Source organism: Hyperolius riggenbachi, chromosome 9 (genome assembly GCF_040937935.1).
Source record: "Hyperolius riggenbachi isolate aHypRig1 chromosome 9, aHypRig1.pri, whole genome shotgun sequence".
NCBI classification, from domain to species: Eukaryota; Metazoa; Chordata; class Amphibia; order Anura; family Hyperoliidae; genus Hyperolius; species Hyperolius riggenbachi.
The window spans coordinates 271,201,386-272,329,378 of record NC_090654.1 but is presented as its reverse complement, the minus strand read 5'-3'; the positions used below and the strand labels follow the sequence as shown (position 1 = coordinate 272,329,378).

Sequence of the window (1,127,993 nt, the reverse complement as noted above, 5' to 3'; positions counted from 1 at the left end):
GTGAGCAAATCACATCAGTTATACAAAGCTACACTTAGGAAAATAGTATTTCCCACCAGGGAGTTATGCCAGGTTTTGGGAAAGAGGGTGCAGGGGTGGGGGTGTGGGGGTAGTATTCACCCAGTCCCATGCACGCCTCCAGGACTTCTCAAGAGCTGCACCAACACTATAGAACTCCCTACCTCCACCCATTAGGGCAGCCCCCTCCTTCAACATCTTTAAGAAAGCCCTCAAAACTCACCTTTTCGCTCTGGCCTACTACCTCTCACAAGTGCTCTAAACCCGCAGCTGAACTCTGGCCCCCTACCTTCCGTGTCCTTACCTCTCCCTCTAGATTGTTAGCCTTCGGGCAGAGTCCTCCTCCTTTTGTGTCCTACTTGATCATGCACCTCCATTACTGTGAACCCATGCTAGGCATCTGAGTGAACCTAACTTGCCTAATCTCCATGCTCCATCCAGCGACTGACGAAGCATTACCGTGTACTCATACTGTGCTGTGTGATCTGGTTTTTCATGTATTCCTGTATTGTCATATTGCTGTATGTCACCCCTAAATATTGTCTGTAACCTAAACTAATGTCCAGCGCTGCGTAATATGTTGGCGCTTTATAAATACTATAAATAAATAAATAATAAATAAATAATAAAGGACGTATTTATTTATTTCCTTTTAAACAATACCAGTTGCCTGGCAGTCCTGCTGATCTCTTTTGGCTGCCGTTTCTGTGCGCTTTTCACAGCGCATTGCCCTGTGCGTTCAGCAAGGTATTGATTTTCCCATGTAATTATATGTTCCTGGTTCACATCTATGCACTGCGCTGAGCAGCATTACAAAAACGTAGTGTCACATGCATTTCTGTGCGTTGAGCTGTAAAGTGCACATCAATGCAAGTGAATGGGTGCGCTTTTTTAGCGTATAGAAGCACATACAAGCACATAGAAACGCATGCGTTTTTTACCCCTAATGAGAAAAAAAAATACATTTACATATGAAAACAAAGCTTTATTGACAACTGCTACTGCTACAATAAGAAAAACGGGCTTAAAAAAAGTGCAGCGCAACGCACTGAAGCGCGCACTAGCGCATGCGCTTTTACACATTTCTCAGCGGAACTAGGGCTCGATTCACAAAGCCGTGATAGATGCTATCATGGCCGTGATAAGCTCATCGCGTGGGTCAGCGTGCGTACAGGTTTGCGCGCATAATAGTAAAGGTTTGCGCGCATTAACTTTCCCGTTCACGCGCTAACATATGGGTTAGCTGGTGAATGGGGAAAGTTAATGCGCGCAAACCTTTACTATTACGCGTGCGAACCTGTATGTGCGCTAACCTGCGCGATGAGCTTATCACGGCTTTGTGAATCGAGCCCTAAAGTGAACAAGGCCTTAAACTTTGGGTGAGTTTTTATTTTATTAATTCATTCATTTTGTATTTGTATAGTGCTGACACCTTGCAGAGTACATAGTCATGTCACTAACTGTCCTCAGAGGAGCTCACAATCTAATCCTACCATAGTCATAGTCTAATGTCCTACCATATTATCATTATGTTTTTATATAGCAGTGACATCTTCTGCAGCACTTACAGAACACATAGTCATGTCACTGACTGTCCTCAGAGGAGCTCACAATCTAATACTACCATAGTCATAGTCTAATGTCCTGCCATATTATTATTACGGTATGTATTTATATAGCAGTGAAATCTTCTGCAGCACTTTACAGAGCACATAGTTGTGACCATGTGCCATGCCTCTGGGAGGCTCTCTGCGGTTTTGGTCCTGCCGCTTTAATAGCAGAAGTGATGTAATTGTGACAGGACGCATCGCTCTAAATGGTGGGTCGTTCATATCTCGAACTTTCATTACATAGTTATATAGTTACATAGTTATTTTGGTTGAAAAAAGACATACGTCCATCGAGTTCAACCAGTACAAAGTACAACACCAGCCTACTCCCTCACATACCCCTGTTGATCCAGAGGAAGGCGAAAAAACCCTTACAAGGCATGGTCCAATTAGCCCCAAAAGGGAAAAATTCCTTCCTGACTCCAGATGGCAATCAGATAAAATCCCTGGATCAACATCATTAGGCATAACCTAGTAATTGTAGCCATGGATGTCTTTCAACGCAAAGAAAGCATCTAAGCCCCCTTTAAATGCAGGTATAGAGTTTGCCATAACGACTTCCTGTGGCAATGCATTCCACATCTTAATCACTCTTACTGTAAAGAACCCTTTCCTAAATAAATGGCTAAAACGTTTTTCCTCCATGCGCAGCTCATGTCCTCTAGTCCTTTGAGAAGGCCTAGGGACAAAAAGCTCATCCGCCAAGCTATTATATTGCCCTCTGATGTATTTATACATGTTAATTAGATCTCCTCTAAGGCGTCTTTTCTCTAGACTAAATAAACCCAGTTTATCTAACCTTTCTTGGTAAGCGAGACCTTCCATCCCACGTATCAATTTTGTAGCGTGTCTCTGCACCTGCTCTAAAACTGCAATATCTTTTTTGTAATGTGGTGCCCAGAACTGAATTCCATATTCCAGATGTGGCCTTACTAGAGAGCTAAACAGGGGCAATATTATGCTAGCATCTCGAGTTTTTATTTCCCTTTTAATGCATCCCAAAATTTTGTTCGCTTTAGCTGCAGCGGCTTGGCATTGAGTACGATTATTTAACTTGTTGTCGATGAGTACTCCTAAGTCCTTCTCCAAGTTTGATGTTCCCAACTGTATCCCATTTATTTTGTATGGTGCTAGACCATTGGTACGACCAAAATGCATGACTTTACATTTGTCAACATTGAATTTCATCTGCCATGTATGTGCCCATATAGCCATCCTATCCAGATCCTGTTGCAATATGACACTATCTTCCTGAGAGTTGATGATTCTGCACAATTTTGTATCATCTGCAAAAATAGCAACATTACTCACTACTGCATCTACTAGGTCATTAATAAATACATTGAAGAGCACTGGACCCAGTACAGACCCTTGTGGGACCCCACTGCTAACAGTCTCCCATTTTGAGTACGATCCATTGACCACAACTCATTGTTTTCTGTCCATTAGCCAGTTCCCTATCCATGCACACAAACTCTTTCCCAGTCCTTGCATCCTCAACTTTTGCACCAGACTTCTGTGGGGAACAGTGTCGAAGGCCTTTGCAAAGTCCAAGTATATCACATCTACAGCATTCCCAATATCCATATTAGCATTCACTACCTCATAAAAAGCTGAGCATGTTAGTCAAACAGGACCTGTCTTTAGTAAACCCATATTGATGCTGAGAAATAAGATTATTTTCTACTATGAAGTCATGTATAGTATCTCTTAGTAACCCCTCAAATAGTTTGCATACAACTGATGTTAAGCTTACAGGTCTATAATTTCCTGGATCAGATTTTTTGCCCTTCTTAAATAATGGGAAAACGTGGGCTGTACGCCAATCCAATGGGACTCTGCTAGTTGCAAGAGAGTCACAAAAGATAAGATAAAGGGGCTTAGCTATAACTGAACTTAATTCTCTTAGGACCCGAGGATGCATGCCATCCGGGCCAGGTGCCTTGTCTATTTTTAATTTATTTAGTCTTGCCTTTACTTCTTCCTGGGACTACCTTTAAAGAGGAACTTCAGTGAAAATAATGTAATAAAAAAAAGGGCTTCATTTTTACAATAATTTTGTATAAATTATTTAGTCAGTGTTCAGTGCCCATTGTAAAATCTTTCCTCTCCCTGACTTACATTCTGACATTTACCGCGGTGACATTTTTACTGCTGGCAAGTGATGTCAGTGGAAGGAGATGCTGCTTGCTATTTTGGCAGTTGTAAACAGCTGTTATTTCCCACAATGCAACAAGGCTCCCACAGTGTGATGTCAGAACCATGGTCCTGACATCACACTGTGGGAGGGGTTTTACCTCAAAATCAGCCATACAGAGCCCCCTGATGATCCATTTGAGAAAAGGAAAAGATTTCTCCTGGGAAAGGGGGTATCAGCTACTGATTGGGATGAAGTTCAATTCTTGGTTACAGTTTCTCTTTAAACTGTTGGTGTTTTTTAAACTCCTCAATGGTTACAACGGCGGTTGGATGCACTTTTTATGTTGACTTAATAACATATAGCTTCTCTTTCCAGGATCTATTAAAAACAGGCCAGCCCTTTAATTTCAATGGGGCGCTTTCAGTTACAACACGTCGGCCTTTGTTCTGCACCATAAAGCGAACAGAGTAAATTGCAGGTGCTTTGTTAATCCCTCTGAGTGGAGATAGTGTAGAGTGTAAGCAAGGCCAGGTCTTGCAGTGACACACACACACACAAACACGCTTGCGCACACACACACACACGCACTATCAGGTGTCACATGGCTGTGGAAGGGGGCAATTAGCTCGGGTGTAGAGTTTCCTCTGCAGGGGTCCTGTGTAACACAGGATACGGAGATCATTGTTTCAGCCGTCTGGTAAACGCAACTTTTATAAATTGGTGTTAGGTTATACCGATGTCAGATATTTTATTAATAAAGAGCACAGGTGAACGGTTTATTAGCAGCTTTTAAAAATAGCCTGAGGGATTTTAAATAATTCACTGAAAATACCGTATGTCTGTAGGCCGAGGGACATCCCAGCTGAAAATGGGGGTTTAATGGTCTCCCCTGTATACAGCTAGCCGTGTGCTCTCCTGAGTATGGAAAACACTGCCAAGACTTCATAAGAGCAGAAAGGGGGGCAGGTGAAGGTTGTGCATATAGGGGGTCCTCTACTTACAAACAGGTTCCGTGACAGGTGATTGTAAGTTGAGTCTTGTGTTAAACATAGTGAAAAGTGGATAAATGACAACTCTGGATGTGAACATGTAGTATAAACTATGTTTATTAGTTGTTTTTAATGTGATTTTAACTACTCTGTGACTGCCTAACGCCAATTGGCGGCTGCAGAGTGGCTCCCCCAGGACCGCCTAACGCTGATGGGCGTCAGGCCCTGGAGGCGGGGAATAGCAGGGAATCCGTGCACGCCTGCACACGCATTCCCTGCCGAGATACAGAGCGGGGATCTGTGATCAGCCTGCCAGCCGCAAACGGAGCTGGTAGGCTGTTAAAAAAAACTCAAACTGCTATTTACATTTGTACAGCGTTGTGATCTAGTGCAGTGCTGTACAGAGGACAGCCCTGTCACTTAGCTGTCCCTCTGATCAGCTCACAATTTAAACCCTCTCATAGGCTGATGCCAACGTCATGTTCGATCCTCCCCATAGAGAAGAGCGGAGCTGTCCGGGGAGGTCGCGCCGATCGCTGGATCCAGGCTGAGTAATGTATTAAGCGGCGATCCGGGGGATCAAAAGTAATCAGGGAATGCCGGCCACCACTGCTGCCTAGTGCTAGCTGAAGCTATTAAAACAATGCAATCTCTAAAAATTATACTGGGGGACTCTCAGCTGCAAACCCTCCTGAGCGGCGTAACGCTCAGGAGGTTAATAAAAATAAAAAAATAAATAACTTTAAGACAAAAAAAAAAATAGCAGCAATCAGATAACACCAACATAAATCTCTGTTGGTGGGAAGAAAAGGCGATGAGATTCATTAGTGTGCTAAGTTGTATGGCCATGCAATACACTGTTATGCTGGGCGTACACGGTTCGTTTCTGCCGCTCGATCGTTTCGCTGCTCGATTCTGCAGTCGATTCTCTTATTTTCCGCTTGTTTTTCTTATCTTTTTCCATTCACTGCTATCACAAATTTAGCGGTGAAACAATCGAATGGGAGATCGGACATGTCGGAGATTATCTATCGAGCCATCTATCTGGCTCAAAAACGAACCGTGTATTCCCAGCATTAAAGCTCAACAGTGATGGATTGTACGAAATTGCCTGGTCACTAGGTGGGTGTAAAGCCTTTGGTCCTGTAGTGGTTAAACAGTTTATTTCTATTTCCACATGGAATGATTTCCGATTCCGTGGTATTCCTATTCTGATTTCCATGGAAAGGGTTTTTGTTTTGTTTGCCATTTTTGTTAATAAAGCTAGGTAGTTTAAAAAAAAACTATATGGACATGTGGACATTTTAGGCCAATCACAAGACTCTGAGTCTTGTGATTGGTCTAAAATGTCTGCGGTATTCTGATTTCCGGGGCAAACTTTTGCATTTTCTGATTGGTCCAATAATTCTGAGGCTTGTGATTGGCCTAAAATTTCTGAGTCTTAGTAATGCGGTATTTCCACAGAATTCCAATTTCAAGAGGGCTGCACATGGAATGGGAGAGGGCATCTGCATATGAAAGAGGGGGCATCTGCACATGAAATGGAAGGGTAAAGCTGCAATGAAAGTTAGAGCTGCACATGGAGTGGGAGGGGGCAGCTGCACATGGAATGGAAGGGTGAAGTTGCAATGGAAGTAAGGGCTGCACATGGAATGGGACTGGGCAGCTGCACATGGAGTGGGAGGGGGCAGCTGCACATGGAATGGAAGGGTGAAGTTGCAATGGAAGTAAGGGCAGCACATGGAATGGGAGGGGGCAGCTGCACATGGAATGGGAGGGCGCAGCTGCACATGGATTGGAAGGGTGAAGCTGCAATGGAAGTAAGGGCAGCACATGGAATGGGAGGGGGCAGCTGCACATGGAATGGGAGGGCGCAGCTGCAATGGAAGTAAGGGCAGCACATGGAATGGGAGGGGGCAGCTGCACATGGAATGGGAGGGCGCAGCTGCACATGGATTGGAAGGGTGAAGCTGCAATGGAAGTTAGAGCTGCACATGGAATGGGAGGGGGCAGCTGCACATGGAATGGAAGGGTGAAGCTGCAATGGAAGTAAGGGCTGCACATGGAATGAGAGGGGGCAGCTGCACATGGAAGAGGGGGCATTTGCACATGAAATGGGACGTTGAAGCTGCAATGGAAGTGAGGGCTGCATATGGAAGACAGGGCTACACATGGAATGGAAGTGGATAGTTGCACATGGATAGGGAGCTGCAAGAAACTTAGCCTAGTATACAGTAAATCTGGCCTTGCCTCTGCTTTATATACAGCGGCGGAAACACAAATCACCGAGTGTATTTCCACCCCAGCTACAGACCCAGAGCAGTGCAAATACAATGTATTTGCACTGCTCTGGGTCTGTAGCTGGGGTGGAAATACACTCGGTGATTTGTGTTTCCGCCGCACACGTTCAGAATTGCCATTCACCCTGGTGTACTTGGCCAGCAGCTCCATCAGCTCTGCCGGCTGACATATCATCAGGCCCGCTTATTGCAGAAAAAGGATTTAAGCCCGGATTATCTGACAGCGTCCTGGACAGCCATCGACTTTCCAGCATTTCAGGGTGATGCATATGGAAAACTGAACCTCCGTCTTCTGGAGAATTTGCCTAATTGATTTCATCCTAATGAGAACTGGCACTGGCCGTGCTGGACACAGAGAGCTTTCAGCAATTCCCTTATGCAGAACTTTTCCCTTCCAAACCGCTGACATGTTCGGCATTAACTCATCGGTCACCCAAAAACGGGAAACGCGCCCGGCGAGGAGACAGGCCAAGCAACACATGAATGTCAATGGTCAAAATCTCATCAAAATCTTTATTTTTTATTTTTGTAGTCCAACCATATTGTGCTGCCCCTCTTCCAGATATAGCAGTCCCCAGATGTTAGGAGTAGGTTCACACTTGTTCTAAAAACGACAACGTATCCATGGCTCCGGTTTTTAGCCCGGATCAAATGTTAAAAATAGCAGCAGTCTTCACTTAAAAAAAACGGATCAGTCTGCGTTCAGGGGAATCCGTTTTGAAAACCTGAAAGAACGGTCCGGATTTGCAAGATTTTCACGGACCCCGGATACACGGAGAGGTAGTGAAAAGCAATGGCAAAACGGATCCCCTCTACACAGGCATCGTTTGACACCGAAACGGATCTGTTTTCTGTGTCGCAGGGGAGGGGGGATGCCATGCTGGAGGGGGTAGCAGGCAGGAAGGGGGGCAGTGGTGGGGAGGGGGGGGGTCACACCCCTCCCTCACCTGGGTCCCCCCTTCCCCACTCCTCCTCCAGCTAGTTTAATTGATAAAATCATTAATGTATTAAAATGTAAGGCAAGAGGGAAACTTACTTCCTTGTGTTCCACCACTTGCCTTCACTTCCTGCAATACCCAATGATGTACAGAGGGCAGCATTGCAGGAAGTGACGGCAAGCGGTAGAACGCAAGGAAATTAGTTTCCCGCTCGCCGCTTGGCTTACATTTTAATACATTAATGATTTTATCAATGAAACTAGCTGGAGGGAGAGCTGGGAAGGGGGGATCCACCGCCACTGCCACCCTTCCTGCCTGCTACCCCCTCCAGCATGGCGCCCCCCCCCCCCCCCCCCCCATGGCCAGGGCTGGAGACGTTTCCACGGACTGGAAACGTAGCTGCAAAAAAGCCATTTTCTCTCAAAAGGAGAGGAAAAAAATGTGTTTACAATTACAAAAAACGGACCATTTCAAACGGATCCGATCTGCAACGGACAAGTGTGGACCTAGCCTAACTCCTTCATCTGGGTCTCTTCCGGTCATGTTACTAGATTTTGACTCTCCTTTAACTAACAATAAGTGATGTGAATTCACCATGCCTCCCAACTTTTTGAGATAAGGAAGGGGGTCACCTACAAGACACACCTTCTGGAAATGGCCTATCCACAACTCTAATCACACCCCGTCACACTCCTGCCACACCTCTAATCATGCCCCTGCCACACCTCTAATCACGCCCCTGTCACACCTCTAATCACGCCCCTGTCACACCTCTCATCAAGCCCGTCACTCCTCTAATAAAACCCATGTCACACCCCTAGTCGCACGCACTAAGAATTCATATGAAAAAGATGCAGCTTTATCATTCAAACCACACTGTTCCTTTCTATTATTGTGAGTTTTCTTTTGTATAAACATTTGAAAATATGAAATATAGCAATCGAAAGGATGGGGATAGAGTTAAGAGTTAGGGTTGGTTCAACCGGACATCTGCAAGCATCTAACCTCATCGTCTAACGATGAGATGAAACGCAGTGTTTATCTCAAGCGTATAGTCGTGGTCTATCAAAATTCCTGAGACGATATGTGTAGTGTCCAGTGGCGGTTGCGTTCAGCGGTTCCGTGACCCCTATAGAGCTCCAAATACGATGATGGGAAAGCGGAGAACTGCCGTAAACCGATGCCACATGCTTATTTGTGCCGCAGCAGAAATAGCGTTTAGCATTAGCTAAACAAGCCACCGCCAGGTGTTCGTCATTTCATTAGAAAAATACAAATATTTTTATGGATCTGTAAATCAGTCCTGCAAGAGGGACACATGAGGCGGGAAAAAGGAAGGAGGGATTTGGATCTTAAAGAGAGACTGTCCCTCTGAAAAAAAGGGACAGTTGGGAGCTATGACATACTGTATCCATAAAGTAAGGCAGTAAAATGGTTTAAAAAGCCTTGTTTAACCAAAAACTGGTAAGAGTTTAGGTACTCTGCTTACCGAGCTGTCAAATGGGATATTAATCTCTGTGATTAGAACTGAGTTTGAGATTTTAGTTTGAACTTTGAAGTGAACCTGAGGTGAAATAAAATACAAAAAGCAGATACTTACCTAGAAGATAGAAGGCCCTGGATAGTCCAAAGGCGTCCCAAGTCCTCCTCGCCCCCACTGTTGCCTCGCACAGACTCTCTGAACAGCATGACAAGAGAATATGTATTTGTGGCCTCGCTCCCCGCCATGTATGCGTGTGACTCATATAAAGACATTACTACCATATTGGGACATCAGGGGGCAGTGGTGATTCAATTGGGAAAAGGAGGGGGAGGATGGTTCCTGGAGGTGGAGGGGTGTGTCGAGAGTTCAGGAGTCTGACAGCTGAGGGGAAAAAAAGGTGTTTCTGTGCCTTGTAGTTCCGGTCAGGATAGCCCGAAACCTCCGACTTAATGGAAGTTGCCTGAAGAAGTGGTTGCCTGTGTGTGAGGGGTCCTGGCCTATCCCCAGCGCTCTGGAACGAAGCCTGGAGTTGTAAAGGAAATCAAGTTGGGGAAGAGGTTTCCCTATGATCCTGTTCGCTGATCTGATAACCCTCTAAAGTTTGCATCTGTTGCTGGCGGAGGAGTCGGTGTACCAGACCAGAATGGATGAACAGAGGACAGACTCAGTCGTGGCAGAGTAGAAGCACCTCAGAAGCTCCTGAACCATGCCAAACCTCTTTAGTTGGCGAAGGAAGAATAGTCTTTGCTGGGCATTCTTTTGGGTAGAGGCGTTGTTGGGCTTCCAGCTCAGGTCGTCAGAGATGATTGAGCCCAGGATGCTGACACCGGATCCTCTGCTGACTTTGTTGCCATTGATGTAAATAGGAGGGGGATCTGGAGAACGTTTCCTGAAGCCAATTATCATTTTGACTGTCTTGGCCATGTTGAGGACCAGCCTGTGTTCCCTACACCAACGGCAGACTCTATCGACCTCCTGACGGTAGGCCTGCACATTGTTCTTGGTTACAAAGCCAACGATCGTGGTGTCGTCAGCAAATGCCTTTTAAGCCACCAGTAGGCATAAAATACAGAATAATTTTGACATTATTTTTTCTCCTACTTTTTGACACTTTTTCAAATGCATAGCGCTGAAAAGTTATTTTAAACAGAAGATGAATAATTATCTCTTAGGAGAAAAAGTGAATTTGATCAGGTCCAATGTATTTTGTGTGACTATGGATGAGTACATTACAGTACATGCATAAAAAGCATTGAAAGACACATATGGGAATGCAATTATCAGTGTAAAGAAGCCTTAATCAAATAGTGATAGGAGAGACATCGACTCATACGATGAATGTATTACAATGAAGTGAGGCCAGCAGGTACACAGATATGCTAGTACATATTATGCCTCTATTATATTATTACTAGCTGATTGCCCGGCGTTGCCCGGGAATGTATTTGGCTGGTGTTGGCTCCGCCCACTTTCTAACCCTAACACACAATGACTCAATGACCTAGTTTGTGAGCTTTGCATTGTTTGGCATTAATAATTTGCATTGAAATGAAACAAATCTGATTGGCTGTGGCTCCACCCTCTTTTCTGATTTTGAACCTCAGTTACCAAATGACCAACTGTACCAGGTTTTAAGCTTGTGTCCTTAACAGTGCAAGAATGGCAGCAATTGAATATTCCCCTTGAAAAGCAATAAATGAGTTTGGATTGGCTTTTGTAGGCTCCACCCTCTTTTATGAATATTAATCCCAGTCATCCAGTGACCAACTGTGCAAAGTTTGAGAACCCTGCCATTAACAGTGTAAGAATGGCTGCAGTTTACATTTTCCCAGTGAACTTTCTATTTGTCTCCACCCACTGATGACCCAGCATTGCCCGTGTATGTATTTGGCTGGTGTTGGCTATGCACACTTTTTGTAATAGTAACAGACACTTACTTAATTACTCAGTGACCAAATTTGTGAGCTTTGCAGTCTTTGGCATCAATAATTTGCATTGAAATGAAACAAATCTGATGGGCTGTTTGTGTCTCCACCCCTTTTCTGCATTTGAACCCCAGTCACCCAATAAATAACTGTACCCAGTTTGGGGCTTGTGCCATTAACAGTACAAGAATGGCAGTAATGAAATACTCCCCTTGAAAATCAATAGATGAATTTTGATTGGCTTTTGTAGGCTCCATCCACTTTTATGAATAATAGCTGATGAATTGGCATTGCCCAGGTATGTATTTGGCTGGTGTTAGCTTTGGCCACTTTTTCTAACCCTAACACACAAATAGTCAATGACCAAGTTTGTGAGCTTTGGGGTCTTTGTCATCAATAATTAGTATATTCCCACAGAAATTAAGCAAATCAGATTGACTGTTTGTGGCTCTGCATCTCTCCAGCATTTGAACCCCAGTAATGACCAACTGTAGCAGGTTTGAGGCATCTGCTATTAATAGAGCAAAAATGGAAGCAATTTAAATATTCCCCTTGAAAATCAACAGGTGAATTTTGATTGGCTATTATAGGCTCCACCCACTTCCCATAATATTAATCTCAGTCACCCAGTGACCATCTGGGCAAAGTTTGAGAACCTTTGCCATTAACCGTGTAAGAATGGCTGCAGTTTATATTTTCCTAGTGAAATTTGTTTTTGGCTCTGCCCAATTTTTGTAACCTTGACACACAGTCACTCAATGACCAAGTTTGTGAGCTCTGGGGTCCTTGGCATCAATAATTTGTAATTTACCAGTGAGATGAAACAAATCTGATTGGCTGTTTGTAGCTCCACCCCTTTTCTGAATTTGAACCCCAGTGACCCAATGACCAACTGTACCAGGTTTGATGCTTGTGCCATTAACAGTGCAAGAATGGCAGCAATTTAAATATTCCCCTTGAAAATCAACAGGTGAATTTTGATTTTCTTTTTAGGCTCCACCCACTTTTTTGAATATTAATCCCAGTGACCAAGTTTTAAGCTTTTGGGTTTCTGCCATCAAAATTGTGTGAATGGAAGCAGTTTATCCAGTAAAGTAATCTGATTGGCTGTTTGTGGCTCCACCCCTTTAGTGCATTTGAACCCCAGCCACTTCATGGCCAAGCTGGTTTGAGTGTAAAAGTGGCAGCAGTTTCAATATTTGCCTTAAAAATCAATAGGTGAATTTTGATTGGCTGTTGTAGGTTCCACCCACTTTCCTGAATATTAATACCATTCATCCATTGACCAACTGTGTCACGTTTGAGAACCCTGCCAATAACAGAATGGCTGAAATAAATCTAACAAATCTGATTAGCTGTTTGTGGCTCCGCCCCTTTAGTGAATTTGGACCCCAGTCACCTATCAGCTAAGAGGCCTCTGCCATTAACAGTGTAAGAATGGTAGCAATGTAAATATTCCCCTTGAAAATCAATAGGTGAAATTTGATTGGCTGTTGTAGGCTCCACCCACATTTCTGAATATTAATCCCAGTCACCCAGTGGCCAACTGTGTCAAGTTTGGGAACCCCGCCATTAACAGTGTAAGAATGACTGCAGTTTATATTTTCCCCTGGAATAAAATGTAGTTATTGGCCCGCCCACTTTTTCTAACCTTAACATACAGTCACTCAATGACCAAGTTTATGAGCTTTGGGATTTTGGTATCAATAATTTGTATATTCCCATTGAAATTAAACAAATCTGATTGGCTGTTTGTGGCTCCGCCCCCTTTCCGAATTTGAACCCCAGTCACCCAGTGACTAACAGTACCAGGTTTGAAGCATCTGCTATTAACAGTGTAAGAATGGCAGCAATGTAAATATTCCCTTTGAAAATCTACAGGTGAATTTTAATTGGCTGTTGTAGGCTCCACCCACTCTCTTGAATATTCATCCCATTCACCCAGTGACCAACTGTGCAAAGTTTGAGAACCCTGCCAGAAACAGTGTAAGAATGGCTGCAGTTTATATTTTCCTAGTAAACTTTATTATTGGCTCCGCCCACTTTTTGTAACCTTGACACACAGTCACTCAATGACCAAGTTTGTGAGCTTTCAGGTTCCTGGCATCAAAAATGTGTGAATGGAAGCAGTTTATCCAGCAAGGAAATCTGATTGGCTGTTTGTGGCCCCGCCCCTTTAATGAATTTGGACCCCAGTCACCCAATGACCAACTGTACCAGGTTTGAAGCCTCTGCCACTAACAGTGTAAGAATGACAGCAGTTTTAATATTCCCCTTGAAAATCAATAGGTGAATTTTGATTGGCTGTTGTAGGCTCCACCCACTTTCTTGAATCTTAATCGCATTCACCCAGTGACCAACTGTGGCAAGTTTGAGAACCCTGCGATTAACAGTCTAAGAATGGCTGCAGTTTACATTTTTCCATTTAAAATGAACGGCTGAAATTTGATTGGCTGTGTTATGCTCCTCCCACTTTTCCTGGATTCGTAACCTCGGTCACCAAGTGACAAACTGTGCCAAGTGTGGGGACTGTGGCTTGATTACTGTGAGAATGGCAGCCTTTTACATTTTTTCCATTGACATGAATGGGTGAAATCTGATTTGCTGTTTGTAGCTCCGCCCAGGTGTGCAGGGGGACGTGAGACCCCCAGAACCTATCATCCCAGGTAGTAAGGGATCTGTATACCAAGTTTCATTCAAATCGGTCAAGCCGTTTTCGCGTGATCGCGGCACATACACACATACATACATACATACATACATACATACATACATCCGATTTTATATATATAGATTGAACTGAATGCCCAACCAGAGAGATCCCAGTCCCATGAGATATATAGCTTTACTTGTACAGGGAAAGAATTGTATTAAAGAGAAATTGTAACCAAGAATCAAACTTCATCCCAATCAGTAGCTGATACCCCCTTCCCCATGAGAAATCTTTTCCTTATCTAAAACAGATCATCAGGGGGCTCTGTATGGCTGATATTGTGGTGAAACCCCTCCCACAGGAAACTGTGAGGACCATGGTTCTGGCAGTTTCCTGTCTGTGAACCTCGTTGCATTGTGGGAAATAACAGCTGTTTACAGCTGGGTCCAACTGCCAAAAAAGCAAGCAGCATTTCCTTCCAGTGGCATCGCCTGCCAGCATTAAAAATGTCACCATTGTGATAAATGTCAGAATGTAAGGGAGAGGAAAGATTTTACAATGGGCAAACACTGTCTAAATCATTTATACATAATTATTGTAAAAATGTAGCACTTTTTTTATTATTACATTATTTTCACAGGAGTTCCTCTTTAAGTAAAAAACATCAGAATACCCAGAGAGCTCAGGGTGACCAAGAACCACAAGGAAAGTATAAGGGGCTAAAAGAGACAGAAACACCCTCGTACTAAAAAGCAACGCTGAATTTAAGACACAATTATCTTCTCAAGAATATTCTGTTATTATTTCATCATAATTGCTTTCCCTGCATAAAAAGCATAATTTTGTTTTTGTTTATTTATTGCTTTCACGATTCTCTAACAAGCCTGTGAAAGCCGATTTTACCTTGAGACCCCTTTTACACTTGCCTTGCAAGTATGCGTTGTGTTACCCTGTTTTACCGCAGGACAAAGCAACAACAATGCAAGGCAATGGGGCCTATCATGTCGCGTTGTGCCACAAGTGCCCGATCGGCTGCCGAGATGCAGCAAACTCAACAGCGTGTTACCGTCGGACTTCTGCGGCAACAGAAGTAATGAAAGTCAATGGGCAAAGCAGAAATGTAAAATATATTAGCAGCAGAGGTGCGCATGCACGGAAACCATGGAAATATGAAGAGGAAACCCGGGAATCCCAGTGACGTATTTGCCCATTATAAACTCACAGGTGGCGCTGTCTTTAGTCCTGGCAGGTGCAGCTTTGTGGAATGTTTGTTTCTGAGAATTCCGATTCTCAAGCTAGTGAAAAATAATGCTCTGGGGGACAGAATTCCACATAGCTAAACAGCCTAGGCTAAACATTACTGGGAAGGCGGGGTTACATACAATAACAATATACCGCATTAAGAAGTGTTTCTGATGCTCAAACCAGGAAAATTACCATAAAAATGGATATCCTGAATACTTTACTGCATTTTGCTATATGTTACTACAGGGCATCTTTAAAGTAAGTATCATACTCCTTCCCCAATGCCTCAACAGCTATCCTTATGTCTTATCGTAAACCCGGGGTTCAGTATTGTTTTACAAATGGGCACACAATAAATCCAAATTGTCCAGTATTTATGTCTATTTCACAAAATGAGGATGGATCGCAAATAATTTCCACTGTGTGCCGGCATGCATCTTGTGAGACGCACCCGAACCCCTCATTCCTTTAGGTTAGGTGCACACATAGCAGAAACGCTAGCGTTGCGGAAAAACGCTGCATTTTTGCCTCTAATACAAGTCTATGGGCCGCATGAAAAAATGCATATAAAAAAACGCATATGTGTTTTGTATGCGTGTATTTTTAAAAACGCTGGTTTTGTTGCATCATAGTCAAAAACGCATCAAAAACGCACATGATGAAAGTCAATGGGAACGCAATGGTATGCGTTTTTCATGTTTTTTTTTTTTTTTTGTTTTGTGATGTGTTTCCGCTTTCTGTTGTCTTCCTAGTGATTTGCATAAATCCGAATATTAAAACGCATTAAAAACGCAACCGTAAAAGCATTAAAATGTACACAAAATGCTTGAAAACCGCACCAAAAATGCACACAACATAAAACGCAGCCTTTCATGTTATGTTATGTGTGCACCTGAAGTATCTTCCAACCCTAGTTCACGTCTTCATCACATCATGGCTGGACTGTTGCAATGCCCTCTATGCAGGCCTTCCAAATAAAGACGTACACCGCCTGCAGCTAGTACAGAATACAAGACAACCCCACCATTGCCAATTAACACCAATCCTTTGCTCACTACATTGGCTACCCATAAAATAGAGAATCCTTTTCAAAATTGGCATGCTAACATTCAAATCCCTACACAACCTAGGCCCAGGATACCTGAAGGATTGGTTGCAACTGCCACACACCTCCCACAACCTCAGATCAAATGGATCCAACAACTTGACTACCCCCAGTGTTCAACTAAAAACCTTTGGAGCCAGCGCTTTCTGTCATGCTGCCTCTCCCCTGTGGAATGCCTTGTCTAACTTAATTAAGACAGCTCCAACCCTGGACATGTTTAAATCTAAACCGAAAAGCCACCTGTTTAGTCTGGCATTTATCATCACATAACTTTTCCCCCTGTTCACATCACTATGTACTGATCTGAGACAAACTTATGCGCTTTGGGTCCTACAGGAGAAAAGCGATTTACAAATGTTTCTTTGTTGTTTTTGTACCCTTGCCATGTACGGCTATATGGATTTGTGTGCTTTCCTGGCTTTTTTTGCTGTCCGATTCGCATGTGGAGAAAATCGGATCCTATTGATTTCAATAGGCTATTTGCATGCTGCGGGGAAACGCAGCAATTTCGCACAAGTGGAAATGGTCCCTGAGTCTAAACGGTCTATCTTTACAGTTTTCAGTTAAAGCCCTTTTAAGGAGTAATTTTTTGTTTGGCCGTCAGGCTGTAACGGCTATCAGGGATGACCAGCCGGAGGGTCCTGGCAGCGAGGAGAGGGGTGTTCTACCAAGGCTGCTGTAAACAGGACATTTCAGTAATGGGGAGGATTTCCTGCAGTATAACGGCATACTGACCCTGACCAGAGGACATGGCGAGGACAAGGAACAATAATGATCAGGGCAGCAATGCCAAATATACCAGAGTATTATCCATCATAATAACCTCACTATAGTGCAGGGGTGTCCAAACTTTTTAGACCAAGGGCCATATCACCCTTCTTTAGTTTGCTAGGGTGCTGAACTAGGGGGGGGGGTTATTTTGGTGTGAATCAGCGGCCCTAGCATGAGTTAACCTGATGAAAAATTGCTTGCGCTGTGTGATAGCGTTCCCAAGTGTGTTACATTGCAATACGTTGTAAAGCTTTATTTACAGTGAACTGTAACATGAAAGTCAATCTACAAGCACACACACATATGCGCACATTCATACCTGCTCTAGTGCTGTCACTCTCCTGCAATGGCTCCTTACTTCTGGGCTTGCACATGCTGCAGTCTATGAGGTTGATTCATCAAGCTGCGCTGCTAAAGCAGAGGAGCGCCAGCTAAGTGTCACTTGACAGGCAGCCTAAGCGGCCAATCAAAACGCTGGGATCACGTCCATTAACCTCCTGAAAGTTACGCCGCTCAGGAGGTCTTGCCAGTTTGTGTCCCCAAGCAGAAGTAATGCGATCAAATGGCTTTAAACCCTTTACCTAGCACTAGGCTAGCTAGTACAATTGTCCGGTACCCCCCCGATCCCTGACGCTCCCTCGTTTATACATTACCCAGCCTGGATCCAGCAATCGGCGCAGCCTCCCTGCACAGCTCCAGTCTTCACTATGGGGAGGATCACACATGATGTCATGCGCAGACCCAATTCTCCCCATAGAGAAGACTGGAGCTGTGCCGGGAGGCTGTGTGATCGCTGGATCCAGGCTAGGTAATATATTAACGGGGGGATCGCAGGGGAGCAGGGGGGTGCTCGACACTTGTACTAGCTAGCCTAGTTCTAGCTAAAGGTTTTAAAGCAATTTTATCGCATTACTTATGCTTGGGGGACTCCTGAGGACAGCAAGCGGTATGCCGAACACTGTGTCGGGCATACCGATAAGGAGGTTAAAGCCACCGGACCTGCCGGGAATCAGTGGAGTGTCCGTTAGTAGGAGCGCGCGTAAGTTACCAGCACACACCAGCTGCACTACCGCAGCATAGCGTGTGCTAAGCTTGCGCTCCTGTCATTAAGCTGTGCTGCTTTAGCAGCACAGCTTGATCAATCAGCCCCTATGATCCTCTACCCCATCAACCCCAGAAACAACATGCAGCCACATGTTGCAGGGGGCGGAGCTATTTAGGGTGGCCGCATGCTATTTCAAACTGTGGGGGGCCACTGGAAAGGGCTCTTTGGCCTGCAAATGGCCCACAGGCCAGACTTTGGACATTGCTGCTATAGTGCAACCGCTAGGCCTGGGGACCACTGGACAGCGTTCGGCGGCATTTTGGAACAACCGTGGATTCCAAAAAGCATGAGGTTCTGAAAATAAGACAGAACGCAGAATAAAGCGCTGATACCTACATCTGGGTATGGCTGTATTTGCTGACTGACTCATTTCTGTGTACATAATACAAGATGTGGCATACAGCTGTGTTTTGCGGTCTACATTGCTATCGTTCATCCATGCAACTTGTCTGAGCAATATTTATTTGTACAGCGTCACAGAAGATATTTCCACAATAATAATAATAATGATATTTAAAGCCCCTTAATCTAGGCAAACCTTTATAATTTTTTCTCTCCCATTAGTCCTGCAGTATATGAACGAGGTTGTACTCTTGCACAGGACAGAAGGAAAACAGAATAGAAATGCACCATGTATGTATTTAGGGAGTTTAGCCTGTTTATTTCTACCCTCATTTGTGTCTAATCTCTAATTGTAATCTGATCTCTCCCCTGCGTCACATGACTGCCTATGGCAGAGAAGCCCATTAGAAAGTACAGACTGCTTCCATGAATCAGGAAGTAGAGACAGTGCAGATTTATTTTAGGATTTGTATCAGCTGTAACAAAGAAATGTTTTTGTTAAAAGGTTATTATGCTGTTGTGCATCTTTTAGAGCAGAGAGGAGGTTCTGAGTCCAGGTCCACTTTAATTTAACAGAAGATGAAGTGGTCATGTGATCCCCACTGCCCCTTGTAGCCCCATGCTTGAAATAGAGAGAGGCGTGACCAAGCTGTGACTCCCAATGAAGACATGGGCGGGGCATTGATGAGCTGGCACTCAATATCCCGACTGTAGGGGTCATTGGCAGGAGTTTGGCCAATGGAAAGAACATAGGGGAATATAAGTTAAACCCCAGTACCTAGAAAATGTCTTTATGGTAAACGGAACACAGATTAGAAGGTTGAGAATTAGAAAAAAATGTATTGGCAATCTGTCTACCGTGTGTGGGCCGCCAGCAAGAGATTCTACTCTGATCAGATTTTATCAGAAAGGGATCTATCTGGTGGTTGTTCTGGTGGCAGATCGAGAGGTGTAGCAGTACATTAACTGCTGAAGGAAGATAGGATGAGGTTAACGCTCTGGATATCTAACTTCATAGTAATTTATACGCATAACAGAATTGATAGATCGCGCAGATATCTTGGCACTAAAACTGCTGTTTAAAAAGACACTGAAGCGGAAAAAAATGATGATATAATGATTTGTATGTGTAGCACAGCTAAGAAATAAAACATTAGGAGCAGAGACATAAGTCTAATAATGTTTCCAGTACAGGAAGAGTTAAGAAACTCAGAGAGCTGTCTTCTGAAGCTTATTATCTCAAGTGTCTGGCACTGTATTGTTTTTTTTTTCTGGAGAGGACAGTTTAAAAGTTCACAAGCCTGCTCTGTAAAATTATTTAGAATGCTGAGTAGTGTGTAAACGGCAAATATTAGAGAATGATGCAATGTTATAAAAAAAAAAACCCTGATATAACTGAAATAAAAATATGAGAATATTTTCTTTGCTACTAATTCTAGTAACTATCCGTACTACACAACCAATTAATTATATAATATTTTTTCTTTCGCTTCAGTGTCTCTTTAAATAAGCTACTAAACTATACATGCAGGTCTGTGGAGTTTCAATAAACTGAGGAGTCAGAATCAGTTGATTTTTGCACAAACTCTACAGCCCTGTTAAGTATTAGACTAAAGGTAGCCATACACTGGTCGATTTGCCATCAGATCCGACCAACAGATAGATCCCTCGAATCTGATCAGAGAGGGATCGTATGGCTGCCTTTACTGCAAACAGATTGTGAATCGATTTAAGCATGAAACCGATCACAATCTGTGAAGCTGCCGCTGCCCCTCCTCATATATTACCTGATCCGGCCGATGCGTGTCTCCCGGTCTCCTCCTCCGTGCTCGGCTCCTCCAGCTTCACTGAACTTCCTGCCGGGGAAGTTTAAACAGTAGAGGGCGCTCTACTGTTTAAACTTCCTGCCGGGACAGGAAGTTCAGTGAAGCTGGATGAGCCGAGCACGGAGAAGTGACCGCGGAGAGAGCGGGGACACGCGCGGGCGGAGCAGGTAATGTATTGCAGCTAGCGTCGGTCGTCGGGCATTCGAACGCCGCTATTGACGCACTCCCGACCCGCCGGCGATCGAGCGAAATCTTCCGCACGGACGGATCGACAGGAACGATTGATTCAGGAGGGAAATCGACCGTTCTGTCAGCGTTTGCGCAACGATTTCACAGCAGATTTGATCACAGTGATCGAATCTGCTGTATATCGTTGGGAAAATCGTTAGGTGTATGGGCCCCTTTAGGAGTTGGATTTGAGGAGTAAGGGCAATTTTGGGTACCGGAGGTTTCATAAACTGAGGAGTTGGAGTCGGGTGATTTTTGTACTGACTCCACATCTATATTGGTGATGGAAATAACAGGTTAACGGTAAGATTTGACATTTGTGATCGTCTTAGCAAGTACTTTAAATATGTTTTTGGAATTTAGATCACATGATCATTGGCTGCTGCTACCTGGCTGGAAGAGACTTGGCTTTGGGAATGGGAGCTCACACAGAGCAGAGCTCAGTCAGTACAATGAGTGGGCGGGGCAGAAACCACTCTGTAGAAATCTCTCAGCTCAGAAGTACAGGAGTTCATTACAAGCTGCTTTCTAAATATATTCAGTCTTTCAAAATCCACACTTCGTTTATGAAAAGGCTGTTACACCTCCTACACAAAGCTTATTTAAAACGAGTCCCTGTGGTTTGGCTTAAAATAGAAAGTAAAATAGTATTTGGTCTGTTTTTATATCTTTTCCCAAATTTTGAAAGTTTACAATATTTTTTTCTATCCATTTTTAACAATTAATGTTTTAACAGTATTTTACAAATAAAGATATGTACCGTGGGAAGCTTTGGCACCATGCACACAAGTGCTAGGACTGTTGCTTGCAGGGATCAGAACGCAGTCTCTCGGGCGGCAGGCTGGCGGTGTGTTCTGTTGCTATGGAGGGGGTAGACTGGCCAACAGCATAGTACGCTATAGAATGGTTGGTGTGAGTTGGGGGAACAATGCCCTTAGCTTGCACTCGGCTGAGACAATCTGCCAGGCACCAGTGTTTCTCAACATCATTATAGCGTGTACCCCTTTATTATTGGTTGTGTTAACCCTCTACTGTGGGTAGAATCATCTCAAGTACCCCCTGACACATATATGTTAGGCTTGGACGTATGTATATACAGTGTGTGCGTGCGCGTGTGTGTGTATGTGCCGCCATCACTCGAAAATGCCTTCACTGGCATTTTAAAGGACACCAGAGGCGCAAATGAACTAATGAAATAAACGATTGTATCCATCTTCGTTCTTCTAAAAATGACTTTTTAAAGATATTCCACAGTTTTATCTACTTTTCAAGTTTTAACTGTTTTATTGTTTTTGCTCAATGACACATTCATTGCAGTATGCCAGAGCTAAAATCTATAAACTATTGACCATTTTTATCTCTTTCCTGTTTTCAGAAGCCATTTTCTGCTAGGAAAATGTTTTATAGTTGGAATTTCTTATCAGTGAGGGTCACACTGTAGTCACTTCCTGTCTGAGTCAGGACTGAGTCAGCTACTTGCATACCTGATATTTAACTCTTTCAGGCAGAGAAAGAAAAAAAGGAACACAGCATAGTTATTTGTGTACCAGGCACTATACATACCCATGTCTATCTCATCATGTCACCTCGGGTATCCTTTAACAAAACTTGCTATACAGATCCCTTACTACCTGGGATGATATGTTGTGGGGAGTCTCACAGCCCCCCTGCACACCAGGACGCAACCACAATTAGCCAGACAGATTTCACTCATTCACATTAATGAGAAAATGTAAAAGGCTGGCATTCTCACTGTAATAAAGCCAAAGTCCCCACACTTAGCACAGTTGGTCACATGGTGAGTGAGGTTAAAAATTCAAGGAAAGTGAGCGGAGTATAAAATAGCTAATCAAATTTCAACCATTCATTTTACATGGGAAAATGTAAACTGCAGCCATTTTTAGACCGTTAAAATGTAAGGAGAGAATTAAAAGCCCACTACCTTGTAGTCATTCAGACCCAGCAGGTAGGTATAAATTAATAGGTATAAGGTTACACTCACAAGTGTTAGTTACCAGCAGGCAACCACATCTAAAGCAGTAGGAGAACTTAGGCCCGTTCCCTCAAGATGTTGCTCTCTGCAGATTTGGAATAATTGGGGATGAACCCCACCCCCTGTGGTGGACTCGATGTAGGTATACAGATGAAACAGAGGCGCTAATCAGGGTAAAACAAAGTTAAAATTAATAAAATGAGGGAAAGTAACACTTACCTCCCCATAGAAGATACAGTATGAGATTAGTCATCAAAAATCTTTTACTATGTGTAACGATCGGTGTAACACAGAGAGGGTCTGATTACCGGTGATCTGCAGTATCACCGAGAATGCAGAATATACCCGATTATTGATGATCTGCAGTATCACCGATAATCAGATATATCTAACCTCTGGACACCTGAGAGATGAGAGTGTTTGGTGCAACAGTAATACTTTGAGGAAAGCACCCGTGGGATGGGTGCTAGACAGTAGGGGTTACTGTTACGGATAAGCTTCCTTCCACAGGCCTGATGCTCCCCAAGGGGCGGAGCCAGGCTGAGGTAGTGGGAAGGACAGAACGTGAGTGACACCAAAGGAGAAGTGTCACTGACAGATCTGTGAACTATCTCCTAACAAGAGAGATAGTTCTCGAGGTCGGACAAGCCAGGTCGTTAACACACGGACAGATACAGTACAGAGACAGTAGGCAAGTTCAGACTCCAGGGACAAGCCGAGAATTGGCAACAGAGAATCAGAAAGGCAAAGGTACAAAATCAGAGATCAGGAGAATGGTCAGGAATGCAGAAAGTCATAACAGATAATCAACAATGCCTAGACTTGAGTGTGAGCTCCAAGATTCTCACACTCCAGGAACTAACTAGATAATACAAATAATACAGATGGTACAGAATTCCTAGACTAAAGTGTGAGTTCCGTGGCCGTCAACACCTTGGAAACTGGTCTAGATAACAATACAGATAATAACAGAATTCCTAGGCTAAGCTGTGAGCTCCGTGATCATCAACACCTACGAAACTGTCTAATAAACACAGATACTGACAAGGTCTGAGTGCTACCACGTAGTGATCGCAACACCAGATGAATGACCAGCACCCAGTATATATACACTAGCGCTCACCAGCGCCTCCCCTAAGTGCTGGACCAATGGAAGTTGCTGAAATTGTCAGCTGACCAGCTTGGTCAGCTGACCCTCTTCTGACTGCCATAAAGGCCCTGCCTCTCTGCGCGCGCGCGCGTCCTCCTAAACCAGTGTGGACTATCAGTCCCAGCCACACCAGTTATGTGTTGTAATGTTTCTGCTGAGTTGGATGCGGAAACCGCGGCACCGCTGTCAGTGCGTGCGGCGTTTTCTCCGCATTCTGCATTACTGAGAGGAGCAGGCCTATGCGAGTAACTTGCCGCATTGGACGCGGAATCCGCCGTCCTGTTGTTAGAGCATGCGGCGGTTTCTCCGTGCTCCGCCTGCGCGCCAGCTGCCATGTTGAACGCGGAGTCAGCCGCCTCACCTTGAGTATTGGCGGCTTTTCCGCGTTTTCTCACACTATGTATTTCAAAACCAGTGACGCGTTTCGTTGGACTATGTCCACTTCCTCAGGCAGTAAAACAGGAGCAGCTGGGGGGCGCCAAAAACAAGCTAAGACTATGTTCTGGAGGCATATATTATGTGCATAACAAAGTTAAACTACATGCATACCAGAATTAAACTACCGTATATTCCGGCGTATAAGACGACTGGGCATATAAGACGACCCCCAACTTTTCCAGTTAAAATATAGAGTTTTGGATATACTCGCCGTATAAGACTACCCCTCTTCCAACGCACAACAAATAAAAATAAAAAAATCATGTACTGGTGCTGTGTATGAACATATACTGGTGCTGTACTGTATGTGTTACCCAGTATACAACAGTATATCGTCAATTGACTTGTTGCATTGGTCAACTCTCCTTAAAGAGACACTGAAGCGAAAAAAAAATTATGATATTATGATTTGTATGTGTAGTACAGCTAAGAAATAAAACATTAAGATCAGATACATCAGTCTAATTGTTTCCAGTACAGGAAGAGTTGAGAAACTCCAGTTGTTATCTCTATGCAAACAAGCCATTAAGCTCTCCGACTAAAGGTAGCCATACACTGGTCGATTTGCCATCAGATTCGACCAACAGATAGATCCCTCTCTGATCGAATCTGATCAGAGAGGGATCGTATGGCTACCTTTACTGCAAACAGATTGTGAACCGATTTCAGCCTGAAACCGTTCACAATCTGTTGTGGTGGTGCTGCCGCCGCTCCCCCCGGCCGCATACATTACCTGCTCCGCCGGCGCGACTCCAGTCTCCGGGTCTCCCCTGCTCTGTCTCCGCTCTGGTCTCCAGGTCCGGCATGCTTTACTTCTTCCTGCGCGGCAGGAAGTTTAAACAGTAGAGCGCCCTCTACTGTTTAAACTTCCTGCCGGGCAGGAGGAACTGAAGCATGCCGGAGACCAGCTCGGACACGGAGCAGCGGTGACATCGGAGGCAGTCGCGTCGGCGGAGCAGGTAATGTATTGCCTCTCTATTGCGTCGGTCGTCGGGCACTCGAACGCCGCTAGCGACGTGTTCCCTACCCGCGGGCGATCGACGGTAATTTTCCGCACGGAGCGATCGAAGGGATCGGACGAAATGGATCGAAATTCGGCGTGTAGCGTGAACGATTGGCAGCAGATTCGATCCCAGTGATCGAATCTGCTGTCGAAACGGCGGCAAATCGGGCCAGTGTATGGCCAGCTTTAGTCTTAGTCGTGGACAGGGCTGTTATCTGACTTTTATTATCTCAACTGTAAGTGGACTGTTTACTTTTTCTCTGCTAGAGGAGAGGTCATTACTTCACAGACTGCTCTGAAAGACTCATTTTGAATGCTGAGTGTTGTGTAATCTGCACATATTATAGAATGATGCAATGTTAGAAAAAACACTATATACCTGAAAATAAAAGTATGAGAATATTTTCTTTGCTGCTAATCTTCTAGTAATTATTCATAGTACACAACCAATTCACTATATCATATTTTTTGTTTTCGCTTCAGTGTCTCTTTAAGTAGACTGGTCAGCTCTCCTTGTCTACCTGTTTATCAGAGCAGTATGGAAGAATAGATTGCGCTCCCTCAGCAGGGAGATCTGAGAGGCGGTAACAGGATAGGGCATATCACCCCACATCAATGATACCTATCGTATAAGACGACCCCCAACTTTTCAGAAGATTTTCAGGGGTTAAAAAGTAGTCTTATACGCAGAAATATACAGTATGTCTCCACAAAGCAGTGTGGTTCATTTGGTCATACATAGTGTCAAAGGCAAGCAGTTGCAGATACAGGTCATTGCAAGATAAAAACAGTTATAGTTATGCATACATCTGCTGGGAGTATGATGAAATAAAGCATAAAACAAGTTGTATATTTGAACAAGTGATCGCACTATAGAACCAATAGTTCCCTTATACACATGTTGACTAATGTTATTCAGCTATTTGTCAGGAGGACGCTTTTCTATTCCTTAATACTTTCAAGTAATTATAAGTCCTTATTCAGGTATGTTTACAATGTGATTACAATTTTTCAATCACTTAAAGTGAACCCGAGGTGAAAATAAACTGCTGAGATAAACAATTGTATTTATGCCCCTACGTCTAAAAATGACTTTTTTTTTTTAGATATCCTATAGTTCTATTTTATATTTACACATTTACAAACTAGATTGAATGTTTTGTTGCCTCTGCTCAGTGTCAGCCTAATAAGTTAGTAAAAGGTCAATAGTTCATGTATTTTATCTCCAACTGCTCTCAGAAGTTAGGTGCTACTGGTACATTATGAATGGGAGGGGGGAGCCAAAGTGTTACTATGGGGACCAGTCATTTCAAGCTACACCCCTGAGTAGAAGGAATATTTAAAGGGTACCTGTGACAGGGAGGGAGAAAAAAATACATACATACCTGGGGCTTCCTCCAGGCTGATCGTTCCCTCGCTGTCCTCCACCACCGCCTGCATTGTCTACAATTGGCCTCCAGTCAGCACAGTCCAGCCATGCGCGTTCCACCGTCATGCTCCCGTCGCTGGGAGCATATAATTTTTTTCTCCCTCGCCGTCTCAGGTTTCCTTGAAAGGACCACTATCGTGAAAAATTAGAATACATGTAAACACATGAAAATAGCAGTTTTCTTTAATTAGTGGATGTTGGTTTCTGTAATAGCTTGCATGCAACTTATTAAGTACTCGTCCCTCCCACTGCGAAGAAGTCATCCCCCATGGGAGGGGCCCTAACACTAACTAATCCTAAATGATGCATATGCATAGCCTGGGTGCGCTACCAAGTAAAAATTTAAAATTGCGCGAAGGTGGATGAGCACATCACCAGGCAGCAGCTGACCAAAGTGGATCAGCGCATCAAATGGGAGCAGCTGACCAAAGTTACTTACATTTGTACATGGCGAGGAAAAGAACAGCGCTACTTTCCTCGTCATGTACAAATGTAAGTAACTTTGGTCAGTTGGTCCCATTTAATAGCATTGCTTATTGATGTTTATGCAGAGCTTCTGTTTAGTTTCAAGGTGCGTTTGTAGTTTCTTGGGGGGGGGGTTCAGCGCACCTCTGATTGGTGGCCATTCGGAGGCGGCCTGGTGATGCGCTGATCCACCTCTGCGCAATTTTGAATTTTTACTTGGTAGCGCGCCCAGGCTATGCATATGCATAATTTAGGATAAATTAGTGTTAGGGCCCCTCCCATGGGGGATGACTTCTTTGCAGTGGGAGGGACGAGTACTTAATAAGTTGCATGCAAGCTGTTACGGAAACCAACATCCTCCAATGGTAGACAGGTGCATTTTATTTAAATGCTGGGTGTGTATTTTATCCCACTAGTGGGGCTTGCACTCTCAAGCAGGTAGTCATAAGGATGCAATCTGTTTTTAAGTAGCGCTGTTCCTTTCCTCGCCATGTTCTTTAATTAGTATCACTCATATCTCAAGTCATGCAGTCAGTCATACAGCCTGTTTATATGGCGAAAAGTTGTACCTTTTTCTGTTTGTTGTCATTGTGTGTATTGCACTAAATATGGACCAGGAATGGAGTCTGAAGAGAGCTTATTAGCAGAAAGCTTACTCTTTTTCTTTTAAGTTAGCCAATAAATGGTATCATCGTGATTCACAACTTCCTACTTGAACATGGATCAAAGAAAACAGAGGAGAAATTTGCCTGAGGAGATCAGAAAGAAAATTACAGAAGGCAAAGTCTATAATATCATCTCCAAGTCGCATGATGTTTTTCAGTGGAAAGAGTTGCAAACATTATTAAGACGTTTATGGTTCTCAGGACTGTAGCCAAGTTCCCTGCATGCGGCCACATGAGGAAAACTGACTCCCTAATGGGCAGAAGGATAGTGAGGATGGCAGACAAAAAGTCAAGGGAAACTTCTGAACAGATAGAAGCTGAACTCCAAGGTCCATCAGTGTCTCATCACACCAGCTCTCAGTTTTGAGTAACATTTGACTCATGGAAGAAGACTCAGTCAGGAGAACTCCACTGATGAAAGAAAATATAAAGAAGCCAGGCTGGTACTTGTTAAAATTGAGGCACCACAATGCTTCTGGGGGAATGTCCTTTGGACAGGTGAGACAGGTAAGTCACATCAGCTGTATGTGAACAGAAAGGAAAATAAAGCTTTCAATGAAAAAAAAAAACTCATATCTACTGTGGAACATGAAGGAGGCTTGGTATGTTTTTATGCTGCTTTGCTGCATTTGGCATGGGGTGCCTATAGTCTGCACAGGGAACAATGCCATTTCTAGCTAGCAAACAAAAGCGTTCTAGAGTGAAATACACAGTCCAGTGTAAGAAGGTTCTCTCTCGGTCTCAGACCATGGATTCTTCTTCAACAAGATAATGACCCCAAAACACACAGATAATACAAAAAATGGCCAAGAACAAAACACGGAACCATTCTGAAGTCTGAGCCTTTATAAGAATTCTATCAAATATTTATGCAAAGAAGTGGAGTCTGGAGAAGGCCCCCTGCAAAACCTGACACAGCTGCATCTAAGAGGAGTCAGCGAGACTACCTGCTGATAGGTGCAGAAGTCTCACTCAGAGCTACAGGAATCGCTTGTTTTCAATAATAAGCATTGTGCCACAAGTCCTGAAATTGTTGTTCACATCATTATCATTTTCCATGTTAAATCAAAACTCTGAAGCAAAATTCTGATTTTATTAATGTGACACGAGGGGATACTTGGGTCAAAATAAGATACTTACCTAAATCCTCTGCATCCTCCCTAGTTTTTCCATGTCCGCCTCGCCCCCACCGCCCCTTGCCGGGACCCTCTGGAAGATTCAGGCCTGGCTGCTCTTCATGTACGAGTGTGGCCATGCTTACGTCAGGTTTCTTTCGGGGGTCCGCAAGCAGCAGCGGTGGCCTGGTGGATGCCAAGGGAGTGCTCTGCAGAATCCAGAGGTTTTCTTTATCTTAGGGAAGTATCCATTTTTTGACACATAGTTCGCATCAGGGCTGTGGAGTCAGTACAAAAATCATCTGACTCCAACTCCGACTCCTCAGTTTATAAAACCACCGTCTCCGACTCCAGGTACCCAAAAAACATCTCTGACTCCACAGCCCTTGCAGGGCTATTGAGTGGGTATAAAAATCCTACAACTCTTAATCAGACTCCTCAGTTTATGAAACCTTCCGACTCCATAGCCCTGCTTTAAAGAGGATCTGTAACAATAAAAAATTCCCCTGGGGGGTACTCACCTCAGGAGGGGGAAGCCTCTGGATCCTATTGAGGCTTTCCCCATCCTCCTGTGTCCCACGGGGGTCTCACTGCAGCCCACTGAACAGCGGGCATGTAAATATTTACCTTCCCGGCCAGGGCCGGAGCTACCATAGGAAAAAATGGGCAATTGCCCCAGAGCCTGTAGGGGCCCCCAAGGTGTCCCTCCCCATCTTAATTGTTGCTCCCCAGGGACTCTGCAGAGTCAGTTAAGTTGGGAGGTGATTGGGGGAGGGTCATCAGCCAGCTCTTGGGCCCAGGAGGTAAATTTGGCTGTAACAAAGGGCCTCTAATGAAGCTTTTTGGTCGGGGGGGGGGGGGTGGCTGTTGGGCGGCCCCCAGGCTAATTTTGCCCTAGGGCCCAATTGTTACTTGAACCGGCCCTGTTCCCGGCTCCAGCGCAGGTGCAGTAGCAGCTATCAACTTGGAAATAGGCGGAAGTAGTCGATCCCAGTCAGGTCCGCTCTACTGAGCAGGCGCAAGTCTCCTGCGTCTGCGCAGTAGAGCGGATCCGACTGAGATCGACTATTTCCGCCTATCTCCGTGCGGAGAGCAACAGCGCACCCGCTGGAACAGGGAAAGGTAAATATTGCACAGCTTGACAAATTGTCAGCTGTGCATTCAGTGGGCTGCAGCGAGACCACCGTGGATGGAGGAGGACGGGGGGAAGCCTTGATAGTATCCAGAGGCTTCCCCCTACCAAGGTGAGTACCCCCCAGGGGAACTTTTTTTTTTGTTACAGAGTCAGTACAGAATAAACAATGATGGATGCCAATTACTTTTTGCCAGTTTCAAGTTACTTCCTTTGTGAGTTCTGTTTTTATTGTGAAGGGGTACCAACAAATCTGTCCATGTGTTTATCTCTGTACACAAGTTTTAGTTGTGAGTAGCTGCTGGGGTTGCAGAAAAGCCCGTCTGCAGCAGCAGGAAATGAAAGACTCACCAGTAAATCGTTTAAGGATTATTCCGGATTTCCTCCAATTTTTGTTCAGGCCGGAGAAGTCCATTCTTCATCCACAATGTATGACTCGACAGATGTGGGAATGACATCACCTAATCTACTGACCTCCAGATGCTGAGGAACCACAAGTCCCAGCATGCACAGCCAACTAGTGTGAACCTTTGTATCTCTGAGATGGTGATAATAGACAGTATGGTAGGGTATCTATACTTTAGTGTGCCTAAAATCTCTTAAAAAGGGGGCCCTGACAAACCACAACTGCAGCACATGCACAGCAGCAGTACATCAGTGAATACTACAAGCCAAAGCCACAGCACATGCACAGCCGCAGTCTATCAGTGATTACCACAAGCCACACCTGCAGCACATGCACAGCAGCAGTCCATGAGTGATTACAGCAGCAGCCTATCAGCGATTACCACAAGCCACACCTGCAGCACATGCACGGCAGCGGTCCATCAGTGATTGCCACAAGCCACAACTGCAGCACATGCACAGCAGCAGTCCATCAGTGATTACCACAAGCCACAGCTGCAGCACATGCACAGCAGCAGCCAGTCCATCAGTGCTTACCACAAGCCACAACTGCAGCACATGCACAGCGGCAGCCCATCAGTGATTACCACAAGCCACAACTGCAGCACATGCACAGCGGCAGTCCATCAGTGATTACCACAAACCACACCTGCAGCACATGCACAGCGGCAGTCCATCAGTGATTACCACAAGCCACAACTGCAGCACATGCACAGCGGCAGTCCATCAGTGATTACCACAAGCCACAACTGCAGCACATGCACAGCAGCAGTCTGTTAAAAAACCAAACCTTTCCTTCCGCCACCGGAACTATCGGTTGGGCTTCAGGGTGGATCTTTTGAATGGTAGCCTCGCACTCTGCGTTATTGAGCCTGCAGGCATCTTCACTAAATTTGACTTGCCCCGGCCAACGCAGGTACTTCTGCCAGAATTGCCCACATGAGGACAACTCTACTTGTTTCACCTCCCTGTCTAGCACCAAAAAAGGTTGACCTCTCAGGTCCTGGTGTAAGACATGGGTTGAGGTGGGAACTAAGGAAGTGGCGGTGCCTAAAGGAATGTTGCACCGTTTCCATTTGTTCACCCAAACATCTCGAAGCTGCCATGCAAAAGATCCTTCTCCAGAAAAATTAATATACCTCCCCTTGTCCAATCTTTCGCTGACACAATATGTCCCCAGCTGTCCTGATTGGACCTCTTCCCCCCTTATGTCCTGAGGCACACTATGTACCTGAGGTCGGGAAGACTGTACTCTCTGCAATCTTTCGATTAAGAGTACCTCATCACTTACCCAACTATCATGAGGATAAGCTGCTGCATATGGACTGTGTAATATCGTCCCCTGTTGTGACCCGTGTGGTGTGAATGGGGTTCCCTGTGTGGGCTTTCCCTCCCCCGGGACCGCTCTCCCCACCCTCTTTGTCACCTGGAAATGTGGCTTGATCTCAATTTTTACTTCTTGTTTCGAGAACCTCCCACCCTTGGCTTTCCAGCCTTTACGTGTGTATAGTTGTTTCAGAGGCACTCTCTGTTGGTAGCTCCAGAGTGTGATGTGGTCCCCTGCGTCTCTCTGGTAAGAGAATTGACGCCTCCTGCTCGTTCCTCTCCAATCTGGACCCATCTCACTCTGCATAACCAAGACAAGGTACCCCTGAATCACACACTCCACCTTTTGCATGTACCCATTGTACTGCAATGTACCTTTTAACAAACCTTTGGATCGGTGCATTGATTCTGGGAGTGTGGCATTCAATAGCAGATTTACACTGCCATTAAATTCCCACTGCCCGCACACTTGACCCTTCAGACCTTTCACCCACATTGTGCCATGAAATTTGCTTTCTCCTGGCACAAGTGCTCCTTTCCTCCGTCCCTGCATGGTCCATCTGTGCCAAGCGGAGGGAGGTGTGAAAGGATCAGTACCTTTGTCACCCAACATTAACATGCTTGGGCCTTGCATTCTCATTAACCCCTTATTATACATGAGAATGTCCTCTCTTCGTTCTCCTAGGACGGAATGGCAACCTAGGATCACCATCAGCATGGTACACTTCATTATAAAAGCACCACCCTGGGAAAGAAAAACATTAGCACTTTGCATTATGCTTTGCTCCGACAGTTTTGTTAGTCTCTTTCCGATTTCAGGAATCTCGTGGTTTAGTCTCTTTCCAATTTCAGGAATCTCGTGTCTTAGTCTCTTTCCGATCTCAGGAATCTCGCTGTTCTCCAAGCTTAGATTGGCATCTGGAACCTTTCGCGTATCCGACTGACATCTCCAGCTTTGCTGCCAGCACGGCATCTGTCTCAAATCCATATTGCCAAACACCTGAAATTGAAATACAAACAAATCAATTCTTATTAATGATTTGGGATTCGCCCTGCGGCTTGTACTCTTTACACTTTAAATTGATCAATATATATCGTAATTGATCTCGTTGCTTTATGGTTCTCCTGAACTCTGTTTACTCTTATTGGTAGATTGGAGTTAAACTTCACCCCCCTACCTCAGTACTATCCTCAGTACTTACCTGTTTAAAATATGCTCCCGCGGACTTCACCTATGGAAGCTCGCTTCACCTTTGGAAGCTCTCACCCCATTGCAGCTCACTCCACACCCCCCCTTATCTGTCCATGCGCGGCCGTCGCATGCACAGATTACGGATGCCACACCTGATGCTGCTTTGCAGGTGAGCCTGCAATGCTCTTACTCATTATCGCATTTACTTATCTAGAACTTCATCGCGATACCAGCTCTGCTAGAAGTTCTGTGTGTTGTACCCTCTGACCAATGTTTGCCGTGCCACCACCTAAACTACCAAAAAAAACTGGCTGCCTCCCTGTAGGAAGGAGCACTTTGCACTTAAACTACACAGGGTGCAGGGCTAAGCATACCAGCGTCACATGCCTGTATGCAGATCCCTGAATGCCCACATGGAAGGTAGTCACATGGCAAACAGCGTACTGATACACTGTCACTCTGTAAACGGCAATTCTATCATCTGTATAATTGCCCCATGAACTGTTGTCAGTCCTTGTTCTTTGTGCTACAATTGATAGGAGCTGGAAAAAACATATTTGACCAATCAGTGGACGAAAAAAAAACGCACACAAAACAGCTGCAGCCCAGCATAGACCTCTCAGTCCAGCTCTGGCCCTATTCACGACAAAACCGGAAAAAACTTTACCGCTCTGCAGAAGCGGCGACGGAAACCCGAATTGGTCAACTCCCTTTTTTCCAACTCCGGCACCCCCTTTGATGCGCTGTCCCCCTTTCCTTCTATTGGGAACTCATGCTGCACCACCCATTAAGGTGCCTCACTTACAGGAATAATCCCATAAGCAACACAGTACAGACCCATTTCCGATCTGTACTGCTCCGTGTGTCCCTGCACCGAGCTGGGAAACACTTCCTATTCTGGCATTCCTGTCCATGGACTCTGGGAAAAACTCTGGGGAAATACGTTGCAACCCGAGACACACAGTAGCATGTCTCTGTATCTCTCCCCCCCTCCCTTCCAGCTGCTCTGCCCGGAGCCGCGAGCACAGCCTGACGTGACGTGGATCCCCCAGCCCCTCCTCCCCCCTGCCATGACGTGTGGGGGCCATGACTCACGGGGGCGGGCTCTCTCTACTGCCGCCATTTTGAGTCCTGGACTGCCAGCCAAGATGGCTGCTCCCATAGCAGCCTCTCGTTCCTATAGACCTAGGAGAGAGAGCAAACACAAATAGAACATACTTTTTTTATGCATCGTTACACACAGCTTCTATCCACAGTGCACAAAAATCAGCCTCAGCATTCCTTCACGTCTCAGCTGTAATCCGAACTGCAATCAAACATACGGATCCCCAGAGACGTAGGAATCTTTCTCACTCTATCACAGACATAATTAAGAACCGCCCGAGCGAGCTATACGACTCCCAACCACTGTAACCGACTGGAAATGCGAGAAACGTGCAGAACATCTCACAAACAGAAAGACACTCGCTTTCCTCCTCTCTCCCTCTATCCCCTCTCTCCCCAACTCATCTGCAGCTCATCTCAGCCATAACTCGGAACTATTACAGCGCTATTACTGAGACGAACAACAGACGAGCTGGCTGAACAACATAACAGATGCAGATATTTACAAGCATGTTAGCAATGTTAACGCGCGGAGGAAAGACACACAAAAACCTCACCCATTATCTCAGCTGTCCCTCTGCGAAATTCCACAGCTACCCAGAGACAAGGGCTGTCCACCCAGCTCCCCGAGAAAAACGTACTTCTAAGTTTCACAACTGTTCTCTCCTGTCTACTCTGCTACCTCTGCCGCGGGGGACCCCCCCCCCCCCCCTTATCTATCATCCTGCCCAGTCTCTGGACAGGGAGAGAAAAACAAAACATCTGCCACACAGAAAATTTGAATCCGAAGAAGAGAAAAAAAAAAACAAAGCACATAAACTCTGAAAACACATTCTGTATTTACATCGGAGCTGCCCCTCTCCTCACCCCTCTCTCCACGCACAGGAGAGATGGGAAGCCTGCAGCCTCCATGCTGCAATTAACACAGAATATACACATTAACACATTACCCTCCTCTCATACAATAAAGATAATGCAACACAACAACGTAAAACATACTTGCCTGAGCAGAAGACTTTGTAAGCCTGCGAATTCGACCAGCTTTTGGCAACTTTCCACGACACTGAGTGGATCTCTGGAACTACTGAGCGTCAGCTCTGTGTACCCACACTGGCTCAGCGGATCATCTCCAGCGGCAGCTGCCAGCCGGCCTCGGAGCTTCCAGACACCTGTGACCCGGTTTAGGCAAGGACTGATGTGCACTGTCAGTCAAAGTTTAACATCCACGAGTGTCGCCGCTGGTTCTCACGAATTGCAGCCCGTGCCCGTGTGTGCTCGGCTCCCACACACTACGCACACCAGCTTATCAGTCTCAGCTTGATAAGCTTTACAGTCCGTGTCCGTCTATTCCGCTTGTTTTGCTGTGGAATATCTTGAAACCATTTTCCGTTGGCCCCGGCCCCGTCTGCCTGTATAGTTAGGCAGGAAAGGATTTCAGGCACCACTGTTATAAACTGTTCTTATCACCTTGCTTCGACACCATCGTCTCACAGACTGTGAGATCACTTGACTCTCCACACAGCAAACAGGATATAGACTTGCTCAGGCTTCTTTCAATGTTTCCGTCATTTATTCAAGTCACAGGAATACAGATAGATACATTCATCATATCCTAGCCATGCCAATCTTCATGTTGCGTTATAAGCTCATGATTAGACTCCCTCTTGAAGTCAATCAGGTACCTTCTTCCTAACTACGTTACACTAAACTACATATGTACAACATACATTATATCAGATTACAGAAAGGACGAACATGCTTAGGTCCCAGTCGGCCTTGCGAGCTAGTGCAGAAGGAAGAAGCAGAAGTGAGTTCTCCATTGCTCGCTCCAGCTTTAATACCGGCTAGGAAAGAGTTAAATATGACATCATCTTCGCCACCCCCTAAATAAGTCTATTGGTGGACTCACTTGTGGTGTCATCATACACACCTACTCGATTAATAATCGATGAGGCACTTGACCCAGATGCGGGAATGTGAATGTTTAGTAAATATGGCCAATGTTTACTGTTCCTGTCCTGTAAGTGGAGGTCAGAGTAAACCGATGGCCTTCTCTTAGGAACATGTTCTCAGTATCTGCATGTATCTTCTGCTACACGCAGACCCTGAGATGCCTCTGTCTATTTTAAAGGCATACACTGCGGACAAGCCTTTTACATAAAACTCAGGCCAAGTAACTGAGGCCTACTTAAATTATAACACAGTCCATCAGTGATTACGACAAGCCACAACTGAAGCACATGCACAGCGGCAGTCCATCAGTAATTACCACAAGCCACAACTGCAGCACATGCACAGCAGCAGTCCATCAGTGATTGCCACAAACCACACCTGCAGCACATGCACAGCGGCAGTCCATCAGTAATTACCACAAGCCACAACTGCAGCACATGCACAGTGGCAGTCCATCAGTGATTACCACAAACCACACCTGCAGCACATGCACAGCGGCAGTCCATCAGTAATTACCACAAGCCACAACTGCAGCACATGCACAGTGGCAGTCCATCAGTGATTACCACAAACCACACCTGCAGCACATGCACAGCGGCAGTCCATCAGTAATTACCACAAGCCACAACTGCAGCACATGCACAGTGGCAGTCCATCAGTGATTACCACAAACCACACCTGCAGCACATGCACAGCAGCAGTCCATCAGTAATTACCACAAGCCACACCTGCAGCACATGCACAGCAGCAGTCCATCAGTGATTACCACAAGCCACAACTGCAGCACATGCACAGAGGCAGTCCATCAGTGATTACCACAAACCACACCTGCAGCACATGCACAGCGGCAGTCCATCAGTAATTACCACAAGCCACAGCTGCAGCACATGCACAGCAGCAGTCCATCAGTGATTACCACAAGCCACAACTGCAGCACATGCACAGAGGCAGTCCATCAGTGATTACCACAAACCACACCTGCAGCACATGCACAGCGGCAGTCCATCAGTAATTACCACAAGCCACAACTGCAGCACATGCACAGAGGCAGTCCATCAGTGATTACCACAAGCCACAACTGCAGCACATGCACAGAGGCAGTCCATCAGTGATTACCACAAACCACACCTGCAGCACATGCACAGCAGCAGTCCATCAGTAATTACCACAAGCCACAACTGCAGCACATGCACAGAGGCAGTCCATTAGTGATTACCACAAACCACACCTGCAGCACATGCACAGCGGCAGTCCATCAGTAATTACCACAAGCCACAACTGCAGCACATGCACAGAGGCAGTCCATCAGTGATTACCACAAACCACACCTGCAGCACATGCACAGCAGCAGTCCATCAGTAATTACCACAAGCCACACCTGCAGCACATGCACAGCAGCAGTCCATCAGTGATTACCACAAGCCACAGCTGCAGCACATGCACAGCAGCAGTCCATCAGTGATTACCACAAGCCACAACTGCAGCACATGCACAGCGGCAGTCCATCAGTGATTACCACAAGCCACAGCTGCAGCACATGCACAGCAGCAGTCCATCAGTGATTACCACAAGCCACAGCTGCAGCACATGCACAGCAGCAGTCCATCAGTGATTACCACAAACCACAACTGCAGCACATACAACTCACAACTCCCCCCCCCCCCCCCCCCTAGTGCCCATGCTTTGTAATCTCACCGGCTGCCACAACTGCCCAGCTGCTCTCGGACTCATTCACTGCTTCCCCTGAGTGCCCCCATCACACACAGCCACCACATGGCCCAGTATAGCTTGTGGCACACCTGGCAGTGCTCGGAAGAAGCAGTGGACAGGACCAAGAGCAGCTGGACAGTTGTGACTTACAATGCATGGGCACAGGAAGGGGGGGGGGATTTGGGGTGGGGCTACATTTACATATGTGGGGAATGCAGCCAGGTATTCATAGCATACATCACAATATTGCACGCCATTGCCGCTGCGCAGCCGACTAACCACGTCAGCTTGATATTTTTCAGCATGCTGGATCAATACATTTAACCAATTTCGGCCCCAAATGGGTCAAACCGTTGATCGGGCATGCTAGTTGCGGCACTGATTTTCATCCGAATAAATTATCGAAATCACATAGTCAATCGGGCTGCAACATTGATAGATGTATGGTCTGCATTACAAAAGAAAATAAAAAAACAATCCATGAGTTTTTTTTTTAAACGCATGCAATTATAAATGTGGAATTGTGGTGAAAATAACGCAATTAATAAAATTGCTTATTTTTTTTTGACAATTTTCATTTATAGATTATTTAGCCAGTGTTTGCCCATTGTAAAATCTTTCCTCTCCCTGATTTACATTCTGAAATGTATCACTGGTGGTGATATCTTTAGTCCTGCCAGATCTCTGCGGAATGTTCGTTACTGAGAGTTCTATGCACAGAGGGTGACATTACTTGCTTGGCAGTTGGAAACAGCTGTTATTTCCCACAATGCAAAAGGCTCACAGACAGCAAACTGTCCGGACCATGGTCATGACATCACACTGTGGGAGGGGTTTTACCACAATATCAGCCACACAGACTCCCCTGATAATCTATACGAGAAAAGGTAAAGATTTCTCATGGGAAAGGGGTTTCAGCTACTGATTGGTATAAAGTTCAATCCCCGGGTAAAAGTTCCTCTAATATTAGTAAATGTCCTGCAGTCACACCTCAGGCCTCCTCCAGTAAGAGGGTCACCTCAGTGACGGGACCGTTGTAACCCACCCCACCTCCGTTACACATCTGGCATTTCCTTGGGACGTCTCCTGCTGCCAGGTGGGTGAATGAGGAGGCACCAGGCTGTTGGCAGTGCGGATCTGGAAACCTGTGATCTGCTGCAACCGGCACTTTTGATTTTTTTTAGACAGCAAAAATGAAATGTTTTTTCAACCATAATTTTAACTGCACTTTCTTTTACTTACAATCTGGTTAATTAAATTAATTTACAAAAGCGTAACGATGAATTAGGACCATAAAACAAAGCGAATACCAGTAATGCAAGTATACTGCATTATTCATCAGATTCCTATTTTAAAGTGAAATTCTGCTCTCGCTAAACGTTTGCAAGAAACACATTATCAGTGCTGCATAAATGTTTCTGCGATTTAATGTACATAAAAATGACCTTTCCTTTCCAATCGGTAGCCGGCTATCAATTTCCCAATTCGGTCATGTGCACAAACTGCACTTATATTCTGTCCGGGAAACTTAAAGTGTAACTGTCAGTCATAAAATAAAAAATCAATTCTTTATTTTTATCTGGTAAACAAGTAATAAGGATGGTAACCAGGCATTCCAAAAGTTAAAATCACTATTACTTTACTTGTTGATAAATGATCATTCCCCAGTTTACCTGACTCTTATTTGGTACACAAAAAGAAAGTTGCAGGGCATGCTGGGTTGTCCTGTTTTGCTTCTCTACTTTCTCCTCAGCAGCCTGATTGGCTGAAGCCTCTTTCCCCTCCCAAACCTCTGAGAGGGCTGAGACAAGAGCAAGAGAAACACTGTGTGTCGTGTGTGTAATTACTGGTCTTAGTAGCTAAGCATTGCTGCAGACAAGAGCTAACTTGTATGTTACAGGCAAAAAGTTTTAAATCAGGATAATACCATGTATTAGCTAACTTAAAGAGAACCCGAGGTGGGGCTCTAAGAATGATATCCGCACACAGAGACTGGGTCTGCCTATACTGCCCAGCCTCTGTTACTATGTAGTGTCCCCCCCAGCGCTCTGCTATGCCCCCATAAATCACAGCCGCGCTGTTGACACGCTGATTGGAGGGAGGGGACGCGGGCGGGGACCGGAGCTATGCAGCAGGCGGGGGAGCGGGGAGAGTGACACTACATAGGTAAACACAGCCCGCTGCGTGTCGACAGTGCGGCTGTGATTTATGGGGGCATAGCAGAGCACAGGGGGGGGCCTGGAGGGACACTACATAGCAACAGAGGCTAGGCTGTATAGGCAGACCCAGCCTCTGTGTGCAGATATCATTCTTAGAACCCCACCTCGGGTTCTCTTTAAAAGAAAAACAGTAGGCTTTCAACTACCGTAGTAAGCATTCTTCAGACTCTATTCCTGTTGACTGACAATGTAAGAACATACAGTGGTTTGCAAAAGTATTCGGCCCCCTTGAAGTTTACCACATTTTGTCATATTACTGCCACAAACATGAATCAATTTTATTGGAATTCCACGTGAAAGACCAATACAAAGTGGTGTACACGTGAGAAAAAAAAATAACTGCAAAGTGGGGTGGAACTTTAACCTATTTTGGTTCCTGGACGTAGTTTCTACGTCCAGGAACCATGCGCGCTACCGCGTGCTCCCGCGGCCGATCGCGCGCGTGCACGCGCACTCCCGACCGCGGATTCGGTAGCTATGGAATCAATGTATCGGGCTATGGTGCCCGATCTTTGATTCCTCTCCCCCGCTGAAAAAGCAACAGCTTCTCTCAGAAGCTGCGCCTTTTCTGGCCGTTCCCTCTCCGATGAGTCACTCTAAGCGTGTGTTACGCTTAGAGTGACGTCATGTAAACAAACTCATGGCCGCCATCTTGTGGCCAAAAAGTAATACTACACCTGTAAGAAAAAAAAAAAAATTAACACACATTTACATTATAAATCTATTGTTTACCTCCCACCCTCCCAAAACTACCCAAATAAAATGTTTACTATATAAAAAAAAAAACCATTACAATTAAAAAAAAAACAAAAACATGTAAATATTTACCTAAGGGTCTAAACTTTTTAAATATCAATGTAAAGATGAAATATTTCTATATTTTTTTTTATTTTAAACGTGTAAATAGTGATAGATGCAAAATGGAAAAAATGCACCTTTATTTCCAAATAAAATATTGTCGCCATACATTGTGATAGGGACATAATTTTAATGGTGTAATAACCGGGACATATGGACAAATACAATACGTGAGTTTTAATTATGGAGGCATGTATTATTTTAAAACTATAATGGCTAAAAACTGAGAAATAATGGATTTTTCCATTTTTTTCTTATTCTTTCTGTTAAAATGCATTTACAGTAAAGTGGCTCTTAGCAAAATGTACCCCCCAAAGAAAGCCTAATTGGTGGCGGAAAAAACAAGATATAGATCAGTGCATTGTGATAAGTAGTGATAAAGTTATAGGCTAATGAATAGGAGGTGAACATTTCTCACGTGAAAACGACGGAACCTGAATGGGTTAAAAACAGGAAAAGTTAGATACTCACCTTAATAGAGGGAAGCCTCTGGGTAATGCAGAGGCTTCCCCTGTCCCCTCCACCTCTCTGTTCCAGCGCTGGGACCTCCCGCCACCCCTCTATTCCAGTGCTGGGACCTCCCTCCACCCCTCTAGGCTGATCTCTCCCTCTTCGACCTCCTGCGCGTATCTGGATCCTCCGCAATTCACCCCGGAAAGTCCTCCAGTTGACATAGGCGCACCCCCTCCTCCATCGCGCTCCTGTGGCCAGGAACATTCTATGTGACGCGCAGTATGCCCCAGACCGGAGTACTCTGTGGCCGAATTGCAGAGGATCCAGGTGGCCCAGGAGGACGGCAAGGGAGGACGGCAGCCTGGAGGGACCCGTCTCAGGTTCCCTTTAAAGACACAGAGTGTTACATCATTAGTGAATGAACTGCTTAAAGGGACACGTAAGCCAGGAATAAAATATCAGTTTTACTTGCCTGGGACTTCTACCAGCCCCCTGCAGCTGTCCCGTACCCTCGCAGTCACTCGCAGAGCCTCAGCTCCCTTGCCACCAGCTAGTTTCGTTTTCTCTGACAGACCCTGACAGGGAGTCGGCGGGCTTTCTGCACCTGCACAGGCCTGGCCACGCGTCTCCTTCTTCATTGTTCCCATCCTTAACAGCGTCCTGCACAGGCACAGGACACTATTGCAGACGGGAACGCGAAGAAAAATAGGCGTGGCCAGGCCTGTCAGCAAAAACAAAACTAGCTGGCGGCGGGGGACAGGAGGATCCGTGAGTGACTGCGAGGGCACGGGATGGCTGCAGGGAGCTGGTAGAAGCCCCAGGTGAGTAAAACTCATTTTTTATTCCTGGCTTGTGTCCCTTTAGGGCCTTGTTCACATTGCGTTCGGCTCGTGTGTCCGTCTGAGTTGTTTTTGAGGCGTCTTTTTTTCTGATTCCCGGCGCTTCAGTGGGCGATTCCCATTTTGTACTTAGGCCTCTTACACACTGCAAGCGATTCAGAAGCAGATTCCGCTTTTTAATCGGTTTTTACTTCCGATTCCGATTTGCAGTTTTCTCCCTGCACACTGCAAATCAGAATCTGAATCGGATGTAATCTGATTAAAAAGCCTTAATCTGAATCGGAATCGCTTGCATTGTGCAAGAGGCCTTAGTGTTTTTTTTCTGAGCAGTTTTGTAATTCATTCCCTGACGCAAGTCAGGAAGTCAACTCTTTGGCCCAAAAAATAATAAGTACAATGTATTTATTCTTAAAAACGCGAACGCAATAGCTACACAAACCGATTTTGTGAGCGTTTTGCGTTTCTCCTATACTTTCCATTGAGGCGGAATCGCCTCAAAAATGGTGCATGCACCGCTTTACTGAACGGACAGCGCACGACCCGCGCTGATATGAACCTTCTCTGAGACATTCATTGCACAAGCGTTTGGTGGGCGATTTTAAAAATCGCCCGCGTGTAAAAAAAAACTTAAAAACGCCTATAGTGCGAGCAAGCCTGCTGATTTTTTGATCATTATATTGCAGTCAGACTGTAGCCTACAACGATAGGCTGAGCCCCGCTCTCTGCAGTCGCAGCATTCTGCTTCAGTCTTTCTCGCAGGCATATCACACAAAGTCAGATGGTAAGTTCCAGTACATATATCACATCACAGCAGCAACAGTCAGCAGCAGTGAGAGCTTTCATGATGCTGTTCCCAGCCCCCAGCTTAGAGACATATATTTCCACTATTTCCTCCTGAGTATAGAACATGGAAAATATTCCTCCTTTCATGACTCGTAGCTGGGATAGCCAAACTCACACATGGGTGTGTCAGTCCGCTAGTGTCGCCACCACGAGAATAAGCGTTCCGCAGCCACTCGCCGGGAGGGATGGTTGCTAAGAGGTGCTAGGGCACAAAAGAAGGAGTCAGTTGGGACAGCTTGGGTGCTAAATATTGACACAGAAAACAGACTCTGCACACCTCCCTGCCAAACCCGTCACACAATGGCTTAGCCTCGAGGACGCTGGTTAAGCCCTTCTGCAGGATAACTGCAATGTAACATAACAGCCAGGGCAGGAGGAGAGCGCACACTGGGCCAATGTCAGGACTGCATTTCACTCCTGCAACTCTCTAGTCACATGTCTGAGTGCCCTAACAGAGATCTGCACATCCCTAACAATATAAGTGCAACATTTCATCAGTACAGTCATCAGAGGAGCTCACAATCGAATCCTACCATAGTCATAGTCTAATGTCCTACCATATTATGCATTTATATTACACTTTATAGAGAATTTATGTGTGCATCAAACCAAGTAACACCTGACAAATCTGCTGGCTTTGCAAATATGGCCTAATTGGCTACTCACGAGACATAGCTCATGCAAATATGCACTTGCTTTCGCATGCCAAAGTTTGCAGGGTTAAAACCAATACCGCAAAGCGGTTGCCCTGCGGGAATTAGTTCATGCTACATTAGCACTATCCAGGAGCGCCATGGGGAGGCTTCCCAATGCCCCCATACAACCGGGGTGCCGCGGGGCCCCAAGCTCTCTCACTGCCTGGAAACCACAGCGGCACCCCGGAGGGGGAGGCTGGGAGGTGCAGGCGACCCCCCCAAGCGTTGCCAGCACCGGGAAGAGCCGCCCGCACCTGCCTCCCAAAATTAAAAAACAGGCACTTACCTTAACGTCCATTGCGTTCTGCTACATGAGCGCGACTTGGGAGCGAACACATGAGAAAGGAGGGGGGGGGGGGGGGAGGGGGTCAGGAGGGCAGGCACAGACAGCTCGCTCCAGGGCTCTCACCTCCTAGAACAAGCCATCCACCACCCGCCTCCAAAGGGGGATAGAAATGAAACACTACACGACATAGTGTAATGTCCTACCATATTATTATTATTTATTAACATGGCACTGACGTCTTCTGAAGCATTTTACAGAGTACATAGCTATGTCACTGACTGTCCCTAGGGGAGCTCACCATCTAATATTGTCATAGTCTAATTTCCTACCATATTATTTTTATGTATTAACCGTATTTTCCGCTGTATAAGACACTTCGTGGGGGAGCGCACAGACAAGCGGGGAGGGGAGCAGACATATGCGGGGTGGAGAGCGGACACGGACACAAGCAAGGAGGGGAGCGAGGGGCAGCGGACCACACACGGGGAGCCAGTATACAGGCTGCATATTCATACATGCTGGTATAGTAACACAGGGAGGTCAGACCACATAGGTAGCTAATGCAGGGAATCCCCAACATGGCGGCGGTTCGTATCGGCGCGTGTTCGTAAGTCTGAGAATTCCTGCATTTTCCGTATAAGACATAGGGACTTTTTCTCCCCATTTTTGGGGGGGAAAAGTGTGTCTTATACGGCGGAAAATACGGTATATAACAATGACATCTTCTGCAGCACTGTACATAGTACATAGTCATGTCACTGACTGTCCTCAGAGGAGCTCACAATCTAATCCTACCATAGTCAGACTCTAATGTCCCTAACAGAGATCCGCACACCCATAACAATATAAGTGAAACATTTCATGTGCCTAAAATAATATTTGTCTGTGCCAAGATTACACAATGGCAAAATCACAGCAAGAAAAAAGAATGAATCCTATGGGACAGTTCAAGGCTGCCATCAGATTCTGTAATAAACTTTGGACCCCATACAAGCCCCTCTTCTGTTCCCTATGCAAGGAAAAATTCTGGGTGTGCCCCTTGTGTCCAGTACTGGAGTAGTACCACTAGTGCCTTAATTACTGTTTGGGGACAGGTAAAGGAGGAAGAGTTTGCATTTATATAGTGCTGACATAATCTGCAGCACTTTACAGAGTACATAGTCATGTCACTGACTGTCCTCAGAGGAGCTCACAATCTAATCCCTATCATAGTCAGAGTCTAATGTCCTACCGTATTATTATTGTGTATTTATATAGCACTGACATCTTCTGCAGCACTTTATAGAGTACATAGCCGTGTTACTGACTGTCCTCAGAGGAGCTCACAATCTAATTCCTGACAGTCATATGTTCTACCATAGCCTGATTTTAGAGATAGGCAAGTTTTAAAGTAAAGGACTTGTCGGCTATGTTTGCAGGGCCGTATTCCCCTTTGTGAACAAGTTTGACCATACTGCACCTGCGTGAATGAGGCAGCAGCTGGGCATGGATCCAAAGCAGCTTGTCCACAAAGGAGAGCGCAGTTCCAAACTGTCAAAGCATCCCAGCCAGCAGTGGTGGTGTCAAGGAGGACATGTAAAGCTTTTTGAATACAGGTAGTCCTTGGTTAATGAACGAGATAGGGACTGCCCACTCGTTCTTAACCTGAATCTGTCCGTAAGTCGGGACTACCTGTTCTGGCCCGTTGAAAAGGAAGAATATGGGCAGCGGAAGGTGAATAGAGGCCTACTCACCTGATCCTCGGCGGTAGATGTCCTCGTGGTGCCTGGAAGGTCCGCAGCCCGTGCTCTCGCTTCCTCAATTATTCCCCGGCGGCTCCTGGCTTCACATGCAGCGCATAATGACGTAATCAGGAAGAGCCGCTTCCTAATTGCGTCATTATGCGCCGCATGTGAAGCCAGGAGCCGCCGGGGAACAATGGAGGAAGCAAGAGGACGGGCTGCGGACCTTCCGGGCACCACGAGGACACCCTCTACCGCCGAGCATCAGGTGAGTAGGCCTCTATTTACCTTCCGCTGCCCATATTCTTCCTTTTCAACGGGGAAGAACAGGTAGTCCCCGGCGGGCGTGACGTCATGCGACGGGGCGGAGCTATGGTCGCGGCATTCGTATCGGCGGGTTGTTCGTAAGTCGGGCGTTCGTAACCCGGGGACTACCTGTATCCAGAGGCTTCCCTCTACACATCTGCTCCACTCTGCCAGACAATGTAAAAGGGAATACGAGAATATTAATACTTGTTCTTCGGTCAAGATTCAGTTGTGTCCGACTCTTTGCGACCCCATGGACCACAGCAGGCCAGGCCCCTCTATCCTCTACTGACTCTTCACGCTTGTCCAGGCTCCTATTTGTTGCTTCCATGATACTATCTAGCCATCTCATTCTCTGCCGCCCCGCCCTACCTTTGCCCTCGACCTTTCCCAGCATCAGGGTCTTCTCCAATGACTCCTGCCTTCTGATTATGCGTCCACAGTATTTCAGCTTCAGCATTGCTCCTTCCAAAGAACAGTCAGGCTAAATTTCTTTAAAGCGAACCAGAGATGAATAATGAAAAAGATTTTATACATACCTGGGGCTTCCTCCAGCCCCATGAGCCTGGATCGTTCCCACGCCGCCGTCCTCCGATGTCTGCAGCTACAAGAACCGGGTCCCCGCTCTCTCGTTAGTCGGAATCAGTCTAGTGTAAAAGAAGTGCGCTGTTTGCGTATCTCTCCAACAGCCACTGGAGAGATACATGAACAGCGCACTTCTCCTGCGTAGACTGGCGATGACGTCAGTGACAGGACCCGGTTCTTGTAGCTGCAGACATCGGAGGACGGCAGCGTGGGAGCAATCCAGGCGCATGGGGCTGAAGGAAGCCCCAGGTATGTATAAAATCTTTTGGATTATTCATCTCTGGTTTCCTTTAAGAATTGATTGACTGGATCTTCTTGCATTTCAAGGGACTCTCAAAAGTCTTTCTCAAGATTGATACTTATCTCAACCTATTGATAGTTACCTCAGCATAATTTTTCTTTAGCCACCAAGCTGAATCCACCGCTTAATCCCAATTAGAACCATACCCTACAAATGTTTGAAAAAAACACATGTATCCAGGCACATCGCCTCTAGTTACGACATTAAATAAGTTGTTAAAGGGAACCAGAGGCCCCAGAAAAAAGATTCTATACAGCAAGCAGCCAGATGAGTCAGCCCCTTCAGCACCTCACTTTCCTTAAAGGGAACCAGAGGCCCCAGAAAAAAGATTCTATACATACCTGGGGCTTCCTCCAGCCCCATACCCACGGATCACTCCCACGCCGCCGTCCTCCGCTTCCTGGATCCGCCGGTACCGGGTCCCGTCACTTCCGGCGGACAAGGGCAATTGTACGCATGAGCAGGGGCTCCCTCCATACCCTTACGCGTGCAGCTGCGCAGTAGGCAGCCGCACGCGTAAGGGTATGCCGGGAGCCCCTGTGATGCGGACAATTGGCCGCGTGCTGCCGCCGACTGGCCGAAACTACGGGACCCGGTACCGCCGGATACAGGAAGCTGAGGGCGGGGGAGCGATCCGTGCGTATGGGGCTGGAGGAAGCCCAGGTATGTATAGAATCTTTTTTCTGGGGCCTCTGGTTCCCTTTAAGGAAAGGGAGGTGCTGAAGGGGCTGACTCATCTGGCTGCGTGCTTGCGCCGGGTATGTTCGCATGTCTGCACTATGCATGTTACAGGACCAGAGTTAGGACACCTACGTTTACCTGGGTACTTCTGCGCAGTGTAGGTGACTAAGCAAGAGAATGCATTCCTTTGTGAACTAAGACCCCGGCTTTTAACTTAGCTGTAGGGATAACAGTGGTGCCTGGATGAGTGAATCTGTGAATGCATTTGTTTGAACATTTGCATGAGAGTGTGTGAAGGGTTACTGATTTTTGCTATAAATGTTAGAGGCCTTAAAGTAAACATGTCATGAGCGTAGCAAGAGGATTCATACTTACCTGGAGCTTCTTCCTACCCCCAGTAGTCTGTCAGCTCCCTCGGTGTCCACCTGGTTCCCTTCATTCCCCCATGTCAGCCCCCACACTTGCTGACTACTGTGCATGCATGACCCCACGCCTCTTCAATTGTGCTTCTGTGGTCAGGAGCGTCCTGCGCGTTTAGATAAGGTTTGTAACTGCGCAGACGTAGCATGTTCTCGGCCATGGAATTGTGAACAAGGAGGCACGTGGCCAGGGCCATGCATGCGGAGTAGTCCCTGGCTGGCCAAAAAGAGGGAACAGACATCGAAGAGCTGACAGACTACAGGGAGCTCGAGGCAAGTGTAAATCCTTTACCCCCTCTTGTCTCAGGTGCACTTTAAAGTGTACTCGAGGTGACATGTGACATGATGAGATAAACATGTGTATGTACAGTACTAAACATATTAATAACCAGGGTGTTTTGCTTGTTTTATTTTGCTGCCTGAAATAGTTAATTTTTAAGGCTGGAAATGACAGCTTCTGTCTTGTCAGAACCTTGTCAGGAATAAAGTAAACATAACTGATAAGCAAATTACCGCCATAAAAGTTTTTTGTGGCAAAATACATTTTCTACATATTTCTGAGAGCAGATGGAGAGAGAAAGGGTCAATATAGTTCATGTATTTTCATTTAGGGACACTTAATAGACTGCAACTGAGCAGAGACAAAACAATCTACTTTCTAAATGTTTAAATATAAAATACAATCCTGGGATGTCTTAAAAGTCATTTTTAGGAGTAGGAGGATAAATACAATTGTTTATCTCATCAGTTTATTTTCACCTCGGGTTCACTTTAAGCCCTTTTCATTCTTGTAACTATCCAACCCTCTAGAGAAATTGTTTGCTGCTATGGAGGACTACCAGGAAAGGGAAGTATACATTTTTTCGTTCCCCTGTTGTGCCCATGACCGCATTCCTCTGGGTTATAACTCGCCATAAAACAAGAGAGGGATGTAATAAAGAAACCATTTTAATCAGGAAGTAGGAGAGTTACAAGAATGCCTCAGATATTGACAGGGTACAATCCTAAAGGTGCATACACACATGCAATTTTGATTGACCAATCACTGACTTATTTTACCACATCCAATCAGTGTTAGAGCCACCAGATTATTATTATAATTTTTATTTATATAGCATCAGCATATTCCGCAGCGCTTTACAAAGCACAATAAGACGACAAGGGGAACATAGGTACAACCAAAAAATGTACAGCAGAGTCTCAAGCAGCACAAATATGGCAACAAAAACAATACATTTTGTGTAGGTACGCTCTCATACTACATGGAAGTGGGGAAATTCAAAGTATGTATGTAGCAGGCTTAAAGTGTACCCGAGAAAACTAATATGGGGGTATTTATACTTACCTGGGGCTTCCTCCAGCCCCATGAAGAGCGTGGGCTCCCTTGCTGTCCTCTATTGTGTAGCAATCCCCTCCCATAATCTGGCCAGTTGCGGCCCGACATGCGCCTCTGCTGCATGCAGGCGCAGAACGCTCCTGGCTGCGGGAACAAGACAGGGGGTGTGCGAGCGTCCAAGCCGTGCATGCACAGAAGAGATCGGCTGGCCAGACTACTGGGGGACATTACTACAAAACAGAGCGACCAGTGAGGACGGCAAGCGAGCCCACGCACCTCATAGAGCTGGAGGATGCCCCAGGTAAGTATAAATACCCCCATAACAGTCATCTCGGGTTGCGAGGCCAGAGTAAATCCAGAGCTATGCTGCAAAGATGCATCACCAAGATCAGGTATCCATTGTAAAACTAGCGTTAGCTCAGAACAAATCTTGGTTTCCTATATCTTTTACTATTAGAATTTGCTATTACTTATAATATACGATTGCAAACATTTTCATATACTTCTAATAATGTGTTCAGTTGTGTACTCTGTGGCACAGCTCAGAAATCAGCCTGCTGTGTGTTGGTGCCAGGGTGCTGCCCACGGCTATGAGAAGCGCAGCATTTCCTCTAATCCTTCTTTGTGTACAAATGTTACTCCGAAACCGATGGGAAATAGATGAAGAATAATGTGTTTCTCTGAGCTCCTAGGTGTTCATCGTTCCAGAGGGTCAGTCCCCAAGAGGCATGCATGAAAAAAAAAGAGGCGCCGGGAGATTTGGGCGCCCAATTTCAGCAAGTACAATATCTGTATATTTACCGATATTCTACATTTTTAAATTGGCATTTTTTTGACTAAACCTAACCCTATTCTCACACAGAACCCTCCCTCTACCTATGACGAATGGTGCCCATACAAGGTACAATTTTTTTCATAGTTTTTTTCAATTAGATAATTTAATTTGATTATTCCATTAGATCTGAAAAATTGCATTGTTGTTTTAAAGGTTACATACATGAATGTTCGATTTGTGAGAAAATCCAGAAAATATTATCGAATATAAAGATTTTACCAACATGTCCGCATTTTTTACGGAAAAACGGGATAATCTTTGGTTTATCTTGATCGAAAAAAAATGTTTTCAACTTTAATTCGATTCAGTCCTTTTGATTGAATAAACGGGAGATTTAAATGTTTTTATTGAACCATGTGTGAGCACCATAACCCTAACTGACCAACCCTGCCATTGCCTAACCCTAAATCTCCCCCTCATGCCTAACCCTTAACCGACTCCCCACCTAACCTTAAAGTGGTTTAAGGTTCCTTACACCATAAAAATTACTAAATGAATGGTAAGAGAACAGCATTCAATGGTTAACACATCATTTCTTTTTCTGTGGCCAGCTTCTGGCTGGTTTATTTTTTGATTACTAATTATAGCTCACAAAGGAATGTAAACATTGGCAGCATGCTGGAACTGAGCTGCCACGCATAGTAAAAGCAGAGACAACTGAGAAATGATCACTAGATAGATTTTAATATATAAATACAGCAGCTATGCAATAAAATGCAATGGCAGCTTTCAGAACAGATAAACTGTACTTTGGGAACTTGTAATTTGGAAACAGACAATATTACTTGTGCACAAAAGAAAATATGGTAACTGTATGGGTAATACAGAGGAGGAAAACACATTTTTATTTGAATGTTATGACGGAGTTTTATCGCACTTTAAAGACCTGCCCCCCCACGCCTAACCTTAAGACGCCTCTGATATATTGCATGTTGAATGCATCATAACCTCATACAGTCATATTTCAATTACAGGATCAGTCACAGTGTCACAAGCAGCCAGAGCTAACAAATATACTTTCTCTGCTATGCCAGGCCAAATTACAGGTTAAGGCCTCTTGCACACTGCACGCGATTCCGATTCCGCTTTTTAATCAGTTTTTACATCCGATTCAGATTCTGATTTGCAGTGTGCAGGGAGCAAACTGCAAATCAGAATCTGAATCGGATGTAAAAACTGATTAAAAAGCGGAATCTGAGGCCTCTTGCACACTGCAAACGATTCAGATTCAGATTCCGCTTTTTAATCAGTTTTTACCTCCGATTCAGATTCAGATTTGCAGTGTGCAAGGGGCAAACTGCAAATCTGAATCTGAATCGGAAGTAAAAACAGATTAAAAAGCGGAATCTGAATCTGAATTGCTTGCAGTGTGCAAGAGGCCTGAATCGGAATCGCGTGCAGTGTGCAAGAGGCCTAAGTAGTCATAAATCTAAGATTGGCTATGACAGAAATCGGTAAGAGCAAACTGTACAAGCTGGGCAATCTCCAAAACCCCATGGGTTTTAACAACTCTAGAACTCTGCCAGGTTCAAATAAGTCCTCATCACACAGCTGGCTTTTACAAGAGGAAGATGAACCACCATTCGCCTTCAAATCTATAATTTCCATATCTTCTTCATATTTCACGGGTTAGGACCTACTAGGTGGCCAATCTTTGCAGAGGTTTTCGGGGCTCAGTCTGACTCCTGTTCTGGGAAATTTCCAAAATGACCGAACATAAGACCGCTTAGTAATAAAGGTTTCCATAAAACATCCCAGTTGGGCACCCGTTTCATAAGTGCGGAAGTGTGGTGTCCCACTGAAAGCAAGTGTGCAGTCCGTTTGTTGATAGAACTCATATGTGCTGAAAAAACGTGTTCTGCGAGATTTCTTCTCTTCTGTAAGAAGGTTGGACTTTCTCCTCCTTCAGAAAGGGCCTCAGCTCTTTTGTCAACCCCACCCTTCAGGATTAGGTCTTTAATAGTTTGTTACTCAGAACTCTGCATCCTTTGTCGAACATCTTTTGTCGAAATACCTTCACGACAGGCCGGCATGACAATGGCCAGATCGCCATTTTGGATTATATCAACGCAAGACTTTTTATCGCTTACTGGACTCCAACAGAGTATTTTGAATTTTTGAGACATTCAACCTCATTTCTCATATTTTACTTTACTATCCAACCAATCGGTTCAGCTTCCAGATATATTTATTTGCAAGCTCCAGTGTATATTTGTGTTTAGTTTTTATAATAAAACTAACAATTTAATCTTTCCAGTTTTGCCCTTGTTACCTGATTATTCAGATCATTGCTAGAAATCTGTCCTCAAGAAGAGGCACACTACTGCATTGTTTTATTATTACAAATTGTTGAATTGGCTTGTTAAAGAGGAACTGTAACGGCAAAACGTCCCCTGGGGGGTACTCACCTCAGGTGGGGGAAGCCTCAGGATCCTAATGAGGCTTCCCACGCCGTCCTCCGTCCCTCGGGGGTCTCGCTGCAGCCCTCCGTACAGCCGTGACGTAATATTTACCTTCCTGGCTCCTGCGCAGGCGCTCTGACGACTGTCGGCTCCGAAGTAGGCGGAAATACCCGATCGCCGTCGGGTCCGCTGTACTGCGCAGGCGCAAGTCTCCGGTGCCTGCGCAGTAGAGCGGACCCGACGGAGATCGGGTATTTCCGTCTATTTCCGAGCCGAAAGCAGCCACAGCGCCCCCGCTGGAGCCAGCAAAGGTAAATATTGAAATTACAGTCGGGCCTGTCGCCGGCTGTTCAGAGGGCTGCAGCGAGACCCCCGTGGGACAGAGGACGGCGTGGGAAGCCTCATTAGGATCCGGAGGCTTCCCCCACCCGAGGTGAGTACCCCCCAGAGGATCTTTTTGAAGTTACAGAGTCTCTTTAAATTGCAATTAACCATTTTTCCTTTTAGGAATATCCCTTCGCCTCGCTACAATACGGTGAATGGTGGTAGCAAAATTACTTTGATCTCCAGTGCAAAATCCATAACTTTATTTTATGGATTGTACATACAATCAAGATTGTATCATGTATGGGCTCACCAACCAATCTTGAACGTTTTCTGTGCTCACAGTGGATTCGCCTCCAGAAGTCTCTAGTGGATGAGACCTGTATGGCAACTGTGGCATAGTACGATGCATGATAGTGTACTGGGATCCCCGAACAAAAACAGAAAACAAAAACATCTCCATTGCCACTGCGCACAGACGCAGTAGCAGCTTCCCACGCGGGCTCCGGTGGAAATAGCCAAGCCCGATCAGGTCCGCTCTACTGAGCAGGCATGAGGCATCTTCAAGTATTTTGTGGTAGTTGTGGATGAGGCTATTTATCTTCTCAGATGGTAAAGCTGCCCATTCTTCCTGGCAAAAAGCCTCCAATGCTTGGGCTGTCTTGCATGAACTACAAACAACTGACGTCTCCCCAGAGTGGCTCAATGATATTGAAGTCAGGAGACTGAGATGGCCACTCCAGAAACTTCACTTTATGGTGCTGTAGCCAAAAACAGGTCGACTTGGCCTTGTGTTTCGAATCATTGTCATGTTGGAAAGTCCATGTACGTCCCATGCTCATCTTCCTGGCTGCTGAGTGCAAATTTTCACCAGTACCTTTTGATAACTTATTGTTTTCATATTACCATAATTTCTGACCTAATTTCCTGTGCCTTTTTAGCTCACACATTACAAAATATCAGGGAACCACCTGTTTCACAGTAGAAATGGTGTCCCTTTCATCATAGGGCTTGTTGAAAGCTCTCCAATTGTAGCGTTTATGGTTGTGCCCAAATGACTTTGTGCCAGAAGGTTTGAGGCCTGTTTCTGTACTGTTTAGCATATTGGGAGCTGGATACTTTGTGGAATTTGCATAGTAATGGCTATCATCTGGCAACTCTACCATGCAGCCCATCTTTCTTCAATTGCCTCCTTATTGTGCATCTTGAAACTACCAACAAATTTTCTTCGGGGAGTCTTGTAATTTCACCTGAAGTTATTTGCTGTTTTTACCTTACAACCCAAACAATTTTTCTGGCAGTTGTGGTTGAAATTTTAGTTGTTCTACCTGACAATGGTTTGGTATAATTTTCCACTTTTTAATTAGAGTTTGAAGACTGCCGAGTGGCATTCTCAATTCCCTGGATATTTTATTACATCCCTTTCCTGCTATATAAAGTTTAACTACCTTTTCCCGCAGATTCTTTGACATGTTTGTTTGTTTTTTTTGCTTTTCCCATGACTCAGAATCCAAAAAACATCACCCTTTTGTGTCAAGTTATGTGCATGCTTTCAGGCCAAATCACCAAGGTATGTAAACTTTTGATCAGGGTCATTAGGGTAGTTTGTGTAAAAGTTAACACAGTTGTTTGACAATAAATGGATTCAGCCAACCACTAATCATGAGTGAAAGAAAAGATTTAGGCCTCAATTCATAAAGCATTACCACATGCGGTAATGCTGAAAGTAGCAGACTTTCCCAAGCACTTAGCAATGTGTCAATTCATAAAAGCAGTTACCGCATGAAAAACTGACATTACCGACCAGGGAGATAAATTAGCGACTTGGCATGTCAGTGAATTGTCAGCAAATGTCAATTCATAAAGCCTTCAACAAGCGGTAAGCCTGACGATAGTTACCGACACCTCTGGTGAGGTCTTAAGTTACCGACACCTCTGGTGAGGTGTTAACAATGCAAAGTGCATGGAGCCGAACTCTGTGTGAGTCATCTGTGGCTGTGCAGGGAGCCATCGGTGTGAGTCATCTGTGCAGGCATAGGAAAGTCTGTGTGAGTCGTCTGTGCGAGTCATCTGTGCTGAGTTACCGTATTTTTCGGCATATAAGACACACTTTTTCTCCCCAAAAATAGTGAGGAAAAAATCTCTGCATCTTAAGTGCCAAACCCCTAGATTCCCCGACTTACGAATGCCCGCCTATACAAACTGACGACCGTCCGTGATGACGGGGACTCCCTGCATTGTCCCCCATGCGTCTTCCGCTCCTCCTGTGTATCCTTTACCTCTACCCTTTGTACAACTATCAGAATCTGCAGCTTGGCTCACCTAATCCACAGCTCCCATGGCGATATCAGACCTCTCTTTTACTGCGCCTCTAGAACCGGTTTCTCTTGAGTGCGTCATCAGCAGAAGCCGGCACTAGAGGGGCAGTAAAGGAGAGGAGAGTTCTGTGATCGCCATGGATTAGATGTGCCAAGCTGCCAATTCTGATAATTATACACGGGGGCAGAGGAGGATACACAGGGGGGGGAGGGAAACACATGGGGGGAATCGCTGGACAAACTGGGGAAAGAAGAGGACATACTGGGGACAGAATGGGACAAAATAATTGGGGAAGAAGCTCCACAAGACGCTCCTGATCCATGGAAGCACCAAATTTAGTATATTTTTTCCTTGGTTTTGCTCTATAAACCTAGGTGGGTCTTCTATTCTGGAGCGTCTTATATGCTGAAAAATGCGGTAGTTCATCTTATAGATGAGGCGAAAAGTAAAGAGAGATAATTCAAGTGAAAAGCTTTGTGAATCATCCGCAGCATGTCATAACGCTAGTGCCCCTCACCCCATTACACATACCTCTCAACTTTTTAAAAATAGGGACAGTTTTCACCGTAAAAATATTAAGCAGCCATTTGCCACCTCCAGTAATGAAGAACACATACCGTATTTTCTGCTGTACAAGACGCACTTTTTCTCCCCCCAAAAATGGGGTGAAAAAGTCCCTGCGGCTTTTACGGCAAAGGCAGGGAATCCCCGACTTCCAAACGCCCACCGATATGAACCGCCGACCTGCCTCTGTGTGCCTGCTCCCCGCGTGCCTCGCTCCCCCCCCCCCCCCCCCCATGCATCTGCAAACACTACCCTTGCATTTGTTTAAGTGTAGAAGTGATGGGGCAACTCGGCTTACCTAGTATATGACCCCTGGGATTGCAGACATCCGAGTCCCCGCGTGCCTAGCTCTCTCTCCCCATGTATCCACAACTACCCCCCCCCCCCCCTGCATCTCCGTTTTGCACCATTTAAGTGTAGAAGTGATCAGGCAGCCTGGCTTACTTTAGTCCATGCGCCCGTGTATTGCAGACATCCCCCGCGCGGCTGGCAATCTCTTTTTTTTTTCAGTGGAGCCAGCACAATCAGGAAACACAAAGTACGTCTTATACTTATACCCTCCCTCCGTCCTGAGGGCTTATTTAGCTCTAAACCAAAGACTCAAACACGTGCGAGGCATGTTGCCCGGGACACTGCAGAGCTGACACTACAGATGTGTCGCTAGTTTGCAGACTAGCGATGTGCTCTGCTGTTATGTGTGTGTGGGGGAGCAGTGTACTCTTCTTTCATTCCAGGGAGATCGTGATACTAGAGTACTCTCCTTTCACAACAGGGTGATGGGGACACTAGTGCACTCTGCTGTCACACAGGGTGAAGGGGACACTAGTGCACTCTGATCCGTCACACCAGAGTGATGGGGACACTAGTGCACTCTGATCTGTCACACCTGGGTGAGGGGGACAATAGTGCAGTCTGCTCTGTCACACCTGGGTGAGGGGGACACTAGTGCACTCTGCTCTGTCACATCAGGGTGAGGGGGACACTAGTGCACTCTGCTCTTTCACACCAGGGTGAGGGGGACACTAGTGCAATCTGCTATGTCACACCTGGGTGAGGGGGACACTAGTGCAGTCTGCTCTGTCACACCAGGGTGAGGGGGACACTAGTGCAGTCTGCTCTGTCACACCTGGGTGATGGGGACACTAGTGCACTCTGCTGTCACACAGGGTGAAGGGGACACTAGTGCACTCTGATCCGTCACAGGGTGAGGGGGACACTAGTGCAGTCTGCTCTGTCACACCTGGGTGAGGGGGACACTAGTGCAGTCTGCTCTGTCACACCAGGGTGAGGGGGACACTAGTGCAGTCTGCTCTGTCACACCTGGGTGAGGGGGACACTAGTGCAGTCTGCTCTGTCACACCTGGGTGAGGGGGACACTAGTGCAGTCTGCTCTGTCACACCAGGGTGAGGGGGACACTAGTGCAGTCTGCTCTGTCACACCTGGGTGAGGGGGACACTAGTGCAGTCTGCTCTGTCACATATGGGTTACGGGGACACTAGTGCAGTCTGCTCTGTCACACCAGGGTGAGGGGGACACTAGTGCACTCTGCTCTGTTACACCAGGGTGAGGGGGACACTAGTGCAGTCTGCTCTTTCACACCAGGGTGATGGGGACACTAGTGCACTCTGCTCTGTCACACCAGGGTGAGGGAGACACTAGTGCAGTCTGCTGTCACACCTGGGTGAGGGGGACACTAGTGCACTCTGCTCTGTCACCCCAGGGTGAGATGGACACTAGTGCAGTCTGCTCTCTCACACCAGGGTGAGGGGGACACTAGTGCACTCTGCTCTGTCACACCTGGGTGAGGGGGACACTAGTGCAGTCTGCTCTGTCACACCAGGGTGATGGGGACACTAGTGCAGTCTGCTGTCACACCAGGGTGATGGGGACACTAGTGCAGTCTGCTCTGTCACACCAGGGTGAGGGGGACACTAGTGCAGTCTGCTCTGTCACACCTGGGTGAGGGGGACACTAGTGCAGTCTGCTCTGTCACACCAGGGTGGGGGGACACTAGTGCAGTCTGCTCTGTCACACCTGGGTGAGGGGGACACTAGTGCAGTCTGCTCTGTCACACCTGGGTGAGAGGGCCACTAGTGCAGTCTGCTCTCTCACCTCACACCAGGGTGAGGGGGACACTAGTGCAGTCTGCTCTGTCACACCTGGGTGAGGGGGACACTAGTGCAGTCTGCTCTGTCACACCAGGGTGAGGGGGACACTAGTGCAGTCTGCTCTGTCACACCAGGGTGAGGGGGACACTAGTGCAGTCTGCTCTGTCACACCAGGGTGAGGGGGACACTAGTGCAGTCTGCTCTGTCACACCAGGGTGAGGGGGACACTAGTGCAGTCTGCTCCAGTGTTCTCCCCAGGCTCTTTTAGCCGGGTGCTCCACCCGGCTAGTTTTAGTGACCACCCGGCTGTCATCGGCTCATCTTCTCCTATGATGTAAGGAAAGTTTCTCACAGAAGCACTGGCCCTGCATTCTCATCTCGTCCCACCCGGCTACTTTTTTATGCCCCCCGGCTACTATTTCATGCCACCCAGCTGGAAAAATAATTTCTGGGGAGAACACTGTGCTCTGTCACAGCAGGGTGAGGGGGACACTAGTGCACTCTGCTCTGTCACACCAGGGTGAGGGAGACACTAGTGCAGTCTGCTCTGTCACACCAGGGTGATGGGGACACTAGTGCACTCTGCTCTGTCACACCAGGGTGAGGGGGACACTAGTGCAGTCTGCTCTGTCACACCAGGGTGAGGGGGACACTAGTGCAGTCTGCTCTGTCACACCAGGATGAGGGGGACACTAGTGCACTCTGCTCTGTCACACCAGGGTGAGGGGGACACTAGTGCACTCTGCTCTGTCACACCAGGGTGAGGGGGACACTAGTGCACTCTGCTCTGTCACACCAGGGTGAGGGGGACACTAGTGCACTCTGCTCTGTCACACCAGGATGAGGGGGACACTAGTGCACTCTGCTCTGTCACACCAGGGTGAGCGGAACACTAGTGCAGTCTGCTCTGTCACACCTGGGTGAGGGGGACACTAGTGCACTCTGCTCTGTCACACCAGGGTGAGGGGGACACTAGTGCAGTCTGCTCTGTCACACCAGGGTGAGGGGGACACTAGTGCAGTCTGCTCTGTCACACCAGGGTGAGGGGGACACTAGTGCAGTCTGCTCTCTCACACCAGGGTGAGGGGGACACTAGTGCAGTCTGCTCTGTCACACCAGGATGAGGGGGACACTAGTGCACTCTGCTCTGTCACACCTGGGTGAGCGGAACACTAGTGCAGTCTGCTCTGTCACACCTGGGTGAGGGGAACACTAGTGCACTCTGCTCTGTCACACCAGGATGGGGGGACACTAGTGCAGTCTGCTCTGTCACACCAGGGTGAGGGGGACACTAGTGCAGTCTGCTGTCACACCAGAGTGAGGGGGACACTAGTGCAGTCTGCTCTGTCACACCACGGTGAGGGGGACACTAGTGCAGTCTGCTGTCACACCAGGATGAGGGGGACACTAGTGCAGTCTGCTCTGTCACACCAGGGTGAGGGCGACACTAGTGCAGTCTGCTCTGTCACACCTGGGTGAGAGGGACACTAGTGCAGTCTGCTCTCTCACCTCACACCAGGGTGAGGGGGACACTAGTGCAGTCTGCTCTCTCGCACCAGGGTGAGGGGGACACTAGTGCAGTCTGCTCTCTCACACCAGGGTGAGAGGGACACAAGTGCAGTCTGCTTTGTCACACCAGGATGAGGGGGACACTAGTGCAGTCTGCTGTCACACCTGGGTGAGCGGAACACTAGTGCAGTCTGCTCTGTCACACCTGGGTGAGGGGGACACTAGTGCACTCTGCTCTGTCACACCAGGATGAGGGGGACACTAGTGCAGTCTGCTGTCACACCAGGGTGATGGGGACACTAGTGCACTCCGCTTCTCTGTCAACCTAGGGGGAGATACGGACAATAGTGCAGTCTGCTCTGTCACATCAGGGAGATGGGGACACTAGTGCACTCTGCTCTGTCACACCAGGGTGAGAGGGACACTAGTGCAGTCTGCTCTGTCACACCTGGGTGAGGGGGACACTAGTGCAGTCTGCTCTGTCACACCTGGGTGAGGGAGACACTAGTGCAGTCTGCTCTGTCACACCTGGGTGAGGGGGACACTAGTGCACTCTGCTCTGTCACACCTGGGTGAGGGAGACACTAGTGCAGTCTGCTCTGTCACACCAGGGTGAGGGGGACACTAGTGCAGTCTGCTCTGTCACACCTGAGTGAGGGGGACACTAGTGCAGTCTGCTCTGTCACACCAGGGTGAGGGGGACACTAGTGCAGTCTGCTCTGTCACACCAGGGTGAGGGGGACACTAGTGCAGTCTGCTCTGTCACACCAGGGTGAGGGGGACACTAGTGCAGTCTGCTCTGTCACACCAGGGTGAGGGGGACACTAGTGCAGTCTGCTCTCTCACACCAGGGTGAGGGGGACACTAGTGCAGTCTGCTTTGTCACACCAGGGTGAGGGGGACACTAGTGCAGTCTGCTGTCACACCTGGGTGAGCGGAACACTAGTGCAGTCTGCTCTGTCACACCTGGGTGAGGGGGACACTAGTGCACTCTGCTCTGTCACACCAGGATGAGGGGGACACTAGTGCAGTCTGCTGTCACACCAGGGTGATGGGGACACTAGTGCACTCCGCTTCTCTGTCAACCTAGGGGGAGATACGGACAATAGTGCAGTCTGCTCTGTCACATCAGGGAGATGGGGACACTAGTGCACTCTGCTCTGTCACACCAGGGTGAGAGGGACACTAGTGCAGTCTGCTCTGTCACACCTGGGTGAGGGGGACACTAGTGCAGTCTGCTCTGTCACACCTGGGTGAGGGAGACACTAGTGCAGTCTGCTCTGTCACACCTGGGTGAGGGGGACACTAGTGCACTCTGCTCTGTCACACCTGGGTGAGGGAGACACTAGTGCAGTCTGCTCTGTCACACCAGGGTGAGGGGGACACTAGTGCAGTCTGCTCTGTCACACCTGAGTGAGGGGGACACTAGTGCAGTCTGCTCTGTCACACCAGGGTGAGGGGGACACTAGTGCAGTCTGCTCTGTCACACCAGGGTGAGGGGGACACTAGTGCAGTCTGCTCTGTCACACCAGGGTGAGGGGGACACTAGTGCAGTCTGCTCTGTCACACCAGGGTGAGGGGGACACTAGTGCAGTCTGCTGTCACACCAGGGTGAGGGGAACACTAGTGCACTCTGCTCTGTCACACCAGGATGAGGGGGACACTAGTGCACTCCGCTCTGTCACACCAGGATGAGGGGGACACTAGTGCACTCTGCTCTGTCACACCAGGGTGAGGGGGACACTAGTGCACTCTGCTCTGTCACACCAGGATGAGGGGGACACTAGTGCACTCTGCTCTGTCACACCAGGGTGAGCGGAACACTAGTGCAGTCTGCTCTGTCACACCTGGGTGAGGGGGACACTAGTGCACTCTGCTCTGTCACACCAGGGTGAGGGGGACACTAGTGCAGTTTGCTCTGTCACACCAGGGTGAGGGGGACACTAGTGCAGTCTGCTCTGTCACACCAGGGTGAGGGGGACACTAGTGCAGTCTGCTCTCTCACACCAGGGTGAGGGGGACACTAGTGCAGTCTGCTCTGTCACACCAGGATGAGGGGGACACTAGTGCACTCTGCTCTGTCAGACCTGGGTGAGCGGAACACTAGTGCAGTCTGCTCTGTCACACCTGGGTGAGGGGGACACTAGTGCACTCTGCTCTGTCACACCAAGATGAGGGGGACACTAGTGCAGTCTGCTCTGTCACACCAGGGTGAGGGGGACACTAGTGCAGTCTGCTGTCACACCAGAGTGAGGGGGACACTAGTGCAGTCTGCTCTGTTAAACCAGGGTGATGGGGACACTAGTGCAGTCTGCTGTCACACCAGGATGAGGGGGACACTAGTGCAGTCTGCTCTGTCACACCAGGGTGAGGGGGACACTAGTGCAGTCTGCTCTGTCACACCTGGGTGAGAGGGACACTAGTGCAGTCTGCTCTCTCACCTCACACCAGGGTGAGGGGGACACTAGTGCAGTCTGCTCTCTCACACCAGGGTGAGGGGGACACTAGTGCAGTCTGCTTTGTCACACCAGGATGAGGGGGACACTAGTGCAGTCTGCTGTCACACCTGGGTGAGGGGGACACTAGTGCAGTCTGCTCTGTCACACCTGGGTGAGGGGGACACTAGTGCACTCTGCTCTGTCACACCAGGATGAGGGGGACACTAGTGCAGTCTGCTGTCACACCAGGGTGATGGGGACACTAGTGCACTCCGCTTCTCTGTCAACCTAGGGGGAGATAAGGACAATAGTGCAGTCTGCTCTGTCACATCAGGGAGATGGGGACATTAGTGTACTCTGCTCTGTCACACCAGGGAGATGGGGACATTAGTGCACTCTGCTCTGTCACACCAGGGTGATGGGGACAGAACTGGACTTTCTCTTGTGTCACAGAAGGTGGTGGTGACATAAGTGCACTTATGTCACAAGAAGAGGGTGGTGACACAACACTCCTCACATAGAGACAAGCGCGCTTCAACACTGCTGTGGTCAAACTTGCCGTGGTTAGTTACCTCTTTCAGCGGTTCATACACCGGAGGGTTAATGTGGGTGGGGCCGAGCTGTGCACGTGGCGCGGGCTAGACTCCTTCCCGCCTCTTTCCCTCTCACACACACTGGCCGGGAACTATATTTCCAAGCGGAGGGTTACGCGCGCTCAGATTCGCCGCCTGGCCGGGGGCGGGCTCGTCGCCGGCTAGGGCTGTGCTAGGAGCGCGCTGATTGGCCGCCGGGACCCTGCAATGATTTCCCGCTTGAAAGCTTGCCGGTCATTGGCCGCGCTGGACCTGCAATGCGTCAAGTGTTGTTGGTGGTGGCAGAGAGAGCTGGAGGAAGGAAGCGCCGAGTCTGTCACACACGGGCTGTGGCGGCTCCCCAACGCTTCCTTCTCAGCTGCTGAGGGGAGCACAGACAGTGCAGCCTGCATGGAGTGCAGGACACCCTGTGCTGACCAGAGGGGAGCAAACAAAGGGCGGGGGAAAGGAAAACAGGAAAGCCATTATAAAAGCAGAGATAAATGATCCGTGTGAACCAGAATATGTGACAGAACAAGAATTACTAGTAGGAAAACTAAAATATACAAATTAGGAAGTAAATCACACAAGCACAATTAAAAAAATGGGAGCAGATGTAACTCATATATGTTTATTGAAATCCCCATCATGCAGTCTGTTCTATATACATTTGTGGTTTTTCGCAGGAAATGTAGTCTTCCCTGGAAGCTGAATCTGTAAATAGATTTAGTTAGAAATTTAAAGAGTACCTGAAGCCAAATTTGTAGAAGTTTGATTGTGATCCCAGTACAGGGAAGGCTCTGGACAATGTAGAGCAGTGTTTCTCAACATTTTATAGGTATGTACCCCTTATAAATCCCTGTACTCACTAAGGCCCGGTTCACATTAGCGGTGGCCGTCCGGAATCGCCGTGCCGGAGCCGGACCGCTTGCAGAACGGACGCACGGCAATAGCAATGAAAGCCTATGCGTCCGTTCACATGCGTCCGTTCTGCCGGACCGGATCCGGACTCCGGCGTCCGTTCCAACATGCGCTATTTTTTGGTCCGTCTCCTCCGGCAGCCGTATCCGGAGCGGAGCTGGACTGCACCATCCGGCCAATACAAAGCAATGAGAGCCGGAGAGCGCACAACACACTGGCTACAAAAACCGGACGTTCTACCCCACTTCCTATGCATTTTGGATGGGGACCACATGGGCCCAGCGTTCAAAGAGTGGGGCAGCAGCGATTTCATGCTGGAGCTCGTTTTGGCAGCAACATGTCTGATGTCTGATAACGAGGAGGCGAACAACAGGAAGGAGAGAATTCCCAGGTTTACGAGTAAAAAATGCCTGGATCCATGGTCCCAACTGCAGTCTCTGTATCCACGGATGGTCTCCACACGTCCACCTGTCTCCAACAATGACCCCAGACCCTTCTGCTGACCTCCCAGACCCCAGGTATTTACAGGATGGTATCTCCTTAAGAAACCGGATCCGGACCGCAACCGTGTTCACACCGCACGGAAACCGGATCCGGATCCGGATAGGAACCGTACGGATCAGGTCCGGCTCCGGGGCGGTCCGGACATCCGGTGCGGTTTTGACAAAACCGCAAGTGTGAACGGGGCCTAAGTACCCCCTAGTATAGTAAACATTATCACAAGTACCCCTTAACAAATATATATTTAATTGTAGCACATGGTAATTGGTTCTCAACAATTTCCAAGCATTTACTGTTGCTTTTTAATTAGATAAAATCCTAATTTGGCGTTGTTTATATAGGATTCATCCTTTTCTAAAACTTGATTCACTAACCGGTGCTAAGTGTTAGAGCCGGAGTGAAAAGCCACTTAGTGCCTGAAATGTAGCTTTGCGCGCATTAATAGCAGCGCAAAGTTACATCGCCCACAGGACCACCCACATCGCTCGCAGCACGGCTGGACAGTAAAAGTGCGCAGTACTCCGCTTTGGGGCTCACCTGATGCGCAGTTTTCGTTTTACAGGGCAGCGTTGCACCCTGCACTATTATTGTCCAGCCGCGCGCGATGTGGGTAGTGCTGTGGGCGCAGATCACCTAACGCTGTGGTTTGCGCCCATAAACTATTAAAGTGAACCTTAAGTGTCAAAATAAATTGAGTTTTACTCACCTGGGGCTTACCTCAGCCCCCTGCAGCTGATCGGTGCCCACGACGAGTCGCACTGATGCTCCGGGTCCCGCTGGCGGCCACTTCCGGTTTCGTCGTCAGGACCCGTCAGGCTGGGGAACGCGGCTGATACTATTCGTTCCCAGCCAAAATAGCACCACTATGCGGCCATGGCCGCATAGGGGTGCTATTTTGGCTGGGAACGCGTAGAAACGGCCGCCTTCCCAGCCTGATGGGTCCTGACGGCGAAACCGGAAGTGGCCGCCAGCGGTACCCAGAGCATCAGAGCGACTCGTCGTGGGCACCGATCAGCTGCAGGGGGCTGAGGTAAGCCCCAGGTGAGTAAAACTCAATTTATTTTTGACACTTAAAGGGACACTTAAGTCAAAAAAAAAAAAGAGTTTTACTCACCTGGGGCTTCCAATAGCCCCCTGCAGCTGTCCGGTGCCCTCGCCGTCTCCCTCCAATCCTCCTGGCCCCGCCGGCAGCCACTTCCTGTTTCGGTGACAGGAGCTGACAGGCTGGGGACGCGAGTGATTCTTCGCGTTCCTGGCCACAATAGCGCCATCTATGCTGCTATAGCATATATCATATACCATATAGCAGCATAGAGGGTGCTAATGTGTCTGGGAACGCGAAGAATCATTCGCGTCCCCAGCCTGTCAGCTCCTGTCACCGAAACAGGAAGTGGCTGCCGGCGGGGCCAGGAGGATCGGAGGGAGACGGCGAGGGCAACGGACAGCTGCAGGGGGCTATTGGAAGCCCTAGGTGAGTAAAACTCATTTTTTTTGTTTGACTTAAGTGTCCCTTTAAGGTTCACTTTAAGGCCTCTTAACCAGCTTAGCGCCGGTTAGTGAATCGAGGCCAAAGTGGGGAAACCACTTGGCCAAATTTGTCCCATGGGCTGTAGTCTTGATATGATATAGAGGCTTTTCCCATACCCCTCGAGCACGCCGTTCCAGTGCTGGGTGCCCCCCCAAACATATAATCGACAAGAGCTTGATGAATATGTGTGGCCACGTTCCAGTCTGTGAAGAAGTGCAGGTGCAAAACAGCTTGCGCAGTAGCACAGGACCAGGCAGGCGCTAGTCTACTTTAGGTTACCCAGCAGGAAGTTCTCCAAGCACAGCTCCAGCATGAACCGTTCTGATTGGCAGAGCAGTGTGGGCGTATTATTACTACAACTCGTCTGAAACCTAGCAGTTTGAGAGGTTGCTGTCCATCCAATCATGTTAGCAGAATTTCCCTATGAGGTTTCCTGCTGGATCCCGTAAAGTAGACTAGCATCAGCCAAGAGCCGCTCATGTATGAGTGGCTGCATGCCACTGTGCAGGCCATCAGTGCGGCCAACTGGAACGCAGCCGGCAAAGAAGTGGTGGGCTTGTGAAGGAGCAGGGAAGCCTCTGGATGGTCCAGAGGCTGTTCTTCTACTGAAATATCTAACTTTTGTTTTTTTAAAAGTCACAGGTATGCTTTAAAGCAACTCTGAAGTGAAAAAAATAAAATAGATACCTATGGAAAGGGAAGGCTCTGGCTCCTATAGAGCCTTCCCATTCCTCTCACAGCTTTGGCTTTGGGAGCGCAAGTGCTCCTGAAGACGGGCTGCTCCGTGCTGCTGAGATGTGAGTACGTGGTCACGCAAATGCAATAAGGAGCCACCCGTCTATGGGAGCAATCGGGCTTCCGAAGCCTCCCGTCTCGGCACAGAGCAGCACTAATAACTGGTGAGACGGGGCTGGAACTAGGAGAACGTGAGAGGAACGGGTGAGTATCTGTTTTTTTTTTTTTTTTTTTAAATGAGGCTTTTTGTTAAAGGGCAACTGAAACAAGAGGGATATGGAGGCTGCCATATTTATTTCCTTTTAAGCAATACCAGTTGCCTGGCTATCCTGCTGATCATCGGCCTCTAATACTTTTAGCCCTAGACCAGGCATGGGCAAACTTGACCCTCCAGCTGTTAAGGAACTACAAGTCCCACAATGCATTGTAAGAGTCTGACAGCCACAATCATGCCTCACAAAGGCAAATGTATGGTGGGACTTGTAGTTCCTTAACAGCTGGAGGGCCAAGTTTGCCCATGCCTGCCCTAGCCTCTGAACAAGCACGCAGCAGATCAAGGTTTCTGACATTATTGTCTGATCTGACAAGATTAGCTGCATGCTCGTTTCTGTTGTTATGCAGACACTACTGCAGCCAAATAGATCAGCATGCCTGCCAGGCAACTGGTATTGTTTAACAGCAAAATAAATGTGGCAGCCTACATATACATCTCACTACAGTTGTCCTTGAAAGGACAACTGAACTGAGGGGGATATGGAGGCTGCCACATTTATTTCCTGTTAAACAATACCAGTTGCCTGGCTATCCTGCTGATCCTCTGCCTCTAATACGGTTAGCCCCTGAACAAGCATGCAGCAGATCAGATGTTTCTCACATTATTGTCAGATCTGACAAGACTAGCTGCATGCTGGTTTCAGGTGTGTGATTCAGACACTACTGCAGCCAAATAGATCATCAGAGCTGCCAGGCAAAAAGTATTGTTTAAAAGGAAATAATATGTATCAGTCTCCATATTCTTCTCACTTCAGTTGTCTTTGAAATGTGTCTCTTGCTATAACTGTGTTTCTTCTGCTCGGATTTATTGTCCCAACCTTCAGTCTTTAATGGGCAGTTTATCGATCAAAAAGGTGATCAGGCATACTGAAAAATCTTCGTAGAACGCAATAGGGGAGGGGCATCAGGGATACCTGGGATGTAATCTAAGCAGGAGCGAGTGGATAAGTAAATAGTTATCGATTAATAATGTCATGCAGTATTAGGGTCTCTGGTTCAAACCTGGGCCTGGCCATTTTCTGCATGGAGTTTGTATGTCATCCCCATGTTTTCATGGCATGGATTTCCTTTACAGACTTGCTTTGTCTAACATCCTAAAAATATAGCAGAGCAGTACGTCTGTTTCTGCAAGGAATGCTGGGGGGGGCAATGGCATATTATACAAGTAACTGGCAATGGATGCTGGGTAACACACATTAATTCAAAGCCTGCCTTCAGTGAAGAGTCACTTCTATATAAATACATATTAATAGTGCACAGAAAGGGGCATTATAGCATTCCTTCACTTTCAGTTAAAACTATCCAAATCAAATATTGTCTATGCATTTTCTAACTGTAAGGGCCCGTTCACACTAGGGGCGTTTTCCACCATTTTTTCAAGCACAGGCGATATTTAAAATCGCCCACAAAACGCTTGTGCAATGATTCCCTACGAGAGAGTTCACATCTGAGCGGTTCGTTTCCAATCCGCTTAGCAAAGCGGTGCCTGTACCATTTTTGAGGCGTTTTTACTATAATGGAAGGTATAGGAAAAAATGCAAAACGCTCACAAAATCGCTTTGTGCAGCGATTGAGTGAGCGTTTTTAAGAATTAATACATTGTATTTATTTTTTTCCGGGTTAAGGAGTTCACTTCCTGACTTGAGTCAGAGAGTGAATTACAAAACCACTGTGAAAAAGCACTTTTTACAAAAACGCAGCGTGCAGTGGAGCGCCTGGAGGGGGGGGGGGGAAGGGAAACAGCGCACAAAAACACGAAAACGCTTGTGTTTACCTTATGCTCCGGTCCACGTGGCGGTGATCTCCAGGTCGGCCTGACGTCATCGCCGGGGACCGGGAAGCTTCACAGGCGAACAGCTCGCCGCGGAGCTGCAGCGAGGGACATGCTGGGAGCTTGGGGCTGGACGAAGCCCCAGGTAAGTAGCACTTCTTGTCCTCATATCCCCCTGATGACTCCTTTAAGGGTGCACACACACATACAATTTTGATTGGCCAATCACTGACCAATTTTACCACCTCCATGTAGTATGAAGGCCAACAGATTTTGAATACTATAAACAGATTGTATGGGTAAGCTCTCATATTACATAGAAGTGGTAAAATTGTCCATCCATTAACCCATTCAAAATGGTATGTGTGTACGCAGCTTAATGTGCCATATTATGCTGAATGGAGTTGCAAAAACGCATACCTTTCACATCGGTCATTTTTCAAGGTTAGAAAAGGCAAATTATTAAAAAGATGCAAATACATGAAAAATGCAAAACACCCTTAAATGCTCACAAAAACGTGTATGGGAGAAAACTCATGGCTTCCTGCACAGACCTGTGCTCCCAGGCTTGATATCAGGCCCTATACTGTTGCCATGGTTTCCAGTTTTTGCTAAAGAGAACCTGTACTGAAAAAAGGGCCCCTGGGGGTACTTACCTTGGGAGGAGGAAGCCTCTGGATCAGATTGAGGCTTTCCCTGTCCTCCTCAGTCCCAAGATGGTCTCTCTGTGCCCCTTGTAAGCCACAGATGACAATTTGTCAGGCTGTGGCTGGCTGTAGCACAGACGCAGTAGCACCTGCAATATTTACCTTCCCCCGGCTCCAGCGCAGGCACAGTAGCGGCTCTCGGCTTGGATCAGGCGGAAATAGCCGATTCCAGTCGGGTCTGCTCTACGGCGCAGGCGACTTGCTCCTGCACAGTAGAGCGGACCAGACTGGAATCGGCTATTTCCACCTGATCCGTGCTGAGAGCCGCTACTGGGCCTGCGCTGGAGCCGGGGGAGGGTAAATATTTACATGGCTGCCGTTCGGAGCGGCCTAAAAGAGACCACCGTGGGACGAGGTAAGTACCCCCCAGGGGCCCTTTTTCTCATTATAGGTTGTCTTTAAAGGATATCCGAGGTAGGGGGAGGAAGATTAGATTTACTTACCTGGGGCTTCTTAAAGTGAACCTAAAGCCAGTTAAAAAAAATGAGATGAACTCACCTGGGGCTTCCCTCAGCCCCCTGCAGCTGATCGGTGCCCTCGCAGCTCCGGTCCGATGCTTCTGGACCCGCCGGCGAGCACTTCCGGTTTGGCCGTCACTGGCCGACAGGCATGGGAACGCGAGTGATTGTTCGCGTTCCCAGCCTGTATATCGCCCCCTATGCTGCTATTGCGACCTCCTGGCGATATACAGGCTGGGAACGCGTTCCCATGCCTGTCGGCCGGTGACGGCCAAACCGGAAGTCGTCGCCGGCGGGTCCAGAGGCATCGGAGCGGAGCTGCGAGGGCACCGATCGGCTGCAGGGGGCTGAGGGAAGCCCCAGGTGAGTTAATCTCATTTTTTTTAACTGGCTTTAGGTTCACTTTAAGCTATGTACACACATTAGACATTGGCTTGAACCCTATTAAAACAAAATATTAACAAGCTTTCGACCAATTTTCGCTAAGCAACTGCGCCTGATGGCAGCAAACGATCGTTACCGGGAGTCGGTCGTGATCCATCCTGTTGGATTTTTTTGACTGACGATCGTTCACTAAAGGGAGTGCGTACAGTTAATTAAACAATGTACAACAATATTGATCGCACAGATGATCGTTTATAATCGTTTGTGTTTGTACAGATATCGATTGTTTTAGTTAATTGCACCTCAGACGTCACTACCGCATTATCTGTCAATTCCTTCTTTCTTGGATAGTTCATATGAGTATACAGGTTGGCCGTTTAAGATTGTTAACCTTCGCCAATCGATCGTTAGTCAACATTCCTTTACCAGGGGTCTCAAACTCGAGGCCCGCGGGCCATTTGCGGCCCTCGGTACAATATTTTGTGACTTGCGCCGGCAAAAGCAAAAGAGACACGGAAGCAAACTATTTTACCTTATAGTTCGCTTCAGTGCTCCCAAGTAATCCGCTGCATCCCCGCCGCTAAACGAGGGCTGCAGAGCCCCCAAATCCCCCAGGCAAACATCCACAAATGCGCTGAGGGGCAGAGCTTCCAGCTGTAGCTCTGCCCCTCCTGATGTCCATCGCCGCACGGATCGCCGCCTCTCCCCGCCCCTCTCTGTGAGTGAGAGGGGCGGGCAGAGGCGGCGATCCGCAGCGATTGACGTCAGGAGGGGCAGAGCTGAAGCTGAAAGCTCTGCCCCTTCCAGGAAATGCCGGCAGATTGCCCCAAGGGCGATTTGGGGGCTCTGCAGGCCTCATTTTGCGGCGGGGACACGGCGGATTACTTGTAATGGGAGCACTGAAGCTATAAGGTAGGACACTTCATGTTCAAAAGAAATAATTAAAACTGTTAATAATGACATTTGAAGACTTTTTTTGTGAAATCCCTTATGCGGCCCAGCCTCATCCTGACTGTGCCTCCTGCGGCCCCCAGGTAAATTGAGTTTGAGACCCCTGCTTTAGACCAAGTTTTGTTCCAAGGTGTGTATGTACCTTTAGGCCAGAAACCCACTCGGAGTGATTTCTAATCGCTAGTGATTTGAAAAAGCTCTTGCTGATGCAATGCTATGGGGGATTTTTATAAAATCACATCTCTCAAGTGGGATCACACCCATAGCATTACATTATCAAAAGTTTTCAAATCGCAAAGCGCTCAGAAAATCGCTCCTAGAGGGTTTCTGGCCTTAGTCTGTGTGGTCCCCTCTTGTAGTTCTGCTGCCCTCCAGGCTGCCAACTGACCATCTCAAAGATCCCCAACCACAGCTGTGATCGCAGGGAACGTCCACGTGCCTCTCTCAATAGCTGGTTGCGTTCTGTGCTTGCACAGTACTGCGCAGGGAAAGCTCTCAGTCACGAGGAAGGATTGGAGCTTCAGATTTTATTGTCTCTCTCCACATGTGGGACTAGGGATGGTCATTGAAGTGCAAATAACATTTTATGCAGCTTGAAAATGGACAAATCAAATGGATCAGCTGCTGTAGCTCACAGGACCATTTCCATACTTTATAAATTTGCATAGTATACCGTAAAATTTGCATATAAAATGACATTATTTGCTCTGATCGTGCCTGTTTGGGGGTTTTCCCCTTCAGTTCCTGCTCTGAGTGACCTTCCTTCTGGGACAGGAAGTAATTTAAATCTTCTCAGTGGTCACACAGGCAGTGAAGCTCTAGGAGGGCTCGGTCACACTAAGGGCGTTTTTGCCCTTTTTTCAAATGCGGACGATTTTCAAAATCGCCCTAAAAACGCTTGTGCAATGATTCTCTATGACAGAGTTCACATCTGAGCGGTTCGTTTCCGATCCGCTCGGAGAAGCGCTGCATGGGCCATTTTTGAGGTGATTCCGTCTCAATAGAAGGTATAGGGAAAACGATCACAAAATCACTTTGTGCAGCAATTGCGTGAGGGTTTTTAAGAATAAATACATAGTTATATAGTTACTTGGGTTAAAAAAAAGACATATGTCCATCGAGTTTAACCAGAGAACAAAGTACAACACCAGCCTGCTCCCTCACATATCCCTGTTGATCCAGAGGAAGGCGAAAAACCCTTAAGGGGCCCATACACCTAACGATTTTCCCGCCGATATACAGCAGATTCGATCACTGATCGATCATCATTCGATTGCAGTTCAACTTTACGGGGGAACATCTGGGGTACCCTGACAGCCAGCTCTGGGGCCCTGGGCAATTGCTCAGTTTGCCTCTATGCAAATGCCTGTTAATCTGCACTCTTGTTTAGGGTCTAATGAGTATTAGAGGCAGAGGATCAACAGGACAGCCAGGCAATCTGCATTGTTTAAAAGGAAATATACAGTATATGGCAGTCTCCATTTCCCTCTCACTTCAGGTGTGCTTTAAGACAAGACACAGAACATTTATATAGCGCTTTTCTCAAAGCGCTTCAAGGCTGCAGCCACTTACACTGAACCTGAGGTGAGAGGTATATGGAGGCTGCCATAATTGTTTCCTTTTAAGCAATACCAGTTGCCTTGCAGCCCTGCTGATCTATTAGCCTGCAGTAGTGTCCGAAGTACACCAGAAACAAGCATGCAGCTAATCTTGTCGGTTCTGACAATATGCTTGTTCAGGGTCTATGTCTGAAAGTATTAGAGGCAGAGGATCAGCAGGACAGCCAGGCAGCTGGTATTGCTTAAAAGGAAATAACTATGGCAGCCTCCATATCACTCTTACCTCAGGTTCACTTTAAGGCAACCAGGGTCATTATGGAGACTTGCCCAAATACTCCTTACTGTTTTATGTATTGGCTTGAGCTGGGATTTCAACCCTGGTCAAGGGCTCAAACCCTTTAACAAAGGCAGCAGCCAAACAATTACATCATGATCTATCTGTCTCCAGCTAGAAAATGGCTTAGGATGCATATACATATGCAGATTTGATTGGAGACTTGCCCAAATACTCCTTACTGTTTTATGTACTGGCTTGAGCTGGGATTTCAACCCTGGTCAAGGGCTCAAACCCTTTAACAAAGGCAGCAGCCAAACAATTACATCATGATCTATCTGTCTCCAGCTAGAAAATGGCTTAGGATGCATATACATATGCAGATTTGATTGGCCAATCACTGACCAATTTTACCACTTCCATGTAACATGAGGGCCAAAAGATTTTAGTATAAATTTAACAGATCACATGCCTGTAAAAGCTTCAGCTAGCACTAGGCTAGCTAGTACAGGTGGGCGGCACCCCCCGATCGCTGCTGATCCCCCACCCCCATCCCTCCGCTAATACATTACCCAGCCTGGATCCAGCGATCGCGCAGCCTTTCCGTACAGTTTTGGTCTCTCTATGGGAAAGATCGGGTTTGCGCATGACGTCATGACGCCGGCAACGTCATGTGCGTTCCTGCTCATAGTGAAGACCGAAGCTGTGCGGGGAGGATGCGCGATCGCTGGATTCAGGCTGGGTAATGTATTGGCGGGGGGTTCGGGGGGGGGGGGGATCAGCAGCGATTGGGGGTTGCGGGGCCACCTGTACTAGCTAACCTAGTGCTAGCTGAAGCTTTTACAGGCATGCGATCTGTTAAATGTATACTGGGGGACTCTAGGCTGCAAAACCTCCTGAGCGGCGTAACGTTCATGAGGTTAATGGGGTTTTGTGGCATGTTAAAAAACAAACAAATTGACACTTACCTGGGGTTTCTATCGGCCCCCTGTAGCTGTCATGTCCCGCGCCGTCCTCCTATGATCACCTGTTCCCTGACACCGGTCCCGGTCTAATTTATCTAACGCAACAGCGGCTGCGCGTTCTCACTCCTGCTCGCGTCTCCGGGAGCTTACAGCACAGGCGCAGTTCGAGAAAGGGGGGCGGGGAATGGAGGATTGTAGGAGGACGGCGTGGGATATGACAGCTACAGGGGGCCTATAGAAGCACAAGGTAAGTGTCAGTTTGTTTGTTTTTCAACATGCCACAGAACCCCTTTAAAGAGAGTCTGAAGCGAGAATAAATCTCGCTTTAGCTCTTATGTATAGCAAGGGCATGTGTGCCCCTGCTAAAACGCCACTATCCCGCGGCTAAACAGGGGGTCCCTTCACCCCCTCCGTGCAGCGCATCCCCTCTTCCGCATAGAGGCAGGGCTAATGGCCGCAGCCCTGCCTCACGCGCATCTGTCAGCGCGTATCTCCGCCTCTCCCCCGCCCCTCTCAGTCTTCCTTCGCTGAGAGGGGCGGGGGAGAGGCGGCGATGCGCCGCTGATAGACGCGCTGTGAGGCAGGGCTGCAGCCATTAGCCCTGCCTCCAGCAGCAGCAAAATCTACGACTAAGTTGGGTTTGGGGGTGAAGGGACCCCCGTTTAGCCGCGGGATAGCGGCGTTTAAGCAGGGGCACACATGCCCCTGCTATATATAAGCACTGAAGCGAGATTTATTCTCGCTTCAGTGTCTCTTTAAGGACCAGAGCCTCTTTTTCATTTTTTTTTACTTCCTGATCACTGTGATTGGCTCACAGTGATCAGGAGGTCAGGAGCCAATGAAAACCGCTCCTGACCGACAGGAAGAAGCTTGGCTGTCACATGATAGCCACATAGCTCCCAATTGTCCCTCTTTTGGAGGAACAGTCCCTCTTTGGGAGCCTTGTCCCTCTGTCCCTCTTTCCTCCTCATTTGTCCCTCTTTCAGGACTTTGTCCCTCTTTCTATGTAAATATACAGTGGTGTGAAAAACTATTTGCCCCCTTCCTGATTTCTTATTCTTTTGCATGTTTGTCACACTTAAATGTTTCTGCTCATCAAAAACCGTTAACTATTAGTCAAAGATAACCTAATTGAACACAAAATGCAGTTTTAAATGATGGTTTTTATTATTTAGTGAGGAAAAAAAAAAACTCTAAATCTACATGGCTCTGTGTGAAAAAGTGATTGCCCCCCCTTGTTAAAAAATAACTTAAAGGTGGTTTATTACACCTGAGTTCAATTTCTGTAGTCACCCCCAGGCCTGATTACTGCCACACCTGTTTCAATCAAGAAATCACTTAAATAGGAGCTATCTGACACAGAGAAGTAGACCAAAAGCACCTCAAAAGCTAGACATCATGCCCAGATCCAAAGAAATTCAGGAACAAATGAGAACAAAAGTACTGTAATTGAGATCTATCAGTCTGGTAAAGGTTATAAAGCCATTTCTAAAGCTTTGGGACTCCAGCGAACCACAGTGAGAGCCATTATCTACAAATGGCAAAAACATGGAACAGTGATGAACCTTCCCAGGAGTGGCCGGCCAACCAAAATTACCCCAAGAGCGCAGAGAAAACTCATCCGAGAGGCCACAAAAGACCCCAGGATAACATCTAAAGAACTGCAGGCCTCACTTGCCTCAATTAAAGAGACTCTGTAACAACAAAAACCTCCCCTGGGGGGTACTCACCTCGGGTGGGGGAAGCCTCCGGATCCTAATGAGGCTTCCCACGCCGTCCTCTGTCCCACGGGGGTCTCGCTGCAGCCCTCCGAACAGCCAGCGACAGAGCCGACTGTAGCTTCAATATTTACCTTTGCTAGCTCCAGCGGGGGCGCTGTGGCGACTTTCGGCACGGAAATAGACGGAAATACCCGATCTCCGTCGGGTCCGCTCTACAGCGCAGGCGCCGGAAACTTGCGCCTGCGCAGTAGAGCAGACCCGACGGCGATCGGGTATTTCCGCCTACTTCGGCGCCGACAGCCATCAGAGCGCCTGCGCAGAAGCCAGGAAGGTAAATATTGCGTCACGGCTGTACGGAGGGCTACAGCGAGACCCCCGAGGGACGCAGGACGGCGTGGGAAGCCTCATTAGGATCCTGAGGCTTCCCCCACCCGAGGTGAGTACCCCCCAGGGGCCGTTTTGTCGTTACAGTTCCTCTTTAAGGTCAGTGTTCACGACTCCACCATAAGAAAGAGACTGGGCAAAAACAGCCTGCATGGAAGATATCCAAGGCGCAAACCACTTTTAAGCAAAAAGAACATTAAGGCTCGTCTCAATTTTGCTAAAAAAAACATCTCAATGATTGCCAAGACTTTTGAGAAAATACCTTGTGGACCAACGAGACAAAAGTTGAACTTTTTGGAAGGTGCGTGTCCCGTTACATCTGGCGTAGAAGTAACACAGCATTTCAGCAGAAGAACATCATACCAACAGTAAAATATGGTGGTGGTAGTGTGATGGTATGGGGTTGTTTTGCTGCTTCAGGACCTGGAAGGCATGCTGTGATAGATGGAACCAATAATTCTACTGTCTGCCAAAAAATCCTGAAGGAGAATGTCCGGCCATCTGTTTGTCAACTCAAGCTGAAGCGATCTTGGGTGCTGCAGCAGGACAACGACCCAAAACACACCAGCAAATCCACCTCTGAATGGCTGAAGAAAAACAAAATGAAGACTTTGGAGTGGCCTAGTCAAAGTCCTGCCCTGAATCCTATTGAGATGTTGTGGCATGACCTTAAAAAGGCGGTTCATGCTAGAAAACCCTCAAATAAAGCTGAATTACAACAATTCTGCAAAGATGAGTGGGCCAAAATTCCTCCAGAGCGCTGTAAAAGACTTGTTGCAAGTTATCGCAAACGCTTGATTGCAGTTATTGCTGCTAAGGGTGGCCTAACCAGTTATTAGGTTCAGGGGGCAATTTCTTTTTCACACAGGGCCATGTAGGTTTTGAGGTTTTTTTCTCACTAAATAATAAAAAACATCATTTAAAACTGCATTTTGTGTTCAATTATGTTATCTTTTACTAATAGTTAACGGTTTTTGATGAGCAGAAACATTTAAGTGTGATAAACATACAAAAGAATAAGAAATCAGGAAGGGGGCAAATAGTTTTTCACACCACTGTATATATCTACTAAAAAATGTGTTTGATTGACTCTAAACCTTATTCCCATCCTTTAAATTGATCTATTACTTTTAATTTAAAACAAAGTGTTAATATGAAAAAAAAATGACCCAGGATAGAAAGGACCAGTGTGGTTTTAATTATAAAACAACATATTTTTCTTATGAAATCTTTATGGTATGCGTGACTAGGAGTGTGACAGGGGCGTGACCAGGGGTATGGCAGGGGTGTGGATTAGGTGTCCCTCTTTCTCATCTCAAAAAGTTGGTAGGTATGCAGTCAAGTTTACTTCCTCCTGGAGCAGTGATCGGCTCGGGTTCACGGTAAGCCGTGGCATAGAATCTACGCTGCATCAGAGTTAGAGAGCCACACATGTGGCGTAGATTCCACTTACTGCAGTCCTGAACCAGTTAAAAGAGTAAAGGCTTGTACACCTGCCTGACTAAGGTTGATTGAGGCTGACGATAACAACTGCCTCAGCAGACAATCAGGCTTGTGTACTGTGACCCACAAGCCATCAACTCCCCCCCCAGCGACAGCCAATAGCATTGTTCATGCCGCTCCCCCATGTGACATCAACGCATGTGCCGCTCCGCTGTTCCTGCTCCTCCCTGCACAGCAACACAGCAAGTCTACAGCTACACAGCTGACACACGTCTCTGCAGGAAGGCAGGAAGTACCTCCCAGGTCACAGTTTAGCTTCCGATTGGAGGAAGCTCACAAGAGGCGGGGACAGAGGTGGGGAGCGCACCTTGAATGACATACAGAAGGTAAATAGATGGCTATCGACAAGGAGACTGTTGCTAGCCAGGTGTTTTTTACAGTGGGGCACAGGAGACCCCGGGGAGGACTAGAGGCGGCAATAGTGAGACCCCGAGGCATGTCATTATGCACAGGACATGCCTCTGTGTTCTCTTAAGATTTCAAATATCCGCCCCGGGTTCTCTTTAAAGCCTGGTACACACCTTCAATTTTTATTTACAACAGAGAGAAAATGTGTGCATCAACCAAGTGAACCTGACAAATCTGGCTTTGCAAATTTGGCCTATTGGCTAATCACGAGACATTGCTCATGCAAATATGCATTTGCTTTCGCATGCCTAAATATGCAGGGTCAAAAACCGCAAAACAATCGCCCTGCGGGAATTAGTTCATGCTACATAGCACTATCCAGGGGCGCCACGAGGAGGATTCCCATTGCCCCCATACAACCGGGGGGCCGCGGGGGTCCCAGGCTCTCTCACCGCCTGGAACCCACACAGCGGCACCCCGGAGGTGGAGGCTGGGGGGTGCAGGCGATCTCCCCAGCGTGGCCAGCGCCGGGAAGAGCCGCCCGCACACACCTCCCAAGATTAAAAACAGGCACTTACCTTAACGTCCATTGCGTTTTGCTATATGCGCATGACCTGGGCGCGACACATAAGGGGAGGACAGGCGCAAATAGCCTGCTGCAGGGCTCTCACCTCCTAAAACAAGCCATTCACCACCTGCCTCCAAAGGAAAGAAAATGCAATGCTAATTACAACAGAGAGAAAATGTGTGCATCAACCAAGTGAACCTGACAAATCTGGCTTTGCAAATTTGGCCTATTGGCTAATCACGAGACATTGCTCATGCAAATATGCATTTGCTTTCGCATGCCTAAATATGCAGGGTCAAAAACCAAAAACCGCAAAACAATCGCCCTGCGGGAATTAGTTCATGCTACATAGCACTATCCAGGGGCGCCACAAGGAGGCTTCCCATTGCCCCCATGCAATCTTGGGAGGTGTGTGCGGGAGTCTCTTCCCGGCGCTGGCCACGCTGGGGAGATCGCCTGCACCCCCCAGCCTCCACCTCCGGGGTGCCGCTGTGTGGGTTCCAGGCGGTGAGAGAGCCTGGGACCCCCGCGGCCCCCCGGTTGTATGGGGGCAATGGGAAGCCTCCTCGTGGCGCCCCTGGATAGTGCTATGTAGCATGAACTAATTCCCGCAGGGCGATTGTTTTGCGGTTTTTGGTTTTTGACCCTGCATATTTAGGCATGCGAAAGCAAATGCATATTTGCATGAGCAATGTCTCGTGATTAGCCAATAGGCCAAATTTGCAAAGCCAGATTTGTCAGGTTCACTTGGTTGATGCACACATTTTCTCTCTGTTGTAATTAACACCTTTAATTTTTGATTGGCCAATCACTTAGCAAATTTACCACCTCCCTGTAGGATGAGAGCTTCCCTACACAATCTGCTCATAGTATTCAATATCTGTTGTCCCTCATACTATATGGAGGTTTTAAAACTGGCAAATCATTGAACAATCACAATTGGATGTGTCTACCAGGCTAAAGTCTCATCCATAGAAATACTACAGTGCTGCCCATAATTATTAATTCCCCTGGCAAATTTGACTCAAAGTTATTTTATTCAACCAGCAAGTAATTTTTTGACAGGGAATGACACAGGGGTCTCCCAACAGATACTAAGACAATGTACAAGAGGCATTATTGCAGGAAAAAAAATCATTTCTCAGCTTATATTTACATAGCAAAAAGTATCCAGACCAGAATTATTCATACCCTTCTCAATAATAGAAAAGCCTTTATTGGCTATTACAGCAATCAAACGCTTTTTATAATTGCAGACCAGCTGTTTGCATGTCTCCACAGGTATGTTTGCCCATTCATCTTTAGCAATGAGCTCCAAATCTTTCAGGTTGGAGGGTCTTCTTGCCATCACCCTGATCTTTAGCTCCCTCCACAGATTCTCAATTGGATTCAAGTCAGGACTCTGGCTGGGCCACTCCAAAACGTTAATGTTGTTGTCCGCGAACTATTTCTTCACCACTTTTGCTGTGTGTTGTTGGGTCTTTGTCATGCTGAAATGTCCACTGGTGCCAAGGCCAAGTTTTTCTGTAGACTGCCTGATGTTGTCGTTGAGAATCCTCATGTATTACTCTTTTTTCATGGTGCCGTTTACTCTGCGATTAGGTTCCCTGGTCCATTGGCTGAAAAACACCCCCAAAGCATTAGGTTCCCACCACCATGTTTGCCAGTGGGGATGGTGTTCTTTGGGATCAAGGCTTCTCCTTTTTTACGCCAAATGAAGGAAACATCATTGTGACCAAACAATTCAATTTGTTTCATCTGACCTTAACACAGAAGACCAGAATTCTTCTTCTTTGTCTAGATGAGCATTTGCTAAAGCCAAGCAAGCTTTTGTGTGCCTTATCAGAAGAAGTGGTGGCCTCCTTGGTCTGCATCCATGGAACCCAGCAGTGTACAGTGTCTGTTGGATTGTCTGTCTTGAGACATTGCCACCAGCAGAGCCCAGATTCACCAGGATGGCCTTGGTGGTGATTCTTGCATTCTTTTTCACCTCTCTCACTATCCTCCTGGCCAGCACAGGTGTCACTTTTGGCTTCCGACCACATCCTCTGAGAGTTTCCACAGTGCAGAACATCTTGTATTTTTAATAATGCTTTGCACTGTAGCCACTGGAACTTGAAAACATTTAGAAATGGCCTTGTAGCCCTTTCCTGACTTGTGAGCAGCCAGAATGCGCAGCCACAGGTCCTCACTGAGCTCCTTTGTCTCAGCCATGACTGTCCACAAACCAACTGCAGAGAGCTGCTGTTTTTCACCTGTTGAGTTGATTAAAACAGCTGTTCCCAATGAATCAAGGTAATTAGGATGCTTTAGAACAGCTTGGACTATTTGGAATGGTATAGAGCTTCGGATTTTCCAACAGGCTGTGACAGTTTGTGAAGGGTATGAATAATTTTGTACTGAACACTTTTTGCTCAAATGTAAATAAAAGCTGAGAAATGTTTTTTTTCCCCACAATAATGCCTCTTGTACATCGTCTTATCTTTTGGGAGACACGTGTCCCTCATTTCCCGTCAAAAAACGACTTGATTGTTGAATAAAAGTAACTTTAGGTAAAAATTTGCCAGGGGATGAATAATTATGGGCAGCACTGTATCTAGCAGTTTCCATCAGTTTGGTGACTGTACCTCCCCCACCCTCCAAATTTGCGGCGCAGAGGACTGACCACCACAAGCAGCTGCTATCTATGCATTCCTCCACATGTTTGGAACTGTTGGATTCCTGGAAACAAGTTTTATTTTGTTCACAGGAGAGGGTTGTAGCCTTCCACTTCCAGCATCTGTATCCCATTGGAATATGTCGGCGATACAGAGAGGAGCAGGACAGGCAAAGCCATTGTGTTCTCCAGCACAGATCGGTGGCAAGTGGGTGCTACATGGCAGGGACAGGGCGCTGACAGGCGGCTGCCACACAATAATACGCTGTGCAGCTTAAACGTCTCGCCTCGTTAACGTGTCAGAGAAAAAAACGATTCCATCAGCTGAAACGTGAGCCCGCTCATAAAGAGGCCCTGTCACTGCTGACCTGATATGGTACCTTACCTTCCCTCTATGTGTCTCTGCACTGCACCACTGACAGGCCACACCCCTTCCCCATTCACAAAAAACCTTCCTGCAGCTTGACCAATCAGATTGGCCACTGGGGATTTACTGCATTGGGAATACTCAATCCCTTCTTCGCTTTCCTCTGTGAAGACTCCAAGCAGCAAACAACCTCAGCAGTTAAACAAGACTCCAGCTTTCAAGATAGACGCCTTGTGCATTAAACTTTATAATGTACTATAACAAAGTAATATTAGAGTATTCTGCTGGATGTTGCAATGAATGTTTCAATGCTGTTTATTCACTTAGTTTATAGTATGCTTTAAAGGATCACTCTGATGAAAACTGTAAAATGTAAATTATATATACATGTAAGCTGTACCTTTTTTGTACCAAAGTAAAATGCATTGTAAGTGGAGTTTTTCCTAGGTAGCTGTCACAGTTTGTACTGTTAAATAAGCACTCCAGCAAAAAAAGGTAATCAGTGAAAATCTGACAGGATTTGGACTAGTCCATCTCCTCGTGGGGGATTCTTAGGCTTTTCTTTTTTTTTCAAAAACATTTTGTGAACGGCAGTTCCCGATGAGGAGATGGACTAGTCCAAACCTGTAGGTTCTGTCAGATTTTAAAGGATACCTTAGTCGCGGTAGTTGTGACGCCTGCACAGGACCCTATTGCGGTCAGGAACACGTGCAAACATACACGTTCACAGGGCTGCGCAGGCGTAGTGGCCCTCCGAGTCAGAGAAAACAAAAGTAACTCACAGCAGGGGACCGAAGCATTGGTGAGTGGCTAAATGGGCACAGAAGAGCTGCAGGGGGCTGGTAGTTGACTTAAAGAGAACCCGAGGTGGTATTTAATTATGTTACTGGGGCACAGAGGCTGGTTGTGCACACTAAAACCAGCCTCCGTTGCCCCATGGCGCTACCCGCCCGCGTCACTTCCCTCCTATCAGCGGGTGGGAAGGGACACGGGCGGGTAGCGCCGATGCGGAGGAGGCGGGGGAGCGGCGCTGACAGACAGCGCTTAGGTAAACATTGTGCTGGCTACACGCTGCGTGTCGCCAGCACTGCGGGGGTATAGCGGCGCGCAGGGGGGACATGAAGGCATACCATGGGGCATGGGATGCTGGGTAGAGCGGAGGGGAGGTTAGTCCCGGTCCTCTTCTTCCCCTTCTACTGCCGCAGCTTACGGTGATCACTATGGTCGGCCGGCGATCGTAGTGATCACATGATCAGGAGCCAATCACTATGGCTCCTGATCAGTGAGGGGGATATCAGCTGTCATATGAAAGCTTAATCTCCCATCTCGGGTGCGCATGATCGCGGCGGGAGTGGTAAAAGCAGGTGGCATAAATCCTACACTGCATCAGGTGTGAGCAGCCATAAGTACGGCATCATAGCTCCCAACTGTTCCTCTTTTGGAGGGACAGTACCTCTTTGGGAGCCCTGTTCCTCTTTGTTCATCATTTGCCCCTCTTTCAGAACTTTGTCCCTCTTTCTATGTAAATATATGTATTTCTCTACTAAAAAATGTGTTTGATTGACTTTAAACTTTATCCCCATACTTTCAATTGCTATATTTCTAATTTTCAAATGTTAATATGAAGGAAAAGGAACCAGGACAGAAAAAAACATTTTTCTTATGAAAACTTTATGGTATTCAGGACTAGGGGTGCATTAGGGGTGCACCGGGGGAAGGGGGGGGGGAATCAGGGGTGTGGTGGGGGCGTGGCTTAAGTGTCCCTCTTTCTCATCTAAAAAAGTTGGGAGGTGTGGCATAGGATTTACGCTCAGCGGTCTCCAGGAGGTTAAAGACTGATTGTTCTAAAGATGCTGTACACATGCAAAAGACCAGTTCCTGCAAAAGACCCGAAAAATGCTTTCATAGTCTATCTGTCCAGCGCCAGTACAGAGCGCTAACAAGCAACCGGCCAATGCAGGAAAGCAGCTGACAGGCGGTGAATTCCCCACCTTCAGCTGTCCGTATAAAAGAAGACTCAGCTCTTATAAGCCAGTCTGTGAGCTGCAGGGGACTTGTGAAGCGAGGGACCAGTTGTGTTAGCAGTTGCCGAGATAACATCATGTATGTTACAATGTACACACAGGAAGCATTTGAGGAAGAACTGTACAGATGTCATCCGAGCAGGGCTGCAATTATAGCCTACAGCTCGCTATGGGGATCATCCCAGTGTCAACAAATCCGGAAATAATTAATGAATGAGCCCCCCTCCTGCCCTGTAACCCTAAACTAACAAACCTCAGGGCTGTCATCTGTCTGCCTAAGTCCCTGGCCCACAGTGGTGAAGGCTGCCCTCTACTGGCAAACACACAGCCTTACACAATCCCTCTGTTCATAGGAAATCGTGTTCTGTATGTGTGACATTCATTATTTGCAGTACCAGGTGTATCTAGATGAATTAGCTTTCAGGATTAATTGCTTTCATCAGATAAGGCGCTCAGGCTCAATGTAAATTTAGGGCTGTTTTCCACTGTGTATTGTGACCAAAATTACGATTGCGTTGTGATCAAGATTTCATATTTACCCGCTGTCATTTATTTATTTATTTTATTGTATTTATAAAGCGCCAACATATTACCCAGCGCTGGACATTAGTTTAGGTTACAGGCAATATTTAGGGGTGACATACAGCAATAAGACAATACAGGAAAACAAGAAAAAACTAGATCACACAGCACAGTATGAATACAAGGTAATGCTTAGTCAGTCACTGGAGGGGAGCATGGAGATTAGGCAAGTTAGGTTCACTCAGATGCCTAGCATGGGTTCACAGTAATGGAGGTGCATGATCAGGTAGGACACAAAAGGAGGAGGACTCTGCCCGAAGGCTTACAATCTAGAGGGAGAGGTAGGGACATGAAAGGTAGGGGTCCAGAGTTCAGCTGCGGGTTTAGAGAACTAGTGAGGGGTGGTAGGCCAGAGCGAAAAGGTGAGTTTTGAGGGCTTTCTTCAAGATGTTGGAGGAGGGAGGCTGCCATTTAAATCATTATTATTATTTTTTTCAAATATAAAATAATACAGAAAAAAAGAGTGTCCCTCTTGCCCCCGATACAGACCCTTTAGACCGGTTTTACACCTGTTTTTTTTTTTTTTTTTGCGCTGCAATGGTCCTGCCACACTTTGCACCGGAAAAATCCTCACTCATATGACTTTGTGGCAAAGTGCACCGACAGAGTCACATGCATAGCACTAACACACACACACACGCACACACGCACACACACACGCACACACGCACACACCACACACACACACACACACACACACACACACACACACACCACACACACACACCACACACACACACCACACACACACACCACACACACACACACACACACACACACACACACACACTCTCTCTCTCAGTGACGTAGTATGTCACTGGGATTCCCATCGATCCGTGCATGCTGATAATTATGCCCTTTTGAGACAGAAGGTATTTGCGATAATTCAGTTTTAAGTAACTGGTTTCCCCTGATGCATCACTCACTAATATGCAAATCATCCCCATAATTCTATTAAAGAAGTTTTGAATCAGGATAACATCATTTATTGGCTAACTTAAAGAGAATCTGTATTGTTAAAATCGCACAAAAGTAAACATACCAGTGCGTTAGGGGACATCTCCTATTACCCTCTGTCACAATTTCGCCGCTCCTCGCCGCATTAAAAGTGGTTAAAAACAGTTTTAAAAAGGAAGTAGGTTGATGTACAGTATGTCCACACATAGAAAATACATCCATACACAAGCAGGCTGTATACACCCTTCCATTTGTGTGTTTCTTTCCCCCTGCATCTCTCATGCACTGAAGTTTCAGGCTGCTCTTTCCTTCCTGCAAACAGCTTTGCCCTTGTCTGAATTTCCTCAGTATGTGAAAGCCCAGCCAGCTCAGAGGACGATTTATCCAGCTTGTAAAAGATAAGAGAGAAGAGAGAAGCTGCCCTAATCTAAATAATACATAGGCAGTGTGCATAGAGGGGCCTGGAAGGAGGAGTTCATAGCAGAACCACAACACTGAAGAACTTGGCAGCCTTCCAGACACAGGCGACAAGTCTGACAGGGGAAAGATACATTGATTTATTACAGAGACTGTGATAGCAGAAAGTGCTGCAGTAAGCCAGAACACATTAGAATAGCTTTTGGAACTTGTAGGATGATAAAAAACAGGATGCAATTTTTGTTACGGAGTCTCTTTAACCACTTCACAACTGAAGGGTTTTACCCCTTGACCACCAGAGCAATTTTCACCTTTCAGCGCTCCTTCCATTCATTCGTCTATAACTTTATCATTACTTATCGCAATGAAATGAACTATATCTTGTTTTTTTCGCCACCAATTAGGCTTTCTTTAGGTGGGACATTATGCCAAGATTTTATTCTAAATGTGTTTTAATGGGAAAATAGGAAAAAATGTGGGAAAAAATGTATTATTTTTCAGCTTTCGGCCTTTATAGTTTTTAAATAATGCATGCTACTGTAATTAAAACCCATTAAATGTATTTGCCTATTTGTCCCGGTTATAAAACCGTTTAATTTATGTCCCTATCACAATGTTTGGCGCCAATATTTTAATTGGAAATAAAGGTGCATTTTTTTCAGTTTTGCGTCCATCCCTAATTACAAGCCCATAGTTTATAAAGTAACAGTGTTATACCCTCTTGACATAAATATTTAAAAAGTTCAGTCCCTAAGGTAACTATTTATGTATTTTTTTTAATTGTACATTTTTTTATTTATTTTTTATTACAAAAAAAAAAAATTGGGGAGTGTGGGAGGTAAGGAGTTAATTTTTTGTGTAACACTAATTATTATTATAAAAAATGCTTTAGGGTGTAATTTACTATTTGGCCACAAGATGGCAACAGTAACTTTTTGTTTAATACAACCTGCAAGCGTCCTTCTGGACCCTTGCAGGAAGTACTAGGAGGCTGAGAGTACTAGGAGGCTAAGCCCATTGCGGGGCTTAGATCAACGAACGGGAATGGATTTTCCCGTTCATTGATCTCCAGGCGAGCAGCGTGTTTACCGGCGGGAGTGCGCGCTAGAGTGAGTGGGAGCGCGGGCAGCGGCGGGAGCGCGGAAAGTACGGATTTCTCCGTCCCTGGGGGTTAAAGGATGGAATAAGGGGTGGAGAAATTCGTACGCGTGGGGGTAAAGTGGTTAATATATATATAGGAGAGGAGTAAGCTTTGGGCTGAATCCTGTATGCTTACAAGACAGCTATATACTGTACATGCATCATCAAAGGGGATACATGGATTTTTTAGGGAACATAAAAAACATGTCAGAGGTTTGGATGGTTTATTTCAGTTTAGCACCATGAGCTGCTTGGTTACTCTGTTGTACTCATCCAAGCCCTATCCCATACAGCCATATCAATCCATGCCATGCACTGATGAGGACCAGAAAGTCAGAAATAGGCTGTCTGCATGCTACAGACTCACTATACACCAGCAGTTTTGGATGTGTGCCTGTGGCTTTCAGGGGCATTAAAAGATGATTTACGTATTTGGGAGTGATGCATCATGGGAAAACCACAGTTGCCCACTTAAAGTAAAACTGAACGGAAAAAAAGTCACATACTCACCTATGGATGAAGGAAGGCTCTGCATTCTATAGAGCATTCCCAGTCCTCTCAAGGTCCCCTCATTCCAGCACTGTCACTCGACCAACTGTTCGAATACGCTTACAGGGACCCTTGGAAGCCTTCAGAAGCTCTTGCATCCCCGCATGTGCAGTACGAAGACGCCCGTCTCCAGTACCACTCGGGGACATGAGTGCTTACGAAACCTTCTGAGAGCTCCTTGTGGTGGCAAATTTGAACCGGGTTCAGCTCTGGAATGCAACCACTATGGGCCTGTACACACTGCTGCGCTTTTAAAATCACATGCGCTTTTTGATCGCAAGGTCTTTTGAAAAATCATGAAAATTGTGAAGACCTGTACACACTGGTGTGATTTTCCTATTTTCATGAAGGCTTTGCGATTTAAAAATCGCATGCGATTTCTAAAATGCAGTGTAAGTGCAGCAGTGTGTACAGGCCCGGAAGGCTTTTTTTTCAGCGTTTTTTAAAAGCGTTTTCCAGCGATTTTCTGTGCGTTTGCTCGTTTTTGTGTGCGTTTTTTTTTTGCAGAGTGCTTCTGTCTTCTGATCCCCCCCCAAAAAAACCAGAAAAAATAAATACAATGTATTTTTTTTTTTTTTAAACGCTTTAGCGTTTTTCCTATACCTTCCATTGAGGCAAATCGCCTCAAAAATGGCCCGAGCACCGCTTTTCTGAGCGGATCGGAAACAAACCGCTCTGATATGAACTTTCTCATAGAGAATCATTGCACAAGCGATTTCAAGGCGATTTTGAAAATCGCCCGCGCTTATGAGCTGTCTAGGTATCCTGTAGTGCTGATTTGCTGAGAGCGTAACACTTTGCTTCATCAAAGGAAGCAGTTATTGTGGCTCTGTACAATTAACAAGCTGACACATTATTGCATTCCAGCGGATCTGGAGGTGTAGTTAGCTGTCAGGGACAACAAATGGATGATTTGCATATTCAGCAGTGATGCATTGTGGGAGACATCATATGCTCACTCCAACCTGAATAATTGCAAATACCTTCTGTTTTAAGAAGGCAAATTCCTTTGTGGTCCTTTTTAGCCCCTTACACACTCCTCTGTGAGTTCTGATTCACCCATGAGCTTGCTGGGTAATCTAACTCAGGAAATGTAGTTGTGAGTCTATTACCTTATTTGGTATTACTCAGAATATACATGAAAGAAACTTGGTTGGGAGTTTATTAACCTGTTTGGTATGTACTTTATTCAAGGTAGTCTCCCAATCACACAGAAATGTGGAACAAATGGCTTCTAGAGTTCAATAAAATAGATAACAGGAAGGTCTTTGATCAGGTAAGATAACAGTGCAGGAAATGACAACTAGGAATTTACCCTGACAAGGCAAGTTTTGTATATCTGTTCACATGACTTTTTGGTCAAAATTACCTAGGAAAGAATTCCTAGGTGACTCAATAACCTAGGACTTCTTCCAGCCCCTAGAAGGGCTGGTGCACACCGAGCGGCTTTTTCAGCGTTTCTGCAGCCGCTTGCGGCTGCGGATACGCTTGGTCAATGTATCTCAATGGGGTGGTTCACACCAGAGCGGGAGGCGTTTTGCAGAAACGAATCCTCCCGGGGTGAGGCATTTTTTGGATTGCGGATGCGTTTCTGCCTCAATGTTAAGTATAGGAAAAACGCAAACCGCTCTGAAAAACGCCTGTTCAGAGCGGTTTGCCAGGCGTTTTTGTTACAGAAGCTGTTCAGTAACAGCTTTACTGTAACAATATATGAAATCTACTACACCAAAACCGCTACACAAAACCGCAAAATGCTAGGTGAAACGCTACAGAAAAAGAAGAAAAAGCGTTTCAAAATCTGCTAGCATTTTGCGGCTCTGCTAGCGGGTTTTGGTGTGCACCAGGCCGAAGAGTGCGTTTCACTTGTCGCAGTCCCACTCTGCTCCAGGTCCTGCTGTCAGCCCTGTAATGGATTACCGACCAGGTCTGCAGCTCCTGCACATGTGCAGGACCCTCTTGCAATCACGCTTCCACTGTCGAAAGCAAGAGAGGCCTGAGCATGTGCAGAAGCTGCTGACCTGAAGGTGGGCAATCCACTATGGGGCTGACAGCAGGACCTGGAGCAGAGTGGAAGTGAGGCGAGGGACACACACTCTTCTAGGGGCTGGCCCCCTTTATGTATTTGTCAAATGGCAGAGGTTTTAAAGGGATCCAAGCAGCTTTTTGTTTCTGCAGTTTGTCATGGTTTCTAATAGCTGTAGAAGCTGCCAAATCCCCCTTCCCCCGGCCCTTTTTTATCCAGGGGATGGTGTGTAGAAAATCAAGTGTGACTCTCTAAAGTGTTTGAAGAACAGTGTCCTATCTCCCCACCCCCTGGTGATGAAATCTTTTGTTTGCACACTGCTACTGCTAATTACTGCATTCCTTATGCTAGGTGAACACCATACAATTTTGTGTTAGATAGATGGTCCGATAGATAATTTCCGTCATGTCCGATATAATTTTCGATCATTTTTCTGGTGGATTTCTCATAGAAGTGAATGGAAATAGATAAGAAAAGCTATGAGAATTGAGCGGGAAATCGACCGGAAAATCAAATCGAAAATCGATTGGACGGAAAATCGACCAAAAGAGCGCTTTGTGTGTACCTAGCATTGTCTACCTGCTCTTTCTGCAGACGGTAGGCCATAGAAGTAAGGCAATAAAAGTCTATAACAAACATTTAAATGTAAAAAGAAGTCGTAGAATGGATTTTTTTTTGTAATGAGCCACATTGTTTACATGCATTTTTAATGTGTGATTGAGATGCCCTGGGTGCTAAAAATGGTGCCCGGTTCACTTTAAGCCTGAAAGGATAGGTACACAGCTGCAGGAAAGCATAATTACACATTTTTTGTTTGAATTTGAAGAGTTCACTCTTAATGCGGTAGCTTTGAGAATTTGCCTTCTCCAGTTTAGAGTGCTGTTGGTCTTTAAAGAGGAACTCCAGGGAAAATAATGTAATAAAAAAAAAGTGTTTCATTTTTACAATAATTATGTATAAATGATTTAGTCAGTGTTTGCCCATTGTAAAATCTTTTCTCTCCCTGATTTACATTCTGACATTTATCACATGGTGACATTTTTACTGCTGGCAGGTGATGACAGTGAAAGGAGATGCTGCTTGTTTTTTTTTGACAGTTGTAAACAGCTGTTATTTCCCACAATGCAACAAGGCTCACAAACAGGAAACTGTCAGGACCATGGTTCTGACATCACTCTGTGGGAGGGGTTTCACCACAATATCAGCCACACAGACCCTCCTGATAATCTGTTTGTGAAAAGGAAAAGATTTCTGATGGGAAAGGGGGTATCAGCTACTGAATGGGATGAAGTTCATATCTTGGTTACGGTTTCTCTTTAAGGAGATGTGATGTGCATGAATAGGGGTGAATGAGGTGAGGTGTCGGGGAGAATTAGCAGTCAGTGAGCTGAGGGAAGGGAGGGCACAGACATGAGACTCTGACTACCAATCAATAGGACTTTCTGTGCCTGAAGTGTGCAGGGCCGGCCGGGCCTTGGGAAGAATAAGGCCATTGTCGCAGACTGCAGGGCACAATGGCCTCCCTGTTCCCAAACTGCTGCGGATTGTGCAATGTCTTCTGAAATGTGCTTTGTCAGAAGCCAGGCTGAGTGCAATGCCGTGTCCAGGCACTTGTCAGATGCTGTAAGCCTTCCAGACCATGACGGCGTGATCCAAGCCCCCATGCCCTCTGAAGGGACTACAAATCCCAGAATGCCCTGCCTCGCTGTGCCCAGTTTTGTGTTAACAGGGTGAGAGTCAGGGCTGGCGCTTCCATAGAGGCAAAGGGGTCAACCACCCCAGGGTCCCAGAGCTTGTGGGGGTCCCCCAAGGTGCCCCTCTTCTCCTGCAGCTATGGTGGTCCACGAGAGCGGGTATGCTGTGTGTTTACTCTGTTTAGGAAGAGGAGGAGGCAGGGCCGGATTTGTGGAAAGGCCACAAAGACCCAGGCTTTGGGCGGCTGCAGCACAAGGGGTCACCTGGGCATGAAAGAGGTGTGGCTAAATTAGAAAGAGGAGGGTGAAGACGCAGAGCAACAAAGGGACTGCTGTACATGAAAGATTCACATGGAAGAGGGGGCTGTACATGGTATGGAGGGGGGCTGCTGTACATGGATGTTACACATGGAAGAGGGGGCTGCTGTACATGAATGTTACACATGGAAGAGGGGGCTGCACATGGAATGGGAGGGGCTGCTGTACATGGATGTTACACATGGAAGAGGGGGCTGCACATGGAATGGGAGGGGCCATGCTGTACATGGATGTTACACATGGAAGAAAGGGCTGCACATGGAATGGGAGGGGTGCTGCTGCACATGGATGTTACACATGGAAGAGGGGACTATGGTCCTGACATCACACTGTGGGAGAGGTTTTACTACAATATCAGCCATACAGATGTCCCTGATGATCTATTCAAGAAAGTTTTATCTTGGAAAAGGGAGTATCAGCTACTGATTGGGATGAATTTCAATCCAAGGTTATAATTCCTCTTTAAGTACATGGTGGGGTTTTGTCCATTGAGGACCAGGGTGTGAGGGGCCTCAACCTCCTATCCTTCCTTTGTCTGATACAGGGATCACCGCTGCAAAGAAGGCGTTTTGTGGCCATATTTGTTATGGGTGGAATGGGGTCAACATAGCTACAGTTTGGATGATTCCTGTCAGACAGATGCCTTGGGGGGAGGAGGACCGCAACAATGATTTTCTGGGGTCCTCAATGGTTTGTCTGGGGTGCCCTAACTGGATGCCAACTCTTTTGAATCAATCAGAAAGAAGACTGCAAGATGGTGCTCCGAAGCAAGAGACAAAGTCAAGTAAGATGCTGTAGGGAAACCATTGCAATCAATGTAACAAGAGGCGCCATACAAACCATCAGATCAAGATGGATTTCAGAACTCTAAATACTTCAATTAACATAGAGAAAATAAAGATAAAAGATAAATAAAATAGATAAAATACAGTATTTGGTGTAATACTCTACCATACTTGTGTCAATAAGTAATGGAAAGTAGTAGAGATGATCGGTCAGCACACCAGCTTCTCAATGACAATGAGCATAGTTTATTTCCAGATCACATGTCAACACATAAGTTAACAATTGTTTCGGGGCCACTCAGGGTCCCCTTCTTCAGAACAGTGCAGACAAACAGTGTCACAAGTAATGCACCAAGCATAAATACACACCAAGTGATAATCAGTAACACCCCCGGTCATAAGGAACACCCCTTTCAATTAGGTATAAACATTCCATTATTATGTCATCTAGGATAAATCAAAACTCAGATCAAGGATATATGCAGTAAATACAACATCAGTTGGTAAAAGCAATCATGTGTACTGTAATACCTCAATCCTACACCGTATACAGCACTAGCGTTGGTTGGTGTTTCACTGTCACTCACCCACACGTTCAAATCCATTGGTGCAGGAGATCCGCGCTGCGACGCCTCATCCCGCCGCAGTAGCGTTGTTGTATTTACTGCATATATCCTTGATCTGAGTTTTGATTTATCCTAGATGACATAAAAATGGAATGTTTATACCTAATTGAAAGGGGTGTCCCTTATGACCGGGGGTGTTACTGATTATCACTTGGTGTGTATTTATGCTTGGTGCATTACTTGTGACACTGTTTGTCTGCACTGTTCTGAAGAAGGGGACCCTGAGTAGCCCCGAAACAATTGTTAACTTATGTGTTGACATGTGATCTGGAAATAAACTATGCTCATTGTCATTGAGAAGCTGGTGTGCTGACCGATCATCTCTACTACTTTGAATACATTGGGGTGTTGCTTAGCACCCAAGGTCATGCACCCGGAGGACTACAAGAACAAGTGTGCCGCTCTGTACTCTTCTACCAATAAGTAATGGGCCTGGTATAAGACACCTGTACTCAGAGACGTTTGTGGGCAGGGCGACCACCCTGATGTCCTGTAGCGGTACTGCAGGCTGTCAGCAAGGCCGGGCCGAGGCATAGGCTGGAGAGGCTCCAGCCTCAGGGCGCAGTGTAGGAGGGGGCGCACAATTCATTCAGCTATCATTCCTAATTGTGTTTGAAGCAGAAAGAAATAAGAAAAGGGGATACATAGCAGTGACTGCAAGCCAGATAACTAGATATTAAGGTGTTGGTGAGGTTCTGGGCCCTGTGGCGCCTCTTAGTCTAATAGCAATCAGTGTGTGACGGCTGGGGTGGGAGGGATGGAGGGGCGCACTTTGGTGTCTCAGCCTTGGGTGCTGGAGGACCTTGTCAGTGTGCGGCGCCCATGGAGGAGTCGACTTTCCGGGCTCTCTTCCCCTGTGTGTTTTACTGGTCTCTGCTTCTTCCTGGATGAGCAACTGGTCACTAGTAAGTAGGCAGATCTACTTGTGACTGTGTGACTGTCTCTAAAGAGTAAGGGTTCGCGAGTCCATGGGGGAGGGGGAGCAATTTAGCCTAGAAACTGCCCTGTTGGACAGGTTAGGGGTACTCATCTGATTTATTTGTCATTGGAGTGATAAGGGAGCTTGCATAGACCCTTGTCCAATCAAGGGGATGTCAACAGAGATTCGGAATGGTGCTTTATAAGGGGAGGGATATACACCCCCTCCTCCTCCGCGTGCCGCTACCCCCTCCTAGGTATTGGGTAGATAATAAACAGGAGTAGGGGGACTTGCACACTCAGAAATAAATAAATCTGAGCTGAACATTTCTTTGGCATGTTAAGAACACAGGTGGACTGTTATCAGCTGAAGCCTGCTTCTTGCAAGACTTAAAAAGAGGCCCTGTTGTGGCATATAATAGAATGCAGCGTATTATTCAGGATTCCCACGTTTAGGGTAATTTTCCTGGTTCCTGCACCAGAAAACCTTCCTATATCTACATATTGCTGTATATTGGTATATGTAGCTCCGCCCTCCCACTGATTTATAGCCAAGACACAGGGGCGTAACAAAAGGGGATGCAGAGGTAGCGACCGCATCGGGGCCCTTGAGCTAGAGGGGCCCCACGGGGCCCTCCCTCAACTACAGTATTAGCTCTCTATTGGTCCTGTGCTGGTAATAATCACTTCTGTAGATGCTTTAAAGAATAATGATTATTAACATACTGTTTCCCATCCCCTTCCTGCAGCTCTGACACTCTGGTTTTCCTTGATTGGTTTTGGTGCGCCGTATCAATTGTTTTGTATAGCATGCTTGGGGGGCCCCAATGCTAAACTTGCACTGGGGCCCACAGCTTCTACGCCACTGCCAAGACAGTTTAACTATGTGGAATTCTCCTCCCAGAGCATTCTGGGAGACAAGGTGTTATTTCTAATGGCTTCGGATCTATCAGTAAAAATGGAGAAGGGTCCTAAAGCTTCCAGTTCTGACTAGATCTAGTCAGAACTGGAAGATCTCATTGATAGAAGAAAATAGTGGGCTTCTGTGAGGAGCGGACGGCGAATTAAGTATGTAATATTAATTTGCAGGTAGATCATTTGTTTATTTTTTCTTATTTTTCCCAGTACAAGTTTAACAGTTAAGGTGAAAAAGAAATAAGCTTTGTGAATCAACCCCAAAGGCGCTCAAGCAGTCATGTCTCTTCACCATGAGAAAGGCCACTCCGTTCCGGGGTTTCTAGGTGTCCTCAGTGTCCAGTTGTGGAATGTGTCGGAATGTGCCCGATGACATCATAGAGAAAACACTATTTGCTGTTGCTGTTTGTTATGATGGCTTCCCTGGCAACGGGGTGTTTTTTGCTCCAAGCTGGGACTTGCTTGTGGTAGAGATAGTGTGTGGCAGAATAATGATTAACTCTGAAAGTGCCGCCTATGCCAAAGTACAATGAGGGATGTTTGCAAGCTACTTGAGACGCATGCTGTGTACAAAGGCCGGACCAGGACTCCTCCTCACTACACCAAACAGTGCCGGTCTCCACTACTGTGTTTGCTCATACTCCGGTATTAAAGATAACCTGTCAGGGAACTGTACTCTGTAAGCTAACGGCACATGGACGGCACAGGCACTGATAGGGAATGCGTTGGCGTACGAGAGGAATCGGCGCGGGAGACTTGGGCACAGGATACAGCCTGTATGGCTGATCCTGCTCCTGGGGGAATGAAATAATTCGGCTTCCAGCAATTGCTAGAGGCCGAATTATAGTGTTTTATAAGTAACTTTAGCTCCTTCTTCTGACGGCGCCAAAGCTACTCACTGCTGCGCCCAAATCTCCTGCGCTGGAATGGCAGTGTTGGAATGCACTGTGCTCTAGCACAGATATATTTCACTGCGGGGGTAGTGAGGTGGTGGTGGTGCAGCTGCACTTCCTACGTAGTAACGTGCTGTGCAGCTGCACCTTCTCCCAAACGCATGCTGTGCAGCTCCACCTCCTCCATATCCCACGCTGTGCTGCTCCACCACCTCCATATCCCACGCTGTGCTGCTCCACCTCCTCCATATCCCACGCTGTACAGCTCCACCTCCTCCATATCCCACGTTGTGCTGCTCCACCTCCTCCATATCCCACGTTGTGCTGCTCCACCCCCTCATTACCCCACACTGTGCAATTCTGCCTCCTCCATATCCCACGCTGTGCAGCTCCACCTCCTCCATATCCCACGCTGTGCTGCTCCACCTCCTCCATATCCCACGTTGTGCTGCTCCACCTCCTCATTACCCCACACTGTGCAATTCTCCCTCCTCCATATCCCACGCTGTACAGCTCCACCTCCTCCATATCCAACGCTGTACTGCTCCACCTCCTCCATATCCCACGTTGTGCAGCTCCACCTCCTCCATATCCCACGTTGTGCAGCTCCACCTCATCCATATCTCACGTAACGTGCTGTGCAGCTGCACCTTCTCCCAAACGCATGCTGTGCAGCTCCACCTCCTCCATATCCCACGCTGTGCTGCTCCACCACCTCCATATCCCACGCTGTGCTGCTCCACCTCCTCCATATCCCACGCTGTACAGCTCCACCTCCTCTATATCCCATGTTGTGCAGCTCCACCTCCTCCATATCCCACGCTGTACAGCTCCACCTCCTCCATATCCCACGCTGCGCAACTCTTTCTCCACTCTACCTCATGCTGTACAGCTCCACCTCCTCTCTACCACATGCTTTGCAACTCCTCCCCTCTATGCTACACTGTGCAGCTCCGCCACCTCCCTACCACATGCTTTGCAACCAACTCCTCCCCTCTACGCCACACTGTGCAGCTCCCCCTCCTCCCTACCCCACGCTGTGCTGCTCCACCTCCTCCCTACCCCACACTGTGCAGCTCCCCGTCCTCCCTACCCCACACTGTGCAGCTCCACCTCCTCCCTACCCCACACTGTGCAGCTCCACCTCCTCCCTACCCCACGCTGTGCAGCTCCACCTCCTCCCTACGCCACACTGTGCAGCTCCCCCTCCTCCCCACCCCACACTGTGCAGCTCCACCTCCTCCCTACGCCACGCTGTGCAGCTCCCCCTCCTCCCCACCCCATGCTGTGCAGCTCCACCTCCTCCCTACGCCACGCTGTGCAGCTCCACCTCCTCCCTACCGCACGCTGTGCAGCTCCACCTCCTCCCTACCCCACGCTGTGCAGCTCCACCTACTCCCTACCCCACACTGTGCAGCTCCACCTCCTCCCTACCCCATGCTGTGCAGCTCCACCTCCTCCCTACCCCACGCTGTGCAGCTCCACCTCCTCCCTACGCCACACTGTGCAGCTCCACCTCCTCCCTACCACATGCTTTGCAACTCCTCCCCTCTACGCCACACTGTGCAGCTCCGCCACCTCCCTACCACATGCTTTGCAACTCCTCCCCTCTACGCCACACTGTGCAGCTCCACCTCCTCCCTACCCCACGCTGTGCAGCTCCACCTCCTCCCTACCCCACGCTGTGCAGCTCCACCTCCTCCCTACCCCACGCTGTGCAGCTCCACCTCCTCCCTACCCCATGCTGTGCAGCTCCACCTCCTCACTACCCCATGCTGTGCAGCTCCACCTCCTCCCTACCCCACGCTGTGCAGCTCCACCTCCTCCATATCCCACGCTGTGCAGCTCCACCTCCTACCTACCCCATGCTGTGCAGCTCCGCCTCCTCCATACCCCACCCTGTGCAGCTCCACCACCTCCCTACCCCACGCTGTGCAGCTCCGCCTCCTCCATACCCCACCCTGTGCAGCTCCACCACCTCCCTACACCACGCTGTGCAGCTCCACCTCCTCCATATCCCACGCTGTGCAGCTCTGCCTCCTCCATATCCCACGCTGTGCAGCTCCACCTCCTCCCTACCCCACACTGTGCAGCTCCACCTCCTCCCTACCCCATGCTGTGCAGCTCCTCCTCCTCCCTACCCCATACTGTGCAGCTTCACCTCCTCCCTACCCCACGCTGTGCATCTCCACCACCTCCATACCCCACGCTGTGCAACTCCACCTCCTCCCTTATCCCACACTGTGCAGCTCCACCTCCTCCATATCCCACGCTGTGCAGCTCCACCTCCTCCCTACCCCACGCTGTGCATCTCCACCACCTCCATACCCCACGCTGTGCAGCTCCACCTCCTCCCTTATCCCACACTATGCAGCTCCACCTCCTCCCTACCCCACATTGTTCAGCACCACTTCTCTCTACAGGAGGTCATTATCAGCCATCTCAGCCAACTTAAGTCAGGTGTGTGTACGGCCTTTACAAGACATAAATATGAATTCGCCGCCGGGAGACTTAGGCACAGTATTCAGCCAGTATATGGCTAATCCTGCTGCTGCACAAGTTCCCGGCAGCGTTAAATACTATAGTAGTTAAATCAGGGCCGGATTTCTGGCCAGGCCACATAGGCCATGGCCTAGGGCACCAGAAATTTAGGGGCGGCTCAGTGAGGGGCAGTAAAGTTGTTCTATGTAGCAATCCCTATCTACAAGGACAGCTTTAACCTTTGAACTCTCTGTCCTGTACTCCGTATTGTCCTTGTATCATCCCTGCAACACCTGTAAGCTCTATCCTGCCTGTACACATCAGCCTAAGTCTCATGGTGACACAATGGGTCCATCTTTAACGAGATAGCAAACATAACATAAAAGTTCAAAACATAACTTGTGATCTATACGCATATTACTAAAATAGTTATTGCCTGTGACATCCAATGATGGAAAGTAAGTAGAATTCTCATTGGGGCACACAGAAATAACAACCATACAGACAATATAGTTGGCCTTGGGTGGTAAAAAGTACAAATCCGGCCCTGAGTTAAATACTACTAGCCGACCCGCGGCGTAGCATACGCCACATAAGAGGGTAGAGGGCAGGAAGGGGGTATTGGGCACAGCGGTGGGGAGGGGGGTTAGACCCTCCCTCAACTGGGTCCCCCATGTGTGCTCTACCTCCAGCTTAAGCTCAGCAGGAACCCCCCCTCACCTGGGTCGCCCATGTGCACTCCCCCTCCAGCTTAAGCTCAGCAGAACCCCCCCCCCCCCCTCACCTGGTTCCCCTATGTGCGCTCCCCCTCCTGCTTAAGCACAGTAGCAGCCGCCACTATTAGTAAGAGGCAGCGGGCGGGGATGACTCACCTCTTCTGTGTTCCATCGTGCGTTCCACTGTCGTCACTTCCTGCAATGCCGCACACTGTATTAGTGTAATTTGCCTTTTTAAAACAGAAGGAAATCTGCAATAATTCAGCTATAAGTGAACATTTGTGGTTACCCACAACGCACTGCTACTAAATATGCAAATTAACCCTTTTCCCCTTGGTAAGCCAAGCAAGCATCCAGAGCCGCTGGTGTATAGCAAGCATATAGCTTTTAATTTTACACAGTCATATCAAACCCACATGTAGACAGCCTGTTTCAGACTTTTGGTCCTCATCAGTACATAGCAGGGATTGATACAGCTGTATGAGATAGGGCTTGGACCAGTACAACAGAGTAACCAAGCAGCAAACCACTCGGCATATATAGGGGGATAAAAGGGACCAAAAAGACCTCATACTAAAAAAAGCAAAGCTTGGTGTAATTTGCCTTCCTAAAACAGAAGGAAATATGCAATAATTCAGCTATAAGTGAACATTTGTGGTTACCCACAATGCACTGCTACTGAATATGCAAATTATCCCTCTTCGCCCTTGGCTTGATATGGCACTACTTCTTCTTCTTGCTTGAAGGTTGAGGCACTTACTCTATTATATATATAGATTCCCCCTCTAGGTTCACGTGGATGGTGGGGAATAATGTAATTCGGCTTCCAGCTATTGCTGGAAGCCGAATTACAGTGTTTTAAAAGCAACTTCAGCCCTGTCTTCTGATGGCGCCGACGTTGCTCACTGAGTGCCGCTATAACTGTAATTCCTATTACAGCCTATGGTGGCACCGGCTGTGCCCAAATCTCTTGCGCTGTAATTACGGTGCTCATTTACAAATGGCAGTTTGGTATCTTAATGACAGCTCCAGGCTGGAGAGGAAATGCTGAACATTTCACTTGTTTTACCGCATGTGTTATCCTTTTTGAATTGACATTTATTAGATATTAACCTCACAAGTTTGATTATTTACTTCACTCGTCAACCATTTTTGGTTTTCCATGCGGTAACAGCCTGTGTGAATTGACATTTGACAAAACATTTGGTAAAATCAGTTGTTTTTTTGCTTTACCTCATGCTTCGTGAATTGAGCCCACAGTCTAGACCAGGCATGGGCAAAGTCGGCCCTCCAGCTGTTGAGGAACTACAAGTCCCACAATGCATTGCAGGAGTCTGACAGCCGCAGTCATGACTCATAAAGGCAAATGCATTGTGGGATTTGTAGTTCCTTAACAGCTGGAGGGCCAAGTTTGCCCATGCCTGGTCTAGACACTGCGAATAAGAATTCAAAATGGCCGCCTCATGCCACACTTACCCTTGTCCTACGGTATAAATTGAAACATGAACAGATGAGAGGCAAATTAAAAAGTGTCACATCCAGCACTCAAAGGACAAAATCCACAACCGTATTCAAGAATATAGAATTTGCCTTTAAGCCAGAGACGCCTCTTGGAACGCCGCTTGTTTTATCCCTCTCTTGAAAACCACAATTGACCACATTGGCGGTGACTACCAGCTGCTGCCATAAAAGAGAGTGCTTTGTCATTAATAATTAACCCGACGCTTTACACTGCAGCATGCTGAATTATTAATGCCGTAGCATTTAGTTTGCCTTTTTTTAAATATATACGGTAACACCTGGACACAGATCTGCAGTGTATTAACAGTAACAATAAAACGAGTCCAAGGTGTAATAAATAAACAGGAACCAAACGAGTGCGGTAACACTATTTCTAGAAAGCTGCGTCCCTGCAAGATGACATCATCGCTTTGTTACTGCCACCTATTCTATAGGTTAAAGGGTCATTCCTTGAACAGCTAACATCTCAGAGTTTGGGGATGCTGGAAAGTCAAACCAGCTATTGCTTTCTTTATTCTCCCAGTGATCCCGGTGGTGAGACCTCTGCACTTCTGGGTAAGCGATGACCAGGGCTACTTGGAAAAATATTAACTGTGGGAGAAGTGATTGATTTGGTGTTTTAGCCCATACAGGAAGCAGAAATGAGACCTGATCATATGACTGCAATCAGCCAGTTGGAGAAATACAAACCAATCCTCAGATTGATCATGTGCTTCTGCTTCTCCAGCAGTAGGAACTTTTTTAGCTGCAGTTATAGTAGAAAATTGGTTAATAAGTTAGAAGGGGGTTTTGCACGCCCTCAAGACTCACCTATTTACTCTGGCCTACCACCCCTCACAAGTGCTCTAAACCTGCAGCTGAACTCTGGTCCTCTACCTTTCGTGTCCTTACCTCTCCCTCTAGATTGTAAGCCTTTGGGCAGGGTCCTCCTCCTTTTGTGTCCTACCTGATCATGCACCTCCATTACTGTGAACCCATGCTATGCATTTGAGTAAACTCAACTTGCTTAATCCCCCATGCTCCCATCCAGTGACTGACTAAGCATTACCTTGTACTCATACTGTGCTGCGTGCAGGGCCGGGCCAAGGCAGAGGCTGGAGAGGCTCCAGCCTCAGGGCGCAGTGTAGGAGGGGGCGCACAATTCATTCAGCTGTCATTCCCAATTGTGTTTAAAGCATAAAGAAATAAGAAAAGGGAATACATGACAGTGACTGCAAGCCAGATATCTAGAGATCAAGGTTTTGTGGAGATTGGGGGCCCTGGGGCACCTATTAGTCTAATACCAATCAGTGTGTGAAGGCTGGGGTGGGAGGGATGGAGGGGCGCACTTTGCTGTCTCAGCCTTGGGTGCTGGAGGACCTTGTCCCGCCTCTGGCTGCGTGATCTGGTCTTTCTTGTATTCCTGTATTATCATATTACTGTTTGTCACCCTTAAATATTGTCTGTAACCTGAACTAATGTCCAGCGCTGCGTAATATGTTGGCGCTTTATAAATACAATAAATAAATAAGTAAATAAATTATGTTGGGGATGGGGGAGCTATGTTAGAGAGAGGATGTCTAGTGTGTAGACGGGCAATAGTATTTCATGTTGCTTATAAAGAGATAAGAATGTTTTTATCTCTGGGCTCCTAGTAAGGGACAATCATCGCATTATCCACATCTACACCCTGCACACCCTTATCAAGCACCATGTACACAGGCCAAGGGAAAAATATTTGCCTGTTTTGTGAACTTTACTACAAAGCCACGTGGCACCCAGGTTTGTTCCCGAGACTCTAAAGAGCGGAATAAGAAGGAAAACATAAGATGTTATTAAGAGGGCATTAACTGGGAATAAGTGCAGTTTGAAAGTGAATGGGAAAAGAAACACCTTTTTTTTCCCTCCAGGGTCGGGGATAAGACTAAGTTGCAGCCCAACTCTTTTCAACATATACATCAATAAATTGGCCTCTGCTCTAGAGGACTCATTACCAGCACCAGGACTCTACATGACACAACAGTGCAGTTCCTACTGTACAGATGACCTCTTATTGCTATTGCCAACAGAGCGTGGTCTACAAGACAGCTTAGAAATCCTGGAGAAATTCAGCAACAACAAGGGCACTCCACAAAAAGAAAACCAAAACCATGGTGTTTCAGAAAAGAAAAACAGAAGTTCAACCCAGAGCCCATGCTTTACACTCAACAATGACTGTGCAATCAGCAGAACTGACAAATATACCTTCCTTGGTCTGGAAATCAACCAGCCTGGAAGCCCTAAAAGCCAAAGGTTGCCGAACGTTGTATGTCATCAGGAAAGAACTGAACCACCTCAAACCAGGGGTGAAGGTCTAGCTAAAAGATTTTGACAGTGTCATCACCCAATACTACTGCAGCATCAGGGTTGGATTTACCATAAGGCACTGTAGGTATGTGCCTACAGGCGCCTGATGATGGGAAGGCTTCTCATTCCCCTCCCCAAGTGCCTCACTTGAGCCTTACTTATGCAAAGTCCAGAGCTGAGTGTAAATGAGAGGTCACTCACCTGGGTCTCAGCATTCCACTGACCAGATCTCCCTTCAGTTAAGGGCACCTCTAGCTACCAAATACTTGGGGGTATCTCTAGCTACTTAATACTGAGAAAGGTCTGGCTACCTAATACTAAGGGACACCTGTAGCTGGCTATGATGGGCAAGAAGTGTAAGACAGAAGTGACAGCTGCTCCAGCCAGCACACTTGTGGTGCAGGTCGGTGGTTTTTAGGTTCATTGAGGGTGAAGTCTAGGGTGCCAGGACATCTGTGCCTATAGGCTCCTGTGAAGTAAATCCAGCCCTGTGCTGCATGCAGTAGTCGAGGGATGTTATTGCTTGCTGCAGTACTGAAGTACAGGTGCAGTCCGTACCAAGAATGGCTCCCCATACAGAGAAGTGGCGCAGTCTATTAGCAGCTTAGTGTGTGGGCAGATCAAAATGATCTGCTGGTTCAGAACCTGTACATTCCGTTGCACGTGTGACACCGTGCTAGCGTGATGACGTGAGATGCCTACGTGATCACGTTAAAGGGACTCTGAGCACCTCTCATGGGCATGCCTTTAAGACAGACGACGTCCAACAAAGTCGTGCTATGATCTCTCTGGTGGAGCGTCTTGCAATGGCCATGCGTGTCAATTCCTCTTCCTGCTTCATTCAGTGATGCATTTCTCTAACAGAGAAGACAGGGGTGACCCAGAAGTTATAACAGAGCCAAGATGGCAGCCGCGATTTTCAAATTGAAATTGAACGAAAACTATTTGGTGTAGAACAGCTATTCAGGCATCAAATGAAGGAGGAGAGCACAAGCTACAGAATGGTATGCATCTTTAGGTACTTTGCAGTACTGGTCGGAGTCTTAAAGGCATGCCCATGAGAGGTGCTCGGAGTCCCTTTAAGGAGATGCTGCTAATCTAGGCGAGGGCATACTACCACATGGGCCCCAGTGCAAAAATTGCCATTTAAAACGCTGCATTGTCCAATTAGTATTTGGGAATGCGGCTCATCTCGAAGTATACTTTCTAATATCTGTTGCAGAGCAGGCCAAAACCCAGCCTGTACTTTGGGACAAAGGTTGCAGTGTGATATAGGTGGGGTACGTCTACACCTCTGCCCTTCATATGAGTCACAAAAGTGGCGAAGCATTGTGCATAGCAGAACGGGTGACACAGGAGAACAATTGTGCAATGTTTTACTTTCATTTCTCTTCACCTTGACACAGAAATAGTTTAATTTTTAACCTTATCTCTAGGCAAGCTAAAGAGACACTGAAGCGGAAAAAAAAATTGATATAATGAATTGGTTGTGTACTATGAATAATTACTAGAAGATTAGCAGCAAATAAAATATTCTCATATCTTTATTTTCAGGTATATAGTGTTTTTTCTAACATTGCATCATTCTATAATATGTGCAGATTACACAACATTCAGCATTCAAAATGAGTCTTTCAGAGCAGTCTGTGAACTAATGACATCTCCTCTGGCAGAGAAAAAGTAAATAGTCCAGGAACAGTTGAGATAATAAAAGTCAGATAACAGCCCTCTCCACCACTTTGAAAGTCGTAGAGCTTAATGGCTTGTTTGCATAGAGATAACAACTGGAGTTTCTTAACTCTTCCTGTACTGGAAACAATATTAGACTTACGTCTCTGCTCCTAATGTTTTATTTCTTAGCTGTACTACACATACAAATCATAATATCATAATTTTTTTTTCGCTTCAGTGTCTCTTAAAGAGACTCCGTAACAAAAATTGCATCCTGTTTTTTATCATCCTACAAGTTCCAAAAGCTATTCTAATGTGTTCTGGCTTACTGCAGCACGTTCTACTATCACTGTCTCTGTAATAAATCAACGTATCTCTCTCTTGTCAGACTTGTCAGCCTGTGTCTGGAAGGCTGCCAAGTTCTTCAGTGTTGTGGTTCTGTGATGCATCTCCCCCTTCCAGGCCCCTCTCTGCACACTGCCTGTGAATTATTTAGATTAGGGCAGCTTCTCTCTTCTCTTTTACAAGCTGGATAAATCCTCATCTGAGCTGGCTGGGCCTTCACATACTGAGGAATTACATACAGGCAGAGCTGTCTGCACTCTGCAGGAAGAAACAGCCTGACACTTCAGTGGAAGATAGCTGCAGGGGGAAAGAAACACACAAATGATCTCTTGAGATTCAAAAGGAAGGGTGTATACAGCCTGCTTGTGTATGAATGTATTTTCTATGTGTGGACATACTGTACATCAACCTACTTCCTGTTTTGGTGGCCATTTTGTTTGTTTATAAACAAACTTTTTAAACCTGTTTTTAACCACTTTTAATGCGGCGAGGAGCGGCGAAATTGTGACAGAGGGTAATAGGAGATGTCCCCTAAAGCACTGGTATGTTTACTTTTGTGCGATTTTAACAATACAGATTCTCTTTAAGTGAAAACTAATGGCAGCAGGGGCAGGGGAGGACTGGCCAGGGGGGAAGCTGCCTCTCATTTAATGATTTAGGGCTGGTGCAGGGCCTGCTGCTTTCAGGTTTTTGTATAAGGGCCTGTTTCCACTTGTGTGGTGGGAATCGCCGCGGAAAAAATTTGCATGCGGATGCGAATTTTGCATGCGGGTTGTATGCGAATTTTCATGCGAACTCGCATACGATTTCACATGGATGACTATGTATGCGAATTTAACCATTGCAGTGCCTGTGTGCTGTGTGTGAATTCCCTATTAAATACATTTTATGCGAATCGCATAGCGGTATGCGGTATGCGGTATGCGACATCTGATGGCTCTGCCGTGCAGATTTTTTCTGCACAGAAAAACGCTCAGAATCCTGAGAAGTAGAAACAGTCCCATCCACTTGTATTGCCCATGCGAATTCGCATGTGGGATGCGCATGCAAATTTGCAATAGTGGAAACGGGCCCTCAGGCAATGTGAAACACTAGGCTGGCTGAAGGAAATAAAAGTGCAATTACTTAGCAATTAGAGGGCGGGTAAGCTGGTAAATGTACACAGCAAGATGCAGAGCAAAGGTCTGCCTGGAGGGTCCGTAGGAAAAAAAACTTTGTCTGCTCTCTCACCATCATAGCTCTGTGTGTGTGTGTGGGGGGGGGGGGGGGGGGGGGAGTGAGGGAGTAGCCTTGGGGAATTAAGGTGGCCATACATCTGGCGACTTGGCAATCAACCAATTGTCTTGATAATTGCTATCGAATTGGATGAAAATCGGTGCCGCCACAAGCATGCTTAATCGATCGATTTGACAGATTTCGGGCGGAATCTGAGATGCTGGGAAATCTCAGGCTGATGCAGCTGATCGGGTGCGCAGCGGTGACTGGGTGCGATAATCGCAAACGACGGACACAACGGAAACCCCTGGCTGTCATCATAGCTCCCAACTGTCTCTCTTTCGGAGGGACAGTCCCTCTTTGGGAGCTCTGTCCCTCTGTCCCTGTTTCCTCCTCATTTGTCCCTCTTTCAGGACTCTTTCTATGTAAATATATATATTTCTCTACAAAAAAATGTGTTTGACATTAAACTTTATTCCCATCCTTTAAATTGATATATTACTTAATTTAAAAAAATGTTAAAATAAAGGAAAATGAACCAGGATAGAAAGGACCAGTATTGTTTGAATTATAAAACAACATATTTTTCTTATGAAATCTTTAATGTATGCGTGACTAGGGGTGTGATGGGGGTGTGATTAGAGGTGTGGCAGGGGTGTGGCTTAAGTGTCCCTCTTCCTCATCTCAAAAAGTTGGGAGGTATGCTGTCGTCTCTCCAAATGTATTATGTGACCCCCGATTCCTGTGCAGTTATACTTTACCTGTCACGCTGTCCTGCAAGTGTCCTTGCTGTATTTCCACATGGGTGCCCCAAATGACTGACGGCCCCCAGTACAAGTCATTCCTTCTTTTCATAGCCAGATGTGCCCCAAGGATCATACAGCTGTGTCTCAAGACAAAACTAGATGTGTCATAGATATGCGACACAGCCAATGCCACACAAGAAGAACACCCAATCATTGCACCACTAACATGTTGCTTGCACGCTCCACAAGCCAGGGGACACAGGTAGTCTTGAGCAGCACACTCTGCACACCAGGTTGCAGGGGATGGGGTTATGAAAACAACAGGGAGCCAGATGGCAAGATCAGGATTACTAGTGCAAGATCCTTACACTTCTCTGCCAGTAACAGAACCAGCTCCACCATCCGTTGTGCTCCACTGACTCGCATATAAGCCGAGGGGGTAACTTTTCAGTTTATTTTTTGTTCTGAAAAATAAGGCTTATACGCGAGTATATAAGGTACTCACTCAAAACGTGAGTATTAACAGTCACACTGAAGCATACTTTTCATTGACTGTTTGCTTCACTGTATGCCATGCTTTCACAATCCGTTGCATTCCTGCTGACACAGGAAACGCAATACATAATTCACTGTGAACGTGGCTTAGAGTTATAACAGTTGAAGAAGGAGCATCGAACCCCATGTGAACTTACTATAGAAATGTCATTGCATCGCATTGGGATATATGAGGGAACGCAACAAATGGATCGGGGCCACAGATGCTATTAACTTAGGCTGAGTTTTCTCCTAGGTGATATTCCCACACCTTGTCAATAAAATGTCTCTTAAAGGATACCCGAGGTGACATGTGACATGATGAGATAGACATGGGTATGTACAGTGCCTAGCACACAAATAACTAGGCTGTGTTCCTTTTTTCTTTCTCTGCCTGAAAGAGTTAAACATCAGGTATGTAAGTGGCAGTTCCTGTCCGGGTCAGACTACAGTGTGACCCTCACTGATAAGAAATTCCAACTATAAAACGCTTTCCTAGCAGAAAATGGCTTCTGAGAGCAGGAAAGAGATAAAAAGTGTCAATAGTTCATAGATTTTAGCTCTGGCATACTTCAATGAATGTGTCATTGATCAAAAACAATAAAACCTTAAAGAGAAGCCGAGGTGTGGCTATGGGAGGCAGATGGGTCACAGAGCCATGTTTTCTGCCTAATGACATGGCTCTGTGTCCCCCAACCACCGCACTCTGCCCCACCGCCACGCTATAGCCCCCTGAAGGTAAACAGAGGAGAGAGGAATTCCCTGTTTAAAACGCACACCAGGGGGCGTTCCTACAATGTTTCCTGAGCTGCCATTGGGCAGCTCTCTCCCCTGGTCACGCCTCTTGCGCTCCCCCGCTTCCCTGCACGCTATGAGACAACACAGCCTTTCAGTGCAGCATTGTGACCCAGGGGGTCACGCAAGTGGAAGTGGGCTATTGCAACCCATGGGAGCAGCGGGAAGCAGCGTTTTTTGCGGCTACCTTTTCCGCTCAGCCCTGCGGATCAGGTAGCCTTTTTTTTATTTTTTGAGCCCACCTCGGGCTTTCTTTAAAAAGTAGATTTAAATATAAAATAAAACTGTGGAATATCTTAAAAAGTCATTTTTAGGAGAAGGAGGATAGATACAAGTGTTTATTTCATTAGTTTATTTTAACCTTGGGTGTCCTTTAAGTCATTAGCAAGCAAGAAAATCCCAAGAATAATTTTAATAGTACTTTTTCACCTACGTTTGGTATTTTTTCAACTGCAGAGTGCTAAAAAGCTATTTTATACATGTGAAAAATGATCTCCTAGTAGAAAACTCAGGAGAAAAAGTGAATTGCCTATGGGTCAGAGCTCTTTAACACTACACACATTGGCCTTAAAGGGAACCAGAGACGAAGCACCCTTGTGTACCTTATATATCAGTAAGAACATTAGAGAAAACACCTACCCTGCTCTCTGTTTCATCCTCACTGCTAAAAGTGTCTGTTATCAGCTGTGATAAGAATCCCGGACTGAGCATTCAGTCTGGCTTTGCAGGGAATAATTATAGCTGAGTCATTATAGCAGAGCCACAAGGGGGCAGGCTTGGGCTTGAAAAGACACCACAGAAGACAGACTCAGCTATAATCTTTCCGTAGCAAAGCTAGACTGAGTGCTCAGTCGGGGATTCTTATCAGAGGTGATAACAGTCAGATTAAACAGAGAACAATGAAACAAAGAGCAGATTAGGTGTTTACTGTGATGTTCCCACTGATTTATAAGGTAAAATACAAATAGGAATTAAAGAGAACCAGAGATGAAGCACCCTGCTTCATCTCTGGTTCTCTTTAATTCCCATTTGGGAAATAAAAAATGTTCAGTGAAATAATTTATTTTTAAAATTCACTAAGATTTTCTGACATGTGGCAGAAAAGTGTTCGATAACCCAGCAGTCTCTTTCCCGGCAGGTGGGAGAGGGCGGCTGTTCTAACCTCGTTGGTGCTGAATGAGGCAAGGTGCACACTTAGCAGAAATGCTAGCGTTGCGGAAAACGCTGCGTTTTTGACACTAATGGAAGTCTATGGGCCGCAGGAAAAAACGCACATTAAAAAACACATATTCGTTTTTCACGCGTGCGTTTTTAAAAATGAAGGTTTTGTTGCATAATCTTCATAAATGCAGCAAAAACGCACATAATGAAAGTCAATGGGAACACAATGGTATGTGTTTTTCCATGCGTTTTTATATGCATTTTTTCCCCAAAAAATGTTTTGCAATGTATTTCCGCTTCCTGTTGTCTTCCTAGTGGTTTGCGTAAATGGAAATATAAAAATGCATACAAAACGCATATGTGTTTTGTATATGCGAACCGCAAACACATTAAAACGCACGCAAAACCAATCTGCAGTTAAAAAAACGCACCAAAAACGCGCACAACATAAAATGAAAACATGACATAAAACGCAGCCTTTCATGTTATGTTATGTGTGCACCTAGCCTGACGAGGATGCGCTGGGGGTCGGGGATTGCTTCAGGGCCACTAAGGCCATGACTGCTGGTGATAATCAGGGTTGAGTGTGGGGGCTGCTGGGTGCCAAAAGGCGTATCCAGAGGGGTGCGGGCATGGCTTGTGCCACAGGCGCCACAGCACCATGGGCGCCAATATGCCTGCCCCTGTACTGCACCAGCCTACCTGCCTCCATGCTTCCCTGTCATTCAGACCTTACTTGCTTAGTATTAGAACAGAGGACAGAGAGTGAATAACAAGAGATACAGTGTTTCCAAAAAAGTAATCACAGTAATATCCTGAGCCAAAACACACAAGCAACCATAACACATGTACACAAGAAATAATGCTGTTTTTAGAGGGGAAGGGGGCTCTGACTAAGGTGTGTGTGTGGGGGGGGGGGGGGAGTGCAATTTCATTGTTTGCCATAGGCACTATATTACCCAGATACGCCCCTGCTGGGTGCTGTTCCCTTGCATCCAGCCAGGACCTTCCTGTACTGCAGCAGAGTAGCCTCCGTCATCCCCCTCTGTGCTGCACAAGTGTTCTCATGGGGAGCAGCGAAGGGCCAGACAAGAGGCAGTATGGAGCCGGACGACCGGCAATGGCAGAGATTACAGCTGTTTGTTTACTCTCTGATGTCCCGCCCAGCAGTGCATCAGCGCCAATTGGGTGAGAAGTTAGACAGGATGGCTTCTCCTATTGGCTGTCTCCTTTGCCTGTAACCTTTTCCCCCATGGCTGAGAGCTAGTTACCGCATGCTCTAATCTTTGTGAATTGACATTTATACTGACATTTACTAAGGTATTTTCTGCACAAGTTGGTAATTTATCTCACTGGTCGGTAATTTTACTTTCTCATGTGGCTTAGTAAATTGATTTGACCAAACATGTTCTAAAACTCATCTGCATTGCTGCGATCGGTAATACATCGTCATAGCCGGCCTTTGACCTGAGCGACTGGAGTGGTCGCTCAGGGCGCCGGCTTCCAAGGGGGCGCCTATAGCTAGTTGCCTATACTGAGGGCACCTACACCTGATTTCCTATACTGGGGGCACCTATAGCTGGCTACCTTTACTGAGGGCACCAACACCTGGCTACCTATACTGGAGGCACCTACACCTGGCTACCTATGGGGGCGCTATGGAGACCTTCAACTGACTTCCTATACTGGGGGCACCTATGCCTGTCAACCTATGTTGAGGGCACCTACACATGAGATCCTATACTGGGGGCACCTATACCTGGCTATCTACCTATACTGAGTCTGAGGGCATTTTTGGGGGAGGGGGCACACTGCAGCTATAATGCGTGGTGCAAATTTTCGGTGCTGTGCTACCATTCTAAATGGGGGGGGGGGGGGAGGGGGCACTAACTGTCCTACTGATTGTTTTTATTAATATTTCTGAAAGGTTCTAGCCTTCATTTTTAAGTGTATTCAGGATAATGGACTCTTTCCATCCATTTGTGGTTATTAAAGGGAAGGTTCAGGGAGGGGATTAAAAAAATAAAAATAAATTTCCACTTACCTGGGGCTTCCTCCAGCCCGTGGCAGGCAGGAGGTGCCCTCGCCGCCGCTCCGCAGGCTCCCGTTGGTCTCCGGTGCCCGACCTGGCCAGGCCGGCTGCCAGGTCGGGCTCTTCTGCGCTCCATTTCCTGGCACTTCTGGGTCCCACGCCGGCGCGCTGACGTCATCGGACGTCCGCCGGGCTGTACTGCGCAGGCGCAGTAGTTCTGCGCATGCGCAGTACAGCCCGGCGGATGTCCGATGACGTCAGCGCGCCGGCGTGGGACGCAGAAGTGCCAGGAAATGGAGCGCAGAAGAGCCCGACCTGGCAGCCGGCCCGGCCAGGTCGGGTCGGGCACCGGAGACCACCGGGAGCCTGCGGAGCGGCGGCGAGGGCACCTCCTGCCTGCCACGGGCTGGAGGAAGCCCCAGGTAAGTGGAAATTTATTTTTATTTTTTTAATCCCCTCCCTGAACCTTCCCTTTAATAGTATTTTTCTGTTAGACATATGTGATGTGTCACAGAGATCTGAGCATTTGGCGGATGTGTCACAACGTCAAAAAGGTTGGGAACTACTGTCCTAGGAGATATCTCAGGAGAAAAAGTGAATTGCATATGGCCCTGTGTGTGTGTGTGCGCACGCGCGAAGAGGATGAAGGGGGGGGGGGGCGCGCAAAAATCAGGTTTCGCTCAGGGCGCTGTGAAACCTAAGGCCGGCCCTGTACATCGTGAATAGAGGCCATTGCATTGCGCATCCTGAAAAATAGGATCACAATGCAATAGAGTTAAACAGAACCTGAGATGGAGCCTTAACCACCCTGGCGTTCTATTAAGATCGCCAGGGCGGCTGCGGGAGGGTTTTTTTTAAATTAAAAAAAAACTATTTCATGCAGCCAACTGAAAGTTGGCTGCATGAAAGCCCACTAGAGGGCGCTCCGGAGGCGTTCTTCCGATCGCCTCCGGCGCCCAGAATAAACAAGGAAGGCCGCAATGAGCGGCCTTCCTTGTTTTGCTTACATCATCGCCATAGCGACGAGCGGAGTGACGTCATGGACGTCAGCCGACGTCCTGACGTCAGGCGCCTCCGATCCAGCCCTTAGCGCTGGCCGGAATTTTTTTTTTCCGGCTACGCTGGGCTCAGGCGGCTGGGGGGACCCTCTTTCGCCGCTGCTCGCGGCGGATTGCCGCAGAGCGGCGGCGATCAGGCAGCACACGCGGCTGGCAAAGTGCCGGCTGCGTGTGCTGCTCTTTATTTGAAGAAAATCGGCCCAGCAGGGCCTGAGCGGCAGCCTCCGGCGGTGATGGACGAGCTGAGCTCGTCCATACCGCCCGGCTGGTTAAAGGGAAGATCCGAGGGAAAAAAAAAAATCTACTTACCTTGGGCTTCCTCCAGTCCCTGGAAACCGACCTGTGCCCTTGCTGCAGCTTCATCGGCTCCCAGTCCCCTCCGGTGCAGAGGCCGACCGCATCTTCCTCCATCTTCTTGCGTTCCACTGTGCGGCTCATTAAGTCTCACTGATGTCAACCGGCCTGTTCTGCACGGGCGCAGAGCTACTACGCCTGCGCAGTACAGTCCAGATGACGTCAGCGTGACTCTCAGAGCCGCTTGTGCAGGCGCAGTTGGCATATTGCACCAGGGGGCGGACCACCAGCATGTAACGGAGCTGCTGCGTCAGCACAGGATGGCTGGCAGAAGCCCTTTTTATTTTTAATGATCTCGGATGTATGCTTTAACTGAGAGGGGTATGGATGTTTCCTTTTAAACAATACCAGTTGCCGGGCAGTCCTGCTGATCTATTTGGCTGCAGTAGTGGCCTAATCACACACCTGAAACAAGCATGCAGCTAATCCAGTCTGACTTTAAAGCACCTGATCTACATGCTTGTTCGGAGGCTGTGGCTAAAAGTATTAGAGACACAGCATCAGCAGGAGAGTCAGGCAACTGGTGTTATATTAAAAGGAAAAATCCATATGCTTCTCAGTTTAGAAAACAAACGTTTGCTTTCTTAAAACAGAAAGTATTTGCGATAATTCAGGTTGGATCTTGGACTCACTCCCACCTGAATTATCGCAAATACTTTGTTTTAAAGGACCACTGTAGGGGGGTCGGGGGAAAATGAGTTGAAGTTACCCAGGGCTTCTAATGGTCCCCCACAGACATCCTGTGCCAGCACAGCCACTCACCGATGCTCCGGCCCCGCCTCCGGTTCACTTCTGGAATTTCAGACTTTAAAGTCAGGAAACCACTGCACCTGCACTGCCGCATCCTCGCTCCCGCTGACATCACCAGGAGTGTACTGCGCAGGCCCAGTATGGTCTGTGCCTGCGCAGTACGCTCCTGGTGACATTAGCAGGAGCGAGGACACGGCAACACAGGCGCAGTGGTTTCCCGACTTTAAAGTCTGAAATTCCAGAAGTGAACCGGAGGCGGGGCCGGAGCATCGCTGAGTGGCTGCGTGGGCTCAGGATGTCTGCGGGGGACCATTAGAAGCCCCGGGTAAGTTCAACTCATTTTTCCCCGACCCCCCTACAGTAGTCCTTTAAGAAAGCAAACTTTTGTTTTCCATGCATTTTAGTAAGAGGGCTTTTTGGACCATTGTAGCCCCTTACACACACCAATGAGTTGTGGTTCACCATGAGCTTGCTGGTAAGTCTGTGCTTCTCAGTTTAGGTTTCGACTGTGCGCGTCGGCTGGAAGACATCAGACACATTTCCAGGGATAGAGCGCCCCCTTTCGGCTCGCTTGATTATTCTGTTCCCTTGAATGGCAATTGTGCAGCTGTCACGTCACGAATGATAGCTGCAGAGCTAGCCGCAATACTGCGTTTCCTCCATTGGCTGGCTGATGCTCAGCGTGGTGCACACTGGGAATTGTAGTATGCGGACTGAGCTGGCTGACGTGTATTGTGGGCGCCGCTGTGCGGTGACAACTAGATAGGCATGGCTTTATTTCCTGCATTTGCCGAGTCTGACGGTACCGGGGCGGCTACCGATACCCGAGGTAACAGCTGGGACGCCACATGTTACAACCCAGAGATCCCTAACTGTGCTTTGCTGAGGGGCGCCCTAACTTATTCCATCTTCTGGAATTATTCCATCTTGTAACAGTGTGCTAGCTTGCCTCTACATCTCTGCCATTCCTGGAGGCCCCCAACACAATGCCAGCCCTGCTGGGCTCCCCCTCCACTCCCAGAGACCCCTCAACACAGTGTCAGCCCTCCTGGGCTCCCCATTCACTCCTAGTGACCTCTAACACAATGGCAGCCCTCCTGGGCTCCCCATCCAATCCTAGAAAGCCCCAACAAAGTGCCTCCCCTGCTGGGCTCTCCCTCCACTCCTAGAGACTCCCTAACACCCCTCCTGGGCTTCCACTCCTAGAGACCCCTAACACAATGCCAGCCCTCCTGGGCTCCCCATCCACTCCTATAGACCTCCAACACAATGCCAGCCCTCCTGGGCTCCCCATCCAATCCTAGAGACCCCCAACAAAGTGCCAGCCCTGCTGGGCTCTCCCTTTACTCCTAGAGACTCCCTAACACAGTGCCAGCCTTCCTGGGCTCCCCCTCCACTCTTAGACACCCGTAACACAGTGCCAGCCCTCCTGGGCTCTCCCTCCACTCTTAGACACCCCCAACACAGAGCCAGCCCTGCTGGGCTCTCCCATCCACTCCCAGAGACTCCCTAACACAATGCCATCCCTGCTGGGCTCCCCCTGCAAGCCTAGAGAACCCTCAACACAGTGCCAGCCTTGCTGGGCTCCCTCGCCACTCCTATAGACCCCCAACACAGTGCCAGCACTGCTGGGCTCCACCTCCTCTCCTAGAGACCCAATACACATACACACACCTCTTTTGGTTGTTTTCAGTGTACTTAAACTACTTACAGTGGTTTAAACAATACTTTAACATGTAATAAAATATTAAATAAACATACAGGAAAATCTTATATATTAGGATAATTTGTATGTCTGACATGTTTATAACCTGAGTGTTGCCAGTAGGAAGCTGAGCAACAGCGATCAAGAATTTAAAATACATATTAGTACATTTGTAACTGATAAGGGGTTATAAAGACAGGGTAGTGTTTAATGAAAAATTACACTACAGTATATGCATATAACTTATTTGCAACCTTCAGTACCAGAGCCTTCAGTTCTACTGCTTCTATGCTATGACTCTCCTTACCATGCTGAATGAGGTCCGCTCCATCCTTGGAGGAATTAAAATCCAGACTGAATTCCTTCCTGTCCAGTCTATTTACAGACATATAACCTCTACCTCAGTGACACCCTTCTGCTAATTATTCAGCTGAGAAATTGTGATTTGAGTCCTATAAGGAAAAAAGTGCTTTACAAATGTCACTGCATGACATTACAACTGAACCACAAATTCTTCTGATAGCAAGGAAGAGATTAGAACGAACATAGTTCATCATTACTCTGTATGGGAGCTGAATAAATGTAAAAACAATCAGCAGATATCAGTGAAACAACTAAAACTTCAAACCAAGATATCAAGGAGCTAGCATGGGTGAAGTGAACCAGCGTGAAAGTCCATAGGGAACAGTTCACACAGCAATGTCTACAACTTGAAGCATTCTAATTGGCCAAATAGTGTGGGTGTATTATTAGTACAACTTATCTGAAACCTGGAAGTTCGAGAGAGAGCTGCCCACCCAATCACATTAGTGGAATTTCCCTATGGACTTTCTCGCTGCTCACCTCAACCATACTAGCGCTGGCATCTAAGCCTCAAAACAAAAATCGGAATACTGGACACCAGGAATGTTCTTTTTAGCATTAGTTCTATACATAGCATTGTTTATCTCATCAGTTTATTTTCATGTCAGGTTTATGCTAAGCTTGTAGGGGATAGATGCTTCCGATCTGCATAATGGATTTTTCAATCTAAAAAGCATGGTTCCAAAGATAAAATACTGGTAGTCATAATCTACTCTAATTTGCATGATTTAAAGATTTCCTTGAAATTGATTAAATTTGAGTTATTTGGGTTTAAACCTGCCCAGAAAAAAATATCTGGGTTCTCTGCATTAGATAGTAAATAATCCCAGTACGGTAGTAAGAGTGACTCTGGCTGTTTCCTGGGAGGAGACATGATGTGTGATCAGGAGGGGGAGGGGGGGGGGGTTGTAGTGGGAGCAATATCCATAGAAGGGTTGGGGTGACATTTGGAGAATTCTGTACTGGGGGGGGGGGGGGGGGGGTAATTCTGCAGTGATATCATGACTATTGATCTCTCCTCCGCAGATCTGAACTGGCTAAGAAATGATAGTTTCTGTTCAGCGGACGCTCTCTCCCTGCACCAGCGCTCCCTGCAGGCTGCATCACCCCCTCACCATGAATCCCCACAAACCAGGTACTGTCTTCCATCACATACAAGCTTCATACAGAGCCTTTGTTTTATAAGGTCTGCAGCCAAATAGATCAGCAGGGCTGCCAGGCAACTAGTATTGTTTAAAAGGAAATAAATATGGCAGCCTCCATATCACTCTCACCTCGGGTTCACTTTAAATTACAGTTAGCCCTGCCCTCATCCGATCATGGCCATGCCGATTTTATAGCCACACCCATTTTGGGTCATCAGCTACACCAGAAGTTGGTCCAGCACCTGCATAGCACCCCCCAAAAAAATCCTGGAGCCGCCTCTGAGTAGGGATAAAGTTATTTCTGATTAAATAAGGACATAGCTAAACTGTCAAAACTGCTCTGGTCCATAAGTGGGAAACATTGTCTGGAGGTGAAGTGGTTAAAGTGAACCTCCGGACTAAAAATCTACTTGGCAGCACTGAAAAGGCTTGGTGTTTCTTTAACAGTTTCACAGCATCAGAACGTTGTTTTTCTTACCAAAGCATCATTTTTACCTGCATTTTTAACTAAGCTCCACCCATGAAAGAAAAAAAAGCCTGGGCTTTTTTTTCCCTGATGCTGTGCAGCGCATGATGGGATTTCCTATGTTGTTGTTCACGTTGCCTAGCAACTGGGAGAGGGGATCAGGACACAGGACAGTTGGAACTGTGTCTCATGCTCCCTGTCACCTCCTTGCAACCAAAAAGATGGCTGCCATCATGAAATCAAACATTTGCCTGTTCTTTTAAAACAGGGTGGGTAAGAGATTATATTACCTATCTGTTTTAATTAAAATAACTAATGTAACTTAATGACATTATGTTTGTTTAGGCTGGAGTTACTCTTTAAGCTTTAGCAGAGCAGCTTCATGAACAAGGACCATTAGCCTTTATTCAATTGACTTTTTCTCCCAGGAGATAATTTTTCATCTCTTTAACCCTCAGACTGCCAGTTAATTTTGTTAAAAGCTTCACGCCAGTGCCAGCTGTGTTTGTATTGTGTTTTATGAAATGTCTCCCCTAAATCTACATGTACCAAAGTCCACATTTCTCAGTAGGGATGTCATTAAGGTGCAAATACATGAGATGAATGATAACTATGCTAATCGTTATGAAAATCCATTGTAAAGTGGACTAATCAGATCTTGCAGTGAAAACATTTGATTGGTCCATTTTAAAGGATACCCGAAGTGACATTTGACATGATGAGATAGACATGGGTATGTACAGTGCCTAGCACACAAATAACTATGCTGTGTTAATTTTTTTTCTTTCTCTGCCTGAAAGAGTTAAATATCAGATATGTAAGTGGCTGACTCAGTCCTGACTCAGACAGGAAGTGACTACAATGTAACCCTCACTGATAAGAAATTCCCCTTTTTACCTGTTTCTTGCTCTCAGAAGCCATTTTCTGCTAGGAAAGTGTTTTATAGTAGGGATTTCTTATCATTGAGGGTCACACTGTAGTCACTTCCTGTCTGAGTCAGGACTGAGTCAGCCACTTATATACCTGATATTTAACTCTTTCAGGCAGAGAAAGAAAAAAAAGAACACAGCACAGTTATTTGTGTGCTTGGCACTGTACAAACACATGTCTATCTCATCATGTCACATGTCACTTCGGGTATCCTTTAAAGCTGCATAGATTTTCAGTAATATTTGACTAATTCTACACCATCTTAGAATTATTTCAAGTAGAAAGACACTGAGGCTAAATTTTGTACTAAACGCCTTTAGACGTCGGCGGCACAGGAATACAGGGACACAAAAACCCCTAGAGATGTCTGCTGCAGGTGGAAGTAGTTTTGTACTAAAATACCTTTACACTTCTGTAGCATATAACAATACATTTCTACAGCGCTTTTCTCCCATAGGACTCAAAGCGCTTACGTATGTATGCATATGAATGCGAAAACACACCTATAGATGTCTGCGGCAGCCTAAGGGTTTAAGTAACTGTTCAGCACTTGGCGAATGAAAAAGAACCAAAAAGTAGGGGACGAAGAACTACCAAAATTACTTTGTGTTTTCTTGCTTGCTGGTGGCTTAAAGAAAACATGTACTTCTTTAAAGGGGAACTGAAGTAAGAGGTATACGGAGGCTGCCATATTTATTTCTTTTTAATAAATACCAGTTGCCTGGCAGCCCTGCTGGTCTATTTCTCTGCAGTAGTATCTGAATAACACCAGAAACAAGTATGCAGCTAGTCTTGTCAGATCTGACTTTAAAGTCTGAAACACCTGATCTGCTGAATGCTTGTTCAGGGGCTATGGCTAAAAGTATTAGAGGCAGAGGATCAGCAGGGCTGCCAGGCAACTGGTATTGCTTGAAAGGTAATAAACATGGCAGCCTCCATATACTTCTCTCTTCAGTTCCCCTTTAATGAAAAAAAGCAGATCTACTTACCTGGGGCTTCCTCCAGCCCCTGGTAGCTTGTGTGTCCCTCGCCGCAGCTCCAGTGGCCCGGCAACACCTCAGTTGCAGCCTCTTCGCTTGCACGAGCGCACTGCCCCGCCACTTGCACTTACATTGCCGAGAGCGTTCTGCACATGCGCAGTACTTCCAGATTGGCTGTTGCGATAGAGGGGACCCCGGGCCACTGGCTGGGAGCAGAGCTGTGGCGAGGGACACATAAGCTGCCAGGGGCTGGAGGAAGCCCCAGTTAAGTAGATCTGCTTTTTTTTTTAGAAAGCCCAGATGTTTCATTTAAAGCGGATCCGAGATGAAAAACTAACTATAACAAGTAACTTGTCTATATATCTTATCTAAAGTTTAGATAGTTTACACAGCATATCTAGCTGCAAACAGCTTTAAAAGTTTATGATTATTTATTCCTGTGATACAGTGAAGGCAGCCATGTTCTGTTTGTCACATTGTCACAGGTTGAGGGCTGGAGATGCTATCAGCTTGCCTGTGTGTAAATTCAGTCCCCTCTCCTTCTCCCCTCTGCCCCTTCAATCAATGGCTAGTAACCTCCTCCTCCCCCTGCCCAGACTGAGCTCCCATAAGCCTTTGCTACAGTGCCAAGGCACAAAAGGAGCTGTGGGCGAGGCTTGTTTAGTTTATAGGGAATTAGAGTATTAAAACAAAACAAAAAAAGTATTTGGCTTGAGGAATGCCCTATAAACTATATGAAAGGAACACAACTATGCAATGAGTAAAAGTTTATCTCGGATCCACTTTAAAGGGCATTTTATTGACAAGGTGTAAAAATATTACCCTGGAGAAAATTCAGGAGAAAAAGGTAATTGATTAGGGGCCAATGGCGCTGTATATACACATGTCAATCTCATCATGTCACCTCGGGTACCCTTTAAGGCTCTTTACCTTGCTCGGGCAGTCTCCTCCTCCTGGGCAGAAAGAGCCTACCATGGCGTGATCTATTGGTTTGGCAGTGACATGGTCTAGTTGTCAAACACTACAGACTAGATGTTTTCTCTGATAGAAAGAGCAACGCCCCCCCTCGTATAGACAGTTTGGAAAAGAGTCCAACACCACTAACCCGTAATAATGACATTCAATAAACAAGGGGTGGGTGGGGCCACTGTAAGAAAGTGCACGCATTGACCTCTGTTGTTTTGTTTCACAGAAGAAGCCCCTCCCCCACACAGCGCTCCTCGGACAGCGAGGAAGACTCAGAAGCTGCAAGGAAACGGAAGAAGAAGAGAAAAAAGAAGAAGAAAAGACACAAAGAGCTGAAGAAGAGGAGGAGGAGCAGTGAGGAGGACGACTCAGATTCTGACCCTGAAACCAAGAAACAGCCGACCGAGGCAGCTACAGGAATCAGGTGATAAACGTTTACCAACTGTGACCATGGTAACAGGTTAGAGGCCCTCTCCACCAAAGATGGTGTTTGAAGCACACCTGAAGTCAGAGGGATATGGCTGATTTATTTATTTTCTTTTAAGTAATGCATATTGACCGGCTGACCCCCTGCCTCTATTGCTTTTAGCTATAGACCCTGAACAAGCATGAAGCAGATCAGTTGTTTCTGACTGAAGTGTGACTAGATTAGCTGCATGCTTGTTTTAGGTTTGTGATTCAGACACTATTGCAGTCAAATAGATCAGCAGGACGCCAGGCAACTGGTATTGCTTATAAAGAAATAAATATGGCAGCCTCCATATCACTCTCCTTTGCTGGGCTCTTCTGTTTTCTGTGTGGGATTGGTGAGCTTCCTGCCCATCCAAGTTCACAGTTGTGCACTCCTTCTGCTCCCATCACCATCTCCTCGGGTAAAATGCAATTTGGCTGCCAGATATTGCCGGTATCTGAATTGCACTTTTTTTTTATTTTTATATATATTTATTATTATTCTTTTTATAATTTGGGCTCCATCTTTTTCTGGTGCTCAAATTACTGACTGGGCGCTGCTGTAGCAGTAGTTCGCATTACAGTCTATAGTGGCACACTTCTTTTGTGTACGAGAGGAATCGATGCGGGAGACTTGGGCGCAGGATACAGCCGCTATATGGCTGATCCTGCTGCTGCACAAGTTCTCGGCAGCGTTAAATACTATTCCCCCTCCAGGCCGCCATGGATGGTGGGGAATGAAATAATTTGGCTTCCAGCAATTGCTGGAGGCCGAATTATAGTGTTTTAAAGGTAACTTCAGCTCCGTCTTCTGATGGCGCCGAAGTTACTCCCTGTGCGCCGCTATAGCCGTAATTCCTATTACGGCCTATGGTGGCGCCGGCTGCGCCCAAGTCTCTTGCGCTGGAATAGCAGTGTTCGCCCTTTTTTACCTGTCTTGATGCTTGTCACCCCTCTAATGGCCCACACTGTTTATGTAACTCCGGGGGAGGGTTCATTTTATATATTTAAATATCCCTTTAGGATGTAAATGCATGCAATTACTGTCTTCTGCAGGGATCGGAACTGTTTGGGGCAACTTTATAGACTGTAGGCTAGCGATGTTTTGTTGCTATGGGGAGGTGCAGCATGGAACAGGTGGGGTGAGTAGGAGTACAGTAAAGTCTGCCTCTGCTCGGATGAGAGGATCTGGCAGTCCGGATCTGTAGTCAAGCTATTGCGGAGGGTTAAGGGGCCGCCATGCACGTGCTAGATTCTCAGCATAGGCGGCTCTGTGCGGGGAGGCTGCGCCGATCACTGGAGCCAGGTCGGGTAATGTATTAAGTGGCTGGATCGGGGGATTGGCGTCGATCGGAGCGTGCCGGCTACTTATACTAGCTAGCCTAGTGCTAGCTTAAGCTTGTGGGAGCATTAAATCTTTTAGAATCTTTGTGGGGGACTTGTAATTCTAGCGAGCGGCATTGGCCGACACAGTGTCTGGCATACCGCTCAGAAGGTTAAGTCACCAGGTAGCAAGAATATGCCCAGAATATTTTTGACAGTACTTTTTTTTTTACCTACTTTTTGGTACTTTTTCAATTGTGGAGTGCAAAAGATATTTTAAACTGAAGATGGAAGAGTATCTCCGTTTAGAAAATGTAGGCGAAAAAGGTGAATTTGATTGAGCCCATTATTTCTTAAAAACAGCAGAAGATTGATGGAATTGTCTATTGTGAGTAGAACTACCATATAACTTCTGTTTGCAGAAATGTTTGTGAGATCAGGTGGGCTATAAAGTGAACCTGAGATGGGGGGAATAAACATACCTGGGGCTTCCTCCAGCCTCCTCCAGGCTTATCGCTCCCACGCCGTCCTCTTCCAACTACTGGATCTTCTGTAATTGGCCACAAAAAGTCCTCCAGTTGGGGTCAGTCACGCATGCGCAGTATGGTCCAGTGCGGAGGACTTTCCACATCCAATTACATAAGATCCAGGAGGCAGAGGAGGATGGCGAGGGCGCACTAAGCCTGGAGGGGGCTGGAGGAAGCCCCAGGTATTTATAATTTTTTCCCTCGCCATCTCGGGTTCCCTTTTTTAAAGCGGGATTGTCGGCCACAAAATCAAATTTCCATTTAAACTCTGCACTGTGTATATTATGCAGCCTGGAACCTCACCCTGCGTTGCAAGCACTCCAATTTATTCAGAAATGTCTATGCTGTAATTATCTTATCTCGGTCAGCCAGGCTTTATTCTCTCCCCATCGCCAAAGACAGTGAGAGAGGGAAGCTTGTCTTCTCTTCTCCCACATTCCTGCTCCTCAGGGATTGGATGAGAGCAGTTCAGTGTGACAGGCTGAGGCTGAAACCTGGTCCTGTGCTTACACGTGTTTACAAAGCAAGGAGAGGTGACACTGCAGATTGGAGGAGAAAAGTAAGGGAGGAAATGACATCAGAATTAGCTTCAGTCTTAGGGAAAAAGAGATGAAGACTGCCTGGAACAAAATGTTCTTCATTTACTATATAAAATTCACTAAAATCAAAACTTGGACAGTACAATACATGTGTTATGTAAGTAGATCAAATATTTATCTACTTATATATGTGTTTTTTTCCTGGCATAGTATGGCTGACCTGCCTCCTGATTTTTTATTTTTTATTTTTTTTGTCTCTTATTTCTGAGTTGATAAGGACAAGACAAGACAAATAACATTTATATTGCTCTTTTCTCCTGGTAGACTCAAAGCGCCAGAGCTGCAGCCACTAGGACGCGCTCTATAGGCAGTGGCAGTGTTAGGGAGATTTGCCAAAGGTCTCCTACTGAATAGGTGCTGGCTTACTGAACAGGCAGAGCAGCGATGCAGAAGGGCGGTGTGAGGAAAGGAAAATATGGAAAGCTCAGCAAAATAAAAGTAATATAAATGCCTCCATACGGAGCGGAAGGCTGTAAATACAAGTTTTGACCTTTAGTAAAGCTGCTTCTGGAAGGCTGATGAGTAACTGTCTCTTCCTGCAGGGGGCTCCCGCAGACGACCGCCTCCAGTGCGCGCTCAATCTGGCTGGACGAAGCTTCTCCCGTGACAGACGAGGCGTTCCGGGTAGATAAGAAAGCCGACGCAGCAAACTGGGAGTACAAATCGCTGTACCGAGGAGACATCGCAAGGTGAGACGGCCAAAGCCAGCTGGGCCACTAGCTCTGCTTACTTAGCATTGTGTGTGTGCTTGTTTCTGCTTACTCACCATTGTGTGTGTGTCTCTCTGCTTACTCACCATTGTGTGGGTGTGTTTCTGCTTACTCACCATTGTGTGTGTGTGTGTGTGTGTGTGTGTGTGTGTCTCTCTCTGCTTACTCACCATTGTGTGGGTGTGTTTCTGCTTACTCACCATTCTGTGTGTGCGTGTGTTTCTGCTTACTCACCATTGTGTAGTTGTTTACTCACCATTGTGTATTTGTTTACTCACCATTGTGTGTTTGTTTACTCTACATGGTGGGTGTGTTTCTGCTTACTCACCAGTGTGTGTGTGTGTGTGTGTGTGTGTGTGTGTGTGTGTGTGTGTGTGTGTGTGTTTGCTTACTCGCCATTGTGTGTGTGTGTTCCTCTGCTTACTCACCATTGTGTGTGTGTGTGATTCTGCTTACTCATCATTGTGTGTGTTTGTGTTCCTCTGCTTACTCACCATTGTGTGTGTGTTTCTGCTTACTCACCATTGTGTGTGTGTGTGTGTGTGTGTGTGTGTGTGTGTGTGTGTGTGTGTGTGTGTGTGTGTGTGTGTGTGTTCCTCTGCTTACTCACCATTGTGTGTGTGTGTGTTTGCTTACTCACCATTGTGTACGTTTGTGTTCCTCTGCTTACTTACCATTGTGTGTGTGTGTGTGTGTGTGTGTTCCTCTGCTTACTTACCATTGTGTGTGTGTGTTCCTCTGCTTACTCACCATTGTGTGTGTGTTTCTGCTTACTCACCATTGTGTGTGTGTTTGCTTACTCACCATTGTGTGCATTTGTTTTCCTCTGCTTACTCACCACTGTGTGTGTGTGTGTGTGTGTGTGTGTGTGTGTGTGTGTGTGTGTGTGTGTGTGTGTGTGTGTGTGTGTGTGTGTGTGTGTGTGTGTGTGTGTGTGTGTGTGTGTGTGTGTGTTTGTTTGTTTGTTTCTCTGCTCACTCACCATTGTGTGTGTGTTTCTGCTTACTCACTTTTGTGTGTGTCTCTCTCTGCTTACTCACCATTGTGTGTGTGTGTGTGTGTGTGTGTGCGTCTCTCTGCTTACTCACCATTGTGTGTGTGTGTGTGTGTGTGTGTGTCTCTCTCTCTGCTTACTCACCATTGTGTGTCTGTGTGTCTCTGCTTACTCACCATTGTGTGTGTGTGTGTGTGTGTGTGTGTGTGTGTGTGTGTGTGTGTGTCTCTCTGCTTACTCACCATTGTGTGTGTGTATGTGTCTCTCTCTCTGCTTACTCACCATTGTGTGTGTGTGTGTGTGTGTGTGTGTGTGTGTGTCTCTGCTTACTCACCATTGTGTGTGTGTGTGTGTGTGTGTGTGTGTGTGTGTGTCTCTCTCTCTGCTTACTCATCATTGTGTGTGTGTGTGTGTGTGTGTGTGTGTGTGTCTCTGCTTACTCACCATTGTGTGTGTGTGTGTGTGTGTGTGTGTGTGTGTGTGTGTGTGTGTGTGTGTGTGTGTGTGTGTGTCTCTCTCTGCTTACTCATCATTGTGTGTGTGTGTGTGTGTGTGTGTGTGTGTGTGTGTGTGTCTCTGCTTACTCACCATTGTGTGTGTGTGTGTGTGTGTGTGTGTGTGTGTGTCTCTCTCTCTGCTTACTCATCATGGTGTGTGTGTGTGTGTGTGTGTCTCTGCTTACTCACCATTGTGTGTGTGTCTCTCTCTCTGCTTACTCATCATTGTGTGTGTGTGTGTGTGTGTGTGTGTGTGTCTCTGCTTACTCACCATTGTGTGTGTGTGTGTGTGTGTGTGTGTGTGTGTCTCTCTCTCTCTGCTTACTCATCATTGTGTGTGTGTGTGTGTGTGTGTGTGTCTCTGCTTACTCACCATTGTGTGTGTGTGTGTGTGTGTGTGTGTGTGTGTGTCTCTGCTTATTCACCATTGTGTGTGTGTGTGTGTGTGTGTGTGTGTGTGTGTGTGTGTGTGTGTGTCTCTCTCTCTGCTTACTCATCATTGTGTGTGTGTGTGTGTGTGTGTGTGTCTCTCTCTCTCTCTGCTTACTCACCATTGTGTGTGTGTGTGTGTGTGTGTGTCTCTCTCTCTGCTTACTCATCATTGTGTGTGTGTGTGTGTGTGTGTGTGTGTGTGTGTGTGTGTGTGTGTGTGTCTCTCTCTCTCTGCTTACTCACCATTGTGTGTGTGTGTGTGTGTGTGTGTGTGTGTGTGTGTGTGTGTGTGTGTGTGTGTGTGTGTGTCTCTCTCTCTGCTTACTCATCATTGTGTGTGTGTGTGTGTGTGTGTGTCTCTGCTTACTCACCATTGTGTGTGTGTGTGTGTGTGTGTGTGTGTGTGTGTGTGTGTGTGTGTCTCTCTCTCTCTGCTTACTCATCATTGTGTGTGTGTGTGTGTGTGTCTGTGTGTGTGTGTGTGTCTCTCTCTCTGCTTACTCACCATTGTGTGTGGGTGTGTGTGTGTGTGTGTGTCTGTGTGGGTGTGTGTGTGTGTGTGTGTGTGTGTGTGTCTCTCTCTCTGCTTACTCACCATTGTGTGTGTGTGTGTGTGTGTGTGTGTGTGTGTGTGTGTGTGTGTGTGTGTGTGTCTCTCTCTCTGCTTACTCATCATTGTGTGTGTGTGTGTGTGTGTGTGTCTCTGCTTACTCACCATTGTGTGTGTGTGTGTGTGTGTGTGTGTGTGTGTGTGTGTGTGTGTCTCTCTCTCTGCTTACTCATCATTGTGTGTGTGTGTGTCTGTGTGTGTGTGTGTGTCTCTCTCTCTGCTTACTCACCATTGTGTGTGTGTCTGTGTGGGTGTGTGTGTAGCGTTACCCTTCATCTGCTTTTTTTTTTCCTCCTGTTTCTCTTTTAAATTGAACCAATACAATCATTTGCACATTGAGTAACTTGCTAACCCTGATTTACCTGTCAGCTGTGGATGTGGGCGGTTTACATTGTATGTGTTTCATGTGAAGGTTGTGGTACAGGATTTCAGGTGGTTGTACATCTCTCCACTTGGTGGCCGATCGACCATCCAATTAGATAATTATGATTGAATCGGATGAAAATCTGTGCCACCAAGAGCATGCCCGATAATCGTGCGACCAATTCCATACCAAAATTAGTCGCGTGTATCGATTGGACATACCGCAAGATGTCAGGCCGTCGTGGTCGATTGGGTGCGTGCAGCAGTAATGGCAAGTGATAACTGGACAAGCGACTAAACCCCCGGCGCAGCTCCCCCTAGTGTATAAATGTGCAATATGTGCAATACTATATTACCTGTCCTGTGTCGCCCACCATGCGGTGCCCATCTGTCTTCGGAATCCCTGCTTCTCCATACATGCCACTGGCTTGGCGTGTGTGATGTCACACGAGCTACGTGCTATACGCTGGCAGCATGTATCGCGCTAATGGAAGAGCGGGGGATTCCGAAGACAGATGGGCACTGCGTGGTGGGCGACAAAGGACAGGTAATATATAAATGCACACACTGCACATTTATACACTAGGGGGGCAGCAGCAGCGGATGCAGTGAACCTGGCCGATTCCCTAGAGATTTCATGCTGAAATTGATTGGGAATCGGCCTACAGTGTATGGGCAGCTGGCAGATCTCTCTCTAATCGGATTCGATCAGAGAGCTTTGTCTTTTTGTCGAATCTGCCCATCATTGCTAGATGTATGGGTACCTTAAAGAGACTCTGTAACAAAAATTTTCAGCCTTATTTCTTCTATCCTATAAGTTCCTATACCTGTTCTAATGTGGTCTGGATTACTGCAGCCTTTCCTACTTGCACTGTCTCTGTAATATATCTAATTTTCTTTTCTTTGTCAAGCTTTGTCGACCCAAGGAGGAAATGGGCTGCCTCTGCTGTGATAGGGAGAAGTTATGCACGCCCTCTCCATGCCCCCTGCAGGCTCTGTGTGTGTGTGCTTTGTTTATCCCTCACAGACAGGTCTCTGCTCTGAATTTCAGCTTGTCTGAGGGGGGAGGGAGCTGCCCATGCTGACAAAACTGTGATAATCCCTGACTGGAGTGCAGAAAATTCACTGTGTAATAAAAACTTGTAGTATACTGTACCATGATATATACAGTATATACACATACATCACTTCCTGGTTAGCGGCCATGTTTTTTGTTTGTAAACACTGCCTAAAACTGGTGATTAAAAGCCAGGATTGTGGCGGGGAGCAGCGTAAACTGCAAAGAGGGATCCAGGAGATCACAGTGACTCGATTGGTATGTTTTTTATTGTACAGATTTTCTTTAAGGGTATTGCTAGCCATACACTAGTAGATAAGGTATACAATGGATATCTAATTTTCAAATTTACACCATTCCATATTCAGATCTGATCTGATATTTTCTTACTTGCACAGTTTTAAGGGTAACCTGAGCTGAGAGACATATGGTGGCTGACTTGGTGATTTCCTTTTAAACAATGCACATTGCCTGGTTGTCCTGCTGATCCTCTGCCTCTAATGCTGGGAATACACAGTAGGTTTTTACCGCTCGATTATGCCGCTGGATCGATTCCCGCTCGTCCCCACGGGTGCTTCTCTTATCTTCTGCTCGTTTTACTTATCTTTTTTCCATTGTTCCACCCACGGTATCGAGCGCGGAGTCGGTCCGCCGGGTGATCGGACATGTCGGAATTTATCAATCGAGCCATCTAATGGCTCGATTCAGCGGTACAAACGGTATTCAGCGGTACCGTGTATTCCCAGCATTAAAGGGAACCTAAACTGAGAGGGATATGGATGTTTCCTTTTAAGCAATACCAGTTGCCTAGCAGTCCTGCTGCACCACTGCAGCCGCTCTTTGGCTGCAGTGGTGGCTGAATCACACAGCTGATACAAGCATGCAGCTAATCCAGTCTGACTTCAGTCAGAGCAGCTGATCTGCATGCTTGTTCAGGGGCTGTGGCTGAAAGTATTAGAGACACAGGATCAGCAGGAGAGTCAGGCAACTGGTATTATTTTAAAGCAAAAATCCATATCCTTCTCAGTTTAGGTTCCCTTTAATACTTTTAGCCATAGCCCCTGAACAAGCATGCAGATCAGATGTTTCTGACTGAAGTCTGACTGCATCAGCTGCATGCTTGTTTCAGGTATTCACTCCCCCTATTGGGTGGGGAATGGGAGGGTGATAGGAGGGAACATCACAGCAAGCCTACCTCTTCCTGTTTGCAAATGTGACTAAAAGCTAATGGAAACCATATTGTAAAAGAAAAAAATCCAGATACTTACCTAAGGAGCGGGAAGGCACCCTCATGTATTTTACCATATATATCAGTGGGAACATTAGAGAAAACACCTACCCTGCTCTCTGTTTCATCCTTCACTGCTCAGCCTGCTTTTTACCAGCCCTGATAAAATCCCCAACCGAGCATTCAGTCTGGCTTTGCTCAGGAATCATTATAGCTGAGTCATTATAACAGAGCCAGAAGGGGGCAGGATTGGGCTTGAAAAGACACCAGAGAAGACAGACTCAGCTATAATGATTCCTGAGCAAAGCCAGACTGAATGCTCAGTCGGGGATTTTATCAGGGCTGATAACAAGCAGGCTGAACAGTGAAAAATGAAACAGAGAGCAGGGTAGGTGGTTTCTCTAATGTTCCCACTGATATATATGGTAAAATACATGAAAGAGCTTAGTCTCTGGTTCACTTTAAGCGCTGGCTCCCCTGTTTAAATCCCCCGTGGCGGGAGACTTTAGAAGCCTTTGGCAGCCGAGTCCTCCTAAAGACAGGTGGCTCCGTACTGAGCATGCGCAAAGACTTCCCGAAGCCTCCCTTCGCGGGCGGAGACAGCAGTATTTGACCAAATTGGTTGATTGCTGCTACGAGGGAGCCAGCGCTGGAACGGGCACCGGGAGAGGAGAGGGAAGGCTCATTAGGACTCAGAGCCTTCCCTCTCCTTAGGTAAGCATCTGGCTTTTTTCTTTAATACAGCTCCCATTCACTTTAAGCTGAAAGTCACATTTTTCAAGGAGTGATTACAGGTACCTGGAAAGGAACGAGGAGAGAAACAGACGCCCCACAGAGCTATGTGCATCCAGCACGGACATACCTCCTTGCTTACCTTAGGTTGCTTTGCCTCTGATCAGGTGTACTTTTTAAAGGGCACCTGAAGTGAGAGGTATCTGGAGGCTGACATATTTATTTCTTTTTAAGCAATGCAGATTGCCTGGCTATCCTGCTTATCCTTAGCCTCTAATACTTTTAGCCATTCACTCAGAACTAGCATGCAGATCAGATGTTTGACTAAAGTCTGTCTGTATTTGCCGCATGCTTGTTTCAGGTGAGTGTGTGATTTAGATACTACTGATGCCAGAAAGATCTGCAGATCTACCAGGCAAACTGTATTGTTTAAAAGGAAATAAATATGGCAGCCTCCATATCTCACTCACTTCAGGTGTACTTTAAAGTGTACCTGAGATGCAACTGACTAAAACATACTTACCCAGGGCTTCCTTCAGCCCCATTGGTTCCCTCGCTGTCCTCCCGGGCCATTCCGATTGTTTGCTAAATGACCGGGTCTCTCTCTCTATCCCCCCCCCCCCCCCCCCGGCCCCCACAGTTGCACTCCTATCACCTGGAGTTTTCTGCGCAGTAGTACTGTGGGACTAGCGGAGACTTTAGTAAGAGACGGGCAGCGGATGATTGGATAGGAGGACGGCGAGGGAGCCAATGGCCTAAAGGGGGCAGAAGGAAGCCCCAGGTATGTATAAATGCTTTAGTTAATTCAATTGCAGGTTTCCTTAAAGGGGGCTCCTTAAAGTAGTAGGGATAGAGGGATCCCAGTAGAGCTAGCATTTTTTTGGTCACAGCTGGAAAGAAGTAAGTGGTTTCTATGATTGGAACAGATAGAGGGGACGGAATTGCTTTGGAGATATTTGCAGGAGCTGGAAGAAGTTAGGGGGTCTATATGGATGTAGGGGGATATGTCAGAGCTGGCATTTTGTTTTGCTGAAGCACAAACAGTGACGGGTTCTGTGTAAATCTGGGGAGAGGCTGGGAGGCGCCTGGGAATGTCTGTTTATCTCTTAATATTCTGCATAGATAACGATCACTTAGCATACGGATTGTTTAATCTAACAACAGAACCTTGTCACTGTATCAAAATTAAAAGCAATAAACGCTCATTAATGTAATAAGGTGTGCAGATGCCAGCGGGCTGCAGTTTAATCATCATAGTCTCTAATTAACACAGAGATCTTGTTAGACAAGAGATTTCATTATCGCCGTCTTGTCCCTCCTCCGTTACGCTTGGTGGGTTTGCAGAGTCATTTAACGGCACGCCAGAGCCGCAATATAGATCAGCACATCTGCTGTAAGACGAATACAGCCAGGAAATTCAGTTTCAGAGACTTGGCACATGGTGCAAGCGTTGGGTAGGAAAGAAATGGAGTGATGGGTGTGTCCTGTGCTATTTTGCTTGTTGCAACAAGACACTTCTATTGACCTGAAGAAGCAGGATTCAACCTGCGAAACGCGTTGTCCATAGTGCTTCAATAAATAGTCAATTTCAGCTTGTGCTCTCTGATTGACATTCATCAACCAGGCCCCTTAAAGGGTACCAGAGATGTCCCGTAATTGAAAAAATAAAAAAGAAGTTATACATACCTGGGGCCTCCTCCAGCCCCATACGTGCTGATCGATTCCACGCCGCCGTCCAGCGCTGCCCGCAACTACGAGAACGGGCTCCCGTCGCTGACGTCATCGGAGCCAGCTACGCAGGAGAAGTGCGCCCTCTATGTATCTCTCCATACACTGCTGCAGAGATACGCAAAGAGCGCACCTCTGCTACGCTTAGACTGGCTCCGACTCCTAACTGTGCTGGAGGAAGTGTGGAGGCAAAGAAGGCAGAAGGACATATCAAGTACACTACTAATGCAAGAAGGATCAGCAGGACTGACAGACAACTGGCATTGTGTAAAAGGAAATAAATAGGGCTCCATCCATAGGTCTCACACCTCGGCAGGGCCAGATTCACCATAAGGCACTGTAGGCCCGTGCCTACAGGCGCCTGATGATGGAGGGGCGGCTCCCTCCCCTAGTGCCTCCCTCCTTCCCTATTCTGTGTCCTGAATGGAAGGTAAATGAGAGTTTAGTCACATGGCTCTCGGCATTCCACTAACAAGATACCTCTTCAGTTGGGGCACCACTAGCTATTTAATACCGAGGGCACCTCTGGCTACCTAATACTAAGGGACACCTGTAGCTACCTATGATGGGCAAAGGAAGTAAGAGAGAAGAGACAGCTGGGCCAGCCAGCACACTTGCGGTGCGCTTTGGTGGGGGTTAAGGTGTCAGGATGTCTGTGCCTATAGGCTCCTGTGATGTAAATCCGGGCCTGGACCTTGGGTTCCCTTTAAACTTTTCCCGTTATTTTCTTTCCCCAGGTACAAGAGGAGAGGCCATTCCTGCCTGGGCATTGACCCTAAGAGTCAGCAGATTGCCTGGGAAGGTGCCCCTGAGAAGAAGTCATCTCACAAGAGACCTGAGCGCTATTACAGCAGGAGTGTGATGAAGGTGCTTCGAGGTGCGGCAGAGCCAGTGTCCTGCAAGAGGGAGACCGCCCATCTATCTTCCACCACCTTCATTCCGGTGCTGGACAATGACCCCGGCACCACTGCCGCCTCATCTGCTCCCACCAGCTGGGTCAATCCGCTCGGTGTCTATGATGATTCCACCTCCATGTGGCTACAGGGCAAAGGTGGTCCGGAGGAGAAGACCCAGCCAGAAATTCCTAGAGACACCGAACTGCTGGCCAAAGTGGAGGATTATAACCGCAGGACTCGAGAGAACCCTGGAGACGTGCAGACCTGGATGGAGTTTGTCGCATTTCAGGTGCCGTGTTTTGTCACCTATCATTTGTAGAGTGCTGGGTGTCACTTATTCTAAATGGGGAAATGAAAGGTGGTGGCAACTTTTATATAGAGCTTTGTATGTTAGTGTGAAAGTTTACTGTATCCTTTAGTAGCCTATGGAGGGAGTGGCAGAGAGGTGTGGCATCAGAGGAGCGGGAAGAGAAGTGGATGAGACAGGCAGCAGAGTTCAGAAGGGATTGGCAGAGAAAGGCAGCATCAGAGGAGCGGGAGGAGAGGTGGATGAGGCGGGCATCAGAGTTCAGTACATGGAAACACTGTGTCATGGAGCAGTTGTGATTTCCCACAATGCAACGAGGTTCACAGAAAGGAAACTGTCATGACATCACACTGTGGGAGGGTTTTCAACAAAATATCAACCTTACAGATGATCTATTTGAGAAAAGGTAAAGATTTCTCATGGGAAAGGGACTATCAGCTTCTGATTGGGATGAAGATCAGTTCTGGTTAAAGCGGATCCGAGATGAAAAACTAACTATAACAAGTAACTTGTCTATATATCTTATCTAAAGTTGAGATAGTTAATACAGCAAATTAGCTACAAACAGCTTCAACAGTTTATGATTATTTATTCCTGTGATACAACGAGAGCAGCCATGTCCTCCTCCCCTCTGCCTCTGAAATCTCTGGCTAGTAACCTCCTCCTCCTGCCAAGGCTGAGCTCCCATAAGCCCTTGCTACTAAGGCTCAGAGTACCAAGGCACTCTGGAGAAGCTCTGGACGAGGCTTGTTTAGTTTATAGGGAGTTAGAGTATTTTAAAAAAATAAAAGTATTTGGCTTGAGGAATGCCCTATAAACTATATGAAAGCAACACAATTATGCAATGCGTAAAAATCTCGGATCCACTTTAAAGCTTCTCTTTAATCAGTATGCTACCCAGCTAACCCTGATAAACATCCATGCATGGCCCAGTCAGGGCCTAGATTAAAGGAGAACTGTAGTGAGAGGTATATGGAGGCTGCCATATTTATTTCCTTTTAAGCAATACCAGTTGCCTGGCTATTCAGCTAATCCTCTGCCTCTAATAGTTTCAGCCATAGGCCCTGAACAAGCATGCAGCAGATCAGGTGTTTCTGACAAATTTAGACAGATATGACAAGATTAGTTGCATGCTTGTTTCTGGTGTGATTCAGACACTTCTTTAGGCAAATAGACCATCAGGGCTGCCAGGCAACTGGTATTGCTTAAAAGGAAATAAATATGGCAGCCTCCATATCCCTCTCACTACAGTTCTCCTTTAAACCCCAATGAGAACTCTATTCCCACTGTGCACACAACAGTGTAATGAGATGTTGAGGCCTATAAACATTGGATGATACACCAGGTGGGATGACTCCACCTCTGTCTCCTCTACTCTAGTGTGATGACCAGTGCTCTTTTCTCTCTGCAGGATAAGCTGGTAGCCCAGCCCAGCATGTACGCCACTGGTGGAGGTGAAGCCGACTCCCACCGCATGTCTCTCAGGATGGTCCTGGAGAAGAAGCTGTCCATCCTGGAGAGAGCCATCGAGAGTAACGCAAGCAGCACGGAGCTGAAGCTGGCACGGTTACAGCTGTGCGCTGAGTTCTGGGAGGCCCCCGCATTGCAGAAAGAGTGGCAGAAACTGGTCTTCCTTCACCCCAACAACCACCAGCTGTGGCGGAAATACCTGATCTTCTCCCAGAGCCAGTTCAGCTCCTTCTCCATCTCCAAAGTCAACGCCGTCTACGGGAAGTGTCTCACTACGCTCGCTGCAGTGCAGGATGGCAGCATGCTATCGCACCCCGCTATGGCAGACACAGAGACTGCCATGTATGGTAAGCACGTTACATGCCAAACAAGGGTCATACTTCATGTACAGGACCTGTTCAAGCTAAAATGCAATCCAACTAGACTGGTTAATGAGATGCAAATAACGCTGGTTTTCATGCAAATTTCATGCAATGCAAATTTAGTGCTAATTATGTGTAGCTTGTAATTCAATCAATCGCCAATGAAATACATTTCCTGCTGTTTTTCACTGGCCTAATTCTAGTCTGCATTCAACTAGCATTCAATTCCCAAACAAGCCATAATTACTTGCATCTTATAGACCGTCTTTTCCTCCAAACTCCCCCCATCTACCTAATATTACATTTAAAGGACAACTGAAGCAAGAGGTATATAGAGGCTACCATATTTTTTTTCCATGTAAGCAATACCAGTTACCTGGCTCCTGCTGATCCTCTGCCTCCAATACTTTTAACCATAGCCCCTGAACAAGCATGCAGCAGATCAGGTGTTTCTGACATTGTCAGATCTGACTAGATTAGCTACATGCTTGTTTCTGGTATTATTCAGACACTACTGCAGTCAAATACACCAGCAGGGCTGCCAGGCAGCAAGCAGTATTGTTTAAAACGGTGCAGGGAATTTCAGCGGCAGCTTTTAATCTTTGACGTTAGTTTAATGTCCAAGAACCTTAAGTTGTGAATTGCAGCAATTAGTAGAGCAGAACTGAAGGGTTTGCTTTATTTTTAAAGTGATCTTGAGCCGAAGCTGGGGCTCAAAATCAGATACTTACCCTGAAGAGGGGGAAACTTAGGATCCTATCGAGGCTTCCCTCATTTGTCTGATACCCCCCTTTGCAGAGCGTGACCCCCTTCACATCAGGGCCCTGCAGCTCCACTTCCTGGATATTGGCTATGCAAGCCCGTACATGCGCAGTAGGGCGGCGCCCGCGGCTCAGGTTCACTGCGCATGGGCGGGCTTTGTCAGCTATTGTGCGCACTTGATCCAGGAAGAGGAGCAGCACGGCCCTGATGAGATTAGCGACAATGCCTTGTCGCTAAACTGAGGAGCCGCTCTCAGCGTTGGGGGACAACGGAGAAGCGAGGGAAGCCTCAGTAGGATCCTGTGGCTTCCCTCTCTTAAAGTGAACCAGAGATGAATTAGAAGCACCCTAATGTATTGTACCATATATATCAGTGGGAACATTAGAGAAAACACCTACCCTGCTCTCTGTTTTATCCTTCACTGCTCAGCCTGCCTGTTATCAGCCCTGATAAATCCCCGACTGAGCATTGTCTGGCTTTGCTCAGGAATCATTATATCTGAGTCTGTCTTCACTGATGTCTTTTCAAGCCCAAGCTTGCCCCCTTCTGGCTCTGCGTTCGTGTTCTGTATAATTGCAGCATCTCAGAGAGCTGAGATGAGATGGGAGGAGCTGCTAATGTAAGGGCATATTGAAGAATGTTTTTTTTATCTATAGTTAGTCATAAGAGGTTTTTAGAAATGGTTATTTCGTTTTGCACACAGCCCACTAAATAATATGCTTTTCTGATGAGCTGTGTTTTGCATGGAGCTTTAGTAAAAAAAAACAAACACAAAAAACGGCACACCAGAGCGGCAAAAATACCAGGTATAGCATTTATTTTATAAAATCTATCGGGGGATATGTTTATTTTGTGGCAACGCGTTCATCTCTGGTTTCCTTTAACCTCTTGAAGACCACAGTGCTAAACCCCCCTAAAGACCAGGCCATTTATACTGAAATGGGCCACTGCAGCTTTAAGGCCAAGCTGCAGGGCCGCCCAACTCACCGCACAAGTGATTCCCCCCCCCCCCCCCCCCTTTTCTCCCCACCAACAGAGTTTTCTGTTGGTGTGGTCTGATCGTCCCCCCAGTTGTTTAATTTTTTTTTTACAAATATTTATTGTCATGTTTTTAAAATAAATAAATGTGTTTTTTTTTCCCAGGCTCCCTCCCCCGACCAGCCTATCACTGCCGATCGCTCTCTTATGCCCCAGGGGGACAGCCGTTTCACACAGTTGTCCCCAGTACAGCACTGCCTCAGATTGCAGTGCTGTACTCAGTAAAAAGACGGCGAAACAATCTCCTGCAGCCGGCCCCAGGACTTGACGCCAATTGGCGTTAGGCAGTCCTGGGGCTGCCGCCGCAGTCACTCCCATTGGCGTGATGCGGTCTTTAGGTAGTTAAGGTAAGTATCTGCTTTTGAACCCGAGCTTCGGTTCAGGATCACTTTATTAACAAAGGTAGAGTTTCTCTGCACATTTGGTGTAAAGTATATTGCAATACAGATCGTGTTAGTAAAAGCAGGTTACCACTTATTTGGGACGTAGTAATGACTTATGCAGTAGGCCTGCTTCCCTTTACAAAGCGAATGTAACTCCATGTGTTTGTGCGACAGAGATTTTCCTGCAGCAGTGTCACTTCCTGCGACAGGCCGGCCACTGCGAGAAATCCGTGTCCTTGTTCCAGGCCCTCATCGACTTCACCTTCTATCAGCCAGACAGTGTGAGAGCCATGCCCACCAAGGAGCAGGTAAGTGTGCATAGGCAAAGACCCACCACGGCCTACCGAGATTTCTCCCACACTACTAGGGATGGGTAATGAGGTGCTAGTCATTCCGAGTTGATGCAAATTTGACAAGCACAGTCTCCATATTACGCATCAAATGTGGTCCAGTAACATGCATTGTATACATCATACTGAATGTCACCTGCAGTGCCAATAATATGTTCAGGCAGTGCCCCCCTAAGGCAGGCAGTGTACTATTTTAGGAAATGTCCCCCTTGAGATGTGCATTGTTTCTGTTAGGCCTTTAGTGCCCCCTTTAGTTATGCGCAGCGTCTCTGCTAGATAGATAGTGTCCCTCTTTAGGCAATATCCGTTTTAGGCATGCAGTGACCCCCTTTTAAAGAGAACTCGAGATGAAAATCAACTGATGAGTTATACAACTGGATCTGTACCCCTTCTCCTAGAAATGACTATTTTAGGCATCTCATGGTTTTATTTTTATGTATAAACATTTACAAAGTAGTAAATCTGTTTTATTGTCTCTGCTCAATTGCAGTGTCTCAAGCATCTCAGAGTGAAATATCATGAACTATTGACCTTTTTATCTTTCCCTTGCAGTCAAAGGCTTAGTTATCTGCTTAAGAAAGCGTTTTATAGCTGTAATTTGTTATCAGTGACGGATGCTTAAAGGCCCATACACACGTCTGATTTTTTTAAACGACGGGTCGTTTGGACATCCCGTCGTTCAGTCGTCCTGGCGTCAAATCAGGCGTGTGTACAGTCCGTCGTTCGGCTGATAAGACTGGTCTTGAGTGATGCCCCCCCCCCACCACCAGTGCAGCGAGACTCCTGCACCAGCCATTGGGCAATACTATAATGAATAATAATGAAATCCCCAGTATCCTTGTGCATCACTCACAATTGTCATAGACACCCTCACTGTGCTACATGCATTATGCTCTAGTGCAGTGATGGCTAACCTTGGCACTCCAGCTGTGACAAAACTACAAATCCCATCATGCCTCTGCCTCCCCAAGTTATGCTTAGAGCTGTCAGAGTATTGCAATGCTTCATGGGACTTGTAGTTCCAGCACAGCTGGAGTGCCAAGGTTACCTATCACTGCAAGTGACACACCTACTGTCCGGTAATTCGGCTGCACTACTTGATGCAGAGGTTATGGAAGGAAGGCGTAGCCCTCTAGGCATGTGCAGCATCCAGTTTGAGTCCTGCTGTCTTTTATAATGGATATCTTATGATTAGGAAGAGTTCACACTTGTCGGAGGGACACTCTGTTTGTAGTCCACGCATATGTCACACCACTATGGGTAGCGTTCCAATGTCCACTGCCTATGGGAAGCAGAAGTATACCATCAGATAAATGACAATGGCTCACAGCCAGGCTAACCCAGCTGCACCTGACATTAGCACAGGAAGTCAGCGTTCCACATCCAGCCAGAAAATAAAAAATGAAAAATAATTTATGTGCAATGCACAAAGCTGTGGAAGTAGATGGGTTCTGCTGTGCAGCACTGGATATTACATCAGATGTCAGCAGGGATGTGACAGAATGCTGATCTGGAGCTCGCAGGACAGCCCAGAAATAATTGCAAAGACTGGCCCGCTTTCCGTTTAATTATAAACATGGCTGATATTCAAATGACAGAGCAGGCCGAGTCTGGCGACAGCTTGAGATGAGGTGATCGCGTGCCAGGGCCCAGCGATGAGCAGATCGCGGAGGCCATTTAATTAGAGATGTTGCAGTTGGAGGAGTGGCAGCGCCAGCAGGAGTCTACCGGGCCCTAGTATGGCCTTTATTAATCCTATAATATTAATAATGAAGCAGCCTTCTGGGTAATCTGAGTCTAGATGGTTCAAACGTTTCTGCTGTAATTTCTGATTTTTTTCAGACGTTAGAAAGTTTTAATCATTTTTTTCCCTGTTGTCTAGGTGGAATTTTTCGAGCCTTTTTGGGACAGCGAAGAACCTCGATTTGGAGAAAAAGGCGCCAAGGGGTGGAGCTCATGGATGCGCCAGCAGGAGAGAGGTGGCTGGGTGGCTGTCAATGACCTAGGTATGGGTACGGTAGGCTGATCATTTCACACTTCAGTGTACAAATCTATACATAGTACCAGGGCAGTCTGCAGACCCCTTACACGTAATATGTCCTGATGGTCTGGTTAATGGTCTGGCGGAAAACACTAGTCACCCTCCGAGTCATAGCATCTCGGAGGGAGAAGTAATTTGGGGTCTGGCTATCATCGGAACCCGGATTTACCCGCGCGGTGGCCGCAGACTTTAGCACTAGTGCTATAGTGACGTCTTACTCAGGCGATACACGCCCTATGCACTGTACTGAACCTCCGGCTTAGGCAGTGAAACGTTACACATTACTTGCACCTAGCCGCAGGATCGATCCTCTGTGCTCCTCTTTAGTGTATTAGTGCTGTACAGCCTATTCCCACGTGACTCCTGTCCCTGCTTGTCATGTGACATTGGGAGTCGCATGGTGATTGGTGGCTGTACAGCGCTTGCACACTGAAGAGGAGGATCTATCCCGCCGCAAGCTGCAGGTAATTTATAACACCCAGCTGCTGCATTACCTCCTCAGTACAGTAGCGGGCCCCCCTTGTCCCTTCCCCCCCCCCCCCCCACAATGGCAGGGGTCGTGTGGGCAATTGTTTTGCTCCTGTTTATAGAACTGAACATCCCCAATACCAGCGATTTAGAACTAAGTACAAAACTCTGCTGCAAATTCTCAAAGCAGTCATGTCAACTCGTGTAAATATGTGTTTCCTCATAAACTCTAATTTTAGTTCAGAAATCGACTGTGAAGCTGTGCACTTCTCCATACACGGTGTTCTCCCCGGAAATTTTTTTCAGCCAGGTGATATGAAAAAGTAGCCGGGTGGGGCGAGATGAGAGAATGCAGGGCAGGTGCTTTGCACAATTCTGCTTACAGCAGAGGAGGAAGTGAGCCGATGACAGCCGGGTGCTCACCAAAACTAGCCCGGTGGAGCACCCAGCTAAAAGAGCCTGGGGAGAACACTGCATACAGGCTTAAAGTGAACCTGTTATGAAAAAATAGATACCTTAGTAGACATAAGCCCCTGGATAGTAAAGAGGCTTCCCAGAACCTCTGGTGCCAGCACCATTCCCTTGCACCATCCCTCTCAACATATCCGATAAGAACTCTCATGGCCGAGCTCCCTTCCGTTGTGTACGAGCAAACTGCGCATGTCTGCACTTGTATCAGCACTTTATGCTAGTGTGCATGGAGGGAATTGAGGTTGTGGACTAGAAGAGGGTCCCAAGCAGTCTCAAGTATTACCTGGAAAACCTCTGGAACACAGTAAGCGCAGTGTGATCACTAGTCTAAAATTTCTGATTCAAACGGATTGATGTTAAGTGATGCAAGGTGGAAAAATTATCAATATTTTCCTAATAGAGTCACTATTTAGGTAAAAGAGGCGCCCTGGTATATAATAAAAGCGTTTAAAAACTGTTTAAAAGTGAAAGGGTAATGAGGTAGCTTACCTCAATGATGACAAAATCTTCATAACAACAAAAGATTTTATTAGTGAAAGCACAGGCAACGCGTTTCGCGGGTCCAAACCCGCTTCCTCAGGCCAATAGCAGTGCCAAACTAAATTATACATTCAGCTTAGGGAGCCTCTGATAGCCTAATAGAGTTTTCATCAGGGATATCGATCATACCCAGCGAGAGGCATACAGTACATCATGTGGTGTATGGATGTGTATTTATAGGCATCATCCGCTCAGTGATTGGTGGTTTGTTTACAGGGGAGGAGGAAGACGAGGAAGCGGAGGAGGACCTCGATATAAAGGATAAAAGCCGCCCCCGGCAAGAGATTTGGCTGGACATGGAGTGCGGCCGGGAGGCCAGACAGTGGCTACCATGGAGACCAGACCCGGATAAAAAGCAAACGGAAGAAGAGTGCGATGACCCCGAGAGACAGGTGAGAAGACAAGCTCTTTCCTGACATTTTAAGTAGTGATATTCAATAAGATGCTTATAATTTCAGCCTACCTGGCGTCCCGGTTTACAGAAGGGGCTCATGGCTAGAGTTATTGGGTTTTACTGTAATCTTCAATGACAGCTGTTTCTGGGCCTGATGGGAAGGACCCTCAGAGAGGGCTTCAGTCATAAAGCTCTACTAAGACAAGCTAATATGGGCCTTAGTATGGAAAATTGTCATACTTGTCCGGCCCCTCCGTCAAATTTAAGATCGCATTGTGGCCCACGAGTCAAAGAGTGTGCCCAGTCGGATGATTTCCAATAGAAAACGTTTGCCTGGTTAAAGAATAAATTACTCCTTACTGATCTGCAAACCATATATATATATATATATATATATATAGATAGATAGATAGATAGATAGATAGATAGATAGATAGATAGATAGATACCATATTTACTGCCATATAAGATGCTTTGGACTATAAGACGCATCTAGGTTTAGAGGGCAAAAACCAGTTAAAAAAGTATATATATTAAACCTGGTGCATCAATATTCCAGGAGCGTCTTGTACATGTTCTCCCCCAAATGGTGTCCTCCTGTGTCCCTTATGTGTCCTCTCGTGTCCCCTTCGGTCCCTCATGTGTCCCCTGTAGTGCCGGGTGTGCCCGCTCCCTCCCCCGTGTCTCTGCGACCCCTCCCCTTGTGTCTCCACTCCCCCGTGTAGTGTAGAAGTGTATCGGGCAGCTGGCTTACATACTCCATGCCCGCGGGGATTGCAGACATCTGTCTCCTCCTCTCAGCTGGATCTAGTGTAAGGCCAGTACTGATCGTGTCATCAATACAAGCCCCTTCACTAAACCTAGCTGCGCAAAGGATACACTTCTACACTTATGGGGGGAGTGGAGACGCAAGGGGGGTGGCAGAGACACGAGGGGACAGCGGAAGCACGTAGGGGAGCAGGCATGCACAGGCAGGAAATCCCCGATGTGTCTGCGATTCGCATCGGTGGACATACGGAAGTCGGAGATTTCCTGCCTTTGCCGTATAAGACACAGAGACTTTATCCTACCCATTTTTGGGGGGGAGAAAAAGTACGTCTTATATGCCGGAAAATACGGTACTTCCGGTTACAATAGTAATTTCCCTTCTGAAAACCTATAAAAGGGAAAGGCAGGGTATGCAGTTTGTATGCAGCCCTCCTACAAAACTCAGAATACCCAGCAAAGAGAGAGACTACATCTAAAGGGGCTTCCTGATGATCTCGCCCTGGGTCAGGAGTAGACACCCCTGTGGCCCCCATACTGGCCTCCCCATGTGTTAGGGAGACATCCTCACTCTGCATAAGGCATACCTGACCCTGAGGTGAGTCCATAACTTCTCAGATACTAATTGCTCTTCCTACTCAATGTGCTCCACATTGGAACCCTGTTTCTTCCATCTAATATATGACAGCTGTCTTACACCTGGATTTATGCCATATCAGTACAGTAATACAGAATTTTTGACTTCCTAGATGTGAGGTTCAGCAGTCACAACCCCTTTGCATTACAGGTCCTCTTTGACGACCTTGGGCCTTCCATGTTCAAGATCTCCAGTCCAGCGCTGAGGTTCCAGCTAATGCTGTCCTTCCTGCAGTTCCTGGGCGTCCCCTGCGGTCCTCGGCTCCCTCCAGCGTGTCTATACCTCTCCCTGTGTGAGACCTCCATCTTTCAGCATATATCAGCCTATGAGAGGCTACTATCAGCGTTCGAGCCGCCTCTGGCTGGAGTCGGAGTGGTCGGCCATGTCGCTACCATGAGCAGATGGAGGCAGCAGATAGGCCAGTGCAAGGAGGGCGAGAGCTTCATACAGAACGTCTTCCTGTCCGCATTGTCTCTCTTCCATGGAGAGCAGAAAACCCAGCTCTCTGTCTATTGGCTGCAGTATGCGATATACAAGGTAATGGCAGTTCTGATGGTGGCTGGGTATTGTCTGTTATTTTTCAGTCTGACGTATGTGTCGTTTAGGGCCCTTTTCCACTTGCAGAAGTGATGCGACTAACACGTCGCATCACTTCCGCTCCTGTTCGCATAACTTCTGTATCTCCCGATGCGGAATTGTATTGGAGGAGATGGCGGGCGGATGCGGCCGTGCAGCATGCTGCAGATTCTCGGATTGCTCCGCTCCGCATAACCAGCACACAAAGGAAACTGTTCCATTGCGGTGCATTGGTTACAGTACAGCCGCGGTGCGATGAGTCTATGTAGCCGCATTGCACCTCGTGAAATGGAAACGGGCCCGGTTGTAAAACAGTATGTGGCCCTTAACTGTTCCTTAATTTCAATTTTTAAATCCTGGTTTGTTTTGTAATAACACAGATGCTGCTTCTTTAACTCAGTAATTAAAGATACCCTGAAATGAAACAACTACCAGCATTTATACTTACCTGGGGCTTCCTCCAGCAGGTTATGGCCTCCCTTGCTGTCCTCCCAGGCCACTTCATTCTCTCACAGCACTGGCCACACACATCCTTGGTCCGTGGCAGGAATCTTTCTGCACCTGCGCAGTTACAGTCTTGGCGAACTGCAGAGCCGCACATGTGCAGTGAAGCATGACTGGGTCAGTCGGGGAAGTGACATGTGCCTTACTGTCGGAGAACAGAGCAACCCGGGAGGATGGCAAAGGGAGCCCACAGCCTAGAGGGGCTGGAGGAAGACCCAGATTTGTATAAATGTTTATCTAATACTCCAGTGCAGGTAAAACTTTCACCACCATATTAGCCTCCTTGGTGGTAACCCCGAGCTGCAGTCGGGGCAGAAAACTGAAACTCAGAGCGGCAACCCTGACCTGTACTCGGGGTAGCCCGCCGGAGGCTCTGTGCAGAGAAATGCATGCGGCAGCGTTTCAACTCACCTCCCAGGGGATCCTGATGTCGGCTGCCATTCTTCTTCCGCTCCTCCAAGGCTATGCTTCCCCCTGGTCAGATCGCCATCTCACTTTAGGATTGCAGCGCCACCTGGAGGACGGAGGGCAAACTGTAGTGCTGGAGCCCAGGGAGGTGAGTGATTGCTGGGGCTGCTGCAGACTCTGCTGGTATGATTTTTTTCATGATTTTAGGGTCTAAAAGCACATGAAAAAATTGTACCGCTTATAGACCCTAAAATCAGAAGGCGTCATACCGCCAGGGGGATTAAAGGAAATTAGAGACAATTAAAAATAAAAGTTCTATACATACCTGGGGCTTCCTCCAGCCCCATGCGCACGGAGCGCTCCCACGCCCCCATCCTCAGCCTTCTCCTGCACCAGTACCGGGTCCCATAACTTCGGCCAGTCTGCGCAAGAGAAGTGCGCTCTTTACGTATCTTTCTGGCGGATCCATTTCATGTTTTTATTTAAAAGCATAAATTGAACCAAAAAGAAAACTTACATCTGGGCCCATATCACAGGGAGCTGACAAGTTGATACAGTAATGTATGCAGGGCACCGTCACTGTTACTTGTATACATTGCATGCTATATCAACTTGTCGGTTCCCTGTGATACGGGCCCGGATGTAAGTTTTCTTTTTGGTTCAATTTATGGTTTAAAAAGAAAAGGAAATAAAAAAAGAAAAGAAAAAGGAAATAAATATTAACAGTCTTAAGAGACTTTTTGTGATGTCTTATTATACACCACTTCATTGGTGTTTGTAGACTGTCCTATCAGCAGGTGGAAACGCAAGTCCTGAAAGATCAGCCACCTGAGTACATGGCGGGATACGACAAGGCAGGGTGAGGGGCCTGCGGCGATGGGTGAACGGTGGGTCCGTGCGGCAATTTGTCATATCCCGCCATGTACTCAGATAGAATGTCTTTAGTTGTATCCAGAGAGCACATCAGAACATGCTGGAATTGTATCCTGCTTGGCTGATCTTTCATCTAATTTCAGGACTTGCGTTTCCACTGCCTTCACCTGTTTTGGGAGCAATCTGGGTGACTTGTCCTATCAGCAGGTGCACCACATTGACTCTCTGTCTTGTCTCAGTTTGTCCAGAGCATTCAGGCACAGAGGAAGAAGCAGCTGAAGTCTCAGGGGAAGAGAAGCAAGCGACTTGCAAAAAGTCTCTTAAAGGACCCTGCGAACCGGAATTGCCTGCCGCTGTGGAAGGAATACGCCCTGCTGGAGTGGCTTCTGGGAAATACAGAGGAGGCCAGGAAGGTGTTTGATGCCGCCATCGCCCTGGCAGGAGGTAGAGGACTGAAGGACCAGGATCTGTGCAGCCTCTGTTTACTGTATGCAGAACTGGAGGCGGGAACAGTAGAATGTTTGCAAGGGAGAGGCGGGTCTCGAGCGGTTCATATCCTGACCAGCCTGGCCGAAAACTCTCCCTATGTGCCCTACAGTGGGCCGACTCAGGCTATTAGCATCTTGAAAGCACGGAAAGCTTATGAGCGGGCTGTACAGGACAGCTTGAACCTCCCGCCATCGGAGGCACTGGTGAACATAACCGGGTGTTACGCCCTTTTCCAGTATCTCACCATGGGCATAGACGCTTCTGTCACAGCGTTCAGACAGGTTACTGACTCGCTAGCATCCCCTGCTGGTACAGGTGGAGAGTCACAGGAGTCATTCAGCCCACGGAAGGCTGTCACTGTGATGCATATAAACTTGCTCAGGCACCATGGTAAGGTTAGTGTGTACCCACGGGCACCGCTCAGGGATGCCATAACGGATGCACTGCGGCTGTATCCCAGCAATGTCGCCCTCTGGAAATCCTACATTCAGGCTGAGAGCGGGTCTCACAACATCAGCAAAGCCAGAAGGTTCATCGACGGCGTCCGGAGGACCTCCCGCGCCCTGGAGCCGTATTTATTCGCCATCCAAGCCGAACAAGAGAGGAAGAAGCTGCTGGACTCTGTGCAGAGGTAGGACGTGATGGAGCAGAGTGTTCTGTACATGCAGATAGGCACCCAGTATAACAAATTAGAACTCTTTACTGAAGAAAAACATGCAGAGATAAAGCATACACAACCATCAGGAAATGCAGTTTACTTAGAACAGAGAGAACACAGAGTGAATACAGAAAAATGACAATCCCATAAAGATTACCATCATGTTTTACACACAGTGACATCTTGTGGTTGTTTTACTATACTGCAGTTTAAAGTAATAATACTGCTGATACTCCCAACAGGGAGACTATTCCAGTCATTCTTGTAGGATGTAGTGAATTAGATTTCTTGCTCACATAGATGGCAGACATTTTGTGCCTGAAGCCGTTCTCAATTTTTATGAATTTTATTCAATGCTACCAAATGGCTGCCAATACAGTGATCTGCAAACTTGGCTTTCCAGCGGTTAAGGAACTACAAGTCCCTCAATGCATTGCAGGAGTCTGACAGCCACAGTCATGATTCATAAAGGTAAATGCATTGTGGGATTTGTAGTTCCTTAACAGCTGGAGGGCCAAGTTTGCAGATCACTGCGAATGCCCGATAGACGGAACCTGAAGCGAGAGGGTTATGGAAGTTGCCTGGCTGTCCTGTTGATCTTTTGACTCTGTGACTGGATGGTAAATCTCTGCTCTTCCTGTTCAGTAAATCCGCACCTATTCAGTAAGGAGATCTTAAAGAGAACCCGAGGTGGGTTTGAAGAATATTATCTGCATACAGAGGCTGGATCTGCCTATACAGCCCAGCCTTTGTTGCTATCCCAAACCCCACTAAGGTCCCCCTGCACTCTGCAATCCCTCATAAATCACAGCCACGCTGCTGACAAACAGCTTGTCAGAGCTGGCTGTGTTTATCTCTATAGTGTCAGTCTGCTGCTCTCCTCGCCTCCTGCAGAACTCCAGTCCCCGCCTGCATCCCTTCCCTCCCTGCTGATTGGAGGGAAGGGACGGGGGCAGGGACTGGAGCTATGCAGACGGGGGGGGGGGGGGGGGGAGCAGCTGAGACTGACACTACAGATGTAAACACAGCCTCACAGCACGGCTGTGATTTATGAGGGATTGCAGAGTGCAGGGGGACCTTAGTGGGGTTTGGGATAGCAACAGAGGCTGGGCTGTATAGGCAGATCCAGCCTCTGTAGGCAGATAACATTCTTTAAACACACTTCTTTAAGCTTGACTCCCGAACACTGCTACTGCCTACTGAGTGCGCCCTAGTGGCTGCAGCCCAAGCACTCTTAATCCGCCAGGAGCAAAGTGCAACATAAATGTTATTTGTCTTGTCTAATAGTTTCCGCCATAGACCCTGAACAAGCATGCAGATCAGGTGTTTGACTGAAGTGTGACTGGATTAGCTGCATGCTTGTTTCAGGTGTGTGATTCAGACACTACTGATGCCAAAGATCAGCAGGGCAGCCACTCAACTGGTATTGTTTAAAAGGAAATAAATATGGCAACTTCCATACCCCTAGTCATAATATGGTTGGACATTATACTATGACTAGATTAGATTGTGAGCTCCTCTGAGGACAGTCGGTGACATGACTATGTACTCTGTAAAGTGTTGCAGAAGATGTTACTGCAATATAAATACATGATAATAATATGGTAGTGGCTTTAGACTATGACTATGGTAGGATTAGATTGTGAGCTGCATCGAGGACAGTTAGTGACATGACTATGTACTCTGTAAAGTGTTGCAGAAGATGTTACTGCAATATAAATACATAATAATAATATGGTAGGACATCAGACGAGACAATGGTAGGATTAGCTTGTGAGCTCCTCTGAGTACAGTTAGTGATATGACTATGAAGCTAATATTCATATCCATCTTACGTTAGGTTTTCGGTAATATTTAGGAATGTTTCTATGATTATCAGGTTTGGCAATCCTGGCCTGGGTAGGCAGAGTGCATTCTGGGAGTATGCTGGCATGTATGACTCAGCACTGTGTGGCATATTTTCCAGGTCAGGCACAGCAGAGATACACTCGGTTATGCCGGAGACTGGCCTGGCCAATCGTATCAAGGCCTTGTTTGAGCACTGTGTCAGCACTGCAGAGGGATCCCACTGTCCATTACTCTGGAGGATGTACCTGCACTTTACGGTGAGTTGTTGTGTGCAGACAGACAGACCTCCTGTAGGTCTAGCCAACGGCCTAACCTGATACTGTACATTGTGTCCTCTCTGTGTACCTCTGGCTGCACACAGCAATACTGCATAATCACAAGCCATTTAAAATAGTCACATCTTAATAATGTGTCATTTGAATTGAATTCAGTAGAATACTCATTAGTCCAACAGGAGAAAAGCTCTATACAAATGTTATGATTATTATTATACAGTAGACTCTCGTTATAGTAAAGTCTGATATAGTAAATCTCTGGATATGGTAAACTCAGTCCTCGGGTCCCTGCAAATGCATCTGTTTAAAATGCATGTTAACATATACAGTACAAGTAAGAAGTACTTTTCTTCCGGAGTTAAATGAGCCATAAATTATTTTTCTCCTATGTTGCTGTAACTTACAGTAAGTAGTAGAAATCTGACATTACCGACAGATTTTGGACTAGCCCATCTTCTCATAGGGGGTTCTTAGAGTTTTCTTTATTTTTAAAAGGACTTAGTGAATGGCAGTTGCTCTGTCCAACTGGCAAAACAAGTGTATGGGGTAGCAGGGGGGCTGGCCAGCATCGTATAAATCTTTTTCAGGGAATGTCTTTATAAAGAATAAAGGCCATTCTGAGAATCCCCCATGAAGAGATGGACTAACACAAACCTGTCGGTAATGTCAGATTTCTACTACCTACTGTAAGTGACAGCAACATAGGAATAAAGTAATTTATGGCTCATTTTACTCTGGAAAAATGTACTTCTTATTTGTATGTGTTTTAAATTTTAAGATTTTCGTGACAGTTCCTCTTTATCTATACAATATATGACCGATTCTGATATAGTAACTACTTTTCCTGGTCCCTTACAGTAGAATCCCTTTATAGAAACTCTTATTATTTTAATGAGACTGGTTAAACTGTTTACCATTATATACTGCATATAACAGAGGTGAGCATAGACTCTGTCTGTGGTTATTAACCACTTGCTGTTCCTGAGGCAGTATATCTACGCCCTGCAGGAGGACTGTTGCCGCTCCTGGGGGCGTAGATATACGCCTCCCACCGCATCACCACTGTGCATGCTCTCCGCTGTACGTTCACGTCGCCGGCGGTTAGTAGGGAGATCAGTGAATGGGAACGCAGTTCCTATTCCTTGATCTAAGTCCCCGTGTCAATGTACACCAGCATCAATGAGATGCCTGCTTCATTTTATCTAAGAAAGTACCCTACTCGGCATTCTAAATGATTTTTACAGGGCAGACTAGTGAACTTTTGAACTGTCCTCTGGAGAGAAAAAGAAAATACAGTGACTGACAGTTGATATAGCAAGCTTCAGAAGACAGAGCTCTCTGCGACTTTGAAAGTGGTGGCTCAATGGCTCTTTTGCATAGATAACTTGAGTTTCTTAAAGGGACACTTAAGTCAAACAAAAAAAATGAGTTTTACTCACCTAGGGCTTCCAATAGCCCCCTGCAGCTGTCCGGTGCCCTCACCGTCTCCCTCCGATCCTCCTGGCACCACCGGCAGCCACTTCCTGTTTCGGTGACAGGAGCTGACAGGCTGGGGACGCGAGTGATTCTTCACGTTCCAGGCCACAATAGCGCCATCTATGCTGCTATATGGTATATGATATATGCTATAGTAGCATAGATGGCGCTATTGTGGCCAGGAACGCGAAGAATCACTCGCATCCCCAGCCTGTCAGCTCCTGTCACCGAAACAGGAAGTGGCTGCCGGCGGGGCCAGGAGGATTGGAGGGAGACGTCGAGGGCACCGGACAGCTGCAGGGGGCTATTGGAAGCCCCAGGTGAGTAAAACTAATTTTTTTTGTTTGATTTAAGTGTCCCTTTAACCTCCTTAGCGGTATGCCCGACACACTTAGCGGTATGCCCGACACTGTGTCGGGCATACCGCTATCTGTCGTCCTGAGTGCCCCCCGCTGAATAAATGTGCTGTAATACCTGCAAAACCTTCTGCTAGCACTAGGCTAGCTAGTAAATGTATCCTGCACCCTCCGATCCCCCCGTTTATACATTACCCCGCCTGGATCCAGCGATCGCGCAGCCTCCCTGCACAGCTCCGGTCTCTCTATGGGGAGGATCGGGTTTGCGCATGACGTCGGCGACGTCATGTGCGATCCTCCCCATAATGAAGACTGGAGCTGTTCGGGGAGGCTGCGCGATCGCTGGATCCAGGTGGGGTAATGTATAAACGGGGGAGCCACGGGTATCGGAAGGTGCGGGACACATTTACTAGCTAGCCTAGTGCTAGCAGAAGGTTTTGCAGGTATTACAGCACATTTATTCAGCAGGGAGGCACAAAGTTGCATCACCTCCTGAGAGGCGTAACGCTCAGGAGGTTAACTCTTCCTATACTGGAAACAATATTAGACTCATGTCTCTGCTCCTAATGTTTTATTTCTTAGCTGTACTACACATACAAATGATTATATCAGCATTTTTTTTGCTTCAGTGTCTCTTTAAGCAGTGCAAAGCTGAGGACACACTAAAGGGGGCCCTACAGAGCTGTAACTTATGGAAGAGATTTGGAGGTCCTGGAGAGTTGGGGAAATCCTTTGAATAGTAGTAAAAAAAAACTGTAGCAATTTATGGGGACCACAGGAAGATTCCCACAACACAGATGGGGGCCTCAGAACTTTGGCCCTTTAAATAGGTGGATTGTGGCTCCGCCTACTATTGGCCACAACTACTTTTTGATCACACAGCTATGGCTTTTTAGAACATGGATTTTTTTATTTGTCTACAAAACTGTGGTTGCGAAAATGAAGGGGAGGAAGAGTTGGCAAAACAATGGTTAAAATGAAATGTAGGTTCTTGTAGGAGACAAAAAAGGCACAGAGAGACCGGGAGCCCGATCTGGTATATTATCTCAGGGACACCAGAATATGTGTATAGTAATAAGAAATATACTCACAAAATTGGGTTGCTATATATACGCAACCACTTTTGATCGCATATGAGGAAGTACCGTCCTCACTCGGCCTTGCTTCTAGCAGTGGGGTTGGTCGCAGCTCCGAAAGGAAAAAATGCCACTGGAAGAACCTTCCAAGTGTGCTATTCCCCTATGCAGGGGTACGATGAATTAGGAGAAGGGTAGGAGGCGCCCGTGGACGTGTAGCTTTTTAACTCTTATATAAATTTAGATAAAGTACTTAGGTTCCTACCTTAAAGTAGTATAACTCACACATATAGTAATAGTTGAAGTTTCTGAAGCTTTATTGGGGCACAAATGACAACGCGTTTCGCGGCCGAGCCGCTTCCTCAGGTCTATAGGTGTGCCTAGAGTCACGTCTGGATCCTGAGCGCCATACAGCGCTGCACGTGGAGCGGTGCTGACTAAATAGCTATTTAGTCAGCACCGCTCCACGTGCAGCGCTGTATGGCGCTCAGGATCCAGACGTGACTCCTCTAGGCACACGTATAGACCTGAGGAAGCGGCTCGGCCGCGAAACGCGTTGTCATTTGTGCCCCAATAAAGCTTCAGAAACTTCAACTATTACTATATGTGTGAGTTATACTACTTTAAGGTAGGAACCTAAGTACTTTATCTAAATTTATATAAGAGTTAAAAAGCTACACGTCCACGGGCGCCTCCTACCCTTCTCCTAAAATGAAATGTATTTATTTTTTTGTAAACCGACGCTCTGTTATTTGCAACTGGATCTCCTTCCACAATGATTGAAAGGTCAGCATACAGGTGCAGTTTTCTCTATGATTGGATCATGGGTTGTCTTGTGACCTACAGCCTAGGCAAAATGTAAGCAGAATGAAAGTGTGATAAAGTAATGCGTAGAATCAGTTTCTTAGTAATGGAGTATGGTGAGATTTATCGTATAAAGCAGGGGTGTCAAACTTAAGTACAAAGTGGGCCAAAATTGAACACTGGGATCATTGTCATGGGCCAACCTCAATGTCTAGAGGCTTCCTCCCTTCCTTATAAAGGTCCCTGATGTTTAATACCTCCTCTCTACCCCATACAGTTCACTGGTGTCTAGTGCTCCTCCTCCCTTTCCTACTCAGTTTCCTGAAGTCCAATGCCTCCTCCCTCCTCTATACAGTTCCCTCATGTGTAGTGACACCTCCCTCCCTCCCCTATACAACTCCCTGGTGTCTAGTGCTCTCCCCTTCCTCTCCTATATGGCTTTCCTGATGATCTAGGGCTTCACCTCCAATATAGCTTCCCTGGTGGTTCAGAGTAGGCGAAACATAATGAAATGTGGGCTAACCCCTTTGGGGCCAAATTTGATGGCTCTGGGGGCCAGATTTGGCACCCGGGCCGCACATTGACATGTATGATATAAAGTGAAGTCCTCTGAGTGACAAACTCTCCGCTGTGTTGCAGGTGTTGATGGGACGTGGTGACAGGAGCCGAGGTCTCTTCTACAAGGCGATACAGAACTGCCCATGGGCAAAGGTGAGTGGCTGACAATCCTACCCATCTCGCATATCAGCATTAACCCCTTCCTTGCCTGGACTTGTACATCCGGTATGACGTGCTCTCTCTCCATCCCGCAGGTTTTGTATATGGATGCCGCAGAGTATTTCCCGGATCAGCTGCAGGAGATTGTGGACTTGATGACCGAGAAGGAGCTGAGAGTTCGGCTTCCACTGGAAGAACTGGACTTATTGCTGGAGGATTAATCTGTATCTTCTTATATGGACCCTGTACACCCCCACACCCAACATGAAACACCCCGGCACAGTCACAGTGTCACATCTTCAGGAAGGAAGGAAGTTCTCAGATTCAACCGTTTGCTGCACAGGACATGTTTTTCTATGTCTGCTGTATTTACTTATATTAAAGAAGAACTCTGCCAGGTCATTTGTAATGAGCAGACCTTTCTGTTTTGGATAGTGTACTGGTTAAAGAAAACCTGAGGTGGGTTTTAAGCAGGGGTCCCCAAACGTTTTGGGTCGAGGGCCGGGTCAACATACTTCAGACTGCTGGGGGCCGGAGTATACATAAAATGATGTAGAAGTTTTTGCGTGCCAGACAGTGAAGCATACCCAGGTGACAACCTGCAGTCCAATTGGACAGCAGTGTCACCTGATGTGGAATTTGATTGTAAACCAGCGAATGACTGCTTTCTTGCTTCCATGTGAATTTCTATATGCGGACCACAAATATTTAAAGATGTAGCTGACCGCATCTATAAGTAATACATTTTGTGTGTGGGGGGCTGGTAAAAAAAAAGCCTCAGGGGACCACATTTGGCCTGCGGGCCTTAGTTTGAGGACCACTGGTTTTAATAATGCTATTAGGACACAGAGGCTGGTTGTGCATACGATCACCAGCCTCTGTTACTATACTTTACCCCTCCCCCCCAAAAAAACGCAGTGCTAGCGACATGAAGCGTGTCGCTAGCAGGCTGTTTACATCCGGGCTGTCATTTACTGCGGCCTGCGCCCCTTCCCTCCAATCAGCTTACAGAGGCGGAGAGGGAAGGGACGCAGGTGGGGATCGGCGCTATAGAGGAGGCAGGGGAGGGGTGGAGAGTGACAGCCTGAATGTAAACGCCCTAAAGGCTGCAGCTCAAGCGCTTAGTGCCCGAGGAAAAAAGCTCAATATAAATGTTATTTGTCTTGTCTTCTGTGGAGGGCGGGGGGCGAGCTGAACAGCCCTTTCAGTTGTACTGGAGGAGGACAAGCGGGGACCCCCCTGCAGCAGAAGCTCCTGGTAGAGAAACAAACGTGGTTTGTTGGGGATCCATGACAATAACAAGGTCTCCAGTACCCACACTAGATTTTCCCCTGACATAATTACAAAGTTTGGGGTTAGGTAAATCTAAGGTGTGCATGGAACTTAAATCTCTCTCTGAAACTAGCTGGTTGACACAACTTTTTCAGTGATAATAGGCTACGTGTGTTACAGTTGTAAGGTTGTTGGTGTTCAAGTGTGTGCACATTAATTAAATATCCAAATATTGTTGTACACTAATTAGTATGAACATAGTTAATTAGCAGGACACAAAATTGAAGGAAAAAAAAAGATTCAGCAGTTCAGACTATCTATACAGGAAACTGAGCTTTACATTTAAAGGACAACTGAAGTGAGAAGAATATGAAGGCTGCCATATTTATTTCCTTTTAAAGAATGCACATTGCCTGGCAGTCCTGCTGATCTATTTGGCTGCAGTAGTGTCTGAATAAAACCAGAAACAAGCCTGCAGCTAATCTTGTCTCAGAAACTCCTGATCTGCTGCATGCTTGTTCAGGGGCTATGGCTAAAATTATTAGAGGCAGAGGATCAGCAGGATAGTCAGGTAACTGGTAATGTTTAAAATAATTTAATATGTCGGGCTCCATATCCCTCTCGCTTCAGTTGTCCTTTAAAGGGAACCTGAAGTGAGAGGAATATGAAGGCTGCCATAGTTAATGATAATCAATACCAGTTGCCTGGCTGTTCTGCTGATCCTCTGCCTTTAATACTTTTAGCAATAGACCCTGAACAAGCATACAGCAGATCAGATGTTTCTGACATTGTCAGATGACAAGATTACCTGCATGCTTGTTTCTGGTGTGATTCAGACAATACTGCAGTCAAATAGATCAGAAGGGCTGTCAGGCAACTGGTATTGTTTAAAAGGAAATTAATATGGCAGTCTCCATATACTTCTTGCTTTAGGTTCCCTTTAAACACCAGCACTGAAGAGTTCTTTTTAAACACAAAAAGTGCTTGAGAGAAACAGCTTATCATTTGTAACCCAACAAAAGACATGAAAAAATTCCATTTATCTCCCTCGGTGACATGCAGTGTTTTCAATGGCAAAAGGGTTATTTTGAGCAATTTCAATGCAGTGTAAAATCAGCATTCAGAGATGAATGACAATCATGGATCTAATTAAGGGGATAATTTTAATTAACACATCCTGGCATTCTTTGAAAGGAACCCAAGATGTGAGGCCTATGGAAGCTACCATATGTATTTCCTATTAAACAATACCAGTTGCCTGGCCGTCCTGCTGATCTTTCTGGTCAGTAGGGTCTAAATCACACACCTGTAACAAGCATGCAGATAATCATGTCAGATTTGCCATTGACAACTGATTTGTATGCATGTTCAGGGACTATGGCTTAAAACAGGTATGTCAAACCGGTCCTACGAGGGCCGAGATCCTCACACATTTTTGACACAGCTCAAATGAATTGATGGATCTGAATCAGGAAAGGTGTGGTCCATCAGGTAGAACACATTCCTTTCTTTCTCAGTCCATCCTAAACACCGGCATGGATCTGGCCCTCCAGGCCTGGAGTTCGACACATGTGGCTTAAAGTGTACCATAGCTGAGGGACCCTAAAGATTTTATACTCACCCAGAGCTTCCTCCAGCTCCATAAACACGTGTGAGTCCCTCGCCGTCCTCCCGCGGCCTGCCGTTCAGCCGCGATCAGCCCCAGTAATAGGCTCAGTCAGGATCAGTCTAGGCTCCTGCGCATGCACGGTTTTCTAATATTGAACCGCACATGCGCAGGACTCTCACGCCGGCCGGCGTGATTACTCATATCAGCAAAGCGGGAAGCAGGCCTGACAACTTCTGACCGAGCCGGGACCGGGAGAGGAGCCAGGATGACGCCAGGGGACCTTGTGGCCTATGGTGGGCTGGAGGAAGCCCCAGGTAAGTCACTATTTCATTTTTAATGAGTGCTCAGGGTCCCTGTAATGGTAGCCAAAGATGAATCAAATGCAAGGTTTTATACTTACCTGCGGCTTCCTCCAGCCCCCTGTAGGCTCCCTCTGTGTTCTTCCATGCTGCTCTGTTCCCCTGCTGTACTGCACATGGCTGCACTCCTCCTTGGTCACGCTCCCATGGCCAGGAGCGTTCTGCACTTGTGTAGTTAGTTAAAGCTTGTCTCACGGGAGCGCAACCAATATGGCCCAGGGCCAGGCATGTTCAGTAGTTCCCTACTGGCTCATTAGGGGACTTAAAGGGGAGCTTCAGCCTAAACAAACATACTGTCATTAAGTTGCATTAGTTATGTTAATTAAAATAGATAGGTAATATAATCTCTTACCCACCCTGTTTTAAAAGAACAGGCACATGTTTGTTATTTAATGGGTGCAGCCATCTTTTTCATGGCGGCAGCCATCTTTTTGGTTGAAAGGAGGTGACAGGGAGCATGAGACACAGTTCCAACTGTCCTGTGTCCTGATCACCCCTCCCAGCTGCGGGTGCTAGGCTTCAAATCTCAAATTCGAAATTAAAAGAAAACAAAATTGCACCAAAACAGCAGAACGAGAACAACAATATCAGAAACCCCATCATGCTTTGCACAGCATCAAGGGAAAAATGCCCGGGCAGTTTTCTTCTGTGCAGCTAAAAGTGAGGCTTGGGTAAGAAAAACAAAGTTCTGATGCTGTGAAACTGTTAAAGAAACACCAAGCCTTTTCAGTGCTGCTGAGTAGATGTTTAGTTTGGAGGTTCACTTTAACTGGGGCTGACAGCAGTGGAACAGACAGGACTGGATGGACACCAAGTTTGCCTGTGGGCTAAAGGGGGCTGCAGGAAGCCACAGGCAAATACAAATCCTTTTGTTTGAATCATCTCAAGTATACTCTAAAAAAAAAATCACTAAATCAGAAATGTGTTTCAAAGCCTAAAAGTATGTACAGTTGCTAGATTGTGATTGGAGGAGACAATTATTGGTAATCAAACTGAGAATGTGACCTCAGTACAGAAGTCCTTTGATGTTTTGTGACATTACTCCAGATTCACTGCATCGCTCTCTCTTAAAGCTAATGGGAATTTAGAAAAAAAACAGATACTTTCCTAAGGAGAGGGAAGGCTCTGGGTCCTATAGAGCCTTCCTGCTCCTCTCCCTGTCTCCGCATTCAAGCGATGTCACCACGTTTAAATCCCCCACCGTGGGACGCCTTGGAAGTCTTCAGGAGCCCCGAAGACGGGTGGCTCTGTACTGTGCGAGAAGCCAACAAGCACCCTCTCTCTGCACAGTACGGAGCCGCCTGTCTTTGGAAGCAGTTGGGCTCCAAAAGACTTTCGAAGCCTCTGATCGTCCGAATACTGCTAATGTGGTGACAGTGCTGGAACGAGGGGACCAGAGGGAAAGCTATATAGGACCCAAAGTCTTCCCTCTCCTTATAGGTAAGTATCTGATTTTTTTTTTTTCAATTCCCATTCGCTTTAATCTCTCTCATAGTACCTGCAGTGGGAAGCTTCTTGCCCTTCTATCCTCCTCTCTACTAATAATACAACATGCTAGGGGCTTTATCAATAAAAGAACAATAAAGTTTGCCACATATTACTCAATCTGCTACCAGACCAGATCAACAATTAGATAGATCCCTCTCTGATCGAATATGATTAGACCGGAATCTGTTGCCTGCCCACGCACTGCAGATAGATTTCAGCATGAAATCTATTGAAAATCATCTGGCTTCCACCCCTCCAAATGTACAGGGTGGGCCATTTATATGGATACACCTTAATAAAATGGGAATGGTTGGTGATATTAACTTCCTGTTTGTGGCACATTAGTATATGCGAGGGGGAAAACTTTTCAAGATGGGTGGTGACCATTGCAGCCATTTTGAATCCAACTTTTGTTTTTTTTAATATGAAGAGGGTCATGTGACACATCAAACTTATTGGGAATTTCACAAGAAAAACAATGGTGTGCTTGGTTTTAACGTAACTTTATTATTTCATGAGTTATTTACAAGTTTCTCTTTGTTTACAGCCATTGACATGTCGCCGAGGTTAGCACGTGAGGAGCAGATAGAAATTGTGTTGATATCTGGTGAACTCAATAACCGGGTCATTGCAGCAGATTTCAATGCAAGACACCCTACGAGACCACCCATCTCCCATGCTACAGTTAGCAAACTGCTTGCCAAGTTTCGTAAAACTGGTTCAGTGTTGGATTTGCCAAAATGTGGACGCATGAAATCTGTCACTAATGAAGAAACATCAGTGGCTGTCCTAGCTTCATTCAGCAAGAGCCCACAGCGTAGCACTCGCCACATGTCACTGGAGAGTGGCATTAGCTGAACATACCTTCGGCGGATATTAGCTACTTACAAATGGCACCCTTACAAACTCCAGCTACTGCAGCATCTCAACGAAGGATGACTCAGATCGGCGCACTGAATTTGCAGAATGGACAAAACAAAAATTGTAACAGGACCCTCAGTTCAGAAGATTTTGTTCAGTGATGAGGCAAACTTTTATGTGAATGGTGAACTTAACAAACAAGTCTCAAACAATGGCTGCGCACAAGAACATCAACAACTGTATTCCACACTCCAAGTGGTATCCGTCACTTCTTCCTATTCAGGGTCACGTCAGAATTCTCCACTTCAGTGAGACACCACCACACCCCAAGCAGTGGCCACTCACCGTTATAAGAGACCCTCGGTTAGATGGGTCTACAGCGCTTATGGGGTCATCTGGCCGCCCCCTGCCGTTGAAATGGATGTCACCTCCTCTCCACTTTCTGTATCAATTGCTGGTTCTTTCACCTCAAAAGACATATACCAGAGCTCCCATAGCGTAAAATTGCATAAAAATATTTATTAATAAAAAGATTGCACACTTACAAACACATCCAGGGTATGTTCGCATAGAGTTTTTATGGGCTCTACCCCAAACGTTGGCCACCGGGTTGGCTGTAGAGCGCTGTTTCTAACGCCTTCCCCTCTGCGTCCACGTTCTCCCCCTGGATGGTGATAAGGCCGCGTGTACTTGACCGGTTTCGTCGCTCTAGGTCAAGTACACGCGGCCTTATCACCATCCAGGGGGAGAACGTGGACGCAGAGGGGAAGGCGTTAGAAACAGCGCTCTACAGCCAACCCGGTGGCCAACGTTTGGGGTAGAGCCCATAAAAACTCTATGCGAACATACCCTGGATGTGTTTGTAAGTGTGCAATCTTTTTATTAATAAATATTTTTATGCAATTTTATGCTATGGGAGCTCTGGTATATGTCTTTTGAGGTGAAAGAACCAGCAATTGATACAGAAAGTGGAGAGGAGGTGACATCCATTTCAACGGCAGGGGGCGGCCAGATGACCCCATAAGCGCTGTAGACCCATCTAATCGAGGGTCTCTTATAACGGTGAGTGGCCACTGCTTGGGGTGTGGTGGTGTCTCACTGAAGTGGAGAATTCTGACGTGACCCTGAATAGGAAGAAGTGACGGATACCACTTGGAGTGTGGAATACAGTTGTTGATGTTCTTGTGCGCAGCCATTGTTTGAGACTTTATTGATTGCTATTGTGTAAAGCAGCGCACCACCGAAAGAAATCACACCCATATAGATATCAGCGCAGTTTTTTGGAGATTTTATTGTGTATAACTTAACAAACAAAACCACCGCTATTGGTCTGACACTAACCCACATTGGATAGATCCTTCCAAGACTGTTAGAACAAAACTATTGATGGTATGGTATATGGGGTACAAAGATAGTGGGGGCATTCTTCATCAATGGAAACCTCAAGGCCACTGGATATGTGAAATTGCTACATGATGATGTGTTTCCCTCTTTATGTACTGAAGCTGGCACGTTCCCTGAGTGTTTCCAGCAAATTGGTGCACCACCACATTATGGGTGTCAGGTCCAAGCATTCCTAGATGAACAGTTTCCTGGAAAGTGGATTGGTCGTCGTGGGCCAGTTGAATGGCCCCCAAGCTCTCCCGATCTGACCCCCTAACAGTGGTTTATAACCCACGTATTTAACTTTGGGAGTAGTAATGCAAAACTGGTGTTGTAGTACCTAAATAGGTTAATTATCCTATATTACATAGGAGCAGTGTTGCCAACGTTGGAAATACATTTTTACTGACAAAGCACAAAAAATTTACTGACAGAACACTTTTTTTTACTGACATCTAATATTGTTGAAATTCAAAGAAAGATATCACACATGCGCCCTTACATGCAATACACCGGCAACCACGTGGGGCGCGAATGAGGAAGAAGAGTGCAGTGGCGGACACCGGACAGGGGAAGTATTAATGTACGGCATCTGGGGGGGGACACACTTTGATACATTTACATTTGGGGGATGCGACCAGGAGTTTCTGTCACATTTGTTCTTGATTATCGCAGCCCTTACTGCTGCACACCTTATCGAGCATGCCAACCTGAGATTTTCCAGCTTGTCCGATTGATACATGTGATCGATGCACGCAACCGATTTTGGCCCAAAATTGGTGTGATCGTCAACTAGGCATGCTCTTGATGGCACTGATTTTTATAATTTCAATAATAATTGTCTTATCTGATGGTTGATCGGCTGCCAAGTCTACAGATGTATGGCCACCTTTAGCTAGTGCAGTGTACATTCCACAGTGATACGTGAACTGATAAGCAGTAAGTGCTGTGATCTTCTAAGAAAGAGAGAGGGTTTTTTACTGACACCACAATTTTTTTCATGGACTTTACTGATAGTCCAGATTTGTTGACTTTTTTACTGACTGTCAGTAAATTTACTGACGGTTGGCAACACTGCATAGGAGCTGGCAAGCCTTTGACACGGGGAGGAAGAAATAAAGGATAAATGGGGTTGCCATGTTGCCTCATTGATTCTACTCCAATACGATACAATTATTGGATCAGAAGGTCGATGGCCATGTAGCTTTCACCCTAAAGGTCTTGTGGCCCCTGTGACCTCTGCTATTGTAGAGGGGCACAGGGGCTTTGGGGGCCCCTCCTCATGCAGAGTAGCGCAGGGAGTGTTATATTTACCTGCTTCCAGCGCCGCAGTGCATCACAGCAACGGCACTCTCTGCTGCGCTTTGCCGAGCTCCCGATCACATGAATTGCTTCGATCATGTGATAGGGAGCCGATGAATGGCAGCAGAGAGAGCGCGCTGTGGTGCAGCACTGGAACAAGTAGCATGTGTAATATTCCCCGCTATAGACCTAGCGGCTCTATGCAATCGGGGCCACCTATAGACATGGCTAACCTATACCTGGCTAACGTATGCTGGGGGCATCTGTACCTGGCTACCAATACTGGGGGCGCCTATAGACCTGGCTAATCTATACTAAGGCACCTATACCTGGCTAACCTATACTGTAAGTAATTGTTTTTTTTTTTTAATATCTCACCTGGCCTGCCTTTCCAGTTTCTGTTGGGGGGTGTTGGCATCTAAAGTTTTCTAGTTACGCCCCTGTGTAGACCATTTGTCTATGACGTAGCTTATACTGTTTCTGCTCTACAAACTACAGGGTGGGCCATTTATATGGATACACCTTAATAAAATGGGAATGGTTGGTGAGATTAACTTCCTGTTTGTGGCACATTAGTATATGTGAGGGGGGAAACTTTTCAAGATGGGTGGTGACCATGGTGACCATTTTGAAGTTGACCATTTTGAATCCAACGTTTGTTTCTTCAATAGGAAGAGGGTCATGTGACATCAAACTTATTGGGAATTTCACAAGAAAAACAATGGTGTGCTTGGATTTAACATAACTTTATTCGTTCATGAGTTATTTACAAGTTTCTGACCACTTATAAAATGTGTGCAATGTGCTGCCCATTGTGTTGGATTGTCAATGCAACCCTCTTCACACACTGATAGCAACACTGCAGGAGAAATGCTAGCACAGGCTATCCAGTACCATTTTATTAAGGTGCATCCAAATAAATGGCCCACCCTGTATAGTTTCCAGCCAATAGAGAGACACTTCTTAACTGCATTCTTGTCCAACCCCATCCTTGAACCTGGATCCATGCTGGCATTTTAGGATGGTGGCCCAAGTCCATTCATTATCAGTGCTGTGCTTTGTTACAGGAGCTGATGGCCTTGTGGGCAGGACCATGGCTCCATCATGGGGACCAATCGCTGCACTAGCTGAGACTCGCAGTGCAGTGTGATTGGCCCAAATGACGAAGCCATGGTCCCGCCCGTAAGACCATCAGCTCCTTTAACAAAGCACAGCAGTGGCCATGATTGGCAGTGGACCCCGCCTGATTGGATGCAGGGCGCTGAAGGCAGCCTCTGAAGATACTTACTTAAACGTGATCAGCCGCCACTCCAGGGACAGAGGGAGAGCCGTATCCTTATAGCCCCAATGCGTCAGGTGGTGAGCGACCACCTCAGTCCCCTGGCAGTACAGTCGCTGCTGCCGCATTCCAATCCCTCTGTTCCAAGAGAGGCAAGCTGCAGGCAGACTACTAACGTACATTCGCGCTATAAGACGTACTGACTGTTTTTCCCCATTTTGGCAGGGCTGTGGAGTCGGTACAAAAATCATCCGACTCCTCAGTCTATGAAACCACTTCCAACTCCAGGTACCCAAAATTGCTCTGACTCCTTAGTCTAATTTTCACAAAGGCTATGGATTTGGTTCAAAAATGAAGATTCCTCAGTTTATTGAAACCACCATCCGACTCCAGGTACCCAAAATTGCTCTGACTCACAGCCCTGCATTTTGGGAGAAAAAAAGTGCATCTTATAGTCCGAAACGGGGTACCCTTTTCTTTTACAGCAGCACATGGCTAAAATTCTGTGCGCCCAAATCGGGCATACAGCGCCGATGCCAAAATCAGCTGCCTCGGGTGGCCCTTCAGGTGTGGTCTGTTCAGGCAGCATTATATCGCATATCATTGGATAATGGCGTCACCCCATCTCTTCTCACCCGCAGCTAAAGCACAGTAAATTCACTCTCTCATTGGACGGCCGCAGTTTAGAGGTGGACCCCGACTCCATCCGTGTCCTGTTCTTTGACTCTGAGCCTCCCTGAATCAACATGAAGACGATCTCTCCGGGATTTGCTGCCATAATCATCATCGCCCTGGCTATCCTCACTGGAATCGCAGTCTTGGTACGCCAATGGGAAATTTGTTTCGTTTACTTGCCTTGCAGGGCTGGGTCCTCGGTTCAAATCCCAGCCAGAGCACTATCTGCATGGAGTTTGTATGTTCTCCCCGTCTGTGTAGGTTTCCTCCCATCCTATATTTTTGTCCTGTACATTACAGATTATTACAATTGTTTGTGAAGGCCTGAAGAAAGTTTTTCCAAAACAAGTCGACATTGTCACCTTTCTAAACAATTGCATACTTCATCATATGTATTCTGTATCTAATAATGGGATGTTGTTTACAAAGATGAATCTATTTGAAGAAAGAACTTTTTGATACATTAAAATTTTTCCAGTAACCCTCCAGGACAGGTAAACTACGAGATTTGGCCCCTCCCAGGAAACAGGAAACATCCACTTGGTCTCTCTATAAGTTTAGACCCACCGCAGGTGCCCGGCAGTATGGATGTTTCCTGTTCCCTGGAACAGGTCTCTCTGTAGTTTGTCCGGGTCCTGGAGAGCCTGGGTGGCTAAGGGCTTTGGGCATGCTGCTGGGCTAATATGGCTGCTGTGGTGGTAACAAGGAGGTCCGGTGGCTTACCTTCCCTAAAACGCTTAATTTTGATGAAAAGCGGCAGCGGGGAGAGGACTGTGGCAAGGATCCTATTCAGCGGTGGCTGCCGGCGCGGATAGTGTACGCTGGGAGAGGCGGAAGTGGTAGGCGGAGGCCGAGCACGAGTTACCTCACCCAAGATGGCGGCAATAGTACTTCCGGCGCCGCCATCTACGTCACTTCCGGGCGCCGGATTAGAGGAGCCACAGCGTCTGAGCGTTCACTCTCTCACTCGTGCAGAGAGCAGTGAGAGATGGACGCAGCTCAGGAGTCCGGCGCAAGGCAGGAGGCCAATAAGGACGCCAAAGCGGACAAGCCTGAGGGAGTCCCACACTTGGACAAAATCATTATGTCAAGCTTGTATTATTACTGTATTAAATCAGGAATCGGCTACCTCATATAAATATTTAATGAATACTATGCGAACAGAAATGGCTGAATCCATTAAAACATTTAGGCCCCGTTCACACTTGCGGTTTTGTCAAAACCGCACCGGATGTCCGGACCGCACCGTATCCGGACCGGACCTGATCCGTACGGTTCCTATCCGGATCCGGTCCGGATCCGGTCCGTTTGCATCCGGTTTCCGTGCGGTGTGAACACGGTTGCGGTCCGGATCCGGTTTCTTAAGGAGATAACAACCTGTAAATACCTGGGGTCTGGGAGGTCAGCAGAAGGGTCTGGGGTCATTGTTGGAGACAGGTGGACGTGTGGAGACCATCCGTGGATACAGAGACTGCAGTTGGGACCATGGATCCAGGCATTTTTCGTATACCTGGGAATTCTCTGTTGTTCGCCTCCTCGTTATCAGACTTATATCAGACATGTTGCTGCCTAGAGCTCCAGCATGAAATCGCTGCTGCCCCACTCTGTGAACTCCATGTGGTCCCCATCCAAAATGCATAGGAAGTGGGGTAGAACGTCCAGTTTTTGTAGCCAGTGTGTTGTGCGCTCTCCGGTTCTCATTACTTTGTATTGGCCGGATGGTGCAGTCCGGCTCCGCCCCGGATACGGCTGCCGGAGGAGCCGGACCAAAAAATAGCGCATGTTGGAACGGACGCCAGAGTCCGGATCCGGTCCGGATCCGGTCCGGCAGAACGGACGCATGTGAACGGACGCATAGGCTTTCATTGCTATTGCCGTGCGTCCGTTCTGCAAGCAGTCCGGCTCCGGCACGGCGATTCCGGACGGCCACCACTAATGTGAACCGGGCCTTAGAGAAGCTATGGCTGCATCTATGGTTCAGGCTCCTGTGGGAAATGTAATTCAGGATAATGTAACTACAGCGGCCAGTAATGATTCTATTGTTACTCCCCCTGGGGAAGCTATAAATACTGAAAGTAATAGTGATGTACCTGTTAGGATATCGGGGGAAACAAACAGTAATAATTCTGGAGAATCTGTTAATGTACCTAGGAAAGCTTCATGTAAAACCGATAGACAGGTTCTGTCAGATTCTGAGCCAGAGGAATTAGATATTGATGGTTTATCAGGTTCAGATGAGGAGGCCGACATTGATGGAGATTTGAATACTGACAAACCTACAATGTTCAAATTTCCATTAAATGAAACAGAGGAATTATTGAAAGCAATTTACGATGCCTTAGATCTTAAAGTGGAGGAACCTCAAAACACTTCTGTGCATGACGAATTATATGCTGGAATGGAGGGTGATCAGCCACTTGTTTTTCCTGTACATACTTCTACGAAAAACATGATTAATAACCAATGGAAAAACCCGGACAGGAAAGTGTTTCTTTCTAGGGGGTTTAAACGCAGATTTCCGTTCGCTGAAGAGGACAGCAAGCATTGGGACAAATGTCCGAAACTTGATGCTGCGTTCTCACAAGTTAATAGAGAAAATGAATTGGCTTTTGAGGACATTGGTAATTTGAAAGAGCCTTCAGATAAAAAGACGGAATTTGCTTTAAAGAAAACTTGGACTGCGATCGGTGCAAATTTTCGACCTGCCGCCGCTACAACTGTAGTTGCTCGTACTTTGAATTTGAGGATGCGGCAGGTTGAAAGGCACATAAAGATCGGTTCAAGTAAGGACGTAATCTTAAATTCATTTATGGTAATGTTCAAGGCTGTTCATTTTATTATTGATGCGGCATCGGAATCGATTAGATTGACAGCCAGGGCAGCAGCCTTAGCCAATGTTGCTAGGAGGAATCTTTGGATAAAAACTTGGGAAGGTAGTGCACTGTCTAAAACCAAGATATGTACAATTCCGTTTTCAGGTGATCTATTATTTGGGCCGGAATTAGACCAAATCCTTGAGCGTACGTCGGATAGAAAGAAACCGTTTCCAAAGAAAAAATCTTTTCAACAGCCGAAAAGGTTTTTTCGTAAAGAAAGACAAGGTAATAAGCCTGTACAACAGAATAGGCGTCGGCAGTGGACCTTTAATAAAGAGCAGAACAAGCCAAACGCTTTGTTCAGAGGCTCAGACACTCAGTCCAGGCAAAAGTGACAACGAGAACCAGGTGGGAGGAAGACTAACGCAATTCCTTCCACATTGGAGACAAATTTCGAAAAGCCCATTTATTTTAGATCTAATCGAAAACGGTTACCACATAGTTTTTCAGGAGAAACCTCCGAAACGCTATGTAACAGCAAATCAGTTAAAAATGATAGAAGGGACAAAGGAGTTGGACTCAATTATAAACGATATGTTGGAAAGAAAAGTGGTAACGATAGTCCCAATAGATCAAGAAAAAAAGGGGTTCTACTCGAAAAAAATTTTAGTACGAAAACCAACGGGGAAATTTCGGTTGATACTGAATCTAAAACCAATAAATCCTTTCATAAAGCATGTGAAATTCAGGATGGAATCAATATACTCGATACAGAATTTGTTAATTCCAGGAGGATATATGATAAGCATCGATCTCAAAGATGCATATTGGCATGTGCCAATAGAACCCAGATCTCAGGCGTTTCTGAGATTTGCGGTGAAGAATGTAAACGGAATGCAACACTATCAATTCCGTTGCCTTCCCTTCGGGATAAAGTCGGCGCCGAGGATGTTCACAAAAGTGGTTGCAGAAATAGTTGCAGATCTGCACAGGAAAGGTGTGATGTTAATTCCATACCTGGACGATTTATTGGTGCAGGCAGATTCAGTACAACAGCTAATTGTTCACAAGGAATTAGTGATTGCGGATCTGGAAAAGGCAGGTTGGATAATAAGCCGAGAGAAATCTCAGATGGAGCCATCTCAAATAATTCAATTTTTGGGGTTCCAGATAAATTCGGTAACACAAAAGATGTATTTACCGGAGCAAAAGATAGAGAAAATTATGCAGGAAATAGTTACATTCCAAAGCACTTTGGTAATTTCCGTAAGAGAGGCCATGAGACTACTGGGTCTGTTGACATCATCAGCACCGGCAGTACAATGGGCCATGTTACATACCAGGATTCTGCAAAGTTGGATTTTGAAGAACTGGGGCAGATCGGTTCAGACACTGGATCGGTTAGTAAGAATAACAGAGGAGGTAAAACTTTCTCTACAGTGGTGGCGAGACAGAAAGGTTCTGACGCAGGGAAAACTGTGGCAATTTCCGATAGAGGTAGTGCTAACAACAGATGCAAGTATGACAGGTTGGGGAGCACATGTCAAAGGTTTCGAGATGCAGGGAGTTTGGGATCAGCATACCAAAACTCAGTCTTCAAATTACAAGGAGATGATGGCAGTAAAATTCTCCATGATAGCAGCGATGCACTTACTAAAAGATCAACACGTTCAGTTGAGGACAGACAATGCTACAGTGGTAGCATATATGAACAGACAAGGGGGAACGAAATCATTCAGGTTGCTCAATCTAGCATTGGAAATTCTGGAGGTAGCGGAAAAAAACCTAAAATCCTTCACAGCAGTTCACTTAAAAGGATCAATGAACAGTCAGGCGGATTTTCTCAGTCGCAATCAGACATCAAACATGGAGTGGTGTCTGAATGCAGAAGTGTTCTCAAGTCTGACACGGATCTGGGGAATGCCAGAGATAGATCTGTTCGCGGACAGGGGGAATGCGAAATGCAAAAAAATTTTTTCTCTCAATGCGTGGGATCATCCACTAGCGGTGGATGCTCTAGCGCAGAAGTGGGTATTCAAACTTGCATACGCATTTCCTCCGGTAAACATATTACCTCCAGTACTAAGGAAGATAAGAGATTCAGTTGTCACGGTAATTCTAATAGCACCGAATTGGGACAAACGATCTTGGTTTCCGCTGTTGTTGAAAATGAAGATCGCAGGTCCAGTTCTGCTGCCAGTAACCGACAATCTGGTATCAGTGCAGGGGGTCAAAGTTCAGCAGATGATGAAATGGAATCTTTCGGCCTGGTTGGTGAAAGGGCTATCCTGAGATCAAAAGGACTATCGAATAGAGTGATTGAAACTCTACTGGATAGCCGGAAATTAAATACTCGTAAGATTTATGGAAAATATTGGAAAACGTATAACCAATGGTTACAACAATCTAAGTTTAAGTCTTCTGAGATTGGTTCGGTTTTGGAATTTTTGCAAAATGGAGTAGATAATGGACTGGCCCTAAGCACCATTAGAGTTCAAGTTTCGGCGTTATCGGTTTTTCTAGATAAACAACTGGCGGCTAATCCATTGGTGATTAGATTTTTGAAATCAATTGAACGGAAGAGGCCGATCCGAGTAAAGGCTTTTCCCAAATGGGATCTTTCGACGGTTCTTAGAGCATTATGTGAGTCTCCGTTTGTTCCAACAGAAGACTTAGATTTGAAATTAATAACCTTAAAAATTGTCTTTTTGATAGCTATAACGTCGGCAAGACGAATTAGTGAACTTGAGGCATTGTCATGTAAACAGCCATTCTGTATGATCTATGATGACAGGGTTGTGCTAAAAACTAGTGAAGATTTTTTACCTAAAGTGGGAGACCGATTTCATAGGTCTCAGGAGATTATTTTACCTTCCTTTTACATGAACCCTTCAAATGATAAAGAAAGGAAATGGAGTACGTTAGATGTTAGAAAGAATCTGATGGTATATCTGAAAAAAGTGAAAGATATCAGAAAATCAGATAGTCTTTTTGTTTATTTTTCAGGAAGATTGATAGGTCAGAGAGCTTCAAAAAAGACGATTGCTAGATGGATTAATCTATGTATAGTGGAAGCTTATAAAAGTATGAATTTACAGTTACCAGGTGAGATAAAAGCTCATTCTACTAGGGCAACAGCTACGACTTGGGCCTTCAGAGCTGGGGTCTCGCCGGCAGAGATATGTAAGGCGGCGACATGGAGGAGTATGGACACATTTATGCGCCACTATAAGCTGGATCAGATGACTGCAAAAGATCAAGAATTTGGGAGAAAGATCTTGCAGGCAGTCAGCCCGCCCTAAGGTTGGTGATAATTATTTCTCGCTCATCATCTCGTAGTTTACCTGTCCTGGAGGGTTACTGGAAAAACCCTAAGCTAGCTAACGGGTAGATTTATTTTAGGTGACCCTCCAGGACAGGTTGCGAACCCACCCGTTTGTACAGTGTATGTATATATATGTATAAATATATTGATATATATATGTATATGTATTTATGTATGGATAATACGGTATATATTATGTGTAGATATGATAAATTCCAATGTATAATTAAGGTAGTCTGGTGTGTAGACCATGTTCAGGGTTTCTTGAATACATACTGCCGGGCACCTGCGGTGGGTCTAAACTTATAGAGAGACCAAGTGGATGTTTCCTGTTTCCTGGGAGGGGCCAAATCTCGTAGTTTACCTGTCCTGGAGGGTTACCTAAAATAAATCTACCCGTTAGCTAGCTTAGGGTTTAAGATCTTGAAACTTTTTTTGTCTCTTCAAAACGATTTTCTGCTATATATCCTTGTTCTTACATGGGAAATACAGTGACCCCAGGATTGCCCTCTGCTCTGTGAATCCATGCTGCATGGAGACCATATTCTGAGCTCTTACATCTCACACTCGGCTCTCTCCTGCAGCGACATGAACTGGAGGATCACCAACTGGCACAGAGAGATGGCTTGTGATATTATTACTACAAAATAAATATTTATCTTTCTTGTTTTGCTTTAGTATTTCAGCTTAGGGTAGAATTTAATGTGTAACTTTTTATTCACAGCAGAAGGGAGGTGCTAAAATGTAGATTTCAGAACCTATATGCAGATACGGTATAAAGAACATGTGATGCACTCCACTCAGCGCCCTGGTCCATGAATAGGGGGTCACCTGACCACCTTGGCAAAATATGTCTAGCAAGGCATGAATGAGTGAGCCCAGGCAACAGTGTTCATGTGTGTAATTTAAAGTATGCACGTGTAATTAACAATCCAGCTATAAAGGAGCTGCAGTCAGCTCACCACCCATGGTTCCTGCTATCTATACCCCAGGAGTAAATTTGTCTCAGGTTGTTCAGCTCAGCATGGACGTCCTATTACTGATGATCTGGGAGAGGGGAGGGGTGAATCCTCAGCCATACAGACATCATCAGTGAGATGCTATATTTTTTTCCAAATTCCATGTAAGGTTTATGCATATAATATTAGGTTTGGAACTTATCCAGTCTAAATCTGCAGAAAGCGCATTTGATTGGCTCAATTCCAAGCTCCATACACGTTAGCATCTCACTTTTGATCCTTGATACTGGTGCAGTGTATACGTCTGATGCACACCTCCTGCACCTGAAGGTGCTACCAGAGGACACAGGAGCACAGCTCTCCAATATAAACATGGATCTCCATTTCCTATGTGTTGAAGTAAACAAAAAAAAAAAGTTAAGTGATTTTAGCAGAAGTGTCACTCTAATGTTGCAATAGTTCCCTGTTAGTAAAAGCAGGAAGCTTTGTATCAGGATTATTCAGAACCTCCTGCTTATAAATGTTGCAATCACTAACAGGTTGTGCTTTGGGTTGCCCAAGATGGCTCTTCTCCCAGCAGTATAGAAATTATTAGGCCTTGTTCACATCCTGTTCCGATTGCGTTCGTTTTTTGCGCGAATTTTTTCTTTGCGATTTCTGGCGCTTGGGTGGGCTGTGGGTTTTGTTAAAAGCACTTTTCTAAGCGCTTTTCCAGAGCGTTTTTTTAATTCACTCCCTGACGCAAGCAAGGAAGTGAACTCTGATCCAGAATCAATGTACCGTATTTTTTGGACTATAAGACGCACCTAGGTTTAGAGAGCAAAAATGAAGGAAAAAAAAAAAACTAAACCTTGTGCGTCTATGGTGTAGATGTGTCTTATGGACGTTTTCCCACAAAACTGTCTAAGCTACACTGCCCAGTTACACTAATCACTGTTGCACCCACCAGCTAAATTCACTGCACTCCCAACTACACTCACAGTTGCACCGGCTACACAAAGGACACTCACAGCTACACTAACTATGCTCACTAAGCTCCACTCCCTAGACTCAGCTACATTACACTCCATAGACTCAGCAGCACTATACTCCATAGACTCAGATACACTACACTCACTAGACACAGATGCACTACACTTATTTCAGAGGCATCTAGCCCATCTAGCAGTGTGCTTCATCCATCCAACACGTGCGCATTCAGAGTCCTGCCGAGTGTTTGAAGTGTTGCTTCTGGGTTAGGTGACGAGTCACGCGCTGTTCTCCCATTCTGTAGTGGGCCCGGTGTGACAAGCATACAGCGCGAAAACATCGTGGAAGTCAGACCGCGACCCTTGACAGTCCAGCTGCAGCAGCAGCTTGCAGCATTGTAAAAACATCGTGGAAGTCCGATCGCAACCCCCGACAGTCCAGCCATTGCAGCAGTAGCACCATGAAAACATCGCGGTAGTCCGACCGCGACCCCCAACAGTCCAGCCATTGCAGCAGCAGCGTGAAAACATTGCGGAAGTCCAGTGTGTACTTGCGTCATCACATGACCAGGTGCCGGGTCATGTGACACTACAAGTACGGAAGCCTCTGAGGACCTGCCGCTATAGCAGCTGAAGTGTATCGGTAATTTGTCAGCTGGGACCGAGCTGCGGGGCTAACGGGGCTGACGCTGGGCAAGTTAAAAGAACTTACTGTGAATGATCACAGCGGCTATTCCTATGCCGCCTAGAGACATTGTGTATTGCGCTGCTGCGGGGGGGGGAGGGGGAATTATAGATCAAAGCGAGCGCACTGTGGATAATAATGCCAGGTGTACCTCGCTGCTGCGCAGGGGGGGGGGGGGGGGGAATTATAGATCAAACAAAGCACTGTAGATAATTACAGTGGCTTCTCCTATGCCACTTAGAAATGTAGATCAAGCTGCTGCTGCTTCCACCCAACTGTGGACCACATAAGGAAACACGCATTCGGACTATAAGACAGTCATTTTTTCTCCCCACTTTTGGGGGAGAAAAAGTGCGTCTTATAGTCCGAAAAATAAGATTCTTAAAAGATACCCGAAATGATGTGACATGATGAGATAGACATGTGTATGTACAGTGCCTAGCGCACAAATAAGTATGCTGTGTTCCTTTCTCTGCCTGAAAGAGTTAAATATCAGGTATGTAAGTGGCTGACTCTTTCTGCTAGGAAAGGGTTTTATAGTTGGAATTTATCAGTGAGGGTCACACTGTAGTCACTTCCTGTCTGAGTCACTGAGCCACTTACATACCTGACATAACCAGCTGAGCGGTCTGGACGAGCTCAGCTCGTCCAACACCGCCAGCGGCTGCCGCTCAGGCCCTGCTGGGCCGATTTTGATGAAATAAAAAGCAGCACACGCAGCCGGCACTTTGCCAGCCGCGTGTGCTGCCTGATCGCCGCCGCTCTGCGGCGATTCGCCGCGAGCAGCGGCGAAAGAGGGCCCCCCTAGCCGCCTGAGCCCTGCGCAGCCGGAACAAAAAGTTCCGGCCAGCGCTAAGGGCTGGATCGGAGGCGGCTGACGTCAGGACGTCGGCTGACGTCGATGACGTCACTCCGCTCGTCGCTATGGCGACGATATAAGCAAAACAAGGAAGGCCGCTCATTGCGGCCTTCCTTGTTTATTCTGGGCGCCGGAGGCGATCGGAAGATCGCCTCCGGAGCGCCCTCTAGTGGGCTTTCATGCAGCCAACTTTCAGTTGGCTGCATGAAATAGTTTTTTTTTTATTTAAAAAAAACCCTCCCGCAGCCACCCTGGCGATTTAATCAGAACGCCAGGGTGGTTAAGAAAAAAAACCAAAAAACACAGCCTAGTTATTTGTGTGCTTGGCGCTGTACATACACGTCTCATTACGTCACTTTGGGTATCCTTTAAAAACAAACAATCGCTGCACAAAGCGATTTTGTGAGCAATTTCCCTATACCCTTCATTAAGGCGCAATCGCCCATAAAAAGGTACAGGCACTGCTTTGCTGAGCAGATCGGAAATGAACCGCTCAGATGTGAACTCTCTCGCAGGGAATCATTGCACAAGCATTTTTAGGGCAATTTTGAAAATCGCCTGCTCTTAAAAAAGGGCAAAAAATGTCTTTAGTACGACCGCACCCTCATTGTTTAAAAGGGACTCCGAGCTCAAGTAAAAAAAGAAAGTTGTACTCACCCGGGGCTTTTTCCAGCTCAGTGCTGGCCGGGAGGTCCCACGACGGCGTCCTGGCTCCTCTCCTAGTCCCCGCTCCGGAATGGCTGGCAGGCCGCAGCCCAGGCGACACTCTGCTGAGTGCCGGGCTGTTCCTTCCGCGTATGACGCGGCTGACGTCACACGCCGGCCGCCTCGCGTCATCACAGCGGCCGGCGTGGCAGTACCGCACATGCGCGCTTTAATCGTGCATGCGCAGTACTTTAACGCTGGCCGCCGTGATGACGCGAGACGGCCGGCGTGTGACGTCAGCCGCGTCATACGCGGAAGGAACAGCCCGACACTCGGCCGAGTGTCGCCCGGGCTGCGGCCGGTCAGCCATTCCGGAGCGGGGACTAGGAGGAGCCAGGACGCCGTCGTGGGACCTCCCGGCCAGCACTGGGCTGGAAAAAGCCCCGGGTGAGTACAACTTTCTTTTTTTACTTGAGCTCGGAGTCCCTTTAAAGTGTACCTGAGACAAAAAAAAAAAAAAAAACACACAAAAATATATGCACTTTGGGCTTCCTCCAGCCCTGTTCAGACTGTTGGCTACCTCACTGTCTTCCCGGGCTGCCTTGATCTTCTACTACCTCTCCTGATAAATCTTGCAGTCGCAGCCAGTCAGCCACATACTGTGAAAGCGCAGGCAAGCTATGCATGTACACCCCCACTGCCCGGAACACTCTGCCGCTGCGCAGTATGCTCCCAACAAAGGGGCACTTGCGGTTGGGCAGCCCACGTGCAGTACATGGTGGCAATTGGGATATTTACCTGGACGACCAGCAGAGGATCGAGGTCGGAGCAGTGCTTTTCAGCGCAGGAAGATTTGGGCGCAGCCGGTGCCACCACAGACTGTAATAGGAATTACATCTATAGCGGCGCTCAGTAATGAACTTCAGCGCAGTCAGAAGACGGAGCTGAAGTTGCTTTTAAAAACACGATTCGGCCTCCAGCAATTGCTGGAAGCCGAATTATATCATCCCCCACCATCCATGGCGGCCTGGAGGGGGAATAGTAATTAACACGGCCGGGACTTGTGCAGCAGCAGGATCAGCCATATAGCGGCTGTATCCTGCGCCCAAGTCTCCCCGCGCCGATTTGAAATGTATGCATCGAGGTGGCCCGGGAAGACGGCGAGAGAACTAACGGCCTAGTATGTATGAATGCTTTTTTTCCCCCTTCATCTCAAGTTTCCTAAAGCTGTAGCTTGTACAGAATACAAAGACATCATCTTTAGGTTTTTATAGTTTTATTTAGCAACCTTCTGTGGTGGTGCCAGCAGTTCTGATGTGACCCGAGACCGGTGATTACAATAACTCCCACTGTCTCACCGTGCCATTTCCTGTGGCCGGACCTCTCCTTCCCCCCACATCAGAGGGAACAAGAGAGGCACATTCCAGGACCCACCTGACCCCACAAAACATACAAGAACACTTAATCTAATGAAAAACAGGAAAAAATATACAGAACTGCAGAGAATCAGAGGTAAAGGCCCTCCGGGGTCCCCTCCTGCTTCTTGTACAGAACATTCTCTTTAGATTTCTTGAAGTCTTCATTAGTAACTTTCATCCTCCTCTCTCGTAGCGCCATCAGGCCGCCCTCTGTACAGATTGCCTGTGGGGGAAAGACATTGTGGGTTGCATTATTATACATTTCTGCCCTGATAGGAATGGACAACAAGAAGTTAACAGTTGCGGCTTGGAATAGGACCAATCAAATGCAGTGGTAATATTTACATCTTGGGATTATTAACATCTCAATGATCATGCCTTCAGCTAGAGATGATCAATCATATGCTAAAATTCTATCTTGCATGCAGCTTGAAAGTGAGCCGCTTAAATGCTCTTTAAATTCTGATTGGCCCAACTGCAAGCAGCGTAACCGTTTGCATGCAAGACATAATTATTAAACAAGACAAAGAAGATTTATATTGCGCCTTTCTCCTGGCAGACTCAAAGCACCAAAGCTGCAGCCACTAGGGCACCTCTATAGGCAGTAGCAGTGTTAGGGAGTCTTGCCCAAGGTCTCCTCACTGAATAGGTGCAGGCTTACGTAACAAGAGCCAAGATTCAAACCTTGGTCTCCAGTCTCAGATGCAGAGCCCTTGACCAGTTTACTATGCAGCCATTGCCTACTAGAATGAATTAGCATCTCAAAGAGACACTGAAGTCTCATAAAAATCATCTTTTTATTTAGAAAATGTGTTTAGCATGATAACCCTGACTAAACCAGTATATGTCACAGATAGGGCAAGCACCATCAACCAAACACCCAAATAGGTAATCTATGAGTGTGCAGAAGAGGGACTAAATCAAATGCAGCACAGAACAAAGAACAGGAGTTCCCTCAAAGAACCGCACCACTCAAACCATCAATATGTGCAATTCAACTTTATTCAAGATAAGGATAAAAACACTTAAAGAGACTCTGTAACAACAAAAACCTCCCCTGGGGGGTACTCACCTCGGGTGGGGGAAGCCTCCGGATCCTAATGAGGCTTCCCACGCCGTCCTCTGTCCCACGGGGGTCTCGCCGCAGCCCTCCGAACAGCCGGCGACTGTGCCGACTGTCATTTCAATATTTACCTTTGCTGGCTCCAGCGGGGGCGCTGTGGCGACTTTCGGCACGGAAATAGACGGAAATACCCGATCTCCGTCGGGTCCGCATTACTGCGCAGGCGCCGGAAACTTGCGCCTGCGCAGTAGAGCAGACCCGACGGCGATCGGGTATTTCCGCCTACTTCGGCGCCGAGAGGCATCAGAGCGCCTGCGCAGGAGCCAGGAAGGTAAATAATGACGTCACCGCTGCCCGGACTGCACGGAGGGCTACAGCGAGACCCCCGAGGGACGCAGGACGGCGTGGGAAGCCTCATTAGGATCCTGAGGCTTCCCCCACCCGAGGTGAGTACCCCCCAGGGGCCGTTTTGGCGTTACAGTTCCTCTTTAAGAACAAGAATGGTGGAAAGCCATGACAAAGACACGTACAGTGGAGGAAATAATTATTTGACCCCTCACTGATTTTGTAAGTTTGTCCAATGACAAAGAACTGAAAAGTCTCAGAACAGTATCATTTCAATGATAGGTTTATTTTAACAGTGGCAGATAGCATATCAAAAGGAAAATCGAAAAAATAACCTTAAATAAAAGATAGCAACTGATTTGCATTTCATTGAGTGAAATAAGTTTTTGAACCCCTACCAACCATTAAGAGTTCTGGCTCCCACAGAGTGGTTAGACACTTCTACTCAATTAGTCACCCTCATTAAGGACACCTGTCTTAACTAGTCACCTGTATAAAAGACACCTGTCCACAGAATCAATCAATCAAGCAGACTCCAAACTCTCCAACATGGGAAAGACCAAAGAGCTGTCCAAGGATGTCAGAGACAAAATTGTAGACCTGCACAAGGCTGGAATGGGCTACAAAACCATTAGCAAGAAGCTGGGAGAGAAGGTGACAACTGTTGGTGCGATTGTTCGAAAATGGAAGGAGCACAAAATGACCATCAATCGACCTCGCTCTGGGGCTCCACGCAAGATCTCACCTCGTGGGGTGTCAATCGTTCTGAGAAAGGTGAAAAAGCATCCTAGAACTACACGGGAGGAGTTAGTGAATGACCTCAAATTAGCAGGGACCACAGTCACCAAGAAAACCATTGGAAACACATTACACCGCAATGGATTAAAATCCTGCAGGGCTCGCAAGGTCCCCCTGCTCAAGAAGGCACATGTGCAGGCCCGTCTGAAGTTTTCCAATGAACACCTGCATGGTTCTGTGAGTGACTGGGAGAAGGTGCTGTGGTCTGATGAGACCAAAATAGAGCTCTTTGGCATTAACTCAACTTGCTGTGTTTAGAGGAAGAAAAATGCTGCCTATGACCCCCAAAACACTGTCCCCACCGTCAAGCATGGGGGTGGAAACATTTTGCTTTGGGGGTGTTTTTCTGCTAAGGGCACAGGACAACTTAATCGCATTAACGGGAAAATGGACGGAGCCATGTATCGTGAAATCCTGAACGACAACCTCCTTCCCTCTGCCAGGAAACTGAAAATGGGTCGTGGATGGGTGTTCCAGCACGACAATGACCCAAAACATACAGCAAAGGCAACAAAGGAGTGGCTCAAGAAGAAGCACATTAAGGTCATGGAGTGGCCTAGTCAGTCTCTGGACCTTAATCCAATAGAAAACCTATGGAGGGAGCTCAAGCTCAGAGTTGCACAGAGACAGCCTCGAAACCTTAGGGATTTAGAGATGATCTGCAAAGAGGAGTGGACCAACATTCCTCCTAAAATGTGTGCAAACTTGGTCATCAATTACAAGAAACGTTTGACCTCTGTGCTTGCAAACAAGGGTTTTTCCACAAAGTATTAAGTCTTTTATTGTTAGAGGGTTCAAAAACTTATTTCACTCAATGAAATGCAAATCAGTTGCTATCTTTTATTTAAGGTTATTTTTTCGATTTTCCTTTTGAGGTGCTATCTGCTACTGTTAAAATAAACTTATCATTGAAATGATACTGTTCCGAGACTTTTCTTTTCTTTGTCATTGGACAAACTTACAAAATCAGTGAGGGGTCAAATAATTATTTCCTCCACTGTATAATCAATATTGTTCCATAATTAATGACATGGATACATAAATAAATAACTGCTGGGAATCAAACACAGTAGATAGTTCCCTGCAGGTAGCTCTGCCAAGCCAGCTACTGTGCTCAGAACTAAGGTGCATTAAACATGGTTCAAATACATATGAAGTTATAAAAAACACACAGTTGATAAAGGAGGAATCCAAAGCGGATAATAAAGTGACAGGTGCTAAGGCAGTGAGAAACCAAAGTGCAAAGTATTGCCAAAGGGGTGAAAATGAAGAGAGCACCGAGAGCTTACCGTGGCAGGCAAATCAGGATTAATGTGTCATGGCTAGCAACCGTGGGGCCATCGCGATTCGCCGCTCAGCGCTATGGCGGCTTCCTCTGGGCATACAACACCCCAAGTGTCAACGGCTAATAAACGCTCCGGCCAGGGAGGACGGGAAGTGGGTGGGCGTGGCCTATTTCGATGTGCGCGGCTGCGCACAATGAGTGAAGAGTATTGCAGCGCTGTCCAGCGCTGCATCACTTCCCCCTCCTAGCACTAAGGAGCTTGGGAAATGTAGTTTGCCGAAAAAGGATAAAAGAAAAGAACAAAGAAGAAGTTGCTGGCTAAAGAAGCCAGAGTTAAAAATATATATATATATATATATATATATATATATATATATATATATATATATATATATATATATATATATATATATATATATATATATATATATATATATATATATATTTTACACATTTGGTCAAATAATTTAGTAAATCCAGCCAAAACTAGATAATGAATGAAAAAAGTCTAGCATGCATAGGTAATGCAATCACCGAGCTAGAATAGTATGGACATATCGCCATCATGTGGTCAGAAATATTAACAGCTGTCAATAACATGAAATAACATTAAAAGGGAACCAGAGAGGAATGCTACGTTGAAATAGAAAAAAGATTGTATACATACCAGGGGCTTCCTCCAGCCCCATAAGCCTGAATCGCTCCCACGCCGCCATCCTCCACTTCCTGGATCCACCGGTACCGGGCCCGTCATTTCCGGCGGACGCGGCCAATTGTCCGCATCACAGGGGCTCCCTCCATACCCGTACGCATGCGGCTGCGCAGTAGGCAGCCGCACGCGTACCTGTATGGAGGGAGCCCCCTGTGATGCGGAGAATTGGCCGCGTCCGCCGGCCGACTTGCCGACTCGCGGCAATGACGGGACCCGGTACCGGCGGTTCCAGCAAGTGGAGGACGGCGGCGTGGGAGCGATCCAGGCGTATGGGGCTGGAGGAAGCCCCAGGTATGTATACAAGCTTTTCTTCGTCCTCTCTGGTTCCCTTTAAATAGAGCTACAAACTGTACAAGAATTTTTTGCACCTACATAAGCCTATATATAAATACAAACAAATGTCCCAAGAGGAGAGAGACCCCTGACGAGATACAAAATTACATGCCCTATATAAGTGAACTGTCTATCTGTAGGCAACAAAAAAGCAATAATTGCATCCAAAATAAAAAATCAATAACTAAATGCTCAAGTTGCCACAAGATCCTCAAGAGGTCCTTCGAAGCTCCATCCAATGGGAGAAGGAGAATGAATTCCGAAGACAGGCTGATGATTTGAAGGAGAGATTTTTGCAGAGGGGTTACCCGAAAGGGACCATTGGAAGGGCTTATCAGAGAGCATTGCATTCAGAAAGGGATGGATTACTGTACAACAAAAGGAAATCAAATGATAGTGTGGTGAGGATGTGTACCCCATACAATTCAAGTTGGAGTGACTTAAGGAATATTCTATCCAGACACTGGTCGATACTACGTACCGACCCTGTCTTGAGAAAATTTACAATGACTAAACCTTCACTGACAGCAAAGAGAGCACCTAACCTAAAAGATCAATTGTGTAGGAGCCATTACCAAGGACCCCAACCATTGGGGCATGGAGTAAAAGGGAGTTATCCTTGTGGTCGATGCAATATCTGCCCTTTAATGAGACCCACGAAAGAGGTCCTCAGTGCTAAAACGAATAAGGTTCATTATATTAATGAATTCATCAACTGCCAAACAGAAGCAGTGGTGTATTTGTTGAAATGTCCCTGCAATCTATACTATGTGGGCCAGACCAAAAATAAACTCAAAACTAGGATACAAAAACATTTTTCCACCATACGGCTGGCAGAGAGAGATTTTGAGGAGGGAAAAGCTCTGACACCCGTGGCTGAACATGGTCTAAAGGCACACGGTGGGAGTACTCAGGGCTGGACTGTGTGTGGCCTCAAACGTGTTGTTTTATCTTCTAGGGGTGGCAACGTAGTACCATCACTCTTGAGACATGAGACAAGGTGGATCTATGACCTAGGCACAAAATCTCCAGCAGGTATGAATGAGGATTTCTCTTTTGTGGGTTTTCTCCATTAGTCACTTGATATGGCACCCATGGAACCTGTGGTGAGGGGTTCCAGGGAGTATTTTTGTGCATATTTTTGTGTGAGTTTGTTGCTGTGTGGTGGGGGGCGCAGTATTTGATATCATACCATCTAGTCTCTTTACAGTGGATTGGGTGAGTAGTCCACTGTGTGCCATGTTTCTCATTGTTATGTCTGTTCTATGTCTCATTTATATGCATATTTCTTTTTGGATATATGGCGTACTACACTGGTGTGCAGGGGATTGTGTGAGTAGTTCTCTGCACACAATTATCATCATGACATGTGGTAGTATGGGTATGTATATGGATATACTTCTAAATGCCATTGGGTCCTCCACCAGTTACACCCTGTAGTTGAGTTTCCTGCTCCTGTTTACATATTGGCCCAAACATGTATTGTTTATTTCTCTCGTGGGTTGTTTAATTAGCTTTTGACTGTCTATGTCTATTGTTGTTTGTAGTTGGCCGGTAGCCTGGGTGTCCAGGTGTCCTGAGAGCCATGTGCAGGATGGAATGGAACAACCTACCTTCTACCTTCTCCCATTGGATGGAGCTTCGAAGGACCTCTTGAGGATCTTGTGGCAACTTGAGCATTTAGTTATTGATTTTTTATTTTGGATGCAATTATTGCTTTTTTGTTGCCTACAGATAGACAGTTCACTTATATAGGGCATGTAATTTTGTATCTCGTCAGGGGTCTCTCTCCTCTTGGGACATTTGTTTGTATTTATATATAGGCTTATGTAGGTGCAAAAAATTCTTGTACAGTTTGTAGCTCTATTTAATGTTATTTCATGTTATTGACAGCTGTTAATATTTCTGACCACATGATGGCGATATATCCATACTATTCTAGCTCGGTGATTGCATTACCTATGCATGCTAGACTTTTTTCATTCATTATCTAGTTTTGGCTGGATTTACTAAATTATTTGACCAAATGTGTAAAAAAAAAATATATATATATATATATATATATATATATATATATATATATATATATATATATATATATATATATATATATATATATATATTTGTACTCTGGCTTCTTTAGCCAGCAACTTCTTCTTTGTTCTTTCCTTTTATCCTTTTTCGGCAAACTACATTTCCCAAGCTCCTTAGTGCTAGGAGGGGGAAGTGATGCAGCGCTGCAATACTCTTCCCTCATTGTGCGCGGCCGCGCACATCGAATTAGGCCACGCCCACCCACTTCCCGTCCTCCCTGGCCGGAGCGTTTATTAGCCGTTGACACTTGGGGTGTTGTATGCCCAGAGGAAGCCGCCATAGCGCTGAGCGGCGAATCGCGATGGCCCCACGGTTGCTAGCCATGACACATTAATCCCGATTTGCCTGCCACGGTAAGCTCTCGGTGCTCTCTTCATTTTCACCCCTTTGGCAATACTTTGCACTTTGGTTTCTCACTGCCTTAGCACCTGTCACTTTATTATCCGCTTTGGATTCCTCCTTTATCAACTGTGTGTTTTTTATAACTTAATATGTATTTGAACCATGTTTAATGCACCTTAGTTCTGAGCACTGTAGCTGGCTTGGCAGAGCTACCTGCAGGGAGCTATCTACTGTGTTTGATTCCCAGCAGTTATTTATTTATGTATCCATGTCATTAATTATGGAACAATATTGATTATACGTGTCTTTGTCATGGCTTTCCACCATTCTTGTTCTTAAAGGGAACCAGAGACGAAGCACCCTTGTGCATTTTACCATATAGATCAGTAAGAACATTAGAGAAAACACTTACCATGCTTTCTGTTTCATCCTCACTGCTAAAAGTGTCTGTTAGCAGCAGTCACAAGAATCCCAGACTGAGCAATTAAATCTGGCTTTGCTGGGAATGATTATTGCTGAGTCATTATAGCACAGCCACAAGGGGGCAGGCTTGGGCTTGAAATAACACCACAGAAGACAGATTTAGCTATAATCTTTCTGTAGCAAAGCTAGACGGAGCAGCCTGACTGTTCATTCGGGGATTCTTATCAGAGGTAATAACAGTCAGATTACACAGAGAACAATGAAACAAAGGGCAGATTAGGTGTTTACTGTCATGTTCCCACTGATTTATAAGGTAAAATACAAGAGGGTGCTTCATCTCTGGTTCTCTTTAAGTGTTTTTATCCTTATCTTGAATAAAGTTGAATTGCACATATTGATGGTTTGAGTGGTGCGGTTCTTTGAGGGAACTCCTGTTCTTTGTTCTGTGCAACCCTGACTAAACCGCCGCATCCCCGCGGCTGAAATCTAACTAAATCCCCCCTAACTCCCCCCTCCCTCTCCCCTGCAAAATCCCCGACTTTCTTGGTCTTGGATTTTGCTGCTGGAGGAGAGCAGAGCTTTCAGCCGCAGCTCTACCTCCTTACGCGTCAATCAGCGCGTATCTCCACCTCGCCCCCGCCCCTCTCAGTGAAGGAAGACAGAGGGGTGGGGGATAGGTGGCGACCCAGCGCCGATAGACGCGTGGAGAGGCAGAGGGAGTATGGAGGGGGGTTAGGGATTTAGTTAGATTACAGCCGCGGGGATGCAGCGTTTTAGTTAGGGCAAGCATGTTCAACACATTTTTGAAATAAAAAGATGATTCTTAAGAGACTTCAGAGTCTCTTTAAAGAGAATCTGTATTGTTAAAATCGCACAAAAGTAAACATACCAGTGCGTTAGGGGACATCTCCTATTACCCTCTGACACAATTTCGCCGCTCCTCGCCGCATTAAAAGTGGTTAAAAACAGTTTTTAAAAGTTTGTTTATAAACAAACAAAATGGCCACCAAAACAGGAAGTAGGTTGATGTACAGTATGTCCACACATAGAAAAATACATCCATACACAAGCAGGCTGTATACACCCTTCCTTTTGTATCTCAAGAGATCATTATACACAGGCAGTGTGCATAGAGGGGCCAGGAGGGGGGAAATGCATCACAGAACCACAACACTGAAGAACTTGGCAGCCTTCCAGACACAGGCTGACAAGTCTGACAAGAGAGAGATAAGTTGATTTATTACAGAGACTGTGATAGTGGAAAGTGCTGCAGTAAGCCAGAACACATTAGAATAGCTTTTGGAACTTGTAGGATGATAAAAAACAGGATGTAATTTTTGTTACGGAGAACCCAAGATGGCATAAAATAAATACTTACCGTACCTAAGAAGTGTGAAGCCTCTGCACCCTCCAGAGAATTCCCATGTCCTACCCCAGAACACAGCCGCTATACGGGACCAAGTGGCTTTGGCAAGGTCACACACGCCCACCTATACGCAGGCAACTATGTGTATGTGGACAGAGCCAGCAGTGGACTCTGACAGGCAAAGTATTTTGCACGGGGCACCAGGGGAAACATTTTACACTAAGCTTAAGGCCTGATAAAAACAGGCGATAGGCTGTGGACGTAACCCCCCCCCTCGTGTTTAACTTAGCCGTGCGCATAATGCGCATGCCACACATGCTTGCATCCAACCTCCCCACCCACGTCCCACGATCACAGGGCCGCCCTCCCTTCGGGACCCGTCCTCTGCCGCTCGTCTTTCTCCCCCTAATGTCTCTGCGTCCCTCCCTGCACATGCGCAGTGCAAAAAGCACTGACACACGGACAAAGCAGGACGCAGAGACACAGGCAAATTATATAAAGAGAGTAGGGCAGTGATGGCTAACTCTGGCACACCAGCTGTGACAAAACTACAAATCCCATCATGCCTCTGCCTCCTTGAGTTATGCTTAGAGCTGTCAGAGTATTGCAATGCCTCATGGGACTTGTAGTTCCACCACAGCTGGAGTGCCAAGGTTAGCCATCACTGCACTAGGGGGACAGCACCATAGGTTCAGTCACTCCACCTGATATCGTACACCCGATCAAGGATGTTGGCCCTACATATTGCAGCATGTCCGAACGATACATGTGCTGCAAGATATCTCAATGCTGCAACCCAATATTATCCAGCACCAGGGAGGAGACCGGCCACCACCCTTATCCACCTGGGAGGTCATTTCAAAGGCACAACAGAAACGACTGGGTCTGCACATGGATTTCAGGCCAATTTATTGCAAGTAGGGACCCATTCACACTAGAAGCAATTTTTCCTTAATTTTTACCGCGATTTTAATGAAACTGAATGGGAGCGATTTTAAAAAACGCTAATCACAAACGCTCAGAAAATCGATTCTAGTGTGAATGGGCCCTGAAACAGTGCAGAGGCTCTGCACTGTTACTTGCAATAAATCGGCCTGAAATCCAGGTGGAGACCCAGTCGTTTCTGTTGTGGCAATTGATACATGTGACCAATTTCAGACCCAAAATTGGTCTCATCGATTGTGCATGCTCTTGGCAGTACAGATTTTCATCCAATCCGATTAGAATAATTAAATCAGATAGTTGATCGGCTGCCAGGTTGTTTGATGCATGGCCACCCTAACCCTTTCTTTTGAAGGGCGAGAGCTTCAAAGAATACACTGTGTAAGGGCTGGTGCACACCAGAGCGGTTCTGAAGAGTTTTTTTTAAAACGTTTGCGGGGGGGGGGGGGGGGGGGGGGGACCGCTTGGCGAATGAAAGTGAATCGGATGGTGCACACCAGAGCGGTTCGTTTTTTCCACAAACGCAAACTCAGGGGCTGCAGCATTTTTGATATTTCTGAGGCGTTTCTGCCTCAATGTTAAATTATAGGAAAGTGGAAAACCACTCTGAAAAATGCAGTTTTCCAGGCGTTTTTGTTACAGAAGCTGTTCAGTAACAGCTCGACTTTAACAATATATGAAATCTGCTACACAAAAACCGTATCAAAAAAAAAAAAAAAATTAAAAAAAAAAAATTCTTGGCATGTTTAGAAAATGTATCTAAACATGCCTAGAATCACTCCTAAATCTGCTTCAAAAACCTCTAGCGTTTTGCAGATCTGCTAGAGGTTTTTGGTGTGCTCTGGGCCGAATGCCTCTAATATTCAGAGCATATTAGTGTCAGTGCAAGCAAACCGCTAATGTCCCGCGCAGACTCACCTTTATATCTGCGCCAGACAGATCATCTTTGGCCATAATTAAGTCATCCAGCGTGACATCATCTGCAAGAGTCATACGACTGGTGTGTATTTGGAAGATTCTCCGCTTTGTCTTCTCATCGGGCAGAGGGAACTCGATTTTACGGTCGATACGACCTGGAGGGAGAAACATGAGAGAGACTTACAACTGAAACAGATGGATCGATATTTTAAAGGGAAGGTTCAGGGACCGTTGAAAAAAAAATAAAAATCCGCATCCACTTACCTGGGGCTTCCTCCAGCCCGTGGCAGGCAGGAGGTGCCCTCGGCGCCGCTCTGCAGGCTCCCGGTGGCCGACCCGACCTGGCCAGGCCGGCGGCCAGGTCGGGCTTCTTCTGCGTTCCAAAATGCGCCTCACGGCGGCGCAATGACGTCATCGGACGTCCTCCGGGCTGTACTGTGCAGGCTCAGAACTACTGAGCCTGCGCAGTACAGCCCGGAGGACGTCTGATGACATCAGCGCGCCACCGTGAGGCGCATTTTGGAACGCAGAAGAAGCCCGACCTGGCCGGCCACCGGGAGCCTGCGGAGCGGCGCCGAGGGCACCTCCTGCCTGCCACGGGCTGGAGGAAGCCCCAGGTAAGTGGATGCGGATTTTTATTTTTTTTCAACGGTCCCTGAACCTTCCCTTTAAGTTGATCTGTTTAAAAGACAACCAAGGTGACCTGAGATAGACATGAGTATGTACAGTGCCAAGCACACAAAGAACTATGCTGGGTTCCTTTCTTTCTTTGCCTGAAAAAGTTAAACATCAGGTATTAAAGTGACGGTTTCTGTCAGGGTCAGACTATAGCATAACCCTCACTGATAAGTAATTAGAGCCATAAAACACTTTCCTTAGTCAGTAAATGGCTTCCTGGAGCAGGAAAGCGTTAAAAAAGGGTCAATAATTCATAGATTTAAGCTCTGACATGCTTCAATGAAAGTATCATTGAGCAAAGATAATGAAACAGTAAAAAACCTAAAAACTAGATTGTAATATAAAATAGAACTGTGGGATATCTCAAAAAAGTCATTTTAGGAGATGGAGGATAGATACAATTGTTTTTCTCATCAGTTTATTTTCACCTCGGATGTCCTTTAAGAATATTCTGATATCTTCATAAGACGCCGTTTTCTTAGTTCTGAGTTTGAAGTGGAATAAGTACCAGGAAGGAGTCCGCTTGTATAGGTTTTCATGCTATGATCAGATATGAAGTGTATTTTTCTTGATATATATTTTGTTTCTATATATTTTTTTTCTTTCCATTTTTGGACCTTAATGTGGAAAGTATGATGCAACTGTAGATGCATTATGTATGTATGTTCTGTTCTCGAGTGCATCAATAAAACGTTTATTTAAAAAACAGAAAAAACAAACAAGTGACTGAATTTAGGCCACCACCTTTCTCTAGAAAAAAAAAAGAAATGTGAATAAAATGGATTTATCTACCTCCTGTTTCCATTATTTTTGCCTTCTTTCTACAAAGGAATAATACTGAGGTCACGTCTCTGTGACAGGTTATGGTTTCAACTGTGAGGTTCAGGATTGGGTTTTGAAATGCAAAGGTTTCCCTTGGTTGAATTCTGGCTGAAAATTCTGTCTGCGTCTCTTGTGCATAAAATGTGCCTTTTTACTCAGCTGGATAAACATGCAGAGCAATATTTCTGGAAAAGTTTGCCTATTTCCAGGTTACAGTCTGTCCAAATTAAAAGTAGGTCAGCCTCACCCTAGAACACCTTTTCTGTTTGAGAAGTTGCAGTGACTTCAGTTCTAACAAGGTGAAGGAGAATCTAATTTAATTAGAACAAAGGAAGTCACTCAGATGGAGTGATTTAGATGAGCAAGCACAGCCACACAAGAAGCAAAACTGTATCCGCTCGCGTTCAAAAAGGGAGGCATGGCAGAGAGTCAATTTACCTGTATACCATTGTGCTCCATGCTACAGTCCATCCTTCTGATACTTCCTCCTTTACAATGAAAGTTCCAACAATGAAGCAGGAAGTGCCATGAGGATGAAGAGCAGCATGGAGCGCAACATGAAAAAGGCAGGCATACAGCTAAATTGACTCTCTGCTGTGGCCCCTTGCTGCTTGAACATGAGAAGATACAGTTTCGCGTCTCATATAATTGTGCTCCCTCATCCTTAATGATGAAACCTCTCAGACTGCTAAAAATGTGTCCAGTAAGCATGGTCAATAAGATGCAAACAATTCTGAGTTGATGCACAATTATGGACATTTACAATGCAAATGTATGCAATTCGAAAATAGACCAATCAAATCCTACCTGAGCTTTATTACAATCTAATGAAACTCATGTAGGATTTGATTGGTCTATTTTCAAACTGTTTAAGTCCATATTTAAGCTACCCAAATTTGCATAATTCAGCATGTCTAGCGTCTACCCTATTTTCTGTGGATAGGCCGACAGGGCGTGTCAGAATAAAGGATCTGTATGCTCGGTAGAGGTTAATTAGAAAGATGAGATGAGCAGGAGAACAGCCAGAAAAACATTTCAGAAGGAGGAGAGCTTTGCCCACTATCACCTCTCCTCCGCAGGGAGACACCGGAAGAGGAAGCTGTAAATACCTGGTCTGATTAATGCTGGGTCCAGGGTTTCTATCCTGTTGGTAGCCATGATGACTTTCACATCCCCTCGCGAATCAAAGCCGTCCAGCTGGTTGAGGAGCTCCAACATTGTTCTCTGAATCTCTCTCTCCCCACCCGAGTTGGAGTCATATCTATGCGAAACAAATTATTAAAAAAAATTGAGATGCAAACAGATTGCATAGCAGTATATATGCCAAAGTCCCCCTCCCCCCAAAAAAGGGAAAAACAGGGGTTTACTAGAAACACGTTCACCGTTTATTCTTTAATCACAAATCTAAGTTGCAGTATACAGAATGGTCACACTTCAGAAAACCAATATCACAAAAGAGACTGCCTGACGTGCGTTTCACGACCAAAAGCCGCTTCCTCAGAGGCACACAATGTACATAAATATCAAAATGTGTAGCAGTATTTTGACTGGCTGGATCCATGGCTGCAGACAGCCACAGAAATACTCTTCATAGATGCATTTAAAAGCATAAAAGAGGATCTTCTCAAAAATATGTATATATTTTAATGTAATAAAAAAAAACAAAAAAAAAAACAAGATATGAAAAAGGCTGGCACTTGTTTATTGATGGAGACACATGCCCAGTGGAGCAAGACTGGGATGGATCGTGGACTCTACTGCGGGAGAACAGAGAGGCCTGGAAGGACGACAAGGGATCCAATGGCCTACAGGGGGCTGGAGGAAGACCCAGGTAAGTATTAATGCTGGTAGTTTTTTAATCTCCGGTTGCCTTTAATTGTGTAGACTTATATTTGAATATTCATAATTAAATGGACAGAAATTGGGCGTACGAGAGGAATCGGCGCAGGAGACTTGGGCGCAGGATACAGCCGGTAAATGGCTGACCCTGCTGCTGCACAAGTTCCCAGCGGCGTTAAATACTATTCCCCCTCCAGGCCGCCATGGATGGTGGGGAATGAAATAATTTGGCTTCCAGCAATTGCTGGAGGCCGAATTACAGTGTTTTAAAAGTAACTTCAGCTCAGTCTTCTGGCGGCGCCGAAGTTACTCCCTGTTCGCCGCTATAGCCATAATTCCTATTACGGTCTATGGTGGCGCCCAAGTCTCCTGCGCTGGATTCGGCGTGTTCGGAAATGGAGGGGGTCCATTCTTAAACGCTTACTTGATTTTAGGCCCATGCAGAGTAATGGGCTTTCATACCTTTTTGTTCCAATGGCGTCAATCTCATCAATAAATACTATGGATGGAGCGTGTTCTTCTGCCACTCGGAACAGCTCCCGCACTAGCTTGGGGCCATCTCCTAAATACTTCTGGATCAGCTCTGAGCCCACCACTCGCAGGAAAGTGGCCGACGTTTGATTGGCTACAGCCTTGGCCAGGAGCGTTTTCCCTGTGAAGAGACATTGGTGAAATCAGCAGCTTATGGATGGACAGAGGGAAGAAGCCCGCTAGCAGGTGTGACTGCAGTACCTGTGCCGGGGGGACCGTACAGGATGACTCCTTTGGGTGGTTTGATGCCCATCTCCTCGTAGTACTCTGGATGGGTGAGTGGAAGCTCCACAGATTCCTGGAAGAAAAATATATTCACGGTCTTGATAAAGCCCACATAGCAGAGCTAAACGTCTTCAACCCTCCTCCGCACCTCCAAGTTAAAAGCATGTGCTAAGTATACATTTTTTTTTATCCTTATGCTGTTGATCGTTTCAATGAAGATTGGATTAAAGGTTGTGAAAGTTTTATACAAATCTCTAAGCGAGTTGCTCCTGGATTCTCTCTCTCTTTGAATACAAAGAAAAAGATATATTCTGTTACTCCAATTCCTTTTAAACATACTAACCTATATGCAATAAACTTTTTCTCTCCTAAGTTTTCTCCTAGGTGAGGTCTTCACACCTTGGCCTCAATTTACTAAGATCATGCTGGAGATAAGGCAAAAGAAAACTTACCTCCACACAGTGAGTTATCTTATCTCTTCATTCCTTAAGTTACCTCCTCTGTAGTTATTTTCACATGCAGTTAATTAGCAGCCTGTCTTTAACTCTGGAGTTATTTTAAGGATTGGAGAGTTAACTTAAAGACAGAAGAGTTAACTTTAGGCTTGCCTGAGGTAAAATGTTTCCTGAATACTACATGCCTTATCACCATGGTAACAACTCTAGAAGAGTTATTAAAGACAGGAGATAAGCTTAGTGAATTGAGGCCTAGTCAATAAAATACCCTTTAATCTCCCGAGCGTTCGAATTACCTCCAGATTTCACGGTCTAAAAGCTGTGCAATGTTTTCTGTCCAGGGCAGCTACATGGACCAGGAAGCCATGAATCACCATTTTTAAAGTGATGTTTCATCACCAACAAAAACAACAGCGTTTTCTGGTGATAAGCATATTGCCACCTTTATAAATAGCCTTCAAAGCGTTCAACTCCATTATAAATTCCACACCTTAATCTCCTGAATCTGGTTGTCCAGCCCACCGATATCAGCGTAAGTCTCCTGAGGGGCCTTCTCCACTTTCATCACTGTCACCAGGGGGTCCGTGTCATCCATGAGAACCCCGATCACCGCGTGTACCTGGGAGATTAACAGGTGACGTGTATGAAGGTCTGCTATCATCATATTACATCATTTACACAAAACACGTAAAGTAAAAAGATACTAAAGTGTATAAACAGTATATCCAGTTTCTTCAATCACTGCTTCCCTCTCTCCCAACATAAAGTAAATAAACGTCACCTAACTTAAAAAGGAACCCGAGGTTTGAGACCTATGGAAGCTGACATTTGCTTTTAAACAATACCAGTTGCCTGGCTGTCCTGCTGATCTTTGTGGTTAGTAGTATCTAAATCACACACCTGAAACAAGCATGCAGCTAATCTTGTTAGATTTGTCATAGACATTTGATCTGCATGCTTGTTCAGAGTCTATGGTTTAAAGGAAACCAGAGATGAACGCTTTGGCACAAAATAAACATATCCCCCAATAGATTTTACAAAATAAATGCTATACCTGGTGTTTTGCTGCTCAGGAGTGCCGTTTTTTGTGTTTTTTTCACTATAACGCCACGCAAAACACAGTTCATCAGAAAAGCATATTATTTAATGGGCTGTGTGCAAAACGAAATCACCATTTCTAAAAACCTCTTATGACTAACAAATATAAATAATAAAAAAAAAAAAAAATTCTCAATATACCCTTCCATTAGCAGCTCCTCCCATTTCATCACAGCTCTCTGTGATGCTGCAGTATACAGAACAGGAAAGCAAGCACATTGCCTAGCTGTCCTGCTGATCCTCTAATACTTTAAAGGCCAATTACAGTTAGAAGAATATGGAGGCTGCCATATTTATTTCCTTTTAAACAATACCAGTTGCCTGATCTATTTGGCAGCAGTAAAGTTTGAACCACACCAGAAACAAGCATGCAGCTAATCTTGACAGATTTTGTACTTGTTCAGGGTCTATGGCTAAAAGTGGATCAGCAGGACAGCCAGGCAACTGGTATGGTTTAAAAGGAAATAAATATGGCAGCCTCCATATCCCCCTCGCTACAGTTCCTCTTTAACACAACCCACACTAAAACAGGAAGTGATGTGAACTTTCTCCAGTTACAAACAACAGTTTACAAAGTCCTATTCACAACTTAACCACTTAAGTAGCAGCGGTCTCTGCCCCCTTAAGGACCAGTGACCGCTGGTACAAGAAACATCGGAACACTAACGAATCACCGCACATACCCACCACCAGGGCTGTGGAGTCGGTACAAAAATCCACCGACTCCGACTCCTCAGTTTAAGATTCCACCAACTCAGACTCCGACTCCTCTAATTTGCATATTACAATCTTGTTGATTGAAAGTATGTAACATGAAATTCGTCTCTTAACTGCCAACGCTTAGGAATTGAAGTGAGAAGGATATGGAGACTGCCATATTAATTCCCTTTAGTCATAGACTAAAACTAGTCCTTGGTAAAAAGGTACAGGCCGGAAAAAAAGAACATCTATCAGGCCCTAGGCACTGTAACTGTGGGTACATGTAAGAGTGATGTGCAGGTACTCTGCAGCGGAATAAGGAGATTCTTCCTCTATTACACATTCTTCATACACAATCTGAACCAGGTTTATGGGTGATAGACAACACCTTTGTGTTCAATGTGCACAACATTCTCAGTGGATTCCCTGCAGCTCTGTGGAGAGTGCATATGTAGAGTATAGTACTACTGTGTAACAAAGTAAACCTGAGACAGATGAAATTAAAGTTTTATACATACCTGGGGCTTCCTCCAGCCCCTTCAGGCTAATCAGTCCCTCGCTGTCCTCCGCCACCTGGATCTTCTCCTATGAGTCCAGGTACTTTAGACAGTCGGGCGTAGTGCGCATGCACACACTCCGCTGGGAGCGTACTACACCTGTGCAGCACTGTTGCGCAGGTGCAGAACCCTCCTGGCTGTGGAAGCGGCATGCAGCCGGACTGCGCTGACTGGCTGAATTACCAGGACTCATAGCAGAGGATCCAGATGGCGGAGGACGACAGGGAGGGACTGATTAGCCTGAAGGGGACTGGAGGAGGCCCCAGGTATGTATACAACTTTATTTTCATCCTTCTCAGGTACCATTTAATTCATAGTCAAAACAAATTTTAACAACATATCAAATTATTTGATTTCATCAGCAAAGGGAGTGCATACATTTACATAAATCAGAATCAACGCAGAATTGTTTCCATCTCATTGACCATCTCTATTAGTGACACGGCTACACATCAGGCTTTATTCTTACAGCGTAGATGTTATTTAGTATATATGTTACGGCCAGAACCCGTAGTGTGGCCACTTCTAGTTCTGGCCGGCCACTTCGGGTTCTGGCCGGCCAATGTGCGAAGTGGCCGCAGCGACGAACGACTCTCCGGCTGCATGTCCCCGGCTGCTACTTATTGTATGGGAGGCGGGGGAGGAGAGAGGCAGTGCGAAAGCCGGCGGCTTCATCTATTACATTGCCGCCGGCTATATTTCATTAAATTATGCAAGTTGCCATCAATTTGGCCGCAGCGAGACGGCGTAACATTCCATTTCTAACATTGGCCGCTGCGCTGCGGCCACTTCGCACATTGGCCGGCCAGAACCCGAAGTGGCCACACTACGGGTTCTGGCCGTAACATATATAAGAGATTCCTGTGTACACCATATATACAGTCACAATCAGATGTGTATATCTGACTTTAAAAATACGGGGACTGCTTTATTGCAGCAGCACAAGTAACTCATTTTGATTGGTTTATTTCATTTTTGTGGACTAAGCACAGCTATTACTGTATGTATAAATTATTTATGATGACTATTATCTGAGAAATAGAACATTATATTCTCTATTTTAAATTACAGTTTAAATTCATTAGGAGACGGAGTCTGTGCATTTTTTCCCGACTCCAGGCACCCAAAACTGCCCCGACTCAGACTCCACAGCCCTGCCCGCCACAAGTCGGGAACCACAGGCCACCCACTCTTCCGTCTCTGACGGCAGAGTTCCTGTGAGCGGGTCAGGAGCCGCTTTAATTGGCTTCAATGTAAGCCAATGGGAGTTGCTTACACTGAAAGACAGGGCCAGGAGCCAATGAAATCGTCTCCTGACCCGCTCACAGTGCTCTGCCGTCATAGAGACAGGCAAAGCCAGTGAGCTGCGACGTGATCGTGAAAAATTCATGTGTACACATACTTACAAGAAGTACATCTCTCCTAGATTAAAATACACTATAAATCACCCTTCTATGTTCCTGTCGTTTACAGTAGACAGTAAAAATCTAACAGATTTGAATTGTCCCTCTCCTCATGGAGGATTCTCAGGGTTTTCTTTATTTCCAAAAGCAGTGGCTGAACGGCAGTTGCTCAGTCCAACTCCCAAAATAGCGTGCAAATGAGTAGGCAGGCTGGCCTAATTAGATTCTGTCTAGGGAATACTTATTTTGAAAAACTGAGAAAATACTGAGAATCCCCCCATGAAGAGATGGGCTAGTCCAAAACTTCTCAGATTAGACATCCTGAAGTTTCCTTATAATCCAGACACCAGTTTAATAATCTCACGTTTTATGACAGTGCCGGGACTCACTTTGTGGTTCAGTAAGACGGAACAGCCCGGTTCCAGCAGATCTTTGTCCACAAAGGACAGGATGCTGACATAGTGCTCGGAGCCCACAGACGTGGAGACAATCGCATGGTTGTCATCGATGATCTCCTCCAGCGTCCCCACAGACATGGGAGTTCCCCGCAGGTCATCCACCTTGGACCTCTCTTCCTGCAATGGCAAAGCGGAGGGGTTATGGTCTTCATAAAATCATACACAGGTCTGCTGGACAACGACAAGCTACAAAGAAACTTACAACCTTACTGGTAACTTCTGACATAAGGGAAATCTTTCACATGACAAAAAACAAAGGGGAGGGAGAAAGAAGAGAGTGAGGTCTCTTTTTTTTTTTTTTAAATCTGAATCAAAAATCAGATCATATACAAAAAAAATAAAATAAATAAAATTTGGAATCGCATGTAGTGTGCAAGAGGCCTCACAGACGATGTCATGCACTAGAAGCAGAACTGTGTGCGTCATTACATTTGTGCTTGGCGTGCAATTTAAAAATTGGAAGCTTGCAGCAGTTTTGTTTTACGTGCAGCGTCCAAATCAAGTTAGGGCCGCTGTATTTGACTGATGCAGTTCCAAGCTGTATAAACTGGCACAAGATCTGCATCAACTTGAAATTATGCCGATCTCATTGGATGCCCTTAAAGAGACTCCGTAACAAAAATTGCATCCTGTTTTTTATCATCCTACAAGTTCAAAAAGCGATTCTAATGTGTTCTGGCTAACTGCAGCACTTTCTACTATCACTGTCTTTGTAATAAATCAATGTATCTTTCCCCTGTCAGACTTGTCGGCCTGTGTCTGGAAGGCTGCCAAGTTCTTCAGTGTTGTGGTTCTGCTATGAACTCCCCCTTCCAGGCCCCTCTATGCACACTGCCTGTGTGTTATTTAGGATTAGAGCAGCTTCTCTCTTCTCTCTTATCTTTTATAAGCTGGATAAATCGTCCTCTGAGCTGGCTGGGCTTTCACATACTGAAGAATTACAGACAAGGGCAAAGCTGTCTATAGGAAGAAACGAGCAGCCTGAAAGTTCAGTGCATGAGAACTGCAGGGGGAAAGAAACACAGAAATGATCTCTTGAGATTCAAAAGGAAGGCTGTATACAGCCTGCTTGTGTATGGATGTATTTTCTATGTGTGGACATACTGTACATCAACCTACTTCCTGTTTTGGTGGCCATTTTGTTTGTTTATAAACAAACTTTTTAAAACTGTTTTTAACCACTTTTAATGCGGCGAGGAGCGGCGAAATTGTGACAGAGGGTAATAGGAGATGTCCCCTAACGCACTGGTATGTTTACTTTTGTGCGATTTTAACAATACAGATTCTCTTTAAGAAAACATGTAACAAAAAAAGCCCTCAGGGGGATACTCAACTCGGGAGGGGAAAACCTCTGGATTCCAACGAGGCTTCTCCCGTCGTCCTCCGTTCCGGAAATCCAGCGCTGCAGCCCCTGAACAGTGGCAAGGTCCAGCACAGGCGCAATAGTGGCTCTTCGTTCAGGCTAAGGTGGACATAGCCGAGCCTAATCATATCCGCTCTACTGTGCAGGACTAGCGCCTGTGCAGCAGAATGGATACAATCGGGCTTGGCTATTTCTGCCTTAGCCCGAAGAGCCGCTACTGCATCTGTGCTGGATCGCGGTAGGTAAATATTGCACCGCTTGTCAAGCCGGGTCGAGGAGATTTTGGGGGAGCCAGCGCCGGATTACCCCAAGCTACAGAGAAGCCTCATTAGGACCCTGGGGCTTCCCCCTCCCGAGGCAAGTATCCCCCAGAGGAGTTTTCTTTGGGTTACAGTCTCTTTAATGTATGTACTGCAAAATAGGAGGTTCCCTTTAATGCATGGTGCGGATACTGGACATAGTGTGGAGGAAGCCTGAAGCCCTCTGCTTAGGCAGTACACCATTGTGGCGGTACTGGGTCTCTGTAACTTCAGAATAACTATATACACTTAAGTCATCAGAGTGCAGCCCCTCACCTCCTGCTTCTCCTCCAGCGGCTTCATCTGCTCCTGGTTCCTGATGAACTCTTCTTCCATCAGGAGGTAATCTTTAATTCTCTCCATCTTCAGCAGCTTCAGCCTGCACTGAGTGTGCGGAGTTACTGCAAGAACAAAAACCCACCATGAATGACAACACAGTGATGCACCGCCAGCAGACACGCCCCTCCGAGGGGAAAGCAGCACTTGCTGAGCATTGAAAGCACTAATGCTCTGTGTGTGGCACAGAAGGCATCGTTTTCAAATGTCGATCACAAAGCATTACACAGGTGTGACAGGCTGCGGCCACCACAAGATATTAGGGGTCCAATCATAGAGCATCTCTTCAGGGAGGGAACCTTAAAGAAAAACCGTGACCAAGAATTGAACTTCATCCTAATCAGTAGCTGATACCCCCTATTACATGAGAAATCTATTCCTTTTCACAAACGGATCATCAGGGGGCTCTGTATGGCTGATATTGTGGTGAAACCCTTCTCACAAGAAACTCTGAGGACCATGGTACTCCTGGCAGTCTGTGAACCTTGTTGCATTGTGGGAAATAGCTGTCTACAGCTATTTCCAACTGCCAAAACAGCAAGCAGCAGCTTCATTACCTGCCAGCAGTAAAAGTGTCACAATGTGATAAATGTCAGAATGTAAATCAGAGATGTAAACATTTTTTTTTTACAGTGGGTAAACATTGACTAAATCATTTATACATAATTATTGTAAAAATGAAGCACTTTTTTTATTACATTATTTTCACTGGAGTTCCTCTTTAAAGTGTGCCTGAGATGAACGTAAAGCAAATATTTATACATACCTGGGACCTGCTCCAGCCCTCCTTCGGCTTGACCGCTCCCCTACTGTCCTCTGCTGTCTCATTCGCCCGAAATCCTCCGGTTAACTTCCGCCAGTCAGCGCAGCCGAGCATGCTCCCCCTGCAGCAAGTATTCTGCTCAGTATTACTGTGCAGGCGCAGAATGCTCCCGGTGATAAGAGCAGGATGGGCTTCACATTCGCAGTAAGCCTTGACTCCCGAAGTTATCGGGAGAATTTGTGGATGAACGAGGAGGACAGCGGGAGAGCAATCATGCCAAAGGGAGCTGGAGGAAGCCCCAGGTATGTATAAAATGTTTGCTTTGCTGCCATTTCAGGTTTACTTTAAAAAGGGAAGGTCTGAGCAACCTAAAACTAAAAAAAAAAAATCCACTTACCTTGGGTTTCCTCCAGCCCCTGGCAGCTGTCCCGTGCCCTCGCCGCAGCTCCCGGCCCCTCCGGTGCAGATGCTGACTTCGCCAGGTCGTACTGACGTCATCCGGGCAGTACAGTCCGGATGATGTCAGCGCGGCTCTAAAAGCCGCTCACGCATACGCAGTGGGGATCTTGCAACGGTGGGACTACCAGCGTGGAGCAGAGCTGTGGCGGAGGAACAGGATGGCTGGCAAGGGCTGGAGGAAACCCCAGGTAAGTGGATTTTTTTTATTTTTAGCTTGCTCGGGTGTATCCTTTAAGTCGAGTACACACATGCGATAACTGACATCTATTGGGAAGCATTCCATCAGGCAACAATTCAGGAGCCGATGCTGTACAGATGCTACGGAGGTGGGCTGAGGATTAACGATTGGCGCATGACTGTGCGAATTTCTGCAGATGGGCAGAGCAAAAATACCATTGCAATCAATCCTACTTGGGTCGTTAATGCTGGGGATACACGGGTCGACCGGCGGCTCGATTAGCCGCCAGATCGACCCCAGCCGTGTCCCCGCGGATCGATTGGCGCTCGCCACTGCTTCCTTATCAGCGCTCGATTCCCTGCCATTGTCCGCAGGCGGGAATCGAGCAGCTTGATCCGGCTAGCTGAATATTATCAGCTGGCCGGATCAGCTGGTCGATACACTGTACAGAAACGTACAGTGTAACCCCAGCATAAGATCTGACATGATGGATCCTTAACTTCCGACTGGAATCGATCAGTGGCCGCTCTACTCACAGAACGAATGTCGGCTGAAACGGTCATTATCGTTCACCATCGGCCAACAGTTATCGCATGTGTGTACATAATAACATGGTCAAGTAGGCTGAGAAACAGTCCAGGTCTATCATCTTCAATCCCTTACAAATTGTAGTGGTTTTAGTCCAAAAATCCAAAATAAACCTTTAGGGCTCAGCCACACTATAGCGTTTGCGATTGATAAGCGCTTTTTAAAAATTGCTCCCATTCACTTTCATTAAAATTGCAGGGAAAAAAATTGCTGCGATTGTGTATGCGTAAAACGTACGCAATTGCGGAAATTTTTATGAAAGTGAATGGGAACGATTTTTAAAAATCGCAAGCGCTTAGAAAAAGCACTTATGCTGAGAATACACGGTTCGTTTTTGAGGCGATTAGAGGGTTCGATAGATAATTTCCGACATATCCGATCTCACTTTCGATCATTTCGCCGCTCGATTTCTGATGGAAGTGAATGGAAAAAGATAAGCAAAACGAGCAGAAGATAAGAGAATTGACTGCAGAATCGAGCGGCAAAAACGATCGAGGGGAGAATAGAGTGCCAGAAACGAAGCGTGTATTCCAAAGCATTATAGTGTGGCTGAGCCCTTACTGTGGTTTTTGTGGGTAAGCCCGTATTAGCACACAACATTTTCTGTGAAAAAATACCCTTATTTAGTAGGGGTGGTCAATGCAATGCTATCAATTCTGAGTTCATGCACATTTTATGCAAATGTCTGCTGCACTTCATTGATCCATTTTCAAAATGCATAAATTTGAATCAAATTGGAATTATCAGCATCTGATAGACCCTCCCTATGATTTAGTAATCCAGCTGTGGCTTCTGCCGAGTTTAATCTTGTATGTGTACTTGGCTTTGCTCACATCTGTGATCTGTTATCTATTCATCAGGTCTGCTGACTAATCATCCTGGCAGAAACAGCAGAGGGATAGCATTTAGTCACAAGGCCTGATGTAAATATAGCAGATCACAGCACAGGCAGAAGCAGTTGATCTTTGGGCAGCCTCACTGCAGAGGACAAGGAAGTGCTTACACCAATAAATGGATGAGATTATAATTGTTTCAATTTAGATCACAGCTCACCAAGGGGCAGTTTACTGGCAGCATCTGGCCCCTTTGTCTTCTTTTTCTTCTTCCCAACTCTGGTGGGCACTGGCGGCTCATACTTCTTCTTCTTATCCTGATATAACACATAGGAACAACAGTGTTACTCCACCTCCAACTGCCCTGTACTGGACTACTGGAAAGAAAGGATACGCGTACACACATCCAATTTTGATTGGCCAATTTTACTACCTTCATGTAACGAGGGCCAACAGACTTTGAAAACTATGGGTGGCCATACATTACTTGATTTTCGGCATCCATATCCGGCCAATTTGATCATAATGCTTGAACCTGGCAGGTATCGATGCTGCAACAAGGCCACCTGATCAATTGTTTCGGTTGAAAGAATCAATTGGTCACGCTAGAAAATGTCAGTCGCAAGGGTTCAATCAGGTGCGCCGTGCTAACGACAACGACATTTTCTGGCCGTTATTCCCCCAAGTGTATGCCCATGGTGGGTGTTGCATGCTGATGTGATGAGGGAGTGTTGGGGGCTGAGGTACAGGAAGAAGGGTGGGGGGGTGGGGGCGGCGCAACAGGCAGAGACGCTATTAGAATTTTCCAATAGATTGTGTAGAAATCTATAGGAAATCTGTCTGTAGTGTGCGGCCAGGCAATAGATTCCTCTCTGATCAGACTGAGAGCTGGTGCACACCAAGAGCGCTTCTGAGCACTTTGAAAAGCGCTTGGCTAATGTATATGAATGGGATGGAGCACACCAGAGCGATGCGATTTTCTCCCAAATGCAAACGCGGATCCTGCAGCATTACTGCTGATTTCTGAGGCAATTCAGCCTCAATGGTAAGTATAGGAAAGTGGAAAAATCACTCTGAAAAGCGCTAGATCCTAACGATTTTCAAGCGTTTTTGTTACAGAAGCTGTTTAGTTACAGCTCTACTGTAACAAAAATGCTACACCAAAAACGCTCCAAAAATCGCTAGGCATGCTTAGAAAAGTGCAGATTGTGTAAGTAAATTCTCAATGGAAGTGGTAAAATTGGGCAACCAAAATGTGTGTATATGCACCCTAAAGGTGCGTACACACGCAGGACAGCAGCCAACGACGGGTCCATCGGCACCTCCCGCTGGGCGGGTTTTCAGCAGACTGTAGTGCGTGTACACGCACTGTCGGCGGACTGATAAGGCTGTTCCTGAACGATCCGCCCAGCGGGAGGTGCCGACGGACCCGTCGTTGGCTGCTGTCCTGCGTGTGTACACACCTTTAGACAGGCAAAGTGAATAACATTGATTTTGTGAGAGGGTTAGGTATATTAAAGGGACACTTAAGTCAAACAAAAAAAATGAGTTTTACTCACCTAGGGCTTCCAATAGCCCCCTGCAGCTGTCCGGTGCCCTCGCCGTCTCCCTCCGATCCTCCTGGCCCCGCCGGCAGCCACTTCCTGTTTCGGTGACAGAAGCTGACAGGCTGGGGACGCGAGTGATTCTTCGCGTTCCCAGACACATTAGCACCCTCTATGCTGCTATATGGTATATGATATATGCTATAGCAGCATAGATGGCGCTATTGTGGCCAGGAACGCGAAGAATCACTCACGTCCCCAGCCTGTCAGCTCCTGTCACCGAAACAGGAAGTGGCTGCCGGCGGGGCCAGGAGGATCGGAGGGAGACGACGAGGGCACCGGACAGCTGCAGGGGGCTATTGGAAGCCCCAGGTGAGTAAAACTCATTTTTTTTGTTTGACTTAAGTGTCCCTTTAAGCAGCAAGTGATCAATTAGCTCTTGAAAGTGATAGGTCAGGAGCAGGAAACATGGGCAAGCATAAGGATCTAATGGACTTTAACATGGGCCAAATTTATAATGGTGAAACAACTGGGTCAAGGCATCTCCAGCTTTTGAGGGTGCTACTGGCATGTAATTAGTACCTACCAAAACTGGTTCATGAAAGGATAACCAGTGAATTGGTGTTAGGGTGATGGGAGTGTGGAGTGAAGGCTAGACTGGTCCAAACCCGCAGCGGACAGTAGTACAAAATTGTTTAAAAAAAAAAAAAAAAAAAAAAAAAAAAAAAAAAAAAAAAAAAAAAAAAAACATCAAAAAATACATAAAAATGAATTTCCTCCCAATTATTAAAAGCGTAACAGCTGACATCCAAAAGTGGGGCTCTTTACCTCGCCTGTCTTGGTTCGGACGCATTGCATCCATAAAAATGAACACATTACCACGTATTTTATATGTGAGTCAGGCGGTACCTGTCTATCTCTCTCATAAATACTTTGCATCTCTACAAACCTCCATTAACAAGTTTATCTGGGACAAACGCCCAGCTAGAATTAAACATTCCATACTCGCTCTTGACAAAACAGAAGGAGGCCTGGGACTTCCAAATATCCACAAATATCACCAGGCTGCGGTTCTCAGCAGATTACTAGAGTGGTGTTACCCTGGCTCCTCTAAAAGATGGATCCAGGCAGAACAGGCTTTTTCTGCTATACCACTAAATAAGATCCCCTGGCTACCTCAATCCTGCCTACCTGATCTTATAAAAGCGAACCCACTGATTTTAGCCACTATAAAAAAAATTTCATCAGTTTACCTCCAAAGGCAGCTTGTCCACCCTCCCAGGCCCCTTAACCCCAATAATTGACAACCCTGAATTCCCGCCAGGCCTTGAGAAATCCTTTTTAAAAGGACTGAATTCCAGAGATATTAGACTCAGAGACGTGTCCAGGAGGGGCATTCCTACCCCTATTAAGAATTTGACAATTTTTGACGAAGGAGTGACATGCCCTCAATGGGCCTACCTGCAACTAAAAAGCTTCATTAACTCCGCCTCAAAAAAAATGTAATCTTTCGAGAAAACTGACGGACTTTGAAATTAAAGCTTCCTCTAACCTCCTCCATCGTCACTCTGTATCATGGATGTACAAAGCTCTTCTATACTTGAAAGCCCCTGAAAGACTCCCCTACCAAGAAAAATGGGACCAAGCTCTAGGGAAAAAAACTTACTGAGGAGCAATGGGACCACATCCTGACGAACTCTCACAAAGGCACAATTAATATTAGCACCCAAGAATTGAACTACAAACTCATTTCCCACTGGTACAACACTCCTGCCAAACTCAAAAGCATGGATCTATCCGATAACGACAAGTGCTGGAGATGTGGGAATGCGGGAGGGGACCTTATATACATCTTCTGGACCTGCCCTAAAATACTAAACTACTGGCATCAGGTTCATATCTGGGCGAAGAAAATCTCCTCCACAGACATTCCTTTCACTCCAGAGACATATCTACTTCACGAAATCCCCTTTTCATTTAAATCCTATAAAATGTGTGTACTCATATGTAGAAATCAAATATTTAGTCTCTGTGTGTGACTACCTGACAGCCTCAGTGCGGGTCCTTATCACCTTCTGAAAGTATACAGCCGTTAGCAGACTTTTCACAGAACTTGATCGCCAGAGCAGTTAAGAGAATCTTTATTGTATCCAACCGGGATACTCGGTATAATCTTGGTTACAAACTTATATTGAAAAACATATGAAGCAAAGCAAACATCAGCAGGTAATAATACGGATATTGAGCAAAGCTGATTAATATGAGCGCGCTACCCCCAGACCTATACGGATCTACCTTATAAATGGAAAAACCTCCAGACCCACAAGTGTTAACTAACCACACGCCCCCGAAGGTGGGATATGGGCGGGTTCCAGATGTCACCCCTATTAAACGCTTGCTATTGGCCTATAGAACTCTGTGATTGAAATCCAGAACTCTGTGATTGACATCCGTCTAGTGCGCAAGCGCGAAGCCGATGCCCTGTACCCTAAATACTCAGAAACTGGTGTTTAGAAACACCAGGCATTGTTTGGCCTTGTTTGGCCCTGGGCATCCCAGGCTCAGACAGCTAGTCTGCACGTCCCATAGATAATGCTGCGTTCTGACCTTTTACTATTCCCTGTAATGTTCTCTTCTATTCCACTCTCTGCCTGGCCTTCTAGAATCTGTATAGCAAGAGAACTGTGCACATAATCTTTGACTGAAACACAGGTTCACTTTGGCTATAATAAGGGCCATACCTTGCAAGACCCTCTAAGAATCTTACATCATACACCTAATTAATGCAGCTAAAGCCACAATCCCTGGATTGTGGAAATCGGAGAGCCCCCCGTCCATTCCCCAATGGTGGGACAGAGTTAATCGTATAGCTGATATGGAGGAGATAATTCTTACAGCCCAAGACAGGGTAGACAACTACATTAAAACATGGGCCTTGTGGTATGACTTTCGTGACTCCTCTGATTACAAGTCTGTGATGCAAAAATCTTAAACTAAATATACTGCTTAGGAAACGGTCACTCTGACCAAATGTGTTAAAGCTTTGTTCCATGCAATTTTCCTCGTGACACCTGATGACAGTCTACTATATAAAGATTTAATACGCCTCGGATTGTATGACTTATCCACGTACAACTACACATATGCTTTGTTATCTTTGTATGTTATGTGATCATTATCTTAACTTAATAAAGCTTAAAAGTGAAAAAAAAATACATAAAAATGCGGGCCATGAGAGAGAGCTGTGAGAACAGAGTCTCAGCTTGTTGTGTATGGGGGACTGTGTAGCTGCAGTGGCCATGTGAGTAGTTAAGATTTTAAACACACATTTAGCTGTTTAAAAACTCTTTACATATGCCTGCCCCCCCCCCCCCCCCATTCCTTTAGATCAGAGTTCCCCAACCCTGTCCTCAAGGCCCACCAACAGTACATGTTTTGCAGAAAACCACACACACAATCACAGGTGGGGTAATTAGTGTCTCAGCAGAGCCGATTAACTACTTCTGTGGATTTCTACAAAACATGCACTGTTGGTGGGCCTTGAGGACAGGGTTGGGGAACACTGCTTTAGATTGTAAGCTTGCAAGGGCAGGGCTCTCACATCCTTTTGTGTCTCGGATTTTGTTGTTAATTTCATAGCTTGCACTCCGTTATACATTATATTCATCATGCTACATCTATCATTGTAACCACCAGTTCTGCATTTTGTACTAATATCCATATTTGATGTATATCATCTGTATCATTACGTACCCCTTGTTTTCCCTATTTTTATAAATCAATAATAATATGCCCGCCCACCACCACAATAGCTGCATACAGCATTTTGGGAGTGATCGCATCAGTAGCTGCAGAGCCAAATTGCAGCAGTGTTCTCCCCAGAAATTTTTCCCAGACGGTTGGCATGAAATAGTAGCCGGGTGGGGTGTGAGGAGAGAATGCAGGACCGGTGCTTCTGTGTGCAACTCTGCTTACAGAATGGGAGCCGATGACAGCCGGGTGCTCACCAAAACTAGCCGGGTGGAGCACCCGGCTAAAAGAGCCTGGGGAGAACACTGCGCAGGCGTTTTGCGATCCATCACAAAGCACCACCAGTGGGTCCCAGGCCTCATACTGGTAAGCAAGCTAAACTGGGATTATCAGTATCTCATTCATATTAATAATCTGTAGTTGTGGATAGAAAATGATGAATTCAGTATACAGCTAGTACCTTGTCATCCTTCTTCCCTCCTCCAGGACCGTGACCCCCACTCTGACTCTGACCCTGTAACAGAAAATAAATGTGTCACATTAGTACTTCCATCACATGATGTGACTTTACCATATCTGTATGAGCATAGGCAGTCCTCATAACTACAAACACAAGCTAATTACACATTCCAATACTAGAAACTGATCAATGTAAGTATATTACATCAACAATTGGCTTGTGTAAACTCCCAATAGTAGAGTAAATCCTGAACACTATATTTGTGACTGACCTAAAAACAGTGAGGGAAACCAGCAGCTGTCAAGTCCATGCAATGGCAACACCACAACCCCCAGCATGCCCTGCCAGATCTGTACAGATACTACAAGCCACAGCATATCCCATCAGTCTCTGTGGAGACACCACAACCCCCAGCATGTCCTGCCAGTCTCTGTGGAGACACCACAACCTCCAGCACATTCTGCCAATCTCTGTGGAGACACTAGAAGCCCCACCATGTGCTGCCAGTCTCTGTGGAAATACTACAACTCCCAGCATGTCCTGCCAGTCTCTGTGAAGACACTACAACCCCCAGCATGTCCTGCCAGTCTCTGGAGACACTACAACCCTCAGCGTGTCCTGCCAGTCTCTGTGGAGCCACCACAACCTCCAGCAAATTCTGCCAATCTCTGTGGAGACACTAGAAGCTCCACCATGTGCTGTCAGTCTCTGTGGAAATACTACAACCCCCAGCATGTCCTTCATGTCTCTGTGGAGACACTACAACCCCCAGCATGTCCTGACAGTCTCTGTGGAGACACTGCAACCCCCAGCATGTCCTGTCAGTCTCTGTGTAGACACTACAACCCCCAGCATGTCCTGCCAGTCTCTGCAGAGTCACTTCCACCCCCAGCATGCCCTGCCAGTCTCTGCGGAGACACTTCCACCCCCAGCATGCCCTGCCAGTCTCTGCGGAGACACTTCCACCCCCAGCATGCCCTGCCAGTCTCTGCGGAGACACTTCCACCCCCAGCATGCCCTGCCAGTCTCTGCGGAGACACTTCCACCCCCAGCATGCCCTGCCAGTCTCTGCGGAGACACTTCCACCCCCAGCATGCCCTGCCAGTCTCTGCGGAGACACTTCCACCCCCAGCATGCCCTGCCAGTCTCTGCGGAGACACTTCCACCCCCAGCATGCCCTGCCAGTCTCTGCGGAGACACTTCCACCCCCAGCATGCCCTGCCAGTCTCTGCGGAGACACTTCCACCCCCAGCATGCCCTGCCAGTCTCTGCGGAGACACTTCCACCCCCAGCATGCCCTGCCAGTCTCTGCGGAGACACTTCCACCCCCAGCATGCCCTGCCAGTCTCTGCGGAGACACTTCCACCCCCAGCATGCCCTGCCAGTCTCTGCGGAGACACTTCCACCCCCAGCATGCCCTGCCAGTCTCTGCGGAGACACTTCCACCCCCAGCATGCCCTGCCAGTCTCTGCGGAGACACTTCCACCCCCAGCATGCCCTGCCAGTCTCTGCGGAGACACTTCCACCCCCAGCATGCCCTGCCAGTCTCTGCGGAGACACTTCCACCCCCAGCATGCCCTGCCAGTCTCTGCGGAGACACTTCCACCCCCAGCATGCCCTGCCAGTCTCTGCGGAGACACTTCCACCCCCAGCATGCCCTGCCAGTCTCTGCGGAGACACTTCCACCCCCAGCATGCCCTGCCAGTCTCTGCGGAGACACGCCCACCCCCAGCATGCCCTGCCAGTCTCTGCGGAGACACGCCCACCCCCAGCATGCCCTGCCAGTCTCTGCGGAGACACGCCCACCCCCAGCATGCCCTGCCAGTCTCTGCGGAGACACGCCCACCCCCAGCATGCCCTGCCAGTCTCTGCGGAGACACTTCCACCCCCAGCATGCCCTGCCAGTCTCTGCGGAGACACTTCCACCCCCAGCATGCCCTGCCAGTCTCTGCGGAGACACTTCCACCCCCAGCATGCCCTGCCAGTCTCTGCGGAGACACTTCCACCCCCAGCATGCCCTGCCAGTCTCTGCGGAGACACTTCCACCCCCAGCATGCCCTGCCAGTCTCTGCGGAGACACTTCCACCCCCAGCATGCCCTGCCAGTCTCTGCGGAGACACTTCCACCCCCAGCATGCCCTGCCAGTCTCTGCGGAGACACTTCCACCCCCAGCATGCCCTGCCAGTCTCTGCGGAGACACTTCCACCCCCAGCATGCCCTGCCAGTCTCTGCGGAGACACGCCCACCCCCAGCATGCCCTGCCAGTCTCTGCGGAGACACGCCCACCCCCAGCATGCCCTGCCAGTCTCTGCGGAGACATGCCCTGCCAGTCTCTGCGGAGACACTTCCACCCCCAGCATGCCCTGCCAGTCTCTGCGGAGACACTTCCACCCCCAGCATGCCCTGCCAGTCTCTGCGGAGACACTTCCACCCCCAGCATGCCCTGCCAGTCTCTGCGGAGACACTTCCACCCCCAGCATGCCCTGCCAGTCTCTGCGGAGACACTTCCACCCCCAGCATGCCCTGCCAGTCTCTGCGGAGACACTTCCACCCCCAGCATGCCCTGCCAGTCTCTGCGGAGACACTTCCACCCCCAGCATGCCCTGCCAGTCTCTGCGGAGACACTTCCACCCCCAGCATGCCCTGCCAGTCTCTGCGGAGACACTTCCACCCCCAGCATGCCCTGCCAGTCTCTGCGGAGACACTTCCACCCCCAGCATGCCCTGCCAGTCTCTGCGGAGACACTTCCACCCCCAGCATGCCCTGCCAGTCTCTGCGGAGACACTTCCACCCCCAGCATGCCCTGCCAGTCTCTGCGGAGACACTTCCACCCCCAGCATGCCCTGCCAGTCTCTGCGGAGACACTTCCACCCCCAGCATGCCCTGCCAGTCTCTGCGGAGACACTTCCACCCCCAGCATGCCCTGCCAGTCTCTGCGGAGACACTTCCACCCCCAGCATGCCCTGCCAGTCTCTGCGGAGACACTTCCACCCCCAGCATGCCCTGCCAGTCTCTGCGGAGACACTTCCACCCCCAGCATGCCCTGCCAGTCTCTGCGGAGACACTTCCACCCCCAGCATGCCCTGCCAGTCTCTGCGGAGACACTTCCACCCCCAGCATGCCCTGCCAGTCTCTGCGGAGACACTTCCACCCCCAGCATGCCCTGCCAGTCTCTGCGGAGACACTTCCACCCCCAGCATGCCCTGCCAGTCTCTGCGGAGACACTTCCACCCCCAGCATGCCCTGCCAGTCTCTGCGGAGACACTTCCACCCCCAGCATGCCCTGCCAGTCTCTGCGGAGACACTTCCACCCCCAGCATGCCCTGCCAGTCTCTGCGGAGACACTTCCACCCCCAGCATGCCCTGCCAGTCTCTGCGGAGACACTTCCACCCCCAGCATGCCCTGCCAGTCTCTGCGGAGACACTTCAATGCTCTGCGGAGACACTTCCACCCCCAGCATGCCCTGCCAGTCTCTGCGGAGACACTTCCACCCCCAGCATGCCCTGCCAGTCTCTGCGGAGACACTTCAACCCCCAGCATGCCCTGCCAGTCTCTGCGGAGACACTTCCACCCCCAGCATGCCCTGCCAGTCTCTGCGGAGACACTTCCACCCCCAGCATGCCCTGCCAGTCTCTGCGGAGACACTTGCACCCCCAGCATGCCCTGCCAGTCTCTGCGGAGACATGCCCTGCCAGTCTCTGTGGAGACACTGCCACCCCCAGCATGCCCTGCCAGTCTCTGCGGAGACACTTCAACCCCCAGCATGCCCTGCCAGTCTCTGCGGAGACACTTCAACCCCCAGCATGCCCTGCCAGTCTCTGCGGAGACACTTCCACCCCCAGCATGCCCTGCCAGTCTCTGCGGAGACACTTCCACCCCCAGCATGCCCTGCCAGTCTCTGCGGAGACACTTCCACCCCCAGCATGCCCTGCCAGTCTCTGCGGAGACACTTCAACCCCCAGCATGCCCTGCCAGTCTCTGCGGAGACACTTCAACCCCCAGCATGCCCTGCCAGTCTCTGCGGAGACACTTCCACCCCCAGCATGCCCTGCCAGTCTCTGCGGAGACACTTCAACCCCCAGCATGCCCTGCCAGTCTCTGCGGAGACACTTCAACCCCCAGCATGCCCTGCCAGTCTCTGCGGAGACACTTCAACCCCCAGCATGCCCTGCCAGTCTCTGCGGAGACACTTCAACCCCCAGCATGCCCTGCCAGTCTCTGCGGAGACACTTCAACCCCCAGCATGCCCTGCCAGTCTCTGCGGAGACACTTCAACCCCCAGCATGCCCTGCCAGTCTCTGCGGAGACACTTCAACCCCCAGCATGCCCTGCCAGTCTCTGCGGAGACACTTCAACCCCCAGCATGCCCTGCCAGTCTCTGCGGAGACACTTCAACCCCCAGCATGCCCTGCCAGTCTCTGCGGAGACACTTCAACCCCCAGCATGCCCTGCCAGTCTCTGCGGAGACACTTCAACCCCCAGCATGCCCTGCCAGTCTCTGCGGAGACACTTCAACCCCCAGCATGCCCTGCCAGTCTCTGTGGAGACACTTCAACCCCCAGCATGCCCTGCCAGTCTCCGTGGAGACACTTCAACCCCCAGCATGCCCTGCCAGTCTCCGTGGAGACACTTCAACCCCCAGCATGCCCTGCCAGTCTCCGTGGAGACACTTCAACCCCCAGCATGCCCTGCCAGTCTCCGTGGAGACACTTCAACCCCCAGCATGCCCTGCCAGTCTCTGTGGAGACACTTCAACCCCCAGCATGCCCTGCCAGTCTCTGTGGAGACACTTCAACCCCCAGCATGCCCTGCCAGTCTCTGTGGAGACACTTCAACCCCCAGCATGCCCTGCCAGTCTCCGTGGAGACACTTCAACCCCCAGCATGCCCTGCCAGTCTCCGTGGAGACACTTCAACCCCCAGCATGCCCTGCCAGTCTCCGTGGAGACACTTCAACCCCCAGCATGTCCTGCCAGTCTCTGTGGAACACCTCAACCCCCAGCATGTCCTGCCAGTCTCTGTGGAGACACTTCAACCCCCAGCATGTCCTGCCAGATCTGTGGAGACACTTCAACCTCCAGCATGTCCTGCCAGTCTCTGTGGAGACACTTCAACCTCCAGCATGTCCTGCCAGATCTGTGGAGACACTTCAACCTCCAGCATGTCCTGCCAGTCTCTGTGGAGACACTTCAACCTCCAGCATGTCCTGCCAGTCTCTGTGAAGACACTACAACCCCCAGCATTTCCTGCCAGTCTCTGTGGAGACACTACAACCCCCAGCATTTCAGGCCAGTCTCTGTGGAGACACCACTACCCCCACCACAACCCCCAGCATGCCCTGTCGGTCTCTGTGGAGTCACTACAAGCCCCAGCATACGGTGGTCTAGCCATATGGGTAGGTCTGTAGTCAGGGTCGGCCAGTATTGCGGGATCTCCGGGGTTCCATGAAGAAAAAGATGCTCACTCACCATGTCCGCCGCTGTCTGCTCTTCCGGAAATACGTCACACGACGGAGCGCTAAGCGGACCAAACCTGTTCTACGGCCGTATGGAGGAAGCGAAGCCGGAAAATGGCCGCCGTCACCTGGGAAACCAGCAGCCTGAGGAGGGAGGGGCAACGTGTAGCAGAGCATCTTCTTCTGAGGCTGAGCACAGGGAGAGCCGAGGATGTCGCAGCAGTCACTGACTCCTCCTGGTATATTCCTAGCATGAAGTCTGACCCTACTACTCCTATTATAATAATTATCATTATTACTAGCTAATACTTTAATATTATCAATCATTCTTATTGTTTTTTGCTATAATGTAAGAAATGACAATACCAATTGTGAAAATGAAAACATTTAGCAACAGAGGCCTAACTAGAAATCACTGCCCCCCCCTGCAAAACTTTGGATGCCCCCCAACCAATGTTATTTAGTTGGCTAGTGCACACTTAAAGAGACACTGAAGCGAAAAAAAAAATGATATTATGATTTGTATGTGTAGTACAGATAAGAAATAAAACATTAAGATCAGATACATCAGTCTAATTGTTTCCAGTACAGGAAGAGTTAAGAAACTCCAGTTGTTATCTCTATGTAAAAAAGCCATTAAGCTCTACGACTTTCAAAGTCGTGGAGTGGGCTGTTTTCTGACTTTTATTATCTCAACTGTTATTGAACTATTTACTTTTTCTCTGCCAGAGGAGAGGTCATTAGTTCACAGACTGCTCTGAAAGAATCATTTTGAATGCTGAGTGTTGTGTAATCTGCACATATTAGAGAACGATTCAATGTTAGAAAAAACACTATATACCTGAAAATAAAAATATGAGAATATTTTTTTGCTGCTAATCTTCTGGTAATTATTCATAGTACACAACCAATTCATTATATCATATATTTTTTTTCACTTCAGTGTCTCTTTAATACAATATAATACAATAACATTTCTATAGCGCTTTTCTCCCATAGGACTCAAAGCGCTTAGACTCTCTCAGGTTCAATAGTTGGTAGTAGGTTGAAGTATTCACACAACAAAAGTTATATTTCTGCAAGTGCCAAACTGAACAGGTGGGTTTTCAGTCTGGATTTAAACCTGTCCAGGGATGGAGCTGTCCTGATCTGCTGAGGTAAGGAGTTCCAAAACGGAGCAGCATGACAGAAGACTCTGGGACCAAAAGTTTCCAAGTGGACTCTGGGTATGACTAGATTATTAGAACCTGTGGATCTGAGAATGCTGGAATTACTACGCAGCTGTAGTGATGCTCATCCGAGCTAGGATATCCGAGTGCACTCAGATAGCAATCAGCTATCCGAAGATATCCGAGCTCGGATAGCGTCATCCGCTCGGATAGCGTCACGTCAGACGTCACCTCGAGTCCTCACAAGCGAATCAGAGGGCTCCCAGCCCTCTGACTGCAACCAAACACAGAGGGGGAGCCTGGCCAAGCCCCCCTCTATAAATAGCAGGCGCCATGTTGCCTCACTCGTCCTGCTTGCGACTTACTGACTGACTGTACTGAGAGATTGCTCCAGTGCTTTTGTCTGTGCAAGTGCATTTATTGTTCAATACACCTAGCGTTTTTACACTCCAACACTTGATATTCACCTGTATTGCTTTGTATTGTAGATAGATTGTATTTTAGGCAGTTTAGTTTGTGTGATTAGGGACTAGGGAGGGAGACTGTCACTGGTGCTGCTGCAGCTGCAGCCAGCAGCTAGGCCCTGTGCCTAGGCAAGGCAGCCTGCCCTGCTCTGTGCTCTAGTCTCTAGTTACCTGTGCTCTCACCTGTCCTACTCCTGTACTACTTCTGTGTTAGATAGATTATTGTACTATTTTGCAGTTAGCAAGGCCCAGCTTTACTGCTATACCTGTCCTGTATCTGCTCTCTGTAATCTAGTCACACCTGTTCTATTGTTTAGCTAGATTCTTCTATTGTTTAGTTAGTACTGTAGTGTACTCTAGTCTGTGTATAGGGACAATCCGTCATCGCGTTACCTAGGGTCTTTGTGTGCGCAGTCAGTGCACGTCTGCGCTGTCCGCACCTCTCGTGCTACACCCGTCCTATTGTTTATATTACTTGTATTGTGTATTCACTGAATTGTACTGTACTGTAGTCTGTGTATAGGGACACCATCAGTCAGCGTCAGCTAGGGTCTTTGTGTGCGCACTGCGCACTCTCTCGTTAGCGCTACACCGATCTCTGATGTAGAGTACACCTGTCCGTCACCTCACACACCCACCACCACCAGTCCCACCCCATTAAAGTACCCCACTTGTCCCACCCGCCTTTACATACTTAACTTTTTTTTTTTCATTTGTATAATAAAAAATATACGATGTCTGGCACTGGCAGCCGCGGTTTGAGCAGGGGCAGCAAGGGCATCGGCAAGAGAGGAGGTCATGGCAGCCGCGCCACCACCACCACCATGCGCAGTTCTGCGTCTGCACCAGTGGCTATTCCGCCATTAGCCACTGGCCGTGGACGCCTTGGCCGCCCAACAGCTGGGAGTCACGCTGCAGAGACACAGCAGCAGCGTGTGGCGCAGATGTTCCTCCCACCGCCAGGTCGTAGCCGTCCTATTGAGGAGAAGGACGCAGACTCTGTGGTGGAACTGATGGTGGATGAGCAGGCCACCATTAGCTCTGGAACTGAGTCCTCCACCCCCGCCACCACTCCTGTTCGCAAGAGCAGCAGCAGCCGCCCAGCACTGCCTGGGGAGGAGGAGTGCAGTTCTCCAGCCCCAGCGGGCAGGGACGGATCTGGGGGGGGGGGGGGGGGGGGGCAGGCGGGTCTCTTGCCCCAGGCACAGTTTGTTGAATTCTTAAAAAGGCGGCAAAATTTTGGATGGGGAATGGCAGTTTAGGCGCCAAAACCTGATCTTTAGGCGTCAAAACCTGACCTTTAGGTGCCAAAATTAGATGGGGAATGGCAGTTTAGGCGCCAAAACCTGACCTTTAGGCGCCAAAACCTGACCTTGCCCCAGGCGCAACTTGGTCTAGATCCGTCCCTGCCAGCGGGCAACACCAGCACCCTGTCACTCAGCACCTTCTTATCCCCAAGCACAGCGGGGATATGGACTGCTGTTGCGGCAGAATTGGCAATGGAGGAGGAAGAAATGCTGATGGGCACTTTGGGGGATGATGCTTTGGACAGTCAGACAGTGGTGACTGTCCCTCAGCCCATGCATGCAGAAGGGGAGTTTGTGGGGTCATCCCAGCAGGACATGTTTGTGGAGGGGGAGGGGGTGGCAGATCCTGGGGATGTCATCAGCTCTGAGGAGGAGGAGGAAGATGTGTCTGTGGGCCTTGCTAGAAGGATCAGCATCGCAGGCATAGGCAGGATCAGAAGTGGGCGTGGTATGCAGGCCACACAGGGTGCTGATCCGGAGGCTGAAAGTTCTGCCAGTGCCACCAGCCACACCAAGAACCCCCCAACCACCACAGGGAGACCAGCGGCAGCAGCACCTTCCAGCCGAAGGGGCAACTTCACCTCCCCAATTTGGAGTTTTTTCACCCTGCCATATCTGGAGTGCAAGTATGCCACCTGCAACCAGTGCCGCCAGCAGCTCAGCAGAGGGAAGGAGCCCTCTGCGTACGGCACCACCTCTCTGGTGAACCATCTGGCAGGGAAACACTTCCATGAGCATGAGGAGTTCATGAAGTTGAAAGAAGCTGGCAGTGGCAGACCCGCCACCACTGCGAAGTCGTCGGCAGCAGCCACCCGCCCTCCTCCACCTCCTCCAGCAGCACCAGCAGGAGTGCGTCAGAAACGCACTGCTCCTCCTCCCTCTGCAACTCCTGCCGCCGACACTGAGGCTTGTTCTGGCAGCCAGTCCTCAGTGGCCTCCTCTGCTCCCTCCAGTGATTCCCGTGCCAGCAAAAGGCGTCGCCAGACCCTGCTCAGCGACATCTTCCAGGGGGTGGTCAGGGTTCTGCCTCCCAGCAGCCGTCGCGTGCGTCAGCTGAACGGCTTGCTGGCACAGGCCATGTGCTCCTAACTCCTGCCTTATTCCCTTGTGCAGGAGTGGAGCGACATGCGTGCGCTCCTGATGTGTGCAGCCCCCGATTGGCCAATCCCCAGCCGACATTTTTTCGCACGCACGGCCATCCCTGCACTTCACCGATCTGTGATGGCCAATGTCGGGAGAGGGCTGGATCACGCGGTGGGTCAATGGGTCCACGTCACCATGGACTCATGGAGCAGCCGGTTTGGGACAGGCCGCTATCTGTCCTTCACCGCGCATTGGGTCAGCTTGGTGGAAGGGGGATAGGAGGAGGGAGCAGCATCGGGCACTGTCAGAGCAGCAGCAGCAACAACAACGCAGTGGGTGGTGCCACCATGCAGGGTCAGCGGAATTGCAGCAGGTTCCTCTGATCCGCTTCCATCCTCCGGCACACCAGCCCAAACCCCCTGCCTCAGCAGCAGCGTGAAGCCCTGCCACTGCCAAGCGCTGCAGGAATTGGTCAGCCTGGGGAAGACCAAACTGACGGCGAACCATGTCCTGGCCAAACTCCGAGAGCAGGAGAGGAATTGGCTGACTCCCAGAGGCCTCAGAGTCGGAGAGGTGGTGTCCGACAATGGGGCAAACCTGGTTGCTGCAATCAGCAGGGGAGACCTGACCCACATCCCCTGCCTGGCGCACGTCCTGAACCTGGTAGTCCAAAAGTTCCTGTGGACCTACCAGGGATGGACCGACTCCTTGAGGCGGCAAGGAAGCTTGTGCGTCATTTCCGGCACTCGCCTGCAGCTGTAGCAAGCCTGCAAGAGGTGCAGAAGGAGCTGCACCTGCCACAGCACTGGCTCATGATCGATGTTCCAACTCGCTGGAACTCCACCCTGGCGATGTTGGAGCGTCTGGTTGAACAGAGGCAGGCTGTCAGCCAGTACGTTGCACGAGCAACAGTTGCCGCCATCACTGCAACTGGGCGTGCCGCCACCCACCTCCCGTCCATCATCTCCACGGAGGACTGGGGGCACATGCAGCAGGTGTCCTCAGTGCTGGCACCCTTCCTGCAGGCCACCAACATGGTAAGCACGGACCATGCAATGGTGTGCGAGTGGGTCCCCATGGTGTGTGTGCTGGACAGGGCCCTGTATGCACTGCTGGAAGAGGGAGCGGCAGCCTTGGACCAGCAGGAGCTGCAGACAGCTTCACAGGCCACCTCTGAGGAGGAGGGCTTGGAGTTGGTGGAGGTCCCTGACCTTGCTGCTGATGAGGGGGAGCAGCAGAGTGCAGCTGGACTGGTGCGGGGGTGGAGAGAGGATGAGGTGGAGGAGGCAGAGGAGGAGGACAGCACTGTCGGCTCTGGGGCTGCCGATGATGTGCCAGCAGACGTGGCCAGACTCTTCCCAATGGCAGCGCACATGCTGAGGTGCCTGCGCAAGGACCCAAGGGTCATCCAGATGAAGCAGAGGGAGGACATCTGGATCTGCATGATGCTGGACCCACGTCTGAAGGGGAAGCTCAGCCAGTTCCTGCCTGCAGGAGGAGACCGTGCGCAACAAATGAGGGATTTGCAGCTGTCCCTTGTTGAGTGCTTGGAGGAAGCCTTCCCTCAGCCATCCACCCCCACTGTCCAGCCAGCACAGAGGCAGCAGCAGATGCCTTCATCCACCAGCAGCAAGCGCACGCGCACCACAGACCTGCTGTCTCTGAGCAACGAGCTCTACATGAGTGTAGAGCTGCCAGGGACTGGAGAGGAGGTGCCTGCAGCAGCATCCTGCCTGCAGCAGCATCCTTCTCCAGTCACAGACAGTCGTCACTGAGAAGCGATCTCGTCTGTCTCACAAGTCTGTGGACAGACTGACGTTTCTCAAAATGAACCAGGCTTGGGTGGAAGGCGAATTCCTTGCCCCTGTTGTCGGCGAGAGGGGGACATGAAGTGGCACACAGCCACACACACATTACACCTGCTGCTGCTGCTGTATTTCTTCCTGCTGTCTGTGTCTCCACTGCCAGGGAACACATTAAAAGGTGCTGCTGCCCATGCGCCACCAGCTATTTACGCTCAAAAATAGCTGCATTTCTGAAAAAAAAAAGTAATTTTGTGTTATTATTTTAGAGGTGTCCGGGTTGAAAACTGTGCTGTCCCAATTGTGTATTGGACACAATGTGGGCTTCACGACCGCTGTCTGGAACCTCATGGTGTATATACGGCCCTGGTACCACCGCTAGGAACCAGGGCCTATTATGTCTTGCTGCCTGCCCTCCTGCCTGCTGCCAGTCTGCCACTGTGCCACACACTCATCCTCCTCACGTTGCCTGCTGCTGTATTTCCTCCTGCTGTCTGTATGTTTCCACTGCCAGGGAACACATTACAAGGTGCTGCTGCCCATGCGCCACCAGCTATGTCTCGCTGCCCGCCTGCCTGCTGCCACTGCCACACACTCATCCTCCTCACGCTGCCTGCTGTTGTATTTACTCCTGCTGTCTGTGTCTCCACTACCAGGGAACACATTACAAGGTGATGCTGCCCATGCGCCACCAGCTATTTACGCTCAAAAATAGCTGCATTATTTTGGAAAAAAAAATACAATTTTTAATTATTTTAGAGGTGTCCGGGTTGAAAACTGTGCTGTCCCAATTGTGTATTGGACACAATGTGGGCTTCACGACCGCTGTCTGGAACCTCATGGTGTTCATTTATGGCCCTGGTACCACCGCTAGGAACCAGGGCCTATTATGTCTGGCTGCCTGCCCTCCTGCTGCCTGCTGCCAGTCTGCCACACACTCATCCTCCTCACGCTGCCTGCTGTTATATTTACTCCTGCTGTCTGTGTCTCCACTGCCAGGGAACACATTACAAGGTGCTGCTGCCCATGCGCCACCAGCTATTTACGCTCAAAAATAGCTGCATTTTTTTGAATTTTTTTTTTTTTAAATTATTTTAGAGGTGTCCGGGTTGAAAACTGTGCTGTCCCAATTGTGTATTGGACACAATGTGGGCTTCACGACCGCTGTCTGGAACCTCATGGTGTTCATTTACGGCCCTGGTACCACCGCCAGGAACCAGGGCCATTATGTCTGGCTGCCTGCCCGCCTGCTGCCAGTCTGCCACACACTCATCCTCCTCACGCTGCCTGCTGTTGTATTTACTCCTGCTGTCTGTGTCTTCACTGCCAGGGAACACATTACAAGGTGCTGCTGCCCATGTGCCACCAGCTATTTACGCTCAAAAATAGCTGCATTTTTTTGTAAAAAACTTTTTAAAATTATTTTAGAGGTTGAAAACTGTGCTGTCCCAATTGTGTATTGGACACAATGTGGGCTTCACGACCGCTGTCTGGAACCTCATGGTGTTTATTTACGGCCCTGGTACCACCGCTAGGACCCAGGGCCTATTATGTCAGTCACATCACACTACCTGACACACACTACTCCTCCTCCTGTAGCTGCATTGAGCCTCTGCTGTCTGTGTGCTGCTACCACTGCCAGGGAGAACAGAAGAATAACTATTTTCTGCTGCCACCCACTCTCCTACCAGCTATTACCACACTACAATAGCTGCAACTACTTCCTCCTCCTGCTGATGTCTGTGTTTTACCACCGCCAGGGTACACAGAAAAAGGCGCTGTGGCTTGCAATGTGCCACTACCTATTATGCCATCAACACAAATATAACTATGGTGTTATTAAAATAAAATATTTCCACAAATGAAGTAAAACAAAATATTACAAAAGAAAGGAAAACCAAGACACATAATATAATGATAGAGAAGAAGAGGAAGAAGAAGAAAGAAGAAGAAGATATAGAAGAAGAAGATATAGAAGAAGAAGATATAGAAGAAGAAGAAGAAGATATAGAAGAAGAAGAAGATATAGAAGAAGAAGAAGAAGATATAGAAGAAGAAGAAGATATAGAAGAAGAAGAAGATATAGAAGAAGAAGAAGAAGATATAGAAGAAGAAGAAGACGATATAGAAGAAGAAGAAGATATAGAAGAAGAAGATATAGAAGAAGAAGATGAAGAAGATATAGAAGAAGAAGAAGATATAGAAGAAGAAGAAGATATAGAAGAAGAAGATGAAGAAGATATAGAAGAAGAAGAAGATATAGAAGAAGAAGAAGATATAGAAGAAGAAGAAGACGATATAGAAGAAGAAGAAGATATAGAAGAAGAAGACGAAGAAGAAGAAGATATAGAAGAAGAAGAAGAAGATAAAGAAGAAGAAGATATAGAAGAAGAAAAAGATAATTGAAGAAGATACAAGAAGTAGAAGATGAAGAAGATTCGAGTAGAAGAAGATATAGAAGAAGAAAAAAAAGAAGAAGATATAGAAGAAGAAGAAGATATAGAAGAAGAAGATGAAGACGACGTAAATGAAGACTTCCAACTTACAACCATTTTGGACACACCTTCTCATGCAAACACTTTTCATGAAGTTAATTTACTATTTTTGATACCTTTTTTTATAACTACTACATCACCACATAATCACTTGATGTTTTTCTTCATAAAAAAGGTGGTTTCATGCATCATTGACCTCCAATACAAGTTTTAAAAGCTATTTAAGGCCAGCTCGAATATTTTACTCAAATACAGACTCGGATAGTGACGTCGGATATCCGAGGTCGAATCGGATATTCGATTAACTCAAATATCGAACTTCGAGTGAATTCGGATAGTTTACTATCCGAATTCGACCAAACGTGAATAGGATAATGAGGTATCCGATCAACACTGCGCAGCTGCAACATTTTTTTCATTTATCCAGGGCCCAGATTATTCAGTGATTTAAATGTCAGCAGGTTGATCGTGAATAGGACCCTCCATTCTATAGGTTGCCAGTGAAGGGAGTGCAGGACTGGCGTTATGTGGCAGTCACGGGGTTGGTTGGTTAATAGTCTGGCAGCAGTATTCTGTATCAGCTGTAGGCGGTACAAGTCCTTTTTTGGAAGGCCAGTGTAGAGAGCATTGCAGTAGTCCAGTCGGGAGGTAATGAAGGCATGAACTAAGGTTGGTAGATCTTCTGGGGGGGATGAGGTGCGATGTTCTTAAGGTGAAAATAGGATGATTTCACCACAGCAGAGATGTGAGTTCTGAAGTTTAAATCCCCATCAATTAGAACTCCCAGGCTACGCACATGAGAGAGCCTAAGCGCTTTGAGTCCTATTGGAGAAAAGTGCTATAGAAATGTTATTGTATTGTACATGATCAGAGCTGTGTAGATCCATGCCTCCTATTCCTATTCCTATTGTGGCTGGATGGTGTAATGGTTAAGGGCTCTGCCTCTGACACAGGAGACCAGGGTTCGAATCTCGGCTCTGCCTGTTCAGTAAGCCAGCACCTATTCAGTAGGAGACCTTAGGCAAGTCTCCCTAACACTGCTACTGCCTAGTGCCTATAGAGCGCGTCCTAGTGGCTGCAGCTCTGGTGCTTTGAGTCCGCCAGGAGAAAAGCGCAATATCAATGTTATTTGTCTTGTCTATTCCCAGTGGTGAAGACTGCAAGTTAAGTTGTTTTGTTGTCATGTGCTGCCCTCCGATCAGAAGGACCTCAGTTTTGTCTGCATTTAGTTTCAGCCAGTTATCCCTCATCCATTGCTGTAGTTCACGTAAGCAGGCGTTTATAGTTAGAGTTGGATCTGTCACACCAGGCTTGAAGGAAAGATATAGTTGAGTATCATCCGCATAGCAGTGGTATGTCAGGCCATGTTTTTGGATTCGTTTTCCAAGCGGTAACATGTAAATCGTGAAAAGCAGGGGAGAAAGGATTGAGCCCTGGGGCACCCCATACTTAAGTGGTACAGAGGTGGACAGGAAGGGCCCCATAGACACTTTTTGGGTTCTGCCACTCAAGAAGGATTGGAACCACTGAAGAACTATGCCATCAATGCCGCAATATTCCTGTAGCCTGTTTATCAAGATGTCATGGTCAACTGCATCAAAGGCTGAAGAGAGGTCTAGCAGAATGAGGATGGAGCACTCTCCTCTGTCTCTTGCCATGAGAAGGTGGTTGCATATTTGGATGAGGGCAGTTTCAGTGCTGTGATGTTTCCTGAAGCCAGACTGGAATGGGTCATAACTGTTGTTTTGTAGGATTTTGGCTTCTAGCTGGAGGTATACAGCTTTTTCAATTAGCTTACCCAGAAAGGGAAGGTTAGAGACAGGCCTGTAGCTGGTCATTGCATCTGGGTCCAGGGAGGGTTTTTTGAGGAGAGGCCTGATGATTGCTTCCTTCAGTAAAGCAGGAAATATCCCTGATTGTAAGGAACAATTCACAGTTTTAAGGAATACCAGTACAAACAGGTCGAATGTGTTTTCCCCATTCAGATAAAACCAGGCAGTGATGCACTGCAGGCATTTTCTCTATCAATTACATTAGCTTCAGTGATAAACGTGTATGTTTTCTTACATACAGACGCATGCAGAAAACCGACAGACAAGTGTGCTCCCAGTCTCAGCTTATTACACTAACTCTGTCCATCTCTAATGGAGCAGAACTGACTCTGCAGCCTTCTCCAGCATCACTACAGTAAACAGCTTTTGAGGCGGGGGTGAAGAGGCTGGGGGTAGGGAATTGTACACAAGGTCCTACTGCACACCGAATAGGGACTGTCTATACATCTTTATCTTCAAAACTTTGCATGATTCCTTATCAGTGGCTGAGCAGACACAGTCATTAGAACAATTGTGCAGAGAGCAGAATTTTTTTCTCTCCGTACCCTAGTTGTCAGTCTCCCAGGAAATGGAAAATAAACTTCTCTCCCCACAAGGCCCCCTGCTGCTTTGGGCCCCCCCTGCGGCTGCATACCTTGCAGGGCCTATAGCTAAGCCCCTGAATAGCAACAATACCAGTAATAAAAACTTCCTTTAGCCAAAAGGATAACTTTTGTCATTCTTTGACTTCCAGCTTGAGGGGTAAGGATGGGATTGGGAAAAATGAGCTCAGCTGAGACAATCTAGCACATCAGGATGGCTGTACAGTGTACTCACACTAGATAGCTTATTGTCATTCAAATCCTTTCACAATCTAGGCCCTGGATACCTGAAGGACTTGTTGCAACTGCATCACACCTCCCACAATATTAGATCAAAAGGATCTAATAACTTGGTCGCCCCCAGAGTCCATCTCAAAAGTCCATTCCCTGCCACACCCGATCAGGACATCTCAATCCCTGGAAGCATTTAAAGGGAACCAGAGACAATCCTAAAGAAAAGATTTTGTACATACCTGGGGCTTCCTCCAGCCCCATACGCACGGATCGCTCCCACGCCGCCGTCCATCGCTGCCCGCAACTACGAGAACCGGCTCCCGTCACTGACGTCATCGGAGCCAGGCTACGCTAGAGAAGTGCGCCCTCTACGTATCTCTCCAACGGCTGCTGCAGAGATACACAAAGAGCGCACTTCTCCTACGCTAGACTGGCCCAGACTGACGGAAGAGTGGGGAGCCGGTTCTCGTAGTTGCGGGCAGCGGTGGATGGCGGCATGGAAGCGATCCGTGCGTATGGGGCTGGAGGAAGCCCCAGGTATGTATAAAATCTTTTCTTTAGATTGTCTCTGGTTCTCTTTAAGTCCAAACTGGGAAGCCACCTGTTTAGTCTGGCAGACTCTGGCATGTATGACTGATTGTTTCCTCTGTAACACAGCCCAGCCTGCAACCTTGAATTGATCTGAGACATACAGTGGGTTGCAAAAGTATTCGGCCCCCTTGAAGTTTTCCACATTTTGTAACATTACTGCCACAAACATGCATCAATTTTATTGGAATTCCATGTGAAAGACCAATACAAAGTGGTGTACATGTGAGAAGTGGATCGAAAATCATACATCATTCTAAACATTTTTTACAAATAAATAACTGCAAAGTGGGGTGTGCGTAATTATTCGGCCCCCTGAGTCAATACTTTGTAGAACCACCTTTTGCTGCAATTACAGCTGCCAGTCTTTTAGGGTATGTGTCTACCAGCTTTGCACATCTAGAGACTGAAATCCTTGCCCATTCTTCTTTTCAAAACAGCTCCAGCTCAGTCAGATTAGATGGACAGCGTTTGTGAACAGCAGTTTTCAGATCTTGCCACAGATTCTCGATTGGATTTAGATCTGGACTTTGACTGGGCCATTCTAACACATAGATATGTTTTGTTTTAAACCATTCCATTGTTGACCTGGCTTTATGTTTAGGATCATTGTCCTGCTGGAAGGTGAACCTCCGCCCCAGTCTCAAGTCTTTTGCAGTCTCCAAGAGGTTTTCTTCCAAGTTTGCCCTGTATTTGGCTCCATCCATCTTCCCATCAACTCTGACCAGCTTCCCTGTCCCTGCTGAAGAGATGCACCCCCCGAGCATGATGCTGCCACTACCATATTTGACAGTGGGGATGGTGTGTTCAGAGTGATGTGCAGTGTTCGTTTTCTGCCATACATAGCATTTTGCATTTTGGCCAAAAAGTTCCATTTTGGTCTCATCTGACCAGAGCACCTTCTTCCACATGGTTGCTGTGTCCCCCACATGGCTTGTGGCAAACTGCAAACGGGACTTCTTATGCTTTCTGTTAACAATGCCTTTCTTCTTGCCACTCTTCCATAAGAGCAAACTTTGTACAGTGCGTGACTAATAGTTGTCCTATGGACAGAGTCTCCCACCTGAGCTGTAGATCTCTGCAGCTCGTCCAGAGTCACCATGGGCCTCTTGACTGCATTTTTGATCAGCGCTCTCCTTGTTCGGCTTGTGAGTTTAGGTGGATGGCCTTGTCTTGGCAGGTTTATAGTTGTGCCATACTCCTTCCATTTCTGAATGATCGCTTGAACAGTGCTCCGTGGGATGTTCAAGGCTTTGGAAATATTTTTGTAGCCTAAGCCTGCTTTAACCTCCTTGCCGGTCTAAAAAATCCGGCAAGGAGGCAGCGCCGCACTTTTTTTAAATTTTTTTTTTTTCTAAATCATGTAGCGAGCCCAGGGCTCGCTACATGATAGCCGCTAAGCAGCGGCATCCCCCCACCCACTCCGATCGCCTTCGGCGATCAGAGTATGCAGGGAATCCCGTTGAGAACGGGATTTCCTGCAGGGCTTCCCCGGTCGCCATGGTGACCGGGCGGGATGACATCACCGACGTCATAGACGTCGTGACGTCAGAGGGAACCCCGATCCGCCCCTTAGCGCTGCCTGGCACTGATTGGCCAGGCTGCGCAGGGGTCTGGGGCGGGGGGGGGGGGCGGCTCGGCGCGGCGGATAGCGGCGAATCGGCGGCGAGCGGCGGCGATCGCGTACTACACGCAGCTAGCAAAGTGCTAGCTGCGTGTAGGGAAAAAAAATTATGCAAATCGGCCCAGCGGGGCCTGAGAAATCCTCCTGCGCAGGTTACCCCGAGCTGAGCTCGGGATAACCGGCAAGGAGGTTAAATTTCTCAATAACTTGATCCTTGACCTGTCTTGTGTGTTCTTTGGACTTCACGGTGTTATTGCTCCCAATATTCTCTTAGACAACCACTGAGGCCGTCACAGAGCACCTGTATTTGTACTGACATTAGATTACACACAGGTGCACTCTATTTAGTCATTAGCACTCATCAGGCAATGTCTATAGGCAACTGACTGCACTCAGATCAAAGGGGGCCGAATAATTATGCACACAACACTTTGCAGTTATTTATTTGTAAAAAATGTTTGGAATCATGTATGATTTTCGTTCCACTTCTCACGTGTACACTACTTTGTATTGGTCTTTCATGTGGAATTCCAATAAAATTGCTTCATGTTTGTGGCAGTAATATGACAGAATGTGGAAAACTTCAAGGGGGCTGGATACTTTTGCAAGCCACTGTATCTATGCACTTTGAGTCCTATGGGAGAAAAGCGCTTTACAAATGTTATTGTATTGTATTGTATACATTTTTGACAGAGATAGCCTGAGGACCTGAACTCTTGTACTGGACACAAGGAAAACATATAGAAATGCACCCTGTATGTATTTAGAGGGTTTAGCCTGTCTAATTCCCCCTCATCTGTGAATAATCACAACTGTAATATGAGCCCTCAGCTGTGTCAGCTAACTGCCATGGCAGAGAGCTCACTAGTAAACACAGGATATTAACAATATGTCTGCTTTCATGAAAGCAGGAAGTAGACACACTGCACAATTATTGCAGGATTTGTGTTAGCTGTAACAAAGCTTTTTTTTTCTTTAAAGGCTATTATGCTGTTTCTTATCTTTTAGAGTAGTTTATCTTAAATGTTGCCAGACTAGAGCATAGAGGAACTGTGGTTTCCCACAGACACATTAATTCTCCCCTGCTCATCGCAGCCCTGACATATATATTAATAATGGAACATTATATTGCAAAGCAGATAAATACTGATATGTGTTATTCTGTGCAGAGCTATCATTTCACTTGTTTAAAAATGATCCATGATTAATCACATGCAATTCTAAAAGCACAATCAGGGGCTTAACTAGAAATCACCAACTTTCCCAGCCCCCAAACCAAGTTACCATTATCAGGTAGCCCCACAACCCCAGATATTGGTATTAGTATCCATAAGATGATTTCAGCATGAAAGCTACCAGAGATTGCCTCTGACCCCTCTCACCCTGCTCACTCCATCTCCCAGCTTCTGCCTTCAGGTGTGAGATACCGGTTAGTCGCAACAAAAACTTCCAGGCACAGGAACAGCTTCCTTCCTCGGGCGGTAGCCATGCTTAGCGTGGAACCACACTAGAGCTACGAGGACTGGAAAGCATTGCAGTACAGAACCGAAAATTAACACTTCTCCCTCTGTTTGCTAAGACTTTAACTTATATACTGTTCTTGACTTGCAATTACCTACACTGTGTGTCCTCGTATTGTTTTTGTCTGTGTCTGTTAAGCCGCTGCCAAGTCAAATTCCTTGTAAGAGCAAACTTATTTAACCAAATAAAATTGATTCTGATTCTCAAATTGGCCTAGCCCCTCCGCTGCTTGCCTGGCCGCCCCTCCAAGTGTAAACGTATCATGATAAGTTATATGGTTCAAATACCTCTGCGGGCGGGACTTAGCACTCTCTACTCCACTCTTAGTTTTGTAGCGAGACGGCCCGCTCTGATCTGCACTACAAGTGAAAGTGCGTTCCACACACTACCAGGAGCATCATTGCTAACAAGGGAAGAGATACCCGGGAGTGCGTACAATCCTGTAGAAAGACTTTGACAATGCTCTTATCAGTGATTGCAACATAGAAGTGGTAACAATGCATCCTCTTTTGTTCACCTTCACATTATTCCCCATTTTCCCCAGGCTGCTTATTTGTACAGTACTGTATATCCAGCGTCGGGGCCATTCTTCTTGTATCAACTCACCATGCACCATCAACTCATCTGCAACCAGCCTGAAAAGAGCAGCTGCCCATGGGTTTCACACTGACATATGATGCATGCACTGCCCACTGTTTACTATATCCAGAGTCAGTGTCACGTAGGGGGCCAAAAAACATGTTTACTGTAACAGACGTTTTATTATATCCGAGTTGCCTATACCAGGTCTTGCTCCCATAGACTTGTAATGGAGATTGGCCCAGGACCTGGAGAGGTAGCTTACTATACCCAAATGTTTACTATGCCCTAGTTTATTACAATGAGATTCTACTGTAGCCACTAAAGGTCACCACCAGGAATCATGGAAAGTGAAGTCAGCTCGTGGTTTTGAGCAAGAATAGTATTTAGCACCTGGAACAGGTCCTATATCCAATCCCAAGGCTACTATTCAGGGCTAGGCAGAGGCGAGAGAGGCTTCAGCCTCAGGGTGCAGTGTAGGAGGGGGCGCACAACTCACTCGCTATCATTCCACTATTGCGCTTTAAGCAAAGAGAAATAAGACAAGGTGACACTTAGCAGTGACTGCAAGCCAAATGACTAGAGATTAAGGTGTTGGGGGCCCTGGGGCATGTGTGACGGCTGGGGTGGGAGGGATTGGTGTCTCAGCCTTGGGTGCTGAAGGACCTTGTCCCGGCTCTGCTACTATGTCTACAGCAGTTGTGTCCATGTGCCACTCAACCAGTCTGATCTTATAAATTGCTGTGTATGTTTTGTGATGGTTTTTGGATGATAATATTTCCAACACTAGGGGGAGCTTTTGTACCACTATACTATGTTGGTTGGTTCTAACTTGATAGATAAATGGAAGCTATCCAGCTAGTAACTATACCTTGTTTCTTGTTTCCTTTGCAGTGCTACTGACAGCGAATCTGATCTCTACAAACAACATGCTCCAGTTTTCTCCTGTTTTAATGTATGTGACTATATACCTTAGCACGATACACCCAGCAGGCACTAGGAGAGCAGAATGTAATTATGTAGTAATTTATTGTGTGCGATAAATATAAAACAAATAAACAATTCCCTTTCGATTGGAGATTTGGGAAGGCTTAGAAGCTCCTTTAAAAATGGATTGTCAGCCATAAAATCAAATTCTATTTACCCACTGCTCTGTGCTTAATATGTAGTCTGCATTGCAAGCATTGCAATATAATCATAAATGTGTCTGCTGTAATGAATCTTATCTCAGTCAGCCTAGCTTTATTCTGGTACATTGCTGGTTAGAGGGAAGCTTGTTATCACCCCTCCCACATTTCTGCTCCTCACTGATTGGCTGAGGGTAGTTCAGTGTGACATGAGGCTAAGATGGTAAATACAGCTCACCCCTCTGCAGAAGCTGCTGAAATATGATCTATGCTGTGTCCACATGTGTTTACAAAGCAAGCTAGATATGACAGTGCAGTTTTTCGTACAGAGCTCAGTGAGGAGGAGGTCTGGAAAAACATACACCATTTTAGGCAAGAGAAAAAAAAGAGTAAGGGAGGAAATTACATCAGGATTGGCTTTAGTCAGAGGTAGTAAAGATGGGAAATGCCTGAAACAGTTTTCTCTTTATTTACTATATTTCTGCCTTGACCCTAATGAAGAGCCGCTAGTGCGCCTGCGCAGGATCGCAAAACGGTAAATATATCCAGCCCCTGCGGACGCTTATCAGGCGAAGTTTCAGGGGAGCCAGATCTAAATTCCCTGAAGCTAAAGAGGACGGGGAAGCCTCATTGGGACCCTGAGGCTTCCCACTCCCGAGGTAAGTATCTCCCAGAGGGTTTTTTTTTGGTTACAGGTTCTCTTTAAAGAGTACCTGTGAGGATAAAAAAATTCTATAAAGTTAGAAACTTACCTCAGTAGAGGGAAGATGTTCTCGTGGCTGCGTTCCCGACCCTGTACGAGCGTGACCGCATGGATTTCCTCCGGCCTCCCCGCTTCCTTCCACATTCCAAAAATAGAGATACTGTAAGTTAATTCGCTTCCCCCTAAGGGTGCTCATCTATTTTTGGCATCAACATCTGACCAATTTGATCATAGTAATCGAATATGACAGATATCGATGCCACAACATGGCCACCCAATTGATTTATGGTCGAAATTGGTCAGAAGGGTTGATCAGGCATGCTGGAAAATCTCAGACACAAGGGCTCGATTGGGTACATGGCGGCAACAGCGCTCATCTGCAGTGTGTGGGCAGGAAGTAGATCCCTCTATGATCAGATTCGATCGGAGAGGGATCTATGTGATGGTCGATCTGGTGGTAAATCGACAGGTATATGGCCACCTTAAAACTGGCCTAAAGGTAGGATTAGATTGTGAGCTCCTCTTAGGAGTCAGTGACATGACTATGTACTCTGTAAAGTGCTGCAGTAGATGGCAGTGCTATATAAATACAGAATTATAATATGGTAGGACATTAGACTATGACTATGGTAGGATTAGATTGTGAGCTCCTCTGAGGACAGTCAGTGACATGCCTATGTAGTATGTACTCTATAAAGTGCTGCAGAAGATGTCAGTGTGCGTCACTTCACGTGTTAACTGCATAGCACGGCCGTGCTATCAGTTAACACTGTTTTATAAATCAGGCCCTATGTATTTATATAGCACTGACATCTTCTACAGAACTTTACACAGTACATAGTCATGTCACTGACTGTCCTCAGAGGAGCTCAAAATCTAATCCCTACTATATTATTATATTGTGTGTGACTGAGAGAGACTTATTGGAAACCCCCCCTTGAAAACCCTGGGGTTGCCCCTAGGTAGGTTAGCATTAGGGATAGGCTGGGGGAAGGTTAGCGTTAGGGATAGGCTGGGGGAAGGTTAGCGTTAGGGATAGGCTGAGGGAAGGTTAGCATTAGGGATAGGCTGGGGGAAGGTTAGCGTTAGGGATAGGCTGGGGGAAGGTTAGCGTTAGGGATAGGCTGGGGGAAGGTTAGCATTAGGGATAGGCTGGGGGAAGGTTAGCGTTAGGGATAGGCTGGGGGAAGGTAAGTGTTAGGGATAGGCTGGGGGAAGGTTAGCGTTAGGGATAGGCTGGGGGAAGGTTAGCGTTAGGGATAGGCTGGGGGAAGGTTAGTGTTAGGGATGGGTAAGGGGAAGGTTAGCGTTAGGCATATGTTTTTAGGAGGTTAGTGTTAGGGAAAGCTCACAGGGATGTTATTAGGAGATTTTGGAGACTTCCCATCACACTGCTGGAAAATCCAAGCATAGCACATGACGTCCTGACTTAGGGACTGCATATATACAGTATAAGCATAAGTAATGGAGTCATGACGTTTTGGCACGGTTTCCTTGTGACATCTTTAAGTTGCATGAAAAGTGTTTTCCAGATAAACATTACATAGTTGTGAGCTCTCTGCATCCACTCTGTGCATTATTATGGTGAATATTATAATGGGTACATAAACATTTGTTGATACAAGGTCATTAGCATTTTGCTGCATGTCTCACCCTGTGAGATTCTCCCTGTAAAGTAAATTGCAGTAATATTTGTGGATTTTACGGCACCCCGGATGTCATGACAACAGCGCAGTTAGGATGCATGTGCAGTGTAAGCAGTGCGCTGCTGCGTTATTACTTGTTGCAGCGTCTCCCCCTCTGGGAACAGAAATTTTCATATGCTCTAAATAATTTAATGACTCTGTCTTTGTCTCCAGTGAGCGTTTCTGACTTTGTGAGCCAATTAGACAGAGAATCCCCTGACTGCTGGAGCCCCCCCCCCCCCCCCCCCCAACACACACTCCAGACTATCAGACCTCACAGCCGCTTCCCTCTCCTCTTCATCATACTGCTCCCATAGAATGCCAGAGCTCAATACTTATCCCCCCTCCTCTGTATAGCACAGCACACAGCCACTTCCCTCTCCTCTTCATCATAGTGCCCCCATAGAATGCTGCATAGCACAGCTCACAGCCATATCCCTCTACAGAATACCAGGGATAACACCCCCCCCCCCCCCCCCCAGAATATCACAGTTTACACACCCATCTCCTCCAAAGAATGCCAGAAATCACCACTGCCACCCCAGAGTATCGCAGCTTACATAGCCATGTCCCCCAAACATGCCAGATAACACGACTGCCCTGCTTTTGTCAGGCTGTTTTGGGGATCCTGTCTGGACGAGCTGCTGACACTTTTCTTAAAGTGAACCTGAGGTGAGAGGGATATGGAGTCTGCCAGGCATATTTATTTACTTTTAAACAATACCAATTGCCTGGCAGTCCTCCTGATCCTGTGTCTCTAATACTTTTAGCCACAGACCCTGAACAAGCAGACTCGGCTGCAGGTTTTACTGGATTACTCATATGCTTGTTGCAGGGTTTTGACTCTATTTATGCCAGAAGATCAACAGGGCTGCCAGGCAACTGGCATTGTTTACAAGGAAATAAATATGGCAGCCTCCATATCTCTCTCACCTCGGGTTCCCTATCAGGGTACAAGGTGTGGCCTGGGCTCGTGGCTCAGTGAGGCTTTACGGTGGTAGGCAGAGGCGTAGCAATAGTGGTTGCAGAGGTTGCGACCGCATCGGGGCCCTTGGGCCAGAGGGGCCCTCCCTCAACTGCAGTATTATCTCTCTATTGGTCCTGTGCTCATAATAATCACTTCTATAGATACTTTGAATAGTGGTAATCATTAACAAACTGCTCCCCATCCCCTTCTTGCACCTCTTGCAAAACTTGCATCGGGGCCCACAGCTCCTTAGCTACGCCACTGATGGTAGGCGGTGGGGCTGCTTCTCTGTATGCGCTCTAGTATGAGAGCGCCCTCTGCTGGATAGTCAGCCATAGTGGGAATCTGCCTAGCTCTGCCCAGCAAACCACACATGACTTCCTCTTCAGTCCAATCTCAAAAAAGGAAGTAGACGCTTATGAGTGATGTTCTGATTTCATGTTAGGTAGCAGTAACATTATCCTCTGATTAATAATGCAATTTAGTAACTCTGACATTTGCTGTGTTTATCCATGTGAGATGTCATTTCAGTGACAGATTCCCTTTAAGTGCGCAATGTTACTTATCGCAATGTATATACCATTGTTTCCGGCGTCTAATGCGATCATTTCTAGATGAGATATCAGAGCGGGGCAGAGATTTACGGCCTCTATATTATTATATTCTCATTCTGCTGCTGTTTCCCGGAGTAATGCTCTCGTCGCTCTTCGTTCTGATCCCCCAGAGGATGTCTTTATTACTGTGACAAATCACACAATAAACTGACAACGCTCGTCGGTCGGCAAACAAGAAACACTGACCCCAATTACATGAACCTGTCATAGCAGGAATATGGCGGCTGTAACGGCTGAGTGTTATTTGTGGCCAGTAGCCAGTTCCTCCGCTGTGTCGCTCGCCCTGGCACATTGCCATCTCGTAAGTCGCTGACCCAGACTAAAGATACATGTTCCTGGCCAGCAAGTCTCAGAATAATGAAGTCTAAGGATGAAGATGACAGCCAAAATGCCAGCTACTAAAAGACAACTGTAATGAGAGGGATATGGAGGCTGCCATATTTATTTCCTTTGAAAGAAAACCTGTCATGAGAAAAAGTTCCCCTGGGGGGTACTCACGTCGGGTGGGGGAAGGCTCTGGATCCTGTCGAGGCTTCCCTCGTCCTCCTGTGTCCCGCGGTGGTGGCGAAAAAGCTCCCAGAACGGCGGGGATGTGAATATTTACCTTCCCTGGCTCCAGCGCAGATGCAGTATCGGTTCTCTACTTGGAGATAGGCGGAAATAGCCAATCACGGGCCGCTCTACTGCGCAGGCGCAAGTCGCCTGCGTAGTAGAGCGGACCTGACGGAGATCGACTATTTCCGCCTATCTTCGTGCTGAGAGCCGCAACAGCGCCCCCTCTGGAGCCAAGGAAGGTAAATAAATGTAGCTTGTCAGCCTGAATTGCCGGGGACTTCGGGGGAGCCAGCGCTGGATTGCCTGCAGCTACATGGGAGGGGTAAGCCTCATTGGGATCCTGAGGCTTCCCCCACAGAGGTGAGTACCCCCCCGGGGGAACCCCAGGGGAACTTTTTTTGGGTACAGAGTCTCTTTAACCACTTGATGACCGCAGTGTTAAACCCCCCTAAAGACCAGGTACTTTTTTTTTCTGTACTGGGCTGTGCAGGCTTTTCAGCCTCCTGCACAGCCCAGCTAAGGAGTATGGCGATCGGACTCACCTCCTATTTTTGTCCCTAAGGGGACGTGCTGCCGGAGGGGTCCGATCGCCGTGGTCACTTTTATTATTTTTTTTCTTCAGCCTCTTAGAGGCTCTCATTGCCGCTGTCTCTCTCCCTCCCCTTCCCTCCTCCCCTCCGTGCACTGGAATTGGAACAGGACGGTGATCCGTCCTGCTCTCCGCCTCTCATAGGCATCAGCCTATGAGAGGACGGCGATCCCCGGCCAATCAGAGGCCGGGGATCCCCGATTTTGTACAGTGCTGCTGGAGACCCCAGCGCTGCACGCATGTAAACAAAGGGGATTTCTTTCCCCTTTCTTTTACAAGCAGCCTGCTAGCGGCTAGCAGGCTGCTTGTAAAAGAAAGGGGAAAGAAATCCCCTTTGTTTACATGCGTGCAGCGCTGGGGTCTCCAGCAGCACTGTACAAAATCGGGGATCCCCGGCCTCTGATTGGCCGGGGATCGCCGTCCTCGGCGGCTATAAGGCTAATCACGGAATATAATATATCGGCGGCTATAAGGCTAATCACGGAACTCCGTTCCGTGAAGTGGCGGGGAACGATCATGCATGCGCGCGCCCGTTCCCTGGGAAACTGCAGCCCCAGGACTTGATGCCAATTGGCGTTAGGCGGTCCTGGGGCTGCCGCCACAGTCACGCCCATTGGCGTAAGGCGGTCGTAAAGTAGTTAAGCAATACCAGTGTCCTGGCAATTCTGCTGATCCTCTGTCTCTAATACTTTTAGCCATATAGACCCTGAACAAGCATGCAGCAGATCAGATGTTTCTGACATTATTGTCAGATCTGACAAGATTAGCTGCATGCTTGTTTCTGGGGTGATTCAGACACCACTGCAGCCAGGGGCGTTGATAGGATCATAAGACATTCAGGGCACTTTTGGGCACGCCAACCAGAAAATGAGTGTGGCCATGCACTGAAATGTGGGTGTGGTCATGGGTTGAGCAAAATTTACATGAACTTAACAGCGGTCTAAGTAGGCCTGCCCACCAAAATGTTGGATGAAGCCCCCCCCTCCATTGATACAAAAAAAATGCAGCATATCACATAAATAGGCAGTGTCACTTAAACATAGCTAGGCTGGGGGGACATCCCAGAATAGATCTGGGGCACATGCCACTGATCTTTGGGGCTAGCAACACCTCTGACTGCAGCCAAACAGACCAGCAGGACTGCCAGGCAACTGATATTGTTTAAAAGGAAATAAATATGGCAGGTTCCATATCCCTCTCATTACAGTTGTCCGTCAAAGATGGTCAAGAAGATGCTAATAATTTCAGCCGCATGCAAATGAAATGCAAATTGTATGCAGCTTGGCATTGAGCCAATCGAAATTGCCAGGAAGTGCATCTGAATGGCTCAACTTCATACAGTTTGCTTTGAATTTGCATGCTAGCCACCCATGTCTGTCTTCATAGGCTCAACCCAAACTCAGAGACTTAAAGAGGAGCTTTAAGCAAGGATTGAACTTCATCCCAATCAGTAGCTGATACCCCCTTTGCTACTATAAATCTTTACCTTTTCTCAAATAGATCATCAGGGAGATCTGTATGGCTGATATTGTGGTGAAACCCCTCCCACAGTGTGATGATGTCAGGACCATGGCAAACAAACAAACTGCTCAACCTCAGCCACTCCATTCCTCCTCAGTCAGGACAGCAGTGCCACTGCCTTCCTTCTGCTGTGCAAATCAAATGAAACACTGCTGCTCTAATGCCTCCCCTCTTCTCACTCACTGTCAGATTCCTCACACAGCACAACTAGCTGTTTTCCCTAATAAGGATCTTTTCACTTCGCTCTCCTCTCAGTTCTCCTCCTACTCTGACTGCTGATAGTGTAAACACTGTACAAACATGCTGCTCCTTTAATCTCTGCGCATGATGCAAATGTTTCACCTTGCTTAATAGAGAACCATCCCTGAACTTGGCAGAACTAAAGATGTCCCCACCAATGATAAATGTCAGAATGTAAATCAGGGTGAACGAAGATTTTAAAATGGGCAAACGCTAACTAAATAATCTACAAATTTATATAGTAAAAAATAAGCAATTTTATTCATTATATCATTTTCTCTACAGTTCCTCTTTAAAGCCACTCTCTGGGATATTAAAAATGGATTAAGAAAAACCAAATCTCTCTAATACCATCTCTTTTGCCCACAAGAAGAGGCAATCTATTCAGAAGATAATCATTTTTGATGTGTGTTGAACTTAATACATTCAGCCGCAGTACGCTCTGCCTCTTGATTTGATTGGCTATCCAGACCGGATTCAGAATAGCTCTTACCCAATCATTGTCTGAGTTAATAGGCATATCAGAACACAATCGTATTTCCTGTGTGCTCTGCATTTTGCAGTGGAAAAGGCACTGCACATCATAACCAAATACGGATTAGGTTGCCCATTAACGGTCTAAATTTTAGCAAATGATCATCCTTCTCAGCTTTCTTCTTTTCCTTGCAACCCGCCCTCCTATTCCTCCTCTTCTTCCTCCTTTCCCTCAGCTCCCACCTGCCTTATCCTCCTCTTCTTCCGCCTTTCCCTCAGCTCCCACCTGCCTTATCCTTCTCTTCTTCCTCCTTATCCTCCTCCTTTTTCCTCCTTTCCCTCACCTCCCGCCCTCCTTATCCTCCTCTTTTTCATACTTTCCTTCACATCCCGCCCTCCTTGTCCTCCTCCTCTTTTTTCTCCTTTCTCTCACCTCTCACTCTCCCTATTCTCCTCCTCCTCCTTCTTTCTCTCACCTCCCGCCCTCCTTTTCCTCATCTTCCTACTTTCTCTCACCTCCCGCCCTCCTTTTCCTCATCTTCCTACTTTCCCTCACCTCACGCCCTCCTTTTCCACATCTTCTTCCTTCTTTCCCTCAGCTCCTGCCCTCCTCATCCGCCTCTTCTTCCTTCTTTCTCTAACCTCCCACCCTCCTTATCTTTCTCTTCTTCCTTCTATCCCTCACCTCCCACCTTCCTTATCCATCTCTTCTTCCTCCTTTCCCTCAGCTCCAGCCCTCCTTATCCTCATTTTCTTCCTTCTTTCCCTCAGCTCCCGCCCACCTTATCATCCTCTTCTTCCTCCTTTCCCTCAGATCCCGCCCCCTTATCCTGCTCTTCTTCCTTCTTTCCCTCCCCTCCCAACCATACTTCTCCTTCTCTTCTTCCTCCTTTCCCTCAGCTCCAGCCCTCCTTATCCTCCTTTTCTTCCTTCTTTCCCTCAGCTCCCGCCCGCCTTATCATCCTCTTCTTCCTCCTTTTCCTCAGATCCTGCCCCCTTATCCTCCTCTTCTTCCTTCTTTCCCTCCCCTCCCAACCATACTTATCCTTCTCTTCTTCCTCCTTTCCCTCAGCTCCAGCCCTCCCTATGCTCCTTTTCTTCCTTCTTTCCCTCCCCTCCCAACCATACTTATCCTTCTCTTCTTCCTTCTTTCCCTCACCTCCCACCCTTCTTATCCTCCTCTTCTTCCTTATTTCCCTCAGCTCCCGCCCTCCTTATACTACTCTTCTTCCTCCTTTTCCTCAGCTTTCGTCCTCCTGATCCTCCTCTTCTTCCTTCTTTCCCTCACCTCCCACCCTCCTTATCCTCCTCTTCTTCCTCCTCTCCCTCAGCTCCCGTCCTCCTCACCTGCCTCTTCTTCCTTCTTTCCCTCAGCTCCCACCATCCTTATCCTCCTCTTCTTCCTCCTTTCCCTCACCTCCCACCCTCCTTATCCTTCTCTTCTTCCTCCTTTCCCTTACCTTCCACCCTCCTTATCCTTGTTTTCTTCCTCCTTTCCCTCACCTCCCACCCTCCTTATCCTCCTCCTTTTCCTCAGTTCCCGTCCTCCTCACCTGCCTCTTCTTCTTCCTTCTTTCCCTCACCTCCCACCCTCCTTATCCTCCTCCTTTTCCTCAGTTCCCGTCCTCCTCACCGGCCTCTTCTTCTTCCACCTTTCCCTCACCTCCCTCATCTTCCTCATGTTATTTTTCCTCCTTTCCTTTGCTTCCTGTCTTTCCCATTGTCCTCTTATTTTTCTATTTTACACTTTTCATTATTATTTTATATTTTCCTAATCCTTTCTCTTCAGGGACGGATCTAGCCCAAGTTGCGCCTGGGGCAAGGTCAGGTTTTGGCGCCTAAAGGTCAGGTTTTTTTTTTGAAAAAACGTTTTATTGCAATTTTTCAAATATTACAAACATGCAGTGTGTACATAATATACATAACATTGTATATTACAAATATCTCCCATCCCTCCCCCCCCCCCTCCCCCACACAGTCTTCCCAACTCCCCCCCTGAGTCCTCCCATCCCTATCTTCCCGTCTACTTATCTAGAGGAAAGAATCCATCACCTCTCCTATTAGTATAAGACATAGTCCATTGGTCAAATATCAATGTCAGAAGCTTCCAGCCATTTCCTCCACACCTTATAGAATTTTTTAACAGAGCCACGGTTCTGGTATACATTTTTATAAATTGGTAAGTCAGAGTTAATAGCAGACCTAAATTCCGTAATAGAGGGTGCTTCTGGCTTTTTCCACGCTAGGGCAATTGCCCTCCTAGCATAGAATAATAGGAGTTTTACCAAGAGCTGTTTGTTTTCCCCGAGGGTGATGTCCCCAAAATGATTAAGTAGCATAGCAGTAGCTGTAAATGGAACCTGTGGACCAGTAATTTCTGCGATTGTATCATGTACCTGTGACCAAAACAGTTTAATCCCCCCACACTCCCAGAAGATATGGAAAAATCCCGCCCCTTCCGTTCCGCACCTCCAGCACGCATCATCAACATCAAGTCCCATCCGAGATAGCCTCCGAGGGGTGTAATAAACCCTATAGAGGTATTTTAGTGCACTCAACTTATGTTTGGCTGCAATCTGAATTTTAAGAAAATCCGCTACTATTCCTTCCCAGTCTTTAAATGACAGGTCTGGGAAATCTATGTTCCATGCTGCAAGAGCTTTGGCAGGAACTTGGGATGGATGTGAAATAAATATATCATATAATTGGGATACTATTCCAGTGAGTCCTGAGTGCATCAGCAGATTTTCCATGTCACTAGAATGTAAATCTAAAGGCCTATGACGGAACTGTGTCTCAAACGCGTGCCGCAGCTGCAGATACCTGAAGAACATAGAGTTGGGGAGAGAGAATTGAGTTTTCAGTAGATTAAATGACAGGAGCCCTTGCTCGCCCGCAATATCCCTTAGTTTAAGGATCCCTTTGGTTGCCCATATAGAGGGGTCAGGGACTGTAGCAAATTCCTTTAGTCTCACATTGTTCCATAAGGGAGTGTGTGGGGACCATTGATCATCGTTTAGGAGAGCATGTTGAGCTAATTCCCAAACTTTGGCCGTGGTCTTCATTGGGGTTGTCAGGGAGGGAATGGCCTTATGTCCTCGATATGGGAGGGCAGACAGTGCCATGTATGATCCAATGTGGGTAGCTTCTAGTACTGTCGCTGGATTGTATGTAGATTGTTGAAACCACCAATAAACTGTATGAATCACTGTTGCCCAATAATACAACTTAAAGTTCGGCAGGGCCAGTCCCCCCCGTGTAACAGGTAGCTGGAGGCTAGACAGAGCAATTCGTGGTGCCGATGAGGCCCAAAGAAAGGAAGTAATTAACTTATTAATAGCAGAGAAGAAGCAGTTTGGTATGAGAACAGGTGTGTTACGGAACACATAAAGAAAACGTGGTAATATGCACATTTTAATCAAGTTGGCTCTACCTATCAGCGACAGAGGCAGTGTGCTCCAGGTACGAAATTTAGTTTTGACCTGATGTTGTAACGGCAGTACATTGAGACCATAGTACGAAGTCACCTGTGAGGTTATTTCGATTCCAAGATAGGTGAGTTGTGTGACTACCTGTAATGGTGAGGCTATGGTTGCATTTTCAGGCAGAGGGTCTAGGGGTAAAAGCAAGGATTTAGTCCAATTAATCTGTAGGCCTGAGAAATGTCCAAAAGTGGAGATAAGTTCAAGTGCTGAAGACAAGGTGTCATAGGGGTCTGCTAAATAAAGTAATAAATCGTCAGCGTAGAGTGACACCTTCTCCTCTATAGTAGATAGACGCAAGCCCACTATGCTACGATTGGACCGAAGGGACGCTGCCAGGGCCTCCACTGCCAGTGCAAAGAGAGCAGGTGAAAGTGGGCACCCCTGGCGCGTACCTCGGTGTAGGTTAAAGAATGAAGAAATTCTACCCCCCGTCCTCACTCGTGCCCGCGGATTGTAATACAGGGCTTGAACGTATTTAATGAAGTTTTCCCCAAATCTGAATTTAGCTAGCACCTCCCACAGGTATGCCCACTCTACGGTGTCGAAGGCTTTTTCGGCGTCTAATGACGCAATCACTCTAGTTCCTGCATTGTCATGTGTAATGGATAAGTTAGTCATAAGCCTTCTCAGGTTGATGTCACAGCCTTTTTCAGGAATGAATCCAGATTGGTCGCTGTGTACAATTTTAGTAATAACAGTGTTCAATCGTATGGCAAGGACTTTTGCTAGTATTTTCCCATCGACATTAAGTAAGGAAATCGGTCTGTATGAGGAACATAGAGTCAGGTCTCGGCCTTTTTTGGGTATTACTGTGATAAGCGCCTCAGTCATGGATGGAGGGACCTGTCCTATTTCTAAAATATTCTTGAATAAGCGGCCTAGCTTAGGAGCCAATGTCTTTTTGTATGTAGCATATAATTCTGAGGGAAGACCGTCAAGACCAGGAGATTTCCGTTTTTTGTGTAGCTATTGCTGCCTCTATTTCAGGTTGAGTAATTGGAGCATCTAAGAACTGCCTGTCCTCATCCGAGAGACATGGGAGCTGTATATCCTGCATATAAGAGAATATTTCTTCAGTAGTTTTCTGAATTTTAGAGCTATATAGGTTAGAGTAGTAATCCCTAAATGCATCATTAATATCTCCCGGATGTGTCAGGCATTCCCCGGATGGAGTAATAATAGTAGCTATCTGTACTGACAGCTTCTCCTGGCTTACTAGGTATGCGAGTAGTTTACCCGTTTTGTCCCCGTGTTCAAAAATCCTCACTTGTTTGGAGAATAGTCCCTGATTTGTGTGATCGACCTGTTTACTAGAGAGCGCTATAAGTGCCATTTGCCATTGTTGATAAGATTCCTCCGACTTGGTCTCAATGTACTGCCGTTCTGCCTGTTCAGCTTTCTTCTCTAAATTTTCCAGAGTTATCTTATTCTGCTTCTTCTCTGCTGTAATGCTAGAGATATATGCACCTCTGGTGACAGCCTTATAGGCATCCCAAACTATAAGGGGTGACACCGGATCATGCGGTATGGTCCAGTATTCTTTCATTTTGTCCATCACCATATATTTTACCCTTGGTTCCTCCAACCAGTGAGGAGCAAGTCTCCAAACATACTCTGTGTGGGAAACACCAAAGTCCATAACAAGATTAATAGGACAGTGGTCCGAGATTCCCCTAGGAAGCAATTGGATATCTTGTATCAATGCTAGTGAAGCATGTGATGCGTATATCAGATCAATCCGTGACAGGGTATGGAAGGAGGTAGAATGGCAGGTGAAGCCAGGTTCAGAGGTGTGCTTCCATCTCCATACGTCCGTCAGGGACTGCGTCTGAGCCCAGTCTGAGAGGGATTGTGATTCTGACAGCCTGGGTTTTAGTCTGTCCAGAGTGGCGGATGCTACCATGTTAAAATCCCCCAAAAATAGTCTGTGTTCGGTCGGATACTTAATAGTGGATTGTGCTATTCGGTATAAAAGGTCGGAGGATGCTGGAGGTGGATTATACAATCCTACCAAGACCAGAGACAGGTTGTGTATTTTTGCATATATGATTACATATCGTCCTAAATGGTCAAGGGTTAAGTCCAGCAATTGAAATGGTAGGTTTTTCCTAATGAGGATGCTTACTCCCCTAGAGTAAGTGGAGTATATGGAATTATAGTAAGCCCCTATCCACGGTTTCTTGAGAGCGAGAACTTTGCCTCCCTGGAGGTGAGTTTCGACCAGAACCACTATGTGAGGGCTGAACTTACGTAAAAAATTAAATACCAGCGCACGCTTGAAAGGCGTACCAAGTCCACGTACATTCCATAGGATGCAACGGACTGTTTCACGTTGGGGCGGCATTGGTGAAGGTTACATGTATCAAAGGAGGCATTTGTGTAGGTATATGAGAGATGACCGACCCATGTGGAGAGAGTGGAGACCGTGTGTTAACCCCCCCAGATTTAACCCCACCCTTCAAGAAAAAACCCCTTCCCATCCCTAACATCCCACCCTGCTTCTACCTAAACTAGAAGAAGCTTGTATCCCAATCCCGAATAACTACCTAAGATAAGTCCCTATACTTACAACTTCGAGCACAGGGTATCCAAGGTATGACAGACAAACAACAACAAAAAAACAGGGGGAACGGAAAGGCCTGAGAGACGTTCGAGCGGTGGGCTGGCTGCTCGGCTGCTCTCATGGCTAGATATGTTGAACACTTAAAGGTAACCCAACGTCGTTACTAAATAAGGTCTGTGACCTCAGCTTCACAGTATACTTGCAGGTTGTCAGTGGGATAATACATAATTGACTATAGGAGGGTTATAGTAGTTGGCTACTCCCACTAAGACAGTGTGTCTTAATCTATATTTCCCCAGTACCATTAATCAATAGTAATGAAAAGTGTAAGTGGTTAAAGATAGAGGTAGGAGAGAGGTATAGGGAGTCCAGTGACGGGGGCCTAGGAGGTTTTCACAGGCCCAGGGCATAGCCGGTATGGATAGGATTATAGATAAAGAGGATCAAATGTAGGAGGAGGGGTAAAGGTGTGAAAGGAGGTGGGGGTAAGCTCAGGTACTACACAATTATCAGCCTATAATTTTAGTCATTAACATAGCACATAAGCTCCTTCCCCTCATCCAATATTATCATACCTTTTTATGAGACCAGAAAAATAAGTGAATGGAGAAGCTGTTATTCACATCAGAGCTCAAAGTTGAGCATAGGACGAGAAGACAGCCCCATCTAGTGGATAGTTTATATATAAGCAGAAAAATCCTCATGAGAAAATTAACCCCAAAACGTTCAGACTTGCAATAATCTCTACATTACAGTATTCAATGATGTATAAAACATTGCCTGTTAGGGAGGAAAAGATTATTTGTATAGCAAACTTTTTACCAGAAGCCGCAGAGGCTAACAAAAAGACTAGCATAATATACAGGTTGCGAGCAGATTCCCCTGCAAGAAGAGGAATGGATGTATGAAACAGCTTTGCCTCTCCTGAGATTACCCCTCTACACGAGGTCTAGTAGCTGACACTTAGATTACACATTATATGAGCTCACAGGCTTTGGAAAAGGCGGAATAATGATTGTATCCCATTTCCGTATTGCATAGGTAGACAACAGTAAGAGGTATAGTAGCCAAAAGTTTTCCGTGAAGGAGGGTAGATCATTTATTGCGAAATATCTGAGTCTCCAGTGCTGCAAGGAAAAGTTCTGTCGTAGCAGTTCATACAAAACGGTATTTAAACGAGGAGAAAAGGGAAAAAAAAAATAAAAAAATTTGTGTGTAGACCGTGACCTGTGTGCCGGTCCCATATTGAAGGCCGTAAATCCGCTCAGTCGATATGGGGGGAGTATCATCAGATATATAGCGTGTCAGCAAAAGTTGTAGGAGTGGGGCAGAATCTAAAGAGAGGCTTTATCGTACCTGTGTGTGATGATTAAAGATGAAGGAAAAATACAAAGCAGGACCTGTGGTATCATTCCGGTGCAGGAGGTAGCGATTCAATCCACTTCATGGCGGCTTCAGGTGTATTAAAGAAGCTGAATGATTCTCCGTCTTGAACTCGTAGGCGAGCTGGGAACATCAAAGAATATTGGATGTTCTTCTCCCGCAGCTTTTCTTTGACATGCATGAAAGATTTCCTAGCCTTTTGTGTTTCTGCTGTGAAATCTGGGAAGAGCATGATTTTCGTATTTTCCACGTGTAGTTCTCCCGCTGCCCTGGCCGCGCCCAAGATGGCGTCGCGGTCTCTGAAATTGAGTACCTTAAAGATTAGAGGCCTAGGGTAAGCGCCCGGGAGGCCTTGCTTCGCCGGCATGCGATGGGCCCTTTCGATTAGGAAGAACCTTGAAAAGGTTGCAGGTGGCAGGAGTCGTTTTAGGAGTCCTTCTACATATGCTGGAACATCTGCCCCTTCCACTCCCTCAGGGAGGCCCAGGATACGAATGTTGGACCGTCTATTCCGATCTTCAGCGTCTACTGACCTCGCTGTCAATGCCTTAAGTTGCCTCTGCATAACAGGTATCTCTATCTTATGTTGTTGGATGGTATCCTCGGTAGTGGAGACCCTGCTTTCCAGCTCTTTGACTCTCCCTTTAGTTTTGGAAAGTTCGTCGGTGAGGAAGCCGAAACGAGCATCTATGGAGTCAATCTTGACTGTCAGGGAGGTTTGGCATTGTTTTATGGCGTCCATGAGGTCAGCGACGCTAGGTTGGGGTGGTTCATCGTCGGCCTGCACGCCATCTTGAGGATTGTGTTTATCTCCTTTACCTTTAGCAGCCGGTTTAGAAAGGGCGGGAGTCGCCGGTAATTGTTCTCCAGCTTGAGAAGCATCTTTTTTGTTATCTTTGTCTTTTCCTTTCCCCATGTCTGTAAGCGGGTATGGAGTATAGCGGTCTTGATGCCTCTGCGACCTAGTAGGGCCTGGAGCCTGCAGCGCCTCTGAGATCGGGCGCTCGGTGCCGTCGGAAGCACCCGGTATGGGATCAGCCCAGTCCTCCAGTGTAGAGCCAAGAGGTTCCCCTAGACACCAGAGATGTTTGTGTCGGGGTCAGGGTCTAAATTGCAGCCTTTTTCAGGAGTTTATGAGCAGCCGAGCAGCAGAGCTCTGAAAAACGTGTCCGCTCAGAGCGCCATCCAAGCCACGCCCCCTAAAGGTCAGGTTTTGGCGCCTAAACTGCCATTCCCCATCCAAATTTTGCCGCCTTTTTCAGAATTCAACAAACTGCGCCTGGGGCAAAAAACCCGCCTTGTGCCCCCCCCCTAGATCCATCCCTGTTTCTCTTTCATCTTATATTTTTGTCATTTTAAAGCTACATTAAGAAGCCTCAGAAAACTCCAAAATATTTGATCCTGAGGCACAAAATGGTTACCAAGGTTACCTTGGGGTTGTTTTCTCTGTAACCCTGTATACCTTTTCATAGATTTGGCAATACAGTAGGAGTTACCTAATTTATATTTGCATAATTGCTACTTTTACTGCCCTGTTTTATTGAAAGTGAAAGCCAGTTTGGGCAAAAGCTTCATTGCAGTTTTGGCTATAGTGGTAAGCCGTTACAACCTCTTTTGAATTTTTATCGCTGACTTGTGTCCCCTTCTGTGGGTATATGCAGAAAGTGTCTGGAGTGGTACACCTTACCCGAGAGTTGGGTGCTGGACCTGGGTGCTAAGCCACATCACCCAAACATCAACAGTAACAAACGAAGTTAGGGTCCACACACCGTCTTCAGAATGCAGATTCTCACTTTATTGTATAAGTCAGCACATGCTTTGACAATTGGTTAGGGGCCACGGAGGGTCCCCTTCTTCAGAAAAGTGCAAACATACATTCTGTGGGCATGATCTTCCTCTTCAGGCATGAGGTGCTAAACATTTTTTTTTTCTGTAGAGTGGAGAAGCGTTAGAATCCTCAGATAGTTTTTATTGCTGTTGTCAGGGACATAACAATAGACCCTGCAAGGGATGCAGCCACAGGGGGGGCCAGATGCCGCAGGGGGCCCTGTGGAGGAGAAGTTTGTTCTCCCTGTCCTGAGAGGCTGACAACTTAAGGTGCGTACACACGGACTACCGCCGGCAACGACGGGTCGTTCCAGCGACAGTCGTACGTGTGTACAGTCTGTCAGGCAGACTGATAAGGCTGTTTCTGAACGAACCGCTAAACAGCCTTATCAGTCCGCCGACAGCGCGTACACACGTGCTACTGTCTAGTGAACGTCCGCCCAGCGGGAGGGTCCGGCGGACCTGTCATTGCCGTCGGTAGTGCGTGTGTACACACCTTTAGGACATGAAGAGAAAAAGCTTTCTGCTCTCTGCACAATTGTTCTAATGACTGCATCTGCTCAGCCACTGATAAGGGATCATACAAAGTTTTACAAACAAAGTTTTGTAGACAATCCCTATTCAGTGTGCAGCAAGCTCTTGTGTACACCGCCCAGCCCCCAACCTCTCTACTCCTCCCCAAGTGCTCTGTACAGTAGTGATGCTGGAGAAGTCTGCAGAGTCAGTTCTGCTCCATCAGATATGGACAGAGTGAGTTTAATATGAAGCTGAGGGAGGGAGCACACTCGTCTGTCGGTTTTCTGTGTGTGTTTTTCTGTATGCGTTTTAAGCACACCAGGGGCTTGATTCACTTTACTGTGATAACTAAAATATCACACCTTATCAAATATATCACACCTTATCAAAGTTAACACGCCTTAAAGGGAACCAGAGACGAAGCACCCTCATGTATTTTCCCATATATATGAGTGAGAACATTAGAGAAAACACCTACCTTGCTCTCTGTTTCATTCTGCACTGCACAGCTTGCTTCTAATCAGCCCTGATAAAATCCCTGACTGAGCATTCAGTCTGACTTTGCTCAGGAATATTTATAGCTCAGTCTGTGTTCTCTCATGTCTTTTCAAGTCCAAGCCTGCCCCCTGATGGCTCTGCTCAGAAATCATTATAGCTGAGTCATTATAGCAAAGCCAGACTGAATGCTCAGTCGGGGATTTTATCAGGTCTGATAAGAAACAAGCTGTGCCGTGCAGAATGAAACAGAGAGCAGGGTAGGTGTTTTCTCTAAGGTTCCCACTGATATATATGGTAAAATACATGAGGGTGCTTTTTCTCTGGTTCACTTTAAGTAGCATAGCGAGCACTAGGAACCCGCAGGGGCTCAGGGCAGGACGAGTGCCATTGCCATTGCCAATTAGCAGTCGTAAGTTCGTAGCGGTCACTATGCTACTCTGCTAAGGCGTGTTAACTTTGATAAGGTGTGATATCTTTGATAAGGTGTGATATTTGAGTTATCACGGTTTAGTGAATCAAGCCCCATGTATGTCTGTATGTGTGAAAACATACACATCTTATCACAGAAACTAATGTAATTGATAGAGAAAATGCGTGGAGTGCTTCACTGCTGTCAGTTTTTATCTACATGGGGAAAACACATTCAAGTGTGCACTAGCCAATAGAATAACATTGGTTCTCAGTGTATCTGTGCAGAAAGCGAGGGGGGGAGGGTCCCCATCCAAAGTTTCGCAGGGGGGCCCCAGTGATTTCTAGTTACGCCTCTGGCTGTTGTATCACTTTATTGATCTCCTGGATATCAAGTTGCTGCCAGAAAGAGAGAGGGCGGGGCTGTACTGACAGCTGTTCGGCCATATTGCTCTGACTGCAGGCACACTTTAACCCATACACGTCAAACTCTGGCCTGTGGGCCAAATCTGGTCCGCAGTGGCATCAAATTTGGCCCGCAGGTTGTTTTCCTACTGTAATAACTTTATTTTACGGATTGTGCATATAATCAAGATTGTATCATGTATGGGCACAGCAACCGATATTAAACGTTTACTATGCTCTCAGAAGATTTGCCTCCAGAAGTTTCTAGCGGATGAGACCTGTATGGCTACTGTGGCATAGTAATATGGGATTAGTGGTTGATTGTCACAAGGGGAACCTGAACTGAAAATTAAAAGTCAAAATAAACATACACACCTCATACTTACCTCCTGTGTAGTCTACTCAATCTCTTTCTCCTCTCCTGCGTCCTGTATGTCTACGGTGATCAATGGAATTCTCCCTCCTCTATTTTGAAAATGGCCATTACCCCATAATAGCTTGCTGGTCAGCACACTGTTAAACTGTAATATCGCCCACTTGAGACATAGGGAAACATGGACATTACCTTGCACATCAGTTGTCGTTTCAGCTATAACTGACAGCAGAGCTAGGGCAATGTCCTCCAGCACCCAAGGGTGAGACACCAAAGTACGCCCCTCCATCCTTCCCACCCCAGCCGTCACACACTGATTGCTAGTAAACTAAGCCCCCCCCCCCCCCCCAACACCTTCCTGGAGCCTCTCTCACCTCTGCCTCAGCCCTGCCCTGACTGACAGCAACTGATATATAACGGACAGCAATTGATATATTTCATTTCTGACATAATGTTGAAGGGATCATTGTTAGAAGAAAATGGTGAGCTTCTGAGAGGAACGAACGATGAGGTAAGTATGTAACATTCATTTGCAGGTACATCATATGTTTATTTTAAATTCAGTTCAGGTTCACTTTAAGTATCCCTTGGGACAGACATCAGGCATAGCACATGTTCAGAACATAGGGGCTAGAACAACTCCAGATCGGTAATTGTCATTTTCTTCTCATCCTCAGTGTCCTGTATGGATTTGGGCGGATTGCCATGCCAGGCGATCAGAGTGACCTGCAAGAGATAAAAGTCGTTGTAATTTCCCATCATCCTCCTCTAACGTTTATTCCGCTATACTTCCCCGCATGGCATTAATGGACGGAGTTTGTTCCTGACTTACCGACACAGAACATCGTTTGCATTAATGTATCGGGGACAGGCGGTGTTTCATCACCGAGGAAATAACCAGGTAAGCCTCTTATATTCACCGCATCCTGCGCTGTGCTCTGGAGAGAGGGGAATGAATATGTATTAGAGGGAAAGGCCATGAAAAGATGACATATATACCAGACCAGTAAGCTCTCTGCAGCACTTTATCCCGACAGCTGTAAGAAGCTAATTTAACGATATTCTACAGCTAGAGAAAACCACAGGCTGTAATGGCTAAAAAGCGGCAAGTATGTGTTACAGACGCGGAATGAAGGCGACGGATCCGAGGTACTGAATTCAGCGCCGAATACACCAATTATAGCGATGAGGCTCTATGATACAGAAATCTATAAAACATGTATCATCGCTGTACAGATCATTTGGTAACTGAATGACATTAAATATCTTTAAAGTCTGGTCTGAAACGGCTACAGATTTTATTTGGGAAACTTCCTGAAAACCATGGCAACGGAATATGGCCCGGTGTGCAAAAGATACCCAGAATCCTCCTCTCTCTCTCTCTCTCTGTCTCTGCTATAAATGTTCCCTCTGCAACTTCTACAGCTTTGCTGGAGTTACTGCAGTTATACTTTCATGCCACAAGGTGGAGGGATGCTCACAACTGTGCAGATTAATCACTTCCATCTCAGTAGCAGCTGAGCCATGCGAGGCAGCTTTCAAGAGGACACGCTGTGAGGTGTATGCAGAGGGTGAGAGGAGACACCTAATCAATGAGATGCAGATTGTCTGCTACGTAATTCAGTATCAACTCAGAACGATTTGTGTCTTACTGTGAGATGCTGAACCCATTCGGCACCGTGCTATGTAGCGCTGCCTATCTCCGTCAACAAGGGTTTGTCAACGTACATTGGAGGGTCCCAGCCAGTGGCATAGCAATAGGGGTTGCAGAGGTAGCCACCGCATTGGGGCCCTTGGGTTAGAGGGGCCCCAAGGGGCCATCCCTCAAGCACAATATTAGCTCTCTATTGGCCCTGTGCTGGTAATAATCACTTCTATAGATGCTTTAAATAGTAGTAATCATTAACAAAGTGTTTTCCATCCCCCTCTTGCACCTCTGACACTGTGGAAATCCTTGGCAGGTTTTGGTGCGCTGTATCAATTGTGATGTATAGAGTGCTTGGGGGGGGGCCCCATGTAAGACTTGCACTTGATATGAGGCACGATTTTTAAGCCTTCAGCCCTGTTGTCAGAGCTGGCACTTCTATTAATTTGGATGAGGGGCCCTGGGGGTTGGATTTGCTGAGGACGGGGAGCCCAGGTTACCTTTTCCCCATCAGGTGTTGAAACTGCCTGCCTGTTGTGATCCACTAAGCTGCAGCTATCTGACAAACTTAGAACATGCACAGATATTTCACATTAAATACATGCGTACCGTGGTGCCTGTATGTCACATTGTCCTCCCCTCAACTTCTATAGCCATTCATCTTTCAATCAAGACTGCCAAAATTCCCAGAGCCCCGTCCAAAAGAGAATGAGCTGCAGGTGCGGAGCGGGAGCCATGTGCTGAATGATGAGAGTGACAAGCGGGACGCCTGTTATCAGCACGACGCGCATTCATCCTGGTTACTGCATGATTTCTAAAGAGCAATTAAATGTGAATTGCGCTGCAGCAATTATCAAGAGGAGCGATCTTCACAAACTTAGATTTCAGTGGTACAGTGCTGATGTGACACAGATTAGGATTCTTGCACTGTGTGATCTGAGGAACAGGCAACACCCAGGAAACGCATTGTCTTCCGTACATAACATTTGGTTAGCTTGACTGTTGCGGGCCTTATCGGGAGATAAGTTGTTTCTGATGTGTAAACTATTTTTAGGTATGTTTTTCTAGAACCATGACACACACTGGGGCTCCCAGAACAATTGGGTGTATGCACTAAACAGCGTTAAGTAGGATTACATGTGTAAAGTCTTAACCCTCCTGGCGGTAAACCCGAGCTGAGCTCGGGCTATGCCGCACAGAAGGATTTCTCAGGCCCTGCTGGGCCGATTTGCATAATTTTTTTTGGTACACGCAGCTAGCACTTTGCTAGCTGCGTGTACTGTCCGATCACTGCCGCTCCGCGCCGATTCGCCGCTACTGGGTTTATTTAGTCTAGAGAAAAGACGCCTTAGAGGGGATCTAATTAACATGTATAAATACATCAGAGGGCAATATAATAGCTTGGCGGATGAGCTTTTTGTCCCTAGGCCTTCTCAAAGGACTAGAGGACATGATCTGCGCATGGAGGAAAAACGTTTTGGCCATTTATTTAGGAAAGGGTTCTTTACAGTAAGAGTGATTAAGATGTGGAATGCATTGCCACAGGAAGTCGTTATGGCAAACTCTATACCTGCATTTAAAGGGGGCTTAGATGCTTTCCTTGCGTTGAAAGACATCCATGGCTACAATTACTAGGTAATGCCTAATGATGTTGATCCAGGGATTTTATCTGATTGCCATCTGGAGTCGGGAAGGAATTTTTTTCCCTTTTGGGGCTAATTAGACCATGCCTTGTAAGGGTTTTTTCGTCTTCCTCTGGATCAACAGGCATATGTGAGGGAGCAGGCTGGTGTTGTACTTGTTCTCTGGTTGAACTCGATGGACGTATGTCTTTTTTCAACCAAAATAACTATGTAACTATAGGTAGGTAGCCAGGTACAGTTGCTCCCAGTATAGGTTAGCCTGGTACAGTTGCCCCCAGTATAGGTTAGCCAGGTACAGTTGCCCCAAGTATAGGTTAGCCAGGTACAGTTGCCCCCAGTATAGGTTAGCCGGGTACAGTTCCCCCCAGTATAGGTTAGCCAGGTACAGTTGCCCCCAGTATAGGTTAGCCAGGTACAGTTGCCCCAAGTATAGGTTAGCCAGGTACAGTTGCCCCCAGTATAGGTTAGCCAGGTACAGTTGTCCTCAGTATAGGTTAGCCAGGTACAGTTGCCCCCAGTATAGGTTGGCCAGGCACTCTCTTCAGTTTCTGTCTCTGCCTTTTGCTGTCCCCAGACTTCTGCCACCTGAAGAAGTCCCCTCACTTGGCATCATGGGCAGCCCAGGCCTGACACTGACACATAATGGATGGGTTTCTGCTCTGTGAAGCCTTGTACTGCAGTATGGGCTGTGCTGCTTTATGCTGCGCTGTATTATCAGATCTCCTGAATGACAACAGCACAGTTCTGTAATGAGCGCTCAGATCCGTCTTGACAGAAGCTGTTGTATTGAATATTGAGCATCACCCACCCATTCTGACTGATCCTATAATTACTTCTGCTTGTGGAGGATGCTGACACTCTGCAGCTCTGTCTCTTCCCGTAACCGGCTGCCGATCCTCCTGCCTACATCCAACTTCTTCTCACTGACTAATTAAAGTGTTATAGAAATGTGAGGGTGACATCGTTAAGTCATTATGTGCAGCCTAAATTACTGCAGGCTAAATGAATCAGCTCCCCGGCACTCCAATGTATTTGATGAGATGGAGGAGTGCTGAGGACCCGCCAGAAAATGCAAAACAGCAGCGCTGTGACATGATACGTAAACAAACGCATGCACACAAACCACATGCATGCACACACGCAACTACAATTCCCCCCAATGTTTGCACCCTTTCTCTGCATACATTTGAAATTGGCGCCGGGAGACTTGGGCACAGGATACAGCCGGTATATGGCTTATCCATCTTCTGCACAAGTCCCGGCCGCGTTAATTACTATTCCCCCTCCAGGTCGCCATAGTGGGGAAATGATATAATTCGGCTTTCAGTTACTGCTGGAGGCCGAATTATTGTGTTTTAACCTCTTGACGACCAGCTAACGCCGATTGGCGTAAACTGGTCGTCTGCGGGTTACCATGGACAGCCGGAGAGCCGCCGATCGCGGCTCGCTGGCAAAATGTAAACAGGCGGGGAAGAAATCCACGCTGTTTACATCATACGCCGCTGCTGCGCAGCAGCGCCGTAAGGCACATCGGCGATCCCCGACCTCTGATTGGCCGGGGATCACCGGCATATGATAGGCTGAAGCCTATCCTTCAATGCGCAGGACGGAAATCCGTCCTGCGCAGCTCACAGGGGGAGGGAGAGGGAGGGAGCGGGAGAGACGGCGGAGAACGCTGCGGAGGGGGGCTTTGAAGAGCCTCCCCCGCTAAGCAACTGCAGCCGGCGGCGATCAGACCCCCAGCAGGACATCCCCCTAGTGGGGAAAAAAGGGGGGTAGTCTGATCGCCCTGGCTCACTCCTGATCGGTGCTGCGGGCTGGAGAGCCCACGCAGCACCGATCAGTGCAGAAAGCCCTGGTCGGCAAGTGGTTAAAAGCAACTTCAGCTCCGTCTTCTGACGGCGCAGACATTACTCACTGAGCGCCGCTATAGATGTAATTCCTATTACAGTCTATGGTGGCGCCAGCTGCGCCCAAATCTGCACTGCTCCGCTTTCCCTTGCCTCCTCTTGGTGCCCTTCACAGCCTTCGGCCATCATGATCTTCACACAAGTGTAGCCACAAGAATAACTAAAGTACAATCCCTGTATGGGAGGGAGGGAAGGTTAGTCTGCATGGGCAGATCGACCAAGAGTCAGAGCTCTCTCTAATCGGATTGCCTCACCGCCCCCAGCACTGTCCCCCTAATGTAAAATTTGCCCCGCCGGTGGCCCATGCAGTATACTTTACCTGTCAGGGTCCTATCAGTGTCCACCTGGCTCCAGGCTCCACCCACATGCACATGCCCACGTGGTTGCCGGCATAACGGGGGCACGTGTGTGATGTCATGTCACACACGCCCACGTATACGCCCGAAACAAGCGGGGCATGTGTATGTGGATAGAGGACAGAGCACAGAGTCAGCAGTGAACACAAACAGGTAAGGTATGCACGCACCGGAGCCCTACATCTTACAGCAAGTCTGATCAATACATGCGACCAATTTTGGACCTACATTGGTTGCATTGTAGATCAGGCACGCACTTGTTGGCACCGATTTTCAACTGATCTGTTTATAAAAATCGAATTGGATGGTCGATCGGCCGCTTAGTTTCCTGAAGTATGGCCACCTTTACACTTCCCGCAGGTCATTACGGCAGTGCATATTCCCCCCCCCCCCCCGTAAATCTTTATACCTCTCAGTGTAAGTAAATAATTGAGACGTGATAGCGCTGGCTGCGATTGTTCTATGCGTATATCCCATCTCTCTGTAGAACAGAACACTTCAGTGCGGGAAATGATGGATAATTACCTCTTCACAGTTCCAACGCCATCTTTACGTCAAAGGCCTGACACCTCATCAGACAGGCAGCAGAGCGGAGGCCTGGTAACCTACCAGGAGGCCTCTAGCAGATGTCAGAAATCTCTGTTGTTGGAAAAGTTAAATGGCTGATAATCACTAGTCTGATCTATAGAGAGTTGTGCGCCATTACGTATGTATAATGTGTGGTGCTGTGATTCCATCGATATCCCCGCGCTGCATGACTTAGGAACACAAGTATTGCACAAAAGCCTGACCCTAATGCTCTCTAATGTCACATCCTGCCTGACCTGAATGCAAACCTAGCTGTGCGCACACTTGATAATTGTCACTCAATGCAAATAATTATTTTCTGTGCGCACAGTCATGGCTCAACACTACAGGAACAAGGTGGCTGCCATGTTGTTTTAGGTGTTTAAATTAATGTCAGTTACCTGGCTGATGTTTAGGCTTCAGTAATGCCTGGATCATATTTGGAACAAGCATGCAACCAGTGGAGTCACCCCTGGAACAAGCATGCAACCAGTGGAGTCACCCCTGGAACAAGCACGCGGCCAGTGGAGTCACCCCTGGAACAAGCATGCGGCCAGTGGAGTCACACCTGGAACAAGCATGCAGCCAGTGGAGTCACACCTGGAACAAGCATGCGGCCAGTGGAGTCACACCTGGAACAAGCATGCAGCCAGCGGTCACACCTGGAACTAGCATGCGGCCAGTGGAGTCACACCTGGAACAAGCATACAGCCAGTGGAGTCACACCCAAGACAAGCATGCAGCCAGTGGAGTCACACCCAAGACAAGCATGCAGCCAGTGGAGTCACCCCTGGAACAAGCATGCAGCCAGTGGAGTCACCCCTGGAACAAGCATGCGGCCAGTGGAGTCACACCTGGAACAAGCATGCAGCCAGTGGAGTCACACCTGGAACAAGCATGCGGCCAGTGGAGTCACACCTGGAACAAGCATGCAGCCAGCGGTCACACCTGGAACTAGCATGCGGCCAGTGGAGTCACACCTGGAACAAGCATACAGCCAGTGGAGTCACACCCAAGACAAGCATGCAGCCAGTGGAGTCACACCCAAGACAAGCATGCAGCCAGTGGAGTCACCCCTGGAACAAGCATGCTGCCAGTGGAGTCACACCTGGAACAAGCATGGATCCAGTGGAGTCACCCCTGGAACAAGCATGCAGCCAGTAAAGTCACCCCTGGAACAAGCATGCAGCCAGTCAAGTCACCCCTGGAACAAGCATGCAGCCAGTGGAGTCACCCCTGGAACAAGCATGCAGCCAGTGAAGTCACACTTGGAATAAGCATGCAGCCAGTAAAGTCACCCCTGGAGAAAGCATGCAGCCAGTGAAGTCACACTTGGAACAAGCATGCATCCAGTAAAGTCACACTTGGAACAAGCATGCAGCCAGTGAAGTCACCCCTGGAACAAGAATAAGCCAGTGGGGACACACCTGGAACAAGCATGCATCCAGTGGAGTCACACCATGAATATCAGCAGGACTACCAGGCAACTGGTATTGTTTAACAGGAAATCAATATGGCAGCTTCCATATCCCTCTCACTTCAGGTTCCCTTTTTTTGTTTACCTGTATGTAAAAGCTGTTGTAGACACAGACCTAAGTAAGGTTTACACTACCCTCTTTCCCTGAAATTAAGACATCCCCTGAAATTAAGCCCTAGCCGGAATTTCGACCATGCTTGAAATATAAGCCTTACCCCGAAAGTAAGTCCTAGTGGCAGTAAGGGGAAAAGGTATGGCAACTTGTGTTATTACTGGAGCTGATGGTCTCACTGGCAGGCACAAGGCTCCATCATTGGGCCAATCACTGCACTCTCTGCTACTCAACCAGTCCAGTGATCATCCCAATAACACAGCCATGACATGCCTACCAGATCATCAGCTCCAGTAGAAACACAAGATGCAGTACTTCCAGGGCTGGTTCTAGACTTTATGCTGCCTGTGGCAAACTTGTGAGGATGCCCCACCCCCTGCCCCACCCCCTCCCCAACCCCTTCACACACACCCAACCCCCATTTGGAATGATCGCACAGCACCTAACAGTTTGCTTCATTTAATGTTCTCACATGACATGCTGCAGCTCAACACAATAGTACACTGGCTAGCTGTGAGTCTGTGACAAACAAACTGCTCACCCTCAGCCACTCCATTCCTCCTCAGTCAGGACAACAGTGCCACCTCCTCCCTTCTGCTGTTCAAGTCAGAGGAAACACTGCTGCTGCCTCCCCTCTCCTCACTCACTGTCAGACTCTTCACTCAGCACAACAATCTGCTTTTCCCTATTGATGACCTCTTCACCTCACTCTCCTCTCGCTTCTCCTCCTACTCTGACTGCATGCTGTTAGTGTAAACACAATACAAATATGCAGGGACGGCGCTACCATTAAGGCAAAGGAGGCAGCTGCCCCAGGGCCCCAGAGCTTGTAGGGGCCCCCAGTGGCTACAAGAGGAAAACATTTTTTTCAAATCGGCCTTATAGTTTTTGAGAAAATCGATTTTACAGTTTCAAAGGAAAAAAAAAACACATTTAAACACCTGCCAAATTTAATGGTTAATAGCAAATCCACCGTAAATGCTAGAAACCCTAAATTTGCAGGATATGTTAAGGAGATCATTAGGAATAAGAGGAAAAAAACAATTTTTCAAAAAGACCTTATAGTTTTCGATAAAATCGATTTTAAAGTTTAGAAGGAAAAACGTATAGTTTTAAATGCGGTAAATGTCACTTTTAGTAGCAAACCTAACGGTAGTGTAATTTTACATGCATCAAGCGAAAGCACAATAAATTTCCTGACGGGGTTTTCAGGGGGTCTATACGCAGCCGCAGTGCTTTGGCCAGGGATCGCTATACAGCCGCAATATGGCTGTATGAAGATCCCTGGCATGTTTTCCTATTTTCCCAATTTTTTTTTATGTTTAGAGTGTGGGAATTTTTTTTTTTTGTTTTAAATTATGTGGGGTCCCCCCTCCTGAAATTTTTTAACCCCTTGTCCTCCATGCAGGCTGGGATAGCCAGAATGTGGAGCTCTGACCGATTGGGACTTCACACCCTGACTATACCAGCTGCAAAAAAGGTCCCCTAATGCAGATTTTTGTTCCGGGGTATATGTTGAGGGGGCCCCCCAGGTTTATTTTGCCCTGGGGCCCCATTGTTGCTTAAACCGGCCCTACAAATATGCTGCCCCTGTAATCTGTGTGCCTGATGCAAAATGTTTCACCTTGCTTCATGAGAGAACCGGCATTGCATACTTCTTCCCCATAGGCTGAAGATCGGGGAGACAGCAGCATGGAGCTGGGGGGAAGAAGGGAATTAGGGGGACATCATAGGACACGGGGGACAGCGCGACATGGAGCTAGGGGTAAGAGGAGGATGCAAGGGGACATCGGAGGACACAGGGGACACCAGGAGGACATAGGGTTACGTGGGACACTGGAGTTTAGGGGATAGAGGAGGACACCAAGAGGACACTATAGGTACAAGGGGGACACAGGGGCACACAAGAGGTGGAGCCAGCAGAGGAAGAGGCGGGCACAGTGAGGAAGGCAGGAGGATACACAGCACAGGAACTTGTGTGTTCATAGAAATATAAGGCATCCACTGAAAATACCGATACGCCCTAGCACAACATTTGGAAAAAATTAATATAAGACAATATAAGAAGTCTTATTTTTGGGGAAACACGGTAGCGTTGGGAAAATAATCGGAAACATCGAATGCCGCATCAATGTTATCACATCTTCCACTGGAACATCAGCTTTACATGTTGCCTGAGAGCAATCCCAAGAAACGGGCAGAAGACGTTGCTAGACGGTGACATCAAACAGTCAGTGTAGCAGCAGAGGAGCCACTCAGTGACGTAGCTATAAATACTTAATAATAAGAATATAATGTTTTATAATTCAAAAAAACACACTGGTCCTTTCTATCTTGGTTCATTTTCCTTCATATTAACATTTGAGAATAAGAAATGTATCAATTTAAAGGATGGGAATAAAGCTTAGGGCTGGTGCACACAGAGCGGGTTTTCTCACGTTTTACTTGTGAAAACGCGTGGTTAATGTATTTCACACCATAGCGGGAGGCGTTTTGCTGAAACGCATACTCCCGGGGTGAGGCATTTTTTGGATTTCAGAGGCGTTTCTGCCGCCAATATAAAGTATAGGAAAAACGCAAACCGCTCTGAAAAACGCTAGATCAGAGCGGTTTCCAGGCGTTTTTGTTACAGAAGCTGTTGCTTTACTGTAACAATATATGAAATCTACTACACCAAAAACGCTACCCAGAACTGCAAAACGCTAGCTGAAACGCTTCCTAAAAATAAGAAATAGCGTTTCAAAAACCGCTAGCGTTTTGCAGATCTGCTAGCGTTTTTTTGGTGTACACCAGGCCTTAGGCCTAGTGCACACCAGAGCGGTTCTGCTGCGGTTTGCGATCCGCTTGCGGTGGCGGATCCGCTAGGGTAATGTATCTCAATGGGCTGGTGCACACCAGAGCGGGAGGCGTTTTGCAGAAACGCATACTCCCGGGCTGCTGCAGATTTTGGATTGCGGATGCGTTTCTGCCTCAATGTTAAGTATAGGAAAAACGCAAACCGCTCTGAAAAACGGCACTTCAGAGCGGTTTGCCAGGCGTTTTTTGTTACAGTAGCTGTTCAGTAACAGCTTTACTGTAACAATACATGAAATCTACTACACCAAAAACGCTTCACAAAACCGCAAAATGCTAGGTGAAATGCTACAGAAAAAGAAGAAAAAGCGTTTCAAAATCTGCTAGCGTTTTGCGGATCTGCTAGCGGTTTTTGGTGTGCACCAGGCCTTAGAGTCAAATACAATTTTTCAGTAGAAAAATACATCTATTTACATAAATCTGTACATAAGTTCTGAAAGAGGGACAAATGAGGGGGAAAGAGGGACAGAGGGATTGAGTTTCCAAAGAGGGACTGTCCCTCCAATAGAGGGACAGTTGGGAGCTATGCCTGTGTGTTTTCATTTACTTGTTATAATGTAAGTTAATTATTTCTATATTTTTCCTGCACCTTTCTGCCTCAGGCTAGGTGCACACTTAGCAGAAACGCTAGCATTGCGGAAAACGCGTTTTTCCACTAATGGAAGTCTATTGGCCGCAAGAAAAAACGCATATGCGTTTTGTATGCGTGCGGTTTAAAAAACCGCTGGTTTTGTTGCATAGTATGCAAAAACGCATCAAAAACGCACATAATGAAAGTCAATGGAAGCGCAATGGTATGCGCTTTTCATGCGTTTTTATAAAAAAGAAATTGTTCTGTGATGTATTCCCGCTTTCTGTTGTCTTCCTAGTTATTTGCATGAAACACAATTGTAAAATTTATGAAAAACGCATACAAAACGCATATATGTTTTGTATATGCAAACCGCAAACGCCTTAAAACGCAGGCAAAACGCTAATGCAAACGCACCAAAAATGGAGTAAAAAACTCAGAAAAACACACGCAAAAAAATATGCGCATGACATAAAACGCAGACTTTCATGTTATGTTATGTGTGTACCTACCCTCCGTTGGTCTCCTTATAGAGACAGACAAACAGAAACGGCTGTAAAGTTAGAAGGTTTCTGGGATATAAATATCAGCGTCACGTTCTGAGTCGACAGCCGGCTCTGTGCTGTCTGCTCCTCCCTCCCTCCCTCCCGACACAAACTTCTCACTCTGACAGGAAGAAGATCTTCCTTCTATCATCTCCAATTATAGATGCTTGTTTTCCCCACATCCTCAGAAGAACATCACAAGATTTCATTACAGAACCAGGAGAGAGTCGTTTCACGTCGTTAGTGACCTGGGAGGCAGAGAGCACCTCCGGGGCGATGTTATAAGGTGACTCCATAAAATAATACGGAGGCCGAACATCAAAGCTGACACAGAGGAGCTGAACTGCAGGAAAATACAAACAGCTGGTTTGTAATGGAAAAAATAATGCCTTCTTGTACCATTTATGCCTGCTGTGTGCAATGGATGTGACATCCTGGAGGCAATCCTTCCATGCAGCCAGCAGAGTGCAGGGAGGGTGGGGTGGATCTGTGAGGTGAGAGTTAAGGCTCATACACACATCAGACTATAGTCTTTGGAAAATGAAAGATCACAGACCAATCTTACCACCCTTCATGTAGTATGAGAGCCATACCTACACAGTCTATTCTATGGAGCTGAACTCCACATCAGAAAAAAATCTTTGCAAGATGCTGCACACACAGATGCTGTACAGACACAAAAGATATGTAGCTGCAAAAGATCTGTTCCTGCCAAAAATCCATTCCTGCAAATTGCAATGATAGTCTATGAGATCTGCAGATCATCATACATACATGATTTAACTGACATTCATCTGCAGATCAAGCAATCATCTGCAGATCTGAAAATCCATCCTGGTGGATCTGATCTGCAGATGAATGTCAGTTAAATCATGTGTGTATGATGATCTGCAGATCTCATAGACTATCATTGCAATTTGCAGGAATGGATTTTTGGCAGGAACAGATCTTTTGCAGATACTGATCTTTTGTGTCTGTACAGCATCTGTGTGTGCAGCATCTTGCAAAGATTTTTTTCTGATGTGGAGTTTGTTATAAACTGTTCTTATCACCTTGCTTCGACACCATCGTCTCACCGACTGTGAGATCACTTGACTCTCCACACAGCAAACAGTAGATAGACTTTCTCAGGCTTCTTAAATGTTTACGTTATTTATTCAGGACTACAGAAATACCGATAGATACATTCATCATATCCTAGCCATGCCAATCTTCATGTTGCGTTACAAGCTCATGATTAGACTCCCTACTGAAGTCACTCAGGCACTTCTTGCTAACCTACGTTCCACTAAACTACCTATGTACAGCATACATTATATCAGATTACAGAAAGGAATAACATGCTTAGAGGTCCAAGTCGGCCTTGCGAGCTAGTGCAGAAGGAAGAAGCAGAAGTGCGTTCTCCATTGCTCGCTCCAGATTTAATACCGACTAGGAAAGAGTTAAATATCACATCATCTTCACCACCCCCTATATCAGTCTATTGGTGGACCTACTCGTGGTGTCATCATACCCGCCTACTCGATTAATAATCGATGAGGCACTTGACCCAGATGCAGGCATGTGGATGTTTAGTAAATATGGCCAATGTTTACTGTTCCTGTCCTGTAAGTGGAGGTCAGAGTAAACCGATGGCCTTCTCTTAGGAACATGTTCTCAGTATCTGCGTGTATCTTCTGCTACACGCAGACCCTGAGATGCCACTGCCTGCATCACCAAACCTCTATCTATTTTAAAGGCATACACTGCGGACAAGCCTTTTACATAAAACTCAGGCCAAGTAACTGAGGCCTACTTAAATTATAACAATCCCCCCTAAAACGGCTTGACCCGCAGATCTCAGCGTCTGAACCTCCCAGTACCTGGTTTCTTTCTTGTATGTTTCACTTTTCGATGTTCGTGCTCACACAACTTCTCTGCTCTAGGCGGTTACCCCTGGAAGAGAGAGAGCAAGACCTCTTGGTCTTCCTGTAACCAGGCTCTCTGGGGAGGCCCTACTTCTAAGTCCCTCAATACCACATGCTCAGCATTTGCGTCACTTGCGTATCACTCACAAACTTGCATGACCACAGAAAAGTGAAACTCGTTTGTTTGTTACTCGATGGAGCAGTGCCAGGTGCCTTCTAAAAGAGCGCCTTTATACAATCAGCCCCATCATAGGTACTACTAAACCTATACCCGTAACCCTGTATATCCCTTAATTTAAACTATTGGTTCAGTAGATTGTTTATGAGGCACCAATCTCTGGACCAGGTTAATTTATTTTACGTAATTTTAACCCGCAACCTCACCTGGATAATGATGCCTAAAGTTGTCATTCCCATCCAGACGACCAGTGGGTGTAGAAAGAACTTTGGAACTGCAGATGCCCCGTCCGAGTGTCCCTGGAACATCACCGGAACCTTTGTCCACCAGGGCAGACTGGAACTCACCTGCTCATTTTTGTGTTCTACCTCGTTAAGATCACCTGTATCATGGTGAAATCTTACCTCTAACTTAGTGTACTGTTTGTTTAACCTTTGTAACAAAATGTAGTCGTCTTGGATCAAACCCTGTTCCCCTTTGTCCCATGTCGGGTTCTCTTTCAGGACGGGAACTACCCGTGAAACTTTGACCTTTAGAGTTCTCTTAACAATTTGAGAAACAACGTCATCAAACCTGGATGACAGGATCCATATGGGATCTCCACTCACACAATATGTTCCCCTTGGAAAATCCCCCTTATCGGAACAATTATGAGAATATACCTTGAATGTATCATTAGACCTTATGTTAAAAAACCAAACCTTTCCTTCAGCCACCGGAACTATCGGTTGGGCTTCAGGGTGGATCTTTTGAATGGTAGCCTCGCACTCTGCGTTATTGAGCCTGCAGGCATCTTCACTAAATTTGACTTGCCCCGGCCAACGCAGGTACTTCTGCAAGAATTGCCCACATGAGGACAACTCTACTTGCTTCACCTCCCCGTCTAGCACCAAAAAAGGTTGACCTCTCAGGTCCTGGTGTAAGACCCGGGTTGAGGTGGGAACTAAGGAAGTGGCGGTGCCTAAAGGAATGTTGCACCGTTTCCATTTGTTCACCCAAACATCTCGAAGCTGCCATGCAAAAGATCCTTCTCCAGAAAAATTAATATACCTCCCCTTGTCCAATCTCTCGCTGACAAAATATGTCCCCAGCTGTCCTGATTGGACCTCTTCCCCCCTTATGTCCTGAGGCACACTATGTACCTGAGGTCGGGAAGACTGTACTCTCTGCAATCTTTCGATTAAGAGTACCTCATCACTTACCCAACTATCATGAGGATAAGCTGCTGCATATGGACTGTGTAATATCGTCCCCTGTTGTGACCCGTGTGGTGTGAATGGGGTTCCCTGTGTGGGCTTTCCCTCCCCCGGGACCGCTCTCCCCACCCTCTTTGTCACCTGGAAATGTGGCTTGATCTCGATTGTTACTTCTTGTTTCGAGAACCACCCACCCTTGGCTTTCCAGCCTTTACGTGTGTATAGTTGTTTCAGAGGCACTCTCTGTTGGTAGCTCCAGAGTGTGATGTGGTCCCCTGCGTCTCTCTGGTAAGAGAATTGACGCCTCCTGCTCGTTCCTCTCCAATCTGGACCCATCTCACTCTGCATAACCAAGACAAGGTACCCCTGAATCACACACTCCACCTCTTGCATGTACCCATTGTACTGCAATGTACCCTTTAACAAACCTTTGGATCGGTGCATCGATTCTGGGAGTGTGGTATTAAATAGCAGATTTACACTGCCATTCAATCCCCACTGCCCGCACACCTGACCCTTCAGACCTTTCACCCACATTGTGCCATGAAATTTGTTTTCTCCTGGCACAAGTGCTCTTTTCCTCCGTCCCTGCATGGTCCATCTGTGCCAAGCGGAGGGAGGTGTGAAAGGATTAGTACCTTTGTCACCCAACATTAACATGCTTGGGCCTTGCATTCTCATTAACCCCTTATTATACATGAGAATGTCCTCTCTTCGTTCTCCTAGGACGGAATGGCAACCTAGGATCACCATCAGCACGGTACTCTTCATTATAAAAGCACCACCTTGGGAAAGAAAAACATTAGCAATTTGCACTATGCTTTGCTCAGACAGTTTTTTTAGACGTTTTCCGATCTCCGAAATCTCGTGTTTTAGTCTCTTTCCAATTTCAGGAATCTCGTGTTTTAGTCTCTTTCCAATCTCAGGAATCTCGTGTTTTAGTCTCTTTCCAATCTCAGGAATCTCGTGTTTTAGTCTCTTTCCAATCTCAGGAATCTCGCTGTTCTCCAAGCTTAGATTGGCATCTGGAACCTTTCGCGTATCCGACTGACATCTCCAGCTTTGCTGCCAGCACGGCATCTGTCTCAAATCCATATTGCCAAACACCTGAAATCGAAATACAAACAAATCAATTCTTATTAATGATTTGGGATTCGCCCTGCGGCTTGTACTCTTTACACTTTAAATTGATCAATATATATCGTAATTGATCTCGTTGCTTTATGGTTCTCATGAACTCTGTTTACTCTTATTGGTAGATTGGAGTTAAACTTCACCCCCCTACCTCAGTACTATCCTTAGTACTTACCTGTTTAAAATATGCTCCCGCGGACTTCACCTTTGGAAGCTCGCTTCACCTTTGGAAGCTCTCACCTCATTGCAGCTCACTCCACATCCCCCCTTATCTGTCCATGCGCGGCCGTCGCATGCACAGATTACGGATGCCCCACCTGATGCTGCTTTGCAGGTGAGCCTGCAATGCTCTTACTCATTATCGCATTTACTTATCTAGAACTTCATCGCGATACCAGCTCTGCTAGAAGTTCTGTGTGTTGTACCCTCTGATCCATGTTTGCCGTGCCACTACCCCCAGACTTCACAAAAAAAAAACCGCTGCCTCCCTGTAGGAAGGAGCACTTTACACTTAAACTACACAGGGTGCAGGGCTAAGCATACCAGCGTCACATGCCTGTATGCAGATCCCTGAATGCCCACATGGAAGGTAGTCACATGGCAAACAGCGTACTGATACACTGTCACTCTGTAAACGGCAATTTTATCATCTGTATAATTGCCCCATGAACTGTTGTCAGTCCTTGTTCTTTGTGCTACAATTGATAGGAGCTGGAAAAAACATATTTGACCAATCAGTGGACGAAAAAAAACGCACACAAAAACAGCTCCAGCCCAGCATAGACCTCTCAGTCCAGCTCTGGCCCTGTTCACGACAAAACCGGAAAAAACGTTACCGCTCTGCAGAAGCGGCGACGGAAACCCGAATTGGTCAACTCCCTTTTTTCCAACTCCGGCACCCCCCTTGATGCGCTGTCCCCCTTTCCTTCTATTGGGAACTCATGCTGCACCACCCATTAAGGTGCCCCACTTACAGGAATAATCTCATAAGCAACACAGTACAGACCCATTTCTGATCTGTACTACTACGTGTGTCCCTGCACCCAGCTGGGAAACACTTCCTATTCTGGCATTCCTTTCCATGGACCCAGGGAAAAGCTCTGGGGAAATACTTTGAGAACCGAGACACACAGTAGACTGTCTCTGTATTTCTACCCCCCTCCCTTTCAGCTGCTCTGCCCGGAGCCGCGAGCACAGCCTGACGTGACGTGGATCCCCCAGCCCCTCCTCCCCCCCTGCCATGACGTGTGGGGGCCATGACTCTCGGAGGCGGGCTCTCTCCACTGCCGCCATTTTGAGTCCTGGACTGCCAGCTAAGATGGCTGCTCCCATAGCAGCCTCTCGTTTCCTATATCTTAGGAGAAAGAACAAAATCAAATAGAACATACATTTTTTATGCATAGTTACACACAGCATCTATCCACAGTGTACAAAAATCAGCCTCAGCATTCCTTCACGTCTCAGCTGTAATCCGAACTGCAATCAGACATACGGATCCCCAGAGACGTAGGAATCTTTCTCACTCTATCACAGACATAACTAAGAACCGCCCGAGCGAGCTATACGACTCCAAACCACTGTAACTGTTTTAACTGTTAACCTCCCGGCTCGAACTTCAACACAATACAGACATTGAAAAAACATGTTAGCAGCAGCACCGAGAACATCTGAAAATGCGAGAAACATGCAGAACATCTCACAAACAGAAAGACACTCGCTTTCCTCCTCTCTCCCTCTATCCCCTCTCTCCACAACTCATCTGCAGCTTATCTCAGCCATAACTCAGAACTATTCCAGCGCTATTACTGAGACGAACAACAGACGAGCTGGCTGAACAACATAACAGATGCAGATATTTACAAGCATGTTAGCAACTCTGACTGGAAACGCGCGGAGGAAAGACAAACAAAAACCTCACCCATTATCTCCGCTGTCCCTCTGCGAACTTCCACAGCTACCCAGAGACCAGGGCTGTCCACCCAGCTCCCCGAGAAAAACTTACTTCTAAGTTTTACAACTGTTCTCTCCTGTCTACTCTGCTACCTCTCCCCCCTGTCCACCACTAACACTGTTGGTTTCCCTCTGCCGCGGGGGACCCCCCCCCCCCCTTTATCTATCATCCTGCCCAGTCTCTGGACAGGGAGAGAAAAACAAAACAAAACCCAGAGAGAGAGAAAACAAAACATCTGCCACACAGGAACATCGAATCCTAAGAAACAATCAAAGCGCATAAACTCTGAAAACACGTTCTGTATTTACATCGGAGCTGCACCTCTCCTCACCCCTCCCTTCACGCACAGGAGAGATGAGAAGCCCGCAGCCTTCACTCTGCATTAACACAGATAACGCCATATAACAACGTAAAACACTTTGTAAGCCTGCGAATTCGACCAGCTTATGGCAACTTTTTCACGACACTGAGTGGATCCCTGGAACTCCTGAGCGTCACCTCTGTGTACCCACACTGGCTCAGCGGATCAATCTCCAGCGGCAGCTGCCAGCCGGCCTCGGAGCCTTCCAGTCACCTGTGATCCGGTTTAGGCTGTGACTGATGTGCACTGTCAGTCAAAGTTTAACATCCACGAGTGTCGCCGCTGGTTTCCCCGAATTGCAGCCCGTGCCCGTGTGTGCTCGGCTCCCACACACTACTCACACCAGCTTATCAGTCTCAGCTTGATAAGCTTTACAGTCCGTGTCCGTCTATTCCGCTTGTTTTGCTGTGGAATATCTTGAAACCATTTTCCTTCGGCCCCGGCCCCGTCTGCCTGTTTTGCTAGGCAGGGAAGGATTTCAGGCACCACTGTTATAAACTGTTCTTATCACCTTGCTTCGACACCATCGTCTCACCGACTGTGAGATCACTTGACTCTCCACACAGCAAACAGTATATAGACTTTCTCAGGCTTCTTAAATGTTTACGTTATTTATTCAGGACTACAGAAATACAGATAGATACATTCATCATATCCTAGCCATGCCAATCTTCATGTTGCGTTACAAGCTCATGATTAGACTCCCTACTGAAGTCACTCAGGCACTTCTTGCTAACCTACGTTCCACTAAACTACCTATGTACAGCATACATTATATCAGATTACAGAAAGGAATAACATGCTTAGAGGTCCAAGTCGGCCTTGCGAGCTAGTGCAGAAGGAAGAAGCAGAAGTGCGTTCTCTATTGCTCGCTCCAGATTTAATACCGACTAGGAAAGAGTTAAATATGACATTATAAGGTATGCTCCTTTCCACAGACGCCGAAAAAGCGTTTGACCGGGTGGGCTGGGACTGGATCAGAGCAGTACTGCAACATTCAAACATGGGGCCTAGAATCCTCTCCTCTATTGGAGCGCTATACACAGTCCCATCAAGCGCTATACACAGTCCCATCCCATTAAGATCAATGGAGATCTCTCTAAACCATTAAATATACAAAATGGCACCAGGCAGGGATGCCCATTATCCCCCCTCATCTTCGCACTAGCATTAGAGCCGTTCCTTTGTCACATTAGGGAAAATAGAAATATAAAGGGCATTGAAGTGGGAGACACTGAACATAAAGTAGCCGCATACGCGGACGATCTGTTATTTTACATCAAAAATCCAGCCACAACACTTCCCAATCTCCTGGAAGAATTTAAAAGATTTGCTCGAGTCTCCTACTTCAAGATCAACTTAGAAAAATGTGAAGCATTTAATGTGAGTCTACCTGAAGGCACTAGGCAACACTTAGAAGCTGCATTTCCATTTAAGTGGAACTCCAAATGCATTAGATATTTAGGCACTAACATTTCAAATTCCATGAGAGAAGTTTTCACCCTGAACTTTCCACCGATGCTGGGAAAGCTGGCAGAAGATCTTAAAAAATGGGAACTGCCCCAACTATCTTGGATTGGGCGCATAGCAGTTATAAAAATGAATGTTATGCCCAGACTGCTATACCTGTTTCAGACTCTTCCTATCCCCATACCAGTCTCTTTCCTCAGAAGGGTACAAATAACCTTCAATAGATATATCTGGAGGCACAAACCCCCCAGACTTAAAAGAGAGATTCTATATTGCACTAAACAAGCAGGAGGTTTGGCAGTACCAAATGTCACACTCTATTACAGGGCAGCGATACTTACAAGGGCAGTAGACTGGAGTAGGCACATAGCCTGCAAACAATGGACCAAATTAGAACAAGACCTATCCCCACTCCCTCTGACAGATCTACTTTGGATAGCGAACCCAGACACATCTGATTGGCCCTGTCCTCCTCTGTGCCTTAACACCTTCAAAAACCTTAACAAAATAAGACATATGACAGAACTCTCTCCGGAGCCCTCCCCTCTGCTACCGTTATTGACAAACCCAGACATACCAACGATATCTAAAAATGACCCCAGACACTTAGAAGACAGGAGGGCATTAACACTCACCTCTTTCATAGTGCAAAACGACTGGCCTACCCTTGACCACCTTAAAGAGAAATTCCCTCGGCTTAATCTAAACTGGTGGAATTTATTCCAAATACGCTACTATTTGAGGCGTTTAAATATACAACCAAACATGATTCGCCCAGTTTCAACTTTTGAGAAACTATGTACAGGGAAAGAACCAATGAGAAAAATTTTATCAACACTGTACTCACTCCTGATTGACCAGTCAGCCCCAAATATGACCTTCATGGATAAATGGGAAGGCGAACTTGGAGTCTCACTCTCCCCACCTCAGAGGAGAAAGATATATATTTTCACCCATAAATCTTCCCTCGCAACACGTATCCAGGAAATTAACTATAAAATTCTGACGCATTGGTATCAGACTCCCTCTAAACTTCAACATATCTTTCCAGATATTAACCCTGAATGCTGGAGATGTGGAAAACATAGGGGCACGCTCCTACACATCCTCTGGGACTGCCCTAAGCTACTATCTTTTTGGAAAGGAGTAGAAAAACTGCTAAGTGGGGTGATGGAGGGAGAGATTCCGTTCACTGCGGGATTCTATTTGCTACAGCACAACAACTGGTCAATCAGGAAGTATAAAAAATCTATGATGAGACATATTCTCAATGCAGCTAAGTGTACTTTAGTTAGACACTGGAAATGCACAGCGACACCTGATATGCAAGAGGTGGTCAGGGAAATAGACCTGGTATATACAATGGAGCAACTGGCACACGTGGCCCAAAATAGAACAGAAGTATTCAGAAAGACATGGAACTGTTGGTCGGCATTTAGAGAGAGTCGGAGGAGTTTGAAGCAGTGGTAGCGAATGAGGGATAGAGGAGGGACAAAAGAGGTGGTAAAACAACTCCTAGTATTTGATATGAACATAACTCAGGAAAGAAAATTTTTTTTTTTTAGCTACATAGGAGGTAATTCAGATAAAGTGAGGCTGTCACATACAGACGCCCCCTGTCATTCTGACAAATCTCTAAAATAAAAAATGGGGTAGCGTCACCCGAGATACATAGTGGTCTTGACGTTGTTTTTGTTGTTGTTTTAGGTTTACATTTTCTTTTTTCTTTATCACTAGAAGAACGGCCAATGGGTACATAACCTATACCATAATGTTAGTGGCAAAAGCCTTAAGGTACAAACAGAGGGATACAAGCACTATTCAAGAGATGTGACCCTTATATTAAAAAGTAGGATCCTCACCCTTATATACTCCAATGGGGGATATCAAGGACCCTGGATGTACTACATATTATGTAAAATTGTTAAAATGATATTATCTATATTTTTGATTGCCATAAGCTGAACAAATTGACTGTGTCTTCAAACTATATCTTGTACTGTTCTGGCTTGTTTTTCTAAATAAAGATTTTTCAAAAAAAAAAAAAAAATATGACATCATCTTCGCCACCCCCTATATCAGTCTATTGGTGGACCCACTCGTGGTGTCATCATACCCGCCTACTCGATTAATAATCGATGAGGCACTTGACCCAGATGCAGGCATGTGGATGTTTAGTAAATATGGCCAATGTTTACTGTTCCTGTCCTGTAAGTGGAGGTCAGAGTAAACCGATGGCCTTCTCTTAGGAACATGTTCTCAGTATCTGCGTGTATCTTCTGCTACACGCAGACCCTGAGATGCCTCTGCCTGCATCACCAAACCTCTATCTATTTTAAAGGCATACACTGCGGACAAGCCTTTTACATAAAACTCAGGCCAAGTAACTGAGGCCTACTTAAATTATAACAGTTCAGCTCCATAGAAAAGACTGTGTAGAGTATGGCTCTCATACTACATGAAGGGTGGTAAGATTGGTCTGTGATCTTTCATTTTCAAAAGACTATGGTCTGATGTGTGTATGTGGCCTAAGAGGCGGTCCTAGCACTAGTTGAGGAGAATCTTTATGCTAGTTTCTTGGGAGATTTCTCAGCCCTGCCCATAGTATTCCTGCTGGTGATGGTCGGTGAGATGCTATTAATTCTGGTTTGCATGCAAATGGTATGCAAATTGTATGCAGCTTGGAAATGGGCCAAAATTGAATCTACTTTTTTATTATTACAATTAAATACTAGGCCTGGATATGAGACATAATCTGTTTTAAGGCTCGTTCAGACTATTTGCGCTGCTGTGCGCATTTCGTCAGCACGTATGGTGCTGCACACTGCACACTGCTGCATGCATTTTTGGGTAATTGCAGCGAATAGGATTAGCAGCGCAGCGCATAGTAGTGCAGATGGCGTTGCGTTCCGATCACACGGCCATCTCCGTTAAATGATCTGAACGAGCCCTAAACAATCATCACATACTTTTAGCACAAACACATTTGTTTTGTGCACACTGGCCATTATCCTCTTATCCTCTATTATATCTACGCCCCTTGAGACTTCATCTTAGCTTCAGGAGTGTAGATATACGTACCTTGCCGCGCACACTCATCGCCACCTGTTAGTACACTGATCGGTGAGTGGGAACATGTGTTCCCACAACCTTTTAAAGTGCCTGTAACAAATGACCACGACATCAGTGAGATGCCATTGGTCATTGACAAAGTGAAAGTAAAAACACACACACAACACTTCCTGTATACTGTTCACAGAACACAGGAATAAAGTGGGGGAGCATCTAGTGGCCAAAATGTAAAGAGACACCTACATACATTAAATTAAATAAAAATAAATAAATCCCCCATTAATTTACCCCACAAAAAAACAGGATACAGTATAGATCATTTTAGTGTGCTAAGTAGTGATAAAGTTATTGGCGAGTGACTTGAATGAGCGCTAAAATGTTAAAATTGCTCTGGCCCATAATAGGAACACCACCTCTAGTGGTCAAGTTGCTAAAGTCAATGGCTCACTCATGTATCACATGTTGTTGTCTTTCCATGTTTGGGTTTTACCCCACAATTTTCAATAGAGTTGGGCCGAACGGTTCGCCTGCGAATGGTTCCATGCGAACTTCAGTGGTTCGCGTTCGCGTCCCGCAGGCGAACTTTTGCGGAAGTTCGGTTCACCCCATAATGCACCATGAGGGTCAACTTTGACCCTCTACATCACAGTTAGCAGGCCCAGTGTAGCCAATTAGGCTACACTAGCCCCTGGAGCCACTCCCCCCCTAATAAAAGGCAGGCAGCGGCGGCCATTACGCTCACTCGTGTGCCTTCATTAGTGAGAGTAGGGCGAGCTGCTGCAGACTGTCTCTCATAGGGAAAGATTAGTTAGGCTTAGCTTGTTCCTGGCTGCATACCTGTTCTGTTCAGTGAGCCCACCATACCTGTTCTGTTCAGTGAGCCCACTGGATACCTGCATACCTGTTCAGTGAACCTGCCACTGCATACCTGTTCTGTGAACCCGCCACTGTATACCTGTTCTGTTCAGTGAACCTGCCACTGCATACCTGTTCTGTGAACCCACCACTGCATACCTGTTCTGTGAACCCACCACTGCATACCTGTTCTGTGAACCCACCACTGCATACCTGTTCTGTGAACCCACCACTGCATACCTGTTCAGTGAACCCACCACTGCATACCTGTTCAGTGAACCCACCACTGCATACCTGTTCAGTGAACCTGCCACTGCATACCTGTACTGTTCAGTGAACCCGCCACTGCATACCTGTTCTGTTCAGTGAACCCGCCACTGTATACCTGTTCTGTTCAGTGAACCCGCCACTGTATACCTGTTCAGTGAACCTGCCACTGCATACCTGTTCTGTGAACCCACCACTGCATACCTGTTCTGTTCAGTGAACCCGCCACTGTATACCTGTTCTGTTCAGTGAACCCGCCACTGTATACCTGTTCAGTGAACCTGCCACTGCATACCTGTTCTGTGAACCCACCACTGCATACCTGTTCTGTTCAGTGAACCCGCCACTGTATTCCTGTTCAGTGAACCCTCCACTGCATACCTGTTCTGTTCAGTGAACCCGCCACTGTATACCTGTTCAGTTAACCCGCCACTGCATACCTGTTGTGTTCAGTGAACCCGCCACTGTATACCTGTTCTGTTCAGTGAACCTGCCACTGTATACCTGTTCTGTTCAGTGAACCCGCCACTGCATACCTGTTCTGTTCAGTGAACCCGCCACTGTATACCTGTTCAGTTAACCCGCCACTGCATACCTGTTCTGTAAACCCACCACTGCATACCTGTTCTGTTCAGTGAACCCGCCACTGCATACCTGTTCTGTTCAGTGAACCCGCCACTGTATACCTGTTCAGTTAACCCGCCACTGCATACCTGTTGTGTTCAGTGAACCCGCCACTGTATATCTGTTCTGTTCAGTGAACCCGCCACTGCATACCTGTTCTGTTCAGTGAACCCGCCACTGTATACCTGTTCAGTTAACCCGCCACTGCATACCTGTTGTGTTTAGTGAACCCGCCACTGTATACCTGTTCTGTTCAGTGAACCTGCCACTGTATACCTGTTCTGTTCAGTGAACCTGCCACTGCATACCTGTACTGTTCAGTGAACCCACCACTGCATACCTGTTCTGTTCAGTGAACCTGCCACTGTATACCTGTTCTGTTCAGTGAACCTGCCACTGCATACCTGTACTGTTCAGTGAACCCGCCACTGCATACCTGTTCTGTGAACCCGCCACTGCATACCTGTTGTGTTCAGTGAACCCGCCACTGTATACCTGTTCAGTGAACCTGCCACTGCATACCTGTTATGTGAACCCGCCACTGTATACCTGTTCTGTTCAGTGAACCCGCCACTGCATACCTGTTCTGTTCAGTGAACCCACCGCATCAGTGCGCATACCTGTGCAGTTAGGTGAACCCACCTACCTACGTGAGTGCACGCAGTGTGATATACCACTCCATGCATACCCGATATGGACAAAACAGGTAGAGGAAGAGGTAGTGCCAGAGCCAGAGGAAGGCCACCCGGCAGGTCTGTGCGAGGTCGTGTAAATGTAATTTCGTGTGGACCTGGCCCACAGTACAGTGCTCGGAAGAAGGCACGTCCTATCACCTCCCAAGATTGTCAGGATGTGGTTGAGTATTTAGCGACACAGAACACCTCATCTTGCTCAGCCACCAGCGCTACTACTAGCACCACTTCCGCTGCATTTGACACTTCGCAAGAATTATTTAGTGGTGAAATCAATGATGCACAGCCATTGTTGTTACAGCCAGATGAATTTTCACCAGCTCATATGTCTGAGTTACGCGACAACACTATGGATGTAACGTGTGAGGAGGAGGAAGGACCTACTGATGGTGCATGTTTGGATTTTTCTGAGGCAAGCGAAGCTGGGCAGGATGATTACGATGATGACGATGATACGGATCCTCTGTATGTTCCCAATAGAGGAGATGAAGAGGGGGACAGTTCAGAGGGGGAGTCAGAGAGTAGTAGGAGGAGAGAAGTTGCTGAAAGAAGCTGGGGCAGCTCTTCGTCAGAAACAGCTGGTGGCAGTGTCCGGCACCATGTATCGCCACCTATGTACAGCCAGCCAACTTGCCCTTCAGCATCAGCTGCTGAGGTCCCCATAGTGCCCACATCCCAGGGTGGCTCAGCGGTGTGGAAATTTTTTAATGTGTGTGCCTCAGATCGGAGCAAAGCCATCTGTTCGCTCTGCCAACAAAAATTGAGCCGTGGAAAGGCCAACACTCACGTAGGGACAAGTGCCTTACGAAGGCACCTGGAGAAAAGGCACAAACAGCAATGGGATGGCCACCTGAGCAAAAGCAGCAGCAGCACACAAAAGAAAAGTCACCCTCCTTCTCCTCTTCCTCCTTCAGGTGCATCATCTGCTTCTGCTGCTTTCTCCCTTGCACCTTCACAGGCACCCTCCTCCACTCCGCCTCTGCCCTTGAGCGGTTCCTGCTCCTCTGCCCACAGCAGCAGTCAGGTGTCCGTGAAGGAAATGTTTGAGCGGAAGAAGCCAATTTCGGCCAGTCACCCCCTTGCCCGGCGTCTGACAGCTGGCGTGGCGGAACTGTTAGCTCGCCAGCTGTTACCATACCGGCTGGTGGACTCTGAGGCCTTCCGTAAATTTGTGGCCATTGGGACACCGCAGTGGAAGATGCCAGGCCGCACTTATTTTTCTAGAAAGGCCATACCCCAACTGCACCGTGAAGTTGAGAGGCAAGTGGTGTCATCTCTTGCGAAGAGCGTTGGGTCAAGGGTACACCTGACCACGGATGTCTGGTCTGCCAAGCACGGGCAGGGCCGCTACATTACGTACACAGCCCATTGGGTCAACCTGGTGAACGATGGCAAGCAGGGCGCAGCGGACCAAATTGTGACACCTCCACGGCTTGCAGGCAGGCCTCCTGCCACCTCCTCTCCTCCTGCTACATGCTCTTTGCTGTCCTTCTCCTCCTTGGCTGAGTGGCAGTTCTCCTCTCCAGCTACACAGCCCCAGCTCCGCAGGGCCTATGCTGCATGCCAGGTACGACGGTGTCACGCCATCTTAGACATGTCTTGCCTCAAAGCGGAGAGTCACACTGGAGCAGCTCTCCTGGCTGCCTGCTCTTAAGAAACAGGTGGATGAGTGGCTGACCCCGCACCACCTGGAGATAGGCAACGTGGTGTGCGACAACGGCAGCAATCTCCTTGCAGCTTTGCATATGGGGAAGCTGACACACATACCCTGCATGGCACATGTCATGAATCTAGTTGTTCAAAGATTTGTGTCAAAGTACCCTGGCTTAGCGGATGTCCTGAAGCAGGCCAGGAAGTTCTGTGGGCATTTGAGGCGGTCTTACACAGCCATGGCACGCTTTGCGGAAATTCAGCGGAAAAACAACTTGCCGGTGAGACGCCTGATTTGCGATAGCTCGACTCGCTGGAATTCGACCCTGCTCATGTTCTCCCGCCTGCAAGAACAGGAGAAAGCCGTCACCCATTACCTCTACAACTACAGTAGAACGAAACAGTCTGGGAAGATGGGGATGTTCTGGCCCGACAACTGGACACTGATGAGAAATGCATGCAGGCTCATGCGGCCGTTTGAGGAGGTGACCAACCTGGTGAGCCGCAGTGAAGGCACCATCAGCGACTTGATTCCCTACGCTTACTTCTTGGAGTGTGCTGTGCGTAGAGTGGCGGAGGAAGCTGTGAATAAGCGTGACCAGGAACAGTTACGGCAGGAACAGGCATGGGACCAATTTTCATCAGACCCAGCTGTTTCCTCAACACCTGCGGCAGCACAGAGGGGGGAGGAGGAGGAAGAAGAGAAGTCGTGTGCAGAAGACGAGTCAGACTCAGAGGATGATGAGCAAGGTGTTTCTTTGGGGGGGGAGGAGGAGGAGGAGGAGGGGACGGCGGCAGGAGAACAACCGCAGCAGGCGTCGCAGGGGGCTTGTGCTGCTCAACCTTCCCGTGGTATTGTTCGCGGCTGGGGGGAGGAGGTTGACTTACGTGACGTCACTGAGGAAGAGCAAGAGGAGATGGATGGTACATCTGGATCCGACTTTGTGCAGATGTCGTCTTTTATGCTGTCCTGCCTGTTGAGGGACCCCCGTATAAAAAACCTCAAGGGGAATGAGCTGTACTGGGTGGCCACACTACTAGACCCTCGGTACAGGCACAAAGTGGCGGACCTGTTACCAACTCACCTGAAGGTGGAAAGGATGCAGCACATGCAGAACAAGCTGTCAACTATGCTTTACAATGCCTTTAAGGGTGATGTGACAGCACAATGCCAGCAAGGTACCACTGCCACTAATCCTCCTCCCGTGTCCACGCAGTCAAAGACAGGACGCTCCAGCGATCTCATGGTGATGTCGGACATGCGGATGTTCTTTAGTCCAACGCCTCGCCGTAGCCCTTCCGGATCCACCCTACACCAACGCCTGGAACGGCAGGTAGCCGACTACCTGACCTTAAGTGTGGATGTAGACACTGCTGTGAACAGCGATGAGGAACCCTTGAACTACTGGGTGCGCAGGCTTGACCTGTGGCCAGAGCTGTCCCAATTTGCCATCCAACTTCTCTCCTGCCCTGCCGCAAGCGTCCTGTCAGAAAGGACCTTCAGCGCAGCTGGAGGCATTGTCACTGAGAAGAGAAGTCGCCTAAGTCACAAAACTGTTAAGTACCTCACCTTTATCAAAATGAATGAGGCATGGATCCCGGAGGGCTGCTGCCCGCCCCAAGACTAAGTCAGTCCCCGCACACACAGCATCTCTGCCTGCACGCCGTGTGACTGGCTGCCTGGCCTGCCCCAAGAAGACTAAGTCGCTCCCAGTCCCTCCACACAGCATGTCTGCCTGCAGGCCGCTTGACTACCTTCTCCGCCACCACCAACAGGGTCCGGGACTCCAGGCGGATTGCTGAATTTTTTAGGCCGCTGCTAGCAGCGGCCGCTGTAATAATTTTTCTGGTGCGTGTACATGACTGCCTAATTTTTCTGGCTGCACTGCGGGCAGCTGCAACAACAAAAGAAAAGGCATGTACATGTGCCCATTCCCCTTCGTGATCATTACCTTGCCGTGGTGAAGGGGCTTGCGTATCACAATGAAGCAATGACCGGCGCCTAGATGAGTGTCTCGGGGGGCACACCCACGATAATAAGGTCGTTGCCTCATTGTGGTCAGACCAAATTTGATCAGCTGGACAGTCACTGTTCTGTCATTCAGCTACATCAGCCAGGCGACCATATGGGCTGTAAAGCCACCAAAACCTGCACTCTCGCCATGGTGCGCACCAGTCCAGCACGGCCGTCACTACACAAACAGCTGTTTGCGGTGCGTTACACGGTGAGTTTGGTGTGTCAGTGTGAAGCAGTACCTTAATTACACTACCTGATTGATGTATACACATGCAACATGTTTTAAAGCACTTTAGGCCTGTCATTTAGCATTCAATGTGATTTCTGCCTTTAAAACGCTGCTTTGCGTCAAATCCAGATTTTTCCCGGGGACTTTTGGCATGTATCCCACACCGCCATGCCCCCCTCCAGGTGTTAGACCCCTTGAAACATCTTTTCCATCACTTTTGTGGCCAGCATAATTTTTTTTTTTTTTTCAAAGTTCGCATCCCCATTGAAGTCTATTGCGGTTCGCGAACTTTTACGCGAACCGAACCTTACGCGGAAGTTTGCGAACCCGGTTCGCGAACCTAAAATCGGAGGTTTGGCCCCACTCTAATTTTCAATTGGACAGTTGGACAGGTGGCTGCTTTTTTTTTTTTTTTTTTTTTTTTTTTTTTACGACATGTTTGCAATTACAATGTATTCCACAGCAGTTGAAAAATCATGAATGAACATGGAAGTTTGCATGCAGGAAACTGGTAACAAGGAACGCAGAATGTCAGAAAAGCAGAAAAACGCATTGTCAAGTGTGCTTCCAGGGCCGACACTACTACCATTGGCAACCTTGGCAGGGCCCTGAGCTGGCTATTGCCCCCCCCTCCTGACCTGGAGAGGCCAGCAGCCATCTTGAAACCCAGGAGAGGGGGAGGATTGGGCAGCAACAAAGGGCCCCTAAACCCACTTTAGGGAAGGTGGGTCCCTTGGTTAATTTTGCCCAGGGGCCCCATTGCTGCTACATCCAGCCCTGTGTGCGCCCTGCCATTTTTCAGCTTGCGTTAGACCCACCCTGCTCCCCCCACCCCCGGGCTTCGTCTGCTCTCCAGTATAAGCCTGAGTGATTGGCTGCCTGCACCTTACCATAGAACCTCTCAACCAGATAGCCAAGGTAGAGATCGCTATCTCTCACTCTCTATCAACTTCAAAGATATTCCTTGCTGAGCCTGGAGTTTTATGTTGTGCTGCTGATGAAGTTCAGCGCAAGGCAAAGCTGCAGAGTGTGATGTGATGCATGTATTTTAGTGTTCTCTGCAAAGACTCTGGGCAGTGAAACAGTTCACTGCAAACTCTCCTGCTCTGTGAAGAGGTCGGTACATTTGACCAGTGCCCCGTGATACCGTGATAGAGGCTGCAAATCCTTCCTACCACCATGACACTTGGCTGGTCTGCATTCCTTTGTTACTGCTGATACAAATCCTGCAATAAGTCTGCACAGTTTCTACTTCCTGATTCCTGGAAGCACTAAATAAAAAATCCTGAACCAAGCAGAATCCTCATGAAGACCGCACTACACACAGATAAATCAATAGTATACAATGAGCTTTATTAAGGTTTATAGCAAGAAGTTTTGAATCAGGATGAAACCATTTATTGGCTAACTTAGAGAGATGGATAAACAGTGAGCTTTCGACTTATAAAAAGCCTTCGTCGGACTGGTTCCTGACCAAAACTGAAAAACACAGCTTATACACACTGACATACAGAGGAGAAACATTCTTTAGCAAACATAAATGTAATTAGATGCCTTAACTGTTACTGAGGAGGCTTTCCCAGGCATCCTATCTAAATTGATAAGATCAATAGAATCCTCAACATGACATAAAGCAGACTCTAGTGACGGGGAGACATCGTAAATTCCGAATTCAAATGGTAACTGGCCTGGTTAAATGCACCATTCATTCTAAGCTTAATGGCCCATACTCACGGGCTGCAAAAGTGGCCTGTCGCCAGCACACATGAGCGTGTGCGCGACAGGCCGGCGACAGCTCGTCGCCAGGTCCCTCCGCATACACACGGCGGAGGGACCTGGCAACTAGTGCGGCGGAAGCTGTCGCTGTTGTTCCTCCCCCCGCCGGAAGTTGATGGTATTTCCTGGGTGTTGCTGTCGCTAGTCCACATACTCACGCGGACTAGCGACAGCTGCGGCGGCAACTGTCATCGGGCGATTGACCGCGCCAATCGCCTGGCGACAGCAGCGACGAGCGACGGTTCGGGGTGCGCGCCCGTGCAACGGCTCACAGGGCCGTATCTATTAAGAGGCACCCGTGGGCCGGTGCCATGGGCGGGTCCTCGGGGGGGGGGGCGGCCACCTATAGTAAATTTAGTAAAAAAAAAATCCTTTTTTTTTTCTTTTTTTAAATTCTTTTACATTTTTTATAATTTTTTTTTTTTGCGGGGGGGGGGGGGGGGGCGAGAGCTTGGGGTGCGGCGAAGAGCACACACACACGGAGGGTCCCCCCGCCCTACAGCAGAGTGGCAGCGGCCAGCAGGGACGTCATCCTGATCTCTGCATGCCGCTAGTGTGGTCTAGTTAGTGACGTCACTAGACCACGCGGCGGCGCCGGCATGCAGAGTTTCCCTCTTGCGGTGGACGAGGGACGAGGTCACAAGGTAATGTATTTCTAGTTAAGTCTGCTGACATGATTATTGCTCTTATTTCTGGACAAATCTGCTGGTATTATTGCTCGTATTTGTGGTCAAATCTGCTGACATGATTGCTCGTATTTGTGGTCAAATCTGCTGTCATTATTGCTCGTATTTGTGGTCAAATCTGCTGTCATTATTGCTCGTATTTGTGGTCAAATCTGCTGTCATTATTGCTCGTATTTGTGGTCAAATCTGCTGACATGATTGCTCGTATTTGTGGTCAAATCTGCTGACATGATTGCTCGTATTTGTGGTCAAATCTGCTGACATTATTGCTCGTATTTCTGATCAAATCTGCTGACATTATTGCTCGTATTTGTGGTCAAATCTGCTGACATTATTGCTCGTATTTCTTATCAAATCTGCTGACATAATTGCTCGTATTTCTGATCAAATCTGCTGACATTATTGCTCGTATTTCTGATCAAATCTGCTGACATTATTGCTCGTATTTGTGGTCAAATCTGCTGACATTATTGCTCGTATTTCTTATCAAATCTGCTGACATAATTGCTCGTATTTCTGATCAAATCTGCTGACATTATTGCTCGTATTTCTGATCAAATCTGCTGACATTATTGCTCGTATGTGTGGTCAAATCTGCTGACATTATTGCTCGTATGTGTGGTCAAATCTGCTGACATTATTGCTCGTATTTCTTATCAAATCTGCTGACATAATTGCTCGTATTTCTGATCAAATCTGCTGACATTATGGCTCGTATTTCTGATCAAATCTGCTGACATTATTGCACGTATTTCTGATCAAATCTGCTGACATTATTGCTCGTATTTCTGATCAAATCTGCTGACATTATTGCACGTATTTCTGATCAAATCTGCTGACATTATTGCACGTATTTCTGATCAAATCTGCTGACATTATTGCACGTATTTCTGATCAAATCTGCTGACATTATGGCTCGTATTTCTGATCAAATCTGCTGTCATTATTGCTCGTATTTCTGATCAAATCTGCTGACATTATTGCACGTATTTCTGATCAAATCTGCTGACATTATTGCACGTATTTCTGATCAAATCTGCTGACATTATGGCTCGTATTTCTGATCAAATCTGCTGACATTATGGCTCGTATTTCTGATCAAATCTGCTGACATTATTGCACGTATTTCTGATCAAATCTGCTGACATTATTGCACGTATTTCTGATCAAATCTGCTGACATTATGGCTCGTATTTGTGGTCAAATCTGCTGTCATTATTGCTCGTATTTCTGATCAAATCTGCTGACATTATGGCTCGTATTTCTGATCAAATCTGCTGACATTATGGCTCGTATTTCTGATCAAATCTGCTGACATTATGGCTCGTATTTCTGATCAAATCTGCTGACATTATTGCACGTATTTCTGATCAAATCTGCTGACATTATGGCTCGTATTTCTGATCAAATCTGCTGACATTATTGCTCGTATTTCTGATCAAATCTGCTGACATTATGGCTCGTATTTCTGATCAAATCTGCTGACATTATGGCTCGTATTTCTGATCAAATCTGCTGACATTATTGCACGTATTTCTGATCAAATCTGCTGACATTATGGCTCGTATTTCTGATCAAATCTGCTGACATTATGGCTCGTATTTCTGATCAAATCTGCTGACATTATTGCACGTATTTCTGATCAAATCTGTGCTGACATTATTGCACGTATTTCTGATCAAATCTGCTGACATTATGGCTCGTATTTCTGATCAAATCTGCTGACATAATTGCACGTATTTCTGATCAAATCTGCTGACATAATTGCTCGTATTTCTGATCAAATCTGTTCACATCACGTGTATTTTCTTGAGAAAACCTGCACAATTATGTGAATTTTCTGGGGAAAGGGTGACCAAAACTTGGGCCCACTGTCTTTGCGTTGCACTTTTAAAGGGAACCCGAGGTGAAAGTAATATTTTAAGCAATACCAGTTGCCTGGCTGTCGTGCTGGTCCTCTGCCTCTAATTCTTTCAACCACAGACCCTGAACAAGCATGCAGCAGGTCGGGGTTTTTTGACAATATTGTCAGAACTGACAAGATTAGCTGCGTGCTTGTTTCTGGCGTAATTCAGTTCACTACTGCAGCCAAATAGATCAGCAGGGCTGCCAGGCAACTAGTATTGTTTAAAGGGTCACTTAAGCCAAATAAAAAAAATGAGTTTTACTCACCTGGAGCTTCTACCAGCCCCATGAAGCTGTCCGGTGCCCATGTAGACTCGCTCTGATGCTCCTGGCCCTGCCGGCAGCCACTTAAGGTTTCGGCGACAGGAGCCGACAGGCCGGGAACGCAAATGATTCTTCGCATTCCTGGACGTAATAGCGTCTTCTATGCTGTTATATGATATATGCTATATGCTATAACAGCATAGAGGGTGCTATTATGGCCAGGATCGCGAAGAATCACTCGCGTTCCCGGCCTGTCGGCTCCTGTCGCCAAAACCGGAAGTGGCTGCCGGCAGGGCCAGGAGCATCGGAGCAAGTCTATGTAGGCACCGGACAGCTTCAGAGGGCTGGTAGAAGCCCCGGGTAAGTAAAACTATTATTTTATTTGGCTTAAGTGTCCCTTTTAAAAGGAAATAAATATGGCAGCCTCCATATCACTCTCACCTCGGGTTCACTTTAAATTACAGTTAGCTCCGCCACCATCTGGTCATGGCTATGCCCATTTTTTTCGCGCGCTGCAGGTTATAGCCACAAAAACTGGTCCAGCCCTGCATAGCACCCCCCCAAAAAACCCAGGAGCCGCCACTGACTGTACTTATACTAGTTATTTATATAGCGCCAACATATTACGCAGCGCTGTACAAAGTATATATTGTCTTGTCACGAACTGTCCTACAGTGGTGCTCACAATCTAATCCCTACCATAGTCATATGTGTATGTAAGTATCGTAGTCTAGGGCCAATTTTTAGGGGAAGCCAATTAACTTATCTGTATTGTATGTTGTTGGGATGTGGGAGGAAACCAGAGTGTCTTAAGGAAACCCACACACAGGGAGAACATACAAACTCCTTGCAGATGTTCACCTGGCTGGGATTTGAACCGGGGACCCAGTGCTGCAAGGCGAGAGCACTAACCACTACGCCACCGTGCTGCCATACTACTGTACTATATTGTACTGCCATCTTCAGCAGTACTTCAGAGTATGTAGTCATGTCACTGACTATCCTCTGAGGAGCTTACAATCTAATCCTACCATAGTCTAATGTCCTACCATATTCTTATGTATTTATATAGCACTGGCATCTTCTGCAGCACTTTGAAGAGAACGTAGTCATGTTACTGACTTTTCTCAGGGGATCTCACAATCTAATACCTACCACTATTTTGTGCGAGAGAACACTGGCTAATGTGTGTGTGTGTGGGGGGCGAGTTTGGGGGGGGACATTTCCTACTTGCTTTTTTAGGGTCACTTTACTCATACCTGGGGAGAAAACATGGCCCCACCGACTTTGGGCTGCACTCTTACTAGGAAATTTTAATTGACCACACCCACTGTGTTATGGACACGCCCACTGCATTCTGTGGCCACGCCCAATTTTCGCCGCGACGCGCTTTGCGCGCCGCCAACGTCCTCCTGAGGGGGGGGGGGGGGGGGCGTCATAGGTTTGGGGTGCCTAGGGGAGCCCAAACCCTAAATACAGCCCTGACGGCTCATACTCACGGGCGACCTGTCGCCGCAACACGCGCGCACGCCACGTGTTGTGGCGACTTTTGTAGCCCGTGAGTATGGGCCATAAGAGAATTGTGGCATTTAAAGCCAGCACCTGAAAGCAAATAAAATGAATAGTGACAGTGAATTCCATCTTACGCAGCATATGGCACAAAAATGAATGAAAAGATAGAAAAATGAAAATTAAAAGAATTGTGGCATTTAAAACCCATCGTACCAGCACAAGAAGTTAGAGTCCTTGTTTAAACCATCTTCTACAGTTTTGAACCAATGTATAAACTTAGTTTCTTGTGTTAGTCTCATGTTTCCCGATTTGAAGCCACCCATTAATACAGTGACGCGAAAATCGCTTAAACTGTGTCCAGGTAAACAAAAGTGTGTTGGTATTGGGAGATCAGTATATTTTGTAATATCCTTTTTCCTGCTGTTAATAGTGAATCTGTGGTGTGTCATGCGATCACGCAGTGGTTGACTTGTTTCTCCCACATAAATTCCTTTGGGGCATTGTGCACACATGATCATGTATACCACATTAGATGAGTCGCAGGAAAAGGTGCCTTGTACTTTGTATTCCTGTTGTATACCTGGTATTAGTATCCTGTCAGTGGAATGGATGTGTTTACAGGTCCCACACTTTTTCCCTCGGCAGGGGAATGTTCCATTCTGTTTTTGCCTATTTAAGGCACTCCTCACTATCATCTACTTAGGATTAACGTTTATAGTTACACAAACTGGGTTAAAAACAATTAAAACCAAGAAGTCCAGGTATCACACAATTATAAATGATTTATAATATACAAGTTAGTAAATGAGCCCAACCCCTTCCTGTACTCAGAAATATATAGCATAGAGTATGGCATGGGGTGGGTAAAGTGACAAGTGCTTATTAACAATCCATAAGTCTCATAAACATATGTGCAAAATTATGAGTAAAGTGCATGAAGTGAAAGAGGTAGAATACAGTAGGGAAAGCATTATAGTGCACCAAGTTAACCCCAGGTGTAGGGGATAAAAACTGGAATGAAATGACAGTGATCCACCGGAAATAAGAGAAAAATCTACCAAAACGTGAAATGAGGAACTCACCACAGCGCAATGCAAGAGGAGGAAGGGCAGTGTGACCTGGAACCTGCCTTTGCGATTCGCCGCTCACGGCGGCTTCTACCGGGCATATTGAACACCAGCGCGTCCCTGTCTTGAATAGGAAGTACTTAATAGGAAGTGGCGGACGTCAAAGTCAGTCAATGTACGTGGCCACGCACATAGAGATGGAAGCCGCGCTTACTTGGAGCGCAGCGTTCCGTCCCATAGGAACGTACAGTCACATAGGGATGCGTTGTCATGGTAACACAAAACAATTGTATAAAGCGCTCAATGCGCTGAGTAACATGCATAAGAGAAACAGAGAGAGGGGGACCGGGGAGAAAATAGCTTGGAAGCAGGTATATTGTTTATAGCCTTTACTTTCAAATGGGCTTATCTGCTTATCTGCCATAGGTAGTCATGTGACACAGGGGGGAGATCAAATTATAACTAGTGATTAGACACAAATGGGGGGGGGGGAATGCACAGGCTAAACTCTTTAAATACATAGAGGGTGCATCTCTGTTTTTTCTTGTATCCCGTGCAGGTGTTCAGGTCCACTTTAAAGGGAACCCGAGGTGAGAAGAATATGGAGGCTGACATTTATTTCCTTTTAAACATTACCATTTGCCTGGCAGCCCTGCTGATGTATTTGGCTGCAGTAGTACCTGAATTACACCAGAAACAAGCATGCAGCTAATCTTGTCAGATCTGAAAATTATGTTAGAAACACCTGATATGCAGCATGCTTGTTCAGGGACTATGGCTAACAGTATTAGAGGCAGAAGATCAGCAAGACAGCCAGGCAACTGGTATTGATTAAAAGGAAATAAATATGGCAGCTTCCATATCCCTCTCATTTCAGTTGTCCTTTAAAGGGAACCCGAGGTGGGAGGGATATGGTGGCTGACATGTTTATTTCCCTTTAGATAATGCACATTGCCGGGCTGTCCTGCTGAGCCTCTGCATCTAAATACTTTTAGCCATGGACCCTGGACAAGCATGCAGGTCAGATGTTTCTGACTGAAGTCTGACAAGATTAGCCACATGTTTGTTTCTGGTGTTATTCAGACACTACTGACCAGAAAGATCAGCAGGACTGCCAGGCAACTAGTATTGATTAAAGCAGTAGGATCAGCCATACTATGCCAGGGAAAAAACACATATATAAGTAGATAAATATAGGCAGGGTAGAGGCACAAAGCGGCTGGGCACATCCAGTAAAAACAGGCCTTTATTATATTTCCATTAAAAGCGTTGCAAGCATTGCAAAAGACCACAGCAAAAGTCAGTCAGAGGAGAGAGTGACAAGCATGGTAAGAAGGTCTACAGCTGTTTCGCACTCAGCACGGAGTGCTTCATCAGGACAACAAGCCCCCCACAACAACCCCCCTTAAATACTCACATGTCGGCTGACCGTGGGAGGAGAACGCCAGCTGCAGTACATCCCCATTGTCCGCATAGCATGCTTCCGGGACGCCATCTGCGTTCCAAATACCGGAAGGTGCGGGCCGGAAATCGTCAGCAGCAGGGTCAGAGCATCAGAGCGCATGCGTGGGCAGCGCCTGAATCTAAATGGTCGCTGCACATTTACTATCAACTGTCGAGAAGCTCCACCCCCCCTTTTTTTATTTTTATTTAGAGGTCCGTAGCCTAGCAACCGCCCGGGCTCCGGCCCCGCCACGTAATCAGGGATTGGAAGAGAATCTCTTCCAATCCCTGATTACGTGGCGGGGCCGGAGCCCGGGCGGTTGCTAGGCTACGGACCTCTAAATAAAAATAAAAAAGGGGGGGTGGAGCTTCTCGACAGTTGATAGTAAATGTGCAGCGACCATTTAGATTCAGGCGCTGCCCACGCATGCGCTCTGATGCTCTGACCCTGCTGCTGACGATTTCCGGCCCGCACCTTCCGGTATTTGGAACGCAGATGGCGTCCCGGAAGCATGCTATGCGGACAATGGGGATGTACTGCAGCTGGCGTTCTCCTCCCACGGTCAGCCGACATGTGAGTATTTAAGGGGGGTTGTTGTGGGGGGCTTGTTGTCCTGATGAAGCACTCCGTGCTGAGTGCGAAACAGCTGTAGACCTTCTTACCATGCTTGTCACTCTCTCCTCTGACTGACTTTTGCTGTGGTCTTTTGCAATGCTTGCAACGCTTTTAATGGAAATATAATAAAGGCCTGTTTTTACTGGATGTGCCCAGCCGCTTTGTGCCTCTACCCTGCCTATACTTGTTGGAACTTGATTGGGCTGGCAGCACTCCGGAGTACTTTGGGGCGCTGAGTCTTGTGCACCTCCCTTTCTACCAATTGATATAAGTAGATAAATACTTGATCTACTTACATAACACATGTATTGTACTGTCCATGTTTTGATTTCAGTGAATGTTATATAGTAAATTACGAGAATTCTGTTCCGGGTGGGGGCCATGTCTTTTGCCCACAGTTAAGGCTAACTCGTGATGTCATTTCTGCCCTTTACTTTTTTTCTTGTCTCCTCCAATCGCTGAGTCACCAAAGCCTTGCTTGTAAACACAAGTGAGTAGGGGATCAGGTTTCAGATAAGCAGCTGGCAGGGAAATAAAGGGAAGAGGAGGAATAGATTATAGATAAAAAGAACCCCCAGCATGCAATTCTTTGGCACGACTACTAAAGGGCCAGTGCTCCTTAAGTATGTGATAACTCCAAATCATAACAGCAGAAAAAGTTTTGAAAGTTTTGAATGCAGGATTAGCATCTTTATCACTTAATACACTCAGACCAGTTGCTGTTGAAATTTGATTTTTATGGTGACGATACCGCTTTAAAAGGAAATAAATATGGCAGCTTCCATAGGCCTCACACCTCGGTTTCCTTTTAAACACTTTCATCAGTTTGCAGGGAAAGTTGTTTGTATTTTCCCAGAATGAGGCGCATAAAGGAATGTAAAATAAGGGTTCAGAAAGTATCTGCATCATATGTGGAGCGACAGATCATACATTCTGGGTACGTAATTATGGAGAGTGCTCTCAACGTGGTGGTTAATGACAGCGTTTCCTCATCTAGCCGGCATTCAGATTACCCAGCGGAATGGTTAAATGATTCATGTTGTCTAATTATTTGCAGAGAAATGTTTACCTGGTAGCATAATGCATCTGATTTTCTCCCTCCGCCACTTGTTCTTGGAATCGATGCGTATTCATCGGTGGTTGAGTGCGGCGCGGACGCGTCTGCCAGTGTCAAGCGAACTGCGATGCAGATGTAACTATGGAGATCTTTTTTGAAGAAGAAGAAGAAGAGGTTCCTATTTTCGAACCAAACCCCTCTCCCCTCTCTTCTTCCTCCTCACTCGTCTCTGTTTTTGGTGAGATGTACAGAGCCGTAAGAATAAAAGTAATTACCTACTAAAGACACACTGGGGTTGATTCGCTTAACTTATCTTAAGAATTAGTCCACCTTCCTTACCAATGCTAGGGTACACACGATGCAATCAGTACCGTTATCGATTGGGAGCAGATCAGACATCTTGGAAACTATCAATTCGACCTGTCGATGTGACGGGACATTGCATGGAGTGTACTACGCATTACTCACAATTTATCTCTCCTTAACTGACTTAAAGTGAGCCCAAGGTGAAAATAAACTGATGAGATAGACAATTGTTTTTATCCCCCTACTCCTAAATATTAGATATCCTATGGTTTTATTTTATTTTTAAACATTTACAAAGTAGATTGAGGCTGCAGTCACAGTGGGACGTTGCAGAACTGCGTTATAAAGTCTTATAACGCAGCTTACCGCACTGCAATGATAATCCTATGGGACATTCACAGTGCGACGTTGGCGTCGCATTGTAACATGTTGCATTATCGTAAGGCACTGCTGCAGTGCATCACCTCTAGACTAAACGCACACGTTACCGGGTACAGGAAAGCATACTTTTCATTGCCTGTAAGCGTTCCTTTACCTACTGTATGCGATAGTAATGCAGCGTTAATGTGCGTTACCGCCTTTTTTTGCATTATGTTGTAATGCTGCATTGTGACTTTAACGTCGTATTACAACGCAATGTCCCGCTGTGAATGGAGCCTCAATGTTTTGTTGTCTCTGCTCAGTGGCAGCTTATTAAGTGTCCCAGAGTTGAAATACATGACTTATTGACCTTTTCCTATCTTCCTCTGCTCAGACCTTGTATTCTGCCAGGAAAACTTTTATGGCTGTAATTTGCTTATCAGTGATGTTTACTATATTTCCCGACAAGGTACCGACAAGACAGAAGCTGTCACTTCCATGCCTAGAAATGAACTCTTTCAGGCAGCAAAATAAAACCAGTAAAACAGCCTGGTTGTTAATATGTTTTGCACTGTACATACACATGATTATCTCATCATGTCACATGTCTCCTCAGGTACACTTTAAAGAGACTCTGTAACCTCAAAAACATCCCCTGGGGGTTACTCACCTCGGGTGGGGGAAGCCTCGGGATCCTAATGAGGGTTCCCACGTCGTCCTCTGTCCCACGGGAGTCTCGCTGCAGCCCTCCGAACAGCCGGCGACAGACCCGACTGTAAATTCAATATTTACCTTTGCTGGCTCCAGCGGGGGCGCTGTGGCTGCTTTCGGCTCCGAACTACACGGAAATACCCGATCTCAGTCGGGTCCGCTCTACTGCGCAGGCGCCGGAAACTTGCGCCTGCGCAGTAGAGCAGACCCGACGGCGATCGGGTATTTCCGCCTACTTCGGAGCCGACAGCCGTCAGAGCGCCTGCGCAGGAGCCGGGAAGGTAAATATTGACGTCATCTTTCACGGAGGGCTGCAGCGAGACCCCTGAGGGACGGAGGACGGCGTGGGAAGCCTCATTAGGATCCGGAGGCTTCCCCCACCCGAGGCGAGTACCCCCCAGGGGACGTTTTGACGTTACAGATCCTCTTTAAAGGATACCCAAAGTGACATGTGACATGATAAGATAGACATGGGTATTCACAGTGCCTAGCACGCAAATAACTATGCTGTGTTCCTTTTTTTTTATGTCTCTGCCTGAAAGAGTTAAATATCAGGTATGTAAATGGCTGACTCAGTCCTGACTCAGACAGGAAGTGACTACAGTGTGACCCTCACTGATAAGAAATTCCAACTATAAAACACTTTCCTATCAGAAAATGGCTTCTGAGAGCAGGAAAGAGATAAAAAGGGGAATTTGTTATCAGTGAGGGTTACACTGTAGTCACTTCCTGTCTGAGTCAGGACTGAGTCAGCCACTTACATGCCTGATATTTAACTATTTTAGGCAGAGAAAGAAAAAAAGGAACACAGCATAGTTACAGTGGCTTGCAAAAGTATTCAGCCCCCTTGAAGTTTTCCACATTTTGTCACATTACTGCCACAAACATGAATCAATTGTATTGGAATTCCATGTGAAAGACCAATACAAAGTGGTGTACACGTGAGAAGTGGAACGAAAATCATACATGATTCAACACATTTTTTACAAATCAATAACTGCAAAGTGGGGTGTGTGTAATTATTCAGCCCCCTGAGTCAATACTTTGTAGAACCTTGCTGCAATTACAGCTGCCAGTCTTTTAGGGTATGTCTCTACCAGCTTTGCACATCTAGGCCCTGATTCACAAAGCGGTGATAACTCAGTTATCACGCCTAAAAGACTTTAGGCGTGATAAGCCGTGCAAAGCTGAGTTATCACCGATTTGTGCTGCTCTTCGCGCGAAGCTCCCGCGCGCAAAGTTTTGCGCGCGCGCACCGCGCTGCGCGCGCAAAGTCCCATAGGGCTCAATGGACGCTGCACGCGAAGCACGGTACACTGCGCGCGCAGCGCGGTGCGCTACGCGCGCAAAACTTTGCGCGCGGGAGATCGCGCGAGTTTCTTCTTATCACGCCTAAACTGAGTTTAGGCGTGATAAAGGGCTTTTCACAGGCGTGCAAACACTTTGCACCGCTTTGTGAATCAAGCCCCTAGAGACTGAAATCTTTGCAAAACAGGTCCAGCTCAACCAGATTAGATGGACAGCGTTTGTGAACAGCAGTTTTCAGATCTTGCTACATATTCTTTATTGGATTTAGATTTGGACTTTGACTGGGCCATTCTAATACATGGATATGTTTTGTTTTAAACCATTCCATTGTTGCCCTGGCTTTCTGTTTAGGGTTGTTGTCTTGCTGGAAGGTGAACCTCCGCCCCAGTCTCAAGTCTTTTGCAGACTCCAAGAGGTTTTCTTCCAAGTTTGCCCTGTATTTGGCTCCATCCATCTTCCCATCAACTCTGACCAGCTTCCTTGTCCCTGCTGAAAAGAAGCACCACCAGAGCATGATGCTGCCACGATCATATTTGACAGTGGGGATGGTGTGTTCAGAGCGATGTGCAGGGTTAGTTTTCTGCCACACATAGGGCTCGATTCACAAAGCGGTGCTAACCCAGTTAGAGACTTTAGGCATGATAACCATTGCACCATGCTGGTGAAAAGCCAGTTTAGGCGTCATAAGTTTAGATCGCGCGCAAAGTCCCGCACGCAAAGCAGCGCCATTAAACTCTATGCGAAGTGCACCAGACTTTGCTAGCGCAAAACTTTTGATCAGCTGTGCACTGCGGTGCTAACCCAGTTGGTGCTAAAACTTATCACGCCTAAACTTATCACGCCTAAAATTATCATGCCTAAACTTATCATGCCTAAACTTATGCCTAAACTTATCACGCCTAAACTGAGTTTAGGCATGATAAGGGGCTTTTCACCAGGGTGCTAACCGTTAGCACCGCTTTGTGAATCAAACCTATAGTGTTTTGCATTTTGGCCAAAAAGTTCCATTTTGGTCTCATATGACCAGAGCACCTTCTTCTTCTACATGGTTGCTGTGTCCCCCACTTGGCTTGTGGCAAACTGCAAATGGGACTTCTTATGCTTTTCTGTTAACAATGCTTTTCTTCTTGCCACTCTTCCATAAGAGACAACTTTGTGCAGTGCATGACTAATAGTTGTCCTATGGACAGATTCCCCCACCTGAGCTGTAGATCTCTGCAGCTCGTCCAGAGTCACCATAGGCCTCTTGACTGAATTTCTGATCAGCGCTCTCCTTGTTCGGCCTGTGAGTTTAGGTGGACGGCCTTGTCTTGGTAGGTTTACAGTTGTGCCATACTCCTTCCATTTCTGAATGATCGCTTGAACAGTGCTCCGTGGGATGTTCAAAGCTTTGGAAATCTTATTGTAGCCTAAGCCTGCTTTAAATTTCTCAATAACTTTATCCCTGACTGTCTGGTGTGTTCTTTGAACTTCATTGTGTTGTTGCTCCCAGTATTCTCTTAGACAACCTCTGAGGCCGTCACAGAGCAGCTGTATTTGTACTGACATTAGATTACACACAGGTGCACTCTATTTAGTCATTAGCACTCATCAGGCAATGTCTATGGGCAACTGACTGCACTCAGACGAAAGGGGGCTGAATAATTACGCACACCCCACTTTGCAGTTATTGATTTGTAAAAAATGTTTGGAATCATGTATGATTTTCATTCCACTTCTCACGTGTACACAACTTTGTATTGGTCTTTCACGTGGAATTCCAATAAAATTGATTTACGTTTGTGGCAGGAATGTGAAAAAATGTGGAAAACGTCAAGGGGGCCAAATACGTTTGCAAGCCACTGTATTTGTGTGCTAGGCATCACATCATGTCACATGTCACTTTGAGTATCCTTTAACTCATGTTTTATCTCTCTGACTCTCTGACTAAATAATTTATAATTGAATATTAAGTGATTACATTATTTTCACTACAGTTTCTCTTTAACCACTAGCTGCATTTGTGGAAGTATATCTACGCCCCGCGGGAAGACTGTTCCCGTCCCAGGGCCGTAGATATTCGTCTGTTGCCATTGCTCGCTCGCACGCACCTTCTCGACGCTGATCATTAGAGAGGAGATCAATGAATGGGAGAGCTCACTTACACTTATTACTTTCTGTTCGCATGCTATTAGTACACGACAGGAAGAAAATGTGAGAGCACGTCTTGCGACCATATAATAAAATTACAACTACATACATTTATTTCAATAAAAAGACCTACACATACTTTAAAATTAACTCCTTACCACCCACACTCTCCCATAAACACCCAAACAAAACTTTTGCATTAAAAAAAATATATATAAATAGCTTCCTTAGGGACTGAACTTTTTTTTTTTAATATTATGAAAAGAGGGTATATTACTGTTATTTTTGAAAATACGGGCTTGTATTAGTGACGGATGCATAACTTAAAAAACACACCTTTGTTTCCAAATAAAATATTGTCGCCATTCATTGTGATAGGGACATAATTTAAATCGTGTAATGTAACGTTTGCGGAATCGTTTTCGTGGTCAGCGCACGAGATGCGCACTGACACAGCGAAAACCTTCCACAAGCGTATAATTGGGTGAACCCAGGCTAGGTGCAATGCACCAGCAGAGGGCAATTCCCACCGGCAGATGGCGCTGTGGAGTGCAGACGCGTACAATCGCTGCACGGCCACAGATGCCAGATGGAGATTGTACAGATCAAGACAATGCGGGGCTGAACAGCCCATAAAGAGAAAGAGCACAGGGACAGGACAAATGTGTGTTCACCAATCTAGTCGCGACCCTGCGACGGTGAACACACATCAGCAGAAACAAAAGTAGGAACGCGATCGCGAGAAAGGCGATCGCCAGAAGTGACACAAGACAGACTAAAACAGAACACAAGAGGAGCAAAGGCACAGCAAATAATACAATGAGAATGATAAAGAAAATAACAAACGCTAACTAAACGCGACCACCGCACTCATTCGCAACAGCGAACGCGTTTATAGCGCGGTCTCCGCGTGTTAAGCACAACAGAAACAAACACGTCTAACTAACCACCGACAGACAAACACGAAACAAAGAACGTGAACGCTTGCTTAACGGTTACCTCACCGAGCCTACAGCAAGCGCCCGTATCAGACAAGACGGACAAACGAGGAACAGGAACTAGGCAGAAAGGATCCACCGCTCTTCCGCCAGAGCAAGTGTGATCCAAGCAGGAACACAGATCAGAAAGATCCACAGCCGCTAACGCTAGCGGCTAGTGCAATCTAAACAAGACAGATCAGATGAGGTAGCCGGAAGCAACCGCAGCTCCAGCTTACACTCCAGAAACTAGATCAGAAGGATCCATAGCCACTAACGCTAGAGGCTATTGCGATCCAGGGAAGACAGATTAGACGAGGTAGCTAGAAGCGACCGCAGCTCCAGCTTACACTCCAGAAACTAGATCAGAAGGATCCACAGCCACTACCGCTAGAGGCTACTGTGATCCAGACAAGACAGATCAGAAGGGGCTACCAGTAACTACCGCAGTGCCGGTTAGCACCTCAGACAAACAGAACGATTTCCTGTCGACCACCGCTGGGACAGGACAATTGCAACAGACAAACAAACAGATATGCAATCCTAACTGCACTAGGGAAACTGCCTAGTGCAGTCCTAAGAATTACTCTAAGATAACTTTAACAAGAAGTAGCATGGCTGACACTCTAGGGGCTTGATTCACAAAGCGGTGCTAACTGTTAGCACGCCTGTGAAAACCCCCTTAGCACGTCTAAACAAGCTTTTCGCGCATAAAACTTTACGCGCGCAAAACTTTATGCGCGTAAAACTTTACGCGCGTACTGCACAGAGCGCAGGGCGCACCGCGCGAAGTGCCCATTAAAGCCTATGGGACTTAGCGCGCGTAAAACTTTGCACGCGTAAAACTTTACGCACGCAAAGTTAGCGCGCGATCTGAGTGAGAAATCTGGTGCTAACCTACTTAGCACCCTGGTTAGCGTGTCTAAAGACTTTAGACGTGCTAAGTAGGTTAGCACCGCTTTGTGAATCAAGCCCCAGGAGTGTTTACTACAAACCCTGAAGGAATGACCAGCAAAGCATTCTGGGAGCAGAAAGCTCTTATAGTGCCAGTCATCAAAGGAGGCAGGCAGGGGATTTGCATAACGAATGTATGCAAATTCCTCAGCAGCAGAACAGACCAGAAACTTGCAATGGAAAAACAGGTCTCTCTTCCAGAGACCTGCAGCCCACAGACTAGAGGAATGGTCAAACAGCTGTCTGCCTGTGCAGCCAGCTGAGCGGATTATCACATGTAATAATAATATGGGCAAATAAAATATGTGAGTTTTAATTATGGTAGAATGTATTATTTTAAAACTATAATAGCCGAAAACCGAGAAAGAATCATTTTTTTCTATTTTTTTTCTTATTCCCGTTAAAATGCATTTCAAATCAAATAATTCTTTGCAACGTGTACCACCCAAAATGTACCAAGCCTAATTGGTGGCGAAAAAACAAGACATAGATCATTTTGGTGTGATAAGTAGTGATTAAGTTATTGGCGAATGAAAGGAAAAGCGCTGAAAGGTGAAAATTGTTCTGGTCCATAACGAGATAAACCCTCAGTGGTGAAGTGGTTAAAAATCCGGAGCCTAGGAACAGTCAGTGCATCTGCTGGCAGCACCGCACATTTCAATTCATTCTCAATGTCAGCATTTCTGACTTCAAGAAACTCATCAGAGAAGCTCAGCAAAATAAAAGACTTCACAAACGAGACTCACCGAAGCACAAAAACCGCCCGAATTTCATCAGAGGACATTTTTGACTTGTGTATTCAGACTGCGAGGCCTCCGATGTGTGAAGTCTATAAGCCTCCTGTGTAGAAGCGAGCGCCATGCGGGGGGAATACAGACAATCTCGCGGGGATTTCATGTTTTATTCCTAGAGAGAAACGGCCCAAATTCTGACTAACGCAGCCGCTTAGCGCTACAGAGGAACGCCAGGGCGCCCTCGCCATTCTCTCCACTCCAAGACGGCTCCGAAACCGCCAAACGCAAAGGGACTAATTCACTAATGTCTGCGATTCACTCTCATCCATTATCACTTCAAATACGCTCCGTCGGGGGAACGTTACAAGACTGAATTACATGGAGATTTTCACAGGCCTGTCTGGGTTGATGGAAATGAACAGAGACACTTCTGGATTTTTAAAATAAAAATAATAACCTTTACTCATGATAAGCATTTGTTTTTGCAGCCATCCATTCTGGGGTGTAACTCCAGTCAGAGCAGTCACAGGGGTGGCTGTGGGGTCAGGGGGCTCCCATTTCTCCCTGATCTGAACTCTGACCTCTTCATTTCTCTGTTCCCCTTGGCTCTGTAGCCGCTAGATACTTGGACTTAAATGGGAACTTTAGCAAAAAGGATGAAAAAAAATAAATCCATACATTGCAAAGTGAGAAGAAAATAGAAGAGAGATCAAGAAATTGTTGATAGTCGCCATGTAATTTGTTCATATTGTTTGATCCACAATCAGCCTGCATGTAATCATCTTCACTGCTGGCGGACATGGATAAAACTGCCATGATCTATAACCACACCCCCTAACAATGTGATAGCCTAAAAGGTTGTTTAAATATATATATATATATATATATATATATATATATATATATATATATATATATATATATATATATATATATATATGTGTATATATATATATATATATATATATATATATATATATATATATACATACGGTATGCACAGAGAGAAATACTGGTCACTTGGCAATTGGTACCACCCGTTATTTCCCACAATGCAACAAGGCTCTCACAGTGTGATGTCAGGACATAGGTATACTGGAGGAAGCTTAATAAATATACTGGAGGCACCACTCTGCTTATACTGGAGGCACCTTACTACCTATACTGGGAGCACCTTACCACACATACTGTGGACACCTTACTACCTGGGCAGAGAGACTACTGGGAATTTTACATTATGCTGTGTGTGGTCCGGGCCACTGGGCTGGCTGCCAGGGAGATAAAAAGGGGGTGGGGGTTACATTTGCCTTAAGCCCCCTCTACACAATGCAATAGTAACCTTCCATTGTACATGCAATTGATAAATCAGATTGAATTTGACGTAATCGAAGGTGCCAAATAAGCAACATTGTATGTTTCCAGTCGATTTTTTCGGCCGCATGAGATCGGATTCTCGAATGCAATCGGATCGGACAGGTTGGATCTCGTAGATCTCGAATGCAACCGCTGCAATCGAACCGTTTGTTGCTGGTTCTTGTTTGCGATCGATCAATCGAACACAATTGCTGACAACCTGCCCATAGCCCTGGACAGCCCTGTGTGATTGGAAACGATCGGAATCGAAAGAGAAATTGCACATGTTGGGATGCTTTTTTATGCCGAGGTAGATCAGATATACGATTCTACTGTCGAACCCGATTATCGATCGCAAGTAAGGTCGATCATGCTATTGCATGGTGTAGAGCAGGCTTTAGAGTAAGGAGCCCCTAGGTCCCCGTGCTGCCTAAATCGACCCTGGCTGGTTCTGTTAGTGTTTTTTTTATTGTCTATGACGTCACTGCAAAGCTATGTTGCATACTTGTACTGGCCTCATAATGTACTGCCTCACTTGTCATGTGGTTGTCTCATCAGGTGAAGCAAAAGCATATATGTAGCCAGTGTTGTGTCTGATTACGCTGCCTGTGGATTTGCGCTGCCCCACATGCGCAGTAGGAGACTGTGCGGCCACAGTTCCTATTGAATGATGCTGCTGGAGGTAAAATAATCAATATCTCCGCTCTCACACCTCTTACACTCCCCAAATTTTCAGGGTAGGGAGGGAACCCCCAGAACGACCTCTTTGCCAAATTGCAGCCCCCGAGACCCGCTGCTTCCCGAGATAGGTTTCTGTAATCTATCTCCAGAACCAGGTGGTCTCGGGGGCTGCAATTTGGTATAGAGGTAGTTCGGGGGGTCCCCTCCCTACCCTGAAAATTTGGGGAGTGTAAGAGGTGTCGAAGTGAAGATATTTACTATTTTACCTCCAGCAGCATAATTAACTTCACACTGCGCATGCGTGCTACTCAGTGTGGAGGGGAGCTTCCGGGCAGCGCAATCAGACATTACACCGGAACTGTTAGTGGCATGTCTCCTTCTAGTTCAGCCACACCCAGGGTGGGTTGATTTGGAGCACTTGAAACTCCCTTCTTTCCTGCCACACCCCTCTGACATCATCTCCAGTGACTAGGAAGTGGCCCATGCAGATCAACACAGCTTCAACCGCTTTCTTATACAAAGTATTGGCTATCTAAACTGGGCAGTGAATGTTCCTCATGCTGGGGCAGGATGACAGGCAACTGGTATTGTTTAAATGGAAATAAATATGGCAGCCACCACATGCCTCTCATTTCAGTTTCCCTTTAACCACTTGATGAATCTGAGGCAGTATATCTACGCCGCATCGCTGCTGTGCATGCTCACTGCAGTCTCCCGCGCGCGCTCCCACGCTCATTCATGTCGCTGCCGGTTAGCAGGGAGATCAATGAATGGGAACGTGCGTTAGAAGCGGGGATATGTGGTCACAGAGGAGGAAAGGAACCTACTCTTGTACTCATGCAAAAAATTTGGGATAGAACACGTTTGATGCAAGAAATTCGGGGGATCACTACTTATACTCCGCTTAAAGGGAACCAGAGAGGAACGGTAATAAAAAATAGAACAAGCTTTTATACATACCTGGGGCTTCTTCCAGCCCCATAAGCCTGGATCGCTCCCACGCCGACATCCTCTGCTTCCTGTATCGGCGGTACCGGGTCCCGTCACTTCCGGCGGATGCGGCCAATTGTCCGCATCACAGGGGCTCCCTCCATACCCGTACGCGTGAGGCTGCGCTGTAAGCAGCCTCACGCGTACGTATACGGAGGGAGCCCCGTGTGATGCGGACAATTGGCCGCATCTGCTGGCCAACTGGCCGACTCGCGGCTATGACGGGACCCGGTACCGGCGGATCCAGTACCGGGATTCAGGCAGCAGAGGACGGCGGCGTGGGAGCGATCCGTGCGTATGGGGCTAAAGGAAGCCCCAGGTATGTATACAAGCCTTCCCCCAACGTCTCTGGTTCCCTTTAAAGAGACTCCGTAACAAAAATTGCATCCTGTTTTTTATCATCCTACAAGTTCCAAAAGCTATTCTAATGTGTTCTGGCTAACTGCAGCACGTTCTACTATCACCATCTCTGTAATAAATCAACTTATCTCTCTCTTGTCAGACTTGTCAGCCTGTGTCTGGAAGCCTGCCAAGTTCTTCAGTGTTGTGGTTCTGTGATGCATCTCCCCCCTCCAGGCCCCTCTCTGCACACTGCCTGTGCATTATTTAGATTAGGGCAGCTTCTCTCTTCTCTATTATCTTTTACAAGCTGGATAAATCCTCCTCTGAGCTGGCTGGGCTTTCACATACTGAGGAATTACATACAGGCAGAGCTGTCTGCACTCTGCAGGAAGAAACAGCCTGACACTTCAGTAGAAGATAGCTGCAGGGGGAAAGAAACACACAAATGATCTCTTGAGATTCAAAAGGAAGGGTGTATACAGCCTGCTTGTGTATGAATGTATTTTCTATGTGTGGACATACTGTACATCAACCTACTTCCTGTTTTGGTGGCCATTTTGTTTGTTTATAAACAAACTTTTTAAAACTGTTTTTAACCACTTTTAATGCGGCGAGGAGCGGCGAAATTGTGACAGAGGGTAATAGGAGATGTCCCCTAACGCACTGGTATGTTTACTTTTGTGCGATTTTAACAATACAGATTCTCTTTAATGCGTTTGCTCGTCTCCCAGAACTGGCAAATTTGTCCTTTTTGAGAACTTGGGCAAATGAGAGGGTTTCTTCTTTGAACCAGGTGTTGATAGACCAAAATTTGATATCTGTGCAACAAATCTGTGCTCTCCTGCAAAAGCCTAACTCCATATTGGTAAATTTTCAATATATGCAATTGCAACATGCAATTAATAAACAACGTACTATGCACTCTTTGCAAATACAACCGTCACCAGTTTTTAATCTTATTAGTCAATATAAAGGGCGGAGTGGTTTTATCCCAATGTGTTATTCTATGGTTCTTGGGTTATTTTTGAAGAAATTCCCTCTCACTTGTTATGATAAATAACAAGTGAGCTAGGAGAATTAGTGGGTGAGGATTGGATGAATATCCTTCAAAATGTCCCTATGGTCTCCACTAACGCTCCCCAAAAACCATCACAGCTTAACATCCTGCATAGAAACTTATTAACTCCTAAAAAACTCTTCTCTAATAATTGTAGAAGTGACCCAATTTGTCCTAGTTGTAACAGGGATCATGGGGACTTGTTACATATGCTATGGCAATGCCCAAAGTTACATAGATACTGGAAGGAAGTTCTGGACATTATAGACTCTGCTTCCAATCAACGGTTAAATAGAAATGTACAACTGTGTATTCTGGGTTCAACTGTTGGGTTAAAGGCACAGGACCATATACAAACTATGATTATTCGTGTACTATTTCAAGCTAGGAAATTAATCCTAATGATATGGAAAGACCCAAACGCACCAACTGTTGACACTTGGATTAAGCAAGTAAACGCATATTTAAAAATGGAAAAGGTGATATATTTACATAGGAATGCTCCGCAGAAATTTGATATGATTTGGGCGGGTTGGTTGGATACCCCGGGTCTCCCTGAGTTTTCCTTAATACAGGATAGATTGTTCTCTGGATCTAACTGAGAACCGAAAATAAGTGTTGGAATCAAAGTCTCTAACCCAGTCCAATAGAAACCTTTTACTTTCACCATCTCTGTAGGAGATATATATATCTTGTACTGGTAGTGATGCTCAGATTAACAATTGTTGTTTGTTCGCACCGAAGTAAAAGTATTTTGAGATTCGATGTTTGATACGTTATAAGTCAAATTGTATTGCTGCATTGCCTGTTAAAAAATGCTGACATTATGATGTTTGGTTTAAACTGTTTAATAAAGGCTGATTAAAAAAAAAAAAAAAAGGGAACGCAGTTTCCATTCATTGATCTAAGTCCCCGTGTCAATGTACGCCAGCATCAATGAGATGCCTGCTTCATTGTATCTTCCAGAGTAACACGCCCACGCATTACTTACTGTTTAGCATACTTCTATAGTATGCTAATAGGAAGTCATGCGCAGGGTAATCTTATGGCCAAATAGTAAAATTACACCTACACACATTTATTTTAATAAAAGGACCCACAATTACATGTAAATCTAACTCCTTCCACCCCCCCCCCCCCCCAAACACACACACACACTCTCTCCCCAAGTACCCCACTTTTTTTTTTCACATTCCCCCCCAAAAAATATGACGATTAAAAAAAATACATAAACCTTACCTTATTACTTTTGTAATATGTATGCCAAGAGGGTATATTACTGTTAATTTTTAAATTATGGGCTTGTAATTAGTGACACAAAACTGAAAAAAAATCCGAAATATTTATTTCCAAATAAAATATTGGGGCTATACATTGTACTAGGGAAATATTTTAAACATTGCAAGAACCGGGACAAATGGGCAAATAAACTGTGACTTTTATCCACAGTAGAACATTTTATTTTAAAACTATAATGGCTGAAAACTGAGAAATAATGATTTTTCCCCTTTTTTCTTATAATTCCCATTAAAATGCATCCTCTATAATAAAACCCCTGTGTCCCTGCATGTGCTGTCCCTGTGTAGCGGGGTCCGTGCTTTTTGCTACTGCGCATGTGCTCAGCACGGACCCGGCCTCACAGAGACAGGAGGACAGGGCCAGGGAGCCTGGGCGGGCGTGTGAGTGGGCGACCGGGGGTGCGGCGAGTGCGCAGTACATGCGGCGGCGAGAAACACAGACCCTAGAGCCCATTTTTCAACAGGCTTGGGTCTGCCAGTTTAGAATAAAATAATTCTTACCATAATGTACCACCCAAAGAAAGCCTAATTGGTGGTGAAAAAACAAGATATAGATCATTTTGTTATGATTAGTAGTGATAAGTTATTGCCAAAAAAGGAGGAACGCTGAAAGGTGAAAATTGCTCTGGTCCTAAAGGGGAAAAACCCTTCAGTGGTGAAGTAGTTAAAGGACAACTGAAGTTAGAGGGATATGGAGGCTGCCAAATTTATTTCATTTTAAACAATACCAGTTACCTGGCTACCCTGCTGATCCTGTACCTCTAATACTTTTAGCCATAGACCAAGCATGCAGCAGATCAGGGGCTTGATTCACAAAGCGGTGCTAACTGTTAGCACGGCTGTGAAAACCCCCTTAGCACGTCTAAACGAGCTTTTCGCGCGCAAAACTTTACGCGCGCAAAACTTTATGCACATAAAACTTTACGCGCGTACTGCACAGAGCGCAGGGCGCTCCACGCGAAGTGCCAATTAAAGCCTATGGGACTTAGCGTGCGCATAGGACTCTGCGCGCGCAAAACTTTGCGCGCGGTACTTAGCGCGGGATCTGATTCAGAAATTTGGTGCTAACCTACTTAGCACCCTGGTTAGCACGTCTAAAGACTTAAGGCGTGCTAAGTAGGTTAGCACCGCTTTGTGAATCAAGCCCTAGGTGTTTCTGACAAGATTAGCAGCATATTGATTTCTGGTGTTCAGACACTACTGCAGCCAAATAGATCAGCAGGACTGCCAGGCAACTGGTATTGCCTAAAAATAAATAAATATGGCAGCCCACCACATCCCTTTCACTTCAGTTGTCATTTTAGAAAAAGTACCAAAAAGAAGGTTATATAATGCAATGTCAATCTTTTTTTTTTAATAACTTTTAAGATCATATTGCACAGCTACTAAAACACACAGCCTCTATATATTTGTCCCCCCCCCCCCCCCCCCAATCCCTTTAGATTGTAAACTCTCAAGGGCAGGGCTCTCTCCCCTTTTGTGTCTTGGTAACCATTATACATTTTATTCATCATGTTACTTTTATCACTGTCATTACCAATTCTGTATTTTGTATCATTCTTTGTATTTTGTCACTAATTATGTATCTTGTATTTTGGTGTACACCATTGTCTGTATTATTATGTACCCCATGTTTGTTTCTTACTTTGTACAGCGCCACGGAATATGTTGGTGCTTTATAAATCAATAATAATAATAATAATAATAATTATAATATTGGCAGGAAAGAAACAACAAGACAGTTGTACATCACAATGCAAATCGACATTTAAATGACTAGCATATGTAATATTATCTGGTCAATTTCTATATTGACTAGTGCATACCATAAATGTCTCAGGTAATACAAGAATGTTAACCTTCCTACCTCACAACATAAACACATTACAGTAATTCAACCAAAAAGTAAAAAAAAAAACTAAAAAAGTGCAGATTCTTTTGTGGCCAGCCCCTCCTCCCCCCCCCCCCCCCTCCTGGAAAGAAGCAATTAACAACTGGGCAGCCATCAAAATACGGTTTAACACCTTTTGGGTATGGGATGCCAATTACTTTGAGTATTTTCTGCTTGCTAGTGGGTTCGAATGTATTTTTTGATAAAGCTAGAAAACATCTCCTGGGAGAAACCTGTGGAGAAATGTTAACTGAATACAGTCCTGTGACTTAGAAAGCATTAGCCGAAAAGAATAAGGGCTCGTTTCCACCATAGCGAATCCGCATGCGGCGCCGACATGCGGATTCGCTTGGTACATTGAAGTGGCCGGGGCTGTTTCCATATGTGCGGCGTGCGGGAGCGATTTGGCGGCGGGTCAAATCTGCACGACGGGACCCACAGAATTCGCCTGCGTCGGGAATCCGAATCGCCGCTAATGTATTTAATAGGAAAAACGCATGCGTTTTTACCCGCGATTCGCATGCGATTTCGCACCTTTTTCAATGTTATTTTGCCCTGGCAGAGTCATGGTTAATTTCGCATGGCTCCCTGCCATGCGAAATCGCACGCGAAATCGCGGGTAAAAACGCATGCGGAAACGCATCCGCATACGTTTTTACAAGCATCGGGATGCCGGCGAAATCGTGTCGCAACAGTGGAAACGGGCCCTAAGACTTTTGATTCATATTTTCTAAAAAAGAAGTGAGCAATGGCATCATCCATAATTCTTTCAGCCTGGTTTCCTTTTTAGCGAACTGATTTCTCTTCGGTGACATGCACCGTGCTATCTTCTACAATAAGCTTTCCAGGAGTGGTTGAGTCATTCCAGCAATAAGACCCGTAATCACCACCACACAGCCACTGTGACAATTGAGGCACTCTTGTCGCTGATGACCGAGATGGTTCTGGAAAGGATGTGTGGGACACGAGGAGGGCTCGTAGATTAGTCTCTCATTAAACCATCCACTCTCACCATCGGGAAGGTTCTTCAGAGCCGTGGACCGCTATGTGGACGAGACGAGGCTCTCTGCTCCGTCTTTCACCTGATTGAAAGACATTATTAACGCTCTGGCCGCGAGCTGATTACCACGTGTCGAGGGATGAATTGTTGTCGCCGGAAAGATCTGTGATGACCCACCGCGTTTTCTGCCAACACAACAACGTCAAAGGGATTCTGACGCATTCCGCTGTAAACAAACCTTATTGAAGAAATGTGATTTCTGTCAACAGTTGAGGAAGGGTGTGATTAGCCTGTTCATGACAGGTCCATTCCTAAAGCCAAACTCCAATTTTGTGGAGAAAGATCTTATCCAGGTCAGCTTAGTGCAGCGGTTCTCAAAGTGGGTGACACTTCCCAGGGGCTCGGCCCTGCTGTGTGTGTTTCGACAGCCCATAGGGGTGCCTCGAAAAAATCGCCAAGGGTGCCTTCACCTGCAAAAGTTTGAGAACCACTGGCTTAGTGTAAAAAAATATATAAACTTCTAACAAACTTTTAACAAAAACACCAGTACTGCAAAAGTATTTATGCAAAACACAAAGTAGACAACACGTTTCATGGGTACAAGCCTGCTTCCTCAGGTCAATACACAGTGCCTTGTGGATATGGGGGCATCCCACAGCACTGCTTGCAGCCTGTCTGTTCTATAAATAGAAGTCTAATGGCCAAAGGAGTGTACATGCATATTCCCGCTCCCCTGGGAAGGAAGTATGTCACTGGGATTCCCGTTGGTCCGCACATGCGTGCCGCCTTTCACCGCGCTCCCGTCGTGCACACTGCTTGCCCATTGACTTGCATTACTGCATAATCCATGATTTAGGCACAGTTCATGCAGACTTTGCAATGGGATTGCGGTGATTTTGATACTTCTGTCGCACTGTGTCAGATCAACTATACAAGTATGCATAGTCTTGCATGTCCATTGCAGCAGGGAAGAGTACCACGGTGCCACCTAGCGCGGCCAGTGTGCAAGGGGCCTATGGCTAAACTTGTTACTTGTAGTAGGTGAACCATCTGTACATAAAATTGTCTGGATATTTCCTTCACCTTTCCTGAGCTGGAGAAATCATTGTAGTGATATGACTGTACTCTGTAAAGTGCTATGGAAGATGTCAGAGCTATATAAATACATACCGTAATAATATGGTAGGACATTAGACTATGACTATGGCAGGATTAGATTGTGAGCTCCTCTGAGGACAGTCAGTGACATGACTATGTACTCTGTAAAGTGCGGCAGAAGATGTCAGTGCTGTATAAATACATAATAATAATAATAAAAATTTTCCGCCCGATTCACTGGAATCGGGCGATTATTACCGGCATGTCCGATCGTCTGCCGATCAATAAAGTGATCAATTTTGCCAACTTATAATTGAAAAATCGATTGCTTTATCAATCGGGAGCAGTTTGGACATGATGCAACTTCCCATCCGATCACCCGTCGATTGGGCAGGAAATTGCATTGTGTGTACCCAGCAATTAGATAAGGCCGAGGGCAGCTAATGCTGCCGGAAGTCTTCTTCCAAATAAAATTAAGTTTTATCAAGGAATATCTGGTAATCCGGGGCGAAGAGACGCGTTTCATTGTCGGGAATTGATAGTGCCGCCTGTCACCACGGAAACAACTTAATTTGATGCCTGATCTCGACTGGAGGAGCTCAAAAGAGATGTAAATGCCTGTCTGTAGCTGTTACCATCTGCAGCAATGCAATGATGATTGTCGCAGAAGACGAGGTTCAGGGACCAGCGCTGCTGGGGCATGCCGAGAGGAATTGCGTTTTCAACCATGGCGTTTTAGTTAGAAACACAGGCATGAACCACAGCAGCGCAAGCGCATCTGCGGTTTTGCAAAGACAGCAAAATAGGATGTGCTGTGCTCAGCAAACTGCAGCACCAAATCGCAACCCAGCTGTGGTTTAACCACATCGCAGCACATAGCCGGATCAGCTGTGCACAGAGACTGTCAGGCTACGTTCAAAGTGGTGCATTGCAGTGCGACGTAATGGCCGCATTGTAATGCAAGTGCAACACCTATGCAGTGGTCACAGTGTGGCCGGTGCGGTTTAATGGCTTGCGATATCACAGCGCACTGCATACTGTTTCTTACCGCAAAGTGCATTAGCAGTGACAGTGAAGCATGCTTTTCATTGACTGTATGCCTCACTGTATGCAACGCAGAACAAAGATAAGGTGCGGCGAAACTTTCCCATTCCGTTGTGCTCCTGCTTTTACAGGGAATGCCACACCCGCTATGAACCCCCTCATCACCATATCCATTCAGCCTCCTTTCACCACGACTCCAGTGGCATCTCTCACTCATGTGACCCACTGGTATGTACTGATGGATTACGTGTTGAGAGACTCTGCTGGAGCCATAGGGACGGGACGCTAAGCAGCTAAGGTGAGGAAGATGTAAGATGTGTTGCTGAGACCTGGAGAGGTGAGGCACTTCTTCACTCTCAGAATGAAGGCGGGGCACTTCTGACAACCTGTACTGGGGGCTACCTGGCTGGCTATAGTGGGTATAGCGCTGGATACTTATACTGGGGGACACCTGGCTGCCTATAGTGGGGGGATAGCTCTGGCTATTTATACCAAGGGGGGGGGGGCATCTCTGTCTACCTGTACTGGGGGGATGCCGCCTGGCTGTCTACAATGGGGGGGGGGGGGGCTAGCTTTGCCTACTTATACTGTGGGGCACCTGCCTGCTTATGGGGCTAGCTCTGGCTACTTGGGGAACACTTGGCCACCTATAGTTGGGGGCTAGCTCTGGCTACCTTTATTGGGAGACACTGATCTGCCTATAGTAGGGGGCTAGCTCTGGCTACTTACTGGGTATACAGGGGGAACACCTCTGGCCATCTATACTAAGGTACACCTATCTGCCTATAGTGGAGGACTAGCCTCTGGCTACTTACACTGGGGGACACTGGATTGCCTATAGTGGGGGGTTAGCTCTGGCTGCTTATGCGAGGGGAGCGGGAGAGGCACCTCCTGCTGCCTACACTAGGTGGGGCTACTTGCAGTGGCGTAGCTAAGGAGCTGTGGGCCCCGATGCAAGTTTTACAATGGGGCCTTCCAAGCATTCTATACATAACAATTGATATGGCGCACCAAAACCGGCCAATGGCAACTACAGTGTCAGAGGTGCAAGAAGGGGATGGGGAACAGTGTGTTAGTGATCACCACTATTCAAAGTATCTACTGTATAAGTAATTATTATGACCACAGGACTAATAGAGAGCTAATACTGTAGTTGAGGGATGGCCCCTCTTGCCCAAGGGCCCCGATGCAGTCGCTACCTCTGCACCCCCTATTGCTACGCCCCTGGCTACTTGATTCTTTAACCAAAAGCATGTGTAGTATACAGAATTGAAGATCTCAGCCCATTGCCTGTTGGGCTGAGACCTTCCAACTTGTCCCTTCTAACAAATAAACTGGATGGCCGGGGGGGGGGGGGGGGGGGGGGGGGGGGGGGGGGGGTTGGGATGGGAGGCCTCGTTAGGAGAGGGTGGAGGAAGGCAGGAAAAGAGATAACATTCATACATTATTTCAGGTATCAAAGCCCCAGAATAAAATAAAAACATCTTCTCAATAGTAACAGCTTGTTGGAGTCAGTCTTGGCCATATAGAGTTACTTCTTCGGAGCAGGAAGCTTGGGCGCATGTGGCTAATGGACAATTTGGTTGCTGCTATTGGCACTAATGCAGATATTGATAAATCAAAAATGATGAATTTCAAAAAATGTAAATAAACGAAAAATGTAATAATCATTTAATAACAGAGGCGCTCACTTCTGCATCTAGACCCATTGAGTTATACTCCTGTTTGCCTCATGAAGCAGGACCACACCTGCGAAACGCGTTGCACTAAGTGGAGTTCAATAAAATATTTTTGTATTGATATATTGTGACTCAATTGAGTTTTATATTTTTGAGGGAGGTAAGTCTATCTGAACATCCCCCTCTTTTAGACGGTTTTTAAACGTTTTTATTCTACTCTGGCGCCTCTGTACACACAGCCTTGCTGAAATCTTGAGTCCACCCTCGGTGGAGGGGTGCTACCCCGTTTCCTATCTACAGAGAGCGACATCTTAAAAACCTGAGTGGGGTCAGGTTCTAATACTCCCCACCTGCACTTGAAGTGGTCGCCTATGGGTAACCCATGTTTGTGAGTATATCTAAATATTTTGCTTTTAACCACAACCAACTTTAACAATACTACACCATATCGGGCTCTCGATTTCTCTTTGTTCTTCCAATCATTTAATAGCGTTCAATAGATAAATAGCAGGCACCGAGGCAGCCCCGCCCAAGATTTTTCATTTATTGAAATTTTTTTTTCATTTTTTGAAATGGACCGGTTTTCAATTTTTCGTTATTTGCGGCGGGGGTAAAGATGGAACACTTAAGGTTAGGCTTCAGTAAGGGGGTGGTTTTGAGGTTAGGTGTCAGAAAGGAGAGATTTTTAAGGTTAGGCGTTCAGGGGGGTGGGGTCAGTTAAGGTTAGGCGTAGGGGTGGTTAGGATAAGCCATCGGCAGGGGGAGTATGTGGTTAGATTTAGGCATCAGAGGGGGAAGGGCTCTATGTGAGAGTGGGGTTATGTTTAGCTGTAGTAAAACATCAGTTACACCAATATTTTAGTATGGTTTTTACCACTGTAAATAGTAGAACCAGTGGCGTAGCTAAGGAGCTATGGGCCCTGGTGCAAGTTTTACATTGAGACATACCCCCCCCCCCCCTCCCCCAAGCACTCTATACATAACAATTGATATGGCGCACCAAAACCTGCCAATGGCAACTACAGTGTCAGAGGTACAAGAAGGGGATGGGAAACTGTGTGTTAATGATTACCACTAGTCAAAGCATCTATAGAAGTGATCATTACCAGTAGAGTTGAGCTGAAATTTTCGTAATTTCGCATTACTAAAATTACGCATGCGAAATTTGCGATTACGATGCGAAATTACAGTAGCGTAATTGCCATTAAAATCGTAATTGAAAATACCGTAAGCGTAATTTTCAACGCTTAATTTCGCGTTTCGTTCATGCCGTAATTTTGCATTAAACGCTACCGTAATTTCGCGTTAAACCGTAACGCTCCGTATAATATAAAAAAGCCGCCGACTTTAAGGGTTAATAGCAAAGCCCCCTTAAATGCTAAGAGCCTCAAATTTAATATATTAAGGAGATCAGAAGGAATAAGAGGAAAATTTTTTTTTTCAAAAAGACCTTATAGTTTTTGAGAAAATCGATGTTAAAGTTTCAAAGGAAAAATGTAAACATTTAAAAACCCGCCGACTTTAACGGTTAATAGCAAAGCCTGCTTAAAGTTTAGGAACACCAAATTCCCAGGGTATATTAAGGGGATCAGTGGGAATAAGAGGAAAATTTTTTTTTTCAAAAAGACCTTATAGTTTTTGAGAAAATCGATTTTTAAGTTTCAAGGGCGAAAATGTCTTTTAAATGCGGAAAATGTCAGGTTTTTTTGCACAGGTAACAATAGTGTATTATTTTCATAGATTCCCCCAAGTGGGAAGAGTTTTACTTACTTCGTTCTGAGTGTGGGAAATATAAAAAAAAAACGACGTGGGGTCCCCCCTCCCAGACCTCTTTAACCCCTTGTCCCCCATGCAGGCTGGGATAGCCAAAATGCGGAGCACCGGCCGCGTGGGGCTCTGCACCCTGACTATACCAGCCCGCATGGTCCATGGATTGGGGGGTCTCGGAAGGGGAGGGGGAGCCAAGCTGTCCCCTCCCCCTCCGAGCCCTTGTCCAATCCAAGGACAAGGGGCTCTTCTCCACCTCCGATGGGCGGTGGAGGTGGAGGCCGCGATTTCCTGGGGGGGGGGTTCATGGTGGAATCTGGGAGTCCCCTTTAAAAAGGGGTCCCCCAGATGCCCACCCCCCCTCCCAGGAGAAATGAGTATAGAGGTACTTGTACCCCTTACCCATTTCCTTTAAGAGTTAAAAGTAAATAAACACACAAACACTTAGAAAAAGTATTTTAATTGAACAAAAAACATAACCACGAAAAAAGTCCTTTAATATTCTTAATTAACCATTAATACTTACCTGTCCCTTTAAATAAATGATCCCTCGAAATAGCCTCGGAAATGTTCTATCAGTTACAATGTAACAAAGTTATTACAATGTAACAACTTTGTTACATTGTAACTACGCCGCACCCGACGTCACTCGCCGCTCAGCCGCCGCATACGCGTCCGTGCAGGACGCTAAGTCCCCGCTGGCCCCCGCTGTCCACCCCGCCCACATCTGTCACACACATGTCACCCACATGTGGGTGACATGTGGGTGACATGTGGGAGAGGTGAAATTTCGCGAAATAGTAATTACGCCATTACGCTCATCTCTAATTACCAGCACAGGACCAATAGAAACCTAATACTGTGATAGAGGGTGGACCTCTTGGGGCCCCGATGCGATCACTACCTCTGCACCCCCATTTGCTACGCCACTGAGTAGAATATTAGTAAACCTTACCGATATTCTACTATCGGCTATTCCCCGGTGCCCAAATTTCCTGGTGCTTCTTTTTTTTTTGCGTATGCTAGTCTTCAAGTGACAGAACAACTTTTTTCTTCACTGTAGTTGGAGCTATAGAAGTGCGTTTTAATTTCATCTCTCCCGCCCCCATTATTGGATGTGTTGCCCCCTATCTGTTCTGTGCCCTCTGCCACTGCCTGCTTTGCCCTCTTACTGGCTATTCGATCTGTTTAATTAAACCACTAGCACCGTTTATTAAAGCTATGTATTTTTATATTGACTTTTGCAGTTCTCGCCTTCTGGTTGTCTATAAATATTCCAGATTGGCCATTAATCTAGGATAACGTACTTGTTTACATCCAGCGTCCTGGCAGGAGAACGATTAACGGTCCCTGGCTGATTAATCCTTATTATAGTCCGCTCACCCCTCTATACGAGACGCCGGGATCTGTGTGTGTGTGTCGTCGCGCAACCAATGGAACATTTTCAGCATTCTGTCCGCTAATAACTTTGATCGATGAGCCTCGCTAAGGGTCCCGGGTGGGCGTTTTTATCAGACCGAATGTCATCCGCCAACGACTGCGTCTCATATTTATTAGAGGCCAGACCTGCGTTACCTTCCGTGTTGTTATCCTGTTAGCTTCGATTTTATATTTCCACTGATATTAGAGGGATAAATCTTGTTTAGAGGCTGCAGATGTGAAAAGTCCATAACCTCTGGCTCAGTTCGAAGAGCGTCATTAGCGGGGCTCGCACGGCCGCGTAAAATGCCTCGGAGTGATGTGTCTGCTGACTGTACTCCATTAAAGACCATTGATTGGCCGTGTAGTGGTAGCCATAGATCCTGGGTCCTCACACTTCTCATACGAAGAGCTGAGTCACAGTTCTATGGAAATGTATTTATTCAGCAAAAATGTTTTTTTTCCCCCTGATTGAGTCTAGGTATGCTGTGACTGTAATTTAATTCTAATCCTGCTACTCTTCTCCTGTACACTTATGTATTTAAGTATTAATATTCATTTATCTGTATGTTTTTGGGAGGAAACCCCACACAGACAACATACAAACTCCTTGAAGATGTTGACCTGGCTGGGATTCAAACCAGGGACCCTTGGCCTGTAAGGCAAGAGCACTAACCACTACACTACCATGGTGCCATGTGCTGCACTGTTCATTGTTCTGATCTCTATTGGATTTAGTTAGGTTTGAGTTATGTTCTGTTGGCAGGCTAGCAGGGCTGACTGCTGGGAAATACTTTCTTCAAAAAAAATAGGCCTAGCTAATAGTGTTATGCCCCAATCTATATAGTTTCTATGAACTGTTGAAATATAGCAAGTATAATAACCTTGGAGAAGCGCACCAGTTGTGAGCGCCCATTAAAATATTGGCAATGAGGAAATTTGGCCACCCGGTCGCCTCACTAGGTAAGACGGGGTGAGGTGGGTCTTAATGGTTAGGCATGGGGGGGGGGGGGATCTTAAGGGTTAGGTGTGTGGAAAGGGGGGGGGGGTCTTAAGGGTTAGGCATGAGGCGGGGTCTTAAAGTGACTCAGAAATGAAGTAATGTAAAGCTCTGATATACTTATCCGGGGCTTCCTCCGCCCCATAAACACGTCTAAGTCTGTCACCCTCCTCCTCCACCCTCCTCCTCCCGTGGGCTGTCGTTCAGCCGCGGTGAACCCCGGTAACAGGCTCAGTGACGTAAGTCCGGGTCTACTGTGCATCGACTGAGCCAGTTACCGGAGTTCAGCAGGGCTGAACGGCAGACCGCGGGAGGACAGTGCGGGACTTAGATGTGTTTATGAGGCGGGTGGAAGCCCGGGTAAGTATCAAAGCTTTACATTACTTCACCTCTGGATCTCTTTAAGGGTTAGGCATCAGGGCGGTTTTAAGGATTAGGCGTAGGGAGGGGTATTAAGGTTAGTGTTAGGCGTTAAGAGGAAGGGTTCTGTGTGAGAATAGGTTAGGATATAGTAAATTATCGGTAAAATTACCAATATCCTATTATCCTATATTATAATCCCCCTGTGTCCCTGCGTACACTCCTGTCCCCGTGTCCTGCATTTGCGCTACGGCGCATGTGCTGCAGGGACAGCCATTAGGACAGGAGCAGGACGGGCCAGGGGGCCAGCCGGACGGGCATGTGCGCTGACATGTGGCGGCGGTGACAGACCTATAGCCTCTTTTTAAACGGCTTAGGTCAACTAGTAGTGGATAATAGAATGTCGGTGAAATTACCAATTTTGTATTGCCGGTACTTTGCGCCAATTTCTGCATGCGGCGGTTTCATAGGTACGCGTCTTTAAGCACAGCAGAGCCGACAAACAGCGTAAGAAGCTGGCCTTCACCACTGTGAGTACTGCAGGCGAATTGTGCTGGCTAGTTGAGTTCCGGATAACTGGTACTCTAATATATTCCTGTATTGGAGATCTGTACTTCTTTGGCCACGCATGTAATAATAGAGGCTGCAGATTTCCCCAGGGGGGCTGTATTGGTGAACGACAGTCCGATCTGCCCTCTGAGGATTTGGAATGGGCTCTGTGCAGTCGGGAGAGACACACAGGAAAGGCTGCATCTGAGCTCATGTGGCTGCCTGGGCGGTTATAATTGTTGCTGCCCACGGATCTCTCCTCTGTGTTGTTCGGGAGTCGGAAGTTCAGACGCTCCTCTCTGCTAAATTCTCATCTCTCTAATGAAAAAACAGGATATTGTTTCAAGATGAGGAGCTGTGAAAGCCTGGGAATAGTAATCATTTAACAATTTCCTCTCCTCTCCTAGCAGTGTGAGTGCAGCATCCCCTATAAATTTATATATACAGCCAGCGGGAAAAACTAGAAATCACTGGGCCCCCTCCCTGCAAAAATTTGAATGGAAATCCCTCCCGAGTCCCCCCCCCCCCCCACACTCTGTCCATCTCCGATGGAGCAGAACTGGCTCTGCAGACTTCTCTAGCATCACTACAGTGTAGAGCATTTGGGGAGGGGTGGAGAGGTTTGGGGCAGGGTGTTGCACACAAGACCCTGCTAAACACTGAATAGGGACTGTTTACAATTCTTTGACTGCAAAACTTTGTATGATTCCTTATTACTGGCTGAGCAGATACAGTCATTAGAACAATTATGCAGAGAGCAGAAAGCTTTTTCTCTCCGTGCCCTTAGTTGTCAGTTTCTCAGAACAGGGAAAAGAAACGTCTCCCTCTACGGGGCCCCCTGTGGCTTCTGGGCCCCCCTGCGGCTGCATCCCTTACAGGGTCTATTGTTACGCCTCTGTATACGCTGACTTATTGGCTACTATTGTATCAGGGGAACAAAACTTCTGCTCTTGTTCAAAGCCAGCTCTTGTGGGGGTCCGGGGCATAACTACAGGGGAGCAGCCCCGTGACTGAAGGGTGGCCCAGAGGTGTGGGGGGCCCCCAACTACTAACCTTCTCTCATTCAGATACTTCAGATCAGGTGCTTTTGTGGCTACATTTGTTATGGGTGTGAAGATCCTGATGGCCACACCTGTTTTATAAGATGGGTCCCCAAGCTGTAATCTGGCAGAAGGAGAAAAAGAAAAAATAGTGTAGTAAGTTCAAGAAGCAATCGGTAGCAGTAAAGTGTATAAGAGTTTATACTCACACACAGGCAGGGGCGTAACTAGAAATCACCGGGCCCCTCTGCAAAAATTTGGATGGCTCCCCCCCCAGGCCCTCTCGTTTTGGGGGGCAGGAGGGGTTGCAGGATGAGATGAGACCATAGACACACATCGGCGGGTAGGACTCACCTCCTGCGGGCAGGAACACATACCTCCATCCACCGCGGAGGTCCGAACTCTAAGTGCCTCACGCTGCTTCCTGTTTAAACAGGAAGTAGCATCACACACTTAGAGAGCGGAACCTCCGGCGCATGATGCACATGAAGGTATGTGTTCCAGCCCACTGCCTGACCACAAAGGCAACCACTGTATAGGCAGGTAGGGATGTTATGACCTGACCCCACTCCTGGTCCAGGTCGAAGCAGAGGTGAGAGCGGCTCCAGCCTCAGGGCGCAGTGTAGGAGGGGGCGCACAACTCATTCAGCTATCATTCCCCTATCATGTTTGAAGCAGAGATAAATAAGAAAAAAGGATACATAGCAGTGACTGCAGACCAGATAACTAAAGATGAAGGTGTTGGGGGCCCCGGGGCACCTCTTAGTCTACCAGTAATAGCAATCAGTGTGTTACGGCTGGGTAGGAGTGATGGAGGAGTGCACTTTGATGTCTCAGCCTTGGGTGCTGGAGGACTTTGTCCCTGCTCTGCCCCACTCAGGTTAAGAAACGGCTCTCAGTAGATAGGAAACAAGGGGTAACACCCCTCCACCAGGGGTGGACTTAACAATATGAAGAGGAGCTTGAACACAGAGCCGTTTGGCTTGGACCCAGACTTGTACTAGTTTTTACTCCTTTGATTGCCTGGTGAAGCGGGATAAAACCTGCGAAACAAGTTGCATTTTGGAGTACTTAAATAAACGGCATCTTTGTTAATCTTTAATCAATACAGTCTGTGTTTTACTTGTTGGGAAGGTAAGCCCACCACTGCCGCCATTTTAAACGTTTTTTAAACAATTTTACTCTATTCCGGCACCTCTGTTCATGCTTCTCTTCATATCCCCAGTTGGCATGGACACACCTGTAGAGTAGTGGTATAAAGAAAAATATTTACCAGCCGACGGAGGAAGATGAATCCAGCGATGTCCCCCTGACAACGAGCGCTCCACGATCATAGCCGGCCTTTGACCTAAGCGACCGGAGCAGTCGCTCAGGGCGCCGGCTTCCAAGGGGGCGCCTATAGCTGGTTACCTATACTGAGGGCACCTACACCTGATTTCCTATACTGGGGGCACCTATAGCTGGCTACCTATACTGAGGGCACCTACACCTGATTTCCTATACTGGAGGCACCTACATCTGGCTACCTATGGGGCAGATGGAGACCTTCAACTGACTTCCTATACTGGGGGCACCTATGCTTGGCAACCTATATTGAGGGCATCTACACATGAGACCCTATACTGGGGCAGCTATACCTGGCTACCTATCTATACTGAGTCTGAGGGCATTTTTTTTTGGGGGGGGGAGGGGTGGGCGCACTGCGGCTATAATGCGTGGTGCAAATTGTCTGTGCTGTGCTATCATTCTAAATGGGGGGGGGGGGGGGGGGCAGTTAACTGTCCCACTGATTGTTTTTATTTAATATTCCAGAAAGGTTCTAGCCTTCATTTTTAAGTATATTTAGGATAATGCACTCTTTCCATCCATTTGTGGTTATTGATAGTATTTTCCTATTATACATATGTGATGTATCACAGAGATATGAGCATTTGGCGTGATGTGTCACGACGTCAAAAAGGTTGTTCCCAGTGGTTCCCCACTGTCCTAGGAGATATCTCCGGAGAAAAGGTGAATTGCATATGGGCCTGTATGTGTGTGTGTGCGTGCATGTGTGTGTGTGTGTGTGTGTGTGTGTGCGTGCGTGCGCGCCCACGTGCAAAGAGGATGAAGGGGGGCACAAAAATCAGGTTTTGCTCAGGGCGCTGTGAAACCTAAGGCCGGCCCTGTCCACGATACATCTTCCGGCCAGTGGATACACGCGATGTCACATAACAGCACATGACAGGCGCAGACAGGAAGCCAAGCGATCACGGTACTTTGCGCTGAGTTGTCAAGGATCCGTCGTGATGGTCATTATCACCGCGCATCGCTAAACATCGTTCGTGTGATCGCGCACCTGTACCCACGCCGTGAGATCGTGGAAACGATGACTCGTTGCTCAAAAATTAACGGTTGGAGAAATCACTGAGAAAAGTGTGTGTTGAGTACGGGCCTTTAGGTTGTTTATGCTGATAGTACTCTCTAGCTAGGAGATGTTATTGGGTGAATTTCCCCAGTGCGCTATTTGCAGTTAGTTTACAATCCATGTGATAACAATGCGGCTGAAGGAGGACAATGGGAGTTTGTTTATTTCTGAACAGATCCAAATTAGCAAAATGTGATGTGACACCACAATGCCCGGAGTCTACACGGGACTGTAGTGACCGCCCAGGGCAGCCGGCTAATCATGCGTGTTCTATGCGTGTTAATCCTCGTGACGTCAGACGATTCTCTGTGCTCTGTGACAAGCTACAGAGCACCTGAGGGCCAATAGTGATTCTGCAAGATCTGGACCATGTTATCTCCCGGGAGTCACGCTACTCCTGACTGAGCAGAATTGTCACGGAAGAGAGAGGACAGATACATGACCTTTGTGTCAGCGGAGTCTCCAACATAAAGGGCAACTCCAGTGAAAAAAGTAAGCAGATAAATCTGACAGAACTGACAGGTTTTAGACTAGTCCATATCCTCAGGGGGATTTTCATGGTTTTATTTGTTTTCTAAAGCATTTCCTGAACGGCAGTTGCAAAGTCCAACTGACAAAATAGTGTGCAAGTGAGTAGGGAGGCTGGCTGGTATCTTACTATTTTGGCAGTTAAAGAGAAACTCCAGTGAAAATAATGTAATAAAAAAGTGCTTAATTTTTACAATAATTACGTATAAATGATTTAGTCAGTGTTTGCTCTTTGTAAAATCTTTCCTCTCCCTGATTTACTTACTGACATTTATCATATGGTGACATTTTTACTGCTGGCAGGTGATGTCACTGTAAGGACATGCTGCTTGCTTTTTTGGAAGTTGTTAACAGCTGTTATTTCCCACAATGCAATGAGGCTCCCACAGTGTGATGTCAGTACCTCAGTGCTGTGAGGCGCTGACATCACACTGTGGGAGGGGTTTCACCATAAAATCAGCCATACAGAGCCACCTCATGATTCGTTTGAGAAAAAGAAAAGATTTCTCATGGGAAAGAGGGTATCAGCTATGAAGTTAACTTCTTGGTTACGGTTTCTCTTTAAACTGCTGATGCTTTTGAAAACAAAGAAAACCCTGAGTATCCCCCATGAGGAGATAGACTAGTCCAAAACCTGTCAGTTCTGGCAGATTGTAACTGCTTACTTTTTACACTGGAGTGGTCCTTTAACCAATTCACCACTGAGGGGTTTTACCCCTTGAGCACCAGAGCAATTTTCACCTTTTAGCGCTCCTTCCATTCATTCGTCTATAACTTTATCATTACTTATCGCAATTAAATGAACTATATCTTGTTTTTTCGCCACCAATTAGGCTTTCTTTAGGTGGGACATTATGCCAAGAATTATTTTATTCTAAATGTGTTTTAATGGGAAAATAGGAAAAAATGTGGGGAAAAAATCATCATTTTTTAGTTTTCGGCCATTATAGTTTTTAAATAATGCATGCTACTGTAATTAAAACCCATGAAATGTATTTGTCCATTTGTCCCGGTTATAAAACCGTTTAAATTATGTCCCTATCACAATGTTTGGCATCAATATTTTATTTGGAAATAAAGGTGTATGTTTTTCAGTTTTGCATCCATCCCTAATTACAAGCCCATAGTTTATAAAGTAACAGTGTTATACCCTCTTGACATGAATATTTAAAAAGTTCAGTCCCTAAAGTAACCATTTATGTATTTTTTTTATTGTAAATTTTTTTTATTTTTTTTTATTACAAAAAAAAAAATGGGGCGTGTGGGAGGTAATGAGTTAATTTTTAGTGTAAAACTAATGTATTTTTGTATGAAAAAATGCTTTAGGGTGTAGTTTTACTATTTGGCCACAAGATGGCCACAGTAACTTTTTGTTTATGCGACCTGCAAGCGTACAGGAAGTACGCTTGCAGGAAGTGTTAGGAGGCTGGGAAACTGTTTTTTTCTCACAATGATCGTTGCTTCTCATAGAAGCAGCTGATCATTGCAGGGGCTTAGATCAACGAACGGGAATGGTTTTCCCGTTCATTGATCTCCGGGCGAGCGGGCGGCGGCGTGCATGAGAGCGGGAGCACGCTCACGAGCGAGCGGGAGCGCGGGCAGCGGCGGGATCACGGGAGGTACGGATATTTCCATCCCTGGGGGTGAAAGGATGGAAAAAGGGACGGAGATATCATTACCACTGGGGGTCAAGTGGTTAAAGGATACCCGAGGTGACATGTGACATGATGAGATAGACATGGGTATGTACAGTGCCTAGCACACAAATAACTATGCTATGTTCCTTTTTTTCTTTCTCTGCCTGAAAGAGTTAAATATCAGGTATGTAAGTGGCTGACTCAGTCCTGACTCAGACAGGAAGTGACTACAGTGTGACCCTCACTGATAAGAAATTACAACTATAAAACACTTTCTTAGCAGAAAATGGCTTCTGAGAGCAGGAAAAGAGATAAAAAGGGTCAATAGTTCATAGATTTTAGCTCTCGTTACTTCAATGAATGTGTCATTGAGCAAAAACAATAAAACAGTTACAACTTAAAAAGCAGATTTAAACAAAAATAAAACTGTGGAATATCTTAAAAAGTCATTTTTAGAATTAGGAAGATAGATACAATCTTTTATTTTATTAGTTTATTTTCGCCTTGGGTGTCCTTTAAGGAGCTTCTATGTAATTATAAATAAATAATAATTATAAATAAATAATAATAAATAAATGGCCCGGCACTGTACAAAGAGAGACACATTTGCGACTGTAGTTGCTTTCATAAAATAGACAATACTACACAGAAAAGGATTAAGATGAAATGGAGCGCTAGGCAAGATAGCAGTTTTTGTCCACCGCTGATGGTCACCTGAGTTTTTTAGTAAGATTTGATGGGGGCTAGCATCCACTGGGCCCCTTCAGTCTCTCCAGGCCCTAGGACACTGCCTAGGCTTGCCTTGTGGATGATCCGGCTCTGGTTCCACAGGGACACGAAAGTAATGAATTGTTTGTAAACGTTGAGGATGTTTACATCTCAGTTTTGCTGTGTTGAGGACTGAAATCTGTTTAATGAGATTCCAGTTGCTTCAAAATGCCACGTAAAAGACAAAAGAAATGGAGGTAAAATGACCTTTGAAGTTCCTGAAATGTTTACAGCCAGTTCTGTACGGAGGGAGCTGCAAATTTCAGACGATCCAAAAGAAAGGGGAGCTTTGCACTAAATTTTTAAAACTTTTCAAACTAACGTCTCCCTAAGGGTGGTTCATTAATTCTATGGGTTTTTTTGGGAGGACGGCAAGCATTCACACTGCCGCCCAAAAACCCATTTACGAACATACCTAAGACCGCTTTCACACCTACAGCCGCCGCTTCCCGACGTCATACTGACGTCAGGAAGTGAAAAAAAAATCACTTTCTATGCCCTTATAAAAGCAATTAGAAAGAGCAGAGAAGGGCGATTTAAAATAAAAAAAAAATCCCTCAGCACTAGAGAAAGCGCTGGGTGATTTATAGTGTGAACAAGGCCTAAGGACTCAAAGCCACTGGCAGCCCTTTCTAAGTGCTAGGCTAGTGATTTAAAAAAGCTCTTGTTAATGCAATTCTATGGGGGAATTTTATAAAATCACATTGCTGTAGTGGGATGGATCACACCCATAGCATTACATTAGCAAGAGCTTTTTGAATCACAAAGTGCTCAGAAAAGCGCTCTTAGTGGGTTCCAGGCGTTAAGCTGATCAGGTCGTCACCGTCTTCTAACGCCGCCTGGATCCTCTGCTATGGGTACCGGTAATTTCCTAAGTCGGGGCATATCGCTGATGTGCGGTCCGGCCGCGCATGAAACCCAACATGCGCCTGTCGCCGGGAGAAACGCTGGTTTACACTGAATTAGATGCTGACAGCTACAATGCAACAAACAGCTGATGAGAAGGAATCTTCCATATTTCCCTATGGGTCAGTTTTCATCTGAGCTACAATGCATAGATGTAAACTGACACATAGGGAAACATGGAGAATTCCTTCTCATCAGTTTTCCGTTGCATTATAGCTGACAGAAGAAACCAGCCCTTCAGGGGTTTGTAAATGGTGTGGGCTTTTGGGGTCGTACATTTGAAATGTCCACGGCCAAATTTCGGCGCAGGGTGAAGTTGAAAGACTTCTTACCCTGCCGCAGGCAAACTCCTGGGTGGCGTTCTTGTTATTCCCCCTCTGAGTTGTCACAACGTAAATCGTTCACCGGCTGTTCCCAGCATCCGAATCAACTCTTTTATTTTTCTAATTTCGGCCCTGGCTATCGCCGGCGCCCAAATTAGACACTAAGCGCTGCTATAGGCATCATGGCGGTGTTTAACCTCCTTGCCGGTTATCCCGAGCTGGGTAAGCCGCCGTGGAGTATTGCTCAGGCCCTGGTGGGCCGATTTGCATAATTTTTTTTGCAAACACGCAGTTAGCACTTTGTTAGCTGCGTGTTTGTTCCGCTCGCTGCCACTCGCTGCCGATCCGCTGTAAAAGAGCCCCCCCCCCCCGCAGACCCCTTGCGCAGCCTGGCCAATCAGCGCCAGGCTGCGCTATGGGGTGGATCGGGACTCCCTCTGACGTCATGACGTCAGTCCGATCATCGCCATGGCGACGGGGGAAGCCCATAATGGAAATCCTGCTCAGAACGGGATTTCCTGTTGGGTATTTGCGCCGGAGGGGATCGGAGGGATGGGCGGGATACCGAAGGGAGGGGGGGAAGCGTGTAGCTAGCGCTAGGCTAGCTACATGCTTAAAAAAAAAAAAAAATAGCAAAAAAAAAAAAACCCTCCCGCGGCCGTGCGCCGCATAGAATCAGAATGGCAGGGAGGTGAAATGATCGGTGCAGCGTTGCGCCTTTTTGAGGGCAGTGTGAAGACTCCTTGTTGCCTGGATTAGGTGGATATTCCTTCCTGCACCTCTCTGGGACTGAAGAAGGCACTTGTGCTAGTGATGAAATGTCCTCTACAATGTAACGGGCGTAGCTAGAGGGAAGCAGTCCTTGCTATCGGTTGGGTGGGCGGGTCTAAAGCTGTAGGGGGCCCCAACTATACTTCAGATCAGGTGTTTTTGTGGCTACACTTGTTATGGTTGTGAAGATCATGATGACCACATTGTGTTATGACCATTGTGGGTTGGGCCTCAAGGCTGTGAAGGGCACAAAGAGGAGGCAAAAGAAGGAGGGTGAACATTGGGGCCCCATAGGGCTGGATTTACCATAAGGCACTGTAGGCACGTGCCCTCAGGCGCCTGATGATGGAAAGGCGGCTCACTCCACTCCTCAAGTGCCTCCTTCCTACCGTACCTATGCAGAGTCCCAAATGGAGTGCAAAGGATGGGTTACTCACCTGGGTCTCGGCATTCCACTGACCAAATCTCCCTTCAGTTGGGGGTACCTCTGGCTAATACTTGGAGGTACCACTAGCTACTTAAAGAGGAACTTCAGCCTAAACAAACATACTGTCATTAAGTTACATTAGTTATGTTAATTAAAATAGATAGGTAATATAATCTCTTACCCACCCTGTTTTAAAAGAATCGTCAAATGTTTGTGATTTCATGGGGGCAGACATCTTTTTGGTTGAAAGAAGGTGACAGGGAGCATGAGACACAGTTTCAACTGTCCTGCATCCTGATCCCCCCTCCCAGTTGCTAGGCAACATGAATAACAACATAGGAAATCCCATCATGCTTTGCACAGCATCAGGGGAAAAAAGCCCGGTCATTTTTCTTTGATGGGACGGTGCTTAGCTAAAAATTCAGCTAAAAATGAGACTTCTATAAGAAAAACAAATGTCTGTTGCTGTGAAACTGTTGCAGAAACACCAAGACTTTTCAGATCTGCTGAGTAGATTTTTAGTCTGGAGGTTCACTTTAATATTGAGGGTACTTCTGGCTACCTAGTACTAAGTAGCTACTAGGGATGATCACAGATATGCAAATTGTTCTGAATTGATGCAAATGTATACAGCTTGAAAATGGACCAATCAATTTAAACCTGGGTTTAAATTGATTGGTCCATTTTCAAACTGCATATAAATTTGCATAATTTCGGAACAATTTGCATGTCATTGATCATCCCTAGTAGCTACCTATGACGGGCAAGAGAGAAGTGGCAGCTGGACCAGCCAGCACACTTGTGATGCAGTTCGGTGGGGTTTGTAGGTTCATGGAGGGTGAAGTCTAAGGTGCCGAGACATCTGTGCCTATAGGCTCCTGTGAGGTAAATCTGGGCCTGGGGGCCCCATCACAGTTTTTCTGGGGGGCCCCACGAATTGTAGTTACGCCACTGTCTACGATTTGACGTTTTTACTGAATACGACCCATTTTGTCTTCGGAGAGCCAAAGGAAAGCAGCAGGATTTCTCTGTATCCAACAAGCAGGTCTGTTTGTCAGGCGTGTTGCACCTGCTGTATCAGATGACTGAGAAGTCTGGTTTGTTTTATTAATGAAATATTGATGCTACAAAAGACAAATAAAATGTTCCTGTGTGGGGATGGGAGCAGTATTAATATTCATTCGGCTGTACGCAGCGGTGGAAATCTCAGATGCCCAGAAGCAGGGCAGCGCACGCCGCGCATGTGCTGTGGCCATAACAACCGGATTACCTCTACTTTCACCCCATACTGGCAGCATTTATCACTGCCTGAAATAAGGACCGACTGTGCCCACACCAGCCAAGAAGATGCTTTGTCAGATAGGTTGTGGGGAAATAGGAAGTTTGGGCACTGCCACAGGTGCCCATACAAATATCGCTTTTAGGAGGAAATTTGGGTGGCTTTTTGTAGCCACAGTTTGCATAGTGGGCAGCCCCAGCGCCCAAATTTCTACCTATGAATAATATTTGTATGGGCGCCCAAATTCCTCCTGCTTACAGGTAATTCAATTGGCAATTAAAACCCAGCAGCTTCCTGTAAAAGAAAGGTATAGTTAGCTGCACTGCCTTCTCCCTCAAAGCCGCCCAGAAGACCCAGAATCAGGTGACTTCCTGCACATGGCCCCGCCTCCCTTCCCTACCCAGAGAAAAACACCAGTAAACCATCTTGCCATTTTTTCTTCAAGGAGGCGGAAGTCAGGTGAAGAGGGGTCTTCGGGGCGGCTTCGAGGGAGAAGGCAGCGCTGGTAACTATAACTTACTTTTACAGGAAGGCTGCTAGATTTTTACTTTAGGCCGGAGATCCGATAGACGTGGGGGTGGGTGGTTAACCCCCTTGCCAGTCCAATTCCTGCGGCAAGGGGGCAGCACAGCACTTTAAGTTTTTTTTTTTTTTTTAAATCATGTAACGAGCCCAGCGGGGCCTGAGAAATCCTCCTACGCAGGTTACCCCGAGCTGAGCTCTGGATAACCGGCAAGGAGGTTAAGGATGGGCAGGGGGTAGCTGATTAAAGGACATCCGAGGTGAAAATAAACTTATTAGAAAAACAATTGTATCTATCCTCCTCTTAAAAATGACTCTTTAGATATCCCAGTTTTATTTTACATTTAAAGAGACACTGAAGCGAGAATAAATCTCGCTTCAGTGCTTATATTCAGTAGGGGCATGTGTGCCCCTGCTAAAACGCCGCAATCACACGGCTAAACGGGGGTCAATTACCTCCCAAATCCCCTCCGTGCAGCGGGGGATCTCTTCCGCATTGAGGCAGGGCTAATGGCCGCAGCCCTGCCTCACACGCGTCTATCAGCGCGTATCTCCGCCTCTCCCCCACTCCTCTCAGTCTTCCTTCGCTGAGAGGGGCGGGGGAGAGGCGTCGATGCGCCGCTGATAGACGGCGCTGAGAGGCAGGGCTGCAGCCGTTAGCCCTGCCTCAACAGCAGCAAAATCTACGACCAAGTTGGTCGTAGATTTTGCAGGGGGGGATTTGGGGGGTAAGGGACCCCCGTTTAGCCACGGGATAGCGGCATTTTAGCAGGGGCACACATGCCCCCGCTGAATATAAGTACTGAAGCGAGATTTATTCTCGCTTCAGTGTCTCTTTAAAACTAGTTTTTACATTTTTACTATGTAATTGTTTCTGCTCAATAACACCTTCATTGAAGTATGCCAGAGCAAAAATCTATGAATTATTGACCCTTTTTATCTCTTTCCTGCTCTCAGAAGCCATTTACTGACAGGAAAGGTTTTTTTTTTACACTTTAATAGTAGGATATCGGTAGATTTACCGATATTCTACTATTGGCTTTTTTGGGCGCCCGGGCCCTTTTTTTGACATATGCCTTGTTTTAAGAATTGGATGAGGTAAATTGCTTAGTTAATACTAAATTATTTATTATCACCATGGTGATAATAGTAAAAACAACTCAGAATCATTATTAAAGTCAGGGGATAAGCTTAGTGAATTGTAATCTTTGTCTGGCAGGGGCAATAGTTCAGTCCATTTCATCAGATTTTTGCGATCAAGTACAAGGTGAAAAACTGATCACTTCTCCACAGTCAGTTTCCATTTGGGGACGCCACTTGATGCCACCGTTCCAGAGAAATCCCCTTAGGAAAAGTCAGTCACATGACACAGAGATCTGTGCTGTGCACAAAGTACAGAGCATCCAGCAGGGTGGGAGTTTCTTCCCCAGCACAGAGCCATCACCTGACCCCACCCACCTCCTCCCTCCTGTGGGTGGGGTCAGCTCCGTGTTCACAGGAGAAGACTGGCGGGGGGCGTGGCTTGGCGACGCATCGAGATGGCTGCCTAACTCTGAGCTCCTGCTACCCGTCCGCCTAAAGCTTCTCTCGTGCTTCTCCCCGCTAACCTTCCATGGAGAAAAGGACCCCACGTCGACAGCAATAAATTTACTTTTTACTTTTCTCCAAATTGATGTGTATTCAGCTTTAAGGGGACAAATTGGTCCATGTATAGGCGGACACGGCAATAGCCTCACATACTTGAGTTTTAAATAACTCCTGTAGTGATTCCTATTGGGCACGATCTTTCTGTCGCCTTCCACGACCCTCTCACAGTGTACCTAGATATACACTGACCAATCTGCCCCACATTGTAGGTGAGCACAACACGCCTCATTGTGCTCACGTGAAGGGCTCTTCACAAAAAATTCTGATATTGTGAACTGTGATACAGAGCACATAAATAAGAACTGATCACACATGTGTCATACTATACTCTTTACACTTTATCTCTTTCTCTCCCTTCTCGGTTTTGACTTCCCCTCCCTTTTTTTTACTGCTGTAACAAACCATAACCGACTGTATTCTAGTACCATAAAATCTGTATTCGAATTGACCAATACCGTGTATGCAATGAATAAGGCAACTACACACACCTCAGTAGGCCTCATACAAATAAATATTTCATCTCTAAATGTGAATGGCCTTAACACACCTGAAAAAAGGTCTACAATCTTTGAGGTTTTTCGCAAAGAGAAATCTCACATAGCTTATGTTCAGGAAACTCACCTTCGTACGAATCATATCCCATCCAGATTTGACTCAAGATTCCCAGTGGCATTTCATGCTACCTCACCCACTTCAAAAACAAAAGGCGTCTCTATCTTTGTTCACAAAGATCTACCCTTCATACTGGAGGAGGTTGAAAAAGATCCTGAGGGACGTTTTATATTTGTTAAAAGTAGAATACACAGACGACAGGTCACACTGGCAAACATATACGCCCCTAATAAACAACAAACATCCTTTCTCTCCAATACCATACACAAGTTACAAGGCTTTACCCAAGGCATTCTTATTATGGGTGGAGATTTTAATGTACCCCTTCATCCTCTAGTAGACGGTTCCAATGGTTCTTCAATGCTTTCCTACAGAGCCCTTAGACACATAAAAACAAATTTACAACGTCTATCTCTACTGGACTCATGGTGCATCTTCCACCCTAAAGATAAGGATTATACCTACTTCTCTCGTCTCCACAATAAATACTCTAGGATTGACTACTTTTTTGTGAGCCAGCGTGACCTTTTGTTAATATCAGATTCTAAAATTGGAAACATATCCATTTCTGACCACGCACCAATATTCCTGACACTGACACTACCTGAACAGACCTCAAAGACATGGTGTTGGAGACTCAACCCTAACTTGTTAGCCGACAAAGCTAGAGTGCAGACCATCTCACACTCACTACAATCATATTTTGAGCTAAACAACTCTCCTAATGTTTCAGGCATAACAATCTGGGAATCTCACAAACCAGTGGTCAGGGGAAAACTCATCAAAATGGGAGCTAAGCTTAAAAAAGAGAGAGAGGAGGGAATAGCAGCTTTATTAGCGGAAATTGCTAAACTAGAGAAAAAACATAAACAGACTGCTGCTGTCCAAACAATGGAGGAACTGTCTTTGGCAAGAACGAAACTACACTCCTTATTATTTACAGATGCCAAACGTAAAATCCTAGCTGGGAAAAAAATCTTTTATGAACTCGGCAACAAAAGCGGAAAATACCTAGCTAGAGCACTCAAAAAACAATCAATCTGCAGACACATTCCTTCCATTGTAGACAGCAAACATAGGAAAATAGTGAAATCTGAGGAGATTGTAGAAGAATTTAGAAATTACTATCACTCCTTATACAACCTAAATACCTCTTCACAGTCCCAGGATCTGACCTCTGCTAGACAGACTAAGATCTAAGAATTTCTCCAAAAACATAGTAAGTCTCTTTCTATGACAAATGATGAGAAAAAGGAGATGGAATCTCCCCTGACCACTGATGAATTCTTAATGGCAGTAAAAGCTTTAAAAACTGGCAAAGCACCAGGACCTGATGGTTTTACATCTCAATACTATAAATTATTCAAACACACCCTGGCCCCGGCATTTGTTTCGGCCTTCAACGCAGTTTCCCCATCTTTCACTCTCTCCACACAATTTTTAGCTGCCCACATAACAGTGATACCTAAGGTAGACACAGACCTACAACTTTGCTCAAATTACAGACCAATTTCTTTATTAAATCTTGATGCTAAAATCCTGGCAAAAATCTTGGCCAATAGAATACTCCCCTATGTTCCTGATCATATTGGAAATGATCAAACTGGTTTTATACCTGGAAGAGAAGCGAAAGATAACGTCATGAGGACAATTGGAGTAATGGCATACACCAAAAAACATAACATCAAAGCGTTTGTCCTCTCCACGGATGCGGAAAAAGCTTTCGACAGGGTGGCATGGGATTATATGCGTGCCACCCTGTCGAACATCGGTTTGGGACCTTTTATGTTACAACTGATTGACATACTTTACTCTAACCCCTCCGCACAGGTGAAGGCAAACGGTTGCTTATCTAAAACCCTTACAATTAAAAATGGAACAAGACAGGGATGCCCCCTCTCCCCACTTATATACATACTTACGCTAGAACCATTTCTAAACGCCATAAGAACAAATCAGGCAATTAAAGGCATTAAAATAGTTTCATCATACAATGTGGTAGCCGCCTTCGCAGACGACCTTCTCTTCTATCTAAGAGACCCCATAACATCACTCCCAAATCTGATCAAAGCCTTCGAGGAATATGGCAGTATCTCTAATCTAAAAATAAACTTCCGCAAATCACAAGCTTTAAATATATCTATTGACTCAAAGGTAATAGAAACTTGTAAAACTTCCTTTACATTCTCTTGGACCTCAGAACACTTACGCTATTTAGGTATTAACTTAACATCCTGTTTTAAGGACTTATTTAAAAAAAACTATGAAACTCTAGGAACTGCGTTGAAGGCCGACTTACTGAATTGGGGTCAAAAGAAAAGTCTTTCCTGGTTTGGTCGCATGGCGTCGGTCAAAATGAACCTGCTCCCCAGATTCTTATATGTTAGCCAATGCCTCCCCATATCCTTGCCACCCTCTTATCTAAAAGACATTCAAAAACATGCAAACAAATTTATCTGGGGGGGCAAACCCCCAAGAATCAAACGAGCAACACTCATCTTGCCAAAAGAAAACGGTGGAGTAGCCCTTCCAGACCTACACACATACCATGTTGCCTCCCAATTATGCAGATCAATTGAATGGTCAAATTCTAAAACACCAAAACAATGGGTGTTAATTGAACAGGAGATCACGGGTATCAAGGCTCAAACGCTGGGCTGGACTGACATTTCACCAGCTGAACAAAAATCCTGGGCTAACCCTCTAATCTCAGCTACTGTTAAAACAATGAGGAGAACGGTGCCATCCCTGGGATTATCATCCTTCCCTGGCAAATTAACTCCGCTGTTAAGCAACCTGGCCTTTTTGCCAGCTTATGATATCCCATTTCTTCAAAACTGGCCAGATAATGAGGTTCCCAGAATAAATGACTTTATTCTCAATGCTTCGGTGAAAACCTACTCAGAGATCTCTTCCCTAAGGGATGATGCTGTTCTCACTCAATGGCAATATTTCCAAACCAGACACTACCTAAACTCTCTAAAACATAAATTCAACTGGGTAAAACCCCTTACCCCATTTGAAAACATGATTCTGACAAAAGATACACCTAGACACTTGGTCTCGTTGCTTTACTATTTATTTATTATTAACCGCTTTTGACCAAAACAAACCCAAATACCAGGAACAATGGGAAACTGACCTGGGAATGACACTACACACTGATCAGTGGCAAAAAATTCTCACACTAAACCACAAAGGCTCTTTATGTGTGAATACACAAGAACTAGGTTATAAAATCATCTCTCGCTGGTACAGAACCCCAATTGTACTACATCAAATATACCCTTCCACCCCAGATCATTGTTGGAGATGTGGCTTACATCAGGGTACACTCTTAGGGCTGGAACCCACAGGAGCGCTTTTGGCAGCGTTTTGGCAGCACTGCGATACGTTAGCAGTTTGCCAAAACGCTGGGCTAATGTTAATGGATGGGGCAACTTCCACAGGAGCGTTTGCGTTTCCCAGAAACGCAAACGCAGGACCTGCAGCATTTTGGGAGCGTTAGCGCTTCAATGTAAAGTATTGAAACGCTAGCAGAAACGCTCAGCAAAACCTAAACTGAGCGGTTTTGCTAGCGTTTTGCGGTTCAGCACACTGTAACAAAATTAAAAATAATTCACAGGACCAATCAGGATAAAAACGCAAAACGCAAAACGCTACGCACCCGTTGGACAAAAAAATACAATGTTGCAAAACACGACCAAAAACGCGCATGAATCCGCTTGCAAACCGCTCAGACAAAACGCTAGCGGTTGCGTTTTGCGTTTGCTGATTTCAGTGGGTTCCAGGCCTTACATATTTTTTGGTCATGTCCCTCCATAAAACCCTATTGGAAACAGGTCCATCAAATTATGGAAAAGGTTTCTTGTGCTCAGATTATTTTTTCCCCAGATAGCTTACTACTTCATAACACAAAAGAATCTACCAAATCATACAAACGATCTTTACAAATTCATATGATTAATGCAGCCAGAGCCTTGATACCCGTCTATTGGAAATCAGCCTCTCCTCCCTCAATCAAAGATTGGATTAAGCAGGTTGATTCCGTTGAAAAAATGGAAAACTTAATTCATATAGCAAATGATCAAAGTGAAAAACACTCTTTCACCTGGATGGTGTGGTTTGACTATCAATGTACAGAGGAATATAAAAATATTATGAGGTCTTGAACCTAGATTGCATATACCTTGTCCCAAAAATGATTTCTCTCTCTTGATTCCCTACTTTCACCTTTCTCTTACCTCTCAATGACACATGTGTATACAGTGGCACTCAGCCCCATCAAACTGTATCACCTATATCTCATCAACGATAATATGCTTACTATTGGCAAAATGTATAAAGACATGTTATTCTGCGAATCTGTAATCTTGTCGTATCTCAATTATATATCTGCAATTATCTGACTTTGACCACTATTGGTCTACTGTTTACTGTATTAACAAATTGCTTTTCGTTCAATAAAGCCTAAATTGTGAAAAAAAAAAAAAAAGGAGAAGACTGGCTGTTGCTGCTTCCCAGCTCCTCCCTGATTACCTCTTGCAGGTGATGAAAATGTAGAGGACGGAGTGTGGTCTGCTGTTTTATTCAGCCAGGCAGTATCTGACATTCACACAGTAAGTCAGCTACAGCCCTCTTTAAGTGCAGACCCCCCCCCCCCCCCCTTCCTTCTCAGATGGTCTTTGCAAAAATCCAACTTTGCATACATTTCATAAGATGACGACTCAATATTGGGTTTCTTATTTTGCATCCACCAGTTTAGTCTTTTGGTTTGCTGGGAGGCAATCTCTAAAATATGTTTTATTCAGCTAGTTGATTATCCTTGCTTTCACATGTTTCTGACAGCCAGCAGATATTTAGGTGTGATTCCACCTCTGACAGAAGAAATCCCTTCCAGGCACGAGAGGATGCTCGGATCGAGAACACAAACTGGAAGACTTGCAGGACTAGTGCCAACGAGTTCAGCCTGGCTTTTCTGCCCCTAGGGTCTTGTGTTGTGTGCAGCCCCTTCTTCCATATGTAACATACATATGTACAGCAGTACCCTTTCCGGTATCATTCCAAGTATAGCCCCCACTTCCATGTGTAAAAGCCAACAACAGCCCCTCCCAGTTTATATGCAGCCCCCTCTGGGCGCAGAGCCATGTGGGAGACCTGTGGTCCACCGAGAGCCCTTCTCCCCGCCCATAGTAGAGTTGTGAGCAGAACATACTAGAGAAGTTACTAATTCGCCCCTTAGCACCGGGATCTCTCTTCAGTCGCATTGCAGCATCCCATCTCTACAGCGGCATCTCTCTCATAACCTGATGCTGTTGTAGTCATAGAGTGCGATGCGGCTTAGGACAGAATCCAATGCCAAGAGGTAAGTACCTCTTCCAGCGCCCTCTGCTGGTGACTGCATATTGGGGGCACATCTGGCTACCTATACTGGGAGGGAACCCTCCTAATACTGGGGGCACATCTGGCTACCTATACTGGGAGAGAACCTTCCTAATACTGGGGGCACATCTGGTTATACTGGAAGGGAACCTTCCTAATATTGGGGGCACATCTGGCTACCTATACTGGGAGGGAACCTTCCTAATTCTGGGGGCACATCTGGCTACCTATACTGGGAGAGAACCTTCCTAATACTGGGGGCACATCTGGTTATACTGGAAGGGAACCTTCCTAATATTGGGGGCACATCTGGCTACCTATACTGGGAGGGAACCTTCCTAATACTGGGGGCACATCTGGCTACGTATACTGGGAGGAAACCTTCCTAATACTGGGGGCACATCTGGCTACCTATACTGGGAGAGAACCTTCCTAATACTGGGGGCACATCTGGTTATACTGGAAGGGAACCTTCCTAATATTGGGGGCACATCTGGCTACCTATACTGGGAGGGAACCTTCCTAATACTGGGGGCACATCTGGCTACGTATACTGGGAGGAAACCTTCCTAATACTGGGGGCACATCTGGCTACCTATACTGGGAGGGAACCTTCCTAATACTGGGGGCACATCTGGCTACCTATACTGGGAGGGAACCTTCCTAATACTGGGGGCACATCTGGCTACCTATACTGGGAGGGAACCTTCCTAATACTGGGGGCACATCTGGCTACCTATACTGGGAGGGAACCTTCCTAATACTGAGATCACATCTGGCTACCTATACTGGGAGGGAACCTTCCTAATACTGGGGGCACATCTGGTTATCTATACTGGGAGGGAACCTGCCCAATACTGGGGCCATATCTGGTTATCTATTCTATACTAGAGAAGGAGGAAGTCCGCACAATGTCTTTAGCAAAAATGTTCCAACTTTATTAAGTCAGGTAAAAACCCATACAGCTAGGTAGCTACCTGGCTGTATGGGTTTTAACCTGATTTGAGAAAGTTGGAACATTTTCTACAGACATAGTGCGTAACTTCCCCCTTCTCTCGTCTTTGTGGATTCAAGTTGCCTGGCTCCAGCATAGTCTTAGCAGCGGAGGTAGAGCAGAATTTGCCTTATCTTTATGGTTACCTGGTTATCTATAGTGGGGTGGGCAGCTACCTGGGGAGGAAAAAAAGTGGCCACCTAATGCTCCTAGTCGGGGGCACATTGTGAGGGCTGCTAGTCAAGTTGGGGGGGACTTTTAACCTAAAACCAGCCCTGATTGTTGGAGTTAATTATAATTCTAAAAAGATTTATGGCGATTTATAGTAAATCTGTATTTCCTCTGGAAGTACTGTCATCTTGAAGTTTGCTTTTCTCTGAAGGCTTCTATCAATGTATGGAACGGTAAACATGTTCTGTTTGTGCTGTCACCACAGCAGGCTTTGTAACATCTCTTGGAGAGGAGGTGATGCTGAAGGGCTTTGCCTTGAACTGTGATTGCTTTATATTCCCTTCTGCTCTGAATGTAATTCTCTACAACCTTCTGCGTGGAACACATACTGGTACATACCATAAAGAGATGCGTCCCTCAAACTCAGGGTCGTCAATAAATTGTTCTTCTATACTGTTCTAGTATTGTCTACTTGGAATTCATTATTTTTCTTTTGAATACAAGTGTTAGATCTACCATTATCTGATGTCCAGTTTTGGTACAGTAAAAAATTCTATTCAATCCTATGCCTTTAACCCATTAGCAGCCAATTTATTTAGAGGCTTGCAAGTGCTCCAGGCCAATTTATTTTAGAAGTTGTTTTTATTTACTTGTTACTGTGAAGAAACGCGGAAAAGCTGCATGGACGCAGGATGAGGCGGCTGTATCCGCGGCTGGCATAGCGGAACGCGGAGAAACCACCGCGTCTGACGCGGCGGTTTGTACGCATAGGCCTGCTTCTCTCAGTAAGGCGGAATGCGGAGGAAACGCCGCCCGCTCAGACAGCGTGGCGGCGGATTCCGCATCCCATACAGCAACAACATTACAACACATGACTGGTGTGGCTGGGACTGCGTGCGCGCGCAGAGAGGCAGGGCCTTTATGGCAGTCAGAGGAGGGTCAGCTGACCAGGCCGGTCAGCTGACAATTGCAGCAACTTTCATTGGTCCAGCACTTAGGGGAGGCGCTGGAGAGCACTGGTGTATATATACTGGATGCTGGTCTTTTCTCTGGCGTTGCGATCACTACGTGGTAGCACTCAGACCTTGTCAGTATCTGTGTTCTAGCATAGTTTCCAAAGGTGTTGACGATCACGGACCTCACACCTTAGCGCTAGGAATATTGAACTGTATTATTTGTTATGACCTTCTGCCTGCCTGACTATCCTCCTGAACTCTGATTCTGTACCTTGCTATTTCTGATACCTGTTGCCAAACTCTGCTCGTTCCTGGACTCTATATTTGCCTCCTGATTCTGTACCCCGTTATTCTGATAACCTGTTGCCAAACTCTGCTCGTTCCTGGACTCTGTATTTGCCTCCTGATTCTGTACCCCGCTATTCTGATACTCCGTTGCCAAACCCTGCCTGTTCTTTGGATTCCGTATCTGTCTCCTGAATCTGTACCTTATCTGTCTGTGTGTTGACGACCTGGCTTGCCCGACCTCGAGAATTGGCCTTACTGTTAGAGGCCGTTCCCAGACCTGTTAGTGACACCCTCTCACTGGTGTCACTCACACTCTGTCCTTCCTACTCTCAGCCGAGCTCCTCCCCCGGGAGAGTCTAGGCCAACGGAAGGAACATACTCCTGTGCAGTACTCTACGTATTGCTGTTGCACTTAACACTCACTTGTTATCTCAGGTGTCCAGAGGTTAGGAGATATATCTGATTATCGGTGATACTGCAGATCATCAATAATTGGGTATATTCTGTATTCTCTGTGATACTGCAATTCACCGGTAATCAGACCCTCTCTGTGTTACACCGATCGTTACAGAACGCCAGACCTAAAATACAAATGGACGCACACTCTGACCGTCTGGGCGCACTTGCCACTTCGGTGGACAACATCAATCAAGTGCTGGGTACTCACAAGACTATGATTGAAGCCTTGTCTGGTTCTTTACAAACCCTCCAGACAGCAGTAGATGAGGTGCGATCCTCTCCTAGTTCTGATATACGTTTACCCGTACCTGAGAAATTTTCTGGTCACAGATCTGACTTCCGAAATTTTAGAAGTAGAGTGCTATCTTATTTTGAGTTGAGACCCCGATCTTCTGGAACAATGACCCAACGGGTCACATTTATTAAGACTTTGGTATCTGGCGATTCTCAGACGTGGGCGTACAGTTTGCCCACCGGAGATTTATCCCTCACCTCAGTGGACGAATTTTTTAAAGCTATGGCAGTAATTTACGACAACCCAGACCTTGCTGCAACTTCTGAGCGGAAGCTCAAGCTTTTGCGTCAAGGCAAGGGTCCGGTCGAGGATTACGCAGCGGAATTTAGGAGGTGGTCAGTTTCAGCCAGGTGGGACACTTATGCCCTCTTAGGTTGCTTTTTATCGGGACTGTCGGATGAGGTCTCAAATCTCATGCTAAGTCTGCCTGAACCTAAGACAGTCGATGAGGCCATTTCATCGGCCATTCGAGTCGACCGCAGGCTGCGCTATCAGAAACAGACCCGGGGTAGTAGTCATGTAAAGATGGTGTCATACGCTGCGCCTCCAGTAACTCCACCTCCTCCTGTCTCGCCTCCACCCGAACCTATGCAAATTGGTCGGTCAAAACTATCCCAAGTGGAGCGAAGACGTAGGATGTCTGAGCAGCTGTGCCTTTACTGCGCAAAGGGGGGTCATAGAGTTCGTAATTGTCCCAATAAGTCGGGAAACGCTACCGCCTAGGAGTTGTAGGGGGTAACACCCTAGGCGCGCGTTTCTTACCCCTAGAAGATAAACGGTTACTTCTTCCTTGTACTGTTACATGGGAAGATAAAACCGAGGTTTCCGAGGCCTTTGTTGATTCAGGCTCTGCAGCAAATTTTATGGATTTTGAATTTGCAAAGAATTTAGGTATTCCGCTCACCCCGGTAAAACCACCCATTCAGGTTACGGCAGTAGATGATTCCCCCTTGCAAAGTAATCATCCGCTGTCTCAGACACCAGAGGTGGAAGTCACTATAGGGGTACTACACAGTGAAAGATTACAGTTTTTTGTGTTACACATGACCACCTCCACAGTCATCCTTGGCATGCCATGGTTGCACCTTCACTCACCACAGATCGATTGGACCACTGGGCAGTTAACCAGCTGGTCACCTCATTGTTTCCAGCAGTGTTTAGGGAAGGTGACATTAGGCCAGACCAGGATTCATTTGGAGGGGGTTCCAGTACAATATTCCGAGTATTCTGATGTGTTCTGTCCAAAGGCTGCTGACAAGTTACCGCCACATCGCCCGTTTGATTGCCCCATCGATCTCCGATCTGGTTGTATGCCCCCAAGGGGTCATCTTTACAATTTGTCTGGGCCAGAGAAAGTGGCCATGCAAGAGTACATTCGTGAGAATTTAGCCAAGGGGTTCATTCGACCTTCCCGGTCGCCCGCTGGCGCAGGGTTCTTTTTTGTTAAAAAGAAAGAAGGAGGCGTGCGGCCATGCATAGATTACCGGGGCCTGAATAAAATCACAGTAAAGAATCGCTACCCCTTGCCCTTGATAGATGACCTGTTTACACAAGTTACTAACGCTAAAATCTTTTCAAAATTAGATTTACGGGGTGCATACAACCTGGTGCGGATTAGAAAGGGCGATGAATGGAAGACGGCCTTTAACACGCCCGACGGGCACTACGAGTACCTGGTGATGCCCTTCGGGCTGTGTAACGCCCCGGCCGTCTTCCAAGAACTAATCAATGAGGTATTCAGAGAGGTGTTGGGCAAATTCGTGTTAGTATACCTTGATGATATACTTATTTTTTCAAACAACCTCTCTGAGCACAGGACACACGTCCGAATTGTATTGGACAAACTAAGGCAGAACATGCTTTACGCTAAATTGGAGAAATGCATCTTCGAGGTAACATCTGTCACCTTTTTAGGGTACATAATTTCCACCTCGGGCCTGTTGATGGACCCTGCCAAGGTCTCTGCTGTGCTGGAGTGGCCTCAACCTGTGGGGTTAAAATCTCTTCAGAGATTCTTGGGCTTTGCCAATTACTATAGAAGGTTCATAAAGGGGTACTCTACTGTCATTGCACCCCTCACTAGTCTCACTAAAAAAGGGGCAGATACTACCCACTGGTCTCCAGAAGCTTTGCAAGCGTTCTCCACGTTAAAAGACTTGTTTTGCTCTGCACCCATCCTAAGACACGTCGACACTTCCTACCCCTTTATTGTTGAGGTAGACGCCTCGGAGGTCGGGGTAGGGGCTGTGCTGTCGCAGCGATCAGGGTTGCAGGGTAGATTACACCCATGCGCCTATTTTTCCCGTAGGTTCTCTCCGGCAGAGAGAAACTACGACATAGGCAACAGGGAGCTCCTGGCCATCAAGTTAGCCTTTGAGGAATGGCGTCATTGGTTGGAAGGAGCAGAACATACGATCACAGTTTTCACTGATCACAAAAATTTGGAATACATCGAGGGAGCTAAAAGATTAAGCCCCCGTCAGGCTCGATGGTCTTTGTTTTTCTCGAGGTTCAGATTTATAATTACGTACACTCTAGGTAGCAAGAACATTAAGGCAGATGCCCTGTCCAGATGTTTTGAGCCAGAGACAGCACATCCCTCTACCCCAGAGACCATTGTTCCGCAGAAACTGATACTAGCAACAACTGAGACATGGAAAGACTGGACGGAGACCTTAGGGCCCTTTCAGCAGGATGCCCCGGAGGGGAAGCCTGAAGGGGTTATGTTTATACCACTGCCATTCCGTCTTCAGATCTTACAAATGTTCCATTCACACAAGAATTCGGGACACCCTGGGGCCTCCAGAACACAGGATCTGGTTGCCAGGTGCGCTTGGTGGCCTTCGCTGGCAACGGATTGCAAGGAGTATGTTAGAGAGTGTGCAGTGTGTGCAAAAAGTAAGCCCTCCCGGCTGGCACCTGTGGGAACGTTGCAGCCCTTACCCACCCCGAGTGAGCCGTGGACCCACCTGTCCATGGATTTTGTGGGTGAGCTTCCCAGGTCTGAGGGCATGTCGGTCATTTGGGTGCTAGTCGACCGCTTTAGTAAAATGGCTCATTTTGTGCCCTTAAAAGGACTCCCCTCGGCCCAGGAGTTGGCCGATTTGTTCATCATCCACGTTTTCCGATTGCATGGCATTCCGGAAAACATTGTGTCAGATCGGGGAGTCCAATTTGTTTTGAGATTTTGGAGGGCATTCTGTCACCAAATGGGCATGGAACTGTCATTTTCGTCGGGCTACCACCCACAGACCAATGGTCAGACTGAGAGGGTCAACCAATCATTAAAACAATTTTTGAGGTGTTACGTTGCAGAAGCGCAAAACGATTGGGTCAAGTTTTTGCCCTTCGCAGAATTTGCGCACAATAATTTGAAAAGTTCTTCCACGAGATTCTGTCCATTTCAGATAGTTACTGGGAAGCTGCCCAAATTTTCCCCATTGCCAATCGCTTCCACTCCGTTTCCAGCTCTGGAGGCCTGGCAAAAGTCATTTAAGGACGTGTGGGGGATCGTGGAAAATAATTTGGAGAAGGCGTTTCAAAGTCAGAAAGGTCAAGCCGACAAAAAACGTTCCTTAGAGTGGAAGTTTCAACCAGGAGACTTAGGGCTTGATTCACAAAGCGGTGCTAACTGTTAGCACGCCTGTGAAAACCCCCTTAGCACGTCTAAACAAGCTTTTCGCGCATAAAACTTTACGCGCACAAATCTTTATGCGCGTAAAAGTTTACGCGCGTACTGCACAGAGCGCAGGGCGCTCCGCGCGAAGTGCCCATTAAAGCCTATGCGACTTAGCGCGCGTAAAACTTTGTGCGCGTAAAACTTTGCGCGCGCAAAGTTAGCGCGCGATCTGATTGAGAAATCTGGTGCTAACCTACTTAGCACTCTGGTTAGCGCGTCTAAAGACTTTAGACGTGCTAAGTAGGTTAGCACTGCTTTGTGAATCAAGCCCCTAGTCTGGGTATCCACACGTCACTTGACCTTAAAACAGCCTTCAGCCAAGTTGGGGCCCAGGTTTGTGGGTCCATTTCCAGTAACTAGAAAAATCAACAATGTTACTTATGCCATTGATCTTCCTGCCAGTATGCGTGGCATAAGATCCTTTCATGTGTCTCTGCTTAAGCCAGCAGTCCATGTGGGTCCCACTCCTCCTCCTCCTGTGATGACCAACCTGAGTACGAGGTAGAGAAGATTTTAGACTCACGCATAGTGCAGAACTCAGTACAATATCTGGTTCATTGGAAAGGGTATGGTATTGAGGAGAGATCATGGGTACCTGAATGTCGCATGCATGCTGACAAGCTGAAAAGGGAATTCCACGCTTTATATCCTGAGAAGCCTGGAAGGAGCTGTCCGGAGTCCACTCCTCGGGGGGGGGGTACTGTGAAGAAACGCGGAAAAGCCGCCGCATGGACGCAGGATGAGGCGGCTGTTTCCGCGGCTGGCATAGCGGAACGCGGATAAACCGCCGTGTCTGACGCGGCGGTTTGTACGCATAGGCCTGCTTCTCTCAGTAAGGCGGAATGCGGAGGAAACGCTGCACGCTCAGACAGCGTGGCGGCGGATTCCGCATCCCATACAGCAACAACATTAAAACACATGACTGGTGTGGCTGGGACTGATAGTCCACACTAGTTTAGGAGGACGCGTGCGCGCGCAGAGAGGTAGGGCCTTTATGGCAGTCAGAGGAGGGTCAGCTGACCAGGCCAATTGCAGCAACTTTCATTGGTCCAGCACTTAGGGGAGGCGCTGGAGAGCACTGGTGTATATATACTGGATGCTGGTCATTTCTCTGGCGTCTGGCGTTGCGATCACTACGTGGTAGCACTCAGACCTTGTCAGTATCTGTGTTCTAGCATAGTTTCCAAAGGTGTTGACGATCACGGACCTCACACCTTAGCGTTAGGAATATTGAACTGTATTATTTGTTATGACCTTCTGCCTGCCTGACTATCCTCCTGAACTCTGATTCTGTACCTTGCTATTTCTGATACCTGTTGTCAAACTCTGCTCGTTCCTGGACTCTGTATTTGCCTCCTGATTCTGTACCCCGTTATTCTGATAACCTGTTGCCAAACTCTGCTCATTCCTGGACTCTGTATTTGCCTCCTGATTCTGTACCCCGCTATTCTGATACTCCGTTGCCAAACCCTGCCTGTTCTTTGGATTCCGTATCTGTCTCCTGAATCTGTACCTTATCTGTCTGTGTGTTGACGACCTGGCTTGCCCGACCTCGAGAATTGGCCTTACTGTTAGAGGCCGTTCCCAGACCTGTTAGTGACACCCTCTCACTGGTGTCACTCACACTCTGTCCTTCCTACTCTCAGCCGAGCTCCTCCCCGGGAGAGTCTAGGCCAACGGAAGGAACATACTCCAGTGCAGTACTCTACGTATTGCTGTTGCACTTAACACTCACTTGTTATCTCAGGTGTCTAGAGGTTAGTAGATATATCTGATTATCGGTGATACTGCAGATCATCAATAATCGTGTATATTCTGTATTCTCGGTGATACTGCAGTTCACCGGTAATCAGACCCTCTCTGTGTTACACTGATCGTTACAGTTACATTTCCTTTTCTTCTAACTAGTACAACTGTAATGTGTATTTAAAGACTTTTGTCACTAGGGGGCAGTGTGAGACAATAACAGAGGACTTCTGCTTTCAGTTTCTATATTTTCTGCTAGCAGAGAGAGATCAAAGCATTCCAAGAGTTTACAGCGCAACAGGTTCTGCCGACTGAGGTCAAAAGCAGAGCACTTATCTCAAATGAGATAACTCTATTGACGCTGCCAATGGGTTAAAAGGATGTTTTACTCCGAAACCTTTAAAATATACCTATAATTCTGCCCACTTCTAGGGAAGTGATCTTTTTAATGTTCATCCTGCATTGTAAGATGGAGGCAAATTAATTCTCAATTTCACAAACTTAACAATTTTCCTGGCTCCACAATATAAATGATTGATTCCAGAAGGTGCTGCTGTCATTGGAAAGAAAAGTTGGATCTCTGTGGGAGCTTCGCTACTCCAGGCACCTTATGTGGCAGAGACAAGACAAGACAAGACAAATAACATTTATATCGCGCTTTTCTCCTGGCAGACTCAAAGCGCCAGAGCTGCAGCCACTAGGACGCGCTCTATAGGCAGTAGCAGTATTAGGCCAGAGCTGCAGCCACTAGGGGGCACTCTATAGGCAGTAGCAGTGTTAGGCCAGAGCTGCAGCCACTAGGACGCGCTCTATATCCAGTAGCAGTATTAGGCCAGAGCTGCAGCCACTAGGGGGCACTCTATAGGCAGTAGCAGTGTTAGGTCAGAGCTGCAGCCACTAGGGGGCACGCTATAGGCAGTAGCAGTGTTAGGCCAGAGCTGCAGCCACTAGGATATGCTCTATCGGCAGTAGCAGTATTAGGCCAGAGCTGCAGCCACTAGGGGGCGCTCTATAGGCAGTAGCAGTGTTAGGCCAGAGCTGAAGCCACTAGGGGTGCACTCTTTAGGCAGTAGCAGTGTTAGGCCAGAGCTGCAGCCACTAGGGGGCGCTCTATAGGCAGTAGCAGTATTAGGCCAGAGCTGCAGCCACTAGGATGCGCTCTATAGGCAGTAGCAGTGTTAGGGAGACTTGCCTAAGGTCTCCTACTGAATAGGTGCTGGCAGGCAGAGATTCTAACCCAGGCCTCCTTTGTCAGAGGCAGAGCCCTTTACCATTACACCATCCAGCCACAGAGGTGTCTCCCCTCCCTTCCTGAGTGTCCCCTCTCTCAGCAGAACTGGAGGACAATGACACTCACCACCCAGCTCCAGTCTGGCAGCCGCAGGCACGTAGAGGTAGAGATGCAAGGCCTAAAGATGAACTTTAACCAAGGATTTAACTTCATCCTAATCAGTACTTGATAATCCCTTTCCCACAAAAAATCTTTACTTTTTCTCGAATAGATCATCAGGGGGTGTCTGTGTGGCTGATATTGTTGTGAAACCCCTCTCACAGCTTGATGTCAGGACCATGGTCCTGACAGTTTGCTGTCTGTGAGCCATGTTGCATTGTGGGAAATAACGTCTTTTTCCAACTGCCAAGCAACCAGTATCTCCCACTCAGGGCTGGGCCAACACAGAGACTGGGGAGGCTCCGGCCTCTGAGCGCAGGTCAGGATGGAATCCAGGGGGAAAAGAAGTGTCTTTTCCTGTCCTGGGAGACTGACAACTAGATTTTGCTGGGCTCTTTGCCCACCACTCTTTGAATTACACAGCTTCTAGGTTTATGTACATTTAGCTCGGCGTTGCCCGGGTATGTATTTGGCTGGTGTCGGCTCCACCCACTTTTTCTAACCCTAACACACAATTACTCAATGACCAAGTTTGTGAGCTTTGTAGTCTTTGGCATCAATAATTTGCATTGAAATTAAACAATCTGATGGGTTGTTTGTGGCTCCACCCCCTTTTCTGAATTTGAACCCCAGTCACCCAATGCCCCACTGTACCAGGTTTGAGGCCTGTGCCATTAACAGTGCAAGAATGGTAGCAATTAAATATTCCCTTTGAAAAGAAATAGGTGAAGCTTAATACACTTTTGTAGGCTCCACCCACTTTTCTGAATATTAATCCCATTCACTGAGTGACCAACTGTGCAAAGTTTAAGAACCCTCCCATTAACAGTGTAAGAATGGCTGCAGTTTACATTTTCCCAGTGAAATTTGTATTTGTCTCCACCCACTGATTGCCCGGCGTTGCCCGGGTATGTATTTGACTTGTGTTGGTTCCGCCCACTTCTTCTAACCCTAACGCACAAACACTCAATGACCAAGTTTGTGAGCTTTGGGGTCTTTAGCATCAATAATTTGTATATTCCCATAGAAATTAAACAAATCAGATTGGCTGTTTGTGGCTGCGCCCCTCTCCAGCATTTGAACCCCAGTCACCCAATGACCAACTGTAGCAGGTTTGAAGCATCTGCTATTATCAGTATAAAAATGACAGCAATTTAAATATTCCTCTTGAAAATCAACAGGTGAATTTTGATTGGCTATTATAGGCTCCACCCACTTCATTGAATATTAATCTCAGTCACCCAGTGACCATCTGGACAAAGTTTGGGAACCCTGCCATTAACACTGTAAGAAGGCCCGCAGTCTACATTTTCCCAGTGAAATTTGTTTTTTGCTCCACCTACTTTTTGTAACCTGGACATACAGTCACTCAATGACCAAGTTTGTGAGCTTTGGGGTCCTTGGCATCAATAATTTGTATTTTCCCAAGAAATGAAACTGTTTGTGGCTCTGTCCCCTTTTCTAAATTTGAACCCCAATGACTAACTGTACCAGGTTTGAGGCTTGTGCCATTAACAGTGCAATGAATGGTAGCATTTTTAATATTCCCCTTGAAAATCAACAGGTGATTTTGATTGGCTTTTTTAGGCTCCACCCACTTTTCTGAATATTAATCCCAGTCACCCAGTAACCAGCTGTGCAAAGTTTGAGAACCCTGCCATTAACAGCGAAGAAGGGCTGCAGTTTACAATTTCCCAGAAAAATCTGTTTTTGACTCCACCCACTTTCTGTAACCTTGACACACAGTCACTACTCAATAACCAATTTTGTGAGCTTTTGGGTTCCTGGAATCAAAATTGTGTGAATGGAAGCAGTTTATCCAAAAAAAGCAAATCTGATTGGCTGTTTGTGAATTTGAACCCCAGTCACTTGATGACCGACTGTAGCAGATTTGAGGCCTCTGCCATTAACAGTGTAAGAATGACAGCAGTTTCAATATTCCCCTTGAAAATTAATAGGTGAATTTTGATTGGCTCTTGTAGGCTCCACCTACTTTTCCGAATATTAATCCTAGTCCCCCAGTGACCAACTGTGTCAAGTTTGAGAACCCTGCCATTAACAGTGTAAGAATAGCTGCAATTTATATTTTCCCATGTAAAAAGTTAGTTGTTTTTGGCTCTGCCCACTATTTCTAACCTTGACATACAGTCACTTAGTGACCAAGTTTATGAGCTGTGGGGTCTTTGGCATCAATAAGTTGCATTTTACCATTGAAATTAAACAAATCTGATTGGCTGTTTTGGCCCACTCCCTTTTCAGAATTTAAACCCCAGTCTCCCAGTGACTGACTGTACCAGATTTGAGGCCTCTGCCATTAAGAGTGTATGAATAGGAGCAATGTAAATATTCCCCTTGAAAATGAAAAGGTTAGCTTTGATTGGCTGCTGTAGGCTCCACCCACTTTCCTGAATATTAGTTCAGTCACCCAGAGGCCAACTGTGTTAAGTTTGAGAACCCTGCCAATAACAGAATGGCTGAAATCAATCTAACAAATCTGATTGGCTGTTTGTGGCTCCACCCACTTTAGTGAATTTGGACCCCAGTCACCCAATAACTGACTGTATCAGGTTTGAGAACTCTGCCATTAACAGTGTAAGAATGGTAGCAATGTAAATGTTCCCCCTTGAAAATCAATAGGTAAATTTTGATTGGCTGTTTTTAGGCTCCACCCACATTTCTGAATATTAATCCCAGTCACCCAGTGGCCAATTGTGTCAAGTTTGGGAACCCTGCCATCTAAAAAATTAATTTGTTGGCGCCGCACACTTTTTCTAACCTTGACATACAGTCACTCAATTATCAAGTTTATCAGCTTTGGGGTCCTTGGTATCAATACTTTGTATATTCCCATTGAAAAATAAACAAATCTGATTGGCTGTTTGTGGCTCCACCCCCTTTCTGAATTTTAACCCTAATCACCCAGTGACCAACTGTACCAGGTTTGAGGCATCTGCTATTAACAGTATAAGAATGGTAGCATCTTAAATACTCCCTTTGAAAACCGAAAGGTGAATTTTTATTGGCTGTTGTAGGCTCCACCTACCTTCCAAATTCTTAATCTCATTCACCCAGTGACCATCTGTGCAAAGTTTGAGAACCCTGCCAGAAACAGTGTAAGAATGGCTACAGTTTATATTTTCCCAGTAAAATTTGTTTTTGGCTCCGCCCACTTTTTGTAACCTGGACACACAGTCACTCAATGACCAAGTTTGTGAGCTTTCAGGTTCCTGGCATCAAAAATGTGTGAATGGAAGCAGTTTATCCACCAAGGAAATCTGATTGGCTGTTTGTGGCCCCGCCCCATTTGTGACCGACTGTAGCAAGTTTGAAGCCTCTGCCATTAACAGTTGTAAGAATGGCAGCAGTTTAAATATTCCCCTTGAAAATCAATAGGTGAATTTTGATTGGCTGTTATAGGCTCCACCCACTTTCTTGAATCTTAATCGCATTCACCCAGTGACCAACTGTGGCAAGTTTGAGAACCCTGCGATTAACAGTCTAAGAATGGTTGCAGTTTACATTTTCCCATTTAAAATGAATGGCTGAAATTTGATTGGCTGTTTTATGCTCCGCCAACTTTTCCTGGATTTGTAACCTCGGTCACCAAGTGACCACCTGTGCCAAGTGCGGGGACTGTGGCTTGATTACTGTGAGAATGGCAGCCTTTTACATTTTTTACATTGACATGAATGGGTGAAATCTGATTTGCTGTTTGTAGCTCCGCCCACGTGTGTAGGGGGGCCGCGAGACCCCCGGAACATATCATCCCAGGTAGTAAGGGATCTGTATACCAAATTTCGTTCAAATCAGTCAAGCCGTTTTCGCGTGATTGCGGCATGTACACACACACACACACACACGCGCGCGCACACACACACACACACACACACACACACACACACACACACACACACACACACACACACACACACACACACACACACACACACACACACACACACACACACACACACACACACACACACACACACACACACACACACACACACACACACACACACACACACACACACACACACACACACTTTTATGTTTATAGATAAGAAAATAAGAGCTGGGATTGGGGGTGTGGCCCCAGAGGGTTGGAGTTTAGGGCGCTAGAATCTCTGTGCCAACAAGCTCTTGAAATGTAAATCCGCCTCTAAAAGAGGTGGAAAATAGCGATCTGAGTCCAAACAGCACCTGGCTTATATACAGCTGCAGAAAAGACTTTGCAGCCAATAAAGGCACACAATGTGCAATTACTTCTCTAGCACCGGTGTAGCTAAAGCTGAAAAACAATCTGTGTACCTGAGATGGTGGATAAAATACATCTTATACTTACTTGGGGCTTCTTCTTGCCCCCTCCTTCACGCACATCTGTCCCTCATCGCCCTCCTCAGCTGCTTCACTGCGCAGGTGCAGAACTCTCCCGGCAACAGGAGCGGGAAGGGCCGCATGTGCAGGCACAGTGAGTACCGCCCTCCGAAGTTACCGGGCCAGATTGTGGAGGAACAAAGCAACGGAGGAGGGTGGGACAGAACAGCATGAAGGGGACTAGAGGAAGCCCCAGGTATGTATAAAACGTCTTTTAGCTGCTGTCTCAGGTTTACCTTAATTGTAAAAATATAGACATACCGGTAGTTTTCATATTGCACTACACTTTATCTAGGGACGCCGTATTTAGGCTGTCTCTTGTGTACCTGCCTAACCTCTCAAGTTACCCAAATTTGCTAAAGTTTATCTTCTGAGGGATGGGATCTCTGCGGGAGTTCCGCTACCCCCAGAACTCATTTGGGAATTTTATCCCACAGCTTTGTATCTTCAGAGTGTTTTCAGATACTGCTCTGAATCTTACTGTTTCATCTCATTTTCTCTCTAGATTATTCCATTTCACATTTTTCATTTGGTCACAGCGTGAGATGGAAAAGTGGAAGCTTATCTTCTTTGTTAGCCAAAACTTTGTGTTCCTCTGTCTCTGCGCTGACCTTGACGGATTTTACTAGTTTGCTAATGCGTACTTTTGGAAAAATAAAACAGTCCACTGTAGGACTGTCCTCAGAAACGGGGGGACCCAGTGCTGTGGGGGCCACAAATAGTAAGGTGTTTTGGTGGCTACACTTGTTTTATGACCCTTGTGAGATGGGCCTGAAGGCCATGAACCAAAAGAAGGCAAGGGAAGGGGTGTGAACATAGTGATGCTCAGAATCCCCCCTCAGATCAGGGTCAGTGCAGTGTCTGGGGACAGGCTCAAGTCAGAGCACTGTGCTGCTGCCTTCACTATGTGCCGCCCTGCCCCTTCTCTTTCCTGGCTACAGCTGACTTTCGGTATAGCAGCAGCATGTGAGAACTTGACAGAGCCAGGTATAAGCACAGCCCTGTGCTCCTGCTGTGTGCTAGTAAAGAAGGAAGTCGGAACCCTGCAGACGGCTTCACTTCCCCCTTCATGACGGATGTCGGCTGTCCTCATTATTATCTGTATTCACTGTCTCCTGTAACACCAAACTGAATATGCTGCAGAGGCCAGTGGATACATATAACAATGCTTACAATCAGCTGACATCTGTGATGATAGGAGAAGAAACACAGAGAAGGTCTGGACGGTAAGCCAGCGGAATACTTCCTGGTCTTGGGCTACTTATGTGATAGCCCTCTTAAATCCATTTACCTCTATGCCTCACTGAAGTGGGTGTCTCGCTTTCTCCCATGTTTTTTACACCCCCCCCCCCCCTCCTCACTGGTATATCCCCCTCCCCCATACCACCTATTTTTCCTCCACCTTGCAGTTGCAACGTGTCTGTGTATTATCTCAGTATGGCCCTGACAAATAGTATATTGCAATCCTGGTCAGGTATCTCTCACCTTTTTCTGTGTTGCCTCCCATTCCCTCTGTCACGTAGAAGACGACGGATCCACTGCTGGATCCAGGTGAGTGTGACAGTTTTGTCTGGAATTGGAGTGGGAAGCGCCTTCCTTGCAGATATAATGCTGTAAAATACTTTTATGACAGCAGCTGTTGATATTTCTGGCTGGCTAATCACCTGGATGGATCTGACCCAGACGCAATCATCTCTCAACCCCAATGAGCTTTAAAAGTCAATTGATTAGATAAATGTTTACCTGCTGCTCTGCTGGAACCTCATTAGAGGCTAACGAGAAATCAGGATTACCAAGCAGCAGCTGCCATGTCTGTTGGGTTTGACAGAAATAGAATGCTGAGTTACATGGAAGGGTTACAGCAGTAAATGTGTCCCCAGGTGGAGCAGAGTGCGAGCTACAGAGGGGACTGGCGTGAGCGGAGAGCCGACACATAGTCAACAAGTAGTGGTGGCTAGATGGGACTGAGGTATAATGAGGTACAGTCGGGGCGGCCCTACCATGAAGCCGACTGAATCATGTGGCAGCAGGCTGTAGGGGGCAGCATCGGCTCTACACTCAGCGGATCTTTTTCAGTTTCATGCTCTGCTGCTTCTGCTTAAAAGATACCAGAGGTGACATGTGACATGATGAGATAGACATGGGTATGTACAGTGCCAAGCACACTAATAACTATGCTGTGTACCTTTTTTTCTTTCTCTGCCTGAAAGAGTTAAATATCAGGTATGTAAGTGGCTGACTCAGTCCTGACTCAGACAGGAAGTGACTACAGTGTGACCCTCACTGATAAGAAATTCCCCTTTTTTTTTACCTCTTTCTTGCTCGCAGAAGCCATGTTCTGCTAGGAAATAGTTTTATAGTTGGAATTTCTTATCAGTGAGGGTCACACTGTAGTTACTTCCTGTCTGAGTCAGCCACTTGCATACCTGATATTTTAACTCTTTCAGGCAGAGAAAGAAAAAAAGGAACACAGCATAGTTACTTGTGTGCTAGGCACTGTACATACACATGTCTATCTCATCATGTCACATGTCACCTCGGGTATCCTTTAAATATGTTAGCCCTGCCTCCTCTCCATGTGCCATTTTGCCTTCTGGTTTCCCTGTTAACCACTTCACCCCAAAGCGGTTTTTACCCTAATGGACAAGAGCGATTTTCACCTTTCAGTGCTCATCCCTTTCATTTGCCAATAGCTTATTCACTACTAATCACAATGAAATTATCCATATCTTGTTTTTTTCACCACCAATTAGGCTTTTGGGGGTTGATGTTTGTTTTCAGTAATTACTTTATTTTCTATGCATTTTAAAGGGAAAAACAATGTAAAAATACACTATTTCTCCAATTTCATCCCCTATAGTTTTAATATAAACACTTCTACTGTACATTAAACCCACACATTTTATCTGCCTATTTGTCCTGGTTATCACAACATTTTAATTATGTCTCTAGTACAAAATATGGTGACAATATATTATTTGGAAATAAAGGTGTATTTTTTCTATGGTGTGTTTTTTTTCTCACTTAACTCACGTGCACGCGCGGGAGTGCATATGTGCACGCGCAGGAGCACCCACGTGCACGCACATAGTGGCAGCAGCACTGCTTGACTTATAAAAACGTCCTGGAGCCATTAAAAGGCTCTAGCAGGACGTTTTTATAAGTCTGGTTGTCATTAAGTGGTTAAAGGGAACCTTAACTGAATGGGGGGTAAAGAGTTTCACTTACCTGGTGCTATTACCAGCCCCCTGCAGCAGTCCTGTGCCCTCGGAGCCGCTCTGGAATCCTCCGGTCCCCCGCTGTCACTTAGTTTCGTTTTTGACGACTCACCAGTTGGCCGGCCGCCATGCGTATTATTGGACGCATTCCCTACTGCAATTAGCGCTATTGCGGACCGCAATGTGTACAAAAATACGCGTTGCCGCATTCCGCACATGTAGATGTGGCAATGCGTATTTTTGTACGCGTTGCGGTCCGCAACAGCGCTAATTGCAGGAGGGAATGCGTCCAATAATACGCATGGCGGCCGGCCGACTGGTGAATCGTCAAAAACGAAACTAAGTGACAGCGGGGGACCAGAGGGTTCCCAGAGCGGCTCCGACTGCACAGGACTGCTGCAGGGGGCTGGTAATAGCCCCAGGTAATTGAAACTATTTACCCCCCCCCCCCCCCCCCCCCCCCCCGTTCAGTTAAGGTTCCCTTTAAGTTGCATTTTATTGCTGTGCATGTATATCAGCAACCCACTCGGGGGGTGGGAAGGGGGCATCCTCACAAGTTTGCTTCAGGCAGCGAACAGTCTAGAACATGCCCTATGACTATGGTAGGATTAAATTGTGAGCTCCTCTGAGGACAGTCAGTGACATGACTATGTACTCTGTAAAGTGCTGCAGAAGATGTCAGTGCTATATAAATACATAATAATAATATGGTAGGACATTAGACTATGACTATGGTAGGATTAGATTGCTCCTCTGAGGACTGTCAGTGACTTGACGATGTACTGTAAAAAGAGCTGCACTATATACAGTAAATACATAATAATAACAATAATGATAATAATTCATATATGAACATGCTGTATTACTCTGTGTGTTTATAAGGAACATTTGGCTGATTCCATTCTCCCAACAAAAGATTGAAAAAAAAATCACAAGGCACAAATTAACCAGATCCTAATGCAATTTCTCTAAAAACATAGCCGAGGCGGTATTTACTTAATATAATGGAAGAGGAAATAGAGAGAGCACCTCTTTGTCCTGAGACGGCTTCTGAGGTAAAATACTAAACGCAATAAATGTAATGGGAGGAAGGAAGGCTAAAGTGTCTGTCAGAATCTCAGCAAAAACTGAACATAATGGAATGAGAAGAAGAGAGCGGCGATAGCAGAAAGCAAATCACTAATAATCCACTCTGACAAAAGAAAACATAAAATAAATAGGCTTCTTATATAGCAGATATTAAATAAGCACAAACATATGAAACAAATAAATAACTGCACAAAATGAGACACAAAAAGAGAAAATAAGGGTAATAAAGCAGCAACACTGACAACAAAGCAACATAAAGCAAAGTGAACCCCATCAACAGCCTGGAAGATGGAAGGAGAGAAACCGAGAAGGGCTTCAGTGATTACTTGTAAGTGGAGTTTCAGTTTTGCTGAGAGTATCCTCTCCAGGCTTTGTGTAGAGGCAGCTTAGGCTGCCCTTCTCAACTCGGACACAAGCAGCTGGAACTACGAAGTCACAGGTCTGCAAATTGCGATTCTTCAGCTCAGCGCGGGACGATGAATGGGATATCTGCAGGAGAAGCAATCACATTCTGCCCAGGAGTGATGTGGAGAGAGCTGCAGCCTCCCTACTGCTCCCGCAAGAGTCGTGAAATAAGAATCACCAGAGCTGGATCATCCACAAGGCAACTTAGGCAACTGCCTGGGGCAAAGTGAGTGTCAAGGGGCCCCCTTTTCTGACCCCTCTCCCACCTCAGGTTACCAAAAGGACTGTAAGGCTGGTTTCATAGTGGGACGTTACAGGCGCACGTTAGAGCAGCCTGTAACGCACCGCACAGCAATGAAAAATCAATGGGCTGTTCACAGTGCCCACGTTGCGTTACATAGTAACGCTGCGCCACCAGACAACGTACTGCATGCAGTACTTTCTAAGTTAGACTGCTTGCACATGCTAGGTAAGGTTGGGGAGGAGGGGAGAGCGGCCAGGCACATGGCTAATTAATATTCACTGCACTCAGTGACGTGCAGTGTTTACTTCCTGAAACGGCCGCTCTGTGCAGCGATTGGCCGGCGGGACCACGTGATGCCACATGCGCACAAGAGTACGCATCACGGCATCACAGACGCCAGAGTGAGCTGCACAACCGGCTCACTCTGACGTCCAAAGCAGGGAGCACCAGGCGTTGCGTTAGGGGCACGTTATGCGACCATAACGTCCCCTAAAACGCAACGTCCTGGTGTGAAACCAGCCTTAGGCCTCTATCACAGTGCGACGTTAAAGTCACACATTAGAAAATGTTCTAACGCAGACTAACGCACAGCAATACAAAGTCTGTGCGACATTCACAGTGCACACGTTGCGTTGTGTGTAACGTGTAGCAATATTTAGAAAGTGCTGCATGCTGTGCGTTTAGCAATACACCTGCTGCATTGTGTGTGTTGCACATGCTCAGTATTTTTTTTTTCAAATGTAACGCATGTGCCGTTTTCGTTCCATCACTGTGCGATTAAAACGGCGCACCAAACGCAGGGCTAAAGAATGTACTATAACGTCACAGTTAGTCTTTCAATGTGTTGCATTAGAGGCACGTTATGCAACTTTAACGATGCATCAAACGCAACGTCCCACTGTGAAAGAGGCCTAAGGGGAAGTAAGGGTTACCAAAAGGACTCTGAGGGTACAGGTGCCTGTGGTGGCATTTGAAGATGTTGGACAGCGGAAGAGGCAAGGATTAGTGCGAGTGTGCAATCACAATTTTTCACCATGATTTTGCAGCGATTTGCCTTGGGATTCCTGTTGGATAGAACAAAAATCAAATCGCAATGGCCCTTAATGCGCTGTATGCAGCACATTTGCAATTGATGCAAATCACAAACACTGCAGTGCGAATGTATCCATAGAGATAAATTAACAGCAGCTCTTTGGTGATCCCTGGTGCACAGCTGCAGGCAGAACAGGTGTAAGCCTGGATGAATAGGTGCACAGCTGCAGGCGGGAGAGGTGTAAGCCTGCCTGTATGGATAGGTGCACAGCTGCAGGCAGTAGAGGTGAAAGCCTGTATGGATAGGTGCACAGCTGTAAGCAGGAGCCTGTATGGATAGGTGAACAGCTGCAGGCAGGATAGGTGAAAGCCTGTATGGATAGGTGCACAGCTGCAGGCGGGAGAGGTGTAAACCTGTATGGATAGGTGCACAGCTGCAGGCAGGAGAGGTGTAAGCCTGTATGGATAGGTGCACAGCTGCAGGCAGGAGAGGTGTAAGCCTGTATGGATAGGTGCACAGCTGCAGGCAGAACAGGTGTAAGCCTGTATGGATAGGTGCACAGCTGCAGGAAGGATAGGTGAAAGCCTGTATGGATAGGTGCACAGCTGTAGGCAGAAGAGGTGTAAGCCTGTATGGATAGGTGCACAGCTGCAGGCGGGAGAGGTGTAAGCCTGTATGGATGGGTGCACAGTTGCAGGCAGGATAGGTGTAAGCCTGTATGGATAGGTGCACAGCTGCAGGCGGGAGAGGTGTAAGCCTGTATGGATAGGTGCACAGCTGCAGGCAGGAGAGGTGTAAGTCTGTAGGGATAGGTGCACAGCTGCAGGCAGGAGAGGTGTAAGCCTGTATGGATAGGTGCACAGCTGCAGGCAGAAGAGGTGTAAGCCTGTATGGATAGGTGCACAGCTGCAGGCAGAAGAGGTGTAAGCCTGTATGGATAGGTGCACAGCTGCAGGCAGGAGAGGTGTAAGCCTGTATGGATAGGTGCACAGCTGCAGGCAGGATAGGTGAAAGCCTATATGGATAGGTGCACAGCTGTAGGCAGGAGAGGTGTAAGCCTGTATGGATAGGTGCACAGCTGCAGGCAGGAGAGGTGTAAGCCTGTAGGGATAGGTGCACAGCTGCAGGCGGGAGAGGTGTAAGCCTGTATGGATAGGTGCACAGCTGCAGGCAGGAGAGGTGTAAGCCTGTATGGATAGGTGCACAGCTGCAGGCAGGAGAGGTGTAAGCCTGTATGGATAGGTTCACAGCTGCAGGGAGGAGAGGTGAAAGCCTGTATGGATAGGTGCACAGCTGCAGGCAGGATAGGTGAAAGCCTGTATGGATAGGTGCACAGCTGCAGGCAGGATAGGTGAAAGCCTATATGGATAGGTGCACAGCTGTAGGCAGGATAGGTGTAAGCCTGTATGGATAGGTGCACAGCTGCAGGCAGGAGAGGTGTAAGCCTGTATGGATAGGTGCACAGCAGCAGGCAGGAGAGGTGGAAGCCTGTATGGATAGGTACACAGCTGCAGGCAGGAGAGGTGTAAGCCTGTATGGATAGGCGCACAGCTGCAGGCAGGATAGGTGTAAGCCTGTATGGATAGGTGCACAGCAGCAGGCTGGAGAGGTGGAAGCCTGTATGGATACGTGCACAGCAGTAGGTAGGAGAGGTGTAAGCCTGTATGGATAGGTGCACAGCTGCAGGCAGGAGAGGTGTAAGCCTGTATGGATAGGTGCACAGCAGCAGGCAGGAGAGGTGAAAGCCTGTATGGATAGGTGCACAGCTGCAGGCAGGAGAAGTGTAAGCCTGTATGGATAGGTGCACAGCAGCAGGCAGGAGAGGTGGAAGCCTGTATGGATAGGTACACAGCTGCAGGCGGGAGAGGTGTAAGCCTGTATGGATAGGCGCACAGCTGCAGGCAGGATAGGTGTAAGCCTGTATGGATAGGTGCACAGCAGCAGGCTGGAGAGGTGGAAGCCTGTATGGATACGTGCACAGCAGTAGGTAGGAGAGGTGTAAGCCTGTATGGATAGGTGCACAGCTGCAGGCAGGAGAGGTGTAAGCCTGTATGGATAGGTGCACAGCAGCAGGCAGGAGAGGTGAAAGCCTGTATGGATAGGTGCACAGCTGCAGGCAGGAGAGGTGTAAGCCTGTATGGATAGGTGCACAGCTGCAGGCAGGAGAGGTGATAGCCTGTATGGATAGGTGCACGGCTGCAGGCAGGAGAAGTGTAAGCCTGTATGGATAGGTGCACAGTTGCAGGCAGTAGAGGTGTAAGCATGAATGGATAGGTGCACAGCTGCAGGCAGGAGAGGTGTAAGCCTGTATGGATAGGTGCACAGCTGCAGGAGGGAGAGGTGTACGCCTGTATGGATAGGTGCACAGCTGCAGGGAGGAGAGGTGTAAGCCTGTATGGATAGGTGCACAGCTGCAGGGAGGAGAGGTGTAAGCCTGTATGGATAGGTGCACAGCTGCAGGAGGGAGAGGTGTAAGCCTGTATGGATAGATGCACAGCTGCAGGCCGGAGAGGTGTAAGCCTGTATGGATAGGTGCACAGCTGCAGGCAGGAGAGGTGAAAGCCTGTATGGATAGATGCACAGCTGCAGGCAGGAGAGGTGTAAGCCTGTATGGATAGGTGCACAGCTGCAGGCAGGAGAGGTGTAAGCCTGTATGGATAGGTTCACAGCTGCAGGCAGGAGAAGTGAAGCCTGTATGGATAGGTACACAGCTGCAGGCAGGCAGGAGAGGTGTAAGCCTGTATGGATAGGTGCACAGCTGCAGGCAGGATAGGTGTAAGCCTGTATGGATAGGTGCACAGCTGCTGGCAGGAGAGGTGTAAGCCTGTATGGATAGGTGCACAGCTGCAGGCAGGAGAGGTGTAAGCCTGTATGGATAGGTGCACAGCTGCAGGAGGGAGAGGTGTACGCCTGTATGGATAGGTGCACAGCTGCAGGGAGGAGAGGTGTAAGCCTGTATGGATAGGTGCACAGCTGCAGGCAGGAGAGGTGTAAGCCTGTATGGATAGGTGCACAGCAGCAGGCAGGAGAGGTGTAAGCCTGTATGGATAGGTGCACAGCTGCAGGGAGCAGAGGTGTAAGCCTTTATGGATAGGTGCACCGCTGCAGGGGGGAGAGGTGTGAGCCTGTATGGATAGGTGCACAGCTGCAGACAGGAGAGGTGTAAGCCTGTATGGATAGGTGCACAGCTGCAGGCAGGAGAGGTGTAAGCCTGTATGGATAGGTGCACAGCTGCAGGCAGGAGAGGTGAAAGCCTGTATGGATAGATGCACAGCTGCAGGCAGGAGAGGTGTAAGCCTGTATGGATAGGTGCACAGCTGCAGGCAGGAGAGGTGTAAGCCTGTATGGATAGGTGCACAGCTGCAGGCAGGAGAGGTGGAAGCCTGTAGGGATGGGTGCACAGCTGCTGGCAGGAGAGGTGTAAGCCTGTATGGATAGGTGCACAGCTGCAGGCAGGAGAGGTGTAAGCCTGTATGGATAGGTGCACAGCTGCAGGCAGGAGAGGTGGAAGCCTGTAGGGATAGGTGCACAGCTGCTGGCAGGAGAGGTGTAAGCCTGTATGGATAGGTGCACAGCTGTAGGCAGGAGAGGTGTAAGCCTGTATGGATAGGTGCACAGCTGCAGGCAGGAGAGGTGTAAGCCTGTATGGATAGGTGCACCGCTGCAGAGGGGAGAGGTGTAAGCCTGTATGGATAGGTGCACCGCTGCAGGGGGGAGAGGTGTAAGCCTGTATGGATAAGTGCACAGCTGCAGGCAGGAGAGGTGTAAGCCTGTATGGATAGGTGCACAGCTGCAGGCAGGAGAGGTGTAAGCCTGTATGGATAGGTGCACAGCTGCAGGCAGGAGAGGTGAAAGCCTGTATGGATAGATGCACAGCTGCAGGCAGGAGAGGTGTAAGCCTGTATGGATAGGTGCACAGCTGCAGGCGGGAGAGGTGTAAGCCTGTATGGATAGGTGCACAGCTGCAGGCAGGAGAGGTGGAAGCCTGTATGGATAGGTGCACAGCTGCAGGCAGGAGAGGTGGAAGCCTGTATGGATAGGTGCACAGCTGCAGGCAGGAGAGGTGGAAGCCTGTATGGATAGGTGCACAGCTGCAGGCAGGAGAGGTGGAAGCCTGTATGGATAGGTGCACAGCTGCTGGCAGGAGAGGTTAAAGCCTGTATGGATAGATGCACAGCTGCAGGCAGGAGAGGTGTAAGCCTGTATGGATAGGTGCACAGCTGCAGGCAGGATAGGTGAAAGCCTGTATGGATAGGTGCACCGCTGCAGGGGGGAGAGGTGTAAGCCTGTAGGGATAGGTGCACAGCTGCAGGCAGGAGAGGTGTAAGCCTGTATGGATAGGTGCACAGCTGCAGGCAGGATAGGTGAAAGCCTGTATGGATAGGTGCACAGCTGCAGGCAGGAGAGGTGTAAGCCTGTATGGATAGGTGCACAGCTGCAGGCAGGATAGGGGAAAGCCTGTATGGATAGGTGCACAGCTGTAGGCAGGATAGGTGAAAGCCTGTATGGATAGGTGCACAGCTGTAGGCAGGAGAGGTGTAAGCCTGTATGGATAGGTGCACAGCTGCAGGCAGGAGAGGTGTAAGCCTGTATGGATAGGTGCACAGCTGCAGGCAGGAGAGGTGTAAGCCTGTATGGATAGGTGCACAGCTGCAGGAAAGCAGAGCAAAATGATTGTTTTTTCAGTTTAAAAAGTTCATCTCCAAAGCTAATACTTATAATTCATTCTATTTGACATGATTGTGCTGAGAATTTGCCCTGCTCGGATTAGGAAGAGCACTTATCAGACATGACTGAGCAGAAGCTGATGTGTTATATAACCGTTTATCTACACTCCTCGCGCTCCCCCATAAGAGACGGTCGGGGTCTCGGAACATCTGCATTGTGACATCTGCTGTTCAGTACATTTTATGTTCATCTTACCTTTGGAAAAAATAAAGCAAAACTCTGAAACTGTATTTTTTATAATGTCATTTTAATGTATAGAAAAATAGCATTAATATGTTCACTCTGCAATGTACAAATCGTCTCCAGTGTGGAAAAGACACAGCATACGGGCCGACAACCTCACAACCGTGACAACCCTCCCACAGACACCACAATCTCAACGGGCAATCCGGTATTACTCACAGCTGCTGCAATCCCTCCCCACCACCTCCACTTTTAAGCCTGGTACACACATACAATTTTGATTAGCCAATTTTACAACCACCATGTACTAAGGGAGCTTACTTACATAATCTGTTCATAGTATTCAAAATCTGTTGACCTTCATACCACTTGGAGGTGGTAACATTGGTCAGCAAAGGGCAATCAAAATTGGATGTGTGTGCCAGGCCCAAGGTCCGAATGTAACCGGGTGAAACACTGTGTAACATAATGTCACATTACACAGGGATGGGTTGTCATGGCAATAAATGAGAGTAGAAAACACGCTTTGTAAACAGGGGCAGTCCTTAAAGTGTACATGTAAAACCATTTTGTGTCCATTAGCTACAAACTTGTGGCAAAGGCAAACGTCATCCTCCTGGCAAAGTTTAGCAGTAAAGTAAAATTACTGTAGCCACTTCACCACTGAGGGATTTTTCCCCCTTAGGGACCAGAGCAATTTTCACATTTCAGCGCTCCTCCCTTTCATTCGCCAATAACTTTACCACTACTTATTACAACAAAATGACCTATATCTTGTTTTTTTTTTCGCCACCAATTAGGCTTTTTTTGGGTGGTACATTTTCCTAAGAATTATTTTATTCTAAATGCATTTTAGCAGGAATAGTAAGAAAGAAATGGAAAAAAATTGATATTTCTCAGTTTTCAGCCAAAATTGTTTTAATAATACATGCTACCGTAATTAAAACCCAAGTATTTTATTTGTCTATTTGTGCCGGTTATTACACCATTTAAGTTATGTCCCTATCACAATGTACAGTGACAATATTTTATTTAAAAATAAAGGTGCATTTTTTCAGTTCTGCCTCCATCACTAATTACAAGCCCTTGTTTGCAAAAAATAACAGTAATATACCCTCATGACATATGGTACATATAAAAAAAAAGTTTGGTCACTAATGTAACTATTTATGTTTTTTTTTTTAAATGTTACTTTTTTTTTTAATAAAAGTGTTTTATTTTGGTAACTATGGGAGGGGAGTTAAAGAGAGCCTGAAGTGGGCTCAAATAATAAAAAAAAAATAGGCTACCTGATCTGGGGGGCTGAGCGAATCAGGTAGCCGCAAAAAACGCCGCTCCAGTGGGTCGCACTGGCCCACTTTCACTTTCGTGACCTATAGGTCACGATGCTGCAATGAAAGATTCATTCTCTCATTCAGCATGCAGGGGAGCGACAGGGGGCGTGGCCAGGGAGAGAGAGCTGCCCAATGGCATCTCTGGAAACCCTGCAGAAACGCCCCCTCTCCCTGTGTTTACCTCCAAGATGGCAACATATAATGTTACCAATCTCAGGGGGCTATCGCGGGGCAGTGGGGGGGGGGGGGGGCAGAGAGTGGCAGTGTGGGGACACAGAGGTATGTTATGAGGCAGAGAACATGCCTCTGTGTCTCATCTGCCCACCTCGGGTTCTCTTTAAGGGGTTAATTAATTTTAGGCGAAGTCCTGATATACTGCCCCCGGGATACAGAAATAATTCACTTGGTGATGAACAGACATGGTCAACAAGATGCTAATTTTACCAGCTTGCATGCCGATTGTATGCACATTGTATGCAGTTTGGAACTGGGCCAATGAAAATTGTGAGGAATTGCATTTGACTTGCCCAGCTCCTACTATTGATGTTATTACCGGTCTTTCACTACAGTAATGCATGGACTTAAAAAGAATGACCAGCATGCCTGAAATGTACAGCAAATGGGCACAAAACAGTTGCTTAGACAGGTCCACTTGTAGGCTGCTGCCGATGGCCTTGACGTGATTGTCATGAGCTAGAGCTCCGCCCTATGGCTTCCCGGGAATGTTTTGTATGACATCATCTCTGTGGCTATCGTAAAGAGAGGAGTTGTATAAAGTGCATTAAATACAGTGTACGTATATAGGCTGATCCTACCTCCCATCTCACAAGACCCCCCTCCATCCGAAATGTGCAGAGATTCTCACAGTTTTACACCACTTTGCATAAAACAGACCCAGAACAATTTTTATTAGAGAAAGAACCGCTGCGGCCAACAAACATGCATCCTCCTGTGGTCCCGCCCCCCAGCCCAGCTCTTCTGTTCAGCTTCATAGCAAGAATAAATGAAAAAGAAAAATTGGGCTAGAGATCCCATAAAGTTATCATGTATGACTCTATAAACACCCAGATGATTCTCTCTATGTGCTGTGTGCATTTCAGAACTGTGCATGAACGTTGACCAGGGGCGTAACTAGAAATCACTGGGCCCCCTGCAAAACTTTGAATCCTCCGCCCCCCCCGCCCCACACCCCAACATACGTGATTCACTATTTCTCCTGAGTTTTCTCCCAGGTGATATTTTTGACAATTAAATTCCCTTTAAAGCTAATGGGAACCCTTATTTAAATAAAAAAAACCTCAGATACTCACCTAAGGAGAGGGAAGGCTCGGTCCTAATTAGCCTTCCCTCTCCTCTCCTGGTGCCCTCGTTGCTGCGCTGGCTCTCCCGTTCACATCCCCCGCCGAAGGGACTTCGGAAGTCTTTGGGAGCCGAGTCCTCCCGAAGACAGGCGGCGCACACGCGAGTGCGTCATAAGGGGCGCATGCGCAGCGTAGAGCGGCCCGTCTTCGGGAGCACTCGGGCTCCCGAAGCATTTCCGAAGCCTCCCTTTTGCCGGGAGACAGTGGTATTTGACCGAAACAGTCGAATACTCGAATACCGCTACGGGGGAGCCACGACAGCAGCGGGCACCGGGAGAGGAGAGTGAGTGCTCTATGGGACCCAGAGCCTCCCTCTCCTTAGGTGAGTATCTGACTTTTTTTTTTTTAATGCGGGTTCCCGTTCACTTTAAACCCCCAGCAAGCAAGAAAATGCTCAAAATTATTTTTCACCTGTATTTTGGTACATTTTCAATTGCAAAGTGCTGAAAAATGATTTTAAATACAAGATGAAAATATTCCTGGGAGAAAACTCAGGAGAAAAAGTGAATTGCACACGGGCCCGGGTGTGAATATATAACCTAGGAGAAAACTAAAGGCTCATACACACATCAGACCATAGTCTTTTGAAAATGAAAGATCACAGATCTGTTTTACCCCCTTCCATGTAGTATAAGAGCCATACTCTACACAGTCTATTCTATGGAGCTGAACTCCCCATCAGAAAAAAAACTTTGCAAGATGCTGCACACACAGATGCTGTACAGACACAAAGATCTGTAGCTGCAAAAGATCTGTTCCAGCCAAAAATCCAACCCTGCAAATTGCAATGATAGTCTATGAGAACTGCAGATCATCGTACACACATGATTTAACTGACATTCATCTGCAGATCAGATCCACCAGGTTGGATTTTCAGATCTGCAGATCTGTCAGTTAAATCATGTGTGTATGATGATCTGCAGATCTCATAGACTATCATTGCAATTTGCAGGGTTGGATTTTTGGCAGGAACAGATCTTTTGCAGCTACTGATCTTTTGTGTCTGTACAGCATCTGTGTGTGCAGCATCTTGAAAAGTTTTTTTTCTGATGGGGAGTTCAGCTCCATAGAATAGACTGTGTAGGTATGGCTCTCATACTACATGGAAGGGGGTAAAACTGGTCTGTGATGTTTCATTTTCCAAAGACCATGGTCTGATGTGTGTATGAGCCTTTAGGTTGACATGATCAGGTCTGAAAAATGGCCTTATCAGGTTCTCAGTTTAAGATTTTTAAAGCATATTTAACCCCCCTGGCGGTATGATTCCTTCTGATTGTAGGGTCTAAAACTGGTACAATTCTTTCATTTGCTTATTTAGACCCTAAAATCATGAAAAAAATTCATAGTTTGCAGCAGCCCCCGCAATCACTCACCTCCCTGGGCCCCACTGCTGCAGTTTACCCTCCGTCCTCCGGGTGGCACTGTAACCCTAAACTGAGATTGCCGACTGTTGTCATGACGACAGACGCCGATCTCACCAATGGGAAGCAGAGCCTTGGAGGAGAGGAAGAAGAATGGCAGCCGACGTCGGGATCCCCTGGGAGGTGAGTTGAAACGCCCGCTGCATGCATTGCTCTGCATAGAGCCCCCGGCGGCTACTCCGAGTGTAAGTCGGGGTTACCGCTCTGAGCCCGACCGTAGCTTGGGGTTACCGCCAAGGAGGTTAAGTACAAGAACACTTTAACGTATTGTCATCCTGCCGTAGTTAATATTTCCAAACAATAAGAAAAGGTGTCTCCACTTAAAAATACTTATACTCTAGATGGCTTCTAGTGGCCTCAGCCACCTGCTTTAATTTTGAATCTCACAGGGACATAAGAGCTGGGAACTCCGAGATGCAGAGATCTCATCACCCGAATTACCAAGAGATAAAAATCGGTTTAACGCTCCAGCTTCCATTAAACACTGGCTAATCAGTTTCTGAGTAGAGTGACCTTTACGTCAGTTGTTTGACCTGTGTGTAGCTGTACAATAATAACACATCCTAAAAATCAGATCAAAAAAATAACAAAAACTGAGAAACTCCACCCGACACGGTCATGTCAGCGTTTGGTGACTCCCCACAAAGACTCCAGCGGCAAGAGGTCATACTGACAAGCACATTTCCACCCCTTCAACCCTATGAAGAATCTATTGGTAGGGATGGTCAATAAGATGCAAATAATTCAGAGTGGATGCAGGATTATGCAAATTCTGGATGCAAATTTATGCAACTTGAAAATAGACCAATCACATTTCACCATGGTGTGATTCAATCGGTCCATTTCAAAGCTGCATACATTTTCATAATCCTACATCAACTCAAAATGATTTGCATCCCATTGACCATCCCTATCCATTAGTTCTCTGTAATCTTAGAAGACTCGGGGCATTGTAAAGTCAGAGAGCGTATAATGATGCAGTACAAAACCAGAGGCCACTTACAGTGACAGGATAAAGATATCCTCAGAAGTGCCAAAGAGGCCCATACAGACATCAGTTTTCCCATTCGTTTCCCTGAAGGTTTGTTTATTTTGATTTGAATCAGATGGGAATTAATTCCTTAAAAACCCTGCACCGGGTGGGAATTTGCAGGGGTGCTGCTTCTGCCTATGAAGCATGAGGTTGTAAGTTCTATTCCCCGCTCCACCCATTGGCTGAACCCATGGCTGGATTCCTGCTCCATGTCCTAGATTGCCATGGGTGAAGCAGTGATATTGACATAATCCTCCTTGTGGGACGAGGCGATATAACCTATTCCTCCTGGCCATATTTTAAAAGAAAAATGTTTGATTTTAAGAAAATCAAATCAAAAGTATTGATCATACAGGACGAAAAATCGATGTCGATTGGGGGCAGGTCAGGATCAGCGGACGATTAATAGGCCATAGCGTTACATTGAATCAAACAGTGCAATGCTGTGGTTCATTTGATTTTCAATAGACTTGCTTCTGGGATCTATTAAAAATTGATGTGCTGTGTGTGGTAGGAATCGATTCGTTCTGAATTAATTCCTTTTCTGAAAGGAATGCACTGGGAGGAGCATTCTGCATAGTTAAACAGCCTAGGCTAAGCATCACTGTGATACCTACGGTATATACAGCAATATATAGATACAGGAAGTGTTTCAGATCTTGAAAATGACAGTAAAAGTGGGTATTCTGAATAATTGACTGCAATCTACTATATGCCACTACAAATAGTACAGTACAGCAGTACTATCTGCTGAAGGAAATTGTTTTTATTTTACTCTAGATAATTCAGGACTCTGCAATGAACAAGTAAAGCAAATCTCATTTTAACAACTGTAAGTTCCATATAAAGGTGAGAGAAATATGGAGACATTTATTTCCTTTTAAACAATACCAGTTGCCTGGCAGCCCTCCTGATCCTGTGTCTCTAATGCTTTTAGCCATAGACTCTGAACAAGCATGCACAGATCAGGTACTCTGACTCAGTTGACTAGGGTTTTACTGGATTAGCCATATGCTTGTTCCAGGGTTTTTACTCAGACACTTCGTGTGCCAGAAGATCAACAGGACTGCCAGGCAACTGGCATTGTTTACAAGGAAGTGAATATGGCAGCCTCCATATCACTTTCAGCTCAAGTTTCCTTTAAGGACCCGTTTCCACTTGCGCGGTTTCCGGGCCAAATCCGCAGAGTTTCCCCACAGGCAAATCGCGCGGGAAACTCTGCCATGGGGAGTAATAGCGCCGCCGGCAGAACAGCTTGCGCTATCGATTTGGCGAGATTTTCCATCCGAAGTTGTGCGGGAGGCTGTGAATCCCATAGCTGCGCATGGCACGGCTGATGGGATTCGTCTGCGTGCCCACTAGTGGTGCTCAGCAGAGCTCGAATATTCGAGTAGCTCGAATATTCGAGCTCTTTTTCAGCTATTCGAGCTCGGTATTCGAGCTCCGAATAGCTGTAGCTATTCGAATGGGCTATTCGAGAACACTCGAATAGCCCATTCACTATTCGAGCTATTCGAGCAAACCGGCGCTATTCGAGCTCGGTACCGAGCTCGAATAGCGTCATAGCCCAGATTGATGTGCTTAGAGCCAATCAGAGGGCTCCCAGGCCCTCTGACGGCAGCCAATCACAGAGGGGGACCCTGGCCAGCCCCTACCCTATAAATAGCGGCCGCCATGTTCGGGTTTTCCATGCTTGCCTGAGACTTGTACAGAGAGAGATCTGCTCCTTTGTGCTTTGGCTTAGCAAGTGCTCTATTGTGTTCATTTACCTAGCGTTTTTGCTCACCTACACCTGCCATATACACCTGTATTGTTGTTATTTAGATAGACATTGTATTTTAGTTAGTAGCTTGTGTGTTACATTAGAGACAGGCAGCTGCTGCAAGCTTACAGGTTTAGGCCTCAGGGGGGCCTTGCCTCTGTGGGCAGCTGTCCTCTGTTTATTTCTCTCATCATCTATACCAGTATTTCTGCTGTCCTTTACTAATAGTATTGTAGTTATACTGTACTAGGAGTAGGACACTCACTGACTGTCACTGTTTATAGGCTACTAGCTAGCTCCTGCGTGTGTGCACTCACTCACCGTCTGTGTGTACACACACTCTATTTCCTTCTGATTACTGATAGATTATTGTTAGTTGTACTTACTTACTACTTACTCTTACTGTACCCGTAGGGACACTCACTGTCACTGTTCATATAGGCTACTAGCTCCTGCGTGTGCGCACTCACTGTCTGAGTGTACACACACAACACACACTCTATTTCCTTCTGATCGCTGATTGATTATTGTAATTAGTTAGTTCTACTTACTGTTACTACTTACTCTTACTGTACTAGGAGTCTAGGACACTCAGTCACTGTGTCCATAGGCTACTAGCTCCTGCGTGCGTGCACTCACTGTCTGAGTGTACACACACCACCCACACTCCATTTCCTTCTGATCGGTGATTGATTATTGTTATTAGTTAGTTCTACTACTTACTGTTACTACTTACTTTACTAGGAGTCTAGGACACTCAGTCACTGTGTCCATAGGCTACTAGCTCCTGCGTGCGTGCACTCACTGTCTGAGTGTACACACACCACCCACACTCCATTTCCTTCTGATCGCTGATTGATTATTGTTATTAGTTAGTTCTACTACTTACTGTTACTACTTACTTACTCTTACTGTACTAGGAGTCTAGGACACCCAGTCACTGTGTCCATAGGCTACTAGCTCCTGCGTGCGTGCACTCACTGTCTGAGTGTACACACACCACCCACACTCCATTTCCTTCTGATCGCTGATTGATTATTGTTATTAGTTAGTTCTACTTACTGTTACTACTTACTTACTCTTACTGTACTAGGAGTCTAGGACACTCAGTCACTGTGTCCATAGGCTACTAGCTCCTGCGTGCGTGCACTCACTGTCTGAGTGTACACACACCACCCACACTCCATTTCCTTCTGATCGCTGATTGATTATTGTTATTAGTTAGTTCTACTACTTACTGTTACTACTTACTGTACTAGGAGTCTAGGACACTCAGTCACTGTGTCCATAGGCTACTAGCTCCTGCGTGCGTGCACTCACTGTCTGAGTGTACACACACCACCCACACTCCATTTCCTTCTGATCGCTGATTGATTATTGTTATTAGTTAGTTCTACTACTTACTGTTACTACTTACTTACTCTTACTGTACTAGGAGTCTAGGACACCCAGTCACTGTGTCCATAGGCTACTAGCTCCTGCGTGCGTGCACTCACTGTCTGAGTGTACACACACCACCCACACTCCATTTCCTTCTGATCGCTGATTGATTATTGTTATTAGTTAGTTCTACTTACTGTTACTACTTACTTACTCTTACTGTACTAGGAGTCTAGGACACTCAGTCACTGTGTCCATAGGCTACTAGCTCCTGCGTGCGTGCACTCACTGTCTGAGTGTACACACACACCACCCACACTCCATTTCCTTCTGATCGCTGATTGATTATTGTTATTAGTTAGTTCTACTACTTACTGTTACTACTTACTGTACTAGGAGTCTAGGACACTCAGTCACTGTGTCCATAGGCTACTAGCTCCTGCGTGCGTGCACTCACTGTCTGAGTGTACACACACTAAATTTACTTGTGATTACTACTACTGATTATTGTAACTGCTAGTTGTACTTCCTGACTGTTAATACTTACTTACTGTACTAGGGGACACTCACTCAGTCACCTCACCAACCAACCCACTCCATTAAAGTACCCCACTTTTCACCCGCCCTTTTACAAAACTTTTGTCTATACGCCCAAAACATTGAAGATGTCTGGAAGTGGCAGCCAGCGCGGTTTGGGCAAGGGGAAGGGCAGCAAGGGAATCAGGAAGAGAGGGAGCAGCATTGTGGCAAGCCGCGGCCGCGGGCGCGCCACCATGCACAGTTCCGCAGCAGCAGCAGCAGCGTCAGTGGCTAACATTCCTCCCATAGCCACTGGCCGTGGACGCCTTGGGCGCCGCCCAGGAGGAGCATCTGCAACTCACGCTGCAGAGACACAGCAGCAGCAGCGTGTAGCACCTGCTCCCATTTTCCTCCAGCCGGGTCGGAAACGTCCCATTGAGGAAAAGGATGCAGACACTGTGGTGCAACTCATGACGGAGGATGAGCAGCCCGCCATCAGCTCTGCATCCGAGGCCTCCACCCTCACCACCACCACCACCACCACCCCTGTTCGCAGCAGCCGCCCAGCAGGGTCTGGGGAGGAGGCCAGTTCACCGTCAGTCGCCGACCTCTCATTCAGCACTCTTTTGACCCCAGGCATGATGAGTCAATTGAATGCTGTTGTTGGCGATTTGGAGGAGGAGATGCTGATGGGCACTTTGGGGGAGGAGGGATTGGACAGCAAGACTGTGGCGACAGTCAAGCGTCCCATCCATGCATCAGCAGAGGAGTTTGGGGGGTCATCATCAGAGCAGGACATGTTTCAGGAGGGGCATGATGATGATGACCCGGTGACAGACAGAGACTGGGTGCCAACACATCCAGAGGATGTCGTCCTCAGCAGCTCTGAGGAGGAGGAGGAGGAGGATGCGGTTGTGGGCCTTGCAAGGAGGCGCATCATTGCAAGCATTGGCAGCGTCCCACAGCCTGCTGGTGTCTCAGGCTCAGCAGCAGCAGCAGCAGCATCAGCCAGTACCACCACCAGCCGCACCCAAGACCCCCCCCCCCCCCCCAACCACCACAGGGAAACAGGCAGCAGCGCTTCCATGCCGTAGGGGGATGTTTTTGTCACCAATCTGGCGGTTTTTCACCATGCCCACAGTGTACAGCAAGTACGCCACTTGCAACCACTGTCAGCGGAAGTTGAGCAGAGGTGCAGACCCCTTGAAGTTCAGCACCAGCTCGCTGATCAACCACCTTTCTGCGAAACACTTCCACCAGCATGAGGAGTTCCAGAGGCTGAAGGCATCTGGTGCTGGCAGTGGCACCAATCCCATCACTGCACAGCCTTCAGCAGCAGCAGCAGCAACAGCAGCCACCCGCCCTCCTGCTCCTCCAGCAGCACCAGCAGGAGTGCGGAAACGCCCTGCTCCTCCCCCCTCTGCAACTCCTGCCGCCGACACTGAGGCCTGTTCTGGCAGCCAGTCCTCATTGGCCTCCTCTGCTCCGTCTGCTGATTCCCGTGCCAGCAAAAAGGCACGCCAGAGCCTTTTGAGCGAGTCCTTCCAGGGGGTGGTTAGGGCTCTGCCTCCCAGCAGCCGTCGCGTGCGGCAGCTGAACGGCTTGCTGGCACGGGCCATGTGCTCCCAACTCCTGCCGTACACGCTCGTGCAGGAGGGGAGCGACATGCGGGCGCTGCTTGCTTGTGCAGCCCCAGACTGGCAGCTCCCCAGCAGACACTTCTTCGCCCGCAAGGCCATTCCTGCACTGCACCGCTTTGTGATGGCCAATGTGGAGCGAGGGCTGGAGCACGCGGTTGGTGAAAGGGTCCACGTCACCATGGACTCCTGGAGCAGCCGCTTCGGGACAGGCCGCTACCTGTCCTTCACTGTCCACTGGGTCAGCTTGGTGGAAGGGGGTGAGGATGGGAGAGCAGCAGCGGGCACAGCAGCAGCAGCAACACAGTGGGTGGTGCCACCCCGCAGGGTCAGGGGAACTGCAGCGGGTTCCTCCGATCCTCTGCCATCCTCCGCCACACCTGGCCAAACCCCCCGCCTCAGCAGCAGTGTGAAGGCCCGCCACTGCCAAGCGCTGCTGCACTTGGTCAGCCTTGGCAAGACCAAGCTGACGGCAGCCCACGTGTTGGCCAAACTCCAGGAGCAGGAGCGGATTTGGCTGACCCCCAGAGGCCTCAGAGTCGGAGAGGTGGTGTCCGACAATGGGGCCAATCTGGTTGCTGCCATAGACAGGGGAAACCTGACCCACATCCCCTGTCTTGCCCACGTGCTGAACCTGGTGGTGCAGAAGTTCCTGCGCACCTACCAGGGGATGGACGAGCTGCTGGAAACGGCAAGGAACGTTGTGCGTCACTTCCGGCGCTCGGCTGCAGCCTGTGCGAGCCTGGAAGACGTGCAAAAGGAGCTGGATCTGCCACGCCATCGGCTGATCATTGACGTTCCGACTCGCTGGAACTCCACCCTGGCGATGTTGGAGCGTCTGGTTGAACAGAAGCACGCTGTCAACCACTACCTTGCCCTGGCCACTGTTTCCGCAGCTCAGAGAAGGGACAAGACCAGCAACATCCCGTCCATCGTCCCCGATGATGACTGGAGGCACATGCAGCAGGTGTGCTTAGTGCTGGCTCCCTTCCTGCAGGCCACAAACATGGTGAGCAGGGACCATGCTATGGTCTGCGAGTGGGTGCCCCTGGTTTCTCTGCTGAACAGGGCACTCGATGCTTTGCTGGCACAGGGAGCGGCAGCCTTGGACCAGCAGGAGCGGCAAGCAGCTGCACAGTCCACCTCTGAGGGGGAGGAGGAGGAGGACTTGGTGGAGGTCCCTGACCTGGCTGCTGATGAGGGGGATCAGCGCAGTGCAGCTGAGTTGGTGCGGGGGTGGAGAGAGGATGAGGCAGCAGAGGAGGAGGATGAGGAGGACAGCACTGACGTCGATGTGCCAGCAGACGTGGCCCGCCTCTTCCCAATGGCAGCGCACATGCTGACGTGCCTGCGCAGGGACCCCAGGGTGATCCAGATGAAGCAGAGGGAGGACATCTGGATCAGCATGATGTTGGACCCACGCCTCAAGGGGAAGTTGAGCCAGTTCCTGCCGCCTGCAGGAGGAGACCCAGCGCAACAAATAAGGAGCTTGCAGCAGGCCCTTGTTGAGCGCTTGGAGGAAGCCTTCCCCCAGCCTTCCACCCCCACTGTCCAGCAGCCAGCACAGAGGCAGCAGCAGGTGCCTGCATCCAGCAGCAGCAAGCGCCCCACAGACCTGCTGTCTCTCAGCCACGAGCTCTACAGGACTGTAGAGGCTCCGGCAGCAGTGACTAGAGAGGAGATGCATGCAGCAGCATCCTCCTCCGGTCACAGCCAGCGCCTGACCCGCATGGTGGCTGACTACATGGGGTCCTACAGCGGGCTTGACAGCGATGCCCCTGTTGATCCCATGGAGTATTGGGTCAAGCGCATGGAGATCTGGAGCGAGCTGGCGCAGTACGCCCTGGAAGTGCTGTCCTGCCCCCCTTCCAGCGTGCTGTCCGAGCGCTGCTTCAGTGCAGCTGGTGGCGTGGTCACCGAGAAACGCTCACGTCTGTCTCACAAGTCTGTGGACAGACTGACGTTTCTCAAGATGAACCAGGCGTGGGTGGAAGGCGAGTTCCTGGCCCCTGTTGTCGGCGAGAGGGGGACATGAACTGGCTGCCGGAACTTAGTACCATCGTTAATGTGCCTTACCACCCTTTACCACCTCCTGGCTCCTGCTCACTAAGCCAGCCTGGTTCACTTTGACTATTACGTCGCCTGCAGCCACACATTTCACACCTACAGTGGGCTGCTGCTGTGTACTGCCCTTCTGCTGTCTGTCTGTGTTTCCCACTGCCAGGGTACACAGAATTACCGTCTGCTGCCACTCTGCCACCAGCTATTACGTCACAACAATAGCTGCTCACACTGCTCCTCCATTCCTCCTGCTGCTGCTGTCTGTCTGTGTTTCCCACTGCCAGGGTACACAGAATTACCTTCTGCTGCCACTCTGCCACCAGCTATTACGTCAAAACAATAGCTATATTGGTTGTAAAACCAAAACCAAAAAAAACCAATAAAAAAAAAAAAAGGTTTAATTTTTCTGAGGTGCCCGGGTTGAAAACTGTGTTGTCCCAGTTGTGTATTGGACACAATGTGGGCTGCACGACCGCTGTCTGGGACCTCCTGTTGTGTTTATTTACAGCCCTGGTATCACCGCTAGGTACCAGGGCTATTATGTCACGCTGCCTACCTGCTGCCACACTCACACTGCTCCTCCATTCCTCCTGCTGCTGCTGTCTGTCTGTGTTTCCCACTGCCAGGGTACACAGAATTACCGTCTGCTGCCACTCTGCCACCAGCTATTACGTCACAACAATAGCTGCTCACACTGCTCCTCCATTCCTCCTGCTGCTGCTGTCTGTCTGTGTTTCCCACTGCCAGGGTACACAGAATTACCTTCTGCTGCCACTCTGCCACCAGCTATTACGTCAAAACAATAGCTATATTGGTTGTAAAACCAAAACCAAAAAAAACCAATAAAAAAAAAAAAGGTTTAATTTTTCTGAGGTGCCCGGGTTGAAAACTGTGTTGTCCCAGTTGTGTATTGGACACAATGTGGGCTGCACGACCGCTGTCTGGGACCTCCTGTTGTGTTTATTTACAGCCCTGGTATCACCGCTAGGTACCAGGGCTATTATGTCACGCTGCCTACCTGCTGCCACACTCACACTGCTCCTCCATTCCTCCTGCTGCTGCTGTCTGTCTGTGTTTCCCACTGCCAGGGTACACAGAATTACCGTCTGCTGCCACTCTGCCACCAGCTATTACGTCACAACAATAGCTGCTCACACTGCTCCTCCATTCCTCCTGCTGCTGCTGTCTGTCTGTGTTTCCCACTGCCAGGGTACACAGAATTACCTTCTGCTGCCACTCTGCCACCAGCTATTACGTCAAAACAATAGCTATATTGGTTGTAAAACCAAAACCAAAAAAAACCAATAAAAAAAAAAAAAGGTTTAATTTTTCTGAGGTGCCCGGGTTGAAAACTGTGTTGTCCCAGTTGTGTATTGGACACAATGTGGGCTGCACGACCGCTGTCTGGGACCTCCTGTTGTGTTTATTTACAGCCCTGGTATCACCGCTAGGTACCAGGGCTATTATGTCACGCTGCCTACCTGCTGCCACACTCACACTGCTCCTCCATTCCTCCTGCTGCTGCTGTCTGTCTGTGTTTCCCACTGCCAGGGTACACAGAATTACCGTCTGCTGCCACTCTGCCACCAGCTATTACGTCACAACAATAGCTGCTCACACTGCTCCTCCATTCCTCCTGCTGCTGCTGTCTGTCTGTGTTTCCCACTGCCAGGGTACACAGAATTACCTTCTGCTGCCACTCTGCCACCAGCTATTACGTCAAAACAATAGCTATATTGGTTGTAAAACCAAAACCAAAAAAAACCAATAAAAAAAAAAAAAGGTTTAATTTTTCTGAGGTGCCCGGGTTGAAAACTGTGTTGTCCCAGTTGTGTATTGGACACAATGTGGGCTGCACGACCGCTGTCTGGGACCTCCTGTTGTGTTTATTTACAGCCCTGGTATCACCGCTAGGTACCAGGGCTATTATGTCACGCTGCCTACCTGCTGCCACACTCACACTGCTCCTCCATTCCTCCTGCTGCTGCTGTCTGTCTGTGTTTCCCACTGCCAGGGTACACAGAATTACCGTCTGCTGCCACTCTGCCACCAGCTATTACGTCACAACAATAGCTGCTCACACTGCTCCTCCATTCCTCCTGCTGCTGCTGTCTGTCTGTGTTTCCCACTGCCAGGGTACACAGAATTACCTTCTGCTGCCACTCTGCCACCAGCTATTACGTCAAAACAATAGCTATATTGGTTGTAAAACCAAAACCAAAAAAAACCAATAAAAAAAAAAAAAGGTTTAATTTTTCTGAGGTGCCCGGGTTGAAAACTGTGTTGTCCCAGTTGTGTATTGGACACAATGTGGGCTGCACGACCGCTGTCTGGGACCTCCTGTTGTGTTTATTTACAGCCCTGGTATCACCGCTAGGTACCAGGGCTATTATGTCACGGCGAGCTGCCTGCCTCATTGACTGCCTGCTGCCACACACTCATCCTCCTCCTCCTGCTGCTGAATTTACCTCCTGCTGTCTTTGTGTTTCCACTGCCAGGGAGCACATACAATGGCGCTTCCAACATGCGTGCGCCCACCAGCTATTTGTTACGCTCAAAAATAGCTGCATTTCTTTAAAAAAAAATTTGAAAAGAGAAATACGTGAAGAAGAAGAAGAAGACGATATTGAAAAAGAAGGAGAAGGAGAAGATGAAGAAGAAGATGAAGAAGAAGATGAAGAAGAAGAAGATGAAGATGAAGAAGAAGAAGATGAAGAAGAAGAAGAAGATGAAGAAGAAGAAGATGAAGAAGAAGATGAAGAAGATGAAGATGAAGAAGAAGAAGAAGATGATGAAGAAGATGAAGAAGAAGAAGAAGAAGATGAAGAAGAAGAAGATGAAGAAGAAGAAGATGAAGAAGAAGATGAAGAAGAAGAAGATGAAGAAGAAGATGAAGAAGATGAAGAAGAAGATGAAGAAGATGAAGATGAAGAAGAAGAAGAAGATGATGAAGAAGATGAAGAAGAAGAAGAAGAAGATGAAGAAGATGAAGAAGAAGAAGAAGAAGATGAAGAAGAAGATGAAGAAGATGAAGAAGATGAAGAAGATGAAGAAGATGAAGAAGAAGATGAAGATGAAGAAGATGAAGATGAAGAAGATGAAGATGAAGAAGATGAAGAAGAAGAAGAAGATGAAGAAGAAGAAGAAGAAGATGAAGAAGAAGATGAAGAAGATGAAGATGAAGAAGAAGAAGAAGATGATGAAGAAGAAGAAGAAGAAGAAGAAGAAGATCTAGAAGAAGATTAAGAAAGATAAAGAAGAAGAAGAACAAGTATATACAGTAACACTACACTACTGAACCAAATTAAGGACACAACTTCTCTTTCCACATTTTTTTTTAAAGGAACATCCCCACATAATCACTTGCTGTTGTTACTTGGAAAAAAAGATGTTTCTTGCATCATTCACCCTCAAAACAAGTGTTGGAAGCTATTTTGGGCCAATTCGAATAGTCAGCTCGAATAGTGAGCTCGAATACCGACTCGAATAGTGAGCTCGAAGTCCGAGGTCGAATCGAATAGTAAAAAATATTCGACTCGAATATTCGACTGACCTCGAATAATTTACTATTCGAATTCGACCAAATTCGAATTTTTAAAAGGGGTATTTGAGCACCACTGGTGCCCACAGACCCGGAAGTGCCGCCGCGCGTCTCGCAGACGAATGCGGCACAAGTGGAAACGGGCCCTAAGAGATACAAGAAATAATGGAATTTGATTTGCCAGCTACTACACAAAGCTGAAATGACCGTGTCAGGTGGAGTTGATCTTTAAACATGGAGGTGTTGCCGGTAGCAACCAGATTGCATCTGTGATTTTTTTTTGGGGGGGGAAGGTATAGATGAAATGGTGGAAACTCTTATATCATTGGTTGCTGCAGGCAGTACCATCAGTGTCCCCATCATGCAGTTTTTACACATTATCACCAAGAAATGCCACCAACCCCAGCAAGAAACCAAAATTTACCAAAATTTTGTAAAAAAAAAATAAAAATTATCCATTAATTTGTCTTTCTAGCCAGAAGGATCACCTGTCCACACTGGTCTCTGCCAATCTGTTATTCATAATCCCTAATGCCCCAACACCCCCTGAGAAGCCATTGTGCCGGGAGCTGTTGCCGATCTGCCTTGGACAACCGTTAGCCGTCTCTGAGAGCTGTTTCTGCATAATGGCCAACGAGACCTTGTTGGCTGCCAAGAAGTCTTTCATGGAGATCATCTCTCCGGACAGCCTCCTCCCGTCCGTCTCACTCTCGTAAACGCCATCCGTCTCAATCGAGATGTGCCGTCTAGTTCGAACGTTGCCCGGCATGACCACGTTTCTTTTAGGCCTAAACATTTTTCTTTGGCATCTGTGGCAACATCGACACTCCAGTCTTTTCAATATCCAGTTGACGCACTGCTTGATGACTATGGAGATGACGTTGAATAAGGAATATATACAACAGACCCCCATCAAGACGAAGATGAAGTTCCCACAGCGGTAAAGTCCTTGGTGTTCATATTTGGCTTTTTGACTACTGACCATATCACCAAATCCGATGGTGCTGAAGGCAACGAAGCAGAAGTAAAGAGAGTCGACGTAGCTCCACCCTTCAATGGGCGAGTACATGGCAGAGGCACAGCAAGAGATGACGATTGATGCCATGCACAGGATGAGCATGACGTAATACACGGATGGTTTCCATCCAGCCAGACTGTCCACCTCGGAGTTGCCGGAACCCCGACGGGTTTCGGCAGGCATGCCCTCCTTCCTTCTTAGCTGTCTCTCGTAAAACGACTTCATGACAAAAGCGATGACTGTGATGAGCCGTTCCAGGAAGAGGTTGAAGAACAAGATGGTGGAGGCGCAACCGATGAGGCCGTAAAAAATAAGGAAAATCTTCCCGGCAATGGTGGCTGGCGTGGTCATGCCAAACCCTGAAAGATAGAAAAATTATAAATAATAAATATACAAGTAAACACACATCATGGTAGGTATATGTAGTAAAACCAGTCAAATTCAGCTTGACTTCTGTACAAAGGTTTGTAGCACGTGGTTCAGGTATTCTAGGGGGTACTTATCATAGTTATTTAAAGAGGGGCTGTCAGCCATACTATCTCAGAAAAAAAACACATATATAAGTAGATAAATACTTGCCCTACTTACATAACATATGTATTGCACTGTCCACGTTTTGATTTTAGCGATTTTTCTGCAGTAAAAAAAATCCTTCATAGCATTTCCCATTTTAAATGTGGCTATTTTGAAGCCAACCCTGATGTCATTTCCTCCCTTACTCTCCTCTGCCTAATTTGCCTGCCCTTCACTATAGAAAGTGCATTGTCTCAGCATGAGAAATATTGGCCATTTAGAGAGGAACAGAGGTGTGGGAGGGGAAAACAGGAGGGAAAGAGGCTTCAGCCAATCAGGCTGCATTAGTTAAGTCTGGGGGAAATAGAGAAGCAAGGACAACCCAGCATGCCCTGCAACTTCCTTTTTGAGTACCAAATTTTGTGTGTACCAAATAAGAGTCAGGTAAACTGGGGAATGATCACTTATCAACAAGAAAAGTAATAGTGATTTTAACTTTTGGATTGGCTGGTTAGCATCCTTATTACCTGTTTACCAGATAAAAATGAAGAATTGATTTTTGATTTTATTCCCGACACTTTAAAGAGGAACTTTAATCAAGTATTGAATTTCCTCTGAATCAGTAGCTGATACTCCCTTTCCAATGAGAAATCTTTAGCTTTTCTCGAATAGATCATCAGGGGGGTCTGTATGGCTGATACTATGGCAAAACCCCTCCCACAGTGTGATTCCTGACAGTTTCCTGTCTGTGAACCTTCTTGCATTGCTGGAAATAACAGCTGTTTTCACCTGCCAAGAAACCAGTATCTCCCTCTGTGCATAGGTATAACTATAAAAAAAACAAAAACATTTTAGCCTATCATAATGTGTGGTTATAAATAATGGCAGTTGGTTAGTTTTTTTCTTGTCTGCCAGTAGTAAAGATGATGACCTGCAGGCTGATTGTGGATCAAACAATATGAACAAAGTAATTTTTTTTTTCTCTTTAAGTTTGCTGTAAATTTTACATGGGAAAAAAACGGTTAGATTTACTTACCTGAGCTTTTTCCAGTGCCCTGTAGTCCTTCAGGTCCGTCAGTGTCCCCCGGTCCCCAGCACTGTGCCTCTGTCACCGCAAGCACTGTCCCGGCTGCACACGTCTCCTCAATCGTTCTCCCATAGCCAGCAGCGTACTGCGTATGCGCAATTTGTAAAACTTGCAACTTGTGCATGTGCAGAATGCTTCCGGCTATGGGAGTGCAATTGAGCAGGTGCAGGGCCAGGGCACAATGACACAATGGTGTGGACCAGGAGTACAGCGAGAAACCTGGTAGATTGCAGGGGACTGGAAGAAGCCCCAGATAAGTACATTGCAACTTCTTTAGCTTACTTAAAGAGAGACTGAAGCGAGTATAAAACTCGCTTCAGCTCTTATATTCAGCAGGGGCATGTGTGCCCCTGCTAAAACGCTGCTATCCCGCGGCTGAACGGGGGTCCCTCACCTCACAAATCCCCTCGTCTATTCACGGGGATCTCTTCCTGTTTGAGGCAGGGCTAATGCACGCAGCCCTGCCTCACACGCGTCTATCAGCGCGTATCTCCGCCTCTCCCCCGCTCCTCTCAGTCTTCCTTCACTGAGAGGGGCGAGGGAGAGGCAGCGATGCCCTGCTGATATTTTGCAAGGGGGGATTTGGGGGGTAAGGGACCCCCGTACAGCAACGGGATAGCGGCGTTTTAGCAGGGGCACACATGCCCCTGCTGAATATAAGCTCTGAAGCGAGATTTATTCCCGCTTCAGAGTCTCTTTAAAGTGGACCAGAACTCCTGCACAGGGCATAAGGAAAACAGAGAGAAATACACCCTGCATGTTTTTAGAGAGAAGAGCCTGTCTAATCTCCCCCCCCCCCCATTGTCAAGTAATTACAAGTGTAATTTAATCTCTCAGATGTCAGCACAGAATCTCAGATGTCAGTAGAATGTCTATCATTTTACATTGTCAAGAAAGCCAGAGCTCCCCCTCTGGATGCCACGTATGGAGGTGCATGCCCCGTGTAGAGTTGAGCCGAAATTTTCGTAATTTCGCATTACTATAATTACGCATGCGAAATTTGCGATTACGATGCGAAATTACGGTAGCGTAATTGCCATTAAAATCGTAATTGAAAATACCGTAAGCGTAATTTTCAACGCGGAATTTCGCGTTTCGTTCATGCCGTAATTTCGCATTAAACGCTACCGTAATTTCGCGTTAAACCGTAACGCTCCGTATAATGTAAAAAAGCCGCCGACTTTAAGGGTTAATAGCAAAGCCCCCTTAAATGCCAAGAGCCTCAAATTTGGAGAATATATTAAGGAGATCAGGAGGAATAAGAGGAAAATTTTTTTTTTCAAAAAGACCTTATAGTTTTTGAGAAAATCGATGTTAAAGTTTCAAAGTAAAAATGTGTATATTTAAAAACCCGCCGACTTTAACGGTTAATAGCAAAGCCTGCTTAAAGTTTAGGAACACCGAATTCCCAGGGTATATTAAGGGGATCAGTGGGAATAAGAGGAAAATTTTTTTTTTCAAAAAGACCTTATAGTTTTTGAGAAAATCGATTTTTAAGTTTCAAGGGCAAAAATGTCTTTTAAATGCGGAAAATGTCAGGTTTTTTTGCACAGGTAACAATAGTGTTTTATTTTCATAGATTCCCCCAAGTGGGAAGAGTTTTACTTACTTCGTTCTGAGTGTGGGAAATATAAAAAAAAAACGACGTGGGGTCCCCCCTCCCAGACCTCTTTAACCCCTTGTCCCCCATGCAGGCTGGGATAGCCAGAATGCGGAGCACCGGCCGCGTGGGGCTCCACACCCTGACTATACCAGCCCGCATGGTCCATGGATTGGGGGGTCTCGGAAGGGGAGGGGCAGCCAAGCTTTCCCCTCCACCTCCGAGCCCTTGTCCAATCCAAGGACAAGGGGCTCTTCTCCACCTCCGATGGGCGGTGGAGGTGGAGGCTGCGATTTCCTGGGGGGGGGGGGTTCATGGTGGAATCTGGGAGTCCCCTTTAAAAAGGGGTCCCCCAGATGCCCACCCCCCCTCCCAGGAGAAATGAGTATAGAGGTACTTGTACCCCTTACCCATTTCCTTTAAGAGTTAAAAGTAAATAAACACACAAACACTTAGAAAAAGTATTTTAATTGAAAAAAAAACATAACCACGAAAAAAGTCCTTTAATATTCTTAATTAACCATTAATACTTACCTGTCCCTTTAAATAAATGATCCCTCGAAATAGCCTCGGAAATGTTCTATCAGTTACAATGTAACAAAGTTATTACAATGTAACAACTTTGTTACATTGTAACTACGCCGCACCCGACGTCACTCGCCGCTCAGCCGCCGCATACGCGTCTGCGCTGCACGGACCCGACAGAGCTCTGAGCTATATAGCTCAGAGCTCTGAGAAGCATCTTTGAATTTGGGCTCCAAGGAGCCCGATTGGTCCTTAGCAGACCAATGGGGTTCCTTCAAATCAGGTTCCTCTTATTCCCACTGATCCCCTTAATATACCCTAGGAATTTGGTGTTCCTAAACTTTAAGCAGGCTTTGCTATTAACCGTTAAAGGCGGCGGGTTTTTAAATGTATACATTTTTACTTTGAAACTTTAACATCGATTTTCTCAAAAACTATAAGGTCTTTTTGAAAAAAAAATTTTTCCTCTTATTCCTTCTGATCTCCTTAATATATTCTCCAAATTTGAGGCTCTTAGCATTTAAGGGGGCTTTGCTATTAACCCTTAAAGTCGGCGTTTTTTTTACATTATACGGAGCGTTACGGTTTAACGCGAAATTACGGTAGCGTTTAATGCGAAATTACGGCATGAACAAATACCCATTGTAATGCGACAATTACGCTTACGCGAAATTTCGCGAAATCCTTCTTCATTACAATTATGTACTTACGGCCATAATCGTAATTACACTAATTACGCGAAATTTTGCGAAATCGTAATTACGTCATTACGCTCATATCTAGCCCCGTGTTTGGTGGTCCTTATCTGCTGACTCAGGCCCAGAGTTGGTAGTTGATACACTGATCAGCAATGACATGCTAATTGTTTCAGCTTGAGGCTGGGTTCACACATGACATAGCGCGAAAGGCTGCGTTTTATGTCATGTTTTATGTTAATGTTGTGTGCGTTTTTGGTGCATTTGCAATCTTTTCATGCGTTTTGCGTGCGTTTTAATGTGTTCGCGGTTGGCATATACAAAACGCATATGCGTTTTTATGCATTTTTATATTTCCATTTATGCAAATCACTTGGAGCAGGAAGCGAAAAATAGTAAAAAACAGTAAAAAAAATATTTTTGGGGAAAAAACGCCTGAAAAACGCATACCATTGATTTCCCATTGACTTTCATTGTGTGCGTTTTGGCAGCGTTCCTGCATAATATGCAACAAAACCAGCGTATTAAAAAACGCAGCATTGAAAATGCACAGAAAACGCATATGCCGTTTTATATGCGTTTTTTCCTGCGGCCCATAGACTTCCGTAGTGGCAAAAACACAGCGTTTTCCACAACGCTAGCGATTCAGCTATGTGTGCACACAGCCACACAAAAAATTGGACTATTCAAAATCAGTTGCAACTACATGTGATTGGTGAAGCCACATGCAAATTGCAACCAAATTTGCATGAACTTGTGGACATTTACAATTTCTGAATAACTGTTGTCCATTTATGTGGTGGTATTTATGTCTTATTAAAGACCTACACCGCCTGCAACTAGTACAGAATGCTGCTGCTAGACTGTTAACAAGCCAACCCCGGCATTGCCACATAACACCAATCCTTTGCTCACTTCACTGGCCACCCATAAAATGGAGAAACCTTTTTAAAATTGGCTTGCTAATATTCAAATCCCTACACGACCGAGGCCTTGGATACCTGAAGGGTTTGTTGCAATTGCATCACACCTACCACAACCACAGATCAAAGGGATTCAAATATTCAATAACGTGACCACCTTCAGAGTTCAACTAAACACTTTCGGAGCCAGAGATTTCTGCCATGCTGCCCTTACCCTTTGGAATGCCTTGCCAAGCCAAAAGACAGCTCCAACCCTGGACACATTTAAATTAAAACTGAAAAGCCACCTGTTTAGTCTGGCATTAATGATCATGTAACTTTTCCCCTGTACACATCACTATGTACTGATCTGAGACAAGCTTATGCGCTTTGGGTCCTACAGAAGAAATGTAAAAAATGTTATTGTCGTTATTGTTTCTTTCAGGAATGCGTGTCTTGGTGCCTGCTGCCAGAGTCTCCCTCGGGCACCTGACAGAGGTAAAGTAAGCAAGAAAAAAATAGTAGTAGGAGAAGTAGTAATAGGGGTAAATATGTAGACCTTATACACAATATATCAATTATAAATTGGAACAGCAGGGGGGGGGGGGGGGGGGTAGCAGGGGGCAATGTAGTTGATGGCCCTTTTCCTCCTTACAGCCTCCCTGTTTATCGGTTGAAAGGTTGCTCAGTCAAATTGGAAGATCTCAGTCTAAAGGGGGCCATACATTAGCCGACCAACCAACCAATCGACCATCTAATTCGATTATTTTAATCGAATTGGATGAAAATTGGTGCTGCCAAGTGCATTTCCGACCGACAAAGCGAGCAATTTCGGGACAGAATTGGCCGCACGGTCGATCGCGCATGCTGGAAAATTTCAGGCCGAAGTTGGTTGGTCGGGTGCGCGGCGGGTACGGCGGCCGAATTGCGAACGAGTGATGAAATGATGAAACCCCTGCCGCTGCCACCACAATGTATAAATGTATGTAGTGTGTGTGCATTTATACATTACCTGTCCGGTGTCATCCTCCACGCGGTTTCCGTCCATCTCGCCGCGTTCCGCATACACGGCGGCGGAGCTATGTCTGACGTCAGTCACTATGCGCCGCTAGCGTGTATGCGGCTTACCAGTGAGATGGACGGATGGACCCAGCGAGCTGCTACAGGACAGGTAATGTATAAATGCACTACACAACATACATTTATATATTTTGGGGGCAGCGGCGGGCGGACGGCGGCGGCTCAGCCGACTCCCTGATGATTTCATGCTGAAATCGGACGGGAATCGGCCTGTAGTGTATGGGCAGATTCGATTAGACACAAATTTATCTCTAATCAGATTCAATTAGAGATAAATTTGTCTCTTGGTTGAATCTGCCCATATTCGTTCTATTGTATGGGCACCTTATCCAACAAGCAGTGGGAGATCACAATTCAATATATTGCTGTAGAGGCATTCTAGCTTTTATCTGCAGGCCACACTATGGTCATCAGAGAGATCAGTGTTCCCCAGACACAGAAGTAAGCAGCTGGGTTCCCCTGATTACAGAATTTAATAGCCACTATGATACAAACATTAAAGTAGCTTCCCTGGATACTGCAATTACCAGTAATTAACTACGTGCCTCAAGAGATTAAAGAATTAAGTAGTCCCATGCTTCCATATAAAAAAAAAATTGAGTAGTCACATTATTCTTATTACTTTGGATTTATATAGCGCCATCATCTTCCATGGCTCTGTACAATAGAGGCCTATTTACACCTGCCTCCAGATAAAAGAACCAAGTAGTCACATGACCCCCAGATGTTGCGCAATGGTTTCTTGGGTTATAAAAGGCTTTTTAGGTTTTCGGCTAGGTTCCCTGTGCCCAGAAACAGCCCTGATGCACAGTACTGCTCAGGTAAAAATTCTTTATTAACCACCCTGGCGTTCTATTAAGATCGCCAGGGCAGCTGCGGGAGGGTTTTTTTTAAATTAAAAAAAAACTATTTCATGCAGCCAACTGAAAGTTGGCTGCATGAAAGCCCACTAGAGGGCGCTCCGGAGGCGTTCTTCCGATCGCCTCCGGCGCCCAGAATAAACAAGGAAGGCCGCAATGAGCGGCCTTCCTTGTTTTGCTTAGATCGTCGCCATAGCGACGAGCGGAGTGACGTCATGGACGTCAGCCGACGTCCTGACGTCAGCCGCCTCCGATCCAGCCCTTAGCGCTGGCCGGAACTTTTTGTTCCGGCTACGCTGGGCTCAGGCGGCTGGGGGGGCAGAGCGCCGGCGATCAGGCAGCACACGCGGCTGGCAAAGTGCCGGCTGCGTGTGCTGCACTTTATTTGATGAAAATCGGCCCAGCAGGGCCTGAGCGGCAGCCTCCGGCGGTGATGGACGAGCTGAGCTCGTCCATACCGCCAGGCTGGTTAAAGAATACTCGAAGTGACATGTGACATAATAAGATAGACATGTGTATGTACAGTGCCTAGCACACAAATAACCATGCTGTGTTATTTTTCTTTCTTTCTCTGCCTGAAAGAGCTAAATATCAGGTATGTAAGTGGCTGACTCAGTCCTGACTCAGACAGGAAGTGACTACAGTGTGACCCTCACTGATAAGAAATTCCCATTTTTATCTCGTTCTTGCTCTCAGAAGCCATTTTCTGCTAGGAAAGTGTTTTAAAGTTGGAATTTCTTATCAGTGAGGGTCACACTGTAGTCACTTCCTGTCTGAGTCAGGACTGAATCAGCCACTTACATACCTGATATTTAACTCTTTCAGGCAGAGAAAGAAAAAAAGGAACACAGCATAGTTATTTGTGTGCAAGGCACTGTACATACACGTCTCTCATCATGTCACATGTCACTTTGGGTATCCTTTAAAGGACACCCAAGGCGAAAATAAACTACTGAAATAAACGATTGTATCTATCGTCCTTCTCCTAAAACTGACTTTTTAAGATATTCCACAGTTTTATTTGATGTTTAAATCTACTTTTTAAGTTTTAACTGTTTTATTGTTTTTGCTCAATGACACATTCATTGAAGTATGCCAGAGCTAAAATCTATGAAGTATTGACCCTTTTTATCTCTTTCCTGCTCTCAGAAGCCATTTTCTGCTAGGAAAGTGTTTTATAGTTGGAATTTCTTATTAGTGAGGGTCACACTGTAGTCACTTCCTGTCTGAGTCAGGACTGAGTCAGCCACTTACATACCTGATATTTAACTCTTTCAGGCAGATAAAAAAAAGGAACACAGCATAGTTATTAGTGTGCTTGGCACTGTGCATACACATGTCTATCTCATCATGTCACAAGTCACCTTGGGTATCCTTTAAGTGCAGGTATGTGTGCAAAATGCAGCTTGTGAAAATGCTTGGAGTCTTAAAAGATGACTTGATAAGGACTTTATTTTTAATTTTTTTAGGGAATATAAGATAATATAGGGAGATAAGTGTCAGATATGCTGTTGAAGCATGATACTAACACTCATTCCACTCCTGATACCTGACTTGTGCTGGTCGAGATGCCGGCGGTGACGGTGAGGCAGAAACTCTGTCACTATTTGACAACCGCAGAGTAGAAATTATTCTGGTAGGCAGGCGAGCGAGCGCCCTGCTCCGATCAAGTGTCCAATCTATTAATTTCCAACCACTAATTACTGCGCTTGTCTAATTACAGCCTTCGGTGACGAGCCCCCAACGGATTCGTGATCTGAAGCGAATGTCGGGACGCTTGTTGTACAAAGGAAAATTAAGGCTACACTATTCTTCAAAGCCAACCAATTAATGGTGACACCGCCAACTATTAAATGTCACTCTGAGACCTTTCAGAAAGACAGTTTTTCAATCACGGAAATTAACGCCTAATGATGGGGGATTCAGCTGCCTGATCAGATTGGCTGTGAAAACGCAAATCAATTTCACCCTGACCTTTCAACCCCCACTGACTGACAATCTGATCTAAAGCGGACCCATACTGAAATATTGGAGAGACAATTGATCCTGGTAATTCTTACAACGCCAGGATTTGCAATAAAAATAAGAGAGACCAGGAGTCCAATGGTGCAGCATCTTAGGTACAGTGAGATGCGAAAATGTGGGCAACCTTGTTAATTGCCATGATTTTCCTGTATAAATCGTTGATTGTTACAATAAAAAATGTCAGTTAAGTATATCATATAGGAGACACACACAGTGATATTTGAGACGTGAAATAATGTTTATTGGCTTTACAGAAAGTGTGCAATAATTGTTTAAACAAAATTAATTAGATCAATATTTAGTAGATCCTCCTTTTGCAGAAATTACAGCCTCTAAACACTTCCTGTAGGTTCCAATGAGAGTCTGGATTCTGGTTGAAGGTATTTTGGACCATTCCTCTTTACAAAACATCTCTAGTTCATTCAGGTTTGATGGCTTCCGAGCATGGACAGCTCTCGTTAACTCACACCACAGATTTTCAATGATATTCAGGTCTGGGGACTGAGATGGCCATTCCAGAATGTTGTACTTGTTCCTCTGCATGAATGCCTTAGTGGATTTTGAGCAGTGTTTAGGGTCGTTGTCTTGTTGAAAGATCCAGCCCCGGCGCAGCTTCAGCTTTGTCACTGATTCCTGGATATCGGTCTCCAGAATCTGCTGATACCGAGTGGAATCCATCCGTCCCTCAACTTTGACAAGATTCCCAGTCCCTGCACTGGCCACACAGCCCAACAGCATGATGGAACCACCACCATATTTTACTGCAGGTAGCAGGTGTTTTTATTGGAATGCTGTGTTCTTTTTCCTCCATGCATAACACCCCTTGTTATGCCAAATAACTCAATTTTAGTTTCATCAGTCCACAGCACCTTATTCCAAAATGGAGCAGGCATGTGCAAATGTGCTTTAGTATACCTCAAGCGGCTCTGTTTGTGCTGTGGGCGGAGGAAAGGCTTCCTCTGCATCACTCTCGCATACAGCATGTCCCTGAGTAAAGTGTGCTGAATGGTTGAACGATGCACAATGACTCCATCTGCAGCAAGATGATGTTGTAGGTCTTTGGTGCTGGTCTGTGGGTTGACTCTGACTCATCTCACACTTCGTCGCTTCTGTTTACCTGAGATTTTACTTGGTCTGCCACTTCGAGCCTCAACTTGAACTGAGCCTGTGGTCTTCCTTTTCCTTAACCCCCTTGGCGGTATGAAAAATACCGCCAGGGGGCAGCGCAGCAGTTTTTTTTTTTATTTTATTTTTTTAAATCATGTAGCGAGCCTAGGGCTCACTACATGATAGCCGCTGCTCAGCGGCATCCCCCCAGCCCCGCCGATCGCCTCCGGCGATAGGCGATCAGGAAATCCCGTTCAAAGAACGGGATTTCCTGGAGGGCTTCCCCCGTCGCCATGGCGACGGGGCGGGATGACGTCACCGACGTCAGCGACGTCGGGACGTCATTGGGAGACCCGATCCACACCTTGTCGCTGCCTGGCACTGATTGGCCAGGCAGCGCAGGGGTCTGGGGGGGGGGGGGGCGCGCGCCGCACCGGATAGCGGCGATCGGGCGCGCGGCGGCGGCGATCGGGGTGCTGGCGCAGCTAGCAAAGTGCTAGCTGCGTCCAGCAAAAAAAAAAATTATGAAAATCGGCCCAGCAGGGCCTGAGCGGCACCCTCCGGCGGCTTACCCCGTGTCACACACGGGGTTACCGCTAAGGAGGTTAATATGTTCCTAACTATGGAAACATACAGCTACAATCTCTGAGACAGCTTTCTGTATCCTTTGCCTAAACCATGATAGTGAACAATCTTTGTCTTCAGGTCATTTGAAAGTTGTTTTGTTGTTGCTACTCTTTAGAGAAAATGAAAAGAGGAGAGAAACTTACAACTGACCCCCTTAAATTCTAGTTCTCATAATTGGATTCACCTATGTATGTAGGTCATGGGTCACTGAGCTTACCAAGCCAATTTGAGTTCCAATAACTAGTTCTAAAGGTTTTGGAATCAATAAAATGACAACAGTGCCCACATTTATGCACCTGCCTAATTTTGTTTAAACAATTATTGCACACTTTCTGTAAATCCAGTAAACTTCATTTCACTTCTCAAATATCACTGTGTGTGTCTCCTGTACGATATATTTAACTGACATTTTTTATCGTAACAACCAACGATTTATACAGGAAAATCATGAGGATTCACAAGTTTGCCCAAACTTTCGCATCCCACTGTATTTGGTCAGTTAAAGAGAAACCGTAACCAAGAACTGAACTTCATCCCAATCAGTAGCTGATACCCCCTTTCCCATGAGAAATCTTTTCCTTTTCACAAATGGATCATCAGGGGACTCTGTATGGCTGATATTGTGGTGAAACCCCTCCTACAGTGTGATGTCAGGATCATGGTTCTGACACCACACTGTGGGAGCCTTGTTGCATTGTGGGAAATAACAGCTGTTTCCAACTGCCAAAAAAGCAAGCAGCATCTCCTTTCACTGACATCACCTGCCAGCAGTAAAAATGTCACCATGTGATAAATGTCAGAATGTAAATCAGGGAGAGGAAAGATTTTACAATGGGCAAACACTGACTAAATCATTTATACATAATTATTGTAAAATTGAAGCACTTATTTTCATTGGAGTTCCTCTATAAGGTTACTGTAAAACTTAGTCCAATTTGGACGGCCCTAATAGCGTATAAATGTAAATATTTTATTAGTATAAAACGTAATAGAAAAGGTAAAATCACCTTAATATTTGAGACTGATGTAAATAAACCTAATCCCAAACCAAACGTGTGCTATGTGTGAGGGGCTTGGCTGATCCCCCACCTCTCCTAAAGTCAGTATAGAAAGGGGTGTAGCTACCCACACATAGACACGGTTTGTACAAATAATCACCCAAATTGTAGCTAACGGATGGTACATACAATAACTATCGTAAATGGTTTGTGTTTCCCACTTGGATTGGCAGAACAACTACATTGGCGTAAATAGCCCCCTGGTTCTGGTTGTATGCTAGTCAATGCAGGACCATCTCAATCCTGGTGTCTTCTGCTAGACTATAAACCAAACGATACAGTGGCTGACTACTGAAGCCATTGGAATTCAGAGGGTGCAAACTACAGTATACACAGTGACACGTAACAAACTTCAGCATGTTTCGCCCCGAAGGGCTTCATCAGGAAGTACAACATACAGAGTACCGTGAACAAATAATATGACATATCCCCCCCACCACATAGCACAACCACCCAACAGCATAACAGCTCAAGGGAGGGCTTAGTTAAGGTTAGAAAGCTTTGATACTCGCAAAGGTGGGTTGTAAGAACTTGTAACCACCTTCAGCACTTCCAGGTGAAACCGGCTTTCACTCGGTTTGTCCAGGCCTGCTGCGCTGGGGAGCTGGTTGGTCGCACTCTTGTGGGGATCTTTGGGGGAAAACTAAAAAAACTACAACCTCCCAATTGAGGTGTGTTACAACTTGAAAAAGCACTGGGTTGGAGGCGCCTTATATAAATCAAGTACTTAACCATTTACCGACAAGCTAGCATATTAAAACGTCATGCTTTCGCCTATTAACGGCAACATGACGTTTTAATACGCCGCACGATCCCGCCGCCGCTCCGCACGTGTGCGCGCCGCTACCGCCGCCGTTTTCGTTGGGATCCCGTGTTTAGTGATTGGGGAAGAGGACCGAGCAGTCCTCTACCCAATCGCAATGCCTGGAGTGAATGGACGTGACTGCGAACAGCGGCCACCTCCATTCACAAAACAGTAAACTGTTACAGTTAAAGAGTAACTGTCAGGCTGCAGAAGCTAATTTAAACCTCTATTCTCCTGTGTTAAACAGTTTAGAAGGAAGCCCAAAAGCCATTAGTGAAGATAAAAATCTCAGTTACCTTTGATGTGTGCTTATCTTAAAGGCTGTTATAGACCCATAAGGACGCAAGCCGCATACTAAACTGCAAAGCATTCTGGGGCCCTCGCCTCGGCTGCTAATGAGACGTTCCAGGAGCTTCTAATCAGTCCAGCGCGTAGCACTGATAAATCTCAGCGGGCAGAGTACACTGCAGGAGTCAGCTATTGTTCCTAGCCACATGGCTCATTAATATTCACTGCACACTGTGTTGTTCAAGTAGGAGCTTATCTGTGATCAGGAAGCAGGCAGGACATGACGACACATTTGACAGAAAAACATGGAGCCTGCCATGAGCTGTCAGGAGCATCAATCTCTGCATATACTATATAAAAATTCTGTGAAATCCAAACGTGGACAGTGAAATGCATATGTAATGTAAGTACAGCCAATCTTTAGCTACTGATATATGTGTTTATTTTCTCTGAGACCTTATACCTAACAGCTCCTCTTTAAATAAAGTGTAAAAAAAAAAAAGTGATCACTTCCTATAACCGGAGTGTTCACTAGCGCCATCTTGTGGCCAAAAAGTATATTACAAACACATACATATACAGGTACATACACATTATTAATAAAATTAATAAAATTACACTTCCAACCCCCCCCCTTCAAAAAAGAGAAACACTTAAAAAAATAAGCTAAAAATAAATCAATACATAGTTGCCTTAGGGACTCAGCTTTTTTAATCTATATTTTATTAGGGAAAATTAAGTTTAATTTATTACATAGGGGCTTGTAATTTGGGCCAGAACAAAAAAAAACAAAAAAATAACACCTATACTTCAAAATAATATATTGTCGCCGTACATTGTGATAGAGACATAATTTAAACTGTTTAATAATCGGGACAACTGGGTAAATAAAATGTGTTGGTTTTACCCAAGGGAGAATGTGTAATTTTAAACTATAATGGCTGAAAACTGAAAAGAAATTATTTTTTTTCCATTATTTTTTGTATTTTTCCCATTAAAACGCATTTAGATTAAAAAAATTCTTAGCAAAATGTACTACCCACAGAAAGCCTAATTGGTGGCCAAAAAAATGAGGTATAGATCATTTTCTTGTGATAAGTAGTAATAAAGTTATTAGGGAACACAAGGGAGGAGCACTGACAGGTGAAAATTGCTCTGGTCCGTTAGGGTAAAAACCCTTGGGGGTGAACTGGTTAAAAACTGTTTAAAAAGTAGAGGCAGTGTTGGGCTTACCTCTCCTGAAGAAAGAAAACCAGTGTTGACCAGAACAACAGTTTTTATTCAAACACGTTTAAAATTGACTATGCGTTTCATGGGGTTTCACCCACTTCTTCAGGTCAATCAACGTTGCTAACAAGTATGAGTGCCTCATACTAAAATACTGACTCTGTCCCTATCCCATCCCCTTCTGCCCAACTGCCTCATGGGTATAAATTCCCTAGCATGAGCCTAGATTCCAATAAACGATCTGATAGCCTAATAATGAGGGAGCCCGAAAATTACCTCTTTGCATCAGAGGAGGTTCTGCTACAATCCTTTTTTTATTTAATTTCTTTTATCTCGGCGACATGCTGTGATGCAGCCCAGAAATAGAAGATTTTGTGAAGATTTTGTTTTGTCACATGAATCCAGGTCATGCTGTAGCCAAAGTAAAAGAAAAAGTAGGTTGCTACTTATGTAGTATCCCAGCAACCAATTTTAAGCAATACAAAAGTTTGCCTTCTTAAAACAGAAGGTATTTGTTATAAATCAGATTGGAGTGAGCATATGATTTCTCCCACGGTGCATCACTGCTGAATATGCAAATTATCCTTTATTGTCCCTGTAAGCTAGCCACACCTCCAGAACTGCTGGAATGCAATGATGTGTTAGCTTGTTAATTGTACAGAGCCATAATAATCCAACATGCTTACAGGCAGGGGTGCCGCCATCATACAAGCAAGCCAAGCCCCCGTTTGGGGCCTCACCTCGCTCTGCTGCTGACGGCGGGCAGCGAGCGTGCGGGCACCGGGTGGAGCGGCGGGAGAGAGAAGTTTCAGCTTACCTTCCTCGATCCTGGCAGCTATCTATCTACTTCCTGTCCCGGCGTCTGTCACTATGGTAACAGCGCCCCCTGTGATGACGTACCGCATGTCATCACAGGGGGAGCTCTCTCGCACTCTCACATGCAAATGTTCAAACAAATGCATTCACAGATTCACTCATCCAGGCACAACTGTTATCCCTACAGCTAAATTAAAAGCCAGGGTTTTAGTTCACAGAAGAATGCATTTTTATGCTTAGTCACCTATACTGCGTAGAAGTACCCAGGTAAACATAGGTGTCCTAACTCTGGCCCTGTAACATGCATAGTGCAGACATGCAAACACATTCATTGCATCAAACCTATCAATGGATTAGGAGCACACATCCTGACGTCCTCTCCTGGGACAGACAGTGCATCTTACCAATCGCACAAGGGAGCTAACGTAATGTGTCCATGTGCACCATGCGCATACACCAGCATAGTGTATGTTTACTCTAATCTATACTGGGGGCATATACCTATCTAACCTGTACTGAGGGCATATACCTATTTAACCTATACTGGGGGACATATACCTATCTGCCAGTAACAATTGGGCCCCTAATGGTGGGGGACGATGGGAGGCAGGATCATTTGTTTAGGGACCCCCATTAAAACTAGACCTGGGCCTGCTTGCATGGTCACTCACTGTCCTGCAGAGGTGCATTATGGGGGAACCTTCTTGCTCACGTGAAGCTGAAAACTTGTAAAAACTTTGTGGTTTAGGTAGGGAAAATGTACTTGGCTTAACGAGAGGACACACAGAGATGTGACAATGACAACGAGAACATCTGCAGCACACTTTCTGACACTGTCTGTCTCGCAGCAAATGACAGCGTGTCTAATGTGCGGAAAATGTGCAGATCATCATTTTATTGCCACATCTTATGTCTGCCCGGGAATAACCTGACTGAGAGGCTGCGGATAGAAAGTTGGAGAAACTTAGTTGGTTTAAAGTGGAACTCAAAGCAAATAGGAGACAAATACGCTTTTCTTATTATTAATATGCCTTTATTATGATTACTATTTAAAAAATTGCTTTGGTTCCCATCGCTCCACCACGGCGGCTTCCCTCTGTGAATCCCTCCACTGGCTTCCTGTCCAGTCCAGAATCAGATTCAAGATACTGTGTCTGACCTACAAATCTGTCCACAAAACCTGCCCAACCTACATTTCCAATCTTACTCAGAGGTACACACCTAGCCGCTCACTCCGCTCTTCCAATGAACTTTGCCTGACCGCCCCCGCATCACCCAATCCCATGCATGCCAGGGATGGATGTAGCCAGTAATAGGTGACCGCAGTATAGCTAGCTAGGGATAGGTGTAGCCAGTAATAGGTGGCTGCAGTATAGGTAGCTTGGGATAGGTGTAGCCAGTTAAAGGTGGCAGCAGTATAGATAGTACTAATTGGCCGCAGTATAGGTAGCCAGGAATAGGTGTAGCCAGTAATATGTGGCCGCAGTAAAAGGTAGCCAGGGATGGGTGTAGCCAGTAATAGGTGGCCGCAGTATAGGTAGCTAGGGATAGGTGTAGCCAGTAATAGGTGGCCGCAGTATAGGTAGCCAGGGATAAGTGTAGCCAGTAATAGGTGGCTGCAGTATAGGTAGCTTGGGATAGGTGTAGCCAGTAATAGGTGGCCGAAGTATAGATAGCCAGGAATAGGTGCAGCCAGTACTAATTGGCCGCAGTATAGGTAGCCAGGAATAGGTGTAGCCAGTAATATGTGGCCGCAGTATAGGTAGCCAGGGATGGGTGTAGCCAGTAATAGGTGGCCTCAGTATAGGTAGCCAGGGATAGGTGTAGCAAGTAATAGGTGGCCGCAGTATAGGTAGCCAGGGATAGGTGTAGCAAGTAATAGGTGGCCGCAGTATAGGTAGCCAGGGATAGGTGTAGTCAGTAACAGGTGGCTGCAGTTTAGGTAGCCAGGGATGGATGTAGCCAGTAATAGGTGGCCGCAGTATAGGTAGCCAGGAATAGGTGTAGCCAGTAATACGTGGCCGCAGTATAGGTAGCCAGGGATGGGTGTAGCCAGTAATAGGTGGCCGCAGTATAGGTAGCCAGGGATAGGTGTAGTCAGTAACAGGTGGCTGCAGTTTAGGTAGCCAGGGATGGATGTAGCCAGTAATAGGTGGCCGCAGTATAGGTAGCCAGGAATAGGTGTAGCCAGTAATACGTGGCCGCAGTATAGGTAGCCAGGGATGGGTGTAGCCAGTAATAGGTGGCCTCAGTATAGGTAGCCAGGGATAGGTGTAGCAAGTAATAGGTGGCCTCAGTATAGGTAGCCAGGGATAGGTGTAGCAAGTAATAGGTGGCCGCAGTATAGGTAGCCAGGGATAGGTGTAGCAAGTAATAGGTGGCCGCAGTATAGGTAGCCAGGGATAGGTGTAGTCAGTAACAGGTGGCTGCAGTTTAGGTAGCCAGGGATGGATGTAGCCAGTAATAGGTGGCCGCAGTATAGGTAGCCAGGAATAGGTGTAGCCAGTAATACGTGGCCGCAGTATAGGTAGCCAGGGATGGGTGTAGCCAGTAATAGGTGGCCGCAGTATAGGTAGCCAGGGATAGTTGTGGGCAGTAATAGGTGGCTGCAGTATAGGTAGGCATGAGTAGGTAATAATAATAATAATAATAATAATCTGAACATTTGTATAGCGCTTTTCTCCTGTCGGACTCAAAGCGCTCAAGAGCTTCAGCCACTGGGACGCGCTCAAGAGGCCACCCTGCAGTGTTAGGGAGTCTTGCCTTGAACTCCTTACTGAATAGATACTTGACCTAGCCAGGATTTGAACCCTGGTCTCCCATGTCAAAGGCAGAGCCCTTACCCAGTACACTATCCGGCCAGTGATAGGTGGCCGCAGTATAGGTAGCCAGGGATGGGTGTAGCCAGTAATAGGTGGCTGCAGTATAGGTAGGCATGAGTAGGTGTAGCCAGTGATAGGTGGCCGCAGTATAGGTAGCCAGGGATGGGTGTAGCCAGTAATAGGTGGCCACAGTATAGGTAGCCAGGGATAGGTGTAGCCAGTAATAGGTGGCTGCAGTATAGGTAGCCAGGGATAGGTGCAGCCAGTATGGTTAGCCAGGAATAGATGTCCGTAATAGATGTAGTATAGATAACTAGGTGGAGGGACGCAGCGGCATAGTTATACACATACTCTCTTTGCTGGAATCTATTAAAGTGAACCTTAAGTCAACCAAAAAAAAATGAGTTTTACTCACCTGGGGCTTCCAATAGCCCCCTGCAGCTGTCCGGTGCCCTCGCCGTCTCCCTCCGATCCTCCTGTCCCCGCCGGCAGCCACTTCCGGTTTCGCTGTCAGGAGCCGACAGGCTGGGAACGCGAGTGATTCTTCGCGTTCCCAGCCACAATATCGCCCTCTATGCTGCTATATGCTTGCAAGCTTGCAGAGAGAGAGCCAGGCCCGTTTATTGGGCCGTGCAGCCCATGCGGCCGCCCTGAGCGCTGAGGGAGGGGGTGGGGGGGCGCTGTAATGGAGGAGGGAGTCAGTCACGTGGGGAGGGCAGTCCGACCTCTCCCTCCTTTCCTCTCTCCGGGCTGCCCTCCGTGCTCTCCCCTCCAACTGCAGAGTTAGCGCAGGGAAGCGCTGTAAATAGTAACTCACCTTCCAGATTCCAATTACGATTGGAATCTGGGAGGTGAGTTACTGAATGTAGTCAGAGGGGGGAGCACGGAGGGCGGCCCAGAGAGAGGAAGGGAGGGAGAGGTCAGGCTGCACTCGCCGCGGCTGACTCCCCCCTCCATTATGGGGGGGGGGGGGGCACTTACCTACACTGGGGGGCAGCTACCTATCTAACCTATACTGGGGGGCATCTACCTAATCTAACCTATACTGGGGGGCACCTACCTAATCTAACCTATACTGGGGGCAGCTACCTATCTAACCTATACTGGGGGCAGCTACCTATCTAACCCATACTGGGGGCAGCTACCTATCTAACCTATACTGGGGGCACCTATCTATCTAACCTATACTGTGGGCACCTACTTATCTAACCTGTATTGGGGGCACCTACCTACCTAGCTAGCCAATACTGGTGGCAACTATACTGGCTACCTATATTGGAGGCACCTACCTAACTAACCTATACTGGGGGCACCTACCTATCTAACCTATGATAAGGGCAACTATTATGGCTACCTATATTAGAGGCACCCACCTAGCTAACCTGTACTGGGGGCACCTGCCTATCTAACTTATACTGGGGGCAACTATACCGGCTACTTATACTGGAGGCACCTACCTGGCTAACCTATACTGGGGGCAACTATACTGGGGCACCTATGCCTGGCTACCTATACTGGGGAGACCTATATCTGGCTACCTATACTGGGGTACCTATGCCTGGCTACCTATACTGGGGGGACCTATAGCTGGCTACCTATACTGAGTGCAACTAGACCTGGCTAACCTATACTGCAGGCACCTACACCTGGCTCGCCCTGGGTGCATTTTAGCCTAGAAACTGCCCTGGAGAGAGCCCTGCCCTTGTAAGCTTACAATCTAAAGGAATGGGGAGGGGGGGGGAGGATAAGAGGTGGATTAGTATACAATAACCATACCTAGAGGCTGTAGGAGGTGGAATCCGCACAATGTCGGTGGAATCAAAATGGTTTATTTAATCAAAAACACATAAGCTAAAACCATCGCCACATGCTGACATGTTTCGGGCGCTATACGCCCTTAATCATAGCCTATGGGCTATGATTAAGGGCGTATAGCGCCCGAAACATGTCAGCATGTGGCGATGGTTTTAGCTTGTTATGTGTTTTTGATTAAATAAAGCATTTTGATTCCACCGACATTGTGCGGATTCCACCTTCTACAGTATTGGATTTGAGGTTCTAGCAGCCTGTTTTCCTGCACTGCCGGTGGCTGGAGGTTTTGAGCGGAGTTCCACCTGTATTGCATACCTAGAGGCAGTGTGTTTTTCGGATATCTAGTAGGAGTGCAACTTGGCCTTAGGACAAAGAGTGAAAGGCCTAAATGCTTGTCAGGAAAAGTGAGTTTTGAGAGAGCGTTTAAAGATATCAAAGGTTGGAGAGTGACTGATGTGTTGTGAAAGAGCATTCCAGAGGAGGGGTGAAGCACGTGAGAAATATTGTATATGTGAATGCGAGGAGGTACTTCTAGAGGAGGACAAAAGCAGGTCATGTGTAGAACTGAGATTGCGATTGTAGGAACTGCGCTGATTGTTTTGTACGTATCACCCATTTAAGTTGTGGACATCCAAATCTACTAGTATTTATTTAAATCAAAAGGTACCAATAAGCTCTTCTACTGAAAAAAAAACCCGCTAAGTACTTTTTTCTTTTCCACAGTTTGCTCTGACACGGGATTCAGGGAATCAACCTACATTTGATATTTTCTCTTCCACCTTTAACAAGAACAGCAGAACTCTACTGTATAGAAACCTACTCACAGATATCCTCATATTAGCTAATGACATACCCTATAAAACACAGTTCTGACATTACATGGAGTATTCTGCGGAGATTGCATGAAGAAGGCGTATAACTTCCATGACATGTCTCCAGCCACATTCTCCGTACGCTTGCGCCGATTCCGCCGTGACATGGACGAGCGTCCTCTACTGTAGTAATTAGAACCTCAATGTGTATCACTTTCTCCCTGTTGAGTTCAGAGCTGCCAGATGAGAAACATAAGAACATAATTAGGGAATTCTCGCTCCAGTCCCTGGTGACTCTGAGCACGGGAACACGCGGTACGCTTGGACGCCTCGCCATTTATACAAGGCCGCAGGGAGATGGCAGTATGTCAAAGACACATGGTTTACACAGCACAATCCACGGAGGATTACTCAAAACTGCCAGTGGGGGGGGGGGGGGGGCGAATGGTATAAATTGTCTCCAGAGTCTGCAAAAGTTTATTATTTCTAAGTGTTCCTTTGAAATAGGGAGGGGAGGAGGGAGAGTGGTAGGGCAGGGGGGGATGTGGAGGGGGACTGAGGAGAGGAGGGGGAAGGACATGGGAATGTGGAGGGGGAAGGAGGAGAGGAGGGGAGGAGGAAGGAAAGGGCAGGGAAACGTAGAAAGGGAAGAAGAAGAGGAGGGGGGAAGGGCATGAGAAAGTGGAGAGGGAGGAGGTGAGGAGGGAGGAGGAGAATGGCATGGGAAAGTGGAGGGAAGGAGGCAAAGAGGGAGAGTGGTGGGGCAGGGGAAATGTGGAGGGTGAAGGAAAATAGAGGAGGCAGAGGAAAGTGAAGGGGGAAAGAGAAGAGGAGGGGAAGGGCAGAGAAACATTGAGGGGGAAGTAGAAGGGTGGGGCAGAGGAATGTGGAGAGGAAAGGAGGGGAGGGGGAAATGAACGCAGGGCCGGATTTAAGCCAAGGCCACATACGCCATGGCCTAGGGCACCACAGGATCAAGGGCGGGTGGGCAGCAGACTATATTGGAGGGAGGGGGTCATCAGGCTATCTATTTCGGATGGGGGAGGGAGGGTCATCTGGCTTCTTATACTAGAGGGAAGGGGTCATCAGGCTACCTATACTGAAGGGAGGGGGTCATCAGGCTATTTAAACCCTAGGGGAGGGGAAGGGTTATCTGGCTACCTATACTGGAGGTGGGTGGGGGAAGGGTCCTCTGGCTGCCTGTACTAGAGGGAAGGGTTAGCGGATTGCTGCCTATACTGGAGGGAGGGGAAAGAGTCATGTGGCTACCTATACTGAAGGGGGGCGGCTTCTGACAGTGGCCTTGAGCGGTAAAGAATACAAATCCGGCCCTGGATGAACATGGAAGGGGTAAGGAGGCAAGGAGGGAGCGGGAGAGGAGCAGGACATTTTGGAACAGGAAGCCGGTGGTGGTGGTGGGGGGGGGGGGGGTGTTTCAGAGGAATGTGGAGGAGGAAGGAGGCAACCCTTTGAGCTTACAGAAACCAAGACACCAGTGCTGGGTCCCTTCCCCCTCATCTGCCCACAATCACCCTGGCATCTTCCAGCAGGGGAGCCGGAGGTTACACTTTGCCCAATTGCCCCTTTACTCCTTTGTTAGATGCTCCCAGGGACTTTAACTCCAAACAGTTGAACATAGTGAAGACCATTTTTATTGGATTACTAAAACCAGTAAAGTACTTTCTGGAGGTGTAGGTAAACAAGTGTATATCAGCATGAACAAGATTGTGTATCCCCAGATATACCGCTCTCTCAGTGCCCTCCTGCCACCTCGAGTCCCTCTCCTCCCTTTCCTACTCCAGAACACAGACTGCGTGTTGATGTGGGCTTCAACCTACGCATTTCATCACAAGTAATGAGACTCCCCATGAGGTTCCCTGGGATGGATGTAACAGTGATATTCCACACTCCCCAAAAATCTGCTACAAATGTATTGATGCTCCCCAAACTGTCTTGAAATATAATCTTTAAAAAATAACATTTCCATGTCATCAGTAGCTGTATGTATATAGGAAGTTCTCAGCATCATCTAAGATCCACGGGCACCCCGTGAGGGAGAGAACTCAACCGTTTGGTGTGACCACTATTAGATTGGTCAAAAATCACCTTGGGCTCTGTATGGTCTTCTTTAGCCCTTAGTGTATCCTTGCAGTAACAGGTTCAAATAGCCTTCTCAGTGGATAGCGGTACCTCCTAAAAGGACGCTCATATACCGTAATTCCGTTAAAATAAACCAAAACTTTATTCCTAAAATGAACTCACATGCAGCTCCTTTCATGACAGGGTTAGAGTTTGCAGGCTCTCCCCCGTTTCCTCCCAGGCAGGCTTGCAAAGTGGCCACGCCCTCGTTCCCCCGTCAATCACTGCTGTATTTCCTGGATCGTCCGTTAGGCTCCATCCAACATGTTTCGTCATGCTTCTCAGGGGTCTGGAGCCTTGATGGTTGTCCAGCCTTTATGGCTCCCTCCCCCCTGAATCCTCACTCCCTCCATGACACGCTGCACGAGTGGCAGCTGCATCATTCCAAGTACGCCCTCCAGGTGGTGGATCTTCAATGATGCCGAGCACTTCCTATACACATACAGTTACTGGATTGGTTTACCTGCAACCAGCATAGAAACTTCTTTATGTTGGACACTGTTTATGTCATATATGTTACTTTTTGCGGACTTGATATCACAGTCTAGTTTGATTATTTATGAGCCAGCTGTGAATTTCCAAAGTCCACTGTGGGTCCAAACTGAACATATTTTCTACACTGAAAACAATACAGCAATCCCAGTTATCTCCTCTTCCTGCGCCATCACTCATCAGTAATCACTGCACAAAGCAGGAGGTCTCATCAGTTACTGTCCACACCTACACTAATCGATGCCTCACAGTATCATGGAAACTTCCCAGCCTGACAGATTGTGTTGGATCATGGTGGTGGGGCCGGGGGATGGTGTGCTCAGAATCCAGGCGTGCAGCTTGAATTACTGTCTGCCATTAATCACGGCAATTTGAAGAGTTGAACTAAAAAGGATTGCTTATTTCTTAACAAAGGTGAAATTCTGCTATAATGGCGCTGAAGCGATTACCGCGTAAGCTCGGGGCCCGGTGACTGGTATTCGGGAACAGAACGTACGGCTGACAACAAAGCCGGTATTCCGGGGCAAGAATAAGCGGGATGTGAAGAATGGGGACATTATAAGAGAGGATAATTTCCTCCTGATCACTCCCAGCGTGAAAGCGAGATTAAGGGAAGATCTGATAATAGAGGCGCAATTGGAGTTTAGATGAGCAATCAGCACTATTTCCCCGGATAGCGCGCTCTACATCTACGAGCGAGCTGACACTTAAAGGGAACCCATCAGTGCTCTGAATACATGAATAACTAAATCGTGCTCTTGGACTTTTCCATACGCCGAGAGGAGGGAGGAGGGGTAGGCCAGCATAGCCGCTGAAAGCCACTTTTTCAGAAGTACGTTCTGCTGCGTATGTAGTCATCATCTCCTAAAAACTTTCCTAAGAAGAAAACCCCAACCATAACAGTTTACAACAGAGGCAGCAGACAAGGGTAAAATCATAAAAAATTATAATAGGGAGGTCAAATGGCAAGATAGATTAAACCCTACTCATGATGCAAAGCAATGGGAGGCTATCTTCTCAGGTATGTCAACCTCATCAAGAAATACACTAACTAAGGAGTGCAATTATAAGATTTTTTATGACTGGTACAGGACTCCTGCACAATTGGCCAAGTGGGGGTTACTCTCATCTGACTCATGCTTCCGAGGATGTACATCCACAGCTGACCAAGTCCAGTGTTGGTGGACATGCCCTCTAGTAGTAGATTTTTGGGAAATGTGTTATTCGCTCATATCTGAAGTGCTTGCTAGGCAAGTCCAACCGGACCCGTGGACTGCTCTGTTCCACAAGCCTCATCCTCAACTTTCCAAACCCCAAAACAGACTTTTGGGACAAATTTGTAATGCTGCAAAAGCTCTGCTTGCTAAGACCTGGAACTGATATACAGAATACAATACATATGCCTTAGAGAAAATTACTTCAACAATTCGAGAGACTACTCCTCAGTTCGACTTGATATGGGACCCTTGGACCACTTGGGGAGATGCGAATATTTCCCAATAATTCTCATTCTCTATTATACAGATCTGCATTTAGGTTATTATATGTGTACTGTATTTGGCATTAATTCTGCTGTCATTTTTTGGCTAATGTTTCCCAGGCGTGATTGTTGTTGTTATACACTTGATGTTGCTTCAGGTACAAAATTTGTTCTCTTTTTCTTTTTTGTTCTCTGTGAAAAATGAAAATAAAATAAAAAAGATAATTGAAAAAAAATTATAATAGGGAGGCAGTGGTGGGCTTACCTCACCCAAGTAGACTCGGCAGTCTGAATTTACTGAAAATTAATTACATGGGAAGAAACCAGCCATGGGGTCTGTCAGTCGGCACAATATCAATTGCTGTCACCATCGCACACACAAACGAGTCCTTTTGAGCAAGATTTTCCCAGCATTCCAGATCGATCGTTTCGATGTGGACGCAAATCAGTCGAAACAAATGATCTAGTTGCCATGTTGGGGTATCAGCCTCTGCCAGATTTGATTACTATGATCAAATCGGCCAGATATCGATGTCGCAAATCGAGTAATGAATGGGTATTACTCGAGTCTTCTCTCTGCATACCAGGAAATCGAAATAAGGACTGTGATAAACTTCCTGTCACTGAGAGCAGGGGACTCTGGCCTTCCCTGTCAGCACAAGTGAGGAATATAGAAGTATCCATGCCAACTTCTAATTCAAATATATGACTTGCTATTGTGCTGATGCTCGGCTGCTTTCTGCTGATGCTGACAGGTTAGCCCAGGGTCAGTGTGCTGTCCTGCATGTTCCTGGCCTGTTGATCAGGGCCTTGGGCAGCAGCAGGCTAAGGGGCGGCTGGACATGGAAGAGGGATTTCCATATATGGAAGAAGAGGCTGCAAATTTAGTACAAAGGTGGCAAATAAGGAGCAACACATGGAAATAGGGAGCTGCTGTCCTAGGGACCTGTATAGAACTGGAGGAGGCTGCTGACTATGAATGGTAGATATGGAAGAGGGGGCTGCACAAGGAATAGGAGGGGGGGCGCTGCACATGGAGAAGAAGCTGCAAGAAAGTTGGCCTAGGGGCGGGAAAAGCATAAATCCAGCCTCGGTGTTGTTGATAAATTTTGCACAGAAATTTGGTTTCTCAAAGTAAGTCTAGAAAACCAGGAGAATAACTGCAATTAAGGCAGAACAAACTTAAAATAATTGCTGCTTAATTAGCACATTAATAGCACTTGCCACATCATCGTTATGCTATTTTTGTCTCCTTTATTACAATATGCTAATCAGCAGTGCCAATTTAGGTGTTAAAATTACCATTCATCCCTTTCTTAATGCAACTAACAGCTGTTGTTAAAGGACTTACGAGGCCAATAATAGAGAAAAAAAATCAAAAAAAGTTAGCTACCTGCGGTAGCTTGTAAGGCACGGAGGACGCCGTCCGCGCCCTCCGTGCCGTTCCGCCGTGTCCCCGCCGCTCAATAGCCCCCCGAACGGTCCCCGACCGCGCGGCCCGGGTCGGGCTCTCCAGACTGTACAAAGATAGCGGCTGGAGCTGCCCGCGGCTGCGCAGTTCGCATAGCCGCGAGTGAGGCTGCGCAGTTCTAAGGCCAACCCCCCGATCCACGCTACAGGAAACAGCCTGTTACGTGGATCGGGGGGTTGGCCTTAGAGCTGCGCAGCCGCACTCGTGGCTATGCGGACTGCGCAGCCGCGGCCAGCTCCGCCCGCCATCTTTGTACAGTCTGGAGAGCCCGACCCGGGCCGCGTGGTCGGGGACCGTTTGGGGGGGCTATTGAGCGGCGGGGACCCGGCGGAACGGCACTGAGGGCGCGGACGGCGTCCTCCGTGCCTTACAAGCTGACGCAGGTAGCTAACTTTTTTTTATTTTTTTTCTCTATTATTGGCCTCGTAAGTCCTTTAAAGAATTCCATAAAACACAGGCCTCCTTTCCACTAACTGTTGATAGGCAGTGAAATGCCTCTCAAACTCTCTCAACTGCTCACTGCTGCCTGGTAACAGGTTGTTGCTGCATGATAACTGCTTACTTCTGCCTGGTAATTGCTTGCTGAGCACACAGCTCAACAGTCCATGGAAAGGAGGCCTTAGTTTGCTAAGCATAGCTCTGCGGTGCCCCCTACTGTAGGTGTCACTCTAGGTATCTGCCTGGTTTGCCTATGCCTAAAAACAGCCCTGGCTTTCAGGGCTCATTCACACTAGAGGCACTTTTTTTAAGCAATGGCGATTTTTTAAAATCGCCCAGAAAGCGCTTACACCATTATTCTCTATGAGACAGTTCACATCTGAGAGATTTGTTTCCGATCCGCTCAGATAAGCGGTGCATGGGCCATTTTTGAGGCGATTTTGCCTCAAAGGAAGGTATAGGAAAAATGCAAACGCTCGCAAAATTGCTTTGTGCAGCGACTGCACTTGCGTTTTTAAGAATAAATACATTGGGCTCGATTCACAAAGCGGTGATAACCCAGTTAAAGACTTTAGGCGTGATAACCATTTTTATCATGCCTAAACTCAGTTTAGGCATGATAAGTTTAGGCATGCTAAGTTTAGGCATGATAAGTTTAGGTGTGATAAGTTTAGGCATGATAAGTTTAGATAAGGTTATTACGCGCGCAAAGTCCCGCACGCAAAGCAGCGCCATTAAACTCTATGTGAAGTGCACCAGACTTTGCTAGCGCAAAACTTTTGATCAGCTGTGCACTGCGGTGCTAACCCAGTTGGTGCTTAAACTTATCACGCCTAAACTTATCACACCTAAACTTATCATGCCTAAACTTATCACACCTAAACTTATCATGCCTAAACTTATCACACCTAAACTTATCACACCTAAACTTATCACACCTAAACTTATCATGCCTAAACAGAGTTTAGGCGTGATAAAGAGCTTTTCACCACGGTGCTAACTGTTAGCACTGCTTTGTGAATCAGGCCCCTTGTATTTATTCTGTTCCTGATCAAAGAGTTCACTTCCTGACTCAGAATCAGTAAGAAGAATCAGAAATACAGATTGCTTCAAAAAACGCCAAACGGGGACGGAACGGACCGCAATTTGAACAAGGCCTGAGTCAGATCTGATTTTCCAAATGTGCCAGAGGACTTAGAATATTCCTCCTTGAACCCACAACAGGCTGTAGGCTGTTCGGTAAATAAAGCCAAGTAATGATCGCACAGCACCCAAACATTTTCACCCTCAGTATAGGTAGGTAGGTAGCCAGGTGTAGGTTAGCCAGGTATAGTTGCCCCCAGTATAGGTAGCCAGTGTAGTTGCCCAAGTATAGGTAACTAGTATAGTTGCCCCCAGTGTAGGTAGCCAATATTGTTGCCCCCTGTATAGGTAGCCAGTATAGTTACTGTATAAAAAAATGTTTTTATTTCAAGCTGTCTCTCACTGTTTCTTGGCTGTTTAAGTGCTTCAGAAAACAGGACTGTATTCCACCCAAGTTGGATGGAATAGCTCAGAGAAGCTCTTTTGCATAGATAACTGAAGTTTTTTTTAACTCTTCCTGTACTGGAAAACAATATGGAACTTTTTTATTTTCTACTAATGCTCTATTTCTTAGCTGCACTACACATACAATTCATTCAATTCATTATATCATACATTTATTTTTGCCTTAGACTTGCCTTAAAGATGTATTGAATATGTTGAAAAGATCATATTCTGATCACCTTATCAAGCCTCTTATAAATACTCCAATTAGAAAATGTTGATGGTAGTTCAGAGGAATTATTGCCAGAAAAGGATGAGCCGTCCGTCATTAATGTGTGTTTGTATAAAAGGTCTCCCTTCGCTCGTCACCGTGGCAGCTAATCATTTGAAGATCGTGTCTGGCTATTTTACACGGTAATTATGCTGTTATAAAATGATTAACGCCTGTTCCCAACTAAATCCAGAATTATTCAAGGTACACCTTCTAACAATTATGAAGACCATAAGTGAATATATGACTTTTTCTCCCCCCGAAATGCGGAGAAAAAGTCACTGTGGCTTATATGCCAAATACAGGGAGTCCCAGACTTTCCGATTGCCCACCGATACGAACCGCTGTCCCGTAGCGATGTTGGGACCTCCCCCCGGTCTTCTCTGCTCCCTATGCATAAAGACAATTAGAGCATGCATGTCAAACACCGGCTCTGGCCCTCAGAGCCATTAAATTTGGCCCCCAAGTGGTTTCCCCACTTCGCATTATGTTTAGCCCACTCTAGACCACCAGGGAAGCTATATTGGAGGTGAAGCCCCAGATCACCAGGGAAGCCATATGGGGGAGGTTGGGAAAAGCACTAAACACTAGGGAACTGTATAGGGGAGAGATAAGGATCACTAGACACCAGGGAAATGTATAGGGGTTGGAGGGGGGCCATTAGACATCATGGAACTTAATAAGGTGGCCAATAGACATGGAGGTTGGCCCACAACTAGGTCCAAGTGTTCAATTTCGGCCCACTTTGTATTTGACACCCCTGATTTAGAGGCAGCATGGCTCACCTTATCCACAGCTAACCCACAGATGTTACCCCTATGTCTGCTTCCATGAAAGCAGGGAGTAGACACTCTGCAGATTTATTGCAGGATTTGTAGGTTGTAGGAAAAAAGGGCACCGGCTGAGGGTGGACGAAAAGGGTGCCGCCATAGACTCTAATGCAATTATTATTAATACGGCAAAAAAATCAGAAAAAAGGGCGCGCAATAAATATTGTTAACAACATTAGAACATTACAGGTAGTCCCTGACTTACAAACGAAATATTTTCAAATTGGACTTGTAGTTTTTGAGAAAATCGATTTTTAAAAAATTCTAAGAAAAAATGGCTTTTACACTTGTGTAAGCAGGTACAGAGGGCAGAGGTGACACATAAGGGGACACTGGAGGCACAGGGGGGCACAGAGGAGGTACAGAGGGCAGAGGTGACACAGAGGGGGACACTGTGACTGGAGGCACAGGGGGGCACAGAGGAGGTACAGGGGACAGAGATTGCACAATGTTCTGACTTAAGAACAGATTCAGGTTAACCTACAGTCCCTATCTGGTTCGTTAACTGGGCAATAGCTGTACAGTTTTTGAAGTATGTTATTGTTTTAGAAGCTTGCAACGTTATAGTTTTTATCATATTATTTTGTTTGTATTTACAGATTTACTTTATCAATGTGTATGACAGATTTAATATTCCATGTCAGAACAGAACAATCCAGTAAACGCAGCTTCTAAAAACATATCACCGTCTCATCTCTGCTCTCCTTCACTGCGAGTCCAGACCTGCCGAGACGCACGATTCATTCTCACGGTAACTCGTTCTCTTCTTCCAGCAGTGCTCTCCACCGCACCGCTGCGCCAACTCTCTCCTTCAGACTCAGGGGACAGATAAAACTATAACTGCCCACCGGGGAGAAACTCTAAAGCCTGAAACATGCCCAACAAAACTTTACTGGCCACGTTGTTGAAAAGACTTGTCATTTTCACACACCGATATTGCAACCAACCAACTCACTTAAAGAGACACTGAAGCGAAAAAAAAATTATGATATTATGATTTGTATGTGTAGTACAGCTAAGAAATAAAACATTAAGATCAGATACATCAGTCTAATTGTTTCCAGTACAAGAAGAGTTAAGAAACTCCAGTTGTTATCTCTATGCAAACAAGCCATTAACTCTCCGACTAAGTTTAGTCGTGGAGAGGGCTGTTATCTGACTTTTATTATCTCAACTGTTTTCTTTTTCTCTGCTAGAGGAGAGGTCATTACTTCACAGACTGCTCTGAAAGACTCATTTTGAATGCTGAATGTTGTGTAATCTGCACATATTATAGAATGATGCAATGTTAGAAAAAACACTATATACCTGAAAATAAAAATATGAGAATATTTTCTTTGCTGCTAATCTTCTAGTAATTATTCATAGTACACAACCAATTCACTATATCATATTTTTTTTTTCGCTTCAGTGTCTCTTTAAATGCTGTGCGGGTAAGTGGAAACGACATTATCTACTTTTCGTTTTAGGACGCTATGTCCTAATTAGTGATCAGGTCAATACAAGTGCCTAGAATGCACCGATCTCTCGCACGAGAGCCTTTCATTGTGCTAGAGATCGTTGCATTCTGGGCACTTGTATCGAGGAAGCAGGCAAGGGCCAGTGAAACGTGTTGTCTTAACGTGCATAATAAAAATATATTTTTTCCATTTTACTTGGTTTATTCTTCTGAGAAGGTAAGACATACACTTCTCATTTATACCTCAGTTAAAGTTAAGGGCAGGGACAACCCATCCCCCCAGTAATTCCTCTTTCTGAGTATTTTATCAAATAAACATCCATATAAACATGTACCAGTGTTGGTGGTGTCTTCAAAATACATATCAACTATATATATTTGAGCCATGAGAGGTAAGTAGAAGGTCACTAGCCTTGATGGCCTCAGGGGTACCTCCTCTAAATTACCACTACTTATCAATAGTTCACTTATCCGGTGAGGGGGGTTCTGGATGCAAGAGCCTGGCTCGCCACGGGGTATGACTGCCTCCAAGGACAGTGGCAGGTGGGGAGTTTAGCTGTGGCGTGGTACCTGACAGATATCCTAAGGAAGGATAGAAGTCTCCCATGGAGCAGAAGGGCAAAAGCTTGATCTTCAGTATATTCTAAATTTTGCTTACCTGAAGTGAATAAAAAAGTTAGATACAGTCGGATGCGAAAGTTTGGGCAACCTTGTTAATTTTCATGATTTTCCTGTATAAATCGTTGGTTGTTACAATAAAAAATGTCAGTGAAATATATCACATAGGAGACACACACAGTGATATTTGAGAAGTGAAATGAAGTTTATTGGATTTACAGAAAGTGCGCAATAATTGTTTCAACAAAATTAGGCAGGTGCATAAATTTGGGCACCACAAAAAAGAAATGAAATCAATATTTAGTAGATCCTCCTTTACCCGAAATTACAGCCTCTAAACGCCTACTGTAGGTTCCAATGAGAGTCTGGATTCTGGTTGAAGGTATTTTGGACCATTCCTCTTTACAAAACATCTCTAGTTCATTGAGGTTTGATGGCTTCTGAGCATGGACAGCTCTCTTTAACTCTCACACCACAGATTTTCAATTATTTTCAGGTCTGGAGACTGTGATGGCCATTCCAGAACGTTGCACTTGTTCCTCTGCATGAATGCCTTAGTAGATTTTGAGGAGTGTTTAGGGTCGTTGTCTTGTTGAAAGATCCAGCTCTGGCTAGCTTCAGCTTTGTCACTGATTCCTTGAGATTGGTCTCCAGAATCTGCTGCTACTGAGTGGAATCCATGCATCTCTCAATTTTGACAAGATTCTCTGTCCCTGCACTGGCCACACAGCCCCACAGCATAATGGATCCACCAGCATATTTTACTGTAAGTAACAGGTGTTTTTCTTGGAATGCTGTGTTTTTCCTCCATGCATAACACCCCTTGTTATGCCCAAATAACTCAATTTTAGTTTCATCAGTCCACAGCACCTTATTCCAAAATGAAGCTGGCTTGTCCTAATGTGCTTTAGCATACCTCAAGCGGCTCGGTTTGTGCTGTGGGTGGAGAAGAGGCTTCCTCTGCATCACTCTCGCATACAGCATCTCCTTGTGTAAAGTGCACCGAATGGTTAAACGATGCACAGTGACCCCATCTGCAGCAAGATGATGTTGTGGGTCTTTGGTGCTGGTCTGTGGGTTGACGCTGACTGTTCTCACCATTCGTCGCTTCTGTTTATTCGAGATTCTTCTTGGTCTGCCACTTCAAGCCTTAACTTGAACTGAGCCTGTGGTATTCCATTTCCTCAGTATGTTCCTAACTGTGGAAACAGACAGCTGAAATCTCCGAGACAGCTTTCTGTATCCTTCCCCTAAACCATGATGGTGAACAATCTTTGTCTTCAGGTCATTTGAGAGTTGTTTTGAGAGCCCCATGTTACTACTCTTTAGAGAAACTTAAAAGAGGAGGGAAACTTGCAATTGACCCCCTTAAATACTCTTTCTCATAATTGGATTCACCTGTGTATGTAGGTAAGGGGTCACTCAGCTTACCAAGTCAATTTGAGTTCCAATAATTAGTTCTAAAGGTTTTATAATCAATAACATTACAACAGTGCCCACATTTATGCACCTGCCTAATTTTATTAAAACAATTATTGCGCACTTTCTGTAAATCCAATAAACTTAATTTCACTTCTCGAATATCACTGTGTGTGTCTCCTATATGCAGGCCCGTTTCTAGGGCCGTGCGGCCCGTGCCGTCGCCCGGGGCGCTGTTGGGAGGTGGGCGCTGAAATGGAGGGGGGAGCCGGAGCCGCTGGGAGGGCAGCCCGACCTCTCCCTCCCTCTCCTGGGCCGCCCTCCGTGCTCCCCCCTCAGATGCAGAGCGCAGCAGCAGCAGCAGCCAGGGAGGAAGTGCTGTAAACAACATACCTCCCTGCGTTCCAAGCGCTGCTCTCTCGCCGCCGGTCTCTTCCTCTCTGCCTATAAGATGATGCACACGCTGGTTCCTGTTAGCCAGAACCAGCGTGTGCATCATCGTATAGGCGGCAGAGAGGAAGAGACCGGCGGCGAGAGAGCAGCGCTTGGAACGCAGGGAGGTATGTTGTTTACAGCACTTCCTCCCTGGCTGCTGCTGCTGCTGCTGCGCTCTGCATCTGAGATCTGAGGGGGGAGCACGGAGGGCGGCCCGGGAGAGGGAGGGCTGCCCTCCCTCCGGCTTCCCCCTCCATTATGGGGGACAGCTACCTATCTAACCTACCCTGGGGGGCACCTACCTAATCTAATCTATGCTGGGGGGCACCTACCTAATCTAACCTACGCTGGGGGGCACCTACCTATCTAACTTATACTGGGGGGCACCTACCTAATCTAACCTACCCTGGGGGGCACCTACCTAATCTAACCTACCCTGGGGGGCACCAACCTAATCTAACCTACGCTGGGGCGCACCTACCTAATCTAACCTACGCTGGGGGGCACCTACCTAATCTAACCTACCCTGGGGGGCACCTACCTAATCTAACCTACCCTGGGGGGCACCTACCTAATCTAACCTACGCTGGGGGGCACCTACCTAATCTAACCTACGCTGGGGGGCACCTACCTATCTAACCTATACTGGGGGGCACCTACCTAATCTAACCTACCCTGGGGGGCACCTACCTAATCTAACCTACCCTGGGGGGCACCAACCTAATCTAACCTATACTGGGGGGCACCAACCTAATCTAACCTACGCTGGGGGGCACCTACCTAATCTAACCTACGCTGGGGGGCACCTACCTAATCTAACCTACGCTGGGGGGCACCTACCTATCTAACCTATACTGGGGGGCACCTACCTAATCTAACTTACCCTGGGGGGCACCTACCTAATCTAACCTACGCTGGGGGGCACCAACCTAATCTAACCTATACTGGGGGGCAGCTACCTAATCTAACCTATACTGGGGGGCACCTACCTATCTAACCTACACTGGGGGGCACCTACCTAATCTAACCTACACTGGGGGGCACCTACCTAATCTAACCTACACTGGGGGGCACCTACCTAATCTAACCTACACTGGGGGGCACCTACTTAATCTAACCTACACTGGGGGGCACCTACTTAATCTAACCTACACTGGGGGGCACCTACTTAATCTAGCCTACACTGGGGGGCACCTACTTAATCTAACCTACGCTGGGGGGCAGCTACCTAATCTAACCTACACTGGGGGGCAGCTACCTAATCTAACCTATGCTGGGGGGGGCAGCTACCTAATCTAACCTATACTGGGGGGCACCTACCTAATCTAACCTACACTGGGGGGCACCTACCTAATCTAACCTACACTGGGGGGCACCTACCTAATCTAACCTACACTGGGGGCACCTACTTAATCTAACCTATACTGGGGGGCAGCTACCTAATCTAACCTATACTGGGGGGCAGCTACCTAATCTAACCTATACTGGGGGGCACCTACCTAATCTAACCTATACTGGGGGCAGCTACCCATCTAACCTATACTGGGGGGCACCTACCTATCTAACCTATGCTGGGGGCAACTATTCTGGCTACCTATATTAGAGGCACCCACCTAGCTAACCTGTACTGGGGCACCTACCTATCTAACTTATACCGGGGGCGCCTGCCTATCTAACCTATACTGGGGGCAACTATACTGGCTACCTATACTGGAGGCACCTACCTGGCTAACCTATAGCGGGGGCAATTATACTGGCTACCTATACTGGGGTACCTATTCTTGGCTACCTATACTGGGGGGACCTATACTAAGTGCAACTAGACCTGGCTAACCTATACTGCGGGCACCCATACCTTGCTTGGTGGGGATATAGGACACTGTGCTTCAAAGAGTTTAGAAAAGTCACAGATGTTATCTTCCCACCTGCCCACTGCCTAGGGATAAATAGTGGCAGCTAGAAGGGGAAGTGGGAACATGGTAGCTTCTATAGCTATTAGAAAGCAGGAGAAACTGCAGGAGAAAAAAGTGGCACTTGGTTCTCGTTAATGGCAGTACAGGCAAATGTCAAGTTCTCTTTAAGAATCCTCCCTTGAACTAGCAGGCTTGTCTGCACGGCGCCCGGCTGAGTCACACCAGACGTCTGACGCATGGCGCACTTTTCTGATACGATCAGCCGGATCCCATCTTGTCAGATTAAATGTTTGCAGAAAAAAAGAAGGTCAATCAATCCCTCCTGCTGCCACATCCGACGCCTGACGTGCAAAATTCATTTAGTCGCACCTGGAGCTGTGACTCGGACCTCCGCGTGCGTTTCTGTGGCGGCTGCATGGGATTGATCAGTGCAGCGGACAGCCGGTGCATCCACTGCTGAGGTGGATAAGCCAGATTTTTGGTTTGCTGTCATTATATTTGGTGCCTGTGTTGTAGCCCGATCCCCCTGAAAGCTACCGCAGCTTCAAGCACAACGGTGATATCTACAGAGCGCGGTTTAGGTTGGGACTAAATAATAATAATAATAATGAGGGTCCTCCAGCCTCCGAGAGAAGCGCTAATTAGTTTTTTGCAGATGGAAAAGGCAATTTTCAATCTGCACTGGAGTAGATGTGGAGAGGCAGGTGGACTAAGGGCTCGTTTCCACTGTTGCGGTGCGGAATCGCCTGGATTCCACCGCGGACGAAATCGCATGCGGATGCGTTTCCGCATGCTGTTTTTCCCCGCGATTTCGCATGCGATTTCGCATGGCTAAGAGGCAGGCGAATTTAACCATGTCACTGCCTGTGTAAATTTCAATACCAATACATGCGAAATTGCACGCGAAATCGCGGGGAAAACCGCATGACAAAGCCGCATGCGATTTCCCTATTAAAAGCATTGCGGGCGATTCGCCCGCATTCCAGCCGCACGCGAAATCTGAAGGCTCTGCCGTGCAGATTTCCCCCGCACACCAAAACGCACCCGCACGATGCACAAGTGGAAACAATCCCATCCACTTGTATTGCCTATGCGAATCTGCATGCGGTGCCTGCACGCGGATTCGCTATAGTGGAAACGAGCCCTTAGGAGGAACAATTTGCAAATGACTCTGGAAACCATGTACAGCCATATGGAGCTCACGTTCAGGGCAATTAGAGAGCAAGCTCTGAGGGTGCTGCCAATCCCTGCATGTTCTGCAAGTCAGCTGCAGCTAAGCATTTATAGCAGAGATCCACTCAAAGCTTTGTATTTCCTTCCTTACAGAGCGGGGAAGGTTCAGAGTCTGTGTTGGTTTTTACTGTTCTCTAAATATATACTTTAAGGCCGGATCCACACTATAAGCGCTTTTCTGAGCGCTTTGTAATTTCTTAGGCCTTGTTCACGTTGCGTTCGGCTCGCGTGTCCGTCCGCGTTGGGCTGTTTTTAAGGTGTCTTTTTTTTTCCGATTCCCGGTGCTTGGGTGGGCGATTCGTTTTTGTGTTTAGCGGTTTTCTAAGCGTTTTTTCCAAGCAGTTTTCCACGCACCACTTTACTGATCGGACAGCGCACAACCCACGCTGATATGAACCTTCTCACAGACATTCATTGCACAAGCGTTTGGTGGGTGATTTTAAAAATCGCCCGCGTGTAAAAAAAAACCCCGAAAATGCCTGCAGTGTGAACGAGACCTTTCTGAGCGCTTTTTAAAAAAAAATTCTCCCATTCACGTTAATTAAAATCGCAGGGAAAATCGCGTAAAAAAATCACTGCGTACACAAAAAATCGCAGCGATTTTTACTCGACTTTTACCCCGATTTTAATTAAAGTGAATGGGAGAAATTTTTAAAAAGAGCTAATCAATCACAAAGCGCTCAGAAAAACGCTTATAGTGTGGCTGAGCCCTAAGTAAAGCCTTGTTCACATTATAAATCTCCAGAGCTATCGCAAGCGCTGAGCAATTTATGGAGCTTTTTTCATAGCGCTTTTCCCTGCGCTTTGAGCGTAGAAATGCTTTTGCTGAGCGATTCAGATTTTCACTTCCTGACGTCAATGAGGAAGTGAACTCTTTGACCCGGAAAAGAATAAATACAATGGGCCTGATTCACAAAGCAGTGATAACTCAGTTATCACGCCTAAAAGACTTTAGGCGTGACAAGCTTTGCACCGCTGAGTTAGCACCGATTTGTGCTCTTTATCGCGCGCAAAGCAATCGCGCAACTCCGCGCGCAGCGCCCATAGGGTTTAATGGGCGCATCGTGCGCACTGCACCGTGCGGCGCACGAATCTTGCGCGAGTTTCTGAGTTTAGACGTGATAAGGGGCTTTTTACAGGCGTGCAAACACTTTGTGAATCAGGCCCAATGTATTCAGTCTTAAAAGCGATCACTTTACAAAGCACTTTTTCAAACGCTTTGCCATTTCCCTATACCTAACATTGAGCCAAAGCGCTCAGAAAATGGTACAGGCAGAGCTTTTGGAATCGGAAATGCTCAGATGTGAGCACTCTCATAGGGAATCATTGCACAAGCGCTTCTAGAGTGATTTCTAAAATCACCAATGCTTAAAAAAATCCACAAGCACTCATAGGGTGAACAAGCCCTTACTGCCTCAAGCCCAACTATTTTATGCTGCAGCCCACTCTCTTCTACTTCTAACATCTATGTGCAGCCCCCTCACATTCTATGTGCAGCCTTCTCTTCTATGTGTGCCAACCATGTACAGCAGCCTCCTACCATTGCATGTACAGCCCCCTCTTCCATGTGTAACATTCATGTACAGCAGCCCTCCTCCCATTCCACATGCAGCTCCCTCTTCCATTTTTTAACACCCATGTACAGCAGCCCTACTCCTATTACATGTGAAGCCCCCTCTTCCATGTGCAATGTCAACATAAAGTAGCCACCTCCCATTGCATGTAAAGCAGTCCCTCCCATTCCACATAAAGCCCCTTTTGTATGTGTAACATCCATGTACAGCAGCCCCCTTCCCATTCCACATGCAGCCCCCTCTTTCATGTGTAACATCTATGTACAGCAGCGCCCCTCCCATTCCATCTACAGCCCCCTCTTCCATGTGTATCATCCATGTACAGCAGCTCCCTCTCATTCCATGTGGAGCCCCCTCTTCCAAATGTTCAACAGCCCACCACCCATTCCACATACAGAGCCCTTTTCCATGTGTAACATTCATGTACAGCAGCTCCTTACATGTGTTGCTCCCAATGTGCAGCCTCCTTTTTCAATATACACTTACGCCTCTTCCATCCAACTAGTTTCTAGGCCCCAGCCTTTGTGGTGGGCACAAGGCAATGCATACTTAGCACAATATTTTCATAGCTTAAACAATGCTATAGGATGTGAGTGTATTCCCAAACCATATGCAGAAACGCACTGGAGAAAGACTGAGATATGAATATCCTCCCCCATACAAATGAACACCCGTACTGTGTTTTTTTTTCTATCTGAATACAACCTATCTATCAACTTACTGCTGATGTATAGTTTCTGCTGCCTGCCTCCATCTGTTTCCAGTGTATAGTGACCACAGCCATTGTACACTATGCTGGGTCATTGTACACTATGCTGTACCACAAGCAATTCCAAGCATGGTATCTGTCGTACTTGGCGAATAAAAGTGATTCTGATTCTGGGTGGAGCTTAGTGCTTAGAGAGGGTGGGAGGGTGTTCAGTTTGCGGGGTGTGGAGTGTGTGGCATTCCTTCACTGTGGCTTGTCCACTTCTTTTATTTCAGAGATTCCCCTTCTAACATTACACATACCTCCCAACTTTTTGAGATGAGAAAGAGGGACACTTAAGCCACACCTCTGATCACGCCCCTGTCACACCCCCAGTCACGCATACCATAAAGATTTCATAAGAAAAATATGCTGTTTTATAATTCAAACCACGCTGGTCCTTTCTATCCCGGTCCATTTTCCTTCATATCAACATTTTAAAATTGGTAATATGTCAATTTAAAGGATGGAAATAAATTTTAGTGACAATCATACATTTTTTAGTAGAGAAATACAGTATATATGTTTACATAGAAAGAGGACAAAGTCCTGTAAGAAGGACAAATGAGGAGGGAAGAGGGACAGGGCTCCCTAAGAGGGACTGTCCCTCCAAAAGAGGTACAGTTGGGAGCTATGATTACATGCCTTCACTGACCAGGGCCACAATTCTGTACCAAAGATATTTTAGATATATTTAATAAAAAACATATAAAATGAATATTATGTAAGTATTAAACAATAAATCAATAATGGAAAGAAAAAGAATAATTAGTATATACCCTTTATACTCACATTCCATTAACTAGACTTCAATAAACCAAAATCTGATTGGTTGCAACGTAACATTCTGCATCTCACAGTCAAATATTTTTTCCCCTTTTTTTTATATACAGTTTAATTTAATGAAAAAATACAGTAATGTTGAAGCACGGTCGCATGGAACAGAACTGCATCTATTCTACAGTCCGCTGGGTAGTTAGATTGAATACTGGGGATTTGCATCTATTTGCATACTATTTGCATTCATTATACGTATCACGGTTAAAAGACAAAGGGAGTTGGTTGCACCTTGATGCAATTAGTGTTCTGGAATCTCATTTCCATTAACGTCAATTCCTAGAAAAGCGGGCAACACCACACGTTCCTGCTGAACTCGGAGCACACTTTGTGTAATCTATAAATGAGGAAGGCATTCTGCTCACGCCCCTGTGGTGAGAGAACGGTGTGAGGACAGCAGGCTGTGTGTAGACATTACGGACAGTAGTGTGAACTCTCTGGCCCTGATGGTGAGAGAGCTGTGTGAGGACTGAAGCCTGTGTGTAGACATGACCAGGGTCGTCCCACCCATGACGCGGGGTGACACAGCTTCCTAAGGTGGTGGCAGTGTGGGGGCGGTGCCAGGCAGAAACAGGAAGTAAAGAGTGCGCTTGGCCTGCTGCCGCCCACTTTACCGACGCCCACTTGGACATCACAGCCACCCAGACATAACAACCCCTAGCCAGCTCGCAGCCAGGGCTGGTTCGCTCATGAGGCGGGGTGAAACAACTTCCTCAGGCAGCAAGTCTGCGGGACGGCACCCGCCTGGCCGTGGGGGGCTGCCGAGCTGGAGAGGGTAGCGGGCAGGAAGGGGGCACAGCAGCGGGGAGAGGGGTCGGACCGGGGATGACTCACCTCTTCCGCGTTCCAGCGTGCGTTCCACTGTCGTCACTTCCTGCAATGCTGTCCACTGTATTGTAAGTGGACGGCATTGCAGGAAGTGACGACAGTGGAACACACGCTGGAGGTGAGTCATTCCCGCCTGCTGCCTCTTATTAATACGCTGCTGCTGCACTTTAAAAGCTAGAGGCAGAGCGCAAATCGGGGGACCCAGGTGAGGGGGCCCCGCCACTGTGCCCAATGCCCCCTTTCTGCCCACTACGCCCTCCAGCTCAGCGCCCCCCACCCACCCACGGCTGGGGGGGGGGGGGGGGGGGGGGAGGCGCGTTTTTTTTACAAGTTTGCCTCAGGTAGCAAAAAGTCTAGAACCATCCCTGCTTGCAGCACTTCTTTTTCCCTCCCCTGGATCCCCTGCAAGTGACTGCCTCCCCATCGCAGCCCCCTCTTATTGCTCCGATGGGCAGCGTCCGGGCTCGCCGGGCTCCTTACTCGCCGGGCCTGATTCTGCCACACCAGCTGATTCCTAGCCTACGTGTCCCTGCTTCTGCAGCGGCTCCAGGGTAATGAAAAATATTGCAACCTGTAATATTTTGTAACTTGAATGGACTGTGCTTAACTGCCCATGCCCCGCCTTCTTTCACATTTCATGGCTGATATTATTTGCTACTGCCGGTGTTTAGTTCCCTTCAGGGGGGGTTTCAGTTGCCCACCAAGGGGAGAGGGGGTTATTACTTCCCTCCAGGGGGGTTATTAGTTGCCCACGGAGGGGGGGAGGGTTATTACTCCCTTCCAGGTGGGTTATTAGTTGCCCACCAGGGGGGTTCTTTATTCCCTCCAGAGAAGTGTTATTAGTTGCCCAGTAAAAGAGGGTTCTGTGTGAGAATAGGGTTAGGTTGGGTTGCATTTTCTGATACAAGTACATTGAAATCAATGGTTAGCTTAGGTTGCACTCGCTGATAGCTATAAGTATAAATTATTGCAACCGTTTGCAAAATATTATAAAGTTGCAAAGATTTTCACCACAACGGCCTCTCCTCTCCACATCCAATGGGAACTACGAGGTCAGCAGGGACCCAGCGAGCGACACCATCCAGCTCTCTGTCGGCCCTCTGCCACGGGATGCCGTCTCTTCCTCACTGTGCAGGACGAGCTAGCTGCAACCGCTGCTGAAGACGCTACAGTCGTGCCGCTGCTGCCACGTGGGGGTCGGGGAACCATCGCTCCACACGCAGGGTGCTACACAGGGAGCCTGGCCACCGCTCCAGTCCTGGCCTACTCGCACCTCTGCCGCACTGCTAGCCACAACACGGGAGCGCCCAGCCACCGCTCCAGCAGTCCTGGCCTCTTTGCACAGCTGCCATACTGCTGGTGAGTGGGGGGGGGGGGGGGGGGTTGATGGGGGCGGCATCGCCAGGATGGTTGGTGAGTCGGGGGGGGGGGGGGCTGGGGTAGGGTGTGCATCCTCACAAGTTTGCGTCAGGCGGCAAAAAGTCTAGAACCGGCCCTGGACATGACTGACAGTAGTGTGAACTCTCTGGCCCTGATGAAGGTTGTATTTGATACAGCAAAATACAGATGTACTGAAACTACCTCAGCACTAGAGCAGCAGCAAGTGCTGAGATAGGCGGCAACCATAGTTGACACGGGAGGTATAGTGGGGGCGTGATTGGAAGTGTAGTGGAGGTGTGGCTGAAAGTGTGGTGGGAGTGTGATCAAAAGTGTGGTGTGCTAGTGAATGGTAATATGGTGGGGGTGGGACTGGAATTGTGGTAGCTGCGTGACTAGAAGTGTGGTGAGGGTGACTTGAAGTGGGGGTGTGGTTGGAAGGGTGGTGAGGGTGTGACTAAAAAATATAGTGGGGGTGTAGCTGGAAGTGTAGTGGGGGTGCGGCTGGAATAAAGGTGGGGGTGTGAGTTAAAGTATAGCGGGGGTGTGGCTGGAATTATGGTGGGGGAGTGAGTGAAAGTATAGCGGGGGCATGACTGTAGGCGTGTCGAGGACTTGTCTTTTGCCCATATTTGTGTTTGTGCTAAAAATGTCTGGCTCAATAAGTAAGGAGATACGAGCGTCTAATGTTCAGGGCTCGCGGTCACTTATACTGTACTGGTAAACAGCAATCGTTGCAGCCACCAGATAGCACAAATTATGGAGGAAAAAATATATGATTATTACAGTTTTTGCTGATTGCAGCGCTGTGATTACCGGCTGTACAGAACATGACGGGCTTCGCACGCCCTTGACGAGACCTTTCTCCAGCTTCTGTCATATCTAGGAGGAAAAAATATTGCAGAGATAAGAAAAATAACTGTTCTGACAAACTTTCGGTTCAAAGACGAATGCCGTACTCTGATCTCTCACAGAATATTTATTGGGCTGCCTCTGGGCGTTCGATATCGGCAGAGTCTTTACACTTTATTAACATTAATTTATGTGCCAACATCCAATCAAGCAGATAGGGCAATTCAAAGAGAAGGGTTATTAAAGAGGCCATGTGCTTAAATTGGTATATGGAAAACTGCTTTCAAATGACTTAATAAATACGAGGGTTGTCCAGAAAGTGACAGTCGTTTGCTTTTTATCTGCCAGGCAAGGTATTATAACTTGCATCTGTCAGGTTAACCTCTTTTCTTCCTGCACCTCTTGTTGCATCACTGCAGAATGCTGGTAACTGTTTATTTAGCAGCATTAACAGGAAGCCACTCCCTTTCTCAATTCCTACAACTCATAGGTGAGGAGTATGAGGTGACTACAACACCTGTCGTCAGGATGTGGTGGCAGCTCAGCTGCACTGCAATAAATTAGGCCTCTTATTTACAAATGGGTGATGGCCACAAGCGCCAACTGCATGCAGCCGAATGGAAGCGTTCAGTAACATCGTGCGTTTAAAAGCTGTATACATTTTCTTAAAATGTGAATACCTTTAGAACTATTACCATCTCATTGACCAACTCTCTCTAGTGAGCTGATCAATATGTGTTAAGGGACGGCGCTTCCAAAGGGGGCAATTGCTCCTGGTCTCCAGAGTCTGTAGTGGCCCCCAGGGAAGAGAGGCACCATGGGGATAAGTCCAGAGCATAGATCATGGTGCTGCCTGCTGTGTCCTGCCTGGATTAGGTAAGACCCCAATATGTGTACACTCTGGATCTGTAAGGGAAAGGAGTGGAGGAATAATGGGGTCCCAAACAATGCTTTTGGGGACATATGATGGACACCTAATGATCTTGTGTGGCTGGGAGTGTGGTGGTATGATGGGTCTTGAGAGTCAGTTTGGGGGCTGAGTGTGTGTGTGTGTGGTGGTGGTGGTTGGGTTGGGGGGGGGGGGGGGGAGGTTTTTGGCACTACTAGCCCCCCCCCCCAGTTACTTTTGCCCTGTAGCTAGAACCAGCCCTATATGTGTTCCTTATGTCAGCACTAAAGTGGTTAAAGGACAACTGAAGCAAGAGGGATATGGAGGTTGCCATATTTATTTCCTTTTAAGCAATACCAGTTACCGGGCTGTGATGCTGATCTTCTGCCTTCAGTGTCACTCGCTGGCCCCAGGAGTCCCCCATGCTTAATTAATTTGATCTATTGGCTGTAAAACCTTTAGCTAGCACTAGGCTAGCTAGTATATGTGGCCTGCATCCCCAGATCGCCCCTGATCCACTTGGTTCCAGCGATCAGCGCAGCCTTCTCGCATAGATCAAATTAATTAAGCTGGGGACACAAACTAGCAAAACCTCCCGAGCGGCGTAACGCTTAGGAGGTTAAATAATACACAGATTTTGACTGATTGAATCATCCAGATATCATCCAGAAAAATATTTATTTGTAATATTTTGCATACTTCTGTGTTCTAAATATTTTATGATGTTTTTACTTTTAAATGCTGAACACAAGAATTAAAAAAATAATATCTATATGCAATGTTTCCTATATATTTTATAAATATAATTTATATTTTTCTTTTCTTTTAGTATTAAATATGGTAAATTAATGAAAAAAGTAAAGGTAGTCACCTTAAACAGAATCTGTACTGTAAAATTCTTACAATAAAAAGCATACCATTCTATTCATTATGTTCTCCTGGCCCCTCTGTGCTGTTTCTGCCACTCCCTGCTGCAATCCTGGCTTGTAATTGCCATTTTTAGGCAGTGTTTACAAACAAAAGACATAGCAAGTGATACGCTGAGAGGAGCTCAGTGTGTGAGTCATACAGAGTGTGCAGGGGGCCTGGAGAGGGTGTGTATAGCTTCTATCCAATCACAAGCAGCACAGCACATTCCAGCCTGACTGCCTCAGCCCGACAGACCCGACAGAGGAGAGAAGATTAGATCATATAACAGAGATAATACAGCCACTGTGCAAGTAGAAAAGGCTGCAGTTAGATAGAGCACATTAGAACAGGTATAGGAACTTATAGGATAGAAGAAATAAGGATGAAAATTTTGTTACAGAGTCTCTTTAAAGAGAAGTATATGATGGATTTATTCAATGATCAATTAGTACTTCTGTGATCTTGTATCTCTTTACTTCCTGTGTAGGCAAACTGAAGCCAGCCAATCAGAGAAGTACAAATCAATTAAGTGCTTTTCCATTCATTCTCTTTGCAGGAAAATTGATCACCTCTAGAAGCAAGTATGTTAAACAGCCTTATTTATTCCCTTTAACGATGCTTTCATGCATTTCTGAGAGCTCTTCGGAGGGATTTATACATTGATTACATGCTTATATTATCCATTTATAAACAAATTGAAGTCTAATTCTTGGAAATTATTTTTATTTCAGTTCTGAATAGTGTAAAAAGAGGTTAACAGCATTGTTTTGTTGCAATCTTGCCCCCATTGGAGAGGTTTTATCCTGGCCCAATGGCATTGAGGTTTAAGAACAAAAACAAACAAGTTGGGGATTTTAAACTTTCCCCACTTTACAACAGTTGCAGATTGCCCAGTATGGGTTTGATTCACAAAGCGGTGCTAACCTACTTAGCACGTCTAAAGTCTTTAGACGCGCTAACCAGGGTGCTAAGTAGGTTAGCACCGGATTTCTCAATCAGATCGCGCGCTAACTTTGCGTGCGCAAAGTTTTACGCGCGCAAAGTTTTACGCGCGCTAAGTCCCATAGGCTTTAATAGGCACTTCGCGCGGAGCGCCCTGCGCTCGGTGCAGTACACGCGTAAAGTTTTATGCGCGAAAAGTTTGTTTAGACGTGCTAAGGGGGTTTTCACAGTCGTGCTAACAGTTAGCACCGCTTTGTGAATCAAGCCCTATATGCAGGGCCGGGCCGAGGCATAGGCTGGAGAGGCTCCAGCCTCAGGGCGCAGTGTAGGAGGGGGCGCAAAATTCATTCAGCTGTCATTCCTAATTGTGTTTGAAGCAGAAAGAAATAAGAAAAGGGGATACATGGAAGTGACTGCAAGCGATATTAAGGTGTTGGGGAGGTTGTGGTCCCTGTGGCGCCTCTTAGTCTAATAGCAATCAGTGTGTGACGGCTGGGGTGGCAGGGATGGAGGGGCGCACTTTGGTGTCTCAGCCTTGGGTGCTGGAGGACCTTGTCCCGGCTCTGCCTATATGCGCTACTAACTGATCAAGCTGATAAATCCTCTCTACATAATGCAAGCCTAATGCTTGTCCTGAATCAGATGCAACAGTCTTTACCAGAATAAAGTCACAATACCTTCTTTAGCCCAGCAAACATCCTGTGTGCACTCCCAAATCAGTGAGTGTAAGGGGCTGAAAGAGATCAAAAAGATGTCTTTCAGTTCCTTAAACCTCCTAGGAGTTCTGGTTCATCATGAACTTGCTGGGCAATCTGTAACTAAGTCTTACCCTATAGAGCCATATTAATCCATGCCAGGGCCAGATTTGTACTCTTTATCGCTCAAGGCCAATGTCACCAGCTGCCCCCCTTCAGTATAGCTAGCGAGATGACCCCTATCCCGTTCCCTCCAGTACAGGTAGCCAGAAGACCCCCTCCCCTCTTACCCTCTAGTATAAGTAGCCTGATGGCTCCCTTAACCCCTCCCTTTCCCAGTCCCCCTCTTTAAGTACAGCTCGACTCCGCACCACTGCAGCCATTAGTGTCACTCACTTCTCTGCTCGTCTTCAGTGCAGAAGTGTCCTCTTACCCTCCATCTCCAATGCTGCCCAAGTCCGTAGCCACACGGCTAGCTATCAGGGATAACAAAGAGATAGTTTGCATATTCAGCAGTGATGCATTGTGGGATACCTCAGAGCTCACTCCAACCTGAATAATTGCAAATACCTTCTGTTTTTAAGAAGGTAAAATTCTGTTTTGCCCACTTTACAAAAGATGTTTTATTTGTTTCTGTTTCACTCTTGGATACATTTTCACTTCCTGTTTGGACAGGAAGCTATGGAATTCTAGCAGATGGAGGCAGGACAGCAGTAAAACCCCAAAGGAGTTTCTAAGCCACTTATCACATGGGCCACACCTAAAATATTATTCTTCCCTGGAATTAGGCTTCACTGCGATTGGCTCACATTGATCACGGGGTCAGGAGCCAATTTTAGACCAGATTTCATGAGCACTCTGATCTAATAGAAATTGTCTTGTTCAGCCTGATTTGGCTAAAGAAGGTATTTTGACTCTATTCTGGTAAAGACTGTTGCATCTGTTTGATTCAGGACAAGCATTAGGCTTGCATTATGTAGAGAGGATTTCTCAGGTTTACAGTTAGTAGCACGTACACTGGCATGGTTTATATTATGTTTTTTTTCTGTATATATTGTAAATAATTCATCAATAATTCAGCACAAAGAAGGCTTGGTAACAGTGAACCACAAACACTGTTTATCCAGACTTGCTTACCTCTCTGCCTGTCCCAGGAGGCAAATATACCTGCTACCCTTTAACGAGTAACTGTCAGGCTGCAAAAGCTAATTTAAACCTCTATTCTCCTGTGTTAAACAGTTTAGAAGGAAGCCAAAAAGGCAATACTGCAGTTAAAAATCTCTCTTACTTTAGATGTTTGCTGACAGCAAGGCTCCGTATTCCCAGGCTCCTAAGGAGGACGCAAGCCGAATAACAGATACTGCAAAGCATTCTGGGGCCCTCCCCTGGCTGCTAGTGAGGCTCAAGTTTCAACAGCATGTAACAGTCTAGCTCACAGCACTAATAAATCTCGGGCAGAGTACACTGCAGGAGTCCGCTATTGTTCCTAGCCACATGGCTAATTAATATTCACTGCACAGTAGTGTTATTCATTACCAGCGTTTGTGAGAGTGGAATCATCAGGAAGCAGGCAGGACATGACGACACATTTGGCTTCATAGGAGACAGACAAACATGGAACCTGCCATGAGCTGTCAGGAGCATCATTCTCTGCAAATACTATATAAAAATTATGTGAAGTACAAACATGGACAGTGAAATGCATATGTAATGTAAGTACAGCCAATCTTTAGCTACTGATATATGTGTTTATTTTCTCTGAGACCTTATACCTAACAGCTCCTCTTTAAGAATCTCTACCTAGCATTATTTTAGAAATGGTATCTGAAGCCCAGATGATATGCCTCTCAATAACTGGACACTGAATTCATCCATACCCTATTCAGGACTACTATGGCCTAGGAACTGTACCTGTTGGGACAACATGAGAATAAGGACCCTAAAGTCATTGTTCAAAGCGGATGATCTTTTGAAAAATAGAATTTCAATTTACAACGATTTCCTGTTTATGCGAGAGGTCAGTCTGCAAGAGTTGCAACAACACACGGAAAAAAACATAATAATAATGTAGACGGCTGAACAAGGACACGGTGTTCCACGTGGCCTCCAACACTGTAAAGTGCGTTGGTGTGTTTGAATTCTGCACAGAGCTGACTGAACAGGTGTTCAGCCAGAAAATCAATGTCGTGTCGCTCTTTACACCGGGCTGATGTAAGAAGGGAGCAGCACGCAATCTGATCCTCTTCCAGCCCATTTCACAGTCAATACCCCATTAGCACTGCAATAGCCGTGATCTTTCAATAATCCCAGCGAGCTTATCGTAACCCCGCCACTTCTTGTGCAAACTGTCTGCTTATAACCCGGCCAGGGCAATCAGACCCTGGAGACAATCAGTAGTGCTTATGTAACTAATAGTGTAGAAGATCTATTATCTGTGGAGCTGGAACGAAGAACAACGTGTTTATCTTCAGTTTGGTAAAATGAATAAAGCTGTGAGAATAAACGTTATTTTATTTAAAGGGGATTTTGGAAACAGACTTACAGAACCTGGAGGGGAACTGCTGCTGTAAACTTGCCTCTCAGAATGGATTTTGAAATACTGTATATACTCGCGTATAAACCTAATTTTTCATCACAAATAGGTCTTAAGAGCTAGTGGGCGCAAACCACAGCGTTAGGTGGTTTGCGCCCACAGGACCACCCACATTGTGCGTAGCTCGCCGTGACAGTAATCGCACCCGCTGCCCTGTAAATGGCGCACCCAGTGCGACAAAAACAGCGCATCGGGTGCTCCTTGAATGTTTCCTTTAAGGATTGTGTACTAGTGACTCTGCTCTTGCCAGCTGGCTCCCTGCTCTGTCCGTGCCCCCATCCCCTGCAACATGGTGTGCAGAGTGCGCTGCTCAAGACTACCTGTGTCCCCTGGCTTGTGGAGCAGAGCGTGCAAGCAACGTGTTAGTGGTGCAATGATCGGGGACACAGCTGTATCATCCTTGGAGCACATCTAGCTATTGGGAGAGCAGGTCCGGATTTAGGCCAAGGCCACGTAGGCCATGGCCTAGGGCACCACAGGATGAAGGGCACCAAAGCAGAAGGCTAAACTGGTGCAACATTTTCAAGCTCGCAAATGCTGCAATGCAGGGAGATCAGGTGGGTGCCTGATCAAGATACTTTGCTGCTAGCCACCTGCGCAGCAGCCACCTCGCTCTCTGTGCATGTTGCATTGGGGCTGGTGGCTATGGACTTGGGCAGCATTGGAGACGTAAAGGAAGAGGAAGCTTCTGCGCTGGAGACAAGTGTAGAAATACGTGGCACAAATGGCTGCTGCAGTGTAAAGGCGAGCTAACTACCTATACTGAAGTGGAAAAGGGGGGGGGGGGGATTAAGGAAGTAATCTGACTACCTATACTGGAGGGAAAGGGGGAGGAGTCGTATGGCTACGTATACTAGAGGAAAGGGGGAGGGGTCATCAGGCTACCTATACTAGAGGGAGGGGGGAGGGGTCATCTTGCTACCTATACTGAAGGGAGGTGGCTGGTGACAGTGGTCTAGGGCGGTAAAGAGTACAAATCCGGCCCTGGGGGAGAGGGGCTGACTTGCACTGAGGGCACATCAGGCTACTGTGGAGGGGGCTATACTGGGTAGGGGGCTTATACGTGAGTTAATACTTTTTCCTGGTTTCTGAGGGAAAAGTGGGTACCTCAGCTTATACGCGGGTCGGCTTATATGCAAGTATATACGGTACTACAAATGGAGAATGCAGTCATAAAATTAAGACGTTTACTCCTTGGAGGGAAAGCAGTGGCAAACTTGGACAGTGTAATAAAAAGCAAAGATGTCACTTTGTCAACAAAGGTTTGTATAGTCATAGCCATAGTTTTTCTAGTAGTAATGTAGGGTCATGAGAGTTGGACAGGTTTTGGGCCAGTCCATCTCTCCATAGAGGATTCTCAGCAAAAAGATTTGTACAAAGATTCTGACCAGCCTCCCTGCTCACCGTACACTTTTTTTTGTCAGTTGGATGGAACAACTGCCATTCACTAAATGCATTTTGAAAATCAAGATATCGCTGTGAACCCCCCATGAGGAGAAGGGCTAGTCCAAAACCTGTCGGTTCTGTCAGATTTCTACTACCTACTGTAAGTGACAGCAAAATAGGAGAAAAGCAATTTATGGCTCATTTTACTCTGGAAGAAATGTACTTCTTAATTGTATAAGTTTACATATATTTTAAATTTTAAGAATTTTGCGACAGAGGTCCTTTAAAGAAATTAACCCTGATTGTTCATTGGAAGGAGCAATGCTGAAGCTGAAATACTTTGGACACATGATGAGAAGGCAGGAGTCATTGAAGAAGACCCTGATGCTCGGAAAGACCGAGGGCAAAAAGAGGAGGGAATGGCAGAAGATAAGATGTCTAAATAGTAGACAGTAGATAGAAGCTTAGACAAGCTTCCAGAGGCAGTAAAGGACAGAGGGGCCTGGCCTGCTGTGGTCCATGGGGTCACAAAGAGTCGGACACGACTGAATAGCGACTGAACAACCACAATTTATTTAGGCTAAGTTTACAGTGAGAGTGATGTTGCTTTCCCTGTAACAGCGAGCATTATGCTTGTTACATCGCTTACAGTGTAGCATACAGTCAATGAAAATTATACTTCCCTGCAATGCAGGTGTTATGCCGTAAACGCAGTACATGCAGTGCGTTGGCTTGCCACACACTGTCAGGCTGCACTGCAACGGCCGCACTGTGAATGTCGCATTGCAGTGCATCGTAACTGCCACATTGTAATGCAGAACATCCTACTGTGAACCTAGCCTAAGTGTTTTCATTACCCTTGGGAACCACTGGGAGTGTTTTATAGCATTCGCTGTTGCAAAATTGTTGGGAGTAGGACAGAGGAACGGGGGAGACTTGTGCCTTTGGACAGAGGAAAAGGTAAGGCTATATCTAATCCCTGGCCTTCAGTGTGGTGTACAGAACCTGGAGCCAGTCAACAGGTTTGTCTCCTGGTCCAAATTTTAGTAAGGTATTCCAAAAACGGTACAGTCCACCACATTGGAGGCCTCCTGGGCATTGAGAGAGACAATGACAGTAGAACCAGTTGGTTCATGGTTGCCAGACAGGGGATCATGGTGCACTTGTTATACAGAGAAGGGGGATTATGGCACACTTATACAGAGATAGGGGATCATGGCACACTTGTTATGGGGAGAAGGTGAGTTATAATGCACTTGCTATGGGGAAAAGGGAGATTATAGTGCACTTGTTATGGAGAAAATGGGTGATTATTGTGCACTTGTTATATAGAGAAGCGGGATTATGGTGCACTTCGTAAGGAGAGAATGGGGGATCATGGTGCACTTATTATACAGAGAAGGGGGTTATGGCACACTTGTTATGGGGAGAAGAGGGATTATAGTGCACTTGTTATGTATATAAAAGGATTATGGTGCACTTGTTATGGGGAGAAGGAGGATTATAGTGCACTTGTTATACAGAGAAGGGGTATCATGTTACACTTGTTATGGGGAAAAGGAAAAGTGTATTGGCTGCACTTGTTAAATGTCCCTGGTGGCCACAATAGGAGATAAAATGTAGGGAAGGGGGACATATCAAATTCACTTGGTTGGGGGGTCCCCTTGATTTATGCTGCTGCTCTACATGCCCACTCTTCAAAAATGTACCCCCCTGCCAGTTCAGCCTTTTGAAAAATAAACTATGTTACCTAAAATCAAGGTTAACTGATCAGAAATGTACATGTCAATACTAGATCACTGACAGATTGGATCCAAGTGACAAATGTCAAGTCTTTCCTAAGTGCCATCCAATGAAAGGGGTCCGTCTCCCACCTTCCCCACCACAGGAAATGAGCGGTTTCACCTTGAACACCCGGGCATATCGCTTTCTTTAAACAGGCATTACTTTCTTGCAGCCGTCGCTGTTATTAGGTGTAAATAGCATACTTGATAGATAAACATATTCTGCTGTCTGCGGCCGACGGGTGTCAGAAAATCATTTACAGAGAAAAACAAAGTTCTCTCACCTTATAGATCTGCAGCTCCATTCCGCTGACTCACGCCCTCCCCACACCCCGGCCTCACACATCTGCAATTTAATGAACTCATGTCTGATTTCTCAAAGCTGTGTCAACTTCATAACCTGCCTGATCGCTGGGCAGAGCCACGCTCACGCAGGATCCTGGAGTGCTAAAATACCCCGCCTGATCGCTGGGCAGAGCCACGCTCACGCAGGATCCTGGAGTACTAAAATACCCCGCCTGATCGCTAGGCAGAGCCACATGCATGCAGGATCCTGGAGTGCTAAAATACCCCGCCTGATCTCCGGGCAGAGCCACATGCATGCAGGATCCTGTATTGTTAAAATACCCCGCCTGATCGCCAGGCAGAGCCACGCTCATGCAGGATCCTGGAGTGCTAAAATACCCCGCCTGATCGCTGGGCAGCTGCCAAACTTTCCAGATGGGAATTTCTGTGTATTTCTGTGAGTCACAGGAATTTCTGTGACCGCAATTCCCGGAGAGATTACGATTTGCCTCTGCAGCCACTGATGTGATCGCTGTGGGATTGCTCCCAAAATGCTTTGCAGTCACATCACTGCAAGTGGAGCCATCCCCATAGGTTTCCACTGTCACAACTTGTTCAACCGTTGTAACCTAGTCATGGCTGTTATTACTGGTCGAGTACTTTATTAGGAACACCTTGACACCTTTGTATGCGTGCAGCTATCTAATCAGCTAATTATGTGGCAGCAGGGCAACAAATCATGCAGATACAGGCTGGGAGCTTCAAGAGGAACCCCAGTGAACATTTACTGTTGGCAGGTGATGTAGCTGCTGCATGGTTTTGGCAGTTGGAAAAAGCTGTAAACAGCTATTTCCCACAAAAGTTCGAACTTTTCTTGTGGGAGGGGTTACTTGTGGGAGGGGTTTCACCACAATATCAGTCATACAGCGCCCCCTGATGGTCTGTTTGTAAAAAGGAATAGATTTCTCATGTAAAAGGGGGTATCAGCTACTGATTGGGATAAAGTTCAATTTTTGGTGTGAGTTTCTCTTTCAGTTAACGCTCACATCAAAAACCAGAATAGGGACAAATTGTGAGGAGAACTTTACTGTATATAACTTAATGAATACAACTACTCATTCTTTAAAATATTCAGTTATAAATTATTTATTCAATGTTGGCCCATTGCAAAACCTTTCCTCACCCTGATTTCCATTCTTAAATTCATCAGAGATGCCGGCATCTTTACCGCTGGCGAGGTTAATCACATTGGAACGTCTACCTCTACCCCCTATAGGAAGCAGTTGGTCTCCAAAGTGCACTGGGAGGAGTAGGCAGCATTACATCACCACCTAGGATAACCATCACTGCAGGGTGGGGTTACAAACCAATATACAGCACTATATGGATGTAAGGTGCATTTATGATGCTGAAACCAGGAAAATTAAAGGACAATTATCCTGAGAGGGATAAGAAGGAGGCTGTCATATTCATTTCCTTTTAAACAATGCAGAGTCCCTGACTGTCCTGTTGATCCTGTAATGATCTGGAGTCGCTTTCCACCGTCAGCGCACAGCAAGTGCGCTGAAGCAGATGGAAATCCCCACAATCACAAAAACAGAGTACCCTGTATATATTTGTAGAGGAAAATTACAACCAGCAGGTGGAGCTGTGGAGTACAGAGGAACAAGTCCTCTGCACATCCACAGATGTCAGATTGAAATTGCACGATAAAGCAACACTGGGAAATTAACAAAGTAGCAACCCAATAAATAGAGAGTAAGAAAAGAGACAGACTGTATGAATGTCCACCAATCTAGTCGCCACCCGGCGACGGTAGACATATCACAACTGAACAGACCAGAGTAAAGGTGCGTACACACATGCGACTATAGTCGTTTGTAACGATCGTTCCCCGATCTTTACCAACGACGATCGTTACAAAAAACGAACCACCGACTATTAAGGCAAACGACGAACGAGCCAAATCGCTACAAAAGAAAGTTCTGTCTCGGCGGATTTTAACCAACGACGATCGTTTGCAAAAGTAGTACATCGTTGGAAACGATCGTTCGTACTAGGCTTGACATGCGCATTTCACTATTTCTCCATGGAACTTCTCATTTTTATGCGCAGGCGCAATAGTTGCTTTCTGTGATGTAACGTTCGTTCTAACGATCAGATCGTTACACACATTTTAAAACTACCTTTACTTAGGTCGTTCTTTCATCAATTAAAAGTTCGTTCGTCGTTCTTAACGAACGATCGTTGTCGCATGTGTGTACGTAGCATAAGAAAGCCAACTGCAAGAGAGGCGATTGCTGTCAGAAACACAAGACTGAGCAAAGACAAAGCATGAATGAGAAATGAAAGACACAGCAAACAACCACAAATCCGAACGCCAAGGAAAATAACAAATAAACTAACTAAACGCGGTCACCGCACGTTATGCGCAACAGTGACAAAAGCGTACCAACCCTACTGACAAATAAACACGGAAAACAAAGACAAACAGATAGCGTGAACGCTTGCTAATCGGTTGCCTAACACCAGACAACAGCAAGCGTTTACTCCAGACAAAACAAACTAACCGATTCACTATCAGCCACCACTGGAGACAGTGCAATCGCAAGTACAGGACAAGACACAACTAGACAGTACAAATTATACACAAATCTGACAGCACTAGTAGGAGTGCACACTCCCTAATAATTACCTACACTAGAATATTCAGCAATAAGATACAAAGAGGCTGAGGCTCTAAAGTCAGTCTTCACCAAACAGAACCTATGACGAGCAAGGAATTCTGGGAGGAAGTGACATTTATACTGAAAACCTTCAAAGGAAGCAGACAAGCAGATTGCAAGATAAGTGAATGCAAATCAGTCAACCTTGCAAACTGACAAAAAGGCCTCTTTTCCCTGGACTGAACTATGCAACCTGCATAGGAAACCAAACTGTCCAGGGAATCAAGGCCAGCAGAGCGGATTCTGACAGATCCTCTGCCTCTAATACTTTCAGCCATAAACCCAGAACAAGCATGCAGATCAGATGTTTCTGACTGAAGTTTGACTGCATTTGCTGCATGCTTGTTCCAGGTGTGTGATACAGACGCTACTAATACAGGAAAGATCAGCAGGATAGCCAGGCAACTGACATTGTTTAACGGGAAATCAATATACTGTAGCAGCCTCCATGTCCCTTTCGGGTCACTTGTCTGTCAAGGTAAAAGTGAGAAGCCTGAATGCTTGAGTACATTCTATTATATGTCGCTACATTTCCTCTTTATGCCAGTGGTTTGTAGTAGAATTCCTGGAATAACATATTCTGCTTGACAAGATGATACATTTGCAGCGTGCTGATTTGCTGACATCACTTCCTTATTTTTTTTTAGCACATGTTCATGACCAGCGAATCAGAGCTTTGTGAATCTGTCACCTGATTATATTGATCACATGACTCTCCATGAGCAGCGCTAGATATCAGCACTGTTGGCTGTGACATGATTGTTGGCATCAAATGGGCTGGTCTCTATAATGGTCTCTATCTCTATAAGGGCTGGAACCCACAGGAGCGCTTTTGGCAGCGTTTTGGCAGCACTGCGATACGCTAGCAGTTTGCCAAAACGCTGGGCTAATGTTAATGGATGGGGCAACTTCCACAGGAGCGTTTGCGTTTCCCAGAAACGCAAACGCAGGACCTGCAGCATTTTGGGAGCGTTTGCGCTTCAATGTAAAGTATTGAAACGCTAGCAGAAACGCTCAGCAAAACCTAAACTGAGCGATTTTGCTAGCGTTTTGCGGTTCAGCACACTGTAACAAAATGAAAAATAATTCACAGGACCAATCAGGATAAAAACGCAAAATGGAAAACGCTAGGCACCCGCTGGGCAAAAAAATACAATGTTGCAAAACACGACCAAAAACGCGCATGAATCCGCTTGCAAACCGCTCAGACAAAACGCTAGCGGTTGCGTTTTGCGTTTGCGGTTTTCAGTGGGTTCCAGGCCTTACGGTTGATCTCCTGGGAACATTGCAAACAAGCAGGGCAGAGCTCCTCCCAGCTGCATTATGCAGTGTGTCCAATCACAGCTGTGCTGATGGGTTAAAGAGGAACTGCAGTGAAAATAACATAAAATAAATGATTTACTAAGGCTAGATTCACAGTGGGACGTTGCGTTTTGATGCCACGTTAAAGTCGCACCGCAAGCTTACAACGCAACGCGCCCAAAAAGTGGCAACGCAGCGTTACCGTCGCATACAGCAGATACAGTAAAAAATACAGGCAATGAAAAGTATGCATCCAAGTCATTACTGAGCATGTGCAAACAGTCCAACGCAGCTAATAACGTGTATAACGCACTGCATGCAGTACTTTTACTTAACGTGCAGCATTAGTCACTAACGTAACGTGTGCACTGTGAATGGGGCATTGATTTTTCATTGCAGTGAGGTATTCTGCGTTAAATGCTGTTTTAACGTGCGACTTTAACGTCCCACTGTGAACTTAGCCTCAATGTTTTACTGTAAAAGCTTTCCTCTCCCTGATTTACATTCTGCAATGTACCACAGGTGGCGACATCTTTAGTCCTGTCAGGCGCAGCTCTGTGGAATGCTGGTTTCTGGGAACTCTGGAGCCAGTAAGAATAATGTCTGGTCTCCCATAATGCTTTGGGATTAGCATTCCGCTAAGATAAACAGCCTAGGCTAAGCATCTCTGTGACATCACTGAAAGGACAGGGTTACATACCAACATACAGCAACATACCAACATACCATCATAAAAGTGGGTATCCTAAATAATGTATTACATCCTGTACATTCTGATTTATGTCACTACAGGCCCTCTTTAAAGAGGCACTGAAGCAAAAAAAAATTATGATATAATGATTGGTATGTATAGTACAGCTAAGAAATAAAACATTAGGAGCAGAGACATAAGTCTAATATTGTTTCCAGTACAGGAAGAGTTAAGAAACTCCAGTTGTTATCTATGCAAAAAAAGCCATTGAGCTCCACAACTTTTAAAGTCGCAGAGAGCTCTGTCTTCTGAAGCTTGTTATCTCAATTGTCAGTCACTGTATTTTCTTTTTCGCTCCAGAGGATTATTAAATAGTTCACTGGCCTGCTCTGTAAAATCATTTAGAATGCTGAGTAGTGTGTAAACTGTAAATATTAGAGAAGGATGCAATGTTATAAAAAAACACTATATAACTGAAAATAAAAATATGAGAATATTTTCTTTGCTACTAATGTTCTAGTAATTATCCGTACTACAGAACCTATTCACTATATCATATTTAGTTTTTTTGGTTTCAGTGTCTCTTTAATGTTTGTTCCAGTAGCCGGGATGAAATGAAGAACAGAGAGTTTGCAGCAGAGTTTTGAAATTGACTCGGGGGTAGGTAGTAAAGATATCTACGCTTTTTATGTCTGACAATTAAACCCACTTATGCTGAAAAAATAATCAGAGTGGCATTACACTTAAAATGTTTCTTACAGCTTTTATTCCCCCCCCCCCCCCCCCCCCCCCCCCCCGTATATACACATTTTATCTGAAGTGTTCCCATCCTCCTCGCCGTTCTTTCTGAATGATGGGAACATTAACACTTCCCCTGCCAGCCTAGGCAGCCAGCTCGCTGCATGGAGAGAGGCGTGGGAGGTGTGATCTAAAGACACGCACCCCGCAGAGTCATACAAGCAAAGTACTCAATACTTATTAGGAAAGAGGCCCGACACCCAAAATTCAAAAGAGATGCCTTTTGAATGACTCCTGTATTAAAAGACACCTGAAGTGAGAGGGATAAGGAGGCTGCCATATTTATTTCCTTTTAAATATGTACATTGCCTGGCTGTCCTGCTGATCCTCTGCCTGTAATACTTTTAGCCATAGACCCCGAACAAGCATGCAGATCCGGTATTTCTGACTGAAGTCTGACTGGATTAGCTGATTCAGACACTTCTGCAGCCAAAGAGATCAACAGGACTGCCAGGAAACTGGTTTTGTTTAAAAGGAAATAAATATCGCAGCCTCCATATACATCTCACGTCAGATGTGCTTTAGGCTGCTTTCACATTGAGACGTTACAGGCGCACGTTCGTGCAGCCTGTAACGCAGCCCACCGCACAGCAATGAAAAGTCAATAGGTTGTTCACAGTGCCCAAGTTGCGTTACATTGTAACGCAGCTCGTTTTAAAAAAGTGCTGCATGCTGTGCGTTATATGCGGCTAATCCGCGTTAGACTGTTTGCACATGCTCAGTGATGTTGGAGGAGGAGGTCTCCCCTCCTCCTCCGCGGCCAGCCACATGGCTAATTAAAACGCAAAATGGAAAACGCTAGGCACCCGCTGGGGAAAAAAATACAATGTTGCAAAACACGACCAAAAACGCGCATGAATCCGCTTGCAAACCGCTCAGACAAAACGCTAGCGGTTGCGTTTTGCGTTTGCGGTTTTCAGTGGGTTTCAGGCCTTACGGTTGATCTCCTGGGAACATTGCAAACAAGCAGGGCAGAGCTCCTCCCAGCTGCATTATGCAGTGTGTCCAATCACAGCTGTGCTGATGGGTTAAAGAGGAACTGCAGTGAAAATAACATAAAATAAATGATTTACTAAGGCTAGATTCACAGTGGGACGTTGCGTTTTGATGCCACGTTAAAGTCGCACCGCAAGCTTACAACGCAACGCGCCCAAAAAGTGGCAACGCAGCGTTACCGTCGCATACAGCAGATACAGTAAAAAATACAGGCAATGAAAAGTATGCATCCAAGTCATTACTGAGCATGTGCAAACAGTCCAACGCAGCTAATAACGTGTATAACGCACTGCATGCAGTACTTTTACTTAACGTGCAGCATTAGTCACTAACGTAACGTGTGCACTGTGAATGGGGCATTGATTTTTCATTGCAGTGAGGTATTCTGCGTTAAATGCTGTTTTAACGTGCGACTTTAACGTCCCACTGTGAACTTAGCCTCAATGTTTTACTGTAAAAGCTTTCCTCTCCCTGATTTACATTCTGCAATGTACCACAGGTGGCGACATCTTTAGTCCTGTCAGGCGCAGCTCTGTGGAATGCTGGTTTCTGGGAACTCTGGAGCCAGTAAGAATAATGTCTGGTCTCCCATAATGCTTTGGGATTAGCATTCCGCTAAGATAAACAGCCTAGGCTAAGCATCTCTGTGACATCACTGAAAGGACAGGGTTACATACCAACATACAGCAACATACCAACATACCATCATAAAAGTGGGTATCCTAAATAATGTATTACATCCTGTACATTCTGATTTATGTCACTACAGGCCCTCTTTAAAGAGGCACTGAAGCAAAAAAAAATTATGATATAATGATTGGTATGTATAGTACAGCTAAGAAATAAAACATTAGGAGCAGAGACATAAGTCTAATATTGTTTCCAGTACAGGAAGAGTTAAGAAACTCCAGTTGTTATCTATGCAAAAAAAGCCATTGAGCTCCACAACTTTTAAAGTCGCAGAGAGCTCTGTCTTCTGAAGCTTGTTATCTCAATTGTCAGTCACTGTATTTTCTTTTTCGCTCCAGAGGATTATTAAATAGTTCACTGGCCTGCTCTGTAAAATCATTTAGAATGCTGAGTAGTGTGTAAACTGTAAATATTAGAGAAGGATGCAATGTTATAAAAAAACACTATATAACTGAAAATAAAAATATGAGAATATTTTCTTTGCTACTAATGTTCTAGTAATTATCCGTACTACAGAACCTATTCACTATATCATATTTAGTTTTTTTGGTTTCAGTGTCTCTTTAATGTTTGTTCCAGTAGCCGGGATGAAATGAAGAACAGAGAGTTTGCAGCAGAGTTTTGAAATTGACTCGGGGGTAGGTAGTAAAGATATCTACGCTTTTTATGTCTGACAATTAAACCCACTTATGCTGAAAAAATAATCAGAGTGGCATTACACTTAAAATGTTTCTTACAGCTTTTATTCCCCCCCCCCCCCCCCCCCCCGTATATACACATTTTATCTGAAGTGTTCCCATCCTCCTCGCCGTTCTTTCTGAATGATGGGAACATTAACACTTCCCCTGCCAGCCTAGGCAGCCAGCTCGCTGCATGGAGAGAGGCGTGGGAGGTGTGATCTAAAGACACGCACCCCGCAGAGTCATACAAGCAAAGTACTCAATACTTATTAGGAAAGAGGCCCGACACCCAAAATTCAAAAGAGATGCCTTTTGAATGACTCCTGTATTAAAAGACACCTGAAGTGAGAGGGATAAGGAGGCTGCCATATTTATTTCCTTTTAAATATGTACATTGCCTGGCTGTCCTGCTGATCCTCTGCCTGTAATACTTTTAGCCATAGACCCCGAACAAGCATGCAGATCCGGTATTTCTGACTGAAGTCTGACTGGATTAGCTGATTCAGACACTTCTGCAGCCAAAGAGATCAACAGGACTGCCAGGAAACTGGTTTTGTTTAAAAGGAAATAAATATCGCAGCCTCCATATACATCTCACGTCAGATGTGCTTTAGGCTGCTTTCACATTGAGACGTTACAGGCGCACGTTCGTGCAGCCTGTAACGCAGCCCACCGCACAGCAATGAAAAGTCAATAGGTTGTTCACAGTGCCCAAGTTGCGTTACATTGTAACGCAGCTCGTTTTAAAAAAGTGCTGCATGCTGTGCGTTATATGCGGCTAATCCGCGTTAGACTGTTTGCACATGCTCAGTGATGTTGGAGGAGGAGGTCTCCCCTCCTCCTCCGCGGCCAGCCACATGGCTAATTAATATTTATTGCACTCAGTGACATGCAGTGTTTACTTCCTGGAGCAGCCGCTCTGTGCGGCGATTGGCCGGCGGGATCCGCATCACATGGTCTCCGCATCACATTGCACAAAAAAGGCGCACCAAGAGCTGCATAACGCAGCTCTAGGTAGCGTCCACCACCACCAGGCGTTGCGTTAGGGGCACGTTATGCGACCTAAAACGTACCCTAAAACGCAACGTCCTGGTGGGAAAGTAGCCTACGAGAAAGTTAAGAATGGCAGCCAATATCATTTTTTATTTCAGGTTACCTATGAGCGATTTCTGGTGGCCAATTAGCAATCATTTACATGTCATTATAGCTAGTATTCTGTGGGGGTTATTTAATTAGATAGTGAACAATTTGCAGAGTAAAGTAACCTTTGTCAACCACTTTACTTTAAATCCCATTGATGGTCGGCTGCTCATTTTCCTAAGAGGTGCCATTACCGGTATATACCACTAAATACACTTCTGCCTATAGTTACATGTCTAATTGTAGGCATGGGTGGTTAGTATTCACATTTCTTTGCTGATGTCTTCAAGGACAACTGAAGTGAGAGGTATATGGAGGCTGCCGTATTTATTTCCTATTAAGCAATACCAATTGCCTGGCAGCCCTGCTGAACCTCTGCCTCTAATACTATTAGCCATAGCCCCTGAACAAGCATGCAGCAGATCAGATGTATCTGACAGTATTGTCAGATCTGACAAGATTAGCTGCATGCTTGTTTCTGGTGTTATTCAGATATTATTGCAGCCAAATAGATCAGCAGGGCTGCCAGGTAACTAGTATAGTTTAAGAGGAAATAAATATGGCAGCCTCAAAATTCTTCTCCCTTCAGCTGTCCTTTAATAAGGAACTGTAGGGAAAATAAAATAAAATTGCTTATATAAATTGCACAATGAATAAATTGCTATAAATATTAATTTATGAATTATTTAGTCAGTGTTTGCCTATTGTAAAATCTTTCCTCACCCCGATTTACATTCTGAAATTTATCACAGGCGGCAACATGTTTAGTCCTGTCAGGTGATCTCTGCAGAATATTTGGTTACTGTAAGTTCCAAAGCCAGTTCAAATATTACCTGTTCTCTCAAAATGCTCTGGGAGGAGAAATCCGCATAGCTAATCAGTTAAAGCTGTGACATCACTGGGAGGGCGGGGCTACATACCAAATATACAGTAATAAGTAGCTATAGGAAGTGTTTCTGAAGCTGAAACCATGAAAATTAGTGTAAATGATGGACTGTGGTAGGGACATTACACTGTGGTAGGGACATTACACTGTGGTAGGGACATTAGACTGTGGAGGGGACATTAGACTGTGGTAGGGACAACAGACTGTGGTAGGGACATTAGACTGTGGTAGGGACATTAGACTGTGGTAGGGACATTAGACTGTGGTAGGCAGGGCCGGTCCTGGACTTTCTGCTGCCTGAGGCAAAGATCGTAAAGGCGCCCCCCCCCCCCCGGTATAAGTTAGATAAGTAGGTGCCCCCAGTACAGGTTAGCTAGGTAGGTGCCTCCAATATAGGTAGCCAGTATAGTTGCCCTCAGCATAGGTTAGATAGGTAGGTACCCCAAGTATAGGTTAGTTAGGTAGGTGCTCCCAGTATAGGTAGCCAGTATAGTTGCCACCTGTATAGGCTAGCTAGGTAGGTAGGTAGGTGCCCCCAATACAGGTTAGATAAGTGCCCCCAGTATAGGTTAGATAGGTAGCTTCCCCCAAGTATAGGTTAGATTAGGTCGCTGCCCTTCAGTATAGGTTAGATTAGGTAGGTGTCCCCAGTACAGGTTAGATTAGGTAGGTGCCCCCAGTATAGATTAGATAGGTAGCTGCCCCCAGCATAGGTTAGAGAGGTAGCTGCCCCCCAGCATAGGTTATATAGGTAGCTGCCCCCCAGTATAGGTTAGATAGGTAGCTGCCCCCCAGTACAGGTTAGATTAGGTAGGTGCCCCCCAGTATAGGATAGATAGGTAGCTGCCCCCAGTACAGGTTAGATTAGGTAGGTGCCCCCCAGTGTAGGATAGACAGGTAGCTGCCCCCAGTATAGGTTAGATAGGTAGCTGCCCCCCAGTATAGGTTAGATAGGTAGCTGCCCCCCAGTACAGGTTAGATTAGGTAGGTGCCCCCCAGTATAGGATAGATAGGTATCTGCCCCCAGTACAGGTTAGATTAGGTAGGTGCCCCCCAGTATAGGATAGATAGGTAGCTGCCCCCAGTATAGGTTAGATAGGTAGCTGCCCCCCAGTGTAGGTTAGATAGGTAGCTGCCCCCCAGTGTAGGTTAGATAGGTAGCTGCCCCCCAGTGTAGGTTAGATAGGTAGCTGCCCCCCAGTATAGGATAGATAGGTAGCTGCCCCCCAGTACAGGTTAGATTAGGTAGGTGCCCCCCAGTATAGGATAAATAGGTAGCTGCCCCCAGTACAGGTTAGATTAGGTAGGTGCCCCCCAGTATAGGATAGACAGGTAGCTGCCCCCAGTATAGGTTAGATAGGTAGCTGCCCCCCAGTATAGGTTAGATAGGTAGCTGCCCCCCAGTATAGGATAGATAGGTAGCTGGCCCCCAGTATAGGTTAGATTAGGTAGGTGCCCCCCAGTATAGGATAGATAGGTAGCTGCCCCTAGTACAGGTTAGATTAGGTAGGTGCCCCCCAGTATAGGATAGATAGGTAGCTGCCCCCAAAACAGGTTAGATTAGGTAGGTGCCCCCCAGTATAGGATAGATAGGTAGCTTGCCCAGGTAGGTGCCCCCTTATAATGGCGGAGGGGGGAGCCGGAGCCGCGGGGAGGGCAGCCCGACCTCTCCCTCCCTCTCCCCGAGCCGCCCTCCATGCTCCCCCCTCGGACTTTAGGCAGCAGAGTTAGCGCGCAGGGAAGCGCTGCTGTACACAGCCTGTTACTCACCTCCCTGGATCCGATCGCCGCTCCCGCCCTGCTGGTCTCCTCTCTGCCTAGCCGGCTGATACACACGCGGCTGCTTCCTGTGTAAACAGGAAGCAGCGCGTGTAATGTATCAGCGGCTACATTGCAGAGAGGAGACCAGCAGGGCGGGAGCGGCGATCGGATCCAGGGAGGTGAGTAACAGGCTGTGTACAGCAGCGCTTCCCTGCGCGCTAACTCTGCTGCCTAAAGTCCGAGGGGGGAGCATGGAGGGCGGCCCGGGGAGAGGGAGGGAGAGGTCGGGCTGCCCTCACCGCGGCTCTGGCTCCCCCGCTCAGTCACAGCCACTTCATCTGGTGCCGCCCCTCCACTTCCTGCCGCCTGAGGAACCCGCCTCACCCCGCCTCATGGGCGGGCCGGCCCTGGTGGTAGGGACATTACACTGTGGTAAGGACAACAGACTGTGGAGGGGACATTAGACTGTGGAGGGGACAACAAACTGTGGAGGGGACATTACACTGTGGTAGGGACAACAGACTGTGGAGGGGACATTAGACTGTTGAGTGGACAACAGACTGTGGAGGGGACATTACACTGTGGTATGGATACAGGTGGGGAAAACAGACTGTGGTGGGGGCAGTAGGTTGTGTGGCAGGGACATTAGACTGTGGCAGGGACATTAGATTACTGGGGACAATAGACTGTGGTAGGGACAGGAGACTGTGGGGGGGGGGGGGGGGACGCTAGGTGGGAACAATAGCCTGTAGTAGGGACAGTAGACTGTGGAGGGGACATTACACTGTGGTATGGATACTGGTGGGGACAATAGACTGTGGTAGGGACAATAGGTTGAGGTAGGGATATTAGACAGTGGTAGGGACATAAGACTGTGGAGGGGGACACAAGGTGGCAGGGACATTAGACTCTGGTGGGGACAATAGAAATTAAATCCCTCGTTGGAAGAATTAGCAACATGAATAGTTCGATATGTCCCTGTAAAGCTTTGTGCCAGCACAACATAAAAACACAATAACAACAATTTTCTGATCTTTCCTCCCTGTAATGGACTGCGTTGATCTACTTCACGCAGTCTCCCTTCCACGGATTTGGTGCAGGTGTTTTTTTCAGCTCTTATCTGGCTACAATCCGAGTTCCGCATGTCTATCATCTGCTCTGCAGACGTCGGTGGTCCCCTCAGGGTGAGCTCCAGGCCGCTGTCAGGTGCACCTGGCCATCCTAATTAATGTGAGAGATGGAACAACAGGTGTTCCGACTTGGCAGGGCCAGCGTGCCCATCTTGCTGCTCAGTGCTGCCTGCCAGTCACGTCACCGAGAATTACTGCTAATAGCTAAAACACACACATGCAATGCTCATATCCTGGCATCTAACTAACGATATCTCCAGCGTGTATCTAGGACGCTTCGTGCCACGTGGGCAGAGCAGCCGTGGTCCGCGAGACTCTGCCGCTGGTGGCCGTGGCGGATTACATGCGGGTCACAGCTCCGCACTGCCGAGGCTGTCATTTTCCCTTCCAATTTACAGTCATCATTTTTACATCCTTTGTAAATGAAACTGTCTGACAGCCGACCATCTCCAGCAGGGTAATCTAGCAAATTAAGAGGGGGGCTCAGGTGGCCGGAAGATTTCATGTCTCAACTGGCAGGAGAAAAACAAACTCCTTTACATCATCTTCAAGACACTGCGAGGATTCTGGCAAACTTCAGATCCTCACCTGGCTTCAGTGCAGTTTCTAGGCTAAAATGCACCCAGGGCGAGGGTGTAAAAATTCCCCCCCCCCCCCCCCCCCCGGGAGCAAGGTATGGGTGCCCGCAGTATAGGTTAGCCAGGTCTAGTTGCACTTAGTATAGGTCCCCCCAGTATAGGTAGCCAAGAATAGGTACCCCAGTATAGGTAGCCAGGCATAGGTGAGCCAGTATATTTGCCCCCGCTATAGGATAGCCAGGTAGGTGCCTCCAGTATAGGTAGCCAGTATAGTTGCCCCCAGTATAGGTTAGATAGGCAGGCGCCCCCGGTATAAGTTAGATAGGTAGGTGCCCCAGTACAGGTTATTTAGGTAGGTGCCTGCAATATAGGTAGCCAGTATAGTGGCCACCTGTATAGGCTAGCTAGGTAGGTGCCCCCAATACAGGTTAAATAAGTGCCCCGAGTATAGGTTAGATAGGTAGCTGCCCCCCAGTGTAGGTTAGATTAGGTAGCTGCCCCAGAGCGTAGGTTAGATTAGGTAGGTGCCCCCCCCCCCAGCGTAGGTTAGATTAGGTAGGTGCCCCCCCCCCAGTATAGATTAGATAGGTAGTTGCCCGCCAGTGTAGGTTAGATAGGTAGCTGCCCCCCAGTGTAGGTTAGATAGGTAGCTGCCCCCCAGTGTAGGTTAGATAGGTAGCTGCCCCCCAGTGAAGGTTAGATAGGTAGCTGCCCCCCAGTGTAGGTTAGATTAGGTAGGTGCCCCCCAGTGTAGGTTAGATTAGGTAGGTGCCCCCCAGTATAGGTTAGATTAGGTAGGTGCCCCCCAGTGTATGTTAGATTAGGTAGGTGCCCCCCAGTGTATGTTAGATTAGGTAGGTGCCCCCCAGCGTAGGTTAGATTAGGTAGGTGCCCCCCAGTATAGGTTAGATAGGTAGCTGCCCCCCAGTATAGGTTAGATTAGGTAGGTGCCCCCCAGCGTAGGTTAGATTAGGTAGCTGCCCCCAGCGTAGGTTAGATTAGGTAGGTGCCCCCAGGATAGGTTAGGTAGCTAGCTGTCCCCTATAGTGGAGGGGGGAGCCGGAGCCGCGGGGAGGGCAGACCGACCTCTCCCTCCCTCTCCCGGGTGCCCTCCTGCTCCCCCCTCAGATGCAGAGCGAGCAGCCGGGAAGCGCTGTTTACAACTCACCTGCCTGGCTCCAAGCGCTGCTCTCTCGCCGCTGGTCTCTCGCCGCTGGTCTGTCTCTTCTCTCTGCATACTGCGGATTAGTGTTGTCCGGATCATGAACGATTCGGATCTTTGATCCGAATCTATTTTATGAGTCGATCATCCGAATCATCAAAATGAACGATTCGGATCGCAAAAGGGGCGGGGCCAGGAGCGACACGCCCCCTCTCAGCGAGCAGCGGGGTCCTGGAAGCAGGGATCGCTCTGTTGGATGGAAGGCAGCCTTGCAGGGAGACAGGTAGATAAGAGAGAGGGGACATGGGTGCCACTGCCAGATATGTGTAGAGCACACATACTGGCTGCAATGTGCTGCTCATTATAGGCTGTCTGTTCCGTAGTTGTGCACAGTGAACACATTGGAAACTTTTGGCTCAGCACAGCTCAGTAACTTTGCAGGCACTGTGATTGCAGGGCAAAATGATCCTCCTGCACTCGGCACTAAACAGCTGCACTTATCTTCTGGGAATGCTTTCTTTCACTGTGCGACCTTTTCTTTCAGGGCTGGAACCCACAGGAGCGCTTTTGGCAGCGTTTTGGCAGCACTGCGATACGCTAGCAGTTTGCCAAAACGCTGGGCTAATGTTAATGGATGGGGCAACTTCCACAGGAGCGTTTGCGTTTCCCAGAAACGCAAACGCAGGACCTGCAGCATTTTGGGAGCGTTAGCGCTTCAATGTAAAGTATTGAAACGCTAGCAGAAACGCTCAGCAAAACCTAAACTGAGCGGTTTTGCTAGCGTTTTGCGGTTCAGCACACTGTAACAAAATGAAAAATAATTCACAGGACCAATCAGGATAAAAACGCAAAACGCAAAACGCTAGGCACCCGCTGGGGAAAAAAATACAATGTTGCAAAACACAACCCAAAACGCGCATGAATCCGCTTGCAAACCGCTCAGACAAAACGCTAGCGGTTGCGTTTTGCGTTTGCGGTTTTCAGTGGGTTCCAGGCCTCAAAGTGTACAGATGAACATATAGGTGAAATATATGTAAAGCATATGATTGCAGCATGTGGGTATTACGTGCAAACATTTCTGCTCTCTGCTCGTCCCTCCTCCCATCTCTGTCCACTCCCTGCCCTCTGTCCATCTTCTCCCCTTCTCTGTGTGTCCACCCCCCTCCCCTTCTCCTGTCCACAGACCTGTCCTGCTGTTCATTTCACCCCCGAATGCTTCCGGTAGTAAAATGATCCGAGATTCGGATCAAAGATCCGGATCTCTTCAATGATCCGATTCGAATCATCCGGATCATTGAAAAGATCCGAACTTCCCATCTCTACTGCGGATACACGCGGCTTCCTGTTTAGCCGGAAGCCGCGTGTATCAGCATGTATGCACTATGCAGAGAGAAGAGACAGACCAGCGGCGAGAGAGCAGCGCTTGGAGCCAGGCAGGTGAGTTGCAAACAGCGCTTCCCGGCTGCTCGCTCTGCATCTGAGGGGGGAGCACGGAGGGCGCCCGGGAGAGGGAGGGAGAGGTCGGGCTGCCCTCCCCGGGGCTCCGGCTCCCCCCTCCATTATAGTGCCCCCCTCCTAACAGCGCCCCGGGCGGCGGCACGCCCTGCACGGGGGTAGAAACGGCCCTGCCTGGCTTTGTCATATAAATCCTAAGAAAAAGCCCTTCAGTGAGTTCCAGGACAGACATGCTAATTGGAGGGTCTGTTCCTAATATTATTATTATAGTGCTGATGCATTTTCTGCAACGCTTTATAATAGGAGATTGTACAACTGCTTCCTTACCTCGTGTTGCTTCCTAAATTGGACCTGAACTCTTGCACAAGACAGAAGGAAAACACAGAGAAATGCACTCTGTATGTATTTAGAGAGTTTAGCCTGTCTAATTCCCCCTCATCTGTGACTAATCACAGGTGTAATTTGATCTCTTCATCTGTGTCAGCTCAGGAATTTCCTTTGCCTCAGCAGAGCTGCGAGTTTGTAAACACAGGATGTTAACCCTATGTCTGCTTCCATGAAAGCAGGAAGTAGACACACTGAAGATTTATGGCAGGATTTGTATCAGCTGTAACAAAGAAATGTTTTTCTTTAAAGAGACACTGAAGCAAAAAAATATATATGATATAGTGAATTGGTTGTGTACTATGAATAATTACTAGAAGATTAGCAGCAAAGAAAATATTCTCATACTTTTATTTTCAGGTATTTAGTGTTTTTTCTAACATTGCATCATTCTGTAATATGTGCAGATTACACAACACTCAGCATTCAAAATGATTCTTTCAGAGCAGTCTGTGAACTAATGACCTCTCCTCTGGCAGAGAAAAAGTAATTAGTTCACTTAGTTGAGATAATAAAAGTCAGAAAACAGCCCTCTCCACGACTTTGAAAGTCACAGAGCTTATGGCTTTTTTGCATAGAGATAACAACTAGAGTTTCTTAACTCTTTCTGTACTGGAAACAATTAGACTGATATATCTGATCTTAATGTTTTATTTCTTAGCTGTACTACACATACAAATCATAATATCATCATTTTTTTTTCGCTTCAGTGTCTCTTTTAAGGTTATTATGCTGTTGCTTATCTTTTAGAGCAGAGAGGAAGTTCTGCGTTCAGGTCCGCTTTAAACAGAAGCGAGAGGTATATGGAGGCTGCCATATTTATTTCCCTTTAAGCAATACCAGTTGCCTGGCAGGACTGCTGATTCTCTGCCTCTAATACTTTTAGTTATAGACCCTGAACAAGCATGCAGCAGATCATATATTTCTGACATTATCATACCTCCCAGCTTTTTTAGATGAGAAGCACTTAAGCCACACCCCTGCCACACCCCTAATCACGCCCCCAGCACACCCCTAGTCACACATACCATAAAGATTTCATCAGAAAATGATGTTGAGTTATATATAATTCAAGCCACACTGGTCCTTTCTATCCTGGTTCACTGTTCTTCATATTAACATTTGAAAATAAATCTATCAATTTAAAGGATGGGAATAAAGTTTATAGTCAATAAAAACACATTATTTCAGTCGATAAATACAAATATTTACACAGATCTGTACATGAGTCCTGAAAGAGGGACAGATGAGGAAGAAAGAGGGATTGGGGTCCCAAAGAGGGACAGTTAGGAGCTATGCATTATTGTCAGATCTGACAAGATTACCAGCATGCAACAGTTTCTGGTGTTATTCAGACAGTACTGCAGCCAAATAGATCAGCAGAGCTGCCAGGCAACTGGTATTGTTTAAAATAAATTAAATATGGCAGCCTCCATATGCCTCTCGCTTCAGTTGTCTTTTAACCTAAGTACCCACTAAAAGATAAATAGTTTGAAATGGCCAATGAAAGATCGTTTCATGATTCATCTTTCAAGATATTCACACGACGTGATGTGAAAAGCGTGATGTGTTTGTAAAAGACTGACAGACGATATTGTTAACTAATCAGATCCTTAAAGGATACCACAACTGAAATGTGACATAATGAGATAGACATGTGTATGTACAGTGCCTAGCACACAGATAACTATGCTGTGTTCCTTTTTTTCTTTCTCTGCCTGAAAGAGTTAAATATCAGGTATGTAAGTGGCTGGTGGCTGACTCAGTCCTGACTCAGACAGGAAGTGACTACAGTGTGACCCTCACTGATAAGAAATTCCCCTTTTTTACCTCTTTCTTGCTCTCAGAAGCCATTTTCTGCTAGGAAAGTGTTTTATAGTTGGAATTTCTTATCAGTGAGGGTCACACTGTAGTCACTTCCTGTCTGAGTCAGGACTGAGTCAGCCACTTACATACCTGATATTTAACTCTTTCAGGCAGAGAAAGAAAAAAAGGAACAAAGCATAGTTATCTGTGTGCTAGGCACTGTACATACCCATGTCTATCTCATTATGTCACATTTCAGTTGTGGTATCCTTTAAATGTTGGTGAGGTGCTGCAGAATTCATGCACACATCATTTAACAATCTTTCCTAGCTTTTTGAGTCAAGAAAGAAAGACACGCCCCCTGCCACACCTCTAACCACGCCCCCACCACACTCCTAGTTCCGAATATCACAAAGAATTCATAAGCGAAAGATGTCGTTTTTATCATTCAAACTACAGTGGTCCTTTCTATCATCATTAGTTTCATTTCATTATAACATTTGAAAGTAAAAATATATCAATTTAAAGGATGGGAATTAATTTAGTTTAGACTCAATTAAAAATCCTGAAACAGGAGCAAATGAGGAAGAGAGAGGAACAATAGGCTTTGGTTCCCAAAGAGGGACAGTCAGGAGCTATTTGCTCTGTACACACTGCGGACTATGAACGATTATCTGCTGATGTGACCCGTCATGACAATTGTTCTAGACGCAAAGAATTATTGTAGATTGCTTATTTAACCCTTCGATTGATTGATCAATTTACTGCATGATATCAGAACGATGAGTAAGTTTATCATTCATTTTGGACAATTTTTGGCTCCAGGTGTATGAGCCTTAAAGGGATACTGTAGGGGTTTGGGGGAAAATGAGCTGAACTTACCCAGGGCTTCTAATGGTCCCCCACAGACATCCTGTGCCTGCGCAGCCGCTCACCGATGCTCCGGCCCCGCCTCCAGTTCACTTCTAGAATTTCTGACTTTAAGGTCAGAAAACCACTGCGCCTGCGTTGCCGTGTCCTCGATCCTGCTGATGTCATCAAGAGCGCACAGCGCAGGCCCAGTATGGTCTGTGTCTGCGCAGTACACTCCTGGTGACATCAGCGGGAGCGAGGACACGGCAACGCAGGCGCAGTGGTTTTCTGACTTTAAAGTCAGAAATTCCAGAAGTGAACTGGAGGCGGGGCCGGAGCATCGGTGAGTGGCTGCGCGGGCACAGGATGCCTGCGGGGGACCATTTGAAGCCCCGGGTAAGTTCAGCTCATTTTCCCCCAACCCCCCTACAGTATCCCTTTAACCACTTCCCAACTGAGGGGTTTTACCCCCTGACCACCAGAGCAATTTTCACCTTTCAGCGCTCCTTCCATTCATTCGTCTATAATTTTATCATTACTTATCGCAATGAAATGAACTATATCTTGTTTTTTTCGCCACCAATTAGGCTTTCTTTAGGTGGGACATTATGCCAAGAATAATTTTATTCTAAATGTGTTTTAATGGGAAAATAGGAAAAAATGTGGGAAAAAATTTATTATTTTTCAGTTTTCGGCCTTTATTGTTTTTAAATAATGCATGCTACTGTAATTAAAACCCATTAAATGTATATGCCTATTTATCCCGGTTATAAAACCGTTTAAATTATGTCCCTATCACAATGTTTGCCGCCAATATTTTAATTGGAAATAAAGGTGCATTTTTTTCAGTTTTGCATCCATCCCTAATTACAAGCCCATAGTTTATAAAGTAACAGTGTTATACCCTCTTGACATAAATATTTAAAAAGTTCAGTCCCTAAGGTAACTATTTATGTATTTTTTTTTAAATTGTAAATTTTTATTTTTTTTTTATTACAAAAAAAAAAAAATTGGGGAGTGTGGGAGGGAAGGAGTTAATTTTTTGGGTAAAACTAGTTTATTTGTGTGTAAAAAATGGTTAGGGTGTAGTATTACTATTTGGCCACAAGATGGCAACAGTAACTTTTTATTTCATGCGACCTGCAAGCGTCCTTCCGGACGCTTGCAGGAAGTAGAAAGAGGCTGGGACTTTGTTATTGCTCACAATGATCGCGCTGCTCAGCCGAGCGGCAGCGGATCATTGCGGGGCTTAGATCAACGAACGGGAATGGATTTTCCCGTTCGTTGATCTCTGGGCGAGCGGGCGGCGGCGTGTTTACTAGCGGCGGGCGGCGTGTTTACAAGCGGGAGCGCGGGCAGCGGCGGGAGTGCGCAAAGTACGGATTTCTCCGTCCCTGGGGTTTAAAGGATGGAAAAAGGGACGGAGAAATCCGTACGGGCGGGGGTAAAGTGGTTAAGCCCTGATGCCCTTAAAACTCATCGATATCCTCGCTTAAAGAGGAACTCCAGTGAAAATAGTGTAATTAAAAAAGTGCTTCATTTTTACAATATTTATGTATAAATGATTTAGTCAGTGTTTGCCCATTGTAAAATCTTTCCTCTCCCTGATTTACATTCTGACATTTATTACATGGTGACATTTTTACTGTGGGCAGGTTATGTAGCTGCTGCTAGCTGTTTTGGCTGTTGTAGACAGCTGTAAACAGCTAATTCCTGTCTGTGAACCTGGTTACATTGTGGCAAACTGTCAAAAGTACTGTGGTCTTCAGAGCTTCTTGTGGGAGGGGTTTCACCACAATATCAGCCATACAGCGCCCCCTGATGGTCTGTTTGTGAAAAGCAATAGATTTCTCATGTAAAAGGGGGTATCAGCTACTGATTGGGATAAAGTTAAATTCTTGGTTGGAGTTTCTCTTTAATGGCCAACATTCTAGCGTTGTAAAAAGATAATGACCAAAAAAACAGTTCTCAAGCATAACCAATGATACCTTCCTAACAGACGTGTTTATTGTTCATGTGAAACTACGTGTGCAGTTCTTGTAAGATCACGAGCGACCGCTGGTGCTTTTACGTATATGCAGCGTCTCTGAGTGAACTTTGAATGAACTTTGAATAAACATCCCCAGTCGCTTTCTCTGCAGTGTGTACAGTGTTGCGAATGACCGTGTCATTGTCGTATGTACAGAATCATTGCATGTCACATCATTTGCCAATGTTGATTGTTGGGATTCATTTTGTCTGATGCGTGAGACTAGAGAGGTAGGGTGGCGTAACATAGGGCATGAAGGATTTAAAATCACTATCAGATAGGATAGCAAGAACCTCATACCTACCGTACTTATATATGGTCACATACCACAGATGAAAAGGTCATTCTATTAAATGCACTTTAGACAACGCATTTCGGAAGGAAACGTTCTACTTCCTCAGGTATTTGTAAGCCAGTAGCTGGCCAAAAGAAGCCGTAGCACTTGTTTTCTAAGTCTGGTACACACCTTCAATTTTGATTGGCCAATTTTACCACCTCCATGTAGTGTGAGGGTCAACAGATTTCAAATACTATGAATAGATTGTGTAGGTAAGCTCTCAAACTACATGGAGGTGGTAAAATGGGTCAATCATTGGCCAATCAAAATTGGATGTGTGTATTAGGCTTAATGTTACCATCAGGGTTATTTTAGCATTTAAAGCTGCTATCAGGGCTATCATAAACCAAGTCTATTTTAGGATACAGGAGAGGGTGAATACGGAAAAAAGTGGATAAACCTTTCTTGATACAGTTATGGTAAGTATCTTTATCTTGAGAGAACTGAAACAAACCACTATCTAAATACATCATTTGGAATATGTTTCAAATGGACAATCCATTCCATTTTTAAAGAGGAACGGTTGCGAAAATCTTAGGGTTTAAAACACATACAAATAAGAAATACGTTTCTTCCTGAGTAAAATGAACCATAAATTACTTCTCTCCTATGTTGCTGTCACTTACAGTAGATAGTCGAAATCTGACATTGCTGACAGATTTTGGGCTAGTCCATCTCTCCATAGGGGATTTTCAGCATCTTTATAAAGACATTCCCTGAAAAAGATTTATACAAAGATGCTGGCCAACCTCCCTGCACACCATACACTTTTCTAGCAGTTGGACAGAGCAACTGCCATTCACTAAGTGCGTATTGAAAATAAGGAAAACCCTGTGAACCCCCCATGAGGAGATGGGCTAGTCCAAAAACCTGTCGGCAATGTCAGATTTCCACTACCTACTGTAAGTAACAGCAACATAGGAGAAAAGTAATTTATGGCTCATTTTACTATGAAAGAAACGTACTTCTTAATTGTATATGCTTACATATATTTAAAATTTTAAGATTTTCGTGACAGAGGTCCTTTAAAGAGGAACTGTAGTGAAAAAAACACAATTAATAAAATTGCTTATTTTTACAATATTAATGTATAGATTATTTAGTCAGTGTTTGCCCATTTTAAAATCTTTCCTCTCCCTGATTTACATTCTGAAACTTATCACTGGTGGTGACATCTTTAGTTCTGCCAGGTGATCTGTACGGAATGGTCGTTACTGAGAGTTCTATGCACAGAGGGAGATACTGCTTGCTTGGCAGTTGGTTAAAGCCGTTATTTCCCACAATGCAATAAGGTTCACAGACAGCAAACTGTCAGGACCATGGTCATGACATCACACTGTGGGAGGGGTTTTACCACAATATTAGCCCCCTAATGATCAAGTTTAGAAAAGGTAAAGATTTCTTATGAGAAAGGGGTTATCAGCTACTGATTGGGATGATTTCAATCTTGGGTTAAAGTTCCTCTTTGACATTCTCTTTAGGTCTCATCCTCAAACTCTGATAAGATGGTCCCGGCCTACCAATGAATAAGATATTCTAATGCTTGGCCTGATGAATAGCCAGAATTCATCTCAAGACTGGAAAAAGTTAGATTATATTTTTGGCCTTTCCTCACTACTACATCTTCTGAACAGTGAACAATCCTGACAACCATGTCTGAGAAGGAACAGCCTTTGTGTTTTCGCTAGATTATGACTCACCCTAACAGAAGAGGCATGTTACCAGGGACAGTTATTAAGCTCCATCAGATGGAACCAGGGTCATAGCTCTTTGGCCATTTAAACTACACCTCATAGCTCTAAAAAAAAAAGATTTGACAACCACTTTAATAGCTGTAATATATCATGCTTGGCCTAAGCACCTTGCTGTCCCTTTGCGTTAGAGGAAATTATTCATGTCAACAGGAGTTGGGAACTTGTTGACTTTTGTTAAGATCTGCTGAGATCCTTCGACTCTATCTCCCTGGAGAGCTTAAGCTGCGTGAAGAGGACTTTCTGACACAGAAGATGAACATTAATGGGCAGTTTTAGGTTCTTGGACCCACTAATCTACTCAGGGCTCCAGGCATCAGCAGAAAGACAAGACAGGAAGGTGTCCGAGTCCTCATGGACCAGGCCGGGAACATTCTGTATGACATGTCTGGAAGTCTACGCCATTCTGTGCAGAATTATTAATCATCAGCGGTTTGTCAAGTATCGCTCATTTAATGTAAATTACCCCGGAGACTGGCTTTGTCGGGATCATTACAGTAAACACGGCAATTGTGGCTCACAATTTCTTCCTGAAATGAAGCTTTGAGGAAGAAATAGAACAACATGGAAATATGATCCGGCTCCATAACATTAAATATACCACCGGGAGAGGAGATGCGGTGGAATAATTTCCACGTTTATGGAAACTACTGATCAAGCCTCCTGTTCTACCATAAGGACTTGTTAATAAAAGCCAGACAAATAAAAAGAGATATACAGAGACCAGACCTTCAAGCCTTAAAGAGGAACACCAGTGAAAATAATGTAATAAAAAAGTGCTTCGTTTTTACAATAATTATGTGTAAATGATTTAGTCACGGTTTGCCCATTGTAAAATCTTTCCTCTACCTGAATTACATTCTGACATTTATCACATGGTGACATTTTCACTGCTGGCAGGTGATGACAATGGAAGGAGATGCTGCATGCTTTTTTGGCAGTTGGAAACAGCTGTAAACAGCTGTTATTTCCCATAATGCAACAAGGCTCACAGAGAGGAAACAGTCAGGACCATGGTCATGACATCACACTGTGGGAAGGGTTTCACCACAATATCAGCCATACAGAGCGTCCCTGATGATCCGTTTGTGAAAAGAAAAAGATTTCTCATGGGAAAGGGGGTAGCCACTACTGATTGGGATGAAGTTCAATTCTTGGTTACGGTTTCTCTTTAAATAATGAAGCATTATAATATAAACAGATGCCATTGAGCAGAACCAGACTAAAGACCGGTTCATACTTGCGATAAAAACATATCTGTTCGGTACGTTTTTTTGGAGCAGACAAAAATGGAGGAACGGATCTTAACGTTAAAAATATTGACCACCTTGATTTGCAGATAAAAACAGATCCACTCAACACGCTCCTGAAAACTGAGTGGAGAGTCTGAACTTGGCACTCTTTTTCCTGGAGAGTGGATACCCACGGAGGCAATGGCCTCAATTCACGGAGCTTTATCAAACGTTTGATAAACGTTTGATAAATTACCTCATGGGTAAAATCTAATTTTGAATTCACTAAGGTGATATATATTTATTGGACGTTTTATCGGTAAAACATTCGATAAATATATAACACCTTAGTGAATTCAAAATTAGATTTTAGCCATGAGGTAATTTATCAAACGTTTATCAAACGTTTGATAAAGTGTTTGATAAGGTGTTTGATAAAGCTCCGTGAATTGAGGCCAATGAAGCCAATATAAAAACATATCTTCCATTCCCACACAGAACTTTGCACTCAAATCGTATCCCAAAGCATATTGCCTTAACTTCCTGCTCCTCCCCTCAGCGCCATCTTTGCAGACTTCCTGTTTACAAGCAGGGCTTGAGCAGAGCTTCAAACATGCCAAGCAAGCGGTATTTTAGCAGTACAAGTGGTACATTAAATGGTACATTAACGGTACATTAACATAATGTGCCGTTTTACAAGTTTAAATGTTACATTTTTAACTGCTTGATGTTCCAGGACGTAGATTCTGTGTCCTAATTAGTGATGCTGTGGGTTCTAGGACATAGAACATACGTCCTGCATTATAATCCACCGGCTATTCGCAAAAATCATTCTATAACGTTAGGGAAATTTTTTAGTAAAAAAAAAACTTAAAATGACATAGTCCCAATAAAATGAAGTGGGTTTTTTTTTTAAATCCCTAGTTAGTTTTTAACCTTTTTTTTAGCCTGGTAACCAATTATTAACCCCTGCAATACCTTTACCTGTTTATAAACTTTTAATGACTGCCACCTGTAGCGATCAGATGCAATTACTAGGGCGAAAGTTTGGAGCCCCAATGCTCTACAGATTTATCAATCTGCCATTGCCTAGCGATGCATCTGTACAGCACTATGGCCCTCAAACTATGGCCCTAGCGAACGCATCCGATCACCACAGATGCGCCACATGCTCAGCTAGCAATAAAATATGGCATATGGAGTATCGTTTTAACCGGGAAGGGCCAAATAATTCATTTTTATATGTTTTATAACTGTGGGACGTGTCATGTGAAAATTAGGAAGGGTGAAAAATTAAAAAATTAGTATTTTCTGCATTTACATCTAATTTTCCCCATAAAATGACTATAAAATAATGTAAAATTGGGAGAAAAATATTACCCAAAGAAACCTTAGATTGCACTGAAAAAAGATTTATATCACTGAGATGGAATCAGTAATTAAAACCTTACTGTATCAAAACGACACAGCTTAAGTGTAAAAAAAATGTCAGGAACCGGGGTAAAACCGTGGAATGTGAGCCCGTTAACATTACTGTTAATTAGTTAGCTCCGCCCGTGTCATGTCATGGCCATGGCCATTTTTTTGCTGTCACACAAACCCTAACCTCCCTCTTAAACCTTTCTCTCACCAAATGCATCTTTACATCCACGCTCAAGCAAGCCCTCATAATACCTACACTCAAAAAACCTTCTCTATTTCTCTCCTCCCCTTCTTTGCCAAACTACTTGTGTGCCATGTCTATTCAGACTTAGTCCACCACTTAGTCCACCGCTTCACCGCTAATTCTTTGTTTGATGACCTCCAATTTGGATTTCGCTCATCCACTCAACCGAAACTGCCCTACTCAAAGTAACTAACGACCTGGCAACAGTTAAATCTAATCTCATCCTCCTAGATCTTTCCTCAGCATTTGACACAGTAGATCATCCTCCCCTTCTCCAAAACCTTTCATCCATGAGTATTAAGGGTCTTGCCCTCTACTGGCTCTCATCTCTCAGATAGGACCTTCAGAGTTGCTCACTCTGGCATCACCTCCTCTCTACATCCATTTACTGTTGGAGTTCCCCAAGGCTCAGTCCTCAGACCTCTCCTTTTCTCTGTCTTCACTTATGGTCTTGGTCAGCTCATCAGTTCCTTTATTTTCCAAATACACCGATACGCTAATGACACCAAATCTACCTTTCACCTTATCTACCTTGAATACTCAAACAGCTTGTGTTCCTGACTATAACAATACTATCTCCTCCTTCACCTCCTCTCGTTTTCTAAAACTCAACATAGACAAGACTGAAATGGTAATATTTCCACCTCACAATTCAACACCCCTGCCTCACATCACAATCTCTGTTGATGGCACTTCAATAATGCCCATCCCCCAGGCTCTCTGTCTAGGTGAATACTGGACTCAAATCTCTTGTTTTTTCCATTCGTTCGCGAAATCTGATTGAATTGCTTGTTTTTATTTGATAACAGATCAGGAGTGTTGGATTTTTCTGATCATTTTTTATGAAAAGTATGGTGTGTGGTATATTGTCAATTACTTGATGTACAGACCCAAGCAATTTTTACTGAGACTTCAATTATTTTTTTCATAACTGGGGAAAAACACATGTGTGTGGTACATTGGTCAGATTTTTTAAATGTTACAATCAGTCAAAAAATGTATTTCAATTCTTGAATTGAAAAGATATTTGAAAAATTGTATGGTGTGTCCTAGGCAAACGTGTGTGTGTGTGGGGGGGGGATTACAGCTGGCCGGACCCCCCCCCCCCCCTTAGACCAGGGCCGGTGCAGTGTCTGGGGACGGGCACAAGTTGAGACACCAGAATAGCTGCAGGTATCCTGCAACTCACAGAACTGCCCCCTTTCTTTCCCTGCTACCGTTGGCTTTGGATGGAGCAGCAGTGTGTGTACAGAGCATGGAGCAGCAGCTTGCGTACAGAGCATGGAGCAGCAGCGTGCACACAGAGCATTGAGAAGCAGTGTGTGTACAAAGCATGGAGCTGCTGCGTGTGTACAGAGCATGCAGCAGAAGTGTGTGTACAGAGCATAGAGCAGCAGTGTGTGTACAGAGCATGGAGCAGCAGTGTGTGTACAGAGCATGGAGCAGCAGCAGCATGTGTACAGAGCATGGAGCAGCAGTGTGTGTACAAAGCATGGAGCAGCAGTGTGTGTAGAGAGCATAGAGCAGCAGCGTGTGTACAGAGCATGGAGCAGCAGCTCTGGGGGACTGAACAGAGTCAAGTATGAGCACAGCCCTGTGCCCTGCTGTGAGAATGCTTCACTTTCCCGTTCATAACCAATGTCGGCTGTCCTCATTATCCGGTTCGGCCTATCTGGACGAGCTTTCTCGTCCAGATAGGCACTGCTGCTTTGCCTGCGTGGTGCGCGCGATCGGGCGCGCGCCCGCGTGCGCACCCGCCGCTAACCCCCCGATCAGTGAATGGGAATATAATTCCCATTCACCGATCTAACTTCCCCGCAGAAATACTGACGCTTTCTATCCAGAGAGCGCGGTATTTCTGCCCCCAGGGAACTTCTCCTCTGAATTTTAGTTCCTGAATACGAGATTGTTCGCATCCAGGACTTTTTTCGCTGTGGCCATCTTGTGGCCAAATAGTAAACTGCACCCACATACATTTTTAATTAAAGAATTATAATATTTTACATTTAAAATAGGCAGTTTCCCTCCCACACCAAAAATTACCCACATACATTTTTTTATAAAAAAAAATAAATAAAAAAAATACAATAAAAAAAAACAAAAACAACATAAATAGTTACCCAAGGGTCTGAACTTTTTAAATATGCACGTCAAGAGAGTATGTTTTTATATTATTTAAAATGATAAGCTTATAAATAGTGATAGACGCAAATTGAAAAAATGCACCTTTATTTCTAAATGAAATATTGGCACCATAAATTGTGATAGGGACATTGTTTAAACAGTGGAATAACCGGGACAGATGGGCAAATAAAATACATGAGTTTTAATTATGGTAGCGTATATTAATTTCAAACTATAATGGCCAAAAACTGAGAAATAATGAATTTTTTTCATTTTTTTTCTTAATCTTCCTGTTAGGGCCTGTACACACTGCTGCGCTTGCGTTGCGTTTTTAAAAACGCATGCGTTTTTAAAAACGCAAGGTCTTTTGAAAAATAATGAAAATCGTGATGACTTGTACACACTGGTGCGATGCGTTTTTAGAAAAACGCAATCGCAGTGCCTGCTGCGCTTTTTTAAGCGCAGCTCATGAAAAACGCATTAAAAACGCATGCGCTTGCGTTTTTGCCTGCGTTTTTCAGAAGTCAGTATCCCAGAAGACTCTGCAATCTCCTGATTCCTGTTGAAATGTAAACTAGAAAAAAAACAAAGGATTCTTTAGCCAATCAGCAATTACAAGAAAAACGCAAACGCACAAAAAACGCAGGCAAAAGCGCATGCGTTTTTAAAACTACAGGCACTTTAAAAACGCATGCGCTTGCGATTTTGCTTGCGTTTTTCAGTGTGTACAGGCCCTAAAAATGGATTTAGAAAAAAAGAAATCTTAGCAAAATGTACTACCCAAAGAAAGCCTAATTAGAGGCGGAAAAAACAAGATATAGATCAATTCATTGTGATAAGTAGCAATAAAGTTATAGGCGAATGAATGGGAGGTGAACGTTGCTCGGATGCATGAGATTTTCGGCACTGCGGCGCTGAACCGGTTATTATCTATATCCAAACTGCTCCTGATCGATCCAGCTGTCGGTCGGGAAAATGCATTATGTGTATCCAACATGAACGTCCTACCATATTATTATACTGTATTGTGTGTGGCTGAGGAAGCCTTTTCAGGAATCCCCCCCTTGAAAAACCTGGGTTTGCCCCTGTGTGTGGCTATTTTAAGGCCGTTTGGCCAGGGATTTCTTTCCCCTTTTGCCTCTCAATGCTGTGTATTATGTGCACACATCTTCCACCCCTGTGTAAAAACTGATTACACGGTGATGTCTTCACTGCATCAGCTGTAATCCACCATTGTCTTGTATTATTGTATTTTTAACTGTTGTGTTGTTTATTTTGTATAGTTATACCCTGTGTTCTGTTGTGCAGCACTGCAGAAGATACTGGCGCTATATAAATCAATCATGAGAATAATAATACTATTGCTAGAGGCGACAGTGGAGGAGGGATGTTTGTCGTGTCTCAGTTCCTTTTCAGTTGGCTTCTCAGGTTTACTATTTCCATAATCATGTGACTCCTTCAGAAGAGGACTCTGTGATTCTGTTACCTGCAGCAATGCTCTCTTCATATGAAGTCTTGCAACATTTGACGCCTGCTCCCCGGTGGGAATGGTCATACAAGTCTGGCACTGCACCAAAGAGCTTGAGCTATACAGAAGGATCTTCCCACTGACCCAATAAAGGTAAAGAGGTGCCCAGGTAAAGATAAAATTAGGTTAAACTCAATTAAAATGTAGAAAAATGTGGTGCTTACCTCAATGACAACAGTCAGATAAGACTATGGCCTCAATTCACTAAACTTATCTCCTGTCTTTAATAACTCTTCTATAGAGTTGTTACCATGGTGATAAGGCATGTAGTATTCAGGAAACATTTTACCTCAGGCAAACCTAAAGTTAACTCTTCTGTCTTTAAATTAACTCTTTAATCCTTAAAATAACTCCAGAGTTAAAGACAGGCTGTTCATTAACTGCGTGTGAAAATAACTACAGAGGAGGTAAATTAACTACAGAGGAGGTAGATTAACTACAGAGGAGGTAAATTAACTACAGAGGAGGTAACATAAGGAATGAAGAGATAAAATAACTCTCTCACTGTGTGGAGGTAAGTTTTCTCTTGCCTTATTATCTCCAGCATGATCTTAGTGAATTGAGGCCAATGAGATTTATTAGCACAGGCAATGCGTTTCATGGGTCTGAGCCCGCTTCCTCAGGCCAATACAAGTGCCACCGTACCAATAGCCAAAAGTATTGAGCACCTGAGGCATTGTGCATTACACCCCCCATAACATTGAGGTTTGTGGGGATTTCCTCTGGGGTCACATGGTGGACGCCTTTGTGACATCCAGTTGTTTTTGACCTAAGAAATTGACCATATCCAGTCCCGTTGGGACACCCCAAGAGGAGTCATTTTCATTGTCCTCAATTCACTAATATCATGCTGGAGATAATAAGGCAAGAGAAAACTTACCTCCACACATCAATCTTGCCTTATTAAGGTGTAGAGATAAGTTTTCACAGGGAGGGAGTCATCTTATCATTTCTGTCCTTAAGTTACCCCCTCTGTAGTTATTTTCACATGCAGTTAATTAACAGCCTGTCTTTAATTTTAGAATTCTGGAGTTATTTTAAGGATTGAAGCGTTAACTTAAAGACAGAAGAGTTAACTTTAGGTTTGCCTGAGGTAAAATGTTTCCTGAATACTACATGCCTTATCACCATGGTGATAACTCTAGAAACGCTATTAAAGACAGGAGATAAGTTTAGTGAATTGTCTCCACCTGCCTCAAGTGGTTGATGGCCTCTATTGCAACCTACCTTTGTGAGTAGCTTCTTTTTGATTTTATACACTCTCCATTAGCTACTAATGTGCTGCATCATTTGGGCTCCTGTTGTCTCTGTGTCTTTTTTCCTCTGGGTGTCAGGACACCTCACTCTTCTACTTCCCACTGACCCATTTGGGTTTCCCCCGACCAAGCACAGTTTCAAGGTTTTTCATAGGCTGGTGGGCTAGGAAAGGCGTTGGGACGTCTAAAATATATTATTTTGGAAGGTGACGGTTTTATTTACTGGCAAATGACCAAAGTGTTATGAGCCTGTTCACTTCTGATGGGGCTTAATAACTGTCCCTAGTAATATGCCTCTTCTGTAAAGGGGTTCATACACTTATACTATTTTCCGCCGATATACAGCAGATTCGATCACTGTGATCGAATCTGCTGTGAAATCGTTGTGCAAACGCTGACAGAACGATAGATTTCCGTCCGAAATCGATCGTTCCCGTCGATCTGTCCGCGCAGAAGATTTCGCTCAATCGCGGCAGGTCGGGAGAGCGTCGATAGTGGCGTTCGAATGTCCGACGACCAACGCTAGCAGTAATACATTACCTGTTCCGCCGGCGCGTGTCCCCGCTCTCTCCGCTGTCTCTTCTCTGCGCTGGGCTCTGGCAGACTTCACTTCTTCCTGTCCCAACAGGAAAGTTAAACAGTAGAGTGCCCTCTACTGTTTAAACCTCCCCGGACAGGAGGTAAAGTGAAGCTGGAGCCCAGAGCGGAGAAGAAGACAGCGGAGACCGGAGGACTCATGCCGGCCGGATCAGGTAATGTATGCGGGGGGTAATGTATGCTCCACAGATTGTGAATCGGTTTCATAGTGAAATCGATTCAAAATCTGTTTGCAGTGTAGGCAGCCAATAGATCCCTCTTTGATCAGATTAGATCACAGAGGGATCTATCTGCTGGTCGATCTGGTGGCAATCGTCCAGTGTATGGCTGCCTTTAGGGTGAGACATAATCTAGTGTAAACACAAAGGCTGCTTCTCAGCCATGGTTGTCAGGATTGTTCCCTGCTCAAAAGATGGAGAACTGAGGAAGGTATAGGAATATTATCTCTCTGACTTTTTCCAGTCCCGAGAAGATAATTAGGGCATTTGAAGGCATGGGCAAGCATTAAAGGGGTTCTCTGGTATCTGTAAAAAAGCTAAAACTGACACTTACCTGGGGCTTCTATCGGCCCCCTGCAGCTGTAATGTCCCGCGCCGTCCTCCTCCAATGCTCTGTTCCCCAGCGCCGGTAACCTGCTAATTATTGGTCTAACTAGACAAATAGAACTGTGTGCTTTCTCCCACGCGCGTCATCAGAAGCTAACTGCGCAGGCGCAGTACAAGAAAACTTCTTACTGTGCCTGCGCAGTAAGCTCCCGATGACGCGCTCGGGAGCGAGCACGCGTGCGGCCGCAGTTCTATTCGTCTAGTTAGACAAATAATTAGCAGGTTACCGGCGGCGGGGAACGGAGCATTGGAGGAGGACGGCGCGGGACATTACAGCTGCAGGGGGCCGATAGAAGCCCCAGGTAAGTGTCAGTTTTAGCTTTTTTACAGATACCGGAGAACCCCTTCAAAGGACACCCGATGTGAAAATAAACTAATGAAATAAGCAATTGTATCTATCCTCTTATCCCACAATTTTATTTTATATTTAAATCTACTTTTTAAGTGTTTACTGTTTTATTGTTTTTGCTCAATGACACATTCATAAACGTATGCCAGAACTAAAATCTACGAACTACTGACCCTTTTTATCTCTTTTCTGCTCTCAAAAGCCATTTTCTGCTAGGATAGTGTTTTATAGTTGTAATTTCTTATCAGTGAGGGTCACACTGTAGTCTGACCCAGTCCTGACTCTTATGCTGGGGATACACGGTACGTTTCTGTACCGTGTATCGACCAGCAGATCCGGCCAGCTGATAATATTCAGCTTGCCCGATCAAGCTGCTTGACCCCCGCCCGCTCGATTCCCACCTGCGGACAATGGCAGGGAATCGAGCATTGATAAGGAAGCGCCGGCGGGGGCGAGCGGTAATCGATCCGCGCGTACGCGCGGAGAAGCGGGGACGCAGCTGGGGTCGATCCGGTGGCTAATCGAGCCGCCGGTCGACCTGTGTATCCCCACCATTACATACCTGATGGTTAACTCTTTCAGGCAGAGAAAGAAAAAAGGAATGCAGCATAGTTATTTGTGTGCTAGGCACTGTCCATACACATGTCTATCTCATCATGTCACATTTTACCTCGGGTATCCTTAAAGGGAACCTGAGGGGAGAGTGATATGGAGGCTGCCATATTTATTTTCTTTTAAACAATACCAGTTGCCTGGCTGTCCCCCTGATCCTGTGTCTCTAATACTTTAAGCCCTAGACATGGAGAAGCACCATGTGTACAGAGCATGGGGCAGCAGCGTGTGTACAGAGCATTGAGAAGCAGAGTGTATACAAAGCATCGAGCAGCAGCATGTGTACAGAGCATCGAGCAGCAGCGTGTGTACAGAGCATGGAGCAGCAGCGTGTGTACAGAGCATGGAGCAGCAGCGTGTGTACAGAGCATCGAGCAGCAGCGTGTGTACAGAGCTTGGAGCAGCAGTGTGTGTACAGAGCATGGAGCAGCAGCGTGTGTACAGAGCATGGAGCAGCAGCGTGTGTACAGAGCATGGAGCAGCAGCGTGTGTACAGAGCATGGAGCAGCAGCGTGTGTACAGAGCATGGAGCAGCAGAGTGTGTACAGAGCATGGAGCAGCAGCGTGTGTACATAGCATGGAGCAGCAGCGTGTGTACAGAGCATGGAGCAGCAGCGTGAGCATGTGTACAGAGCATGAAGCAGCAGCGTGTGTACAGAGCATGGAGCACCAGCATGTGTACAGAGCATGAAGCAGCACCGTGTGTACAGAGCATGGAGCAGCAACGTGTGTACAGAGCATGGAGCAGCGTGTGTACAGAGCATGGAGCAGCAGTGTGTACATAGCATTGAGCAGCAGCGTGTGTACAGAGCATGGAGCAGCAGCGTGTGTACAGTGCATGGAGCAGCAGCGTGTGTACAGAGCATACAGAGCATGGAGCAGCAGCGTGTGTACAGAGCATGGAGCAGCAGCGTGTGTACAGAGCATGGAGCAGCAGCGTGTGTACAGTGCATGGAGCAGCAGCGTGTGTACAGAGCATGGAGCAGCAGCGTGTGTACAGAGCATGGAGCAGCAGAGTGTGTACAGAGCATGGAGCAGCAGCTTGTGTACAGAGCATGGAGCTGCAGCGTGTGTACAGAGCATGGAGCAGCAGCGTGTGTACAGAGCATGGAGCAGCAGAGTGTGTACAGAGCATGGAGCAGCAGCGTGTGTACAGAGCATGGTGCAGCAGCGTGTGTACAGAGCATGGAGCAGCAGCGTGTGTACAGAGCATGGAGCAGCAGCGTGTGTACAGAGCATGGAGCAGCAGCGTGTGTACAGAGCATGGAGCAGCAGAGTGTGTACAGAGCATGGAGCAGCAGCGTGTGTACATAGCATGGAGCAGCAGCGTGTGTACAGAGCATGGAGCAGCAGCGTGAGCATGTGTACAGAGCATGAAGCAGCAGCGTGTGTACAGAGCATGGAGCACCAGCATGTGTACAGAGCATGAAGCAGCACCGTGTGTACAGAGCATGGAGCAGCAACGTGTGTACAGAGCATGGAGCAGCAGCGTGTGTACAGAGCATGGAGCAGCAGCGTGTGTACAGTGCATGGAGCAGCAGCGTGTGTACAGAGCATGGAGCAGCAGAGTGTGTACAGAGCATGGAGCAGCAGCGTGTGTACAGAGCATGGAGCTGCAGCGTGTGTACAGAGCATGGAGCAGCAGCGTGTGTACAGAGCATGGAGCAGCAGAGTGTGTACAGAGCATGGAGCAGCAGCGTGTGTACAGAGCATGGTGCAGCAGCGTGTGTACAGAGCATGGAGCAGCAGCGTGTGTACAGAGCATGGAGCAGCAGCGTGTGTACAGAGCATGGAGCAGCAGCGTGTGTACAGAGCATGGAGCAGCAGAGTGTGTACAGAGCATGGAGCAGCAGCGTGTGTACATAGCATGGAGCAGCAGCGTGTGTACAGAGCATGGAGCAGCAGCGTGAGCATGTGTACAGAGCATGAAGCAGCAGCGTGTGTACAGAGCATGGAGCACCAGCATGTGTACAGAGCATGAAGCAGCACCGTGTGTACAGAGCATGGAGCAGCAACGTGTGTACAGAGCATGGAGCAGCGTGTGTACAGAGCATGGAGCAGCAGTGTGTACATAGCATTGAGCAGCAGCGTGTGTACAGAGCATGGAGCAGCAGCGTGTGTACAGTGCATGGAGCAGCAGCGTGTGTACAGAGCATACAGAGCATGGAGCAGCAGCGTGTGTACAGAGCATGGAGCAGCAGCGTGTGTACAGAGCATGGAGCAGCAGCGTGTGTACAGTGCATGGAGCAGCAGCGTGTGTACAGAGCATGGAGCAGCAGCGTGTGTACAGAGCATGGAGCAGCAGAGTGTGTACAGAGCATGGAGCAGCAGCGTGTGTACAGAGCATGGAGCTGCAGCGTGTGTACAGAGCATGGAGCAGCAGCGTGTGTACAGAGCATGGAGCAGCAGAGTGTGTACAGAGCATGGAGCAGCAGCGTGTGTACAGAGCATGGTGCAGCAGCGTGTGTACAGAGCATGGAGCAGCAGCGTGTGTACAGAGCATGGAGCAGCAGCGTGTGTACAGAGCATGGAGCAGCAGCGTGTGTACAGAGCATGGAGCAGCAGCGTGTGTACAGAGCATGGAGCAGCAGCGTGTGTACAGAGCATGGAGCAGCAGAGTGTGTACAGAGCATGGAGCAGCAGAGTGTGTACAGAGCATGGAGCAGCAGCGTGTGTACAGAGCATGGAGCAGCAGCGTGTGTACAGAGCATGGAGCAGCAGTATGTGTACAGATGTTGGCTGTCCTCATTAATATCTGTATCTAAACTGCTCCTTATTGATCCCGTTGTTGATCGGGGAGCAGATCGGACATTTAGGAAATAATTGTCAGATCCTGTCAGTCGGACGAGAAATTCCACTATGTGTACGCAGCAGGATGTCCTACCATATTATTATACCGTATTGTGCATGGCTGAGGGAGAACTTTCAGGAATCCCCCCCTTGAAAATCCTGGGTTTGCCCCTGCCGCCCCCTCCCGCTGGGCAGGATGTACTGTGCCCTGTCGTTTACACTTTATGTGTCGCCCGACTTCCATTACCCCAAGCACCGTGCGGTAAGCGTGGTGCTTGTGGTAATGCGCCGTTGCCCTAGCATTGGCTCGGATACTTCAGCCGCACCACCAGGGACCAAAATAAGTGTGAAAGTCTCCATAGACTTTCTTTGCTTTTGTGGTCCCTTCTGGCAAAATAGGGTAACGCGAGGCAGGAATTACCTGCAAGTGTAAAAACGGCCTCAAGAGGCACTGTAGTGAAAATAATGTAATGGATAAAATTGCCTGTTTCTTTATTTTTGTTTTTAATAATACTTATTCATGACTGATTTAGTCAGTGTTTCCCCATTGTACAATCTTTCCTCTCCCTGATTTACATACTGGCATTTATCACAGCTGGAGACATCTTCATTCCTGTCAGGTGCATCACTGCAGAATGTTTGTTTACTGAGAATTCTGAAGCCAGTGAAAATAATGCGTGGACTCCCAGAATTCTTTGGGGGGGGGGGGGGGATCTACATAGCTAAACAGCCTAGGCTAAGTATCACTGGGAAGGTGACGTTACATACCAACATACAGCAATATATAGATATAGGAAGTCTGTGGTTATCCTGAATAATTTACTGCATTCTACTATATGTCACTACCGGGCCTCATTAATTATCCCTTTAAAATAGGCACATATTGGGACAATGGGCTGCTGAGCACTGGAAAACCATGATGCTATAGTAGTGGCATTACACACAGTGGCCAATGAGATTTAACAATGTCAGATGACAGAGGAATTTAGGTTGGTTGCCGAGGGTTACTTTACTCTACACATTGCTCACTGTCTAATTAAAAGACTCCCCCAGTAAATTAGCGAAAATGATGTATAAATGGCCGTTGGCTGGCCAGAAATCACTCAGGAAACTTGGAATAAAAAAAAAATAAAAAAATGATAGAGGTTGCCATTCTTAAAGGGGTTCTGTGGGTGTTTGCTGAGGATAAAAACCGCTACTTACCTGGGGATTCTATCAGCCCCCTGTAGCAGTAATGTCCCACGCCGTCCTCCGCCGCTGGCACTGGGCATTATGCGTCTGTCATAGCCGAATAATGCGCGGTGCCGTTCGCATCATCGGAAGCTTACTGCGCAGTACGAAGTTTTCTTGTACTGTGCCTGCGCAGTAAGCTTCTGATGACGGGGGTGGGAGCGAGCACGACCACGCAGCCACAGTTGGACAGCATGCCGCGCTAGACCTGGACCGGCGGTGGGGAACGGCGGATCGGAGGAGGATGGCGTGGGACATTACTGCTACAGGGGGCTGATAGAAGCCCCAGGTAAGTGGCGTTTTTTATCCTAAGCAAACACCCACAGAACCCCTTTAACCTTTTGGGGACCGGTGAAAGTAAATCCAATGCCGCACTTGTGGCTGCCCTAGGCTGATGCGGCGTAGGATTTACGCCACCTGCTGCTTCCGCTCCCGACATGATCGTACGCACCCGAGAGGGGAAAGTAAGCTGTCATATGACAGCTGGCATCTCCCCTCAGTCATCAGAAGCCATTGCGATTGGCTCCTGATCACGTGATCACTACAAGCGCCAGCGGATCGTAGTGATTACTATTAGAGCAGTGGCAGTAGGGGGGGGGGGGGGAAGAAGAGGATCCACTCACCTCCCTGCCGTTCCCTCGGCGATCGTCGCTCCCCTCCACTCTGCCTGGCATCTCTGCTTGCTCTGACGTAAGTGTCAGGTCTCAGCTTGATGACGTCATCAAGCCGCAACCTGGAGCTTAACGGCAGTGTGAGCAAGAGTGCCGGCCAGAGCGGAGGGGGCTAGAGCTGCTCATTGCAGGTGCCAGGAAGGTGAGCAAAGGCTGCTGGCTATGCAGGGGACATCTGGCTATACTGGGGACACTAATGCCTAGCTAACTATACTGGGGATCCGGCTGCCTGACCCCCCCAAACGCCCTCCCCGCAGGTAAAATGCTGTGGTCCTTAAGGGGGGTTAGGCAGCCAGTCCCCAAAGGGTTAACTTCCTTTTAAGTTCCGACTGTCCCGAAAAATTGTAAACTTTAAACTACACATATATAAAAAGTACATTTCTCCAGGAGCAAAATGCACTATAAATTACTTTTTTCCTAAGTTGCTGTTGCTTACAGTAAACATTTAGAATCTGACAGGTTTTGGACTAGTCCATCTCTTCATGGGGGATTCTCAATATTTCCTTTATTCTTTAAAAAAGCACTTCCTGGATCTATACAGGGATGCCAGACCGCCTACCTTCTCATTTGAGCACTATTTTGGCAGGTGAACTGAGCTACTGCCCCTTCAGGAAGTGCTTTTAAAAATTAAAGAAATAATCCTGAGAATCCCCTAAAATGAGATGGACTAGTCCAAACCCTGTCCGTTCTGACAATGTTTAACAATCTATTGTAAGTGACATAGGAAAAAATAATTCTATAAATAGTTTTACTCTTGCAGAAATGTACATTTTATACATATGCATACACATGCATTTTAAATGTTACTATTTTCATGATAGCGGCCCTTTAAATATATACTTGGAAGGCTGTTGTGTTGATCCTCTGTAATCAGTACTCTCTCTGACCCAGAACAAGTCTTCCACCCAGGTGTTTGCCTCCAATTGCATTATACTTGTTTGTTTTTAGGCTTTTCAGTCAGAAACATTAAAAAACAATAGCACAAAAGCCAGCTCACTGGTGTTTTACAAGTCAACCCAGCTACAGGTGAAACTCGAAAAATTAAAGAGTATCATGCAAAAGTCTATTTATTTCAGTTATTCAACTTAAAAGGTGAAACTAATATATGAAATAGGAACCCTCTGCAGGTGTTTTGGAGTAATTCTCTGAATAGAGACTGTCACTTTGAGCTGAGACTATTGAACATGTTTACAATATTCTGATAACAAACACAGAACATTTATATCGCGCTTTTCTCCTGGCGCACTCAAAGCACCAGAGCTTCAGCCACTAGGACGCGCTCTATAGGCAGTAGCAGTGTTAGGGAGACTTGCCTAAGGTCTCCTGCTGAATAGGTGCTGGCTTACTGAACAGGCAGAGCCGAGATTTGAACCCTGGTCTCCTGTGTCAGAGGCAGAGCCCTTAACCAGCACACCATCCAGCTAGCCATGATCTGCTAATGATCTGAGATTTTGATTTTGGGGTTCTTCTCAGAAGCTGTAAGCCATAATCATTACAATTATAACAAATAAAGGCTTGAATGTTCTTGCTTTGCATGTAATGAGTCTATTTCATATATTAGTTTCACCTTTTAAGCTGAATTACCGAAACAAATGAACTTTTTGTACAATATTTATTTTTGGGAGTTTCACCTGTATTAATGCCCAAAACACAGGGACTTACCTATTGTGGAGACCACCGTGGCAACAAAATAGAAGGCTCCAGTGAAATCCCATCTGGGTCTGAGGGTGTCCACCCGGATTCCAGCCACATTGGCCTCCTCATAGTCCCGGAGGAAGTTACGCAGATCACTCTTGCTGAGGTTGTATTTCTGGGTAAAATTGTCGAATTTATGTTGCCACCTCTCCTTCGCCTCCTTCTCTTTGGGCTGTTCAATGGCCGAGAAAACGGCCGCCCCACACAGCATGTAAAGGAGGATGAGAATGGCCAACAACAGGAAGCGACCGTTATCCTCGTTCAGGTGACCAAATATACAGCAGCAACACCCACCTCGACAAGCCATGCTCTGCCCTGGGGCAGCAGTGACCAGGATGCCCACCAACAAAAATGCCTCAACAGCTTACATGTTCCAGTTGGCTCATTGTGAGTGACACACACATCTCCATGCTCATTGCAATTCTAGAAGAGATTTTACATAGATTGAATGAATAACTCAACATTCTATAGAGCTGGAAACCAATGCTGAATTAGTGCCAGCCAGGCTCTGTTCATAATGGATCCATAGCCTGCTAGAAGATTGGCAGAAAGCCAGTCATGGACTACTGTGCCAAGCACAGTGGTAGAAGAACATACCTATGGAGGCAGATAACTTAAGACCATGGTCTATGTGGTGTTGGACACACAAGGGCTTTTAGCCTAGTTCCATGTTCAGTCTTTCACTATCCCCTGGGGTAACAAGGGAATCTAGGCTATCAAATAAAGTTCTAGGAGATCATATGCCATGGCCAACGTTACGCCTGTGCTAGTCACCCTGATGAAGGGTTCCCTGGCTAACCCTTTCATTTCTGGGACCGAATCATAAACTGCTGTTGTTATAGATTTAGAATACTCATTGAGCATAGGAGGGATTCTACCAAACTACAATCCTCTGACTATCCCAAACACAAGTTCTGCACGTTGTACATCCGGGATAATCCACCACCATCCTCACAGAGTGCAGGACTCCGGACTGACCATCTTGTAGGCATGGAAAGCTCTTAACACAGCTGGAGAAGTTTCAATGCTCTTCAGTGATGACTGTAGATAGGCTGACTCATCGCATCAGCTCCTCATTGTGTCTGCTCCACGTCGGACCAGAGACGATCGCTGGGTGGTCACTGACCGACCGATCCTAGAAGCAGATTCTCTCCAGAGTGATCAATCCTCCAAGTGATCTAAAATAATTCTTTAAACTCCAATAACTTCGCTCAGAGCTGGTGTGTTGGGGTGGCCACAGTGTTGGGGAGGCAGGGATGGACAGATTGGGGTGTGCTGGGGAGGGGGTCTCCCATGCAACTTCAGCAGAGGTTTAATGGCTGTCCCAGCCCCCCCTGCTGTATAGAGAGCAGCTACAATCCCGACTCCAGGGCTCTGATCAGTGCTGGGGGCAGCTTCAGTCCGTGCAATGCTCGGGTCCCCCGTCCACCCTCTCTCCCCTCCGTCCGGTTTCTCAGCTCTGATCTCTGGCGAAGCCTCCCGGATTGTGATTGTAGAGCGCAGCGGCGCCCCTGGTGGCCGCACTCGGAACTGCAGGCTTTCTGCTCTCGCTTCGCTTCTCCGGGAAATAATAAGAAGTAGACTCAGCAATTTGCAAGGGCGTGCTTGGACTTGTGGTTCTCCAGCAAGTGGTAAGCCTGGCTCCTGGCTGGAGCACTGATTGGCTGGAGCACAGGGTGACTGCTGTTGCTGCTGCACTGATTATATCACTTTTATATGGATTGCCTCTCATATTAATACGTGTGGCAATGCTGTGCAGCCCTCATTATACAGTTTGTCAGCTCCTGCTGCTGTTACTAATGAAAATGCATTATTACTCATTGCGGGGCGCAGGGGAGAGAGAGAGATGGGATGTGATATAGGTAATGAGGGGTTAGTGTCGGAATCAGGGTGGGCAGTAACCAGAGGTGGAAGAGGAGTGACTGTGGGCTTATTAGCAGGATAGGAGGGGTGGTAAGGCATAGGCGACACAAGCCTGCAGGCTTACTGTTGCCAGAGGTCACCCACAAAGCTGGCAGAGGATTTGGAAAGGGGGTACGTGTTGGTATATGACAGTAGAAGAGGTGGCTAGTTTTAGGGTGAGTTCCCTGTAGGCACAGAGTAATGGGTTTGGTATTGAGGGGTGGGGGCAGAACACTGAGCAGAGGCAATAGGAACTGGTATATTGCATTGAGGGCAGGGATTTGGTGATGGGTTTACTTTTCCCTGGTATGGTTATAGAAGGGAAAGGGGTGGAAAGCACATGGGCATTGTGAGCACAGTATTGACTCTAGGTGGCAGCAAGTAGGCACTGAGTAGCGAACAGACACAGCAAGGATTTGTGGATGGGCTCAGTCTCAGCACAGTATACTTAAAGAGGTGTAAGCGGTTCCTTAGACATGTTGGCACTGGGTGGGCACAGGTGGCAAAGTTTAGGAATAGGTTGTAGCAGCAGAGTCTTAATTACAGGTGGCAGCAAGTTGGCACACGGTACAGTACTAAACAAAGTAGGGTTGATTTTTTTGGTTATGGGCTCACCGAGAGCTGGAAGGGGTTTGGTATCACAGTATGGGCACAGGACATTAGGCAGAGGTGCCAGGCTAGCCATTGGATTTTGCACTGAATTCTGAACTGACAAGTGGAGGAATGGGTGGGTTAGCGAAGCGTTCTCCAATAAGAGGGGTGGAAGGGTGCGCTATGAATCTGTTGGTGAGGGGCACTGGGCAGATATGGCAGTAAGATGTGGGTGGTATATAGAGCATTAAATGGAAGTGGCAGAGATTTTGGCAAGGGGATTCACTGTAAACAGGAAAGCAGTGAAAGGGTTAGTAGTGGGCACAGGTTCTAGTAACAAGAAGTGGGCACTGGGAAGAGATGATACTAAGATGGGGGTACACAGTATTAGTTCGAAAATTCAAGGATTTGGAGATGTGTTCAATGTTTACACAGAGCACTGAATCGGGCACTTAGAGGATGCAGTGGTGTGTGGGCTAAGCAGCGGTCATTTGGGGTTCGGGGTGGGCACAGTGCAGTGGGCTGGAGTGACAGGGCTAAGAAATCCCTTGTGGGCACATAGTATGGACCAGATGTGCCAGGGATTGGTAGAGGAATCTGAGCACCCAATAAAGAACATAGAAGACAGATCAGGCGATGGGTGGCACTGTGACCACAGGGCAGCGAAGAGACACCAGAGGATTTAATGGGGTTTGGGCACACAACATCGACCAGGGGCCATTTGGGCTTCCCTAAAGAGTTGTGGGCAGAGGGCACAAGTGACAGGGCAGTTGGCAGTAGGGCACATAGTATACACTGGAGTTGGCAGGGATTGCGGATAGGATGAGGTAGTCCTGCTTTGGTAATGGTTTGTGTGGGCAAGGAACAGGACCCAGGGCTAGCAGGACGCTGCTGATGGTGGTTACAGGTTTCAGGATAAGCAGGGTGCATGTAATAAGGACAGCATGGGCACTAGTAAGAACAGAGGATGGTGTGAGGCTACTGGGCATTGACTGTGGGCACGGATCAGTGGAGAAAGCAGCAGCAGCAGCGGGTTGTAAATGTGGTTGGCACAGGGCAGTGATCAGAGTTGGCAGAGCTGTCTCCGGGTAGTGCTGGCAGAGGCACAGAGGTGTGTGTGTGTGTGTGTGTGTGGGGGGGGGGGGCAGCAAGGGAAGGAGCAAAGCTTTTAGTAAAGCAGTAAATATCAAATTTCTCTATGTGTTCTGTGCTGTTTGGACTCGTCCCCTGCTGAGAATTAGTTTTATTTATAGCCCTGGAGACTTCAGAAGGGCTGATACGTTTTGATGTTTCCTGTTCTGCAGCCAGACTCACGGAGGAGAGAGACTGGGCTGGGGGGCTGCGAGTCCCAATACTGACCTGAGTACAGGAGGTGTCAAAAGTGCTCAACCTCTGGTGTCATCCATACAATATGCTGCATACAGGAACTGTCCGTCCTGCTGAACACACTGTGTCCTCCATACAATAGCCTTTATACAGGAGCTGTCCAGTTTGCTGAATATACTGTGCCCTCCATACAATAGCATTTATGCAGGAGCTGTCCAGGGTGCTGAACAGGATGTTCAGCACCCTGGACAGCTCCTGCATAAATGCTATTGTATGGAGGGCACAGTATATTCAGCACACTGGACAGCTCCTGTATAAAGGCTATTGTATGGAGGACACAGTGTGTTCAGCAGGACGGACAGTTCCTGTATGCAGCATATTGTACAATAGCCTTTATACAGGAGCTGTCCAGTGTGCTGAATATACTGTGCCCTCCATACAATAGCATTTATGTAGGAGCTGTCCAGTGTGCTGAATATACTGTGCCCTCCATACAATAGCCTTTACAGAGGAGCTGTCCAGGGTGCTGAATTTACGGTGTCCTCCATACAATAGTCTTTATACAGGCGTTGCCCAGGGTGCTCAATATACTGTGTCCCCCATACCTTAGCCTTTATGTAGGAGCTGTCCAGTGTGCTGAATATACTGTGCCCTCCATACAATAGCCTTTATACAGGAGCTGTCCAGGGTGCTGAACGTACTGTATGGCCCATACAATAGAGTGGGCTGCCTTTCCATCATCAAGCGCCTGTAGGCATGTGCCTACAGTGCCTTATGGTAAATCCAGCCCTGTGTGTGCCCCATACAATAGCCTTTATACACGAGCTGTCCGGTTCAGTGTCCCTCCCTACAATGGCTTTTTTAATGTTAAAGATGGCATGCCCCCTCTCCCCCTGAAACTGAACCTTCTCCCACTGTTGACCAAAGACGCCAACCTCCCCTTTCAAAATTAATGTGGATAAAGGGGGGGGGGGGTGATAATGGGCGTCTTATAGAGTGATACCTTAATTAGTCGTATATATATATATATGTATACATATATATATATATATATATATATATATATATATATATATATTACAGGCAAAGTACAAAATCAGGCATTCTATAGAATGCCTGAAGCGATTAGGCAAAATACGAAATGTCTGTTTCGTTACATACTTTGCCTGCTTTTTTTTCACACTTTGACTGTAACAGCTGCATACCTATGCCTGCCAGTAAGGCTAGTGATGATGATGGGTGCATGCATGCTGATATTTACTGTTTGTGGAAAGTGCTGCTGTGAAGGAGCCTTCAGGTGCTGCCAGGGGGGAGCCCATGAGCAGGAAAGAGGAGAGAAAAGCTGGACATCATGTGCAGGGGGGGAGGGGGGAATGGCAGTTGGGTTTCGGCAGTTGAAAGCTAGTGAGGGGGAGGAGCCTGAAAAGCCATGATGCAGCAAAAAAAATAAGTTGAGTCATGATACAATGCTCTACTTGCAGCAAGAAATAAGCATGATTTTTTTTGTGTGAGAAAATAGAGGCAGAGACTAAAGAAGAGACCAGCCATTGGTGAAACTGACAAAGCAAAGCAGAGGCACAGACAAGAGAGCACTACTGAAAACTAAAGTAAGGAAGAGAAGGAGAGAGCTGCAGACATAACAGGAGAGGAGAGAGACAAAGTACGTCACAAAAACCAGACATTTCGCACTTTGCAGAAAATGGTCAGATATTCTATAGAATGCCTGAATTTCGTACTTTGCCTGTACCATATATATATTTTGTATTAATATCCAGCTTCCTGAGCCTCATGTTTTAATCCTTTTTCCCTCTGTTATTCTGTCTTGATTACAGAACATTGTCCAACCTCAGGCCTCTCATTGCTTTCACAGAGCTAAGGCCCCACATTCATACGCTGTAAACCACCAGGGATGCAGAGACACTGCTTACTGCCCCCGAGCACTGCAGTGTCAGCAGGGAAATGCACAGGCCTGTGACCCTGTTTATTTCAGTGGAGCAGGAGTGATCCCTGCAGCTCCTGATGTGAATCTGTGCTAGTCGGTGGTTTCTGCACATTGCAGTGAATTACTGGTGATCCTGGCCACATGAAACCGAGGGACTCAACTCCAGAAATCAGCCCCATTGTGTTCCTGTAATGTGCTTTCTGGCGTGCTGAATGTATTGTGTCTGTGTGATAGCCCTTGTCCAGGAGCTGTCCAGGGTACTGACAGTATCACATTCTGTTCCTAAGAGAGCCATTATATACTGTATATAGGAACAGTCTAGGATGCTGAATGTGCTGTACTGTGTCCCTATGATAGCCCTTGTCCAGGAGCTGTCCGGGGAACTGACAGTATCACATTCTGTTCCTAAGAGAGCTGTTATACTGTACATAGGAACAGTATAGGATACTGAATGCACTGTACTGTGTCCCTATGATAGTACTAGCCCAGGAGCTGTCCACTGACAGTATCACACTGTTCCTAAGAGAGCCATTATATATAGCAGGGGTCCCCAAACTTTTTCGGTCAAGGGCCGAGGTCAATGTACTTCAGACTGCTGGGGGGCCGGAACATACATAAAATGAAGTTGAAAAACATTCCATTGAATTTAGGTATTGATTCCCCCCAATCATGCCCAGAGGAGAACTCCCAGCAGCAGCCATTCAGTCAAGCGGGGCCTGAAGAACGTCTTTGTGCACCAGACAGGGAAGCATTCAGGTGACAACCTGCCGTTAAGTTGGACAGCAGTGTCACCTGATGCAGAATTGGATTGGAAGCCAGCAAATGACAGCTCGCTGGCTTCTACAGTATGTGGATGGGTGGTGCCAGCACTGCTATTCTATATGTGGGCTGCCGATATTCAAAGGTGCAGTGAGCCGCATCTATAAGTTATACATTTTGTGTTTGGGGTGAAAAAACCTCAGGGAGCCGCATTCGGCCAGTGGGCCGTAGTTTGTGGACCACTGATATATAGGAGCAGTCCGGGGTGCTGAATGTGCTCTACCATGTCCCTATGATAGCCATTATACACTAAAATCCCTTTATAGTGAACTTCCAGGCACCTGGCCAAGTAGTTTACTGTATCTTGATTTGTTATACATTGTATATTCATGGTTGGGACCTGGGGCCCTGAATTTACAATAGCCAGAGGTAGTTTACTATAGCAAGTCTACTGTATATAGGAACAGTCCAGAAATGCTGAATGTGCTGTATTGTGTCTCTATGATAGCCATTATATATAGGAGCTGTCTAGTGTGCAGATCTGTTTGGGATGTTGGATGTGACATACTATATCCCTCTGATAACCTTTACACAGACATGGCCTCAATTCACTAAGCTTAAAGAGACACTGAAGCGAAAAAACAAAATATGATATAGTGAATTGGTTGTGTACTATGAATAATTACTAGAAGATTAGCAGCAAAGAATTTATTCTCATACTTTTATTTTCATGTATATAGTGTTTTTTCTAACATTGCATCATTCTATAATATGTGCACATTACACAACACTCAGCATTCAAAATGAGTCTTTCAGAGTAGTCTGTGAAGTAATGACCTCTCCTCTAGCAGAGGAAAAGTATATAGTCCAGGAACAGTTGAGATAATAAAAGTCAGATAACAGCCCTCGACTAACTTAGTCGGAGAGCTTAATGGCTTGTTTGCATAGAGATAACAACTGGAGTTTCTCAACTCTTCCTGTACTGGAAACAATTACACTGATGTATCTGATCTTAATGTTTTATTTCTTAGCTGTGCTACACATACAAATCATAATATCATTTTTTTTCGCTTCAGTGTCTCTTTAACTCCTGTCTTTAAAGTGGATCCGAGATGAACTTTTATTCATTGCATAATTGTGTTCGTTACATATAGTTTATAGGGCATTCCTCAAGCCAAATACTTTTTCGTTTTGTTAATTCCCTATAAACTAAACAAGCCTTGCCCCCAGTTTCTCCAAAACGCCAAGGCACTCAGACCCAGCAGCAAGGGCTTATGGGAGCTCAGTCTGGGCAGGAAGAGGTTACTAGCCAGGGATTTCAGAGGCAGAGGGTAGGCGGGAGTAAATTTTTCACAGGCTGAGGGGTGGAAATTCAGTTGCAGGTTACCTGTGTAATGATGACAAACAGAACATGGCCACTCTCATTGACCTCAATTCACTAAGCTTATTTCCTGTCTTTAATAACGTTTCTAGTGTTATCATCATGGTGATAAGGCATGTAGTATTCAGTAAACATTTTACCTCAGGCAAACCTAAAGTTAACTCTTCTGTCTTTAAGTTAAGGTGAGATCGCTAAAGTTAACGCTTCAATCCTTAAAATAACACCAGAATTCTAAAGTTAAAGACAAGCTGCTAATTAACTGTGTGTGAAAATAACTACAGAGGAGGTAACTTAACTACAGAGGAGGTAACTTAAGGAATGAAGAGATAAGATAACCCTCTCACTGTGTGGAGGTTAGTTTTCTCTTGCCTTATTATCTCCAGCACAATCTTAGTGAATTGAGGCCATTTTTTATCACAGGAATAAATCATCATAAACTGTTGAAGCTGTATGCGGCCTGATTTGCTGAGTAAACTTTAGATAAGATATATAGACAAGTTACTTGTTATAGATAGTTTTTCATCTCGGATCCGCTTTAATAACATTTCTAGAATTATCACCATGATGATAAGGAATGTAGTATTCAGGAAACATTTTACCTCAGGCAAACCTAAAGTTAACTCTTCTGTCTTTAAGTTAAGGTGAGATCTCTAAAGTTAACTCTTCAATCTTTAAAATAACTCCAGAATTCTGAAAATAACTACAGAGGAGGTAACTTAAGGAATGGAGAGATAAGATAACTCTCTCACTGTGTGGAGGTAAGTTTTCTCTTGCCTTATTACCTCCAGCATGATCTTTTTGAATTGAGGTCATTGTCCTCGGTTAGGGGTTTCAAACTCAATCACCTAAGGGGCCAAAATCTAGATGATGCGTGGGCCAAATTATTTATTAAGATTTAGCATTTATTGAACAGTCTCACAGTGGAGTAACTATAGTGAATGTGTGGGAGCGGAGGCTAGATCTCAGCTCATCCCCTTCTGCAGAGCAGCACAGTGGAGCAGTGTAATATTTACCTCCTCCAGTGCTGTGTAGGGTATCCTCTAATCTTCCTGATAGACACATGCTGTATGCTGAATACTCCTGGCTCTGAATGCATGTGACCTAATCGGGAGCTGGAGGTAAGGAAGTACAGAGCGTGCAGCTGCTGGGAAGAACAGAAGAGACACGACGCATCGCTGGAGCAGGTCAATATTCCGCTGTTCCGCTACACTACTCGGTTATGTGGGGAGAGGACTCAGGAAGAAAGGTATGTAGGTGTGTGTGTGTGTGTGTGTGTAGGGGGGGAGGGAGGGAATTATTTATCAGCCACACAAGTGGGATTTGGATCCAAGGAGGGGGCCCCATACTAATTTCGCAGGGGTTTGTTGCTTCACCCATTATGCTAAGAGAAGATATATACTGTATTTTTTGGACTATAAGACTTACTTTTTATCCCCCAAAAGTGGGGTAAAAAGTGACTGCGTCTTATAGTCCAAATGCTGGGAGTTCCTGACTTGTGAACACCGCCAATACAAACCTCCAACCTGCCGCAATGCTGAGGACTCCCTGTATTGTGTCCATGAAGATCAGGACACAGGGGACCAACAGGGGAAACAGAGGTACACAAAGGGGCATAGAGGAGAACACAAGGGGGGCACAAAGGAGCATAGAGGAGGACACAAGGGAGGCACAAAGGGGCATAGAGGAGGACACAAGGGGGACAGAGGAGGAAACACGGAGATACAAGGGGGCATAATACACAAGATACCCCTTCACCATGGATGCACCAGGTTTAGTATATATATTTTTGCCCTGATTTTTTACCTCTAAACCTAGGTACGTGTTATGGTCAGGAGCATCTTATAGTCAGAAAAATACAGATTTGTATATCTTGGGCTCCCCTTTATTTATGAGGGTATCTAGATTCCACCATAATTCGCTCCTATATCAATTATCACCCCTTCTTGGGGAACCAGAGGTGGGAAAGATGCCCTTGACCAATTGGAGAATATTTTACAAAGGATGCAAGGATGGTCACATCTCCCTGGCCAGCTACTCCACACTCATCTGCATTAGTCAGGGAAAATGTTTATGTTCACAGATGCAGCAGCTGTACCAGCTATTATCTGACAAGCAGTGCAGCCAGGAGGACAGCGATGGCCACAAATCACACTGACTATCCCGTGTGCCATACTGGATTCCAAAAGAGGCCCTGTAGTGACATATAGCAGAATGCAGTACATTATTCAGGATAGCCACTCTTATGTTAATTATCCTGGTTTCAGCATCCAAAGCACTTATCTATATATTGCTGTATATAGGTATGTAGCCACGCCCTCCCAGTGATGTCTAGCCTAGGCTGTTTAGCTATGTGGAATTCTCCCCCTAGAGCAGGAATATTTTTATGGCTTCAGAACTCTCAGTACACAAACATTCCGCAGAGATCACCTGACAGCACTAAATATTATACATTTCAGAATGTGAATTAATGAGAGAGCATATTTTAAAAACAGCAAACACTGATTAAATAATTTATAAATGAATATTAAAAAAAAAAGAAAGAAATTGTAGCCATTATGTTATTCTCACGACAGTTCCCCTTTAAATATGAGGTTAGGACTCCTCCCTAATTGTGGAACATTACCACCTAGTGCAGCCTTTGTAAAGAAAGCCAGTTGTGTCCCTATGCTGACCCTTATTTAGGGGCTGTACTGGGTGCCGAATGCATCACCATAGCAACCCTAACAAAAGCGCTGATTGTATCTGGGGGGAAATTCCAGTTCTGAATTTACTAATGAAAAAAGGTGTAAAACCCACAATGGCAAATCAGTAATTTACTTTGTGATTTTTTTCGCCATCGCTAAACCCTCAGCAACGGCTGCTGTAATTGCCAACTAAATAGCAGCACAGCTGCTTCTCCTGTAATGGTGGCCATTAATGATCCAATCTTTTTCATCCAATCTTACCATTTCTACTTAATATACGGGAACTGTCTAAATTATCCATTCAATATATTTACTAAAGTTACCCTTATACTACATAGATTTGGTAAAATTGGATGAAAAAGATTGGATCATTAGTGGCCACTTTTAGTGAAGGCATGTGGAGATGGTTTATAAATATTTTCCCTAATGTAAATGTTTGTAAAATACTTAGAAAATTCTTATGTACGTAAAATATTATATTTACATTTTTTACCAATGGCAATGATAAAGAAATAAAAGCATACCCCCACCCATGTATTATTAATATTGTATCCCTTAAACAGGTTGGGTAGCCAGGAAGGTGGAGCCCCAACCAATGTCAGCCTATATCCAAAGGAGTCCCAACCAATGGGTAGAAAGGAAGGTGGAGCCTCAACCACTGCCAGGCTACCTCCTAAGCCTCAACCAATGGGTAGCCAGGAAAGCAGAGCCCCAGCCAATGTCAGCCTACATCCAAAGGAGCCCCAACCAATGGGTAGCCAGAAAGGCAGAATCCCAACCAATGCCATCCTGCATCCATGGGTCTTTACCACACTGCCAATGCCCATAAGTAGGTGGGGCTAAAAGTATGGGATCTTACAGAGCTATTTGGTCATTATTGTGGGGCAACTAAATAGACAACATTCAGGTAATCATTTATGACCTCTTACCTATTCACCATAGATGATTAAACAGTAATAAACATACTGACACCATAAAAAAAATAAAATGAAATAAACCACACAGACATTTTAAGTATTTTAACCACTGCATCCACCACTACAATCTATCTACGTCCTCTGTGATGTCATCCAAGCCACGAGGACGTAGATATACGTCTTGGTGCAGAAGCCCAGCTGTGCAGGATTGGCCTTGCTCCTGTGCAAAACCTCTGGCACTATCTGATGTAGCATTAATTACTGAAAGAGAATACAGTATATGTTCCCTGAACCAATAAGATTGGTTTTTACTGTTAAAATACTTTTATTTTCTCAAATCTTAGTGAAAAATGCACCCTGTAGCATTATTTCAAAATCAAATATCTTCAGCATGAATTGTGACAGGAACATAATCTAAGTTTTGTGATAAACAGCAAAAAAAGCCAAACTAAATTTGTTTTTTTTTATTCTACAGTAGCCCTTTTTATTTTTAAACTGGAATTGGTAAAACTGAAATAATGTGTTTTTTCTATATTTTTTCTCATTTCCCCACTAAAATTTATAGAAAACAAAATTGTTTAAAGAGGAACTGTAACGACAAAACGGCCCCTGGGGGGTACTCACCTCGGGTGGGGGAAGCCTCAGGATCCTAATGAGGCTTCCCACGCCGTCCTGCGTCCCTCGGGGGTCTCGCTGTAGCCCTCCGTACAGCGGTGACGCAATATTTACCTTCCTGGCTCCTGCGCAGGCGCTCTGATGGCTGTCGGCGCCAAAGTAGGCGGAAATACCCGATCGCCGTCGGGTCTGCTCTACTGCGCAGGCGCAAGTTTCCGGCGCCTGCGCAGTAGAGCGGACCCGACGGAGATCGGGTATTTCCGTCTATGTCCGTGCCGAAAGTCGCCACAGCGCCCCCGCTGGAGCCAGCAAAGGTAAATATTGAACTGACAGTCGGCACAGTCGCCGGCTGTTCGGAGGGCTGCGGCGAGACCCCCGTGGGACAGAGGACGGCGTGGGAAGCCTCATTAGGATCCCGAGGCTTCCCCCACCCGAGGTGAGTACCCCCCAGGGGATGTTTTTCATGTTACAGAGTCTCTTTAAGGGAAAAAAATGCCAGGCTTATAAAGCTTGGAACCCCTTATTATTAATGTGGCTTCCAGATTACACCATAAGCCCCTCACTGTATTACCCCACCTCCTCCTGCTCCACTCTTGGACAGAACCTCCAAGTGTAAACAGTTTTGGGTGGGGAGGGGGGGGGGGTCTCATACCATCCTATTTATACATTGCTTGTCTCCCCACCCATTCATCAGGTTACTACATTGCACTTAATATTAACTATTACTTTTGTTATACTTCTTGGGTGTCACAGATCCAGTCTGTAGCATATTGAGGGGGATCACACTGATTTAAAAAAATATTTCTTACATTAGCAATTATTATTTTTATTATATTTTTAACATGTTTATATTCACAGTGTTTTTTTTTTAAAAAGCCTACGAGCAGCAGGGCAATGCCTGGTAAGGAATATGGAGACCCCCTTGCTCTGTTTACTATTTCCGTTGAGTTAGGAAAACTGTGTTTGCAGCTCCTCCTATCCACAGTAGCTTGTGTGGCCCGGTGATGGCAGCAGCAATCCAGCCATCGTTAAATCCGCCAGTGATGACCATGATACAGGGGCTGTTGAGATGCTGAATGTGTAAAAGCCTGGTACACACATCCAAATTGGATTGGCAAATGATTGGCTATTTTCACTACATCCATGTAATAGGCGAGCTTACCTACACAACCTGCTCATAGGATTCCAAATCTGTTGGGCCTCATAATACATAGATGGGGTAAAATTGGCCAAACATTGGCCAACCCCCCAAAAATTGAAAGTGTGTAACAGGCTTTATCCCCGTTTGTGATATGTTCAAATAAATTGGACACGTCTACATTTGAAACCAATATATATATATATATATATATATATATATATATATATATATATATATATACCTATAATGATCCTTATGCAGGTGATGTTGAGGCTGACAGATATGTCATATTGTTTCTCTATCATAACCTTTACAACTGACTTATCCGAGATGCCGAAGGTGTCACATTGTGTCCATCTAAAACTAATTGTCTGCTATAACCTTCCTATAGGACCTATTCAATGTGCTAAATCTATCATTGAGTGAGATAGTATCATTCTGATTTGCATGCAAATTCTATGCAGCTTGCAACTGGGCCAATCAAAAACAGCAGGAAGTTGATTAGACCCGCCCCCAAGGAGTATACAAATTGCATTAGATTGTGCTCCGATAATAACTTTAATTATAATAATGATAGGAATGGTCAATTAGATGTTTGACATTTCAAGGTGATGCTAATATTACACAGCTGCTGTATTTAGCTGGTCCATTTTGTAGCTTCAGAAATCTGCATAAAATTAACATATAATCTTCTTAACTTCAGAACTATTAGCACATCACTGACTGACAATCTCTGATAATAATCTGATAATAATCTCTATATACAAGCTGCCTGAAGTGCTGAGTATCGTGTGTGTGTGTGTAGGCATGCATGCATGCATGCATGTGTGTGCATGTGTGCCTGTGTAGTGTCTCAGGTATTAGGATAGCCTTGCAACTGGTATTGTTTAAAGCAGACCGGCACTCTTGCATAGGAGAGATAAACACAGAGGAAGCAACCCTATGTCCACCCTGTGTATGTTTACAGAGATGTGTATGTTTACAGAGAACAGTCTGTCTAAGGCCTCTTTTCCACGAACTGTTGAGCTGTGTGCTCGGCAAGCAGTTGCCAGGCAGCAGTGAGCAGTTACCAGGCAGCAGCAAGCAGTTACCAGGCAGCAGCAAGCTGTTACCAGGCAGCAGCAAGCAGTTGTGAGATTTTGAGACGCATTTCACTGCCTGTAAACAGTTCGTGGAAAAGAGGCCTAATTCTTCCTTCTCGGCAAGTAATGAGCCAGTGTAATTTGAGCTGTCAACTATTTGCCAAGTTGTGAGCTAATATGTAAACACAGGAGGCTAACCCTGTCTGTGCTCCCAGGATACCAGGAAGTAACTACACTGCAGCATCTCTGTATGAGCTCTATAAGCTGTAACAAGGAAATGTTTTATCTTAAAAAGGTTTTTATGCTGATGCTTAACTTAAGCAGAGTGGAAGTTCTGAGTTCAGGTCTGGCTTTAAGAGGAACCTCACCTCTGGTTTCCTTTAAAGTGGACCTGAACTCCAGCACATCACAAAATGAAAAGTCTTTATTTCACACATGGTTGCTGAATACATTTGTGGGACTGTGCTCGGTGTTTGTTTAGTTAGATCAGAGTGTCTTATCAGCAGTTGTGAATCCTAAGCTGTGAGCTGTGTGTGAGCTGTGCTATGGGATTTCTCTGCCTTGTGTAAACACAGAGTTAACCCTTTCAGTTTTTCTAGTGAAGTGCGTCCAATTAAAACTTTAGATTTTTTTAGGATTTCCATCACTGTAATGAAGTTTTTTCCCCCAAAAAGGTCATCTTTTTGTGGCTAATCTTTTAGATTAGAGAGGAGTTTAGTCTCATAGTGAACTGAGAAGTATTTTTTGTAGCATCCAGAGCACATTGAAAATGCATGCTAACAATGCGGCTCATTACTAAAAAAAATTCCATTCTACCTTTTTTTTTTTACATTTAAATGTTTGTTAGAGGCTTTTTATTAGCTTATTTCCGGTGCCTGTGGTCCGAAGAAAGAGTAAGCAGATAATAACTGCTGTAATTAGCAGTAGCAATGAGCAAACATAAGTGTTCATTAGCAGGGGGGTAGAGTGATAGAACACTGGGCTTCAAACAGTTTAGAGAAGTCAATCTTGATTATATTCGCCTGGATAAATAAGGGCGGAGGGGAGCGGGGAGAATGGCAGCTCCAACAGCTATTAGAAACCAGTAGAAACTGCAGACAATAAGCTGCTTGGATCCCTTTAAGCAGTATTGTGATGTATAATCCAGAGACTAGCCTCACACACGGCATCAGATTCATAAAATGAACGACAAAAGGCAAGTATAGTTGCTCAACTGCAATTCAGGGGTTTATTCCACTTCCTTTAAGCATCGCAGGAGGAACAGAACAACCATTTGGGGCTTTACTCTTCCTTAAGCACGAGCCTTAAACATCTGCTCAATTTATACTGCGACCATTACAATAAATGGAATTCCCATTAATTCTAGTTGAGCGACTATACTTGCTTTGTGAAGACGCTGAGTGTGCCAGTTTGTGTTGCCATATTAAGCACAGGAGTGATCCCCAGTGCAATGTATGGCTTTCTATGTTTGTAGGAACAAAACTTTAGCATAATGATAGAATTTGCTGGCCAGTATCAAAGATTGAAAAAGAAAAAAAAGCTTTTGAAAACCTTTGGGTTCTTTTTCAGGTATGGGCTTAAAAAAAAAAAAAAAAAAAGACAACAACAAAAAGTGTCACTTACCTGGGGCTTCTACCGCCCCCCTGCAGTCAAGTCCCGCGCCATCACTGAAGCCCCCTCCGTTCCTCGCCGCGGGTCACCTGACAATTATTAGTCTAACTAGACGAAGAGCACTGCGGCTGCGCGGACGTGAGCGTCCTCGCTCCGGCTCGCATCATCGGGAGCTTACTGCGCAGGTGCAGTACAAGAATACTTCGTACTGCGTCTGCGCAGTAAGTCCCCGATGATGTGCGCGGGAGCAAGAACGGGAGCGGAAATTCGCGTCAATGGAAACTATTCCATTGACTTATGTGAGATGCTGGTTGCATGTGGCACGATGATTGCACCACACCGTGTGTAATGGAAACGCCAGGATTATTTTTACTAGGAAATCAGTCCGAGTCAGGGGAGGTACAGGAACCAAGGGCAAACGGATGGTCAGAGTATTGCAAAGATTAAAGCCAGGATATCAATTCATAAAGGTTCATAAAGAGGAACTCCAGTGAAAATAATGTAATATAATATATATAAAAAAGTGCTTCATTTTTACAATAATTATGTATAAATGATTTAGTCAGTGTTTGCCCATTGTAAAATCTTTTAAATCCCTGATATAGACTGACATTTAGTACATGGTGACATTTTTACTGTTGGCAGGTGATGTAGCTGCTGCATGTTTTTTTGGCAGTTGGAAACAGCAGTAAACAGCTATTTCTTACAATTCAGCAAGGTTCCCAGACAGGAAACTGCCAGGAGTACGTACTCAAGAGTTTCTTGTAGGAGGGGTTTCACCACAATATCAGCCATACAGCGCCCTCTGATGGTCTGTTTGTGAAAAGGAATAGATTTCTCATGTAAAAGGGGGTATCAGCTACTGATTGGGATAAAGTTCAATTCTTGGTCAGAGTTTCTCTTTAAGTCTCTGTGGGAACTAGGACACTGCTCAGGCAGTGAGCAACAGCTTTTAAAACATTATGCAGGAAGTGAGCTCACAGTGCAAACAGGGATGCATAGCACATTCCAGACACTAGGTGGCGCGGGAATGTCTTACAATGGAGGTCCTACAATGGAGTTCTGTAGAAAGAATCCTGAGCTGGTGGGTTGCCATGGGCAACTGCTTGCTGAGGCGTGACAGTGCCACAGCATGGTTAACATAAAGGTGCTCATTATCGGTACAATTTTTTCTTCAGATTCGATCTTTTGACACAATTTTTATGATCAAATTGTATAGAAAACTGCCCGTTTTGTGGTGCAAATCGATGTGATACGATTCTTTGGTGGATTGGAAAAATAAAAATTATCAATCCAAAAGTTGGATTTTATGATCAAATCGGAATGTAAAACCTTCTTAAATAAGTCTTGTATTCTGGTCACGTGACCAGAAATAACTGCAGAAAGTATCACATTGTTGCAAGAAGTGGTAGATGCTTGGAATCAATCTCCTTGCTGATGTGAGAGGGATGGGGGCGTAACGTAAAGGAATGGAAAGACCTGAATTACGTTTATATCCACAATCTGCACTCTGCCACCTACACGCATGTCGTATCCTTTAGGTAGTCCGTTGCCATGACGGTGTTGTCACTGTTGTCACTTCACAATGAAGGGGCTGAGGGCCAAGAAGACAGTTTTCCAACTGGTAATCAGAAAAGAATGCTAAAGGTGGCCACACACTATACAATCTTTTAAATATCTTTTCAATTCAAGAATTGCAATCAATTTTCCTGACTGATTGTAACATTTCAAATATCTGACCAATGTACCAATAACATTTCAAATATCTGACCAATATTTGTTCATTTTTTTCGCAATTATGAAAAAATGATTGAAAACTTAGAAGAAATTGCTTGGGTCTGTACATCAAGCAATTGACAATTTACCACACACTATTCAATTTCTATAAATTATGATAAAAAAATTCAACACTTCTAATCTTCTTTTATCCTATAAAAAACTGGAAATTCAATCAGATTTCTCAAACAAATGAAAAAAAAAAGCTTTCAATTCCTCAAGACAACCAATCGTTTTTATCAAATTGCTGTAAAAAAATGGATCATTTTATAAATTAGATTTTCTCCAATCATTGAGGCCTAAAAGACCTGGGTCATCATTGGTCAGAAAGGGAGGGAGGTTAAAAAAAAAAAAGACAGCTATTAGACATTTCCCAAGAATAAATCGATGGACTCATCCTTTTAATGAATATTTTGTTTCCATGGTAACAGGTCAGCTCTTAATGAATTACGCCTCGCAAATCATTTCATGCGTGAGCACTCAAAGGGATTTGATGAAAGCAGCGCATCCGCCCAGGAACAGAGATTTTGAATTGGGGTGAAGGTGTACAGTTTTCATAGAATTTCTCAAGGGCTTGGAGCTCATCCAGTGATTGGCCCGACAGCGGAGGAGAGAATCTCTAGTAATGATATCGCCTTGAAATTTCTACTTAATCCTGATAAAAGTCAAACTTCCCTCTAATCTTCAGCATCTAGTGACAGTCTATGGTGAACACCGTGGATCCGTTCCACTGCTGAACGATTACAGGTATTGCTGTGTAAATACTACTGTGCTAGGTAAAGAGCAAAAGTAAGTAGGATCGAACGAGGCAAATGTAAAGGGCAAGAAGACTTTGCCTGCCGTCCACGACGTCCAATAAGATTTAAAGGGAGGGGGACACCAAGAGCCCAATAGTGTGATATTGTGTATATGAAAATTAATAATGAGTAATATAACAATTTAATACTCACAAATAAGGCTTACCATTAGGCAACCACTGTGAAGGCAGGTGGGGAGATTAACCTGACCCCACTCAGGATTAAAAGTTGCTCTCTGTAGATGGGAGAAAGATGGGTACAACCCTCCACCAAGGGTGGACTTAGCAATATGTAGAAGCTTTCCAGAGGCGCCAATAGAATCAAAGTCACTTAAACGAGCTTAAAACCGATGGGGCAGTGGTGGACCTATCCCATCCATGCGGACAAAGCAAACAAAGGAAGGACTATGGCATCAACAGTCAAACAACAATTTATTTATACTCCACAGTAAAAATAGGCAACGCGTTTCACGGGCTCAATCCTGCTTCATCAGGCCAATCAGAAAGGAGCATACAGCAGTGTGGTTTTGATGCTGATAAGCTGTATGCTCCTTTCTGATTGGCCTGATGAAGCGGGATTGAGCCCGTGAAATGCGTTGCCTATTTTTACTGTGGAGTATAAATACATTTTTGTTTGACTGTTGATGCCACAGTCCTTCCTTCGTTTGCTTTGTCCGCATGGATGGGATAGGTCCACCACTGCCCCATTGGTTTTAAGCTCGTTTAAGTGACTTTTATTCTATTGGCGCCTCTGGAAAGCTTCTCCAATAAGATTTAGGATGTCATTAAAGTGAACCAGAGATGGAAATAAACTAATGAGATAAACAATTGGCTCTGTCCTTCTACTCCTAAAAATGACTTTTAGATATCTCAAGGTTTTATTTTATGTATAAACAATTACAAAGCAGATTTAATGTTTCATAGTCTCTGCTCAATTGCAGTGTCTCAAGAGTCCCAGAGTGAAAATACATGAACTATTGACCTTTTTATCTTGCACAGTCATAAGCCCAGGTATCTGCTTAGGAAAGTGTTTTATAGCTGTAATTTGTTATCAGTGAGCTTGATTGGGTCCTGACTGAAAAAAAACCTTTCAGTTCCATAGATAAATTATAAATGCTTTCAGGCAGGGAAAAAAGAAAAGGAGCACAGCATGAGTGTCAGTTTGCTTGCCACTGTATATACACGTGTCTATTTCACCATGTCACATGCCATTTCTGGTACACTTTAAATATGAGGTACCAGAAAACTTTACGATATCGTAAAGTGTTAATTATCACCTGGAAGTAATTATGGTAACTTGATTTAACTTTGTCAGTGTCATTATTGGCCCCTGAAGGTGCCCATAGAACTATCGATTTTGGTGGCCAATCGACCAATAAACAGATCTCTCTGATTCAATCTGGACGAAGAGAGATCTGTTGGGTGCCATAAACCACAGATTACCAACCGATGTCAGCATGAAATCTTTCGGCAATTGGCCACCTGACACCACCTTGTTGCCTAACCACACCAAACCCTTAGTTCGGGGTGCCCACAGTTTTTCGGCTCGCGAGCTACTTTAAAATTCGCAGAGGCCAGGAGATCTACCGATGTTCTCCCTGGAAAGGTAGTTAGGTATAGGTCCCTTCAGTATAGGTTAGCTAGGTATATGTGCCTTCAGTATAGATTAGCTAAGTATATGTGCCTTCAGTTAGATATACAGTAAGTGCCTTCAGTATAGGTTAGCTAGGTAAAGCAATCCCCCCGGCCCATCACCATAATTTAAAATTGCCCATCTCAGCAGCAAAGCCTTTGGCCTCCATTCTCCTCTTCTCACAAGATGGAGGAGCATTGGTTAGCAGACCCGCAGAACCTGGGGGAGGCGTGGCCACATGGTCTGCACTCTGCAGCATCATAGAGGAGGGAGAGGAGATGCTCACAATTGGCTCCTCTCCGCTTCAGCCATGCGCTGGGTAGGATTTTATGACACAGTTTTGAAAGGCAACCACGCGGCAGCTATATTTGACAAGACGCGGCCATCTACCAAATAGGCGGTCGCGATCTACCTTTAGATCGCAATCGACCTATTGGGCACCCCTGCCTTAGTTAAAGGACACCTGAAGAAAGAGGGGTGTGGAGGCTGTCATATTTATTTCCTTTTAAACAATACCAGTTACCTGGTATCCTGAAGATTTTTCTGGCATCGGTAGTATCTGGATCCCATACCAGTAACAAGCATTCTTGTATTTATGGTTAAACGTATTAAAGGCAGAGGATCAGCAGGACAGCCAGGAAACTGGTATTGTTTAAAATTAACCTAAAGCAAACTTAGAAAAAAAAAAAAAAAGTTTCACTTACCTGGGGCTTCTACCAGCCCCCTGCGGCTGCCCTGTGCCCGCGCATTCACTCGATGATCCTTCGGGGTCCGGCATCGGCTAAGTTTTGTTTTCCACTGACTGGCCAGCTGATGGTCACAGCGTGGCCCTGGCCATGCGCATTCCTTGATCATGCTCCCTCCGACAGGAGCTTCCTGCGCAGGTGCAGTATGAGATTTTTGAGTACTGCAATGCGCATGATGTTTGCGCGACGGGATCAAGGACGCGCATTGCCAGGGCCGCGCATGCGCAGTGAACGTCTACTGGCCAGTAGGTGGAAAATGAAACTTAGACGCTGCAGGACACTGAAGGATGGTTGAGTGACGGCGCAGGCACAGGGCGGCTGCAGGGCACTGGTAGAAGCCCCAGGTTAGTGAAACTCTTTTTATTAAGTTTGGTTTAGGTTTCCTTTGAGAAGAAATAAATATGGCAGCCTCCATATCCCTCTCCCTTTGGGTGCGCTGTAATCCGATGAGATGTTGGATTGTCCCCGACTATCGGTTTCAGGCAGAGAGCGGCTGCGATGCCTCAGTACGGCTCTCCTGTGTGCGGGCAGCGCCTGCAGCTCCCATCAGTCCGGGGCTATTCAGCCGTGCTTCACTGTAAGAGCTGAGAAGTGGAGGTGACATGTTCCGCCTGTGTAATGCGACGTGCAGGGACACAGCTGAGCAGCTTTGCTTAGAGAGTTTGTCGTGTCATTGTCACCGAACGGATCGGGCCTGTGAACAGAGTGTGAAATCATCTCAGATTGTATCTGTGTGTACCGGGAGAAATGTGGGGGGAGCAGCTCTCTACCTGGAAAAATTGAGCTTCATTTATGATATCATCTAGAAATGTGGATCCCTGTGTGTAGCTATACCCCGATCAAACACAATGTGTATTTAAAGAGGAACTGTAGCAAAAAGGGGGAAAAAATCAATACATTGCAAAGCGAGAAGCTAATAAAAGAGAGATAAAGAAATGATTGATATTCGCTATGTAATTTGTTTATATTGGCCTCAATTCACTAAGCAGTTAAGACTAGTCTACAGATGGTTTTTAGTCTACTGATGGTTTGCTGTAATGTTTAAGACCTGTTTTTAGACCTGGTCTAAAACATTCAGTAATTACACAATTCACAAAGGCAAACAAGGAGTAACCACGCCCACTTTTTCTGACAGAGATTAGAGCAGCTGATTTCTTGTCGGTAAAGTAAGGCCACATACACACATCAGACTATAGTCTTTGGAAACTGAAAGATCACAGACCAATCTTACCACCCTTCATGTAGTATGAGAGCCATACTCTACACAGTCTTTTCTATGGAGCTGAACTCCACATCAGAAAAAAATCTTTGCAAGATGCTGCACACACAGATGCTGTACAGACACAAAAGATCAGTATCTGCAAAAGCTCTGTTCCTGCCAAAAATCCATTCCTGCAAATTGCAATGATAGTCTATGAGATCTGCAGATCATCATACACACCTGATTTAACTGACATTCATCTGCAGATCCGCAGATCTGAAAATCCATCCTGGTGGATCTGATCTGCAGATGAATGTCAGTTAAATCATGTGTGTATGATGATCTGCAGATCTCATAGACTATCATTGCAATTTGCAGGAATGGATTTTTGGCAGGAACAGATCTTTTGCAGATATTGATCTTTTGTGTCTGTACAGCATCTGTGTGTGCAGCATCTTGCAAAGATTTTTTTCTGATGGGGAGATCAGCTCCATAGAAAAGACTGTGTAGAGTATGGCTCTCATACTACATGAAGGGTGGTAAGATTGGTCTGTGATCTTTCAGTTTCCAAAGACTATAGTCTGATGTGTGTATGTGGCATATTTCTGTGAGGTATTTTAGATGTGAGGATGGAACCTTTTGAATTATTTATGCAGGAGTTTAATTGTATGCAGAGGAGAGCTCATCAGAGGAGAAGGATGTCAGTCATAGCTACTTGTTTGTGAATTGCATATTTTGATCATTTCCCCTGCTTTACCCACCTAATTACCAAATGGTTTGGACCAGGTCTAAGAACAGGTCTAAAACATTTGGTAATAGTGAATTCTCCTTTGATGCAACTGACCAAACCATCAGTAGACTAAAAACCATCAGTAGACTAAAAACCATCAGTAGATTAGTCTAAACTGCTTAGTGAATTGAGGCCATTGTTTGAGCCACAATGATCCTGCAGGTCATTATCTTTACTACTGGCAGACATGAAAAATAACAGACAGCACCAACTAGCATTATCTATAACCGCACCCCCTAACAATGCAATAAGCTACAAGGTTGATTTTTTTTAAAGATATACATATGGAGGGAAATACTGGTAGCTCGGCGATTAGAAATAGACGTTATTTTCCACACTGCAATGAGGTTCACTGACAGCGGACTGTCAGGACCATGGTCATGACATCGTACTGTGGGAGGGGTTTCACCACAATATCAGCCATACAGGCAGCCCTGATGCACTATTTGAGAAAAGGTAAAGATTTCTCATGGGAAAGGGGGTATCAGCTGCTAATTGGGATGAAGCGCAATCCTTGGTTACAGTTACTCTTTAAAGGAATCATCAGCCAAAATTAAAAAAATTAGGTTTACTCACCTGGGGCTTTCTCCAGCCCCTTGCAGCCGACTGTCCCACACCGACTGCTCCTCTCTCTCCGCCGCTGTCCTGGGTTCCCCGCACGGTGCAGAGGCCAACTGCGCCTGCGCAAACAACCGCTGTCACTCAAGCCCACGTGGTCCGTGGCGCACTGCGCAGGCGCAGAACTACCGCGGACCACATGGCGATGATTGACAGCTGCGGTTAGCGCAGGCGCAGTAATGGAAATGTTTTTGCATTGCAGCTGTGCACTTCTTGAAAGTTTCTAGCTGCCTGGCAGCTGCTGCTGCATTTGATTGTTGCATTTACCGTAGTTTATGTCCAAGCTGCAAAAATGTGCATAAATTAGCATAAAAACTGCATCAGCTTCAAATTATTAGCATCTCATTAACCATCTGTTCTTATAACCAGTGCCTGAGGGCAATGCACAGATAGGCAATCTGGAAAACACTAGAGATCCAGGGCAAATGTATATAAATACATAGCACCAACATCTTCCGCAGCGCAGTACAGAGTATATTGTCTCGTTGTTTAACTATCCCTCAAAGGGGCTCACAATCTAATCCTTCCCATAGTCATATGTCTATGTATGTATAGTGTATTTATCGTAGTCTAGGGCCAATTTAGTGGGAAACCAATTAACTTATCTGAATGTTTTTTGGGGGCGTGGGAGAAAACCTGAGTGCCTGGAGAAGACCCACACAGACACAGGGAGAACATACAAACTCCGTGCAAATAGTGCCCTGACTGGGATAGGAACCGGGGACCCAGCGCTGCAAGGCGAGAACACTAACCACTACACCACTATGCTGCCCTCTGCATTTGTAGCAGCTCCCCTTCGGTTTATCCAGAGAACTCAATTATTTCATCCACGTTCATTTGTTTCAGCATACAGTCCGATACCAATTTGATAAATGTTGCAAATACTTATTTGTATTCTACGCACAGTGTAGTCTGAGTACAGCCGGATATCGGGCGGGCTACACAGTAAATTGCCCCAACCAATTGAGATCTTACAGAAGGCTTCAAAACAACCGCCTAATGAGTGTGTGAGACAGACCAGCATCATCAGTGAGGCACTGAAGCAGAAAGCTGACAGTCTAAACAGGCATCTAAACTACTGGCTGGCCGGGCGGTCCACTAAGTGTGTCTGAGCTTACAGAGCGTGTCCAGCTATCCCAACGCAAGAATGACAATCAACAGATTAAACATCTTATTACTGCAGACCGGCAACAACAACAAAACAGGTGAGCTAATACCAAGGAGAAGTGATAACTAATACCTCTGACCAACAAGGACAGCTGGATAAAGAACCTTCCCGACAAGCAGGGCGTAACTAGAGGGGAGCAGCTCCTACGACTGCAGGGGGCCCAGAGCTGTTAGGGGGCTCTAACTATAGGCTGTCCAGGTGCCCTCTTTTGCCCAGGCAGGTCCACTTTTTCTGACCTGTCCGGGCCGTCCTCCCGGGTTTTTGAAATGTCCGGGTGAAGAGAGCCGAACACGAGCGAGCCGAGCAATTAGCCACTTCATTGCGGCTCTTTAGTGAGCCGGACTTCCCATCACTAACCTAACCACTATTTTGGGCTAGAGACGAGTCTATGCCAGAGAGTCTCTGGCAGGCTGCTCCTGTGAGTCATGAGTCGACTCATGAGTCAAAGATTGCTGGCCTAGAATCTTTGACTCATAAGTCGACTCATGGGAGCAGCCAGAGGAGCAGCCTGTCAGAGACTCTCTGCAGCACGTGGAACCAGAGAGAGGCAGAGGGCGGAGGCAGAGAACATCAGCGTGGAGGGAGACAGGAGGTGGGGACATTCGGAGGAGCAGAGCAGGAGAAGGGTTGTCTATGGAGGGGTGAGTGCTAGATGAGCTCAGAACATCCTCTCTGCCCTAAAAGATAGAAAACAGCATGATAACCGTTATTAAGTAAAGTGGACCTGAACTCAGAACATGCTTTCTGCTCTAAAAGATACTTCTGCCAGAGGTAACGGTTCGTGCAGTTATGTGTCGGAGGAAACTGTTGTTGCATTTCATTCCTCAGAGGTAACGGTTGCTGCATTTATCATTTTGACAGTCATTGTTGTCTGATTGCATTTTGTGGCCTGCCGGCCCTCCACCATGTGGTCTGGAAGAAAAAACAGCCCTCCATGCCCGCGAAGTTGGACAGCACACTGCTAAGGTCTTGTATATTTGGCCCCACCCATGACCACACCCACATGCTGTTGTGATCGTCCTCTTTTTTGGAAATGAAAATATGGTCACCCTACCTAACTACTACATCACTCCCTCTGATAAAGGGGTCCATCCTTCGGATTCGGTGTTCTTCTGGCTACACTTGGTATGAGCGTGAAGACCATGATGGCCGGAGCAGTGCTTTTCAGCGCTGCTATATTTGGGCGCAGCCAGCGCCGCCATAGACTGTAATGAGGAGCCGAAGTTGCTTAAAACACAATAATTCGGCTTCCAGCAATCGCTGGAAGCCGAATTATTTCATTCCCCCACTATCCATGGCGGCCTGGAGGGGGAATAGTAATTAAATCGGCCCGGACTTGTGCAGAAGCAGGATCAGCCATATAGCGCTGTATCCTGCGCCCAAGTCTACCGGCACCGATTTCAAATGTACTCATGATGGCTATACTTGTTATATGACCCTTTCAAGATGGACCCCAAGCTATGAAGTTCACCAGGGGCAGGCAAGGGTAAGAGCATGAATATTGGGGGGGGGGGGGGGGGGGGAAATCAAAGTTTTGTTGGGGGCCCTATGATTTGTAGTTACGCCCCTGCCGTCAAGATACTTCTCCAACCAGAATAGGAAGACATAGGCAAGGGGTTCCATTTTGCAGTGACCCCACAATATGTCACAGTAGAGGACTTAATCGTAGTCCCAGGATCAACCATCAAACAACCTGATAATATAGATGAACCTGAACTCTGCCTGGATGTATTAGCAGTCTTAGTGACTTGACTACATGGGGCAGGAAAGTACTGGCATCTCTCAGCAGGAACCCGCACATCATTGTCACGTCAGCAGACAAAGGAAGGTGCTCTGTAGTACTCAAAACATCCAACTAGCACCCGGCGCTCTGTAATACAAACACATAAGAGTCACTAAGGAAATGGTGATTCCTTACCAGGGCCAGTTCTAGATTTTTTTGCTGCCTAAAGCAATACTTTGTGAACTTTCAGGCACTGGCATGTGCCGGGTATGTGCTGCTCCTCCTCCCTGCTGGCTCACAGCATCTGATCCCCAGGATGTGGGTTATGTGCTGCACCGGCGCTCCATTACTCACCTGCTCTCAACAGATTAGCGGTGGGATCACCAGCCACACGTGAAGTCCTGCTTCCTCTCTGGCTACAGCAGTGCCTCATGTGACCTGGCAGCACGTAACAGAGCTGTAGCCATGGATACAGGATGCTGGATGGGCAGATGGAGATCCCATCGCTGGAACGCTGAGAGCAGGTGAGTGAAGCGGCGCCACACATCTAGGGAGGGGAAGTGCGAGGAGGGGGACATTTGGACATTTGGAAGAACTGCCCCTGTTATTTACTTTGGCTGCAAATGGGAAAAGCATTGCTGCCTTCTTACTGGAGATGCTACACTATGCTTCTATAGATTCATTCCTGAAGACACATTCACAAGGGGTCCAACTGAGACCTGCTATCAGTAGTATCCACTCAGTGACATAATAATATTATAATATTTCCAAATATCTGCTGACCATCAGGGCCAGTTCTAGTAAGAATGGGGCCGACGGCAAAATTAACCTGGTAGCCCCCAAGACAGACCCCCTGGGGGGGGGGGGGGGAAGCGCTCTTCTGTCAGTCTGTGGCTCTGTGCTCCTTGACTTCATCCACTGATGGCCGCCTCCACTCTGTGACCTGCAGTATGTTACTATGCAATATTACTAATTGTAAGGAAAAGGTCCCTTCACCCCCAAATCCCCCTCAGTGCCACGGGGGAGCGCTCCCACATTGGGGCAGGGCTAACCGCCGCAGCCCTGCCCCACGCGCGTCTTTCAGCGCGTATCTCCGCCTCTCCCCGCCCCTCTCAGTCTTTCTTCACTGAGAGGGGCGGGGGAGAGGCGGCAATGCGCCGCTGATAGACGCACTGTAAGGCAGGGCTGCAGCCGTTAGCCCTGCCTTCAGCAGCAGCAAAATCTATGACCAATTTGGAGCTCTGAAGCGAGAATTATTCTCGCTTCAGTGTCTCTTTAACCGGTTCAGCGACGCGGTCCGAAAATCTCATGCATCCGAGCAACGTTCACCTCCCATTCATTCGCCTATAACTTTATTGCTACTTATCACAATGAATTGATCTATAGCTTGTTTTTTCCGCCACCAATTAGGCTTTCTGTGGGTGATACATTTTGCTAAGAGCCACTTTACTGTAAATGCATTTTAACAGGAAGAATAAGAAAAAAACGGAAGAAATTCATTATTTCTCAGTTTTTGGCCATTATAGTTTGAAATTAATATACGCTACCGTAATTAAAATGCATGTATTTTATTTGCCCATCTGTCCCGGTTATTACACCATTTAAACAATGTCCCTATCACAATTTATGGTGCCGATATTTCATTTAGAAATAAAGGTGCATTTTTTCAATTTGCGTCCATCACTATTTATAAGCTTATAATTTTAAATAATATAATAACATATTCTCTTGACATGCATATTTAAAAAGTTCAGACCCTTGGGTAAATATTTATGTTGTTTTTGTTTTGTTTTTTTAATTGGTTTTTTTTTTTTTTAATAAAAAAAGAGTAAGTGGGTAATTTTTGGTGTGGGAGGGAAACTGCTAATTTTAAATGTAAAATAATGTTTTTTTTTAATCAAAAATGTATGTGGGTGCAGTGAAAAAAGTCCTAGATGCGAACCAGCTCGCATCTAGGAACTAAAATGCTGAGGAGTTGTTTCCTGGGGGCAGAAATACCGCGCTCTCTGGAGAGAAAGCGTCGGTATTTCTGCGGGGAAGTTAGATCGGTGAATGGGAATTATATTCCCATTCACTGATCGGGGGCTAGCGGCGGGAAGCGGGGGCGCGCCCGATCGCGCGCACGAGCCGGCGGCAGCACCAGTGCCTATCTGGACGAGGAAGCTCGTCCAGATAGGCCGAACTGGTTAAAGAGTAACTGTTAGCCCCCAAAGTGAAATTTAAATCTCTACAGCAATGTTTTATTTAGTATTAAAGTGATCCAAAAAGCCAATGCAGAACTTAAAAATCAATATAATTATGTTACTATGTAGCCTTGTGCCTAAGCTAATGACGCAAAGCCATATATCTGATACTGATGAGCATGCAGAGCATGCCTATGTCAGCCCGACCCCCCTCTCCCGCCTCTCCCCCCCAGGACCAGGTGCCGATCTATTCGCACCACAACCAGCTGACCGCTCTGACAGGGAGAGAGAGCGGCAGCACTTCCAGCGCAGCCACGCAGAGCAGCCGACGCCGAGTCACATGTGAGACATGTGAGAGAGATGCACGGTGGCGGCTGCTCTGCCGTGGCTGCGCTGGAAGTGCTGCCGCTCTCTCTCCCTGTCAGAGCGGTCAGCTGTTTGTGGTGCGAATAGATCGGCACCTGGTCCTGGGGGGGAGAGGGGGGTCGGGCAGACATAGGCATGCTCTGCATGCTCATCAGTATCAGATATGCGGCTTTGCGTCATTAGCTTAGGCAAAAGGCTACATAGTAACATAATTATATTGATTTTTAAGTTCTGCATTGGCTTTTTGGATCACTTTAATACTAAATAAAACATTGCTGTAGAGATTTAAATTTCACTTTGGGGGCTAACAGTTACTCTTTAAGAAGCAGCACCACACATATATAGTATTCAAAATATGCAAAATTTATTTAACAATAATTAACATCACTATAGAAACATAAAAACAATTAAAATAATCATACCGCCTGTAGCATCAAGAAAACATTTATATAGCATGAAAATATCGCATAGGTAATAGGCGCCCAATTATACTGAGGTCATTAATAAGCAAAATCCCTCTGAGGTGCTCAGAAAAGAGCCACCTACAGGGTTTGAACCCGGGTTCAGTATATAGCTACAGTATAAGGTGAGTATAGTGGTGAGCATACCAAGTAACAATTTATCATAACGACCAAAGTGAAATCAAAAACATGTGCCATCAATATGATGCAATAAGGAACTATGATGCAATATGATGCAATTACGCTGCAATTACGCCGCTTCATCAAGAGCAGGGGGATCTCCTTAGTCTTCATGGCGAAAGACGTTAAGCTTTATAGTGAAGGGGCGGAGGTCGCGTGTCCGCATGACGCGTCGCGCCACCCGCCCATCCAATCACGCCGCAGTCGGCCGGACGGAAGGGAAAGGAGAGGTCAGGAGAGACCACGCTAGAGCGCAAACAGGAAGTAAGTATCTGTACACATAGAACAAATGAATAGCCAGCCAGTGGGATACAACCAGTGCATAATAACACTATAATTGAATGTTTCAGCCTCATCAAAAACCTGTAAATACAGAAAGGCAATATTATTATTGCATATGCATACAATACACTTCCTATTACAGTAAACAATATCTCCATGTATAATGAGCAAAAATACAAGGGGAGGAACAGTCCTGCCAAAAAATATGTACTATTATTATGTAACATGTCCTGGGTCATGGAGGAGAGGGGGAGTGCATGGAGCCACAGACTGACAGAGGAGTGTGCCCACCGGAAAGGCGAGACACTACTCTGCACTGGATCGGTGGACTGCAGAAAGGTCCAGAAAGCCTCTAGACCAGGGGTGTCCATTTCGTCGCTAGCGACCTACCAGTAGATTGCGAATGACTTCAGGGTAGACCACACGCTGACTCTAGGTGCGGCCACGATCCATCAAATTGTGCTGTGCGGCTGTGTTCTGTCAAATTGTGCTGCTCTGCTGCCCTAAGCAGAGCAGCACATGGCCAATCAGCGAAGAAGAGCAAGAGGAGGGGAGAGGCGCGGCTGAAGGGGAGAGGCGCGGCTGAATGAGAGACAGTGGCCTTAATTCACTAAAGGGTGCTAAGTGTTAGCACGCCAGTGAAAAGGCACTTAGGATGCCAAAACTGGCGCTTCACGCGCTAATATGTGCGTAGGCATTCGCACGCGCAAAGTTTAGCGCTGTGCGGTGCATGCGAAACGTAGCACGGTGCTCACAAAACGTCGCACCATCCAAGCGGACAGTGCAACGTTTCACATGCACCGGTGCGACGTTTCACACAAACCGCGCAGCGCTAAGCTTTGCGCGTGATCAGTAACAGCTTTAGACGTGCAAACTACTTAGCACCCTAGTTTGCACGTCCAAAGCTTTTAGGCATGCTAACTAGGTTAGCACCCTTTAGTGAATCGAGGCCAGTGTCTCCTCCCCTCCAGGCTGTGCTCAGTGAGTGATGTGCACAGCAATGTGGCCACGCCCCCTCAGTTCCCATGGTATTTCAGCGACGTGTGTTCCATGTCGGACATCTTTTCAACCACGTGCCACAGAAGTTGAGGAGAGGAGACAGGACCAGGAGGCTGTAGGTGAATATATGGCTTTTTCTTTCTAGGTAGGCAGTGGCCACTGTTTGTATCAGTGTCAATGTATGTATTGAATGCCATTCTATTTTTTTTTTTTGTGGTGGTGGCCGGAGGGGGGTTGGGGAAAGATTCACCAGCTTATTACAGTTGGTAGATCTCTTGGACTGGGCAATTTTAAATGTAACTTGCAAGCTGGAAAACGTGTGCTCTAGACTATCCAGAGACTTTCCACTAATAAGGTGAGTACCTTATCTACTCGCATATAAGCCAAATTTTTCAGCATAAAAAATGTACTGAAAAGTTGCCCCATCTGCCTATACGCGAGTCAGTAGAGCAGAATGGATGGTGGAGCAGGTTTTGTTACTGGCAGAGGAGCGTAAGGATCGTGCACTAGTGATCCTGCTTTTGCCAGCTGGCTTCCTGTTGTTTACATGGCCTCCATCCCCTGCAGCATGGTGTGGAGAGTGCTGCACAAGACTACCTGTGTCCCCTGGCTTGTGGAGCGGAGCGTGCAAGCAACGTGTCAGCGATGCAATGATTGGGATTCTTCCTGTGTGGCAATCGCTGTATCTCATATCTATGATGCCATCTAGTGGCATCTTGAGACACAACTGTATCATCCTTGGGGCACATCTGGCTATTTGGAGGGGGGCTGACTTGTATTGGTGGCACATCTGGCTACTGTGGAGAGGGCTAAACTGGGGAGGGGGCTTATACACGAGGCAATCACTTTTTCATGGTTTTTGAGGGAAAAGTGGGTACCTTGGCTTATACATGGGTCGGCTTATATGCGAGTACATGCGGTATCTAACTTTTATACTTTTTCCTTAATTCAGGATTGCTTTAAGAGTAAGCACATGGTTTAGGCAGAAACATGGGAATCACCTATGTCGCCTACAGGAGGGAGGTGGGAGACAAGCTTTGAATACATTCAAGCAAAGGATAAGCAGTCACTGGTTTACGGATGTGGATGACACGTGGCTCAAAATCAAAGCAAATTTTTACTGAACAAATACATTCAGTTGATAAAAATATCAAGGAAAGACAACGGCAAATTAGTCTTCTTGGACTGTGTGCTGCAAATGGAAGATGGAAGATATAATTAGTCACTGAATTCACAGGAAATGTACCCACACAGACCAGGACCTCCTTTTAGACTCCCACCACCCACTGGAACATGAGCTGGGTGTTATTATATTACCGGACTAAGATGATAACTACTGGCACAGACGCCAAGAATAAGTATTACAAGCACATCAGTGAACACTTCAGTCCATTCAGCCCAAGCCTCTCTGAAAGTGGCAGAAAATAGAACCAGAGATGCAGGAGAAGCATGGAGATCCCAAAGCTGGAGCGTTGGGAGAAACTGAGGAGGATCTGTATCACTGGCGTAACAATAGGGGATGCGACCCCTGCCATCGCGGGGGGGTCCTCTCAGGGACTTTTGGGGGGCAGGAGGGGTCGCAGCATAAGAGGAGAGGGTGGCAGATTGGTGGGGAGGGGGAAATCCCCCCCCCCCTCCCTCACCTCGGGCTCTCCTCTCAGCGCTCCCCCTTCTGCAATCATTGGTGGTGTTCGTGGCAGCAGCAGCGGCGGCAGGCTGAAGCTGAACACATTACCTCCTTCTCGCTGGAGGTCTTCCGATCTCTAAGAGCAACTTCCTGTGTAAACAGGAAGTTGCTCTTAGAGAACGGAAGACCTCCGGCAAGAAGGAGGTAATGTGTTAAGCTTCAGCCTGCCGCCGCCGCCGCTGCCACCAATGATTGCAGGAGGGGGAGCGCTGCAGGTCGGGACTCTGCAGCCTTCCTATAGGAGAGGTAACTCTGCAGGTCAGGGCTCTGCGATCTTCCTATAGGAGGGGTAACTCTGCAGGTCAGGACTCTGCTGTCTTCCTATAGGCAGGGTAACTTTGCAGGTCAGGGTTCTGCAGTCTTCCTATGGGAGGGGTAACTCTGCAGGTCAGGACTCTGCGGTCTTCCTATAGGAGGAGTAACTCTGCAGGTCAGGACTCTGTGGTCTTCCTATAGGAGGGGTAACTCTGCAGGTCAAGACTCTGTGGTCATCCTATAGGCAGGGTAACTCTGCTGTCTTCCTATAGGCGAGGTAATTCAGCAGCCTTCCTATAGGAGAGGTAACTCTGCAGGTCAGGGCTCTGTGGTCTTCCTATAGGAAGGGTAACTCTGTAGGTCGGGACTTTGCAGCCTTCCTATAGGAGAGGTAACTCTGCAGGTCAGGACTCTGCAGGTCAGGGCTCTGCGGTCTTCCTATAGGAGGGGTAACTCTGCAGGTCAGGGCTCTGCGGTCTTCCTATAGGAGGGGTAACTCTGCAGCTCGGGACTCTGCGGTCTTCCGATAGGTAGGGTAACTCTGCTGTCTTCCTATAGGAGGGTAACTCTGCAGGTCAGGACTCTGTGGTCTTCCTATAGGCAGGGTAACTCTGCTGTCTTCCTATAGGCGAGGTAATTCTGCAGCCTTCCTATAGTAGGGGTAACTGCAGGTCAGGACTCTGCGGTCTTCCTATAGGAGGGAAAACTCTGCAGGTCAGGACTCTGGTTGCTAGTTGTTACAACACTGCTCTTTGGGGAGTCTGGGTGTGAACGTATCTCTGCTCGGGTCACTGTGGTTGGGTAAGTCAGTCATCTGTTGATTTTGTAGGCGCTGGGATCACCAGACAGCAATTCATTGCAACAAAGCTGCTATCTGTTAGCAGAGAGGCAATATCCATTGTGAAGTTATGGAACAGAAGAGGAACAGATGGTTCTGCTGATAAAACAAATCCAGACAATCAGAAAACTTGTTGTCGCATCACCGGAGCCGCTCAGGGAAACTAATTGGAATTAGTTCAGCTACGAAATCAGCAATCCGAAACCCTTCACACAAACATAGGAGGCTCCCGCCGTCTCACTTACATCACTTGACGACTCGCGAGAATGCAGCGTTCCCGGGCCACGATTTAATTACATCTCTGACTTTCCTTTCTTCAGATCACTTGCAAACAAATCTGTAAGATTGTTGTCTGTCATGGAAACATCATTTGGTGATATTCTAATTTTTTGAGTTATACCTGTACTTCCCCCCCCCCCCCTCATGCTGGCATTTTGTCTTCCTGGTAATGCAGATGATTGCGCCTTTTGTGTCATGATAACAATGCTCCCATTTTTTCCATAGTAAAATGGCTCTGTGCGAATGCACGATTTCCCGATTGCCGGTCTCACATTTACGAGGTCTCTCGGGGCAGAGTGGACAAAGGCTGGGAGAATAGAGGACAGGGAAGCTTTCTCATGGAAATGTACTGGAGGTATTTATATTTCAATTACCGCAGCGCACAAAGCATCATTGTATTATGAAGCGGCAATGGCTTGTTTGTTGCTTGTCTGCGTAATTGTACAGAAACACGGCCATTATTGGTTTAACTCCTCCGAGGACGCGGTGCCTGGGCTGGCCGGGGAACCTCGCAGGGTGACACGTTATCTACAAACACCACGGCAGGTGGCCGACATCCGTGGCCATAAACTACTCTGCTTATCACTATTTCCCTGTCCTCTATCTCTGTACGGTCACCTGGTTCATTGTCCCCCCTCCATCTAACAGCACTAATTGCCTGGCAGGTCACAGAAAGGCACCTACAGAAACAAGACAATTGTCACAATTCCACCAGGAGAACAACTACAAATCATGCCCCCTCCCCCCTCATATTTGCATCTTCTTATCCTTCCCCCATCTCTGTGACTCCCAAAACCAGGGGTCTCATCTGCCAGAGTGTGTAATAAGTGGTGCAAATATGACAAAAAAGGAAAAAGGAGGTTGTGTACAAATACAGCACCCAGGGCAGTTTCTAGGCTACATTGCACCCAGGGTGAGGGTGTAAAAATTGTTCCCCCCTCCCCCGTGGACTTGCGAACCCTTACTCTTTAGGGACAGTCACACAGCCACAGGGCACAAGCAGATCTGCCTACTTACCATTGACCAGCCGCTCATTCAGAAGGAAGCAGGGTCCAGGAAAACACACAGGCGAAGAGAGCCCGGAAAGCCGACTCCTCCATGGGTGCCGCGCACTGACAGCCTGCAGTACCGCTACAGGACATCAGGTGTCATCACGGCATGGTGGGGACATGATGATGACTTGACCTCGGATGCAGACAGCCCAGGAGGAGACAAGGAAGGTGATTGCACTGGTGTTCACATCACCAGCTCCCTAGCAGTTATGTCCTTCTGTCTGCGCCCCAGTCTACTTGCTGGTCTGCGCCCAGGGTGGTCGCCCTGCCCAAAAACCGTCCATGACTGCACCACTCATTGAAATAATGAATACATTCTGGTCTTCCCTCCCTTGGTAAGCCCAGACTGGTTACTCCTCTCTCCTCTTCCTGCCCATCGGTGTTCACTCTGACTCTGGTCGCTATCACTTTTGCTCCATTTCTGAGGCCTGTTTCACATTGTCAGTGCCGCGGGCCCCTTGTTACACAGTTTTTTGTCTTGCTGGACATATTGTTCATCACTTGGGTGTTGAACTTTGCTGTTTTCTTTTCTTCCCTCCTGGCCACTTTTGTCTTTAGTTCAAGCCTCTTTACACCTATTTCATATATGCACTTTATCTAACTTTACCCATTGCCCATTTCACTTTATCTGGAGTAGATAATATATTTTACATTCATTATGAATTTATAATTGCTGTTGAACTTTGATCTGTGATACTCTTGTGTGGCTACAGGTCAATTTTTGGCAGACCTACTATTGTTATTATCCATGTGCCTTTTTATTATTATTATTATCATCATTGCACAAATCCCCAATACCTTGTTTTTAAATTCACATTTTTTTGTACTAATAAAGACTGGACTGATTCATTATTTCAATGAGTGGTGCAGTATGTGTACAAGATCTTCTTTTCACCTTTTTTTTTGGTCATATTTGGTCCATTATAAGATCCTTTCTGCATACTCTACTTATATTAATATACTAGTATTCTTAAATTGTTGGTTGACGGTGCTTACCCCTTTACCCCCAGAGTGTGTAATAACTGGTGGATGGAGACGCCCAAAAGTATAAAACAATTAAAAACAGCTTAAAGAGGATCTGTAACCTCAAAAAAATCCCCTGGGGAGTACTCACCTCGGGTGGGGGAAGCCTCCGGATCCTAATGAGGCTTCCCACGCCGTCCTCCGTCCCTCAGGGGTCTCGCTGCAGCCCTCAGTGCAGCCGTGACGTAATATTTACCTTCCTGGCTCCTGCGCAGGCGCTCTGACGGCTGTCGGCTCCGAACTACACGGAAATACCCGATCGCCGTCGGGTCTGCTCTACTGCGCAGGCGCAAGTTTCCGGCGCCTGCGCAGTAGAGCGGACCCGACTGAGATCGGGTATTTCCGTGTAGTTCGGAGAGGAAAGCAGCCACAGCGCCCCCGCTGGAGCCAGCAAAGGTAAATATTGAAATTACAGTCGGGCCTGTCGCCGGCTGTTCAGAGGGCTGCAGCGAGACCCCCGTGGGACGCAGGATGGCGTGGGAAGCCTCATTAGGATCCGGAGGCTTCCCCCACCTGAGGTGAGTACCCCCCAGGGAATCTTTTTCATGTTACAGAGTCTCTTTAAGAAGGAAAGGTATAGTTGGCTGACCTCGCCTGTAGAATTCTAAACAGCCACTATGACTTGCTCAAAAGTTTACGGGACACAATACGTTCAGGCAACGTGTTCGCGGATGTTTTCTGCTTCCTGAGGTCAGTAAAAACCAATGGTCCATTTTGGGGTTTTTACTGACCTGAGGAAGTGGCAAACACCTGCAAAACGCGTTGTCTGACCCTATTGTGTGCAATAAACTTTTGAACTGTTAGCAAGGAGTTTTGTTTTGTGTCCTTTGTGTTTTCTCAGCCCATGGATAACCTTGGCAAATCCTCCTCCAGATCAATAATAAGTGTGACCATTAAAACACTTGTTCTGGAGGTAGGCCCTGTATTAGATTGGGGAAGGGTAAAAAGTTTTGGCTCTCCAGGACCCTGGGCTCACTCCCCATTATCCTGCGGATATGTATGTATTTATAGAGTTTAGCCTGTTTAATTCCCCCTCATTTATGTCTAATCACAAGGTGTAATTTGATCTCTTCCCATATCACATGACTGCCACGGCAGATAAGCTCATTTGAAAGCATAGTATGTTAACAATATGTCTGCTTCCATGAATCAGGAAGTAGAAACTCTGCAGATTTATATTAGGATTTGTATCAGTTGTTTGTATCAAAAAATAGAGAACCGTATCGGCACCTTTATAATCCATGCCAGTCAGGCCCGGTTCACATTTGCGTTTCCAGCCAAACGGATCCGGTGAGCGGATAGCTCATCCGTGACCGGTTCACATTAGTGAAAACGGATCTGATCAATGGTTGATCGGATCCGTTTTCACTTGTCAATACATACCTATTCTTCTGCAGCAGCCGGCGGTAGAGGCTTCCTCTTCTTCCGCTGTAACTACACAGCGCGTCATGTGACTAGTCACATGACGTGGAAGAAGATGGAAGCCTCTACCGCCGGCTGCCTATGAAGATAAGGTATGTATTAAGCCTCCCTCACCCACCCGGCTGCACCCTCCCGTCGCTCAGGATCACTTCAGGATCGCGTCGGCCCATGCCCCCATCACCCGTGGAACGGTCCCATTCTTCACTAGTGTGAAGAAATGTTCTGATTCCCATTGCCCCCAATGCTGCAGTATTTTTTGTCCGGATCCGTTCCGCTAGGCAGAACGGTCTGGAAAATTAGGGCCTGCTGCATTTTTTGGGATCCGGAGACTGGAACGTACGGAACGTATCCGTACCAACGGACGCATGTGAATGGATAGATAGGTTAACATTGGATCCATTCACATCCGTTCCGTTCGTACAGTACATGTTCCGGAAAAAAACACTAATGTGAACCGGGCCTTTCGTGGCTGTTTCATGTAATATCTGCAGCACTGTGATAAACCGCAAGAAAGAGCTCCCTTGCCATGTTCAGAAGTCTGCAATCCAGAGGAGGGGTCATCGAGGTAAATTACGAGTCGCGTCTGGTCTACAGGGGGTGGAGCCACATACTGCTATTGTGCTACATTTAATTACGGTCCCAATCTTCAGATCTCAAAAAGATTATTATACAGCCTGAGCGGAACGCAATCCTCTGTGAACAGCAGAAATTCCACCTTCATTATAAAACTGCTGTGGCATTCATCACGGTTATACAAGTCACTTTGTAATTCATTGTTACTAAGAAATGATCCCTTCCGAACACTTTGCAGACAAATGTCTAAACTTGCCCGTGACCTGAAACTGCTCTTCCAACTAGGAAATCAGTACTTACCTGGGGAACTTTGTAAAGTACTGACAGCCCAGCAGGACCCCAGTAAGGCCCGGTTCACATTAGCGTTCGCTATCCGGATTTTCCGGATCTGATCCGGACCGCATACTGTACAAACGGAACGTACGTTCCGCATAGTAATGCAAAGGCTATGCGGACGTTCACATACGTACGTTCCGTACAGTACGGAGCCGGACCGGATACGGACTCTTTTCCAACATGCGCTATTTTTTGTGTCCGGATCTCCGGCCCACGCATCCTGACCGGAGCCTGACCGGAGCCTGACAGCACCATCAGGAACACAGAAACCAACGGGAAACGGAAGGCACAGAACACACTGCCTACAAAAACCTGACGTTCTACCCCACTTCCTATGCGTATCCAAGCGGCCATTTCGGATGGGGACACATGGGCCAAGCATGTCTGGAGTGGAGCAGCAGTGAGAGACGTGCTGGAGCTGTTTGGCAGAATGTCGGAGGTGGAGGTGATGCCTACAGCGGAGGAACCTGATTCTACACGTGCACCAGGTGCACCTTCTGCTGACCCGAACATTTTTTTATTTATATTTAACTATTTTTTGCCCACGGATCCGGATGGCAGCCTGATGCAAACGGACCGGATCCGGATCGGAACCGTACGGTTCTGATCAGGATCAGGTCAGGATCCGATCAGGATCCGTTCCGTTTACTTGCCAAAACGCAAGTGTGAATGGGGCCTAACTCTTCCTGTAGAAGTAATTAAAGTGGACCAGAAGATTAAAAAAAAAGTTTCACTAATTTGGGGCTTTTCCCAACCCCCTACAGCTGACCTGCGTCTACGCCGTTTGCAAATGATCCTCCGTTCCCCCGCCGCAGCTCACTTTCGCTTCTGGCAGTCGTCGACCACTGCACCGGCGCAGCCCTGGCAACGTGCATCCCATTGCCGGGAGCATACTGGGCAGGCACAGTAGAGATTTTCTTGTACTGTGCCAGGGTCGCGCAGGTGCAGTGGATGTAGAATGAATGAGAACCGTTCGGGACATCTCTAGACCAGACACTTTCAGCTTGAGAGGGACACCCACGACACAATATCAAACACTATTACCGTTGCGCACCCGATCAAGCCTTTGCCACTAACATTTTTTTGTCAATTCCTGATCGATCCATTTGACCAATTTCATCCAGAAATGCTTTGCAAGATTGATTGGGTGGAAATGTTGTGGAACTGATTATCTCCTGATTTGATAAAATGATTGAATCAGAAGATCGATCAGGCAGCAATATGGAGTAATGTATGGGCACCCTTACACACCCATCTGTGGTTAGGCTGTTAACCGTTGAATGACTGTATCTGTTTCTACTCATAAAACCAAGGTAAGAATATTTACAGTATACCTTGTTTACACCCCTTGTTTAACTGACATTCATCTGCAGATCAGACAATCATCTGCAGATCTGAAGATCCATCCTGGTGGGTGGGTTAAACAAGGTGTGTATGATGATCTGCAGATCTCATAGACTATGAATGCATTTTGCAGGAACAGATCTTTTGCAGATACTGATCTGTTGCATGTGTACAGCATCTGTGTGTGCAGCATCTTGCAAAGATTTCTATCTGATGGGGAGTTCAGCTCCATAGAAAAGACTGTGTAGTTATGGCTCTCATACTACATGGAAGGGGGTAAAATTGGTCTGTGATCTTTCATTTGCCAAAGACTATGGTCTGATGTGTGTATGAGCCTTTAGAATGATTTGCATTTTGTTGACTCTCCTTACCCAGGACTGACGAGAGCGGAGGACTTCTGTACACACCTGGCAGCTAAATCTCTGGTGAAGAAGTATTGCAGGACTCTTCATTAATCAATTAATCTTCAGAAACCATCCTACCGGAACCTTCACTCCTCCCAGGAGATCCTCTTGTCCTCCAGCTAAGTCACCTCCTTTCACTTCCGCCTTCAGGACTTCTCACAAGCATCACCTCTCCTTTGGAACTCTCTCACTGAGTCTGTCCATCATGCTCCGAGCCTGGAAAACTTCAAATCTACTCTTAAAACCTGTTTAGACAAGCCTATCATTTGCTATAGGTAACATTGGAGGTCTATATGCAATTCTCTTTTTCTCCTAGGAAATAATTTTATGTCTTCTCTATAACCTCCCTAGTGTTATGGATAAACCTGACTCACCTTAAAAAAATAGCTAAAATCGGTAAGGATGAGTCAAGCTCATCCAGTTATTACAATTACTAACCTGCGGCGGCGCTGGTGTGCGGGATCCCTCGCCGACACCTCACAGCTTCTTCTTTGCAGCAATCCCTGGCGACAATCTCCTCTTCTTCCTCCTTGGTCTGCTTCCGGTCCCCCAGTGATCATGTCACCCAGGCGTGTTCCTCTGATGACGCTGCATACGCCCCCTGGTGTTGGGCGAGCACAGTGGCCTCAATTCACGGAGCATTATCAAACGTTTATCAAACACTTTATCAAACGTTTGATAATTTACCTCATGTGTAAAATCTCATTTTGGATTCACTAAGGTGTTATATATTTGTTGAACGTTTTATCGGTAAAACATTCAATAAATATATAACACCTTAGTGAATTTAAAATGAGATTTTACCCATGAGGTAAATTATCAAACGTTTGATAAAGTGTTTGATAAACGTTTGATAATGCTCCGTGAATTGAGGCCACTGTCATCACATCAGGCGGCAAATTACATTTTTTGTATTGGATGCAATAGAAACATCTGCATTGGACCCAATAAAAAAAGCTATGGGCAGCACTACTGCCCATAGTAGCAAACATTAACAGTAAAAAAATAAAAAAATTACTTTTAATAAAAATTAAAATACAAAAAGTGTTTTTTTTTATAGTGTACGCATGCTTGCGGACAGCTTGTAAAACCGCAACTTGCAAGCAGACCACAAAAATACTTACGATATAAAGATGCACTTAAAAAAAATTGCACCACTTTTAGTACAAAAATTGCAGGGAAAATAAACGCCGGGGAGGTTAAAATAACTTTTCAGCTCTTTGCAATTGAAAAATTTAAAACGTAGGGTCGGCCACCTCTGGAGCGGCGGCGAGGGCACCTCCTGCCTGCCACGGGCTGGAGGAAGCCCCAGGTAAGTGGATATGGATTTTTATTTTTTTAAAGGTTTCCCTGAACCTTCCCTTTAAAAAGCATTTTATTGACAAGGTATAAAAATATCACCTAGAAGAAAACTCTGGAGAAAAATGAAATTGCAAATGGCTCACTGCCTCATCCTGTGTCTCCTTCCTTAAGTTCTCCACCCCACTACCCTATAGATTGTAAGCTTGCAGGGACAGGGACCTCCTCCTAGTGTTTCTTATTCTGCTGTTATGTATATAAACTTGTACCAGTATTGGTGATGTCTCAAATCACACATCAGCGATGTATGTATTGGTATTGCTGGATGTCCTGACTGTGCAGAGTTTAAAGCTCAGTTCATACTTCAGATTGCAAAACGCTGGCGATTAGCGCTAGCGTTTTGCATGGGCGATTTTTACACGATTAACGTGTATATTTCACTGGACTTTTTGCATTTTTTGAGCAATCGCAATTGAAATACATTGCAATTGCGATCGCTCAAAAAACACTGCATGTAGCGCATTTTGCATTTAGCGCTAACCATCAATCGCCGGCAATCACGGCAGCAAGATCGCTGCCGTATAGTTAACATTGCGTTAGCGCTTAAAAAACTGCTAGTGATCACTGGCGATTCGCAGTTTAGCAGTAAACGCACGCTAATCACCTAAGTGTGAATGGGCACATAAACACTCCATGTAATGTTCTCGGCAGAAATCTTTTCCAGCCAGGTGGCTTGAAAAAGCAGCCGGGTGGGGCGAGATGATGCAGGACTGGCGCTTCTCTGCACAACTCTGCATACAGCACAAAAGGAGGTGAGCCGATGACAGCCGGGTGCTCACCAAAGCTAGTCGGGTGGAGCACCTGGCTAAAAAAGACAGGGGAGATCACTGGTCCCATGTATCTATGCTCCCTACTATTTGTTTTGTACTGTGTACAGCGCTAGGGGAGATATTGGCGCTATATACATTTAAAAAAATTATAAAAATAGAGCCCTGACAGTAAAATAACTGGCCAGCAACTATTTCATGTGTGTCGGTACAGGTTTCCAGGTCATGAATAGGTCATACAGGCGGCTGCCATCAGCTGGACTTCTAATGACAGTTCCCTTACTAACAATGGAGCTGAGTGCAGGCAGATCGCTCATTATCCAGTGACCAAACTGATACAGAAACAGGCAGTACCACGTCTGTGACCTCCCAGGCATCTACTATGACACAGTCACCTAAAAGTAAGCCCTAACCGCCTGGCGGTATGGTTATTTCCAGATTTCAGGGTCTAAAAGTGGTGCAATTTATTGAGCATGCTTTCCGACCCTAAAATTCAGAAATAATAATACCACAGAGAGATCTGCGGCAGCCCCAGCACTTACTCACTTTCCTGGGATCCAGTGCTGCAGTTCTCCCTTCGTCCTCCGGGTGGCGCTGTAACCCTATAGGGAGATCGCCGGCTGTGACGACAGGCGGCTATGTCACCAGGGTAATGCAGAATGTCGGAGGACAGGAAGAGGAATGGCTCCTGGCGTCTGGATCTCTGGGGAGGTGAGTGAAAACCCCCGCTGTGCACCATTACTCTGCATAGACCTCCCGGCAGTCACCATCTAGGACTCGTGGCATGTTATAACGTAATAGCTAGGGATGGTCAATGAGTTGCTAATAATTTTGAGTTGATGCACGATTATGCAAATGTTGTATGCAGCTTGAAAATGGACCAATTAAAATGTACCCCACCAGGATTTGATTGGTTCATTTTCAAGCGGCATACATTTGCATAGAGGTGCTTGGCCCAGACTGAGACCTGCATTTGCCATATACTCCTACCCAGGGATGCTGTCATGAGTAGATTCGAGTGGCCTAAGCACTCAAACTCGTGATTCAAATGAGCAATAATTAATGCAGGTGTGGAGCGGGACATAAGGGGTTATTTACCCATAAGGCTGCGTGTTCCCTGTGACTAAATAATCTATAAATGAATATTGTAAATAATATGTAATTTTATTCATTATGTTATTTTCACTGCAGATCCTCTTTAACCACTTCAGGACCGTACGCTTACACCCCCTTATTGACCAAGCAATTTTTTTCTGTTTTACTAATTAGGGCTCTGCAGCTTTGAGGGCCCATTCACACTAGAAGCGCTTTTCTGAGCGTTTTGGGATTGATTAGAGTTTTTTAAAACTTTTTTTCCCCCTCCCTCCCTTCCTCCCCCCTTTCAGCCAATCACAGCGATCGGCTCTCATAGACATCAGCCTATGAGAGCCGATAGCTCTCTGTGCCTCCCAAGGGGACAGCTGAGTGACACGGCTGTCCCCAGTACAGAGCTGCCGTACATCGCAGCGCTGTACAATGTAAATAGACTGCGATTTTGCCATCTAACAGTCTCCTAATGGTGATCGGCACTGGGAGACTGATGACGGAGCGGTGCTGTGCGCAATCTCCTGCAAAACACGCCCCCAGGACTGCACGTCAATTGGGGTGACGCGGTCTCTAAGTAGTTAAGATACTCACTTATCAAGAGGGAAGTCTCTGGATCTCATAGAGCCTTCCTTGTTCTCTGTCGTTCTCCTCGTTCCCCCGTTCCAAATTTTCACGACTTCTCGGAAGGCTTCAGAAACACGAACATCCCTGAGAGCTTCTGAAGATTCGTACTGCGCATGCGTGAGCACAGACTTGCATGCGCAGTACCAATCCACTCTTCTTCTGAACTACTCGGAAACATGAAGATGTATTCCGGCCGAAGACATATTTGACTTGTCGGTCAAAACATTTCATTGTGGGGGTGGGGGGGTGGGGGGGAACGACTGTGGTGGAACGAGGACACAGAGAGAGGACCGGGAAGACTCTATAGGATCCAGAGGCGCTTGGCTTGGACACACTATAGTTGCTCCGATATTTGCCCGATGAAGCAGAATTACACCTCCGAAACACATTGTGGTGTATTCAATTAAAGTTAATTTTTGAACAAAATCAACAGAATCTTTTGGGGTGTTAAGACCGCCACTACCTCCCTTTTTAAACAGTTTTAGTAAATGTTATTCTTGTCTTCGTACCTCTGTTCAAACTTTCAGTGTTAGCCTAGTCCATGGGGGTTATCCCGTATCGTTCCTGTCTGCATAGACCGACTTCTTAAAGGAAATGTCTGCCAATTTTACTCTAGGCAAGGGATTCCTCCAGCCCCTTGCAGCTGATATGTCCAGTGTTCTTCCCAGGCTCTTTTAGCCGGGTGCTCCACCCGGCTAGTTTTGGTGACCACCCGGCTGTCATCGGCTCACCTCCTTCTATACTATAAGCAGAGTTGCTCGCAGAAGAACCGGCCCTGCATTCTCTCATCTTGCCCCACCCAGCTATTTTTTCATGCCACCCGGCTGGAAAACATTTCTGGGGAGAACACTGATGTCCCTCATCACAGCCCCTGGCCTGGGGTCCCCGCCGGTGCAGAGGTCGTCCTCTACTGCGCCTGTGCGTGCACCGCTGTCAATCACTCGCACGTGGGCTGGAGTATACTGCACAGGCGCAGTAGTTCTGCACCTGCGCAGAACACTCCAGCCCACGCGATCACGTGCAGGTGCAGGACTACTGCGTCTGTGCGGTACACTCCAGTCCACGTGCGAGTGATTGACAGCGGTGCTCATGCAGGCGCAGTAGAGGACGACCTCACGTGGTCAGCCTCTGCACCGGTGGGGCCCCGGGGCCGGCGGCTGGGAGCGGAACTGCGACAAGGGACATATCGGCTGCAAGGGGCTGGAGGAAGCCCCAGGTAAGTAGAGCTTGCCTAGCTTAATATTGGCTGACATTTCCACTAACCTGAGTGGGGTTTAATATCCCCACCTGACTTATCAGTGGTTGCATGAGTGGTAACCCTTGTTTGTGAGTATGATTGTATACATTATAAATGTTTAGTTTGCTTCTTACTTCAAACATACAGTACTACTGAGGGCTCTCGGTTTTCCCTTCTCTCTTTTGTACAACTTCCCTCTTAAGGGGCCCATACACCTAACAAATTTCCCACTGATATACAGCCGATTCGATCACAGTGATCGAATCGGCTGTGAAATCGCCGCGAACACCGATGACAGAACGATCGATTTCCGTCTGAAATCGATCGTTCCCGTCGATCCATCCATGCGGAATATTTCTCTCGATCGCCGTCGGGTCGGGAGTGCGTCGATAGCGGCGTTGGAATTCCCGACGACCGACGCAATACAGCTGGTATACATTACCTGTTCCAGCCGGCTCGAGTCCCCTGGTCCTCCCTGTCTTCTTTCCGCGTTGGGTTACGGACCAGCTGCTACACAGAACTTCCTGCCCCGGCAGGAAGTTTAAACAGTAGAGCGCCCTCTACTGTTTAAACTTCCCCTGGACAGGAAGTTCAGTAGCTGCAGGAATGGTCTGGACCCCGGAGCGGAGAAGACAGCTGGGACTAGGGGACTCGCGCCGGCCGGAACAGGTAATGATTGCAGGGGGGGGGGGCGCAGCAGCAGCGGCAGCTCCACAGATTGTGATCGGTTTCAGGCTGAAATCGATTCACAATCTGTTTGCAGTAAAGGTGGCCAGATTCGATCAGAGAGGGATCTATCTGTTGGTCGAATCTGATGGCAAATCGACCAGTGTATGGCTACCTGTAGGTGAGTATTCAAGTCTTTTTTTTCTTGCTTCAAGTTCCTTTAAAATTTTAACCCCAATGATAAACGTACAATAATCACAGTAAAAACAACACTTCAGCTGCAACAGATTGCATAAATAATTCATTTTTTCATTGGCGACAGCTTGTTTTTTTTGAAAATGTAGAAAAAAAAAAGGGGGGCTTGTCAACAGAAAATGTCACATTTAGCCGCCGAGGCTTCTGGGAATTTCTTCAGTCATGATCCCGCCGCTGATGTCCACATTTCCAGACTTTATACAAAAGACAGACATCTTCTCGGATGAAAGGCTTGCGTCACAGATCCTCACTTTGGACACCAGATATTCCCGTGAGAGTCGGGCGCGTTAACGTAGGGAATGTTCCAGACCCAGGGCCTGTCTGTAACACAAGACACACAGGAGACGGAGTTACTCAGATGAAGCAGAGCGTCGTGTGTCATCCCAGCCGGTTGCCTAGCAAACACTCGTGGATGGAGATGAAAGGGACCGGGGAGCCGGGAAGGAGGGGGGTGGAAATAAACACAGGGATCAGGAGGTTTGCCGGATCGGCCCTCAGGATTACCAGCTCAGAGATTCCTAAACTGACATGCTTTTTGTGGGATTTCTTTTACTGTCAGTGTGCTTGTTAAAGGACAACCGAAGCGAGAGGGATTTGGAGGGTGAAATATTTATTTCCTTTTAAGCAATACTAGTTGCCTGGCTGTCCTACTGATTATCTGCTTCTAATACTGTTAGCCACAGACCCTGAACAAGCATGTGCAGATCAGGTGTTTGACATTTAGGCTGCTTTCACAGTGGGACGTTACAGGTGCCCATTAGAGCAGCCTGTAACGCAGCCCAACTCACAGTAATGAAAAATCAATGGGCTGTTCACAGTGCCCACGTTGCGTTGGAGTATAACGCTGCACGTTCAATGAAAGTGCAGCATGCTGTACGTTATACTCGTATGTGGCTACGTTCGGATGTTTGCACATGCTCAGCACTGTTTTTTTTTTTAATTTGCCGCATGCGCCGTTTACGTTCGATAGTATGCGTCAAAAAGTACGCATCACGGACGCATCAAGAGACGCATAACGCACCTCTATATACATGGTCCAACTGCAATACTACCATGCGTTGCGTTAGGGGCACGTTATGCGACCTTAATGTCGCATCTAAAGCAAAGTCTTGGTGTGAAAGAGGGAACTTGAGCAGTAAAAGTGAATGTAATTGGTACTTACCTGGGGATTCCTCCAGCCCACCGTAGACTACGAGGTCCCCCGGTGTCCTTGTCTTGCTCTCGTCTCCGCTACCGGCAACTTTTGGGCTGAAGGTCGGTCGGCTCTTCATGAACGGGGACGCTCCATGTCACAGTCCTGCGCATGCGCGGTCCAGTCAGAAAACCACACGTGCACAGGACTGTCATAAATAAAAGAAGGGAAAGGGGAATCCCCAAAACAGCACCAGACTAATAATATTCTTTATAATGATTGAGCCTCCTCTGAAGCGGGTCGATCCCGCGTGGTGCACTAAGGCTGTTCTTCGGGCGCCTCTCCCTCCCCCCCCCCCCCCTGGCTACTGGACCACCTTTCAATTCTACCTGTTTGCGTAAGTCCTACCACCCTTATTTCTCTCAATTATTCTTCTTATTTGCACTGGTCACCTTACTATCTTTATTGGGTAAACCTCATTACCCTCATTGATTGGTTTTTAAATTATTGTTGTGCTGCACTTTTCATACAACTCAGGTTTTGTATTTACCCTATTGGAAGATATTCTATTTATATGTATATATATATATATATATAAAATGTCTTATTTATTCTGCGGCTGCAGACCCTCACATGTATAGTTCTAATATTCTATTTACGCATATTTATTAATTTACTCATTGTACAGATGCCAGGTGTTATTGTACCTTTACACTAATTAATCTTTGGGATCGGGAGACCCCGCTGGTCACATGTCAGTGACCTTTTTAGATGTTTTTATATACTTGTTGGCTTTTGGAAAATAATAAAGATTTACTACATTATAAAGAATATTATTAGTCTGGTGCTGTTTTGGGGATTCCCCTTTCCCTTTTTTTTATTTATGTAGCAGAGTTTCTTTCCCCTAGCACATTCTAATTGCCGTATTATTCTAATATTATAGACGAATTGTCTTGCATGGTGCTGGCCTCCATTTTTTCTTCCGTTCAGGAAGAACAGGCCGTCCTTCAGCCTGAAAGTCGCCGGTAACAGGGCCACCAGCGGGACCGGGAGAGGAGCCAGGAGGACGCTGGGGGCCCTCGCGGCCTACGGTGGGCTGGAGGAAGCCCCAGGTAAGTACTAGTTTCAATTTTTTTTTTTTACTGCTCAGAATCCCTTTAGTGTCAGATCTGACTGTAATAGCAGCATGCTTGTTTCTGGTGTGATTCAGACACTACTGCTAGAAGATGGATCAGCAGGGCTGCCAGACAAAGACAAAGATAAATATGGCAGCCTCCATATCCTTCTCCCTTTAGTTGTCCTTTAAGGTACACCTGAGATAAAACAAACACAAGCATTCAATACTTACCTGGCGCTTCTTCCAGCCAGGACCGCACATGTGCAGCAGAACGCAACTGGGAGATTTACTGGCTTAAACTGAGATTCAAACTCTGGTCAAAGGCTCAAACTCTACAGCAAACGCAACAGTCTTAGAGGATCTTTAACCAAGGATTGAACTTCATCCCAATCAGTAGCCGATATTGTCTTTCCCATGAGAAATCTATTCCTTTTCTCAAACAGATCATCAGGGGGCTCTGCATGGCTGACATTGTGGTGAAACCCCCCTCCCACAGTGTGATGTCATGACCATGGCCCTGACAGTTTGCTGTCTGTGAACCGTGTTGCATTGTGGGAAATAACAGCTTTTCCCAACTGTCAAGCAAGCAGCACCCCCCTCTGTGCACAGAACTCTCAGTAACGAACATTCCATACAGATCACCTGGCAGAATTAAAGAGGTCACCACCAGTGATACATTTCAGATTGTAAATCAGGGAGAGGAAAGGTCTTACAATGGGCAAACACTGGCTAAATGATTTATGAGTCAATATTGTAAAAAATAAGCAATTTTATGTATTATGTTATGCTCACTGCAGGTCCTCTTTAACCAGTACCATGTCAAAATCAGGAAAGTTTACATTATTCTTTCTTTGTACAACAGGAGTGTGAATCGCTCAGGAGATGTGCAGATTAACAAGTTTATTATCACGTGTCTGTCTCCATGGCAACCACTCTTTGTATGGTAACAAGAAGCAGAGAGATAGTATGCCTGCCTGAGGTGTTTGTAGATGGAAGGAATAGTGTAGCATGACAGTATGTATAATGCTGGGAAAAGGGAACTGGGTTTTAAGCATACAAGACAATAAAGCTGATGTATCCATTATGACCATATTAAAGAGGCCCTGTAGTGACATATAGCAGAATGCAGTAAATCACCTCAGTTGAGACGGGGTCAATACCGCCACTAACCTATTCGGTTGATTGCCCTTGTTGCAATCCTTTCTTGTGAGTTCTACTCCATTGCTATCATTTCCAATTGTGGTGACATACTACACCATTTGGGAAGGGGCTACCTAATACTGGGGGCACATCTGACTATACTGGGGGGGGGCTGCCTAATACTGGGGACCAATCTGACTATACTGGGGGGGCTGCCTAATACTGGGGTCACATCTGACTATACTGTGGATACATCTGACTATACTGTGGAGGGGGGCAGCCTAATACTGGGGGCACATCTTCCTATACTGGGGAGGGGGGCAGCCTAATACTGGGGGCACATATGACTATACTGGGGAGGGGGCTGCCTAATACTGGGGGCACATATGACTATACTGGGGAGGGGGGCAGCCTAATACTGGGGGCACATCTGACTATACTGGGGAGGGGGCTGCCTAATACTGGGGGCACATGTTACTATACTGGGGAGGGGGGCAGCCTAATACTGGGGGCACATCTGACTATACTGGGGGGGCTGCCTAATACTGGGGTCACATCTGACTATACTGGGGAGGGGGCTGCCTAATACTGGGGGCACATATAACTATACTGGGGAGGGGGCTGCCTAATATTGGGGGCACATTGACTATACTGGGGAGGGGGCTGTCTAATACTGGGGGCACATATGACTATACTGGGGAGGGGGCTGCCTAATACTGGGGTCACATCTGACTATACTGGGGAGGGGGCTGTCTAATACTGGGGGCACATATGACTAAACTTGGGAGGGGGCTGCCTAATACTGGGGGCACATATGACTATACTGGGGAGGGGGCTGTCTAATACTGGGGGCACATATGACTATACTGGGGAGGGGGCTGCCTAATACTGGGGGCACATATGACTATACTGGGGAGGGGGGCAGCCTAATACTGGGGGCACATCTGACTATACTGGGGAGGGGGCTGCCTAATACTGGGGGCACATGTTACTATACTGGGGAGGGGGGCAGCCTAATACTGGGGGCACATCTGACTATACTGGGGAGGGGGCTGCCTAATACTGGGGGCACATCTGACTATACTGGGGAGGGGGCTGCCTAATACTGGGGGCACATCTGACTATACTGGGGAGGGGGCTGCCTAATACTGGGGGCACATATGACTATACTGGGGAGGGGGCTGCCTAATACTGGGGGCACATATGACTATACTGGGGAGGGGGCTGCCTAATACTGGGGGCACATCTGACTATACTGGGGAGGGGGCTGCCTAATACTGGGGGCACATATGACTATACTGGGGAGGGGGCTGCCTAATACTGGGGGCACATATGACTATACTTGGGAGGGGGCTGCCTAATACTGGGGGCACATATAACTATACTGGGGAGGGGGCTGCCTAATATTGGGGGCACATATGACTATACTGGGGAGGGGGGCTGCCTAATACTGGCTACTTATACTGGGGCAGGCACAATTCAGGGGTGGGGGGTACACTTGGAGTACAGAAATCAAGCAGAGGGATATCCCGAGAGTACTCGCTACTATCCCATGTGCTCCTCTCTGCCTGGCTTTCTTAGTCTGGTCACGTTGTGTGGAGTGACAGGTTCACTTGAAGTAGAAGCAATAACAGATAATAGTGCGGGAAGGAGAGGAGAGGTCACATCCTCGCTTAGCACGCAGTGCACTGATTGCAGCCCAATCACAGCTGGGGCTCACTCTCTTGGTGTGAGTCCATATGATTATCTCCGTGTCATTTACATCATACAGCATGGCTCCGCATCTTTCCACCGCATTATCGCTGCTGGCCAGGCGGCACTCAGGAAATAATAACCACTCGGAATCTGTTTAAGGTCAAGAGAACATCAAGAGGTGAGGTCCTAGAGCTGATAACCTGTCCTTGGGAAGTACGTAGAACTGGCGGGGGGAGGGGGGGGGGAGGGGGGGGAGATTGTGGTATAGGCGACAAACATACCCCTGATGAGGTGGATTGTGGAAGTTAGGCTGGTTGCACACTATGGCAGTGCCATCATCCAGCTTCAGCACAAGGAAAGTCGCGTGGTGCGTTAGAGCCGTAGTGATCATTAAAGAGGAGCTGTCAGCCATACTATCTCAGAAAAAAAACCCCCACCAATATAAGTAGATAAATACTTGCTCTACTTACAGAACATACTGTATGTATTGCACTGTACACTTTTTGATTTTAGTGATTTTTCTACAGTAAAATAAGAAAATCCTTCTTAGCATTTCCCATTTTAATGTGTGGCTATTTTGAAGCCAATCCTTGTCATTTCCTGTCCTACTCTCCTCTGCCTGATTTGCCGGCCCTTCCCTATAGAAAGTGCATTGTCTCAGCATGAGAAATACTGGCCAATCAGAGAGGACCAGAAGTGTGGGAGGGGAAAACAGGAGGGAAAGAGGGGAAATAGAGAAGCAAAAAAGGACAACCCAGCATGCCCTGCCCCTTTTTATGCACCAAATTTTGTGTGTACCAAATATAGAGTCAGGTAAACTGGGGAATGATCCTTTATAAACAAGAAAAGTAATAGTGATTTTAACTTTTGGATTGCCTGGTTAGCATCCTTATTACTTGTTTACCAGATAAATATAAAGAATTGATTGTTGATTTTATGCCCGACATGTACTATATTCCGGCATATAAGACGACCCCCAACTTTTCTAGTTAAAATATAGAGTTTGGGATATACTCGCCATATAAAACTACCCCTCTTCCAACGCACACCAAATTAAAATAAAAAAAATCATGTACTGGTGCTGTGTATGAACAGATGCTGGTGCTGTAACGGTATGTTACCCAGCATATAACAGTATATAGTTAATTGACTTGTTGCATTGGTCAATTCTTTAAGTAGACTGGTCAGCTCTCCTTGTCTACCTGTTTATCAGAGCGGTATTGAAGAATAGATTGCGCTCCCTCAGCAGGGAGATCTGAGAGGCGGTAACAGGATAAGGCGTATCACCCGGCATCAATGACACCCGGCGTATAAGACGACCCCCAACTTTTCAGAAGATTTTCAAGGGTTAAAAAGTAGTCTTATACGCAGGAATATACAGTACACTAAATTAACACGGGACTTCCAGTAATTGAAGGATAACACAGTGCAGCTTCTGCGTTACCCTGTGGTGCCTGGAGCACATCCGTCGCGGGTACTGTGGTCTGTGTCATAGAGACTAATGCCCACTGCAGTGCCAGATGTGTGAAAGCAGCCTTAAAGTGGACCTGAACTGTTGCGCAAGACACAAGGAAAACAGAGAAATGTACCTTGTGTGCTTTTAGAGAGAAGAGTCTAATTCCCCCTCATCTTCAAGTAATGACAAGTGTAATTTGAGCTCTCAGCTGTGTCTGCACAGAAATTAGGCAGTCCTAGGCAGACACAGCTAATTTGTAAAACACAAGATGTTAACCCTTTGTCTGCTTCCATGAAAGCAGGAATTAGACACACTGCAGATTCAATGCAAGAGTTCTGTAAGCTGTAACAAAGATGTTACAAAGATGTTTTTCTTTAACGTGAAAGTGTTGTGTAGTACGGATAATTACTAGAACATTAGCAGCAAAGAAAATAAACTCATATTTGTATTTTCAGTTATATAGTTTTTTTTTATAACATTGCATCATTCCCTAATATTGGCAGTTCACACACTACTCAAAATTCTAAATGGTTGCACAGAGCAGGCTAATGACCTTTTGAATGTTCCTCTGCAAAAGAACAAAATACAGTGACAGACACTTGAGATAATAAGCTTCAGAAGACAGAGCTCTCTGCAATTGAGAGTTCAGTGAAGCTAGATTTTCTTAACACTTCCTGTACTGGAAACAATATTAGACGTATGTCTCTGCTGCTTATGTTTTATTTCTTAGTTGTACTATACATACAAATCATTATATCCTACATTTATTCTCACTTCAGATTCCCTATAAAGGTTATTATGCAGTAGCTTATCTTTTAGAGCAGAGAGGAAGTTCTGAGATCAGGTCCGCTTTAAGCATCCAACAAGCCCAAAAAACAAATAAATAAATAAGAATATGAATAATTATAAGTTGATGCAAATTTTATGCGGACTGGGACTACTAGAGCAATCAAACACAGCAGCTACTGCATTTGATTGGTCTGATTCCAAGCTGCATACCATTTGTATCACCTTAACTACCTGGGCGATAATCCCGAGCTCAGCTCGGGCTATACTGCCGCGGAGGATTTCTCAGGCCCTCCTGGGCCGATTTGCATATATTTTTTTTTTGTTACACGCAGCTAGCACTTTGCTAGCTGCATGCAACATCCGATCGCCGCCGCTCGCCACCGATCCGCCGCTACGTGCCGCGTTATAGGCCCCCCCCCCCCCCTGTCGAGACCCTGTGCGCAGCCTGGCCAATCAGTGCCAGGCAGCGCTGAGGGGTGGATCGGGACTCCCTTTCACGATCGTCGCCATGGTGACGGGGGAAGCCAAACAGGAAATCCCGTTCTGAACGGGATTTCCTGTTTGCTCTGATTGCCGGAGGCGATAGGAAGGGGTGGGGGGATTCCGCTGCACATCGGCTATCATGTAGCTAGCGCTAGGCTAGCGCTAGGCTAGCTACATGATTAAATAAAAAAATAAAAAAACATTAAAAAAAAGTGCTGCCCCGCCCCCCTGGCGATGTTATTGTATCGCCCAGGAGGTGAAATGATTAATTAAATTAAATGATCATTAAATAAAGCAAGGAAAGGTATATGGAACTTAAAAAGGAACTTTATTCATAAAATGACTTATTGTTTTTACAAAATTACTCTACACTAATTAATAAGTCATTGTTTATGTATTGTAAAATCTTTCCCCACATTGAACATTAGGGGGACAGCGTCAGGTCGGCAAGCCGGCATTACAAGGCAGATTCTGGATCGATTTAAGCTTGCAATTGATCGGGAATTGGCCTGCGGTGTATGGGAAGCCAACACATCTCTCTCTAATCAGATTCCATTAGAGAGAGATTTGTCTCTTGGTTGAATCTGCCCAACATCGCTAAATGTATGGCTACCTTAAAGAGACTCCGTAACGAAAATTGTATCCTGTTTTTTATCATCCTACAAGTTCCAAAAGCTATTCTAATGTGTTCTGGCTAACTGCAGCACTTTCTACTATCACTGTCTCTGTAATAAATCAATGTATCTTTCTCTTGTCAGACTTGTCAGCCTGTGTCTGGAAGGCTGCCAAGTTCTTCAGTGTTGTGGTTCTGCTATGAACTCCCTCTTCCAGGCCCCTCTCTGCACACTGCCTGTGTATTATTTAGGATTAGAGCAGCTTCTCTCTTCTCGCTTATCTTTTACAAGCTGGATAAATCGTCCTCTGAGCTGGCTGGGCTTTCACATACTGAAGAATTACAGACAAGGGCAAAGCTGTTTGCAGGAAGAAACGAGCAGCCTGAAACTTCAGTGCATGAGAGATGCAGGGGGAAAGAAACACACAAATGATCTCTTGAGATTCAAAAGGAATGCTGTATACAGCCTGCTTGTGTATGGATGTATTTTCTATGTGTGGACATACTGTACATCAACCTACTTCCTGTTTTGGTGGCCATTTTGTTTGTTTATAAACAAACTTTTTAAAACTGTTTTTAACCACTTTTAATGCGGCGGGGAGCGGCGAAATTGTGACAGAGAGTAATAGGAGATGTCCCCTAACGCACTGGTATGTTTACTTTTGTGCGATTTTAACAATAGATTCTCTTTAAGGGCTCTTTCACACTAAGACGTTGCGTTTGATGCGACGTTAAGGTCACAATGTGCCCCTAACGCAACGCATGTTAGCTTTGAAGTTGGACGTTACATTGCACTGCGTTATGCGTCTCTTGATGCGTACATACGAATCGAACGAAAACGGCACATGCGGTACATTTAAAAAAAAACAAAAAAAAACCATTACTAAGCATGTGCAAACAGTCTAACACAGCCAAATACGAGTATAACCCACAGCATGCTGCACCTTCATTTAACATGCTGTGTTATACTCCAACGCAACGTGGGCACTGTGAATAGCCCATTGATTTTACATTACTGTGAGTTGGGCTGCGTTACAGGCTGCTGTAATGTGCGCCTGTAACGTCTTACTGTGAAAGCAGCCTAAAGGGATCCTTAACTGAGAAGGATATGGATTTTTCCTTTTAAATAATGCCAGTTGCCTGACTCTCCTGCTGATCCTGTGTCTCTAATACTTTTAGCCGCAGCCGCTGAATAAGCGTGCAGATCAGGTGCTCTGACTGAAGTCAGACTGCATTACTGCATGCTTGTTTCAGGTTTGTGATTCAGCCACTACTGCAGCCAAAGAGATCAGCAGCACTGCAAGGCAACTGGTATTGTTTAAAAGGAAACATCCATATCCCTCTGAGTTAAGTGTACTTTAAAGTGGAACTATAGAGAGAGCTATATGGAGGCTGTTATGTTTATTTCCTTTTAATCAATACCAGTTGCCTGGCAGCCCTGCTGGTCTATTTCTCTGCAGTAGTATCTGAATAAACCAGAAACAAGCATGCAGCTAGTCTTGTCTGATCTGACTTTAAAGTCTGAGCCACTGAAACACCTGATCTGCTGAATGCTTGTTCAGGGGCTATGGTTAATAGTATTAGAGGCAGAGGCTCAGCAGGGCTGCCAGGCAACTGGTATTGCTTAAAAGGAAATAAGCATGACAGCCTCCATATACCTCTCTCTTCAGTTCCCCTTTAAGTTAATAGGAAGTATCTGAATGCATTTTTCTTTGGAAAGTCCTGAAAAGTTATTTTCTAGATGAAATAATAAACAGGCAAATTGTGTGAAGCAATTCCATCAAGTCCCTTAAACTGCTGATTTTTTTTTGACATACAGTTTTCACCCAAGGTATCCGGCACTGGATTTTTTTCACTGTATGTTCAGTTTCTAATACCCAGTCTTGTCAAAGGTTTGCTTCAAGGAAACTGACACCCACACAGTATTATTCATCTTTCATCTGCTTGAAGCTACTGACTCCAGCGGGAGAGGTCACAGGAGGAAATCCACTCGCATAACAGAAAAAGGATCTCTGACTTAATACGATAAGCCAAGCTAAAATTACCTCCTGCCCCCTACTGTTAATATAAGAGCACAGCGGGCAGTTAGAGGTGTACACCCAGCCTTATCTCACAGAACATAGCCTCAGGCCATAGAGAGAGATATAGTATAGATTCCCAGCAGGCGGATAACACAGGAAGCTCACAATAATAATATTCACCTATTCAACTTTTAAAGGGAAACAATACAGGACCAGTATTATAGTATTGCTATTACTACAACAGGAACCTAAAGATAATTGATGCGACTTACCCTATTAAAAACTTTCTTTGAAATTATATTTTGTGGACAAATTATTTGTTTCTCCCACTATGGCTGTTTGTATGTCAAGTGGACCTGAACTCTTGCACAGGACAGAAGGAAACAGAGAAATGCACCCTGTATTATTTAGAGAGTTTAGCCTGTCTAATCCCCCCTCATCTGTGACTAATCACAAGTTGTAATTTGATTTCTCCCCTGTGTCAGCTAACTGCCACGATAGATAAGCTCATTTGAAAGCACAGGATCTGAACAATAAGTCTGCATCTGTGAAAGCAGGAAGTAGAAACACTGGAGATTTATTTTAGGATTTATATCAGCTGTAAGAAATGAATGTTTTTCTTTAAAGGTAATTATGCTGTTGCTTATCTTTTAGAGCAGAGAGGAAGTTCTGAGTTCAGGTCCGCTTTAATATTCAAGGAAAATCAAAACTGAACAAGACTAATTCTGCTGGTTATCAGTGTAAATTATTACCGGAACTGAACTTTGAAATACAAGAATCGCTGGTGAAGCGGAGTTCAGCTTTAGTCATTGCACCTATCCATACAGGTCTAAGAATTTCCCCGACTCTGTTCTTTCCTGATGAGTTTCTACAATGGCTCACGGCTTACTTCCTGTGAACTACAAAGTCCCGCCTTCTCATGCAGACACATGGTTTCCCCTGTGAAGTGAGAATTCTGGAAAACAGTCAGTAGTGTATTGTTTTTTTCTTCCATGGGTGTGACATGATCACAGCCGATTGCCCTACCCAACAGCTAAACCCAGATAAGAGAGGGAGCAAGCTGTATTGTGGTGGCGATCACATTTGGCCCCTGAGAGAAGTATTTTCTCAAGCACATTGCTTTTACACATTGTTTACATTGTCATGTCATTCTGATTGCCATTGGTATTTGCCATATTCAGTTTCATGATTAGTTGACCTTCAAGGACAACTGAAGTGAGAGGGATATGGAGGCTGCCATATTTTTTTACCTGTTATATAATACCAGTTGCCTGGAAGCACTGATGATCCTAAATAGTGTCTGCAGTAGTGTCTGAGTAACTCCAGATGCAGCTAATCTTCTCAGATCTGACAATAATGTCAGAAACACCTGATCTGCTGCATGCTTGTTCAGAGGCTATGGCTGAAAGTATTAAGCAGGCCATACACTGGCTCGATTCACGGCCGTTTCGACAGCAGATCCGATCCTGGGATCGGATCTGCTGCCAATCGCTTGCGCTAAACGCACCCGCCGATCCGATTCCCTCCCGAAATCGGATCGGTCCGTCGATCGCGCCGTGCGGGAAATTACCCTCGATCGCCCGGCGGTAGGAGCGCGTCGCTTGCGGCGTACGATTCGGGCCCGATCCGAGCATGTATACATTACCTGAAGCTGGCTCCGGGGTCCTCTTCTCCTCGCTGCACCGCATTTCCGCATGTCCCAGTGTACGCTTATACTTCCTGTGTCACTCCGGTGACCAGGAAGTTGAAATAGAGGGCGCTCTATTTGAACTTCCTGGTCACGGAGTAACACAGGAAGCGCCGGGATGGAGCAAGAACAGCGGTGCGGTGCAGTGCGGAGAAGACGCCCGGGAGCCAGCCTCAGGTAATGTATACGGGGGGGGGGGGGGGGACAGGCGGCAGGAGCAGCTGAACAGATTGTGATCGGTTTCAGGCTGAAATCGATTCACAATCTGTTTGCAGTAAAGGCAGCCATACGATCCCTATCTGATCAGATTCGATCAGATAGGGATCTGTCAGCTGGTCGATCTAATGGCACATCGACCAGTGTATGGCCACCTTTACAGGCAGAGAATCAGCAGGGCTGCCAGGCAACTGGTATCGTTTATAAGGAAAGAAATATGGCAGCTTCCATATCCCTCTCGTTTTAGCTGTCCTAAGTGACCACTCCAGTAAAAAAATTCTGATATTCTGCTACCCCTGTAGTAATATGAGGGACCGTGTTAGCTATACCCTTGTAGTCATTTGAACTCTCTACTATACTTTGCATAAAAAAATACTCAACATTTCCTCTTCTCAAAATATGACAGCTCCTCCTCAGTCAGCAGTAAAAGGAAAGGAAGAAGTGAGGTAAGAAATCATAAGGCAGGAAGTAATGGAGAAGAAAACAAGGTAAATACAGGGTGGAGTTAAAAAGGTAAAAGTGGAGGTAAAAAGGAGAAGAGGGGAGAGGAAATGTAAAGCGAAGATAAGGTAAAAGGAGAGGAGGGAGGAGGAAAAGGAAAGATGATGTATAAGGGAAGGAGGGAGGAGGAAAAGGAAAGGAAAGATAGGATAAAAGGAGAGGAGGGAGGGGGATAAGGAAAGTAAAAATAAAGTAAAATGAGATGAGGGAGGAGGAAAAGGAAAGTGAAGATAAGGTAAAGGAAAAGAGTAAGGAGGAAAAATGAACCACTTCGCATCCAGACCTTGTTTTCAACTTATTGACCAGAGCAGTTTTGACAGTTTAGCTATGTCCCTATTTAATTAGAAATAACTTTATCCCTACTTATGACACAGAAATGAAATATATATTGTTTTTTTCAAGACAAACTAGGCTTTCATTTTATGCCATTTTTTCCCTCAAACAATTTTGTTTTCTATGAATTTTAATGGGAAAACAAAGAAAAAAATAGAAAAAAACATGTATTTCTCAGTTTTACCAATTCCAGTTTAAAAATAAAAAGTGCTACTGTCAATAAAAAACACACATTTTGTTTGGCTATTCTTACCGCTTATCACAAAACTTAGATTATGTTCCTGTCACAATTTATGGTGAAGATATTTGATTCTAAAATAGTGCTACAAAGTGTGTTTTTCACTATGAAATGAGAAAATACAAGTATTTTTCATGGTAAAAATCAATCTCATTAGCTCAGGAAACTTATATTCCCATTCACCAATTAGTCCTGCATCAGATAGTGGCAGAAATATGCACAGGAGCAAGCCCAATCCTGCACAGCGCTGCATCTGCTACAAGACGTATATCTACTGACCTGTGGACGAAGTGGTTAAAATAAGTGATGTAAAAGTGAAGGAAACTGTTAGCTAAAAAGGGTTAGTAAGAGGAAAAAGGAAATAAGAGGCAGGGTTAAAGGAGAGAAGGAAGAGGAAAAGGAAAATAAGATGAAACAAAAGGAGATGAGGGGACAAAAAAAAAAGGAAAAGAAGAGGTGAACAGAAATAAGAGAAGGGGAGAGGAAAATAGGAGGCAAGGAAAAGAAAGGGGAAGGAGCTAGAAAGCAGAAGGAAATGTAGAGGTGAGATAAAAGAAGAGAAGGAAGAGGAAAAGGAAGATTTGAGATAAAATGAGAGGATGAATAGAAAATGAAGTAAAGGAAAGAAGTAAAAGAATAAAGGAGGCGGGAGTGAGGTAGATAAAAGGGAAGAAGAAAAAGAAGAGAGGTGGGCAGGAAAGGGGCAGCAGGAGGTGACGTAAAATGAGGGGAGGGAAAGGAAAGAGACTAGGGAGAGGGGAGATAAAGGAAGTAAACGATGGAGGGCAGACATATTGGTAGGGATTGTGTGAAGCCTAGAGGGTGAAACATGACAGACTTTTCTAGACCTCTGAGGAAGTTTGCAGCGCTTCAACTTTCAGACAAGTTCACAAGTTTGTGAAATATCCGCCCTTCCCCAGAGCTTTGCAGATGTAACATAACAATACGGTCCCTGCATTTCTCTTTCTGGTGAGCAGAAAATGACGGTAATGTAATTTCCAGCAAACCTGGAGGAAGCTTGAGATGTGATGCATTGTCTGAGGAGAGCACAAAGCCGGGAAATAATGATTTCTGCAGCCAATTTCCTCCCGACTCTCTCCAAATTGGTGCTCAGCGTAATGCACTTTGATAATGGTGCACCTTTTACACAATCTGTTTCGTGTCACCGGCCGCCGAGGTCTGACAGACCCCAAACCGAGAGGAAGAAGCTGTTAGTGCCAAGCCGGGAGATGCTTTCTGCTTAGTAATTAAAATGCAAGATAAAACGCATCAGTAATTACATGTCAGAATGCAGCGTGCAGAGCGTCTCGAGCCAAAACCGCGGGAAAAAAATAACTCATAGCTCTTATCGTGACACTGAAGCGGAAAAATGCTTTAAAGTCGGAACGTCATGCAGATGAAAAACGATGATTTGAGAAAAGCTTTCCTTGCCAAAGTATCTGTTATTCCTCTCCGGTCTCTTGATTCAGATAGTTCTGCGCGGCCATTCAGCAACTCAACAAAACTTTTCTAGATTCCTCCAGGGAAGGCCAGACAGGATGTGCTGATTGGACAATGCAGATCAGCAGCACACAGAGGAGTCATCACTGTGCTCTTTCACCCTGTATAGTAGCTCACAGTGTGAAGGTGGACATACAACTTTTTCACGCTTTTTTTAAAGTGACACTGAAGTGAAAAAAAAACAACTTATATAATGAATTGTATGTGTAGTACGGATAATTAACAGAACGTTAGTTGCAATGAAGAGTCTAATTTTTTTATTTTCAGCTATATAGCTTTTTTTTTTATAACATTGCATCATTCTGTCATATATGCAATGTACAAACCACACTCTTTATTTTAAACTATGAAATAGAGCAGAGCTAATGACCCTTTGAACTTCCCTGCAGTAAAACCTTATCGAAGCAGTTTTTCACCGTTGCTTTGATGTATAAGTGCATCAGAAAACAGCACTGTAGCCGATGGGAGAGCTGAGCAAGGCTCTTTTGCATAGATAACAAGTGAAGTTTCTTAACTCTTCCTGTACTGGAAACAATACGAGACTCATTTCTTTGCTACTAATGTTCCATTTCTTAACTGTAGTAAACATACAATTCATTAACTCATAAGTTTATTTTCACTTCCGTTTCCCTTTAAGGGGACCTCGCTGCTGACATGTAGAAAAAGGCAACATTTAGAATTTAGCCATTTTCAAAAGCGGTGCTCAACCTTTCGTATCTTTTCTAATGAATTCTGCAAAAATAAAGGTATTATTGTTATTTGTTTTTGTGCCGCAGGTGTATTTTCTCCTTGCGCTTGCTTGGATTTTCTCAGGGCACTCGGTTTTCCTTCCACATCTCAAAAATATCAGGACCGTAGGCTTACACCCCCCTAGTGAGCAGGCTATTTTCACTAATTAGGCCACTGCAGCTTTAAGCGCTCGCTGCAGGGCCGCACAACTCAGCACACAAGTGATTCCCCCCTTTTCTGCCCACCAACAAAGCTCTCTGTTGCTGCAGGGATGTTTGTTTATTTATGTTTTTTGTTTTTTTAATTTTTACAATTTTTTTAAATTTATTTTATATTAACCTCGCTAGCCTATGACAGCCTCTGTGCCTCTAGAGAGGACAGCCGTGCAACACGGCTGTCCCCAGTACAGCGCTACCTTAGATCACAGCTGTACAGTGTGAATAGACATCGGTTGCGTGGTTTAACAGTCTCCTAATATAAACAAAGGAAAAGACTGTACACAAACTGCACCACCAATACAATATTCAGAAAAATACTACATTTATTGAACATCAAAAGACCATAAAAACACTTAAGAAGAGGTCCTATAAACCACTGGATCAAAACCCATTATAAAGACACATGAGCATGCCATAATAAACAATGCTTCACCTCAATATAATAAATACTGCCTGAGAAAATAATACGCTTTAACCTGAGGTTCAGACAAGAACCCCAAGTAAAGAATGGAGACCCGGGTCATGCACTAAAAACAGGTGCTGAATAAAGTGCAAATTCTGGGGTGATAAATGAGAAGAAAACTGTGACCTAAAGTGCAATAGGGCCTATATGCTCATGGCCATGCTATCAAAAATGAATGGTGCAAATAATCAAATGATGATGAACAGGCATACAGCTGGATAACATGTGACTACCAAGTGATATGGCATACTATACCGACCAGGGACTCCACAGAGTGAGTGATGAAGGTTTCAGGCTGAGGGAGGCATGAAGAGGCTGCCTATACTAGGGGCACCTGGCTGCTTATACTGGGGGCAACTATACTTGACCTACCTATACTGGGGCACCTATACCTGGCTACCTACCTATACTGAGGGTGTTTTGTTGGGGTCGCACCATGGCTATAACACATGGTGTAAATTCTCGGGTGCTGTGCAATCATTCCAAATGGGGGGCGCATCCTCACAAGCTTGCCTTTAGGCAGCAAATAGTCTAGAACCAGCCCTGACTATATGTGCAGAGAAAAACGGTACCATTTTGGTAACAGTGGTGGAGGATGAGGCTGACCTAAACCTGCGGCAGTAATCCTGATACCCAGCGGGCCGCTCTAACACAACCAAATCTATGTGGTCACTCTGAAAAACGAATTAGGAATAGAAACACTCGAATGTATAAATGAATCCATGGAATAATACACTCTTTAAAAAGCTGAGAGTGCTTATAGCCAGCAAAAGCAACACATATCACTTACTTTAATTAGCAAGAAGATTTTCATGCAGCATTGCTTGCCAAGCAGGCGTTTTGTCGTTAGCTACTTCTTCAGGCTACATAAATGTATAAAAGCAAATGCTACTCTAAGAAATAAAAAGATCATCTGGTAATAACCATTATTTAATTTTTTATTCTCTGTATAAGGCACTTCATGGCAAAATTATCTAATCAACATCTTTCAATTACAACCCTAAATAGGTGTCTTCAAATACCGATTTTGGCCTTAAAATGTTTTACGAGGAGTATGAAAAACTGATTATGGTTAATTCTAAATGATGCTCGTGTTACTGTAATATTTGTTTGTACTGTAGAGACTAATGTACCCTGAGGAAGCGGGAAAACCCTCCGAAACGCAGCGCTGCCCAATATTGATGAATAAAATTCCTCTTGAAATTAAAGCGGATCCAAACCAATCATTTTTTTAATTCAAAATATTTAGTTTCACCACTCTGACACATACAAAGATAAATAAACACTCCTTCAAGCCTATGAGCATTTCAGTGCATGCTTTTCACCCTTCTCTTTTCAGAACTACGGTTATACAGATGGCAGCCATTACTTCTGATCTTAGTAGGCGGTTTTAGATCATGGGTGTGTTTGTCATCAGCTACCCTCCCTCACAGGGGCGTCGTCTATGTGAAATCTCACACAAGCTGAGAGCACCTCCCCTGTGACATCATCAGTAGCAGCCTGTGTTTTGTTTTTGTTTTTTATCTCCTCCACCAGTCTGCCGGATTCTGTCCCGGCAATATGAAAGGAAGGAAGGGAGGGGTTCTTCCAAGAAATTTCAAATATTTTATATTTGTCATCATGCAGCTGAAAAAAGCTGCTATTTATTATAATAATTTAGAAAATAGATTTTATTTCTGAAATCTTGTATTTTAATTTGGGTCCACTTTAAGCACGTGAAACGCATTATGCCTGTGAGTTGGTAAGTGCTTCCAGCCGTTAAACTCTCAATTATTTTATACACTGGAGAGCCTCTATTCCTGGAGTGTTTTTCTAGCCTTCTAAAGATAGTGATCACCCTCATTAACAAGGAATTATTTGCTGCATCATTGATGTTGTTTATATTGATCTTTAGATCTGACATCATAATGATGCCTTTTAGTGAGGAGGTTTGGCGGTTCTGGTTATTAACCTTTTCCAATCCATTTTTACGCTCACCCACATCCCCCTCACACTAAATTTCCTTCGTGTTGTCAGCATAATCATGGGGTGCAGCATGGTGCTGGAGGGGGATCAAACTGATTCATATAGGGTGATGCCATGACCGACTAGACTTGGCAACAGCACCCCAAGTGATGAGCCTAAATGAACCCACGTAAGGTTGAAATTGGTGATGGAGGATGGGGCAGACAGCGATCAAAGTTACTTATGATCAGACTTACTAAGGCACTTTGATCTAAAGGGACTGATGCTGTGCCAGATTTTATCTGGCAACAGCGCCACCTAGTGGCAGCCATTTGTCATTTTTTTTATATGGGATTGGAAAAGGTCAAAGGCTTTAGTTGCTTCTGTGCTGAAAGGGCAATTGAAACAAGAGGGATATAGAGGCTGACATATTTATTTCCTTTTTAGCAATGCACATCGCCTGGCTGTTCTGCTGATCCTCTGCCTCTAATACTTTTAGCCATAGACCCTGAACAAGCATGCAGCAGATCAGGTGTTTCTGACATTAAGCCCCATCTACACCATACAATTTTTTTGTCCGATTCGATTCAATTCAATTCATTGATTCGATTTGATACAATCTGACATATCCGATCGGGATGCGATTCAATTCAATTTGCCATTGTTTTGCAATGGCAAATTGAATCGAATCGAATCCCGATCGGACATGTCGGATTGAATCGAATCGAATAAATAAATCGAACAAAAAATTGTATGGTGTAGATGAGGCTTTATTGTCAGATCTGACAAGATTAGCTGAATGCTTGTTTCTGGTGTGTGATTCAGACACTTCAGCAGCCAACCAGACCAGCAGGACTGCCAGGCAACTGGTATTGTTTAAAAGGAAATAAATATGGCAGCCTCCATATTCTTCTGACTTCAGTTCCCCTTTAACCACCTTTGATTCCGGACTTAAAGTGGAACTGAAGGGAGAGGTATATGGAGGCTGCCATGTTTATTTCCTTTTAAGCAATACCAGTTGCCTGGCAGCCCTGCTGATCCTCTGCTTCTAATACTATTAGCCATAGCCCCTGAACAAGCATGCAGCAGATCAGGTGTTTCAGACTTTAAAGTCAGATCTGACAAGACTAGTTGCATGCTTGTTTCTGGTGTTATTCAGATACTACTGCAGATAAATAGACCAGCAGGGCTGCCAGGCAACTAGTATTGATTAAAAGGAAATAAATATGGCAGCCTCCGTATACCTCTTACTTCAGTTCCCCTTTAAGTCTTGCGTCCATATTAGCTACACTACAGCTTCCTGGACGTGAGGCTTACATCCAGCACTAAAAGCCGCTGCCGCGATCGTGTGCACGCATGTGCGCCCCTGTCGTTCATGCACATGCATGTGCACCCCCATGCATGCATGATCCCAATGGGAATGATTGCTGCAATGCATCTATACAGCACTGATGGCCCCAAATTGTGCGCCCTAACGACCGCATGCAATCGCTACAGACACACAGGCTGGGGATAATGGCACGCTACATGCACAGCTAGTGATGGAACATAGCATGTATGGTATCGTTTTTACCAGAACGAGCCAAATAATGTATTTTGAGATGTTTTAAAACTGTGGCCCTTGTCATGTAAAAATTTGGAAGAGAGGTGGCCGGGGTGCGCGGGCCGCCCGTTAGCCCGGAGATCAATGAATGGGAAAGCAGTTCCCATTCCTTGATCTAAGTCCCTTAGAACGATCGCAGGCTTCTATGGAGAAGCTGCGATTATTCTGTTACACATCCCCTCTTCACTTCCTGTAAGTACGCTTACAGGAAGCCCCCCCCCCCTGTGGCTGTGGCCATATTGTGGCCAAATAGTAAAACTACATACATTTTTATTTTTTAATGAAGAGAAATTTTTACATTTAAAATTAACTGATTACCTCCCACACACCCAAAAACACTCAAATAAAATTTTTAATTAGAAAAAAATTACAATAAGAAAAACAAATAGTTACCTAAGGGGTCTGAACTTTTTTAATATGCATGTCAAGAGGTTATACTACTAATATGTTTTAAATTATAAGCTTGTAAATAGTGAACGCAAAACTGAAAAAATGCACCTTTATTTCCAAATAAAATATTGGCACCATACAATGTGATAGGGACATAATTTAAAGGTTGCAATAACCGGGACAAACGGGCAAATAAAATATGTGGGTTTTAATTATGGCAGCATTTTATTATTTTGAAGCTATAATGGCTGAAAACTGACAAATAATGAATTTTATTAATTTTCTCTTAATATTCCCGTTAAAATGCATTTAGAATAAAATATTTCTTAACAAAATGTACCAGCCAAAGAAAGCCTGATTGGTGGCGGAAAAAACAAGATATAGATTATTTCATTGTGATAATAATTGATAAAGTTATTGGTGAATGAATGGGAGGTGAAAATTGCTCGGATGCATAAGGTGAAAAAACACTAAAGGTTAAAGTGGTTAATATATACACTTAAAGGGACTCCGAGCAGTTAATAAATACAAAATCGGAACTTACCTGGGGCTTTCTCTACCCCATCGTAGGTCGAGAGGTCCCTCGGCGTCCCTCTGGCTCCTCTCCCAGGGCCTGGCCAGAAATGGCTCCCGGCGACACTGGGCCCGAGTGTTGGGCTCCCTCTTCCAAAAAGATGACGTCAGTCATCAAAACGCCGGCCGCCTTGCGTCATCACGGCGGCCGGCGTGACAGTACTGCGCATGCGCGATTAAATGGTTAAAGTGAGCTTGTATATACTACAGGACCTGCAACATAAAATATAGGATTTCACAGACACTCCCTAGCTCCTTCCATTGCTGTCCCCATGTGTGTGAAATCTTTACATTCTCAAGCCTACTCCTGCCCCCAGCAGGCGGGGCTGTGTAACAGGAAGTGGGAGTTGACCTATCCCACACTCGCTTCATTGCCCTTCCCCCGACATCATTGCTTGCACCCTTCCTTACATGTCTGGCACTGCTGCACTTTATAATTGGGCTCTATTGTGTCATTCAATTACATAATTAGTTCATGTAACATGATTTAGGTCAGGCATGGGCAAACTCGGCCCTCCAGCTGTTACGGAACTACAAGTCCCACAATGCATTTGCCTTTATGAGTCATGACTGTGGCTGTCAGACTCCTGCAATGCATTGTGGGACTTGTAGTTCCGTAACAGCTGGAGGGCCAAGTTTGCCCATGCCTGATTTAGGTGCTCAACCAAGTCCTTTTAGACCACCTTATCCCTTATGCTTACTTAGAAGTGTAACAATAGACCCTACAAGGGATGCAGCCGCAGCGGCGCCCAGAAGCACGGGGCTTCATCGGGGGAGAATTTTTTTTCCCTGTCCTGAGAGACTAAAAACTAAGGGCACGGAGAGAAAAGCTTTCTGCACAATTGTTCTAATGACTGCATCTGCTCAGCCACTGAACGAATCAAACAAAGGTTTGTGGACAAAGATTTGTAGACAGTCCCTATTCAGTGTGTAGCAGGGTCTTGTGTACAGCACTCTGCCTCCAGCCTCTCCACCCCCTTCCCAAGTGCTGTGTACTGTAGTGATGCTGGAGAAGTCTGCAGAGCCAGTTCTGCTCCATCAGAGATGGACAGAGTGAGTGTAATAAGCTGAGGCTGAGAGCAGACTCGTCTGTCCTTTTTCAGTATGTGCTTTCAGCACACCATGTGTGTCTGTATGTGGGAAAACATGCACGTTTTATCCCAGAAGCTAATGTAACTGATAGAGAAAATGCCTGCAGTGTTTTACTGCTGCCTGTTTTATCTGCATGGGGAAAACACATTCAAGTGTGCACTAGCCAATTGAATAACACTGGTTCTCAGTTTACCTGTGCAGAAACCGGGGGGGGGGGGTCCAGTGATTTCTAGTTACGCCCCTGTGCTTACCATGTACTGAATATTCTGTATTCATATTTATTACTACAGGCACTTTGAGATTTGTTGTTCCTAATATTTATTAATGGCAGTATATATTTCTTTGAGGAATAAGAGGGTTGCATACTCTTTGTATTCTACAATAATTGTATATTTATTTCACCTATTTTTAATAGCGTTTATTATTATAGTTGGAGGACTCATAGCATTTCTACAGCCAACGAAATATATAAATATTTTTTTAATATTTTTATTTTCTTGTGTATCCAGCAAAGTTGGAAATAGAACCTGACAGATCCCCCCCCCCCCCCCATCCCAAAACCATCTGAGACTAAGAGACAAGTGAGATGAGCGACTTACCTTTTCCAGCGTAATGCTCAGGAGGTAGGTCGTAAGGCACTGGGAATGCTCCCATGGAGTCTTTGTTACCAGCATAGATATTCATCTTCACACGGAATGTTCCAGCATCGATGTCCTGTGCAGATAAGACGGAACAGAGTTCAGAGGCTTCACTCACGGACACAGCGACCGAGGCAGAGATAGCAGGAAGCGGAGACAAGCCACATACAGTTCATCACAAATCAGCACAGCCTGTCACAACACAAAGTATAAACTGCACACAGGAAAGGGGAGCTCTGCTCAGACTGCTTGGGGACCAGGATTATAAAGGACATCCGAGGCGAAAATACACTAATGAAATAAACGATTGTATCTATCTTCCAACTTCTAAAAATGACTTAAGATATTCCACAGTTTTATTTTATGTTTAAATCTACTTTTTAAAGTTTTAACTGTGTTATTGTTTTTGCTCAATGACACATTCATTGAAGTATGCCAGAGCTAAAAGCTATGAACTATTGACCTTTTTTTAATCTCTTTTTTTATCTCTTTTCTTGAGTAATGCTCTCAGAAGCTATTTTCTGCTAGGAAAATCTTTTATAGTTGGAATTTCTTATCAGTGAGGGTCACACTGTAGTCACTTCCTGTCTGAGTCATGACTGAGTCAGCCACTTACATACCTGATATTTAACTCTCTCAGGCAGAGAAAGAAAAAAAGGAACACAGCCTAGTTATTTGTGTGCTTGGCACTGTACATACACATGTCTATCTCATCATGTCACATGTCACCTCGGGTATCCTTTAACCTCCTTGCCGGTTATCCCGAGCAAAGCTCGGGCTATGCCCCCGCGCAGGATTCCTCAGGCCCTGGGGGGCCGATTTGCATAAATGTCTTTTTCTTTTTCCGATTTGCATACATTTCTTTTTCTTGTTCCGCTCCCCGCCAATCCGCCGCGAAGAAGCCCCCCCCCCGCAGACCCCTTGTGCAGCCTGGCCAATCAGCGCCAGGCTGCGCTATGGGGTGGATCTGGACTCCCTCTGACATCATGACGTCAGTCCGATCGTCGCCATGGCGACAGGGGAAGCCCATACAGGAAATTCCGTTCAGAACGGTATTTCCTGTTGGGTATTTATGCCGGCGGGGATCGGAGGGGTGGGCGGGATAGCGAAGGGAGGGGGGAAGCATGTAGCTAGCACTGGGCTAGCAACATGCTAAAAAAAAATAGCAAAAAAAAGAAAAACCTTCCGTGGCCGTGCGCCACATATAATCAGAACGGCAGGGAGGTTAAAGGGAAAGCAGGTGCTGAGAGGGCTGGTATATTTACATACAAACAATCATAAAAGCGGACCTAAACTCATAACTTCCTCTTTGCTCTAAAGGAGAAGAAAAACAGCATAATAACCTTTAAAGAAAAACATTTATTCGTTATAACTTATTGTAATCCTAAAAAAAAACCTGCAGTGTTAACTTCCCAGACATACCTGGTAGCACAGAAAATATCCTTCAGTGTTTACTTTTTATCACCGAACCTAGGCACACCTCACAGCCCTGATTAACACTTGCTGATAACGGCTAATTGGACAGGCTGATCTCCCTAAACACACACAAACAGTTTCCACTAGAGATTAGGATGCAAGGCGATCGCCGCATTGCCTCGCATCCCTTCGCAGATACTTCTGGTTGTATTCCGCAGCATGCTATCCATAATTTCCCCCACGTCGCATCACGTAGGTAAATTCGCGTCAATGGAAACTACTCCATTGACGTGTATTGGGTGCAGTTTCCTTGTGTTGCGATGCGGAGCGGTTTCCGCATTGCAAGGTGTCTAGAGGTGCGTACACACGCCCCTGATTTCTTCAAACAACAGGTCGTCGGGGCGGCCGTTCTGACGACAGTTTGCCTGTGTGTACAGTCTGTCGGCAGGCTGATAAGGCTGGTTTTGACCGATCCGCGGAGGTGAAAATGAACTGATTAGATAAAGAATTATATTTGTCCTCTTATGACCTTTTTAACCTCTTTCCGACCGCGTCACGCCGATGGGAGTGGCCGCGGCGGCAGCCCCAGGACCGCCTAACGCCGATTGGCGTAAAGTCCTAGGGCCAGCTAATGCAGGAGATCGCGCGCATCTCCTGCTTGGGGGCGGAGCTCCGCCCCGCCTTCAGTCTCCGAGCGGCTATTGCCGCTCGGGAGACTGTTAGACGGCGTGATCGCCGTCTATTTACACTGTGCAGCGCTGCGATCAGCAGCAGTGCTGCACTGGGGACAGCTGTGTGACACGGCTGTCCCCATGGGGGACAAGAGAGCGATCGGCTGTCATAGGCAGAAGCCGATCGCCATAATTGGCTGGCTGTGGGGAGGGAGGGAAGGAAGGGGTTTAAAGAAACAGTTTTTGTTTTTTTAAAAAACACAAACAATAATATTTATTATAAAAAAATAAACATGGGAGGAGCGATCAGACCCCACCAACAGAAAGCTCTGTTGGTGGGGAGAAAAGGGGGGGGGGGATCACTTGTGTGCTGTATTGTGCGGCCCTGCAGCTTGGCCTTAAAGCTGCAGTGGCCAATTTTACTAAAAATGGCCTTGTCACTAGGGGGGGTTTAGCCTTGCAGTCCTCAAGAGGTTAACCGGTTCAGCGCCGCGGTCCGAAAATCTCATGCATCCGAGCAACGTTCACCTCCCATTCATTCGCCTATAACTTTATTGCTACTTATCACAATGAATTGATCTAGATCTTGTTTTTTCCGCCACTAATTAGGCTTTCTTTGGGTGCTACATTTTGCTAAGAATTATTTTTTTCTAAATCCATTTTAACAGGAAGATTAAGAAAGAAATGAAAAAAATTCATTATTTCTCAGTTTTAGGCCATTATAGTTTGAAATTAATATACGCTACCGTAATTAAAACTCATGTATTTTATATGCCCATCTGTCCCGGTTATTACACCGTTTAAACGATGTCCCTATCACAATTTATGGTGCCGATATTTCATTTAGAAATAAAGGTGCATTTTTTCAATTTGCGTCCATCACTATTTATAAGCTTATAATTTTAAATAATATAATAACATACTCTCTTGACGTGCATATTTAAAAAGTTCAGACCCTTGGGTAACTATTTATGTTGTTTTTGTTTTTTTTTATTGTATTTTTTTTTATTTTTTTTTTAATAAAAAATGTATGTGGGTAATTTTTGGTGTGGGAGGGAAACTGTTTGTTTTACATGTAAAATAATAGTTTTCTTTAATTAAAAATGTATGTGGGTGCAGTTTACTATTTGGCCACAAGATGGCCACAGTGAAAAAATTCCTAGATGCGAACGATTTCGCATAGAGGAACTAAAGATCAGAGGAGTTGTTTCCTGGGGGCAGAAATACCGCGCTCTCTGGAGAGAAAGCGTCGGTATTTCTGCGGGGAGGTTAGATCGGTGAATGGGAATTATATTCCCATTCACTGATCGGAGGGCTAGCGGGGGGCGGCGGGTACGCGCGCGGGCGCGCGCCCGATCGCGCGCACCACGCAGGGGAAGATGCAGTGCCTATCTGGACGAGAAAGCTCGTCCAGATAGGCCGAACTGGTTAAAGAGGAACTCCAGTGAAAATAATTTAAAAAAAGTGCTTCATTTTTACAATAATTCTGTATAAATGATTTAGTCAGTGTTTGCTATTGTAAAATCTTTTAAATCCCTAATTTACATTCTGACATTTATTACATGGTGACATTTTTACTGTTGGCAGGTGATGTAGCTGCTGCATGCTTTTTTGGCAGTTGGAAACAGCTGTAAACAGCTATTTCCCACAATGCAACAAGGTTCACAGACAGGAAACTGCGAGGAGTACCACAGTCCTCAAAATTTTTTGTGGGAGGGGTTTCACCACAATATCAGGCATTCAGCACCCCCTGATGGTCTGTTTGTGAACAGGAATAGATTTCTCATGTAAAAGGGGGTATCAGCTACTGATTGGGATAAAGTTCAATTCTTGGTCGGAGTTTCTCTTTAAGTATCCCATGGAATTCTTTTATATTGATACATTTACAAAGTAGGTTGAATGTTTTCATGTCTCTAATCTAGTGGCAGCCTATTAAAGATGCGTACACACGTCTGATTTAAGCTTGATTGTCGTTCAAACCGGACGTTTGAACGACTTGTCATTCAAACAAAAAGTCGTTCAGACTCCTTGTACACACAGACGACTAAACGTTTGAAATGCTAATTACAGCTAATATAAATGTCGTTTGACTAGTCAATGGACTATATAGAACAACGGACCAGATCAAAAGACCGATCAAACGACTTGTTGTTTGAATATCCATTAGTGTCAAAGTAATAGACTTTCAAACAAGCATTTGTACACATGTACAGACCGAACTGTCGTTTGAATGACATTTAGTCCATGGATCCGCCAAGCGGATCAGTCAAAACTGCTGCTATCAGTCCAACGATCGAACGTACACACGTCCAACTTTCCTTCAAACGACATATCAGACGTGTGTACGTACCTTAGGTGTCCTAGAGTTAAAGCGGACCTGAACTCAAAACCTCCTCTCTGCTCTAAAAGATACGCAACATCATAATAACCTTAAAAGAAAAACATTACTTTGTTACAGCTGATACAAATTGTGCAATAAATCTGCAGTCTGTCTACTTTCTGCTTTTATGAAAGCAGCCATATTGTTAACATCCTGTGTTTAACAATTAACTCGCTGCCGTGGCAGTCAGCTGACACAGCTGAGGGATCAAATTACAACTTGTGCTTAGTCACAGATTAGGGGGGATTAGACAAGCTAAACTTTCTAAATACATACAGGGTGCATTTCTATATTTTTTTTCAGCCCTGTGCAAAAGTTCAGGCCCATTTTAAAATATATGAACTATTGACATTTTTCTATTTTTCCCCTGACCTCAGAAGTTGTATTCTGCCAGGAAAGCTTTTATGGCTGTAAATTGCTTATCAGTGATATTTGCTATATTCCTGACAGGGTACCAAGACAAAAGCTGTCACTTCTATGCCTAGAAATGAACTCTTTCAGGCAACAAAATAAAACAACTAAAACAGCCTGGTTATCAATTTGTTTTGTACTGTACATACACATGTTTATCCCATCATGTTATATATCGACTCAGGTACACCTTAGGCCCGGTTCACATTAGCGTTCCAGGTCCGGCTTCCCCGGACCCCGAACGCTCCGTACACAGCGGATGCGGAATGGATACATTGTTAATCAATGTATCCATTCACACTCGTGCGCCGTCCGGATCCGATCCGGGAACGCAGCTCCGGGACGATCCGGCTTTTTTTCCAACATGCGCTATTTTTTAGTCCGTCCCGGGGCGGATCCTGACCCTTCGCATGCGGCCATGCTGTGCAATGAGAAACGGATGTTTCTCATCACACTGGCAATAGGACCTGATACTTCCAGCACCGGTCCTATGCCACTTGGGGGGCCCGGAGTACACGCCGGTATCCCGCATGCTTGCGGTGCCTTTCCGGCACTGCAATGTATCTAGTTCCGGCTACTTTATTGAAGCCGGAACTGATACATGCATCCGGCGCAACTTGTGGCCACCGCAGAGACCCGTACGGTCTCTTTGCGGGACCCGGACCCCCGGACACTTGCGGACTCGAACCGCAAGTGTGAATGGGGCCTTAAAGAGACTCTGTAACAAATTTTTCAGCCTTAGTTCTTCTATCCTATAAGTTCCTATGCCTGTTCTAATCTGCTCTGGCTTACTGCAGTCTTTCCTAACTGCACTGTCTCTGTAATAAATCAATGTATCTTTCCTCTGTCCTGTTTGTCGGGCTAAAGCTTGATTGTGTGGAATGTGCAGGGCTGCTTGTGAGTGGTAGAAGCGATACACACCCTCTGCAGGCCCCCTGCACACTCTGAATGACTCACACATTATGCTTAGCTGAGCCTATTAGAAGCTGGTTAGTTTGTTTGTAAACACTGCCTAAAACTGTTAATTACAAGCCAGGATTGCAGCAGAGAGTGGCAGAAACAGCACAGAGGGGCACAGGAGAAAATAATGAATAGAATGGTATGCTTTTTATTGTAAGAATATTAGAGTACAGATTCTCTTTAAGGGCCCTTTTCCCATCACCCTTCATTTTGCAATCTAATTCTGATCACTAACGGATAGCAAAAAGCTGTGGTGATTTCCATTACAAATTTTTCCCAAGCACAATCGTCGTCCTGCCACATTTTGGATGCGATTAAACTCTTACACTAAGTATAGTAGCTCAATTGCATACATACTACACTATATTGGGCTCTCGGTTTTCTGCTTTCCATTGCAGGAACTGGGTGGCTCAATCCCAAAGCAGCAGACGTCAACAAAGTGGCGTTCCGCACAATGGTCAAAAAAAAATAAATGTGATCCTTTAATAAACCAGCTAAAACCGACACAGCATGTTTACCGACATGTTTCGCACACACAATGGTCCGTAGTCATAGCTTGAATCCAAACTCAAACAACGACATTTAAATACAGTATATAAAACCACATCTCCACCATCAACGAGCTAAGGGGCCCCATCTCACACGGGTCATAAAACAAGTGTGTCCATCATGATCTTCAGACCCATAACAATTGTAGCCACAATACACCTGATGTGAAGTATAGTCCCCTGTATGGGAGGAAGGGAAGGGAAGTAGTTGGAGACCCCCACAGCTCTGGGCCCCCCTGCGATCGCAGGTGCTGCTACCCTCTAATTACGCCTCTGTCCGCGGCAGTCTAAGGGTTGAGAAAGTCAAGAAGAAAAGCGCAATAATCAGACTACAGCCCTTTCCCATGTAGACTGGGGCGATGCTGAGGGCCGCCTGTGGCCCCCACACTTCCTCTCCGTACACCACGACCTTATTAAAACTGAAATCGGAGAAATATGTTTATGCCGGAGCGCGAGTCGGGTTTTCTCCGCTCTTCCCCACCAGATAACAGATGTCTCGCCAGTTAGACCAGTTTTAATTAAGAATAAAGTGGAGAAAAATATTCATCAGAGAGACAGAAATATTCGGTTGTAAAGTAACATCTGGCTGAAACAAGCTGTTCAGGTTTCTCAAATCTTCCCCACAACAAGCAATTCGGTGTATTAGGAACGTATACACATCTCTGGGTAATTAGATGGAATTTATATACAGACGGTCTCCTACTTACAGACAGGTTCCTCCGTTTTGTTTGTTTGTAAGTTGAATTTTTTTAGATTAGCCCTGTGTTAGGACCTGAACGCTTCCACAGGACAGAATGAAAACATAGAGAAATGCACCCTGTATGTATTTAGAGAGTTTAATTCCCCCTCATCTGTGACTAATCACCACTGTAATTTGATCTCTCAGCTGTGTCAGTTCAGGAATCTCCTCTGCCCTAGTAGAACAGCTAACAGAGGATGTTAACAATGTGTCTGCTTTCATGAAAACAGGAAATAGGCACGCTGCGGATACATTGCAGGATTTGTATCAGCTGTAAGAAATGAATGTTTTTCTTTATAGGTTATTAAGCTGTTGCTTATCTTTTAGAGCAGAGAGGACGTTCTGAGTTCAGGTCCGCTTTAAACATGGTGAAACGTGGATAAATTATTTACTTTTGGACAACTCTGTAATTGACTATATAATACCATGTAAGTCCCCGACTTATGAACGACCTGCCGATACGAACGGTATGGAATCTCTGTTTCCATGGGAACAAGTGAATTTTTTTTCTCCCCCAAATTGGACTTGTAGTTTTTGAGAAAATCGATTTAAAAAAAATAAAAAAAAAAAAAAATGGCTGTTAAACTTGTATAAGCAGGTACAGAGGGCAGATGTGACATAGAGGGGGACACTGGAGGCACAGAGGAAGTACAGGGGACAGAGATGACACTATGTTCCGACTTAAGGACAGATTCAGGTTAAGAACGAACCTACAGTCCCTATCTCGTTCGTTAACCAGGGACTACTTGTATAAACAATTTTTTTTTTCAACATGCTTTTAATGTGTTCTATAGTATTTACAACAGTTTATACAATACTGTAGGTATCAACAAAATAAGTAATACAAATAACAGTAATGTATATTGTGTACAGAGACAACTTTGTATGTATGAAACATTGTAACTCCAATCGTTCGTAAGTAGGGAACTGTTTGTATTTGGTTATTACTATATGTGCTTATATAACATTGACATCTTCTGCAGTACTTTACAGAGTACAATAGTCATGTCACTGACTGTCCTTAGAGGAGCTCACAGTCTAATCCTACCATAGTCCTATGTCCATTGTAGTCTAGGGCCTATTTTAGTGTGAAGGCAAATAACTTGTCTGTATGTTTTTAGGATGTGGGCGAAAACTAGAGAGCCCAGAGGAAACCCACACAGACACAGGGAGAACATACAAACTCCTTGCAAATAGTGGTAGGATCCAAATTGATAACCAAGCAGAGCTATCCTGTACACCACAATGCAGCTTCCAGCCTATGTGTCCTGCATGCACATTTTATTTTTTTTTACAACTGTTTTTTATTTCCACTTTTTTATATTTTTTTTTGACAGGGGAAAAAATAGCTGAAAATGAAACAAATTGATAAGTTAAAAGGAGAAAGAACATTGTACGCTAAACACACTGGGAATCGAGTTCAATGGAGAATCATGTACTACTGTACATTCAATCAAGGCGCTGACCATGGTCAATCTGTTCAGCCAATGACAATCTAGTGTGTGTGTGTATATAAGCTGTAGATGTCTACAGGCCTGCAGGTAATGTTTATATTTCTTAGGGCCCATTTCCACTAGAGCGAATCTGCACGCTTTTCCTGCATGCAGATTCGCATAGACAATACAAGTGGATGGGACTGTTTCCACTTGTCAGGATTTCTGAGCGTTTTTCTGTGCAGAAAAAATCTGCACGGCAGAGCCATCAGAATTCGCATACCGCTATGTGATTCGCATACAATGTGTTTAACCCTCCTGGCGGTTAATTTTTTTTGCCACTTAGGCAAACATCCTTTTTTTTTAAATTTTTTTTTTTTTGTTTCATGTAAAGCTACCAGAGTGGTAGCTACATGAAACACCACTAGAGGGCGCATGTGTCCCTCTAGTGCGATCGTCGCCGGCATCAAAAGCAAACAGGGGAACGCGTATATAACGCGCTCCCCTGTTTGGCTTCTCCTGTCGCCATGGCGACGATCGGAATGACGTCATGGACGTCAGCCGACGTCCTGACGTCAGACGTCTCCGATCCAGCCCATAGCGCTGCCCGGAACTCATTGGTCCGGGCAGCGCAGGGCTCTGGTGGGGGGGGGGCCCTCTTGTGCCGCTGCGTGCGGGCGATCGCCGCAGAGCGGCAGCGATCGAGCTGTACGCGCGGCTAGCAAAGTGCTAGCTGCGCGTACAGCAGTTTAAAGTGTGCAAATCACCCCACCAGGGGCTGAGATATCTTCCTGCGCGGCATAGCCCGAGCTCAGCTCGGGCTTACCGCCAGGAAGGTTTTTAATAGGAAATTCGCATGCGGTTTTGGTATGCGAATTTTCATGCGAATTCGCATACGATTTCGCATAGAAACAATGGAAAAGCACACAGGCAGTGCCATGGTTAAATTCGCATACATCGTCATCCATGCGAAATCGCATGAAAATTTGCATTCAACTGTATGCGAAATTCGCATCTGCATGCACATTTTTTCCACGGCGATTCCCACCGCACAAGTGGAAACTGGGCCTTACTAAAACACGTTTCAACATCACCTGACAGGGGTACCTACTCTGCATTACATTTTTACCACTTTAAATAGTTGATGTCAATTTATTGTTAAAGTGTCTGATCAGAGGCTCCTCCTCCAGCCACTTCTTCCAGGGCAGACTTCAGAGCTGCAAGCTGCGATTTTTCTCTGGCCACGCCCACAAAGCCTGCCATCGCCTTCTACAGCTGGGCTGGAACAGATCACATGATTAATTATTTAAAGGGGAACTTGAGGTGAGAGGGATATGGAGGCTGTCATATTTATTTCCTTTAAACAATACCAGTTACCTGGCAGTCCTGCTGATCCTGTGTCTCTAATACATTTAGCCATAGACCCTGAACAAGCATGCAGCAGATCATGTACTCTGACTCAGCTGACTCTCGTTTTACTGGTTTACCCATATACTTGTTCCAGGGTTTTGATTCACTACTTATGCCAGAAGATCAGCAGGACTGCCAGGCAACTGGCATTCTTTACAAGGAAATCAATATGGCAGCCTCTGTATTCCTCTCACCTCGAATTCCCTTTAACTTGGGATATTTAGCTGCAGAAGCCTTCCTTGGTACCTAATAGCTCACATTTGGGCACCCCGATTACTGAGCCAACAGATGGAATATTCCGATCTGAGCTTATCAAACTCTTCAGTTAAAATGATAAGTATAATGAAAGACCCTCATAAACCAGGAGAGAAGCTGCTATTACGGCGTAACGCGTGGCCGGGGCTGACAATAGCAGGAGACGGGTTTGTTTCCCTGCAGGCTGGAGATACAGAGTCCTGGGATGATCTCACATATTCCTACTGATCCTGGCTGGAGATGAGAAGCCCTGATATACGCCAGTGACGCCGGAGCTGAATGTAAATAGCATGTCATCTCGCTTATCCAGCGCTTACACGTCACGGCGACGCATCTAGGGACGGGATGTAAAGATACGGCACTCCGGCTGCTTATCTGCCTGCAGGGCATGGAGCGCAAAATCCTTCAACGGAACCGAAGCAGTGTTCCAGGGTCTACGGACGGGCAGATATCTCAACGAGGAGCCAGAAACAGAGCGACGTCCTGTCTGTGCTGAGGGGGGTACCAAGAGGAGGGAATCACAAAATGCAAGAGGGGAACTCCGGGTCTCCCCATTAGCTGCATATATTTGCAAATAAAGCTATGCACAAAACTTCCTGTGTATGGCTTGGTTCACAGTGCAAGGCAATCTGGCCTGTTTTGCTGCATCCCATAAACTGACAGTATAATTTGTATTCGCAAAGGACAACTGGAGTGAGGAGGATATGGAGGCTGCTATATTTATTTACTTTTAAGCAATACCAGTTGCCTGGCAGCCCTGCTGATCCTCTGCCTCTAATACTTTTAGCCATAGCCCCTGAACAAGCATGCAGCAGATCAGGTGTTTGTGACATTATTGTCAGATCTGACAAGATTAGCCGCATGCTTGTTTCTGGTGTGATTCAGACACTACTGCAGTCAAATAGATAAGCAGGACTGCCAAGCAACTGGTATTGCTTAAAAGGAAATGAATATGGCAACCTCCATATTCTTCTCACTTCAGTTGTCCTTTAAAACACAAGGTATTACAGATAATTCAGCTGTAAGTGAGCAACTGTGGTTTCCCATCATTATTATTATCATTTAGTAATTATATAGCACCGACATCTTCCGCAGGGCTGTACAGAGTATATATTGTCTTGTCACTTAACTGTGCTTCAAAGGGGGTCACAATCTAATCCCTACCATAGTCATAGGTCTATGTATGCATATATAGTGTCTATGTAAGTATACTGTACATATTGGTCTAGGACCAATTTAGGGGAAAGCCATTTAACTTATCTGTATGTTTTTGGGGTGTGGGAGTAAACCAGAGTGTCCAGAGGAAACCCAAACAGACACAGAGAACATACAAACTCCATGCAGATAGTGCCCTGGCTGGGAATTGAACCAGCGCCCCAGCACTGCAAGGCGAGGGTGCTAATCACTACCTCACCCTGCTCCCCATGATGCATCACTCCCAGGTGGAAGGTGGGCAGACGGAGTGGCAAAGGAGTGACATCACATGGAGGGCGTGGTGAGGATAATGTTCTTGGCCATTGTTTGGCCAATTCGATCTAAAAGGCTCATCACTGGCCAGCTGTACACACAGTAGACTCCTGGCAGAGGTGATTGATACCGGCAGCCTCGGGCGAGTTTCCTCTAGCACGTGTAATAGGCTTTAGTCATGGTTCCATAGATTTTTTTTTATAGATTTTAGCATGTAATCGAGTAAAAATCTATGCCTAGCGTGTGGAAGGATTCGATCCTCCACGGCTCAGATTTCATCTGAGAGGGATCGATCTGATGATTGAACCTGGTGGCTATCTACAAGTGTGTGGCTACCTTTAGGCCACTGTCACACTAGTGCGTTGCATTACCCTGTTTTGCTGCAGGGTAATGTTAAACCAATGAAAGTCTTTGGGGCATTTCATACCTTGCGTGGTGCGATACGATGTGCCGGAAGTCCTCAATATGATGCGCGGTCAACGCTGGAGCATCCGCAATTTGGGGGCCAGAATGCGCGGTGACGTGCGGCGACCGAAAGCCATGCAACTCTATGTTTTTTAAACTGTTTGGCAATCGCATTGTGGCACGCATGTGCGAGAGCACTTTTCTCAGGACACTTCCTTGTAATACGTATTTCCGCCACAGGAAGTGAGCGCTAGAGAGCCTCTTTTAGGCTCTCATTAGCATATATGCATCCCATTAATGCATATTAAAGTGGAGCTGTCAGCCATACTATGTCAGAAAAAAACACATATATAAGTAGATACATACTTGCTCTACTTACGTAGCATATGTATTGCACTGTCCACGTTCTGATTTTAGTGATTTTTCTACAGAAAAAAAAAAAAAAAAGAGAAAATCCTTCTTAGCCAATCCTGATGTCATATCCTCCCTTACTTTCCTCTGCTTGATTGTGTGTGCATTGCCTGCCCTCCACTAAAGAAACAGAGGAACAGAGGTGTGGGAGGGGAAAACAGGAGGAAAAGAGGCTTCAGCCAATCAGGCTGCATTAGTTAAGTCTGAGGGGAAGTAGAGGAGCATAAAAGGACAACCCAGCAACTTCCTTTTTCTGTACCAAATTTTGTGTGTACCAAATAAGAGTCAGGTAAACTGGGGAATGATCATTTATCATTTAAGAAAAGTAATAGTATCACACTTACACGTGATGAGGTAGCGTAACTGGCATAATACACAGCAGTAGAGAGTAAGGCATAGTCAGGTTCAGGCCGTAGTCGTGCACGGAGTCAGAAGTAACGAAGTACAGAGTAGCTAGGCAATATCGTAGTCAATAAACAATCAGAGTCATACACATAAGTCAGATGTCAGTCGAATTGGAAGGATCAAACAATAGCGAAGTCAGGGACAGGCCGAGTCAAACACGTGTATCAGATGGCAGTGGTACAGTAGGACAAGAGCAAGGTCAAGAGGCAGGCAAGAGGTTGGTACACAGATAAATATACAATATGATGTTAGAAATATAATATTACGATATGATAATTACAATACGATAATATTACGAACTACAAAATAACAAACACTGACTAACTCGAGTACATATATATTGTGCGTCTACACAATATATAAATGTAGCTCAAAAGAATAGCTAGCTAGGCCAAGCACCAGTGTACTGATTAGTATCAAGACCAATAAGCAAGTAAATACTCTGGCCTTAAATACCCAGGAGGCAGAGCAAAAGCCCAGCCCCCATAAATGACAACACCGCTGACACCCCATCAGACACGCCTTCTCGGCCTATAAAGGCTGATGCCATCATTCTGATTCACGTCTACAGCGAAGTCGGGGATGCCTTTGATCAAAAAGGAAGCTTCCTCCAGCTGCTCCAAACTATCAGCGCAGCCTGCAGAGACGGCACTAGGTAAGTTTGTTACAAATAGTGATTTTAACTTTTGGATTGCCTGGTTAGCATCCTCATTACTTGTTTACCAGATAAAAATAAAGAATTGATTTTTTGTTTTATGCCCGACAGTTACACTTTAACACAGGTATCTGGGAAGGATTTTTTTGGCCTTGCAATGCAATCGCATAATCCGATGAACCGCAACAAAAACGCTGGTCTCTAGTGTGAAACCGGCCTGACTAATTTGTGCAAAGAAAATATTCTATTTCAATGTATTTTTTTTTTTGCCGCTGCTTTGTAAGGGAGGGAAATGGGAGGCAGAAAATCTGGGAAACCGTCCAAATGCTTTAAAGCATCTTACAGATGAAAAACGATTATGTGAGAAAAGCTCTCCTTGCCAAAATATGTTATCTCTCCCCCCTCTGGTGATTCAGATAGTTCTGCGCAGCTCATCCAGCCACTCAACTAAACTTTTCTAGACTCCTCCAGGAAAAGGCGGACAGATCAGGATGTGCTAATTGGCCAGTGTAGATCAGCAGCACACAGACGAGTCATCACTGTGTTCTCTCACCCTGTAGAGAAGCTCACGGTGGACATACAACTTATTTTAAGCTTACCTAAATTAAATCGATAGTTCAACTGATACTATGGTTTAAAAAAAAAATCAAGCCAAATCATACACACTCAATTTCTTAAAAAAAAAACGATCAGAAATTTCCACCACGGTCAATTGATAAAACGATAGAAATATTGACAGTTTTTTTTTTTTAACTAAAAAAAATAAAAATAAAAATGTACATTTCAGTCTCTTCTACAATCATTTAAATAATAAAACTACAATCATTTAAATAATAAAAAAAAAAGGCGGAAATCGAAAATGATGGTTAAATCGTGTATTGCCACCTTCAGGCTGAAGGCACAGTTATTATTGATTTATATTGCGCCAACATATTCTGTGGCACTGACACACAGTTCTGCGCCTCACAATTTTCGAAGCGCATGCGTTTTGCCGATCGCAAAGAAACTGTAATAAACAGTCAATCTCGGTGCCCTGTACAGTGATGCGATTTGTTTTAACCATATCGCAAATGTGCCTGCTGAAGTTTTTGCCTGCATTGGCGATTAGGTTTAATGAATGGGAGCACAGACACATTACATAGAAACTTCCTGCGGTTTTTTTCATGTCGGGAATCTTAATCACACTCCTAATCAGAAAAACATATTTGAGATCTACTAAAGTGTGGTCAAATGAGGCCAAGTTCCAACTCCAGGCCTGCTTTGACTGCACGGACTGGAAGGCCCTGGAAGCACCAGACTTGGATGAGTGGGCTGATGTTGTCTCTTCCTACATCAGCTTCTGTGAGGATTCCTGTGTTCCCTCCCAAGTCCTTTAAGATCTATCCCAATGACAAACCATGGTTTTCTAACAAGCTGCGACAACTGCGGAAGCGCAAGGAAGAGGCCCACCGGTCTGGCACCCTAGAGGACTTCAGGATGGCAAGAAACTCCCTCAACCGTGAACTGAGAACTGCAAAACGGGCATATGCTGAGAAGATGCAGCACAACCTCTGCTCAAATGACCCTCAGGCAGTCTGGAAGGGCCTCAAGGCTGCCACCAACTACAAGCCTCCCCCCCAACGAGCTTCACCAAGCCTTGAGCTAGTTGAGGACCTTAGCAACTTTTACTGCAGTTTGAGGACCCGGCAGCCTTGAGGGGGCACCCAACACCTCCCGCCCTCCCCAACTCCGCCCCTGTAAGTACTGAACTCGGTTCATGCTCAGGCCCACTGGGAGTAACTGAGGCCGACGTTCAGCATCTTTTGTCTACTCTAAACGCGAGGAAGGCCCCCGGCCCTGATGGCGTGTCACCAACATGTCTTAAGTCTTGCTCACGTCAGCTAGCCCCCATCCTCACCTCTGTCTTGGCCAGGTGTCTTAGTGAAGGGAAGGTCCCTACTTGCGTCAAGAAATCCACCATCATCCCTGTACCGAAAAAGCAAGGAGGATCCGACCTAAACAATTTCAGGCCTGTGGCCCTGACATCCGTGGTCATGAAGACCTTTGAAAGAGTTGTCCTGTCCCTCCTCAAACACACCACATTGGACCGACTGGATCCACTCCAGTTTGCGTACAGAACAAACAGGTCCACCGATGATGCCATCAATATGTGCCTGGAGTTTATCACGGATCACCTGGACAGGCCAGACTCGTATGCCAGAGTCCTTCTTCTGGACTTCAGTTCGGCCTTTAATACAATCTGCCCCCGCATCCTGCAGGACAATCTCACGGAACTCAATGTTCACCCAACTCTCCGCCTTTGGATTACAGACTTTCTCTCAAACAGGTCCCAGGTTGTCAAACTGGGCGAGATCGCCTCCAGTCCCAGAGTGACCAACATAGGAGCCCCCCAGGGCTGTGTCCTGTCACCATTCCTGTTCTCTCTTTACACCAACAACTGCACTTCCACTGTTAACTCTGTCAAAGTCATCAAATTTGCGGACGACACTACAATTATTGGCCTGGTCAGTAAGGGCGATGAGCAGGCCTACCGACAGGAGGTAGACAGAGTCTGCAATTGGTGCAGAGAGAATAGGCTAGTCCTAAACACAACCAAAACCGTTGAGATGGTCATTGACTTCAGGAAATATGCCACTAACCCACCCCCAATCTAGATCGACGGAACTGAAGTCGCAAGGGTATCTAGTGTCCGCTTCCTGGGCACAACCATCTCTGATGACCTGACCTGGAGGGCAAACACCATCTCAACTCAGAAGAAGGCGCAGCAAAAACTCTTCTTTCTACGCCAACTAAAGAAGTTGGGCATGGCCCAGGAACTTCTGAGATCCTTCTACTCCGCCACCATTGAGTCGGTCCTTTGCTCGTCCATCCTGGTCTGGTACGCTAGCTCCTCCGCCAGCGACAGATACAAAATTCAGAGGGTCATCAGCTCAGCGGAGAGAACAATTGGGAAACCTCTACCCCCCTTAGATCTCATCCACAACACTAGACTGCTCTCCAGAGCAATGAAAATCGCTGGCGACCTCTCCCACCCAGGTCACAGCCTCTTTAGCCGGCACAAATCGGGCCGGAGGTTCCGGTCCATCTCATCCAGGACTACAAGACGCAGGAACACTTTTTTCCCCACGGCCGTTAGACTCTTGAACTCTGCCCTCTCCACAAACCCTTCCCCCCGTAGCCGTCTACAGACTGTCATCTGACCATGTTGCTGCTGCCCTGATCACTGTTCTTGCTATAGTGTGCATTAGTACTACTCTTTACCTTCTGTAACATGTTGCTGACTCTGTAAACTTGTGTTGTCTTACCAATGTCATGTTACTTTTACTGTGCCATATCTTCGTGCCAAATCCAATTCCGGGCACGGTCCAGCCGTGCTTGGCGAAATAAAGAGATTCTGATTCTGAATAAGCAGGGATAAGCAGCAATTGGGATCCAGACTTTCTAAAAAGGATACCAGAGGTGACATGTGACATGATGAGATAGACATGTGTATGTACACTGCCTAGCACACTAATAACTATGCTGTGTTCCTTTTTTCCTTTCTCTGCCTGAAAGATTTAAAGATCAAGTATGTAAGTAGCAGTTCCTGTCTAAGTCAGGACTCGGTCAGACTACAGTGTGACCCTTACTGATAAGAAATTACAACTATAAAACACTTTCCTAGAAGAAAATGGCTTCTGAGAGCAGGAAAGAGATAAAAAGGGACATTAGTTCATAGATTTTAGCTCTGGCATACTTCCAAGAATGTGTCATTGAGCAAAAACAAAACAGTAAAAACTTAAAAAGTAGATATAAATATAAAATAAAACTGTGAAATATCTTAAAAAGTCATTTTAGGTAAAGGAGGATAGATACAATGGTTTATTTCATTAATTTATTTTCACCTCGGTGTCCTTTAATTGGAGGGGGATGGGAGCCGAGAACCGAAGAGGTAAAGCGGGCAGGCAGGTGGAGGAGGAGGAGGGAATCAGTCTGTATACTAGGCAAGTTGTATTTTTGAGGAATAATTTTATTATTGAGCAACAACCATGTTCTCAATGAACCCAAAAAACTCATTAACCTCCCTGGCGGTATGAGGGTTTTTTAACCATTTTTTTTTTTTTTTTTTTTTTAGCCTAGCGCTAGCTACATGCTTCCCCCTCCCTGCGGCGTCCCCGCGTATGCGCCGATCGCCGCCGGCGCATATGCCCATCCGGAAATCCCGTTCTGAACGAGGGCTTCCCCTGTCGCCATGACGTCACTGACGTCAGAGGGAGTCCAGATCCACCCCTCAGCGCTGCCTGGCACTGATTGGCCAAGCAGCGCATGGGTCTCGGGGGGGGAGAGGGGGTTTGGGGGGGTGCCCTCTGATGCGGTGGTTAGCGGCGAATTGGCACGGGGTGGCGGCGATCGTGAGTAACACGCAGCTAGCAAAGTGCTAGCTGCGTGTATAACAAAAAAATTATGCAGATCGGCCAAGCGGGGCCTGAGAAAATCCTCATGCGCGGCTTACCCCGTGTCCAGCACGGGGTTACCGCTAAGGAGGTTAATATCAAAGCTGAATATTTTTGAAAGTAGTTTTTAGTTTGCTTTTAGTTTTAGCTATTTTAGGGGGATATCTGTGTGTGCAGGTAACTATTACTGTGCATAATTATTAGGCAACTTAACAAAAAACAAATATATACCCGTATCAATTATTTGTTTTTACCAGTGAAACCAATATAACATCTCAACATTCACAAATAGACATTTCTGACATTCAAAAACAAAACAAAAACAAATCAGTGACCAATATAGCCACCTTTCTTTGCAAGGACACTCAAAAGCCTGCCATCCATGGATTCTGTCAGTGTTTTGATCTGTTCACCATCAACATTGCGTGAAGCAGCAACCACAGCCTCCCAGACACTGTTCAGAGAGGTGTACTGTTTTCCCTCCTTGTAAATCTCACATTTTATGATGGACCACAGGTTCTGAATGGGGCTCAGATCAGGTGAACAAGGAGGCCATGTCATTAGTTTTTATTCTTTTATACCCTTTCTTGCCAGCCACGCTGTGGAGTACTTGGACGCGTGTGATGGAGCATTGTCCTGCATGAAAATCATGTTTTTCTTCAAGGATGCAGACTTCCTGTACCACTGCTTGAAGAAGGTGTCTTCCAGAAACTGGCAGTAGGACTGGGAGTTGAGCTTGACTCCATCCTCAACCCGAAAAGGCCCCACAAGCTCATCTTTGATGATACCAGCCCAAACCAGTACTCCACCTCCACCTTGCTGGTGTCTGAGTCGGACTGGAGCTCTCTGCCTTTACCAATCCAGCCACAGACCCATCCATCTGGCCTATCAAGACTCTCATTTCATCAGTCCATAAAACCTTAGAAAAATCAGTCTTGAGATATTTCTTGGCCCAGTCTTGACGTTTCAGCTTGTGTGTCTTGTTCAATGGTGGTCGTCTTTCAGCCTTTCTTACCTTGGCCATGTCTCTGAGTATTGCACACCTTGTGCTTTTGGGCACTTCAGTGATGTTGCAGCTCTGAAATATGGCCAAACCGGTGGCAAGTGGCATCTTGGCAGCTGCACGCTTGACTTTTCTCAGTTCATGGGCAGTTATTTTGTGCCTTGGTTTTTCCACACGCTTCTTGCGACCCTGTTGACTATTTTGAATGAAACGCTTGATTGTTCGATGATCACGCTTCAGAAGCTTTGCAATTTTAAGAGTGCTGCATCCCTCTGCAAGATATCTCACTATTTTTGACTTTTCTGAGCCTGTCAAGTCCTTCTTTTGACCCATTTTGCCAAAGGAAAGGAAGTTGCCTAATAATTATGCACACCTGATATAGGGTGTTGATGTCATTAGACCACACCCCTTCTCATTACAGAGCTGCACATCACCTAATATGCTTAATTGGTAGTAGGCTTTCGAGCCTATACAGCTTGGAGTAAGACAACATGCATAAAGAGGATGATGTGGTCAAAATACTAATTTGCCTAATAATTCTGCACTCCCTGTATACAGTAGGAATCGGGCTATATACTGGGAGAATAAGGCTATATACTAGTGGATTTGGCTATATTCAGGGGGAATCAGGCTATATACTAGGGGGATTTGGCTGTATACATAGGGAGATCTGGCTACCCCCACAAAATATAAGACCTCCCTGAAAATAAGCCCTAGCACATCTTCTGAAGGAAAAATGAATATAAGACAGTGTCTTATTTTCGGGGTAACGCAGTAATTGGGCCGGCGAGTGGCCGCTGCTCTCCTTAGCTGCTCCTGTGCTTCAACAAAGGAAAAGTCCTTTTCCTTTGCTCATTTCACTGTCACCACCGTGTGCCCCCTCCCTGACAGCAGTGTGCTGTGCTGCCCATTCTTGAGGTCAGGGTAACCTGTGACTGCCCTGAGACGCTCATATCTTCTGCCCCCTGCTGGAGCACTCTGTAGTTGTACAGACTGAGATAATGAGCGTCAGGAAATTGCCTCTAGTGTCAGCCCCATTCACAGAGCGCCTCTCTGACGACGGAGCTCAGCTTGTCAGCCATTAGTATTTATGCAGCCCTGGCAGGAGAACGCGGCTAATGTACAACTGCGATACAAGGCGGTGTGATTTTCTAAGAGTGACTCAGTAATTGGCCCCTTGTACAGAAGCTGAGTAACAATTCTGCAAAAAGCAGCTTTCCATATACATGAAATATAGCTGTGATTTATTACAGAACTACGGTTAAATGCACTTAGTTATGCCGGGTAGGCTTTAACCTGTTATGACTTTACAAATGGCTATGGTAGCACGGAATAAAAGCAATTCATATGGAGGGATGGATCATGGATGGATTGTGGTGTCGTCTAGTGATGCCGATAGTGAATAGATCTGTAATCTCGTCTTCCCAACATTTTCCTACTGATTTACTTACGCCCATTCTATCACTAACTTACCCTATCCCAATGCCTAACACTAACCCCGTTCCTAATGCCTAACACTAACCCACTCCTAATGCCGAACACTAACCCACCTCCTAATGCCTAACACTAACCTCCCTCCTAATGCCTAACACTAACCCACTCCTAATGCCGAACACTAACCTACCTCCTAATGCCGAACACTAACCTACCTCCTAATGCCTAACACTAACCTCCCTCCTAATGCCTAACACTAACCTCCCTCCTAATGCCTAACACTAACCTCCCTCCTAATGCCTAACACTAACCCTCTCCTAGTGCCTAACACTAACCTACCTCTCAATGCCTAACACTAACTTACCTCTTAATGCCTAACACTAACCCCACTCCTAATGCCTAACACTAACCTACCTCCTAATGCCTAACACTAACCCCCCCTCCTAATGCCTAACACTAACCCCCCCTCCTAATGCCTAACACTAACCCCCCTCCTAATGTCTAACACTAACCTCCCTCCTAATGCCTAACACTAACCTCCCTCCTAATGCCTAACACTAACCCCTCTCCTAATGCCCAACACTAATCCCCTCCTAATGCCTAACACTAATCCCCTCCTAATGCCTAACACTAATCCCCACCTAATGCCTAACACTATCCCTCCCTCCTAATGCCTAACACTAACCCCCCTCCTAATGCCTAACACTAACCCTCCTCCTAATGCCTAACACTAACCCTCCTCCTAATGCCTAACACTAACCCTCCTCCTAATGCCTAACACTAACCCTCCTCCTAATGCCTAACACTAACCCCACTCCTAATGCCTAACACTAACCGTCCTCCTAATACCTAACACTAACCTCTCATCCTCTCATCCTAGTGTTAGGCATTAGCCTAACACTAACCTTTGTCCTAATGCCTAACACTAACCTACCTCCTAATGCCTAACACTAACCCACTCCTAATGCCGAACACTAACCCACTTCCTAATGCCTAACACTAACCTCCCTCCTAATGCCTAACACTAACCCCACTCCTAGTGCCGAACACTAACCTACCTCCTAATGCCCAACACTAACCTATCTCCTAATGCCTAACACTAACCTTTCTCCTAATGCCTAACACTAACCCCCCTCCTAATGCCTAACACTAACCCCCCTCCTAATGCCTAACACTAACCTCCCTCCTAATGCCTAACACTAACTCTCTCCTAGTGCCTAACACTAACCTACCTCCTAATGCCTAACACTAACCTACCTCCTAATGCCTAACACTAACCTCCCTCCTAATGCCTAACACTAACCTACCTCCTAATGCCTAACACTAACCGCACTCCTAATGCCTAACACTAACCTCCCTCCTAATGCCTAACACTAACCTACTTCCTAATGCCTAACACTAACCTCCCTCCTAATGCCTAACACTAACCTCCACCTAATGCCTAACACTAACCTCCACCTAATGCCTAACACTAACCTCCACCTAATGCCTAACACTAATCCCCTTCCAATGCCTAACACTAACCCCCTCCTAATGCCTAACACTAACCCCCTCCTAGTGCCTAACACTAACCTCCTAATGCCTAACACTAACTCCGCTCCTAACACCTAACACTAACCCCATTCCTAATGCCTAACACTAACCTACATCCTGATGCCAAACACTAACCCCCCTCCTAATGCCTAACACTACCCCTTCTAGTGCCTCACACCAACCACCCCTTCTAGTGCCTAACACTACCCCCCCCCCCTGAATGCCCAACACTAACCCTCCCTGCTAATGCATAACACTAACCTCCTCCTAATACCCAACTCTAACCTCCAATCGTAGTGCCCAACTCTAACCTCCCCCTCCTAGTGCCTAACACCAACCTCCCCCTCCTAGTGCCTAACACTAACCCCCTACTAATGCCCAACACTAACCCTTCTGCCTAACATTAGCTCACCTTTCTTAGTGCCCAACACTAACCCTCCTTACTAGCGCTTAACACTTACTCACTCCTCCTAGTGCCTAACACCGGTCCCCGTCTCCTCTGCCTCACACCCACCCTTCCTCCTAGTGCCTAGCACTAACCCCCTACCTCCCCCCAGTGCCTAACACTAACCCTCACTTCTGAAATTAAACACTAACTTTCCAGCACCCAACTACTAGCCATTTGGCTACTATTAGCCGATCAATTAGTATTTATTGTGAGCACTTCATTAAGTCTTGTAGCCAAATGGCTTCTAATAGCGGATCAGCTACAATCTGGCACCCAACTCACAGCTCAAATTTAAGTCAATTAACTTATCTGTATGTTTTTGGGATGTGGGAGGAAACCGAATACATGCAGGAAACCCACACAGACATGGGGAGAGCATATAAACTCCGTGCAGATCGTGCTCTGCCTGGGTTTAAAACTGGGGACCCAGCGCTGCAAGGCGAGAGTGGTAACCACTACGCCACCGTGCAATAAAACAACATTTCGCTGATAAGTTGGTGTCAGCAGACAGAAGTGTCACTGTAGATGCCAGAAACACGTATTAGGGTTCTGTACACCCAGCACTGTTAGAAGTGAAACAGGTAAAAGGGCACTAGGGTCGCCAGTTATGAACGCTGCAGCTACAGCGCCAATAACATAGGTGCTTACTGCAGCGCCCAAAATATTGGTGGATAGGGTTAGGCATCGGCTGGCTGGGTGGAGGAGCTTTAGGGTTAGGCACTGGTGGAGGGTCCTTGGTGTTAGCTTTCAGCATCCTTAGTGTTAGGCATTGAAGGGGTTGGAGTCTTAAAGTACCCCTGAACCGGGTTTTAATAATATACTCATTGTACGGTTTAATATCGGGTGCTGTGACATACCTCACAGCACATTCCTCCCCCTTCAGCGACCACGAGTTCTGCTCAGCCAAAATATTCGACTTGAGCGGAACAACGATGATGGGCGGGGAGGAAGTGTCAGTACTTCCTCCTCTCTGCAAGTCTTTAGCTCCGCCCCCTGCACTCGTAGCTTACAGTTCCGATCTGAGTACTGCACACAGTGTGCAGGGAAGCTGCGCTGGGGGCGGAGGGTGAGCAGTGAGGAGAAAGTGTCAGTACCTCCTCCTCTCTGCCTGTCCTTAGCCCCGCCCTTCACTCCCAGTGCAGCCCCCATCATTGAACACTCGGGGGATGGGGGGGCAGAGACAGAGGGGGAGGAGGATTGTGCTGTGTCACAGCACAAGAAATCAAATAATATATAAAAAGTATATTGCATTAGCGTACTGCGCCTGTGCAGGACGCTATTGAGGATGGGAACATGAAGAAGGATACGTGTGGCCAGGCTTGTGCAGGCGCAGGAAGCCTGCTGACTCCCTGTCAGGGCATGTCAACACAAACGAAACTAGCTGGCAGAGGGGGACCGGAGGCTCTGTGAGTGACTGCAAGGGCACGGGATGTCTGCAGGGGGCTGGTAGAAGCCCCAGGCAAGTAAAACTGATTTTTTTTTTATTCCTGACTTAAGTGTCCCTTTAAGCATCACCAGGGGGGATCAATTAGTGTTAGGCATTGAGTTTGTGTGAGGGTAAGGTTAGGTCATAGTAAAATACAGGCAAAGATTACTGATATTTCACTATTAGAATTTACTAGTGGAATATCAATAATTTTAGCTATGCTCCCCTAGTGGCTTTCTCTGGCGCCCAAATTAGCACAGCGCCCTTTTTAAATAGACCCTATTAAAGGAACCTGAAGTGAGAAATATATGGATGCTGCTATATTTTTTTCCCTTTAAACAATACCAGTTTCCTGGCTGTCCTGTTGATCTCTTTTGCTGCAATAGTGTCTGAATCACACCAGAAACAAGCATGCAACTAATCCAGTAAGACTTCAGTCAGATACATCTGATCTGGAAGCTTGTTCAGGGCCTATGGCTAAAAGTATTAGAGGCAGAAGACCAGCAGGACAACCAGGCAATATGCATTGTTTAAAGGGAATCTGAAGTGAAAATAAACTTATGATATAATGAACTGTATGTGTAGTACAGCTAAGAAATAAAAAAAATGAATTGCAAAGATATGAGTCTCATATTGTTCCCAGTACAGGAAGAGTTAAGAAACTTCACTTTTTATCTATGCAAAAGAGCCCCTTTGAGCTCTCTAATTTAGTCAGAGAGTAGTGCTATTTTCTGTAGTACTTATACATCAAATAAACAGTGAAAGACAACTTCATATAAAATTTTACTGTAAAGGTTCAAAGGCTCATTAGCTCAGCTCTGTTTCATAGTTTAAAAGACAGAGTGCTGTGTGTAAACTACAAACATGACAGAATGATGCAATGACATGAAGAAACCTATATAACAGTGTTCTCCCCAGAATTTTTTTCCAGCCGGGTGGCATAAAAAAGTAGCAGAGTGGGGCAATATGAGAGAATTGTATGTAAGGGGACTAGGGGAGATCAAAAACGGACTGGCACTAGATCATTGGTTGAACCACTGAGGGAACGGTGTAACCACTGTGCCTCCAGATTTGAGATCCAATGCAACAGCAACAAGAGAAAAGCTTCCGGGCACCAGTGGATAGCAGAAAAACACCTTTATTCCATCCTCAGTACAAAGATTAAAATGAGATGTTATAGCCTAACAGTCTGTTTCGCAAAGTCTAGCTCTGCTTCCTCAGAGGCAAGAAAAATGACATCTTTAAACATCACAAAAGCACTTAAAATAGGCTTACCACTCCAGGTGTCACTCCCCCCAGCCGAATGAGCATGAGAACGCCATCCCGAACCGCGGCCATAATGAAGCCGCCTTCTTCTCCTTTTAGGCTGACACACCAGGACGGGTTGCCTGGACAACCAGACGCCCGTCAAGACACTCCCCCCTGATACTGCGGCTATTATTTTGGACTGCGAGTCTGGTAAGGTAGGATCCCCATTGATATGCCCCAAGGGGGCGGGGCTTTCCTATGGCGGCGGCTCGGGGCAGTGTCTTTTGACATCTGCTCGGCTGGGAGGAGCGACATTTGAGGATGTATACTCTATGGCGGGTTGCCCTGACTACAGGACGCCCGCCGGGCCACTCCTCCCTGATACCGCGGCTTTCAACTACGCAATCCGCGTAGTTTCCGGCTTTGGACACGGAATCCCCTATGACGTGCCCAGAAGGGGCGGGGCTTCCTTATAGCGGCGGCTCGGGATGGCGTTCTCATGCTCATTCGGCTGGGGGGAGTGACACCTGGAGTGGTAAGCCTATTTTAAGTGCTTTTGTGATGTTTAAAGATGTAATTTTTCTTGCCTCTGAGGAAGCAGAGCTAGACTTTGCGAAACAGACTGTTAGGCTATAACATCTAATTTTAATCTTTGTACTGAGGATGGAATAAAGGTGTTTTTCTGCTATCCACTGGTGCCCTGAAGCTTTTCTCTTGTTGCTGTTGCAAAATGAGAGAATGCTGGGCTGGTGCTTCTGTACGCAACTCCGCTTATGGCATAAGAGGAGGTGAGCTGATGACAGCCGGGTGCTCACCAAAACCAGCCGGGTGCTCATCAAAACCAGCCGGGTGGAGCACCCGGCTAAAAGAGCCTGGGGAGAACACTGACTGAAAATAAAAATCTGAGAAATTTTCTTTGCTACTAATGTCCTATTAATTATCTGTACTACACATATAATTCATTATATCATAAGTTTTTTTTTCTGTTTCAGTGTCACTTTAAAAGGAAATACATATGTCAGCCTCCATATCCCTCTCACTTTATGTCTTATACTTCAAGTAAAATCAAACTGGCTTAATTTGTTACCTGCATTCATCAAATCTCAGTCTGAGTGGAAATTAAAATATGAAACATTCATCAGTTTCTGTCAACATTATTAAGTGTCTATTTTGGTTTACAGCGCTCAGAATTACAATTTAATCAATGTTCCCCCTGATGTCGTTTATTGAATGATTAACTTTTTATTAAAATTCAAATAATTACATAATAGCAAAGGAGAAAGTGAATGCAAACAGAATTCCGTAGCCTTAATAAGTAAGCACATCATTTAACTCCATAATTACACACCAATTTCTTAAAGAGGATCTGTATGAAAAAAAAAATTCCCCTGGGGGTACTCACCTCGGTAGGGGGAGGCCTCTGGACTCTATCGAGGCTCCCCGGGTCCTCCTCCATTCCACGGTGGTCTCACTGCAGGTCCAGGAACGGCGGCCAAGTAAATATTTACCTTCCCGACTCCAGAGCAGGCGCAGTACAGGGGACCCGACTGAGATTGGCTGTTTCCGCCTATTTCGGAAAGCTGGGAAGGTAAATATTGCACAGTTTGATAAATTGTCGGCTGTGCTTTCTATGGGCCAGAGCGAGACTACCGTGGGACGGAGGAGGAAGAGGAAGCCTCGATAGGATCCAGAGGCATCCCCCTACCAAGTTGAGCACCTCCCAGGGGCATTTTTTTTTACAGAGTCTCTTTAAGGTGGATTTCCACGCACTAAAACTGTCACCAATGGGGATCAGGACTCGATACCTAAGGGGGCAGTTTTGGGCACGAGTTGGGCATACAGATGCAGCCCTCGGCGATGGCCAAGCAACATGTACTGTTGCCATGGGGAGAAGAGGAAGGACAAAGGTACGGGACACGATGGAGCTACTTTCAATGGGCGGGGCATGAAGGGGAACAAAGAGTTTAGGCATCACTGTTTCTTAAAGCAAGGCTGAAGCGAAAATAAACTTATGAGATAATGAATTGTAGCAAAGAAAAAAAAGTCTCATGTTATTTTCCACTTCAGGAAGAGTTAAAAAACTTCAGCTGTAATCTATGCAGAAGAGCTTCTCAAAGCTCTTTGACCCATTGGGTCCAATACAGTCCTGTTTTCTGAAGCACTTCAACAGCCAAGAAACAGTGAGAGACGGCTTGAGATAAGGTTTTACTGCAGGAAAGTTCAAATGGTCATTAGCTCTGCTCTGTTTTACAATATAATATAATGATTTATATGTGTAGTACAGCTAAGAATTAGAACATAGTAGCACAGATGAGTCTAAAATTGTTTCCGGTACTTCCGTTATCTAAGCAAAAGAGCTTCACTGATCTCTGACTAATTTAGTCAGAGAGCAATGCTGTTTTCTGAAGTGCTTATCTCAACCTGTCTCTCACTGTTTCTTGTTTGTTTTTCTGCCAGGAAGTTAAAAGGGTCATTAGATTTGCTCTGTTTCATCGTTTAAAATACAGTGTGAAATTTGTAAACTGGAAATATTATATAGAAAAACAGCTATATAACTGAAAATAAAAATATGAGACTCTTTTCTTTGCTGCTAATGTTCTGTTCATTAACCACGCTACACATACAATTCATTATATCATAAGTTGTTTTTTTTCTCTTCAGTGTCACTTTAAAAGACAGAGGCCCTCTGCAATTCACCTGGCCACCATGGGGACACACACAGCCCAGCACGCAAAACTGGGGATCCGGCTGCCCATAGCCTCCAAACGCGCGCCCCCCCCATGCAAAAACGCCTGGTCCTTAAGGGGGGTTAGGCGGCCAGTCCCCAAATGGTTAAACCACCAGCAAGCAAAAGAAAAATACTCAAATTATTTTGAAATTACTTTTTCACCTACTTTGGTCCTTTTTTTAGTTGAAAAGTGCTGGCAAGATATTTTAAATCAGAGATGAAAAATGATCTACTAGGAGAAAACGCAGGTGAAAAAGTAAATTGCATATCGGCCAAGAGTGTGGATTCTGAACCTGCGAATAGGACTGAATGATGCAATGCTATAAATAAAGCTACAGTATATAACTGAAAATACAAATATGAGACTTGTTTCTTTGCTACTAAGGTTCTATTCCTTACCCATACTCCACATACAACTCATTATATCATACTTTTTTTTGGCTTCAGGTTTATAGTGAATCTGAAGCGGCCCGATATAAAGAAGTTACATCGTTACCTGGGTAGAAAGAAGCCTGCTCTAGACGGTTCAGAAGCTTTCCTTCTCCTTTTCGACCCCACCAGATCCCCCATACAGATCCTCTGAGTATATCCAACAAGAGATTGTCTGACACGTTCCTGTGGTCATGCGATCATTCTCAAATGTTTACTCCCTCCCTCTTCTCCTGATTTAGTGATGAGGTCGCAAGGGAGGAGCCTCAAAATAGTAGAGGGAGATGGTGCCGCATATGCATCAGTCACTTTCTTCTTTCTGGCTGCTGGAGGGGCATGACTTCCTGTCCTGTCGGCTCCTATGGAGTGGGGGGGGGGGGGGGGGGAGGGGCATTGCTTTGGTGCCGTGGGTTGTATGATGCAGCATGGGAATGCATTGTAGGTAGATATGGGATGCAGCATGGGGAGGGAGACTTGTCTAGTGGCGGCATCCATACCCCCGGAAATGCGCAATGATGCTGAGAGGTCTCTGCAGACCGGTTAGGGAGGGATGACATCACAATATAAGTTAAGCATTCTCTGTAGGTGAGTATGATGGGAGACTGAGAGGAGGCAGTTAAAGAGGCCCTGTGGTGATGTATAGCAGAATGCAGTAAATTATTCAGGATACCCACTTTTATGTTGAAGGACAACTGCAACGATAGGGATATGGAGGCTGCCATATTTATTTCCTTTTAAGCAATATCAGTTGCCTGACAGCCCTGCTGGTCTATTTGGCTGCAGTAGTGTCTGAATCACAGCAGAAACAAGCATCCAGATAATCTTGTCAGATCTGACAATAATGTCAGAAACACCTGATCTGCTGCATGCTTGTTCAGGGTTTATGGCTAATAGTATTAGAGGCAGAGGATCAGCAGGACAGCCAGGCAACTAGTATTGTTTAAAAGGAAATAAATAGGATAGCCTCCATATCCCTCTCGTTTCAGTTGTCCTTTAGGCATCCTTGATTCAGCATCAGAAACTCATCCTATATCTATATATTGCTGTATATCGGTATGTAGCCTCGCCCTCCCAGTGATGTCACAGCCTAGGCTGTTTAGATATGTGGAATTCTCCTCCCAGAGCATTCTGGGAGCCCAGGTATATTTTGTATTGGCTTCAGAATTCTCAGAAACAAACATTCCACAGAGCTGCACCTGACAGGACTAATTATGTCAGCACCTGCATTACATTTCAGAAATTAAATCTGGATGACAAATGATTTTACAGTGGGCATGCACTGACTGAATCATTTATACATGAATATAAAAAAATCATCAATTTTAGTCATCCCGTTATTACTCTTTAAAGAGACTCTGTAACAAAAGTTAAAACTTTTTTTCTACCATCCTACAAGTTCCTAAACCTGTTCTAATGTGCTCTGGCTTACTGCAGCACTTTCTACTATCACTGTCTCTGTAATAAATCAATGTATCTTTCCCCTGTCGGACTTGTCGCCCTGTGTCTGGAAGGCTGCCAATTCTTCCGTGCTGATCTGTTTATGCACAACCCTCTCCAGGCCCCTCTCTGCACACTCCAGTGTGTGTGTTATTTACATAAGCCAGCAGCGTCTCTGCTCTCTTATCAGTGAAAAGAGAGCTGGATAAAAATCCTCCTCTGTAAATAAGGCCCGGTTCACATTAGAGTATCCTGTCCAGATCCGCCTGATCGGATCCGGACCGTATACTGTACAAGCGGAACGTACGTTCCGCATAGCAATGCGAAGGCTATGCCGACGTACACATACGTCCGTTCCGTACAGTACCAAGCCGGACCGGATCCGGACTCCGGACACTTTTCCAACATGCGCTATTTTTTGGTCCGGGTCATCCGGCCCACGCACCCGGACCGGAGCCTGACTGCACCATCCGGATATAGAAAACCAATGGGAAACGGAAGCAAAGAACACACTGGCTACAAACACCTGACGTTCTACCCCACTTCCTATGCGTATTCTAGCGGCGATTTTGGATGGGGACACATGGGCAAGCATTTTGGAGTGGAGCAGCAGTGACTTTTAACGTGCTGTAGCTGTTGGCAGTATGTCGGAGGTGGAGGTGAGGCCTAAACAGCGGAGGACCTGATTCCACAGGTGCACCTTCTGCTGACCTCCCAGACCCCAACAATTTTTATCTATTTCTACTCTCTTTTGCCAAACGGATCCGGATCGCATCCTGATGTACACCTGATGCAACCTGACCGGATCCGGATCAGAACCGTACGGTTCTGATCCGGATCCGGTCAGGCCATCCGGTCCGTTTGGCAGAGAAACGCAAGTGTGAACGGGGCCTTAGGCTGTGAAAGGAGCTGGGCTGACACATACTGAGGAATTACAGACAGGAAGAAAGGATCAGCCTCACAGCCTGTCACTAGTATTCAGTGCATGAGAGCTGCAGGGGACAGAAGGTAAACACACAAGTGATCTCTTGAGATACAAAAGGAGGGGTGTATACAGCCTGCTTGTGCATTGGATGTATTTTCTATGTGTGGACATGCTGTACATCAACCTACTTCCTGTTTTGGTGGCCATTTTGTTTGTTTATAAACAAACTTTTTAAAACTGTTTTTGACTACTTTTAATGCGGCGGGAAGCGGCGAAATTGTGACAGAGGGTACTAGGAGATGTCCCCTAACACACTGGTATGTTTACTTTTGTGCGATTTTAACATTACAGATTCTCTTTAACTGCTTCAGCATCTTCTAAACACTGAAACATCCATTTCGAGTGGAATCCTCCTCTAGTTAATCCAGAAAGGTATGAAAGAGAATACAATTTGTACACAACACTAGTAATACTGTAAGAGCAGTAATTTCAATACAGGCCAATCACTTATGTACAGTATATAGGATAAAACCTGTAAATAAAAAATATCTTACAAAGGCTGATGGCAGGAAGAGGACCCCCAACTCGTAGGAGCGGATGAACAGCTGAGCCCCGCTCTTCTCCAGCGCCCCCCACGCAGCTTTCGATAGATTTGCACTGAAGAGAAAAAACAAAACAAAAACAAATCTGAACATTAAAGAGAATCTGTATTGTGAAAATCGCACAAAAGTAAACATACCAGTGTGTTAGGGGACATCTCCTATTACCCTCTGTCACAATTTCGCCGCTCCTCACCGCATTAAAAGTGGTTAAAAACAGTTTTAAAAAGTTTGTTTATAAACAAACAAAATGGCCACCAAAACAGGAAGTAGGTTGATGTACAGTATGTCCACACATAGAAAATACATCCATACACAAGCAGGCTGTATACAGCCTTCCTTTTGTATCTCAAGAGATCATTATACACAGGCAGTGTGCATAGAGGGGCCAGGAAAGGGGAGATGCATCACAGAACCACAACACTGAAGAACTTGGCAGCCTTCCAGACACAGGCTGACAAGTCTGACAAGAGAGAGATAAGTTGATTTATTACAGAGACTGTGATAGTGGAAAGTGCTGCAGTAAGCCAGAACAAGTGCTGCAGTAAGCCAGAACACATTAGAATAGCTTTTGGAACTTGTAGGATGATAAAAAACAGGATGTAATTTTTGTTACGGAGTCTCTTTAAAGTGGTCTGAAATTCTGATATAACATTCAATAAAAATGTGTTTTTCTACGTTTTATTATTCATACAGTTATCATATTTGCTTTTGTGCACAAGTAATATTGTCTGTCTACAGATTATATGTTTCCAAAGTGTAGTTTTTCTTGCCCTGAAAGCTGCCATTGAATTTTATTCTAACTGCTTTTTATTATATATTAAAATCTTCTAATGAGTCGTTCTGAACTGTGTGTGTGCCTGATGCAAACATGTATCAACATTGGAATGCAAACAAAGATACTGTTATCTCCAGTTTGGATGTGGATTTGAAGCGGAATAGCAGGACAAAGTGCTTTGTTTAACCATTTCAATGATATTCTGCTAAAAACATTTTCTGGGACAGTAGCTTTAGAGGGAACCTGAAGCGAATAAAATTTAAAATAAAAACATGATGTTCCTGCAAATGAATATTACATATTAACCTCACCGTCAGTTCCTCTCAGAAGCTCACCATTTTCTTCTTACAGTGATCCCTTCCAGTTCTGACAATATTTTGTCAGAACTGAAATATAGCAGTTACTGTCAGTTATTTATCAGCAGCTGTTAGTCACAACTGAATGTGCAAGGTAATGCCCATGTTTCCCTATGGCTCAAGTGGGTGATATTACAGTTTAACAGTGTGCTGACCAGGAAGCTGTTATGGGGTTCTGACCATTTTTTAAAATGGAGGATGGAGAATTCCATTGAACACAGTGGACAATTGGGATGCAGGAGAGGAGCAAGGGATTGAGGGGTAGACTACACAGGAGGTAAGTATGACCTATGTATGGTTATTTTGACTTTTTATTTTCACACACACACACACACACACACACACACACACACACACACACACAGGTTTACTGGGTGAAATCAGGACAGCACTATCCGGATTCACCCGAATTCGGATTTGAGCATCCCTGCTGAGGAGTCCCACAGTGCATGTGTAAGGAAGGCATTGCCTGTAAGTGTTAAACTGATTTATACATGTATTTCCTACTGAGCGCCTCCTGAACAGTCCATTCTGTGTATGTTTGCAGTTTTGCAACATTTGCATTGTCATTTTCCAGTCTCAGCATATTCTATTCTGCTGCATTTGAATTTCACAAACAAAGCGTAAAAAAAAAAAAAAAATACATTTTCATACGCGGTTTGCTTTGCGCTCACACTGCGGCCATTGAAGAGGTTACGTACCCATTTCTACACTGTCAAAAACTAAATGTTCTTTTTTTTCTGCGTTGTTCTTTAAAGGACCACTATCGTAAAATAAATAAATAAATTAAAATGTAAAATGTAAAACACATTTAAACACATACAAATAAGAAGTACATTTCTCCCAGAGTAAAATGAGCTGTACATTACTTTTCTCCTAGGTTGCTGTCACTTACAGTAGTTAGTTGAAAGCCAACAGATCTGACAGGTTTTTGACTAGTCCATCTCTTCATGGGGGATCAGTATTTAATTTATTCTTCACAAAAGCACTCCCTGAAAAGGATCTATACAAAGATGCAGGCCGCCTCCCCCCCCACACCTGTTTGCACATTATTCCGGCAGTTAGGCTGAGCAACTGCTGTTCGCTAAATGTTTTTGAATATAAAGAAACCCCTGAGAATACCCCATGAGAAGATGGGCTAGTCCAAAACCTGTTGTTTCTGTCAGATTTCTACTACCTACTGTAAGTGACAGCAACATAGGAGAGAAGTAATCTATGACTCATTTTACTCCAGAAGAAACATGCTTTTTATTTGTATGTTTTTACATAAATTTTAAAATGTAAGAATTTCGTGACAGTGGTCCTTTAGCCGGCCTTGGTGTTTATAATAGGAGAGCGCAGAGGAATCCTCCTGAATAAATGGATTATCATTATGTAAATACGGAAGCATGCTCTTCAGTCAGGTCTCTAAAGCTCCCTGTTATTAACAGAGAGACGTATCAGCCTGTCAATCACTGGATTCATTTCCTGTCAGCTCTGCTGTAAGTCAAGATATAACACTGCCAAGGCAGAGAGCAGGGGGAGGACAGTGCTTAACCACTTCCTGTCCCTATGACGTGAAAATAAGTCTCTGCACTCACCTCTCTACAAAATCTTAGATAACACAGTTTATTTATCTCTGACCTGATAACATCACTACAGAGTTGAAAAGGAATTAGAGCAAACCCCTCTCCTCCTCCCAGGGAATTCAATGGCAGAGTTAATTAGTAAACAAGTTTAAATTAAACATTCCACGAGCAGACAGTAACAGGTTGTATACATTACTTAATTGTTACATCTAATACATTATCAAAACAAGTGAACTGTTTAAATAAACAGGAGGGATAGATAAATAAAATGTGTGGGTTTAATGTAAAATAGAACTGTTTCATTTAAGCTATAATGTAAGAAAGTGGAAAAATTGTGTATTTTTTCACCTTTTCCCTTATTTTCCTTTTAAAATGCATGGGAAATAAGGTAATTACTAAAAACATATCAGCCACAAAAAGCTTAATTTGTCCAGAAAAAAACAATATATAGATCATTTAGTTGTGATAATTATTGATAAATCTATTGCCAAAGTAATCAGAACTGAGCTGAACTGGGAAAATTACCAGGGTAGGGAAGTGGTTAAAGTGTACCCCAAATGGTATCGGAAAAAAATGAGAAACTTACCCAAGAAGAGGGAAGTCTCTAGAACCTGCATAGGTTTCCCACGTTCTCCGGCCCCCACTCTTGCCATGCACGGAAACACTTAAATTGAACCTCCAGACTAAAATTCGACTCAGCAGCACTAAAATGGCTTGGTGTTTCTTTAACAGTTTCACAGCATCAGAACTTTATTTCTCTTATACAAGCCTCATTTTTAGCTGCACAGAAGAAAACTGCCAGGGCATTTTTCCCCTGATACTGTGCAAAGCATGATGGGATTTCTGATGTTGTTGTTCTCGTTCTGCTGTTTTGTTGCAATTTTGTTTTTGTTTACATTTTGAATTTGACATTTGAAGCCTAGCGTGTGCAGCTGGGAGGGGTTATCAGGACAAAGGACGGTTGGAACTGTGTCTTATGCTCCCTGTCACCTCCTTTCAACCAAAAAGATGGCTGCCCCCATGACAAAGATGGCAGCCCCCATGAATCACAAACATTTGCCTGTTCTTTTAAAACGGGGTGGGTATAAAAATTATATTACCTATCTATTCTAATTAACATAACTAATGTAACTTAATGACAGTATGTTTGTTTAGGCTGAAGTTCCCCTTTAACCAAGAGCGGACCTATTAGGAAGCCACCTAAATCAGGTGATTCAGGCGGCAACATCTAGGGGGGCGGCATTTGGACAAGCAGTTTGGGCCACCTGGGGCCTGCCTCCTGTCCACTCTCCCCCCTGATCGTGTGCAGCGATTGGCCCAAAGAATGGTGTGGTGGTCCCGCCCGTGAGACAATCGGAACAAGTTAGCAAAAGGAGCAGCAGACGGCTGTGATTGGCTGGTCTGGGACTAGCACCCCTGCCTGATTGGCCACATGCCAAAGCTTCTTCTCTGACTGGCCATGGTGATCTCTCGCCGGTGATGGGGATTATATTTGATGGGGATTATATTGGGGGTATATGATATGAGCAGAACCGGACCTGCCCATAACATATCTGACAGAAGCTTGTATGCATGGCCACGCTCCCCACCATGTACTGGATGATCTATTCAAGAAAGGTAAAGATTTCTCATGGGAAAGGTTCAATGCTGGGTTGGAGGGGAACCCGAGGTGAGAGCGATATGGAGGCTGACATGTTCATTTCCTTTAACCACTTCATCCTTCAGCATCGTTTCACCTTATGCATCCGAGCAACTTTCACCTCCATTCATTCGCCAATAACTTTATCACTACTTATCACAATGAAATGATCTAGATCTTGTTTTTTCCGCCAACATTTAGGCTTTCTTTGGTTGGTACATTTTGCTAAGAATTATTTTATTATAAATCCATTTTACCAGGAAGATTAAGAAAAAAATAAAAATAAAAAATTCATTCTCAGTTTTCGGACATTATAGTTTTAAAATAATACATGCTACCGTAATTAAAACCCATGTATATTATTTTCCCATTTGTCCCGGTTATTACACCGTTTAAATGATGTCCCAATCACAATGTATGGAGAAAGAGATTGAGTTGTAGACTACACGGAAGTATGATGTGTGCATGTTTATTTTGACTTTTCATTTTCAGTTCAGGTTTTCTTTAAAGACAGATGGTGCTCTGTAAGGGGGGGGTCACATGTCTGAAGCCGCAGGTCAGAACAGAATTGAACAGGCCAATGCTTGCGTTGTGTCCGTGTCAGCGCTCTGGTGTACACATTACAGCGCTACGCAGGACTCTCACCAGACTCTTCACTGCGGTGCTTCCATTAGCTCTTTGTTTATAAATGTAATCTATTTAGAGTGTACACCAACCTTTTTTCAACGCAAAAGGTGGACTTTTATAATCTATCTTTAAGGCTACTGTCGATGCAACGGCCAGCTAGATCCAAACAGTTTGCCTTTACTCCGAAAGGTCAGCGCTTGTCTGCGCTCCGTGCCAAATTCAGCGGCCGCTGTTCACTTTCAGCTCCGCCGTGCGTTCAGGACGGGCGTCACAACAATGGAGCAGCTTGAACTTCAGTTCAGGTCAGAAGAGCTGAAAAGCCAAGCAAGGCTTCACGTTGGCAAAACACATTAAACTGCATCCATGCCCGCTGAGCCGATTCAAGAGGAGGAAAAAGTAATTGGGCAGCCAGAGAGCTACGATCGCTCACATCCTGTATTCCACTGTAGGGATATCTCATATGTCCGCAGCAAAACATTTACTGAACTGAAAACTAGTGTTTTATAATCGATTTGGGTTTTGTGTTAAGTACTTTGAAATACTTTCTGTTGTGTTTTACTATGCTTTATGTAGAAATATACACCAATCACATACCTTCTGATGTTTTGAGTAAAGAAAGAGGGACGCCTTAAAGAGAAACTCCAGTGAAAATAATTTAATAAAAAAAGTGCTTTATTTTTACAATAATTATATATAAATGATTTAGTCAGTGCTTGCCCATTGTAAAACCTTATAAATCCCTGATTTACATTCTGACATGTATTACATTTTTTACTATTGGCAGGTGATGTAGCTGCTGCATGCTTTTTTGGCAGTTGGAAACAGCTGTAAGCAGCTATTTCCCACAATGCAACAAGGTTCACAGACAGGAAACTGCCAGGAGTACAACGTTCCTCAGAGTTTCTTGTGGGAGGGGTTTCACCACAATATCAGTCATACAACGCCCCCTGATGGTCTGTTTGTGAAAAGGAATAGATTTCTCATGTAAAAGGGGGTATCAGCTACTGATTGGGGTAAAGTTCAATTCTTGGTCGGAGTTTCTCTTTAAGACATGCCCCTGTTATACCTCTAGCCCCGCCCAGTCACCCATATTACCAATAATTCATAGCCAAAAGATGTAGTTTTAGCATCCAAACCACATTAGTTCTTTCTATCATCGTTACGGTACTTTTATTTCATAACAATGTTCGAATGTAAGAAATATATTCATTTAGGCTTCTTGCACACAGGGACGTTACAGGCGCACGTTAGTGCAGCCTGTAATGCTCCCCCAACGCACAGCAATGTAACACAAGTGGGCTGTTTACACTGCCCACGTTGCGTTACATTGTAACGCAGCAAAGTACTGCATGCTGTGCGTTCTCCGCGGCTAAGCCGCGGTAGACTGTTTGCACATGCTCAGTCATGTTGGGGAGGAGGGGAGAGCCGCCGGGCACATGGCTAAATAATATTCACTGCACTCAGTGACGTGCAGTGTTTACTTCCTGGAGCGGCCGCTCTGTGCGGCGATGGGCCGGGCGGGACCACGTGATGCTGCATGCGTCCAAGAGTACGCATCACGGACGCCAGAGTGAGCTGCACAACGCGGCTCACTCCGACGTCCACACCAGAGAGCACCAGGCGTTGCGTTAGGGGCACGTTATGTGCCCTATAACGTCCCCTAAACGCAACGTCCTGGTGTGTCACTAGCCTTAAAGGATAAAAAAAAGTTCAGAGTCAATTTAAAACATTTTGCATGAGAAAAATACATATATGTACACAGAACTGTACACGTGTCCTGAAGAGGGACAAAGGTATTTGTTTCCCAAAGAGGGACTGTCCCTCTGAAAAAGAGACAGTAGGGAGCTATGCAATCAACTGCAATACTAAAAACACTGACAAGTGAAGTGATAATGCTGATTATCTTAATAACTATAATTGTGCTGAAGAAGGATAAATGGACAAGCATAAAGCACAGCTGACGTGAGAGGGATATGGAGGCTGACAATTATTTCCATTTATGCAATGGAGATTGCCTGGCTGCCCTGCTGATTATTATTATTTTGTATTTACAAAGCGCCGACATCTTCCGCAGCGCTGTACAGAGTGTATTGTCTTGACACTTAACTGTCCCTTAGGGGGGTTCACAATCTAATCCCTAACTTAGTCATATGTCTATGTATGTACCATGTAGTGTATGGGCCTACAATTGCCCCCTATATTGACCTCTAGGGCCAATTTAGGGGAAAGCCAATTAACTTACATGTATGTTTTTGTTATGTGGGAGGAAACTGGAGTGCCCGGAGGAAACCCACGCAGACACGGGGAGAACATACAAACTCCGTACATATAGTGCCCTAGCTGTGATTTGAACTGGCGACCCAGCGCTGCAAGACGAGATTGCTGCCCACTACACCACCATTCACTGATTCATAAAGTGAACTCGAGGTGAGAGTTATATGGAGACTGCCATATACTGGTTAAAAGGAGGCATTCCTTTTTAACCGTACCAGTTGCCTGGCTATCCTGCTGATCCTCTGCCTCTAATACTTCAACCCTAGACCCTGAACAAGCATGCATCACATCAGGTATTTCTGATATTATTGTCAGAGCCGAAAAGATTATCTGCATGCTTGTGTCAGACCCTTCTGCAGCCAAATAGACCAGCAAGGCTGCCAGGCAATTGGTATTGTTTAAAAGGAAACAAATATGGCACCCTCCATATCACTCTCACCTCAGGTTCACTTTAAGGAGAATGGTACAATATTTTTCTCAGATGCCATCAGATTGATTGAATTGTACAGAACGCCACTCAGCATGTGGAGAAAATTGATGTAAAATTAATATATGGTCGATTAGGAATAGAAAATGTCGTCAAGCGAAAAGTTTGATTTTGCGATAGTATTTGAAGAGAGTGGACTATCATCATCTGGTTTATGTGAACAATCCACAATTACCTTCTGATTACTTTTGATCCTGCAAATGTAATCAAATGTTTGCGGGTACTGTGGTCTATCTTATGGTGGCCATACATAGTACAATTTTTTTCATCCAATCTTACCATTTCTATGTAGTATAAGGGTAAATTAAGTGAATATACTGAAAGGATAATTTAGGCAGTTCCTTTATATTACATAAAAATGGTAAGATTGGATGAAAAAAATTGTACCATGTATGGGCACCATTATATAGATTAATGGCACTGCGATGGGGAGGCGGCGGGGCAGAGTAACCCCACATGATCCTCTAGTGTGCAAGGAGCCAGAGGCATATTCCTCCTGCTTAAGGGCCCATTTACACTTGCGTTTGCAAAACGCCGGCGATTTTTGCCGGCGTGTTGCAGGACTGATTTTTCGGCGGAAAGATCACTGAAAACTGCAACGATTTTTCCACGTTCGCGTTTAGCGCTTCTATAGCACTGAACCGCGATCGCTGGGAAATCGCCTGAAAATGGTGCAGGCTACGTGTTTGCGTTTTGCTTTTTGGGCGATTTGCGCCGCTTAGCGCAAATCGCTCAAGTGAGAATGGGCCCATAGACTTTTATTACGCTAGCTCTTTGAAAAGCGGTAGCGTTTGAGCGTTTTGCCGAAATCGCCGGCAAAGCGCTCAAGTGTGAATGGGCCCTTAGGGAACCTGAAGCGAGTAAAATTATTTAAAATAAACACATGACGTAGCTGCAAAAGAATATTACATAGAACAGGGAAAAAAGGTGGAGGGGTTTGTCTCTTTGTTAAGTATTCTTTTACAGCTGTCCTCAACGATGAGATGGAGGAAGATTGCGAAGATGTGGAGTCCGTTTGGGTAAATATTCATGGTGGAAATAAAAGTTGCCAATTGCTTATTGGGGTATGCTACAGACCACCTCTTATTAATGAAGCTGCAGAACTGCGATTACTACAGCAGATTGAAAAAGCTGCAAGTAAAAATGAGGTCATAATTATGGGCGACTTCAACTTTCCAGACATTGACTGGGGTATTGAGGCTACCCATTCTGGTAAAAGCAGCAGATTTCTGGCAGCACTACAGGACAATTACTTGACTCAAATGGTAACGGAACCAACTAGGGGGAATGCGTTACTGGATCTGATCATTTCTAATAGACCAGATAATGTATCAAATGTGCAGGTTCAAGAACATTTGGGAAATAGTGATCACAACAGGATAACGTTTGATCTGGTGACTGATAGGCCACGGGGCAGCGGGACCACTAAAACTATGAATTTTAGAAAAGCAAAGTTCAATCAAATTAGGCAGGCACTACGTTTGGTGAACTGGGATAATGTACTACAAGGGGAGGACACTGAAGGGAAATGGCAAGCTTTTAAACTTATTCTCAATCAATATTGTAGTATGTATATCCCATATGGAGGCAGAAGAGTCTCAATCTTCTAACTGTAATATTAACCACTTCGCCATATCTGGACGCATATATCCGTCCAGATAGGCAGTGGTGCTGCAGCCGTGTGTTGCGCGCGATCGGGCGCGCGCCCGCGCGCGCCCCGCTACCTCCCGCTGCCCCCCCGATCAGTGAATGGGAATATAATTCCCATTCACCGATCCAAGTCCCCGGCAGAAATACCGACGCTTTCTCATCAGAGAGCGTGGTATTTCTGCCCCCAGGAAACAACTTCTCTTCATTTTAGTTCCTAGATGCGACATCGTTCGCATCTAGGAACTTTTTGAATGTGGCCATCTTGTGGCCAAATAGTAAACTGCACCCACATACCTGTATTGAATAAAAAATACATTATTTTACATCTAAAATTGGCTATTTACCTCCCAAACTAAAATTACCCAAATACATTTTTGTATTAAAAAAAATAATAAAAAAAATTACAATTAAAAAAAAAAAAAACTACATAAATAGTTACCTAAGGGTCTGAACTTTTTAAATATACATGTCAAGAGAGTATCTTATTACATTTTTTAAAATTATAAGCTTGTAAATAGTGATCGACGCAAATTGAAAAAATGCACCTTTATTTCTAAATAAAATATCGGCGCCATAAATTGTGATAGGGACGTAATTTAAATGGTGTAATAAGCGGGACAAATGGGCACATAAAATGCATGGGTTTTAATTACTGTAGCATGTATTAATTTTAAACTATAATGGCTAAAAACTGAGAAATAATGTTTTTTTTCCATTTCTATCTTAATCTTCCTGTTAAAATGTATTTACAGTAAAGTGGCTCTTAGCAAAATGTACTACCTAAAGAAAGCCTAATTAGTGGCGGAAAAAACGAGATATAGATCAATTAATTTTGATAAGTAGCGATAAAGTTATTAGCGAATCAATGGGAGGTGAACATTGCTTGGATGCATAAGATTTTCGAAGCTGTAGGCTGAAGTGGTTAAATACTTAACGCAGGAAGAAGTAAAGGCAAGACTAAATAAATTAAAAATAGACAAGGCACCTGGCCCGGATGGCATGCATCCTCGGGTCCTAAGGGAATTAAGTTCAGTTATAGCTAAGCCCCTTTATCTTATCTTTTGTGACTCTCTTGCAACTGGCAGAGTCCCAGTGGATTGGCGTACAGTCCACGTTTTCCCATTATTTAAGAAGGGCAAAAAATCTGATCCAGGCAATTATAGACCTGTAAGCTTAACATCAGTTGTATGCAAACTATTTGAGGGGTTACTAAAAGATACTATACATGACTTCATAGTAGAAAATAATCTTATTTCTCAGCATCAACATGGGTTTACTAAGGTCCTGTTTGACTAACATGCTCAGCTTTTATGAGGTAGTGAATGCTAATATGGATATTGGGAATTCTGTAGATGTGATATACTTGGACTTTGCAAAGGCCTTCGACACTGTTCCCCACAGAAGTCTGGTGCAAAAGTTGAGGATGCAAGGACTGGGGAAGAGTTTGTGTACATGGATAGGGAACTGGCTAATGGACAGAAAACAAAGAGTTGTGGTCAATGGATCATACTCAAAATGGGAGACTGTTAGCAGTGGGGTCCCACAGGGGTCTGTACTGGGTCCAGTGCTCTTTAATTTATTTATTAATGACCTAGTAGATGCAGTAGTGAGCAATGTTGCTATTTTTGCAGATGATACAAAATTGTGCAGAGTCATCAACTCTCAGGAAGATAGTGTCATATTGCAACAGGATCTGGATAGGATGGCTATATGGGCACATACATGGCAGATGAAGTTCAATGTTGACAAATGTAAAGTCATGCATTTTGGTCGTACCAGTGGTCTAGCACCATACAAAATAAATGGGATACAGTTGGGGACATAAAACTTGGAGAAGGACTTAGGAGTACTCATCGACAACAAGTTAAATAATGGTACTCAATGCCAAGCCGCTGCAGCTAAAGCGAACAAAATTTTGGGATGCATTAAAAGGGAAATAAAAACTCGAGATGCTAGCATAATATTGCCCCTTTTTAACTCTCTAGTAAGGCCACATCTGGAATATGGAATTCAGTTCTGGGCACCACATTACAAAAAAGATATTGCAGTTTTAGAGCAGGTGCAGAGACGAGCTACAAAATTGATACGTGGGATGGAAGGTCTCGCTTACCAAGAAAGGTTAGATAAACTGGGTTTATTTAGTCTAGAGAAAAGACGCCTTAGAGGAGATCTAATTAACATGTATAAATACATCAGAGGGCAATATAATAGCTTGGCGGATGAGCTTTTTGTCCCTAGGCCTTCTCAAAGGACTGGAGGACATGATCTGCGCATGGAGGAAAAACGTTTTAGCCATTTATTTAGGAAAGGGTTCTTTACAGTAAGAGTGATTAAGATGTGGAATGCATTGCCACAGGAATTTGTTATGGCAAACTCTATACCTGCATTTAAAGGGGGATTAGATGCTTTCCTTGCTTTAAAAGACATCCATGGCTACAATTACTAGGTTATGCCTAATGATGTTGATCCAGGGATTTTATATGATTGCCATCTGGAGTCGGGAAGGAATTTTTCCCTTTTGGGGCTAATTGGACCATGCCTTGTGGGTTTTTTTTCGCCTTCCTCTGGATCAACAGGGGTATGTGGGGGACGGTCTGGAGTTGTACTTTGTACTGGTTGAACTCGATGGACATATGTCTTTTTTCAACCAAAATAACTATGTAACCTCCCAGTCAGTTACTCTCAGAAGCTCACCATTTTCTTCTTACAGTGATCCCTTCCAGTTTTGACAATATTTTGTCAGAACTGAAATATACCAGTTGCTGTCAGTTATATATCAGCAGCTGTCAGTTACAACTGAATGTGCAAGGTAATGTCCATGTTTCCCTGTGGCTCAAGTTGGTGATGTTACAGTTTAACAGTGTGCTGGTCAAGAAGCTGTTATGGGGTAATGGCCATTTTTAAAATGGAGGACGGAGAATTTCATTGATCACAGTGTACAAACGGGACGCAGGAGAGGAGAAAGAGATTGAGTAGTAGACTACATGGGAGGTAAGTATGACCTGTGTATGGTTATTTTGACTTTTTATTTTCAGTTCAGGTTCTCTTTAGTAATCACTAGGGATGATTAGTGAGATGCTAATAATTGCAGCTAGCATGCAAATGTATTGCAAAGTATATGCAGCTTGGAAATGGACCAATAAAAATTAAATCAGCAGGAAGTGCAAAGTAAATCAGCAGGAAGTAGTAGTTGGCCCATGCGTACGCGGCATACAATCATAATTATATCTGCCGGCAAGCTGCAACTATCCGCACTTCACCGACCGTCACTATTAATCTCATCTTACAAATAGGGATGCTCGTTCGGATTTCATGGAAGTGACGTTTCTGATAGGAACTCGGAAACGCCGCATTACTGCAACGCAGTCATTTTATCCCAGTCACAGAACTGGGAAGCATTGGACCAATCAGAGAATACAGAGTGAATTCGGAAGTATTTGTCCAATCAGGCAATGCGAAAAATAACAAAAAAAGACTCTTTGGAAAACGAATTTCTGCGGAAATACCGCATTACCACAACTCAGTAATTTTAGCCTAATCACAGAGCACGGAAGTAACGGGCCAATCAGAGAATGCAGAGTCAACTCTGGAGTATTCAGCCAATCAGAGAATGCAAAAAAATGGCAAAAAAAAAAAAAAGACTCCTCAAAAATCGGAACTTCTGGAAATCTGCGTAATTGGTAATCAGTGAAAATTGGAATTTCCACGGAATAGGAAATCGGCATTTTTGACCATCCCGACTCATAACCATGGCCAGATTTCAGGCAAGGCCACAAAGGCCATGGCCTAGGGCACCGGGAAGCATGGGACGGGCTGTGGGCTGGCACACTCATGCAGTCAAGCTGCCAAACAAACTACAGCAGGGGCAGCTTATTGGCTGCCAGCTGTGTTCTCCCTTCTGGAGATGTAGTAATATGCAGCATATGGCTACAGGTAAAGGGTGACTAAGGAAAAGAAGAACATATTTGGCCTCAATTCATAAAGCATTACTGCACGTGGTGATGCTGAAAACAGCAGACTTTCCCGAGTACTTAGCAAAGAGTCAATTCATAAAAGCTGTTACCGCATGGAAAACTGAAATTACAGAGGAGTGAGGAATACTACCGACTTGGCTGTAGTTACCTCCAACACGTCAGTAAATTGTCAGCAAATGTCAATTCATAAAGCCTTCAGCAAGCGGTAAGCCAGACGATAATTACTGACACCTCTGGTGAGGTCTTAACAATGCAAAGTGCAGGGAACCGAAAGTCTGTGCAGGGAGCCGAAGTATCTGTGAGTCTGTGCAGGGAGCCTAAGTCTCTGTGAGTCTGTGCAGGGAACCAAAGTCTCTGTGAGTCTGTGCAGGGAACCAAAGTCTATGCGAGTCTGTGCAGGGAACCAAAGTCTCTGCGAGTCTGTGCAGGGAACCAAAGTCTCTGCGAGTCTGTGCAGGGAACCAAAGTCTCTGCGAGTCTGTGCAGGGAACCAAAGTCTCTGCGAGTCTGTGCAGGGAACCAAAGTCTCTGCGAGTCTGTGCAGGGAACCAAAGTCTCTGCGAGTCTGTGCAGGGAACCAAAGTCTCTGCGAGTCTGTGCAGGGAACCAAAGTCTCTGCGAGTCTGTGCAGGGAACCAAAGTCTCTGCGAGTCTGTGCAGGGAACCAAAGTCTCTGCGAGTCTGTGCAGGGAACCAAAGTCTCTGCGAGTCTGTGCAGGGAACCAAAGTCTCTGCGAGTCTGTGCAGGGAACCAAAGTCTCTGCGAGTCTGTGTTAGGGAACCAAAGTCTCTGCGAGTCTGTGTTAGGGAACCAAAGTCTCTGCGAGTCTGTGCAGGGAACCAAAGTCTCTGCGAGTCTGTGCAGGGAACCAAAGTCTCTGCGAGTCTGTGCAGGGAACCAAAGTCTCTGCGAGTCTGTGCAGGGAACCAAAGTCTCTGCGAGTCTGTGCAGGGAACCAAAGTCTCTGCGAGTCTGTGCAGGGAACCAAAGTCTCTGCGAGTCTGAGCAGGGAACCAAAGTCTCTGCGAGTCTGTGCAGGGAACCAAAGTCTCTGCGAGTCTGTGCAGGGAACCAAAGTCTCTGCGAGTCTGTGCAGGGAACCAAAGTCTCTGCGAGTCTGTGCAGGGAACCAAAGTCTCTGCGAGTCTGTGTTAGGGAACCAAAGTCTCTGCGAGTCTGTGTTAGGGAACCAAAGTCTCTGCGAGTCTGTGCAGGGAACCAAAGTCTCTGCGAGTCTGTGCAGGGAACCAAAGTCTCTGCGAGTCTGTGCAGGGAACCAAAGTCTCTGCGAGTCTGTGCAGGGAACCAAAGTCTCTGCGAGTCTGTGCAGGGAACCAAAGTCTCTGCGAGTCTGTGCAGGGAACCAAAGTCTCTGCGAGTCTGTGCAGGGAACCAAAGTCTCTGCGAGTCTGTGCAGGGAACCAAAGTCTCTGCGAGTCTGTGCAGGGAACCAAAGTCTCTGCAAGTCTGTGCAGGGAACCAAAGTCTCTGCGAGTCTGTGCAGGGAACCAAAGTCTCTGTGAGTCTGTGCAGGGTACCAAAGTCTCTGTGAGTCTGTGCAGGGTACCAAAGTCTCTGCGAGTCTGTGCAGGGAACCAAAGTCTCTGCGAGTCTGTGCAGGGAACCAAAGTCTCTGCGAGTCTGTGCAGGGAACCAAAGTCTCTGCGAGTCTGTGCAGGGAACCAAAGTCTCTGTGAGTCTGTGCAGGGAACCAAAGTCTCTGCGAGTCTGTGCAGGGAACCAAAGTCTCTGCGAGTCTGTGTTAGGGAACCAAAGTCTCTGCGAGTCTGTGCAGGGAACCAAAGTCTCTGCGAGTCTGTGCAGGGAACCAAAGTCTCTGCGAGTCTGTGCAGGGAACCAAAGTCTCTGCGAGTCTGTGCAGGGAACCAAAGTCTCTGCGAGTCTGTGCAGGGAACCAAAGTCTCTGTGAGTCTGTGCAGGGAACCAAAGTCTCTGTGAGTCTGTGCAGGGAACCAAAGTCTCTGCGAGTCTGTGCAGGGAACCAAAGTCTCTGCGAGTCTGTGTTAGGGAACCAAAGTCTCTGTGAGTCTGTGCAGGGAACCGAAGTCTCTGCGAGTCTGTGTTAGGGAACCAAAGTCTCTGCGAGTCTGTGCAGGGAACCAAAGTCTCTGTGGGTCTGTGCAGGGAACCAAAGTCTCGGTGAGTCTGTGCAGGGAACCAAAGTCTCGGTGAGTCTGTGTTAGGGAACCAAAGTCTCTGCGAGTCTGTGTTAGGGAACCAAAGTCTCTGCGAGTCTGTGCAGGGAACCAAAGTCTCTGTGGGTCTGTGCAGGGAACCAAAGTCTCTGTGGGTCTGTGTTAGGGAACCAAAGTCTCTGCGAGTCTGTGCAGGGAACCAAAGTCTCTGTGGGTCTGTGCAGGGAACCAAAGTCTCGGTGAGTCTGTGCAGGGAACCAAAGTCTCGGTGAGTCTGTGTTAGGGAACCAAAGTCTCTGCGAGTCTGTGCAGGGAACCAAAGTCTCTGCGAGTCTGTGCAGGGAACCAAAGTCTCTGCGAGTCTGTGCAGGGAACCAAAGTCTCTGCGAGTCTGTGCAGGGAACCAAAGTCTCTGCGAGTCTGTGCAGGGAACCAAAGTCTCTGCGAGTCTGTGCAGGGAACCAAAGTCTCTGCGAGTCTGTGCAGGGAACCAAAGTCTCTGCGAGTCTGTGCAGGGAACCAAAGTCTCTGCGAGTCTGTGCAGGGAACCAAAGTCTCTGCGAGTCTGTGCAGGGAACCAAAGTCTCTGCGAGTCTGTGCAGGGAACCAAAGTCTCTGCGAGTCTGTGCAGGGAACCAAAGTCTCTGCGAGTCTGTGCAGGGAACCAAAGTCTCTGCGAGTCTGTGCAGGGAACCAAAGTCTCTGCGAGTCTGTGCAGGGAACCAAAGTCTCTGCGAGTCTGTGCAGGGAACCAAAGTCTCTGCGAGTCTGTGCAGGGAACCAAAGTCTCTGCGAGTCTGTGCAGGGAACCAAAGTCTCTGCGAGTCTGTGCAGGGAACCAAAGTCTCTGCGAGTCTGTGCAGGGAACCAAAGTCTCTGCGAGTCTGTGCAGGGAACCAAAGTCTCTGCGAGTCTGTGCAGGGAACCAAAGTCTCTGCGAGTCTGTGTTAGGGAACCAAAGTCTCTGCGAGTCTGTGTTAGGGAACCAAAGTCTCTGCGAGTCTGTGTTAGGGAACCAAAGTCTCTGCGAGTCTGTGCAGGGAACCAAAGTCTCTGCGAGTCTGTGCAGGGAACCAAAGTCTCTGCGAGTCTGTGCAGGGAACCAAAGTCTCTGTGAGTCTGTGCAGGGAACCAAAGTCTCTGCGAGTCTGTGTTAGGGAACCAAAGTCTCTGTGAGTCTGTGCAGGGAACCAAAGTCTCGGTGAGTCTGTGCAGGGAACCAAAGTGTCTGTGAGTCTGTGCAGGGAACCAAAGTCTCTGCGAGTCTGTGCAGGGAACTGAAGTCTCTGTGAGTCTGTGCAGGGAACCGAAGTCTCTGAGCCTGTGCAGGGAACCGAAGTCTCTGCGAGTCTGTGTTAGGGATCCAAAGTCTCTGCGAGTCTGTGTTAGGGAACCAAAGTCTCTGCGAGTCTGTGTTAGGGAACCAAAGTCTCTGCGAGTCTGTGTTAGGGAACCAAAGTCTCTGCGAGTCTGTGCAGGGAACCAAAGTGTCTGTGAGTCTGTGCAGGGAACCAAAGTCTCTGCGAGTCTGTGCAGGGAACTGAAGTCTCTGTGAGTCTGTGCAGGGAACTGAAGTCTCTGCGAGTCTGTGCAGGGAACTGAAGTCTCTGTGAGTCTGTGCAGGGAACCAAAGTCTCTGTGAGTCTGCGCAGGAAACCGAAGTCTCGGCGAGTCTGCGCAGGGAACCGTAATTACAGCTTGTAACAAAAGAGAGATATCACCACATTTCTGCTGTACCGCTCAATGGGCTGTGGTAATTTACCGAACTTCAAATGCAGCTGTGAAAAGCTTTATGAATTAGCACACAAAGGTCGCACTGCTTTTATGAATCGAGGCCTTTGTTTCTTTGATAATGTTTAATAAGGCATGTTTTTGCATTATCCATGTGAATCCCTTTTTCTCCTTTCTCTGCACTGCAGAGGTTTTATCCACGCACGTTAGTCACCCGCGTCTGCGCACGTCCCGGGTTTCATTGTGTCTGGAAGCCTTAGGATGATTTCCGAAAAAATAATAAAAAGAGCTGACAGACCATTTTCCTGCCTCTCTAATGTAAGTCTGAGCACACGGAGTACAGAACATTACAGGAAAACAAGTTTACTTATATAAAGACAAAATCATCTCCCGGTACCATCCATCACACCAGGCAAGACCCATCCCTACTATCCGGTCAAGCGCTTGCCGAACCCAGACGCTACTGACCAGAATGCTTTCCAATGACTGAACAATCACACAGGCCTCGCTTAAAAGGACAGAAGAGAAGAGGAGACCAGCCTAGAAACGCCCCAGTATGGCTAACTTAAAGTGGACCTGAACTCACAACTTCCTCTCTGCTCTAAAAGATAAACAATAACCTTTAAAGAAAATATTTCTTTGTTACAGCCGATACAAATCCTGCAATAAATCTGCAGCGTGTCTACTTCCTGCCTTCATTAAAGCAGACATAGGGTTAACCATCCTGTGTTTACAATTTAGTTGCTCTGCTGAGGCAGCCAGCTGACCGCTGAGATTTCACATTACAGTTGAATTTAGTCCCAGATGAGGGGGAATTAGACAGGCTAAACTCTGAGGTCCACTTTAATAGAAATTGTAATTAGGAGAGTCATTGCTGTTGTCAGACCCTTAACCAGTGCAGGGTTGAAAAAAAAAAACAACAACTATCCTTGCATCATGCTGTTGGTTAATCATTCAGGAGGAGGAAAATATCTGGGCAGTCCTCCAGATTCCAGGTATCAATGAAGAGCAATTTATGCTTAAAGAGACTCCGTAACAAAAATTGCATCCTGTTTTTTATCATCCTACAAGTTCCAAAAGCTATTCTAATGTGATCTGGCTTACTGCAGCACTTTGTACTATCACAGTCTCTGTAATAAATCAACTTATCTCTCTCTTGTCAGACTTGTCGGCCTGTGTCTGGAAGGCTGCCAAGTTCTTCAGTGTTGTGGTTCTGTGATGCATCTCCCCCCTCCAGGCCCCTCTCTGCACACTGCCTGTGTATTATTTAGATTAGGACAGCTTCTCTCCTCTCTCTTATCTTTTACAAGCTGGATAAATCCTCCTCTGAGCTGGCTGGGCTTTCACATACTGATGAATTACATACAGGCAGAGCTGTCTGCACTCTGCAGGAAGAAACAGCCTGACACTTTAGTGGAAGATGGCTGCAGGGGGAAAGAAACACATAAATGATCTCTTGAGATTCAAAAGGAAGGGTGTATACAGCCTGCTTGTGTATGAATGTATTTTCTATGTGTGGACATACTGTACATCAACCTACTTCCTGTTTTGGTGGCCATTTTGTTTGTTTATAAACAAACTTTTTAAAACTGTTTTTAACCACTTTTAATGCGGCGAGGAGCGGCGAAATTGTGACAGAGGGTTATAGGAGATGTCCCCTAACGCACTGGTATGTTTACTTTTGTGCGATTTTAACAATACAGATTCTCTTTAAAGAGTGACATATAGTAGAATGCAGTAAATGGTTCAGGATTATGGTAATTATGGTATGGTCATTTTCCTGGTTTTAGCATCAGAAACACTTCCTATATCTATATATTGTTGTATATTGGTATGTAGCCCCACCCTCCCAGTGATGTCACAGCCTAGGACAACTGAAGCAAGAGGGATATGGAGGCTGCCATATTTATTTCCATTTGAAGGATACCCGAACTGATATGTGACATGATGAGATAGACATGTGTATGTACAGTGCCTAGCACACAAATAACTATGCTGTATTCCTTTTTTTCTTTCTCTGTCTTAAAGAGTTAAATATCAGGTCTATAAGTGGCTGACTCAGTCCTGACTCAGACAGGAAGTGACTACAGTGTGACCCTCACTGAAATTCCAACTATAAAACACTTTCCTAGCAGAAAATGGTTTCTGAGAGCAAGAACGAGGTAAAAAAGAGGTATTTCTTATCAGTGAGGGTCACAATGTGGTCACTTCCTGTCTGAGTCAGAACTGAGTCAGCCAATTGCAAACCTGATATTTAACGCTTCCAGGCAGAGAAAGAAAAAAAGGAACACAGCATAGTTATCTGTGTGCTAGGCACTGTACATACACATGTCTATCTCATCATGGCACATGTCAGTTTGGGTATCCTTTAAGCAAAGCAATACCAGTTGCCTGGCTGTCCTGCTGATCCCTCTGTGTGTAATACTTTCATCCACAGACCCTGAACAAGCATGCAGCAGATCAGGTGTTTCTGAAATTATTGTCATATCTGAGAAGATTAGTTGCATGCTTGTTTCTGGTATTATTCAGACACTACTGCAGCCCAATAGATGCCAGGAAACTGGTACTGTCTAAAAGAAAATAAATATGGCAGCCTCCATATCACTCTCACCTCGGATTCACTTTAAGCTACCTGGCCTCCTAGATCCCTCCCCCCGAGATCTAGGAGGCCAGGTATTATTTATACCACCTTTGGAACTCTTAGTAAACAAATATTCTGCAGAGCTGCACCTGTAAGTACTAAAGTTTTAGAATGTAAATCAGGGAGAGGAAAGTTTTACAACAATTTAGAAGGGCTCAGCCACACTATAAGTGCTTTTTCTGATTGATTAGCGCTTTCTGAGCGCTTTTTAAAAATCGTTCCCATTCACTTTCATTAAAATCGTGGCAAAAATTGCATAAAAATACGAAAAAATTCATGGAGATTTTTACAGCGGTTTTAATGAAAGTGAATAGAAGCCATTTTTAAAAAGCGCTCAGAAAAGTGCTTATAATGTGGCTGAGCCCTAAATTAATATTGTAACCCCCCTTATTTTTTTCATTGTATTATTTTCACTATAGTTCCTTTTAAAGTTTTGGATTTTTTTTATCTGGTTGCATATTGAAATGAAAAGATAATATTTACCGTAATAATGATACGTTGCAGAGAGACGTGCAGCATCCATCTCCGTACAGCAATTTTGTGATAAAAGAGATTCTCTCTGAACGGACAATGAAGGGAGACAAGTATGGAAGCCGCCATCTTTATTCCCTTCTGTGAAGTCCCAGTTGCCAGGCTAACCTTTCGGCTTCACTTGTGTCACATACGGAACAAGCCTGCAGTCTGATCATTTGCACTTCATGTTGATTCTCGTGGACCCTCCAGCTGATTTGGGGCCACGCCCCTCTTGTGCACGAGTGGCTCTGGCTTAGGGCCGGTTCACACTTGTTTTAAAAACGTATCCGTGGCTCAGTTTTTGGGCCTACACCAAAACCGGAGACACGAATACCAATGTTACAAATAGCAGCCATCTTCACAGACTTCAAAAACCGGATCCGGGGAAAAAACTGAACAGAGATTCCGGATTTGTCGGGACTTCACGGACCACAGATACATGGAGGGGTAGTGAAAGGCAATACAAAAACAGATCTCCCTCTACACAGGCGATTTTGCACTCAAAAACGGAGGGAGATCCGGATTGCCTAATGCCTGCTCCTCCCCTCAAATTCATAGGTCTCCCCAGGTAGCCTGGAGGGGGTAGCAGCCAGGAAGGGGGGCACAGCGATGGGGAGGGGTCAGAGCCCCACCACCACCTGGGTCCCCCCTTCCACGCTCCCACTCCAGCTAGTTTTATCATCAAGCCAGCAGCGAGTGGGGAACTCATTCACTTCATTGCGTTCCACTGCTCGCCACGTCACTTCCTCCATTGATGCCCTCTGTACTTCAGTGGGCGGCATTGCAGGAGGTCATGCGGCAAGTGGTGGAACAAGGAAGTGAGTGAGTTCCCCCCTTGCTGCTGGCTTGATTTTAAGAAAACTAGTTGGAGTGGGAGCATGGAAGTGGGGATCCAGGTGAGGGAAGGGGGAATCCAGCATTCTCCCCCCTGCCCCCATGGCAATGGGACACGGACACGTTTTTAAGAACTTAAACAGACTGGAAATGTGCTGCAAAAAGGCAGCACGGATCCGTCTGCGTTCCGGTTTTTGAAAATCAGAGCCCGGACTGCGGATTGTGTTCTGCAACCGCACCTTGTGTGGACCGAGCCTTACTGCGCAGGCAGGGTTATACTCACCCAGGTGCAGTATACAACCGTGCTTATGCTTGAAGAGGTGCATGGCCCCGATCAGATTGCCGAGAAGCCCTTCTGCACTGTGAGGGAAGCCCAATTAGGATCCAGAGGCTTCCCTCCTCTCGGTTAAGTATGAGATTTTAAGATACATTGGGCTTGATTCACAAACGGTGTGCACGTCTAAAGAGTCTAAACTCTTTAGACGTGCTAACCAGGGTGCTAAGTAGGTTAGCACCGGATTTCTCAATCAAATTGCGCTCAAAGTTTTGCGCGCAAAGTCCTATGCGCGCGCTAAGTCCCATAGGCCTTAATGGGAACTTCGCGCGGAGCGCCCTGCAGTGCGCCCGTAAAGTTTTGCGCGCGAAAAGTTTGTTTAGACGTACTAAGGGGGTTTTCACAGGCGTGCTAACAGTTAGCACCGCTTTGTGAATCAAGCCCATACTGTATAGCTATAAAGGTATAGTGCAGGGGTGCCCAAAAATATAAACCTAAAAACAGTTTAAAAAGAAGGTAAGTGTTGGCCTACCTTTACCAAATCAGCTAGTCCGTTTTTCAGAATTTTATCCAATTATTGCACAAATAGACATAATGGAACCAATGCTGTGAGATCAGCGCAGGAAGACACTCTGACGGACACAATGGAGGGATACATTGCTGTGAGATCGGTGGGGGAAGACACTCTGGCACACACTCTGCAGAACATAATGGAAGGGACCAATGTTGTGAGCTCAGTGGGGGAACATGCTCTGACGGACACCCTGCAGAACACAATAGAGGGAACCAATGCAGTGAGATCAGTGGTTGAAAATGCTCGGATGCAAACTCTACTGAACATAATGGAGGGAACCAATCATGTGAGATCAGCATGGGGACACTCTGCAGTAAGCCTGAACAATTTTAGGAAAAAATTGAATCAAGCGATTTCTGTCAGAAATCACGATTTTGATTCGATTCACGATTTCCTTCAAATCAAGCTTTGTTCCCCCTCTGTGCCTCTCTGTCCTCCTCCTCTCTTTGTGCACCCTCTGGGTCTCTCTGAGCCCCCTCTGTCTCCCAAGCTGCAGCAGTGCTGGACATACCAGCGATGCCTGTCTATTTGCCCCCTGCAGGCTCTACAGCACGACATACTTCCTGTATGTCATGTGACATACAAGAACCAGGAAGTATGCTGTGCACAAGAGAAGGCAGATGGTGAGAGAGGACAGAAAGCATTCGACTCCTATTCCAACACTGCCGATGCTGCGGGCCGCACGCGCTGGAACTTAAAGGGAACTTTGAAGCCTCTTCTTCAAAGTTCCCCCATGTGGAAATAACGTCATTGCAGAAATTACCACTTTGACGATTCAGAAATTGTGAGCTTGGTGATCACGATTTCGATTTAAATTCGATTTATTGTTCAGGCCTAGTCTGCAGAACACAATGGAGGGAACCAATTTCTGTAAGATCGGTGGGGGAAGATGGTCTGACGCACACTCTACAGAACACAATAGAGGGAATCAATTCTGTGAGCTCAGCAGGGGATGACACTGACGCATGTCCTGCAGAACATACCGTAATGGAGGGAACCAATGCTGTAAGATCTGTGGGGGAAGACGCTCTGACAAACACTCTGCAGAACACAACAGAGGGAACCAATCCTGTGAGCTCGGCGGGGGATGACACTCTGAGGCATACCCTGCAGAACATACCGTAATGGAGGGAACCAATGCTGCGAGATTGGTGGGAGAAGACGCTCTGACGCACGCTCTGCAGTACCTAATTTAGGGAACCAATGCTGTGAGATTGGTGGGGAAGAAGCTCTGGCAAAAACTTTGCACTGACCCAAACAAAATCAAATTTTGCATTGTGGCAATTTTTTTGTCCAGAAAAAGAAAAGAAAAAATTCTCATCTTATATCCCAATACTTCACTTTGTGACAGAGAAAGATTCATATTGAATATACATTAAAACCTGTATCAGAAAACATACAGCCCACCGATTCCTTTTGAAGATAATTTCCACAGCCCTTTCACTGATGAGACATTTCCTAGGGCCTCTTTACCCAGAATGCTTTCCAACAATTGAACAACCACAGAGGCATCGCTAAAAAGGTCAGAACAAAGGATGAAACAAACCTGGGAACACCCCAGCCACACAGAACAGAATTAGCCCAGCTGACATTTACTGTGAGAGAAGAATTCGCTTTCCATGCCTCAGACCATCTGAGATTTGTCATTACCACTTGGGCAGTCAGCTATAAGCTTCACGTGTTGCGCTCATTTGAGGTCCAGACCTGACAAGAAGGCAAACACAGACGAGGCCCGTAACGGCTCAAAATAAATATACTCAGAAAATGAACACCGCAAATGTCGGATCAATAGTCTCGTACACCGGCGGCAGAGAGTGAAATTTGTACCGCTCGCTTTGTCTGTAGGACCAAGAGAAGAACCACTCTAAGCATTATGAAGGAAGCCTGGTGTGACGGATGGTTGCCGAATGCTGATGACTTGCGCCTGAAGGACTCCGGCACTCGCAAATCCATGCGATCATCAAACAAACTGATGTTGCCAAGGCAGCGAATGGAGATTAATTATAAAAACTATGGCCGGTGGAGTTCGGTTGACAGGAGAGGGCCGCTGGTTATAGACAATTACTCTCTGATGGAAGGGTTCCCCTCGATGTTGTTCTTGTGTCGGGAACAATGAAGCAGAATCGACTGGAGAGACTACAAAAGGCAGCGCACAGCTCTCCTGTGGGGATAATTTGGGCTGTTTGATGCTTGATGGAGGTCAGGAGACAGAGAGCAAAATAAATAAAACGTCCCCGTGTTTAAAGGATAATTGTACTTCTAAAGAGGACTTCAAAGACAGCTTTGAAAGCAGACTCTTGATCAATAATGCAAATCTATGGCTAGATTGATTTTACTTCTAGGCATAGACATGCCGGAGGCTTCTGTGCTTACACATTGCTCAGCTTCGCCTGCACCGCCTACCCTCACACCCTGCCTGGTAAAGCTGGTTACACATGCTAGATTTTTCTGCATACCGCTGCTGAAAAGATCCCTTGTGGAATGATGGTTGGGAAATTTAGTACCCAAACCCCACAGATGACATCCTCAGTGAGTGGTCATTGTATGTCTGGAAAGGGTAATATAATGTAAATACCCTGTTCATTCCGGTGTATAAGACGACTGGGCATATAAGATGACCCCCCAACTTTTCCAGTTAAAATATAGAGTTTGGGATATACTCTCTGAATACCCTTCTTCCAATGCACACCAAATAAAAATTAAAAAACATCATATACTGGTGCTATGTATGAACAGATCCTGGTGCTGTACTGAATGTGGTACCCAGTATATCACAGTATACAGGTGATTGACTGGTTGGATTGGTCAACTCTCCCTCTCCATAAGCTGATTGGTCAGCTCTCCCCGTCTCCTTGTTTATCAGAGCAATATGGAAGAATAGATCGCGCTGTGCCTATAAAACACGCCTCTTTCACCGGTCTGGCCCGCCCTGGTATCCTATTTACCTCCTTCTCTGCCTCTCATATCTTGCACATGCTCGCCTGCGCCGCTTCACTAGAGTCCTCAGCAACGACATCTGAGAGGCGGTAACAGGAAGTCAAGCCAGACGGGTGGAAGAGGCGGGTTTTTTTTTTCAACTTTGATCTTTATTAACAAATAAAATATTTGCATGTACAATCAGGTGCAGGGTTTATAGTTTACAATATGCAGCAGCCACATAGTTAACGTTGGTATGGACGCTTATGTAAGATAACATAACTAGATTAAAGTCCAGTACAGGATTATATAGTCTGTTGTAACTAACTTGCGCAATAGAGTCTTGACTGCTGGGAGAAAGATATGGGTTATAACATGCTTACAGGATAGTTAAACTAAGAAAGAGAAATTAAAATAAAATACAACAACAACAGAAAAAACAGTGGCCAAAACAAAACATGATTACAAAGCATTGAATATACCAAGGTATCACAGTGACCAGGAGAATAGGCAGAGACCTAAGGTCTGTTATGCTGACCCAAGCATAGTTACTAGATGAGGGGAACCCCGAGAGATCTTTATTAACCACTTCACCACTGAGGGGTTTTACCCCCTGAGCACCAGAGCAATTTTCACCTTTCAGCGCTCCTTCCATTCATTCGTCTATAACTTTATTATTACTTATCGCAATGAAATGAACTATATCTTGTTTTTTTCGCCACCAATTAGGCTTTCTTTAGGTGGGACATTATGCCAAGAATTATTTTTTTCTAAATGTGTTTTAATGGGAAAATAGGAAAAATGTGGGGAAAAAAATAATTATTTTTCAGTTTTCGGCCATTATAGTTTTTAAATAATGCATGCTACTGTAATTAAAACCCATGAAACGTATTTGCCCTTTTGTCCCGGTTATAAAACCATTTAAATTATGTCCCTATCACAATGTTTGGCGCCAATATTTTATTTGGAAATAAAGGTGCATTTTTTTCAGTTTTGCGTCCATCCCTAATTACAAGCCCATAGTTTATAAAGTAACAGTGTTATACCCTCTTGACATAAATATTTAAAAAGTTCAGTCCCTAAGGTAACTATTTATGTATTTTTTTTAATTGTAAATTTTTTATTTTTTTTTTAATTACAAAAAAAAAAAAAAATGGGGAGTGTGGGAGGTAATGAGTTAATTTTATGTGTAAAAGTCATTTATTTGTATGTGAAAAATGTGTAGGGTGTAGTTTACTATTTGGCCACAAGATGGCCACAGTAACTTTTTGTTTTAATGCGACCTCCAAGCTTCCTTCCGGAAGCTTGGAGGAAGTATAATGAGCATGGACACGTGAGTTTTTTCTCACAATGATCGAGCTGCCCATAGGAGAGCAGCTGATCATTGCGGGGCTTAGATCAACGAACGGGAATGGATTTTCCCGTTCATTGATCTCTGGGCGAGCGGGCGGCGGCGGTTTTACTAGCGGCGGGCGGCGTGTTTACGAGCGGGAGCGCGGGCAGCGTCGGGAACGCGGAAAGTACGTGTTTCTCCGTCCCTGGTTTTTAAAGGATGGAAAAAGGGGCGGAGAAATACGTACGCGCGGGGGTAAAGTGGTTAAAGAGAACCCGAGGTGTGTTTAAAGAATGTTATCTGCATACAGAGGCTGGATCTGCCTATACAGCCCAGCCTCTGTTGCTATCCCAAACCCCACTAAGGTCCCCCTGCACTCTGCAATCCCTCATAAATCACAGCCGTGCTGTGAGGCTGTGTTTACATCTGTAGTGTCAGTCTCAGCTGCTCCCCCGCCTCCTGCATAGCTCCAGTCCCTGCCCCCGTCCCTTCCCTCCAATCAGCAGGGAGGGAAGGGATGCAGGCGGGGACTGGAGTTCTGCAGGAGGCGGGGAGAGCAGCAGACTGACACTATAGAGATAAACACAGCCAGCCCTGACAAGCTGTTTGTCAGCAGGGTGGCTGTGATTTATGAGGGATTGCAGAGTGCAGGGGGACCTTAGGGGAGTTTGGGGTAGCAACAGAGGCTGGGCTGTATAGGCAGATCCAGCCTCTGTATGCAGATAACATTCTTCAAACCCACCTCGGGTTCTCTTTAAGAGGAGGTCCAATCAGACCAATGGCTCCATGTCCCAATAAAGTGATCTGGTTTGTTAGATAAAGATGAGGTAATATACTCCATCAAGTAGATTTCTTTAATTTTGAGGATCAGAGTTTCTTTAGATGGTGGGAGATTTTTCCATGTTTTCGCCAGTAGGGACAGGGCTGCGTTGCAAACCTGAGCTATAAATGCGTTAGTATTTTTTAAATGCTTAGGCAAATGCTTATGGAATAAGGCAACCCACGGGTCTGGTTGGATCTCACATCCCAGGATCTCTGATATCAGCCCAAAGCACATAAGCCAAAAAGAGCCGACTATTGGGCAGCCCCACCAGCAGTGCAGTTGATCTGCACTTTGACCACATCCCCTATAACATAGGTCAGAGGGAATCAATCCCCATTGAAATAACTTAGATGGAGTTCGGTACCAATCATATAAGATCTTATATGAGCGCTCTTTAAGAATAATGTTCATGGAGGATTTGCACAGCTGACGTGTCGTCCCTGTACACCATCATCCCACATGAGCACGGACTGCGGGCTGCTGGTGTCTATTTAGAGAGAACTGACATGAGGCCTAAACAGCGGGATTTTGTGTTAACTCTTCTGAGCTTTGCTTTGACACACAACTATTTTTGGCATGCTGGGGCGTACTATGTACAGAGGCGCGGTTGCGCGATGGGTGCAGGGTACGCCCCAAGCTTCGCGAACATTTTCATGGCTGTGTGGGAGGAGGAAGTCCTCAGTAGACCTATTTCGTCCCCGGTCCTTAAATGGTCCTTAAATGGGCCCGTTACATAGATGACCTGTTTATTCTGTGGGAGGGGTCAGCTGGTGAATTTGAATCCTTTATTAGGGAGCTCAACAGTAATGATCTCAATATTGAGCTAACGGCTAATATTAGCCCACAATCTGTTGTATTTTTGGATTTAGAAATTATTAAAACAAGGGAGATCCTATGGACTAAAATGCATTTTAAAAGTACTGATCGCAATGGCTATATCCCAATTGGGAGTTGCCATCACCCTAGTTGGCTTAGGGGCGTGCCAAGAGGACAGTTCCTGCGGTTACGCAGGAACTGCACCCGGGTAGAGGACTATATTAGCCAGTCTGGAGTGTTGGCACAGAGGTTTGTTGAAAAGGGTTATAGTTCCGCTGATATATACCAGCAGAGGGCAGATGTGGGGGATATGGATAGGGCCCTTACTTTTGCACCGAGGGTCCAGAGCCGGCAGAGCATGGACTTTTCGTTCATGATGGGGTTTAATAGCCAATACAGGGCGGTAGAGGCTGTGATAAGTAGACACTGGGGAATCCTACAGCAGGACCCGGTGTTGAGGTCACATCTACCTGAACGTCCTAAATTTATATATAGGCGTGCAAAAAATCTTAAAGATCATCTTGCACCGAGTTGTGTGGACCCTCCACGCAGCCTGACTAACCCCTGGCAGACAGCTGGGTTTTTCCCCTGCAGGGACTGTCGGGCATGCCGAGAAGGCCTCACTGTTAGAACCAACTCAGTTAGATCCTTTGCCAATGGAAGGGAGTTCAAAATTAGAGAATTTATGACCTGTAAAACTTCCTATGCTGTATATTTATTATGGTGTGGGTGTGGCCTCCAATACATTGGAAGAACCACAAGGGCCCTACACAAAAGATGGGGGGAGCATATATATAAGATAGGAAAGGGGTTCCAACAACATAGCGTGCCCGGGCATTTCTCCACTCATCATGGCCGTTGTTTAAAAACCCTGAGGTTGTGTGGGGTTCAGAAGATCAAAGCACACTGGAGGGGATGTAATCGCACTAGGGAGGTCTCCAAAACCGAGACACAATGGATTTATAAAATGGGGGTACTGGAACCAGGGGGAATGAACATAGACATTGATCTAAATTGTCATATTAGTAATAATTAACCTTTGAAGGCTGGGGGGAATGTTCGGGGTTTTTTGTGCTTTAATGTTTTGCTTTTATGTTTTTCTGCCAAATTGGCAGATATGTATCTACGTGGACCAGTAAAATATGCCTTGTAATGTGACATTAAACTGACCTCTAGGGGTCATCCTTGTATTGAAGGCTTGATGGCAAGGCTAGATACGGAATCCGTATATGATTTCTGAATAGTAAGGATATATTTGGTTTAGCTTATACATACTTAATCCTGATTCATGCTGCCATAGGAGTTATTGAGAGGATTGGATTGCATATAGTTTTATGTATGAAAATTATGACTATGTAAGCGATGTGGGAGTGAGCTAGCAGGCAGCCACTAGCGCGCATGTCCATACACGCTATTTAAACACGCTGCTCTAATGGCTCCGTAGCCCCTGAGGAGTCGCCATAGCGACGAAACGCGTAGGGCGGAGCTACGGAGCAGCATTGCGTCTGACGTCACCGGACGCGGTGATTGGCTGGCGGGCGCCATCTTTGTTTTTGATCAAGCGGCGGGGTTCTTGCTCTGCGGAGTTTTCTTCTCCGGTTGCCTCTGAGCATTGGCTGCATGTTTAGTCCAAGCCCCACACCGCACTTGTTTTAGTGTACCACGAGCATTGCTCACTTTTAAATACAAGCTACTTTTTAATAAATACGGGATTAATCCCTTTTACGCTATGTGAAGCGTCTCTCATATTTTTCTTAGAGGCTCATCCACCTAAGGAATCAGCTGCAGAGACTTGCCAGAGAGGCTGAGGGGTGGCCGATACCCCTGCTGCGCAGACGGGCCCTGCAGGCCGCACCATCTGGTGAGTCGTTACACTTTGGGGGGAGATATGTCGTGTATTTAACCCTGGATGTCATTCAGAATATACCTGTCTGATCAAGCTGAGACTATACTAGTGGTGTCCCCATTGCACATTATTGGACTGGACTGTTTGAGCGCTTATCTGCTTTTTTCTGTTTCAATTTTTTACTGATAGCGCTCCACCTCAAATTATCTGGTGTCTTGTCTGGTCATTATATTTACTTTTGTAAAGCGCTTATATACTTGTATATTTTATCATGGAGGATTTGGCCATAGTACTATAAATGGATAACCATGACTTATCATCTAAAGAACGTTGAAATCTATCCTGCCATTTACTCATAGCTAAGGTAATGTCGTCCAGGGTTTGATACCAGAGTAATGAGTACATTTCAGAGTTAAGGCCTCTCCTAATCGACCTGTTGAGGAACTCTTTTTCAATCTCATTGAGATCAATTCCCATACCCTTCCTTACAAGGGTCACTGTGTACCCCCTTAACGGAAGGTAGCGAAATATCTCTGATGGAAGTAAGGAGTATTTACTGGAAAGGTCTCCCCAGGTTAGTATTTGACCCTCTGACGTTATATCTCTGATACAAGCGATGCCCCTCTCTATCCATTGTGACCAAGCTTGGGGATCTAGGCCTGGTGAGAAATCCTTATTGCCAAAAACTGAGGCTAGTTGCGAGTTATGCTTGTTAAGGCCTAGTGATTTGGCTATATTTTTAGATAAGGTCAAGGTAGTTTGAATAATGAGTGATTGGTTTGGAGAGGAGATGTACGGTTTGTCGGTCCAAATAAGATTAAAGATAGAGAAAGGTCGGATTAGAGATTGAAGATCCACCCATCTAGTTTTACCCGCAGGAGTTGCCCATTGGATGGTCTGAGCTAGTCTGAAGGCTCTAAAGTAATGAAGCAGTTTGGGAGCTCCGAACCCACCCTGGAGTTTACTTCTGGCCAAGTATTGATATTTCATCCTAGGTGGGCGGTTTACCCATATAAATCTAGTGATATGCGACTGGAACTTCCGAATCCACACCCTTGCCACGTCCCTAGTCACTCATACCATACAGATTGCGTAAGAAAAATATGTTGTTTTATAATTCAAACCACACTGGTCCTTTCTATCCTGTTTCATTTTCCTTTATATTCACATTCTAAAATTAGTAATATATCAATTTAAAGGATGGGAATAAAGTTTAAAGTCAAACACATTTTTTAGTAGAGATATATATATTTACATAGAAAGAGGGACAAAGACCTGAAAGAGGGACAAATGAGAAGGAAAGAGGGACAGAGGGACAGGGCTCCCAAAGAGGGACTGTCCCTCCGAAAAAGGGACAGTTGGGAGCTATGCCATAGTGGGAACACTAATAGCACCTTGTTAAACTAGATTGCTGATCTATGTAGACCTGAGCTGGCTCCTCCACAAAGCAATTCTAGGCAGTTGCCTAGGGCCTGGGGAGAGTCTAGGGGCCTGGTGGATGCTAGCCTTCACCAAATCTTACTAAAAATCAGGGTGACCATCAGCACTGGGCAAAACTGCTATATTGCCAAAGGCCCCATTTCATTTTAATCTTTTCCTGATATAAATATGTAAATGTAGGGGCCAGGTGGATAAAATAAATTAAAATCTAAAAACGAAACAGACATGGACCTCCTGCTTCAGGAGGTAAAAATCAATTCTAACATTCCTTTTCAGATATTAACTGATTTTATCCCTCTGGGAACCTACATAGATATGCATACCTATAGGTTTATCCGGGCTATCTTAAAAAGCGCTCCATAGTGTGATATCGTTTAAAGGGGCACTATAGCGGAAAAATGTAAAATTTAAAATATGTGCAAACATATACAAATAAGAAGTAAATTTTTTTTCCAGAGTAAAATGAGCCATAAATTACTTTTCTCCTATGTTGCTGTCACTTACAGTAGGTTGTAGAAATCTGACAGAAGTGACAGGTTTTGGACTAGTCCATCTCTTTATAGGGGATTCTCAGGGATATATTAGTTTTCAAAAGCACTTTAGTGAATGGCAGATGCTCTGTCCAATGCCAAAAAACTGGGTAGCGAGCAGGGAAGTAGGCCATCATCATTGTTTAAATCCTTTTTAGGGAATATCTTTATAAAGAATAAAAGCCTTGCTGAGAATCCCCTATGAAGAGATGGGCTAGTCCAAAACCTGTCACTTCTGTAACTGTAACTGACAGCAACTGATATGTAACTGACAGCAATTGCTACATAACAGTTCTGACACAATCTTATCAGAACTGGAAGGAATCGTGGTTAGAAAAATGTAGTAAGCTTCTGAGAGGAATTGAAGTCAAGGTCAAGCATGTAGTGTTCATTTGCAGGTACATCATGTGTTTATTTTAAATAATTTTACTTGGTTCAGGTTCCCTTTAAAGAAAACCTGTAACAACAAAAAACTCCCCTGGGGGATACTCACCTCCGGAGGTGGAAGCCTCCGGATCCTATCGAGGCTTCCCCCGTCCTCCTGCAGTCTCGCTCTGGCCCTCCGAACAGCGGGGATGTAAATATTTACCTTACCGGCTCCAGCGCAGACGCAGTATCGGCTCTCCGCTTGGAGATAGGCGGGATTGATTGAAGGAGACTTCGGGGCAGCCAGCGCTGGATTGCCTGCAGCTACAGGGGAGGGGGAAGCCTCATTGGGACCCTGAGGCTTCCTCCTCCCGAGGTGAGTACCGCCCAGGGGAACTTTTTTTTTTTGTTACAGAGTCTCGTTAAGTCAAAGGCCTCAAACCAGATTTCGTAATCTTAAGGGGGCAGTTGCAACGTGCGCAGTGTGCAGTGTGCTGTGTCATACACGTATATAATAATGCAGGCGGTTGCAACGAGCGCAGTGTGCTTTGTCATACACGTATACAATAACGCAGGCGGTTGCAACGTGCGCAGTGTGCTTTGTCATACACGTATATAATAACGCAGGCGGTTGCAACGTGCGCAGTGTGCTTTGTCATACACGTATATAATAACGCAGGCGGTTGCAACGTGCGCAGTGTGCTGTGTCATACACGTATATAATAACGCAGGTGGCTGCAACGTGCGCAGTGTGCTTTGTCATACACGTATATAATAATGCAGGCGGTTACAACATGCGTAGTGTGCTTTGTCATACACGTATATAATAACGCAGGCAGTTGCAACGTGCGTAGTGTGCTTTGTCATACACATATATAATAACGCAGGCGGTTGCAATGTGCGCAGTGTGCTTTGTCATACTCGTATACAATAACGCAGGCGGTTGCAACGTGCGCAGTGTGCTTTGTCATACACGTATATAATAACGCAGGCAGTTGCAACGTGCGCAGTGTGCTTTGTCATACACGTATATAATAACGCAGGCGGTTGCAATGTGCGCAGTGTGCTTTGTCATACTCGTATACAATAACGCAGGCGGTTGCAACGTGCACAGTGTGCTTTGTCATACACGTATATAATAACGCAGGCAGTTACAACGTGCGCAGTGTGCTTTGTCATACACGTATATAATAACGTAGGTGGTTGCAACGTGCGCAGTGTGCTTTGTCATACACGTATGTAATAACACAGGCGGTTGCAACGTGCGCAATGTGCTTTGTCATACACGTATATAATAATGCAGGCGGTTGCAACGTGCGCAGTGTGCTTTGTCATACACGTATATAATAACGCAGGCGGTTGCAACGTGCGCAGTGTGCTTTGTCATACACGTATATAATAACACAGGCGGTTGCAACGTGCGCAGTGTGCTTTGTCATACACGTATATAATAACGCAGGCGGTTGCAACACGCGCAGTGTGCTTTGTCATACACGTATATAATAACGCAGGGTGTTACAACGTGCGTAGTGTGCTTTGTCATACACGTATATAATAACGCAGGAGGTTGCAACGTGCGCAGTGTGCTTTGTCATACACGTATATAATAATTGCAGGCGGTTACAACATGCGCAGTGTGCTTTGTCATACACGTATATAATAACGCAGGCGGTTGCAACGTGCGCAGTGTGCTTTGTCATACACGTATACAATAACGCTGGCAGTTACAATGTGCGCAGTGTCCTTTGTCATGCACGTATATAATAACGCAGGCGGTTGCAACGTGCGCAGTGTGCTTTGTCATAGACGTATATAATAATGCAGGCGGTTGCAACGTGCGCAGTGTCCTTTGTCATATACTTATATAATAACGCAGGCGGTTGCAACATGCGCAGTGTGCTTTGTCATACACGTATACAATAACGCAGGCGGTTGCAACGTGCACAGTGTGCTTTGTCATACACGTATATAATAACGCAGGCGGTTGCAACGTGCGTAGTGTGCTTTGTCATACACGTATATAATAACGCAGGTGGCTGCAACGTGCGCAGTGTGCTTTGTCATACACGTATATAATAATGCAGGCGGTTACAACATGCGTAGTGTGCTTTGTCATACACGTATATAATAACGCAGGCAGTTGCAACGTGCGTAGTGTGCTTTGTCATACACGTATACAATAACGCAGGCAGTTGCAACGTGCACAGTGTGCTTTGTCATACACGTATATAATAACGCAGGCGGTTTCAACGTGTGCAGTGTGCTTTGTCATACACGTATATAATAATGCAGGCGGTTACAACATGCGTAGTGTGCTTTGTCATACACATATATAATAACGCAGGCGGTTGCAACGTGCGCAGTGTGCTTTGTCATACACGTATATAATAACGCAGGTGGTTGCAACGTGCGCAGTGTGCTTTGTCATACACGTATATAATAATGCAGGCGGTTACAACATGCGCAGTGTGCTTTGTCATACACGTATATAATAATGCAGGCGGTTACAACGTGCGCAGTGTGCTGTGTCATACACGCATATAATAACACAGGCGGTTGCAACGTGCGATGTGCTTTGTCATACACGTATATAATAACGCAGGCGGTTGCAACGTGCACAGTGTGCTTTGTCATACACGTATATAATAACGCAGGCAGTTGCAACGTGCGTAGTGTGCTTTGTCATACACGTATATAATAACGCAGGTGGCTGCAACGTGCGCAGTGTGCTTTGTCATACACGTATATAATAATGCAGGCGGTTACAACATGCGTAGTGTGCTTTGTCATACACGTATATAATAACGCAGGTGGCTGCAACGTGCGCAGTGTGCTTTGTCATACACGTATATAATAATGCAGGCGGTTACAACATGCGCAGTGTGTTTTGTCATACACGTATATAATAATGCAGGCGGTTACAACATGCGTAGTGTGCTTTGTCATACACATATATAATAACGCAGGCGGTTGCAATGTGCGCAGTGTGCTTTGTCATACACGTATACAATAACGCAGGCGGTTGCAACGTGCGCAGTGTGCTTTGTCATACACGTATATAATAACGCAGGCAGTTGCAACGTGCGCAGTGTGCTGTGTCATACACGCATATAATAACGCAGGCGGTTGCAACGTGCGATGTGCTTTGTCATACACGTATATAATAACACAGGCGGTTGCAACGTGCGCAGTGTGCTTTGTCATACACGTATATAATAACGCAGGCAGTTGCAACGTGCGTAGTGTGCTTTGTCATACACGTATATAATAACGCAGGCGGTTGCAACGTGCGCAGTGTGCTTTGTCATACACGTATATAATAACGCAGGCAGTTGCAACGTGCGCAGTGTGCTGTGTCATACACGCATATAATAACGCAGGCGGTTGCAACGTGCGATGTGCTTTGTCATACACGTATAAAATAACACAGGCGGTTGCAACGTGCGCAGTGTGCTTTGTCATACACGTATATAATAACGCAGGCAGTTGCAACGTGCGTAGTGTGCTTTGTCATACACGTATATAATAACGCAGGCGGTTGCAACGTGCGCAGTGTGCTTTGTCATATACGTATATAATAACGCAGGAAGTTGCAACGTGCGTAGTGTGCTTTGTCATACACGTATATAAAAACGCAGGCAGTTGCAACGTGCGTAGTGTGCTTTGTCATACACGTATATAATAACGCAGGCGGTTGCAACGTGCGCAGTGTGCTTTGTCATACACGTATATAATACCGCAGCCAGTTACAATGTGCGCAGTGTCCTTTGTCATGCACGTATATAATAACGCAGGGGGTTGCAACGTGCGCAGTGTGCTTTGTCATACACGTATATAATAATGCAGGCGGTTGCAACGTGCGCAGTGTCCTTTGTCATATACTTGTATAATAACGCAGGCGGTTGCAACGTGCGCAGTGTGCTTTGTCATACACGTATATAATAACACAGGCAGTTGCAACGTGCGTAGTGTGCTTTGTCATACACGTATATAATAACGCAGGTGGTTGCAACGTGCGCAGTGTGCTTTGTCATACACGTATATAATAACGCAGGTGGTTGCAACGTGTGCAGTGTGCTTTGTCATACACGTATATAATAACGCAGGCATTTGCAACTTGCGCAGTGTCCTTTGTCATACACGTATATAATAATGCAGGCGGTTGCAACGTGCGCAGTGTCCTTTGTCATACACTTATATAATAATGCAGGCAGTTGCAACATGCGCAGTGTGCTTTGTCATACACGTATATAATAACGCAGGCAGTTGCAACGTGCGCAGTGTGCTTTGTCATACACTTATATAATAACGCAGGCAGCTGCAACGTGCGCAGTGTGCTTTGTCATACACGTATATAATAACGCAGGCGGTTGCAATGTGCGCAGTTTGCTTTGTCATACACGTATACAATAATGCAGGCGTTTGCAACGTGCGCAGTGTGCATTATCATACACGTATATAATAACGCAGGCGGTTGCAACGTGCGCAGTGCCCTTTGTCATACACGTATATAATAACGCAGGCAGTTGCAACATGCGCAGTGCGCTGTGTCATACACGTATACAATAACGCAGGCGGTTGCAAAATGCGCAGTGTGCTTTGTCATACCCGTATATAATAACGCAGGCGGTTGCAACGTGTGCAGTGTGCTTTGTCATACACGTATATAATAACACAGGCAGTTGCAACGTGCGTAGTGTGCTTTGTCATACACGTATATAATAACGCAGGTGGTTGCAACGTGCGCAGTGTGCTTTGTCATACACGTATATAATAACGCAGGCATTTGCAACTTGCGCAGCGTCCTTTGTCATACACGTATATAATAACGCAGGCGGTTGCAATGTGCGCAGTGTGCTTTGTCATACACGTATATAATAACGCAGGCGGTTGCAACGTGCGCAGTGTCCTTTGTCATACACTTATATAATAACGCAGGCAGTTGCAACGTGCGCAGTGTCCTTTGTCATACACGTATATAATAACGCAGGCAGTTGCAACGCGCGCAGTGTGCTTTGTCATACACTTATATAATAACGCAGGCAGCTGCAACGTGCGCAGTGTGCTTTGTCATACACGTATATAATAACGCAGGCGGTTGCAATGTGCGCAGTGTGCTTTGTCATACACGTATACAATAATGCAGGCGTTTGCAACGTGCGCAGTGTGCATTATCATACACGTATATAATAACGCAGGCGGTTGCAACGTGCGCAGTGCCCTTTGTCATACACGTATATAATAACGCAGGCGGTTGCAACGTGCGCAGTGTCCTTTGTCATATACTTCTATAATAACGCAGGCGGTTGCAACGTGCGCAGTGTGCTTTGTCATACACGTATACAATAACGCAGGCGGTTGCAACGTGCGCAGTGTGCTTTGTCACACACGTATATAAAAACACAGGCAGTTGCAACGTGCGCAGTGTGCTTTGTCATACACGTATATAATAACGCAGGCGGTTGCAATGTGCGCAGTGTGCTTTGTCATACACGTATACAATAATGCAGGCGTTTGCAACGTGCGCAGTGTGCATTATCATACACGTATATAATAACGCAGGCGGTTGCAACGTGCGCAGTGCCCTTTGTCATACACGTATATAATAACGCAGGCGGTTGCAACGTGCGCAGTGTGCTTTGTCATACACGTATATAAAAACGCAGGCAGTTGCAACGTGCGTAGTGTGCTTTGTCATACACGTATATAATAACGCAGGCGGTTGCAACGTGCGCAGTGTGCTTGGTCATACACGTATATAATAATGCAGGCGGTTACAACATGCGCAGTGTGCTTTGTCATACATGTATATAACGCAGGCGGTTGCAATGTGTGCAGTGTGCTTTGTCATACACGTATATAATAACGCAGGCGGCTGCAACGTGCGCAGTGTGCTTTGTCATACACGTATATAATAACGCAGGCAGTTGCAATGTGCGCAGTGTGCTTTGTCATATACGTATATAATAACGCAGGAAGTTGCAACGTGCGTAGTGTGCTTTGTCATACACGTATGTAAAAACGCAGGCAGTTGCAACGTGCGTAGTGTGCTTTGTCATACACGTATATAATAACGCAGGCGGTTGCAACGTGCGCAGTGTGCTTTGTCATACACGTATATAATACCGCAGCCAGTTACAATGTGCGCAGTGTCCTTTGTCATGCACGTATATAATAACGCAGGCGGTTGCAACGTGCGCAGTGTGCTTTGTCATACACGTATATAATAATGCAGGCGGTTGCAACGTGCGCAGTGTCCTTTGTCATATACTTATATAATAACGCAGGCGGTTGCAACGTGCGCAGTGTGCTTTGTCATACACGTATATAATAACACAGGCAGTTGCAACGTGCGTAGTGTGCTTTGTCATACACGTATATAATAACGCAGGTGGTTGCAACGTGCGCAGTGTGCTTTGTCATACACGTATATAATAACGCAGGCATTTGCAACTTGCGCAGTGTCCTTTGTCATACACGTATATAATAATGCAGGCGGTTGCAACGTGCGCAGTGTCCTTTGTCATACACGTATATAATAACGCAGGCAGTTGCAACGTGCGCAGTGTCCTTTGTTATACACGTATATAATAACGCAGACAGTTGCAACGTGCGCAGTGTGCTTTGTCATACACTTATATAATAACGCAGGCAGCTGCAACGTGCGCAGTGTGCTTTGTCATACACGTATATAATAACGCAGGCGGTTGCAATGTGCGCAGTTTGCTTTGTCATACACGTATACAATAATGCAGGCGTTTGCAACGTGCGCAGTGTGCATTATCATACACGTATATAATAACGCAGGCGGTTGCAACGTGCGCAGTGCCCTTTGTCATACACGTATATAATAACGCAGGCAGTTGCAAGATGTGCAGTGCGCTGTGTCATACACGTATACAATAACGCAGGCGGTTGCAAAATGCGCAGTGTGCTTTGTCATACCCGTATAGAATAACGCAGGCGGTTGCAACATGCGCAGTGTCCTTTGTCATACACGTATATAATAACGCAGGCGGTTGCAACGTGCGCAGTGTGCTTTGTCATACACGTATATAATAACGCAGGCGGCTGCAACGTGTGCAGTGTCCTTTGTCATACACGTATATAATAACGCAGGCGGCTGCAACGTGCGCAGTGTGCTTTGTCATACACGTATATAATAACGCAGGCGGCTGCAACGTGTGCAGTGTCCTTTGTCATACACGTATATAATAACGCAGGCGGCTGCAACGTGCGCAGTGTGCTTTGTCATACACGTATATAATAACACAGGCAGTTGCAACATGCGCAGTGTGCTTTGTCATACACGTATATAATAACGCAGGCGGTTGCAACGTGCGCAGTGTGCTTTGTCATACACGTATATAATAACGCAGGCAGTTGCAACATGCGCAGTGTGCTTTGTCATACACGTATATAATAACGCAGGCAGTTGCAACGTGCACAGTGTCCTTTGTCATACACGTATACAATAACGCAGGCAGTTGCAACGTGCGTAGTGTGCTTTGTCATACACGTATATAATAACGCAGGTGGCTGCAACGTGCGCAGTGTTCTTTGTCATACACGTATGTAATAATGCAGGCGGTTACAACATGCGCAGTGTGCTTTGTCATACTCGTATATAATAACGCAGGCGGTTGCAACGTGCGCAGTGTCCTTTGTCATACACGTATATAATAACGCAGGCGGTTGCAATGTGCGCAGTGTGCTTTGTCATACACGTACACAATAACGCAGGTGGCTGCAACGTGCGCAGTGTGCTTTGTCATACACGTATACAATAACGCAAGCGGTTGCAACAAGCGCAGTGTGCTTTGTCATACACGTATATAATAATGCAGGCGGTTACAACATGCCCAGTGTCCTTTGTCATACACGTATATAATAACGCAGGCAGTTGCAATGTGCGCAGTGTGCTTTGTCATACACGTATACAATAACGCAGGTGGCTGCAACATGCGCAGTGTGCTTTGTCATACACGTATATAATAACACAGGCGGTTGCAACGTGCGCAGTGTGCTTTGTCATACACGTATATAATAACGCAGGCGGTTGCAACGTGCGCAGTGTGCTTTGTCATACACGTATATAATAATGCAGGCGTTTGCAACGTGCGCAGTGTGCTTTGTCATACACGTATATAATAACGCAGGCGGTTGCAACGTGCGCAGTGTGCTTTGTCATACACGTATATAATAACACAGGCAGTTGCAACGTGCGTAGTGTGCTTTGTCATACACGTATATAATAATGCAGGCGGTTACAACATGCGCAGTGTGCTTTGTCATACACGTATATAATAACGCAGGCAGTTGCAACGTGCGCAGTGTCCTTTGTCATACACGTATATAATAACGCAGGCGGCTGCAACGTGCGCAGTGTGCTTTGTCATACACGTATATAATAACGCAGGTGGCTGCAACGTGCGCAGTGTGCTTTGTCATACACGTATATAATAACGCAGGCGGCTGCAACGTGTGCAGTGTCGTTTGTCATACACGTATATAATAACGCAGGCAGTTGCAACATGCGCAGTGTGCTTTGTCATACACGTATACAATAACGCAGGCGGTTGCAACGTACGCAGTGTGCTTTGTCATACATGTATATCATAACGCAGGCGGTTGCAACATGCGCAGTGTGCTTTGTCATACACGTATACAATAATGCAGGCAGTTGCAACAAGCGCAGTGTGCTTTGTCATACACGTATATAATAACGCAGGTGGCTGCAAAGTGCGCAGTGCGCTTTGTCATACACGTATATAATAATGCAGGTGGCTGCAACGTGCGCAGTGTGCTTTGTCATACACGTATATAATAACACAGGTCGGTTGCAACGTGCGCAGTGTGCTTTGTCATACACGTATATAATAACACAGGTCGGTTGCAACGTGCGCAGTGTGCTTTGTCATACACGTATATAATAATGCAGGCGGTTGCAACGTGCGTAGTGTGCTTTGTCATACACGTATATAATAACGTAGGTGGCTGCAACGTGCGCACTGTGCTTTGTCATACACGTATATAATACCGCAGGCGGTTGCAACGTGTGCAGTGTGCTTTGTCATTCACGTATATAATAACGCAGGTGGCTGCAACGTGCGCACTGTGATTTGTCATACACGTATATAATAACGCAGGTGGCTGCAACGTGCGCACTATGCTTTTTCATACACGTATATAATAACGCAGGTGGCTGCAACGTGCGCAGTGTGCTTTGTCATACACGTATATAATAACACAGGCGGTTGCAACGTCCGCAGTGTGAAAGCCAAAGTAATTGGAATTAATACGAAGTTTATGTTTCATCCATGTTTTCGCTGCCATTTGTCGTCAGGCATCGGAATCACAGAGGCGGCCGCAGTTCCAAGCGATGGGGACAATTCATTACTTCTACACGCGGCGTTCAAAGAAATTCTATTCAACAGCAAAATAATCTTTTACAGAATGCTTTAAAAGGGCACCACAGTGTCAGATCAAAGGCTGTGTTCAATGCAAGAGAGAACACAAATTTCAGAGGGAGAAACATCTGCTAATGGCTTTCCCGCATCTGCCTTCTATAGTCTACCAAGTACAAAAGAGAGAGAGAGAGAGAGAGAGAGAGAAAAAAAAGATAAATCCAACTGAAACAGATAAGACGCCAGAGCACAGATGAACAACGTAGCCGATACATTGAAAATAATCTGCCCTGGTCTTCATGGCCGGATCTGTACATTTTACATCCCAAAGAACCACTGTCACCAAAAGTCCCCCCCCCCCTCCCCCGTCCTGTGCTCCCTCCTCCTGTGCTTCCCCAGTCCAGTATCTACAGCAGAGTACTGCTATTCTCCATCCTGGACTGGGGAGCACAAGACCGGGAGCGCGCCTCAGCGGGTGGAGGGTGCCTACCGAAAGATGTTCCCTGTGGAAACAGGGCAGCCGCAGACCGTGTGTATAGGTCTGCTGCATTTTACATGTTTGACAGTTTCACCGCCTGAGTATGCCAGCCCTCTGCCCGCCCCCTTGCTTCCTGTTGCCCTAGGCCAAGGCCGTTGTGGTTTTGCCTCAAATCCAGCCATGCTGGCCTTGAATTGCTGGGATTCCAGGTCTGAAAATTAAACACAAATGCAAGTAAAGTAAACTTAAAGAGAAACTGTACCAAAAATAACATAATACATTTTCTTATTTTTCCCAATAATCATTTATGAATTATTTAGTCAGTGTTTGCCCATTGTAAAATCTTTCCTCATCCCGATTTACATTCTGACATTTATCACTGGTGGTGACACTTTTAGTAATGTCAGGTGATCTCTGCAGAATGTTTGTTTACAGAGAGCTCCAAAGCCAGTACGAAATACACCTGGTCTCCCAGAATGCCCTAGGAGTGAGAATTCTGTATAGCTAAACAACTTAGAATAAGAAGCACTGGGAGGGTGGTGCTACATACCAATATACAGTAATAAATAGATATAGGAAGGGTTTCTGATGCTGAAACTAGGATAATTACCATAAAAGTGGGTATCCTGAATAATTTACTGCATTCCACTACATGTCACTAGAAATGCACTCTGTATGTATTTAGAAAGTTTAGCTAGTCTAATTCACCCTCGTCTGTGACTAATCACAAGTTGTAATTTGATCTCTAAGCTATGTCAGCTGGCTGCCATGGCAGAGATCTAATTGGCAAACACAGGATGTTAACTCTATGTCTGCTTCCATGAAGCCACACTGTAGATTTATTGCAGGCGTTGTATCAGCTGTAACAAAGGTCATTATGCTGTTGCTTATCTTTTAGAGTAGAGAGGAAGTTCTGAGTTCAGGTCCGCTTTAACTGGGAAAGAAATGATACTATGTAAATAAATTAAACAATAATGACTGCCATACTTAGTAATTTATTATCACTTCATGTGCGTATTGAGCTGTTTGCCTGGAGAGGATTCTGAAGGTGGAAATCTACCAGCACTGCCAGGTAGTACTAATCTTTGTGTTAGGCTTGTTAAACACATTTATTCCCCCCCTGAAATCGATGTCAGATCCTCCGGTGTATAGCCACTGATGCAGGCGGAATGTGATACAACCAATATTTAATAAGCATTGCGTAGACTGGCTGCGTGCTGGGAATCATTGAGCTGCATATTAAGTCAGATGCTGGATCTACAGAGGCTGGGAACTCCCGCAAGGTGTTCCAGCTATTCTATTACTCACCTGCCGGAGGTCGACACGCACGCCGTTTCGAAGATGTATTCAACAATATGGTTGCTAAGAAACACACAGAATCTGTCATGTTGTGAATAGCTGACACAACAAACCGTGTCCTCTTCTGGCAAAATGAGCGCAAATCCTGCAAAAAGTGCGCAGACCGCTAAAACAGAAAGAGAGAACACCCCCCAGACCAGCAGGGGGCAGTACACTAAGTAAGAACAGTACATTGGCTCTGAAAGTGGACCTGAACTCTTGCACAGGACAGAAGGCAAACAGAGAAATGCACCCTGTATGTATTTTAGCTTGTTAGAGAGTTTAGCTTGTCTAATCACAAGTTGTAATTTGATCTCTCCTGTGTCAGCTGAATGCCACGGCAGAGCAGCTTATATGTAAATACAGGATGTTAACCCTATGGGCTTGATTCACAAAGCGGTGCTAACAGTTAGCACGCTGGTGAAAAGCCCATTATCATGCCTAAACTCAGTTTAGGCATGATAAGTTTAGGTGTGATAAGTTTAGGTGTGATAAGTTTAGGTGTGATAAGTTTAGGTGTGATAAGTTTAGGTGTGATAAGTTTTTAGGCATGATAAGTTTAGGTGTGATAAGTTTAGGCGTGATAAGTTTAGGCATGATAAGTTTAGGCGTGATAAGTTTAGGTGTGATAAGTTTAGGCGTGATAAGTTTAGGTATGATAAGTTTAGGCGTGATAAGTTTAAGCACCAACTGGGTTAGCACCGCAGTGCACAGCTGATCAAAAGTTTTGCGCTAGCAAAGTCTGGTGCACTTCGCATAGAGTTTAATGGCGCTGCTTTGCGTGCGATCTAAACTTATCTAAACTTAGCATGCCTAAACTTATCACGCCTAAACTTATCACGCCTAAACTGGCTTTTCACCAGTGTGGTGCAAAGGTTATCACGCCTAAAGTCTTTTAGGCGTGATAACTGAGTTATCACCGCTTTGTGAATCAGGCCCTATGTCTGCTTCCATGAAAGAAGGAAGTGGACAGACTGCAGATTTATTGCAGGATTTGTATCAGCTGTAACAAAGACATGTCTGTCTTTTAAAGTTATGCTCTTGCTTATCTTTTAGAGCAAAGAGGAAGTTCTGAGTTCAGGTCCGCTTTAAAGAGCAATTCCACCCTCCTGGAAATCAACAAATGACATTCCAGACCATTCTGTCATTTGTTTCTAATCAAAACCCAACAAATAAAGACTTCAGATCTAGGCTACTAATTCTCAAACATTGGATTGATAAAATCCCTCCTACTTATACACAATGGCCTCGATTCATAAAGCATTCCCGCATGAGGAAATGCTGAAAACGGCTCACTTTACCGACCACACAGCAAAATCTGAATTCATAAAGGCTTTTTCCGCATGAAAAGCCGACATTCGCGAGCAGAGTGATAAATCACCGCCTTGCGCGGTGATTATCATAGCAAAAGTAACAAGTAGTCAATTCATAAAGATTAGAGGTAGCGGTATGCGGACGGGTATTACCGCTACCTCTGATGTGTCGAGAAGCGTGCGGAATACAGTGCAGTGAATGGGACAGACCTCCCAAGCAGCTGCAGAGAGAACACCGCACGGAGGGACTCCGCCTGCTTCTCCTGTTTCCGCATGTCTCCCGACAGCCTTACGCCTGCCTACAGCGGAATATCTCCGCACGCCTGTGACAACTAGCAACATTTTTATGAATTACCACCCTGAAGGCGGAAATACCGACAGCGGTGTTTCCCCGCTCCACTTTACCTTACCGACAGCACTTTTATGAATCGAGGCCAATGTGTTAAACAACTTAATGAGTACCTTAACCACTTAACGACCGCCTAACGCTGATAGGTGGCGGCAGGTCGTAAGTGGTATTATATGGAAACGGCCGCTCGAGTGGCCTTTCCATGTCAGTTCACGGAGGGTGTCTCCGTGAACAGCCTGCGAGCCTCCGACCGCGGCTTGCAGGCTAATATTAAACACGCGGGGAAGAAATTCCCGCTGTTTACAGCATACGGTGCTGCTGCGCAGCAGTGCCGTAAAGGAGATGGGTGATCCCCGGCCTCTGATTGGCCGGGGATCACCGGCATCTTGATAGGCTGAAGCCTATCAGAGGCAGCGCAGGACAGATCGCTGTCCTGCGCCCATTAGGGGAAGGAGGGGAGGGAGGGAAAGAAAGGGAGGCCCGATATCGCTGCGGAGGGGGGCTTTGTGGAGCCCCCCCCCCCCGCAACACGCAGGTAGCCGGCGGCGATCAGGACCCCCCCAGCAGGACATCCCCCTAGTGGGGGAAAAAAAGAGGGGGGGGGAGCCTGGTCGCCCTGCTGCAAATACGATCTGTGCTGTGGGCTGGAGAGCCCACCCAGCACAGATCGTTCCAAAATAGCCCGGTCCTTACTGGAAAAATTAGTACATGTGCATAGGGGTAATGAAAATATCTGGAACAAATGGCTTAATACTCCGGAAGTGGTTGATTTTGATTTAATAAGAAGCAGAATCTTTAAATAAGGATTGGGTATGTTTTTTGTCTAAAAATGTATATGAGGCATGGTGTTTTGTTTTGTTTTGTTTTTTTCTTTTACTTTTTATATATTGGATATCTTTTTTTTTTCTTTTTGCAAACACTCAGCAGCTGTATTAGCCCAGACCCAACCATAAAACTTGGCTTCATCAGGACCTTCCCAATGTTGGGAGTAATTTGCATCATGGTTTGCGTTTACAAGTTTCTATAACTTTATTAAACCATATCTATCTCTAACGTAAATAAAATTGTTTTGAGTAGGACTAACAGCCATTCATTCTACTTCCAACAAGCACCTTCTCACACACTTCACCCTCCAGTTGTTAAAACAAACTATCTTCCCCCTTTCTCATACTACATCCACCCCCTTTCCCCTACCGCATTCATTCATCCACTCCCTCACCTAGCATTCTTCATTCATTCCCTCAACTTCCACTCATCATCTCTACAGTTATATAACATATCTACCTCCACTCTATCTCCACTCCCTCATCTAACATATTCAACATTCATACACTCCACTCCCACACACATCTACCGCAGTCATCACCAATCATCAATTTTCAATTTCCTGTCTTGTGTACCTCCCCCCACATCTACTAAGGTTGGCACAGTATCCCTTTAATTATTGAGGCTATCAAGCCTTGCCCAATTTAAGTGGTTTTCTCAAGATTTTTGATAAGGTGGTTCCACATGTTTTCCTCTCTGTCATACAGCATATTCATCCTATTCACCCATTCATTCAATGTTGGCAGGGTGGGACCTTTCCAATTTGATGCTATCATCGATTTGGCCACAACTGTTCCAATTTCTTTAATAAAACGGCAGCCCACCCCTTAATTTTTAACCGCAAAGCTGGGGATAGCATCTGATGCTGTTACGTTCTTTCAACAGAGTGCTAGAAAAATCTACTATTTCCTGCCAGAAAGATTCAATTACAGGGCAGGACCACCACATATGCATAGCCGTACCTCCTCCATCCTATATATTGGATATCGAATGTATTTAACCTTTTCTCACTAGCCTATTGTGCATATGTAGACTGGAGGCTCCATATAATACGCACCTGTAATATTTTACTTTTAGTGTTGTTATATAAGGATGTGTACTTTGTGCCTTTCCTTGATTTTGACTGTTTTTGTATGTTTGTTGTATTCTACCTTAAACTTTGTTTGCTAAATAAAGAAAAAAAAAAACTTCAGATATACTAAAATAGTTTGGGATATCCCAGCATATTGGGAGGGGCTACTATTGCCTCCTGTACTAATGCCACTTCTGATGCCTAGCTGTGATTGCCATTGGCTACTACTCACTATTGGGCGCATCACAGGGCAATCAATGATTGGCTGAACAGAGGTACTGGGTAGAGAACTGAATCCTGATAATTGTCGTTGGAGGACGACACTGGAGGCACCGTTTAGTTAAAGACCACACTGCCTAAAAATTGCGCAATGCAAAATCGCAAGGTATCTATTTCTAAGTAACAGGCGAGAAAACTCGTATGCATTTTCGCGTGTGATTTACACGTGTTCCTTGGTGCATACATTTGCAAATCACATGTGAAAACGTCTGCGATTGCATAAGTATTGCAAGCAAAAAAAAAAAAAACAAATGCACACAAAAAGACATGCAAAAATTGCAAAGACACATACGCATTTAAACGCATACGTTTTTGCAAATGCAAGTGTAGGCCTAAACTAAAGCTTGCATTTGAGTCAGAATTATTAGATCCCGACAACCATTTTTACTGCCCATTGGATGACAATGGAGTGACACTTTTGTGGCATTCCGCCAACACAGGAAGTGCCGCCATATTGACCCTTTACAGCAAAACAAAAGCGATAAATGAGGAAAGGTACAATAGCTTCAACTGATTTTACACATATACTGTATGGTTACATCAGAATTAGAATCCTCTTTATTTGCTGAGTATGACATACCCAAAATTATTGTGTGTGTGTGGTAGAGGTCTGCAACGAGGCGGGTACCAGAGGGTTACTCGAATTACGGGTCGGGTTCCCGTTATGATTCTAATTGGGTTGCGGGTAGTGGCCTGCGGGTGCGGGTAGTGAATGCAAGCAAGCAAGCACGAGATAATTTAATGAAAAGTAAAAAAAAAAAAAATCTTAAAAACTTCTTTGGCTTTGGTTTGTGTATAAAAATAGGTTTCACTTACCGGTACTTTACAGCCTTCCACTGAGAATATCAATGTATATTTTATAACAAAATGGAAAAAGCAGATCGAGGGTCTGCGGGTCGGGTGCTGGCGAACACGTGGAATACAGCACAGGAGATTTGGGCGCAGCTGGCGCTACCATAAACCTTAAGGGCCCGTTTCCACTAGAGCGAATCCGCATGCGTTGTCTGCATGCGGATTCGCATAACCAATACAAGTGGATGAGACTGTTTCCACTTGTCAGTTTTTTGGTGCGTTTTTCTGTGCAGGATTTTTCTGCACGGTAGGGCCTGCAGAATTCGCCTGCGTGAGGAATGCAGGCGATTCGCAGGCTATGTATTTAATAGGGAAAACGCACATGCGTTTTTTGCCGCGATTTCGCGTGCGAATTCGCACGAAAACGAATGCAAATTGAACCAGGCAGTGACATGGTTAAATTCGCATATACCCTGCCTATGCGAAATCGCATGCGAAATCGCGGCAAAAAACGCACGCGGAATCGCATCCGCATGCGATTTCGTCAGCGGTGGAATCCCGGTGATTCGCACCGCACTAATGGAAACGGGCCCTAACAGAACAAAAGCAGGAGGAGGTGGGCAGGCACGCCGATTTAGTGTGGTGAGGATGGTATTTCCAATACAATGCTGCTAGTGTACAGCCCTCAGCAGTGGCTGCGTGCTCAAGACAGGCAAAGTACCGAAGATCCTGCAATCACGAGAAGAAAGTTGTCTGGCACTGTAGCTTTAATAGAAAATCGTTGCAAGTGTACAGAGTAAATAATAAAGTGCAATATCAAAGCAGTTTAGTTCATATATGAACAATAGGTGTACTTATCGTGCAATCCTGCTGGGGTGGAGGAGATGGCTATGGCTGCCAGTGGGTGCATGGCCGTGGGCATCAGTGGGTGCACCCACAGCCATCTCCTCCACCCCAGCAGGATTGCACGATAAGTACACCTATTGTTCATATATGAACTAAACTGCTTTGATATTGCACTTTATCATTGACTCTGTACACTTGCAACGATTTTCTATTAAAGCTACAGTGCCATAATAGGAATTACGGCTATAGCAGCGCAGTGAGTAACTTTGGCGCCATCAGAAGACAGAGCTGAATTTACTTTTAAAACACTGTAATTTGCCCACCAGCAGTAGCTGTCAGCCGAATGACATCATTCCCCACCATCCACGTGGACCTGGAGGGGGAAAAATTAACACCGCCAGGACTTGTGCAGGAGCAGGGTAAGCTCTATATCGGCTATATCCTGTGCCCAAGTCTCCCGTTGCTGATCTTGTTCTCCCCATTTACCAACTTCTGCACATCACAGATCAACTCAGTCAAGGTGACTATGTTTACGGATATTACCACCACCATCATATGCCTCTTGGACAAGAGTGGTGGAGAAGCCTACCGCCAGGAGATAGAGAAAATCTACAACTGGTGTAAGGACAATAAGCTTGTATAAGTTTGTAATAAGTAAAAACCATTGAATTGACCATCGACTTCAGGAATTCCCCCCCCCCCCCCCCGGCTCTCATTGAGGGCTCCTAGGTCGCCGGAGTCCCCAGCGCTTGCCTCCTAGGTACCACCATCTCTCCAGTGACCTAAGGTGGGAAGGAAACTCTTCCAAATTGCAGAAAAAGGCCCAACAATGACTATTCTTTCTGCCCCAGCTGACAAAGTTTTGGCATGTCCTGCACCCTTCTGACTCCCTTCTTCTCCTCCACCATCCAGTCAATTCTCTGCACCTCTATCATCGTATACTTGTGCACCTCCACTAGATACAAACTACAGAGAGTTATCAAAGCTGCAGAGAAGATCATCGGAAACCCCCTCCCATCTCTAGACCTCCTGTACTTCTCCAGACTGCAATCCAGGGCAGGATTGCAAAAGTTCCCGCCTATCCTGGCAACCGCTACCTCAACCCACTCCCATTGGGTCGCCGCTTTAGGACCTTCAGACACAGGAACTCTTTCTTTCCCTAAGCTTTCCTGGCCCTCAACTCAGCTCCCCCCCAATTCAAGTATTCACACAGAGTAATGTAACTAGCTATCCACACTACACTGTGTAATGTAAATTATATATTTTTTAATGCGCACCCATGTGTATGTTCTTTGCCCATGAAGGTATGCTGCTCTGTCTTTGCCAACAAGAAATCCTAGTAGGTCATCCCGTACTTGGCGAATAAAATCTATTCTGATTCTATTCTGAAAGCATGGGAAACAAGCATTGAGAAATCAAAAAACATGTCTGCTATGGCAAGGTGACATCACTAGGAGTAGCCATTATGTTATAGACAGGCCCAGGTACATTCATAGGCCAAAAATGTGACAAGGAATAAGAAGCAAGACGCTTCCATTTAACAAGTCTAATGTTCAGTTTTTCTAGAAGGTCATAGCTGTACAAAGACAGCTTTATGTTAGTAAGAAATCCAATTATAACAAATAAATGACAGAATAAACACAGCTGTGTGAATGGAGATGGCAGAAATTCGCAGACGGTGGCCATCTCTATGGAAACTCCGAGTATGCCGGCCGCAATTCTGCCACTCTGAGGACCAGCGTGTGGCTGAAGAGGAGAGAATGAGAAGGTGCTTCAAAACACAACGGCCGAACAGACGATTCTGCAGGCTTGATTGGACGGCGCACAGGCAGGACAATCAGGTGCCGACACTTTGGGTTTGGAAAATGTCCATAATTTGATTGCATCATAGAAAAGAGTCGCTGTGGTGAGGACCATCCAAGTCCGGAAAAGAACTCGCCAGCTAGCTGGGAGCTTGGCGATCTTTGCAAAACCTGCCACCCTTGTTCCGAGTCTTTGCTTTGCTCCAAAATAGCACACCAAGCTCCATCAGCACATGGTGGTGTGAGCTAAAGACTTGCCAATTTCCCTTCTATTTTTCTGGACACTACATGGGGTCCATAGTAGCTTTCAGAGCCTCCCGTACACACCCATATGACCTGATGCAACAATGCAGATTGAGTTTAACTAATTCGGGAGTGTTTGTCTCAATTAAGTACTTCCTGATCAATGTGATTGGCTCACAGTGATCAGGGGAGCAGGAGCCAATGACCTCATGATTACAAGATCTGTGCCGGCGAGGACGCAGGATTGCGTCCCCTAAAGTAAACCGCATCAGGCTTAGGCAGCCACAAGTGCTGCATAGTTTTAACCTGCAGTGTTCACGAACAGTTTTTTGTTAAAATAGGAACTCTGATGAAAATAACGAAATGAATAAAATTGGTTAATTTTTTTTATACAATACTCCTCACTCTGATTTGCATTCTGAAATGTATCACAGGTGGTGACTACTTTAGGCCTTCAGGCCTGTCAGGTGATCTCTGTGGAATTTTTATTTACGTGGCCAGCACACAAATCCTCAGCTCAGATACTCCCTTTTTGCCTGAGGAAACGGGCTGGGTCCTGAAAAACGCATCGCATTTTGGAGTTTTAGGAAAGTGACAAAGAAAATGGCTCTTTTGAAACTGTCTGGAACATCAATTGGGAGGTAAATTCAACATTACCCTCTGTTCACCATTACCCTCTGTTCACCATTACCCTCTGTTCACTATTTTAGCAGTTTCTGTTTTTTTATTTTTTTATATACACGGTATATTTCACACTTGTTGGTGCCTTTGTTACATTATTAGTTAAGGTGGCCATACGCTTATAGATTTGCAGCAGATTTGACCATCAGATAGATTTCTGTCAGATGCCTGTCAAGTCGCTATCTGATGTGTGCCACACACTGAGAATAGATTAATTCTGAAATCTATTGGAAATCAATCTAAACGCATTATTGGACCATTAGATCCAATGCAACTCTATGGGCCATCGATCTGCTACCAGCAGCAGATCGACCTAGATTTTCCACCCGGTTAGATAGATCAAATCAGCCGCAACTCGATAGGCTAATTCGATAGAATCGATTTCCGATTGATCGATTCTATCGAATCGATGGCTGAAATCGACCTGTGTATGGGCCCCTTTAGTGTGTGTTTTGTTTGTTTAAACAAAAGTTTGCTTTCTTAAAACAGAAAGAATTTGCGATAATTCAGGTTGGAGTGAGCTTGAGATGTCTCCCAGAGCAACACTGCTGAATATATGCAAATTAACCATTGTTACCCTTCGAGTTGCACAGAGGGGGATACTGCTTGCTTGGCAGTTGGAAATAGACGTCATTTCCCACAATGCAATGAGGTTCACAGACAGGAAACTGTCATGGCCATGACATCACAACGTGGGAGGGGCTTCACCACAATATCAGCCATACAGAGCCCCCTGATAATCCGTTTGAGAAAAGGTAAAGATTTCTCGTGGGAAAGGGGGTATCAGCCACTGATTGGGATGAAGTTCAATCCTGGGTTACAGTTCCTCTTTAAATAAGATTTAAGCAGCAATGGTACTTGATTCTGCATGACAATAACAAACTTTATACTTCATGAGAAACGTTAATTGTATAGGGGTCTTTGTCTGCGTTGACCAGGAATTACTAATTAATGCAACATTATTATCATATGCCTCCCTGAAGTAGGTGTTTAAATAGAACTGTTTTAATTAGATGCTGCAATTTGGAAAGTCTAGCAGACATCGCCTATGTGATGCTTTATGACACCACACTACAGAGTGCATAGCTGCTGAAAGAGCAGATCAGAACACCCCCGCCCACTCTGGCAATGTGCTATTGTTTACATAAGCCCCATCGAGCGGAGGGAGGAGCCTGAGTGGGTATTACCTCACTTCACTCACCCTGGAATGCAGAAATAGGTGGAGCAAAAGGGCAACTCACGTGACTGGGAGAGAACAAGGACATTCACCCTAGACTGATCTGATGGAGTTTTGGAAACAGGCACACAAGCCACAATAGCCGCATTTTAAGGTCTGCAGTAAAGTACTCGGAATTAATTTCTGAAAATGAGGACTAACAATTGAGTTAGCCCTCATTTTCAGAAAAGAATTCGGAGTACCTTACCGCAGACCTTAAAGTGGACCTGAACTCTTGCACAGGACAAAAGGAAAACATAAAGGAATGCACCCTGTATGTATTTATAGAGTTTAGCCTGCCTAATTCCCCCTCATCTGTGACTAATCAAAAGCTGTAATTTGATCTCCCCGTGTCAGCTGGCTGCCTCAGCAGAGCAGCTAATTAGTAAACACAGGATCTTAACCCTATGTCTGCTTCCAGGAAAGCAGAAAGCAGACACACTGCAAATTTATTTCAGGATTTGCATCAGCTGTAACAACTGAGTTCAGGTCCACTTTAAAATGGTGGTGCCAAAGATGTGCTTAAAACCGAGGAAACCGTCCATCCACTTTTAACTTTTAGAACAGTGATATTTCTGGAGCAATGGGTAACCTAATATAATGATGCATCATTACGCTCTCCTCAGCTGCTTTCTATTAAATATAGATTATAAAGTAATTTCCTATAATGGATCAATCGATAACACCCAGAAATAACAAACGCTGCGATTTCAGGAGCTTTTGTTGGCTGAACAGCATTGACCTACTTAGCTGAGCAGAGGTCTATATCACCAACAAAACATGTCTATACTGCCGATAGGGGACCGATTCCAGGCGCACAGCAAGGGGCCGGAATACAGGGCGTGCTTTCCTCTAAAGTCTTACAGGCTTCATTAACAGTAGGAGTGTGCGGTGGTAGTACGAAAGTGTGTGTATTGTGGCTAGGCCAGTGTGTGTGGGTGTGTGTAATGGCCATATAAGTGTGTGTATGGTGGCCATGCATGTATTTGTGCGCGTGTGGTGACTATGTAAGTGAGTGTGTGTGTGTGTGTGTGTGTGTGTATGGTGGCTATGCAAGTATTTGTGCGCGTGTGGTGGCCAAGCAAGTGTGTGTGTGTGTGGTGGCCAAGCAAGTGTGTGTGTGGTGGCCAAGCAAGTGTGTGTGTGGTGGCCAAGCAAGTGTGTGTGTGGTGGCCAAGCAAGTGTGTGTGTGGTGGCCATGCAAGTGTGTGTGTGGTGGCCATGCAAGTGTGTGTGTGGTGGCCATGCAAGTGTGTGTGTGGTGGCCATGCAAGTGTGTGTGTGGTGGCCAAGCAAGTGTGTGTGTGGTGGCCAAGCAAGTGTGTGTGTGGTGGCCATGCAAGTGTGTGTGTGGTGGCCAAGCAAGTGTGTGTGTGGTGGCCAAGCAAGTGTGTGTGTGGTGGCCATACAAGTGTGTGTGTGGTGGCCATACAAGTGTGTGTGTGGTGGCCAAGCAAGTGTGTGTGTGGTGGCCAAGCAAGTGTGTGTGTGGTGGCCAAGCAAGTGTGTGTGTGGTGGCCAAGCAAGTGTGTGTGTGGTGGCCATACAAGTGTGTGTGTGGTGGCCATACAAGTGTGTGTGTGGTGGCCATACAAGTGTGTGTGTGGTGGCCATACAAGTGTGTGTGTGTGTGTGTGTGGTGGCCATACAAGTGTGTGTGTGGTGGCCATACAAGTGTGTGTGTGTGTGTGTGTGTGTGTGTGTGTGTGTGTGTGTGTGTGTGTGTGGTGGCCAAGCAAGTGTATGTGTGTGGTGGCCAAGCGAGTGTGTGAGTGTGTGTGTGTGTGTGTGTTGGCCATACAAGTGTGTGTGTGTGTGTGTGTGTGTGTGTGTGTGTGTGTGTGTGGTGGCCATACAAGTGTGTGTGTGTGTGTGTGTGTGTGTGTGTGTGTGTGTGTGTGTGTGTGTGTGTGGTGGCCATACAAGTTTGTGCGTGGTGGCCATACAAGTGTGTGTGGTGGCCATACAAGTGTGTGTGTGGTGGCCATACAAGTGTGTGTGTGGTGGCCATACAAGTGTGTGTGTGGTGGCCATACAAGTGTGTGTGTGGTGGCCATAACTGTCCCTCAGAGAAGCTCACAATCTAATTCTACCATAGTTATACGTCCATCATAGTCTAGGGCAGGCCCGGATTTACCGCACAGGAGCCTATAGGCACAGATGTCCTGGCACCTTAGACTTCGCCCTCCATGAACCTGCAAACCCCACCGATCCGCACCACAAGTGTGCTGGCTGTCCCATCTGTCACCTCCCCTTACTTCCCTTGCCAGTCAGGTAGCTACAGGTGCCCCTTAGTATTAGGTACTCACAACTACCCTCAATATTAAGTAGCTAGAGGTGCCCCCACGTATTAGGTAGCTAGAGGAACCTCAATATTAAGTAGCTAGATGTGCCCCCAAAATATTAGGTAACTAGAGGAACCTCAGTATTAAAGAGACTCTGTATATAAAAAAAAAAAGTTCCCCTGGGGGGTACTCACCTCGGGAGGGGGAAGCCTCAGGGTCCCAATGAGGCTTCCCCCATCCCCGTAGCTGCAGGCAATCCAGCGCTGGCTCCCCCGAAGCGTCCTGCAATCCTCCCTCGACAAGCCTGACAAGCGCTGATTTATTTACCTTTCCTGGCTCCAGCGGGGGCGCTGTTGCAGCTTTCCGCACGGAGATAGGCGAAAATAGGAGACTTGCGCCTGCGCAGTAGAGCAGCCCAACAGCGATGGGCTATTTCCACCTATCTCCGAGGCGGAGAGCCGATACTGCGCCTGCGCTGGAGCCGGGAAGGTAAATATTTACATCCCGCTGTTCGGGGAGCTTTATCCACGCCACCGTGGGACCGAGTAGGACGGGGGAAGTCTCAATAGGATCCAGAGGCTTACCCCACCACAAGTGAGTACCCCCCAGGGGAGGTTTTTCTCAAGTAGCTAGAGGTGCCCCCAAGTATTAGGTATCTAGAGGAACATCAGTATTAAGTAGCTAGAGGTGCCCCTAAATATTAGGTAACTAGAGGAACCTCAGCATTAAGTAGCTAGAGGTGCTCCCAAGTATTAGGTAGCTTTAGGAACCTTAGTATTAAGTAGCTAGAGGTCCTCCCAAGTATTAGGTAGCTAGAGGAACCTCAATATTAAGTAGCTAGAGGTGCCCCCAAGTATTAGGTAGCTAGAGGAACCTCAGTATTAAGTAGCTAGAGGTGCACCCAAGTATTAGGTAGCTAGAGGAACCTCAGTATTAAGTAGCTAGAGGTGCCCCCAAGTATTAGGTAGCTAGAGGAACCTTAATATTAAGTAGCTAGAGGTGCCCCCAAGTATTATGTAGCTAGATGAACCTCAGTATTAAGTAGCTAGAGGTGCCCCCAAGTATTATGTAGCTAGAGGAACCTCAGTATTAAGTAGCTAGAGGTGCTCCCACATATTAGGTAGCCAGAGGAACCTCAGTATTAAGTAGCTAGAGGTGACTGAAAGTCAGTCAGTGGAATGCCGGAGACCCAGGTGAGTATCCTCTCATTTACACTTTCATCAAGACTCTGCTTACGGAAGGAAGGAGAGAGGCACTCTGGGAGGGGAGTGAGCCCCCTTTTCATCATCAGGCGCCTGCAGGCACGTGCCTACAGTACCTTATGGTAAATCTGGCCCTAGCCTAGGGCCAATTTTTAGGGGGAAGACAATTAAGTGATCTGTATGTTTTTTGTATGTGTGAGGAAACCAGAGTGCCCAGAGGAAACCCATGCAGACAGGTGGCTGAGATTCGAACCAGGAACACAGCACTGCCAATTTTTAATGTGTATTTACATTAACATTAATGAATTTTAGTATGAAGTATGGCTTCTTAGTGGTTGTCAGACAATTTTATACAAAAAAAGTTATTGATGTAACAGTGCTTTGTACCATTAATTCCTGCTTTCCTACTCTTAATTAGCCAGAGCTGTGCAGTCTGAGTAGGAAGCAATTATTGAGCTTTTTCTGCAGCCATTTATAAGCAGGTGCTGCTTGGTAATTAGCACTTACCTTGCTACTTATTTGTCAAGCAATTATTGGGTTGGAGTTGTTAAAAATGCACCAAATCCAACTTCTAATAACTTTAAAATGTTAATTAAAAAAAATATTTTTTTTATAGATTATAATCATAAAAAACATGGGCAGTGCATATTTCATAAGAAAAAAACTCACATTATAAACAAATCAAAAGACAGTAGCTTGTGCTGCTGCAATAAAGCAGTCACCGAACATGTTCAACATTACATTCCCATATCTTATTGTAACCATATACCCGTGTTTCCCTGAAAATAAGACAGGGTCTTATAATATTTTTTGCTCCAAAATGTTGTGCTAGGGCTTATTTTCAGGGGATGTCTTATATTTCTATGAACACACAAGTTCCTGTGCTGTGTATCCTCCTGCCTTCCCCACTGTGCCACCTCTACCTCTGCTGGATCCACCTCTGGTTTGCCCGTGTCCCCCTTGTACCTTTAGTGCCCTCCTGGTGTGCCCCTCTGTACCCGTGTCCTCTATCCCCTAAACTCCTGTGTCTCATGTAACCCTATGTCCTCCGATGTTCCCCTGCATCCTCTTCTGACCCCTAGCTCCATGTCGCGCTGTCCCCGGTGTCCTGCAATGTCCTCCTAATCCTCTTCTTCCCCCTAGCTCCATGATGCTGCATCCCGATCTTCAGCCTATGGGGAAGAAGTATGCAATGCCAGTTCTCTACTGAAGCCAGTGATCTTGTAGGCGGGACCATGGCTCTGTTATTGGGCCGATCACTGCACTCAGAGTAGCAGCGAGTGCAGTGATTGGCCCAATGATGGAGCCTTGTGCCTGCCAGTGAGACCATCGTCTCCAGTAAAAACACAAGTTGCCATACTTTTTCCCCTTACTGCGGCTAGGACTTACTTTTGGGGTAGGGCTTGTATTTTGAGCATTCTTGAAATTCCTGATAGGGCTTACATTCAGGGGATGTCTTAATTTCAGGTGAAAGAGGGTTTCCGATGTGTACACAGGAATCTTTTGTGCATGATTTTCTCCGCTGTAAGAATAAAGCCTGTTGTGTATTTGTGACGCTAATACGATGTCCAGCTGAGCTATTATTAGGCAAACTTACATTCATTCATCATTTTAATAAGTAATCGTACATTACAAATAAGTATTAATTTTACTTGAGCTGTGATTGGAATAAATTAGGTTAATTTCAGTGTTAACTTAACACATGCAACAATTGTCAGCTCCAGGACCAATTCCACATGATTTTGAAACTGACTGCTACTGAATTCTGTTTATTTGATCTATTGTTAAATGTGGGCATTGAGTCCAATATGTAATCACAATTACCGGTATACTGTACTAGTATATTCTGCACATACAATCCCCACACAGCTGCTGTGAATCCACTGACAATGTCTATCACCTGTAGACCTATTTGAGATTGTGCGTTAAAAATGGTAGGAAGAGTCTTCTCATTTCCCTGCAAAGTAACTGCACATCACCCTTAAAGTGAGCCTGAGATGGTTCACTAGCCCTTATTACCTGGGGCTTTCTCCCGCCTCATGAGCACCAGGGGCTCCCTTGCCATCCTCCTCGGGCCCTCGGTTATGCCACTATGACTCCTGGTAATCCAGGCCGATGCGGCCTTCTGCGCATGCGTGGCTGCGTGTACACCCCTTGTCGTGCTCCCGTTCCCTGGAGCGTTCTGCACCTGCGCAGTAGTACTGTGCAGGCACAGAACGCTCCAGGGAATGGGAGCGTGGCGGGGCACGTACAGTCGAGCAGCACATGCGCAGAAGCCCGCGACTGGCGGTGTCAGAATGGAAGTGCTTAAGAGAACAGAGAGGGAAGCCACGGTGCTCATGGGGCTGGAGGAAGCCTAGGTAAGTACAAATTAATGCCAGTGTACCATCTCTCGTACACTGTAACCTCTTTGGTGGTAACCGTGAGGTCAAGCTTTGGGTGGAAAAAAGAAGCCAGGAGCGGTAGCCCCGAGCCTGACATAAGGAAGCCGCCGAGAGGTATAGGGAGAAAGTGCAGCGCAGCGGGCATTTCAACTCACCTTCCCCGGGATCCAGACTCTGGCAGCTATTCTTCTTCCTGTCCTCTGGATCATCATCATCATAATAATATTTTTATAGCGCTTTTCTCCCTGGGGGCTCAGAGCACTATGACCCTGCGTTATGCAGTCTCAAAGGCTCTGGAAAAAGAGGTGGGTTTTTAGTCTTTTCTTAAAGAGGAACTTCAGCCTAAACAAACATACCGTCATTAAGTTACATTAGTTATGTTAATTAAAATAGTTAGGTAATATAATCTCTTACCCACCCTGTTTTAAAAGAACAGGCAAATGTTTGATTTCATAAGGGCAGCCATCTTTTTGGTTGAAAGGAGGTGACAGGGAGCAGGAGACACAGTTCCAACTGTCCTGTGTGCTGATCACCCCTCCCAGTTGCTAGGCAACATGAATAACAACATAGGAAATCCCATCATGCTTTGCACAGCATCAGGGGAAAAAAAGGCTGGGCAGTTTACTTTGATGGGTGGAGCTTAGCTAAAAATGCAGCTAAAAATGATGCTTTGGTAAGAAAAACAAAGTTCTGACGCTGTGAAACTGTTAAAGAAACACCAAGCCTTTTCAGCTCTGCCAAGTAGATTTTTACTCTGGAGGTTCACTTTAATGTTGTCCAGAGAAGGAGCCTCTCACACGGATTGTGGAAGCAAGTTCCATAGAGTAGGGGCTTCATAGGAAAAGGTCCGAGCGCCAAATGTTTTTAAGCGAATCCTGGGAATAATCAAATTCATCTTGTTGGCAGTGCGTGGAAAGACAAACAGCTCCAATAGATCTGCTATGTAGTCTGGCTGCTGCATTCTGTACTAGCTGTAAGGGGAACCTTATCAGGGATCCGACGAACAGGACATTGCAGTAGTTCAGGCGGGAGGATACAAATGCATGAACCAGGGCAGGTAGGTCTTCAGCTGGATCTATTGAGATGTTCATTTGATTAGATGGGCTTTAGTGAAATGCATTTTTATTTTTCACTCTTGTGAGTATAACTTGTATTTTTAAGAATAAACCATCTGAAGCTACTACAATATAGAGCACTCTATTTTCATTCAGGTCTGTCACCACCCACAACTGTATAAGAGCTGTGCTGTGTGTTTGGCCACAGATTGACTGTCCTGGAGAGTGCATGTACTTGCTGGAGCGCAATATACCGTACTTTCCTATTTGGAAATTCTTCTTGGCATGGACTCAACAAGATGCCGATACCGTTGCTGAGGAATGTTGGCCCATGCGGACATAATGGCAGCTCTAAGTTGGGTCAGATTGGATGGTGGAATTTCCAAGGTTTGAAGTGATCTTTCGACTTTGTCCCACAAATGCTCAATAGAATTGTGGTCTGGGGACTGAGCTGGCCAAGGAAGCAGGTTAATGTTCCTCAAACCAATTTCAGACTGATTGAGCATGGTGGCAAGGGCCCATGATAACAAAGGCACTCTTGATAGCTGTTACAGCCCATCCGTCTTGTTGTGTGTTGGGATATGCTTTGTGATGCACCTGCATTGAATTTAGCTGTAATCTGTAGTGTTGTTGCCCTTATGTTGCTGCGGACTATGCGTGCTGCTTGCCTTTCACCTCTCTCGATCGCCAGCCTTTTTTTTACCAGAATAGTCATTGTTGCTTGAAGATGTTTTCTCATCTACCACTCTCTAAACACCCGAGATAAAGTTGGGTGAGAAAATGTAGTTGTTGGCTCCACCCACTTTTTATAACCTTGACACACGTCACTCAATGACCGAGTTTGTGAGCTTTGCGGTCCTTGGCATCAATAATGTTGAACGGAAGCAGTTTATCAATCTAACAAATGCGATTCGCTGTATGTGGCTCTGCCCCCGTTTCCTGAATTTGAACCCCAGTCATGCAATGACCGACTGTAGCAGGTTTGATGCCTCTGCCAATAACAGTGCAGGAATGGCAGCAGTTAAAATATTCCCCTTAAAAATCAATAGGTGAATTTTGATTGGCTGTTGTAGGCTCCGCCCATTTTCCTGAGACCCCAGAACATATCTTTTCAGGTAGTAAGATATCTGTATACCAAGATTTGTTGAAGTTGGTAAAGGCGTTTGAGTGATCGTGGCACACACATACACTGGCACACACACACCCTTTTAAAGGTTATTCTGCTATTGCTTTTCTTTTAGAGCATAGAGAAAGTTCATGAGTTCAGGTCTGCTTTAAGTATAATCCTGCAGCATCAAAGCGAGAAGTACCTTTGCCTGATGATGAAACATGTCGTGTGAATACTGTATATTGTAGCGTATAAGACTACTTTTTAAACCTTGAAAATCATCTGACAAGTCAGGGGTCATCTTATACGCTGGGTGTCATTGATGCCGAGAGATACGCCCTACCCTGTTACCAACTCTCAGATCTCGCTGCTGTGGACTGTAGTGAAGCGGCGCAGGCGCACATGTGTGAGATCTGAGAGGCAGAGAAGGAGGTAAATAGGATACAAGGGTGGGCCAGACAGGTGAAAGAGGCGTGTTTTATGGGCACAGGGCGATCTATTCTTCCATACTGCTCTGATAAACAGGGAGACAGGGAGAGCTGACCAAACCACTTAGGGAGAGGGCGAGTTGATCAATCTAACCATATACTGTTATATACTGGGTACCACATACAGTACAGCACCAGTATCTGTTCATACATAGCACCAGTATATGATGCTTTTTTATTTTTATTTGGTGTGTGTTAGAAGAGGGGTAGTCTTATACGGCGAGCATATCTCAAACTCTTTGTTTTACCTGGAAAAGTTGGGGGGTCGTCTTATACGCCAGAATATACGGTATATACCATGCTGGTATAACAAGACATGGCTTCTCAAGTTGAAATTTCTTTTTTGCTTGTATTGCAAAGCGCTCTCAAACCAAGTACTCTCAATCCGAGAATTGTATTTAAAGAGAATCTGAAGCCAAAAAAAACAAAAAATGGCTTTTTAGCTTATATACATATGAGGAATGTTTGCCCCTGCTACACCGCCGCTATAGCGCTGCATAACGAGGGGTCTTTACCCCTCAAATCCCCCCTGTGTTGCCCAGGGAGCGCTTCTGTGTGAGGCAGGGCTATGAACTGCAGCCCTGCCTTACACGCGTCTGTCAGCGGCGCATCGCCGCCTCTCCCCCGCACCTCTCAGTCTTCCTTCACTGAGAGGGGCGGGGGAGAGGCGGAGATACGCGCTGACAGACGCGGGTGAGGCAGGGCTGCAGCTCATAGCTCTGCCTCACACGGAAGCGCTTAGGGCAGCAACATCCACAACCAAGAAAGTCGTGGATTTTGCGGGGGGTGATTTGGAGGATAAAGACCCCTCGTTATGCAGCGCGATAGGGGCGTTTTAGCAGGGGCATACATGCCTCATATGTATATAAGCTAAAAAGCCATTTTTCTTTTTTTGGCTTCAGATTCTCTTTAAGCTTTTCATGTCCCCCTTAAAGAGACTCTGTAACATTAAAAAGATCCCCTGGGGGGTACTCACCTCGGGTGGGGGAAGCCTCCGGATCCTAATGAGGCTTCCCACGCCGTCCTCTGTCCCACGGGGGTCTCGCCGCAGCCCTCCGAACAGCCGGCGACTGTGCCGACTGTCAGTTCAATATTTACCTTTGCTGGCACCAGCGGGGGCGCTGTGGCGACTTTCTGCACGGAAATAGACGGAAATACCCGATCTCCGTCGGGTCCGCTCTACTGCGCAGGCGTCGGAAACTTGCGCCTGCGCAGTAGAGCAGACCCGACGGTGATCGGGTATTTCCGCCTACTTCGGCGCCGAGAGGCATCAGAGCGCCTGCGCAGGAGCCAGGAAGGTAAATATTGCGTCACGGCTGTACGGAGGGCTACAGCGAGACCCCCGAGGGACGCAGGACGGCGTGGGAAGCCTCATTAGGATCCTGAGGCTTCCCCCACCCGAGGTGAGTACCCCCCAGGGGCCGTTTTGTCGTTACAGTTCCTCTTTAAAAAAAGTCTCTTTCTTGGTTTCACCATTTAAATGAATCTGATTAATTGGGATGTTGGGCACTTTAAATGTCTAGTTTATTGGAAAATGCATATTCTACATACTCACTTTGTTTTACATTGATTATTAAAGCACCATTAAGCCCATTTGCAAGTTAGCGGAAATAATGTTTGTCATTAATCCTAACAACATATAGGGCTAATGCGTATATATTAATTTATTCAAAACTGGAGTTTCCTTAACACCCCTCTTCCTGCAATGCTGGAGTCCCACAGCTTCCTATCCTTCCAGCAAGAATATATTATTATAGCTTCAATTACCACATACATTGTCTGTGTGGTTTTATGAAACTATATCTACATACAGCTACATGCTACAAACAGGGGTGATATAGAGCATACAAAATCAGACAGAACACATTCTGGAATAAGTATAGCACAAATGACATTCTGGTAAGTTAATTTAGCATTAGATTGTGAGCTCCTCTGAGGACAGTCAGTGACATGGCTATGTATTCAGTAAAGTGCTGCAGAAGGTGTCAGTGCTATATAAATACATAATAATAATAATAATAATAATAATAATATGGGAGGACATTAGACTATGACTGTGGTAGGATTAGATTGTGAGCTCCTCTGAGGACAGTCAGTGACATGGCTATGTACTCTGTAAAGTGCTGCAGAAGATGTCAGTGCTATATAAATACATAATAATAATAATATGGGAGGACATTAGACTATGACTACGGTAGGATTAGATTGTGAACTCCTCTGAGGACAGTCAGTGACATGGCTATGTACTCTGTAAAGTGCTGCAGAAGGTGTCAGTGCTATATAAATACATAATAATAATAATAATATGGGAGGACATTAGACTATGACTACGGTAGGATTAGATTGTGAACTCCTCTGAGGACAGTCAGTGACATGACTACGGTATGTGCTCTGTGAAGGGCTACAGAAAACGTCAGTGCTATATAAATATATTTGAATGTCCAATCAAGCTCCAAGAAATCTGCACACAGGCCAGAATTATTAGCACCACATTGACCAGTGTAAAGATATAAAGCTGTTGCATCGCAGGGGTAAAGATCAGGTAAGAAAATCTAGCAGTGGAGATGGTCAATCAAATGTAAATAATTCCAGATTTATTGCAGAATGCATGCAGCCTGCTATTGGAACAATGAAATGCGCTTTCTGCCAAACCTGATTGGCCCAGTTTCAACTGGCATACAGCTTGCATGACATGCAAGGTCGAATTATTTACGTCTTATTGGCCACTTCTATCTACTAGCCTTGTGTAATAGGCCTTCACTCCCACTAGTATCCGTTCTGAAGTTTGGGAGTTAACCACTGTATTCACCACTACAGTATATCTATGTCCACTATGACTTCATCTAAGCCACGAGGATGTAGAGATATGTCTTGTAGCTGAAGAACAGTTGTGCATGATTAGGTTTGATCTTTTGCAAACCTCTGGCACTAACTGCTGTAGCACTAATTGGTGAAAGGGAATATATGTTCCCTGAGCCATTAAGTTCATAGTGAAAAATACACACCTTAGCATTATTTCAGAATCAAATATCCACACCATAAAAATTGTGACAGGAACATAATTAAGTTTTTTGATAAATGGTATAAATAGCCAAACAAAATATGTGTTTTTTTTAATCTACAGTAGCACTATTTATTTGTTTGTGAGCTTTGCGGTCCTTGGCATCAATAATGTTGAACGGAAGCAGTTTATCAATCTAACAAATGCGATTCGCTGTATGTGGCTCTGCCCCCGTTTCCTGAATTTGAACCCCAGTCATGCAATGACCGACTGTAGCAGGTTTGATGCCTCTGCCAATAACAGTGCAGGAATGGCAGCAGTTAAAATATTCCCCTTAAAAATCAATAGGTGAATTTTGATTGGCTGTTGTAGGCTCCGCCCATTTTCCTGAGACCCCAGAACATATCTTTTCAGGTAGTAAGATATCTGTATACCAAGATTTGTTGAAGTTGGTAAAGGCGTTTGAGTGATCGTGGCACACACATACACTGGCACACACACACCCTTTTAAAGGTTATTCTGCTATTGCTTTTCTTTTAGAGCATAGAGAAAGTTCATGAGTTCAGGTCTGCTTTAAGTATAATCCTGCAGCATCAAAGCGAGAAGTACCTTTGCCTGATGATGAAACATGTCGTGTGAATACTGTATATTGTAGCGTATAAGACTACTTTTTAAACCTTGAAAATCATCTGACAAGTCAGGGGTCATCTTATACGCTGGGTGTCATTGATGCCGAGAGATACGCCCTACCCTGTTACCAACTCTCAGATCTCGCTGCTGTGGACTGTAGTGAAGCGGCGCAGGCGCACATGTGTGAGATCTGAGAGGCAGAGAAGGAGGTAAATAGGATACAAGGGTGGGCCAGACAGGTGAAAGAGGCGTGTTTTATGGGCACAGGGCGATCTATTCTTCCATACTGCTCTGATAAACAGGGAGACAGGGAGAGCTGACCAAACCACTTAGGGAGAGGGCGAGTTGATCAATCTAACCATATACTGTTATATACTGGGTACCACATACAGTACAGCACCAGTATCTGTTCATACATAGCACCAGTATATGATGCTTTTTTATTTTTATTTGGTGTGTGTTAGAAGAGGGGTAGTCTTATACGGCGAGCATATCTCAAACTCTTTGTTTTACCTGGAAAAGTTGGGGGGTCGTCTTATACGCCAGAATATACGGTATATACCATGCTGGTATAACAAGACATGGCTTCTCAAGTTGAAATTTCTTTTTTGCTTGTATTGCAAAGCGCTCTCAAACCAAGTACTCTCAATCCGAGAATTGTATTTAAAGAGAATCTGAAGCCAAAAAAAACAAAAAATGGCTTTTTAGCTTATATACATATGAGGAATGTTTGCCCCTGCTACACCGCCGCTATAGCGCTGCATAACGAGGGGTCTTTACCCCTCAAATCCCCCCTGTGTTGCCCAGGGAGCGCTTCTGTGTGAGGCAGGGCTATGAACTGCAGCCCTGCCTTACACGCGTCTGTCAGCGGCGCATCGCCGCCTCTCCCCCGCACCTCTCAGTCTTCCTTCACTGAGAGGGGCGGGGGAGAGGCGGAGATACGCGCTGACAGACGCGGGTGAGGCAGGGCTGCAGCTCATAGCTCTGCCTCACACGGAAGCGCTTAGGGCAGCAACATCCACAACCAAGAAAGTCGTGGATTTTGCGGGGGGTGATTTGGAGGATAAAGACCCCTCGTTATGCAGCGCGATAGGGGCGTTTTAGCAGGGGCATACATGCCTCATATGTATATAAGCTAAAAAGCCATTTTTCTTTTTTTGGCTTCAGATTCTCTTTAAGCTTTTCATGTCCCCCTTAAAGAGACTCTGTAACATTAAAAAGATCCCCTGGGGGGTACTCACCTCGGGTGGGGGAAGCCTCCGGATCCTAATGAGGCTTCCCACGCCGTCCTCTGTCCCACGGGGGTCTCGCCGCAGCCCTCCGAACAGCCGGCGACTGTGCCGACTGTCAGTTCAATATTTACCTTTGCTGGCACCAGCGGGGGCGCTGTGGCGACTTTCTGCACGGAAATAGACGGAAATACCCGATCTCCGTCGGGTCCGCTCTACTGCGCAGGCGTCGGAAACTTGCGCCTGCGCAGTAGAGCAGACCCGACGGTGATCGGGTATTTCCGCCTACTTCGGCGCCGAGAGGCATCAGAGCGCCTGCGCAGGAGCCAGGAAGGTAAATATTGCGTCACGGCTGTACGGAGGGCTACAGCGAGACCCCCGAGGGACGCAGGACGGCGTGGGAAGCCTCATTAGGATCCTGAGGCTTCCCCCACCCGAGGTGAGTACCCCCCAGGGGCCGTTTTGTCGTTACAGTTCCTCTTTAAAAAAAGTCTCTTTCTTGGTTTCACCATTTAAATGAATCTGATTAATTGGGATGTTGGGCACTTTAAATGTCTAGTTTATTGGAAAATGCATATTCTACATACTCACTTTGTTTTACATTGATTATTAAAGCACCATTAAGCCCATTTGCAAGTTAGCGGAAATAATGTTTGTCATTAATCCTAACAACATATAGGGCTAATGCGTATATATTAATTTATTCAAAACTGGAGTTTCCTTAACACCCCTCTTCCTGCAATGCTGGAGTCCCACAGCTTCCTATCCTTCCAGCAAGAATATATTATTATAGCTTCAATTACCACATACATTGTCTGTGTGGTTTTATGAAACTATATCTACATACAGCTACATGCTACAAACAGGGGTGATATAGAGCATACAAAATCAGACAGAACACATTCTGGAATAAGTATAGCACAAATGACATTCTGGTAAGTTAATTTAGCATTAGATTGTGAGCTCCTCTGAGGACAGTCAGTGACATGGCTATGTATTCAGTAAAGTGCTGCAGAAGGTGTCAGTGCTATATAAATACATAATAATAATAATAATAATAATAATAATATGGGAGGACATTAGACTATGACTGTGGTAGGATTAGATTGTGAGCTCCTCTGAGGACAGTCAGTGACATGGCTATGTACTCTGTAAAGTGCTGCAGAAGATGTCAGTGCTATATAAATACATAATAATAATAATATGGGAGGACATTAGACTATGACTACGGTAGGATTAGATTGTGAACTCCTCTGAGGACAGTCAGTGACATGGCTATGTACTCTGTAAAGTGCTGCAGAAGGTGTCAGTGCTATATAAATACATAATAATAATAATAATATGGGAGGACATTAGACTATGACTACGGTAGGATTAGATTGTGAACTCCTCTGAGGACAGTCAGTGACATGACTACGGTATGTGCTCTGTGAAGGGCTACAGAAAACGTCAGTGCTATATAAATATATTTGAATGTCCAATCAAGCTCCAAGAAATCTGCACACAGGCCAGAATTATTAGCACCACATTGACCAGTGTAAAGATATAAAGCTGTTGCATCGCAGGGGTAAAGATCAGGTAAGAAAATCTAGCAGTGGAGATGGTCAATCAAATGTAAATAATTCCAGATTTATTGCAGAATGCATGCAGCCTGCTATTGGAACAATGAAATGCGCTTTCTGCCAAACCTGATTGGCCCAGTTTCAACTGGCATACAGCTTGCATGACATGCAAGGTCGAATTATTTACGTCTTATTGGCCACTTCTATCTACTAGCCTTGTGTAATAGGCCTTCACTCCCACTAGTATCCGTTCTGAAGTTTGGGAGTTAACCACTGTATTCACCACTACAGTATATCTATGTCCACTATGACTTCATCTAAGCCACGAGGATGTAGAGATATGTCTTGTAGCTGAAGAACAGTTGTGCATGATTAGGTTTGATCTTTTGCAAACCTCTGGCACTAACTGCTGTAGCACTAATTGGTGAAAGGGAATATATGTTCCCTGAGCCATTAAGTTCATAGTGAAAAATACACACCTTAGCATTATTTCAGAATCAAATATCCACACCATAAAAATTGTGACAGGAACATAATTAAGTTTTTTGATAAATGGTATAAATAGCCAAACAAAATATGTGTTTTTTTTAATCTACAGTAGCACTATTTATTTTTAAACTGGAAGGGGTAAAATTGAGAAATGGTTTTTTTTTTTTTTTTTGCTATTTTTTCCCTCTTTTTCACATTAAAATGCATAGAAAACAAAATTGTTAGAGGGAAAAAATGCAATACAATTTAAGTCTAGTTTGTCTTAAAAAAACAAAATGAGATAGATATAGATATATATATATATATATATATATATATATATATATATATACATACATACATACATACATACATACATACATACATACACACACACACACACACACACACTTCATTTAGGTGCCATAAATAGGGATTAATTTATTGCTGATCACTGGAAGAATGCACGACCACCTACGGTAGAAGAGTGGATGAGAAAAATGGACTTGTGAAAGGGAGGATTCAATTGAAACTAGAAACGACCGTGAAGAATTTTTGTGTGGATGCCCAACCTCCATCAGAGATAAATGGCGCTCATTGATAAGAAGGGCTGGGGGATTGGAATCTGAGTGAACAGAGATGGGAGGGTGAGAGATTTGAGGGGATTTTTTTTTTCCTATTTAGTAAGTGTTAAAAATCATGGAGTGTCGTTTAGGTTACCACAAGAGTGGAAGCAGTTTATGAGTGTTTAAATGGGACATATGAGATGCTGTTACGGCAAGATTGGGGCAAGAATGGACATATTGGGGTCAATTTATAAAAGGCTGTGCAGTTAAAAAAATCTGGTCAGGAAAATACCGCATTCGGTATTTTAGACATTTGTGTGCTAATTCATAAAAAATGTCACATCTGCGATAGAAGTACAGTGTTTTACAGAAATAAACTGTCGGTAATGAGAAGAGTTTTGTTAGGCCTTGTTAACATCAGCAAACGCGGATGGCCGTGCGTTCGGGAACGCAACGCCTACGACTGCACGCCATCCGTGTTTGTATGCGTTGCGTGGCTGATCCCATTCACTGAAGTGAATGGGTCAGCCGCGCGTTTCGGGAAAAAATGCGTGCAGGATGCGTTCCCGGACCGCACTGGCCCGGAACACATGCAGTGTGCACATCATACAGTGCAGTCTATGCACTGTCTGATGTCGTGCGTGTCGGTCTCCTGCACACGTTCCCGAAACACAGACTGAAACATGTGCAGTGTGAACGTAGCCTTACATTCTTGTTTTCTGTGCAGAGACAGCATTAAGAGGCATCCCCAACTTCCCTTTACATGCACATGTTTTGCTATACTGCCTCTGCTTGCCCTGAATCTGCTCTGAATCTACAGGGAGTGCAGAATTATTAGGCAAGTTGTATTTTTGAGGAATAATTTTATTATTGAACAACAACCATGTTCTCAATGAACCCAAAAAACTCATTAATATCAAAGCTGAATATTTTTGAAAGTGGTTTTTAGTTTGTTTTTAGTTTTAGCTATTATAGGGGGATATCTGTGTGTGCAGGTGACTATTACTGTGCATAATTATTAGGCAACTTAACAAAAAACAAATATATACCCATTTCAATTATTTATTTTTACCAGTGAAACCAATATAACATCTCAACATTCACAAATAGACATTTCTGACATTCAAAAACAAAACAAAAACAAATCAGTGACCAATATAGCCACCTTTCTTTGCAAGGACACTCAAAAGCCTGCCATCCATGGATTCTGTCAGTGTTTTGATCTGTTCACCATCAACATTGCGTGAAGCAGCAGCCACAGCCTCCCAGACACTGTTCAGAGAGGTGTACTGTTTTCCCTCCTTGTAAATCTCACATTTTATGATGGACCACAGGTTCAATGGGGTTCAGATCAGGTGAACAAGGTGGCCATGTCATTAGTTTTTCTTCTTTTATACCCTTTCTTGCCAGCCACGCTGTGGAGTACTTGGACGCGTGTGATGGAACATTGTCCTGCATGAAAATCATGTTTTTCTTGAAGGATGCAGACTTCTTCCTGTACCACTGCTTGAAGAAGGTGTCTTCCAGAAACTGGCAGTAGAACTGGGAGTTGAGCTTGACTCCATCCTCAACCCGAAAAGGCCCCACAAGCTCATCTTTGATGATACCAGCCCAAACCAGTACTCCACCTCCACCTTGCTGGCGTCTGAGTCGGACTGGAGCTCTCTGCCCTTTACCAATCCAGCCATGGGCCCATTCATCTGGCCCATCAAAACCTTAGAAAAATCAGTCTTGAGATATTTATTGGCCCAGTCTTGACGTTTAAGCTTGTGTGTCTTGTTCAGGGGTGGTGGTCGTCTTTCAGCCTTTCTTACCTTGACCATGTCTCTGAGTATTGCACACCTTGTGCTTTTGGGCACTCCAGTGATGTTGCAGCTCTAAAATATGGACAAACTGGTGGCAAGTGGCATCTTGGCAGCTGCACGCTTGACTTTTCTCAGTTCATGGGCAGTTATTTTGCGCCTTGGCTTTTCCACACGCTTCTTGCGACCCTGTTGACTATTTTGAATGAAACGCTTGATTGTTCGATGATCACGCTTCAGAAGCTTTGCAATTTTAAGAGTGCTGCATCCCTCTGCAAGATATCTCACTATTTTTTACTTCTCAGAGCCTGTCAAGTCCTTCTTTTGACCCATTTTGCCAAAGGAAAGGAAGTTGCCTAATAATTATGCACACCTGATATAGGGTGTTGATGTCATTAGACCACACCCCTTCTCATTACAGAGATGCACATCACCTAATATGCTTAATTGGTAGTAGGCTTTCGAGCCTATACAGCTTGGAGTAAGACAACATGCATAAAGAGGATGATGTGGTCAAAATACTCATTTGCCTAATAATTCTGCACTCCCTGTATTAGTCTTTCTTAAAGAGGATCTGTAACATCAAAAGATCCCCTGGGGGGTACTCACCTCGGGTGGGGGAATCCTCTGGATCCTAATGAGGCTTCCCACGCCGTCCTCTGTCCCACGGGGGTCTCGCTGCAGCCCTCCGTACAAGATGACGTCATTATTTACCTTCCCGGCTCCTGCGCAGGCGGTCTCACGGCTGTCGGCTCCGAACTACACGGAAATACCCGATCGCCGTCGGGTCTGCTCGACTGCGCAGGCGCAAGTTTCCAGCGCCTGCGCAGTAGAGCGGACCCGACTGAGATCGGGTATTTCCGTGTAGTTCGGAGCGGAAAGCAGCCACAGCGCCCCCGCTGGAGCCAGCAAAGGTAAATATTGATTTTACAGTCGGGCCTGTCGCCGGCTGTTCGGAGGGCTGCAGCGAGACCCCCGTGGGACAGAGGACGGCGTGGGAAGCCTCATTAGGATCCCGAGGCTTCCCCCACCCAAGGTGAGTACCCCCCAGGGGATCTTTTTGAGGTTACAGAGCCTCTTTAACAATCTATTTATTTGCCACAGCTTAGAAGAACTTTAAGAAACTTTACACATGCCAGGCTTTCTGATGTGAAATACACATCTTAAAAGTAGGAACCCAAGAGGTTAAACACAGTCTAAGGTATTCACAGGAAGCCTTGTTTGTTCCGCTCTCGCTGCTGCTGCCTGGGGAGAGATCTCACTGCATCTCCATTAACTAGCTCTTATCGCTCTCTTATCACCTCTTCAAAGCAAGCTGTATGCTCCGAGCCATTACTGCCTGCCCTAATCTTTATGAATTGACATTTACTGACGTGTTGAAGGTGTTTACCGCACAAGTCAGTAATTTACCTCACTGCTCGGGAATTTCAGCTTTTCATACAGTAACCGCTTTTATGAACTGACATTTTGCTAAGTGACCGGTAAAGTCAGCTGTTTTCAGCATTACCGCATCGACCCCTATTGTAGATTGAAGTTTTGAGCGAACAGTATTTAACACTGGTATATACACCTGATAAATGTTATACAAGATTAATTGTGAAGACGCGAGTGTTAATAGATATGGATGTCATTGAGTTGAGAAAGTGTGCGATATGCACTCAGCACTCTGTATTATATATTTAGGATACAGTCTAACCAGCAAGCTCCTGGTGAACCAGAACTCATTGGAGTGTGTGAGGGGCTACAATGTTCCTAAAAGTCCCCTTACTAAAATGTTATGGTAAAAAAAAAGTTTGCTTTCTTAAGGTAGCCATACACTGGTCGATTTGCCATCAGATCGACCAACAGATAGATCCCTCTCTGATTGAATCTGATCAGAGAGGGATCGTAAGGCTGCCTTTACTACAAACAGATTGTGAATCAATTTCAGCCTGAAACCGATCACAATCTGTGAAGCTGCCGGCAACCCCCTGCATGCATTACCTGCTCCGGCTGGCGCGACTCCCCCGGTCTCCGCTGTCTTCTTCTCCGCGCTGGTCTCCGGGTCCGGCTGGCTTGGCTTCACTGAACTTCCTGCCGGGGGAAGTTTAAGCAGTAGAGGGCGCTCTACTGTTTAAACTTCCTGCCGGGACAGGAAGTTCAGTGAAGCCAAGCCAGCCGGACCCGGAGACCAGCGCGGAGAAGAAGACAGCGGAGACCGGGGGAGTTGCGCCAGCGGAAACAGGTAATGTATTGCCGCTAGCGTCGGTCGTCGGGCATTCGAATTCCGCTATCGACGCACTCCCGCCGGCCATCGAGCAAAATCTTCCGCACGGACAGATCAACGGGAACGATTTATTTTGGATGGAAATCGATCGTTCTGTCAGCGTTTGCGCAACGATTTCACAGCAGATTCGATCACAGTGATCGCTGTATATCGGCGGGAAAATCGTTAGGTGTATGGGCTCCTGTAAAACAGAAAGAATTTGCGATAATTCAGGTCGGAGTGAGCTCGAGATGTCTCCCACAATGCATCACTGCTGAATATATGCAAATTAACCATTGTTGCCCTTAGAAGCTAACCACACCTCCAGATCCGCTGGAATGCAATGATGTCAGCTTGATAATTTGTACAGAGCCAGAATAATCCAACATGCATACAGATATTTAGGATACGTACTTCAGTAAGCACATTGTCCATTGTGTATATGGTGTTATCTGTCAATTATCTTTATCAAAGCATCTCATATTTGCTCTGCTGATCAATAAATTCAAATTATTCAATTTCAAACTATGATGACAGCAACGCCCAATACAGGAGTACGGCGATGAATCTATTCACACTGTTGGCAATACAAAGTGCGATGAGCTTGAAAAAAACAAACAATAAAATAAACAAACAAACAAACAAAACAAATAAGGACTTAGCGAAAATGTCAAAACTGCTCTGGTTCATAAGGGGGAAACAAGGTCTAGATGCAATGTGGTTAAAGGAGCACTACAGCGAAAAACTGTAACATTTAAAATATGGGCAAATATATACAAATAAGAAGTATGTTTGTTCCAGAGTAAAATGAGCCATAAATTACATTTCTCTTATGTTGCTGTCACTTACAGTAGGTAGTAGAAATCTGACAGAAGTGACAGGTTTTGGACTAGTCCATTATTCTTTATAAAGATATTCCCGAAAAATATGTAAACAGCGATGCTGGCCAGCTTCCCTGCTCCCTACACAGTTTTTTTGGCAGTTGGACAGAGCAACTGCCATTCACTAAGTGCTTTTGAAAATAAATCTATCCCTGAGAATCCCCTATAAAGCGATGGGCTAGTCCAAAACTTGTCACTTCTGTCAGATTTCTGTAAGTGGCAGCAACATGGAAGAAAAGTAATTTATGGCTCATTTTACTCTGGAAAAAAATGTACTTTTTATTTGTATATGCTTGCACATATTTTAAATTTTACATTTTTTCGCTGTAGTGCCCCTTTAAACACACAGGGCATCACGGCTGCAGGCTTTCTGGTACGGCGCCTGTGCTCATCGATCCGCACCTCTCCGCTCTGTCTTCCGGCACTGTATACCTTCTTGTAAACTTGTTTTCAGAACTTCCTTCCAGATAAGCTATTCAAAGCATTCATACCGTTATTCAGCAACGTGCTCCCATCGACAGGGCCTCTCAGCCTTGAAGCAGCAGCGGCGGCGGCGTTCTGTACAAGCGCGATTGATTTATTTGCTTGATTCTGTTAACAAACAAACAGAACGGGAGACAGAAGAAGAACCCTGAAGAGCGGCGGAGGATCTGCCGTCATTTTCTGTACCTGAAGATTATGTCTCATTACCACGCTGGGCTTTTATTATAGACGGCGCAATTTAATCTGTCCATCAGTAATTCTTTCTTCTGCTCGCCGCACGGCGCAGAGGCTGATGGTGAATTTCCAGGCCAGGGCCGTCTGCGCCGCTTTCATCTCCCACTAATATCTCTGTGTGTTTTGTTCTTTTATGTGGCATCATCATCATCATCTGTATAATTTAAAAAGCTCCCGAAGACGCGACGCGCGGACGCCGAATCAAATGCCGGCGGATGCAAATGAACGTGTCCAGGTGAACCCGCAGAGTTTGGACTTCAAACATGGTTTGCCTCAGGGACTTGAGGCAAAGAGCTGGCGCTGGCCACGTACGTTCAATACGAATGTATGATAAGGTTACTGTCTCAAAAGGATTACCTAGATTAACACGGAGGCCCAAATCAATAGTCATGGTATTGCTGCATAATAATATTATGTATTTCTAAAGTGGTGCAGAAGACGTCAACAATATATTAAGTACTGTTCTGTCACTGACTGTCCTCAGAGGAGCTCACTATCTAATCCTATCACAGTTATAGTCTAATGCCCTACCATATTATGAATATGTATTTATATAGCACTGACATCTTCTGCAGCACTTTACAGAGTACATAGTCATGTCACCAACGGTCCCCAAAGGAGCTCACAATCTAATCCCCACCACAGTCATAGCCTAATGTCTCTGCCATATTATTATTTTGTATTTAGCACTGACATCTTCTGCAGCACTTTACACAGTATATAGTCACCATTATGCAATGGCAAACAGCCAATGAAAGTGGATTTTCCGTGCACATGTGCAGTATGACTTTCTGGGCACGGCAAGACTGACTCACTGGACCAAAGCAGTTAGTCTGATTATAGCCATAGATTTGTAAGGTAATTCAAAGAAAACAAAATCTACATCTATTGTCCATAATTAAAAATGCTCAGCTCTTAAAGGGATACTGTTGGGGGGTCAGGGGAAAATGAGTTGAAGTTACCCAGGGCTTCTAATGGTCCCCCGCAGACATCCTGTGTTGGTGCAGCCACTCACTGATGCTCCCGCCCCGCCTCCGGTTCACTTCTGAAATTTCAGAATTTAAAGTCTGAAAACCACTGCGCCTGCGTTGCCGTGTCCTCGATCCCCCTGATGTCATCAAGAGCGCACAGCGCAGGCCCAGTATGGTCTGTGTCTGCGCAGTACACTCCTGGTGACATCAGCGGGAGCGAGGACACGGGCGTGCAGGCGCAGTGGTTTTCTGACTTTAAAGTCTGAAATTCCAGAAGTGAACTGGAGGCGGGGCCGGAGCATTGGGGAGTGGCTGCGCCAACACAGAATGTCTTCGGGGGACCGTTAGAAGCCCCGGGTAAGTTCAGCTCATTTTCCCCCGACCTCCCTACAGTGTCCCTTTAATTAACTGGGTTCATGTAAAAACCTACAGCAGGATCCATTTTTACCAAAATCTGGAAGATCCAGAGGTTTCCTTCTTCTTAAATATATCTTTTTTGTTTTGTTCATTGCCACCTTAGTTTCTTTTTAAAGTGGACCTGAACTCTTGCACAGGACAGAAGGAGAACAGAGAGAAATGCACCCTGTATGTATTTAGAGTGTAGTCAGTCTAATTCCCCATAATTTGCAACGAATCACAAGTGGAATTTGATCTTTCAGCTTTGTTAGCTCAGGAATCTCGGCAGCCTCAGCAGTGCAGCTAATTTGTAAACAGTGGATCTTAAAGAGACTCCGTAACAAAAATTACATCCTGTTTTTTATCATCCTACAAGTTCCAAAAGCTATTCTAATGTGTTCTGGCTTACTGCAGCACGTTCTACTATCACCATCTCTGTAATAAATCAACTTATCTCTCTCTTGTCAGACTTGTCAGCCTGTGTCTGGAAGGCTGCCAAGTTCTTCAGTGTTGTGGTTCTGTGATGCATCTTCCCCCTCCTGGCCCCTCTATGCACACTGCCTGTGTATAATGATCTCTTGAGATTCAAAAGGAAGGATGTATACAGCCTGCTTGTGTATGAATGTATTTTCCATGTGTGGAAATACTGTACATCAACCTACTTCCTGTTTTGGTGGCCATTTTGTTTGTTTATAAACAAACTTTTTAAAACTGTTTTTAACCACTTTTAATGCGGCGAGGAGTGGCGAAATTGTGACAGAGGGTAATAGGAGATGTCCCCTAACGCACTGGTATGTTTACTTTTGTGCGATTTTAACAATACAGATTCTCTTTAACCCTATGTCTGCTTCCATGAAAGCAGGAAGTAATCAGAAGCTGTAGTGAAAACACTCCCGTTTCTCGATTTGACATCCCGTGATTAGTCGGTCAGCACTCCAGACGTGTAGCAATAGTAGAGAAGTAGACTGGCACAGTGAATATTATCAACGCTCTTATTTTTCATACACGACATATACAGCTGCGTATCAAAGCATATAGCTCCTTTCTCAAGCTCGGCTGTGTAAGGTCTGACATACAATGAAATCACAGCTCTTTATATAGTAGGCATGAATCAGGAAGTAGCCAATCAGCATTACACAAACCTCTAACCAATCACTATGGTCCGCTAACTATCGGACCTGATGGGGAACTTCTGTGGCTGCAACCTGATAGGACAGCCATGAATGGACCCTCCCAGTCACATACGTCAGGTGCAGTGTGAGCAGGGCATTTGAAAAACAAAAGAGCATTGAAATATTGACGGTCTACTTCTCTAATATGAAAGCAGGAAGTAGACAAACTGCAGATTTATTTCAGGATTTATATCAGCTGTAACAAATAAATGTTTTTCTTTAAACTATATTATGCTGGTGCCAGGCCTGGATTTACCTCAAAGCAGCCTATTGGCACAGATGTCCTGGCACCTCAGACTTCCCCCTCCAAGACCCTATAAACGCCAGCCGAACCGCACCGCAAGTGTGCTGTCTGACCAAGCTGTCACTTCTCCCTTAGTTCCCTTGCCCAGCATAGGTAGCCACAGATGTCTCTTATGCTGGATACACACCATGCGTTTCCGCGTTCGATGCATCCGTCAATACGCATCGATTCGATTATTTCCGACATGTCCGATTCAAGCTTCGATGGATCGTTACGTCGATTTGCCATACTTTACAAGACAATTGACCTAAAAATTATCGAAATGCGTTCGGAAATGCTCGGATATAATCGAATCGACGCGTATCGACGGACGCATTCGACGCGGAAACGCATGGTGTGTATTCAGCATTACTATTAGGTAGTCAGACGTACCCTCAATTATAAGTAGCTAGAGGTGCCCTTGACTAAAAGGTGATCTCATCAGTGGAATGGGTTAGTAATCTCTCATTTACACTCTGCTCCAGACACTGCATAGGGAAGGAGGGAGCGAGGCACTCATTGAGGGGAGTGAGACGCCTTTCTAAAATCAGGCGCCTGTAGGCATGTGCCTACAGTGCCTTATGCTAAACCCGGCCCTGGCTGGTGCTTATCTTTTAGAGCCGAGAGGAAGTGCTGAGTTCAGTCCACTTTACAGTGAGTCTGAAGACAGATTTAAAAATAAAAAAATTAAACAATACTCACCTAAGGAGAGGGAAGGCTCTGGGTCCTACAGAGCCTTCCCATTTCTCTCCTGGTCCCCTCGCTCCTGCACTGGCGACCCCATTAGCAGTACCTGACCGATGGGTCGGAGACTGCTCTCATCGATCAGAGACTGCTCTCTCTGCAGCTGCCCGAGGGTTTGGAAGTCATCCGGAGCACTTGGGAGTGAGTGAGCATGTTCCTGCATGTGCTGTACGGAGTGACCCATCTACAGGAGCACTCGGGGGAGCCAGCGCAGGAACAACGGGACTGTGAGAGGAACGGGGAGGCTTTATAGGACTCATTAGATGAGTATCTAAGTGTCTTTTTTTTTTTTTTTTTTTTTTAATCTGGCTTCAGACTCCCTTTAAGTCAGTGAAATTAGCTGTGACAGGCAGTGGCCAAACAATAAGGCAGAAGAGAAGAACTGCAGAGTGTTCTGGACAGCCTGTCTCATTTCAGCTGACCTCTGCAGTTTTTTATTGAACATCATAAAATAGTGTGATATTTAGAGACATTTTCGAGACATGCTGGATTTGCCTTGTTCAGTGGGGGAGGGACTCGGAGACAGAACATAAAACTGGGCCACGGTATATACGCTGTAAATGATCTCACAGGAGAAGCTCTGAGTGTTTTCCTACCTTGTGACGAGGAACCAGGCCAGCTCGCGGGAGTCTGGGGAGAGGCGCATGTAGGTTTTGATGTGAGGCATGGCTCTGCTGCGACCCGAAGTCTCTGCTTTCCACCTGCTGCAAAAACATCAGATCCGCGCGTTAACGAGGTCATGAGATGCTCGTGATGCTCACCGCATACAACGATTCACAGATTTCATGGCTGCCTCTGTTGCTATTGTGTGACTGTAATTCTATCATTCCAAGTACACCAAATCAAATGCAGAAAATACAAGAAGTCACGCCAAAGCAAACCTGAAAGGAAAATAAGCTCAAGAGATACTTAATTGCATGTGTGGCAGCAATAGCAGATTGAACATTTCCGAGGTCTCTTGGGCTCGGTATCCACTTGCTGCAAAAACGCAAGTGAAAGGAACCTGGCAGGGAATATAAAGAGGCCCAACCTCTTGCACAGCATACAATGGCAAGTCTTTACTACACATAAAAGTGTCTAATTAGTTCTTATCATCAGCTGTGCATAGACTGCAGGAGCTCTGCCAAGGCAACTGTCCCCATTATTATTATTTAGCATTTATATAGCGCCGACATCTTCCGCAGCGCTTTACAGAGTATATATAGGCTCGTCACCAACTGTCCCTCAGAGGAGCTCACAATCTAGACAAGACAAGACAAATAACATTTATATTGCGCTTTTCTCCTTGCGGACTCAAAGCGCCAGAGCAGCAGCCACTAGGGCGCGCTCTATTGGCAGTAGCAGTGTAAGGGAGACTTGCCAAAGGTCTCCTACTGAATTAGTGCTGGCTTACTGAACAGGCAGAGCCAAGATTCGAACCCTGGTCTCCTGTGTCAGAGGCAGAGCCCTTAACCATTACACCATCAGCCAAAATCTAATCCCTACTATAGTCATACGTCTATGTATGTATCGTGTAATGTATGTATCGTGGTCTAGGGCGAATTTTGGGGGATACCAATTAACTTATCTGTATGTTTTTGGTATGTGGGAGGTAACTGTAGTGCCCGGGGGAAACCCACGCAGACACAGGGAGAGCATACAAACTCCTTGCAGATATTGACCTGGCTGGGAATCGAACCGGGGACCCAGCGGAGCAAGGCGAGAGTGCTAACCGCTACGTCACTGTGCTGCCCACTACGCAACTGTGCTGCCCACTACGCCACTGTGTTGTGCCCCATACAGTGAATACTGAGGCTTAGCCCTGTTTTGTTCATAAAGTTTATCGTGCAGTGGCTAATTATTTAGAGCAGAGAGAAAATTCTGAATTCAGATCCACTTGAAGACCTTAAAGAGTGGCCAGTGTTGCGGGACAAGATGGCAGTAGCTCCGCATTTTTTTGTCGTTTTTTTAGAAAACTTTACTTACTAAAAAGAAAAGGTAAAGACAGACACAGTAGTGGTAGTAATGGTTACGTACTGGAAATAGGAATGGAGCCATGTCTGTTTCTGGGCAGTTTGGATGCCGTATGGTAATGAGCCGCCCGCTATAAAACAAAACGAAAATGACATCAGAGCGACCTTAGACAATATTTATGTGACAATAAGACCAATTAACACATGCAGAAATCAGGTGATCAAATGAAAGGGATGTGCAGAAATCAGGTGATCAAATGAAAGGGATGTGCAGGACTGGGGCTGAGATATTTTCAGACCTTATTTACAAAACACCGTTAGGCCTCAGACACACTATAAGTGTTTTTTTGGCCTCCAGAGCTTTCTGAAGGCTTTTTAAAAAACGCTACCATTGACTTCCATTAAAATCAAGGTAAAATCGCGACTGCGATAAAATCACACAATTTTATCACGATCACGATTTTACAGCGGTTTTAAAGGAAGTCAATGGGAGCCTTTTCTAAAAAGCTCTCAGAAAAAAAGCGCTTATAGTGTGTCTGAGCCTTTAGACTGGAGACCCACTGTAGAGCGTTTTTAAAGGATACCCGAACTGACATGTGACATAATGAGATAGACATGTGTATGTACAGTGCCTAGCACACAAATAACTATACGGTGTTCCTTTTTTTTCTTCCTCTGCCTGAAAGAGTTAAATATCAGGTATGTAAGTGGCTGACTCAGTCCTGACCCAGACAGGAAGTGACTACAGTGTGACCCTCCCAGATAAGAAATTCCACTTTTTATCTCGTTCTTGCCCTCAGAAGCCATTTTCTGCTAGGAAAGTGTTTTATAGTCGGAATTTCTTACCAGTGAAGGTCACACTGTAGTCACTTCCTGTCTGAGTCAGGACTGAGTCAGCCACTTACATGCCTGATATTTAACCATTTCTGACAGAGAAAGGAAAAAGGAACACAGTATACTTATTTGTGTGCTAGGCACTGTACATACACAGGTCTATCTCATCATGTCACATGCCAGTTCGGGTATCCTTTAAGGTAGTTTCCTTTTTAAAGGATACCCGAGGTGACATGATGAGCACACAAATAACTATGCTGTGTTCCTTTTTTTTCTTTCTCTGCCTGAAAGAGATAGATATCAGGTATGTATCAGTCCTGACTCAGACAGGAAGTGACTACAATGTGACCCTCACTGATAAGAAATTCCAACTATAAAACACTTTGCTAGCAGAAAATGGATTCTGAGAGCAGGAAAGAGATAAAAAGGTCAATAGTTCATAGATTTTAGCTCTGGCATACTTCAATGAATTTGTCATTGAGCAAAAACAATAAACACAGTTAAAACATAAAAAGTAGATTTAAACATAAAATAAAACTGTGGAATATCTTAAAAAGTCATTTTTTAGGAGAAGGAAGATAGATACAATTGTTTATTTCATTAGTTTATTTTTGCCTCGGGTGTCCTTTAAAAAGAATGCTTCTATTGACTTACATTAAAACCGTGGCAAAATTGCTGCATGAGATACAGTTCCAACTGTCCTGTGTCCTGATCACCCCTCCCAGTTGCTAGACAAAGAAAACAACATCATCCGAAAACCCATCATGCTTTGCACAGTATCTGGGGAAAAATGCCCGGGCAGTTTTCTTTGATGGGGTGGAGCTTAGCTTCTGTGCAGCCAAAAATGAGGCTTGGATAAGAAAAACAAAGTTCTGATGCTGTGAAACTGTTAAAGAAACACCAAGCCCTTTCGTTGCTGCTGAGTTGATGATTAGTCTGGAGGTTCACTTTGATAAAGCTTTACAGTAAACAACAGCCCCCCCCCCCCCCCCAAAAAAAAAAGCGGGATGCTAAATCCGTTTACTAAAAGCAACGCATCTTAAGAACTTAAAAACAATAAAGTATAAACAACAATAACTAACACCTGGTTTCCCTTAGCTGTGTTGTCCACTGACGTACAGTGGAGTCTGCAGGCATCTGCTGCATAGTAATATTCTATCCTCCAGATGTTCTTCTGCCATCAGGAAATTATTACGAGAATCTGGCAATATTGGTAGGGTAAGAACTTTTGCACGCACGCAGGTGACGAATAACGAAGACACTCTTACAGGATGCCTTCTTCTGCTTCCCCGTGCGGCCGTTGCCATGACACTTGAGTGCCGAGCTCTACTACTTATGCAGCAAATAAATTATCTGATCTGCAAATGTTTTCTCTACAGCACAGCTCAAAAATGTAAAATTAGAGAAAGAGCGACGAGGTGAGATCACACGGGCGGGATCTGTCATTGTCACTTTTTTCTTACGCTTGCCTGAAACTATGGCAACAGCATATGGCTTGGTGTAGCAACATATGGATTGGTGTACAATGCTGGCAGAGTACTGTACTGATCTGTCTATCTGTGCTACTTGCGTAAGGCCTGGCATCCACTGTAAGTAGCCATTGTGCTTTGAGTAACGTTTGTTTCCGCAAGATTTTGGATAATTTTAAAGAGAATCTGTAATGTAAAACAAACCTTATGGAGGATACTTACCACCGGAGGGGGAAGCCTCTGGATCCTAACGAGGCTTCCCCAGTCCTCCTCTATCCTTCCGATCAAAAGCGTCAGGAATCCCCGAGGTGCGGCGAGGTTAATACTTACCTACGCGATCCTGCACAGGCGCAGTAGCAGCTCTTCATTCGAGTACAGTGGAAATAGCTGAACCCGATCGCATCCACTCTACTGCGCAGGTGCAAGTCCTTTGTGCCTGTGCAATAGAGCGATACGATCGGGCTCAGCTATTTCTGCCTAGCCCAAAAGAAGGGTCGCTACTGTGCCTGTGCTGGATCCTGGAGAGGTAAAAATATCACCGCTTGTCGGGGGTTTTGGGGAGCCAGCACTGGTTTCCCTGAAGCTACAGAGGTCAGGAAAGCCTCACTGGGACACTGAGGCTTCCCCCTCCTGAGGTAAGTATCCCCCAGAGGGTTTTTTGGTTACAGGATCTCTTTAAAGTGCTTTTTAAAGGATCACTATAGTGAAAAACTGTAAAATGTAAAATACAAACATATAAGATGTATATTTCTCCCAGAGTAAAATTCAGTATAAATTATTTTTTTCCTATGTTGTCGTCACTCACAGTAGGGAGTAAAAAGCTGACATATCTGACAGATTTTGGACTACTGGTAGTCCATCTCCTTATGGGAGATTCTCAGGATTGAGTTTAGTCTTTACAAAAGCATTCCCAAGAAAACATATACAAAGATGTCAGCCAGTTTCCCTAGATGTAATTTAGCAGCTAGACCAGCTCTGGATAAATTATGACCGGCGTGCACTGAACATCCGGCGTATTACTCACTGGCTGCCAGCGTGTGGTACGCTGGTGTGTCATGTGATGCGTGTCACGTGATGGCATGTTATTATGGAGACGCAACGTAGGAAGCACTATGTATAGGGCAAGAGGACAGTCCCGCGGCCCAACTGCAAACATCCCACGGACCAGCGGGAGCCGCGGACCACAGGTTGGGACCCTAACCTGTGGTCTACAGGATAGAAAACTCCCTCCAAATATTTTTTTTTAATGTTATTATGGTAGCTAAGGCTTGAAATGATGAGTTGATGAGTTTAGAGCATCTGTAAAGATTAGGCAGTCACTTACCGGGGTATCCTTCCAGACTGGTCCTGACGTTGTCCACTGAGGGGTAGATCTGGAAAAGACAAAGCAATATTAGTCAAATCAGGACTGGTGTGCCTAAGCTGAGGGTGGAAACATCAACAGGGATGGTCAATGAGATGCAAAAGTTATGCAAATACACATATGTTAGGAATTAGGTCTTTTAGGGAAACTATATGCAAACCAAGAAGAAGCTGCTAGAACTGAGTATGGAATAACAGACTCACAATTGGTAAAGCAGTATATAGTCTCCTTACTTATTTAACTTGTACAGGTAGTCCCCGACTTACGAACGCCCGACTTACGAACGACCCGCCAATAGATTCTGTGTTTCCATGGGAACAAGTAAAAAAAAAAATTCAAATTGGATTTCTAGTTTTTGAGAAAACCGATTTTAAAAAATGCAAAGAAAAAATGGCTTTTAAACTTGTATAAGCAGGTACAGAGGGCAGAGGTGACACCGAGGGGGGCACTGGAGGCACAGGGGGGCACAGAGGAGTTACATGGGACAGAGATGGCACAATGTTCTGACTATTAGGGCCCTTTTCCACTAGAGCGATTGTGATTGCTGAATCGCAAAATCGCAAATCGCTAGTGATTTTTAAATCGCTAGAGTTGTTACTTTATCATAGAAATCACGAGAAGTATTTTCCACTACAGGGATTCGATTTGGAAATCGCTAATCGCAAATCGCAATCGCTTGCTGGAGCGATTTTTACAATGATAATGCAATGCAAATGAAAATCACAAATCGCAATCGCATAACAGAATTAATGAAAAATCACAATCGCAATCGCTGGCGTTTGTGATTTGTGATTGTGATTGCTAGTGGAAAAGGGCCCTCAGGGCCCTTTTCCACTAGCAATCGCAATCACAAATCACAAACGCCAGTGATTGCGATTTTTCATTAATTCTGTTATGCGATTGCGATTTGCGATTTTCATTTGCTTTGTATTATCATTGTAAAAATCGCTCCAGCAAGCGATTGCGATTTGCGATTAGCAATTTCCAAATCGAATCACTGTAGTGGAAAATACTTCTCATGCTTTGTATGATAAAGTAACAACCCTAGCGATTTAAAAATCACTAGTGATTTGCGATTTTGCGATTCAGCAATCACAATCGCTCTAGTGGAAAAGGGCCCTCAAGAACAGTTTCAGGTTAAGAATGAACCTACACAGTCCCTATCTCGTTTGTTAACCGGGGACTACCTGTATACCGAATATGTAATGCAGACAGCTAGTTTAAATGAGTCACACATGCTGGAATTAAAAAAGGGGCAGGAATATTAACAATCTGACACGTCAACGATACCATTCTGATGGCTAAAATTGAGAAAGAAATAAAGAATCTAGTCATGAATGTCAAACAAGAAAGTGCCAAAGCTGGTCTACTGCTTAACATCAAGAAAATGAAAGTCATGTTATCTGCTTCAATGTATGTATTTGTGTATGTATTTGCCACGATCACTCGAAAACGGCTTGACCGATTTGAACGAAACTTGGTATACAGATCCCTTACTACCTGGGATGATATGTTCTGGGGGTCTCGCGTCCCCCTGCTTACCTGGGCGGAGCTACAAACAGCAAATCAGATTTCACCTATTCATGTCAATGGAAAAAATAGAAAAGTCTGCCATTCTCGCAGTGATCAAGCCAGAGTCCCCACACTTGGCACTGTTTTTCACTTGGTGACCGAGGTTACAAATCCAGGAAAAGTGGGCGGAGCATAAAACAGCCAATCAAATTTCAGCCATTCATTTTTAATGGGAAAATGTAAACTGCAGCCATTCTTAGACTGTTAATCGCAGGGTTCACAAACTTGGCACACTTGGTCACTGGGTGAATGAGATTAAGATTCAGAAAAGTGGGTGGAGCCTACAGCAGCCAATCAAAATTCATCTATCGATTTTCAAGGGGAATATTTAAACTGCTGCCATCCTTACACGGTTTATGGCAGAGGCTTCAAAATTGCTAGTTGGTCATTGGGTGACTGGGGTCCAAATTCACTAAAGGGTCAGGGCCACAAACAGCCAATCAAATTTCCTTGCTGGATAAACTGCTTCCATTCACACATTTTTAATGCCAGGAACCCAAAAGCTCACAAACTTGGTCATTGCCACTCAGTGTCAAGATTACAAAAACTGAGTGGAGTCAAAAACAGATTTCTCTTGGAAAATGTAAACTGCAGCTCTTCTTCACTGTTAATGACAGGGTTCTCAAACTTTGCACAGTTGGGCACTGGGTGACTGGGATTAATATTCAGAAAAGTGTGTGGAGCCTAAAAAAGCCAATCATAAAGAGGGCGGAGCTAAAAACAAGTTTCACCGGTCAAATATAAACTGCAGCCATTCTTACACGGTTAATGGCAGGGTTCTCAAACTTTGCACAGTTTGTTACTAGGTGACTGGAATTAATATTCAGAAAAGTGGGTGGAGCCTAAAAAAGCCAATCAATATTCACCTGTTCATTTTCAAGGGGTACATTAACCACTTCATCCACAGGTCAGTAGATATACGTCCTCTGGGACTTCATCTAAGCCACAGGTCAGTAGATATACGTCTTGTAGCAGAAGCAGTGCTGTGCAGGATTGGGCTTGCTCCTGTGCATATTTCTGCCACTATTTGATGCAGGACTAATTGGTGAATGGGAATATAAGTTTCCTGAGCTAATGAGATTGATTTTTACTATTAAAAATACTTGTATTTTCTCATTTCATAGTGAAAAACACACTTTGTAGCACTATTTCAGAATCAAATATCTTCACCATAAATTGTGACAGGAACATAATCGAAGTTTTGTGATAAGCGGTTAGAATAGCCAAACAAAATGTGTGTTTTTTTTATCGACAGTAGCACTTTTTATTTTTAAACTGGAATTGGTAAAACTGAGAAATACATGTTTTTTCTATTTTTTTCTTTGTTTTCCCATTAAAATTCATAGAAATCAAAATTGTTTGAGGGAAAAAAATGGCATACAATGAAAGTCTAGTTTGTCTTGAAAAAAACCAATATATATTTCATTTCTGTGTCATAAGTAGGGATAAAGTTATTTCTGATTAAATAGGGACATAGCTAAACTGTCAAAACTGCTCTGGTCAATAAGTTGAAAACAAGGTCTGGATGCGAAGTGGTTAAAATTACTGCCTTTCTTGCACTGTTAATGGCACAAGCCTCAAACCTGGTACAGTTGGTCATTGGGTCACTGGGGTTGAAATTCAGAAAAGGGGGCGGGGCCACAGACAATCAGATTTGTTTTTATCGATGTCAAGGTCCCGAAAGCTCACAAACTTGGTCAATGAGTGACTGTGTGTCCAGGTTACAAAAAGTGGGCAGAGCCAAAAACAAATTTCACTAGGAAAATATAAACTGCAGGCCTTCTTACACTGTTAATGGCAGGGTTCTCAAACTTTGCCCAGAGGGTCACTGGGTGACTGAGATTAATAGACATTTAAGTGGGTGGAGTTGCCATCAAAATTCCACTGTTGATTTTCGAGGGGAATATTTAAATTGCTGCCATTTTTACACTGTTAATAGCAGATGCCTCAACCTGCTACAGTCAGTCATTGGGTGACTGGGGTTCAAATGCTGGAGAGGGGCGGAGTCACAAACCGCCAATCTATAATAATAATTTCTATGAGCATATACAAATTATTGATGCCAAAGCTCACAAACTTGGTCATTGAGTGTTTGTGTGTTAGTGTTAGAAAAAGTGGGCGGAGCCGACACCAGACAAATATATACCCGAGCAACGCCGAGTCATCCGCTAGTGTTAACCACTTTGTCCTCCTTGACGTATAAAAACCATCAAGGAGGACAGGCGCGCTCCCGCGGCCGATCGCGCGTGTGCACGCGCACTCCCGGCCGCGGATTCGGTAGCCACGGAATCAATGTATTGGGCTATGAAGCCCGATCACTGATTCCTCTCCCCCGCTGAAAAAGCGACAGCTTCTCTCGGAAGCTTCGCTTTTTCTGAAGCTATGTCCCTCTAAGCGTACATTGTACGCTTAGAGTGACGTCATGTAAACAAACTCAAGATTGCCATCTTGTGGCCAAAAAGTAAAACTACAAGTAAAAGTTAAAAAACATTACAATACACAAATATTTTCCCAAATAAAACACTTTTATATCCCACCTTCCCAAAAATGCCCACATAAAATGTTTAATAAAGAAAAAAAAAAAAAAAGCATTACTATAAAAAAATAAAAAAAAACACCACATAAATATTTACCTAAGGGTCTAAACTTTTTAAATATCTATATAAAGATGAAATATTTCTCTCTATTTTTTTTTTATAAGCTTGTAAATAGTGATGAATGCAAAACGGAGAAAATGTTCTTTTATTTCCAAATAAAATATTGTCGCGATACATTGTGATAGAGACATAATTTAAACGGTGAAATAACCGTGACAAATGGGCAATTACAATACGTGGGTTTTAATTATGGAGGCATGTATTATTTTAATACTATAATGGCCGAAAACTGACAAATAATGAATTTTCTCATTTTTTTTTTCTTATTCTTACTGTTAAAATGCATTTACAGTAAGGTAGCTCTTAGCAAAATGTACCCCCCAAAGAAAGCCTAATTGGTGGCGGAAAAAACAAGATATAGATCAGTTCATTGTGATAAGTAGTGATAAAGTTATAGGCTAATTAATAGGAGGTGAACATTGCTCGGATGCATAAAGTGAAAACGACTGAGAGCTTAAGTGGTTAATATAATCAGCATTCACTTCTGTGATTTGATGTTCCTCTCAAGGTGGCCACACACCATACATTGTTTTAAATATCTGTTCAATTTAAGAATTGCAATCAATTTTTCTGACTGATTGTAACATTTCAAAAATATGACCAACGTACCACACACCTATGTAAAATTTTTCCCCCAATTATGATAAAAATGATTGGAAGAAAATTGCTAGGGTGTGTATATTAATAAATTGACAATTTAACACACACCATACAATCTTTAGAAAAATTGAAGAAAAAATGTCTAGCATTCCGGATCGATAAAAATTAACAAAAAAAAAAAAAAAAAAAAAAAAAAAAAAAAAAAAAAAAACGGAAATCCGATTAGATTTTTCAGTCGAATGAAAAAAAAAAAAAAAAGCTTTCGATTTTTTCGGGAAATCCGAGCATAATTATTAAATTGCCGTAAAATCGGATAATTTTATTGTATCGTGTGTGGCCACCTTCAGGTTTCTCACTGGCATCGATAGATATTTTTTAAAGAGGTACTGTAATGAAGGAAAAAAAAATAATGAATAAAATTGCATATTTTTTTTACAATATTCATTTATAAATTATTTAAATTAATATTGGCATAAAAAATTAAATGACTGGAAAGAATAAATAGTTTAAATTTAATGCAAATTGGGAAAGAATAAATAGTTTAAATTTAATGCAAATTGTATAGAGCCGGCAAATCGAAATTGGCAGGAAGTATGTTTGTTTAGCTCAGTTTCAAGCCGCATCCAAATTTGCAGGAAATTTGCATGCAATTCAGAATTAGTGGCTTCTCATTGGTCACCCCTAGCTGTGGAGTCTGGCTAGCCCAGGCATGGGCAAACTCGGCCCTCCAGCTGTTACGGAACTACAAGTCCCACAATGCATTTGCCTTTATGAGTCATGACTGTGGCTGTCAGGCTCCTGCAATGCATTGTGGGACTTGTAGTTCCTTTACAGCTGGAGGGCTAAGTTTGCCCATGCCTGCCGCTAGCCTGATCTAGCTGGCCTTATCTACTATACACAAAAGTGGGATTGTTACTACTGAAAGCAATCTTCACTACAGACATAAAAGCAGATGACATCATACAGCTAAACCATTTACCATATTTTTCAGAATATAAGACACACCTAGGTTTACAGGGCAAAAACATATACTAAACCTGATGTGTCCAAGTTCCACAAGCGTCTTATAGATGTTCTCTCCCAATCATTGTCCTCATATATCCCCTTCTGTCCTCCTTCGGTCCCCGTGTGTCCCACAATGCCCCCTATGTCCCCGTGTCCTCTTCTGGTCCCCGTGTCGTCCTTTGCCCCTGAGCCTCCACTTCTATTGCCCTGTGTGGTCCTCCGGCCCCCTCCTCTTCCCTGTGTATCGCCCTGTGTTCCTTCTGTAACCCTTTGACCCCTCCTGTTCCCCTGTGTATCCTTGTGTCCCCTCCTGTTCCCCTATCCCCGTCTAAAACTCTGATCTCTCCTGTTTCCTGTGTCCCCTCCTGTTCCCACCTGTTACCCTGTGTCCCCTCCTGTAACCCTTTGACCTCTCCTGTTCCCCTGTGTATCCCTGTGTCCCCTCCTGGAACCCTTTGACCTGTCCTGTTCCCCTGTGTACCCCTGTGTCCCCTCCTGTTTTCCTGTGTGCCCTCCTGTAACACTGTGTATTCCTGTGCCCCCGCCTGTTCCCGTGTCCCCGCCTAAAACCCTTTGACCTCTCCTGTTCCCCTGTATCCCCTCCTGTAACCCTATGACCCCTCCTGTTCCCCTGTGTATCCCTGTGTCCCCTCCTGTGTGGTACTCCGGCCCCACCTCTTCCGCTCCCCACGCGTAAAATCAATTAGCAGCAGCATCAGCTCACCTCACCAGTGATTAGTGATGAGTGCAGACCTCTCCTCGTCCCCGTGGCTCCCCCTAGTAAAAGCTTCTGCTGATGAGGAGAGGTCTGTGCTCATCCCTGGTATCGGTTTTGAGGTGAGCCACACTGTCGCTAACTGATTTTACACATGGAAAGTGGAGGAGGGGAGACCGAAGGACCACACAGGGGGACAGGGAGTCCCTGATGTCGCATCGGGTCGTATCGGCGGGCGATCGCAAGTCGGGGACTCCTGTCTTTGGAATAAAAGTCACAGGGAGTTTTTCTCCACATTTTTGGGGGAGAAAAAGTGCTTCTTATATTACGAAAAAATACATATTACTACAAGTGCTTCTATTCACACTATGGTACAATAAATCTCTGTAGAAATAAAAGGAGCACAGGCTCTGGGCATGAAGGGGATTCCTGCAGTGACGCACTATGAGACTCCATGAATTATTCAGTAAATACCAGCTGCAGCGGATTCTCTGCTTTCGGCAAAGTCTTCATACCCTTCCCCAACGTCTTCAGACTCTCGCTGAACTCGGAATGCAGCCACTTGCTTTGGTCCGTTCCCATTGAGCCAATACTAGAAAATTGTCCAATCACAGGCCACGCCTCCACGCCTGAGATCAGGCTGCCCTTTTCTCGTAATAGCTGAAGAATAAGAAGGCAGGAGGAGGTGTATTATGCAGGCTACAGTTATGCATTGTGCTATAGGGTAGTAAGGGATGCAAATTAGAAATCCAAGACAGCCAATCACAAAAGCAATCACACAGAATGGGAAGAGGACCTGTCCTATCAGGCTTACAATCTAATAGCTGGGGAACACAGGATACAGTAGGAAGAGGACCTGTCCAATCAGGCTTACAATCTAAGAGGTGGGGAACGCATGATACAGTAGGAGGTAAAGAGGGCCTGTCCCATCAGGCTTACACTGTAAGAGGTGAGGGATAGAAAGGTACAGTAGGAAGGAAGGGGACCTGTTCCATCAGGCTTACAATCTAAGAGGTGGGGGAACACAGGATACAGTAGGAGGGAAAGAGGACCTGTCCCATCAGGCTTACAATCTAAGAGGTGGGGGAACACCGGATACAGTAGGAGGGAAAGAGGACCTGTCCCATCAGGCTTACAATCTAAGAGGTGGGGGAACACAGGATACAGTAGGAGAGAAGAGGACCTGTCCCATCAGGCTTACAATCTAAGAGGTGGGGGAACACAGGATACAGTAGGAGGGGGAGAGGACCAGACCCATCAGGCTTACAATCTAAGAGGTACATATTATTATTATTTAGTATTTATATAGCGCCGACATATTACGAAGCGGTGTAGTGTGTATATATATATATATATATATATATATATATATATATATATATATATATATGTGTATATATATATATATATATATATATATATATATATATATATATATATACACATATATATATATATATATATATATATATATATATATATATATATATATATATATCTTGTCACTAACTGTCCCTCAAAGGAGCTCACAATCTAATCCCTACCATTGCCATATGTCTATATTATGTAGTGTAAGTACTGCAGTCTAGGGCCAATTTTTAGGGGGAGCCAATTAACTTATCCATATGTTTTTGGAATGTGGGAGGAAACCGGAGTGCCTGGAGGAAACCCACGCAGACACGGAGAGAACATACAAACTCTTTGCAGATAGTGCCCTGGCTGGGACTCAAACCAGGGACCCAGCGCTGCAAGGCGAGAAAGCTAACCACTAAGCCACCGTGCTGCCCATAATGAACTGTATAAATGTGTTAAAGATGAACGAAGCCTTACTGGGCGACTTCCTCTCCCTCTACAAATTAGGAGATCGTACCTTTCTCAATCGCAGATGGCCCCATTTTTCTTTATCATGCCCTTGATATCTTCCGGGTGTTGATCCGACCAGATAGACCCTAAAATTGTAACAGTGGATCAGTGGATGTGTGATAATTAAAAAATTGTAATAAAACAGGAATTACTGTCCAAAACTTGTTGGTAAAAGTTTCAGAGCAGTCAAGATTACACCGCAGACTATAAGCGACAAGTACAGAAGAAACAAGTCATTAACAGTGCAATTTAGAAACACCGCAATAAACAAACATCTTACATTAAAATCTTACAGTTTTCTACCATTAGTGCCCTTTAAAATTGTAACTTAAAGGACTACTATCGCAAAAAAGGCCGTCCTACTTACCGGTAGTAGTGTTTCGGCGAATACTCCAGGACAGCTCACCTGAGATTACCATTGAGTCCCTCCCCTATGGAAACAAATGCAAATTAAATCAATCAATCAATCAGCCCTTGGTCTCACCCTATATAGCCAGTCCCCTCCTTCCCATCATCAGTTCAATAGAAGAGTATCTAGCTCAACCCATTCTGTCTTTAATTATTTATTTCTCTGACATACGCAAAATTAGGGCTGGGTACTAAGGCAGCTGTCTTGGAGTATTCGCCGAAACACTACTACCGGTAAGTAGGACGGCCTTTCTCTCATCATACTCCAGGACAGCTCACCTGAGACCAGCGAGAACTCTTTACCTTAGGGTGGGATGACTGCCTGAAGCACCTTGCGTCCAAATGTCTGATCCTGGCTGGATAGCAACTCCACACGATAGTGCTTCACAAATGTCGAATGTCCCGACCATGTAGCTGCCTTGCATATCTGGTCTAATGTTGCTCCTGATCTTTCTGCCCAGGAGGCTGCCAAGGACCTCGTAGAATGTGCTCTTATGTTTGTGGGTATATCACTACCTGACTCCTTATAAGCTAAACCTATAACCTCCCTGATCCATCTGGCTATGGAACTTCTTGAAGCCTGTAACCCCTTACGGCTACATGAAAATAAAACAAACAGATGGCTGGACCTTCTCCACTGCCGTGTCCTGTGTAAGTAGGTAATAATCGCCTGTCTTACATCTAGATTTGCCAACCTCCTTTCCTTATCATTCTTAGGATCTGTGGAAAAAGATGGTAAAATAATTTCCTGAGCTCTATGGAACCCTGTGACTACCTTTGGTAGGTATGTTGGGTCTGGCCGGAAGACTATTCTGTCTGGGTGGATTATCATATAAGGATCCTTTATTGACAAGGACTGTATGTCTCCCACTCTCCTTGCTGTTGTAATGGCGACTAAGAAGGCTACCTTTAATGTTAGCAGCTTAATAGGGATTGTATCTGCTGGTTGAAAAACATCTGAGATCAGAAAATCAAGAACCAGTGATAGGCTCCAGGGAGGTACCACTTTTACTGGTATAGGTTGTGATCTGGCCACTGCTTTTAGAAAGTTCTTTATATGCAACTCAGTGGGCAACTGCCTGTCCAAAAAAACTCATAATGCTGACACCTGGACTCTGAGGGTGCTGACTGCCAACCCCATGTCCACGCCATCCTGTAAAAATTCTAAAATAAACCTCGTGTCATTTGATCTGACACTATTTTTCTCCTTCCAAGAACAAAAAACCTTCCATACCTTGGAATAAATTATTCGTGTGTTTTCTTTTCTACATCTTAACAGAGTGTTAATAACCCTCTGTGAAAATCCTAAACCACTCAAAGTCTGCCTTTTGCAGATCCAGGCTGTGAGCTGGATAAACCCCGGATCTGGATGTAGCTGGCTGTTCTGCATCAATAAGTCTGGCCTGGCTCCTAAGTGCCAAGGGCCCCTTATCTTTAGGGTCTGTAGAAACGGTAACCAGGCCCTTCTCGGCCACCAGGGTGCTATGAATATCACCTCTGAACGTGAGTGTCTCAACTTGTTGAGGGCTCTTGGGATCAGGTTGAACGGAGGAAAGGCGTACAATAGGCCTGTCGGCCATTCTACTGTTAGTGCGTCCAACCGGTCTGTTGAAGAGGAAGGATGTAGGGAACAGAAATCTGCTGTCTTTGCGTTCTGTGGAGTGGCAAACAGATCCAATATTGGTCTGCCCCACTGGGCTACTATCTGTTCGAAAACTTCCTGGTTCAGTTGCCACTCTGCCTCCGTCAGGGTTGACCTGCTGAGCGCATCTGCCCAACGGTTCTGGGTCCCCTGTATGTGAGTTGCCGTCAGTGACGTCACCTGTTCCTCTGCCCAGACTAAGATCTCCATGGTTAACTCTCTGAGACTCTGGACTCTGGTTCCCCCCTGCTTTCTGATATAGGAAACTGTGACCATATTGTCTGAAAACAACGTTACTTCTCTGTTGTGTAACTGAGGTTGAAACGACTGTAGTGCCAATTTGACAGCCATCAGCTCTCTGAAATTTGATGACTTCTGACTGAGCTGCGGAGACCACTACCCCTGCACTTGATGCCCCTGACAGTGGGCTCCCCAACCCCATGCGCTGGCATCCGTATAAACTTTTACTGGATCCCTTTGCATCCAGGGATGACCCCTGGCTAGCCGGTCTGCATCCAACCACCAATGGAGTGACTGTAATACTGGCTGTGGGGGGGCAAAGTGATTGTCCAAGGAGGCCTTCTGTTTGTCCCATGTCCGTAGTAGCCATGACTGTAATTCCCGCATATGAGCTTGAGCCCACTCTACCGCCGGGATTACTGCCGTCATCTGACCTAACAGGGCCATTGTCTGTCGTAAGGAAACTGTCGGGGCTAATTCGTAGTCTCTCACCATTGTCATCAACTTGTCTACCTTTGACTCCGGTAGCAAAATCTTTTCCTGCCTTGAGTCCCATATTAACCCTAGAAATAGAGCTGTTTGAGTGGGTTGTAAGCATGACTTCTCTCTGCTGACTATCCATCCTAGAGTCTCCAGGGTTTGGATGCAGAGCTGTAAATTTTCTTTTAACGCCTGTTCTGTATTTGCCAGAACTAAAAAGTCGTCTAGATATGGCAGGACCCTTACATTCTGGAGATGGAGATGACCGACGGCTTCCGCTACCACCTTCGTAAATATCCTCGGAGCGGAGGATATTCCGAATGGCAGGGCGCGATATTGATAATGGCATACCGCGTCCCCTATAATTACCGCAAATCTCAGGAACTTCTGAAAATGCGGATGGATAGGGATGTGGAGGTAAGCGTTCTCCAAATCCAAGGTGGCCATGAACGCTTCTGGCCAAATCAAATTGCGGATCGATGCGACGCTCTCCATCCGAATTTTTTTCTCCAGAATGTAAGGGTTCAGGGGTTTCAAGTTAAGGGTCATTCTGTATTTTCCCGACGGTTTTTGAATTACAAACACTCAGGAATAAAACCCCTTGCAATATTCCTGAACCGGAACCCTCTGAATTACCCTCTGTTGTAACAACTTTATCACAGAGGATTGAATAGCTACCGCCCTTTCTGGGTTCTTGGGAGTTCCTGTAATTACAAAATTTCTGGGGGGCTGGGCTCGGAATTCTATTTTGTATCCATTCCTTATTAACTCTAAAATAAAACCGTTCCCTGTTATCTTCTGCCAGGCTTGAAAAAAATAAAGAAGCCTTCCCCCCACCTGTAAGTCTCCGTCATTTGTCAGGCTTTGCAGAGGCTGGCTGTGGCTTATTGAACAGGAAGGTAGACTTTCCCCTGCCTGCATTATAAGTCCATCTCCTTGTTCTTTGCTGCTGTGGTTGCTGCGAGCTCTGTCTGCCTCCATCTCGTCTGGGAAAATAACGTTTCCCCTGAAAGGACCTATTTGTACCTCTTTTCCTTTTGTCTGGGAACTTTTTGGCTTTATCTGAGGACCTCTCAAGTATGTCCGTTAAGTCCTTGCCAAAAAATAACTGCCCCTCAAACTCCATAGCGCATAACCGATGTTTGGAGGATACATCCCCCTCCCACGTGTTTAACCGCACTGCGCGCCTAGCGGAGTTTATGAGAGCAGTTGTCTTGGCTGTGGACCTTAAAGATTCAGTGGCCCCGTCAGCCAAAAAAGCTACTGTCCTGGACATGACTGGTAGGGATTCCAAGATTTTTTCATGTGGGTTACCTGCCACTAAGTGTGCCTTTAACCCCCGCATCCACTTTTCCAAATTGTGCGTCAGGCAGATGGCTGCAATGGCGGGTTTAAACCCAAAAGCCGCTGCCTGCCATGCCCTTTTCAGAAGAATTTCTGCCTTACGATCCATTGGATCTTTTAAACTGCCTGCGTCCTCAAAGGATAAGTCTGCTGATTTAGAGTACTGGGCTAATGGTGCATCTAATTTAGGGCACTTTCCCCATATATCCTGATCCTCCTGCCTAAAGGGAAACCTTCTCTTAAACGACTTTGGTATGAATAATCTCTTTTCAGGCTGTTTCCACTGAGCTGATATCACACTTTTAATAGATTTGTGCACTGGAAACGTTCTGGTACCGGTTTCCTCCAGTCCCCTGTAAATATCATCCTGAACCGATGTGGCTGGAGTAGAGTCCTGGATATTCTCGGACTCGTATACAGCCTTTAAAAGCTCTGCTGTATCCTCCACACTAAACAGATACCTGGCCATTTTAGATGTGGAGGCTGTCTGGCCCTCTGAATCTCTAGCCTCCCCCTCGTCAAATGATTCCCCCGAACCCTCCTCGAAAGATTCATTGGGAGAGTCAGGCTCAACTAGCCCCAAAATCGTAGGCAACACCTGTGTCGGCTGCTGCGGACCGTGTACCAGTGGTTGCTCCTCAGCCTGTGTTTGACTCTGTACCGGTACTGGATCAGTACTGACCACTACTGCCTGGGGCGGGGGGAGGGCCTGGGGCTGTACCTGCACCTGAGGCTGGGGCTGCGTGGGGAAAGCAGCTCTGAAGGCTGCAAATGTGGTTGTCAATTCTCTCTTCATTGACCTCATTAAATCTATCATTACCACATTAGTATCTGTGCTAGAATCCCCCTTATGCCTACACTTGTCACATGAGGATCTAGAACAAGTAGGTGGTAAACCATCCCCACATTTAGAGCACTTGTTTGTTTTCTGAGCTGACTTTGCATGCTTCTGTAAGAGAAAAGGCACAAACAATCTCTGTCAGTTCCACCCTGCCAAACAATTCATTGTAACCTGTGCAGGGATCAGAGCTGTCTTGTACCTGAGTCTGCTGAGCTGTCTCATCCGCAGCTGGCACCCTGCTGTCTGCGGTGGCCTCCGCTTGTTCCATGTCCGCACAGACAGCGTGTCAGCGTTCACGTGTACCCCGCAGCTTAAAGCTGATCTCCGCTCTCAGCCCCGCCTCCCGAGGTCAAAGAAAACCTTCCGGCTGACCACCACTCGTACTGCGGTGGGCGGAGCTTCCGCGCGTCTCATTCCGCTTTCCCTTCTGGATTCCAGGACGCGCCCACGTGACCTCCAGCCTCGGCCAGGAAGACGCCGCACCTAGACTTTTGAACAGGCGGCCATGAGAGAGGACGCCCCCGGCTCTCCTCCAGAGCTTTCAGCGCTGACAGGTAGTGTTTTTCTGCCTCCCCAGGCGTTCCAACACCTCCATCCGTCCTGCCCACACAAGCATAGACTGCTCTCTCATGGGGAAAAAAGAGACCCTATCTCCACCATAGGTGCTATAGCACGCTCCCCTACGGTGTATAAAACAATAAAACACTGCACTAGTCCATGGGTGAGTGGAAACAATGAAGAACTGATGATGGGAAGGAGGGGACTGGCTATATAGGGTGAGACCAAGGGCTGATTGATTGATTGATTTAATTTGCATTTGTTTCCATAGGGGAGGGACTCAATGGTAATCACAGGTGAGCTGTCCTGGAGTATGATGAGAGAAATAGGCAGTTAAAATCTGATAGAACCGACAGGTTTTGGGCCAGTCCATCTCCTCATGGGGGATTCTCAGGGTTTTCTTCGTTTTCAATGGTATTTGAACAGCAGTTGCAAAGTCAAACTGACAAAAGTCTTAGCAAGTAAATAGGGAGGCTGGCTGGTCTCTTACAACTGCTGTAAAGGAAATGCTGTTGCAAACAAAGAAAACCCTGAGAATCCCCCATGAGGAATGGACTGGCCCAAAACCTGTCGGTTATGTCAGATTATAACTGCCTACTTTTTTCGCGATAGTGGTCCGTAAAAATCGTGGGCAAAAGCTCTGGTTTGCCCCAGCAGACCTGCAAACAAATCCCTTTTTCTTGCAGTCATTACCATGGTTAGTCATGGTCTCTGCACAAATATGATACCTATCTCAGAGGAAAGTAAGAGGGAGTCTCAAGCTTAAAGAGAACCTGAACGGAGAATAAAAAGTCAAAATAACCATACACAGGTCATATTTACCTCCTGCAGGTCATACTTACCTCCTGCATACTTACCTCCTGCAGGTCATACTTACCTCCTGCATAGGCCTCAATTCACTAAGCTTTATCAAACACTTTATCAAACGTTTGATAATTTACCTCATGGGTAAAATCTAATTTTGAATTCACTAAAATGTTATAGATTTATTGATAAAACATTTGATAAATATATAACATCAAAGGGTGTTCGATAACAAAATCCCAGTCCTTAAAATACCGCATTCGGTATTTTACACTTCACTGTGCTAATTCATCAATATTTTCCCATGTGTGGTAGAGGTTCGTTACGTTACCGAAGTACTACGGCTTCAGTTCATCAAAGGCTGTTAGATAACAGCAGAGTGGTGCAGAGCAGCTTGGAATGTCTCTGTGTTGTTACAAGCTGATAACAATAGAAGGCATCCAGACATCCCTTTAGATGTAAAGGTGTTATAGTTACTGTTACTTATACTGCCTCTGCTGCTCTGAATCTGTCCATCAGTGTTTCTTAACATTTTACTTATTTGCCACAACGTAGATAAACTTCCTGGAGACATTACAAATGCCATGCTTGGTGATTTCACCACTTGCATCTTTGCATATTCAAACCGGGACTCAAAGGGTTACACCACTGTTCTCTCTGCTCACTGCCTGGGGGGTCTGGAAGCTTGTGTGGAGAAGCCTGTGACCTATCAGCACCTATCAGCGGCACTTGCAGGAGAACAGGGGCTGTTTCTATTGGCTGCCTGCTCCTGCTAATCATGAAAACATTCACACAGAAGGCTTTCGAAGCCTGTAACAACAGGGGAGAGCTGGAGATAATCACCGAATGTGTTAGCGAATGTGGTAACCTTGATGAATTAACATTTACTGACATTTGCTGACATGTGTTGAGCACAAGTCGGTAATTTATCTCATTGCTCTGTCATTTCAGCTTCTCATTCGGTAACAGCTTTGATGAATTAACATTTCCTTAAGTGCTCCGTTAAGTCAGCTGTTTTCAGCATTACCGAATGCGGTAATGCTTGATGAATTGAAGCCATAAATAGTCTACTCCTCAATCTCTTTCTCCTCTCCTACTGTGATTAATGGAATTCTCTGTCCTCCATTTTGAAAATGGCTAAAATCCCATAACAGCTTCCTGGTCAGCACACTGTTAAGTTGTTAATATCATCCACTTGAGCCATACGGAAACAGACAGCAACTGGTATATTTCAGTTGACAAAATATTGTCAGAACTGGAAGGGATCACTGTAAGAAGAAAATGGTGAGCCTCTGAGAGGAACTGACGGTGAGGTAAGTATATAATATTTATTTTCAGGTACATCAAGTGTTAATTCTAAATAATTGTTCTCGCTTCAGTTTCCCTTTAAAGGGAACCGAAACTAAACTGGTGGGGGGGGGGGGGGGGGGTTGGGGGGGTTAGAGAGTCACTTCCTGGAGCTTCTACCAGCCCAATGCAGTAAACCTGTGCCCGCACAGTCCTGGAACGATCCTCCGGTACCCCGCAGTGGCAGAGTTTCGATTTCAGCGACACAGGCATTTGCCGGCCACTGCCCCTGCTCGCGTCCTCTTGCCGCCAGGAGCTTCCTGCAAGGATTGTTCCAAGTCGGCATGCAGGGGGCTGGTAGAATTCTCCAGGTAAGTGAAACTTTTTTTTTTTCCCAGTTAACTTTAGGTTCCCTTTAAGGCCATGTTCACAGTGGTGCCTTGGGTTGTAATGTAACGGCTGCTTTGTAACGTTGCTCCATCTATGGGCCAGTCACAGGGCGGCAGGAGCTTTGCGGTATAACAGGTTGTGGCATGGTAACTCACTGTATGCAGTGCATTACTGCAAAACACACCCATTAATAGTTACAGTGAATCATACCCATTTTACGATCCGTTGCTTTTCTGCTGTCACAGGGAACGAAAGGCAGCGGTCACTGTGTGCGTAATCTTACTTTTTCATATACAGATTAAAACATCTAATTAAAGGACAAATGAAGTGAGGAATATGGAGGATGCCATACTTATTCCCTTTTAAAACAAAACCAGTTGCCTGGCTGTCCTGCTGATCTTTTGTGCATCAGTAGTGTCTCCATCACCCCTGAAACCAGCAGGCGGCAAATCCAGTCTCACTTCTATCAGAGCACATGATCTGCATGCTTGTTCACGGCCTATGGCTAAGGAAATAAACATGGCGGCCTCCATATCCCTCTCACTTCAGTTGTCCTTTAAAGGGACTCCGAGCACCTCTCATGGGCATGCCTTTAAACCAGACGACTTCCAACAAAGTCGTGCTATGACCCCTCTAGAGGAGCCTCTTGCAATGGCCATGCGTTTCACTTCCTCTTCCTGCTTCATTCAGTGATGCATTTCTCTAACAGAGAAGACAGGGGTGACCCAGAAGTTATAACAGAGCCAAGATGGCAGCCACGATTTTTAAATTGAAATCGAACGAAAACTATTTGGTGTAGAAAGAGGAGAGCACAAGGTACAGAAAAGTATGAATCTTTAAAGCGGACCCAAACCAAACATTTTTTTTTAATTCAAAATATTTAGTTGCACCACTCTGACACATACAAAGATAAATAAACACTCCTTCAAGCCTATGAGCATTTCAGTGCATGCTTTTCAGCCTTCTCTGTTCATAGCTAGAGTTATACTGGGGGCAGCCATTAGCAATTCCTCCTTTGCCGGACACCACCTACTCCACCAGTTTGCCGGATTATTTGCCGGCAATATGAAAGGAAGGGAGGGGTTCCTCCAATAAATGTAAAATATTTTATATTTGTCATCATGCAGCTGAAAAAAGGCTCCTATTTATTATTATACTTTAGAAAATAGATTTTATTTCTGAAATCTTGTACTTTTAATTTGGGTCCACTTTAAATACTTTGCAGTACTGGTCGGAGTCTTAAAGGCTTACCCATGAGAGGTGCTCGGAGTCCTTGTAAAAGGAAACCAGAGAGGAGTAAAGTAAAAATGGTATACATACCTGGGGCTTCCTCCAGCCCCATCCACACGGATTGCTCCCACGCCACCGTCCCCAGTCTTCTCCAGCTCCAGTACCGGGTCCTGTAACTTCGGCATTCGTGGCCAATTTGACGCATGTGCAAAGCACTCCCTCCTGCACAGTACTATTCTCTGCCGGAGAGAGAGACAAATGGAGTGCACTGGGCTTGCATCGACTGTCCGAAGTTACAGGACCCGGTACCAGAGCTGGAGAAGACTGAGGACGGCGGCGTGGGAGGGATCCGTGTGGATGGGGCTGGAGGAAGCCCCAGGAATGTATAAAACTTTTAACTTTACTCGTCTCTGATACACTTTAAGACCATTAACTAGATCTGTGGGGGCGGCATATGTGCTGCCAGGTGCAGCTCTATGGAATGTTTGTTTCTGAGAATTCCAAAGCAAGTACAAATGCCTGGTCTCTCGGAATGTTCTGGGAGGAGGAGAATTCCACATAACTAAAAAGCCTAGGCTAAGCATCACTAGGAGGGCGGGGCTACATACCAATATACCGCAATATAAGCTGTAGCTATATAAAGTGTTTCTGATGCTGAGACTAGGAAAATTACTGTAAAAGTGGGTATCCTCCTGACTCATTTACTGTATTCTACTATTTGTCACTACAGGCCCTCTTTAAAGGGAACCAGAGACGAAGCACACTCATGCATTTTACCATATATATTAGTGGGAACATTAGAGAACACACCTACTCTGCTCTCTGTTTCATTATTTACTGTTCAAATTGCTTCTAATCAGCCCTGATAAAATCACCGACTGAGCATGCAGTCTGGCTTTGCTCAGGAATTTGTATAGCTGAGTCTGTCTTCTGTGCTGTATTTTCAAACCCAAGCCTGCCCCCTTGTGGCTCTGCTCAGGAATCATTATAGCTGAGTCATTATAGCAAAGCCAGACTGAATGCTCAGTCAGGGATTTTATCAGGTCTGATAAGAAACAAGCTGTGCAGTGCAGAATGAAACAGAAAGCAGGGTGTTTTCTCTAATGTTCCCACTGATATATATGGTAAAATACATGAGGATGCTTCGTCTCTGGTTCACATTAGATGTTTTAATCAGAATATTAAAAGTGAAGTTTTAGATTCCCTCTTCCTCTCCTCTGACAGAGGTATCATAGGTTTGTTGTCCGGAATAAGAATCTGCGTTATCTGACCTGGTCTCTGACAGATCGTGCTGCTTAATGATATCCATCCATTCGCGCAGGCTGGTAGAGTTATACGATCCCAAATACGCCATGAGGTCCGCCCTGAAGTTGGTGACGGATTCTCCAGCGAGGGAGGAAGAACCTTCCGGGAGTTTAGGATATAGAGGACTCAACCAAATCCTGAAAAAGAGTTATACATTTATTGGATGGTTTAACCCTTAGACTGCTACAGACTTCTACAGGTGTTTCTGCTTTTGCATCAATAAACCTAAAGACATATACAGTATATACTGTGAAACCTTGGACTGAGAGTAACTTGGTTTAAAAGCATGGACAGCACTGTGACGTAGTGGTTAGCGCTCTTGCCTTGCAGCGCTGGGTCTCCGGTTCGACTCCCAGCAAGGTCAACATATGCAAGGAGTTTGTATGTTCTCCCTGTGTCTGCGTGGGTTTCCTCCGGGCACTCCGGTTTCCCCCCCCACACACACACACACACACACATTCCAACAACATACAGATAAGTTAATTGGCGTCCCCCTAAATTGGCCCTAGACATGCACTACACAATACATACATAGACATAAGACTATGGGAGGGATTAGAATGTGAGCCCCTCTGAGGGACAGTTAGTGACAAGACAATATACTCTACAGCACTGCGTAATATGTTGGCGTTATATAAATACTTCAATAAATAAAAAATAGCACTTTGCTTTACAAGCAAAAGTTTTTGTGAAATTTTGACTTGATATACAAAGCAAAAAAAATAAAAATAAAAATAGAAGTATACATACATCACATCATCACAACTGAGAGGCGGATAGTAGTTCTTCTTTTGGATTGGACTTAATATGAGTGTAGAGACTGTGCAAAGTCACATTTCCATGAAATCCTCAAAAGTAACTGTCATTAGATAAGTTCCTTGCTAGAGAGACAGACAGACACACACACTGTACACACACACACACACACACTGTACACACACACACACACACACAAAGTACACACACTGTACACACACTGTACACACACACACACACTGTACACACTGTACACACACACTGTACGTACACACACACACACTGTACACACACACTGTACACACACACTGTACACACACACTGCACACACACACTGTACACACACACACTGTACACACACACACTGTACACACACACACTGTACACGATTCTGTTAGTTACAGTGAAAGTCTTGTTTGCATTTTTTTAATACTGTTTTACTATAACTGTTTTTGGATTGTGGACTGAATCACCTGGCTTTCCAATAATTCTAATGGAGAAAGTTGCTTTAATATAAGAGTGCTTTGGATTACAAGCAGGTTTCTGGAACAAATTATGCTCGCAAACCAAGGTTCCAGAGTGTGAGTGACATACAAACCCAGGGAGAAGAGACTATGCCAACACTGGGAGCAGAAGACCCATGAGGATGAAAGCCACTTCCTGCTGCACTGCCCCAAACATACTGCAACCAGGGACACTTACTTTAAAGGGAAGGTTCACGGTCCATTAAAAAAAAAAATGCTAATCCACTTACCTGGGTCTTCCTCCAGCCCGTGGCAGGCAGGACGTGCCCTCGGCGCCGCTCAGCAGGCTCCCGGTCGCCTCCAGTGGCGCACCCTACCTGGCCAAGCCGGCTGCCAGGTCGGGCTCTTTTGCGCTCCAAAATGCGCCTCACACGGGCGCGCTGACGTCATCGGACATCCTCCGGGCTGTACTGCGCAGGCTCAGTAGTTCTACACATGCGTAGTACAGCCCGGAGGATGTCCGATGACGTAGGTGCGCCCACGTGAGGCGCATTTTGGAGCGCAGAAGAGCCCGACCTGGCAGCCGGCCTGGCCAGGTCGGGTGAGCCACCGGAGGAGACCGAGAGCCTGCGGAGCGGCGGCGAGGGCACGTCCTGCCTGCCACGGGCTGGAGGAAGCCCCAGGTAAGTGGATTAGCATTTTTTTTTAATGCACCGTGAACCTTCCCTTTAAGAAATGTATGGAACTATTCCCAGACTTTCTCACATTACAAGATGAGAGAAAAACAAATATCTTACTGGGAGAAGAGGAATCCACAGTGACAATCCCTGCGCACTATGTCACAGCATGCCACAGACTGAGAGGAGCATAACGGAACTGTAAGGGCCTCTACACACTTAAAAACACAAGCAAAATCGCAAGCGCATGTGCTTTTGATGCGTTTGCGTTTTGTTCTTGTAATTGCTGATTGGCTAAAGAATTAAAGAATCCTTTGGTTTTTCCTAGTTTACATTTCAACAGGAAGCAGGAAATTGCAGAGTCTTCTGGGATACCGACTTCTGAAAAACGCAATGGAATCGCATTGCATTGCGTTTTTTCATGCGTTTTTCAAGTGATACGCTTAAAAAAGCGCAGCAGGCACTGCGATTGCGTTTTTCTAAAAATGCATCGCACCAGTGTGTACAGGTCATCACGATTTTCAAAAGACCTTGCGATTTTAAAAACAAATTCGTTTTTAAAAATGCAGCGCAAGCGCAGCAGTGTGTACAGGCCCTAAACCAGGGGTCTCAAACTCAATTTACCTGGGGGCTGCAGGAGGCAAAGTCAGGATGAGGCTGGGCCGCATAAGGAATTTCACAATCGCGGCGCATCGCCGCCTCTGTCCGCCCCTCTCACTCTTCCTTCACAGAGAGGGGCGGGGAGAGGTGGTGATCCGTGCGGCGATTGACGCCAGGAGGGGCAGAGCTTTCAGCTCTGCCCCTTCCAGGAAATGCCGGCGGGTTGCCCCCCGGGCGATTTGGGGGCTCTGCAGCCCTCGTTTAGCGTCGGGGATGCGGCGGATTCTTTGGGAGCACTGAAGCGAACTATAAGGAAGCTTTTGCCGGCGAGGGCCACAAAATATTGTATCGAGGGCCGCAAATAGCCTGCGGGCCGTGAGTTTGAGATCCCTGCCCTAAACCTAAAAAATGTCCACAGACTGCTTAGCCATTGACCCCCTACCCCACCCCCTTCCATGTCCCCTTCTCCCCTTGCTTTGGCAATACCTGTATGAATCTTGGTCATGCCAATAAAGCCAACTTTGATTTGATTTGAGTGTTTATTCTTTCTCTTCACATACGGATGGTCAACAAAACACAAATAATTCCCATTTGCACGCAAACTTCATGAAATTTGTGTGCATCTTTGAAATGTCCCAATTAACAGCACTTCCTGTCATTTTTTTTTTATTGGCCTATTTCCATAAAACAGCTCCATCTTGCAATTTTAAATGAACATGCGCTTCCAAACCTCACTCACAAACAAAGATCCATCTTGTAGCCTGAACTATTTTGGTTATTTCTTTTCTCATTCGGATGTAGCATCCTTGGCTGGTTTATGCACAGTGCTTCAGAATGAAGGTTATTTTAGGTACTGAGCTGAGAGCAGAAAGCCGTGAGCGGGACAGAACAGAAGGTTAGCGATCGGGCATCCTCGTGATCTCGGAGCTGGAGTGCCGCACGGTGCATTAGGGAGGTATGTAAAGGCGGCCTGAGAGCGGCTGGCACAGGTGGCACGCGGGGAAAGCTAAAAGCTTCCAGATGTGAGGGTTACAATAACAGGCTGTGGCTGATTGCAGCGGAGACAATGGCGGGAGGTCAGGCAGGGATCTGGGGCTACATAAGAGCTCTCCACTAGAGAGACTATACTGAGCACCGGAGATAAGAAGCATAGCGCTAGACAGAACAATGCACACCGCTGCGTGTCCTGCCATCCCCTGAGTAACTGATACCACGTCACTCATTCCACAACACAAACCACACAAGTGTCACATAGAACTACAGGCATCCAATAAAGTTTTAAACTCCTTATCAGTGACTCTCCTAACCTGTCCTCAAGTATCACCAACAGGGCATGTTTTCTGGAAATCTACAGGAGTAGATAAAGTCAATGGAAATCGCTTAAAAGGAAAAAAAAAAATCAGCCAGATACTTACCTATGGAGAGAGAAAGCTCTGGGTCCCGCTCCTCTTACGGTCCCATCTGTTAAAGAGAGTCTGAAGCGAGAATAGATCTCGCTTCAGACCTCATAGCTAGCAGGGGCATGCGTGCCCCTGCTAAAACGCCGCTATAGCGCGGCTTAACGGGGGTCCTTGTCCCCCCAAACCCCCACCGTGCAGCGGGGGAGCGCTTCCTGGTTGGGGCAGGGCTAACCGCCGCAGCCCTGCCCCATGCGCGTCTGTCAGACGCGTATCTCCGCCTCTCCCCCGCCCCTCTCAGTCTTCCTTCACTGAGAGGGGCGGGGGAGAGGTGGCGATGCGCGTCTGATAGACGCGCTGGGAGGCAGGGCTGCAGCCGTTAGCCCTGCCTCCAGGAAGAGTTTTCCCTACGACCATTTTACGACCAACTTTTGCGGGGGGTGGGTTGGGGGTGAAGGGACCCCCGTTAAGCCGCGGGATAGCGGCATTTTAGCAGGGGCACACGTGCCCCTGCTATATATAAGACCTGGGAGCGAGATTTAGTCTTGCTTCAGTGTCTCTTTAAAGTGAACCAGAGACAAGTCACCCTCAAGTACTTTACCATATAGATTAGTGGGAACATTAGAGAAAACACCTACACTGCTCTCTGTTTCATTCTGCACTGCTCAGCTTGTTTCTTATCAGACCTGATAAAATCCATGACTGAGCATTCAGTCTGGCTTTGCTACAATGACTCAGCTATAATGATTCCTGAGCAGAGCCAGCAGGGGGCAGGCTTATACTTGAAAAGACATGAGAGAACACAGACTGAGCTATAAATATTCCTGAGCAAAGCCAGACTGAATGCTCAGTCGGGGATTTTATCAGGGCTGATTAGAAGCAGGCTGAGCAGTGAAGGATGAAACAGAGAGCAGGGTAGGTGTTTTCTCTAATGATATGGTAAAATACATGAGGGTTCTTCGTCTCCCTTTAAGCGCTGGCTGCCCCGTTTGAATCCCGTCAAGGGGGATTTTGGAAGTCTTTGGGAGCGGAGTCCTCCAAAAAGTCAGGCGGCTCCATACTGCATACGTGCGGGTGCACAGTATGGAGCAGCCAGTCTTCTGGAGGACTAGGACTCCTGAAGACTTCAGAAGCCTCCTTCGGCGGCAGAGAGAGCAGTATTTGACAAATTGGACAGATACTGCTACTGGGGGAGCCAGCGCTGGAATGGGGACCTTCTCCCTCTTTAGTTAAGTATTTGGCTGATTTTTGTTTTTGTTATCAATTCCCATTGACTTTAACCACTTAAAGGGAACCAGAGACGAAGCACCCTTGTGTATTTTACCATATATATCAGTAAGAACATTAGAGAAAACACTTACCATGCTCTCTGTTTCATCCTCACTGCTAAAAGTGTCTGTTATCAGCTGTGATAAGAAGTCCGGACTGAGCATTCAGTCTGGCTGTGCAGGGAATAATTATAGCTGAGTCATTATAGTAGAGCCACAAGGGGGCAGGCTTGGGCTTGAAAAGACACCAGAGAAGACAGACTCAGCTATAATCAATCATTCAGTAGCAAAGCTAGACTGAATGCTCAGTCAGGGATTCTTATCAGAGGTGATAACAGTCAGATTAAAGCAAGGCTGTGGAGTCGGAGTCGTGGAGTCGGAGTCGTGGAGTCGGGCAATTTTGGGTGCCTGGAGTCGGAGTCAGGAAAAAATGCACCGACTCCTAATGAATTTGTAACTGTAATTAAAATAGAAAATATGATAAAATGTTCTATTTCTCAGATAATAGTCATTAAAAATAATGTATATATACAGTATATATACAGTAATAGCTGTGCTTAGTCCACAAAAATGAAATAAACCAATCAAAATTAGTTACTTGTGCTGCTTCAATAAAGCAGTCCCCGTATTTTTAAGGTCAGATATACATATCTGATTGTGACTGTATATATGATGTGTACACAGCAATCTCTTAGGGCTTGTTTCCACTGTAGCGGTGCAGAATCGCCTGGATTCCACCGCTGAAGAAACCGCATGCGGCTGCGTTTCCCCATGCGGATTTCCCCGCGATTTCGCATGCGATTTCGCATGGCAAGGAGCCATGCGAATTTAACCATGTCACTGCCTGTGTTAAGTTCCATTGGCTTTCATGCGAAATCGCATGCGAAATCGCGGGGAAATCCGCATGACAAAGCCGCATGCGATTTCCCTATTGAATACATTAGCGGCGATTCGCCCGCATTCCTGCCGCACGCGAATCTGCACGACCCTGTCGTGCAGATTTTCCCCGCACCGAAAAACGCCGCCGCCGCCGCACACGTGGAAACAGCCCCATCCACTAACATTAAGTATGCGAATCCGCATGCAGTGCCCGCATGCGGATTCGCTATAGTGGAAACAAGCCCTTATATATACTAAATAACATCTATGCTGTAAGAATAAAGCCTGATGTGTAGCTGTGTCACTAATAGAGATAGTCAATGAGATGGAAATAATTCTGCACTGATGCTGATTTATGCAAATGTATGCACTCCCTTTGCTCATGAAATCAAATAATTTGATATGTTGTTAAAATTTGGTTTGGTGACTACAAATTAAAGGGTACCTGAGACGGATGAAAAGTAAAGTTTTATACATACCTGGGGCTTCCTCCAGCCCCCTTCAGGCTAATCAGTCCCTCGCTGTCCTCCACCACCCGGATCTTCTGATATGAGTCCTGGTAATTCAGCCAGTCAGCGCTGTCCGGCCAAATGCCGCTCCCACAGCCAGGAACATTCTGCACCTGCGCAATAGTGCTGCACAGGTGTAGTATGCTCCTGGCGGCGGAGTGTGTGCATGCGCACTACGTCCGACTGGCTCAATTACCTGGACTCATAGCAGAAGATCCAGGTGGTGGAGGAGGACAACGACGGACTGATTATCCTGAAGGCGGCTGGAGGAAGCCCCAGGTATGTATAAAACTTTAATTTCATCTGTCTCAGGTTTACTTTGTTACACAGTAGTACTAAACTCTACATATGCTCTCCCCACAGAGCTGCAGGGAATCCACTGAGAATGCTGTGCACATTGAACACAGAGGTGTTGTCTATCACCCATAAACCTGGTTCAGATTGTGTATGAAGAATGTGTAAGAGAGGAAGAATCTCCTTATTCCCCTGCAGAGCACCTGCACATCACTCTTACATGTACCCACACTTACATTGCCTAGGGCCTGATAGATGTTCTTTGTTCCAGTTTGTACCTTTTTACAAGTACTCTTACCAAGGACTAGTTTTAGTCTAAAGGGAATACATATAGTAGTCTACATATCCTTCTCACTTCAGCTGTCTTGTAAAATTCCTAAGCGTTGGCAGTTAAGAGACGAATTTCATGTTACATACTGTTAATCAACAAAATTGTAATATGCAAATTAGAGGAGTCGGAGTCGTGGAGTCGGAGTCGGTGGAATCCTAAACTGAGGAGTCGGAGTCGGTGGATTTTTGGACCGACTCCACAGCCCTGGATTAAACAGAGAACAATGAAACAAAGAGCAGATTAGGTGTTTACTGTCATGTTCCCATTGATTTATAAGGTAAAATACAAGAGGGTGCTTCATCTCTGGTTCTCTTTAAGTACAAGCGGTCTCTGCCCCCTTAAGGACTAGAGACAGCTGGTACAGAAACGACGGAATCCCGACGAATCGCCGCACATACCCATCGCAACCGCCGTACGTCGGGATCCTGGGCCACCCACTCTACCGTTTCTATGACGTCGGAGTTCCTGTGAGCCAGTCAGGAGCCGCTTTCATTGGCTCCTGACCCTGTCTTTCAATGTAAGCCAATGAAATCAGCCCCTGACCAGTGCTCAGCTGTCATAGAGACAGGCAGAGCCAGTGAGCTGCAGCGACAGACGGCGGGGATTAAGCAGCGAGATCAGCGGGAGCGATGGAAACGGCGGAAGCGCGCAGCTAATTAAAATCTACGCCCTGCCAGCCAGGTGACCACCAGAACAGGGCATAGATTTCAATTAGCTTGGTCCTTAAAGGACCACTATCGCGGAAAAAGTAGGCAGTTAAAAAAAATGTGACAGATGACAGGTTTTGGGCCAGTCCATCTTTTTAAGGGGGATTCTCAGGGCTTTCTTTGTTTTCAACAGCATTTCCTGAACAGCAGTTTAACTGCCAAAATAGCAAGATACCAGCCAGCCTCCCTAATCACTTGCACACTATTATGTCAGTTATATTTTGCAACTGCTGTTCAGGAAATGCTGTTGAAAACAAAGAAAGCCCTGAGAACCCCCCTTAAAAAGATGGACTGGCCCAAAACCTGTCATCTGTCACATTTTTTAACTCCCTACTTTTTCGCGATAGTGGTCCTTTAAGTAGGTAAAGTGTCCCTGAACTCTTGCACAGGACAGAAAGAATACATAGAGAAATGCACCCTGTATGTATTTAAAGAGTTTAACCTGTCTAATTCCCCCTCATCTGTGACTGTTCACCACTGTAATTTGATATCTCAGCTGTGCCAGCTGACTGCCTCGGCAAAGCAGCTAATTTGTAAACACAAGATGTTAACCTTATATCTGCTTCCATGAAAGCAGGAAGTAGACACACTGCAGATTGAATTTAGGATTGGTATCAGCTGTAACAAAGACAAGTTTTTTCTTTAAAGGTTATTATGCTGTTGCGTACCTTTTTAGAGCAGAGAAGAAGTTCTGAGGTCGGGTCCGCTTTAATCAGCATTCTTTAAAGGGAACCAGAGACACCGGAATCGTAAAAAGAAAAAAAAAAGGATTTTAAACATACCTGGGGCTTCTCCCAGCCCCATACGCATGGATCGCTCCCACGCCGCCATCCTCCGCTTCCTGGATCGCCGGTACCGGGTCCCGTCACTTCCGGCGGACGCGGCCAAATGTCTGCATGAGCAGGGGCCCCTCCATACCCTTACGCGTGTGGCTGCGCAGTATGCAGCTGCACGCGTACAGGTATGCCGGGAGCCCCTGTGATGCGGACAATTGTCTGCATGCTGCCGCCGACTGGCCGAAACTACAGGACCCGGTACCGCCAGATACAGGAAGCGGAGGAGGGCGGCGTGGGAGCAATCCGTGCGTATAGGGCTGGAGGAAGCCCCAGGTATATATAAAAGCTTCTTTCTGGGGCCTCTGGTTCCCTTTAACCACTAATTACCACACCTGTGAATGGTAGTGGTTTCCTGGAAAACATGCACTGTTGGTGGGCATTGAAGACAGGGTTGGGAAGCACTGCTCTATATTTGTTAAAGCAGTAGGATCAGCCATACTATGTCAGGGGAAAAAAAAACACATATATATATATATATATATAAGTAGATAAATACTTGATCTACTTACATAACACATGTGTTGTACTGTCCACGTTTTGTTTTCAGTGAATTTTATATAGTAAATGAAGGTAATTATGTTCCTGGTGGGAACCATGTCTTTTGCCCACAGTTTGAGGCTAAATACTGATTTAATTTCTTCCCTTAACTTTTTTTTCTTTTCTCCTCCAATCGCTGAGTCACCTCAGCCTTGCTTGTAAACACAAGTGAGCAGAAGATAATGTTTAAACTAGGCAGCTAGGCAGGGAAATAAAAGGAAGAGGAGGAATATATTAGATAAAAAGAACCCCCAGCATGCAACTGAATGGCAATGGCTAGTAAAGGGCCAGTGCTCCTAAGGTATGTGATAACTTAAAATCATAACTTCAAAAACAGCAGTTTTTAATGCAGGATTAGCAACTTTATCACTTAATATACTCAGACCAGTTGCTGTTGAAATTTGATTTTTATGGTGACAATCCCGCTTTAAAGAGCCCTGAGCAGATCTGGAGGTTCACCGATACCAGGAATTATGGGAAATGAAATGGACACACCTATTTTTTCATGCCAGGAATTATGGGAAATAAAATTGACACATCCCTTTATTGATGCTAAGAATTATGGGAAATGTAATGGACACACCTTTTCATTTAAGCCAGGAATCATGGGAAATGTAATGGACAAAAGCATTTAATTCATGCCGGGAATTATGGGAAATGAGATTGATACAATCCTTCATTGATGCCAAGAATCATGGGAAATGTAATGGACACATCCTTCAGTCATGCCAAGAATCATGGGAGATGTAATGGACACACCCTTCATTCATGCCAAGAACTATGGGAGATGTAATGGACACGCTTCATTTATGCCAAGAACTATGGGAGATGTAATGGACACAACTCTTTCATTCACGACAGGATATATGGAAAATGAGCTGGACACAACTCTTTCACACAAGGAATTATGGGAAATGAAATGGGAATGAAAAACCCTTCATTCACCTATCATTCATGCCAGGAATCATGGGAGAAGTAGTGGCACACCCCTTCATTGCGGCCTGGAATTATGGGTAATGGGCTGGACATACCCCTGAGTCTTCTGATGCCAGTCGTCATGAATGAGATTGCTTGTGTGAATCACAACGCGAAGACCCTCTTCATATAACAGCAGCATCATCTTCCTACAAGAGAACAAATTATAAGTTGCCAGGATGTGGGCAGCACATGGCTGTGTGCAGCATATGGATGTGGGCAGCACATGGCTGTGTGCAACACGTGGATGTGGGCAGTGTGTGGATGTGGGCAGCATGTGGCTGTGGGCAGTGGGCAGCGTGTGGCTGTGGGCAGCGCGTGGATGTGGGCAGCGCGTGGATGTGGGCAGCGCGTGGATGTGGGCAGTGTGCAGCGCGTGGATGTGGGCAGTGTGTGGATGTGGGCAGCGCGTGGATGTGGGCAGTGTGCAGCGCGTGGATGTGGGCAGTGTGTGGATGTGGGCAGTGTGCAGCGCGTGGATGTGGGCAGCGTGTGGATGTGGGCAGTGTGCAGCGCGTGGATGTGGGCAGCGCGTGGATGTGGGCAGCGCCTGGATGTGGGCAGCGCGTGGATGTGGGCAGCATGTGGCTGTGGGCAGTGGGCAGCGTGTGGCTGTGGGCAGCGCCTGGATGTGGGCAGCGCGTGGATGTGGGCAGCGCGTGGATGTGGGCAGTGGGCAGCGCGTGGATGTGGGCAGTGTGTGGATGTGGGCAGCGTGTGGATGTGGGCAGTGTGCAGCGCGTGGATGTGGGCAGCGCGTGGATGTGGGCAGCGCGTGGATGTGGGCAGCATGTGGCTGTGGGCAGTGGGCAGCGTGTGGCTGTGGGCAGCGCCTGGATGTGGGCAGCGCGTGGATGTGGGCAGCGCGTGGATGTGGGCAGTGTGCAGCGCGTGGATGTGGGCAGTGTGTGGATGTGGGCAGCGTGTGGATGTGGGCAGTGTGCAGCGCGTGGATGTGGGCAGCGCGTGGATGTGGGCAGCGCGTGGATGTGGGCAGCATGTGGCTGTGGGCAGTGGGCAGCGTGTGGCTGTGGACAGCGCCTGGATGTGGGCAGCGCGTGGATGTGGGCAGCGCGTGGATGTGGGCAGTGTGTGGATGTGGGCAGTGTGCAGCGCGTGGATGTGGGCAGCGCGTGGATGTGGGCAGCGTGTGGCTGTGGGCAGCGCCTGGATGTGGGCAGCGCGTGGATGTGGGCAGCATGTGGCTGTGGGCAGTGGGCAGCGTGTGGCTGTGGGCAGCGCGTGGATGTGGGCAGTGTGTGGATGTGGGCAGCGCGTGGATGTGGGCAGTGTGCAGCGCGTGGATGTGGGCAGTGTGTGGATGTGGGCAGCGTGTGGATGTGGGCAGTGTGCAGCGCGTGGATGTGGGCAGCGCGTGGATGTGGGCAGTGTGCAGCGCGTGAATATGGGCAGCGCGTGGATGTGGGCAGCGCGTGGATGTGGGCAGTGTGCAGCGCATAAATATGGGCAGCTCGTGGATGTGGGCAGTGTGCAGCGCGTGAATGTGGGCAGCGCGTGGATGTGGGCAGCGCGTGGATGTGGGCAGCGCGTGGCTGTGGGCAGTGTGCAGCGCGTGGATGTGGGCAGCGCATGGATGTGGGCAGTGCGTGGATGTGGGCAGCGCGTGGATGTGGGCAGCGCGTAGATGTGGGCAGCGCGTGGATGTGGGCAGCGCGTGGATGTGGGCAGCGCGTGGATGTATATATGTAAATGCATTCAAATAAATCCAAACGCAGTGATATAGTGACAGCTTTGGCCCACATCTGCTCCTCCCTCAAACTAGCAGAATAAATACATGTAAATAACTTAAAGAAAGATCAGGAGTGATTTAAAATTGTTGTTAAATCACAGCATCAGATTAATTTTAATAAATTTACACGACGTTCAGCCTCCTAATGGACAACCTTAGAACTTTTTTTTTTTCTTTTTTTAATTATTTAAAAGGATTCAAGGTTTGGGGATTCTGAGACTCCTGTGCCCGCATTACATGTTGCAGGGATTGTAATCATTACTAATCATCCAAGGCAGAGGCACACAGCTAGCCCGATTTGTATAAAGCCACGCACACACATACAAGGAATGTCGCCAGCGAGGGATCGTTACGCCATCCCTTGGGCGATCGGCCGGGGCTGACATTGTACAGACTCTATTGCTACGTGAGGGCGGAAAGCCAATGGAGTAGGGCGGAAGTGACATCACATGGCAGGCAAGGCGAGCAAAGAGGAAAATGTTCTCGGCCAGCAATCGGCTGTATCAGACCACCCTGTGGATCGCTTGCCAATGTGTCAGGGCCGCTGTACACACGCTAGATTCTTGGCAGAAGCGGCTGTTTGTGGCCCTCTCAGCAGACTTTCATCTACTGTGTGTACAGGACATAAATTGTAACAGAGGCAAACATAAAAACAAAAATATACACTTAACTAAGAAAGAGGGAAGCATTGGATCCTCCTAAGGATTCCCACTTCCTCCTGGCCCCCACCGTGGCTAGGCGCGAACCGCCAGAACGTATCCGACAAGAGCTTCACGAATATGTTATATGATCGTGCTCCTCTTCATGCACAAGTGAGACCATACTGTGGCTGCGCAAATACAACTGTGCCTGCGCAGTACGCCAGAGACACTCCTACCAGTTTCGCTCAGGTGCAGTATTTGCATGCAAAGGAGCGCAGTCGCGGTCATAACGGGGGTCTCGGCAGAAAAGGATTAAGATGAATTGGTGCCCTAGGCAAGATGGCAGATTTTGACAACCGCTGATGGCCACCTGGCTTTTTAAGTAAGATTTAGTGGGGGCTAGCGTCTATCAGGCCCCTAGAATCTCTCCAGGCCCTGGGCAACTGCCTAGGAAGGCCTGGTGGATGATCCGGCTCTGGTTCCGGGGCAGCTGCGGTGGTCCCCAGGAGAACGTGGGAAGCCTCTGCAGGATCCAGGGTCTTCCTCTTAGGAAAGTATCTCATGTCTTTAGGTTTGGCTCAGGTTCTCTTTACAACGGCATAAACTGAATGCATTAGTGTCAGCAATGCATCATGGGAGGTGGTTTACTGGGATGATTCTATGTACAGGAAACTAGTTGCATATTTCTGTGGTCAGTCAGGTGGTTGCAGAACAGGGATTGAAAATAATGTAAAAAAGAAAACAAAAACACATATAGTAATACAGATACCACAGTAGTGGAAAGCCTTAGTACACTCTAGAGGTTTGCTAAGTCCTCCTCGACCGCCTCTTCCGACCCTACACCTGTCTGTGTACAATGGCAGCTGTACTGTGCACGTGTGAGTGCGGTCTGCTCAGTAGCATGAAGTCGCGCATGCATGGAGGAAGTCGCTCAGTGCTACTACGCGGGTGGCACTCACACATACACAGTACGGCTGCGCTCATTCACGGATGGGTGCGCTGCCTCATGTACATATCTGACACGCTCAAAGGGACCCTGCACTGGATCGGTGGGGCCAAAGACGATCTGAGGTAAATATCTATTTTTGTAATTTTTTGATACAGGTTCTCTTTAATCTCATATTCTGTGCACAACGAAATATCAAAAGACCAGACTTACGTGTGATGAGTCCCAAAAGCCATATCCAGTCTGGCCTGGAGAGAAAGACAAAAGTCACACTGTCACATAAAGGACACGTCCAAAGAGCATCCACAAACTCGCATGGCCACTCTGCTTAAGGAAGAAACACTAAAATAACCATCTAACAATGTTTATCTAAATTAGCTGTTTATTTTTGTGCTTTAACGTTTTTAGAAAATGTTATGTAGTTCTTATTCACCATTTCATCTGACCATTCTTGTTGTTACGGTGGACTGTTTCTGTCAGTGGTGGTCTTTTTCAATTACGGTACAATTTATTTTTATTTTTTTCAAACAAAAAGGTATTGGCCTCAATTCTGGTAGGGTTATCAAACAAATTACCTCATGCGAGGTAATTTACCTCATGAAGTAATGACATTTAGCAATCCTGCTAAATTTTAGTCATGTTTGGGCAGCACGGTGGCGTAGTGGTTAGCTCTCTCGCCTTGCAGCGCTGGGTCCCTGGTTCGAATCCCAGCCAGGGCACTATCTGCAAAGAGTTTGTATGTTCTCTCCGTGTCTGCGTGGGTTTCCTCCGGGCACTCCGGTTTCCTCCCACATTCTAAAAACATACGGATAAGTTAATTGGCTCCCCCTAAAAAAAAAAAAAAAAAAAAAAAAAAAAAATAATTGGCCCTAGACTACAGTACTTACACTAAAAAATAATATAGACATATGGCAATGGTAGGGATTAGACTGTGAGCTCCTTTGAGGGACAGTTAGTGACAAGATATATATATATACACTGTACAGCGCTGCGTAATATGTCGGCGCTATATAAATACTAAATAATAATAATAATAATAATAATAAGGTTTTACCTCATGAGGTAAATTATAAGGTAATAATTCAAAAGGTAATTTGCATTAATATTACCGAAAATAGCTATTCTCATGGAAATTAGGGGGCATGCTAGCACATCATTTAGGGCTCTTTCACACTACAGGCAGCGGTAAAAAGGCTAAAACGCTGCGTTTTGGCTGCAGGCGTTTTAATGCCAACACATTACTATCAATTGTAATGAGAAACGCCGCGATCAGCCCTAAAAAAGCTCCTGGGAGCTTCAAAACGCAACGCTCCAAAACGCAGCGTCAAGTGTGAAAGGTAAAATGAGTCTATGGACTTTCATTTTACCTTGGAAAACGGCAACTAAAAAAAAAAAAAAAAGGAAAATACCTTATGAGGTATTTTACCTACAAAAAAAATAATTTACCTCACACAGCTACCAGAATTGAGGCTATTGTATTTAGCTTTACAAAAAGTTTTGGCTCCTTACGTCGGAGGTCCCATTTCAATCCCCTCTTTGTATGATATGTCCACCTTTCTGTGGAATTTTACCAGTTTTCCATTTTTCTGCGGATGTGAGGCGGGTGTTTCATCCGTAGTTTGGGTGGAAGTAGCCATAAGTAATGTGTGTTGGTCCGCAATGAGGGCAGAAGTAGCCACAAGTAATGTGTGTTTGTCCGCAATGAGGGCAGAAGTAGCCATAAGTAATGTGTGTTGGTCCGCAACGAGGGCGTAAGCGGCCATAAGTAATGTGTGTTGGTCCGCAATGAGGGTGTAAGCGGCCATAAGTAATGTGTGTTGGTCCGCAATTAGGGCGGAAGTAGCCATAAGTAATGTGTGTTGGTCCGCAATGAGGGCGGAAGTGGCCATAAGTATTGTGTGTTGGTCCGCAATGAGGGCGGAAGTGGCCATAAGTATTGTGTGTTGGTCCGCAATGAGGGCGGAAGTAGCCATAAGTAATGTGTGTTGGTCCGCAATGAGGGCGGAAGTGGCCATAAGTATTGTGTGTTGGTCCGCAATGAGGGCAGAAGTGGCCATAAGTATTGTGTGTTGGTCCGCAATGAGGGCGGAAGTGGCCATAAGTATTGTGTGTTGGTCCGCAATGAGGGCGGAAGTGGCCATAAGTATTGTGTGTTGGTCTGCAATGAGGGCGGAAGTGTCCATAAGTAATGTGTGTTGGTCCGCAATGAGGGCGGAAGTGGCCATAAGTATTGTGTGTTGGTCCGCAATGAGGGCGGAAGTAGCCATAAGTAATGTGTGTTGGTCCGCAATGAGGGCGGAAGTAGCCATAAGTAATGTGTGTTGGTCCGCAATGAGGGCGGAAGTGGCCATAAGTAATGTGTGTTGGTCCGCAATGAGGGCGGAAGTGGCCATAAGTATTGTGTGTTGGTCCGCAATGAGGGCGGAAGTGGCCATAAGTATTGTGTGTTGGTCCGCAATGAGGGCGGAAGTGGCCATAAGTATTGTGTGTTGGTCCGCAATGAGGGCGGAAGTGGCCATAAGTATTGTGTGTTGGTCCGCAATGAGGGCGGAAGTAGCCATAAGTAATGTGTGTTGGTCCGCAATGAGGGCGGAAGTAGCCATAAGTAATGTGTGTTGGTCCGCAATGAGGGCGGAAGTGGCCATAAGTAATGTGTGTTGGTCCGCAATGAGGGCGGAAGTGGCCATAAGTATTGTGTGTTGGTCCGCAATGAGGGGGGAAGTGGCCATAAGTAATGTGTGTTGGTCCGCAATGAGGGGGGGAAGTGGCCATAAGTAATGTGTGTTGGACCGCAATAAGGGCGGAAGTGTCCATAAGTATTGTGTGTTGGTCCGCAATGAGGGGGGAAGTGGCCATAAGTATTGTGTGTTGGTCCGCAATGAGGGGGGAAGTGGCCATAAGTAATGTGTGTTGGTCCGCAATGAGGGCGGAAGTGTCCATAAGTAATGTGTGTTGGTCCGCAATGAGGGCGGAAGTAGCCATAAGTAATGTGTGTTGGTCCTCAATGAGGGCAGAAGTGGTGAAGCACTTCCAGATGGGGCGTGCTTGTGATCTACCGTGTGGGAAACGCTGATGCCCGCAGTGATGGGGCGTACTTGCCGCTCAAGGAATCTGCGATTGGTGGGTGTCTCCGAGGGCAAACGTTTGTCAAGAAATGGGTCTGTTTGGCGTCTTGAGAGTAATCATCAATGCAGAGCTTCTTCTACCACACCTGACAGGTTGCAGCCCACTTGTACCCTATATAATGTCAGTGCAGAGATTGGTCAATTGTCCTGACAAGCCTTCGTGAAAGACAAAACAGCTGTCGGCCTCTCTGCACTGGCGACCTCTCTCATCCAATGTGAGGGTTTTTAATTGCTATTTTTGTACCAAATACAATTTTCAGCTTGAATGTTCCCTCTGATGTTTCTAATTGAGGACTATTCTTTGGTAACAAAGGAGTGCAATGAAACCAAAGCCAGTGGTGAAGCCTATCATAGCACCTTTATGGAGGAGGGGGCGTGTCCAGGACTTCATTGGTGCCACCCTCTACCTGGGAGTCCAGGACTAGCAGGAAAAGGGTGCTAGGCTAGCATTATGAATCACTTGGTTATGGACTGAGTAGTACAGTCGGAGTCTGAGGTTCCCATGTACTGTATATACTCGAGTATAAGTCTACAAATTTATGTCCGATTTACATAAAAGTATAGGGGTCGACTTATACACGAGTCACTGGCAACACTGAGCACACTGAGTAATGTGTGTACTAATAGTGATATGCCCATTTGCAGCAATTTACCCAGTGGCAAGTGACCCTTTAAGAAAAGTCAAAAAACACAGGTCTGAAAGTCCTGCCCACAACAATGGGGGAAATATAGGGCTGCATAAAAGGGAGTGAATAATTGCAGCACTTGGGGTCCTGGAGAGGGTATTGACTGCACTTAAGGGACAGGAGGTGTTAATGGCTGCAATACTGTATGCAATGCAGTCATTAGCCCCTCCTGGTCCCCAAGTGCCACCAGTAACTTTGCTGGGTAGACTTATACTTAAGTCAATAAAAAATTCCAGCTTAAGAGGGTTGATAATTGGAGTCGACTTATATAAGAGTTGGACTTGTATTCGTGTATATATGGTATATATTTGTATAAAGGAATGGAGTTGATACACAGTCTGAGGCTCGATTTTTTTATTTTTTTGCCTACTCTCTGCGCAGCCAGAGTGCCACTCCAAGCTGTTACCTCTCAGTACGGTGAACCGTACTGAGCAATGCGGTCAGCTTGCTCTGACATTTCCCAATACATTTAAGTGCAGCAAAAAAACAAACAAACAGTTGAATAGAAGTTCAATTTATCAAATATAGGAACGGTGTCAACACTCAAAGTAACCATAGCAACAGCGCTCTGTCATCCAGCAGTTATTCTAGCAATGTCAGGCTCTCAGCGTATGCACTCTCTCCGGGCCAAATCCACCAAAGCAAAGGTTTCCTAATGCAAAAGTCTTACAAAAGGATTTTATTAAAGAGGAACTGTAACCAAGGATTGAACTTCTCAGACAGATCATCAGGGGGCTCTGTGTGGCTGATATTGTGGTGAAACCCCTCCCACAGTGTGGTGTCAGCACCTTGGTACTGACATCACACTGTGGGAGCCTTGTTGCATTGTGGGAAATAACAGCTTTTTCTAACTGCCAAAAAAGCAAGCGGCATCTCCTTCCAGTGACATCGCCTGCCAGCAGTAAAAATGTCACCATGTGATAAATGTCAGAATGTAAATCAGGGAGAGGAGATATTTTACAATGGGCAAACACTGACTGAATCATTTATAAATAATTATTGTGAAAAGTATTAACACTTTTACTCAGCACTTTATTTTTACTGCAGTTAAAAATAAAAGCAGCTCCTTTCAATACTCCGGTAGTCTAGGTTAATGATCCAATAGTCTAGTCTTTCACTCGCTGCTTTGCTCTGGATGCTAAGAGGTCAGTTCCACGGGATCTCCAGCTGGAAAATAGAGGCCCACTTTCCAGTGGCGTACCTACCATAGGGCTGCAGGTGCTCACAGCACCGAGTGTAGCCATAGCTAGGGGTGCCGCTGTGGGGGGAAAAATTGGAGAGAACAAACGGGTCTATTTACTGGCCAAGCACCTCTGTGTGGCCAGTAAACATACTTGTTGGGGGTCTGTAAATAATCAGCACCCTAGGTATGTCACTTTCCTTTGTGCGAGGTCTCCTCTGGCGCTAGCAGTGTGGACTTTCAGCGTCTTCCTGTTCCATCTGAAACTCAGTGTTCCCGACCTAGTTTCCGGCGCTCGGTCTTTGTCATCTCCTGATGAAGGTTGAGTGCTGAAACCTAGTTCGGGAACATTGCTTTTTATGATATGCAATAAAACGGGTTTTATGCCCACTACGCAACAGACAGCACAATGCGCAGTCTGCATTATTGTGTTTCCCCTTTCTTGTCATAGAGTCTCTGGAACGCAGAGTATAGAAAGGAGCGTTTTTCATTTTGAAATACATGCCAGAGCTGTAAGACTTTTCTATTAGAAATACTTTGCCTTGATGGATCTGGTCCGGAGAGAGTGCATACACTGAGAACCCGACATTGCATTGCAGGAATAACTGCTGGATGGCAGAGCACTCTGTGGTTAGTAGTACTTTGAGTGTGGGCGCCATTCCCATAATTATAACTATTGACTTGGATCTGCACTGCAGGGAACTTTCTTTGCTGTTCATTAAAAGGTGTTTTGCATTATTATTATTTAGTATTTATATAGCACTGACATTTTTCGCAGCACTGTACAGAGCATATTGTCTTGTCACTTAAAGTGGTCTGAAACTCTGACATAACATTCAATAAAAATGTATTTTCCTACTTTTTATTACTCATACAGTTATCATATTTGCTTTTGAGCATAAGTAATATTGTCTGTTTACAAATTACAAGTTTCCATAGTGTAGTTTTTCTTGCCCTGAAAGCTGGCATTGCATTTATTCTTTTTCCATTATAACTGCTTTTTATTATATATTAAAATTTTCTGATGAGCTATTCGGAACACTGTGTGTGCCTGAAGCAGAGACAGTTTCTCAGGGAGTGTTTGTGTACATTTCAGTGTTGATACATTTGTGTTTAACAAGTAAAAAAAGATACTGTTATCTCCAGGTTGGAAGCGGAGTTGAAGCTGAATAGCAGGAGAAAGTGCTTTGTTTAACCATTTCAGTGATGTTCTGCTAGATTTTTTTTCTGGGCTAGTAGCTTTCAAGCTGTGAGGAATCTTTTAGAACAAAGTAGAAATGCTGGCTTTCAGACCACTTTAACTGTCCCTCAGGGGGGCTCACAATCTAATCCTTAATATAGTCATATGTCTATGTATGTATTGTGTAGTGGTGTATGTATCGTAGTCTAGGGCCAGTTTTACGGGGAAGCCAATTAACTTATCTGTATGTTTTTGGGGTGTGGTAGGAAACTGGAGTGCCCGGAGGAAACCCGCGCAAACACGAGGGGAACATACAAACTCCTTGCAGGTGTTGACCTGCAAGGCGAGAGCGCTAACCACTATGCCACCATGCTGCGCACATTGGCTTGCATTGGTTTTATTTCACTTTTTTACAGTTGGATAGGAATGATTTAAAATTAGAGTAATTTTCATGACACATTACTGTAGATCGCTAATGGACTAGGAGGCTCATATGGAATTATATGGCTCATATGGTATTATATGGCTGTTTTGTTTTAGAAAATCACAGCATGGTTCTCAATTCAGGCGGAGTACAACCCTGGGCTGCTGGGCCATCATGTAGACGAGAACAGAGAACATGTAGTCCTAGGCATGTTGGGGTTGTTTTATTTCCTTAAACAAACTTTCAAATATCATCCACTGATGGGTGCCGCTTATATAGAAATGGGTGTCGCCTTCCCAATCATCCGTCTTCCCCAGCCATTCACTCCCCCTTAAAGTGACACTGAAGCGAAAAAAAGCTCATGATATAATGAATTGTATGTGTAGCACAGATAATTAATAGAACTTTAGTAACAAAGAAATTAGTCTCATATTTTTATTTTTCAGTTATATAGCTTTTTTTTATAGCAATGCATCATATTGTCATATTTGCAGTTTGCTCTGTCTTACAGTTTAAAACACAGAGTGTGGTTTGCAGAGCTAATTTCCCTTTGAACTTCTCTTCTCACTGAACCTTATCTGAAGCTGTCTGTCGCTGTTTCTTTGATCTATAGTGCTCCAGAAATCAGCGACCAATTTGGTCGCGGAGCTCAGAGAAGCTCTTTTGTATGGATAACAACTGAAGTTTCTTAACTCTTCCTGCACTCCAAAGAATATAGGACTTGTTTCTGTGCTATTCATATTATATTTCTTAGCTGCACTACACATACAATTCATTATTTCATAAGTTTATTTTTACTTCAGATTCCCTTTAAGGTGGGGATCTGGTGGAACGGGTGATGGGAGGGAACACTGGAGCAAGCCCGCCTCTTCCTGTGTAAAAATTAGACTTTAGCTAAAAGTCAGATTTTTCAAGGAGTGATTGTGAGCTCCTCTGAGGGACAGTTAGTGACATAAGTATATATACACTGTACAGCCCTGTCATTGCTATATAAAATACTAAATCATAATAGTGCCCCTTTAAAGAGAACCTAACCTGAGGTTATAGATTTTTCCTTTTAAAATAATATTAGTTGCCTGACTTTTCTGCTGATCCTGTGTTTCTAATACTTTTAGCCACAGCCCCTCAACTATCATGGATATCAGTTGCTCTTAATGAAGTCAGACTGGATTAGCTGCATGCTTGTTTCAGGTGTGTGATTCAGACACTACTGCAGGTAAAGAGATCAGCAGGGCTGCCAGGCAACTGGTATTGTTTAAAAGGAAACATCCATATCCCTCTCAGTTAAGGTTCCCTTTAAGCACCAATCTCAATGCCTTATCAGCATCACATTACCAATGCATGTTTGCACAAATACAAGTCTCTGATTGTACCAACGCACATATTTATTTTTGTTCGTCTAAACATGCTGATTATCCTTTCTCATATTTTGCAATAAAGTTTTGCGCTGTTAAAAAAAAAATATATATATATATATATATACTAAAAAAGTAAATTATGTTCATTATATAAGACATAAAATGTTACGGAAAACAGCCATCATAGCTACAATAAATAAAAATATGATTAAAATAAGTTTGATGGTTGTTTGACGCCCTCTGGTGGCTGCAAGCTGTATGTAATTGTAAGCCAGTTGTAAATAATAAAACTGGGTATGGAAGGTTGGGGACCTGTAGAACGCAAGATTTCTAGGCAGGGAAACAGATAAGTAGGTTGTTTCTCAAAACGTATTTACTTAAAATAAACCCTTATATATTGCAGTATATGGTATAGGAATGACTGTAACTGAGACCTCCATCATACACTTCCTGCAGCCATGACTACACACTACCCACCTTCTCATACACTCCCTGCAGCCATGACTACACACTACCCACCCTTCTCATACACTCCCTGCAGCCATGACTACAAACTACCCACCCTTCTCATACACTCCCTGCATCCATGACTACACACTACCCACCTTCTCATATACTCCCTGCATCCATGACTACACACTACTCACCTTCTCATACACTCCCTGCAGCCATGACTATACACTACCCACCTTCTCATACACTCCCTGCAGTCATGACTACACACTACCCACCTTCTCATACACTACCTGCAGCCATGACTACACACTACCCACCTTCTCATACACTTCCTGCAGCCATGACTAGACACTACCCACCTTCTCATACACTTCCTGCAGCCATGACTAGACACTACCCACCTTCTCATACACTTCCTGCAGCCATGACTAGACACTACCCACCTTCTCATACACTCCCTGCAGCCATGACTACACACTACCCACCTTCTCATACACTCCCTGCAGCCATGACTACACACTACTCACCTTCTCATACACTCCCTGCAGCCATGACTACACACTACCCACCTTCTCATACACTCCCTGCAGCTGTACAACATTGCCCCTCCCCTTCATGCACTCCCTGCAGCTGTGAGAATAAACTGCTCTACCCCCTCATATACCCCCTGCAGCCAGGGCCGGCGCTATCATAGAGGCAAAGGGGGAAATTGCCCCAGGGCCCTAGAGCTTGTAGTTTTTGAGAAAATCTATTTTAAAGTTTCAAAGGAAAAAAAATACACATTTAAAAACCCGCTGACTTTAATGGTTAATAACAAATCCCCCTTAAATGCTAGATACCCTAAATTTGCAGGATATGTTAAGGAGATCATTGGGAATAAGAGGGAAAAAAAAAAATCAAAAAGACCTTATAGTTTTTGAGAAAATCGATTTTAAAGTTTCGAAGGAAAAAAGTATACTTTTAAATGCGGCAAATGTCACTTTTAGTAGCAAACCTAACGGTAGTGTAATTTTACAGGCATCAAAAGAAAGAGCAATACATTTCCTGACAGGGTTTCCAGGGGGTCCATACGCAGCCGCAGCGCTTTGGCCAGGGATCGCTATACAGCCGCAATATGGCTGTATGAAGATCCCTGGCATTTTTTCCTATTTTCCCAATTTTTTTATGTTTTTTTTTTTTTAAATTATGTGGAGTCCCCCCCTCCTGAAACTTTTTAACCCCTTGTCCCCCATGCAGGCTGGGGTAGCCAGAATGTGGAGCTCCGACCGATTGGGACTTCACACCCTGGCTATACCAGCTGCAAAAAAGGTCCCTTAATGCCGATTTTTGTTTCGGGGTATCTGTTGGGGGGGTCCCCAGGTTTATTTTGCCCTGGGGCCCCATTGTTGCTTAAACCAGCCCTGCCTGCAGCCATGACTAGACACTACCCACCTTCTCATACACTCCCAGAAGCTGTAAGAAAACATTGCCCCTCGCCTTCCATATACTCTCTGCGGCTGTAAGAAGACACTGACCCGCCCCCTCATACACTCACTGCAGCCATGACTAGACACTACCCCACCTTCTCATGCACTTCCTGCAGCCATGACTAGACACTGCCCACCTTCTCATGCACTTCCTGCAGCCATGACTAGACACTGCCCACCTTCTTATACACTCCCTGACGCCATGACTACACACTAACCACCTTCTCATACACTCCCTACAGTCATGACTAAACACTACCCACCTTCTCATACACTCCATGCAGCCATGACTGCACACTACCCACCTTCTCATACACTCCCTGCAGCCATGACTACACACTACCCACCTTCTCATACACTTCCTACAGCCATGACTGGACACTGCCCACCTTCTCATGCACGTCCTGCAGCCATGACTAGACACTGCCCACCTTCTCATGCACTTCCTGCAGCCATGACTAGACACTGCCCACCTTCTCATGCACTTCCTGCAGCCATGACTAGACACTGCCCACCTTCTCATGCACTTCCTGCAGCCATGACTAGACACTGCCCACCTTCTCATGCACTTCCTGCAGCCATGACTAGACACTGCCCACCTTCTCATGCACTTCCTGCAGCCATGACTAGACACTGCCCACCTTCTCATGCACTTCCTGCAGCCATGACTAGACACTGCCCACCTTCTCATACACTCCCTTCAGCTGTGAGTAGACAGTGCCCACCATCTCATACACTCCCTGCAGCCACGACTAGTTTTCGCAGTCATGGGAGATGACGCAAGATAGCGAAACCGGTCGGGGAGGCAACAGGCGGCACCATTGTCTATTGATGTACGATTGACCATTACATGCACGCTAATCTTCCGGGGTTCCCAGTTTATGGGCCCCGTATGTGAGTTATTGTTTTTATATCTACTTCCTTTTAAATACATTTTATCTAAATAAACGGGTTACGCTTAGATATTGCCGTTTTTGTTTTCCTATATAAATACCTGAAACTTTACCTCCATACGGATGTCCACTGGATCTTCACACCCGTCTGATGTTCCCTGGACGTTATCTGTGACCTGAGCCATTTTACAACCTTATAATGTGGGTTGTTGGGAGCTGGTAAGCCTCTTCTTGTTTTGATGTTTGGCGGATACCTACCTCTGAGCATTTGATGTATTGTGGTGAATAATTTATTATTCCCTACATACAATGACTTTTTAAACCTGCGCTGACTTTTGATGCATTACTGTACATAAGTGACAGGTATACAACGTACATTCTATCTGATCCCTGGAAAAATGCAGCACTGACAGCAGCCATTCTCATAAAGGTTACCTGGCAGAGCCGGATGTTCTCGTATGGGTGGGCCTGCTCATGTAAACGTGCTTTGGATTCCTGTTTCTCCCCATGGACGATGAGCAATGGTTTATTCCTATCACAAACAAGAGGCAAGAACACATCAAAGCTCCATTCACATCATGTCGCTGCTCTGCGTTCTGACCGACCAGTCAGCTGAGTTAAAGTGACAAATGGCCTCAATTCACTAACCTTAACTCCTGTCTTTAATAACTCTTCTGAGCTGTTTTACAGTTATCACCATGGTGATATAATTGTGATAACTGTAAAACAGCTCAGAAGAGTTATTAAAGACAGGAGTTAAAGAGACACTGAAGCGAGACTAAATCTCACTTTAGCTCTCATATATAGCAGGGGCACGTGTGCCCCTGCTAAAACGCCGCTATCCCGCGGCTAAACGGGGGTCCCTTCACCCCCAACCCACCCCCCGCAAAAGTTGGTCGGAAAATGGTCGCTGGTAATACTCTTCCTGGAGGCAGGGCTAACGGCTGCAGCCCTGCCTCCAGTCACGTCTATCAGACGCGCATCGCCGCCTCTCCCCCGCCCCTCTCAGTGAAGGAAGACTGAGAGGGGCGGGGGAGAGGCGGAGATACGCGCTGACAGACGCGCGTGGGGCAGGGCTGCGGCGGTTAGCCCTGCCCCAACCAGGAAGCACTCCCCCGCTGCACCGAGGGGATTTGGGGGTGAAGGGACCCCCGTTTAGCGGCGCAATGGCGGTGGTTTAGCAGGGGCACAAGTGCCCCTGCTATCTATGAGGTCTGAAGCGAGATCTATTCTCGCTTCAGACTCTCTTTAAGCTTAGTGAATGGAGGCCAATGAAGCGGAAAAAAAAACCCACTTATGATATAAGGCAGGGATAGGGAACCTACGGCTCGGGAGCCAGATGTGGCTCTTTTGATGGCTGCATCTGGCTCACATACAAATCAGTCGGGGTTGATTCACTAAGCTACACTGCTCAAGCAGCACAGCTCAGTGTGGCAGAGCAAGTAACATTTTCAAAGTAGCCACGCTACTGCTGTAGCATGCACTACTAACTTACTCAAGCTACCCCAAAACTAACGGCCTCTCCAATTGTCCCACCCTGGATCCTGTCAGTTCCAGTGAATTTGTAGGATGAGATCCCCGCACTTTGATTGGCCCAATAGGCTGCCTGTCACTTGAAAGGCAGCCTTTTGGGCCAAAGTGTGGGGATCTCATCCTACAAAGTGAATAAACCCCCAAGTCAGTTAGCTAATTGTACAAGCTGTAAGTCGGTATTTCTACTGTCTGGCTGTCGGGGGAAATTGCGGATGTTGCTGAAACCCAAGAGAAGCTGAAGACGTGTCTGACACTTCCGCTGCCCAGCGGATCAACTGTATACACAGCACCATGGAAACAGGAACGTGAGCCCTCTGCTGCGCCTGGGCACTGTGCCAGTTTGAAACATATTGTATGGCTCTCACGGAATTACATTTTAAAATATGTGGCGTTTATGGCTCTCCCAGCCAAAAAGGTTCCTTACCTCTGATATAATGAATTGTATGTGTACTACTGATACTTAATAGAACATTAGTAGTAAGAAAATAGTCTCATTTTTATTTTCAGATGTTTAGTTTTTTTTCTTTCTTTAATAACATTGCATCATTCTGCTATATTTGTAATTAAAAGTCACGCTCTGTATTTTAAACTTTGACACAAGCTAAGCTAATGACCCTTTGAACATCCCTGCAGTAAAATCTTATATAAATCTGCCTCTGTTTCTTTGATGTTTAATTGCTACAGAAAACCGCACTGTAGTCCACCCAAGTTGGGTCAGAGACCTCAGAGAAGCTCTTTTGCATAGATAACAACGGAAGCTTCTTAACTCTTCCTGTTCCTCTTCCTGTTGTACTACACATACAATTCATTATATCGTAAGTTTATTTTCGTTTCAGTGTCACTTTAAAATGATCAAAGATTGCAATGATTTTCTATAGGCCATTCCACATTTATTCGTGCCATTTTGTCTGTTGCAGAGAAGTTCTGCTGCATGAAAGTTTCCAGACCACAGGTCATAATGAGACATAATGAAAGTCAGCGGTAACCCAGGGGCAGCGGTGTGCATTTTGTATTTATTTCAATAAAAGCACAGATTAAAAAAAAAAAAAATGTAGTTTCATGTGGATATGAAAGGTTCCTTCTCTCAGAAGCAACATCCAGTACAGGATGTTGTCATCAAACCAGCGGTTCTGGAGGCGTGGTTAACTATCATGGACAACAAAGAGAAGATTTGCATATTCAGCAGTGATGCATTGTGGGTTTTAGCAAGAGGGCTTTTTGGTCCTTTTTAGCCCCACACACAGCTACGAATGCTGGTTGGATGATCTGTCATCCAACCTGTCCTCTCCCAGTGTGGCAAAATGGACAGAAACCGCACTGCAATGTGTACATCAACAAAGGACCCAAACAGAAACCAAATTATTACTTTGCACCTTCCATGGAACTCAGCATATTGTGAACCACCAAGCCTTAAAGGACAACTGAAGTGAGAAGAATATGGAGGATGACATATTTATTTCCTTTTTAAACAATACCAGTTGCCTGGCAGCCCTGCTGATCTATTCGGCTGCAGCAGTGTCTGAATCATACCAGAAACAAGCATGCAGCTAATCTTGTCAGATCGGACAATAGTGTCAGAAAAACCTGATCTGCTGCATGCTTGTTCAGGGTCTATGGCTAAATGTATTACATGCAGAGGATTAGCAGGATAGCCAGGAAACTGGTATTGCTTAAAAGGAAATAAATATGGCAGCCTCCATATCCCTCTCAGTTCAATTGTCCTTTAAAGGAGTTATCTGGGCATTATAAAGAAAATAAAGGCTACTTACCGGGGGCTTCCTCCAGCCCCAAGCTCCCAGGATCTCCCTCGCCGCACCTCTGCGCGCAGCCGTTTGCCGGAGCTCCGTCTCGGTCCCCGGCGATGACGTCAGAGCAACCTGGAGGTCGCTCTGTACTGCGCCTGCGCGAGCGGCGCTGTCAATCACCGCCACGTGGGCCGGAGCGAAATGCGTAGGTGGTAGTAGTTCTGCGCCTGCGCAGTCCGCTCCGGCCCACGTGGCAGTGATTGACAGCGCCGCTCGCGCAGGCGCAGTACAGAGCGACCTTCCTTTTAAGCAATACACATTCCGCAATTAGCGCTATTGCGGAATGCGGCAACGCGTATTTTTGTGCGCGTTGCGGTCCGCAATAGCGCTAATTGCATTGGTGAATTCGTCCAATAATACGCATGGCGGCCGGCGACTGGTGAGTCGTCAAAAACGAAACTAAGTGACAGCGGGGGACCAGAGGATTCCAGAGCGGCGCCGAGGGCACAGGACTGCTGCAGGGGGCTGGCAATAGCCCCAGGTAAGTAAAACTCTATACCCCCCGTTCAGTTAAGGTTCCCTTTAAAGTGGATCGTTAAATTGCTCTGTGCAATATCAAGTAATGTGTGGGCACCTTTAAGCTTTGCAGACAACACAGACCTTTCGGAGATGAATGCCTTTAGTCTGCTAAGCTGGCCATACACATATAGATTTCCACCCAATGTTCCAAAACTATCAATTCCTTTCTGAAATGGATTGATTCAGAGTGAATATACCTACCACACACACAGCACAAAACTATGGGGGCTGGAAGAAGTCCCAGATAAGAAAAACAATAGCAACACGTACAATCCTGGCTGTCGTGTGAACCAGTGTAAATTTCTTTTTTGCAGCTTCCAGGATGCGGTTGACAGGTGAGTGGTTAGGGAGGGGACTGTGTGGGAGATGTGACTACACAGGGAGGCCCTGTAAAAGATGTAATCTACGATTACGTCAAACCAAAGTCTCCCACCTGAATGCTAATTTATGCAATTCCTGCTAGATTTGGTATGGCAGGCAAATGGTGTATGAACGTACACCCGATTGGCCGACTGGCGCCTGCTGACCAGATATAGGTAGGAAATTGCTTGAACTGGTAGTGAGCAATTGTGTGTGTACCTGGCTGTCGTGCGAACCAGTGTTTGGGAAGTAAAATAGTACTCTGTAGTCTCAACTTGGGTAGCCTTTAAAGCATACATGTCAAACTTCGGCCAATGGGCCAAATCTGGCCCTCAGAGCTATTAAATTTGGCCCTCAAGTAGTTTCCCCACTTTACATTATGTTTGGCCCACTCTAGACCACCAGGGAAGCTATATTGGAGAAGCCCTAGATCACCAGGGAAGCCATATGGGGAGGAAGGGGAAAGCACTATACACTAGGGAACTGTATAGGGGAGGGAGGACCACTAGACACCGGGGAACTGAATATGGGTTGGAGGGGCGGTCATTAGACACTAGTAAACTATATAGGGGAGGGACAAGGACCACTAGACACAACGGTTGTAGGGGGACCATTTGACACCAGGGAACCTTATATATATATATATTGACCCATGACTAGGTCCCAGTGTACAATTTTGGCCCACTTTGTATTTGAGTTTGAGTTTGACAACCCTGCTTTAACCACTTGCCGACCGCACGCTTATACCGTGCGTCGGCAAAGTGGCAGCTGCAGGACCAGCGACGCAGTACTGCGTCGCCAGCTGCAGGCTGATTAATTAGGAAGCAGCCGCTCGCGCGAGCGGCTGCTTCCTGTCAAATCACGGCGGGGGGCTCCGTGAATAGCCTGCGGGCCGCCGATGGCGGCTCGCAGGCTAAATGTAAACACAAGCGGAAATAATCCGCTTTGTTTACATTGTACGGCGCTGCTGCGCAGCAGCGCCGTAAGGCAGATCGGCGATCCCCGGCCAATCAGCGGCCAGGGATCGCCGCCATGTGACAGGGGACGTCCCGTCACTGGCTGCACAGGACGGATAGTGTCCTGTGCAGCCTCGATCGCCGGGGGGGGGGGCAGGTAGGAGAGGGAGGGGGAGGATTTCGCCGCGGAGGGGGGCTTTGAGGTGCCCCCCCGCAACACCCAGGCAGGTAGGAGAGATCAGACCCCCCCTGCACATCATCCCCATAGGGGGGAAAAAAGGGGGGGCAATCTGATCTCTCTGCCTGCACGCTGATCTGTGCTGGGGGCTGCACAGCGACAGGTTAGTGGTGCGTATTGGCAGGCGCTTACAAGTCAGGAACTCGCTGCATTTGGACTATAAGACGCAGTGACTTTTTTCCCCACTTTTGGGGGGGGGGGGGGGGGTTAGACTTATAGTCCAAAAAATACAGTACATACTCGGTGGCTACCTCCAGCCCCATCCAGGCTTATCACTCCCATGCCATCCTTCTCGCTTGTCCACAAAATGGTCTCAGTAAGTAGTTCAGTCGGCGCAGTCCAGCCAAGCACACTTTCCTGTCTCGCTCCCAGCAACAGGAGCACAGCGGGAGCACGCGGCCGGGCTGCACATGCACACTTGGCCCAGACTTTTCGGGGCCTATTGCAGAAGAACAAGGTGGCAGAGGAGGACGGCGTGGGAGCGATAAGCCTGGAAGGGGCTGGAGGAAGCCCCAGGTATGTACAGTATATTTTTTATCAAGTCCCCATCTTTACTTTAACCCTCTTGGCGGTCTATTAAAAACCGCCAGGGAGCAGCGCAGCAGTTTAAAAAAAAAAAAAAGAAAAATTTAAATCATGTAGCAAGCCCACGGCGAGCGGCGGCTAATCGCCGTGGACCAGCGGCGATCGGAGTGCACATGCAGCTAGCAAAGTGCTAGCTGCGTGTTGCAAAACAAAAAAAAAATTATGCAAATCGGCCCAGCGGTGCCTGAGAAATCCTCCTACGCGGCTTACCCCAGGCGTAGTTCGGGGTTACCGCCACAAAGGTTAAAGGAATTGATTTTCATCCAATTCAGTTATAATAACCACACCTGCTGGGAATGGAGTGGGAAGATTGGTGTGTGTATGGGCACCTTCAGAAAGCACATTGTATGAGCTGTCACTCACCGGAACTCATCTGGGTATTGCTTCATCAGCCATGGGATGTCTATGCAATAGTTAAACTGCAGGGGAAAAGAAAACATAATCCCTCAGAAAACTGACAGATATTACAAAACACATTCACCAACACAGTTTACATGTTGTCTAACTGTTCCTGCATCTCATTGGTCCATTTCCAAGATGCAAGAATTTGCATAAAATTAGCATCAACTCAACAATCTACAGCATGGCATTGACCTTTACTAGCTGCTACAGACTAAGGTCTTCTAAAGATGAAACTAATAAAGTGTGTGTGTGTGTGTGTGTGTGTGTGTGTGTGTGTGTGTGTGTGTGTGTGTGTGCGTGCGTGCGTGCGTGCGTGCGTGCGTTGTGCGTGTGTGTATGCGTGCGTGCGTTGTGCTGTGTATGTGCGTGTGCGTGTGTGTGTGCGTGTGTGTGTGTGTGCGTGCGCGCGTGCGTGTGCTGTGCGTGCGTGCGTGTGTGTGTAACGTGTAGAGTTATTAGAAAGTGCTGCATGCTGTGTGTTATACACGTTATTAGCTGCGTTAGACTGTTTGCACATGCTCAGTAATGTCTTGGAAGCATACTTTTCATTGCCTGTATGCTCTACTGTATGCGACGATAACGGGGCATTATGTTGCGTTGCGACTTTTTGGGGGCGTTGCGTTGTAATTTGTGTTGCGACTTTAACGTTGCATCGAAACACAACGTCCTACTGTGAAAGAGGCCTTAAAGAGACTCCGTAACAAAAATTGCATCCTGTTTTTTATCATCCTACAAGTTCCAAAAGCTATTCTAATGTGTTCTGGCTTACTGCAGCACGTTCTACTATCACAGTCTCTGTAATAAATCAATGTATCTTTCCCCTGTCAGACTTGTCAGCCTGTGTCTGGAAGGCTACCAAGTTCTTCAGTGTTGTGGTTCTGCTATGAACTCCCCCTTCCAGGCCCCTCTATGCACACTGCCTGTGTGTTATTTAGATTAGAGCAGCTTCTCTCTTCTCTCTTATCTTTTACAAGCTGGATAAATCGTCCTCTGAGCTGGCTGGGCTTTCACATACTGAAGAATTACAGACAAGGGCAAAGCTGTTTGCAGGAAGAAAAGAGCAGCCTGAAACTTCAGTGCATGAGAACTGCAGGGGGAAAGAAACACACAAATGATCTCTTGAGATTCAAAAGGAAGGGTGTATACAGCCTGCTTGTGTATGGATGTATTTTCTATGTGTGGACATACTGTACATCAACCTACTTCCTGTTTTGGTGGCCATTTTGTTTGTTTATAAACAAACTTTTTAAAACTGTTTTTAACCACTTTTAATGCGGCGAGGAGCGGCAAAATTGTATCAGAGGGTAATAGGAGATGTCCCCTAATGCACTGGTATGTTTACTTTTGTGCGATTTTAACAATAGATTCTCTTTAATGAAGCTGAGGGACATTCCCTGCTCACCCTTTTTGTTAGCATTACTTCTCTGTCTGTACACAAATCAATGAAAGAAGTGATCACAAAATAACAAAGGGTGCGAGTAGCTTTTCGAAGGCAATCAGACAAAATCCAGCTCCACAGATTGCAGAGACGGAAGTGATATGTTTCTGTGCACTCAAACTATCACAAACAAAAATTTTGGGTAACAGAATGTAGCTAAAGGGGCCCTGTAGTGACATATAGTAGAATGCAGTCATTATTCAGCATATGCACGTTTACAGTAATTATCCTGGTTTCAGCATCAGAAACACTTCCTATATCTATATATTGCTGTATAGTGGTATGTAGCCCCACCCTCCCAGTGATGTTTAGTCTAGGCTGTTTAGCTATGTAGAATTATGCTCCCAGAGCATTCTGGGAGACCAGGTATATTTTGTACTGGCTATGGAACGTTCAGTAAACAAACACTCCGCAGAGATCACCTCGCAGGACTAAAGATAGCTCTGATGAAGATGCCCGTGAGTGTTGAAAAACATTAGCCAGCCCTAACTGAACTCACTCAAGCGGGACACCTGTGTTACACAATACACTACCGTCCACAAGTGGGGCTCGGCGGCGACGTCACCCACAGCATGCTACCGCGATCTGAAAGAACCACAGCAGAGTGACACAATCAGCAGCTGGAGGAGATCGCAGTGGAAGACAGCCGCAGCTACCAGCCGGAACTCTGGTGAACTACAGGACCTCACTGGGAACTTTATTGTAGCGTGACGTTCTACAGCACAGTAAGAGCAGCAACTGCTGCATATTGATCTATGCCAGTGATGGCTAACCTTGGCACTCCAGCTGTGCCAAAACTACAAATCCCATCATGCATCTGCCTCCCCGAGTTATGCTTAGAGCTGTCAGAGTATTGCAAAGCCTCATGGGACTTGTAGTTCCACCACAGCTGGAGTGCCATGGTTAGCCATCACTGATCTATGCAAACGTTATCCTTTTGTGATACCTGCAGCACCACTGAATGATATTCCATCCTGTTGGCTCAGCATACCGTATACCTAACCAGAGACATTCCAGCTATAGGATTACTGTCATAGCCTGCAAAGAAAACCCCAGCATTGTTTTAAGCACCATTTCGTTTTTTTCCTTTTTTTGCCAGACTGCCCATGAACGAGTGGTTGAGTGCCTGGCATTGAACATATTAAACATGTTTTGTATTTCACTGGATCTGCATTCAATATAATAGCACACTTCTAAAGTATATACAGTTTATTATCCATCTAATTGTACACTACCTTTTCAAGTCTAGCAATTCAACTGATTTTTATGTACTTTTGAGAAATAAAATTACATATCTTTTTTCTATAGTTGAGTGCTATGGCATATTTGGGCAACATACACAGCAATGTTATTGTAGTGCAATATTTGTGGCGTACTCATATGTCATTCACTAACCTAAGTGAGTTTTAATTACTGTTTATCTATTCTGTGTATTACATTGAAGGAAACCAGAGCTCAGTGACATAAAAAGATTTACACATACCTGGGGGTTCCTCCAGCCCCATTTGCTTGGATTGCTCCCACGCCCCCGTCCTCCGATGTCTGCAGCTCCGGTACCGGGTCCCCGCACTTCCGTCAGTCGGAGCCAGTCTGACGTAAGAGAAGTGCGCCCTCTACATATCCAGCAGCTGCTGGAGAGATACGCAAAGAGCACACTTCTCCTGCGTAGACTGGCTCCTACTGATGGCAGTGATGGGAGACCGGTACCGAAGGACGGCAATGTGGGAGCGATCCAAGCGGATGGGGCTGGAGGAAGCCCCAGGTATGCATAAATCTTTGTATGTCACTGAGCTCTGATACATTTTAAGCACTACAATCCAAATCCCAATGTTGCTCATCACAAAGGACTAAAAAAGTTGTCACCTGTGATAAAGTTTACAATGTAAATCAGGGGGAGGAAAAATCTTGCAATCGGCCAACACTGACTAAATCAATTGTAAATATATATATTGTAAAACAAAAAAAAAATATTTATGACTACAGGTCCTGTTTAAGATTTGCACAAGAAGCCCAGATTGGTGGTTCCTACCTGTACAGAAGAGACCAGTGTACCGAAGAGTGGAGACAGAATATCTATAAAGACAAAAGTCTTGTTAAACGCGTCATATCACTTGAGTAAATGTGGAAAACTAAAAACAAAAACAAAAAAAGGAGGAAAAAGATTTGACTTATAACTTGCTAAATGACACCTGAAAATGAGAGTAATATGGTGGCTGTCACATTTATTATCTTAACCACTTGAGCCTATTCAAACAACTATAGTCGTCCAGGTAGGCACCACTTACCAGAGCCGAAAGGCGGAGCGAAGGCGGGAGCGAGCGTCATATTAAAATGTCCTGGAGCCGTTAATAGGCTCAAACAGGACGTTTTAATAAGTTACAATGTCGTTAAGTGGTTAAAGCAAAACTAAAAGCTTTAAAAAAAAAAGTTTCACTTACCTGGGGCTTCTGCCAGCCCCCTGAAGCCGACCTGTGCCCACGCAGCCACTCTACGATGCTCTGGTCCCCCGCCATGCCTCATTTTCACTTCGTGCGGTGCGCCTGTCCACGCGCGTCCTCGTTCACACTTCCGGACACGTACTGCACAGGCGAAGTAGAGATTTTCTTGTACTGCGCCTGCTCAGGGCGCCACAGGAACGAGTACTAGGATACGCATGGCCAGGGCGCAGTGGAGGTCAACTTAGAAGTCGACTTTAACTGCGAGAAAAATAGTGAGCCGTGGCGGAGGAGCAGAGGTTCAGTGGGCACAGGTTAGCAGCAGGGGGCTGGCAGAAGCCCCAGATAAGTGAAACGGCTTTCAGTTCTGCTTTAAAAGAAAACATCTATATCCCTCTCAGTTTAGGTTCCCTTGAAGGTAAAATGGCCTGTAGGCTGAAGTGGTTAAACAATACCAGAGCCTCGACTCCTGGACGTTTTCGCACATGGTTTCGGCTGCGATTCCGCATTTCACAAATGGAAATAAATATGTCAGCCTCCATTTCCCTTAGTCCAGGTGTCCTTTAAGAGCAGCTTTTTCCACAACTGGTTACTGAGTGGTTGTCATGGCGACGCACCTTTAATATGAAGCGCCCCAGCGTTATATTTGGGTTTGATGCCGGTTACTTTGGTGAGGTAGAATCGGAAGGGTTCCCCAGACTGTAGGACATCCCAGGGGTCCTGAGAGTCACTGGGGGTCTTGTACTTCTCAGCAGTCTTAGGGCTGGGGCTGCAGCTCTTATTTGGCCTGGGCGCCTCCAGTCTTTGGGAAGAGGTCTCTTTCTCCTTCTTCACCGGGATTCTTGGCTTGGACTCCTCGTCGCTGCTGGAGAGGCACCAGCCCGAGTCATCTCTGTCCACCTTCAGCTTTTTGGCTGGTGACGGCTCTCTTCCGGTTGTCTCCTCAAACTTCACCGGATTGGATTTCCTCTTGTGAGACTCTTTCCTGGCTTCGGAGCAGGAGAAGCGCGGTGAGGGATCAGCGGCGTCTCTGCTCGCCGATGAGGAGGACGGTGGCTTCTTGTGCTCTTCTGACTCTTCATCACTGCTGGATAATGTCCACTTCCCGTGGCTGCTCTGCTGGGAGCTGGAACCCCTATCAGAGAAAAGACAACATAACAGAAACCATATTAAAGCAACCCGCTATTAACCCTTTAGCAGACAACTTATTTAGCGGCTTGCAAGTGCTCCAGGCCAATTTATTTGAGGACATTTTATTATTTCTTCTTTGTTACATTTCCTAGCTTCTAATTAGCACTGCTGTTATGTGTATTTATGGCCACTTGTCACTAGGGGCAGTGTGAGACAATAAGGCCTGGTGCACACCAAAAACCGCTAGCAGATCTGCAAAATGCTAGCAGATTTTGAAACGCTTTTTCTTATTTTTCTGTAGCGTTTCAGCTAGCATTTTGCGGTTTTGTGAAGCGTTTTTGGTGTAGTAGATTTCATGTATTGTTACAGTAAAGCTGTTACTGAACAGCTACTGTAACAAAAACTCCTGCAAAACCGCTCTGAAGTGCCGTTTTTCAGAGCGGTTTGCGGTTTTCCTATACTTAACATTGAGGCAGAAACGCCTCTGCAATCCAAAATCTGCAGCAGCCCGGGAGTATGCGTTTCTGCAAAACACCTCCCGCTCTGGTGTGCACCAGCCCATTGAAATACATTACCCAAGCGTATCCGCAGCCACAAGCGGATCACAAAACGCAGCCGAACCGCTCTGGTGTGCACTAGGCCTAACAGAGGTTTTCTGCTTTCAGTTTCTATGTTTTCTGCTAGTAAATAGAGATCAAAGCATTCCAAGAATTTACAGCACAAAGAGTTCTACCTACTGAGGTCAAAAGCAGGGCACTTATCACAAACAAGATAACTCTACTGAAGCTGCTAATGGGTTAGTGTAATTGTCCAAGAGTTTTTACTTGTTTCGTGGTCGCCCTCCTGTGTCCTAAAAAAATGTAACCGATAAGATATCTCATATGAACAGAGTAGCAGTCAAAATAAAATACCTGTCAGACTGAGTTCACTCCCGCATTGCAGATAGATTAAAGGGAACCAGAGACGAAGCACCCTTGTGTATTTTACCATGTATATCAGTAAGAACATAAGAGAAAACACTTACCCTGCTCTCTGTTTCATCCTCACTGCTAAAAGTGTCTGTTATCAGCTGTGATAAGAATCCCAGACTGAGCATTCAATCTGGCTTTGCTGGGAATGATTATTGCTGTGTCATTATAGCAGAGCCACAAGGGGGCAGGCTTGGGCTTGAAAAGACACCAGAGAAGACAGACTCAGCTATAATCTTTCCATAACGGAGATAGACTGAGTGCTCAGTCGGGGATTCTTATCAGAGGTGATAACAGTCAGCTTAGACAGAGAACAATGAAACAAAGAGCAGATTAGGTGTTTACTGTCATGTTCCCACTGATTTATAAGGTAAAATACATGAGGGTGCTTCATCTCTGGTTCTCTTTAAGCATCATCCGAGGTAATTAGTGTACACCTAAAGTGAGAGGGATATGGAGGCTGCTATATTTATTTACTTTTAAACAAAGCACATTGCCTGGCTGTCCTGCTGATCCTCTGCCTCTAATACTGTCAGCCATAGACCCTGAACAAGCATGCAGATAAGATGTTTCTGACCCAAGTGTCCCCCATGCTTGTTTCAGGTTTCCAGACACTAATGAACAATCGGCAGGATGGCAGGCAAATGTTATTGTTTAAAAGGAAATAAATATGGCTTCCGCCATATCCCCCTCACTTCAGTTGTTCTTTACAGTTTACTCAAAGGCCGGAAGAGTTCATGATAGGCAGCAGAAAGCAGGTAACTATAAGGCACCAGGCAGGGAGGGGCTATATGTAAGTATTAGCCAGAGGTGGTTGGAGGATTTTGCACCAGGAAGAAGGGATAGAGGTTTATGCGTTAGACTGAAAACCAAACAAACAGTGCCAAGACTAGGCTCCTGTCAAAGTGGTTAGGGTTAAAGGACACATTTTGATTATATGGGCGCGCAGGTGATAGATATATACACAAATGCAATTAATCTATAACGAATAAAATGATATTTTATTTCAGGAAAAAAAAACGGAACAATTCTCACATGCTCTACCCAACAAACACACTTGTCATACTCACATGGGAGTTCTGTGGTGTCCTGCTTAAAAATAGACCACAAAAAATTGGCCGGATAAAAAGTAGCGAGCAGAGCTTTTGCTCTAAAAATGAGTGACTCCACACTTAGTAAAATAAGTCTATTCCAGCTGTACTGTGTACATAAACGTTGGCCAAGAATATAAAAGCGTATAATATGCACAGTTAGTACTTTTAATCTTGATGAATAAGGAGTGGATATCACCTGTGATTGTCAGGACAATCACAGGTGATATCCACTCCTTATTCATAGCTGGAATAGACTTATTTTACTAGGTGTGGAGTCACTCATTTTTAGAGCAAAAGCTCTGCTCGCTACTTTTTATCCGGCCAATTTTTTTGTGGTCTATTTTTATGCAGGACACCACAGAACTCTCATGTGAGTATGAGAAGTGTGTTTGTTGGGTAGAGCATGTGAGAATTGTTCCGTTTTTTTTCCTGAAATAAAATATCATTTTACTCATTATAGATTAATTGCATTTGTGTATACCTGTATATCTATCACCTGCGCGCCCATGTAATCAAAATTTGCAGGCTTACTATTAGTGGAAGTAGGGGTTAACCCACTTTAAATTGCGGAAGTAGCAGGTGGGAAGCAGAATTCTATCGATTTCATATTATATTATTAATATCAAGCAGCGCCATCTAGCTATTGTTTTTTTAGGGTTAAAGGACAACTGTAATGAGAGAGATATGGAGGCTGCCATATGTATTTCCTTTTAAGCAATACAGGTTGCCTGGCTGTCCTGCTGATCCTCTGCCTCTAATACTTCCAGCCATAGACCCTGAACAAGCATACAGCAGATCAGGTGTTTCTTACATTATTGTCAGATCTGACTAGTTGCATGCTTGTTTCAGGTGTTTTTCAGACACTACTGCAGCCAAATAGATCAGCAGGGCTGCCAGGCAACTGGTATTGCTTAAAAGGAAATAAATATGGCAGCCTCCAATAGCACTCTCGGTACAGTTGTCCTTTAAGCCCCAGGAAGGGATGGATAAAGGGAGGGGTACATTGAGCCACAAGCTGCAGTGAGACACTAAACTGACCACTTAGAGGGAGGGGTCATTACCCTCCATGGTTGAGTATTATTGATGCCTCTCTGTGATTGGTAGATTGGTAGGGAGGGAAGGAGTAATATTTAAACAAAAGATTCCACATTTGGGCTTTGCGAGATCAGTTATGAACTGTGGATTTAGCAAATCAGGCCCAATGTATGGCGAAAGGAAAACTCTCTATTTTGTTGGTCTTTTTAAACAGTATTCGGGCTATTAATAGCTGAGAATTAATGGGAAGTTGGAGACACAGAGATGGCTGCTCTGCTATTCAGGCCGACATCTGGAGTGTGTGAACAGCTGCCTCTGTCTACATTCTCAGATGCCGGCAAGAAAAGCAAATCCCCAACTGTCCAGCAAGGAGAGACGAGACCGGGGAAGGGGTGGGGCTAGGAGAGGAGTGGTACCTGCACCATATGCTGGCGGGCATAATTATCCTTTCATCTGCATATCCCACATCCTCACACCTGGAGCAATTTGCAGAGAACAGAATCTCTTCACCAACGCTGCTGCCAAGACTACCCACTACTCAGAATGTTCTACAAAATTACAGCCAAGTAATAATAAGAGGTACAGTGCTGCCCATAATTATTCATACCCCTGGCAAATTTTGACTAAATGCAGAAAAAGAATTGGTACAGGGAGCACTGAGACTAGTTACAAAAAATTACAAAATGTATTAATTAGATTTAGAAAAAGCTGCAAACAACGAACTTCATTCATACATTCCCCCTTAAAAACAGATCCTGGCCATGGATCTAATAAGGAAACCCACAGTTCCGCCGGGAGTGCACTCCTATCAAAAAAGGCAAAACTGACATGTCAAAATGATTATTCTTCGGGCCCCAATAGCAGCTGGCCAGGTAATAGGCAATTCCCAGAAGCAATCAGAGAACCATTTCTTCTGCACCAACCTCTGTTAATGCTCAACCCGTGTGCTGTATATTGAAGCAGCACGCCTCTATGCAGTTAGCATGTACGCCCTCATTACAGACACCAATGGCTAGTGTCTAACCTCCACTCCTTCATACACAGGAAGTTTTGAATAATGCCCCAAAGAACTCACGTGACCCCAGGGCGACTATGATACGTGCATCATCCGTCCAGAGGAACCAAGGCCTCTATTCATACGATGTAGCCTTGCTGCTGGAGCCGGCCATTAGGTCCAATAGTACGGCCAATTCGCGTCAAACATGCGGTGGAGGAGGAGGAAGAGTGGCGGAGGAAGAGTGGCGGAGGCACGGGGAACGCTGGTGCGGCGAGGCTTCCGGGTTACGCCCCCTTACGTGACGCGTTTCGTCACTATCCCGTGACTTCCTCAGACTTTTTTTTCTTACTCAAATTTTGACTAAAGTTACTTTTAGTCAACCAGCAAGCCATTTTCTGACCGGAAATGAAATAGGTGTCTCCCAAAAGATAATAAGACAATGTACAAAAGGCGTTATTGTGGAAAAAAAAAACATTTCTCATTTTTTGATTTACATTTTAGCAAAAAGTGTCCAGTCCAAAATTAGTCATAGAAAAAAATACATATATCCAGGCACATCGCATCTAGTTAGGACATTAAATAAGTTAAGGAAAGGGAGGTGCTAAAGGGGGTGTGGCTAGAAAACAGCAAAAATCTATTAACCCTTCGCACTCTCGCATGCAAATGTTCAAACAAATGCATTCACAGATTTACTCATCCAGGCACAACTGTTATCCCTACAGCTAAGTTAAAAGCCGGGGTCTTAGTTCACAGAAGAACGCATTCCCATGCTTAGTCACCTATACTGCTCAGAAGTACCCAGGTAAACATAGGTGTCCTAACTCTGGCCCTGTAACATGCATAGTGCAGACATGCAAACACATTAATTGCATCAAACCTATCAATGGATTAGGAGCACACATCCTGACGTCCTCTCCTGGGACAGACAGTGCATCTTAACATAAATAGTACACGTTTAGTCCCTGATGAAACTTTGACAGTGAAACCGGTCGGACGAGGCGGACGTGTGGCTGGACGGCGTCCTATGTTTTAAGTGCTGTTTTTCCTTGTGGGTCCCTGTCATAAGGGCCCAGATGTGAGTGACTTTTAAAAAACTTTTATGTTTTTTTAAATGAGATATTAAAATCGCTGTAGATACGCTTAGATGTGCGTTTGTCTCTTTGCATGCCTCATTTTTGGTGAAATACTGCAATTGAGGATTAGATTGCTCGGCTTGTCTGGAGAGGAGGCCGGCTGCGAAGATACCTGCTGCTGACCTCATTAAGCCATATTGCAGACCCTGTAGTTAAGGTCTGTGATAATCTGGTAAGCGTATTATTTTTATGGTGTTTTCGGTGGTGGACACAAGTGAATTCGCGCTGAAGTGTACTATTTATGTTAATTGAAGACGTTTTGCTGAGACGTTGGACTTTGGCTGCGATATATGTAGTGTTCCACATGTTAAGATTTGCTTGGCTGCGCTGATATTGTTTCTTTGATTAGACAGTGCATCTTACCAATCGCACAAGGGAGCTAACGTAATGTATCCATGTGCACCATGCACATACACCAGCACAAGCTGTGTGCATGCTGACAAACACATACAGGGGAAGGAGGGAGTGCACTGAACTAGACCCTAGCCACAGGGGTCAGTAACAAGAAAAAAATACATATATCCAGGCACATCGCACATAGCTGCGCGTACAGCACTTTGAATGGGGCGAATCGCCCCACCAGAAGCTGAGATAGCCTCCTGCGCGGCAGGAAGGTTAAAAGGTAATAAATATGGAAGCCTCCATACTCCTCTTACTTCAGTTGTCTTTTAAAGCATGCCTCGGCTAAAAAAAAAAAAAAAAAAAAAAAAAAGACTTCAAAAGCTTCAGGCTGCGATTCTTTCGGATGGCACCAGGGCTGTGGGGTTTCATGGAGTTGGAGGCGGAGGTTTCATGAAACTGAGGCGTTGGAGTTGGATGATTTTTGTACCAACTCCACAGCCCTGGTAAATATTAGACTAAGGAGTCATTTTGAAAAGGGCCTCTTTACATATATGTTGTTCTATGTGTAATTTTATACTTGCTGTTATATTTGGAGAAGAACCCAGCAGGAATCTCCAATCACAGCACCCTCTACAGCATGAAGGGTTGTCAATAACAGACTCCTCTAATTTGCATTTTACAATCTTATTGACTGAAAGTATGTAACATGAAATGCATCTTAACTGCCAACGCTTAGGAATTTTAAAAGACAACTGAAGTGAGAGGGATATGGAGGCTGCCATTTTTATTCCCTTTTAAAGGGGAAGTGAAGTAAGAGGTATACGGAGGCTGCCATATTTATTTCCTTTTAATCAATACCAGTTGCCTGGCAGCCCTGCTGGTCTATTTCTCTGCAGTAGTATCTGAATAACACCAGAAACAAGCATGCAGCTAGTCTTGTCAGATCTGACTTTAAAGTCTGAAACACCTGATCTGCTGCATGCTTGTTCAGGGGCTATGGCTAATAGTATTAGAGGCAGAGGATCAGCAGGGCTGCCAGGCAACTGGTATTGCTTAAAAGGAAATAAACATGGCAGCCTCCATATACCTCTCTCTTCAGCTCCCCTTTAAGCAATACCAGTTACCTGGATATCCAGCGGATCTTCTGCCTCTAATACTTTTAGTCATAGACTAAAACTAGTCCTTGGTAAGAGTACTTGTAAAAGGTAGACAGGAACAAAGAACATCTATCAGGCCCTAGGCAATGTAACTGTGGGTACATGTAAGAGTGATGTGCAGGAGGTACTCTGCAGGGAAATTAGGAGATTCTTCCTCTATTACACATTCTTCATGCACAATCTGAACAAGGTTTATTGGTGATAGACAACACCTCTGTGTTCAATGTGCACAACATTCTCAGTGGATTCTCTGCAGCTCTGTGGGGAGTGCATATGTAGAGTATAGTACTACTGTAACAAAATAAACCCGAGAAAGATGAAATCAAAGTTTTATACCTACCTGGGGCTTCCTCCAGCCCCCTTCAGGCTAATCAGTCCCGCACTGTCCTCCTCCGCCACCTGGATCTTCTGCTATGGTTCCAGGTACTTGAGCCAGTCAGGAGTAGTGCGCATGCAAACATGCCGCCGTCTGGAGCATTCTACACCTGCATAGCACTATTTCACAGGCGCAGAATGCACCTGGCTGTGGGAGCGGCACGCGGCCGGACGGCGATGATTGGCGGACTCATAGTAGAAGATCCAGGTGGTGGAGGTGGACAGTGAGGGACTGATTAGCCTGAAGGGGGCTGGAGGAAGCCCCAGGTGTGTATAAGACTTTTCTTTTCATCCGTCTCAAGTACAATTTAATTCGTAGTCATCAAACCAAATTCATCATAAATACAGTCACAATCAGATATGTATATCTGACTTTAAAAATACAAGAACTGCTTTATTGAAGCAGCACAAGTAACTATTTTTTGATTGTTTTATTTAATTTTTGTGGACTAAGCAGAGCTATTACTGTATATATAAATTATTTATGATGACTATTATCTGAGAAAAAGAACATTTTATCATATTTTCTATTTTAATTACAGTTTAAATTCATTAGGAGTCGGAGTCAGTGCATTTTCCTCAGACTCCAGGTACCCAAAAATTGCTCCGACCGACTCCACAGCCCTGCCAATCACGTTAGCAGAATTTCCCAATGAGGTGTCTTGCTGGGTCCCCTAAAGCAGACTAGCTCCCAGTAGCGTAGCTAAGAAGCTAAAGGCTCCAGTGCAAGTTTTACATTGGGCCCCCCCAGGCACTCTATACATAACAATTACACAGCGCACTAAAATCTGCCAAGGACAATCACAGTGTCAGAAGAGCAAGAAGGCAATGGGGAATAGTTTGTTAATGATCACTACTATTCAAAGCATCTATAGAAGTGATTACTGCCAGCACAGGACCAATAGAGTTAATACTGCAGTTGAAGGTGGGCCTCCGTGCAGTCACAACTTCTGCGTTCTCTATTGCTACACCACTGCTAGCGCCCAAGTCTATTAATATTAGTGATCATGAAATAGATGTTTTAAAGGGAAACTAAAGTCAAGTAAAGAAAAAGAGTTTCACTTACCTGCGGCTTCCATCAGCCTCCTGCAGACGCCATGTTCTTGCGCCAGTCCTCATCAATCCTCTGTTCCCCCACCATGGCTTAGTTTAGTTTTTGCAGACTAGGAGTCGGCAGGCCACTGCCACTGTGCGGCCAGGGACACGCGCATTCTTGTTTGCATTATCATTCACAATAGTGTCCTGCAGTATGAGAAAACCTCATACTGCACCTGCACAGGACGCTATTGCGAACAAGGATGTGCGCTGCCCTGGCCACGCAGGTGCAGTGGCCTGCCAACTCACAGTCTGCAAAAACTAAACTAAGCAGCGGTGGGGGAACAGATCATTTAGTACTGGCGTGGGCACAGGATGGCTGCAGGGAGCTGGTCAGGGTTGCCACCTTATCCCTTTAAATACCAGCACGTATTAATTCTACATGCCTTGTGGCTAGTTAGATGCAGTTTAGGCACTGATTATGTGTAAGTAGCCCCAGAACCTGTATAATTTATATGTGCTGGTATCTAAAGGGATAAGGTGGCAACCCTGGATGGAGCAGTGCTTTTCAGCGCTGCTAGATTTGGGCGCAGCCAGCGCCGCCATAGACTGTAATGGGAATCAGTCTATAGCGGCGCTCAGTGAGTAACGTCGGCTCCGTCAGAAGACGGCGCCGAAGTTGCTTAAAAACAGAGTAATTCGGCCTCCAGCAATCGCTGGAAGCCGAATTATTTCATTCCCCCACTATCCATGGCGGCCTGGAGGGGGAATAGTAATTAAAACGGCCCGGACTTGTGCAGAAGCAGGATCAGCCTTATAGCGCTGTATCCTGCACCCAAGTCTACCGGCGCCGATTTCAAATGTACTCACCCTGGAGCTGGTAAAAGCCCCAGGTAAGTAAAACTCTTTTTCTTTACTTGGCTGTAAGATCCCTTTAAAGGAGAACTGTAGTGAGAGTTATATGGCGGCTGCCATATTGATTTCCTTTTAAGCAATACTAGTGGCCTTGCTATCCTGCTGAGCTATTTGCCTACAGAAGTGTGAATCACACCAGAAACAAGCATGCAGCTAATCTTGTCAGGTCTGACAAAAATGTCAGAAACACCTGATCTGCTGCATGCTTGTTCAGGGTCTATGGCTAAAAGTATTAGAGGCAGAGCATCAGCAGGTTAGCCAGGCAACTGGTATTGCTTAAAGCCAGTGGTTACCTATTTAAAAATCAAAAAGTCAGATACTCACCTAATGAGAGGGAAGGCTCGGTCCTAATGAGCCTTCCCTCTCCTCTCCCGGTGCCCTCGGTGCTGCGCTGGCTCCCCCGTTCGCGTCCGCCGCCGCAGGGACTTCAGAGGTCTTCGGAAGCACTCGGGCTTCCGAAGACGGGCCGCTCCATACTACGCGAGTGCGTCATAGAGGGCGCTCGCGCATGCGTAGTATGGAGCGGCCCGTCTTCGGGAGCCCGAGTGCTCCCGAAAGCTCCCTCCGGCTGCGGAAGTGGCAGTATTTGACCGAACTGGTCGAATACTGTCACAGGGGATCCTGCGCGGGACCGGGCACCGGGAGAGGAGAGGGAAGGAGCCTTCCCTCTCCTTAGGTGAGTATCTGACTTTTTGATTTTTAAATAGGTAAACATTCACTTTAAAGGGAAATCAATATGGCAGCCTCCATATCCTTCTCACTACAGTTCTCCTTTAAGACCAATGGAATCAAGCTGCTGAATGTAGCTGGCTCAGTTGACAGTGACCATCTCTCCTCCACACCCCCTCAGTGTTTCCCCTCCCCGGCGGGATATCACGGCTCTCGCTGAGCTCCCCAGCTGTCACCTGCTCATGCTGCCTGCTGCACCTGGGTCGCAGTCTGCCGACGTCACTCCCCAGCGCACAATGAATGACGTCAGCGCTAAATGCGCCTGTACAGTGTGCTGTCCAGAGGCCTCCGCGGGGTTTCTCGCCCCGCGGTTGGTCACGCACTGTGTTTCGGGAATGGGCAGCGGGATAGAGACGACCGCGGTTCACTCATAGGTCATTAGCTTTCACTAATCACTTCACTCGCACTTCCGGGTCACGTGATGGCCGTGCGTTCCAAACGAGTCCCTTGTCCGATGACGTCGTCACACAGTGGCCAATCCGGGTTCTCTCTAGGCTGGTGGCGGCAGGTTTGGTTATCTGGTTGTCATGGTGACAGCACAGCATCATGGCGGAGCGGGACCCAGAGAAGGACGGGAGCTTCCTGAGAGTGCGTCACTCGCTGACTACACAGTGATAGCATTATATATGTCTGCAGAACTGAACGGGTCCATTATGTGCAGACCATTGAGTTCTCTCACAGGGGGGCCCTGACTCTGCAGTGAGGTGTCTGGGAACAGCCTCCCTGCACCCCCATACTGCAAACCTCCAGCACTACCTGGTGTGTGACACACCAGGTAGTGCTGGAGGTTTGCAGTATGGGGGTGCAGGGAGGCGGTTCCCAGTTCTCTGTGGAAGCCATAGTGCAGCACAGCTACAGGCTGATAATGCAGGGCTACTTTTATATTGCATCCTATATAATAATACCCCTGTGTCTGGCTGTCTGCATCCTCCAGTGTTGTGCCAGCTGCTTAGGTGGGCTTCGGGCAGCGGTGTGGTGAAATTTTTTGCAACTTTATCAGATTTTGCTACCGGTGGCACTTATTTATAGGTATAGCTATCAGGAAGTGCAACCTAACCATTTACTTCAACCTACAGGTCCTTCTAAAAAAAATAGCATATTGTGATAAAGTTCATTATTTTCTGTAATGTACTGATAAACATTAGACTTTCATATATTTTAGATTCATTACACACAACTGAAGTAGTTCAAAGCCTTTTATTGTTTTAATATTGATGATATTGGCATACAGCTCATGAAAACCCAAAATTCCGATCTCATTTCATCTCCTCTCATATTCCTGGTTAAAATGTGGTTTCTATGGTGACAATCCCGCTTGAAGGGAAGCTCTAGATTTCTCCCTGGTGTCTTATGCTGGATAGACACCATGCATTCCCGCACTCGACTCTCGATTATTTCCGACATGTCCGATTCCCGTTTCGATGGATCGTCAGGTCGATTTGGCATACTTTGCATGAGAATCAACCTAAAAATCATCGAATTGCGCTCGGAAATGCTCGGAAATAATTGAGCGGCCGGGAATCGAGCGGGGCATCGAGTGCGGGAATGCATCGTGTGTACCCAGCATTAGATAAAGTGGAGGTTAGTGCTGATCAGGCTGGTGACAATTAGCACATCTCTGACTGTTGCTACTCATCAGTGATTCTCACCTGGGGTCCGTGTCTCTGCAGGTGTTCCAGGCGTGTGATGGGGGTAAAAAAGGATTTCTTAACAGAGAAGACCTCAAGGTTGCAGTAGTAATGCTGTTTGGCTATAAACCTTCTAAGGTAATTTTATTTACTGCTCATGTAATTTACAGTAGAGAATTGTACCCTGTAAGGGTGCGTACACACATACAATTTTGGGTACTTATCCGTTAGCCGGGCGCATCCGGCAGGTGGCGCTAATTACTATTCCTCCTCCAGGCCGACATGGATAGTAGGGAAAAATGTAACTCTGCTGGAGTTTTGTCGCCACCTAGAGGATGCGCCCGGCTAACGGATAAGTACCCAATTTTGATTGGCCAATTTTACCGCTTCCAGTTATTATTAGAGCTTAGCAACACAATGGGCTCTATTCATAAAAGGCAGTGCAGTAAAAAAAATCTTGTAGGGAAAATACCGCATTCGGTATTTTAGACTTCTGTGTGCTCATTCATAAACATTTTCACTGGTGCAGTAGAAATGTGGGGATTTCCCGAACTAGGCTGGCGGTAACATGAGAAGCTGCCTGAATTGATACATTTTCTCTGTGCAGAGACAGCATTAGAATAAAAGAGGCAGCCCCAACTTCCCTTTAGATGTGCATTTTTTTTAAACTGCCTCTCCTTGCCCTGAGGCCTCTTGCACACTGCACGCGATTCCGATTCAGATTCCGCTTTTTAATCAGTTTTTACATCCGATTCAGATTCCGATTTGCAGTGTGCAGGGAGCAAACTGCAAATCAGAATCTGAATCGGATGTAAAAACTGATTAAAAAGCGGAATCTGCGCTGGGTACAAATCCTCTATACAGACCCCAGAGCCCAAATTTGTACTAATTCTAATATCTCTGACCCTTTCCCAATAGGCAGAGGTACCAGACAAGGCTGCCCTCTTTCCCCTCTACTTTATGCACTCTCAGCTGAACCCTTGGCCTGTAAAATCAGAGCTGACCCCCGGATTATTGGCCTTAAAATTGGCTCTATCGAAGAGAAAATCAGCCAATATGCTGATGACACCATCCTTTATCTAACAGATCCCCATGCTTCCCTTAACGCCGTTTTCGACTTATCAATGAAATGGGTGAATACTCAGGTCTATCAATAAACTGGAGCAAATCAGCTATTTTGTCTCTGGACGGTTTGGAAATCTCGGCCTCCTCGCTACCCTGCCCTCTTCAAGTTGTAAAATCCTTTAAGTATCTAGGTGTAGTGGTTCACACTTCAGCATCTAAGTACTACGAAGATAATGTAGCCCAACTACTCCCACTTACACAGCAGAAACTATCTGCCTGGACAAAATTACCACTCTCAGTTATGGGCCGAGTAAACTTGGTCAAAATGGTCCTAATGCCCAAAATTCTCTATATTCTACACAATTCACCTGTGCATATTCCCATGGGATTCTTTAACAAACTCAGATCCCTGATACTATCCATTATATGGAACAAATCACGTGCCAAACTTAAGCATGTCATACTACAATGTCCCACCTCGTTAGGGGGAGTATCGCTGCCATCCCCTTTTCTGTACTATATAGCTTCCCAGCTAGAACAGATGGCCCACTGGTTTGTAACTGAGTCTTTACAATCCCCGGACCTGCTGGGATTCTCCTCCACCGAACTTGTAAACAATCTCCCGTTTGCACTACTAAAAGGTACCCTCACCCTCCAAACGTGCCCCAACACTATCCTGACGCAAGCCTCCAGGGTTTGGCGGACGGCGAGCAGACTTATGTCCCATTCCACATGGGAATACTTCACACCCCTATGGCATAACCCTAAACTGCCTGAACTACTTAAACTCTGCAACACCTCCTGTTGGGCTGACTTTGGAATCCATTACTTGGGCCAAATCATTAAAAAGTCATCTCTGCGCTCATACACAGATATTCAAAACCAATATTCATTATCCCCACAATTTCAATTTATGTACTTGCAACTTCAACATGCTCTGCGATACCAATTTCCTAATGGCCTCCCTTCCATCGAAACTTCAATTCTTATGGAATTTCTTAAAGACGGCCCACAGCCACACCATATAGGTACCTTATATAATATACTGAATGAACATATAGCCGGCTCAATTGTGGAAAAATCCAAAGATAAATGGTTGCAATTGAATTTCCAAATTGATGAAGAGGAGTGGGAAGACTGTCTGCTCGCTACCCGTCTAGTATCTCCCTGTATCAGAGATCGCTTAACTCAATTATACATAATTCACCAAAGCTACCTTATCCCTAAGCATATCTCTAAATACTCCTCACATATAGCCAATATCTGTCCGAAATGTGCACTGGACACTGGACAACCCCTCATTTTTACATCTGCTATGGTCTTGCCCCCCGATTACAGACCTATGGAGACAGGTAGTCAATTTCCTACATGATACCATGGGGTCACCAGCTACGCTGGATGTCAAATGCTGTATCCTAAATATATACAATGAAGATGTAAAAAAATTTGACAAGTATTTTCTCATAGAAACAATGTTCATGCTCAAAATGTGTATTGCATTTAGATGGTTATCCCCTACATGCCCCACATTCCTTGACTGGAAAACTAAAGTAAGGAACTCTCTTCCTCTTAAGAAAATGGTATATCAGCATGGGGGATGCCCATCTAAATTTAACAAAATCTGGGACAAATGGCTGGACAAGGTCCACTGATGCACTATATGAGTAATTAAGGTTGCTAACTGATCTATGCTCACTAACACTCACCATCCTACTCAACTGTCCATTCATCAAAATCCTTGATCTTTGGCCTTCTCCTCCATAACCACTTGGCGTTCTAGCCCCTGTGCAATCAGATACCCGCCACATCGGCTGCACTCTTCTTCTCTCTCTCCCCATATGCCTATACTGTCATGCCTGCTTTCTATGGGTAACCCTTCCCATCTGCTACTTTCACGTAATTGTATTATACAGACTATGTTTGTAATTTCTATGTACAAGCTTTGTAAAGTATTCAAGAACTCTGTTCTCCCACGTATTTGCATACTCTGTATTGATCCTTTTATATACAATAAACCTTTTGGTCAATTAAAAAAAAAAAAAAAAAAAAGCGGAATCTGAATCGGAATCGCGTGCAGTGTGCAAGATGCCTGAATCTGTGCTGAATCTGTCTATTAGTCTTTCTAAACATCTAATCTATTTAATTGCCGCGGCTTAGAAGAACTTTAAGATATGTTACACATGCAGGCTTTTTGATGTGAAATATATCTGAAAACAGGTACCCAAGGGGTTAAAAAACACAGCCTGGGGTATTCTGGAAAGTCTTTTTTTGTACTGCTCTCACTGCTGCTGCCTGGGAGATCTGTCCCCATTAACTTTGCTGTTATCGCTCTCTTAGGCCTAGTGCACACCAGAGCGGTTCGGCAGCGTTTTTCGATCCGCTTGCGGATGTGGAAACGCTTGGGTAATGTATTTCAATGGGCTGGTGCACACCAGAGCGGGAGGCGTTTTGCAGAAACGCATATTCCCGGGCTGCTGCAGATTTTGGATTGCGGAGGCGTTTCTGCCTCCAATATAAAGTATAGGAATACCGCAAACCGCTCTGAAAAACGGCAGTTCAGAGCGGTTTTGCAGGTATTTTTGTTACAGAAGCTGTTCAGTAACAGCTTTACTGTAACAATATCTGAAATCTACTACACCAAAAACACTTCCCAAAACCGCAAAATGCTAGGTGAAACGCTACAGAAAAATAAGAAAAAGCGTTTCAAAATCTGCTAGCATTTTGCGGATCTGCTAGCGGTTTTTGGTGTGCACCAGGCCTTATTACCTTTTCTAAACAGAAGGTATTCTCCATCCCAATACCTCCTGCACTAATCTGTATGAATTGACATTTAGTGACATGTGTTGAGATAATCACCTCACAAGGCGGTAATTTACCTCACTGCTCGGTAATTTCAGTTTTTCATGCGGTAACAGCTTTTATGAATTGACAATTTGCTAATTTTGCTGGTCGCTAAAGTCAGCTGTTTTGAGCATTACAGCATGCAGGAATGCTTTATGAATAGAGCCCAATCTGTTCAAAGTCTGGTGGCCCTCATACTACATGGAGATGGTAAAATGTACCTGTCTTTTTAGCCTAATCAAAATTGGATGTATGCATACCCCCTTAACGGGAATCTGAAGTGAAAATAAACTTATGATATAATGAATTGTATGTGTTGTACAGCTAAAAATAAAACATTAGCAGCAGAGACATTAATCTAATATTGTTTCCAGTACAGGAAGACTTAAAAAACTCCAGTCATCTATGCAAGAGAGCTTATCTGAGCTTCACCACTTTCAAAGTTGCAGAGAGCTCTGTCTTCTGAAGCTTATTATCTCAACTGTCTGTCACTGTATTTAGTTTTTTTCTGCAGAGGAAAGTTCAAAAGTTAATTAGCCTGCTCTGTGAAATCATTTAGAATGCTGAGTAGTGTGTAAACTGCAAATATTAGAGAATGATGCAATGTTATTAAAAAAAACCTATATAACTGAAAATAAAAATATGAGAATATTTTCTTTGCTAGTAATTATCTGTAGTACACATACAATTCATTATATCATATATATTTTTTTCGCTTCAGTGTCATTTTAAGGTACCCAAACATCTAGCGATTTTTGCCGCCGATCGACCAAGAGATGGATCTCTCTCTAATCGGAGAGAGATCTGTCGGTCGCCATAAATGACAGGCCAATTCCTGATCGATTTCAGCATGATATCCTGCGGGAATCGGCGATGTGGCTTTGCTGCCCCGGGGCGCTGCCTCGCTTAGTTATACTTTACCTGCCGCTGCCCATGCTGCCATCGTCCTAATTCTGCATTTGTGTCCCACATGATTGTCGGCTTTATAGCACATGGGGAACATGTGTGACCAGGGGTGTAACTAAGAGCCCCCGGGCTTCCCTGCAGAAATTGTGAGCGGGCCCCCCTCCCCCCTGGGGCCCGCTCGTGGCCGTTTTGGGGGGCTGGAGGGGTCGCAGCATGAGGGGAAAGCTATGGCCACACTCGGCGGGGAGGGGGGAAGGTCCCTCCCTCACCTCGGGCTTTCCCATCTGTGCTCCCCTCCAGCTTCAATAGCTATACAAGTGCAGCGGAGCGGCGGGCAGCGGCAGGCAAACATACCTTCTGTGCGTCCGGACGCTTCTTGCTCTAGTGACTGATGCTACTTCCTGTCACTAGAGCGAGAAGCGTCCCGCGGCGCATGGGCTGCATCCCCTATTGGTACGCCCATGTGTGTGATGTCACATGCATCCCACGTGCTATATAACAGTCACGTGGGGTCAGAATGCGGAAGTACACAGGCAATAGTAAAAAGTGAAAAGTAAAATCTTACTGCAGGGGGGGGGGGGGGGGAATTAATCATTGGGGGGGTGGGGAGACAGTGGCCAGGGGTTTCCATTGCGTTCTATGTTCGTGATTATCGCACACTATTACCACTGTGCACCCAATCGAGCATGCCGTCTCAACATTTTTCACATGTCTGATCGATACATGCGACCAATTTTGGCCTTAAATTTTTGGCATGGTCAAATGGGCATGCTCTTGCTGGCACCGATTTTCATCTGAATATAATTATCATATTGGATGGTGGATTGGCCGCCAAGTCAATATCAGGCACCTTTAGCGATCAGTTAAAGCTATTAGGTTATTCCGGAATCTCTTTGAGCACCTCCTGCAGAGTTGTTCTGCAATCCTGCTAAAATATGTATGTACTGTATAATATAGCAGATTTGCAGAACAACTCTACAGGAGAAGCTGAGCGAGATTATTGAATATCTTTGTGTAATTTACATCATAATCTTTAGTTTTAATTTTGCTTAGGAAAATCTCCCAAACGCTTCAGTATTCAGGCAGGATTATCACTTGAACCTAAAGGTGGCCACACACGATACAATTTTTTAAATATCTGTTCAATTAAAGCTGGCCACTAACGGTCCAATCTTCTAGTGAAAAATCGTTTGAGCGATCAGAAATTCTGATTGGATTGGTTGTAAATAATCTCCATTGGTGGACACAATCGATTATGAACGAGTGAAAAAAAAATGTCGCCTGAATGAATTTTCGTCGAACGAAAATTTGGATTTTCTTGGTGGTCGTGATAGATAGGAAGCAATGATTGGTTAGTTGATGGTGTAGTGAACGATTTTTCGTCCGATCAGAATTTCTGATCGCTCAAACGATTTTTTCGCTAGAAATTGGACCATTAGTGGCCACCTTTAAGAATTGCAATACATTTTTCTGACCGATTGTAACATTTCAAAAATATGACCAATGTACCACACACCTGTGTTCAATTTTTCCCCCAATTATGAGAAAAATGATTGGAAACTCTGACAAAATTTCTAAGGTGTGCATATTAACAAAATTGAGAATCCAACATACACCATACAATCTTTAGAAAGATTGAAGAAAAATATCTGTCATTCCGGATCGATTAAAATAGAAGAAAACGGGAAATCCGATCGGATTTTTCAGTCGAATGAAAAAAAAAGCTTTCTATTTTTTCCGGGAGATCCGATCGTTTTTATCAAATTACTGTAAAATCTGATCATTTTATTGTATCGTGTGTGGCCACCTTTAGGCTGAATGATTGCATGCAAGTTTTACAAGATATAGAATGTGCCGTTGTATGCACTCATATTTGCATTTGCAAATACAATTTTTTTAGGCTGTCTAATGCTGGGAATACAAGGCTGGATTCTGAGCCATTTAGATGGCTCGATAGATCATTTCTGACATGTCTGATCTCCCGTCCGATCGTTTCCGCGCTCGATTCCGCATTGAGGACAATGGAAAAAGATAAGAAAAACGTGTGAAAGATAAGAAAATCGGCTGTGGAATTGATCAGGCGGGAGAATCGAGCTGCAAAATCAAGCCGTGTATGCCCAGCGTAATGCATTTTCCTACTGTGGAAAAGCTCCTGGGAATAGGACAAGTGCAATCCCTGCCCACGGTTTTATACAAAAAACTTTTTCGCAGGTGGTTGTGTTGTTTCACCACAAGATGTCAGTAACGAGCTATACATTGCAGTTCACATGCTGCTATTGGCAGATAGTGTTTGAAGTGAACTTTCACATAGGATTTGCTATAAACTGAGTCCCTGCAAAGTGAGTGGCTCAAATGTTATTGCTGTATATTGTATTGAAAAATTAAATCTTCATCCAGATGTGAATTTCCAGAACCGACTGTAAGCACAATCTGCACTATTATTCGAGCCTGGTATTGTTAGTCTGTTGGTTGTACATATTTCTCAGATATTTTCCTCTTCCTGCATGAGTAAAATCTACATAGTGCGCAAATTATTGGTTATTTTTCCCACCAGCATTGACTAAGTGGCCAAGCAGCAACCTTGACACTACCATTGTTGGGATCTCTGAGGAATAGCTGTGTGCTTGTATGTATGGAATGAGCAGAGTGGGGGTTTCTTCCTCTGCAGAGCACCATCACCTGACCACACTCACCCCCCAACAGAGCTATTACCTGACCACCCCCTCCCCCTGCACAGAGCTATTACCTGATTACCCCCTCCTCCTGCACAGAGCTATTACCTGACCACACCCACCCCTTCCTTCTACACAGAGCTATTACCTGACCACCTTCTCCGCTTGCACAGAGCTATTACCTGACCACCCCCTCCCCCTTCACAGAGCTATTATTACCTGACCACCCCCTCCCCCTTCACAGAGCTATTACCTGACCACCCCCTCCTCCTGCACAGAGCTATTACCTGACCACACCCACCCCTTCCTTCTACACAGAGACATTACCTGACCACACCCACCCCTCCCTCTGCTTCCACCTGTAGAACACATAGAGGTAATGGGCGGGGCTAGCTTTGTGTTCATAGAAAAAAGATTTTCTGATGCCCCCTTGTGGCTGCTTCTTAACTACCTTATGTGGATGGTGGTGATGGTATAGGAGGCAGATTTTGAATAGAGCGTAGATTTCTGACTGTCCAACCAGCAGCATATAACATAAGCACAGGACATTAGCACCGCAAACCCAGCCAGGCAAATAAAAATAACACCAACATTGTTTATGTACAATGTATGAAATCTTCTTCATAGCAAATTGGGATTATTTTCCACTCTAAAAAACACAAGCCTGAAATACAGGGTAGTCACTACAGGAAGCTGCCATATTTATTCATGAGAGATTCCTGTAACAATGTCTTCTGTAAAAGGAAGCCAAGGGTCATGCATGTAATAAAGGTGTCTGGAAAAAAGGCTTACGGGATTGTCGCTAGTAGTAAGGGGAGGCTGCGGCTAAAGCGTAACATTACTGTACTATCATGTGATCAGGGTAAGGGGAGGCTGGGGCTAAAGTGTAACATCACTGTGCTGTAATGTGATCAGGGTAAGGGGATGCTGGGGCTAAAGTGTAACATCACTGTGCTGTCATGTGATCAGGGTAAGGGGAGGCTAAAGTGTAACATTACTGTGCTGTCATGTGATCAGGGGAGGCTGGGGCTAAAGAGTAACATTACTGTGCTGTCATGTGATCAGGGTAAGGGGAGGCTGGGGCTAAAGTGTAACATCACTGTGCTGTCATGTGATCAGGGTAAGGGGAGGCTGAGGTTAAACAATAACATTGCTGTGCTGTCATGTGATCAGGGTAAGGGGAGGCTGGGACTAGAGAGTAGCATCACTGTGCTGCCATGTGATCAGGGTAAGGGGAGTTTGGGGCTAAAGAGTAACATCACTGTGCTGTCATGTGATCAGGGGAGACTGGGGCTAAAGTGTAACATCACTGTGCTGCCATGTGATCAGGGTAAGGGGAGGCTGGGGCTAAAGTGTAACATCACTGTGCTGTCATGTGATCAGGGGAGGCTGTGGCTAAAGAGTAACATTACTGTGCTGTCATGTGATCAGGGTAAGGGGATGCTGGGGCTAAAGTGTAACATCACTGTGCTGTCATGTGATCAGGGTAAGGGGAGGCTAAAGTGTAACATCACTGTGCTGTCATGTGATCAGGGTAAGGGGAGGCTAAAGTGTAACATTACTGTGCTGTCATGTGATCAGGGGAGGCTGGGGCTAAAGAGTAACATTACTGTGCTGTCATGTGATCAGGGTAAGGGGAGGCTGGGGCTAAAGAGTAACATCACTGTGCTGTCATGTGATCAGGGTAAGGGGAGGCTGGGGCTAAAGTGTAACATCACTGTGCTGTCATGTGATCAGGGTAAGGGGAGGCTGGGGCTAAAGTGTAACATCACTGTGCTGTCATGTGATCGGGGCAAGGGGAGGCTGGGGCTAAAGTGTAACATCACTGTGCTGTCATGTGATCGGGGCAAGGGGAGGCTGGGGCTAAAGTGTAACATTACTGTGCTGTCATGTGATCAGGGGAGGCTGGGGCTAAAGAGTAACATTACTGTGCTGTCATGTGATCAGGGTAAGGGGAGGCTGAGGTTAAACAATAACATTGCTGTGCTGTCATGTGATCAGGGTAAGGGGAGGCTGGGACTAGAGAGTAACTTCACTGTGCTGTCATGTGCTCAGGATAATGGAAGGCTGGGGCCAAAGAGTAACATTGCTGTGCTGTCATGTGATCAGGGTAAGGGGAGGCTGGGACTACTAGAGAGTAACATCACTGTGCTGTCATGTGATCAGGGTAAGGGGAGGCTGGGTCTAGAGAGTAACATCGCTGTGCTGTCATGTGATCAGGATAAGGGGAGGCTGGGTCTAGAGAGTAACATTGCTGTGCTGTCATGTGATCATGGAAATGGGAGGGGCTGGTGCTAGAGGGAATATTGGTGGAGGGCTGTTTCACTTCACTGCTGGGAATTGTGAGCTCTGATTATATTATATTGCTGTTGTTTGTAAATTTGTGTTTTGCTGCTTTGATATCTGGTGGGCTTGTGCATTGCAGTTCATCAGATATCTAGCAGCAAGTGTTAGTTTTAAAAGTTTTTAAAAGTACTTTTTTTTTTCTCTAGTGTGCTTGCACCAGGCAGGTAATTAGCTAGGGGGAGGGATTAGCTGTAACAGGAGGCATTTGGTCAGCTTCAGGACTCAGTACTGAGCTTGCTCACTAAGTGGCTTCGACACAAGTGGCATAGGCGTTAAAAACAGGCACAAACAGAGAGGTGAGAGGAAGCAGGTAAGGACTTTAAAAAAACAAAAAAAACCCACTTTAAACAATATTGCGGTTCTTTGCATTGGTTAGGATGTGCTAACACGTTGTGGTGTAGTCTTTAAGTTTTGAGGACTCCACCCCAACTTCACTCACTCCCCCTCCTCCCCTCCCCCTCCTCCACCCCAACTTCACTCACTCCCCCTCTTCCACCCCTCCCCCTCTTCCACCCCAGCTGCACTCACTCCCGAACCTTCACTCCCTCTCCCGTTTCAACTTTTACCGCCACAGTTTACTTTAAATAAAATTTCCCCACACAATAGTCATCATGTTGGACTATGCTGTACAGTGTACATCCTGTGACATGTATGCATGCCTTGATCAGCGGATTGAGGGTGTTTACTGTTGCCCTGGGTGTGTGCGTGTTGCTCAGTTAGAGGTGGAAGTCGCAGAGCTAAATAAGCATCTCGCAACACTGAGACGCATACACAACATGGAGATGAGCTTGGACCTCACGATCCAGACACTGGATGGAATCGGTGAAGATGAGGTGGGTGGAGTAAAGCCGGAGCAAGAAGCAGAGGTAGCCGCTAGTTGGGTCACAGTTAGAAGGGGTAGGGGAAAAAGTGGCAGGGAGGCTAGTCCCGAGTTGTCCCTCACTAATAAGTATGCTTGTTTGCGTAATATTGGGGAGGATGATTCAGGAGTAGCAATGCTGCAGCAGGATGTGCTCCTTAGCAACCAAGGGGCAGACTGCTGTAACGAGAAAGGGAATAGGAGTGCAGCTAAGGCTAGACAGGTACTGGTGGTAGGGGATTCAATTATTAGGCGCACAGATAGGGTAATCTGTCAAAGAAACCGTGAATGCCGTACAGTCTGTTGCCTCCCGGGTGCTCGGGTTCGGCATGTAGCGGAAAGAATTGACAGATTGCTGGGTGAGGCTGGGGAAGACCCAGCTGTCATGGTACACATTGGCACCAATGACAAAGTTAGTGGGAGATGGAAGGTCCTCAAAAATGATTTTCAGGTACTTGGAGATAAACTTAAAGCAAGGACCTCCAAGGTGGTGTTCTCTGAAATACTGCCAGTGCCACGCGCTACATCTGAGAGACAGAGGGAGCTTAGGGAGTTAAATAAGTGGCTGAGAAATTGGTGTAGGAAGGAAGGGTTTGGGTTCCTGGAAAACTGGGCAGACTTTGCAGTCGGCTACAGGTTCTACAGCAGGGATGGGCTGCACCTTAATGGGGAGGGTGCAGCTGCATTGGGGGAGAAGATGGCTAAACGGTTGGAGATTTTAAACTAGGATCTGGGGGGAGGCGGGAGGATAAAGTCTCAATATGTAGACAAGATAAGGTAAAAAGACAGTAGGAGCCTAACATGATGGGGGGTGGGGACAGTGTAAAGATTAAGGAGGTTGGTAAAACTTCAAGTAGCCCATTTCGTGTAAACAAAATTGGTAAATGTGGTGGTAAAAATATAAAGTGCATGGTAACCAATGCTCAGAGCCTTGCAAATAAAATAGACCTTTTCAGACAAGCTTATAACATTCTATAGCCCTTATTTACTTGTCTGTCACAATGTAATGAGAGGCAAAGAATCACTGCCTCATCCATCCTCCACCCCCTTACCTATTGTGTCCCCCACTACCCATTAGATTGTAAGCTCGCAAGGGCAGGGTCATCCTCCTAATGTTTACTGTTCTTGTAACAATATTTGTGATGCTTGGAACTCTGCTGTACATTTGTTAGTTGTATCTATGTTCCCCTTGTCGTCTTATTGTGCTTTGTAAAGCGCTGCGGAATATGTTGGCGCTATATAAATAAAAAATAATAATAATAATAATAGAGTTCATTCTGAATGACAAAGGCTATGACATTGTGGGAATAACCGAGACATGGATGGATGAAAGCCATGACTGGATAGCTAATTTAAAAGGATACAATGTGTTTAGGAGGGATAGAACAGGGAAAAAAGGTGGAGGGGTTTGTCTCTTTGTTAAGAATTCTTTTACAGCTGTCCTCAACGATCAGATGGAGGAAGATTGCGAAGATGTGGAGTCCGTTTGGGTAAATATTCATGGTGGAAATAAAAGTTGCCAATTGCTTATTGGGGTATGCTACAGACCACCTCTTATTAATGAAGCTGCAGAACTGCGATTACTACAGCAGATTGAAAAAGCTGCAAGTAAAAATGAGGTCATAATTATGGGCGACTTCAACTTTCCAGACATTGACTGGGGTATTGAGGCTACCCATTCTGGTAAAAGCAGCAGATTTCTGGCAGCACTACAGGACAATTACTTGACTCAAATGGTAACGGAACCAACTAGGGGGAATGCGTTACTGGATCTGATCATTTCTAATAGACCAGATAATGTATCAAATGTGCAGGTTCAAGAACATTTGGGAAATAGTGATCACAACATGATAACGTTTGATCTGGTGACTGATAGGCCACGGGGCAGCGGGACCACTAAAACTATGAGTTTTAGAAAAGCAAAGTTCAATCAAATTAGGCAGGCACTAAGTTTGGTGAACTGGGATAATGTACTACAAGGGGAGGACACTGAAGGGAAATGGCAAGCTTTTAAACTTATTCTCAATCAATATTGTAGTATGTATATCCCATATGGAAACAAAATATCTAGGAATAAAAAAAGGCCTCTATGGATGAATATAAAAGGTTAGGGATAAAATGAAGAGGAAAAGGAATGCCTATAAGGTCCTAAAACAGGAGGGGACCGAGGCTGCACTAAGCAATTTTTAAGGAGTGCAATAAAAATTGTAAAAAAGAAATTAGGCTGGCAAAGATCGAAGCTGAAAATCAAATCGCTAGGGATATCAAATCTAACCCAAAAAAGTTTTACAAGTACATCAACTCTAAAAAAAAGAAAGGTTGACTGTATAGGAATCCTAAAGGATGAGGGTGGGAACTCAATGGTGTATGACCAAGGTAAGGCAGAGTTATTAAATGCTTTCTTTGCTTCTGTCTTCACAAAGGAAACAGCACTGTTGCAAATTACAGAGGCAGAAGAGTCTCAATCTTCTAACTGTAATATTAAATACTTAACGCAGGAAGAAGTAAAGGCAAGACTAAATAAATTAAAAATAGACAAGGCACCTGGCCCGGATGGCATGCATCCTCGGGTCCTAAGAGAATTAAGTTCAGTTATAGCTAAGCCCCTTTATCTTATCTTTTGTGACTCTCTTGCAACTGGCAGAGTCCCAGTGGATTGGCGTACAGCCCACGTTTTCCCATTATTTAAGAAGGGCAAAAAATCTGATCCAGGAAATTATAGACCTGTAAGCTTAACATCAGTTGTATGCAAACTATTTGAGGGGTTACTAAGAGATACTATACATGACTTCATAGTAGAAAATAATCTTATTTCTCAGCATCAACATGGGTTTACTAAAGACAGGTCCTGTTTGACTAACATGCTCAGCTTTTATGAGGTAGTGAATGCTAATATGGATATTGGGAATGCTGTAGATGTGATATACTTGGACTTTGCAAAGGCCTTCGACACTGTTCCCCACAGAAGTCTGGTGCAAAAGTTGAGGATGCAAGGACTGGGGAAGAGTTTGTGTGCATGGATAGGGAACTGGCTAATGGACAGAAAACAAAGAGTTGTGGTCAATGGATCGTACTCAAAATGGGAGACTGTTAGCAGTGGGGTCCCACAGGGGTCTGTACTGGGTCCAGTGCTCTTCAATTTATTTATTAATGACCTAGTAGATGCAGTAGTGAGCAATGTTGCTATTTTTGCAGATGATACAAAATTGTGCAGAATCATCAACTCTCAGCAAGATAGTGTCATATTGCAACAGGATCTGGATAGGATGGCTATATGGGCACATACATGGCAGATGAAGTTCAATGTTGACAAATGTAAAGTCATGCATTTTGGTCGTACCAATGGTCTAGCACCATACAAAATAAATGGGACACAGTTGGGGACATCAAACTTGGAGAAGGACTTAGGAGTACTCATCGACAACAAGTTAAATAATCGTACTCAATGCCAAGCCGCTGCAGCTAAAGCGAACAAAATTTTGGGATGCATTAAAAGGGAAATAAAAACTCGAGATGCTAGCATAATATTGCCCCTGTTTAACTCTCTAGTAAGGCCACATCTGGAATATGGAATTCAGTTCTGGGCACCACATTACAAAAAAGATATTGCAGTTTTAGAGCAGGTGCAGAGACTAGCAACAAAATTGATACGTGGGATGGAAGGTCTCACTTATCAAGAAAGGTTAGATAAACTGGGTTTATTTAGTCTAGAAAAAAGACGCCTTAGAGGAGATCTAATTAACATGTATAAATACATCAGAGGGCAATATAATAGCTTGGCGGATGAGCTTTTTGTCCCTAGGCCTTCTCAAAGGACTAGAGGACATGATCTGCGCATGGAGGAAAAACGTTTTAGCCATTTATTTAGGAAAGGGTTCTTTACAGTAAGAGTGATTAAGATGTGGAATGCATTGCCACAGGAAGTCGTTATGGCAAACTCTATACCTGCATTTAAAGGGGGCTTAGATGCTTTCCTTGCGTTGAAAGACATCCATGGCTACAATTACTAGGTTATGCCTAATGATGTTGATCCAGGGATTTTATCTGATTGCCATCTGGAGTCGGGAAGGAATTTTTCCCTTTTGGGGCTAATTGGACCATGCCTTGTGGGGGTTTTTTCGCCTTCCTCTGGATCAACAGGGATATGTGAGGGAGCAGGCTGGTGTTGTACTTTGTACTGGTTGAACTCGATGGACGTATGTCTTTTTTCAACCAAAATAACTATGTAACTATTGCTGTACTTTCATTTGATCAGGGAAATGGGAGGCTGGGACTAGAGAGTAACATCACTGTGCTGTCATGTGATCAGGGTAAGGGGAGGCTGGGGGCCTGGGGCTAAAGAGTAGCATCACTGTGCTGCACTGTACATACATGATTATCTCATCATGTCACATATCACCTCGGGTACACTTTAAGATAGAAAATGAGCAATGCCTTTCTGCAGAAACCTCCAACAATCACCTAAAGTGCTCTTTATCCCTCCCTCACCATAGAAGGTCTGCACAGCCGAGTTCTCGTCCAATCACAGGAAACGCTGCAGCTGCTCCCAAGAGACCGTCCTAAATTCCAGAATGTCTGAAGGGAAGATATAGTGAACGCTGCTGTGTTATGATATCTAGCTTACGTCTTTATGAGTTTACATTTCACTGAGGAATTTACTCCAGTCAGATTATTAATAGATCATTCTCTTTGTCAGTTTATGAGGTTTTCATTTTAACAGCGGGAATAAATGCCATTCATACCACATTTATTCTCGTTAACATCTTTACCACGAGGCATATTTTCACCAGGCAAAGGAAAAGCAGGCAGATCGAGTCAAGCTGCCAACATGGCAAATGCCAAAAATTCACCTGATCAGTGATCTATCTTAGATCAGAGACAAATGAATCTGCTCTAATAATTTTATATCTGATGTTTTATTAGTATCATTTTGCCATAATATGTGAAGCATAGAAGATTTGCTCTTCAGCCTGTGTACAGAGGAGAGAGATATATATTCCAGTATTTGCACTTCGGAGAATGTGCACTACTGTACTATTTATTGCTGATGAAGGTTTGCTATTGTTGTTTCAGATTGAAGTTGATTCCATGTTCTCTTCCGTGTCAAAGTCTGGAGGTAAGTGCTGTGTACGCTAGTCTGTTCCTGGGAGGAGCGCCATATAATATTGTGTTGTTTAGAGGGAGTGCCCTAAATTCTTTATCTGTTTCTGGGGAGGGGGGGGGGGGAGGGGGTGCAGTATACTCTGCTCTGCTTCTTGGGGGGGGGGGGGGGGAGTGCCCTGTACTCTGATCTGTTCCTGGGGGAGTGCCCTATACTCTGACCTGTTCCTGGGGAAGTGCCCTATACTCTGATCTGTTCCTGGGGGGGGGGGGGTGCCCGATACTATGATCTGTTCCTGGGGGAGTGCCCTATAGTCTGATCTGTTTCTGCGGGGAGTGTCTTATACTCTGGTCTGTTCCTGGGGGGAGTGCCCTGTACTCTCATCTGTTCATGGGGGGAGTGCCCTATACTCTGATCTGTTCCTGGGGGGGGGGTGCCCGATACTATGATCTGTTCCTGGGGGAGTGCCCTATACTCTGATCTGTTCCTGCGGGGAGTGTCTTATACTCTGGTCTGTTCCTGGGGGGAGTGCCCTGTACTCTGATCTGTTCCTGGGGGAGTGCCCTGTACTCTGATCTGTTCCTGGGGGAGTGCCCTATACTCTGATCTGTTCCTGCGGGGAGTGTCTTATACTCTGGTCTGTTCCTGGAAGGAGTGCCCTGTACTCTCATCTGTTCATGGGGGGATTGCCCTATACTCTGACCTGTTCCTGGGGGAGTGCCCTGTACTCTGATCTGTTCCTGGGGGGGGGGGGTGCCCGATACTATGATCTGTTCCTGGGGGAGTGCCCTATACTCTGATCTGTTCCTGCGGGGAGTGTCTTATACTCTGGTCTGTTCCTGGGGGGAGTGCCCTGTACTCTGATCTGTTCCTGGGGGGGGGGTGCCCTGTACTCTGATCTGTTCCTGGGGGAGTGCCCTATACTCTGATCTGTTCCTGCGGGGAGTGTCTTATACTCTGGTCTGTTCCTGGAAGGAGTGCCCTGTACTCTCATCTGTTCATGGGGGGATTGCCCTATACTCTGACCTGTTCCTGGGGGAGTGCCCTGTACTCTGATCTGTTCCTGGGGGAGTGCCCTGTACTCTGATCTGTTCCTGGGGGAGTGCCCTATACTCTGATCTGTTCCTGGGGGGAGTCCCCTATACTCTGATCTGTTCCTGTGGGGAGTGTCTTATACTCTGATCTGTTCCTGATGGGGTGCCCTATATTCTTTATCTGTTCTTGGGGGGGGGGGGGGTAGGGATGCTGTATACTCTGCTCTGTTTCTTGGGGGGTGGGGGGGAGTGCCCTATGCTCTGATCTGTTCCTGGGTGGAGTGCCCTGTACTCTCATATGTTCCTGGGGAAGTGCCCTATACGCTGATATTTTCCTGGGGGAGAGCCCTATATTCTTTAACTGTTCCTTGGGGGTGGGGGGAGGGGATGGGTGCTGTATACTCGGCTCTGCCTGTTCAGTAAGCCAGCACCTATTCAGTAAGGAGTTCTTTGGGCGAGACTCCCTAACACTGCTACTGAGTGCGCTCTAGTGGCTGCCTCGCAAGCGCTTTGAGTCCGACAGGAGAAAAGCGCTATACAAAAAAAGGAATTATTATTATACTCTGCTCTGTTTCTTGGGAGTGGGGAGTGCCCTATAATCTAATCTGTTCCTGGGGGGAGTGCCCTATGCTCTTATCTGTTCCTTGGAGTAGTTCTGTATACTCTGATCAGTTCCTGGGGGAGTGCACTATACTTTTATTTGTTCCTGCGGGTGGTGCTGTATATTCTGATCTGGTCCTCAGGGAAGTGCCATATGCTTTGATCTAGTAAAGGGGGGGAGATACCGAGAGCCCGATATGGTGCAGTATATACTGGTAGTTAAAGGAAGATGTGTAAATGTTAGAGTAATACTCACAAGTCAGGGTTACCTGCCAGGTAACCACTGTGTAGGCAGGTGGGGAGATTAAACCTGTCCCCACTCAGGATTAAGAAGTCGCTCTCTGCAGATGAGAAAAAGGGGCCAATTATCCTCCACCAGGGGTGGATACAATATTGTAAACCATGTTACAGAGGCGCCAAAAGGATAAAAGTAAATAAAATGTTTAAAAAACAGGGAGGTAAATGGTGGACTTACCTCCCCGATGCAGACACAAGAAAATGTCGAGTTTACGACAAAAAACCAACGATTTATTTATATACTCCAATATTTTGCAACGCGTTTCGTGGGTTCGACCCACTTCATCAGGCTATAAACAGGAGCAATCAAACACTTGTGAACAGCTTCAGTCAGCTTAGCGCCTCTGTTCAGAGATGAAAGAGGGGCACTTAAGCCACGCCCCTGCCACACCCCTAATCATGCGGCTGTCACACCCCTAGTCACACAGTCCATAAAGATTTCATAAGAAAAATATGTTTTATAATTCAAACCACACTGGTCCTTTCTATCCTGGTTCCTTTTCCTTCATTTTAACATTTTACAATTAGTAATATATAAATTTAAAGGATGGGAATAAAGTTTAGAGAGTCAATCAAACACATTTTTAGTAGAGAAATATATATATATATATATATATATATATCTACATAGAAAGAGGGACATAGTCCTTATAGAGCGAAAAATAAAGAGGAAAGAGGGACAGGGCTCCCAAAGAGGGACATGGCTCCATCCCCCCCTGCAACCCCCCCCCCCCCCTGTACCCATGCAGCCATGCAGTGTAAATTCTCTACCGTCCCCCTGGTGTGCCTCCTGCCATCCTCCACTGTGTCCCCAAGTGCTGTACTACGTGAACCTCATGTCGTGTGGTAGGCACTCCTGGTAATGGTAGTGCCAGCAGTGGAACAGGTGCGAATATACAGAGCATGGTCACCGGGGGAGGGGCAGCTGCTGGGGGTCCATCACGCAGGCCGAATGTTGCGATATTGAACACCGTTACTTCCGTGCACCTAATCAAGCCTTTTCAACCGAGATTTTCCAGCATGTCCAATTGATGCATGATGTTAGAAGTGTGACCTTGGCTAGCAGTGCTGTGTTGTGACTCCTGGCAGAGGCGTGTCATGTGACTCCTGGCAGCGGCGTGTCATGTGACTCCCGGCAGAGGCGTGCCATGTGACTCCTGGCAGAGGCGTGCCATGTGACTCCCGGCAGCGGCGTGTCATGTGACTCCGGGCAGCGACGTGTCATGTGACTCCTGACAGAGGCGTGTCATGTGACTCCTGGCAGAGGCGTGTCATGAGACTCCTGGCAGCGCCCTGTCATGTGACTCCTGGCAGCGGTGTGTCATGTAACTCTTGGCTGCACTATGTCATGTGACTCCTGGCAGGGCCGTGTCATGTGACTCCTGGCAGCGCCGTGTCATGTGACTCCTGGCAGGGCCGTGTCATGTGACTCCTGGCAGGGCCGTGTCATGTGACTCCTGGCAGGGCCGTGTCATGTGACTCCTGTCAGCGCCGTGTCATGTGACTCCTGTCAGCGCCGTGTCATGTGACTCCTGGCAGGGCCGTGTCATGTGACTCCTGGCAGGGCCGTGTCATGTGACTCCTGGCAGGGCCGTGTCATGTGACTCCTGGCAGGGCCGTGTCATGTGACTCCTGGCAGCACCGTGTCATGTGATCGAATGAAGTGTTGCTCATGCAGACAGCTCGGGGTGTGTGATCTGGGGAACACAAAGGAGCTGCTCCGAGGCAGAATCGGTGTGTGCTTCAGGCACTGCAGATGAGCTGTCTGTGCCATCATGTAACACGCGGTGTCTCTTCCATCCCCCAGGCATCGCAGCCGAGGAGTTCCTAGCACTGATGTCTGTGAAGAGGAGCGCTCAGTTACACTTCGGGGAGCAGAGAGCCATCTTCTCCGTCTTCGACACTCACTGTGAGTATTCCAGTCGCTGCAAGAAAGCAATGAAGAGTCACATTCAAGTGAGCAGGGATGACTCGTGAGGCCCTCAAAGCCCAACGAAACTCAAAACTGAGCAGAGCAAATTCTCAGAGCCATCGAGTTGTGTGTAAATGATGTGTATTGCCTCTGCAGCTGAACTGTATTAGATAAAAAAAATCCTTTGTGTTGCTTGCTGCCAGCTGTGCACCTACCCATACAGGCTTATAGTAATAGCAGGGGTCAGGAACCTTTTTGGCTGAGAGCCATAAACGCCACCTATTTTAAAATGCAGTTCTGTGAGAGCCATACAATTATGTTTCAAACTGGGACAGTAGGGCTCACGTCCCTGTTGCCATGGTGATGTGTATACAGTTGATCCGCTGGGCAGCGGAAGTGTCAGACGCATCTTCAGCTTCTCTTGGGTTTCAGCAACATCAGCAATTTCTCCGAGAGCCAGACAGGAGAAATACTGACTAACAGCTTGTACAATTAGCTAGCTGACTTGGGGCTCAATTCACAAAGCAGTGCTAACTGTTAGCACTGGCCCTTATCACGTCTAAACTGAGTTTAAATGTGAGAAGTAGTGATCGCGCGCAAAGTACCGCGCACAAAGTTTTGCGCGCGCACTGCTCAGAGCGCAGGGCGCTCCACGCGAAGTGCCCACTAAAGCCTATGGGACTTAGCGTGCGCATAGGACTTTGTGCGCGGTACTTAGCGCGCGATCTGATTGAGAAAAAGCGGTGCTAACCTACTTAGCACCCTGGTTAGCACGTCTAAAGACTTTAGACGTGCTAAGTAGGTTAGCACCGCTTTGTGAATCAAGCCGTTGGGGGCTGATTCACTTTGTAGGACGAGATCCCCGCACTTTGGCCCAATAGGCTGCCTGTCAAGTGACTATTGGGCCAATCACAGTGCAGGGATCTCGTCCTACAAAGTCACTGGACCTGACGGGGTTCAGAGTGGGGCAATTGGAGTTTTGGGGTAGTTGCGAGTAAGTTAGTAGTGCATGCTACAGCAGCCTACTTCGAAAATGTTACCTGCACTGCCACACTAAGTTGCGCTGCTTGGTCAGTGTAGCTTAGTGAATTAACCCCTGCTGATTTGTCTGTGAGCCAGATGCAGCCATCAAAAGAGCCACATCTGGCTCCCGAGCCATAGGTTCCCTTGCCCTGCTCTACAGTATCCAGAGCCTTCCCTCTCCATAGGTGAGTATCTGACCTTTTTTTTTTTTTCTGCCTTTACATTTATTTTAATAATAATAATTGCAGTATTTGTATAGCGCCTTTCTCCTGTCGGACTCAAAGCGCTTGCGAGGCAGCCACTAGAGCGCACTCAGTAGGCAGTGGCAGTGTTAGGGAGACTTGCCCAAGAAACTCCTTACTGAATAGGTGCTGGCTTACTGAACAGGCAGAGCCGAGATTTGAACCCAGGTCTCCTGTGTCAGAGGCAGAGCCCTTAACCATTACACTTTCCAGCCACTGAGATGCTTATAGTTCTGAGTTGATTCACATTTACTTTAACCATCCCTATTAGCTTCCCAACACTTTGAGGCCCCTTTCACACTGCCAAGATTTCATTGCGTTGTGTTACCTATTTTTACCGCAGGATAACGCTAAAGCAATGAATATCTATGGGGCATTTCAGATGGGATGCGGTGCAATGCTTTTAGCGGGAAGCATCCGATCTGACGGCAGCGCGTTGTTGGCGAGCAGCATCCGTAGCAACCAGAAGTCATGTAAGTCAACGCCACCGCAGATATTTTAAACAGTTTAGCGGTGCGTATGCGCGATAGGGTATTTTTTCAATACACTTCCGTGCAATTCTGATTTCCGCCACAGGAAGTGAGTGCTAGAGATCCTCACTTCAGATTTGATTTGCTGCCAGGATTTAGATGAAGGCTCATTACCACGCATTGCCTCAGGTCATTACAAAGCCTTTTGTAGTGTTGTGATGCAATCATCCGAGCGCACCGCATCCAAAACGCTGGTTAGTATTATGAAACTGGCCTCAGTCTTATAGGAGATAGCTGCGCTTCAAATGTTAACTCCTTAAAGGAGAACTGTAGTGAGAGATATATGGAGGATGCCATATTTATTTCCTTTTAAGCAATACCAGTTGCCCAGCAGTCCTGCTGATCTAATTGGTTGAAGTAGTGGCTGAATCACACCAGAAACAAGCATGCAGCCAATCTTGTCATATCTGTCAAAATTGTCAGAAAAACCTGATCTGCTGCATGCTTGTTCAGGGTCTATGGCTGAACGTATTAGAGGCAGAGGATCAGCAGGATAGCCAGGTAACTGGTATTGCTTAAATGGAAATAAATATGGCAGCCTCCATACACCTCTCTCTACAGTTCTCTTTTAATTCTCTTTTCAAGAATTGAAAAAAAAATCCGCTTCTTTCATTAAAAACCTAGACCCTTTTATGTTCCTCTGTGTCAGTAATTAACCTGACTCTGGCTCTGGTGGGAGATAGCGCATCCAGCCTAAATACAAGTGACATATGCTCAGCTGCTCAATCTACCCGCTCAGCAGGTCATATGACCACCAGGCCGCCGTGGGAGCGCTGGGCAGCTGGGGATGCCAGTTTTATGGCACAGGAAGAGGCTGGGCGGATCCAATGTCCTGATGGTTCTTTCCAGTCCATCTATGCCCTGATGGGTCTGCTGGAGCCATGAGGGGTCCTGATATAGTTTACAGCAAAATGCAGGACTGGTGACCGAACATGGCATATGGGAGACCCCAGATGTCAGTTTATTATTCAGAGTTCACCGGTAGAGACCTGTTATAACCTGAATGCATTCATTACAAAATGGAAGAAGGATTTTTTTTTTTTTGTAATTAAGTTTCGTTTTGCAGACTTGTACTGATTCATATTTTTGGAATCAGGTTACTTTTTCTGAAAATTAAAATCCTCTTAATCTCATTTCGTCTCTGCCATACAACAGGTCGAGGATTTCTAAACGTGGAAGACTTCAAACGGGCGTTTAAGCGTGTAGCGCCACACATCCCCGAGCACACGGTCCTAGAGGCGTTCAGGTGAGCTTCCCATTCATTCCGCAGAGACAGCGCTGTGTATTATTATCTAAAGGACATCTGAAGTGAGAGGCTGCCATATGCATTTCCTGTTAAACAATACCAGTTGCCTGGCAACCCTGCTGGTCTATTTGGCTGCAGTACTGTCTGAATCAAACCAGAAACAAGCATGCAGCTAATCTTGTCAGATCTGACAATAATGTCAGAAACACCTGATCTGCTGAATGCATATTCAAGGGCTATGGCTAAAGTATTAGAGGCTGAGGATCAGCAGGGCTGCCAGGCAACTGGTATTGCTTAAAAGGAAATAAATATGGCAGCCTCCATATCATCTCACTTTAGGTGTCCTTCCATGTCCATCATGCAGCTGAAAGCCGTTCCCTGATGTTGGGAAGATGCTGACTGCACTATCTATCATTTAGTCCCAGGCAAAGTGGAAAGACCGGTTACTTCATTATTAAGGTTGAGAAAAAGTTGTGTCCATCAAGTTCAACCTTTTGAGCCTCACTACACCTCAGTCCAATCAGCCACAAGGGTAGAAACTCTCGGGCTGGATCAAGGTGTCAACTTTCCACATTTCTATATTCTCCTGTCCTCCTCTCTAGTCACCTCCTCCCATTCTCACATTAAAGACTTCTCTTGAATTTCCCCACTTATCTGGAACTCCCTTCCACAGTCTGATCACCACTCCCCAACCTGAAAACTCACCTCTCAGACAAGCATATAATCTCACCTAGAACCCTAACCATTGGATGTCACATTACTACCTTGTATACTGCTTCCCCTTACCGATTGTTCTACCCCTACACCCACTGGAATGTAAGCTCAATTGGGCAGTGCTGTATTTACTCTTATTATTACTGTTGTGTAAAGTGGTTTCATATTTTTTATCTCTATGTACGATGCATTAGCAGACCTATTCAGTAGCCTATCATCTACATCCCATTGTTTTGTAACTGTAGTTTGTATTCTGTATTGTAGAGCACAAAACTATAATAACAAAGGCAAAGAAAGTGTCCAAGCCCCTTCCTTCTCAATGCAGTATAGATTCTGCCATAACTACATCCTGTGGTAAGATATTCCACATCCTAACCAGTCACTGTTAAGAACCCTTTTCTGAATAGATGCGAAAAAAGCTCCTTTCCTCCATATGCAGTTTGTGAGGGGGGTTGTTTTTTTTCTGCATAGACATAGTTACATACAATGGTTTGCAAAAGTATTCGGCCCCCTTGAAGTTTTCCACATTTTGTCACATTACTGCCACAAACATGAATCAATTTTATTGGAATTCCATGTGAAAGACCAATACAAAGTGGTGTACATGTGAGAAGTGGAACGAAAATCATACATGATTCCAAACAGTTAAAAAAAAAAAAAACTACAAAGTGGCGTAATTATTCAGCCTCCTGAGTCAATACTTTGTAGAACCACCTTTTTTTTTTTTTAACAAATCAATTTTATTGTTTCATAGAAGAAAAACATAACACATACACTATAGCACCGCATCCACGCAGGGAGGTAGGTATAGAACACTGTATCATAATAATCATACACATTACATAGGTCATAATCATATAAAACATATGCTGTGAAGGCATTGATTATGTCATAATAATTATATGATACAAGAACAAAGAATATTGATGTGAGGCTAGGTCAATCCTACAGTCACCTCCTGCAGGAGACAGCGCTGCCAAGTGAGAAGAGAAAAAGGAATGAGAGCAGATGGTATTACCAGAAGGAAGAAAAGAGGAAGAAAAGAAAAAGTAAGAAGAGAGGAAGAAAAGAGAAGAGGCTCCGAGCTCATCTCCAGACACACCCGATAATATTCACGAATCATAGGAGGTTATATTGAACGGCGCTATTGCGCACCGTTAAAACTCAGGGTTGGATCCCGCAGTTGTAACATTATTATACCACGGTGCCCAGATCTTGTCAAACCGCTGTGGACAGTTACGATTTTTATAAGTCATGCGGAACAGTGGAAGATCCTTATTTATCATACGTTTCCAGAGATTAATAGAGGGCAGGGCCTCACCTTTCCAAACTCTTAAGATTTCTTTGCGAGCATAGTAGCATAAAATAGGTATTAAATACTGTGTGTATTTACTACATGAGGGCTCATCGAATAGACCTAACAGGGCTAATCTAGGTGTACAAAAAAACTGGGAATCTAGAATTTCATTAATAATGGAAAAGATTTCCTCCCAAAACGGTGTAATCTTATGGCAACTCCAGAACATGTGAAAGAAGGTGCCTGTGTCAATAGAGCATCTATGGCATAGTATGCTATTGGCATTGGAGATCTTATGCATCCTTTCAGGAGTGAGGTAGGTCCTATGTAAAAATTTGACTTGTACCAGTCTATCTCTAGCGGAGATCGGGAGTCTAATAAAATCATTTAGAATATCCTCCCAGTCGTTATTATCCAAACCCGGAATATCTTGATTCCACTTGGTCTGACACAGGAGGAGCTTCTCGGTGCCTCTTCCCACCAGGGCTGAGTATAATGTGGACAGGGGTTTATCAAGAGAACGTGTCATGAGCGTCTGCTCCATATCACTAGTTGTTAAAGTAGGAGCTCCTTCGGGAAACTGTGCAGAAAAGGCATGTCTGAGTTGTAAATACCTAAAAAACATCTTATTTGAAAGGGAAAATGTTTGTTTAAGGTCATTAAAAGAAATAAGTACTCCCTCCCAAACAATGTGCTTCAAGGACTTAATTCCCGATCTAGCCCATAGTACTGGGTCCGGAATTTGCATAAAATGCTGCAGCTTAGGATTTTCCCATATGGGGGTGTGTGGAGACGTGTATCGATCCCCATCCATATACCGAATAGCCTCATCCCAGACCTTACATACTGTAGTCATCGGAATCGTGCATCTATGATCATTTGTTGTACCTCTAAAAACCAAAAGTGTAAGCCTCTCATAGGATCCCATTTGAGCAGCTTCAGCAACCACCGCGGGGTTGTAGCTATCTTGTCCAAACCACCATCAAGCCGTCACCAGAACAGCAGCATAGTAGTATAGTTGCATGTTTGGAAGAGCCAGGCCCCCTTGGTCTATGGGTAGTTGTAGTGTGTTAAAAGCAATTCTCGGGGTCTGACCCGTCCAAATAAATGTGGTAATTAGAGAATTAAGGTTTTTGAAGAATTTTTTAGGTATGGTGGTAGGGGTTTGCCGTATTACATACAAAAATTTGGGTAGAAAAATCATTTGGAAAATGTTTATTTTCCCGATAAGCGATAATGGTAGTTGTTTCCAGGACCTAGATTTCCCACGAAAGGCTTCCACCACTGGCTCAATGTTAAGTTTGAAATAATCTTGCACATCATTGGTACATTGATACCTAGATATCGAAACTGCGTCACCCATTGTAAAGGGGTAGAATTAGTTATTGGTTGGATACTGTCTAGGGGCATGACGACAGACTTGCTCTTATTAATGCATAGGCCAGAGAAGGAGCCAAAGGTTGTGATCACATTAAGAGCTGCAGTCAAGGATCTTTCTGGGTCCCCAAGGTATAATAGAGTATCATCGGCATAGAGAGATACCCGTTCTTCTATATTGCCAATTTGTATTCCTTGTATTTGATCCGATTCGCGTAGTAGAATTGCCATGGGTTCAATTGCCAAGGCAAATAGGTATGGGGAAAGGGGGCAGCCTTGGCGTGTACCCCTGTGTAGAGCAAAGGATGTGGAAAGGGTATTTCCAGTGCGGATCCTCGCTTTGGGAGATCTATATAGAGCTTTGACCCACCTAATGAACCCGTCACCAAACCCATACCTTCCCAATAGTTCCAAAAGATACGTCCATTCCATAGAATCAAATGCCTTCTCGGTGTCTAACGAGGCAACCACCCTACGATCAGACACCGAGGAGGGAAGAGCTATGTTGGTAAACAGTCTACGTAAATTTATATCCGTGCCTTTATTGCATGAACCCAGATTGGTCGCTATGGATTAACGTGGTGATAATCATCTTAACCCGATTGGCCAGTATTTTCGCCAAGATCTTAGCATCCGTGTTTAAGAGGGAGATGGGTCTGTAGGATCCGCATAGGGTCAGATCCTTACCCGGTTTAAGTATTAGCACTATTACTGCGTCTGAAAAGGTATCTGGTAAGGGGTCATCTTCTAGTACTTTATTGAAAAGAGAACATAGTTTTGGGGCTAATATATCTGAATAACAGTGGTAGTATTCAGATGGAAGGCCGTCTGGGCCAGGAGATTTATTTGGTTTGAGTTCTGTAATGGCTATTTGAACTTCTTCTATTGTAATATGTTTATTAAGGATAGTTCTATTTTGTTCAGATAAGTTAGGAAGGTTGATATTAGTTAGATATGCCTCTAGCTCTGTGGGCGAGTACTGTACTTTAGATGAATATAGCGACATATAAAAGGTGGTAAAAGTTTGGTTAATACGCTTGGGATCCACTAGGAGAGTACCTTGGTCATCCAGGACCGCAGGAATGGCTGTGGGCACACCAATATCTTTAGATAACCATGCAAGTAGTTTACTGTTCTTGTCACCGAACTCGAAAATGCGTTGGGTCTGGTGTAACATGGCATTTTTAGTTAAGGATACAAGGGCTATCTTCCATTGCCGAACCAATTGTTGCCAAGTTCTCCAGTTATCAGGAGTAGTGTTCTGTATAAAATTATTTTCAGCATCTTTGATTTTAGTTTCAAGGCAAAGAATGTGCGCCCTGGAATTAGCTTTATATGCTTTAAGCTCAGACATATAGTGCCCTCTAACAACAGCCTTTCCTGCGTCCCACACCATCGCATCTGACGTAGAATTAGCATTGATTTCCCAGTAATTGCGTATAGCCTGTGTTATTTGGGGTTGGATGAGCGGCTCATTAATATAGAAGCGGGATATTCTCCAGAGCCTATCCTGGGGTGCAGTAGAGACCGTTAACCTCCTTGCCGGTTATCCCGAACACAGTTCGGGGTAACCTGCGCAGGAGGATTTCTCAGGCCCCGCTGGGCCGATTTGCATAATTTTTTTTTTGTTACAAGCAGCTAGCACTTTGCTAGCTGCTTGTAACTTGCGATCGCCGCCGCTCGCCGCCGATTCGCCGCTACCCGCCGCGCCGAGCCGCCCCCCCCCCTGCCCCAGACCCCTGCGCAGCCTGGCCAATCAGTGCCAGGCAGCGCTAAGGGGCGGATCGGGGTTCCCTCTGACGTCACGACGTCCATGACGTCGGTGACGTCATCCCGCCCGGTCGCCATGGCGACCGGGGAAGCCCTGCAAGAAATCCCGTTCTCAACGGGATTTCTTGCATACTCTGATCGCCGAAGGCGATCGGAGTAGGTAGGGGGATGCCGCCGCTCAGCGGCTATCATGTAGCGAGCCCTTGGCTCGCTACATGATTTAAAAAAAAAAAAGTGCGGCGCTGCCTCCTTGCCGGATTTTTTAGACCGGCAAGGAGGTTAAGGTAAGCATGATGGGGGCATGGTCAGAAATGCCGTAGAACCACCTTTTGCTGCAATTACAGCTGCCAGTCTTTTAGGGTATGTCTCTACCTGCTTTGCACATCTAGAGACTGAAATCCTTGCCCATTCTTCTTTGCGAAACAGCTCCAGCTCAGTCAGATTAGATGGACAGCGTTTGTGAACAGCAGTTTTCAGATCTTGCCACAGATTCTCGATTGGATTTAGATCTGGACTTTGACTGGGCCATTCTAACACATGGTTATGTTTTGTTTTTAACCATTCCATTTTTGCCCTGGCTTTATGTTTAGGGTCGTTGTCCTGCTGGAAGGTGAACCTCCGCCCCGGTCTCAAGTCTTTTGTAGTCTCCAAGAGGTTTTCTTCCAAGTTTGCCCTGTATTTGGCTCCATCCATCCATCTTCCCATCAACTCTGACCAGCTTCCCTGTCCCTGCTGAAGAGAAGCACCCCCCGAGCATGATGCTGCCACCACCATATTTGACAGTGGGGATGGTGTGTTCAGAGTGATGTGCAGTGTTAGTTTTCCGCCACACATAGCGTTTTGCATTTTGGCCAAAAAGTTCCATTTTGGTCTCATCTGACCAGAGCACCTTTTTCCACATGGTTGCTGTGTCCCCTACATGGCTTGTGGCAAACTGCAAACGGGACTTCTTATGCTTTTCTGTTCACAATGGCTTTCTTCTTGCCACTCTTCCATAAAGGCCAACTTTGTACAGTGCACGACTAATAGTTGTCCTATGGACAGAGTCTCCCACCTGAGCTGTAGATCTCTGCAGCTCGTCCAGAGTCACCATGGGCCTCTTGACTGTGCCTCCAGTGTCCTCCTCTGTGTCACCTCCTCCCTCTGTACCTGCTAATACAAGTTTAAAAGCCATTTTTTCTTTGAATTTTTTTAAAATCGGTTTTCTCAACCCCCCCCCCCCCCTCCCCTCCAACTAAATAAGCATGGGGCCTCCTCCCCACATAGCAGAGTAGCGGGGCAGTGTAATATTTTCCTGCTCCACCTATGTGCTGTGTTTCCTCTGATCTTCCTCGCCGCTGCACGCTCTGTGCTACATAACTCCTTTTCCTGATCATGTGACATGCCTTAGCAGCCAGAGGATTTCAGCAAAGAGCATGTGGCTGTCAGGAAGATCAGAAGAAACCTGAAGTAGTGCTGGAGCAGGCAAGTATTACACTGCTCTACAGTGCTACTCTGCAGAAGGGAAAGCAGTTCCCCCACCACACACACACACACACGCACCACACACACGGTCAATACAATTAAGCAACTTACTTTGTAATTGTTCAGTAAATGTTAAAATCTGATTTTAAAAAATTGGCCTGCATCTTAGGCCCGGTTCACATTAGCGGTGGCCGTCCGGAATCGCCGTGCCGGAGCCGGACCGCTTGCAGAACGGACGGAACGGACGCACGGCAATAGCAATGAAAGCCTATGCGTCCGTTCACATGCGTCCGTTCTGCCGGACCGGATCCGGACCGGATCCGGACTCCGGCGTCCGTTCCAACATGCGCTATTTTTTGGTCCGGCTCCTCCGGCAGCCGTATCCGGGGCGGAGCCGGACTGCACCATCCGGCCAATACAAAGTAATGAGAACCGGAGAGCGCACAACACACTGGCTACAAAAACCGGACGTTCTACCCCACTTCCTATGCATTTTGGATGGGGACCACATGGGGTTCACAGAGTGGGGCAGCAGCGATTTCATGCTGGAGCTCTAGGCAGCAACATGTCTGATATAAGTCTGATAACGAGGAGGCGAACAACAGAGAATTCCCAGGTATACGAAAAATGCCTGGATCCATGGTCCCAACTGCAGTCTCTGTATCCACGGATGGTCTCCACACGTCCACCTGTCTCCAACAATGACCCCAGACCCTTCTGCTGACCTCCCAGACCCCAGGTATTTACAGGTTGTTATCTCCTAAGAAACCGGATCCGGACCGCAACCGTGTTCACACCGCACGGAAACCGGATGCAAACGGACCGGATCCGGATAGGAACCGTACGGATCAGGTCCGGTCCGGATACGGTGCGGTCCGGACATCCGGTGCGGTTTTGACAAAACCGCAAGTGTGAACGGGGCCTAAGTCTATGTTTTAGATTTTGGCCCCCTTACGGGGTTGAGTTTGACACCCCTGTAGGGAGGTTTGTTGATTGTGTATGCTTTGGGGGGAGGGGGGGGGCTGGGGGAGGGGATGTTACAGCTGGCATTTACCTCAATTTGACATGTCCCTGTGCTGCAGGTTAAAATATCCGCGATAATATCCCGTCTCTCCAGCCGCCCCGATGCATCCCGGGAGATGAAGAGAACTGGACCCTGTACCGAGCCTTGTGGTACCCCTGCAACGAGTAAACTAAGCTGTAGCCCATACCAAAAATACCTTGTGCAAATAACAGACTTGTGCCATCTGGCACAGTCTGCTAGGAACACTTTGGAATGCATGTGTTTTACAGACACATAAAAACAATACATGGAAGTTGAAGTGAATTTTGCTTTTAAAGTGGATCCGAGGTGAACTTTTTCTCATTGCATAATTGTGTTCCTTTCCTATTGTTTATAGGGCATTCCTCAAACCAAATACTTTTTTGTTTTTGTTTTAATACTCTAATTCCCTATAAACTAAATAAACCACGCCCACAGGTTATCAGAGAGCCTTGGCAGTAGCAAGGGCTCATGGGAGCTCAGTCTGGGCAGGAGGAGGAGGAGGTGTTACTAGCCATTGATTTCGAAGGCAGAGGGGAGGAGGGAGGATTAGGTTTTTTCACAGGCTTAGTGATCAAGATACAGATAAGCCTGCCTGTGTAATGTTTACAAACAACATGGCTGCTGTCATTGTATCACAGGAAGAAATAATAATTTTCTATAAAAGCTTTTTGCAGCTAGATTTGCTGTGTAAACTATCTAAACTTTAGATAAGATATATAGACAAGTTACTTGTTATAGTTCGTTTTTCATCTCGGATCCACTTTAAGCTGAAGTAACTATGGGGGAGAAAGGGGTACATCTGTCCCTGGGTGCAGCATCTGGGAGGGGGCGGGGCGCAGTTACAGGTTTTACTTTCCCTTTGGTGTTCCTGGCAAAGAGTCTATGGAAGACGGTGAAAGGATCCAATCTTCTCCCTGCTTCCTCCTGCTCTCTGCCCCGAAATTTTGTTTCATTTTATCTCCCTGCTGTGATCAGAGCTTGCCATGTTTGCATCAGCAAAGTAGATCATGTGTATTTCTGCGTATCTCCCAACTTTCTAATGCCTGGTACACACAATGCAATTTCCTGCCAGGTGGATGGGTCAAATTGATCATTTCCGGCATGTCCGATCTGCTACTGATGGAGAACAGGATCGATTTGTACAGTGCTGATCTGAAAATCGATCCTGTTTTTAATCAGGTGCAGATCGGACATGCAGGAAATTATTCTAAAACTCATACATCTCTGGGAAAGCATGATGGACCCCCTTATGCCTCACACCTTGTTACGAGGGGGCGCAAAAACTGACTTTATCCCCGAGTGTTGAAAACCCTAGCTACGCCTCTGCTGGTTGTCTGGTCAAGATCTGGCCAACCGTCAAAGCCCGCCAACCGGCCGTCATCGTTCAGCGTAATAAAGAGTTTAGTGTACAGATCTGCGCTATTTTGAATAACCAGCCGTATAAAACAACTCCCATCTCATTACCGCCCCCGTGCCAACGAGCCGGCGGCATAAAAATTAGCCCGCACGCGTCTGGCCATTCAGCCTAATGCGCAACACAATAAACATTACTGGCCGAAACCTCATTTTTTACTGCGCGTTCATTAGCGGCTCTCGCAAGGCGTCCCCCAGCCATGTTTTACGGCGCCGTTATTGTCTGGGATTATCTGCCGGCGTCCCTGCCCCAGCCAGCTCCTGCGCGGCTCCAGATAAACAGGAGGTCAGAAGCCAGGTGCGCTCCAATTATTTCACTTCATTGTACCGTAATAACGACCTCATTGTTTGGCGCTTCTTCGCCATAATTAGAAGCGGGAGCGAACGATCTGTGGGTACCGGGGAAAGGGAGAGATTTATGAACCCGCGCCGCAGAGTGAAATGAATCTCCAACGTTGTGTTTTTTTTTCTTCCCCTTGCCAACGCCAGTTGCCATGGAAACCTGATACACAGCGCATCTCGGCTTCACCTCTGGCGATTCCTGCGGTAGATTGTCTTCCCTCTCCTTTTGTTGCTTCCGCTCCTTAAGCAGCCGTCTTTCAACGCAAGACAATTAATCATGTGCGAAGCGCGGTGTGCTCCCCGTCTCTCGCTCAGAATTTATCCGCGTCTCTTCTGCCATCTCAGGAATGGGGAGGGGGGGGGCTGGAAGCAGAGGCAGCGAATAATCACAGCGCCGTTCTGTACAGGTGCCGCGATCACAGCGTTTACCATTTCCTTTCATTCTTCTTTTTAATCTAATCATTAAAGACCAGCTCCAGGATGCGTTTAATAGAAGTAACCCCCTTAATTATATCAGTCAATGCAATTCTTTCCGCAATATATTTTCCCCTTGCTTTATAATCTGCTTGAAAAGATTGCTGTTGAAAAATAGCTTTTTTTTTCTGCTCATTTAAAAGACAGTAATTAGCGTAGTTTAAATTAACTTTCAGAAGGTGTTTACACCTCCTGCTGTGTTAAAGCGAAACTTCGGTAAAATGAACCAAGCACCATTTTTAGCACCCAGGGCATTTCAATAGCTCATTAAAAATGCATGCCAACGACGTGGCTCATTATTTAAAAAAAAAAAAACTTCAATTTTACCTCTTCTTTTTACATTCAAAAGATAAGGACTGATGTAATCTTTTTATTGCACACATTAGCAGAGAGCAAACAAAAGCTTTCATCAGCGGGGGGTGGGTACATAGGACACTGGTTCAAAGAGTTTAGAGAAGTCACAAGTGCTATCTTCACACCTTCCCCTGGATAAATAAATGCAGCTAGAAGAGGAGGGGGGAACATGGCAGCTCCTATAGCGTTTAGAAACCAGGAAAACAAAAGTGGTGCTTGGTTCCCCTCATAGAGGTTAAAGAGAATCTGCAACATAAAATGTTCCCCTGGGGGTACTCACCTTGGTAGGGGGAAGTTTCTGGATCCTATCAAGGCTTCCCCCGTCCTCCTGTGTCCCATGGTGGCAGCGATCGAGCACCCCGAACGGCGGGGAAGTAAATATTTACCTTCCCAGCTCCAGCTCAGACGCAGTAGCGACATTCGGCTCCGAAATAGGCGGAAATACCCGATCGCGGTCGGGGCAGCTCTACAGCGCAGGCGCAAGCGGACCTGACTGAGATCAGCTATTTCCGAGGGGAGAGCCGCAACAGCGCCCCCACTGGAGCCAGAAAAGGTAAATACTGCACAGCCTGACAAATTGTCGGCTGTGCGGTATCATGTGGGTTGCAGTGAGACCAGCGTAGGCCGGAGGAGGACGGGGGAAGCCTCGATAGGGTCCTTTTTTTATTACAGTCTCTTTAAGTGAAAGCAAATCTGTAGCAAGAGAGAGATAGTCACCAATATAGAGAGAAGGCTCTGGACCCTATAGAGCCTTCTATAGCACTGTCTCCCGTTTAAATTTGTCACTTCCGGGGACAACACAGGCGGCCCCATGCAGCTCATGCGCGAGCACGTGCAAGTACGCACTGAACAAGCATGCAGACCAGATGTTTCTGATTGGATAAGCTGCATGCTTCTTACAGATCTGTGATTGAGACACTATTGCATCCAAAGAGATCAGAAGGACTAACAGGCAACTAGTATTGTTTAAAAGAAAATAATGATGACAGCCTCCATATACCTCTTGCTTCAGGTTCCCTTTAAAGGACAACTTTAGTCCGAGGGATATGGAAGCTGCCCGTTTATTTCCTTTTAAGCAATACCTGTTGCCTGGCTGCCCTGTTGATCCTCCGCCTCTAATACTTTTATCCATAGACCCCGAAAAAGCATGCAGCAGAACAGGTGTTTGTGACATTATTGTCAGATCTGACAAGATTATCTGCATGCTTGTTTCTGGTGTTCAGACGCTATTGCAGCCAAATAGATCAACAGGGTTGCCAGGCAACTGGTATTGTTTAACAAAAAAATAAATATAGCAGCCTCCATATTCTTCTCACTTCTGTTGTCCTTTAACTTAGGACATTTAGAGAGAAACCGTGACCAAGAATTGAACTTCATCCCAATCAGTAGCTGATACCCCCTTTCCCATGAGAAATCTTTTCCTTTTCGCAAACGGATCATCAGGGGGCTCTGTATGGCTGATATTGTAATGAAACCCCTCCCACAGTGTGATGTCAGCGCCTCACAGCACTGAGGTCCTGACTTCACACTTTGGGAGCTTTGTTGCATTGTGGGAAATAACAGCTATTTCCAACTGCTAAAAAAAGCAAGCAGCATCTCTTTCCAGTGACATCACCTGCCAGCAGTAAAAATGTCACCATGTGATAAATGTCAAACACTGACTAAATCATTTATACATAATTATTGTAAAAATGAAGCACTTTTTTATTGCATTATTTTCACTGGAGTTCCTCTTTAAATAAGTCATAAGGCAGGTGCCAAAGGGGGTGTGGCCAACAAAACAGCAAAATCAGTTAATCCTTTGCAGACTCGTCGTGCACCATCCTGCTGCACGCACACCACATCCAATCAATGCTGCAGCCAATCACAGCTGCATGGGACAGAAGGGTGTGTGTGTGGGGGGCAGACGTTCTCAAAGCCAGGCGGGTGGGGCTTTGGGGAGGGGGGAAGGGACATGTGCAATAAAAAAGGGCATACAGACAGATAGCGGCCAGGTTTGAAATCATTATTACAGTATAATCTCGTATAGTAATCTCTGATGTAGTAAACCTTGGGGTATAGTAAACTAAAATGTTCAGGTCCCAGCCAGTCGCCATTATAATTATATGGAAGTAATGCCTGGTATAGTAAACACACTTTTAATAGAACTTCTGTTATAGTAAATCTGTTTTTTCACCCCTGCCGTATTCTGTATCTGGCTATAGTGGAAAGTGGGCGGGCAGATGTCAGAGACCCATGAGCCGTGGTCAGTGGGCGGGGCTGGCAGCCACTTGTAGCCTGCTCGCTATCTGCACACTACTCTGGGCCTGAGTGGATTACCTCAAACGCACCAGCCAATGCATAAGCTGCAGACCGCAGGCTGCAACTACTGGTGAGACCTATGCTTCCTGTGTAAGCTGCTGCCTAATTATTGAGGGAATTGCCTGTCCTAGGTGACTTGCTTGTGCATGGCTGCAACGCTACAGCATTATCCAGGCTGCACAGAAATGTGGACAGAGGAGCACACTATAGTACTGTACCTGCATTAAAGAGAAACTCCGACCAAGAATTGAACTTTATCCCAATCAGTAGCTGATACCCCCTTTTACATGAGAAATCTATTCCTTTTAACAAACAGATTATCAGGGGGTGCTGTACTGACTGATCTTGTGGTGAAACCCCTCCCACAAAAAGCTCTGAGTACCGTGGTACTCCTGGCAGTTTCCTGTCTGTGAACCTTGTTGCATTGTGGGAAATAGCTGTTTACAGCTGTTTACAACTGCCAAAAAAGCATGCAGCACCTGCCAACAGTAAAAATGTCACCATGTGATAAATGTCAGAATGTAAATCAGGGATTTAAAAGATTTTACAATGGGCAAACACTGACTACATCATTTATACATAATTATTGTAAAAAAGAAGCACTTTTTTATTACATTATTTTCACTGGAGTTCCTCTTTAACTGGTGAGTCCTATGCTTCCTGTGCAAGCTGTTGTATGATTATTGCATGCAAATCCCTGGACATTGAGCACTGTGCATTGTGACCTAGCTTAGACACTGTATATGCTCGTTTGCTGAAGCTTTGAAAAGAAAAAATGACTCCCAATTATTGACTGAATTAAAGGGTACCTGAGATCAATGAAAAGAAGTAATTTGTACATACCTGTGGCTTCCTCCAGCCCCCATAGGCTGATCAGTCCCTCGCTGTCCTCCTCTGCCGCTCGGATCCTCCGCTACGGCTCTCGGTAACCTACCAGTCGGGGCCTGGTGCGCATGCGCGTCCCGGCCACGCTCCTGTCGTCGAGGGCATTCTGAGCAGGCCCAGAACGCTCCCGTCCGCAGGAGCGTGACGCGTGCGGATGGACTACACCGACTGACTGAATTACTAGGAGCCGTAGCGGAGGATCCAAGCGACAGAGGAGGACGGCGAGGAACTGATCAGCCTGAAGGGGGCTGGAGGAAGCCACAGGTATGTATACATTTCTTCTTTCCATTGATCTCAGGCTCACTTTACGATATAGTACACTTAGGGCCTGATTCACAAAGCGGTGCTAACAGTTAGCACGCTGGTGAAAAGCCCTTTATCATGCCTAAACTCAGTTTAGGTGTGATAAGTTTAGGCATGATAAGTTTAAGCACCAACTGCGTTAGCACCGCAGTGCACAGCTGATCAAAAGTTTTGCGCCAGCAAAGTCTGGTGCACATCGCATAGAGTTTAATGGCGCTGCTTTGCGTGCGGGACTTTGCACGCTATCTACACTTATCTAAACTTATCACCCCTAAACTTATCACACCTAAACTTATCACGCCTAAACTGGCTTTTCACCAGCGTGGTGCAATGGTTATCACGCCTAAAGTCTCTAACTGGGTTAGCACCGCTTTGTGAATCGAGCCCTTTATGTGCTTGAGTATGACCATTTCTGATATAGTAAACTACTATAAAGGGATGGGATGCTACTGTATAGGTAGATAGATATTCTTGTATATTCTTCATCCTGCATCAGGTGTTTTGTCCTATGCCCGGTCCTCCGCACTCGCAGTACCCGCCATGCCCACCGCTCAGCCTCAATCGAGTGAAGACGGACACGTTGCCCCGTAGGTTAGAAAACAATTAAATGGGAGCCTGCAGGGTAGCAATGAGCCTGCTCATCTGTCAGGATGGATTAGCACTCGCCAGGAGGGTGGAAAGTGCTGCTGAAGGATGAAAAGCAAAGTCTTTGTACAATACTCCCGCGACTTGGCTCCTCGCTTTGTGACATTTGCCGTTTATCCAACCCTGACGTCCCCCGGCGGGGCCAGTCCACGGGCGTACCATAGGCTAGAGTCGACGCTCATTTACATATATGCTAATGAGCTCACTGCTCATATGTCTCACGCTGTTATTAGTGCCATTTAGCTTTTCCCTGGATACAAGACCTGTTACCACGCTGACGAGATTAGACAATGCCATAATATAGCAAGCGGTGAAAGCAGGAAAATGTAGTCAATATCAAACTTAAAGCGGGCCTGAGCTGAGAACTTCCTCTCTGCTCTAAAAGATATTCAGTTTATTCTGGTTGTAATCCGATCCTGCTCCAGTTCAGACCAGTCAGTCAAGGTGAGTTTGCGATTATGTAACGTTTTATCTTCTCTTTGCGTATTTGCTGCAGCCAGCCCCCCCCATTTGCAGCGATGATGCATTCCCGCTAGGGCTCATCGCATCTTCCAGCGATAATGTGTGAGGCAATAAACAGCAACACTTCGTATTCTCAGCTTTCTGACAACCAAACAAAATATGATTCCATAAATGTAGAAAAAAAACCTGTTCATCTCGCCATATGGCGCGGGAAATGTGTCAGCGGACAGACTGCACGGCGCTTCTGGGCAAGAGTTCTCACGTGCGGAGATTGTGCATCCAGCAGAATCTCCGTCCTGCTGAGAGGGGGAAACTTCTCCTGATTAGCTGGTAAATGGCTCCGCTACTCTTTTTTATTCTTCTCTTCCTATTTCCTATTATAATTTTATTTTCAATTTTTATATCAAACTCCCCATCCACTTTCTTCTAAACCCTCCCCCCCCCCCACCTAACCCTTCCGTGTACCCCCACCCTGACGGTGATGTGACAGGAAATTTGCGCACCGCCGGCCTGTGGAAATTCGGGTACCCCATAGACGCCTGTATTAATATCTGTAATTGAGGAAAAATTGGGCCCGATAAAATAGCAGGTGCCGGGTATATATTGCGGCTGCAAATAGCGGGCGCAACTCTGAGACAAGGAACAGGCTGTTTAATTCAGCTGAAACAAAATAATATGCTTTTTAAAGGACATCCAAGGTAAAGAATGAATTGATGAGAAAAACAATTGTATCTATCCTCCTTCTCCTTAAAGAAAACCTGTAACTAAAAAAAAGTTCCCCTGGGTGGTACTCACCTCGGGTGGGGGAAGCCTCCGGATCCTATCGAGGCTTCCCTCGTCCTCCTGTATCCCACGGCGGTCTCGCTATGCCCCTCCGACGAGCAGGGATGTAAATATTTACCTTCCCGGCTCCAGCGCAGGCGCAGTATCAGCTCTCCGCTCGGAAGAAAGGCGAAAATAGCCGATCGCTGTCGGTCCGCTCTACTGTGCAGGCCCAAGTCTCCTGCACCTGCGTAGTAGAGCGGACCCGACAGAGTTCGGCTATTTCCGCCTATTTCCGTGCTGAGAGCCGCAACAGCGCCCCCGCTGGAGCCAGGGAAGGTATATAAATCAGCACTTGTCAGGCTTGTGGAGCCAGGATTCCGGGAGGCTTCAGGGGAGCCAGCGCTGGATTGCCTGCAGCTACAGGGGAGGGGGAAGCCTCATTGGGACCCTGAGGTTTTCCCCTCCTGAGGTAAGTACCCCCCAGGGGACAATTTTTTTTTATTACAGAGTCTCTTTAAAATCACTTTTTAAGATATCCCACAGTTTTATTTTATATTTAAATCTAGTTTTTAAGTTTGTCTCTGCTCAATGGCACCTTCATTGCAGTATGCCAGAGCTCAAATCTATAAATTATTGACCCTTTTTATCTTTTTCCTGCTCTCAGAAGCCATTTACTGACAGGAAAGTGTTTTATGGCTGTAATTACTTATCAGTGAGGGTTATGCTATAGTCTGACCCAGCCCCACCCGCACAGAAACTGCCACTTGCATACCTGATGTTTAAAAAAGAAAACCTGAACTGAAAATAAAAGTCAAAATAAGCATACACAAGTTATACTTACCTTCCATGTAGTCTACTCCTCAGTGTCTTTCTCCTGTCCCACGTCCTGTTTGTTCACTGTGATCAGGGGAATTTTCCGTCCTCCATTTTGAAAATAGCCATTACCCATAACAGCTTTCTGGTCAGCACACAGTTAAACTGTAACATCGCCCACTTGAGCCATAGGGAAACATGGACATTTACCTGGTACATCAGTTTTCCTCTCAGCTATAACTGACAGCAACTGATATTTTACTGACAGCAACTGATATATTTCAGATCTGACAAAATGTTGTCAGAACTGGAAGGGATTATTGTCAGAAGAAAATGGTGAGCTTCTGAGAGGAACTGGCGGCAAGGTAACTATGTAATGCTCATTTGAAGTTACCTCATGTGTTTATTTGAAATATTTTTACTCAGTACAGGTTCTCTTTAACTCTTTCAGGCAGAGAAAGAAAAAATGGAACACAGCATAGTTATTTGTGTGCTTAGCACTGTACATACCCATGTCTATCTCATCATGTCACATGTCACCTCAGTTGTCCTTAAGGTTTTTGAACATAACATAAAACTGTGGAATATCTAAAAGTCACTTTTAGGAGTAGGAGGATAGATACAATTGTTTATCTCTTCACTTTGTTTTCACTTTAAGCCTAGAAATAATTTATTACTGCTTTAATGGACAAATGGCAGTTTGACCTTCCTTCAAACCTCACAACTTTATGAGTCCAGCATTTTATAAATCGGAACAGTGATGTAAAGTTACACAATTATCAGGTCTTGATGGTTTGGTTGCATTTAACCCCTCGTGTAACGCCAGGGCCGGCCCACGTCCTCCCGTGGCGGCAAGCGAGATGATTCAGAGCGGGCTGTCTCATCAGATGTTTAATTGGTCCCCGTGAGGGAAGTCAATTACTTAATGTCTGTGCGGCTTGTAAAGGCAGAAACGCACGGCGTCCTTATCCATGACCGATACAGAGCTCTCTGTTATTCCGTAACAGGGAAACAAACAAAAGCAGCCGCGCAATTAATCAGCCGTCCTGGAACAATGCGGAGAGCGAGCTGGCTCAGATCCCCCAGCCAAAGAATAGAGGACATCGGCTGACATCGCTAGCGTCCATAGAGTGGCATGTGCAGCTGACAGAGAGAGCCGAGGGCTGCAGCTGGGCACAGGGCATGCTGGGACTTCTAGTCAGTTGAGGTCACAGGTTGTTTTAGGTACCCCCAGGAGAGACATATGATAGGATCAGGAGGTACTTGTCAAAGTCACTTAGAGCAAGTTTTAAAGCTGAGCTGAACTCAGAACTTCCTCTCTGCTCTAGAAGATGAGCAATAGCATAATAACCTTTGGAGAAAAACATTTCTTTGTTACAGCTGATACAAATCCTGCAATAAATCTGCAGTGTGTTTACTTCCTGCTTTTATGGAAGCAGGCATATTGTTAAACCAACGTGGTTTTTTTGGGCCTGCAGATGGGACACAGAGGCATGTTCTCTGCCTCATGACATGACTCTGTCCCCCCCCCCCCCCCGGCGCTCTCTGCCCCCCCCACCCACCACTGCCACGCTATAGCCCCCCGAGATAAACGACAAGATTTGTCGCTATCTCGGAGGTAAACAAGTGGGAGAGGATTCCCCCCCCCCCCCCCCCCCGGATTTAATTTAATGAGTCCACCTCGGGCTCTCTTTAACATCCTTTCTTTACTAATTAGCTTTTCTGCCATGGCAGTCAGCTGACACAGCTAATTACAACTTGTGACACAGATGAGGGGGAATTAGGCAGGCTAAACTCTCTAAATACATACAGGGTGCACTTATCTATGTCTTCCTTCTATCCTGTGCAAGAGTTCAGTTCCACTTTAAGGACCACTGTTGTAAAAAACTGTAAAATGTTAAGTACATCGATATAAAATGTACATAGTTCACAGAGTAAAATGCATTATAAATTACCTGTTTCATATCTTGCTGTGGCTTACATTAGGTCAGGCCCGGTTTTACATCACAGGAGCCTATAGGCACCCTATACTTCACCCTCCAGAAACCCACAACCCCCTGTTGAACCGCACCACAAGTGTGCTGGTTGACCCAGCTGTGACTTCTCCCTTACCAGTCATAGGTAGCTATAGGTGTCCCTTAGCATTAGATAGCCAGTAGTGGCGCCCCAACTGAAGGGAGATCTTGTCAGTGGAATGCCGAGAGCCAAGCAACTAAACTCTCATTTAAGCTCTGCGCAGGACTCTGCATAGGGAAGGAGGGAGGCGCTCAGGGAGGGGATTGAGCCACTTTCCCATCATCAGGCACCTGTAGGCGCGTGCCTACAGTGCCTTATGGTAAATCCGGCCCTGCATTAGGTAGTAAAAAGCTGACACATTTTGGACTAGTCCGTTTCCTCATGTGGGGATTCTCAGTGTTACATTTATTCTTTACAAAATCACTCTAATGGTGGCCATACATGGTACAATTTTTTCGTACAATCTTACCATTTCTATGTAATATAAGGGAACTGCCTAAATTATCCTTTCAGTATATTCACTTAATTTACCCTTATACTACATAGAAATGGTGAGATTGTATGAAAAAATTGTACAGTGTATGGCCACCATTAGGAAAGGATCTGTACAAAGATGTCAGCCAGCTTCCCTACTCGATTGCACACTATTTTGGCAGTTGGACTGAGCCACTGCCGTTCAGTAAGTCCCTTTGTAAATGAAGGAAAAATAAGTCCAAAACTTTGACAGATTTATCAGATTTTTCCCAGCTGCTGTAAGTGAAAACATAGAAAAAAAGTTGTATATACGGTAGTTTTCTCCACAAGACATGTACATTTATATGTATTTTTACATTTACACTTTTTCGTGATAGTGGTCCTTTGAAGGGGAACTGAAGTAAGAGGTATACGGAGGCTGCCATATTTATTTCCTTTTAATCAATACCAGTTGCCTGGCAGCCCTGCTGGTCTATTTCTCTGCAGTAGTATCTGAATAACACCAGAAACAAGCATGCAGCTAGTCTTGTCACATCTGACTTTAAAATCTGAAACACCTGATCTGCTGCATGCTTGTTCAGGGGCTATGGCTAATAGTATTAGAGGCAGAGGATCAGCAGGGCTGCCAGGCAACTGGTATTGCTTAAAAGGAAATAAACATGGCAGCCTCCATATACCTCTCTCTACAGTTCCCCTTTAAGTCTTTGCAATACATAAATAAAATATAAACTAACTTCAGTAAGTAGATTAAGATAATTATAAGCGTAAAGGGTCACTTAAAGAGAACCCAAGGTGGATTTGTGAAATCATATTAGGACACAGGCATGTTCTGTATACAACGACCTGCCTCTGTGTCCTTCCAGTGTGCCTCCAGCCCCCAGGCTCTGCTGTCCCCCATTAAAAAAGCACCAGGCTAGCGACACACAGATTGTCAATAGCCTGCTATTTACCTCTGCTTGTCAGTCACCGCCGCTCCCCCGCCTCCTGTATAGCGCCGCTCCCCGCCTGTGTCCCTTCCCTCCCCGCCTCTGTAAGCCGATTGGAGGATGCTTACAGAGGTGGGGAGGGAAGGGCCACAGGCGGGGAGCGGCGCTATACAGGAGACAGGGGAGCGGCGGTGACTGACAAGCAGAGGTAAATAGCAGGCTATTGACAATCTGCGTTACGCTAGCCTGGCGCTTTTTTGTAATGGGGGACAGTAGAGCCGGGGGGAGGTTCTGGATGCACAATCGATCGATGCCGCATCCTGGCCACCTGTTCCGATTACTTGGATCGATTTCCATCTGAAAAACAATTGATCCGGCATGCTGTAAAATTTTGGTCTTTAAAGTGCTGGATCATGTACTCCGCAGTAACAGCGTTTGATTTCCTGACGGGCCCCTGGCCGGTCTCCCCTCGAGTGTCGTGTAACACTTACATCCAGGCACACCGGAACCAGTCCTGTCCATCATCTTTTTGAAATCCCACCGCGAGCGCCTGTACTATGTGACACCGCCGCATGTACTGATGTCACTACTCGATTCAAAAAGATGACTGAGGCAGGAGGAGTCCAGGATTTGCACCGGTGTGACAGGTGAGCCTGGAACACTCAGCATGGGCACAGGGAGGAGGGGGAACACATGAAGGGGGGACCCAACAGGCCAAGGCAGCGGTGCTGGGATCATTTCTAATACATTTCATTCTAAAATCTATTGGAAATCTGTCTGCAGTGTGTGGGCAGGCAATAGATCCCTCTGAACACATCCAATCAAAGAGGACTCTTCCAGATGGTCGAACTTGTGGCCATCGTCTAATGTATGGCCACCTTTAGGCAGTGCAGCGTATTCACGCAGTCCTTTCTTTACATAATTCTTCTGAAGAGGGGAGGAGTCTAGGCTGGCTTTACTCCCACATTGCAAGTCCTGAGATGCCCAGGTTGGTGGAGTAAAAGAGCCGCCCACATGACCCAGTGAGGTCATCAAGGCCACTCCCTAGCCGATCTGAAAGAATTTTGGCAACCAGCATACAGGTCACGTGACCAGCATTTTGGGGGTTTGCAAGAAGTAAAGATGGTATCTGAGCATGATTTAGTGCTGTAGATATAGGCTGTATAGCTTGTGTGGGTGGTTGGAAAGTTCTCATGCACAAACCTCTGTAGAGGTTTTTTTTTTTTTTTTACACTTTATACAAAACATTGTTATTGGCACACCTTAGAAATGCAGATCAGTTTTGGGTGCCAATTCAGAAACTGCACTATGCCGGGAACTCTTCCATCAGAACCGGTTCTACCGGATGCAGTAAAGCTTCAGGAAAGGATTGGGTGGCTTCCCAAATGAATTACCTATATTTCCAAAGTAAACAGCATTTATCCAGGGAATTTATTACCATACAAAGCCGGGAAGGATTTATTTTCTCTTTATGGAGCCTCTAACTTTCCTTTGCATCATGTGATGTTCCTAAAGCCTTATACACCCATTAGATGGTACTCGGATGAGGTAGCCATTCAGGACCGCCTATGCCGAGAATCTAACTTACCATCAACAAGAGATCCGGACTGTTGTGTGTTGGCCGAGATCGTTGTTCTCCTCCTTCCGCTCCATGCCGCTCTGTTGTGTGTCCATTCACCTCCATAGCAACAGAACGTATCGGTATCCTACTGTCTGTACAGAACTTGGCCCAGAAATGTCACCGGAAGAATCCAGTCCCGACCTTTGAAGGCAACAGTATTTGTGTGTACATATCTTAAAGAGACACTGAAGCGAAAAAAAATATATGATATAATGACTTGGTTGTGTACTATGAATAATTACTAGAAGATTAGCAGCAAAGAAAATATTCTCATACTTTTATTTTCAGGTATATAGTGTTTTTTCTAACATTGCATTATTCTATAATATGTGCAGATTACACAACACTCAGCATTCAAAATGATTCTTTCAGAGCAGTCTGTGAAGTAATGACATCTCCTCTGGCAGAGGAAAAGTAAATAGTCCAGGAACAGTTGAGATAATAAAAGTCAGATAACAGCCCTCTCCATGACTAACTTAGTCGGAGAGCTTAATGGCTTGTTTGCATAGAGATAACAACTGGAGTTTCTCAACTCTTCCTGTACTGGAAACAATTAGACTGATGTATCTGATCTTAATGTTTTATTTCTTAGCTGTACTACACATACAAATCATAATATCATCATTTTTTTTTTCGCTTCAGTGTCTCTTTAAGACTGGAGCCAATATAACTTATGACATTTGTTAAGTGAGGTATTGTGAAGGGTATACCCTTAAAGTAAACTTTGAATCAAAGCTATCACAAGGATTTATACTTACCTGGGGCTTTTTCCAGCCCCCTGTAGTCTGTTAGTTCACTCAGTGTTGGGCTCCTCTACCTACACATAACCCTAACTCTCCCCCCTCCCCCCAATGCTATTTAATTACCTCCTGGGGCCCGGTATAGCTACAACTAGCATTGCAGTCTACTACTCCGGACATTACCACTATTTGGGTAAGTATCTCATTTTTTTTAACTTTTTTTCACGTCAGGTACTCTTTAAAGTGAATGGGAACCGCATTTAAAAAAATGAGATAGATACTTACCCAAGGAGAGGGAAGGCTCTGGGTCCTATAATGCCTTCCGGCTCCTCTCCTGGTTCCGGTGCTGGCTCGCCCGGTAGCAGTATTTGACTAAATTAGTCAAATACTGCTTTATCCGGCCGTCGGAGGCTTCAGAAGTCTTCAGGGAGCCCGAGTGCTCCTGAAGAAGGGCGGCCCTGTACTGCACCTGCGCAAGCACGCTCTCTTGCACGCTCACGCCTGTGCAGTATGGAGCCGCACGTCTTCAGGAGGACACGGCTCCCGAAGACTTCCAAATACCCTTTCGGTGGGGGATTGAAACGGGGGGAGCCAGCACAGGATAGAGAGCACCGAGAGAGGAGACGGAAGGCTCTATACGACCCAGAGCCTTCCCTCTCCTTAAGTAAGTATTTGCTTCATTTTTTTTTTAAACGCGGTTCCCATTCACTTTAAGCGGGTACTTTTCAAAACTGGAGAAAAAAGTGTCAGAGATCTGTAATTCTATTGCCACCTCTTTATAAACAGGCGTTTATTGTACAGCGCCATAAGAGATAAAAACAATGAGCACCTTAATGGGAAAAATCTATGCCCACTATAGAGATGAATAAAATGAATGTTTATAGTTACCGATATTGATCAGTTCTCCCTATGAAAGGCAATTTTATCGAACTGCAGAGATTTGGCAGTCGGATGTTATCGGGGACCCTAAAAAGAAGCGTTTAATTTCTCTGCGGAATTAGTGAAACCACGCTTCAATGATTTAGGCTTAGCAGGTCAGTATCAACAAACAATCTGCACATTTTTGGGAGTAAAATCGATGTAAACCATTATCACCCGCAGTGGCTCTGCGCCTCCTTATATTTCACGCGTTCCCGGGCGCCTCGCGTCGTAAAACCGAGCAACAAGTGCAGACAGAGCGCCGCAGCCGCCGGGAGAACATAATACAGAGCGGGAATTATTTGTGAATATATTTCCCTGGCACTGCGAGCTGTGCTGATTTCATTACAATTTTAGTGTGGCTTTTATTGCTGTGGCACCAGTTCATATCCGACACTGCGGTTTCATTAGAGGAGGAACACGGGGAGGTCACCAGAGAACACAGAGTTATTACAAACAGCCGCTAAACTTGCGTATTGTCCTTTTTTTTTTTTTTCTTTTTTTTTTTTTAAATCTGTACTCCGGCTAAAGAGCTGAAATACAAGATGGCAGTCACACATGGCCTCCGACACCTGGACCTCATTTCCTCTGTTTGGGGAGAATATCTACGGAGGGATCCCAACCATCCTATTCATATTGGAATAATCCATAAAACAGGGGTGCCAAAAGGTATACAATACCGTACACTAAAAAGAATTTGTGCCCAGGACAAGGACATATTGATTCTGGCCCAGGAGAGATACAGAAATGTGAGCCCAGGGAGATTATGGGATGTGGGCCCATTATGTTATACGATTTGGGCCCATTCGTTGATGCTAACCTGCTAAGCCGAAATCATTGAAGCGTGGTTTCACTATTACCACAGGGAAATTAAACACCTCTTTTTAGGGTTCCCGATGAGATCCAATTCGATAAAATTGTCTTTCATAGGGAGAACTGATCAATATCAGTAGATATAAACATTCATTTTATTCATCTCTATAGTGGGTATAGATCTTTCCCATTAAGGAGGAAGGTTGGCCCAGGAGAGAGACTGAGATGTGGGCTCGGGGAGATTTGGGCCCAGGAGAAGAAGAGAGGGATTTTGGCCCAGGAGATGGACAGGGTGATATAGGTTCTGGAGAATGGTGGGATTTTGGCCTGGGCGTAAGACAAAGGTCTTTTGGACCAGGATATGGACAGAGTGATATGGGTTCCGGAGGAAAATGGGATTTTTCTCCCAGGAGTAACAGATTGCCTAGCAAGCTCATGGTGAACCAGAACTTCTAGGAGTAAGACGGACAGCTTTTGGCTGAGGAGAGGGACAGAGCAATTTAGGTTCTATAGACTGATGGGATGTGGGCCCAGGAGTAAGAAAAGAGGGCTTTTGTCCCAGGAGATGGACAGAGTAATATGGATTCTGGAGAATGATGGGATTTTGGCCGAAGAGATGGACAGAGTGATATGAGTTCTGGAGGATGATGGGATTTGGGCCCGGGAGTATGACACAGGGCTTTTGGTCCAGGAGAGGGACAGAGAAATATGGGTTCTAGAGGATGATGGCATTTTGGCCCAGGAGTAAGACAGAGGGCTTTTCGCTCACATGGACAGAGAGATATGATGTCAAGAGGACGGTGGGACTTAGGACCAAGAAGAGGGACAGAGGGGTTTAGGCCTGGAAGTAAGACGAGAAGTTTGGGCCCAGGATAGGTGTAGCTGAAAGTTCTGCCTTGTAAGCCTGCTTGTCACGGGCTTTTGGCCTAGGAGAGGAACATAGATATATGGGTTCTGGAGGATGATAGGATTTTGGTCCAGGAGAGGGACACAGTCATATGAGTTCTGGAGGATGGTGGGATTTTGGCCCAGGAGATGGACAGAGAGATATGGTTTCCAGAAGAAGGTGGGACTCAGGACCAAGAAGAGGGACAGAGGTTTGGGCCTGGGAGTAGGACGAAGGGTTTTGGTCCAGCATAGGTGGAGCTGAAAGTTGAGACTTGTAAGCCTGCTTGTCTATCTCCTTCAGATCCGTTCAGCTCTGGTTTCCCCGGCCAGCAATGTGTGTCAGCCTGCCGCTCTGCGATCTTCAGCATTGCATTTGTGAGAGGATTAAATGATTAGCCTTTCCGGCCTATTATTTCCAGTGTATAATCAACTTTAAGATGCTTCCAGATACTTATCTTCTAAAGTGCTTTGAAATGAGTTGATCCTCGCTTACCTCTCACCGCAGAACTCCATATTGTTTTATTGCACTTGTTCCGTTGCCTAATTTTTACGCTGATGAGTGATACTTAAGCGTGCCAATTATCCTCCACGGTGGTCCACTATGCACTGGAGTGCTGACGTTTATACATATATTGGGGGCTTATACTGTTATAGGAAATGAAGGGCTCTGAATAATACACAGAGGGAGTCTATTTTTAAAGGGGAAATGTTCAAATTGTTACATTAGCTACAAATGGTCGGTGAATCGCTAAGGCCCCTTTCACACTGGGGCGTTTTCACTGCGTTGCATTACCGCAGGGTAACGCTAAGGCAATGAAAATGTATGGGGCCTTTCACACTTGACTGGTGCAATGCGCCAGAAGTGACTTTTTCGTCGCATGGCTGACGCTGGGGCAACCATGCATTGGTGGCTGGCTTGCGTGGTGGATCAGAAGTCATGTAAGTCTATGGCTAGGCATTTTTTTTTAAAAAAAAACATTTTTCGCATTGTGGGGCGCATATGCAATAACGTATTTTTTTTAAATACACTTCGTGCAATTCGTATTTCTGTTGGCATAAAAATATACCCTGCAAGGGATGCAGCTGCTGGATGGCCCAGAAGCTGCAGGGGGCCCTGGGGGGAGAACATTTTCTTTTCCCTGTCCTGGGAGACTGATAACTAAGGGCACGGAGAGATAAAAAACTTTCTGCTCTCTGCACAGTTGTTTTAATGACTGCATCTGCTCAGCCACTTAGGCCCAGTGCACATTAAAAACCTCTAGCAGATCCGCAAAACGCTAGAGGTTTTTTAAGCATATTTTTAGTGTGAATCTAGGCATGTTTAGAGAGGTTTTCTAAACATGCCTAGCGTTTTTCTGTAGCAGATTACAAATATTGTTACAGTAAAGCTGTCACTGAACAGCTTCTGTAACAAAAACGACTGCAAAACCGCTCTGATCTAGAGTTTTTCAGAGCAGTTTTCCACTTTCCTATACTTCAACATTGAGGCAGAAACGCCTCAGAAATCTAAAAAATGCTGCAGCCCCCGAGTTTGCATTTGTGGGAAAAACGAACCGCTCTGGTGTGTACCAGCCCATTCACTTTCATTAGCCAAGCGTTTTCCCCCCTGCAAGCATTTTAAAAAACGCTTTAGAACCGCTCTGGTGTGCACCAGCCCTTATAAGGAATCATACAAAGTTTTGCAGACAAAGACTTGTAGACAGTCCCTAATTAGTGCGCAGCAGGCTCTTGTGCACAGCACCCTGCCCCCAACCTGTCTACCTATCTCCAAGTGCTCTGTACTGTAGTGATGCTGGAGAAGTCTGCAGAGCCAGTTCTGCTCCATCAGATCTGGACAGAGTGAGTGTAATAAGCTGAGGCTGGGAGCACTCTCGCCCAGGGATTTCTAGTTACACCCCTGATTTCCGCCACAGGAAGTGAGCACTAGAGAGCATCACTTCCTGCTTGGCTTTTGCCCAGAAAGGGGATTACCACATATTAACGCAGAAATCCCCAAAGGCTATTTGTTGCGGTGCGATGAGATCATCCAATCGCACTGCTACCATTGGTACACAGTGTGAAACCGGCATCACAATTCCAGCTTGCCTGCAAATTGATTGCAAGTTGTATGCAACTCTGAAATAGGCCAATGAGATGCACTTAGTACCTATTTGGATTGGTGAAATGCTAAGCTGGATTCAATTACATAGTAAGGTTGAAAACCAGAAAACATGGTACAACACTAGCCTGCACTCTCACATGGTGATCCAAAGAAAGGCAATAAACCCTTACAAGGTTTGGCCCAATCAGCCTTAAAAGGGGGGACATAAAATTCCTTACAACTCTAGGTGGCAGTCAGATAAAATCCGTGGATCAACACCGCTGGGAATTACCTAGTAATTATAGCTATGGTTGTCCTTCAAGAGGGGGTATGTACCTGAGCTCTGACGCTCAATGGAGCGAATACCAGTCCTTGCCAGGCAACAGAGCAGCCACTTTGCTGTATATGGGGGAGGGGGGCAGCGAGCACATTCCATGGAGCAGCTTCCGGTGGGCGGGAGAATGGCTAGAAAAATGCGATAAGGTGTCAGGAACTGCTGAAGATCCAGCATGTCAGATCTTTAGCAATTGTAGTTGCATCCACGCTGGTCTGACCGCCCGGTCGATTTCAGACCAGTGTGGGTATAGGCTTTAAACCCCCCTGAAACATAGAATTTGCCATAACTACTTCCTGTGGTAATACTTTCCACATTTTAATCACTGTGGCACAAACTTTTTTCCTCCAATGCAACAATCATGCTCCCTAGTCTTTTGCACAAGCTTATGGACAAATAGCTCATCTGCCAAGCTCTTATACTGTATTTTCTTCACTGATGTATTTATACATGTTAATTAGATCTCCTCTAAGGCATCTTTTCTCCAGACTAAATAAACTCAGTTTATCTAACCTTTCCTGCCAAGTGAGACCCTCCATCCCTCGTATCAATGTTGTGGCTCATCTCTGCACCTGCTCTAAAACTGCAATTTCCCTCCTATAATGCGGTGCCCAGATCTGTATTCCATGTTCCAGATGTGGTCTTACAGGAGAGCTAAACAGGGGCAGTATATTATTCAAACTCCATATAATTAGAAAAGCACCTGCCCCCTCCATCCAAAATCTGTATGCTTTATTAGATAAGCAAACATCAATGTCCAGGTAAAACCATAACACAACTTCGCCAGGTAGAACAACAGGTGTGGTCGCTGTGGCAGTTGTCCGCCATTTTTGCCCGCCACCCACCTCCACTTCCTACACTACGCGGCCATTAATCCCCCACTGTCTCCCCCCACACCATTATCTCAGTACCAATCAATGTGACGCTACGCTACGCGGCCAACTATTCCCAACTTCCCCCTCCAATCAATTTGTAAGCGATAATTTGATTAAAATCAATCAACTGAGGGCAGAATGTCTGATTGATTTTTGTTTCATTCGGTGCGTTTGTCAAACATTCGTATGGTGTACGGCCGCCATAATTAAATCAGCCTCCGTGCCGCTTGCAGTTTATAGTCAATTCGGTGAAATTTATAATATTCTGTAAAACAAAAGAACATTTTTGAATCCTTCCCCCGAGAATTCAGTGTGACGCAATGCATTATACCTGTAGTCGGTTTTATTATTATTATTTCCTGTTTCGGGTTAAATGACCACCAGCCACGGAGTCTGCCCTAATTACGAGCGCTTTCATGGCAGGGCGTTCCCGGCACGGCTCATAAACCGCGTGGTGAGGATTGCGAGGAGTCCAGGATTTAATGATAAAACTCAGTCAAGCACACAAGGCCTGCCGTCAGCGCTAATGCAAGGTGCCAGCGCCTCTTATTAATGAGTAGTAATGGCGAACGCTAACAGGCGTGGTGATAAATCTGTCGTGCACACACCGGGATAGGAACGATGTGTGTGCGATCCTAGCAGCCACACTTCTGACAGTTGCCAGTTAGTGTATTTTCAGACAAATTTTGGCCTCAATTCACTAAGCTTATCTCCTATCTTTAATAACGTTTCTAGAGTTGTTACCATGGTGATAAGGCATGTAGTATTCAGGAAACATTTTACCTCAGGCAAACCTAAAGTTAACTCTTCTGTCTTTAAGTTAACTCTTCAATCCTTAAAATAACTCCAGAGTTAAAGACAGGCTGTTTATTAACTGGGTGTGAAAATAACTACAGAGGAGGTGAATTAACTACAGAGGAGGTAACTTAACCCTCCTGGCGGTCTAATGAATTCCGCCAGGAGGCAGCGCAGCATTTTTTTTGTTTTGTTTTTTTTAAATCATGCCCAGGTCTCGCTACATGATAGCCGCTGCTCAGCGGCATCCCCCCGCCCGCTTCGATCGCCTTCAGCGATCTCCGATCAGGAAATCCGGAATTTCTTGGAGGGCTTCCCCCGTCGCCATGGCGACGGGGCGGGATGACGTCACCGACGTCGTGACGTCATTGGGAGTCCCGATCCACCCCACAGGGGGGGGGGGCGCGACGGATAGCGGCAATCGGTGTGCTGAAGCAGCTAGCAAAGTGCTAGCTGCGTGCAGCAAAAAAAAAATTAAGCAAATCGGCCCAGCAGGGCCTGAGAAAACCTCCTGCGCTGCTTACCCCGAACTACGTTCGGGGTTACTGCCAGGAAGGTTAAGGAATGAAGAGATCAGATAACTCTCTCACTGTGTGGAGGTAAGTTTTCTCTTGCCTTATTATCTCCAGCATGATCTTAGTGAATTGAGGCCAAAGTCGTTTATTTTAGAAAGTTTTTTTTTTCTTTTTTTTTTTCCAGTTGGAGAGATTTACCCTCAACTTTCGTTCTGAATGATCTGTTCACCATAACAGGCCCTGATCTCACCACACATGTTAGATTCCTGAGGCTGTATTCACAGTGGGACGTTGCGGAGCTGCGTTATAAAGTCTTATAACGCAGCTTACCACGCTGCAATGATAATCCTATGGGCCGTTCATAGTGCGACGTCAGCGTCGCATTGTAACGTGTAGCATTATGGTAATGCACTGCCTGCAGTGCTTTACCTCTATACGCACACATTAACAGGCACAGGACAGCATACTTTTCATTGCCTGTATGCTTCACTGTACCCACTGTATGCAACGGTAACGCAGCGTTAATGTGCGTCACCACCTTTTGTTTTACGTTGTATTGTAATGCTGCATTCTGTCTTTAATGTCGCCTTACAGTGCAACGTCTCACTGTGAATGAGGCCTGAACAGCTGCCTTGCCTGAGAATCATCTCAGGTGTGTACAAGATTTTAAGTATACCTGTGGTGAGGAAACCTTTATACATACCTGAGTATTCTCTTACTATATATCATCAGACTTGGTGGACCCTCATTGTGCCCATCACTTCCATTCTTCCGCTACCCCACCTCCCCTCACCCGGTTTAAAGAGACTCCGTAACAAAAATTGCATCCTGTTTTTTATCATCCTACAAGTTCCAAAAGCTATTCTAATGTGTTCTGGCTTACTGCAGCACTTTCTGCTATCACAGTCTCGGTAATAAATCAATGTATCTTTCCCCTGTCAGACTTGTCGGCCTGTGTCTGGAAGGCTGCCAAGTTCTTCAGTGTTGTGGTTCTGCTATGAACTCCCCCTTCCAGGCCCCTCTATGCACACTGCCTGTGTATTATTTAGATTAGGGCAGCTTCTCTCTTCTCTCTTATTTTTTACAAGCTGGATAAATCGTCCTCTGAGCTGGCTGTGAAGAATTACAGACAAGGGCAAAGCTATTTGCAGGAAGAAACGAGCAGCCTGAAACTTCAGTGCATGAGAGATGCAGGGGGAAAGAAACACACAAATGATCTCTTGAGATTCAAAAGGAAGGCTGTATACAGCCTGCTTGTGTATGGATGTATTTTCTATGTGTGGACATAATGTACATCAACCTACTTCCTGTTTTGGTGGCCATTTTGTTTGTTTATAAACAAACTTTTTAAAACTGTTTTTAACCACTTTTAATGCGGCGAGGAGTGGCGAAATTGTGACAGAGGGTAATAGGAGATGTCCCCTAACGCACTGGTATGTTTACTTTTGTGCGATTTTAACAATACAGATTCTCTTTAAAGGCGGAACTGAAGTGAGGAGAATATGAATGCTGCCATATTTATTTCCTTTTAAACAATACCAGTTGCCTGGCAGCCCTGCTGGTCTATTTGGCTGCTAAAGTGTCTGAATCACACCAGAAGCAAGCATGCAGCTAATGTTGTCAGATATGACAATAATGTCAGAAACACCTGATCTGCTGCATGCTTGTTCAGGGTCTATGGTTAAAAAGTATTAGAGGCAGAGGATCAGCAGGACTGCCAGGCAATGTGCATTATTAAAAAGGAAATAAAAATGTCAGCCTCCATTTCTCTTGCTTCAGTTCCCCTTTAATTGGAAGCAGGGTTCATGCCCAGTGCACTTTGGGTCCTCATGGATTTTACTCCTGAACAACTGTGCAGAGCAGCCAAGAACATCCTGAGCATGCGCAGTACAGAAATACTAGTAACCCTGCATGCTCAGTATGCTCCTGGCCAGTGGCTGCCTCACAGGCAAGCGGGAGCTTGCACTAACGGCACGTGGAGTAGAATGGCGGCTACAACAGCAGCAGGGGAGAAGGGGGCAGGGTCAGTCACGCACAAAGCAGGTCACTTTGGCACTCATTGCCGAAGCTGGGCGCCGCTATAGCACTAATACTATAGTGCGCGCCCTGTGCAAAGGTAATTTGGGGTTCCAATAATCGCCGAACCCCGGATTACTTCTCTTTCCGAGTTGCTAGGTTTCTAGTACAATGGTTAATTTGCATATATTCAGCAGTGATGCATTGTGGGAGACATCTCAAGCTCACTCCAACCTGAATTATCGCAATTTCTTTCTGTTTTAAGAAAGCAAACTTTTTTGTTTTTCTTAACATCTTAGTAAGAGGGCTTTTAGGACCATTGTATTCCCTTACACATTACAATGAGTTCTGGGTCACCATGAGCTTGCTGGTTAGTCTGTCCCTCTAGGTTTCTAGTGACAGGGATATGGAGGCTGCCATATTTACTTCTTCTTAACCACTTCGCATCCAGACCTTGTTTCCCCGCATGGACCAGAGCTGTTTTGACAGTTTAGCTATGTCCTTATTTAATCAGCAATACCTCTACCCCTACTTATGACACCTAAATTAAATATTTTTTTTTTTTTTTCAAGACAAACTAGACTTTCATTGTATGGCATTTTTTCCCTCAAATATTTTTGTTTTCTATGCATTTTAATGGAAAAAAAGAGGAAAAAAATAGAAAAATTACATTACTTCTCAGTTGTATGAATTCCAGTTTAAAAATAAAAAGCGCTACTGTAACAAAACTTAGATTGTGTTCCTTATGTATGGTGAGGATATTCGATTCTGAAACAATGCTACAGTGTTTATTTTTCACTATAAACTGAGAAAAAAAAATATTTTTAATGGTAAAAAATCAATCTTGTTGGCTCAGGTAACATACAGTGATTTGCAAAAGTATTCGGCCCCCTTGAAGTTTTCCACATTTTGTCACATTACTGCCACAAACATGAATCAATTTTATTGGAATTCCACAGAACAAGCATGCAGCGTATCAGATGTTTCTAACATTATTGTCAGACCTGACAAGATTAGCTGCATGCTTGTTTCTGGTGTGTGGTTCAGACACTACTGCAGCCAAGTAGACCAGCAGGGCTGCCAGGCAACTGGTATTGTTTAAAAGGAAACTAATATGGCTGCCTCCATATTCTCCTTACTTCAGTTGTACTATAAAATTAACAAAACGAGCCACCGCCAGCTGCCCGCCTGAACCAGTCCAATCCCTGCTAAATCTGGTAGGTGACCAAGAGCTTCACCAGTAATACAGAGTTACCCAGATATTTACCGGCGACCATGCTTGTTGTGCATGCTGGGACTTGCAGTCGTTCTGGAGGCTTATTTTCTGTGTTTTATTTCCAGGGAAGTGGATCAGGACTCGGATGGCTTAGTGAGCTACAAAGACTTTGAATTTGCCATGAACTATGGACAGGAGGAGGATTAAATGGTACATTACCTTATGCTGCTGTACATTGTACACTGTGGACGTTGCACACTAACCGGGGAGTCCGTCACTCATCCTCCACCAAAGACGTCTCCGCAAAGAAGACCGCTGAGCGGCCATTGTTGACTTCATTTTATAAAGTAAATCTTGTTTGGTTACTGTACTTATTGGCCTCAATTCACTAAGATCATGCTGGAGATAATAAGGCAAGAGGAAAATTACCTCCACACATGGAGCCCTATTAAGGTGTAGAGATAAGTTTTCACAGGGAGAGAGTTATCTTATCACTTCAGTCCTTAAGTTACCTCATCTGTAGTTATTTTCACATGCAGTTAACCAGCTAACTCCGATAGGCGGTGGCTGGTCGTTTGTGGTTTTACATGGAAACGGCCGCTCCACGTCAGTTCTGTGCCGCCCATGGAGCGAAGGGGAGGGAGGGAGGAATCGCGCTGCGGAGGGGGGCTTTGAGGAGCCCCCCCTTCTCGGCCACACGGAGCGGTGGCGATCAGACCCCCCCCCCCCCCCCTCCAGCAAGCCATCCCCCTAGTGGGGAAAAAAGGGAGGGAAGTCTCATCGCCCTGGCTTTTACACGATCTGTGCTGCGGGCTGGAGAGCCCACGCAGCATAGATCATTCAAAACAGCCCTGGTCCTTAAGTGGTTAAAGGGGCACTATGGCGAAAAATTGTAAAATTTAACATATCTGCAAACATATACAAATAAGTAATACGTTTTTTTCCAAAGTAAAATGAGCCATAAATGACTTTTCTCCTATGTTGCTGTCACTTACAGTAGATAGTAGAAATCTTAAAGAAGTGACAGGTTTTGGACTAGTCCATCTCTTCATAGGGGATTCTCAGGGATTTATTTATTTTTAAAAGCACGTAGTGAATGGCAGTTGCTCCAACTGCCAAAAACTGTGTAGCGATCAGGGAAGCTGGCCAGCATCATTGTTTTAATCCTTTTTTAGGGAATATCTTTATAAAGAATAAAAAAATTATAATTCAAAAATTATGAAAAAAGATAGAAAACTCTCAGAAATTTGCTTGGGTGTATACATTAATAAATTGACACTCTACCCTACACCATTTAATTTTCATAAAAATCAATCGAAAAATCCAGCATTCCAATCGACTTGCTGTAAAATCGAATCATTTTATTGTATCGTGTGTGGCCAGTGGCCACCTTTAGATATGAGGGGCGAGGCTAATGTCTCTCTGAGATCCTTGCACTATTGGTGGGTAAAGTAAACTCATCTTAACCAAAAAATGAGCAACTTGTAAACAGAAAAGATTAAAATAATGTTATTGATGGTGAAAATGCGCCTCTCTGTCAGACAACTGGCATTACCTTATAGATGAATCCAGCGGAGTCGAGCCCTGAATGTGATACGCCCTTCATTCGCATTAACAACTGTTGTTGCAGGATTATCATTCCGGCGCCTTCATCAGATCATCTGCAGCCTCTAATTCTGAAGATCCGGTGAAGGGAATGCCCCCCCCCCCCCCCCCGCTAATCCGACAACAATGAGACTGCAATCACCTGATTTCAAGTGGAACGGAACTTGTTGATATGCCTACTTTACAATGTGCCTATCTGTTCTCATAGGCTTCATACTCGCTGCCACGAAATGTAAGGTGGCCATACATCAGGGGACTTGACGGGTGATCGACCAACCGATTCCATCATTATTTGGAATCAGATGAAAATCGGTGCCGCCAACTGCATGCCCGATCATCAATGCGACCAATTTCGGCTCGTAAATTGGTCACGTATATCGATTGGACATGCTGCAAGATGTAGGGCCGACTTGCTCCAATCGCGATCCGCAGCGGTAACGGCGAGCTATATCAGGACGAGCGACAAATGCGACAAAACTCCCAACGCTGTCCTCCCCTATGTGTGTGCATTTATACATTACCTGTCCTGTGTCACGGTGCCCGTCCATCATCTGAATCCGTCGCCCTTCCGTTAGCCCCATACATGCCGCCGGCACATGGCATGCCTGCGTGTGATGTCACACAACACGCCAGCGGTGCGTATGCAGCTATGGGAGAGAGACGGATTCAGAAGACAGACGGGCAACGCGACATAGTACATGTAATGTATAAATGCACACATTACATACACATTTATACATTAGGGGGACAGCGGCAATATGGCGGGCTTGGACGAATCCCAAGAGACTTCATGCTGAAATCGATCAGGAATCAGCCTGCAGCGTATGGGCAGCTGACATCTCTCTCTAATCAGATACGATTAGAGAGAGATCTGTCTCTTGTTCAAATCTGCCCATCATCGCTAGATGTATGGATACCTTTACTGTCTAGCCGGGGAGATCAACAGGACAGCCATCCAACTGGTATTGTTTAAAAGGAAATAAGAATGGCAGCCTCCATATATCTCTTACTTAATGTGGTCTGAAAGTCAGCATTTCTACTTTGCTCTAAAAGATTCCTCACAGCTTGAAAGCTACTATCCCAGAATTTTTTTTAGCTTAACATCACTGAAATGGTTAAACAAAGCACTTTGTCCTGCTATATAGCTTCAAATCCGCATCCAAACTGGAGATAACAGTATCTTTGCAATCCAATGTTGATACATGTGTGTAAACACAGTGTAACAAGTGAAAAGGAGCTCCCTGTGAAGCTCTCTGTGCTTCCAGCACACAAACAGCTCAGAGCGGCTAATTAGAAGATGTTAATACATAATAAAAAGCAGTTTGAATACAATGCAACCCTGATGAAGCGTCGCAAGTGACGCGAAACGTCGGTGGGCGGAGCCACACAGCCCGCTTCTCGGCTGCGCTTCCGTGTTGGTGAGCGTATGGAGTGGCGTCCCAGCTTGCTCGCACGCCGGGTTGGATGAAGCAGCTAACTAGACTGCCAGGTTGAGGCATCACAACCACTGGGGAGTATAGGTCGAGACGCGGCCTTTCCTTCTATCCAGTTACTCCACAGCGGTAAACGGATGGCTAAACGAATATCCGGAGAGCGAGACGGGCGTTAGTGACATCATGTGGTGAGACCCATCCTTTATTCCTTGCTGACAAATACATGAACTGACCATCCTTGGGGGAATGAACTTTTGCTAAGCTCACAAGTCCACTTATCAAGTTATCGTGGTGGACTACAATAGGAACTTTTATCTTTGTCTTTATGAGGAGGGGGCCCCCACTTTTTTCCATCCATAGTTCATGGCACCAGTACGGAAGCGCGGCATGCTTGGGATGTATGAATGGGTAATTTCCTCATGCACCGTCAAGCTGGTACATTTATCATAGTGGCTGATTTATGGCTAAATTGTAGTTTTGCATACGCAATTTTATTTTTGAATCATGTGTGTTTTGTTCCTTTGTGACCATTTGAGCATTTGTATGTCCTTGATTTATTAATAATAAATGTTGATACTTTGTATATTAAGGTGGCCTGAGTACCCATATGTGTTCAGATTTCTTGGTATGAATACAATGCAATGGCAGCTTTCAGGGCATGATAAACAACACTTTGGAAACTTGTCATTTGTAAACAGACAATATTATTTATGCACAAAAGCAAATATGATAACTGTATGAGTAATAAAAAGTAGGAAGACGCATTTTTATTGAATGTTATGTCGGAGTTTCAGACCACTTTAAGGTGAGCTTCAAGGCAATTGTTCATGATCGCGTCAGGTGAACAGTGAGCGTTACCACAGGTGTTCCCTGTCCTGATTTGCCTCCCTTTTAGCAGTCAGCACATTGGATCATTTTCCCCTGACTGCAACTATATTTGTTTTCTGTAGTCCCTGCTGTGGAGCTCCTCCTTTTCTTCTTGACTCCTCCCCCAATCCATACAACACAACAGGGTGCACTGCTGACAACCCAGCAGCGTCTGTACAGCGATCATTTATAAACTGTCACCTGAAAATATCATTATGTGGTTTTAAACGCAGACCATCCTAGCCAGAAAAAGAAATATTAAGGGCATTGAAAATTGCTGTCCAAAATCACTTTGCAATTGCGATTTTGGTGTGAACAAGGCCTTAAAGAGACTCTGAAGCGAGAATAAATCTCGCTTCAGAGCTTTTGTTCAGCAGGGGCATGTGTGCCCCTGCTAAAACGCCGGTATCACGCGGGTAAACGGGGGTCCCTTACCTCCCAAATCCCTCATGGAGTCCCGGGGATCTCTTCCTGGTGAGGCAGGGCTAATGGCTGCAGCCCTGCCTCCATGCGCGTCTATCAGCGCGTATCTCCGCCTCTCGCCCGCCCCTCTCAGTCTTCCTTCGCTGAGAGGGGCGGGGGGAGAGGCGACGATGCGCCGCTGATAGACGCGCTGAGAGGCAGGGCTGCGTCCGTTAGCCCTGCCTCACCAGCAGCAAAATCTACGACTAAGTTGGTTGTTGATTTTGCAGGGGGGGATTTGGGAGGTAAGGGACCCCCGTTTAGCCGCGGGATAGCAGCGTTTTAGCAGGGGCACACATGCCCCTGCTGAATATAGGCTCTGAAGCGAGATTTATTCTCGCTTCAGTGTCTCTTGTAAAGGATACTCGATGTGACATGATGAGATAGACGTGTATGTACAGTGCCTTGCACACAAATAACTATGCTGTGTTCCTTTTTTTCTTTCTCTGCCTGAAAGAGTTAAATATCAGATATGTAAGTGGCTGACTCAGAAGTGACTACAGCGTGACCCTCACTGATAAAAAATTCCAAGTATAAAACACTTTCCTAGCAGCAAATGGCTTCAGAGAGCAGGAAAGAGATTAAAAGGGTCAATAGTTCATAGATTTTAGCTCTGGCATACTTCATTGAATGTGTCATTGAGCAAAAACAATAAAACAGTTAAAACTTAAAAAGTAGATTTAAACATAAAATAAAACTTTAGAATATTTTAAAAAGTCATTTTTAGGAGAAGGAAGATGGATACAATCCTTTATTTCATTAGTTTATTTTTGCCTCGGGTGTCCTTTAAAGGGAAGGTCCAAGCAAAATAAAAAAATGAGTTTTACTTACCTGGGGCTTCTACCAGCCCCATGCAGCCATCCTGTGCCCTCGTAGTCACTCACTGCTGCTCCAGTCCCCCGCTGGCAGCTTGCCGACCTCGGGGTCGGCGGGCCGCATTGCGTACATTTTTACGCATTCCCGCTAGTGCAGAAACATTAACACATACATTTTTACGCATTACTGGTTCAATGCGTAAAAATGTACGCATTGAACCAGTAACGCGTAAAAATGTATGTGTTAATGTTCCTGCACTAGCGGGAATGCGTAAAAATGTACGCAATGCGGCCCGTCGTCCTCCGAGGTCGGCAAGCTGCCAGCGGGGGACTGGAGCAGCAGTGAGTGACTACGAGGGCACAGGATAGCTGCATGGGGCTGGTAGAAGCCCCAGGTAAGTGGAACTCATTTTTTTTTTATTTTGCTTGAACCTTCCCTTTAAAGCAGCACAAGGAGTATTTATTTCATCTTAGTTTTTCAATAACGGAATTGCATTGTTGTTTTCAGTCCATTTTTATTTCTTTTGTATGAGCTGTTTTATTATATACTGTATATATAATACCTATGTCAAAATGTTATTTTTCAAATAAATGTTCAACTGTTTTTCTTCCTCTCTTGCAAAGTCTGATGTGCTTAAAATGTCACTTCATATTTTGTGCAGGCTTCTGATAAAAACAGGGAGCCAATTACATGAGCAGGTAATCCTTATTTATTACTCATATTTATGTAGTGCAGACATATCGACAATGGGTTAGATTTACTAAGGCATTTCCATTTTAAAAGTGAGGATTAATTACCAATTTTCTGCCATGATCTGCTGCCACCCTCATATGGGTCACATCAGGTCATAGTGAGAGGTGAATTAGTAGCTCTGTGATTTGAGTCACAGCAACCAAGGGATTTTAGGACTGCCCTAAAGAGAACCCGAGGTGGGTTTGTGAAAGCCTATTAGGACACAGATGCATATTCTGTATACAATGACCTGCCTCTGTGACCTTCTATAGTGCATCCAGCCCCCCTCCATAGTGTTCCTGATAAAGGGGGGCCCTACCTATTATTAGTATAGTATTCCTAATAAAGGGAGGTTTTACCCAGTATTAGTATAGTGTTCCTAATAAAGGGAGGCCTTGCCCAGTATTAGTATAGTGTTCCTAATAAAGGGAGGCCTTGCCCAGTATTAGTAGTGTTTCTAATAAAGGGAAGCCCTACCCAGTATTCGTATAGTGTTCCTAATAAAGGGAAGCCCTACCCAGTATTAGTATAGTGTTCCTAATAAAGGGAAGCCCTACCCAGTATTAGTATAGTGTTTCTAATAAAGGGAAGCCCTACCCAGTATTAGTATAGTGTTCCTAATAAAGGGAGGCCCTGTCCAGTATTAGTAGTGTTCCTAATAAAGGGAAGCCCTGCCCAGTATTAGTATAGTGTTCCTAATAAAGGGAGGCCCTACCCAGTATTAGTATAGTGTTCCTAATAAAGGGAAGCCCTGCCCAGTATTAGTAGTGTTCCTAATAAAGGGAGGCCCTGCTCAGTATTAGTATAGTGTTCCTAATAAAGGGAGGTTTTACCCAGTATTAGTATAGTGTTCCTAATAAAGGGAGGCCCTGTCCAGTATTAGTAGTGTCCCTAATAAAGGGAAGCCCTGCCCAGTATTAGTATAGTGTTCCTAATAAAGGGAGGCCCTACCCAGTATTAGTATAGTGTTCCTAATAAAGGGAGGCCCTGCCCAATATTAGTATAGTGTTCCTAATAAAGGGAGGCCCTGCTCAGTATTAGTATAGTGTTCCTAATAAAGGGAAGCCCTACCCAGTATTAGTAGTGTTCCTAATAAAGGGAAGCCCTGCCCAGTATTAGTAAAGTGTTCCTAATAAAGGGAGGCTCTACCCAGTATTAGTATAGTGTTCCTAATAAAGGGAGGCCCTACCCAGTATTAGTATAGTGTTCCTAATAAAGGGAGACCCTACCCAGTATTAGTATAGTGTTCCTAATAAAGGGAGGTCCTACCCAGTATTAGTATAGTGTTCCTAATAAAGGGAGGCCCTACCCAGTATTAGTATAGTGTTCCTAATAAAGGGAGGCCCTACCCAGTATTAGTATAGTGTTCCTAATAAAGGGAGGCCCTACCCAGTATTAGTATAGTGTTCCTAATAAAGGGAGGCCCTACCCAGTATTAGTATAGTGTTCCTAATAAAGGGAGGCCCTACCCAGTATTAGTATAGTGTTCCTAATAAAGGGAGGCTCTACCCAGTATTAGTATAGTGTTCCTAATAAAGGGAGGCCCTACCTAGTATTAGTATAGTGTTCCTAATAAAGGGAGGCTCTACCCAGTATTAGTAGTGTTTCTTATAAAGAGAGGCCCTACCCAGTATTAGTACAGTATAGTGTTCCTAATAAAGGGAGGCTCTACCTAGTATATGTATAGTGTTCCTTATATAGGGAGACCCTGCCCAGTATTATTATAACATCCCTATTGAAGTGCTCATTGAACATATACCTTATGTTAAGTTTTGGGGTTTTTTGTTAATATGCATGTACTGCTGCTTTAAATGGCCACCTCTGCACCTGTGTGCCTCTTGACACGCAGCTTGTCACTCTGGCAGGAAGGCATAGAGCGGTGCACACAGGTCACCCCATCCCTGTATGTGATCCCAGGAACATTGCTGGCAGGGCTATAGCACAGCCTGAGCTGAACCCTGCAGAATGAAGGAAATACAAGAAGGTTTAGCAGGCGTTGCTTAGCAATGCAGCCGATCCGCATACGCCACGTGCTGACCTTGCTACTGTAACCAGGCAAATTCCCCGGAGCCCAGCGGAGGAAAAGTGAAGGAAAGTGGAGCAGGTGCAGGAGTGTCATACCAGGTCAGCGGCGCCCGGGGTCTCATGCTAGCGCTCATGCAAGCGTATCGCTCTCACTGCACATTCCTCTAAGTGCCCAGCGTGTGTCTTCAAGCTCTCAGCGTGTAAAAGACGGGGCAGAATCAGGAGGATTAATAATGCATGCCGTCTGGAGCAGTTATTTCAGTTCTCATAAGATTCTACATGCAGCACCTTGCAAGAGACAAAGGCTGGCATTCATAAGGGATGACTGAATCTAGGCACAGCTCACAGCGCCTGCATTCTACTCATATCAGTATATTGCAACTTGGCTTTCGGGACCATGTTAATGAGATCCTACGCCGCACTTGTGGCTGTTCTAGCCTGATGCGGCGTAGGATCTACGCCGGCCCGCAATTTCCGCTCCCGACGCGATCGTGCGCACCCGGAGGGGGAGATTAAGCTGTCATATGACAGCCGACATCTCCCCCGAGTGATCAGCAGCCATCGCGTATGGCTGCTGATCACGTGATCACTACGATCGCCGTCGGATCGTAGTGATCAGTTTGACAGCTGCGGCGGCAGGGGGGAAAAGAAGAGGATCCACTCACCTCCCTGCCGTTCCAGCGACGATCGGCACCCCCCTCCGCTCTGGCCGGCATCTCCGCTCCGTCTGACGTCAGCGCCGGGTCCCGGCTTGATGACGTCATCAAGCCGCGACCCGGAACTGATCTTCAGACAGAACGGAGATGCCGGCCGGAGAAGAGGGTCCCGTGCGGCTCATCGCTGGAGCCTGGAAGGTAAGTGAAGGCTGCGGGCAGAAGGGGGAGGCACAGGCCACCATGGGGGACACCACTCTAGCCAGCCACACACGGGATCCGGCCGCCTGACCCCCCCAAACGCGCGCACCCCCTTCCCGCGCAAAACGCCTGGTCCTTAAGGGGGGGTAGGTGGCCGGTCCCGAAAAGGTTAACGTAATCCTGTAAGGGAAAAAAGAGCTCCTGGGGGGGGGGGGGGTACTTACCTCTGGATCCTAATGAGACTTTCCCTGTCCTCTACAGCCTTGGGGATCCAGCGCTGGCAGCCGCCAAACAGCGCGTGGCAATACTTACCAATCCTCGCTCCTGCATGAGCGCAGTACAAGCTTCCCCTTTGGCTCCGGCACAAATAAACAAGCCAAATTGGGTTCGGTCTAGCAGACCAGATTGGGCTTGGCTGTTTCCACCTGAGCCCAAGGGGGAAGCTTGTACTGCGCTCGTGCAGGAGCGAGGATTGGTAAGTATTGCCACACTTGGAAGCCCCACCTGCGCCGCGGATTTTCAGGGGCTGCCAGCATTGGATCTCCGAGGTTGAAGAGGACGGGGGAAGCCACATTAGGATCCAGTGGCTTCCCCCTCCCGAGATAAGTACCCCTTGGGGCACTTTTTTCCTTCCCTTACCTACAACTAGTCGCCCTGGGTTGAGCGACCTGGGACATACTGTATATTCCAAGACTACTTTTTAACCCTTGAAAATCTTCTGAAAAGTTGGGGGTTGTCTTATACGTCGGGTGTCATTGATGCGGGGTGATACGCCCTATCCTGTTACCGCCTCTCAGATCTCCCTGCTGAGGGAGCGCAATCTATTCTTCCATACCGATCTGATAAACGGGTAGACAAGGAGAGCTGACCAGAGTTGACCAATGCAACAAGTCAATTGACTATATACTGTTATATACTGGGTAACACATACAGTACAGCACCAGTATCTGTTCATACACAGCACCGGTATATGATTTTTTAATTTTTATTTTAATTTGGTGTGCGTTGTAAGAGGGGTAGTCTTATACGGCGAGTATATCCCAAACTCTATATTTTAACTGGAAAAGTTTGGGGGTTGTCTTATACGCCCAGTCGTCTTATACGCCGGAATATACGGTAAGCCTGCTGTTTAGACCATTATCACCACACTTCAGGAGTCGGTACAGTATGGCTACATTAACAAATCTGTTATCTGGGCGTGGCTCACAGTGACTTACAACTTTGCCATTGAGCATCTGTGCAGCTATCAGACCACTGGACTGCTTGCAATTGCAAGTGTTTGCTTACAGCTTGCTCTGGACCCATATCTTTTTCTGCTACCTTGCTATTGTGAACCTTGGTGGATAAATCTACTGCATTATTGCTGTGAACTATTTCTGCTTGCTGCAGCTTGCTACTTACAGCTGGATTTACACTGTCTACTTGCTTTATAGGCCTATTGACTAATGGGATCCCTGATGACATTAGGTGATCGTAATTAGGAGTGGACGGTTGTGGATGTGTGTGCAGTGGATGAGTGGGGCTCTTTTTGGCAGCATTGTGGGTGGGGTTTTTATGAATGTGTGTTCTTTTGAAATAATGATTAATAAAGATTTTTTGTACTTTTTTTTCATTGTGACAATTTTGTTGCACACGCCCTCTAAACCCCCGTTCCCTTGAGCTTTACGTTAGTCACTCTCGCAGCCTGGGAGCCAGACGCATCTCTTTGACCTTTTCGAGTTGGAGAGAGCAGTCAGAGTCAACCCACAGACCAGCACCAAAGACCTACAACATCATCTTGCTGCAGATGGAGTCACTGTCCATCGTTCAACTATTCGGCACACTTTACACAAGGAGATGCTGTATGCGAGAGTGATGCAGAGGAAGCCCACAGCACAAATAGTGCCGCTTGAGGTATGCTAAAGCACATTTGGACAAGCCAGCTTCATTGTAGAATAAGGTGCTGTGGACTGATGAGTTATTTGGGCATAACAAGTGGTGTTATGCATGGAGGAAAAACCACACAGCATTCCAAGAAAAACACCTGCTACCTACATAAAATATGGTGGTGGTTCCATCATGCTGTGGGGCTGTGAAGCCAGCGCAGGGGCTGGGAATCTTGTCAAAGTTGAGAGACTCATGGATTCCACTCAGTATCAGTAGATTCTGGAGACCAATGTCCAGGAATCAGTGAAAAAGCTGAAGCAGGCCGGGGCTGGAACTTTCAACAAGACAACGACCCTAAACACTGCTCAAAATCCACTAAGGCATTCATGCAGAGGAACAAGTACAACATTCTGGAATGTCCATCTCAGTCCCCAGACCTGAATATAATTGAAAATCTGTGGTGTGAGTTAAAGAGAGCTGTCCATGCTCGGAAGCCATCAAACCTGAATGAACTAGAGATGTTTTGTAAAGAGGAATGGTGCAAAATACCTTCAACCACAATCCAGACCCTTATTGGAACCTACAGGAAGCGTTTAGAGGTTGTAATTTCTGCAAAAGGAGGATCTACTAAATATTGATTTAATTTCTTTGTTGTGGTGCCCAAATTTATGCACCTGCCTAATTTTGTTTAAACAATTATTGCACACTTTCTGTAAATCCAGTAAACTTCATTTCACTTCTTAAATATCACCGTGTGTGTCTGCTATATGATATATTTAACTGACATTTTTTATCGTAACAACCAACAATTTATACAGGAAAATCATGACGATTAACAAGGTTGCCCAAACTTTCCCATCCCACTGTAAGTACTTCCGGTATACGTGCAGCTACAGGAATTGCTCTCCTCTCTTCACTGTGCGGCCCTGCTGGTCTGAGGTATAGTCTAGCGAGGAGGATCCGGGGATTGTCCTGGAGGGGAGGGGGTGGGGATGCTGCCCTTTGGAAAGTCCACCCCTGCTCACAGAACCCCCCACATAGAGCAGTGGAGAACTGCAATATTAACCTTCTCTAGCGCTGTGGTCTGTCTCTTCTGTTCCTCCCAGCAGATGCACGCTGTGTACTACTCCCACAACTCCTGTTCCCGATCACGTGACCTGCATTCAGAGCCAGAGGTCTGCAGCATAAAGCATGTGGCTGTCAGGAAGAACAGGGGAGATCCTACACAACACTTGGGCAGGTGAACATTACACTGTTACTCTGCAGAAAGGGCAGAAACAGGCGCCCCAAGGTCACTATATTTACACCATTTAATTTGAGACTAGTGGGCAGCACGGTGGCGTAGTGGTTAGCTCTCTCGCCTTGCAGCGCTGGGGCCCCGGTTCGAATCCCAGCCAGGGCACTATCTGCAAAGAGTTTGTATGTTCTCTCCGTGTCTGCGTGGGTTTCCTCCGGGCACTCCGGTTTCCTCCCACATTTCAAAAACATACGGATAAGTTAATTGGCTCCCCCTAAATTGGCTCTAGACTACAGTACTTACACTACATAATATAGACATATGGCAATGGTAGGGATTAGATTGTGAGCTCCTTTGAGGGACAGTTAGTGACAAGATATATATATATATATATATATACACTGTACAGCGCTGCGTAATATGTCGGCGCTATATAAATACTAAATAATAATAATTAACCATATAACGACCAGCCGATAGGCGGCAGCTGGTCGTTTGTGGATTTCCATGGAAACAGCCGTTCCATGTCAGTTCACGAAGGGTGTCTCCGTGAACAGCCTGCGAGCCTCCGCTAAAGCCAGGCTAAATGTAAACACGCGGGGAAGAAATCCCCTGTGTTTACATCCTTAGGGCGCTGCTGCGCAGCAGCGCCGTAAAGGAGATCGGCGATCCTCGGCCTCTGATTGGCCGGGGATCACCGGCATCTGATAGGCTGAAAACTATCAGAGGCGGCGCAGGACGGATCGCTGTCCTGTGCCGCCCATAGCGAGAGGGAGGGAAGGAAAGGGAGGGAGGAATAGCGCTGCGGAGGTTGCTTTCAGGAGCCCCCCGCTCGGCCACACAGAGTGGCGGCGATCAGACCCCCCCCCCCAGCAGGACATCGCCCTAGTGGGGAAAAAGGGGGGGGGGGAGTCTGATCGCCCTGCCTCAATCACGATCTGTGCTGTGGGCTGGAGAGCCCATGCAGCACAGATCTGGGAAACATGCTGTGGTCCTTAAGTGGTTAAATCGTAAAGAGGAACTGTAACCAAAATAACATAATAAAACTGCTTATTTTTGTACAGTATTCATGTATAGATTATTAAGTCAGAGTTTGCCCATTGTAAAATCTTTTCTCTCCCTGATTTACATTCTGAAGTTGATCTAAAGTAGCAGCATCTTTAGTAATACCAAAGTCATTTCCACAATGACTTTCAAATATCCGGTGTGATAATACGGCGAGATGTGTCGCCACAGAGGACTCTCTGTAGCCCCCGCTCCCCCACCTGCATCCCCTCTAATGTGACTGGCCTAATGGAAGATTATTTAGAGAAGAATACTGGAAAATAATCACAATCATAAATCAGGCATGACAGTTATAAAGAAAGCCGCCGCACTACGGCGTATCTGAAAGTGCCACACGTGGGCCCACATTCCTAAATATGCAATGACAGGTCCCCTTCTAATCTATTTATCTTCCTCTTAGAGGGCAAACAGACCCAGAATCCAAGCTGTTTCATAAGTAACACTATGAATAACATTTACGGGAACTTATCAGAGCTGAGGACTCGGGGATGGAGGAGGCAATGGGGATGTAGGGCAGGTGATTTACCGCGCACAGCTGACTTCCTGCCGCTCTCACTGAAACGTAAAGTGAATCCAAGGTGAGAGTAATACGGAGACTGCCATATCTATTTCCTTTTAAGCAATACCAGTTGCCTGGTTTTCCTGCTGATATTCTAATGCCAATATTTACCTGATCCACTGCTGTGTAGGGTCTCCTCTAATCTTCTGGACAGCCACAAGCTCAATGCTGTATAACTCTGGCTCTGAATGCAGGTCATGTGATCTGGAGTTATGGAGTATAAAGCTTGCAGCTGCTGGGAAGAACAGAAGAGAGACACGATGTAGCGCTGGTGCAGGTTAATATTGCACTGCTCTGCTTCTCTATGTGGAGAGAGGGTGCTGGCTGGAAAAGGTGTACAGGTGTAGTTGGTATACAAGGAGGGGTCCTGTGGGTTGTTGTCATAGAGACGGCAGGGTGGGTAGCTGAGGTTCCTGGCGTGCGATGTGGATGGCGGTTGCAGTGATTCGTCGATGTTCCACCCAGGGGCGGACTGACCATTCTGGGAACTCACCGAGGGCCCGTGGTCAGGGGGGCCTGCCGCCCGCCAGAGAACCCTGAGCAGGAGGGGAGGCAGCCAGTGAAAGAGGGCAATGGGCATAGCAGCAGAGAAGGGGGGGGGGGGGAGTCTCTCCCCCCTTCCCTCACCTTGGGGCCCCCCTTCCTGGCTCTCCCCTCCGTAATGTGTAAGTGTCGCACAGCGGCTGACAGCGGGCGGGGGCTTACTGCTGTTACAGCCACTGGAGGAGGCGCTGATCTGTGCGCCGCTAGTCTGGTCTTGAGTACACCAGACTAGCGGCACACAGATCAGCGCTCCCTCCGGTGGTGCATTTTGCATATCTCTCCAGCAGCTGCTGGAGAGATACGTAGAGGGTGCACTTCTCTTACGTCAGACTGGCTCCGACTGACAGAAGTGTGAGCATCAGGTACCGGTGCTGCAGAAGACTGAGGACGGCGGCGTGGGATTGTATGGGGCTAAGCCCCAGGTATGTATAAATCTTTTTATTTAAACGAGCTCTGGTACACTTTAAGAGGGCAGAGACCGCTGGTACTTAAGTGGTTAAAGATTTAAAGTGAACCTCCGGACTAAAAATCGACTCAGCAGCACTGAAAAGGCTTCGTGTTTAATTAACAGTTTAACAGCATTAGAACTTTGTTTCTCTTATACAAGCCTCATTTTTAGCTGCACAGAAGAAAACTGCCTGGGCATTTTTCCCCTGATGCTGTGCAAAGCATGATGGGATTTCTGATGTTGTTGTTCTCGTTCTGCTGTTTTGGTGCATTTTTTTTTTTTTTACATTTTGAATTTGACATTTGAAGCCTAGCGCATGCAGCTGGAAGGGGTTATTAGGACACAGGACAGTTGGAACTGTGTTTTATGCTCCATGTCACCTCCTTTCAACCAAAAAGATGGCTGCCCCCATGACAAAGATGGCAGCCCCCATGAATCACAAACATTTGCCTGTTCTTTTAAAACAGGGTGGGTAAGAGATTATATTACCTATCTATTCTAATTAACATAACTAATGTAACTTGTTGACAGTATGTTTGTTTAGGCTGAAGTTCCCCTTTAAAGACTATTAAGGTTCCTGGATCAGGAGGTGAGAAAAAAAATCTTACTAACTGGGGCACAGACTGCAGTAAAGACCTCTAACCCCCTTTCTCACAGCTCCCAACTATCCCTCTTTCAGAAGGACAGCCCCTCTTTGAGAACCCTCTCCCTCTTCTTCGCTCTTTCAGGACTGATGTACAGATCTATGCAAATATTGTTCTACTGAAAAATGTTTTTAACTGACTCTAAACTTTATTCCCATCATTTAAATTGATATATTTCTTATTTCCAAATGTTAAAATGGAGGAAAACTAATGATGATAGAGAGGACTAGCATGTTTTTAAATGATATAACTACATCTTTTGCTTTGAAATTCTTTGTGATGTGAATGGCGAGGGTGTGGTTAGAGGTGGTCAGGGGCGTGGTTAGAGGTGAGGAAGAGGCGTGTCTTAAAGTGTCCCTCTTCCTTATCTTAAAATGTTGGAAGGTATCCTTTCTCCACACTGTACAAAAACTATTATTTTCCTGCAGTTGCATTTTCAGTAGCTGACGAGCCTGGAGCCACTGGGATAAACTGACTGAGTGCATGTGACAAGTTTTGTTGTTTGCATGACGCCTGGTACCCTTAAAGAGACTCTGTAATAAAACAAAAAATAAAAGTGCCCTGAGGGGTACTTACTTCGGAAGGGGGAAGCCTCAGGGTCCCAATGAGGCTTCCCCCATCCCTGTAGCTGCAGGCAATCCAGCACTGGCGCCCCCGAAGCGTCCCGCATTCCTCGCTCGACAAGCCTGACAAGGCTTGATATATTATATTTACCATCTCTGGCTCCAGCGGGGGCGCTGATGCGAAAGAGGCGGAAATAAGCGATCTCCGTCGGGTCCGCTCTACTACGCAGCTCTCCGAGTGGAGAGCCGATACTGCGCCTGCGGTGGAGCCGGGAAGGTAAATATTTACATTCCGCTGTTCGGAGGGGCACATTGAGACCACCGTGGGACGCAGGAGGACGGGGGAAGCCTTAACAGGATCCGGAGACTTCCTCCACCCGAGGTGAGTACCCCCAGGGGAACTTTTTTTAGTTACAGGTTTTCTTTAAAGAGAGCTCGAAGTGGGCTCATGAAATGAAAAGAAAACCCAAAAACTAGGCACCCTCATCCAGGGGGCTGAAAGGATCAGTTAGCCTCAAAAACCGCAGCTTCTGTGGGCCGCAGTGGCCCTTTTTCACTTTCATGACCTCTGGGTCACGACACTGCAACGAGAGATTGATTCTCTCTCCCAGTGTTTAGGGAGGTGGGGAAGCGACAGGGGGCGTGGCCAAGAAGGGAGAGACGCCCAATGGCAGCTCTGGAAACCCTCTCCCACAAGTTTACCTCCGAAATAGTGACAAATATTGTCGCTAATCTCGGGAGGGCTATAGCGTGGCAGTGGTGGGGGCAGAGAGCAGTGGATGGGGGACACAGAGGCATGTCGTGAGGCAGAGAACATGCCTATGTTTCCCATCTGCCCCCACCCCCAAAACACCTCAGGTTCTCTTTAACATGTGCTGCGTATGTATTGTGTCATATGTCTGTATTGTTTACCAGAATGTTGTTAGTACAACTAAAGGTGTCTGATTGGGTTTAATTTACTTTTTATGACAGCAAGAGGGGGTGTGTCCTGTTACGGGAGTCAATCTGCAGTGCACGAGATCTGATCTCTCTAGTCTTGAACTTGTAATACTGAAAGCTAAATAGAATCTGCAGTAAACTTATTTTAAAAGAAGCCTGTCTGCATTTTGTTATTACATATTTATTACAAACCTTTCACATAATACAGCTGCTTTATTTCAGAGATTAGAAGTTGCTGGTATATTTATGACCCTTTCAATCGGGGAGGTGATTGTTCAATTGCTGAATAATATGCGAAGGGGAGATATTAATCTGTGTCCGTTAGCATCGAGATACACACTCCAGGAGAGCAAATTGTATCAGGCTTGTGAAATTCCATCGGATTATTCAGTAACTGCATCACGTTTCCGCCAGGGACTCGCCTTACCGCACAGTGTAACGGAATTACATGTGTTAGAGTCGGCTCGGGCCGTGTCAGAGGAGGCAATAGACAGTAGGTGTCCTTAACATGAGCCGGGAGGGGAAGGTGGGGGCATCCTGAGGGCACTAACACAGGACTGAGATTATTCATTTTTCTTTATATAGTGCTAACATCTTCCATAGTGCAGTACATACAGGAGTACTAAACAGACAGTGGGGAGCATAGTAAACTCTGATAGTAAAACTTCTGGTATAGTAATCTAAATGTCCAGGTCCCAGGCCAAGATCCATTATATAAGTATATGGGAGTAGCGCCTGGTATAGTTAACCTGAATTTAATAGAACTTCTGGGGATGGGGGATTAGGGTTAGGTACCAATAAAGGAAGGGTTCAAGTGAGATTAATGTAAGGTTTAGCAGTCTTGGTCAGATGTGACTCCATGGGGTGAGGCTCCTACCATCCTCCTCAGATAGCGCAATCCAATGTTGGCACCCCCCCCCCCCCCCCCGAACAAACCGAAACAATAATATCAATAGCCTGCCTGAACAGGTGCACTACCGGCTTTCCACACAGGCTCTGGCGGAAACAGCCGAGCCCGATTGGCTCCCGATTGGAGCCCGAGTAGAAAGCTGCTTCTGCTGCTGTGCAGAGTGCCTTATTTATTGTGCAGTGCTGCCTAATATGTTGGCACTATATAAATCTAATAAATAATAATAATAATAGTTATGCCTACTCCTATGGGTTGTCTGTCCATCTGTTCTCTAATGCCCTTAGTTTCTGGTGACATAAGATATTTATCCAGAAAGGTGACTTACCAGCAGGGGCTCTGCTTGGCCTAGGCAAACCTATCCCCTATACTGAAGGACTACCTACAGTGGTTTACAAAAGTATTCGGCCCCCTTGAAGTTTTCCACATTTTGTCATATTACTGCCACAAACATGAATCAATTTTATTGGAATTCCACGTGAAAGACCAATTCAAAAAGGTGTACACGTGAGAAGTGGAACGAAAATCATACATGATTCCAAACAGTTAAAAAAATAAATAAATAAATAACTGCAAAGTGGGGTGTGCGTAATTATTCAGCCCCCTGAGTCAATACTTTGTAGAACCACCTTTTGCTGCAATTACAGCTGCCAGTCTTTTAGGGTATGTCTCTACCAGCTTTGCACATCTAGAGACTGAAATCCTTGCCCATTCTTCTTTGCAAAACAGCTCCAGCTCAGTCAGATTAGATGGAAAGCGTTTGTGAACAGCAGTTTTCAGATCTTGCCACAGATTCTCGATTGGATTTAGATCTGGACTTTGACTGGGCCATTCTAACACATGGATATGTTTAGTTTTAAACCATTCCATTGTTGCCCTGGCTTTATGTTTAGGTTTGTTGTCCTGCTGAAAGGTGAACCTCCACCCCAGTCTCAAGTCTTTTGCAGACTCCAAGAGGTTTTTTTTTAAGATTGCCCTGTATTTGGCTCCATCCATCTTCCCATCAACTCTGACCAGCTTCCCTGTCCCTGCTGAAGAGAAGCACCCCCAGAGCATGAAGCTGCCACCACCATATTTGACAGTGGGGATGGTGTGTTCAGAGTGATGTGCAGTGTTAGTTTTCTGCCACACATAGCGTTTTGCATTTTGGCCAAAAAGTTTAATTTTGGTCTCACCTGACCAGAGCACCTCCTTCCACATGTTTGCTGTGTCCCCCACATGGCTTGTGGCAAACTGCAAACGGGACTTCTTATGCTTTTCTGTTAACAATGGCTTTCTTCTTGCCACTCTTCCATAAAGGCCAACTTTGTGCAGTGCACGACTAATAGTTGTCCTATGGACAGATTCCCCCACCTGAGCTGTAGATCTCTGCAGCTCGTCCAGAGTCACCATGGGCCTCTTGACTGCATTTCAGATCAGCGCTCTCCTTGTTCGGCCTGTGAGTTTAGGTGGACGGCCTTGTCTTGGTAGGTTTACAGTTGTGCCATACTCCTTCCATTTCTGAACGATTGCTTGAACAGTGCTCCGTGGGATGTTCAAGGCTTTGGAAATCTTTTTGTAGCCTAAGCCTGCTTTAAATTTCTCAATACCTTTATCCCTGACCTGTCTGGTGTGTTCTTTGGACTTCATGGTGTTGTTGCTCCCAATATTCTCTTAGACAACCTCTGAGGCTGTCACAGAGAAGCTGTATTTGTACTGACATTAGATTACACACAGGTGCACTCTATTTAGTCATTTAGTCATTAGCACTCATCAGGCAATGTCTATGGGCAACTGACTGCACTCAGACCAAAGGGGGCTGAATAATTACGCACACCCCACTTTGCCGTTATATTTATTTGTAAAATATGTTTGGAATCATGTATGATTTTCGTTCTACTTCTCACGTGTACACCACTTTGTGTTGGTCTTTCATGTGGAATTCCAATAAAATTGATTCATGTTTGTGGCAGTAATATGACAAAATGTGGAAAACTTCAAGGGGGCAGAATACTTTTGCAAACCACTGTATTTGGAGGGGGGCAGCTATAGCTACCTATTATTAGACAAGACCAATAACATTTATATTGCGCTTTTCTCCTGGTGGACTACTTGAGCTTGAGCTGCAAGTGGGCAGTAGCAGTGTTAGGGAGTCTAGCCTCAAGAATCCTTACTAAATAGGTGCTGGCAGTGGCGTAGCTTAGGAGCTGTGGGCCCCGATGCAAGTTTTACATGAGGCCCCCCCAAGCACTCTATTCATAACAAATGATGTGGCGCAACAAAACCTGCCAATGGCAACTACAGTGTCAGAGGTGCAAGAAGGGGATGGGGAACAGTTTGTTAATGATTACCACTATTCAAAGTATCTATAGAAGTGATTATTATGAGCACAGGACCAATAGAGAGCTAATACTGCAGTTCAGGGAGGGCCCTACGGGGCCCCTCTGGCCCAAGGGCCCCGATGCGGTCGCAACCTCTGCACCCCCTATTGCTATGCCCCTGGGTGCTGGCTTCGCTGAAATTCGAACCCAGGTTGTCTGTGTCAGAGGCAGAGCCCTTAACCAGTACACTATGCAGCCACCACAGGAGAAGTGGGCTCTAACTGGGGGAGGAAGGACCACAAATTATCTGACACTTGAAGCCACATAAACCTTAGAAGTACCCCTGCTTACTAGTGGTCAAGACAATGAATTGAGCTTCGATTGCTTTGGTTGGTCTGAGCTGTATTCAACAATGTAGCCATTAGCAGGGCCAGATTTACAACTCAGAGGCCTGTAGGTACAGACATTCTGGTGCTCTAAGCTCCGCCTCTGAACACAGGCAACACCCCCAAGTAAAAATATTCTGAACTACTATACTTGGAATCTTACACTCTAAACACTGGCTCATATCATCCTTAGTGACACGAGACAAGGATTAGGGTGTAAGTACCTGAGGTCAGTGATATGAGGCAGGGCTTAGACTGTAACCTCCTGAGGTCAGTGATCTGAGGAGGGGGGGCCGCCTCTCCCACATAAGGTGCCTATAGGCACTTGCCTACAGTGCCTTATGGAAAATCCTGCTCTGGCCATTAGATTGCAAATTGAAAGATTCTCACATAATCCATCATTCCGAGCTCTGTTCTCTGGAGACAACCCAACTCCTAGAGAAAGTCCTCCACACATGCTCGCAAGTATGCACACTAACGCCAGTGTCACATTGCAGTTGGACAGCGTCATGGTATGTTTAGCGCTAAGCTGCTACTCACCAGATAGGAAGTCTCTGGACAACCTGTGTGTGGGAGGAACGGCGTTTCGCTGTACCTCCATGGAAACGTGACAAGACAAGTTATTATCACAGGAGCCAGGGAAGCTTGAAATTGCTTCATCTCTAGCAGTGCATGTCCCTGCCGAATCACCCCGGAAAATAAATACATTGAGCGTTCATTCATTCCTACTTCTGTGTACTCTGGAAACGTGATGACTTAACATGTTAGCAGCTTTCGAGTAATATATAATCCTCTGTACAGCCAAGACGGAAATCGGCGCTCTAGAGCCATGTGAAGGAGCCGGTATTTGCCAGTGGAATGGTGTCTGCCGTCATGGCTGCCACGTTGTCCGTTCAGCGTTTCCAATCTTCGATCTTCAAGGACTAATAAAGCAGAGCTTGAAAGCCTCATCGTGGACCTTTGCACGATCTTGCAGCTCATTAAGAGCTTTCTGGTGCCAGATGTGTGGAAAGCTTCTCTCGTGTTCACATGGTGCTCACATGGAGATGGACTTAGGCTTACGTACGTAGCTGGTTGCGGAAGGTGCTGCTTAAAGTACTGACCAAGAAATGTAAACACACAGGAGACAAACTATGGCATGACAAAACATATGCTACAAAAACCAGGGGTGTGTTCTGCTAGGCCCAGGCGAACCAAGCAGACGATTGGAGCCTCACCCAGAGCAGGGGCCACCCCATCTGTATGGCCGCCACTGCCTCCCCATCACAAACACACAGACCTCAGATCAGCTGCAACAAGGATAGAGGGGGGAGCAGCACGGTGACCATGGAGTACATTTCAGATGCGGAAGTGAGGTCACTGCTCACTTCCTGCCTTTGAAGTGTGCCGCATGGTCACTGTGCGCTGCTTTCTGCTCTTCAGGTTACCGCTGATCTGCAGGTTTATGAGTGTTGGGGACGGGGAGGCAGCAGAAAACTACATACCTCCTCTGACACCCATGCCCTATACAGAAGAGGGACACATCTTTGGCTACCTATGCTGGGGGTGTCTATACTGGGGGGACACGTTGGACACCTATACTGGGGTTGGCTACCTATATGGGGTGGGGTGGAGTCAGGGGACACCTTGACTACTTATTACGAGAGAAGAGGCCTCTGAGAGAAGGGGACACACGTTGGGCTTGATTCACTAAACTGTGATAACCTAATATCATACCTTATCAAAGATATCACACATTATCAAAGATAAGATACCTTATCAAAGATACGAACCCGCAGGGGCTCAGGGCAGGACGGGTGCCATTGCCAATTAGCAGGCATAAGTTTGTAGTGCTCGTATGCTACTATGATAAGGTGTGTTAACTTTGATAAGGTGCGATATCTTTGATAAGGTGTGATATTTGAGTTATCACGGTTTATTGAATCAATCCCATTATGTGCTGCTTGGAGCCATGAAAACCTTAGCAGTGCCCCTGATAAAAATGAGGGAAAGAGCAGGAGCATAACTGTAAACCATAGGGGGAACCCTGCCAAACTTTGACAGGGCCGTCTAACGTCCACACTTGCTTTACACACTAGTGCCCCCTATCTGCCAGGGGTTATGTAACAACCGTGGCCGCCCGGACTCCTTTTCATAACACTGCTGCCACCATGACTCTCGTCACTCATTGCAACCTGGAAAGTATCTGTTGGCCTTCATCATAGGTGGGGCAGTCCTGGGGACCTTACGCTAGCAATGTAGTCTGCTGCCCACCAGGTGTAGGGACCCATAGACCCGTGCGGAAATCTCGTGAATTCTATTGGCTGCTTAGCCTCTGCACCTGGGAGATACCACACCGACCATTGATGCCGGGGGCAATAAGTTCCCACCTCCATAACAGTGTGTGAATGGTGATAGCACATGGAAAGCAATACCAGATATGGAGGTTAATATGTGAGATGTGTTCATGGTGAAGATGTGACTAGCAGGACCGGTTTTCTGGAAGGGCCACATAGGCTCTGGTCTTGGGAGGCTGCTGCCGAAGGGGCGGCTGGACATAGAGACGGGGTTGCTGAATATAGAAGAGGAGACTGCAAATGGAAATGGAAGACTACAAACGGGGAGCAACACATGGAAGAGTGGAGCTGTCACCCATAGGGAGTTGTAAATCAAAGAGGCTGCTGTACATGGATGTTACTCATGGAAGCGGGGCTGCACATGCCTTGGCAGCTGCTGCACATGGAATATAAAACTGGCCTTGGTAACTAAACTAGACAGCTTGAGAGATAGGGACCAGATAGCCCTCCAGGAACACCAAAGACGGAGAAGCCAAAAGTAAAGAACAGGAGACAAATAGTGTGGTAATGTGAATCAGCAGAATATAAAAGAACAAAAAAAGATTTGCAACCGCCAGTTCGGGTCCCAGAAATTTCAGGACTCAAGTAGTCGCCCTCCTGAGGAGCTCTTGTGATTTTAAAAACCAACAAAAAAACTACAACCTCCCAACAGAGGTGACTATTGGATGGCTGGAAGCGATTTGTTGGAGACATTGGTTGGTTGGAGGCGCTGAAGTCACAGACTCCAGCTGTGTGGCACGTTACCTTTAATGACCTGCAGAAGCGGGATTGACCCGCAAAACGCGTTGTCCTTGTTTAATGCAATAAAACTACAAATTTTCCATCATTAACAACTGGCGTGTATCTTCGAGAGAGGTAAGCCAACAAACCTCTTCTGGCACCTCCAACATATAGTCACAAATTAGAGAGGAGGTCTAAATAAGGTTGAATACACAGGGGAGACTCAAGGACAGGAACCACCTGGAAATAAAGAAAACCTGTTGGAGGTGACTTTGGAAATCAGACAGAATATTGGACCATATGGTTAGTTTTGTATTGCCTCTAGAGCGCCCTCCTCATGTCGCCACTGGATTCACAATTTCATTATTCTACATACTGTTAGTACAAGGATGATCTTCAAATCCAATCAAGAGCAGTCAGTAGTGAGAAGATTGCTGATAATTTGCTCCTCTTTGCTGTATGGAATAAGCCTATGTATAATGTAGATGGTGGTCTGATTGCCCACCTGATCTGTGACGTGGCCACCAGTCACAGCAAAGTGCCTCTGGAAATTCTATTCCATCCTCCCCTGTGTAATCAATATACCATTTACCCTTATGGTGACGCAAGCTGAATGTAAAGCACACAGTGATTAAGATCAGCGTTTAACTAACCGCTTGCAATACCACAACGTGACTGCACTAATGTACTGCTTTTCTTCCTCGCGCAGCGCTCGGGTCATGTTTTCGGAGCAGCTCTGAGTCCCTGGATGAAATTAGCCCTGAAGGCGGTCAATTAAAGTACTTTCTAAAAAATAAATAAATAAAAGAAGAAACAGGCAGGCTGCGTAAAGCAAGCGAGAGATCTCGTTATCGATTCCGAGAGAACCCTTGAAGAAGCACTCCGCAGATTGTTCGGGAGAGAGCTTCATCCGTGTCCACAGGAGAGGGCAGATGGAATGACTCAACGTTGTTTACGTGAACTTATTAGATAAATATGCTAAATCCACCCAAAATTGCCTCCAGATCAATAAAGCAATTCTACGATGCATTTGCTGTAGTTACTCACCTGGAGAACGGGCAGCCGTATTGGCTGCCCGTTGTCAGCAAACATTCGCCCATGGCCAGCATTCTGTATGCATATGTTAAATAAGGGCGCAAGGAAAACATGGCGCAGGGTGTAGACGAAATCTCTAAATATCATTCATAACAATTTTTTCATTGTTTCTCCATCTTTATCTCCAATATATATCTCCAGACTAATAAATATGGTTAAGTAATGGTACTAAAAGGGTAGGGCGGTTTTAGGGTTAGGTAATATTACGGATATTTTAATATTAATATTACCGATATTTTACTACAACAAAACCTAACCCTATTCTCACACAGAACCCTCCCACCTCTGATGCCTAACCCTAAAACCCTCTTTCCTGACGCCTAACCCTAAGACCCCCCCTTTCTGACACCTAACCCTAAGATTCCCCCCCCCGACGCCTAACCTTAAAAAACACCCTCCGCCGCAAATAATGTACATTTAAAAAAAAACATACATTTCTAAGACAATATATTTCAAAACAACAATTTACAAAATTATGATTCTCAAAACAAATTTCAAAATGTTAATTTTTAAAATGATAATTCTGAAAACGGAACATTTCAGTCGGACGGGCCTGGTGCCCGCTATTTACTGCGCCTACAATCCTCTGCTCTGGGCAGTGGCGTAGCTAAGGAGCTGTGGGCCCCGATGCAAGTTTTACAATGGGGCCCCCCCATGCACTCTATACATAACAATTGATACGGCGCACTAAAAGCTGGCAATGGCAACTACAGTATCAGAGGTGCAAGAAGGGGATGGGGAACAGCTAGTTAATGATTACCACTATTCAAAGTATATATAGAAATGATTATTATGAGCTCAGGAGCAATATAGAGCTAATACTGTAGTTGAGGTAGGGCCATTCGGGGCCCCTCTGGCCCAAGGGCCCCGATGCGGTCGCTACCTCTGCACCCCCTATTGCTACGCCCCTGGCTCTGGGCACCCAATAGCTGATAATTTGCATAGGCACCAACGGGGGTGGTGGGGTGGGGGTCATGGTGTAGGCTGGGCGGTTGGGGCGCCTAAGTAGTCCTTTTTCTGCAGGTGCCCAAGTTTCCTGCCTCTGTCTGTACACTGTATACAGCAGTGCTGTGGCTCCTCTTAGCTACCTGTGCACTCCATACTCCCCACCACTGTGTGTCAGCAGTAAAGCCAGAGCTGGATTACCCACAAGATAAATAAGGCAATTGCCTAGGGCCTGCAGAGAGTCTAAGGGCATAGTTGATGTTAACCCCCACCAAATCTTACCCCCCCCCCCACCCCGACCCAAAAAAAAAGGTGGCCATGAAGGGTTCACCCAAAGTTGTTATTCCCTAGGGCCCCATTTCACCATAATCTTGTTAGATCTGAGTGGATCTGAGATAAACTTTTACTCATTGCATAATTGTGTTCCTTTCATATAGTTTATAGGGCATTCCTCAAGCCAAATACTTTTGTTTTGTTTTGTTTTAATACTCTAATTCCCTATAAACTAAACAAGCCTCGCCCACAGCTTCTGCAGAGAGCCTTGGCATGCTCAGCCTTAGTAGAAAGGGCTTATGGGAGCTCAGTCTGGGCAGGAGGAGGAGGAGGTTACTAGCTAGAGAATTTAGAGGGAGAGGGGAGGAGAGGGTAGTGGGAGATACAGATCAGCTTGCCTGTGTATAATGTGATAAACAGAACATGGCTGCCCTCATTGTATCACAGGAATAAATAATCATAAACTTTTGAAGCTGTTTGCAGCTAGATTTGCTGAGTAAACTATCTAAACTTTAGATAAGATATATAGACAAGTTACTTGTCTATATATACAGATAGCAAAAAAAAAAAAAAAAAAAAAAAAAAAAAAATGGGCGTGGCCACACAGGGTCATGGTCATGTGTGGAGCCAAATGTACAAATGCTGTTTAGATAGCCAGATGTGCCCCCTTCCCCCATTCAGATAGCCATATGTGCCCCCTTCCCCATTCAGATAGCTAGATGTGCACCACTTTAGATAGCCAGTTGTGCACCACTATAGATAGCCAGATGTGTTAATAATAGCAGAAGACTCACTGACTCTATCGTTCTGGCGATGACATCATCTCTGCAGCGTACCCAGCATCCTCTCCTTGGTAACAGTGTGGTCACTTTTCAAATGACACCACTGTTACCACGGACAGGGCGCTGGGCGCACTGCAGAGGAGAGATGGCGTCATCGCTGGAACATTGAAGCTGGGGAGTCTTCTGTTTCCACATTCCTCTGCAGAGGGAGGGAGAGAAGCAGGGGCACACACGCAGGAGTTCGGTGGTTGTGCTGAGCGCCCTCCCACTGCTGCGCTCAGGGACATATGTCCCCTATTGCCCCATCCCATAGCTACGCCCTCCCACTGCTGCGCCCGGGACATATGTCCCCTATTGCCCCATCCCATAGCTACGCCCTCCCACTGCTGCGCCCGGGACATATGTCCCCTATTGCCCCATCCCATAGCTACGCCCTCCCACTGCTGTGCCCCAGGACATATGTCCCCTATTGCCCCATCCCATAGCTACGCCCTCCCACTGCTGTGCCCCAGGACATATGTCCCCTATTGCCCCATCCCATAGCTACGCCCTCCCACTGCTGCGTTTAGGGACATATGTCCCCTATTGCCCCATCCCATAGCTACGCCCTCCCACTGCTGCGCCCCGGGACATATGTCCCCTATTGCCCCATCCCATAGCTACGCCCTCCCACTGCTGTGCCCCGGGACATATGTCCCCTATTGCCCCATCCCATAGCTACGCCCTCCAACTGCTGCGCCCCGGGACATATGTCCCCTATTGCCCCATCCCATAGCTACGCCCTCCAACTGCTGCGCCCGGGACATATGTCCCCTATTGCCCCATCCCATAGCTACGCCCTCCCACTGCTGCGCCCCGGGACATATGTCCCCTATTGCCCCATCCCATAGCTACGCCCTCCAACTGCTGCGCCCCGGGACATATGTCCCCTATTGCCCCATCCCATAGCTACGCATTTTGTGGGCATGAACGTGTGGAATTTTACGCATTAGGTGGAAACAGACCGATGATTTTCGGAGGACTGTTGCACCCTATGCGAATTTCACTCGTGTTCAGAAATCGGTAACAGTGGAAACGGGGCCTTATAAACAGGCTGCATTTGAGTTCAGGTCCCTTTAAGAGCACCTAGCGCTCCGTAGCAAATGCCCCCCATTCCGCGGGTCATAGAATGTGACGTGGACATTTGAAATATCTCCAGTTTCTTGAATTTTGCCTTCATTACATGGCTATAATCACAGTATTGATCCTACCTGTGAACCAATCTCTAAATCCGGAGCATTAAATTACCAGCAGACCTCCCCGGTCATATATTATCGTATCCTGCTGCATTTTCCTATCACTGACTGGTAAAATAATCGCTTTTCTGTCTCGGCAGCGCCCGACACCCTGAACAATGGGGGAAGCGGCTCATTTCCATAGAGACGGAGCGCGGAGCGCCGCGACCTGATCCTCTGTCGCTTTAAATTGTTATTTTCCTGAAGAACTGCTCTTCCAGCGCAGGAGAAATATCAGCGACCGACGCCAGCAACCGAAATAATGTGACAGCGAAAGAGCGCGGCGAGGAACGATTACACCCAGATACCCAACAACCCATCATTAGCCGAGAACCAACTGAAAGCAGAGGTGAAAACATTGAAATATTCAGACGCTTTATAGTCATGTTAAAGAGAAACCAAGGTGAGAGGGATATGGAGGCTGCCATATGTATTTCCTTGTAAACAACATCAGTTTCCTGGCTGTCCTGCTGATCTTTCTGGTCAGTAGTGTCTGAATTACACACCTGAAACAAGCATGCACCTGATGAAGTGGGATCAAACCTGCGAAATGCGTTGCATTGTCCCCTGGAGTATGTAAATAAACTTGTTGTATTTGACACATTGGCAATTTTTGAGTCTGCTTGGAGGAGTTAAAGTGTACCAGAGCTCACTAAAACAAAAAGATTTATACATACCTGGGGCTTCCTCTAGCCCCATCCCCTTGGATCGCTCCCACGCCGCTGTCCTCTGATGTCTGCAGCTCCGCTACCGGGTCCCTACACTTCCGTCAGTCGGAGCCAGTCTAACGTAAGAGAAGTGCGCCCTCTACGTATCTCTCCAGCAGCTGCTGGAGAGATACACAAAGAGTGCACTTCTGCATAGACTGATGCTGACTAACGGAAGTGCAGGGACCCGGTATCGGAGCTGCGGACATCGGAGGACGGCGGCGTGGGAGCGATCCAAGGGGATGGGGCTAGAGGAAGCCCCAGGTATGTATAAATCTTTCACCAGTCGGCATCGACGGGATCCCTCTTCAGCCCTGTCTATCACACAGTCTCATCTCTATGATGCTTTCTAAAGGCTCCACTAGAGGGAGCCATAGAGATGAGCCTGTGCAACACACAGGGCTGAAGAGGGATCCTGGCGGCGCCCACTGGTGAGTGAAGCATGCTCCGCCTGAGGCAGGGAGGCTACCAAATACTGGGGGCACAGTATCTATCTATGCTGGGGAGGGGGGTACCTAATACTGGGGCCTCATATGGGTAGCTATACTGCGGCGGGCACAATTTTGGGGTGAGGTAGCTGGATGCTTGTTCCAGGGGGGACTCCGCTGGCTGCATGCTTGTTCCAGGGGTGACTCCGCTGGCTGCATGCTTGTTCCAGGGGTGACTCCGCTGGCTGCATGCTTGTTCCAGGTGTGACTCCGCTGGCTGCATGCTTGTTTGAAGTTCCATTATAAGTAAATTTGTAACGGGCATAAAAGGTTAAAAGTATATTTTAATGTTAGCAACGAAAGTAACGCTTAGTGTTGTTTGTCTTCTTAAAACAGAAGGTACTTGCGATAATTCAGATTTAATTGTGTAACTGTGGTTACCCACAATGCACCACTGCTGAATATGCAAATGATCTCTTTATGCCCCTGAAGCCAGGCTCACATCCTGAACCGCTGATGTATAGCAAGCCCATAGCTTAAATAACCACATCAACCCCACATGCAGACAGCCTCAGCCTGTTCCTGTGTCCCTGTATGCTAAATCCTCAATCAAATGTTATACAAAGGAGCAGGGATACAGGATCAGGGTGTCTGCATGTTGGATGTTCTGGAAATAAGCCTGGCTTCGGGGGCATAAAAAGATAATTTGCATATTCAGTAGTGATGCATTGTGGGTAACCACAGTTACACGCTTAAATCTGAATTATCGCAAATACCTTCTGTAGTCTGAAGCCATCAAAGCGGACCCAAAACAAACATTTTTTTAATTCAAAATATTTAGTTGCACCACTCTGACACATACAAAGATAAATAAACACTCCTTTAAGGCTATGAGCATTTCAGTGCATGCTTTTCACACTTCTCTTTTCATAACTAGGGTTATACAGATAGCAGCCATTAGCAATTCCTTCTTTACAGGACACCACCTACTCCACCAGTCTGCCGATTTCTGGCCCGGCAAAATAAAAGGAAGGCAGGGGTTCCTCCAATATATGTAAAATATTTTATATTTGTCATCATGCAGCTGAAAAAAGGCTGCTATTTATTATTATAATTTAGAAAATAGATTTTATTTCTGAAATCTTTATTTTTAATTTGGGTCCACTTTAAGCAATAAGATCATAGCTGAAACGCCACATTCTTGTTGCAGAACAATGTATTTATACTCCCCAAATCCCGGGGCAACATTCCATGACTTTCCAGGTTGTGAATTTTGCTGCCTGGGGGAGGCAGAGCTTTGCACTGTAGCTCCGCCTCAGCTCGAGTCAAAATCCGCCGATCTCCGCCTCTCCCCGCCCCTCAGTGAAAGAAGACAGAGGGGCGGGGAGAGGCGGTGATTGACTCAAGCAGAGACAGAGCTACTGCACACAGCTCTGCCTCTACCAGGAAGCGATCTCCGAAATTTGCCCCGGGGATTTGGTGTTTCAGCTATGATCATATTGCTTAAGATAAATTGCCAGTAAAAAGAGGTATTTTGGGGGGCCTTCAGACTCTCTTTAAGAAGGCAATCCACACTAAGCATTGCTTTTTTTAGCGAGAAAAGAAGTATTGCTTTTTTAGTAGGAGGGCTTTTGGGTCACCCTGATCTGCTTGGGTATTCTACAAAACTAACAAAATGCAGCTTTCAGAGATGGTGGCTGCTTCAGGAGCGCTGAAATAACTGAGGCATCATTAGTTCTGGACAGGGCTGGTTCTCTCATGAAGCAGGGTGAAACATTTGCATCAGGCGCAGAGATTGGAGAGGAATGGAGTGGCTGAGGGTGAGCAGTTTGTTTGTCACAGACTCATAGCCAGCCAATGAGCTATTGTGTTGAGCTGCAGCATGTCATGTGAGAACATTAAATAAAGCAGAGTAAATTGTCAGGTGCTGTGCGATCATTCCAAAATGGGGGGGGGGGGGGGGTGCATCCTCACAAGTTTGCCTCAGGCAGCAAAAAGTCTAGAACCGGCCCTGGTCCTGGATACTGCTTGGGCTAGTCCCAGAAAGATTATGTCACTGTAGTTAGCTGCTCCTATAGTCATATTCTGCATTCACAAAATGATCTGCTCTTCACTTATGCAAATGTATGGAAATTGCTGTTACAATGACATAGATGAGACCTGAGCGCTCCTGAAGGAAACAGATGAAGGCGCTAATTGCAATGCAAACAAAATCCATCACCTATTGGCACCTTTATTAGGTTACTATTAAAATACCGTTCTGTATGGTAATCTATGGAAATGCCATGTAGACTGCGGCAAGGCAAAGACCAGGAGCTCCACCTGAGACTAAACTAAGAGCCCCACTAGTTGCAGCCCCCTCTTCCATGTGTATCATCCATGTACTGCAGCCCCTCCCATTCCATGTGCAGCATTCATGCACTGCAGCCCCTCCCACTCCATGTGCAGCATTCATGTACTGCAGCCCCTCCCATTCCATGTGCAGTCCCCTCTTCCATGTATATCATCCATGTACAGCAGCCCCCTCCCGTTCCATGTGCCGCCCCTCCTCCATGTGTATCATCCATGTACAGCAGCCCCCACCCATTCCATGTGCAGCCCCATCTTCCATGTGTAACATCCATGTACAGCAGCCCCTCCCCTTCTATGTGCAGCCCCCTCTTTCATGCATATCATCCATGTACAGCAACCCACTCCCATTCCAAGTGCAGCACCCTCTTCCATGTGTAACATCCATGTACAACATGGATGATACACATGGAAGGGGGGCTGCACATGGAATGGGAGGGGCTGTTGTCCTGTGTAAACAGGAAGTTCTATGAAGCTCTTAGTGATCGGAGACCTCCGGCCAGAAGGAGGTATGTGCTCAGCTTGCCTGCCGCCACTGCCGTTGCTGCCACGAGCACCACCAATGATTGCAGGAGGTGGAGCGCTAAGAGGAGAGCCCGAGGTGAGGGAGGGGGGGGGGAATTTCCCCCCTCCCCACCGATCTGCGGCCACAGCTCTCCTCTTATGCGGCGACCACTCCTGCCCCCAAAAAGTCCCCGAGCGGGCCCTAGGTGTGTGTGTGTGAGGGGGCAGAATTTGTTTTTGCAGGGGGGCCCGGGGCTTTCTAGGTACACCCCTGATGTGTATCATCCATGTACAGCAACCGCTTTCTTTCATGTACAGCTCCCTTGAGCATCGGTTTCCCTTTTTCATGTGTTGCTCTCTGTCTTCAGCCTCCTCCTCAGCCTCCACATGCCCAGCTGAAGCTGCCCGAGGCCCGGGCCTTTGCGGCCTTTCCAGAAATCTGGCCCTGAGCATGGGACACTATAGCACATCCCTGCCAGTTCAGATCTCTGCTGTCTCAAAGGACACATCTGAGCAAGTAAAAATAAAAAATAAAAATCCACTTACCTGGGTCTTCCTCCAGCGCCTACCAGCAATCCTGGGCCCTCACAGCAGCTCTGCTCGCCCCCGCAGGATATCCACTGCGCCTGTGCAAGCGGCTCTCAGACTCGCACTGACATCATCCGGACTGTACTGCAGAGGCGCAGTAGTTCTGTGCCTGCGCACTACAGTCCGGATGACATCAGCATGACCAGTGAGCCGCATGCTGGAGCGCAGGGGAAGCCGACCCGGAAGCTGAACTGGTGCGATTGGCATCTACACCAGAGGGGGCCAGGATCTGTGGCAAGGGCACAGGAGGGGTGCCAGGGGCTGGAAGAAGCCTCAGGTAAGTGTATTTTTTATTTTTAATATGCTTGTACCTTCCCTTTATTTTAGCGGAGTTCCATGCATTGGTCAAGAGCCGTTTTCATTGGCTCCTGACCAGCTGATCACTGTGAGCCAATCACAGTGATCAGGAAATCAAAAGTAAAAAATAAACCAGAGCCTTTAGTCCCAAATGGGTTAATAAATTCAGGCCAGGTTTTCAGGATCCCTCACGTTCTCCAGTGATCCTGAGCCGAGGACAACCTTTAGTAAGTCTGTTCTGTCACATAAGGAGACACGGAGACCCAGATCACCGCCCTCTTGCCAGGAAAGCCTTCTTTCCAATCACAACATATCAGGCTCATTCTCTGGCCGGCACTGCAGCTTTCAGAAAAGCCTTCAATTAAATGATTTCTCAGTAATTCTCTGCGCACGTGTCCGCGGCTAAATATAGCGCGCTCCTTTCATGCGTAGAGCCCCTTGTGGTGGCTGGGTGGCCGTGACACGCGTCGCTCCTCACACTCATGTTGACAGGGGTCAGCTTCCATGGATACCAGCAACTTTTTTTTTTCATATCCCTGTAAAGGAAAGCGAGATGAGGGACTAGAGAGGGTTTCCTTGGAGTAGAATACACAGCGGTAACATTACAGCCGAAGCTGCGATCTCCTCTGATCCTCTACCTGGAGGAGCGTGCAGGAAAAAAGGGCCCCAGGAAAAAAAGGGCCCGGCTTACGAAATGGCACCGGTGGATAACAAAATCTTAATAACGATAAATATTGTTGTCAAACTTGGTTAACAATAAATACAGTTTTAAAGTTGTAAAAGCAGTCTGGAGATAATAACAAAAATATATTAATGTTAAAAATCCTTAGGTAATTCAACAATACAGCTTAATGTAACCCTACTCTCAACACAGAACCCTCCCCTGGTGATGCCTAAAACTAACCACTCCCCTGGTGGTGCCTAACCCTAAACCCCCCCCCCCCCCCAGCGGTGCCTAACCCAAACCACTCCCTCTGGTGGTGCCTAACCCTAACCACTCCCTCTGCAGAAACACCCTTTTACACATAGAAATGATAATATCTTTGATAGCGTAAAAACTGTACATACAATCTAAATAATATGACAAAAACTAGAACGTTGCAAGCTTCTAAAACGATAACATACTTCAAAAACTTTAACTGTATTAAAGGAAACCTAAACTGAGAAGGATATGGATTTTTCCTATTAAAATAATACCAGTTGCCTGACTCTCCTGCTGATCCTGTGTCTCTAATACGTTTAGCCACAGCAGGGGCAAATCCAGGATTTTCAAGGGGGGGATTCCTGATAGGTCTCTTTTGGCAAGCCGCACACTACCGCGCATGCGTTTGCCCACAAAATCCACATGATGCACAGCATTTCTCCACAAAATACACACAATGTGCAGTGTTTCCCTACAAAATACACATGATACAGTAGTGTTTCGCCAAAATATATATAATGTGGCAGTGATTAAGTAGCCAGATAACCCCCCTTTATTATGGATAACGAAATTACCCCACCCCTCTTTATTATAGGTGACCAGATGACCCCCATTTTTCACACAGGTAGCCAGATGAGGCCCCCCCCAGTTAGGATAAGTAACCACATGATCCCCATTTATAGTATATAGCTAGATGACTCCCCGTTCAGTAAATTCCCCCTTGTATTTCGCCAGATCCCCCTTGTATATATAGCCAGTGTATATAGTCAGATCCCCTGTATATATAGCCAGAGATTCCCCCCTGTATATAGCCATATACCCACTGTATGTAGCCAGATGCGTCCCCCTGCATATAGCCAGTGTATATAGCCAGATCCCCCTGCATACAGCCAGTGTATATAGCCAGATCCCCCTGCATACAGCCAGTGTATATAGCCAGATCCCCCTGCATACAGCCAGTGTATATAGCCAGATCCCCCTGCATACAGCCACTGTATATAGACAGATCCCCCTGCATATAGCCAGTGTGTATAGCCAGATCCCCCTGCATATAGCCAGTGTGTATTGTCAGATCCCCCTGCATACAGCCAGTGTATATAGCCAGATCCCCCTGCATATAGCCAGTGTGTATAGCCAGATCCCCCTGCATACAGCCAGTGTATATAGCCAGATCCCCCTGCATATAGCCAGTGTATATAGCCAGATCCCACTGCATATAGCCAGTGTATATAGCCAGATCCCCCTGCATATAGCCAGTGTATATAGTCAGATCCCCCTGCATATAGCCAGTGTATATAGACAGATCCCCCTGCATATAGCCAGTGTGTATAGCCAGATCCCCCTGCATATAGCCAGTGTGTATGGTCAGATCCCCCTGCATACAGCCAGTGTATATAGCCAGATCCCCCTGCATATAGCCAGTGTGTATAGCCAGATCCCCCTGCATACAGCCAGTGTATATAGCCAGATCCCCCTGCATATAGCCAGTGTATATAGCCAGATCCCACTGCATATAGCCAGTGTATATAGCCAGATCCCCCTGCATATAGCCAGTGTATATAGTCAGATCCCCCTGCATATAGCCAGTGTATATAGTCAGATCCCCCTTGTATATATAGCCAGATGAACCCTCCCCTCACTCCCTCTCACATATGGTGGATCATGGAATGGCTGGCTGGCTTCCAAACATCCCCCCCGCCCTGCCTCTCAGTGAGCCCTGGCTGCACTTGCCTTATCCAGACTCCAGCTCATCCAGCAGCAGTACTTCTCTCTCCATGGACGCATACTCTGATGTCCAATGGCCTTCAGGGGGAGGAGCGAGGCCGCTGCAGCTGGATGGCGTGGTGACGTCACGTTAGAGCCAGGATGAAAGGTAGCCAACTAGCCATGGAGACCTGGGACGCCATCACCGCCGCCGAGAAAGGTAATGTATCTCTGCGCCGCCCCCCCTAATACCCCCGCTCTCATACCGCCAGTCAGAGAGACCCTCCCCCAGGGGCGTAACTAGAAATCACTGGGTCCCCCTGCGAAAATGAGGATGGGGCCCTCCCCATAGGCACCAAATAATCGTAATGGGGCAGCGTTTCACTAGAAAATAATCCTAATGCAGCAATGTTTCACTAGAAAATAATCCTGATGCAGCAATGTTTCACCAGAAATGAATCGTAAATTGGGCAGCATTTCACCAGAAATGAATCGTAAAATGGGCAGCATTTCACCAGAAATGAATCGTAAATTGGGCAGCATTTCACCAGAAATGAATCGTAAATTGGGCAGCATTTCACCATAAAATGATCGTAAAGTGGGCAGCATTTCACCATAAAATAATCGTAAAGTGGGCAGCATTTCACTAGAAATTAATCATAAATTGAGCAGCATTTACCTATAAAATAATCGTAAAGTGGGCAGCATTTCACTATAAAATAATCGTAAAGTGGGCAGCTGTCACCAGAAAAAAATCGTAATGTGGGCAGCAGTCATCAGAAAATAATCGTAATGTGGGTGTTAGGAGACCTGCTATTCCCTGTCTTACCTGCTGGTGGCATAGCTTACATTAAGTACTGTTGGACTTTTGCTCACCAGCAGGTAGCTCTCTTCATTCAGTTACAGAAGACTGTTACTCTCTGGTTTGCCTGTAGATGGCACTTTGGACTTGGAGCACAGTGTACTTCTATTACTTACCACCAGATGTCCTCAGCGGGACTTTCCTCTGCAATTATGCAGTCAGCTGCAGAGAGCCTATTTGAAGACTCCACCCTGCTACAGACTTTGCCAGAGCTTCAGTTAGGATTAGGCCTTTGCTTGCTGCTAGCTGCCTGAACTCCTGGTCCCATTTAGAGATGGGAAGTTCGGATCTTTTCAATGATCCGGATGATTCGAATCGGATCATTGAAGAGATCCGGATCTTTGATCCGAATCTCGGATCATTTTACTACCGGAAGCATTCGGGGGTGAAATGAACAGCAGGACAGGTCTGTGGACAGGAGAAGGGGAGGGAGTGGACACACAGAGAAGGGGAGAAGATGGACAGAGGGCAGGGAGTGGACAGAGAAGGGAGGAGGGACGAGCAGAGAGCAGAAATGTTTGCACGTAATACCCACATGCTGAAGTCATATGCTTTACATATATTTCACCTATATGCTCATCTGTATACTTTGAAAGAAAAGGTCGCACAGTGAAAGAAAGCATTCCCAGAAGATAAGTGCAGCTGTTTAGTGCCGAGTGCAGGAGGATTATATTGCCTTTCAATCACACTGTCTGCAAAGTTACTGAGCTGTGCTGAGCCAAAAGCTTTCCATGTGTTCACTGTGCAGCACTACGGAACAGCCAGTCTATAATGGGCAGCACATTGCAGCCAGTATGTGTGCTCTACACATATCTGGCAGTGGCACCCATGTCCCCTCTCTCTCATCTACCTGTCTCCCTGCAAGGCTGCCTCCCATCCAACAGAGCGATCCATCTCAGCTCTGCTTCCAAGACCCCGCTGCCCGCTGAGAGGGGGCGTGTCGCTCCTGGCCCCGCCCCCTTTTGCGATCCGAATCACTCATTTTGATGATTCGGATGATCGACTCATAAAATAGATTCGGATCAAAGATCCGAATCGTTCATGATCCGGACAACACTAGTCCCATTGCCTGTTCCTGATCTCCCTGGTCTGACCTCTTGCCTGTTTACTTACCTGTCTTTGGATTCTGATTCTGTACTGCATTGCTCTCCTGATTTTTGATTTTGTGCTTTGTCTCGACTTGCTCTTGGTTACGATTTGGTACTGCGTTCTTGGATCTGTATATTGTATATATTCCTGTCACTTCTAGTTAGTCTTGTATGGTGTGTGCGTGTGGAGTTATTCACTGTGGTTGTATTGTTCATACTGACCACATTTCACTGTTTGTATATATTTATTGCACTTCTCAATAAACATTATTGCCGATATCTGCTGTCTCATCTCTTGTATGTGCTGCACAGAGTGTTCACCAGCTCTGCTGTCAGTGAGGTTCATAACAGTGGGCAGTAGCCATCAGAAAATAATCGTAATGTGGGCAGCAGCCAGCAGTCATCAGAAAATAATTGTAATGTGGGCAGGAGTCACCAGAAAATAATCGTAAAGTGGGCAGCAGGCACCAGAAAATCGCAATGTGGGCAGCAGACACCTGAAAATCGCAATGTGGGCAGCAGTGACCAGTAAATCGTAATGTGGGCAGGAGACACCTGAAAATCTCAATGTGGGCAGCAGTGACCAGAAAATCGTAATGTGGGCAGCAGACACCTGAAAATCGCAATGTGGGCAGCAGTGACCAGTAAATCGTAATGTGGGCAGCAGACACCTGAAAATCGCAATGTGGGCAGCAGTGACTAGAAAATCGTAATGTGGGCTGCAGACACCTGAAAATCATAATGTGGGCAGCAGACACCTGAAGATAACAATGTAGGCAGCAGACACCTGAAAATCACAATGTAGGCAGCAGACACCTGAAAATCGTAATGTGGGCAGCAGTGACCAGAAAATCGTAATGTGGGCAGCAGTGACCAGAAAATCGTAATGTGGGCAGCAGACACCTAAAAATCACAATGTAGGCAGCAGACACTAGAACAAAAAATGCACCTGTGAAAAAAAAAAAACAATTCACTTACCTGACAGAAGTCTTCTCCTCTCCCGGCATCTGGCGTGCAGCTCCCAGAGTCCTCCAGCAGCACATCTCCCGCGCTGACAGGCAGAGTGCAGGGCTATAACAAGATGGCTCCCGAAGCCCTGTACTGGAGACACAAATAGTTTCCAGAGCAGGGCTTCGGCAGCCATCTTGCCGTAGCCCTGCTCTGCCTCTCGGGAGACTGCAGGCTGCGGGGAAGAAGTTGTACACCTGGCTGGGGGGTCCCGCAATCGGGAGGGTGACAGCGCTCCCCCCACACACGGCTGGCGGGCCCCGGCCCCCGGGCCCCCCTGCGGCGGCCGATGGGTTTGCGCACACACATGAGCAGGCGGCAGCTGCACTACAACATTCAGTGGCTGCCGCTGCTCAGATTCAGGAGGCACTTCCGGTCTAGGTGCGAGGGGGTGGTTCCAGACACCTGGAACACCCCCTTCCGTGCGCCAGTGCACAGCCCCTCAACAAGCATGCAGATCAGGTGCTCTGACTGAAGTCAGACTGGAGTAGCTGCATGCTTGTTTTAGGTCTGTGATTCAGCCTCATTTGCAGCCAAAGAGATCAGCAGGACTGCCAGGCAACTGGTATTGTTTAACCTCCCCGGCGTTCTATTAAGATCGCCAGGGCGGCTGCGGGAGAGTTTTTTTTTTGTATAATCTATTTCATGCAGCCAACTGAAAGTTGCGATGAGCGGCCCTCCTTGTTTTGCTTTTCTCGTCGCCATGGCGACGAGCGGAGTAACGTCATGGACGTCAGCCACCTCCGATCCAGCCCTTAGCGCTGGCCGGAACTTATTGGTCCGGCTGCGCAGGGCTCGGGCGGCTGGGGGGACCCTCTTTCGCCGCTGCTCGCGGCGGATCGCCGCAGAGCGGCGGCGATCAGGCAGCACACGCGGCTGGCAAAGTGCAGGCTGCGTGTGCTGCTTTTTATTTGGCGAAAATCGGCCCAGCAGGGCCTGAGTGGCACCCTCCGGCGGTAATGGATGAGCTGAGCTCGTCCATACTGCTCAGGAGGTTAAAAAGAAATATCCATATCCCTCTCAGTTTAGATTCCCTTTAACAATACTTGCAGTAGAGTTTATGGCGGCGCCCTTTTCGTCCACCCTCAGCCGGCGCCCATTTTTCCTGTTGCCCCTGGAAGAGGTTAAATACGTCACGTAATGATTTGTATGCTATTTTAGCACACAGAAATAGAACAGCGTTGCTTCCTGTGTGGCCAGGCTGGAATCTATTAGCCGATTATTAATAGACATCGTTTTTATTATATACTGAAATGTTGATGCACAGATTGCTGTATCAGTGCCCTGTCTCATCCTGTGTGACCCCAGACACTTGTAGCTCTTCTTGGAGTGAACAGATACTTACCTACGTAGAGGATTCAAGGTGGCTCTTGGTGGTTGAACTTCCAACCGCCAAGATTCTGCAATGAGAGAGACCAGGAGCCGGTGGTGCAGTATCGTTATACAGTGATCTGCAAACTTGGCTCTCCAGCTGTTAAGGGACTACAAGTCCCCCAATGCATTTGCCTTTATGAATCATGACTGTGGCTGTCAGACTCCTGCATTGCTTTGTGGGACTTGTAGTTCCCACTGGCGTAACAATAGGTGATGTGAGCCATGCAGCCGCGGAGGGGCCCGGCCCACTCAGGGCTGTTTTGGGGGCTTCAGAAGGGTCACAGCATGAGGGGAGAGCATTGGCCATCGGCTGGGACAGTCCCCCCCCCCCCTCCCTCACCTCGGGCTTTCCCCTCCAGCATCAATTACCGCAGTGGCGAACAGCAAGCACCAACTCATCCGGAGGGCTCCGATCTCTCAGTGTGTGATGCTACTTCCTGTGTAAACAAGAAGTAGTGTCACACACTGAGGCGGAACCTCCAGATGAAATTAAGAGTTGGTGCTCGCTGTCCGCCGCTGCTCGCACGGTGATTGATGCTGGAGGGGAACGCGCTGAGGTGAAGCGGGGGGAAGGAACTGTCCCCTCTCCCCGCCGATGGCCAATGCTCTCCCCTTGTGCTGCAACCTCTCCGGCCCCCCAAAACAGCCCTGAGCGGGCACTGGGGGAGGGGGCTCGCTCAGATTTTTAACAGCTGGAGAGCCAAGTTTGCAGATCACTGCATTAGATATATGGCCGAGGATAGTGTAGTGATTTATACTCACAAGGGTGACAGAGCCTACAGGAAATTGGCCGTTCCCGCTCGGTAGTCCAGGTCTGCTGTGCAGGGACTGGTCAGTCGCTCTCCTTGGGTTATTGTGACACGAGGTGTCCAATGCTCAACCCCGAAGGGTAAAATTAATGCTCAAACGAACTATGGGAGGCGGCCAAAGATATAATATAATCTCTAATTAGTATTGTATAGGAGTAGATAATTCTTACCTCCATAAATGAACAAACCACATGGGTAAAAATAACGGTTTAATGATACACAATAAGACAACGCGTTTCACAGGTGCTGGCCCGCTTCCTCAGGTCAATAACTAATGTCTAAGTTTGCAGCAGTCACGGGGGTGGGTGCCACCTTCCCACAAAACGTTTTGTCTTATTGTGCATCATTGAACAGTTATTTTTACCCATGTGGTTTGTTCTTTTATGGAGGTAAGAAGAATTATCTACTCCTATACAATACTAATTAGAGATTAGAATATATCTTTGGGCGCCTCCGATAGTTCGTATTACCTAACTAGAGTGAAGCCCCTGGGTCCTACCACAGCTGCCCGATCAGGGCCGGATTTACCATAAGGTACTTTAGGCACGTGCCTACAGGCGCCTGATGATGGAAAGGCAGCTTACTTCCCTTTACTAGTGCCTCCCTCCTTTCTTCCCTATGCAGAGTCCTGATGAGTGTGTAAACTAGGGGTTACTTACCAGGGTCTCTGCAGTCTCCACTGAATAGATATTCCTTCAGTTTAGCCACTTAATACTAAGAATAGCTCAGGCTACCTAATACTGAGGGGCACTTGTAGCTACATATGATGAGCAATGGAACTAAGAGAGAAGTGACAGCTGGGCCAGCCAGCACACTTGCGGTGCAGTTCGGTGGGGGGTATGTAGGTTCATGGAGGGCGGAGTCTAGGGTGCCAGGACATCTGTGCCTACAGCAGGGGTCTCAAACTCGCGGCCCGCGGGCCATTTGCGGCCCTCGATAAAATATTTTGTGGCCCTCGCCGGCAAAAGCTTCCTTATAGTTCGCTTCAGTGCTCCCAAGTAATCCGCCGCATCCCCGCCGCATCCCCGCCGCAAATGAGGGCTGCAGAGCCCCCCAAATCGCCCGGGGGGCAATCCGTCGGCATTTCCTGGAAGGGGCAGAGCTTTCAGCTTCAGCTCTGTCCCTCCTGACGTCAATCGCTGCACGGATCGCCGCCTCTCCCCGCCCCTCTCTGTGAAGGAAAAGTGAGGGGGCGGGCAGAGGCGGCGATGCGCCGCGATTGTGAAATTCCTTATGCGGCCCAGCCTCATCCTGACTTGGCCTCCTGCGGTTAGTTTTAACAGGAAGTAATGTGAAGCCCTTGCAGATCGGCGACCTCCGGTGGTGAATGGAGGTAATTATAGCTGCCGCCGCTGCTGCTGACACTTACTTAGATGCAGAGGGGAGAGTCCGAGGTGAGAGGGGGGGGACCGTCCCCCTTCCTCACCGACATGCTACCAAGCTCTGCCCTCATGCTGCGACCCCTCCTGCCCCCCTAAAACGGCCATGAGCGGGCCCGGGGGGGTAAGGGCTCGCTCAAATTCTTGCAGGGGGGCCCGGGGACTTCTAGTTACGCCCCTGGATGGACGGTTGCCGATTGCCGTCGTTAGTGGTGGGAGGAGATTAGCGGGGAATGCGCGCGCATCCCCGTTGAGTTATGGAGCTCTGCTGGCAGGCTGTTAGGGGGACACAATACTATTACTGACTGTTGTACAGCACTGCGATCTAGGGCAGCAATGTACTGGGGACAGCCCTGTCACTTGCCTGTCCCCTGGAGTGGCTCACAATTGGATCCCTCTCATAGGCTGATGCCTATCAGAGGTGATCCTGGTGCTGGATCTCACAGGGAGGGAGGGGGGGGGGGGGATGTAAAAAAAAAAAAAACATAATTTAATTAAAAAAAATACTTTTCAAATTATTATTTTTTTAATGACACCACAGCAGCAGTCAGATGCCACCGACAAAAAGCTCTGTTAGTGGCGAGGAAAGGAGGCAAGATTAATTTCTGTGCTAAGTTGTATGGCTCTGCAGCGAACTGTTAAAGCTGCAGTCTAGAATTGTAAAAAATGGCCTGGTCACTAGGGGGTGTAAGCCTGTGGTCCTCAAGAGGTTAAAGTGAGTCTGAATACTGAAAAAATACAGATACAGAAGTAGAGGGAAGGCTCTTGGTCCTATAGAGTCTTCCCGTTCTTTTTATAAGCTCCCTTCGTTCTAGCAATGGCTCCCATTGGCAGTTTCCGACCGATGGCTCAGAGACTGCTCTCTGCCGCCGCAGAAAGATTTGGAAGTGTTTGGGAGGCCGAGTGCTCCTGAAGACAGGCTGCTCCATACCACACATGCATGAGCACGTATTCTCACACACTGGCTCATGCGCAGTACGGAGCCATTCGTGTTCGGGATCACTTGGGCTTCTGAAGACTTCTTAAGCCTCCCGCGGTAGAGAATTTGAATGGGAGGTGCTAAAAGGGGTGTGGCCATTAAAACAGCAAAGTTAGTTAACCCTTTGCATACTCACATGCAAATGCTCATGCAAATGCTTTCATAGAAATCAATCATCTAGGAACCGCTGCTATCCCTTCTGCTAAGTAAAAAGACAGGGTCTTTACTTCAAAAGAGTAAATTTTCTTGTGTAGACGCGTACACCATGCAGCGGTACCCCAGTATTCGTATGTTTTTTATTTTTTTATTGACAAGCAGATATCTGGTAGATACGCGTCTTTTCCATCCTGCTTTGATTGGAGTGACTGGAAGATCTCGTTAGAGAATGTCACACTCTATCCACACTGGGGACGCATCAGTTTTGTGCAGCCCTTAGGGGCGGGGTCTCTAATTCTTGGCGTATGGCGCACATTAAGACTAATCACTATAGAGAGTTGTGTGGACCCCAGAGAGCGTCGCTCAGGTGTGCTATGGGAAGCCACACGCTTCTATCACTGTAATTGTTTTCTGATGGACTAATTAGAGGAAGGCTGTGCCAGGGACGCCGCCAGTCAGAGTTTAATCGCCTGTTAGCTGGAGATTTAACCCTTTGTTAAAGAGGAGCTGTAGGGGTAATCATTTAGTAAAACAAAAGTGTTTGTTTACAGTATTAATTTATAAATTATTTAGTCAGTGTTTGTCCATTGTAAAATCTTCCCTGTCCCTTATTTATATTCTGAAACTTATCACGGTTGGCAACACATTTAGTCTTGTCAGGTGCAGCACTGCGGAATGTTCATTTAACGGGAGTTCTAAAGCCAAGAGAAAATATGCCTGGTCCCCAAAATGTTCTAGGTGGAGGCAGGGTTGGACTGGGACACTAACGGCCCTCCTGGAAAGTATCACCCCCCCACGGGATGGGATCGCACACACACACCCCCTGCGGCTTGGGATCGCCCCCCACATTTTGAGTGCACATACGCATGTACTACTCCAGAAATTTAGCACTATATAAATACATCATTTGGTAGGACATTAGATTATGGTAGGGAATAGATTGTAAGCACTTCTTAGGACAGTCCAGGGAGACAGACACATGCGGCGCGTGCGGCGCAGCAAAAAAAGAGTGGGTGTCACCATGCACTGGAACATGAGAGTGGTCATGATGGATCATTGGCAGACCCAAAAATACACAAAATAACAAAATAATACACAGAATAAGTAGCGGTGCTATTTACAGAGAGTGGCTCTGAACAGATAAATTTAAGATAATATAATCAAGTAGTAAAAATATTAAGTAGTCACACACCTCCATAAAATAATTAAGTAGCTTGGTGCCTTACAATGAACAAAATAAATAGCCAGGTGCGTCAAAATAAAATAATTTAGTAGCCAAATGGGCCCTGTTTACATAAATTAAGTAGCAATGTTCCCCACAAAACAGAATTAAGTAGCCATGTGCCAATATACTGTATATCAGTATTGAGTAGCCAGTGCTGGCTGGGGAGGCCTGGGTGCTTTGCTGGGTGATACTGCCAGCAATGCAGGATGGCCTTAGAGTATGCAGGGCCTGAGGCAAGTGTCATATGAAGGGCCTAGAGAGCCTGAGTATAGTTGCCCCCAGTATAGGTGGCTAGCTATAAGTGTTCCCTGCATAGGTAGTTAGATATAGGTGTCCCCAGAATAGGTAGCCAGGTAAGTGCCCCCAGTTTAGGTAGCCATGTCTATAGGTGTCCCCAGTTTAGTTAGCCAGGTCTATAGGTGTCCTCAGTATAGGTAGCCAGGTCTATAGGTGTCCCCAGTTTAGTTATCCAGGTCTATAGGTGTCCTCAGTTTAGTTAGCCAGGTCTATAGGTGTCCTCAGTATAGGTAGCCAGGTCTATAGGTGTCCTCAGTTTAGTTATCCAGGTCTATAGGTGTCCCCAGTTTATTATCCAGGTCTATAGGTGTCCCCAGTGTACTTAGTATGTATTGCAAAAAGGGTGTGTGCATCAAACACCAAGTGAACCCTTATATACCTGGCTTTGCAGATAAGGCCTAATTAGCTTATTCATGAGACACTGCTCAAGCAAATCTGCATTCGTTTTCGCATGTCAGAATATGCAGGGTTTTGCCAACTAACTCACCGCAAAATGTTTGCCCTGCGGGGGATTAGTTTGCGCAGCATTTAGCACTTATCCAGGATCACCACGTGGAGGCCCCCCAGGATCCCAGGAAAAGGGGGGCCAACAGGGCACTCCAAGCACACTCACTGCTCAGAGACTCTGCAGCTGCCCCCCTGGGGGGGGGGGGGGCTGAGAAGCGCGGGCGGCCCCCCCAATCCCTGCCACCGCCAGGGAGCCCAAGCGCTGCCACCGCCAGGGAGGGCCGCCTGCTCCCACCTCCCAAAGGATAGGACCTACCTTATTTCGTATTGCGTCCAAGTGCATTATTATGCCAGGCCAAATGTGTGCGACTTGGGAGTACTACGACAGGGGGGGAGTGAAGCATAGGTCACCCCAAGCCCAGTAAAGCTCAAGGGTGACTCTACAGCTCCACACCCCAATCGGGAAACAGGCTGCAGGCAGCCCATGTAAAGAGAGTCGTCCACAACCTGCCTCCAGAAGAAAGGAACAGAAAACGTATTGCAAAAAGGGTGTGTGCATCACTGCTCACACACCCAGTGTACTTAGCCAGGTCTATAGGTGTCCCCAGTGTACTTAGCCAGGTCTATAGGTGTCCCCAGTGTACTTAGCCAGGTCTATAGGTGTCCCCAGTGTACTTAGCCAGGTCTATAGGTTGTCCCACTCCCCAGTATAGGTAGCGACTAGCCAGGTCTATAGGTGTTCCCAGTGTACTTAGCCAGGTCTATAGGTGTCCCTAGTATAGGTAGCCAGGTCTATAGGTGCCCCCAGTTTAGTCAGGTCTATAGGTGTCCCAGTTTAACCATGTCTATAGGTGCCCCCAGTTTAGCCAGGTCTATAGGTGCCCCCAGTTTAGCCAGGTCTATAGGTGTCCCCAGTATAGTCAGGTCTATAGATGTCCCCAGTATATGTAGCCAGGTCTATAGGTGCCCCCAGTTTAGCCAGGTCTATAGGTGCCCCCAGTTTAGCCAGGTCTATAGGTGCCCCCAGTTTAGTCAGGTCTATAGGTGTCCCAGTTTAACCAGGTCTATAGGTGCCCCCAGTTTAGCCAGGTCTATAGGTGCCCCCAGTTTAGCCAGGTCTATAGGTGTCCCCAGTATAGTCAGGTCTATAGATGTCCCCAGTATATGTAGCCAGGTCTATAGGTGCCCCCAGTTTAGCCAGGTCTATAGGTGCCCCCAGTTTAGTCAGGTCTATAGGTGTCCCAGTTTAACCAGGTCTATAGGTGCCCCCAGTTTAGCCAGGTCTATAGGTGCCCCCAGTTTAGCCAGGTCTATAGGTGTCCCCAGTATAGTCAGGTCTATAGATGTCCCCAGTATATGTAGCCAGGTCTATAGGTGCCCCCAGTTTAGCCAGGTCTATAGGTGCCCCCAGGTTAGCCAGGTTTATAGGTGTCCCCAATATATGTAGCCAGGTCTATAGGTGTCCCCAGTTTAGCCAGGTCTATAGGTGTCCCCAGTTTAGTCAGGTCTATAGGTGTCCCGGGTTTAGCCAGGTCTATAGGTGTCCCCAGTTTAGCCAGGTCTATAGGTGTCCCCAGTATTTGTAGCCAGGTCTATAGGTGTCCCCAGTTTAGCCAGGTCTATAGGTGTCCCCAGTTTAGCCAGGTCTATAGGTGCCCCCAGTTTAGCCAGGTCTATAGGTGTCCCCAGTATAGTCAGGTCTATAGATGTCCCCAGTATATGTAGCCAGGTCTATAGGTGCCCCCAGTTTAGCCAGGTTTATAGGTGTCCCCAATATATGTAGCCAGGTCTATAGGTGTCCCCAGTTTAGCCAGGTCTACAGGTGTCCCCAGTTTAGTCAGGTCTATAGGTGTCCCGGGTTTAGCCAGGTCTATAGGTGTCCCCAGTTTAGCCAGGTCTATAGGTGTCCCCAGTATTTGTAGCCAGGTCTATAGGTGTCCCCAGTTTAGCCAGGTCTATAGGTGTCCCCAGTTTAGCCAGGTCTATAGGTGTCCCCAGACTAGGTAGCCTGGAAGGAGGAGCAGCGGCAGGCACGGAGCAGCGGGGAGGGGGAAGCACAGTGAGAGCGTGATTGGACAAGCAAGAAGACCAGACCAGAGCAGCGGCAGGCAGAGCAGGATGCAGGAAGTAGTAAGTTGTTGCCCGCTCGCTGCCACTGCACATTCTAGCCTGGAGGGGGGAGCGGCGAAGGGGGGGCCCCCAGGTGGGGGGGGGGACTGCTGCCCCCCTCCCCGCTGCATTCTGCTATGTGTCACTACGGTGCCTCTTTAGTCATTTCTTCCTTAAAATTCAATGGCGTCAACTGAAGCTTCTGATACGCAAATAATTTCATTTCATAAAATCAACCCCAACAGTGACTTGGAGTGTGTGATGGTCCTACTCCTACTAAAGTTTCCCAGCAAACGAGATGCAAACAGGCACTCCCTCCATTCACTGTGGAAATCAGACATAGTTTGCACATTACAAGCCAACCCCTCCATTGCCACATAACACCGATCCTTTGCTAACTCCACTGGCTACCCATAAAATGGAAAATCCTCTTCAAAATGCATGCTAACATTTAGGGGCGTAACTAGAAACCACTGAGCCCCCCCTGCAAAACTTTGGATGGGGCCCCTGTGAAACATTGGATAGGGACCCCTCCCCCCACTTTCTGCACAGGTAAACTGAGAACCAATGTTATTCAATCGGCTAGTACACAATTTAATGTGTTTTCCCCATGCAGATAAAATCAGACAGCAGTGAAGTACTGCAGTACTGCACACAAGCAGACAGAGGAGTGTGCCCCCAGCCTCAGCTTAGTACACTCACTCTGATAGAGCAGAACTGGCTCTGCAGACTTCTCCAGCATCTCTACAGTACACATCACTTAGGGAGGGGTAGAGAGGTTGGAAACTTGGCGCTGTACACAAGAGCCTGCTGCACACTGAATAGGGACTGTCTACAAATCTTTGCCTGCAAAACTTTGTATGATTCCTTATCAGTGGCCGAGCAGATGCAGGAATTAGAACAATTGTACAGAGAGCAGAACGTTTTTTTCTCTCCGCACCCTTAGTTGTCAGTCTCTCAGGACAGGGAAAAAAACTTTTCCCCGACACAGGGCCCCCTGTGGCTTCTGGGCCCCCCCGCGGCTGCATCCATTGCAGGGTCTATTGTTACGCTCCTGTTAACATTCAAATCCCTACACGACCTAGGCCCTGGATACCTGAAGGATTTGTTGCAACTGTGTCACACCTCTCACAACCTCAGATCAAAAGGATCCAAAAACTTGACCCTTGGAGTCCAACTAAAAACCTTCGGAGCCAGAGCCTCCTGTTATGCTGCCCCTAACCTTTGGAATGCCTTGCCACACCCAATCAAGACAGCTCCAACCCTGGATGCATTTAAATCTAAACTGAAAAGCCACCTGTTTAGTCTGGCATTTATGATCACATAACTTTCTCCCTGTACACATCACTATGTACTGATCTGAGACACGCCTATGGGCTTTGGGTCCTATGGGAGAAAAGCACTTTACAAAGGTTTCGCTGTTAGTATGAGATATAGGTTAGGTACAGCAATAGAGTAAAATCTGTAAAATGACTTATATTCTATTGGTATTAACCAGCGCCTCTGCCATCAGTTCATCCTGGTGCTTCAATACTGAGTGTTGCACAGATGTAATCAGTACACCAAACTCATGTCTGCAGGCCAATCAGATCTCAGCAACATCCAGAGGTATTCCATCACCAGATCTGCCACTAATCCATCAGGTTTATTGCCCTGCATGTGACCTTTAGGCTGTACTTATTTTGGCCTTTGGGATGCAGTGCTGTCCTGCCACCAGCAGGGGGCGCAAACACCATCCTGGGAATAAAGTTCATCAACTTGACCTACAAGAATGTTAAATATAGTATCAAATAAAAGAATGTAAACATCGCACTGAAGTGCTGCTAGACAAATAGGATTATATTTCCTGCTCAGTCTGTGTGCTGTTGACATTAATTAGGTCTTTACTTTGGCTGTGAGTTCCCCAGTTAAAAGAATTTAGTGGAGAAATTAATCAGGCTTTTTTTTTTTTTCTTTTTTTTGTTAACGGGAAACTAGTATATGGAGGCTGCCATATTTATTTCCTTTTAATCAATACCAGTTGCCTGGCAGCCCTGCTGATCTATTTGGCTGCAATAGTGTCTGAATAACATCAGAAACAAGCATGCAGCTAATCTTGTCAGATTTTACAAAAATGTCAGAAACACCTGATCTGCTGCATGCTTGTTCAGGGTTTATGGCTAAAAGTATCAGAGGCAGAGGATCAGCATGATAGCCAGGACACTGGTATACTTTAAAAGGAATTTAATATGGCAGCCTCCATATACCTCTCACTTCAGTTGTACTTGAAACAAACAGGTTTGTGAAGTGTAGTCACACCTGGAACAAGCATGATACAGAAAGTGGAGTCACAGCTGAAACAGACAGGAAGTGAATTCACACTCAGAAAAAGCAGACCGGAAGTGGTCAAACCTGAAACAAGCAGACAGGAAGTGAAGTCACAGCTGTAACAATCATGCAGAAGGAAGATGCACCTGGAACAAGTAGACAGAAAGTGAAGTCACACATGGAACAAGCATGTAGCCAGTGGAGTCACATCTGAAACAAGCAGACAGGAAGTGAAGTCACACATGGAACAAGCATGCAGCCAGTGGAGTCACACCTGGAACAAGCAGACAGGAAGTGAAGTCACAGCTGAAACAAGCACACAGGAAGTGAAGGCAGGCAGCCAGTGGAATCACACCTGGAACAAGCATGCAACTTCACTGTCGCTGTAGACAACTTTCTCAGACTCTCCCTAGTGTTATATTAATGATACTACTGCTGCCAGGTACTGTTATAAACTCCCAAAAGGCACTGCCTTTTTTAGCGTTGAATAATTTAGAATTTGGGGACCATACTGGCTAATTCTTTGGCTGAGGTAAGTCTAGCACTACCTCTCAGTTTTAAACCGTTTTTTAATTGTATTATGTACTTTTGGGCTCCTACAAACAACCACCATAGAGTTTATGAAGTGTCTCTTTAAAGCTAATGTAACCCCAGATTTAAAAAAAAAAGAAAAAAAAAGTCAGATACTCACCTAGGAGAGGGAAGGCTCGGTCCTAATGAGCCTGTCCTCTCCCGGTGCCCTCCATGCTGCGCTGTCTCCCCCATTCGCATCCGCAACCGCGGGGACTTCGGAAGTCTTCGGGAGCCGAGTCCTCCCGAAGACAGGTGGCGCACACGCGAGTGCATCATAGAGGGCGCGCGCATGCGCAGTGTAGAGCGGCCCGTGTTTGGGGGCACTCGGGCTCCCGAAGCATTTCCAAAGCCTCCCTTTTGCTGGGAGACAGCGGTATTTGACCGAAACGGTCGAATACCGCTACGGGGGAGCCAGGACAGCAGCGGGCACCAGGAGAGGAGAGGGAGTGCTCTTTGGGACCCAGATCCTCCCTCTCCTTAGGTGAGTATCTGACTTTTTTTTTTTTTTTTTAAACCCGGTTCCCATTAGCTTTAATACTAAGGGCACACCTGGCGACCTATACAGGGGAGGGGGTAAGCTTATCTGCTAACTGAACTGGGGTGTGAACTAATGGTTTGTACACACTTGCGACTATGGTCGTATGAAACAGCAGCTTAATGATTGGTCTGCCGACAATTGGGTAAAGAACTTTACCAAACGATTATTAAGTACAACGACAAACGAACGATATCAGCACGATGAGAAACTCCAACAGGACGGATCGTACTGAACGACAATCGTTACAAAACTATAGTGTGTACAGTTATCTGCTGAGCACGATCGTTACAAGGGCCAATACGCCTGCGTTGGATTGTGCCCAGCTTCCGTACTTCCTGTGTAGCGCGGCCCGTAACGATTGTTACATTATAAATCTCAAACAAACTTTGTTTTCAAGTTAACTATCATATATTCTTATCTATTGTTTCCCCATGTTTGATTGTTTTTTATTTTTTTAATTTCATATAAATATGTACGCAACACTTCCCTCTGATCATTCTTTTCTGCGAGAACAATCGTTAATATGTGTATGATGATTGCTGCATCCCAATCGTTACAATATTGTTCGTCTGGTAACTATCGTTCCTTGTAAACGATTGTTATCTCAAGTGTGTACGTAGCATAAGACTAGGAGCATATCTGGCTTCCGGGATGGTGAGGAGAGCGCGTTAGCTGCCTACACTGGTCCGGCCCATCTGTCATATTTAAGATCACTTTGTGGCCCACAAATTAAAAAGTTTGCCCACCTCTGTAGAGTCTAACTGATACTGAGAAGTATGAAAAATACTGCTTTTGTTTTCTCAGCAGAACTGACTGATGAACTGTTTGCACCCCTTGCAGCCTGTCTGTACTTCTCTGGATGGTTGCAGCAGCGGAGGATGAGCAGTAGGACCCAGGAGGCCGAGCAGCAGCAGCAGCAGGCAGAGCACACAGCTCCCTCTTCCCACTTACTACAGGCTGGGTATGGCTGGGCTCACTCTGGCTAAATCATTCACCATAAACAGCACCAGGATGAACGCCACAAGTGTGCGGATATAACCGAGAGCGGCCCAGAGACGGCCCGGGGGGGACCACACTCTCCAGACATCCAGGATTGCAAGGTAGGTGACGTGGCTTTCCTGCCTAGCTGAGATCACTGAGAGAGAGACAGAGATAGACTCTCCCCCTGTCACTTTCATGAGAGTCCTACAGCCTAACCCTGTCACTGGATCTGTCTGTCTCTATATGTGTGTAGTGTGTATATACAGTATGTGTGTGTATATATATATATATATAGAGAGAGAGAGAGAGACAGACAGAAGCAACCCTCCTGTCACCTATACTAAGTACATAAGCTTGATTAATATCGCCTCCCGGGAACCGAGACCCGATCACTCCAGCAACATCGCAGGGCCCACACTGTACAGATGTATCGCTAGCCGGCATGCTAGTGACGTGTTCTGTTGCTATGCGAGGGGAGGGACAGAGCACCACACAGTGATGTCACACGAGAGCCGGGTGAACGGGGTAAACAAAGCTCTCGCTGTCACTCAGCTGAAGTGATCTGCCAGGAGGATCGCTGGCCGGCGGCCGCCAGGGCTGCTGTATGCATGATGGATTCTCAGCAGAGGCAGTGGTTATCAGTAGAGTTTTATCTAGTGTGTGTACAGGGCTTTACTTATATGACAGAGTCCTACATTCTAACACTTTCACTGGATCTGTCTGTTGTCACGGGATCTGTCTGTATGCATGAGTGTGTAATATAGAGAGACTGTAATGGACACATTGTATCACTATCGAGACATACATTGATATGTTGCATCACTATAAACTCACTCACTCACTCACTCACTCACTCACTCACTCACTCACTCACTTTATAGAAGTGATCGCACACATGGTGTCACAAGCAACAAACACACTGATCTGCTCCAGTAAACACATGCTGAAGAAAACAGTCACATTGATATTAGTGTAAATAGATACTTTGTGCAAGCACAACAAACTGATACACTGTATTAAAATCACACATACACACAAACTGATACATTGCACTAAAAACAAACACTTACACTCCAAAATTGTTACATCACACACTGTATTTATGGTGTTCTATTTCTGTGTTACAAACACTCCATTACATTATGATCACATTATGTCTATACATGAGTACATTTGAAATCGGTGCCGGTAGACTTGGGTGGAGGATACAGCGGTATATAGCTGATCCTGCTTCTGCACAAGTCCGGGCCGTTTTAATTACTATTCCCCCTCCAGGCCGCCATGGATAGTGGGGGAATGAAATAATTCGGCTTCCAGTGATTGCTGGAGGCCGAATTATTGTGTTTTTTAAGCAACTTCGGCTCCGTCTTCAGACGGAGCCGACGTTACTCACTGAGCGCCGCTATAGACTGATTCCCATTACAGTCTATGGTGGCGCTGGCTGCGCCCAAATATAGCAGCGCTGAAAAGCACTGCTCCGCTATACATTGTACTGCCCTCCAACTCAGCGGGCCCCATTACGGTTTGGGCTACTTGGTTCTGGCCTCCTCTCCACTCTCCTCCCCAGCTTCCTGGCGCACACACTACCTTCCTCATCCACGCATCCCATATCCCAGTCCTTATTCGACCGGTGGCAACTGCCGGGACCAATGAGGTGGGGGTGTGGGCCCCAGACCAGCCAATCACAGCCCCCCCGCTGCTCATTTTGGTAACTGGTGCTAATGGTCTTGTGGGCAGGACTATGGCACCATTATTGGGCCAATCACTGTACTAGATCAGTAGCAGTGACACCTGATAGGTCATGGTGCCATGGTCCCACCCGCGAGACCCTTGGCACCAGGAGCAGGGGGCGGCTCTGATTGGCCTCTCTGGTGCCAGCACCCCCACCTGATTGGTCGCATGCAAAGCTTCCCCTCTGACTGGACATGGTGCTCTCTCTCTGGTGATGGGGGGTATACAGTGTATGATACGAGGTATTGTATACGTGTTGTGTATCTTATTGCTTATTACCTGTATTGTGCTGTCGGTCACCTCCTGTTATCATTGTCTGTAATCTTATGTATTGTACAGTGCTGTGTAATATGTTGGTGCTATATAAATCCAATAAATAATCTTGGGTAAGCAAAAAAATAACCTTTTTTTTTTTTTTGAGTGAAAACAAGATGGCCTCCTGCCAGGACACATTCTTACATATGAGAAGTATCTCTGCTTCCTGTTGACAACCACTTTCCAGCTCTCAAACGGCAACAAGTGGCTGAGATGGTTTTCCCCCAGACAGGGCTGTATTTGTGGCCTTCTGGAAGCTGGGGGTCCCTGTACTGGGGGTCCCTATGTTCCCACACCTCCCTGTGAGTATAGAAGGGCTGGGGGTGCAGAGGAAGCTGGGGGTCCCTGCACCCCCAAATCTCCCTGTGAGTATTTATTGTATTTATAAAGCGCCAACATATTACGCACCGTTGGAAGGACTGGGGATGCAGGGGAAGCTGTTGGTCCCTGTACTGGGAGTATAGAAGGACTGGGGATGCAGAGGAAGCTGGGGGTTCCTGCTGGGGGTGCAGTGGACGCTGGTGTTCCCTGTACTGGGGTCCCTGTGCCCCCACACCTCCCTGTGAGTATAGAAGGGCTGGGGGTGTAGGGGGAGCCGGTGGTCTCTGTACTGGGGGTCTCTGCTGGGGATGCAGGGAGAGCCGGTGTCCCTGTACTGGGGGTCTCTGCTGGGGATGCAGGGGAGCTGGTGTCCCTGTACTGGGAGTCTCTGCTGGGGATGCAGGGGGAGCCGGTGGTCTCTGTACTGGGGGTCTCTGCTGGGGTGTAGGGGGAGTAGGGATGGTCGGAAATGCCAATTTCCGATTCCGCGGTAAATCCGCATACCGCCAATGCCAATTACCGATTCCGCTTTCCGCTACCAATTTCCGCATTCCGATGCGGAATTTCCGCCGGAAATCGTGGAAATTCCGCCTGACTTTAACATCGATTTTCTCAAAAACTATAAGGTCTTTTTGAAAACTTTTTTTGCATCCTGTTCACAAGATTCAGTTTAATAAACCCTGAAAATTTGGTGTTTCTAGGACTTAAGGGGGCTTTGCTATTAACCACTAAAGTCGGCAGATTTTTACTGTAATGTAAAATGCAGAAAATAGGCAGATGCAGATTTTCTGCATTTTACATTACAGTAAAAATCCGCCGACTTTAGTGGTTAATAGCAAAGCCCCCTTAAGTCCTAGAAACACCAAATTTTCAGGGTTTATTAAACTGAATCTTGTGAACAAGATGCAAAAAAAGTTTTCAAAAAGACCTTATAGTTTTTGAGAAAATCGATGTTAAAGTCAGGTGAAATTTCCGCGGAATCCGAATGAGCATCCCTAAGGGGGAGCCGGTGGTCTCTGTACTGGGGGTCTCTGCTGGGGATGCAGGGCGAGCCGGTGTCCCTTTACTGGGGGTCTCTGCTGGGGATGCAGGGCGAGCCGGTGTCCCTTTACTGGGGGTCTCTGCTGGGGATGCAGGGCGAGCCGGTGTCCCTTTACTGGGGGTCTCTGCTGGAGATGCAAGGGGAGCCGGTGGTCCATGTACTGGGGGTCCCTGCTGGAGATGCAGGGGGAGCCGGTGGTCCCTGTACTGGGGGTCTCTGCTGGGGATGCAGGGGGAGCCGGTGGTCTCTGTACTGGGGGTCTCTGCTGGAGATGCAGGGGGAGCCGGTGGTCTCTGCTGGGGATGCAGGGGGAGCCGGTGGTCTCTGTACTGGGGGTCTCTGCTGGGGATGCAGGGAGAGCCGGTGTCCCTGTACTGGGGGTCTCTGCTGGGGATGCAGGGGGAGCCGGTGGTCTCTGTACCGGTGGTCTCTGTACTGGGGGTCTCTGCTGGAGATGCAGGGGGAGCCGGTGGTCTCTGCTGGGGATGCAGGGGGAGCCGGTGGTCTCTGTACTGGGGGTCTCTGCTGGGGATGCAGGGAGAGCCGGTGTCCCTGTACTGGGGGTCTCTGCTGGGGATGCAGGGGGAGCCGGTGGTCTCTATACTGGGGGTCTCTGCTGGAGATGCAGGGGGAGCCGGTGGTCTCTGCTGGGGATGCAGGGGGAGCCGGTGGTCTCTGTACTGGGGGTCTCTGCTGGGGATGCAGGGAGAGCCGGTGTCCCTTTACTGGGGGTCTCTGCTGGGGATGCAGGGGGAGCCGGTGGTCTCTGTACTGGGGGTCTCTGCTGGAGATGCAGGGGGAGCCGGTGGTCTCTGCTGGGGATGCAGGGGGAGCCGGTGGTCCCTGTACTGGGGGTCCCTGCTGGAGATGCAAGGGGAGCCGGTGGTCCATGTACTGGGGGTCCCTGCTGGAGATGCAGGGGGAGCCGGTGGTCCCTGTACTGGGGGTCTCTGCTGGGGATGCAGGGGGAGCCGGTGGTCTCTGTACTGGGGGTCTCTGCTGGAGATGCAGGGGGAGCCGGTGGTCTCTGCTGGGGATGCAGGGGGAGCCGGTGGTCTCTGTACTGGGGGTCTCTGCTGGGGATGCAGGGAGAGCCGGTGTCCCTGTACTGGGGGTCTCTGCTGGGGATGCAGGGGGAGCCGGTGGTCTCTGTACTGGGGGTCTCTGCTGGAGATCCAGGGGGAGCCGGTGGTCTCTGCTGGGGATGCAGGGGGAGCCGGTGGTCTCTGTACTGGGGGTCTCTGCTGGGGATGCAGGGAGAGCCGGTGTCCCTTTACTGGGGGTCTCTGCTGGGGATGCAGGGGGAGCCGGTGGTCTCTGTACTGGGGGTCTCTGCTGGAGATGCAGGGGGAGCCGGTGGTCTCTGTACTGGGGGTCTCTGCTGGAGATGCAGGGGGAGCCGGTGGTCTCTGCTGGGGATGCAGGGGGAGCCGGTGGTCCCTGTACTGGGGGTCCCTGCTGGGGATGCAGGGGGAGCCGGTGGTCCCTTTACTGGGGGTCTCTGCTGTGATGCAGGGGGAGCCGGTGATGCAGGGGAGCCGATGTCTCTGCTGGGGATGCAGGGGGAGCCGGTGTCCCTTTACTGGGGGTCTCTGCTGTGATGCAGGGGAAGTGGATTTGGCTGGAGAAGGGAGGCCTGTTCTCAGCTCACCACTGAGAGAGGCATTCTGTGAAGCCTGTTTGGGTCTCTTGTGTTAATCAATAGGCATGATGGCCATAAGTGGGGAGAGCCTGCGGCAGAGTGTCTGGGGATTTCTCAGCCTTCCTCCGGAATAAGGGATGCTATTATTATTTCACCGCTAGCGATACAATCCATCCAGCCTCTGAGAGAACTCACCGGCTTCACTTGTAGCAACCAATCAGATTCCTCGCTTTATTTATAGTGCAGCTGAATGATTGGAGGAGAGGCAGTGACCTGCGGCCGCACTGAGGATTCCTGCACTGTGACCGTGCAGCACCGGGGAGCTGGGATCAGTGCTACAGAATCTTGTCATTTTATGTCAGAGCTATATAAATGTATAATAATAATAATAATAATAATAGTGGCTGTGGTGGGAACATTAGAGTGTAAGCTCCTCTGGTGCAGAGACTGATAGGAATAGATCAGTGATCTCTGTACAGTGCTGTGGAATATGTCAGAGCTATATATATGTATAATAATAATAATAATAGTATGTGGCTGTGGTGAGGACATTAGAGTGTAAGCTCTTCTGGTGCAGAGACTGATGGGGTTGGATCAGTGATCTCTGTACAGCGCTGTGGAATATGTCAGAGCTATATAAATGTATAATAATAATAGTGTCTGGGGTGGGAACATTAGAGTGTAAGCTCCTCTGGTGCAGAGACTGATGGGAATGGATCAGTGATCTCTGTACAGCGCTGTGGAATATGTCAGAGCTATATAAATGTATAATAATAATAGTATGTGGCTGTGGTGAGGACATTAGAGTGTAAGCTCCTCTGGTGCAGAGACCAGTGTGAAGGCTCTGTGGATGATGTCAGTGCGGTATAGGAACGTAGTTGTGTGGTTGGTGCAGGTAACGCAGCGGGAGGGTAAGCGGTTCTCACGCAGATCAGTTTGGAACACTCGGCTTTATTTTAGCAGCGGGTGACGTAGGTCGGAGCGCTCTAAATATCACAGAATCAGCTGAAAAGAACATTTTGAGTTGGGGATATAAATGGATGGTGCAAATTTCTAATTTTGTCGCAGGTATTTTTATTAAAGCGAGAGTGGGTGCCGGCCGCGTGACTCACCGCGATCTGTCAGGATTGGTGACTTTCCTTCTCTGAACGCCGCTGGTTCTTCCGCTGTTAGATTTGCGCTCACGTCTTGCCTTGTTTATCTTGCTCAGAGTCTGCTCTGTGCTGCTCTGTGTCATACAATATTGCAGCTTTCATTCTGGTTGGGAAATCTGTTGTCTCTTTCTGTCAATCTTGCATAATCTGATAAGAGAATATTATGAATGTGATAAAGCCCAGCCCACCCCCATAGTGCTTCCAAAAGGGGGCGCTCTACGCATTTTCCTAATGTGCCATCAGGGGCGTAACTAGAAATCACTGCGCTCCCCTGCAAAAATTTGGATGCCCCCCCCCCCTCACCTCGGGCTCTCCCCTCCAGCATCCATCATGGGCAGCGGGCAGGAACACATACCTCCATCCACTGCGGAGGTCTGATCTCTAAGTGCCTCATGCTACTTCCTGTTTAAACAGGAAGTAGCGCCAGACACTTAGAGCGAGGAACTCCGGCGGTGGAACGCATGAAGGTATGTGTTACTGCCCGCCGCTTGTGTTCCAGCCTGCTGCCCGTGATTGATGCTGAAGGGGGAGCGCTGAGGGGAGAGCCTGAGGTGAGGGGGCGCTGAGGGGAGAGCCCGAGGTGAGGGGGGGCGCTGAAGGGAGAGCCTGAGGTGAGGGGGGACCATCCCCCCCTCCCCACCAATGTGTGGCCATGCTCTCCCCTCATGCTGCCACCCCTCCTGCCCAACAAAACGGCCCTGAGCTGGCCCCAGAGGGTGCAGGGGCTGCAGCCCCAATTGTTACGCCACTGTGTGCCATAGACTTATCGTTTGATATAGTTACCGTGTTTCCCACGAGAATAAGCCCTAGCTGTATACCCAGAGCTGGGACAAGGTCTTCCAGCACCCAAGGCTGAGACACCAAAGTGCGCCTCTCCATCCCTCCCACCCCAGCCGTCACACACTGATTGCTATTAGACTAAGAGGGCCACAGGGCCCACAACCTACACTGCGCCCTGAGGCTGGAGCCTCTTCAGCCTATGCCTCGGCCCGGCCCTGTGTAACCAGTCATGGGCGTAGCAATAAGCATAGCTAATGCTATGGGGCCCTAGAGAGGAGGGGGCCCAGGTGGTACTTGATGTGTTCACTTTGTTACACCCTCCTCTGATTTTGCCTCAGTGCCCCACAGTGTATAATGCATAGAAATGTAAATTGCCCAGTCAACTCGTATACATAGGGTAGGTGCAGATGGCATTGCTCAAGAGTGCCTATATCTGAAGACCGCATGACAATGTTGCTATGGGACCCTATAGTCTAGCTACGTCAGCCTGTCTTTAACTTTAGAATTCTGGAGTAATTTTAAGGATTGAAGAGTTAACTTAAAGACAGAAGAGTTAACTTTAGGTTTGCCTGAGGTAAAATGTTTCCTGAATACTACATGCCTTATCACCATGGTGACCACTCTAGAAACGGTATTAAAGACAGGAGATAAGCTTAGTGAATTAAGGACATTGTATTTATTATTTTCCGGGTCAAAGTGCTTACTTCCTGACTGACGTCAGGGAGTGAATGAAAAAAACACTTGGGAAAAGCGTTTTTCACAAAAAAAGAAACGCCCACCCAAGCACCAGGAAACTAAAAAAAAATTGTGGCAAAAAAAGTCCAATGCGAACGCTAAAGCAAGCAGAACGCAATGTGAACGTGTGAACAATCCCTACCTGAGATAGTGGTGGACATTGACGCCTCTGAGGAAGCTGCATTTGAAAGGCCAACTGAAGTGAGAAGAATATGGAGGCTGCCATAATTATTTCCTTTGAAAAACAATACCAGTTGCCTGGCAGCCCTGCTGGTCTGTTTGGCTGCAGTAGTGTCTGAATCACACCAGAAACAAGCATGCAGCTAATCTTGTCAGATCTGACAATAAAGAGGACCTGTCGCAAAAATCTTAAAATGTAAAACGCATACAAATAAGAAGTACATTTCTCCAAGAGTAAAATGAGCCATACATGACTTTTCTCCTATGTTGTGTCACTTACAGTAGGTAGTAGAAATCTGACATTACCTACAGATTTTGGGCTAGTCCATCTCTTCATGAGGGATTCTCAGCATGGCCTTTATTCTTTATAAAGACATTCCCTGAAAAGGATTTATACAAAGATGCTGGCCAGCCTCCCTGCTCGCTGCACACTATTTTGGCAGTTGGACGGAGCAACTGCCATTCACTGAGGGCTCGTTCTACACTAGAGGCATTTTCGGACTTTTCTCAAGCACAGGCAATTTTTAAAATCGCCCACCAAAAGCTTGTGCAATGAATCTCTATGAGAAGGTTCATATCAGTGCGGCTGTCCGTTCAGCAAAGCGGTGCCTGGACCATTTTTGAGGCGAATGGAAAGTATAGGAGAAACGTAAAACGCTCACAAAATCGTTTTGTGTAGCTATTGCGTTCGCGTTTTTAAGAATACATTGTATTTATTATTTTCCGGTTCAAAGAGATCACTTCCTGACTTGCGTCAGGGAGTGAATTAAAAAAACGCTCGGGAAAAGCGCTTAGAAAAGCTCTTTTCACAAAAAATAGAATGCCCACCCAAGTGCCGGGAATCGTAAAAAAAAAAAAAAAAAAAAGCTACGAAAAAACGCGAGCAGAATGCAATGTGAACTTAGTGCTTTTAAAAATAAAGAAAACCCTGAGAACCCCCCTATGAGAGGATGGGCTAGTCCAAATTCTGTCAATAATGTTAGAATTCTACTACTTACTGTAAGTGACGCAACATAGGAGAGAAGTAACCTCTGGCTCATTTTACTCTGGGAGAAATGTACTTATTTGTATGTGTTTTACATTTTAAGATTTTTGCGACAGTTCCTCTTAATGTCAGAAACACCTGATCTGATTCTGCAGCATGCTTGATCAGGTTCTATTGCTAAATTGTATTAGAGGCAGAGGATCAGCAGAGCTGCCAGGCAACTGGAATCAAAATGAAATAAATAATATGGCAGCCTCCATATCACTCTCACTTCAGTTGTCCTTTTAGTGATGTGGAAAGTATGTTTGGATGCACTTTGCTCTGCAGCGTATGTGTAACCCATATCATGCATTGTTATTGTGTCAGTAGCAGAGGCTGTTTTCTGCCAGTATCTGCACGGAATGTTGTTTCTCCTTTGTATGGGAACTCCAGTAAAAGTTATGTTTTGGTTTTCGCGCGTTGGTGTCTTCCAATGACACGTATTCTACTGGAGACTGTTCATCTATCTATCTTCTATATATATAATAGACTAAGTGCCTCAACCTTCAAACAAGAAGAAGAAGTACTTTGCAGGAGAACATTTATGCGTGCTCAAACACCAAGTTTAAGGGCCCGTTCAGATCAGAAATGCGGATGGCCATGCGTGCGGAACGCGTGCGGACCGCAACGCGTACGAACACATGGCCATCCGCGTTTGTGTGCGTTGCGTGGCTGATCCCATCACTGAAAAGTGAATGGGACAGCCACGCGTTTTTGCAAAATCTGCGTGCAGCATGCGTTCCCGGACCGCACAGGTCCGGAGCGCATGCAGTGTGAACATCAGACATTGCACTCTATGCAATGTCTGATGTCGTGCGTTTTGGCCACCTGCACGCGTTTCCAAAACGCGGCTGGAAACGCGTGCAGTGTGAACGGGCCCTAAGGCCTCTTTTCCACGGACTGTTGAGCTGTGTGCTCAGCAAGCAGTTACCAGGCAGCAGTGAGCAGATACCAGGCAGCAGTGAGCAGATACCAGGCAGCAACAAGCAGTTATCAGGCAGCAGTGAGCAGTTACCAGGCAGCAACAAGCAGTTACCAGGCAGCAGCAAGCAGTTACCAGGCAGCAGCAAGCAGTTACCAGGCAGCAGCAAGCAGTTACCAGGCAGCAGCAAGCAGTTACCAGGCAGCAGCGAGCAGTTACCAGGCAGCAGCGAGCAGTTACCAGGCAGCAGCGAGCAGTTACCAGGCAGCAGCGAGCAGTTACCAGGCAGCAGCGAGCAGTTACCAGGCAGCAGCGAGCAGTTACCAGGCAACAACAAGCAGTTACCAGGCAGCAGCGAGCAGATACCAGGCAGCAGCGAGCAGTTACCAGGCAAGAGCGAGCAGTTACCAGGCAGCAGCGAGCAGTTACCAGGCAGCAGCGAGCAGTTACCAGGCAGCAGCGAGCAGTTACCAGGCAGCAGCGAGCAGTTACCAGGCAGCAGCGAGCAGTTACCAGGCAGCAGCGAGCAGTTACCAGGCAGCAGCGAGCAGTTACCAGGCAGCAGCGAGCAGTTACCAGGCAGCAGCGAGCAGTTACCAGGCAGCAGCGAGCAGTTACCAGGCAGCAGCGAGCAGTTGTGAGAGTTTGAGAGCCATTTCACTGCCTATTCACAGTCCATGGAAAAGAGGCCTTACCCTAGCATGTCTGACATTGCAAATCTGGCCTAATTGGCTATTCATGAGGCAATGCTCATGCAAATGCATACACAAACCAATACCACAAAGCAGTCACCCTGCTACATGCTACATTAGCACTATCCGGCTTAGTGCACACCAGAGCGGTTCGGCAGCGTTTTGCGATCCATTTGCGGCTGTGGATACGCTTGGGTAATGTATTTCAATGGGCTGGTGCACACCAGAGCGGGAGGCATTTTGCTGAAACGCATACTCCCGAGGTGAGGCATTTTTTGGATTGCGGAGTCGTTTCTGCCTCCAATGTAAAGTATAGGAAAAACGCAAACCGCTCTGAAAAACGGCAGTTCAGAGCGGTTTTGCAGGCGTTTTTGTTACAGAAGCTGTTCAGTAACAGCTTTACTGTAACAATATATGAAATCTACTACACCAAAAACGCTTTACAAAACCGCAAAATGCTAGGTGAAACGCTACAGAAAAATAAGAAAAAGCGTTTCAAAATCTGCTAGCATTTTGCGGATCTGCTAGCAGTTTTTGGTGTGCTCCAGGCCTCCAGGAGCGCCACGGGGAGGATTCCCAATGCCCCCTTTTTATACAACTGGGGGGACCGCAGGGTCCCAGGCTCTCTCACTGCCTGGAAACCACTGCGGCACCCCGGAGGGGGAGGCTGGGTGGCGTGGACGACCCCATCCCCAGTGTGGCCAGCGCCGGGGAGAGCCGTCTGCACCCACCTCCCAATATTAAAAACAGGCACTTACCTTAATGTCCATTGCGTTCTGCTTCATGCGCATTAATTTGGGGGCACCACATGAGAAAGGAGAGAAGCATGGGTCACCCCGAGCTTTAGAGCTCAGGGTTGGCTCACATACAGCACTCCAGAGAGGGGGGGGGGGGGAGGACAGGCGCACTCACTCCAGGGTTCACACCACCGGAGCAAGCCATCCACCACCTGCCTCCAAAGGATACAAACTGCACAAAATGCTTTCCATGAGAAAATTAATGCGCATGTAGCAGAACCCAATGGACGTTAAGGTAAGTGGCTGTTTTTAATATTAGGAGGTGGGTGCGGACGGCTCTCCCCAGCGCTGGCCACGCTTAGGGGGGGGGGGGGGGCGGCTACGCCACCCAGCCTCCCACTCCGGGGTGCCGCTGTGGTTCCCAGGCAGCGAGAGAGCACTTTGCAGTATTGGTTTTTTGACCCTGCATAGTTTGGCATGCGAAAGCAAATGCATATTTGCATGAGCATTGCCTCATGAATAGCCAATTAGGCCAGATTTGGAAAGCCAGACTTGCTAGGGTTGAACTTGGTGTTTGAGCACGCAAAATTTTTCTCATGGAAAGCATTTTTTGCAGTTGTATCCTTTGGAGGCAGGTGGTGGATGGCTTGCTCTGGTGGTGTGAGCCCTGGAGTGAGTTGTCTGCACCTGTCCTCCCCCCACCCCGGAGTGTTGTATGTGAGCCAGCCCTGAGCTCTAAAGCTCGGGGTGACCCATGCTTCACTCCTTTCTCATGTGGTGCCCCCAAGTTAGTGTGCATGTTGCAGAACGCAATGGACGTTAAGGTAAGTGCCTGTTTTTAATATTGGGAGGTGGGTGCGGATGGCTCTCCCCCAGGGTGCTGACCACACTTGGGGGGGGGGGGGGGGGAAGGGGTGCAGCTGCGCCACCCAGCCTCCCCCTCCGGGGTGCCGCTGTGGTTACCAGGCAGTAAGAGAGCCTGGGACCCCGCAGTCCCCCGGTTGTATGGGGGAATTCGGAATCCTCCCCGTGGCGCTCCTGGATAGTGCTATGTAGCATGAACTAATACCCGCAGGGCGATCGCTTTGCGGTATTGGTTTTTGGACCCTGCATAGTTTGGCATGCGAAAGCAAATGCATATTTGCATGAGCATTGCCTCATGAATAGCCAATTAGGCCGGATTTGCAAAGCCAGACTTGCTAGGGTTAAACTTGGTGTATGAGCACGCATACATTTTCTCATGGAAAGCCTACTTCTTCTTGCTTCAAGGTTGAGGCACGTACTCTATTAGATAGATAGATGCGGCGTATGCTACGACGCGGGTTGGCTAGTTTCTATTATTCCTCCAGATAGGAGCGATGGCTAATGAGATGCGAATACTTCCAGTTTCCATGCAAATTTCATGCAAATTTAGTTGGGAATTGGGACAATCACATGTATTTCCTGCTGATTTCGACTAGTCAGATTCCAGAGGTGGAGACTTCTTTACTGCAGATATGTGCACCACTACGGAATGTTTGTTCACTCTGTGTTCTGAAGTCCGCAGCAACAACACCCAGTCTCCCAGAATGCTCTGAGAGAAGTATGTATAAGCATGGCCGGATTTCTGGCAAGGCCACATAGGCCATGGCCTGGGCACCAGATAAACAAGGGGCGGCCTGCAAATAGTACAGAATACAGAAGGCAGCCTCTCACAGTACCCATTTCTTAATTATTGATTGGCCAGCACTGTTACCCTGGAGACAGCAGTGGGTACAGGACTCACTTTTACATGTTGCTGACCCCACTCAATGTCCAATTGTGAGCCACTTTTGACAATGTGTGTGTGGTGGACGGCTCCCACCACGCCCATCACCTGTAGATCGCTTGATTGACCAGTTCCCCGTGTGACGTGATTGATTCACTTCATATTGCCATGGAGACCTCGGCACTAGCCACAATAGAGGACACCAGCGGCCCAAAAATGTTTGGGTGGGTGTGTGTGTGGAGAGAGGAGGTAGGATACGGTTTCGGTTGGGGAGGCTGGTAATAGTCGACCTTGGGCGGTAAGAAGTACAAATCCGGCCCTGTGTATAAGTAAACAGCATCACTGTAAGGGAGGGGCTACATAACAACATATAGATATAGGAAGTGTGTTTATTATGCTGAAACCAGGAAAATTAACATACTAGTGAGCATCCTGAATAATTTACTGCCTTCTGCTATATGTCACTACAGGTAACTTTCCATCTCCATACCTCCCAACTTTTTGAGGTCAGAAAGAGAAACACTTAAACCACTCCCCTGCCACTCCTCTAACCACGCACCTGACACACCCCTAGTCGCGTAAACTATAAAAATTTCATAAGAAAAATATATTGTATCATCATTCGAACCACCCTGGTCCTTCCCATCCTGGTTTATTTTCCTTCATATTTACATTTGAAAATAAGAAATATATAAGTTAAAGGATGGGAATACAGTTTGGAGTCAATTAACCACTTAAGGTCCACGGGCTCAAACCCCCCTAGTGACCAGGCCATTTTTAACAAAATATCCACTGCAGCTTTAAGGCCTCGCTGCAGGGCCGTCCCAAAAGAGGGACAGTTGTGAGCTATGCCATTTCAGTTTACTGCCAGCTTAGAGTGTCTAACAAGACCTTTGAGCTCAAACAGCAGTTTCTTCTTTTAGGGCCGGTTCACACGGGCGGCAGGCAGCGTTGGGGTGGCCAGGAAGTTGCGTCGTCCTGTGACGTCTCGTTCGGTGGCGGCAGTACGGAGATCGTCGCCATCGGCATTTCTCGTCCCCGCAGGGAGACATGAAGCCGCGCCGGCTAGCCGTCCCTGGACGTTGCATGCGGCTTCTAGGGTCGGCTGAAACGATGCGTTAAATCGGGATCAGAACGCCGCGTTTATGCAATCGACGGTAATCGACGGTAACCGCGCAATGCTAAACGCTCCTATTCACTTGAATGGGAGAGTTTAGCCGATGGGTCCCGAACGCTTGACGGTAGACGCCGCCAAGCGTCCGTGTGAACCGGCCCTAAAGGACACCTGAAGTGAGAGGAACAGTATATGGAGGCTGCCATATTTATTTCCTTTTAAGCAATACCAGTTGCCTGGCAGCCCTGCTGATCCTCTGCCTCTAATACTTTCAGCCATAGACCCTGAACAAGCATGCAGCAGATCAGGTGTTTCTGACATTATTGTCAGATCTGTCAAGATTGGCTGCATGCTTGTTTCTGGTGTTATTTAGGCACTACTGCAGCCAAATAGATCAGCAGGGCTGCCAGGAAACTGGTATTGTTTAAAAGGAAATAAATATGGCAGCCTCCATATCCCTCTCAGTTCAGTTGTCCTTTAAGAGACGGTCTCTACAAGCAGGAATGGCGCTTTGTGAGGCTCTGTCACACGAGTGCGATAATGTGCACAACAGTCAGAAGAGCGTCTGCAGAACTGGCAGCCGGATGTGGCCGTCCTGTTGCTGCATGGAGTCTGCAGATGACAATAGCAGATGTGAGGGAGAAGGATGGGGAAGTTATATAGCAGCGCACTGTCGCTAGACACAGGGGCGCACTCAGTATTTTCACAGGCCCTGCTGTCTGAGAGCTGCGCACACACTGCTGATTGGCTGCAAAATTTAGACACAGGAAGTGGCTGCCTTCTGAACCCGAGGAGTAGGGACTTGTTGTCATGGGAACTATGAACCATGACTGCTCTTCCATCCCCTTAACCCTCCCTGCGCCGTGGGCCTGCGAGTCCTGCGCTGGGAGTCAGGCGCACTTCACCCGGGCCTAAAATAGCAGCACTCAGCATTGTGTGCCCAGATTCCTGCATTGTCTGTGCACTGAAATATGCTGTATTATACAATGCACATTCCACAGGCTCTAGAATATGTGTGAGATCTGTGTCTGTATTATGATGCCTTTCCTGGAACCACAGCTCTTCCCAGAAGCACTTTTACTGACAGTGTTGCTGTTGCTACTAAAAAAAATTGCTTGCTGGATCAGGATACTATTGACCCATTAATAGTGTCCTGCTGCTCTTTCATGTATCAGTAGTGTCTGAATCACACACCTGGAACTAGCATGCGGCAAATCCCAGTCACTTTAAAGGGAACCTAAACTGAGAAGGATATAGATTTTTCCTTTTAAAATAATACCAGTTGCTGATCCTGTGTCTCTACTACTTGTATCCACAGCCCCTGAACAAGCATGCAGATCAGGTGCTCTGACTGAAGTCAGACTGGATAAGCTGCATGCTTGTTTCAGGTGTGTGATTCCGCCACTACTGCAGCCAAAGAGATCAACAGGACTGATAAGCCACTGGTATTGCTTAACCCCCCTGGCGGTATGATTATTTCCGGATTTTAGGGACTTTTTAAAACATTTCAGATCCTTAAGTCAGGAAAAAAAATCATGCCAGAATGCCAGCGGCAGCCCCTGCTCTCACTCACCTCCCTGGGCTCCAGCGCGGCAATTTTACCTCCGTCCTTTAGGTGGCGCTGTATTTCTTTGGTGAGATCAATGACGGCGATCTCACCAGAGTGATTCAGAACCTCGGAGGACAGGAAGGAGAGTGGCCACCGATGTCTGGATCCCCCGAGAAGTGAGTAAAAACGCCCGCTTCGTGCATTGCTCTACATTGAGCTCCCGGCGGCTAGCCCGAGCATAGCTCTGGATTACCGCCAGGGAGGGTAAAAGGAAACATCCATATCCCTCTCAGTTAGGGCTGGTGCACACCGAGCGGCTTTTTCAGCGTTTCTGCAGCCGCTTGCGGCTGCGGATCCGCTTGGTCAATGTATCTCAATGGGGTGGTGCACACCAGAGCGGGAGGCATTTTGCAGAAACGAAAAATGCCTGGGTGAGGCATTTTTTGGATTTCGGATGCGTTTCTGCCTCAATGTTAAGTATAGGAAAAACGCAAACCGCTCTGAAAAACGCCTATTCAGAGCGGTTTTGCAGGCGTTTTTGTTACAGAAGCTGTTCAGTAACAGCTTTACTGTAACAATATATGAAATCTACTATACTGAAAACCGCAGCAGCAATCCGCAAAACGCTAGCAAAACGCCTCATAAAAATAAAAAAAGCGTTTAAAAATCTGCTAGCATTTTGCGGATCTGCTAGCGGGTTTTGGTGTGCACCAGCCCTTAAAGGGGAACTGAAGAGAGAGGTATATGAAGGCTGTCATGTTTATTTCCTTTTAGACAACACCAGTTGCCTGGCAGCCCTGCTGATCCTCTGCCTCTAATACTATTAGCCATAGCCCCTGAACAAGCATGCAGCAGATCAGGTGTTTCAGTGGTTCAGACTTATAAGTCTGATCTGACAAGACTAGCTGCATGCTTGTTTCTGGTTTTCATCAGATACTACTGCAGAGAAATAGACCAGCAGGGCTGCCAGGCAACTGGTATTGATTAAAAGGAAATAAACATGACAGCCTCCATATACCTCTCTCTTCAGTTCCCCTTTTAAGGTTCCATTTAAAGCGGACCTGAACTCAGAACTTCCTCTCTGCTCTATAGATACGCAACAGCATAATAACCTTTAAAGAAAAACATTTCTTTGCTACAGATGATGCAAATCCTGCAATAAAATCTGCAATGTTTCTACTGTACTTCCTGATTTCATTGAAGCAGACATATTGTTAACATCCTGTGCTTGCAAATGAGCTTATCTGCCATGGCAGTCAGCTGACACGGGAGAGATCAAATTACAGTTGGGATTAGTCACAGATGAGTGGAAATTAGACAGCCTAAAGTCTCTAAATACATACAGGGTGCATTTCTCTCTCTCTTTTTTTTTTTTTTTCTCCCTTCTGTTCTGTGTGAGAGTTCAGGTACACTTTAAAGGATACCTGATATTTGTAGCCGTAGACACTGAACAAGCATGCACATCAGATGTTTGATTGGATTTGTTGCATGCTTTGCTCCGGATCAGTGAATAATGGCGCACAGCGCCTATGCATAAAAATGGCGCCGCATTAAAAAGATACGCTTATCGCTATTTATCGTTGGTACTCCATAATAATGGCGCACAGAGAAAAAAGAAGAAAAACTGCACACAGTAACGTTATTTATCAATAGCGCCGTTCATTTGCCAAACAGCAGATGTTATTTAACTGCAAAACGGTGAATGGATTTAATGTAACACTGTCAAGGTTAGGGTTATTCACCACTGGGGGGGGTCTTAGGGTTAGGCACCACCAGGGGGGTCTTAGGGTTAGGCACCACCAGAGGGGTCTTAGGGTTAGGCACCACCAGGGGGGTCTTAGGGTTAGGCACCACCAGGGGGGGTCTTAGGGTTAGGCACCACCAGGGGGGGTCTTAGGGTTAGGCACCACCAGGGGGGGTCTTAGGGTTAGGCACCACCAGGGGGGGTCTTAGGGTTAGGCACCACCAGGGGGGGTCTTAGGGTTAGGCACCACCAGGGGGGGTCTTAGGGTTAGGCACCACCAGGGGGGGGGTCTTAGGGTTAGGCACCACCAGAGGGGTCTTAGGGTTAGGCACCACCAGGGGGTGTCTTAGGGTTAGGCACCACCAGGGGGGGTCTTAGGGTTAGGCACCACCAGGGGGGGTTAGGGATAGGTACAGAGAGGGTTCTCTGTGTTAACGCTAAATAACAATAAGGCTTTAACGTTAAATAGCGATAAGCGGCAAACGGATTAGCGGCAACACCGTGCGCCATTATTCGCAGGTGCCATTTTCAGATGGATCCGCTTTTTTCAGGTGTGTGTTTGACTCTACTGATGCATGTAAGGACAACTGAATTGAGAGCGATATGGAGGCTGCCATATTTATTTTCTTTTAAAGGGATACTTAAGCCTGTATAAAAAAAAAATCAGCTTTACTTACCTTGGGCTTCTACCAGCCCCCTGCAGCCATCCCGTGCCCTCGCAGTCACTCACGGATCCACCTGTCCCCCGCCACCAGATAGTTTTTATAAAAATTAATCGAAAAAATCCACCAGATTGCAAAAAAAATTTGAATTTTGATCAGATTTCTCGAATCGATAAAAACAAAAACTTTTCCATTTGTCTGTACAACTAACTAATCAGATCTTGCTGTGAAAACGTTTGATTGCTCCATTTTCAAGATGCATAGATTTGCAGTAACATTTGCATAAATCTGCATCTTAGAATTATTTGAATATTTCAAGTAAAATAGAAAAGTTTTGCACTGAGCCAAAACTTTGCTCTAAACACCTTCAGACATCAGTGGCACAGTGACAGGAGTACGGGGGCACAAAAATGCCTATAGATGTCCACTGCGGGCGGAAGTAGTTTTGTTCTAAAATGACTTTAGAAGTCTGTGGTGTGTAAATGTGAAAACAGAGAAACACCTGTAAATCTCTGCAGCAGTCTACAGGTGGCAGGCCTAGAGTTACCTCACAGGAGCCTATAGGCACAGATGTCCTGGAATTTTAGACTTTGCCCTCCATGAACCTACAAACCGCCACTGAACAGCACTGCGAGTGTGCTGGCTGGTCCAGCTGTCACTTCTCTCTTAGTTCCCTTGCCCATCATAGGTAGCTACAGGTGTCTCATAGCATTAGGTAGCCAGAGCTATCCTCAATATTAAGTAGCTAGAGGTGCCCCCAAGTATTAGATAGCTAGAGGAACCTCAGTATTAAAAGTGCCCCCAAGTAATAGGGCTGGTGCACACCAGAGCGGTTCTGGAGCTTTTTTTTAAAACGCTTGCAGGGAGGAAACCGCTTGGCTAATGAAAGTGAATGGGCTGGTACACACCAGAGTGGGTCGTTTTTTCCACAAACGCAAACTCGGGGGCTGCAGCATTTTTTAGATTTCTAAAGCGCTTCTGCCTCATTGTTAAAGTATAGGAAAGTGGAAAACCACTCTGAGAAAAACGCTAGATCAAAGTTTTTGTTACAGAAGCTGTTCAGTAACAGCTTTACTGTAACAATATTTGAAATCTGCTACACAAAACCGCTTGGGCTCTTTCACACTACAGGCAGCGGTAAAAGGCTAAAACGCTGCATTTTGGCTGCAGGCGTTTTGAAAGCATTTTAACGCCAATACATTACTATCAATTGTAATGAGAAACGCCGCGGTAGTCCCAGAAAAAGCAACTGGGAGCGTTGAACCGCAACGCTCCAAAATGCGGCGTTAGATTTGAAAGGTAAAGTGAAAGTCTATGGACTTTCATTTTACCTTGGAAAACGCCAACTTTCGCCGTGGCGTTAAAACGCCAAAAAAGCCTTCTAGTGTGAAAGGGCCCTAAGGGCTCTTTCACACTAGAGGCTGCGGTAGAAAAGGCTGAAAAACTCTGCCTTTTGCTTAACGCCAATACGTAGCGTTTTCAAAGCGTTTTCAAAGCGTTGTACAGCTCATATGAAAACGTCCTTTTTTTTTTTCTTTAAAAATAAGTGAACAAGTCAGCTGTAAAACACTTTGAAAACGCTTTGAAAATGCTGTAGTTGGTGTTTTCCATTGACTATCATTGAAGCGCTAACAAACAACTTCGGCTGTAAACAGCTTTGAAAACTTCAAAACGCAACGCCCAAAAAAGCTGCTTTAGGTGTGAAAGGTAAAATGAAAGTCTATGGTCTTGGCTGTAAAACACCGAAACTAGGCTCTGGTGTGAAAGGGTCCTAAGGCCTCATTCACACTTAGCAGCGCAAAACGCCAACGATTTTTGCCTGCGTTTTGCAGGAGTTATTTCTTTTCGCGATTTCACGTGGAAAAATCACTGGACAGTGCAGTGATTTAGCGCTTCTATAGCACTGAAACGCGATCGCCGGGAAATCGCCTGAAAATGCTGACGGCTACGCGTTTGCGTTTCACGATTTTAGGCGATTTGCAGCGATTAGTTTAAATCGCCCAAGTAAGAATGGGCCCATAGGGTTTTATTACACTAGCGCTTTCAAAAGCGCTAGCATTTGAGTGTTTTGCCGAAATCGCCGGCAAAACGCTCAAGTGTGAATGGGGCCTGAACATGCCTAGAATCGCTCTGCAAAACGCTACAGGTTTTTGAAGCAGATTTCAGATCTGCTAGAGGTTTTTGGTGTGCACTGGGCCCGCTAGAGGTACCCCTGACTGAAGGGAGATCTCATCAGTGGAATGCTGAGAGCTGGGTGAGTAACCTCTCATTACACTCTGCTTAGGCCTCTGCATAGGGAATAGGGAAGGAGGGAGGCGCTCTGGGAGGGGAGTGAGCCGCCTTTCCGTCAGCAGGCGCCTGTAGGCCCATGCCTACAGTGCCTTATGGTAAATCCGGCCCTGACAGGTGGCCATACATCTATCGAGTTTGAGGTAATTCAATAATTTTATTGAACCGGATGAAAATCTGTACCACAACAAGCATCCTCCATCGATGATTTGACCGGTTTCGGGTCAAAATCAGTCCAATGCGTTGACCGGACATACTGGAAAGATCTTGGTTGAAAGTACTCATGCCCGGCGATAACATCGTTCAATAGCTCGATGACCGGTTAACGTAACTGCCTGCCTGACCACCCCCAAGTGTAAATGGCCTCTTTCCCAAGTGCACTGCAGTGTAACATCTCGCCTGTCCCGCTGCCACGACTCTCGGCCTCCTCTGGTGCATATCTCTTCTACAAAACTTCTTATCAGTGGCTCAGTCAGCAGTTGCAGTCATCAGAACCCTTGTACACAGAATGCACCCTTAGATTTCAGTAAAATAAACATTTTTTTCCCTGGACTGCGCCTCCCAGACTGCTCAGCGCCCCAGGCAATTTGCTGTACTGTCTGTCTTTAGAAGCGCCTCTGCTAATCTGCTTTCACCCCCATGTGGCACCAGGCGCGAGTGACATCTCACAAACCCCACGTGATACATGTGCCACTTAGTGGTGATCACGGTAACGGCAGAAACAGGTGACGGCAGAGGCGGCCTCTCTAAGCCAATACCTCTATCTGGAATCGGCCAGCCAACAGATCGCTCTCCAGTCAGATTGGATCAGAGATCTGTCTCTTGGTGGATCTGCCCATACATCGCTACATGTAGGGTTAACGTTAATCAGCAGATAAAACTAATTGATTTAGGCTTTGACTTCCTAATCACAAGATTGGGGGAGGCGAAAGATGCGTTGCCCAGGGCACCTAATGGATTTGCCCTGCCCCTCATCTCCATCTGCAGGGGAATTATCAAGCCCTATCACCCCCGCAATGCTGCAGGGACACTTCAGCAGTATTCTGCATGTACAACAGCATCTGGAGGAACCTGACAGATGTGACAAACCAAGGTCACCACCAGAAGCCATCATCTCCTCTGATGACTTTAACCCTTGCAGATCTGTCATACACACCCCTGTGAATGAGTGAGATAATGAGCCGCAGGTAATTTATCTGTCACCGGTTCCCCTGCACCGTGACCTTGAATCGCTGACTCCTTCAGATTGGTTACACTGAGCCGTGACAAGGGACAGTCGCCCTCCTCCAATGCAGGTATTTCTGAGAGCCATAATGCAGTTTTCCAAGACGTCCGATAAACCATCCAGCTGATATCAGCCCATTACTGCAGGAGTTTGTTTCTCCTTTAAAAGGGGTCACCATTTCATCTGAGCTTAACAAGGAATAATTGTGCATTTATTATAAATAAAATGCTAAAGTTCCTGACTCTGACCTGAGATCAGCTTCACATAATCCCTGCACAGCTGCACTAGCAGACCGGAAGGGGCGGGGCTGCATTCTAAACTGCGTAATCCAATCAGCCAGTTAGGGGAGAGACCTAATACCAGGAAATGATAGTTTTCCAGGTTTTACTGAGCTTATTTAAAGAGAAACTCCGAGCAAGAATTGAACTTTATCCCAATCAGTAGCTGATACCCCCTTTTACATGAGAAATCTATTCCTTTTCACAAACAGACCATCAGGGGGCGCTGTATGGCTGATATTGTGGTGAAACCCCTCCCACAAAGAAATTCTGAGTACGTACTCTTGGCAGTTTCCTGTCTGTGAACCTTGCTGCATTGTGGGAAATTGCTGTTTCCAACTGCCAAAAAAAGCTTGCAGCAGCTACATCACCTGCCCACAGTAAACCTGTCACCATGTAATAAATGTCAGAATGTAAATCAGGCATTTAAAAGATTTTACAATGGGCAAACACTGACTAAATCATTTATACATAATTATTGTAAAAATGAAGCAATTTTTTATTACATTATTTTCACTGGAGTTCCTCTTTAAATGGTGCTGGCTGCCACTATTTCCCATACCTCTGAGTACGCTATACAACAAAACCGCAGGGGCGTAGCAATAGGGGGTGCAGAGGTTGCGACTGCATCGGGGCCCTTGGGCCAGAAGGTCCGCTTTGGGATCTCCCTCAACTACAGTATTATCTCTCTATTGGTCCTGTGCTGGTTATAATCACTTCTAAGTTCTATAGATACTTTGATTAGTGGTAATTATTAACAAACTGCTCCCCATCCCCTTCTTGTTCCTCTGACACTGTAGTTGCCATTGGCAGGTTTTGGTGTGCCATATCATTTGTTATGTATAGAGTGCTTGGGGACCCCATTGTAAAACTTGCATTGGGCCCATAGCTCCTTAGCTACGCCACTGCAAAACCGGTCAGGTGGGAGACTAACCGCATCAGATCTAATTTATCGCACGCAATCTACTAATGGGGTACCCTTTGCCACTGGTCCCCAGATGTAAGTGATTGTTTTTACCGCTTTTATTTGTTTTATCGAAATGTATACTTTCAAGAACATCAACGTGGACCTGAACCCTTGCACAGGGTAAAAGGAAAACATAGAGAACTGTGCCCTGTATATATGTATGTAGAGAGTTTTGCCTAATTTCCCCCTCATCTGTGACAAATCACAAGTGTAATTTGATCTCTCAGCTGTGTCAGCTCTGGAATCTCGGTAGTCTCTGCAGAGCAGCTAATTTGTAAACACAGGATGTTCATTTTATGACTGCTTCCATGAAAGCAGGAAGTAGACACACTGCAGATTTATTGCAGGATTTCTATCAGCTGTAACAAATAAATGTTTTTCTTCAAAGGTTATTATGCTATTGCTTATCTTTTAGAGCAGAGAAGAAGTTCTGAGTTCAGGTCCGCGTTAAAGCAGTTTACGCCTAGAGGAGTTTATTTGCTTTGTTTATGGGATGGACGTTTGCGGACTGCATGAGGACACATTGAGCAAGAATAATGCACGCGGTCTGATGATAGTCTTGGCAGCAATAAAGAAGCGATTGTGACCTCTGTCCTGGCACTGGCTACCTGAAATCAAGAAAGGATACCCTGACTTGAGCGATTGTTGCAACCTTATAATTTGGGATGGCAACACCCGATAAGCCTATAATTGTTATGGTAGCGAGAGCACCGAAGTGGTCAAGCACCTTGTGGCTTTTACCGTCTATTGCACTGTTTTTTAACTAATTTAAAGGACCACTGTTGCTAAAATCCTAACATTTAAAATATATGTAAACATATACAGATAAGAAGTAAGTTTCTTCCGGAGTAAAATGAGCCATAAATGACTTTTCTCCTATGTTGCTGTCACTTACAGTAGGTAGTAGAAATCTGTCAGAACCAACAGGTTTTGGGCTAGCCCATCTCCTTATCGGGGTTTCTCAGGGTTTTCTTTATTTTCTTAGTGAATTGCAGTTGCTCTGTTGAAGTGAGCAGGGAGGCTGGCCAGCATCTTTGTATAAATCTTTTTCAGGGTGTGTCTTTATAAGGAATAAAATCCATGCTGAGAATTCCCTATGGAGATATAGACTAGCCCAAAACCTGTCGGTAATGTCAGATTTCTACTACTTACTGTAAGTGACAGCAACATAGGAGAAAAGTAATTCATGGCTCATTTTACTCTGAAAGAAACGTACTTCTTATTTATATGTGTTTACATATATTTTACATTGTAAGATTTTCGTGACAGTGGTCCTTTAACTAAGACAAAAATGACTTGTAGACTCCAGTAGCATTGTTTGTGTGATTTCATTGTTGTCTTATGATTGCACTGTTTGTTGTTGTTTTATTTACCTAAGGAGAGGGGATTTTCCCAATCATTTTCGTTTTTGGGATATTCAACAAGATACTAGAAATTCCAAGTTGATGCAAATTTTAATGCTCAACCTATGCAGCACCTGCATTTTATCAGTCTGTTTGAAAGCTGCTTTGATTTGCATAGATATTTTCATTGACCATCCCTAATACTGGCATTTACCAGCCACTGTGCAACTTCCTTTTGAGCCATGGCTCCAGACGGGAGGTGGAGACTTGTGAGTATGGGAGGAGCAGAAAATTCCACTATTGCAACAAATTGTAACATTTAAAGCACGTTAAAACAGATAAATCAAAAGTTAATTTCTCCTTAAGTAAAATGTGCTATAATTTACTTTTCTCCTACTTGCCTACTTAGACCGCTGTTAAGTTCATGTAAATTTGGCTCCATCCATGACCACACCCACATTCTGGTGCATGGCCACACCCATATACCGGCTGGAGTGCCCCGGACCTCTTAGGATCCTAGCAACGCCCCTGGCCTGCATCCTTGCATAGATCCTTTCCAGGGAGTGCTTTTGTAAAGAATAACTGATATATTGAGAATCCCCTTTGGAGAGAAGGACTAATCACGAACCTGTCGGTTCTGTTAGATTTCTACTAACTACTGTAAGTGACAGCAACATAGGAGAAAAGTGATTTATAGCTCATTTTACTCTGGAAGAAGCGTACTTCTTATCTGTGTGTATTTACATGTATTTTACATTTTACAATTTTTCCTGATCTTGGTCCTTTAACAAGCAAATCTCGGCTCAGCCCGAAATCTATGGTAGAAAATGAAAGCTAGCAGATGCCGAAAAAAAACGCTTAGTTGCAGCTAAGTATCTTACACAGTTTTTGGCTAATTACTCGACAGCTAGTAGCTTTTATTTGCTAGCTTGACCAGTGCTTCCTGGGTCATTGGAGATTTGCATGCTGGGAGAATATTCTAGTCGTTCTTGGGCAGTAATGATTTATCTCTTTGCACAAAATAATAATGCGACCTGACTGATCCGGCCGTGTATAGGTACAGGTCCTTTTTAGACGCGGGATGTTGACCTCCTTGGTTTGCCGGTGTAGTGAAAAATTTTGCTACCCATCATATTTTGCAACTTGCCATAGAGGACAGTGTATGACTGTGTAGGCGTGGCTCCTCTCTGTTAAGACGCTTGTAATTTTTTGCAACCACAGATCCCATTGAGCTAGAAGGGGGGTTATTAGGTGAGGAAGAGGGGGGATTGTTCCCTCCAGGGGGGGTTATTAGTTGAGCAAAAGGGGGGATTGTTCCCTCCAGGGGGGGGGGGGGGTTATTAGTTGAGCAAGAGAGGAGTATTGTTTCCTCTGGGGGGGGGGGGGGGGGTTATTAGTTGAGCAAGAGGGGAGGGTTCTGTGTGAGAATAGGGTTTGGTTGGGTTGCATTTTCTGATACAGATAGGTTAAAGTCAATGGTTAGGTTGCACTTTCTGATAGCTATACCTATAAATAAGTGCAACCGGTTGCAAAAAAAAAAAAAGTTGCAAAAAATTTCACCACACCGGCCGGCTTGTTTCTTGTAGCTGATGAGCTGTAGTGAGAGTTAGGAGCAGAGCGTCTCTGTGATAATTATGTGATTGTGTCAGGAGGGGTGGGGGCTGGTCTGTGCCGAGATTTTGTCTCCTCCAGAGAGTTGCAGCCATAACAATAAGACATAAACAGAAATGTGGAGTCTTCGCTTTCCTGGGAAGTATTTTATTGTGCTTCTGTCTCATTGAAAGGCCGACCTTGCCTGAACTCGGCCTGATGCTGTGATATGGCGATTACGCTCACGTCGGGAACCAACTGTCCGTGTTCGAGCGCTGATACTGTCTGCAGACACAAATATCGATCTTCAGCGACAATATCGTGTGCGGTGTGTTACCACTCTCTCCCTAAAACTAGGAGTTTTAAAGAGGAACTGTAACTAAGGACTGAACTTCACCCCAATCAGTAGCGGATACCCCCTTTTCCATGAGAAATCTATTCCTTTTTCTAGAATAGATCATCAGGGGGCTCTGTATGGCTGATATTGTGGACAAACCCCTCCCACAGTGTGATGTCATCATGACCTAGGTCCTGACAGCTTATTGTGAGAAATAACAGCTTTTTCCAATTGCCAAGCAAGCAGTATCTGCCTCTGTACGTAGAACTCTCAGTAACGAACATTCCGTTCAGATCACCTGGCAGAAAGACGTCACCACCAGTGATAAGTTTTAGAATGTAAATCAGAGAGAGGAAAGATTTTACAATGGGCTGACTAAATAATCTATAAATATTGTAAACACATTTTATTAATTATTTTCCTCTTTAATGTAATGATGCAATAAAAGTTTTTTTGTAAATTGACCCTTTTTTTTTTTCCTTTAAAAATGGCATGCCTTTTTTGTCATTTCGTATATCCATATCTCCTCCTAGACGACCTTTCCCTGCCTGCACACTCCTAGTCAGCCTGAAACAGTCCCCCTTTAGTCACATGGCATGCAGGGGGTGGTGGTAGGTATCACTGAAAGGTCTTTTCTTTCTGCATTTTCACAGCAGAATAATTCTGCATGTCAACTCGCTGCCCACACACTTCTATGGGGCTGTTACACGCTGCATGCAGGCTTTGTATTAATGTATATATGTCTCTGCCTCTGGCGGTCTGGAGGAGGCCCCAGGTAAGTCCATGTATTTCTCCTGTTCAGGGTCCTTTTAAAGCACACTTGAACTGGACCAAAAAAAGTAGATTTTTTTTTCCTGACCTGGAGCTTCCTCCAGCCCCCCTAGTCTTTCAGGTTCCTATCTGCCCTCGGGGTCCCCTCCATTGCTCAGCTGTCCGAGAGATCTGGGACTAGATAAAGTCCTGTGTGCCTCCTCAATAGCACTCCCATCGCTGGGAGCAATCAGCAGATGCATTATTCTGAAAAGAATTATACTGTGCATGCGCAGAACGCTTCCAGCGATGAGATCGCCATCAAGGAGGTGCACGGGTCGGATTGCACATGGAGTTCTAATCCCAGATCTTTCAGGCAGTGGCACAATAGGGGAGACAGGACTGGGAGGACACTGAGGGAACTGAAAGACTACGGGGGACTGGAGGAAGCCCCAGGTAAGTTAAAATCTACTTTTTTTTGTGCAATTCATGTGTGCTTTAACCCATTAGCAGCTTAAATAGAGAGATCTCGTGTAAGATAAGTGCTCTGCTTTTGATCTCGATCGGCAGAGCTTGTGGTGCAGTAAATTCTTGGGATGCTTTGATGTCTCCCTGCTAGTAGAAAATATAGAAACTGAAAGCAGAAGTCCCCTGTTAGTGTCTCACGCTGCCCTCTAGTGACAAGTGGCCACAAATACACATTACAGCAGTACTAATTAGAAGCGGGGAAATGTAACAAATAAGAAATACAAAAAAAGTGCTAAAATAAATTGGCCTGGAAGCACCTGCAAGGCTGCAAGCCTCTAAATAAATTGGCTGCTAAAGGGTTAAGTAATGCATTTAAATGTTGTGTTTGTCCTACCTCTGAAATAAAAATCTGTGGCTAGGGTTGATCCCTGCCTTTGCCGGGGTTATACTGTATGTGCAGCTGCAATACGGTTGGGTAAAATATATATTTTGTTTAACCGCATTTAAAATCCGTCTGCAATGTTTTTATTTGACATGAAATGCTAAAATCGAATTAAACATTGTATGAACAGCTTTACTTTGATTCATGATTGCTATTTTTTGATCATTTTTACTTAAAATCCTTGATCTGACCTAACGTGGTTTCATGGTGACAATTAGCTGCCAATCTTGCTAGAATTGGGGCCAATTTGCCACGAGACTGAACTTGAACATTTTGTTTGCCCATGCCTAGCTGTGACCTGTTGAGGAAGCATGGTCTCTCCTTGCATTGCACTAATTCTTTAATAGAGAATAATACATTTTATTTAGTTTTTCCCCTCTGGAATTAAGCTACGTACACACATGCGACAACGATCGTTCGTTGTGAACGACGAACCAACTTTTAATTGACGAAAGCACTGCCTAAGTAAAGTTAGTTTTTAAAAGTGTGTAACGATCTGATCGTAAGATCAAACGTTACATCACGTAAAGCAACTATTGCGCTTGCGCATAAAAATGAAAAGTTCCATGGAGAAATAGTGAAATGCGCATGTCAAGCTTAGTACGAACGACCGTTTCCAACGATGTACTACTTTTGCAAACGATCGCCGTTGGAAAAAATCCGCCAAGATAGATAGTTCGTTTTTAACGATCCAGCTCGTCTGTCGTTAGACTTAATGGTCGTTGGCTCTTTTTTTTTTTTAAGGGACTTACGAGGCCAAAATGGCTAAAAAAGGCAAGTACCTGCAAGATGTTTAAATGCACGGAGGACGCCGTCCGCTCCCTCCGTGCAGTTCCGCCGGATCCCCTTCCTGAAATCGCCCCCCGTGCCAATCGTGACCCCACAGGCCGGGTCGGGCTCTCATGCTGCTCCTAATATGGCCGCCGGAGCTGGCCGCAGCTGCGCAGTCCGCATTGCCGCGAGTGCGGCTGCGCAGCTCTAGGGCCAACCCCTCCGATCCACACTACAGTGCGTGGTTCAGGTGGTTGGCACGTAGAGCTGCGCAGCCGCACTCACGGCAATGCGGACTGTGCAGCCGCGGCCAGCTCCGGCGGCCATATTAGGAGCGGCAAGAGAGCCCGACCCGGCCTGTGGTGTCGCGATCAGCACGCGGGGGGGGCGCGATTTTTCAGGAAGGGGACCCGGCGGAACTGCACGGAGGGCGCGGACGGCGTCCTCCGTGCATTTAAACATCTTCCAGGTACTTGCCTTTTTTAGCCATTTTGGCCTCGTAAGTCCTTTAACCACTTTACCCCCGCGCGTACGTATTTCTCCGCCCCTTTTTCCATCCTTTAAAAACCAGGGACGGAGAAACACGTACTTTCCGCGTTCCCGACGCTGTCCGCGTTCCCGCTCGTAAACACGCCGCCCGCCGCTAGTAAAACCGCCGCCGCCCGCTCGCCCGGAGATCAATGAACGGGAAAATCCATTCCCGTTCGTTGATCTAAGCCCCACAATGACCCGCTGCTCTCCTATGGGCAGCGCGATCATTGTGAGAAGAAACTCACGTGTCCAGCCTCCTTATTCTTCCTCCAAGCTTCCGGAAGGAGGCTTGGAGGTCGCAATAAAGCAAAAAGTTACTGTGGCCATCTTGTGGCCAAATAGTAAACTACACCCTACACATTTTTCACATACAAATAAATGACTTTTACACAAAAAATTAACTCATTACCTCCCACACTCCCCATTTTTTTTTTTTTTTGTAATTAAAAAAAAATTCAAAAATTTACAATTAAAAAAAATACATAATTAGTTACCTTAGGGACTGAACTTTTTAAATATTTAAGTCAAGAGGGTATAACACTGTTACTTTATAAACTATGGGCTTGTAATTAGGGATGGACGCAAAACTGAAAAAAATGCACCTTTATTTCCAAATGAAATATTGGCGCCAAACATTGTGATAGGGACATAATTTAAACGGTTTTATAACCGGGACAAAAGGGCACATACATTTCATGGGTTTTAATTACAGTAGCATGCATTATTTAAAAACTATAATGGCCGAAAACTGAAAAATAATTTTTTTTCCCCACATTTTTCCTATTTTCCCATTAAAACACATTTAGAAAAAAATAAATTCTTGGCATAATGTCCCACCTAAAGAAAGCCTAATTGGTGGCGGAAAAAACAAGATATAGTTCATTTCATTGCGATAAGTAATGATAAAGTTATAGACGAATGAATGGAAGGAGCGCTGAAAGGTGAAAATTGCTCTGGTGGTCAGGGGGTAAAACCCCTCAGTGGTGAAGTGGTTAAACGATCGTTTCAAACGACTATAGTCGCATGTGTGTACACACCTTTAGTCAGTTCAGATGTCTTTTGAATATGGTCTGGTAGTTAGCAGAGTGTGCTGCCCTCTCCCATGTACAGGATGAAGCCTCCACTCTCCATTACTGTGCAGGATTTCCTGTAGCTGCTCTTCTCAGAGACTCGCGTTCTGCATTGGGAGGAAGTCAGAGGATTGGCGGCTGCATTACTGAAAATCTTTCTTTTGTTTCTGAGTTCCGACACCGTTCTTCTGAACAGTCCAGTCTTGTGTAGATTGTTAGACCGGGACATGATTAGCAGTCTTAAAGAGGAGCTGTCAGCCATACTATCTCAGAAAAAAAAAACCCCACATATAAGTAGATAAATACTTACTTACATAACATTTATCGCACTGTCCACATTTTGATTTTAGTGATTTTTCTACAGTAAAAAAAAGAGAAAATCTTTCTTAGCATTTCCCATTTTAAGTGAGGCTATTTTGAAGCCAAGCCTGATGTCATTTCCTCCCTTACTCTCCTCTGCCTGATTGTGTGTGCATTGCCCGCCCTCCACTATAGAAAGTGCATTGTCTCAGCATGAGAAATATTGGCCAATCAGAGAGGAACAGAGGTGTGGGAGGAGAAAACAGGAGGGAAAGAGGCTTCAGCCAATCAGGCTGCATTAGTGAAGTCTGAGGGGAAAGTAGAAAAGCAAAAAAGGACAACCCAGCATGCCCTGCAACTTCCTTTGTGCATACCAAATTTTGTGTGTACCATATAAGATGGGGAATAATCATTTATCAACAAGAAAAGTAATAGTGATTTTAACTTTTGGATTGCCTGGTTAGCATCCTTGTTACTTGTTTACCAGATAAAAATAAAGAATTGATTTTTGGTTGTATGCCCGACAGTTACACTTTAATGATTTGCATAGCTCTGCCCCCAACTCAGTGAGGTGGTCCCTGCTGGACAGGAAGTACGTCACTGAATTTTGAACGATTGGCATATGCACGACGTCAGGGCAGTTTCTAGGCTAAATTGCACCCAGGGCGAGGGTGTAAACATTTTTAGCCATGATTTTCGACAGGGTTTGTAAAACTAATATAGGCTGATCTAAAAAAATGCAGCATGCAGAGTGTTTGCAATTGGCCAAAACTCAAAATGGACCGGTGGAACTGGTGGAAAAGGGGGCTCTGCGATTCCCTTGTTAATCGTGGTGCCCTTGCGATCGTCAAAAAGCGAGCGATCAAAGATCGAGCGTTTGGGATTGAGCAAAAATCAAAGCACCCAAGGGAAAGGGGGCACCGCTAATCGCGGTGCCCTTGCAATCGGAAAAATCAGAGCGCTCTAAGAATCGCATCACAACGCAGCCAGTGGAAAAGGGTTCTAGCGTCCGCCTGAATTTGCAGCATGTGTTTGCCGCTTTATAAATCCCAGGTACATCGCCGGTGTTCCTCCAGCGTTTCTGCATCCTCCTGGCATTCCTCCAGCGTTTCTGCGTCCTCCCAGCGTTCCTCCAGCGTTTCTGCGTCCTCCCAGCGTTTCTGCGTCCTCCCAGTGTTTCTGCGTCCTCCCAGTGTTTCTGCGTCCTCCCAGCGTTTCTGCGTCCTCCTGGTGTTCCTCCAGCATTTCTGCGTTCCTCCAGCGTTTCTGCGTCCTCCCAGCGTTCCTCCAGCGTTTCTGCGTCCTCCCAGCATTCCTCCAGCGTTTCTGCGTCCTCCCAGCATTCCTCCAGCGTTTCTGCCTCCTCCCAGCGTTTCTGCGTCCTCCCAGCGTTTCTGCGTCCTCCCAGCGTTTCTGCGTCCTCCCAGCGTTCCTCCAGCGTTTCTGCGTCCTCCCGGCGTTCCTCCAGCACTTCTCCGTCCCTCCAGCGTTTCTGCGTCCTCCCAGCGTTCCTCCAGCACTTCTCCGTCCCTCCAGCGTTTCTGCGTCCTCCCAGCGTTCCTCCAGCGTTTCTGCGTCCTCCCAGCATTCCTCCAGCGTTTCTGCATCCTCCCGGCATTCCTCCAGCACTTCTGCGTCCTCCCAGCGTTCCTCCAGCTTTTCTGTATCCTCCAGCATTTCTGCATCCTCTCTGCATCTTCTGGGACTGACTGTCTGCAGTAAAGTACTCTAGACACTCCTCCGTTTGGCCCTCCGCTTTCCATGGAAATCTATTCCTCTACAGAAGCGTGAAAGAGCGGCCTCTACACAAGTGCTCTTCAGGAGATCGGTGTGACCTTGTGAAGTGTTTGCTTCATACTTGAGAATTTCTCGCTATTTCACTTCACTGGGGTCATGCTAGGCGTTTACAGCGGTCTTATGACGTCACTGATGCTGGAACGCGGCCGTGCGCGGAAGCCGAAACCAACGACCTGCTTTTTGAATAAAAAAGTCTTGAATAATCCTAGCAGTGGTGGAATTTATGATATGGAGCTGCGATCGTCAATCTGAAGCACTGATATCAGAGGCGTAACTAGAGGGGAGCAGGCCCTGCGATTGTAGAGGGGTCCAGAGCTGTGGGGGCCCCCACAACTACTAACCTTCCCGCCCTCCCATACAGGGGACTATTCTTCAGATCCGGTGATATGTGGCTACACTTGTTATGGGTATGAAGATCATGATGGCCACACTTGTTTTATGACCCGTGTGAGATGGGCCTCAAGACCATGAAGGGCACCAAAGGGAGGCAAGGGAAGGGGTGCGTCACGCCCACCGCCCCCCATCGCCAAAAATAGGCCTTCATGGAACACCGCGTTAGTGCACAGTGTTTCTTGTCTGGCCACCAGCCAAGCAGGAAGTGATGCGCGCTTGTGGTCACATCCTGCTTCGGGTATGTGCAAGAGAAGGCAACTTTTTAAAAATCCCAGAGTCGCCATAGACTAAAATTACTTACGGGGCGATGCAGGTCGCTGCGGGTCCCGCACGGTAATGTAGTTCTGCGCTGGCGTTACAATGTGCACTTCTGGCACAGCGTACCGCAACATGGGAAGTATGAACTTCCCCATAGAGTCTCATTAGGCTGCGGTAGCAGTGTGTCAATTTGCCACACAATGCACCGTGCCAGTGTGAAAGGGCCCTTAGGGTTAGGCAGGGGGGAGCGCAGTTAGGCATGGGTGGGGACAGTTAGGGTTAAGCATGAGTATCAGCAGTTAGGTTTAGGCAGGGGTGAGCGCAGTTAGTAAGGCATGGGTGAGGACAGTTAGGGTTAGGCATTGGTAGAGGGGGTAGTTATACAATAATACAATACAATAACATTTCTATAGCGCTTTTCTCCCATAGGACTCAAAGCGCTTAGGCTCTCTCAGATTCAGTAGTTAGTAGGATGAAGTATTCACACAACAAAAGTTATTTTTCTGCAAATGCCAGACTGAACAGGTGGGTTTTCAGTCTGGATTTAAACACATCCAGGGATGGGGCTGTCCTGATCTGTTGAGGTAAGGAGTTCCAAAACATAGGGGCAGCATGACAGAAGGCTCTGGGACCAAAAGTTTCCAAGTGGACTCTGGGTATGACTAGATTATTAGAACCTGTGGATCTGAGAATGCGGGGATTGCTACGCAGCTGTAACATATCTTTCAAGTATCCAGGGCCTAGATTATTCAGGGATTTAAATGTCAGTAGGCCGATCTTGAATAGGACCCTCCATTCTATAGGTAGCCAGTGAAGGGAATGCAGGACTGGCATTATGTGGCAGTGACGGGGTTGGTTGGTTAGCAGTCTGGCAGCAGTATTCTGTATCAGCTGTAGGCGGTACAAGACCTTTTTTGGAAGGCCAGTGTAGAGAGCATTGCAGTAGTCCAGTCGGGATGTGATGAAGGCGTGGACTAAGGTTGGCAGATCTTCTGGGGGTATGAGGTGCTTGATTTTTGCAATGTTCTTCAGGTGAAAATAGGATGATTTCACCACCGCAGAGATTTGAGTTCTGAAGTTTAAATCCCCATCAATTAGAACAGTTAGGGTTAGGCATCAGTAGACACGATGGTTAGGCATCGGTAGAGGGGGTGGTTAGGGTTAGGCATGGGTATCAGCAGTTAGGTTTAGGCAGGGGTGGGGACAGTTAGGGTTAGACATCGGTAGATGAGGTAGTTAGGGTTAGGCATCAGTAGAGGGTGTGGTTAGGCATCGGTAGAGGGGGTGGTTAGGGTTAGGCATGGGTATCAGCAGTTAGGTTTAGGCAGGGGTGGGGACAGTTAGGGTTAGACATCGGTAGATGAGGTAGTTAGGGTTAGGCATCAGTAGAGGGTGTGGTTAGGCATCAGTAGAGGAGGTGGTTAGGCATCAGTAGAGGAGTTGGTTTGGTTTAGACATCAGTAGAGGGGGTGGTTAGGCATCAGTAGAGGGGGTGGTTTGGGTTAGGCATCAGTAGAGGGGTGGTTAGGGTTAGGCATTGGTAGAGGGGGTGGTTAGGGTTAGGCATCAGTAGAATAGTTGGTTTGGGTTAGGCATCAGTAGAGGGGGTGGTTAGTCATCAGTAGAGGGGGTGGTTTGGGTTAGGCATCAGTAGAGGGGGTGGTTAGGCATCAGTAAAGGGTGTGGTTAGGCATCAGTAGAGGGGGTGGTTAGGGTTAGGCATCAGTAGAGAGGGTGGTTAGGGTTAGTCATCAGTAGAGGAGTTGGTTTGAGTTGGGCATCAGTAGAGGAGGTGGTTAGGGTTAGGCATCGGTAGAGGGAGGGCTCATGTAAGAGTAGGGTAAGGTTTAGCTATAGTAAAATATTAGTACATTGTACCGATATATTACTATCAGAAATACCACTGCCCCATTGAAGAATTTCGGTCATTTTAATGATCTACTATCTGCTATTTACAGTGCCCAAATTTTCACGGCGCCCATTTTGCATATAAGCCCTTCTCCTTCATTCGCTGAGACTGAGATGCACAAGTACAAACCTCCTTATTTTGGGGTACTTGTGGCGCATCTGTAGATATTACAGGCGTATTTGGCACCTTTGCCTATACTGCCTATACACCTTTTGCCTATACTTGGTTTAATGTTTGTTTCCGAATAAGAGGACTTGACAAGCAGCTGACGAATGCTGAGATTCCGGGAGGAGCCCCCATATTTCGGGGGTTGCCCTTGGAAAGCAGGGTGGCCAGGCAGAAGGCATCCGTCTTCCCATGCAAGGTGGAGGTAGGGAGCCCCCGGGGGGCCAGAGGAAAACTGCACATTCCATTTTTTTCCATCCTGCGAGTTCTGCAGCGCTTGCACTCCTGAATTAATAGGCTAGCTGATTAAGCGCGTTCAATGCCAGTTGTATCGCGTGACAAAGAAAAGTGTAACGCAGCTCTTCACGGGGCCATTGTGACGTTTAACTCCTCACATGCCAAACACTATCTGCCATCCTGGAAATCCTGAATCTCTCCTCTCTCTGCAAACACCCCATCCCAGAAATTCCCTCCGATCAGCAGCTTTTTTCAACCCCTTTAAAGGACATCTGAAGTGACAGGGATATGGAGGCTGCCATATTTATTTCCTTTTAAGCAATACTAGTTGCCTGGCTGTCCTGTTGATCCTCTGCCTCCAATACTTTTAGCCCTAGACCCTGAACAAGCATGTAGCAGATCAGGTGTTTCTGACATTATTGTCAGATCTGACAAGACTAGCTGCATGCTTTTTTTCTGGTGTGATCCAGACATACTGCAGCCGAATAGACCAGCAGGGCTGCCAGGCAACTGGTATTGGTTAAAAGGAAATAAATATGGCAGCCTCCATATCCCTCTCACTTCAGATGTCTTTTTCACTAAATCTCTATAGAGTGCTAACACTTAGGTCTTATTTCCACCAGGTGCCGGGTCTGTTCCCTACTTGGATACGGCACCCATGCAGCGGAATTGCCATGCACGGCTATAGGGATTTGGGTGCGTGCCGCAAACAACTGCAGCATGCCGTCCAGAATCTCACCAGCATGCGATCCGGACACCAAGCTATTGCCCGAATACGGAGCGTTTACCCGCGCGACTCGCCTGCGAGTAAATGCTGCAGATTCGGCACACATCTGCCCCCTCCCATTCTATGTGCAGCCCCCTCTTCCATGACTAACATCCATGTGCTGCAGCTACCTCTTCTATGTGTAACATCAATGTACAGCAGCCCTTCCCATTCCATGTGCAGCCCCCTCTTCCATGAGTAACATCCATGTACAGCAGCCCCTCCCATTCCATGTGCAGCTCCCTCTTCCATGAGTAACATCCATGTACAGCAGCCCCTCCCATTCCATGTGCAGTCCCTCCCATTCCATGTGCAGCCCCCCTCTTCCATGTGTAACATCCATGTACAGCAGCCCCTCCCATTCCACATGCAGCCCCTCTTCCATGTGTATCATCCATGTACAGCAGCCCCTCTCCCATTCCATGTGCAGCCCCATCTTCTATGTGTAACATCCATGTACAGCAGCCCCCCTCCTATTCCATGTGCAGCCCCCTCTTCCATGTGTATCATCCATGTACAGCAGCCCCCCTCCCATTCCTTGTGCAGCCCTCTCTTCTATGTGTAACATCTATGTGCAGCCCCCTCTTCCATGTGTCACATCCATGTACAGCAGCCCCCCTCCCATTCCTTGTGCAGCCCTCTCTTCTATGTGTAACATCTATGTGCAGCCCCCTCTTCCATGTGTCACATCCATGTACAGCATGGAGGTCGGGCTCTGTGCGGCTGGAGGCTGCAGGAATAGTAGGCAGTGTAATGTAACACAAGCTGTGGTAATTGGCAGCGTGAGTGAGCCCCGCGCAGCAGTTCTGTGTGGAGTCCTCCTGGCCTGCGCTCCTCTCTGGGACTCTTATGCAGCGACTGGGAGCTGTTTGGTGGTGTCACATCTTTTATCATCTGTCTGTTAAACTCATTATATCCGCGCGCTCCGAGCGCAGCCACTGAATCAAGGCCGAGTCGCTGTCTCTTTATACGCCCATCGCTCAGTACTGCTTGTCCTTTACATGGCAATCCTATTACGGCGAGTATCGCTGCCCCTACGAGAGCCCGACGCCCAATTCACTGGCATTCACGCGCCCCTGCTCTGTAGCAGGTGTAAAGGTGCATATACACATCCAATTATACCACCTCCATGTAGTATAAGGGCAAACAGAATGGGAATACTATGAGCAGATTGGGCAGGTAAGCTCTCATACTACATGGAAGGAGTAAAATTTGGTCAATCACTGCCCAATCAGAACTGATTTTGTGAACCAAGCTTAAGCCACATACAAGGAAATGATCTGTGGCCTGGAACAATAATTAGTGATTATTTTGGATGATAGTTACAGCTCATCTTTACTTTATACATTTTTTGCGTTCCTCTCTTAACCACAGCTAACAGTAGGACAGTCTGCCCCCTGCCAAAAACCGTCCTCAATAGTTATGAGATCCCTGAAGTTCCAACTATGACCTCAGGCACTAGGCATTCTCTAGGGAAGCGGTTCACATTGGGCACTTGGGTGTCGCTGAAGATCACTGACTCCTCCAGCAGGGGACACTCTAGGGAAGGAGTCTGCATTGGGCACTCTGGGATTGCTGATGCCTCCAGCAGGGGCACACTTTAGGGAAGGAGTCTGCATTGGGCACTCTGGGATTGCTGATGCCTCCAGCAGGGGACACTCTAGGGAAGGGGTCTGTTTTGGGCACTCTGGGATCGCTGGTGCCTCCAGCAGGGGACACTCTAGGGAAGGGGTCTGCGTTGGGCACTGTGGGATCGCTGATGCCTCCAGAAGGGGTATACTCTAGGGAAGGGGTCTGCGTTGGGCTCTCTGGGATTGCTGTTTCCTCCAGCAGGGGATACTGTAGGAAAGGGGTCCGCGTTGGGCACTCATGGACCGCTCATGCTTCCAGCAGGGGACACTCTAGGGAAGGGGTCTGCATTCGGCACTCAGGGATGGCTGTTTCCTCCAGCAGGGGACACTCTAGGGAAGGGGTCCGCGTTGGGCACTCGGGGATGGCTGTTTCCTCCAGCAGGGGACACTCTAGGGAAGGGGTCTGCGTTCGGCACTCGGGGATGGCTGTTTCCTCCAGCAGGGGACACTCTAGGGAAGGGGTCTGCGTTTGGCACTCGGGGATGGCTGTTTCCTCCAGCAGGGGGACACTCTAGGGAAGGGGTCCATGTTGGGCACTTGGGGACCACTGACTCCTCCAGCAGGGGACACTCTAGGGAAGGGGTCCATGTTGGGCACTTGGGGATCACTGACTCCTCCAGCAGGGGACACTCTAGGGAAGGGCTCTGGGTTGGGCACTCAGGGATGGCTGTTTCCTCCAGCAGGGGACACTCTAGGGAAGAGCTCTGGGTTGGGCACTCAGGGATGGCTGTTTCCTCCAGCAGGGGACACTCTAGGGAAGGGGTCTGCGTTGGGCACACGGGGATCGCAGATGCTTCCAGCAGGAGTCGCTCTAGGGAAGGGGTCCGCGTTGGGCATTTGGGGATCGCTGACTCCTTCAGCAGGGGACACTCTAGGCAAGGGGTCTGTGTTGGGCACTCAGGGGTTGCTGCTGATTGCTGATGCCTCCAGCAAGGGACACTCTAGGGAAGGGCTCTGGGTTGGGCACTCAGGGATAGCTGTTTCCTCCAGCTGGGGACACTCTCTGGAGGTCACTCGCGGATAAGAAGCCTCTAGCTGGCTTGTGCAGACGATAATGATTCCGGGGGAGGCTCATTCATATTTCAAATGACTTTTTCTGCAGTTTGTGCAGTGGGTCCCGGGGGACATGTGATGGGATTTCTGGATCATTGTTGTGTATGTAGACGTATGCTATAATTATAGAGCGCCTGGCCCCGGTAACGTTACACCACTGCGGAGTGCCGGCGCACAAGGTCACCGCTGACATGTTGACAATGCGGCAAAGTCATCGCAGTGAACACACGGTGTGTTTTACACATGAACATACCCCATCTGTCAGCATCCGGCACTCAGAGGACCCCCAACCAGCCAAATAGATGGAGTGTTTTACAATGAAGCTGCTAAATAAGGGCAATTCACAGGTTTATATCCTCTCCTTGCAAGAGGACCCGCCTCATAGGCTGAAGTGTTCAAGACACGCTGGAGCTTGCTTGTTATTGGCTAGAGTGAAAATTCTGATATCAGCAAGGCCGAATGTATACTGTGTGCCCCCCTAGGCCAAATACGTTGTGGTTAGCCTTCCATGTGCTGCAGTGCCCCTCCCATTCCATGTGCAGCCCCCTCCTCCATGTGTATCATCCATGTACAGCAGCTCCCCTCCCATTCCATGTGCAGCCCCCTTTTCCATGTTTATCATCCATGTACAGCAGCTCCCACGCATTTCATGTGCAGCCCCCTCTCCCATGTGTATCATCCTTGTACAGCAGTCCCCTCCCATTCCATGTGCAGCCCCCTTTTCCATGTGTATCTTCCATGTACTGCAGCCCACCCATTCCATGTGCAGCCCCCTCTTCCACATGTATCATCTATGTACTGAAGCTCCTCTCTTTCATGAACAGCTCCCTTGAGCATCAATTTCCTTTCTTCATGTGTCACTCCCTTGTCAGTATCCTCTTTCATATGTAGCAGTCCTTCTTTCATGTCCAGGTCCGCCCTTGAGCTGCAGCCACCCGAGGCCCGGGCCTTTTTCGACCTTTCCAGAAACTGGCCCTGGGAATGAGCGCTATTGTCTCGCACTTATCTCTTGCTACAAGTTCCGACAAGCAGCATGCCTGCACTTCATCCAAGATGGGCCATCAACAATTATTTTGGGCATCCGTGAGCATGTGTCTTATGGCCCATACTCACGGGCTACAAATGTCGCCGCAACACGCGGCGCACGCGTGTTGCGGCGACATGTCGCCCGTGAGTATGAGCCGTTGCACGGGCGCGCACCCCAAACCGTCGCTGCTGTTGCCAGGCGATTGGCGTGGTCAATCGCCCGGCGACAGTTGCCGCCGCATCTCCGCCGCAGCTGTCGCTAGTCCGCGTGAGTATGCGGACTAGCGACAGCAACACCCAGGGAATACCATCAACTTCCGGCGGGGGGAGGAACAACAGCGACAGCTTCCGCCGCATTAGTTGCCAGGTCCCTCCGCCGTGTGTTTGCGGAGGGACCTGGCGACGAGCTGTCGCCGGCCTGTCGCGCACATGCTCACGTGTGCTGGCGACAGGCCACTTTTGCAGCCCGTGAGTATGGGCCATTAGAGTGAACCAGAGGCGAACCTTGGGCCAAAATACACATACTTACCTAAGAAGAGGTGAGCCTCTGGATCCTGTCTTGTCCCCATCACTCCCATCATTGCTGCTTGCCGGGACTTTAAGGGCCTTTTTCCACTAGCCTGCGATTTGCGATTTGCTTCTGATCGCAAATCGCAAGGTACATTAAACTAATGGAAACTGCAGCAGCAATTTCCATTAGTGCGATCCGATTGCGATGCGATTTTGGTCAAATCGCAATCGTTGTCCTGCCGCGTTTTGTATGCGATTGAGCTGGACTATAATGAGTACAGTAGCTCAATCGCAATCGCATGGTGGAAATTGAAACGCGATTGCGATCGCGATTGGAATCCCGATCGCAATCGCGATCGCATTTCATAGTGAAAAAGAGCCCTAAAGAGGAACTTCAGCCTAAACAAACATACTGTCATTAAGCTACATTAGTTATGTTAATTAAAATAGATAGGTAATATAATCTCTTACCCACCATGTTTTAAAAGAACAGGCAAATGTTTGTGATTTCATGGGGGCAGCCTTCTTTTTGGTGGAAAGGAGGTAACAGGAAGCATAAGACACAATTCCAACTGTCCAGTGTCCTGATCACCCCTCCCAGCTGCGTGCGCTAGGCAACGAGAATAACAACATCAGGAATCCCATCATGCTTTGCACAGCATCAGGGAAAAATGCCTGGGCAGATTTCTTTGATGGGGCGGAGCTTAGCTTCTGTGCAGCTAAAAATGAGTCTTGGGTAAGAAAAAAAAAAAAAGTTCTGATGCTGTGAAACTGTTAAAGAACCACCAAGCCTTTTCAGTGCTGCTGAGTAGATTTTTAGTCTGGAGGTTCACTTTAACCATTTTAGCCCATGGGTATTTTTTACCTTAGAAAGATGGCGATTTCTGATCAGAAGCCGTCGGTCTTTCTACCATGTTCCCATTCATTGTTCTCCGAGCTAACGGGGGGTCACACGCGCGGGAGCACGCAGCAGTGCTACAGCAGCTGCCTGGATATGACAATAACATCCAGGCAGCATAAATCCGGTGCATGCTCCTCTTCATGCAGAAAAGCAGTCATGCTGCATTTGCGCATGTGTCTGTTTTTTTGCCCAGAGTTTTGCCTCCGATAAATTTTGAGGCCCCTTTTACACTTACCCACGTTCCGCTTCCCCGCCGCATGGGCCATGCAGGTTTATGGAGGCTTGAACACTTAATGCAAAGCAGTGTGCAGGAAGTAACCTAATGGTCGCAAAGTCTGCAGCGTGTTGCCTACCACATGGATTATGCAGCAATATAAGTCAATGGGCGACGCAGTAAGTGTAAGCAACAGGAGAGATGTGTGACACACATGCGCGGACCGACAGGAACCCCAATGATGTACTTCCTACCTAGCACGAAGTCCGTCACTGAGCGGAGGACGGTGCTATGCATATGACCCTGTCGCCACACAGGGTTATATAAAGTTGTCCGCGCACTTGATCGCATCGGCCACAGGAAGTAAGCGTCACTTCCTGCTCAGCCGGCTGCCAGGCGGGGATGACCGCGTTAGTACGCGCACCGCACCGCTAACACCAATCCGCAGTCTGAAGCCGGCCTCAGAAAAACGAAAAGAATAAATTTATACATACCTGTGGCTTCCTCCAGCCACCTTCAGGTTGATCACTCCCTCATAACCGTCCATCTCCGCCTCCTGGATCCTTTGCTTTGGGTGCAGGTAATTCGGCCAGTCGGGGCAGGCACAGTCCTGCTGCATGCGTGCCCCCATCACATTCATGGGAGAGTTCTGCGTCTGCGCAATACTACTGCGTAGAACGATCCCGGTCACAGGAGCGTACAGGTTGTGCGCACAGCCGGACTGTACCTGCCCTGACTGGCCGAATTACCAGGACCCATAGCGGAGGATCCAGGCAGCGTAGGAGGACTGTGAGGGACCGATCAGCCTGAAGGGGCTGGAGGAAGCCCCAGGTATGTAAACATTTCTAAGCACACAAAAGACAAAAAGTTCTCGGCACTCGGCAAGCGGGGGTGAAGACTCTCAACTGCAACTGGTTATTGCACACACTTCACTCCAACTGGCACATAGGTCCAGCAAAGAGGCCTGCATCTGGTTTAATGTATGGAAAACAAATTGACAGTTGCTAGTACATGAAGGGGCACTGTCTCTTTAAATGCTTTATTCTTTGCTTGAGCCTTGAGTTTTCATCTTAAGCGTGACTCAAGCAAAGAATAAACCTTCATGTCTAAATTTCTTCTTGTCATTCATCTCAGGTACCCTTTAAATAAAGAGTTCAATCTTAACCGCTTATTTAGGAAAACCTCACTATGGTCAGATATGACCCACATTAGGGCTTCAAACCTTTACCGCTTAATAGACCATTTTTATAGTCTCCAGCCCCCAATTCCCGCATCTCTCACATTCTCCGTCCTCTGTAAATGAACTCTTGGACTTGCGCACATCTTGCGTTTCCTGTGATCGGCCGTCTCTTATGAGCGATAATGGCGCCTGTAAAGCGCTTACACGATTATCTGCTGTAAAGAGACACAAATGAGGCAGGGAATATTGGTGTGACTGATGGATTCCGTGTACTCCCAGCTCCGCCATCGCCGCTTTTATTTACCGCCGAAGACGGCAGAGCTTGCCTGAGCCGCGCCTGTCTTTGTCACATTTTATCGTATACTAAATTAAGATAATTATTATTGCTCTTCGCTGTGTTCAAATACACCAGAGGAAAAGCAAACACGCCGCTTATCAAGCTGGCTGAGCTCAGCGCAGAGGCGGGGCTTGTGACACGACATTAGCAGATCTGGGCGTCTATCGGGAAGACTGTAACGAGAATCAAACTATTCACATTCAACCAATAAAAACGCGGATTTACTATGGTCTGTCATGTGACCCTGGGCAGCTCACAGCCAAGCTAACCCCAAATTCAAACAGACTGATTATCTGTGCAATCATTGCGATTGATTGGAAACTATTATTCGAGCTCGCCAATGGAGCAGAGCTCCCAACTGTCCCTCTTTTGGAGGGACAGTCCCTCTTTGGGAGCCATGTCCCTCTCTCCCTCTTTCTTCCTCATTTGTCCCTCTTTCAGGACTTATGTACAGACCTATGTAAATATATGTATTTTTCTAGTGAAAAATGTGTTAAATTGACTCTAAACTTTATTCCCATCATTTAAATTGATATATTGCTTATTTCCATGTGTTAATATGAAGGAAAATGAACCAGGATAGAAAGGACCAGTGTGGTCTGAATAATAAAATAACATATTCTGCTTATAAAATCTTTAGTATGCGTGACTAGGCGTGTGTCAGAGGCGTGGTTAGGGGTGTGTCAGGGGCATGCCTTAAGTGTACCTCTTTATTATTTCAAAATGTTGGGAGGTATGATGGAGGGAATAAGGATAACCAGTCTGATCAGACTAAACCATACATGTCAAACTCTACGTACTATGCAGGCATACCTCCCAACTTTTTGAGATGAGAAAGAGGGGCCCTTAAGCCATGCCCCTGCCACACCCCTGATCACGCCCCTGACACACCCCTAGTCACACATACCATAAAGATCTCATAAGAAACATTTGTTGTTTTATAATTTAAACCACACTGGTCCTTTCTATCCTGGTTCATTTTCCTTCATAGTAACATTTTAAAATTAGTAATATATCAATTTAAAGGATGGGAATAAAGTTTTCAGTCAATCAAACACATTTTTTAGTAGAGAAAAATATATATTTAAATAGAAAGAGGGACAAATGAGGAGGAGAGAGGGACAGGGCTCTGAAAGAGGGACTGTCCTTCCAAAATAGGGACAGTTGGGAGCTATGCGCAAGTGCAGTAGATTTTCTCCTACTGTGCCTCCGCAGTAGACTCCCGGCGATGTGAGTGAGGACGCGTCCGCCAGAGCTGCCCAGGCGTACTGGCCATCAACTGACCAGTTGCTCAAAACGAAACTCAGCCGCGGCGGGGGACCGTACGGAGATGGCGCAAACGAGGGCCGCTGCAGGGGCCTGGTAAGTAAAACTTTTGGTTTCATTTGGGTTTCGGTTTCCTTTAAACAATACCAGTTACCTGGCAGTCCTGCTGATCTCTTTGGCTGCTGTACTATCTGAATCACACACCTGAAACAAGCATGCTGCTAATCCAGTCTATGGCTAAATATATTAGAGGAAGAGGATCAGCAGGACAGCCAGGCAATGTGCATTGGGAAAACGAGAGAGAACACTGAGAGCCCAATATAGTGCAGTATGTACTGGATTGATGTGGGTGATGAGAGGCAAGTATGTAAAGTTATACTCAGAAACCTATGTTACTAAGGCAACCACTGTAGAGGCAGGCAGGGAGATTAGACCTGACCCCACTCAGGATTAAGAAGTCGCTCTCTGTAGATCTGGAAACAAGTGGTTAGCACCCTCCCACCATGGGTGGACTTGAACAATGTAGAAATGAACAGACGTACAAAAAGGATAAAAGTAACTAAAAATAAAAAATAAAAACCGGCAGTGGTGCACTTACCTCCTCCAAGCAGACACAAAAACAGGTTGATATTATATCAACAAGCAAATTTATTTATATATACACTCCAAAGGGTCAAAGCAACTCGTTTCGCAGGTGTGGCCTCGCTTCATCAGGCAATAGGGGATGGAGCTTTCAGCAATAAGTGCCTTTGACTCAGCCTAGCGCCTCTGTGCATTGTGGATCCAAGATAAACTTTTACTCATGGCATAATTGTGTTGCTTTCATATAGTTTATAGGGCATTCCTCAAACCAAATACTTTTTTTGTTTTGTTTTAATACTTCAATTCCCTATAAATTAAACAAGCCTCGCCCACAGCTCCTTTTGTGCCTTGGCACTGGAGCAAGGGCTTATGGGAGCTCAGTCTGGGCAGGAGGAGGTTACTAGCCATTGATTTCAGAGGCAGAGGGGAGGAGGGGGGAGGAGAGGGGAGTGAATTAACACACAGGCAAGCTGATAGCATATCCAGCCCTCAGCCTGTGACAATGTGACAAACAGAACATGGCTGCCCTCATTTTATCACAGGAATAAATAATCATAAACTGTTGAAGCTGTTGGCAGCTATATTTGCTGTGTAAACTATTTAAACTTTAGATAAGATATATAGACAAGTTACTTGTTATAGTTAGTTTTTCATCTCGGATCCGCTTTAAAAGGAAATAAATAGGTCAGCCTCCATATCCCTCTCAGGTCAGGTTCCCTATGAAAAAAAAAAAAGCACTACGGTATAGTAACCGAAGTTTTGACAAAGTGAAGTTCTGCTTGATGGTCCACAACAATACAAGCCTTTATTTGAACAATAATCCTTTAATTGTTACTGTTTTTTTTTTTTTATTATTCCCATTAAAATAGAAGGTATTTTTCTGGCTGAGTATGAGCAGTGACATTTATAATGGAGGTGATTGTTAGTAATCTGTACAGCTGTCTTCTGTGTCGCTCGCACAGCACTCCTTGTAATGTAATGAAAATGGAAATCGTCAGTTTCACCGTCCGCCCGGCGTTCTCGGGACCTCGCCTGCTCCGTGCGCTCCCCGCGTCCCGCGTCACCTGTTGAGAACGATTTGGCAGGAACGTTTTGAATTAACATATCGTGTATCCCTGACAGCATTGGAAGTGACGCGCCTGGAGACCGAGCCTTCAAGCCAGACGGTAAATCTTTAATGTATAGACGGGAGGCGCAACATCTGTTCAGCGTTTTCTCTGGGAGAGTAGAAAGAAATATCTATACATTAATACTTCTCAGGCCAAAGACCAAAGCGAAAACTGAAAGTGAAATAGTTTCCTGCCTGTTCCTCCATCAGCATTCACCGTGCCAATTACTCATTCAGGCTTTGTTCCCATTATAAATCACCAGCGCAATCGCAAGCACTGAGCGATTTATAGAGTGCTTTTCCCTGCGCTTTGCACTTAGAAAAGTGCTTTTGTTGAGCGATTAGTTTATTCACTTCAGTGAACTCTTTGACCTGGAAAAGAATAAATGCAATGTATTTACTTTTAAAAGCGCTCGGGAAATCGCAATTCAAAGTGCTTTTTCAAGCGCTTTGCGATTTCCCTATACCTTCCATTGAGCAAAAATGCTCAGAAAATGGTACATGCGCACATGTGAACACTCTCATAGGGAATCATTGCACAAGCGCTTTTAGGCGATTTCTAAAATTGCCAGCGCTTTAAAAAAAAACAACCCAGAAACGCTCATAGTGTGAACAAACCCTTAGACAAACGTCAGGAGAAAGTGTGAAGGAAAAAACACGATCCTATTGGTGGGCATACATCTAGCGATATTGGGGGCCGATGGACCATCCGATTGGATGATTTTATCAAAGCGGATGCAAATCGGTACTTCAACATGTCCACCCAATCAATGATTCATTCAATTTCCGTCTGAAATCGGTCAAATGGATTGATTGGGAATATCGGAAAAATCTCATTGGCAATGGCTCGATCGGGTGTGCGGCAGTTACTGCGTTTAATATCGCGACGGCCAACAGACCCCCCGCCCATTGTTCCACCAAGTGTAAAATGTCCCGTTGGCACGACTCCCTGTCCTCTTCTGCTGTCACTCTTGTTACTGCAAGTGCTGTACAACATGGCACCAGGGACATGTGTGACATCACACTAGGGATAGCCAATGAGATGCATATTATTTTGAATTGATGCAGAGTTGTGCAAATTTTGCAGCCTTTAAATTAACCAATCACATCCTGCTCGGGTAAAATTCAGTTGGTCCATTTTCAAGCTGCATAAATTTGCATACAAAATTTGCATAATGCTGCATCAACCTAAAATTATTTGCATCTCACTATTCATCCCACATGTATGGCTCCCAACAGTCCTTTTTTTCAGAGGGACAGTCCCTCTTTGGGAACCAAATTCCTCAGTCCCTCTTTTTTCCATATTTGTCCCTTTTTCCGGACTGATGTACAGATTTGTAAAATGAGCCATAAATTACTTTTCTCCTATGTTGCTGTCACTTACAGTAGGTAGTAGAATTCTGACAGAAGTGACAGGTTTTGGACTAGTCCATCTCTTCATAGGGGATTCTCAGCAAGGCTTTTATTCTTTATAAAAGATATTCCCTAAAAAGGATTTGCACAATGATGCTGGCCAGCTTCCCTGCTCCCTACACAGTTTTTTGGCCAGTGGACAGAGCAACTGCCTTTCACTAAGTGCTTTTGAAAATAAATACATCCCTGAGAATCCCCCATGAAGAGATGGACTAGTCCAAAACCTGTCACTTCTGTCAGATTTCTACTACCTACTGTAAGCGACAGCAACATAGGAGAAAAGTAATTTATGGCTCATTTTACTCTGGAAAAATGTACTTCTTATTTGTATATGTTTGCACATATTTTAAATTTTACAGTTTTTCGCTGTAGTGCCCCTTTAATTCTTTGTGGTATGCATGATGAGGGGTGTGCTGGGGGCGTGGTTAAAAATGTGGCAGGGGTGGGTCTTAAAGAACACCTGTGTAGTAGAGCTATTTCGGATGGAGCCCAAGGTGAATCTTGTACTGGGCCTGTGCAGAAGCGCAGATTGTAAATATTGCCGTTCGCTGCAGCTACTACTGCGCCTTTGCACACCACCTACAAGCTTGTTGGTAGATTTTTCGGGGAGCTGCTACCAGTGCTGTATACCCAAGGGTGAAGAGGATGGGGGAAGCCTCATAAGGATCCAGAGGTTTTCCCATCCCAAGGTAAGTACTTTTTTTTCATTACAAGTTCACTTGAAAGAAAACCTGTAAAAAAAACCCCCAAACCTTCAACCCTCTGGAGGATACTTACCTCGGGAGGGGGAGGCCTCTGGATCCTAACGAGGCTTCCCCCGTCCTCCTCTGTCCCGGCAATCCAGCACTGCGACACCCCCCCCCCCCCACAGCAACGAGGTAAATATTTACCTACTGCGATCCTGCCCAGGCGCGTTAGCGGCTCTTTATTCAGCTGAGGAGGAAATAGCCAAGTTCGATCGTATCTGCTCTCGTCCTTAACGCCTGCGCAGTACAGCGGATCCGATCGGGCTCAGCTATTAGCTCCGCCTAAGCCCGAACGAAGAGCCGCTACTGCACCTGGGCAGCATTGCGGTAGGTAAATATTTGCCGCACCTGCTCAGTAGTTGTCAGGATTTGTCGAAGAAGTTTCGGTGGAGCCAGCGCTGGATCCCACCATGCTACAGAGGAGAGGGAAGCCTCATTGGGACCCTGAGGCTTCCCCCTCCCTAGGTAAGTATCTCCTAGAGGGAGAAATGTTTGTTACACATTCTCTTTAAAGTGTTCCTCTTTCTTATCTCAAACAAATGAGGTATGCGCATGGTACACGTGCCACATGGTCAAGCAGTTGCGGTAGCGGCGTAGACTGGGGTGACGGCGGAAAAGTACGGGAGTCCCGCCAGCGGACACATGAGAATGTTCAGAGCATGGGCACTAGTGGGAGGGGGTGTTAGAGACATAATACTTGGGGGGGTGGCCAGGCAGGCGATGGAGGCAGCTTCGCTACACCGATCATATATAAATAGAAATGAGTATCATGCTCTATCTGCCCATACATCAGGGGAGGAGGGGGGTTGCAGCGCAACAAGCAGCACCAGAACACTAAAAAAGAGGGGATTTAGCCCGCCATAGGCTTCAGTCATTTTTTTGTCCCCAGTTCAGTGGTACTTTAATGTTACAGCTTTCGCGGTGTGCGGAGATCAGAGCAGCTTTGGAACAAGTCGTCTCCGTCCGCTGGAAGAAAGCTGCCCCCTCGCCGTCTGCCCCTCTCCCCTCTCCGCTAAGCACTGCCAATGTTTGGGTTCTGCGTTCGCGCCGTAATTCCACACTTGACACATTTTGGCTTTATTATTATAGACAAATCAATCCATATCTGTCCTTTTTGTGCTTCGGAAATTAAGCGATTCTCTGTGGCAATAAAACGTGCGACAGACAAAGAACAAAGACGTTAAGAAAATCCATTCAAATTAACTGCCTGGCCGATAAAGTGTGTCATCCTCTGCTATTAACTCCCGCTCCGCAGCCTCGGCCCGCCACGCGCCACGTCTACACGGAAGCTTTCCCGAAACGAGAACGCCGCGTGTTTACACCGCGCACGTGATATCATGTAGAATCTCCACTGCTGCCAGTGTAGCAGCATACACACGAGCCGACATAAGGTGTCACATTTGAGGGCAGTGAAGCAGGGGTGTAACTAGACTTAATAGGACCACCCTGCAAAAATGATAGCATGGGGCCCCCTTGGTTCCCGAACCCCCCGAGGGTCATGTGATCAGAAGTTGGCGAATTGCAACAGGGGTTGTTCTGCTGTGAAGCAGTGTCTGGAAGCAGGAAGAAATTACAGACGCTCCCACTGCTCGCTGCTCTGCATGGCGGGAGGAGGTGGCAGGAAAGTTTTTCTGAGCGGCACTTTCGGTTGGGGAGAGGGAGGAGGAGCCCCCCTGCAATGGCAGAGGTTGCAGGGGTGATTGTTACACCCATGCGGTCAAGTGTATATGGCACTCAGTGTGTGGATGTGATACAGGTCAAGAAATATGTGCAAGCGCAGCCAAATGCAGTCCTGAAATACGCACTTGCACATTTGAAATACTGTGAACTTTGTATATGCTTTTTCAACACAAAAACTCTTTACAACTAAGGCTGAAAGCATCGTAACGTGCTAGATTTATTTATGTTGCCCTCGAAGATTGTTGATTGATCATCGGGGGGACATTTTTTCAAGTGGGTGCCAGGGCCGGTTGTAGACTTTTTAATAATAATAATAATAATAATAATAATCTGAACATTTGTATAGCGCTTTTCTCCTGTCGGACTCAAAGCGCTCAAGAGCTGCAGCCGCTGGGACGCGCTCAAGAGGCCACCCTGCAGTGTTAGGGAGTCTTGCCTTGAACTCCTTACTGAATAGGTACTTGACCTAACCAGGATTTGAACTCTGGTCTCCCACGTCAAAGGCAGAGCCCTTAACCAGTACACTATCCAGCCACTGCACTTTTTGCTACCTGAGGCAAACTTGTGAGGATGCGCTTCCCCCTTCCCCGAATTCGAATGATCGATAAGCACCCAACAATTTACTCTACTTCATTTAATGTTCTCACATGACATGCTGCAGCTCAATAGTACACTGGCTGGCTGTGGTTCTGTGACAAGCACACTGCTCACCCTCAGCCATTGTTACGCCCATGCGGTCAAGCGAATACGGCACTCAGTGTGTGGATGTGATACAGGTCAAGAAATATGTGCAAGCGCAGCCAAATGCAGTCATGAAATACGCACTTGCACATTTGAAATACTGTGAACTTTGTATATGCTTTTTCAGGTGCTTTAAAAAAAAACAACACAAAAACTCTTTACAACTAAGGCTGAAAGCATCGTAACGTGCTAGATTTATTTATGTTGCCCTCGAAGATTGTTGATTGATCATCGGGGGGACATTTTTTCAAGTGGGTGCCAGGGCCGGTTGTAGACTTTTTAATAATAATAATAATAATCTGAACATTTGTATAGCGCTTTTCTCCTGTCGGACTCAAAGCGCTCAAGAGCTGCAGCCGCTGGGATGCGCTCAAGAGGCCACCCTGCAGTGTTAGGGAGTCTTGCCTTGAACTCCTTACTGAATAGGTACTTGACCTAACCAGGATTTGAACTCTGGTCTCCCACGTCAAAGGCAGAGCCCTTAACCAGTACACTATCCAGCCACTGCACTTTTTGCTACCTGAGGCAAACTTGTGAGGATGCGCTTCCCCCTTCCCCGAATTCGAATGATCGATAAGCACCCAACAATTTACTCTACTTCATTTAATGTTCTCACATGACATGCTGCAGCTCAATAGTACACTGGCTGGCTGTGGTTCTGTGACAAGCACACTGCTCACCCTCAGCCACTCCATTCCTGCTCAGTCAGGACAGCAGTGCCACCTCCTCCTGTCTGCTGTGCAAGTCAAATGAAATACTGCTGCTCTCCTGCCTCCCCCTCCTCACTCACTGTCGGACTCCTCACACAGCACAACAAGCTGCTGTTCCCCAATGATGACCCCTTCACCTCGCTTCACCTCTCACTTCTCCTCCTACTCTGACTGCATGCTGACTGTTAGTGTAAACACACAGTACAAACATGCCGCCCCTGTAGTTTCTGCGCCTGATACAAGAGTTTCACCTTGCTTCATGAGAGAACCGGCCCTGGTAGGTGCTGTACAGACACGCTGTTTGGCTTCAGCTAAGCACCGTGTGTTGCTCTGTGGAGAGGAGGGCGCACAGCTGGCAAACAAACAAGCAGCACCCTGCAACGCAGAAAACACTAACTGGTGATCTGCCATGGGGGGCCGGTAAATGACTTTCTGGGACAGCTGAACACACGTCAGCGCTTAGCGATTGCGTTTTGCTACTGGGCCCCAGCCCTAATAAAGGTACAGCTGAGATCACAGCCCAAAAAAAAAAGAGTGAAGTCAGAGGGAAAACCCAACCGATATATTATCCTCTGGATATAAATCAGAGAATAAGGAGCTTACATATTCGGCTGCCGGAAGATTAGGCGACCGCTGTGAAGGCGGAGAGGGAAGCTTTATAAAGGACCGTCCCTCTTCAATTTGACTAAATCAAACCTTTACTTAACACAGACTTCAAACAAATGTCACATGATCTACGTCTTCTTGAAGAGACTTGAGCATCTGAAGTATGCATTTCCTGCGCAATTCAACCTCTGCCGGGCAACAAGTGCCTTCCGGCTGTAATTTGACAACGACCAAAAATGACATGCATGTCAGCAATTCACACACGGGAGCAGAAAACCATCCCATGTGACATTAGTGGGCATATACCTGCAGCACTGCCCATGAAGAGCGCTAGCAGGTGCAGAGCCTACAGAGCCTCTTTACACTTTATTAAATTCCTATAGCTAATATCTGCTGCCCCACCCCAATCTGGTGATGTCTGCACTGTGCAAGCAACAGGAAGAATTCACATCATTTTAACCTGGCCTGCTCTGCCTGTCGGCTAAAACGGCTAGACGTCAGATTTCATTCCTCATCAGCTTTTGCTCGTGTGTTTCCTCGATGAAATCATTAGATAATGTAAAGAAAACCCTGCATGCGCTAAAACGCTCAACTGTGCGGCAAAACGCTTGTGAGGATATGTCTGTGCCTCCCCTGGACACGAGTGGGATCCCTCCTTTATTGTTTTGGGACTTGTGGGGTCTTTGAGTGGGCATCTTTTGGGTGTGTCCTGCTGCTTTCTTTGGGTAAGGGGGAACTGAAGAGAGAGGGATATGGAGGCTGCCATGTTTATTTCCTTTTAACCAGTACCAGTTGCCTGGCAGCCCTGCTGATCCTCTGCCTCCAATACTATTAGCCATAGCCCCTGAACAAGCATGCAGCACCTCCGGTGTTTCAGACTTTAAAGTCAGATCTGACAAGACTAGCTGCATGCTTGTTTCTGGTGTCATTCAGATACTACTGCAGAGAAATAGACCAGCAGGGCTGCCAGGCAACTGGTATTGATTAAAAGGAAATAAATATGGCAGCCTTCATATACCTCTTACTTCAGTTCGTCTTTAAGGGTCTATCTGTCCTGCTAAATTCTAAATTGTTGTCTTTTTTCTTATGCTAGGTACACAACATACCATTTTCTGGCAGATTTACCTGCCAGATCAAATATGTCCAACATGTCCGATCTGAATTTCGATTTATCAATTTTCCAATTTTTTTATTGCGTTTCTGATCGATTTTCGTTCAGTTGTATGAAAATCGATCGAAACAATGATCGGAAATATGATTAAAAACCCCCAGAAAATTGAAAAATCGATCGCAATTTAGATCGGACATGTTGGAAAAAATTGATCTGGCAGTAAATCTGCCAGAAAATTGTATCGTGTGTACCTAGCATAACAAAGAAATGTTTTTCTTTAAACGTTAGTGTGCTGCTGCTTCTCTTTTAGAGCAGAGAGGAAGTTCTGAGTTCAGTTCCGCTTTGAATTGACTTTTTTTTCCTGAAATGTAACTGGGGCTTATTTTTAGAGTAGGGTTTGCATTTTTAGCATCCTCAAAAACCCTGAAAAACCATGATAGGGCAAATATTCGGGTTACAGTAAACCAGACACCATATGATAGAAAGAATCGATACTTACCTGGGGCTTCCTCCAGCCCCATAAGCATGTCTGAGTCCCTCGCTGTCCTCCCGTGGTCCGCCCTTCAGCCGCGATCAGCCCCGGTAACTTGTTTCGTGTTGTTTCGTGATCATAAACACACTTTGGGCTGGTGCACATCAGAGCGGTTCTGGAGCATTTTTAAAAACTCTAGCGGTTTGAAAACTGCTTGGGTAATGTATTTAGATGGGCTGGTGCACACCAGAGCGGTTCGTTTTTTAACAAACGCAAACTCGGGGGCTGCAGCATTTTTTAGATTTCTGAGGCGTTTCTGCCTCAATGTAAAGTATAGGAAAGTGGAAAACTACTCTGAAAAACGCTAGATCATAGTGGTTTACCAGGTGTTTTTGTTACAGAAGCTGTTCAGTAACAGCTTTACTGTAACAATATATGAAATCTGCTACACAAAAACGCTCCAAAAACCACTAGGCATGTTTAGAAAATCTCTCTCAGGCCCCATTCACACTTGAAAGCGCAAAACTGCGGGAGTGACAACGGAAAAATCACTGGACACTGCAGCGATTTTTTTTGCAATCGCGTTTAGCGCTTCTATAGCACTGATATGCGATCGCCGGGAAATCGCCTGAAAATGGTGCAGGCTACAGGTTAAAGTGCTAGTGCTTTAATACCCTATGGGCGCGTTCTTACTTGGGCGATTAATGCAAATCGCCCAAGTGAGAACAGGCCCATAGGGTTTTATTACACCATCACTTTAAAAAGCGCTAGCGTTTGAGCGTTTTGCCGAAATCGCCGCCAAAACGCTCTAGTGTGAATGGGCCCCTAAAATGGTGCAGGCTACACGTTTGAGTTTGGCGATTTACGTTAATCGCCGGCGATTAACGCAAATCACCCAAGTAAGAACGGCCCCATAGGGTATTAAAACACTAGCGCTTGAGCGTTTTGCCGAAATCGCCAGCCAAACGCTCTAGTGTGAATAGGCCCTAAACATGCCTAGAATCGTTCTGAAAATCTGCTTCAAAAACCTCTAGCGTTTTGCGGATCTGCTAGCAGTTTTTGGTGTGCACTGGGCCTTTCTTAGGAAATGTAAAGAAAATGTTTAACTAGTAAAGTAACAAATAAGATTGGCCAATAATCTTATAATGCTAATCCTTTCCAAATATAGATTTCATGCAGCTTCAACAGACAAGTTGCTGCAGTATTTGATTAGTCTGTTTCCAATCTGTGTATATTTGCATACAATTAGCATAATGGTTGCATCAACTCTGAATGATTATCATCGTTATCTGCCATTCCTAAGGTGCGTACACACATGCGACTATAGTCGTTTGTAACGATCGTTCCCCGATCTTTACCAACGACGATCGTTACAAAAAACGAACCAACGACTATTAAGGCAAACGACGAACGAGTCAAATCGCTACAAAACAAAGTTCTGTCTTGGCGGATTTTTACCACCGACGATCGTTAGCAAAAGTGGTACATCGTTGGAAACGATCGTTCGTACCAGGCTGGACATGCGCATTTCACTTTTTCTCCAAGGAACTTTACAATTTTATGCGCAGGCGCAATAAGTGCTTTTACATGGTGTAACGTTCGTTCTAACGATGTGATCGTTACACACTTTTTACAACTAACTTTACTTCGGTCGTTCTTTCGTCAATTAAAAGATCGTTCGTCGTTAACAACGAACGATCGTTGTCGCATGTGTGTACGTAGCACTAGTAGCAAGCTATATTTCCTCTTTGAATCCTATAAACACAAAAAAGGTAAGCCGAGGTGAGCAAGTCGAATGTTAAAAAATCGTCCGCAGGCGGGAATGCGAGACGCCAAAGGCAGCGAATTAGGTGAATTAGCAAAATGATTTGTTTTCTTTTTTTATCTCTAGCGCTGAAAATAATTCCACGGCACAGAAAAGTTTTGGAAAACAGTTATCGCCGTCTGGCGCTACAGGGAAACAGCCGTTAGTGTAATTAATGCATATTTATGGGAACGACCATTAACATTCGGCAGTGTCCCCCCCGCAGAAGCAGCTGTCAGTCTAATTTGATTTACAGGCGTTTCCCGGGTTCAAACTGCTGGCGTTTCTTCCGGACGGGGATAGAGAGAGGCGATTAGCATCCTTTTCGCTTCTCGTAGTAACGAACTGTCTCACACCTGCTCCCCGATCCCCGCCGTGACGATTAGACCGCTACTGTCCTGTAAGTGCGTTAAAGTACCCAAAGTAACGAGGAGAGCGCCGAACATTTAATCATCTCCCGTTTAATGAGCGCGCCTGGAGACATTTTAGGGATATACGTCTGTATTGTATTTTATTTTGAATAGAGAACGTTGGTCTTTTTTTCCTTTCTTTTAAGGATAATTCTACAATGATAAAAGCCCCTCTTCAAACACAGACGTAAAAATGCCGTCTATTAGCCCAGTCATCAGAGACTTCAGATGATTCTGGTTCTGTGTGAGACGAGGCTTCCGCAGGCTAAAATCTTGACATTTTGATGACATGACTTGTAGCGTCGTGGGTTCAGGGAGTCAGCAGCGCTTTATTCAGTTTAGTTTTTCTCCTAGTTGCTAATTTTTCATCTTCTGTTCAAAATAACTTTTCAGAACTCTGCAATTGAAAAAGCACCAAAACATAAGTGGGAATTGGGAAACTACCGCCGGTGCAGAGGCCGACCTCCTCTACTGCGCCTGCTCGACCGCCGCTTTCAATCAAGTCCACGTGGTCCGCTACGTACTGTGCAGGCACAGTAGTTTTGTGCCTGCGCAGTACGCTGTGGACTTGATTGACAGCGGCGCAGGCGCACTAGAGACTACCTCTCTGCACCGTCGGGGACCCCGGGCCGTGGCTGCAAGCAGAGATGCTGCGTGGGACATGTCAGCTGCAAGGGGCTGGAGGAACCCCGTGTAAGTATATCATGGGGCAGCACATTTTGATTGGAGTTTCCTTTAGGCCAGAAACCCACTAGGAGCAATTTCTAATCGCTAATGATTTGAAAACGCTCTTGCTAATGCAATGCTATGGGGGATTTTTATAAAATCAATTCGCTCAAGTGGGATCACACCCATTGCATTACATCAGCAAGAGTTTTCAAATCGCAAAGCGTTCAGAAAATCGCTCCTAGTGCGTTTCTGGCCTTAAGGTGATTGCCGGCGATCAGCAAAGCGCTGTGACACATGTAATCCTATGCGATTACTCTTACTGCAGTGCTTGAGCAGCGCTTGCAATTTGTGTAAAATCGCAAACCCGCTGCATGCAGCACTTTCTCAGCGACTGCAATGCGATTTTCATTCACTGAAATGAGAATGGAAAAGAGCAAGCATGCCAAAATCAGCAGGCATCGGCAAACACAGCCACACTCACTGACAGTCTGTACAGGATCTTCTCAAAAAATTAGCATATTGTGATAAAGTTCATTATTTTCTGTAATGTACTGATAAACATTAGACTTTTATATATTTTAGATTCAAATACACACAACTGAAGTAGTTCAAGCCTTTTTTTGTTTTAATATTGATGATTTTGGCATACAGCTCATGAAAACCCAAATTTCCTATCTCAAAAAATTAGCATATTTCATCCGACCAATAAAAGAAAAGTGTTTTTAAAACAAAAAAAGTCAACCTTCAAATAATTGTGTTCAGGTTTGCACTCAATACTTGGTCGGGAATCCTTTTGCAGAAATGACTGCTTCAATGCGGCGTGGCATGGAGGCAATCGGCCTGTGGCACTGCTCAGGTGTTATGGAGGCCCAGGATGCTTCAATAGAGGCCTTAAGCTCATCCAGAGTGTTGGGTCTTGCTTCTCTCAACTTTCTCTTCACAATATCCTACAGATTCTCTATGGGGTTCAGGTCAGGAGAGTTGGCAGGCCAATTGAGCACAGTAATACCATGGTCAGTAAACCATTTACCAGTGGTTTTGGCACTGTGAGCAGGTGCCAGGTCGTGTTGAAAAATTAAATCTTCATCTCCATAAAGCTTTTCAGCAGATGGAAGCATGAAGTGCTCCAAAATCTCCTGATAGCCAGCTGCATTGACCCTGCTCTTGATAATACACAGTGGGCCAACAACAGCAGCTGACATGGCACCCCAGACCATCACTGACTGTGGGTACTTGACACTGGACTTCAGGAATTTTGGCATTTCCCTCTCCCCAGTCTTCCTCCAGACTCTGGCCCCTTGATTTCCGAATGACATGTAAAAGTTGCTTTCATCCGAAAAAAGTACTTTGGACCACTGATCAACAGTCCAGTGCTGCTTCTCTGTAGCCCAGGTCAGGCGCTTCTGCCGCTGTTTCTGGTTCAAAAGTGGGTTCATGCTTCCATCTGCTGAAAAGCTTTATGGAGATGAAGATTTCATTTTTTCAGCACAATCTAGCACCTGCTCACAGTACCAAAACCACTGGTAAATGGTTTACTGACCATGATATTACTGTGCTCAATTGGCCTGCCAACTCTCCTGACCTGAACCCCATAGAGAATCTGTGGGATATTGTGAAGAGAAAGTTGTGAGACGCAATACCCAACACTCTGGATGAGCTTAAGGCCGCTATCGAAGCATCCTGGGCCTCCATAACACCTGAGCAGTGCCACAGGCCGATTGCCTCCATGCCACGCCGCATTGAAGCAGTCATTACTACAAAAGGATTCCCGACCAAGTACTGAGTGCATAACTGAACATAATTATTTGAAGGTTGACTTTTGTTGTTTTAAAAACACTTTTCTTTTATTGGTCGGATGAAATATGCTAATTTTTTGAGATAGGAATTTTGGGTTTTCATGAGCTGTATGCCAAAATCGTCAATATTAAAACAATAAAAGGCTTGAACTACTTCAGTTGTGTGTATTTGAATCTAAAATATATGAAAGTCTAATGTTTATCAGTACATTACAGAAAATAATGAACTTTATCACAATATGCTAATTTTTTGAGAAGATCCTGTACATTCTGTGATAGACTTGTAGCTGGGGCCCATGTGCGTGGCATTGTTGGCTGGGCCCCAGACTCACTTGGGCCCCTCACTGCAGTCCACCTGTGATGCCCTGAAGCCGGTGGCCCTGGCAACAGCAATGAAAGTTATATGGGGCCTAGCACACCTGCCCCGTAGCATTGCGTTGGAAGTGCCTGATTCACTGCCAACCCGCCGCAAAGTCAACAGCGCATTACTGTTGGACTTCCATGGCAGCGGAATGCCTGTAAGTCAATAGGCAAAACGCAGAACCTCTGTCACTCAAGCTGGGATGCTCGCTCATAGGCGCACGCAATCCCCTGCAAACCCCGCCCCAGGACTTGACACCAATTGGCTTTACGCAGTCCTGGGGAAGCCACCTTGCAGCCGCCAATTGGCGTTAAAGTTAAACTGAACGGACAAGTTGATCGATTCTCCCAAGTTGGCACTAGACTGGTGGACACTAGACAATGATTATGGTAGAGCCATCCCTCTACTATAACAAGATTATTCTGTATGTAACAGTAAACGCCAAGGGACCGGGAAAAGTGGTTTACTGTATCAGAAGTTTACTATATCAGAAATTGTCCTAGAAATGGCCCAGCATGTCCTGGTACATTCTTACATTCTCTGCTGCAATGGAGCAACTCTGTCCTCCCATTGGAGGTACAGTACAAGCACTTACACATTTGGTGGACTATTAGGTTAAAGGGAACCTGAGACAAGAAGCATCTCAGGTTCCATACTTACCTGGGGCTTCCCTTAAAGGCTGCTCATCCCTCGCTGTCTCACCAGTTGGCTCCGGTCCCTCGTAATTCAGCCCGAAAGCCTGGCCGAGTTGCGCTTCATCACATATGCACGGCACATCCAGGAGCACTTCCCCGTCATGCTCCCATCCCTGGGAGCGTTCTGTGTGAGTGGCTCTGATATCTCCGGGGGCGGGACTTGCAGTGCCTGCCTTGTAGACCATGGATTTCACACTGACATATGACACATGCACCGCCCACTGACATATGAGGCATGCACCTCCCACTGACATGATGCATGCACCTCCCACTGACATGATGCATGCACCTCCCACTGACATATGATGCATGCACCTCCCACTGACATATGATGCATGCACTGCCCACTGACATGATGCATGCACCTCCCACTGACATATGATGCATGCATCGCCCACTGGAATATGACGCAAGCACCTCCCACTGAATATGACGCATGCACCGCCCACTGACCTATGACACTGGCATGACGCATGCACCACCCACTGAAAAATGACGCATGCACCGCCCACTGACATATGACACATGCACCACCTACTGAAATATGACACATGCACCACTCACTATTTACTATATCCAGAGTCAGTGTCATGTAGGGGCCAAAAAACATGTTTACTATAACCGCCACTTTGTTATGTCTGGGTTTACTATACCAGGTGTTGCTCCTTCTGTACTCTGCCTAATCTCTGTATCTTCTTAATACCTGCAATTATTGGTCTGCATCAGGCTATGTTCAGCGCCATAGATGATGACACTGTGTAAATAATAATAATTGTTATTATTATTGTTATTATTATTTACACAGTGTCATCATTGTATTGTATTTTCAGATCAGTGTGTCTTTTTCTTTTCTTACCATTCAATTACAGTTGGAATCAATAAACTATAATTAAATTCATTTATTTTAGTTCAGCACCTGATTTTCATCTGCTGAGATCAGGCTCATATCCTACCGTTTTCCGATGGAACATTTGTCAGACATGTCCAACCTTTACCTGATCAATACTGGGGAGAGATAGCAGGGGGCCGTAAGACAGCAAATGTGGGCGCCTGAGGCTAATGTACTTTTTGGGCACCCTCATAGGCGCTAATGCAAAATATCGGCTGTTAGGCGCACAAAGCAGAAATTTGGGCGCCAGATAAATAGTGGGCGCGGTGCCTGTCCAACTGAAACATTTCCTTTTGAGAATTATTGTTTAGAAAATGTACCGTTTTGACAATTATCATTTTATAAATTATAGTTTTGCTTTCTTTTATCATTTTGAAATTGGTTTTGAGAATTCTCATTTCGTAGATTATTGTTTTGAATTTTATTGTCTTAGAAATGTATCTTTTTTCTTTATTTTCATTATTTCCAGCGGTGGAAGGGGGTTTTAGGGTTAGGTGTCAGGAAGGGGATTCTTAGGGTTAGGCACCACCAGGGGGTCTTAGGGTCAGGCACCACCAGGGGGTCTTAGGGTTAGGCACCACCAGGGGGAGTATTAGGACTTGGCACCACCAGGGAGTCTTGGGATAGGCACCACCGGGGGGGGGGGGGGGGGGTGTCTTAGGGTCAAGCACCAATGAGGGGTTTTAGGGTTAGACACCACCAGGGGTTTAGGGTTAAGCATTGGTAAGGGGAGGGTTCTGTGTGAGAGTAGGATTAGGTTTAGTTGTAGTAAAATATCGGTAACAATAACCAATGTTTTAGGCCCGGTTCACATTAGCGGGCGCCATCCGGAATCGCCGTGCCGGAGCCGGACCGCATGCGGGACGGACGGAACGGACGCACGGCATAGCAATGAAAGCCTATGCGTGCGTTCACATGCGTCCGTTTCGTCCGGACCGGATCCGGACTCCGGCATAAGACCCAACATGCGCTATTTTTTGGTCCGGCTCCTCCGGCAGCCGTATCCGGGGCGGAGCCGGACTGCACCATCCGGCCAATACAAAGCAATGAGAACCGGAGAGCGCACAACACACTGGCTAAAAATCCGGATGTTCTACCCCACTTCCTATGCGGATTGTTGCGGCGATTTTGGATGGGGACACATGGGCAAGCATTTTGGAGTGGAGCAGCAGTGACTTTTAAATGAGCTGGAGATGTTGGCAGCATGTCGGAGGTGAAGGTGAGTGCTAAACAGCGGAGGGCCTGATTCCACAGGTCCCCCTTCTGCTGACCTCCCAGACCCCAACATTTTATTTGGTTTGTATTAACTTTTGCCAAACGGATCCGGATCGCATCCTGATGAACACCTGATGCAACCTGACCGGATCCGGATCGGATCCGGATCAGAACCGTACGGTTCCGATCCGGATCCGGTCCGGATCCGGTCAGGTCATCCGGTCCGTTTGGCAGAGAACCGCAAGTGTGAACCGGGCCTTACTATCCTCATTACGACTGTAAAAAAAATTTTGTTTTCATTGTTATAGATTATATTTTGCAATTTCACCCCACACCTTTTTTAATACCGTTATTTTAGCATATTTATTATTCTATATCCGATAAAGATGAAGAAATTATTTTAAAAAATGTTATACATGATATTTTACAATTTCGGCATTAACCTGCAGCCTTTTTTCATGGCGCCTTTATTTAATATTTGCGGGTGGAAGGCAGTAGCAATGTTTGCCTAACATTACTGCAAAAGCTTGATAACAGGAGGGGAGAGCAGGATGATGACACAATTTGCTGCTGTTTCACCAACCAATGAAAAGGCTGGGGCGGGGCTTTTTTCAGGCTGTGTTGCAGTTGCACAAAGGCAAAAAGGAGAGAGCTGCACACCCTGGGTGGAGCGTGTGGCTGAGCAATGTGCATCATAGGGAGGGCTGGACTGAATTATACTGAACACTTTTGGCTGATAAAGCATTTAAAATCCTCATCCTGTCTGTTACCAAAGTAGCAGATCTACCTGTTCATGAAAGTCTAGCTCCCCTAGAGGCTAAAATTGTAGACCTCTCACACAGAACCCTCCCCCTATGATGCCTAACCCTAAGGCCCCATCCTAACCCTAATTCCTAATCCCCCCCCCCCCCCCCGATGCCTAAGTCTAAATCCCTCCTTCCTGACTCCTAACCCTAAATCCCCCCCCCCCTTCTTAACATAATAATTTTCAAAATTATGATTTTCAAAAACAAAAAAATTGTAAATACAAAAGGCAAAAAAATTAACTCCCTCACTCGGCCTTTAAAGTGCTAATGCTGTAGCTTCTCCAAAAAAAGAAATTAAACATTTTTAAAACCATAAAATCTAAAATTTCAAACCCAGCAACTGAGGGGAGAACAATACAAGTCACTGGATAACTGGAGCCTGGAGGTGTCCAGAAAGTATAAAAAAAACCTGTTTAAAACCAGTAAGGTAGGAGTTGTCTTACCTTTTAAAGATGACAACTGTTCGTTAAGGCAAAAAGTAATCTCCAGCTGAGGGCAAGGCATACACATACCTGAAGAAGTGGCTTCAGGTCACGAAATGCATTGTTGTTGTTTGGTATGATTTGACAGTTTATTGAGAAGGACAAACGGCTGTCATCTTTGAAGGGAAGCCAACTCCTACTTTCTTTGTAAACAGTTTTTAATTATTTTATACTTTTTGGGCTTCTCTAGTTACAGTTACTTATTAAAAATGATATACGGCGTATATAATAATAGAAATACCTGACAAATCCTTGGGCCACATATTTGGAGATCTGTATTCTATATAAGGTACACTCGGAGGGAGGACATTGCACATCAGGACGCTCACTGGGCATTGAACTGGAAACTCGGGTTGGCAGGTTAGTGCTGCTGGCAGCCAAGGCAGTTGACACCCCTTGTTCAACACCCCTCGTTTAATACCCTCTAACTTTGGAATACTCCATCACACCAACACGGGGCATAGTGCAAATGGAATGATTCTCAGCTTTACAGCAATATGTAGATTTTCAAAGGGGAGTAAATATCTTTTAAGCGGGACAGTCAATCCAGTAGACTAGATGGTATAATATTGAAGAACCAATTTTTTTTTTCAATTTGAGGTCCTTAAAAATGGTCTTTCTATGTGCAGCGAGCTGCTCTGCTCTGATCTGATACTTACACTGAGCATGAATTCTGGTTCTTTATCACCATGGCAACAAGACATGGTTTGGTGTACAGAAAGTCCCCAACTTCATGCTGTAATTATTGCTATGCTCTTCTGTGGTGCCGATACGCTTCCCACACTAGGGATGCTCATTTGGATTTCGCAGAATTGAAACTTCGGCATGTCCAATCGGAAATTGGCTTGACCGATAGGAAATCAGAAAACGGATTTCCGTGGAAATGCCACAGTAAATGCAGCTCAGTAATCTTAGCCCAATCATGCATTTCTGCGCCCCCCCCCCCCCCTCTTCCTGGTAACCTATTCATCAGTATCATCTGTCTGGGACCCAAAACACACTTTTTAGTGGTTTCAGAAACACCTTGGGCCTGATTCACAAAGTGGTGCAAAGTGTTTGCACGCCTGCAGGGCTGGATTTCTGGCAAGGCCACATAGGCCATGGCCTAGGGCACCAGAAATTTAGGGGCGGCTCAGTGAGGGACAGTAAAGCTGTTCCATGCAGCCATCCTTATCTACAAGGTCAGCTTTAACCTTTGAACTCTCTGTCCTGTGTACTTGTGTCGTCCCTGCAAGACCTGTAAGCTCTATCCTGCAGGTACACTTCAGCCTAACTCACATGGTGGCACAATGGGTCCATCATTAATTAGATGGCAAACAAACATAACATAAAAGTTCTTAAGGAAAATACAACATAACTTATACACGTATTACTGAAATAGTTATTGTCTGTGACATCCAATCATGTAAGTAGAATTATCATTGGGGCACACGGAGATAACAACCATACAGATGGTATAATTGGCCTTGGGCGGTAAAAAGTATAAATCCGGCCCTGCACGCCTGTGAGAAACGCCCTTTATCACGCCTAAACTCAGTTTAGGCGTGATAAAATGAAACTTGCGCGAAATTCCCGCACGCAAAGTTTTGCGCGCACAATCGCGCGGCGCACGGTGCGGTGCACGCGATGCGCCCATTAAATCCTATGGGCTCTGCGCGCGGAGTTGCGCGATTGCGCGCGCAAAACTTTGCGCGCGGGACTTTGCGCGCGATAAAGAGCACAAAACGGTGCTAACTCAGCAGTGCAAAGGTTATCATGCCTAAAGTCTTTTAGGCGTGATACCGGTAACTGAGTTATCACCGCTTTGTGAATCAGGCCCCTTGTTTACAACAATAATCTTCAGTCTTCAGGGGTTTTTTTTCATAGATTTTCAATGACAGTGAAAATTCTTCTTCAAACACTCTTGGTGCTCACCCAGGTGGCAAGTGGACGTTGGGCAAGGGGGCACCCCCATCCCGTGCCCGCCAGGCCGGTCATTTGGGGGGAGCGTGAGGATGAGGATGAGCGGCTGAAGTTCCCTTGAGGTTCATGGGTGATGGAATTAACACATCCTGGCACTCCAGCCTTTCGCTGTGTTTGTTTCCATAGCAACAGCTACGTACAAGCTCCGAGTCTGTCTTCATGACACAGTTGCAGAAACAGTAGCTTGCAGGTCTCAGCAATCTCCCCGCTGGACAGACAGCAGCGCAGCCCGTAAGTGCCCAACCATTTCTAATCTACTCCGGGATCATTTCATTCATGGGGGGGGGGGGGGTGGATGGCGACCGGCTGGACAGCGGGGTGGCATTGAATCCCCCCCCCCTCTCTGTCCTCGTCTCACCAGCACAACCTCAAAGTTACAAGTGCTGTATCCATCTATATTCATCTATGTATCGCCGCATGCCATGTATAGCTCAGAGGGACACCCCGGAGGGGATCGTTATCCCTACAAGCCAGCGGAGGGCTTAATCAGGGCGCACAAAGGGGGCTGGAGGCTCCGTCCACATTATGCATTGCCGTTGCATTTCATGCATGCAGACAGTCTTTTGTGACATGCAGCCGTGGTTGGCGGAGTTGTCAGGTGATGATGGAGTCTGGGGTGAACCTGTTGTCGGGGTGATTCTCTCCTCTTCCCCGTCTCCTTATCGCACAGCTAGCTGCTCTACAATGAGAGCCGATTCCCTGGCGGGCAGTAATACAGCACCAGCTGTTCGCTGCATAGATCTAGGGGAATCCTTGTCTTCTGTAACTGCAAATAGCTAAAGCTTGCGGAGGAGTCTGCCCCCCCCCCCCCGGCTTAATCTGGGGTCTGTTCAGCTCAGAACGCCCGCCTCAGCCTGCCGTTCCGGGGGTGACTTCTGGGGATTCGTGGGTGGCTTTGGCTGTCTTTGTGTCATGGTGTGGACGTGCGTGATCAGGCGGCAGGGTTGCTAGGCTCAGACGCGAAGTTCCGGGGCTGCCAGGTGAGCGATCTGACCCCCGCAGTCTGGTACACACTTTCAATTATGATTGGACAATCACTGACCAATTTCACGACCTCCATGTAGCATGAGGGCCAGCAGATATTGTAATTTCTGAGCAGATTGTGTAGGTAAGCTATCCCACTACATGGAGGTGGCAAAATTGGTCAGTGATTGGCCAATCATAATTGAAAATGTGTGCCAGGCTTTAAAGGGAACCCGAGATGAGAAGGATATGGAGGCTGCCATAGTTATTTTCTTTTAAGCAATACCAGTTGCCTGGCTATCCTGCTGACCCTCTGCCTCTTATCCTTTTAGCCACAGACCCTGAACAAGCATGCAGCAGATCAGGTACTCTGACGCCGGTTTACTGCATTAGCCATATGCTTGTTCCAGGGTTTTTACTCAAACGCTACTTATGCCAGACGATCAACAGGACTGCCAGGCAACTGGTGTGGTATCCAAGGAAATGAATATGGCAGCCTCAATATCCCTCTCACTTCAGGTTCCCTTTGAAGGTAACCTAAACTGAGAGGGATATGGATGTTCCCTTTTAAACAATACCAGTTGCCTGGCAGCCCTGCTGATCTCTTTGGCTGCGGTAGTGGCTGAATCACACCACCTGAAACAAGCATGCAGCTAATCCAGTCTGACTCCAGTCAGAGCACCTGACCTGCATGCTTGTTGAGGGGCTGTGCCTGAAAGTATTAGAGACACAGGACCAGCAGGAGAGTCAGGCAACTGGTATTATTTTAAAAGGAAAAATCCATATCCTTCTCAGTTTAGGTTCCCTTTAAAGAGCTACTCCGCCGGTATCAAAATAATTTATGTCATCTATGTCCGCGTTCCACAAGAATTTTTGGTACTTGCGCGTTATACCGTCTACTGAATTTGACTGCCCCCTGTTTAATGCCTGGTACACACCTTGTAACTTCCCATCAGATAGACGGATCGAATCAATTAATCCTGACAGGTCCGATCTGATTTGTGATTGTTTTTCTGATTGATTTTGTATAGAAGCGATCACAAAATGGATAGGAAATCAGAAATAATTGATTTGACACGTCTATCTGATGGGAAATTACATGGTGTGTACCAGACATTTAAGATATTTACACCCCTTTGGAAATCTACATAACATTGGAAACTCAAGAGTCTGTGCAATTCATTGTTCCTGAGTTAGGGGGTGTTGAGTGAGGGGTGTCCACTCCTTTTCAAGTGATATTCCCAGCTTTACTGAAATCCTTGTCCCCTTACCCGATTGCTGGTCTCCAGGCTCGGTCCTCACTTCGCTTGCACATTTCTTTATTCTAAGGGCGCATACACACGTCCAATTTTGATTGGCCAATTTTGCCACTTCCATCTAGTATGACAGCTTACCACCGCAATCTGTTCATAGTATTCAAAAGCTGTTGGCCCTCCTACTCCATGGAGGTGGTAAAATTGGCTAGTAACTGTCCAATCAAAATTGGATGTGTGAATGCACCTTAACTCTACGTCCACTAGGATAGAGGACATTGCACACCAGGACGCTTGCTGGAAACTCAGGGTGCCAGGTTGGCACAGTGGACACCCCTCGTTCATCACCCCTAAAGGTGGCCACACACCATACAATTAAAAGCTCCAATTTAACACCAATTTGATAAATACGACTGGTTTTCCTGAAAAATTTAAAGCTTATTTTTATTTTTTTTATTTCAATTGACAAATTTGATTGAATTTCTTTATATATATATATATATATATATATATATATATATATATATATATATATATATATATATATATTATAATATAATATAATATGAGACTAGACATGTTTGAAAATTCAGACCAATTTATCAAGGATTGTATGGTGTGTGTTGGATTGTGAAATCGTACTCAACCAGGAAAAATTGTATGTAACTATTTAGTGCATACCAAACTTTATTATTGCTTGTATAAACAACAAAAAGGATGTCCTTTTATGCAATATATTAAATAAGCGTGTTGCTTGTCAACAGAAGCAAAAACGCGGGAATATCGCATTAAAACGGAAATTCGAGACGTACATTACATGTTTATCGAAAATCCACTTTTTTTAATCTCAATTTTTCTAACCAACCAATTTTTTGGGGAGTATACTATAAGGGCCCATACGGTCGATTTCAGCCATTGATCGATCAATCGATTCTATAGAATTGATCAATCAGAAATAGATTCTATCAAATTCCCCATTCGATCGATTTGCAGCTGATTTCGATTGATTTGATCTATCTGACAGGATGGAAAATCTAGGTTGATCTACTGCTGGCAGCAGATCCATGGCCCATAGAGATGCATTTGATCTAAAGCAGGCCATACACTCGTTAGATTAGCAGCAGATAGATCATCAGATAGATTACTTATCTATCTGATGTGTTTAGGAACATTTTTTACTAGGATTAAAATTCCAATAGATTTCAGTTTGAAATCTATTGAAAATCGATCTGATGGCAGTTTTTTGCCATCAGATTTCCATTAGGGCCAATGCAAAATGATAAGCAATCTCAGCAGATCGACCAAATTTTCCACCCTGCCAGATCGATTGAAAGCAATCGAAATCGATCGAAATCGGCCGCAGTCAACCGATTTGCAATCGACCAATTTTGATTTATTGGCCACGAAATTGGCTGAGTGTATGGGCCCCTTAATGGTCCAATAATGCATTTAGATCGATTTCCAATAGATTTCATTCTGAAATCTATAGGAAATCTGTTCCTAGTGTGTGGCACACATCAGATAGATTCCTGTCAGATTGGACTTGACAGGCATCTGCCAGAAATCTATCTGATGGTCGAATCTGCTGCAAATCTGTAAGTGTAGGGCCACCTTATGTTTTATCCCAAAACGGTGGAAATCTTGAAAATGTGTGTGTGGTACCTCCAAAACGTCAAAACGTCAATCAATCAGTCGTAAAATTGGATCGGAATGCTCAAATCGAATAAAAAAAATTGTATGGTATGTGGCCACCTAAACCCAGGAACGTGGCATAGTGCAAATGAAAGCCAAGATTCTCGCCTTTCCAGCACTATGTCGCTTTTGTCAAAGGGGAATAAATATCTTTTAGGGCTCGTTCCCACTATCGCGAATCTGCATGCGTCCAACGCATGCAGATCCGCACATGTAATGCAAGTGGATGGGCCTGTTTCCACTGTAGCGTTGTTGAGGGCGTTTTTTTCAGCGTGAAAAAAACGCACAAAAGAGCCAACGTTTTCTCCTGCGTCGGGAATCCGTGCGAATCGCCGCTAATGTATTTAATAGTAAAAACGCATGCGTTTGTTACATGCGTTTTTACCCGCGATTTCGCGTGCGATTTCGCACCTTTTTCAATTTTATTTAGCCCTGGCAGTGTCATGGTTAATTTCGCATAGCACCCTGCCATGCGAAATCGCATGCGAAATCGCGGGTAAAATCGCATGCGGAAACTCATCCGCATGCGTTTTTACAAGCGTCGGAATGCGGCCGAAATCGCGTCGCAACAGTGGGAACGAGCCCTTAGTCAGGGGGCAGTGAAATTCAGTAGGCAGTATCATACGTAAGTACACCCCCCCCCCCCCCCCAAATTTCACTTTGAGGCTATTAACCACTTCAGGACCACCGGCTTTAACTTCACCCCTAAAGACCAGGCCATTTTTTGTAAAATAGGCCTCCGCAGCTTTAAGGCCTCGCTGCAGGGCCACACAACACAGCACACAAGTGATCCCCGTCCTTTTCTCCCCCCACCAGAGCTCTCTGTTGATGCGGTCTCATCCCTGTTGGGATGTTTGTTTATTTTTCTACAAATTTTTTTTTATATATATTTTTAAATAAATGTCGCTATTTTTGCCTAACCCTAACCACCCCCCTGGTGGTGCCTAACCCTAAGACCTCCCTGGTGGTGCCTAACCCTAAGACCTCCCTGGTGGTGCCTAACCCTAAGACCCCCCCTGTGGTGCCTAACCCTAACCACCCCCTGGTGGTGCCTAACCCTAAGACCTCCCTGGTGGTGCCTAACCCTAAGACCCCCCTGGTGGTGCCTAACCCTAAGACCCCCCCTGGTGGTGCCTAACCCTAAGACCCCCCTCGTGGTGCCTAACCCTAAGACCCCCCTCGTGGTGCCTAACCCTAAGACCTCCCTGGTGGTGCCTAACCCTAAGACCCCCCCTGTGGTGCCTAACCCTAACCACCCCCTGGTGGTGCCTAACCCTAAGACCTCCCTGGTGGTGCCTAACCCTAAGACCTCCCTGGTGGTGCCTAACCCTAAGACCCCCCCTGTGGTGCCTAACCCTAACCACCCCCTGGTGGTGCCTAACCCTAAGACCCCCCTGGTGGTGCCTAACCCTAAGACCCCCCTGGTGGTGCCTAACCCTAAGACCCCCCTGGTGGTGCCTAACCCTAAGACCCCCCTGGTGGTGCCTAACCCTAAGACCTCCCTGGTGGTGCCTAACCCTAAGACCTCCCTGGTGGTGCCTAACCCTAAGACCTCCCTGGTGGTGCCTAACCCTAAGACCTCCCTGGTGGTGCCTAACCCTAAGACCTCCCTGGTGGTGCCTAACCCTAAGACCTCCCTGGTGGTGCCTAACACTAAGACCCCCCCTGTGGTGCCTAACCCTAACCACCCCCTGGTGGTGCCTAACCCTAAGACCTCCCTGGTGGTGCCTAACCCTAAGACCCCCCTGGTGGTGCCTGACCCTAAGACCCCCCTGGTGGTGCCTGACCCTAAGACCCCCCTGGTGGTGCCTAACCCTAAGACCCCCCTGTGGTGCCTAACCCTAAGACCCCCCTCGTGGTGCCTAACCCTAAGACCCCCCTCGTGGTGCCTAACCCTAAGACCCCCCTCGTGGTGCCTAACCCTAAGACCCCCCTCGTGGTGCCTAACCCTAAGACCCCCCCTGGTGGTGCCTAACCCTAAGACCCCCCTGGTGGTGCCTAACCCTAAGACCCCCCTGGTGGTGCCTAACCCTAAGACCCCCCTGGTGGTGCCTAACCCTAAGACCCCCCTGGTGGTGCCTAACCCTAAGACCCCCCTGGTGGTGCCTAACCCTAAGACCCCCCTGGTGGTGCCTAACCCTAAGACCCCCCTGGTGGTGCCTAACCCTAAGACCCCCCTGGTGGTGCCTAACCCTAAGACCCCCCTGTGGTGCCTAACCCTAAGACCCCCCTCGTGGTGCCTAACCCTAAGACCCCCCCTGTGGTGCCTAACCCTAACCACCCCCTGGTGGTGCCTAACCCTAAGACCTCCCTGGTGGTGCCTAACCCTAAGACCCCCCTGGTGGTGCCTAACCCTAAGACCCCCCATGGTGGTGCCTAACCCTAAGACCCCCCTGTGGTGCCTAACCCTAAGACCCCCCTCGTGGTGCCTAACCCTAAGACCTCCCTGGTGGTGCCTAACCCTAAGACCCCCCCTGTGGTGCCTAACCCTAACCACCCCCTGGTGGTGCCTAACCCTAAGACCTCCCTGGTGGTGCCTAACCCTAAGACCTCCCTGGTGGTGCCTAACCCTAAGACCCCCCCTGTGGTGCCTAACCCTAACCACCCCCTGGTGGTGCCTAACCCTAAGACCTCCCTGGTGGTGCCTAACCCTAAGACCCCCCTGGTGGTGCCTAACCCTAAGACCCCCCTGGTGGTGCCTAACCCTAAGACCCCCCTGGTGGTGCCTAACCCTAAGACCTCCCTGGTGGTGCCTAACCCTAAGACCTCCCTGGTGGTGCCTAACCCTAAGACCTCCCTGGTGGTGCCTAACCCTAAGACCTCCCTGGTGGTGCCTAACCCTAAGACCTCCCTGGTGGTGCCTAACCCTAAGACCTCCCTGGTGGTGCCTAACCCTAAGACCCCCCCTGTGGTGCCTAACCCTAACCACCCCCTGGTGGTGCCTAACCCTAAGACCTCCCTGGTGGTGCCTGACCCTAAGACCCCCCTGGTGGTGCCTGACCCTAAGACCCCCCTGGTGGTGCCTGACCCTAAGACCCCCCTGGTGGTGCCTAACCCTAAGACCCCCCTGTGGTGCCTAACCCTAAGACCCCCCTCGTGGTGCCTAACCCTAAGACCCCCCTCGTGGTGCCTAACCCTAAGACCCCCCTGGTGGTGCCTAACCCTAAGACCCCCCCTGGTGGTGCCTAACCCTAAGACCCCCCCTGGTGGTGCCTAACCCTAAGACCCCCCTGGTGGTGCCTAACCCTAAGACCCCCCTGGTGGTGCCTAACCCTAAGACCCCCCTGGTGGTGCCTAACCCTAAGACCCCCCTGGTGGTGCCTAACCCTAAGACCCCCCTGGTGGTGCCTAACCCTAAGACCCCCCTGGTGGTGCCTAACCCTAAGACCCCCCTGGTGGTGCCTAACCCTAAGACCCCCCTGGTGGTGCCTGACCCTAAGACCCCCCTGGTGGTGCCTGACCCTAAGACCCCCCTGGTGGTGCCTGACCCTAAGACCCCCCTGGTGGTGCCTAACCCTAAGACCCCCCTGGTGGTGCCTAACCCTAAGACCCCCCTGTGGTGCCTAACCCTAAGACCCCCCTCGTGGTGCCTAACCCTAAGACCCCCCTCGTGGTGCCTAACCCTAAGACCCCCCTCGTGGTGCCTAACCCTAAGACCCCCCTCGTGGTGCCTAACCCTAAGACCCCCCTGGTGGTGCCTAACCCTAACCTTGACAGTGTTACATTAAATCCATTCACCGTTTTACAGTTAAATAACGTCTGCAGTTTGGCTTATGTAGGGCGCTATTGATAAATAACGTTACTGTGCACAATAACATCTGTTTACCATATGAACGGCACTATTTATAAATAGCGTTACTGTGTGCCGCTTTTCTTCTTTTTTCCCTGTGCGCCATTATTATGCAGTACTAACGATAAATAGCGATAAGCGTATCTTTTTAATGTGGCGCCATTTTTATGCATAGGCGCTGTGCGCCATTATTCACTGATCCGGTACAGAAAGCCCCCAAATTCATGCTGTAATTGTTGCTATGCTCTTCTATAGTGCTGATACACTTCCCACAGTGCTTTACAGAATATACCGAACTATTCACATTATTAATGTTCTTTTTTATAACCGTGGTGATCAGCTGGTCGTGGAACGCTGATTGCAAGCTAAACGTCAAACTGCACAGCATGTCCGCATTCAAAAACGACGAAGTTCAAAAGACGTACACACATTCCAACCTGCCTGATAGTTTGGCAGATTGATCCCGATTGGTCATCTTGTTGTTTGCCAGCTGTACACACGGCCAACTTAAAGTGAACCTTCGGACTATAAATCTACTCAGCAGCACTGAAAAGGCTTGGTGTTTCTTTAACAGTTGCACAGCATCAGAACTTTGTTTTTCTTACATAAGCCTTATTTTTAGCTGCTTAGAAGCTAAGCTCCACCCCATCAAAGAAAACTGCCCAGGCATTTTTCCCCTGATGCTGTGCAAAGCATGATGGGATTTCCTATATTGTTGTTCACGTTGCCTAGCAACTGGGAGGGGTGATCAGCACACAGGACAGTTGGAACTGTGTCTCATGCTACCTGTCACCTCCTTTCAACCAAAAAGATGGCTGCCATCATGAAATCAAACATTTGCCTGTTCATTTAAAACAGGGTAAGAGATTATATTACCAATCTATTTTAATTAACATAACTAATGTAACTTAATGACAGTATGTTTGTTTAGGCTGAAGTTCCTCTTTAACTTCCAACAGGCACATTTGAAAGATGGTAGGACAGATTGTTGGTATATGTGTATGTGCCTTTAGCCACCTTGATAGTGGTGTTGTTGTTAGTGGGATAGAGAATAGAACAGTATTTTTTTTTTCTTTTTAAATAGGAACTGTAACCAAGGATTTAACGTCTTCCCAATCAGAAGCTGATACCCCCTTTCCCATGAGAAATCTTTACCTTTTCTCAAATAGACCACCAAGGGGTCTGTATGGCTGATATTTTGGTGAAACCCCGCCCACAGTGTGATGTCATGGCCATGGTCCTGACAGATTGCTTTCTGTGAACCTCGTTGCATTGTGGGAAATAACAGACGGCTGTTTCCAACTGCTAAGCAAGCAGTATCTCCCTCTGTGCATAGAACTCTCAGTAACAAACATTCTGTACAGATCACCTGACATAACTAAAGATGTCGCCACCAGTGATGAATTTCAGTATGTAAATCAGGAAGAGGAAAGAGGAAAGATTTTACAACTGGCAAACACTGACGAAATAATCTATAAGTGAATATTGTACAATTTTATTAATTACTGTATGTTATTTTCACTACAGTTCCTCTATGACAGTGATGGCTAACCTTGGCACTCCAGCTGTGGTGGAACTACAAGTCCCATGAGGCATTGCATTACTCTGACAGCTCTAAGCATAACTCGGGGAGGCAGAGGCATGATGGGATTTGTAGTTTTGGCACAGCTGGAGTGCCAAGGTTAGCCATCACTGCTCTATAAGGACCCGTTTCCATTATATACAGATTCGCAAAGTACATGGGGAAACACTACGTATCTGTAACATGTCTTACCATTTACATTGCACTTTGATGCAAATCTGAACAACATGCTGCAGATTTATGCAGCACGCAGCTGAATCTCTGTAGCCCTGCATGGCACGGGTTAGCGATTCCAGATGCAGCTACGCAACGAGAGCCACGGCCAAGATGGCCACGCCTCCCAGTGGAAATAAGCACTAAAGAGAAGCTGAAGCGAGAGGTATAAGGAGGCTGCCATATTTATTTCCCTTTAAAGAGAACCAAAGATGAAGCACCCTCTTTAATTTCACCTTATAAATCAGTGGGAACATGACAGTAAACACCTATTCTGCTCTTTCTTTCATTGTTCTCTGTTTAATCTGACTGTTATCACCTCTGATAAGAATCCCGACTGAGCACTCAGTCTAGCTTTGCTACGGAAAGATTATAGCTGAGTCTGTCTTCTCTGGCGTCTTTTCAAGCCCAAGCCTGCCCCCTTGTGGCTCTGCTATAATGACTCAGCTATAATTATTCCCTGCGAAGCCAGACTGAATGCTCAGTCCGGGATTCTTATCACAGCTGATAACAGACACTTTTAGCAGTTAGGATGAAACAGAGAGCATGGTAAGTGTTTTCTCTAATGTTCTTACTGATATATATGGTAAAATACACAAGTGTGCTTAGTCTCTGGTTCCCTTTAAGCAGTACCAGTTGCCTGGTAGCCCTGCTGATCTATTTGGCTGCAGTAGTGTCAGAAACACACTAACTACCCTAACTATTTATACTGTGGCTCCCTATACTGATGGCTACCTAATGCTTGGGGGTATCTGTAGCCCTCTATACTGGGGAGGGGGCTGCATGGTGATCAAAAGTACCTTATACATTTTTTTAGGGGGGTGGCCAATTAAAGTTTTCCTATGGGTCCTCATGATTTCTAGCTATGCCCCAGCTCTGTATTCAACATAATGGATAATAAATGGTTGAAAAAAAACAGCTTGTGGAGTTTTGAAACATTATCTTTCTCATCTTTAAATGAGGATTTTGCTGCAATAATTTTTTTTTTTTTTGGTAAATATTTTACCATCTGACCTGAAATAGCTGAGCTGAAAGAGTCCACAGCAGGATCAGAGGGCTTGGCTTATTTTTGCTGCCCTCCTCTTAATTATCCAGCTCTGGGAGTGAGTGTGAGTGCTAGTGCACACCAAAATCGCAATTGCAATCGCTAGCTCTTAATCTCTTTGTGATTGCGATTTTGTGAAGCGATTTTCAGAGCGATTTTTTTGAATGAATGAGCATTTTGCACATTCATTCATGCTGAATCGCTCCAAAAAGTGCTACATGCAGTGCGTTTGCGATTTAAAAATAAAATCTCAACGCTGCTGTGGGAACACCCTCCTAGAGTATCCGTAACCAAGCACTTTTCAAAGCAGTGGCGATTTGAAGAGCGCTCAGAAGCGATCTTGGTGTACACAAGCCCTGAGGGCTCGTTTACACTAGAGGGATTTTTTAAGCGCAGGCGATTTTCAAAATTGCTCTAAAAAACGATTGTGCAACGATTCTCTGAGTGGTTATATGAGCGGTTTGTTTCCGATCTGCTCAGAAAAGCGATGTGTGGACCATTTTAGGGGCGATTTTGCCTCAATGGAAGGTATAGCGAAATCGCAAAACGCTTGTAAAAGTGCTTTGCATAGCGATTTCCCCAGCACTTTTAAGAATAAATACATTGTATGTATTATTTTCCTGTTCAAAGAGTTCACTTCCTGGCTGACATCAGGAAGTGAAAAAACGCACGCAATCGCTCTGCAAAAGCGCTTAGAAAAGCGTTTTTACAAAAAATTATGCACACAGAACTTGCCGGAAATCGGTAAAAAAACCTCAAAAAACGGCGAACGCCAACACGATTGGAATGCAATGTGAACGAGGCCTAACAGAGAGTGGCTGGAGCAGGGGTTCCTGATTCTGGTAGTGTAAAAGTGAATGATTTAGTTGTTTGTCAGTTACATGCCCCCTCTATGACTGAGTGCCACAGCCAAAGCAATGTCCACACACTACACTTTCCTCATCCACTACGATTGTTCCTGATAGATTCAGGTGATAGTCTCCTATCTGTGCAGATGTTCCCCACACTGACACTTATCTTTTCTCCTGCAATCTGCTGTGTTGGAAAGCCTTTGTACCGATGGCTGCACCTCCTGCTCATTCTTCCCCTTCCCCTCTCCATAAGACAGAGCGTGCATCTCAGTAGGGGGACCCAAGAGGGTGTCCATACAGAGGTCAGTCACAAACTATCATCTGAAACTATCATTTCTAATGACAGAACTGTAACCTAGGAATACCCGGACAGCTCATGGTGGCCCAGAACCACCTGGAACGTATAGAAGCCTAAAATAGAAAGATCCCTCTTTCAAAATGTCTGAAACAGGCTGTATGTATGTTGGATTGAGGTCGCTCTGTAAAATGTATTAGCTACAAGCTCACATACACCAGCGGTTCTGCATGTAAGCCTGGTTTTCAGGGGCATAAAATGATAATATAAAGGACACCCGAGGTGAAAATAAACGAATGAAATAAACGACTGTATCGAACTTCCTTCTCCTGACTTTTTAAGATATTCCACAGTTTTATTTTATGTTTAAATCTACTTTTTAAGTTTTAACTGTTTTATTGTTTTTGCTCAATGACACATTCATTGAAGTATGCCAGAGCTAAAATATATGAACTATTGATCCTTTTTATCTCTTTCCTGCTCTCAGAAGCCGTTTTCTGCTAGGAAAGTGTTTTATAGTTGGAATTTCTTATCAGTGAGGGTCACACTGTAGTCACTTCCTGTCTGAGTCAGGACTGAGTCAGCCACTTACATACCTGATAATTAACGCTTTCAGACAGAGAAAGAAAAAAAGGAACACAGCATAGTTATTAGTGTGCTAGGCACTGTACATACCCATGTCTATCTCATCATGTCACATGTCACTTTGGATATCCTTTAAATACTCAGGAGTGATGCATCGTGGGAAACCACAGTAAATACCTTCTGTTTTAAGAAGGAAAAATGACATAAAACTCTACCATGTGTATGTGACCTACCACTCTTGGCCATTTAATTGAAAACAATAGACTGGGATTAGTGGCTTTTCCTGTGAGGTACTACAAGGTTTGTTTGCTTTGCCATTGGAAGGACAGGCTGGAAGTTTTCATTATTGTCTGACTCCCTGTCTTTGCGACAGAAGCCCAGTTTTCCTGGTTTGTGTCGCAGGCGGCGGGGTCCGCGCTAAGCTGAGCGGGACGCGAAAAAATCCGTTCTGTGGGTTTTGATTAATTATCTGGCACATACATATGGAAATAATTGAACAATGGTCGTCACCAGGGAGAGAGTCGAGCGGAGGAATGAAAAATGATCCCGTTTGGAGGTGAAGGAGCCGCGAGACGTAACAATGCAGAGTCGTCTTCTGTGCGCGTCTGAGGATAACGCCATCATCGCCGCAATCAGCTCCCGTTACTCGAGGACACCAGTGCGTGCCTTGTGTTTAGGGGGGAGGGCGGGGGTCTTAATAAGACAGAATAATTATAATTATTCTCCAAATCTGACATAACAAGACAACCTTTAATCAAGGACAACTCCTCATACAAAGAAATGTCGAAAAAAAAATCCGATTACAGGTGTAATCAGAACGCGAACGGAATTCGGCCGCAACACAAAGGCCTGACCTGCAGCATTTTTTCGGATAAGGGATACATTTCCTAAAGCTGTAAAAACGTATGGTGGAAGCGCATCTGCTCTGGACATGAAAATCATTCGGAGCGGACACTGAACTGAACTAATCCGAGTTTGAGTGGAAAAATTCTACATTCTCTGATTGGTCCAGTGCTTCCGAGTTCTGCCAAAACCCCGTCAAAAACAGCCCTCGGGTGACTTCAGGGATTACCACGTTAGTATGCGGTAATCCCCGTCTGACAGCCGGCCCCGTCTGACAGCCTGTGGCGGAAGTGATCACGTGTGCGGAAGTGTATTGCGGATAATACGCTTCCGGAAAGGCGTGACATGTAAAACTTGCAGAGGGTTTTCACACACGCCTAGACATAGACTTACATGACTATTGGATCGCCGCACGATCTGTCCTTGAGTCAGGGATGCGGTGAAAACGTCACTTTCGTTGCATCGCCATAAGGCACTGTAGGCACGTGCCTACAGGCGCCTGAAGATGGAAATGCGGCTCACTTCCCTCCCCCAGTGCCTCCCTCCTTTCCTGTGCAGAGTGCTGATGAGAGTCTAAATGAGTGATTACTCACCAGGGGCGTAACTAGGAGCCACCGGGCCCCCCTGCAGAGATTCTGACCGCAGATGTTCCTCGCTCTGTCTGACGCTACTTCCTGTTTATACAGGAAGTAGACACTAGAGAGAGGAACATCCGCGGTGGAACGCAAGGAAGTATGCATATCTACCGCTGCCTGCCGCTGCACACACGCTTATCGAAGGTGGAGGGGAGAGCATAGGGGAGAGGAAGGGGACCGTCCTCCCCCCCCCCCCCCCCCTCGGTGGGGGGGGGGAGGGCTGCAGCCCCTATTGTTACGCCCCTGTTACTCACCCAGCTCTCTGCATTCCACTGACGAGATCTCCCTTCAGTCTGGCACCACTAGCTACTTAGTATTAGGTATCCAGAGCTATCCTCAGTATTAAAGGGGAACTGAAGAGAGAGGTATATGGTGGCTGCCATGTTTATTTCCTTTTAAGCAATACCAGTTGCCTAGCAGCCGTGCTGATCCTCTGCCTCTAATACTATTAGCCATAGCCCCTGAACAAGCATGCAGCAGATCAGGTGTTTCAGACTTTAAAGTCAGATCTGACAAGACTAGCTGCATGCTTGTTTCTGGTGTTATTCAGATACTACTGCAGAGAAATAGACCAGCAGGACTGCCAGGCAACTGGTATTGATTAAAAGGAAATAAATATGGCAGCCTCCATATACCTCTCTCTTCAGTTCCCCTTTAAGGGGCACCTGTAGCTATGATGGACAAGGGAAGTAAGGGAGAAGTGACCGATGGTCCAGCTAGCACACTTGTGGTGCGGTTTGGTGGGGGTTTGTAGGTTCATGGAGGGCAAAGTCTAGGGTGCCAGGACACCTGTGCCTATAGGCTCCTGGGCCTGATCACACCGTGTTGTTATGAACGTCCCCATAGACTTTCATTGGGCTGCCACACTGCACCGGCCCAGTGTGAAAGGCCCCTGAAACTACAGAGTTGTGGTAATTTATATATTTTTTTTATTTATTTAAAGGAATACTGTAAGGGGTCAGGGGAAAATTAGTTAAACTTACCCGGGGCTTCTAATGGTCCCCCGCAGATATCCTGTGCCCACGCAGCCACTCACCGATGCTCCGGCCCCGCCTCCGGTTCACTTCTGGAATGTCAGACTTTAAAGTCTGAAAACCACTGCGCCTGCATTGCCGTGTCCTCGCTCCCCCTGATGTCACCAGGAGAGTACTGCGCAGGCACAGACCATACTGGGCCTGCGCAGTACGCTCCTGGTGCCAATCTGCAGGAGCGAGGACACAGCCGTGCAGGCGCAGTGGTTTTCAGACTTTAAGTCTGACATTCCAGAAGTGAACCGGAGGCGGGGCCGGAGCATCGGTGAGCGGCTGCGTGGGCACAGGATGTCTGCGGGGGACCATTAGAAGCCCCGGGTAAGTTCAACTCATTTTCCCCCGACCCCCCTACAGTATTCCTTTAAGTATTTATATAGTTCCAACATATTACGCAACACTGTATAGAGTATATTGTCTTGTCACTAACTGTCCCTCACAATCACAATCTAATCCCCACCATAGTCATATGTCTGTGTATGTATTGTGTAGTGCATGTATCGTAGTCTAGGGACAATTTAGGGGGAAGCCAATTAACTTATCGGTATGTTTTTTGCGGAGTGGGAGGAAACCAGAGTGCCCGGAGGAACCCCACGCAGAACATACAAACTCTTTGCAGATGTTGACCTAGCTGGGATTTGAACCGAGGACCCAGCACTGAAAGGCGAGAGCACTAACCACTACAGCACCGTGTTGTGGTAATGCGGTATTTCCACGGAAATCCGAGTTCCGATCAGAAGTGCGGAAATTTCAACTCTGAGGAGTCTGAACTCTGAATAAGCATTCCTATAATCTCCTGAATGATCAGCCATATGATCCATTGGATAGGGTGTTTTTAAGGGTGCCGATTGTCGATGAACGAATTTCGGAAGGATTCTTTAGTTCTATTGATTACTTATTATTCTTCCTTCTTATTGTTTCCGATTGATTGCAACGATCGAACGGTTGGTCATTCGGTAAATTGGATCGTTGGGGAGAGGGGTTGTTTGAGGCTACTTGCACACCAAGACGTTGCGTTAGGTGCTACGTTAAGGTCGCATAACGTGCACCTAATGCAACGTATGGTGGTGCGGGAGAGGACGGTAGAGTGAGCCGCGTTAGGCGACTCTATCCGTATAAGGTCTCCCAGAGTGGCGCTGATTGGCCGGCGGGACCACGTTATGCGGAGCGAGACACTCCGCATCACGTGGTCCCGCTGGCCAATCAGCGGCCGCCAGTGCAGTGAATATTAAGTAGCCATGTGCGCGGCTACTGTAGCAGCATCTCCCCGCCTCCTCTCACCCCCCACTGCGCATGTGCAAACAGTCTAACGCGGCTATAGCCGCTCTAACGCCGTAGCATGCTGCACTTTCCCGAACAACGTGCAGCGTTACATGTAACGCAACGTGGGCAGTGTGAACAGCCCACTTGTGTTACATTGCTGTGCGTTGGGGGAGCGTTACAGGCGCACTAACGTGCGCCTGTAACGTCTTAGTGTGTAAGCAGCCTAAAACTTGGAATTACTTGATTTGTGGAGAGGTAAGTAGGGATGAGCGTAATGACCTAATTACGAATTTCCGAAATTTCGCGAAATTACTACAATTACGATTTCAGCAGTAATCGAAATTTCGTAATTTTCGCAAATTACGCAAATTTTCGTAATTACGATTACGAAATTTAGTATTTTAAAGTTTGCAAAGGTTTCTATCCCTCTAGATGCCTAAAATGAATGAATAACCAACCAACCTCCTCCTCCCTCTCTCTCTCTCTCTCTCTCTCTCTCTCTCTCTCTCTCTCCAGAGATCTGTAGTATTTCAAAACCATACTCACATTCATGACATGTCCAGGGATCAAACCCAGGCCAACCACATGGAAGACAGCTATGCTCACCACCATACCACCAAACACACACTAAATAGACTGCTAACCTAAATCTTACTTGTAGACAGTCATATGAGACACATGCTGGGTGCAGGGCTTTGTGATTGGACCATGGACCATGCGATAGAGTGAGGTGCAAAAATGAAATCATGCCTAGCAGAGGATGGTTTCACAGTGCTAAATGCTAGGCTGGCTGTGGTGCAATTGGTTAGTGTGTCTGGCTGGTAACAGCAAGGTTACAGGTTCGATTCCATCCAGGCATGTCTTTTCCTTTTGAGTTCAACAGTTGTCCAAACACCGAGCACAAAGTTTTGCATGCGTAAAGTTTTACGCACGCAAAATACCCCATGGGGTTCAATGGCGCAGCGCGCGCACGCAAAAGGAAAAGACATGCCTGGATGGAATCAAACCTGTAACCTTGCTGTTACCAGCCAGACACACTAACCAATTGCACCACAGCCAGGCTAGCTGTGACCTAACTCTACATGGCTATCTGGGGCTCTGTTGGCTCTGTTTGGACAACTGTTGAACGCAAAAGGAAAAGACATGCCTGGATGGAATCGAACCTGTAACCTTGCTGTTACCAGCCAGACGCACTAACCAATTGCACCACAGCCAGCCTAGCATTTAGCATTGTGAAACCATCCTCTGCTAGGCATGATTTCATTTTTGCACCTCACTCTATCGCATGGTCCATGGTCCAATCACAAAGCCCTGCACCCAGCATGTGTCTCATATGACTGTCTACAAGTAAGATTTAGGTTAGCAGTCTATTTAGTGTGTGTTTGGTGGTATGGTGGTGAGCATAGCTGTCTTCCATGTGGTTGGCCTGGGTTTGATCCCTGGACATGTCATGAATGTGAGTATGGTTTTGAAATACTACAGATCTCTGGAGAGAGAGAGAGAGAGAGGAGAGAGAGGAGAGAGAGAGAGGAGAGAGGAGAGAGAGAGAGAGAGAGGGAGAGAGGAGAGAGGAGAGAGGAGAGAGAGAGGAGAGAGAGAGAGAGAGAGAGGGGAGAGAGGGAGAGACAGAGAGAGAGAGAGAGAGAGAGAGAGAGAGAGAGAGAGAGAGAGAGAGAGAGAGAGAGAGGAGGCTGGCTGGGCTATTCATTTTAGGCATCTAGAGGGATAGAAACCCTTACAAACCTGAAAAAGTAAAATTTCGGTTGGAGACACGAAATTCGTCATTACGGGAGTGAAATTTCGATTACGAAATTGTAAATTACGATTTGAAAATTAATTACGAAATTACGAATTTGGGTCGTAATGTTAAATTTCGCATTCGTAATAAAAGCAGTTCGAAATTTCGAAAATTTCGGCTCATCTCTAGAGGTAAGGAAGCCGAGATGGGAATAATGTGGAATATTTGTCCATATGTGATGACTGGATCAGTTGGATCATTGTATGTGTCTAAAAATAAAAAGGAAAAAAATGACATAAAAAAAGCATTAAAACAGATTTTATAGTGCGCTATGCTGAGGTTTCCTTATCATTAAATCAGATTACAGATTATGCACTTATTTACTATGATATTCTTTATCTCAGGCTGAACCATTACATCCCTCGTTCACCTTCATATAGAATTATAGTTACAGAAATGCCCCCCATTTTAATGCATATGATCGTATCCTTTGCATTAATTAGCAATGCGGACAGTTGTGATCATTGCATGTCTGTATGTTTTGAATATATTTGAAAGTACCTGGCTGGCTGGCTCCTGCAGCTCCTTCCCGCCAGAAGAGTGGCAGTTGCTTCCCCAGCGCAGAGCACATTACCTGACCACGCCCTCCCTTCCTCCACCTCCTGCTCTTTCGGCCGCTGAAAGATAGATAGGTCATAATCTTTCTGCCCAGTCCCTCCCTACTTAATGGTTAATAATGGATTATTTTTACCTTTTGCCACCACATCCCTGGTGTGTTTATAAAAGCCCTGTACATCTCACTTTCATCATTCTGCCAAGCTCGCAATTTCTCTCTGCTATTTTGCGCAGTACGGCCATGCTTGTACATGGTGGGGAGCGCATGATGTAGTTACGTCAACATGTGCATGTGCAGTGCGCTCCTGGCCACAGGTGCGCAATGTAGGACGCCTGCAGCTGGGCCAGTGCCAGCGCACTAGTGCCTGACTCAGCTGACCTGAAAGAGGCTGCCTGAGGGCATTTAGGTAAAAAGGAAGGGGAATGAAGGGGGGGAGAGAGCTTTGGGCATCAGGACAGCTGCCAGTACATGCCTGCTCACCACATTTTTCCTACTTCGTTCGGCTCTGGTACCCTTTAAGCCTCTTATTTTGTTTATAAACTCAGCAGGAACAGAAGATAAAAAGCTGCTGAGCTGTTGTGCTAGCTACAAAGAGTTCATTTCTCAGCAGAGGGAGGGGGTGGGTGTAGTCAGGAAATTTGTGTTTACAGGGAAAGACTGGCTGCTGCACCCAGGGCAGCCATCAGGGTAAGGGGGGGGGGGGGGGACAACTGACACTGCAGTGAGGGGCCCCAGGGCTTCTGGGGGCCCTGCCCCCCCCCTCCCAAAGCGCTGGAAGGGCCGCGTGTGCTGGCTACGGTCTGTGGCTCCCTAACCAGCACACCGCATTCCAGCACTGAGAGAAGAGTGACATCAGTGCTTGAACGTGGGGAGCAGATGAGTGAGCCCGCTACAGCGGACTTTCTATACTGGGGCACCACCTATATCTGGCTACAGGTTACCTATACTGGGCCACCACCTATACCTGGCTACCTATACTGGGGCACCACCTATACCTGGCTACCTATACTGGGGCACCACCTATACCTGGCTACCTATACTGGGGCTGGAACCACCTATACCTAGCTACCTGTACTGGGCCACCACCTATACCTGGCTACCTATACTGGGGCACCACCTATACCTGGCTACCTAAACTGGGGCTGGAACCACCTATACCTAGCTACCTGTACTGGGGCACCACCTTTACCTGGCTACCTATACTGGGGAACCACCTCTACCTGGCTACCTATACTGTGGCACTACCTATACTTGGCTACTTATATTGGGGTGCCTATAGCTTTCTACCTATACTGGGGGCACCTGTACCTAGCTAACCTATACTGGTGCACCACCTATACCAGGCTACCTATACCGGGGCACCACCCATAGTTGAATACCTATACTGGGGCACCTGTATCTTGCTGGCTACTTACACTGGGGGAACCTATACCTGGCTACCTATACTGGGGGCACCTATGCCTGGATACCTATACTGGGGGCACCTATACCTGGCTAGGGCAGGGGGACGAGCTGAGACGGAAGGGGACAAGTGGCAACACAGGGGGATAAAAGAGGCACAGGGGGAACACAGGCAGACAAAAGAGGCACAGGGAGAAAAGAGATGAGACGGGAACATGAGGTCACACAGAGGGACACAAGAGGCACAAACTGAGGTGAGACAGAGGGGGACAAAAGAGGCACAGGAAGAAAAGAGGGGGACAAAAGAGAACGGATAAAGGATAAGAACAAACCTACAAGTTCCTATCTCATTTGTTAACCGGAGACTACCTGTATTTTGCTAGTATTTGGCTCCACCCACAACATGCCATGACCACGCCCACTTTTTGCCGCATCACGCTGTGCATGCCACTTTCTTCAGTTTCGGAGCCATGCACATTGTTCGCCGCAGTGCACTTCGCGCACGGACATGGGGGTGGGGTGGCTACTGGGCGGGCACAGGAACTAGGGAGGGGGGACCCAGGCCCGATGTGTGAGTGGCCCCAAAATTTTTGATGGTGCCCCTGGCTGCACCCTCCCAAAGCCTACCTGATCACTTTATATGGGTACTGATTAGTGTTGTCTGGATCATGAACGATTCGGATCTTTGATCTGAATCTCTTTTGTGAGTCAAATCATCCGAATCATCAAAATGAGTGATTCGGATCGCAAAGGGGGCGGGGCCAGGAGCGGCACGTCTCCCTTTCTGCGGGCAGCGGGGTCCTAGATTCAGAGCTGAGATGGATCGCTCTGTTGGAGGGGAGCCAGCCTTGCAGGGACAGGTAGATGAGAGAGAGGGGACATCGGTGCCACTGCCAGATATGTGTAGAGCACACATACTGGCTATAATGTGCTGCTCGTTATAGGCGGTCTGTTCCGTAGTTGTGCACAGTGAACAAATTGGAAGCTTTTGGCTCAGCACAGCTCAGTAACTTTGGAGACCAGGGTTCGAATCTCGGCTCTGCCTGTTCAGTAAGCCAGCACTAATTCAGTAGGAGACCTTTGGCAAGTCTCCCTTACACTGCTACTGCCAATAGAGCGCGCCCTAGTGGCTGCTGCTCTGCTCTGGTGCTTTGAGTCCACAAGGAGAAAAGCGCAATATAAATGTTATTTGTCTTGTCTTTGTCTAGACAGCGTGCTGGGCTAGAAGGGCAGGCACTGTGATTGCAGGGCAATATGATCCTCCTGCACTGCTCTAAACAGCTGCACTTCACTTCTGGGAATGCTTTGGGCCGGGGAATGCCTTTCTTTCACTGTGCGACGTTTGCATTCAAAGTATACAGATGAACATATAGGTGAAATATATGTAAAGCATATGATTGCAGCATGTGGGTATTGTGTGCAAACAGACATTTCTGCTCTCTGCTCGTCCCTCCTCCCTTCTCTGTCCACTCCCTGCCCGTCTCTGTCCACCTTCTCCCCTTCTCTGTGTGTCCACCACAGGGAAAGTCCTGTCCTGCTAGTCATTTCACCCCCGAATGCTTCCCTAGTAAAATGATCCGAGATTCGGATCAAAGATCCGGATCTTTTCAATGATCCGATTCGAATCATCCGAATCATTGAAAAGATCTGAACTTTCCATCTCTAGTAATGATGGAATAGGGGGAAGAGCCTGTACAGTTGTTCTGTAAGTTTATTATGAATTTATAACTGAATTTTTACAACTAGTAAGACTGCTTTTAACAGAGTAAGGGAAATTCTTAAAGAGACACTGAAGCGAAAAAAAAAAATGACAGCCTCCGTAGAAGCGCTATCTAGCGCGAAACGGCCGTCAGGCATCCTGTGCCCAGCACCCACCACCATCCACGCCTCCTCTCACAAGGGTATGTGTTTTATCTATGTCCATTTTTGCAAGATGTTGCTCATTTGCACTTTATCTACGCTACAATAAATTGAACACTTGCAGCAGTGCCAGCTTTCCCGCTTTCTTCCTGTTTGTTTGAAAAAAAAATGATGATATTATGATTTGTATGTGTAGCACAGCTAAGAAATAAAACATTAAGATCAGATACATCAGTGTAATTGTTTCCAGTACAGGAAGAGTTGAGAAACTCCAGTTGTTATCTCTATGCAAACAAGCCATTAGGCTCTCCAACTAAGTTAGTTGTGGAGAGGGCTGTTATCTGACTTTTATTATCTCAACTGTTCCTGGACTATTTACTTTTCCTCTGCTAGAGGAGAGGTCATTACTTCACAGACTGCTCTGAAAGACTCATTTTGAATGCTGAGTGTTGTGTAATCTGCACATATTATAGAATGATGCAATGTTAGAAAAAACACTATATACCTGAAAATAAAAGTATGAGAATATTTTCTTTGCTGCTAATCTTCTAGTAATTATTCATAGTACACAACCAATTCACTATATCATATTTTTTTTTCGCTTCAGTGTCTCTTTAAAGGGAACCTAAACTGAGAAGGATATGGATTTTTCCTTTTAAAATAATACTAGTTGCCTGGCAGTCTTGCTGATCCTGTGCCTCTAATACTTTTAGCCACAGCCCCTAAACAAGCATGCAGATCAGATGCTCTGACTGAAGTCAGACTGGATTAGCTGCATGCTTGGTTCAGGTGGTGTGATTCATCCACTATTGCAGCCAAGGAGATCAACAGGACTGCCAGGCAACTGGTATTGTTTAAAAGGGAACATCCATATCCCTCTCAGTTTAGGTTCCCTTTAAGTTTGGTTGGTTTGTGGTTCAGCCCACAGTCTGTACTGTCTGGATATCCTCAGAACCTTCTCAGGGCTGCTCAGATATCTCAGATTCAGTATTGGCATCTATTTGGGCCAGTGATTAATAGTTCCCTAAATAAATAGTTTCTCCACAAACAAATGTGCCGTTTTCTTCGTCCTCCATTCACATCAGACCGATTCTTCTAAGCGCTGGATGATGGCTTAAAGGGATACTGTAGGGGGGTCGGGGGAAAATGAGCTGAACTTACCCGGGGCTTCTAATGGTCCCCCGCAGACATCCTGTGTTGGCGCAGCCACTCCCCAATGCTCTGGCCCCGCCTCCGGTTCACTTCTGGAATTTCTGACTTTAAAGTCAGAAAACCACTGCGCCTGCGTTGCCGTATCCTCAATCCCGCTGATGTCACCAGGAGTGTACTGCGCAGACACAGACCATACTGGGCTTGCGCTGTGCGCGCTTGATGACATCAGCGGGAGCGAGGACACGGCAACGCAGGCGCAGTGGTTTTCTGACTTTAAAGTCAGAAATTCCAGAAGTGAACTGGAGGCGGGGCCGGAGCATCGGTGAGTGGCTGCACGGGCACAGGATGTCTGTGAGGGACCATTAGAAGCCCGGGGTAAGTTCAGCTCATTTTCCCCCGACCCCCCTACAGTATTCCTTTAAGGTCTATTTGTGCTAATAATAGAGGCGCAGCTCCAATATAGGGAGGTAAATGAAGTGTGTCTGTTTCCCCAGCACTGACACTTTAATGGGATGCAATTAAACTCCGACGACACTTTTATCATTCCACCTAAACGTCACAAATGTAAATGAGATACAAAACGATGAGCGGTGGGAGTCGGGCTGTAAACATCGACAGTGGCTAAAGTGAGGACATCCCTAGACTCCTCTGTGCTGTGTATAAAGCCTCTCTGTACTACCCCTTCTAGTGTGTACCTTCCCTGATATACTCTGTGCTGCTGGAGGACTCTGCTCCTTCCTGTAACTCTCCTCTCCTGATATACTCTGTGCTGCTGGAGGACTCTGCTCCTTCCTGTAACTAGAGATGAGCCGAAATTTTCGAAATTTCGAACTGCTTTTATTACGAATGCGAAATTTAACATTACGACCCAAATTCGTAATTTCGTAATTAATTTTCAAATCGTAATTTACAATTTCGTAATCGAAATTTCACTCCCGTAATGACGAATTTCGTGTCTCCAACCGAAATTTTACTGTTTCAGGTTTGTAAGGGTTTCTATCCCTCTAGATGCCTAAAATGAATAGCACAGCCAGCCAGCCAGCCAGCCAGCCAGCCAGCCAGCCAGCCAGCCAGCCGCCCTCCTCCTCTCTCTCTCTCTCTCTCTCTCTCTCTCTCTCTCTCTCTCTCTCTCTCTCTCTCTCTCTCTCTCTCTCCCCCCCCAGAGATCTGTAGTATTTCAAAACCATACTCACATTCATGACATGTCCAGGGATCAAACCCAGGCCAACCACATGGAAGACAGCTATGCTCACCACCATACCACCAAACACACACTAAATAGACTGCTAACCTAAATCTTACTTGTAGACAGTCATATGAGACACATGCTGGGTGCAGGGCTTTGTGATTGGACCATGGACCATGCGATAGAGTGAGGTGCAAAAATGAAATCATGCCTAGCAGAGGATGGTTTCACAATGCTAAATGCTAGGCTGGCTGTGGTGCAATTGGTTAGTGCGTCTGGCTGGTAACAGCAAGGTTACAGGTTCGATTCCATCCAGGCATGTCTTTTCCTTTTGCGTTCAACAGTTGTCCAAACAGAGCCAACAGAGCCCCAGATAGCCATGTAGAGTTAGGTCACAGCTAGCCTGGCTGTGGTGCAATTGGTTAGTGTGTCTGGCTGGTAACAGCAAGGTTACAGGTTCGATTCCATCCAGGCATGTCTTTTCCTTTTGAGTTCAACAGTTGTCCAAACACCGAGCACAAAGTTTTGCATGCGTAAAGTTTTACGCACGCAAAATACCCCATGGGGTTCAATGGCGCAGCGCGCGCACGCAAAAGGAAAAGACATGCCTGGATGGAATCAAACCTTGCTGTTACCAGCCAGACACACTAACCAATTGCACCACAGCCAGGCTAGCTGTGACCTAACTCTACATGGCTATCTGGGGCTCTGTTGGCTCTGTTTGGACAACTGTTGAACGCAAAAGGAAAAGACATGCCTGGATGGAATCGAACCTGTAACCTTGCTGTTACCAGCCAGACACACTAACCAATTGCACCACAGCCAGCCTAGCATTTAGCACTGTGAAACCATCCTCTGCTAGGCATGATTTCATTTTTGCACCTCACTCTATCGCATGGTCCAATCACAAAGCCCTGCACCCAGCATGTGTCTCATATGACTGTCTACAAGTAAGATTTAGGTTAGCAGTCTATTTAGTGTGTGTTTGGTGGTATGGTGGTGAGCATAGCTGTCTTCCATGTGGTTGGCCTGGGTTTGATCCCTGGACATGTCATGAATGTGAGTATGGTTTTGAAGTACTACAGATCTCGAGAGAGAGAGAGAGAGAGAGAGAGAGAGAGAGAGAGAGAGAGAGAGAGAGAGAGGAGGAGGAGGGCGGCTGGCTGGCTGGCTGGCTGGCTGGCTGGCTGGCTGGCTGGCTGGCTGGCTGTGCTATTCATTTTAGGCATCTAGAGGGATAGAAACCCTTACAAACCTGAAACAGTAAAATTTCGGTTGGAGACACGAAATTCGTCATTACGGGAGTGAAATTTCGATTACGAAGGCATGTAGAGGGATAGAAACCTTTGCAAACTTTAAAATACTAAATTTCGTAATCGTAATTACGAAAATTTGCGTAATTTGCGAAAATTACGAAATTTCGATTACTGCTAAAATCGTAATTGTAGTAATTTCGCGAAATTTCGGAAATTCGTAATTAGGTCATTACGCTCATCCCTACCTGTAACTCTCCTCTCCTGATATACTCTGTGCTGCTGGAGGACTCTGCTCCTTCCTCTATCCAACCCTCATCTCCTGATATACTCTGTGCTGCTGGAGGACTCTGCTCCTTCCTGTAACTCTCCTCTCCTGATATACTCTGTGCTGCTGGATGACTCTGCTCCTTCCTGTAACCCTCCCCTCCTGATATACTCTGTGCTGCTGGGGGACTCTGCTCCTTCCTGTAACCCTCCCTTCCTGATATACTCTGTGCTGCTGGAGGACTCTGCTCCTTCCTGTAACTCTCCTCTCCTGATATACTCTGTGCTGCTGGAGGACTCTGCTCCTTCCTGTAACCCTCCCCTCCTGATATACTCTGTGCTGCTGGAGGACTCTGCTCCTTCCTGTAACCCTCCCTTCCTGATATACTCTGTGCTGCTGGAGGACTCTGCTCCTTCCTGTAACCCTCCCTTCCTGATATACTCTGTGCTGCTGGAGGACTCTGCTCCTTCCTCTAGCTCTCCTCTCCGGATATACTCTGTGCTGCTGGAGGACTCTGCTCCTTCCTGTAACGCTCCTCTCCTGATATACTCTGTGCTGCTGGAGGACTCTGCTCCTTCCTGTATCCAACTCTCCTTTCCTGATATACTCTGTGCTGCTGGAGGACTCTGCTCCTTCCTGTAACTCTCCTCTCCTGATATACTCTGTGCTGCTGGAGGACTCTGCTCCTTCCTGTAACTCTCCTCTCCTGATATACTCTGTGCTGCTGGAGGACTCTGCTCCTTCCTGTAACTCTCCTCTCCTGATATACTCTGTGCTGCTGGAGGACTCTGCTCCTTCCTGTAACTCTCCTCTCCTGATATACTCTGTGCTGCTGGAGGACTCTGCTCCTTCCTGTAACTCTCCCCTCCTGATATACTCTGTGCTGCTGGAGGACTCTGCTCCTTCCTGTAACTCTCCTCTCCTGTTATACTCTGTGCTGCTGGAGGACTCTGCTCCTTCCTGCAACCCTCCTCTCCTGATATACTCTGTGCTGCTGGAGGACTCTGCTCCTTCCTGTAACTCTCTTCTCCTGATATCCTCTGTGCTGCTGGAGGACTCTGCTCCTTCCTGTAACGCTCCTCTCCTGATATACTCTGTGCTGCTGGAGGACTCTGCTTCTTACTGTAACTCTCCTCTCCTGATATCCTCTGTGCTGCTGGAGGACTCTGCTCCTTCCTGTAACGCTCCTCTCCTGTTATACTCTGTGCTGCTGGAGGACTCTGCTCCTTCCTCTAACTCTCCTCTCCGGATATACTCTGTGCTGCTGGAGGACTCTGCTCCTTCCTGTAACTCTCCTCTCCTGAAATACTCTGTGCTGCTGGGGGACTCTGCTCCTTCCTGTAACTCTCCTCTCCTGATATACTCTGTGCTGCTGGAGGACTCTGCTCCTTCCTGTAACTCTCCTCTCCTGAAATACTCTGTGCTGCTGGGGGACTCTGCTCCTTCCTGTAACTCTCCTCTCCTGAAATACTCTGTGCTGCTGGAGGACTCTGCTCCTTCCTGTAACTCTCCTCTCCTGATATACTCTGTGCTGCTGGAGGACTCTGCTCCTTCCTGTAACTCTCCTCTCCTGAAATACTCTGTGCTGCTGGGGGACTCTGCTCCTTCCTGTAACTCTCCTCTCCTGAAATACTCTGTGCTGCTGGAGGACTCTGCTCCTTCCTGTAACTCTCCTCTCCTGATATACTCTGTACTGCTGGAGGACTCTGCTCCTTCCTGTAACTCTCCTCTCCTGATATACTCTGTGCTGCTGGAGGACTCTGCTCCTTCCTGTAACTCTCCTCTCCTGATATACTCTGTGCTGCTGGAGGACTCTGCTCCTTCCTCTATCCAACCCTCATCTCCTGATATACTCTGTGCTGCTGGAGGACTCTGCTCCTTCCTGTATCCAACTCTCCTCTCCTGATATACTCTGTGCTGCTGGAGGTCTCTGCTCCTTCCTGTAACTCTCCTCTCCTGATATACTCTGTGCTGCTGGAGGACTCTGCCCCTTTCTGTAACTCTCCTCTCCTGATATACTCTGTGCTGCTGGAGAACTCTGCTCCTTCCTCTAACTCTCCTCTCCTGATATACTCTGTGCTGCTGGAGGACTCTGCTCCTTCCTGTAACTCTCCTCTCCTGATATACTCTGTGCTGCTGGAGAACTCTGCTCCTTCCTCTAACTCTCCTCTCCTGATATACTCTGTGCTGCTGGAGAACTCTGCTCCTTCCTGTAACTGTCCTCTCCTGGTATACTCTGTGCTGCTGGAGGACTCTGCTTCTTCCTCTACCTCTAGTGACATTGACAGGACGCTGTAATATCTGTACACTGACTGGGCCACAGTGTTGCTACTTTCAGTGATTCACAATCCTGCCAGCAATATCCCGACACACTTGCTATTAAACGCCATATACCCTCTACTATCTGCAGAATTAAAGCTTTGTTTGCCTATAAACATTTTCCAGGAATACTTGTTTCCCTCCTCCGCAGAATATCCCTGACTTTCCAGTTTTATTTTCGGAGGAAAGTGTTCGGCGTTAGATTCCATCTGTCTTTGTTCTCTCGCTGTTTTGACTTCGGTACTTTTGGATTCGGCACATCAAAACAAGACGTCATTTTAATGATTGCTTTTTGGGAAGAGTCGGGATTGTGTATCATTTACTGGTGTGCAGAAAATTCTACCCGAACGCCCTGCGTACAGGAGACATCCGAAAATAATTCAACTCTAAACTTTGCCACATTAAGTGTACCTGTAACTACAGGGCTGTTTTTTTTATTACTATTAAAGGACACCTGAAGTGAGAGGTATATGGAGGCTGCCATATTTATTTCCTATTAAACAATACCAGTTGCCTGGCAGGCCTGCTGATCCTCTACCTCTAATATTTTTAATCCTAGACCCTGAACAAGCATGTTTCTGACATTATTGTCAGATCTGACAAGATTAGCTGAATGCTTGTTTCTGGTGTGATTCAGACACTACTGCAAATAGATCAGCAGGGCTGCCAGGCAACTGGTATTGTGTAATTGGAAATAAATATGGCAGCCTCCATATTCCTCTCACTTCAGTTCCAATTTTCAATTTTTATAATACTGGCATTTTCTGGAGTATATTAGGCAATGTCACAGACTGTCCTCAGAGGAGCTTACAATCTAATCCCTACCTGCAGTGTGTGCTGATCTCTGTTACCTCCAGTCTGTGCAGCATAAGCTGCTCTGGGCCTGTACTGATAGTAAACTAGCTGCAGTGTGTGCTGATCTCTGCTACCTCCAGTATGTACAGTATAAGCTGCTCTGAGCCTGTACTGATAGTAAACTAGCTGCAGTGTGTGCTGATCTTTGCTACCTTTATTATGTACAGTATGCGCTGGTACTCTGTGCCTGTACTGATAATAAGTCAGTTGCAGTGTGTGCTAAAGTTTGCTATGTGTATTATGTACAGTATAAGCTGTTACTCTGTGCCTGTACTGGTAGTAAACTAGCTGCAGTGTGTGCTGATCTCTGCTAATCTCTAGTATGTACAGTATAAGTTGTTACTCTAATAGTTAATTGGCTGCAGTGTGTGCTGATCTCTGCTACCACCAGTATGTTCAGTATAAGCTGTTAGGCCTAGTGCACACCAGAGCAGTTCGGTTGCGTTTTTAGGAACGCTTGCGGCTGAGGAAACGCTTGGGTAATGTATTTCAATGGGCTGGTGCACCAGAGCCGGTCGGTTTTAGCTAAAACGCAAACTCCTGGGCTGCAGCAGTTTTTGGATTTCGGAGGCGTTTCTACCTCCAATGTTAAGTATAGGAAAAAGGTAAAACGCTTGATAAAACGCCAGATCAGAGCGGTTTTCCAGGCGTTTTTGTTACAGTAGCTGTTCAGTATCAGCTTTACTGTAACAATATCTGTAATCTGCTACACAAAAACGCTACCAAAAATGCTTCACTTTAAGTAAAAAACGCTACACAAAACCGCTAGCGTTTTGCGGATCTGCTAGCGGTTTTTGGTGTGCACTAGGCCGGTACGGATAGTAAACTTCCTGCAGTGTGTGCTTGTCGAAGCTAAAACTCTGTTTTCTCTGAGAACAACAAAGTGACTGGTCTCAATATAAGGGATCCATGCTGTGTCAAACTCTCACCGTAACACGCTCAATCCTTGTAGGGGTCCCTGATGAAGAGACTAAAGTCGCGAAACAGTCCACAGGCCACTCTCACCCTGTAGGGCAGCTTCTTGATGGAAGTGAAGTAGGCAGCGGTACAGCTGTATTCCATTGAGGTTTTAACCGAGTTGTCAATTATTTGTGGTGTCAGTCCCTGCTCTAAATCCAGATAACTGTACGGCGGTTTTAAACTGCGACAGAGAAAATAACTCCAAATACGGAGTGCATTGCTGGTTGGTCTAAAGTGATCCTAAAGTTAAAAAAAAAATTGACTTTTACTCACCTGGGGCTTCCAATAGTCCCCTGCAGCTGTCCGGTGCCCTCGCCGTGTCCCTCCGATCCTCGTGTCCCCGCCGGCCGCCACTTCCAGTTTCGCCGTCAGGACCCGACAGACTGGGAACACAAGTGATTATTCGCGTTCCCAGCCACAATTGCGCCCTCTATGCTGCTATATGCTTCATGCCATATGCTATAGCAGCATAGAGGGCGCAATTGTGGCTGGGAACGAGAAGAATCACTCGCGTTACCAGCGTTCCCAGCCTGTCGGCTCCTGACGGCGAAACTGGAAGTGGCTGCTGGCGGGGACACGAGGATCGGAGGGACACGGCGAGGGCACCGGACAGCTGCAGGGGGCTATTGGAAGCCCCAGGTGAGTAAAGTCATTTTTTTATTTTGACTTAAGGTTCGCTTTAAACAGTTTGGGACCGTCACCTGTATATTTAGATTTATTATCAGTAATAGTGATCGCGATCGCTAAGCGTTTTCACAACCATTTGGTTCTCCTATACTTATAACGCAATCAATGGAAAAAATGCTACATGTGAATAAGCGATTTTGAGAAAAGCGTGAAACAGCCCTTAAGCGATTGTTCACACTGGGGATCACAAAACGCTAGTACAATTGATAAAGTTTACTGATGGAGATTTTTTCACGACTTTTAGCGCATTTATACTGAACATTTGCGATTTTTGAGTGATCGCGATTCACGATTTCTACCATCTCAACCGCAATCGCTCTAAAATTGCAAGAAAGCTCTGCATGCGTCACATTTGCATTTTCCACAAATCGTCCGCGAACGCTGCAGTGAGATTATTGCCATGTATTAGAGAACGCATGTTAATCACCCCAGTGTGAATGGGCCCTAAGGATTTCATTGTCTAAAACGCTGTTCAAAACGCTGGCGATAAACAGGAAACTAACATTTAAAAGTGCTTTTGGTGTGAAACAGCCTCTAGGATTACTCAATGGAAAAAGACTTTCTTTGTTTTAATCTATTGCCACTAACTCCCCATGCTTCCTAGGCATGTCATCACTGAAGGCAAAGTGATGATGTCATAATTATACAGCACTGAGGATGACATCACGCATGCCTCGGCCGTGGAAAGCTCCCTACCACATACTCTAATCGTCTGCATCTCCTTCCAGCGCTCCGAAGCGTCTCCTAGCTGGATAAAACGCCGCTTGCATGACAATTGCCGCTTTATTTGGCTGTTAAATGGAGTTGCGCTATAAATTTTAACAGTGCTTTAACGACTCGTTCACAGGGTTTGCAGAGTGGCGGGCTGTTTTTTTTTTTTTTTTTTGTGATGTTCTATCCTCTCTGTGCACAGAAACGGCGCCGGCAAAGCAGTCAGGAAAGCGGTAATTCGAAAGCCTCGTTTTACCAACCATGGGCCACATTTACATCAAATTGTGTCCTCCATTATTCGCAATCTGTGCGGTTCTATGTAATATCTATGGAGGTTAAGGCAGATTGACATGACTATGTACTCTGTAAAGTGCTGCAGATGATGTCAGTGCTATTTAAATACATAAGAATAATATGGTGGACTACCTTCTCACAGACTGGCCCCACTCCATTCGGTACTGAACTCAGCTGCTCGTCTCATTCATCTTTCTTCTCGCTCTTCCTCTGCCGACACTCTCTGTCAAGCTCTTCACTGGCTGCTAATTAACCAGAGGATTCAGTTCAAACTCCTAACCCTAACCTACAAAGCTCTCCACAATCTCTCTCCCCGGTACATATCCTCACTAATCTCCAGATACAAACCCAATCGCAATCTCAGATCGGCACATGATCTTCTGTTGTCCTTCTCTAGAATCACCTCCTCACATTCACATTTACAAGACTTCGCACGCGCTTCACCCCTCCTCTGGAATGCCCTCCCACAACACATCCGTCACTCGCCATCCTTTGTTACCTTTAAACGCTCTCTAAAAACACACTTGTTCCGACAAGCATATGCACTACCTTAGACCACTTCCCTTTGTCCTAAGGCCAAATTGCACTTCTACTAGGTATCCTAAAACACACTGCCTCTATATATTTGTTGCATACTACCCCTCCTCTCCCCCCCCCCCCCACTCATTCCCTTTAGATTGTAAGTTTGCAAGGGCAGGGCTCTCTCCCCCTTTTGTGTCTTGGAAATCATTATACATTTTATTCATCATGTTACTTTTATCACTGTCATTACTTCTGTATTTTGTATTTTGTATCATTCTTTGTATTTTGTCACTAATTATGTATCTTGTAGATTGGTGTACACCATTGTCTGTATTATTATGTACCCCATGTTTGTTTCTTACTTTGTACAGCGCCACGGAATATGTTGGCGCTTTATAAATTATTAATAATAATATAACTAATAATAATATGGTAGGACATTAGACTGACTGTGGTACGATTAAATTGTGAGCTCCTCTGAGGACAGTCAATGACATGACTGTGTACTGTGTACAGCGCTGCAGAAGATGTCAGTGCTATATAAATACATAATAATAATATGGTAGGACATTAGACTATGACTGTGGTACGATTAAATTGTGAGCTCCTCTGAGGACAGTCAATGACATGACTGTGTACTCTGTAAAGTGCTGCAGAAGATGTCACTGCTATATAAATACATAATAATAATATGGTAGGACATTAGACCATGCCTATGATAGGATTAGATTGTGAGCTCCTCTGAGGACAGTCAGTGACATGACTATGTACTCTGTAAAGTGCTGCAGGGGATGTTAGTGCTAGTGACAGACAGACATTGTGTATTTACTCGGCCAGTCGGCACACACTGAGCCAGGAAGGATTCTCTGAGGCATATCTCAAACATGGCGGCCTTCTATCTCCCTTGTTGTGTCTTCCTCATTGGCTCCCCTCCACCGCGGCGGCGTAGCGTCCTCGGGGTCCGTCTTCTCCCGTAATGCCGGCGAAAAACTCTGCTCAAGGCCAAAGTCTGAATCACTTTTATGATGTGTGTAACTTGGAACTTTGAATGGCTTCCAAATCAAATTAACATAAACGGCAAGAAGGATGAGGCAATGTTTTGGCTGGCGCTGGACACTGAGAGCCGCGAGGCTGAGAGGACGCGGCCGCGATAGTCCGCCGATGACTAATGCTCGTTTTGTCCGATTGTTTGAAAAATTAATGAATCTGGGTTCATTTCTGAGTTATGTGTACAAACTTTCCAGAGCCGAAAACACGACAAAGTCTGAGTCATACCTGCGCCGCTGCCAAAACTTCGCAGAACCGCTCGGCTGAAACCTAGCCTGACGTCACCCTCTGAAAACGGCCGCAGCGGCACCGCTAGAGGGACAGAGGGGCTTGTGGTACCCAAACTCAGACACATGTCCGAATAAACCATCTGGTGGCATAGAAAGCATTGTCCCCAAATGTTGCCTTTTGTTTGTTTTTAAAGGAAACCTGAAGCGAGAAAAAACCCAAACGTATGATATAATGAATTGTTTGTGTAGTACGGATAATGTATAGAACATTTGTAGCAAAGAAAATAGTCTCCTATTTGTATTTTCAATTATATAGCTTTTTTAGATCATTGCCTCATTCTGTCATATTTGCAGGATACAAACCACACTCTGTCTTTTAAGCTGTAATACAAAGCATGAATAATGACCCTTTGAATTTTCCTGCTGTTAAACTTTATCTCAAGCTGTCTTTCACTGTTTCTTGCCTGTTTAAAGTAAACCTAAGACAAAAAGAATTAAAAGTTTTTTATACGTAGCTGGGACTTCCTCCAGCCTCCTTCCATGGAGATCGCTTCCTCGCTGCTGTCCTCCTCTTGGATGGTCTGGTAGATTCCCTGTTATCTATGGCCAGTTGCACGTACTGCGTAGTATAGCCTGGACACGTGCGCGCACCCCTCGCTCCCTTCACCGGAAGCTGCGCATTCTGCATTCTGTTCCCATAAAACTTTTCCCTTCTTTTGTCTCAAGTGCACTTCAAGTCAGGGACGGAATTCCCATAAGGCACTGTAGACATGTGCCTACAGGCGCCTGATAATGTAAAGGCAGCTCGCCCCCCTCCCCGAGCACCTCCCTCCCTCTCTGCTTTCTTATGCAGAGTCCTGATGAGAGTCTAAATAAGAGGTTACTCACCCTGTTCTCTGCAGTCCACTGATGAGAACTTACTTCAGCCAGAGGTACCTCTAGCTACTTAATACTGAGGTTCCTCTAGCTACCTAATACTTGGGGGCACCTCTAGCTACTTAATATTGAGGATAGCTCTGGCTACCTACTACTCTAAGGTACATACACACGTCTGATTTTTCCAAACGACCGGTCGTTTGGAAAAATCAGATGTGTGTGTGTGTGTACCTTAAAACCTGTACTGAGTAAAATTATTTAAAATAAACACGAGGTAACTTTAATTGAACATTACATAATTATCTTGCCATCAGTTCCTCTCAGAAGTTCACCATTTTCTTCTGACAATAATCCCTTCCAGTTCTGACAACATTTTGTCAGAACTGAAATATATCAGTTGCTGTCAGTTACAGCTGAGAGGAGAGCTGATGTGTCCATGTTTCCCTATGGCTCAAGTGGGCGATGTTACAGTTAAACTGTGTGCTGACCAGGAAGCTGTTATGGGGTAATGGCCATTTTTAAAATGGAGGACAGAGAATTCCATTGATCACAGTGGACAAACAGTACGCAGGAGAGGAAAAAGAGATTGAGGAGTAGACTACATGGGAGGTACGTATGACCTATGTATGTTGATTTTCACTTTTAATTTTCAGATTTTTTTTAAAGTGAACCTCCAGACTACAAATCTACTCAGCAGCACTGAAAAGGCTTGGTGTTTGTTTAACAGGTTAACAGCATCAGAACTTTGTTTTTCATACCCAAGCCTAGTTTTTAGCTGCTTAGAAGCTAAGCTCCACCCCATCAAAGAAAACTGCCCAGGCATTTTCCCCCTGATACTGTGCAAAGCATAATGGGATTTCTGATGATGTTGTTCTCGTTGCCTAGCAACTTGGAGGGGTGATCAGGACACAGGACAGTTGGAACTGTGTCTCATGCTCCCTGTCACCTCCTTTCAACCAAAAAGATGGCTGCCCTCATGAAATCACAAACATTTGCCTGTTCTTTTAAAACAGTGTGGGTAAGAGATTATATTACCTATCTATTTTAATTAACATAACTAATTTAACTTAATGGCAGTATGTTTGTTTAGGCTGAAGTCCCCCTTTAAGGGGCACCAGTTGCTATCTATGATGGGTAAGGGAAGTAAGGAAGAAGTGACAGCTCGGCCAGCCAGCACACCTGTGGTGCGGTTCGGTGGGGGTTTGTAGGTTCACAGAGGGATGAAGTCTAAGGTGGCGGGACATCTGTGCCTATAGGCTCTTGTGAGGTAAATCCGGCCTGCTTTAAGTGCTTCAGAAAACAGGACTGCATTGACCAAGTTGGATGGAATAGCTCAGAGAAGCTCTTTTGCATAGATAACTGAAGTTTATTTTAACTCTTCCTGTACTGGAAAACCATGAGACCCCTTTCTTTACTACTTATGTTCTATTTCTTAGCTGTACTGCACATACAATTCATTATCTCATACGTTTATATTCAGTTCAGGCATGCTGGTGTTCCTTAGCACTCTCTCTCTCTCCAGCCTTCTCCTTAGTGAAAATCGATTGGTCTGACATTTTGGGGAATCCGTTCTAAATCGAACCTGCAAGGAATCAAATGAGAAAATCGATGAGGATATGGCCACTTTTTCAGTGCTAATTAACCACTTGACGACCGGGCTAATTCTTTGTGATCTGTGCTGCTCTCCAGCCCACAGCACAGATCAGCAGGCAGCCAGGGCGACCAGACTAACCCCCTTTTTTCCCCACTAGGGGGATGTCCTGCTGGGGGGGTCTAATCGCCGCCGGCTATTTTCGTTATGGGGGGGGCTCCTCAAAGCCCCCCTCCGCAGCAATATTCCCTCTCGCTCTCTTTCCCTCCCTCCCCTCCTTGCTGTGGGCGGCACAGGACGGCGATCCATCCTGCGCCACCTCTGATAGGCTTCAGCCTGTCAGATGCCGGCGATCCCCGGCCAATCAGAGGCCTGATGTAAACACAGAATTTCTTCCCCGTGTGTTTACATTTAACCTGCGAGCCGCGATCGGAGGCTCACAGGCTGTTCACGAAGACACCCTCCGTGAACTGACATGGAATGTAAAAGCACCTACAACCTGCCGCCGCCTATTTGCGTTAGGCGGTCGTTAAGTGGTTAACAGTAGAATTTTGTATGAACAATTCTGTATTTCGGTCCAATAATGTGATAGAATTGTATGCGTATAGAAGCTATTAGTGCTATAAATCGGTTATGAACAATATTGTCGATATTGTCTGATGTTGGCAATGCTTTTTGTGGCAGAACTTTTTTGTCAGTTGTGGCCAAACTGTAGCTTGCTGTGACAGATGGTGAACTGTTTCAGTTGCTTTATGAAACTGCTACTTGTTGTATTGCTAATCCAGAACGTCTGATGCCTTCTATGGCTGGATACACAGTGATGTGTTGCATGCATAATACACACATTATAATGAGTTGGAACTGCAATGGAGACTGGACAAAGAATAACACAATAAATAAGGAGTATATTGAACAGGCCCATAGAATTGTATGGGCAACGGAGCACTGTGAACTGGGCTCAAATCTCTGACCCACCAGTATGCATTATACATAAGATTGCTTATTCTGCCTTTGCTGGCTGCATGCTTGTTCCAGGTGTGACTCCGCTGGCCGCATGCTTGTTCCAGGTGTGACTCTGCTGGCTGCATGCTTGTTCCAGGTGTGACTCCACTGACTGCATGCTTGTTCCAGAAGTGACTCTGCTAGCTGCATGCTTGTTCCAGGAGTGACTCTCCTAGCTGCATGCTTGTTCCAGGTGTGACTCCATCTGGCTGCATGCTTGTTCCAGGTGTGACTCCATTTGGCTGCATGCTTGTTTCATAAGTGACTTCACTGGCTGCATGCTTGTTCCAGGAATGACTCTGCTAGCTGAATGCTTGTTCCAGGTGTGACTCCATCTGGCTGCATGCTTGTTTCATGAGTGACTCCACTGGCTGCATGCTTGTTCCAGGAGTGACTCTGCTAGCTGCATGCTTGTTCCAGGTGTGATTCCATCTGGCTGCATGCTTGTTCCAGAAGTGACTCTGCTAGCTGCATGCTTGTTTCAGGAGTGACTCTCCTAGCTGCATGCTTGTTCCAGGTGTGACTCCATCTTGGCTGCATGCTTGTTTCATGAGTGACTCCACTGGCTGCATGCTTGTTCCAGGAGTGACTCTGCTAGCTGCATGCTTGTTCCAGGAGTGACTCCATCTGGCTGCATGCTTGTTCCAGGAGTGACTCTGCTAGCTGCATGCTTGTACCAGGTGTGATTCCATCTGGCTGCATGCTTGTTCCGGGGTGACTCAGATATATATAGACAAGATGGCATCCTCCTAATCTCTCCCAGTTTAAGGTGGCTTTGTTACAGCCATTGCAGTTAGTTTGAAGCTGGTAAATGCAGAAACTGCTTGAGAAGTGACATTTTAAGCAGCGTTGGCAGAATATTGTGCGCACTCCGCTCGCTGAATAAATAGGTCCGCTCCCCCAGAAGTCCAGGCGGGACCCGAGACGTGCGGCTTCACATTCAAGGAAGAGGGGTGAAGATTAGTTCTGTCTTATGACAAGTTAAAGGGATTTTAATTGTAGCGCACAAAGCTCGCCGGCCGCGTCCCAGCGTGTGGCTTTCACTCCGGCGGGAACGAGCCAAGAGGCGCATTTCATCAGCTTGGCTGCCCCGGGACAGAGCCGCGATCACAACAGACTGAACACGGGACCGACGCACTACCGCCGCCTCCTGGTGCCAAAGGGTTAAGATGCTTAAAGGTCCCCCGAAGTAAAACGACATCGGTATCCCTCGACAAACAAGGAAGCGACTTAGAAGCCTCTCGAAAATACATATATTTTAGGCTAACGTCACACTTGTCCATGCAGAGAACCATCAGCTTTCTGCTATGGGCGGTTTATATGCGTTTTTCCTGTGTTTGCGTTTCTCTGCGAGCGTTTTTCATGCATTTCCGTTTGCATCTTTAATCAATATTCAAATATAACAAATGAAAATACATCATTTTCGAGTTAGATTGTATTTTATTTTGGCAAAAACACATGCGTTTTTTTCCACCTTAGGAAAGCATTGCGTTCTGCATACAATATGCAGACAGAATGAAGTTGTTGAGCGTTTTAAAGGACATCCGAGGTTAAAATAAACTGATAAGAAAAACAATTGTATCTATCCTCCTTCTCCTAAAAATGACTTTTTTATTTAGATATCCCACAGTTTTGTTTTACATTTAAATCTAGTTTTTTACTGTTTCAGTGTCTCTGCTCAATGACACTTTCATTGAGCCAGAGAGTATTCATTGAGTATGCCAGAGATAAAATCTATTACTATTATTATTTTTGATTTATATAGCGCCAGCATCTTCCATGGCACTGTACAATAGCATAAATCTATGAACTATTGTCCGTTTTTATCTCTTTTCTGCTCCAGGAAGCCATTTACTGACAGGAAAGTATTTTGTGACTGTAATTACTTATCAATGAGGGTTATGCTTTAGGGCCCGTTTCCACTCTCGCGGAAACGGCCGCGAATCCGCAGAGTTTCCCCGCAGGCAAATCGCGCGGGGAAACTCTGCCATAGAGGATAACGGCGCCGCCGGCCGAATCGCTTGCAGTAGCGATTCGGCCGGAAACCCCCACAGAATTCGCGGTGGAGGCTGCGATTCCCATAGCCGTGCATGGCACGGCTGATGGGAATCGCCTGCGATCCCGCCCACCCGCTCAGTGCCGGCGTGCGTCTACGAGACGCACGCCGCACTAGTGGAAACGAGCCCTTAGTCTGACCCAGTCCAACCCGGTATCAGCCCGGACAGAAACTGTCACTTGCATACCTGATGTTTAACTCTTTCAGGCAGAGAAAGAAAAAAAGGAACACAGCATAGTTATTTGTGTGCTTGGCACTGTACATACCCATGTCTATCTCATCATGTCACATGCCACCTCTGTTGTCCTTTAACCACTTAATGACAAGCTGACTTATAAAAACATCCTGCTAGAGCCTCTTAATGACTCCAGGACTGTCAAGTCAGACAGTGCTGCTGCCACTGTGCGCGTGCACGTGCGCGCCCCCGCATTCCAGTGCACGTGAAAATAGTGAATAAAAAAAACCTACGAAAGAAAAAATACACCTTTATTTCCAAATACTATATTGTCACCATACTTTGTACTAGGGACAGCATTAAAATCTTGTTATAACCAGAACAGAAAGGCAGATAAAATGTGTGGGTTTTATGCACAGTAGCAGTGTTTATATTAACCACTTCAGCCTACAGTTTTGTTAACTTAATGCATCCGAGCAACTTTCACCTCCCATTCATTTGCCAATAACTTTACCACTACTTATAACACTGAAATGATCTATATCTTGTTTTTTCCACCACCAATTAAGCTTTCTTTGGGTATTGGGTGATACATTTTGCTAATAATAATTTTATTCTAAATCCATTTTCACAGGAAGACTAAGTAAGAAATGGAAAAAATCATTATTTCTCAGTTTTTGGCCATTATAGTTTAAAATTAATACATGCTACCATAATTAAAACCTATGTATTTTATTTGCCCATTTGTCCAGCTTATTACACCATTGAAGTTATGTCCCTATCACAATGTATGGCACCAATATTTTATTTGGAAATAAATATGCATTTTTTTTAATTTGCATCCATCACTATTTGCAAGCCTGTAATTAAAAAAAAATCATATTAATATACTTCTTTGACATGCATATTTAAAAAGTTCAGACTCTTAGGTAACTATGTTGTTGTTTTTTTTATTGTAATTTTTTTTTATTAAAAATTTTATTTGAGTAATTTTTGGTGTGGGAGGTAAACAGCTAATTTTAAATGTGAAATAATGTATTTATTTAAAAAAAATGGATGTGGGTGTAGTTTTACTATTTGGCCACAAGATGGCCACAGTGAAAAAGTCCTGGAAGGGATCAATCTCGCTTCCAGGAACTAGAAAGAAGAAGGGAAACTTTTTTTTTTTATGCAGAAAGACCGCGGCCTCTGACAAGAGGCCGTTGGTTTTTCTACGGGGGACTTAGATCAATGAATGGGAATTATATTCCCATTCATTGATCTGTGGGCTAACGGCAGGTGGCGGGAGCATGCGCGATTACGCGCCTCAGGCAGCCGCAGCAGCACAGCCTATCTGGACGAACATATTTGTCCAGATAGGCTCAAGTGGTTACAACTATAGGGGATGAAATTGGAGAAATAGTGTATTTTTTTTTCATTTTTTCCTTGTTTTTCCCTTTAAAATGAATAGAAAATAAAGTAATTACTGAAAACAAATATCAACCCCAAAAAGCCCAATTGGCGGTGAAAAAACAAGATATAGATCATTTCATTGTGATTAGTAGTGATTAAGCTATTGGTAAATGAAAGGGATGAGCACTGAAAGGTGAAAATCGCTCTTGTCCGTTAGGGTAAAAACCGCCTTGGGGTGAAGTGGTTAAAGTGAGTGGTTACCGATTAAAAAAAAAGTCAGATACTCACCTAAGGAGAGGGAAGGCTCGGTCCTAATGAGCCTTCCATCTCCTCTCCCGGTGCCCGGTGAATCCTCCGTTCAAATCCCCCGCCGCGGGGAACTTCAGAAGTCTTCGGGAGCACTCGGGCTCCCGAAGACGGGCCGCTCCTTACTGCGCATGCGCGAGTGCGTCATAGGCCTGCGCGAGTGCGTCAGAGTGGGCACTCGCGCATGCGCAGTATGGAGCGGCCCGTCTTCGGGAGCCCGAGTACTCCCGAAGACTTCTGAAGCGGCAGTATTTGACCAAACTGGTCGAATACTGCAACGGGGGATCCTGAGCGGGACTGGGCACCAGGAGAGGAGAGGGAAGGCTCATTAGGACCGAGCCTTCCCTCTCCTTAGGTGAGTATCTGACTTTTATTTTTTTTAAATCGGTACACATTGGCTTTAAAAACACATTGAAAAATGCATATTAATGCATTTATTGTGCTGCCCATAGACCATCATTATGTGTGTTTTTGCATGCGTTTTCTTCAGACCCTACCCTTAGGCGTTCGCTCCTCTCAGTATAATTGGTTCAAGATTGTCACACTCCTCCGTCAGGACCCCTTTGGGATCAGCTGACCAAACAATGATGTATGTAAACATATGTCAATCGGATGAAGGGCTGCATTTTTGGCAGCATTTTGGGATCACCGATGATCGCCTGCGATTCCCAAAAACCCTTTGTCAATGAATGTAAGTGAGAGGGAACCCATTATTGCCTTAGTTCCTTCCTGGTTGGAACCTTTAAAGGCAACCTTAACAGAGAGGGATATGGATGTTTCCTGTTAAACAATACCAGTTGCCTGGCAGTCCAGCTGATCTCTGTGACTGCAATAGTGGCTGAATCACACCCTGAAACAAGCATGCAGCTAATCCAGTCTGACTTCAGTCACAGCACCTGATCTGCATGCTTGTTCAGGGGCTGTGGCTAAAAGTATTAGAGACACCGAATCAGCAGGCGATTCAGGCAACTGGTATTATTTTAAAAGGAAAAATCCATATCCTTCTCAGTTTAGGTTCCCTTTAAAGGACAACTGTAATGGGAAGAATATAGAGGCTGCCTGCCATATTTGTCTCTTTTATAAACAATACCAGTTGCCTGGCAGCCCTGCTGGACTATTTGGCTGCAGTAGTGTCTGAATAACACCAGAAACAAGCATGCAGCTAATCTTGTCAGATCTGACAATAATGTCAGAAACACCTGATCTGCTGCATGCTTGTTCAGGGGCTAGGGCTAAAAGTATTAGAGGCAGAGAGGATCAGCAGGACTTTTTTTTTTTAAAGGAAATAAATATGGCAGCCTCCATATCACTCTCACTTCAGGTGTCCTTTTACTGGAGCAGTTGCAAGCTGCATACAGTTTACACCATAGTTCTGAGCACCTCATTGGCCATCTCTAGAGCCGATCGGTAGCATTTGTAAATGGGAGACAGCACTGGCAGCCTCCATGCTCCTCTGGTTTTGTTGTCCTTGGCAGTGGTGATTGGGGGAGGAGGAGGGGTGGCCCGGGGTCATCCAGCGATTCCCATGCAGGGTCAGGGAGGGGAGAGGCGGCTGATGTCACCAGACAGGTTATCGGGGCAGGACATGTGACCAGGTAACTCTATACACCTTGGCAACACCCTTCAGCAATGTGAGGCTCCGGTGGCAGCGCTGGGAAAAGTTGGAACTTGTTTCCGTCTCTCCTCCGGGCCGGGATCTGTCGGCACACGACTGCGGACATCCGTTGGCCAGACCGCTGCGGAATCTGCTCCGCCTTCATCAATGACGGTAAACTGAGTGCTGCTGTTTAGCGAGGACGACTGTTGTTTGGTTGGCTTGTTTGTTCCGTAACAGGACTTGCTGGGGAACAAATGAACTGTTTATGACTGCTGAGAAGAGCTGTGTATTCTTACACCAAAGGAAAAATGTTCTTAAGAGGAACTGTCGTGAAAAATCTTAAAACGCATACAAATAAGAAGTACATTTCTCCCAGAGTAAAATGAGCCATAAATTACTTTTCTCCTATGTTGCGTCACTTACAGTAGGTAGTAGAAATCTGACATTACCGATAGGTTTTGGGTTAGTCCATCTCTTCATGGGGGATTCTCAGCATGGCCTTTATTCCGTATAAAGACATTCCTTGAAAATTATTAATACAAAGATGCTGGCCAGCCTCCCTGCTCGCTGCACACTATTTTGGCAGTTGGACGGAGCAACTGCCATTCACTAAATGCTTTTAAAAATAAAGAAAACCCTGAGAACCCCCCCTATGAGAAAATGGGCTAGTCCAAAATCTGTCGGTAATGTCAGATTTCTACTACCTACTGTAAGTGACAGCAACATAGGAGAAAAGTCATTTATGGCTCATTTTACTCTGTGAGAAATGTACTTCTTATTTGTATATGTTTTAAATTTTAAGATTTTCGCGACAGTGCTTCTTTAGTGTGCTGATGTGCGCTCATACATGCTTTTTTATATGCTGATTTGCAAGTGTGTAAAGGACACCGGAAGTGAGAGGTATATGGAGGCTGCCATATTTATTTCCTTTTAAGCAACACCAGTTGCATGGCAGCCCTGGCTGCAGTAGTGTCTGAATCACACACCTGAAACAAGCACGCAGCTAATCCAGTCAGATGTCAGTCAGAAACATGTGATCTTCATGCTTGCTCCGGGGCTAAGGTTAAAAGTATTGAAGACAGGATCAGCAAGACAGCAGGAAATGTGCATTGTTTAAAGGGGCACTATGGCGAAAAATTGTAAAATTTAAAATATGTGCAAACATAAAAAAATAAGAAGTATGTTTTTTCCAGAGTAAAATGAGCCATAAATTATTTTTCTCCTATGTTGCTGTCACTTACAGTAAGTAGTAGAAATCTGACAGAAGTGACAGGTTTTGGACTAGCCCATCTCTTCATTGAGGATTCTCAGGGATCGATTTATTTTCAAAAGCACTTAGTGAATGGCAGTTGTTCTGTCCAACTGCCAAAAAACTGTGCAGCGAGCAGGGAGGCTGGCCAGCATCATTGTTCAAATCCTTTTTAGGGAATATCTTTATAAAGAATAAAAGCCTTGCTAAGAATGAAGAGATGGACTAGTCCAAAGCCTGTCACTTTTGTCAGATTTCTACTACCTACTGTAAGCGACAGCAACATAGGAGATGTAATTTATGGCTCATTTTACTCTGGAAAAAACGTACTTATTTGTTTATGTTTCCACATATTTAAAATTGTATAATTTTGCACCATAGTGACCCTTTAAGAGGAAATAAATATGTCGGCCTCTATATCCCTCTCTGCTCAGGAGTGCTTCAGGCTACGCTCACAGTGCTCAGTTACATTGCGTCATGACGGAGGTTTTTTTAATGGAGATTATCGCACAGCAATGAAAAGTCAATGCGATATTCACAGTGCATGGGGTGCGATGCGCGTCAACAGGGTCTGTAAAAATAACGCACATCCTGCTCTGCATTTATGCAAATTATGCGTTGACGCGCTCAATGTTAGTCTATGTTAACGCTTGCATGTTTGAATTTTTGCGCTGCGTTGCACTAGGTTATAGCCATTGCATATGCACACATTTGTTTTTAAAAAGGCGGGGCTTTATGCTCTCAAATGTGCGACACAAACGTTGCACACCTATGATGCAATTTTGATTGTTATGCCTCCGTTACGTCGCATGCCACCGCAACCACATTACTTGCTACTTTGCATTTTAGCTGCGTTGTGTAGCAACACAACACGTGTTGGTACTGTGAACGTAGCCTTAGGCCTCGCTCAGATCATTTAGCGCAGATGACTGTGCGATCGACACGCAACGCGTATGATCGCATGCCATCTGCGCTACTATGCGCTGCAGATCCCATTCACTACAGTGAATGGGTCAGCGCTGCGATTCCCAAAAAAATGCATGCGCAGTGTGATAGCGCACCGCACTGCTGCGCAGCGCAAATGATGGGAACGGTAGAAGGGCTGTCTATGCCCTTCTAGTGTTCTTGCGTGTTACACGCTATACATGCATCAAAATGCGCATGGCAGAGCGTATCGTCTGAATGAGGCCTTAGGCTGGGTTCACAGTGGTCAGTTGTATAACGCATGCGTAGTGAGTGTGAACTGCAATATAGACCGGACATAGACTTTAATGCAAAGCCTGCATGCAGTGAGTTAGAATAACGTGATCAGTTACAACACAGTACTGTGAACAGGCCTATAGAATTGTATGGGCAATGAGTTAATATGCAGAATTATTCCAGGAAGCTATATTGGAGGTAAAGCCCTAGAACACCAAGGAAGCCATATGGGGGAGGTAGCGGGAAAGCACTAGACACCAGGGAACTGTATAGGGGAGGATGGGGCTACTAGACACCAGAGAACTGTATAGGGGAGGGAGGACCACTAGACACCAGGGAACTGTATAGGGGAGGATGGGGCTACTAGACACCAGGGAACTGTATAGGGGAGGATGGGGCTACTAGACACCAGGGAACTGTATAGGGGAGGGAGGACCACTAGACACTAGGGAACTTAATAAGGGAGGAAGGTGGCCAGTAGACATTGAGGTTGCCCTGTGACTAGGTCCCAGTGTACAGTGTTTGGCCCACTTTGTATTTGAGTTTGACACACCCCTGCTGTATACTTACTGCAGGTACACCTTAATAACACAATGCTTTGTCTAGGTGATGAATCTTTCTCCATTGATGTGTGTTTGCTGTGCAGAGTCAGGATAATTAGCAGCAGAGTGTTTGCTCCTGTCTCTCTCAGTTCTGCTCTGTGTACAAATATCAGCTGTTCACCTGTCAATGTATTGTGTCTCTTTACTGTGTTATTCCACCATTCAATGCAAGAGCCCCTCCTCCAACACCTGCAAAGAGAAGCCCCCATAGACCAGGTACTTGTCTTTGTCCAAAGCAGGATAAACTCCACATTGGTTACCCACTACTCCCAACATGCGCTTTACAAGGCTGTGTTCCCACTAGAGTGGAGAGCGGCCATTTTTTGTATGTTCTTTGCAAACCTGACAGTAAACGGCTTCTATTTTATATACAGGAGCCGCTCACACTTGTCACTCTGCAATGGATGCATTCCGCGACAATCATGGCCAGGCGGAGGCATTCCCCATATAGCCTGTGGTGGAAACGCATCAGCTCCAGGGTGCAGCTGGACCACAGCACACCATCGGGGAGGACACTACACTGCGCGCTCCCACTGGCCGCATGTGATCTGGCTGCAGGTGTGAACAGAGCCTTAAGGCTAGTACACACTAGGGATGGTCGGAATGCCAATTTCCGATTCCGCGGTAAATCCGCATTCCGTCATGTACCGATTACCGATTCCGCCTTCCGCTACCAATTTCCGCATTCCAATGCGGAATTTCCGCCGGAAATCGCGGAAATTCCGCCCGACTTTAACATCGATTTTCTCAAAAACTATAAGGTCTTTTTGAAAACTTTTTTTTGCATCTTGTTCAGAAGATTCTGTTTAATAAACCCTAAAAAATTGGTGTTTCTAGGACTTACGGTGGCTTTGCTATTAACTGCTAAAGTCGGCGGATTTTTACTGTAATATAAAATGCAGAAAATAGGCAGATGCAGATTTTCTGCATTTTACATTACAGTAAAAATCCACGGACTTTAATAGTTAATAACAAAGCCCCCTTAAGTCCTAGAAACACCAAATTTTCAGGGTTTATTAAACCGAATCTTGTGAACAAGATGCAAAAAAAAGTTTTCAAAAAGACCTTATAGTTTTTGAGAAAATCGATGTTAAAGTCGGGTGGAATTTCCGCGATTTCCGGCGGAAATTTCCGCGATTTGCGGCGGAAATCCGCCTACGGCACTTACATTACCTATTTCCGCATTCCGATGCGGAAATGCAATTTCCGATCGGAATTTCGGAAATTGCATTTCCGCGGAATCCGAATGAGCATCCCTAGTACACACTAGCAATTTTGATTGGCCAATCATTGGTCAATTTTACCACCTCCATGTAGTATGACCATTTACCTATATAATCTGCATAGAATTGAAAATCTGTTTGGCCCTCATACTACATGGAGGTGGTAAAATTGACCAATCATTGGCCAATCAAAATTGCTAGTGTGTACTAGGCTTTACACTGGCCCATGTGGGTTCTGGGTTAATGCCAGGTTTTTGTTCTGGAGTCACATCTAAAGGCTGGTACATTAGGGTTCTAATCCGATTCGATCAGAGAGAGATCTGTGGTCGAATCTGCCAATCATCACTAGATGAATGGCTACTATAGGTAAATGCAGGGGTGGATAACAGCTGCCCAGAATCCCAACTCAGACCAGGGTCGGTGCAGTGTCTGGGGACATGCACAAGTTGAGACACCTGAATATCTGCAGGTATCCTGCAGCTCACAACACCGCCCCCTCTCTTTCCCAGCTACAGGTGACTTTCGATATAGCAGCAGTGTGTGTACAGAGCATGGAGCAGCAGTGTGTGTACAGAGCATGGAGCAGCAGTGTGTGTACAGAGCATGGAGCAGCAGAGTGTATACAGAGCAAGGTGCAGCAGCGTGTGTACAGAGCACGGAGCAGCAGCGTGCGTACAGAGCACGGAGCAGCAGCGTGTGTGCAGAGCACGGAGCAGCAGCGTGTGTGCAGAGCACGGAGCAGCAGCGTGCGTACAGAGCACGGAGCAGCAGCGTGCGTACAGAGCACGGAGCAGCAGCGTGCGTACAGAGCACGGAGCAGCAGCGTGCGTACAGAGCACGGAGCAGCAGCGTGCGTACAGAGCACGGAGCAGCAGCGTGCGTACAGAGCACGGAGCAGCAGCGTGTGTGCAGAGCATGGAGCAGCAGCATGTGTACAGAGCATGGCGCAGCAGCGTGTGCAGAGCACGGAGAAGCAGCGTGCGTTCAGAGCACAGAGAAGCAGCGTGCGTACAGAGCACGGAACAGCAGCGTGCGTCCAGAGCACGGAGCAGCAGCATGTTTACAGAGCATGGAGCTGCAGCGTGTGTACAGAGCATGGAGCAGCAGCGTGCGTCCAGAGCATGGAGCAGCAGCATGTTTACAGAGCATGGAGCAGCAGCGTGTGTGCAGAGCATGGAGCAGCAGCGTGTGTACAGAGCATGGAGCAGCAGTGTGTGTACTGAGTATGGAGCAGCAGCGTGTGTACAGAGCATGGAGCAGCAGTGTGTGTACTGAGTATGGAGCAGCAGTGTGTGTGCAGAGCATGGAGCAGCAGCGTGTGTGCAGAGCATGGAGCAGCAGCGTGTGTGCAGAGCATGGAGCAGCAGCGTGTGTGCAGAGCATGGAGCAGCAGCGTGTGTGCAGAGCATGGAGCAGCAGCGTGTGTGCAGAGCATGGAGCAGCAGCGTGTGTACAGAGCATGGAGCAGCAGCGTGTGTGCAGAGCATGGAGCAGCAGCGTGTGTGCAGAGCATGGAGCAGCAGCATGTTTACAGAGCATGGAGAAGCAGCGTGTGTGCAGAGCATGGAGCAGCAGCGTGTGTGCAGAGCATGGAGCAGCAGCGTGTGTGCAGAGCATGGAGCAGCAGCGTGTGTGCAGAGCATGGAGCAGCAGCGTGTGTGCAGAGCATGGAGCAGCAGCGTGTGTACAGAGCATGGAGCAGCAGCGTGTGTGCAGAGCATGGAGCAGCAGCGTGTGTGCAGAGCATGGAGCAGCAGCATGTTTACAGAGCATGGAGAAGCAGCGTGTGTGCAGAGCATGGAGCAGCAGCGTGTGTGCAGAGCATGGAGCAGCAGCGTGTGTGCAGAGCATGGAGCAGCAGCGTGTGTGCAGAGCATGGAGCAGCAGCGTGTGTGCAGAGCAGGGAGCAGCAGCGTGTGTGCAGAGCACGGAGCAGCAGCGTGTGTACAGAGCACGGAGCAGCAGCGTGTGTACAGAGCACGGAGCAGCAGCGTGTGTACAGAGCACGGAGCAGCAGCGTGTGTACAGAGCACGGAGCAGCAGCGTGTGTACAGAGCACGGAGCAGCAGCGTGTGTACAGAGCACGGAGCAGCAGCGTGTGTACAGAGCACGGAGCAGCAGCGTGTGTACAGAGCACGGAGCAGCAGCGTGTGTACAGAGCACGGAGCAGCAGCGTGTGTACAGAGCACGGAGCAGCTCTGGGGAACTTAAAGGGAACTTAAACTGAGAGGGATATGGATGTTTCCATTTAAACAATACCAGTTGCCTGGCATCCTGCTGATCTCTTTCGTTGCAGTAGTGGATGAATCACACTCCTGAAACAAGCATGCAGATAATCCAGTCTGACTTCAGTCAGAGCACCTGATGTGCATGCTTGTTGAGGGGCCGTGGTTAAGTGTTAAGAGACACAGGATCAGCAGGAGAGTCAGGCAACTGGTATTATTTTAATAGGAAAAATCCATATCCTTCTCAGTTTAGGTTCCCTTTAAAAGAGCCAGGTATGAGCACAGCCTCACTTTTCCCTTCATTAACAATGTCGGCTGTCCTCATTATTATCTGTATCCAAACTGCTCCTCATTGATCCCATTTTCGGTCGGATGGGAAATTGCATTATGTGTACCCAGCATGGTGTCCTACCATGTTATTATACTGTATTGTGCGTGACTGAGGGAGACCTTTCAGGAATTCCCCCCCTTTAAAATCCTGAGTTTGCCCCCGGCTACCTTTACACTGTTAGATTACTAGAAGATTAGACATTAGGGGCCTGATGCAGGGAACTCTGGTAAAGTTGCCGTGTGCAGGGAGCCATCTTTGAACGCGTGCACAAACCGATTTCATGCACGGGATAGGACCTGCAGCGTGAACGCGGGAAGTTGTGGTGCGACACTGATAAGCGCCGGTAGTTATAATTTATCCAACGGTAGAACGCTGCGGCTGGACGTTACGAAGCGTCCAGATGCGTTACAACGTAACGCTCTGGAACGCTTCGTCTAATGTGAAAGTTAACATGAAAGTCAAATAGACTTGCATGTTACCTTTTTAAACGCAATCTAGGAGCAATCCGGCAAAACGCTCGGATCAGCTCTTAGTGTGAAAGAGCCCTTAGAACTGATTTTCGTTTTAGCAATCTGTAAACCGATTGCGATTTTCAATCAGATTGATCCTTCAAAAAGCACTTTGGGTGCGATTGTTTCTGGGTAGTAAAAGTGCTGCAAAAACACTTTGTACAACAATTCAAGTGATTTTGCACATTGGCAGAGCCGGATTTACCATAAGGCACTGAAGGTTCGTGCCGGCGCCTGATGATAGAAAGGCGGCTCACTTCCCTCCACTAGTGCCTCCCTCCCTATGCAGAGCCCAGGCCCCAGGCAGCTGCCTAACATGCCTTGTGGATGATCCAGCTCTGATTGGCATAGCGCCTTTTGGAATTGCGGCCGATCCCAAAGCGCAGCTGGATTCACTCTAGTGGGCCCCTACAACACCTCAGCTTTGTCCCTGCTGCATATGAAGTCATGTGGTACACGTGAGCTCCTGCGAGGTTCCTGCTGCATATGCAGTCACATGGTACACGTGAGCTCCTGCGTGGTTCCTGCTGCATATGCAGTCACATGGTATACGTGAGCTCCTGCGTGGTTCCTGCTGCATATGCAGTCACATGGTCCACGTGAGCTCCTGCGTGGTTCCTGCTGCATATGCAGTCACATGGTACACGTGAGCTCCTGCGTGGTTCCTGCTGCATATGCAGTCACATGGTACACGTGAGCTCCTGCGTCATATGCAGTCACATGGTACACGTGAGCTCCTGCGTGGTTCCTGCTGCATATGCAGTCACATGGTATACGTGAGCTCCTGCGAGGTTCCTGCTGCATATGCAGTCACATGGTACACGTGAGCTCCTGCGTGGTTCCTGCTGCATATGCAGTCACATGGTATACATGAGCTCCTGCGTGGTTGCTGCTGCAAATGCAGTCACATGGTACATGTGAGCTCCTGCGTGGTTCCTGCTGCATATGCAGTCACATGGTATACGTGAGCTCCTGCGTGGTTGCTGCTGCATATGCAGTCACATGGTACACGTGAGCTCCTGCGTGGTTCCTGCTGCATATGCAGTCACATGGCTCCTGCGTGGTTCCTGCATTGCTGCCAGTGACTGAAGATCTCGCACAGAGTTGTAGTCCGGCCTCTGTACACTTTCCTTGCGGATAATCATCAGAAGAAGAGATCTGAATAATTTATAGGCGCTATGAATCAGCTCATTAGTCACCTTTTGAGGAGCGGTGAGAGCTCTCGTGCGTCCGTCACCTCGCCGGCCTCCTGCGTATGGAAAATGCGTTTGTCAGTTGGGGATTCCTGGCCGGACGGATCACCTCTATTCAGAGGTCCATCTGCCGCGCACGCTTTCTACAACAAGCTCGTTTGTTTCCGATTGTTCTTTGGTAACCGCCACGTTCTCCGGGGCGTCTCTCCTCTCGCACTTTGCCGGGAGATTGTTCAATGGAAGACCATCGATCTGCCGGAGTACAGGAAGGAAAGTGAGACCGGTTTAGACATCACTTTGCATTTAAGACATTTTGTTGCCCCTACAAGCGACTTACATGAGATGTAAATACACTGTGTATTGAATGAGATTCAAAGCAAGAGCCATCTGAAAATTGATCAGCCAGTAAATCTGCCAAAAGAAAAATCTCATTGTGTATTATCAGCATAATACTTTTTTAGCCCTAGATCCTAAACAAGCATGCAGCAGATCCGGTGTTTGTGACTAGTGATGTCGCGAACCTCCGATTTTCGGTTTGCAAACCCCGTTTGCGAACCTTCGCAGAAGGCTCGGTTCGTGGAAAAGTTCACAAACCGCAATAGACTTCAATGGGGAGGCGAACTTTGAAAAATAGAAAAAATTATGCTGGCCACAAAAGTGATGGAAAAGATGTTTCAAGGGGTCTAACACCTGGAGGGGGGCATGGCGGAGTGGGATACATGCCCAAAGTCCCGGGGAAAAATCTGGATTTGACGCAAAGCAGCGTTTTAAGGGCAGAAATCACATTGAATGCTAAATTGCAGGCCTAAAGTGCTTTCAAACATCTTGCATGTGTATACATCAATCAGGGAGTGTAATTAGAGTTCTGCTTCACACTGAAACACTAAACTCACTGTGCAAGGCCCGGTTCACACTTGCGGTTTTCTGCCAAACGGACCGGATGACCTGACCGGATCCGGATCGGAACCGTACGGTTCTGATCCGATCCGGATCCGGTCAGGTTGCATCAGGTGTGCATCAGGATGCGATCCGGATCCGTTTGGCAAAAGAGAGTAGAAATAAAATAAAAATGTTGGGGTCTGGGAGGTCAGCAGAAGGTGGACCTGTGGAATCAGGCCCTCCGCTGTTTAGAACTCACCTCCACCTCCGACATACTGCCAACATCTCCAGCTCGTGTAAAGTCACTGCTGCTCCACTCCAAAATGCTTGCCCATGTGTCCCCATCCAAAATCGCCGCTACAATACGCATAGGAAGTGGGGTAGAACATCCGGATTTTATAGCCAGTGTGTTGTGCGCTCTCCGGTTCTCATTGGTTTGTATTGGCCGGATGCAACAGTCCGGCTCCGCTCCGGATACGGCTGCCGGAGGAGCCGGACCAAAAAATAGCGCATGTTGGATCTTACGCCGGAGTCCGGATCCGGTCCGGACGAAACGGACGCATGTGAACGGACGCATAGACTTTCATTGCTATGCCGTGCGTCCGTTCCGTCCGCTCCGCATGCGGTCCGGCTCCGGCACGGCGATTCCGGACGGCGACCGCTAATGTGAACCGGGCCTAACGCACCGCAAACAGCTGTTTGCGTAGTGACGGCCGTGCTGGACTGGTGCGCAACATGGCCAGAGTGCAGGCTGTGGCAGTTTTCCAGCCCATATGGTTTCCGGGCTGTGGTAGCTCAATGATAAAACAACAGTGACTGTCCAGCTGATCAAATTTGGTCTGTCCACAATGAAGCAACAACCTTATTATATTCTTGTATGTAGGTAGGCATAGGTAGGAGTCCCAGTATAGGTAGGTAGGCAGGCATAGGTAGGAGTCCCAGTATAGGTAGGTAGGCATAGGTAGGAGTCCCAGTATTGGTAGGTAGGCATAGGTAGGTGTCCCAGTAGTTAGCTAGGCATAGGTAGGAGTCCCAGTATTGGTAGGTAGGCATAGGTAGGTGTCCCAGTAGTTAGCTAGGCATAGGTAGGAGTCCCAGTATTGGTAGGTAGGCATAGGTAGGTGTCCCAGTAGTTAGCTAGGCATAGGTAGGAGACCCAGCATAGGTAGGTAGGCATAGGTAGGTGTCCCAGTATTGGTAGGTAGGCATAGGTAGGTGTCCCAGTAGTTAGCTAGGCATAGGTAGGAGTCCCAGTAATGGTAGGTAGGCATAGGTAGGTGTCCCAGTAGTTAGCTAGGCATAGGTAGGAGTCCCAGTATTGGTAGGTAGGCATAGGTAGGTGTCCCAGTAGTTAGCTAGGCATAGTAGGAGACCCAGTATAGGTAGGTAGGCATAGGTAGGTGTCCCAATAGTTAGCTAGGCATAGGTAGGAGACCCAGCATAGGTAGGTAGGTGTCCCAGTATAGGTAGGTAGGCATAGGTAGGAGTCCCAGTATTGGTAGGTAGGCATAGGTAGGTGTCCCAGTAGTTAGCTAGGCATAGTAGGAGACCCAGTATAGGTAGGTAGGCATAGGTAGGTGTCCCAGTAGTTAGCTAGGCATAGGTAGGAGACCCAGCATAGGTAGGTAGGCATAGGTAGGTGTCCCAGTATTGGTAGGTAGGCATAGGTAGGTGCCTCAGTAGTTAGCTAGGCATAGGTAGGAGACCCAGTATAGGTAGGTAGGCATAGGCAGGAGTCCCAGTATAGGTAGGTAGGTCTCCTAGTATAGGTGGGTAGGTAGGTGTCCCCGTATAGGTAAGTAGGTGCCCCAGTAGTTAGGTAGGCATAGGTAGGAGACCCAGTATAGGTAGGTAGGCATAGGTAGGAGTCCCAGTATAGGTAGGTAGGCATAGGTAGGTGCCTCAGTAGTTAGCTAGGCATAGGTAGGAGTCCCAGTATAGGTAGGTCCCCTAGTATAGGTAGGTAGGTAGGTGTCCCGTATAGGTAAGTAGGTGCCCCAGTAGTTAGGTAGGCATAGGTAGGTGTCCCAGTATAGATAGTTAGGCAGGGCCTGGCTGGCTCAGTAATAACAATTACCAAGGTCCAGCTGCAACAGATAGGGCTGTATAATGTGTGTCAGTGAGCAACACGTTTAAAAAAAAAAACACATCAGGAAAACATTAGCTCTCAAAAGAGCTGTTGAGGGGTGCTATTTTAGCAACAACAATCAGCCAGGAGCAAGCCAAGAGCCTAACTAATCTTTCCCGAGGAGAAAAAATCTGCAGCAGCTCTCCCTATGTCTATATGCAGCAGGCACACGAGTGAGTGTCATGGCCAGCGAGCCTGCCTTATATAAGGGGGGTGGGGCTCCAGGGTTTAGTGTAGCCTGAATGGCTACAATGTGCCTGCTGACTGTGATGCAGAGGGTCAAAGTTGACCCTCATAGTGCATTATGGGGCGAATCGAAATTCCGCAAAAGTTCGTCTGGTGCAGGCGAACGCGAACCACCAAAGTTCGCCTGGAGCCGTTCGCCGGCGAACCGTTCGCTACATCTCTATTTGTGACATTGTTGTCAGATCTGACAAGATTAGCTGCATGCTTGTTTCTGGTGTGTGGTTCAGACACTACTGCAGCCAAATAGATCAACAGAGCTGCCAGGCAATTGGTATTGTTTAAAAGGAAACAAACATGGCAGCCTCCATATCCCTCTCACCTTGGGTGGGGAAACGGAATGGAAGCAGCGGAACAGAAAACTGGTGCTCAGATCTGTTTTCACGAATCCGTTTACCACTTCAACACCACAACTAAGTGTGAACCAGGTCTTAGCGATGAGCTTAAATTCCTTATACGGTAGTAGTAATTTCACATTAAAAAATTGGCATTATGAGTAAAATTGTAATGCAAAATTTCACTCTACTGTGAAATTAATTTGCACGTAATCATAATGTTCATTTTGCATACTTTCACAATCCTATATAATAAAACCACAGGTGTCCCTGTGTCATCAGTGTCTGTGTGTCCATCTGTTTTTTTGTACTGCGCATGTGCGCAGCACGGACAGCCTGGGACAGGAGCAGGACGTTCCTAGGGGTCAGGAGGGTAGGTGCGTGCGGATGCATGCATACTGCACATGCAACCATGCACGCAAACACACACATGCGCGCACACACACACCTACACAACTGAACATGTACACACACACACGCATACTGCACATGCAAACATACACGCAAACACATACATGCGCACACACTCCTATACTACTGTACACGTATATATATATTTATACACACACACACACACACACACACACACACACACACACACACACACACACACACACACACACACACACACACACACACACACACACACACACACACACACACACACACACACACACACACACACACACACACACACACACACACACACACACACACACACACACACACACACACACACACACACACACACACACAGCCTTGTTCACACTGTACGCATTGAAAACATACACATGCGATTTTATGCATTTATAGAAGAGTGTTGTTGTGTTTGTAGAGCGTTTTGCAGTCGGGTGCCAGGCCTGAAGCTGGGCCGGTCCCTGCAGATACGTATGGGGCGGCCTGTGTGCGCTGCGTCGCCGGGCTGCCAGAAATGATCGGAATGTTTTTTTCCTATAAGGAATGAAATGTTTCTGGACAGAGCTGCTGCTCTGAGGATGTCGCTCTCTCCCAGAAGCTCGGAGACAGTGCAGCTTCACAATTCTGAACGATGCTTTTTCCACTCCTAGAACAACAGAAAATGTGTTCAGAGGCGGGACAAGGTCCCCTCCAGCACCCTAGGCTGAGACACCAAAGTGCGCCCCTCCAACCCCAGCCGTCACACACTGATTGCTATTAGACTAAGAGGCGCCACAGGGCCCACAACCTCCCCAACACCTTAATATCTAGTTATCTGGCTTGCAGTCACTTTTATGTATCCCCTTTTCTTATTTCTTTCTGCTTCAAACACAATTAGGAATGACAGCTGAATGAATTGTGCGCCCCCTCCTACACTGCGCCCTGAGGCTGGAGCCTCTCCAGCCTATGCCTCGGCCCGGCCCTGAATGTGTGTATTAAGTGAACACAGCCCTCATAACTGCTATGGGAGGATTCAGTGACTATGGCCCACTGATCATTTGTGAATCCTTTAAACATCTATTCTGAGAAACTTCATTCTTTATATAACTTACCAATTTATCACTGGTGCCTGCAAAACTAAAGCTACGTACTCATCGCCCAATGGGCCCTGCGACGTCCCCTTGACGATGGTCGTCAGCGACGCCTCTTCCTGTGGGTGGCAGCTGTGCCCGGTACAGGCAGGCACTGGCCAGGGGACACGGGGGAAAGCTGTCCCAGGGGTGCGGGATATGGCAAGGTTGCCCCCCGGGGGCCTTCCAGCAGCGCCCGGAATGAACAATACTTTGCACGGGGGTCGTCAGGGATCAGATCCGCCGTGATGGTCGTTATTGCGACATTCGTGTGGTCATGCGCCTGTACCCATGTTGTGATATCACGGAAACCACTGCTTGGCGCTCAAACAATCGTCGGTTGGCAGGAAAACCGCGACGTGGGTACTTAGCTTAAAGGGGCACTACAGCAAAAAAACTGTAAAATGTAAAATATGTGCAAACATATACAAATAAGAAGTACGTTTTTTTCCAGAGTAAAATGAGCCATAAATTACTTTTCTCTGATGTTGCTGTCACTTACAGTAGGTAGTAGAAATCTGACAGAAGTGACAGGTTTTGGACTAGTCCATCTCTTTATAGGGAATTCTCAGGGATGTATTTATTTTCAAAAGCACTTGGTAAATGGCAGTTGTTCTGTCCAACTGCCAAAAAACTGTGCAGCGAGCAGGGAAGCTGGCCAGCATTATTGTTTAAATTCTTTTTAGGGAATAACTTTATAAAGAATAAAAGTCTTGCTGAGAATCCCCTACGAAGAGATGGACTAGTCCAAAACCTGTCACTTCTGTCAGATTTCTACTGATTACTGTAAGTGAGAGCAACATAGGAGAAGTAATTTATGGCTCATTTTACTCTGGAAAAAATGTACTTCTTATTTGTATATGTTTGCACATATTTTTCAAATTTTTACAGTTTTTCGCAGTAGTGCCCCTTTAAAGCCTGGTTTTTACCATCTCCATGGAGCATGATGGCCAACAGACTTTGAATACAGCATAGCCACCATTATCTGTAACGCCTGGCAACCGGAAGTCTCAACCATGCCTGAGGGGATAACGGGGACTTTGTTTCGGGGGTGTTTGTGGGCATTAAAATACTCACCAAGCCTCCAGCGACATCTTGTAGCCTTCCTGTTGCTCTTAGGCCACATACACACATCAGACTATAGTCTTTTGAAAATGAAAGATCACAGACCAATCTTACCACCCTTCATGTAGTATGAGAGCCATACTCTACACAGTCTTTTCTATGGAGCTGAACTCCCCATCAGAAAAAAATCTTTGCAAGATGCTGCACACACAGATGCTGTACAGACACAAAAGATCAGTATCTGCAAAATATCTGTTCCTGCCAAAGATCCATTCCTGCAAATTGCATTCATAGTCTATGAGATCTGCAGATCCTCATACACACCTTGTTTAACTGACATTCATCTGCAGATCAGACAATCATCTGCAGATCTCCATCCTGGTGGATCTGATCTGCAGATGAATGTCAATTAAATCATGTGTGTATGATGATCTGCAGATCTCATAGACTATCATTGCAATTTGCAGGAATGGATTTTTGGCAGGAACAGAGCTTTTGCAGCTACAGATCTTTTGTGTCTGTACAGCATCTGTGTGTGCAGCATCTTGCAAAGATTTCTGTCTGATGGGGAGTTCAGCCCCATAGAATAGACTGTGTAGGTATGGCTCTCATACTACATGGAAGGGGGTAAGATTGGTCTGTGATCTTTCATTTTCCAAAGACTATGGTCTGATGCGTGTATGAGCCTTTAGAGGGCTCATAGCAGCTTCTGGCGTCTGTGCATGGCTGCCGGCGTGTCATGTGACCTGACCCAATGCCGGTTGGACGGAGGACAAGACGTCGCTGGGGGGGGGGGGGTCTGGTGTGTGCTATTTCGGCCCGGTTGCTCAGTTAAACGGCAAGCACATGTATCTGGCGATCAGGCAACCCTTGTTGGTGTCAGATTCCAGGAACTTTGCTGTACTATGAACAGATTGCGTAAGTAAGCCCTCATACTACATGGAAGTGGTAAAATTGCCCAATCAAGATTGGATGTGTGTGTACGCATGACAGTGTAGTTTTGTAGTACATGAATCGCCACTGGTTCCATGGATTGTCTGTTGAGATTGTTGCATTTATGAAGGATCAATCATTTCTCCCTTATTTCTTATTGTTTGCTATTGCTAATTCATTGATCTCCTATTGAACAGTGTATGGCTAGCTTAACATAGATATGGAAAATATTGTACAGCCAGATTGTAGCATGTATGACCAAGTCTAATGCTGGGAATACACGATGCGTTTCTGCAGCAGATAGATGGTTCGATAGATCATTTCCGACATGTCCGATCTCCCGTTCGATTGTTATGCCGCTCGATTTCTGATGGAAGTGAATGGAAAAAGATAAGAAAAACGAGCAGAAGATAAGAGTATTGAGCGGCAAAAAAAAAACGAAAGGAGAAACGAGCGGCAGAAGCGCATCGTGTATTCCCAGCATAAAGGCCCATACACATGCTCGATCGCCATTGGTAAAAAAACGAGCATTCCTTGACCTCGACAAATGAACGACATTGGAGCTCATTTTAATTCAGTGATTGCACAACAATGGTCCGCAGATCAGATTGTTAGCGGAAGCATGACAGTGAGGGCCCGGAGGTGTGAAAGTACGAGAGTACGTTGATCGGGTGTTATTTGTGTGTGTAAGTTGTTCGGTAGGAACAGCTAGCGCTGATCATCGTTCCAACTAATCCACAAGAAAGTAACGATCTGCACGGACGATAATCACTATATTTTAGGCCTGAAACACACCAGAGGAGTTTTTCTGAGCGTTTTGAGTTTTTAAATCTGCTGCTAATGTTATCCTATGTGTCTGTGCACACTGGAGCAATGAGGTTTTGTAATAAAAAAACCCATAGCATTACTTAGAGGTTTCAAAAGCTCTTCCCAATGTAATGCTATGGGGTTTTTTACAAAACCTCATTGCTCCAGTGTGCACAGACACATAGGATAACATTAGCAGCAGATTTAAAAACTCAAAACGCTCAGAAAAACTCCTCTGGTGTGTTTCAGGCCTTACTGTCGTTGGGATATTTTTTAAAAACCATTCTTGGCCAACCCGCTATTGTGGACGAAGGCGTTCAGGCGTGTTTTATGAGCTTATTGCATAGATTTTGGAGGCACTATGGAACCCTTAAATACACACGGTGCAATTTCCCATCCGATTGTCGGAAATAATCGTTCAATTATTATTATTATTATTATTATTTAGCATTTATATAGCGCCGACATCTTCCGCGGCGATGTACCGAGTATACTGTCTTGTCACTAACTGTCCCTCGAAGGAGCTCACAATCTAGTCCCTACCATAGTCATATGTCTATACGGTGTAGTGTATGTATTGTAGTCTAGGGCCAATTTCAGGTGGAAGCCAATTAACTTATCTTTATGTTTTTGGAATGTGGGAGGAAACCGGAGTGCCCGGATGAAACCCGCGCAGACACAGGGAGAACATACAAACTCCTTGCAGATGTTGACCTGGCTGGTATTTTAACCGTGGACCCAGGGATGCAAGGCAAGAGCGCTAACGACTCTGCCACCGTGCTGTTCAATTCCCATCAATCGGATGGGTATCAGATGGGAGTCCGATCTGCTCCCATTTCATAACAGGAACGCTTTTCCCGAAGTTATCATGGGAAAATCGACCCCGTGATCAATCGGGAGCAGTGTGGACATGCACACACGGTACAACTTTCTGGCAGATAACCCTTCGATCGGACAGGAAAATGAATCGTGTGTACCGAGCATGAATTGGTTACACCTAGTGGAAACTTTTCCCTGGCAGACGGAGCCCCAATCTGACCTTGCGTGGTCTCACTGTCGCGGAACGGATCGCTAGTCGGCCAAAAAGTTGCCGGTCGTCCGACAAATCGTTTGAAAAATCCCATCCTGGATATAGGTCTTTAGGGCTGGAATCCACTAGATCGATTTTCTTAACGTTTAGGGAGCGATTCAAACCGCTAGCGATTTCCCTAAACGCTCAGCTAATGTTAATGGAAGGGCCAAATTCCACTGGAGCGATTGCGAATACCAAATCGCAAAACGCAGGACATGCAGCATCTTTAGCGTTTCTGCAATGTAAAGTATATAAACACTGGCCTAATCGCTCATCAAAACCTACACAGAGCGATTTTGCTAGCGTTTTGAAGTTACTGCACACTGCAAAAAAATTAAAATTAATTGAAAGGACCAATCAGAATTAAAAACGCTAATCGCTACACAATTGCTGACAAAAACCTTAAATTTTTTAAAATCGCTACTAAAAACGCTCATGAAATCGCTTACAAAACGCTAGCGATTGCGATTAGCAATAGCGTTTTGTAGTGGTATCAAGGCCTCAGGGCTCGTTCACCTTAGCTAATTGCTAAAGAGCTAGCGTTTTTAAAAAACGCTAGAGCTATTTTAGTCTATGGCAGTATTCACACTTAAACGATTAGCAATAATCTTGGGCGTTCCGCGATTATCGCTAATCGCAAACATGTTAGGGCCCATTCACACCTAAAATCGCTAACCACTAGCGATTTGCAGAGTTTTCTGTGGGTGATTTTTTTCGCGATTTAACGTGGAAAAATCAATGTACAACGTCGCGTTTTCGGAGCGATCGTGATTAGCGTTTCTATATATGCTAATGGCGATCGCTCCTAAATCGCCAGAAAAATGCTGCATGCAACACGTTTGCGATTAGCAATAATCGCGGAACACCCGCGATTATCGCTAATTGCTCAAGTGTGAACACTGCCATAGACTAATATAGCACTAGCGTTTTTAAAAAACGTTAGTGCTTTAGCGATTAGCGGGAATCGCACGATTCCCGCTTAGGTGTGAAAGGGCCCTTACATGCAGCATTTTCCGTAGATTTTGGAGCGATCGCCATTAGCATATATAGAAATGCTAATCGCGATCGCTCCAAAAACGTGAATTTGTAGTGATTTTTCTTCGTTAATTCGCGGAAAAATTACCCATGGAAAACGGTACAGCAAATCGCTAGTGGTTAGCGATTTTAGTGATCTGCAGTCGCCGAGCGATCTGTATCAGATCATACGTCGATGCATTATCGCGCTGTGTGTAGGGACTCAATCTCAATGTAATATAGGGTGTTTTGCAGATACAGTGCTGCGCTGTATTATTGTTCTTGCAGGATCGCAGCTCTCACTCTCAGTGGGACGGAAGGGGTTAAGTGCCCCCGCAGTGTCCCCTCCTCACCTCGCTTGCCCCCCCCTCGTTAGACTCCTCCTCCCCCCGGGCTCTCCCCTCCCCCTCCTTCCCTCCTCCTCCTCCTGTGCAGCCCCCGGCCACGTGCTGCATCCCTGTGCCCCCGCGCGGTGACTCTGCACTGCCAGGTAAGTGGCAGAGGGTGAGGGGGGAGGACTCCCGGGGGGGGGGGGGGGGCATCCTGCCTACACCCCTGGGGCAGCTTTCCCCCGTGTCCCCAGGCCAGTGCCTGCCTGTACCGGGCACAGCTGCCACCCTGCACTGGCATGTGTATAACTCCTTGTTGTGCCATCTGCACCCACTGCCAGCGCCCCCTGGCCGCACTCTGATTGCACTAGGCACAGCTGTCACCCCTGCGCCTGGCATCTGTGTTTATCTCTGTCCTGCCCTCTGTGTGAGTGACTGGGCAGTGGGCACCCCTATCACCTTCCTGACAGCCCCCCAGTGTGCCTTTAGGATTGTGGGGGGATCTGCTGGGTGCAGTCATTGCCCCAGGGCCCCTGGCATATGTTTGCCCTTTTATTGCACCCTCCAGCCTCCCAGTGTGCCATGATGATTGTGGGGGGATTTGCTGGGTGCAGTCACTGCCCCAGGACACCTAGCATATGTTTACCTCATTATTACATCCTCCCAGTGTGCCATGATGATTGTGGGGGGATCTGCTGGGTGCAATCATCACCCCCGGGGCACCTGGCATATATTGCACCCTGCATGACACTTATATGACTGTGGGTGCAATATACTGCCTTATAGGGCCTTGTTGGTCATATTACGTGGGGGTATTTTTTGGGGGCATAATGAAGCTTTCCCTGGTCCACTGCAATGTGTTTACTTTGTCTTTTCACCCTCTGAACAACCCCCCGCCCCCCCTCAACAATGAAACACAGGAACTTGTTCCATCTGCACCCCCCCCCCCCCCCAAACAATTATATACAGGCCCCCTGCTGCTTATATATGGGGTACAGGGGCAGCTCATAATCTGTCTCCTTGGAGCCCCTTTTACTCCTGTCATTGCCCCAGGCACCCACCCCAGACCCCCATGACAAGTTTTCCACCTCCCTGCCAACTCTGGAAACTTTCAGCAAGTTAGTTGCCTTAAAAAAAAGTTGCATCCGCTGCTGCTGAACCTCTTGGAACAGGGAAGGGACATCAGTGCGTCTAGCTGTAGCTTGTCTGTCTGGCAGCTGCTGCGTTCATTGCACAGAGACTCCTGTCTCCTAAATAACCCCCCCATTACCCCTCCTCCCACATTTCCCCAGCCATTGCTACATGGCAAAATATGGAGGAAGATCAGCAGTTGTGTGGTCTCCTAGCAACCAGGATTGACTGGAGCCCCGGCCAATGGGAGAGGAGGGTGAATACAGTAAATAAGTGCGTTGCAGTATATCAGTCCAGAGTACATTATGTGTCATCCACCCCCTCCTTCCCTCCCTCCCTCTCTCTCTCCCCTCCCTCCTCTATGCTGACAGCTCACTGCTGCCTGCCCATAAACCCCTCTTCATTGACTGCTCATGAACTGTTGTGTTTGCACAATCCTTAGGCTCTGTAAAGCCCCCATGAATAGGCAGCATGTGTCCCCCTGAACTCGCCCTTTGTGTCGAAGAAAAACTGTAAACAGGAAGGAGAAAAGAAAAAAAAAGTTTTTTCGCCCAGCAGCTGCGGAATGGAAGCGTTGGCTACAACACCCACGACAGTCGCTGTGTCTTTAAGGGATTAACCCTATCTTCCCAGGATGCACCGATTCGCTGACGACTCCGGTAATGGAATCCTATGGCGTTGCGTTGGTGGATTTTACCCTTGGATTACTTTTTGCTTTGTTGTTGTTGTTACGTAAGCAGAGAAGAGTTATGCCAGATGGATCAGCGCCGATTTCTGTGCTTCTGGGGGCGACCGTCATTGGCTGAACGCTTTTGGGACCTGAAGGGAGCGCAGCGCTGGGGGAAGGAGGCGCCCATCATCAGCTGTAACTTTCTTACTTTGTTTTGGATAGTGCGGGGTAGGGTTAAAACTTCTGTCAGTTTTATTTGTTACCGCCGTTGGCGTCCCCGTCAGAGATTCCCCTGAGCGCCCTGCGCCGGGCGGGACCACAAGATTTCGCTGAGGGGAAGCTCTTTAGTGGGGGACAGGAATCGTGATCAAAGAGGAAGTCTGGCGGAAAAACTTCCTTTCGTTTTGGAAGCGCTGCGCTTGGCGTTGGGGCGACTGTAAAAGTTTGGAATCATCTGACTTCCTGTTTTGGTGACCCCCCTGTGTCACAAGGGCAGGAAGTGATGAAATAAGGCCACAGTGGGGACACAAGTTGTCCAGACACCTGAGTGAAGGTTCACAAAATGGACTGTGTTTTATTGCTGTCTGCGTTTATAATGGAGAAAGTGAGATCACATCTCCCGCACAGGGATACAGATGGCAATAAAAACAGGTGACGTCACATTTCTCTGCACTATCCAAAACAAAATAAGGAAATACTGATCTGATTTCCACGTCTTAGAAGCCTCCCGTATACCGTCAAGTACGGATATTTTGCATCGCAGAGCGATTACAGTAATTATCTCTCTTGGTTGGAGCGCGTTTGTCCTTGCCTGCTCCTGTAGGTGTATTTAGCAATGTGTGTCCTGCTGATCAGACGTTGGTGGCGCTAGAATTAGAGGAAATAGAATTGTTCGTTATTACGGTGGCGATATGCTGAGGGATCTATTAATAGACTGTATGGGCACAAAGCGAATGAATGGCGTTGTTTTACATCGCTATCGGTCTCCGCAGATTGGATGTAATCGTTCTGGTATGGTTGATCCCTAGCAAGGTCGCTCAGATGCTTTAGTTATATGTAGAAATACTCTTCTTGTTGCCTTCACTTTAGAATGAAGTTGTTGTTTTATGTTGTTCTGTACATAACCGGCTTAGGCCTGTTATACAACCTGCAGCCTTCACTTCAGATCACACTCGAGTGAGATATCCGATATTCAGATCTGACATTTATCGGATATAGAGGAAAGCTGCTGTACACACCTGTGCAATTTTTTTCCCCAAGAATTGAAGGGAACTTTAGGTGAGAGCGATATGGAGGCTGCCATGTTTTTTTCCTTGTAAACAATGCACATTACCTGGCTGTCCTGCTGATCCTCTGCCTCTATTACTTTAAAGTGTAACTGAGACGTAAGAAAATAAAAGTTTTATACATACCTGGGACTTCCTCCAGCCTCCTCCGAACCGATCGCTCCCATTCTGTCTTCCTTCCTTCCTTCGCCTCCTCGTTTGTTTGGTAGAAGCCCTGTTAGTTTGGCAAGTTGGCTCAGGCGCAGTTGTCTTGCTTCTGCCGCTGGGAGCGTTTTGCACTGCGCAGTACGCTCCGACTGGCCAAGCTAACTGGGCTTTCACCGAGCAAACAAGGATGGCATGGGAGCAATCAGTTCGGAGGGGCTGGAGGAAGCCCCAGTAATGTATAAAAATGTATTTCCTTATGTCTCTGGTTTTCTTTAAGCCATAGACCCTGAACAAGCATGCAGATCAGATGTCCATGACAAACCTAACAAGATTAGCTGCATGCTTGTTCCAGGTATGTGATTCAGACCCTACTGACCAGAGAGATCAGCAGGGCTGCCAGGTAGGCAACTGGTGTTGCTTAAAAGGAAGTAAATATGACAGCTTCCATAGGTCTCACACCTCGGGTTCCTTTAAAGGACAACTGTAGTGAGAGGGATATGGAGGCTGCCATATTTATTTCCTTTTAAGCAATACCCGTTGCCTGGCAGTCCTGCTAATCTATTTGGCTGCAGTAGTGTCTGAATCACACCAGAAACAAGCATGGAGCTAATCTTGTCAGATCTGACAATAATGTCAAACGCCTGATCTGCTGCATGCTTGTTCAGGCTCTAGGGCTAAAAGTATTAGAGGCAGAGAATCAGCAGGACAGCCAGGCAACTGGTATCGTTTATAAGGAAATAAATATGGCAGCCTCCATATCCCTCTCGCTTCAATTGTACTTTAAGGCAGGCAGTGGTGCTGACTTCACGGAGACTCTGGGAAGGAGAGGAATTATTATAGATTTATATACTGCTATTGTCTGCCTGCTGAGCAATTCAGCAGCTGCACAAATAGAAGATAAATGTGTGGAATCGTCTTTGTGAGTTCAGCCATTGTTTTTGTTAGCAGAAGTGTTTGTGAGTCCAGATGGGCGGGATTTGCCTGCCTGCTGTGGGGGCGGTGCTTGTGACATTTAGACCAGGATGTGAGGGAACAGGGACTCGGGGCTCTTTTCCGCTATGAAATTCGATTGCGATCACAATCTCAGTCGCAATCACGTTTCAATTTCCGCCATCTGATTGCGATTGAGCTTCGGTATAGTAGAGCTCAATCGCATCCAAAACACGGCAGGACGACGATTGCGCTTGGACCAAAATCGCATCGCAATCAGATTGCACTAATGGAAATTGCTGCTGCCGTTTCCATTAGTTTAATGTACCTTGCGTTTTGCAATTGTAATCAAATCGCAAATTGCAGGGCCCTAGCAACGTGTCACTTGATATTTTGCCGGGTAAATTGGTTCTGGTGTGCTCTGGGCCTTCACAATGTAGTGCTGAAAGTTTGAAAATGTTATGTGCAAAAACGCTACGATTTTGAAAAATCGTGGCAAAATTGATCATGTGATTTTTTTTGGGGGGTAAATTGTATCTCAAAATGCAGCGAGTGTGGGCCAGCCCTAAGCCTGTAGGGGAAGGTGCACAGCTGCAGGCAAGCAGAGCTACACAAAAGAGAACCCGAGGTCGGTTTGAAGAATATTATCTGCATACAGAGGCTGGATCTGCCTATACAGCCCAGCCTCTGTTGCTATCCCAAACCCCCCTAAGGTCCCCCTGCACTCTGCAATCCCTCATAAATCACAGCCACGCTGCTGACAAACAGCTTGTCAGAGCTGGCTGTGTTTATCTCTATAGTGTCAGTCTGCTGCTCTCCCCGCCTCCTGTAGAACTCCAGTCCCTGCCTGCATCCCTTCCCTCCCTGCTGATTGGAGGGAAGGGACGGGGGCAGGGACCGGAGCTATGCAGGAGGCGGGGGAGCAGCTGAGACTGACACTACAGATGTAAACACAGCATCACAGCATGGCTGTGATTTATGAGGGATTGCAGAGTGCAGGGGGACCTTAGTGGGGTTTGGGATAGCAACAGAGGCTGGGCTGTATAGGCAGATCCAGCCTCTGTATGCAGATAACATTCTTTAAACACACCTCGGGTTCTCTACACAAAGGAATGATTTAATTACAAGTAAAGGCAATACTTCTAATGTACACTAATCTATATGATTGCTTTGAATATTGGCCTTTTATTGCTTTGGGAATAGCTAAGTTTTGAGGAACCTGGGCCTTATCCAGCTGCTGGGAGGATTTGAGGTCTTGCACCACTCAGTGTCTGGCAATTTGACCACAACGATCAATACAATTGATTGCTTTTTTGATTGCCCAGGATTGGTCTGACCTGATTTTGTTTAAGATTCTAATTGGTAAAAATTGATAGAAACTGACCACCCTGTCCCGTACATTTCAAAGTCTAGTCCACTAGTCAGCACAGATTTACTGCCGCTGTCTCGTCTATTGCGTTTTTTTTGGCAGATTTCAGATACGATTGAACATTGTCAGTTACTTTCTTGGGTATCAAAAGATTTGAGGCATATTATTATTATTGTTGCTTTTATAGATTTATATAGCGCTGATACATCTTTCTACAGCGCATTACGCAGCACATCCTTCAATTTACATCACTATTTCATCAAAATAATCCAATCCGTCTGAATTTGCTCATTTGTAGTTCATCTGTGTATGTCGGTCCTTGTGATCTGCAAGTAATAGGCATGCTTAAAGGATTCCCGAAGTGACATGATGAGATAGACGTGTATGTACAGTGCCAAGCACACAAATAACTATGCTGTGTTCCTTTTTTTTCTTTCTTTCTCTGCCTGAAAGAGTTAAATATCAGGTATGATGACTCAGTCCTGACTCAGACAGGAAGTGACTACAGTGCGACCCTCACTGATCAGAAATTCCAACTATAAGGGCCCTTTTCCACCTGCAATCGCTAGCGTTCATGCTGAACGCTAGTGATTGCTGAATCGCAAAACCGGCGATTCCCCCGTTTGCGGCCGCGATTTTGCTATGCTATGCACTGCATAGCAAAATCGCGGCAATTATCGCTCCGCCGCGCGTTCGCGTTCCCGACAAAAGCGAATCGCGGTAGTGGAAATGACCTACCGCGATTCCTATGTTAAAAAGCAAACCGTAGCGATTGTAAAATCGCTAGCGGTTTGCGGTTTTGCGATTCAGCCAGCGCAAACGCGCTGGTGGAAAAGGGCCCTTAGGGCTCGTTTCCACTATTGCGGTGCGGAATCGCCTGGATTCCACCGCTGATAAAATCGCATGCGGATGCGATTCTGCATGCGTTTTTTGCCGCGAATTCGCATAGGTGAGGGTATATGCGATTTTAACCATGTCACTGCCTGCGTGAATTCACATTGGTACCTATGCAAATTCGCGGCAAAAGACGCATGGGGAAAACGCATGCGATTTCCCTATTAAATACATTGTGTGCGATTCGCCTGCATTCCACACACAGGCGAATTCTGCAGGGTGTTCCGTGCAGATTTTCTCTGCACAATAAAACGCTCCCGCAGACGCATAAGTGGAAACAGGCCCATTCACTTATATTGTCTATGCGAATCCACATACGCAAGACGCATGCGGATTCGCGATAGTGGAAACGGGGCCTAAAACACTTTCCTAGCAGAAAATGGCTTCTGAGAGCAGGAAAGAGATAAAAACGATCAATAGTTCATACATTTTAGCTCTGGCATACTTCAATGAATTGAGCAAAAACAATAAAAAAGTTAAAAAGTAGATTAAACATAAAATAAAACTGCGGAATATCTTAAAAAGTCATTTTTAGGAGAAGGAAGATAGATACAATCGTTTATTTCATTCGTTTATTTTCGCCTCAGGTGTCCTTTAAGGACCCTTTTACACCGGGGCAGTGCAACATTTTTGCCGCAGGCTACTGCAGGGCAATGAAAATTTAAGTTATATCACATTGCCTGTGGAAGCCAGAAGTACTCTATACTGTATTACTCGAGCGTTTTCTGTACGGTGCGTTTTTTTTCTTCATGTCCAATTGCATTTGTGTTTTTTGTGCGTTTTGCGTTTGCGTTTTTTTAATTAATTTCCTTAATCAGTGGAGTATAATACTATTTTGAATAATTTTTCTTTGATTTGATTAGAATGTTGTGTAGTGAATGGGGGGGGAGGCCTTTAGATTGTAAGCTCTGTGGGTCACAGAGGGCATAAAGGACTAATGCTGGGCATACACGGCTCGATTCTCCTGGCCTATCGATTCCCCGCTCGATTCCGCAGGCGATTCTCTTATCTTCTGCACGTTTTTCTTTTTCCATTGTCCTCAATGCAGACTTGAGCGGCGAAACGATCGGACGTGTCAGAAATGATCTATCGAGCCATCTAAATGGCTCAGAATCGAGCCGTGTATTCCCAGCATAGGGGCTGGAACCCACCAGAGTGATTTCTTTTTTTGAGCGTTTAGGGAGCGATACAAAATGCTAGCGGTTTCCCTAAACGCTCAGCTAATGTTAATGGATGGGCCGAATTCTACTGGAGCGATTGCGATTAGCAAAATCGCAAACGCAGGACATGCAGCATTTTTAGCGTTAGCGTCTCTGCAATGTAAAGTATATAAACGCTGGCATAATCGCTCGTCAAAACATACACAGAGAGATTTGCTAGTGTTTTGAAATTACACACTGTAGAAAAAATAAAATTAATTGTGAAAGGACCAATCAGAATTTAAAAAAGCTAATCGCTACACAATCGCTGGCAAAACACTTAAACTTTTTAAAATCGCTACCAAAATCGCCAGAAAATGCTCATGAAATCGCTTACAAAACGCTAGTGATTGCTATTAGCGATTTGTAGTGGGTTCCAGGCCTAAGGCTTGATTGATAATTTACATTTATAAAGTGCTAGCCCATTTTCTGCAGTGTTTTATAGAAAACATTGAATGATTCCTTTGTGTGGCGGATGTGACGGGCCGGCAGCCTATGCGGAGACCCGGGGCATCTCTGCGCGTTGGGGCGCAGGGAAGGAGGGGTAACTTGTTGGATATCTGTGTTGGAATGAGAGGAACAGGAGATGTTCCATTGACAGAACGCCAGTCGGTCTCTCAGGGAGGTTACTGGCAGATAAACAAATTAAACTGAAAGTGAGCAGCGTGTCACCATAGCAACAGGGCAATTAAATTACTTTACTGTCAGCCATGATATAATTTTCCTGCTTAGAGGCTCCTGGGATTGCCACTTCCCTTGTTATCCGCAGCGGAGTTCATCTGAGACTTGCTGAGCGCATCCGCAGGCAGCCCCAACGGGGATCCCTGACCCCGATATCTGCGCTGACACCCCCAAATACTGCAGACGCTACACTGATTGTCTGAGAGCAGTATTCTAAATGGGGTAACGTGGTTGTGGAAGTTTGGGAGAGTTTACTACCCTCTATTGTGTCTCACTTCCTGCTAAATCTTTCATTTATATCCTGGGACACAGCGGAACAGGATCACCCGTAGAGGGGCGGGGACACCCAAAACCTCAGGCTGGACAGAAAACAATGGCTGCTACCACACTATAGAGGCCTGCCCTCTTTCTGGTCAATCTGGTGCCCACAACTGACCCGCAACCCGATTAAAATCAAAACGGGTACCCGAACCCGACCCGCATTGTGGGTAACCTGCATGTACCCGACCCGATGCAGGCATCTACACTTCTCCCAAGAGATAGAAGAATGTGTCAGCCCATTAAATGCCACCGATAAGAGCTTGTTCACACCTAGGGCGTTTTCGCCTTTTTTTAAGCACCAGTGATTTTCAAAATTGCCCTAAAAGCACTTGTACAATGATTCCCTATGAGAGTTTTAACATCGGAGCGGTTTGATTCCGATCTGCTCACCAAAACGCTACATGAACCATCTTTGGGGCGATTTGCCTCAAAGGAAGGTATAGGGCAATCGCATAACGCTTAAAAAAAAAGCTTTGTTTATCGATTTCCACAGCGCTTTCATGAATAAATACATTGTATTTATTATTTTCCGGGTCAAAGAGTTCACTTCCTGACTTGCGTCAGGAAGTGAACTAACACATCGATCTGCAAAAGCGCTTAGAAAAGTGCGTTACAAAAAATTGTAGCACACAGGTAAGCGCCGGGAGGTGCTAAAAAAACCTCACAAAATCGCAAAACGCTGGCCTCAGCGATTGCGATTTCAGATGTGAACAAACCTTACAGAAATATTTATTCTACATGTGGAGTGTCCCTCTAAATGCGAACTCTATGAATTGTAATCACACTAGAGATGAAATGGCCATAGACAGTAATATAGGAAGGGGATGAGTTGTGGAATTCTCTGCTGACTGGTTAAAGACGAACTCTAACCCAGGACTGAACTTCATCCCGATCAGTAGCTGATATCCTGTTTCCCATGAGAAATCCATTCCTTTTCTCAAATAAGTAATCAGAGACATCTGTATTGTTGATATTGTGGTGAAACCCCTCCCATAGTGTGATGTCATAATTAAGGTGGCCATACACTGGCCCGATTCCCGGCCGTTTCGACAGCAGATTCGATCCTGGGATCGAATCTGCTGCCAATCGTTCGCGGTAAACGCCGCCGACGATCCGATTTCCTCCCGAAATCGGATCGGTTCGTCGATCGCGCCGTGCGGGAAATTACCCTCGATCGCCCGCGGGTAAAGTGCGCGTCGCTAGCGGCGGCCGATCCGATGAAAAATACATTACCTGATGCGGGCTCCCGGGCGTCTTCTCCGCATCTTCTCAGCGCTGCACCCGCTCCATCCCGGCGCTTCCTGGGTCACTGCAGTGACCCAGGAAGTTCAAATAGAGGGCGCTCTATTTGAACTTCCTGGTCACGGAGTGACACAGGAAGCGCCGAGATGGAGCAAGAACAGAGGCGGCAGGAGCAGCTGAACAGATTGTGATCGGTTTCAGGCTGAAATCGATTCACAATCTGTTTGCAGTAAAGGCAGCCATACGATCCCTATCTGATCAGATTCGATCAGATAGGGATCTGTCAGCTGGTCGATCTGATGGCACATCGACCAGTGTATGGCTGCCTTTAAGGTCCTGACAGTTGTCTCTTTGTGAACCTTGTTGCATTGAGAAAAATAACGGCCTTTGGCCTCAATTTACTAAGATCATGCTGGAGATAATAAGGCAAGAGTAAACTTACCTCCACACAGTGAGGGCTGGTGCACACCGAGCGGCTTTTTGGGCGTTTTCAGATCCGCTTGCGGCTGCGGATCTGCTTGGTCAATGTATCTCAATGGGGTGGTGCACACCAAAACCCCCTAGCAGATCCGCAAAATGCTAGCAGATTTTTAAACACTTTTTTTTATTTTTATGAGGCGTTTTGCTAGCGTTTTGCGGATTGCTGCTGCGGTTTTCAGTATAGTAGATTTCATATATTGTTACAGTAAAGCTGTTAGGCCCGGTGCACACCAAAAACCGCTAGCAGATCCGCAAAATGCTAGCAGATTTTGAAACGCTTTTTCTTCTTTTTCTGTAGCGTTTCAGCTAGCGTTTTGCGGTTTTGTCTAGCGGTTTTGGTGTAGTAGATTTCCTGTATTGTTACAGTAAAGCTGTTACTGAACAGCTACTGTAACAAAAACGCCTGGCAAACCGCTCTGAAGTGCCGTTTTTCAGAGCGGTTTGCGTTTTCCCTATACTTAACATTGAGGCAGAAACGCATCCACAATCCAAAAAATGCCTCACCCCGGGAGGATTCGTTTCTGCAAAATGCCTCCCGCTCTGGTGTGCACCAGCCCATTGAGATACATTGACCAAGCAGATCCGCAGCCGCAAGTGGATCTGAAAACGCCCAAAAAGCCGCTCGGTGTGCACCAGCCCTGAGAGTGTTATCTTATCTCTTCATTCCTTATGTAGTTAATTTACCTCCTCTGCAGTTATTTTCACACGCAGTTAATTAACAGCCTGTCTTTAACTCTGGAGTTATTTTAAGGATTGGAGAGTTAACTTAAAGACAGAAGAGTTAACTTTAGGTTTGCCTGAGGTAAAATGTTTCCTGAATACTACATGCCTTATCACCATGGTGATAACTATAGAAACGTTATTAAAGACAGGAGATAAGCTTAGTGAATTGAGGCCTTTGTCAACTGCCAAGCAACTAGGATCTCCCTGTGTGCATAGAACTCTCAGTAACGCACATTCCATACAGATAACCTGGCAGGACTAAAGGTCCGTACACACGCCGGACTTTAGGCAACGACGGGTCCGTCGTTGCCTCCCGCTGGGTGGGCGTGCCAGCGACAGTCCGGCGTGTGTACGCTCTGTCGTCAGACTGATACGGCTGTTTCTGAGCGATCCGCCGGGCGGATCGCTCAGAAACAGCCGTATCAGTCTGACGACAGAGCGTACACACGCCGGACTGTCGCTGGCACGCCCACCCAGCGGGAGGCAACGACGGACCCGTCGTTGCCTAAAGTCCGGCGTGTGTACGGACCTTAAAGGTGTCACCACCAGTGATACATTTCCAAATGTAGATCAGAGAGAGGAAAGAATTTGCAATGGACGAACACTGACTATAATCTTTAAATGAATATTGTAAAAAAAAAAAAAAAAAAAAAAAAAGCAATTTTATTCATTGTTGTTTTCACTTCAGTTCCTCCCGAGATGAAAAAATAACTATAATAAGTAACTTGTCTATATATGATAGTTTACACAGCAAATCTAACTGCAAACCGCTTCAACAGTTTATGATTATTTATCCTTGTGATACAATGAAGGCAGGCATGTTCTGTTTGTCACATTGTCATAGGCTGAGGGCTGGAGATGCTATCGGCTTGCCTGTGTGTAAATTCAGTCCCCTCTCCTCCTCCCTCCTCCCCTCTGCCTCTGAAATCTCTGGCTAGCAACCTCCTCCCTCTCCTGCCCAGACTGAGCTCCCATAAGCCCTTGCTGCAGTGCCAAGGCACAAAAGAAGCTGTGGGCGAGGCTTGTTTAGTTTATAGGGAATTAGAGTATTAACCACTTAAGGACCAGCCGAATTTCTAATGATCGGTGCTGCGTGGGCTCTACAGCCCACAGCACCGATCAGGATTACACCAGGGCGATCAGACTTCCCCCCCCCCCCCTTTTTCCCTACTAGCTGCTGGGGGGGGGGGGGGGGGGGGTCTGATCGCCGCCGGCCATTAGTGAGTTGCTGGGGGGGGGGGGGGCTCCGCGGCCTTTTCCGCCCTTGAGGAATGCCCTATAAACTATATGACAGGAACACAATTATGCAATGAGTAAAAGTTTATCTCGGATCCACTTTAAGATGTGTCGCAGACCACCAGAGGACGTCTATATCTAAAATATCACTTTTATATTGATTATTTCTTCAGTGGAGGCATCCGGTAAACTGAAAATCCTGATTGGTTGCAGTTCGGTGAAGTTATTTTCTCCTTGTGTTTTGCATATATTTTTCATGCTTTTATCCAGTATTTGGTGAATAGTTTTATTTGTTTACTGTTTGGCAGATACATTCTTCATTGTATCACTTGTGCTGAATACCGACAGACATTTTTTGTTGTGTGATAAACATTGCCCTCCCTGCCCGCGATTGTTGCTCGCCCGGTGAGGATTATTGTGGCAGTCGCCTGTGAATACAGTTGGAGCGGGGGGGGGGGGGGGGGGGGGCGAGGTATGTGGAGCCTCAGGCCAGAGCGATGTACAACTTCCTCAGCTGAGATTTTCCAACCACACCCCCCCCCCTTAAATTTTTTCTGCTCCAGAGACACTTAAACCTTGTAAAAAAAACCCCACACATTTTGAAGGCTGGAACCTACCTAGAGCGATTTTGTGAGCGTTTAGGGAGCAATTCAGACTGCTAGCAATTTCCCTAAACACTCAGCTAATGTTAATGGATGGGCCAAATTCCACTGGAGCGATTGCGATTAGCAAAATCGCAAACGCAGGACATGCAGCATTTTTAGCGTTCGCTTTTCTGTAATGTAAAGTGTATAAACGCTGACGTAATCGCTCATCAAAACCTACACAGAGCGATTTTGCTATCATTATGAAATTACTGCACACTGTAAAAAAAAAAAAAAAAAAAAATTAATTGAAAGGACCAATCAGAATTAAGAGGGTTTTTTTTTCCTTCTGTCTCTCGTGCTTTGTTTTCTTCCTCCTTCCTGTTCTCACAGGAAGTAAGCAAATATCTGATGGGAATGGAGACCGTGATGAATAGAACTTTTGTTTTGTACAGTGAGGAAGACTTGTGTATATAGATGAACTTGATTAATAGCATCCCATTATACAGTCAATTTCCCGATCAGCTGATTAATAATCCGTGTACCACATTACATTATTCAGTCTCAAAAATATTCCTGTTGACATTGACGCTCAGCCATATTCCTGCATTGTCTGCTCTGTAATGCTTGATTCACTCCAAAAGTACGCAGCTACCAGCCAGTGAAAACTACCCACTATCCTATTTCTGTCCATAAACTGTCCAAAAATTGTACTTGGCCATAAATTAATTACCAGCAGATTAGCTCAAGGTAGCCGTTAACGGTACAATATATTCTCAGATGCGATCATTCAGTCAGATTTGCGGTATTGCAAGTAATTGGTGAGGTAATTATCAGTTGTTCCCATAAACGGGTTGGTTAGGGCACATTCTCTTTTCAGGTACGTTCAGAAAATTTAACATTCAAATCTACAACATTCTGTATTCTCAACGACCATAGAATTTCGTGAAGATTTTCTCCACTTACTGTGGTTTTCTGGAAAATGTGATTGAAATATTTGGTCGAATGATCGCATCCAAGGAAAATATTGTTCTGTTAATGGGCACCTTAAGAGCTCTAATCTGCTGAAAAAAAAATCGCCCTATCAAGTCACGTTTACAATCCGATATCACCGCCCCTCACTTCCTGTTTACAGGACTAACTGGGCTCACATTGCCGCCACATAGGTTCAGGGAGGTCACCGACAGAGGAAGTGAATGGAATCCAATACAGGCAGCAGATACGACCTGATAAATCTCTTACCTGCTCAATCGGAAAATAGCAAAATAGGCTTTAGTATTGCAGTAGCGACCCTGTAATTGGGGAAATGAAGTAATTGTGTGCTTGGCCACTCACGCTATCTCTTTTTCTCTCCAGGGGTCTTCGCCTAGATGGGTCCAGTCATGCCACCCAGTAAGAAGCCGGAGGGGACAGGAATCAGCGTGTCCAGCCAGTGTTACCGGGGCAGCGCACTAGCCACCCCGCTCCACGATGACGACGACCTCGACTTCCCACCTCCCGCCGTCAAAATAAACAAGGAGAAGGGCGGCATGGAGGACGAGGAGCTGACAAACTTGAACTGGCTGCACGAAAGCAAAAACTTACTGAAAAGTTTTGGGGACTCTGTCTTGCGGAGCGTCAGCCCCGTGCAGGACGTGGAGGACACCCCACCTTCCCCAGCGCAGTCGGACATGCCCTACGACGCCAAGCAGAACCCCAACTGCAAACCCCCTTACTCCTTTAGCTGCCTCATTTTCATGGCGATCGAGGATTCGCCCACCAAGAGACTGCCTGTAAAGGATATCTACAACTGGATCCTGGAACACTTCCCGTACTTTGCCAACGCTCCAACCGGCTGGAAAAACTCAGTCCGGCATAACCTCTCCTTAAATAAGTGTTTCAAGAAAGTGGACAAGGACCGGAGCCAGGTGAGGTGGGGCCGCCGACCATAAAAGGAGTGAGGGAGGCGGGGTTATATTGCTTTAATTCTTCATGAGAACTTAATGAGATTTTGTTGCTTTGGGGTTTATGTAGGTATAAGCAGGGTTTTTTTTAAAGACCACTAAGGGCTGGTTCAGATGGACGTTTGGAGGCGTCGCATTCGTTGGCGTTGCGTTCGCGATGCGTTCAGGCTTTCAGCAGCGTTCGCATTGCGTTCGGATGCGGTCGCGTTTTTTCTTCCCCTAGGGGGACATTACCCGTCGCGGTTAACCGCCCCTGGAAACAACATGTAGCTTCCAGGGGCTCCTTGAACGCCAGTGAAAATCGGGACCCGAACGCCGCGTTTGTGCAAACGCGCATAAAAGCTTGGTACAAACGCTCCCATTCACTTGAATGGGAGCGTTTAACGCCAAGCCCCGAACGCTGGCAGTAAACGCTCTGCAAACGTCCGTCTGAACCAGCCCTAACGCAAAAATGTGTAAGATTTAAAATGCCTGTATGGCTGGATCCGTACTATATGCGCTTTTGTGAGCGCTTGTGATTGCTGAGCGCTCTTTCCCAATCACTTCCATTAAAATCATGGTAAAAATCACGTAAAACCTTTTATTTTGTGCATTTTATGTGATTTTTTTGTGTGTGATTTTTACCTTGATTTTGAATGAAAGTGAATGGGAAAAATCACTCAGCAATCACAACGCTTTTACAAAAGTGCATTTTAGTGTGGATCCAGCCTAAATGCATATATTACAGTAACCAGTAGAAATTTGACAGATCTGACAGGTTTTGGACTAGTCTATTATCCTCCAGGAGTATCTCAGTGTTTCCTTAAAGGACAACTAAAGAGAGAGGGATATGGAGGCTGCCATATTTATTTCCTTATAAGCAATACCAGTTTTCTGGCTGTCCTGCTGATCCTCTGCCTCTAATGCTTATTAGCCATAGCCCCTGAACAAGCATGCAGCAGATGAGGTGTTCTAGACGTTATTGTCTAATCTGACAAGATTAGCCGCATGCTTGTTTTTGTTGTTATTCAGACACCACTGCAGCCAAATACACCAGCAGGCAACTGGTATTGTTTAAAAGGAAAATCATGACAGCCTTCATATTCTTCTCACTTCAGTTGTCCTTTAATTCTTTTCAAAAGCACTCCTTGTTTAATGATCTATACAAAGTTACCAACCAGCCTCTCTCCTGAGAATCCCCTATGAGGAGATGGACTAGTCTAAAACCTGCTAGGTCTGTCAGGTTTTAACTACCTACTGAAAGTGACAGCAACATAGGAGAAAAGAAAGGTATAGTGCATTTTATTCTGCATCATACGTACATTTTATTCATAGGAATTTTAAATTCTACAATGTTTCACAATATTTGTCCTGTAATAATCCTCAGACTCAGTTTCCCTGTTGTAAAATGAGGACCTTCCTGCTGGAGGGGACAGAAATCCTCAATGCTTGATGATGGCTTCAGATGCATCAGAACAGATGACTTCAAGGGCACTTAACTGACTACAGATTGAGCGGGTGATGCCTGATATTTCCAGCTTGGAATTGTCAAAGGCCTGGTGCACACCAAAAACCGCTAGCAGATCCGCAAAATGCTAGCAGATTTTGAAACGCTTTTTCTTATTTTTCTGCAGCGTTTCAGCTAGCGTTTTGCGGTTTTGTGTAGCGGTTTTGGTGTAGTAGATTTCATGTATTGTTACAGTAAAGCTGTTACTGAACAGCTTCTGTAACAAAAACGCCGGCAAAACCGCTCTGAACTGCCGTTTTTCAGAGCGGTTTGCGGTTTTCCTATACTTAAAGAAACTCTGTAACATGAAAAAGATCCCCTGGGGGGTACTCACCTCGGGTGGGGGAAGCCTCCGGATCCTAATGAGGCTTCCCACGCCATCCCCTGTCCCACGGGGGTCTCGCTGCAGCCCTCTGAACAGCCGGCGACAGGCCCGACTGTAATTTCAATATTTTCCTTTGCTGGCTCCAGCGGGGGCGCTGTGGCTGCTTTCCGCTCCGAACTACACGGAAATACCCGATCTCAGTCGGGTCCGCTCTACTGCGCAGGCGCTGGAAACTTGCGCCTGCGCAGTAGAGCAGACCCGACGGCGATCGGGTATTTCCGTGTAGTTCGGAGCCGACAGCCGTCAGAGCGACTGCGCAGGAGCCAGGAAGGTAAATATTACGTCACGGCTGCACGGAGGGCTGCAGCGAGACCCCCGTGGGACAGAGGACGGCGTGGGAAGCCTCATTAGGATCCGGAGGCTTCCCCCACCCGAGGTGAGTACCCCCCAGGGGATTTTTTGAGGTTACAGATCCTCTTTAACATTGAGGCAGAAACGCATCCGCAATCCAAAATCTGCAGCAGCCCGGGAGTATGCGTTTCTGCAAAACGCCTCCCGCTCTTGTGTGCACCAGCCCATTGAAATACATTACCCTAGCGGATCCGCACCCGCAAGCAGATCGCAAACCGCAGCGGAAACGCTCTGGTGTGCACTAGGCCAAAAAGTACATCTTCAAATTCCAATTTGCTTCAAAGGTCAAATGAAGTGAGAGGTATACGGAGGCTGCTGTATTTATTTCCTTTTAAGCAATACCAGTTGCCTGGCTGTCCTTCTGATCCTCTGCCTCTAATACTATAAGCCATAGCCCCTGAACAAGCATGCAGCAGATCAGGTGTTTCTGACATTATGGTCAGATCCGACAAGATTAGCTGCATGCTTGTTTCTGGTGTGATTCAGTTATTATTAACAGTACTGCAGCCAAAGAGATCAGCAGGGCTGCCAGGCAACTGGTATTGTTTAAAATGAAATAAATATGGCAGCCTTCATATTCTCACTTCAGTTGTCCTTTAAATTTGCTTGCCAGCTGGAGATCTTTGCATCTCGTGGACTACCTCTATAGTGACTAAAGAGGCACTTAGTAAAATGTTATTGCAGACTAGGGAACAAGCTATTCTATTTACCCGAGGCTCCTTCTAGCCCCCATAGCCTTACAAGCCCCTCAGTTTTCTCCAGGTACTTATCTGGTGTGCCCCCCCTCCCCCCACCCCACAGAAAACCTGCAGACTAGAGCAGTCACAGGCTTGTGCGCATGCGTAAGCCCCAGCCCAGGGATTTGTAAGGCTACGGGGGCTGGAAGAAGAAGTAAAAAAATACTTGTTCCCCCATCTCCGGTGTATGTAAAATTTCAGTGTATAAAGAACACATTTTCCACATGGTAACAGACTATTGGTTTGTAGCTACTCGTAATTGAAACTGAAATAGTGCTGCCATGGCGGGAGGGTGTAGTTAACTCACTTATGCCGCCACCTTTAGCCGATGCATTCCACTTGCGGCCCACTTAAAGGGAAGGTTCAGGGACGCTGTGAAAAAAACAAAAATCCAAATCCACTTACCTGGGGCTTCCTCCAGCCCGTGGCAGGCAGGAGGTGCCCTCGTCGCGGCTCCGCAGGCTCCCGGTCTCCTCCGGTGGCGCGCCCGACCTGGCCAGGCCGGCTGCCAGGTCGGGCTCTTCTGCGCTCCAATGTGCGGCTCACTGGTGCGTGCTGACGTCATCGGACGTCCTCCGCGCTGTTCTGCGCAGGCTCAGTAGTTCTGAGCCTGCGCAGTACAGCCCGGAGGACGTCCGATGACGTCAGCGTGCACCAGTGAGCCGCACATTGGAGCGCAGAAGAGCCCGACCTGGCAGCCGGCCTGGCCAGGTCGGGCGCGCCACCGGAGGAGACCGGGAGCCTGCGGAGCCGCGACGAGGGCACCTCCTGCCTGCCACGGGCTGGAGGAAGCCCCAGGTAAGTGGATTTGGATTTTTGTTTTTTTCACAGCGTCCCTGAACCTTCCCTTTAAGGGATACCCGAAGTGACATGTGACATGATGAGATAGACATGTGTATGTACAGTGCCTAGCACACAAATAACTAGGCTGTGTTCCTTTTTTTCTTTCTCTACCTGAAAGAGATAAATATCAGGTATGTAAGTGCCTGACTCACTCCTGACTTAGACAGGAAGTGCTAGGAAAATGATTAATTCCCACACTTTCTTTTGGCAATATCTGTAGGGTGGGGGTCTCATACAGAGCCCTGATTATATGGCCCCCCTATCTAGGCACTTGGAGACCAATGAAAGCTGAAAAATCATTTAATTTCTTAAAGGATACCCGAAGTGACATGTGACATGAGATAGACATGTGTATGTACAGTGCCTAGCACACAAATAACTATGCTGTGTTCTTTTTTTTTTTTTTTTCTCTGCCTGAAAGAGTTAAATATCAGGCATGTAAGTGCAGTCAATAGGTAGAGGAAGAGGTGCACAGGACCATAGGCTAGGTTACTCCGGAGTGCTCCAAACCTAATGAGATTCCTGCAAGTCAGGCAATATAAGAGCAAAAACGGCTGGGCACCTCCAGTAAAAACAGTCCTTTATTGTCTATTCATTAAAAAGCAATACATGCGACCAGGGCAAAAGTCAGGATGGAGAGAGGTCTAAACAAGCATGGTAAAGATCGTCAAAGGACTGTTTTTACTGGAGGTGCCCAGCCGCTTTTGCTCTTATATTGCCTATCAGGCATGTAAGTGGCTGACTCAGTCCTGACTCAGACAGGAAGTGACTACAGTGTGACCCTCACTTATAAGAAATTCCCCTTTTTATCTCTTTCTTGCTCTCAGAAGCCATTTTCTGCTAGGAAAGTGTTTCATAGTTGGAATTTCTTATCAGTGAGGGTCACACTGTAGTCACTTCCCGTCTGAGTCAGGACAGGAACTGCCACTTACATACCTGATATTTAACTCTTTCAGACAGAGAAAGAAAAAATGGAACACAGCCTAGTTATTTGTGTGCTAGGCACTGTACATACACATGTCTATCTCATCATGTCACTTCGGGTATCCTTTAACTCCACTACTTCCTCCTTCACACCCGGAAGGAGGAATTAGTGGTGTTACGTGGAGCGCACTAGCTATAGGCGGCATAGGTAAGTTAACCCCCTTACCCTCTGCTATGGGCAGTGCAATCTAACTTGAATTTCGTTTACCAGTAGCCAGGTACTCGTATTGCACAACACTACAGTGTTCTCCCTAGAATTTTTTTCCAGCTGGGTGGCATGAAAAAGTAGCCGGGTGGGGTGCGAGGGGGGAATGCAACTCTGCTTACATCGTAGGAGGAGGATGAGGAGGCGAGCTGATAACAGCCGGGTGCTCACCAAAATTTGCCGGGTGGAGCACCCGCCTAAAAGAGCCTAAGGAGAACACTGACACTATTTACAGCCTGGACAGTCCTGCGCAAGGGGCTGCATTTAAGGCTTGCTTTGCGCAGAGGCGGTTTTCACAAACCTTTTCATGAGACCTGCAGACGGGAATGTGTCTGCCTGACTCTAATCGGCGTTTCCCGGGCCACACCTGCAGCGAATCAGAGATAAAATAATAAAGGTCGGATATTGATGTCTTTTGGACTCCTATATAAATAGGCACATTGACCCGCCGCTGGCCTATCTGACGTTTTATGTACATTTCATCCGTACGGCTCCACAGATTGAGTGTTAATATTTGACACTTGCAGCTAATTATTGACCCTGTCAGCCGGCGAGATCTCATCCGTCTCCTTCCTTATAAACCGTTCCTGGCCGATGGTGTCAGAGCACGGAAATGACAAATCCTCACTCTGCTTTTAGGGGGACGAGAAGTAATACTGTATATACCAGGGCTGTGGAGTCGGAGTCGAGGAGTCGGAGTCGGGGCAATTTTGGGCACCCGGAGTCGGAGTTGGAGTCGTGGTTTCAGAAACTGAGGAGTCGGAGTTGGAGTCGGAAGATTTTTGTACCGACTCCACAGCCCTGGTATATACTCGAGTATAAGTCTAGAAATTTAAGTCTGACTCACTAAATAAAAGTATAGGGGGTCGACTTATACACGAGTCACGGCAACACTGAGCACACTGAGCAACGTGTGTACTAATAGTGACTTTCCCATTTGCAGCAATTTACCCTGTGGTAGGTGATACTTTGATGAAAGGAAATGCCACGAAAACGTGCCATGAAAGTCCTGGCCACAACAATTAACAAGGAAGGGGGGGGGGGGGGGGGGGATGGATGCTGGGCTGCAGGAAGGAGAGTGAATAATTGCTGCACTTGTTGGCCTGAAGGAGGTATTGGCTGCACTTAAGGGACAGGAGGGGTTATTGGCTGCAATACTGTATGCAGTGCTGTCATTAACCCTTCCTGAGCCCCAAGTGCAGCCATTAACTTTGCTGGTTAGACTTATACTTGAGTCAATAAACAAAATACAGCTTGAAAGGGTCAAATATGGGAGTCGACTTATACACAAGGTCGACTTGTATTCGAGTATATACGGTATATATATATATGTAGATAGGTAGGTAGGTAGATAGATAGATAGGTAGATAGATTTTTTTCTTCATACAAAGCTCTAAGCATCTTGTTACAGTGAGAATGTTTATCAACTCTGGTACACGCTAAAGGTGGCCACACCCGATGCAATAAAATGATCCGATTTCACAGCAATTCGATAAAAACTACCGGATCTCCCGAAAAAATCGAAAGCTTTTTTTTTTTTTCATTCGACTGAAAAATCCGATTGGATTTCCCCTTTTCTTCGATTTTTATCGATCCGGAATGCCAGATATTTTTCTTCAATTTTTCTAAAGATTGTATGGTGTGTGTGTTAGATTGTCAACTTATTAATATACACACCCTAGCAATTTTGTCAGAGTTTCCAATCATTTTTATCATAATTGGGGAAACAATTGAACATAGGTGTGTGGTACATTGTTCAGATTTTTTAAATGTTACAATCAGTCAGAAAAATTGATTGCAATTCTTAAATTGAACAGATATTTAAAAAATTGTATGGTGTGTGGCCACCTTTATACTACAAGAGCAACTGAAATGCTTTGCATACGATCTGTTGGCATCTGTTTGGATAGGTTCCGTTTAGTTCCTATAAATGAAATGTTTTTTTTGGCAGTGTGAAAGGAGCCTAATGCTGGGTACACACGATGCGTTTCCGCGTTGAATGCGCCGCTCGATTCGATTATTTCCGAGCATTTCCGAGCGCATTTCGATTATTTTTAGGTCGAATGCTATGTAAAGTATGGCAAATCGACCTAACGATCCATCGAAACGCGGATCGGACATTTCGGAAATAAACGAATCGACGGTAATCGAGCGGCGCATCGAACGCGGAAGCGCATCGTGTGTACCCAGCATAATGCCTGGTACACACCATGCAATTTTCCGTCATATTTCAGGTCAAATCGATCATTTCCAACAGGTCCAAACTGTTTTCTGATCATTTTTCTGATCAATTATGTACAGAAGTGAACAGAAAATCGTTTAGAAAAACGATCGGAAATCATATCAGACCTGTCGAAAATTATCGATTCGACCCAACATCTGACGAGAAATTGCATGGTGTGTACCAGGCGTAACAGAAAATGGTATGGTGTGTATCTAGCATTTAGCCTCGTATCATTTTCTATTTGAGAATCACTGGATAGGAATAAATGACATGTAATGCATTGGTATGTGTCAGTACACGTTGTTTTTCTCTCCATAGCAGTTCATCATGTAAAAGCTTTCAGTTAAAACGAGTATAGTGTGAATTGAGCCATAGGAAAGCGTGCATTACATTCAAAATCAGTTGTATTTCATTTATAACTGAGAGCAACTGATTAAGTGTAAAAGGGCTCTTATGCTGGGAATACAAGGCCGATTCTGGCGCTCGAATCTGCGCCCAATTGTTACTCTTATCTTCTGCTCGTTTTTCTTATCTTTATTCAATTCAAATTCACTTCAATGAGAAAACGAGCGGCAAAACGATTGAATGGTGATCGGACATGTCGGAAATGATCTATCGAGCCATCTCATCTGCTCAGAGTCGAGCCGTGTATTCCCAGCAAACCAACGGCAACGACGGGTCCGCCGGACCCTCCCGCTGGGCGGTCTTTTAGCTGACAGTAGCATGTGTATCCGCTTAGCGAATCGTTCATAAACAGCCTTATCAGTCAGCTGACAGCGCGTACACATGCGCTACTGTCGGCTAAAAGACCGCCCAGCGGGAGGGTCCGGTGGACTCGTCGTTGCTGCTGGTAGTGCATGTGTACGCACCTTAAGGTTGGATATTTCCATCTTCCCGATGTCGTTCTTTTGTCGTTCGTGTTAATGATCATTGGGTAAAGTTCTTTCCCCGATTGTCGGCGGAACGAATGTTAATGAGCTGTTTCAAACAACCATAGTCGCCAGTGTGTACGCAGCATTATGCTTCATACACACTTGAGATAAAAGTCTTTGGAAAAGGCAAGATCACAGACCAATATTACCCCCTTCCATGTAGTATAAGAGCCATACTCTACACAGTCTATTCTATGGAGCTGCACTCCCCATCAAATAAAATCTTTGCAAGATGCTGCACACACAGATGCTGTACACATTCAAAAGATCAATATCTGCAAAAGATCTGTTCCTGCAAAAAATCCATTCCTGCAAAATGCATTCATAGTCTATGAGATCTGCAGTTCCTCACACATACCTGGTTTAACAGACAATCATCTGCAGATCAGATCCACCAGGATGGATTTTCAGATCTGCAGATGATTGCCAGATATGCAGATGAAGTCTGTTAGACAAGGTGTGTATGAGGATCTGCAGATATCATAGACTATGAATGCATTTTGCAGGAATTGATCTTTTGCAGGAACAGATCTTTTGCAGATAATGATCTTTTGAGTGTGTACGGGCATCTGTGTGTGCAGCATCTTGCAAAGATTTCTGTCTGATGGGGAGTTCAGCTCCATAGAATAGACTGTGTAGAGTATGGCTCTCATACTACATGAAGGGTGGTAAGATTGGTCTGTGATCTTTCATTTTCCAAAGACTTTCATCTTAAGTGTGTATGAAGCATTAGTCTTTAATTCATTAGGTCTGGCATTTGATGCGCATTTCAGCAGGTGTCTTATCTGCATTTGAGTAGCTTTGGTTATAGCCTCTCATTGCAGTTGAGTAATCTATGCACTTCAAACACAAAATAATAGGATAAACAGAAAGCAAAGCAAACAATTAAATTGCAGGTGTATCCAAGGCCTCAGGATCCCATTCAAATACTGCTTTTAAAGTGGACCTGAACTCTTGCACAGGACAGAAGGATAACAGACAGAAATGCACCCTGTATGTATCTAGAGAGTCTAATCTGTCTAATTCCCCCTCATCTGTGACTAATCACAACTGTAATTTGATCTCTCCCCTGTCACCTGACTGCCACGGCAGATGAGCTCATTTGAAAGCACAGGATGTTAACAATATGTCTGGTTCCATCAAAGCAGGAAGTAGACACACTGCAGATGTATTTCAGGATTTGTATCAGCTGTAAGAAAAAAATGTTTGTCTTTAATGGTTATTATGCTGTTGCATATCTTTTAGAGCAGAGAGGAAGTTCGGAGTTCAGGTCCGCTTTAAGATCCGTCTAGAATGCATTAAACGTGTAGATAAGACGCAAATTGTAAACTCCATGCACACAACCGCTTAATATGTTAAAGTCACATATATTGGACTGGATAACTTCTAGCCTACTTTCAAATTGTTCTCATCATATCCTGAATTGTTGACTCTTTAGATGGCTATAGGAGTAGCCTCACTCCTCCTGCCAGTCATCTGTTGCTGCCTTGCTCCTTTCAAAAATATTGGGTCAGTGAAATGCACCGCAAGTTTCCCCACTTTCTTCACCCCTTTCTCTGCTGTCTGTGCCTGTGATAAGCTCTTTGGCTTTGCAGCAGATGCAAAGAAAACACTGCTGTGAGTTTGGGAGGGGGGCAGAAAAATGACAACACCTCCTTCAACATTTCTCTGAACTCCCAGACATCATGGAGGGGTTTCTTTTGCTCATCTCAGATGTATTTGTCTCATGCTGCAGGAAACTGCCTGCGCTTTCCCTGATTGTGTTTAGATTTCTTACAAAAGTGTGTGAATGCCATTGCTCCAGGATTGGTGCGTATGGGTAGAGTCCTTCAGTGAGATCAGTAACAGGAAGTCAGCTGTGCGCATGGAATTGTCTCCCCTCACAAGCATTTGCTTCATTATTTGTGGATGTGGTCACTCGGATGGCAGCGATGTGACACTGCAGGTGTAAAGTGACAGTATTTCACCCGGCGTTCTCTGAGGACGTAGCTTTGTGCGCACCTACAAGCTGCTGATCCCCATCTGTGCGACGGGCTGTAAATTCAATTGTTTTGCATTGGCAAATTTAATCGAAACGAATCGAATCCCGATCGGACATGTCGGATTGAATCAAATCAATGAATCGAATCGGACAAAAAAAATTGTATGGTGTAGATGGGACTTAAGGCTCCCATATGGAGACCTGTTGCTGTGATATAATTGCAGCTTTCAGAGAAGCTCCATCAAGGTCATCAGGTTCCCCTCCAGGAGATTTGTTTTGTACGTAATTAACAGAACATGACTTTAAACAGGAACTGTAACCCAGGATTCAACTTCAATCAGTAGCTGATACCTCCTTTCGTAAAATAAACATTTACCTTTACTCAAATCTTTCTTAAAGAGGGACTCCAGCCTAAACAAACATACTGTCATTAAGTTACATTAGTTATGTTAATTAGAATAGATAGGTAATATCCTCTCTTAGGGCTCTTTTCCACTATGAAATGCGATCGCGATTGCGATCACGATTGCGATCGCAATCGCGTTTCAATTTCCACCATGCGATTGCGATTGAGCTACTATATTCATTATAGTCCAGCTCAATCGCATACAAAACGCGGCAGGACGACGATTGCGCTTTGACCAAAATCGCATCGCAATCGGATCGCACTAATGGAAAATGCTGCTGCAGTTTCCATTAGTTTAATGTACCTTGCGATTTGCGATCAGAAGCAAATCGCAAATCGCAGGCTAGTGGAAAAAGGCCCTTACCCACCCTGTTTTAAAAGAACAGGCAAATGTTTGATTTCATGAGGGCAGCCATCTTTTTGGTTGAAAGGAGGTGACAGGGAGCATGAGACACCGTTCCCAACTGTCTTGTGTGCTGATCTCCCTTCCCAGTTGCTAGTCAACATGAATAACATAGGAAATCCCATCATGCTTTGCACAGCATCAGGAAAAAAACGCCCGGCAGTTTTCTTTGATGGGTGAAGCTTAGCTAAAAATGCAGCTAAAAATGATGCTTTCGTAAGAAAAACAAAGTTCTGATGCTGTGAAACTGTTAAAGAAACACCAAGCCTTTTCAGTTCTGCTGAGAAGATTTTTAGTCCGGAGGTTCACTTTAAGGGAGGTTCACTTTAAGGGAAGTCTGTATGGCTGATATTGTGGTGACACCCCTCCCATAGTGTGATGTCATGGTGGTGGCTGGATAGTGTACTGGTTAAGGGCTCTGCCTTTGACATGGGACACCAGGGTTCGAATCCTGGCTAGGGTTAGTACCTATCCAGTAAGGAGTTCAAGGCAAGACTCCCTAACACTGCAGGGTGGCCTCCTGAGCGCGTCCCAGTGGCTGCAGCTCTTGAGCGCTTTGAGTCCGAAAGGAGAAAAGCGCTATACAAATGTTCGTATTATTATTATCACCATGGTCCTGACCGTTTCCTGCCTGTGAACCTTGTTGCATTGTGGGAAATGATGTCTGCTTCCTGATCTACCTTTTATTTTTTTTTAAAGAGGAACTCCAAGGAGGGAGCTAACAGACTACAGGGGCTGGAGGAAGCCCCAGGTAAGTATAAATCCATATGATAGCTTTATCTCAGGATTACTTTAACGAAGAACTCCAGTGAAAATGTAATACAAAAAGTGCTTCAGTTTTACAATAATTATGTATAAATGATTTAGTCAGTGTTTGCTCATTGTAAAATCTTTCCTCTCCCTGATTTACATCCTGACATTTATCACATAGTGACATTTTTACTGCTGGCAGGTGATGTCAGTGGAAGGAGATTCTGCTTGCTTTTTTGGCAGGTTGAAACAGCTGTAAACAGCTGTTATTTCCCAAAATAAAAGCTCCCCACAATGTGATGTCAGGACCATGGATCTCAGAGTTTCTTATGGGAGGGGTTTCACCACAATATCAGCCATACAAAGCCCCCTGATGTTCCGTTTGTGAAAAGGAAAACATTTCTCATGGGAAAGGGGGTATCAGCTACTGATTGGGATGAAGTTCAATTCTTGGTTACGGTTTCTTTTTAACTTCTTACTTTGCAATGTCTTGTAAATTATTTATGCGTTTAAAAAGTTTAGTACAGTGAGTTTGCAGTTCATGCAGAATTGGAAAAGAAAATATGGTACAGTTTGCTCCAATGTAGATACTCAGCAACAGAGTACTGCCGGTTTACTTCCAGTAATTTTTGAAATACAAATAAAAACTGGCCTAATCTTGGACTTAAAGGGGAACTGAAGAGAGAGGTATATGGAGGCTGTCATGTTTATTTCCTTTTAATCAATACCATTTGCCTGGCAGCCCTGCTGGTCTATTTCTCTGCAGTAGTATCTGATTAAAACCAGAAACAAGCATGCAGCTAGTCTTGTCAGATCAGACTTATAAGTCTGAACCACTGAAACACCTGATCTGCTGCATGCTTGTTCAGGGGCTATGGCTAATAGTATTAGAGGCAGAGGATCAGCAGGGCTGCCAGGCAACTGGTATTGTCTAAAAGGAAATAAACATGACAGCCTCCATATACCTCTCTCTTCAGTTCCCCTTTAAGGCATGGAATGGTGCTAGATAAATATATAATAATAATAATATGGTAGGACATTAGACTATGGTCGGATTAGATTGTGAGCTCCTCTGAGGACAGTCAGTGACATGACTATGTACTGTGTAAAGTGCTGCAGAAGATGTCAGTGCTGTATAAATACATAATAATAATAATGATAGGATATTAGCCTATGACTATGGTAGGAATAGAGTGTGAGCTCCTCTGAGGACAGTCAGTGATATGACTATTTACTTTGCACAGTGCTGCAGAAGGTGTCAGTGCTGTATAAATACATAATAATAATATGGTAGGACATTAGACTATGACTATGGTAGGATTAGATTGTGAGCTCCTCTGAGGACAGTCAGTGACATGACTATGTACTCTGTGAAGTGCTGCAGAAGCTGTCTGTGCTGTATTAATTTGTAAATACATAATAATGCGATATGTGAGACATATAGCGCTGGGTTACACATTTGGGAGAGAGGGTTAAGTGCTCATTGCACCCTGCAGACCCTCCGGTCCTGATCTGACAGTGCCGATCTGCCCACCCCCCCTTTCCTTCCTCCCTATGTCCCTTTTGCCCATCCGTTTCCAAATTCTCTGCCATCTGGTCCTCGGCTGCGGCGAGGAATTTGTCTTGTATATGTGTTTCCATGACGACACTCTCACAGTTGATAGGGAGAGTAACCAGTTGCCATGGAGACAGAGTTCTCGATGTGGCAGTTTGAGCGCGCGGGGATAGGCGAGATCAGGACGCGTGGTGCGACTCGGGGGGGGGAAGGGGGGGAGTCGCAGAGATTGACACGGATATGGCGGGGGGCCGGGATATATTTAGAACGGATAATCCTTATTTTCGACATTTGCAAAGTAAAGAGTTTTTTTTCCCCTCTCTCTTTTTTCCGATTCGCTGAGCCATCCGTTTATATTTCACCTCCTGGCAGAGTGAATGAACGTGCGCTGTTGCCATGGTAGTGCAGTCTTTGCCTCTGTGTTGTTCCCCCATTATCGGCTGTGATGATCCGGCAGCTGGCAGATTTAATGGAGCGAAGAATGGCGTAGATGACATCACTTTGTCACCAGTCCTTAAATACGCAAAAACGAGAAGCACTAAAGACCCCGAATCCGGCTTTTTGCTTTTGAGAATGGACCCCTCTGATTACATCTGTTCAGATAACAAGATAGAGCAGATCATTGCTTGCTTGAGACCAAAGAGCCTCTTGGTTGCGATCAGATAAGATCTGCCCAAGTGAGATAGAGAGAACAAACAGCACAGGAATCTGTAGCGATTCACTCCTAGATCTTTTGTCTGCCAGCTGTGAGTGATCTGAATACATCCACTTGTCTTCCTTCACCTAGTTTCCCATATGTGCCAATGGGGGGGGGGGTGGGGGGTTGCATGGCCAGCAGGCAGGAAGGCAGAGGCCTCTCCTAACTGAAAACCAGAGCCTGATGTAGATACGGCCGTGATGTGCCTTATCAATCGAGCCGCTGATGCGGCTCGATTGATAAGATCCAGCAGGACGGATCTCCCCGCCGCCGATTCCCTGCTCGCTCAATGGCAGGGAATCGAGCGGAAGATAAGCGGCGCGGCGACGAGCGGGAATCAAGCGGGTATTGATTCCGGCGCGCGAGCGATGACGCGGCGGGGACGCGGAAGAGGCACGTGTAGATGAGGCTTAAAACCCCATCTACGCGATACAATTCTTTGTATGATTCGATTACGATTCTATTTTTGATTCAATTAAATCCGACATGTTCGATCGTGATTTGATTCAATTCGATTTGCTCTTGTTTTGCAATGGCGAATTGAATCGAATCCCGATCGGACATGTCGGATTTAATCGAACCAAAAATAGAATCGTACAAAGAATCGTATCGTTTAGATTGGGCTTACAGGCGGTCATACACCTAGAGATGATGGGCAGATTCGACCAACAGGCAAATCTCTCTCTGATTGAATCTGATTAGAGAGAGATCTGTCGGCTGCCTATACACAGCTGGCCGATTCCCGATTGATTCCAGCATGACATCTCTCGGGAATCAGTACCACATCTGCCACCCCCCCAGTGTATAAGTGTGCCCCCTGTGTGTGCATTTATACATTATCTGTCCTATGTCGCCCACCGCGCGGTCCCCATCCGTCTCTGGAATCCCGCTGCTCTATAAGCGATATACATGCCGCTGGAGTGTGCCACGCACGTGTCTGATGTCACATATGCGTCATGTGCTTTACGTTGGCGGTGTGTATAGCGCTAATGGAGAACTGAGATTCCGAAGACACCGCATGGTGGGCGACAGTCAGGTAATGTATATATGCACACACACCGAGGGAGGGTGCTTAATTATATACTGGGGGGGGCAGCTCCGGGGGTTTTGTTGCGTTCGTCGCTCATCCCGATATCGCTTGCCGTTACCGCCCTGCACCTTATCGACCATGACGGCCCGACCGATACATGTGAACAGTTTTGGCCTGAAATTGGTCACTTCCTTGATTGGCCATGCATTTGGCGGCACCGATTTTCATCCAGTTCGATAATACTTATCAAATCGGATGGTCGATCGGCCGCCAAGTCGAGAGCTGTATGGCCACCATATCCGACCATCAGATGGATGCCTGTCAGATTGAATCTGATCTGAGAAGGATCTATTACAGCCACACGCAAGAACAGATTTGAGATTTTTGTATGAAATCTATTCAAAAACGATTGAACCGCCGTGTTGTACTGTTCAATCCAATGCAAAGCCACCACTCTCGGCCTGCCGCCGATAGATATCGTTTGTCCAGAGCAAGTGACCGATTTTGCGGAAAATCCATCAAACAATTGATCATGCTGCATTGATTTTTAGCAGATTGGAACAGATCGATTGAACCAGCCAGATATCGATGGGAAAAATCGTTACGTTTATGGCCATTGCAAAATCACATCATACTTTTTTTTATTGATCTCTTTTCAATTCAAATTTATCATCAATTTTTCTGATGGATTGGAACATTTGGAACAATCTGACTAATGTATTGTACACACACATAAAATTTTTACCCAACTATGAAAAAAAGAAACATTGAAAGCTCTAAGGCTGCTTACACACTAAGACGTGTAACGTTTCCCCAACGCACAGCAATGTAACACAAGTGGGCTGCTCACACAGCCCACGTTGCGTTACATGTAACGCTGCACGTTCTCCGGAAAGTGCAGCATGCTACGGCGTTAGAGCGGCTATAGCCGCGTTAGACTGTTTGCACATGCGCAGTGGGGGGTGAGAGGAGGCGGGGAGATGCTGCTACAGTAGCCGCGCACATGGCTACTTAATATTCACTGCACTGGCGGCCGCTGATTGGCCGGCGGGACCACGTGATGCGGAGTGTCTCGCTCCGCATCACGTGGTCCCGCTGGCCAATCAGCGCCACTCTGGGAGACCTTATACGGATAGAGCCGCCTAACGCGGCTCACTCTACCGTCCTCTCCCGCACCACCATACGTTGCATTAGGTGCACGTTATGCGACCTTAACGTAGCACCTAACGCAACGTCTTGCTGTGCAAGTAGCCTAAAAGAAAATTGCTTGCATCTATAAATCAAGAAATTTACAATCTACCCTACACAATTTAATTTTCAGAAAAATTGTACAGAAATTTCCGCCACTCCCGATCTAGCTCCAAAATGGAAAATGCGAGATACACTTTCTGGCTCAAATAGGAAAGAAAAGGGTTTTGATTTTTCTGGATTTGTGCATGCGCTACCTCCACTTAAGCCTCCATGGATAGGTGCATGGCTGCAGACAAGCACAGCAAGTGGACTTCTGAAGCTGAATGTTTAATGGACAACTAAAGAGAGAGGGATATGAAGGCTGCCATATTTATTTCCTTTTAAGCAATACCTGTTGCCTGGCTATCTTGCTGATCCGCTAATACTTTTAGCCCTAGCCCCTGAACAAGCATGCAGTATATCAGGTGTTTCTGACATTATTGTCAGATCTGACAAGATTAGCTGCATGCTTGTTTCTGGTGTTGTTCAGACACTACAGCAGCCAAAGAGACCAGCAGGGCTGCCAGGCAACTGGTATTGCTTAAAAGGAAATAAATATGGCAGCCTCCATATTCTCTTCACTTCACATGTCCTATAAAAGCATAAACACGATTACTGTGATCCAGAGGGATTAGAACATATATACATCGGCAGTGAGTATTCGCAATGGTGTGTGTGCACTAAGCTGAGAGACGCTGAGGAGTGACTCCTGATTTTCAGAATTCATTCTCCTGTCTTTGCGGTTTAGAGGTTTTTCCCTGCTGAGGGGGAGGAGTCTCTTGCTTGACACTGTGTTTATCTGACTCGGTCAGTTTAGATCATACATGTCAAACTCCGCCCCCTGAGCCAAATCTTTCCCTACTTTGCATTGTGTTTGTCCTACTCTAGACCAGTGTTTCTCAACACGCGGTTCGCGTACCCCAGGGGGTACGCGAGACCATAGCTGGGGGTACGCAGCCAGGAGGGGATGCAGCGCAAAACGGGGGAGCATGCCCACACATAGCGGCGGGGAGGGGGGTCCACTCCCCCCCACCCTCACCTTGGACTCCCCCGTCAGCGCTTCCCCCTCCGACACGCATTAATAGCAGCGGCGGCGGCGGCATGGTAAAAGGAACGCGGACTTACTTCCGCGTTCCACGGCAGAGGTCCTTCTCTCTCAGCGATGACGCTACTTCCTGTTTATCAGGAAGTAGTGTCAGGCTCAGAGAAGATCGGACCTCCGGCATGGAACGCAGAAGTAAGTGTGCGTTCCTTTTACCATGCCGCTGCTGCTATTAATACGTGTCAGAGGGGGAAGCACTGACGGGGGAGTCCAAGGTGAGGGAGGGGGGGAGTGGACCCCCCTCCCCGCCGCTATGTGTGGGCATGCTCCCCCGTTTTGCGCTGCATCCCCTCCTGGCTATACTTTGGGCACACATGCCTAACTAAACTGTAGGCACCCATGCCTAGCTATCCTGGGGGCATCCATGCCAGGCTGTACTAAGGGCACCCATGACTGGCTATACTGGGGGTACTTATACCTAACTATACTGGGGGCACCTATACCTGGCTATACTGGGGGCATCCATGCCAGGCTGTATTAAGGGCACCCATGCCTGGCTATACTGGGAGGCACCCATGCCTTGCTATACTGTGGGGCACCCATGCCTGGCTATACTGGGCGACACCCAATCCTGGCTGTACTGGGGGCACCCATGCCTGGCTATACTGGGGGCACCCATGCCTAGCTTTGAGGACACCTATACCTATATATACTGTGGGCACCAACCCATGCCTGGCTATACTGGGGGCACCTATACCTAGCTATACTGAGGGCACCTATACTGGGGGCGGGCACCTATACCTGGCTATCTATCTATACTGGGGGCACCTATACCTGCGGTGTGGTATATATGCGGTATAAGTGTGCGTGTGTGTGCGCGCGCGTGTATGTGTATGTATATGTGTGTGTATATATATAAATAATATATATATATATATATATATATATATATATATATATATATATATATATATATATATATATATATATATATATATATATATATATATATATATATATATATATATTATACACGTGGGGGGGTACTTGGCTGGAACTGAATTGCGGTAGGGGGTACTTAGGCCGAAAAAGTTGAGAAACACTGCTCTAGACCACCAGGGATGCTATGTTGGAGGTAAAGCCCTCGAACACCAGGGCAGCCATATAGGGAGGAAGGGGTTAAGCACTAGACACCAGGGAGTTGTATAGGGAAGGGAGGGGACCACTAGACACCAGGGAACTGTATAGGGGAGGGAGGAGGCAGTAGACACCAGGGAACTATGTAGGGGAGGGGAGGGAGTTGCTAGAAACCAGGAGACTGTATAGGGGATGGAGGATGCATTAGACACCAGGAGACTGTATAAGAGAGGGAGAAGGCATTAGAGAGCATGGAACTATATAGGGGAGGGAGGAGGGCTACTAGACACCGGGGAACTGTATAGGGGAGGGAGGAGGCGTTAGACATCAGGGAACTATATAGGGGAGGGAGGAGGGCTACTAGACACCAGGGAACTTTATAAGGGAGGAAAGTGGCCACTAGACATTGAGGTTGGCAGCGACTTGGTCACTTTCGGCCTACTTTGTATTTGAGTTTGACACCCCTGGTTTAGCTGCAGAGTGTGCCTAGTTGAGTTCTCCTCCAGCAGGATAACTATGAATCGCTCTGGTTTCGTCACACATGCAGCCGGCAGGCAGCCCTCTCCCCGCCGCCGACAGATGCCAGCGTGCTTAGATTTTGGCATGGCTCTCAGACAATATGGAGTAGCTTACGCTTGCTTTTATCACAGGGATCTGTTTGGGTTCGGAGCTGCGGAGCGCCAGACGTGACTTTTTTTTCCTTCCTTTTAAATGTGTAAAAAAGTTTGCTCTCCGCACAGACGGCGTATGGGTACATGTAGGTGGCGACAGCGAGCATTTCAAGAGCAGCTAAAAGTACTTTCTCAAGGTAGCAATAGAGTGAGAAATCAACCCCAGGGAGGATCCCACTCAGTGATTGATTGTCTCGGTCTTCTGTTGTCACTGCTGAAAAGCACTGAACAGATCTCTGCGAGTTCCCAAGCTGCGGAGTCTGCTGAGTGTGCCGGAGGATCGAGGCTGCCAACGATGCGAGTCTTTCGCTACAGGTGGCTGCTGGTGCAAAGTGGCGACTGCCAAGTTCTGTTCAAGGGAGGAACCTGAACTGAGTAAAATAAACACATGATGTACCTGCAAATTAATATTTCATACTCACCTCGCCGTCAGTTCCTCTCAGAAGCTCACCATTTTCTTCTTACAATAGTTCCTTCCAGTTCTGAAAAGATTTTGTTAGAACTGAAATATATCAGTTGCTTTCAGTTCGATATCAGTTACTGTCAGTTTTAACTGATGGGGCAACTGATGAGCAAGGTAATGTCCATGTCTCCCTATGGCCCAAGTGGGCGATATTACAGTTTAAAGGACCACTATCATAGGCAGGCAGTTAAAATCTGACAGAACCAGTTGTGGGCCTGTCCATCTCCTCATGGGGGATTCTCAGGGTTTTCAACAGTATTTCCTAAACAGCAGTTGCAAAGTCTAACTGACAAAATAGTGAGCAAGTGATTAGGGAGGCTGGCTGGTATCTTACTATTTTGGCAGTTAAACTGCTGTTCAGGAAATGCTGTTGAAAACAAAGAAAACCCTGAGAATCCTCTGAGGAGATGGACTGGCCCAAAACCTGTCGGTTCTGTCAGATTTTAAGTGCCTACTTTTTTCACGATAGTGGTCCTTTAAAGAGGAACTCCAGTGAAAATAATGTAATAAAAAGTGCTTCATTTTTACAATGATTATGTATACATGATTTAGTCAGTGTTTGCCCATTATAAAATCTTTTAAATCCCTGATTTACATTCTGACATTTATTACATGGTAACATTTTTACTGTTGGCAGGTGATGTAGCTGCTGCATGCTTTTTTGGCAGTTGGAAACAGCTGTAAACAGCTATTTCCCACAATGCAACAAGGTTCACAGACAGGAAACTGCCAGAAGTACCACAGTACTCAGAGCTTCTTGTGGGAGGGGTTTCACCCCAATATCAGTCATACAGCGCCCCCTGATGGTCTGTTTGTGAAAAGGAATAGATTTCTCATGTAAAAGGGGGTATCAGCTACTGATTGGGATAAAGTTCAGTTCTTGGCCGGAGTTTCTCTTTAATAGTGTGCAGACCAGGAAGCTGTTATTGGGTAAAACTGACATTTTTAAAATGGAGAACGGTGAATTCTTTGGACAAACTGGATGCACGGGAGGAGAAAGGGATTGAGGAGTAGACTACGCTACGCCGGAGGTAAGTATGATGTTTGTATGTTTATTTTGAGTTTTAATCTTCAGTTCAGGTTTGCTTTAAAGAGCAACTATAATTGTTGTTTGTTTGTTTTTTTAAAGGGGAACTGAAGTAAGAGGTATACGGAGGCTGCCATATTTATTTCCTGTTAATCAATACCAGTTGCCTGGCAGCCCTGCTGGTCTATTTCTCTGCAGTAGTATCTGAATAACACCAGAAACAAACATGTAGCTAGTCTTGTCAGATCTGACTTTAAAGTCTGAAACACCTGATCTGCTGCATGCTTGTTCAGGGGCTATGGCTAATAGTATTAGAGGCAGGGCTGCCAGGCAACTGGTATTGTTTAAAAGGAAATAAACATGGCAGCCTCCGTATACCTACTTCAGTTCCCCTTTAAATACTCATTTAAAATTGATTTTGTCAGTGTTTAGCTATTGTAAAATCTTACCGCTTTCTGAAATTTATCACTGGTGGTGACATCTTTAGTCCTGCCAGGTGCATCACAGCGGAACGTTTGTTACTGAGAATTCTGAAGCCAGACAAGTCCAATCTGATTTCTGATCATTTTTCTGATTGATTTTCTGATCATTTATATTGTTATTGTTGTTGTTTAGTATTTATATAGCACCAACATTTTACGCAGCGCTGTATAGAGCATTTATTGTCTTGTCACTTAACTGTCCTTCAGAGGGGCTCACTATCTAATGCTAGGAAATCGATACAATTTTCTGGCAGATTTACCTGCCAGCTCGATTTTTTTGCCAACATGTCCAATCTAAATTTCGATCGATTTTCTGATCGTTTTCCGTTCACTTTTATGGAAATCGATCGGAAAATCGATCGAAATTCACATTGGACATGTTGGAAAAATGGATCTGGCAGGTAAATCTGCCACAAAATTGTTTCGTGTGTACCTAGCATAATCCCTACCATAGTCTTTTGTCTTGGTATCGTGTAGTGTATGTATCATAGTTAAGGGCCAATTTAGGGCGCAGCCAATTAACTTTTCTGTAAGTTTTTGGGATGTGAAAGGAAACCAGAGTGCCCGGAGGAAAGGAAACCCATGTAGACACAGGGAGAACATACAAAATCCTTGCAGCTGTTGACCTGGCTGGGATTGGAACCGGGGACCCGTTGCTGCAACACGAAAGCGCTATCCACTATGCCACCGTGCTATACAAAATAGATCAGAAACGCAATCAGAAATCAGATTGCACCTGTCAGAAATAATCGATTCGATCTTTGTAACTGACGGGAAATTGCATGGTGTTAACCAGGCTTTAGGGTGGCCACTAGGGATGGCCCTGCTTAGAACTCACGGAGAAGCATGTGATCAGTTTGGTCAGCTGATAGATTTGTAAGGTTCTGATTTGCTGTGATGACTTCCTAGTTTAACACATGATCATGACCAGCAAATCAGAACCTTACACATCTATCAGCTGATCAAACTGATCACATGCTTCTCCATGAGTTCTCCAAGGCTGGGCCATCCGTAGTGGACACATACATTAACATTTTAATTTTTTTCAATTTGATGAACCTGATACAATTTTTTGATTGATTGAAAGTCCTGTGGAACCCATGTTATCGAGATTGCCTTCATTTAGCCCAATTTCTGCAACCACTAATCGATCTCTGTTTATAAATTAAAATGTACAAATAAATCATGTACAACAGTTACATTTTATTATACGGTAATTCAACCTAACTTTTCCAATAATATTTCCATATTACATTACTTTACAATTTCCATTTTTTTTTAATATACCGTATTTATATACAGTCATAATTTCATAATTCCATCCTTTGTGCTGATTATACAAACAATAGCTAAAGTTTAATATGCGCTGAACAGTTACATGCAATTTATTCAGTTTGAATACAATTTAACAATCTATCACACACCGCACAATTCTCGATAAAGCTGGTGAAGAAATCGAAGGAAAAGCTGGGAATTCGATTCGATTTCTTAGTCTAACAAAATAACATTTTTGGTTTATTATTATTATTTAATATTTACATAGAGCTGACATCTTCTGTAGCGCTGTACAGAGTACATAGTCATGTCGCTGACTGTCCTTCAGAGGGGCTCACAATCTAATCCCCACCATAGTCATATGTCTATGTATGTATCGTAGTCTAGGGCCAATTTTAGGGGGAAGCCAATTAACTTATCTGGAGGAAACCCACACAGACACAGGGAGAACATAAATCTGTGCAGATAGTGCCGGGATTCAAACCAGGGGCCCAGCGCTGCAAGACGAGAGTACTGACCACTGCGCCACCATGGTTTACATTGAATTGTTTTCATTGAATTGCGTAAAGATTGAACAGGAAATGTTGTACTGTGTATGGCCACCTCTGGGTTTGTGCAGATTGGAGAGGATTGCTGAGGCTGTTTCTGTTTCTCCCTGGACGGCTGTTCTTTTGGCCCTGGAACGTTTATACAGCCTGGGAGTCAGGATGTCAGCTTGCAGCGGAGGCTTCTCACGCAGGTGTTTTGCTTTGTGACAGGTCCTCATTAATTCTCCCTCTGCATGGAGCAGCAGGGGGGAGAGTACCTGCGCTTTGCATGGGTGATTGCATGTTTATAGCTCTGCCACTCTCCCGCCAACACCTCCTGGGGAGATGAAATGAGTAAATTGCAGCCACACTGATGGCGTGCGCTCCCGGCGGGCGGTTCAATCTCAGCGCGCCTCCGAGCACTCGCCTGGGCTTTCTGCGTTAACCCCATCCTGAATCGCAGAGCATCGGTCATCAGACTGGCGGATAAGGCTGACTGATGGCTGGCAGCTTCAGGCCCAAAGATTATTGGGGCCCATTTCCACTGCAGGGGTTTTACATATGAGAATTCAGGCGGGAATTAGTGCAGCATGTGGAAAGACATTGTAGCCTCCATATCCCTCTCATCTCGAGTTCACTTTAGGTGTCCGAGAACAAAAATGAATCAATGTTCTTTTTGTACACGAAAGGCTTAAGGAGGAACTCCAGTGAAAATAATGTAATAAAAAAGTGCTTTTTTTTTTTTTTACAACAATTCTGTATAAATGATTTAGTCAGTGTTTGCCCATTGTAAAATATTTCCTCTCCCTGATTTACATTCTGACATTTATCACATGGGGACATTTTTACTGCTGACAGGTGATGTCACTGGAAAGAGATGCTGTTTGCTTTTTGGCAGTTATTTCCCACAATGCAACAACGCTCCCTCAGTGTGATGTCAGTGTCTCAGTACTGTGAGGCGCTGACATCACACTGTGGGCGGGGTTTCACCACAATATCAGCCATACAGAGCCCCCTGATGATCCGTTTGTGAAAAGGAAAACATTTCTCATGGGAAAGGGGGTATCAGCTACTGATTGGGATGAAGTTCAATGCTTGGTTACGGTTTCTCTTTAAATCTGTTCCGTTCCCTAGTGTTACATAGTTACATAGTTATTTGGGTTAAAAAAAGACGTACGTCCATCGAGTTCAACCAGAGAACAAAGTACAACACCAGCCTGCTCCTTCATATATCCCTGTTGATCCAGAGGAAGGCGAACACCCTTATGCTGGGAATACATTGCTTGTTTTTGCCGCTCGATTCTCCTGTTCGATCGTTTCGCTGCTCGATTCTGCAGTCAATTCTCTTTTGCTCGTTTTTCGTATCTTTTTACATTTACTGCTATCTGGAATCGAGTGGCGAAACAATCGGGCCGGAGATCGGACATGTCGGAAATTATCTATCGAGCCATCTAAATGGCTCAAAAACGAGCTGTGTATGCCCAGCATTACAAGGCATGGTCCCATTAGCCCCAAAAGGGAAAAAATTCCTTCCCGACTCCAGATGGCAATCAGATAAAATCCCTGGATCAACATCACTGGGCATTACCTAGTAATTGTAGCTATGGATGTCTTTCAATGCAAAGAAAGCATCTAAGCACCCTTTAGGGCTCTTTCACAGTGCGACGTTAAAGTCGCATGTTATAAAATACTTTAACGCAGAGTAACGCACAGCAATGCAAAGTCTGTGAGCCATTCACAGTGCACACGTTGCGTTAGTGTGTAACGTGTAGCGTGATTAAAAAGTGCTGCATGCTGTGCGTTTAGCAATGTATCTGCTGCGTTGTGTGTTGCACATGCTCAGTAATTTTTTTTAAAAAATTTAACGCATGCGCTGTTTTCGTTCCATCAGTATGCAATGAAAACGGCGCACCAAGAGACACAACGCAGCGCAAAGTAACGCCCAATTTCATAACCTACATGCGCTGCGTTAGGGGCACGTTGTGCGACTTTAACGTCGCATCAAACGCAACGTCCCACTGTGAAAGAGGCCTAAAATGCAGGTATAGAGTTTGCCATAACGACTTCCTGTGGCAATGCATTCCACATCTTAATCACTCTAACTGTAAAGAACCCTTTCCTAAATAAATGGCTAAAATGTTTTTCCTCCATGCGCCGATCATGTCCTCTAGTCCTTTATAAGGCCTAGGGACAAAAAGCTCATCCGCCAAGTTTTTATATTGTCCTCTGATGTATTTATACATGTTAATTAGATCCCCTCTAAGTGTAAACAGGACGTGTCCATAAAATGTAATTAGCTCCGCAGTGACGTACTGTACCAGCATGAAATTAAATTTTAATATGTGTGTATACTTTAACCATCTGATTTGTACAATAAAAATCTGGTACAAAGTGTACACTGGATTTGAGTTTGTAGATCTTCCTTGTTGTGTACCTGTAATAGGTGACAGTTCAGAGACTTCCGCTACTCATCAGGCAGCTGAGGTCTGTAAGGCAACAGCGGTAACACACCCCTTACCTTCTCCACCGCTACATCTGGCCCACTTTTGCCAATTCTAAAGCCTCTGTAAGCTGCTTCTAGAGCTCCATGTATTGGCGTCTCCAAACAAAAAATTAATTGGTAGATGTGTGGTGGGGTGGGTGCTGTTTAAGGCAAACATTGATTAAAGCAGGCCTGAGCTTAGAACTTCCGCTCTGCTCTGAAAGATAAGCAACAGCATAATCCTCTTTGAAGAAAACCATTTCTTTGTTACAGCTGATACGAATCCTGCAATAAGTCTGCAGTGTGTCTACTACCTGCTTTCATGGAAGCAGGCATAGGGTTAACATTCTGTGTTTACAAATTAGCTGGTTTGCAAGGTCTGACACACCCGAGAGATCAAATTACAGTTGTGAGAGGTAATTAGACAGGCTAAACTCTCTAAATACATAGAGAGGGTGCATTTTTCTATATTTTTCTTCTGTCGTGTGCAAGAGTTCAGGTCCACTTTAAGGGGGTTCGACTTTTTTTTGTGAGAAACATCTCTTTTGGTTTTTATACATGTTCAGGGTCTATGGCTAAAAGTATTAGAGGCAGAGGATCAGCAGGACAGCCAGGCAGCGGCCATTGTTTAAAAGGAAAGAAATATGGCAGCCTCCATATCCCTCTCGCTTTAGGTACCCTTAGTAGTTGCTGGATGGTGTAATGGTTAAGGGCTCTGCCTCTGACACAGGAGACCAGGGTTCGAATCTCGGCTCTGCCTGTTCAGTAAGCTGGCACCTATTCAGTAGGAGACCTTAGGCAAGTCTCCCTAACACTGCTACTGCCTATAGAGCGCGCCCTAGTGGCTGCTGCTCTGGCGCTTTGAGTCCGCCAGGAGAAAAGCGCAATATAAATGTTATTTGTCTTGTCTTGTCTTTAAAGAGAAGGATATGGATTATTCTTTTTCAAATAATACAAGTTTCCTGACTCCCCTGCTGATCCTGTGTCTCTAATACTTTTAGCCACAGCCCCTCAACAAGCATGTAGATCAGCTGCTCTGACTGAAGTCAGACTGGATTAGCTGCATGCTTGTTTCAGGTGTGTGATTCATCCACTACTGCAGCCAAATAGATCAGCACCACAGCCAGGTAACTGGTATCGTTTTAAAAGGGAACATCCGTATCCCTCTCAGTTTAGGTCCCCTTTAATGGGCAACCATGCCATGCCCACTGCACTGAACTATATGTACCCCTCCTGGGCATCTCGCAATTATTCTATGTCACATTAGAGAATGCAGAACTGTATTAATCCCTCCAACAATTGTAACTGTCAATGAGATGCTTATATTTCTGAGTTGATGCTAATTTTAGGCAGATATAGACAGCTTAGATTCAGAGAAATCCAGTGAAAAAAATGTGCCTCAACTTTAGTATCTCATTAACCATCCCTACCCAGCACAAAACGCACTCATACATTTAGCGACTTGGCGGCCGATAGACCATCTAATACGATAATTATCGAGTTCATGCCAGATTCACGTTGCGACCAATTTTAGCCCGAGCATGTCAATTGGACATACTGCAAGATGTCGGGCCATTGTGGTCAATTGGGTGCGCAGCAGTAATGGTGACCCCTGGCCCTTTCTCCCCTAATGTCAAATGTGACGTCAGACACACGCGCCCACGTTACTCCGGCAACCACGTGGGGCGCGTGTATGTGGATTGCGGATGGAGCCTGGAGCCAGCGGCGGACACGGACTGGTAAAGAGTGCTGCACCGGGGGGAGGGGGGTCAGCGTCAGGCCAGCGAAGCGGTGGGTACAGTGTCACTGGCTGTACAGCATACTGATTCCTGATTGATTTCAGCATGAAATTGATCGGGAATCAGCCTGCAGTGTATGGGCAGACATTAGATCTCTCTTTAATTAGATTCCATCAGAAAGAGCTCTGTCTCTTGGGTGAATCTGCCTATCACCACTAGATGTATGGCTATCTTAACAGCAACACTGCAACTGCCAGAACACACAGCAGATTGCAGCAGAACTATACACAGTGAGCTGGCTACATACTGTCAGCCATTGTTACGCTGCGTACTACATAACATACTCCATGTTTGTTGCGCAACTTTCTAATTCAGATTGCATGGAAATGTACTTGCTTAAAGGACCGCTATCGCAAAAAAAAAAATCTGACACAACCAACAGGTTTTAGGCCAGTCCATCTCCACATGGGGGATTCTCAGGGTTTTCTTTCTATTCATATTTCAGTATTATTGGGAGTGAGTCATGAAAAAGAAACTCTCAACATAAAGTAGATATTAGGAAGATCCACACTTGAGCAAGCAAATAACACCCAGTGTATGTATAGGAGGATCTGTTCGAGTGATGAAACCTCAAGACAATTCTTGAGTTCAAAAAATTCAAAATTACACTTTATTGTATCAAAAAGATTATCAAAAGGTAAAAACTTTTGTATTTGTCTAAAGTGTGATTTAGAATTTTTTGAACTCTAGAATTGTCTTGTGGTTTCATCACTCAAACATATCCTCCTATACATAAACTTCTCTTTGTTTTCAACAGCATTTCCTGAACAGCAGTTGCAAAGTCCAAAGGCCTGTTTCCACTGCACGCAAATTCTGCATGCAGAAAAACTAACTCCAATGAATGCCTATGGACCTGTTTCCACTAAACGCAATTTTTCTGATGCAGATTACCCATAGGCATTCATTAGAGTCAGTTTTCAGCATCCAGAATCCGCGTGTAGTGGAAATAGGCCCTAACCGACAAAATAGTGTGCAAGTGAGTAGGGAGGCTGGCTGGTATCTTACTATTTTGGCAGTTAAACTGCTGTTCAGTAAATGCTGTTGAAAACAAATAAAACCCTGAGAATCCCCCAGGAGGAGATAGACTGGCCCAAAACCTGTCGGTTCTGTCAGATTTGACTTGCCTACTTTTTTCACGATGGTGAAAAGTCTCGGTATGAGAGAGTCACGGGGAGGGGTGATTGGGAGGATGAGGAGAATGTTGTGTGCATTGGCCGCGGTGACAGACCGGCGCTCGTCTCTCCTCCTGTGTGACGAGACAACCTCTGTACTGTGGGCTCGCTCCGCGCTCTGTCGCCTGACACATGTTCCGTCTGCAGCAGTGGCCGCGTTCACATCTTCTCCAGCCCATGGAGCACAACACAGGCTCATCGCTTATTCATATTCCGTACAGAGCTGGGCGGTGAATGTTCGCCTAGCAGCCGGCGTGCCCGGAGAATAGGCGCAGATCTCATCCTGCTGCGCCGGCAGGACTGGATATATTTTACCGTATCGGAAGCGACGCAACTTCTGGGAGACGCAGACACCGGTCTCGTAGAGATGACCGTAAGGGCTTGTTCACTCTTAGAATGTTTTCGCCTTTTTTTAAGCGCCGGCGATTTGCAAAATTGACCTAAAAGCGTTTGTGCAATGATTCCCTATGAGAGAGTTCACATCTGAGCGGTTCGATTCCGATCTGCTCAGCAAAGCGCTGCCTGTATCACTTTTGGGGTGATTTGCCTATAATGGAAGGTATAGGGAAATCACAAAGCGCTTGAAAAAACTTTGTATAGCGATTTCCCCAGCGCTTTTAGAAATAAATACATTGTATTTATTCATTTCCAGGTGAAAGAGTTCACTTCCTTACTGACGTCAGGAAGTGAAAATACAATCGCTCTGCAAAACTGCTTAGAAAAGTGCTTTATAAAAAATTGCAGCGCGCAGGTAAGCTAAAAAAAATTGCGCAAAAATTGGAAACCACTGGCATTGATATCGATTTTATATGTGAACAAAGCCTACATGATTCTGAACAATCAAAGCAGTATACTATTCACTTTTCATCGGTTTTTCTGAAAATATCAAACAATCCTTTTTTTAGCAGTTTTTTCCCAACACCTCAGGACAGATTTTTATTGAAAACAACAACAAAAAAGTAGAAATCTTTCGTTTCTTTTTTTCTCAATGGAAAAAGTTTCTTTTCAATATCTTATACAATCGATTGTTTTAAAGCAGACCTGAACTCAGAACTTCATCTAAAAGATAAAAAAACAGCATAATAATCTTTACAGAATTTTTTTTTTTGTTACAGCTGATACAAATCCTGCAATAAATTTTTAGTGTGTCTACTTCCTGCTTTCATGGAAGCAGACAGAATTAACATCCTGTGTTTACAAATTAGCTGCTCTGCCATGGCAGCCAGCGGACACAGCTGAGAGATCAGATTACAACTTGTGATTAGTCACAGATGAGGGGAAATTAGACAGGCTAAACTCTCTAAATACATACAGGGAGCATTTCTCTCTGTTTCCTTCTGTCCTCTGCCCGAGTTCAGGTCCACTGTAATAGAAACAAAGGGGAAATCTATCAATCTGATTGTATTGTAAAGGGCCGCTAGTAATCTGCAGCCCTCCACACACTTTACAATCCACCTGCAGGTATATGTTTAACAAATCGAAAGTATTCGTTGTTATTTTTCTTGTAGAAATGATTGTCTGATGAGAATATCCTGATTTTTGTATTTATTTATTTGCGTGGAACGTGTGTTGGCCTTGTATCATTCTCTATGTGAGAATCACCGGAACCTAAAATCTGCAGGAGAGTCTCAAGCTTGATAAAAGCTGCTGGATCGATGCTGCACGAGGCGACTTAATGTTATTACAAATGGCCTCTCCATTGCACTTCACAGCCAGCGCCAAGCGTTTATTATTGACCGTAGGCCTGACTTGCTGTTCTCTGCAGGCTGGGAATCTGTACTCTCTGAAGTATGGACGGTCTAGAAATCTCCATCTTCCTCCATGAGCGATGAGCTTTGCAGTGTCGGGGTTATTGATTGAACAAGCTTGCAGATTGTGGAAGCATGTACTGCAATATGGAGGGGGGGGGGGGGGGGGGGCTAGCATGTACTGTTCTATGGAGAGGAGCAGCATGCTACATACTATAGAGAGGGGAGGAGCAGCATATACTGTGCTATGGAGAGTAGGAGAAGCAACATGTACTGTACTATGGAGCATAGGAGGAGCAGCATGCACTGGGGAGGGCAGAAGCAGCAACATGGACTGTTCTATGGAAAGGGGAGGAGCAGCATGAACTGTACCATGGGGAGGGCAGAAGGAGCAGCATGTGCTGTTCTATGGAGAGGGCAGAAGGAGCAGCATGTGCTGTTCTATTGGGGGGGGGGGGGGGGGGAGGAGCATGCGCTGTGCTGTGGAGAGGGAAAAAGGAGCAGCATGTGCTGTTTTGTGGACAGTAGATGGAGCCAGCATGTACTGTGCTATGTAGAGGGCAGAAGGAGCAGCATGTACTGGTTTGTGGACAGTAGATGGAGCAGCATGTACTGTGCTATGGAGAGGGGGGAGGAGCAGCATGCGCTGTACTATGTGTACTATGTAGAGTAGGAGGAGCAGCATGCACTGTACTATGTAGAGTAGGAGGAGCAGCATGTGTTGTACTATGTAGAGTAGGAGGAGCAGCATGTGTTGTACTATGTAGAGTAGGAGCAGCAGCATGTGTTGTACTATGTAGAGTAGGAGGAGCAGCATGCGCTGTACTATGGAGAGGGCAGAAGGAGCAGCATACGCTGTTTTGTGGACAGTAGATGGAGCAGCATGTACTGTGCTATGGAGAGGGCAGAAGGAGCAGCATGCGCTGTACTATGTAGAGTAAGAGCCGCAGCATGTGCTGCACTATGTAGAGGGTTGGAGGAGCAGCATGCATTGTAGTATAGAATGTAGGAGGAGCAGCATGTACTGTACTATGGGGGGGAGCAGCATGCGCTGTTTTGTGGACAGTAGATGGAGCAGCATGTGTTGTACTATGGAGAGGGGAGGAGGAGCAGCATACGCTGTACTATGTAGAGTAGGAGGAGCAGCATGTGTTGTACTATGTAGAGTAGGAGGAGCAGCATGTGTTGTACTATGGAGAGTAGGAGGAGCAGCATGCGCTGCTCTTGGGAGAGGGCAGGAGTGATATCTCACTGTAAGGAGTTACTGCACACTTAGCTGCTCAGGTCAGATATCACAGGTGATTCTGAACAATCATTTTACGTAGTTGGGTTGAAAACAGACTACCATCCATTGAGTTCACCTAGAACACTTTTAGGCTATTAAAGTTTCATTCCTATAGACAGGTTAAGAGATTAGGTCATAAGAGAAGATTGCACCATGTGGCCATACTGGGGCAGATCGGTGAGAGTTGGTCCGGCAGTCCTTCTGTTGCTGGCTCTCCTGTGATGTAAGCAGCCCCTCTCCTCCCCCCGTGTGGCAGCGCTCAGTGGTAGCACCCAGAGACGCGGTATTTTTAGCAGACCGTTCTGATTCTCTCCCACATGATATCGGCTTTCCTCCACGACGGCCTCTGTGGCTCAGACTCCTGATGACATTTAAGTGCCGGACGAAGGGACTTATTTTTATATTTGCTTGCTGGTGTTTGTGGCTTGAGACAGAGCCGTGTGTCCCCGTCCTCCAGTGATCGACCCTCCCCTCCTCCTAAGTGTAACTGTCGGGCATAAAATCAAAAATCCATCACTTATTTTTGTCTGTCAAACAAGTTATAAGGATGCTAACCAGGCAATCCTAAAGTTAAAAACCACTCTTAGTTTTCTTATCCATAAAACAACATTCCCCAGTTTCAGTGGCTCTTATTTGGTACATCTGTTGCACAAAGGAAGTTGCAGGGCATGCTGGGTTGTCTTTTGTTGTCTTTTTGCTTCTTTACTTTCCCCTCAATCTTAACGTATGCAACCTGATTGGCTGAAGCCTCTTTCCCTCCTGTTTTCCCCTCCCACACTGCTGTTCCTCTCTGCTGGCCAATATTTCTCATGCGGACACAATGCACTTTCTATTGCAGAGCTGGGTGGGAGTTCCTGAAGACTGGGAGGTGGGCGTGCAATGCATACACAATCAGGCAGTGGAGAGTAAGGGAGGAAATGACATCAGGATTGGCTTCAAAATAGACACAGTTATGATGGAGAATCCTAAGAACGGTTTTCTCACTTTTTTACTACAGAAAAATCACTAATATCAAAAGGTGAACAGTGCAATACATATGTTATGTAAGTATAGCAAGTATTTATCTACTTATATACTGTATGTGTTTTTTTTCTGAGATAGTATTGCTGACAGCTCCTCTTTAAAATGCATACACACGAGAAGACACGGGAAAATGGATTGTGGGATCCGCTGTGACAATCGAGCATTCTCTTATCCATCTTCCACAATCGCGTACCACAGGAACAAACATCGGGCACGAATGAGACTTAGAACAATCGTGACAATTTGCGCAGGAGTCGTTGTGGATCAGTGCGATTGTCCGCGATGGGATCCATCATGACAGTGGCGATCTCCCACATGTCGCTAAACATACTTTAACCAAGTTTAGTTAAATGATGTTACGCGATCTCACGAAAGCGGTCATTCGTCGTGTGAAAAAAATCATGAGTCGCGAGATAAATTACTGAAATAATCTTGTCGTCATCTATATGAACCTTTACAAGAGGACAACACAATAATGGAAACAGTTCTCCAATATTATCATGTAGGATTATGAGGCCAGTGATCCTGCAGAAATGCAGAAAAGCTGCACATTTTGGAATGAAATGGAGACATTCCAGGCAGTTAAAGCTTTGATTTTGTAGATGACAAAAGCCTCATACTCGCTTATGAGGACTGTCAGCAAGGCCCCAGCCCCAGGAGCCATCTGGGCTCAGTCCCTCAGGCAATAGTTCAGGGCTGAGGCTAAACAGATGCATTGCTAGCCTAACGACTATCCACACATTCTGTTGCCATAGTGAGGGGAGGAGTGGCAACGGTGCAGCACAGAGCAGGTAGTAGAAGAACGATGCCCTCAACCTGTCCTTGGCCGGATCACTCGCCAACAAAATGAGAAGGATCCGGGCTAGATTCTCAGCATTGGCAACTCCGACCAACCGCCTAGGCCAAGAACCTTCTAGTGTTTGTACAAGGCTTTAGCCTGGTGGGGCAGAATGCTTTCCCCCTCCTGTGTCATGTTTTTATGATTGTTTGGCCTTTACTTGTAATATAGAGTTGGCGATTTATTCTACAGCGCTGCGCTATATACCGGTATATGTTTGTGCTTAACAAATATCATCATTCACCCAGTGAATGTTTCTGTGGATAGTGTTCTAGAATTCCTCTCCATGCTGTCTCTGTGACATCATTCTCTTGTATTGGTATTCCTGCTCTGACTGCGCCCATCAATAAGGAATGATCGGTGACCGTCTTCTGGGGAGATGAGCGCTTCCTTGGGGACATACTGCTCTGCTGACTCCACCATTGATCCTCATTTGTCTTTTCTAGCTATTTGTTTTATGTTGTTGGACAACTACAGCGTTCTACAGTCCAGCAGCAGAGTTACTGGGTGTCTACATTCCAGCTGCAGCAGATAGATGGAGACCATACAAGGATAGATGGAGACCATACAGGGATAGATGGAGACCATACAGGGATAGCGGGAGACCATACAGGGATAGAGGGAGACCATACAGGGATAGAGGGAGACCATACAGGGATAGATGGAGACCATACAGGGATAGATGGAGGCCATACAGGGATAGATGGAGGCCATACAGGGATAGCTGGAGACCATACAGGGATAGCTGGAGACCATACAGGGATAGCTGGAGACCATACAGGGATAGATGGAGGCCATACAGGGATAGATGTAGATCATACAGGGATAGATGGAGATCATACAGGGATAGATGGAGGCCATACAGGGATAGATGGAGGCCATACAGGGATAGATGAAGGCCATACAGGGATAGATGAAGGCCATACAGGGATAGATGAAGGCCATACAGGGATAGATGGAGGCCATACAGGGATAGATGGAGACCATACAGGGATAGATGGAGACCATACAGGGATAGATGGAGACCATACAGGGATAGCGGGAGACCATACAGGGATAGAGGGAGACCATACAGGGATTGATGGAGACCATACAGGGATAGATGGAGGCCATACAGGGATAGCTGGAGGCCATACAGGGATAGCTGGAGGCCATACAGGGATAGCTGGAGGCCATACAGGGATAGCTGGAGGCCATACAGGGATAGCTGGAGGCCATACAGGGATAGCTGGAGGCCATACAGGGATAGCTGGAGGCCATACAGGGATAGCTGGAGGCCATACAGGGATAGCTGGAGGCCATACAGGGATAGCTGGAGGCCATACAGGGATAGCTGGAGACCATACAGGGATAGCTGGAGACCATACAGGGATAGATGGAGGCCATACAGGGATAGCTGGAGACCATACAGGGATAGCTGGAGACCATACAGGGATAGCTGGAGACCATACAGGGATAGCTGGAGACCATACAGGGATAGATGGAGATCATACAGGGATAGATGGAGGCCATACAGGGATAGATGGAGATCATACAGGGATAGCTGGAGATCATACAGGGATAGCTGGAGACCATACAGGGATAGCTGGAGACCATACAGGGATAGCTGGAGACCATACAGGGATAGATGGTGACCATACAGGGATAGATGGAGATCATACAGGGATAGATGGAGATCATACAGGGATAGATGGAGGCCATACAGGGATAGATGGAGGCCATACAGGGATAGCTGGAGACCATACAGGGATAGCTGGAGACCATACAGGGATAGCTGGAGACCATACAGGGATAGCTGGAGACCATACAGGGATAGATGGAGATCATTCAAGGATAGATGGAGATCATAAAGGGATAGATGGAGGCCATACAGGGATAGATGGAGACCATACAGGGATAGCTGGAGACCATACAGGGATAGCTGGAGACCATACAGGGATAGCTGGAGACCATACAGGGATAGCTGGAGACCATACAGGGATAGCTGGAGACCATACAGGGATAGCTGGAGACCATACAGGGATAGCTGGAGACCATACAGGGATAGATGGAGACCATACAGGGATAGCTGGAGACCATACAAGGATAGAGGGAGACCATACAGGGATAGATGGAGGCCATACAAGGATAGATGGAGATCATTCAAGGATTGATCCCCCCCTGTCCCTCCTCCAGGCAAGGAGCGCACTACAATGCCCAGCATGGGCTGCCTGAGCTATCCCTGCGCAGAGAAATTACAGCGAGTTCCCTCAGTGGCGATACACGGCTGCAGATTATCCTCCAATTCATCTTCAGTCACTTGTTGCCTAGGAGACCCGAATAATCCCGCTCTCTCCTCCGGTCGGCTTGGCGCGGCCTCTTGCTGCTGGGGAGCCGCACGCCAGCTGTCATACGGCGGGAATTAATCAGAGGAAGGAGCTTGGAGCCATTGATTTCTTGTCCTGACGTCTGTGGTGTCGGCGTGCCGCTGTCCGGCGTGAAGCGGAGGATATGGATATGACTGAGGGGACCGGGTGCATCTTCCGCTCTGCTGCATAAACATTCAGGGGGTCTATAATATAACGGGGAGAACAATGGCGAAATAACGCCACTATCCCGATCGCCCCGTTTATTAAAGTGCCCGCCGCTGTCAGAACGGTTTTTATCTTCCATTGTTCACTGGCAGCTCTGTGCTGATCAGCATCTTTATCCTGCGCAAATCAGATCTATGCGGACCACGGACTCCAAATAAATGATCTGCATAAAGATACATTTTTATTGTTATGCTGGGAATACACAATGAGATTTTTCAGTCGATTTATTGTCCGATCTTATTTTTGAACGATTTTCTGATGAATTTTCCTATCTTTTCTTATCAATTTCCATTCACTTCTATGAGAAATCGATCAGAAAAACGATCGAAAATAAGATCGGACATGTCGGAAATTATCTATCGAACTATCTATCTGCTGAAATACTTATGGTGTATTCCCCGCATTAGAAAGTAGGTTGCACCGATTACCTGAACTCAGAACTTCCTTTCTGGTCTAAAAGATAAGCAACAGCATAATAACCTGTAAAGAAAAACATTTGTTTGTTACAGATGATACAAATCCTGCAATCTGCAGTATATATACTTCCTTCTTTCATGGAAGCAGACTTATTGTTAATATCCTGTATTTACCAATTAGCTCTCTGCCATGGCAGTCAGCTGACACAGCTGAGGGATTAAATTGCAACTGGTACCTCGTCACAAATGAGAGGGAAATAGACAGGCCAAACTCTCTAAATACATACCGGGTGCATTTCTCTATTTTCCTTCTGTCCCGTGCACAGGGCCGGCGCTACCATTAAGGCAAAGGAGGCAGCTGCCCCAGGGCCCCAGAGCTTGTAGGGGCCCCCAGTGGCTACAAGAGGAAAAAAAATTCAAATCGGCCTTATAGTTTTTGAGAAAATCGATTTTAAAGTTTCAAAGGAAAAAAAAATACACATTTAAAAACCTGCCGACTTTAATGGTTAATAGCAAATCCACCTTAAATGCTAGAAACCCTAAATTTGCAGGATATGTTAAGGAGATCATTAGGAATAAGAGGAAAAAACTATTTTTCAAAAAGACCTTATAGTTTTTGAGAAAATTGATTTTAAAGTTTCGAAGGAAAAAAGTATACTTTTAAATGCGGTAAATGTCACTTTTAGTAGCAAACCTAACAGTAGTGTAATTTTACATGCATCATACGAAAGCGCAATAAATTTCCTGACGGGGTTTCCAGGCGGTCCATGCGCAGCGCTTTGGCCAGGGATCGCTATACAGCCGCAATATGGCTGTATGACGATCCCTGGCATTTTTTCCTATTTTCCCAATTTTTTTTTTTTTATGTTTAGAGTGTGGGAAATTTTTTTTTTTTTTTTTTTTTTAAATTATGTAGGGTCCCCCCTCCTGAAAATGTTTAACCCCTTGTCCCCCATGCAGGCTGGGATAGCCAGAATGTGGAGCTCCGACCGATTGGGACTTCACACCCTGACTATACCAGCTGCAAAAAAGGTCCCTTAATGCCGATTTTTGTTCCGGGGTATATGTTGGGGGGGCCCCCAGGTTTATTTTGCCCTGGGGCCCCATTGTTGCTTAAACCGGCCCTGCCCGTGCAAGAGTTCACTTTAAGAAGGCCTTTATTTATATGCTTGTTCCTGAAATAACACCACAGAAGCCGGAGGATGAGGCTGATGGCCGGGGAACTTGCATTTTTAGTTGGTGGATAAAGATGGCAACTGCCACACCCTTCACACCTTACCTCGGGACCGAATGTGGAGACATCGCTGCACAGACCACAAAGCTGCACCCTCCTAATAAAAAGTGTAAATACCAGATGGAGTTGTGGAAGGATGCTGGGAGTGAAAACATTATATTTCTAAATAAAGAAAATAGATTCAAGCAAAGCTTAAAGCACCCTTGAGGTGAGAGGGAAACAATATCGGTTGCCTGGCAACCCTGTGATCTCTGGATGCAGTAGTATCTGAAACACACATAATAAGCAAGCATGCAGCTAATCCAGTCAGACTTCAGTCAGAGCACCTGTTCTGCGTGCTTGTTCAGGTGCTGTGGCTAAAAGTAGTAAGGTACCCATACATCTTGCAATTTTGGTAGACGGATGTCTCTCTGATGAAATATGATCGGAGATAGATCTGTTGACTGCCATAAACCGCAGGCCGATTCTCGATCGATGTCAACATTAAATCATTCAGCAATCATGATGCTGCATCCCTGCCCCCGGTTGCTGTCCCCCTATAGTATATGTAACCCCTCTTCCCAGTGCACCTGCATTTATACTTTATTCTTCCGTCTTTGCGCCCCACAAGCTTGCCAGCGTACTGCACGTGTGGTGCGTGTGACATCACACATGCACCCAGCATGCATTGCGCCAGGAACTACGTGAGGTGCGAATCCGGAAGAGGAGTGCGGACACCAGACAGGTAAAGTATTAATGTGGATATGTCAGCCTCCATATTCTTATCAGTTCAGGGGTACTTTAAAAGCAAAAGTTAAAACCTATATATTTTTGTAATACGTCCAAAGCAAATAAATGTTTTTATCTTACAGAATATAAATGTAATCACCTAAACTATTCCCCGGCCACAAGCGGTCATTCATAAAGTGAGATTGGCTCAGTTCTGTGGTTCTGATGCATTATACAGCACAGTCATACTGCCATATTTCAGGCACTGGGGGATTAAAGGGGAGATGTGCAGGCTGTTTATTGAAGAGTAGAGATCTGATGGGAATGCATCAGTGATCTCTGTACAGCACTGTGGAGTATGTCAGAGCTATATAAATGTATAATAATAGTGTGGGGCTGTGGTGAGGACATTAGAGTGTAAGCTCCTCTGGTGCAGAGACTGATGGGGTTGGATCAGTGATCTCTGTACAGCACTGTGGAGTATGTCAGAGCTATATTAATGTATAATAATATTAGTGTGTGACTGTGGTGAGAACATTAGAGAGCAAGCTCCTCTGGTGTAGAGACTGATGTGATCTGTGGCATATATCAATATGTAATATGGGCAGACTGCGACCCCCTTTCTCTCGCCCACCTGCTGGGACACTTGGGTACTGCACAGAGGTAGAGCAGGGTATTCTCTGCATTATTCACAATAATTGGGTCACTCTTTTGAAGTGTGTTGCTGATATTTTAGCACAACAGACAATATGCAAATGGATTGCGAAGGAGATCTGCCAAAAATATCTTCGAGAGGAAAGCTGCGGAAGTCTTGTCACTGAACTTGCAGTGCGGAGGGACATTAGGGGACATCGGGTCACACAGAGCCACAGAGAACTCTGTTTTGTTAGGTGTGCGTCCCCCTGTGGGGTCTGTGGCCTGTCGCTCTTTATTGTGAGTGTTCTAAAGCCAACATCCAGAGAACCTCCTCATCTCCTCAGTCTCTTCATCTGCTGCAGCTCCAGACAAATCTGTAATAGTGTGATAGTGATCTTGCTGATAACAGTTCAGTGGAGGGACCATTGGGATGATTCACTATAACAAATAGTGTGCCTTATCAGTTAACATGCCTCATCAGAGTTAACGTGCCTCATCACAGTTAACGTGCCTTATCAGAGTAGCATAGCAAGCGATGAAAACTTATGCTAGGTACACACATAGGCCTAGTGCACACCAGAGCGGTTCTGCTGCGGTTTGCGATCCGCTTGCGGGTGCGGATCCGCTAGGGTAATGTATTTCAATGGGCTGGTGCACACCAGAGCGGGAGGCGTTTTGCAGAAACGCATACTCCCGGGCTGCTGCAGATTTTGGATTGCGGATGCGTTTCTGCCTCAATGTTAAGTATAGGAAAAACGCAAACCGCTCTGAAAAACGGCACTTCAGAGCGGTTTTGCAGGCGTTTTTGTTACAGAAACTGTTCAGTAACAGCTTTACTGTAACAATATATGAAATCTACTACACCAAAAACGCTTCACAAAACCGCAAAATGCTAGCTGAAACGCTACAGAAAAAGAAGAAAAAGCGTTTCAAAATCTGCTAGCATTTTGCGGATCTGCTAGCGGTTTTTGGTGTGCACCAGACCTTTGAGATTTTCTGGCAGATTTACTGTCAGATCGATTATTTCCAACTTTTCCAATCTGATTTCCGATTATTTTCCGTCTGGTTTCCGTTCACTTCAATGGGAAATCAATTGGAAAATGCTCAGTAATCAGATAGGACATGTTGGAAATAATAAATTACCAATCACTTTGAAGGACATTATCCCCGCACTTTGATTAGCCCAATAGGCTGCCTGATACTTGACAGGCAGCCTATTGGTCCAAACAATGCGGGGATAATGTCCTTTAGGCCCCCTGCATACTACAAATCCGATTTGCGATTCCAATTTTCCCTGGATGCTATAAAAAGAAAAACGCAGAAAGCATGCAGAACCGATTAAAAATCGGAATCAAATGTATTGTGCAAGAGGCCTTAAAGTGATTGGACCTGCAGGGGCTCAGGCCAGTGGAGCTCTTGTCATTGCCAATTAGCAGGCATAAGTTTGTAGCACTCGCTATGCTACTCTGATTAGGCACGTTAACTCTGATAAGGCACATTAAAGTGGACCCAAATTAAAAATACAAGATTTCAGAAATAAAATCTATTTTCTAAAATATAGTAATAAATAGCAGCCTTTTTTCAGCTGCATGATGACAAATATAAAATATTTTACATTTATTGGAGGAGCCCCTCCCTTCCTTTCATATTGCCGGGACAGAAACCGGCAGACTGGTGGAGTAGGTGGTATCCAGCAAAGGAGGAATTGCTAATGGCTGCCCCCAGTATAACCCTAGTTAGGAAAAGAGAAGGGTGAAAAGCATGCACTGAAATGCTCATAGGCTTGAAGGAGTGTTTATTTATCTTTGTATGTGTCACAGTGGTGCAACGAGATATTATGAACTAAAAAAATGTTTGGTCTGGGTCCGCTTTAACTCTGATAAGGCACGTTAACTCTTTTAAGGCACGCTATTTGTTATAGTGAATAAACTCCAGTGTTTTGAGAATAGGGTTGGGTATTAAAGGACACCTGAAGTGAAAGGAATATGGAGGTGGCCATATTTTTTCCTTTTAAACAATGCCATTTGCCTGGCAGTCCTTTGGCTGCAGTGTGTCTACTTCCTTCTTTCATGGAAGCAGACATAGGGCTAACATCCTGTGTTTACAAATTAGCTGCTCTGCTGTGGCAGAGGATATCTATGAGCTGACATAATTGAGAGATCAAATTACACTTGTGATTAGTCACAGATAAACGGGGATTAGACATGCTAAACTCTCTAAATACATACAGGGTGCATTTCTCTACGTTTTCCTTCTGTCCTTCTGCTAGAGTTCAGGTCCACTTTAAACAATACCAGTTGCCTGGCATCCTGCTGATGCCCAACATAACAAATAAATCTGTTTAAAACCAAAAACAGATCTTTTTTTTTTTCCATCTGTCTGTGGACCCGCATCAATATAATCGAATGTCTGATCAGTTGTATAGATCGCATAGGGTGTGGCCATCTTTAGGCCAAAGCTGCCGCTTCACTCCCAGGATTCCATCGCGCAGAAACGCCTGACCTGGAGGCCGCCTGATTCTGGAAGTCTCCGGGATAGCCTTGTCTGATAACTGCGATTTCTGACCTCCTGCTCACTGAAAGGAGGGGACTGTTAATGACAAACCGTCTGGCGGATCCGTCTTTTTTAGAGAGAGGTCAAAGGTCTATTGCGCGGCTTTGCCTTGATCAAAAAGTCAATATTTTGGAGTACTTTTATCTGAATGACTTGTGTCCGGGGGGTCAGGGAGAGCGCGTGCCGCACGACGATCAATACCTCGATTGGAAGCCTGTCTTTTACAGCCGGGCCCGGCACGCTGCCTCGCTGACTGATAACTAACAGCACAAAGTTTAGATTTCCTTCCCTTTAAAGGACCACCATTGGGAAAAAAAATGAAAATGTAAAATACACGTGTATAAGAAGTACATTTGTCCCAGAGTAAAATACACTAGAAATTACTTTTCTCCTATGTTGCTGTCACTTACAGCAGGTAGTAAAAATCTGGCAGTTCTGACAGGTTTTGGACTAGTCCATCTCCTCATGGGGGGTTCTCAGTATTTAATTTTTACAAAAGCCCTCTGTGGAAAGGAAGGTTACAAAGCTGCTGGCCAGCCTCCCTTCTCGCTTGCACACTATTCTGGCACTTGGACTGAACAACTGCTGTTCGCTAAGTGCTTTTGAAAATAGAGAATACCCTGAGGAGAAAGACTTGCCCATTTTCTACATATGCATACACATAGTTTACAATTTTTTACAATAGTGGTCCTTTAAATGTATTTCAAGGAATTTTAGCATAATCTATGTGTGCTGCTTATACTGTTCAAAAACCTCATATTTTTACTAAACAGATTTATTCAGTTTCACATTTAAAGGACAACTGAAGTGAGAGGGATATGGAGGTTGCCATATTTATTTCCTTTTAGACAATACCAGTTGCCTGGCTGTCCTGCTAATCTATTTGGCTGCAGTAGTGTCTGAATCACACACCTAAAACAAGCATAAGCTAATCCAGTCAGATCACCTGATCTGCATACTTGTTCAGGGTCTATGGCTAAAGTATTAGAAGCGGAAGATCAGCAGGACAGCCAGGCAATGTGCATTGTTTAACCACTTTACATTCTTGTTTTTTTACCTCTTAAAGGGAACCTAAACTGAGAAGGATGTGGATTTTTCCTTTTAAATTAATACCAGTTGCCTGACTCTCCTGCTGATCCTGTGTCTCTAATACTTTTAGCCACAGCCCCTCAGCAAGCATGCAGATCAGGTGTTCTGACTGAAGTCAGACTGGATTAGCTGCATGCTTGTTTCAGGTGTGATTCCGCCACTACTGCAGCCACAGAGATCAGCAGGACTGCCAGGCAACTGGTATTGTTTAAAAGGAAACATTCATATCCCTCTCAATTAAGGTTCCCTTTAAGATTCCTGACAATTTTGGCATATCAGTTGTGCCGCTATTGATAAAGCAATAACTTTTTATTACATATGCCATCAAAGTGATACATATATTGTTTTTTCAGGACAATCTAGGCTTTCTTTGGGTAATGACATCTATTTTATTGAGGAAATAATGTGTCAATGCAAAACTTACACATTTTTTCATATATCCCCTTCCTAACTTTCACATGACAAGTGCCACATTTTTAGAACACCTCAAAATACATTATTTGGCTCATCTCGGTTAAAGCGATACCATACATGCCATATCTCATCACTAGCTGGGCATGTAGCGCACCGATATCGCCAGCCTGTGGGCCTGTAGTGATTGCATGCGACCTCTAGGGTGCCCCAGTGCTGTATAGATACATTGCTAGGCAACAACATAGCAATGCATCTATACAGCGTAGGGTCCCCAAGCTGTCGTCATAGTGATCGTGTCCGATCTTTATGGGCGGCAGCCATTACAGGTGTCTACGTATGTTAATGCCAAGTATTGGTGACACAAGGGGTTAAGTAGTCTGGTAAGGGTTAACACGATACAAACAAACAAACAAAAGAATCTATCAAATGTGTGCCTGAGTGAGCATGCGCATCTCACGGAGGATTCTAAAGAATCCTGGATGTGACATGTCCAGCACTAGAGTAGGTAATTTGTACATTAAAATACAGTGATATATTAATAGTATATCACTTTTAAGGTACCTGGTCAGGAGCCCCTGTAGCAGCCACTCCTTGTAGTAAAAACCTCCAGAACTCTTCGAGTCTACATATCTTAATTATGCAGGTCACCTGACCCAAATTTTTTTTTTTAGGACTCTGCTCCTTCCTGTAACTCTCCTTCTCCTGATATACTCTGTGCTGCTGGAGGACTCTGCTCCTTCCTCTAACCCTCCCCTCCTGATATAATCTGTGCTGCTGGAGGACTCTGCCCCTTCCTCTATCTAACTCTCTCTTCTCCTGATATCCTCTGTGCTGCTGGAGGACTCTGCTCCTTCCTGTAACTCTCCTCTCCGGATATACTCTGGGCTCTATTCATAAAACCTTACCGCAAGTTTTCCGCTCAAAACAGCGGATTTTCCCGTCCATTTAGCAAAGTGGGCATTCATAAAAGCTGTTCCCGCATGAAAATCTACAATCCCCCAGCAGAGCGAGAAATTTCCGCCTTCTCCAGTGTTTTTCTAGATTTATCTAGAAAAAAGTAACAAAATGGCCATTCATAAAGATTAGAGGAAGCGGTATGTGGACGGGAAATACCGCTTCCTCTGATTTTGCGGATTACATACAAGTGAATGGGACAGACCTCCCAGAGAGAGCAGTGCACGGAGGGACTCTGCCGGCTGAAGTGTTTCCGCATGTCTTCCGACAGCTTACCGCCAGCTTTCAGCGGGAGATCTCCGCACTTGCATCGCAGCTTTCAAGATTTCTTTGAATGACCACCCAGAAGTGTAAAATACCGCTGCGGTATTTTCCCTCCAGGAGTTTTCTCGCAACAACTTTTTTATGAATAGAGCCCTCTGTGCTGCTGGAGGACTCTGCTCCTTCCTGAAACACTCCTCTCCTGATATAATCTGTGCTGCTGGAGGACTCTGCTCCTTCCTCTAGCTCTCCTCTCCGGATATACTCTGTGCTGCTGGAGGACTCTGCTCCTTCCTGCAACTCTCCTCTCCTGATATAATCTGTGCTGCTGGAGGACTCTGCTCCTTCCTCTAGCTCTCCTCTCCGGATATACTCTGTGCTGCTGGAGGACTCTGCTCCTTCCTCTATCTCTCCTCTCCGGATATACTCTGCTGCTGGAGGACTCTGCTCCTTCCTCTAACCCTCCCCTCCTGATATACTTTGTGCTGCTGGAGGACTCTGCCCCTTCCTCTATCTAACTCTCTTCTCCTGATATCCTCTGTGCTGCTGGATGACTCTGCTCCTTCCTGTAACTCTCGTCTCCTGATATACTCTGTGCTGCTGGAGGACTCTGCTCCTTCCTCTAACTCTCCTCTCCTGATATAATCTGTGCTGCTGGAGGACTCTGCTCCTTCCTCTAACCCTCCCCTCCTTATATACTCTGTGCTGCTGGAGGACTCTGCCCCTTCCTCTATCTAACTCTCTTCTCCTGATATCCTCTGTGCTGCTGGAGGACTCTGCTCCTTCCTGTAACTCTCGTCTCCTGATATACTCTGTGCTGCTGGAGGACTCTGCTCCTTCCTCTAACTCTCCTCTCCTGATATACTCTGTGCTGTTGGAGGACCCTGCTCCTTCCTCTATCTAACTTTCTTCTCCTGATATAGGGCTGGTGCACACCGAGCGGCTTTTTCAGCGTTTCTGCAGCCGCTTGCGGCTGTGGATACGCTTGGTCAATGTATCTCAATGCGGTGGTTCACACCAGAGCGGGAGGCGTTTTGCAGAAACGCATACTCCCGGGGTGAGGCATTTTTTGGATTGCGGAGGCGTTTCTGCATCAATGTTAAGTATAGGAAAAACGCAAACCGCTCTAAAAAAACGCCTGTTCAGAGCGGTTTGCCAGGCGTTTTTGTTACAGAAGCTGTTCATTAACAGCTTTACTGTAACAATATATGAAATCTACTACACCAAATACGCTTCACAAAGCCGCAAAATGCTAGGTGAAACGCTACAGAAAAATAAGAAAAAGCGCTTCAAAATCTGCTAGCATTTTGCGGATCTGCTAGCGGGTTTTGGTGTGCACCAGGCCTGACACTGTGCTGCTGGAGGACTCTGCTCCTTCCTGTAACTCTCCTCTCCTGATATACTCTGTGCTGCTGGAGGACTCTGCTCCTTCCTGTAACTCTCCTCTCCTGATATACTCTGTGCTGCTGGAGGACTCTGCTCCTTCCTGTAACTCTCCTCTCCTGATATACTCTGTGCTGCTGGAGGACTCTGCTCCTTCCTGTAACTCTCCTCTCCTGATATACTCTGTGCTGCTGGAGGACTCTGCTCCTTCCTGTAACTCTCCTCTCCTGATATACTCTGTGCTGCTGGAGGACTCTGCTCCTTCCTCTAGCTCTCCTCTCCGGATATACTCTGTGCTGCTGTAGGACTCTGCTCCTTCCTGTAACTCTCTTCTCCTGATATCCTCTGTGCTGCTGGAGGACTCTGCTCCTTCCTCTAGCTCTCCTCTCCGGATATACTCTGTGCTGCTGGAGGACTCTGCTCCTTCCTGTAACTCTCCTCTCCTGATATACTCTGTGCTGCTGTAGGACTCTGCTCCTTCCTGTAACTCTCTTCTCCTGATATCCTCTGTGCTGCTGGAGGACTCTGCTCCTTCCTCTAGCTCTCCTCTCCGGATATACTCTGTGCTGCTGGAGGACTCTGCTCCTTCCTGTAACTCTCCTCTCCTAATATCCTCTGTGCTGCTGGAGGATAGGCTCTTTCCTGTAACTCTCCATGAACACCGAGGTGTTTGTGTTGTCGAGAAAAATATGTATTCGCTATGGATTATTGAAATCATGAATGCAGCACACACACAAGGAAAGCTGATATGGATTCAGCAAAGTGCATGCCTCTGTACGGTTTTTTATAAATGTGTTCAAATCTGACAGAACCGACAGTTTTTGGACTGGTCCATCTCCTTATGGGGGATTCTCAGCGTTTTCTTTGTTTTCAAAAGCATTCCCTGACCTGAACAGCAGTTACTAAGTCTGACAAAATAGTGTGCAAACATGCAGGGCTGTGGAGTCGGAGTCGTGGAGTTGGGCAATTTTGGGTGCCTGGAGTCGGAGTCGGGAAAAAATGCACCGACTCCGACTCCTAATGAATTTGTAACTGTAATTTAAAGTAGAAAATATGATAAAATGTTCTATTTCTCAGATAATAGTCATTAAAAATAATGTATATATACAGTATGTATACAGTAATAGCTGTGCTTAGTCCACAAAAATGAAATAAACCAATCAAAATTAGTTACTTGTGCTGCTTCAATAAAGCAGTCCCCGTATTTTTAAGGTCAGATATACATATCTGATTGTGACTGTATATATGATGTGTACACAGGAATCTCTTATATATACTAAATAACATCTATGCTGTAAGAATAAAGCCTGATGTGTAGCCGTGTCACTAATAGAGATGGTCAATGAGATGGAAATAATTCTGCATTGATGCTGATTTATGCAAATGTATGCACTCCCTTTGCTCATGAAATCAAATAATTTGATATGTTGTTAAAATTTGGTTTGGTGACTACAAATTAAAGGGTACCTGAGACGGATGAAAAGTAAAGTTTTATACATACCTGGGGCTTCCTCCAGCCCCCTTCAGGCTAATCAGTCCCTCGCTGCCCTCCACCACCCGGATCTTCTGCTATGAGTCCTGGTAATTCAGCCAGTCAGCGCAGTCCGGCCACGTGCCGCTCCCACAGCCAGGAACATTCTGCACCTGCGCAATAGTGCTGCACAGGTGTAGTATGCTCCTGGCGGCGGAGTGTGTGCATGCGCACTACGCCCGACTGGCTCAAGTACCTGGACTCATAGCAGAAGATCCAGGTGGCGGAGGAGGACAACGAGGGACTGCTTATCCTGAAGGCGGCTGGAGGAAGCCCCAGGTATGTATAAAATTTTAATTTCATCTGTCTCAGGTTTACTTTGTTACACAGTAGTACTATACTCTACATATGCACTCCCCACAGAGCTGCAGGGAATCCACTGAGAATGCTGTGCACATTGAACACAGAGGTGTTGTCTGTCACCCATAAACCTTGTTCAGATTGTGCATGAAGAATGTGTAATAGAGGAAGAATCTCCTCATTCCCCTGCAGAGTACCTGCACATCATTCTTACATGTACCCACAGTTACATTGCCTAGGGCATGATAGATGTTGGTTGTTCCGGTTTGTACCTTTTACAAGTACTCTTACCAAGGACTAGTTTTAGTCTAAAGGGAATAAATATAGTAGTCTACATATCCTTCTCACTTCAGTTGTCTTGTAAAATTCCTAAGCGTTGGCAGTTGAGACGAATTTCATGTTACATACTTTTAATCAACAGAATTGTAATATGCAAATTAGAGGAGTCGGAGTCGAGGAGTCGGTGGAATCCTAAACTGAGGAGTCGGAGTCGGTGGATTTTTGGACCGACTCCACAGTCCTGCAAACATGTAGGGAGGCTGGATGGTACCTCACTATTTTGGCAGTTAAATTGCCATTCAGGAAATGCTTTTGAAAACAAAGAAAACCCTGAGAATCCCTCATAAGGAGATGGAGTAGTCACTGGAACGATCCTTAAAAAAAAAACAACAGTACAGTATATTGTATACATGTACAAAACTTTGTTTGCATCTCTGAAACATTGTAACTTGAGTCGTTAGTAAGGAGGAGGCTGTCTGTAATGTGAAAGGGCCTTCGAGAGATGCATATACAGATCACTTAACCTATTTTAGTTCCTGGACGTAGTTTCTACGTCCAGGAACCATGCGCGCTCCCGCGGCCGATCGCACGCGTGCACGCGCGCTCCCGGCCCGCGGTTCGTTAGCCAGGCAATCAGTGAATCGGGCTATGGTGCCCGATCACTGATTCCTCTCCCCCGCTGAAAAAGCGACAGCTTCTCTCGGAAGCTGCGCTTTTTCTGACTGTTGCCTCCCACATGCGTCTCTCTAAGCGTATGTTACGCTTAGAGTGACGTCATGTAAACAAACTCATGGCCGCCATCTTGTGGCCAAAAAGTAAAACTACAACTAAAAGTAAAAAAAATAAAACTAAACAAACATTTACATTATAAAACTATTGTTTACATCCCACCCTCCCAAAAATACCCAAATAAAATGTTTAACCACTTCAGGATTCTGCGTACGCATATGTACGCCCCTGAATCCTGAAGCGGTTTCCATGGAAACGGCCGCTCGAACGAGCGGCCGTTCCATGTCAGTTCACGGAGGGTGTCTCCGTGAACACCCTGCGAGCCTCCGATCGTGGCTCGCAGGGTAAATGTAAACAGGCGGGGAAGATCTTCCCCGCTGTTTACATACATACGGCGCTGCTGCGCAGCAGCGCCGTGACGGAGATCGGCGATCCCCGGCCTCTGATTGGCCGGGGATCGCCGGCATCTGATAGGCTAAAGCCTATCCTATCCGGCGCAGGACGGCTTTCCGTCCTGCGCCGCACACAGGGGACGGGAGAGGGAGGGAAGGCGGCAGAGGGAGGACTAGCGCTACGGAGGGGGGCTTTGAGGAGCCCCCCCCGCTAGGCACAGCAGCGCGGCGGCGATCAGACCCCCCCAGCAGGACATCCCCCTAGTGGGGAAAAAAGGGGGGAAGTCTGATCGCCCTGCACGATTTCTGATCTGTGCTGCGGGCTGAAGAGCCCCCGCAGCACAGATCAGCCAAACCACCCGGAATCCGGAAGTGGTTAATATAAAAAAAACCAAAAAAACATTACAATTAAAAAAAAACATGTAAATATTTACCTAAGGGTCTAAACTTTTTAATATCAATGTAAAGATGAAATATTTCTATATTTTTTATTTTAAACTTGTAAATAGTTATAGATGCAAAACGAAAAATGCACCTTTATTTCCAAATAAAATATTGTCGCCATACATTGTGATAGGGACATAATTTAAACGGTGTAATAACCGGGACATATGGGCAAATACAATACGTGAGTTTTAATTATGGAGGCATGTATTATTTTAAAACTATAATGGCTGAAAACTGAGAAATAATGCATTTTTTCAGTTTTTTTCTTATTCTTCCTGTTAAAATGCATTTACAGTAAAGTGGCTCTTAGCAAAATGTACCCCCCAAAAAAAGCCTAATTGGTGGCGGAAAAAACAAGATATAGATCAGTTCATTGTGATAAGTAGTGATAAAGTTATAGGCTAATCAATGGGAGGTGAACATTGCTCAAGTGAAAACGACGGAACGCGAATGGGTTAATAATGTGTGAATGCTGATAACTATTGTTTTAATTATTTTTAGAGTCCGGCTTTTATATTTTATGTAGTTTTTAATATCTGTTTATATCTAATGTATATTTTTGTTGTTGTTTCAGAGTATCGGCAAAGGATCCTTGTGGTGTATAGACCCCGAATACCGACAGAACTTGATCCAAGCCTTGAAAAAGACCCCCTATCACCCCTACTCTCACGTCTTCAACACACCCCCCACCTCTCCTCAGGCATATCAAAGGTAAGGGGCCTGGTGATATCCGTCTGCCCTGGACCCTGTATGCATGGATAGTGGATGTACTTTGCCTCTATTTGGAATAGTTTTTGTTTCTAAGGGGATTTTATTGCTTGGAGCTTTTAAATAGTTTTTTTTTTAAACTTACCTTTGGCCACTCGCCTCCCTGCTTCACTTATCTCTGCTTCTCCTCAGTGGGGTTCCAAAGTTCTTGCAGAGTTTGTTGGTTGTTTGGTCCTGTCGTTTCCAGCGACCAAGGCTGTCTGTCACTGGAGGTTTGTGTACGGCCGTTGCCATGGGGTAACCAGTTACGTTCTGACAATTACAGCAGTCTTGTTGTGGATACACTGAGCTTGTTGGGTGGAAACGTATTGTTTGCTGTAGTGTTGGGCCCTGATATCCGATACGTGGCAGTTATAATCCTGGATTGGTCGTCTTGGATTCCCCAGAGCTGCTTGTTCAGCCAATCATAAGTGTAGATTTGTGTTGTCATAGAGGATTCAGTGTTTGGATAATTGTGTTTGGAACCTTGATGGTTTAAGCCTCATCTACACGGGTAGATGAGGCTGCGATCCGGCGGCTCGATTAGCCCCCGGATCGCCTCTTCCGCGTGCCCGCCACGTCCCCGCTCGCGCACCGCATTCGATTCCCCGCTCGTCCCCGCCGGCGCCGTTTATCTTCCGCTCGATTCCCTGCCATTGTCCCCTCGCGGGGAGCGAGCAGGGAGTCGGCGGTGCGGAGATCCGTCCTGTCGGATCTTATTAATCGAGCCGCTGATATAGAGGCTGACATATTTTCTTTTGAATAGTGCACATTGCTGGCTGTCCTGCTGATCCTCTGCCTTTAAAGGACACCCGAGGCGAAAATAAACGAATGAAATAAATGATTGTATCTATCTTCCTTCTCCAAAAAATGACTTTTTAAGATATTTCACAGTTTTATTTTATGTTTAAATCTAATTTTTAAGCTTTAACTGTGTTATTATTTTTGCTCAATGACACATTCATTGAAGTATGCCAGAGCTAAAATGTATGAACTATTGACCCTTTTTATCTCTTTCCTGCTCTCAGGAGCCATTTTCTGCTTGGAGAGTGTTTTATAGTTGGAATTTCTTATCAGTGAAGGTCACACTGTAGTCACTTCCTGTCTGAGTCAGGACTGAGTCAGGCACTTGCATACCTGATATTTAACTCTTTCAGGCAGAGAAAGAAAAAAGGAACACAGCATAGTTATTCGTGTGCTTGGCGCTGTACATATCCATGTCTATCTCATCATGTCACAAGTCACCTCGGGTATCCTTGAAAGATCCAGTGTGACGGTAATTTTCACCGCATGATGCTAATCGACGTTAGTGTGACCCTGCATCTGTGCCTACGTCGCGAGATCATGGAAACGACTGCTCATCACTCCAAAAAAACCCTTGTTGTCGGGTAAAATCGGCACAAAAATTGTGACTGAGGTATGGGCTTTTAGCTACAGCTTCTTAAAGCCAATGGGAATCGATAATTAAATAAAAAAAAAAAAGTCAGATACTCACCTAAGGAGAGGGAAGGATCTGAGTCCTAATAAGCCTTCCCTCTCCTCTCCTGGTGCCCTCCGTGCTGCGCTGGCTCCCCCAGTCAATTCCCCCGCTGCGGGGACTTCGCAAGTCGTTGGGAGCCGAGTCCTCCCGAAGACAGGCGGCTCCACACTGCGCATGCGAGAGTGAGTCATAGAGGGCGCTCCCGCATGCGCAGTGTAGAGCGGTCCGTCTTCGGGAGCACTCGGGCTCCCGAAGCATTTCCGAAGCCTCCCTTCGGTGACTGAAACGGTCCAATACCGCTACGGGGGAGCCAGCGCAACAGCGGAGACCGGGAAAGGAGAGGGGATGCTCTATGGCCTAGGTTCTCAACGTGTGGTACGTGTACCCCAGGGGGTACTTCTGATGGTTCCAGGGGGTACTCGGGTTTGATATATTGAACCAAATATAATACATTTTGCGTTTTAGAAAATGATAAATCTTATGTAAACAACGTCAAATTAGCATTTCAGCTAATTAAAAGCAATAGTAAATGCTTGAAAATTGTTTAGAACCAATTATCATGTACTACGATTATATTAAATCTATATTTGTCAAGGGGTACTTGTGATAATGTTTACTATGCTAGGGGGTACTTAGTGAGTACAGGGATCTATAAGGGGTACATACCAATAAAATGTTGAGAAATACTGCTCTATGGGACCCAGAGCCTCCCTCTTCATAGGCGAGTATCTGACTTTTTTTATTTATCGATTCCCATTCACTTTAACAAGCATGCAGGTCAGGTTCTCTAACTGAAGTCAGACTGGATTAGCTGCATGCTTGTTTCAGGTGTGTGATTCAGACACTACTGCAACCAAAGAGATCAGCAGGGCTGCCAGGCAACTGGTATTGTTTAATAGGAAACACTCCTTAAATAGACTCTGAAGTCTCATAAAAGTCACATTTTTATTTTAAAAATCTCTTTTACATCACTGCCCTAACTAAAACGCTGCATCCCCGCAGCTGAACACTAAGTAAATCCCCTCAAACTCCCCCCTCTCTCTCCCCCGCAAAATCCACAACTTTCTTGGACGTGGATTTTGCTGCTGGAGGAGGCAGAGCGTTGGGCTGCAGCTCCGCCTCTCCACGCGTCAGTCCGCGTGTATCTCCGCCTCTCCCCCGCCCCTCTCAGTGAAGGAAGCCGGAGGGGCGGAGGAGAGGCAGTGATCTGCGCTGATAGACGCGTGGAGAGGCGGAGCTGCAGCCCAAAGCTCTGACTTTCACGGAAGCGATCCCCTGCAGTGTGTCCCGGGGAGTTTAGGGGGATGCGGCGTTTTAGTTAGGGCAAAAATGTAAAAGAGATTTTTAAAATAAAAAGGTGACTTTTATGAGACTTCAGAGTCTCTTTAACCACTTGAGGACCACAGTGGTAAACCCCCCTAAAGACCAGGCACATTTTTAGTAAAATGGCCACTGCAGCTTTAAGGCCAAGCTGCTGAGGCCGCACAACACAGCACACGAGTGATTCCCCCCAACCAACAGAGCTCTCTGTTGGTGGGGTCTGATCACCGAACCCCATGTTTATTTTTTTTTTTAAATAAATATTGGTTATTTTTTCATTATTTTTTGCTGTTTTCTTTAATTTTTTTTTTTTTAATAATCCCTCCCTCCACCCAGGCGGCCAATCCTGGCGATTAGCTGTCATAGGCTTCTGCCTATGAGAGCAGATCGCTCTTTTGTGCCCCAGCGGGACAGCCACTGATCGCTGCGCTGTACTAACAGTCTCCCGAGCGGCTGCAGCCCACCCCCCCCCCCCCCCCCCCCAACTGCAGCCGGTCCTGGGGCTGCTGTCGTGGCCACGCCCATCGGCGTTAGGCAGTCCCCAGGAGGTTAAAATGATTAGCAATTTTTACCACTTCTATGTAGTATGAGGGTCAACAGATATTGAATTATTTGTGCAGATTGCGTAGGTAAACTCTCATAATACATAGAGGTGTTAAAATTGGTCAGCGATTGGCCAATCAAAATTGGATGTGAGCACCAGGGGCAATCAAAAGAAACGCAACAGTCTATTAGCATCTCACTAATTCTTAAATAAAGGGCCCATAGAAGGGGTGATTTATCAAATCAAGAGGACAATTCAAACTTTTATGCAGGACAGCCAATCGGAATCCTCCTTTTCACAGCGTACACCTGGTTGGTTGTGTTGGAGTCCTGCTCCATTAGTAGCCGCCTCGGCAAATCATCCCGGCAATATTGTATTTGTCCTCTAGGTAATAAAGTCTCGCCTGCACTTTCCGCTTCCATTTTTGGTATTATCAGAGCTGCCAGCGCACCGCTTGTGTTTTATATTCGCTCGATAGATCTCTCCCGCCCAAAATCAGTTAATATCTTCCGCCGGAACACAATCCTCCGTTTTTAGTTTAATATTGAGGAGGGCGACGAGCGTCTGCCTCCGTGCGGCTTCGTAACAAGATTGCAGCGACGCTCAGGCCATTTTGCAAGTCTAATATTTTGTTCTGCAAGACGGAACGTGATATCTCCCCCCCCCTCCTTTAATGAAGTTTCTCGCCATCTCCGGCAAGGAGCATTCCATCACATGCCCAGACAATCAATCCGCGCCGAGCGATGGGAGGAACAGCTGGCTTGCAGGGGGAAGACTGCCGTAAGTCTGCCCTCGCAAGGCGATTAGCGTGTTGGGCGCCATGGCAACTGGAGCGTCGCTATAGCAACCCCTAGCAGCGACAGGTGCACTTGCATCACACGGCAGTTAGCTGCCTGGCAAAAGGACAGGCCATTAGCACGTATAACTACACAGTTACTATGGCGACAGATAACCCCCGCGTAGCGACTCGCGTTGGCTGGCAGCCTCTTCCGAGACGTATACCTGCCTTTGTCTTTTTCTTTCTTTTTTTTTTTTTTTTTTTTTTGGTGGAAATTCATCGGCAGCGTGAATTATTCAAGATGACATCTCGAGGTCAGATCGCTTCGGGAAGAGACGTCAAATTGGGGATTATCACAAAAAGCCCGGACGAAGTGCTCAGGAGGCGAAACCGGGGGAATAAAAATAGATTCCCTCCCGGAATCGCTTGTTTTCCCCTCCACAGTCCATTGTTACACCAGCACCTGAAATGAGGACTGCATGTGTTCCCAGGATACTGCAGAGATAGCCGAGTGACAAAACACAGACACTTTTCTCCTTAAAGGGCAATTGAAGTGAGAGGGATATGGAGGCTGCCATATATGTATCCTGTTAAACAATACCAGTTGCCCGGCAGCCCTGCTGGTCTATTTGGCTGCAGTAGTGTCTGAATCACACCAGAAGCAAGCATGCAGCTAATCTTGTTAGAAACACTAGATCTGCTGCATGCTTGTTCAGGGTTTATAGCTAAAATTACTATAGGCAGACGATCAGCAGGACAGCCAGGCAACTGGTATTATTTAAAAGGAAATAAATATGGCTGCCTCCTTATCCCTCTCATTACGGTTGTCCTTTATAGCGGACCTGAACTCAGAACTTCCACTCTGCTCTAAAAGATACGCAGCAGCATAATGACCTTTAAAGAAAAACACATTTCTTTGCTGATTCAAAGCCTGTATTGTTTCTACTTCCTGCTTTTGTGAAAGCAGATATATTGTTAACATACTGTACTTTCAAATGAGCTTACTGTATATCTGCCTTATCTGCCATGGCAGTCAGGTGACACGGGAGAGATCAAATGACAACTTGTGATTAGATTAGTCACAGATGAAGGGGAATTCCACAGGCTAAACTCTCTAAACACATACAGGGTGCATTTCTCTATATGTACCTTCTGTCCTGTGCAAGAGTTCAGGTCCACTTTAATTTTTGGAGGAGTTGTTTAAAGGACACCTGAAGTGAGAGAGATACGGAGGCTGCCATATTTATTTCCTTTTAAACAATGCCAGTTGCCTGGCTGTCCTGCTGATCCTCTGCTTCTAATAACTTTTAGCCATAGACTCTGAACAAGTATGCTGAAGTCTGACTGGATTAGCTGCATGCTTGTTTCAGGTGTGTGATTCAGACACTACTGCAGCCAAAGACATCAGCAGGAAAACAGGCAACTGGTATTATTTAAAAGGGAAAAATATGTCAGCCTCCATATCCCTTTCAAATGAGGTGTCATTGAAAAAAATGTACCGTAGTCCTTGTAGAATGACTTTGTTCACATGTAAAATCGCAAACACCAGCGTTTTGCGATTTATTTATTTATTTTTTTGTTGAGTGATTTCCCCCCCTTCCCCCCCATACCTGCGCGATACGATTTTGTGTACAGCGCTTTTGCAGAGCGATTCTATTTTTTCACTTCCTGACGCTTTGACCTGGAAAAGAATAAATACAATGTATTTATCTATATATCTTAAAAGCGCGAACGCAATCGCCGCACAAAGCGATTTTGTGAGCTCTTTGCGCTTTTTCCTATACCTTCCATTGTAGGAAAAACACCCTAAAGATGGTACAGGCAGCGCTTTGCTGAGCGGAAAGCAGACGAAACACTCAGATAGGAACTATCCCATAAGGATTCATTGCTCTAGTGACTTTAGGGTGTTTTTTAAAATCTATTTTTAAAAGACAAATTGTTGGCCTCAATTCACTAAGATCATGCTGGAGATAATAAGGCAAGAGAGAACTTACCTCCACACAGTGAGAGAGTTATCTTATCTCTTCATTCCTTAAAGAGACACTGTAACATCAAAAATATCCCCTGGGGGGTACTCGCCTCGGGTGGGGGAAGCCTCGGGATCCTAATGAGGCTTCCCACGCCGTCCTCTGTCCCACGGGGGTCTCGCTGCAGCCCTCCGAACAGCCGGCGACAGACGCGACTGTAGATTCAATATTTACCTTTGCAGGCTCCAGCGGGGTCGCTGTGGCTGCTGTCGGCTCCGAAGTAGACGGAAATACCCGATCTCAGTCGGGTCCGCTCTACTGCGCAGGCGCCGGAAACTTGTGCCTGCACAGTAGAGCAGACCCGACGGCGATCGGGTATTTTCGCCTACTTCGGAGCCGACAGCCGTCAGAGTGCCTGCGCAGGAGCCGGGAAGGTAAATATTGACGTCACCGCTGTACGGAGGGCTGCAGCGAGACCCCTGAGGGACGGAGGACGGCGTGGGAAGCCTCATTAGGATCCAGAGGCTTCCCCCACCCGAGGTGAGTACCCCCCAGGGGACGTCTTGACATTACAGAGTCTCTTTAAGTTACCTCCTCTGTAGTTATTGTCACACGCAGTTAATAAACAGCCTGTCTTTAACTGTGGAGTTATTTTAAGGATTAAAGAGATAACTTAAATACAGGAGAGTTAACTGTAGGTTTGCCTGAGGTAAAATGTTTCCTGAATACGACATGCCTCATCACCATGGTGATCACTCTAGAAACGTTATTAAAGACAGGAGATAAGCTTAGTGATTTGAGGCCTATGCCCGAATGCCATGCACACCACATCGCAATTCATGTTACTTATAAACCAATGCAACAGACAGAGGTAAACCCTGGTATCTTATACACCAAGCTCTGAACTGTTGCTGCGGTTTCCAGAAAGCTTACTGGAAGAAGTTTATGGCAGCTGCACACTGAAAGAGAATATTTGGTGGCATTCCCTTACAAAATTACCTTTATTTTAATGATCTGTGCTGTGTAGGTTTTTTGTTTTAAAGCAGGCCTGAACTCAGAACTTCTTCTCTGCTCTATTAGATAAGCAACAGCATAATGACCTTTAAATAAAAACTTTTGTTACATCTGATACAAGTTCTGCAATAAATCTGCAGTGTGTCTATTTCCTACTTTCATGGAAGCACACATAGGGTTAACATCCTGTGTTTACAAATTAGCTTCTCTGCCAAGGACTGTCGAGATTCCTGAGATGACAGCTGAGAGATCAAATTACACTTGTGATTAGTTACAGATGAGGGGGGATTAGACAGGCTAAGCTCCCTAAATACATACAGGGTACACTTCTCTGTTTCCTTCTATCCTGTGCAAGAGTTCAGGTCCACTTTAATTGCTCTTAAAGTGTGGCTTTGAGTGCTGTATTTATTTCTGCTGCTTATCGTCCTTGTGCAGATCTTATCAGCACTTCAGCAGCAGGCACGGAGTAGAGGCAGTTGGATAAATGATTGTATAAAATTGTGCGAGTTGTGTGCCAGTGTTTTAAAACATAGTTAAATTAGTAATGCAACTATATTGCCTTTTGATCAAAGCCCAATTTCAAATGATTTTAGTGACACATAAATGTAAACGCGGCGCATGCAGCATAACCTGCTGTGTTTGTCGCTTGAAGTGAAACACTAGGGGTAAAAGAAAGACTCCCCACTAAGATGAAGTGAGACGTCAGTGGCATGAAAACATGCAGATTAAGTGCTCTAACTCCACTGGCTGCATGCTAGTTCCAGGTGTGACCGCTGGCTGCATGCTAGTTCCAGGTGTGACCGCTGGCTGCATGCTTGTTTCAGGTATGATTCCATCTGGCTGCATGATTGTTCCAGGTGTGATTCCATCTGGCTGCATGCTTGTTCCAGGTGTGACTCCACTGGCCGTGTGCTTGTTCTGGGCGCGACTCCACTGGCTGCATGCTTGTTCTGGGCGCGACTCCACTGGCTGCATGCTTGTTCCAGGTGTGACTCCACTGGCTGCATGCGTGTTCCAGGTGTGACTCCACCTGGCTGCATGCTTGTTCCAGGTGGGACTCTGCTGGCTGCATGCTTGTTCCAGGTGTGACTCCACTGGCTGCATGCTTGTTCCAGGTGTGACTGTGCTGGCTGCATGCTTGTTCCAGGTGTGACTTCACTGACTGCATGCTTGTTCCAGGTGTGACTCCACTAGCTGCATGCTTGTTCCAGGTGTGACTCCACTAGCTGCATGCTTGTTCCAGGAGTGGCTGCATGCTTGTTCCAGGTGTGACTCCACCTGGCTGCATGCTTGTTCCAGGTGGGACTGTGCTGGCTGCATGCTTGTTCCAGGTGTGACTCCTGACTGCATGCTTGTCCCAGGTGTGATTCCATCTGGCTGCATGCTTGTTCCAGGTGTGATTCCATCTGGCTGCATGCTTGTTCCAGGTGTAATTCCATCTGGCTGCATGCTTATTCCAGGTGTGATTCCATCTGGCTGCATGCTTGTTCCAGGTGTGATTCCATCTGGCTGCATGCTTGTTCCAGGTGTAATTCCATCTGGCTGCATGCTTATTCCAGGTGTGATTCCATCTGGCTGCATGCTTGTCCCAGGTGTGACTCCAGTGGCTGCATGCTTGTTCCAGGTGTGATTCTATCCGGTGGCTACATGCTTGTTCCAGGTGTGATTCTATCCGGTGGCGTGCTTGATCCAGGTGCGACTCTGCTGGTTGCATCCTTGTTCTAGGTTTTTATCTATCTGGTGGTGTGCTTGTTCCAAGTTTGACTCTGCTGGCTGCATTCTTGTTCCAAGTTTGACTCCGCTGGCTGCATGCTTGTTCCAGGTACGACTCCAGTGGCTGCATGCTTGTTCCAGGTACGACTCCAGTGGCTGCATGCTTGATCTAGGTGTGACTCTGCTGGTTGCATGCTTGTTCCAGGTGTGATTCTATCTGATGGCGTGCTTGTTCCACATGTGGCTCTGCTGACTGCCTTTTTTGTTAGTGGTAGCAGGATATATAGTCGGGATGTTTAGTTGTAGCAGGAGATGTGACTGTCTGAGATTTAGGCTTCCATTGCGCTCTTTTTCGCTGTGTAATGCCGACCTTTCCACTCCGCTAGTGAAACTCGGGAACCGCGGTTTCCTGGCACCAATTAGCCGTGTGATTACCAAAAGAGGATTGCCGTTCAGGCCTAGGAGGACGGCGAGAGGCGAAAGGATTTGAAATGAGATTATGGAATTATAAAGCTCCTTGCTTTTGTTCTGGCCGTAAAGCAGCAATTTTACTCAAGTAAGTGAAACAATCCACTTTGCAGACTGAAGTGGCAAATCGATGTCCTGCGGGGAGCTTGAGGCCGCTGTGCCCATAGCTGACCGCAGGAGCCACCAGAAAGTATTCCTCTCCAGCTTTCAGTGACCGTCACTCCCCGGTAATACAGATCCATCCGTGGAGAGTCTGGCTGGATTTTTTAATTGATTGATTGATTATTGATCTGGCCACATGATCAGTTCTCCTGCTCTTCATTCACGTTATGCCATTAGAGAATGCTGCAGGCTTTGTTCTCAGTGATGTCACTGGTCTCTAGTGAATGGATAGGCTGCATTCTCAGTGATGTCACTGGTCTCTAGTGAATGGATAGGCTGCACTCTCAGTGATGTCACTGATCTCTAGTGAATGGATAGGCAGCATTCTCAGTGATGTCACTGGCTTCTAGTGAATGGATAGGCTGCATTCTCAGTGATGTCACTGGTCTCTGGTGAATGGATAGGCTGCAGTCTCAGTGGTGTCACTGGTCTCTGGTGAATGGATGGGCTGCATTCTCAGTGATGTCACTGGTCTCTAGTGAATGGATAGGCTGCATTCTCAGTGATGTCTCTAATCTCTAATGAATGGATAGGCTGCACTCTCAGTGATGTCACTGGTCTCTAGTGAATGGATAGGCTGCATTCTCAGTGATGTCACTGGTCTCTAGTGAATGGATAGGCTGCACTCTCAGTGATGTCACTGATCTCTAGTGAATGGATAGGCTGCATTCTCAGTGATGTCTCTAATCTCTAATGAATGGATAGGCTGCACTCTCAGTGATGTCACTGGTCTCTAGTGAATGGATGGGCTGCATTCTCAGTGATGTCACTGGTCTCTAGTGAATGGATAGGCTGCATTCTCAGTGATGTCTCTAATCTCTAATGAATGCATAGGCTGCACTCTCAGTGATGTCACTGGTCTCTAGTGAATGGATAGGCTGCATTCTCAGTGATGTCACTGGTCTCTAGTGAATGGATAGGCTGCACTCTCAGTGATGTCACTGGTCTCTAGTGAATGGATAGGCTGCATTCTCAGTGATGTCTCTAATCTCTAATGAATGGATAGGCTGCACTCTCAGTGATGTCACTAATCTCTAGTGAATGGATAGGCTGCATTCTCAGTCATGTCACTGGTCTCTAGTGAATGCATAGGCTGCGTTCTCAGTGATGTCACTGGCCTCTAGTGAATGGATAGGCTGCATTCTCAGTGATGTCACTGGTCTCTAGTGAATGGATAGGCTGCATTCTTAGTGATGTCACTAATCTCTAGTGAATGGATAGGCTGCATTCTCAGTGATGTCACTAATCTCTAGTGAATGGATAGGCTGCATTCTCAGTGATGTCACTGGCCTCTGGTGAATGGATAGGCTGCATTCTCAGTGATGTCACTGGCCGCTGGTGAATGGATAGGCTGCATTCTCAGTGATGTCACTGGTCTCTAGTGAATGGATAGGCTGCATTCTCAGCAATGTCAGTGGTCTATAGTGAATGGATAGGCTGCATTCTCAGTGATGTCACTGGTCTCTAGTGAATGGATAGGCTGCATTCTCAGCAATGTCACTGGTCTCTAGTGAATGGATAGGCTGCATTCTCAGCAATGTCAGTGGTCTATAGTGAATGGATAGGCTGCATTCTCAGTGATGTCACTGGACTCTAGTGAATGGATAGGCTGCATTCTCAGTGATGTCACTGGTCTCTAGTGAATGGATAGGCTGCACTCTCAGTGATGTCACTGGTCTCTGGTGAATGGATAGGCTGCAGTCTCAGTCATGTCACTGGTCTCTAGTGAATGGATAGGCTGCAGTCTCAGTGATGTCACTGGTCTCTAGTGAATGGATAGGATGCACTCTCAGTGATGTCACTGGTCTCTAGTGAATGGATAGGCTGCGTTCTCAGTGATGTCACTGGTCTGTAATGAAAATGCTTCATTTTTGTTCTCCCTTTGCCTAGTTTATGAGAGTAAGTGAATATATCTCATTACGAGGTCAGACTAGCACTCTCCATATATTGAATTGTCATACTTTTGCCCTCTTGAGCTCTTTGTTGGATTGTTATTTCTCCCATGAGGGCTCTGTGCAGCCGCTCTCAGCATTCCTAATAAACTCACTCTGGCATTTTTCCTGCGTGAGCCGAGTCAGAATTTCCCTTTCAGGATGACATAAACTTAACCGTTCCCGTGGTGCGGCGCCTCCAGCCTGTGCGGCTACCCCTCAGTATCAGAGGCTGGCACTGCGGGGGTTAACGACGCCCAGGATCACACAGACCTCCGTTTATAGAGCGCTGCCTCCGGAAGGCGAGGGGATGGCGGCGTGCGCGGAACAGATCTGTCCCCTCCGTATTGCGGACTTCCCCGTCGCCATAGCGATGCATACCAGCGTTGTAAGATAATATGGAACACGTGTGCCATTGGCGTAAACACGGGTCACGCACCAATCACAGCAGGACGCGGCTGCGCTGACCCGAAGCTGTGGCTTCTTCAGACAGCGAGGCCCTATTTATTATAACCACAGCAAAGGGTAGAAAACCTGAGCAGCCAATCAAAAATCCTGCTTTTCTGCTCTGCACAGTCCTGTGTAGGCCTCGATTAAAGGGGAACTGAAGTAAGAGGTGTACTGGGGCTGCTATATTTATTTCCTTTTAATCAATACCAGTTGCCTGGCAGCCCTGCTGGTCTATTTCTCTGCAGTAGTATCTGAATAACACCAGAAACAAGCATGCAGCTAATCTTGTCAGATCTGACTTTAAAGTCTGAAACACCTGATCTGCTGCATGCTTGTTCAGGGGCTATGGCTAATAGTATTAGAGGCAGAGGATCAGCACGGCTGCCAGGCAACTGGTATTGCTTAAAAGGAAATAAACATGGCTGCCTCCATATACCTCTCCCTTTCAGTTGTCCTTTAAGGTGCCCAGTAAGGGTAAAATTTTTCCTATAGATTTGATCTTTCAACGCACTTTTTGTGATTGAATTGAATAGAGAATTGCGCCGTTTGTGGCGCAAATTGATGTGGTATGATTTTTTGGTTGATTGGTAAAAAAAATAAAAGTTCTGAAAGTTGGATTTTATGATGGAATCGAAATATAAAACCTTCTGAAAGAGGAACGGTCGCAAAAATCTTAAAATGTAAAACACATACAAATAAGAAGTACATTTCTTCCAGAGTAAAATGAGCCATAAATTACTTTTCTCCTATGTTGCTGTCACTTACAGTAAGTAGTAGAAATCTGAAATTACCGACAGGTTTTGGGTTAGTCCATCTCTTCATGGGGGATTCTCTACATGGCCTTTATTGTTTATAAAGACGTTCCCTGAAAAAGATTTATACAATGATGCTGGCCAGCCTCCCTGCTCACTGCACACTTTTTTGGCAGTTGAACGGAGCAACTGCCATTCACTAAGTGCTTTTAAAAATAAAGGAAACCCTGTGAACCCCCCATGAGAAGATGGGCTAGTCCAAAATCTATCGGTAATGTCAGATTTCTACTATTTACTGTAAGTGACAGCAACATAGGAGAAAAGTAATTTATGACTCGTTTTACTCTGGAATAAACGTACTTCTCATTTGTATTTGTTTACAATGCATTTTAAATTTTAAGATTTTCACGACAGAAGTCCTTTAAGTCGTTCTGTTAATGGGAACAATTAATAATTGCCATCCGATTAGTTGTGATTATTCAAATCGCATCAAATGATTGCATTTGATGAAAGTAATTGTAACAGCAATGGGCACCTTTACACTACAGGTTTGCTTTTAGCATGCAAAAATCTGCATGCAAAAAGAAAAAAATGTGCAAATTTTCACGCATTTTTTAGAACATTTTTGTATGTTTTTTTCCTAACAAGAGCTGTTTATGCGTTCTGATTCTCGGTTTTTCGATGATGTCTAGAGTCACGACCAACTTTATACCGATCAAAGCAGCCATTCCGAGTGATGAGTTAATGCCATTGCCAAGTTTAATGCGATCTTTTGCTCAAAATTGATCATTTGTAGTCCCCGACTTTTAATCTGAATTTTCCTTGATTTGATAATGCCTATCAGATTGCCCTACCTTAAAGTGGGATGAAACGCTAATCTCATCTATGGTCTGAATCGTTAAACGCAGCAAAAAACTAATAACAGAGAAAATGAAGTATGAATGGTTGTTGCAAGGGTTAATACTGTAACTTTTACTTCACTCACAAGCTAATTGATACATTTTGAAGTGATTGCCTGTTGAAGTGCTCAGACTGAGTTGAGTTGTGCTAAGTTGTGTAACCAGTGCACAATAGCTTCTGCTGTTTTCAGAGGGGAAACTTTCTCTACTTTGTTTGCACAGGAATCATTTAAAGATGAACTTCAGCCTAAGCAAACATACTGTCATTAAGCTACATTAGTTATGTTAATTAAAATGGATAGGTAATATAATCTCTTACCCACCCTGTTTTAAAAGAACAGGCAAATGTTTGTGATTTCATAGGGGCAGCCATCTTTTTGGTTGAAAGGAAGTGACAGGGAGCATGACGCACAGTTCCAATTGTCCTGTGTCCTGATCACCTCTCCCAGTTGCTAGGCGACGAGAACAACGTCAGAAATCCCATCATGCTTTGCACAGCATCAGGAGAAAAATGCCTGGGCAGTTTTCTTTGATGGGGTGGAGCTTAGCTTCTAAGCAGCTAAAAATTAGGCTTGGATATGAAAAACAAAGTTCTGATGCTGTGAACCTATTAAAGAAACAGCAAGCCTTTTTAGTCTGGAGGTTCACTTTAAGCCTGATATACACATACAATATTGATTGGCCATGCCTTGACCAATTTTTCCATATAGTATGAGCGCTTGGTCTGATGATCCTCATACTATATGGAGGTGGTACAATTTATCAGTGATTGGACAATCAAAATTGGATGTGTGTATGCACCATTAATTACAAGACCATGTTATCAGTGAGCTTTAGATCGCATTCACAGTGCCACGTTGCTGAGCTGCATTATAAAGTCTTATAGCGCAGCTTGCCGCACTGCAGTGCTAATCCTATCGGCCGTTCACAGTGCGACCCTAAAGCCGCATTGAAAATGTTGCGTTGTGGTAACTCATTGCTTGCAGTGCTTTACCCCTTAACGCAGACACGTTGTGATTTTGACGTTGCATTAAAACGCAACGTCCCACTGTGAATGCGACCTGAAGCTATTTCTAGTTTTTATTTATACTTCGAAGCTCTGTGCAGACGCTCGATAACTATCATTAAAAAAAAGATGTGATATCCGATGAGAAATGAATGGCATCGGAACACAGTTGAATCTCACAACGGCACAATGACTGTTCATGGATCCAATCAATAGCGGAAACGCAAATATGAAGACCCAGAAGTGCAGAATTTGCCACACGAGTAGTTTGGAATGATTGTTTGTCATCGTTTGATATGAACACGATTATCCTTGGAACTGATCCGCCTGGACTGGTGTACATGGACTATAATCACGGTCTTTTACCTTTGGTGGTAATGATTTTTGCTCAAACTTTCATACATCGTTTGTTTTGCTTGACAGCAGTCCACTCTGCATTAAGCTTAGTACAGTTTAAAAGCGGACCTGAACTCTGAACTTCCTCTCTGCTCTAAAAGATATGCAACAGCATAATAACCTTTAAAGAAAAACATTACTTTGTTACAGCTGATACCAATCCTGCAATAAGTCTGCAGAGTGTCTACCTCTTCCTTTCATGGAAGCAGACATCCTGTGGTTACACATTAGCTGCTCTGGCCAGGCAGCCAGCTGACTCAGCTGAGAGGTCAAATTACAGTTGTGATTAGCCACAGCTGAGGAGTAATTAGACAGGCTAAACCAGGCATGGGCAAACTTGGCCCTCCAGCTGTTAAGGAACTACAAATCCCACAATGCATTTGCCTTAATGAGTCATGACTGTGGCTGTCAGACTCCTGCAATGCATTGTGGGACTTGTGGTTCCTCAACAGCTGGAGGGCGAAGTTTGTTCATGCCTGGGCTAAACTCTCTAAATACATACAGGGTGCAATTCTCTCTGTTTTCCTTCTGTCCTGTGCAAGAGTTCAGGTCCACTTTAATCATGCGTTTATCAGTCTTTTACTGTTGCTGTTTATTGTTTAAGAGGAAAAATGTATTTTTGAATTTTGTAGGACTTCAACCCTTGCTCTCTGTGTCATAGTGTGGGCTGCGCAGCGCTCTGTCTGACCCCCAAGATCTGGGGCGATGGTGCAGGAGGGTGTCTCTTCTGACCCCCAGGATCTGGGGCGATGGTGCAGGAGGGTGTTTATCTCTCTGTCGCACGCACTTGTTTGGCTATCTCGTTACGCACATCCCTCCTTTTCCTCGCCGTGGCCTGTTTGTGTTCTTCAATAATGACTCTGTTTAAAGCCGGCTGAATATATCGGCAGAACTCGTCCTCTTAGTAACAGAGCCTCCATTGTATGTGGAGCCCACGTCCCCCGGCCTGTCCTGCATCTCTTCCCATACACTGACGCCTGTAGTCCCCTCTACTAGGCCTGCCTGAAGATATTTACTGCTTGATTATTACACTGCTGCGCCTGGAGGGATAACAGTGACTGCTGGAGGAAAATTTAAAGGACAACTGAAGTGAGAGGGATATGGAGGCTGCCATATTTGTTTCCTTTTAAGCAATACCAGTTGCCTGGCTATCCTACTGATCCTCTGCCTGTAATACTTTTAGCCATAGACCCTGAACAAGCATGCAGCAGATCAGGTGTGTCTGACATGGTCAGATCTGACAAGATTAGCTGCATGCTTGTTTCTGGTTTGATTCAGACACTACTGCAGCCAAATAGATCAGCAGGGCTGCCAGGCAACCTGTATTGTTTAAAAGGAAATCAATATGGCAGTCTCCATATCCCTCTCACTTAGGCAGTCCTTTAAAGGGGAACTTTAACCCAGGATTTAACTTCATCCCGACCAGTAGCCGAAACCCCCATTCCCAAGAGAAATCTTTACCCTTTCTCAAATATATAATCGGGGATATCTGTATGGCTAACAGTGTGATGTCTTGACCATGGTCTTGACAGTTTGCTGTCTGTGAACCACGTTGCATTGTGGGAAATAACAGCTGTTTCCAACTGCCAAACAAGCAATTTCTCTCTCTGTGGATAGAACTCTCAGTAAACAAACATTCTGCAGAGATCACCTGGCAGGACTAAAGATGTCGCCACCGGTGATACATTCCGAAATGTAAATCAGGGAGAGGAAAGATTTTACAATGGGCAAACACTGACTCATCTATAAATGAATATTGTAAACAATAAGCAATTTTATTCATTATATTATTTTCAGTTCCCCCCTTAAGGACAACTGAAGTGAGAAGGATATAGAAGCTGCCATGTTTATTTCCTTTTAAACAAAAAATATTGCTGATATTTTGACTGGTCGGTATTAGGATGCCGAGTCTCCTCAACTGGGACCCTAACAGCAATAAATTTCCTTTCTATACCTCCCCACTCCATCCCAAGTAGATATGATCAAGAAGATTCTATAAGCTACATACAATTTTCATCACCACAATGTTATTTACATTTCTTTCTCTGCCCCTAGTCTCAAACTGCAATAAAACGTGTGGCTGGTTGTATCTGTGCCATGCAGAGCCCTGGAGTCAAAGGTGCTTTTTGCCCGCGATCCCTGGCGATCAGCAAAGTGCCACTGCACAAGTAATCTTATGAGATTACTAAAGCTGGCCACTAACGGTCCAATTTCTTTTGAAAAATCGTTCGAGCGATCAGAAATTCTGATCGGACGAAAAATCGTTCACTACACCATCAACTAACCAATCATTGCTTCCTATCTATTACGACCACCAAGAAAATCCAAATTTTCGTTCGACGAAAATTCGTTCGGGTGACATTTTTTTCACTCGTTCATAATAGATTGTGTCCACCGATGGAGATTATTTACAACCAATCCGATCAGAATTTCTGATCGCTCGAACGATTTTTCGCTAGAAATTGGACCATTAGTGGCCAGCTTAACACTGCAATGATTGCAGCGCGTTTCCGACGATCGCAAACATGCTGCATGTAGCAATTTCCCTGCGATTGCGTCACGATTCTTAATCACTGGCAGTGTTCTCCTTTTGGGGAGCACCTGGCTGTCATCAGCTCACCCCCTCCTCCTAAGCTGTAAGAAAGGGTTACGCCCCACCCAGCTACTTTTAAAAGCTACTTAAAATCACAGAACACTGCAATGCAAATTGACATCAGCAGAAATCAGACCTCGATGCTGCTTTTCAAAATCTGATGGCTCCTCCCCTGTAAGCAAGGATCCCCCACTTCAGTTGGTGTCGTCAGTTTAATAAGACTTACAACAACCATTACTTCTCCGCACACGGGCAGTGAGCTGTCAGGCAGTGCAGTGAGGGAATGGCCATTAGAAGTCAGGTGGAGGAGACAGATGAGGAGTTGGACGATGCTGAGCATGTAGTTGTTATGCACATTGAGGATTAGGAATAAGCTCTCGGACTCGGAACAGTTCTGAGTTCAGCTTTTCGCATCGGAATTCGGCTGTTCCGAGTAAAGTCACAAAAATCAGAAATTACACCGTTTTTGAGTACCGTATTCCATTCTGCAGATGCAAAAATTGTCTTGGGAAACAAGATTTTTCTGCCAACAAAATGGCCGCCAAGGGTTCTCTGGTCCCCAGAGGCCACACTAAAGTGGCAAAATGGGGGCGGGGTGGCAAGGCATCCCCTGCAGGGCTGTGGAGTCGGTACAAAAATGATCCAACTCCACAGTTTATGAAACCACCGACTCCAGGTACCCAAAATGGCTCCGACTCCTCGACTCTGACTCCTTAGTCTAATTTTTACAAAGGCAATGGATTTTGTTCAAAACTCATCCTCCTCGGTTTATTGAAACCACGACTCCAACTCCCCAAAATTACTCCGGCTCCTCAACTCCACAGCCCTGGTTTTTGGGTACCTGGCTGGAGTCGGTTGTTTCGTAAACTGAGGAGTCGGATGATTTTTGTACCCCCTCCATAGCCCTGCAAGGGCTGTGCAGTTAGTCTGAGTCGAGGAGTCGGAGCAATTTTGGGTACCTGAGGTTGGAGGTTTCATAAACAGAGGAGTTGGAGTCAGTCGGATTATTTTTGTACCGACTCCACAGCCCTTATCCCCTGCCCTGGTCCATCGGACCCGTGATCCATTTGAAAACCACTCGTTCTGCCACTCTAACGTGGCCTCCAGGGACCGGGGATTCTTAGGTGGCCATCTTGTTGGCGTCACTGTTTGCCAAAAATTCTTGAGGCCAATTTTCACTTTCCGAACCATTTGTGTTTAATGCTGTGTTTGCTTGAAAAAAATCTTGTTTCCGAAGCCTCATAGGCCGAACCATAGACCACATTGACTTCAATGGAACACAAAATTCAGAACACAAAATTGGATATTTGCCTGCGGTTCCGATCAGCCCTATTAAGGATGTGATTCTGCTGCTGGTGCATGAGTGGCTATGGAGATAGCAGAATCCGTGAGAGAACAAGGCTGCCGCCTCTCCAGCAATCTGTGACCCGCCGCTGACTTTCACCTTGAAAGAAATCCCTTCCCGGGAATCTGATCGCCCTATTGTTGCCTGTTGCCAAGCAACAAAAATGGGAGTGGTCTGTGCAGCAGCCAGACTGGTTCTCACAGTGCCTGTTCAGTGTAACATATCTGGCTGTCCTGATTGGAGGAATTATACAGAGCCTGCGGACTTCAGATGTCCTGGTGCCACTGTGTGCCCTGAGATGACACTATGGCTATTCTGGTCTCACCACTCCTGTAATTGCTTCATGGAATGCACAACATTGACTCCCAAATAACAACTTTCTCACGCCTGGACCCTCAGTCTGTTCACTTACAGGGTACAAGGGAAAGAGGCGCCCAAAAAAGATAAAATACGTTAAAACCAAATAAAAAGATAGAAAAAAGTGGGGTTGCTTACCTCAGTGAAGACATTCATGTATAAGGACCAGTGCACACCAAAATACGCTAGCATAATCGCGAACGCTCAGCGCTTTTTGGAAGTGATTTTTCTGCATGTGCTTAGCGATTTTATAGCATGCCTAGCAATTTTTGGGGCGTTTTGGTGTAGCGGTTTTTATTTTTTGCTACAGTAAAGCTGTAACTGAACAGCTCTTGTAATAAAAACCCTTGGAAAATCACTGATCTAGCGCATTTCAAAGCGATTTTCCACTTTCCTATACTTAACATTGAGGCAGAATCGCCTCAGATATCAGCAGAAATGCTGCAGGACTTGCGTTTGGGAGAAAATCACATCGCTCTGGTGTGATCCATCCCATTCAAATACATTAGCCAAGCGCTTTTCAAAAGGCTGGAGTTTTTAAAAGAGCTCAGAAGCGCTTTTGGTGTGCACCAGCCCTAAGATGAATTTTCATTATAAAGCACTGGCAAAAAAAGCAAAAATTCATCTTATTCATGAATTTGTCTTCATTGAATTCAGTCAACTCACTTGTTTTCTATTTTATTTGGTTTTAATGTATTTTACATTTTTCGGGCTCCTCTTTCACTTGTACCCTGTGCCTTTTCCCTCCTGGGAAGGGTATCATCTCATCAACCACCTCATAGGTCTTTGGGAGGAGGGGGGGGGGAGGGGGTTCACAAGAGTGTGACCACCTCCAGCTCTGCCTGGACACCCGAGTGGAGTCGGGGTCGTACATCCCCACCTGTCTACAGTGGTCGTTTGCCCCCTTTGCAACCCACCTTTGTGAGTTTTATTCATCAACTACATTTCCTTCAACTAGTGTGAGATGCGAATTTTGCATGCGGGTGTATTTCGAATTTCCCTATTAAATACATTAGCGGCGATTCGCATGCATTCCACACGCAGGCGAATTCTGAGGGCTCTGCCGTGCAGAAAAACCCTGCACAGAAAAACGCTCAGGAAAGCTGACAAGTGGAAACAGGCCCATCCACTTGTATTGGCTGTGCGAATCTGCATGCAGGAAACGCATGCAGATTCGCGATAGTGGAAACGGGCCCTTAGGGGACTATGCCTTTTCCAGAGGCATATGCGTAAAAAATAAATAAATAAATAAATAAAAAAGATTGAACCTGCACTAGTTTCTTGCACAACTCATGTGGTTTTGCATTCAATGGCTACTGTAAAAAAACTAAAAAACTCAAGTTAAAGCAGACCTGAACTGCTTCTCTGCTCTAAAATACAAGCAACAGCATAATAACCTTTAAAGAGACTCTGTAACATTAAAAAGATCCCCTGGGGGGTACTCACCTCGGGTGGGGGAAGCCTCCGGATCCTAATGAGGCTTCCCACGCTGTCCTTTGTCCCACGGGGGTCTCGCTGCAGCCCTCCGAACAGCCGGCGACAGGCCCGACTGTCAGTTCAATATTTACCTTTGCTGGCTCCAGCGGGGGCGCTGTGGCTGCTTTCCGTTCCGAACTACACGGAAATACCCGATCTCATTCGGGTCCGCTCTACTGCGCAGGCGCAGGAAACTTGCGCCTGCGCAGTAGAGCAGATCCGACGGCGATCGGGTATTTTCGTGTAGTTCGGAGCAGACAGCCGTCAGAGCGCCTGCGCAGGAGCCAGGAAGGTAAATATTGACGTCACCGCTGCACGGACTCCACGGAGGGCTGCAGCGAGACCCCTGACGGATGGAGGACGGCGTGGGAAGCCTCATTAGGATCCGGAGGCTTCCCCCACCCGAGGTGAGTACCCCCCAGGGGATCTTTTCATGTTACAGATCCTCTTTAAAGTGGATCCGAGATAAACGTTTACTCATTGCATAATTGTGTTCCTTTCATATTGTTTATAGGGCATTCCTCAAGACAAATACTTTTTTTTTTGTTTTTTTTGTTTTAATACTCTAATTCCCTATAATCTAAACAAGCCTCGCCCACAGCTTTTCAGAGAGCCTTGGCACTCAGTCCCAGGTACAAGAGCTTATGGGAGCTCAGTCTGGGCAGGAGGAGGAGGAGGTTACTAGCCATTGATTTCAGAGTCAGAGGGGAGGAAGGAGGAGGGGGGAGTGAAATTTTACGTAGGCTGAGGGCTGGAGATGCTATCAGCTTGCCTCAGTGCAGTGTGACAAACAGAACATGGCTGCCCTCATTGTATCACGGCAATAAATAAGCATAAACTTTTGAAGCTGCTTGCAGCTAGATTTGCTGTGTAAACTATCTAAACTTTAGATATATATAAAAGTTACTTGTTATAGTTAGTTTTTCATCTTGGATCCGCTTTAAAGGAAAACATTTCTTTGTTACAGCTGATACAAATCCTGCAATAAATCTGCAGTGTGTCCACTTCCTGCTTTCATGGAAGCAGACATATTGTTAACATCTTTTGTGCCATGTCAGTCAGCTGACACAGCTGAGGGATCAAATTACACTTGTGATTAGACACAGATGAAGGGGAGTCCGATGGGCTAAACTCTCTAAATACATACAGGGTGCATTTCTCGATGTGTTCCTTCTGTCCCGTGTAAGAGTTCACGTCCACGCACCATTGTGCTGGAAAATGCTTGCGGGGTATCATCTGCGGTTCTCGCGCATACAAGTGTGATCAATACCATACTCCTAGGTTTTCTCCTAGGACAGTGATGGCTAACCTTGGCACTCCAGCTGTGGTGGAACTACAAGTCCCATGAGGCATTGCAATACTCTGACAGCTCTAAGCATAACTCGGGGAGGCAGAGGCATGATGGGATTTGTAGTTTTGTCACAGCTGGAGGGCCAAGGTTAGCCATCACTGGTCTAGGAGATAATTTTTCAATCTTCTGTTTAAAATAACTTTTCAGCACTTTGCAATTGGGAATGTGCCAAGTAGTAGGGGAAAAAGTACTGCAGAATTATTCTGAGTATTTCCTTGCTTGCTGCTGGCTTAAAATGCATTTTATTGATAAGGTGTGACAATAGCACCTAGGATAAAACGTAGGAGAAAAAGTGAATTGAATAGGGGCCCTGATATTTCTGTTTTCTCACAAATTATTACGTTTAATTTATTTAAAGGGAACCAGAGACGAAGCACCCTCATGTATTTTACCATATATATCAGTGGGAACATTAGAGAAAACACCTACCCAGCTCTCTGTTTCATCCTTCACTGCTCAGCCTGCCTGTTATCAGCCCTGATAAAATCCCCGACTGAGCATTCAGTCTTGCTTTGCTCAGGAATCATTATAGCTGAGTCTGTCTTCTCTGATGTCTTTTCAAGCCCAAGCCTGCCCCATTCTGGCTCTGCTATAATGACTCAGCTATAATGATTCCAGCCAGACTGAATGCTCAGTCGGGGATTTTATCAGGGCTGATAACAAGCAGGCTGAGCAGTGAAGGATGAAACAGAGAGCAGGGTAGGTGTTTTCTCTAATGTTCCCACTGATATATATGGTAAAATACATGAGGGTGCTTCATCTCTGGTACACTTTAAACTTATCCATTAGTAAGCTTACGTGGGCCAGTATGCTGCTGGTCTCTGTTGCGGGGTCAGTAATCAAGGTGCCCATACACACGTCCATCTTCTTATTCGATTTCCTGCAGATTCGATCATGCTGATCAAATCGAATGGAAATAGATTTCAAGTATCCAATTGATCGAAGTTGGATCGCTTGTGACCTAAAATCAATCAAACGTTTAGATCGGACAAGATGGAAACTCTAGGTTGGGTTGGGCAGGAGCGGTGCTAGATTGACGCTGTAGTGTTACAGCGCAATGCTGCGGTTCCATCAGTGTTCAATGGCTATCCTACTGGAATCTATTAAGGATACACCCTGTTAGTATTTGGAGAGTTTAGCTTGTCTAATTTCCCCTCATCTGTGTCTAATCACTAGTTGTAATTTGATCTCCCCCGTGTCACATGACTGCCTATGGCAGAGATGGCAGATAAGCCCATTTGAAAGCACAGGCTGTAAACAATATGTCTGCTTCCATGAATCCGGAAGTAGAAACGGCTTTTTAATTTAAAGATTTGGGTACTTATCCGTTAGCCGGGCGCATCCGGCAGGTGGCGCTAATTACTATTCCCCCTCCAGGCCGCCATGGATAGTAGGGAAAGACGTAACTCTGGTGGAGTTTTGTCGCCACCTGCCGGATGCGCCCGGCTAACGGATAAGTACCAAGATTTGTATCCGCTGTTTTTGTGTAAAGGTTATTATGCTGTCGTGTATCTTTCAGAGCAGAGAGGAGTTCTGAGTTCAGGTCCGCTTTAATCAACAACTCTCCATTTATTACAGTGAAGAAATAAATTATATCTAATGTGCCCCTTTTGACAAATAGTTTCTTTATCCTTGAATGTAAACTTCTGTATTAGGTCGAATGACTTTCATACAACTTGCCACTCACCATTCAACTTCTTGACAACATTTATCTGATTTTTTCCAATCGATTTTAATTGAGAAAAAGGCAATTTCGATCAAATTTATAGATCGCAAAAAATTATTTTGTCTCTATTTTTTTTTTCCACACAATCAATCGTTTTAATCGAATTGGGGTAAAATCGAACAGAAAAATTGTACCATGTGGCCACCATAAGTGTTGCTGGGAGGGCGGGTTCACATACCAATATACAGCAATATATAGATATAGGAAGTGCTACTGATGCTGAAATCAGGATAATTACCATAAAAACATGTATACTGAATCATTCACTGCATTTTTCTGTATGTCACTACAGGGCCTCTTTAAAGGGGCACTATGGTGAAAAATTGTAACATTTAAAATATGTGCAAACATAGACAAATAAGAAGCACATTTTTTCCAGAGTAAAATGAGCCATACATTACTTTTCTCCTATGTTGCTGTCACTTACAGTAGGTAGTAGAAATCTGACAGAAGTGACAGGTTTTGGACTAGTCCATCTCTTCATAGGGGATTCTCAGCAAGGCTTTTATTCCTTATAAAGATATTCTCTAAAAAGGATTTAAACAATGATGCTGGCCAGCTTCCCTGCTCGCTACACAGTTTTTTTGGCAGTTGGACAGAGCAACTGCCATTCACTAAGTGCTTTTGAAAATAAATAAATCCCTGAGAATCCCCCATGAAGACATGGACTAGACCAAAACCTGTTGCTTCTGTCAGTGACAGCATCATAGGAGAATAGTAATTTATGACTCATTTTACTCTGGAAAAAAATGTACTTCTTATTTGTTTATGTTTGCACAAATTTTAAATTTTACAATTTTTCACCATAGTGCCCCTTTAACCAATGTTTTGTGTGTGGTAGGAATCAATTATTTTTAAATCCATGTCTTTCAGAGAGGAATCGATGGTTTTGGATCATTGGGTGGAAATCAATTGTTTTAGAACATTGGGTGGAAATCTGTATGTGTGTGGCCAGCATGAGATGTACACAGCAGCGGATGGGTTTTGGCGAGTCTGATCTTACATGAAGGGTCCCTGTCAGAACGAGCCGCAGTCCTGATTGTCAGCGAGGATTGTGGGTAGCTACAGTGTGAGCGGGCTCTTTAGCCTCCGTGAAGGGTCCTTGTCAGAGAGTGGTGCGGTCCTGATTGTCAGCGAGGATTGTGGGTAGCTGCGGTGAGAGCGGGCTCTTTGTTCCCTGGAGACAGAACATGAATGGGTGTCGGGATGGGAAGTTTCGCCTGTGAATGGCCGGCCAGCCCTGCGTCGCTCCTTAGTTCCGCTGAAGTGTGGCGGGGAGGTGCCGGGGCACCGGCGTCCATTGTGGTTCCTCATTTATAGATGCCTCTGGGTCGTAACACTCATAAAAACACAAAACAGCCGTTTTATAAGGTCCTCTGCACAATACTGGAAGGTGCGTGCCAGGATGGTCGCGTGGCGCCATAAATTACCGTGTCATTATCACGCCGTCATTAGCGCTCTGTGCAGTCCTTCAGATTAACAGTTCGCCGGTCGTCGTAAAGGACAACTCCAACAAAAAAAAATAAGCAGTTTAAAATCTGACAGAACCGTCAGATTTTGGACTAGTCTATCTCCTCATGGGGGATTCTCAAGGTTTTCTTTGTTTTCATTTCCTGAACAGCATTTGCTCAGTCCAACTGGTATCTTGCTGTTTTGGCAGTTAGCCTTGAAACTGCCGTTGAGAAAAGGAAACAGTTTTCTTTCAGTTAAATAAAAAAACAACAAACAAAAAATCAGTATGTTGTGCCTGTGTAAAAAAAGGAGGAGCAAACAGTCGCGCACTAGTGGATAGAGCAGCCTGGGTGTACTCAGGGTCAGTCCTCAACCCCTAAAGAAAAGTAATACAATTTGTGGTGGGAGCACCTGGCGCTCAGAATGATGAGCCAAAGTGATAAAAATGTAGACAGTCACAATATTTGATCAGTCGAGCATCAAATGCGGGGAAGCACTGTAGGGGCGGCAACGCCTCTCTCAACCCACAGTGAATTGCCCGTCTTACACAAGTCTCGTAACAGTACCTCTAGACTGGATCAAATACCCCAACCGAAGATGGTGCCTTTTCCTCCTGTGGTGTAATCCGTTCCGGAATATGAAGGAAAGAGAAGGATCAATAGCGCAGCTGGGCTCAAAGCTCGCGCGGAGATACTCCGTCCTTCCCTCTCCACATCCGCCGGTAGTGACGTCACCCTCTGCGTTTCACCGCTCTCCAACCAAGTGTCGGCTTACTTCCAGCTCCCAACAACCCACATTATAAGGTTGTAAAATGGCTCAGGTCACAGATAACGTCCAGGGAACATCAGACGTCGTGAAGATCCAGTGGACATCCGTATGGAGGAAAAGTTTCAGGAATTTATATAGGAAAACAAAAACGCCAATATCTAAGCGTAACCCGTTTATTTAGATAACATTTCTTTAAAAGGCAGTAGGTATAAAAACGATAACTCACATACGGGGCCCATAAACAGGGAACCCCGGAAGATTAGTGCGCATGTAATGGTCAATCGTAGATCAATAGACAATGGTGCCGCCTGTTACCTTTCCGACCGGTTTCGCAGTCTTGCGTAATCAGGGGAGATTGATTATGCTGATTACGCAAGACTGCGAAACCGGTCGGAAAGGTAACAGGCGGCACCATTGTCTATTGATCTACGATTGACCATTACATGCGCACTAATCTTCCGGGGTTCCCTGTTTATGGGCCCCGTATGTGAGTTATCGTTTTTATACCTACTGCCTTTTAAAGACATTTTATCTAAATAAACGGGTTACGCTTAGATATTGGCGTTTTTGTTTTCCTATATAAATTCCTGAAACTTTTCCTCCATACGGATGTCCACTGGATCTTCACGACGTCTGATGTTCCCTGGACGTTATCTGTGACCTGAGCCATTTTACAACCTTATAATGTGGGTTGTTGGGAGCTGGAAGTAAGCCGACACTTGGTTGGAGAGCGGTGAAACGCAGAGGGTGACGTCACTACCGGCGGATGTGGAGAGGGAAGGACGGAGTATCTCCGCGCGAGCTTTGAGCCCAGCTGCGCTATTGATCCTTCTCTTTCCTTCATATTCCGGAACGGATTACACCACAGGAGGAAAAGGCACCATCTTCGGTTGGGGTATTTGATCCAGTCTAGAGGTACTGTTACGAGACTTGTGTAAGACGGGCAATTCACTGTGGGTTGAGAGAGGCGTTGCCGCCCCTACAGTGCTTCCCCGCATTTGATGCTCGACTGATCAAATATTGTGACTGTCTACATTTTTATCACTTTGGCTCATCATTCTGAGCGCCAGGTGCTCCCACCACAAATTGTATGTTGTGCCTGTGTGGTAGCTCTGTATTCCGGCATGAGATCAGGCAGTTTTTTAGTGGCCTTGTCCAACTCCCTTTAAATTGTGTAAATAATGATAAACATTCTAAGCAGATGGTCTACCAAACGTGTTAAACCGTGTAAGTCCACTTCACAAACACTTTAAGTTTATCGTAGTTATCAATGTAGTTCTCTGCAGTCCAAATTTCCCATCTCGGCACACTTGCCATTGATAGGAGCTCCTCCCCTTCCTCCCAAGGTGGGCATGGCTACATGAAAATTGGCGGGAACTACACCAGAAACTATGGATGGGTGCAGGGCCGGGCCGAGGCAGAGGCAAGAGAGGCTCCAGCCTCAGGGCGCAGTGTAGAAGGGGGCGCACAACTCACTCAGCCATCATTCCCCTATTGTGTTTGAAGCAGAGAGAAATAAGAAAAGGGGATATTTGGCAGTGACTGCAAGCCAGATAACTGGAGATTAAGGTGTGGGGGGCTCTGGGGCGTCTCTTAGTCTAGTGGCAATCCGTGTGTGATGCGGGGTTGGGAGGGATGGAGGCGTGCACTTTGGTGTCTCAGCCTTGGGTGCTGGAGGACCTTGTCCCGGCTCTGGATGGGTGTACAAAAGTCCCAAAGACAAACACTGTGGGAAGCCCCCTTATAATTCATACATAAATATGGTGGAACGTAGTTTAACTCAGTTTATTATTGTATTTTGATGTTTAGGTGTCCTTTGTGTTTAATCATTGGTGTTTCTGGTTCCCTTGCAGCACATCAGTTCCTCCGCTGTGGCCAGGAAGTGGCTTCTTCAAGAAGAACGGAGCTTTGCTACAAGGTAAGTCCCTGCTGGCCCCGCCTCTCTTCCCAACACTTCTTCCTGTCCGGCCCCCCAATGGGAGCTCCACCTTTCCTATTGGCCAGTTGTCTGTCTGCACTTCAGACGTGGAGGTTCTCATATTGTGCTCAGGGCATCTGCCAGTCACCTGGCCAGGCTGGGATATTTATGTGTGGAATGGATCTGGGGTGGAAGATGATCACCCACTTCTGAAGTTTTGTTTGTATAGAAAAATAAAGTCCGAAAAGTTTGTGCTGGGTGTTACTCATTCCACTTTGTTACTGTAAATATTACATTTTTGTTGTTTTTAGTAGTCGTACTACTACTGCAGACTAAAACGCCTGACTTTTTTAGTTTCCTATAGCGACCGCCGTCACACTTAACGCCAATAGCCAGGGACAGGAGTGTTACAGGGACTGATAGTTACAGTGTGTGCGTATCTCTGCTACCCCCAGTATGTACAGTATAAGCTGTTACTCTGTGCCTGTACTGATAGTAAACTAGCTGCAGTGTGTGCTGATCACTGCTACCTGCAGTATGTACAGTGTAAGCTGTTACTCTGTGCCTGTGCTGATAGTAAACTAGCTGCAGTCTTTGCTGATCCCTGCTACCTCCAGTATGTACAGTATAGGCCGTTACTATGTGTTGTACTGATAGTAAACTAGCTGCAGTCTCTGCTGATCGCTGCTACCTCCAGTATGTACAGTATAAGCTGTTACTCTGTGGCTGTACTGATAGTAAATTACCTACAGCGTGTGGTGATCTCTGCTACCTCCAGTATGTACAATATAAGCTTTTACTCTGTACTGATAGTAAACGACCTGCTGTGTGTGCTGATCTCTGCTACTTCCAATATGTACGGTATAACCTGTTACTTTGTACCTGTACTGTGTGGATCTCTGTTGCCCCCAGTATGTACAGTATAAGCTGTTACCCTATGCCTGTACTGATAGTAAACTAACTGCAGTGTGCACTGATCTCTGAAACTTATAGTATGTACAGTATAAGCTACTCTGTGCCTGTACTGATAGTAAACTAGCTGCATCGAGTGCTGATCTTTGCTGCCTCCAGTATAAACAGTATAAGCTGTTACTCTTGACCTGTGCTGATGGTTAACTAGCTGCGGTGTGTGCTGATCTCTGCCACCTCCAGTTTGTACATTATAGGCTGGTATTCTGTGCCTGCACTGATACTAAACTAGCTGCTGAGTGCACTATACTGATAGTAAACTGGCTGTCGTGTTACTTTAGAAATATGCTTCTGTTGCCTTGTACACACAATGCTATTTTAACGTCAAGATTCCCAAATGAGATCAATTTTCAGACACTGCACAAAATCAATCCTGTTTCTGGCAGCAGATCGGACATGTGGGAAGTTATCCATTCGACCCATCGATCTGGCGGGAAATATCATTGTGTGTACAGGCATAACATGTTCCACTCTGCTACTTGCCATGAATTATTGTCAGATCACACCTGTGCAAATCGCAGTCAGACAATGTCATGTGCTTTATATGTGTGGTAGAATTTAATTTTCAAGCTGCATGAATTTGCATGCAAAATTTGCATAGTCCTGCTTCAACTCGGAGCAATTTGAATCTCATTGACCATCCCTATTGAGGAGAAGTATGGGGGGGAGGGGAATTGTGGGGAGCTTTGCTGATTACAGTATTACGACGTTGTCTCTGTACTTTGCCTGCGTCGCTGCGCTTCGTGCTGGAGGTAATCGATTTATAACAGTTAAAGAGGATCTGTAACATCAAAAGATCCCCTGGGGGGTACTCACCTCGGGTGGGGGAAGCCTCCGGATCCTAATGAGGCTCCCCACGCCGTCCTGCGTCCCACGGGGGTCTCGCTGCAGCCCTCCGTACAAGATGACGTCATTATTTACCTTCCTGGCTCCTGCGCAGGCGCTCTGACGGCTGTCGGCTCCGAACTACACGGAAATACCCGATCGCCGTCGGGTCTGCTCTACTGCGCAGGCGCAAGTTTCCGGCGCCTGTGCAGTAGAGCGGACCCGACTGAGATCGGGTATTTCCGTGTAGTTCGGAGAGGAAAGCAGCCACAGCGCCCCCGCTGGAGCCTGCAAAGGTAGATATTGAAATTACAGTCGGGCCTGTCGCCGGCTGTTCGGAGGGCTGCAGCGAGACCCCCGTGGGACAGAGGACGGCGTGGGAAGCCTCATTAGGATCCGGAGGCTTCCCCCACCCGAGGTGAGTACCCCCCAGGGGAGGTTTTTGAGGTTACAGAGTCTCTTTAAGGTGACCATACACTGGTCGATTTGCCATTAGATCGACCAACAGATAGATCCCTCTCTGATCGAATCTGATCAGAGAGGGATCGTATGGCTGCCTTTACTGCAAACCGATTGTGAATCGATTTCATTCTTTGGTGGTGCTGCCGAGGGCGCTCTACTGTTTAAACTTTCTGCATTGCAAAGGGAGAAACAGAGGTGTGTGCATCTAACCAGTTTCACCTGACTTATATACTGGCTGCCTCAAGTCTATTGACTCATTCAAATTTGAAATTTAACTGACTCTCGTCTAATTAAAATGGCAGAGCGTTGCAAACTGCAATCGCCTACCAGTGGTGCAGGATCTAAGGCTAACTCCCTGACATTCCTGCAGGAGTTGGCCCACGCAAATACTTGCATCTCAACAGGGGCGCCTCGTGTAGGTCTCCTTGTACCCCCAGGAAATGAAGGGCAGCGCAAACGCCCCCACAAAACATCCACTGCCCAGGAGCGCCGCAACTGCCCCCCACGGGGGGGGGGGGGGGGCGAGAACGCATAAACGGCATACTCCCCAGACGCGGCCTACGCCCGGAGAGAACCATCCACGCTGCCCCCCAAAGGATAGATGCCCTAACCTTACGAATATTGCTTACCTGTGGTGCATATGCGCATCCTGGGAGCAAACACACCAAAAAGGGGCGAGGGGGGGGGGGGGGGACAGACACACCCCCGGTGCAACACTACCCCCCCCTCGCCCCTTTTTGGTGTGTTTGCTCCCAGGATGCGCATATGCACCACAGGTAAGCAATGGGGGTACAAGGAGGCCTACACGAGGCGCCCCTGTTGAGATGCAAGTATTTGCGTGGGCCAACTCCTGCAGGAATGTCAGGGAGTTAGCCTTAGATCCTGCACCACTGGTAGGCGATTGCAGTTTGCAACGCTCTGCCATTTTAATTAGACGAGAGTCAGTTAAATTTCAAATTTGAATGAGTCAATAGACTTGAGGCAGCCAGTATATAAGTCAGGTGAAACTGGTTAGATGCACACACCTCTGTTTCTCCCTTTGCAATGTTTAAACTTTCTGCCAGGACAGGAAGTTCAGTGAAGCTGGAGGAGCCGAGCACAGAGAAGTGACATCTGAGACCAGGAGACACGCGCCGGCCGGAGCAGGTAATGTATTGCCGCTAGCGTCGGTCGTCTGGCATTCGAACGCCGCTATCGACGCACTCCCGACCCGCCGGCGATCGAGGGAAATCTTCCGCACAGATGGATCGACGGGAACTATTGTTTTCGGACGAAAATCGATTGTTCTGTCAGCGTTTGCACAACGATTTCACAGCAGATTCGATCACTATATCAGCGGGAAAATCGTTAGGTGTATGGGCCCCTTAACGTGTCTAAGCGCAGGACAGAGGAAACTAAGATGGCGCCTGAGTAGGACGCCTCGGCACACAGGGCTCCGGCTCTTCTGGCTCTTTCCTCCCTTTCCCTTGGTGGCTCACCTGCGCCGGGAGGTCAGAGATGTCCCCCCTGCTCTCCTCATCCTGGGGAGTTTGGGCACGCTGTGCTCCAGAACCTGGATCGCCAGGACCATCGATGCAGCCATTCCTCACTCGGCTGGACAGCACATGGGGCCGCTCCATCGCCAGACGCTAGTGCAGCCGCTCTGAGTTGTCGCTGCTGGCTGCTGCCGGGGAACAGGCCGCCTCGCCCCACTGCCAGCAGGGGCACGTTGCGGCTCTTCCAACACTCATGTGTCCACCACGTGGGTGGCCACACCGCCGCTGCCGGGGGAACCAAGAGACGCCGCCCGCTTTTTGAGGGGATGGGGACTGTGCTGCACCACCGCGGATCCTGTCCTGCCCCAGTTGAAGCCTGTGCGCTCTGCGACGGGGGGAGATGCTGCTGCGGATGGAGGGAGCTGGGACGTTCTCCGGGTCTGCCTTGCTGCTTGCTGCGGGGCCTCTGCCCATCCCCACGGACGCTGGTCCTCCGGGCACTGCTGGCCGCTCCAACACCCGCTGCACTGCCACATATCTCTGCTCGTCCACCCACGTGGAGGAGATCCCCAGTGCGAGAGTGGCTCTGCTGGCCACTCCAGAGGCAGCCTCTGCCGACTCCAGCCTGGTAAGCCACCCACGTGGAGGAGCTCCTCTCCTCTGAGCTCTCCCGCAGGCCAGACCTCCCTTGATGAGGCCACTGCCACGAAGATCTCCCCCACATCCAGCTCTTAATTTGCGGCCATATCTGATCACCCCACCAGGTCCCCTCTGCCTGCAACCATCATCGAATGGACTCTGGACCTGACCAGCTCAGACCGAGCACCAAGCCAGGACTATGCTAAGCGTGGCCCCTCTCAGTGATCCCCTCAGTTCGGCTGGGAGCACTGATTATCGGACTGTACACAATCTGCAGTCCTAAAGGGGACTCTCTGTCTCTCTCCTCTTTTTAGCTATCCATTCTCTCTCGCTTTCTCTATCCACTCCTTTTTCTTTACACTCTTTTACTTTACTCAGCTCTCTCAGTTTCTTTCTCTCTACTTTCTTCCTCTCTACTTTCTTCCTCTCTACTTTCGTGGACTAATCGGGCACCTGTCTTGTTGGGAGCGTGTCGCTGTGTAGCGTCCAGTGCCGAAAATGGCAGCGCTCATATCCGCTCTCAGGCTGCTCCTCCAGTCCCACTCTTTTCTGTCCCTGCTATCAATGTATGCTTTGCTATGTTTTGTATTTACGTTAAATGTACGTGTGTGCTGTAATGCTCTGTTTGCTTTTTATTTTTGCTTTTATATTTTATACGTATGACCCATGCTTGACTGCATGTGATGCTGCACTCTGCTTAATTGTACGCACAAGCTGTAATGTTTTTTTTTGTCCTATGTATGCTTGTCCTATGTATGTGCCATGCTTAACTGTATTCTATTTCTTGTCTCTTCACCAACGACCCTGTATGTGCCAAAACCAATTCCGGGTACAATCCACCGGTTGTACTTGGCGATAATAAATTCTGATTCTGATTCTGAAGCATGATCTGTGCGACTGGAGGCACCCTGGTAGTGTCTTGTGCATTGTCTGCGGATGGTGCCTGTAGCAGCGATTGATTCCATTTTGTTCGCTTTTGCCGGCTGGAAACCTCAAAGTGAAAAGCTCGTTTTTTGTTGACGATGGTTTCTCGCCGCGGCTTTTGTCCTCAGACTTTGGAAAAAGTTTCCGCACAATGCGTCCCGCACCCGCCTCCTAACCAAACAGGCTGAAGTTTAGTGGCGCGGTTAGGTTGCCGTGGTGACGGCGAGGTGTGGCTGGAAATTACAGGGTGAAAACACGGCTGCTGTTTAAGTGCTAGGTGTGTAGGAGAGCCATTATCTGCAATCTGATGCCTGCACACTGCCGGCTGCATTGTCAGAGGCAGTAACCCTTTCCTGACACCCGACTTAGCAAATCCTGGGGAGGGGGAGGGGGTCATACACCGGCAGATCTGTGATAAACGCTTCTCCCTAACTATGGATCTTAAAGAGGCTCTGTAGTGACATATAGTAGAAAGGAGTATATTTTTTTAAGGATATCTACTTGGTAATTATCCTGGTTTTAGCATCACAAACATTTCCTGTAGCTAAATATTACTGTATATTGGTATGTAGCCCTGCTTTCCCAGTGATATTTAGCCTAGGCTGTTTAGCTATGGGGTGGGGGGGGGGGGGGTTCTCCTCCTAGAGCATTCTAGCAGACCAGTTATGTTTTGTACTGGCTTTGGAACTCTGTAAGGGCCAGTGCACACCAAAAACCTCTAGCAGATCCGAGAGCAGATTTCAGAGCGATTCTAGGCATGTTCTCTAATCATGCCTAGCGTTTTTTGGAGCGTTTTTTGTGTAGCAGATTTCATATGTTGTTACAGTAAAGCTGTTACTGAACAGCTTCTGTAACAAAAACGCCTGGAAAACAGCTCTGATCTAGCGTTTTTCAGAGCAGTTTTCCACTTTCCTATACTTTAACATTGAGCCAGAAACACTTCAGAAATCTAAAAAAATGCTGCAGCCCCCGAGTTTGCGTTTGTGGAAAAAACGAACCGCTCTGGTGTGCACCAGCCCACTGAAATACATCAGCCAAGCGGTTTTCAAACCGCTAGTATTTTTAAAAACGCTCCAGAACCGCTGTGGTGTGCACCACCCCTAAATTAACATTCCGCAGAGCTGCACCTGACGGGACTAAAGATGTCACCACCTGTGATAAATGTCACAATGTAAATCAGGGAGAGGAAAGATTTTACAACGGGCAAACACTAAATAAATAAACTTCAAATGAATATTATAAAAAAAAAAAAAAATGTTGTTTTGTTTATGACATTATTTTCACTACAGATCCTCTTAAAGGGAACCAGAGAGGAAGGATAAGGAAAAAATAGCAAAAGGTTTTATACATACCTGAGGCTTCCTCCAGCCCCATAAGCCTGGATCGCTCCCTCGCCGCAATCCTCTGCTTCCTGTATCGGCAGTACCGGGCCCCGTCACTTCCGGCGGACACGGCCAATTGTCCGCATCACAGGGGCTCCCTCCATACCTGTACGCATGAGGCTGCGCAGTAGGCAGCCGCACACGTAAGTGTATGGAGGGAGCCCCTGTGATGCGGAGAATTGGCCGAGTTCGCTGGCCGACTGGCGGCAATGACGGGACCCGGTACCGGAGGACGGCAGCGTGGGAGCGATCCAGGCTTATGGGGCTGGAGGAAGCCCCAGGTACGTATAAAACCTTTCCCCCAACGTCTCGGGTTCCCTTTAAGGCCTACATTTACAGTATACTGTATGTTCATAGAACTTTATTATAAATCAATCTGCATAATAAAGTTTGTAAAGAAAAAGAAAGTCTAGTGACTTCTCATCAGAAAATACTGTATACTGATTAGGAAAAGGGTGTAAGCAGGTATCTGTAAGTTGCAGAGGATCTATGACTTGATGTAGCAGTTGATTTCCATTTTATTTTCAAAATCTTAATTTTTTTCTTAAAACAGGCTTTACAAATAAACTTTTTGATGTCACCATTAGGAAAGGTTAATAAGATGCTAATAAATTCAAGTTGATGTGAATTGTGTGTTGATGTTATGCAAATGTCTGCAGCTTGGGGAAAGCATCAGTCAGATGGAACAGCTGCTGCCTTTAATTGGCCTATTTCCAAGCCGCATAAAGTTTGCATTAAAGAGAATCTGTATTGTTAAAATCGCACAAAAGTAAACATACCAGTGCGTTAGGGGACATCTCCTATTACCCTCTGTCACAATTTCGCCGCTCCCCGACGCATTAAAAGTGGTTAAAAACTGTTTTAATAAGTTTGTTTATAAACAAACAAAATGGCCACCAAAACAGGAAGTAGGTTGATGTACAGTATGTCCACACATAGAAAATACATCCATACACAAGCAGGCTGTATACAGCCTTCCTTTTTAATCTCAAGAGATCACTTGTGTGTTTCTTTCCCCCTGCAGCTATCTTCCACTGAAGTGTCAGGCTGTTTCTTCCTGCAGAGTGCAGACAGCTCTGCCTGTATGTAATTCCTCAGTATGTGAAAGCCCAGCCAGCTCAGAGGAGGATTTATCCAGCTTGTAAGAGAGAAGCTGCCCTAATCTAAATAATACACAGGCAGTGTGCAGAGAGGGGCCTGGAGGGGGGAGATGCATCACAGAACCACAACACTGAAGAACTTGGCAGCCTTCCAGACACAGGCTGACAAGTCTGACAAGAGAGAGATAAGTTGATTTATTACAGAGATGGTGATAGTAGAACGTGCTGCAGTAAGCCAGAACACATTAGAATAGCTTTTGGAACTTGTAGGATGATAAAAAACAGGATGCAATTTTTGTTACGGAGTCTCTTTAAAGAGAAACCGTAACCAAGAATTGAACTTCATCCCAATCAGTAGCTGATACCCCCTTTCCCATGAGAAATCTATTCCTTTTCTCAAACAGATCATCAGGGCGGTCTGTATGGCTGATCTTGTGGCGAAACCCCTCCCACAGTGTGAGGTCAGGTCCATGGTTCTGACAGTTTCCTGCCTGTGAACCTCATTGCATTGTGGGAAATAGCTGTCTACAGCTGTTTCAAACTGTCAAAACAGCAAGCAGCATCTCTATCCAGTGACATCACCTGCCAGCAGTAAAAATGTCACCATGTGATAAATGTCAGAATGTAAATCAGGAAGAGGAAAGCTTTTACTGCGGGCAAACACTGACTAAATCATTTATACATCATTATTGTAAAAATGAAGCATTTTTTTTAATTACATTATTTTCACTGGAATTTCTATTTAAAGAGACTCCGTAACAAAAATTGCATCCTGTTTTTTATTATCCTACAAGTTCCAAAAGCTATTCTAATGTGTTCTGGCTTACTGCAGCACTTTCTGCTATCACAGTCTCTGTAATAAATCAATGTATCTTTCCCCTGTCAGACTTGTCAGCCTGTGTCTGGAAGGCTGCCAAGTTCTTCAGTGTTGTGGTTCTGCTATGAACTCCCCCTTCCAGGCCCCTCTATGCACACTGCCTGTGTGATATTTAGATTAGTGCAGCTTCTCTCTGCTCTCTTATCTTTTACAAGCTGGATAAATCGTCCTCTGAGCTGGCTGGGCTTTCACATACTGAAGAATTACAGACAAGGGCAAAGCTGTTTGCAGGAAGAAAAGAGCAGCCTGAAACTTCAGTGCATGAGAACAGGGGGAAAGAAACACACAAATGATCTCTTGAGATTCTAAAGGAATGCTGTATACAGCCTGCTTGTGTATGGATGTATTTTCTATGTGTGGACATACTGTACATCAACCTACTTCCTGTTTTGGTGGCCATTTTGTTTGTTTATAAACAAACTTTTTAAAACTGTTTTTAACCACTTTTAATGCGGCGGGGAGCGGCGAAATTGTGACAGAGGGTAATAGATGTCCCCTAATGCACTGGTATGTTAACTTTTGTGCGATTTTAACAATACAGATTCTCTTTAAATCAGAATGAATAGCATCTCATTTACCAGCCCTATGGGTTACAAGGAGAGCAGTGGGGTCTGTAAAATGTGCTTTTTCGTGTTTCGTGGACCTGCCCTCCACTTCATCAGGGAAAAGGCTGGATTGCATGTGTTTAGATTGCTGTGTATTGCTGACCTGCACCAGATTGGAGTAGTGCAGACTGATCGCTGGGAAGATGGGAGAACAGTGAGCTCTCAGTGCAGACTTCTCGCAGCGGCCTGGACCAGCGGATATCTCAGGTGTATAACTGCCATTTCCGCTTCTGTGATGTCCGCAAGGACGGCGTCTCACATCATTAATCTCCTCTATTTCTGTCTTTTCTCTGAGGAATGATACATGGGGTCGCCAATCTTCTGACAACTGACCCTACCCCCAAGTGACCTCTGCTGAGGGTGGCTGTGCAGAGCGCCACTCAATTGTACACTTTTATTTTTAGCAAAGAGATGCTTTGAACATGGACTGATTTGTAGAAATGTATTTATCAGATGTGTAATCTTCTTCAAATGTCTATTGGTGCTGGTATTATTGTGTGTTTATACAGCTCTGACATCTGCAGCACTTTAGAGTACATAGCCATGTCACTGACTGTCCTCAGAGGAGCTCACAATCTGATCCCTACCATAGTCATAATCTAATATCCTACCATATGATTATTATGTATTTATAGAGCACTGACATCCTCTGTCTGCAGCACTTTACAGAGTACATAGTCATGTCACTGACTGTCCTCAGAGGAGCGCACAATCTAATCCCTGCTATAGCGATGAGTAATCCTAACCTCCAAAACGGCATAGCCGAGAGGGGTGCCAAATCCGCTAGGTATAGGCAGTCCTTCTCACTCTTAGACAAGTGCCAGTCCTTGTTTCCGCCATATAGTGTAACTTTTTTCATTGGAGACAAGAGCCAATCCTCGGTCCCACCGTAGCATAGCTGTTCTTCCATCAGCGACAAGAGCCAATCCTTGGTTCTGCCATAGTGTAGCTGATCTTCCGTTGGAGACGAGAGCCAATCCTTGGTTCCTCCACAGTGTAGCTGTTCTTCCATTAGAGACGAGAGCCAATCCTTGGTCCCACCGTAATGTAGCTGTTCTTCCACCAGAGACGAGAGCCAATCCTTGGTCCCACCATAGTGTAGCTGTTCTTCCATCAGAGACAAGAGCCAATCCTTGCTTCTGCCGTAGTGTAGCTGTTCTTCCGTTGGAGACAAGAGACAATTCTTGGTCCCACCATAGTGTAGCTGTTCTTCCATCAGAGACAAGAGACAATCCTTGGTTCTGCCATAGTGTAGCTGATCTTCCGTTGGAGACGAGAGCCAATCCTTGGTTCCTCCACAGTGTAGCTGTTCTTCCATTAGAGACGAGAGCCAATCCTTGGTCCCACCGTAGTGTAGCTGTTCTTCCACCAGAGACGAGAGCCAATCCTTGGTCCCACCATAGTGTAGCTGTTCTTCCACCAGAGACGAGAGCCAATCCTTGGTCCCACCATAGTGTAGCTGTTCTTCCATCATAGACAAGAGCCAATCCTTGCTTCTGCCGTAGTGTAGCTGTTCTTTCCGTTGGAGACAAGAGGACAATTCTTGGTCCCACCATAGTGTAGCTGTTCTTCCATCAGAGACAAGAGACAATCCTTGTTCTGCCATAGTGTAGCTGATCTTCTGTTGGAGACGAGAGCCAATCCTTGGTCCCCACCGTAGTGTAGCTGTTTCTTCCACCAGAGACGAGAGCCATCCTTGGTCCCACCGTAGTGTAGCTGTTCTTCCACCAGAGATGAGAGCCAATCCTTGGTCCCACCGTAGTGTAGCTGTTCTTCCACCAGAGACGAGAGCCAATCCTTGGTTCCTCCACAGTGTAGCTGTTCTTACACCAGAGACGAGAGCCAATCCTTGGTCCCACCATAGTGTAGCTGTTCTTCCACCAGAGACGAGAGCCAATCCTTGGTCCCATCCATAGTGTAGCTGTTCTTCCACCAGAGACGAGAGCCAATCCTTGGTCCCACCATAGTGTAGCTGTTCTTCCATCAGAGACAAGAGACAATCCTTGGTTCTGCCGTAGTGTAGCTGTTCTTCCGTTGGAGGACGAGAGACAATTCTTGGTCCCACCATAGTGTAGCTGATCTCCCATCAGAGACAAGAGACAATCATTGGTCCCCCATAGTTTAGCTGATCTTCCACCAGAGACCAGATCCAGTCCTTGGTCCCTCCAATAGAAGCTGTTCTTCCATCAGAGAGGAGATCTAATCCTGGTCCGCCATAGCGTAGCTGTTCTTCCATTGGAGACAAGAGCCAATCCTTAATACCACCATAGTGTAGTTGTTATTCCATTGGAGACAAGCATTCATGCCACATTCAACCGACTTCTCACACTAATTGCTTTATGAGGTTGATCCGCCATTAAATCTGAAACGTATTCTGCGTGGCGGTATTTACAGCGTTTGATAAGTAATCCTCAAAGTTGTCGCTATAAAAGACATAGAATTTATTTTCCGCACATCAGAAACTTCAGTGAAGATCACTATTGCAGGGAAACATACCTTTTCATGTTGAAGGTGACTTTCCGGCGATGGTTTCCTTTCTACAAACAGCTCAGGAGAGTCTGAAAAAAAAGAGCAACGCAACTAATCAGCGGGGCTAATTAAATAAGCGGCCGCCGCGTTCCTTGTGCCGCCAGTGCTGGGAAGTCCCCGGGATCCCTGGCTCACCGCTGCTTCGCATTGAGGACAGGGTCAGGATTGTTGCCGGGCCCACTTGTGTTTTACCATCGGGCGGGAGTATCGGCAAACAGAGCTAGATTGGCCATTGTGCGCGGAGAGCGATAAAGGGATTGTCGCTGTTTGTTTAAAGGAGAAGAAAGCGAAGGTCAGCGGCTTGGCGGCGCGGCCCGTGCTGCGCCGTTGAATTGGCAAACTCTGTGTTTTCTGTGGCCTGGAACACTTGAAACGGAGCCAAATTCCTTGGCCTCCGTCGCGTGGAGTAAACGTCCCCGCTTGTGTTTTTAATTTACTTATTTGAAAGTAATGTATCTCGCAGCTGCTAAGCAGACACGGACTGCCCCCAAATCAAACACATTTATCATTATTGCACCGGCAACAGATGTACAATATATGGAAAGTGTACCTGTCAGGGCAGGGGGTAACAGGGCAGCACTTCTCATTGGTCGGAAGTCTAATGCTAGGTACACATGATACAATTTTCTGTCAGATTTACTGCCAGATCGATTTTTTCCAACATGTCTGATCTGAATTTTGATTTCCGCTCACTTTTATGGAAATCAATCGGGAAAATTGATCGTTATTCAGATCGGATATGTTGGAAAAAATCGATTTGGCAGGTAAATCTGCCAAAAAATTGTATCTTGTACCTGGCATTATGAAGATTTCCGCTGGCCACATACACACGTAGATTTAAGTCTAATCATCACAGTCAATTTTAAATGATTTCTGAAGAGATTAAAATGGTTACTTTATCAACATTGAATTCAGTATACGGTAGCTTGTACAAAAATTTCCATCTCTTACCGTACAGAAAGTTATTTCTAAACTGTCACTGAAGTTGTACCTAACAATTGGCAAGTTAATAACACTAACCCGCCCACCTGCACCTAACAATAACCTACCCCTAGTGGGGGTAAAATAATTTAGGTTGGTAAAATACCACATTCAGTATTTTATACTTTTTTTTTTTTTTTTTCTCCCCCCAAATTCAGTAAGATTTCAGTAATATACTGAAAAAAACATGCTTCAATTTATTTGCAGTGAGAACCAGCCCTAAATGTCTAATTTCCCTGCTCTGTCCTAGTCACGTCCCACCCGCCAGTGCATTGGATCGAGTAATGTGACCAATTGGACATGCACTTGGTGGCACCGTTTTTTATCCGATTCTGGTTATGATAATTCAATCGGATGGTCGATTGGCCGCCAAGTCGTCTGATGTATGGCAACCTTTAGAGGCAGAGAATCAGCAGGGCAGCCAGGCCACTGTTTTTGTTTAAAAGTAAATATGGCAGCCTCCATATCCCTCTCAGTACAGCCAGGGCCGGTTTAAGCAACAATGGGGCCCCAGGGCAAAATAAACCTGCCCCCCCTCCCCCCCCCCCAACATATTACCCCGGAACAAAAAATCGGCATTAGAGGACCTTTTTTGCAGCTGGTATAGTCAGGGTGTGAAGTCCCAATCGGTCGGAGCTCCACATTCTGGCTATCGGAGCCTGCATGGGGAACAAGGGGTTAAAAAGTTTCAGGAGGGGGGACTCCACATAATTTTTTTTTTTTTTAAATTCCCACACTCTAAACATAAAAAAAAATGGGAAAATAGGAAAAAATGCCAGGGATCTTCATACAGCCATATTGCGGCTGTATAGCGATCCCTGGCCAAAGCGCTGCGTATGGACCCCCTGGAAACCCCGTCAGGAAATTTATTGCGCTTTTGTTTGATGCATGTAAAATTACACTACCGTTAGGTTTGCTACTAAAAGTGACATTTACCGCATTAAAAAGTATACTTTTTTTCCTTCGAACTTTAAAATCGATTTTCTCAAAAACTATAAGGTCTTTTTGAAAAATAGTTTTTTTCCTCTTATTCCTAATGATCTCCTTAACATATCCTGCACATTTAGGGTATCTAGCATTTAAGGTGGATTTGCTATTAACCATTAAAGTCGGCAGGTTTTTAAATGTGTATTTTTTTTTTCCTTTGAAACTTTAAAATCGATTTTCTCAAAAACTATAAGGCCGATTTGAAATTTTTTTTTCCTCTTGTAGCTACTGGGGGCCCCTACAAGCTCTGGGGCCCTGGGGCAGCTGCCTCCTTTGCCTTAATGGTAGCGCTGGCCCTGAGTACAGCAGTGTTCTTCCCAGACATTTTTTCCAGCCGGGTGGCATGAAAAAGTAGCCGGGTGGGGCGATATGAGAGAATGCAGGGCCGGTGCTTCTCTGCTCACAGTATAGGAGGAGGCGAGCTGATGACAGCCGGGTGGCGTACCCAGCTAAAAGAGCCTGGAGAGAACACTGTACAGGTTCCCTTTCAGATTTAGAGTTAATTTATACTCTCTTCAGTGTAACCCCCCCCCCCCCCCCCCCCCCCCCCAGAAAATGTGGCCTATTTTTTCTGTATATTATCCACTTGTTCGTTATTCTGATGTGTTGTTGCCCGGCGTTAGATCAGCGGTGGAACAGAAGTAGTTATCAGACAGGCTAGTCCTGACTCCTGAGCATTGAAAGTTGTCTTTCATTTTGTAAGTCGAGCGCTGTGACCGGTTCTGTGCGGAGGGGGGAAGCATTCCAGCATTCCCAGATGTCGGCTCCTCAGGCCGGGACATGTCGAGGAACAGGCGGGCCGTCTCGTTCCCCCTGCGAGCTGCTGAAAGAAGTCTTTGCTGTGGCGGCCTGTCGCCATGGAGAGCTGGTGTGATACCCCTGTCCGGGGGCTGCAGTTGTCCAGCAGAGGTGTCCTTCATGTATGAGGGGTCTGTGGTGCTGAGGTCATCAATATCACTGCTCTATACATAGAAGGATAAAGCTAAAGGGGGGATCTGTGCCACTCCCACCATCTCTGCAAAGATACCTCCAGTCATCACACAGATGTCGGCTGCATGTCGGGAGACCAGTGATGACGGAAGGAGGGAATGGAAGCCTGATTCCAGTCACATTACGCAGTTACACCATTATTTTATATACACTCTTTTTCTAAATCAACAAAGAAATCACTGTCTCCCTCTCATGCTCATGTTGAATAGTTCAGGCTGAGGTGAGCAGGCGTCTGGAGGTCGCTGAGGATGTTTGAACTGGCAAAGCAAATAGTTTAAGGCTGCATTCACAGTGGGATGTTACGTTGTGATGCGACGTTAAAGTCACAACGCGACATTACAACGCAACGCAAGAAAAAGTTGGTAACGCATATTAACGCTGCATTACCGTCACATACAGACAATGAAAAGTATGTTTTCCTGTACCTGGTAACGTGTGCGTTTAGAGGTATCACACTGCAGGCAGTGCATTACTATAATGCTACATGTTACAATGTGACGCTAACATCGATCTGTGAACATCGCATAGGTGTATCATTGCAGTGTGGTAAGCTGAGTTATAAGACTTTATAAGCAGCTCCGCAACTTCCCACTGTGACTGCAGCCTGATTCTTTATTCTGCAGAAACTACCATTTTTTTTTTTTTGGGGGGGGGGGGGGGGGGGGGAGGGAGTAGGGAAGGAAACTATTGAAGAACCCCATTGTGTAGTTCTGTTTTCTGCAGTGGTGGGACCTATCCTGCCTGGCCTGTTTTCTCTTAGCAGGCTGGCATCTTAAAGGATACCCGAAGTGACATGATGAGATAGACACGTGTATGTACAGTGCCAAGCACACAAATATCTATGCTGTGTTCTTTTTTTTTTTCTTTCTCTGCCTGAAAGAGTTAAATATCAGATATGTAAGTGGCTGACTCAGTCCTGACTCAGACAGAAAGTGACTACAGTGTGACCCTCACTGATAAGAAATTCCCCTTTTTGCCTCTTTCTTGCTCTCATGAGCCATTTTCTGCTAGGAAAGTGTTTTATAGTTGGAATTTCTTATCAGTGAGGGTCCACACTGTAGTCACTTCCTGTCTGAGTGTTCTCCCCAGAGTTTTTTTCCAGCCGGGTGGCATGAAAAATTAGCCAGGTGGGGTAATATGAGAGAATGCTGGGCCGGTGCTTCTGTGCGCAACTCTGCTTGCCGCATAGGAGGAGGTGAGGCCGATGACAGCCGGGTGCTCTTCAAAACTAACCGGGGGAAGCACCCAGCTAAAAGAGCCTGGGGGAGAACACTGCCTGATATTTATCTCTTTATAGGCAGAGAAAGAAAAAAAGAAACACAGCCTAGTTATTTGTGTGCTAGGCACTGTACATACCCATGTCTATCTCATCATGCCACACGTCACTTCGGGTATCCTTTAAAGGGAACCTAAACTGAAAGGGATATGGATATTTCCTTTTAAACAATACCAGTTGCCTGGCAGTCCTGCTGATATCTTTGACTGCAGTAGTGGCTGAATCAAAGACCTGAAACAAGCATGCAGCTAATCCAGTCTGACTTCAGTCAGAGCACCTGATCTGCATGCTTGTTCAGGGGCTGTGGCTGAAACTGTTAGAAACACAGGATCAGCAGGAGAGTCAGGCAACTGGTATTATTTTAAAAGGAAAACTCCACATCCTCCTCAGTTTAGGTTCCATTTAATGTGTCCTTTAACGTTGCAATCCTGCAGCCAAATGATCAATGGAATCGATTCAAAAAACAAATTGATTCCATTAATATGATTGATTACCGTGGCGATTAGAAGCAAATGTAATTGATTGTATAGTTGTTGGCCACCTTTGCCAACACTTACCGCCTACTTCCTGTGAACTAAAAAGTCCTGCCTCCTCATGGAGCCCAGTGCATTATGGGTCAGTCAGGCAACTACCTGATCCCTGCTTACTTGGCTGCCTGGTTCTCCTGCAGGTCCCCCGGATCTCGTTTCACCATTATAGCCTCCATCGTAAATGTTTCTGTTATAAATGTAACCGCCTGTGTCACTGGAGTTGATTGGTCGACCCTGGGGTCAATATCACCTTGTAGGTCAAGCTAGAAATGCACATTCCAACCATTCAGCAAGAAACAGTCCCCCAGGACCACCTGCTCATCTTGTGTCTGCATCAGCATCTTCAGCCATCAGTGACTAAAACGTCTATATTACACTCGCGCTAATTACACAACGGGGTCGGGGGTATCTAGACAGGGGATCACTTGGCAATATTTTTTTTTATTTAGCCGCACAAATAGACAGTATAAGCTTCCACTCCAGGAAATACTTATGGTATTTTTAGAAATTATCACAATAGCCTTAAATTTTCATCCTTAGATAATGTATGAGTTTCCTCTCACCTCCTGCCTGACACCAAAGACAATCGACTATGGTAGGATTAGATTGTGAGCTTCTCTGAGGACAGTCAGTGACATGACTATGTACTTTGTAAAGTGCTGCAGAAGATATCACCGCTATATAAATACATAATAATATGGTAGGACATTAGACTATGACTATGGTAGGATTAGATTGTGAGCTCCTCTGAGGACAGTCAGTGACATGACTATGTACTCTGTAATGTGCTGCAGGAGATGTCAGCGCTATATAAATACATAATAATATGGTAGGACATTAGGCTATGACTATGGTAGGATTAGAGTGTGCGCTCCTCTGAGGACAGTCAGTGACATGACTATGTACTCTGTAAAGTGCAGCAGAAGATGTCAGTGTGATATACACAATAATAATAATATGGTAGGACATTAGGCTATGACTATGGTAGGATTATATTGTGAGCTCCTCTGAGGACAGTCAGTGACATGACTATGTACTCTGTAAAGTGCAGCAGAAGATGTCAGTGTTATATACACAATAATAATGTGAGTCTTTCAATATAAGAGGTCACCTCTAACCAATAGACTTTGCCTATAACTGGAGTAACTCGGGAGTAGGCAGACTTGAGGGCAGCCGGAAGAGTAGTGATGTCCTCGCCCCGTCTTGTGAACCAAGCAAGTTAGACACAGTCTCTCTCTCTCTCTCTCTCTCTCTCTCTCTCTCTCTCTCTGTCTCTCTCTCTCTCTCTCTCTCTCTCTCTCTCTCTCTCTCTCTCTCTCTCTCTCTCTCTCTCCTCTCCCCCTCTCTCTCTCTCTCTTTCTCTCTCTCTCTCTCTCTCTCTCTCCAATAAACCCCACACCCCCGACCTTGAGAATGGGTCTATTTTTAGTTGGTATGATGGCTCGTCAGCGTTTATTTGCTTGTATTCCTTCTGACAGTTACTAGAGATGATACGGGGAACGGAATCCCATTGCCTGGCGCATTATTGATTAAATAGTGTGTTAACCGGGTGAATGCTGGGCAGCAGCACCGACTGTGGCGCTCAGCATGGAGAACTGTAGCCGTCACTGTGGGATGTGATCTGCTCCCAGTGAAGCCCAGAATCTTGTGCTGGGATCTGACACTTGTCATGTTATTATTGAGACTAATTACAAAAAAATGTTAACTACTTATTATTATTATTTAGTATTTATATAGCGCCGATATATTACGCAGCGCTGTACAGTGTATATATATATTGTCTTGTCACTAACTGTCCCTCAAAGGAGCTCACAATCTAATCCCTACTATTGCCATATGTCTATATTATGAAGTGTAAGTACTGTAGTCTAGGGCCAATTTTTAGGGGGAGCCAATAAACTTATCCGTATGTTTTTGGAACTACTTACCTATAAAGAGAGAAGCATTGGATTCCCCTAGAAGCTTCCTACGTCCTCCTGCAGACCACAGCCGCTGCCCAGCACCCTCTGGAAGATGGTGGCCGCGCTCCTCTTTATTTACCTGCAGTTATGGTTTAATGCACTTGTGCATGGCAGGGAGCGCAGCCACGCTAACAGGTCTGCTCGTAGCAACAACATTCTTCAGGAGGGAGTGTGAACTTCCGGAAGATTCTCTTAGGTCAGTAGCTTTTATTTGATTCCATCTTGGGCACACTTTAAAGTACACCTGAAGTGAGAGGGATATGGAGGCTGCCATATTTATTTCCTTTTAAAGTGAACCAGAGACCTGTATTTTACCATATATATCAGTGGGAACATTAGAGAAAATGCCTACCATGCTCTCTGTTTCATTCTTCACTGCCCAGCCTGCTTCTTATCAGCCCTGATAAAATCCCCAAATGAGCATTCAGTCTGGCTTTGCTCAGGAATCATACCTTCCGCTCAAGTCCAAAGCTGTCCGTCCTCTACCGCCTCTTGTGCACGGCATACTTCCTGGTTCCTGTATGTCACATGACATACAGGAAGTATGCCGTTCATGCAGGAGGCGAAGTGGACAGATGGGCATCGCTGGATTCGTGCTGGAAGGTATGTCCAGCAATGCTGCAGCCTGGGGGACAGAGCGGGCACAGAGAGAGACACAAAAGGGGCAAGAGAGACCCAGAGACACAAAGGGGGCAAGAGAGAGACCCATTAGGGGCACAGAGGGAGACAAAGGGGGCTAAAAGAGACACAGGGGGCACAGAAAAAGAGGGCACAGAGAGAGACAAAGGGGGGCACAAAGACACAGAGGGTGCACAAAGAGAGACAGGGGACAGAGAGGCACAGAGGGAGAACAAAGCTTAATCTAAAGGAAATCGTGAATCGAATCGAAATTGTGATTTGGGACAGAAATCTCTAAATTTAAATTTTTTCATAAAATCGTTCAGGCCTACCCTGGGGTCTAGTGGCGCTCCTCCCTCCCCTATACAGTTCCATGGTGTTTAGTGGTTCTCCTTCCCTCCCCTATACAGTTCCCTGGGGTCTAGTGGCGCTCCTCCCTCCCCTATACAGTTCCCTGGTGTTTAGTGGCTCTCCCTCACTGCTATACAGTTCCCTGGTGTTTAGTGCTTTCCCCCTCCCATGTATGCTGTAGAAGGAGCTGTGATTGGAGAACTGCTCCCTATGAGGTTTCCTGCTGGGGGAGGGGGTGCGGTGTGGCTGAGAATGTGGTAAAACCCCTAATACAGAGTGCTGCTATTGCCACGTCCCTGACAGTTTCATGCCTGTGAACCTTGTTTCATTGTGGGATATAAAGATTTGCCAAGAAATTTGCATGAAATGTGCATTTAAACATATTAAAAAATTCACCCTGTCAGCCTATCACATTGTTAGTTGGTGTGTTTTTAGATAAGGGTAGTTGGTGCTCTCAGTGCCACCAGTGAAGTTGCTGACCTGCAGGCTCACGGTGGATCAAACATGAACAAATTTAGCAGCAAGTTTCAATCAATTCTTGATCTACTATTTTTCTAACAGCTTACTTTGATCAACACCCCCCCCCCCCCCCCCCACTACTCTCTTTCAGTAAAGTTCCTTTGATGGATTGACGATTGGAGTAATGACAGGTCCTCTTGGAGCAGACCATGCAATTAGGTCATGTAGCCGCAGGTTATGTTTCCCTCTAGGAACAAGGCTGGTTCGGCGAGCAGCGGCATTGTCCCGGCACCGATGCGCCTTCCATTAGCCGCGGACAGAGGAGGCCGGCAGACTTTCTGTGGCGTTTTCCTTGGCAACGGACAATGAAGGCTTTTTGTCCCCGCCCGCCTGTCCTCTCTGTACACAATGGAATAGTGTACGGCGCTCAGAAGCCCCCCTTGTACCAGCGCTCCTTGTCACAAGCGATCAGTGTTGGCCGGCTTACCACGAGTGCTAACGCGGGCCTCGCTGTTGTTAAACGATTGTCGCAGGCCTGGCTGAGCAGATTGTGAAAGCGGCCGTTCCTGCTCACGCTGCTCCACTTGTGTGTCGCGGCGGTTTTACCTATTGTGCGAGTGTGTGTGATCAGTGACCCGGCAGAGATGGGGCTTAATGCAGCGGAGGCGAAAACATGCTTCTTCCTTTCAGCGAGATTCCTCGCTACCCTCCAAATGGAACAACTTGTGCGCTGCAGACACGGCGATCGATATGCCCTCGCTTGTACAATTTGTCTGTTTCCTGTATCCTCTCTCAGAGCTCTGATTGCCGAGGCCCCTAATGGCTTTATATAGGGCCGAAATACTGCACTCCTGTCAAACAGATGATATCTTTGCAAGACGCTTCGAGTGACTCTCTTACTACACTGGGGAAGCGTTTTACAATCGCGCAACTCGACTTTTACATTATTAAATGGCTACATTCCTGTTAAACAATGAAAGCTGCTGTTGGGGAGATCCCTGTGAATAAGAAGATTGACAGTTTGTAGTAATAGATCAGGGGAGCTTATTATGCAAAGCCCCATAGAAGACCTCATGTCAGCGCATCCCCTCAGCAAGGGCTTTAACACACCAATACTGCAAAAAAATGTAACATTTACAATACATGTAAACACAAAAGGATGTTTCTTCCAGAGTAAATTGAGCTATTACTTACATTTCTCCTATGTTGCTGTCACTTGCAGTAGTTAGTATTAGGTCTCTTTCACAGTCGCACGTTATAAAATGTTTCAACGCAGACTAACGCACAGCAATACTAAGTCTGTGCGACATTCACAGTGCACACGTTGCGTTTGTGTGTAACGTTCAGCGTTGTTAGAAAGTGCTGCATGCTGTGCATTATACATGTTACTAACTGTGTTAGACTGTTTGCACATGCTCAGTAATGACTTGGAAGCATACTTTTCATTCCCTGTATGCTCTACTGTATGCGACGATAACGTGGCATTAAGGTGCAGTGCGACTTTTTTGGGGCGTTGAGTTGTAATTTTGCGTTGCGACTTTAGCGTCGCATCAAACCGCAAAGTCCTACTGTGAAAGTAGCCTTAATCTGACGGAACTGACATGTGTTTTACTTGTCCATCTCTTCATGAGGGATATTCGGCTTTTAACTGGTTTCCTCCCACATCCCAAAAAAACATACAGATTAGTTAATTGCCTACCCCCTAAATTGACCCTAGACTATGATACATACACTACACGATACATACATAGACATGTGACTATGGTAGGGACTAGATTGTGAGCTCCGCTGAGGGACAGTTAGTGACAAGACAGTATACTCTGTACAGCGCTGCGTTCGATGTCGGCGCTATATAAATAGTAAATAATAATGTATTTTAAAATTTACAGTTTTTCACAGTAGTGGTCCTTTAACCCTCTGGGCGATATAATTACATCGCCCAGGAGGGGGCGCAGCACTTTTTTTTAAATTTTTTTATTTTGTATATCATGTAGCGAGCCCTGGGCTCGCTACATGATAGCCGCTGCGCAGCGGCATCCCTCCACCCACTCCGATTGCCTTCGGCGATCAGAGTAAGCAGGAAATCCCGTACAGAACGGGATTTCCTGCTGGGCTTCCCCGGTCGCCATGGCAACGGGGCGGCATGACGTCACCAACGTCATGGACGTCAGAGGGAGTCCCGATCCACCCCTCAGCGCTGCCTGGCACTGATTGGCCAGGCTGCGCAAGGGGTCAGGGAGGGGGGGGGGCTGCGCGGCACGACGGGTAGCGGCGGATCAGCGGCGATCGGAAGTTACACGCAGCTAGCAAAGTGCTAGCTGCGTGTAACAAGAAAAAAATTACGCAAATCGCCTGAGAAATCCTCCTGCGCGACATACCCCAAGCTCAGCTCGGGATTATCGCCCAGGAGGTTAAGGTCCGTACACATGCTCTACAAAAGTCGCCACAAACGACCAGCCAGGCAAGTGGGATGAGGCTGCAACAGGAAATAAGAGGTGATGCGAAACATCGGGGCAAACCTGCTGGGGAGGCGCCCTATTGCAAGTGATGATGACGCATTTAGTTGCAGGTGTGAGTAAGCCTTAAGCTCCGTACACACGATAGACCGGGGTCTTTCGAAAGCGTGCACTCCCTGGGGGTATCAACGAGTGAACAACATTGACGCACATTTAAATCCAATGACGGCACAACGACTGTTTGCCAATCGGATCATTACCGAAAGATAAAGTGCGAAATTTGCTACACATAGCTACTTTGAATGGATCAATCCTTTGTTATCGTTCACAATGAAAGACTAACAATTTTTGTCTGAACAGATCTACCAGAACAGATCAGTCTACATAGACAGTAATCACTGTCTTTTACTGTTATTGGACACTTTTTTTTTTTAAGTGGACCTGAATTCACCCTGTAAGTATTTAGATAGTTTACCCTTATGCCCGCATCTGCGACTAATCACAACTGTAACTTAATCTCTCAGCTGAGTCAGCTCAGGAATATCCTCTGCTGTGGTAGAGCAGCTAATTTGTAAACACAGGAAGTTAACCCTATATCTGCTTCCATGACAGCAGGAAGCAGACACACTGCAGATTTATTGCAGGATTTGTATCAGCTGTAGCAAAGAAATGTTTTTCTGTTTAGGTTATTATGCTGTTGCTTATCTTTCAGAGCAGAGTTCATATCCGCTTTAAACAAGCTTTAATCTTGTGACTTAGCCATACAGATAATTAATTAGAAGCGGATGAATTAATGAAAATAATGTATAATATTAGTAATAGGCCTTATAAATTCAGCCTGAACATATGGAAAGCAGTACTAGGATATATTCCTGCAGCTAGAGAGCCCCTTTAATCAGGGGCGTAACTAAAAGTCACTGGGGCCCTCTGCTAAACTTTTGATGGAGCCCCCTCCCCCCTCGCTTTCTGCACAGGTAAACTGAGAACCAATGTTACTCAGTTGGCTAGTGCACACTTGAATGTGTTTTCCCCATGCAGATAAAAACAGACAGCAGTGAAGCACTGCAGGCATTTTCTCTATCAATTGCATTAGCTTCTGGGATAAACGTGCATGTTTCATACATACAGACACACATGGTGTGCAGAAAACGCATACGGAAAACCGACAGACGAGTGTGCTCCCAGCCTCAGCTTATTACACTCACTCTGGCCATCTCTGATGGAGCAGAACTGGCTCCGCAGACTTGTCCAGCATTACTACAGTACAGAGCACTTGGGGAAGAAGGGGTAGAGAGGTTGGGGGCTGGGCACTTTACACAAGAGCCTTCTGAACACTGAATAGGGACTGTCTACAAAACTTTGTCTGATTCCTTATCAGTGGCTGAGCATATTCAGTCATTAGAACAATTGTGCAGAATGCAGAAAGTTTTTTCTCTCTGTGCACTTAGTTTTCCGTCTCTCAGGAAAGGGTAAAGAAACTTCTCGCCCTACAGGGCCCCCCTGTGGATGCATCAATTGCAGGGTCTATTTTTACGCCGCTGCCTTTAATGTCTGGCAGAGCGCTGAGAGTGGCGTAGTCCTTATCTGCAATCAGCAGTGATGCGGCTGCACTGCCTGCTATGGACATTACAGCTAGCTTAGTATGTGTGGATAATATCACTGCACGTATGACGGCAGTTTTTCTCTTGGGCGCCAGTAACAGTCGGGGCAGAATTCTGCGGGCTTCCTGCAGTCCTGGGATTTTGCTGCGGAGGAATTCTGAGCCGTTGGAGGCGGTTATGTGTTGTTTTTCTGGCAGAGTCTCGCACAGGACAGGATGTTCTGTCTTTACTTTCAGTTTTAGTAAAGTAGGTTAACCAGCAAGGACTGCTGTAGGAATGGGGCGGGGCCCTGTTGTGTTGTGGTGATGAAGGGAGAGTCGCCGGTTGCCATGGCAATGAACTTGCACCATTGTGGTGACAGGGCGGCTACGCCCAGAAGTGAGAGCTGAGTAATGTGTTGTTTGTGTGATGTCGAGACGGCGTAGGGCGACAAATCCACATGTCACCTGAGCCTCCTTCCGCTTATCTGCAGCCATAACTGACCAATCTTAAGGCAGGGCTCACGCTTGTTTGTGTCGCATTTTTTCGCATGCAAATTTTCTTTGGAACTTGAACCCCTGTGCACAGGGCCGAAGCTGTACAGATGTGTTGCAGGAGTGATGTCACGCAATGGGCGGAGTGAGTGGGGACAACAATGCTTTTGGCCTGATGCTTGGCCAAAATGCTAGATTTACATCTGAGGCAGTCGTTATTGACTTTTTCATCTAGTTATGTGTATGGGGCTTGCAATTTGGAACCCAATCAACCGGCATGCGAAGAACAACCCTAACCTGCGCATGTTCTCTCGTTAACAATCATTAGCCTGGTCAATTCACAAAGAACCAGCCATGCTTGGATTTATAACTCCTCTTCTGAAAACTTCTGAGCCTGCCCATCATCCACAGAGACTGATAGCTTGTTCAGGGCCTATGGCTAAAAGTATTAGAGGCAGAGGATCCGCAGGACAGCCAGGCAATGTGCATTGTTTAAAAGGAAATAAATCTGGCGATCCCCATATCCCTTTCATTTCAGGTGTGCTTCAATCCTGAAAATGATAGACAGTCCTTATTATCGGCAATACATAAATGCAGAGGTCACACTCAAGCTAAGTTCACAGTTAACGTTGCGTCTTTTGGTGCGACGTTAAGGTTGCAACGCAAAGGCATAATGTGTTAGTACACGTTATGCTATATTGCGTTGCGTTTAGCTGTCATTTCAATGCGGCCTTAACGTCGCATCAAATGCGGCGTTATCGTGGCATCCTGATGCGCCCAAAACGGCGCGTGCGTTAGTTTTTTTTTATTAAAAACAAAATCCACTGAGCATGTGCAAACACAGGAACGCAGCCCATAACCTGCCAAACGCACCGCAAGCACTACTTTCACAGAACGTGCTGCGTTCCACTATAACGCAACGCATGCACTGTGAATGTAGCATTGACTTTGCATTGCACGCTAGAAAGGGCTATAACGCGCGACTTTAACGCCGCACTGTGAACCTACCCTCAAAGCTGTATGGTCGTTCTGTAAACTAAATTCATTTTATCACGTCATTTTACAGTACAGGCAGCTTTTTGATTCTTTGCTGGTCCCCATAGTGGTCACATGACGATTACAGTGATCACGTGATGATTAGTGGGCCCTGCTGGTCCTTGTAGTTGGCTGGATAGCTAGGCGTTGCTGTAGCAGGGAGGGGAATGATAGAGGAGCGAGGCCTTGGCTGGGATTCTTCCTCAGTGGAAACTTTCTGCTCCAGATTCATCCAGCGTAACGACAGAGGCATGAGAGCTATGTGTGATCAGCGCAGGGGGGCCAGGCGTACAGGCGCAGCTCGCTTCCAACATGCTTCAGCACCCCTGCGTCTGTGCGTGGGGGACTCCAATTCTCACTGATATCCTGACTATCACCCCATTTACTGTTGCCTCTACTGGAATTCATAGCAAAAAGCTCCCTTTAATGCTAGGTACACACCATGCAATTTCCTGTCAGATCGACATGTTGAAGCAATAATTTCCGACATGTCTGATCTGCTCCTGGTCGATAATGGGATCATTGTTGTGTGGTAGTGAGCTGAAAATCAATCCTGTTATCAACCGGGAGCAGATTAGACATGTCGGGAATTAGCTGACCCGTCCGTCTGATGGGAAATTGCATGGTGTGTACCTAATAAGGTGTTTCAGAAGCTATTTGGCTGTAGAACTCCAAGGTAAGAGTTAAAGGGACACTGTAAGGCGGGGGTTGGGGGAAAATGAGTTGAACTTACCCGGGGCTTCTAACGGTCCCCCACAGACATCCTGTGCCTGCGCAGCCACTCACCGATGCTCCGGCCCCACCTCCAGTTCACTTCTGGAATTTCAGACTTTAAAGTCTGAAAACCACAGCGCCTGCGTTGCCATGTCCTCAATTCCGCTGATGTCACCAGGAGCGTACTGCACAGACACAGACCATACTGGGCCTGCACCGTACACTCCTGATGAGGATACGGCAACGCAGGTGCAGTGGTTTTCAGACTTTAAAGTCTGAAATTCCAGAAGTGAACTGGAGGTGGGGCCGGAGCATCGGTGAGTGACTGCGTGGTCACAGGATGTCTGTGGGGGACTATTAGAAGCCCCGGGTAAGTTCAACTAATTTTCCACCGAGCCCCCCCCCCCCCCTTACAGTGTCCCTTTAAGGATAGTCATTGAGATGTAAATAATATTGAGTTGATGCAGCATTATGCAAATTTATGCAGCTTAGAAAATAAACCAATCAAATCCTGCTAAGGTAAAATCCCATTGGTCCATTTTCAATCTGCATAAATTTGCATACAATATTTGCATAATCTTCCATCAATTCAAAATTATTTGCATCTCAGTGACCATCCCTACTTTTTGGCCACTTTTTCCCGTGTTAGCGGAGTGTCTCCAGCCAGCTGCAGCAGAGAAGGGCCACGCCTGTAGCCAGCACAGTCTGGTTTGCTGACGTGAAAGTTTGCCATCTATTGGCGAGTGGAGAGAATGAGATAGGCCATGCTGGAACTGTCCCACCCTTGTAGGCCCTGTTCAGCTTGTCTCTAGCATGTCACAGGGATAATGGCGGTTAGAATGCGGGTCTGGCCCTCGAGAAACGCCCGCCAGTCACCTGCGTGGCCTCCGGTGGCGTCCAGCCTCGGTCAGGCTGCAGTCATTGTTTGCTGTTGTGTTGCCAAGGTGACAAGGCGATTGGATGTAAAGACATGTTTGTTGTTGTTCTTCCTGTTGAATAGCTGATCGCTGCTTCTGTAAACAGCCCCGCAGGCTCGCAAACAGGTTCCTGCAGGAAACGCTCTCTACTATCATGTTGTTTGCCAGCTGTTCTAGGGAGTGGAGCATGCTGGGACTTGTAGTTCCACGATGTATGCAGCAGCCGTTTGCCATCCAGGTCAGGGTGGGAGGAGAGCTGCGTCTCTGTGCTGTATAGCTGCTCTCTTCCGGTTCCCAGACATGTTTTCCAGAATTATTTTTATTATACTAGCTGGCAGCTCATTTTACATGGGGGGGGGGGGGGGGGGGGGCATCATGTGGTATTGCACAATTGGACCAAGCGAATTGCATGACTAAGTCAATCAGATTGGACCAATAGACTTGCGCAATTGGGCCAATTAAATTGCACAGTTGGGTGGTTCACGCTAGGCTAGTGCGTGGGGCAAGTGTATGTGCACCATCCCCTATTGCACAATTGGACCAATCATATTAGGCCAATCGACAATTGGGCCGATCAGATTGGACCAATTAAATTGCATGATTGGGCCAATCAGATTGGATCAATCAAATTGCACAGTTAGACCCTTCAGATTGAACAGACAAAATTACTTTTCATGACAGCCACAAAGTGCATAGAAGAAAGCTAGTGACAGCAACAAAGGTAGGAACAGGAATTATACAAGTATGCCAGATTGGACCAATCACATTGCGCAATCGGACGCAAAAAAAAATGTATCTGAGAAATAAAGTATATTTTATCATATTTTCGCTTTTAATTGCAGTTTGAATTTATTAGGCGTCAGAGTTGGCGCATTTTTCCTGACTCCAGGTACCCCAAAATTGCTCCGGCTCCACAGCCCTGGTGCTGGGTGTAGTATCATTTAAAGGATACCCGAAGTGACATGATGAGATAGACATGTGTATGTACAGTGCCAAGCACACAAATATCTATGCTGTGTTGCTTTTCTTCTTTCTCTGCCTGAAAGAGTTAAATATCAGGTATGTAAGTGGCTGAGTCAGTCCTGACTCAGACAGGAAGTGACTACAGTGTGACCCTCACTGATAAGAAATTCCCCTTTTTATCTCTTTCTTGCTCCCAGAAACCATTTTCTGCTAGGAAAGTGTTTTATAGTTGGAATTTCTTATCTGTGAGGGTCACAGTGTAGTCACTTCCTGTCTGAGTCAGGACTGAGTCAGCCACTTACATACCTGATATTAACTCTTTCAGGCAGAGAAAGAAAAAACTAACACAGCCTAGTTATTTGAGTGCTTGGCACTGTACATACACGTCTATCTCCTCATGTCACGTCACCTCGGGTATATAATAATAGTATAAGTATCGTATATAATAATAGTACATTATAAACCTAATACACTATTGTTTCCCACAATCAGAGGCACAGAGCACAGTAATATCTGTAGTCACAGCTCACCTGAGTCCTCGCCTGCGCTGCTCTCTGCTGGCTGGTTGGGTAACACCGGCCATTACGGCAGGTTGTGAAACTGCATGAAAGGACTCTGGCCTATTTTTATCCTCCATCTATGTTGTTGTTTGCTTGCACTGTTTTTTTTTTTTTACTTATGAGTTTAGATTTATATTTACTAGGAAATTCCTGTGTTTTCATACGTTTTAATTCGCATTTGAAAAGCAATAAGGTGATATTATTATTATTATTTATTTTTGTAGCGCCAACATCTTTCATAGCGTTGTACATAGTATAAAACAAATAGTGGGGGCTTAGATACACGAGATGTTCAAAACTCCTTACAATCAGGAAATCCAGCAATACAAGTACAAATATAGACCTGGTTGGGCGGGGTTTCAGATCATCACTTTTACTGTTGTTGGGACTTTTTTTTGTTTTGTTTTTGTTTGTTTTTTATGATTCTGGACTGTCTGGTTGTTCCTTGTTGGTTTCTGCGGACCGTGCTCAAATGTGTGTTCAGAGCTATTGCACTAAAACTCATTATACAATAGATTTGCAGATTTATATTATTGATTAAGTTGATTAACTCCTTTTAAAGAGACCCTGTACTGAAAAAAAACGTCTCCTGGGGGGACTCTCCTCAGGAGGGGAAAGCCTTAGGGTGCATACGCGCATCAGACCATAGTCTTTGGAAAATGAAAGATCACAGACCAATCTTACCACCCTTCATGTAGTATGAGAGCCATACTCTACACAGTCTTTTCTATGGAGCTGAACTCCTCATCAGAAAAAAATCTTTGCCTGTATGAGCCTTTAGGGTCCCAATGAGGCTCCCCCACCCCCCTGTAGCTGCAGGCAATCCAGCGCTGGCTCCCCCGAAGTCTCCTGCAATCAAGCCTGACAAGGCTTGCTATATTTACCTTCCCTGGCTCCAGCAGGGGCGCTGTGGCAGCTCTCCGCTCGGAGATAGGCGGAAATAGCTGATCTCTGTCGGGTCCGCTCTACTAGGCAGGCACAGGAGACTTGGGCCTGCGCAGTAGAGCGGCCCGACAGCGATCGGATATTTCCACCTATCTCCGAGCGGAGAGCCGGTACTGCACCGGAGCCGGGAAGGTAAATATTTACATCCCAGCTGTTTGGAGGGGCACAGCGAGACCGCCGTGGGACACAGGAGGACGGGGGAAGCCCCGATAGGATCCGGAGGCTTCCCCCACCCAAGGTGAGTACCCCCCAGGAAAACTTTTTCTCGTTACAGGTTTTAAGTGGAGTTTAGCCTGTCTAACTCCCCCTCATCTGTAACTAATCATAAGCGTAATTTGATCTCTCAGCTGTTTCAGCTGGCTGCCTGGGCAGAGCAGCTAACTGGTAAACACAGGATGTTAACCCTATGTCTGCTTCCATGAAAGCAGGAAGTAGACACTGCAGATGTATTGCAGGATTTGTATCAAAGAAACGTTTTTTCTGCTGTTGCTTATCTTTTACAGCAGAGAGGAAGTTCTGAGTTCAGGTCCGCTATAAGATCATTCATCGTATAAAGGTGCAGAAGTTGAGTCACAGTTTGTGTGATTGCTCCAGTCCGCTGTACGCTACATCACTTCCTGGCAATGCGGCTGATCAGCAGACGGTCCCGGCTGCGGTGCGAGTTTGGCTCTCTGCCGACAATGGATTCTCTTGCTCCTCCCGTCGGCTGTCGGTCCTGGCGTGCAGCGATCTTATGGGAGCAGCCGGTATGAGACTCTCAGTCAAGCGTTCTATTGTCGGTAGTTGCTTTCATCTCGGAGGACTCTGCGTTTGAAGCGGAGTTCCCCGGAGAGCGGAGGCTGGGAGACAGAATTAGCTCCCCTGACTGTCTCCTGCGAACGCCGTAATTGCGTTGCGGATGTTAATGAAGCATATGATGGCTTTTCCCTGCCTCTTTCAAGTCTCCTGACTGGTGATGTGCGGCTTTTATTTATTCTTTCCTGAATGGCCGTCTCCTCCCGGGAGCCGCTAAATGGAACCTCTCCATGCTGGGCCATTATCTCCACCGCTGGGCGGACGAGCGTACATTACTGTCTCATTAGCGGAGGCGGATCGGATCACTGGAACCAGGAATAGCAACAGACTGGACCAATCCGCGAGCAGGATCCAAATCCCCAGCTAATTCTGTGATTGAATGCATTCAGTGAACTAGTAAAGGGGTCTTCCTGATTACTCATCAGTCCATGCTTATGCTGCTTGTTGTAATGCTATTGCAAAAGGTTTAAGGAACTGTCCGGCACTGTGGATAAGCTTTATTAGGTGTATGAACACACTGGAGCAAATGCAAAGTCGTACCTGTAGACTGAACGGGAGGTGGGTGCAGGGCATGTTTCGCTCTGTAGGAGCTTCTTCCAAGGCAAAATCCCACGGCGCGATGCACACGGTGAGGAAATGTAACCAGGGCTGTGGAGTCGGTACAAAAATCATCCAACTCCTCAGCTTTTGAAACCTCCGACTCCTGGTACCCAAAATTGCTCCGACTCAAGACTCCCTAGTCTAATACGTGCCAGAGCTGTGGAGTTCGTACAAAAATCATCAGATTTTGACTCCCAGTACCCAAATATTGCCTCGACTCCCATTTCACAGCGCTGTATTTAATCGCAGGGGAGTGGCCGTGAACTTACATCCCACCAAATTGTAGCCTCCTTTTCCTATTTGTAGTGGAGATGAGTGGTACCCGGTGGGGTCTTCTGCTGTTGTAGCCCATCTGCCTCAAGGTTGTGCGTGTTGTGGCTTCACAAATACTTTGCTGCATACCTCGCTTGTAACGAGTGGTTATTTCAGTCAACGTTGCTCTTCTATCAGCATGAATCTGTCGGCCCATTTTCCTCACCTCTAGCATCAACAAGGCATTTTCGCCCACAGGACTGTCGCATACTGGATGTTTTCCCTTTTCACACCATTGTTTGTAAACCCTAGAAATGGTTGTGTGTGAAAATCCCAGTAAGGCCTGGTGAACACCAAAAACCGCTAGCAGATCCGCAAAATGCTAGCAGATTTTGAAACGCTTTTTCTTCTTTTTCTGTAGCGTTTCAGCTAGCGTTTTGCGGTTTTGTGTAGCGGTTTTGGTGTAGTAGATTTCATATATTGTTACAGTAAAGCTGTTACTGAACAGCGTCTGTAACAAAAACGCCGGCAAAACCGCTCTGAACAGGCGTTTTTCAGAGCGGTTTGCGTTTTTCCTATACTTAACATTGAGGCAGAAACGCATCCGCAATCCAAAAAATGCCTCACCCCGGGAGTATGCGTTTCTGCAAAACGCCTCCCGCTCTGGTGTGAACCACCCCATTGAGATACATTGACCAAGCGTATCCGCAGCCGCAAGCGGCTGCAGAAACGCTGAAAAAGCCACTCGGTGTGCACCAGCCCGAACTGAGCAGATTGTGAAATACTCAGACCGGCCCATCTGACACCAACAACCATGCCACATTCAGTTTGGAGTTCAGGACATTGTCCTGACCAGGACCACACCCCTAAATGCATTGAAACAACTGCCATGTGATTGGTTGATTAGATAACTGCATTAATGAGAAATTGAACAGGTGTTCCTAATAATCCTTTAGGTGAGTGTATATGGGTTATAGATGAGGGTATCCCATTTTAAATAGGAACTGTAGCAAAAATAAGGTAATGAATTAAAATGCTTATTTTTTATATCGGTTTATAAATTATTTAGTTGTTGTTTGCCCAGTGTAAAATCTTTCCTCTCCCTGATTCAAATTCTGAAATTTATCACTGGTGGTGACATCTTTAGTCCTGTCAGGTGCTTCACTGTGGAATGTTTGTTTGTGAGAATTCCAAAGCAAGTACAAAATATTACCTGGTCTCCCAGAATGCTCTGGGAGGAGGATTCTGCATAGCAAAACAACCTAGGCTAAACATCACTGGGGGCGGGGCTACATACCAATATACAGCAATATTTAGGTAAAGGTAGGGTTTCTGATACTGTAGTGAGAGGTATATGAAGGCTGACATATTTATTTCCTTCTAAGAAATACCAGTTGCCTGGCAGCCCTGCTGATCTATTTGGCTGCAGTAGTGTCTGAATCGCACCAGAAATAAGCAGGTAGCTAATCTTGTCAGATCTGTCAGAAACATCTGATGTATGCTTGTTCAGGGTCTATGGCAAAACTATTATAGGCAGAGGATCAGCAGGATAGCCAGGCGACTGGTATTGTTTAAAAGGAAATAAACATGGCAGCCTCTATCCTTTTGGGCCCATTCACAGTTGAGCAATTAGTGGGTGATTCCCGCTAATCGCCGAAGCGCTAGGGCTTTTTAAAACGCTACCGCAATTATAACTATATGACAGTGATCTCATTGCCGCCGATCGCGGCCGTTCCGTGACTAGCGGCAATCGCGAAGCGTGCTTCCTGCAGCATTTTGCCGCGATTCTCGAGTGATTGCAGTACAGTGCTTAAACGCTGATCACGATCGCTCTGAATCGCGAGAGTATACAGTGATTTGACCTCGCTAATTGCGGTGAATTCACCCGCGCAAAACAGTAGCGCCAAGTGCTTTGGTTTTGCGATTTTAAGTGTAAATGGGCCCTTAAAGGATACCCGAAGTGACGTGTGACATGATGAGATAGACATAGGTATGTACAGTGCCTAGCACACAAATATCTATGCTGTGTTCCTTTTTTTCTTTCTCTGCCTGAAAGAGTTCAATATCAGGTATGTAAGTGGCTGACTCAGTCCTGACAGTAAGTGACTACAGTGTGACCACCTATAAAACACTTTCCTAGCAGAAAATGGCTTCTGCGAGCATGAAAGAGATAAAAAGGGTCAATAGTTCATAGATTTTAGCTCTGGCATACTTCAATGAATGTGTCATTGAGCAAAAACAATAAAACAGTTAAAACTTAAAAAGTAGATTTAAACATAAAATAAAACTGGAATATCTTAAAAAGTCATTTTCAGGAGAAGGGAGATAGATATACAAATGTTTATTTCATCAGTTTATTTTCGTCTCGGGTGTCCTTTAAGTACATGATCAGTGGCAACAGGAAAAGCAGAACTTGCAGTCACCCACAACAGCCAATCACAATGTATCTTACACTGGTTGCATGGGCTTGCAAGCGTGTTTTTAGCGCAGATGGTGACTGAGTAGTGAGATCGCGCAGGTCTTCAGTGCCTGCGTTTGCAGAGGTGATGGTTGAGCGGCGCTTCTGTCTGTCGGCCATAGCGGCGGCGCACACATCGCTGTCCCCGTCACATGGCCTCGGCTGCTCCGTTAGCGAGCGTTGCCTCAGGGCCGATAGAGGCGCTGCTAGGGCAGATGTTCTTTTCATCTCATTTATTTTTTCCCCCTCACTGGCTGGTCCTCGATGTTTACTGTCGTCATGGTGACTGCCGTTGCCGTGGCAGCCTGTCTGCGTGCCTGGATGTGTTGCGAGGGCGGCGGTGAGGGGGGGATTGATAGAAAAACCCATAATATTTTCCTGTGTTGCTGCAACCTGCCATCTGTCAAGTGACAGAGCCGAAACAGATTCTGACAGCGCTGAAAAACGAACGACCGTCTCTGCCAATGACAGGTGGGAGATGGGGAGGGGTGAAGTGGGGGCTGCGTCCCACCCCCCACCTCCAGTAAATCATTTTTTCCAGCATGTAATTCTTTTGTAGCAGGTGCTCGGCAGCTTATTGTGGCGACCGAGAATCTGCGCAGTGACGGCGGAGATTCGTGGCGAAGCATCAATACCTCCATCAGTTCACTTTAATGCTGCGGCAAAAGTCACAACATAAAGGTTTCTCGCATCAGCAAGTGTCCTTCCCTGTTTCAAAGCAGACTGGATGAAAGCTGAAAACAGGCTTGTGGTGGGCGTGTCTATTCTGGATGTCAGGAGTGACTAACTTCAGTATGAGAGTGGCTGGGATCATCATCCTTGAAGCTGATCCCTCCCAACAGCTGAAGCGAGAGGGATATGGAGGCTGCCATATTTATTTCCTTTTTAAGCAATACCAGTTGCCTGGCAGCCCTGCTGATCCTCTGCCTCTAATATGTATAGCCATAGACCCCGAGCAAGCATGCAGTAGATCACGTGTGTCTGACAATATTGTCAGATCAGACAAGATTAGCTGCAAGCTTGTTTCTGGTGTGATATAGACACTACTGATGCCAGAATGATCAGCAGGGCTACCAGGCAACTGGTATTGTTTAAAAGGAAATCAATATGGAAGCCTCCATTTTCTTCTCACTTCAGTTTTCCCTTAAAGGGGTTCTGTAAATGTTATTAAAGGATACCCAAAGTGACGTGTGACATGAGATAGACATGGGTATGTACAGTGCCTAGCACACAAATAACTAGGGTGTGTTCCTTTCTTTCTTTCTCTGCCTGAAAGAGTTAAATATCAGGTATGTAAGTGGCTGACTCAGTCCTGACTCAGACAGGAAGTTACTACAGCGTGACCCTCACTGATGAGAAATTCCAACTATAAAACACTTTCCTAGAAGAAAATGGCTTCTGAGAACAGGAAAGAGATAAAAAGGTCCAACAGTTCATCGATTTTAGCTCTGGCATACTTCAGTGAATGTGTCATTGAGCAATAACAATAAAACAGTAAAAAAAAGTAAAAAGTAGATTTAAATATAAAATAAAACTGTGGAAGTAATTTTTAGGAGAAAGAGGATAGATACAATTGTTGATTTAATTAGTTTATTTTCACCTCGGGTGTCCTTTAAAAACAAAAACGGACACTTACCTGAGGCTTCTACCAGCCCCCTGCAGCTGTCCTGTCCCGCACCATCCTCTACGACCCTCCATTCCCCGCCGCCGTTCGCGGTCCAATTATTTGTCTAACTAGACGAATGCAACTGCGCAGCCTTGCCTATTCTCACTCCCGCTCGTGTTTCCAGGAGCTTACTACGCAGGCACAGTATGCAAAAACTTCGTATTGCGGCTGTGCAGTAAGCCCCTGGAGACGCGAGCGAGAGCTAGGACTCGTGTGGCCGCACAGGCGCAATTGTATTCATTTAGTTAGACAAATAATTGGGCCGTGACCGGCAGCAGGGGACGGAGGATTGTAGAGGACGGCGCGGGACAGGACAGCTGCGGGGGGCTGGTAGAGGCCCCAGGTAACTGTCCGTTTTTGTTTTTTAAATATATCCACAGAAACCCCTTTAAGCCATAAATGTGTAATTGCCACAAAAGGAAGCAAGAGATAGATTTCCCCAGATCCGTTCTGGATGGGACCAGTATATTCACAAGAATTCTTCCAGTGCACATACAATAAGTTACCAATGCAAGCGCCTCCAGTGCATCCTAATGTTACCGTTCACATCATATGAAGCACAGTGCGGGAACCGGTGTGACGTGTACACACAACTCCACTCACTGTACTCTATGGTTGTACATAATAGTACACAGTCGTGTGTGTGTCTGTGTGTGTGTGTGTGTGCGCGCAATTTCTCTGGTGTTTTACGATGTGTATTGTTTGCAAGAAGCCCAAATGTGACGTCATTTACAGACAGCGGAAATGACCATTTGTGGTGATTTCGGCCATTGGTCAAGTGTGTAGCCAGGCATTACTTGTCTCATCTTTCCTAGCTTTACGTTTTGTATCAGTAGCTGTGTATTTCTGTTCTTCTATATGTGTCCTTCTATACAATCCGTTAATTAGAGGCAAGGAAATCTAACAAGCAAGAAAAAAATGTGCTGAAATGAATTGCTTCGGAGCACTTACAAACCTCTAAATAAATTGGCGGCTAAAGGGGTGGAACAAGGGATGCTAAAAATGTTCTTTCTGCTTTGTGCAACAGATAACTCATTCAGGAAGATGGGAAACTGGGAATGTTCTGTACACCAAAGAGAGGAATCTGTACTACAGATACTGTAGTGTTTCCATAGTTACAAAAGAGTGACATTGGATTTCCCTAGTAGTTTTAATGCTGCCTGGAATTAAAACGTAATTTTTATGTTTGACATTAAATTACAGAATAGCTTCTACAGTACTGACTTGTTTTATCATATATATATATATATAATTTTTTTTTTTTTTTTACAAAAGTGGAGTTGCACTTTAAAGTGGATCTGAGATGAACCTTTACCCATTGCAAAATTGTGTTCCTTTCCTATTGTTTATAGGGCATTCCTCAAGCCAAATACTTTTTTTTGTTTTGTTTTAATACGCTAGTTCCCTATAAACTAAACAAGCCACGCCCACAGGTTTTAAGAGAGCCAAGGCATTTTTAGACAGTAGCAAGGGCTCATGGGAGCTCAGTCTGGGCAGGAGGAGGGTGAAGTATTACTAGCCAGAGATTTCAGAGGCAGAGGGGAGGAGGGCGAGAGGGGATTTTTTTTCACAGGCTAAGTGCTCAAGATGCAGATAAGCTTGCCTTTGTGTAATGTTTACAAACAACATGGCTGCTGTCATTGTATCACAGGAAGAAATATTCATATTCTATTAAAGCGGTTTCCAGCTAGATTTGCTGTGTAAAATATCTAAACTTTAGATAAGATATATAGAGAAGTTACTTGTTATAGTTAATTTTTCATCTCGGATCCGCTTTAACTATTGTTCTGGGGAGGGTTGTGTGTGAATAAGAATCAACATTAGCATCGGTATTTATTTCCTCTAGCAATATAACCATAATTTGTATTCACTGTATTAGTAATGGTTTGGAAAAGAGAGCTTCATAGATTGCTGATATTAGCTCCTACTAGCTGATGACCCGGCGTTGCCCGGGTATGTATTTGGCTGGTGTTGGCCCCGCCCACTTTTCCCAACCCCATCACATCACACAAACACTCAATGACGAAGTTTGTGAGCTTTAGGGTTTTTGGCATCAATAATTTGTATATTCCCATAGAAATTAAACAAATCAGATTGGCTGTGTGTGGGGATCCATCTGAAAATGGCGCCTGAATGGCGCACGGTGTTGCCAGTAATCCGTTTGTCGCTTATCGCTATTTAATGTTAAAGCCTTATCGTTATTTACCTCTGTTTATTTTATTGAAAATTAGCGTTAACATTGTATCGTTATTTATCGTTGTAAAAAGCGGTGATACAAAAGGTATATCTAACCATACTCTCACACAGAACCCTCTCTGTACCTATCCCTAACCCCTAGACCCCGCCCCCCCCCACCTGCTGCACCCCACTGGTGGTGCCTAACCCTAACCTTGACAGTGTTACATTAAATCCATTCACCGTTTTGCAGTTAAATAACTTCTGCAGTTTGGCTTATGTAGGGCGATATTGATAAATAACGTTACTGTGGGTAATAACGTCTGCTGTTTGGCATATGAACAGCGCTATTGATAAATAACGTTACTGTGTGCCGTTTTTCTTTTTCCCTGTGCGCCATTAATATGCAGTACTAGCGATAAATAGCAATAAGGGTAACTTTTTAATGCGGCGCCATTTTTATGCATAGGCGCTGTGCGCCATTATTCACTGATCCGGTTTGTGGATCTGCCCCTCTCCAGCATTTGAGCCCCAGTGACCCAATGATCAACTGTAGCAGATTTGAGACAGCAATTTAAATATTCCCCTTGAAAATCAACAGGTGAATTTTGATTGGCTATTATAGGCTCCACCCACTCCCTAAATTAGCTCAGTCACCCAGTGACCTTCTGGGCAAAGTTTGATAACCCTGCCATTAACCCTGCCATTAACAGTGTAAGAATGGCTGCAGTTTATATTTTCCCAGTGAAATTTGGTTTTGGCTCCACCCACTTTTTTGTAACCTGGACACACAGTCACTCAATGACCAAGTTTGTGAGCTTTGGGGTCCTTGGCATCAATAATTTGTATTTTCCCAGTGAAATGGAACAAATCTGATTGGCTGTTTGTGGCTCCACCCCCTTTTATGAATTTTAACCCCAGTCACCCAATGACCAACTGTACCAGGTTTGATGCTTGTGCCCATTAACAGTGCAAGAATGGCAGCAATTTTAATATTCCCCTTGAAAATCAACAGGCACATTTTGATTGCCTTTTTAGGCTCCATCCTTTTCTGAATATTAATCCCAGTCACCCAGTAACCAGCTGTGCAAAGTTTGAGAACCCTGCCATTAACAGTGAAGAAGGGCTGCAGTTTAAATTTTCCCAGGGAAATCTGTTTTTGACTCCACTTTCTGTAACCTTGACACACAGTCAGTCAATCAATGACCAAGTTTGAGAGCTTTCGGGTTCCTGGCATCAAAAGCCGTTTATCCAGCAAATAAAGCAGATTGGCTGTTTGTGGATCTGCCCCTTTAGTGAATTTGAACCCCAGTCACTTAATGACCGACTGTAGCAGGTCTGAGACCTCTGCACAGTGTAAGAATGAAGTTTCGATATTCCCCTTGAAAATTAATAGGTTAGTTTTGATTGGCTGTTGTAGTTTCCACCCACGTTTCTGAATAATAATCCCAGTGACCAACTGTGTCAAGTTTGAGGCACCTGCGATTAACAGTGTAAGAATGGCTGCAGTTTATATTTTCCCATGTAAAAAGCGAGTTGAATTTCCCATTGAAATTAAACAAATCTGATTGGCTGTTTGTGGCCCGCCCCTTTTTCAGAATTTAAACCCCAGTCTTCCAGTCACTGACTGTACCAGATTTAAGGCCTCTGCCATTAAGAGTGTAAGAATGGCAGCAATGTAAATATTCCCCTTGAAAATCAATAGGTGAATTTTGATTGGCTGCTGTAGGCTCCACCCACTTTCCTGAATATTAATCCCAGTCATTCACTGACCAACTATGTAAAGTTTGAGAACCCTGCCAATAACAGAAAGGCTTAAATCAATCTAACAAATCTAATTGACTGTTTGTGGCCCGCACCTTTAGTGAATTTGGGCCCCAGTCACCCAATGAACGAATTTAGCAAGTTTGAAGCCTCTGCCATTAACAGTGTAAGAATGGCAGAAGTCAAATATTCCCCTTGAAAATCAATAAGTGAATTTTGATTGGCTGTTGTAGGCTCCACCCTCTTTTCTGAATCTTAATCTCATTCACCCAGTGACCAAGTGTGCCAAGTTTGAAAACCCTGTGATTAACAGCATAAGAATGGCTGCAGTTTACATTTTTCCATTTAAAATGAATAGCTGAAATTTGATTGGCTGTTTTATGCTCCACCCACTTTTCCTGAATTTGTAACCTCGGTCACCAAATGACCAACTGTGCCAAGTGTGGGGACTCTGACTTGATTACTGTGAGAATGGCAGCCTTTTAAATTTTTTCCTTTGACATGAATGGGTGGAATCTGATTTGCTGTTTGTAGCTCCGCCCAGGTGTACAGGGGGGCCGCGAGACCCCCAGAACATATCATCCCAGGTAGTAAGGGATCTGTATACCAAGTTTCGTTCAAATCGGTCAGGGCGTTTTCGAGTGATCGCGGCACATACATACATACATACACACACACACATCCGATTTTTATATATATATATATATATATATATATATATATATATATATATATATATATATATATATATATATATATATATATACTCCCTGTAACCATAGTTTGTGTTTATTAATGTCATCTGTGTGCCTGAAAGGTGGTTATCTGTATTTTTGTGGGGCGGGGCTAGACAAATACATGAACCCAGGCAGTAAAGGATTTTTAAAAACCACATCCAAGTAAAATCTTTTTTTTTTGTAAATGCTAAAGCCCCCCTCCCTTCCAGTACTGTATACTATCAGTAGTACCCTTACTCAGTGGCTTAGCTTAGGAGCTAGGAGCCCCAGTGCGAGTTATTCATGGGGCCTAGTCCACAGCACTCTATACATAACAATTGATACTGCGCACCAAAACCTGCCATGGACAAGCACAGTGTCAGAGGTGCAAGAAGGGGATGGGAACAGTTTAATGATTACCACTATTCAAAGCATTTATGTAAGTCATTATTATAAGCACAGGACCAATAAAGGGCTAATACCACAGTTGAGGGAGGGTCCTACGGGGGCCCCTTTGGCCCAAGGGCCCCGATGCAGTGGCAACCTCTGCAACCCCTATTGCTACGCCACTGCTCTTTATTTTTTTAAAAAAATCAATTCAGCAGCAGCCAATGACAAGCAGACTTGTGAAGAAGCTCCTCCTGGAACCACACCCCCAACACTTGTGGAACCACTCCTTTCTTTTGTGCCCAATGGGAGGAGAGGCCACGCCTCTCCTCACAATCTGCTTAGGAGTAGCAGCTTGGCAACACCTCTCATGACTCCTTTTCACCTTGATGATGGATCCCAGCAAATCCATGTCTTTTTTCGGGCGGTTTTGTAAAGATGGAATAGGAAGGAGGCCTTAAAACAGCAGGGTCAGTCATACTATCCCAGGAAAAAAAACAAATCTATAAGTAGATAAATACTTGTTCTACTTATAACATATCTATTGTATTTTTCATGTGTTGATTCAGTGAATTTTATATAGAAAATAAAGAGAAAACTTCCAGGAATTTTCCAACTTTACTGCCTCTGACTGAAGCCAATCTTCCCTTACTCTTTTTGTTTTCTTTCCTCCCCTAGAACCTGCACTGTCATATTACACACGTGAGCACATCAGATATCGTATTTCAGCAGCTTTAGCAGAGGGTTGAGGTGTACTTCCCTTCTCAGCCTCCTGTCACTCTGAACTGCCCTCAGCCAATCAGTGAGGAGCAATAATGTGGGAGGGGAAATAACAAGCTTCCCTCTCCTGCGTTATATACCAGAGTAGAGCCAGGCTGACTGACATCAGGGACGGATCTAGACCAAGTTGCCCCAAGTTGCGCCTGGGGCAAGGTCAGGTTTTGGCGCCTAAACTGCCATTCACCATCCAAATTTTGCCGCCTTTTTAAGAATTCAACAAACTGCGCCTGGGGCAAGAGACCCGGTTGCCCCCCCCCCCCCCCCTAGATCCGTCCCTGACTGACATAAGATTCATTACAGCAGAAACATTTCTGATTATATTGGAATGCTTGCAGTGCAGGGTCAGGATGTAGACTGCATAATAAACAGAGCAGTCTGTAAAGGGAATTTGATTTTATGGCTGACAATCCTGCTTTAAGGTTAATGACACTGACACCTGCCTGTTGAGTTTTTTTTTTTTTTTAATGTGTATGATACTGGCTCCATATATTTACATCTAGCCCCTGTAATGGGCAGACTTGCTCTGGGATTCCAGATGTATTTGTCCATCCCTGCTAAAGTCTATTTAGAGTGGTCGAGCAACCGTATATGTTCATTTGGTATCACTAGCTTATTAGCAAGTTTCCAGCTAACTGATTAGCTGCAGTCTAAGATCCGCCCACAAGATGTGCTCCTATTTGACGTCACAGCTGCATTTCAACTAAAATGATGTTTGTTTTGTTTTTTATATACTAACCTGTGCGGTCGGAGGGTGTTTTCTTGAGCAGAAGTTGTGTCCTGTTGTGGCTGCTGTCTCCTGTCTGTCTGACGCTTCTCTGTCCAGCCTTCCTGCCTCCGTTCTCAGAAAAGAACGCGTGCGTTCCGTGGTGGTGGGTCAGATGCCTCCTCTAATCTTCCGTAGTGCGTGTGGTAGAGATAAGTGTGGCGCGAGTGAGCGGCTCCCTCCTGAGTAACGTGTCTGTTGGTTGCTTTTCCAGATCCGGACGTTGCGGCAGCCAGCGCCATGATGCTATTGAATTCTCCTCATGAGTTACACGCAGGTTGTGAGTAGACACCTCTGTACGCTGATTGGTAGACATGCAGAAGCTCCTCCCACACACTCGCTGTTCACACGGAACAACCACAGGCGGTACTGACTACAGGGGGTCAATGAAGAGCTAATGATTTCAACCTTCATGCAGATTTATTGCAAATTATGTGGCTTGAAATTGGGCCAATCAGATGCAAGTCCTGACAATTGTGATTGGCTCAACTCCATGCTTAAAGGGATCCAAGCAGCTTTTTTTTTTTACTGAAGTTTGTCCTGGTTTCTTATAACTGTAGAAGCTGCCATTTTCCCCCGTTCCATTCCCTCTGCCCGTATTTATCCAAAGGAAGGTGTGAAGGTAATCAAGTGTGACTTTTCTGAACTGTTTAAAGTACAGTGTCCTATCTCCTCACCCCCTGCCGATGAAAGCTTTTGTTTGCTCATTGCTACTGCTAATGACAGCCCTCCTTATCTGCCTGGTCTTTCTGCTGACGACAGCCCACAGAAGTAGGGTAGTAAAAGCCTCTAACAAACATTTAAATGTAAAAAGAAGAGGTAGAATGGAAGTTTTTTTAGTAATGAGCCACATTGTAAGCATGCATTTTTAATGTGCTATTGAGATGCCCCGAGGGATAAAACTGCTGCTCAGTTCACTTTATGCTGGATATACACCATGCATTTTTTCGGCAGATAGATGGTTCGATAGATAATTTCCAACATGTCCGATCTTACTTTTGATCGTTTTACCGCTCGATTTCTCATAGAAGTGAATGGAAATTGATAAGAAAAGATAAGAGACTTGCGCAGGAAATCGAGCGGAGAAATGAATCAGTCGAACGGTAAACCGATTGGGAAAAAATGCATCGTGTGTACCCAGCATTAAAGGACACCTATAACCAGATTAACAAATAACGTAAATACTTACCTCAGTAGCGTATAATGGAAACAGAGGCGCCAAAAGGATAAAAGAATCTAAAAAGTTTAAAACATGAGGAGGCAGTAGTGGACTTACCTCCTCCAAGCAGACACAAAAATTGCCAATGTATTTGTCAAATACAACATGTTTATTTACATACTCCGGGGGACAACGCAACACGTTTCGCTGGTTTGATCCCGCTTCATCAGGCAATAACAACGGAGGAATAGCCTATGTGGTTAGAAGAAGAGCCAGGCACCTCAGTAGGCGGAAGTGTCTGGATGGTCCAGAGGTTTCCCCGATCTTCGTACACCCCTCCTGCACTTCGCTGGGACCCTCTAAACAAGTTCAACGTTAATGTTCTCGTGCACGTGGCCGCCCTCCCCTCATTGAAGTGTTGCCCGTGTCTGCACAGTAGCACAGGGCCGTAGCACAGGGCCACTTGCACAGCTTTTTTCTCCATGCACGAGCTGCACATTGCTACTACACAGATGCAAATTTTCCTGTACAGTGCGGTCATGCTCATACATGGTGTGGAGCGTGGCCCCAAAGAGGAAGAGCGTCCCGGCTGGCAGCGAAGGGGTCACAGAGGACCGGAAGCATTTTTAGAAGAAAACTGACCTGAGAGGGATATGGAGGCTGCCATATTTATTTCCTTTTATACAATACCAGTTGCCTGAATCACACACCTGAAACAAGTATGGGCAAATGCAGTAAAACTTAAAGAGAACCTGTAAGGAAAAAAAAGTGCCACTTCCGGCACTGGCACCTAACAACAATCCACCAACAAGTTTGTCGGCAGTTGGGCGCAGTAGCTCCTGCAGCATACGGCAATATTTATCTCTGAGATCCAGCACGGGCAAGGTATCTGGCAGTAATAGCCAAGCCTGATTGGGTCCACACTACTGCGCAAGTGTGAGGCGTCTGCACAGTAGAGTAGATGCATTCGGGCTCCGCTATTTCCGCCGGATCCCTAGGGGAAGATGGTGCTGTACCTGTGCTGGATCTCAGAGATAGATATTGCCAATTGCTGCTGATCGAGGGAGCATGCAGATAAGCCTGCCTCTGTGTAATGTTTACAAACAACATGGCTGCTGTCATTGTATCACAGGAAGAAATAATCATATTCTATTAAAGCTGTTTGCAGCTAGATTTGCTGTGTAAACTATCTAAACTTTAGATAAGATATATAGACAAGTTACTTGTTATAGTTAGTTTTTTTATCTCGGATCCGCTTTAAGTCAAACATCTGATCTGCATGCTTGTTCAGGGTCTATGGTAAAAAGTATTACATGCAGAGGATCGGCAGGGCAGCCAGGCAATGTGTATTGTTTAACCTCCCTAGCGTTCTGGATGAGCTAGGCTCGTCCAGAGACACCGGAGGTCACCGCTCAGGCTCCGCTGGGCCGATTTGAATATTTTTTTTTTTTAAAACACGCAAGCACGCACTTTGTTTGCTGCGTGCCTCACCCAATCGCCGCCGCTACCTGCCGCGATGCAGGGCCCCCCCAGGCGAGACCCCGTGCACTGCCTGACCAATCAGTGCCAGGCAGCGCTGAGGGGTGGATCGGGTCTCCCTGTGACGTGCGTGACGCCGATGACGTCATGACATGCGTCGTCATGGCGACGGGGGAAGCCCTCCTGGAAATCCCGTCCAGAACGGAATTTCCGGACGGGAGATTGCGCCGGCGGGGATTGGAGGGGTGGGAGGGGTGCCGCAGGGAGGGATGTGCAAAAAACGTTCCCGCGGCTGCAGGGCTGCGGGAATCAGAACGCCAGGGAGGTTAAAAGGAAATTCATGTGGCAGCCCCCATATTCCTCTCAGGTCATTTGTGCTTCAAAGTTACAGGAGTGCTTTAATGTTGCATGAAAATCAGAATCTCATTGACAACCTCTAGTGCTGACACTGTCATGGTAACGCTGTGATTGTTACGGTAACGGCGGATGTGCAAGGGGCGAAATGCCAGCATAGAACTCATAGAGTTAAGTAAAAGTATTTATCAGAATACAATAAATAATAAAATAATAATTGAGTTTATAGAGATAAGTATGAAGAATGGGTAAGGGTTCGTTTCCACTAGTGCGGTGCGGAATCGCCTGCATTCCACCGCGAACGAAATCGCATGCGGGTGCGATTCCGCATGCGTTTTTGCCGCGATTTCGCATGCGATTCCGCATAGGTAAGGCTGTATGCGAATTTAACCATGTCACTGCCTGTGTAAAATAACATTAATACCTATGCGAAATCGCATGCGATTTCGCGTCAAAAACCGCATGGTCACCCCGCATGCGATTTCCCTATTAGTTACATTAGCGGCGATTCGCGCACATTCCTTCTGCACGCGAAATCTGACGGCCCTGCCGTGCAGATTTCTGCCGCACCAAAAAACGCTGCCGCACAAGTGGGAACAGCCCCATCCACTTACATTGCCTATGCGAATCCGCGTGCAGTGCCCGCATGCGGATTCGCTATAGTGGAAACGAGCCCTCAAGCTTGTTCTTTTGTAGGAATTGTATAGCTATATTTAGTAGACTTAGTAATAAAATTAGATTTTCATTAATCAGGAAAATATGAAAACCCTATTTCATTGACCCTTTTTTATGCTTTTACTAGGGTTTTATTTTGGATTTTAATTGCAAATAACATTTTTATCACAACAATGTTTTTTTGCAATAAAAAAAAATGTAGAATACCTGCTGCAGCATTTGATTGTTGCTGGTCTCCTCACCACGGACTTGCAGCTGCTGCTCAGTTCCTCCAGCTCCTCGCTCAGTCTGAGCCCCGCCCCCTGAAGATGCATGAGCAACAGGGGAAAGGGGGCAACTTCATTGCGGTGGGGGGGGGGGGGGGTCGGGGAGATGAGTCACCACCCACCCACCTCCGCCAGGGTTCTGCTAAACACGTCACTGCAGTCAGAGGGGAAGGCGCCATTGAGCTGACATTGCAACAGGCGAAGGCCAATAACAATCAACTGCTGTACCAGGTACCATTTTCATAAACGTTTTTAGTTTTTTTATTTATTTTTTTTCTGGTAGAATTTTATATGCAACAAAAATATAAAATACTAGCAAGTAATGCTGGGTACACACGATGCAATTTTCTGACAGATTTACTGTCAGATCGAATATTTCCAACATGTAGGATTTTTTTTTTTAACAATTTTTTTATAGAAGTGAACGGAAAATCGATCAATCTGATTTCCAATCAAATTTGTGATCGATTTTCCGTTCACTTCTATGAAAAATCGTTCAAAAAAATCGGACACGTTGGAAATATTCGATCTGACAGTAAATCTGTCAGAAAATTGCATTGTGTCTACCTAGCATTAAATATATTCAGAAAAAGACACCCTCATCTGGTGCTTTACACTCCAATCTGAATAATCGTAAATACATTCTGTTTAAGAAGGCAAATTTTTGTTTTGCGTGGCATTTTAGTAAGAGGGTTTTTTGGTCCTTTGTAGCCCCCTTACACACTGCTAGGAGTTCTATTTCACCATGAGCTTGCTGGGTAATCTGTAACTCCGGGTGTTCCAAGTCTTACCCCATAGAGCCACATTAATCCATGCCATGCACTGATGAGGATCAACCAATCCAAACTAGACTGTATGCATGCTAGAGTAGTGTGGCTCTGCACTGTAATATTAACAAGCTGACACATCATTGCACTCCAGCGGTTCTGGAGGTGTGGTAAGCTGTCAGGGACAACAAAGCAATGATTTGAATATTTAGCAGTGATGCATTGTGGGGCATATCATATGCTCACTCCAATATCACTCTCACCTCATATGCTCACTCCAATATGAATTATGGCAAATACCTTCTGTTTTACATCTCGATTGGCCAGCTGATATCAAGTCAGAAGTCATGCTTGGTGTGCTAAATTCCCATCCCTGTTGGGTAACTAAATATAAAGTGAACCCAAGGCGAGAGTGGTATGGAAGCTGCCATATTTATTTCCTTTTCAACAATGCACATTGCCGGGCTGCCATTGCCTGGCTGTCTCGCTGATCCTCTGCCTTTCAGCCATAGCCCCTGAACAAGCATGCAGCAGATCAGGTGTTTGTGACATTGTCAGATCTGACTAGATTAGCTGCATGCGCGTTTCTCTTGTGATTCAGACACTACTGCAGCCAAGTAGATCAGCAGGGCTGCCAGGCAACTGCTATTGTTTAAAAGGAAATAAATATGGCAGCCTCCATATCCCTCTCATCTCGGGTTCACTTTAAAATAAACTGAGGCCTGATTAACAGACAGCGACTTACATCTGTCACATTCCAGGCTTGGTTACCACAGTAGTAAAGGGAGACTCTTTTCTGCTACCAATCATTTACCGGCCAGACCAGCAGGGGGCGCTTCATAAACAGCACAAATTTAAGGTTTGTTTGGAATATTTTACATGTTCCTAGAAGAAAGGTAATACAATCCTTTTGTAGTTAAAACAGTAATTAGAAAGAACATGCTAAAAAAAACATACATTCCCCTTAAAAAAAACCTTGTAACCAAAAAAACCTCTCTGGGGGATACCTACCTCGGGAGGGGGAGCCCTATGGATCCAAACGAGGCTTCCCCCATCGTCCTCCGTCCCGGCAATCGAACGCCATGTCCCCCCGAACCGCGGCAAGGTAAATATTTACCTACCGTGATCAAGCGCAGGCGAGCTAGGCGGAAATAGCCGATCCTGATCGTATCCGCTCTACAGCGCAGGGGCGAGTCCTTTGCACCTGCGCAGTAATAATACGAACATTTATATAGTGCTTTTCTCCTGTCAGACTCAAAGCGCTCAAGAGCTGCAGCCACTGGGACGCACTCAGGAGGCCACCCTGCAGTGTTAGGGAGTCTTGCCTTGAACTCCTTACTGAGTAGGTACTGACCCTAGCCAGGATTCGAACCCTGGTGTTCCATGTCAAAGGCAGAGCCCTTAACCAGTATTCTGTTCAGCCACTAGCAGTAGAGCGGATTCATCTGGCTCAGCTATTTCCGCCTAGCCTGAATGAAGAGCCGCTAGCGAGCCTGCGCTGGATCCCGGGAGTAAATATTGCTGCGCTGCACAGTACGTGTCGGGCATTGTCGAGGAAGTTTCGGGGCAGCCAGCGCTGGACTGCCTGCAGCTACAGGGGACAGGGAAGCCTCATTGTGACCCTGAGGTTTCCCCTCTAGAGGGGAGTGTCCCCCAGAGGGAGATTTTTTTTTTTTACAGTCTCTTTAAAGGACACCTGAAGTGAGAGGAATATGGAGGCTGCCATCTTCACTCTCTAATAAACAATGCCAGTTGCCTGGCTTCTCTGCTGAGGCTCCGCCTCTAATGCCCCGGGAATGAGCATGCCTCAGAATCTGTGACTCTGATCTGACTCCGCTGGCTGCATGCTTGTTGCAGGGCTATGACTCCAGCACAACTAAAGCCAGAAACTCAGCGTGACAGCCGGGCAACCGGCATTGTTTATAAAGGAATGAAGATGGCAGGCTCCATAATCCTCTCACTTCAGGTTCCCTTTAAAGAAGTTGGAAAAAAAAGTCAGATCACCGTCTAAAATATAGTCACGTATTTTGTAGTATATACAGGCGCTGATCCAAACTTTATCTCATGTGTATGTTCCACCAGCTGCTCAGGATCAACCACATCCACCATCGGTTCCAAGAAAAATGCATATAAATCCACAGCGCTTGGTACACAAATCGGCATCTGCAGTCACCCCACAGTGCTCAAAAGCATATTTCCATAGTGACCATCACCAGAAATAAATCGAGAAAGGTCACTTCTCCATCCAAGAATCACATAAACATTTATTAGAATCTGAATCTATATCACATATACAATGACTTACTTCCAGGGTCCTTTTGACAGGGACCCTTAGTAGTTAAAAGGATATAGTGTAACCCAGTACACATTTAAAATCCAAAAAACGATCTCATATAAGTTGCCCAGTCTCCAGTTCCTACCGGTTTCGGCCTTGCGCCATCATCATGTCCCTGATGACGGCGCAAGGCCGAAACCGGTAGGAACTGGAGACTGGGCAACTTATATGAGATCGTTTTTTGGATTTTAAATGTGTACTGGGTTACACTATATGTGATATAGATTCAGCTTCTAATAAATGTATGTGATTCTTGGATGGAGAAGTGACCTTTCTCGATTTATTTCTGGTGATGGTCACTATGGAAATATACTTTTGAGCACTGTGGGGTGACTGCAGATGCCGATTTGAGTACCTAGCGCTGTGGATTTATATGCAGATCACCGGCTAAGACTGATGAACTTGGGTGGGTGGAGTCTGGTAAAGGTGCACGTTAACGGTACAATGAACCGGATTGGGTACCGTTAATGTTGACATTCTAAGTTTCTGAATGATTCTTTTAATTAGGCTGATCTGAGTGCCGGTGGGCCTGAACGATTGTTCTGGATCGATTGAAACCATTTGAATCGGATCATTCTGGAAATTGGGTGGTTCATAGGTACCTTTAGTTGCACCACACACAGTCTGGGGGTCACAATCTAACACCCCCACAACAGTCTATGGCCAATCTGAGGGAAAGCCAATTAAAGGACATCTAAAGCGAGAGGAATATAAAGGCTGCCATATTTATTTCCTTTTAACTACTTTAGCCTTTTGGACTTATAATATACGTCCAAAAGGCCGAATGTGTGCTCCTGGAGACCGATTGCACGCGTGCTCCCAGCCCGCGGTTCGTTAGCCATTAATTAATGAATCTGGAAATGGTGCCCGATCACTGATCCCTTTCCCCGGCAGAAAAAGCGACGGCTTCTCTCGGAAGCCTCGCTCTTTCTGCCTCTTACGTCCCCCCTACGTCCATCTAAGCGTACATATTACGCTTAGAGTGACGTAATGTAAACAAACTCATCGTTGCTATCTTGTGGCCAAATAGTAAAACTACATCTACATTTAAAAAATAAATAAACACATATTTACATAAAAAAAATACTATTTACACCCCATCCTCCCAAAAATACCCGAATAAAATGTTAAAAAAAAAAAAATTACAATAAATTACAATTTCTATTTTTTTATTATTATAGGCTTGTAAATAGTGATGGATGCAAAACGGAAAAAATGCACTTTTATTTCCAAATAAAATATTCTTGCCATACATTGTGATAGGGACATAATTTAAACGGTGTAATACCCGGGACTATTAGGCAAATAAAATACCTGGGTTTTAATTATGGAGGCATGTATTATTTTAAAACTATAATGGCCGAAAACTGAGAAATAATGATTTTTTTTCAGTTTTTTATCTTATTCTTCCTGTTAAAATGCATTTATAGTAAAGTAGCTTTTAGCAACATATACCACCCAAAGAAAGCCTAATTGGTGGCAGAAAAAACAAGATATAGATCAGTTCATTGTGATAAGTAGTGATAAAGTTATAGGCGAATGAATGGGAGGTGAAAATTGCTTGGATGCATAAAGTGAAATACGACTGAGGGCTGAAGTGGTTAAAGAGAACCTGTACTGAGTAAAAATATTTAAAATAAACACATGAGGTAACTTCAAATGAACATTTCATAGTTACCTTGCCATCAGTTCCTCTCAGAAGCTCACCATTTTCTTCTGACAATAATCCCTTCCAGTTCTGACAATATTTTGTCAGATCTGACATATATCAGTTGCTGTCAGTAAAATATCAGTTGCTGTCAGTTATAGCTGAGAGGAAACCGGATGTACCAGGTAATGCCCATGTTTCCCTATGGCTCAAGTGGGCGAAGTTACAGTTTAACTGTGTGTTGACCAGAAAGCTGTTATGGGTAATGGCCATTTTCAAAATGGAGGACGGAAAATTCCCTTGATCATAGTAAACAAATAGGACGCAGGACAGACACTGAGGAGTAGACTACATGGAAGGTAAGTATGACTTGTGTATGCTTATTTTGACTTTTATTTTCAGTACAGGTTTTCTTTAAGCAATACCAGTTACCTGGCTATCCTGCTGATCCTCTGCCTCTAATACTTTCAGCCATAGCCCCTGAAAAAGCATGCAGCATATCAGGTGTTTCTGACATTAATGTCAGATCTGACAAGATTAGCTGCATGCTTGTTTCTGGTGTGATTCAGACACTACTGCAGCCAAAGAGATCAGCGGGACTGCCAGGCAACTGGTATTGTTTAACAGGAAATAAATATGGCAGCCTCCACATTCTTCTCACACCAGATTCCCTTTTAATGTCCAATTATAATGAAGATCTGATCACCCTTCTGCCCCTGAGGTGGTTTAGGTAATAACAGCAGAATAAAGGCCCTTATACATTCTTACAAATGCGGGTCTTCAGTATCGTACAGCTTCTTATCAGGGTTATTCTCACCTTGCTGACGATTGTTGTACAGACATGCTGCTTGGATCTTTGATTGCCAGCCTGTTCTGTTCTATGGTGAGGAAAGGGGAAGCATGAGCTAATAACAACCAGGGACTACCATAGCAGTAAGTGCAGTATTATCTTATAGAGCAAATTGTCAAGGAGGAGGCATCCAATGTAGTTTAAATGAGTAAATAGGACCCTGTTGTAATTTGGGTGCCAGCAATGGCCGGTATTAGAATATGGGTAACATTACGCAAGCACTCTTTCTACCGATCCCTAACCCCCCCCCCCCCCCCCACACACACACACACACACACACACACACACACACACACACACACACACACACACACACACACACACACACACACACACACACACACACACACACACACACACACACACTCACACACACACACACACACCACACTCCCCGCACATTTAATTGGCCAATCACTGACCAATTTTACCGTCTTCATGTTGCATGAGGGCCAACAGATCTTGAATACCAGACAAGTGTTGTAAGTAAGCTGTCATACTACATGGAGGTGGTAAATTTGGCCAATCAAAATTGTATGTGTGCATGCACGCTTTAACCGTCCAGCTGATGGGAAGAGCACCAGCATTAAAGAGAACCCGAGGTGGGGATCTGCGCTCTGCACTAGCCCAATATTTACAGCTGCGCTGGCGACACTGAGCGTGTCGCAGCGGGGCTCTGTTTACCATTCTAGTGCCACTCACGCCGCTCCCCCGCCTCCTGCAGAGCGCCGATCCCCGCTCACGCCCCTTCCCTCGCCGTTGATTAGAGGGAAGGGACGCAGGCGTGGACCGGCGCTCTGCAGGAGGCGGGGGAGCGGCGTGAGTGGCACTAGAAAGGTAAACAGAGCCCGACAGCGCGGCTGTAATTTATGGGCTCGTGCAGAGCACAGGGGGGATTTAGGGAAGATTCAACGAGCAACAGAGGCTGGGCACTATAGCCAGACCCAGCCTCTGTGTATAGATTTAATTCTAAGATCCCCACCTTGGGTTCTCTTCAAGCCTGGTACACACCTTCCGTTATGATTGACCAATCACTGACCAATTTTATCACCTCCCTATAGTGTGAGGGTCAAGATATATTGGATACTATGAGTAGATTGTGCTGCTAAACACTCATACTACAAGGAGATCGTAAAATTGGTCATTGATTGGCCAACCATAATTGAAAGTTTGTACCAGACTTTAACCACTTGAGGACCGTGGGCTTACACCCCCCCCCCCCCCCCCCCAGTGACCAGGCTGTTTTTCAGTAATTAGGCCACTGCAGCTTTAAGGCCTTGCTGCAGGGCCATACAACTCAGCATGCAAGTGATTCTGCCCACCAACACAGCTTTCTGTTGGTGGGCTCTGATCCCTCCCAGGGTGTTTGTTTGGTTTTTTTGTAAATATTGATTGTATTTTTTTTAAATAAATAAACCAATTTTACTTTTATCTTTGTAAACCTCCCTCCCCCGCCAGCAACCCTATGATAGCGAATCGCTTCTCTGTCGCCCCAGGTGGACAGACGTGTCACATGGCTGTCCCCAGTACAGCGCTGCTATAGAGTGCAGCACTGTACAGAGTAAATAGATGGCGGTTTAGCCATCTAACAGTCTCCTAGCAGCAAGAGATTGATGGTGGAGCTGAGCTCCAACATCCAAGCAGAGATTCTTGCAAGCCCCCCCTTTATGTAGTTACCAATTTCTTTGACCAATTTCACGACCTCCATGCAGTATAAGGGCAGATTTTGAATACTATGAGCAGATTGTGTAGGTAAGCTGTCATGCTGCATAAAAGTGGTCAAATTGGCCAATTCAAATTGGATGTGTGTGTGCGCACCCTTTAACTATCCAGCTGACTGGTAGAGCACCAGAAGTAAGGTCCAGCATTACTCTCCCCGCCTCGTTACGCCAGACGCCTGGAGTTGTGCTTATACTTGTTCCAGCTGTGAGCTGTGCTGAACAGATAGCGTCTGCTTTTACCCGGCGTTCATCTTTGATGCGAGCGGCGTTTTGTTAGATCTGTGCGGAAGAATTGCGCGGCCTTTGCTGGGAGACAGCCTGGAGCTTGCCGCACGGAAATACCGCGCATTTCTGTCATCTCCATAACAGCCTCCTGTAATTGGGCGACATGACAGTTTCCGCTGACATACAGGCCGGCCGTAATTCATGCTAATTATATATTAAAGCACAGTAATTATAATCTGTGCTACAGATCAGTAGCCGGCTAGATGTGTGACACGCCTCGTGGTAAATAACATTTAATAATATTTTTACGAGTCCTTTAGTTAAGTTGCTGAACCGGTTGGCGAGCCGTGTCCTCGACAGCAGCGATCTCTGCAGACGGATGACTCACTGGCTCTTATCTGCGTCGGTCACCAGGAGACGACGCGTTTCGCAGTAACCTGACAGTATGGGCAAACTGAAGGCTATACTTACAGGATGTTTTACGTGATGACTTCAAAGTGTGTCGTCAGGTAAACGCGTCTCCGCTGACTGCACCCGCGTTCCCCATACAGACTATTTACGTCAGGCTAGCGGATAATGACTACATGCCGGTATTTTTTTCATAGTGCAGTCATGTGACTAGCGCTCAGTTTTCTAGGCTTTAAAGGGAAGGTTCAAGCAAAAAAAAAAAAAGAGTTTCACTTACCTGGGGCTTCTACCAGCCCCATGTAGCCATCCTGTGCCCTCGTAGTCACTCACTGCTGCTCCAGTCCCCCGCTGGCAGCTTTCTGACCTCGGAGGTCAGGGCCGAATTGCGTACATTTTTACACATTCCCGCTAGTGCAGGAACATTAACGCATACATTTTTACGCGTTAGTGGTGAAACGCGTAAATTTTTGTTCCTGCACTAGCTGGAATGCGTAAAAATGTATGCAATGTGGCCCTGACCTCCGAGGTCAGAAAGCTGCCAGCGGGGGACTGGAGCAGCAGTGAGTGACTACAAGGGCACAGGATGGCTACATGGGGCTGGTAGAAGCCCCAGGTAAGTGAAACTCATTTTTTTTTTTTGCTTGGACCTTCCCTTTAAAGAGGAACTCCAGTGAAAATAATGTAGTAAAAAAAGTGCTTAATTTTTACAATAATTATGTATAAATGATTCAGTCCGTGTTTGCTCATTGTAAAATCTTTCCACTCCCTCATTTATATTCTGATGTATCACATGGTGCCATTTTTACTGGAATGATGTCAGTGGAAGGAGATGCTGCTTGCTTTTTTGGCAGTTGGAAGCAGCTGTAAACAGCTATTACCTACAATGCAACAAGGTTCACAGACAGGAAACTGCCAGGACCATGGTCCTCACAATTTCCTGTGGGAGGGGTTTCACCGCAATATCAGCCATACAGCGCCCCCTGATGATCCGTTTGAGAAAGGAATAGATTTCTCATGGGAAAGGGGGTATCAGCTACTGATTGGGATGAAGACCAATTCTTGGTTACATTTTCTCTTTAATCCTTTTTGTTCCTGAGCCGTCGATATAGCACACTACATCATGTGACTGAACTGCCTCCCTGCAAAAATAACAAAGTTTCTGTCAATGGACAGCTGTAGTGAGAGGTATATGGAGGCTGCCATATTTATTTCCGTTTAAAGGTGGCCACACACAATACAATAAAATGATCTGATTTTATGGCAATTCGATAAAAACGATCGGATCTCCCGAAAAAATCGAAAGCTTTTATTTCATTCGACTGAAAAATCCGATCGGATTTCCCGTTTTTTTTCGATCTTTATCTGTTCGGAATGCCACATACAGGGCCGGCCCTAGACTTTTTGCCGCCTGAGGCAAATTTAAAAAAAAAATTATTGGGGCCGCCGCCGCCGAGCTGGAGGGGTAGCGGGCAGGGCGGGGGTATTGGGCCTAGCGGCGAGGAGGGGGGTCGGACCCCCCCTCCCTCGCCTGGGTCCCCGTCCTCCGCTCCCCTCCAGCCTTAAATACATCAGAACTAGCGCAACTCGTAAGAGGCAGTGGGTGGGGAGGACTCACCTCTTCCTCGCTCGATCCAGCGTGCGCTCCACTGACGTCCCTTCCTGCAGCGCCGTCCATTTACAATACAGTGGGCGGCGTGCAGGAAGTGACGTGAGTGGAGCGCACGCTGGATCGAGCGAGGAAGAGGTGAGTCCTCCCCGCCCACTGCCTCTTACGAGTTGCGCTAGTTCTGATGTATTTAAGGCTGGAGGGGAGCGGAGGACGGGGACCCCGCCGCTAGGCCCAATACCCCCGTCCTGCCCGCTACCCCTCCAGCTGGGCGGCCGGCTCCCCGCACCCTCCGACGGGTGGATGCCGCCCCTAGAAATTTGCCGCCTGAGGCAAAAGTTTCACCCCGCCTCATGAGCGGGCCGGCCCTGGCCAGATATGTTTCAATTTCAACACAAGATTGTATGGTGTGTGTTAGATCAATTTATTAATATACACACCCAAGCAATTTTCTCAGTTTCCAATGATTTTTATCATAATTGGGGAAAAATTGAACATAGGTGTGTGGTACATTGGTCATATTTTTTGAAATGTTACAATCAGTCAGAAAAATTGATTGCATTTGAACAGATATTTAAAAAATTGTATGGTGTGTGGCGACGTTAAGCAATACCAGTTCCCTGGCTGCCCTGCTAACCCTCTGCCTCTAATATTTTTACCTGTACAAGCATTCACCAGATTATGTGTTTCTGACATTAAATATGAAACATACAGAATAATTAATTATGGATTTTATGTATTTCTGAGCAATAGTATAAAATGTAAAAGCATACTTTTTGTGGTGGAATTTGGTCTTATTTAGACAATTTTTAAATACATTTAAAAAAATACTTTGAGTACATCATATGTTTACACATTTTTAGTTTGTCCTTTTATATATCTCCCTAGCTTGTAAGTTTTACATTTAAAGTGGGATTGTCAGCCACAAAATCAAATTCGATTTACCCACAGCTCTGTGTTTATTATGCAGCCTGCAACGTGACCCTGCATTGTAAGCATTCCAATATAATCATTAACCACTTTAGCCACCACTACAGTATGTCTACGTCCTCTGTGACTTCATCTAAGCCACAAGGACGTAGATATACGTCTTGTAGCAGAAGCACAGCTCTGCACCCATTGGGCATTGCTCCTGTGCAAAACTTCGGCACTATATTCGGCAGCACTAATTAGCTGAAGGGAATATATGTTCCCTGAGCCTATAAGATTGATTTTTATCATTGAAAATACTTTTATTTTTTCAGTTCATAGTGAAAAATGCACACTGTAGCATTATTTCAGAGTGAAATATCTCCACCATAAATTGTGATAGGAACATAATTTAAGTTGTGTGATAAACAGTAGAAATAGCCAAACAAAATTTGTGTTTTTTATCTACAGTAGCCCTTTTTATTCTTAAACTGGAATTAATAAATGTGTTTTTTTCTGTTTTTTCATCTTTATCCCCTTTAAAATGCATAGAAAACAAAATAGTTCAAGGGAAAAATGCCATACAGTGAAAGTCTAGTTTGTCTTGAAAAAAGCAAGATATACTTCATTTAGATGTCAAAGTTATTGCTGATTAAATAGGGACATAGCTAACATGTAAAAACTGCTGTGGTCCATAAGTGAGAAACAAGGTCTGGATGCAAAGTGGTTAATGTTTTTGCTGTAATAAATCTCATCTCAGTCAGCCTGGCTCTATTTGGTGCATTGTCGGGGAGAAGGAAGCTTGTTATCTCTCCCCTCCCCCCAATTGCTGCTCCTCACTGATTGGCTGAGGGCAGTTCAGTGTGACAGAAAGCTGAGAAGGGAAATACACCTCACCCATCTGTATAAGCTGCTGAAATATGATCTATGCTGTGCTCACGTGTTTACAAAGCAAGCTAGATATGACAGTGCAGTTTCTAGGAGGAAATTACATCAAGAATGGCTTCAGTCAGAGGGAATAAAAATGGAAAATGCCCAGCCTGACTCCTGACCCCATGATTACTCTGAACCAATCACAGTAGTCACAGGGCACAATAGGGAAACGCCCGCTTTGGTCCTTAAAGGACAACTGAAGTGAGAGGGATATGGAGGCTGCCACGTTTATTTCCTTTTAAGCAGGGCTGTGGAGTCGGTACAAAAATACTCAGACTCCTCAGATTATGAAACCACGACTCCAACTCCGGGTGCCCAAAATTGCCTCGACTCCAACTCCGACTCCACAGCCCTGCTTTCAAGCAATACCAGTTGCCTGGCTTTCCTGCTGAGCCTCTGCCTCTAATCTGTTCACCCGAACAAGCATGCAGCAGATCAGGTGTTTCTGACATTTTTGTCAGATCTGACAGATTAGTTGTAGGCTTGTTTCTGGTTTGATTCAGACACTACTGCAGCCAAATAGATCAGCAGGGCTGCCGGTCAACTGGTGTTGTTTTAAAGGAAATAAATATGGCAGGCTCCATATACTTCTCTCTTCAGTTGTCCTTTAAGGCCAGAGGCGTCCAGAGAGGTTTGAAGTCCCGACAGGTAGCCATCAACAGAATTTCCTTTATAGCAAGAAAATGCAGATAATGTTTGTAAGGCCCGGTTCACATTAGCGTTTTTTTTCCGGAACATAACCGGAGCATGTACTGTACAAACAGAACGGATGTGAAAGGATCCAATGTTAACCTCTGGATCCATTCACATGCGTCCGTTGGTACAGATACGTTCCGGTCCCCAGACCTAAAAATTGCTGCAGGCCCTAATTTTCCGGACCGTTCTGCTTAGCGGAACGGATCCAGACAAAAATACTGCAGCATTGGGGAAATGGAAAACATAACGTTTCTTCACACTAGAGAAGAAACGGACCGTTCCACTTCCACGAGGGATGGGGGCATGTGGGGACGCGAATCTAGCGATGGGAGGGTGAGGGAAGGGTGCAGCAGGCGGGTGGGTGAGAGAAGGTTTATACATACCTAATCTTCAGTAGCAGCCGGCCGGTAGAGGCTTCCGCCTTCTTCCGCGTCATGTGACTAGTCACATGGCGCGCTGTGTAGTCACAGCGGTAGAAGAGGAAGCCTCTACCGCCGACTGCTGCAGAAGATTAGGTATGTATTGTCGAGTGAAAACGGATCCGATCAATCATTGATCAGATCTGTTTTCACTATGTGAACCGAGCCACGGACTGAGCCATCCGGATTCGGTGAAGTGGAAATCGGATCCGCTCAAGTAAGGGATTTACACAGCAGACAGATATTTCAATGATTTCTAACGTTATCTTCCAACTTAAGTCACCAACTCGTTTCCTAGCAGTGACATAATTCTAGTCAGCTGATTGCTTTAGAATTGTCACCTCGATCTGTGCATGTTTAGCACATATGGGGCTGGGCAGAGATGGACACAACTGGTGGGATTTCTCCCCATATGGGCACCGATACATCCAATCTAACTCACGCTGATATCATTCTTGCGTGTTACGCTGCTTTTAATTAGCACACTTTTTCTAATAACCTTCTAATACACTTTCTAATTTTCGCCTAAGGTGTCTGGCTCAGATCTGTAAATTCACCGCCCCTCCTCCATCCTTATTATTTTGACTTACGTATTTTTCTCTATTTTCCTGGTTGTTTAGTCCTGTCATCTTGTTGCTGGAAAGGCAATGTAGGCTGCTGTGTAAGGGCACCAAGATATCTGGACAGGGAGTATAGGCACCCCCTAGTGACATCTTATTGTAGCGTATGTGTCTATAGCTGATCTCTAAGGAAGATTACATTGTCAAGGGAGAGCTATGCACAGACCAGCAACAGAGAGCGGACTTCTGTGTTACAAAACATAATTTAAAGCTATTTAAAAGTGTGGTGTTTTTAGCATATTTGTTTGATTTATAAAATCGGAAAGTTGTGAAGCATTTACAAAATAATATTTTTTTTAATAACTTCACCTGGCAGTGTATTGAGCAGATGTGAGCACCAGTGCACCGTTGTGTAAAAAAAAAACAAAAAAAAGAATCTAACGTTACAAAAACAAACACTCCAGTTCTTGCATCAAACTCCGGTCTGACTTCCCTGCTGTGCTCCCATGTTGGCCGTGCATCTGCCTCTATGTCAGTGAGACTGTCCTGCTCTGGATCCTACCTCCAGAGTGACTTGACCTTAGCCGGTAACCTTGATTCTGCTCTGCCTGCTATCAGTCCTGACTTTGGCCTGTGACATTGACTCTGCTTTTCCTGTCACCAATCCAGACCCTGGTTTGTGACCTCGACCCTGCTCTTCCTGTCACCAGTCCTGACCTCAGCCTGTGACCTCTACCCTGCTCTTCCTGTCACCAGTCCTGACCTCAGCCTTTGACCTCAACCCTACTCTTCCAGTCACCAGTCCTGGCCTTAGCCTGTGACCTAATCCCTGCTCTTCCTGTCACCAGTCCTGACCTTAGCCTTTGACCTAATCCCTGCTCTTCCTGTCACCAGTCCTGACCTCAGCCTGTGACCTCTACCCTACTCTTCCTGTCACCAGTCCTGACCTCAGCCTGTGACTTCATCCCTGCTCTTCCTGTGACCTCTACCCTACTCTTCCTGTCACCAGTCCTGACCTCAGCCTGTGACTTCATCCCTGCTCTTCCTCTCACCAGTCCTGACCTCAGCCTGTGACCTCTACCCTGCTCTTCCTGTCACCAGTCCTGACCTCAGCTTGTGACCTCTACCCTGCTCTTCCTGTCACCAGTCCTGACCTCAGCCTTTGACCTCTACCCTGCTCTTCCTGTCACCAGTCCTGACCTCAGCCTGTGACCTCTACCCTGCTCTTCCTGTTACCAGCCCTGACCTCAGCCTGTGACCTCAACCCTGCTCTTCCTGTCACCATTCCTGACCTCAGCCTGTGGCCTCATCCCTATTCTTCCTGTGACCTCTACCCTACTCTTCCTGTCACCAGTCCTGACCTCAGCCTGTGACTTCATCCCTGCTCTTCCTGTCACCAGTCCTGACCTCAGCCTGTGACCTCTACCCTACTCTTCCTGTTACCAGTTCTGACCTCAGCCTGTGACCTCTACCCTACTCTTCCTGTTACCAGTTCTGACCTCAGCCTTTGACCTCTACCCTATTCTTTCTTTCACCAGTCCTGACCTCAGCCTTTGACCTCAACCCTACTCTTCCAGTCACCAGTCCTGACCTTAGCCTGCTCTTCCTGTCTTCCCTACTCTTCCTGTTACCAGTCCTGACCTCAGCCTGTGACCTCAACCCTGCTCTTCCTATCACCATTCCTGACCTCAGCCTGTGACCTCATCCCTGCTCTTCCTGTCATAGGCTGTGACCTCAACCCTGCTCTTCCTGTCACCATTCCTGACCTCAGCCTGTGACCTCATCCCTGCTCTTCCTGTCACCAGTCCTGACCTCAGCCTGTGACCTCTACCCTGCTCTTCCTGTCACCAGTCCTGACCTTAGCCTGTGACCTAATCCCTGCTCTTCCTGTCATAGGCTGTGACCTCTACCCTACTCTTCCTGTCACCAGTCCTGACCTCAGACTGTGACCTCTACCCTGCTCTTCCTGTTACCAATCCTGACTCATTTGCTTGAATCACTATCTTAGCGTGACTTTTTTATATTTTCGTTTTTACATTTCAGTGATCATAATTTAAGCACAGATGGACAGATTTTGCTTCAGTTGGCTGTCAGATTTTCAAGCCATGCAGACTGCCTAGTAGCCACAGTGGAAAGCTTTTACAATGGGCAAACACTGACTAAATCATTTATAAATGAATCTTGTAAACAATATGCCATTTTCTTCATTGTTATTTTCACTACAGTTCCTCTTACAAATATAGTTTCTGCATGTGCTTACCGGACAACCTACAGGACAACTGAAGTGAGAAAACTATTTAAACAATACCAGTTGCCTGGGAGCCCTGCTAATCTATTTGGCTGCAGTATTGTCTGAATAACACACCAGAAACAAGCATGCAGCTAATCTTGTAAGGTCTGACAATAATGTCAGAAACACCTGATATGCTGCATGCTTGTTCAGGGTCTATAGCTAAAAGTATTAGAAACAGAGGTGGATCAGCAGGATAGCCAGGCAACTGGTATTGCTTAAAATAAATATGGCAGCCTCCATATCCCTATCGCTTCAGGTGTCCTTCAAGTCTCTATTTAAGGGGTTATTTGAATATCAAAATTGAAGAAAACAAAACTATAGAAGTTACAGATTCCCCTAAAACTCCCATGTGTTCCCTGTCGGTCCCAGGATATATTGGCAGTGCGGTGTCTCTAGGCCCCATATGAGGGGTGCGCAGGATATATTGGCAGTGTGGTGTCTCTAGGCCCCATATGAGGGGTGCGCAGGATATATTGGCAGTGTAGTGTCTCTAGGCCCCATATGAGGGGTGCGCAGGATATATTGGCAGTGTGGTGTCTCTAGGCCCCATATGAGGGGTGCGCAGGATATATTGGCAGTGCGGTGTCTCTAGGCCCCATATGAGGGGTGCGCAGGATATATTGGCAGTGTGGTGTCTCTAGGCCCCATATGAGGGGTGCGCAGGATATATTGGCAGTGTGGTGTCTCTAGGCCCCATATAAGGGGTGCGCAGGATATATTGGCAGTGTGGTGTCTCTAGGCCCCATATGAGGGGTGCGCAGGATATATTGGCAGTGTAGTGTCTCTAGGCCCCATATGAGGGGTGCGCAGGATATATTGGCAGTGTAGTGTCTCTAGGCCCCATATGAGGGGTGCGCAGGATATATTGGCAGTGTAGTCTCTAGGCCCCATATGAGGGGTGTGCAGGATATATTGGCAGTGCGGTGTCTCTAGGCCCCATATGAGGGGTGCGCAGGATATATTGGCAGTGCGGTGTCTCTAGGCCCCATATGAGGGGTGCGCAGGATATATTGGCAGTGTGGTGTCTCTAGGCCCCATATGAGGGGTGCGCAGGATATATTGGCAGTGTAGTGTCTCTAGGCCCCATATGAGGGGTGTGCAGGATACATTGGCAGTGTGGTGTCTCTAGGCCCCATATGAGGGGTGCGCAGGATATATTGGCAGTGTGGTGTCTCTAGGCCCCATATGAGGGGTGCGCAGGATATATTGGCAGTGCGGTGTCTCTAGGCCCCATATGAGGGGTGCGCAGGATATATTGGCAGTGTGGTGTCTCTAGGCCCCATATGAGGGGTGCGCAGGATATATTGGCAGTGCGGTGTCTCTAGGCCCCATATGAGGGGTGCGCAGGATATATTGGCAGTGTGGTGTCTCTAGGCCCCATATGAGGGGTGCGCAGGATATATTGGCAGTGTGGTGTCTCTAGGCCCCATATGAGGGGTGCGCAGGATATATTGGCAGTGTGGTGTCTCTAGGCCCCATATGAGGGGTGCGCAGGATATATTGGCAGTGTGGTGTCTCTAGGCCCCATATGAGGGGTGCGCAGGATATATTGGCAGTGTGGTGTCTCTAGGCCCCATATGAGGGGTGCGCAGGATATATTGGCAGTGTGGTGTCTCTAGGCCCCATATGAGGGGTGCGCAGGATATATTGGCAGTGTGGTGTCTCTAGGCCCCATATGAGGGGTGCGCAGGATATATTGGCAGTGTGGTGTCTCTAGGCCCCATATGAGGGGTGCGCAGGATATATTGGCAGTGCGGTGTCTCTAGGCCCCATATGAGGGGTGCGCAGGATATATTGGCAGTGTGGTGTCTCTAGGCCCCATATGAGGGGTGCGCAGGATATATTGGCAGTGTGGTGTCTCTAGGCCCCATATGAGGGGTGCGCAGGATATATTGGCAGTGTGGTGTCTCTAGGCCCCATATGAGGGGTGCGCAGGATATATTGGCAGTGTGGTGTCTCTAGGTCCCATATGAGGGGTGCGCAGGATCTATCGCTCTGTTGTGTACTCTGTGTGACATCAGTGCAGCGTCTCTAGTGCACAGCTTCATCCATATTTGTGGGTTATAATCGGGGGGATTAGGATTTTGCATATTTGCAAGCAGCAGGGAACCAGGAGGTGCTGCCTGTAAATTTATGCACCAGCAGCTGTCACTACAACGAACATTGTCAGAAATAACTTCAATATTATGATCAGCCCGATGCCTTCAGTGAAAACACTGCAGACTGACTCACGTCGGAGACGCAATTAGGGCCTCTCGCTGGCTGGCAACAACAGGAAAGGGAATATATATCGCGGGATAGCTCTGCCCTGGGCACAACGTTTTCGCATTTCAGGTTGCTGCTCACTTTAGCAACGTTATAGAAGTTTTAAAAATATGATACCTTTTTATAGATAATGGGACTGTCCAACAGAAAAAAGCCTTATCCTATATAAATCACACAAAAATGTGTTTTTCTTTACTTAGGGGTGCGCACACACATCCAATTATGATTGGCCAATCACTGACCAATTCCCACGTGTAGTATGAGAGTTTCATACACAATCTCATACTACATGGAAGTGGTAACATTGGCCAATCAAAATTGGATGTGTGTGCATCCTAAGTCATATTGCACTGATTGGCTTTATTCTGATCAAATCACAAAGAAGCATATTAATGTAGGGTCAAAGAGGAACTGTAGTCAAAATAACGTAATTAATAAAATTGCTTATTTTCCTTACGATGTTAATTTATAGATTAGTCAGTGTTTGCCCAATGTGATTTCTTTCCTCCCCCTGATTTACATTCTGAAATATATCACAGGTTGTGACATCTTTAGGCCTGGCAGGTGCAGCTCTGCAGAATGTTAGTTTACTGAGAGTTCTACATCCTGTACAAAATATATCTGGCCTCCCAGAGTTCCTGGGTAGGTGGAAATTCTCCATAATAAACAGCCTAGGCTAAGCATCACTAGGAGGGTGGAGCTACATACCAACATACAGCAATATATAGATATAGGAAGTGTTACTGATGCTGAAACCAGGATAATTACCATAAAAATGGGTATCCTGAATAATGTTCTGCATTCTACTGTATGTCACTACAGGGCCTCTGTAGCTGATGTATGTTTTTTAACATCACATACCATTGTGCTGTAATGTAACTCCGAGGGTACATTTTTCTTTAAGTTGGGAGGAGCCACATTCCCCTCAGGCTGGTTTCACACTGCATATTGGCGTTAGCGATGTGGCGCCGCACCACACGGCCAAAAACAGGCCTTCAGGTAACACTGTGTTAGTACACGATGTTCCCTATCTGGCATTCGGCTAAGCAGGAAGTGCTTGCGGTCACTTCCTGCTTCGGGTATGCAGAAGTGCACAGAAGCGTATGGTAAAAATACTCTTCCACGCGTCCCGCCGCGACGTCACAATGCCAACGTGGTTAAAGAACCCTGCGTCGCCATAGACTAACATGACTTCAGGGTCGACGCAGATTGCCGCAAGAGTACGGTAGCGTTGCTCTGCGCTTGCGTTAAATTGGGCACTTCCAGCGCACCGCAATGTGGGAAGTATGAACTTTCCCCATAGGGTTTCATTACGGTGCGATAGCAGTGCGGCAATTTGAGTGAAAGGGCCCTCACACTTTTTCATCTGTGTCCGGCGATCCTGTGTGCTTCTTGTTCTGGTACTGATGTCCATAAAACAATTGGTCCACATTAGTCCGTCTTTAAATCTAGACACAAATGTAGCTTTCATTTCAGATAATTTTGTGCACTTTAATCATTCACCCCTGTATCACTGACATGGGTAATAGTATGACAGGATCGGTTGTGTCCATACTACTCGAGAAACCTGTGACATACTTTGTAGATGAGTCATTTATTGCACCAACTTGTCAGCTATTTAAAAGACCCCATCCTTGTGACTGTTACATTTGAATCAACCCCTTCACTAGCAGAGTTCTGCATTGTGACCCAATGCTATGAGAGATCCTGATATACAATAAAATGTAGATAAGGTAACAGTGCCACCTACAGGTTGGAGGTAGGAACAGCAGATTTTGCATCAGCCCAATAGCTTAGCTGTGAGTGACACTGCCCACCACCGGCATGCTATTGGTAAGTTTGTCCTAACAAGGGAAAAAAAACTCTGCCTATACAACAGATACTCACACTATGGGCTCATTGAGAGGTGCTCGCATTGCATCTTGGGATGCAGGGTGTGTGTCACCTCCAGAAGCTATAGCACTCCCGAGCAGCTTCTATTAGTTTCCTTTGTCTTAAAGCGGATCCGAGATGAAAAACTAATTATAACAAGTAACTTGTCGATATATCTTATCTAAAGTTTGAATAGTTTACACAGCATATCTAGCTGCAAACAGCTTCAATAGAATATGATTATTTCTTCCTGTGATACAATGAGGGCAGCCATGTTCTGCTTGTCACATTACACACAGGCAAGCTTATCTACATCTCTTGCCCTCAGCCTGTGAAAACTCCACTCCCCTTCTCCGCCCCCTTGCCTCTGAAATCTCTGGCTAGTAACCTCCTCCTGCCCAGATTGAGCTCCCATAAGCCTTTGCTAGAGTGCCAAGGCACTCTGGAGAAGCTGTGGGCGAGGCTTGTTTAGTTTATAGGGAATTAGGGTATTAAAGCAAACCAAAAAAAGTATTTGGCTTGAGGAATGCTATAATCTATATGAAAGGAACACAATTATGCAATGAGTAAAAGTTCAACTCAGATCCACTTTAAAGCAGCCATACATTTATTAGTTGCCACTCGATGTGGCGCGGCTATCTTCTTACACTTGCGCCTTCAGAGCAACGTTGGTTTGGTAGACTGAAGCGTTAGATGAGAAGCATTGGCAGGAAGGTGGCGGCTCATACACTGGGGAGAGAAAACACTCCAGGAGTATTACATTTTCGTGAGCTCAATCTTGCTCATCCCCACTGCACATAGATATTCAGCATGAAAACTGCTACAATTTTTTTTTTTTTTTTTGTGGTAGTAGATTTTATGCTGTAAATAATATTTTAGAGCAAAGAAGAAACACTGTATTTCATACCAATTTTTATTCTCTCAACCGAGCACCTATTCTGCAGCCTTATCGAGTTGCCCCTCCCCTTTAGATTGTAAGCCTTTGGAATCATCTCTATTGGTGTTCCCACCTACTCTAAGCTTTTCCCGCGTCTCTTGTGCGGCATATAAGATAAAACTAAGCGGTAGCACCATATAATGCCTTCAGCAGGTGTACAGAGCTGGGAACTCAGGGAGGAAGAGATCTCATCACCGGAGTCTCTGTGAGAACTTGGGAAGATATAGTCAGTTTCCTCCCGAGGAAGCGGGACATATTGTGATCACCCTGCAGTGACTGGCAGTGCAGGGTCTCTATGAACTGATTAGCAGTGTTGATTTGTTGCGTTTGGATAGTGTTATGAAGGTTGGTGGTTGGCTCTCTGGGCGTTTCCTCCCGAGGAAGCGGAACATATTCTGGTCACCCCGCCGTGACTGGGAGGGCATGTTTTCTAGGAACGGATTAGTGCTGTTGATTTGTTGTGTTTGGATAGTGTTATGATGGTCGGCTCTCTGGGTAATGACTTTCTCTCTCTTTCAGTACCTCCTGGAGTGATTCAGAATGGAGCTCGTGTGCTGAATAGAGGGATCTTCCAAGGCGTCCGGCCTCTACCCATCAATCCCATTAGCAGCATGGCCGCCGCTGTCAGGTAACGCCAAAAGACAAACGCAATTACGGTAGTTCAGACCTAATAAATCGAGACAATGAGGGGTGATTTAAATATTCAAAAAAAGTCTAAGGGTTCTTTTACTTTTAATGCGTTGCTATGTGTTGCGTTTTAACCTCCCTGTCGGCTACCCCGGGTCAGGCTTGGGGCGGAAAAAGGAAGCCAGGAGTGGTAATCCCGAGCCTGACTCGGGGTAGCCACCAGGAGGCTTGTGCAGAGCCTTAAAGCAAACCTGAACTGAAAATTAAAAGTCAAAATAAACATACTTAACTCCTGCATAGTCGATTCATCGATCTTTCTCCTCTTCCGCGTCCTGTTTGTACACTGTGATCAATGGAATTCTACGTCCTCCATTTTAAAAATGACAATGACCCTGTAACCGCTTCCTGGGCAGCACACTGTTAAAGTCAGAGGGAAACATGGACATTACCTTGCACATCAGTTGTCCCTTCTGTTATAACTGTCAGTAACTGATATATTTCAGTTCTGACAAAATCTTGTCAGAACTGGAAGGAATCATTGTTAGAAGAAAATGGTGAGCTTCTGAGAAGAACGGAGAGCAAGTAAAGTATTAAATATTAATTTTCAGGTACGTCGTGTTTATTTTAAATAATTTTACTTAGTTCAGGTTTACTTTAAGTGCAGCAGGCGTTTTTACTCACCTTCCAAGAGATCCAGACCCGACAGCCATTTTCCTTCCTGTCCTCTGAGGCTCTGGATCCCTCTGGGGGGATTGCCCTCTGTCGTCATGACGTCAGCCGGCGATGTCACTATAGGGTTAAAGAGGACGGAGGGAGAACTGCAGAGCTAGATCCCTGGGAGGTGAGTAAGTGCGGGGCTGCCACAGTCTCTCTAATGGCATGATTTTTTTCCTGGTTTTAGGGTCTAAAAGTGTACCAAAAAATTGCACCACTTTTAGGCCCTAAAATCCGGAAGTAATCATACCGCCAGGGAGGTAATGCATTGTGAAAAAGATTCACTTTTACAGTGTATAGTGTGAAAGAGGCCTATGGGAAACCTGGACATTACCTTGCAGCTCAGTTACAGCTGACAACTGATAAAGTGTAAGAGGGCCCTAATACAGCATTCACATTTATTGAGAAAAGCTTCAGCTGTTCTCTGTGACATTTCACAATCTCCTTTCTGCCCATTGCTGTCTTTTGTATTCTGCGTTGTGAAGGTAATTATTTAAACTGACTCCCAATCACAGAATATCATTAGTGCAGACTCTAGTTTTACCCTGCTGGGTGTGAGCCTGGCCACCTTGAGTGTTGTTTAAAGTGGAACTGAAGAGAGAGGTATATGGAGGCTGCCATGTTTATTTCCTGTTAATACCAATTGCCTGGCAGTCTTGCTGATCTCTTTGGCTGCAGTAGTGTCTGAATCACACACCTGAAACTAGCATGCTGCAAATGCAGTCAGATTTAATTCAGGGACATCTGGTCTTCATGCTTGTTCAGGTTCAATGGCTATAAGTATTAGAGGCAGAGAATCAGCAAGACAGCCAGGTAATGTGCATAGTTTAAAGGGAACCTGAACAAAGTTAAATTATGTAAAATAAACACATGAGGTAACTTCAAATGAACATTACTTAGTTACCTTGCCATCAGTTCCTCTCAGAAGCTCACCATTTTCTTCTGACAGTGTCCCCTTCCAGTTCTCACAATATTTTGTCAGAACTGAAATATATCAGTTGCTGTCAGTTATAGCTGAGAGGACAACTGATGTGACAGGTAATGTCCATGTTTCCCTATGGCTCAAGTTGGCGATGTTACAGTTTAACAGTGTGCTGACCAGGAAGCTGTTATGGGGTAATGGCCATTTTCAAAATGGAGGATGGAGAATTCCCTTGATCACAGTGGACACACAAGACAAGACAAATAATATTTATATTGCGCTTTTCTCCTTGCGGACTCAAAGCGCCTACAAGGACGCGGGACAGGAGAAAGACACTGAGGAGTAGACTACACGGGAGGTAAGTATGACTTGTGTATGCTTATTTTGTCTTAATTTTCAGTTCAGGTTTTCTTTAAAGAGAATCTTTATTGTTAAAATCACACAAAAGTAAACATACCAGTGCGTTAGGGGATATCTCCTATTCCCCTCTCACACAATTTTGCCGCTCCTCGCCGCATTAAAAGTGGTTAAAAACAGTTTTTAAAAGTTTGTTTATAAACAAACAAAATGGCCACCAAAACAGGAAGTAGGTTGATGTATAGTATGTCCACACATAGAAAATACATCCATACACAAGCAGGCTGTATACAGCCTTCCTTTTGAATCTCAAGAGATCATTTGTGTGTTTCTTTCCCCCTGTTCTCATGCACTGAAGTTTCAGGCTGCTTGTTTCTTCCTGCAAACAGCTTTGCCCTCGTCTGTAATTCTTCAGTATGTGAAAGCCCAGCCAGCTCAGAGGACGATTTATCCAGCTTGTAAAAGATAAGAGAGAAGAGAGAAGCTGCTCTAATCCTAAATAACACACAGGCAGTGTGCATAGAGGGGCCTGGAAGGGGGAGTTCATAGCAGAACCACAACACTAAAGAACTTGGCAGCCTTCCAGACACAGGCTGACAAGTCTGACAGGGGAAAGATACAATGATTTATTACAGAGACAGTGATAGTATAAAGTGCTGCAGTAAGCCAGAACACATTAGAATAGCTTTTTGAGCTTGTAGGATGATAAAAAACAGGATGCAATTTTTGTTACGGAGTCTCTTTAAAGGGACTCCGAGCAGTGCAGAAACTATGGAAAGATGCATATCATTTTAAAGCTCTCTTTCCAATGATATATTAAACACCGCCCTACGCCTTTTAGTTTTCACTAAAGTCAGCAGCTCCATTCTGCTGAATGGTGCTGCTGACTTTGAGAAAAAGTCGCCCTGTGTAATACAAGTAACTATGGAAAGATGGATATCATTTTAAAGCTCTCTTTCTCCTCTTTCTGACGACACCTAAATCGTCGCCCTATGCCTTTTAGTTTTCTCTATTTTCGAAGCCGCGGCAATTTCAATCGCGAAAATAGCGAAAACTAAAAGGCGTAGGGTGGTGGTTTATATAACATTGGACAGAGGAGAAAGAGAGCTTTAAAATGATATGCATCTTTCCATAGTTTCTGCACTGCTCGGAGTCCCTTTAAGATAAATAAATATTACGGTTTTCATATCACTCTCACCTCGGATTCCCTTTTTTAAGTGTCTGCCTCACCTAACCTTTTTTCTTGAGGACTAATTTATAAAATTAATAATTTTTCCCCATTTAATTTTGTCCATTATTCAGAGATTTAGGCCATGCAGTCTGCCTACTCCACTAATAGCCACTGTCCTCTTCAGAGCGGTCTCCGGGGCTCTCAGTCAGGGGCGCTTAGCAGGCTGTGAAGGGGTTAATGTTTCTGGTTCTTCTCCGATCGTAATAAAGTTAGGAAAGCTCAGAATATGCCCCGTGGCCAATAAATAAATAGCCGCTATGGAATATTTATGAGCGGCGCTGCTGGGCGCTGCTCTCTGCCTATTGTCCTATTTAATAGTCTGCGGTTGGAAAAGTAAATTCCTTCACAAGATAATTTTCCCCGGAAGATCCAGTTCTGCGCAGACAGAGCCATCGCCCATCCCCTCTCCAGGGTGGAAAATGGGCTATTCTGACCAATTAAAGGAGAAATTCACGGAGAGAATCCGGATTCAGCATTGGATAGGAAAAATATTTCTTACTTGTACATTTTTTTGAAAAAAAATACTTCAAAAGTAATAAGCTGCAAAACATTTAAAACCTTGGTTTACCCTCCTCCTATTTTTTTCATGCAAATGTTGGTAAATTTGCATTAATTAGCAACGCACACAGTTTTGTGCTTTGGAAGTTTTAAACCTATTAAAACTTGTTCCTTGGCAGCATCCAGTAGAGTGAGTTCCCTCCCCAGCACAGAGCAGATCACCTGACCCAGCATGCTCCTCCCAATATTGGCATCACTACAGCTGTGCAGTTCCGCCCTGATCATTCTCACACACTCCCAGCATGCTTATGATAACCATGAGAACCTCTCATCACCCTAACCTGTATGAAATAAGAACAAAACACATTGTAGAGGTTTCTGGAAGGGCAAATGCTTTATTATTGAGAAGAGAGTAGCTAGGCGGTAATTGAGAACGAGCCTGCAGAGTTTTAGCTGCAGTGCAATCCGTGAAGAGTTAATGTCAGCAGCACAAAGGAAGTAGGTGGAGTACAGATACACAGTGAAAGACTGGTTAGTTTTCCCTTATAACTCCTCCCCAACTACCTCACATGGGGAGGTACCCTGTGATAGTGGGAGGATTTTGTAGAGTCTACCTGGCTCTGCCAACTTGCTCCACATGGGGAGGTACCCTGCGATGCAGGGAGGAGTTTGTAAAGTCAAGCTGGCTGATATTCAGTGATAAATCTTCCCCACTTCACATTGGAGGTACCCTGTGATCGTGGGGAGAGTATGAATAGTTAAGCTGCATCTGACTTTCACATAGGAAGTTATTTTTTGCAAATCCAGCACGCAAAGTAAAAGTCAATGGTTCAGAATGGTTTTCCACTCAGCATGTGTTAAAAAAAATACAAGGCTGGACTAGAACTACAAACTCTCTCTCCAGGCAGCTGCCTGACTTGCCCATCCCCATGCGTCCTGAGATGACAGGAAAATCACATTATTTGCAATACAGCTGAAATGACAGCAAATGGTTGGAACCTTAACTTGTTTCCTTTTAAACAATACCAGCTGCCTGGCAGTCCTGCTCATCTCTTTGGCTGCAGTAGCGTCTAAATCACACACCTGAAACAAGCATGCAGCTAATCCAGACTGACTTCAGTCAGAGCACCTGATCTGCATGCTTGTTTAGGGGTTGTGGCTAAAAGTATTAGAGACACAGGATCAGCAGGAGAGTCAGGCAACTGGTATTATTTTAAAAGGTTCCCTTTAAATGCTGACATGTTTCAGTAATGACCGCTGGAGAGCGTCAGAAGTTTTGTGCAAGTTTCCAGCAGACGATAGAATCCCTTCTCCTGTTCCCTGTACACAATGCTGGAGATCTTCAGTCAGGCTATCTGCAGGTTAAGCTGTTGATCTGATGACCCGGGTCCCTCTTCGGATAAGGTCACTCTCTATATATCATAATTAGAGATTAATAGGGGATGTCATATCTCTGACCTGCTGAGTCCTCGCTATCGGTTATCACGTCATAAATTTCCTCCTGACACTCGGGCTGTAAATCTCACTAACATGATAAGGCCACATTTGCATTTAACCCTCGTGGCTCCACTATCTATGCATTGACCTATTGCGTTGCTGAAGGCCTTTGCTCGCTGTATTGCTGTTTATAGATTTCCCTTATGCCACACCGTACTGTCACCTTATAGTAAGCCTGAACAATACGGACTGAGCTTTCCATGATACATAATCAATGAAGTACATAATCAGAGAAAAAGTTTCACCCGGGTGAACTATATGCAAATTAGTACTTTATCTGAGAGTGTCGGGAGGAAGTTTACCAGTGTCAGGAGGAAGTACATAGCCATTGACATTTTTCTCCTCTAAATAGAGAATTGGGCACCCCTGGCTGCCTAGTGTTCCTCAGAAATGCAAGCTTCTTGCGCCCCTCCTCCTGCCCTCTAGACTCTATGCTGCTGGGGTTCCCGGCATTACTTACCTTCCTGGTATTTGTATTACACGTCTGTGACCGGCTATCTGCATGTCAGGTCTGATCTGGTCACAAATAGGAAGGAAGTAGATTACAGAAGGTACTGCTCAGTATGACAAGACGACAGAAGATCACACGTGCTGGATTCAGATCCCAAATAGGTAATTAATGTTCAGGAACCCATCCGCTTGGAGATTAGAGGGAGCGAAGGCAGAAGCCAAAAACAGGCCACAGCACTCCTGTACCAAAGTGCCCAAGTTATCAGTGGGGCATTGTATGGACCAGGCAGAGTTATTGGCATAAATGATCAACACCATTATCAGGGGAAGCAGGAAGGAGTGGGCCGCATATGCTCAAGCAGTAACAAACAAAGAAATGGGTTTGGTTAGGGTTTCACATGTGTTGAAATGGAAGTACATTTAAAGAGGAACTGTAACGACAAAACGGCCCCTGGGGGGTACTCACCTCGGGTGGGGGAAGCCTCCGGATCCTAATGAGGCTTCCCACGCCGTCCTCTGTCCCACGGAGGTCTCGCTGCAGCCCTCCGTGCAGCCGTGACGTAATATTTACCTTCCTGGCTCCTGCGCAGGCGCTCTGACGGCTGTCGGCTCCGAACTACACGGAAATACCCGATCTCCGTCGGGTCTGCTCTACTGCGCAGGCGCAAGTTTCCGGCGCCTGCGCAGTAGAGCGGACCCGACGGAGATCGGGTATTTCCGTCTATTTCCGTGCCGAAAGCCGCCACAGCGCCCCCACTGGAGCCAGCAAAGGTAAATATTGAACTGACAGTCGGCACAGTCGCCGGCTGTTCGGAGGGCTGCGGCGAGACCCCCGTGGGACAGAGGACGGCGTGGGAAGCCTCATTAGGATCCGGAGGCTTCCCCTACCCGAGGTGAGTACCCCCCAGGGGATCTTTTTGATGTTACAGTGTCTCTTTAACATTTACTCCCATTACTCCCCACTGGTATTTATAGTGAGATGCTGTCCAAGGTACCAGGTACAGTGCTAGTCATGCCGGGAGCTGATAAACCTCTCTCTCTCTCCCTCTCTCCCTCTCTCTCTCTCTCTCTCTCTCTCTCTCTCTCTCTCTCTCTCTCTCTCTCTCTCTCTCTCTCTCTCTCTCTCTCTAGGAAAGGAGGGGGGGCTCACAGATGACACAGATGACTCTCCTTATGCATAAACTAGTGCCTTGGACAGCTCACATACCCCCTGGAGCCCCCCTCCAAGATTTTTCTCTTATAAAAGAGAAGAATGCTCAGAGTCACCTCACAAGGGGGTTTATTTACTAACGATAGCGAGCTCAAGAAGTGCAAGTTAATACAAGCGAACGCAAGCTACGCATGGTCTTGTCAGCGTAGCATGCGCTCTTAACGTACACAAGATCCTTTGAAGTGCTGTGCGATGTGGTGGTAGCACGACCGCGATACTTCACTAGGGCGGCTGCTACGACGTTAATAATGTAGTTAGTGAATCTACCTCCACACCCCGGACCTAGCCATCACTACCAAGCACAAGGTCTCCTTCTGCCTATCAGCCATCTCCTAAGTTCCTGAAACCCAACCTGGACAAAACGGAATTTATGATCTTTCCACCCCGGCCACCCCTGACCCACCCAGATGTGAATGTCACTGTTAAACCACACTACCATTCGCCCTAGCTCTCAAGCCCGCTGTCTGGGTGTCACCCTGGACTCCACACTGTCTTTCACCTCCCACATCCAAAACCTCACAAAGTCCTGCAACATCTGCAAGATCCGCCCTTCCCTGACCTCTGCCACCACCATACTCCTCATCCATGCCCTCATAATTTCCCACCTTGACTACTGCAATGTCCTTCTGTCTGGTCTCCCTATGACCCGAATTGCCCCGCCGCAGTCCATGATGGACAGCCAGATGCCGCAGCCAGAATTATCCACTCCTCCCATCGCTCCACCACAGCGGCTCCCCTCTGTGAATCCCTCCACTGGCTTCCTATCCAGTCCAGAATCAGATTCAAGATATTTTGTCCGGCCTACAAATCTGTTCACAAAACCTGCCCAACCTACATTTCCAATCTTACCCAGAGGTACATACTTAGCTACTCACTCCGCTCCTCCAATGAACTTCCCCTGGCCGCCCCCCGCATCACCCAGTCCCATGCAGATTTCAGGACTTCTCAAGAGCTGCTCCAACACTAAGAAACTCCCTACCTCCCCCCATAAGGGCTGCACCTTCCTTCAACATCTTCAAAAAGGCCCTCAAAACGCACCTTTTTACTCTGGCCTACCCTTCTTCTCCCCCCCCCCCCCCTCACTGGTGCTCTAAACCTGCAGCTGAATGCTGAACTTTAGTCCCTACCTCTCCCTCTAGATTGTAAGCCTTCAGGCGGGGTCCTCCTCCTTATGTTCTCCTACCTGATCACACACCTCCATCGACGTACGACCATCTGATGGATCTGAGTGAACTCGACTTGCCTAATCTCCATGCTCCCATCCAGTGACTGACTAAGCATTACTTTGTACTCCTACTGTGCTGCGTGATCTGGTTTGCATGTATTCCTGTATTGTCTTATTGCTGTATGTCTCCCCTAAATATTGTCTGTAACCCTAAAATTACCTTGCGCTCATACTGTGCTGCGTGATCTGGTTTGCATGTATTCCTGCATGGTCTTATTGTCACCCCTAAATATTGTCTGTAACCTTAACTAATGTCCAGCGCTGCATAATATGTTGGCGCTTTATAAATACAATAAATAAATAAAATAATAAAACCTGATGGTGTCACAGGGGAAAAAATTCTTGGGTAGGTGTCCAGTCCCACAGCTGATAAGTATATTCAAAAGGGAGGAGTAGGAGGAGGGGCTGGCAATTGACACAAGCCAACCAGCATATGGAGGTTCATTTTCATAAAGGCCCGTACCTATGACGAGATTTCTACGGCTATTTTTTGCAACATTGTTTAACAAAGCCTTGTTAGGAGCGTTCATCGGATCACTGGTCGGCGCAAGTTTCCCGATCCATCTTCTGCAGTCTCCATGTGGGTACCTAGATGTAGATTACCAATAGAGTACCAATATTTGTCATGTTTTATGTACGGTAATTGCTAATTACGTTTTTTAATTCAGGTTCACTTTACATTATTTTGACTACAATTGCTTATGGTGAAATGTGAATGGTTTTCAAACATGCATATCTTTGTTTTTAGTCTTTTTGGTGCTTTGGTTGACTCTCCTCCTCTTGTCCTATCTTGCAGGAATGGGATTGTGAACTGCCGAATGAGGACGGAGAGCGAACCCTCCTGCGGATCTCCAGTGGTCAGCAGTGACCCCAAAGAGGACCACAACTACAGCAGCGCCAAATCCGCCAACAAGCGCGGCTCCTCCTCCGCCAGCGACTCCCTGTCCTCGTCCTCCGCCGAAGACCACTACGAGTTCGCGGCCAAAGTCTGCCGCGACGGCAGCGATGTCAGCTTCCACGAGAGCTTCAGCGAGACGGAGGAGGACGACAAAAAGCAGATCAAGAAAGAAGCCAAGGATTCCCCCGTGGACAGCGGCTACTCCTTGCAACACAAGAAAAAGCAGCACTTACTGAAAGTGCGGCGGATCCCCTGCGACGCCCTGCCCCTGAAAAAGAGACGCACGGAAAAACCCCCCGAAAGCGACGACGAGGAGATGAAGGAGGCGGCCGGCTCTCTCCTACACTTAGCAGGAATCCGATCGTGTTTGAATAACATCACCAATCGGACGGCCAAAGGGCAGAAGGAGCAAAAAGACAAAGAAACCACAAAAAATTAGAGCAAATCTTTGATTTGTTTTGAACTCGGAACTGTGTCTTTATGCACGTCAGGTGAACTCACAACGATTTTGTGGCAATATCAACCATTTTCTTTTTTTCCCCTTTCTTATTTTATTTTTGTATTTTCCAGTTTCTTTCGGGGGTGGGAGGGGGGGACCCTTAAAGTGTTTATTTTATAAAAGGATATTGAAGCCATAGAACTCAGCCAACTTGCAAATGCATTTTTTGTTTTCTTTTTCGTTTACGGAAGTAAAATAATAATAATGTTTCAGAAGCCAAAATCACCATCACGTCGCAAGTATCCACATTGGGATGAGATGAGTGAATTGTTACTCCCGGGAATCGGATGCCGACACCTACCTGCGGAAAAAGTTGGGAAAAGTTTTGTTTCCAAAGTTCCAACCTTTCTTTCATGTTGAAATTGTGCAATCTTCGGCCATCTTTTTGGTTCCAAGTGGTTGTAGGACGTGTGTGGAAACCCGGAGAGTCGAATCGTTTGTGCCATAAGTCTCGTCAGAGCTCTTCGCCGCCGCCTCTTCCGTTGGGCGTCACGACCCAGCAGACCTCCCAATAATGGAACCAACACTTGCCATATCACACACAACAATCTGGTTTTACTTATTGAAAAGGTCATCGGATCCACCGCAACATGCCAACCATGTCCAACGCCGCCACGGCACAACCACAGCCGCCCTCCACAAGTCCGGATCTCCGTGCTACGCAACCTGCCAAACGTTTTACATCCATAATTATACGGATCACCCCAGTCGTCGTCGCTATGGGTTCTTTCAAAAGGAAGTAGAAAATTTGGGGGTCTTTTTTGTTTTCTTTTTATTTGCTTTTTGTTGTTTTTTTAAACTTGGCAACAACATCAGATTCTTGTACGGCAAAAAAACAAAACAAAAACAGAAAATAATGTATTTAGCATGGAGCATGAGTTATTTTCATATAAATTAGGAAAATAGAGGAAAATGGCAACAGCTCTAATTGGAAGGCCGAGGGCCGAGACTCCTCCTCCTCCCCCCTACCCCCCACTTTTTTTTTTTTTCGTTTCCATTTTTTTCTTCTTTTTGGAAGCAGGTTTTTAAGGTCTAACCTTCTTCAGGGACAAACATTTGACTGTTCGGGAACTATTTCTCTCTCTCGCTCTGCAATATATGATTACAAATGTGGTTCTCTGGTAAAGGGCCTGAATGGTGGAGGTCCGCACATTCAGTCCCCCTTCCCCTCCCCCCTCCCCTTCCCCTCCCCCCTCCTTACTGTGCTTCTTTGTTAATATATGAAGAGTTTGTCTTTCTCCTCTGTCTACTTGGCTAACATGAGGCAATAATTTTGTTGGTGAACGTCGTAGTGAGTGTGGCTGTCGGGCATCGAAGGGTGTCGCTGGAAAAGAGGTACCGCCGTGTTTCGTGGACGCCCGCTTCGTCAAGGCGTGGAGTATTCCACAACACGGCCTCTGGGTTAAAGTGATGTTGTTTAAAAGCATTAAGTGTTCCTTCCATTAAGTTTATACTAAACACCTTCCTTATCACTGCCTTCCAGACTGAATCGCGTACGGTGCAAAAACATGTACGGGCTGGCCTAGATTTATTTTGTTCTCTTATGTAGAAACATGTGGAGCTTAATTCAATTAAGATGTCTTAAATGTAATGGGATTCAAGCTCTCTTACGTACAAATATGCTAGCTTGGAGTAGGGCCATTCAGGGGAGCTTCCTGTTGCTTTGATCGGTCCAGTTCCCCCTGTTCCGTGTTCATGACATTTGCACGCAAGACAGAATGATGTCATTGACATAGAGACTAGAGATGCGAGGTGTAGCGCATACATACGATCCGCCTCTATCAGCCGCTGGGCAATTAACCTTTTCAGATGTAAATATTAGTTTGGGCCTCCAGAAACAGTGGTCACATGATCATACTCCCACTTCCTGTGCTGAGGACACGCCTACCTGTTCAATGTGACTGCTGTATTTGAAGGCTAAATAACCACATTTTCAGTAACTCTATTTGTATTGCGCAGTCTTTATAATGAGACCTGCAGAGTGAAATCCTCCCTGTACACGATTGTGCAAATATCTGCTGCTCAGCCACCCTCCTATTACTGCTGTACAAAAGATGAATGGTAATAAGTCCAGACATGCATGCTGCTGTGGACCGGGTCAACCGGATTGACTTCCTGCTCGTTTCCCTACTGCATGCAATTTGCATTAAAACTGCCTGCAAGTGGGGATTCTAAGCAACTTACAGACCATTTCTACTGCTGTATCGCTGCCATCGCCACTGCCCCCCACCCTGCGATGCTCATTGCAGGCATTGCATGGTTCAATGTCTCTACTGCCAGCAGAGGGAGCTCTTACACAGAGGTGCTAATTCTGCAATAGTCCTCACAGGGGTACATTCACTGAAGATCTAGTTGTATTGTAAAGTGTTTGCAGCAGTCGCCCGGGTCATATCAGAGCTCAGCCAGGGTTTCTAGATGGCTAGTGCGTTTGCAGCCTTGTGCGCTCACCCCCAGGGAGGACTTTTAATAACCAGGCCACACCAGCCTGGCATAATATTAGGAATAATTAACACACCTGATTGGCTGATGCCATCCAGTGAGTAAGGGGATGGTGACCTCATGGGGGGACAATCATGGGGGGGTCATGCTGGAATCATTGCACTGCCACAATCTGGGGTAACTGGAGCCGTGGCTCTGTACCTGTCATAGTGATCTGTAAATGTATGAAGTCTTCCTGGTCTCCTCTTCCTAATCTTTCTATAATCTTATGATGTGCAGAACAAGGTAAGTTTTTGTCCTGCTCATTTAATTTTTTTCCTAAAAAGGGCTTAGATTTATTTCAGCAGAAATTCAAAAGTGTCCTTCCACCCTTTTAGGGCATAGAATTCCCTCCCCCATTCTTTTTCTCCTGCATGGGGGTCTGATATACTTGTATGGGGGTCCTATTCACCTGTATGGGGGTCTGATACTCCTGTATGGGGGTCTGATACTCCTGTATGGGGGTCTGATTCACCTGTATGAGGGTCTTATTCTCCTGTATGGGGGTCTGATATACTTGTATGGGGGTCTGATATATATGTATGGGGGTCTGATCCACCCCTTGCTGATGCATTTTGGACCAGGGTAGCTGCTCCGCTAGATATAAACCTTAACGTTTCCCATTAACGGTACAGTATTTTCCACAGATGCAATCATTGCATCAGATTTTTACCACCTAATAATACAGAATGCCATGCAGGGTGTGGAGAAAATTGGAATCGGAATGTTGGATTCTTTATTTTATCTGAAGAAAGAGCCGTAATCGACCCATTTATGGGAAAAATCGCTAATTGCCTTCTGATTACTTTTGATCCCGCAAATCTCATAGAATAATTCAATCCGATGAAAATATTGTACCATTAATGGGTACCTTTAGTTGGACGCACACGATAACATTTTTTTATATTTCCTTTCAGAAGAATTTACAATCAATTTCACGGCAGAACTCGATGTGCTGTAAATTCTTTGAATGCTTTGATCTCTTTCTCTAGCGGAAAATATGGAAACAGAAAGCAGAGGTCCTCTGTTATTGTCTCACACTGCCACCTAGTGACATAAATACACATTACAGCAGTACTAATTAGAAGCAAGAAAATGTAGAAAATGTAACAAATAAAAAAGTGATAAAATAAATTGGCCTGAAGCACTTTCAAGCCTGTAAATAAATTGGATGCTAAAGGGTTAAATCCAATCTTTTTATTATAACGTGTGTGTGTGGCCACCTTCAGACTCGCCAAGCCAATCATTTCTGACTAATAGGAAAATTGATAATAATGTTCAGTTGCCCCCACAGATCATCTCATGTGTATCAGGCCTTAATTTCATTCTAAATAGAGCAGAATTTGGGGTACCTTTAAAGGACATCCGAGGTGAAATTAAACTGATGAGAAAAACAATTGTATCTATCCTCCTTCTCCTAAAATGACTTTTTTAGATATCCCACAGTTTTAATTTATATCTAGTTTTTAAGTTTTTACTGTTTCATAGTCTGTGCTCCATGACACCTTCATTGAAGTATGCTAAAGCTCAAATCTATTAATTATTGATCATTTTTATCTCTTTCCTGCTCCAGGAAGCCATTTTCTGACAGGAAAGTATGTTATGGCTGTAATTACTTATCAGTGAGGGTTATTCTATAGCCTGACCTAGATAGAAACTGTCACTTGCATACCTGATATTTAACTCTTTCAGGCAGAGAAAGAAAAAAAGGAGCACAGCCTAGTTATTGGTGTGCTAAGCACTATATATACACATGTCTATCTCATCATGTCACATGTCACCTCGGGTATCCTTTAACTTTGTCTTCTGTGCCATGACCTATCGTGGTCTTATCAGAAAGCGTTTCCTGCAAATTGTCGCCAACACGGATGCCAGTTGTCACTTAGCTGCCAATTCTACCTCCCGCACCTGTGTGACGATCATCCACAGTCTGCACTGCCAAACCTCGCGGTGTGTATTTTATTTGCCACAAATTCTGCTTTTTTATCGACTTCTTAAACCCCAACTGGATTGTTTTCTCTTTTTTTTTTTTTTAATTGCAGGAATTTCTGGCGATGGTGCTCAGTTGGATCTGATCCTGTGTTTGTTTGCACATTTTTCTGAAAACAGAATTTCCCTGGCTGCCAGCGCACGCTGCTCGTTGGTGCTACGGGTCTGTGTGCCAGCAGCGTCTTGGGCACAACGAAACGCGCGAGCTGCTCGGCATCTCGCCGACTCTTAAACTAGGCCAAGACGCTGTACTTTTTTAAGCCATCCTAACAGTAGCGCAGGCATTGGCAGCTTATCCACATCATGTCAGGTCACTGTGTTCCACACAATTCCTTCCCCGGGGCAAAAGAAAATCATATCCTCAAATCTTATTTGCATGCTTAAAACAAACAGATCTAGCTATTTCTAAACATATTTGTTCTATATACAGTAACCTTAGATTGAGAGTAACTTGGTTTAACCTCCTTGGCGGTGCATTTCTGTCAGGAATTAGGAGTCAAAAGCGGTACATTTTTTTTCATGAATTTTACGCCTCTGATTTTTAAGTCTTAACTCAAAGTGTGGTAGACATTCTGCATATAAATAAAAGTCAGGAACACAAAATTGTTGAAGTAAATACATTTATCAATAATCTGAAATAAAACTGTATAAATAAGGCAGCAGATTATGCAGTATGTACATATATACTCCTAATACACCTCCCGTGTGTGGTATATTTTAAAGCAAGGAATTGCACACAGGGCAACATCACAGTCTGGACAGTAGAATCGTGATTCTTTCCTGATTCTTTTCCCCTTCTCGTCGCTTTTGCTGCAGCACACATGACATGTCCTAGTTGGGGCATTTTTTTTGGGAGTTGGTGGAATGTATTCCATAAAATGGCGGCCAGTGAGGCGCTCCGGATTTACCACATAAGAGGCACGGCGTCCAACTCTGGCATCCGATGCAGTCTGGTACCTTAGACAGATACATTCGAACAGTTTCCAGATGAAGTCAGTGTGCGTCAATGGCCTGTCACTTCCCTGCTTGTGCAGAATGTATGCATTCCAAATGCTTTGTTCCAGTAGGTGCCGGAAAATCTTTTTATAATACTTTTTCTGCTGTTTCCTGACAGCAGGATAAAAGGTCACCGCCTGGTCAGCTTTGTCCACACCACCCATGGTGTGGTTTTAGTCCACCACGACCTGTCGTTTTACAATATCTTTTCCTCCTCTCGTTCTGGTGGGGACAGTGGAGGTGTCATGAACAGTAGAGAGGAGACGGACGTCTTTTTTGTCCCGCCACCGGAGGGCTAACATCTTCCCTTTCTGCCAAGCAGCTATGTCCCCAGTCTTCAGCTTCTGCTTGGCAAAGGCCGACGGCATCTCCCTCCTGTTAGCCCTAACAGTGCCATAGGTGTCAGTCTTATGCTTTATAAGAATCTCAGACAGTTCAGGGGAGGTGTAGAAATTATCTGTGGTGAGACAGTAGCCTTTGTCCAACAAAGGCTCCAAAAGGGACAATACAGACGATGTCGCCACTCCAAACTCGCTAAACCTGGGACCAAATTTTGTGCCTTTTCCCGTATACAAAATAGTATTCCAGATGTATCCGGTACTTGACTCGCATAGAGTGTATGATTTGATCCCAAAGCGGGCCCGCTTTGAAGCAATATATTGGAGCCAGCTCAGCCTCCCCTTATAGGCCATCAGGCTCTCGTCCACGCTGATGTCCCTCTGTGGCACATACGTGGCCCTAAAATTTTCCACCACCATCTGGTAGACCTCCCAGATTTTTTTTAGTTTTGGAGCAGGGTGGGTCGACTCCTCAAAAGTTTCATTGTAGGAAAAGTGGAGAAATTTCATTATAAGGGAAAAACGGTACTCGGACATAACTGTACCGAAGAAGGGGGTTGCAATGATCTTATTCGTGCTCCAGTACCATTTCTGCAGGGGCTTCCCCACCACTCCCTGCAGAATGATCAGGCCCAAAAACAGCCAAATATCCGCTGCTGTTACCGGCTCCCAGGTCCTGCTTCTGGAAAAGGGTCCTTGAGGAGTAGCCAATTGTTGGGTGGTGTAGCGATTAGTCTCCTCCACTATCCTCTCAATAACCGCCTCCGAGAAGAAAAGCTGCAGGTATGCCAGGGGGTTGCACTCGCACTCCTTCTGCAGGCCAGGCTCCCCAGTAAAAGGGAAACGTGGGGGCGGTGGCGGAGCCTGAGAAAGGTCGATAGGGCACCAAACCCGGACATCACTAACTTCTTTGGTGATGGAGTCGCTGTCGCTATCTGGGTCGGATGACAGATCCCCAGGTGCGTCGCTGTCACTGGAGTCCGCCAGTGACTGCAGATCGCTGTCCTCCAACTCCGCCAGCGCTTCCGCGGTGAGACGCCTTCTGGAGGATGATGCCATAGTAAATCCAGGCAGAGGTCGGTGCAGGCAGCAGGCAAAGAGTAGTCCAAGTCCAGGCAAAATCGGCAACGGGTAATCAATCAAATCCAGGCAGAAGGCAGAAAGAGTAGTCAAAGTCCAGGCAAAAATCGGTAACAGGTAGGCAGAAATCAGATAAGATAGGCACTCACAAATCACAGAGATCACAGCCAGCTCCTCTCCAGCTCAACAGCCACAACTCCTCTCAGCAATCCAGGAAGCAAAAGGCAACATTGCATTGGATACAAAATCCCATTGTATCCAATACAATGCTGTTTTGGCCCAATCAGAACTGTTTATTTAAAAAAAAAAATTATACTCCCTCCCTCCCTCCCCTGTGACCCTACGCTGCCCCTACGTCACTTGCCGCTGATCGGCTTCTTGGGCTAATTGGCTGCCGGGTCCCCTAGGATCAGAGCGGTAATGGGGACTCCGGCCGGCTGGGTGGAAGAAGCCTGGGTCCCGCTGACAGGCGCTGATCGCGCACGGGACCCAGGATTTGGCTGCAGGCACTTTTTCCAGCCTCCCTCCCCGATGGCTTCTCGCCGCCCGCGACGTCACGACGCACCGCCGATCCTCCCAGCTAATTGGCCGCCGGGTCCCGGAAGATCAAAAGGTAATGCGGACTCCGGCGGCTGGGGGGGAAGAAGCCTGGGTCCCGCTGACAAGCGCTGATCACGCGCGGGACCCAGGAATTAGCTGCAGCCACTGATTTTAGCCTACACGAGCAGAGCTCGGGCTTACCGCTCCTGACATGTGTCAGTCAGCCCGAGCTCTGCTCGTGAATACCGCCAGGGAGGTTAAAGCAGGATTGTCACCATCAAAATCAAATTTCAACAGCAACTGGTCTGAGTGTATTAGGTGATATAGATGCTAATCCTGCATTCAAAACTTGCAAAACTTTTTCTGCTGTTAAGATTTGGAGTTATCACATACTGTAGGAGCGCTGGTCCTTTAGTAGACAGTTGCATGCTGGGGGTTCTTTTTATCTATTATATATTCCTCCTCTTCCCTTTATTTCCCTGCCTAGCTGCTTATCTGAAACACGATCCCCTGCTCACTTATGTTTACAAGCAAGGCTGAGGTGACTCAGCGATTGGAGGAGAAAAGAAAAAAGTAAAGGGCAGAAATGACATCAGGATTTAGCCTAAACTGTGGGCAAAAGACGTGGCCCCCACCAGGAACAGAATTCTCTTCATTTACTATATAAAATTCACTGAAATCAAAACATGGACAGTATAATACATGTGTTATGTAAGTAGATCCGGTATTTATCTACTTATATATGTGTTTTCCCCCTGACATAGTATGGCTGATCCTACTGCTTTAAAGTGGACCTGAACTCTTGCACAGGACAAAAGGAAAACCAAGAAATGCACTCTGTAAGTATTTAGAGAGTGTAGCCTGTCTAAGGGCTCAGGCACAGTATAAGTGCTTTACTGAGTGCTTGCGATTAATTAGAAAATAGCTCCCATTCACCTTCATTAAAATCGCGGTAAAAATCGCATGTAAAAATGTACGCAATCGCATCGTTTTTTACCACGAGTGTAATGAAAGTGAATGGGAGCAATTTTTAAAAAGTGCTTAGAAAGCGCTAATCAAGCGCTCAGAAAAAGAGCTTATAGTGTGTCTGAGCCCGAATTCCTCCTCATCTTTAACTAATCACAAGTGTAATTTGATCTCTCAGCTGTATCAGCTGGCTGCCTCGGCAGAGCAGCTAATTAGTGAACACAGGATGTTAACCCTATGTCTACTTCCATGAAAGCATGACGCAGACACTGCAGATTTATTGCAGGATTATTATTATGCTTATTATTTTATGCTGTTGTTTATCTTTTAGAGCAGAGAGGAAGTTCTGAGTTCAGGTCCGCTTTAAGTGCCCTTTCCAAGACAAGCAAAAAAATGTATGAAATTTTTATATACAAACAAAAAAAGTATATGATAGCAATGATTCTGTTCCAGTAACGGTAAAAAAAAAATGAAAAGAAGAGAGTTGCTGCAGTAAAGCAGTCTGGCACATTGCAACAGAATACCCAACAGCTTGGGGTGACCCGAAAATACAGCAGAGTCTCAATTATCCGGCACAGGCGGATGTTGCCTGATGCCAGATATGTGTGCTTGCCGCTTGCTTGAGAAGTCAAGCAATAGGCTTTAAACAATTGAGGACCGCGGTGTTCAACACCCCTAAAGACCAGGCCATTTTTCATAAATTGGGCTACTGCAGCTTTAAGGGCTCGCTACAGGGCCGTCCCACTCAGCCCACAAGTGCTTTCCCCCCTTCTTTTCTCCTGACCAACAGAGCTCTCTGTTGGTGGGGTCTGATCGCTCCCCCAATGTTTGGGGTTTTTCTACAGATATTTTTATTTTTTAATAAAACTGCCTATTTCTTTAATCATTTTCCCTCCCCCCTTCCCCCAGTCAGCCTATCACTACCGATCGCTTCTGTGACCTCCAGGGGGACAGCCGTGTCACACTGCTGTCCCCAGTACAGCGCTGCCTTAGATCGCAGCGCTTTACAGGTATCGTCTGTCTCCAAGCGGCGATCGCTGCTGGGAGACTGAAGGCGGAGCTTTTAAGCGTAGATGCGCTCCTGGCCGTTCATGCCAATCGACGTGGAGCGGTCCTGGGGCTGCCGCCGCATTCACGCCAATTGGCGTGGAGCGGCTGGCAAGAAGTTGAAAGATGATACTCGCCTCCCCCCAATGGACTCACTGCACAGCGGCGTGCAGCAGAAAATGCTTGCGAATCCTCCAGCAGCTCCCAGCTTCATTACGGCGATCTCCTTGCACGACCTAGATGTGTCACATGACTTGATGTGGGTCAGGTGACATGCCAGGGAGCCATACAAGGACGCCGCAAAGCAGCTGAGAGCTGCAAGATGGGAAAAGTATGGCGCCGGGGGATTCGTAAGCATTTTCTGCTGCACACCGCTGTGCAGTCTCAGTTACTAACACCCCCATTGTGTCCCGCCAGGCATGCTGGGTAGTTAAGACTGCTGAGAGTTCCGGTTAACCAGGACTCTACTGAAAGTATAGGAGACTAAAAAGCCCTTCTACTAAAAAGCAATGATCAGTGTAGCAAATACCTTCTGTTTTAAGAAGGCAAACTACACTGAACATTGCAGCAGAAAACTCCCCAGACTTGAGTGACTGGTAACAGGAAATGAAGTCTGTAACATTACAGCAGCAAAGTCCCCAGACTTGAGAGACTGTTAACCAGGAGAAGAAGTCTATAACATAACAGCAGCAAAGTCCCTAGACTTGAGTGACTGGTAACCAGGAGAAGAAGTCTATAACATAACAGCAGCAAAGTCCCCAGACTTGAGAGACTGTTAACCAGGAGAAGAAGTCTATAACATAGCAGCAGCAAAGTCCCTCAGACTTGAGTGACTGGTAACAGGAAAAGAAGTCTGTAACATTACAGCAGCAAAGTCCCCAGACTTGAGAGATTGATAACCAGGCTCTATTGTTGTCTATGCTGCATCTAGTCTCGCTTGTACTTGCAAAGCTTAGGTTAGACCAGCAAGCAGAGTTCTAAGCAAATCTTATATTTTCATTAGTGATTATTAGTATTTTCCTGATTTAACAAAAATATATCATTTGAATTCCAGCATTAATTTATTACTTTTTTTAGTGATGACTTGCAGTTGGTTTAAAGTTATCGTAATGCAAATTCAGCACAAACCTCTGTGTACAGCCAACTGTATGCGATTGGTGCACCTCAGTATACTGGTGACTGTATGGGTTGGTGCACACTTCAGTATACTGCCGACATGAGGGTGTGCACCACCATCTGGTTAGCAGTATAATGAGGTGCGCACTACCCCATACAGTCAGCAGTACAGTATGGTGCACACCTCATTATACCGCCAACTTGATGGGGATGTATGCCCCAATTTGCTGCCATATTTATGGTGGTGCTCACCCTACTGCACTGCCAACCACATGGTGGTGTGCACCCTAGTGTACTGCCAACCGGGTGGCAGTGTACAAACCCCAATATACTGCCAACCACATGGTGGTGTGCACCCTAGTGTACTGCATACCGGGTGGTGGTGTACAAACCCCAATATACTGCCAACCACATGGTGGTGTGCACCCTAGTGTACTGCCAACTGGATGGCAGTGTACAAACCCCAATATACTGCCAACCACATGGTGGTGTGCACCCTAGTGTACTGCATACCGGGTGGTGGTGTACAAACCCCAATATACTGCCAACCACATGGTGGTGTGCACCCTAGTGTACTGCATACCGGGTGGCAGTGTACAAACCCCAATATACTGCCAACCACATGGTGGTGTGCACCCTAGTGTACTGCATACCGGGTGGCGGTGTACAAACCCCAATATACTGCCAACCAGATGTTGGTGTGCACCCTAGTGTACTGCATACCGGGTGGTGGTGTACAAATCCCAATATACCGCCAACCAGATGTTGGTGTGCAACCTAGTTTACTGCCAATCGGATATTGGTGTGCCACCTGTATACTGCCAAACGGCTGCTGATGCGCACCTTAGTTTGCTGCCAATCAGATGTTTGTGCGCAAAGCCCATTATACTGCCAAACAGATGTTGGTGCACACTTCAGTATACTGCCAACCGAATATTGGTGCGCACCCCAATATACTGCAGACTGGATGTTGGTGCGCACCCCAATATACTGCAGACTGGATGTTGGTGCGCACCCATGTATACTGCCAAGTGGATGTGTGTGCTGCCAACCGGATGTTGGTGGGCAAACCCCATTATACTGCCAAACAGATGTTGGTGCACACTTCAGTATACTGCCAACCAGATGTTGGTGCGCCCCCCTTGTATATTGCCAATCGGATGTTGGTGCGCACCCCAGTATCCTGCTGACTGTAATGTGGTGCGCATCTTAGTGTACTGCTGAGGAAAATTGTGTTGTGCCAGTCAGTGCACTGCCAAGTGTGTGAGGTGTAGCGATCCTTTGTATACTGCCTAGGCTGTAGTTTGATGCCAATCATTTAAGCTGATGGCAAATCAACAATCCAACACAGCAGTCCTTTTCCCAGATACATAATCACGTGACCACAGAGCCGTGTGCACGGAGCACACGCAACACGTTCATGTCATTTTACAGGTCTTCCAGGAGTTTCTCTTTAAATATGAAATATTACAAATGAGAATGTGGTATTTCTTTAGGGCTGCACCGGCCGCTGTGATTGGCTAGCTTTGTACAGGGGGCCGGTCAATGCTACTCATTCCGAGTGGATTCAAATTTTATGCTAAATTTGTGCACCTTGTAAATAGGCCAATCAGGTCCTGCAGCTTCTGCAGTTTATTGGTTTAGTTCCAAGCTGCATACATTTGCAACAACTTGGGATTATTGGCATATCTTCGACCATTTCGGCCATGTATTGCTGTCTGGTAAAAAAAAAAAAAAAAACACAAGATCGCCCCGTATAGACTAAACGGTTACTGAACTTATAAATACATTTGGTTAAAATAACCTTAAACAAGGACCTGATCAATAATCCAACATGTTCGCATTATTTATTTACATACAGGCAGGGGTGTAACCACAGCCCATATGGCCCCCCTGCAAAATTGTCATCGGGGCCCCTGGAACCCAAACTTCTCCCAGCTGTACCCCAGGAGCACCCCTTGCCCCGACACGCATAGCGCAGGGACCAGACTAATACTTACCTGCTCCAGTACTGCTGGTCTCCTCTGTGCATCAGAGCTGCTTACTCTTGGTTGGCATTGGCCGGCTCCCGATCACGTGACTCGCATCGGTCATGTGATCAGGAGCCAGCGAATGGCAGTAAAAAGTGTGTGGCTGTGAAGCATGGAGGAGACCCACAGTGCTAGAGCAGGTAAACATTACTCCACTCAGGGCCGGCTTTACCATATGGCACTGTAGGAACGTGCCTACAGGCGCCTGATGATGGAAAGGCGGCTCACTCCCCTACATTAGTGACTTCCTTCCCTATGCAGAGTCCTGATGACGAGAGTGAAAATGTTACTCAACCTGAGCTCGGCATTCCACTGATGAGATGTCCCTTAAGTCCAGGACATCACTAGCTTATCAATACAGAGGACACCTCTAGGTACACAATGCTAAGGGGCACCTTAGCATTGTAAGGGAGAAGTGACAGCTGCTCCAGCCAGCACACTTGTGGTGCGGGTCGGTGGTTTCTAGGTTCATGGAGGGTGAAGTCTAGAGTGCCAGGACACCTGTGCCTATAGGCTCCTGTGATGTAAATCCAGGCCTGACTCCACTACCTGTGCTACTCTGCTTGTGTATAAGGAAAGGGAGGAGGAGCAAGCTTCTCTTGTTACACCCCTGCATACAGGCTTGTCAACTTTAATACAGTATGTGTTAACCTATTCAGTGCTTACAAATCAGTAAAGAAGCATCAGCTAGTCTTCAGTAATCTGTCTCAAGCTATCCCCACCAGTGGAGAAGCGAAGGATCTGTGGGCCGCGATGCAAGTTTTACATTGGGGCCCCCCAAGCACTCTATGCACAACAATACGTACGATACGGCGCACCAAAACCTGCCAATGGCAACTACAGTGTCGGAGGTGCAAGAAGGGGATGGGGAACAGTTTGTTAATGATTACCACTATTCAAAGTATCTATAGAAGTGATTATTATGAGCACAGGACCAATAGAGGGCTAATACTGTAGTTGAGGGAGGGCCCCTCTGGCCCAAGGGCCCTGATGTGGTCGCAACCCCTATTGCTACGCCCCTGATCCCCACTGCCACTCTAGGGTTAATCTGACTCTGTACACTGATCCTTATCCCTCTGTGCTGATGACAGATGTAAACACTGTGTATGCAGAAGGTGCAGCAGTGGAGCCATCTCTGCACTGCCAACAGGAGCAGGAGAGAGCACTGTGTGATGGAGCAGAAGCAAAGTCCGCAATAGAGGAATATTGCATTATTGATCAGTGCCTTGCTTTATGTTCAGCACACCTGATTATACGTACGCTACAATTCTTAAAGCGGACCTCCAAAGAAGTAAATCCTGCAGCCAGCGAGTAAAAAATGTTATATTTATCCGAGGAGCCTTATTGGCTGCAGGATTTTCTTTACTCTCGAGGTCCGCTTTAAGAATCATATCTCTGTTTGCAGTAATTAGACTATACAGCTTTTTAGTTAGGCCAAATTGACATTCAGTAGCAAAGCCTGTTATTACATGCCATGGTTTTAATGCTGTAGCTGTAGTCAGACAGAAAAATGTGTCGCAGACATCTACTATGCTGTGCTCTCTGACCCTGCAACTACACCTTCATCAGAGCATAAAAATCCCCTCCCCTCTGCAAGGCCATATTTTGTGTACGCTACGCCCCCTTGAGCAGAAGGAGGAGCCTAAGCTGCTATTACCTCCCCTCGCCAATAGGTGGAGTAGTAGAGTCACCCACAATGCTGTTAGAGATCATTGAGGACTCTCCCAGTGCCTGGAACTGATAGAGTTTATGCTAAATTTATGTAAATGTATGCAGCTTGGACATGGACAAATACTGGATTTGATTGGTCCACTTCTAAGCAACATATTTGCATCCGTTCTGATTTATTAACATCTCATGGACCAATCCTGATAGTCACATAGAGGTGCCTAATTTTTATCCCCTGAATCCCCCCCCCCCCCCCCCCCCTTTATCTATTAAGTATTAATGCAATATTAGGAGCGATGTTCAGTGTCGTGAGAAATGATCTCGCCAGCCTTTTGCGTTGTACGTTGCCACTGCCGTTGTGTCTCGCCTCTGTCCGTTGCGTCTGAGCGCAGATCCACAGCCGATAACTCTGCAGCCACACTCACTGCGCCGTCTCGTTCTGATATAAACAAAACTGTTTGTGACAAAAAAAAAATGTGTGTCTTTATAAAGAAAAAAAGCATTTTAAAACTTTTAGATTTTTTTTATTTTATTTTATGCATTCTGTAACATTTCTAAAAAGATATATTTTATTTTGTTAAGCGATAATGGAATCATTAAAAAAAGAGAAACAAAAAAAAATGTATTCTGGTTAACCCTTTCACTGCCAGAAAGCTCTGTAGCCGATTAGGCCGGTTTTTCCCGTCGCCCCTTTCCCATGGCGGGGACGGTCTTGTGCGAAAAGGAAAGGGTTAAGTAGCCTTGATGGTGCAGTTGACTTTCTGAGTTTGGCGCTAGACTGAACTTGGGGTGTAATTTTTGGGGTCAAAAAAGGGGTTCAGCAGCACTTTAAAATAAATGTGCAAAGCACAATCTCAACGGTAATCTGATCAGTAGTACAAAAGGCAATATTTAATCCCAACTGACAAATGATCCCATCAAAACGATTAGATCAATTATAAATCAGGAGTGATTCCGCTATGAGTTGTGGGTAGACACCATGCAATTTTTACTTTAGAAATTTTACAGCCTACTGATTGCCAGTGATCAATCCCAGTTCAAATCTAATCGATCTTAATTCGATCTCTTTCTCAATTGGAAACAAATCAGACAGTCTGGAAAATATTTTTCAAAAATACTAGCTGTTCAATATGTATGTCCTTTTGATCGATTTTCTATTGATCTTTAATTGGAAAACTGATTTAGAAGTCCGATTGTAATTTGGGAAAAAAACGCATACTTGTGTAGGCTAACTTCTATAGCCAATCGATTTCAGATCTAAATATTGTTCTAATCAGTCACTGGCATAGAGCCTAAAGTAACAAATTGTATGGTGTGTCCCCTCAAGCTGGATAGTTTAGATTGGCATGATAAGAAAATCTAAATGAGACATAACAGCAAAATAATGAATGGAATACCTTTCTCATGGACCACATGTGCTTCAAACTACAATGTAGCTTGCTTCCTGCATTGTCTAGACTTAGTTGTTGTGTGGTTTAATCAAAAGTGATCACATGACTCCCAGAGCAAAAAAGAACAATTGAAACTAGACTAAATTTCCCAGCATTGCAGTAGAAAGCATGGCTGAAGACAGTGGTAAAAGGCAGGGACAAGGGCGGAGCATAGAATTAGTTTGCACATTTGTTTCTTTAGCTGTACAATTCATTGACAGTTTGCTGGCACAGCCCTCTATAGATTTATAGCACACAGGAAATGGACCCCACTTTCATAACAGGAAGTCAGCCAGTTCAGGGGTCTTGTGTCCATATGGACAGGTGCACAGCTACAGCCAAGCACAGCTAGATTTTTAAACCTGGAAATGCAGTGCCATAAATAATACTTCTAAAATGGATGTAAAGTCAGAATTTAACAACTTCCATTTTGAGTTTTGTTGGACTTCAAAGCTAATTGACATATTTTGAGGGTTTTTTTCAGAGTAAAACTTTTTTTTCCAACTACATAAGACCCCAAATCACTAGCAATATAAACATCTCTGCAAAAATCCTACCGGCCACTAAAGTTTAATAAAGGTTCGTCCCAGAGAATTTGTGTGGCTAAAATAATTGGGTCCCCAACTAAAAAACAAACCTCACGGAAAGGCGGGTCTCTGGCGGTGGGGGTGTATTCCGGTTTGTCCTGGGTACGCTCGCCGGGCAGTGAAAAGGTTAATTAGGAGATGAAACTCGTTGGGGCGGTCGCTCCCAGACTGGCCAAGAAAAAAGGTGCAGCGGGGAAAAATGCAATATAAATATATATATATAATATTTTTGTTTTTTCTGTACTTTGTGTGTAGCTGCCAATCTCCTCAACTCAATAACTGTGATTGAAAGTGGAGGGAGGGCCGCACAGAGCCAGTTCCGTTTTGGGTAAAAATTTGTCTGGCGGAAACGCTCTGCGGCCGCGCAGCCGGAAACGACAAAGTACGGCGTTGAATTTTTTTTTTTTAAGGCATAAATTTTCAACATTTCACATTTTCTTGATGTGTAATCATATTGCCAAAGAAACCATGTCATCGATTTATTGTAAATATGACACTCTCCCCCTCCCAGATCTACCATAAACAAGAGTTCCTGTGATGTTTTGTCTTCCAGTTGCAATAAAAACTTACTGAGTTGCATCAACTTTCTGAGTCCTCGTATGATTTTGTGTGTTTTATTAAAAATATCAATTTTTATTATTTTTTATTTATAGAGCGGCAACCTATTCCATAAT

At 46.1% G+C, this 1,127,993-nt stretch overlaps 6 protein-coding genes and 1 long non-coding RNA gene across 20 annotated transcripts; 4 read left to right on the top strand and 3 right to left on the bottom strand.

Moving 5' to 3' along the window:
• The first annotated feature begins 113,199 nt into the window (after positions 1–113,199).
• Positions 113,200–151,642, top strand: NRDE2 (NRDE-2, necessary for RNA interference, domain containing). Its single transcript, XM_068254572.1, has 14 exons — positions 113,200–113,320; positions 115,586–115,694; positions 119,273–119,470; positions 122,488–122,634; positions 131,034–131,481; positions 132,911–133,316; positions 135,689–135,822; positions 137,747–137,870; positions 139,601–139,776; positions 141,331–141,717; positions 143,781–144,661; positions 146,655–146,793; positions 151,163–151,234; positions 151,336–151,642. The coding sequence occupies exons 1-14, from the start codon at positions 113,260–113,262 to the stop codon at positions 151,459–151,461; spliced, it is 3,408 nt and encodes a 1,135-aa protein (XP_068110673.1). The 5' UTR covers positions 113,200–113,259; the 3' UTR covers positions 151,462–151,642.
• A 21,342-nt stretch (positions 151,643–172,984) lies between these two features.
• PSMC1 (proteasome 26S subunit, ATPase 1) lies at positions 172,985–208,622 on the bottom strand. The gene is made up of 11 exons (XM_068254570.1): positions 208,571–208,622; positions 203,103–203,156; positions 197,569–197,665; positions 194,468–194,592; positions 192,461–192,646; positions 188,805–188,933; positions 187,836–187,932; positions 187,566–187,755; positions 186,374–186,525; positions 183,765–183,919; positions 172,985–173,366 (listed from the first exon to the last, which is right to left on the bottom strand). The coding sequence occupies exons 1-11, from the start codon at positions 208,571–208,573 to the stop codon at positions 173,232–173,234; spliced, it is 1,323 nt and encodes a 440-aa protein (XP_068110671.1). The 5' UTR covers positions 208,574–208,622; the 3' UTR covers positions 172,985–173,231.
• Positions 208,623–208,646: 24 nt separating this feature from the next.
• On the top strand, positions 208,647–501,266 carry LOC137533274 (uncharacterized). Of its 5 annotated transcripts, XR_011024170.1 has the most exons (8): positions 208,647–208,796; positions 224,731–224,791; positions 244,447–244,670; positions 374,724–374,776; positions 399,677–399,698; positions 426,362–426,420; positions 428,824–428,882; positions 443,926–444,991. It is a non-coding gene; the product is annotated as an uncharacterized lncRNA (long non-coding RNA). The 5 variants fall into 5 exon arrangements; XR_011024169.1 differs by lacking the exons at positions 399,677–399,698; positions 443,926–444,991 and adding an exon at positions 500,608–501,266; XR_011024168.1 differs by lacking the exon at positions 399,677–399,698.
• Positions 368,423–460,936, bottom strand: KCNK13 (potassium two pore domain channel subfamily K member 13). Its single transcript, XM_068254571.1, has 2 exons — positions 460,518–460,936; positions 368,423–369,315 (listed from the first exon to the last, which is right to left on the bottom strand). The coding sequence occupies exons 1-2, from the start codon at positions 460,855–460,857 to the stop codon at positions 368,423–368,425; spliced, it is 1,233 nt and encodes a 410-aa protein (XP_068110672.1). The 5' UTR covers positions 460,858–460,936.
• Positions 501,267–506,663: 5,397 nt separating the features above from the next.
• On the bottom strand, positions 506,664–708,721 carry TDP1 (tyrosyl-DNA phosphodiesterase 1). Its single transcript, XM_068254565.1, has 16 exons — positions 708,640–708,721; positions 698,170–698,687; positions 697,147–697,190; positions 693,641–693,696; positions 687,717–687,813; positions 676,727–676,761; positions 673,233–673,325; positions 662,913–663,083; positions 652,425–652,503; positions 651,029–651,214; positions 643,967–644,015; positions 640,404–640,470; positions 638,984–639,091; positions 560,366–560,468; positions 529,163–529,277; positions 506,664–506,951 (listed from the first exon to the last, which is right to left on the bottom strand). The coding sequence occupies exons 1-16, from the start codon at positions 708,645–708,647 to the stop codon at positions 506,878–506,880; spliced, it is 1,803 nt and encodes a 600-aa protein (XP_068110666.1). The 5' UTR covers positions 708,648–708,721; the 3' UTR covers positions 506,664–506,877.
• Positions 708,722–708,944: 223 nt separating this feature from the next.
• On the top strand, positions 708,945–793,679 carry EFCAB11 (EF-hand calcium binding domain 11). Of its 5 annotated transcripts, XR_011024167.1 has the most exons (8): positions 708,946–709,051; positions 710,134–710,229; positions 725,854–725,896; positions 729,620–729,721; positions 732,675–732,765; positions 765,542–765,763; positions 771,261–771,297; positions 793,194–793,679. XR_011024167.1 is itself a non-coding variant. In XM_068254569.1 (6 exons), exons 1-6 carry the CDS (start codon positions 709,010–709,012, stop codon positions 740,486–740,488), a joined length of 393 nt encoding a protein of 130 aa, XP_068110670.1. In that variant the 5' UTR covers positions 708,945–709,009; the 3' UTR covers positions 740,489–740,696. The 5 variants fall into 5 exon arrangements, 4 of the variants coding, with proteins under 4 accessions (XP_068110670.1, XP_068110667.1, XP_068110668.1 ...); XM_068254569.1 differs by lacking the exons at positions 765,542–765,763; positions 771,261–771,297; positions 793,194–793,679 and adding an exon at positions 740,470–740,696 and having other exon boundaries at positions 708,945–709,051; XM_068254566.1 differs by lacking the exons at positions 765,542–765,763; positions 771,261–771,297; positions 793,194–793,679 and adding an exon at positions 734,431–734,688 and having other exon boundaries at positions 708,945–709,051.
• A 22,980-nt stretch (positions 793,680–816,659) lies between these two features.
• FOXN3 (forkhead box N3) lies at positions 816,660–1,111,120 on the top strand. 6 transcript variants are annotated; one of them, XM_068252249.1, is made up of 7 exons: positions 816,660–816,842; positions 956,321–956,871; positions 1,006,551–1,006,687; positions 1,034,525–1,034,589; positions 1,076,764–1,076,829; positions 1,101,446–1,101,554; positions 1,110,454–1,111,120. In XM_068252249.1, the coding sequence occupies exons 2-7, from the start codon at positions 956,335–956,337 to the stop codon at positions 1,110,992–1,110,994; spliced, it is 1,455 nt and encodes a 484-aa protein (XP_068108350.1). In that variant the 5' UTR covers positions 816,660–816,842; positions 956,321–956,334; the 3' UTR covers positions 1,110,995–1,111,120. The 6 variants fall into 6 exon arrangements, with proteins under 6 accessions (XP_068108350.1, XP_068108355.1, XP_068108352.1 ...); XM_068252251.1 differs by lacking the exon at positions 816,660–816,842 and adding an exon at positions 923,306–923,379; XM_068252252.1 differs by lacking the exon at positions 816,660–816,842 and adding an exon at positions 942,181–942,232.
• Positions 1,111,121–1,127,993: the final 16,873 nt, after the last annotated feature.

Bases quoted from the DNA above. Each gene is read 5' to 3' on its own strand.
- NRDE2 (XM_068254572.1), top strand. From the start codon at position 113,260: ATGGCTTTATTTCCTGCATTTGCCGAGTCTGACGGTACCGGGGCGGCT. The intron at 137,871-139,600 runs GTATGGGTACGG...GTTTGTTTACAG, and splicing joins GGTGGCTGTCAATGACCTAG to GGGAGGAGGAAGACGAGGAA. The intron at 141,718-143,780 runs GTAATGGCAGTT...GTCTTGTCTCAG, and splicing joins TGCAGTATGCGATATACAAG to TTTGTCCAGAGCATTCAGGC.
- PSMC1 (XM_068254570.1), bottom strand. The intron at 194,593-197,568 runs GTGAGCTGTGAT...TTGTTCTTGCAG, and splicing joins TGCCAGTAAACTGCCCCTTG to TAACTCCGCACACTCAGTGC. The intron at 173,367-183,764 runs GTGAGTCTGCGC...TTTCCCCCACAG, and splicing joins TGTCTGGCGCAGATATAAAG to GCAATCTGTACAGAGGGCGG.
- KCNK13 (XM_068254571.1), bottom strand. From the start codon at position 460,857: ATGGCTTGTCGAGGTGGGTGTTGCTGCTGTATATTTGGTCACCTGAAC. The intron at 369,316-460,517 runs GTAAGTCCCTGT...TCTATCTTTCAG, and splicing joins CACGGTGGTCTCCACAATAG to GGTTTGGCATGACCACGCCA.
- TDP1 (XM_068254565.1), bottom strand. The intron at 673,326-676,726 runs GTAAGTCTGGTC...GTTCTCTTGTAG, and splicing joins GCTTTTGGGACTCATCACAC to GAAGATGATGCTGCTGTTAT. The intron at 663,084-673,232 runs GTATGTCCAGCC...ACTCTTTTTCAG, and splicing joins TGGCATCAGAAGACTCAGGG to GATTTGGTTGAGTCCTCTAT.
- EFCAB11 (XM_068254566.1), top strand. From the start codon at position 709,010: ATGGCGGAGCGGGACCCAGAGAAGGACGGGAGCTTCCTGAGA. The intron at 709,052-710,133 runs GTGCGTCACTCG...GTGTCTCTGCAG, and splicing joins AGGACGGGAGCTTCCTGAGA to GTGTTCCAGGCGTGTGATGG. The intron at 732,766-734,430 runs GTGAGCTTCCCA...TCAATCCTACAG, and splicing joins ACGGTCCTAGAGGCGTTCAG to TCACCTCCTGCAGGAGACAG.
- FOXN3 (XM_068252249.1), top strand. From the start codon at position 956,335: ATGGGTCCAGTCATGCCACCCAGTAAGAAGCCGGAGGGGACAGGAATC. The intron at 956,872-1,006,550 runs GTGAGGTGGGGC...TTGTTGTTTCAG, and splicing joins TGGACAAGGACCGGAGCCAG to AGTATCGGCAAAGGATCCTT. The intron at 1,034,590-1,076,763 runs GTAAGTCCCTGC...TTGCTTTTCCAG, and splicing joins GAACGGAGCTTTGCTACAAG to ATCCGGACGTTGCGGCAGCC.